Source organism: Anticarsia gemmatalis, chromosome 20 (assembly GCF_050436995.1).
Source record: "Anticarsia gemmatalis isolate Benzon Research Colony breed Stoneville strain chromosome 20, ilAntGemm2 primary, whole genome shotgun sequence".
Lineage (NCBI taxonomy): Eukaryota > Metazoa > Arthropoda > Insecta > Lepidoptera > Erebidae > Anticarsia > Anticarsia gemmatalis.
The window spans coordinates 4,363,654-5,455,160 of NC_134764.1; the positions used below are offsets into that span (position 1 = coordinate 4,363,654).

The 1,091,507-nt window shown below is 35.1% G+C and overlaps 71 protein-coding genes, 2 long non-coding RNA genes and 2 other non-coding genes across 119 annotated transcripts; 45 read left to right on the forward strand and 30 right to left on the reverse strand.

Moving 5' to 3' along the window:
• Nucleotides 1–41,994: 41,994 nt before the first annotated feature.
• LOC142981881 (uncharacterized) lies at nucleotides 41,995–43,891 on the reverse strand. Its single transcript, XM_076128021.1, has 3 exons — nucleotides 43,193–43,891; nucleotides 42,860–43,019; nucleotides 41,995–42,517 (listed from the first exon to the last, which is right to left on the reverse strand). Exons 1-3 carry the CDS (start codon nucleotides 43,889–43,891, stop codon nucleotides 42,210–42,212), a joined length of 1,167 nt encoding a protein of 388 aa, XP_075984136.1. The 3' UTR covers nucleotides 41,995–42,209.
• A 4,473-nt stretch (nucleotides 43,892–48,364) lies between these two features.
• LOC142981882 (uncharacterized) lies at nucleotides 48,365–49,742 on the forward strand. The gene is made up of 3 exons (XM_076128022.1): nucleotides 48,365–48,452; nucleotides 49,084–49,211; nucleotides 49,563–49,742. The coding sequence occupies exons 1-3, from the start codon at nucleotides 48,365–48,367 to the stop codon at nucleotides 49,740–49,742; spliced, it is 396 nt and encodes a 131-aa protein (XP_075984137.1).
• Nucleotides 49,743–50,524: 782 nt separating this feature from the next.
• LOC142981933 (uncharacterized) lies at nucleotides 50,525–52,346 on the reverse strand. Its single transcript, XM_076128098.1, has 3 exons — nucleotides 52,119–52,346; nucleotides 51,501–51,669; nucleotides 50,525–51,095 (listed from the first exon to the last, which is right to left on the reverse strand). The coding sequence occupies exons 1-3, from the start codon at nucleotides 52,176–52,178 to the stop codon at nucleotides 50,785–50,787; spliced, it is 540 nt and encodes a 179-aa protein (XP_075984213.1). The 5' UTR covers nucleotides 52,179–52,346; the 3' UTR covers nucleotides 50,525–50,784.
• Nucleotides 52,347–53,089: 743 nt separating this feature from the next.
• On the reverse strand, nucleotides 53,090–54,614 carry LOC142981959 (uncharacterized). Its single transcript, XM_076128155.1, has 3 exons — nucleotides 54,298–54,614; nucleotides 53,814–53,988; nucleotides 53,090–53,372 (listed from the first exon to the last, which is right to left on the reverse strand). The coding sequence occupies exons 1-3, from the start codon at nucleotides 54,535–54,537 to the stop codon at nucleotides 53,149–53,151; spliced, it is 639 nt and encodes a 212-aa protein (XP_075984270.1). The 5' UTR covers nucleotides 54,538–54,614; the 3' UTR covers nucleotides 53,090–53,148.
• Nucleotides 54,615–55,447: 833 nt separating this feature from the next.
• Nucleotides 55,448–57,406, reverse strand: LOC142981884 (uncharacterized). The gene is made up of 3 exons (XM_076128023.1): nucleotides 57,164–57,406; nucleotides 56,291–56,465; nucleotides 55,448–55,789 (listed from the first exon to the last, which is right to left on the reverse strand). The coding sequence occupies exons 1-3, from the start codon at nucleotides 57,404–57,406 to the stop codon at nucleotides 55,491–55,493; spliced, it is 717 nt and encodes a 238-aa protein (XP_075984138.1). The 3' UTR covers nucleotides 55,448–55,490.
• A 6,285-nt stretch (nucleotides 57,407–63,691) lies between these two features.
• Nucleotides 63,692–65,607, reverse strand: LOC142981763 (uncharacterized). The gene is made up of 3 exons (XM_076127865.1): nucleotides 65,376–65,607; nucleotides 64,734–64,905; nucleotides 63,692–64,388 (listed from the first exon to the last, which is right to left on the reverse strand). The coding sequence occupies exons 1-3, from the start codon at nucleotides 65,604–65,606 to the stop codon at nucleotides 64,159–64,161; spliced, it is 633 nt and encodes a 210-aa protein (XP_075983980.1). The 5' UTR covers nucleotide 65,607; the 3' UTR covers nucleotides 63,692–64,158.
• Nucleotides 65,608–99,088: 33,481 nt separating this feature from the next.
• On the reverse strand, nucleotides 99,089–120,343 carry Kdm2 (Lysine demethylase 2). Its single transcript, XM_076127452.1, has 20 exons — nucleotides 120,179–120,343; nucleotides 118,659–118,885; nucleotides 112,028–112,139; nucleotides 109,958–110,122; nucleotides 108,339–108,474; nucleotides 107,861–107,988; nucleotides 107,147–107,296; nucleotides 106,646–106,819; nucleotides 106,124–106,283; nucleotides 105,686–105,818; nucleotides 105,249–105,463; nucleotides 104,807–104,961; nucleotides 104,291–104,383; nucleotides 103,982–104,081; nucleotides 103,589–103,749; nucleotides 103,196–103,366; nucleotides 102,870–103,006; nucleotides 102,451–102,739; nucleotides 102,178–102,344; nucleotides 99,089–102,066 (listed from the first exon to the last, which is right to left on the reverse strand). Exons 1-20 carry the CDS (start codon nucleotides 120,224–120,226, stop codon nucleotides 101,949–101,951), a joined length of 3,039 nt encoding a protein of 1,012 aa, XP_075983567.1. The 5' UTR covers nucleotides 120,227–120,343; the 3' UTR covers nucleotides 99,089–101,948.
• A 2,918-nt stretch (nucleotides 120,344–123,261) lies between these two features.
• Nucleotides 123,262–172,323, reverse strand: LOC142981518 (methyl-CpG-binding domain protein 4-like). Of its 2 annotated transcripts, none has more exons than XM_076127505.1 (2): nucleotides 172,214–172,323; nucleotides 123,262–124,461 (listed from the first exon to the last, which is right to left on the reverse strand). In XM_076127505.1, the coding sequence occupies exon 2, from the start codon at nucleotides 124,456–124,458 to the stop codon at nucleotides 123,730–123,732; it is 729 nt and encodes a 242-aa protein (XP_075983620.1). In that variant the 5' UTR covers nucleotides 124,459–124,461; nucleotides 172,214–172,323; the 3' UTR covers nucleotides 123,262–123,729. The 2 variants fall into 2 exon arrangements, with proteins under 2 accessions (XP_075983620.1, XP_075983618.1); XM_076127503.1 differs by lacking the exon at nucleotides 172,214–172,323 and adding an exon at nucleotides 161,875–162,051.
• LOC142981517 (calcium release-activated calcium channel protein 1-like) lies at nucleotides 134,922–184,838 on the forward strand. Of its 4 annotated transcripts, none has more exons than XM_076127500.1 (8): nucleotides 134,922–135,336; nucleotides 162,398–162,479; nucleotides 178,937–179,175; nucleotides 180,994–181,192; nucleotides 181,561–181,708; nucleotides 181,989–182,255; nucleotides 182,461–182,562; nucleotides 183,295–184,838. In XM_076127500.1, the coding sequence occupies exons 2-8, from the start codon at nucleotides 162,459–162,461 to the stop codon at nucleotides 183,438–183,440; spliced, it is 1,122 nt and encodes a 373-aa protein (XP_075983615.1). In that variant the 5' UTR covers nucleotides 134,922–135,336; nucleotides 162,398–162,458; the 3' UTR covers nucleotides 183,441–184,838. The 4 variants fall into 4 exon arrangements, with proteins under 4 accessions (XP_075983615.1, XP_075983617.1, XP_075983613.1 ...); XM_076127502.1 differs by having other exon boundaries at nucleotides 178,937–179,040; XM_076127498.1 differs by lacking the exons at nucleotides 134,922–135,336; nucleotides 162,398–162,479 and adding an exon at nucleotides 171,330–171,551.
• A 586-nt stretch (nucleotides 184,839–185,424) lies between these two features.
• On the reverse strand, nucleotides 185,425–189,090 carry LOC142981751 (uncharacterized). Its single transcript, XM_076127850.1, has 3 exons — nucleotides 188,693–189,090; nucleotides 188,218–188,448; nucleotides 185,425–187,397 (listed from the first exon to the last, which is right to left on the reverse strand). The coding sequence occupies exons 1-3, from the start codon at nucleotides 188,968–188,970 to the stop codon at nucleotides 187,241–187,243; spliced, it is 666 nt and encodes a 221-aa protein (XP_075983965.1). The 5' UTR covers nucleotides 188,971–189,090; the 3' UTR covers nucleotides 185,425–187,240.
• Nucleotides 189,091–189,240: 150 nt separating this feature from the next.
• Br140 (bromodomain-containing protein 140) lies at nucleotides 189,241–202,167 on the forward strand. 4 transcript variants are annotated; one of them, XM_076127444.1, is made up of 24 exons: nucleotides 189,241–189,887; nucleotides 190,255–190,494; nucleotides 190,852–190,995; nucleotides 191,384–191,477; nucleotides 191,787–191,888; nucleotides 192,477–192,615; nucleotides 193,039–193,147; nucleotides 193,240–193,326; nucleotides 193,488–193,719; nucleotides 193,995–194,091; nucleotides 194,169–194,346; nucleotides 194,691–194,720; nucleotides 195,551–195,714; nucleotides 196,143–196,327; nucleotides 196,650–196,738; nucleotides 197,101–197,272; nucleotides 197,577–197,711; nucleotides 198,036–198,134; nucleotides 198,294–198,423; nucleotides 198,635–198,748; nucleotides 198,942–199,043; nucleotides 199,648–199,774; nucleotides 200,098–200,198; nucleotides 200,316–202,167. In XM_076127444.1, the coding sequence occupies exons 1-24, from the start codon at nucleotides 189,438–189,440 to the stop codon at nucleotides 200,647–200,649; spliced, it is 3,654 nt and encodes a 1,217-aa protein (XP_075983559.1). In that variant the 5' UTR covers nucleotides 189,241–189,437; the 3' UTR covers nucleotides 200,650–202,167. The 4 variants fall into 4 exon arrangements, with proteins under 4 accessions (XP_075983559.1, XP_075983560.1, XP_075983561.1 ...); XM_076127445.1 differs by having other exon boundaries at nucleotides 193,500–193,719; XM_076127446.1 differs by lacking the exon at nucleotides 194,691–194,720.
• A 144-nt stretch (nucleotides 202,168–202,311) lies between these two features.
• On the reverse strand, nucleotides 202,312–203,442 carry LOC142981491 (NADH dehydrogenase [ubiquinone] 1 alpha subcomplex subunit 7-like). Its single transcript, XM_076127448.1, has 4 exons — nucleotides 203,269–203,442; nucleotides 203,096–203,184; nucleotides 202,779–202,877; nucleotides 202,312–202,467 (listed from the first exon to the last, which is right to left on the reverse strand). The coding sequence occupies exons 1-4, from the start codon at nucleotides 203,338–203,340 to the stop codon at nucleotides 202,398–202,400; spliced, it is 330 nt and encodes a 109-aa protein (XP_075983563.1). The 5' UTR covers nucleotides 203,341–203,442; the 3' UTR covers nucleotides 202,312–202,397.
• Nucleotides 203,443–203,746: 304 nt separating this feature from the next.
• LOC142981449 (uncharacterized) lies at nucleotides 203,747–208,857 on the forward strand. The gene is made up of 3 exons (XM_076127379.1): nucleotides 203,747–203,878; nucleotides 203,971–204,126; nucleotides 208,545–208,857. Exons 1-3 carry the CDS (start codon nucleotides 203,817–203,819, stop codon nucleotides 208,627–208,629), a joined length of 303 nt encoding a protein of 100 aa, XP_075983494.1. The 5' UTR covers nucleotides 203,747–203,816; the 3' UTR covers nucleotides 208,630–208,857.
• On the reverse strand, nucleotides 204,355–206,881 carry LOC142981778 (heat shock protein 68-like). Its single transcript, XM_076127884.1, has one exon. The coding sequence runs from the start codon at nucleotides 206,776–206,778 to the stop codon at nucleotides 204,628–204,630; it is 2,151 nt and encodes a 716-aa protein (XP_075983999.1). The 5' UTR covers nucleotides 206,779–206,881; the 3' UTR covers nucleotides 204,355–204,627.
• LOC142981448 (cytosolic 10-formyltetrahydrofolate dehydrogenase) lies at nucleotides 208,842–221,285 on the reverse strand. Its single transcript, XM_076127378.1, has 15 exons — nucleotides 221,040–221,285; nucleotides 220,571–220,712; nucleotides 220,317–220,414; nucleotides 217,758–217,894; nucleotides 215,395–215,546; nucleotides 214,970–215,088; nucleotides 213,853–214,116; nucleotides 213,016–213,620; nucleotides 212,402–212,729; nucleotides 211,401–211,563; nucleotides 211,012–211,130; nucleotides 210,503–210,700; nucleotides 210,028–210,200; nucleotides 209,497–209,696; nucleotides 208,842–209,141 (listed from the first exon to the last, which is right to left on the reverse strand). The coding sequence occupies exons 1-15, from the start codon at nucleotides 221,064–221,066 to the stop codon at nucleotides 209,086–209,088; spliced, it is 2,781 nt and encodes a 926-aa protein (XP_075983493.1). The 5' UTR covers nucleotides 221,067–221,285; the 3' UTR covers nucleotides 208,842–209,085.
• A 3,229-nt stretch (nucleotides 221,286–224,514) lies between these two features.
• Nucleotides 224,515–226,628, forward strand: LOC142981677 (uncharacterized). The gene is made up of 3 exons (XM_076127747.1): nucleotides 224,515–224,800; nucleotides 225,762–226,008; nucleotides 226,327–226,628. Exons 1-3 carry the CDS (start codon nucleotides 224,753–224,755, stop codon nucleotides 226,485–226,487), a joined length of 456 nt encoding a protein of 151 aa, XP_075983862.1. The 5' UTR covers nucleotides 224,515–224,752; the 3' UTR covers nucleotides 226,488–226,628.
• A 4,948-nt stretch (nucleotides 226,629–231,576) lies between these two features.
• Nucleotides 231,577–241,425, forward strand: LOC142981672 (vanin-like protein 1). Of its 3 annotated transcripts, none has more exons than XM_076127733.1 (10): nucleotides 231,577–231,677; nucleotides 234,889–235,005; nucleotides 235,304–235,429; nucleotides 235,744–235,916; nucleotides 236,270–236,484; nucleotides 236,604–236,690; nucleotides 236,919–237,022; nucleotides 237,224–237,412; nucleotides 239,858–239,982; nucleotides 240,628–241,425. In XM_076127733.1, exons 1-10 carry the CDS (start codon nucleotides 231,624–231,626, stop codon nucleotides 241,004–241,006), a joined length of 1,569 nt encoding a protein of 522 aa, XP_075983848.1. In that variant the 5' UTR covers nucleotides 231,577–231,623; the 3' UTR covers nucleotides 241,007–241,425. The 3 variants fall into 3 exon arrangements, with proteins under 3 accessions (XP_075983848.1, XP_075983846.1, XP_075983847.1); XM_076127731.1 differs by lacking the exons at nucleotides 239,858–239,982; nucleotides 240,628–241,425 and adding exons at nucleotides 238,295–238,416; nucleotides 238,609–239,524; XM_076127732.1 differs by lacking the exons at nucleotides 231,577–231,677; nucleotides 239,858–239,982; nucleotides 240,628–241,425 and adding exons at nucleotides 233,755–233,984; nucleotides 238,295–238,416; nucleotides 238,609–239,524.
• A 1,317-nt stretch (nucleotides 241,426–242,742) lies between these two features.
• Nucleotides 242,743–246,691, forward strand: LOC142981792 (L-asparaginase-like). The gene is made up of 9 exons (XM_076127900.1): nucleotides 242,743–242,952; nucleotides 243,286–243,408; nucleotides 244,033–244,145; nucleotides 244,529–244,654; nucleotides 244,775–244,899; nucleotides 245,198–245,430; nucleotides 245,772–245,932; nucleotides 246,237–246,350; nucleotides 246,569–246,691. Exons 1-9 carry the CDS (start codon nucleotides 242,880–242,882, stop codon nucleotides 246,608–246,610), a joined length of 1,110 nt encoding a protein of 369 aa, XP_075984015.1. The 5' UTR covers nucleotides 242,743–242,879; the 3' UTR covers nucleotides 246,611–246,691.
• A 50-nt stretch (nucleotides 246,692–246,741) lies between these two features.
• LOC142981791 (uncharacterized) lies at nucleotides 246,742–251,151 on the reverse strand. Its single transcript, XM_076127899.1, has 11 exons — nucleotides 250,865–251,151; nucleotides 250,383–250,502; nucleotides 249,855–249,966; nucleotides 249,387–249,586; nucleotides 249,191–249,289; nucleotides 248,987–249,087; nucleotides 248,602–248,725; nucleotides 248,159–248,302; nucleotides 247,699–247,895; nucleotides 247,265–247,366; nucleotides 246,742–247,000 (listed from the first exon to the last, which is right to left on the reverse strand). Exons 1-11 carry the CDS (start codon nucleotides 250,914–250,916, stop codon nucleotides 246,869–246,871), a joined length of 1,383 nt encoding a protein of 460 aa, XP_075984014.1. The 5' UTR covers nucleotides 250,917–251,151; the 3' UTR covers nucleotides 246,742–246,868.
• A 139-nt stretch (nucleotides 251,152–251,290) lies between these two features.
• On the reverse strand, nucleotides 251,291–520,048 carry Flo2 (flotillin-2). 3 transcript variants are annotated; one of them, XM_076127312.1, is made up of 10 exons: nucleotides 519,891–520,048; nucleotides 294,310–294,404; nucleotides 293,434–293,635; nucleotides 256,086–256,318; nucleotides 255,729–255,848; nucleotides 255,454–255,561; nucleotides 255,132–255,238; nucleotides 254,623–254,806; nucleotides 253,964–254,141; nucleotides 251,291–252,813 (listed from the first exon to the last, which is right to left on the reverse strand). In XM_076127312.1, the coding sequence occupies exons 1-10, from the start codon at nucleotides 519,937–519,939 to the stop codon at nucleotides 252,758–252,760; spliced, it is 1,332 nt and encodes a 443-aa protein (XP_075983427.1). In that variant the 5' UTR covers nucleotides 519,940–520,048; the 3' UTR covers nucleotides 251,291–252,757. The 3 variants fall into 3 exon arrangements, with proteins under 3 accessions (XP_075983427.1, XP_075983429.1, XP_075983428.1); XM_076127314.1 differs by lacking the exons at nucleotides 293,434–293,635; nucleotides 294,310–294,404; nucleotides 519,891–520,048 and adding an exon at nucleotides 283,491–283,871; XM_076127313.1 differs by lacking the exons at nucleotides 293,434–293,635; nucleotides 294,310–294,404; nucleotides 519,891–520,048 and adding an exon at nucleotides 256,595–256,801.
• LOC142981410 (glucose dehydrogenase [FAD, quinone]) lies at nucleotides 297,061–306,743 on the forward strand. Its single transcript, XM_076127311.1, has 5 exons — nucleotides 297,061–297,378; nucleotides 302,280–302,361; nucleotides 304,239–304,383; nucleotides 304,744–304,914; nucleotides 305,103–306,743. Exons 2-5 carry the CDS (start codon nucleotides 302,290–302,292, stop codon nucleotides 306,611–306,613), a joined length of 1,899 nt encoding a protein of 632 aa, XP_075983426.1. The 5' UTR covers nucleotides 297,061–297,378; nucleotides 302,280–302,289; the 3' UTR covers nucleotides 306,614–306,743.
• Nucleotides 307,510–311,121, forward strand: LOC142981641 (glucose dehydrogenase [FAD, quinone]-like). The gene is made up of 3 exons (XM_076127679.1): nucleotides 307,510–309,175; nucleotides 309,893–310,123; nucleotides 310,294–311,121. The coding sequence occupies exons 1-3, from the start codon at nucleotides 307,652–307,654 to the stop codon at nucleotides 311,065–311,067; spliced, it is 2,529 nt and encodes an 842-aa protein (XP_075983794.1). The 5' UTR covers nucleotides 307,510–307,651; the 3' UTR covers nucleotides 311,068–311,121.
• LOC142981504 (glucose dehydrogenase [FAD, quinone]-like) lies at nucleotides 317,578–320,740 on the forward strand. Its single transcript, XM_076127471.1, has 4 exons — nucleotides 317,578–317,731; nucleotides 317,992–318,160; nucleotides 318,673–318,803; nucleotides 318,997–320,740. Exons 2-4 carry the CDS (start codon nucleotides 317,998–318,000, stop codon nucleotides 320,575–320,577), a joined length of 1,875 nt encoding a protein of 624 aa, XP_075983586.1. The 5' UTR covers nucleotides 317,578–317,731; nucleotides 317,992–317,997; the 3' UTR covers nucleotides 320,578–320,740.
• LOC142981564 (glucose dehydrogenase [FAD, quinone]-like) lies at nucleotides 322,341–336,251 on the forward strand. Of its 3 annotated transcripts, none has more exons than XM_076127567.1 (5): nucleotides 322,383–322,490; nucleotides 329,798–329,951; nucleotides 332,391–332,559; nucleotides 334,347–334,477; nucleotides 334,602–336,251. In XM_076127567.1, coding segments are annotated over exons 1-5 (2,040 nt in total). In that variant the 5' UTR covers nucleotides 322,383–322,488; the 3' UTR covers nucleotides 336,186–336,251. The 3 variants fall into 3 exon arrangements, with proteins under 3 accessions (XP_075983683.1, XP_075983682.1, XP_075983681.1); XM_076127566.1 differs by lacking the exon at nucleotides 322,383–322,490 and adding an exon at nucleotides 324,826–324,860; XM_076127568.1 differs by lacking the exon at nucleotides 329,798–329,951 and having other exon boundaries at nucleotides 322,341–322,490.
• On the forward strand, nucleotides 336,471–339,840 carry LOC142981803 (glucose dehydrogenase [FAD, quinone]-like). Its single transcript, XM_076127914.1, has 4 exons — nucleotides 336,471–336,747; nucleotides 337,426–337,594; nucleotides 337,901–338,031; nucleotides 338,181–339,840. The coding sequence occupies exons 2-4, from the start codon at nucleotides 337,432–337,434 to the stop codon at nucleotides 339,762–339,764; spliced, it is 1,878 nt and encodes a 625-aa protein (XP_075984029.1). The 5' UTR covers nucleotides 336,471–336,747; nucleotides 337,426–337,431; the 3' UTR covers nucleotides 339,765–339,840.
• On the forward strand, nucleotides 349,648–365,425 carry LOC142981798 (glucose dehydrogenase [FAD, quinone]-like). 2 transcript variants are annotated; one of them, XM_076127907.1, is made up of 4 exons: nucleotides 349,648–349,781; nucleotides 362,554–362,924; nucleotides 363,212–363,462; nucleotides 363,569–365,425. In XM_076127907.1, exons 2-4 carry the CDS (start codon nucleotides 362,581–362,583, stop codon nucleotides 364,948–364,950), a joined length of 1,977 nt encoding a protein of 658 aa, XP_075984022.1. In that variant the 5' UTR covers nucleotides 349,648–349,781; nucleotides 362,554–362,580; the 3' UTR covers nucleotides 364,951–365,425. The 2 variants fall into 2 exon arrangements, with proteins under 2 accessions (XP_075984022.1, XP_075984023.1); XM_076127908.1 differs by having other exon boundaries at nucleotides 349,699–349,835.
• Nucleotides 380,799–411,907, forward strand: LOC142981558 (uncharacterized). Of its 2 annotated transcripts, none has more exons than XM_076127558.1 (2): nucleotides 380,799–380,940; nucleotides 411,341–411,907. In XM_076127558.1, exon 2 carries the CDS (start codon nucleotides 411,377–411,379, stop codon nucleotides 411,905–411,907), a length of 531 nt encoding a protein of 176 aa, XP_075983673.1. In that variant the 5' UTR covers nucleotides 380,799–380,940; nucleotides 411,341–411,376. The 2 variants fall into 2 exon arrangements, with proteins under 2 accessions (XP_075983673.1, XP_075983672.1); XM_076127557.1 differs by lacking the exon at nucleotides 380,799–380,940 and adding an exon at nucleotides 397,848–398,192.
• Nucleotides 411,979–414,250, forward strand: LOC142981557 (glucose dehydrogenase [FAD, quinone]). Its single transcript, XM_076127556.1, has 2 exons — nucleotides 411,979–412,119; nucleotides 412,303–414,250. Exons 1-2 carry the CDS (start codon nucleotides 411,979–411,981, stop codon nucleotides 414,010–414,012), a joined length of 1,851 nt encoding a protein of 616 aa, XP_075983671.1. The 3' UTR covers nucleotides 414,013–414,250.
• Nucleotides 424,514–448,077, forward strand: LOC142981631 (glucose dehydrogenase [FAD, quinone]). Of its 2 annotated transcripts, none has more exons than XM_076127666.1 (5): nucleotides 424,514–424,667; nucleotides 426,439–426,667; nucleotides 444,173–444,660; nucleotides 444,932–445,077; nucleotides 445,432–448,077. In XM_076127666.1, the coding sequence occupies exons 3-5, from the start codon at nucleotides 444,408–444,410 to the stop codon at nucleotides 446,887–446,889; spliced, it is 1,857 nt and encodes a 618-aa protein (XP_075983781.1). In that variant the 5' UTR covers nucleotides 424,514–424,667; nucleotides 426,439–426,667; nucleotides 444,173–444,407; the 3' UTR covers nucleotides 446,890–448,077. The 2 variants fall into 2 exon arrangements, with proteins under 2 accessions (XP_075983781.1, XP_075983782.1); XM_076127667.1 differs by lacking the exon at nucleotides 424,514–424,667 and adding an exon at nucleotides 424,722–424,835.
• LOC142981720 (glucose dehydrogenase [FAD, quinone]-like) lies at nucleotides 471,964–481,426 on the forward strand. 2 transcript variants are annotated; one of them, XM_076127815.1, is made up of 2 exons: nucleotides 471,964–472,423; nucleotides 478,163–481,426. In XM_076127815.1, the coding sequence occupies exon 2, from the start codon at nucleotides 478,163–478,165 to the stop codon at nucleotides 480,035–480,037; it is 1,875 nt and encodes a 624-aa protein (XP_075983930.1). In that variant the 5' UTR covers nucleotides 471,964–472,423; the 3' UTR covers nucleotides 480,038–481,426. The 2 variants fall into 2 exon arrangements, with proteins under 2 accessions (XP_075983930.1, XP_075983931.1); XM_076127816.1 differs by lacking the exon at nucleotides 471,964–472,423 and adding an exon at nucleotides 476,399–476,450.
• Nucleotides 487,603–496,742, forward strand: LOC142981580 (glucose dehydrogenase [FAD, quinone]-like). The gene is made up of 6 exons (XM_076127588.1): nucleotides 487,603–488,212; nucleotides 493,241–493,461; nucleotides 493,828–494,055; nucleotides 494,579–494,711; nucleotides 494,987–495,106; nucleotides 495,394–496,742. Exons 1-6 carry the CDS (start codon nucleotides 488,208–488,210, stop codon nucleotides 496,637–496,639), a joined length of 1,953 nt encoding a protein of 650 aa, XP_075983703.1. The 5' UTR covers nucleotides 487,603–488,207; the 3' UTR covers nucleotides 496,640–496,742.
• LOC142981823 (glucose dehydrogenase [FAD, quinone]-like) lies at nucleotides 504,807–509,789 on the forward strand. The gene is made up of 5 exons (XM_076127944.1): nucleotides 504,807–505,249; nucleotides 507,302–507,529; nucleotides 507,867–507,999; nucleotides 508,253–508,375; nucleotides 508,464–509,789. The coding sequence occupies exons 1-5, from the start codon at nucleotides 504,967–504,969 to the stop codon at nucleotides 509,713–509,715; spliced, it is 2,019 nt and encodes a 672-aa protein (XP_075984059.1). The 5' UTR covers nucleotides 504,807–504,966; the 3' UTR covers nucleotides 509,716–509,789.
• LOC142981409 (glucose dehydrogenase [FAD, quinone]-like) lies at nucleotides 512,114–518,202 on the forward strand. Its single transcript, XM_076127310.1, has 5 exons — nucleotides 512,114–512,686; nucleotides 514,346–514,573; nucleotides 515,869–516,001; nucleotides 516,266–516,385; nucleotides 516,827–518,202. The coding sequence occupies exons 1-5, from the start codon at nucleotides 512,401–512,403 to the stop codon at nucleotides 518,064–518,066; spliced, it is 2,007 nt and encodes a 668-aa protein (XP_075983425.1). The 5' UTR covers nucleotides 512,114–512,400; the 3' UTR covers nucleotides 518,067–518,202.
• Nucleotides 520,049–520,212: 164 nt separating the features above from the next.
• Nucleotides 520,213–525,011, forward strand: Pp4-19C (protein phosphatase 19C). Its single transcript, XM_076127380.1, has 7 exons — nucleotides 520,213–520,332; nucleotides 520,468–520,648; nucleotides 520,987–521,139; nucleotides 521,612–521,730; nucleotides 522,012–522,193; nucleotides 522,466–522,655; nucleotides 522,928–525,011. Exons 2-7 carry the CDS (start codon nucleotides 520,496–520,498, stop codon nucleotides 523,055–523,057), a joined length of 927 nt encoding a protein of 308 aa, XP_075983495.1. The 5' UTR covers nucleotides 520,213–520,332; nucleotides 520,468–520,495; the 3' UTR covers nucleotides 523,058–525,011.
• Nucleotides 525,007–526,605, reverse strand: Sirt4 (Sirtuin 4). Its single transcript, XM_076127381.1, has 4 exons — nucleotides 526,306–526,605; nucleotides 526,044–526,234; nucleotides 525,728–525,955; nucleotides 525,007–525,463 (listed from the first exon to the last, which is right to left on the reverse strand). Exons 1-4 carry the CDS (start codon nucleotides 526,469–526,471, stop codon nucleotides 525,125–525,127), a joined length of 924 nt encoding a protein of 307 aa, XP_075983496.1. The 5' UTR covers nucleotides 526,472–526,605; the 3' UTR covers nucleotides 525,007–525,124.
• A 231-nt stretch (nucleotides 526,606–526,836) lies between these two features.
• On the forward strand, nucleotides 526,837–527,804 carry Elp5 (Elongator complex protein 5). The gene has a single exon (XM_076127528.1). The coding sequence runs from the start codon at nucleotides 527,023–527,025 to the stop codon at nucleotides 527,782–527,784; it is 762 nt and encodes a 253-aa protein (XP_075983643.1). The 5' UTR covers nucleotides 526,837–527,022; the 3' UTR covers nucleotides 527,785–527,804.
• Nucleotides 527,805–528,739: 935 nt separating this feature from the next.
• Nucleotides 528,740–534,916, reverse strand: LOC142981942 (eukaryotic translation initiation factor 4H-like). Of its 5 annotated transcripts, none has more exons than XM_076128113.1 (6): nucleotides 534,789–534,916; nucleotides 534,358–534,481; nucleotides 533,035–533,216; nucleotides 531,788–531,975; nucleotides 530,643–530,882; nucleotides 528,740–529,703 (listed from the first exon to the last, which is right to left on the reverse strand). In XM_076128113.1, exons 1-6 carry the CDS (start codon nucleotides 534,836–534,838, stop codon nucleotides 529,540–529,542), a joined length of 948 nt encoding a protein of 315 aa, XP_075984228.1. In that variant the 5' UTR covers nucleotides 534,839–534,916; the 3' UTR covers nucleotides 528,740–529,539. The 5 variants fall into 5 exon arrangements, with proteins under 5 accessions (XP_075984228.1, XP_075984227.1, XP_075984232.1 ...); XM_076128112.1 differs by having other exon boundaries at nucleotides 530,634–530,882; XM_076128117.1 differs by having other exon boundaries at nucleotides 530,634–530,882; nucleotides 531,857–531,975; nucleotides 534,789–534,913.
• An 808-nt stretch (nucleotides 534,917–535,724) lies between these two features.
• On the forward strand, nucleotides 535,725–540,245 carry Mybbp1A (MYB binding protein 1a). Its single transcript, XM_076128111.1, has 6 exons — nucleotides 535,725–536,009; nucleotides 536,254–536,439; nucleotides 536,699–536,881; nucleotides 537,052–537,258; nucleotides 537,356–538,106; nucleotides 538,283–540,245. The coding sequence occupies exons 1-6, from the start codon at nucleotides 535,839–535,841 to the stop codon at nucleotides 540,196–540,198; spliced, it is 3,414 nt and encodes a 1,137-aa protein (XP_075984226.1). The 5' UTR covers nucleotides 535,725–535,838; the 3' UTR covers nucleotides 540,199–540,245.
• Nucleotides 540,246–540,851: 606 nt separating this feature from the next.
• Ube2g1 (ubiquitin-conjugating enzyme E2G 1) lies at nucleotides 540,852–545,132 on the forward strand. Of its 2 annotated transcripts, none has more exons than XM_076127348.1 (5): nucleotides 540,852–541,010; nucleotides 541,406–541,508; nucleotides 541,725–541,822; nucleotides 542,171–542,349; nucleotides 543,705–545,132. In XM_076127348.1, the coding sequence occupies exons 1-5, from the start codon at nucleotides 540,965–540,967 to the stop codon at nucleotides 543,783–543,785; spliced, it is 507 nt and encodes a 168-aa protein (XP_075983463.1). In that variant the 5' UTR covers nucleotides 540,852–540,964; the 3' UTR covers nucleotides 543,786–545,132. The 2 variants fall into 2 exon arrangements, with proteins under 2 accessions (XP_075983463.1, XP_075983465.1); XM_076127350.1 differs by having other exon boundaries at nucleotides 543,964–545,132.
• A 24-nt stretch (nucleotides 545,133–545,156) lies between these two features.
• On the reverse strand, nucleotides 545,157–546,788 carry Rad9 (cell cycle checkpoint control protein Rad9). Its single transcript, XM_076127347.1, has 3 exons — nucleotides 546,653–546,788; nucleotides 546,180–546,585; nucleotides 545,157–546,037 (listed from the first exon to the last, which is right to left on the reverse strand). The coding sequence occupies exons 1-3, from the start codon at nucleotides 546,684–546,686 to the stop codon at nucleotides 545,275–545,277; spliced, it is 1,203 nt and encodes a 400-aa protein (XP_075983462.1). The 5' UTR covers nucleotides 546,687–546,788; the 3' UTR covers nucleotides 545,157–545,274.
• Nucleotides 546,789–547,113: 325 nt separating this feature from the next.
• Nucleotides 547,114–564,801, forward strand: LOC142981426 (uncharacterized). Its single transcript, XM_076127339.1, has 6 exons — nucleotides 547,114–547,266; nucleotides 557,574–557,694; nucleotides 558,695–558,901; nucleotides 559,417–559,653; nucleotides 562,076–562,362; nucleotides 562,514–564,801. The coding sequence occupies exons 1-6, from the start codon at nucleotides 547,254–547,256 to the stop codon at nucleotides 562,915–562,917; spliced, it is 1,269 nt and encodes a 422-aa protein (XP_075983454.1). The 5' UTR covers nucleotides 547,114–547,253; the 3' UTR covers nucleotides 562,918–564,801.
• LOC142981427 (uncharacterized) lies at nucleotides 549,040–558,095 on the reverse strand. The gene is made up of 7 exons (XM_076127340.1): nucleotides 558,016–558,095; nucleotides 556,672–556,910; nucleotides 556,392–556,426; nucleotides 555,984–556,262; nucleotides 554,840–555,017; nucleotides 550,854–551,034; nucleotides 549,040–549,420 (listed from the first exon to the last, which is right to left on the reverse strand). Exons 2-7 carry the CDS (start codon nucleotides 556,729–556,731, stop codon nucleotides 549,161–549,163), a joined length of 993 nt encoding a protein of 330 aa, XP_075983455.1. The 5' UTR covers nucleotides 556,732–556,910; nucleotides 558,016–558,095; the 3' UTR covers nucleotides 549,040–549,160.
• On the reverse strand, nucleotides 564,787–570,242 carry Es2 (ess-2 splicing factor homolog). The gene is made up of 8 exons (XM_076127338.1): nucleotides 569,933–570,242; nucleotides 569,474–569,627; nucleotides 568,998–569,147; nucleotides 566,674–566,867; nucleotides 566,227–566,400; nucleotides 565,661–565,854; nucleotides 565,261–565,389; nucleotides 564,787–565,144 (listed from the first exon to the last, which is right to left on the reverse strand). The coding sequence occupies exons 1-8, from the start codon at nucleotides 570,086–570,088 to the stop codon at nucleotides 564,820–564,822; spliced, it is 1,476 nt and encodes a 491-aa protein (XP_075983453.1). The 5' UTR covers nucleotides 570,089–570,242; the 3' UTR covers nucleotides 564,787–564,819.
• A 797-nt stretch (nucleotides 570,243–571,039) lies between these two features.
• On the forward strand, nucleotides 571,040–576,130 carry LOC142981609 (uncharacterized). The gene is made up of 12 exons (XM_076127624.1): nucleotides 571,040–571,164; nucleotides 571,443–571,588; nucleotides 571,674–571,986; nucleotides 572,337–572,448; nucleotides 572,526–572,613; nucleotides 572,873–573,039; nucleotides 573,203–573,388; nucleotides 573,732–573,911; nucleotides 574,316–574,463; nucleotides 574,793–574,967; nucleotides 575,229–575,377; nucleotides 575,873–576,130. Exons 1-12 carry the CDS (start codon nucleotides 571,095–571,097, stop codon nucleotides 576,068–576,070), a joined length of 1,932 nt encoding a protein of 643 aa, XP_075983739.1. The 5' UTR covers nucleotides 571,040–571,094; the 3' UTR covers nucleotides 576,071–576,130.
• A 987-nt stretch (nucleotides 576,131–577,117) lies between these two features.
• Nucleotides 577,118–578,650, reverse strand: LOC142981945 (uncharacterized). Its single transcript, XM_076128135.1, has 4 exons — nucleotides 578,503–578,650; nucleotides 578,090–578,208; nucleotides 577,662–577,810; nucleotides 577,118–577,495 (listed from the first exon to the last, which is right to left on the reverse strand). Exons 1-4 carry the CDS (start codon nucleotides 578,615–578,617, stop codon nucleotides 577,273–577,275), a joined length of 606 nt encoding a protein of 201 aa, XP_075984250.1. The 5' UTR covers nucleotides 578,618–578,650; the 3' UTR covers nucleotides 577,118–577,272.
• A 418-nt stretch (nucleotides 578,651–579,068) lies between these two features.
• Nucleotides 579,069–580,944, reverse strand: LOC142981885 (vitamin K-dependent protein C-like). The gene is made up of 6 exons (XM_076128024.1): nucleotides 580,878–580,944; nucleotides 580,425–580,533; nucleotides 580,045–580,208; nucleotides 579,727–579,804; nucleotides 579,564–579,646; nucleotides 579,069–579,206 (listed from the first exon to the last, which is right to left on the reverse strand). Exons 1-6 carry the CDS (start codon nucleotides 580,942–580,944, stop codon nucleotides 579,069–579,071), a joined length of 639 nt encoding a protein of 212 aa, XP_075984139.1.
• Nucleotides 580,945–582,883: 1,939 nt separating this feature from the next.
• On the forward strand, nucleotides 582,884–592,038 carry LOC142981820 (uncharacterized). The gene is made up of 12 exons (XM_076127940.1): nucleotides 582,884–583,007; nucleotides 584,323–584,465; nucleotides 585,245–585,554; nucleotides 585,730–585,841; nucleotides 588,420–588,507; nucleotides 588,998–589,164; nucleotides 589,329–589,514; nucleotides 589,829–590,008; nucleotides 590,195–590,345; nucleotides 590,730–590,904; nucleotides 591,131–591,270; nucleotides 591,910–592,038. Exons 1-12 carry the CDS (start codon nucleotides 582,947–582,949, stop codon nucleotides 592,015–592,017), a joined length of 1,821 nt encoding a protein of 606 aa, XP_075984055.1. The 5' UTR covers nucleotides 582,884–582,946; the 3' UTR covers nucleotides 592,018–592,038.
• A 504-nt stretch (nucleotides 592,039–592,542) lies between these two features.
• eIF3a (eukaryotic translation initiation factor 3 subunit a) lies at nucleotides 592,543–603,916 on the forward strand. The gene is made up of 22 exons (XM_076127843.1): nucleotides 592,543–592,721; nucleotides 593,427–593,655; nucleotides 593,907–594,081; nucleotides 594,356–594,544; nucleotides 594,649–594,753; nucleotides 594,949–595,157; nucleotides 595,739–595,905; nucleotides 597,923–598,060; nucleotides 598,472–598,676; nucleotides 598,793–598,892; nucleotides 599,026–599,448; nucleotides 599,807–599,911; nucleotides 599,994–600,123; nucleotides 600,445–600,647; nucleotides 600,867–601,018; nucleotides 601,121–601,323; nucleotides 601,524–601,650; nucleotides 601,933–602,106; nucleotides 602,264–602,342; nucleotides 602,548–602,660; nucleotides 602,871–603,001; nucleotides 603,365–603,916. Exons 1-22 carry the CDS (start codon nucleotides 592,673–592,675, stop codon nucleotides 603,409–603,411), a joined length of 3,453 nt encoding a protein of 1,150 aa, XP_075983958.1. The 5' UTR covers nucleotides 592,543–592,672; the 3' UTR covers nucleotides 603,412–603,916.
• Nucleotides 603,917–605,234: 1,318 nt separating this feature from the next.
• LOC142981747 (uncharacterized) lies at nucleotides 605,235–632,120 on the forward strand. Its single transcript, XM_076127844.1, has 2 exons — nucleotides 605,235–605,422; nucleotides 630,948–632,120. The coding sequence occupies exons 1-2, from the start codon at nucleotides 605,417–605,419 to the stop codon at nucleotides 631,920–631,922; spliced, it is 981 nt and encodes a 326-aa protein (XP_075983959.1). The 5' UTR covers nucleotides 605,235–605,416; the 3' UTR covers nucleotides 631,923–632,120.
• A 743-nt stretch (nucleotides 632,121–632,863) lies between these two features.
• Nucleotides 632,864–640,468, forward strand: psidin (phagocyte signaling impaired). Its single transcript, XM_076127548.1, has 11 exons — nucleotides 632,864–633,056; nucleotides 633,156–633,380; nucleotides 633,499–633,692; nucleotides 634,293–634,985; nucleotides 635,437–635,647; nucleotides 635,955–636,077; nucleotides 636,443–636,612; nucleotides 636,963–637,153; nucleotides 637,395–637,696; nucleotides 637,954–638,177; nucleotides 638,293–640,468. The coding sequence occupies exons 1-11, from the start codon at nucleotides 632,990–632,992 to the stop codon at nucleotides 638,647–638,649; spliced, it is 2,757 nt and encodes a 918-aa protein (XP_075983663.1). The 5' UTR covers nucleotides 632,864–632,989; the 3' UTR covers nucleotides 638,650–640,468.
• Nucleotides 640,469–640,788: 320 nt separating this feature from the next.
• wkd (TBC1 domain family member whacked) lies at nucleotides 640,789–677,532 on the reverse strand. Its single transcript, XM_076127382.1, has 7 exons — nucleotides 677,051–677,532; nucleotides 652,171–652,292; nucleotides 651,127–651,319; nucleotides 647,829–648,012; nucleotides 646,596–646,790; nucleotides 646,031–646,263; nucleotides 640,789–645,481 (listed from the first exon to the last, which is right to left on the reverse strand). Exons 1-7 carry the CDS (start codon nucleotides 677,185–677,187, stop codon nucleotides 645,472–645,474), a joined length of 1,074 nt encoding a protein of 357 aa, XP_075983497.1. The 5' UTR covers nucleotides 677,188–677,532; the 3' UTR covers nucleotides 640,789–645,471.
• Nucleotides 670,597–672,029, forward strand: LOC142981774 (ommochrome-binding protein-like). Its single transcript, XM_076127879.1, has 2 exons — nucleotides 670,597–670,700; nucleotides 671,130–672,029. Exons 1-2 carry the CDS (start codon nucleotides 670,612–670,614, stop codon nucleotides 671,968–671,970), a joined length of 930 nt encoding a protein of 309 aa, XP_075983994.1. The 5' UTR covers nucleotides 670,597–670,611; the 3' UTR covers nucleotides 671,971–672,029.
• Nucleotides 677,533–677,946: 414 nt separating the features above from the next.
• Nucleotides 677,947–678,820, forward strand: mRpL18 (mitochondrial ribosomal protein L18). Its single transcript, XM_076127527.1, has 2 exons — nucleotides 677,947–678,204; nucleotides 678,408–678,820. The coding sequence occupies exons 1-2, from the start codon at nucleotides 678,038–678,040 to the stop codon at nucleotides 678,757–678,759; spliced, it is 519 nt and encodes a 172-aa protein (XP_075983642.1). The 5' UTR covers nucleotides 677,947–678,037; the 3' UTR covers nucleotides 678,760–678,820.
• A 956-nt stretch (nucleotides 678,821–679,776) lies between these two features.
• Nucleotides 679,777–686,066, forward strand: Pp2C1 (protein phosphatase 2C). Its single transcript, XM_076127366.1, has 5 exons — nucleotides 679,777–680,241; nucleotides 681,040–681,174; nucleotides 681,708–682,017; nucleotides 682,104–682,277; nucleotides 682,357–686,066. The coding sequence occupies exons 1-5, from the start codon at nucleotides 679,938–679,940 to the stop codon at nucleotides 684,065–684,067; spliced, it is 2,634 nt and encodes an 877-aa protein (XP_075983481.1). The 5' UTR covers nucleotides 679,777–679,937; the 3' UTR covers nucleotides 684,068–686,066.
• A 1,023-nt stretch (nucleotides 686,067–687,089) lies between these two features.
• Nucleotides 687,090–741,147, forward strand: LOC142981622 (uncharacterized). Of its 12 annotated transcripts, none has more exons than XM_076127643.1 (25): nucleotides 687,092–687,308; nucleotides 692,258–692,413; nucleotides 710,609–710,664; nucleotides 710,981–711,162; nucleotides 711,243–711,615; nucleotides 722,478–722,859; nucleotides 723,615–723,770; nucleotides 724,002–724,187; nucleotides 724,498–724,622; nucleotides 724,939–725,098; nucleotides 725,501–725,596; nucleotides 725,943–726,067; nucleotides 726,938–727,088; nucleotides 727,620–727,802; nucleotides 728,075–728,206; nucleotides 728,569–728,706; nucleotides 729,143–729,305; nucleotides 730,045–732,690; nucleotides 733,313–733,417; nucleotides 734,202–734,320; nucleotides 734,545–734,698; nucleotides 736,529–736,633; nucleotides 737,182–737,305; nucleotides 737,717–737,873; nucleotides 738,332–741,147. In XM_076127643.1, exons 3-25 carry the CDS (start codon nucleotides 710,621–710,623, stop codon nucleotides 738,419–738,421), a joined length of 6,096 nt encoding a protein of 2,031 aa, XP_075983758.1. In that variant the 5' UTR covers nucleotides 687,092–687,308; nucleotides 692,258–692,413; nucleotides 710,609–710,620; the 3' UTR covers nucleotides 738,422–741,147. The 12 variants fall into 12 exon arrangements, with proteins under 12 accessions (XP_075983764.1, XP_075983763.1, XP_075983758.1 ...); XM_076127642.1 differs by having other exon boundaries at nucleotides 687,092–687,254; XM_076127647.1 differs by having other exon boundaries at nucleotides 687,092–687,254; nucleotides 726,938–727,079.
• TRNAC-GCA (transfer RNA cysteine (anticodon GCA)) lies at nucleotides 710,861–710,932 on the forward strand. The gene has a single exon. It is a non-coding gene; the product is annotated as a tRNA-Cys (tRNA).
• On the reverse strand, nucleotides 716,828–718,430 carry LOC142981837 (uncharacterized). Its single transcript, XR_012959949.1, has 2 exons — nucleotides 718,336–718,430; nucleotides 716,828–717,801 (listed from the first exon to the last, which is right to left on the reverse strand). It is a non-coding gene; the product is annotated as an uncharacterized LOC142981837 (long non-coding RNA).
• Nucleotides 741,148–742,521: 1,374 nt separating the features above from the next.
• On the reverse strand, nucleotides 742,522–748,381 carry LOC142981623 (inositol oxygenase-like). Of its 2 annotated transcripts, XM_076127657.1 has the most exons (7): nucleotides 748,238–748,381; nucleotides 745,852–746,029; nucleotides 745,354–745,562; nucleotides 744,361–744,497; nucleotides 743,890–744,024; nucleotides 743,272–743,367; nucleotides 742,522–742,864 (listed from the first exon to the last, which is right to left on the reverse strand). In XM_076127657.1, the coding sequence occupies exons 1-7, from the start codon at nucleotides 748,250–748,252 to the stop codon at nucleotides 742,756–742,758; spliced, it is 879 nt and encodes a 292-aa protein (XP_075983772.1). In that variant the 5' UTR covers nucleotides 748,253–748,381; the 3' UTR covers nucleotides 742,522–742,755. The 2 variants fall into 2 exon arrangements, with proteins under 2 accessions (XP_075983772.1, XP_075983770.1); XM_076127655.1 differs by lacking the exon at nucleotides 748,238–748,381 and having other exon boundaries at nucleotides 745,852–746,367.
• A 1,116-nt stretch (nucleotides 748,382–749,497) lies between these two features.
• Nucleotides 749,498–753,909, reverse strand: LOC142981767 (inositol oxygenase-like). The gene is made up of 7 exons (XM_076127871.1): nucleotides 753,802–753,909; nucleotides 753,055–753,235; nucleotides 751,918–752,126; nucleotides 750,959–751,095; nucleotides 750,508–750,642; nucleotides 750,038–750,133; nucleotides 749,498–749,780 (listed from the first exon to the last, which is right to left on the reverse strand). Exons 1-7 carry the CDS (start codon nucleotides 753,808–753,810, stop codon nucleotides 749,672–749,674), a joined length of 876 nt encoding a protein of 291 aa, XP_075983986.1. The 5' UTR covers nucleotides 753,811–753,909; the 3' UTR covers nucleotides 749,498–749,671.
• Nucleotides 753,910–753,978: 69 nt separating this feature from the next.
• On the forward strand, nucleotides 753,979–763,726 carry LOC142981489 (uncharacterized). The gene is made up of 4 exons (XR_012959938.1): nucleotides 753,979–754,034; nucleotides 755,610–755,680; nucleotides 763,383–763,471; nucleotides 763,592–763,726. It is a non-coding gene; the product is annotated as an uncharacterized LOC142981489 (long non-coding RNA).
• On the reverse strand, nucleotides 755,711–766,518 carry su(w[a]) (suppressor of white-apricot). Of its 5 annotated transcripts, none has more exons than XM_076127443.1 (14): nucleotides 766,245–766,518; nucleotides 765,169–765,338; nucleotides 764,050–764,210; nucleotides 763,565–763,781; nucleotides 763,381–763,442; nucleotides 762,881–763,082; nucleotides 762,282–762,461; nucleotides 761,648–761,905; nucleotides 760,581–761,342; nucleotides 760,139–760,263; nucleotides 759,844–759,934; nucleotides 759,696–759,750; nucleotides 759,400–759,435; nucleotides 755,711–759,212 (listed from the first exon to the last, which is right to left on the reverse strand). In XM_076127443.1, exons 1-14 carry the CDS (start codon nucleotides 766,436–766,438, stop codon nucleotides 758,882–758,884), a joined length of 2,844 nt encoding a protein of 947 aa, XP_075983558.1. In that variant the 5' UTR covers nucleotides 766,439–766,518; the 3' UTR covers nucleotides 755,711–758,881. The 5 variants fall into 5 exon arrangements, with proteins under 5 accessions (XP_075983558.1, XP_075983555.1, XP_075983554.1 ...); XM_076127440.1 differs by having other exon boundaries at nucleotides 760,139–760,266; XM_076127439.1 differs by having other exon boundaries at nucleotides 761,642–761,905.
• Nucleotides 766,519–767,227: 709 nt separating this feature from the next.
• Nucleotides 767,228–790,574, forward strand: LOC142981402 (eukaryotic translation initiation factor 4E transporter-like). Of its 5 annotated transcripts, none has more exons than XM_076127301.1 (24): nucleotides 767,228–767,681; nucleotides 776,426–776,603; nucleotides 776,753–776,831; nucleotides 776,949–777,201; nucleotides 778,461–778,632; nucleotides 779,086–779,178; nucleotides 779,322–779,390; nucleotides 779,573–779,672; nucleotides 780,369–780,464; nucleotides 781,841–781,954; nucleotides 782,317–782,428; nucleotides 782,736–782,915; nucleotides 783,370–783,500; nucleotides 783,810–783,905; nucleotides 784,217–784,354; nucleotides 784,677–784,794; nucleotides 785,167–785,288; nucleotides 785,746–785,842; nucleotides 786,830–786,999; nucleotides 787,350–787,454; nucleotides 787,610–787,693; nucleotides 787,879–787,941; nucleotides 788,087–788,180; nucleotides 788,262–790,574. In XM_076127301.1, the coding sequence occupies exons 1-24, from the start codon at nucleotides 767,603–767,605 to the stop codon at nucleotides 788,435–788,437; spliced, it is 2,919 nt and encodes a 972-aa protein (XP_075983416.1). In that variant the 5' UTR covers nucleotides 767,228–767,602; the 3' UTR covers nucleotides 788,438–790,574. The 5 variants fall into 5 exon arrangements, with proteins under 5 accessions (XP_075983416.1, XP_075983412.1, XP_075983415.1 ...); XM_076127297.1 differs by lacking the exon at nucleotides 767,228–767,681 and adding an exon at nucleotides 772,633–773,285; XM_076127300.1 differs by lacking the exon at nucleotides 767,228–767,681 and adding an exon at nucleotides 772,633–773,285 and having other exon boundaries at nucleotides 786,866–786,999.
• A 2,970-nt stretch (nucleotides 790,575–793,544) lies between these two features.
• Nucleotides 793,545–815,554, forward strand: LOC142981401 (uncharacterized). Of its 2 annotated transcripts, none has more exons than XM_076127296.1 (9): nucleotides 793,545–793,974; nucleotides 799,159–799,342; nucleotides 799,739–799,805; nucleotides 799,887–808,407; nucleotides 808,484–808,578; nucleotides 808,892–809,077; nucleotides 810,079–812,681; nucleotides 812,819–813,223; nucleotides 813,459–815,554. In XM_076127296.1, exons 2-9 carry the CDS (start codon nucleotides 799,164–799,166, stop codon nucleotides 814,669–814,671), a joined length of 13,269 nt encoding a protein of 4,422 aa, XP_075983411.1. In that variant the 5' UTR covers nucleotides 793,545–793,974; nucleotides 799,159–799,163; the 3' UTR covers nucleotides 814,672–815,554. The 2 variants fall into 2 exon arrangements, with proteins under 2 accessions (XP_075983411.1, XP_075983410.1); XM_076127295.1 differs by lacking the exon at nucleotides 793,545–793,974 and adding an exon at nucleotides 793,997–794,995.
• Nucleotides 815,555–816,339: 785 nt separating this feature from the next.
• LOC142981828 (NPC intracellular cholesterol transporter 2-like) lies at nucleotides 816,340–818,992 on the reverse strand. Its single transcript, XM_076127952.1, has 4 exons — nucleotides 818,871–818,992; nucleotides 817,862–817,975; nucleotides 816,997–817,175; nucleotides 816,340–816,514 (listed from the first exon to the last, which is right to left on the reverse strand). Exons 1-4 carry the CDS (start codon nucleotides 818,941–818,943, stop codon nucleotides 816,380–816,382), a joined length of 501 nt encoding a protein of 166 aa, XP_075984067.1. The 5' UTR covers nucleotides 818,944–818,992; the 3' UTR covers nucleotides 816,340–816,379.
• A 2,276-nt stretch (nucleotides 818,993–821,268) lies between these two features.
• Nucleotides 821,269–823,398, forward strand: LOC142981678 (NPC intracellular cholesterol transporter 2 homolog a-like). Its single transcript, XM_076127748.1, has 4 exons — nucleotides 821,269–821,379; nucleotides 821,952–822,065; nucleotides 822,567–822,745; nucleotides 823,146–823,398. The coding sequence occupies exons 1-4, from the start codon at nucleotides 821,307–821,309 to the stop codon at nucleotides 823,278–823,280; spliced, it is 501 nt and encodes a 166-aa protein (XP_075983863.1). The 5' UTR covers nucleotides 821,269–821,306; the 3' UTR covers nucleotides 823,281–823,398.
• Nucleotides 823,399–824,457: 1,059 nt separating this feature from the next.
• On the reverse strand, nucleotides 824,458–827,042 carry LOC142981613 (uncharacterized). Its single transcript, XM_076127632.1, has 4 exons — nucleotides 826,912–827,042; nucleotides 826,216–826,326; nucleotides 825,652–825,842; nucleotides 824,458–825,260 (listed from the first exon to the last, which is right to left on the reverse strand). The coding sequence occupies exons 1-4, from the start codon at nucleotides 826,982–826,984 to the stop codon at nucleotides 825,171–825,173; spliced, it is 465 nt and encodes a 154-aa protein (XP_075983747.1). The 5' UTR covers nucleotides 826,985–827,042; the 3' UTR covers nucleotides 824,458–825,170.
• Nucleotides 827,043–851,676: 24,634 nt separating this feature from the next.
• On the reverse strand, nucleotides 851,677–855,978 carry LOC142981886 (uncharacterized). The gene is made up of 6 exons (XM_076128025.1): nucleotides 855,843–855,978; nucleotides 855,361–855,491; nucleotides 854,896–854,949; nucleotides 853,998–854,084; nucleotides 852,517–852,707; nucleotides 851,677–851,944 (listed from the first exon to the last, which is right to left on the reverse strand). The coding sequence occupies exons 1-6, from the start codon at nucleotides 855,950–855,952 to the stop codon at nucleotides 851,684–851,686; spliced, it is 834 nt and encodes a 277-aa protein (XP_075984140.1). The 5' UTR covers nucleotides 855,953–855,978; the 3' UTR covers nucleotides 851,677–851,683.
• Nucleotides 855,979–859,160: 3,182 nt separating this feature from the next.
• LOC142981773 (somatomedin-B and thrombospondin type-1 domain-containing protein-like) lies at nucleotides 859,161–922,394 on the forward strand. The gene is made up of 6 exons (XM_076127878.1): nucleotides 859,161–859,305; nucleotides 888,231–888,612; nucleotides 917,957–918,151; nucleotides 918,515–918,638; nucleotides 920,147–920,223; nucleotides 921,335–922,394. Exons 2-6 carry the CDS (start codon nucleotides 888,381–888,383, stop codon nucleotides 921,535–921,537), a joined length of 831 nt encoding a protein of 276 aa, XP_075983993.1. The 5' UTR covers nucleotides 859,161–859,305; nucleotides 888,231–888,380; the 3' UTR covers nucleotides 921,538–922,394.
• Nucleotides 887,490–887,561, forward strand: TRNAT-CGU (transfer RNA threonine (anticodon CGU)). Its single transcript has one exon. It is a non-coding gene; the product is annotated as a tRNA-Thr (tRNA).
• An 18,668-nt stretch (nucleotides 922,395–941,062) lies between the features above and the next one.
• Nucleotides 941,063–996,155, reverse strand: LOC142981370 (fatty acid synthase-like). Its single transcript, XM_076127240.1, has 41 exons — nucleotides 996,053–996,155; nucleotides 991,369–991,521; nucleotides 989,786–989,978; nucleotides 984,843–984,963; nucleotides 981,240–981,443; nucleotides 978,743–978,859; nucleotides 978,037–978,200; nucleotides 974,274–974,416; nucleotides 973,158–973,361; nucleotides 970,010–970,199; nucleotides 968,926–969,085; nucleotides 968,413–968,582; nucleotides 967,936–968,087; nucleotides 967,416–967,599; nucleotides 966,356–966,504; nucleotides 965,771–965,955; nucleotides 965,342–965,461; nucleotides 962,944–963,053; nucleotides 962,483–962,673; nucleotides 962,021–962,190; nucleotides 960,417–960,680; nucleotides 957,736–957,856; nucleotides 957,138–957,428; nucleotides 956,418–956,861; nucleotides 955,254–955,424; nucleotides 954,348–954,478; nucleotides 953,848–953,998; nucleotides 953,343–953,514; nucleotides 952,894–953,006; nucleotides 951,206–951,367; nucleotides 950,609–950,737; nucleotides 950,306–950,385; nucleotides 949,883–950,038; nucleotides 948,740–948,991; nucleotides 948,143–948,296; nucleotides 947,553–947,757; nucleotides 946,407–946,557; nucleotides 943,886–944,057; nucleotides 942,817–942,993; nucleotides 942,382–942,484; nucleotides 941,063–942,068 (listed from the first exon to the last, which is right to left on the reverse strand). The coding sequence occupies exons 2-41, from the start codon at nucleotides 991,519–991,521 to the stop codon at nucleotides 941,479–941,481; spliced, it is 7,269 nt and encodes a 2,422-aa protein (XP_075983355.1). The 5' UTR covers nucleotides 996,053–996,155; the 3' UTR covers nucleotides 941,063–941,478.
• Nucleotides 996,156–1,026,323: 30,168 nt separating this feature from the next.
• On the reverse strand, nucleotides 1,026,324–1,033,610 carry LOC142981555 (uncharacterized). The gene is made up of 10 exons (XM_076127554.1): nucleotides 1,033,460–1,033,610; nucleotides 1,032,647–1,032,868; nucleotides 1,031,494–1,032,104; nucleotides 1,031,107–1,031,238; nucleotides 1,030,791–1,030,875; nucleotides 1,029,964–1,030,068; nucleotides 1,029,454–1,029,630; nucleotides 1,028,164–1,028,331; nucleotides 1,026,985–1,027,141; nucleotides 1,026,324–1,026,533 (listed from the first exon to the last, which is right to left on the reverse strand). The coding sequence occupies exons 1-10, from the start codon at nucleotides 1,033,460–1,033,462 to the stop codon at nucleotides 1,026,337–1,026,339; spliced, it is 1,857 nt and encodes a 618-aa protein (XP_075983669.1). The 5' UTR covers nucleotides 1,033,463–1,033,610; the 3' UTR covers nucleotides 1,026,324–1,026,336.
• A 7,334-nt stretch (nucleotides 1,033,611–1,040,944) lies between these two features.
• LOC142981779 (uncharacterized) lies at nucleotides 1,040,945–1,047,394 on the forward strand. The gene is made up of 10 exons (XM_076127885.1): nucleotides 1,040,945–1,041,059; nucleotides 1,042,215–1,042,445; nucleotides 1,042,695–1,044,082; nucleotides 1,044,345–1,044,485; nucleotides 1,045,026–1,045,095; nucleotides 1,045,257–1,045,361; nucleotides 1,045,624–1,045,800; nucleotides 1,046,134–1,046,301; nucleotides 1,046,634–1,046,793; nucleotides 1,047,138–1,047,394. The coding sequence occupies exons 1-10, from the start codon at nucleotides 1,041,057–1,041,059 to the stop codon at nucleotides 1,047,329–1,047,331; spliced, it is 2,637 nt and encodes an 878-aa protein (XP_075984000.1). The 5' UTR covers nucleotides 1,040,945–1,041,056; the 3' UTR covers nucleotides 1,047,332–1,047,394.
• Nucleotides 1,047,395–1,048,437: 1,043 nt separating this feature from the next.
• Nucleotides 1,048,438–1,053,246, forward strand: LOC142981666 (chymotrypsin-like protease CTRL-1). The gene is made up of 9 exons (XM_076127716.1): nucleotides 1,048,438–1,048,517; nucleotides 1,048,782–1,049,006; nucleotides 1,049,843–1,050,123; nucleotides 1,050,628–1,050,697; nucleotides 1,050,816–1,050,920; nucleotides 1,051,278–1,051,457; nucleotides 1,051,785–1,051,952; nucleotides 1,052,286–1,052,442; nucleotides 1,053,002–1,053,246. Exons 1-9 carry the CDS (start codon nucleotides 1,048,515–1,048,517, stop codon nucleotides 1,053,244–1,053,246), a joined length of 1,434 nt encoding a protein of 477 aa, XP_075983831.1. The 5' UTR covers nucleotides 1,048,438–1,048,514.
• Nucleotides 1,053,247–1,055,345: 2,099 nt separating this feature from the next.
• LOC142981420 (uncharacterized) lies at nucleotides 1,055,346–1,062,864 on the forward strand. Its single transcript, XM_076127329.1, has 6 exons — nucleotides 1,055,346–1,055,444; nucleotides 1,056,921–1,057,107; nucleotides 1,057,739–1,057,836; nucleotides 1,058,212–1,058,302; nucleotides 1,059,838–1,059,915; nucleotides 1,062,731–1,062,864. The coding sequence occupies exons 1-6, from the start codon at nucleotides 1,055,346–1,055,348 to the stop codon at nucleotides 1,062,823–1,062,825; spliced, it is 648 nt and encodes a 215-aa protein (XP_075983444.1). The 3' UTR covers nucleotides 1,062,826–1,062,864.
• A 14,100-nt stretch (nucleotides 1,062,865–1,076,964) lies between these two features.
• On the forward strand, nucleotides 1,076,965–1,089,766 carry LOC142981811 (chymotrypsin-like elastase family member 2A). 2 transcript variants are annotated; one of them, XM_076127929.1, is made up of 9 exons: nucleotides 1,076,965–1,077,167; nucleotides 1,081,830–1,082,039; nucleotides 1,082,886–1,083,151; nucleotides 1,083,478–1,083,517; nucleotides 1,085,374–1,085,472; nucleotides 1,085,899–1,086,069; nucleotides 1,086,574–1,086,741; nucleotides 1,088,332–1,088,485; nucleotides 1,088,949–1,089,766. In XM_076127929.1, exons 1-9 carry the CDS (start codon nucleotides 1,077,165–1,077,167, stop codon nucleotides 1,089,134–1,089,136), a joined length of 1,299 nt encoding a protein of 432 aa, XP_075984044.1. In that variant the 5' UTR covers nucleotides 1,076,965–1,077,164; the 3' UTR covers nucleotides 1,089,137–1,089,766. The 2 variants fall into 2 exon arrangements, with proteins under 2 accessions (XP_075984044.1, XP_075984043.1); XM_076127928.1 differs by having other exon boundaries at nucleotides 1,083,472–1,083,517; nucleotides 1,088,949–1,089,764.
• The last annotated feature ends 1,741 nt before the right edge of the window (nucleotides 1,089,767–1,091,507 follow it).

Below are 1,091,507 nucleotides of genomic sequence, written 5' to 3' on the forward strand. Positions count from 1 at the left end.
CAGGAGTACGTCGAATTGACATTAAAGCAGCTATGTTTATCAAATCGCTAACGACAACCGTTTATTTTCAATCATAATTATTACACACCTATTACACAGGCTTCATTTGAGAAGTAGTAACTTCAAAACATCAGCATTTAAAATCTATTAAACGATAAATTAGTATCCATCAAACGTAGAATCAATCAAATACGTACAAATTTCTTAGTAATAATTTGTGTTAAGACTCGTAGAGGGGTAATAGCCGTAAGTTGTAATGTACTTACGTCGTTATGATACGCGGCCCGGGTGCTCGAGTGTGACCAATGCTGATTGATTGGCCGCCCGAACTGACCACTATGCGACTAATGAGTATAACCCACTGCTACACCAAAATGGGTAGTAACAAATGAATGGGTATTTTGTTAGATATTCCGTAATAAAACCTTTGTGAAATTAGTTACGGCATGCAAGAGTTCTGCTGTTTTGAGAATTGAAAAGTTATTATCTTAAAATGTAAGACATGGGTAGTTTTTAATTTAATGCTGGTGATTAAAACTGTGTGTAACATGGGTTTACTCGTAGGAAAATCTGATTGAGGACAACAATAAAAGTTAAAATTTCCAAAATCACCCTGAATTGTGAAGTCTGTGTAAGATCGTTAGAAGATGTATATGGTTGGCACAGCAAAGAGATTTATAATTCTGCATCCTGGCGACGAATACGGCTAAAATCTGTGTTGCAATAGTGACTACTATATATAAGAAAAATCTTATATTTGCAGAGAAATGAGACGAATAACAATCTATATATTTCTAATGGTTAGGTACATAGTAGACATAGGCAACATGTCCAGTACCTTCAAGACACTACAATTAGCAGCAAAATATATAGACAGAAAGTTTGAACGAGCTCAGATCGTTTACAAAGATGGATTGATGGAACATTTGCATATTATTCGCTTGTAGCCACCTCCTCACGTCGCCAATTTACATAGCACTTGCACATAACTCAAATATAATCGTATTCCCACTTATAATCTTGCTTGTATCAACGACCTAACTATCATCATCAAAAATCTTTGAAACAACACCGCCTGGCACGCCTGTCTGTCTGTCTGTTCGCAATACTCAAAATATATAGGACGGATTTTAATTAAATTTCATTAATAGGAAGAATCATTAACTAAAATGGTTTTAATGTATAGTTTATTTTTCTTTTTGTAAATTATCTGAATTAGGGTGACTATTGTAGAAGTTGTTGAAAAAAAAACTGCCGGAAAATGTCTGCCAGGTCCGCCAATATTTATAAAACAGTAAATAAAGAAAAATACCAGTAAGTTTATTTAATTATTGTTTACCTACTAACGATATTCGTATAAATATTGATTAATAGTCCCAGTAGGTACAATTACTATTTGAAAACGCATTTTTTTCTTTTGTTCTCTATTATTGAAATATATAATAGCTTAACTGCATTTCATTTGTTTACCAGCTTATTTGCTCGAGTCTTATAGTATATACTGTGATGGTTTAACAATTTTACAGGCATTCTGATATTTACAGTAACTAAAATTGCGAAAGGTAAAAAATATAAATATCGAAAATGATTGAGTTTTTTTCCACGAATCCACAACCCATTACTATCAAACTATTAAATAAACCCAGTTTAATAAATACTCACGAATATCCACAAAACTACGAACGACTAGTTAATTACTGAAACACGAAACTCATCGACATTTCACCAATAATTAACAAACATCAAACACACTCGAAATGCCCACGGATCACCCCAAAATAACAAATAAACCGAAATACCAAACTGACCATTAATTAGAACAATTGTTATTGGGGTTGTTAGACACCCCATTTGAACAAATATATAGAGTTGATACAACCCCACTGCTATAACTTTCATGTAAGATCTGATAAGACGTTTGACAGACTATTATAGTTGTTTTTACTATTTATTTTTGTAGTAAAAGTTATTAGTAACTTCATTTCCAGTTTTATGATGAGTTTTGTTGTTTATGAAGATTTTATTACTGATAGGGAAACAAAATGCACTATTTTAATTGTTTGTTACTAGTTTTGTGCGGTTTACTCGCAACAAATATGTAACGACTGCTTAAATAAAGAAATTATACGATACAATATAAATAAATTTTATAGTGAACAAATATAACTAGTAATAAAAATATTATTAATCGTACTAACGTTGTTACTGACAGTATTAGCAGAAGCTGTTATTTTTTTTATAATTTAACTTCTATTGATTTGATTATTACACTGGGTTCTATGATAAACGTTACTATGCTGTTGGTTTTAAAGTCAATTTAAACACTTCTTGTAACCAACCTTCTTTTATGATGAACCATTTATAAAGCTATTTAGTACAATTACCGTAAATCGGGTTGACTTCAAAAAATTGTTTTTAATCTGATAATAGAAATAAATAAATAGCTCTCACAAAGAGCTAGCACCTAGTTCAATTAATCGGTACTTGGTATTAAGCATCACTGTGAATAAAAATATATCATTTTAAATATTATATTTTCGACCAACCCCTGTATTCAAAAGTACGACCTATAAATACAAGTAGATAAAATAAAGATTCGGTAATAACATCTTCATAAAGTATCGCAGCACACGTGCGTGTACCGACATTTGCGTGTGCGCACCCCATCACTCACTCGTGTGATCTCACCGACGCCTCGCGAGCAGTCACGACCGCGCCCGAGCGCGCCCGACAACACCCGAACACAATACCCATGTAACTAAGTACCCAAATGTCACCGAGCTTTGAACATACATTATAAACTCTACTAATTTATAATATTTTAAAGATAATTTAGCTTTATGTCATTCTTTAAGTTACAGATTTAATATATTTTTCCCACGGAATATCAGCAAACAGTTACTGAAGATGAGAAACGATGAGAATTTAAACGTCATAAATCTGTTTTCAATTGATAACTCTTTTAGTTCGGTTGGATTTAAGAGTCATAACTTGGCATTGAATTAAAGCTACACAAATCAATACTTTAGTTTCGTAACTTAGTCGTAAGATTATAAATAACCACCTTTTTTCTTTTATTTCTATTTTATGAGTAGCTAAACTGTCATGAACAAATGTCAACTGGAAATGAAGACAATCGGACATCAAACCCGAGACCTCCCACTAAAGTTCTAATTTGTGCAAAACATGACAAACACATCAACATAATCTTCTGTAGTATGTAGATATAAAGAACTGGTTTAATATGATCTTTATAAAGGGAACATAGCGTTTGTTTGTCAAAGACGATAGCCGGCATGTTGTCATTAAGGAAATTTTATGGCCTAATGCGAATGCCTTGTTATCATAAGAAAAATTAATGACGACAACTAATTTGTTCAGCTAAGTACTGAATATGTTAGGATCCCGTACTTTTTCTATGGAGTGGGTTCTGTAGGATAGCGAGATAAGTTCTACGAAATACATACACACTTCGCTCCTTTGATGTATTATTGTCCTTTATGAACCTTTGCTTTCGTAGGTTTTTAACATTTACACATCCAATAGTTTTCTAGTATTTCATTGTATAAATAACTATAGTATTAGAAAATAAATTATAACCACAATCTTTTGTTTTAAAGAGTTTCATGAGTCAAAATCAAAGTCATGGGAAACAAAGTCTTTCTTAAAAAAATCTCTTTATCGGAACATAGAGGTAGATAATGCGCATATGAAAAAATATACACTTCTTTAACGATGAAGGAAACGTGTGAAACATGTCTTAGTTAGAGTTCTTTAACACATTATTATAAGCAAAGCACTTGACCAGGGTGGTCTCAGGACCTGGCCTCTCCCTCATTTCGAGAGCAGCCCCTTGACTTGTAGTACGACAGTAATGACCAATAGTTTGATTTTATTTCATTTAAAAGATGATGTGTAATAAAATGCAAACATGTACTACAAATGTACGGATCTTTACGACCATTTTGTATTTGCTTGTTGTATTGTTGTTAATATCTAATAACTGATTATTATAACTGTAATTTAATCCGATAATTTTAACTGGGAACCCTAACAAACAGGTGTTCAGTGGTATCTAGTTGACATTTCCGTGCTTCGCCGTCATTACCTATTAGGGGTGACTTTACCTTCGAAAACAAAATGTCAGGACACCCACCACACGACCCTTATTCCCTTGTAATAAAGACTATAATTTCCTTCAAATTATTAACAATTTTATAGTCGAAATTGTACTGTTATAAGGGTGAATTTTCAATGAATTTTTCCGTAATGCTAACGTGTTGACGTTAGTGGTTGATTCAAACAAATTTTGTTTGATTGTCGGTAACAGTAATTAGCTATTTTGTTAATTAAGTAGGTGTTTATGTGACGTGTATGCAGGGAATAGTAATATACGTTAGCGGAGGGCTTCAATGAGAATTTTTAGTGCTTCGTAACATGAAGAGCGTTAAAAAGATGACTTGCTAACCCCCGGTTTCTGTGTACATTTAGCGGTAGGTAGTTTATCTAATCGATAGCTTTTTTTATATGAGTTTTAACGCTTTCGAATGAACTTTAGAATTTATTATGAGTAATATTTAAAATGTACAGAAATTTATTACAATAAAACTTAACTATAAGTAACTTTTAACAACTAAACTAAACTAGAAATAATTAAATAAAACAAAATATTTACAATTATACAATATATTTACAATATAAAATATGGATACAAAAGGAGTGCGTCACGCGTCGTAGAATTTCTCCTCACCATCATCGACTGGTAACGTACCCAAAATGCTGGCAGCATTGCCACGTTGGATGGCAATGCTAATTCTTTGACCAAAGTAAAGGCCAGCATTCTGGTCACGCGTAGCATCGACGAGACGCTTCGCAATCTCTTCTTTTGAATAGATAAACTACCGTCAAGACGTATTTTTGTTTCTCGACAAGATTGTTTAGAATCTATTATCCTTTTCAGGTTTTTATTACACAATAAAAGTTTAATCTTAAGCAATTATCTTCTTTTTATATCATACCGTTTTCCGTGGTTAAGAAAAATATTAACATGGAAAGCTATTTTAAGCGCGCAGGTGTATTTTCTCTACTAATTGTAATTAGTACAGCATTTTGAAAAAACATGTTGTATAATTATAGTTAAACCATCCTCTCGTAAGTGGCTTTCCAACATTAACTCAATTTAACACTTTACAGTTAGGCTGCTATCTTATTACATTACAAACCTCTAAATTAAAAATTGTAACAGACAACCGTTTAATTTTAGCAAAGTACTTAAACAACATGTAATTATTCTTAAACAAGTATATTTATTACAATAAGGTTTTCCTTATCTAGGAACGAGCCTATTGCCATTTTATTCTAATGTAATTTAAAACCAAGCCATTCAGAGTTTCAGCCTCGTTAGCCCCTCGTAACTACTTCTATAGTAGCACATTTTAATTAAAAACAAAATTAAGATACCACATAAACATAAAAAATAATATTTTAGATTCTACACATCTAGTTTCACCTGTCTAAAAATTATACTCGAAAAATGCCAAAGAGTAAAATTAATTATTGCTTTTTTTATCTGTGCCCTCACAAAAATGTTTTTGGCAGAAATTATTTGGTGTTTAGCCGCCAGAGGGCGTGGCAGTACATGATTAATATATTTCTATGGAAAAAAACATTATAATGACTTCGCTGGCCGTTTCGTTGTTTTGGGTTTAGTTTTGAAGACGGTTCAATGTTTTTTTATGTAAAATAAAGGGTTCTGTAATACTTGATAAATCAAAACACATTGTATTTTAGATAAAAGTGGCATTATCGAACAAATAAAGTTTTCTTTCATTGGCATTACTGGTAAACCAAATATTAAAGTTGTGCAAGACACCCGAAGACTTTAACTACTAAAGCTCTAACAACACAAATGTACGGCCTGATTTTTTTTATCGATAAATACATTCATTGGCTAACAATAAAAATACATTTCCAAATGATCACACTATTTAGCCATTCGCATTCACATCTTCTACAACCAACTTATGTATGTAACGCGTAACATCATCCAGAAGCAGTCCAAAATATCGGTTAGTCAGAAGTAAGATAATAACAGCTCTCCGAAACACTAATAATAAAAATATTTCGCTTTAAGTATTTCGGAATCGGTTTTAAAAAACGATATTTTAAATAGTTTTTGCGAGCTGCCATCGGATGGACGGGCCCCGCCCACGGTCCAGAGAATTTGCATTCAGCCTAATCTGTCATTGTCTGGAATGTACGCCAAAAAAATAACCTGTGTGAATTGTGTAGTCTTTGTTTTATGTTCGTGTGTAGATATTTTAGGAAGCTCTCTTGGTAGAGTTTAAAGATATTTTTACTCGAAACTTCCTCAAGTGATGTTTGCGCGTGTCTAAGAAAACCATTAAGAAGTAGTTAGTTTCAATACTGACTTTAGGAACTAGATTATTGGATGGTGGAAAAATATACCTAATTTTCATTTAAGGCGGCGTACATATGGCTACAATCGATACCATACACAACTTAACTTGCCGTAGTTAGAAGAATAGGTTATTATATTATTAATTTGAAGTACGCAAGAAAATAGATTTCTTTAATAAGCTTATGAATTTAAATCTTCAACTTACAAGAGTTAATTAGTTCCCCAAAATATACAGACTATACATGAGCCACAATTATTTTTAAAATATAAGACAGAGTTGATATTACTTAAACTTATTCTAGCAATGAAAAATCAATAATGCGTATACAATTTCATGTAGTAGCGATCAGCAGATGTTAAAATTGTAATCAGCGTTTAACACATAGTTATTACAAGGTGTCGTACTGTTCATCAAAGCTTGATTAAACATGTTTGAATATCTAATTAACACAGAAATATCGTTATAAACCTCACTAGCTTTTTTTCGTGGCTTCAATTTGGATAAGCTAACCAGAACCGAAAGCATTACACTGACACACGTGCTTAACCCAATAAACTTGTTCTTAGTGTTTAGAAACGTATTTTTTTACAATTAAGCTATATGTTTAATTAGGAATAATATTACGACAGGCTACTCTAATCATATTTTGAAAAAACATGTGTTTTTGCAGAAAAATACATGACCAGATCTGTAATTGTTATAACTTGATATTATTATACTTACATACACTTAGCGTGAGAATCTAACGTATTACCATTAGTGCTATTTAGCAGTAGCAAGACCACTCTAACTATTGTCTAAATGCATCGCCTAAATCCGTAGCTGTGCTTCAGAGTACAAACAAGCAGACAGATTTTAAACTATACCTAATAATATAGAAGTATGTCATATCTATAGTAGTATATATGAAACAACTAAACAGGAATGTCACACCTACATCATTATCTCTAACTATCGTGACCAAATAGCCTCCGATTCCTCCGTAATACAATCTGATCTTGTTGATCTTTCCCAAATTATGTATGGAGATTACATATTTCGTTACACGATCTTTATCTTATAACTAGTAGTTGAATTTTGTTTAATACTAGTGGTACGATACGAGTATAGAACAGTTAATTGGTTCAGCGACTTGAGGCCATAAATTTTAGTCAACTGTCAGTCAAATGGGACCTGTGGACCGTTAGTGGATGTGTCCATTGTTGGAGACGATACGAGACTGTGATTTCGAAAACGTGCTTTAGAGAGGAACGTTTGTAGTGTGTAAACACAGTTTTATTTCAAAGTAAGTAAGAAAAATACTACTTTTATTTCGTGTTATAATGTTCTTATGTATTAGTATAAGAATTAGTTATCAATCAGGCGTTGGATATTGTTTGTAAGATTAGAATTCTCTTTATTAGGACCCAATTTATATTATTGATAAATTGGGTGTAATTGTAATTTTTAACCGCGAAAAGAAGCTTTAAGAAATTAATTTTATTGTAACACAATTTAATACAGAACTGCACTTTTATTACAAGCGAAGATTAAAATAAAAGGTCTTTATTTTTAACGGATGTTCAAAGTCAGTGGAAACAAACATGAACGTGAAATAAAAAAGCTCTTAATATTCATATTGCCGCTTCGCCCGCGGCGTCTTCGCGAAATTATAACAAAATAAAAACTAAACCTCACCGCGATTTATAATGTAAAAGGGACAAAATAATACCGCCCAGTTAGTCTGGACCCCCGATGGTTAACAAACAGTAAGAGAGCAAAGGTCTTGTAAAGTTGGATTTTAAGAAAAACAATGGCTTGGAACGTGTCGAGCCAGAAAAATATATTTGTTCATATGTCATTAACATATAGGGACAGACATACCGTAAACAAGATATGTAAATGATATAAGATGGCCCCGGCATGTCGCCTCGTAATGATTATTACATCGGGGACTTTTTGTGAAAATCCCGACGCCGAGATTGAGAAACTGCCGTCGTATGAGAAATTTTGTTTAAAGAAATGAGGAGTTGAAGTGATTGGCCGACTGCGTATGGTGTAATGTCAAAGGTAATAATTTGAGAACGTGATGAGCTTCTGTCGTCTATGTTTAAAATTATGGTTCACTGATCCATCAAAGCAAAAGTCAAGCCGAACGTAAAGTATTGTGAGTTGGAACAAGAAGCAGGCAGTTGACGCAATATAAACGAACAATTTGAAGAAATTCTATTCCAACAATATTTACACATAAGATACTATGTTAAGACTATACCAACGACTAAATACTAAGAGCAACACAGGACATACATAACTTGCTTTAAACGTCAAATTGTTCGTCGAATATAGAAATCCAACCAGAACAGAATCGGACCTTTAAAAAAAATGTCTGTCTTTCCTATTTACTCCCACCCGACTTGTCTTTTTTTCATGGCAATATTGCACAAAGGCCAAATCACTGCTAAAATAGGGCTCAAAGATCAATCTGTAATATTAACAAGTGCAATATTCTAAGTTCACTTTCCAAGCTATGTTGTTCAGGCCATAAGGCCCAGGTGCGAAGGCGTGTGTGCCGCAAGCGAGGGCGGGCTGGCTCCCAGATAATGTGGGGCTCTCCACCCGCTGCCAGCGCCGCGGGGCTCGCTTGTACCTTGCTTCTGAGGGAAACTACAAGTTGCATGATGTATGTAAATTAGATGCAATTTACACGAGATTGTGGAAGTAAAATTGCTTTTAATGAATGTTTTATTGAGAGAGGTTGCAAAGTCTTAACGGAAGCCGACTGGTTTGAAGTAAACATGAGTATATTTTTGACAGCTTTTTCAGCAATAATAAAGTATGAATATAAACTGCTTTTGGTCGTCTTCAGGTAAATTGGATGTTATCAGATAGTTTCATATGCCATATGAAGCTTTCCTGTTTTGAGAAAGTAGCACTAGAGTCCCCATAGTAAAAAACCTGTGAAACAAAACATCATTATTGTTAAAATTAAGCAAAGCCAGTGCTGTTGTGACAGAATTATTTATTAACCAAAAATATTCGCGAATAATTTGATCTACTTTAGAAATCCTAATGATATATTTGTTTTGGTCAAATGCTATACAATTACTTGTTGAAAACGTAGGCGTTGCCCTGCTGCTCGAGTTAAGCGGCCCGCTAGCCGCCGGCACTGCGACCACACCTTGTGGAACACAACATGTGATTTTGATTTCAAAATGATACTCGTTAATGTGATCAAGTTTTGGGGAGCTTTTTAACACCTTGGTTTTATTCATTGTTTAATAGCAAATTAATTAATTGAAGATAAGTTTTATTCCAAAAAATAGCATCATTTCTAGCAAAATGAAAGTGTGTTGATTTTTGAAAAAAAAGTAATAAGTAGGACAACCTTTTTCTAACATATTATTATTGTGTCGTTTACCTAAAATACCAGTGAATGGCAGCCGACTGAATAATTGCACATTAAAACTGATATCGCTCATTACCTGGATTTTATACATAAGATAGTATTTATCCCGGGAAATTCATCCACACGGACAAATTCGCGGCTACAAGCAATGTCGATTTGTAACAAGTAAGTATTGCATCAACAGCCGAGTGTATCTGGCCATTATCATAAAACTTTATTAGCTTACGTTTTAAAATGATATTTTATTGGCAACCGTACTCCGTAAGTACTTGACGACATATTAGCAATATTAGTAGATGTTTATATCGTTGTCAACAGTTCTCGAGGCGCATGCAAATTTATATGTTGTTGAGAACTTATATTCTAAATGCATACAGGTTAACGTTTATCTTCATTTAATAAAGCCTTTGATACGAAAATTTACGTCGTTATCGTTGCATATTTTATTTTATGATGTGATGGAAACTTACTCCTTGTTTGGGCAAAAATGCTTGAACAAATTTTTATGAGTCGATAAAGAATTTTTACTTATTACGACAGGAATTCTGACCACATAACTGTGTAAGCTTAATAGTATGTTTTTTTATCTTTTTTGTGATAGCAACATTTTTTATTATTTTAGGCCGGTCTTAGTTTAGTTTTGATGTGTAATTGCATATTTATTATATGACAATGTTTTTTTTATCATATATTGATAATGTCTTGCAAAAATGTCAGAACCGCCGGTCGTATATGACAAGATGTATGAATATGAAAGAAGCAAGGGAAGTTTGTAAGGATCGTATCAAGTGGCATTCTCTGGTCTCTGCCTACCTCTATGGGAAGAAGGCGTGATTTTATGTATGTATACATTAATATAATTTTTATATTAACCGTTAGTAAAATTACAGAATCAACCTGCACAACACACTGCAGGAGAATATTAACGAACTCTCTCCTCTCAGGCCGTACATATAGAATTTAGATAGTCCATTATATCGGCCGCTGAAACTAATTTAAAAACTATTTTTGAAAAAGTTTCCACTGTCAGCTTTCTAGAAGTACTAGACAACTGCAGGGTTCTGCAAGACATGAAAATATTTTAGTGATATTTTTTTTTAGACCAAGAAGTAGGTATTTGCGTCTACATATGCGTTTTTTTATACGGTACGGGTAGATAGCTGGGGTTCTCAATGCATATTTACTTACGTTATGCTACAGGTTTTCCAGACTACAAAGCACTTTAAAACCAGTGATGAAAAAACTATAGAAATTGTAAGTCATATCATGTTTTTAAACATCTTACGCCAATTTTGATCATTTAAATTCTTTTTCCAAACTTTATATCACGGAATATGTAATCAGTTTACAACACAATAAGAATTCTTACAAAGGCTATATCAACGGAACCCCAAAGCAGTACATAATACGTTTCAAATAATACATAAGCTACCTTTCGTAACAACTTACATGGGTTTTTTGTTCGTTCCCACCGGCGCGGGCGCAGGCGACGCCGCCCAAAACCACCAGTCATCATCTACTTTCATTTTATTTTTTAAATGTGTTGTAAAATAAAATTTAATCACAGGTTTAATCTACTGTTTCAATAGAACCTTTTTTGTTATGTCTAAGTTTATTTATGTTAGTAATAGCTTTGGTATATAGACTTCTGTTTTTAATTTCGCTCAATGTAGATAGTTCTAGAATACTATTTTGTGTTTCTATGGGAAAAAATCTCATCAGACGGTCAGCTTTCCGATAACATTATAGGTACGTGACTTGCCTACGTCTCTAGTAGTTGAAGAAATACTGAGTTTTACACTCGTTCAGCGTTAGCAAACCTTGTCTGCTTATCGCTTTAATGCCTCTGTTTGTATTTTTTGAATGTGTAAAGCTATCAAGATATATTTGAACTACCTTTATAGGCTTGAAAACTTGTGTTTTCATTTTACAAAAAACATATTTCAATGTAAGAAACGATAATGAATTTTTTGGATATAACACAAATAATAATAATAAGTTTCATAAACTTCTTTTATAGACTTATGAACGAAAGCAAAGAAAGAAAACCAAAGATTTTTTTCTTTAAAATGAGGATATAAACTTCTTCAGCCGACCCCAGATGGTAGAAGCAAGTTGAATATATGTGAAGTGATCCGGAGCTATGAGTACCGCCCCTCGTAATTATAACCTGGTGCGAGCTGCCGAGCCGCCCACAGCCTCGTGATAAATATGCCGTTCAGTTAAATATACGGCTTTTTAGATTTTATACAACCCACCAACGGCATCTGGCTTGCGATCGAAAGGTCGGCTTCGAATCCTATCTATTGAACTATCGATGTGAACACACTCTTAACGCAAGCTTTTTATAGCTAAAGGAATAAACAGGATTGCTAATCTTTTAAAAATTGTACAAGGTTTTTGATAGGCTCACGTTAATTTTACTTAGAGACATAATTACAATGTCCTCACAACATAGTCCATAAGAGATCGATATTGGTTGGTAGAAGTTTTGTCACGTTTAAGATGAGATGTATGATTGTGGATATAACTGAAACAATGTATTCATTAAAGGAAGTTTAGCTGCCGCTAAATATCGTGAACAATTGTTAGGTCTGCATGCAGAGAAATCCTTTGCGCGGCGGCTAGAGCTACTGCGGTTAGATCGCCCGATTGGTAGATTAGCCAACCGAGCATCCTCTGAGCTGAGTCTACTTTCTGTTAGCGTTATATTTTAACAATTTGTATTTAATTTGTACCTATACGTGTATGTTTTTATTGACATGTAGAATAACCACACCTAAAATATAATTAAACTTCAAATTTTCTTCAAATTCCATGAAACGTGCAATCACGTCTACACCTAGGCATAAGTCTATATCATGATTTCATAGGATTATGTTGAATATCATTGCGATATAGTATCTGTAGCAGGAATGGGCGGTGCACGGCTACCCGCTCTTATAATTACGGTGGGCGGGAGCTCCGTGCTATCACGTATCACGAACTAACCGCGCATCTACTCTCACTGCGAGCATAAAAAACTGTTATTTATGCTATATCGGTCCTGTACCAATGGCTGAATAGAAAACATTGCGTTTGTATAAGAAAGCTGGCTGGGAATACAGTGTTTAATATTTAACAATAATATCTCGAAAAGTCAGTAAAGATTTATGAGGAGTATCGGTAGAGGTTATTGCAACGTTTGCCATACTTTTGACAAATCTGCGTGGCACATAAACTAGCTACAATGAGGCTAAGAAAGGCGGTAGCTCTGACTACTACTCACATGCAGCTTTACAAAAACTCATTCAATCAATTATTTGATTATAATACAAGAAATAACTGGGGAACTTAAATGTGAAATGCCATGACAGAAAATAGACTATTGATATCTTTCCTAACCCAGCCTGATTCAAACTCAAGTTCTCTAGAAAACGTGTTTATGAAGAGCATACTTCACGATGCTCAAATAACCTTTATAAGTACGGGAGATTGCTATAAATTAATGTGATATAAAAACCTATCACCTCTGTTCCCACAGCTAATTAATAACACATGTCAAAAGCAATGGTCCACAAATTAACTTCTTACACAACATAACAAATTAAACATGTCATTCGATGTACCATCTTATATTCAATAGCCTACAGGCTTTTATCCGTTCTGCTTCATATTGTTACTTTTGTTTGTCTATTAAAAACATTTGTTAATTTAATCAGTTGATACAATTTTGAGTACGAAGATGTTAATATAGTATCGTTTTCTCTGAGAGGAAAAACTTAGTTCTGTATTTCGCCAAGTGTTCATTTGCGTAGTTGATAAAATCGGACGTTGCGTGGTATTTAGTTTTCAGCTCTACTCCTGTTAGGCGAAGCGTTACGTTACACAGTATACAGTACAGTTCTATAGTTTTGCTCAATAAACGGAATATTCAACATAAACATATTTTTTATAATTACCAGTATTTTCTTATGTCAGTGCTTTCAAACAAACTCTTTAATTTTATATTACTAGAATATGTATATAATCTGAAATATAACATACAGTCTCATGTCTAGTCAATAAAGATCAAATGTTAACTCATACATAAAATCTGTAACATTTTTATGACAGATTATCGCTGTTTGAAACAATAACCGAAATGACAATCCAACAAAACATGACTACCATACATGGCAATCACAAATTCTCGACATTATGAGATTTTTTTGTGTAAGTGTAAAATATTGAAATTTTCCAACAGGTTCCGCGGGCGTAACTTAGTCTTAATATATAGCTACTACTAACCATATATCAAGTGTATGGGAACTAAAGTCTTGATGAAGTGGGTCAGGAAGTCGCTACTCCCCTAATTATACCCTATGGCCTCACCGCCCACCAGAATATGGTCCACCATGGCAGCGGACCATTAAATACATAACCATTATAAATATGTTGGCTATAAACCACGGAACTTGATTTATAGGTGATTAACATCTATATATAGACATTATTTTATATACCGACGTAATAATATACAGTGACCAAAATATACTTGGCGATTAATTAGGAAAATGTCTATAAGTCCTGTGTAAAATTACTAAGTTTGTTATCGGTTTACCACTATTGAATTTTCCTTAAAAACTGATAACTTTAAAATGATAAATCTATTAACAATATAAAGCTGAGAAGTTTGTTTGTTAGAATGCGCTAATCTGAGGAACTACTGGTTCGGCAAGTAAATTGGTTGGGCTTGAACAATTTTGACAATAGGTTGACCACTAACCATACGATAGATAGATAGATAGATAGAAATATGGTAGAAGTCAAGGAAACGTAGGTAATATGTTTGTAAAGATGTAATAGTAATGATCTTCGAATATTTTTTTTTCAATGCAGATTTGGCATAAGGAAATATAGGTCTACATCCTCTCTCTATTGTAATACTAGAATCACACCTTTCTAAATTCCGTTGTTTTAGAGGTATACCTCTTTTCACTTTAGAACAATTTCATGAGAGGAGGATTTCAGAACGGAATTATGGTTACAATTCGTTAGTTCGGTAATTTTATGAGTCTAAACCTTAGAATAGCAATAATTAGAATCTATATAGATCGATATCACATGCAATTATATTGATGGTAATAATGATATATTTCGTACATAATAATTATGAACGTAGTCGTTAGTGAAACTAGTTTGTTTAAATATTCTTATAGTCTGACAAATTAGAAGATTGCCTTAGCGTGCACAGTTTATCTAGAATGTTATCTAGATTATGATTAATATTTATTTTCTTCATGTTAGTTTTTTCCTTCGCCATATTGAGTGTTCTACTGCTAGACAAAAGCCTCCCCTTTTCTTCCAAATCACCCTATAGGCGGAAAAATCCGACCAGTCCTTTTCAAATACGTCGAATCCTATGTATTTCCAAAATAAAGGAGCTGCACCAAACAGGCCACCGTTAACTGCATAAGCTTGCATTATCCTGCACGGTCATTGATGTGCTAAATTCTGAAATTTCGATACGTCTGCCAACTGCGAACCTTGTATACAAGGCTCTCTTCTAGGTGGTTGGACTATAGTAAATAAGAGACTATATTAGCCCTAGTTCTTGTCATGTTGGTGTATCATACGTTTAATTGCTCAGGCGCAATATACTCATCAAACAGTATAGCCTAATTACCTTCTAGATGGCACTGTATTGCCTAGAATCATTATCTTAATATGTATCGTCATAATTATATTGGAATTTGATACATGTGTTGGTCATGCAATTTTAGTACCTTCTCTGCAAGTTTGATATATCCTGCAGTAATGCAATACGCAATGAATTAAAGATTACTTACGTTATATCAATATCTATGTATCTTCAGTTGATTATTGAGATTATTCCTTTTTGTTTATACGCATAAAAAAGTAGACTTTTTGGTATCCAATCTTTTGCAGTAACAAAGGAAGATTAAATACATACGAAAAATATAAAATTAAACATAATTTAATCTATCAAATGCTGGCACACAGTAAACGCGTTTTACGCCAAATAAAAAATTAAGCTATTTCACATCCAGCGGCCTTCGAAACTTCGGTTATAATTCACGTAAATACTGCAACATCGCTATAATTACAAAATAATATTCATAGATAAATACAGGTATGAATGCGTAACTAAAATTGAATAATTTCGTTGGTGTTATCGTACAATTTATCGTGAAACATCGGCGTTGTACAGCGATCTCTGAGGAAGCGACCGGCTGATCTCACATTATAGATAGCAGAGGTTACCGCACACTACCATCATAGAAAAACACAGCTTTACCGGCTACGGGTTATTAATAAAATAATAGTTGACCCACGCGTTCAAAGTTTCATGCCCTAATACATCCGCATAGTCTTTGAGTTTTAAAAAGTTTTTACGCTTGGGGGGCTATCACGTATCTCAGTTGACAACTGTTTGAAACCCACACATTAATAGTTTAGGTCTATACATTGTTTTCTTCCTTAGATCATGGTGGCAAACACGTTACGACAAAGCCGCAATGTATTTCATAGTGGTTATCATTTGACGTAAACTAGACGACTAACCCTCAGTTTCTGAGTACATTTAGCGGTAGTTTATCTATTGAAAAGCGTTTTTTTTTAATATGAGTTTTAACGCTATTGAATAGATAAACTACCGCTAAATGTACCTCAGAAACCGGGGGTAAGTTACATGATAGGGCCGCTGGTCTTCGACTATTTCCTTAGTAATCTGGATTAAAATCGCTTCAGTGGTTAAACCGTGAAAGCGTAACCGGTTTTTATATTTATAACACAATTACGAATATTGCATATAATAAATTTGCATTACTGGTAAAAAAACTCTTCAACTTTTAATTGGTTGTATGTATAAAATAAGAAAAATTCGTAACTGTTTTACGGTAAAATATTAAACTAAAGATATTATAAGTAATACGTTGGTCTATTGCAGCCTGTTGGTCGTCAATCATACTATTGTAAGACTATTAAACTGTCATCATTTGCATTACAAGCAGCATCTATTGTGAAGATAAATCTAGTTGCAGTCGTTACTGATCAAAGTTTGTGACAATTGCTCTGCATTTAATGTCACGAGTGACCCCTATATGTCAAAATTAAGCAAGTCTGGCAAGTCTCCTTGCTCCATCCCAGTCAGAGCAAAGGCACAGTATTTATATCATACAACTTACATATAACATTGAATCTTGTCCCATAACTTTTCATTTATTTGGACCTCCACCATTTTACTTCAATTTCTGAAAATTGTCGGCAAAATAATCTTTTTGAATGGCCATAGCAAGGAATACAGTTGGGAATAGCACTAAAATACTACAATACTGAGTTATATGTTATCTTTGATCCTCGTTGTAGTTCGTAGCTCGGTGCCCACGCTCGCAAGGAGCTCTCGCTACCCCGTAATTACGATGCTGCTGCGCCTGCGCCGCGGCGCCGCCCACCGACGCGCGCGCATCATACAACACACTCTTTTTACTCTCGCATGTCGTTTTTCCTACATTACCGCTCTCTCACGTACTATATAAGGTTAATAATACTGAACTTGTATGTATTGTGATGGATAAATTGAATGATGCATAGTTTTGTTATTGTATTAATAATTATTTTGCTGTGTGAATTTCACGTTTCCCTCTTCAGCATTTTTAAAGCTGTATTTGTCGTTTAATTTAAGCTTGTTAATAAAAAATATAATTATAAAGTACTTTTTTGGATTACATGTAATAAAATATCAAATGCAAAGCCATTATAAGGAAATCTATCCGGCGAGACTCCACATACGGTACGGACCACCACCGCTTTCATGTAAAAATCAATCAACAAAATGTGGGGACATTTTCTATCCAGAAACTCATTTTCCTTGCAAGCTATAAGTGACTAACAATAAATACAGCAATAACACACAAGAAACTGTAATTACTGAAGCTTACAAACTCTTTAAACATACACTACAAGATACTTCATCAAAAAAATAATCAAAACAGAAGCTTTGCCCTAGGGATGGGAACTGACCGTCCGAAACCTCTTCACACGCCCTACCCGTAATTAAAACAATAAAAGAACCTGCATGAATGGCTATACCGAATGAGTATACCGATATAGGCTTATGTTTATTAAAATCTTGCTCGGGTTCGCTTCCCGTGCATGATTTATGTTCAGAAGGAGCGCGCCCAGCCTCCATTCATTTGTTTTTTAACATCGCCTCTCAAGAACTATATTCTTTTTTTTAGTCGATTTCAGATAGGGTTGATTAGTTTTAGGTCCGATTAATCGACTCGGTGTGCTTTTTTGTTTTCGATGATTAGTTCGTGTTCGTTAAGTGCGGCTTATGATTTGTGACAGTGTTGCTGGTTTTACTTGTACAATAGTTGATAGTTGATTTTGTTGCTTTCATAGACTGAGCTTTGAACTCTTTGGTACGCTACCATTTGCTGTTCAATCAATAACACGTTTTATGATGTTCTGTCATTAATTCTTGTTTCTAATTCATGGCAGCGTGGTACTCACACAAAAATCGGATGGTGAACTAACAAAATAAGTTTTTGTACAGTCTGTATTTGGTACATCTTGCGCCTGATTTACAACCAATCGTTATAATGTCATAGGTATAAGCAATTAGTCACTAATTTTATAAGAAATATTTCTGAGTTTTCCTGAAGATTTTTTAATTATGCTAGGTATTAAGGCAAAGTAAGTTGCTGGCGCCGGTCGTTATGAGTCAACTGAACGTGTGTGAAAGGCGAGCCACGGTAGAAGCTATTAAATTGATTGAACATAATTCTCGGCTCATAGCCATCAAGCCCTTCCGTACAAACGATTGTAGAAAATGAAAAAATAATTTGTTAGTGAATTTTAACGAATTTCCTTGTTCTACTGTGTTGTTTTTGTTTCTAAACTTTATAGGTTCTACATAATATTGTATATGTACGGTCGGTGCCAGAAATATGTACTTAAACTGTCACTTTTTCAAAACTATTTTAACAATAAAAAATGTAGAATTTTTACTATTTATTGACTTCAAATTAATTCTACAATCTCTGTGTAATTATGTACCATTTCAGTAGAAGTAGGTACTGACTAATACTTACCACATCCAAACATAATTCTTCTCAAAGTTTACTTTTGTGACTGCTCATAAAATCCTCTACCATTTACACTTGAAAGTAGTGCTTACTAACAACTAATATCATAAGATTTAGTATGACGCTGATTAGCTTAGCCAAGTAATGCACAAGATCACCTCCTCACCTGCAATCAAGTCAACGTCTTTAAAACAAAGACGCACACACATCTCATAATTTTATTCATAAACGATACATCGGCATTCCACCGCTAAAGTGCGAACTCTACATGTTATTTTTTTCTTTTAAACTCTGACGAAATAATAAAAATGTTCTTGCGGTCAGCATTTTTATTGTCATCGGCATTATTCCCATACTTGTGACGGCGACTCAAAGGCTGTGGCGAGACACCACATCAGTGCACGCCGAACAAATTCAAACCCCATAAAAATGTATGGGATTTTTGAGAGAATTTCGAAGCAAATGAGATTTTTGTTGAGAAAGATGTGCGGTGTTGTTGTTCGACGATAGTTTGCTCTTGTGGTTTATGAGTTGTGATCGATTGCGTGTTTATACTCTCCTGTTCTTTGTGTTAAGTATTTGTATCAGAGCATAAAACCGCAGTCTATTTTATCTATTATGTGAAAGACATAAATATTGTTTTATTTTAGAATTAAAAAAGTACAAGCTTTGTTCATATGCGCCATAAAGCCAATATGTATATCTATTATGATTTAAACTAAAATATCGCAGCGGAGGGTTTCATTAATAAGTAAGAAATACGCCTTGAAATACTTATATATCCTGAAAAAGCACTGACGTGCAAACATAAATTTTCCACTACTGAATAATAGAGCCTCCTATCTTTATATTGAATCGCTACAATCAAATAAATTCATTTAACTACAGTTATAACAAATAATTGCTTTAACCAAATTACAAATAGAAGTAGCCCACATTTAAACGAGCGTTTACCACAAAAGTATCCTAAACCGGGTGTTGGTGTCATCTGACAGCACAGCTGCGCGGGCGCCGACATCACCGCCAATTTTCAAAAATGGAACGATTCACAAACAATAACACGCCACACAGAAATTAACCCTACTGTTTTTGTTTTAAGATTTAAAACATATAATTTTATTCGGCCTTTTATTTTTCAAATATAGTGACGTCAAACATTGTTTAATATTTAGCGATAATAATTCTTATTTTTATTGCCATTAGGATGGGTTTGCGCTGTCTTGGTCTTTTTTCTATTGTTTCGGTCGGTCGGATATAATGACATAATGGGTCGTGGGTTCGATCCGGCGCAATTACGCGGCACACGATCGATTATTGTGATCAATACAGGGGTTAGACGGCGGTTCGCTGCCAATTTTACATCTTTTTTTATATAATTTTGTTACAAACAATGCAGCTGGGATGTTACATCGATAAGACTGAAGTACCTCTACGATATAATATATTACTGAGCCATGTTTCATAGCAAGTTTATAGCTAACTTCGATTATGTGATCAGTCATATTAAGTACTAATGCTACAGCTATTATGAACAACCATTTAATAAATATTAGACCCTGTTAGTTCATTTTGTAGAGTCGATGCATTTATTTTAAGACAAACGACTCTATATGTCGAGAGAATAAATCGGAGACCTTTCGATTAACGGATAAACTTGAACATAAAAAAAGTCTAAAACTGATAAAGAAAAGCAACAAATACTGATAATAACATCTCAATTTTATGAATTAAAATTGACAAATATGTTACTGATTTTGTATGTTATCGATAAAAGCTGAGATACATCACTAAGTTATCGAGCGATCATCGAGAGTCGCCGACACGGATCGACAATTTCGTAAATTGTGCGCCGATTAGCGACCGATTACGACCATTACCGACAGACGGACACCCGATCCGGCCGAACCGATTAAAATAATCGGTAAACGATAAAAACCGATAAAATAATTCCATGTTTTGTCTGTGCCCGGTTTTTTTGTGATGAGCGTGTGAGTGACCTAACGTTTTGTCTAGCTTCACCGGTTTTTTACCGAAATTATTCGGTTTTTTTTTCTTTATTTTTTGTACTCCTGTGTGGCATTTTAATTTGATCTAATAGTGTATTACTGAGTTTAATATCCAAATCAAATCAGAATAGCTGCTAATGGTCTACTGTTGAGTTCTGGCTTGGCTTTAATGTTCGTTCAGAGGTCACGATGAATCCCACTGTTATTACAGGGCTAAGGTAAAATCATGAATAAATTTCAATATGCTTAACTATTTTTATTCTATACTTATCTTACAAAACATTACAAGGGACAACATGGCAAAATCCTTTTCAGTTTCCGTCAATCATCTGAGCTAATGTACTGTACACCTGTTCAGAAAAATAGGGTGATTCGGTTTTGCCTCGCGAATTATCATTTCTTAACGACGCGAAAATTGACTTATGTATACCTCTTACCGTTTTGTTGTGATTATTTGTCGTTCAGATCCGAATTCGTTCAACATCCAAAGCAAGACTTGAACCTCTAAAGCACTTAAAGCATAACAGTTTTCTTATTGACGTAATATAACTTAAAACGGAAATCTTATAATAGGCAGTCGCACAGGTAAATATAAATAAGCCCCTCCGAGAGACACATTAAAATATTCTTTTTAACTGTAATATAACTTCAGTATTCAAAAAAACCTTTTATACATCAAAGCTATCCCCAATCCAATATTTCAAGCACTTCATGTCATTTCGTAACTGCAAAGTTTGGAATCGGTCATAAGCTCGAAGTTTGGTACATTGGGGAGTGTAGTTATCAACGTCTGAAGGTACATAGCCGGCTCTCCGAAGACACGTCAAAGCCTATCCTAATTTAAACAGGCCTGTTTACGTCCCCAGGGCTTGGGTCACACAAACCGGGAGGTGGAGCCTCTTTGATAACGATTTCAGGAAAGAAAATTCGCAAGAAAATGTCCTTTGTTATGAAAGTTTTATTTACCACGTCTATTTACCTTGAAATGAAGATGTTATGTATATTTTTCTAAACTAAATCTTGTTTTAAGAAAATGAGGGAGACTTGGACTTGGAGACTGCTGATATGACATTTTACCTAAACTCTCGTGGAAATGATGAGCCAAAGTAATTGCCCGACTCCACATTATGTATTGAAATGTTATTCTCTGATTAAAGTGACCAGTCATATTGCCAGCTACCGATGACCATCAGTCACTCTGTCACACTTTTAAGCTACCAACGTATCAAGTTTCCATTCCTTCTTTTACCCCCAGTTTCTCAGGTACATTTAGCGATAGTTTATCTATTAAATAGTGTCAAAACTCATCTAAAAAAAACGCAATTGAATAAAAAAAACTACCGTTAAATGTACTCTGGAACCGGGGGTAAATCTTCTAACTTAATAGTTTATGCAAACATGTACTCTATTATACAAGCCAAAATATTTCTCAGAATCACTCGCTATCACTGTAGACGCGCCTCACGCCGAACTCATTTCAGGGCTGAGCGCGCACCCGCCGCCCCGCGCCCCTACCACGAAGCCGCACTTTATAAATATTGTACTTTCACCCAGTAACGCCACACTGATAACCCTTGATTTATAACTATGCCTATATATTGTGACAACTAATATAACTATGCCTACCATGTGAAAAATTTCTAGTCACTTGAACATGTAGGGTTATTATCTAAGGAGCTATATTTTTTTCAGTTTCTGAAAATCATTCTGAAATTATGTAAGATTTATAAAGATGAGAAAAAGTCTCGTAAATTTATCACCGCTTAGATACAAGTTTGGAGTATAAATCAGGGTTACTCTTGTATTTCCAGCTGTATCTTTTTGATTAAATCGTTAAAAAATAACTAATCTACTATCTACACACGATCGAATCTAGATGCAGCTTTAATATTTCTTTAAATTTCTTTCACATACGTCTTGTGGTAAAAAATACAAATCATACTTAAACAATATATACTTTGCAGCTTTTATTGCCAATGGCAGCTATTTTAGGACAAATGATTTTAACACTTTCAATATCACTGTGCCTAGTTGTCTACTCTATTAAATTTAATATACCGACAGAACAAACGATGATATTGTGTTAAAAATAATTCATTTAAATTAACTCACACGCAACTTGTAAATAGATTTAATTTTGTTTCAGACGTTGAAAATAGCTTATTTGTTGCAAGGGAAGTCGAATTACGAAACTAGACTTGCAAATTAGTTTTGTAATAACAATAACGATAGCCGCAAAACAGTTTGAATTGAGGCTGTTGCAATGAAATCAATCAAAGTGGTCTATAGTACTAAGATCTGCAACTTTCGATCATTTGCATTGCTATAGAGATACTTGCTGAAATGAGAATTTAAAAACAAAACCTAGCTTTTCTTGCATCAGTATTAGAACTTTGCATTTCTAAATCATTTGGAGCTTTTTAATTTGAGTACCATATAATAAAATGATTCATAAGAATCTGTAAAATATCTTTGATCTGGTTAGTATAAAATTTGTACCGCTGGAAAATTCTTTGTGTTCAATTTGAAAATCCACGCAATTATATTTAGAGTGACCAAGATGTCAATGTGTTTACAACGCTAATATTTTGCCATATTTCCATATTCAGTTCAGATGATTTGCAGATAGTTCGCAGTAATTTTGGAGCAACACACATATTTTTTACTAAAATTCAATCTTATATACGTACTATAAATTTTATAGAATTTGAAAGCGGAGAGACTTGCACAGCAGTTTTGTATGTGCTGTACTGCGCGGTTATACGTAACATGTCATTATATATAGTAATATAGCTAATAGAAGCTGCTTTCAATATCTTCTCACACGAAGATTTGATTTAAAACCGAGAACCTTTGGTAGTAAAACCTGCGAGTGGTCGCGGCCGCTACAAACGTTGTGGTCGCGTCGACCGCGTTTTATTATTGCTCCGACAAATTAGGTGCCGATGTTATACATAGCCGCGCAAAAACTCTGCGGTAACACTAACACCAATCATTGTATGTACTGCTTTCACTCACACGCTTCATATTATATTGTTTCTAAGATTACTCACTGAAAAGTACCAAGATAAAACCTTTGATGAAGTAAATCAAATTATCTTATCATTAAGCCTTAATTATTCATGTTATTAGTACTTCATCGTTGAAAACTGATAATGAGTGAATGAATGGAACATTCATTTACTCCGACCGATTTCTGAAACAGCGATCTATTGAGACCAGCTAGTTCCGATACGCCCGGAGATGGCTTTTGTAGCAGGTTTTAGCCGAAAACGTCCGTGCCCAATGCGAACACGAGAGTTTACCACAGACATTATGAAATAAATCATTGCTATATTAGTAAACCAAGATATTCGCTTTAATAATAATGGCGTTTGATAGATAGTCATGTCAAACTAAGGTAGAAAAGCCTCATCTCTCTTTAGAAGCGGATTTGTAGAATGAGCCGGACAAAGGCCTACGAATGACTGAAACTACATTAAAATCTAGCCGGCTGTTTATAATTCCACGAATATAAAACGCACATAATCTAATTTACAGATAAATTGGAAAATATACTGAAAAGGCAGATTTTATCGCAATTTATTATGTTTCTAAAGGCACAACAGAAACTATTAAAACGAAATGAATTCACACAAAGTAACTATTGCCTTCAATGTCATATTAAAAGCTTTCAGAATGCTGATCTGAAAATTGATGACAGTTTTTATGATATACTAGGTATTAAGTTTTTTTGAGTACCGTTATATTGTATTTATTTCCTGGCTAGGCTTTTTTAGCTTTAAAATGCCTGCATCGGGGAAATGAAAATATATACTGTAAATTATTTCTTTGTGTATACTAATTAAATTGCTATTTTATGATTTGTTGTTGTCTTATAAGAATAAAAAAATGTTATATATTGTATATGTTTTTTTTATTAAAATTACTAACAGCAAAAGACACATGTAAAACTTGGATATAAACTATATGTGTTCAAAAAAATCCTAATAATCCGTTGAATAGTTTTTGCGTAGTACCTAAGTAAGAACCATCGAAACATCTAAAAATACATGCTTGCACATAATATAAATAAGTAACAAGTCAGATTAGAACAATTCCTTATTTTAAAACAAATAGTAGCTTTCTGCAATTTGCTTCCTTTATCATTTTGTAAAGTCATATGTCAACGTGACGCCCCTTGTTTAGCAAGTTTATTCGCGAGCTTAAGAACCGCAGGGTGCTATTAGTATGTCGCTCGCAGTCTCGTAAGGGTTGAATCGACCCCCCGCCGTCGCTCGATATGAACACATGGTACGTTCGATTGTTTCTCTCTTGTCGAAGAGTGTACTCGACAATTTTGTTTATGTGTAACTTAATGTGAGGTTGTGTCTTTGTTATTTCCATGTTTGGAGTGATAACAGATTCTTATTGACGTTCACAAATCACTGATTTTCCTAAGTATCTTATAAAGATATGAAGTAAGTCAAATTAACTGAAACCCCATATAACTGTTTCATCCACCAAAAGGGTTTTATCTTCTTACTTTGTTTTAAATCTATTGCACCTTGCCCGCAAGTCTTAGATACGATAATTTTCCGCGTGGCAAGCATACATAATAAGCATAGGTAAGCATACGTAAGTTAAACTTGAAGCTACTGTCTACTGAGGACATGCGAGACCACTTTGTAATTATAGATACGAAAAGACATCTTAATTGATCAACTATCAAAATATCCAACACGAAGCAATTTAGCAACTGTCCAAAACATAACAAATATACGTTATCTATAAAGCTTTATTATAAACTGGAATAATCGAGCAAAAAAGGCAATGATGCCTGACTACAGGCAAGCTGTGTAATAACATAATACGAGCAATTTGAACGATTAACATCGGCCGGAAGTTATTCGCAGGAAGCGGTGTAGGCGACGCGCGCGCATCCACACTGTAGCGGCCGTTTTTGTGGCCCAACGTTTACCGCATTGTTTGTACGCAAATATGGCCTCAAGTGTAAAATTCGGTTTTTATGTTGTATCGGAAAATTGGTATGTGTCATGCATGTTGAGCTTCGTGATGTTTTATTTTATGAACCCATCGTTAAAAATTAATGATAAAGTGAATCAGTAGCTCGATTCTCTACTACTATCGACTACCGACAACCGGCTTGTCATCGAGAAATTTTGTATGAAAATCAGCGCTTCTGACGGGCGTCGTAGGACCTATTTTAGCAGTACATTCTAAATGTCAAACTTTCAATACTCGACCGTACCGACTGTACAGAATCGCGCTACAGCTCTTATTTTACTACAAAACTAAAGTAGTACTAATAAGTTTAATAACAAATATATTTATTATAAATAGGTTTGAATTAAAAACCTGAGATCTGACATTTGTTCTGAACCTTCTACAAAGAGCATCGTAGCACCTGACATGATGGCTACAAGTGATAGAACTGAATGTATTGCCGGTATTGCGCTCATTACTGTATTGAAGTAGCATCGTTTTATAGAGACATCTAGTTTATATTTGAAGTCATTCTGAACAGTTATAAAGCAGGTAAAATTGTTATTATAGTTCTGCCGTATTGTTCACGGCTAGAATAAAAAAACGTAGATGATACGCCTGTTATAACCAAAAGTGTATAAAATACACTCACTTTTCGCTATTAACAAAGTTAGTCCCAGGTAATAGGGGGTTTTTGTTACCAAACTCTGAGAAATAATCTAACATATATTGGAAATGAAACATAGGACATTTCCCGACCCAATTGTCGAACCCGAGACCGTCAGACTGTCAGATACACTGCCGACCGTGTCACAGTGGTAGAGACTAAAACTACGAGTATGTAGGTACATAATATGAAATTTCTTTTCTGCAACTAGATTTCATCCACCACCACCTATATGTTTATAATTATAGGATGCCTACGATATAAATTACAACTGACTAGAATTTAGTACTTTTTGTTAATTGTTCTTTGAATGTAATTGCTATTGCTGTAATGACTGTGAGATACGATCTCGCTAGTTAATAAATGTTTACGTGTTTTTAATTATTTCACTACAAACTTGTTGCGGTTAAAAATATGGAATTAAAAGATTCGCGGTAATAAAAATGTAAAGAAATAGTATGCTTACAGGCAAAAAAATATGGCATAAAATACTATTTCAAACAACTGAAAAAACTTCAAAACTGAAACTGACTATTTCATGACAAATAATATTCATGATTGAATGGCATAGACTTAATTTATTGAAATCAGCTTTAAATTAGAAGCCGTTCCTTTCTGTGTATACTGAGGTATATAATAAGGCCGAGTAAAAAAGCTTTTGTTCTCAAAAGTCATCTTAAATGTCAAAAAAACAATGTTTTACAGTGCATGACAAAAACATGGGCATACATAATTGTGGCACTGTGCACGTGTTGTTACACTGCAGGCCAATTTAACGATACATTAATTCGCAGAACATTGACCAAATAGTATTCGGGGTAGTAATCACAGGGAAGGGTGTGACGAAAGGCCTACGGGGTGGATAGGAAGCGAATCGCTATCTTTAGTGTAAACGCTGAATGCTACTTAAAACCTTAAATCTAGATTTGGTGAAAAAAATAAGTGAGCTTAAGTTTTCACACGTCACGGTAGAGGTGCGAAACAATTTTCAGTATTTTGTTGATAAATTAGCGAGTTAATGCTAGGCATAGTAGACATAATACTACTAATATGTAGTTCATAGTCACCCCTCTACAGACGAAATAATAAAGAACAACGAATGCTAGACACCTAACATAAAGTTAGTACTTAACTAAAAAAACAAAACAACCAAGTGAACAATTTAACACCAATCACTACAATGGGAACAGTTCAGAAAGTTCTCTCCGGCGCTATAAAAGCAATACCACCACACGGTACACTACAGTAGACATTATCTACAATCACTTGGTTTCCCACAGTAACCGAGAACCGAGAAAATTCATTCATTTTGTGCTATCCATATCCAATTTTATCCAATTTTTAATAGCGCTACCGCGGCAGTCGGCCAATATCGCAAATTATAGTGTTCGCAGATTACTCCGGGAGTTAGCTACGTGACCGAGAGGGCTCAGACTGAGTGGCCGAGAGTGTACCTCGGTAATGTACACTTACCTGCTATGTTAGATGATAGGGCTGGCCAGTTGTCGGGCAGTGTCGTGTTTAAATTGTTTTAGGGAACATTCCTTGATTTCAAACCTACAAAGGTTACAAGTTTCATTAAAAGTTCAAAAATGTTACATACTTCGTTTTTTTGATAGTTTTGATAGGAATAAGCTGTAAAAATCTGAATTAAAGGCTATCAAAATAAGATCCGCGTCTATAATACTTTCTTGTACTTTGTTCATTTAATTTTTTTTGTACTATTATTATTACTGCTACTACTACGACTATTATTTAAATGTGACAACCCTTGGTCCCACTTGCTTCCGTGTGTGTTAGGAGATTATTAGAACAAAACTGGTATATAACGTGCTTCAGCGAGGTAAAGTTGTAAGACGGGGTTAGTAAGAAATATCTTAAGAACATCTGCATAAAGTTTTAGTCTCTAAATTATTTAACGATTATTATGAAGCAACAATCTGTGACAGAATTAGCCTACAAGTGGGTAGTAGTTTTTCTCATAGTACTGGTGTAGACCCGGCGACGGCTTAAGTTACCCTGACAATTTTTATACTTGCAAGGCTATTTGCAAGAAAACTCTCACAGATTAATCACTTTGCTATCTTTACCTCTAGTATAAAAACATTAATGTTAGGTAATAACATTTTAAAAAGAAGCAATCATACCTAAATCCTTCAAGAAAATTGCAATTATATTGCCCCTGCAGATAGTCCTAAGCTACACATTATCTTGCAACATTTAGTACAATATCATCATCAAGGCGACTTCTGCACCTATTACAATACTTCATAAACTCTACAATGTATAGAGTAGTCAAGTCAGAGAGTGATTCTCCCTCTTTGTACTGCGATTTCACGTGCTAGTGTATTAGCGGCGGGCAATCAAATCAGTGGATCGCGTAAATCTGGTAGGAACACGTGTACAAATTGTTTTTATGCTTCATCACATGGTATGTAAGGGGCAGATTGAACGATTATTCTCATTTTCTCGTAAAAAATGAATGTCTTTTTGGCAGGAGGTTCGTCTACAAATAATATCCTAGTATACACTATAGTAGGGCATACAAACTCGGCAAATATCAAATTATTTTGGATGTGAAAAAAAAATCAGGTAAACCAGACGGTCGATCGCTGAAAGTAAGTTATTCTAGAAAAATACTAAAGCAAAATAATTATTTTTAATCTAAGCCGACAGAATATCTTCTAAATATAACATTTACTCATATAAATACTTGAAAAAGTAGGTCAAAATAACAGCAATATTTAAGCATACTGCAAAATTTCCACAAAAACTGACATTGATGTGTGACCCCTGACCTCAGTTTAAAACAAAAACGTTAAAAGCAACAAACTGTGTGAAGTTGACGAGTTATTTGATTGACGACACCTGACCGCCGGCTCGTGAATATTCACATGTTTATTTTATACGAAGCTATTAATACTATACATGTATGTATTGTATTAATAGTTTTAGCATTCTAACGTGAACATGTACAAATTAGATTTTATTTTTAACTTTTTATGATTAATGTTTTTACTTTCTTACAAGCTATTTTAACCATAGTAATAAGAGTAATACGACCAAGATCACATTATGTACTGCGACAAAACGCGATGTTTTTATCATTTTGTTACCTAAATAGCTTAATATAAATTTTATAACTCCTGCATTCATCTCCTAAAATAATTTATAGGACGTTGAATTGTTGTACGCATACCCAAAATACCCATTATTTTCCCACTGATAGCTCAAATTTTCTTCCAAGTGATATTTATTTACAGCGCACACATTACTTTGAAAACTGATTGCGGTGTTGCCTTAAACTCGATGATTTGAATCATTTACCACTTGTGTAGAAGTTTAGTATAGAAAATCACTGCTCTTAGGTATACAACAACTACTGAGCAATAATCCAGAATATGGAACAGTCTAACACACACTACAAATTTTTCACTCCATACTTAAACTATACATATAAATATTATAGCGAAATGATTAAAATCATCGTGTTAGGAACATTTTCTCACATTATAAGTAGATTATCGTCATTAATATCAGTATTACTAGTCCCCTTCACACTTAACATTGTTCAATCGGTCATTGTGACGTATTTGCGATGTTTGCGAAAGGGATACATTGTATTATGGACTTTACTAAAGTGTCCTGGGAAACAGTGCTATGGCCAGTTTTGCCACCTCCAGATAAGGTACATGTTGCATGTCAGTTTTTATACAGTATTTTTCATACATTTGTTGCTACTTTATCTATTAGTTAGGTTATCCAGAACTAGCCCTTAGTGTCGCAAAAAGTAAACTCGGATTCCCGGTTTTCATACAATAAAACCAGTTTAGTTTTAGTATAGTTTATATTTTTGAATATTTAAAATGTATTTTGCCCTTCAATGCTGCATTGACCGAAAATAATGTTTGCAACCATTTAAAAATGAACACAAAATATAATAATTGCAATAATGTTGTAATGTTACTCGATATAATAAATACTCATAATTCATATATTTTCTTTTATCCATCCATTTAATAGGAATCGTAGCCAATTATTAACGTACATCGGTTGAAAATTTAATATAATACCGACTACCTATAAAGGTTAAAAAGTGCGAGTTGGACTTGCGCTCGAAGAGTTCCGTACCAATAAAAAATCGGTAAAAAAGACGTTTGTTATATGGGAGCCTCCTTTATATCTTTTTCTAATCTTTTAACAATAGGAAAAAATCATGTGAATTTTTTTTATTTTTAACTATCGCTGCTCATAAGATACCTACAGCCTTGGTGACAAACAGAGAGACAGATAGACAGTGAAGTCTCAATAGGAGGGTTCCAATTTGGGTACGGAACCTTAAACATGATAGTAATGCAAGTAAAACTAGTTTTCATATATTTTTTATAATCTCTACGTTTAATTAGTGGTAATGTATGGTGTGTTTCGGATCGATTGGTCGCGGGAGTGCGCGGGCGCAGGTCACGTGACGCACGCGTGGCTCAGATCCCCCGCGCACGGCCGCGACGCCGAGATTGATCTGTATTTGAGCACTATATGATGATTATGTAGTAATCTTGTTTGGCAATCAGCTTTGCTATGGTGTGAATTAGAAAAAATGTGTGCGTTTTAGGGGAAGTGACTTTTGTGTTTGGGTAAGAGATGGATAAAGATAGAAGGGCCTAGTAATACAATGTAGCAGCTAACCGGGCTACCGAAAAATGTATACTTATGTTAACTTATAAATACTAATTATTTTACTATTAAAAATCTGTTATTAAAAGATTCACGTTATTGAGCTGCTACCTATATTCTATAATCTATACTAATCTATACTAATATTATAAAGCTGAAGAGTTTGTTTGTTTGTTTGTTTGTTTGAACGCGCTTATCTCAGGAACTACCGGTCCGATTTGAAAAATTCTTTCAGTGTTAGATAGAACATTAATCGAGGAAGGCTTTAGATTATATAACAACACGCTACGGCCATTAGGAGCGGAGTAGCAACGAAAAATGTTACAAAAACGGGGAAAGTTATGACTCATTCTCTCTTATGTGACGCAAGCGAAGTTGCGCGGGTCAGCTAGTCCTAGATACAATCGTATATTCGTGAACCAGATTTTATGGTGAAAAACCCATATATTTTTTTAAAAAATCTACAATAAACTTAAATCAACACAATTTAATGAAAAGATGATTACGCAATAACTGTGAAACTTCTACCATATTCTTCAAAACACATTCAATGATTCGAAGCAGTGTTGAAAGCATGCTCTACCTTTATAACTAAGCTAAAATAGTTGTTAGTCAATTACCCGGGACTTGGCGTATTTGGTGACCACAACAAAGACTTACAGCCCCCCGGAAGCATTGAGTTGTGTCTGCCCCGAAGCTACAACTTATAGAATTGGGGCCCAAGCCTTAGGAAACAAGCTGCGTGACCTAAAACAAGGACCGGTGCCAGACATGAAGTTATTCCTTTACTGTTCGGTTTAATGTATCAATTGATACTTTAAATACGTGACTAGTGTCATTAGTGTAGCAACGCTACAAATTGTGTATACCTTGATTTTTACTTCTAAGGGTTGCAGTTTATTTTGCTTACACTTATAATTATAGGTATCTTTTCTCAAGACGTCATATTGGTAATATTTAACTACTTTCTTTACTTTACTTTCTTTTACTTTCTTACTAATATTATAGTTCAATTTAGTTACCATTGTAAGCTCTTTTGTCAAAAGTTTTAAAGTCGCTATCTCTCTATAACATAGGGCACAAGTGAATCGCCAACCGCCCCATCCACGCATAGTTGCGTGAAATTTAAATTTTTGCTATTCATTGCGGGCTCCGAACTGTTTTTCTGACACTCGCGCCTTTCACGTAGGGGACCTTTATGTAGGGACGCGGTACAGTCGCAACGAACAGTGCTATCATATTTTAAAATAGTTTTGTATTTCGTGAATTCAAAGTTACTTACATTTTACTTTGCTTTTATATTTTTTAAACATGTTTGTATAGAGAATTATATATTTTCCAATCTTAAAGATGTTATGTCGGCCATAAGGTTAGTCACGTCTTACATATTGTATTAAATTGACCTCTAAACGTCTAAGGTCAAGTAAATAAGCAATAAAACCATTTATTGGCATATAAATGTATCGTAAAAATATTAACGTGATGGTGCACATAGCTGACAGTATTAGTACTACATACATTGATCATGTAGTATCGTCATTATTTCTACTTAAGCTCTTTAACTACAGTCATTTTAACGCTAATCTATTTGTGTTTTAAGTTCAACAACTAAAATAATGTACTATTTAAGTACATAAGTACAGTACCAACTTTCTGTATTCGACATGACTTTTCTAAATCCTTTTCAAGATTTATTTTAAAGTAACGTGACTTGTGGATGTAACATTATTTTTATTAAGCTTAAATCGAAGAAAAATGTAAGAACGATATTTTTTTTAGATCTTTGCATCTTCTTAACAATAAACCAAATGAATTTTTACCTTTCGTAGACACTTTTGTATTCGCCAGTACACTCGGCCGAAACTGCAAGCACTGCACATCGCACGGATTCCAGGCAAGTCTGAACAAATGATGGCCAGGCACATGAGGTGCCTCGGGGTGCCTCGGGATGCCTCGGGCTACCTCGGGGTGACTGGGGTGAAGGGCAACCGCCCTCTGTTGTGATTCCACTAATAATAATTAGTTCGCTGTAATGGGTACTTACGTTTTAATGTCGTAGGTTTGTTTTGCTAGCGAAAGAAAATGTAAGTATATTTTTCACGCGTTCTATGAAATAGAAAAATATAAGCAAAAATAAAAAAGTAAAAAAACATGCTTGCTTCTTACTTTTAATCATAAAGGTATATTTTTTAATAACATAATTTAATGATAAAATAAGTAACACACTTTACACACTTAAATACTGGTAGAATATAGCAAGCAGGCTCTGAAGATAAAACACGCGAATTAAATTTCATATTGCAAATCATAAAACCTAAACTGAAATTGGACTCTGTTCTAAAAGCAACATTAAAACATCAAGAAAACAAGGAGCCCTATTTATCTTCCATTACGAAATTGAAAAAGGAACGAATGCTTATAATTAAAAAGCAATTAAAAAGTTACGATTCCATTTTCAAATCGCAATACTTCCCATATAAATCGGCACGCGTCCTCTTTAGTAACGGGTAACTGTTGTTATCGAATATGAACCGAGCATCGATAAAACATTTTTGTTATTCTAAAATATACTTTATCTGCTTGATGTATAATTCATTTTGGTTTGTAATTGTGTTCCAAAATAGGCATAAAATAGATAAATAAGATTTACCACGGGTATGGAATAATATGTATTTCAGGGGCGTGTTCGGCGCGTGTCTGTAGTTAGACGATTTTCCCGTGACTATTTCGATTATAAAAATTGGATGTTTCATGTTAGTCGAATATTGTTGCGTCTAAATTGTTTGGCGGGAAAAGATATCCATTAAAACTATGGCGCTACTGAAAATTGTTTTATGATCTAGTTGATTTTATTTTATTATTTTATAATTGCGTCATAAAACCAACTAGATAGTTTAAATAAAATTGTTTTGCTACACATTTTAATGTAGATACTAAAATAGAAATAGTCCATAAAATTATACTATCCGTCAATTACAAGATAATATTGAAAGTAGAAAAAGGCTTCGGGGGTGTTTTATAGTTATTAAAACAAATATAAATACTTTCCCTGTACCCATAGTCTGAAGTCTAAATATTGGATTGTTTTTTTAAAAACGCAACCTGACACGTTTCGTTAATCCACTTGAAAAGTCGTAATTTTATTTAGGCTTGTTAAGTACAAGTACAAGTTATTAATAAATAAGTACATTTTCAGTTTAAGTTAACTAGTCCGATCTGGCAATTGTTCATAATATTGATAGCCCCGATACAGGCTGCGCCTAGTGGGGTTGTCGTAGATATAAGCATAATTTTGTAATACTGGACTGGTAATAAATGTTTTTTTTTTTTTATTATTTATAAGTTCTACATTTTAATAACACAACAAACAACAAACTACACACCAAACAGATGCCTATCATCATTACTTTTATCACTTACAAAGAAATCTGAATACTAGATCACAAAAAACACACGCATCGAAGGCCGATACCTCACCGCTCTCAACAAGACGGTCTCAGAAGGCGGCGCTTTACGAAATAATTATTAACAGAAAAACCACAAAAAACCCCACGAAATTAGTTCCCGATGACAGTCAAAAAATATATGTATATTTTTTTAGAGGTTATGTTTATAAAAAACGCGCGGCGAAGCGCCACGGCCGACGCGCGGGCCCTTTGCTCACAGCACGACATCTACCTTAAACTTTCGGTACTAAATTTCTATATGGCATATTTATTCGGTCCCGAGATTATTTTCTACTAGAGTTTTATGATAATCGGGTCTTATAACGGCTAATGAATTACGTAGAGCCGTGGTATGGGACTAAGGTGACAACTATTATGGTTTTTATCGTACTTGGATAAGCATCTTTTGCGCCTCCATACAGGTAGATTAATGAGGACATGTTTGTTGCTAGTTTTTGTTTGATGAATAGCAGCTTAATTTGCTGATGACATGCGATACTTTGCCATTCAAGAAACGTACGGGAACTATAAAATAACGCTGTAGATATTCAATCAAGAAGGTAATCATTTTTGTCAGTTATTTCATGAGTTATAGCGTAATAATATTCTACCGCGGTGGTCCGGTAATAGTCCTGTAGGAAATCAATTACAAAACTAAATAAAAATACTTTCATTTTTCAGAACCACTAGGGCAATATTTAGCTGCTAATAGAGGCTACAAGACCTATGATTATATTAATTCCCGTTTTCAATTTTTATACACGAACATCTATTTAAAAAATAGGAAATTCAAAATGCGCATTAATAATAAGCAGTGACCAATGACGCTTATATTCCCGGGAGTTTAAAAAGAGTAAAAGAGCACGTTCAATGCACGTCGCGTTATCAATAATTATCGGTGGTCGGTGAGGTCCATCCATCATGGCAGCCAGTGATTGATCGCGGCACCACGTCTCTTGACCTTACAGGAACATCACTCCCTCGCTGTAATTACGGATGTATCAGGATATTTTGAGTTATCGACTGTTGATGGACAACTTTTGGGTGAAGTCTTTTTATAAGAAACTAGCGCTTGCCTTCGTCTTCGGTTGTTCTTTTTAAAAGAGTTCTTAACGTCATGTCTTTTACTCATTATACACCAAACACTCTATTCGTTTAATATTCTTTCGTGTTAATGATATCAATTACTAATATTTTTTTAAATTATTGTAGCGCGATAAAAGACATTCCTAAATTCTGTTAGCTAACTCTATCACCTTTTAAACACATATATGTGAAAGCTCTATTAATATTTATTCAACCTTTTAAAACACTCTTTAAGTGTAGACAAGAATATACTCAAAAAAATCTGTTTGAAATACCGAAATATAGAATCCACATAAAAACTATATGAAAACGAACTCTTAAAACTTCTATCACCTCATATAACTTGACAAAAGTCAAAGTGTATCTACATATTTAACTTTTAAGATTACAATAACCATAACAACACGCATTTATACAAAATTACGGTTAAACTAAAGCATAAATAATTTCTAAGGTTCAAAAGTCTAATTGCATTGCATTAAAAGGGTCGCCCCATTTATAAAAAAGTCAAAATATTGTTATAACATTTCACACAAGTAATATGTAATGGAATATATTTAATTGGCCCGTTTTATATGTCATTTTGAATAAACGATTAGGCGCTCTACAAAAATGTCAAATTAACACGCTTTATAGAACACTTGTATGGAATTTATTAACTTTCTTCTGTCAGTATAATGCATTTTAAACACTTGTTAGCACTGCAATGTGTTTACATAATTCTTGTGTTTATTTATTTATAAATTCAAAAGAAATTGGGCACTTGACAGCAGTCAAATAAGCTACTCTTTATGGAATATCATAACCACTCAAACGTCCGTGGAGACTAAAGTATAGGTGTAATGACATCACAGTTTCGTATTTTCGTTCGTATCAAGTGAGAGTATTGTAAATTAAATTGTTTCAGTTTTAATAATAATTTAAATTTCAACATAATTTACGAAAAAATACTTAGTTTGAGCATTACAATAACAATAATAGTATTTTTTATGCTAGAGGTATGCATAAAAATATACGTTATAAAATATTTATTTATTTATTTTTTATTTTATTTTTTTTTTTATTTTGTGCTGCTATGCAAATTCTTCTATATGAACGTCGTTGTTATAACAGTTTCCTACACTGGATACTACCGAACATAGACAGTTTGACATTTACAATCTAATTGAAAAATAAATCATACGTATCGCACTAGAAGCGCCATTCAGGGTTTCTTAAAAAAATATATAGCTAGTAGTCGATAGTAGTAGGAAGTCGCCTTTCTTATTACGGTGGTTCCATTGGAGTCGGCTTTAGAATAGTAATAGAGTAAAAAAGGCATTTCCACAAAACATGATTACACTATATCCGTAACATAAATACATTACAAACGTTAGAACTACGTCACAATCAAAAGAACCTTAGGAACGTGACAATTTGTAAGTGCGAGCTAAACGCATAACTATTACTTAGCTTAAGCTCAGTAAACTAAGTTGAACTCAAGCTTGCACTATGATTACTTAGTAAGTACTTATATTATCTATAACTTTAATACTTTTCATAACGACGCCCCTTTCTCCCTATTAACCTGAATTATAGAAAACTTTATGGAGTAATTTCGCTATGAGAAAATATCGTAAAACATGTGGAAACAATTAACGTGTTATGCGAACCTCCTGTTGTTTTACAACTACTATGCATCGTTTTAGTAAAATGAAGGAAGAAGTTACTAAAGTTTAGCTTTAGATTGAGCAAAACATTCAAATGTTTTTTCTATGCAATTCACACTATACACAGACGACCGCGTAGTGTCTACGTTTTGGCTTCTGTTTTGCTAATTAAATAATAAAAGTTGTGTGAATCTGTAAAAACTGCCTAGGAGAGAACTAACAAAGGTCTACAGTCCGATGACTTAGCAAAAAGCTTGGGTACGCATAAGTCTGCAGTTCACTGATGTTCTAAATTCTGAATTGCCGCGAACCTTGCACTCAAGGCTTCCCTACTGAATTCTTTGATTATTGTAAGCCTTTGTAATCACGTAATTTTGTGATACTATTTAGTTCCTACGATAATATGATAAACATTCCACTAATAAAATGGTATTACTAGTATATAGTCTGCGTTTATTAATATTTACTAGAGAGAAATATACTCTACGCGTAAAACAAATAAGAAAATGAGGAATTCAACAGAAGCCACAGTAAGTTTACTATAGAAACAAAACAAAGCCTACTACATACTCAACAATACATAAACACGAAAAACCGCTAAACAAAATGTACAAAACAAATTCACATCGTCTCAAACGTTCGTCGAGACTCTTCGTAAAACGATTAAGCATTCAAAACGAGCGTATTTAGTTTAGTTTACAACGACATTTACTATCTAGACTGTTTTAATAGCTAGGAAGCGGCGACTCTAAAGAGCTTGCCCGATGTTATAATATTACACGAACGCGTTAACCCGTCCAAATTGGGTATAAATTATAAAATTTATGGAAGATTTTTTGTGTGAAGCCGGCCCTACTAGAGGTTTACGAAATTAAACGTCGTTACGTAGTTATCGAGTTTATAAGTTTTTGATATAACTGTTTTTAAGTGTAGATTGTTGCTGTATTTAGATGTTATAGATTTTGGAAGTACAAAATACTGGTCGGATAACGGCACAAGTTAAGGCTCGCTTTTATTATTGTTAAAGAGAAATACATGTTCATGATTTTTTTCCTACTTTGATTTTGACCTTCTTACGTATCGTATGGCAATTTCTGAAAACAAAACCTATTGCTTAAATAAAGTTTATCTATTTCTGCAGCGCACGTCCCGTTGCCTAATGTCATAATACCGAGAATTGATATCTTTAAAATACTTTGGAAATGAAACTCAATATTAAATATTAGCAATCGGGAAAACCATAATTAAATGTATTACGCAATTATGAGTACACTATACTTCTCACATGTGATAGTCTATTCTGTCTTTGTTTATAAGAGCTTATTCATCGCGACCGCAATTTTTTTTCTTTTTAGTTAGTTTATATCGTTGTAAAGCCCTCATAGATTAATTTAGTATTAAAGAATATCAAACAATCCCAGTGAGAACTCATTACTATGCAGAACCAGAGCAAAGTAGCAGTTTCCCTAATTACCCGGTTATTATTTAAATTCCCCGAGGCGTCGTTTCATAACAATAGCATCAAATATTAAACCTCCTAATAGGCCAGTGTTTGTTCTAATTAGTTGAGTCAACTTGGGAATATTTGAAGAACTATCTTGCAAATCTATTAGATACTAATATAAATCTATAGTGTATCAGAATCTGTTCGCTTGTTGCGTTATTATACAAAAGTACTAACTAGATTTAGATCGGACTTACAAAATTTGCGCGTCGGGACACGGGGAATCAAGCCTTAAGCTTCTGAAATAGCGATTACCCAATACTTTTTACATGGTCGAATAAAAGTGTAGACCTTTATTAGACCATGTGTAATGATATAAAAAAGAGAAATGCAAACATATCAATAAAATTCCAAATTTTTTTACTATGCTTTATTTCATATTAATATTTTACAAGTCAACATTTAGTTCTCACAATCCGTTTATCGTTAGCTACCTAGATCATCTTTCACTCCTAATTCTCAGATTCTTCATCAAGCGTTTCTACCTTCCACGTAGACATATCAGCTTTAGGAGCTTCGGTAGTCGCATCAATTACAATAAGACTGTCATTTGCTAAAGGACTCTCAGTAGTCGTCTCATGTTCTTCTTTAACAGTAATCTCAGGTTCTGTTTCGTTATTCACTGTAGTAATTTCCATTTTTGTAGGCAGCGGTTCAACCTGTTTATTGGCCGCTTCTGGTTCATTTAATTGCCGCTGATTAATTGCTTCCGCTTGGAAATCAAAATAGTCTTGTGCGACGCTTACTTGAGGGTTCTCAAGCTCGTTAGTTGAATTACCTTTATCATTCGCAGAATCAGTTTCGTTGTTATATTCTTTGGTAATATTTGTTGGTTCTAGATCTTTAGTCATATCGCAAATAAGGCAGTCATTTTCTTCTTCGCTTTGCTGAGTTTTATTAGTACTCACATTGGTTTCCTCACTAGATTGATTAGCTTCATTGACTGCGTACTTAGGGCCTTTATTATTCAACGTAGTATCTTTACGATCATTGAACAATCTAAATTCGTCGTTCTTGATGTTAGTTTCGTAAAATTCATCCGGCAGATTCTCGTCAAGTCCCATAACTTTCTTGAAGCTCTGCTGTTGTTCCCTTTCTTTCATCGCTAGTTCTCTTAACACCTTTCTGTCGATGTCTGATTGGTCAGGATTTGGTTTCGATCGTTCCCAGTAAAGGTCCTCGTCATCTTCAGGTATAGGGAGCCACTCGTGACCCTGGTAGAGGTAAGACTTACCTTTACGACCACGGTACCCAATTTTAGCTGCTTCTTCTTGTAGCCTGTTCTTTGGTGGCACTTCATTAAGTTTTGATAGTGCCACCACTGTGTGGGACTGAAATGAAAGAAGTAGATATTTATTAACTTTTACACTAATGAAGTTTTGCTATAGTGATTCCATTGGTCATATAAAATATGATGAAGGATCAAAATGCAATTTTAATGATAAGTAAAGAGTATACTAATATGTTTTCAAGTTTGCGCCTCTTAAAATGACTGAAATAATTAGTTGGTCTAAATATGATATCGATAAAATATATACTTTTACTAACCCGGCAGTCCATTAGACCAATATATCGACCATTGTCAATCTGTTTTAATCGAACATCGTAAGGCTCAATTTTCTTTAACTTTTTAGTGTGAAGTTCTCCATAATCGTTTCTTCCTTGCACTTCAAATGGTTCGTTGAATGGTTTTTCATCATCTAATTCTGAAAAATATACATGCTAGTATAATGATGTTTTTACAGTCCAAACTATTACTGATTCGCTCATATTTATAGAAACGTGTCCAAAACATACCATATAAATAGAAAATTACCAAGTGGAGAGCTACATTGTGTATCTATCTTCCATTTAGAGTGTAATTGTGTCTATAGATAGGGCTAAGAATACATAAATATTTTTCAAAAAAAAATTACATGCATGTATACAAAATGGAGGCCTGACCAAAAAGTTGAGATAAATAAGTAATTCGTAGTTACCTCTAGCAATATTGTACTGCCAGTAATATCCCCTATTGTTGCGCTCCACGAGGAGACTGCTCTCGTTGTTCTGATTGGACATGATGACCTGACGCGCTGTCCAGTTTACTGGTATCGTCACGTTACCGTCGAAAAAGTGGTGTAAGAACTTTGTTATCTGGTTGGACATAATGGTTTTATGACAAACTAGAAAATATTATTGTAAGGCAGGGTTACAAATCGGTCGGGAGTCTGTCGCTGAGTAGGTATACATATAATGTAGGTAAATCATTTTTTATAAAGAATATAGAACTGTGATACTTAGGTGAAACTTCTAACGTAGGTTAATATTGGTAATTCAATAATAAGTAGTTTTTTTAGAAGAAAATTTTTCCTATTCACAGAACACTTTACATTGACAGATAATTTTCGTTCTGTGTTAGAGTTCCACTGTCAAAATTCATAGTTGAAAGTGCGTTTACACTGACCGCCGCGATCGGAGTTTTCAGTGAACGCGGAACGCATAACTCGAAATTTAGACTACTAGACCACCGTTGTCTTAAAAAACTATAGACTTACATTTGCCGACGGATAAGTGAACGTAAAAATCTGAATCGGCAAGTGAGCTGACCAATAGTAGAACATGAACCATCTCTGATTTAACACTGAATATGGATTAAATCTTCCGTTCTTTGAGAACTCGTCGCATGATGTTGATTCCTTGTTATCTATTCCTCTCGGCCCCATCCTTAATTTACGCTTGCTTTTCTTCTTTTTACCACCATTTACGGCAATCGTACTTAATATTAAAATTGCTGTGATAAGAATTAGTAATGTTCGTCTGTCCATACTGACTGTTTAATTTCGCTTCAAGATGCACTGAGTGAATGTATACCGCAGGGTCGTCTTTATACCAGAGAGAAGAGGATGCTGTTTCATAAACTGTTTGTGGTATCAAATTCTGTGGTTGTTGAACATTTTTGAGATGAAAACAGAAAGAATAATAAACAAATATTGCTTGTTGCGTTTATTTCATACGAAAAAAAGTTATTTTATCATTAACATTATATTTTTGGTGTTTTAGCGGTGACAAATAATATTGAGTAAGTATAAAATAAATCTTGTCGTTTGAGTTTCTTTATTCCCAAAAAAGTAAGAGCTACTGAAATAAATGCACATAGTCAAAAAACCTAAGCCCTGGTGTTAAGCTATAGATTTAAAATTAATAGATATATTATGAAATGAAATAGTCATACATAATTCTCTGAGTATTCAATGAAAAAAAAAAACAAAATAACAGTCGCTACCGAATACTTCAACATAGTTCCACAAAATCTCGATATTTCCAACAATTACTCGTCTTTCGATTCCATAGGCATATCCTCTTTATTCAACTTAGTTTCTTCTTTCTGCCTAGACCTTAGTTTCTCAGCTCCAGCTTTCACCTGTTCTGCGTAGAAGTCCCTCGAGACTGGGCCCCCATAGCCTCTGTACCCAAGGATCTTCGCTTCAGCCCGCTTCTGTTCGTTCGTAGTCGGGCCATTGCCAGCCACTGCCATGATCGTAGCGAAGAGTTGGTTGCAGTACATGAACGCTAGGTACGGCTCTTTGATCTTAAATCTTAATGTGAAGTACGCTAACGGCATGTTTTCATCTGGAACTAAATTTAAGTTTATGTAATACATGATATGTTTTAGTAATTTTCAAGTTATTATATGACATCAAAGAATACATGATTCCACTCGCATTTAATAAATATGAGTTGGGTATGAGCACTACCTATGTAATGCATGTAAGTGAGTTCCGCATTCCAGCAATATTTGTGTAAACTATTAACCTGAAAATGTGTATCAGACCTGACGTTTTCGTAAGAATTACATGACTCTGACCTTATTCATGATTTCTGTGATGTTCTAGCTATGAATTAGTGAAATAAAATTATTTGATGATTTTACCACCTGACTAGGAAAAGTAAAAAAGAAAGAAGATCCAATGTTTTTACCAGCAGGGACTCCTTCTGGCAGTGACATTCCATGAAACAGTCCTTTCCTATTGACAGCCACCAGCATAGTCTCCGTGATCCCTCTCATCACCATCTTGGGCTGATCCCAGTTGATGGACTTATGTCTCTTCCAGTAGTGCAAGCGATACTTATTCACTAGCTAAAAGTTGGTGAATAATGAGAGACCAAAATACGTTTGATAAAACGCAATAACCCGAAAGAAAGGGGTCAAAATGTACCTATATAAATTTGGTTTACCGTAATTTCAGGGGAAAATACACCCTGTCTTATAATTGGGTGCATTAATTCAAGAAATGTATACATTCCACTTACCTTCTTAGTTGCAAAATGAAACTTGTGCACAGGAAGATAACTATAATTTTCATAGGCCCATGCGTAAAACGGTACCCAGTCTAGATTAACGATATCTTTAGGATAAAAGGTCGCTCCACCAAATTCATCACACGTGGTGACATTCGTTAAATCCGCTTGTTCCTGTGGAAAAGTCAGATTGCCTACATTAAGCATGTGAGCTGGTGGAGGTGGTAGATCCTTAGGCCTTCCAAATTCCGTTCGTAGTCTCGGCTGGGCTGGCGCCTCCAAATTCCTTGCTTGTAGTTCTGATAAATCATACCATCTAAACTTGGTCTCATTTATTGGGTTATTAGCACTAATCCCCAGCTCTGCCATAAACTTATCTCTCGGACTTAAATAGATTGTGGACGGTGTTTTCCGAAATTCAATCAAATCGGGGCGGGTTTTCTTAAGGAGTTCTCTTTCTTCTTCTGGTGATTTCGGATACCTCATTGACAGTTCTACCAGATCTAATGGTGCTTTTAATTCTGAATCGATGTCTCCAAACCCCTCTTTGAATATGTGTCCGAACGGTACTGGCATCTTAGTGAGCGTGGCCGTCGGGTCAAACTTTTTCATTAAGACTGCATTCACAGCATCTGAGTAAGGTTTGGGTTGTTCTTTAACTTTCTTTGCTTCTGTCAACACGATTAGTAGCACACATTGTAAGCCACGCATTTTACTGTTGATCTTTACCTAATACGTGTCTTTATACGGGGATTTGTTCAGGAGTCCTCAACTGTGTTCAGTTTTTAAAAGGTTGTTAACGCATGTTGTCATTTTCATACGGTAGTAAAATTGACGATTTTTTTTTTTGCTTTGATTATTTCTAAGTTACGATAGCTCTGATTGTAATGTCAAGGTACCAATACCAAGGGAGTTCGGGTATTAAATGGTTGACCATAAAGAAGTTGCCGTCGCAATCGTGTCTTAGGCATCTAGAAGGTCACGTTTAACTTTATATCTCGACAATTATTGTAAGATTATTTGTAGAATATTTAAGTAAATTAGTCTTATATTAATATTATTAATACATAAATATGTAAAAATGTCGAAAAAATAAGCCAACTTTTAGAATGTGGAATTAAAAACTGAAAAACACCTAAAAATGTTGGTGACATCTTCGTTTACAATGAATTTGATCCAAGTTCAGTTTACTTCCGCGTGTCAACAAACACACGTAGTAGTGGATGTTTTATCATTATACCATTGATGGATTGCGTTACATGTTATTAAACCGTTGCGACTCATACACGTAATACCGTAATTTCTAGACTAATTTTCCAGAATATAAGTCTTGTGTTTCATCTAAATATTCTACGACAAGAATTCAGGCTTATGATGAGTTTATCAGGGCATACGCATAATTTTCAAATCGCATAAGACAGGTTTAGGGTGATGTGTTGAGAACAGCTGTAAGAGAAAATGGGCTAAAATGTTGTATTATTTATTTAATTCAGACGTTGAACAGCACTGAATGTTGAAGTAATGTTTAGACCCATTGCTAGCTCGAGTTGCCACGGGTCTATTCCCGTGATTATGGGACTGCGTCTTAAGAACCTCACGTTGGTCAGAGCAACTGCTGTAAAAAGTCTCAATCAACAACGTTTTGTCATGATGTCATCCTATGCCGTTAAGTAAGTGCCATTTTCTAATACAGACTAGTATCTTCGAATATATTAGTGTGTAGCTATAAGTTGGAACCATTGACAACTTGCATGCACATCTATTTCATAACACTGGGCTATTATTACTTATTTAAAAAGTAATGAAGACATTATATTCTTAAATTATTTTATTTTGTTTAAAGCTAACAGGTACAAATTAGACTATTTTATATGGACTATGAATAATGCTACAAAAGCAATAGATATTGAAGTATGTGCCTAAAAATTATTTAGATTTATTATTTAAAATATTCATCTGCATCAGCGTCAACAAAACTCCTATAGAATTCCTCTGGCGTCTCCTCGAAGTCCTGCTCATGTGTTCGGGACATATGTGATGGAGTAACAGCGATATGAGAGCGGGCGTAGCCTCCACTGCAACCGACTTTCTTGGATTCATCGTCGTACTGAAATATATTATTGTTGTCAGTTTTTAAAGGAGTTTGTTCAAGTGGCCGTGTTTTGGTTTCGGCAAATCCTCTTGGGAAAAAGGCGTGAATGTAGGTATGTATGTTTCAAAAGGTTGAAATAAACTTCAAATTTAATGTAATTCTTCAAAGTGTGGATGATCTAAGAGAGGGACATTATCAAGTAGCATATTTAGTTTTTGCAAATCTCCACAAGAACAATGCTAAGTTCTGTATAGTGTAGGTACAAATAATGAAAAGAGACGAATTAGTTTGATTAACAGATAAGTTCCTTACCGTTCCATAGTATGGCATCTTATTGATAGGCGCAAGAGCATAACATCTGCTTTGTACGCAGTTATATATGGCCAAGTACCCTGCGTCTACTACCTTCATCGCTAGCGTTACGTCGGACACGGCCACGTCTGTAGAAAAAGACAAATAGTATTACAACAATGGAATCATCTACAGAGCTCTGTGAGTGAGCATAAACTACAAAAAAAGCCGCAGGTCATGAATTCTCGATTTCGATTCCAAGATCATGCAAAACATGTTTCGGAATATTTCTAGTAATAGCGGGTAAAACTATCTGTGCCATTATTCAAGGGGACAAAACATTTTAGAAATTTCATTTAATTAAAAAGTTAAAAAAATAAAGGAAAACGAACTTCAAGACCACGTGGACGGAAGTGTTACAGCGAGGTTTCATGGTATGTGGCTTTCTGTAAGACAACGTGAAAGAGTAAACGTAGTGGAGAGAGAGTATAATGACTACCTACCATCATATAGTCAGAAAAATCAGAAAAAGAAAGAATTCACGGTTTCCTTTTCTTTTTCATCAGACTTACACTCTATAGCCATTGATGGAATCACTCTGAACTGTCCATCGATGTCTGTCTTGATGACTAAACCACTCAAGTTGATGGTGGTCTCTATGAACAGTATCGCGTCGTCCCAGTTCACTGGTGGATGCATTTCATGTTCTAACTCCTTTTTGTAGTATTCTACCATCTGAAAGATGTAAGTAAGAGATTGTAAATTCAAGCCTTTTTTAAATAATAAAATTAATGTAGATATTATTACAGGTAATTATTGAAAACGACCACAGAAAAAAATAATTTATAGAGCGATGACCAAGTATTAATTAAAAAAAAACCCAGAACAAGACAATTCACCCGCTACCCCTGGACTGGCAATAATTTAAACTCACAATAAGTTCGTACAAAAAAGTACTACATATTGTATATACAAGATATATAAACTGCCAAAAAGCTTTCAATATATTAAACTAGAACTGGGTTTTAGGGGTTCTAGGGGCGATCTAAGAAATTAAATTAGTTCTTTTTACATATTTTTATGCTCCATAGCGCCAAATAATTTCCTACCTTAGTTGTTGTAGATCATGCGAGGCTGTTAATTTTATATATAAATTGTATATTTTTTACAACATCTACGTTCTACTTCGGTGGTTCTAATACAATAAATTAAACAAGAATCATTAATTTAAAAATTACTTACACCTCTAGACGGTATTGTAAATTTCACATTGAAAGTTTCTTCGAAGAAATTGCTCCAGAAATACCACACTTTCCACTCAACATCCATAAGTCGAAACGGATCAAAAGTAGAATTGACTAGAAATTCTTCGCATGCCGTCTTATTTCTTTTGATTTCGAAACATTGTCCGTCGATTGGTCCATCGTGTTTTATTGTTGTATTGTCTTTATGTTTAATATGACTTGTCCCTTCTAGTATAGGAGATTCGTGAGCCGTGTTACTTCTTACAAACAAGTAAATTATAATAACTTCAAAAAGCATTTTTTCTAGAAATTATTTTGTGTTGGAATAAAATTCTAGACTGGAATACAAATTGGAGATTGACGTTGTAATAATTATTTGTGAATTCAGTAGATAGAAAAAAATGTTTTTCTAAATTGTCGTATTACAAATACTGATATTTTTTTCTCTGAGTAACTGAGTAGTATATTTTATACTGTCTGTAAATTAATTTTACTTGCTATTTATAGCATCCAATTGTTGTTATTTACTATAATTTGAGTAAAGGAATTTAGTCCGGATGCGTAGAGCTCAGAATACAGTCCAACAATATTTGTTTGCGAAATTCAAGCTAGTATCAATTAAATTAAGTATATTTTTTGTTTACAAACAACATTTCCGGCAATTCAAAGAACAACAAAGTCTTGGTATAAATGACAGCTCACATAAATATTTTATTCAGTATTTACACACGCGGTAGCGTGTAGTGCCGAAGATCAGACAAAACTAATATACGTCCAGTTGAAGTCAGATATCAGTTGCAAAACAAAAGAGTAAATGAAAGAAGACGACAAATTGAAGGACAAAAACATGCACATAACTTTCTTCTTAGTTTTATCTTCGATCAGAATTTGTGCAGCGCAAGGTCCTTATCCAGAAGAACCTGAAGGGAACCTGACCTACTCGCCAGTGGTACTCCCACCGGAGCCGCCAATGTCATCGTCCTGGAACGAGTTCATCAAGAACAAGACCACCTGTGAAGACTTCCTTCAGGGCACGACCTTCGATTACAACAAGATAATTGACGTGGATTGGAAAACTTTCTACTTCTGGAACCATAATGCGATTGAGGGTCATGATTTGAAGTTCAGTATACCGTCGAAAGTGGTATGAAATACACTTCCTTTTCAAATAATTTAAAAATGACTTTTTTGTATAATTTTATACGTATCCCATAGTATAGCAAGCAGATATTTGCTGTGTAGCTTTTTGAAATATGAGGCTTCCTTTTCTCTTAAGCTGAATCAGGCGCGCCCATCGATGGGGCATCGTTGGATAAGTATAACATAAAACAATGTGCCGCGCACGTCAGTGGCCCCGTGCAATGTCTCATAGAACACCGTCCCATGGGCCGAAGTACGTCACTGGCATCAGCGTAGGAAGAAAGCAAGCCCTGCAGTTGTAAGCAATGATCAGATTTTTGATAGTTGTTCCTATGCTTGCAGCTTGTGGATCGCTTCAGAGTGGAACTGAAAGATGAATTGAAGCCTCCAGTGAACTGGAATGATGCGGTGCTGTTCATGGAGACAACCATGAGCTTCAGCGCTTTGTTCTTTAAAACAAAAGTTAATGGCTTATTTAGAGTGATACCGTCCCTAGCGTTCGAATGTAAGTATGCTCCTAGACTTTTGCATTTTGGATCTAATGAAGATTTCCCTAGACAAAGCCGGTGCTCTGCCGACATGAATCGTCGACTTTTCTGTCGGCTGCGCAAAAACAAAGCTAAAAAAACACTTACCTCATTTGACCTAAGTGTCTGCTGGACACACAATGGGGTTCCACAGCCCGATTCTCCACCACTATCGAGTATCACCACCAACTAAGTTTTGTATTTAAATCTGATCAGCGCCTCTAGCGGACGTCGAAAAAACTTTTTTGGCAGTACATTCCAAACTACTAATACTTGCTGGTTCCAATTGTAGAGAATCGCGCTTCTGATGTTTGTGTGCGAATGACAACGACTGACAATAAGTACTAGTCACCGATATTTTCATTAAAAAAACGGTTGTTCAAGCCACTCCGAACTGTACTGTCGAGTTTGGTGTATCTATGAACCTTCTTTAGTTGCTGGAGACTATAATACTTTGAGTTAGTTGGTAAATTCCAGACACTGTACACTGAGGACTTGAATCGTTGCACCTAAAAAAGTGATTAATTCAACAAATTCATCCCTGTAGAAAAATAAGAGGTGTGATTTTCAAAATACAAATCTTTAATTTCCTTGGTTTTTATTTAATAGATGCACATTTGCCGGAGGTAACATTCGGTTTGAAAGTGGTGGACCCGGGGTACCTGGGCATCATGAACTGCAAGTATCACCTGGCCTACGGGCTCGCGCCTGCTGATCGCATGCCTACTAATGAAACGGTATTATCTCTATTATCCTTACAAAAGATATTATACTCGTTTTTAGTATAGCTTTGCCTGCATTACCTATTTCATCTAACGAAAATAATGATGACTTCTTACTTTACCATGCATTGCTAGACTTTTTTTAAATCAGTAATGGAATTTGATTCTCAATCTTTTAATGGCTGTACCAAAATATTTTACTTAATTAGTTCTTATAATTAACTGCCTGTATTGGTACCAAATAATTTGCTATAAACTTTTTAACACGAAAAGTTTTATTAGTTACCTAAAAACACTTAAACGAAAAAGGTAAAGAATTCGATAATGAACAGAAGACGATACATTCAAATTTAATTTATATTTCAGTGTGACGCCGAAGCAAAGAAAATAGGTTTCGTAGGTTCCTTCCAGTTTTGTTACCTGAACATGCCACCAACACATCCATCAATGCCCGACCGAGAGGAGTTTCATGATGATGACGAGGAAAACATGCATTTGGAAGTCATTCGGAACTATAACGAACATATCGACTCAAGCTTTATATAAATTTGGTACCGGCCTCTTCGTTCTAATTAGTAAATTTACCACAAAACGAAAAAAAATATATACTCTAAAACCTTCCTCGGGAATCGCTCTATCTATTGATAGTAACCGCATTGAAATTAGTTAAGTCTATTTTGATTTTACTGCAAACAGAAAAATAGACTCGAATGTGAGTGGACATAATTTAATAATAATGTCAAGTGATATTTATTATATAACTAATCTCGTAGAAAAACTATCACGAGTATTTTTTGAAAAATAATACTGTTTTACTCAGAATACAAACTGTGAGCTTTTGGATAGCTCTATCTAGATCAGACTTCAAGTCTGACAAAAGTTCTTTTTTTAATATTTATAATAAAAGTGCAATAACTGTGTTAATTGTAGAGAAAATAAATCAACATTACTTGCTATAACAGTTTTGTTTATATCAGTTTAAGAGTTCAACTATGGAATGGTTCTGTCAGAATTTGAAAGGAACACGAAGGTATATTATTTCCTATACCCCTGCTCACACCATCAGGTATAATAAACCCAATATTATGCATCATGATTTAACCAGATCAAACATGTCAAAAGTCCCAGAGGCGCACCTGGCCAGCATGGTGGGCTCAAAGTTTAACCCCTCCCTATCACGGCAGGATCCTTGCCCAGCACTGGGTTAATTTTATTTATCTATTGAAACGTATCAAGAAATTAAACACAACACACAAAAAAAAATATTTATTTATAGTAACTATAAATTAAAAATAAAAAAAAATCATACTTTTTATAGGTTGGTTAGGTTAGGTTAAGCCATTACACCCCACCACCAACTTTCTCATCATACGAAGCTATTTGTGACCCCATCCGAGCAAATTTATTTTAATCTCTCAATTTCACCACTTACAACTCCTAAACGGCTCAACCGATTTTCATCAAACATGTCTAAAAACACTCGCACGTAAGTCACCTTTGATACAACAAAAACTAAATTGAAATCACTGCGTCCATTCGGGAGTTATGATGCCACAGACAGACACACACACAGACAGTCACGTGAAACTTATAACACCCCTTTATTTGCGTCGGGGTTTAAAAAGTGACTGAATGTTTTTACTTCCACTTCTTTTTCCTCACGAGCTGGTGGTTCAGTAGGTTCAAGTCCATCTGCACAGATGAGGTTTCCATCCCCAAGGCCCAGAGAAGTGGCTACCTGTACAATTTCTCTTGAATCGTGGTAAGGTTTATCGTCTGGGAGGGAAAGCATGCTGACTCCTATGTTGCAGTCAGCTAACACCAGGTACCGACCGTCTCGAAGCAGCTTCATGTAAATCTTGAAGAGTGGAACGGAGTTCTTTTTGTTTGGTGGTCTCCCTAAATGGAGGCGAAAAATATAAAAAAAAATTACAGAATATCATTTTAATGAGAGAATTAGAATATATAAGACTGGTCTCACTATAGACGTCTTTTTAATTTACGCGTTTCCAACTAAGCCGTTGAACCAATTATGGTGTTTAGTTTAGGTTTAGGTTTCAAGTAGATAGCAAGACACAGGATTAAACAAAGGCTACTTATATTTCCAAAATAAAACACCAATCGACTGAAAAGCGCGAGCGAAACCCCTTCAGCCTTTTTCAGCATTGCGCATTGGGTCTTTAACTATCTCTCTCCTAATTTTAGGTCAACTCTGTACAGCAGTTAAGCCAATCATACAATCAGATATACATTTTGATTTATGTTGTAAGTATGTAATAAACAAGAATATTTTCAAGTACTCACTCTCAGATCGCACCACATTGGCGACTCCTATAAACTTGCCGGGCGCGGTCTCATCAGGGAACAAGAGCATCTCATGTCGAGGAGTCATGAACATCAGCAGCGTGGCGTTCTCCCACTGCGGCTGACTGTCCAAGTACTCGTACATATCGTTCCAGATGCGATTCACCATCTGAAAATGGATACAGAATTGCACCTTAGACCTCTCGTTCGCACGCCGACTTTAGCTATTGATCTAACGTGAATCATGAATCCTGAATCGTGCGTGTGCTGGACAAATAATTTTACATTGGAAACGTTTTGTGTTATGTGATTTAGATCATAATCTACTCAAAAAGAAAGTGCGAAGAAGCGTATCATTAAATTATGTAGAAGACGTTGGTTTAATTGCCTGCATTCCCTTTTCAGTTGAATAAGAGCATGGTTTACTCCATGTCAATAAACAACAATCTCAAAAATTTTAGCTACTATGCTATATACTTTTATATCGAATACAATCATCATCATCATTGGCCTGAATACGTCTATTGCAGATGATTAAGGTGGCGTCAGGTAGAATTATCGTATGTATGTACAATATTCCCTAATTACTGATCAACATATTTAAGTTAAGACACTTACCATAGAAGTAGCATTCTTAAAAGTCAAATCCATACACATATCATCAATCTTCTTATTCATATTCCAAGCGTAGAAAATAGTCCATCGATTATCAATTAATATTTGTGCATCAAAATTTGGTTTCACTATCAACTTATTACATCTTGCATCTTTATTTTTCACTGGATTAAAAGCGAGTCTTATTGCTCTAACGACTATTGTTAGCAGTAAGACGCGAGTGCAAGCCAAAAGAACCATGTTGAGAAAACATAGCGTGTGAAGAGCATATGAACTTAAAAACTAGTTATACAAAGGTGATGTTTTTCTTCCCAGGCTTCCTAATATCAACAGTTGTAAATATCTCTTAAACAAGTATAACATGTTCCCAAAACATGTAAAGAATGTTCAACATTATTATTTATATTATAGGGATTACGTGATCGTGATATTTCTAGCTTGTTTTAACTAGTCTTGTTACGACTACCACAGGATGTTCTCAGAAATCGGAAATAATATTATATCATACCGATTGTTGAGATGACCTTCTCAGAGTATATATTTTAACTGTTGATCTTTAAGCCCAAAACTAAGGTGTAAATAAAGCTACCTAATGTTATAAAGCATGATTATCGTTTGCTAAATAGAATCAAAACTGCAGTTTAAAATAATAGACCTCATAGATTGAATTCTAACATTTAAAAAAGTATATTTGTGATATCTTTATATGTGTTAATTAAATCGGGATAGGTATCCAGAAATGTATTCATTTTTTTGCAACTAGCTGGGGATGTAGTAAAAAAAGGAATGATTTTGAATACAGTAGACAATTAATATTATGATTTTTTTTTTATTGTTATAATAAAACATTATGAATTGCTATAATCTATACATTTTAAATAAAACCACATTTATAAGGTATAATTTTATATTAAACAAAACTAAAGTCTTGCATAATGCACATGGCACATATTCCACACAAAATGTCTCTCACGTTTTTTACACTACTCTAATATGTAGACGCAGATCTTATCATCCACTTGATTCAATTCCATCAGTCATTCCAGTCAGGATCTAGGCAGGTAGGGTATGGTCCTTTACCATAATCATAAGAGTCAGCAATAGCCTCCAAGACTTTCGGTGAAACCTTCCTGTCCCGTCTTGCTAATATAAAAGTGACCCCTTTCGAACAGTCACAGAACAGCATGTACCAACCGAGGTAGAGTAATTTGAACGTTGCCTTGTATAACTGCATCGATTTCTTTTCGGGAGCTATATCTGAAAATAGATTAGTCTAAATATTCACTTTTTAAAATATTATTTAGGTATCTGAAGGGAGAGCAGATAAGTAAGAACTCCTTGTTTGGACTCTATTTAGATTTAATGTTTGATTTATGTTGAAAGCTTCGTATTTATTAAAGTTATTTAATAATGTATATTCCTATACATCGCTGTTACTTTTTGTGGACAAAAATGACCACACTTTTGCAACTAATTGTTACAAAATGTCGATCAACATATGGAGTTCTAGCACGATAGCTAATAACTTTTACTGTCGGATATTGCTGAGTAACTTTTGAAAACTATAGGCCTCAAAATATCACATAAGTGTATTTACAAGTTTAACAAATTCATTTTTTTTCTCTACTCAAGAATCACCACATTATGTTATGTTAAACAGTAAAATTTCTAAAATCCAAAAAGTTGTGTAAAACATACCGTAGCTCCCTCGCACCAAGTTAGGTACTTGAATGAACCGACCAAGTCTTTTATCAGAGTCTGGTATGAGCAGTATTCCTCTGTAACTGTTGATCGTCATGTAGAGCGTCGCGTTATACCACGCCGGCTCCTTCTTCATGTATTTTCTCATACGAGTTTGTATGGTTTTTATTAACTGGATGATCATGAAAATAAGAAAATACTCAGTTAGTTCTCTGTACAACAAAAGTTTTAGGGGAAATGCTGCTAATTCACATGAACTTTAAAAAGATCTATAAAATGTAGCAATAAAGTCAACGATTCTATGTAAAATTTGGACTTGCTATTAGAATTACCAATGGTACAATCAGCAAAATATTTTAGAGGTTGAAACATGTCACAAAAAAAATTTTCAGAGATTGCTTTTACGCTTGTTAAAGTCAGCCATTATTCGGACAACATTTAAAAAAAAGTTCAAATAACAATCGATTTAAAATATTCTTACCAAAGGGTTAGGTAGTTTGAACACAATATCAATACACTTGTCATACATATCCTCGTTCCACACGAAATAAGCTCTCCACGTCGAATCCACGATAGCCGATTCTCTAAAATAAGGATCCGCTGGCAACGTATTACATAATTCTTCATACTTTTTCTGTAATCTCGGACTTAATTTCTCTATATACGCATCACCCAAAACACAAGACAAAATAAAAACTAGAACGGTGTGTGTAAAAAACATATTGGCACTAAAACTATATATTAAATATTCTTAAATAAATAAGATATAGCACTAAAACTACATGCAAGCTAACTGCAATCTCGAAGGGAAATGTTAACTTTCATGTTTTGATTCTAATTATATATAGCTGTAGGTACTTCATAAACAAATATTAGAAAAACAAACAATGCTGTAAGCGGTATTGTTTGATTGGAATGAAAATGCATCATCAAAATATATGATGTGGTTATATTGTTAGTTTGTTTTCAATGCTGCACCTTCTGATCGGTCTGTAATTCTTTGTGATAGATAGAATAGCGATATAGATGTAATAAATATCGGAGGAAATAACATTGTTACATGAAATCTTTTTAATGAAAGTCGTCAAAATCTCACAATAACACCAATTAAGTAGAGCAGAGTAGTATATTGGTTATCATAGTTCTAACCTGTAGTCATTCTATCTTTGTGATATTTTATGTATCATATTATATTTCTTACAATTTAATATAGCCTAAAACTTATATTTGTAGTTTATTCGCGTAGTTCCGCACCGTACGTTAGTACCGGCGATCCTGTATGACAAGATTTACGAAGCGTTTATAGCAATCGTAGCTACAAACGTTCTTTGGTCTCTACCTACCCCTATGGAAAAAGGTTGTAATTTTATGTATGTATGACTGTATGTAACTAAAAACTTCTTCGACGAAAGGTTTGCACTTTAATTTCAGTTGCTACTCATTCAATTAGATATCATTATCAAAGATTTTGTGGCATGGACGAGTGTAGTATATAATGAATCTGATCTTTTCAAAATACGGGAAATAATAGGTACAACATAACACAAGAAAACAATATAAAAATTTCATATTATTTAATGTATATATTTTTAACAAACTGCATTTCAACATAAAAATAAATAGACCTTAATACTAAATGAAATAAAAAATACACCATCACTCCACACTTTGTAACTAATGTAACTTCTTTATTTTGTTTTTGACAGTCCTTGTCACGTTTGTTTTTCGCAATTTCTTTTGTATTTTATGTTTCTTTATGTCACAAGCTAGGTAACTTGGGCCGAAATCGTCGTAGAAGTCGACAATGGACTTCACTACACTGGGCATGAGATCCTTGTCGCGGCGAGCTAAAAGGTACGTGATACCATTGGAGCAGTCTGACATCACCATGTACGAGCCGAAGTAGAACAACTTGACAGTTATCTTCACCAGAGGAATCACTCTTGACTGCGGACCTAAATCTGACATAAAATCTGAAATTAATTTACATTTTGCATTAACACATATTGCTTTTAGAAAAGAAGGAGTGCTAGTGCAGCAAAGTGGTTTTAAAACTTTCTCTATTCACAGGTGTCATCTGACATTTAGAAAAGCATATGACATTAGCTAGAGCTAGTTAAAGAAAAAAACAACGTAAACTTTACTCTCATATTTCCTGCCTCTATCATAGATCAGTAGCTCGATTCTCTCCTACTATCGACTGCCGACTACTGGCTAGCTATCAAAATTTTTTAAAAGGAAATCTGTTTAGCGCCTCTACCGGGCTCCGTCAGAACTATTTTGGCAGTAAATATCAAATGACAAACTCGGAACTATACGGAATTGCGCTACAGTACGATACTTATAGCTTTACCTAATGTCACTGTAGTAACAAAATGACATTTGTAGTGTAAAAGCGAAACAGCAAGGCAAATGAAGTTTGAAAAGAATGGGACAGAAATATATTCTCGCTTGAACAAAAGTAGTAAACTTACAGTTGTCGTCTGGTGAAAAGAAAGGCACTTGGATGAACCGACTTGGACCTCTCTCTGGATCGGATACCAACAGTATATGGCGATGTTTACTCATGATCAACATTAGAGGAGCATTCGACCAATCAGGTTCCACTTGCAAGAACTTTTGCATTCGTTCTTTGACGTTTTTTATCATCTGTAAATAAAATAACATATTAGTGGCATTGCGTGTTCGAAATTATTTAGAAATTACATGTAGGTACTAATCAGGATGCGTTTCTTCTAAAGCGGAGAAGAGTGGACAGTGAATTAACCAGTCACAGTGCTTGAACTTTTCACTCCGCATCAGTAGAAACAGTGTCAGTCTTCGCTTAAGGTTAATCAAACTTTTTAGGTTAAATATCAGTTTATGACGCTTTCATTGAAGGTCTGTACTAAAAGGCTGCTATCAACCACGATTTTAAGAATACATTTGACATACTAAAATAGGAAGTTAGTAGTCTAATAATATGGACCATAGTGCACTTAGTATGGAAACCAAATAAACAAATAAACGTTCGTATTGTTGTCTTTCAAAGATAGATGATTAACAGCTCAAAACGAACGTCGCATTGCTTTAAAACGAACCCTTTTTTCATTAATTAATGTGAATCTAACACTTGTAACGTTTCCACTGCTTGTAAATCTTTCTTATTAACTGTGATCCAATGGAGTCTACACACCAGAGTTCTTCACCCGAAAACCGACACATGTCAGTTGATAACTTGATGTCGGAAACTGTTTATTTCAAAACATTCACGAAACAAAATCGCTAGCACTATGTCGCTGACTGTTAAAGACTTTGGTGTGTAGACTCCATTACGACGAGAATATATAGTAATGAAGAATTCTAACCAACGCATTAGTTCGCTTGAACTTAATATCTATGCACCCAGTCTCCTTCACGTCAAGGTTCCATGTGTAATACACTCTCCATTTAGTTCCGAGCACTGCTTCAGTCTTAAAATAAGGATCCAATGGCACTTTGTTACAGATTTTTTCATATTCCCTCAAAGCTAACGGGTCTGGAGCTTCATCAAATCCAAGTACAACAAATAATGTTAAAGTAAGCACACGTACTGAGGCTAACATCGCCATTTCGATACTAAAGTGTGGGAAAATAAAACGACATCGGACAAGATGATTGTTATGATACTAAATGTTACGAAATGTGCAAAGTAAATATTAAATATTTGTATTATACAAGCACCCTTGATTTAACATTAAACAAACGGGTTTATTGCGATAGTTTTATACTACAATTACTTTATTTGAATAACATAAAAACCTATGAACAGTAAACAAACATGTAACAGTAAATAAATCTTTATTTTCATTCACATAGTACTTAGATCGATATCACAATACAAACATATTCTATGCATAAAGTTAGTTACGGATATCCTGAATCAATACTAATATTATAAACGCGAAAGTCTGTCTGTCCATCAAGTTCGCTTTTTCAGCAAAACTGAGCCGATACGACAAAGTTCAATATGGCGTACTGTAGCGATTGTTGGAGATTCATAGCAATCATAGGCTTTTACATCAAAAGCGTGTCACTATTCTTACGATAAATTAATGTCTACATCTTCATTATCATGAAATAGAATGCCTTTCCCGATATCATCTAACAACAGAACAAAATGTTTTTATTTTGGCTGGCGACGTCGTTGTGTTTTTCTTCGATGGAACTTGCAGGCAGGGAATCCATCGCTCCCGAGGTTCAATGCCTCTACAGCCGCGGTGATCTGTCCCCTCGTGTGCCTCTGGTCTCGTCGGACCAAGAATGACGTCACACCGTGCAAGCAGTCAGATATAACGAGGTACCGACCATCGCCCAGTACTTTTATGGCCATCTTGAATAAAGGCACGTGCCCTTTCTTAGGATTATCGTCTGGAACAGAGAACAGACAGGGACATTTTTATTTATTCATAAATCTTTTTCCTAACGTAATTTCCTTCCCTCATTTTTTTAAACACCTACTTCTTTCAATCTCTGCATCACCCCAAGGTAGACTGGTAAAAAATGCCTTTGGCATTAAGTCCGCCTGTAAACATCTATGTATATGAAGTTTAGAAATAAATAAATAAACAAAAAGTGCTAATACAATTAATTAATAACATAATTGCTAACATAGGTAATTTTAGTTTTAGGCTTACGATGGCTGTAATTGATTAGGTTCTCGAGAACAATCGTACAAATTGTTCCTAACGAAATCAGATTGATAACCAAATTAAGCTAGTTTAGAACTATAAGAACGAATTTCCTAATTAAACCCAAATAGAACCAAGGTAGAACAATTCAGGCTTATAAGTATTTTGTACAACAGACTTACAATCGCCTTTCAAAACGTTAGGGACTCCAAGAAACCGTCCAGCTTTGTTAGCAGCCTCATCAGTCAGCAGCAGTATTTCACGAGACGAGTTCATTGTCATCAGAAGCTTTGCGTTGGACCACTTCGGTTTTTTGTCCAAATATTCTTGTATTGAGTCTTGAAATCGATCTACAATCTGGAATTAAACAAAACATAATAAGGACAGAATGTTAATTTTCAGGGAATACACCATTACCGAAGTTATAAGATTTATTTTGTTACAAGGTACCTGAGACATCATTATCCTCCAAACAAAGTATTATGTATTATGGAGGCATGATCGTAGTTATGGGCGGGTTATTAAAATAATAGAAAATCACTTTCTCACTCACTCTTTATAGAAATTTACTCACCAGACTGTTAGATTTTTTAAAAGCAATATGAATGCAATCAGCTTCCATCGTCTGGTCCCATGTGTAGTACACGCTCCATACTTTATCTGCCACTAAATCTTCTTCAAAAACAGGGTCTTTCGTTATGTTCTTACAAGTTTCTTCAAATCTATTTTGTCCTTCTGGTTTAACACTTAACGACAAACACCCGTCTCCTACGAAAACGATGAAAACTAGAGCCTGAATGAGAATCATGATGTTACTAAATCTTCATGAGAAATGAGATTCATTTTAAAGACGTGCTCTTCTGTGATATTTCAACAAAGTGTTATTTTTCTAATGAAATATTTTGTAACCGATGATACTCCTGGGAAGTGCTAACCAGACGTGGGAACCATGAATTATCTATTAAATTTAACGTTTTTTCTCTGCGTGTGTGGGTAATGCCTAAGTGTTGCTGTGATATTGTTCCTCAAAAACTAGATTTGGTTTTAAACATTTAATGCGTTTGCGAATATCAAGCCTACCACAATTCCCATTCGTTGTAAACTAGAATCTTCAAAGCTGGTGCACAAAATATCACTGCGGCGCTGAAAAAAAATATGTTAGTTGCTTATCAAATACAGGGATCAGGTAAACAAAAACCAAAAAGTACACTAATTCCACTACAGTTTATTAAAATTAAATTAATAACTAATTAACATTTAAAACGAACTAACAAGCACGAAACACGACAAAACTTGTACAGGAACTCATTGCGGTCTGGCAAATTTGCCAGTGTACGGGACCACTGGATCGAGTTCATCTGTACATGCAGGGAAACCATCTCCGAACCGTATTGTAGCAGCAAATAGATCTATGTCCACTCGCTTCGGTCTTCTGTATCTGTTGACTAGGAGTAATGTGACGCCGTACAGACAGTCGGACACGAGGAGGAACCGACCCTTGTTAGACAGCTTCATGGACAGCTTGAATAGAGGTACCTTGGCTGCCTCTGGTTTATCTGAAATGACAGAAGACAGAAAGATGTCTTTATGATCCAATGGTATTGAATTTATTGCTGTCGAAATGAAATAATGTTGTAGTTTGGCAATTTTTTATCTCAAAGATAAAAAATTGCAAGCACTTTTGTTTACAAGCATAGAAAATGTCATTTCTTAGAATCGAAATGTACTCAGAATCACAGCATATGTGTAGCCTTTTTTTTTCAACATCGTTGACAAAATTGGTTCGGGAGTTATCTAGACAAATTAAATAAAAGACAGTAGTTTAAAAAAATATTTAGTAGCCTGGCTTCTTGATTCGTACCTAGAGACTCACTTTCTAGTCCATATCTGCTAGGAATAGCAATGAACTGTCCCACAACACCACTGGTGTTGGTAAATAACAACATATTGCGAGACTTGTCTAGGGTCATGACTAGGGCCGCTTCAGACCAAGGAGGCTGTTCCTTCAAGAACTCTGCCATTTCTTTCCAGTAGCGATTCACTATCTGCAGAAGAGAAAATTAATACAAGCATTAAGAAATAATTATTTGAAGCATATGTATAAACTGATATTTTGTAAATCTAAGTCAACGATAAGACCGCAAAAATATATAAAAGGGGTGAAACTGAAATAAAGTGTAAAATAACACCTAATCTCAAAGTTTTATTTCTGTTTTAGTCATGGTAAAAGATGTCACGAATTTATAAAGTCCGGGACCGTTTTTCGCCATTATGCTACGGAACCCTAAAAAGTAAGTATAAATACGTTTCTAACCAAATTATTAGCGTTCTTGAACGTCACTTCAGGACACGCGCGATCTAATTTCACATTCCATGAGTAATAAACCACCCATATTTTGTCAACAACAAATCCGTCCATAAACATAGGATTTCTGGTCAGATTTGTGCAAATTTCTTCAAATTCCACTATCGCCTCCGGTTTTACAGGAAACATATCATCTTCGACTGCTACTACACAAGTTAACATTACAACGTGTATTAAACTTAGGAACAACATTTTGAAATTATTTCTTCACGCAGTTTCTATTCCTTTATAAAGACTGAATATGTTATGCTCGTGAACATCAATAATGTATTAGATAACTACTTTAGTAACGGATATTCCTAGTTAAAGTAATCTAACATGATCTATTTTTAAACAATGTTATGACAGCTAGACTAATGTTTATACATTTCGTGTCTAGAATTTCAGACTATTTCTGGATTCCCGCACGGTTACTCGTATTCAGGTAGTATTTTTTTCCTGAGTATTGCGTGTACAATTTTGCTTAATTTTAGTTCCCCACCCACAATTGACCAGCGTGGTGGACTCAAGGCCTAACCTAAACACAATCCGGGAGGAGACTTTCCCAGCAGTGGGACGTTAATTGGTCATTTTATTTTATTTTATTTGTTTATGTTTTCTGAACAAAATAGAGCCCTGAATAGAACCCCTAGAATGCTATGACTCTTGCAAGTTACAAGGTAAATAAATACTCTTTCCACCCAACAAATCGTTTTTTATTGTCACCAAATCAATAAAAAGTCTTATTTTGCAAGTATTATCTTTTATTTCAACAAATAGTTTGCTATAGAGAGTAGAAATAGGCAACTTTAGCAAACAGCACAAGAAGACTGAACGATACAGAAAGGTTCTTGAGACGAGTGAAACAGAAGAAATGAGCAAGCAGTCTTTGGGAAAAGAAGTCAATAACAAAAAAACATCAGCTGTTTAAACACTGTAAATTTTATTGATCCTTAAACACAGCTAGAAATACGAGTTTATTCGGGTTCTAGATGCTTGGTGCACGTTGGATGCGGGTCACCAAAGTTGTGCTTAGTAACAAATTCGTCAATCTCTGATTTCTTCGGTCTCTTTTCTTTGCGAACAGCTAGTGACGTCACTCCTGTGGTGCAGTCTGATATGAGGAGGAACCGGCCTCTGTACATCACCTTCATCGCCATCTTGAAAAATGAAACGAGCTCCTCGTCCGGTCCCCTGCCTGAGATAGACAACAACAAATGGATGCTTGGTTTGTGACAGGAAAATATAACAAGAGTGACTTATATTTTCAGAGCAAGATGGCGACTATCTAAACCACTAACCCTCGGTTTATGAGGTGCATTAAGCGGTACAATAGGGCTTAAACTGATATAAATTTAACAGTTTGAATAGACAAACTGCCACTAAGTTACCTCAGAAACCGGACATAAGAGGTCAACTATATGTTCAGAGATTTATTATAAGAATATTCTAACCGTTGCTAAATAAGAGCTTAGCAAATCTTGATAAAGCCAGTCAATAGATGGAGATAAACTGTGGTTCTGCGAGCTATGTGTATCAGATTCATAAAAAAATCCCTTGGTTATCAGCTAAGACATTAGCGGCTAAGCCGTATTAAAATCTTTTCAGAGACTTTAACAACTGTAACATTCGGTTGACCACTAAGACGTATGTAAGTAACAAAAGACTATACAGATCAAAGTCTTCAGCCTACCGAAGTCAGAAGACGCAGTCATACTTCTGCAAATAATGTACAAAACAGATTACATTGTTTCTATTAGACCCACTTTACCATCAAACCGTTCAAAATAAGGCACTCCAACAAATTGTCCATCAACGCCGTTGTTGAACAACACCATGGCTCCTGCGTTATTGTATTTCAAGAGAAGGCCCGCGTTGGGCCACTTTCGCTTCACCGTGAGGAAGTCTCCCATATCTCGCATCATACGTTTTACATTCTGGGTAAAAACAAAATTAAAAAGTAAAGGTTTTTTCAGCACTTGAAATGTTACACAGTGTTTAAGCTATGCCCTACATGATTTTACGTTATCTCTTACGTTTTGTTCTGTGCTTAATCTTGAAAAAATATTCGAGTCCCTAATGACCGAATATCTAAATAATATATTATGTATTATCAATTATCAATGCTTAATATTGTTATGTCATAGAACTACTTTTAGATACCGTGCTTTTTCCATAACAGTACTCTAGACTGACTGATAATCACTGATTGTATAATTTGCAGTTTGCAATCGTAACATTATTGACAGTTATCTACTGATATATCTGTACAATAAACCGTCAATTCTACATACCGTCTGACTAAGGTAATGAAACGTCATATCCACACACCACCCTTCCAAGTCCATGTTCCACGTGTAATACACCCTCCAAGGTTTCCCCGATACCATCCGAGTACGAAAGTTAGGCTCCTTAGTTATATTGTCACAAATTATATCACTTTTCTTACGTTCTACTGTCGGCATTGGATCCCAGTCCGCAGAAACTAGTACCGACAGAAACAATACACGTAAAGATCTTAAGAGCAACATCTTGAAAATAAGATTTACGGAAATTCTATCGTAATATAAAGAGAACTTGTTTATATTATGCTTTGAAACTTTACCTCAGTTATCATTGATATATCAACAAATGTGTGATTGCGGAGTAAAATATTTTGGTACGGATTTCTCTGCAGTCTGCATTTGTACAGATCAAGTAATAGACTTGTATTTTAGTCACCAATAAAAATATTTTTTTTACACTTATTTGATGGATTTCCAATATGCATTATTAAAAAATTGGAGATTAGAAAAATAATCGTCTAACAGGTAAGCTTATTGCCATCATTTTGATATCATATTACAAGTATCTTATAGAGGAAACTTTAGAAGTAAAATCACTTGATTGAAATCTGTATATTACGTCCAGTTATGTCAATGTTAAGTATATTTTACAAATCGTAATATTTATCTATAGTACAATAAAATAGCAGACTTATAATTAAAAATTAAAAGCAACCGAAACTCAACAACTATAATTGTAATTAATACATTGTTTTCGTTGGCCCCGTTCGTATTTACAGCGAGAAAAGAGACTTTTTGTGTATCACAAAATAACATAGACCGAACATTTTGCCATAAATGTTATACAGAAACTAAAAGTCAGCTATTTAAATAAGAATTTGGTCGCCGTTGTTAAGGAGCCTACACACCACAACGATCCACCAAATTTTGCAAAAGTCGCGGGCATGATTTGGAATAAAGGGTTGCCGACATCAAAATCATCGTCTTGTATCGGCAACTTCGGTAGGTATGTATAATCCATCGTGTTTGTCATGCACATAGTCGGTAGGTACACACGTACAAATCTATGGGAAATTTTTCATAGCCTCTTCACTGATGCAGGCAATCATGCCTTCTCCAAGGTTTAATTCTGCGAGGATCGCATCAAGCTGCTTCTTGGTTGGCAAGGTGTCTATTCGTATGGAGAGCGTGGTGACGCCCATGACGCAGTCGGACATGACGAGGTACTTGCCGTGGTGGAACAACTTCATGTTCAGCTGGAACAGTGGCACCGATTTTCTTGCCGGCGCTATATCTGAAATTGAAAATATTGTATAATCTCTGTTTAATTTTTCTCTATCTAAAACTTTACAATTCTCTCACTCTAAGTTAAGATTGGGCCAGCCTGTAACTAATTCGACCAAACTCCTACCTGACTGTTACGATCAAACATCTCCCATTTCTCTTTTAGGGGCTCTATACTATTAAAAAAAGATCTAGCTATCCCGGTCGACCCACAGACCAGATTACTAATGTTGCATGCTTAAACCTCCCTGTTTACCGCTATTCTAGCACAATTTGGGAAATGTAAAACTCGCAGAACATGATAATAGGGCTATATAGAAACAAATAACTGTAGTTGAAAACTACTAATACTCACTTCCATCTCTTATCACATTAGGTACTCCGACGAAGCGGCCGGCGGATCCTTGGTCTACAAACAGCAGCATCTCATGATGAGAGTGACCCAAGGACATGAGCAGCGTGGCCGCGTCCCAATACGGCTGCATCTCTAAGTAATCGTACATGTCGTTGAAGATGCGCTTCACTGTCTGCAAATATATGCACCAATTGATCAGTCAGTTAAAATAGAATTCAGACTTTTTATGTTTCATGACGAAGATCCTATTTTTCCATTATTAATTACATCTAACTTTTACAAACACATTATTAACTGTTTAGAGCGTCAAAATGATTTTTCGAATAAAGTTTCATCACGACTATAATGATAATAATTGGGCCTAGCCTAGCAGCTATCACTCAAGATTTTTTTAAAGTAGCTAACAATTATTCTATTATATTATCACCAAACATACTTCATGTTTGGTGATAATATAATAGAATAATTGTTTTGCGAAATATAAGAGTTATAAATATTGAAATTCAGAAAAAAATTAATTCCAAACTATGCAATTTTTATAAGATTTTGCGATAAAATATTAGTTCACCAGCAACACCGAGCATCGGGACCGAAATTCAATTGCTTTGCTATTAACTAAAAAAGAGTCACACATTTACTCACATCCTGAGAAATATTCTTAAACGTTATATCAATGCACTTTTCATCCAACTTTAGTTTCCACGAATATATGATCCGCCACTCTATACCGGTCACCATTTCGGGTTCAAAATAAGGTTTCATAGTCAACTTGCTGCACGTTTCTTGATTCTGATGTAGAATTTTATCTTCATTTTTATTAAGACTAGCATTTATCACTGTGAAGGTAAGATATAAAACAAAGATGCGCCTCATATTGGTAGTACGGTTTCATGTGAAATGTAGTCCATTATAAAGACTCACTATACAAAGATGTTATGATATGGTTTAGCAGTTTCCTCCCAGGCTTCGGAACGTAAACACATATCTACGTTCACTAGTCAATAATATTTTTTAAACTATGTATAGAACTAGGTGATTATTTGAATAGAAAATAACTAAAATGTTATATTATTTTTAAATCTTTCCTAGTCCCATCACTACATAATGTTAATTAAATATAAATCATAGTTTTCTCCTATCAGCCAGTAATAATTATGTATCTTTTATACTTTCATATGTGATCTTGCCTGGCTAGCTAAATATTTTTATTATATTTTAATTCAACATTTTGTATTTTCCTAGCAACCTTGTGATCGTAGTGCCTATGCAAAAATCTTATCGGGACTCGTTAAACATGTTTTAAAATTTTGGGAACCATTTTAACAAGATACTCCGCAACAGAAATTTAAAAAATCTAAACAAATAAACAGGATACGCGTATATATTCCGTTCAGTTTACTAATTTGAAATTCATCACAAATATAATTCGTGAGTCAATAAAAAATATTAACTTGTAACTGTTCTTCAAAATACGTTTTTATTTCTGCCAAGCTTATAATCTTAACAACTATGTAATCTTAAGAGTATAATCTCGACTACTGACATAAATTTAGATTTACCAAAAATATTTTTTTGGAATTTAATTGAGTAAGTCAAACTTTTGGCTTACTTAGACGAAATCGGAAGACAAATCCGATTTTTTTCAAGTGAAATCACGGGCTTAAGTTAGTAATAAGTATATACTCGTAGCTAGTATAGCGTGAATACTATACACTTATAACACAAAGTAGCTCTCCAAGCTGTAGCGTTGAGGTCAGCTCGCGTGTTTCACCGCTCATTTGTTCAGAGGAGGGCGTGCCTTGCGGACCACCGATGCGTATCTCGAAATAGGTAGAATTGGTAGGCGGAATGCCATTACAATCGGTTGTACAGTGACAGAAAGCGAACTCTCGTAATGACCGCGCCGCCCATACGTGATAGAAAAAACTCCCGGACTTTCGATTAGGATTTTTTTAATTTTATTCCTGTTTACCGTTTTTAAATTTTTAAAGGCGGCAAACAGGAATAGGCGGTTCCAGATCGTTAACTTTTGAAATATTCTTTGTCTTCTTTGTAAAATGTAATATCGTTTATTAATACGGTAATTAGTGGAAACGAATGCCATGTGTTACGGCATTTCGTGGTTAAATAGTTTATTGTTTAACGTGTCTTTTTAATCTTGTAATAAATTGATCAAAATACCAAAAAAACAGCTGGCTACCAGTGCCGAAACGTCAAGCCAAGGAAGATATTTTGCCCGATATATAATAATCCACTAATTGAGAAACGAGACAGCTCTAACTGGCCACAATAATAATAGAAAAATAGGGCATTATTGTATATTTTCTGAATATTAATATATGTATAATAACTATCACCCTCGCGTCAGTGCCTTCGTCATAAACCTAAGCGTAAGGAAGGCGGAACCTATCAGCTAGGGGCGTCCATACATTTATCTTTTATTATTTGTTGAAGTTTTATTATAAATTATCTATACGCTAGTTTATATATCCGGTGTTAGGCTTAAAAAGACAATAACCTGTGATATCCTGAAGCAGCCATCATTATGAGATAATGAGATATTTGTTTAGTTATTTTCATTTACGTAACAGAAAAGTAAATTGTTTTCTTTTGTATGCGTGAGTTTTCTATTGCTTCTATGCGTTCTGCCAAGAGAACGTCTATAAATATACAGAACACGTTAGATATAAACTATCCTTCTGACTAAAATCATCTAAGTTGTTTCAATAGTTAATTCCTACAAACTGCACAAACAGATAAAGATACTTTTATATTTATAAGTATGAATGAATTGGATTAGAAAGCAAAAGTAAATCTATTTATTGTGTTAAACTTTAACTCTTTTGCTAACACATGTTCATCTATTTGTAATTCCGGAATAAATATTCAAATTACTAACTTTCATCAAATAAATATACATATATAACTGTACAGAGGCACCCCTCAGCCGGTTGTAGGCGGTTCGATCAAGCCTCATGACGTCACCTCACTGGGAATGGATATAAATTGGCAGGCTCCTCAATATTAATGGATCGGAAGGGACTTAGGTACCTTCACTTATTGTTCTTGAGTTATATTCCTGCTACCGTGAGGTGAGCTCGAGTGGTGAGCTCGAGTGATTGATATAAAAACTGACTGATGATCGATTTTCAAAGCGCTAAAGGCTTAAAACTTATATTTAAAAGCTTGGATGGAAGGTTGGTAACATTCCATAAGTATTACTGATACATATTTGGTGTTTTACTAGCGATATTGAAAGATAAAATTGGCATCAATTTTGGTAGCATTTTTTTTGGAATTGGTAAAGATAAACAATACTTTATAATTAATTTCTTGAGGGCTAACAAAAACCCCAACTCACACTTGACCAGCGTGGTGGATTAACCACGGCACTTTTTCATTTGGGAGGAGACCCTTGCCCAGTGGGAAAGTCATGGGATAGAAAGAAAAATACATAATTACTCGGAGACAACGATAAAATAATATTACCTACAAGCCGAAATTGAATTTTATTAAAAGGATTTCAAAATAGAGCCTTTCACACACTACAATATGGCTTGCACTCCCGTAAATATTATTTCGGCTAAGAGCAATACCTATAAATACTGACTGAAAATATCCTTGATTATCACAAACAAACGAAACTATTCCCTCAGAATCGAACGAAAAGAAGCTAACAAACCGAATCTCCAAAAGCTTAATTTGAAGCCAAAGAGAACCCAATAAAAAAGCCCCAAGTTCTATCAGACATCTCACAAAATAACATAGGCATAGTTATATACCAAAACTGATATCACTTTCACCAAGACTTTTCCTTTCACTATTTCGAATAAGTTAGGAAAACATTTTCGCCTGTATAGTTCCGTACCCTCCTATAATCCTGTACCTGCAGAGATATACCGTACTTACCCCGAGCGGCCACTATCATCCATACCTACCATTTATTTTGCGATACACAACAACACAAGTCCAACAAATTACCAAACTAAATTCAACCTTAGTAGGATGAGGGTAAGATTCAAATTCAAATGTAACGGTTAGGCCGTTACGTTGTTGATTTATGATTGGTGCTCCCCCCACCAAACGCGCCTCTCGCCCTGCCTCATGCATTTAAATTGCTTCATTACAGAACTAGACGCCGCCAAGTAGGGTTGTCTGTTGGGAAAAATCCTCAACAAGTTTATTTTCGTGAATTGTCTTGTTATTTATTTATCATTCACTATTTTCTGAAATCTGGGAGTTTGTTTCGGGTTACGAAGAGATGATGTTAATTTAGAAACTTGTATGTATTTTGTTAAATAAAAGTTGGGATAATATACGTATAAAAGGCAGTAATCGTGATTATCAAAAAAGTTTGAATAGACCACATGATATTTTAAGTAAATCGCAATCATTTGAAAGATAAAATACTTAGCACGGAACAAATCTCGTACAATTAAATTGGCGATTTGAAACAACGATTAGCTAAATTTAAAAACACATACACCAATACCTTATTTGAATCACCAAAAACCTTTTATCATCACTCACAAATGAAATTGCAACAAACTAAATTGAAAAGAAACTCCAAACCACATGGCATAAAAACTCTACATCCCAAAATCTTGCCAGCCCTAGTTGTTCCCGGGGAGGCAGCGGGCGTATCTGCACGACGATCATTAGTCCCGGGGACTGGGCAGACACAAAATTTTGCATGCTACCGATATTCTACCACCTAAGCAACTCTACTATTAGCTCGCTAATAGCCGCCATTGCAGACCTACGTTTTTATCCAATTTCATTTCAGCTTCAGGGGACTATCACCTATCTCAGTTGACAACTACATATTTGAAAGCCACTATGCTGTACATGGTTTTCTGCTTTAGAATACGGTGATTAATACATTACGTTAGAGCACCAATGTACTGCATAGTGACCATCAATTTGACGTACACTAGTTGTCAACTGAGAGATGTGATAAGTCCGCTGGTCTTAAAAAATATAGTCGAAATACATAAGTGATTGGTAACTGTCGTGACTTTGTTCAGTGAAGAGATTTAGGAGCTTGCTCTTTCATACTTTGTATGATTTTTTGTTTTGCAAATTTTACTTTTTATGATCAAATTTTATGCAAAATTGTCTTATTTTATCTAGTGTCGTACTACATAAGATACTTTCCACTCGCAGCTGTGCTCGCGTGGGATTTCACCCCCATTGGGAGCAAATTTCCAAAAAATCGTCACTTATTGTTCCTCTATACTTCCTAAGAAATCTTCATACCAAATTTCATCTTTCTACGCTCAGCAGTTTCGGCTGTATGTTGTCCATCAGTCAGTAACTCAGTAACAGATGAATTATCCATAGATAGAGTAGATACATAGATTACTGTTCTTATCTAAACTTATCTTACAGGAGTTTTTGCTTGAATGAAAGAAATGAAATGTCACTAAGGCAAGTACGAAGACATACAGGATAATACAAATTTACTATTATAAGCGCTGGTGCCTAGAAAAAGTATAGATTTTGTAGTTGTTGTTTTCATAATAATACCTAACAACAGTCTTACAGTAACCTTTTTATACTAATGTTTTATTTTAATATCTTCTCATGTTAATAGTTTTCATTGCCAGTCACATTGTACGTACTTTATAAAATATTTTCTTATAATAACGGCAAGTTTTTAAACAATTATGACTAAGTAATATATTGTATTCTTTGTTTTTTTAACGATAGGAATATATATTTTTATACATGAGATCATTTTATCACATTATTGTTATTATAAAGTCTCGTTTACATCTTTTTCTATAGCTCTATTTTATCATCATCAGTCTATTTCCATATAGTGCAGATGATACAAGTGGCGTCAGATAAAGAGATACCTTTAGCAAAGAAACATCTTCGTTAGTAGCTAACAAGTCATAGGACATTTTATCACTGTATAATAATAGTACAATTATTATAATTATTTCGATCATCTACAGAACTGACCTATTTCACTCTTTAAAGATAATTTCCAGATAACATATCCAAAGGATAAAAAAGGAGTAAGTACCTATTAATAAAACATTAATGAGAAAATTTCTGTTTAACCTTATCAATACGATTTAATTGGGAATATGAAACGCAATATTCCGCAGCTTGCTACAAATATAAAATATAGTTTTTGTAATAACTACAGTTATATAATTGGTTGAAATATGTTTTGAAACAACACATTCGGAGGTATATTATTTGATTGATTGGATTGCGCAGAATTCGTGGGAAACTTCTAACATTAACAAATTGTCTACCAACATTCAATAATTAGATCAAAACGGCAATTTTGATTAAATTTACGAAAACCAATTACTCGATATTCTACAATATATGAACGAAAATTAAAATTCTCACACACACCCACAAAAATTACAATTTCTATAATTAATATAAAATTGCCAATTTATTAGTCGTCAGAAATGTCGGTAGTGAGGATAGTCGAATCGAATTTTAATAATTAATTAACAAAATTTCTCGTTAATTATCGACAAAATGGCGGAGGTTCGCGTGCCACGAAAGCTTCGATATTTGAACTTTAATTCTGACACTTTGATGTTAGCTGAAACGTGCCGAACATTTTCTAAATTGAATAAACCCGAAGCTAATTGGTTTCGGTTTGTACAATCTATCAGAAATATAAATCAAACAACTGAACTATATAGGATTTTAATTAGTTCATGTTACTTGTACGCCCAACTCATTTGTCCAAATCATAAATCGTTAATAAATGATACGGCTTCCAATCCTCCATTTTTTTGACTTCCGTAAAAAGTTATTCACGTGCTGTAATTAATTTTCGACGGTATGGCTGCTACCAACAGCGCAATTGAAAATCAGTAGTGTGGATATAGAATGAAAATACCTGTTAGATTTTTTCTCCTAGTCTTTGCTCTACTTGTATTTTAAGAAGTGACGCTACGGCACCCACCTGTGAATCCACTCTATGCTAGAGTATATAGTATCAAAGCTCTTTGGAGGTTATTACCTACGGCTCTGCAGAAATACTGAAAGATCATTTCATTTTAAACGAATTTGAATGAGGAAATACTCAAAAAACTTGGATGTACTTAAATTACCATCATACACATTTACAATAATATTTTCACCATCTTGTCTCACATTATAGTTATGTATTCCCTGTCTGCTAAAACTGAGATGGTCGGCGCACCTCAGCGTGCATCTGACGGCGGCTGCCAATCAAAAGGGCTTTAACTTAATCCCGGTTAGGATTAAGGAAAAAATAAACCGACAGACCCCTCTGTCCTGCACAAGCGTTCATGCTTCACCGCTTTCGGCTGTACCCACAAACTTAGACATGCACTTGGCAAACAAAATGCCAAGGGAAAAAGAGTCTAATGCTCTTAGATTTAGGGTTTATGGTAATGATTTGTGATTGTGCAGTTATGTTGGTGTAACAAAGTTCGGCATTTGACGCTTGAGGTTTCGCGTTTGTAATGTAATTGTTGTATAAATGTATTGTTTGTTTTGTGAAGTTTTTGCTCGACTGATCCGTGGGTAGGTGTAAAATTTGAAATTACCTTTTTTTTCTACAAGACACTGACGAGCACTTAGACTGAGAGCTGTAGTTGGTAGGCAGTCTACATCTCCGTTATACTGTGAAATGATTTTTAATGTGGAACGAAATGTTTGTTTTTAATATTCTAGAATCAATTTGAGGATAAACTCAGGGACCAAACATACCGTTAGATCTGATTACGTTAGTTTTTACAAATCAATTCGTTATTGTGTGTGAAAAAAAGAAAATCGATTTATAAATAAGCCACCTAACTGTTGTTCATTTAGTTTAGCTTAAATCTTTTAGTTCTAACAGTTAAAGACCAAAAGCTTCACTATTGCGGTCTGCTTCATGTGACTTAAGTAAACAAAAAGGCTTGAGACACAAAAGCCAATTCATCTCGTTTTCATAGAAAGTAAAATTTTATTGAAACCCCAGCCCCTTTTAAACTGTCAACTGTCAGTCAGAGGACCACCAAACGAACGAATTATCATGAGATCAGCGCAAGTACGAGTTTACCTTCGCTTTCCGTGAAACCTATTCAATATGCGGATAAACCAACAAAGAGGCGTTGAAATCCATACCTTCGCTATTCTGTGTTGAGCCGCCGAAAAAAAACATTCGGGCAAAAGTTGCCAGACCGAAAAATAGAAAAGGACACATCGAAAAACAGATTATGACAAGCCGTTGTTGTGTTTGTAAACAGCGATAGGAGGCACACAATAGTGAGCCGTAATGTGACACCTTTTTTGATTGGATGGTTTATAAGTCGCCATTGATATGCGATTTTTGCATTATGGCAATACTTTGCAGATATTGGGCGGCAAAGTAGGCAAATTGTTGATGTACACACAGCTGCCCTTAGTATTTTTTGTTGTTAGATAATTTGATCGTTTTAAGATATGGGTGTGCGGATTTATGGCTGAGTTGACAGGATAATACGTAAGAATATTACATTATCTATTATGTATGAAAAGGAAGTACGTTTCACATAAAGCGAGAAGAAAAGATACAATGTTCTACACCCGCTTATTTAAGTTCTAAAGTCTAATTATGTAATAAAAAAATAGAAAAATAGCAATAGCAAATAGCAATTTTGAAAAATAGTCGTGTTGAGCACATACCTACCAAACTTTCAGACGAAAGCCTTTCCAAAAACTATCAAACGCTGAAACCCTCAAAGTGTAAGCAGTCTTACCATCTTTTACCAGTAAATTTTCCGCAATCAGTACGCTTACAACATTTTCAGGCCTCGGGCGTAAAATTTCAGCAAAAATTACACTCTTCTTACAGAAACTTTTCAAAGCGACATATCTATGAGATATCCTATATGATGCAAGAGTCTTCAGTGGTGTAACCACTTAACATAGTGACGTGGTGTTGCATTAGCCGGGTGCGCGGGCGCAGGCGATGCGTGAGCGACATTCGTCACGCCGCCAGTTCTCACGAGCCGCGCCGGAGCTGCGAGCTACTTGTGTTGTCCCAGGATTAACGTACACGTGTCATAGGGCTACTACAGGCTATGATAATTAATTGGTTTATTCATTCTTGTTAGATTTTTATTACAGTGGAAGGTTTCTGATTAGGAGACTGATCCAGTGAGACTACTGACTGCTTAGAAATTGTCTTGAGATACAGTTTTGTGTAGCTAAATTAGCAAAACCAGCGCTGAAATGGTTTCGTTTGATGCGATGACGGAAACGAAATCCAAATCAAGATTTCTTTGGCTAAGATGAGTTTCCTATTTACTTCTAGGTTGCTAATAAGTGATGAGCAGCGTTATTCTTCGGAGTTTTCTTTCTACAACTATGTATTTGTGGATAAAAAAATCTACTACGTTTATAAATTATGCCTTTAGATGATTGTTCAAACTAGGTACGCTTGCGACGAAGAATACTAAAAGAATCTGCTGTGATAGAAGATGCTTGGAACAGTCCACACAGAACTCAAATAACAATAATTAGCTCCCATAAAATTACTTAGGAACTAAAAAAATATGTCGATAACCCTACATAACGATCAGATATGACATTAGTGGTAGCCCTATTGTATGTGTCAGCATCGCTCGGGAGTGACAATTCATTCAGGCTACCTGCGCGCGCGCATAATCCAAGTGACACACGAGACGTGACCCACAGATTATAATACTAGTTTGACATGTCGCTATTTATACCTACAGATGCAATACCTCTAAAAGAAATATGATCTCTAGTATATATTTTTTTGTTGCTATAACATTATGAGTGACTAGTATCCAAAGGAACCCAGTTATTATATATATTAAGTTATTAATAAACCATTAAACAAACATTACTCAGCGTTAGCGTGGTTGCGACAAATTTAATATTTTTGGGAAGCTTTCAGGGGTTTCAAAATGAATTAAGCAAACTTTTGGACTAATTATTATCATTTTTGGTAGCTTTTGCTTTTGGTACCCATAATTTATGAAGTAAATATGTATCAAATGATATACACCTAAACAAAAATCAGAATAAAAAAGAACTTCCCATTTTCCTACTCATCAATCTAAGGCCTTTCCTAAGTATATGTTATTTTGACAGAGTATGCTCTGTATAAAATCTATATTCTTTTAGTTAATGTTAATCTGTCGCGTCTCATATTCCATAATCTATGGGATTAAAGTTGGGCTGACGATTTGAAGCATTTATAGGTCCGTATTGATCCGTGAGTGGATTTATTAGTGCGATCCGGTATACGTGTCAGATTGTCTCCTCACCGTTCTCACGGCGATAACATTTATTGTTATTGACATTTTGACTGCCTCAGAATACTTTAGATATAGCTTTATTGTAGGCTTGTATAAATTCCTCCGCGCGTCATAATGTGGCGTGTGTACTGTTAACTTTTATCATCTTAATGTGATTAGTCTTTTGTTTTTTGATAAGTATGCTTAGGACCACTTTAGGAGTGGCGGATCTTGCCAGTTTATCTGACTGTTGAAGGAAATAAATAGTCGCTACCTTTTGGCGAAGTAATTACCAGTAAGTCGTTCTTTTTTTAGGGCCTAAATGACTGATTTTTAGTTGCTATTAATGTAAAAAAAAAGCGAAGAAACAATTGTACTGAGTGTGCAAACAATTGCTGAGTAGAGCAAGAAGCGTTGGAAAACCAGGGGTGGAGCAAGGTGGGTCGTTGACTTCGGAAAGTTTAGCGGAAAGACCAAAGACACCAACGGCACAGAGCAGACATTATTGGCGTACCGAATTACATAAGGCTTATACCAAACAATCATTATCAAAAGTTGAATATGACGATATGACGATGGTGATTATAGTTTTAGCACTATCTCTGACTCTTAAAATGATAATTCTCAAGGTCTCGATGATAATAAATCTCTGAAATGACAACAAAATCATACCACACCACGAACCAAACTGCGATCATCATAAACCGGAAGCGTGAACAATGGAGGCATCACACAAAATTAGTGCGCGATCGACTCACAGATTATGAAGCTTCCCATAGTGAGGACTCTGATCATTGTATCGACAGTGACGTTCAATACGCACTGCGAGTCCAAAACGCTGCGTTTTTTAAGTATTACTAGTATAATTTTGGGTACAAATTATTTATAAACCTTGAATACGTTTTCATCTGGAAACCTGAATTAGGTACGCTGAAGTAAGGCTAGCAGTGCAGTACTAAAATCTTTAGATTATGATGTAAGTGCTTTGCCAAAACGCTGTTGAATTTTTTTGGTATTTATAAATAGTATAGGTAGTACTAGGTAGGTAGCATAAGAAAAGGCTGTTATTCGACTTACAACTACGTACTAGATAAGTTATTTCTTAGATAAAGTCGAAAATAAATGAAACTTACACTCCTTAACCATCACAAAGGGCTGTCAATAGAATATGTTAACTTTAGTTCATTCATATAATAAACTGTGTAAACACAAAACGTGTCGTTGAACCCGCGCAGTGCGTATTCACAGAAGATGCCAATCTCAGCGGATGCATCGACTTATATGGTCCATCGTCACATAATCGCGTTTTTGTATTTAAATGCGCGCGATTTGAATACAATGTACTACTGCTACCAGATCGATCCCACAATAATGGGATGGGCGAGACGAACTACTTAAAACATCACAAGATAAACCGAACTTTATAAAAAGTTATACAACGACAAATCTTCACTAACAAATTCTGGGTAGTTACGACGTTTCGTAGTTGAGCGTTTGGGGTTTGGGGTGGACAAAATTTTCACACCATTGAAGACGTTGATTGTTCTCTTAAAGTTAATAAGTCAGAGAAATGATAAAGATATTTTCGTAGAATTGTGAAGGACTTAGGAGCTGCTATTCTAAGGGCATTTAACTGTAATACTGATATTATCTTTTAAAAAACCGAGGGTTCGACTTAAGTTGAAATTGAAACGGTAAAAACAGTAATCATCTTAAAAGTGCTTATACAAAAATAACACATAATATCCATACGAGAGGATAACTTAGCCTAATAAGTATAAACGAACAAAAAACTAAAAGGTCGCCTTTATTATAATTAGGCTTGTGTCTCAAATTGTTATCCCTAATTTCAGAAATTGATATTGACGTAAAACAAGGAAGACACGAGCCAAAATTTAGTGAAAAAACCGTACCCTGATATTATCGTAACTGCCTCAATTTGACCACAGAATGTCATAAAAAATGTGATGTAAAAACTATCGGAGTTTAAAACGACCTCACACATTTTGAGGGTGGTTTTCTGGCAAGTCCGCGGGGTTTCTTTTAAAAAACTGAATTTGAATACAGTAGTGTGTATCCCAGGTGCGCGTTGGACATTTTTTTTCTGATGTGTCACAGATCGTTATCAGGACGGATTTAACAAGCTCGTAAGCGCGGTCGCGTCAACTTTTTTATTTTACTTTTTTTATCTTAACGCGTCAAAGCAGTCAGGTCGAATTAGATAAATCCTTTTAGCTCAGCATTGATTCTTGGGTGAGTTTTATCTTTTTTGTTGGTATTAAGGTTTGTTATTTTGGAACTGTTAGAGGGTGTCATTTTGACACTTTGGATCCTGGTTCGGTTGTGCAGTGCACGTTGTTCGAAACTACTGATTTGTGAAAATGATTTTTTGTATTAATAATTCGTGATACCTACTTACACCACAGACTGCAATATCAAAGCGTATCCTTTACCTACCTTTGCCGAATTAAGCGTGGTGGTTTTTTAAGAATTCACTAAACATTTTCCTCAAAACATTTTCTTTATCAAAGAACATGCTTGCTAAATACTTATCACTGAAACAATTCTGCCAAAATAAATGCCATAATCAAAACCAACCCTACAAAGACAGATCTAAAAAGTAGAATAAAAGCAATTAATCATGCGCTCATAGAAGTGAAGCACGAACTATCCACACAATACAACGCTTGAGCTTCGAGCGGTGAACACATTTGTCAATGTAAACAAGCGATTACGCAGTTGTGGACGAACCCTAACAAGTGACACAACATGAATGAAGACCCGGTACTGACTAATTGTATAAAATTTATGATTTGTTAAGTGATTTTTTTAAATGTAGGGCTGATTTTTCCACCTCTCGATACTTAACTGTATTCAGTCAAAATTATTCTTCTGATGCAAATATCGGGTAAAGGAAAATTCAGCCGTTGCATATTTACGTTTATCCAAAATGAGTTATAAAAATGTTAAACCACATTTTAGAAACAAACAAGCATTACCTTTCAGGTACTGTACTTGGGGTTAGAAATACCTATCAGATCCTGACGGGAAATACCTTGTTCACGTCAAAAGCAAAGCAACTGTTCCTGACTGACAACCGCCAAGTAACTGAAATCTGTCATCAATAACCCAAATTCAAAAAGTGCTGAAACACAAAATTGCATTTCGGTCAGGGAATGAGTAAACCAGAGACTGTCGTCAGTGGGTACATTTATTTAAAATTGAACCAAACACCTTGTCATCAGCTGCACTTGCTCCAGCATCCCCTACATTCACAATATCACTCGCGAGACCAGTAAAAACAAATGTTGCTATTCATTGTTGTACGTTGCGGCCCCTAATCTCGTGATCTAATCATTCATCATACGCATCTGCGTGGTTTCATGTCGCGAGGCAAGTCGCCAGTGTTGGCCTGCAGGCCAGTTGTTGCCCTCGCGACAGATAAAATATACGGGAGGGTGCTTTGGACAGGACCGCTGCGTTATTTTGAACTGTAGCGTTTTACGGTCGGTGTTACCGAGTATCTAGAGTTTGGCATTGAAACTTACTTAAAATTAATTTATCCTGTGCTGATCAGGTTCTCATACTAAATTTGTCGATTGCTTACTGGTTGTCGATAGCTGCTTGTGTTAGAAAATCATGTTACTGAAAAGTTATGTTCAGTATTTAGTGTGGAGTCGCAGTCGACCGCCTATTATATCTATACCTACTCCTTGATCAGCAATTCGAAAAAACAGTATTAAGTTATATGATATGTCAAATTCTCTACATGAAAATTATAGTTCAAATCTCACTTACCTACCTTGTTCAAAAATGTTGAAATCGGGGCTAACAATTCCTAATTACTCGGTTGGTTAGTCATTTTAATTGAGGATAAAAGATAACACCAATAGCATCACGATCAATAATCGCGATGCACGTAATGTAAAGATAAAATCAAAATATTTAGAAAGTTGCGATTTACGCCAGAACAACGTCCTGTATGTTTACACATCAGTCGGTCTCAAGAGACAAGGGAAATTAAATGACAATTTTAACAACATCCCCGAAATCGTAAAACATTCATCAATTTCGCAAATGCCGTTTAAATACATATGTGTCTCGTTGACTCTTCGTTTATTTTGATTTTAGTATTCTGTGTGTCGGTTGAAACAGAAAATGTACAAGAAAATTATATAGGTACTTAATATTGATGATGTAATAACGTCTACAATTTTGTATTATCTTAGACATAGAGCATTGTATTGTAACCTTTAGTTTATATAATAGCAGTAATCAGCAGTATGTACATTAATTAGAACCCTATCACTATATTTATTTAACCTAAGATTAAAGGACTCAAAACTAGCGTCCCGGCTGTTAATGAGGTTTATCAGTTCTAGATAAAACGACGCGACACGGCTTTCATAAATATGCAAAACTGTGAATAATAAAATAAAAAAGAAGTAACAGAATATAAAATTCATAATTAACGGCAATACAGTAATGTTATAATTAAGTAATTAACTGATAACCAATCAAGTGAATTATTATTAAGCCAGTTATTTTCGATTTACGATAAAAACTGCAAGACACACGAAACGAAAAAAATATACTTACTCACATAAAATTAAACAAGAAAACCTACAAAATAAAAAATTGTCGTCATAAAGAATAACCAAAAACTCACACATTGAGATATAAAAAATGTTTTCATAATACGAGGGCGCTAACCCTTCTTATAATGGGCAAAAAGACCGGTCCCATCAAATTGTCGGCGTTAAAACACCCCTATTGTGCGTCTACGGACTCTACGGCTTCTTAACCCCAACTAAATAGACAATTTGGAAGCCGAAATTGTATTTATAATAGTCTTTTTTGTTGTCATTCGTGTTTTGTATGCTTTTTGCACAATTAAAAAAAGAATGATCAATTCCTCTTTTGTAAAATGAAAACCAATTTATACCGTGATAGGTATATGTTGACAAACTCATACAACTGAGTGAATGGATTGAATGCATTCTTTAATGGTTAATTTATAATATAATGGAAGAATATGTTGTAATAATCGTGTGTTTTGATTGAAAGAGCATGTCTCTGAGGTGGCTGAAAAATGAAAACTGCATCTGCAAGTGATAAATTATTATTTTCTTTTTCATGTAGTTTCGTCTTTTTTGTCATTGTTGTTAACCGGTATATACCTATTTGATGTTAAACATTTCTTCAGCGTATCAAGAATATTGGTGCCGACGGCATTTAATAAAATCTAGTAGGCAGGCTGAAATATTTGCTGAAATTCAGATGATAATGATTATTTTAGACACGTAGTTATATTGTCTCTCAAATCATAAAAGTCCATATTTTTACCTTAATATTCATAGTAAATTGTTGAATCAATATCAACATTTATGTAACTTTATTTCATCAAACATCAAACTGTTACGTTCTAAGGTACCAAGACTTATTAAGTTGTACACAAATTAATTCGAACACACTTACAGCAAAAAAATAAAACCGCAAATTCATTGAAACAGACAACAGAATGTCGACGATCCTCCACGTCTTCCTGTTCAATGCACCTCAAACAGACCAGTTGTAGTTGTACAAGATAATCCCAAACATATCACTATCGCAACAGTTGTGACGGGGTTACGCCGCCACCCCGCACCGCCTGGGGTGCTCGAGTACCCCGCGAACACCGTATGGCGAGGGAACAGATTTGATTATGGCTATCTGCCAACAATTAAGTCTGTAATGGGTTTTGAAGGACGATTAATTTGTTGAGTGTATCGGTCAGATGGTATCTGTGGTAGCTTGATTTAAAAGAACTTTCTGTTACGTATCCCACTTGTACGAACTGGGTAGATGTTGAGTAAGCCAAAGCACACGGTTCCCGGCGGTTTTGCAATAACTCGCTTTTTATCTTTTCCCTGATTTGTAAAAGTGTTATAATTTAAACTTGTGTGTTCCTTGGAAAAATGAAATGTGTAAAACGTATTGAACTTTAAAGAAATGTCTACCAAAACTTTACAGTCGTCATAACTCAGGATGCGTTTGCGATTTTTTTTCGATAATCCTACTATATAATATATTATATAGTATGCGAGATTAGTTTGAATTACCTAATTAGATTACGATAAGTGCCGATAACTGACCACTTTTGAAAGCTGAAGTGAAACGCTAAAAAATGCAATAACTCAAAGAATTTCCACTTGAAGTAAATACCAATAAATACTGTTTTCTTTTAGTTATTAGAACTAACAGGTAATAAGCAGGCACGGTGATTAAGTTCATTATAAATTATATACTAATTGCATGCATAGAGTTAATTCCCGTGTGATATTAAATTACAGTCATGCGACGAGAAAGTTTAAAAATTATGATATTACAATATGACATTATAACGCAATTGGTTGGAAACGATCTGACTTGATATATGGTTGTGAGTTTTTGTCGCACTCGATATATAATTCAATTAAAAATCTATTTTGTTTCATATACTTCTATCGGATATTTGTATGAGTCTTACCACGCACCCACACTTGGCCAGCGTCGTACTCAAGGCTCCCTTCCTCAATACTGGAGGAGACTCTTGCCCAGCAGTGGGATAGCAATGGGTTACGTTTATCTTTATTTGCTTAAACTATTTTCCGAAAATAATATTTAAGAAATTTAAAACATAATAAGCTCTTTGATACTTTGAGTATAACTGTAATCCTAGTTTTACGACTTCTAAATAAATATTAGTTAATTTAACTGGCGGAATTTTGACAGTTGTTTTTATATTTTGCTGTCACTTTATGTAGCAGATAGGTAATCTAACACATATTCATAAGTGTGCGACTGGCTTACCCCCGGTTTCTGAATACATTTAGCAGTAGGTTATCTATTCAATAGCGCTTTTTGTATGAGTTTTAACGCTATTGAATAGATAAACTGCCGCTAAATGTATCTCAGAAACCGGGGGTTAATCCATCAAATCAACACCCAGCCTAAATTACAGAACGAAAACATTCCAAAATTTTAAATTCAGCATCAGCGTATCCCCTCGCGATTGGTGGACAGATAAGCCAATGGTAGGGGGTGTTATTGTTAGAAATTTGGCACTTCTGTCAGTATCGCGATAGCACGTGAAGGGTGCAGTTGTGACTTGCATAGATAAGCTGTAATACTACTCGTATCGCTGCAAGGGTAACTGTTGACTTTACGGGATACTAAATTTAGAAAAGAGGCATTTAAATTTGAATAATGGCTTCGTCACTTAATCTTTGGCTGATAGTTTTAGAGGTCCGTAGTAGAGTTAGTGAAATGCTACTCTTCTCAGTTTAGTCTATTCTATAAACTTCCTTTTTGTTAAGATATGGAGGAGTATTAGTTGCTACAAGAGTAATATTGATAACAATTCCGGTATTTGGAAGTATATTTGAGATATAAACCGGAATAAGTCCTGCTCTAAAGATTTGAACTACCGTTTTTGGCTTCCGAATTTGTTTCCCAAAATGAAGTTAGATTATTGCGATGGTTTCGAGAAATAATCCAAACTTTGATTGGATTGTGCTCCAATTGGTAAAACTTGGGGGCTAACTTCACCAAAGAAAAGGTCAAAGACTTATTCAAACAAACTTACTAACACGCTTTTGCAACCCCTTTCCTTGCCTGAAAGACGTAAAGTACGGTACTCCTAACTATTACTAACCCATACTAAATAGAAAGTAACCCATACTAACCCATAGTCCCATACTGATAGACTTTATGTCTAAATAGAAGTAAATGCGATTGCTGAGCACGACTGGGTAGTTCCTAATTCGGAAAAAATAGTATTGTAATTTTCATTAGATTGTTATACCTATTGTCAATAGTAAAGTTTAGTTACATGCCCTGTACTACAGGGGACCAATATAGCACTATCAAAATGTTGTAATCACTACACCTATTCGAATACCTGGTATAATAAACATAAAGTTATGAAACTTTACATGTACGGAACACTCAAACACAATAATCCTGTTTTTATACCGGCTCATAACGAGTGCCTAGTTCATTTGCATGCCAGTGTCTATGCGTCAATCACAGAAACAAATCGATTGATTGATTGATGATGGTCTGTGCACGTTCATTCACTCATTCACTGACCGACTGACAGGTTCACTCACTGATTTTTTATTGCTATCGAACTTACTCGATGAAATGGTGATTATTGGAGATTAGAAATTATTTTTAGTAGTGTAAAAAGTATGTACTTGTTCTTTACCGGTGCTACCTGTGCTCTTTACTTAGGGCCAATTTTTCTAGTATAAGATTATTTTGGGAAGCATTTTATATTTTTGACAGATTGTTAATAGAATATTAATGACGTTGTGTTACACCGTGAATAAAATTAATTGACTATTGAAAGATCAATTTTCGGGTAAGAAAAGTGCGACCAAAAGGGTCTACACCACAGTGTATGGCGATAGTGGGCGACAAACAAGCAGATTTGTCGAGAATTCTGCAAGCCCCTTCTTAACAGCACTAAAATAGCTCATCTCGTCGAATATCATAGGTAATTTCACCACTAACTCAGTTAAACTAAACTTGGGGATCGCCCCTACGTCATAAATCCACAGAACATTAAAACACCGCCCATTAGACGAAGGAATTGCCCCAAAATGCCTCAAACATGTGTCCGACTGCGACCTGTCATCGGGGTTGCCAACACAATAGCTCTGAATTATATTTTTTTGTGTTTGCAACACGGCGACATACGCGCTCTGCGGGGTACTGCCACGCCCTACCTTGTTGCCGATTTGTACACTATTCCATTGTAGATTAATTCATAGAGAGAGTATAAAAATACGCTGCTTACAAGTATTCTAGGTCAACAGCATGTGCCTCTGTGAGGCATCATTGTTAGAGGAAATCCTCTTATAGTTTATCATTTTTATATAGCTTTTCTTTTTGTGAAATGATTTCAGAAATCTATCTAGTAATTCAACCAATATTTTAATAACTATAGACGGTTATCGCCAAAAAGTAACACAAAGACCTTTTCACCTTTTTAAAATTAAGATCTTTCATCATTTTGCCTTCTTTAAGATAAGTATTTTATTACCATAGCTGACTTGTCAACGGCAATACAAATTCAATTTTTTTAATTTGTGTTCTACCGAAACTGCATCTCTGCTTTCATAATCTATGTCCCTTGTGTTCCTAACTAGGCGTAAAGCGCACCGCACGCGGCCTAATCTGCGAGGGTAGTGTTTTGTGCACTGTATTACAATAATTAGCCTCTTCGAACTAATAGCACGACAAACTGTAAGCTGCCTAATTTAATGCACTTATTAGTGTTGGCCTACAATGGATTACGACGTGGTTTTTTGTCTTTTAGAGTATATTGCACCCGTTTCCACTATCAACTCCTGTTTATAATAAAAAAAACTAGAATTATATTATAATAATTATGATACTTACCTAGACTGTAAAAGTACCTAGTAATATTCCTTTCAATTCATATGGATGAATTAATAAGTAGTTTATCCATACTAATATTATAAATGCGAAAGTAACTCTGTCTGTCTGTCTGTCTGTCTGTCTGCTACTCAATCACGTCTAAACTACTGAACCAATTTGCATGAAATTTGGTATGGAGATATTTTGATACCCGAGAAAGGACATAGGCTACTTTTCACCCCGGGAAAATGACGCATTTCCCGGGAAAATTCAGAAAATTCAACGAAGTCGCGCAAAATCAATATTATAATGACATTGAATTAACAAAATTCCGTTGCCATGGCAACTGTTTTAATGGCGGATATGTCTTAGCGCGACTTCGTTAAACTAAGAGATATAAATAATTTTGAGAATATTTTTCGTGAAAAAAAAGCATATTTTATATCATCACGCTACGACCAATAGGAGCAGAGTAGGTAACAGTAAAAAGTGTTACAAAAACATGGAAAATTCTGACCCATTCTCTCTTATGTGACGCAAGCGAAGTTGCGCGGGTCAGCTAGTTAATTATATGTATAGATAATCGACATCTTGAAGAAAGTAACTTTCTGATGCATAAAAACTTAGAAAACTTAGTTTAGAACACTTGAGAAAATACAATAAATTATAACTGGGACTGTCATAACTCTACAACTACAATTTTCGCAATGACAATCACCTTTAAATATTCCTTTGAAAACATTTCAAATTCGTTTCGGACGGTATTTTATTTCTTACAAACTTAATAATAGACCACCCTGATAGTCCCTTGGGAAATGTAGTTGGCGCCAGAACAATTATACAAGTACTTGTCAAATAAAATAAATGTCAGGTTGCTGAAAAATTAAATTCAGTTGAGGCAATAAGCAAGTAAATTATTCTTAGTTAAACACATAAGAAACTCGCTATATTACACTTTTTATATAGGTACAATATAAATTATAAACACTACTTTCAACAATTTAATCTCCCTGGGACATTTCTATTTCCAAAGCTTAATCGAAAATACTAAAATTTTCAAGTAATGATACTTGAGTGATCACTCTCAACATGAACTCAATACTGTGCAATACTGTGCAGTACTGTGCACTAATGCACTTGTGTTCAGTACAACACTGCACAGTAAGTGGAGTGACAGCTGGTACTGCGCGGACGCAGTCGCGTGCTGCCAATATGGTGACGCAACGGGTGGTAGAGTCTATGTTTTTGAAAACAGTAGTTAAAATCAACTCAAATTTACAATATATATTATAATTATACCTGTTGCCGTGTTCTTTAGCTTAAAAAGAAGCCCTAAGCAGAAAAAGATATCGAAAGTTGATGCTAAGGGTCTTCTTGTACTCCCAAACAAATTCAAGAGTGGATAAAAAGCAATGCAATTTCTAGGTCTACCTTTAAGTGTGTATCGCTAGAAATGAATAAGTACTATAACTAATCAATTGTCTTCTGTGATAGTAACAGACAAGAACTAGCGCAAACCACATAACTAGAAAAAATAAAATCAAAAATGTTATCGTTTTTTTACTACCCCTTTCGGACCCCCAACAAGCATAAACTGACAGATTTTCTTATACAATTTTTTGCAACATCATAGAGACAATAGCCGCCCAGTGGGACGCTCTCGACAAACGCGCAAAACGCTCGGCAAACATTGCACAGAGGGCGCCTTTGTAGCCTCGGGCCAAAATATTGTCGAGAGTGCTCCAACAGCGAGACTACTGTAGCCGATAATTTTTATAATGCTCTTCACTCGAGAGCTGTGAAATTTCAAATGAAATAGAAAGTGGATTACAACGATGAGGACGTAGGGCAACTCTATGATTTTGTTAGAGTTTTCTGTTGCATTAAAGTTATTCATTCGTTATCTCTGTACATTAATTTCTAAGTTTATTCTATTCTTTACCAGAATTTTTACATAATAGTCAACTCATATTCTATATGTCGAGGTAGTGAGGATTGAGGAATGATCAACTTAAGCATGGGACGCAAAACTTACCATTGAAAAAGTAGCACTGTTGTAAAAAAACACTTAAAATATATTGTCTCAACAGCTACATGCTTAATGCTAATCGGTTTTGAAATTCAGGTTTAAATTATAAGAAAGTAAACCACCATATTCTTCTCATCAATAATTGACGTAAAAGGTTAAACAGATTCAAATATTGCGAGTAAATAATTCAATGTATTCACTATCTGACTGAGTGGGGTTCGATGCTCGGGCAAACAACGGCTCCCTGCTCCAATCATACTTAGATTATCCTAATATCGTTTTCGGCAAGTACCGACTTTGTGCACAATAGAGTCAAGAAGAATTGGATTTGGTAGTTTGATAGATCTTCATTTAAATGTCAGTAATAAATACAGATTAAAAATGATATTTGATGCTTATATCAGGGATTTTATATTTTTTTATCAGTTTCTTTAGTTTCTTATTAGTAAGGCGACATGTTCTCTATTTATCGGTATTGGAGTCAGTTTGGTTATCATTAAGTTGTACTTAACTTTATTAGTTTTCGTGTTCGAATATCTTAAATTATCTTTTTATGTTTATCACGATTAAGACATTTACCAAATCACCAAATGTACGTGTGTATCGTCAATATCAGTCACGATAAATTGAAAGGAAACGATAACCAATCTATTTATCTCAACTAGGTTAAATAAAAGAATGATAAGTCAGATAACGGCTACCGAACAGTATACGTTTAGTTACTTGCATCCGTTATTTATTAGCCTTTCATCTCATTTGATAGTTTAATGATGAAAATGACCAGCGGCACTCACCCATCAACGGACATCAAAGCTTGATGATGCACATCAATAATTTTAATATTTATGGCCGATTCTTATCGTTAAATTGATTTTAACAATCCAATTAGTAAGAATATAACGTCCAACCAGTTCGGAAAGTAATCAAGAATTCATTACTTTAATTTTAGTTAATCAATTTAATCACTATCCATTACATTTGTCTGGACAAAGATACTATTCTAATACAATTTTGTTCGACGTTTCTCCATAATATGTGTGAAATTGCCAACATTAAACCACCGATTGATTTAAGATTAGTATTTATTAAACTCTGTTTTAATGGTCCCCACGCCTACTCTGTGAATATTTAGAAAATTAATATTAATTTGTATGCTAATTCAGTAGTTATATTAATTTTACACAATAATACAAGCAGTTATATCTCTCATTTACTTAACTAATTATAAGTAGAACAGATTTAGTAAAATTCAGTTTCCTTTTTGGGATATTGCCCATTTTTGGTATCATATATTATGACACAATTAAAGATAGAAGTAAGTAATAACCTTAAATCTAATCAAAGCAACCGCCGAGCGCTTTTGCTTCCAGGAGCATTTTGAAATCATGGTGATTTTTTTTTTCATAGATTCGAAAAAAATATTTTTTTCGCAAGTTATTTAAATCTAAGCAATACAGCACAGAGTTTGTCGAAACCTAAACAACGATGCCGTACAGACTTTTCCCAGAAGCAGACAAATTTTGTTTCTGTGTTCTTAGCTGAATGTTTGTATGGCGTCAGTGATCACCCCCATGAATACGTGATCAGGTGGTAGGTAGCGTCGGTCGGCGGCGCGGGAAATACCTCATCTATATGCAAGGGTCAAACTGTTATAATATTTGCCAAATCGAGGCCAACCCCGCGACCCCAACAACAGTGCTTACGTTTTTCTTTTTATAAATATGCATTTATACATATTACGATGTTTTGTGTCCGTCTGTACTACGGCGATAATGGTGTTGACTTCTAATAAGGTGTGGGAATGACAAACTTATTAGAAAGGATTTGTAATTTTTTCTACTAATTAAATTTTTGAGATTACATTTTTCAATGGCAACAGGCTTTTATTAGATTTAAAATAAATAAAAATGTTTATGTTTTATACCAAGCATTTTACATAATAAAATGAATGTTCAGGTCGATAAAGTTTTGGTGAAATCATAAGCTTTTTGGGCGGAAATGGGACTCTCGAATGTTATTATGAACACAATAGTATTAATCCAGAAATCACGGATAAATCCCTTAACCAAAATGTATCCCACTTCATTATACCAACAATCGAACCCCATGAATAAATAACAAAGCTAATAATTAGATCCGACCGTTTTTGTCGAATTTACCTAAAACTGTACTCGACACAAAGGAAACCCGATATTGACATCAAAAAATCACTGTAATTTCGCACTTCGGCACGCCCAACACCAGAAAACTTAATCAGGGACTAGGGAGACATTTCTGTTTCCGATACGAAATACTATAGCGTTTGAACACAGATTATCCAATCAGTTAAGATAAAGGACACGCTTTTTTAGTTAGCGGACATTTTATTTGGATTTAACCGCCAAAATTTGACAGTTGCAGTTTGACACTTGCACGGAGACCATAGAGTTGGGTTTTGGTTTTTCTATTGGGTTCGAGGAAATCGTTTTTAAAACTGCCTATTCACGTCATGTCGTATGCAGGAGAGGAGCGCGTGGCGGTCACGTGGACGAGATTAGGCGGTGCATTCACGTCGCGCGCACAAAGCGCGGGGTCGCGGGCGAGACGTCAATTGTGTGCGGATTGGGGGTGGAAATTCACTAAGTTCGGTAGATTTGAATTATAAATGCGAAATACTACACTATTTGCATATCCCACGGGTGTGAACGCATTTTTTTACGATTAAAACGACACCCATTTGTGTCACATTAATGATTTTGAATAAATTAAGTAGGTAAATTAAACTACAAAAATAATAGTTTAATCGTTTAAAATGGCAATCAATGCAAAATTAGATGCCAACATTGATTGATATATTGGCAGGTTGATTAAAAAATAATAAAAATAACTCGTAATTCCTGTTGTCTTAAATATTATGAGTAATAAATAACTTAAAATTGCATTATTTTTATATTCCATCAAATAGGTTTTATTGCGTATCTAAAGATATAAATGTAGTCGTCGTAACAAGGTATAAACAGTTAAGAAAACTTTTTGTTTAGTAGCTGATGTATCGTAAATCAAACTTGAAGTTATTTACGGCCAGTAACAAAATCATCTAATCACCATTAACTCTTTAATATCCCATTGCTAAACATGATTTCTATTAGATTATGGGAAGATCTATGTAAGCTCTATTAACTATGACAATCCATCTTTTAATAAGCTTCTCTTCACTAAACGTTTTAAGTTACCATTGAAGCAAGTAGGCTCCTAAGTTTAACTGTCGATGTGGTTGGGTGTGCTAACAAAAAAACAGGATATTAAGACAACTACCTACCTACTTAAAATATTTTAAGATATCAGCCTGACTATAAGTTTTTTGTTAAAGTCTTTACTTGCTTAAACTGCTATTGAGGACTGTTTACTTGTGGATATCTTAACTATACTAATGAAATCAGTAGATATCTTAAAAACCCTCTTAACTTTGAAGCAGTATAATATGTACATGAAAAGTTTTATTAAGAAAAATGCTGAAAACTCATAGTACCCAATACTTTCACTTTCATTATTTAGTAAGGAACAGTATACGAACACCTAATAAAACACTACTCTCTTTTGTCAAGTTAAAAGCGTCATCAAACAGGGTAGCGATGTAAAAACAAACGAGTAAACAGTGGCGACACTAGCGCCACCGGTGTGTAAACACTTGTAATGTCGATGTACATCGGTAGGGGGCAGCACAAATAAATCAACGCTAGATCGCGCGCTGGGACCCGGTCTCATGAGACCTGGCCCGGACGATGATGTAGGGGAGAATCGATGTGGTATTATTTTGAAGTTTTGTTTCCACACCGGCTGATTTTTTGTATAGTGGTGTGCTAATCTCGGGATCCGGATTAGATTCGTAAAGCAGAATTACTTCAGCAGCGATGTTCGTGAGAGTTTTAAAGTTTAGTACCGTGTGTTTATCAGGTTTGTTTTTTATAACATGTGACCGAATATATACTGAAATATCCTTGATGTTACAAAATCTACCTAACTTATTAAACAAAATAGAATATTTCAAAACAGTCAATACATTACAGCAAATGAAGGCAGAAGAAAAAAATCCTATCATACTTTAAATGTTTCCCTTTCTGTTCGTAGCGTAACAAACAACATTACCGCATCCATTCATCCCTCTCTATGTTCCCTCAACGATGAATACCATTTCCCAGAGGACAGAGGACGCATATTGCACTCATTTCATTATGTACATACGATTACGATATACGGACCTCATATGTCCACACACGTTTAATATTGTGCTTATTTTGAAAGTATAGGATTTTGTTCTGTTTTGGATTTTTTTAAGTTTAAAAATCTGTTATGCCTTTAGGGCTATGTGAGTATTTGCTACCTGCAGTCTAAAAATAGATATACAGACATACTGTCTTACAAATAAATGACATCTAAGCTTTATTTAATTACACAGTATTTTGTCACTTTCACTCATACACAGTTTACAAAATTATCGATGTTGCAAAAGTGACAAAGCATTACATAACTAATCAAAGCTTCGACGACGTTTATTAGTAAGCCGGTTAATCTCTTAGAATTAAACTTTAGCGTCACAGCGTCTCAGCTTTACAGGGCCCTGGATTGCAGGTCATTGTGTAAACGAACACAGGGTTTTCAAAGTAGTCTGTTCGGCAAATTTTCCGCTATCGGTAACGCAAACTACATATAAAATTATGTTCGCGTAAGAGAAAATGAAATAATATATGTTTACAGTATAAATACTGACAAACATGGGTAATTAAATATTAGGTGGTCTCTTTAGTTTAGCTCTAGTCCCGTAGTTAACTTAATGTCACTGAATTTTTAACGGGAGCAAACAAGTAACATCAACCATGACAAAAAAAGCAGTAATGTTCCTCAATTAATAACAACCCCTTGCATTAAGTAAATAAATCGTTGCTTATTAAAAGTGTTTCGCCCAAGGGATGACACCTCGGCTTGTTAATCATAACTAGTTTAGTTCCTAAGGGGCGACCGCTAACTCGCTACCCCCGTCGCCCCGCGATGTCATGAACCTCTACTAACAACTACTATATGGTACGCAGATGTTGTGACAGTTCGTATTAGCAAGCAAATTGCTTTTGAGGTTAGTTCACGGTGCATCGTTGTTGAGATATAAATGACAACTTTGACAGTAGGTTAGATATGATAAGGGACATTTTTGGATAGGTTTTCAGTTGTGATAGGATTGTGAATATCTAAAGGGACTAATGATGTCAATGAATAGAGTGCAGCATAGCTTTATAACTCGTTATAACAAGTCATTATTTTAGACGAACATGCCATTTTTTTTTATTTTAAAAATAATTAATTGCAAATGATTACACAAGTCATCAATTCGCACTTAATCACGGTGGTGGATTCAAGACCTAAACTTTCCATTATATCCGGAGGAGATACTTGCTAAGCAGAGTCAGACGTCAATGTGTAAAAAATACACCTCTTTTAATTTTCTTGACAACTAGAACATCTTTTATTGTAATATCCAATATAGTTTTTCCAGACTACGTTTCTATTTTCAGCATATATTTTCTCTTATTTTAGTATTATAAAACTCAAATACCAACACAGAATGAAGAGAAATTTAAAAGCAAAATGATAAGATCGGACAATGAATCTTCGGGCGGCATATTTACCATGGTGGCACACTTATGATAAGGGTTGAAATGTATTATTTACAGTGAGCCGGGCGAGGGGCGGCGGGGTATTCGTTACCCGGTTCACTGGGCCATAATAACTTCAGGGAATACCCAGCTCGGAGCTCCCAACACCCGATTGTGAGATACACACGACAAATTATGGTGCACTGTTTTTAATGTAACCATATATTTGCCAAGAGCAATCATATTCTACGCAAGATGATGATAATTTGGAATCTCGTAATGTTTCAAAAAATCCTTTAAAAAATGGAAATGAATATCTAGTAAAAATGTGCACATGTATAGTAGATAACAATACTTTTAAACTCCCTTAAAATAACTTGTGAAAACTGTCGTCTCCAATCGCAATAGCATATGGTTTTCAGGTCTGCAATGTATGATTTTTGCGCGAATTATTTTGGTAGAAATAAAATAGGTATATTTTATCAAAAAATACTCAAAACAACACAGTCATATTACATAGACTTTCGAAAATTCTCAAAATTCAAGTGAAATCTTACTCGAAAAGTGCGTGTCTGATCATGCGTCCACACCGCACCCTCTTCATCTCCCCTTACAATAATATGTTATAATTTTGTCGCTACATCTATCATGGTGTGCTTACACGCGAGTCGCGACACATGTGCCGATTACAGCTCACCTCCCGCGCCACACCAGCTCGCCTTTATCATATTTCATTTCCATTCACTGCTGATCTTATACGCCCTTTATTATGAACCTGCTTCAATCTGAGCACTGGAATTACTACGGCGTAGAGTGATAGAGACTTTTGTGTCTACGTCGTAATCTGAAACGGTTTTTGTTTCAGATTACCACGTAGACTTCACATAGAATGGGGTAAGCCCATTGACAAACAACCGTTTCAAATTACCTTATGTTACTTTTACGTTATAATCTTACTTTTTAAAGGATATTTATGTTATTGCGCTAGGATTGTATGATTGTGCTCTTCACAAAAAACAAAGCATTTTGCCCGGCAACCAAAATCTAACCCTATTGTACAATTAAATTACGAGGAAATCACTTAAACGATAATAATATATCTTACTGAAAGCAATTCAAGATTCGGATAATTGGAAAAACATGTATTAAGTCCGAAAATTGAAAGAATGCTTAAATAAAGTGTTAAAACCGTAATATCAGATAAGTGGAGTACCTATGCGTACAGCTAAATAAATTATATCATCTCTTATCTTATGGTGCACTCTAATATCAGTAGGTACCTATTTATAATGTAAAGAATTTGTCATTTAATCTAGTCAAAGCTCGGCGTGCTTTGATTTTCTACACATGAGGTCTTCACGCATATTCCATCCACAATTCATCATGTTGGCACCTACTAATCGCGATTATTTATTCAGAATACCGGCGGGCGTGCACAAACCACAGGTTTCGTCGAACGAGACAGGCGGTGCGTGGCTGACAGCGACGTCGTCGCGTGCACGCCACTCACTGTAACCCCGGCCTTACCTTGTACAGATAACACAACAATACACTAGTTTCCAAAAATAACCAGATTCCTATAATTTATAGGACAGAACTAGGACTCGGTTGTTGGTTTGCAATTCATTCGCATTTTAAATACTTTCGTGGCATTTAGGTACTTTGGATAATCATTCGTGAATTTGTATTGATTTTAAGAGATAACTATGTCATAATCAACTAAAAAAATGTGTGTAAAATTGATGTATGAAGCTACAACAGCAAGATATAACAACAATATACTTATTTAATATCATCGTAGTTAACTAGGTTATAAGTCTTTCTACCCATTCATTTGTAAGAAACAACTATCTTCAAATAACCTTATTCAAAATAGAGTTCAGTTTCGTCTGCTATCGTTACTGTAGGTAAGGCAAGCACGACAGTACACAGGGCAGCTGCCAGACACACGTCAGTCGTCAAGCGACGCGCGAATCAGCGGTTAACATCGCGTGCACCACCGCGATCGATATCTACCCTCTACGCTACCACTACTACTGCTGAATCTCTGCCGCTTTTCACGTGATTACTACACGTTTCACCCAATCTGGGTTAGTTGGAACACGGAAGGATTACAGGAACAAGCAGACAGTGAAGATACGGTCTAAGTTTATAGGTAACGCAAAGGTGTGAATTTTCAGTAACCGTATATCCTATCCTTCGGAGAGTTAATCTGTTCTTGATCTTCGTGGTAATTGACAAACTACGAGCTCGTTTTTATATGACATAGTACCTACATACCAATAACATCTAAAATAATATTTATATTCGACTCTACTTGCAATTCTAAGCTTTACACTGCATTTAGGATCTATAAATTTCAGAAGATGGATTTGCAACTAAGCATAGAAATATGCGTTCGATTGAGAAGACGACAGCTATACACGGAGTTGCAAACACAATAATTAGGTAGATTAAAATATTTCAGTCTTCAAAGAAGCTGATGAAGAAACCGATCACATTTTTCACATAGGTACATAATACACTAGATAAAACTATGTAATACTTCAGTCTGCTAAAATATACTAAATCTTATACTAAATCCCCGAAGCTCTAACTTAACTAGAAAAATGTAGAGCTTTTGTGTAACCCCAGTGGCGATCAATTCATTACATTAGCTATTACCACACCGCACAGGATAATTACCATCATTTTCTAATCACGGGCCTTTGCAATAAAAATGCAAATTTTTGGCAAAGGTCGCAGTTGTCCCCTGTTGCGGGCGCACATACACCAAACAAGTATGTAATTCACTTTCTATTGTGGCCAATTGTCGTTAGGGTTGTAGCTAAATCGTCTCGCCATCTGTTATAGTTTCTTCGTGAAATATGACGACAGATCAGTTACGGTGCCACGCTACAGTGTTGTTTTAAGCTTTAGGTAAATAAAGAAGTTTATTCAGTTTGTCTCTTTTTCTTTTTAGAAATAGACGGCTTTTAATAAGGCCCTTATAAAATACTACCGCTGAGACTTTTCCAGCGTGAAAATCCCAATAATATTTTTGCCAACTAAAAATAATGAAGCTTTACTGCTCAGCGTTATATATAATGTAATAGAGAAGAATAATCGAGGGTATTTTACTTAAATGATACTTATTAGATAATACGAATAAAACTTAATTTTCCAAGAAAGCTTCACGCCTACAAATTAGATTTAAAATTGACCCAGATTTAGTAAAACGTTTTTCTGTGTCTGCTTATCTGTGCCCTCGAGCTGAGTTTGCACTTCAGCGTAGGTTCATTTGCAATTGAAGTCACAGCCTCTCGCCAAAAAAATCACAAAAAGCGCGCACTACGTATTTGACAAATCCCCGCGGGGCGGCCGCGTGCCAGCCTCATACAACTCCCTCTCTTTCACTCTTCAGTTGCTACAATCTTCTATTTCATTCGCACGCACTGATTGCTTTAGGTCCTTTCTTGTAGACGCTCCTCCCGTGCCGACTCACGTTTATTTTTCATTTCTTAGGGAGCGAAGAAAATAATTTTCTCTGAGCTTTGAACCCGTGGCGAGGGAAAAATGAGAAATTTGGAAAATGTAATTGGATTCTGGACTAATCTCGACGCCTCTCGTATTTTATAAGAGGGGAGTGCGTGTTGAAATAGAAATGGTAGATAGCTACCTATCTTCGTACATACTTAATTACGTACGTAGGCGGTCTTATTTACCAGCCTCTTGGCAGATTAGTATTGAAGCATTTAAAGCATTATATTTATCTCCCGGGGTTTTTCAGGTAGACATACCAATTTGAAATAACTTTCGAACATTTGTCACCCGAATTTGGTCTGAGTGTAATGTTAAATTACATCTTTATTTACACAAACCGAAGTTAGGCAGAAAGAAGCGTACGTAAAAACCCACGTTTTGCCATTAACAATGTTAGTGCCATATACAGGGTGTCCCAAAACTCAACGATAATCCGACACAGGATGAAAGGCCACGTCATACCGGCTATAGGAAAAATAAAAAAAAAATTCCATATCACTTAGTTCAGCAATAATAGACACTTTTCAAAAAAGTTGAAAATCCACACCCTTGGTCGCATTTTCAAGTCCTGTTATCACCAACGTCACAATTTCGCTGTGTTTTTTTGAATTTCGTGATCTTAATTAAATATGCTATTAATCATATAACAAATTAATGCACAAAACATTGTTAATTTAATAAAAAAAGTTAAGTTTTCGTGAGTCATCTTTCTCAAAAATATCGTTAGTCAACTTTGACGCTTCATACTGAAAAAAAAATGTACTACACTACCCTTGGCAAGTTATTTCAAAAGTTGGCGCATTTAATCAAGATTTCAAAATAGTATAACACTTGCCACTTTTATTGCCATTAAAAATGTTATTTTTATTTGAACGAAGAGTATCCTCACAAATGGTTCGGACGCAGTGGTACAATTATTTTATGGCATGCTCGTTCCCCCGATCTAAATCTAGTAAATATTTTTTACTGGGAATGCATAAAAGAAAAAGTTTATTCAAAATCAATACAAAATCTATCAGAACTTCGCCAGAAAATTGACACAGCGTCAGAAGAAATAAATGCAAGGAATTTTGATTGACCGGTGCAAAGGTCTTTTGTAAGGCGTTGCAGAGCCTGTATTCGTGCCAGAGGAAAGCAATTATTTTTAGTAAAGATGTAATTGAGTCAGTCCATAACAAATATTTAATGTAATAAACATAATAGGTTATAATAATTAAAAAAAAAACAATGAGCGAACCATCGATCTTATTTAATTATTCTCCTTAAACTAAAGTAATTCCAAATTGTTTTCCTCTAGCATGAATTCAGGCTCTGCAACTCCCTACAAAAGACCTTTGCACCGGTCAATCAAAATTCCTTGCATTTATTTCCTCTGACGCTGTGTCAATTTTCTGGCTAAGTTATGATAGATTTTGTATTGATTTCGAATAAACTTTTTCTTTTATGCATTCCCAGTAAAAAATATCTAATGGATTTAGATCGGGAGAACAAGGAAGCCATAAAATTGTACCACTGCGTCCGATCCATTTGCGAGGATACTCTTCGTTCAAATAAAAATAACATTTTTAATGGCAATAAAAGTGGCAAGTGTTATACTATTTTGAAATCTTGATTAAATGCGCCAACTTTTGAAATAACTTGCCAAGGGTAGTGTAGTACATTTTTTTTTCAGTATGAAGCGTCAAAGTTGACTAACGATATTTTTGAGAAAGATGACTCACTAAAACTTAACTTTTTTTATTAAATTAACAATGTTTTGTGCATTAATTTGTTATACGATTAATAGCATATTTAATTAAGATCACGAAATTAAAAAAAACACAGCGAAATTGTGACATTGGTGATAACAGGACTTGAAAATGCGACCAAGGGTGTGGATTTTCAACTTTTTTGAAAAGTGTCTATTATTGCTGAACTAAGTGATATGGATTTTTTTTTTTCCTTTAGCCGGTATGACTTGGCCTTTCATCCTGTGTCGGATTATCGTTGAGTTTTGGGACACCCTGTATATACGTACGGGACGATCTTATTGCTATTATATACCGGGCATGTTAAAACTCCGGAGCACTATTGAGAATGGTCTAGTCTACCTAATATGAATTAGAAGATCAATAGCACTTTTTTCCGATTCGAATATCGAACCTGGGACATCTGGGGTTAGAAGTCGGATAGACTCCCAACCGCGTTAGTGTTCATGAAAATTCATGAGGTACCTGCTTGACTAAAAAAATGAGAGAAAGTCTAATAATAATTTAAATCGAGTTACAGTAGCTGAATAGTTCAAGCATCAGCCGTGCGCTTGTATGAAGTCGAAGATTCGAATCACGGCCATTGCACCACCAGTAACACAAGCGTAACGATTGCGTAGCCAGACATGTCATCGGGTTTATTTGTATTGTGATTTAGATAGAAAGACAATAATAATTAATATACCTAATAATAGTACCTTAGACCCGACGATCTTCAATCATCAGCGAACGACGTGAGCAAATTCAAATCACGCCATCTAACGGCGTGCTGCTAAACTACGAGCGATGAGCTACGGCAAGGTGTTGTGCTTGCTTCGTATTAGGCCCAGCGCAGACAGACCGGAATAATCCTCGCGCGGTCTCGAGCATTTTCTTTACGACTCGCGGATGCTCGAGCATGCTCGCGACTGCTCGAGCCTGCGCGAGGAAAACTTTCTAGGTTACCATTCTTCATTAAACAGGCCAGTTTTCGTGAAAATTCGTCAACGATGGTAGACTGGGCCATGATTATAATTGCTCTTTTGACTGAAGAAGAATAAAAATGACGTTCTCTCTCTTTAAACTCAGTAACAACATTGAAATTTTTCGTACGATGCTCGCGCGTCCTCGAGTATGCGCGGGGATACCCGCGCATCCTCGAGGACGCGGGAGCATTTTTTGCCAGGTTCAAGCAATTATGCACTTTATTTAAATTAATTTAAAGTTGATTTTCAAGTGCGTTAAAAAAATCCTCTCCGCTGCGCTCCTCTTGGTCTGCGCTGACCCTTACAACTTCCACCGACTTCCAAAACGTATTGTCATTGGAATTTAGTCCATTATGTCTGTTATCTTATAACTGACACAAATGAAGATTATTAAAATACTTAGCTGTCAGATGTTTCTAGTTTCTATAATAAATCAGTTATATTACTATATTAAAAATAATTAGTCAAATGTAAATAAATTCTTTGAGAAAATCATTATTTTTTACTAAATCTGATACTTACTCAGTTTCACTAAAGAATACTAGTCTACCTCCTTGTATCAACATCATCGTTATCTGAATTGCCAACGCCTCCCACCCAATCTTATATATGCATAGCAGCTGACCAGGCAAACGTTTTGCAATAAAAAAAAAGTGTCACTTAGGGGCATGGAAAATAGATATTGGCCGATTTTCAGTCATGCTCACAAACATGAGAATCGGTCAAGCCGTTTCGGAGGAGTATGGTAACGAAAACTGTGACACGAGAATTTTTGATACAGTTTAGATACAGGAAATAATAAAATAAAAATTCCAAAATTACTTCATTGTAAATATTTATTTCCAATATTATTTTATGCTTATGGTAACCAATGATACAATTGTTTTTAAGAAATTAATGTCGCATATCGCTATACATAAACCTAGCCATTGGCCTGTAATATCACCTCGTATCTGCCAACGACAACGCCTACATGCGAGACGTATAAAATGCTTTCCCATATTGATCAACTCTCGCATAAAGGCAGCTTAAAAAACTAAATAATATCTATCTTACTCTATGAGAAAATCACTCATCAATTTTGTTTTTTTTTTCACTAAATCTGATACTCAATTTTGATAAACATTGATGTCACAAGTATAATTTTTATAAACATTTTGTTACCTATAGCTAAACGTCTATAACAGAGGCACACACTGCTTAGAAACTAGCTCGATTATGTAGAGCTTCTGATTCCAAGTATAAATGTTACTCGATAATCAACTTACTTTAACAATTTACACTCTGTGACACTATTGTATGCACTCGTCGAATTTATATGCCACAAACACATGCTAAGATAAAATATTCTGGATCGTATAGCTACGAATAAGGACTAACACCCTTATTCACTAACATTTATTAACAGTATTTTATCTATGTTTTGTTTAAATTCTGTCCTATTTCATAACATGTAAGACGGAATAAGAAAACAGCTAAAACATTTAATATTAAAAGATGTTACATTTATTATACACATTTGACATATATATTTTCACAGATCACACACGCAATGTATTATTATACATCTAAGAAATATAATCTAAGTATTTCGAATTACACCAGTAATCTATAGGCATTATCATAAAACTAAATTCGACAAGTGCATATAAAATGTTGTTCGTCACAGATAAGGGTCATTATTTTGTCCTAGACTAATACTATAGGCGGCCCCCCGACCTCGCTTACTGTGACCAGAGTCGGTTACTTACACACTAACATAATGACAAACTATATGTACATGCTCTGGAAGTAAACAACGCCCCATTTTCTAATTTTAAATGATTGTTTCGAATCAATTTGCGTAATATCTTCTTGGGGGGGTATTGTCTTTATTCGTAAATATAATGTGAGTAAATTATAAATGGAGTTTTCTTTGGAGTTTTGAGATATCAGTGCCTTGTTAGTTACAAAGGCCAGTTGCACAAGTAAATTAAAACGCTAATTACAATTGGTTGAATGAGTGATTTAGGTGATGGGCCGTGTGACTCGCAACATGTTATTGATCTACGCACAATTACTGGCACCATATAATAATCCTTACATACAACTTATTCACATCAAGCACACGGCCCATTCATTTATAATACTTTCACAGAAGTCGACTATTGTCACTGAACTTACAGCTTAAACCTATAAAGGGACTAGAACTAAAAAATACAACCTAAGCAATTTTGAATTGTCATGTAACTAAAACTTAGCAATCTTTTAGGAAAATACCTGTTTAATAAATAAAATCAAATGCTATTTACAAGAAAGTTATTGCAGGAAATAAGTTTATACATACATACATATTATATTAGGTTGCAATATCACACAGAACTTACCATACACAGATAGACAACATGTCATTATATTGAATATCTTTACAATATTATGTGAATTACGAAAAATATATTTTTTGTTTGAGTTACCGATGATATTGCAAGTACTATTTTACAAATTACAACAATAATTTCAGATTTTCAGTCAATGTTTAAAATGGGAGCCTCTTATGGTCCAATGTTCTTCAACTAAAAGAAATATTAACGTAAACTAACGATAAAATATAATACCGATGCAACAGCATGCAATAAAATTAATATATAATATATAACTATGATATATTTATTTGATTGTGCAGTATTATATGTGCTGTTTCATATAGAACCTATATGTTGGCACGAGTCATTGAAGAACCGAAATAAAAAATATCAAATAAACATTGATTCTCTTCAAATATTATCTTCTGTATTGATTTCTTTTGAGTACCTTCCTAAACAATTTTCTTACTAATAATATTTTTTCTAATACAGAAATCGTATCACTTTAACAATAGTACCAGAGTAGGCATCAAGTCTTTGCAATAATATCTACATTCAGTAGAAGAAACTGTGTGTTGATAGCATCATCTGATATGTTGTGCGAAGATAACTAGTACAAAATGACCAAGTAAATGTTCAAATGTTCTGCTTCATACATACTGTAAACAACGAGTGCTAATAATAACAAAACAAGCTGTAGTAACACAAGTATCTAAGGATAAATGCCGATTATAATTAAGTACTTAAAAAGCTGTCATGAAAGAAGACTTGGGTGTAGCAGTTACTATTTCTAAAGGTCGATGATTTAGAACTAGACTAGAATGTGCTCAAAAACTTTAAATCAACAATCCAAAGCACATAAAATGTTCCGTCACGTGTCTTAGGAAATAGCAAAATATTTTAACGTTCGCCGCAGGTGAATGTGTGACAATACGAATAATCTTGCGCATGGATCATTCACTATGTTTATGCCAGAATCGTAGGATCACGTCCAGCATAAATAAATTTATAGTAATGAATATAATTAGGCCTACGCCCGTTCCCGAAGCGTACGCTTCAGAAAAGCCACTCTTCGCAATGGTATTTATATACATATATCTACCAAAACATTGACTTATCTAAATATTACCGCAAAACGCGTCAAAGATTTCTTTCATTACATCACTAATAATCACAAATTGACCTGCATCGAACACTGTACATAGAAACGAAGGGCGTGGCGGACGCGACCGACACTCCGTTCACTCGACGTCTATTCGTCCGCGGGAGTCTCCTCGGCGGGCGTCTCCTCGGCGGGCGACGGCGAGGCGGGCGGCGAACCGCCCTCAGACTCGGATCAGGTCTTCCTCAGCTCCACTAGCTTAACGTCCTTCACGTGCAGGTTGTGCTTCGATTTGGCGGCGAACTTGATCACCGCCTGCGTCGACACCAGGGGCACGTGTCGGAGATCCAATCTACAAATATAACGATTTTGTTTGAACGTCGGCGTACAGGGCGAGCGTCGCAACATCGAATTACAGGCTAACGAGAGTGTGGCCATATATAATTAGCAGAGGCAGTCTCACCGCACGAGGTTGGGGCAGCGCGCCAGGTGGTCGAGCGCGGCCTCGGTGAGCAGGCGACAGCCGGCCAGCGACAGGCGCTGCAGGCCGTGGTGCGCCAGCTGCGCCGCGCCCGCGTCCGTCAGCCGAGCGCACGACGACGCGTCCAGCTCCACCAACTTGGGCAGGGCCTGCGACGTACACACGCACTTTAGATAACGAACTGATCTAAATAGACGTAGAAAACTGCTCTTGATGATAAATTCACTAGAAGGATGATTATTTTATAGCACATACCTGTACGACGTAACGCATGGCGACGTCGGTGATGTCGGTGCCGGGCAGTCGCAGCGTGTGCAGGGCGGCGAGGCGGCTGGGCTCGGCGCCCGTGGTGTTGCCGCCGCCGGGCCGCGACGACTCGGGGGGCGCGAGTATTCCTCGCAGTTTGGCGTCGTCTAGCGCTCGGGCGAAAGAAAGGTCGAGAGCGTGTAACGGGGGACAGGCCGCCGATCGAAGGGCTAAGGCCGCTTCGGCCGGAGATCCGGCCAATGATAGAGATCGGAGTGCTGGCAAACGAGCTAATAACCTGAAAACAAATATTTCGAAATGTTACCTTAATTTGCGGATATTAACGCTAGGTAAACGCCACTTAAAGCTTTCAACTTAAAAGTATTATGAGACAATGCATATATGAATACAATGTAGAGTGTAGTTACCAAGCCAGCTGCCTCCTAGCCAGGTGGCACCACTCGAGGCCGAGCGACAGCGGCTGGCGGCGCGCGATGCCGGCGAGCTGCGCCGCCGACACACGCACCTGCACGAACGACATGCTGCGCCACAGCGACGGGTCCATCTGTCGGTGGAACAAGTATCTTAGATATAAACTGTCACTATTTGAAACCATTTTCATTACTATCTGGAAACGTTTGCAGGAAAGCTTGGTCTAGTTATATTAATCCACTCCATAAAGGGAAAAAGTTCACAATTCGAGAGCATTTCTTTATAAATATATTTTGTAATAGTGATTGTCGTTTATACTAACGGAGTACTCAGCCCAGGCCTTGCAGACGAGCGCGCAGGTGGCGAGCTCGTGCGGCGTGAGCTTGGCGAACACGCACAGCATGGACGAGCGGTCCAGCCACGGCGACCCCGCCGCGTTGAACACGCCCAGCGGGGCTGCCGGCCGGATCGGGTACATCGGCTTCTTCATTATCTGAACAAACAACATTTTCATTTATAATTTGTCACATACAAAAGGAGGATGGTTCAGTTATTTTAAAATTTGTGGCCTTGACTACCCGCCTGCCTCCTCGTGAATTGTAACATTCATTATAACTAGCTGCCATATCAGCAAGAGATAGATAGCAATCATAGAATTTGGTGTAATATATCAGAATATCTTATTGTATTAGGAAGACGTGAATAAATACAATACCTTCGCTGAGTGGTGTGTGAGCTGCAGCGCGAGATGTGCCCGTAACGCTTGTTTCTTCGGCGCCTCGTCCTCGTCGCTGGCGCGGCGCTTCTTCATTGGCGGCTCCCAACCCTCGCCTTCGCCACCGCAAGCGCCGCCGCCTTCCTCCTCACGTTTAATTTCTGTAAATATATTTAGTTAGATAACTATCAGCACCAAATAGTCTTCGTATTGCTTAACTTAAGATTCGAAATATATAATAATATATGGATTACAAGTATTCGTGTAAATACGAATCGGTCAACATCAACTATTTGATTTATTTTCTTTTTCAATCTAAATTTACCAATTTGAGTTACTATAGTATGCCTTTTGACGTCTTGTAAATTCAAAATACAAACGAGAATAACATACCTTCCTCAGATTTGATATGTGGAACTTCATTCTTGCCTTCATTGTCGGAGCCAGTTTCTGATTTGAGCTGACCCTGATTTGGCGGTGCTGGTAATTTATTCTGTAAAATAATATCATTTGGTGTTTAGAAAAGGCAAAGTTTTGATATAAACGCATTGCCAAAATGTATTTTACTACTATTAATAAATTCGATTGGTATTAGTTTTATATACTAATACTAATCAAATTTTCAATGCTTCATAAAAAGCTTTCCTGTTATTACAGATTTTACGTTTATGATATTTGTCGAACGTAAAAATATAAATTTACCTGCTGTAAGCTATGGTTGACTTGTGTGACATCAGAGCCCACACTTATCCGCCTGAGATCTGAAGACTTCTGGCGAGCGCGGAAGTGACGAGGCTGGAACAAACATATAGAAATTTAATATGCGATTCGATATTTTTAGATATTGAAGAAAATACCAACTCTATAAATAGTTGTGCTTATTTATAGAGTTGGTAATTACTGACTGACTGATAATATATTTTTGTCCCATAAACACAGATAACAAGGAGACTTTACGTAGTAAGTACCTTTGTGCCTCGGGTACTTAAGCGCTCGATTCAAACAGGATATGAGTAATGAAACATAAGTGCATGTTAATAAATTAGTGTAACGCTGTATCTCTCGCTAGTCGTGTTGATATTCATCCCGTAACTTTCAAAGTGATAAGATAAAGAGAATACTTTAATATTGTGCACATACTTAGCCACTACAAACAGACGATTCACTGACATTTTATATACGTAGAGTATTTGCTACACAAGGAATTAGATTGTTTACCTTGTAATCATGGTTGAGGCCCATGGTGGTGCAGGTGGGACACTCCCAGGAGTTGGGCAGGTCCTCGTTGATCTGTCCGCCGGGCGGCACGCACGCCGGGTGCACGATGCTGTAGCACACGGAACACTCGCGCAGCGTCGATGGACCATTGCGGCCTGAAAATAACAAAATTTACATGAATAACAGTCCTCTTGGTTATTTTTTATTTTTACAAAATGTTGTACCAGATGAATCCAAAAGTTACGGCGGTTGTTGTAGTGATATTTCTATAGCACCTACTTGAGTTTCGTCCGAGTTCCTATTTGTATGTATCAAAATAAATCCTTAATGCAAGTTATGTATATCGCTATATAAAACCCGAATATTTGTGTTACTGCGAAATATTCACTCAAGTCTCGAATATACAGAAGCTCTTCTCGCAAGTTTGATGCCTTGTTCTCACCGTTGTTGCCTTTGGCCTGTGGCGCAACAGGCGTCTGCATCCAGCCGTCGAGGTGGCACACGGCGCACGAGGCGGTGACGGGCAGCATGGGCTGCAGGCACTGGCGCATGACGCAGGTCTGCTTGGCGCGGCCCAGGCCGCCGAACTTCACCATGTCGTGGCAGAACACGCACTCGCCGCAGTCCGTGCGCTGGCACGCCTCGCACTTCTTGCACCTGAAATCGTATATTTTTAGGTTAGCTCACTATTATAGTAGTCTAATAAAAAATCTAATGTCTAACTAACAATTTTGTTTAGGCAGGCTCCGCACCTGGATTTTGGCTTTATTGGAAAGATCCATATTCTTTATACAAAATTAAGAAATATATATATATTTTTAATTAATGATACATGCAGTTAAGTGTGTTTCAGTTGTAATAATTGAATAGAAAATTTACCTAGTTCGTCGCCGTCTAGGCGCCGTATTGGCGTGGTCGGGGCGAGGCCGCGCGGGTCCACCGCGGTGCATGCCGCCGCGCCCGCCCCGACCGCTGGACTGTCGCCGCTCCGACGACACCACATCGTCCGGTCCTAGAACAAACACGCATACTTTTGTAATTGTTGTTCGGTTACACCGTTCTCTCGTTATGTTACACTAATCTTTCCTTGTTTTAATACAAAACTATGTCAGAAGTTGCAGTTGCACTTGACCTTTACATATCACTGTCTGTAATAGACTTCAGCAGTCGGAACCACACCGCCACCAGCAAGTGCAAGCGGACAGAAAGTCAGCATGCACAATAAAAGAATGAAAATAAACTTTTTTTTCTAATTGTCTACTAAACAACGACATTTGACATCACGAAATAATATCAAGTGATCTATATATCTCTTACCTTTGAGCACAGGCACGCCAGTTACGGCCATCTGTTGTTTGTCATGTCGGTGCTGCTCAACCAGCGTGCGAACATCTTTCACAAGCGCTATCGGATCTGACAGGAGTTCTGGCACCGACTTACGAGCCGCAGGCAACTGGTGCAGGTACATTACGATCGCCTGAAAACAAAATAAAAAATCATGTTAGTTAAAACAATATTTAAGATATTCGCCAGCGTTTTACATACAACGACCGTTTTACTCCACATTAGACAGTCTTATGAAGTTACAACGACGAAATTAAATTTCAGTAATAGTTTTAAATGGGAATATATTATGGTCTCGGAAAAAAATATTCACAATATTTTGAAAATTTGTAAACCATGATTATATCGCAGTAGAGTAAATTGTCGTCCGCGGTGTCCGCAAATTACATAACTAGATTTCCGATCTCAGAAAATAAATTAGTGACATTATTCACTAAGAAAATTGTTGAAACTAGCTCATTACTCAGAAATATTCGCAATAAATTCTGTACATACCTTGAGCCCATGAAGCTCATTCTGCGTGAGATGCACGTGTTCTTTAGGCGCAGTGAGCGGCGGGGCGGTGCCTTCAGTAGTGAGATGCGAGCGCCCCAGCAGCGCCGACACGTAGCGGTCGAGCACGTACCACAACATCTCCGTGAAGAATGGGTAACGGAACTTCTGTGGCACCTGAAATTATAAAAAAAAAAACTTGTGAATTTATCCTCTACAGTGTCAAATTTGACACAGTTGAACAGTTAAGATTCACTTTACTTTAAACCAGTAACTCGCATGATTTACTTGCAGACAGAATTCATCTTACGTAATTTTGTGTGAAGTCGCTTCACACAAAATTGTGGATAGAATAGGCAATGTGACAGTTTATATAATACTTTCATTTAGAAAACATAAACAAAGAAGCGAAGGTCCTTTCGTAAACGATATGGTATCGTAGATAAGTAAGTCGTTTCTAGTTGGTTGCTACTTAACAATTAATGCGAAAAGGTATTTGTTTACCTTGGTAACATCTTCAACTTGTGCAATCTTCAGCTGTTTCTCAATGCCGAACTGGTGAAGGAAGTTGCCTCCAAAAACCAGAGAGTCACTTGGAGTGTAGACGGCATGAATCCAACCGGTCGGGATGAAGAACGTGTGGCCGGCTTGTAGCTATAATACAAACAAAAATAATTGAATAAAGTTTTTATTAAGCTTTTTATACTGTTGACATTCCACGTGTCACTAAACACACCTATTACGATTATTTAATTAGTTCCGTATCTCATTTTTGAGCTTATAAGAGGACATGATATGGGATTCTTTTTCTTCGGATGACTATTGTTACTAAAGTACTTTGATTACAGCATCTTTACTAACTGTTAATCCAGATGAGAGGAAATAACGCCAATCTCATTTAGTTTCTTCCAATAAACTTTAAAGCTCTCTAAAACGGACTTCCCGATGCATAAAACATTTTATTGCACGAACTTTTTAGTGTCGCTTCAAACTAGACATGCAGCTGTTAATCGAAAATATATTGAACAGAAAAGTGATCGTTTTAGTCTAAAGTATAATTTAAGCTTGTTGAATTCCCTGTTACATAGATATATAGAATGACGCGTGTTATGCCCGAAGTTGTAGGTAGAGGTGTATGAAACACAGCCGCGTTTTGTCAGAAACAATATTAGTCCAATATATTATTTACAAAAATATATTTATAAAAGTGACACTTACATGCACCCTGATACATTTCTCCACCGTGTCCCCAAAGAAGACATCTGACTGTTTGCCAGAGAGCACCCATTTTTCATACAGCTGCAAGTTTTTCTCTGTAGGTGGGATCAGCCAGAATACTTTGGCACCTGTAAATTGTAATTGATTAACACTGTTAATATTAACAATTCGGTAAATGAGAATTTGAGTTTGGATAATTATGTTTAGTCGTCATACACATTAAAACAAGAATCTGAAACATCGAATTCGAAGTTTTAGTTTTTACTAACTAATCTTATTAATATTAAGTTTAGTTTAAAGGCTTTAAATACAATTATAATGATGAGCTCGGTTACCGAACCTTATCTTGCCTTTGTCCACGCTTTTGGCAACACTACGACAGCTCAAATGAACAGACTTATAGAGGTATCTCTAGAGTCAAACCAAAACTATAGTAACATAAAATAAACAAGTTAAAGGATTAAACGTTAAAACTTACCTCGCAGGATATGATACCAGACGGAGGTGCCTCCGAAATCAATGTGGAAGTCTGTGTAACAGCCCTTCACTGACATCAGGCAGTACTTCTGCACCTTCGGGTACATCATGTCGTCCAGGGCGTTGGTTGACTCGGTCTGAACAAAATAATTAAAACCGTATTATAGAACAACTGATTTCCATTGGCACCCAAGACACTAAGAGACAAGTATCGGATAATTCCCATCTGATAAATTAAATGATAGCAAATAAAGGAAAAATAAGGTCAAACTTCTATGTAATAATCTAACCGACACTTGAACTGGTGAAACCGACCATTAGTCTTGTACATAGGTATCTGACAAATTCTAATACCCTGAGTAGTATAGAAAATAACTTTAAATGTCGCATTCATCAAAAAATGTGAAAATGTTCTTTCACATCTAACTGAGATGTGAAAAAAATAATTTAATTCAATTGACCTAAGAATACTTTCTTAGTATGAGTAAAGGAGTCATTCATCTACAAAGTCCTTTAATAAAAGATGACTGAAACATGACTATAGTTTTACGAAACGCACGATAACCCTGTCACATAGTGTTGGTGTAACATGAAATCGCATGCTGAAATCACATTGCTCATGTGGGTCTTTCCTGCACGCGATATTAATAAGGGCAACTGTAGTTACACTCACTCTAACTGTAGTTTATTTATTAATTCTATCGTATGGTTAGTGGTCCACCTAGTGTCAAAATTGTTCAAGCCGTCCGAAAGGCCTTTGACAAGAGAACGACTGTTATCTTAATTTTCAATAACAGGGACAGATTTATTTCATGTCCTCCGAAGCACGGAAGCGATCAGTTCAAATGCTACTAAGCGGCCACCCATCTTTGGAATAACCGCGCCAATCGTTGTTTAAACCACACGAGTGAGCTCAACTAGAAGCTGGCTATGAACGCCTCATAGAAAGTAGTCATATTGACGATACACTAAAGTATTCAATCACTAGGTAATAGTTATTTTCAAAAGTAATGTTAAAATGTTTGAATTTAAATGGATAGAAAGAAGTAAATATCGCGACAATGAAACTGACAATGCTCCGTGCTTACAATGAGAGCGGAATTATAGTGAGTTGAATACTTTAAATAAATGACTGTCATTGTTTCGCTTTTGAATGAACAAGTCTTAAATTGTTGCTGATATAACGTTATGTTTTATCATGGTCTAGTTTTTACAGAATTGAAAGTAAATAGAACTCAGTCAATAGGGATTTCAAGAATAGTACCTAAATGCTTTCATTAAATTTTTAGTTTCAATTCAACTTTGCTTAATTACCATGATCAATTAGAAATAATGATTGAAAATACCAATAATGTTTAAATAACCTGTTCTATTAACGATCACTAACAAACTATGAGTACCTAATTATAACATGAAAAGTGTGTATCAAAGTGACTAAAATGAGTGAGCGAACTAGTTCAGTAAAATGTCGTACTTTGTAAAGTTTGCGTTAGTCGCTACAAAGTAATTCACGTTCAGCCGGAGTTTAATCGGAATTTCTCAAGCTTTTATGACTTCTTACATTATTCACAACATTCTTAACATACTGTAAAATGTATAAACTGTACATAATGTCCTTACCTGTTGATCTTTCAAGTGCCGGGGCCACACGGTGTCAACCCAGTCGATCAGACGCACGATGCGCGGCGCCTGCACGTAGTTCTCGAGCCGTGTGTGGGAGAACTCGAGCGAGATCACGTTCAATAGACGCTCCTTGTTAGGATCGTCGTAGTACCTCTGCCAGTCCTATGAATGAACGAGGAAATAAACTGTCATTTGGTCTTTGAAACTTAAGTGTTAATTGAGTTGAAAAGCGGAAAAATATTTTATTTTTTTCAGTTCTGTAGTAGTGAACAATATCAATAGATTCACGGAGGTTTATGCATTGTATTTTTTGCAAATTAATCGCCTTATAGAAATGTAGTGAGTGTGTTTAATGCAACAGATACAAGTTAACTTGAGTTTTTTGCTGAATAAAATAATATGCGGAAATCAGAATATAATCCCTACAACAGGTATTTGCATCAATATCAAATTACAGTTTATGCTACCAAGCATTTTCCTACTTCTAAACTTGTTTTCGATACAATGAAAGCTCTGGTTAAAATGTTATCAATGCATTTTGTATTTAAATAAATTCTGTGTCGCTTGAGTCACACAATCTATATTTAGTTTAACAGCTCAAAAACGCAACCGATGTACAACAGAAACAAACAATCTGAAAATATTTTGTACAACATAATTTACATAATACCCGCTATATTGTAAAAAGGTGAAATTTTATGAACCGCACGTTCCGCTGACTCAGATTATTCGGCGTAAAGGTCAGTTGACAGTTCATAATGATCCTCAATAATTAATAGCGCTTTTCTAGCTGAGGATCGAGGCTTTTGTTGTTTGCGTGGTTAGTATTCAAACTTACGGTAAATAAGTAAGGGAGTCTTATAATAAAACCACTATAGTTTGTTTACAGTCATTGAAAATCATAAACACTTATAAAGTGAATCGTAAACTCTAAAGAAGTCAGTTTCAATCACAACCTTTCTCACCGCAACCTCGCGTAAGTTAAAACAACATTTACGATACTGACTTAATTGGACCTTCCGTGAAATTTAAAATTTAAACAATATTTGAAATTCATATGAATTGTTCGGGTAGACTCGGCAATGTTCGCGATTTTGTTTTTTAAAAGGCCCTACTCACGACTCGACTTCGCTCCCAATTAGTCCCAATCGGCAGCATTCTCAGACCCAGAAGCCATTCTGTACCCTTACTGCAAAATACTCAATACAAAATTGCCACACGACATCTTTTCCAAATGAAACTTTCATCTTTACCGAATGAAAATTTTAATTGTTTTTTTTTTTTAATCAACAGTTGGCATTACATAATTAAAAGGACAGAAAAAGAAGCCATGACGAAAATCTGGTCTTACTGAAATCACCATTTTTCAACAGATTTAAAATAGAGAAACCAATAGAACAGTTCGAAACTTCGAATATATGCTAAGTCACTCAATTAATCTGAACGTCCAACAGATTGTGTGTAAAATCGAATCGTTAGTAGGGGTTTTTATGAGTTCCCTAAAAACAACTGTTGAAGTACGGTCGCGACGTGTAATGATTTATTCATTATTGAAACAGATCCGCGCAGATTAATTAAAACATCGCGTTGTTATTTATTCCCACTGTTCTTTCAATCGGATATAATGTTATTACTCAATTACTCTGTACTTGCAATGACAAAAAATAATGTCATGATTTATTATATTCTGTTACAAAATACTATCTTCATTTTTACTTAATAAAGTATACCTATTTAAATCTATGTTGGAAAAATTTATGAGTTATGTATCAACTATGTGTATTGTAAGTGAACATACTGAACATGTTTTGAAAACGCAGATGTTTTCCATAACAAGAAGAAATTAAAATAATATGGACTCACAAAAGAAAGTATGTCACGATTAATTTATTAACTGAGAAATAATGATTACTGCAGATATATTATAGTTTCGAAACAACTCATCGTACATATCCAAAAACATTTTTGCGACAATTTCATTAAAATTCGGAGCGAACATTATAGTTTCCCAACAATCGTCCGTCCGCGTCGCGCCGCGCCTGACAAAAGAATGTAAACAGTGCATACCTTCATGTTCATCTCGATGTTCTTCTGGGTGTTGACGTCCATGACGTCGAGCAGTCGCCGCGAGCCCACGCACATGCGCACGTCGTTCACCGTGAAGTTGCTCGTCGGCACCCTGCAATATACACTCACGTAACAAAATGGACAAAACATTCAGTAACGCCGGTATAGGGGCGGCCGGCAGACGTCTGGGAGTATGCTCGCGCTTGTACCGGCATTGCGCCGAATCGATGCGAACTAAAATGTAATTTAGCGAATGCAGATGCGAAGTTATCGCGTCTCCTTACAATGCCTAGAACATATTGACTGAGTAAAATGACATCGTTTTAGATACAGAATGCTTTAAAATGAGATTTTATCATGCAGGTCAGCCCAACACTTATGACTATCGTTAAAGCGTAGTTACCGACACAAAAGTGGATCCAACCCGCTTTTTAAAACACGTCGTTTGTAAATAAGAATAGATTTATGATTGTGTTTAAAGAATTATCATGTTAATAAGTAAATAAGTTGGTCTAGTCTGATATATGTATCTATCCATTAACTGATCAGAAACATTGGCATCTAGTCTCTCCTGCTCTCAAGTCGTACCTTGTGCGACGGAAGTACATCAAAATTGATGTTCGCAATAGGTCCACGCCCATTGCATTGCATACATTTCCTCCATATTATTAGGTTATCAGTGTAAGTAATAAATGCGTGTTTGAACCATAACAAGCATGAATGGAGCTTCCGTTCTCTGCTCATACAGGACTACGATTGAATCCGACTCTAGTCGGACCATCTCGAGTGTCCACCGGTAATCATGTTAGCCGATTTTCAGTTCATTTATAAACATAGGTAGGTACCGCATTTTGCATGGGCGTAGCCCAGTAAAGCGAGTAGCGCAGCAAAATTACACAGCCTCACTTTTAGTTATTTGTTAACCCTAGCTAAGTTTTGGAATTAGGTCTACATGTTAAAAAGATTATTTACTTTTTGCTTAGTTGCTTTATATTGACTAACTTGTGCCGATAAACAACAGACATAATTTCATAAAAAATCATTTAAGCAATTGTAATGGCAATTTAAACTTTCTCGGAATCCATGGTTGGCGTAAAAAGTTTTTAGGTATCGTCAGGGCGTTACTGTGTAGGCTTGCAAGCTATCGCTAGTTTATTATACAATGACCTTTTAACTTAACATGTATGTAGGCGGGTTCGAGTGTATTCCGAGTTTCCGACGCATCCAGTTTTCATATCGGTCAAAATCTCAATTCTATACGAGGTATTTTTGTAAGACTTCTTGTTTTAGAGCGTACATGAGTTTAGTTTATACGCTAAGAAAATTGGATTAAGTAACTTATTCATGTCGTTAATATTCTGTAAAAGACGTACATTACCTTAATAAACACGGATTATAGGCGTTTTACTTTTGTTTTTACAATTTAAGCAAGTCTACACCATTTTGGGTACCTACATAGAAAATTATGTGATACATTTCGGAAAGATTATTCAACGAGAACTTAAAACTGGAATTATGTACCGAAAATTCAACGACGACATTACCCTTCCGTTCGTTTCAGAATCTTAAGTGAGACCCACAACTCTTTTAAAAGTTTGAAACATCATAAACAAATTGGCATAACCCCTACAAGTACTTCAAATAATAATAGAGCTACAGTTATTTGGAAGGGTTTCGTTCAACTTTAGTCCTCGAACCTTTTGATCGTCAGTCAACGGCCAATGCTTAATTCAACAAGGTCAGCGTTAAGACCGGTCGCGTCTTTACTAACAAACGAATCGTTAACAATGTGTAACAACCCTAAGTACGGAGCAAGTCGCCTGGATGTCTTTTATTTGGTAACAAAACCGATTCATACAAAGTGTAGCAACCCTATTTGCGGACTGTATTGCGAATTTGAGGTGGCACGTTTGAACTCACTCTATGTCGATCTGAAACCTTGACATTACTGGCGTTAATAATAAACAATGTGCTCAGTATATGACTTTGAATTCGTAATCAGACAATCTTTCTGATTGATATCTGGATCATATCGTTTCACGTCCATTATTAGGTTATTGTCCTTATCCACTGTCGAGTGCGATTTATATTATTTAACTATGTGTGAGCTACGGACGGTCAAAACAAGCAACAGTGATCCTAGTTGTAACATTACTGTATCGTAATTCGTAGCAAACATGCTACGTAACACATTGAATGAAGCAGTAAACGGGTTTATCCCACCGGGTTACGAGTCACATCCAATGAGCTAAACGTAACTCGATGGGAATAAAATCCTGTTCAGGCATACAACTGTAACTCAATGAAATTTGTCACTTCGGACGGCTACGCAGATGGGAAATAGATGATTCACAGTGGAAAATGTGAATCATTTTATTGAATTAAAACCAAGTTTTTCATCTCAGTGTTGATATGAGTAAACAGAAAGATATATTATTCAAGGTATGAGATTTTTAAACCTAGTTTAATTTCAAAAAATCTTTCAAAGATAAGATACATCTCATACGTAAAAATAACTTAAACTTACAAAAAGCCAAAGATGTATGCTCTACATTCGAGTCCAAACTATCGTCGTGGGAGGTCAATGGGTACTATCATTGCTTAGAATAATTTGTTTACTACGCTGCTACGCTTTTACAACGTATGCCTATTGCATGGGATACTATCGAACAAGCTGCTTACATTGCACGTTGGCAAGGATAACATAGTTGAGTTGGCAAAACAAAACCTACGTATGTATGTAAGCTGTTTAGCGATGGGTTGCTAAATGCGACAAGTATTTCCCTGGTTTAGACCTATTTTACTAGTGTTGCGTAACCTTACTGTGTCTTCAATCTGTGCTAAAACACAAACCCAGTAACTGAGCTTTTTTCTGTACTAAATTTGTTTGTTATACATTTAGCAAAGATGATTTTAATAAATAAACACTTTCAATTCGAGTCACACATAGATAGATCTATCAACAATTTAATTAATAAGTAAGAAAACAAACAAGGTATTCTACGAAAATATGACACACGAAGCTATCGCTGGAGTACTCAATATTCATTACTTTCTTCCTCAAGACAGAAAACAATCCAACTGCGTATTTTTTATACGAAAACCATTTATTGTTTATAGCTTAGAGTATAAATAAAAGCACAGTAAAACAAGCATCGCGCACGGGCCAATTATAATAACAAGCAAACAAAAAGGCCCTGTTTTATGTAGGGGAACACTATTTGCAGTGTAAGAAACAATAGGTGGTTCAACTTACAATTTGCCGTTTTCCAGGCTACTCATAGTAATTTAAACCGATAGATTTCTGACATAGGTAGAAAGAAGCTTTCTAAAACAATATTTTTATTTGTACATTTTATTATATGTAAAGATTAAGCCCTTAAATAATGAGAGGACCTCGCGATTGACCAAGCTTAAACTCTCTCCCCTCAAGAGAGATGATTCTACCCTGGATACTAAGTTTCATAGATATACATACCGTATTTCTATCCGAGCCTCAATTTACACAGTTCACATATCATAATACACCCGTGACTATTAAAGTTAGTATGCAAAATTATTCAAATGCCTACACAACTTTGATGAAAGCTTACCTGTTGTAACAGAAAAGCTCAGCAGCTGAGGTACTTTTCTTATGAAAAGCTTTTGCACAAACGTATTTACTCCCCCGATTTGTAGGATCCATTAAGCACCCTAGCAAGTCTAAAAGCACTATTATCCCACAGCACAGACTAGAGAAAAATATTGTTATTGCAAACAGACTGGATTCGTGTGAACTTTTGAATAAAAACCACAAACGCTGAAGGTAAAATGAACCATAACCCCAGTACATTCACAGCTGTTATTTTCTGACAATAAGTCAAATTGCCCGACAGATGGATTACGGGAACCACTCAAAACAACTTTAAAGTACTTGCCACAGAACACTCAAAAGTATAAGTTGTTCTGAATTGACTGTAGGCCGACTTCGCGTAAATAAGGATATGAGTGTAAAATAACATTTCCTTTAAATCTACGGCTCGAACGACGACTGTTAAATATGATTCCAAATCAAGGATGTCGTTTTAATCTAGAGATAAATATTAGGGAACGTATTATCTGACTACAGTAATAAATATTGCAATTTTTATATCTTGGTAAGCGCTAGGTAATAGCAATTTTAATTCAAACCACGTTTTGGTTGGCTTATCGGTCAATGACCCCTTTTAAAAGACATATATTTTTTTTACCATCGTTAGTTCAACGTAATCCTAATCTTACATGCATTAAAAAGTCAAGGCATAATAGCCACGACAAGCTGTTAGCTGGCACAACACCTTGCTCATAGAAAAACTAGTATCCCTCACTCAGGCTAATGCCATTTAAGTAGTATGGAAAACAGGTGCCCTGTTGTTTTCCTTTCTTAGAAAGGAATGCGAACTTATTAATGAAAAATAACTTAGAATATACTTAAAAAATGTGGCTTTAATTATGAAGATGTCAAAAATATCATATTTATTGTAGAATCCAAAAGAGGAAGTTATCTATGATGCAGACTGTGGCTTGACTACTGAACCGAAACATTTTAAGCTGGGGTTTAACATTAAGTTTACCATCGAATATAAAATATTTATTTTATAAAGTTCTGTGAATATATACGGATACATCGATCAAAGAACCTAAAAGAGGTTCCTTTCAAATAAACTTGTGTAGAACATTTTTTATTCTGCTACAGCGGTTTTCGATACACCGCGATATAGCCAAGTGGCCTACCGCAAAAGTGATAGCAATCTATTTCCTTTGTAATACACGTAATATGTATTTTATTATAGGCCACGGTATATTGGAATCGATATTCTTTTGATCTAATATCCATAAAAAATACTGCTATAGTAAATAGCGATGGGAAACGGATATAACCTGATGGTTTACTCAGGCTAATATCAATATTGTAGCTTATATATTAAACTGCCTTTTACTATAAAAATATTTTTTACTACATTTCGTCAGTAAATCTAAGATATTGCTAGTAAATTACTCGAAAAACATGTTCACAATTTGCTAATTTATTAAGCTTTATTGCAACCTGTTTCTACAACAATTAATTGCAATTTGCATTAAAGAAAACGCTTTAGCTCTACATAATACGCCCATACGGTCGATAGCCCTAAAGCTAAAAAAGAGATAATAATTAATGTTTTGTCTGCCATACCTTCGCCTAACGTAAATGTAACCCTTGAAGTGGTTGGCTTTTCTCAGAATATCCAAACGATTTGATTAGGGTCCCATGTCAAAAAGGTCGTTACTTTTTTATTTGTACGACATGATAAAATACGTAAACAAACCAGAGATTTGAGTGAAACTTTTATCAGAACATAGACTTAGCACATCGTAAAGTTTCCAACTAAAATCAACACATTGGTCGACGCCCTACTAGTAGATAGTAAGTGAGTCTAGTCCGGTAATTGAGGACGGGTGAACACGATCGAGAGATAATACTAAGATAAAGAACTCTTAGTACACGACCGTAAGTTTACGATTGAATATTGTCATGAACCAATACTTAAGACAATACTGTTTTTTAGTACAGTGTACTTTCGCTAACGAGTTAAAAGCTTCTATAGACAATAGACAAATCAAGACGTCTTTCTTAGATAGGTAGGTACCTATATTATGTTTGTAGAATAATACTTAAAAGAATTTAAGATCTACGATCTTATTAATCAGTACAATTATTTTGAGTGTGGGAAATATTGAGTTCGAGGGGCTCAATGTGTTATATCGTACCTATATGGAAATAGCAAATCTATAATTGGATATTAGTCAAATAATATGACAAGTGTATTCATACATCATTTAAATTAAATGCCCATCGTCATTTATCACCGACTGAGAATCAAAACCAGCTTAACAACACGAGAAGTAATTTTATTACTCATTTCGGGTCTTTGCGGCATTAAAAGTTAATCTGTAATCGTTGCCAACATTTGCAAGTAAGAGTGACTATGACACCTAGTGTATGGTTTGACTAGGCAACAGATCAGCTTGTGAAATAAAACTAGGTTATTTAAGTCCCGATACGTGACACCGCTACTACCAGTATCAGTTATAATTGCCTCCGTCTATCGAGGTATATTATGTATAGAAGGTAAAATGATATAATATTGTGCTAGTCGATTACGCACTTCAGTATCATCATCCATTCAATAGATTGAAAGCGCATTAAAGCTTACAGTATCGTCAATGCATGCCATCGCATAAATTATACTCGCGAGTCCCTTGACGGTTAAATGATAACACGTGCATCTATAGTACTAGTTGCTTTTGCTTCCCATTTCACATCCTTTATACCATGTTCTATGGTAAGGACTTCCTGACATAAAGTATCACCAAGTTTTGTCACTAAGTATTTGGAAAATGCTTTATGTAGGTATATACCGATTTATATACATGTAAGGAAGAGAGTAATTGTTTTTAAGCTTTGTTGATATTCACACTAATCATTCTTATCAGCCAATTTATCAATAGATCCTTGTCTTAATTTATATGAGAATATGAATGTTAATAAAAACTATGATACTAGAAAACAAGTGAATTAAATAGTTCAAACAATATACTAAGTAAGTAGTAAATAATTAGAAGTAGTACATACCTAAGCCCCAATCCAAGTTTTTCCTTGAAAAGCAGCGGTGTAGTGAACCCATTCTTCTGCAGGTATGACACTGTTAAGTCGGAACCTTGCATTTCCAACACTGCACCGGAATGCTCAAACCGTTGACTCTCCAACTTGTCAGCGAGGGAGAACCCCCGACCACCTTCAGCCTCATCATCTCCCAAGGCCCACTCATCAGAGTATAACTTGCGTTGCTTGCGTTCACGCTAGAGCAAACAATTCCCTCATTAAATGAAAGAAATGGGATGATTGTTTTGGTTAGGAATATAATATTGTGCTCTTTCAAAAGAAAGCTTGTGGTCTATAATTATGAACACATTGGATAACACTGTTTAATTTGATAGGCATATTTGATGGCAATGATCACTAAAGTCAGTCATAAATTACAATTATATAAACAAAACTGTTTCAGTAGTAGGACATGATTAACTGATATACCTAACTGTCCAAAAAGTTTTGGTAGCTAAGATATTATGTTCATCTAAACTAGTCTATAATTAGCACTAATTGGTTCAGAGTATCAAAGTACCATTTTAAAAACTCTTGAAAATACCTTTGAACGTTTCATTATGTTTGTTTATCTGTAAAATGTGCTCAAATAGAAAACTGGACAATGCTTCTAGCTGAAGTGACTTTCACTTTTTGACACTTTTATGAGACAAGTTTTAATGTTTATGTGGATGATTTTCTTTATTTTTTTCCAATCAAGCACAAAAACTGCATCGGTTAGTCTGCCTCGCGTCGGCTTACGAAGTAGGTTATTTTTTTCCTGCCAAGGCCAGTGAAATACGAGTAAAAGAATAAGTATGCCTAAGTTGTAACAATAAAACTTTTGATGCGAGCGCTCTGTTTGCCTTCGCGGCGTAACAAAGCCCGGTGCGGCGGACAAACGTGATGTATTTAAATCAATATGCAAGTGTTTTAGACGAACAACTCTCGCCCAGCGTGTAATTGTTCGACGGAAGATTAGTCAAGTAATAAAGTAGATTGCAAACGAGCACTGAGCGGACTCTAGCTCGACGTGTGGCCGCAGCGCACCGCGCACGCCCCTGGCCGCCTGCTCTCCGCCAGCCCGCGGGAGGGAAACGCCTTCGACACTCGTCCCTACCAGATGCCCACTATGCCTCGTGCGCTGAAGACGTCGCTGACGCGCGCAATACTTGTCACGTCGTACATTATCATCGCCGCTGTATCGCAATGCTGCGATCTCCGGAACTATTATAGATTTTGACACCTTCTCGCATGCGCGAATGCATACGGCCGCCGCGTTTTAAACTCGGCCGCGGCGTGATCACAAAAAACTGAGTCCGATGACCCTCAATGACCATCATCACACACAATATCAATAATCACTAAAATATTTCTATCACTATCCCGTAACTTTCGTAAATCGATACACGATGCAGCGATGCACCATTTCATGTTTACGTGATCCCAGATAAAGCCACCATGGCGTCACCCGGGACTAAATACGTAAAAATCTAACAATAAACACTCACCAGTTGCCTTGGAACTTGTTTTTTGTTATTCGGCAGTGTTTCCGACATGTTTATGTTAGTCAGAAACACTGCACCACGAAATTTACACTATTTTACGTAAATATTTTACACGGAGCACGAGAAAAAGTAACGCAATCCACCATTTGCAATAGTCGACACTGCTGCCAACCGCGCGGCGAGCAATCACTCTGGTAAATTACTGGAGGTTGGTACTGCGTAAAATGCCCTATTGGTTTATTTATGAAAACCTATGGCGGGAACGTTTAAAACATCGCAAAATTGTTACGCAACACAAATAATACTGTATAATGAATTTCACGTTTAGAGTGGTTTTGTTCTATTACTAACGTTATAAAACGAATATTAATTCATGTAATAATCTAAATGTGTCTTTATATAGCTTATCAATAATTCCTAACCTAAATATGGGTTGTACTAACTGGGTTGGATTATGACAAGATTATGACGTGGACCTATACCAAGAGAATTGTGATAATTAAAACTTATTTTCGAATAAAAGTAAGTTAAAAAAATGGTTCAACTAACAGAAATTGTTTTTAATATAGTTTAGTTATGAATTATTCCCAATAAGAATTGCATGGTGAGTTATTAACTTAAAATTTAGGCCTATTCAATTATATTGTTCTAATTTTAGTTGTAATTTTTAGAGAATGGGTATAATAAAATTAAATAATGTATTATACCTACCTTCTTAATATTTTTAGTCAGGATATTGTATGATAGTACCTATTTGTTTATATAAATACGGGGTAAAAACACTGGCGTTCTAAGTAGGAAATGAGGAGACTTTTTTTTTGTTTTTAAAACCTGTCCTAGTCATTGATATTACCTAAATTGCTGTTTGTGGCAAAATATTAGAAAGTGCTGAAACATTTACTTTTTATTAATGAAAAATCGTAGGCACTATTTTATTATTGTTTTATTTTCATTTCTTGTTTGTACCTAGGTACCTAGTTACCTGCCTGTTCTGAAAACGCTGTAGTCATCAGTATCCTACCTTTATATTGAGTGTAAATATTAAATACGTATGTTTAGTCGTAGTATGTTTAGTAGTATGTTAAGTCTAGAAGACAAAAAAAGAAAAAGTCACATAAAGTAATTATGGTAGGTACCTACCTACTGAGATTGTCTAATTGTAAGCTGGACATTCAATTTCGTGTTAAATTTTGTATGAAAGATTGAAGTGGTGTCCTTATTTTTTTTTTCAAATTTGCCTGAAATGAATTTATATTACAAAAGCTTCAGTGGTTTTAGGTGAACTCTTACCTTTATATTTGTAGCTATTTATTTACTTACATAGTTTTTAAAGTACGATTTTGTTTAGCAACTTTTCTTACTTATATAATTCCTACGATACCTATCTATCTTTCTTTAATGTACTTATCTATCTTTAATGTAAAAGACTATTTTTTTTGTAAATGAATTTCAATAAAATACTTCGTGAATAATATTTTTTACTTGTTTGAGTTAAATAAATTATATAAATGTATTTTATATATTTTAATTGTATGGGAATTAAGAGCAGTTTAAATCTATGCAATTCTTTGTAGGTAGATCTATATAAAAAATATAACTAATATTTTTTTCGTGGCCAGCATTATGACGTGGATGATGTATAATTTAATAAGATTGTTAAAATATTGTTTAGATAGCTGATCATTAAGCACTCTAAATTAGGGGTTTGGTGTATTCGTGAATCTTAGAATATTTGATTAAAAGACAAAATCTCGTATCTGTGAGTAGGTAGTTTACCACATCTAAAGGTGACCTAGGCTGCCATGACTGTTTGCAGTTAACAATCCACAAAATATTTTAAACAGTAAAAAAAATATTTAGCCAAATTAGCTAAAATGTCTGCACATGAACAGTACGATAGATCTTTAATTAGTTATGTAGGCATAATATGAATTTATTTTGTAAGATTTTTTTATTTTTTATTATGCATTGTCGTTAAGAGGCAATGTCGCCTTTTCGGCATTTTTCCGGTCGACAGCCATGGACAAGACAGTGATACTATGCCCAGTAATTTTAGTTTTGTATACAAATAGGTACCTACTTACATAGTACCCGTAAATATATTTTTGTCTTTTAGTATCATTTATAAATTATGATATTTTTATCTGTACATGATATAGTTGAGTTTCAGTGGAACTTAAATGATTAGAAACACAAAAATATTTTTTTAACATAATATAATACACAAATATATTTTTCATGGAATTCCACTACAAAGTATACAACCTTTTTTAACCATTCATACTAGGTACCTATCTAAAAAAGGAATGAGATTTTGAAACATCATGTTTGGTTTAGTTAAACAAAAAACCGAGATTAAGTTGCAAGGAAATCTCAAAAACAAAATACTGGTAACACAGACTTGATAACGCAGCTTTGTGTAGTTTTTCTTGGGATTGCCATGCTCTGTAAATACTCATACTATGCTAGAGGAATATGTAAGTTCTTTGATTCAACAGAGTAATTTGTCAGATTACAAAAAAAAAATTATGATAATATTGTTCAAACAATAACTTTAACTGTACTAACGTTATTTTTCTCACAATAAAATTAACTGAACAATGGTTTTTGACCAGAACAGTTAGAACACCATCCATCCATCTTGACTTTTTTTTAAGGGTTGATCTCTTCCTCTATAGATAACTTAATGCGATTAATAACTGTAATGGTTAAACATATTCTCAATAAAATTCCTATTAAACCAATAACATGTTTGTTCAATAAAAGTTTTCCGATTATGAAAAACGCTATCCAAAATAAAGTTGCAAAGTCACACTTTCTAACTTATTTTTTTCATAAGGCGCTTAGGATCTATACTGAAAACATTAAATATTTGATTTATACAAAATAGACCTATTGAATATTATGTATCTTGGAAAGAAAAACACTATTCATAATTATGCTTTTATAGTATTTAAAAATGGCTTGTTAACTTTTTTATTGGTCCTGTTTGATTTAACGTAGCAATGGTTAGCACTGCGTTATGCGAAGTTCATCAGTCCAGTATGATTGCTTCGAAAGAGGTTCAAATAAAAACTCAATTTATGTATCGTACCTTTTATTAAAATAATAATTACCTATTCATAATAATTGTTCATTATTTGTAATCGTTTAAAAAATCGAAGTGATAATTTTCTATTTCCATAAACTTTTAAAGTAGGTAGCTCTATCTGCATAACTGCTCTTACATGAATATAATTACAAGATTTACAGGATTGTACATGAAACAGTTTAGTGTAAGATATTGTCTTGTATTGTGTTTTTATGGATTTCGATATTGTCTTATTATATTATTTTAATTTAAATAATTATAGATATTAATTTAAAAATCAATATTTGTTGAAACACCACACATGATTTTGCCACACCATATTAATATTAACAATAACCAGTAGGTACTAAAATAATGAATAGGAGTACAAGTAACGGGTACAAGTGTTGAAAAAATTAACACCAGATTTTTACAGCTAGTATCACAGTTATATAATAAAATGCCGTTTATTTATTACGATTTCTTATTTAATATAGTCTCCATCTCGCAACGTAATGCGGTAATACTTCATAATCGGATCTTCAATAACATATTCGCAGTCCATCGCCCCATTTTCCTCTAAAAACTCTGTGTGCCCTCGTAACCAATCCAAATACAACTTTAGATATCTATCGTTAGGGTCTATATCAGTATGGCCCAAACAAAATATACGATACGCGTCTTCGCCGTATTTCCCCACGCCGCATAAGTCACTAGCCCGGCGCCATTTAGAAGAAACAAACTGATAACTGAGCTTCCATATCATATGTCCTCTTTTCCTTAAGCCTAACTTATCGAAAAATCTTTCTAAGGAAACTGGAGTATCGCTTAAAACGTGGTAAGGGGTTGGGTACTCCTCGAAAAAATTCTTCATGTAGGGCCTGGCAGTTTTACCTGAGGTTTTTGTTAAAAAGATCGTTGCTATTAATATTGCCCAGGGGTTTGATGAAAATTCTTCCTCGAAGACATAATGTGGGGACGATGGCATTGATCTTGGAGTGATGTTGAAAAACGGTTGAATGTGTATTGGTTCTTGTTCTTCTATAGTGAGTTGTGATAGACTGAGCTCGTCGGTGTCTGATGTCTGACTTATATTCAGTGAAGAGTCCATTGATTTGTTGGGTGACAATGATCTCATGATTCTGTTGGGGCTGGATGAGGCAAAGCTGTTGTCATCATTGAAAAATCTGCTGATGCAGTCCGCACTGTCCATTACCTGTAAAGAAATAAATAACAAATTAGACAAATAAACTTAAATCGATATCTTTTCTCGATTGTACTGTGTTAGGTTTTTCAAGTTTCTGAAAGTTTTTCACAGGCAGAGGTAAACCAAATAAATGCTTTCGAGGCAGCATTTAAGCATCGGGAAAATTTGTTACGTAACTGTATAGAACCAAGCCTGCGGATTTTTATAGGCAGCAGAATTAAGAGGAAAATGTAAATATGTAGGTAAGTACTAGAATAATTTAGGATACCTTATTTGTTCACGAAGTTAATTTAGACTAATCATTTTTAAATTATTATATGTATTTCTTTTCCCCTGAATTATAATACCTTTTACAAAAAACATTAATTAATTCAGAATAAACATAATTTTATTGTTATAACACCTAATTAATGGGTAATCGTAGATCAACTTATACAAGTTAGGTTGCAAGGTACTTAAAATGACAGAACTGATTTAAATTATTTCTTGGAACAATAGAGTAATCAAATAATTATCGATCGGAACCGATCATTGTTCGTACTTAGTTACTAACAACAATTTATTATTGACCACAGATAATGTAGCGGAGGCCGGTGCTATAATTAACTTAATAGTTTGTTTGAACAAGTTTCGTCGCAAAAACTGATTGTTTGTTTAATGTACGCCCTTTGAAGTTTATTGAAACCACAACGACATTTACCATTATTTAACTTTTAATACTTGGCACGAGTTAGTATAAGTTATGACTAAAAATAGAATACATTGTATGGAAATAGTAGTTTCTGAAGCTGAAGTTTTGTTGATTAAAAAGTAGCCTACGTCCTTTCTGATAAATTATCTGTCCTGCCATTTTTTATTGCAATTTCGGGTCGGTTGTATTGGACTAAAAGGTGGTATACCTAGTCACCTATAAAAATGAATACACTTAGGTACCTACATATGTAAATGCTATCGGTATGGACAAATGTAGATAATAATGTGAAATCTAAAAAAATAAATATTTCAGGAATTTTCTTAACTATGGTGGAAATAAATAATATAGCCAGTTGTTTGTTTGTTTGTCGTATGGTTAGTGGCCAACCTAGTGTCAAAGTTGTTCAAGCCGCCCGAGATATAGCCAGTGTGAATGAATGATAACTAAGTATAATATATTGTGAAACTGATGAGACCAACTAAAGCGCCTTTGTTTTCCAAAGGTAGAGCCCAGGGGGACCTTGACCATAAAAATCATTCACGCGGTTTGTAACAATTTTTTGTTGTCGTTTTATTGTATTGAAGTGTATTGTATTATAAAAAAATACTTTTGTATAAGTCAGCTGTAACATCTTCAAAGTTGTTTGTTGTGTCCTTTGTTAATTAGCTACCATACATTAATTATGTCTGTAGCAAATAAGGACAGGTGGTAACGTTTACTGAAAGTTCTTTAGCATTTTTTAATTACCGTCTTTACCCAATGTTATGTTCTTTATACATTGTTATTTCTTTCTTAAGGACTTATTCATAAAAGCAAGTGGAGACATTAAAGATGTTTAAAGGGTTTTTTATCTATATTTTAACATAATAAAACTGCAATTTCACTAAAAAATTAAATAATTAGGCACGTTCAGGACTAATAGACTCTGGACTATCTCTAGCTTTTCCATTGGTAAAATGTTATATGAAACAATTCAGCTGTTTGAGATATTATTCCATCTCAAACAGCTGAATTGTTTCATATAACATTTCTTAAAGTATAATTATTGCAGAGAATTTTAACAAAACAAACTACCTCATATTTAAGATTTTATGGGATTACATAACGCTACAATTCGGAAGACATTGTGTGATAACAGGTGTGCTATTCACTTATGAATGTGCACATATTCAAGGCTTTGTATGGGCCTGTATGGCAGTTGCTTGGTGTGAATAATTCATACATCTTTATTTATATAGAACTTATGGCGTTCTTCCAAATTAATTGACATTGTTTTGATACCTAGATTGGATATAAAATTATTCATACTTATGATCCTTTGAAAAGATTTATCCATCCTCGAGTTTTGAGGTGATGTTAAAGTGGTGTAGCCAGTAATGGACAGAAACTAGTTAAAGAGCCTAAAAATTTTGATAAAGCATTCAATAGCGCAGAAAATTCGATGGCTAAGGCACTTATCAGATTTGTGGTCGCGGATTTAAGTCCTAACTGTGCTTATAAAACACACTTTACTCGTAAAAGGCGGAAAGGGTGAACCAGTATTGTGTCCACCCACACACAATGCTAGTCTTTTCAATACGATATCAAAGGCCTGGATATAGTACCACTCATTGTAGAGCCGCAATACCTAAGACGTCTTTTAAAATGTAAGCATCCGAGAATAGCATTTTGAAATCTAATACTACTTCATGCGAAGTCTTTGAAACACAAATGACGTCAAACAACTTGCAATAAATTTCATAAAAGGAGAGAGCTCAAAGGAGTTTATTGAAGAGAGAAATAGCAGTGGCTTGAGAACGCAGACGTTCCTACAAATTGCAAACTTGCCTGATTATTAGTCGCTGTTTGCTTCGAACAACTTTCATAATCGTCTCCTTAATGTAGTGCTGCTTTTGGTTCGAAAGGCAAACGGACCGGTAATTAGTTATTTGACGTTTTAGTTACCCGGGTTGGGAGCGAATGGGTTGATGCTGAATTGATATTTTATTACAGAGAGGGAAACGTGTATGGTTATGCGGTTTTTTGGACTTTACCTGCTTATGAAATACTGTTTGTTAAACTGACGAATGGTGTTCATTTCAATATATTTTAATCATTATTACATAATTAAAATATATTTGATGAATAAATACGTAGATTTCATATTAGTAGACAAAGATAAATCACAAGTAAGAAGTTACAGAATAAAAATCGGAGATAGAAAGGAAATTGGCTCGGCAATCGGCCATCAGAATAATTATTTTACGGATGAAGGGATACATCAACTTATCATACATTTATTTCCGCAATCATGTAGGTAAAATACCGCTTAAAAATGTGTTTAATTATTATGTCAGGCGATTATTTCGAGCTCGATATTAAAAATTGTGCGAAATCAAGCGTTATCAGTGCCTTAAACAACGAGGTGACCTATTTACTGTAATACGCTGACACAGGCACACTTGATAAACGTAGCGTTTTAAACACGTTTAAAAAGTTTATATTTTACATAAACAAGATTATTAGATAAACGTCAATTTACTACAGCTTTACTAAACACTATGTATAGTATTTGTAGTACCAACACAGTTATAAGTACCGGTTACACTAAAATAAGGCGGGAAAACTAAAAACAAAATGCCGGAAAACCACGAGTTGGATGTGAACAAAGCAAAAAATTCGTAGTCACATTACTAACAAATGCATGCTTTACCATAGTGTTAAAATAATACATAATATAATTGTAGTTAAACAGATCAGTAGTAAAATCACGCCTTTCCCCGGGGAGCAGTTTCAACCCGGCGACCTAGAGCATTCGGCCAAGGTTGCCTGACCTTTATCTAGGAAGCGCATTCATCACTACACTCAATATAGTGCGCCGCCACGCCCTATCGACCTATCATACTGCGTAATAACTCTCTAAAGGTGAATTTAAATGCCCGAAAATCTTTAAACTTGTCATAGTAATTTTTTCAGGATATTATTATGCCTGATATACTCGAATTTGCCAGCAGAGGGAGCTACACTTCGCTTTATTTATAGGTAACCCCAAGCAATAGTGTGTGACAAGCCTATTGCCATATATATAATAGGTACCAGTTACTTAACTAAGTACCGGGCTGCTATTGAAATTTTTTTTAGGTAAACCATGAAAGCTCAATTGGATACGAAATGCCTGAAAAGCTTTAACAGTGCAATTCCCGCGCAAATATTGACACGTGTTGTGAGTTATTCATATCAAAGTACAGCCGAGCTATACAAATTAACTGTATACCTACGCAAATTATATGTGAGGCTTCGTCTGTTACTCTGTATCCAAACAAAAACAATTTGTTTATAGAGAAACATGATCATAAATGCCACTTATATGGTGCGTAGGAAGGTATTGTAGAGGTCAAGCATCTAGTCTCAGGTGATGCTTAGACGATTCTTATAAAATAATATATTACGTATAATAATATAATATTATACATAAGATTTTTTTTAGATAAGCGTTCATTTAAAATTGATGTGTACTGATCGATGTATGGACAAATAATTTGTAGTGTTTTCTTTGAAAAGGGAGTGTGGCGGGGGTAGTCACAGCTGGACGGAAAGTATGGTTACTCTGACTGAAAATAATGTAAAAAATAAAATGGTAGAGTCCTGAGAGCTGTAATCAGTCTCAGACTATCTGTTAGAAAGTATAGGCAATATTAAATGCTTTTAAACAATATTCTTACAGATATAAAAAGCCTTCGGTTGATCTCAATTAATACCGAGTTATGTAAGATTGACATTCGGCGCTTGAAAATATTATATCAAATATAAAATTCACATGAACATCTTATAAATATTATGTAAAAGTATCATAAATGCTCATGTGAAATGGATTCGAATCACAGTTTTACTAACAGCTTGTGTTATTAAAATTTCAAAGCGGTATTTTCCATATTAATAGTGATCTGGCTGTAAGCTGTTTCGCCTTTTACTGATGGTAGAATCGATTCAGTAGTCTATGTCAATAAACAAAGAGATTTATAGAGTTAAGTAGCTGTTGCGCATATTGACTCGATTGGGAAACGCCGGAGGGTGTCTCGTTTCTGCGGCTCTACATTTACCATATAAAATTGAATTATCCAATACGTTCAGTATTCAGATTTTTTATTGTTAGTGAATAAATTGCGGATTAAATATCTAAAGATAAAATATGTGTAGATAAAATACTGGAACGCAGTTAAATAGATTTTCGAACTATAAACTTTTATTAACTCATGGATTCCATGATTAAGTCTGTTTGATACAAACATTTAATACCCGTAAGTAGCAAAGTATGCGCTCGGTTGTCATTAATTTGTTATCGCTATATTGAAATGTGTAGGATGTGGAAATGTGGATACAGTAAATAGATCGCATTTCGAACTATTAATAGAATACAGCCCTCGCAGTGCTAATTTAATAATTGTGCATGAACTATGACGTAGGCGGAGATAACCACAGAGGAATATTATAATGCGAATTGTGCGAAAATAACATTTATATATTATGTCTCTGTGGCGCAGTGGTTAAGTTAGTCAACGCTCCCACCTGAGGTCATCAGTTCGATTTCCATTCGGACCAATATTAAAATTTGTGTGATCCACAACTAGTTGTTTCGAGCTTAGTTATACTTTGTGTCCGTTTAATTTTCACGCTGAAGTTGTTGTAAAAAAATATTATTTTAAATGAGTTATTTACATCTAGCAGGCAGTAAAATATCAAAGATTTTCTTTCGAACAATCTTGAGTTTTTCATTATTCAATAATTACTTAACAACAAAGTAAGCAGGTACAAGAAGTGAAGTGAGATGATCATAGAAAAAAATATGGCGTCTGTTAAGAAGGAAAACATGCAATCGCTATTTAATTTTCACAGAGCGATAACTCATCGATGACAATTAAAGGCTGCATGCAGCAAGTCCTACGTATGCCTTGACGACTAACTAGAAAATAATACTGTTTGAAACCATCTTCTGCTTTCTGCAGGTCTGCAGGATGAGTTCCGTTTCCAGATATAAAAATCACTCTATGTTATTCAAATGATTATGCTTTGTACTGAAATTATTATAAAATACGTTCAGTAGTTTTGCAGTTCTGCCAACAAACAGTTTGTCTCTTTTATTTCTTAGCTCGTTTATTACCTACTTACTTTATACTGACACACATTTATTTGAAGTCTAACACAAAATTTTGTAAATAATAATTTCTCCGGTCTTTGCCTACACCTGCGGAAAGAAGGCGTGATTTTATGTATGTATGTACATATATCTAACACTAAATTAAAATACTTACAATTTAATAAAATTAATAGATATTTTTTTAACATTCATTTTTAATAGCAGTTAATTTAGTATTGACTGTCGATTGACTAGATAACCGTATTGAAGGTTATTAAACGAGGAGGTAATGCAGATCCATATTAGGTATACTTAGATGCAAACTTGATGCAAATTACTGATAGATATTGATAACATCTACACTACGTCAGAGTACGCCTTGACCTACGTTGTTTCATGCTGTTTATAATAATATTTAATTCATAAGTTATGAATCGTGACAAAGACCCGGCAGTAGAATTTATGAATGTTTGTTGCACTGTTGTCCAAGAGACACAACAGTAAATAATTATTCCGAACTCTGGCTAATATTAGGAAACGTTACGCCTTTCAGGAAATTTTGGATAATTTTTTGAAACTTATCGTTTCTATTTTTATACCAAACTAGACCAACCTCAACCAATGCCGGGGACAAGTTAATGGCGACTCTGTAATATAGAAAAATACATGTTTGCGGTCATTATGTGGTCGAAATGTGTCGGCGGGTCGGCCAATTGGTTCTGTAGAGACACTATTAGGTTCGACTAGGGTCTGGAAGTAGAGACTATTGTAATGTGTTAAATTGGTCCTTATGCACATACTTATATTACAATGTATTCATTCCAGTCTGGTTCATATCCTGCCACAGTCCATTTCTAGCTGTAAAACAATTTAAAACCTCATCAATCAATTACGATGTTTCGCTGGTACTTTTTATCGATAATGTGAGCAACGCGGGCAAATAGTCAACGGGAAGCCGGCTTCCGTCGAGCTCGCGAGCTAATACATAAACATACGCTACCTAATCGAATAGACTTGATTAACTGAGAAAAACGATCGGAATAGGATAGCTTTTTCTACAAAGTAAAAGAGATATCGCAAGGATGCTCTACATACGTCGGTGTGTTATGGAAATAAGATAATGTTAGCGATTGTGGATAACAAAATCTTGAGGATCGACTTTCAAAGCATTACTCGGTTATTAATGTTTATCAAATCGGAAATCTAAATAGGTTTAAATAGGTTAGGCTAGGGTTCAGGGTTTTGGTCAAATCTAACGGAATTAAAGAACATAAATACTCAATGCTACTTTGCCCTATCCGGGAATCAAATGTGCGACCGCATGGTTAAACCATTCAACACTCACATACACTACCATTAAAGCAGTTAAATGCTAATACAACGGCATACAAGTCCATGCAACATCTACTATTAACACCAATAAAATTTGTTTGCACATCGTAAGCATGCATAAAATGTATTGATAAATGTTATAATACTGACAACCTCGTGTATTCGCTGATACCTACGTATTCCACGAAGGCTGTATAAATAAACCTCGTGGAAGTTGCACTGACTAATTAAATGTCCTTTGTGCGGGAGATCTAGGTCGACAGGGGAAGATGCGTTCGACATAACTACAGTAATATAACTCTTTGAAAGGAGAGCTCAGGGAAAAGATATTAGAGTTCATCATTTTTGGATACAGAAAGTTCAAAGCATTTAAAAGTTAAAGGCCGTCAGCACCATCACCCCCGAACAATATATAAAAGGTCACTGTGCGAATTAAAAGGAGCAATCTGCATTTCAACAGAATAATGTCATAAAAAGTTTGAAGAAATTATTTTAGTTCAGGCTTCAAATGGAATTTCCGTGTTTCTATCAACTACTCTATCTATAACAATATTTTGAGCCCCAGTGTCATCCTGTGTAGATCGTAATTTCAGTATTTGTTGTGTGTGGGAAAGATGATAGTTTATATTATTATTAGAAATATCCGTCGTTGCAGAAATTCTATTGAATTCTATAGTACGAAGTATTTTTAATATCTACCACAGACAACGTATTCCCTTTGTCCCGTAAGCTCTTTATAGGATTCTCTACCTATACTTATTGCGTTTAGGTAACTGCTAGCATTTGTACCAGGTTCTATTGAACAAAGAATTTAAATTAAATCCTATTAGTGGTTTTACGTATTTCAAAGTAAAGACAGAAAAGCAATTGCTTCTTACTGGTCAAATTACTAACTTCACTCAATACGCACCAAACACAAAAACTTAATAAATTTTTGACCGGGCATATAGTCAAGGATCTTTTTGAACAGCAGTCTTGAACTCTACTTTTGCTTTTAATAAACCTTAGTGGCTTATTTTTCCTATTAAACTAATAGCAAAAACATCAGAATTTTCTCGACTCATGAATCGGACAAGGGTCTTTAGGGAAAGCAATCAAGAGCTCTATTTCTGCAACGATTATTCTTCTGATTAACCTCAAGATTAAATAAAAAATAAGTAGCAAAAATCTAAATATTAAGAAAATTACAAATCACAGGATATAAAAATTTCTATCAATCGCACAATTATTTGTTTAGAACTCGAATCAAACTCGCTACAACTATTCCGTCATACGACAACAGAACAAGTTTGAAGTGAACAATAAATCAAGAATCGTGCAATCCAGGATTCACACGTGCGTTCATAAAGCGCTCACGTGGGGATTCACTGTATCGTTGATCATTTAAATTGTAAATTAACAAGTGCACAAACAAATTAATTATTGGGAACGTTTATTATTAATATACAAGCATGTTTTAATGTTAAATATACCTATTAATTGTTATTGAACATGTGTATTCAAACCTTTCGAGGCAGATAATTTAATAGATACATAAGCCATACGCCAAACATCAAAAGCTTTTTGCAACTATGACACTAAGTCGTAACTGCAAGATTACCACAGCAGAAATAGAAAATCTTTTGTCAGTTATTAAGGAAATTTTCAAGTTTGGACTCTACTTAGAAATTGCCTGACAGCTGAAGCTTATAGGTATTTTGCTGTCAACCGCTTTAGGTCTTTCAAATATTCATTAAACGCATTTCGATAAGCATTTTCCTTCTAAATTGCACAGTTGAATATTCCTATAATAAAACAGTACTTTATGCTCACGCATTAGATATATCAAAGCGTAATTCTATTAACGCTCTTTGTAGATAACCGGTTATTACTGAACGCGGGAATTCGCATTATATCAAATAGAAAACCTGACTAGTTCAATAAATATCTTAGTAAAGGACCTAGGTTACTGTATCATAAAGTATAATAACATATTGTTTTTAATTATTGTGAATGAATAATAGGACATTTATGCGATCTTCTCAATGTAAGACAGGTTATACCATAGAGTCATATGGATAAAAATAGCAACTAGTTTTTTTTTTATAGTTAACTAGCGTTGTGACAGAAAAAGTTGTTAGTTGATTAGCCATTTGTTTTTTGTCATTCTATGACTTGACATGACTTTGTTAAAGATGGTTTTCCAAAGGCTAAGATCGAAGAGGTTTTTTTAAATATTGAAATGTCGCCAAGTCTAAGTATAATTCCGGACTTGCTGTTAAATCTTAGCTATGTTTAATAATTACGTAATAGTAATTGTCACGAAAAATAGCATCAGATTATAAGACTTTAGAAAATAAAAAAAAATATCCGAAATAAATATGTAGAAAGTGTCAGTGAAAGTTTTTTTTTATTAGAATAAAAAAAACGCTCGTAAAAAACAAGAACACTGTGTACACACTGTACTCTTTTTTAATGTATGAATTTTCTAGATAAATACCGCAAAGCATCCGTGTAAAATGAAACAACTGATTAAATAACTAATAATTCAAAAGTATTTACGAAAAACAGACATGACAAAGCAACAAGTGTTAAGATGTTGTCCTTAAAAACTCGAATATAATTAATATTAGAGAGCTATTAATTGTTGAAAAGAAAGTATATTAAATATTGAACAACACGAATCATTCAGTTCAGTTCAGACATACTAGGAATACAAACTAGGTCACAGAGGTATTACAAAATGCAAAAACATTTGAATCCCTTTCAAATAACTGTCCAAATACACGATATTCATATTGTACATTTTTGGAAAATAACAGCTATCAGCAAATGTTTACTTAAGTAACATTATATTTGAATATAAGTAATCCATTTAAAATACAATTCTTACTTAATTAGAAGATGAGTAAACAGAAACTAACAAGGCTTTCTGTTTTATGTGAGGACGACAATAAGGATACAACAATATAATCGTCTTGCGATGTAGTAGGAAATAACTTGGAAACTTTAATTTTATACATTACACGAGTAAAACATTTATCAGAACAAAGTTAATACCAAGAAAACGATCATAGAAACATCTGGTCTCTGTGAAAAATACGTCTTTTCACAAAATTCGGAGAATTATTTTCAAAAACGCGCGAACGAGGAGCAAACAAATAGCTAAACTAAACAGAACGAATGACAAATAAAACAAATTATAATGTTCCATTGTTACTAGTTACTAGCACTAGTTAGTTTTCCAAGTGGATAAACTGCGGCCCTATAAACCGATATAAGCCGCGTGAGAGTTCCTCGAACATTCCCCTGCTTTTTCTTCGACTAGGCCGCAGAGAATATCCACTTGGTTTAACTTTATTGCGAGCGGCTGCATCGTCGCGGTAGCACGCACGTCGACGCTTGGCGCGTTATCGAACAAACGTATAATCGAGAAAAAAAAAATAAAAACAAAAAATACCGCCGATACCATCGATAATGAATTCGATTCGCTCCGAACGCTCGACAACGGACAAGTTTTGAAAAAGGAACACTGTTTACAAAACGCTTTCCTCAACCTGCGATCGGTACGACACGCGAGTGAATTGAATATCGAGTTTATATCGAGTGTAGTTGTGTTCGGTATCGATGTTTCACGGAAGCGTGAACGTTAGTGGCTGAACTTGTGCTGTTCTGGAAGGTCAAGGGACACAGGTGACGTTCTAATACAGATGAGTTAATTGATAGATAATGATCGCATGCGTCTATCACTATAATGCGCTCAATGGTAAGCTAATAACTCAGTATTTTCTATTGTTTACATACTGCTATAATATATTATACAATAGTCATTTATTTATTGTACGTTGCCGTTCAACACACTGTCAATACACAAGTGTTTATGATCGCCATAGACAATAAATTGTAAGTTTGTGTGCAAACTAAAATGTTTAGACTGTGTTCAGTGCTACGGTCATACATGTAATTTATTGTAAATTATAAACGCGACGTTAGATTGTTATCGGTAAAAACAGCAGGTACTGTGATATAATGTATTTTGATGGCATTTGTCTTCTAAAATATTTCGACATAACTTGTCAGTCATAAATCATGTTTTATCATGTGTGAACGTAATTATTTATACAAAAGAGTCGCTTTTTATTTTAATAGCTTGTAAGGTACGTTGAAAATCTGCTTAGAACCATTACGATAAAGAGAAGACGGTCGGTATCTAAGACCGAAGTTGTAATAAATTAGATTACGAGTCTGGAACTTTGTTGTAGTATTTGCGGATGTTCAGTTTAATTCGATGTCCGGATATCTTAGTTTCTACCTAGGGTTTCCCATCAAGTTAATCTATTTACCTAACACGGATAGACTTTGTGTTGTTTACATAGTTTTCAAGTAAAAACACATTATACCTCAAGGATTATTAAAAGCAATTACTCAGAGTTATCTCTAGCCGTTAATAAGTTTTTCAACAATTTCTTACGCCTCCAAGCTAGATAAGCATAATTATTAATTCTAAAAGTCATTAGTGTAGAGTCGGCTAGATTTTTCTCGAAATTGACTGAGAATTTTTTACCTAAATGTCAATTTATGGCATTATGAGATCTAATAACGAAATTATATTCCGTAACTCTAAATTAAGGTTTTTTTTAAATATTTTGATTCCTTTTCAAAAGCAAAATGTTAGGAGTTGCTAAATCTAACTTAATTATGGTAAAACCAGTAGTCCTTCGACTTAGAATGCGGCGAAAATTGTCAGCCTCAAATTGTCAGCAGGGTTTCATACATTATTTTTTTTTTAATTTAGGAAACCAAAGACAGTTTATTCCTTCTTTATTTACAACTTCTATTTTTAATCAATTTCTTGTTTGACTGCCAGTTAATCAGTTGACAGATTTTTTACCATATCTAATAACCTTGAATTTACTTAGTAAAAACGTGCCTACGCGTATTTTTTCTAATCACTTCCGATACATACCGGATTTGTAACGATCTTACATCATTTAACTTAAATAAAGTGTTACATTTGATAACATTACGTCACTTGGTTAAGGTTACATTTAAATCGATTTATGATTACAGTAAATTCTGTATTAAAATATTTAAATATTCTTTATTTTACGAGAGCTCTATGAGCATCATTCTAAGATTACCCTTTCTTTTATTCGATAGCCTACAATTATTGAACTTATTAGATTTCAATATCACGACTTGGTGATCAAATAAGTAAAATTTTGCACGCTTGAAAGAAAACATACACTTTAATGATTTTATTTAATAATGTTAATTTAATTAATAAGATTTTATTAAAGTGTAATACATAGTTACTTTAAAATAACTCGAGCTCTACTTACTTTTTGTTTTGTAAAACCAAGTTAGTTTTTCTCTACAACATCCTAACATATTATAATGTAGTAACTAGTATTTCTAGAGCCAGTCTGCCTATAAATATACTTTGTACAAAGAGTCTATAACTACAACGCGTCAGCTTGTCATCAGACAGAAGCATAGGCTCGCTGGACAAATCGCAATATCCCGCTGCTAATCCAGTTACTAGATCGATACCCTGTTTGCATCTGCATATTGCGAACAATGTCAAACACGGATAGCGAATATTTGAATGATAACACACATTTCTGTTCAATGCATTCAACTATATCACTAGGATTATGTAATAAACAGCAAATATTATAAAGCTGAATAATTTGTTTGTTTGTTTGTTTGAACGCGCTTATCTCAGGAATTACCGGTGCGACTTTAAAAATTATTTTACTGTTGGATCGCCTATTTGTCGAGGAAGGCTATAAGCTATATAACATCACGCTACGACCATTAGGAGCGGAGTAGCAACGTAAAATGTTACAATTATAATCCCTTAATATCCCACGGTTGGGCAAGTCTCTTCTTAAATTGAGGGAAGGGTTAGACCTTCAGTCCTCTAGTCTAGCCAAGTGCAGGTTAGGGACATTGCATGTCCTCAAGAAATGCGTTAAGCAATATACCTAAATATAAAGTTATAAAAATAAATTCATCACACGTATTATTTCGAATCGTTTAACAGCAACAATTGTTGGAAAAAATACTCGTTTAAACTTTGGACTGTGTAAAAATATAATGATGTGAACACAATAATATACTGACACTTCTTCATATAACTACTTAATTACCAAGAACATAAAAGTCTTGACAGTTGTTTGCCACAGTCGTAAATCTTCGATAAAACATAACATGCATGTCGCTTGTTTCTGAATAGACTATAATAGGCTATGCATTAATTCGTTACACTCAGGAATATGCACAATAACCGAACGACACTTCTAATTTCTAGCTAGTGTTAGTCCTTTTTTTGTCAGGAAAACACACAAAATATTATGATTTTAACTCATTTAAACGGTATTATATAAATTTCTATATTAATATCTATATTTGAAAATACAATAAAAGATAAAAAAAACATAAGTATAACGTGTTCGAACCAAGAATTTCACCTCTTGACCTGAAGATCAACAGATCGTGTCTGCGTGTAATTTTCAAACACAATATCTTTGCGCGTTTAATACTTCAACAAACTACGTAATATTTTTACTTTTTTTATGGCAGTTTTCTTAGTATTTTTATATGTACGATAACAGATACGATTTCATGAACTTCATAGTACATGAAAAGAAAAAAAATATATTAGTCGTACGAATTTGACTAAGTAGGTATATCAATGTTGATAAGTGCTGCGATTTTCTACAGTCTTTATTATCGTGTATTGCGAGTTTGGCGCTGAACAAATTTTCATACAACATTTCTTGATAGCTAGCCGATTATCAATAGTCGATAGGGGTACAGAATCGCGCCATACAACTTACTGCAAACTACGAAAAAAACTTAGCAAATACTTGTTTTGATTCTTCACAATAATTAATCTCTTCAATTCTCATCGTTGCAATTGACGTCAAGTTATTATCTCAAAAATATTATACATTTTCATGTGTAATTTGTGTAAGCCATAGTTAAAACATCGGATGTCCATAATATTATGAACACTATATCATTTCGTCAGGGTCAAAACACGGAAGTCTTGGACCGTTGCCAACTGACGAATTACAAGTAACCATATTTACGCAGATACCAATTTATGAATACTGATATGGAAACAATTAGTAGTACGTAATGAACGACGTATAACATCTAAGGGGCGGACACAATAGGAACCTTTTTTTAATTCTTTACTAAAGCAGTATTCTATATTAATATACCTGTTTTAAAACATTGTAATGGGTTTTGGTGAATTACGGTGTGAATAGAGGAACAGAAGGATAGAGTTATCTGTGTTCTATCAGCTGTTAAAATAATATTGTTATTTGGTACCCGACGTGAAACTCAAATCTAGCTTAGCATAAAATGCTAGTCCCGTATAAAACTAGTCTGTGTAACTAAATAACCAATTTTGTGTAATTATTCTAAGAGAACGGTTTTACCTTTAATTACCAAGCATCTAATTTGGACTCAGGTTCAAAACCACCGCGCGTTAACATCAACATTTTTTACACATTGGCTAATGAGTGAATCTTAAAAAAAAGCTTTATCTCCTGCCAAAACGTGAGACGAAAAGTGGCAAAAAACCGAGTACTTACTGACAATCATCAAATTTCCCAACACTAGAGCAAAAAAATCGTATTCAAATCATTGAGTCATCTGTTATGGTCGTAAACAACTGTTTCACAGGTGCTTTGGCATGTTTAGTGTTTGTCGGAATGATCAACAAAACCATCTCACTAAAAGAGATGAGAATTGACTTAGGATAGAAGGCAGAGCTATACCGATGCCTTTGTTAATGATGATGTAGACCCTGAAGCGACAACAGCATGTCAGCATAATAGTATGTATTTGCAATAGAAAATGAAATCTTATTTGCTTGTCATACCAGTGCTTCAGTGTCATGAGTACAGTACATAGGTATGCGTTCACGTGCTCTCAACGAGACACGCACTCGATACACGCAGTCGGAAGTAGCGTTACAATTTCAACAACTACAAATACATTTTTTCCTGTTACTGTAATAAGTACCTTTTTAAATAAATATCGTGTTATTTTATAGGTACTTATGTTAAAGATCCTTGCATCCACTTCCTAGCTGTTATGACGTGCCTTTCCAAACTTCCGTGAATCTTCGATGCAAAACTTGAGAATACTTGTCTTGATCTTAACCATAAGTATTAATGGGCCATTTAAAAATATTACTTCTATGTGAAGAATATTTTTTAACGTTATACCTAAGTAATACAAATACACAACAACTACATATTTTTTATTCCTTTGATTCTGCAACTCGAAATGAATACATTTTTCCCAATTCAGGAATTCGGTAGTACCAGTCGGTGGATTATTTCATACGCGTCCGTGTCAGGGACAACACAACAAATTCCTCAGCAATTCTGCTACTGTTTTTATTCCAATAAAAAATTGCCGTGTGCTCCAACGTTTAAAATAATAAATAGACATAATGAACATGCTATACAAAGGAAACACATTGGTCACTAGAAAAAAATGGCAAAGCAACAGTCATGCAGAACACTTAACAAAGAATCGCATGACCGAAAAAAATGTAGCTAATACACCAAGACATGACTGTCTAGTATTTCATTCAGGTCTTAACCATAAATTATGTTTTGTCTTTGAAAATGTATTAAATTAGATAATTTCTATAAGTCACCGTGACAGACATATTTATTTGAATCTTTACATAACCATGTTATTAATATTATATGTATGTTAAGAATCTATTCATTGTCGACTATTGACTGATTTTAGAAAAATCTTTTATTTTGAGATAATTAACATCGATTTTTCGCCAAACACACAGAAAAATCTTGTATTTCAATCAAAGTAAATAACGATATGAACCACGGCATCACATGACATTCTAACAAAAAAAATACGATCATAACCTTATAACCGGCATTATGACCAAATCTGAAATGCCAACTGATCATTTGTTTTTTTTTGCATTTCGACCGACAAATATTTCCGGAATTATTAAATCTTGCATCGCGGTTAGATGATATGGATCAGTTGATTAACAAAATACAGTGAATTTTCATTATCAGAGTCATATTTTACATAGCATAATTTCTTCTACTTATAGGCGAAATGACCGCAAGTTTGAACTCAAAATGTCCGACTCTATCACTGTTTTTTTATTGCAGAAGTTTTCAATAACAACATCGGTACATGTAATTACATAATTTTAAATACGTACCTTTGAAATGATAACCTGTTGGTATCTGATATTATCAAAGCATCGGACCATTCAAGTTTTAGGAGTCATTGCACGGGTTTTGAGAAACGTTTTTTTCTCAGGGGATTTACTTTTTTATTTCCTCGCAAAAATATTTTTTGTATGTAAGACGTAAACATTCATATAACAAAACGTAGTTTAATACATAAACCTGACATGAGTGTCAAAAATGCTTAGAATTTCCGACATTAAATTCAGCTTTATTGATGAAACAAGTTTTGTAGTAACGCGGAATAAGTTTGAAAAAAATCTGTTGTGTTATTGTACTGTTCGACAGCATGTGTCAGTTATGTATAAGATTGATATTAGTCACTGAAGCTTCAACAGATGTGATATGTTTACGTTAAGAATACGAGAAGGGCTGTTTAATAGATGTATCGAAGTACTTGCCACTATTAACAAGGAACGCAGACACGCCAGTAGTAGAATTGATTGCAAACACGAAACGAATCATTTCCGACGACAGCAAAAACTTGAAACATACGTAATTTAAGGATGTAAAATTCACATGGTCATTGGCATTCGTTGTTGATAAGACAGTCCAGCTTTTCCAAATTATGTTGATTTTGATTTTGAGGCAACTGCAAAGTAGGCAAAATACAACACGCCAACTTACTTTGCTTGTATTTGCAGTTAACAATCAAGTTATAAATTAAAGCATTCATTTAAATTTCAAATTCATTATTAAAATAATTACTTTGATATTAACACAACATATAAGATTTTAATTAAATAATTCTATAGAAATGTCAAATTATTCATGATTTATGTGCAATTTATTTTTGTATTTGAATGCAAAAACTGGTATCGTTAAAGTATTTTTGACTAAAGCGCCATTGTGTTTATAACCAAACATTTCAGTATTTTAAGTAATAAGAAGACGACGCTCTTTCTATTATATTCGAATTAGCAATTTAAATCCTTATGTAAGAAGTTAACTTTATTTACAGTTAAAATATTAGTTTACTCAAACGTAATTTACCATACACAACCAAACCGAATTGCTTTGGTTGATTTGTTATTAGTTAACAACATAAGATTACAATATTATGAGTTAAGTCGGAGAATACACAAGCACAGCTACACTAGTTAAAATTCCATGAGTATATTTCACTGTAGACGTAAACAAATTCATACATTTATAAACATGAATACAATTTCCAAAAATCAACGTCCAAGAACGATCCTGTTAAGTCAAAAGTCCAAGGCAACAATCTGTCCGAAATGAAACAAAACCAAGTTTGGACTAATACTGCTTTTAGTGTTCCGTAAACAAAATGTTTGAAGAAACCTTAGCTATTGTTAGTCACTTGTTTTTATCACGGTTATAGATCTACCACCAGCTTACGACTATATTTTTCTTAACTTTTGTGAACATCAGTCCTCTATGTGTGGTCTGAAAGTGTGATGTTATAGGGAGTGCCGAAAAGCCTAAAGTAAAGAATCATCACTCAATAAACTTTCACTATTTCATCAATACCGATGGCACTCTGACACTTAAGAAACTGCCTGCAAACAGTGGGCTGGGTTGGAAAGTTTACATCCCATACTAGGAACTGGGAACCCTTTACACGTTCTTCAGACTCTCACTGACCTGGATTCGTTTTTACTTCACATGTACCAACACGGTGTTCAACAGTAAAAAGTTCACTACGCATTTTTGCGTTAACATGGAATGCTGAACCGACCGCCAATCATCGCAATTGGATCGTCAAATGAATCAGGCAATCTGGGTCGTCAATTAACGTACGGAACACTAATTGTGCGCGGCGGATTATGCTTGACCTTTAGCGTTCAGAATTATCTACGAGTTACGTGTATCACATTACAGGAGACTGATTCACTGTGATGAAGGCACGCGTAACATACTCGTGTGTTTTCACTTGCTAAATATTTGCAATTTATATTAAACTGTATGTCCTTCAAATGGGATTTAGATTCCCCGAACTGTGAAAACGAAATTATAGCCACCGAACAAAATAAACGCTCGTTAAAAACGATGTTTTATCATGCAAAAGTTACCTCTCTCCGAGTTAATTTATTCTGAAAGTGCATTCAGGAACACAATCTTACAGTACATTAACAGATGTCCTCCAAACTGAATGCACAATGCATTGTATTTAACATACCAATAATTCATAAGGGTCACTGCTAAAACGAGAGACAATAAAGAGATAGGTAGAGGGAACTGCCTTCATTAAATATTAATAAAGGATGCAAGGATATATACAAACGTTTTAATACATCGGCGAATGTTTTCTGTTCTTTGTCGACTATTTGAACTCCTATATAATCCGATGCCTTAAGATTTCCGTAATAATAACCTTTTAATCTCTCGTCTTACATTGTCCTATAAATTATATTAGTGACTTAACGCGAATTCGGCCCCAAAGGCCGTAGTTGCAAGCTGACTGACGCGGTATCACGGACAAAATGCAATGTGCAATAAGACAATAGACTTGGGCTCGCCCCGCGGGATTTAGTATTACACATACCTACTACCTATATCCAGTTTATTAAACACACCTCGACTAGTGATATTATGTAAAAGATTGAAACAAGAATGTTTGTTTATAAAACTATTAACCAAAATTTAGCATACACACTTAACTAGAAGAAACATAATTTAGAAAACAAATAAAAATAAAACAGATGATATAATACATGTTTTTCAATGTCATGTTGTATGTTTATTTTGTCTGCAAACCACCGTAGCGTCACTCGTGTAATTATGAATCATTTCCTCCATTTTATTACACGATTTAAATAAAATCATAGCATTTTATACATTAAATCGGTTGTACGTAGTAAATACTCTGGTACGTTATAGTAAGGATGATGTGCAGTACTATGTACAATGGTTCTGCATACAAAAAGTAACCACTAAATAATTTGGACTCGACATTTAATAGGATACGATTTCTTTATAACCTACTTGCGAATCGGGGCTTTATACATGGCCAAAGAAAAAAAAATAACCAAAGACTACAGCTCTTGCAGCATGGAAAGGCAAGCATTTCTGAACCCCAATCATAAGGGGCAAAGTCTCCAACCAGCTCTTGGCCAGCGTTGTGGACTCAAGGCCTAACCCCTCCCTCGTTTAGGAGGAGACCCTTGCCCAGCAGTGGGACGGTAATAGGTTATTCTTTCTATAGACAGGTCTTAATTAGTCTCTATTCTTAATGTATTTCTTACTACGTTTATTTTGCACACGTAAACGTTATGTATGAGTAGCACACTAAGTTTTTCTATATTAGTATGTGTATGGGTTTAAAAAGAGCCATGCCATCACGCGTGTTAACTGCGCGTGGGTAGACGTCACTTCACACATCATCGAGAACAAAGATTAATGGAATTTCTTAGAAAATCTCTTGTAGTTAAGCATTAGACATTAATTACATAACATTATGTAACCTTGATTAATGATTTAATGCGATTGTATAAATTCCAAGTTCAGTAAGAGATTAATTTACCCTGTAGGTAATAGTTCGAGGACAGCTTAGTTATGAAGAATACCTTAATACTAGCCAGACTTAAGATCAACAATCTTACTCTCGGCATTAATGAAAATAATACACATCAAACAATCCTATTAGTTTCACTTTAAACCAGCGTTCAATCATGCGATAGTTTGAAATTTAAAACTACGATTTGACGTTTGTTTGAACCAATCGAATTTGATTTTCGACTCGATACTTTCGGGAGTAAGCCCGCAGACCTGAAATTTCATTGACTATTGCCTAATTTCAAATACTCATTAATATCCTGATTACTGCCTCACTGACAACTTGTAAAAAAGCCTTAGCTTTATTATTTAAAAATATAACCATCGTCATTCTCACACAAAATTATGACGTCAGTAATTAAATGTTCCATAATTGAACCTGTCCAAACAACAATACCGTGTTAATTCGATGCGAATACGTAGGTTTTTAATAGTAAATAAACATAGACGAAGGACACAGACAGACAAAATCTTTTGGCCAAATTCTGAACAAAAAAACAGAGAATCAGATCTGAATATTTTAACTAAAATTCGGTTTAACTCACTGTCTGTCAACGTCTATCATAATTTCAATACATTTCGCAGCCTGTGTGTGATGTGGGAAGAATTTATAGGTAGGTATTCTCATAAACATTAAAAGTTATTCTTTCCTATTAGGGAGTAAAGCTAATAAAGTGGTTTACTACGTCCATATTTTGTACATCGATATAAATAACAAATAAAACTCGTAATAATTAACTTCTAAGGATTCTAGAAAATTCTGTGCTATCAGAAAATTTGAAGCAAAGGTCCTGCCACGCAACAGTGACTCCCACAACCACCAGTGAAATTAACAAAAATATCTTAGGAAAACTCTTAAGGCGTATTGAAGCAAGACGAAAAGCAATGATGACGTCACGAGATATATTTTTCCTTATTTGTTACAGAACAGAACCCTAAAGAATTTAAAATAATGATGGTATATTACGTCAACAAAAACATATATGACGTAATAGTAAAAAAGTGGAGATTGTCTTGAATAGTGTGTGGGCCACTTCATAAGTACTGAGTATGGTTTCTTCTATGCAAAGGATGTTATTCATTAAGAAATATTCGCTATAGCTGCTTGTTCAAGAGCATTATTGGAGAGACTGATTTAGTTCGAATTCACGTCCCGATGAAAAGTTATGCTGCCAAATCTTAGCGTAAGGTTAGGATACTCTATCAAAAGCTTTACTTGAGTCTTATTTCGGGCCCGACTTCGACGTTTGTATCGTTCGCCAAATGTTACCTTAGTTTTTTACACGTGAATACGAAACCTAAACATCAACCCACGCACTTTATCAATTTGTAATACAACGAGGCTGTTCAAAGATGAGATATTATCTACTTAAGGATTACAACTGAGTACTGACCTTCCACGTCATGATCACGTTCCATCAAAATGTATAAGAAAAGGTTTTTAGCAGACGGCAATATGACATCATTCGTTCCCCAAATTAGTAGTGGGAGTGGATGCTAAGTGACCCTCCTATCTAATTGGCGAATTGAAATAACTATGTGTTGTGAAGTTTTTGCAAGTCTCTTCTGAATACTATGCAAAAAAAACTATGTTTCATCTAAGATTTTTTATTCGTACGGTTCATTTCCTAATAGTTGGTTGGCCGTTGGCGGCAGTTCAGTAAAAATATTTACGAATTCACGCGATACAATAGCTAAAACGTGCAATCAAAGTTTTACGAGCGAACGCAGAGAGTCGACAAAACGTGATGCAGTTGTTATTCGCGAAAAATACTGCTCGCCGGTGTAGAAATATTTTAGCCTGTAGTTTATCAATATGAGTTAACTATGGTTAACTATGATACTATTTTAACAGCTTAGACTACAGCAGAAGTGGCTAGGGTGCAATAGTCTTAAGAAGTTTACATTGACGATATAGAAATTGATGATCTCAAAACCGGCATCCGAACATTGATAGCTTTGTTTTATTTTGTAAATAAGTTAAATGTCATGTTATGTCTCAGATTTAATGAATACATTGATTGAGGTCAAGGTAACGTAGTAAATTGGACGCTACATACTGGTTTCAATTTAAATAAGGCAATAAAACTCGATTAATATGGAAAAAACAACAAAACAATGCAGTTTTGTTTGTAAACATCTACTCATAAAATACATGATTTGTTTTGACAGCTAATAAAAGGAGCTGCGTATGCACACATTCGCATGTGCCGGCAATAGTACATCACGTTTTCTTCAGAAATTATGATAATTAACAAAATAAAAATGATAAAACGGTTTGAGCATAAATTCATCAATTCTTAATATTACTTTTTTCTTGTTTATTGCAATTGCTTTCATTATCCAAACAATATAATAAAAATGTTTGTATATTAAATCTCATGTTCGGGAATAGTTAATAGGGTGGCCGTTAAGCCATATCATTGATCATCAGTCATCAGCAGGTGTTAGGAAACTGATTATCATGCAATATACCTTCAACTGTGAACCGTATGAGGCTATATAGATCATTGTTTTGAACCTAATGAGTGACTGTTATTCGTATATTTGTGATTTCCTACAAAAAGCGTTCTTCGCCAAAAAAGTCCAAACAAAAATGTCCTTAGCTTTTACTGTATAATATAGAGAACACAAACGCCACGACTTCTCGGCTTACTCCATTAGCGCAAGTAGGTTTTAGAACTAAAACTGACTGGCTATTTTGAGTGCCTTTAAAAACAAAAATGTTCAGTAGCGCAATTCTGTATAATCGAGTGTCGAGTATCGAGAGTTTGACATTTAGAATGTATTATAATGTACTGCCAAAATTGTTCCTACGACGCCCGCTAGAGGCGCTGATCAGATTTTCATACAAAATTTCTCGATGACAAACTGGTTGTCGGCAGTCGATAGTTGTAGAGTATCGAGCAGTCTATATTTTTATGTAAATCTATCAAAAATATCATAAAATATAATGGTTTCGGAAAACCACATGAAGCTGTAGAAAAAAAAACAACAATTTAAATGTTTATTAAAACCGCAAATTGATTCTCTATAGACGGAATAATTTAGTCAGTGTATTAATCAATAACGTACGGTTCGGAAATCAATTCCAATCGCAATCATTTCGAGAATTTTTATTACATTTAGTTATTCGATTTAGGAGCTCGTGGCTTAGTTAACAACAGCCGCGCAGATCGATCTCTGAGGTTAAGCCATGCTTGCCGAGGTTGATTTGTGGATGGGTGACCATCTTATACATATCGAGTTCCTCCGTGTTTCGGAAGGCACGTTAAATTGTGGGTCCCGGCTGTCATTTTCGAAGATCTTTGACAGTCGTTAACAGTAGTCAGAAGCTTGAAAGTCTGACAACCAGTCTTACCGTAGGGTATCGTGTTATCCCAGGTAACTGGGTTGCGGAGGTCAGATAGGCAGTCGCTCCACGTAAAACACTGGTATTCAGCTGCATCCGGTGAGACTGGAAGCCGACTCCAACATAGCTTGGAAGGAAGGCTAAGCTGATATATATATATATTCGATACAACAAGGAGTAAGTTGTATAAGCAGTAATTAATATACCTTTTGACTGAGAATCATTAATAAGCTCTCATGGGGCATGATCAAGGTTAATGACCTTAGATTTCTAATCGTTTGTATATTTTCAGGAAGAAACTAACGTTATTTAATTCTCTGTTTTTTGTTTTTATTCGCAACCATGACCACAAATAACAAGATTTAATTTAGACTAAGCAGGACTTTGCCCCGCAGAAACCGCTTAACACTTTTTTTTAATGTATGTGTCAATTAAACTTGTTAATGCAATTAGACATACTGTTACGTCAATCACAATAAAGCCCACTTTTTATCGCCGTACTTACATAAAAATGTTGATATTGTCCGTTTATTACAAAAACCTGTTTTCATGACCGCTTAATGCATATAAATTAATACTTGGAAGCTCACATTTGAATATTTTACATGCAATTACATACTCAAAAAATGTGCAAAAAAACACAACAAAAAATCACGTTACGCCACCTGAAGCGAATAAAATACATAATTATTTCTTACGTTCAATTGTATCTTTTCATTGACGTACATCTTAATTAAGTCTGGTATGACTGTAAGAGTTAGTCGAATCGAACATTAACTTCACCGATTCAGACTTACTATTTTGTTTAATTTTGCTAAATCAAAGATTTTAATAACAGCAATTTATCTCAATAAATATTCATTGTACTATTTCTGCAAAAAGTAAAATTTAATTTTGATTTTTTAATGTCTTTGACATGGAAACCTTCGTCAATCGAATGATTAAAACATAGGTAGAGGAGGAGATGAAAGATGATGAAATACTTTGTAGGACATACAATATTGAAATATTTTGATAGAGGAAAATATTCATGTTTTTTATTTTACCAAACAATTTCAAATAAAAAATAGACAAGTTATAGACATCTCAATAAAACGTGGTTATAAAATCCTCACACAGGCCATTTATATTTAAATCACCAGGTACACAAATGGTATAAGATTTATAAGGATGTAATACACTCGTGGAAATACTAACCCCCGGTTTCTGAGGTAGTTTATCTGTTCAATAGCGTTTAAACTCGTATAAAAAACGCTATCGAATAGATAAACTACCGCTAAATGTACTCAGAAACCGAGGGTTAGAGATGCAATAATTGGGGGTTATCAAACATGTCCCTTGTCCTAATGGAAATTTGCCGGGCGGTCGCCTCGTAATCTGCTTACCGCGGTAATTGACAACATTTCATTTTTTTAAGTAACGCATATTATCATTTTATTATAAACTAGATGTGAAATAAAGGGACCCATATTTTTTATTTTTGTGATATTTAGTTATTTTCATTCATGATTTTCACTTTGAAAATTGTTTCATTCTAAACAGACGTAAGTGCCAAGTGACGTCACATATACGGCGGAATAGCATAATGCCTTTGCCTCACAAGTCATATCATTTAGAAAAAAAATATATAAATGTCAGTGACTTGTCAACATGGCGCGTCTATCGTATTATTGTTTGCTTACAAATACATTAATTGTTTTATAAGTTATTATTTTCCGTTCTCCGTTATTTATAAGTCATGAAAGTATCTGAAGGACTCCAAGTTGCTTATAGTGGGAACCTGCCCATAGTAATTTACTTAATGCTTTTGGAATATATGCACGAAAACATACTTACTTATGCATTACTTTGTACATATTTTCTGAAGAATGTGAGAAGCGTAAAATAGACTCAGGACTAATCCTGAATTATTGTGGTAAACATCAGCCTACTTTAAATGACTACAGCATATTTAATTTAATGCTCCTGTATATACACCAGCAGCAAGACTGTCAAGATGCTCAAAGTGAAAAGGTGATTGACAGTGTGGCTGAAGCAACAAAAGATCAAGCAGATTCAAAGCTGTGGCATTCCATGTGTCAGGGAAGAGTCACTGGTTCTAGGATCTATGAAGCAGTTCATTGTCAAACAGGAAATGGTGTTTTGGTGCATAGCATCTTAGGTGGCTATAAGGTGCCTGAATTTAAAGCCATATGACGAAGTAAAACATTATAAAAACAATTAATTAAAATATTAGAAAATGATTTTGGAGTTATTCTAAGTTCAGGCCTAATTCTAATTTCCCCTGTTATTGGTGTTCCACCAGATGGGATTTCTGCGAAATTTGTTCTGGAGATAAAATGCCCAATAAGTGGAAAAACAATCAAGAATTATGTTAAAAATGGCAAACTCCAAGGATAATGTAAGGCCCAAATAATGGTTCAGATGCATGCTGAAAGATCTGTTTTGTATTGCTGATCCAACTTTTGAACAGACAAAATAATTACACAAATTGAGTAGGATGCAAATTACAATACAAAGATTTTAGAAGACGCTGAACCATTCTGGAAGCAATATATTGTTAAGACTATTTTAGAAAGTGTTAAATAAAACAAATTGAAATTAGTTTACGTCTTTTTATTCATTTTTTATTATAGGTTTATGGAGATTTATTGACCCACAATCCACATGCTACTGTGACTTTTTCATCTGAATTAGTTTATTATATATAACAGTGTGGCTTGAGTATCTTAAACACGGACACACAACACCCACAGCATTACACTATTCTTGCTTGTTTGAGTTAGGCGCAGCAAAAAATTGTTTTCGATCGTCTCCAGAACTGTTTTCGTAAGATGGCACAAAACAATATTTGAGATCCTTCATAACCCTATACTGTTAACTAGGATTCATTTCGATAAATCTATAATGTTTAAAGTTCATAAATGATGCTAAATACTTCAGTAACCTATTTATTGTGGTATTTTCGTGTTTGTTTACTTTAAAACATTAATGACATTTCAAATGTCAATCTACATAACTTTTATTCAAATTGCAAAGGCAAAGGTAAGACGTTATTCTTCCGTATATGTGACGTCACAGCGTAATTTTTGGTTTTTATTTTATTTCTCCCGAAATATTGAGCCAAAAAATATAAAAAAATATGTTTTGTATTCAGGATGAGAAAATGAAGAAATGGTATTTTTATTTTAGGTACTTTAAAATTTTGAAATGTTGTCAATTGCTGAGCCAAGCTATGAATATACTTCAAGCATAATTATAATTTAGACCACATTTTGTTGGACTTGCCCGGTTTCTCTGGCACATTTAGCGGTACATTACATAGTTTATATATTGAAACTGCCATGTTTATTAAAGCTTAAAAGCTACTGAATAGATAAACTACCGCTAAATGTACCTCAGAAACCGGGCAAGAGAATGTTGACTCTGATATTTAAGTTAAAATACACACATACGTCACTTTTCTACCTCAAATCAGATCGATTCTTATTTGAAAATGGTGAAACTAGCCATATTAACCCTTTCATATCAACGACTGATCTATTACGTCAAATTGATTTTGATTGGTAAAGTGCGTAGAACATTTCTTGAACAAAATCTTCACTCGCTACGTCAAATCTGTATATAGTTTTCATTGTGTTTCGTCTAAAATTATACACTAAACATTTACAAAAGACGTCATCAATATTGGTCATGGTTTTGGAGTAAATACCTAGGTAGCTACTGTACCTAGTTTTATAAGTGAACGTACTATTAGCGGCTAAAAGTGGTTTGATATTTTAACTTTGGTCTATATCCATGATATTAGTTACAATGTATTGAAAATTATAAACCGAGCATAATACAATTAAAGTTCATCGACCGATTTATTTTCTTTATATTGTGAAACAATATTTTCACTGCATATTACAGGCGTGAAAATTACTAACCTAAATAACACTAATCTAACTCTCAATCGCCTGAATGTCACCTTCATTAACCCTAAGCAACGAGGCAGGAAACGTCTATAACATTTAAAAATACAAAAATATTGATTAATCCATACTAATATTATAAATGCGAAAGTAACTCTGTCTGTCTGTCTGTCTGTCTGTCTGTCTGTCTATCTGTCTGTCTGTCTGCTACTCAATCACGTCTAAACTACTGAACCAATTTGCATGAAATTTGGTATGGAGATATTTTGATACCCGAGAAAGGACATAGGCTACTTTTTACCCCGGGAAAATGACGCATTTCCCGGGAAAATTCAGAAAATTCAACGAAGTCGCGAAAAATCAATATTATAATGACATTGAATTAACAAAATTCCGTTGCCATGGCAACTGTTTTAATGGCGGATATGTCTAAGGCCTCATTTACGGAGACACGGGGCGTCGCGCGTCTTGTATGGCGTTCTCAGTTTACCGACTTAGTTTTAGGTTAGCGAGAGATGGGAGCGCACGTGTCGCAACTTACAGCATGAATGATGAAAAACTGGCAGAAGGTTCCGCCACAGGCATCGCTTCATCAAGAATCGCCGCAGCGTGCGCCGCCGCGATAAACGATGATGATGATGTGACGAAGCCATCCGCGGGCTCGGCCGTAAAACACGCTCCATTTCAAGCAAACGCATGTAAAATCGCTTCACCGTAAACGCACTTATCCAACGCCCTACATTTGAATTTAGTGCGGACCGCGCAGCCTATCGCGACGCGCGACGCGCCGCGTCTCCGTAAATGAGGCCTTAGCGCGACTTCGTTATACTAAGAGATATAAATAATTTTGAGAATATTTTTGGTGAAAAAAAAGCATATTTTATATCATCACGCTACGACCAATAGGAGCAGAGTAGGTAACAGTAAAAAGTGTTACAAAAACATGGAAAATTCTGACCCATTCTCTCTTATGTGACGCAAGCGAAGTTGCGCGGGTCAGCTAGTGATACATATGATTACTTCATCATTTTTAACTGATTGTGTGTTCACTTTAATAAAATTACGCTGAAGTACAGTGTTAGCAGAAGAAGGGGGGAAGGACAACAACCGTTTGCACTAAGCGTCTGCAATAGACAAACTACGCTTGCACCTTGACATTAAACGATATGCGAAACAGTAAACTGTACGAACGATACAAACTTGTGTACATCCATCACCTGCCATACTTAATGTATGTTGGCATAGCAACCGGCTTTAACGGCAATCTCCGAGGTATAGGGGATCTTAATATGCGGACAGCTTGTCTAACCGCATCGGTTGATCCGTTTACGCAGAGACAATCTTGCTGCAGGCCCTTCAACCTAATAGAGCTGATGCGATGACTCATTTGATGTAAGTAGGGGTTTTCAGCAGTAGAGAATAATCTAGTCTAATTTATTTTGAAACAATCGTTATTTAGTTTTGATTGGAATTATCTTTTGTGGACAGTAAATACAGCATTCAAATAAAATCTCCATTCGTTTTAAGACGTAGAAATGTTTTTTAATATTCACTAAAAATCACTATGCCAATTAAACAACTAGAATTTTCTTTAACAATGTTATTCACAGCTTGAGGCCACTTCTTAGAAAATGTGTTTTTTTCACTTTCAATGCTTCGAAATCTTCACCAATTGTTTCAAACACAACCACACGTCACAACCACTGTGTAGTTCATCACATGCCGTCAATTTAGGTATAAACTAGACATAACTTGTTATTCATTTTCATAGAAAACACCAGTATGGCAACTGCAAGCATTGTTATGTAAATCGTGCGAGACAATAAAATGTTTTACTTACGTAAAAATGTGTTAAAGCGTATCAAGTAATGAATATTGTTCGTAGAAGTCTATGCTATTGTTGGTACAGGCTGTATACACTACTATACAGTGTATACTCGGTACGGGTAATTTGATGAGCGCGTGTTAATCAGATGTACCGATCGGTGGAGAAGGTTATATTGTGACAGCTGTGAAAATTTCGAAATAGAACGTTTTGAGGTTAGTCTATATTTTGTTTCGTATCGTAGTAAATTTCATTTTATTCAAATATTTTTTTACTGTCTTATAGCTCCTGGTCTCTATCATCGCTTAGACCTGCATCTTTTTAACGTATGCCTGTTTTATTCAGCTTGAATTTTATATTTTAGGTACTTCCCCTGTGAGGTTAATTATGTTGAGGGTCTCAATTAAATATAGTCTTGAATTAAAATAGTTTTAATTCCCGTTAAAGTAGCAACTTCATATTATGTCAAGGTAGACGACTACACGACTATTTCCTAGGCTACATTCATTTGCACTTCATGGCGAGAATTCTAAATCAAAACATACGTTTGTATGGAACAATTTTGCGGATCTGAAATGTAAAACAATGGCCCGATTTCACTTGATAAACGTATGTGAAACGATCTGTAAACAACTGTGAGAAGTGATATGAGTAGCGAGATGAATTGCTGTATTCAGTTACAGTATCGTGGATGCGTTTTAGTCAGGATGAGCTATGGTTTTATTCAACAGAGATACGACATTTAGGACGACAAACAAAGTTAGTTTGTTGTTTTAAATTTGTGCTGTCGCACTTTTATGCGTAGTGTACAGAAATACTTTTAGACGGTATTCGTTTATTGACAGATCCTCTATGAGCAAACGATATGTTTTCTTAAATGTAATCTCTTTTTTGACTTCTAATTAAATATACAGGTCGTCGCACGATCACAGGAAATATTTTCCACCGAGCGACGAAATCGCACTACATGTTTACCTCCTATAGTTATTCAATAAGGACGACAACGACTCTTGAAGTTTTCCGCCGGGACAAAAAGGGACGAATAATGAGAATTTATTCAAAATAGACAATCTTATACCTGATCGTTCAGTCAGACATGGCCATAAACGTAAAAGACAGTTTCTATTTGATTTAATTTGCATTAAATTAATCAGTATTCACGACGATAACTAATTTATAGTTGCTTGTAGAAAATAAACATCTGATACCAAATAGGATGACAGCAATGACAGTTTCCTGGAGAAATGCTAATTAAGCTCTCTTCTACCGTTAGAGTAAAAAGTGAAAAACGAATTGTAGCTTTATAAAATGGAACAAGTGGTACTTCGCCCGTTACGTGGAAGAGAATAAAAGTTCCCTTTTCAATCCGCCATTGTTATTTTATCTGCAATGAAACAGGACTCTTGAAAAATATTTATCTAATACACTGTAAACATTGTTTATTTATTATCATTGTGGTTTATTGTTTCCAGAATCTAACAAGGCAGAAATGATGATAGATAGTTATGTTCTTACCCCATTTATTCTGAAAAAAGTCATTTATCATATAGATCTGAAATGGGTTGGTAAAAAACATTGTAAACGCCTAAACGCACAATAAAATTAAAAGTGTCGCTGTCTTATAAAACGCTCAAGTCGTTTAGATTACAGTTATATATCGATCTTAAGTTTAAAAAAAAAACAGTAATGTAAATATCTCCATGGAATATTGGGTGTTTAACCACTTGAACATTAAAGTACCCTTTAGTTAGAAACTAAGTAACAAACATCCGCGTAAAACCGTTTAGCATGCCTGTGGTCGCCGTGGTCGATTAAAATCTCACGCAGAGAAACATTCTCTAAGGTATAGTACCAAGTTACCAAGTTCAAAGACGGTTAGTACGTTCAGCTCGCTATTAAAATGCGTTAGCGGTTAGACCGGTCCAGCGCAGACTGTGCTATTTTCTACTGGCGTCAAGTGATCGTGGATCATTATAGTTTGCTCTTTAGTACTTAGAAATATTTGTACAACAGACAAAGGCTTAGTTATAAGTACATACAAAAAATGGCGCCTTTTTTCCCCATGAGAGCCTGGACTCGGGAGAAACTTAAAAGCTGAGAAAGAGCTCATGTTTTGTTTAAAAAACTTCGTAATAACGTTATTATAACTAACAAGCACATTTCCCTAATCACAATTAAACTTAAACTTAACATTAATTGATCCTTTAGTAAAACTGTACAGAGAGAGGTAACAATATATTTTTTCCAACTGCAAATGTATAGTTGCCAACGAGATATTTTTCAATACAAAGCCAAAAATTTGTCAATTTTGTCGTTCGCAGAAAAAATAAACATATATGGAAATAAATATAGATATTATATTAATAAAACATTGATTTATTAAACGATACAGTGGTAGAGTCACAGCTAGTTCACGTTGAGCATACGCTCGAGCGCTCGAGACTTGTTATTAAATATCACGTGTGACCGCGCGCACGCGCATCGCGATCTAATACGCGTTCATTAAAGTTTTAATGATAGCTGCGGCACGAGAGCTCTACTTGCTTTATTATATTGCTACGGTTGTTTACATAGAAGGAATGAGACATTACTTGTCCAAGCAGCCCGTAGGGTTTCTATTATTCTGTAAGTTTTAACTTAAAAAGTATCTAATGGTATTTTTAGTGGCCAGTTAGATTATACTACTACAAAAGAATATTAAGTGTCATTAAAATATTGTCTCTGGCTAGGTAATAGCTTTGGTGATACGTTTATATTAGATTTTTTTTGGCAGACTTACATAGATTTGTAGCTAATAATATTGATTTTTAGGAGACGTAGGTTAATTATTTTTAATTAATAAGTACAGAGCTTTACCAAACAAAGTAGTATGAAACATCTATCTAGGGTGATGTTACAATTTAATCCGTAAACGTAAAATTATTCAAATAATGATTCGGGGAAATCCTACAAAACAGACGATAGTCTAAATCCCAAGTTACGTGGAAACTATTGAGTAGCGTTGAGACAAGCAGGATATTTTTTATTCGTAATGAATGAAAGTAGTAGATAGGATACACTATAATAGTACTTACTATATCTTTAGTTGTTATTGTACTGTATAATACTACTCCTTACTATACATCCGTTATATAATAGAAAATATACTACGTTATCAATCGATACTAGAATTATTTCCCAATCGAGAACAAAGTAACCACGATGGGAATATCCCGATTACAATTGAGATTACTACTTATTTTAATATAACAATCACACTATTGTGATGTTTTATAACTTATTGTTATATTATTGTACTAGCTTTATAAATGTAGTACGTTCATTGATGACTGAACAATTACGTGAACGTGAAATACTTGTACCGGTTTATAGGATTAATAGGAAACGAATGCAATAAAACGTTGCATAGAATATGTAACCGCAAAACCGCTATAGGATATAAAAATAATAGTTATCGTTTAAAAAATATCATAAATATTTTCTGTAATACTATGTTCGCAGAAAAATCATATGAGTATAGCTTAGTTTGTACATCGTAACCAATAGATGGCGTTAGGCTTGCAGGTTTTCATAGAAAATGGTTATAGTACGGCCGCTGAGTAATTACCGATTTGACAGATTATTCTTTAAATTAATCGATATAACCTTGCACGAGCGTCACATTTGCGGAATGATTTAGAATACCTCATTAATATAAAACTTTATGTCAAAATATCAGAATTAAGTAATTTTCCAATAAACACTATTTCAAAACTTAAAATAGTTTGTAAATAATATGAAAACATTTATTTTTTGTTCTTTGGTGCGCTTGTATAAAGTTACATCGTGCGGATTCGTGCGTCTTGTTTTCATAGTGATGTGCTTAATAGTATTCGGTCCGAATTCATTGGAATAGGTATGATTTTTATTTCAAGGAATATTGATGGAATATAGGAATAAGGAATATGGATATTTATTTTATTTTACAAGGATACTCCACCTAATGAAGAACTTGTGTCTTTAACTATTATTGGTTTTGTTTTTATTTAATTACACTCTATACTAGAATATTTAAAAACAAACTGATCCAAAATGATATTAGGGTTACTGGTTCAGTCACTTCACTAGTATTGTCAATTTGTCATGTGTCAAATCGGTAATAATTCAGCGGCCCTACTTATAAACAAAGTAACCTTTGTGAATGACGTAGTCTTTTCAAAGTTTTTCTTACGTTTCAGATTATTGTAAGCAATCTGACGTAATTTAACAATAACTGCATAAGGACCGAAGATGGAATTAAGAATTTAAAAAAATAATTCTTCTTTTTCTTTTCTTAAAGTAAGGAAACCGACACTTTCTTAAAAAGGATCCTTCTTAACCGGTCTTTAATAACGCTTAGCAACTCCATAAGCAATAATGGCAATCGTTTAGAGGTCACCCGCTATTTCCGAGACTTTTGATATCATAATAACCCGTTAGATAATAAAATTAACACATACCTAAATACTAATAAAAATAAATGAAAACGTGTTCGACTGATGAATTCTGTGAAATTTCATGTTTAGCAGACGTATCACGTGTATGCAGTCTTTAACCCCCTTCCAAAACTTGATATTTGTCTATAAGTCTGTGTTTATATAAAAAAAAAATAACGATCCGATTTCTATTGACTCAATGAAGCTTCATTTCTTGAAATTGATAAATATTCATGTGATTCTTTTTTCAACATAAAAAAGGATATTTTTTAGCATGCAGTGTAAAAGCTTTTGGTTATCACTTTCAAAAAAGGGCCCTTCATTTGCAACAGGCACCAAAATTATTAACGACAAACATTTTTTTTTATTCATCATGGCACTTATAAAATTGGAAAAGAAATCATAAATTAGCATCAGAATTTTTGTTACGGCGTTTTTATTTTCATCCACATTTATGCCGAGAATATCCTAAAGTGTTTTGGGCTTTGAGGCCAAAGGTTGGGTTGCAGGCGACCCAAAGGCGGATTACTACAAGTATTTTACATAAGACGATGTTTGCGGTTCCACTGGACGGGATTCCTGTAGTTTCTGAGTTATGTTACGTTATTTTTGATCTGTAAGCCGGTAACCGATCTCTGAGATGTTTCTTTTGAAGTTGTTGCAATATAGAAGAGAACAAAACTCTACCAACATTTGTACAAGTTTGTAGATTATCTTTGAAAGTATAGGGTAACTTTTAAATAATGTAGGTATTACATGTAGTAAAGTACTCATAATAATATCATCTAGCTACTTCACTTGGCTAAATTTTAAAATTTTATTATCACTGCCGTATTTTGGACCCGCTAAATTATGCAAATTTTAAAATAAGTTCTAATCAGAAGTTGTTTACAAATAAAGCTTCGACGTGTTTAGAAACGACACGACAATCGACTTTAAAGTCGTAATTTTTTCAAATGAATTCATAAACAATGCAAATTCTAATGCAAACATAAACATAGATCAAATCTAGAATTGTCACATTTTTCGTCATTCACGTGCGAAGCTCGATGTTTACTTATGAATGACACGATATGAATAATGCTACATACAATAACAAGTCAATACTGTTATGAGTCTGTCATCGTGTTTGTGTCTGTTGAAGAACGAACTATTTAAGTAATGATCAGTAAAGCTAAATCAGAACGGATAACTTTATCCATTAATATTCTTTAATGACTTAAGAAATAGAGGAAGGCATATTATATATTTTTTTTATATTTCTTATTGCTCAAGGAATAACCTGATATCATGGATGACCTATCAACTAACTATATTCTACAGCGACAAAAAATGCACATGACTTTTCTTGTTCGTATAATTATTTGAAGAATAGCGCATTACTTTTTAAGTACATTATGTTCTGTATGTCAGTATGTGTGCTTTTCAAATTCAAATAGCAATGACATAAATAAAATTTATGGTTAATGAAGTAAAAATAGTCTGCAGTACAGATCACGTAACATCGCATATTAATGAGTTACGTTTATAATATTTGTTGATTTATGCAAATCGATTGAGTTTATTTGCTTGGTCAATGACGGATGTATTAGAAAAGGGATGTTACGCAATAGAATATGCAGTTAGATGTCGAGCGTGGTGGTTAGAAAGTGGCTCACGGTCGCTTTCCACGTCCCTGTCTACTATCATGTTTACCATCAAGTACTTATAGCACAGGTAAACAGACTTTTATAGAATACCGACCCCTTTGTATGAAAAAATACTCACTTAAGTTAGGTATACGTAATAGACAATTTTAGACTTTTGTTTTGATATATCTATACTTATATTATAAAGCTGAAGAGTTTGTTTGTTTGTTTGATCGCGCTAATCTCAGGAACTACTGGTCGGATTTGAAAAATTCTTTCACTGTTAGATAGCCCATTTATTGAGGAAGGCTATGGGCTATATATCATCACGCTACGACCAATAGGAGCAGAACACCAGTAAAAAATGTTACAAAAACGGGGAAAATTTTGACCCATTCTCTTATGTGACACAAGCGAAGTTGCGCGGGTCAGCTATAAAAAACTAAAGTGTTTAATGATTATGTAGTGGAGGCATGAAATATTTCTATTCTGAAATAAATATTAAATTTTCTTAGTAAAGGGATTAGATCAGGTTAGGAATTAGGAATCTATGATCTATAAGATCGCGACAAAGTAATTGGAAAACAACAGCAACAGGTTAGAACTTTCCTCATTAGGTTTTGAAAACAAACCTTGAACCTCTCGTGGTATTTTTATTCCAATAAAAGACTTATTTGGTTTGAGGTATCAAAGTATTATTGCGTGGGTTTTTCAGATGAACGCGGTGGATAGTACTATAATTGGAATCTACTAATTATTTTGTGATTTCGTGTGAAATACGATACAAAGGTTACCAAGTGGGCGGCCCGTGTTTATCTATACTTCTATACTAATATTATAAAGCTGAAGAGTTTGTTTGTTTGTTTGAACGCGCTAAGCTCAAGAACTACTGGTCCGATATGAAAAATTATTTCAATGTTAGATAGTCCGTCTATCGAGGAAGGCTATATAACATCACGCTACGGCCATTATGAGCGGAGTAGCAACGAAAAATGTTACAAAAACGGGGAAAATTATGACCCATTCTCTCTTCGGTGACGCAAGCGAAGTTGCGGGGGTCAGCTAGTTGAAGAAATATATTGGATATTATTATTGACGAAATTATCGATATATGAAGAGCGCTTGGTCTAGAAAATAACATAAAATAAAAAGTGTACCTAAGTAACCAGAAAACTGTTTTAATTACATTGTCGTAGCAATTGTGAATAATGTTACCATATGTCTCGCATTGGGCGCGATCATCCTGCTTTTACGCTTTCTATCCCACTGTTCCTAAGATTCACATGAATACCACGTTTAAGATGACTATGTCTGCTTTCCCTTATAAATCTATTGGATTTTTTAGTACTAGTCAATGTCTGCTTTAGGTAAGTCCAAGCGAAGTTTTCCGAAAGTAACTTATAATTTGGTCTTTTATGTTAATATGTTGACTGCGGAATATTAGGCCAGTATCGCACTTAAGGTGTTAAAGAGTAATTTTAAAAATTACTGTATTACTAAAGCACACTGTAAGCCATTGTCAAAGTTCCTTACAGATATTATTACCTCAGACTACAAACTTTACACGTATCAGATCATACTATCGCATTTTGAAAAATAAACAACAGTATAAAGTTTACAATGGGAAAAATTATGATGATAAAATAGACAGTTTCTAGTTATTCATTAACTACATTGAGTATCAACTAACAATTTGTTTCTGGTCACTACAGATGGATATGTGATGGAAAAGAGAGTTTAATCACAAATTGTGTGTGTTTCTTGAATATTATGTCTACAACACAATAAGAAATAAAATTATAGTACTATTATAAGTATGGCAAGCTAAAATTCTATGTCCTAATACCACAGTTTCTTAGTTAGCCAAAATATATTAACAATCTTGTTATATAATAATGTACCTACAGTGGTAAACATTGCCTTGCGGTAAAGTTATGATATGCTGCTATTAAAATAATCAAGGAACATCACTAAGTGCAGTAGAATGACGTTTTGTTATAAACTTAACTTTCAGTAGAATTAAAAAGTTGTTTATTGCAATAAAAAAGTTTAATATAAATCATAGGAAATTTTATAGCCTTTAAATTGTAAAATTGTAAATATAGGTGTAAGGATCAACTTGGTGACCTTAGAGCATAAGGTCACAAAGCTAGTCATATATTGTATAACTGAAGAGAGCTCACACAATATTTATTAGTAAGAAGTTAGTTAATCTATGTGACTGAAACGAATAAGTGATCATTGCCTTTAACCGTAATAAACTTGTATAAACCGTCATCAACATCACGATATATCTTCGTATAAACTATAGAAAACATCCTCAATAAATAATTAGGAACATCAACTTACCGGTAAAATCCGTGTGATAGTTATATCGTATTATGTTAATTACTTCTACGAAGCGATAGATGTTCTAGGAAACTTATGAATACACTAATTAACATCAGCTAGCAAGCAGTTCAATAAATAAAACGTGTTTTTTAATAACAAAACAAGTTCCGAAAAATCAAAACAAACATTATTTTCTTTCTGTCAACCTGTTCTGTCAAATTCAAATGACGTCTTGGTTTATGTGCGTTTACAAGTACAGCTTCAGATCACTTTTACGATTGATTCTTTCACTAGTTAATATAGTGTCAAAAATTATAACTATCATATTGTTCATGAAAACTATGTTGTTGTTCGAAGTTTATTTATATTTGGTTAATCGATATCGTATACAATTAAAAAGATTGTTTCATATCATTGTTTAAAAAGTCTTTCAACTTTTATATTACCATGTCATATGTGGTCGTTTTATGAATTTAGAAATATTTTATACCATACCATCGCTAACTAGGTGCTCAAATTAATGATTTTTTTCTTGTTTCAGATATCGTAATCACCATGTTTTTCAAGTTTCCTCGATTATTATGATAATATAACCAAGTAAAATGTTGGACGTGCCAGATAATGTAAGTATTAATAACTAAAAAATTTTAATTAAATAATTATCTAGACGATTACAGAGAAGGATAATTTATATCAACGATGTGTCGTCTGGATCTAGCGGGAGTACTTATTGCTTGTACATTTTATTTACCAACGACGAAAGACAGATTTTTCTACATTAGCTTAATAGCCGCAAGAAGTCCAAGGTGATAGTGATCAGATAAATCCCAGCTGGTATTAGGTACCTACCGTGCATATCCTTTGGCATCCTTTCATTGCCAGACTGGGTACTTAGAAGTTGATTAGATAAATCATTTATGTTAATTTTTTCCGCCTCATTATAATAATTGTACACTAGTATCTATGACGATACATGTAATTATTGTAAATGCTAGAGGCTTGATTTCCGATATATTTTTAAACTTCATGAATTGTGAATGAATAACTAAGGGCAAGGTCTTGATAAATTGAGTTAACCACTCCGATAACTGATAGTTAAATCAAACCTACAGGTAACCAACAGACAACAAAAAAATATCAACAAGAGATCGTTAGTAGGTATCGCTAAGATAGTTAATTATGTCTTGTCAGGCAACTTACTTGCCCAATCTAGTAAGTTCTATACCAAGAACACTGACTTTAGTTTTTGTAAAACATTCTTCAAACATTAACGATTTTAAACTTTCGCGACTTGGACACAATCATAATGTTATTATCTCGACTGTACTTAATTAAAATTTTAAATAACTTATTTTCGTACCTTTAATTTTTAATACTTTAAATACTCATAATATTATGTCGAAAATGCTACACAAGATTCATAAAGCGGGATATCTGACACAATTTTTCGCTAAGTCATAAATCCTACTTTGATTACATTGTATTTCCGAAACAGATTGTTTGCAGTTTCACGAGGTTTTGAAATACTTGAAGGATGGCAGGTATAATAAATTATCATCATCCATATTATAATAAAGTATCACATCCATCAGCCGCAGTTATCATGACTCCATGTCCTATTTGGAGAGAATCCAATCTAATCCAACTCACCTTAGCTCGCTATTGAATTGCTTTCACTAGCATTTGACTAGTATATTTTTAACGCGGGCATTCGTGAGCAATATGTCTGTGTTTTATTTATAAATAATGCAGTTAAATACGGATAAAAAAGCTAAACAATAACAGTAAGTAACTAAACAACTCAGGTTCGTTTAAATCTCAAACATTATTGTTCTATTTGCCTTTTTCGAAACTAATCAATTGTACGTTTCTCTTTTTCTAATCATTGTATTGATTTGCATTGTATTGTACTTAATAGTCTCATACGATAAGGAAGGAAAACCCTTTTCTTTTTCAGTTAGATATTATTTCTATTGCCTATTCAACCAGCCTATAAGTGGGGACAACAAAGGCTAATTAAATTGATTGTAATTATCTACAATAATGATAAGGATTGTGATTATACTACTCTTTCTTGCAAGGCGATTTATTTGTAACGATCTTTGCACAAAAAAACGAGATTTATTACCATGAAACATTGTTTTTCCTGCTAAAGGCTAAAATGGGAAAGCCATTGTAATTGAAAGACAACAGCCCCATTAGATTTAAGACATTGAAAATCATGATATTGCGCTCATAGCCATAATTTAGACTTTTACTTTAAATCCATAGTTGTAACATGTCTCCTGAAGTCCTGACAATACCATTTGCTCTTAATAAAAATTGCCGAAATCGTCATTTTTCGCAGCATTGAGCAAGACAGAGTACTTACGGTGTTTATGTAAACTACTTCCGTAGGTACTAATTTCATATTTATATTGATCGTTTTGAACACTTACAGATATTTTTTTTTACGCACATAACAGAAGAAGCAACCGAATCGAATTTAATATAATTATTTATCATCATTACATGCCAATTAAAAGGATGATAAAAAATCTTAGGAAAATTGTTTACCTGTTTTACATAGTGGCCAACGTAACAAAGTCTATAGATAGGCAGCAATTATTTATACAAATGAAGGGAAAACAAGTACCTACTTAGAGGAAAAGTCAATAATATTCAAGAACTAATAAACTAGCGGTTCTATTGCATTTTCCGGTGAATAATTTTCCTCGTTTAAATTTTCTAGGATATGCGATTAACGTTCGTGCGCACTCACAATGGTAGTGTCAATATTTACAATACAAATATGTTAGTATACAAACTCTTCATCAGTATAACATTTCTTTAGAGAGTCGGGGAACGGGAGCGAGTAAATAAGTAACTTTGGTTGTGTTTATGTTATCGGTCGATGAACTGTCTCGAAAGGTTTCTTGTTTACTGACCTACTGAGAATTTTTAAGGTATGTTTAGAGTTGAAATTTGCCTTGAAGTCTTTCGACAATATATTTTTCGCGTCTATATTTTTCTCTGGCTCTATAAATATAAATAAGTAAAGTCTTAATACATTGGTCAAAATAATGAGAAATTTTTATTTTCTTTATTATTTTCGTCGTTTCTCATAATTGGCTATTCTTTTATATAATTGCGTTTCATGTAATAACAACATAACCATATAGAGAGCTATATGTAATTCAAAGATACACGACAACCCTGAAATTATCGTAAACTGTAAATAATCACTGGTCACACAGAGAATTAGTGGCGCTCGTAAAGCCTTTCCTGGCTAGTTTGTAAACAAACCGCACAGTATCGGATTTACACCGCTGACTGTGAATACGTATCGTTATAAACGCTTTAATTAACAATTGATTAGAAGAATATTGTGCAAGTTAATAAATAAATACAAGAAAATAATTTCAATAATTCCTCCCAGGGAGAAATGTATGTATCGATTTATTTCTATTTTTTATTTTTCTGCCCTCGAATTGCCATATTTTTCCCGTGATAGAAAAGTCTGTAGACTATATCCTGTGAAAATAAATTCCTTAGGTAATACGATCACCCTAACGTGATATAAAATATTAAATAAAATCAGTTTTAGATCGTGGCGTGTTATTTTTTTTATCTAATTATAATATAACACTTCCCATCTTTTAAATTTTTCCACGCCTTGTATATTAATATCGTATCGTAATTTGTATTTAGTCTATATTTTCAGATCGCTTTTCCTTTTACAATGTTTCACTTTCACATCAGAAGTTCATAGTCCTTCATAAACCGCGACCTACTACGCATTGTTTGCTTACACGTTTGTACTAGTTCACAATTAAATTAGTTAACATATTGTTTTCACGTGTTTATTAGGAAATTAAGTCTAAAGTTTATAACATGTTGACAGACGTCATCATGAGCCTGTTTCAACCACGTGTCTATCTTTTATTTATTAGTAATTAAACGACGACTAAAATGTTCAGGGGAACTTGTAGACGTCTATCTGAAAACACGTCGTGTTGAGCTTATTATTTTAATTAAAATATAACACGAAAATTTATATTCGTAATCCGTAATTAATATTATAACTGCATGAAAATAAACCAAAGGTAATATTACAACAACCGCAAAACCAACTATATGACTGTTAGTGCATTCGGGATAGACCCCGAAGTCCCGAACCCCTATTTTTTTTTAAATGTGCGTTTGAGTTAAATAATATAGATCAACTGCATCTTTACCCGGCCTTGTTTAATCTATGTTGTTCATTCTTATCGCTTCTGTGTACTTTACCTACTTACCCATTACCGGAAATATTATAATATTGCCCTTTGGCTCTATACATTATTTACCTAGAATCCAAGCAGTGGTTTTAAAGAATTGATAATCATCCACATACTTAATTGTCTATCGCTTATGCAATGTAGGGATTTTCTAAATTACTTTTAATGATATTGCATAGACGTGTGTACTGGTATCGATTATTTAACTTTTTCAGATGCACGAAAATGCTTTATCATATTTCTTAATTGTTCATTATTATTCTTAAAAAAGAACTGTTTAGCATGACCTAATGATTATTTAAATAGCTTTCATTTGATTGAGCTCCTGTAAAAGCTAAATTGTAGTTCAAATATTGATAACGTTTCTAAATCTCTGGACTTAATAGTACACAATGACATAACATAGGCATAGATAATCCAGTTACCGCTTTTCGGTTTTTGGTCTTAAAGGTTCAGAATAACATTCAATAAGATAGGTATGCGGTAGATGATAAGCAATTATGTTATATACTAATACAATTTGTAATAAATAATTCAAATTAATGGATAATCTTATCACGATTCATATTACTTGTTGACTCATGTCTACAATAATTATTAATCTGTCTTCTAATGAATAGTATGTAATAATGGATGAACTGTCTTTACGCCTTAGCCTCATGTCATAATCATAATAATTTGCATAGAAGATGCTTGGTAGTAAAAACCCACGGTGCAAAGAAATAAACAAAACAATACCGTAGCGCTATTCTGTACAGTCGGTAATGTCGAGTATCGAGAGTTTAACATTTAAACTATACTACCTAAATATAATACTTACGGAGCTCATAATAAATTTTTGTGTGAAATTTCTCGATAGCTAGCCAGTAATCGGTAGTCGTAAGCAGTAGAGAATCGAGCTACCGGTAAAAAATCATATTTAAATCGAAGAGCAAAGATAATCGTTTAGTACAGCCCTTGAAAAAGAGCAAAGTTCTATCTTAACATTATAAGAATTAAATTTAAAAAAATATGCATATACCTAGTACAGGCTGTATCTCACCTTATATTCTGTGTCAATCTTGTTATATGTTAATTGCAACCTCCTTAGATAGCACGCATGCTTTAATTCCATAATATTTACTTTTGACTTTGCTTAATGTTTACTCCAGTTTATTCAACTTTCTGCAAAATCTTTTAATTAAATAACTATTACAATATTTGACATATTGTAAGGATTTTCGTAGATATCCAGCTAAACTCAATGTTATTTCTTCCAAAGCTTCTCGGAAACTGTCCCGTTTAAACTTTACATTTGAGTAAAGTCTTAGTAATTTCTCAGAAACCTGGATATCTAAGTGACCTACTTAGTTAATCTTGAGCAATCTCAGGAAATTTCATTTCTATGCTCAATAACTCGGTAACTTTGCTTAGTGTAAGCAGATGACAGTACAAAGTGAATCACAGTACATTAGCATAATGTAACTGTTTATCCGCGATCGTGACTTTTAGGCCTAGCCCTTTGTACGCGGGGAATACTTTTATCCGCAACGATTTTCCTACACGCAAAAGATAAAAATCTTTAGCATTGTTGAAACCAGGATTATTTCAATTATTTTTTAAAGAGGACTTTTGATGTGATGTCCAAAAGGTTTTGGCGACAAAGGGACGCAATGCGTAAGGGGCGACAAAATCAGCTTTATTTATTTATTTTACTTGTTCAGTGGAGGATCCGTAATTAATGATCTTATTTCAATAACAACAATTATTTCGTCACGTAGTTTTCATTGACATTAATAATAAAAAAGTGCGAAATTATTATAATTGTCTTCAGCCGTAATAACTTTGTTTTGTACAAATCCTTACTTTATTGTAACCGTACGTGACCAGAATTATCTTAGTGGCTCAATCACCTAGGTTCTTATTTTCCCAAGAGGGAAAGCGATGATACCAAAATTAAGCCCATCTACGTCAGGACAATAAAACCCAACTCAAACTCATATTTTCCTTCACGATAAGTTAATTCCACTCACGAATTGCCTAGGGAATTCCGTTAAGGCATTATTTGTATTGTAGTAAGTACCAAGTACCCTTTAATAATCTAACAATAATTGCGTTATGCAATTCTCATTAAAAATAATGATTTATTATGTCATGCAATTTATAGTAAAGTTGATTTATTATTACTAAATGCATTTAGTTTTCCCCATAAGCTTTTTTCAAGCCGTCAAGGTAGATATTAAAAGATTAAGAAATTGATTGGAGATGTTTCTTTTCCGGTGATCGAAATTCTTTTTACAGGACATGTCAGCTAACAGTTTACTTTATGTGCTTGGATATTAAATTTATATGCTACATATTGCACTTTAATTTTAAGTCAAGTCTCGTAGCATTTTTTGCGAAACCGCGAAATTTAATCTGTTTTAGACGACTAATAAACTACGTTCCACTTAATATCTAAGGTACCCGCGGGTATTAAGGCCTAGCTAAGGGAGATTTGTAATAAAATGAAGAATATCCAATATAATCAACCAGTTTTTATAATAATTAGTCATGTACTTATATTACTACCGAGTTTAAACAAAAAATAGCTTCTAAAGCTTAAAACTAAAACATTATATCACTTTTAAAAAAACGCTGTCTTTAGGCCTTATTATAATAGGGTAGGGTAAAAAGGCCTATACTATAAACTATTCAAAAATCAACTTAAACCAAGTAAATTAGTATTCTTGACATCAATAATCATTAACATAAGGCAATAGAAAGCATAGTAGTCTTAATAAATTAAATAAACTGTCCTTATTCGCATCCATCAGGACATTGAAAATCATCAGTATATTCTGCAGTCAACCCGACACATTCTTCGTGGTACCACTTGAAGCATCGCGAATATTGCCTCATTGCATCATCCATTCTATCTTCTTTGCAGGCATGACCGTACCGATATTTTTTTTTTTGTGATTTATTTTTGTCAGATCGCCTTCTGACCACAATGCTCGTTTGGGAGGCATCGTGACTGTAAGCACTGAAAACAATAATAAATAAATTGAAAATATAAACTACGTATATACTATCCACTAACAAACATTTTAAAAACACGCTCCTACTTATATAGCAGTTAAAAAAATAGGAGTATAATAAGGCCTATTGTAAAATTTTATAGGCCTTAATATCCACCAACCACCTATTTACAGAAAAGAATAATAATATAATTTTTATAACTACAAGTCTCTTAAAACGGTAATCTAAGGACAAGCATACGTTAATTAATAAGCGGACAGTCAAAGAGGTTTGTAAATATGATATTTTCTAAACAACTTACGTTTTACTGGAGTCAATTTTTATAATTCGTGCTGCTGAACCGCACTTCTGAATGATTTCGACGATATTTGCGGGGGGAGAAGTGCAAAAGTGCGTCCGCCACTTTGCAGCGACTCGTATACGCTCTGAGCTTGTGTGACAGTAATCTTGATCGTCTACTACTGTATTTCGTACGTTTTTTGTTATTTAGGCCTTATTACCCGACAGGCCTTAATACCCGCAGGTACCTTACGCAAAAGATCATGACTAGCGTGATATCTAAACTAAGTATTAAGTATGTAAAAATACTATTACAGTGTACTGTGTACCTGCTAGACTAAAACATACTTTGGGTACATTGATTTACAAAAGTATATTTATTATTTAAAGTATGACGAAGTGCCATAGTAGCAATTATTTATGAACGTTTAAAGTGCATGGCAGCGCACGTGTGTAGCAGTACACTATAGTTACTCGAATACTTACTAATAAATTGAGCAAACACTCAAACACTCAAATTTTCCGAATTCAACAGAAACCACAGATCTGAGTCGATAGTTAGGTGGTGCGAAATCATTAAGTCAGTAGACTCGTGAAGTAAATGGAGGCTTTGTTTGGACGCTGGGAAATAACATTCAAGGAAACAGTTCTCTCTCACTAAGTAAACTTCATGTAGTAAGTATTTGATTTTCATATAGTATTGTGACTTTTACTAGAGGTATTAATTTGTAACTAATATAACATTTTAATTTGCCGTAAGCTGTCACACGTGCCCGCTACATGATTGGTCTTAATGTGTTAATTTGTGTATTTACTTTGGTATTCAAAGGTATTTCCCTGTAATGTGTGCTACTGTGATTTACGAAATTAAATAGTAAGTATTTAATAACCAGTAATAGGTACTTAGTGTGTTCCAACTGCCTTACGAGTAAAACATAATACAGACCTGCTTTTAAAACTATTTTAAAATATGAATGTATGCTAAACATGTCAAATTGAACTAGGTCAGTATTGTTCTAATTGGTGGCCAAAAGGTAACGGCCATAATACAGTAGATACCGTTTCCAAAGGAAGCAGTGTAGGCGTATGTCAACACTGAACGTTTAACAGAAATTACTCTGAACTACAAATAATTACTATACAGTATTGCCATGTATTGCTATAATTGCTATGTTATCTATGATTGTACAGAGAAGATTACAATATTTTGTCGCAAATAGAGCTCTCGGGCAAATTTAACATTGCCTTACTTTGACTTTCTAAGCATAGTGTAGCCACTTGAGCTATCTTTTCCGGTACGGTCCAAGCTTTCTTTTTTTTTTATCTTTTCGTTTCTAAGTTTTAAGACTTATTTTTCTCATTTATAAGTTTATCTCATTATATAAAGAGATATCTAATTGGAAGTTAAGCTCAATGAGGTTTTTAGTCCACCTATAGACCGTTTCCCTACTACTATCGGGACTTGGGTGTCGACAACTGGCTAGCTATAGAAAAAAAATGTATGAAAATTTGATCAGCGCCTCTAGCGGACGTCGTGGAAACCATTTTGGTAGCACATTTTACATGACAAACTCTCGATACTTGATGGTTCCGATAGTAGAGAAACGCGCCACTATTATACACAATAAATGCTTTTTTTTCGTTTAAAATATTTAATAACTGACAGAACTTACTTACTTACTTAATAGGAAGACAGTGAGTATTATTTTAACTTAAAATTTGTGTAGATGTTACATAATTTATTTCTACAATTACGTAGGCACAACTATTTAGTTGTAAAGCCATAAAATATATTATTATTTAAATTGTTCCTCTACGTTTACGTGTAAGTACTTGAAATTGCAATGCTAACGACGACGACGCTAACCCCGCATCACAAGTAATCATTTCGAAGCGTGATTATTTAAAACGTCGATCTTCTTCTAACACAGTCAGTCAGCATTTCCCGGTTGTCGCGGATACTCGTCACAACAATTTTCCCGCCCTTTGTGCGGAAAAGTTATGTTGTCTATGAACAATCCAGTTTTTTTCAACGAAAGTTTAAAAAAGTGATGGTGCTCTGTGCTTAACAATAAAAAAAGAATGCGAACGATTTGTGTTTTTTTGTGTAAAAATATTTAAATGGTGCATTTCCGCGGCCTCGTCATGAAGGAAAAGGTTACTGACTTTTATTTTAACTAACTCTATTGTTTATAATATTATCATCTCATTTAGACATATTAACATTAGCCGACTTTTACCTCATATGCGGATAACTAAAGGCCGTCACCTACAAACATAATTTAATATTAACGACCAAACGTATTATTGAAATGGGTCCAATAATTATTGTTTCAATAAGAAAGAAGTCTGGACAGCTTTAAGTTGTTCCAGAACAGACTGACATTAGGTATTTTTTTAGGATTTTGATGTTATTAAAAAAAAATGACTTTATTTGTGAAGCAATCGTAAAAATTATAAGGCATATTTCCATTTCTAGAATATCATTTTTAACCTGATACTTAACGGCAGAAGCGAATCGCTGTCTTGTCTGTCCAACCCCTATAACCGTATTTAATTCGCGCAGGCGCGTAGACACTAATTTCACAAGCTCCCGATATGCTCACTACATGCACTTTAGTTCTGCCTTTTGACGACTATCGATATATGAAATATATGTTAGGAAATTTTACCTGATGTATTGGCAGTGTTGAAAGCCTCCGCGATTCGTCTGTCAAATTGTCTATAGATAGAGCCCTAACTTTAAACATAAGTACCTACCTCTAAAATAATAGATCGACTTTAATCTTATATTTTTTAATGTTATATCTCCATCTTACCGAAAGACTTTTGGTAGGTATTTCTTCATCTTTACGTCTCGCCTGATATTTCGCACTATAAACTGCTAGGAAAATTTAGACAAAACATAGTGTACTATTAAGAGAAATATAATACTTGATTATATTTCCACACGTTATCTTACGCAGGAGCGTGATTATTTGCTGACTGATTAACTAATATTTGTCCCGTCTGTAGATACAGCTTCTCAGACAGACAGATTGCAAATGATGACAATGACGAAAAAAAAACGTTTACCATCCAAATGTTCTTACAAATAGGCCTTAAAACCAACTTTTAATTTAGCTTATGATTACGCGAATATTATAGTACTATGTAACAAATTATAAAACTTGAAAGAAGAGCTTCTTTAGAATAATAAAGTATTGTTATTCAGATTTTTTTGATTGAAGTTAGATAACATTGTAAAACTTTAGGGCTGCAAAAGACAAGCTGCACCAAGAGGCGATTTCAGAGGGACTTAGGGAAACCCCTTTACTTACCCAACAGTCTAGCTAGTCGGTAGGTGTAGGCTAATTAGAGATAAGAGAGATTGAAAGGTCGAACAATATATTGTAGATCATATTAGTTCCGTCATCAGGAGGTATAGGGTAGGTATTTCAATACACCAGTTAATTCGACACGAGCAATGAGCATAGAAGGTCCTCACACTGTAATCAGGTATAACTGCAGTATTTAGTGGATATGCTCTCATAATTACAGGGATTCTGTCCATTGTAGAACAATAACGTAATGCGTGCTCAATATGCGCATTGTTTTGTGTGACGCGAAATAACATCTAATCATTTCTAAAGAGAAGATACCAGGTTACTGCAGGAACGAAAATTACTGTTTTTCCTCGTGGGAGTATCAAAAAAATTGGTAAAATTTAGTAGCCTAATGTACCTATGTGTGTGTTCAAATCTTAGCTTCTGCGAGGTTTTAAATAAAATAAGAGCTTTTAATGACCCCGCCCATTTTTAGAACAGGTACACGATGGAATTATGCCTACATAGTAATTCATAGTAGATACACTCTCCAGGTTTACATCCTAACAGATCTAGATCAGACATAAAATATTCATATCATATTCTCCTTCAGTTTTGTCTTTAGGAATTTCAGACATGATGAAATAATTATTTTAATGTATAGTCAAGGAAGGTCGTTGACTTGATCCAAATAATACGGGAAGAAAGAAGTGAGCGTTATCAGATAAAACTGCTTCAAAATGGTTAGTCAAGATTAATTCTGAGCTATGTGTAACTCTATATTATTGCTTGCACTTAGTTTCATTAGTTTAATAGTAATTGAAGGTCTGGTGTAGATAGAAAGAGGACAGCATGAATATTTATTTAAACTCCGCAATTCACAAAGTCTTCAAAGCTCAGTTTTTTTATTTGAAAGTAGGTCGTGTGCTGATAGCCAGGCATAAAGATGAACTGTATTCCTAAAGTAAATTATGTTGAGGGAAAATCCCATCAAACTAAGCAAAAGAAAAAACAATTTTGTAAAATTATTACTTCCTTACATAGTTTGTTATTTTTTTGTAAATAGAAGTTGGGAATTGCTATGTCAATATTTATCTGTCGATTATAATTTACTCGGAAAATGTTACAATGCACAAATAAACATGTTTTCATCTTGTGGTTGAACATACACTCAAAACTACATTCATGAGTCATAATGTCACAAATGGTCTACGTGATGAAAGATTACAAAAGGAAACGTATTTTCCAAGCTTTATAAAATCTTTGTCCAAATAAAAAGTAGTTTATTATTTTGACAATTTAAATACAATTCTAACAAAATAATCTTATTTTCTTTAAGTTTTGTATACCAATTATATGTAGGTTCTTCCTCAAAGTTATAATAACAATATTGTTGTGTTTTCCTTGTGACTATAATCTACATGCAGGCTCTTTATAAACATTTTCGTATTCTATCTCAGAATTACTCACATGTTCACGTAAGCATGTTAAAATATGAAATTCGCTCTAATATTATACGTACTGTAGTTATATCAATAGTTTGTTTTCCTGACAGTTTACTGGGTACTTACAAAGTGTGGAAAGTAAGTAGGAACAGATTATAGTTTCTTTACAAAAAGCCACTACAAAACTGTCGACTTAAACGATACATTTAGTTCTAAGTGTAAAAGCAGTTGTTATAATTTTAATAAGTAGTCAAGGTGCTATATTAATTTATCATACCTGTGTGTACGTATTTACTATAGGGTTCAAAGTAGCTGATTATGTAATAATAAATTAGACACGAGTTCTGATGACACGACAAATGACAACTTAGATAAATACTAAAAGGTACAAATTGCATACTAATTAATTAAAACAACTTTTTTCCCACTTTCCCACACGCTTGAATTGTTACTTTTATTATAATAGGTTTTCATTATTTATTTCTTGTCCCATTGTCTCGTTGCTCTTTTTTACTGCAAAAACTGCGATTCAATAAATTATGAGAACAGTTTTAAACGAAATACGTAATCTAGGTCCGCAACACAGGATAGATTCACAGAGCAATTTATTTGGATTGTGTAGTTATTAAATGATTGCAAAGAAAACAATGAACCATTTATTTTAAATGTCTTTTGTGGTTTGTGACGTTAATGCAGACCACTGACGTGACCATAATACGGACTTGATCGGAATTTGCAATTTATTTATCCATTTAATAATAAACTAGGTGTAAGGTGACGACACAAAGAAATGTCGCTAGAAACGTAAAGTTAGACAATGAACACGTTTCATTGTGCAATGTGCATTGTACTGTCATTTCCGACAGTTGACAGACATTAAGACAAACATCGTGATTTAAAGTTTAGATAGTAAAGTAAGTTTTAATTTAGGCATATTTTAAACAAAGCACGTGAATACAGGCTTGCTAGCATCAATTTTCTTCTCATAATTTGCATATGCTTTTAACTTGTTGAAAGAATAGACTTTTCAAAGTCTAGCTCTTTTGTTAAGCTTTAGCTTGCCTTAATTTGCAAACGTCAGTCGATGTGGGAAAATAAAAACTGTTGGATCGAGAATACATAAGACAAGCTTAGTAGATAGACCATTGTCCGGCCTAGACCTATGGCTTTAAAACGTGCGTGCGTACATTATCTATGCCATGCAATTACTATAATGCTGGGGCTACATTAGCGGGCTATGGCGAATATTCGTGTTAACGCGATGAATGTGGCCGGGTTCATCGTGTCATCGCGTAGTATTCGGGCGAAGACGATGTAGTATCGAGGAGCTGTCGGTAAACTGGCGCGAATCAAAGGGATTTGTCGCGCCAATATTCGCTTAGGTGGCTACATCTACGTCAATTCAGTGTCGTCCAGACTTTGAAGCGAGACGGACGTGCATTTAATTTTTTACACTATGGAGTGGAGTAACATTTTTAATTTACCGCTCACGTCTCCGCACAACAAACTGAACAGCACAAGGCACGATGCATCGCGTCAACTCGACACGAATCTTCGCCCGCCTTAATGTAGACAAGAACATCGCCCATACCCGAACACGATGTTTTTGTCGCGCCAACACCATACGAATCTTCACTCGCTAATGTAGCCCCAGCATAACTAAAAGAAAAACATGCCGACCCTGCATGTTTCTCCTTAGCCTATTGACAATATTATTATTGTTTATTTTATACCTCCTAATGCCTGCCACCTTTAAAAATAAATCCTTCATTATATAATCATTTTCTTTCTTACTAATTAATGGAAATATAAATTAGTAAGAAAGAAAAATTAAAGGTTTGTTAAAAAAATGGTGTCTGTACTCATTTTTATTTTAAAAAGTTTGTTCGTGAATATGGTGATGAGATGAAAACATTACATGTAGTAACAATCATTGTATAAATATCTCTCACAGTTTATCTTTCCATATTCATCAGTTAAATGTACAAAACTTAGATAACACACAATAGACTATGTGTAAATAAGTAGGTACATAAACATGTTGTTACTCTCGTCTACGAATTGTCTCACAAAAACATGTACGCACTTATCTTAAACACTATAAAGAAAAGCAGTACTGACTTCTGAGGCTTCTAGTACTTACCTAATTATCTTTATTTTGTGCAGATGTACTTCAATTATTTGTAACATTCAGGTACCTAGTTCCTAGTACAGTGGAATACCTAATTTTTTACAGTGACTAATGCCACGCAGGATTATTTTCGTCGCTATTATAACGTTATTTTCTGCAGACTGAATTATTATGTCTAACATCGTTAAAACTACGTCAACAAAAAAAAAATTACGGAATACGCTAGATGCTCAAATCAGTTTTTCATTTATAATTTGTCGATAGCTACTTGGTTGTCTATAGTGCTGACTGTAGAAAATGTTGTGACTGAATTAAAAAGCCTTTAAGTTCAAAGTTCATTAATCTTTGCACATTGAACGTGGTACATCCATATTGGAATGAACTTTGCATTTAACTCACGTGTGTTTGGTTTAATTTACATAATTACGTTCGAAAACTGACAATACTCTACCAAATAAAAACGGTTACTGCATGTTAAACTGCTTATTGGTGTGTCAGTAACCATAAAAGTAAATACTTCTGTACTGTACTATCCCCTCAATAGCAGATATAAATATTGTACAAAAGACTACTCTTTAACTATTAGGTATTTGCTTGAATTTCTTGTGCAACAGTATATCCGTCCCCAGGATATAATCAATTGTCTACCTCCAAAAAATACGTTTATTTCAGACAACATGACACGACGTTTTTCAGTAGCCTCACCCTCACTACGCCTGTGTGTGTCTTCCCGTGTAACGACTTAACTACTTTAATTTCAGGTTTCTTTCAGCCTCTCATGAGCTTGACCGCAAACGCGTTACGGACTAATTTAAATCTTAATACGAGTAAAATATTGGGTATAATATGTTAAGAAGATGTTGTTAAAAAAGTTACTTTAAAAAAATCGGCAACAACACAATTCCAAATTCGCAACTCACAAGAAACATTGCTCTACCTCCACGTATATTATGTCTACAATTTATAACAGTAAATTTTCGTATTATTTGCCTGAAGTTTCACGGTTCGTATGCTTCGCTGTAATCGCCCCCTTGTGTACAATCATCGTGTAATAATTTCTTATCTGATGTAGAAATAATAATTGATTTCGTAGCTCTTATGTATCATTAAAGTATGAACAATATGAATGTATATACTCGTAGCTGTATGACTCATAGATGTGTGCCGGTCAGTCGTGAGCTTCGTGGTTTTTGTATGTAATTAAAACGTAGGCGAAGTACTTCGAGGTAAATCGGTGTTGGACTATAACATACTTAACAATTTTCATGTTTATTTGAACTTTGTATCGTTATTTTGTCTAGTAGAGGCTTGGAATTTTCGTATTGGTACGATTAGTACCTTTGTCTGTAGCTATATCTACGGAGGATAAAGTCCCGTCATAGGATGATTATGATTATAGAAACAATTTGTTAGTTCTAATTAAGATACGTAAGAATCAATCGTTATTGCTGGATCCGATTTCCATATTTCCACGAGAAAACGTCATTCCTTCATCCTCTATTGCCTCTACTTCCGTAGTAAAATGATTTAGGCTTCAATATCCTAAAATCTGTTAAACTGCGTTTCAGTGTACCAATGTCAATGTCATGTATAACATAATGGCGGTCTGTAATAGTCGGATAAGCAGCGACAATCAGTGAAATTACAGTTTTCTACGGTTCCCACAGTCGTTGTCACGGCTCGTTTGAGCTACGTTTAGTGTTAAACAACAAGCCTGATTGTGACATCACAACGCGATAATTTGTGCACATGGATGAAATTGACAGACGATGAATTGATTTTGATATACTCATCCGTTTTAATTTGCCTTTGAACCCAAATCGGCATACAAAATATATTTTTTTTATTAAAATGGCCTTATATCGTCTGCCTAGGATATTTATCGAGCTTCTTTATTGCTTATCTAGGTAGATACTTTTTATCTTAACATACCTAAGTACTTTTAACATTGTACTTACCTATATAGTCCATTTGTTTTTCCGAGTATATCAAATCCTGAATACATATCATATCAAGAGAAAAAAGCAATTCAAGGAATTATTTTTATTAATTTTTGTAATGATCTTCGTTACATGATTTGTTCCGTTTTCCTGTAGTTAAGTACAATTAGTTAGCAGTCAATACATAGACTATTATAATAGTAGGTTGTAAAATAACCGTTATGCTTTTTTGTCTCTGTAAAATGTTCTAAAGCTCTAATTTTACGTAATATTGTAAATTGTAAATTATGTAGGTAAACCTGTCAACCTTTTGTTTATCAAAATTGTATGCGTTATCTATGTACTTGCAAAGATAACATATACGTGAGAAAACTAGCTTATTTACTATGTCATTAAATGTGCTATTAGACACATAATATGTATTAGAAGAATTACTTATCATAGTATGCAAATAAATACACGCATGTACAAATATGTATGAGAGCTGTCGTGTGATCATGAACTTTCGTTACTATCGTGTTGAATTCGTATCGAATGTTTGACAGCTGTTATACTTAAACGAAACCATAGTATAGAGGACAGTTTTTAATATCGGATAGATACAAGTATGTATGTAGGTACTGTATTCTTCATGAAAAATTCACAAATGACATAAGGGGAATCTAACTACCTAATTCTTTAAAGGTACATTTTGAGTAAGTAATATTTAATTTTGTTGTAGATTTCGGAGGCAAGCTTCGTGACGAGCGTGGAGGACGCCAGCCGGGTGGACCAATGCACGCAAACCCCGCCGAGCGGCAAACCGCGCCCGCGCACCTTGCAAAGGTACCACACATCCGACCACATCTACGAGAGATCTCCACACAGATACCGCATCAAGCACGACTCACGACCAAAGAGTCTCGCTCTCATTGACTCATACCCCTTCATAGCGAGGCCGCCCAGCTATGAGTACTCAAAGTAAGATTTTAGTAGTACAAGTATTGTGACTAATTCGTGTCTATATGTAAAAATTGTGGACTAAAATCTTTTATTCCTAGCCTAGTCCTTTAGTAGCGGAGTGAGTTTCAACTTAACTACCTGTCCAAAGTAAGTCTGCCTCAGCTTCTGTGACTAATTCGTGTTTAATAGTTGTGGAATTAAATCTATTATTAAATTACCTTTCCCATCGACCATCTCTCTATCAGAGTGACTTTCTACCAAACTGTACAGACAAACAATGGTATGTTAATAGTTCCTGCACGATTCAACCCTCTCCATGTTACTGATTAATCGTTTGAACTTCAAAGTTCTTTTGTTCTTCACCTCTCACGACGTACAAACTTAGATAATAATATGTATGAGCATTACTCATCAAATATAGTAGGAGCATGAGTGTTATGTACTTTGTTTAATAATTAATTAGGTACGGACTTAAATTAACCTGACTAAAACGCAGTTCTTTTAGAAATTGATGTTATGACTTTCAAACATATTTCAAATCGATTGTAATCTACGTTGTCTTCATGTTTGTATAAAAATATTTATTTTTGCGTAATGGCAAGTTATTTCCGTACCATTGCTATTTAAATAGACGCAAAAGACGGTAGTTAACGAAACATGTCAAACGATCTATGATCTCGTAAAAAAGGGTCGTAAAAAATATAATGTGAATATTATTACAGCAATTTGCGTATAGTGACGGTCTCGGTAATCGTTTCAATTGTAATCGCATTATTGGACCACAAAAAGTGTCATAAAAGTTTGAGAATAACCAGCAAAGGAAACCTAAATACCTGTAAGTTTATTGGTTAATCGATCGAAGGAACACTTCCTCATGTTTTATGATTGTTAATAAACTATAATTGATTAATAACGGTCCGATACAAACAAGGTAGGTCCTCGCAAAACGATTACAGCAAACCTAAGCACAATAAATCAAAACGACCGGTTTTAGGTGCGAGTGCATGGATTTTCCGAAGAGAAATGATATTTTCCAATATGCAAATACAAGTTTATTTATTATTGCGGTGTTCAATAAAACGATGATTGATGGTTACTCTGACCCTCAGTGAGTCGTACAAGATGTTTCGTTATTGAGGAAGATGGTGTAAATAATTCGAATCCGCAGTACTTTGAGTTATACTGTTCTTAGAAGTTTGAAAAAATGGATTAGGTACTCCGATAGAATTTTCGTATCTTTTAGAAACATTTATAACACATTCAAAGTTTCAGAGAAGAAAATAAAAGAACCAAGTTTAGGTTTAGCATCGGATCGCTCGATACGAATTACCCACCACGACCATTTCACGCACGGTTTCGGTAGCCAGTATCAAATTCCCTGAAACAATAATTATTATTATTGACTACAATCAAAGTCATAATCAAACACGCTTATAATCATCACGTTATAAACTCAAAAACTCATTTATTAATTGTTCGAGGTACTCCATCATAAGCTCTAGAATTACGTAACGATTACACGTTCATAACATAAGGTTGCTCATATCACGAAAATATAAATAAGTAATAACAAACAAGTATCATAACTTAAACCTCAACACAACCCTATAACAACTTTGAGACTGAAAACTCCATCTCAGTTTAACGATCTGTACCCACACTAAAAAACTAAACACAACTACTTAAATACCTCTAATTTCTAATACCAATAATATCGAGATAAGCTATTAACTTTTACAGTGTCTAACTTTGCATGACAATAACACAATAATACACATAACTCTTTACCAAACTACTACAAAAATCTAAATTTATTTTCGTATGTTGATCCAACAGATTCAAAGCGAGCGTAACCGACAGTCCCACGATATCCGTGACTCCGCCCCACAGCTTAGAGTACGTGTGTACGAAGGGTGGGACCAGCCCCAACGGCAGCGTCACGCCGAACGGTATGGTGTCCAATAAGTCCGCCGCGACGGTGCTGCTCAGCCCTGGCTACTTGCAGAACCCTTGCCAATGTAACCAATCTATTAAGGTGAGTTCGTACAAACTGTAGCAGACATGTTGTAGTTTTAGCATTTTAGCACACAAAATTAAATAAAGAGACTGAGGCCTGCTAAACATATATTCGGTTCGGTATTAATTGGCCTATCCATCGACTAAAATTGAATATCTGTGGATTACTGGAGATGAACCCTATCGGCACATACCGAATAAGTGAGTCGAGTTGGTTTTGTTGTTTGATTAACATTCCCGAACCGAATATGTGACTGTGTAGCAAGGCTTTCTCGCGACCCTCTTCGCGATTTCCAGCCACCACAGAGGGTGTCTTCAGTTCCTAGCCAAAATTTAAATAAACTTTGCCTAATTGAAAATTTTAGTTTGTTGTTATGTAATTTCCAGAGTACAAGCGAAATAGCGCTAACGATGCCAACCTCTCCCGGGTGGACCGAGGACATGCCGCAGGGCTCCGAGGGGCTATCGTGGCGGAGGCTGCACATGTCCCGCGCCAAGCTCAAAGCCACTGCCACTACCTCTGAACTGCTCTCCGGTAAGTACCTATTTCATAAATTAGTCGTTAGTTGTTAATTAGAAAGTATCAGTTGATGAAGCCCTAGAATTTCTTCGCATTGGTACGTTTTAAACAGCAGTAGTCGCTGAAAACACCAAACCTAAATAAAACTTAGGTTCTTTCTTTCGCCAACCAAATTAACTAACTTTTACTTCAAGCCAAGGCTCTTTTGCTTACCATTTAAGTTTAAGGTTTACATAAAGAAAAGTATTAAATAGGTACTTACTCATTCTTTAAATGCACTTTTATACTGTTCCAGGTTTCGCCATGGTAGCGATGGTAGAGCTTCAAATCAACGAGCCGACGAACGTCCCGGAGTGGTTATTCGTGATGTTTGCAGTGTGCACGACTGTCCTCGTCGCGGTACATATCTTCGCTCTCATGATCTCCACGTACTTACTGCCTAATATCGACGCTGTTAGTAAGATGGAAACTCCCGGAGCTCCGGCTAGGATGCTGAGGGATTCACCTCATGAAAGGATGAGAGGATTCATCGAGCTGGCTTGGGCGTTTAGTACCGTTTTAGGTAAGTTCAATCTCTATTCAAGTTGCATATCTTTTTTCCAGTTCTTTTAGACGTTTAGCTTGATCTAGTTTCATTTCCGTTCCCTAAATGTCCAGATCCATTGATTGATCCATTTTCCAGAGCATTCCACGCGCCACAGCCAAAAAATATCAACAATTGAAAATTAAATTTGTCGTTAAATAACTCCATTCTTTCCATGTTCCAGGTCTATTCCTGTTCCTGGTCGAGATCGCGATCCTGTGCTGGGTGAAGTTCTGGGACTACTCGTTCGCGGCCGCCACCGCCGCCACCGTCATCGTCATACCAGGTACCATTATACCACTAGTCATACTGTGAGTGAACTTTCTCTTCTACGGGGTGGGCTCTGTGTCTCATTATCTACTTACTTCAATATTCGCGTGTGACTAATGACGAATAAGGGTGGAAAAATGCGACCTTTCCTGGGAAGACCGTTAAATATTAGAAAGATATAATATCTTAGCGTGATATTCACACTTCAAAATGTAAGTACCTATGTTATATCATATAGTCGAGGGATATTAAGGTGCCAATAAGTAGAGAGAGCAGAAAGTCTTGTAGGTATATCCTCTGAACTTCTCTGTAATAAAAAGGTTCAAAGTATGTACGAAACTACTCGGTCCACCTTTCTGCCTAAGGCCAAAGACAGGAAAATAGCACATGAGTTAATTGCTGCCTGTAATACCTATGTACCTGTTGATTCACAGACCATTTCCGCTTTACCTATACCTACTAATTGATCTTAATAATACTTAATATTACGCATCGGTTTTGGGTTTACTAATTTTACTCTATTAGCACCAGAAATCTTTATTTAATTAATGATGCCAGTGAATTCAAAACTGCACAATTTTATATGCAGGTATAATTTATCAATTTAACAGTTGATGTTAAAAGCTTATCGAATAGGTTTTCCGACATTTATTCATAATCTATAAAACATGGCACTTAATTTTATGAAATACTTACTCACCGTTTTAGCAAAGCAACAAAACTAAGACATTTTTTATTTATTTTCCAGTATTAATAGTCTTCGTGGCGTTTGCGATTCACTTCTATCATTCTTTGGTGGTGCAGAAGTGCGAGACGTCCCACCAGGACATAGAACAACTGGAAAGCATGAAGCGAGACTTGGACACCGCTACTGTCAAAGTTAATATGTTCTAAAAAACTTTATACTGTGGACACTCTTTTATCAAATGGTTACAGAATGTTTTGGTGGATAGGGGCCCCACAAATTCAGATGGGAGCCCTTTAATGTAGGTGGCTCCGTGAACTATAGGGTTGGCTCCTCTAGAGTGCATGGGGCCTATTTGTAATTCACATGGGGCCCCTCTTTCGTGTATGGGGCCCCACGTGTGGAAATTGGGCAGCTATTACTTGAACAGTGCCTTATTATGTGTAATGCTGGGGCCCCGCCAATCGAATAGCTAGCAATTATTTTGAGCTTGGTGATCTCTGCCTTAGTGCCTTCGCCCTCAAATGTAATTTGTAATGAAGAGACGTGTTATAACGGGATTTAATCAGTTGTTGTTATTTATTGAGATCCCTGTGAACACATACGAATTATTGACTCAACGAGATTCTATCGAATATTTAACTTATCGATATTTTAGTTTAATTTAGAAATGTACTTGTAAAAACAAAACGAGAATAACGATTAATTAAGTAGGAATTTTCATAGTTCTGAAGTCCAATAAGGAGAAGGGCATACTATTATTTCGGCTTTGTTTTCATTCTTCGCAATACTTAATTATTTTATAATACTGTCTCCAGTCTACAATAACTAATTACAAATAAGTTTTTATTTAATTCAATTTTCTCTGGATGCATGTTCTTTTTTCCGTTTACCCTCAAAAACTCCTATAATTTTGCGTCTACCGAGCTGCAGGCAGCTAAAGTTTCGTCTCAAAGACATTAATTAAGTATATTTTAAACATTATGTAAATAAATACGAATAATAATAAGTAGCAAGCAATAATACCTTAAGTAGAGATCCTTACGAGCGACTCGTTTCGAAAGTACAATGTGTTGTTTAAATTTTTACCTTATGTTCAAAAGCTTAAGGTTTAAATTTCGTGTACTTTTGTTTTAAGAAGTTATTGTGCTGTTTGGATGAAGTACTCTTTTATTGTAGTTGATCTTTATAGGGAAGTATTGAGTAGCATGTTATATTACACAGAATTTTTGTATGATTTTTTTTTTAATTGTGGCTTCTCATGTTGCCCTAAATAAAAATAGTTTTCTGTTGTATTCACATTGTCCAATGAGAATTCAGATCTTTAATTTCGAAAATATTTTACATTAATTTTGTGTACTAAAACATGCTCCTCTACATTATAAAGGAGAAGTTGCAATAAGTATAAAAATATATATTTTTTACAACTACCTACCTACCAAAGAGATCTTCGACATGAATTTCAATTGTACAAGTAGCAAGACTGTGTAAACGAGATATTTTAATGTGGACCAATTTTGTGACTGTATATCAATGTTAAATCAGTATTGTAATAAAATTATGATGAAAAATTGTTATTGTGAATATTTAAATAAAATGGATTGAAATATTAAGTTGGTTTTATTTGAATTCGAACGCATTAGCTATCATGTTAAATGCATAGGTAATGTAAGTAAGTATATCTAGTAAGTATGCTAAGCGGCAAAATGCTGAATCTTAAATTGATATATTCAATAATGCACTTGGAACACACCAAACCTCCCGACTCGCCGACCTACATCGACGACTAGATGTCAGCTGCTTAATTTTAAAGGCAATCTACAAGTCTCCATTACGATACATCTATTCTAATATTATAAAGCCGAAGAACTTGTTTGTTTGTTTGAACGCGCTAATCTCAGGAACTACTGCATACTGGTTCGAATTGAAAAATTGAATCAACCATTTACCGAGGAAAGCTATAGGCTATATATCATCACGCTCCGACCAATAGGAGCATAGTACCAGTAAAAAATATTACAAAAACGGGGAAAATTATGACCCATTCTCTCTTATGTGACGCAAGCGAAGTTGCGCGGGTCAGCTAGTTGAAATAAAGAGCCGCTGTCGTCAAGTAGCTGACATGTATCGGCGGTTTGGCGAGTAGGTATATAATATGTAGACTCGTTTAGAAGGCATAAAAAAACAATTAAGTACAACATTATTACTTACATTTATTTCTAAAGACAAAAGTTACAAAATCTTTCAACCTTACACACACCTATCATTACAAATTTCTTACAAACTTCACGAATTAATTCCATCACAACATTGGGCCAACAATAACCAATATTGGCTGTAGAACTCCATATGATAACAATGTTTACCAAAGAAGATTCTGAGATTTGGTGAATGATCTCATGCACACGATTTTGAACTTTGGTAACAAACAAGTTCAATTGAATAATTAATGTGAGTAATCCAAAATTTTACTGCTCAATGTGTACCAACTCTTATACCTGGTCATTATTGGCTCTCATTGGCTCCAATGTTATCGCCAAATCATTCATATAACTATGGTTATGACTAATATAATAAATTCTAAGCATTAATATGTGCGATAATTTACAGTCAGTGATTCGAAAAAATTTAAAAACATTGGATAACTATCATTAAAAATATGTAGGTATACCTCCAAATACTTTTTCATGATGTGAAAATTTTATTTTTGTCAATGTCAATATTAGAGTCCTTTTACTGCATGCAACAAGGCCCTTACAAAATAGAGATTTGACATATATTTTTCAATATAATGTAAATTTCAAAATACCTATTCAGTTTTTACAAATTCCATAGTTTTTTTCTACAAAGGAAATTATTTAAACCTCATTATCATTTAATAAAAGCTGTGAAAAAGGGCAATAAATCGTAAATATTTACTTGTCTCTACAAACTATTTCTATTTAATTACAAGTATGTCTGTTCGTTAGACACTTTATTCTAGAAGATGTATATAAAATTGTATCATTTAAGTGATTAGTAAATGCTTCTCTTGCTCATAATGACAATGATTTAAAAGCTAATACCTAGTCAATGTAGATGCCTTGTCAAAACTGCTATACCCACTTAGATTCAGTATTATTATGTATTATTATAGGTGCACACACGAAAACAACAGCATATTAGTATTAGGATATTGATATATTATTATGTATGTAAGATACACAGACAGACATACAATGTAGTAATGTAAAACTAGTACAGCACAGTGATTTAAAATTTATTCACAAGTAAAAAATGCAATGCCATCATTCTTAACTTCAGGTCCTTACTTGCGGTACTCTAAATGTCTTAATAATGGGGCATAAGTTGCCAATGTTATTTTTTTACAATTTAATTATTATTTATTTTTTTGCTCGAAATGTCTAATACAAATAAAATAGTAACTAATTTGGAGTCAGTGTGAATGATTCAAAATAGAATTAATTTGTTTTACTTACATAAAACAAAGTTAGGACTTTAAACTGAATCATGAACACAAAACTATACCCTATGGTATAGAGTATAAGAATAGTCAAAATATTAAGCACCTTAGTATTATAAAGAATAACAGTTGAAATTCATATTATTATGACTTTCAAAAACATTGACAACCTTCATCTAATTGTTTAATCTGCAATGGTTTCTGACTTGAGGAATTACAATGTCAAATATTTAATTATACCGATACCCGATTTCTGCTCTAGGAGGCAGCTTACCAAATTAAATTTAATTTAGAGATGCATTCCCAATGTTGCAATATTTTTTTTTTAAAAATCTCTGAACATACACATGAATAATAGAAAAAGTTTCAATATGAATTTATCAATTTACAATATTTTCCTAAAAACAGAACCAAACTTCACAAAATCGTATAAAACACACCAAGCCTATGTATTAAACAAATCACTTACATAATTTCTTCACTTACATACAATATTTAGAAGGTACACAGTGTCAAGTCTTATATTCTGATTTAATCACTCCAATATCACATGTCTACATCGTCAACTGTTGGGAGGTTCTGTACGAGGACTCCGTTTCTCTTTTTTGGTTCTTCCTTTGATTTCTTCTCATCATCCTTTAGTGTACCCAGGATGTGCTCTCGAGGTTTCCATACTACTAGTGACATGTGTGGTTTCTCCCATCTGAAAATTATTATTATTTCAGTATGTATATATTTCCGGGAAGCAATACAGTGTACTATTCTTAAAATTGCAAACATTTTTGTCTATTACACAGGTCTATTCATAAAATAGGTGTGTTTCCCCTAACATGTTCAACTCAAGATAACATTTTACATAAGGTCAATTGATATTGATCTGTTATGAATATCTTTGTGCCGCAAACTGCCTACAACGAGAGACATAAGACACTTTCATCCATTATGAAATCGCAAGAATGTATTCAATGTAAACAACTAGCATCACACTTAATTGATTTTCAACTCTAAAGGAGTAACATTAGAGTTTGGTTTTCCATGCTACTTGCTTTTTAACCTGTCTACAGACATTTGACACCTATGTTAGATCTGCAATAATATTAGAAAAGAAACATTTGTTATGAGAGTATAGTTCATTAAGTTGAACATTGGAAATTAATTGCAATATAATACTTTGTTACCATTTATGGACACAATGAAGATAGCTCATGTTACTCTGTTCAGAATAAACTCTAGCTGATGCATGCATAAGTATAATGTATGAGTTGAAAATTTTACTTGTTTGGTATTGAATTCAGCAACTTTTGAAGCTATTTAGAAACTTTTATTATATTTATATTGAGATTTTTTCTTTGGTGCACAGAATGTATACATACATGCATGCAAAAACATATGCCTTTTTTCCATAGAGGATAAGATCAGAGAAATGTCCTGATGCAGTTTAATGCAAAAATGTGTTAATATGATCAGTACGTAAACATAACTCTTAATCAACAATCAATTTATAATGATCAGGAGACAATTACCTTTCAATTAGAGCGGCAGGTAATAAAGGTTCATCTTGCATCCTCTTGAGCTCCTCTGAGAGCACAATTGTGTGTCCCTTTAACTTCTCACTGGCTGTAGAAGTGGAAGGTTCCATGTTGATGTCCATTACATCTTCATTAGCTAAGGCGTGAGATTTGTATTCCGATGATATGTGGAGTCCGTTCAAATGAGCTGCCATTTTCTCCTCTGTGATCCGCTGCTTTGTCGGTCTAGAATATTTAGTAAGATGTGAGTTATACAGATTCTATAATTTTGTCCTTTATGTATACTTACTGCAAACTTGGAAGTTATTAAGTACAAACTAAAAAGTCTCAGTAATGAATACAATTGTCACAAAAACTATTTACAGGAAGTTTTATGATTTATTATCCTTGTTGTGAAAGTATTATAGGCACGAAGCAAGCGGAAGTCGGAGACAGGAGGAGACTGATACTTAAGTTAATGAATACTTACATTACTGGTTCTATGTCTAAACTCTTCCGCTTGCAATGGATAGCTGAACTTAGTTTCCGATCCTCCAAAGACTGTTGAGCGGTGAACTGTACCAGCTGTGGCGGTGATTGTAAGCCCCACGGTATGCCCTGTACGTTCCAAGGTGCTCCTGTTGGTGCGGGCATCACATGGGGTTCCTGAATACCACGATTTGGGCTCAGAACTAGCTGATCAAATACTTGTTTCCCCATGTCATCAGGCTCGTTGTACGGATAAGATGGATATCCAAACACACTCATTTTTGCTCCAATTTAGTCACTTCAATCTTGATCTCAGTTGTTCGAACTTAACCACCACGCAGTGTTTTTCGCAACAAAAATCATACAACAACAAACTATGTTGACAAATCTGACAGTCAGGAAACTTTTTTTTAACTCGGTCATAAACTAGTATAGAATTTTCAAGAAACTTCTATGACTTATGGCAAACCAACAATTTTTAGTCGATTATTTTGACCATCGACTATATATTTAGGCATAGTAGTGACTGCCTTTGCCCATCCGCTTTGATTAGTGTCAATGAGAAAATTACAAACATACAAAAAATTAAAAAATATAATTTTGCGCCTTTCACTTTCATATTTTATCATCTAAATTGTATTTATTTTGGACGATTTTCTATCACAGAACGTGTCATATCAATGAAGTGATTGTTGGTATATGATGGTGAAGCTTTAACAGCGAACTGTGTCGTGAAAACTTGTAAAATGGGTTTGGATTTTGATGTCTTTGAATTTTGCAAAAAACTGCGGCAAAACCGGCCTCCACCGTATCAGTGCCCTTTGGAGAAATGTGACAAGGTGTACAAGAGTCTGTGCGGGCTGCAGTACCATCTAGTTCACTATGACCACGATAATCCTACGCCGGCGACTCCTGCCGTTGCCAACCATCGTAAAAAAGGACGAGGCAGGGCTGCTGTGCCCACGGGTGATATCGCTCTGCAGAGTCCACCGAAAGAAGCTCTGACTTTCGCCGAAGCTCAGAAAGTGGTGCAGTTTGAGATAGATGGCAAAATTAGTAGAATCCCAATAGACCAACCATTGGCAATCATGTCTTTAGAAGAGTGGGAGAAAAAGAACGCCGAGCTGGAGAAGCCACTGCATGTTGTAGAGCCTCCTGTGGAACCCCACGTTAAACTGCCTGAAGCAAGCTTCAAGGTAAGCTATAACAGTATCAGGCATGAGATATTGTTTTAAATTTCTTATACATGTGCTGTAAGATTTCAATATTATTGTACTTCACAAAAATGAGCTCAGTATCAAAACACATCTAAACATCATAATCATAATAACTAAGACAATGTTTTTATACCCAACTAGCCTATGCCCGTGGCTATGTCTGAGTCAAAAGATATAGGGTAAAGATTATCATTAGTGTTAATTCAGGTTATAAACTGTCTGTGTATATTTCATTCAAATCTGACCAAATATTTTATTGTAAAAAAGTAAGACATACATCTATCCATACTTACAAACTTTTACATTTATAATATCAGTAGGATTGTAACAGTTTTTTAATTTACAGCTTATCCCAGATTACAATGAACGTGTTTGTGACGCACCACCTAGACCAAATGCTTACATCCGTTTCATTGAGAAATCAGCAGAAGAACTTGACGGAGAGGTGGAATATGATGTGGATGAGGAAGACACAGCTTGGTTGGCCATTGTCAACAAGACTAGGGCCAAGAACGGCCTACCACCAGTCACTGTTGACACTTTAGAGCTGTTGATGGATAGATTAGAAAAGGAGTCCTATTTTCAAGTATGTATACTACTGTCTTAAATATAGTTCGATCAAAATTTGATTCCCATTATTTGTGTAGTACTCTAGGTACAAGAAATATACAAAATATTTTTGGAATTTATCATATAGGTACTTGTGTTATAGGCCTCATCATCTAAAAACCCATATCAGGCTGAACATTCTCAAACTATTTCAAATACTTTTAAAATTAAAGGAAAATTTGTCGATATTTGTTTAATTTGAGTTGTGTAATCAGTGTTAGGATAAACTGACTCAAGATTTAGATAATTTTTGGTTTTAAATATTTGATATAGATTGGGATCATTGTAGTGTTACTGTGTTAAGTGTATACTATGTAAAGTTTTTTTCTTTCAGGCAACTCAGAACGGTCAACAAACAGCAGCCACGGTGGATGAAGATGCAGTGTGTTGTATATGTATGGACGGGGAGTGTCAGAACACCAATGTGATACTGTTCTGTGACATGTGCAACCTTGCTGTCCACCAAGACTGTTATGGAGTAAGTTACATTGACCATTTCTGTCTTCAAATCTACCTCCTAACCAGTTCTTGTTGGTTCTGAACTCATCCCACAAGCGGAATCAGGACAACATGTTTTAGTTGTCCAAGAACCTGCTTCAAATAGATTAGGCTAACTTTTTATGGACTGCCTGTCTCGTCAACTCACCTTGGGAACCCCCTAACCAGTTAATAGAAAAAAATATCTGCTTTCTATTAGGGGAGGAAACTTGAAATGGGCAGGAGTTATAATGACTTAAAATAAAGCAGAGTTGAATAAACTACTATAATATTAATAATTAATAGATAAATATACTCAGGTCATATGAATTAATGCATATAAACTTGTGTGTTATATTCCATTATGACATAATGTGTTACTTTTCTAGGTGCCGTACATTCCGGAAGGTCAATGGTTGTGTAGGCGATGTTTACAATCACCATCGAGACTTGTCAACTGTGCTCTCTGCCCAAATACTGGAGGTAAGTGTTGAAATTAACTTCAAAATTATACGTACCTACAATGTTTATAAACTAATGGACAGTGTCACCACTCATAAATTAATGTCAAGCTACCTTATCAACTGGAATTTAGTAACATTTTTCATAAGTATGCTGTTACTTTATCAATCAGATCTTCATCAGTTTATCCGACACTCGTTTATTCGCTGTAAGACTGGCCAATGGCCATACGATGAGAGATGATGAGATGAGATGAGATGAGATGCCAGTGAACATAGAAAAGTAAGAAATATGTTAATGAGAAGTATTGACGATTTCTGTCATTTTCAGGTGCCTTCAAGCAAACAGATCAGGGCACCTGGGCCCATGTTGTGTGCGCTCTCTGGATACCCGAAGTGCGTTTTGCCAACACTGTGTTCCTGGAACCAATAGGTGAGTCATACTGTAATTTCTTAGGTAAAATTGCGTAATGTCGGCTGCTGTATGTTGATGAAGGACATTCCCAACTTTATCGAAGTAGTGACTATATGTAGACATTATCAAATTTATTTAATTTTTTGACTTTTAGTCGCAAATTAGTTAACCAAACCTTATAATCAATAAGTTTCTTTTTTTTTTTTTTTTTAAAAAAGACAACTCCCGCACTAAGAATTGCTCTTGTGTCGCGGGGACTTTTACAAACATACAAACAACGGACACAAAGCACAACCAGACCCGAAACAATTATTTGTGGATCGCACAAATAATTGCTCCGTGTGGGAATCGAACCCACGACCTCCCGACGCAGTGGTATCGGCGTGGCGACCTAAACCACTGCGCCACGGAGGCAGTCGAAAAGTGTTGAAAGATTATCCCTCTTATTCATAAACACAACAAATCTATTTTAGTTAAAAAGCTACTGTAATATGTTTTCTCTTTTTCATTTCGCTAAGGAGTGAAAGAAACAAAACACTATAAGCCTTTTATAACTTCATATATTTTTATGAATGAGAGGGTAAAAATATTCTGCTTTGTTATAAGACTCGATCGAGATGATCCCGGCGGCGCGGTGGAAGCTGCAGTGCATGGTGTGCAAGCAGCGCAGCGTGGGCGCGTGTATACAGTGCCACAAGTCCAGCTGCTACTCCGCCTTCCACGTCACTTGCGCGCAGCAGGCCGGGTAAGAGCGTACACATTTTCAATCTACTGCTACTTAACTTTGGATATGCAGCGATTGAAATAGCAGTCATCTATGCTTTTCTGCTCAGTATCAATTCGTTTTAAGTTTTAATAAGATTATTACCTCACAGCTAGTTAAGTTTAGACTATGACACACAGTACACTCACCCTCTTATTCATAAACACACTATAAACCTATTTTAGTCGAAAAGCTGCTATAAGCTGCAATTTTTTTTTTTTTTTTTTTTCATTTTGCTAAGGAGTGAAAGAAACAAAACACTCTATAAGCCTTTCATAACTTCATATAGTTTTATGAATAAGGCGGTCAGTTTTTACATCGAGTGTCTTAATAAAAACGATTGTAAAGTGAAGGTGCTGCCAGAACAGAAATTAAGATCGCAATTATTGTAATATTTTTTGACAGTCTATACATGAAGATGGAGGCGGCTGGCGCCGGACGTGACCCCAGCCAGCCGGTGCAAGTCGCAAAAATGGCGTACTGCGACGCACATACACCTGCACACATCCTACAGGTAATATATCACCACTGTAACATGACATGAAAATAAACTGTACTACAGTGAATTAAGTGAAAGAATTGCTTCATAAATATAATTTTTTGCAGGAGAGACGAGCTCAAGAATCCGAGGGCGACTCAAAATCAACTGATCTGACTGCAATTAGACAAAAGGGCAGGGAGAAAATAAAACAGGTAAAAGTAAATAAGTACTATTTTTTAATTTTTAAGTTATTCAAATGCTAGTTCTGTTATGACTAGAAATAAATTTAATGTAACCGATTACCGTTTTTCGTGGTACAAGACTTTAAATTAACCACTTTATAAAGTACATAAATTAAAATGGTAAAATAAAGACTTCCTTGCAGGCTCGTCGAGTGCTAGCCTTGAAACGCACATGGGCGCCCGTGGTGCTAGTACCGACGTTACCGGCGGAGCGTGTGGCTGAAGTAGCGGCGCTGGCCCCCGGCACGCCCGCCGCACGTGCTCAGCTCATGAAGCGACTGCTCGCCTACTGGACCCTCAAGAGACATAGCAGGAACGGAGTGCCGCTGTTGAGACGACTACAGAGCTTGACTAGTCATCATGGTATGTAAAATTTGATGAAACTTTATGTCTTTGTTGCCAAGTGCCCGTTCACGAACGTGCACGCGCGTATACGTAGGACGGTCTATAGGCCACCTCGTATGTTATGGTGAAACCCAATTTTGTTGACGACTCCAAAGTTCTACAGCAATAGTTGTTCGACGATTTGTTTTTAGCTAATAAATAAAATACGTATACATACATAAAATATACAAAACACTATGTGACTTAGCTGTAAAGATTTCATAGTAACATTTTGTTTTGTGTTTGGTATGCAGGTAGCAGAGGTATACAAGACGGTACGGTTAATGTCAGAGAGCTGTGCAATCAGCTCAAGTATTGGCAGAGAATACGACAGGATTTAGAACGCGCCAGGTAATATCAAAACATTAAAATTTAGACCAGATTACGCGTTATAAATTCAAAATCAATCGAAAATTATTCTCGCCCAGGTTGCTATGCGAGTTGGTACGTAAACGTGAGCGAATGAAGGCAGAATACACTCGCGTATGGGAGCGCTGTGTGCTACACACGCTACGACCGGAGCGTGCTGCGCTACACAAACTGCTACGATTGCTACGACAGAAGGACACTAGTGACATCTTCACCGAACCCGTAGACTTACAAGAGGTATATACTCTCAACCTTTCATTTCAATCGATTTCTAAATGTGTAGCCTTACCCAAAGAAATTAAAGTCAAAAATGCACAAATTGAATTGTTAGAATATTTAATGATAGAAAATTTCAAAATATTTTCTAGTTAGTGGTTTGATTGTAACGCATGTGGGTCGCGCAAATGTATATTTCAACTTTTTAAGTAAAAAGTAGTAAAGAGTTCAAAGTTTTGCCATTTGCGCAATCCATAAGCGTTACTACAAAACCAACCATAGGTTAAATTATTTTTTTTAATAATTAAGTGAATGCTACTTTGAATAATGTATTAATAACTTCCATGCTGACTTGGAAATAAAAGAAAAACCTTGTCTCTGTCAAGTGTGTGTCAGTAAGTTGAACGCTTCATAGGACAATGTATGGTACCGCTTGTTGGCAATGAGCTTGCGAGCTTGTTGCTTGACACTACTGCTATAACAGAAACTGTTGCACATAGCTTTAAGATTGTGTTATAATCGTGTTTTAATAGCACTTTAAAATAAGCATATCTTCACGAGTTTTCTCCCGAAATGTGGGGCTAGGCCCTGACTCTACGTTCTTAATCTCTTTTTAAAATGTCATAATCTCTCAATTTATTGTACAAATTTTCAAGAACATTTCGTAAGAATCTACATCTAAAATTGAGTAAAGTTTAAAGTGCTGTTTAAATACAACCTGAAAATATCAATGTTATCAGTGTTCGTAACGTATACGTGTAAATGTGCGTACGTATGTGCACTCACCTTGAACTTTACATTAGATAACACCAAAATTTATTAGCGAATATTAATTGAATTCTTCTCAAAGTGAGTGCTCATACCCGTTTGTGTACTTAACCTTTATATGCCAACACACATGCATATACATCACACCTACTCAACACATGCCACAAAAAACAACACATTTTTATACAGAACTTGTCCATCTTTTCAAACAATACTTACTACTTCTCATTTTCCTGTGCTTATTTGCCATTGTTTTCTTGTATTCTTGCTTTAAAAAATGTTAACTCACCTAATTAACTTTAAATTTAATTTTAACCATCACAAAACGATTAACTACATCTCATAACGACCGAAAATCATCATCAAAATTATACAAACACGCATTACTTTACAAACAAAGCAGGAACAGTTATACAGCTTATACTCTCTTAAACTTCCTACACTATGATTGCCTTAGGTACCAGATTACAGTACCATAGTGAAACACCCCATGGATTTGAGCACGATGGACAAGAAGCTCGACCGCGGCGCCTACAAGACCATTGACGATGTCGAAGCAGACTTCAAACTCATGATCGACAACTGTCTCACTTATAATAACAAGGATACTGTGTTTTACAAGTAAGTTTGTTCGTTAAATTGTTGTATTAGAAGTCCAAAGTAGTAGTAACGTCATGTTTTTCATATTTTCATATCTTGCTTTAGTAGATAAATGCTTTGATCTTTTCGTGTCTTGAAAAATATTTGTGTATGTGTAAGAAAAACTATACAGCAGATTTTTGCCGTCGAATATTGTAACAGGCTTTAGATTACCGCTTTGCCACAGAATTCCTTAACTTATGATAATATCATTTCTTTTAATAATGTGTCGCACATGAGTGACATAAGTTCGAAATATAAAATTATGAAGTATGTTACATAATTTTCCTTGAACCTCCCAAGTTGATGACATTAGATATGCATAAGTTATCCGCTCGTTACATTCCCTTTATATAAAACAGGGTATAAACAAGAATATACAAAATACTATAGATATATCTAAATTGCAGGGCCGGAGTGAAGATGCGCGAGCAATGCCTGCCGATATTCCGTCAAGCTCGGCGCGACGTGCGCGAGGCGGGCATGCTGGAGCTGGTGGGCGCCGCCAGCCCCGAGCCCGTGCTGGCGCCGCGCCGCAGTGTCAGCCGCGCCGCCAGCCGACCGCGCTCCAGCACTGACAGCGAACCGTCGCCTGGTGAGTACTCAACTTACATTTGTGTCTATCCGTGAGTAACATGCCCAGGATTTATATACGTTTAACTACTTTCTTTTATTTCTTTTTCTCACACACGGCCATTTGATTCCAAACTAAGCAGGACTTGTACAGCTATGGTAACCAAATAACCGTAACGCCGCGTGTGGTAGGATTCGAACCCACCACACGCGGCGCTACGGTTATTGGGGCGAGGTGACCACTTACAACCAGTGCGCCAAAAATTATTATCGTGTTGCTCATGAGTAGAGCATATTCTGGAAAATATAAAAAATTATATTGCTAACGGATAATTATATTCCAGAGCGTCGACCAGAACGTGCAGTGTCAATCGCTCGTAGTGAGAGGCGGCAGTCCAATGCTGCTCAAGATTCTGACGACGACAACAATGCAGTAAGTTCTTTTATATTCACGAAGCATACTGATGTAAAGTAAGATTTTACGTTAGCATTTTTTTTGTGAAATTAACACCAATGACTTTTCGTAGATGTGACGTGTGTATTAGGAATAATTATCACTTGCTTTTACGGTAAAGGAAAACATAATGCCTTTATTTCATTGCATGCCTATTATTTTTTTTTTACATTTATTGAGGGCATGCAAAGTCCCCAACCCGCAATTGGCCAGCATGGTGGACTTAAGGCCTAACCCCTCCCTCGTTCGGGAGGAGACCCTTGCCCTGCAGTAGGATTAGGTATAGATCTGTCTAACTCTTATTTTCAAGTGATAAAGATGATATTGTTTGTATATTGTAGGTAGACAGTCTGGCGACGAGTCCGGACCGCGCGGCAGTGCCGGCTCCGCGACGCTGGTGGCGGCGCGGGCGGGGCCGGGCGCGGGGCCGGAGGGGTGCTGGCGCTAGGGGCCGCGGGCGGGTCTCTGCCGCCAACACACACTCTAACTCACTCAGGGACAATATGGAGAACGGTACACTGGCTTCAACCTTTAGAACCTCTGAAAAATGCTTTCTTGAATATTATTATAAAAAAAACGTAATGCAAAAAATACAGCTCATTATTTTATCTAAGTCAATTCAGATAGGTATCTGCATAGCCCTACCTTAACAAACGTGAATGATGTTGGTAAATCATGCCATTGGGTTTGCCTGTAGAAAAATCCATTAATCCTAATAATTATGGTCATGGCCCTGGCCAAGATGAATACATTTTAAGCAATAGTAATCTCCAAATTCACTATTCTATTTGAATCAACACAATTTTTTTGTTTATAGATTGTCCATCATCAGACTCGGAGACTCCAATTCCACCGAGAAAGAGTGTAGACCGAACACAGAAGCTCGCCACGCCTGAGAAATCACCACCTAAACCATCTGAGATCATTCCTACTACCGCACGAGATACACCGAGTAAGTAACAATAAATCCAGTTTCAAATACCACATGAAAAGTAGTTAGATTATGCTTTCCTACAGTCATGTACGTTATATAGGCTGTTAAAGTTTATAGCTTAAATGCTAAAAATATTTCACTCACCTAAGCCAACATAGTGCCCATGACACAAACAATAATGGAAAACGTACGTAATAGTACGTATACGTGTATAAGTGCGTCTACGGGTACTAGTTAAACACAAATAGGTAGTCGATGGGATTGTGTCGTAAGTGATACTGTTTCCAGACGGATCGTTGTTTTCTTTCAAGTATATAATGATTTTGCACTAACTTGTTACAGTAACATCGGGTCTCGGGTTGCTCGGTGGTCTACGAAAGCCTACCCTGCTTGTACCTTCATCTACTATCACCACACCACCAAAAAGCTTTGGATCTGATGGTAAGCACAGGCAATAATAGAATTAACGAAAAAGTAATTAAAAGATCGCACGGTTCTTTACAATATTTATAAAAATTATAGTATCTCTTATTCCTACATCTATTTCCCTAAATATCCTGGTAGTTGAATTTTGAAATAACAATTTTGTATTTTATTCAGCATCGTTACCTACGCTCTCAGCGAGTTTGGGACGGTCGAGTTTAGAAGCGTCAACTCTGAAGAAGAAGGGTCGCGGCAGACCGAGGAAACAGGACAAGGATAAGTCTAATACATCACCAGATCTGTTCAGGTATATTAATATGATTTATTTATACACTGCCCAATGAAGTGTTCGCCTTATTGAGTGGCTTATGTGATATAGAGTTTCAAAAGAATATGAGGCTCAAAATGTTGGTGACGTTGGTTGCTATCTGCCTACTTCTTGTTGGCAAAAATGTATTATTTTACGGTTAACCTACTGATAAATATATAAGTATTATAAAATTCATTGTACATTCCAGGACGGCGCAAGCAGGTGAAGGTAAAAGTATGTCGACGCCTGTGCCGGCGTCGTTCCTGCAGTACCGTGGACCGCCGGGAGAGGTCGGCTCTGACAGCGATCTCGCTCTCTCTAGGTAAATATAACCCATAACGATAATTAGACATATCGTTATGTCCCGCTACTGAGCCAAAGTGTCGAGAGCATTCAAAACTTTGGGGCTACTTTGAACCTTGTATGAAATTATCATTACCACGCCAGTTGCCCAGCTTTCACACGGCCCTCTAAGATTGAAAATACAAAACTAAATTGTGTGTGAATATTGTCAGGTCTTCAAGCAGTAGTTCAGCGTGGTCGCAGTCGTGTTCTTCGTGCACGCACTACGACGACGACGTCTCCGATCATTCCTGCTCCATGAGCTCTAGCGACGGGTGAGTTTACAACAATAATCCTAATAATTCGTTCAAAAAGAGTTATAAAAAAGATTGAAATTCTTATATTTTAAAAGGCGAAAATCTTGGGATGATTATTGCACTTTTACGTAGAATATAAATAATAAAAATAAATTTAACCCATTAATGTCCCATTGCTGGGCAAAAGTCTCCTCTCGTAATGAGGGAGGGGAGGTAGGCCTTGAGTTTTACGTAAAAACTGCACAGTAATAATATACCTATCAAAATTATATAAAACTAGCTGACCCGCGCAACTTCGCTTGCGTCCTATAAGAGAGAATGGGTGAAATTTTCCCCGTTTTTGCAACATTAATTACTGCTACTCTGCTCCTTTTGGCCGTAGCGTGATGATATATAGCCTATGTCCTTTCTCGGGTATCAAAATATCTCCATACCAAATTTCATGCCAATTGGTTAAGTAGTTTAGGCGTGATTGAGTAGCAGACAGACAGACAGACAGAGTTACTTTCGCATTTATAATATTAGTATGGATTAGAACAAAGCGAGGTTTTATCTTTATCAAATGTGTTCTTAAGAATCTATTTAATCTACTGTATTTATTTCTACTTTTTATCCTGTCTAGGTCTAGTTACAACGAGACGATGGAGTCAAACGTCGAAGGCGGCAGTGGGCCGGAGCGACGTCGCCGATCACGACGTACCACCGCTCACACCGACATGTCTGATGCTGAACCTACCACGCCGGTCAAAGTAAGCACGATACTAGTACAAAAGAACTCTTTAAACCCCTGAATTCCCTCTTCTATATGTTAAATTGTGTTAAAGGCCTTTCGAACGGCTTGAACAACTTTGACACTAGATAAATAACTAACCATACGATAATAATAACTATTCATATCGTAGAGGCACAATACTGATGATGTCGTAAGTATTGTAGCCTATTGCGATACAAAACTCGAACGTGAATGGAAATTTTAGCTGTCGATTGCGTCTATATTGCATAAATTGATATAATTTTACTAATGCATGCTTGAGGTTTTTTGTACTTTACAATATTCTGTTGTACTGTGCAGGGCCGTGGCACTCGGTCGTCCACATCAAAGACACCGGTCAAAGCTGCACAGGCCTCCAACATACAGCTGGAACCTTTGCAACTTGTATGGGCTAAGTGCAGGTCAGTATCTGTTCAACATGGTTATCTGATTATGCCGACGAATACACACAATTCATGTAACAATATTATCCATAATCATTTTGCAGTTCTATATCTGTGGTTTCCTTTGCTTCACAGAGGCTACCCGTGGTACCCAGCCCTGATCATAGACCCGAAGATCCCCAAAGGCTTCATATACAACGGCGTACCACTCCCCGTGCCGCCTCAAGACGTACTCAATCTTAAGAAAAACCACTCGCACGAACCAGTCCTGTACTTAGTTCTCTTCTTCGACGTCAAACGCACTTGGCAGTGGCTACCTCCCAATAAATTGGAACTGTTAGGTGCCGACAAAACTGTTGATCAAGCTAAATTGGTTGAATCTCGCAAACCTACCGAGAGGAAAGCTGTAAAGAAAGCGTTCGGTGACGCCATGCAGTTCAGAAAACAAGTACATGGAGACGATAAATGACAAAAGTTTAGATACAGGTCGCGTCGACCTCCGAGAAAGAGAACGCTAAGCTTTGGCAACTTTTCTTTGATGAAGATTCGTACCCCCGACGGTAGCACCGATTCCAGTGATTTTAATTAAGTTGTGTTGTCGCTTTGTATGAGTTATTTATTAAGGATAGATTTTATATTATTCGGAAATGGTATTTAGAATTGTCAATAAAATAGATTACTGCAAAGCTATGGAAGAAGATCATGGATGGTTATAAAACATGATTTTACGAGCGAGATACTGAATGTTATTAGAGAGAGAAAGGAAACGTTTTAGAAATGTAAGTAATTGTGGAATATAATGTGTAGTAATTCTCGAATATAGCTTGACTACAAGAAACACTTAAAGAACTTTTTGTCCCATTTGTATCTCTGATCCGAAACCTTTTGCACTTAAGACTGGTACCCCACCGAACAATAGATCTGTTACCATTTAGCAAGTAAACAATACATTTCAGGATTCCATTATTTCTTGTAGTCATAGTATTTTGTATGATAATATGAGTATGGATATAAAATGTAAATTCCCAACTGCTTGTTTAAAACTAGTACGATGATATTCTTTAACAATTAGGAAGTTGTAAACGATTGGCGTATTAGCATATTTAATGGATTTAGATTCGATATTTCGAGTAGAAGTAGAACGAATTTTGTATAGAAACGTCTAGAATATTGGGACACAAGACGCGTAGTTTATATCATACTTTGATGATGTAATTAATATGTAAAATCATGTTTACAGGGAACATACTGCGTATTGACGAAAACCTAGCGGGATAATAGTAACTATAAAATGTTTAAAATATAGGATTGTGTGGGCGGTGGCAGACCGTAAACGGTGGTTTAAAATTATCTACAATCAATCACGCAAAAGTTGTAGTTGTATGTCATAATTGGTATTTAGTATACGAAATGTATGTCGTCGCCTTTAAAATCCTATTTTTGTTTGAACTTAGTTCTTTCCTGCTGGGTTTATTGTAAGTGATTGTATGTAGTTACGAGGCAGCATGTTAGGTAGTGTATAGGCTGATAGGCAAAGCAAAAACATAATCATGTAATCTTAATATAAGATTGTCATTGACATTAAGAAAGTAGTGATGAAAATGGTAGGCGAAAAACGTTTTGTAAGAGTTTTAGAGAGGATTAAAAAAAAATGTTTCTCTGACTTACAAGGGCACAGGAAACTTGGACATTCGACTAGTAAACTACTACTAGTTTCATTACTATTTTGTTGATTAAAATGAATAAAATAAATTGGTTACAAAATCGATAAAGATAATAAAATCTGAAATATCCTTGAGTAAGTGTTGTGTATAATTTGCATGCATATTGTTTTGACAATGAGATTTATTTGTGTGGCTATTATATTATTATTATTGTGTCTGGTTACATGTTTCGGCGGCATTTCTTTGTAAGAATTGTAAAAAAAGTTGTTATTGTGTATGCAGTTATTGCTTGTTTGTAGAAAATACATACAAATGTATTTGGATTTGGTGGTTTTCTTATTCTCTTTCAAGGTAACCTTGTAATATAACTTAAGCAAAATCTTTTAATTATTCTGTCTAGGAAATCCTAAGAAATATTATTTAGACTTGTTATAAGCAAGTCTTTGTGGTAATTAGGGAAACAAACATTGATGCTTACTCTACATAAACTTTATTAACTTAAAATTCTGTTACTTTACAACATTGCAATATGATAGATGTTTGTCCTACATACTCAGTAGTGCTTGTCCCATTCATATACAGCACCCGGGGTGGGTCGCCTGGTAGCAGCTGTCTTTGGCGCTCTGAAATTAATAAATATCATGGTATCATATTTCACCAATTATAAAATGTCTGCCTAAGCTCACAAGAGGATCTCAAGGCTTAAGAGCTCAATCTTTCCCAAAAAGATTTCAGTTAAAACAGTCACTGATGTTAAGATCAGGTTATTCAAACTTCAGGCCAGGGGGTAAATATGTAGGTACATATATCTTCCACAGACAAATGATAAACCTCTGGGATGGAATTGAGATTACTGCAGGTTACAGAAATATCTGATTGATATTTGCAATTGTTGAAAATGTTACCCTATTTTAATGTATGTCTAAATATTTACCCTTTATCAGAGCTAGCCTCAAGGAGCTTCTGAGTTAGATCCACAGGGGGAGCTACTTCACGGCGAGCGTCTCTTGTGTAGTAGTAGTTGTGAGCATGCCTGAAAAACAATAATTTGTGCTTAAGATCTAGTAAATTACCTACTCAGATCTCTGAAGAAAAAAGTTCACATAATTTGGACTTTTTTAGTATGGTTTGGTATATAATGTATAAAAGTAAGTTGTGTTAGTGTCAAGGATGAAAATCAAGTTTCAGGTTCTTGATAAAAGATCAGCTGTTTCTTCTCAATGTAAATTTTAGGTTATGATTGATATTTACTTGTGCGACACTCCGTCAGGGATCTGTGGGGGAGGCTGAGTCCTAGCAGCGATCAATGGTGCGAAGCGGAGTGCGTTCGTATGCTCTCTCTGTAATAATAAACAAATATACTTCCAATAACACTATTCTACGTTACATAATTATTGATCAAAACAAAACACAAAAATACTTACTCCAAGAAGAAAGTTCCTAAGTTTTTGCATTAGTGGCGATATATCGCGCAAAGCTACTTTAGTCTTGCTCATTTTTGCACGATTTTATATCAGGGATAACAAATTATTTAGTAAAAGGCTTTTCTAGATCCACTGAAATAAACACAAAATTCTGTCAGTAATACGTCAAGTCTAACGTCACTTACGTCACTTTGTTTGTCAAATGTCTGTGACACTTGCGTTTTATTCGTCTTTTTGCAAAAATGAATCAAGCAACAATCGAATCTACTTTAATTGTTTGCTATCAACCAACACCATTTGATTCCTGACTTCCTAGAAGAATAATAATAACAGTCAATAACAGATATGTTTTGACATTAACGAAACTAATTTCAATACATACCAAATTATACCTAGTATTTTTATTATCACAAAATCTAATATGAGATTTAAAAATAATAAGATAATTAAAACTTAAGGTTCATTTAATTTTCAGTTCTTTAGATACAATTGTATTGGTCACTGGCTATAAAAGCTTCACCTGAGTACCCTCTAGCTACTCAATCAACATGTCTTCTTTGGTCAATGTTCCTAGGAGTATTTTTTCGTACTCTACTTTTAACTTTAGAAAGTAAGTGTGCTTTGGTATTATATTTTTAGGATCTGATAGGTTAAAATCATTTTATATTAGTTATTGAGTTGTTTTTTATTTTTATTTCAAAGAGCTGTGGATAACGACTGGGCGCAAATGAACCTGCGACTCGCTGTGACACCTAGTTCACAAACCTGCACTTCTGAAAGAGATCCTCAAGCACCAGCAGGACAAAGGTCCTCTCTCGCCGGAGATCCTCAAAGCATCAATTCTTGTGAAAGGATCCAGTGAGTCAGATTTCTAATAATTTAATGGTTTATAAATCAACATTTTTACAATGCGATACTCTTGTGTGTGTTGTGTGTGCGATAAAGTAAGAACCTATCTATTTATATTGTGGATCTGTGTGTTTGTGTTATACCAACATTATTGTATTGTTTGTTCGTGAAAATGTTAGGGTAACATGATATGGGTTGTAAATTGTGTAGTTGGTAGGTAGGTAGTTTGGTTAAAAAAACAAATAAGTATTTATTTTTATATTAACGTTTATTTTTCAAGCTAATACATAGTTTATACAATCATAATGTTCTTACAAGAAATTGTTTGCAAACAATCACTCAAGCTATCAATCTACAATCATACATAGGAACAATCAAAATTAAATTAATCAGTCTTAAAATTATAAAATCACAGGTATATAGAGAGATTTGATAACTACACTAATAAATGTACCGCTGGATCAAGGAATGAGGGTATGACTAGCAAATGTTAGTTATAAATTCACTTGCTTAATCGACTTCTTCAATTGTTGGGCCGTCGTGGTTCTGACGATGTCCGTAGCCTGGCATACCTCCAGGCATGCCGCCGGGCATACCTCCTGGGAATCCTCCTTGCATACCTCCGGGGAATCCGCCTTGCATTCCTCCCGGGAATCCTCCCTGCATACCTCCAGGGAATCCACCTTGCATGCCGCCTGGCATTCCTCCCGGGAAACCTCCTTGCATTCCACCAGGCATTCCACCCGGCATTCCACCAGGCATTCCACCAGGCATTCCACCAGGCATTCCACCGGGCATTCCACCGGGCATGCCTCCAGGCATGCCAACGCCTCCACCGCCGTGCATCCTGCTCATAATCGGCGAACACACTCCCTGCAATTCCTTCAGTTTATGTTCATACTCTTCCTGTTCAGCTAGAGTGTTGTTATCAAGCCATCGTAGAGCCTCGTCGCAGGCAGACCGTGCTGTCTGTTTGTCTTGCTCCGACAATTTGTCGCCCGCGTCGTCTAGCGCTTGCTTGACGCTGAACACGTAGGATTCGAGTTGATTCCTGGCCGCCACCTTTTTCCTTTGCTTTTCATCCTCTTCTTTATACTTCTCCGCTTCAGAAAGCATGCGATCGATCTCAGCTTGAGAGAGCCGTCCTTTGTCATTTTTAATAACAATATTCTTACTGCGACCGGTGCTGTTCTCCTTCGCCGATACGTTCAGAATGCCATTCGCATCGAGATCAAAAGTAACGTCGATTTTAGGTACCCCGCGTGGAGCAGGCGGTATACCCGTCAGATCGAATGTACCCAGGCGGTTGTTGTCTCTGGTCATAGCTCGCTCACCTTCAAATACTTGAATGGTAACTGCAGGCTGGTTGTCCGAATAAGTGGTAAACGTTTGTGATTGCTTGCAGGGAATCTTCGAGTTTCGTTCGATTATTTTGGTCATAACGCCACCAGCTGTTTCTATTCCGAGTGACAACGGCGCAACGTCTACCAGCAAGACGTCCTGTATTTTGGAGTGTTGTTCTCCACTTAGAATAGCTGCTTGTACTGCCGCTCCGTACGCGACCGCCTCGTCAGGGTTGATGGATAAGTTCAGCTTTTTGCCGCAGAAAAAGTTCTGTAGCATGTTTTGGATCTTAGGTATGCGTGTAGAACCGCCGACGAGCACCACGTCATGAATAGAGCTCTTGTCCAATTTTGCGTCCTTGAGCGCTTTCTCGACTGGTTCCAAGGTACCTCGGAACAAATCTGAGCAAAGTTCTTCGAAGCGCGCCCGGGACACCCGCGTGTAGTAGTCAATGCCTTCATACAACGCGTCGATTTCAATGGTCGCTTCTGTACTTGACGACAGGGTTCGCTTAGCACGTTCAGCGGCTGTACGTAGTCGCCTCAAAGCTCGGGGATTATTTCTGAGATCTTTCTTGAACTTCCGTTGGAACTCTTCCGCGAGGTGAGTCACTAATCTGTTGTCAAAGTCTTCGCCGCCGAGATGCGTGTCGCCAGCCGTCGCCTTAACTTCAAACAATGAGCCCTCATCAATTGTCAGTATGGAGACGTCGAAAGTGCCTCCACCCAGGTCGAAAATCAGCACATTTCTTTCGCCTTTTAAGTTTTTATCAAGGCCGTATGCAAGCGCAGCTGCCGTAGGCTCGTTGATGATTCGTAGCACATTGAGACCGGCGATAGCACCCGCGTCTTTCGTTGCTTGACGCTGTGAGTCGTTGAAGTAAGCGGGCACTGTGATAACAGCATCTCGAACAGTAGTGCCTAAATACGCTTCCGCAGTCTCTTTCATTTTCGTTAGGACCATACTGCTGATTTCTTCTGGAGCGAAGCGTTTTGTCTCGCCCTTGAATTCAACTTGTATCTTTGGTTTGCCACAGTCTTTGATAACTTTGAATGGCCAATGTTTCATGTCTTGCTGTATTTTAGGATCGTCGAACTTTCTTCCGATGAGTCGCTTAGCATCGAACACCGTGTTGCTCGGGTTCAACGCCACCTGATTCTTGGCAGCATCGCCGATCAACCGCTCCGTGTCCGTGAAAGCGACGTACGATGGTGTTGTTCTGTTGCCTTGGTCGTTTGCGATAATCTCCACGTTCCCATGTTGCCATACTCCAACACAAGAATAGGTCGTTCCAAGATCAATTCCAATAGCAGGCATCTTCACTTCTTCAATATTCTTCGCAATACAATAAACTTCAAGCAGTTAAAACTCCTCCGGTTTTCACCGAACTCTTTCGTCTTTCTTGTTTCGTGTTTCAAATGTGAATGATTTGCCGCTCAGATCGTCGCGCTTTTATACTCGACGAATTGGGTTCGAGAGATTTCTACCCCTTGCGAGACTCCACCAATGGGCTTCGAGATCGCGACGAACTCGCTAGAACGTCATTACAAGGCAACCAATAGCGTGAGTCTGAATGAAAGAGATAGACATATCGGGTATCTCATATTAGGGTGGCAAGTTGAGAAAGTTTCCCTAAATTTTGGGAAATTTAAATAACTAACAAATTATTTTTCCATAATGACATCGTTCATTAATTATACTCCTTTAAATATAGCTTACTTAAAGTGACCGATGTCAAACTATTATATTTTTTCTTCATTTTCTTGAATTTGCTTTTAACGAATTTATTGTTTTGAATGATATTTATGTGAGTATCTTTTTATAGAATGATCAGTTTTAATACTCGCATCGCACAGAGTTTTTTTTTATTTTACGAATTTTGATTGATATTATCGAACAATGATTTTTTTTTTTATATTGAATAGAAACGATTACGGTTATAATTGTTATGTCTTCTCACTCATTTTTGTGCCACTGGACGCAATCTTGCAAGGGAGGTTGTAACGTTTGTTTTTTTTATGAATAAGGAAACAGTATTTATTATTAAAGTATGTATCTATTTCCTTGTCGTTGTAAGTAAATGATTCTTGACAATAAATATAAAACTAAATTATTATTTTTGCTCTATATTCAAACTTTGACGTGGGGAATTTTATTTTATAAAACTGGCAACCCTACAGAAAACTCTGGAACGTACCGGACATTTCGCGCGTATTCTCGTTCCCCGTATCAATGGAAGTATCGCGGGATGTGTGAGAGAGACAGCTGCAAAAGTGTGTTGCACACAAACAAAGAACAGAAATAACAATGTCAGCTGTTTGTTTACGTTGTGCATTGAATTGAATGAAGGGCCGCTCGAGAATGAATTAGCCAGTTCTGGACTTTTCCACCCATAAAATAAAGGAGTAACGGATTTTCCTAGCATTGGTATAACCGTTTCTACTGGGTTGTAGATTTCATTAATAATTAATTACCTAGTTAATAAAGCATTCAGGCCTTATTGTAAAGAAATGAGGAAAATTGTTATAAAGATTACTTTGCAAGCTTTGCTAATAAAAACAAGTAGGGACTCTCGAACTTTGTCACAAATAAAATTACTTTGTAATGCGGAATTATGGTAGGTACTTTTGTAATGTGGTTTTTATTTCAAAGGACTTCTTTCAGCGAATGTACCTACCTAGGTCACCTTTTTAAAAAAAGTTGATAGTATTATGAACTAAACAGACTAATATTGAATAAGAATATTGAGATGCGAATAATTTAATTAGTGCAAGCACGTAATTTTTTTACAAAAATTAAGTCTATTTTAATTTCAAATATTGTTGGTCGTTAATTCAATTGATTTCTTTAATTAATTGACATTTCAGCATGTTTTCTTCTGGTCGCACTTGAGTAGGTATTCTATGAAGTTAACAAGGCATTGTTCCTTTAGCCGTATTCTGAATAGGAATACAGTAGAATAAAATTCGGCCAATTTATTTATTTCGTTTAATTTTAGGTACTTCTAGTGCCTGTGTTAACGGGGTTTCAAAATGCCGTGTGTTAGTTTACTCCTGTAACTAAACTTTTCATGTTTATTTCAGGCCTGAAGTCCTAGCGCTATGGAACCAGAGACCACAACTAGACCTCCAAAAGGAATGGATCAGAAATACTACTCATTATTACTAAATAATGATGTCAACAGACAAAAGGTTTAATATTTTTTTACTACTTTGTTAATTATATTAAATTAATGTAATTTATGCGCGGCTGTGAGTGTAAATTATATTGTATATTTTCTTCGATTTGACTGGTTTTCAAACTGAATCGAAAACTTTATTAATTGTTCTTATTTGTTGATAAAAAAAATCGCTGTAAAAAGGATATGAAAATAAAACGAATTTATTTAAAATTATATTAATTTGTATTATTGAATAGTCATTGCTTACATACTAGTTATGTACAAGTTATAAATATACATTTATACAATAAGTAAAACTTAACCTAATTTAACATATATCAGTTATTGACTTATACATTGAATATTATAATAAAAATACACAAAATCATTAAAATAAGTTTAAAGTTATTTCAGTGTACTTCAGATCATTATTATTGGTACTTGTTGCTAATATATTTCGGTGATTAGTACTCGATCGTAATATTTTTGGTCTTCAAATATTCATTCAGTGCTTCTTGTCCTGTGAAAGAAAAAATAGGCTAATTAGAAAACTTTCCAACAAAGTAGCTATTTACCTACATGCATTAGATGAACCTGTATTGGACATTCAAGAGTTACGAGTAATCCCATTATACGTCATCGCTCCAATTAGAAACCCATAACATTATCCAATTCGACACCCAATCTTGCCGAATATAGTATATTAAAAAAAAAAATTAAACAGCTCGCTTTGACTTCGCTTTAGTAGTTATAGGATAACGTTATTTTATGAAGGATGGCCTTGCAGAAATACATCACTTCAAGTCTTATCCATTAGAGATCAAGAACACTGCACATATTTTCGAATAGGATTGTTTCTCATTAATTATTCATACCTAAGTCTTTCCCAAAGCCGGACTGCTTGAACCCGCCGAAGGGCGCGGCGACGTCGGTCTTGTTGTAAGTGTTGACGAACACGGTGCCGGCGTCGATGCGCTCCGCGAACGTGAGCGCGCGGGACACGTCGCGCGTGAACACGCCGCTCGCCAGACCGTACTCTGTGTTGTTGGCGCGGCGGATCACGTCCTCGATGTTTCTGTTAAAAAATATAGGGAATTAGTACCTTGCTTGAAATTTACACAACCTAACTCTCTTCTCTTTAAGGGAGCAGATTCATACCCAACAGTAGAATACTTTTGTTTTCTTTCTTACTCTACTAAAGTTGTGAACCACAGGTCAGAATGTATTATGACAAAAGTGGTCTCAATTATCTTCTATTACCCGTAGCTGTGTGGGTTTCCAAGATAATTACTTCGGGTGTGCTTGCCAGAATTGCAAAGAAAATATAGATTAAGAATGTAATTTACAATTGATTGTTTTCATAATAGAAAATGCTCCTTTATTTTATAAATAAATTCACTACTCACTTGCTCGAGAACTTGCTGATGATCATGATAGGTCCGAACGACTCTTCCTTGGCTATCCACATATCGTCTGTGACGTCAGTGAACACGGTGGGTTGGAAGAAGTATCCCTTACGATCCAGTCGCTTGCCGCCGACTACTAGTGTAGCGCCTTCCTTCACACCGCGCTCGCAAAACTGATGGAAAATAGAAGCTGGTATCAGCAATTACATTTTAGAAACAATAATATTTTGTATATAGATAATCTTCGCGCTGATTTTTGAGTTCAAACATAGATAGATATTTATCTAAAATTAATAAATACAGAGATTCCTTTTCACTTTCAAACATGCCACTGAATTTTTTTTTACAAGAAGTTTAATGCCACTGTTTTAATAACACCACGTCGTTAATGGTACGGCATCGTTCTTTTTTTTACCCGTTTTAATTTTACGATACTCTACAATTTTGAGAATAAAATTAGTATTTGAAAGCTTACCTCAATAAGTTTATCCATATGTGCCTTATGGTTCTGTGGTCCGTGCGACGTGCCTCTGTGCAGCGGGTCGCCGATACTGATCTTGTTGGTCTCGGCGATCACTCGCCTCACGAACTCGTCGTGTATCGTCTCCTCCACGAACAGACGGCCCGCCGCGATGCAGTTCTCGCCTTTGTTGAAGAATACTGATGCCATACCCTAGAGATACAAGTTATTTTTATTTATATTTTATCTAGCTTTGGAGGATTTTTATAATATATGAAAGACAAATAGAAAGTAAAATAGCAGTCTGTAACTTTTTTAGTTTTACAACAGCTTGTTATATTGTTACGGGAATTGAGAAGACTAGGTTTCCACCGGATGGTTGACACAAATGCTAAATCAATGTTACATAATTGTTGATAGGTCGAATACGAGACCTGCATACAATTCAATTCATGGTATCGCTATTATTGCTATTCATAGGGCGCCGTAACTTATTTATAAGCGAGTTTTATATTGACACTTACGTTTCTAACAGCCTTGTCGAGATCGCAGTCCTCGAATATAACGAGTGGTGACTTTCCGCCGAGTTCCAGTGATACTTTCTTCATGTTTGAAGCAGCACATGACTTCATTATCGTTTGTCCTGCAGCAGTTTATGCAACATTAGTAATTGTCAGAATAAGATTATTTTTTTGCATAAATATTTGTTACGAATTCTCTCAATGGGCACAGCGAGAGATATTTTAATACCTATCAAAATTACAGACACAATTAAATTACTTACAACATTTTAGTATCTTTCAATTTTAAAGCGAAGCCAGTGCATTGGTAGTAATAATAATAAATCTTTATTTGCTGAGAAATAATGATTTTTCCCGAGTGATATTTAGAGTGGCAGAATGATATTACGTACCTATTTCCGTACTGCCAGTGAAGCCAAGTTTCCTGACTAGCGGATGGTCGGCGAGCGCCTGTCCACAGACCGTGCCGCTGCCGGGCAGGATGTTCACGACACCCGGAGGGATGCCGGCGCGGACACACAGCTCCGCGAACTTCAGCGCTGTTAGTGGACATACCTGCGAGTAAAAAACATGATTAGTAAGAATGTTAAAGTTTTTGATATAATAGCTTTTTAATAGTGTGAGATAAATGATCTATTTCGGGATTGGCTTTATATCTACACTAGCTGACCCGCGCAACTTCGCTTGCGTCACATAAGAGAGAATGGGTCAGAATTTTCAACGTTTTTATAACACTTTTTACTGTTACTCTGCTCCTATTGGTCGTAGCGTGATGATATAAAGTATGCCTTTTTTTTTCACGAAAATATATTAAAATTATTTATATCTCTTAATATAACGAAATCGCACTACGGCATATCCGCCATTAAAACAGTTGCCATGACAACGGAATTTTGTTAATTTAATGTCATTATAATATTGATTATTCGCGACTTAATTCGCCACCTGAATTTTCCCGGGAAATGCGTCATTTTCCCGGGGTAAAAAGTAGCCTATGTCCTTTCTCGGGTATCAAAATATCTCCATACCAAATTTCATGCAAATTGGTTCAGTAGTTTAGGCGTGATTGAGTAGCAGACAGACAGACAGACAGACAGACAGACAGACAGACAGACAGACAGACAGACAGACAGACAGAGTTACTTTCGCATTTATAATATTAGTATGGATATATACCTCGAGTGTTAGAATTCAAATCTGAAATAAGTCTGTACCATGAAAAGATCGTTTAGGACATTTTTTTTTACTGATTGATTAATGCAACTGAGCAGACCACAGACTATATTCTATGGATAACAAAATGTTAAATTTTAAACACTTACGACTGAATTTTTAAATTTGCCTAAGAAGTTGTATAGACTAGACGGTACAATATAAAAATCATAATACTAACAGCAGCAGGTTTCATGACCACAGTATTCCCAGCTGCGAGACAAGCCGCCATCTTCCACGACAGCATCATTAGCGGGTAGTTCCACGGCGTGATGAGTGCACAGACTCCAATAGGTTCCTTCTTAGTGATGGCCAGGTTTCTGTTCGGCCTCGCATGGTTGATGGGGATGGTGGAGCCCTGGATCTTGTCGCACCAGCCCGCGAAGTACCGCCACGTGTCTATGGACATGCCCACGTGGGTCTTGAGAGCGAGGGTGTAGACCGCGCCGGAGTCTATCGATTCGATGGTAGCGAGTTCCTCTTTGTGCTGCTCCATTAGGTCTGCTAGTCTGTTAAGAAAATTTTGGCGTGTTAATTTTGATGAAAGGTTTTTTTTTCTTAATGTTTGTTGTTCTAACAGTTTTGAAATTGTATTTTTTATTCATTCATTAGTGAGTATATTTTTTATATTAATATACAGTAGACTTACCACAATTTCATCAAAGCAAGCATGAGACAAAAATGTTTTTATTTTTACAAGGACTCCAGTAACAAAAATCTTATTCTGAACTATTTTCAAACTGGCATAATAATTGCAGAACTTAGATTTAATTTTATATTGGAGGTGATACTTACTTGAACAACAGCTGTCCTCTCTCCCTCGCACTGATCTTGGACCACTCTCCTTCATCAAAAGCCTTCTTCGCCGCCTTCACAGCCTTATCCACATCGTTGACCGACGCGCTCTGAACCTTACAAATAACACTCTCATCTGTAGGGTTAATCAGAGTCAATGTCTTCCCACTATCAGAGTTCACAAACTGCCCATTAATAAACAACTGTGTAGGGAACTTAATCTTCATTTTATTCACATCCATTTCAACTCCTTCGTAAACCACGTCTTTGTTCGCATTACCACCTCTGGACTTTAGTACAGCAATGTTGTAGAACTCTTCGAAAGTCGTGTTCATGTATATATCCTCATTTTGTAGTTCTACATTTGATATATCTTTGATTTCTTCGACTAGTCTGACTACGTCCATGGAGCCGGCTCCTGACGTGAAGAAGTCTGTGTCGTCATCAATGTCTATACGCAGTATTGCCTTCCAGATGTCTCGGGCACTTTCTACAAAGATCTTCTCTTCGGCGGTCAGTTCTAGTGTCACTTTGTCTTCGTTAGCCTTGAAGAAGTTTTGCGCGTTGATCATTTTACCATTCACTTTTAGACGTTGGATGTTTAGCTGTGAAGAAGAAATAAATTGCGTTATTTCGGGACTTAAATAGTGCATTAACAGTAAAGTGAGCATTATAAACCCTTTACCAAATAAGTCAACCTGGAAGTCGCCAATTTAGGTACATAAATTTGCACGTCTTGGGTATCGAACCCGAGACTTGGTGGCACTCACTACTGCTACATCACAAGGTCCTATCGTAAATTCGTATAATACTAAATATAAAGCAATTTTTATTTACCTGTACACCATCATTAGCAGTGATCAACAATCCAGCTTCATGCACCACAGCAGGTTTGTTCAGTCCATCAATAACTAGCGCATCTCCTTGCGTCTCATACTCAGCCTGCCACAGCGACGAGCCGAAGAACTTCACCTCAACGTTGGCAGCACTGTCGACCACGCCCTCTTTCGTCTGTGCTTTTATGATGGTGGTAGCGCCGGGGGACGAGTCCAGACCACGGATGAAGTTGTGGAGAGCTACTCCGCTCTTTGACCAGTCGATCTAGAAGTAATTAACTATGATTAGATCTTGATACAAGATAAAATTTGCGGAAATTGATTCTTGATTCATACATTATATTTCTAAAAAAGATTTCTGCTTGCTTAGATACTGGCAAACGTAAATCGGAGGCACTAAGAACAAACGGACAACATAACACCGGATTATGATCTTGTTTCGCAGCTTACGAATAAGTGTCTGATAACCTGTCTGTTAGCAGTGACGGCAAATGTATGAAACCGACTGTTAAAATTCGACCGGTCAAGCTTTTTGGTACACAAACACGGTTATTAATTGTGTGACATTTTAACCGATGCCCCAATCATAATCAAAATCAGTGTATTGTAGGAATATTCTAATGAAAATAATATCTATTGTACTAAATGCATATTGTTTTGTCTACGCAATATTACCTATATCCACAGAAATTTATCATTCAGTGAAAAGCGAGTGGACAATGCAAATTGTAATTTCTGTCTTATCTATTGAAATTGAATCATCTTTATGGCTATTGTTTCTTGATTAGTTTTTTGCACTTTACATAGATGAATCAGTGTTATCTAATGATCTTTACTTGATAAGCTTAGAAAGATGGGAAAATCGAGAAAATGTAATAGTACCTGTTTATCAAGTTTTTGATGAAAGCTTGCAGAGATTAATTTGATTTAGAATAGGGGCTTGGGAGGTTGAGATGTTATATTAACATTTCTGAGGGCGTCTAGAGCCGTTTCACTATGAATAACATAGTAAAAAAATAATGTAATTACAAAAGATGTTCTTAAAATAAACTTTTAGAGAATTTACATGATAAGTCATCGGAATTAGGCTCATGTTAAGTAGGTATGCTTATATTTACCAAGTGTGTTTCAGGTTTGAACAGTGCAGGGTCGTAAGTAGCTCCCTCTTCGGTCTGTGTGATTCTCGGCGCGGTGCCGTTTGCGACCATGTTCACTGCCTCCGCTAACGCTTTGATACCTGTACACGAGTTGAAAACATTAGTTAAGGATAAAAGGTTCTAGCGTAACAAAAACATTTTAATGATCATGTACATGATGGCCTTTTTTTGTAAGACGACCAAAAGTTAAGAACAGAAATATGATTTTTTACATAAGTATGAATATAAAAGAATATGCATGTTTGTATAAATATATTTTGTTTCCAATTTATGCCAATCATATTTGTAAAGCACTTGACCGATTAATATACCTAATCATGCAAAAACTTTAATAAAAAGAATACTAATAAAAAAACGAGTTGTTATTAAACAATTTGAACACGCACCTTCTGGGTATAGATATTTATTGTAAATACTGTCGACGGTATCATCAATAGTGGCGGGGAAGCTCTTCTGAAGAAGGATCGGTCCCGTGTCCAAGCCGTCGTCGGCCCAGAAGATTGACAGCCCACATGTCGTGTCGCCTTCAATCAATGTCCTGTAGAAATATAAATAAATATAGTAGGTACCTAGTGCGAACTCATGTATTATACCGTTGTAGTATGCGAATTTGCATATTCATTTGTACAGCATTTACCTCCGTTTTCTGAGTTTTTTTTTTGTTTTGAAAATAGTTCGGAAAGATAAAAATAAATCGGGGTACTCAGGGAATAACCCCGTTTTCTGAGGTTTATTTAGCGGTAGTTTATCTATTCAGTAGCGTTAAAACTCATATAAAAAAGCTATTGTATAGATAAACTACCGCTAAATGTACCTCAGAAACAACCGGGGGTACCTAAGTCATTGTATCGTCTCTTTAGATAATGTTTTGTGGTTTTAAATGTGGTAGGTAATATCCGGATAAATCCCGTAAGATAAAACCAATGATCTTTTACATAACGTAATGGATGTTTTCATTAACCCAGCGGAATGTTCTTGTTTATCGGTATTTTGTTTCTCGCGTCACGGATTACTCGAATGATGTGACGATCGATATGAGAATTGACTGCTTCATCGTACGTCTGGTTTGGTCTGGTTATGATACCATTTAGGCTTGGTTGAACATAGGAAACTAAGATCGATAAATATTGAAATACATGTCTTTGCAGTGCATATTGCAGGCGATATATTTTTCAAGTTTCTAAATCCATGGAGGTCTTTATGTTACGTGACTGGTCTATCTATGTATCTGTCGTCTGCTTAGTGGTGAACCTAGTTACAGTGACTGGTTTCGTACTATATAGTACATATTATACTTATGTCTCTACAATATTTTCCTGTTCGAGAATGAAAACGTGAATTTCAAAATACAAAAAACGTGCACGGGTCATCTGTAGATTACAAAATTATATAATTTAATAAGTGCGACGTTTACGTTAATAATCAAAATTGGTTATATAATTATATACGCAGTATTTAGAGGTAACTAGACCCCTATTCATTATGTATTATTACGAACAACATCGCGTGTGTGATATTTGCAAATTATTATGGCAGTGTATACTTTGTTAGGACACTGATTTCCGTTTCAATCAACGTATTATTATAATGAATGGAAGTAGGAGCATTGGATACATGGATAATGAAACCATAATACATTTATGATTGAATTATCTTATAAGCAGGTAGGTAGCTACTTATTCTAAGGCAATTTCTGTATGTTAGAGAAAATGTTTGAAGGGAAAGAAACCTACTATGATTGTGCATGATCATAATACTGTCATTACAGAAATGACGTTAAGTAGATACTTGTGCGATGGAGTTTCAAGCAAAACCTCAAATTACAGCCTAGCTTCGTAGAAGAAAATGATTGATGGTATGCTCTTAGGTCGCATACACATTTACTTATTATACATTTATTTATAAAATTGACTAACCGTTGCCATTAAAAATGACACTAGAAAACCTATTAAGTGCTATTGGGCTAAAAAACAGCAATGCAAAACTTTGGTTTTATCCAGCTTCATAATAGAAAACTGCGTATTTTTAAATGAATATATGTATTTTTGAATAATAAATGATTCGGGCGGGGCGTTATTCACAATTTTGACAATACCAGACCTGAAATAGTAGACAATATGCAGACGCTACAATATGGACGGTTTTTTATTGTATAGTGAGAATACATGCTAATCTAATGTTTCCAAGCCTTAGTACCTAATCACATATTAATTTGCTGCGCTGTCGCAAAATGCATTCCACACGCAATATGTTGCGTCCATATAATTACATAAGTATCAATACAAACGTGTTACTGACGACATGTTCGCTATCGTTTCATCATTAACTCGATTACTACGAAGATAAACGCGCCTTGCTTTACATAGAAAACTGCTTTATGTAATAACATCTTGGAAACTCTTGTAATGAACTTGTTAACTGCTAATGGATAAGTGACTACTTGTAAAAGTAATTGATCTAGTATGCACGTGTTGGTGCATAGAAAGTGGTTTTTATGATCTGTTACTTTAGAACCTTTTGATACTATGTGTCAGGTTCAATTTCTAGTTGATTGGTTCGTATGATTTGAACAGATTTCGATCATAATCAACCACTAACTCCTACTATTGAAAAATTCCTTTTGTGAGATGCAGAACTTCTTCCTAACACAGGAATTAATGCCGTTTAATAAAAAAATATTACGTTCACATGTCACGAAATAATGATTTAATTATGATGACTCAGGTATAAAGCAATGATAATATCTTACCAGTTAATAGACGATGCTCCTCTATGTCTGGGTAGTATACTGGGGTGATAGCAGATGCTCTCGTACTTCGGGTGAGTGATCACTTCCATTGGGATGAATTGTGTGCAGAATGGAAGGACATTGATGTCGGCATTCACCTGTTCACAAAAGAAAATGTATTATTAGCTTTGCTATATTGTACCTATTTATAAACGAAGAATCTTAACGCAACTCAAGAATTTTTGCTTTAACGAAGTTGTAATAGGTAACGGCAAAGGGAAATATCGCGAAGGAAAGTTCAAAGTTTTTGACGGTGTGTTAACTATTTCTATATACGTCTCTATGAGACGCTTGGTTTGTAGTTAGATAGATATGAGATTATAATATGGCCATTGACACTAGAGAATACCTAAGTTCCAAACATACATCGCAAATTGAAATCGTGATGACAGCGTAAATGAATATCGACGATCATTAGCATAAAGAAAGTCCTTCATTCATTGTCATTTACGTTATAATAACACGCATTTATTCAAGTTAAAGGCTAACCTTATTTTAGCACAACCTTAATCAATATCTTACTTATAAGAATTGCTAACTACTTCCTCTTAGCGATTTCCCTCTGCGCAGATTCCGTAAATGGGTCTGATACTTTAGTTTATAAACTATATGGGTGTTAATGCATAACTGTTTAGCGGTTTTTGAGTAACTGGGATACAAATTAACAAATCTATATTTTCACATTATTCAGAAATGTAAGATACTCTAGTTGTTTGAAGGTGGGAACATTATTCTGAGCGGTTTTGCTGAGAGAAAAATAGTTGGAACATCAATTAAAGCGCTATTCTGTGAGAACAACCAATCCTATTGATTATATTATTATTGGGACAAAGCGGGAAGATAAGCTTCTAATTTTAGCAAATAGACATAACATTATTCGGCAACGTGCCTTCGAACCGTAATAAAAAAAATATCGATGTTGTTTGTTTATTTTTTTCTGAATATTTCCGAAGCACGTGGATAGTTCATGTTATAAACTTTTACAGTTGTTTGATAGGCGGGTTATCGATGTGACACTTAGCTACTAACATGATATTATTTGTCAATAAAAATCACATTACACGCGGTTTGGTAATATCCCATCGATTTGCGGGCATTAACCTTGTGTTAATCGTTTGGGAATTCAGAAAATTTAATGAAACTGCGGGTAAAACTTATCTACCAGCTGTATTGAAGAAAATGTTACTTAGAGCAAGTAAAATTATTTTATTCAACTAACGATTGGCCAGAAAATAATAAATCTGCATGCTTGGGAATAAAATTATGAATGTTAAAATTACGTTTTATTTTGTTATGGAGCACAGAAAATAAATTTCTTGAATCTGCAGTAATAGTTTCGTATTTTTCGGAAAAATCTTTTGAGAATATGCGGTCAAAATGCAAGATATCATTAAGTTCATAAAACAAAAAGTAAACAGAAATAAATTTAAATTAAATAATAGCAAGCAAGCAGGTCAGTGATACTTTGTATCAGAAGTTAATTTAGTTCCCGAATGGCTTTCTCAACCCCAATAGATATCGAACAGACAGCTATGAACCGCCGACTCCCGACCAACTTAGATACACGGGTCAACAGTGCACTAGGAAACATTGGAATATTTGCTCCTAATGGCCTATTTACTACCAAACTTATATTACTTTACGACAGTCTTGTCTATATATTTTTAAGCCTATACCTAGTATTAGAATAAATTCGCAAGATGTGTGTCAAATCTATATGGCTTTCTATGTACAGTGTATAAGCAATTTGAGTATGTTACTAATTCAAAATAGTAGCTAATTTGTATGAGATAACTGAGTATTTTTCGCAAATAGCCTTGAATTCTCTACACCAGTACACATAATATAATGTCCATTGTAATAAGCAGAAAAAAATACAAAGCTTCCAATTCTAAGAATCTTTTCATTAAATCCACATCATAATACCATAATTTTAGAGAATTTTTGATACTGAAATTATATACTGAAGTTTTCACTTTATAGCAGTTTCAAATTAGTGTCACTATATCATACAAGCATTCACAATAAGTGTCCATTCATTGATAAGTGTTTGCACTCAAAATAAGTGGTGTATTCAATCTGGACAATTGCTAGAACTAGTTATTACTGGTTTGAGTGTCATGCTCGTTGTACACGCAAAATGTATGTGAACTGTTGCTAAGTGATTATATACCTGTAGGCTTGTTCAAGACTTTTTAGTCAGTTACTTGATATGAGGTATGTCTATAATAGTCTAGATAGTATAGTTTTCAGTCAAAATATAATTGAATGGTTGTTGAGTAAACAGTATTAAACATTTTGTAACAGGGATGGTATTGTTTTGTAAATGATGAACACTTTTGGAATTTGACTAAGAATCAATTAAGAGAAGAATAATTTTAAATTTACACATACTTAGATGAATTATATGGTCAAAAACGAGTATATTCTTTAGACTACTCTCAGTTAATTTTCGAGCTTAGTACTTTAGTTGATTTAATAATCAAAATAAATAAAGATTTTTAATATATAAAAACTTACCGATTTGTACTGTTCCAATATTTCCGGTATCACTTTTCCTTTTATTCTCCATGTTTTGTATTTGTACACTGGCTTGCCATTCTGTGCAGCAATTGTGGCTGAAAAAAAAAAAATTAATTAATTTCCTGGAATATAATACAACAACTAAAGTCATTTTCAATAACAAACCAGGAGAAAAAAGATTATAAAGAGAAATTAATTACAATAGATTACTTTTTTAATGTTTAATTTTAATTATTTATTTTAATAATTACCTAGAGGATCTTCTCTGTTTCCCTTGTCCAGGACTGTGAAGACTCCAACAACCTCGTGACCATCTCTCTGCAGTAGTTTGAACACCTCCGCTGCAAATGTGCTCTGACCAATGATGGCTACACGCAACTTCTTCTTAGGGGCCTGTTTATAGAGAAATAGTTATTTATGTGTATATGCGTAAATTGCCGGTACTGTAACCTAGGTACCTATTCAATTTTATAAGTAACAGAAAAAAAGAGGAAAAGTGTTTTGATAAAATTCCTGAGTGAAGCAAATGTTCAGCCATTATCCTGTTAGGTACACTTTATAAAAAAATCCTTTAGAAATGCGTGAAGAATAAAACACATTGGTAGGTTTAAAATAATTGATTTTGATTTGATTATTTTGAAAAATGAATGTAAACAAAGTAACTAAGCAATACTCTGTCCAGTACTTCATTATTCCAGAAAAATATAGAAATATACTCACATCATTAGTTAACGAAACAGGTGGCATTTTGATAGATTAATCGAACTTAATTTGTTTAACAATTTTCTAAACTGGTTTCATATATTTCGCTAGGCACAGTTCTCGCCGAGTGGCGCGCGGTCAAACTAACACGAACTCAGCAGAACGTTCGTATTTAGCTGTTCCACCACCGACTCAACCTTGACATCGCTATCGTAAGTTTAGTGATAAAGAAAAGAGTCTTCATTTCCAACAAAAAAAAGAAAACTTGCACTAGAATCAGGAATCCATTACCCGCCAAAAAACGATGTCATGTTTTGTTTGTTTTTAATTTGACATTTGCACGTTTTGTGACAGTACAGTTGACATTGCCAGTGTTTTTTTTAACATTTCATTTGAGCAATAATCGCTGTCAAATAATTCTATTGTTTTTTGTGTAAATGTATCGTAAAGTTTTTAATGACTGAAAAAAGTAATATTTAATTCGTTATTTTAATTATTCATGATAATTACAATTTTATAATGAATCTTATCAGGAAGGACCAAGTTAAGGTTGGTTTAAAAAGGAACTTGTCATGCTTGTCGCACAATTTATTTAAAATATAATAATATTTAACAATAGCCGAGTTGTGGAATCGTTGATTCCTTCAAACTCCTCATTAGTCCTCAGAGCCTTGAAATAACTACGTGAGTATGGAATACCTAACCAAGTAGCCTAGACAGGACATATTTTGTGTTTAAGTACTAAGTATGTAAAAAATATCTTGAATATTTAGAGTAATTTCCCTTCATGGCTAATACATAATTACGTTCCACCCTTAACGTGGTACTTAACACCTCTCTAGTGTAGTGGAATTCTCGGGGGCACTCTACGCTTACTGTATTGGAAAACCTTAAAGTCAGGGAGAACGTCGAGGTTGCAATATTTTGCACAAGAAAAAATAACGTCGTTAACTGAAAAGAAAAGTAATCAAGTTTATACTGTATTCATTTTCATTATTTTATGTCGGGTAAGTATCGGATATAAACCTGAAAACTCCACGATAAAAAAACTAAAAATCTTCTTCAAGGAATTTCAGAACAATAAAACTATTTTCGTTAGGTTAATAAATCAAGTACAGGAAAATATGACTGAAAACTCCGTTGGAAAAAAATCCTCTTCAAGATCTTATAGGAATATACCTAAATAATATATATTTTTTTAAATAATTCTTTCAGGTACAGGAAAAGTTAGCTGGTATTATTTACTTAAGCATTGATGAAATTAAAATTTCATTTTTTTTGTTTGTAATTAGTACGTACCTAGTTGTTATAACAAAATTATAACTAATCATAAATTATATCCTGCGATTATTATTTCTACCTAGTTAGGCGCACAAATTATAAGTAGAGAGAGAGAGTAGCTCAGTTGAAAGGTAGCAAGGCTCTCGGTATTCAAGTTAAAGATCGTTGTTGTTCTTATGATACCAAGATAAAGTATTATAAATAAGGCAATTATAAGTCAAATAGCGACAATAACCAGTTAAAAGCAGTACCCAGCAATAACAGCTATTGACTTATCATTTGGGTTACGAAAACAATAATTTCGATTAAACATTCCGCTAATTATTTTGCCTATTTGAGTGTTATTTATAGGCATTTGCTCATTAGGAATAAAATACACATCACATATTAGCTTTCAACATAAGTAATTTTTGTAGCTCATAATTGGTTAATTACTTTTGCTAATGAGTTTTATGATTCATGAATTATATTATACGGGTGAAATTATTATGCAAAAATAACTAACTCCAAAGTAAAAAAGTACTAATGGTGAAGTGGTTTTAGGAACCAAAGACTTTTATTTATAGAAGTTTTGCCGTCAAAACATATTTACAGCCATTCTGAAGGAGAATTTATACTGCATAAATATTGAATTTGAACTTGGTTACTTCGCATTAAGGAATTTTCCTAAAAACAGTGGTTGCCTTAAAAAAATTTAGTATTATTGACTACTACGTTATCTGGTCTCTGCCTACCCCTTTGAGAAAAATGTATGTTACTACAATAACTACGTACTTCTTCTGTTACCTAGTTACCGAATGAATAGACTAACTATAGTACTAAGAGTACTGTCGCTACTCGGGCCCAAACCGCTTGTTATCATCATTGCAAAATATAGTAAATATATGACTATCACCAGATAGACGATCCGGTTTAATCCAGTTCGACTGACGATGCACGGCACGCACGCCACTTAAATTGACCCCAGATAAGTGGCTGTCAGTTAACTGACCTCATGTCGCGACTATCAGCTGTTATTCATATCATAGCACGGTTTGTTTTCGGGACTCCAAAGTACCTACACGACGAGGATAAAGATCTCAAAGTTCCAAACAAATTGAACGTCTCATGCTATACGCATGATTTTTTATGGAAAATGATAAAGTAAGAACACGATTTAAATGGCTGATCAGCTTTATTCTAGGAGCTGGATAAATCGTTGGCACATTCGTTATCTTTTTACATTGCTATAGTCGTTTCCTCACCATCTCCAATCTCACCGTCTACCTAAGCCCGTTGGATTAAAAATGTAGATGTCAAATTGGTGACCGTCCCAATCGGGACTAGAATATCAAAATCAAGAATCTAGCGGAAAGTTTTTAACCGTAATAAATCTACCTAGTCTCTTGTCTCACACGGGATTTTTCATTCCTCACATAAATAATAGAGGCTTTGTCTTTGACATACACCGATGTCTTATTTCTAGTGGACGAACTGTTTATGCAGGCCCGGGAGTAACTATAAAATCGGAATACTCATGGTATTTTGACATACATAGGAACTAATATGTAATAATTTATTATCTAAGGCACGATTGTTGAAAAGAACTGATAGCGTATTTTCATCGTAACATTTCATCAGGTTTCCTCACCAATCACCCGTGGGTCACGAGACATGTCTTATACTGGTGACATCGAGTTACTCTCTCATTCAACGAACATTTACATGACACAGTAAACCAGTTAGCACCGCTTATAATGAAATAACAATTATAATCATTGTAAGTTCACAATAATAAATTGTTATTTGCCAATTAAATATGTTCTTTCCCTATAATCGTTGAAAGTGAAATTGAAATGAAACATTACCTTTTTTTATTGTAGACATGAGGTTCTTACCTCCTTTTTACAAAATTAGGACTACTTTCATCAAAGGCTAGGCTAAGTGGATATTGGGAGACCATATAGTACAAAGCTTAGGATTCTCTACTGAGTTTGCCGACTCTACAATAGTGAAAATTCTCTATTGTAACTTTAGTCGGCTCGAGAATAGAACCGCAAACCTACTCTGTGCTGCTGGAACTACTGAGGGAGCTATGTGTGAATGCTGCAGTTATGTCGTACCTACATTTCATTGTACTCGGACAAAAGTCTAAAGTCATTATTCACGTTCAACAGAGACATTACACAAATGCGTTTGTTTTTTTTCACGTTACGTGTGTGTGGGTTACCTATTCTCGGTATTATTGTGACAACTACCGGCGCAGACGCAGGCCCGCCAGATTCATAACACTATTGTTTGATGCCACAATCTCAACTGACAATCGGAGGAATCTTATTTCCAATCGTTATTCGGTTCGGTTGTGCTCTAAGTTGCGTAACAGACATAATGTTTGAGGGATTAAATGAACAATTTGCACAGGAAATGTAGAGGTGCATGATTTGTGATCCATAGTGCTTAAAGCTGTAGTGATGGCAGAACTGTGGACTGTAATTGTGGTACTATTTGCTATTTTAGAGGTATCTACGACGTTTAATATAACAATCAGGTTGCCGTTTATGTGTTCACTCGGCCTAAGCTCGTGCACGTACAATATTAATTATAATTTTGTCGTGTTCAAGTAATTTGGTATGTAACTAATGCTTATAGTTGTGAATGTTTATCACTGTCTTTTCCAAATACTATTATGCAGCATTATGTTCTATGCTTTTCATGTGCACTCTCCTGTTTACCACCCTCTTTAAATAATTACAAATTGCACGATTTAATTTAAAATTATTGCGTGCTGTTATGCTGTATCAGTACGCTAAAAAAGTTAATCATGGAAGGCGTTTGTATAGATAAGTACAGATTTTATCAATGATGCCTTATTAGTAGTATGCCATACTCTTTCATCCCTATTAAGGTCCCGAAGTTTAAGTAAGAGCTTCGTTTAGTAACTAATTTTAACTCTTCTAATGAGTTTAGAAAAAGGTAGTGACAACCGTCTCGTAATTTAATAATTTGAGCGTATCTTGCAGCGGATATCTCAGGTATGTATAAATGCGTGTGGCATCCTGTATACTTTGTTGCACGCTGTGCATTTCTTTCTGCATTATTTTCTTGTGATGAAGGTAAGATTTACATTACAAATGTTACAATAGCCCAGCCTATTTATAATTGTCAACTTATTATTGCTATACATGTATTGATGAATCTATAACAATATTAATATCTAATAATAGAAAAATAAGGACGATTATGTTCCTTTTTCTTTGTTCAACATTATGATTAATGTGTGAATAAATCTTTATGTTTATTAGCGTAAAATAATTAACTAATGTTAAATTGTCAAAGAATGGAATTCAACTTAATAACATAGACAGCTGCTTGTAGTGAAATTGGGAGTAAATTCATATTACCTCCGCTTTTCTCGCAGTAGCTAGTAGATAAATATTCTCGAAACTGATTGACTAATATTTTTGATAATTTCCTCTGTAGAGCATAAAGCCAAGCAATGCAGAAATAAATATAGAAGACCCACCGCTGTCACGATCTCTGGGCTTCGCTATCAAGAAGGGGCTGGACTCTAAGACCCTGGAGGATAGCCGGCTGAACCGAGAGTTCATGTACCAATATCAAGAAATACTGAAATCTAGTCAGGATTCCTTTGAAAAACTCAACGGACAATACGAGAAGAGGTTAAGAAGGGTCGTTGGTAATCATAATTACGAAATGATGAGAGAAGGTATTTAGCTAAGTAATTTTGTATCCTTTACTTTGTAGGTACCAGCAATAATTCTATTCTTTCTTTTTTTAGTTCATTATCTTTAAAAATGTAAAATTCGGTCATCAAAACTGAATTATTATAATTTCACTTTTGGTATTTTACACTACGCGTGAAGTAGGTACAGATAAATAAGTACAACTTTTACAGACCATAGGCACAATACACGTCTCAGATAGAATTTTCAGAATTCTTTACGATATTGTCCATTGTTATTTGTCATTAAAGAATAAATGATCTTATATACCTAAGGATTTATGTATTGTTTTACATTTGCAGCGGGTGTTCTGAATCCTCGCAGGGACTCGCCTCGGTACGAGTCTCCGATCGGCCTCAGGCGGGCTCGTACCCGCGCTGTACGCAGACACCGGCTGAACAGCCAGAGCATGCAAAGTCACCTCCTCCATTCACGGCACTCAGATAAACCTTTGGAAAACTAGCAAACATAATACTTTCTGTCTTTCTAGAGCAATTTATTTCGTTAGTTCTTGGAAGAAAATTCTATTGGACTCATGGGATGTTGGTGTACGGTTAACTTGAAATAAATGTGTTTTTTAAGGTAGTGAAAATTATACACAAAATTAAAATGTAATCGGTGTTTCATTGATTTTGTTAAAGATAAAGATAAAGATAAAGATAAAGATATTTATTTGCTCAAAACATGTGTGGTTTACATAAGTTGTTAGTTACATATCAGGGCGTATCAACATGTTTTACCAATAATTGGCATGCAAATGTTAGGTGGAATAATAATAAAAAAATAATAATAATAATAGGTACGTAGTTTTATACAACATCAATAATTTAAGGTAATATGAGCAGAAATGATTAATGTAAATATGTCAGTTAATGAGATGTCATCACAATAATGTCAAAATAATGTAAATAATAAAGATAATAAAAATAATTCAAAATGTCAATATTTAACATAAAATTACTAAAATGTATCATTCAGATATTCGTTAATATTATAATAGCATTTTTTCGATAACATATCTTTAACTTTATTTTTAAACATATCAATATTTAAATTCTTCAATTGTTTCGGTAATTTATTATAAATTTTCGGTGCCATGCAGAGTATACTATCACCCATAAGGGCAGTTTTAGCGCTGTATAAGCGCAGGCGATCATTGTCGCGCCTGTTGCGTTGCACAGTATCACACAGGCGCGGAAAAAGCGTTGGGTTCTTTTTTACAAACATGCATGTTTCAAGGATGTATAGTGATGGTAACGTCAATATATTGTGCTTCAGAAAGTATGGTTGGCAGCTATCGGTTACTTTTAATCTGAACATAGCACGCACACATCGCTTTTGCAATTTGTTCTACTATTTTGATATTTTCCTGCGTACGTGGGGTGTTTGGTGCCCTCCAAAGAGTGCTGAATGAGTCTGTTTCGAGGTGAGCTTTTTTTCAGGGTATCAAATCTATGAAATATTATCATAATTAGTTTTATGTTTTTAATAATCATGGTTTCGCAACCTAAGTAAGGTAGAGACTAGAGGTTATGTGACAGAATATCCTAATATCTTTCCGATAAGTGTCTTTTCTGTCATTTAACTTTTATATACATATTGAGATATCCTGAAACTTGATGGAGTCTACAATGTATTTTGAAGGAAGCGTATGCGCCAAAATATCAACTTTATAGTATCTAAGTATATATATAGTATCTAAGTAAGTGTCGTAATAGCACCGATTTGTATTAATTGTTGCGCAAAAAATTGCAATCTTCAAATTTATCGTCAGACCATTTTGTTATATTATGATACACATGGTTGAAAAAGGTCGCTATAAACACAGTGCGCATCGGAAAAAAGTGTACATCGCACACAATTTTGTGAATTTATTTCCAGATTTATTTTAATAGTAGGTACCTAGGTAATAGCCGTGGTTTGTCTTCGTGAATTCTTTTCTGATGAACAAAGGCCACAGTAAGCTGAACATCATAGAAGGACTTTTCAGCCGCAAATTAAGCAAAATTGACTGTGTATGCAAAATTCTGGTCCGTTTTTGTCTAGCACTGCGCAAGCAATTAAGTAATTAACTATTACAGGTGATTTGTATTTTAAAGAATAAATGTCTCAAAATGTCAGTAACTTTGTCCACATAATTTGTCATAAACAATTGGTGCCGAATAAGCATGACACGCAAAACTGTTCACAAAAACGTGTTGTTGAATATAAGAATGATAACAATACTGGTTGAATCTTGAAATTACACTGCGTACATCACTGACGTTTAGCCAAGAAAGAATATAGATCTCCTAACTCCTCAGTGGTAGGTACAGGAGTAGTTTGGTAGCGGCTTAAAATTCATATGTCGGACGTGGTAAGCCGTCTTTCCCCAGCCAGGGTTTACTTGTAAAACTCCTTCACTAAAGTCGATGCAGAGCCTGGATGTCCCAAGAGACGAATGTTCGTTTACACCCGATATAAGGACATAATATTAAGTACTACGGTATGTTACGTATCGTCAGCACTGAACTGGAATCCTGCCGGGAATGCCTGATAAAGTAGTCATGTTCAAACACACATGAAAAATTTGCTATATTTATTTTTGTAGGCGTTTATGTGTCCGGCACTTACTGGATCAATGCTATATAATATTGTTCAGGCACTTCCAATGACATGGTGATATATTAAGTGTAATGTTTAATGCAAAAAAAGGTTTACAAATCGGTTAAAGCCTTGCCTAAAATCAATCAAACCCTACGTTTGTAGTCAGAAGCCTGTCTTATCAAACCTTGTAGATAGAGCTGTGGTTTATGTTCTAAAACTTTTAAGCTGTGAAATCTTTACGAACTCGTAGATTTTGGTATCGACATGAAAACAGGCTTTAGTTGGAATTTAAAACATGAAAATCCCGATGCTCAACTGCGGCCTTGACGATAACTCAAAATCCGCAGGTATCTATAGTATAGGAAGAGCTTCGATAGTAATTATTTAGATCAAACTACTGGTCTTTAGATCGTTGCCGTAGTACCACGTGCACGACATGACTAATCAGACATATTAATTTAATTTATAAGTAAATCAATCATAGTTTCCTTTGTAAGTACTACTAGGCACTAGGTATCAATTATGAAAACAGATGTGCGTTTGTAATAATAAAAAGCAGCTAATAAAATTAATCATTATAGGTACCTACCTTTATCTAAGACGCCACTGAACATGACGTGTCGTAGTCACAGGTTCAATATTCGAACCACTTTAATTATTATTATGATTGATAAGATTATTTCAATTTCGTTTATAGATAGTTACACCTCTTACTGTTTCCCGTAGCTTTGTTTCGTATGATATGTCTTTTATTTTCAGGCTCACTTTTTCAGTGTTATTAATAAGAAACCTTTGTCAATTTAGAGCTGCTTTATTCGTTACACAAATTGTTTTCAATAAATTAACAACAAGTTGAAACAACCCGTAAAGAGATTCTGATTGTAAAGATGGTATTTTTGATGGTAACCACCTTTTTTACCACCTTGGGTAGGCACACATACCTACCTCAATAAATTTTTATTTAGCTGGGGATTCGTAAATGTTTAAATCTTGCAATGCGTTAAAAATATCACACAGCAAGACAGAGTTTCTCTTTTAGTATAATTAGTATTAAAAATGTATGGATAAAAAACTAAGATGAAACAAACATGGTTTATATATCATTCGACGCATTTTTTCATGAAAAGCTTATCGCAGTGAAGTTTTTGGAGCTAACATCAGCCGTTTATGAGAAAATTAGGAAAATCTTCCGAACCTTGGGGATTAAAACAGAACATTTCAAGTCACGATCGGACTGATATCATTATTCATTCATGCCTTATCTTGTTATGTGTGTTTATTTACGTCTATTATTGAGATAATCATCACACGTTGGAATTTCAATCTTATCTATACTAAGAAAAGGTTTAAATCGTATTGATATAGGATATTATTGCCCTGGTCAGAAGCGATGAAAATGTACTATCTTGTAAAAAGTTTTTGAAAAAGCTTATCGTGAGAAATAACATCTCTATGTACTGTGTAGTTTCAGTGATACGGGAAGAAATCTGCAGGAACAAAATAGAGGATTATGTGATTGTTTCAGATAGCCGCATTAAAAATTTAATATTGTTTGTAATCTGAATGTTATCTTTAATAGACAGTTGTTAAGTGTTGATAAGCACTTTGCTTTAGAACAAACGTTTCCATAGATCTACTATCTACGATATTTTACATTTCGTAGAGCTGAAAAAAATATAGGTAAGGTCCGACAGAGAAAGATAGAGTCTTGGCGTGCGTGATTCATTTAAATTATAATAAATAATTCTGTGTATTCCCAAAATCATTTTGCTGTATCAGACAAGCCACCATCGGAACCTGCAAGTCTCCGGGTCACTCATGTTATTCCAAATTCTGAATTTGGTATACCTCCGTCAACCGCGAACATTGCATACAAGACTGTCTAAGTGTCTACTATGTTTGATTATACAATATAGGTTTGTATATACGTATGAAGGCTGGATGTGTACCTATGTTAGGTATATGACAATATAGCAAAATGAACAAATGAATTGATTAAAAGGAATATCTGAGTAATATTGATCATGACATGGATCATTAAAACTAGTTACTTTTACCAAAAATTAAAATAATTAATACATCATCTCTACAGAATTTCCTTTTTATTTAAAGTTTCTTTAAGAAAAGTATTTATACTTTTATATTATTTTATCTGAGAAGTTCTAAACATCTGTCTTAGTACTAAGTACATCTAGTGTAATAATAGGTCATTGAGACATGCTTGACAAATCAATTGTGGAGTTATTCTTGCGGTTCTTTACGTTTGTATGACGGTACACACAATATACACACACAACAGTGTAAGGGACGTCCCCTTTTCCCATCTGAGGTATTAGTAGTTAGTACTCGGTAAGTTTCCATTTCATTGTTTATGTTTGGCCATTCGATATTGTTTTGTAAAAATAGATGAAGCTAAGTTGATTAAGCCCTTTTCTGCAACTAATTAATTGGGAGAGGTCAACAATCTTGTTGTACTGTGTAGTGGCATTTTGTAAATAAATAATTTTATTTTTATGAGCCATTATAATCTTACAATTGTTTCTAAAGCTGTTTATTTCAGATTATTGTTTGTGCAAATATAATATTTTTATACTTTAATAAGTAGTAAGTCTCCGAGGATTTTCTCAGAGATATAACCATCACCACTGTTACACGACTATTTTTTTTATAGATTCTGGACGCATGTGACCCTGTCTATCATTTGGGGTATAAAAAAATAATTTCGGAATATAAAATATAATATAATTATGTATTTAATTATTTTATTTTCTTCTACATTTATACAATTTGTTCTCATTTAGATGTAGAAAAAGAATGTAGTTCAGATTAGGCTGGCTGCTGCTGTTGTTGAGTATTTCAATAATTACCGATATTTCCTCAGAGATAAATCGTGAGTTTGTGTACAATGGACACTTACAAGTACTATATAGAGTGCACAATAAATACGGGTCGTTCAGTCAGAAACCCACAAACCAGGCTTTGGACGTGTGACATTCGCAAAACAACACGTATCATGTGGATTCTCTCGACTTTTGTCCTGTGCGCGGTGTTGGGGAGCTCCCTACAAGTAAGTGAACTTTGGTCTAAGCAGATAATGTCACTTTGTAGTGATGACTTGCACAAATTAGACGATAAGATTACGATTATGTTAGACCTCTTCTGATGCTTAACATTCGTCGATGACGTCACAGATAAGATAATATCTACTTACTTGTATGTACTGAAATCATACTCATCCGGTACAGAGTTTACAATTTCACATATTTCCTCTTCGCTTCTTAAACTAATTCCGCTATGTAAGCAACAAAACAAACAATGTAATGCACATGATTTAAGAAATTAACAATGTCCTACAAAAACTTCAAACATTTATTTTTGCACGTGATCCGATATGTTGTTATCTCTAGTTACCTACAAGCTAAAGCTTCGGAAATAAACAGAAAACAAACTTATATTATAAAGAATAACTAATTTAAATCTTGAGTTAGTTAGAGACTAATTCATATTTTACCGAGATATTATTATCACCATGATGGAGTACAACATACGTCTTACCCCCGGTTTCTGAGGTACCAGTGGTTTATCTATTCAATAGCGTTTAAACTCATATAAAAAAACGCTATCGAATAGATAAACTACCGCTAAATGTACCTACTCAGAAACCGGGGGTTAATCGGTTCAGCCATCTAGCCGCGAAAGCTTACCAGACGGGCAAAGTGACTTTCGCTTTTATAATACCTACCTACCTACTCTTTTACGGTACATGATATTGATATTGATTGGGATGGATTAGTATGCATTTCCTTAATGATTGCCGATAATGAATTATCTGGATATAAGAATACTTATGTAATAATTTACGGTCGCTTCTTAAAGTATCTATTTCGGCGGCAAGATAGTAAAAACTCTTTAATGCATAATAACAATTTTTGAACATTCGTTCATTATAGAACTTAGAGCCAATTGTTCAGATAGTGGCCTATATTTTCCTTAAGATTACATACTTTTGTACCTACTCTGGTGCATTAAATGCAAGTCTTATTTATTTTCAAAGTCCATATAAGATAAGCCAAAAGACAGGTACCGCGCGACGCTACAATTGACAACAACGAATCTTTCAGCTAGGACCATGTTTTGTTCGCCAAATATAGGCAGTTAACCGTAGATAATCCTTCGTCTATTATGTCCTATTGACTCCTATTGTTAGTATGCAGTATCCAGAAGGAGCCGGTTATTATCTCGCCCACATTTCGCAAACAATATGTTCCATTCACCTCTTCATTGTATGCAACATGCATTCATTCTTAAAAACACTAATGAGCTCCACTCATATCATGCGAGCCTGGTTCATCACACACTCGACGCTGCACTCCGTGAAAATAAACAAAAGATAATCATATAAAATGTGAAAATGCACCGAAACAACGCTTGCCATCCTTTTCGTTTACAACGAGAATGAAAAAGATAGAGATATGAAGGTCGGCGTCCAAGAATAATTTATTGATTGCAGTATTATGGATACGAGCCAATTTGAATACGAGATAGCGGTTGTTTGGCACTATCAAACGATAGCGTCCGACATTTTTTCTATTTATCAAATTAACGTGTCTTAAAATAATCAATTTAAAAATAACATGCTGCTTAATTACTGAATACTCAATCATTAACCTGGAATACCCCGCTTTGTTTGATTGATAACTGATTTAATTGATTCTTTGTAAATAATGATTAGTGACTTAATACAAATAATAATAATATATGATATCACCTCTAATTAATACTTACAGTAATTATGTGCGTGAAACATTTGCCCTCCTATTACATGCATAATTATAATATTCAGTGACAACATTATCTTTTATTTCAATACCCAACATGTCGCTGCGGCGTCCTTATCACAATTTAATTGCTGTTATGTATAGATGTAAATCTTGCAATAATGAAAACCACTTACGGTTGTATTCTGTCAAAATACAGAATACTTAAATAACCGGCACAAATTAATATAACACAAATGAGAATAAAATTCACATCCGTGAATTGTATTTACATATAAAGTAACGCGTTTCGGTACAATATTGCAGAGTAAACAAACAGATCAGAGGGGTATTAATTTAAAACACAAAGGTTTGTCTATTGAGTGGTACTCTCTACTCAGTACTTATCGAGACAGCCACCTGGTACGACGTTCAGGCCAATTTAGCAAAACTACATTTATTCTACAACCTTTATTGATTTTTGTATAACCTTAGTTATTGTGTTATGTGTTGAGAGGACTTTGTTACTGAAGCTATTTTTAAATGTGTGATTTTCTTTTAATGCAATGCTTTTTCCTGTTTTAATATTCCTCTCTTTGGTGTTGAGTTCGTTTGAGGTGAGTTGTAAACAATAATATTTGTGGCGATTTGTCTTATGATTGTAGGGGTCATAGGTATTTTGTATTCTTTAGTACCAAGAAAACAGAAACGTAACATGTGTGATTAAATTATTAGTTTTTGCGTGGTTGGTAGCAGTGTTCTTTGTTCTGACATTGTGTTGTTGTAAACAAATAACACGCGATAGCAGTTGCGGGTGAAATGTGGATGAAACCGGGTTTAAGTCATTACCATATGAAATGTGGACAAATAACAGTAAACAAAAGAAATTAATTCGTGATTTGGACGAGTTGGACATGAATAAGTACCAATAGCTCTTACATCTCTACTCATACCTTAATTGTATTGTAAGTGTAATATCAACATGCTGTATTTCTCAACAAATTGGTCAATAACGTACGAATAGGTGCTAGGTATTATGGCCAGACATACGTCCGTACGTTGACCCCGGCAACAGTGTAGCTCGGACCCGACCGCTAAATATTAATCAACAGCTGACCGGATCGTTTCGGTTCCTTATTCAGACTAAAAGTGATATAAAATATACAAAGTAAAACCTATATGGCATAGACACAATCTATGACTGGCCAGACAGACCGGTCCAAAGTGGAGTAGAGCATTAATGAATGGAATTTTGTTGCATACACAATGTATTTGTTGCGCGGGGAACTACCTAGATAGGGATACATACATATTATACATAAGTCATCCGTTGGCTCTGTCACCAGTATTATAGCGGGTAAATGTGCGTAATAAAATTACAAATTAATTGATGAATAGACGGTTTTATGATTCCAAGTCAGTCGTTTATACACCTATGACTGTACGCGGTTTTCCACCGTCGACGGTATTCTTAAAAAAAAAATTGTTCTTTGTTATAAATGTTTCATGTTCGTGTTCCAGAGGTCAACTCCACAAGACGATCATTATGTAGCTGCGGTGGTAGAGTACATCGTGAACAGAAATGTCGAGTCCAACAAAGCTAACTACGAAGCCGCCATTAAGGAGGCCGCAGACCAGGTATACTTCATATTTAACTTTTTTAAAAGACCTTTGTAATACTAAAAAATTTGCTTCGTAATTTTAATCGGCGCCTGTTTGAAAATTTTAGCAACAAGCTCCTTTTGTAATACTTACTTACGAGTACAATAGCTCTATCTTTTTCTCAATTGACAATACAAGAGAATTCTAAAAATAGTTTTAAATAGGGGTTAAATCAAACTTTTAAAGTAGTTTAACTATGAACTAAACAGTAAAATTTCGACTGTCTCTACTATTGATGACTTTTCTAAATAATTCATTTTTTGTTGTATTTCAGAATGCGGATATTGTAGTATTTCCAGAATTGACACTAACAAACGGAACGACAAGTTTCGCGGTGCCAATCTTTGGTCTCCTGACGCAGTACCCGATCCCTGCTCTACGACCTGACCTGTACGATGATGTACGTAATATAACTCCTGTATACTTAACATTGATGCTAGAAAAACTCGTAGCAATTCATTTTATACCGTATAATCGAACAATAAAATAATCACATGAATATTATTATTCGAGACGCGTGGTCTTTCCATCACTCCCGAATAAGTATCGGTTAGATTATCTGGAGGAATTTCACTATTATTTTTGTAGATTTCTTGTTACTTTATGTATCGGATACCCGTCATTTATCCATACGCTGTAAAAGTATTTCAATATAATCTAAAACATAATATTAAGTGCAGTGACATTTACCTTTATTTTTATCATTACTTTCAGCTCCTTGTATCGATGTCAGCGGCAGCGCGACAGAACTCTGTCTACTTGGTCATAAACGTTCGCGAGAGCGTAGACTGCACGGTGCCGCAGCAAGGCGAGGAGTGTCCCGAAGCTAAGGTCTATGTGTTCAACACCAATGTCGTGTTCGACAGGAACGGCTCTGTTATAGATAGGTACTTCAATATTTATTGAATTATACAATAATAAAAATTGTATAAATCTGAGTAAATACTGTATTCCCGACTGATACGTGAGCGCTACTTTAAAAAGAAACCATACATATTGAAAGTTTACAATAAATATAAAGTTAAACACTACTCTTCTTAGTTACTGAATAAAGCAGAAGCACTTTTTTCATCAAATAAATATCAATCTACAGTTTCAACTTACTTACGGCCAGTATCTTCATACTATCTTAAGTAACAGCTAAAGCCATTGACATTTCAATATGCAAAAGTTGAATTCGAAATTACGACGGATAATGGCCGTTATTTGATTTGTTGACTTACTTACTTACTTTTTTCAGATACCGTAAGATCAACTTATTCGGTGAATTCACGCACACCCCTGCCTTGAAGCCAGATCTGGGTGTGTTCTCGACAGACTTCGGCGTTACCTTCGGCCACTTTATCTGTTTCGACTTGATGTTCCAAGTGCCCGCTATTCAGGTTGCACAAAAACATAACCTCAAAGATGTCATTTTCACTACTATGTGGTTTTCTGAAATGCCTTATTTAACTGGTAAGTAAATAACACATGTATCCCGTATTAGAAAAAAATATCTCTAGGTTGTAATATTTTATATGAAAAGTTACAAATGGTGTTGAGCTTTATAATATAAAACGTTTATTCTTTTTTAGCCGTCCAGATTCAAGAAGCGTACGCTTACACAATGGATGTTAATTTCCTGGCATCTGGCGCCAATAATGTCAGAGTTGGTAGCGCAGGTTAGTAACTGTTTTTTATGTTTTTCCCTGCTCTTCTTACCGTTATCCCACGTTACGTGAACTCGGTACGACATATTTTCTCTCGAAAAAATGCTGTTAAGGGAATTTGGCTGATGTTCTACCAGCCTGCCAGTTTTGGCATGTTCTGTTAATTTGTAAAATAAGCTTAATCTACTAAGGTTACTTTGTTTTTTACTAGTTATAAATATATTTTATTTTCTGTTTCAGGATCTGGTATTTATTCAGGCAAAGCAGGTGCTCTGGTTAGCATAATGCCGGGTCTTCCGACTACCAAAGTGCTCGTCGCAAAAGTACCTAAAGTGCCTGGACAAGTAAGTTGATTTTTTGATATATTATACTTTATAGACTTTATTCTCTTTGCGTACCCCAAAAGCGCATCTTTTTACGCGACAGAATAGTATTTTAATCTTTGCCATATTACTAATACTTAGTATCAGGTTTAAAACATACAAACGCCTACATTGAATATGTAAGTATCTACTAAAAAAAAACTAACGCATTGTTCTTTATAGGTAACGGAAATCTACCCAGGCCCGATCTACGACAAGCCCTCAGACCACGACAGTTTAGTGTTGATCCAGGACCCGTCCCTCGCCGCCCACGTCACCAGGCCACTGGTGCAAGGCTTTCAGGAGTTCACTCTCACTGATAAAGACGTGTCTTGCACGTTCCGAGTTCGTCTCAACCAGAGGAGTAATACTGTAAGTACAACTTTATATTTAAGCATTACTTTTTGGGCTGCTCTATACTACGTTAAATTTAACAGTGTTCAATTTAAATGCGTTTAACTTCAAACTCCATCACTGAGAAACGAGATAGTAACTAGTACTTATAAGGTCTGGGAATTTGAACTAGTTTCGATTATTTTGTTCATATGAAACCAACACAATTGATAAAAGTTTGCAAAACTAAATAAACCTTTATCAATTGTGTTGGTTTCATATGAGAAAATAATCGAGACTAGTTCATATTCCCACTGTCAAACCTGTTACCCAAATGATTCAAAGTTACCCAAGTTGACTGTAATGAAATGAATGTGATAATGAGTAAGTAAAACGTGGTCAAAATTTTTGGGGTATTCTTCCCCTGAATTTTGAAAAATGTTCTTTTGTTAGTGATATTATGACTTTGGCAGATAAGCGCATTTCGTGTGTTTTAACGCATAAACTTTACTTTTAATTTTCTTTTTTTGCACGTATTCTTGCACGATTTATTTGCTTGTTTTGTATTTACCAACACTTGATTATGTTTATTTTTATGATAGAGCTTAGTGTTGCTAACCTACTTAGTTTAATGTTAAGCTATTTTCGGTGTAGTGTAGTGCATGATTAAGGTAAGTACTTTTTTGCTTGATTATTATACTAACAATTTTACTATTAATTTTGTGCTTATGTAGGGGTATATGTATTTACTCCCATTTCATTTATTTCAAATGGCAAAATTATTTCATTCTAATAATAACAATATTAATACCATACCCTTATTTGAGAATTCAATAACACTGAATTCGAGTTATTTTTTAAATCATAATATTTTATATTAGAATTAAGTTTTTCTGTTAAATAATTGTGATACCTTTACAGCCGGTCCAATATCGTGCCCTTGTACAAGACGGCACGCACAGCTACGCGCGTCGAGATATCGGAGTAGCTGCCTGTCTACTCGTCGCCTGCAAGTCTGATGATGCCAGCTCCTGTCCTTATAGGTAATTGCTAATCTCTCAGTTTTTAAGGGCTGTTGACAGACATTCAGAATTCGTCTTATAGAGCCACTTAAAAAAATACTTTTTTTCCCTATTACCAAATAGCGCTGCTAAAGTATTATGCAAAAACGAGATTTGTCTCAGAATTGTCTATCAGATCTTAAGAGATATAACGTATCATAACTTTAATTTCAGATTCAACAAAATAGAAGAAACTGTCATAGAAAGTCTAGAAATAGAAATGAATACATACAGTAACAGCTACAACGAAACTTTAGACTGTGAGAACATCGAATACTTTCCACTATCTATGAGATACAACAAATTTCCCCTAAGTCCTACCAACTACACCTTTTACATGACAACGAAAGACGAACCTCAAGAAAAATGTGGATCGGGTGAATCGAATGTATTGTCAGTATTTCAAAATACAATACTGGCGAAAGAGAATAAAGATTCCAGATCGACTATTCAGTACAAAATAGAGAGACCGCAAAGCGAATTGGTCGCTTTTGGTATTTGGGGAAGACTTTACACTAGAGATGTTGATCACAATACTAGGAGAAAAGTAACTGATGAAGATGTTGCCAAGTTCAATACTATATTGGATCGAATTTATGCGACTGATGATGTTTAATGTGCCATTTAGTTCTAAGCCTGTATGATGTGAAGAAGAAAGAATTTGTACGAAGACCTACAGTTATTTGTGCCGTGAGTGATAAAGTTGAAGATCTTGTTTTAAACGAGAAGAATACTCTAAATAATACTAGTGTTGAGCTGATGCAACACAATGAGCTGTGATGTATTGTATTTGACTAGGTTTCACACGTATTCCAGTGGTCAATCTAGTTGTACAGATATTGTTAAATACGTAGTTATAATAGTGTATTTGTAGTCTCTTAAAAATAGTACATAGTAGTAAGTGTGAATGTAAAAAAGGACCAGTAACTAATGTAGTTATTGTTTGAGTAAAATGAGGAACATTTTATTAAGCTAAAGTAGTTAAGCTTTCAAGAAAAGACTGGAGTGCTACGTTGTTCTATATTATGACTGAAAGAGTAATTTGATATTACGTTCATACGCATTTTGTTAAATATACTGATATACTCATTTTTTTATTTCATTTCATCCCTAATCCTCATCCCTGTATGTCATTCACTTAGTTTAATGCAATCACAAAACATGTAAAAGGAGAACATAACAAGAACCGAAAGATCTTTATTAAGAGGTTGGTAATCAGTACCTACATGCTATTAGATTTACGAGCTGCTTAATAAAATCAACATTCTATAAATCATCAACAAATATTATAAAAATACTATCGATTACCGTAAGTCGTTCATCATCAGTATTTTCATTAAAGATGGTTAGCAGAGGATGAAGTTTAATCAATCAAGATGTATTATATAGGGAACAATGCAGTAACTTACACAAATTATTGCAGAAATACCAATACAGGGCGGCGGCTTTCAGTGGAGTTAGATCGTTCAGCGGTGTAGAGACCGGTGGCACTCGCGTCTGTTCGGTGGTCTCTTGTTACGGAGATACCAAAGACACATGCGGCAAGAGGTAAAGGTTTTATGCTATAGTAATTTATCGAAAAAGCAAGGCTCAAGTCCATATCACAATTTCTAAAGAAAATCCAGATTGTCATCCTGTTTTACCAAGATTCTACTCTTCGGTTTATACGAGACAAATAAATCTTATTTTAAAAAAAAATTAACCCGTTAATGTCCCACTGCTGGGCAAGGGCCTCCTCCCGTAATGAGGGAGGGGTTAGGCCTTGAGTCCACCACGCTGGCCAAGTGCGGGTTGGGGACTTTGCATGCCCTCAATAAATGTATTAAACAAATTTTAGGCATGTAAGGTTTCCTCACGATGTTTTCCTTCACCGTTGGAGCATGTGATAATTATTTCTTATACACACATAACTTCGAAAAGTCATTGGTGTGTTGCCTCGGGTTCGAACCTGCGACCACTTGAGTGGGTGGTGTCAATTTATACCACTCGGCTATCACTGCTCTTATCTTATTTATTGGTTTCAAATAAATTTCTCCTACAAAGAACAGCTACGTCAGCTACGCTCCTGCATACAGTATGCAAACTCATGTCTTAACTTCCCGGTAGCACAAGAGAAAATGTTGCTAAAATTTAATAGAAAAGGAAACGAACGGTATCCGCTGTAAAACATTAATTAAATATTTTCATTTCCAGATTTACCTCTTTCGAAGAGAATTCAACGGCTCTCTTTGAAGAGCTCACCATCACTGCCAGAATGCCTACTTCAATCATGACAGATCTTGACGCTGATGACTTCGTAGTCTTCCCCGTGGCTTTACAAGTTTCTATTATGCCTTTAGAGACTAAAGAATATACCTATAACAAGACGGTAACCGGCAATGTTACTGTACATTCCATGTCTTTGTTAAATAGTTCCCCAGAGTTGTATACTTTTGCGATATGGGGGAGGGTGTTCGCGACTGATGGGCAAGAAGCTGACCCGCCGTTTGAAGATTCCTCGTCCGTAAGGTATATGCTGAGCACGACATTGTTGCTTACTACGATGTTATTGTTCGTATTTAAATTGTTTTAGATAATTGATTGAGATTATTTCTGCTGTAACTTAAAGTGTTCATTGTTACTTAATTTTATTATTTTTTACATGTGACTTTTGTCACAAGTCGTAATTATGATTTACCTATGTTTTTTTCGTCATGGCGTCGCAACTAGGGAATGCAATCCCGACTCGAGATCGTCAACTCGAGATCCCTCGCGATCAGAAATATCAATCCCGCGGGATCCCGAGATTTTCGGGATCCCGTCTAGTTAGTAAAAATAATACAATTCGAACGGCTTGTTTAATGTAATATGTATGTGATAGTGTGGTGAATGCAATAAATTATTATTTGAAAGAAAATAAAAGCCTTTATTTTTGAATATTACTAACAACGTAACATAATTAACAGGTGTAATAACATGAACATAATCAAAAAAGTAGGTGTAGCTCCAGGAGATCAAAATAAAAAGTAATCACATGGCATTTTGAAAGTAGCCTCTTAATAAACAAAGTGTATCAATTGTACGAGCTTCTAATCGGCATCTTAAGTCTATTGCAATGTAGCCAGCTGCTGAAAATGCCCTCTCCGACAATCCCGAACGGGATCTCGTCATATTATGCTTCGGGATTGATCCCGAAAAAATACACGGGATCTCGCGAGATCGGGATCCCGCGAGATCGGGATTGCATTCACTAGTCGCAACGTAATAGTATTGAAGAAAAAATGCTTAGATGGTTTTTAAGGTACAAAGATGTAAGATGCAAAATAATAGTTATTTTCGGAAACCTATGTTATTTAACTAAGTCATCCTATGAATACAGTTGGTCTACGAGATATGTATCATCTTATTGTTTTATCTAATAAAATATGATTGACAGACGGTATGTTTGTCATACTGGCTGGTTCTCAAACAACATACCTTCGTAATTAATATATAATAATTACAAAAATAAGGAAAATCTATGTCTATTTAATAAGCCTATAGGTACCCTTATTAATTATTGTTTCTGTTATTACATCACATATTGTGTAATACTAGCAATCGTTTCAACTTGTCGTATTAATAATAAGTATGTCTCCATTATCAGCTGGGTTTCATAGGTCACTGACATAAACAATTTACATTGATAATAATATCCGTACATCTTACCAAATATTGTTTGTTATTTATTTTTAATATTATATCAGATATTATTCCTTTATATGAGAAAAGTTTGCATATAAATATATTCAATGCTCTTATTGAAAAAATATCTAGGATTCAAAAATAATTAAATAATTTAAAGAAAAGTGTTATCGAATTTGACCAGGATACGGAACAGTTTATTAGATAACTGTAACCCGGCTTTAAAAAATATATTTGCTGGAATTTCCATCTACATTTTTCTACATATCTATGGCATATATCAGAACAATTGATGGCTAATAATGACTGAATGTAGGAATTAAAACAGCTAACTCAGCTTTACAAGTAAAGAAAATAACATTGTTACATTCCTTAACGCCAATTGCGTTTTGTTATTTATTTTATAGACTATTGTTAAATAAAGAGTTTTAATATACCTATACCTTTTTCGAGTTATTTTTCCACTAAGTCATGTAAAATCTTATGCACACCGTACTACGTTATTCGTCATATATTACAAGATGATTGCACACAGCACATCAGCTATTTACTGATATAGTTAGAGATAAACTACAATTACAGTATCTTAATGTTGGCCTTGAATACAAACACTATAATAAATATTACGACGCGACGATTCAATCACTCATTTGAGAATATGGGAAGCTAGCACTAGCAACGTGCGCTGATTAACTTTGAATTATAAGTAGTGAACTATAAAACAATTGTAGAGAATTGTTTCGTATTTTTCCAAAGTGTAGAGTATTTTTTAATTAATAAAAATGGTGCAAACTAAGAGAGTGCTTGTTTTATACACCGGTGGCACGTTTGGTATGCTGAAGAATGAGAAAGGAGGTAAGATTTTCAAATATTGGATTTGCGCTGGAATGTCCTTATCATGAATATGTAGGTCATTTTATTGGTGTACATTGTAGAGATGATGTGCGGACTAACAATTTTACTGTCTTTTAATGAAAGATGAATGACAAATGTCTGAAAAATGTGTGGCCTACTCAGGTACAATTAGGTAAAATAATAAACTACAACGTAAAATACATTTCCTTTTCCTCGTTTAATATATTTTTTGCAAAATATATACAAGAATTTGCAACCGAGATAACAAGGATAGTTTTACCACAGTTCCTTGTGAAATAACTTTTTTATTATACAAGTTTCTTCTGACTTTAGTGCTGGTACCGCAGAAGGACGTAGAGAACAGAGTGCTCAGGAAACTTCCTCAGCTTCATGACATTGACTACTGGAAAACCCACCTCGCTGGAACTGACCTCAAGGATTACTTAGTTATACCTGGTAAGTTAAGTTCGTGTTATTTTTATGTATCTGAGGCATTCCTTATTGATAAATTAAACGACTAATGAAAATAACTCTGGTAACTGTGTACGAATATGCGAATTCACAAGTGTAGGACGATGTGATGCTTTAAGAAAACGAAGAAAATTTTATTCCGTCCGGATTTAATTGAATCCGTAATTTATTAAAATTATTGGTCCTCATACGAAAATCCGTACGGAATAAAATTTTATTCTTTTTCTTAAAGCATCACATCTTCTTACACTCGTGAATTCGCATATTCGTACAAATTTTGTATGACCGGTATAACACAGAACTTATCAGTTTACGATACAATACGTTAAAAAACTATTGTTTTATTTAATGAGCGCGATAATGTCAAAACAGAATTAGTTATTTCTTTAATTAAATACTGTTATCTTGTATTATATTATGCAATACGACGTTTTTTATCTTTACTTATCGTGTCTCAAAATCGTAGCTGACATAATAGTTTATCTTTGGGTATTTACATAGCATTAAGGTTAATTGACATACCTTTATGATGGAATGCAATGTGTGTTAGTATACTCACGTGTTGTTTTTCATCTAGAGTTGGGTGTTAATTATTTTCTTTTCTTCCAGACGGCAAAGACACTGAACTTAAAGTATTATATAAAATTTACGAATATGAGGAACTTAAGGACTCTTCAGATTTTACCATGGATGACTGGATCAGACAAGCGCGTGACATAAAGGTAAAAGAAATGATTTTCTTCAAAACTATATAGATTGAAGTACTTATCTACAGAATTGATATTTATTACCCTAAATTGGTCTTTACGAAGCTAAATTGATATTTGACGCTAGATGGCTGCTTCTCGAGTTTAACTAAAATCATCAATCAGTCAAATTGAGCTATCAATTTAAAATACCAACCTACTTACGCAACACATTTCGTGCATTGATTCTACTATTTATTTGATAATTATGTAGAACAAGGGACGTTTATTGGGCAAGTTTGGCCCGATAGGTCAACGGCTCGTAAGAAAGCTATTTTTTTTGGGAAAGATAAAGAAATAATTCATAGTTAATAAAATAAATGGCTACTTGAAACTACAAAAAATATGAATCTTTACAGAAATTCTACCATGACTACGATGGTTTCGTGGTGCTGCATGGAACAGACACCACAGCGTACGGCGCGTCCATACTGTCGTTTATGCTGGAGTCTGTTGGCAAGACTGTTGTACTCACGGGAGCACAGGTAAATCAACAAATTAATATCATATCCGGAGTCCGGACAAGATATTACATTAAAATGCCCTCATGTAGCAGGACTCTTTATAGAGTGACCTAATTCTTCACTTATTATTTTTTTGTACAGGTCCCTATCTTCCAACCGCGTAGTGATGGTAACAACAACTTGTTGTGTGCTGTACTGATCGCCGCCACGCAACGTATTCCCGAAGTTACCGTTTTCTTCGGAGCTAGGCTCTTCAGAGGTTGCAGGTAAAGACGCACAAAATACATATTTACAAAAGTCGTCGGAAGATCTACTTTCGCTAACGACTGGATCCAATTACTAAACTAAGATTTCTTAACAGCCTGTACTGTTTCAGTTTGTAAATGAACAATTATAACTTAAGTTCACCTTTCCCTATTTTTAGAAACTTGAAAACAGAAATCTTGTGTAAGTTGCTCGTAAACATGTAAAATAGATTGACGAATGCTTCGTCAAAATGGACATGGCCGTGGCAATCAAAAGCACGCTCGCTATTACTGATAACACATTTTTTATACATTTCAGAGTAAAGAAAGTTTCGAACACTCGTATCTACGCATTCGACTCACCAAACTTCCCAGCGTTGTTAGAAGCGAAGACAATCCTGGAGGTGGACCCGAAGATGTTGATCCACGAGCCGAGCTCCGTGCCCAACGAGTGTCGGCTACACGACAAACTGTGCAGGAAGGTTTACATCCTCAAAGTGGCGCCGACCATCACTCCTGAACTTATCAGAGCGGTGTTCTCCGGAATGGAAGGTAATGACAAAAAAAGTAGTTTTACGTACCATAGTACCTAAATCAGTTGATAACAAAACATAGAGGGTACGACGAATTTCTTCGACAGATTTTTATTTCAAGCTTTGTGTAATAGGGACAGAAGATTTATCCACACTAATCACTATTTACGTAGCCTATGCTAATTAGTTCCCAAATAATATGTGTCAAAGGATTTTTTCGTTATAAACACGATGAGACGCAGTTTTTTTTATTGGTCACCAAACATAATATTCCTTTTTATATTATAAATCTCAAGTCACCGATGTTTGTGACATGTTTAGAATCAACAATCTTATTTTCTAACTTCTTCATATTTTCAGGTGTTGTATTAGAGACATACGGTAACGGCAACATTCCGATCAAGCGTAAGGAGATCTACAAGGAGATAGAGAACGCGGTCAAGAACAAGGTCTTAGTGGTGAACGTCACTCAGTGCATCAACGGCACTGTCATCGGCAAACCTATCTACGAAACTGGACTCGTGAGTTGACACACTTAACTTCACAAAGATATGTTTCAATATAGGAAATGCCTGTACAAAAATCAAGCTAAATATTACTTCTTATATCTAAATCAACAAATTGTTTCACGTTGTATAAGTATCTACAACACCACCCCATGCAACAACAGAACAGTGGTGGCAAAGACCATAGGTATAGCACTATACATTTTGTTTAATTGGATATTCCGTGGAATCTGATTGTCTAGTTAAGCCAAGAATTCGTTAAAATAATTCTGAGGTCAAATTAAAGCAGATAAATTGATAATATGTATTTAATTTTCAGTTATTGCTGGAGTGCGGCGTGGTGCCTGCTTACGATATGACAGCAGAAGCAGCTTGGGCCAAACTTGCATACGTGCTCACTAAGACAGAACTCTCCTATGAAGAGAAAGTTAAGGTAGGCTTTTTAAATTAAGTCCCTTCCATGAGTCTATCTATCACTTTGTGACAGTGCAAATGACCCAAAATCACCTTCAGAAATGGTTTTTTAAGTTACTTGCAAGTTTGCCTAATAATATTTTTTTTTTCATGTAGCAATGTGTTCAAACCGCCAACTTACTTTATTTCTAAAAGTGGTTCAGATAAAATGTAATAATTTTGCTGTTTGTTTTTCAGTTGATGAAGACAAATATCCGAGGGGAGATGATCAATATATAAACTGAAGCTCATCGCTACTTAGAGTAACTAAACTACTGTTTTAATAATTTTATATTACTCGAATAAACGTTATTATGTTTTTCTGTTGTTATAATTAACTCACCTTTCCATTACACTTTTAAAATGGAGCCACTGGACATTCACTAGTCTACTTTCCTTCATTAAAGACTTGCCAAATGTTTCGATGGATACAGTTTCAATACTAAAGTAACGTATTCGTTATAAAAAAGCATATACTATATAGTGTAGTGCATTAATTTAATATTCATAGTCTGAAGACGCCACTTCTTCAGTAGATGATGTCTCCGAGGAGGTTTCTGTCGCGTTGTACGCATACGCCTGTACTTGGAACATGTACATACTGCGGAACCTTAGCAGTGGGATTCGGACCTGCCAAAAATTAATACAAAGTTAAGCAATCAATCGTAAAATACGCTTTATTGCTACAGTTAAGTGGCAGTTCGACCACGTGACAGTAGCACGATTTTCAATAGTCGATACTACATATTGAGAGTGTCTACGGTGCTTACTTGCTTTTTTCCAAGCTAGCCGTTTTTCGATATTAGTAGGAAATGGCTCTCTGGCTTAAGTGTAAGTATTTACAAAAGAATTGGTAATTAGAAGTTTTGAACAGTATTATTATAAAGATAATACCTTAACCACGGGTGTGTCAATGTCGGTAACGTTCGGTTGACTGTACTGGTACGGCATGCCAACCTTCACGCAGATGACGGTCGTGTGCATCGCAGACTCAATCTGTAGTAAGTAACAATCAAATTAACCAATTATTCAACAGTAGGTAGAATATAGTAAAATACCCGCCAAATATTTAACAGTAGGTAGAATATGTATATTTAGATTATGACTATAATTATTTAGATTATGACGCACATCCTTTTTTAGGGTTCCTTCAATAGGAATTACATAGAATGTAGAAACTGGAAGAGGATGTTTTTGTTTCCGCTTTGGTGCTGCTGGCGCTTTGATATCTAGGGTTCAGGCGATAAGATCTTGAATAAGCCAAATAATAGGTAGTACAAGATTTTTCAGGTAATTTATGAAGTAATCAGTATCAACATAAATTATACCTGTAAATAATATGTCAAGAAAGTTTCAGCGAGAGGCTTCAAGGAGAAGTACTCGTGATAGAACTTGAATAGGTCGAGTGCGTTGTCTCCTCGGTCGTGGCAGCGCGCGCCGCCGTACCACCAGTGCCCCACCCACTCGTGGAAATGAGTCTCATACGCCGCTGACTCCTGCCCCGCTTGACGAGGCATCAGGTAGCCTACACCACAAAAATATATCGCCTTAAAGTTTAATACACAATGAGTGGAATGTGTAAATAAATATGTCCGTATGATTATTACAGAAAAAGAAAAAAATGCCATCAACTTTACGACACAAAAATCTGCTAAATTCAAGTTAATATAATGAATACTCTCCTAAAATAGAGAGCGGACTATTGCTTCCAAATAAATGAATAAATAATCTTCAAATTTTCTATGTGTGAAATAAAATGTAGGTATAGGTGCAAAGTAGGGAACCTACCGAAAGGATCATCCTTATCGAATGCGCCCACAGCTTTGCCGGTGATAGCGGCAGTGATCCACGGCACGTAGGGGTAAATCGCAATGTGTTGCGGAGGCGACGGCGGATGTCGACCACGCAGTGGATCTGGGCACGGTGGACCTCCTGCAACATAGTTTAGTAACTACTTTCTTACACGACATGATTGTGATTTGTCACTAAATGGTGAGAATAGAAAGGAAAAGTAACTAATTCTGAGAGGTTTCAATCCTAAAATGCCTCTGTAGATCTGCTGTTACTTAAAGTTAAACTTATTTTTCTGGATCGGGCCGTACATTATGATGGAGCGAAACCAGTTGGGACCAAAATATAAAAGTGATAAGCACCCCTGTAGTGAGAGCCTTGAGTAGTTCATGTGTAAATTGATTGATGATAAAGTTGATATAAGTGAAGAGGTAACATACCCACCGCCAGCGAGACTAGAGACCAGTGGCCGGTGTGTTCGTGTACGATGGACGGCGCGCCGGAGTGGTAGCCGCACCCAGTCGTACAGATCATACGGTTGCGAGTGATCTTCGTCGCGTTTCGCTAGAAATATTATTAATTATAAACAATTAGTAAGCCTAGGTTAACGTTTTTAACGATTTGAAGTAAAGAAAAGTTTGTTACGGATAAATCAGTATTAAAGGCTGGTCACTTCGTTAGTTCGTTAAAATTACGAATGTAATCTAAAATTGAATCGAAGCTAGCAGCGCGCCTTAGTCACCTCGGTCCGTAAGACCCATTTGAGACCTACATGAGATCTTACTATACGAAAATGTCATTAAAATAATATCGTAGTTATCATACCTCAGACTCTTTAGGGTCGTACAAATAACAGAGCTCTTTTGGGAGTAAATTTATTCTGGTCAGGTCTTTTTCTTCACTTTCTGCAAAGTCTCTTGGTGCATCTGAAAATGATAATATTTTACACTAAGCAGTCCGTGGCAATAATTATATAAAGCTCAAGTCTTTGATGCCTAACAGTTAATCGTGTTTGCGAAAGTTATTTACCAGCCGTGAAGTCAATGAGCATAATTTGTTCTCTTGTCTGCCGTCCTTCCCTGTCAAGTAGGAAATTCCTGAACGGTAAACACGCTGGCAGCATGTACCCTGGTAATGATTTACAATATTTTAATTTAAGCAGTTTAAGGAGAATTTTCCATGTTATTAAAGAAACTTGACAAAAACTCGTTGCAGTAAAACTTACCAGATTTGACAGGAGTAAGCATTTTGAGCAGTGCGATACTGTTCTTAGCACCGAAGTGTTTGTACTCCGGGTGGAGCAGTACATCAGCTATGGGCATCAGCATCACGGCTGCTGGACACTCCATACCGGCCGCCAAGTCCAGCACTGACAGGCCGCACTCGGCTTCGTCGCGTTCGTAGTCTCCGAACACTATGTTACCCCTGAAACGACGACTGGCTAACAGATTTGATCTCAAAAGCTGTAGCTATATATACAAATAAGCTTAGTTTAACTGATTTTCTTCTTGTGAAATGCATAAAAAAGTTACTTTCAAATAACTTATTTACTTTGTAAACAACGGCTGAACTTAAGCAAATGCATCACCACCATTTATTTAAATCAAATATTTCACAATGACATTTGTGTGCCTTTTCCTTTTATTAAATTTTGTCATAAGTAGATATTTAAGTAATACAGTAAATAACCAACAGAGCATGATCCTCGGGTACTTGTGCCGCGTCCATGGCGGTACATAGCACGAACAGTCGACTGATGAGCACCACTCGAGGCACCCTGAAGTAGTGCGGCAGACCGGTTTTAACTGAAATGGTATCGCATTATGTTTTAAGACTACTGACTGAACAATATGAGTACTTTTTAAATCCATGCTCACAACTATATTAGAATAGTTAGGGCTTAGAGTTGGTGTTTGTGCAAATGATGACATATTTTTATGAAAATTCAACAGATGCCAAGCCTTCATCTGTTTCCTTGTCGCAAGCTACATAAATAAACCATGCATGAACTTAAGCCTTTTATTTTTTTAACTTATGCTTTCCTTCCACTCAAAAAGCAATCTTACTTTGAAGAACTGCAACAGGTGCAGCATAAAACAATTTTTGACAAAGATTTATACTTATCTCAATAATTTTGGTAATTTACTCCCAAACGTGTTATAGTGAGAACCGAGGGCAGGATAGAACAAATATTATTTGGTAAATATAAATGTATAATTACTATGTATGTATTGCAAGGCTCCGAGCCATGTGAACTGCATGTCAGCTAGTGGTCCGTCGTCAGGACTGATGCTGGGGTCGTCGTGGCACTCGTGGAACTGACATAATATTGTCACCGAACCTGTTCAATATCTTTATCAGATCATCGTCATCACAATTTTACCCACTGTTGAGAAAATGCCACTCTTGGTTTACGCGATATGCGAAATTTCATACTTGAGATGGGCTATTTAAATCTAGGAAAATTAAAAAGACGCTAGTCTATTTCGTCCAACAAACTCTAAGAATTGTTCTTCAAGTCCGTCTAGGATATTTAAACAAGTACCCACTACTATGTGAAAATTTAGTTAGCAAGTTAAAAAGCCTTAATTAACAAGAAAAGTAAAGAACTGCTTGCTTTTATAACGTCCCTACTAGTGGGTAACACAGGAGCAATGCAGAGTAATTAAAAAAAAAAAACTTCATTAAATAACTAGTACTTACAAGATAAGATGACTGCAATAACCGCCACACACCGAGACATTTTTACAGTCATATTTCTCGGATTTTCACTTTACTAACAAACATGTTAAACTACCATCACTGTGAGTACTGAAACACCTGCGAGATTATTGACTGATTAAGGTATTTGTTGTTTACTCTTGTTTTGTTCAGAACAATCAAGTAATCAGGATGTGATGAGATGTGGAGTTATGTCAATCAGCATTCAACGTTGTACAATCAATAACTGAAAGTCTACGATTGGGTTTATTGTCAAGTTAGCTGTATTGGTTTTGGTTGAGACTTGTGAAACATACGGTTCTACCCCCGGATGCGTAAAAAATGTATATTATAGATACATTATATAAGAATTAATTTATTATTTATTTGGTAATGTTAGTTGGATGAAATAAGAACCAAACATTTTATTACACATATTTTATTCAAAAATAATTATTTCAGCATCAATCGCTTACATAATATCAAATAAAATCAGATACGTACATAGGGTATATTGTGCAAAAATATCTAATAAAATACACACACGAACAAAATGCACTTAACAACACTAGTAGCAACAAGATTCATGAGGAATAAATTGTAATTAAATAATAATTATTAGATCATGTACTTCATAAATATCATTATCAATAAAAATAATGATATACAAATTATAACAAAAAAGACACACTCGCACACCACACGAGGTAATCGAAAGCATTTGTGATTAAATAATTATAATAATAATATTGAATTAAATAAACAATTGCATTGCAGTCAAATTGTCATACAATTAGACTTTGGAATGGTCCTTATATACGTGGACTAGTTGAAGCAGATGATTAAGTAAAATAAAACCATTTATGACCACTACACTTGGTGAGACTACTGAGATGGAAAAATAGACTTGGAGTGATATCTATAGAGTACTTTGCAGACTTTAAATCTATTGCTTTAGTGGATCTGATGTAGGTAACTTGGTTGTGCATATATTTAGTGGTTAACATTACTTTAAGTAATCTTTGTATTCCTATTTACAATTAAATGTAGAATAAGACTATTACGTGGTCAGAATACTTTATTTAAACTAAGCTTGAAAAATAATATAACAAATCAAAGTCAAAACTCGTACAGGTATAAAACAGCAGCGGGTTACACACAATGTAAGGTAAACTACACAAAACGGCAGTGTGTAAAGAACACGACTCCTCTTACAGTTACATTCTACACAGTTGTACAAAATCTAAGATCTATTAGACTTATTTACCTGTAGTCAATCTATTGAAAAATATACATCTTCCGGTACAACTCTATGAGTATAATGTGCTACGATTATTACAAATAGGCAATCGAAAGTGTTCGACAAACTTTATATTCTATAATATTACATAGAAACTCGAATACGTTTGGAGACAATCACACGGCGCCCGCCGAGGAGACGCGGGACTTTGATACGTTATATTTTGATTCTGTGAATTAAGTAAATGTTGTTCGATAGATTCACATTTAAAATAGTCGGTGGAGATTTCGAGCTTGAGGCTTGTCAGTTGTGCGATTACAACCAGTTTTCACTGAAATCGTTGGAAACGTCAACGAAAAGTGAAAACTAGTTTTTAGGAAGTATATGAACTGCAATTACACTGCAAACTTATTATATTGGTCGTTAGGGTGTTCAATTACTGTATACTCATTCGAATACGCAAATAAAAATTATATACTCTCTCAATTACAACAGTTTACAATGAACTTACAGTCTATTATAATTTTGTAGAGCCGTAGAAGTCTATTTTAAATGTGTGTCTAAGTATTAAGTTGCACCATGATATAAGTGGCTGTGTCCACTGCGTGTTATCTTGTGTATGGCACGGACGAGTCTCGGCGCGAGGCGCGAGGCGATTAGCACGCCGCTACTTCGGGACCCTTCTTCTTGCTTGATGTAGCTGTCATGTTATCTGTTGAAAATTTAAATATTCTAGTGTTATTATCAAAATTATCTTTAGATAATTATTTATATATAAACTAACGGACCCGACCGACCTTGTCCTGTCTAATAAAAAAATTATTAAAAAAACAGCGGACAAAATTGTGAATCTAAACCATTCTCAGATCCCCTTGAACACACACAAAAAATTTCATCAAAATCGGTCCAGTCGTTTAAGAGAAGTTCAGTGACATACACACTTACAGAAGAATTATATTATATATATGTTACTGTAAAAGCCCGAACGGTGGTAAATCCTAAGATTTTCCGGTATAACCTAAGATTTACCAACTCGCAATGGTAAAAGTCCGAACAATTCTTTTATTTCGAACTTTTACCAATATTCACTTGATGATGTCGAGATGTCGCCGGAGCCCCGCTTCGCGGGGCTCCTCCTTCTGGGTGGTTAAAAAAAAATAACCACGAAGGCTAAGGTGGGAGCTTCGCTTCGCTCGCTCCCACCTTAGCCTTCTAACCTAACCTACCCATGTCGCTTTGCCCAAAAGTCCTTCTTTATAACTATGTCACAGTATATAACTATACCGTGAAATAGTTATAAACATAGTTATGAAGGAGGATTTTTTTATATATCGTAACATAGTTTTTAAACTCTGGCTTGTTCGGACTTTTACCATTGAGAGTTGGTAAATCTTAGGTTTTACCGGAAAATCTTAGGATTTACCACAGGTCGGGCTTTTACAGTAACATATATAAAGATAAAGATTATTAATATAAAAAAGAACAGGTTGGTGAAATCATTTACTAATGTGACTTCGGAACATAACGTTGCATGATGGTTAGATATAAAATAATGTTGCACAACTCTGGTGTTATTTGCAGGTTTACTCAACGTGCCATAAAGGCCGAAATGTCAACCAAACAAAGTTAAAATGCATGCTTGCGTTAATTCAAATTAAATTAATATAACTTTAAAATAGCTGACTTTTTTGCCGACTTTAAGAAAGGGAGGGGGTTCTAAATTCATCGTTTTTCATAGAGGTCTAGAATAGAGGGTAAAGGTGGCTTTTGGATGTTTTAATTTTAATAATAATTAGTCGAAGTAAAGGTATTTTCGTAGTTAGACTGTAAATCAGACAATATTAAGGGGCAAATGTAGTTACCATTTCCGTTGTGCGGGTGTAGTCGCTGCAGCACCTGCGTGAGGTCGAGGCCGGTGAGCGTCTTGAGCGCGGGCGGGATGGAGCCGGCGAGGCGCGACACCTCGCCCGCCGCGCCGTTGTCGCCCACCAGCACGATCTCGTCCGTCTTCGCCAGCGGCGCCGACACCTCCGCCGCGATCTAAAACACAGTACAATTATGAATGTTATTATGTCGTGTTTCTGGACTGTTTCATGATTAGGGGAATGTTACTATGGTCTAGTGGGGGATCTAGATTTGTGTAGTGGCTTGTACATTTTAGATCATATTATTATATTTATTCTTCGATTTGGATCGAGGATAAACTGGATACTGCTTTAATGCCCGGTTTCTAAGTACATTTAGCGGTAGTTTATCTAATAGCGTTTAAACTCATACAAAAATGCTATTGAATAGATAAACTACCGTTAAATGGAGTCCGGAGTCCGGGGATAAAACCATTAACTTCAATTTGCACTTTGGCATCCTGAATGATTCTTTTACCAAATGATCCATAACTAATTCGCATCGTATGCTACATTAAACCTACGGTAGAAGAAATTTGGTATTTTAAATTACCACTAGAGGGGTTCAATTTCAGAATTATTCATCTTGATCATCATAGACTGAAGTGAATAGTTACCTTAGGCAGTGCTTCAAGTACGAGCGCCATGATGGCAGCATCTCCATACTGCTTATACACCTTAGCTTTGGCCAACATGCGCTCGGCGTCGGCCTTGCCCACGTCACCGATGGCCGTCGCCTCCGCCAGACCCAGCACCTTGATGCGCTCGGCGTCGGCCTTAGCTGCCTCCACCGTTTGAGTACTGGAATCAGATAACACAAATTAGTTGAAGATAGACATTTTGGGAAACCGAAATAAAAAAAATGTCTTGCCAATTTCGTGACTATAACGACCAAAATTGTGGCTAAACTAAAAGCAACAGTTATGAAAATGGTAAATTTTGTAGCCTTTTTTTCGTTCAAGACATATACCACTATTGTAGAGAGAGATTTTGCTATTTATTTTTTTGTGTCTGATCTATGACACAAAAAAATAATGCAACAATATAAGATGGTTTCTAAAAAACTTGCTATTTCTTTAGATAAAAACTCTCCGTATAATCAATAATTAAGTAGATTAGTAATTACCGTTTGCCCTCGGCGATGGTCTGTAGGCGGTAGGCCTCGGCCTCAGCCGGCAGACGCACCGTCGACTTAAGCTCCTCCTCACGTCGCTGGATCTCTTGCTGTTCCACCTGCAAGCAGAATAAAAACACCACTTAGCATCATACAGACGAAAAACTAATTAAAGAATCTATTGACCAACATATTTCTGTGAAGCCACAATACAAAGATTTGGTAACGATAACTTATTTTTAAGGATCTTAACTAAGATGGTTCTTTCAGTATTCACGTAGAGGATACCAAGTAGGCAAGTAAAGTGGTGCCAAGTAAATGGTGTGGTTCTCACCTCGATCTGTTTGCGTCTCTCGACGACTTCGATCTGAATCTCTTCGTTTCGTATCTTTTGTTTTATTTTCGCCGCTTGAAGCTCGTACGCTAGAGCTGCTTCTGCTTTCTGAAAACATAGTATATTGTTATATTTCAAGGGTTTAAAATTTTGTTGAAGTCGTCAAACAAGTTGTAGCAGTAATATATTGTTCAATCATTTTAGATAGCAATGATAAAGGAAATCGAATGCATCAGAATAGAAAGAAATATAAGCTAGTAAAGTTGGTAACTCACAGCGGTGTTGACCTCCTGGTCGAACTGCGCCTTCTGCAGCTTGAACAGGCGCGTGTTGTCTTCGATCCTCGTGTCCATCGAGTACTTCACGTCCATCGCACTCTTCTCGCATTCCGCTTCCTGCATAAATAAGAAAAAATATTTATTCTTATAAATCTCAATCATAGTTACCTACATTACTAACCCTACTAACTTGGTACGCTCAGAACAGTTTTGCGAGGATTCAAACAGCTGTAATTATGCAAACAAGAATGTAAAGTTCGTTTTTAACTTTTTTAAACAGGCGAACCCCGAAAATTCCTGAATAGCTCCTAATATCTTGCAGTAAGAAGATAAAGACAATGAAAGTACACTTACCCTGATCCCGGCATCCCGATTGGCCTGCGCGACTCCAATATCGGCGTCGCGCTTGACGACCGCCGTCTGCGCCTTGCCGAGACTGGCGAGGTACTGCACGTCATCGTACACGTCCTTGATCGTGAAGGACAGGATCTCGATGCCCATGCGGCCCACGTCCGGCGCCGCCACTTCGCGCACCAGACCCGCGAACTGATCCCGGTCCTTGTATACCTCTTCTACTGTAAGCGTTCCTGGAATGTACACAAATAACTAATTAATTCTTCTGATAAACAAATTTTCTGGACTTCGAGTGCACTATAAAACCTATGGGGAATATTTACAGGATATACATATCTCATCCCTAACTTTATAGATAAGACGAATCGAGATCAAGGATCTATAAAAAGTTGGATGTAGGAGTAGATTTGAAATGACTATAATTTGGTGCATGATCAATGTAGCTGAAATGGCACAAGTTAGCTTTACAGTATCATAGGAACGACCCAAAAATTACCCTATATACTCACTTTTTAACGTTAAGATATGTTAAACCAAACGTAAGGCCCAACGGCACCAGCGCCACTCGTAACATTTTAAACGATTGTACGATCAACTAATTTGAACACTCACTATTATTTCACCACACTACTACTCTAATTATAGTTTTTATGGAAGACTTATCAATGATATAACTGTGTTATCTAATCCGTCCAATTTTTATTGTCTAACTGTGATTTACACCTAATTAAATGATAATGTAAACACTATTGTTAACTGCGGATATCGTTAAAAACGCCAGTCATAGAGAATAAGTGGATGTTTTTTTCGTCTTAGAATAAGTGAAAGTCGAAAGGGTTTCAATATCTATCTTTTATACGCAATAATGAAAAAATAAAGAATGTGACTGAAGGTATTGAGTTTTCAAGGACTCTATACCTATACAGTGGGCAAAAAAGACTGGGAAATATTTAAATAAATCACTAAGAAATTAACATAAGATGATGAATAAAAACTATAATAAGACGATAAATAATAATATCGCGTTCAAGTATGATAGAAATATTTTTTATTTATAAATTATTTTACTCAGGTACGATCGCTATAAAATGTAATATCGTCAAAGTGAGACGTCAAGCCGCACGCAATACTGACTAAACACTACTTCCTCAACGATATCAGCATCAGTATAAATATCGCACCCTTACTGCATTGACATACGTACTAATATTGCAGAGGGAGATGTTATCACTGTTTGCCTTGCAAATCATATTAATATGATAATGATAAGGATTGTCGACATATGCCGCAGTGTATATCACAATACCGACTTCTAAATATACGACATTATTTGGTGATGTTCAAACACTTTTAATGTGTTTAGTTTCTCTATATTACCGGATTGTCTTGATGTCCTTATGGGTACTATGCCTTTGACCTAGCTGTGACAAGAAGTAGGTATCAAATCGATCGTTTATCTGATTGGCTAGATGGCTTGATGAAAATCAATCGCAGGTAATTTTATTTTGTCTATTGTCGAAACGAAAATCCATGTTAATCTTCATTACTACCACTGCATATGAATAGCATCCATAGAGCATAAGTAAATATAGGTATATAGTATGTTTTATGGTTAAAAGGGACATCAACATTTTATGAACCGGAATCACGATCTAAAGGACTATGGGCGGAATCGTCCCCACCCATCAACAAAAATGAAATGTAGCTCAATTGATATATCTTGGCAAGACGATATTTTTATACTATGGCGACATTGCCCAAATGCATGGGGTTCTCATAGTATCTTACGTTTAAACAAATATCTCGTTAACGTATTATTGACGACTAATTCCAAAATACATGCTCATTTATTTATTAATTAGTGCACAGCGGCGGACGCCGCATGCACATAAAGATAGCTGGGTACAAAATAACCCCCTCCCCCCGCTCTCCAACCCACGATTTTAGATCTGATCAGATTTTAATCTGCCAGCGCATCTGTTAGACAGCATTATAATTGACGAGTAAAAATAATTATTGAAATATGAAATCAATAACATGTTTTAACCATATAATGGAAATGATATAAGTGTATACATATGAGTGCCTCTGTGGCGCGGTCGGTAGTATATGCGACTGCGGTGCGAGAGGTCTCGGGTTCGAATCCTGGGTCGGGCCAAACAGTCTTTTCTGAGATTTTCTGTTAAGAATTTCCTAGAGATTGCCCGGAGTTAGGAAGTTGAGGTCGAAGACTTCCGTGTCTCGGAGAGCACGTAAAGCCGTCGGTCCTGCGCCTGACCTCTCACTGGTCGTGTCGGTTATCCGTCCCACCAAACTATGAGAGTGATGGAATAGAGAGTGTACCTGTGTATTGTGCACACACTTGGACACTGTAAACAAAGTCCGGCACAGATGGCCAGTTTCAATGAAACTGACCGCCGTAGCCGTATATCGGCGGCTAGGAGGACATTATTATACATATGAGTGAGTACTGTAATATAACAATAATGTTAAAATAACTTACAAATGTAAAATAAAAATATACGTTAAATAATAATTACAAATTGTTTTTTTTTTTAAATATATATTCCCACTGATTTATCAAAAACAAAGGATTTTAATTAAATAGGGGGCACTTTATGAACACGTTGGTATCAGTTCCATGTTTGTTGGTAGGTGGGGACGGAGCCCATACATTTTTGCCCATAGTCCTTTTATCGCAATATCATAAACCCTATAATATTTTTGTTATCTTTTAGCGTGTAAAAAGATATGACATTTTTATCTTCACAATAATATGCAGCCTTGTGCAGCCAAAAATAATCTGTTTAGCTTGCTGATATTGGAACAATTATTTCGACGAAAACATAACATTTTCAAGTTTGATTGAGAATTATTTGCAAGTATATTACATTGTATAGTATATTACCTATTGGTACTGTTAATCACCAGTATTAAGCAGAAGAAACTGTGTACACTACAACTAAAACCATTGAACGAAAGAGTTACAATAAATAGTTAAGCTACAATGATCACAAGACTGCGTCACAAAGAGTCACGGCCCTTATGCCTTCCTTTTTCAACAAAGACCAATGCGAACATACATTATGCAGACGTAGATGTGTTGGTAACCTTTTAAAACACGTTCGACCCTCGGAGAAACCACAAAAAGAACGAGAAAATGGAACCGCTCATGAAAAACGCAGTTTGTTTTTCATTCCGGCGCTCTATCGTTAAGAAAAGGAAAAAGCGATGACACGCCACAAGACCAGATTAAAAAAGTTTAAATTATTTGCTTCCACTCAACCCATATGTGTGCTCACGGAATTTACTTTGAAGATTGGAGTTCCTTCCTACTTTAAGTTTTATCGATAATTTTGGGTAAACATTCTAAACTTCTTCGAATAAAAGTTTTCTACATTTTATCGGATTGTACTTGTAAGTTCACGTTAGATTTTGAAACTGAGAAGTAATTACTTATAGCCGTAAAATTAAAAGTACTACAATAAAAGTACACTTAGTACACATGAGATTTAAACTAGCAATTGAGTAAAAAAAGAAGTGATTTGTATTGAAAATCATATCTAAAGGGCGGTAAACATAAGTCGAAGGAATGTACATAACGGTTCATTAAAATCCCTTACAAACTTCCAACAACTTGAAACAAATGAAACTTCGCTGTATAATTTAAGGGATTACACGTACGTTCATCATTGGGATGATTTATGAGAATACCAAACAACTAAGTTTTGGAAAGCAGCTACGCTTTGGCTTTTCAAAATGAATTCCGATCTTCGGATGGTTTGTATTTGCTATAGACATATTATTATAGGTATTACAAATATCGAATTTTTGGTATTATGGTCCTTCTATAGCATTTGTGGGTATTCCAGTGTTTGGTAATACAATCACGTCTGTCATGTCACGTATGGGATCCCTTCATGATTCTTGGACAAACATCCCCATTACTACCTTTTTGTATGTCGTAGGCGTCTGAAATGAATCAGTTATTCATGAAGGATTCAGAAAAAGTAGATTATTTTAGATTCGTGGACATGACGCAGAAAGTTTTTTCCCAAATTACAATATGAAGCAAAACTAATGATCTAAACGTCTCGTAATTAATTAAACGAGGGCAGTGCTCTGATTTGTAGCCCCAATTATAATGATCTTGACATTAGGTTAATTTCTTTAATAGTTTGTACTCGTGTTGCTTCATATTAAGAACCTTGGCGTGTTTGTACACAACTGTCATCAATATGATTACCACTCATTTCACAATTTTATGGCTTTCATTCATCATTACGATTTTTGTTAGGTCATGTGACACAAATGGTTCTAAATCTAGACCTGATTAGTTCACATTTTTTATTAAAATTGCTTCTACTTCGTCATTCTGGAAAATGTATTTTATTATTGTAATACTAGGCTATCATAACGTCCAACACATATGACATGTAATAACAGTAATTTGAGTGATTTAGGTAAATATTGTAAACTACTCAAATCAAAGTAGCATCGCGTGTGTAATTTTCATGACTACTTTAAAGGGTTGCATTCAGTATAGGCACAGGAAAAACAGAAATGAAATGTAGCTTGCTGTTGTTAAGCGTATTTTGTGTCTAGGCATATGTATTGTACTTGGACAGTGGGGTAGTCATATATTATTATGAGAAAAATGTGTCATTATTTTGGTTTCTATCGACTAACTTCTTGAATCTTATTTGCAAGAGGACATCGTTTAGTCTATTTTATTGTCCCATTTGCCCCGCTAAAGTCTGCAAAACTATTTAAGATTTAATTGTGCCCAAAACGGGCTAGGAATTTATCGCTAACCCTAAACAGAAGACAAAAGGAATGATAACAATCTGCGTTTTATTGTTCCAAATCCTTTTGTTAACCGATCCCTAATACCGATCTGGACTAATATCGTAAAATACGCTCTTTGTTAGTTTTTCAATAGCAGCGCAGAATTTTATAAATTGGAATAAAAACAGGAACAAATGAAAGCTATTGGTAGAGCTCCAAATAATATTTATTGTTTTTAAAAACATATATTCTATTAGATTGTTGAAAACGCTGGCTCAATAAAAGTAAAATATGGATATGAATGTAAAATGTTTAGTAAAATGTGCTTGTACAGCTACAGCAGTTACGCTTATATTTCATTTCAGTAGCGTTTATGCTAAATCTACTAAAGTGGGTTAAACAGATATTTCTTATTCCACTACAAAAGGATTCCTGTCTAGAGGACTGAATTTCAATGCCAAACCAATTCTGAGAGCTACCTACATGAAATGTCACCACTTTTCGTCTGAATTTATTATTAGATAAGAAATACACGTGTAAACATATCCAATGTGTAGGGAATTCACGGAATATATTTTCGCGTTGATTTATATAAGGACATTTTGTGAGCAGTAAATCAAAGTAAAGTATAAGGGCGGACTTTTTATTTCTTTTCACGTGTTTTTCCTTTTTAAAACGCTATACGATGGTATATACTTCATCATAATGTATAGGCTTGCCTCACGCGCGCATTCCTTTAAAACATTAAAATTAAGTTTAACGTGTCAAAAATATTGATCGGAAATGTATCTCAATTTTATTTAATAACCTGCTAATAGTTTACCAGCAGCATGAAATATGTGAGGTGCGATTCCATAAAAATTATATTCAATCCTTGATAAGAAACGGCGGCGACGGAATAAGGAAGTAGCGATAAACAGCGCCCTCTAGCGATACTTACGATAAAACTAATCATATTTTATTAATTTAGCAAATGACTAGAACAATATCCGCACTGGCGTGTCGCCGATCATCGACCATGCGCGTAATGCCGTAATGGTAGCACGGTCATTGAATACAAATTGATTTTTAATTCAAGTTTAATGTTGTTGCAAAAAGTACTTCATTTATGGCTCGGACCGTAATAAATGTTTAGTTTATGTATTTATAATATTAAGTATGATATTGCGCCGTAGTTCTCTAATTAGCATATACAAACTTATGCCCCCGGCTCCACCTGAATTGTGTGTGTCATTGAAGTAAGTATAATACCCGGAATACAAACGTTCGTTCACTACAAAGATTATTACTTAATTAAGCACCCGGTGTTTTCCGAGTTCGGTACCTGAAACCTTTTGCAGCATTAGTTAATACTAAGGTGTAAAACCTAAGGCGCAATACATATCACATATTTTTAAACCAAATTCCTAAAGCAATAAATCTGTTTGTAAGTAGATCTATCATTTCTGACCTTGGCATACGTACGAGCAGTAGCACTAGCAGACATAAAGTACTTAACTGTGGCGAATACCTGTACCGATTGTATTCCACTTAGCTTACGTACAACCAAAGCGATTGAAACGACCTCGTATCATCAAAGGGATAACGCATTACTAAGGGTATGCTAATGTACCTTATAATATGTAACGTAACTGCTGTTTATTTCGCGACACGCTCCTCAAAATGAATTTTAATTGAATTGTAGCATGTTTTAAAATTCAGTTAAGTACTAAAATGTTTCACTAGAATTAAGTTGCGTGTGTTTGGTTTGCAAATCTAAGAGAGTAACTAATTAAAATATTCGCCTTATAAGAGCACGGTGTAACGTATGCTAAGTATGTTCAGTAGCAAGACATTAGTCGCCCACCTCTCCGAGTTATATGATTCACCTAATTTACATTCGTTAAGACCAAACTACCAAAGACATAATAAACGAGCTAAAATACGTTGTTAGAACGAATAAAAGACAATTCTGCGACGAATTAAATATTTAACGAATCATAAACCAATTATCCTTAATAACAAATTAAGGATTCAAATAAATTGAGATACCTAATATTATGCGGGCAGTAAAAACCTAATTTTAAACCAATGATAATTTGTTTTTTAATAGCAAATTATTGTCATTTCTACAGATTGCCAGCTGAAATACGCGAATTTTAGACAACAAGAGATACAAAAATGTGAAATCGCACTACTTTCAGAGCTCCTTCATGTAAAAATATGTCAAATAGATAGGCATACTTTATCACTCTTTCCCAGACATCTTTTTACACGGCTGAACCTGAGCCTATTTTCCCGAGGTTACAGGATAAAATATGACTTTAGACGAGTTTAATCACGACTGTATCTCAATAACGTAGGCATGTTTTGTAATGAGAGCACGCACGTGGGTACAATAGGCTTGTCAACAAAGGATTAGACAATGCTTTTGGTTTCAATAAAACTCGCGTCCCGTGTTCCCGGCGGAAATCGCACGTGTTGCTCTACAACAGGAACGTTACTGTTTCTACAAATTTAATGCACTGTTTTATTTGTATACGTTTGTTATATTGCCTAACATAATTAATGGATAGACACTAATTAAATCATATATTCCCTAGGGTGTTTTTACAAGTAAATCATTCTATAAGGATTTCCATGGGCACAAACGGGATGATAAAGTACTACTAACAAAAGAGGATACTGCGTCAAAAAGACTAATGTAGTAGGTATCGGTCATCGAACGTTTTAAATTGTAAAACAATCAGCTCTTTGACAAAATGTGCAGCGTGAAATAAGGCTTTTGTTTTATTCAAGAGAATCCACAGATGTTCCATTTAAACTTTCATATATTCGCACATAATAATGCAGACTTCGATTTGAAAGCCACAGTCACTTTGATGATACAACTCGTTTACAAACAAATATTAAATGTTCAAAACGTGAAGTTCCACAGCTGTGATACCATAAATATTTACGCGCAGTTGTAAATAGTACATAAAACATCAATTATGGAAACAACGTGGGTTCATCTATTATACAACTATTTGATCTAAGCATCGTGTATTTTCCCAATTTAGAAGTACAATGTCAAGTTCAATACGAACACATTTAATTGTTGAAGGACAGCGAGTCTTATCGGTGATGTCATTCAAGGAGGTCAGGTTTTAGTACTCACAACCGACGAGAAGCGAAAACATATCAATGTGGAAGGAAGACAAGTCTATAGGGATTGTAGTACATGACATTTCAGATACACTCAGGAAAATAATACGTGATCGTGTTTTGGTTTTCAAGAGTCAACAGTGATTGGAAATCAATTTATCGTACAACTAGCTGACCCGCGCAACTTCACTTGCGTCACAAAAGAGAGAATAGGTCAGAATTTTCCACGTTTTTGTAACACTTTATTACTGTTACTCTGCTCCTATTGGTCGTAGCGTGGTGATATAAAATATGCTTTATTTTTCAAGTCGCGCTAAGGCATATCCACCATTAAAACAGTTGCCATGACAACGGAATTTTGTTAATTTAATGTCATTACAATATTGATTATTCGCGACTTCGTTAGCCACCTGAATTTTCCCGGGAAATGCGTCATTTTCCCGGAGTAAAAAGTAGCCTATGTCCTTTCTCGGGTATCAAAGTATCTCCATACCAAATTTCATGCAAATTGGTTCAGTAGTTTAGGCGTGATTGAGTAGCAGACAGACAGACAGACAGACAGACAGACAGACAGACAGACAGACAGAGTTACTTTCGCATTTATAATATTAGTATGGAAGTATGGATAGCTGTATCGGCTGTCAATTGTGTCAAGTGTGTATTGTCAATTGACAACAGTGTGTAATTAAACCGCAGTTGATGCACTCGACTGTATTGATTCACCGAGTAAATGAAGAAAAGTAGAATAGAATTTCAGACTCGGTAAATTTTAAATTATAGACTACAAATACAATATGGATTTATTATGTATGTGATCTAGGAATGGCTGGTAATTTAATTAAATACCTACTTAGTAAAGATATACTGCGTTCCTTTATATACGGCAGAAACATCAAAAAGATAAATAAAACTCTATCAGATATTAAATTTTTGTATTTTTCTATTATTACCTGCTAACGTAATCATAAAAATAAAGTAAATTAGCTTCAACGGCACCTAACAGCTTTGGATACGAGCATATGCAATAAGATACAATAATAGTGGAATAATAACACAAAGATATGACCCAGAGTAATTACTATGTGAGAAAAACATAACATAGGCGTAAAGCACCGCGATATTATGAAAGAAAAATACTACATCCTGCGAATAGTCTCACTATATTAAATTACGTTAAGTAATGAACGCGAACACATCTGGCCGAACTCTCAAGGGAAATACATAGCGTTATTCTATCACAAGAACATATTGTCTTCCAATTTATATGAAAGAATACGCAAACGATCTCACTTCAATATTCATAAATTCTAAAAATTTTCTAACAAAATTAATCTGCGAAAAAATGTACTCCAGCGATCAAAAGAAAACTTCGCATTCTGTTGAGTTAACTGTATAAATTAACACTTTAGTGTAAATTCATCAAATATGATAATGAAGGTGTATAGAACTAAGCTTTTATCTAACTGTAATAACTGAAAGGCTTGATTGTGCTTTTTCAGTATTCCTTTTATGTATCTTTAAACGAAAGATTATATTATTTAACATACCACACATACGTTTAAAGTTTATTTAAATAAATATATTTTTGTTACTATATGGGATATATTTGTGCGTCGCGATATATAGGTTATATTATGGAGGTGATAGGTAGCGGCACCCGCCGCTCGCGACGGCCGCGGCGGGACTGAAGCACGAAGCTCTGACTGCTCCGAGTCGGCCGAGGAACCGCGACTTCCTCCGACTCTATACAACCAATAACTACCACCTATCAATATTGAAGGAATCCCATATTACTATTATTGACACTATACATTTATTTTGCAAGTGTTGCGACCTCGTATGCCTTTACAAATAAAGAGGAAAATGCAGTTTGCATTTTCTATTTCAGTGCGAAGAAAATGTTTTGCACAAGGTACTGATTATACTGAATTGAAGTAATAATGCAGTAGTGGCGGTAATAGTTTTGTGCGAATAGTGTTGAGGCAATCTAATAAAGCGGAAAAACTAAGTTTTCAGCGTGTAAATTGTCGTATTTTCTGAAAAGTAGAGTATATGATAACATAATATTATTCCAAGAAAATGAGACATTTTCGATTCGAACCGTTAGTTTGATGATAAAAATGTATGTAATAGGATTAGAAAATGTAATAATATATTACCATTAAACTGAAAAGTAATACAATTACGTCCAACACATAACAAGGTTAAGTTACGCTGAGCCGCAAATAAAATGGAATCGTTGACATAACTGCCAATATACGCGTACGATGGTAATTGGCAGCAGTAAAACGGGCGATATCATTCCTTAATTGTTTTTCTATCTGTATGGGACATTGAAGTTAATCCAAAAAGGTAAATAATAATAAATATTAAAGGATCAGATTCTCGTTATATTCAACGCCTGGTTAAACAAAAACACGAAATTGTCTACTTCACATAAAATTACTAATTATACTATAAATTTATTGCTATCAAGTTCTACTTTCAGGACAATAAAGAGAAACAAAGCATATATCCAACAAGTACCTTATATTTAATTAGCGACTTTTCAACAATTTACCGAGCGAATCAAAAGCTCTAAAATGTATTTCTAAGAACTAAGAATCTAGCTAGTTACTCGTGAACAATGCAACAATGCATTTTACTTGTATACCGACCTAAGACTTATGTTTTAATATTGTTTTGTTGTTTTAACAAAAGTGTACAGGGTTTTATATAACTTTATTTGTTAAAAACACAAATTTTTATCTGTGTCTTGAGATGTCTAATGAGGCATTAAACTTTTAAAACGATAAAAGCATATGTAAGTATTAAATTAATCTCCTTATAGAGTATACAGGTAAATTAAGGCCCATTAAGGCGCATATTTGTATCACTTTTTTGTATAGATGGTCCAATTTCTTGAAGTAAATATATGAGTTAAGTTTTCGTAACCCGAAACATATTTTTGAATGTCTCTTCATCTTCCAATTGTAATTCAAGGCACAACGTGTTAGATGCTCCCAAATAATTTCTTCAGGCTATCCATTTTTTAACCCAACACCTTTTCTTCTTATTCCGTTTAATTAATTCTTGCCTTAGAAGAGCAGACATAATTAAAACACCCTCGCGCACTGCACTCATGGTGGCAAGTGGCATAAAATCCCGAAATACGATTATTGCTTTGAAATTATGTTTACACGGATATAACAATATTCCATTGCAAGGCAATTCTCGCCCTAAGCAACGAGCGAGGAGAGCGAATGTTTAGACGAAAAAAATGTTTTATATTCTTTCGATAATCGTATCTTCGAGACGAGAAACTCTCTTCGTCTAAATAGGCCTTTATTTATATATTAAAATTCGAATCAATCACTTTTTGTGGCGAAAAATATGTATTCATTAATTAAATTTTAATAAGAAAATACATTTGTTTACTTTTAATTTTGCAGATCAAATCTTTGCTTTATCCTTAATCTACAAAGGTAAGTTGATTTGAAAGAAAATTTAAAAAATATTATTGGTAACGCTAATGATCGCATCGCTAACAGAAAGTCGCGCTTCGAGACCAAAAAAAAACAATTTTGCCGATATCGTTGTCCCTTTTTATGAAAATAAATACAATAAGGGTTAAAGGTAGGGGCACTAGATATCCTCTTTATAGATTAATAAACGTGATCATTACTTACTTGATAATGCATTGTGACGAACGCATATCGGATAAAATTCACAATAGTCACCATAATAAATCATTCATTTTATATCAACAACACATTTTAAAACACGTATTCGTGATATAAACCGGGTTTTACAATGTAGGGTCTGAAGTTTAACGTCTTGTAAGGTCCGCGCGACAGTTTCCATTGTGGCGGGAAAATTGCTGCGTATCTTTGTACTCACAGCCGCCATTTCAACGCTGCCCCACTTCCACCGAGCCTTTAAAGTTTTAATCTACTTTTATTATCTGTTATAAAGCCAGTAACATTATATTTAGCCGATTAAATATTTTTATAGTCGAGTTACTGTTTGGCATAACTTTTTAAAATATTTTTTTATACGACGCATGTCTATTGAGATCACTATTTACGAAATAAGATTTAAAAAACATTTTATAACACAACTCTTATTTTAACTTATTTATTTAAAAACCATTGTACTTACTACAAACTGGCATGAAAAGTACGAATAACTAATACAACGCCATTAGCAATTAAAAACATATAATATTTTTTTTTATCGCAATAAGCATCCGTGCGGTATTTTTACAGTAACCAGCCAGCTATAAAACCGATAAGAATGTATTCGGCCTCATCTAAAATACACAAAATTAAAAAGTAAAATGCTGAGTAAGAAAGAGGATTGAATTCTATTGATTAATAATAGAATTTAGAAGCTTTCAGTTGCCGATTAACAACATTTACTTTCATAAAAAAATTGCGTTAGCTCTATTTAAATGAGTGATGAAAAGCTTATTTTTATTCTTATAAATTAACGAACTTTATGTCATTGTAGCCTAAAAAATTGAGTGTAGAAGAAACTAAGTTTTTATTCGCACTATTGTGTCATTATAAAAGCCATGAAAAAGCTCATTAGCTTTCTTCACACTTCAGATCTGCCTTTTCTGTAACGTGGCAGCCTCTCTAATGAAGAAAAAGGCCTTGACGTCACTTGACTGACTTACCGACGTTTCATTTCTAGTGCAGTCAATTAAGCTTAAATTAGGTAAGAATCTCGGAATTCGAGATACCCAGCTGTAAGTCTGTAAATAATTGTATATTGACACCCTAAAAGTTGTCTCAAAACCTACATATGGTAGGGTGTACGCAACTATAAAATTTCAAGGTTCAAAGACCCAAAAACCGGTTTTTTGAGCTTTTTTTGTAAATATCTCATTTCCTATGAAATTTTTGCATTCAAATTCATTACCAATATTGTACAGTATAAAATTCTCTACAAATTTTGTTTGAATTTTTTTTTTTACGGTGAACCGTTTTCGAGATAGAGGGGGGAGAGCGCGCGGTCACAGGATCATTTCAAGTCAACCGGTGCCTCCGGTCGAAGATGCGCCATATATATTATAGTTGATGAACTATCGATAAATCAATGATTAATAAATATTTGTCAATTTCTATTAACTATTACATTATTTTTTATCATTTTTTTCATAACCTATCACTTTTTATTCAGTATTAATTAACTTATCAACACTTACCTGCCCATGTAATTGCAGAATTTTTCATGAAAATATAGGCACTATATTTGAATTTTAACCTAATTAATATTAATAACATCTTACATGATGAAAAAAAAACAAATAAATCAGTATTATTGAAAAGATATAGATTTTATATAATTATGAAGAAAATGATGACACCAATGACTTTTCGAAGTTATGTGAGTATTAGAAATAATTGTCACATGCTCCAACGGTGAAGGAAAACATCGTGAGGAAACCTTGCATGAATAAAATTTGTTAAATACATTTATTGAGGGCATGCAAAGTCCCCAACCCGCACTTGGCCAGCGTGGTGGACTCAAGGCCTAACCCCTCCCTCATTACGGGAGAAGACCCTTGCTCAGCAGTGGGACAGTAATGGGTTAAATTTATTTATTATTATAATCATTGATTTATCGATAGTTCATCAACTATATATGGCGCATCTTCGACCGGAGGCACCGGTTGACTTGAAATGATCCTGTGACCGCGCGCTCTCCGCCCTCTATCTCGAAAACGGTTCGCCGTAAAAAAAAAAATTCAAACAAAATTCGTAGAGAATTTTATACTGTACAATATTGGTAATGAATACGAATGCAAAAATTCCATAGGAAATGGGATATTTACAAAAAAAGCTCAAAAAACCGGTTTTTGAGACTTTGGACCTTGAAATTTTATAGTTGCGTACACCCTACCATATGTAGGTTTTGAGACAACTTTTAGGGTGTCAATATACAAGTATTTACAGACTTACAGCTGGGTATCTCGAATTCCGAGGTGAACTTACTATAATGACTGGACTATTCTATCAGAGAATTACTCAAGCATGAAAAAGAGCCGGTTAAGAGTAATATATATCTTTTTTACTATATTAGCTGTGTTAGTGGCGACATAATTAACTTATTTATTTATTTGGTTTAACAAATAAATAAATATTTAGGGGCTGAAAAATTTTAAACTTTGAAAGCTGACAGCAATGCGACTTAATGGCAATAAATGATAGGACCGAATTAAATAATTAAACCACTCAATAATGTTTAATACAATAATATTAAATACGTATTTTAGTTTTACTTTTACTAGGACTAATTACTTCAAGGAAAGTAATTTAACTTGTCACATCTTACACATAAAGTGGTTAAGTGATCTATGCGATATCCAATATACTTGTGACATTAATCACGAAAATGACTTGCCTTAAACGTTTATACAAATAACATAATTTATCAAACGTCATATTTAGGCACGGAAATGAAGAAAGGGGGCGCAATTAATCATGAGTCAATGCCTTACAACCGTCTTGTCAAGTTTCAGGTAGATTTCGTTAAGGGTTGACTTGCAAAATGGCCATTTAATTGTGTCAATGAAGCTGAATTGCTGAATTTTTAACTAACAACTTAATAAACGTTTCTAATAATTGCATTGAAAATAAAATTATATTATTTTTTATATTAGATTTGTTAATGTTCATTGCCTGTTTAGATGTGCCACCATTATAATGTTTCCACAACACAACCCACTAAAACCCGACGCGGCGCATGTGCGAGGCACAATTTCACACGTTTTCATAAAATACGCTCAAATAACTGCGTACTATAAGCGATCAACTGAATATGAGAATATCCCCATAGTGAACCAAATGAAGCGTGTCACCGTGCGATTATGCAGAAATTTTTAATGGCTGTGCATTTTCTCATTTAAAGCCTTTATTATCACAGGGTACTTTAAGACGGATTTTCTTCTTATCGTATGGTTAGTGGTCAAACTGGTGTTAAAGTTGTTCAAGCCGCCCGAAGGCTTTTAACTGACTTAACGACTGTTCGATGGATCTTATTGTGTACGAAACTTAACTTAAAAAGTGGCACGGTTATGATATTTTTCAATTAACGCAATATCGATTGTCTTCGAAAAAGAGGCCGTGTTGCCGCGATCTCATTCTAAGAGCTTCAGAGTGTAGGCAATTGTGTGTATCGGAAATCCATTCTTTTGAATTTTTACTGGTTCAGCGATACGAAAGAGGTTTTCCAAGATAGGTCACATTTCAGCCCTAAAATGAGATGTAGGAAAATAAACTGTACGTTTAAAAGGGTTGAACGAAAACCGATATTTTTTCCTTTTGATATCGCCTCCAGTGAAGCAAAATATTGCAAATGAATTGACTCGTTAGTACGTTATTGTCCCTGAATGCATTTAATGTCATTTTACAAAAGCAATACACAAATAAACGTTTAGTTTAAGGACAGAATGTTTAAACTTGTAAAAGTGATAAACATCCAATTATAACAATTGCGTTGTTATCGCAACTATCTACAATTTCGTATTAGAATAAGTGACAGGCAGTGACAAATAAAGGTGACATTTAATTTCGAAGTAACGACATCCATTACCAATTCCAGTGAAACGCAGGCTGAACGTCGACATACCTTTGCCAATAAAAGTTGTGTGAAGTACTTTTTGATCTACTTGCCTTTGACAACATATTAATGGTTCTGTCGAAATGGGTCAAGCGTCTGAATAAAAAGTGCTAGCGGCTCCCCGGACACACATAAATGGATTTCGTACATTTTCGAGAGGACGGCTGTTCATTTGTAGATGTAATAGACAAGTATTTCGCCATTACTTTGCACTCTATACGTCCGCCTCTGTCGATAAGGCGATTTTAAAAAGGCGGTCGACTTATATTATTCCGTCGAAGGCACTGATACATTTGGGTTAAAAGGTTTCTGTTTTGAGTCACTCAACGTAAAACAACATTCACCCTTTTCATGTATCGACTAATCATTTAGAAAAGCCTCCAAGGTTTTCAGATTTTTTTTGTAAAAATATATTTAAAACTGTAATAAAAATATCGCAAAGATACAGGGCCGGTCGAAATGTAATAACATACCGTTGTCTGAAGCAAACAGCCGCAAAGACGGACTAAATCCCTTCTTTACGACGGAACCCTACACAGGACAATAAACGTCTGCTAACACAAATGATATTATATTTTATATCGTATTCCCTTTACAGTTGTTCGTGGTATTATCTATCAAGCCGTAAACATAGGGATTTAGAAATGTCACGGGTGAAAGGTCGACAAGTTTGACCTGTTGCCAATATCGCAATGTCATACAAATAAAAGTTTTTTCGACAATAGGAACAATTGACAAATATAACAAAAATGAGCTGTAACAGTCCAGTTTGTTATGTTTAACTACTGACACGACACTGAGTCAGACATTTCGGGTTACAATTATATCAGGACTAGAACTACATACGTCTTTTACTAACTGTACAGATAGACATTTAATAAATAGACACTTAAACATGATACGAATGACAAAACCTCGTAAGTATTATAATTTACAAATAGTACCTATATTTTTTCGATCAATATTTTGTTCTAATAAAAGGTCGTCTTCAAAGGAACAGTTGTTTGTACAATTAGTTAGAACAACATTACGAGGTGTCAGTCGCCCGTGAAAAATTCCCTCCCCATTTATTTTTACAAAAAGTAGAGCAAAGCAAACGGTGAGCTAAACCTTCCAAGAAAAAGTAAGAAGGTTAATTGAAACAAGTTTTATACAAAGAGTAATGTTGTAATATTTAAACATTTTACTACATAACTATAACACTTAACCTATATTTTCGTTTTGGGTAAGACTATAGAATCGAATATAGAATAATATAATGAAGGTATATGACATTGAAATAAAATTTGGGCAAGTCCGTCGTTGGGTCAGGTATAACTCAATAATATTCGGACTACCTAATGAAATAGTTGTATGTAAAGCCTAAAGGTTGAGAATTGGCTGCCAAATGTTGAGAATTCAGAAGCGATGATGAAATACTTTAACCCAAAGAATTATAGGCATACTATGCGGCATATTTGAGCGGTATTTAAAACAGTCTACTATTTATTCGTCGAATGTAAAGATACGATCAATATTCGTTAATTAACCGACATTGCTGTGGACTACCCCTAATTTGTCAAAAGGTCTAACGTCTAAATGGATTAATTAAGTTTGTAGGTCAATCAACGGTGTGCGGACGTCACCCACAAATATCCACCCGTTGTGACGATGAAAGGCTTCACTCGTAGGTAATCGAGCCTTTTGAATGAATAACTCGAACACCACGTACATACGTAATTAAATTATCATATTTAGGTACAGGATAATTACATACTAAAATGAATTACAGCCAAACATCGTGCATTTTGCTACGATATTTATTGTTTACTAGCTGACCCGGCGAACTTCGCACCGCCTAAAATATGTAAAATTAAATGTATATTTTTCAATATTTTTGAGAGATTTTCTTAATATTTTTTATCCGGAAGAACCTTCTCCCAATAATAACAAATACAACACAAAAAGAATTAGTAAAATCGGTACAGCCATTCACGCGTGATGCTGTGACCAAGGAAAGCGGGTTTCATTTTTATATACATAGATGTTAGGCAAAACATCGATTCAATTTCGCACAACTGAAACTGCTACAAAACATTCTAATAGAAAAATCACTACATCTGACTTCAGATTTCATTTTTGACATCTGTTACAAGTTTTGAATTCTAGTATCCGCAGCAAGAGAATCTACATTTCAAATAGCGAACCTTAAGTAAAGAAAAGAGATGAAATAATATTTTAAATGGCAAGATATTAGTTCTTTTTGTGTATAATGTTCTGTTCGGAGAAGTGGAAATAATCCACTTTAAACTATGTAAATATGACACCGATCAATACGTCACTTTGACACGGTTTTCGAACAAAAGCCTGGAAATATACCAGACGGTTTGTTTAGAGTCACTTTACCGATGTTCCTGTTATTCGGTTGTAGAGGTTACGTCAATATTCTGTGGAAGTATTGGTTGGCGACAGTAACTCAATATGGAAACTAGTCGGAAAGCTTTTAATAGTGGTCGTGATGGGCTCTGTTACTACTTTGTTGGTCGTTTAAGTTACGATAGGATAGCAGAATAGCCGTTATTTTGTACTGGCTTGCTAACTTGTTTAATGTATAATAGAATACGGGAATTAACGCGAACACGCATTTTACCTTAAAATGCCTGACGTTTCGGTGCAAGTTACACTCGCCGTGGTCGCAGGCTGTCTCCACAGCCTGATGATGATGCAACGCAAGAGTTGAAAAATTATGATTGCTAACTTGCTGTAGGTAAATATATTATAAAGATTGCTATATAACATATACCTTTACGTGACATCTAACCCCCGACTGGTTATTTATATCCCTAGAGCGCACAAAACACGACGTATCAACGTAACGGAGCGGTGTCTGAATGGAGCACGGGCGGCTCCAGACGATTTAACTCATTCACTCAATGGAACCTGAGAGTAATGACACGAGCCACGATTAACAGCGCCACACGCCCACAGCTGTCAACTACACCATGATCCATGTCAGCAGAAATTGTGGGAAACAGGAAGACGAGAAGTCAATTATAAAACTTGGTGAAATATTCAGTATACCTGAAATTTGTGACTTTTTATACAGGGGCAATATTGATAAAAATTATATGACTGAATTCGTAAACTTTTAACTGAATTCGCACTGCCTAGAACAGACACTAAAAATGATAAGGACTCAAAATCAATATTAATTTCATTAAAAAGCAGAATGTTTAGCGTAAATATTAAGATACGCAAATCTGTTTCCGATTAGCATAATTTTGAAACCCGGGATTGATTATAGCCTGTACCAATGTTTACCTTCCTTGACGAGCCACAGTTAGTAATGCGTCAAATCAACCAATCGCCACGGTTGACTTGCTTGTCACATTTATGTCAATATCTATGGACGGTATTTAGCGAGGCCTCCACGCTTCAGAGAGCACGCTCGTCAAACCCGGACGTCATGTGAAAATAAATGACGTTTGTTTCGGACAGCTGACTACTGGATTGATTCGGATAACGATTACTGAAATAACAGTAGCAACGATAGCGTAAAAAATCAGATATGTTTTTGTTTTAAAAAGCTCAAAAGCCTTGAAAATGAAGACTAATTCTTAAAAGTGCTTCCAAACAAATATCTCAATAAGTTAATGAGCTATTCACACATTTAGCTGAGTATAATTTCATGAGAGCGATGGAGACAAAATTTTAAGTGTCAATTTCTGAGAAGACGTAAATAAAGTTATGGTTGAATGTAAAAGCTTTAATTGTTATGGCTCCATATAAATGTCATGACATTTGTGTAAATAAATACAAGTAAAACAATACAAACGGTTCGAAACAAATACAGGATTCCTTGCCAGGATTGTCTTTTAAACCAATTATTATAAAAATGCAACCAAGAACTATCTATATATTTTTCTATCAACACTTAAATTGGCTAAGAAAAAACTATCCTGAAGCAAAAGTAATCTTAATGGACCGAGCGTGTAATTTTTTATTACACATCTGCCGAATGCCAAGGTGAGACGAAATAAGTACATAAATAATAGAGAACATTACTTTGTAACTGGAGCTGAGCTTATAAAGATATTATGTCCAAGGACGTAGTACACAAAAAAATTGCGCGCAAATGAGTCTTAGATTTCTACGTTTTATTTAAATTTGAATAGCATGCGGAATTGACACGTGCAGGATAAATATGTATGATGTTTTTATAAAGGTCTTTGTTTGCATAATAATTACGTTTTCTTGATCAATAATTTACTTGAATCATTGATGTCCTATTTCTTGAAATCTAATCTAAATCAAAAAGATGCTTGAACAGCTTTATTAAAGGAGGAAGTCGGATAAAAAAGGCACTTAACTTTGTAATCATAGCTTTATGTCTTAAGTAAATCGTCACAAGCAGCATCTTTTAGATTATATCTTATTCAGGGTTGTCATCTTTCACACAATCCATCCATCTTATCCACTTATCGCGAGAAGCAGAACAAAACGCGGACTACCATTACGTCTAAAACCTATTTATTTATTATGTTTCCATTAGATAAAGCTCGGCTGGATATAATGTGATAAGTTGAAACAATTCACTATCCCTTGTCAAAGTGCTCGTTAAGATTGTCTTACCCATATATAGTAAACACCGGTAATACGACCACACGATTCCACAAAAATGTATAAGCCGCCAGGCTTTACATACATTTTTGTGGAATAAATGAGATTAAGGTATAGGAATATCAATCGGTAATCATAAAGATAATATAAATAGCTAGGCAAAGATACGATAGCATATGTACACTTCTAAAATAGTAAAGGCTTTTTAACTACAAAGTATTACCACATTTGCGGTTTCTTTTAGGTTGAATGTTAATCTAGATTATATTCTAGCGTCAACTTTAAGTTCCTTGAAAGACATGTAATTCATAACAGAAAAGTTATACTTCTATGTCATTATGAAACAACGTTTACGGAAAATTTCATTCATTTCCATAAGCAACTACTGCTTCCTTTGCCGTGCAAGGAATATTATTTGAAAATAATAGCCTATAATTTTACTTGTACTAAGATATCGTGTAACTATCGTACAAAAGCTGACGTGCACGTAATATGCATTTGTATAAATTTAATTTAATTTAAAAATGCTGGTTTAAAGCTCGGTTTCATTTTTATTTCATCATTTAACCGTCCCACCAGACTATGAGAGTAAAGGAATAGACAGTGAATCTGTGTATTATGTACACACTTTGCCACTATAAACAAAGTCCTGCACAGTTGGTTGGTTTCAATGAAACTGGCCGCCGTACCCGAAAACGCCCAAGACGGCATTATTATTATAGACAAAATATTTTGTTACTTTTAAATTTTTTAATAGGTTATCTGACACTTATAGGCAGTGAAACTGACACTTAAAATACAGAAGCTGTGCCTTCCTGTTCCTTTTGTATGTAGTTAAATGTGCAGCGCGTGTTCCGGCCTCCGTGCCGTGATGATGACATCGAGTGTCGAGACTCGGCAGTGTTCGAGACTGACCCCTTTTGGACGAGTGCGTGGCCCAGTTCACAGTTTACGTAACATTCGACTATTCTAACTGGTTAACTATATAAGTCAATGTTATTTGACGTCTATTGAATCGAGCAATTTTATATTTCATTGTTTTCAAATGTCTTAACTAAGTAATTGGTGCTTATTTGAGTATCAATTACAAAATCTAAAAAAATGGTGCATGTTTGTTGGTTTTCAGCGAACGACAAATCTGTTCCTTCTATAATAGGCTCATTATGCGGCACTATTAAACAGGCTTCAGGTATCCTTGAATAAGTATGTTTTTCGATAACTTATCTAAACGATCTTAATCAACATTATTGGCAATATCATTGCAAACGACAAACGGACGTGAATACAAAAAAAAACAAATTAAATAAAGCCGTCAGAAATATTTATTACGTTCGGTAATTACCGAAACCAGAACGTTAACGTCATACCGTATGTAAGTACAATAATTATGGACTTTACAACTAATACTTGTTCTACCACATTTAGCCGATATTGGATTGTTCTTGACATTGTACCTCGGCACGTGAGACTGATAATATTGAGTATTACTCAAGGTCGGCTGGTTTGTCAGTCAAGTTCAGGGTGAAGAGATAATGGGCTGGTACTCGTTGAGCAAGGAGGTCACTGTGCTACCGAGACCTGTTTCAAATAAATCGATTGCGTCAGACGCCCAGCCCTTTTCCTACTCGTAACGTAATTGCACGGTAGTTGGTGACGAAATTGTTGGAAAACTACTAACGTTTGAAGGTCTTTTTTAGAGTATGGACCAATTTTATCCTATTAGTATTATAAATGCGAAAGTTTGTGAGTATGTATGGATGTTTGTTACTCTTTCACGCAAATACAACTTAATCGATTACGATAAAATTTGGTACGTAGGTAGCTGAAAACCCAGAATAACACATAGGCTCTTTTTATCCCGGAGTTCCCGAGGGATCGGGATTTACACGGGGGTTTTCACGCGAACGAAGTCGCGGGCGGCCTCTATATCTATATACTAATATAATAAAGCTGAAGAGTTTGTTTGTTTGATTGTTTGTTTGTTTGTTTGTTTGAACGCGCTAATCTCAGGAACTACTGGTCCGATTTGAAAAATTCTTTCAGTGTTAGATAGCCCATTTATCGAGGAAGGCTATAGGCTATATAACATCACGCTACGGTCATTAGGAGCGGAGTAGCAACGAAAAATGTTACAAAAACGGGGAAAATTTTGACCCATTCTCTTAGGTGACGCAAGCGAAGTTGCGCGGGTCAGCTAGTATTAAATAATTGGGAGATGGTTGCTCTTTCTGTTAGTTTATATAATATGATAGTTAGCGTTGTAAGAGGTTTTCTCTAAACTTAACCTTAGTTATACAGTTTCGAACTTCGTAGGGCTTTGTTAAATCACCCCCTAATTATGTCATAAACTTTGGGCTCCAAGAGGCTTTTGTGACAAATTAGTCCCTCAAGAAGTTTTGGATGGGCACAGGTTTGGGACCCGGCTCTATCGCCTATAACCGTGTGATAAAGTATCATTCCCTTAAAACTTAGTTAATTTTAATTAAATAATGTCCAATCAGGGAAAGTTATTACTAACTCCCGGTTTCTGAGTTCATTTAGCGGTAGTTTATCTATTCGATTGCGTTTTTTTATATAAGTTTTAACGCTATTGAAAAGATAAACTGCCGCTAAATGTAACTCAGAAACCGGGGGTTAATTGTACACTTTAAAATAAACTAAATTATAGGTAAGTACAACTAATCAATGACATTTAACTCAAACACAATAAACATAGCATCATTAGATCGGTTTATAGAGCATTCCGTAGAAACTTGTTACACAATTAAACGTCGGATATCATGTGAACTTCACGACTAGCTGAACAAGTGAACAAGCTACTATTAGTTCTCTCGTCAGCGAGAATGTTCCCGAGACCAACGATCAACAGGACAAAGCGCGTCGATGCTGTTTACTTGTTACAAAGTATGGAGTGGAACTATGGGAACTCGAATGCTATTTACTATCTAGTTGCGGGATCTGATGAGGAATGGAATGTTAAAGATATTTTTATTATGAAGTGAACAGATAGACTTTGTTACGGATAATATGAATTTATATCCAATGCCCTCTACGTCCCACAACCTGCACAACTGAGGACCTTATCTTGGCGACGGAAATTGCTATTGATGTTGCCAAGTTCTTGTCAACAACTGTATAGGTATTATGGTGAGCCGTTGACACGACAGAAGAGGCAGAACTGATAATATTAAAAACAATGATTTACCAAAGCTGTTGAGAGCTTCTGGTTAAAGTAAATCATGGAATAAGCTGCTATTCCATTGACATTTATGTCAAATTAGTCATAAAATAGCCATAAAACTAGCTCGAATATATTCCCGAAATCGACATATAGAGCTAACGACGTACACTGCCTTCATTTAACTTAGTGAATACTTGCGGTGCAAGTTTGTGACCTAAATAAGAGATAAATAGTTTACAGCGCCCTAACAGTATTGAAGTGCATTTTAGGCACGAAACTTCTGATCAACATTTGTCGAAAATATCGAGGAGAAGATGTAAACTTTTGTACGAAAATCTGGCCACAAAAAGGCTGGCCATTTCAGGCTTTTATGTATTTACACATATGTGTATGTAGAACTAGATATACGAGTGTGTTCACTAACCTAGTTTTTCACGCTATGAGTATTGGAATTTCGGGCATGTCTGGAATTATTGGAAAACTGAATCATTACGGTAATGTTCCTGTTTCTGTATATGGCAAACACGCTTGACATAATAATATTTGAGCGACTAAAAGTTCTCTATCAAATACTGTAGAAGTTTAAAAGTTTTGTACGACATTGTATCTAATAATAAGTGTGTTTTCTAATCCTACCAATATTATGAATGTGAAAGTTTGTGAGAATGTATAATTGTATATATGGAAGTTTGTTACTCTTTTACGTAAATACTACGAAATTTGGTACACCGACAGCTTATAACGCATAGGAATTTACCCCGGAAAATCTTTTCACGCGGTCGAAGTCGCGCACAGATGCTAGTAAAAAATAATTGTGAGAAATATGAAGTTTAAGGTCTACACTTTAGTGAATTAAATTGTACATCGTTTTATATCATTTCTAAAGCTTTGTAGCCTATACTAGTGTATAGTGACGTATATCGGTATGTGTTGTGGGTTGCGGTTAGCTGGGCTCCACGCGCCACTGATGAATGAACGTTATCGCCTGTGTTTACACTACCACACTACCACCTAGCCGTATATTATTGTAACTGACTGCCTGCCTGGCTAAATAGGCCATAGGAAATGAAATACTATTTTGTATATTGCACAAAGTAATATGAATAACTGGTTGCTTTTGTTTAAGTTAAGTGTATCGTTGACTACGATGCGAGTAGTGACTAATAGTGTTCTATTTTATGAAGATTTCAGTATGTCAATAATTAAAAATATATTTTTAAATCTTAGCGATAACAGCGATCCCAAGAATATTTAAAGACTATTTTTGGGAATCATTTGGTATGTTTTTTGCAGGTGCTCTTTTAACAACAATTTTGGTTCTTGAATTTGACCTTAGTGTATATAATGAGTAGTAAAGGCAAGCACTACCAGAGGTCATACTTGATTGCACAAATATCAAGGTAAAATAAGAGTAAAAGGAAATAGGCATTTAGCCGACAAAAATATCTCACTATCAAAGGACTTTACAATGCACTAACACTCTATGATAAATCAAATGCCGGTCTACATTAATAAAACAGCAGACTTCGTTGTTAAGCCTGTTATGGGCATATCACATTCTTTTAACTTATTCTACAACTACAATCATTAAATCAACTAGAAGCTTTTGTCTTGACCTTTGTCATAATCCCTCGTAGAAATATATATCACAAAATAAGACAGAGCTAAACAGTTTACATTCGAGTAATTTGTACTACTTCACCCAGAATGTGTAAAACTTTAAACATCAATACGCGGCAAGCTAAGTCATCTATTTCATCAAATAATATTTCATGATAGTACTGTGCATAGTTATTCATTCACTTTTTTACTAGTTTTTCCGATTCCAGAGTCCCACAGGTCATGGTAAGTTATTACACTGTCACCCAGGCAGTACAAACACCCAGTGGTACGATAATGCAGGCTATTTATACGATTATAATAAAATATAATCATATACAGAGATATGTTTTTAACAGTGAACCGTACTGCGGTTTGAGCTGCGGTTTACATTCAAGGTTGTTTTTTGCAAAGTCATACAATTGCAACATCAATGAACAATATAATATGTTGTTGTTTATTATTTTGTATAGAAAATACGTAAGATTCTGAGAAACACGACTCAGTTATTCGCTTCAGTTTTTACTCAATATATGTGTTATTATACAATATTTCTAATAAATACTTGTATATTTGTATCATAACATTTAATAACATAGAAAAATAATAGGTATTGGAATATGATGTGCGTCAATTTTCAGGAAAAGTACGAAATGGAATAAAGAGCGGGCGGTATTTATAACGGGATATATTTTATGTATTTTAAACGGGAAATTTATAATTCAAAAGTAATATCAGTAGGTACGTAACACCGAAATCGGTGCAAAATAAAATGACACTTTACTGATATAAGTAAACAGGGTAATAACGTAATATTAATGAAAAAGCAAATGTCGGCCCCATGAAAAAACTATGCAATAGGCAAAATGTATATAAAAAAGAGTACGAACACTAACTAGGAATAAAAGCTGAAGGTATCCAAAAAAAAAGAAACTTATCCAAGAAAACTTAAAAGCTCAAACGTTTTTTGTTATAATAGTTAAGTAATTCTATCTTCAAGAGTGCAATGACCCTTGGGATGGGATAGAACAAGGAACTAAAAACACCACCAGTAAAGATTTTAAAGCAAGCTAGTTAATTTTCATTATCCTTTAAAAGTATAATCATTACCAAATACCTCACGATCCTAAGCCTTATAAAATGAGAATGTAAACAAAAATGACCTTTTATGTGACATTATTAAGTACTAGCTGACCCGCGCAACTTCGTTTGCGTGTATCCCGCTATGTCGACAAATACAGTCAACGCACCAACACATATTGGATACTAATTTTCAATTCACAATAACTTCGTTTTTATAAAAATATTTATAGGGACGCTGCCCCCGCCGCCGCGGCCGGCCCGTACCGTGCCGCAATACTAATATCGTGATATCTCCTAAACTATATGTCTAAATAACACACTGTAAACTGCAAAAATAATCTAAATTAAATGCTCGTGATGATGAACTTACTTATTTTGATAAGGATATATGTATTATTGGTTATATCACCAGTTAAACATCACCCAACGAATTAAATGTTTTTTTAATACAGAAAAGTAGTTTTTGTGACTTAAATAAAAAAGCTGGATATATGTCATCGCGGACTTTTTTGTAGAACTAATAAAGACCAATGTTTTTGCTATACATTGTTCTTACTTGTATCCAACGGTATAAGCGGCGCACGCACAAATGCAATCTTCAATTAGATTTTTTTTCTGACTTCTTGGACATAAATCGCTATAACTCAGCTAATATAGTTTCAATGTATTTCAATTATATATAAAAACCTGTCGGAGAAAATACTCTTTCTATTAGTGAAAACCGCATCAAAATCCGTTGCGTAGTTTTAAAGTTTTATGCATACGAAGGGACTACAGACAAAATGGGCGACTTTGTTTTATACTATGTAGTGATTATGAAAGGTCGAGTTGATTAAGTAATGACAAGAAGTATTTCTCGTATAGACGTTCAAGATTATCCTCTCACATGTCAGACCCTTGTCATATGGACAGTGGACAATACTCTTCTGAATATATTCTTTTGTCACCATTGTATCGTGAACCACACATGTGAATAAATCATGAATTTTCTTTCAAAAGCCTGACCACAACTAAGGATGGTTTTTATTCAGATAAAAGCTAAATCGTTTATATTTTATACATAGAAATATGACCGAACTAAGTACCCGTGTAACTTTAATTCATCATAAAGTTGTCGTCTTCAAATAGTCACTAAATCGATAGTAATTACTTTCCTTTATCACACACCCACTAAAACATCGACCTTCAACTCGAATAGTTAAAACTGTTCAGTAATTTAATTTTGACATAACCGCGTTTGGGAATTGTAATTCCCATATCGTGACAATACGGCATCCCTAGACTAATAAAAGTATATATTTGTATGTTAAAAGTGCGAAAATAAATACATTTAAAGTCAATAACCTAAATAAAAATACCCATTTATAAGATACAGTTTTTCTCACAGAAAAGACAGCAACGTGATAGATAAAGCTTCTTACCTTTTAACTACAGCTAAAGTCGCACCAACAGTTAATCCGAGATTAAAAGCAGTCATCCAAAGTAAAGACATGGCTACGGCTTGCAAATAGCTGCGCGGTCTCGATAACGAAACCTCAGGATGTTCCACAACACTAAGAAACTGTCCTGTTCATCCCGTACCACGGTACAACACTAAGCGTTCCAAACTTGAATCCGTACAAAGGCGAATAAAAAGAAAATAAAATTAAAATTGTCTATGGTTCTCGAAACTTGACAGATGATTAACTTTTTTATGAATAGCAAACGGCAAAGGTTAAGTGAAAAAAGTACGAATAACTTTCTGTGTAAAAGTATTAGAGTACTCGAGTGTCGAGTACAGACGGTTGTGAACGAGTGGCGTGGTCGGGCGGTCCTTTACAATATAAACTGTTAGTTTCCCCCCGCGCGCCACCACAGATCACCACACACTACTGAATATTTGTCTAGTTTCACAACTATTCAGCTTTGCAACTACAAATATTAGTTATTGCTTCCACTTTGTATCTCCTCGGTTTATTTATTATTGGTTCAATGACATCGTGGCTGGTATGCATACATATTGGTCACATTTAAAGCAAAGCGTACTGAATTATTACTGCATGATATCGTAAAACACCATTATATGATTTGCAACCTTGGTAACAATATCAGTAAATGCAGAATCAAAAAATATCACTGTGTGTGTTAATTAAATAACAATAATTAATGGAAATATACGAATTACGTCAAACGAAATTAAAGGTACATAATGACCTACAAAATTATCTGTATCCTGCAAAATACCAGTATATAATATAATATATCGTAAATCGTAAAACGTCTAATTACGTAAATAAACACTTAATCAAGGGATACGAGTGATAGTTTGTCGAAATCATATACGGTAATTCGTATAAGATTATTGACAAAAATAGTGATTTACATGACGTATTTACCATTTCAGTCTTAGGATTCTAAGAGCTAAATACATAGCTTATGGATAAGTGCTAGATATCCTATGATATTATGAAGTGGTCGACATTATTCGCGTATCGCTCGTCCCACATTGATCGGTAATAAAATAAAAGTTCTCTGCTCCCTGAACCAACAATGTCGTAACAATCGAATACTATAAAACCGAGGGCTATGGACAGTTACAAGGACATTTGTATTCATTTGACATTTTCGACAACATTGTAGATCACTACTTGTTATTGCTTTGTTACAGATTTTAGGTCAAATTCTTTAAGACAAAGATTATCTCCTGGCTAAGTCAGGTTATTAACCAAGTTATACGAACTCAATATAGATGCAAAAACGACAAACAGTTTAGAGAATAATGTTCAGAGATCAGTGGCCAGAATAACTAGAAACAAAGTAATCTGACGAAGTGCATTCACAGAGACGAGAGATGTAACATAATTATTAGGTAGATACTGTCATGTGCATATTCATAGGGCATCACAAAAGCGAACTCCGGAGAGTAATTTCCATATTTGCCATGCTTAGCAAGCTTAGAGTCTGTAAACGGCTTTGACAGAACTGAGTACCCGAGATTTGTTCTGCTTTATACTTGCGGGAATAGAGGAAGAACTCATAAGCTCTCTCGCGTTGCATATTTAGTATGTAATAGAGTCACCAGTCAGCCTGCGACCACAGCGAGAGCAACCTGCGCCGAAACGTTAGGCATTTTAGGGTAAAATGCCTGTTCGCGTTAATTCCCGTATCCTACTATATAAAGAAAGAACTCACTCAAGTTTGACAAGCCTTAAGGCGATGGAGATTAATGCTTCACATTCTAAATGTTAAAACGTCTGTTTACATTTTATTTGAGAGTCAGTGACCTTTGAGTAAGTTTGCAAACTCAATGTATAATGAAAGGCCATTGACTGCGTTTGTAGCGTATTGAAAATGTAGGAATACTGGAATGCTATTCTAGAATGCTCGAACTCCGAAGAGAAGAAAGTTCGGTTTCCCTTAAAACCAAGTGTGTCAGGTCTTTAATTTTATACAGAACTAGCCGACCCGCGCAACTTCGCTTGCGTCACATAAGAGAATCATAATTTTCCCCGTTTTTGTAACATTTTCACTGGTACTCTGCTCCTATTGGTCGTAGCGTGATGATATATAGCCTATAGCCTTCCTCGATAAATGGGCTATCTAACACTGAAAGAATTTTTCAAATCGGAACAGTAGTTTTCGAGATAAGCGCGTTCAAACAAACAAACAAACATACAAACAACCAAACAAACAAACTCTTCAGCTTTATAATATTAAGTATAGATGGAGGAATTTATTAAAATCCCGAGTTCTGAACAATAAGTATCGGATACGCTTAAGTTAACTTACAATTATATTCATAAACTTCGATTGATTGTTCAATGCAAGTACGTATGAGAAAATGCAAGCCTACGGGAATAAATAAATAGAGATAACAAAAGGCGGTAAATATTTCCCATTAAAATTACATAAAACAACCTATTTAGTTAATATTATTTTTAACTTATTTCCCTCCCGATAACCCCATGACGCACTATTTACTTAATCAATGAATACATATTAATCATAATTTCAAACGCGGTGCGTGTGTACGTCTATTTATTGATTATTATTTATATTATTATACGTAACGTTTATGTTACAGTTACGTAAATGAAGTTATGTTAATTACAATACCATATTTATCGTGTCAGGAATGAGGAAAAAAATTGTAGATACATCACGAATTTTCGACTACAGCGCAGCTGATGGAAAAAACATTATTGGTGAAATATTTCCACCAATTTTGACCAATTCCATTGGTCAAAAGGAAAAAAATTAAAATACTCCTTGAGTTATTGTCGTTTTGTACTAACTCAGTCTAATGAATTTTAAACGTATTTGCATCTAGTGGTACGTCGAAGTAATGGGATTCTTTACATGCACTCAGTGAGCTTCAGATTTTGTGCACTACGACAACTGTCTTAACATTTCCATTGCTATGTAAATTCTATGCGTTCATTCATTTTTCCCATACATTATTCATGTGCAAGAAGTTTGTCTCACATGTTCTTCTACATGAGTCAATTACAAAGATACAGCGTCTAAAGGAAGATGTTGTTTATAAAAGGGTAAAGTTCGATAAATACCTTAAGGAAACATGCATTTTAAACATGCAATACAAAAGGTACCACATATACCGTTAAAGTCGAATAATATCATAATTTTCATCAACTAAACCTTACTTTAGTAGTCATTGGAACACAATAAATATTGGACAGATAGCACAGCAATAAATAAACTTAAAATCAAACCAATATGTACAGATTGAGTGGACTTTTCACCAAACACAAATACACTCATTATTGAAGCACTTTTCAATCAAAGTATTTTTCTGTTTCTGAGCTCCAGGATAAACAGGTCTGTCTTATATGCAGCGCGAAAAATATAAATAAAGATTCACAGATGCACTTTTATTTTTGCCAACGAGACAATTTTAGTGCATTTGACAGTCTTTTTATACGTCAGTTCACTGTATACTTTTTTTACATTGAAACTATCCAAAAAGTCTATATTGTTGAAGAGCGCTTAAACTTTAAGGAAAGCCGCGGCGGAAGGATTGCTTTTGCCTTTATAGGTGCTTACACGTAAGGTACAGTAAAGGTACTGAAGGATACACTAAGTATATTATTTTTATATAAAGTAAACACTGGAGTTTCCGATTACCTTATTACCTTTCACAAAGTTATTCATCGTGGAAAATGTTCAGCCAGTCAGTGGTCAAAACATGATGCAGACTTACCAAATAGGTACCTAAATACAAAGACAGACGTCAAACTTTTACTTTTAATTTGTATTTTAACCAATTAATTAAGTTTTAAATTGATAACATTCATGAAGTGAGTAGGTATCGTGTTGGTTTGAAACGTTTTGTTGTATTAGTCAGCTCCTCAGGGAAATCGCCGTAGTCAGCCTATGAATATTTTGATGACAGTTGGGGAGTACTAGCTGACATGCAAACATGTTTTGCGCACATCAATTAACTTATGAAAAGCCTAGGTCTGATATTATAAGCTTTTAGTACTAATTACTAATCATTAATGCTATAAGCTTGCAGCGCGCAAGTGTGTACTGGGATCTTAGCTGTAGTTATTTCTTGAAATTTTGTATCATCTAGAAGCCATTGCTTTAGCACAGGTGTGAATTATATGTTTTTAGATTTTTTTTGCTATATGACACAAAAAGTGTAGCACAATAACTAGCTATATGCGCTTTTTTCCGCAACTATATGTTATCATATACATCGAAGGACACCACGCCGGTCGTTGACGTTGGGAATTCCGCCGTGCACTTACGCACATTGTCACGCGATAATTATCTGAGGATACTAAAATCAGTAATATAGATATTTACATAATGTCGAGTTCGAGTAATGGCCTTACAGGTGCTTGCTATAAGACCAAAATATAAGAAAATTTAGTGTTAGCTTACACGGTTTAAAAGTTGACGACCTCCGTAGCGCAGTGGTTAAGGTGGTCACCACACCACTACCAGTGCGTCAGAGATCGTAGATTCGATTCCACACGGGGCAAATATTTGCACGATCCACGAATAGTTGTTTAGGATCTGGTTGTATTCTATGCCCGCTATTTGTATGATAGTAAAAGACCCCGCGACTCATAAGAAAAAAAAGAAAACGAAAAGAACTTCTTTCACATTTTTTCTCCAACAATGAACAAGACACATCGTTATCTTACTTTATCTAACGTTTCATCCATTACATCAGAAGGTATGTAGTTACATAAAATTGCTGTCCAACGCAGCCACTGGAGGAAGGGAACTTGGTGCATTATCCTCCAAGCGCTATCACTGACTCACTGTTACTTAATGAGAAAACTACCTGATGGAAATACTGATTCAATCTGAGTAAATAGCGCGGTTATAGGTGAAATGTACGTGAAAGTAAAGATTACCAACTAAGTTTTTATTCCACTAATATTATAAATGCGAAAGTCTGTGAGTATGTATGGATGTTTGTTACTCTTTCACGCAAATACTAATGAATTGATTACGATGAAATTTGGTATGTAGGTAGCTGAAGACCCGGAATAACACATAGGCTTTTTATCCCGGAGTTTCCGAGGGATCGGGATTTACTCGGGAATGGTTTTCACGCGGACGAAGTAGCGGGCGGCCTCTAGATAAGGATATAATCAAATTCACTTTTTGAGTTTGCATTTGGATTTGGTTTGCATTAGATCTTTTCCAACATTGATGCACAATGCTAGTATCTATTTAATGCAAAGCAGACGTTATTATAGTGCCCGAATTGTCGGAATACTCATCATGTACCTATAAGGAATGCATTTGCTATATTTACTTTGCATTTGATTGATTGATTTAGACAGGCCGATCGAAGACGGTTATTTATAACAATAGTAAGTTGTTAATGTCTGGAAATTACGGCACATATTACTGATAGGACATAATAATAGTGTATGATAAATGTTCGTAGGACACATAAATACCTATAGAAATGTCAATAAAACTAGAATTGAGTTCCAAGCTAGTTTATTTCAAGGAATGCATCACCACAACTAGAAACTTGGAGCTTAAGATGAGGACAGTCCGTATTTAAGTTTATAACAGCTTAAGAGATTTGCTTTTACAAACTTGAAGTCAACGCTACTGCAAGGAGTTAGCAATTGTAGTTGTTTGCTGTGTAAGCTTAGTGTACAAATCTTGTTCAGACGTTGAATATCTCCGGGAAATTGGTACAAGAGGATAAAAAGATAGCCGGTTTAACCACTTCTGATTGAGTATCGGATAGCCTATCAGGAGAGATTTCAAAGAAAAGTCCCTAATCCGCACTAGGCTGGCGTGGTGGACTCAAGGCCTAACCCCTCTCCCCTTACGGAAGGAGACCCTTGCCCAGCAGTGGGACATTATTGGGTTAAATTTATATTCTGTCGCTAATCCATAAGCTGTCAAACTGGCCCTTGATCTAGTATTCATGTTATGTTAAAGGCATAATACTTTTTCAGTATCGTTTTGTTTTATACCAAGTCAGGTACCAGGCATCAGGCAACAATCACTGAGATGGGATTACAATCTAGCGGATGTAACAAGTGTAACGACTTACAACAGTTCGTTCGCCCTTCATTTACTAGAACGTTCTATGCACCGACCTCCAACGAAGTGGTACTGTTAAGTACATGCTAGTACTGTTATAATGTTGCTTTATTTTCTTGTGATTGCTGCCTTTTCTCCAAAGCAAGATGGCTGCCGGGCCTACGTGATAATGTGCACGTATCACCCGGTAACGATAGCAGTGTAGGGGAAATGTACAAATTAAATCTGTACCTACTGGGAAAAATGTGATGAAAGGTAATGTTGTAATATTTATTTGTTAGCAGTTTACAAAATTAAAAAATAATAATCCATGACATTTAAATCGCAATTATCGTGTAAACTATCAAGTAATCTAAGTACCTACCTACCTGCTTATTATGATCATAAACTAACTCCCCAAGTATGTGTAGTGTTTACGTCATTTAAAATAGTAATATTAAGTTCATAAGTATATTTGCATAATAATATTTAAGTACAATTATGTTGACCGTACGAACCTCGCGGTCACCGGCTTTTAGATAAATGCAGATATTCCTCTGAGTCATACGCAAAACCAATGCACCGAGTTTCCCGCTTTCATCTCCATTGATAAATATTATTCAGACATTAAAAGGTAAATTAAAGATTAATGCACAATATCCTGTTTGATTAAAAACAAGTTCCCATCTCCTTTATCGGTTGGCAAACTTACAAAGAAAACATTTCCCTCCTCAAAATAAACAAAATCAATTATATTTAAGCGACTTCAATACAAATATGTAAGTAATTATATTGTTTACCCGTATATTGTGACCAACATTCTTAACCTTAACTGACTTTAACTGCTTTAACTCTCAGATAATAAAATTGGCTAAGAGTTAGTTTCACACCTCATATTACATGGTATCTGTCAGGAGGTACCTACTAACTGGCGCAGTGCCGTACGCATACATACCTCACCTTCCTTCTTGTGTGTCCTTCAAGGAAATTATACACAAGAAAGTGCAGAAAGATGTAGCACCTAAACCTGTTTAATTCTGTAGTTGTTTTTACCTAGGTCATATCTGCATACAACCTTGTAGTAACCTTAGCGGAGGCAAGGACTGGCGCTAAGTACCCTCATTTAAATACGCTATGTCGCTGCATTTCCTGTTGCGTTTTGTGCATTATCTTTATCTAACTATGCTGTTCGTTTTGAAGGTTATTGCAGAGATCTGATTCTCTGAACGTACCTATACGTTTTCACAGGGTGTTTCTAAGGTTAAATGAAAAAGCTATTCATGTACTGTTTTAAATGACCTTATTTAAAAAATAGAGAGAAGAATACTATTTGATGATTAGAGGTTTAAAACAGACCTTTAATATAAAAAACTGGGATATTCACAAAATCCGCAATACGTAGGTTGTCAGAACTCTACAGTAGGTACCTAAATTGTTCCCTACTTAGTCTAGATACATAAGTTTACAATTAGTTATAAATTATGTTCACCTACTTCTGCAGATCTAAACGCGGATAACGAAACACCGTTAATTACTTACTAAGTTACGACCTCAAAATTAATTTTCATGTCACACAAACCTCCGTTTATGAATTTCAGTAAGCACCTACTTTGATACCCAGACATCTCGTTAACGATTTAGGGATTACTTCGACTGAAAAAACTAATTAAGTAGTGAACCTATATAATTATATAGTTCAATTTAAAATTAATAATACAGAGGCAAAATATTATAATAGAAAGTAAGACATTGTTATGATAAAACTAACGATGAGTTTGTACAACAATAATCAAAGAGAGCACTGAAACGAGAATAGAGCAGAGGGAGCTTTCAGCTAACAAGAATATTATTAATATACAAGTTATAGCACTGATATTAAGAAAACCTTTTAAAGTAAACCTTATTGAGTGAGTTTGTACAAAACTTTGGCCTTAGTCAATTTAATTGACGAAATAAGATCAGTAAATATTTTAATGTTTATTTTTTATCAGAAGTTGTGTATATTACGCTCGGTTCCATTACTTCTGGACAGAGATCAGAAAACTTGTCAACTGTAATTTTGACAGTTCTTCTCACACGTCTACTGTCATTTTATCTAGCAGATAGGTTATCTGACATTAATTCATGAGCCGTGAAACTGGCCGTTGTTCTAACTTGTAAACAGTTTTGTTAGTTCTAATGACATAAGAAGTAAAGAGGTCAGTAATGTGTCGTATGTCGTACCTGTCAGTAAAACGTTAAGTGAATAGTAATGACGTGAAGGTGAAATGTAATGACGTATGAGTGACAGGTTTACGTGATAATCGTCACGCTTACTATGAGATTAAACGATACGGTGGCATAGTTATTAAGATTTCGAGGCAGAACCTAGTAACATTTGTTAGTACATTAGCTACTTGCTATACTTTGAGGATGTCACGTTCTGAGTGATTGTTTTCGGCTACAGAAAAAAAATTGTGTCAACCATATTGTCAATCTTTTGGCGATTGAACAGAGTGGCCGTGAGTTTCATGCTAGCTCTTCTCACAAGGCTCTACTACCGAGCTAGTGGCAGATTCAGTAATTGTCATTGTATCATTATTTGACGTAAATGATTTGATTTTGATTTTTCAAAAATTTAATTTGCCAAAGTTCATTTGTTTAAAAACTTAAGCCTTCAGTAGAAATCAAATAGGGTTAGCTCTTCTTGATTTCGACTATGTTTAGTTTAGTTTCCAAACAAGTTTCATGGACAAGGAAGTATGAAGAAGGAAAGGGCACGTCGACTAACTGTCAGCTGCTTCCGATATTTCGATCAAGCGTCGTGATTAGTGGTGGACGCGGTGGTCAAGGAGATCGCTTTCCTATCAATGGCCGTAATGAGTTCGTGTTTCGTGTGCGTGCTCGTTTTATTAATAAGACAGGTCGCTGCAGAGGCATTTTGATTGGAATGAGGAACTTATTTATTACTTTACTTCTTTATTGTCACTGAATATTAGACACCTTAGTTCTGAATATTAGATAAAGTTGAAGCAGCCCTTAGTCCATTTGTATGCGGCGTATGCGTGTACAACTACCAAAGACTGTCGGTCCGTATTAAAGATTCCTTATCGTTTACGAACTAATTTAGTTATACACCTACCGTTGAACGAGTACGCAGCCTGTATTTCTTTGATAATGTAAAGATAAAAGGACAAAATGTATGTTTACAGTTCAGTAAGTGCCCGGCGACCTCGTCTAGCCTAAATCCACTTGCTTGGGAAATTAATTTAGGCAGTAAAATAATAATAAAATTAAATAAATCGTTTTAGAGAGAAATTATTTTGTCTAGTCAGGCTTAATTAAAATTTTAATAAAGTTTTGACCTGTCTACCTTATAATTAATTGACTCAGTTTATTTGTAAGTAAATTAAATAAATAGAGAACCATGCCATCTCTAATGATGATTAATAGTTTTTATTCTGTTTTCGGTTCTATTATTGTTATACGGGCTTTGTGTGTTTTTATTTTGCCATAATTATTAATTTAATATTTTTATTTCAGTTTTGATAACATCAAATAATGCTCGAAGAAAATGTTCGAAAGCCATTTGATTCCAAAGAAAAAAAGATATATTTCTTTTATTCTGACACTTTACGAAGCATCCTTTGAATTTTAATGAACTAAAACAGCCAGTATTTTTTCAGAATATTTTTTTTATTTTAGTGACATCTATACTTTTTCTATAAAACTAATATAATTCTTCATGATAACTCAGTTCACGTCTAAAAATACAGATGTCACTGGACTTCATAGTACTATTAATGAAACATAGATGTCACTGTGCGTCAATAGTATTACTACTCTGCAATAGATGGCGCTTAAAAAATTACTTACCGAGAATTGCTCTGAGATGTCCCTCCAATGTTTGAAGTATGGTCATTTTGATTTCTTTGACGGTCTTGCCCAGGAACTGCTCACAGGCAGTTGTGAGAAGCTCGTCTTCGTTCATGATCTTGCATTGAGCGACACCGGTCACCGTGAGGGGTACGCCTTGGGCTGTCTCCACATATTCACACATGGGGTTTAGTGTCATAACCTGGAAATAATTTTGTTAGTAAAACAAGTGATCAATTTTCATTTAGTCGAAAATACGGAATACTATATTCCATGGGACAGTATATGTAGATTTAAAAAAATATTCCTTGAAATTTAAAAAGATACTGAGTAGTTACTATTGTTTCGTTTAAGCATTTGCAAAACATTATTTGTGCGAATAACATAAAATAAAACAGATAAGCAAATATTTATGAACCCAAGAGTAGTTAATTTTAAACAGTACAAGATGTTATAAATCTCGTTAAAACAACAAAGAAACTTGAGCATAGCCGAGCAGTTAGATAAGCATTTAATAAAAATAAATCTTCATGCTCAGACTGTTAGTGCATTCACTTCGGATAACTGAAGAACGGCACGAAGAATCATTACTTTAGTGAGAAATACAATAAATATGAAAATAATACACGATAATTGTCCGAACTGTTTATTGCTGCATGCATTATATCAGGCGCACGTTACGAATATTTCGCTATAAAAACAGTTCATTCACAATTACTTACAAATGTTTATTTTTTAAATTGTGTGTAAACTACCTTAGGCACCAAAATCCATATCTAGTCATGCACTACATAGTCGTTTGATCTATATGCATTATCAGTGGTTACTTTTTTTATAAGATTTCGAATCAGACTTATTAAATTAGTTTATGTTTACCTCAAGTGAGATGCGCTGGACATCAGTGACGAGCCACCAGGCCCACGCCCAGCCTCCCACGATCGTGCGCTTCGTCGTCGAGCCGAAGCAGCCACCTGCAACAAACAAATATGTCCACATTAGCTATCGTAGTTCCTGTTTATATGGGGTTATAGTAGCCTATGGTAAGCCTTTTTTTACTTTAAAGGGCAGTACAAATGAGTAGGTACCTAGGTACACATAGAGAAATCCCAGATATACATATGTTTTACTGAATATATGTAACAATGAAATGCGGTAGGATTCTAAGTATTAAGTTTTAGCTTGTCATTTATAAGTGACGAGATTATTCTTCTGCTCTTCGCTCAACCCTGGATAAAAAAACCACTTTACTTTTCTTTCTTACCATATTTTGGTATTCGTTTATTCGAGAACATTCCGTCTAACACAAACCTTTACTTGAGGGTTCTTTGCCCGAAGATTTCATACGTAACTCCATTGTCGTGCCGACATTGTTGTGGCTACTAACGAGCCGTTATGCAAATACCCAGAAAAAAACAGACTATAACTCAATAGAAAGAAAGAAAGTATTTCCCGTGTGTAGCACGTGTACATGTGCACGTGCACAGTGCGGTGCAGTAGTTATAGTTATTATGTAAAGGGCGGTAACCCCGGGAAGAGAAAGAGGCTGCTACTAAACAGGTTTGTGTTCCTGCCGCCGTGCCGTTAACACAAGGTCCTTAACGCTTTCTATTTTGAAATTACTTCTATCTTTAGTAATAGGAATACTAACTATTATAGAGTTAGTTATTAAGGCATGATTAATTATTCAAATAATAAATTTGATAAGAAGAAGATAAAAATGAAATGGACATTACAACGGCGCCTGTTGTGCTGCGGTTGAAATATACGGCTGCGCCACGACCCTTGCGTCGGATGGTAGTGAGTGCGATTAACACAAAAAATAAATATTGTGTTATTCCCAAATATTTGTGTTTATATTAACATTTGTTCTTAACTTGGGACGCAGTGTTAAAAAGGAAATAATTATTATTATGAAGCAGCAAACGATAACTATCCAATCTTTCCAACAAAAAACCATCTAACAGTCAACGCACGCAACGCTCTACATTCCTCAACAAAAGTAAACAAACATGACAATTTGAGAGAAAATAAATAAGAGCAAAAGGTATGAAGTACAACTAAGTGCTGGCACTGAACGGAGGCCGAATTCACTTTCATCCGCACCGGTCGGTAACTGACCGTCACTGTCGTAGTCTATACATAGTTTGTATATCTATATAGTGTTTAGATTTTAGATACTGTTTTGTTTACGTAATATTAATGAAATGTTCGAAAGAAAATAGTATATTTTCTCTTTTTTCATGCTTGTATATTTTGAGCTGGTAATGTCATATATTGATTGAAAATTGCTAGGCAGTGTGTGATGTCACTTTATGTAATACGGAACTATTATTTGATTGTATTCTGTAATAAAGTATGGATCTCATCTTTTTAGACTAGATGGTCTTATTTAGGCCTTGTTTGACGAAGACTCCTTTAAGAAGGTTCGTAGAATCTCAGGAACTAATGAGGGAATGGTGTCAGGGACATAAATATTTAAAATACGATGAGCTACCTTAGCCAGCCTTTTTTTTGATAATCATGTCAGCAATTTTGAGAAATTTATTCCCTTAGCCTTTCTTTAAAAACAACACAGATAAATTATTGTTGAGGCTAAGTTAGTGTGATATGACGAAATATACATAAAAATCTGTGGGCGTAGACCTATTTTGAGAATATGTTCTACGATTAAAACTGTATCACCATTGCGCACAGAAAGTGTGTCACTAGTGTTTTGAAAGCAACAGTATGTATCCTATGGGAACCGCTTCAAACGTGTGTGACACGACATACGCGCATGAGTCACGTGGTACCAGACGCATGACCACTCGCACGTACTCGTTGAAAGTAGAATATAAGTATCTGTGCTGTTTGAGGTCCATATTAATTGATACCTCCCCATAAAATAATTATAAACGCACATATGAACTATCAATAGTATAGAGTTAGAGTTTGGAAAAAATTGCTGCCGGGACTCAATTTATAGAAGTATTCGTAAAGGATAATTTTTATGAAAACTGCATTCTGTGCACGATATACGAAGAAAATTCGTTAGTAAAAGATTCCACTAAATCTAGCTAGACTGAAGATATTCGCAGGTATTCATCTCATTTTCTAATAGTTCAAAGGTTGCAAATATTAGATGTTGTTGCCAAATAGTATATTGTCTGACTTTCATATTGACACAGATGATTCACACGATTTAAGAAAGTTAAGATGAGGGTTTACATAAACGATTACAAAACATCCGCTAACTGTAATCCAGGATATTCAAAATGATTCTGATAATGATAAGTCATCATAGCGATACGGGTTTAAATTAAAGGATGTTCAAAGGAGATTATTGTCTTACATATCATAAAGTTCATTGGCATGAACTTCAAAGCATACAAAATAAAAACTTCACAAAAGGGACAGCGATAAATGTTGGAAACTGTACCAAAATAATGAACTTAAAATAGCCAATGTTACTTATCCAACAATACATAATCGACGTCCATCACACGTTATGCTTCAGTACAGCAGTCAAATTAAATATCCATCACATTTACGTGTATCGTTCCTGCGTGACCAACTAATATAAGTTACCTAACAGCAGGTAACATATTCTTCAGCTGTCAATTTTCGCTGTACAACAGTTACAGTACGATCACGTAGGCGACAGTGGGCTCCCCCCATTTCACCGCTATAGAACTACAAGCGCGGGAGTTGTATGGACGCACTCGAAGAAAGTGGTCGTGGGTCACCAGTCGTAATATAAGCCTTCAAGAGTTTTGTAGTCCTCGAAACTGTTGTGAAGTCTTTTCAAGTGATGTGTGTTACCAGTGATAACGCTAGGGAAAGTGTTCGAGCATGCTGTGTACCGGCGCGCGCATGCTTCTCTACTGAACTGTGAAACGTTTACAATATTTTGTGTGGAGCTTTCTTGTGTATTATGTTTATTTGTGAAAGTGTTTGCCACTGAAGGTAAGTTACATTGATATTTATGAAAAATAAGATTCGTTCCCCAACCGAACTTGGACCGCCTGATGGACTCAAGGCTTAGACCCTGTCTGATAACTAGAAGAGACCCTTGTTTAGTGGGACAGCAATAGATAAAAATATAAGATGCGTTATGTTTATTTATCTTTAATTATTGTTCTGACAGTCGAATAAAAATACGATCGAATTACGCAATACAACAAAAAAGTATTCTACTGACACATTTCATTGACCCAAACTATCGTTTTGACCCCAACAAATATACAATATCGTTATAATATAATGATCTCGCCGGCCGGTGCTACTTGTCGTGATATGACAGTCGACTGAGGCAGTTAACTCTCGATAAACAAGTGAAAGATATACTAATAGTATCTTGAAATACACTATCATTAGACTAGCAGTAACCGCACGGAAGGAGAAAATAAATAAATAAAATTTCACTTAGTAATATGCTTCAAATCATGTTTGTAAATGATGCAACACTTTATATCGTACTTATGTTAGATTAACGCCTGTTTTCTCGTGGTTTAGCATATTACGATATTATAACACAACCATATTTTTTACTTATCATTATGCACGTTAAATCCGTAGGTGTAAACAGAGGAGTATGCAAGAAATCTATGTTAACTACCTAAAAGATTCTGCTATAAATTAAAAATGACAATAGCACTTTGCCCCACGCGGGAATCGATGCTAAGACTCTTAGACCACAGAGCCAGTACAAGTATATTACAGCATAGAATAAAGTAACATACACAATATGTAAATATAAGATATAAATCTATGTCTAGTTCATTTCACAAGCAACAAACATTCAGAATATTAATCTTATAATCAAAATTCGGGGAGCATGTTGTTTGTAATTAAATTCCACATGACATAATGTTTTGGCTCTAAGTTAGGGACACGGTTATGTAAGTGTGTGGGTATTTTCTCCGGAACTTGTTTATATTCTGGATGAGTAACACATACATACATACATACTGTAAATAATTTAACGATCGCGTATTGCTTTGATGACTTTTATTTAATACACTTTCTAGTAAACAAAAATATATTTATACTCTTTTTTGATACCCAAAATATTAAAATAATATGTTTATTTATCATTCTTAATTTTGGAAACATAATAATACAAGCTGACCCGGCAAACGTTGCTTTGCCATATAAAAAAAAAATGTGTCACTTAGGTGTATGAAAAATAAATGTTGGCCGATTATCAGACCTAGTCAATATGCTCACAAAATTTCATGAGAATCGGTCAAGCCGTTTCGGAGGAGTATGGCAACGAAAACTGTGACGCGAGAATTGTATATATTAGATTATCAGGGAAGACAATGTATTTGCCTTTTTGTTGCACATGTTGTGCAGTTATTTACAAACATTCCTACAAGTTTGAAAACTCTCTTCAATATTAGTTAGTTAAGTTAAACGCCTAAACGCTTTACGTGAAGATTTCAAGGTATTTTATTTTTAAAAAAATATTTATTATAGGTATAATACAGGCTAATTACATTGAATTAACTCACTGCTATTTACACGTGGAAGGCTTCCAAGTTTTTCTTGTTGCAATTAATTATGCTTAACTCATAATAACTATAATTAACAAAGCATTAATTGAACTCATAAATCGATCTTTAATCGGAAGTGTCGCTATCTCACAACAATCAAATAGTAATAATTGTCGCATAAAAAGATGTGTAAGATAAAACAATAGGATATCATAAGATTAACACGAGATCTAGCAGTCATTGAACTTAATGTGTGAACCTAGATGCATTATCAAAAGTAAATGGCAGATTATCTTCTATTACTTAACAGATAAGAGCTATTTTTGCTTGTCCGTTTGTTTGTTGTTAGTTAAAGTGCATGTAATATGAGTATCAATTCGTGTAAGTGTTGTACATAACAGGAAAAGTACGGATGAAAGTGAATCTAAGCAGAAAACCGGAGTTGGATATGTAAAGTTACGCACTTTTGATACTGATAACATTTTCATGCTATAGCATGTTTGTGTGTATGTTTTTATGTTTGTTCTAGAATGTTATTCAATGCTAGACATGGTGTTTTATGTGTTACAATTGCCCATAACAAATCATACAATTTGGATCTTAAATAAGACTGAAAGTTGCTTTCATGAAAACATTAGTGTGGTTATTTGATTCTTCAATAATAACTTTTTATTTGTCCCAAAACTGAAGATATAAAACCAACCTAGGTATTTAAATTATGCACAGAACGTTAAAAAGTAAATCAAAGTTAGTATAAGTAAGTTACAATTTATCTTCGGAGATCTTCACAAGTTAACAACTAGTAATAACACAATTAGTGCCACTTCAATGATCACGTAGAAAGTTTCATAATTCATGCATAAAAACATATCAAATACAAATGAGTATCGTCAGAGTACCTAAAGATAGATCATTGGTAATTTAGCCTGGAATAAGACAAAAAACCGGTGTAATCTTGCTGAAGGAAGAATGGGCTTTGACTATTTCTAGTATTTTATGCTATGAAAGCCATAAAATGTTGTGATAGATTCTGTAATGATAACTTAGATTATAATTCAGTCATTCATTCATTGGCCTGTGTCCATCTATTGCAGATTGCAGGTGGCATCAGATAGAGGAATATTTTTAATGAGGGAATATCTTAGTTCATGACTTAGCAGTGTCATTATCAACTTATCATAAGTGTCATTATTTCAATAAATCGATCGATTTGGTTTGAACAGACGAAAGTTTTTTCCGGTTCACTCAACTTTTAAACTATTGAGACTAATACAATTCTGTATGCATTTAAGACACGACAAGACTCAGAACAAGACAATAGCGGGTGAAAAGTCGCAAGTGTGTCGTGCAAAGAGGCGGTCACACTGACCGTTAAGTCGTAAAGGCACGCACACACCGAGGAGTAAGTAATGTAACGGTACAGAGTGTGTCACACAACTTAACCGTGTTAAACGATACCACGCTTATTTATCCTGTACTTGAATATTTAGGATGTTTCGGCTAAACGTTTTATTTGAGCTTTTACCTGAGAATCTTAGGTAAGGTTGAAGGTAACGAACCATACTTATTTTTAATATTACAAATGCGAAAATAACTATCTGTTAATAATAATAAAATATCTGTTACTCAATCACGCCAAAACTACAGAACCAATTTGCATGTTTGGTATGGAGATATTTTGATACCCGAGAAAGGACAGGCTACTTTTTACCCCGGAAAAATTACGCACTCCCATGGTAAAATTCAGGTGGCGGACGAGGTCGCTAGTAAAAGCTAATTTCCAATATATGATTTTTTTTGTTAATCACTGTAAGGTCAATGAACTTTGACATAAAACTGTAGTGCGAAATTGTATTTATAACCTTGGTTAGGTGAATCTTGGGATGAGTTTTCCAGGCTAATTTATTCTTTATGCAGAGATTTGCATTATAACTTGGGTATCTGACAAATCGATCATTTGGATTGTAGAGGGAACGATGTTATTATTTGCAAGAATAATAAGACTAATTATTTTAGAATGTATTTGGTTTATGGGTGCATAATATTAAAACAAATGGCAGCATCAATATCCTAACTCACTTTTCGATATCTGGGGGCACGGAAGTGCCCCCGCAAGTCGAGCAAAAAAAAAGCGGCACGGCCGTAACATCCTTTTCTCGAAGCAATTCGGGCTATTTTTGACACCCCTATAATTTCGTTGTGGATAAAACAAGAAGCCTGGATTTTCAGCAACTAATCAGTCATTGTATAAACACGGTATATTTAAAATTTCAGTCAATTTGAACCAGTAGTTTAAGAATGACAACTTGTTAAAATTTTGAATTTTGTCACTCACTGATTCACTGACTCACTGACTCACCGATCATCAAAAGTCTAAGGTACTTCTAGCAGACTTAGAAGCTTAAAATTTAGAATACAAATAGGGTTTAGTGTCTTAATCATGGGAAAATTTTAATATTTTCTAATTTCGGTCCAGTTTTCTAAATACACCGACTGCAACAATAACTTTGTAATCCCATATAAATGTATAAGATTACAAGGTTACATTTGCAGTTAATGAATTGTTATTACTGTAGAAAATACAATAATAAATAGGCGTAAATAGGTACCTACTATATGAGGCATAACGGGAGGGGGTAAAGGGTGGGTAAGGGTGTTTAGCCCATGAAACTGAACAACATTCCCATAAGAAAATATGTTGAATTATGAAAAAAAAACGTCTTTCCATACAAATTGGACTTATGTTCGCTCTACAAAAAGAAGTGAGATGCCATCAAAAACATTCTGTAAAAACCTCAAGTCTCGCCGTCAAAAGTTGTGAGATCTATATAATACCAAGTCGATTAATCTATTTAGTCTCTACTTAAAGGACCTTCTGTCTTAAGTTAATTCGTATGTTATTATCATGCCAATTTTAAAAAAATACCTTTAAAACAAATAGATCGACTTGGTCATCGCAAGAAAACACAAATTCGCCATTATTAACATTTCAGGAGCATTAACTTCTTGTCGTGCTGTGTAGTGTGATATATACTAATAATCAAATCATGCGATGGCCAGGTCGATCTATTTGTTTTAAAGGTATTTTATTAAAATTGGCATGATAATAACATACGAATTAACTTAAGACAGAAGGTCCTTTAAGTAGAGACTAAATAGATTAATCGACTTGGTATTATATAGATCTCACAACTTTTGACGGCGAGACTTGAGGTTTTTACAGAATGTTTTTGATGGCATTGCATTGTTTTATCAACACTAAGACAAATCTTATACCGCAGTGATCTACCCCTCAACAAGCATCACTTACATCGTCGTGTGTTGTTACATATGTATATAAACATTAACTATGTGCATGTAATGTTTCAGGTGAAGCAAGATGAGCTCGCTGGTGAACGCGGCCGCCGACGTGTTGTCGGGCACGGCCATCGCCGCGGCCGCCGGCTCGCAGGTAAACGTCCGACAACCTACTCCATATCTAGATCACTCACAGACTGACAACTTTGTGTCGCGCGTAGATCCTTTAGCGATTGTAACGACACTTATACTTACATCAAATCACACTTTTTTCTTATAGGGCTGGGCAGAGACCAAATAATACTACTTATTGTAAACATGTTATTTGGTTATAGTTTATTAAACTGTAACATATTGTAGGTTAATTTATTTTCAAGTGGCTAGACCCGAGCTAATGCCAAAATAAGTTATTGTTATGGAATTGAAATTATACGACTTGTTTTCGTTTATTTTTCTCGTTCTATTGTACATTCAACACAATTTAAACTTTTAGGAAGTAAGTACAGATCTACATCAATCTAACTGAGAGCAAATCCTCTTCATCATGAAGTTACTCCTCATTACTGCGATGCAATTTGTTGCCCAAACGGCAACTAAAAGCAGCCAGTATGTGTGGTATATTACAAAACACAGTACAATGACGTCACGACACAGTTCATCGGCGGCGCGCGCACGCAACGTCACTCGACACACTTCCGTCTTCCGGTATCAAATACCGGTGCTATTCTGCACGGTCATGCAAAAAAATGAGGTTCACGAGACAAGAGAGAGATAGGTTGTAAGAGTTGTCACTTCGCGACGACGCGTTAAATGTATTTTTTACATGAAACCAATGATAAACTACTTTCAATGTTTTGACAAAGATTACAGATAGATTGCTATCTTATATTGTTACGTTTAAATGATCTATCATTAACTGATTTCGGTATGAACGAATGGAAAGCGACAGATATGCTAGTTTCAATAAGAATCTATACTATAATATTATAAACACTATAATATTATAAAGCTGAAGAGTTTGTTTGTTTGATTGTTTGTTTGTTTGTTTGAACGCGCTAATCTCAGGAACTACTGGTCCGATTTGAAAAAATATTTCAGTGTTAGATAGCCCATTTATCGAGGAAGGCTATAGGCTATACATCATCACTTTACGACCAATAGGAGCAGAGTACCGGGGAAAAATGTTACAAAAACGGGGAAAATTATAATTCTCTTATGTGCCGCAAGCGAAGTTGCGCGGGTCAGCTAGCAAAGCTTTGGTAAGCAAATTGTGTCGGACTTAACTACATTTAATGACTAACAGGATCTGGTTTACTAGTTCCGGAAATATAGAAAAATAGAGTCCTAACACGAACATAGAAACACTATTTATTTCTACTAGCTTTTCCTGATTCGACTTGCGTGGCGATATGTTGATAAACTATGGTGATCTAGGAAGCCTGCGCAAATAGAATTCTTAATCAAGCTGCAATTTTTTTTCCAACTCGGGAAATCATAAAGTAATACTGTAGATTTATAATCGTTTTTCCGAAAAAAACTGACAACTAAGCCAACAACAAAAAGTGATTGAGTCAATAATTACAAAGTTGTTAAAAACCGATCAAGTGTGGTATTACCGAAACTCATAACGTGTCATCACTAATATGAGTTTTAGTATCATAATGAGCAAAAAATCCCGTATTTCGCCGACTGCTGCAGTCACAAAAATATATTTTTCAGCGCAGCGACCTCGGGTACGAATCTCAGGCCGGACCAATCTTTCTTATTTTCGCAGAACTTTAAACTTGGTTAAGTCGTGCAGTGGTTAAGGTGGTTGCCACGCCATTATCATTGCGACGGGATTACCTAAGTTCGGTTCCCACACGGTACAATTATTAGTGCGATCTACAAATAGTTGTTTTGGGTATGGTTGTACTGACTTAATGTCTGTTGTTGGTATGTTTGTCAAAGTCCCCACAACACAAAAGCAATTCCGAGTGCGGAAAATGTCTCAAACAAAAATTTCTAATATTTTTATGTGTTGCGTTCCAGGTGGCATGGTTTATACCGATGTTAGTAGCGGCGATAGCGTACTACCAATACGACGCGACGGATCCTGAGGGCCGACCGGCAGACATCGACGATGCGCTCATGCTGCCAGACTACGACTTCATCATCGTTGGAGCTGGATCTGCTGGTCAGTGGGTACACACTTTTGTTTTCTAATGCTAGGCTCTAAGATGTCCAACAATGACTTAAGATGCTTATCTACAGCACCCAAGATTGCCTATCACACTTATTGCTTAACGTTCCTCGACTAGAACGGACTACTTACACTCCACAGAATAATAATTGTAATGCATGCATGATTAACTTTACAGTAGCATTGTTATAATTTGTGTTTCCGTTTCCATGAACTAGGTACCTAATCAAAATTTATAAAAGCTTTAATAAAGGCAGTTTATGCACCAGCTAATTGTGTTTGTAGAACTATAGTTAATTAAAAGTTTTAATGAAACAACTTTAATTACAACGTAGCAACTTTATCAATTTCCAGGAGCGGTGGTAGCTAATCGTCTGTCAGAGATCGCTCACTGGAAGGTGCTACTGTTAGAAGCTGGGGGAGATGAGACGGAGATATCGGATGTCCCGCTCTTAGCTGGCTACTTACAACTCAGCAAGTTAGACTGGAAGTACAAGACAGAACCATCGGGCACTAGTTGTTTAGGTAAATATAATCATTCAAAAGATGAAACATTTATAAACCAGTCTTTGTTAATCTGTACTCCAAAGACGATACTCAAACTGGCAATCCCTCAGTTTCAAACTGGCTGGGTATGGCTTTAGCGTGCAGAGGTCTTGAATGTCACTATGTTCTTTGAATAGATTCTAATATGTAATGTGATATGATTTCAGCAATGGAGGACGGTCGCTGCAACTGGCCACGAGGGAAGGTGCTGGGCGGCAGTTCAGTCTTAAACTACATGTTATATCTGCGAGGGAACAAACAAGATTACGACACGTGGGAAGCCCTCGGCAACAAAGGATGGGGCTACAAAGATGTCTTGTATTACTTCAAGAAGTCTGAAGACAATAAAAATCCTTACTTAGCACAAACTCCTTACCACAGTACCGGAGGATACTTGACTGTATCTGAAGCGCCCTATCACACGCCCCTCGTATCTAGTTTTATAGATGGAGGGTTAGAATTAGGGTACATGAACAGAGACATAAACGGCGAAAACCAAACCGGGTTCATGGTAGCTCAAGGAACGATTCGACGAGGAAGCCGTTGCTCCACTTCTAAAGCCTTCCTAAGACCAGCAAAGGATCGTAAGAACCTGCACATGGCAATGCATTCTCATGTGACAAAGGTTATGATAGATCCTAGAACAAAAATAGCTTTTGGAGTAGAATTCATTCGAAATAAGATGGTGTATCGCATAAGAGCGAGGAAAGAAGTCATTTTGTCGGCAGGAACTGTTAATTCTGCACAACTGTTGATGTTGTCTGGTATTGGACCTGCTGAAGAGTTGAACAAGCATCGAATCCCTTTGATACAGAATTTGAAAGTTGGGAGAAATTTACAGGATCATATTGGTTTAGGCGGTCTAGCGTTCATGGTCAATCAACCGATATCGATAGTGGAACATCGTTTGCACACCGTGAGCACATTGATGGAGTACGCCGTGTTAGGTGAAGGACCATTGACTATTATGGGAGGAGTCGAGGGCTTGGCATTCGTTAATACCAAGTACGCTAATGCAAGTGATGACTTCCCAGATATTGAATTCCATTTTATCTCTGGTTCTACTAACTCAGATGGAGGAGAGCAGTTACGAAAAAATCACGGATTAGTCGAGACGTTTTACGACGCTGTTTTTAGACCTATTAATAATATGGATGTTTGGAGTATAATTCCGATGTTATTGCGACCTAAAAGCAAAGGTTTTATCCAACTCCGCAGTGCAAATCCTTACGATTACCCATACATATATCCAAACTATTTAGATGATGAAATGGACGTAAAAACTTTGGTTGAAGGAGTTAAAATAGCCGTCGCATTATCCAGGACGAGGGCATTTCAGAAATATGGATCATTTTTGAACAAGCACGTGTTCCCTGCGTGTGTGAGTAAGATGAGGTATTCGGATGAGTACTGGGAGTGTATGATAAGACAGTACACGTGTACTATTTATCACCCTGTGGGCACAGCGAAGATGGGTCCATACTGGGACGCTGAGGCAGTCGTCGACCATCAACTTAGGGTGTACGGTGTGAAGGGTTTGCGAGTCATAGATGGTAGTATTATGCCTAACATAGTAAGTGGGAACACAAACGCGCCCATTATAATGATAGGCGAGAAAGGCAGTGACATGATCAAAGAGTTTTGGTTGAAAAGACGAACTTCTAGATATTACATTTAGTGGTTAACGTACAAATTAATTTATCAGTATTATTGAGTGTGAATTGTAAATATTGCGTTGATGTGAATGATTATTTATTTGTAATACTTAAAGACTATTATAATAAGCTCTAAGCAATAAATTATTTCGAAAACAAAGTTGTTTCACTATTTCCTGACAACACGCCATCGAAATTACATTTTTGTCAAGCTTTTTCTTAATACAAATACTAATTGTCTGTGTATGATTTAAATTGCGACCATTTATTAAAACCAGTGTATAATCATAGCCGAGATACTGCTAGAAAATAAAATTAAAAAATAATTTTACAAGAAATAACTAGGATGATAATGCTGTTTTTTTGTTGTTGCTTGTTATATAGTTTCTAGGTCAAACGTCACCGTAACTACCTGAGCGATGTCATATTAATACATGCCCCGAGATTTGCTGACGTTAATCAATTGTGATATGATGGTTCAAACACAGAGTAGGCATTAAATATAATATTATTTCATTAAATATATTATAAGTGTGTATTATAAATGAATGAACGGCGATGAGATCAATGAAGACTTATTGTAAGGATTGTAGAATAATGGGATTTTGTTACGTGGTTTGTTGCATACAATAGTAATGAAATTTTATGTTCGGGTAAAATGTAGATTATTATATTTGTGCAGTATCACGAAAGGAATAATTTTATTACAGCTATTATGTACAAAATTTACTAAAATAGTGATTTAATTAAAACTTGTTTACATCCTTTTTTGCATTTCTGATAATACCAATGTCAGCTAAAGCATTTTGATAAAGACAAATATCATTATTTATTTATAATAATAATATGTAATATCGTGATGTTTATATTAACACGAATGTACTTTAGTCGCAAAATAAATAGCTACTCTGTGCAGTATATCACAATGCACAACGCAACATCGTACAAACAATATCACTTGCTAAATCCTAACTGCTGATTCAGTGGCTATTCATTGTCACACAATAAGTTCAGTGGCATCAGTGCAGTGCATCATACAGTGTTGAGTGTACTATGGAACCATGTCGACCCAAGCGACTACACTTAGAGGACTTATGTCCAATACCCGGATCATGTTCGGCTTGCTCCCTGGACTTGGTGCCATGATAGTACTGCGAATGGCCATTCATCTCTACAGACCTGATATTGAAGATGCTGACAATCGTGTCAGAGATCATCCCTTCGAACAACTCTACAATTGTTACGATTTCATCATAGTCGGCGGCGGCTCGGCTGGATCTGTTCTAGCCAATCGACTTTCTGAGAACCCGAACTGGAAAGTGCTGTTGTTAGAAGCAGGCCAAGATGAAAATGTTCTCTCTGAAGTACCAGTGTTATTCCCTGTGTTACAAACGTCGTCGATAGACTGGCAGTTCCTCACCGAGTCTAGTGATGAGTACTGTTTAAGTATGGTGGATAGAAAGTGTAAGTGGCCCCGCGGCAAAGTGCTCGGCGGTTCAAGCGTGCTTAACGCTATGTTGTATATACGAGGTAATAAACGAGATTATGATAACTGGGAAAGTATGGGTAACGTTGGCTGGGGATATAATGAGGTCTTAAAATATTTCTTGAAATCTGAAGATATTAGAATACCTGGATATGAAGACAATCCATATCACGCGACTGGAGGTCCATTGACAGTAGAATATTTTGCTTATGAGCAGCCAATTACTAGAAAAATATTAGAAGCCGGTGAGCAACTCGGTTATCAAATCCGTGACGTGAATGGAGAGTTTCAAACTGGGTTTACTCGATCTCAGGCAACGGTTCGAGACGGCCTTAGATGTAGTACAGCAAAAGGCTACTTACGACCAGCGGCTAAAAGAGATAATCTCCATGTCAGTGTGCATTCAATAGTACATAAGGTACTTATTGATGAAAACAAAGTCGCTTACGGCGTAAAGTTTGCTAAACACGGACAAGAAAAAATCATTAAAGCAAGTAAGGAAGTGATACTGTCTGCTGGAGCGTTACAATCACCCCAGTTACTAATTCTATCGGGAATAGGAGACGCTGAACACTTGAAAGAGCTTGGCATATATCCGATTGTAAACCTCCCCGGTGTCGGCAAGAATCTACAAGACCACGTAGCGATGGGAGGGCATTCGTTTCTCTTCGACAATCCATACGACAACGGCACAGATTACTGTTTCAATTTAAACACAGTCATGTCCATAGGAAGTGTGGTAGATTTCAGTATTAACAAAAAGGGACCGATGTACAGTATGATGGAGGCAGAAGCGATGGCATTCGTCAAAACGAAGTATGAGAATTCAGAGGATGACTATCCAGACATTCAATTGTTTATTGCTCCTACAGCGGATAATATGGATGGCGGTCTGTTTGGGAAACGAGCGAATGGGTTAACTAATGAAGCATATGCCGAATTATATGAAGAGATATTGTACGAGTCATCGTTTTCTGTAGTGCCTCTTTTACTGCGGCCGAGAAGTCGCGGCTACTTGAAACTGAGGGACACAAACCCCTACTCGCCACCACTGATATATCCTAACTATTACAGCGACCCGCAAGACGTCAGAGTGATGGCAAGTAGTTATATCTTTACATAATTGCTTGTAACTAAGTGATAAGCTAACAAATTGCGACAAATTACTTTCAAAACAAAACATTAAACAGTTGATAATTTTTATTAGTTTGATAAAATGATATACTAAAAGCCAATAAAAATAATGATTATTGCTGTCAAAAGGGGTCATGGGAGTAAAGAGATTGACATACGCGTGTTTGCATTTAAATTATAACAACATTGTTACATCAATATATCAATGTAATTAGAAAAAACATAGGTTAAGTATGAAGGTTTCAATACACGACGTCTTAGACTATGCTTAGCGAAGGTTCAAATATAGTAATCTTGTTTAATATGGGCCGGTCAAGAGCAGCTTCCTACTTTTAACAACATTAAGATATACACTTCACTTCCCTGGACGTTTACATAATAGGCAATATCTATGTGTGTGTATTGTGCACACACTTGGACACTATAAACAAAGTCCTGCACAGATGGCCAGTTTTAATGAAATTGACCGCCGTAGCCGTATATCGGCTAGGAGGACATTATTAGGCAATATTATGTGCATTGAAGATAAAATCAATTCAAATTGACAGCTTTGAGCAACACCATTTCTCAAAAAATGGTAGTAGTAAATACATTGTCTTCACTTTTAATGTTTCACAGCAACCAAATTGTATTTGATAAAATTAGTGAACAAATTCGATAATATTGCCCACATGGGTTACAGATTGAAGGAGCTCGAATAGTGCAGAAGTTGGTTGAACAACCAGCGTTAAAGGCACTGAATGCTCGACCAAATCCTCACCGCAACCCTGGCTGTGCGGCGCATGAGCTGATGTCTGACGAACACCTGGAGTGTCAGGCCAGGCATCACACTCTCACCATCTACCATCCTGTCGGTACCTGTGCTATGGGGCCTGATCCAGATTCTGGCGCTGTCGTTGACCCTAGGCTAAAGGTTTGTTTGACAAGAGTATTATTTTAAGGGTTCAGAGGTCTTCGTAACATCTAATAATATTTTATTTATAAAGAAGATAATCAATATAGAAACTATTGGTTATCTTGCGTTCTGCAGTTCTACGTAATGTTATACAGAATTTATTTGATTTATTTTCTTTTTGATTTCAGGTTTATGGAGTCAAAAGTCTTCGAGTAATCGACGGTAGTATAATGCCTAATATCGTGAGCGGCAACACTAACGCACCAATCATCATGATAGCGGAGAAAGCTTCAGACATGATCAAAGAAGACTGGGCCGATGTCGTGAGCGAACAAACGTGTCCAGAACAGAGCCAGATCGCTTACCAGTCAAAAAGTTCTGAAGGAGAGGAGCCTACTAAAGTTGAAATGACAAGAGGTCCACCAAACCTGTTTAACGAAACTACTAGTCTTTTTCCTCATTTAAGTGAACCTGTTTCTGAAAAAGTGACAAAATTCGCAGGAGATAATAAACCTGCAGCTTCAAATGATTACAAACAAACTGAACCGCAAGCTAAATATCCAAACAATAATGTCAAAGAACCTTCAACATACAGTATTAAGCAACCAAATCAGTATTCTGTTAAACGGTATCCTTATTTTGTATCACAAAATCCGTTCAGACAGTATTTGTATAACCCTCAGAGTATTCATAATAGGGTCCAAGATTTAGGTCAGAACTTTTTTAAACGTCCAGGAAACTTGTTTAGCTACTTGGCCAGTCGTAAGTCTCGAGTGTATCCGAAACCGAGACCTGTGAAAAAGCCTTTATTCTCCAATACTCTTGGTTCATATTACGATACAAACAGAGCGAGAGATCCGACATATTATTATGAAACTACTGAAGAAATGACACCTAAAGGACAGAAAAAATGCAAACTCTGGTTGTACCACGACGGCGTGAAATATGAAGTAATACTGTAGTTTAACTATTAGCAATTGCCTAGATTTTGTATTTTTTTACATAAATATACTTATTATAAATAGAAATTACGCATTTTACTACACCTTTTACCTGAAGTCCTTAATAAACGGAATTACGCACAAAGGACACAAGAATCCAGTAAGTATGTATAATTACAATGAAAATCGTAGTTAAAATCAATATCACTGACTACTAGATAAGACTAAGCCTAGCTTACAGTTCTGATAAGATACGTCACAACACTAATAGGTACATAAAGTTTAAAATATAAAAATCAATAAAGATCTTTTAAAAAATTGTCTCGGGAAATAGCACTCTACCCCTGAACTTACCGAAATAATTATAGGGGAAGGGCCAAGGAGATATAATTCAACAGTGAACTATATTATTAAGATAAGTTGAAAGGTCAGTTAGTCAATCACAATGCCTTATCAGAAAACAATCAGCAAGGTAACTCCATCGAGGATACCTGTCTGGTTTTGACAATTATACAACTGTCATGTCGTATTCAATTGTCGTAAAGTATACAGTAGTTTTTAACCAGTCAGAAATTGCATTTACACATATCTCTTATTATAGTCGAAGCAAGTCCAAAATTTTTGGATTCATTGTTGACATTATGTAAAAATAAATAGAAGAATAGTTTCAGTAACTACGCTACAACGTTTATTACCTTAATTGCATAACAATGTATCAGTAGGTCAGTACTCAGTAAACAGAATATCACTATGTTATTTTAAAGATACACCGGAGTTCATTTGCATTGCACATTCAACAATGATAAAATTGTTTATTTGCACGAGTGCAGTAAAGTTACCGTAACAATATGCGCTTGATAACTAACTAGCCGGATGAAAAAAAGAATTATTTTAGAGATTACCTCTCCCTACCTCCACCTCACACTTCTCTTGCCTATCCAGAGAACATTCAGGATCCAGAATCTTCCTTTATTAATATACGACTCGGCACCCGCCATAATAACAATCTTAATAAAAAAACCTATTTTATCGTATAAGCTAGCGGCCCGTCCCGGCTACGCACGGGTGGATTATTTTTTTTTGCAATTAAATTATTATTAATCAGTGATGATGTAGCATTCAAATGGTAAGGAAAATTCGGTCCTGTACTTCTAGAGTCAATTCGTTACAAACATACTTACATACATACAGGTTAGTAACTGCGCGTAAGTGCAGAAGAAAATTACTCTTCATGTACGAAATAAATTGAAGACAAAATTTTTTGGTTTACACAGACCCAAAAGGAACTTACAGTTTCTTAAAAAATAATCATACAAAACTTGCATAAATATAGTGCATAGTAATAGGACAGTGATCAATGGCTATGTTCTGTGCCAAGGCAGGGGCCATCGTCCAACAAAGTGTAGGCTAATTTCAACTTTCAACGTTTAATAAGGCATTCAATATGCTCCACGAATAGAGGTTATAATATAAACAATTTGCATGCGTTATGTACAGGACATGTTCGCATAAATGTTGAGAGACTATTGTTAACGTTTGAGACAGAATAACAACAATGTCATTTGCAAAAAGGTTCGTCAATCGTACTTTAGTTAATCACCTTCTTACTTAATCTTGCGGGTTGACTGACACAGTGGTCTGTGCGGATGCGTAAGGCTTGCTATACACATTTTCGTTTCGGCTTTATTTGGCCTAGCCGGGCGGAAAATCCGAATAACTGTAGATGAACCCGATCGGCACAAGCCGAACAAGTGAGTTGTTCTGTTTTGTTGGTCGATAAATATTGCCGAATCGAATGTGGGTAGCAGGTCTAATGATGATTAAAGACGAAAAGTTGTAAAAATTGCATGTTCTCAATAGCAGTCAAGACTTTTTAGCGTACTCTGATGTTATTACATACGATTGACAGAATATAATGCTCTTTTCAAACCTTCAAGTATGCAGTCGTAATGCAAAAAAATAAAATGGTGTAATATAAAAATAATTAATGAAGACAAATATACGAGACAAATTATCAAGCGGAAACTTGGTGTTAATAAATATTTAAAAGGGATTCTTGTGTCATCAGATAAATGATGTGTGATAATGTTTTTATTAATTACATCATCGTCTTTTATTTGCCACAATTATGTTCGGAATGATCCACAATTATTAAAAAAGTAATAGTATATTTCGTAACAGGAAAACATTGGATAAATCTTGTCTGAAAGATACCTAGAGTGCGTGTTATTATACGCAAACGACCGCAATAAAAATAATTGTGAAAAGAGGTCGATAATCATCATTATCCACATCAAAATATGTTTTGGCAATACTTCTCAATTTATCTAAATTCCGTATTGGTCTGTGCTGCCCTTACCTTGGTATAGCAATCTAGCCGTAAAAGTGTAAAAGATAGACAGACACTTTGCATTCGTAATATTAGTATAGAGTAAGTATGACGGATAAAAAAACTTCACTTATAATTTATTACTGTTAAACAATTTCACAAAATTGAATTATAATGAGCCGGCCATGTTAGTTTTGAAAATCAAAACATCCGGTTTAAAATAAAGAACTTGCATACATTATGACAAAGCATCTAAATAAGGAGCATACAACTGATAAAATCAATATTTATACTTCAAACAGAGAGTTTTATTACTTTTTGGCAAAAATGTATGACAATACAATACTAAGGAGGTTGTTTAGTATGATATAAAATTTTATAATATGCAATTACAAGTTCGCGATGGCGGATAAAATTAAGTTAAAGAAAACCCCGTTTAGTTAGACTCTTGAGTTAAATCTATACTTATAATAAATCTGTAGAGAGGTCAATTCTGTACATTGAATATATTTAAAAAAAAACCAATGGGGGATGTTTAGTAACGGATACTGATACCGAATCTGCAATTTATAATTTTCTTTTCTGTCTGTCTGTCTGTCTGTCTGTCCTCCGTCTGTATGTGACGCTATCACGTAAAAACTACCGGATAGAATGCACTGAAATTTGGTATATGCATAGATTAAGTAGTGGAGCAGTTTCTAGGATACTTTTTATAGCATAAAATTTCAAAAAAATTTAGAAAATTGAAAAATATACGTAGAAATCGTTTGAACCTGCGTTTCCCTATAGAGACCATAGATGGCGTTACAATCCATTTCACAACATTCGCATAAAGTTAACGCGGCGCCTGCCGTATCGATACCTGTTGTTCGCACCAACCAATAGATGGCGTTATAGCTCGCAACAAAGCATGTTTTTTCTAATTAATTTGTTTTGATGGCTTTATTGTAAAAAAATACCTTTGAAACATGCTATACATTTATAAGATTTTTAAACATAAATGTTGTATGATATATTACACAAAAATGTTGGTTTACGTGGGTCCGGTGCGGTCGGGATATCCTAGATGGCAACCGAGTAATTTCGTTTGTTGTTCGCCGCAACTAACAGATGGCGTTGTTGTTCGAAACACATAACCAAATTAATTGGTTGCATTAAGGAAATAAATTGTATAGCTATGAAACAGACTACGTGGTAAGTTTTAAAAAATAAACAACGGATGATATATAAAAAATAATTACGGGTTACGCGGTTTCGGACGTATCATCGCAAGTAAACATTATTACGCGTGTGAAGAGCTCCGGCGCAGATAGGTCTGTCTGTACCTATTATAATATTCTGAATCCAGACGGGTAAGCAATGGTCAGTCTATAATAAGGTATTATATTTTACACTGTAAACTGGTACGGATACAGACGAGAGCGGAAAAGAAGGTAACCACAGGAAATCAGGCCTGCCTGAGCCTGTGTCACATTGTGTGCCCTTCGGGTCCTTTCGTATATAACCATTAGATGACAAAAGAGTTGTTAGCATTTTTATGTGTATCGAGTGCTTCGCAATTCGCGTGCTCAAACGAATAAGCAACAGTACGAAATTCACGCGAGCGGAGCCGCATGGGTCAGCTAGTCCCTAATAAGAAAAGAGATTAGATGTAGTCTACGAGCCACTATCTAATCAGTTTACTTCTATTCACGGTGGAGTATAAGGCTCTCCCTTGGTACGTCGCCTTATAAGGACCTGCGATTATCTCATCCATTGCAACCCTACACTGGAAGCGATCTCATTCCACATCTAATTTAAGGTTTTCTCGGTATCCAACGAGTCTCATCAAGTGCAGTGTACAAACTTTGCCATGGACATTTTCAAATTGTCAGAAATAAGGCACTACTAGTAGCTTCACGACATATTCTTTTACTATTAAGTCGCGTGAATAAAGATAACATAGTTACAAATCCTTGCAATTTAAGATTGTAATATTATGACCATATACTGTTCGTCACGAGACATTACGAATACACTAATTTCGCTATGGGTCAAATATACTGATAAACAAATCTACAATTACACGTCTTACGCCACTTAATACTATCAAAAAACCAAATTTATACAGCCGGTTATTAATAATATTTGCAAATAAATAAAAAGTTGTTTATTACATTGATTTTAAGCAAAAAACTATTACGTTAAACCTTTTAAGGAACGTGTAAGGAATTATGTACCTACAAGCTGTGACGTGTTACTCATAATTATAAGGTATTATGTAAATTGTGAACTGAAATCTTATGGAAGATAATTTTAGCTTTAAATATCTAGTAATTCATAGGAACCTAGAGGTCTTTAATGAACCAAAGTCTTAGTAAAACAGACTTTATTTAGATGTTAGTAAATAGGATGTATTTGAGTGATATCATGCGTAAAAAAATGTGCAAAACCTATGTTTTTTACAAGATTGAACAAGATTTTAATAATATTTCATTACAGCTACGTCAAGTCCAGAAAAGACTGTACAAGAAGCATCATTACTGTTTTTGTAAAACTCTTAAGAAGCTTTTTCTTTGATATTTTTAATTACATAATCCTTGTAGCAGAATCAGTGAAGTTCTAAACAAGTAGGTATATGTAAGTCCTACAGTGTTACTAACATATTTTCAAAAATAATGTTAAACCTAGACTGTATTCGAAAAAAAAAATGTTTTGAGACATCTTAGGAACTGAGCAACCCTTGAGTCGCAACAACATCAACAACATCGGATCAGGGACACAAACATTCGCTAGAGATTTATTTCAGCTAGAAAAACTATATAATATCGATCATACGAAAATGACGACCAAAATATGGTTAGTGTCGAAATAACAATGACATTGCAATGTTGCTTTGCCTAAAAATATATTCTGCAAATACGCACTAGACATATTTCTCAGAATAACATTTATTGAACGGACTTTGATCTCCATCAAAATCTTACACTTTGAACTGTGTAGCATCATATATGCTAGGCCACTGATGTAATTATTGAGGTTGAGATGCTTTGAATATGGATAGTCTTTGGTACTGAAATACAACACTCAATTTTTTTAAACCTTATTAGTCTCAATAAATACAAGCTTTTTCAAGAAGTTAGTACTTGCGCCCCTGGAAAATTTTGACAGTAAATTTGTTTTATTGTAAACTAGCTGACCCGCGCAACTTCGCTTGCGTCACATAAGAGAGAGTAGGTCATAATTTTCCCCGTTTTTGTAACATTTTTCGTTGCTACTCCGCTCCTAATGGCCTTCACGTGATGTTATATAGCCTATAACCTTCCTCGATAAACGGACTATCTAACACTGAAAGAATTTTTCAAATCGGACCAGTTGTTCCTGAGATTAGCGCGTTCAAACAAACAAACAAACAATCAAACAAAAGTATAGATGTGAGGACGAGACATCATAAAACCTGTTGCGAGTGCGAATTTAATAAATCAATCGGCGAACATCAAAATGCATCCGATTTATTTTATTGAAAGGTACACTCATAAATGGGATCAATCTAATTGATTAAGTACGATATAACATGAGTGTTAATCAACAAATGCAACGATCCTCTACCAACATGATTGTGTTTTTCCATCGCTTTAGCTGGACAGGTTGATTAATGATTGCAGTACAAAGGTGGTTAACTCATGCAAACAGTAAAATTATATAGAATTTTATAATTCATCTTCGGCTGGACTAACAAGTATTAAGGTAAGATATAATAGCTTCAAACGTATGTTTTCGTGGAGCCAATTTTGGCTTGTATTTGCATCATCATTCAAACTATAATAACACAAAAGAATCCCTGGGGTATAATTATTCTAATTCTACATGTTAGATGTGAACATAACTACTTAGTTGCAGGTCGATAATAACAATCAAAGTCCAGGTCGTTTACATTTATTCCTATTCAAATACGCCTACAACAATACCTATATCTTTTGTAGGTTATTGCACGGTTTAGGTAAAATCTACACTTTTGTATCACCCTGTATATTTTTGCTGAAGACATCTATTTGCGTACTTTTACCAATTGTGTTATCTGTTGAACTTGAAAATGAAAAGGTCGACTATTATATTCTCGATATGTGTCATTAGTGGTATTTATATCGTAAAATTTGATAAAAATCACATAAAAAGATTATAGTTTACATAATATTGCTAATTGAGATAGGGGGTGCGGACCTTCATACGTGGTTGTTATCTTTATCTCCCGTCGCCTATACCTACCATGTGAGTAGTATTTATATCGAAGCCAGATCTCTGGAAGGCACAGTTGTGGCGGTTCTCTCCCGGTCCACAGCTTCATACATACTCTGTATTAGAAGCTGATAAAGAGAGGTAAGTCCTTCAAACATATCATCTCTTAAAAAAAAACAAAAAAACATGTTAACAAAAAGAAATAGTTTTGCATTTCTTCGGGACAATAATAACTTAATCAATAATTCTTATATCGTGTCATGAATCTTGTAAAAAAACGTGCACAATAACTTAACAGGTAATCGCTGCTCTAAAAAAGTGCATTGCAAAGCTACCTTTGATCATCGTACGAATTTCTGTAATACATAATACTATTTAGGTTTTTTCCTGTTTCTTTCCAGTTAAAGATGTCGTGGGCCTGCGACCCGGTGTTGACCTCCAACATCGTGAACAGCTACCAAACAGCTGGTCCGTTGTTTATGCAAACCCTGCAGACGTTCTTCGCTGCACAATGCGCTCTCGTCGGCGACCACTTGTGGCCGGCTGATGCCATCGACTCCGTACTTGAAGGTAATATTAACATGACATTTAAAAGTCCCTGTACTGTCGGCACTGTTGAGCCAGGGTCTTTTCTCAAAAGGATTATACCTTCGTTCTAAAAAAGACCCCGCAACACAAGAGCAATTCTTAGTGCGGGAGATGTCAAAAAAAAAAGAAAAAAAGAAAGTTCTGCATATTCTAGGTGCTTTAATTTTGAGTTTTTTTTCAAAACTGTTTACAGAACTCTTGGAAAAAGTTGACTTCCATCATTTTCTAGAAATGTTATTTTTTTTTTAAAGTATCCGGGTAAAAACTTGTCAAGAAGTAAATAATAAGAAGTCGATTATTTTATTTAACTAAGTGATACGTGACGATAAAACAATGGACAATCAATCACGCCTCGTGTTCCTCTATTTTCTTTGCAATTAACAAGTGAGGACTTTGCTTGTGAGGATAGAATAATCATGATAGGATTTATAATAAACTTACATCGGAGTGATACAAAATGGCAGACACTGCGATAAACATATCTCTTATTTCAGATCCCAACTACGACTTCATCGTGGTAGGTGCTGGGTCAGCTGGTGCAACAGTAGCCAATAGGCTGAGTGAAGTGCCAGAATGGAAGGTTCTGTTAGTCGAAGCTGGAGGCAACCCTACCCTGAACACCGAGGTATGTTAACTTTATAATTAAATAAAAAAAGTGTTTGAGAGTTTAAAGTATACTTAACGGACTTCAATTCGTGGAACTTTTCTTCTCAATGACTTTTTACAAAATAATAATTAATACATCGCTTTCCGTTAGTCTTCGGATTAAAGCTATATAATTATAAAAATTGCGTTTAATCTTTGCGTGAAAATTCCAGATCCCCCATCTGTTCTACAACAACATGCGCAGTCCCCAAGATTGGGCTTACAAAACTCAACCCGATGAAGCCGCTTGCCGCAGTTACAAAGCAAAGGGATGTGCCTGGCCACGTGGTAAAGCTCTTGGAGGCAGCAGCAGTATCAACTTCATGTTCTACGTCAGAGGTAACAGACACGACTTCGACGAATGGGCAGCCGACGGTAACTACGGCTGGAGCTACGATGATGTCTTGCCCTACTTCATCAAGAGTGAGAAATTCACTGGTGTACAAAATGAACAGAACCGGAAATACCACAACTGGGAGGGTAACCTCAATGTAGCCGTCGACAAACAGTCTCATGACTACGAACACATGATCATCAACGCCGCCGTGGAACTTGGATTAAAGAACTCATCTGACATCAACGGTGAAAGTCAAATGGGTGTAATGACCTCTCAAACTACCACTAAGGACGGTACTAGATTCAGTACAGCTCGTGCTTTCCTCAGCCCGATCAAGGACAGGAAGAACTTCCACGTCATCAAGAACGCACAAGCCACTAAAGTTCTGTTCGTCCCCGGCACTAACATTGTAAGCGGTGTTATGATCCACAAGGACGGCAAAGACATCGTTGTCAACGTAAGAAAAGAACTGATCCTGTCTGCTGGCGCTCTTAACTCCCCACACATTATGTTGCTCTCTGGTATTGGACCCAGGAGGCACTTGGAAGAGATGAAAATCGAAGTCAAGGCTGACCTGCCCGTCGGAGAAAACTTGCAGGACCATTTGTACGTGCCTACTTTCTACACAAGGCCTGGTGATAAAGACCACTACTCCATCAACAACATCGTGTCGGCCTTCACCGAGTACATCTTACACGGCACTGGCCCGCTGATCAACACCAGTCCCCACCGTGTCATCAGCTTCGTCAACACCACCGACCCTACATCCACGGCCTCTGACATGCAGTTCCACTACTTCGTGCTTCCCCCTGGCATTTCTAACATGTTGGACATTTTCTACAAGCACGGACTCAACGATGAAGCTTACAACAAGTTCCAAGAAATGAACAAAGAGCAAACCGTACTGGTCATCTACAACACCCTTCTGAAACCCAAATCTGCCGGTAAGATCCTTTTGGCAAGCAAGAATCCATTCGACGCACCATTGTTCTTCGCTGACTACTACAAGGATCCCGAAGATATGGCTACCGTTATCAGGGCATTGAAACAACACTCTTTGAGATTGGGTGAAACTAAAGCTATCAAAGAGGCCGGATTCAAATTGGATTGGGTTGACATTGACAACTGCAAGAAGTTTGACAAGACCACCGACGAGTACCTGGACTGCATTTCTAGGGAGTTGACCTTCTCTCTGTACCACCCGACCAGTACAGCTAAGATGGGCCCCGACGGAGACCCGACCTCCGTGGTTGATCCCGAACTGAGAGTACGCAAGGTGAAGGGTCTGCGTGTGATTGACGCCAGTATCATGCCTTCTGTCGTGAGAGGCAACACCAACGCACCGTCCATCATGATCGGTGAGAAGGGTGCCGACATGATCAAGAAGTTCTGGTTGAACCAGCACACTGAACTTTAAGCGATTATAAGGAATTACCTATATTAGGAGTCATATTAATTTTAACACCATTCCTTTTATTAAAACCAATTGTAGCAATTGTACATACATATTTATAGCAACAAAAGATTTCAAGTAATAACTGAGGATGATTCTGATTAAGTAATAAAATATTTTAAAAATATTTCTTTTTGTTATTTTGTTCCCATTCTGACTCAAAAATTTTATTTCTGATCATATTAACACATCTTATTATTATACACTATGGCTGACATTGGTAAAAATGATCAAATATAACATGAAAGATAAATATTTTTATTAGATACGATTAAATAACTATTATTTTCTATTACGATACGACACGTATTGCTACGCCAAGCTGCCAAGTGAAGAAAGTTCATCAATCTTTACATTTTAATATTACACCATCAAACCTCTCTAGGGGTGCGGTTTCTTTGACAAGCTATTAACAAGAAGACATTGTGTTGGGACGCCATTAACGAATGGTGGCCATACATATCAATACATGAGTTCGTAAATTATCTAGCATACTACACAAATCCACTGGTTTATCCATATAATTGAAACTTTTGACACTATGACAGCTCATTAGCTCAACAAAAAATTAAGAACTTAATACTTTTTCAGAGATATACCATCATGCTCGTCTCAAAAGTACACCTATAACTTTGAACTAGTGCAATTGAGTGTTAACTTTGAAACGTCGCAATAAGGACGTCTATAACAAGTAAAACTGGTAATAATGTTATCACACTCCAATCTTATAAATCAAATTGCGATTATACTATTCTTGACCTATTAAATAATTAATAGCCTTCATTATAGCCTCATAATATTACCAGACCTGCATAGTGATTTATACATATTCAGAAGAGGAAAGAAATTAAATAAATACATAAGCAGCTTGTTTAATAAAAATGCATTAAAATATAAGCTCTCTGGGAGCTCGCTGGTTATTCATATTAACTTACCCCCGGTTTTAATGTACATTTAGCGGTAGTTTATCTATTCAATAGCGTTAAAACTCATATAAAAAAACGCAATTGAATAGATAAACTACCGCTAAATGTACTCAATTACCTTACATTAGTCAATCAAAAAGCAATGCAGCCTACCAACGGATTCAACAACTCGATATTTGTTGTTTTATTCAAAAACCTTATGATATTTACATAGTTATGTTTATTTCTCCACATAATTACGTTGATATTGGTCCCAGTAAATATAACTAAAGATAATTTGCAAGTTATCTCCATAATATTTACATTTATGTAAATAAAATATTATGCGTGTCAAAACAATTATGCCAAATAGTCTATAGATATTTCTTGAAGAATCCAACGCCACGGGCCAATTAAAACATATATTATTGACAACCTATTTAACTAACCAGTCACACAAGCTACGTGGATTTTAAGATGAACACTTCAACCAAACATACCAGCAAAATAACGGTTGTCTCATCTTTTGATGAACATAATCGAAGGTGCATCTAGCAGACAGCATCTGTTTCTAGGCAGTGCATACTGACTAATTATTGGTAGCCAATATAATCTAGATCCATTCTTCTATATAAATGGTGTTATCTGGTAAGCAAACAATCTAATCTACAAGTTTTCGACACTTTCACACACGTTACAATCACAGAGATACAGAAAGTAATGTTAGTTAAAATTGAACATTACTTTCAGAAGGTAGCAATTCATAAATGTGTATAATTCCTTATTGAAATAGATAATACAATGCATGTAGATAATACGAAGTGAAGAGTGTTCTGTAGATGTACGTGCTATCGGCAAGTGAGGTGCGTGTGGAGCCGCCGCTAGCCGGTCAGTGGTCCGCCGGCGAGCACCGCATTAACTCGCTCCCAGACGTAAAAACAATCTTTATATAAGTACAGTTCGACGAGAAATGTAAGTTTAAGCTAATTTTAACATAACACGTGGTGGTTAACTAACTTGAGTACTTGCATCAGTGATTTTATCGTATTATCGTTTGAGTGATGTTTTTGTCAAATCAAGTGAAAATTCTTTTGGTAATAATATTTTAGGAGAACAATAACTCGCGGTAAATCTAAAAGTAATTATAAAAATATGAGCAATAACTATTATGTAACACACATACAATCAATGTCAAGGGTTAGGTATTATCATTAAAGTTTAAATAAATAAAACTCCGGCTTGAAAGTGCGAAGCATCTCGCGCATTTCTTTTTAACCACTTACTTTACAGTTGTAATAATGGTTAAAGTCATGAGCAAGATAATTTCTCTTACCTTTAGGCTATTTTATACTTACATCGTCTCACAACATATTTATGTCTGTTGTCTGTATTTACTTTCGCATTAACGTTTTGTATTGTTGTTGCTACATATTTTTAGTATAAGAATAAGGAAAATAGTGTCTTACGTATTTTAGTAAGCTTGCATCCATCATAAAGATAATCCTAAAAGGGCTGGAGGGCTTGTACCAAATGTGATGTTATGTCAAAGTAAGTCCAAGTTTAAAAGCATACCATATTTAAGTGGTATTGAAGGATTTTGAAATGAAACGATCAGAATGACCGCGTCAATTTGTTCTTAATTATTAAACGTATTCAGTATTATGTGTAAGGAGTAATAGTCACTCAAATAGGCAGATATTAATAGGTAAGTACGTAGTAAGTGGTAACCCATATATTCAGTAATAGACTCATCATAGTACAATTGTTAAAGTTTTCCTGTTTTTGTTAAAATAAGTTTTTGCCTAGCACTCAGTGCCGAGATTTAAATGATGTAATGACTTAAATAAATAAGCGATTTAGATATACTTTAGGCAGATTTTTTTCTTTTCTTATCCATGACTGTCCCACTGTTGGGAAAGGGTCTCTTTGACTTTTAGACTATGCATACTTGAAATTATTTTAATTTTTTTAAATTCCTGCGTTCTTCTTCATATCAAAGTTATTCAAAATATTGTCACGATGATCTAGTTTCGGACGTCAACCAGTATACTATTTATCGTATTCGAATCAATTTTGTTACATTCGCAAAGTTTTTATGTTATGCGATAAATTAAGGTCGATTTTTATCTGTAATCAAAATTTATCGATTGTAACGATTCGTTTATACGATTATTCGATCAAAATTACTATAAATTATGTTGATACGACTTATAAACTCAAGAAAATCTATATTAATGTTCAGAGATGTTCTGACTAGCGTGAAAAGTCACCTTCGTAATAATCTCTGCATCACCCTAAGGTAGACTGGCAGAAAATGCCCCTGGCATTAGGTCCGCCTTTATACAAATTTGTATATTAAGTTTAAATAAATAAATAAAAGTCGCCTATCCGGACCATTTTGTAGTCAGCAATATAACCTGCTATATGTCTCCTCGATTTGCATGTATTTTTCTTGTAAAAATTAATGTAAATGTATTGTGTAATGATTAATAATAAACTTAATTTGAATTTTTAAGTAAATGTCACGAAAATTGTTTTCATCGTTGTTTCTCAAAAGTAATGGCTATCTTACAAATATTTACTTTATTTTCTTTAAAGATTTTTTACCGCTAGATATTTTTGAAGAATTTATTTTCCTTATACTTGTTAGTTTTAATGATATAACCGATAAAGTAGCACTGTTTAACTTTGATTATGGCAGAACTATATAAATATTGAGACTTGTTAGATAGCCTTATCGTTGACGTATTTTATTGTAATATTTGTTTAATTGTTTTGATAGGTATTACCTATATCAAGTTATGCGTCCCAGTCCCATAAATCATACGTTACTAGTAAACTGAAACGCATCACGTCACTCGCCATAGCAACGCAAGCTGATCCATTTCTCAATAACTAATAAGACAAACATTCGATTCTTGCTACTGGTCATATTGCCTCTTAACTTATAAAACTAATAAACATTCGATTCTGGCTAATGGTCATGAGACTCCATGAGGTGAGGTCTCACCGATACACACATGTAAAGCTCGTAATCGAATATAAGTGCATGTCATTTAGACCTAAGGGTTCTGTTCCGCATCTCACGTTCGACTGTACACTCGTTTAGTATTAAGATATTTTAAATAAAGTATTTTTTATTAAGAAACGCGAGTGTTAATATTTGACTGGCGCAGTCGGGTCGGATTGTTCAAGTCGCGAAAAGTCGTCGTTTAACGTACACACGAATCGGTCGTAACGTCGTTCTGATCGCATAGACTACAATCCGTATAAGAATCTACAAATTAGTCAAAAACGCAAGGCGAGCAGCGGCAGCACCGGCATGAGATCGAGCGGTTTAATGTGAGTAGACCCTTTATTCACTCCGTTCCCATGTCTATCCATCCATACGTTTAACTGGACTGAACATAGCCATTAACGTATTTTTAAGTGAAGTTCTGCCCAAATCGCGAGCTTTCACTAGTAGAGTAAGTTAACAAAAATATTTCCAATAACTCAGATATTTATTTATTTGCCTTATTATTTTTGTGTGTGTATAATTTTGTGTGTTTTTGTGTAATATTATTGTGTAAAATGGCTCAACAAATTACACTTATCCCTAAGGAAATTCAATGCATTATTCCACGATATGATGGAGATGAGAAACTATTGAATCTTTTTATTAACAAATGTGAGTACGTTATAAGGAGCTTTAGGGGAGAAAACAATCCCGTTCAGGCAACTTATTTATACCACTGCGTAACGAGTAGGTTAGTAGGCAAAGCAGCTATTTTAGTTAGTGAACGCGAAAATGTCTCCACTTGGGAGGAATTAAAAGATCTATTAATACAACATTTCGGGGATCCTAGATCCGAGGCTTGTATCGCCATAGAATTAGAAAATATTAAAATTAAACCAGGGGAATCTTACATCGATTTCTGTCATAGGATACAAAATGTTAGGAGTTCCTTAATATCTAAAGTGAATCTTTTAACAGACGAAGGCATAAAAGCCGCTAAATATATAATATATAATAACACGGCATTAAACGTTTTCATTTATAACCTGCCCGAAGATTTACTTAAATTTGTAAGATTAAATAAATGCACAACACTAGAATCCGCGCTAAGTGTTGTCACTGAGGAAGTTAATTTCCAAATGAGATATAATTGTAGAAACAAAATAAAACCTTCAAACAGTTTTCAGGCACAACCTTCCAGTAGTAATAATTTAAACCAGCCTAATTTTAAGATAAACCCCCAACAAAATAATTTTAAGTTTGGAATCCCACAAACCTCGTTTAAACCTCAAACGAGACCTTCTTTTATTCCACAAAAGCCTTATTTTAATAACAATCAAAGGTTTGGTATGCAGCCAGCTTTTAGCCCTAGGCCAAACTTTAATAGGCCACAATTTCCAAATCAACAACAGCAGTTTCCTAGGACACTCAATAACTATAAGCAATCGGGTTTCTTTAAGCCGAACCCGAACAACCAATTTAGATTTGGTTTAAATAATAATCAAGCGCAGTATAAGCCTAATACTGACGCAACTATGCGCACCGTGCGAAATAATATGTTAGCTGAACCGGAAGAAACGTACTACGCATCGGAACAATATTCTTGTGAAAATTTTCAGGAGGAAGCCCCTCCAGAAGACGTGAAATAATAAAAATTAATTATTGTGATGCGTTGCGTTTACCGCACATCAGGTTACCGGAGTTAGACGCAATATTTTAATTGACACAGGAAGCACACGTTCCTTTATTAGTCCGGAAAAGGCGAACAAATTTTTCGCGCAATTTAAAATAAATAAGCCCTTCGAGATCTATAGTACACACGGTTGTAGCAAACACAACGAGGTTATTTCCATAAAATTACCTCAAACCTTTTGTGCTGATTTACAGCATACGTTTTATATATATAATGTAGATAACGCTTACGACGGTCTAATCGGTATAGACTTATTAAAGAGTTTAGAAGCTAGCATTGACATGAAACGTCAAGTATTAAAAACTAAGTTTACTGATATACCGATATGGTATAACTATTTTCATTACATTAAAATTCCGAAACGCTCAGAAACAAGAGTAAAAATCCCTACTTTGTTAGAAAACGGTAGCGGAATGTTCAAGTTTACGGAGTTTTGCCCAGGCGTTCGTATGCCGGACGCAATCATTACGTGTAAGGATAATTTCGCGCAAACAATCGTGCAAAATACGACAAACGAAGATGTCACCATAACTTTCGATAAACCAGTAGACGTAATTAAGATAGAATACGTAAAATGTACGTTAAATAAGTTAGATAGTAGTATAAATTATGAACAAATATTAGAGGAAAATCTCTCCAAATTACGGTTAGATCATTTGAATTCTGAGGAAAAATCGTGTATAACCAATCTATGCACAGAATTTAAAGATATTTTCCATTGCGATAAAATACCTCTTTCATTTTCTAACCAAGTTAAACATAAGATTAGGACCAAAAACGAGGATCCAATCTATATTCGTCCCTACCGACATCCCATTGCCCAAAATGAGGAAATTCAGCGGCAAGTGGAAAAACTTCTAGAAAATAATGTTATCCAGGAATCCCACTCTCCGTGGAGTGCACCTGTACACTTAGTACCGAAAAAGGTAGACGCATCAGGCGAAAAGAAATATAGAATGGTCATCGACTACCGTAGACTCAACGAAATAACGGTAGACGACAAATACCCATTGCCAAACATTTCCGATCTTTTCGATAGATTAGGGAAAGCCACTTATTTCTCTACAATCGATTTAGCAAGTGGCTACCATCAGTTAGAAGTCAGTAAAGAGGATATTCCTAAAACTGCATTCACTACACAGGCTGGACATTACGAATTCACTCGTATGCCCTTTGGCTTGAAGACGGCACCGGCTACTTTCCAAAGAGCCATGGATAATGTGCTTAGAGGTCTTCAAGGCATCCATTGCCTGGTCTATTTAGATGACATAATTGTCTATTCATCTAGCCTTCAAGATCACGTGGAAAAGCTTCGGAAAATCTTCAATAGATTGAGGGAAACTAACCTCAAAGTCACCTTAGACAAGTGCGAGTTTTTGCGCAAGGAAGTATTGTATTTGGGACACACTATTTCTAAGGACGGTTTAAAACCTAATAACGATAAGATTAAAGCAGTATTGCAGTTTCCATTACCTAAAACTACAACGGAAATAAAGAGTTTTCTAGGTTTAGTAGGATATTATAGAAAATTCATCAAAGATTTCTCGAAAATAACGCAACCGCTAACCAATTGTCTTAAGAAAAAGAATAAGATAGTTATTAATAAAGAGTATATAGATGCATTTGAAAAGTGCAAGGAAATTCTTACGAATGCACCATTATTGCAATTTCCCGATTTTACAAAACCATTTTTACTAACTACAGACGCTTCGAACTATGCGTTAGGCGCAGTGTTATCACAGGGACCTGTAGGCAGTGATAAACCAATCGCTTTCGCTAGCAGAACGTTAAATGACGCTGAAACACGGTATAGTACCATCGAAAAGGAACTATTAGCCATTGTTTGGGCATGTAAGCATTTTAGGCCTTATTTATACGGAAACAAATTTACAGTTTTAAGTGATCATAGGCCACTAGCGTGGATGAACTCTTTTAAGGAACCAGGCAGCCGACTAACGAGGTGGCGCCTTAGGTTAGCCGAATATAATTTCGACATTCAATATAAGCCCGGAAAACAAAATAATAATGCGGATGCTCTCTCTAGAATTAAAATAAACGCTTTAGAGGAAACGTCATCTATGATTGTCAATACGGGACAACGAGACGACACTATAATTATTTCATCGGACGATGAGACGCGTTCGGTTCGATCAATCGAATCACAGTACCCTGTACCTTCTATAAGTAGTGGTACACTTACGGCATCTGAAAAACCAGATTCACAAATTATAACAGTTCATTCTGAAGAAAATATGGATTCATCGGATATACCGATATTACACGAGGCTATCGATACAAAGCCGAATCAAATTCTAGTATTCACTTGGAATAAAAACGAATGTTTTGTTAAAAAGTTATCAAGAGATAAACAAAAGATTTTAGAAGTTCATTTACCAATAAATAATACAGATTTAATAAAACAATTCTTAAAGGAATATATTCGACCAAAAATTACATATTTTATTTATTTTGAGGATAAGAAACATCGCGAACAGTTTTCTAATATTGTAACAAATATATTTAAAAAGGACTCTATTAAAATTCGCGAATGTACGGAACGAGTAATTTACGTTGAAGATGAAAATGAACAACGCGATATAGTATTAAAATACCATCAGGGAAAAACCTGCCATCGCGGAATTAAGGAAACAATCGCGCACCTTAAACGGACATTCTGTTGGAATAATCTAGATTCAACTGTCTCTAGTATAATTAATTCGTGTGAAACTTGTAAAAAGATGAAGTACGATAGAAAACCCTTAAAACCGGAATTACAACTAACACAAACTCAATCAAAACCTTTCGAGGAAATTTTCATTGATTTGTTTTCAATAGAAGGTAAATACTTCTTAAACAGTAGTCGACGCATTCAGCAAATTAGGACAGGCGTTTGAAGTATCTAATAGATCCACACCAGAGATTATTAGAGCATTAATAAAATACTTTTCAATTTACGGCATTCCAACCAAAATAAGCGCTGACCCAGGTAGCGAATTCAACAATAATTTATTAAAAGAAATGTTAACGTTTTACAAAATTAATCTTCATATAGGGACACCTCATAACCCTAATTCTGTGGGAATTGTAGAAAGGTTCCATTCTACTATTATAGAGATTTATAGACTCGCGAAATATGATAGGAAAATTACGGACGCAGCAACCGTAATGACTTATTCCATAATGTCTTACAATCAATCAATACATTCAACAACGGGACTTACACCATTTGAAGTCGTGTTTGGTCACACCGAATCGTCTTCTATATTTAACGTAGATTTTAACAAAAGTTATACGCAACAGTTAGTTAAGGAACATGTTAAGAGAACCAAATATTTGTATAATTACCTCCATGATAAAATGCTACAATCCAAGCAGAAAATAAAGGAAAAACGAGGCGGTGAAACTAAATTTAACATTAAAAAAGGAGATAACGTGTTTATTAAAGGTGTTAATACCAGACGGAGCAAAGACAAACCCCGTTATCAACCCGCGAAAATAATCAACGAAATGAATAGGAACACAGTCACTGTTCAAACGCAAAACCGTACGCATAAAGTTCCTATTAAAGATATAAAACGTCCTTCGCAGGTACGTCCTGTGGATGATGACCCATGTAGCCCTAAGCCAGGCCCTTCAACTGCAGCAAGTTGAGGACAATCCCGGCATCCTTCCCGTGAAGGAAGGTCAAGCTTCGCTTAGTCTTTACGACTGGAATATCATTAAGAAATTAGACTTAGAACTAGTAAGTAGTAGTTTGAAATATAACGTAGAAAAATATAACCAATTAATTACTTATATAAACGATAAGTTAACTTTATACACATTAGATGGTAGTATTGTAGATGCTCATTTACAAACCGAATATATTATGATTTTAACTATAGACAAATATAACCAGTTAGTTCCTAGTGTTAGAATAAAACGAGGATTGATTAACCCCATTGGCTCACTTATAAAAGCTATAACAGGTAACTTAGATCACCAAGATGCTTTAAGATACGATCATTTGTTAAATAAAATAGAATCAAAGCAAAATGCACTTGTTAATAAAATTACTCTTATTTCCGAAATAGTTGATACTTTCGTAAATACCACAAATTCCACAAGGAATAACTTCCTAATTCTTGATAAGACTATACAGGAAATAGAAGAAATTTTAAATGCGACTCAATTCCAAAGGAGTAAGAATTTAGTCTTAAACACTTTTAATTTGTTGATACATAACTTCGAAATATTACTTGTGCGTTTAGACGAGGTAGAAACAGCCATAGCATTTAGTAGACTGAATGTACTGCATCAATCGATATTAGACTCAGACGAATTATATAATGTTTTAAAGGATATTGAGAGCACAGATAAGTTGATTTTCCCAGTAACTAAGGAAAACTTAATTAAGTTAGAAAATTGTATAAATATTAAAGGTTATGTGAAAGGCAAACAAATAATTTTTATAATGACAGTTCCTACAGTTCAGTTAGATGTGTTCAGTTATTATAAACTATATCCATTCCCTATGTATAATCCTCACATAAACCTTACCTTCCTACTTACCTCCAAACATTCCTTCATCCTAACAAAAGGGTCGAAAGTATTACCACTCTCTCAGCCATGCAGAGAAGTCGACGATGGAAAGTTTCTATGCTATGAAACTTACATATCACCTGAAGCAGAGAGCCAGTGCATCGAAGACTTAATGAAATTCACAACGCCGATTACATCGTGTTCTCCATTATGTGTCGAAACATCCGACATTAAGATAAAATCGATTCAACCAGATTCTTGGATCATATACACAGGTTCGCATACAGTTCTCACGGAAATCTGTGAAAACGACATGAGTCAACACGTCATCATGGGCACTTATCTCTTGAGCCTCAACAACGCTTGTGAAGTTAAAATAGGCAAGCTCACACTACGGAAACGTCGTGTTCAAACAGGCGAATCAGTCTTCAGCAGTACACCAAAGATACATCTGCCAAAGATCACCACGCCGCAAGACATCACGCATAAGAAGTCAATCAACTTGGACCAGATCGATTTAGAAAATCTTCAGTTCCTGACACATGTGTTGAAAGACAAAAGTGCAGTGCTAAATAGTGAAAAGCAATTTGTGAATGTGCATAGTATAAGTTTAGGAACTATAGTAATTTACCTCATTTTAATCATTGTATTAATTATTTCTGTGTATCGTTATAAGAATGTATTATTGTGTCAAAATCGACGTCCTAAAGAACGTGATTTTGAACTTACGGAGGGAGGAGTTATGCGTCCCAGTCCCATAAATCATACGTTACTAGTAAACTGAAACGCATCACGTCACTCGCCATAGCAACGCAAGCTGATCCATTTCTCAATAACTAATAAGACAAACATTCGATTCTTGCTACTGGTCATATTGCCTCTTAACTTATAAAACTAATAAACATTCGATTCTGGCTAATGGTCATGAGACTCCATGAGGTGAGGTCTCACCGATACACACATGTAAAGCTCGTAATCGAATATAAGTGCATGTCATTTAGACCTAAGGGTTCTGTTCCGCATCTCACGTTCGACTGTACACTCGTTTAGTATTAAGATATTTTAAATAAAGTATTTTTTATTAAGAAACGCGAGTGTTAATATTTGACTATCATACCGGTTTGTTTATATTCGGATAAACGAAACCACGCTAATTGAAATACACATAATTGAATTAATTAAAGTTGTGCCATTATCTCGGTGGAATTTAAAACTGTGCTGTAGTTATTTTTAGTTGAAAGAAAATTTAACACATAACGATAATTATTACAAAAAATAATCAAGGAATTGAGGAATAATACATTTTTGAGCTTAGAGCGCCACATTCGCCATATTCTTTACTTGGCGTACATCAAACAGTTTTCTACAAAATACGATTTGTCTTCAAAAAACACAACAGCTGAGATAAATCAAGTTAATGTAATGTACCTTCAAAGTAATGACTTGCAAGTAGTTTTTCGTGATAATATGTGCTACTATGTAACCGATTTGAATACTATAGTTTTTAAAATCAATTCTTGTAGGAGTGCCGTAAGTTACCATATTACACTTGGCCGCAAACGATAGGAAAGCTTCTCGTTGCTCAGCAGTGGGACAGGAACAGGTTAAGTTAATGATTTCATTATTAGGTATTATAGTAGTGTTTTATATTTGATTTCAGAGCAAGATGTCGTGGGCGTGCAACGAGGCGCTGACGTCTAACATAGTGAACAGTTACCAGGTCGCTGGTCCCCTGTTCGTGCAGACGCTGCAGAGCTTCCTAGCGGCGCAATGTGCCCTCACAGGGGACCATCTTTGGCCCCAGGATGCCACACAAGCTGTACTTGAAGGTATTTAATATTTATTTATCTGAGTATTCAACAAGGTTGAATAAGGCTGGCGGAAGCATCCGAAATTCAGCATCTAAATGCTGCACATCAGTGACCCATGCTTATGCAGCTGTCTGTGGACTTTTTGGTACAGCTATTTTATTTTGGAAGTACATAGAGTCATTAATTATATTCTAGATTAATGATGCAAGCGAAGCCTCTCTATTACCTAGTAGAGAGACTTGGCTAGTATAGTGATAATTACTATAGTACTCGTAACAAAAGATCGATGTTTGGAAGAAAGGGTTATAATAGTATCGTTACTTCCATAAGAAAAAAGACGTGAATTTATGTTTCCTCAGGATGGATGCGGTGGATTTCAGGATAAATAATAATAAACCACGTTAAAAAAATTGTACCTCTTAAGAATTTAAAGACGGTTTCGGTCGGGTGAAGAGAGTACTCAACATCCATATTTATGAGGATACTAATTTTAAATGAAATATGCAGAAATGTGTCTGTAAATACAAGTTTAACTATAAAATGCATAATACATATGAGAACGGGGCTCTGCAAATAAGTTAATTTAATTTAAATTTTGTCTTGGTAACATAGTTTAAACTCAATCAAGTACGAGTTTGATAGATGACGGAGTAAAGTAGAGTTTTCACCTTCCTACATAGATAAGATCACAACATCTTTCCATATGGCAGGATTGAGACCAGAAGACACCCCTTTGTCCTTACAAACTTCTCCTGCTTCATTCACCTCCATACATCATGACGTTATAAAGTTGTTGTAGTAGTTATCGCTGTTTGCGAAATAGGAGTATCATGAACTATTTTAATTTTACAGCTTCAGACGATCTTTTTTAACAATGCATTTTTGTTATATACTAATCTACATATTCAAATGAAGTAAAGCAAAATTCTTAAGAATGTTGTATGCTTAGATACGTATTCTAAGTAAATCCATCCATAGGTGTCAGTTATTACGTGTTGTTAGATTTACGATTAGTATTCATTTATGACTTACGTACTGCGCAGAAATAATTATTTTATTCCTTCTCCAAAGAATTATATCACCGGATGTTATCTGTCTTGTGTACTTAATTTAGGTACTATGACATAAGATAATTTACCTAGAATTATTTAATTACACAATATCATAATAAACATACTACTCAATCAATAACTAAAAGCATTCTGCTGCATTTTTATATTGTTAGTAAAAATAAAAATTAGTAAAAATAAAAAAAAGTAAAGGTTAGTTTGTATGTTCGCTTTTAACGCCAAAACGGATGATCCCACTCGGATAAAATTTAATAGATTATATTAGAAAAATACAAAACAAACTAATGTATGTAATTACGAAGCAGGCTAGGATGATAATCTCAGTTTATCAACATAAAAAGATGTTGGTATGCAGTAAAAAAAGTTTATCAGTAATTGAGGAACTGTTCAATATATTATGTTCAAAGGTTGTTTATTGGTTTTTAATATTCTAGAATAGATTTCGTGTATGTTGAGAAATGTAGGTAAAAATAACACCAAAGTTGACGTCTAAATCATATAATAACGTATAATTACTAGATCGATAAAATGCATAATTCAGTTTACAGTTCATCCGGATATTAAAATGGCACGTCTAAACAGCTACTTTACCGTTACATTTTTGCAAACGCCTGCAAGATGTTTGTAGCAATCTGTTGCCGTCAGTTCGTCAAGGATTAATTTTTAAACAGGCGCTTAACTTTCCTGATTACTTTACTTACATAAATAAATAATTGAACATTATTGTAATTTCAGATCCTAATTACGACTTCATCGTGGTGGGAGCTGGATCGGCAGGATCAGTAGTAGCCAACAGGCTCAGTGAGAACCCAGCATGGAAGGTGTTACTCGTAGAAGCTGGAGGAAATCCTACACTTAGTACCGAGGTGAGCAGTAATATTACATACGTACTTTTTTACCATTACTGGACATTTCTTTGTCAATGCGAACAATACTGAAATATATATTACATTGAAAATTCTATTAAATCATTAATTCCACATGTTTCAGATACCACAACTCTTCTACAATAGTTTGAGCAGTCCAATAGACTGGGGATATCAGACTCAACCGCAAGATGGCGCCTGTCGAGGCTACAGAAACAAAGGTTGCGCCTGGCCGCGAGGCAAAGTACTGGGAGGTAGCAGCAGTATTAACGCAATGTTCTACGTCAGAGCCAATAAGGCGGATTACGACCAGTGGGCGGCTGATGGTAACTACGGCTGGAGCTACGAAGAAGTATTACCATACTTTTTAAAGATTGAAACATACAATGGAGATATCACTGAACAGAACAAGAAATATCATAGACGAGGTGGTCCGATAAATGTCGTTGTAGAAAAAGAACCAGACCCTCTTGAGAACATGATCATACAAGCTGCAGTGGAACTTGGAATGAAGAATTTGAGTGATGTTAACGCCGATAATCAAATGGGCATAGTTTTAACACACACGAATGTTAAGGATAATTACAGGTTCGGTACGGCTAGAGGATACTTAGGTCCAGCTAAAGAAAGAAATAATTTACACGTTATGAAGAATGCGCATGCGAAACATATTTTATTTAGTCCGGGTACAAACAAAGTTAGTGGTGTACTGATTCATAAAGATGGTAAGGATATAACTGTTAATGCAAGAAAAGAGGTGATATGTTCAGGAGGTTCAATAAACTCGCCCCAACTATTAATGCTATCAGGTTTGGGTCCTAAAGAGCATCTAACAGAAATGGGAATTGAAGTCAAAGCTGATTTACCTGTTGGAGAAAATCTACAAGATCATGTTTTTGCGCCTATATTCTACTCAATGCCTGGTGATAAGGAAATGTCGTCTCTGGCAAACATATTTGGCGCTCTAGTGCAATATATGTTGGAAGGCAGTGGTCCACTTAAAGACATAAGGCCACACAGAGTAATCAGCTTCTACAATACTACTGACCCTACTTCCTCCATACCTGATATTCAATATCATTATCTTGTACTGCCTCCCGGAGTAGCTAATATGATTGATGTTTTTGACAAACACGGACTAGGTGATGAAGTTCACAGCAAGTTTCTTAAAATGAATGAAGACAAATTTGTAATAGTAGTATACAATGTCGTGTTACATCCTAAGTCGAGTGGTAAAATAGTTCTTGCAAGCAAAAATCCTTTTGATAAACCTTTGATACACGCAGAGTATTTTAAAGATCCCGAAGATATGGCATGTATGATCAGGGCCATGAAGCAACATGCGTTAAAATTAGGTGATACCAACACATTCAAGAAAGCTGGATTTGAGATGGAATGGATGGAGCTGGATGCTTGTCAGAAATTTGAGAAAGGAAGCGACGAGCACTTAGAATGTATAGCAAGGGAGTTGACTTTCTCCCTGTACCATCCTACAAGCACAGTTAAGATGGGTCCTGATAGTGACCCGACGTCGGTCGTAGATCCAGAACTTAGAGTACGTAAGGTGAAGGGGCTAAGAGTAATAGACGCTAGTATCATGCCTTTCGTCGTAAGAGGTAATACAAATATTCCAACGATTATGATTGGTGAAAAAGGAGCCGATATGATCAAAGACTTTTGGTTAAACAGACAACACGAAGAACTTTGATTATGTAAATACAATATTTATAAGATGTTACAAGCAAGAAGTGATATTAATAAAACTGGTAGTTTATTTAAGAGTATTATTTTATCCAATCGGTATTTAGCCAACGTGGTTGCCAATACCCATACTCCTTAATCCCCCCAGAGGACTATGATCTTTTAACCAAATGTTATGATATATTTCTGTTGAAATGGCATTGAATTATTTCATTTTATGAAATTAAATTGATTACAAGAACCGTGGCAGTACGGTAGCAGCCCAACATTAAAACCTACAAATCCTAGTGACATAATAATCTAAAGTTATCTAAATAATCGACATGCATAAATATTTCAAAGTATGTGTATAAAGTTAGGTGCGAGTGCAAGTGACGAACTGTTTGCACTTGTCATTCATGCCTATATTATAAAAGCTATTAGTTCATCGACGCCACCTGCAGTGTAAACTTGTTTACAATAACTAATGCACACAATCGTTTTATTTTCCTTGTGTATTGAATAGTAAAATTGCATTAAAAAAATATCTAATTGAATTTGAATAATAATAAGTTCTAACCAACGACCCAGTAAGTATCATATGTAATAAGTAATTAGTACATCATCATTTATCTGTTTGTTATTAAATCCTTGAAAAACATGTTCTATTTACTAATAAGTGTTATCGGTTAATAATTAAAAACAGCAAGATCACCGTCCGAATGTCAAATAATTATGTTTAGTGTATGATACAACAGAAAACATACAATAAGAGGTTTTTTCCATAGCTTAGCAGGTGGTGCACAAAATACAATGTGATATAAAGTGATTCCCATGTAATACGAATAAGGTTATTTGCGGTACAGAAACTGACCATATTATTGAACTCTACTCTACCATAGAAGATTGGAAAACCCCAACAGAAAACATTTTGTCCTTATAAGACGGAAAAGTCTATACAAATATTGTTTGTTTTTCTAATACAAGAAAAAATATACATATAAGTATGAACTTTAATGCAATCAAACTCTGTTCAAATTTGTTTACACTGTGACGGTCAAAGTAAACTATGATAACCTGTTTAACTTGTCATGTCAGTGACATGAGAGGGTGATAATAATTGTGTTGATATTCACTTCATAATATTAAAATCGTTATTATAGAAATACGCCCATTAAGTATGACGAAAAGTATATTATCAGTGAATTAAAAATGTGATAAATATGGCTTGCCCCGAGCCTTATGATCAATTATATTTTTTAATTCAGAGCAAGATGTCGTGGGCGTGCAACGAGGCGCTGACGTCTAACATAGTGAACAGTTACCAGGTCGCTGGTCCCCTGTTCGTGCAGACGCTGCAGAGCTTCTTAGCGGCGCAATGTGCCCTCACAGGGGACCATCTTTGGCCCCAAGATGCCACACCAGATGTACTTAAGGGTTAGAAACCAATTATAAATTGCCTTTTTTAAATTATTAAAGCAGTACCTACATATTAGTTCGGGGAAAAAGGCTTTTGCATTATAGTATGTATGAACTTGTAATAAATTCTCTTTGGCTTCAAGAATTACAAATGAGTACACGGTTCATTAGGTTTCTTTCAGTGAGCTCGTGAGGTACCCAAGTATCGAGCTTTTTTGTGTAGAGAAAAGATTTTATTACAAGTTCATACATATTATAATGCGAAAAGACTTTTTCCCCGACCTAATATTATTTCAGATTGTAAGTAGCGTGTTTTTGTTTCAGATCCTAATTATGATTTCATAGTTGTGGGTGCCGGATCAGCAGGCTCAGTAGTAGCTAGCAGACTTAGCGAGAATCCAGAATGGAAAGTTTTATTGGTAGAAGCCGGAGGAAATCCAACATTAGAGACAGAAGTAAACAATGTTACATGTATTTACTCGTCTTAACCAAGTTTTTACAGGAAAAGGACTTTAGCTTAAAAAAATAACCAAATTCATCAAGCATTAGAAGAATGCGATATAACTAAGAGTATAAATAACTGATTAATAATTTAATGTTTCAGATTCCACAACTGTTCTACAGTGCCATGGGGACTAATTTAGATTGGTCTTATCATACGGAGCCACAAGAGAAAGCTTGTAGAGGATACATAAATAAAGGATGTGCGTGGCCACGAGGGAAAGTTCTCGGAGGTACTAGCAGTATTAACGCCATGAGTTACGTCAGAGGTCACAAGGCTGACTACGATCAATGGGCAGCAGACGGTAACTATGGATGGGGTTACGAAGATATCCTGCCATATTTTTTAAAGAGTGAAAAATACGAAGGCGATATTACAGAAGAAAACAATAAATATCACAGTCAGGACGGAGCTCTAAACGTTATCGTAAATAAGGAGCCACATTTTGTAGAAGACATGATCATGAAAGCTGCAGTTGAACTAGGATTGAAAAACATAAGTGACGCGAATGGCGCTAATCAAATTGGAGTACTCTTAACTCACAGCAATATTAAGGATAGTCATAGATTTAGTACTGCCAGAGGATATTTGAGCCCGGCTAAGCTTCGAAAGAATTTGCATGTCATGAAGAATGCGTACGTAACAAAAATCTTGTTTACTTCTGGTACAAACAGAGTTAGTGGTATACTGATCAATAAAGATGGTAAGGATATAACAGTCAATGCCCGGAAGGAGGTAATATGTTCAGGAGGTGCAATAAACTCGCCACAACTACTCATGCTATCAGGTTTGGGACCCAAAGAGCATCTAACAGAGATGGGCATTGAAGTAAAAGCAGATTTGCCTGTTGGTGAAAACCTACAAGATCATGTTTTTGCACCAACATTTTATACGATGCCGGGTGACAAAAGCTTGTCTTCTTTATCTAACTTATTTGGATCGTTAGTACAATATATGCTGGAAGGTTCTGGTCCGTTGAAGGACATTACTCCACATAGGGTTATGAGTTTTATGAATACCACAAGTCCTAGTTCATCTATACCAGATGTTCAGCACATTTATCTAGTTCTGCCTCCAGGATCATCTAATTTGATGGATGTTTATAAAAAACATGGTTTAAGTGAAGACTTTCACAGTAAGTTTCTTAAAATGAATGAAGATAATTACGTTGTAGTGGTGTATAGCATTGTATTGCATCCAAAATCTAGTGGTAAAATAATTTTGGCGAGTAAAAATCCTTTTGACAAGCCTTTGATATACGCTAACTACTTCAAGGACCCTGAAGATATGGCGTGTATACTTAGAAGTATGAAGCAGCATGCTCTTAAACTTGGTGACACGAAATCGTTCCAAGATACAGGATTTAAGTTGGATTGGATTAATCTTGACGCGTGTCTTAAATATGAGAAAGCTAGTGATGAACACTTAGAATGTATAGCACGAGAGCTGACTCTCTCACTGTACCATCCTACAAGTTCAGTTAAGATGGGTCCTGATAGTGACCTGACATCAGTGGTTGATCCTGAGCTCAGAGTACGTAAGGTGAAGGGTCTAAGAGTGATAGACGCCAGTATTATGCCTTTCGTTGTTAGAGGTAATACAAATGGACCTACTGTTATGATTGCCGAAAAAGGAGCGGATATGATCAAACATTTTTGGTTGAACAGACATCATGAGGAACTGTAATCTTTTATGTGAATCGAAAGTTCTTTAAATTATAATGTTAACCTATGCTATTATTTCTATAACTGGTTAATAATAAATTCTGTTTAACACTTTGTCTTTTTTGTTATTTCTCTACAAGATTATGTAGTGAGTACAAGGTCTAAAGGGGAAAAAAGGTGATCCTTAATATGTCTCATCTACAATTTATGCTTAAGGAAACTTCTAGTTTACTGCGACTTAACTGCAATAGGTGTGTACAACTGCAATGCTGTTATTTGTATCACAACAGAACTCAATATTATTATAGTGAGCTTACCTACATAGCCTCATTATGACGCCTAGGATTGTCTTATTTAAACCTAAGTGCCTTGATATTTCGCCATTTACAGCGATTAGTGTGTACATCGTAATCATCTTACTAATGATGAGGCGGCTCTATCAATGAAACGAAGTAGTTATCTATTAATACTATTGAATGTTAAGCAAGAAGTGAATCTACGGCTTTTCAAATTAAAGGTCGGATGTTGCTTGTTATTTTGCGAATAAAAAGTAAGTAATAAATAATGGATTCGTATTTAATGATAGTCAATCAACTATCATAAATGAGGTATATTTTCCGATATTCATTTTACAGATCCATAACGAACCAACCCTATTCAGTTAATAATTTAATTATAAACTAAGTTGTATCACTGAGAACGCACATGACAGATTTTCGTTCAAAAATATAATGTGCCCAGTTAAGTTATCAAGACCAAAAGGAAAAAACCCGACGGGGCATCTCACTCCTTCTTTAGAATTCAAATTAGATTTTAGATTTATTAGAAATTAGATTTTATTTAAACTCTCTCACCTAATTGCCGGGCTCGATTTTAAGTAAACCAGCATTCACGACGAATTAAGTCAAGTAAAGTAAAAACATATCAAATGCATATTTAAGTACTTAACATTACCCATTAAACAATGTACGTGTAGATGATGGCCGGGCACTTCGGGCAGCAGACACCACTCGCCATAGTCGGGCGCTTCAAACGACCTCATAGGCAGTGAGTTGCCAAAACAGACAAGTCAAGGCCAACGTTACACATCTTCACTGGGTGCTGTTGTGAAAACCAAACTGCTATTTATTCATACACGTACTTTGAATACTGTACGTAATTTATTTGTAACTTAATTGTTTAATGACTAGAGACCCATTCTAATTTGGCTTTATAGGCTTTAAAACATTTTTTACAAATTATTGAATCAAAATTAGAAGTTCCGATGCAGTTATTTATTCTAGAAAATATTGGTTATGGTCATTGAAAGACAAATTGATCGTTCACGAGTGACTTTCTTTACATCATTGCCGAAATTTTGACAAAATATTTTTAGTCCTAGAGTTTTAAACTCATGAATAATGGCACAGTACCGATTGATAAATGAATTATTGACTAATGAATACCACAGGATACCAATAATCTGAGCGATTGAAAGAACTGTAGTCACGGTTAATTTACCCAACTACTAATACAAACTCATAATGGCCGATCAATAAAATTATATCCGCATCCTGATTACCGCTACAATTTTTCTAATTACCATATCCTTTTTTGAAGCATACTAACTGTTGGTTAAGAGTCAACATTGTAAGATATTACTTCGTTCGCATCTAGCTTTGAAAAAGATAAGCCTTGCAATTTTTAATAAGCATTTTTTCTAGGCTTAGTAGCCAAAGAAACGTAGTTTTTGTGTAATTTCTGGACATCATCTATCGTTATGCCAGATCAATGCAGCAGTTAAGCTTTCAACATGTAACAGATACACTAACTTATGCTTTTGTAACTTTGACGTAGTATTAGTATGCACAGACAAGTCTAAGCCATACTAATGATAGATTATTGAAACCGTATGGTAACTTTTAAACATTGATACTCTTTGAGTCAAGTGTTGCCATAGCTTACGGTCAATGGTTCTGTAAGGTGTTACCAACAATAGCAATCTACAAGAGTTGCAAAGGTCATAGCCGGTCACAGTATACTCACACCACCCACTTACATACATTTGCATGATATTAAGGTGTGATTATGTCTTAAGTATGACTATATGTATTTTTATGGTGTTGCCTGCAGCGTTATCAAAAAAGACGGTTATGGTGTATATACACCGCCCATTTTGATGACGACACAATAAGTGCTGTTATATAATAGCCATAAAAACAATGCCATCAAAAACATTCTGTAAAAACCTCAAGTCTCGCCGTAAAAAGTTGTGAGATCTGTATAATACCAAGTCGATTAATCTATTTAGTCTCTACTTAAAGGACCTTCTGTCTTAAGTTATTACGTATGTTATTATCATGCCAATTTAAAAAAAAATACCTTTAAAACAAATAGACCGACTTGGCCATCGCATGATTTGATTATTAGTATGTATCACACTACACAGCACGACGAGAAGTTAATGCTCCTGAAATGTTAATGGCGAATTTGTGTTTTCTTGCGATGACCAAGTCGATCTATTTGTTTTAAAGGTATTTTTTTTTTAAAATTGGCATGATAATAACATACGTAATAACTTAAGACAGAAGGTCCTTTAAGTAGAGACTAAATAGATTAATCGACTTGGTATTATACAGATCTCACAACTTTTTACGGCGAGACTTGAGGTTTTTACAGAATGTTTTTGATGGCATCTCACTTCTTTTTGTAGAGCGAACATAAGTCCAATTTGTATGGAAAGACGTTTTTTTTTCATAATTCAACATATTTTCCTATGGGAATGTTGTTCAGTTTCATGGGCTAAACACCCTTACCCACCCTATACCCCCTCCCGTTATGCCTCATATAGTATGTACCTATTTACACCTATTTATTTTATTTTCTACGGTAATAATAATTCATTAACTGCAAATGTAACCTTGTAATCTTATACATTTATATGAGATTACAAAGTTATTGTTGCAGTTGGTGTATTTAGAAAACTGGACCGAAATTAGAAAATATTAGATTTTTCCCATGATTAAGACACTAAACCCTATTTGTATTCTAAATTTTAAGCTTCTAAGTCTGCTAGAAGTACCTTAGACTTTTGATGATCGGTGAGTCAGTGAGTCAGTGAGTCAGTGAATCAGTGAGTGACAAAATTCAAAATTTTAACAAGTTGTCATTCTTAAACTACTGGTTCAAATTGACTGAAATTTTAAATATACCGTATTTATACAATGACTGATTAGTTGCTGAAAATCCAGGCTTCTTGTTTTATCCACAACGAAATTATAGGGGTGTCAAAAATAGCCCGAATTGCTTCGAGAAAAGGATGTTACGGCCGTGCCGCTTTTTTTTGCTCGACTTGCGGGGGCACTTCCGTGCCCCCAGATTACAGTTAATATGAAATAAATTGAATAATGAAATTGTCCTGTATGCCAGATGTATGGATGTGAATAAGGCAAGGTAAGTTTGTAAGGATCGTACCGAGTGGCTTCTTTGATCTCTGCCTGCCCCTATGGTATAAAGGCGTGACATTATGTATGTATGAAACAAGGATGACTTCAAAATAATGACTGTTTAGGGAGCAGAATAATTTAATAGGTTTTGGGTGAACTCAGGTCACCAAGTGCTATTGAAATTGTAATGATAAGATAAAGTCAAGACGTTTTTATCACGGCAAACTGCTGATGATGCGTTTCTATGTGTGATATGTTATATTTTATGACTTGTCCGTCATTGTTATGACAAATAAGCAATTTCAATTCTGCATTGTCACTCTCAAATGTCTCTATAAACAGTGTTATAACCAATAAATTGCTTATGATTTGATATGTACACTGCGTGATTGTGCCAATTATTCAATGTTACTCAACGGATGCATTGATATTATATTATTTAAATTTAAACGTTAGTAATTTATTGTAAAACTATCTGGTTAACCTTTGAATTGCTTCAGAGTTGATCCTTTCTAAAAACTTAATTAAACAAAAATGCATATTTATATTTGAAAAGAGCAAATGCATTGAACTGCAGCTTTTTTCATAACTGCAGACACTTTCGATATTTATAATCTAGGATTGCAAAAGCGACATGCAAACGCAGGTTTTTTCCAGTCTACGCTCAGTGGCTATGTCAATCTAGAACCAAAATACTTCATGGATATAATGCCATTTGAAACCATTTACACAGTACAGTCGTAACACAAAACGTTTGATTTAGTATATGTGTGAAAGTGTTAGTTTTGAAGTTTTTTGGATCTTTGACTATAATTTTTGAAGAACATAAACAATGCCAGGTTGGATAATTCATTTTATATATATTTTTAACCAATAACTGTCCCACTGGGCAAAGAGTCCTCCCGAACGAGAGCGGATTAAGCTTTGAGTCCAAGCCTTACGATTTCTAACTATACTGAAACTATTTCATCCCACGCATGCATTACAAACTTACGAATTCATCCGCAAATTAGTTAAATCACCACATTAAACACGTTTAACTACATAATAAGTTAACAAATAACGAGTCAAATATAAAACAAACAGAACTATGGGAGTTTCCTGTGAGGTTCTCAGTGAACATTACCAGTGGACTTGCATCACAGCGGACCTTGAAGACGCGCGGCGGTCCATCTTGCGTCACGATCACCTTTACACGTGAAATCGACTTGACATGGCTACATATTTTATTGATATTCATATTTTGACAGGTTGCATCCTCTTGGTCGCTGTGATTTGTAAGAATGAGCTAGACTATCGTTTCTTAATACATATAATCGAGAAGTAGACAGTGTCGATGACTTCCTTCAGCTTTAGAGAAATATGAAGTACCTAGTACATTCCTTTTTGTTTATATTTGATTTTGTTATTTTCTTTGCATTGGATGAATGAAATAATATAATGAAAAAATAATATATTATATTATTATTGTAAGTCATATACCTACGTAAGTACATTTTTTAAATACTATATTTCTTTCTTGTCTATGCATTCGATGAATAATAAACCATTGTGTGCAAAATAGGTCACAAAAAAGCTAAGGATAAGTGATCTACCCGTGTCTGACACAGCAAAAAGTATCCGTTTAATGTGTTCAAACGTCTTCGCCCTTCACGACATTGAAGGTGTCGAGCGTAATTTGTCGCAATTTCTTAGCGTCCTTAATACATTTTATATCGTCATGCACTATGACCATGCTCTGAATTACAACGTGTTGCCAAAATGTTCGTTTGTGGTGATAATTAATATAATTATTACAAAATATAAGCTATCATTTTAAAGTAATTTCAATAATAAATAGTAGAACAAGTACGTACTTGAAGTGTGAAAGCGCGTATTTGGTGCTCTTTACATCTTTATTCGATGTAGGTAATTTACATGTAGGGTTACCTCTTACTAGTATTTAACAGACTTACGATCCTGTAAGTCTACCCAATATAAAGAAAGTGTTCAAAAAGTTGGTTATATTTTATGACGTCATCTTTCAATCAATATAAGCCACCATGGTATTGGTTAAATTAAGTTCATAAAAAATACTCTATTATTATTTAAATAATAAAAAAAATATTTTACATTTTGTGAACGAATTCACAATACATTCTTAATTAATTAATTGCTTATGTGTGGTAATTCTTCGAAGGTTTGAAACAATTTCCTAATGATACTAACTTTAGCATATAAATTGGTTGAACGTAGCAACCTTATTTACGAGAGACAACAGTGTATAGAGACTGTATGTATGTATGTATGTATGTATGACTGTATGTAGGCAGTATATTGGGACAGTTGTCTGTCAAGTTAACAAGAGCCATAACGAATTAAGTTAAACATTGCGAAATGACCACTATTTACCATGTACAAGCACCATACACATTCATTGCTCTCGTAACATGCCGTTATACGTAAAAAACTTATGTTTAATGTAAGTTTCACTGTTAATTCTTCTTCAAAAAAATCTTTAAGATTTTTTTGATATTTACAAAAACTCATAGCTCTTTGAGCGATCCGCGCTTCGAACCCGAGACCTTGTGATTAACAGTCGTACTGTCAGTCATCTAGATAACGGAAACAGTCCTAAAATAAATACCAATGTAAAGTAACACGCTTTAAAATTGCTTGTTATCTGTTTATGTGTGTTGAAGCTGTAGGTGCCTTTGTTAAGTGCTTACAAAAACAAAAATAGGTCACCACCAAACCATTTTATCTAAAACCTCCTGTCTAAAGTCTAAACACGAATATGCTACTACTACTAATCGTATGGTTAGTGGTCAACCTAGTGTCAAAGTTGTTCAAGCCACCCGAAAGACCTTTAACGTGGCTTAACGACTGTTATCTTAAATGACAACAACCGGGACCGACTTTTTACGTGCCCTCCGAAGCATAGAGACGCCCAGTTCAAATACCACTATGTGGTCACCCATCTATGGAATGACCGCGCCAAGGTTTTGCTTACCACAGATCGTATACCGACCGGTAAATACCGCAAAATGCCGTGTACCAAGGACTGCAGGCCAACAGGTGTTATTTACTAACACGTAACAATAAAGAATGCTGTGGATTGTAATAATAGTTGTTCAATCAGATTTCTAGCGCAAAGAAATAATCTACAACGAATTACGTCACGAATATATTTGTTGATATTCATCAACATTATAACACATTTTTATCGGTAGTAAAAATAATGTCATTTAATAATATTTTTATAGTATTGATAATATCTGTTATTGTCTTATTACGTGATCCAAATATAAGTCATGCTGAGGCGTTCAATAGGAACATATATTTAAAAGTAAACTTATCTTAACGAGAGAGTGATAAAACCACATTGCTATCAATATCCTAGTAATAATAAACTTAAGATTTTGTCACCACTGGCTTACTGTCATTACGAGATTTGGAAATTGTATACTTGACATAGCGATAAGTTAATTTTCTGGTGTCGCTATTATATGTACGGTAACAGGTCTCTTATGCCCGCCCTTCTGGTGGGAGAGTCCCACATAACCTTGCTGTCCACACAGAGTACAGGTGTATGCTTAATATATTAACCACGTTAAAAAAAAGGTAGCACGCTTCTAAATACGTTTATGTTCTTTTCTTAATACAAAAAATATTCCGCTGAATACTAAAATTTGCTCCATTTACATTGACATGTAAGATGCTAAGAGGTTTCCACAGTGCAATTAAGCCATGGGCTTCAAAAATAAGTGTAAGGTCCGAGGTCTACACAATAATTGTAGGAAACCCCAAATCATAAAGTAACCGATGTAGTATTTCGACACTGTTGCGACTTGCGGCGCAATCGTCGACGACCGCAGACATCGATGCGTGTGCGCACAATCACGTACACCAAACAACACTTGTTAGATTTGCAAACTGTTATCTTACGACATGGATATTCTTTAAATTTTTAGACGTTTTGAATTTATTTTAAAACTGTTTGTGACTCATGTATAATAGAATACGGGAATGCGAACACGCATTTTACCTTAAAATGCCTAACGTTTTGGCGCAGGTTGCGCTCGCCGTGGTCGGCAAGAGAGTTTAAAAGTTATGTTTGTGACTCAGAACAGAATTTTCATACAAACTTGAATCCCCTATTTTATCTCCTTGGGGGCAGAATTGATCAAAATTCTTTCTAAGCGGATGCCTTTGTCATAACATCCACCTATTCGTGCTACTTTTCAGTTCTCTTCTGATAAATTAAATGGATATCAAAGATCGATTCTTCATTAAAAAAAACAGTCAATGTCAATATTTTACTTAAACGCGTTATCAAAAACTCATTACAATTACATGTCATGGCAATTAACCTATAATCTACACAAGCGTGAGTCTGACACAGTATCAATACGAAACAGAGAACACATACTTACGCGCGCAAATATACATTCTCGCATGAAAACTTAAACACGTACAATTTTCCTTTAAATTTTACAAATAATGACTAAAGTAATGTATGTAACGATCCAGCATGTCACTGGAGTCTAGTCCAGTACGTCCAGCAAGAAAATTATTAGTAATCATTCATTGCATAAGCTGGTAATCGAGTTCAATTTAAACGATTCCGAGATTTGATACCGCTAAGGCTTACTTTCTTTCTACGCTGACATCGGTCGAGCGGGCGAATATACACAGTATTCTATGGGGCACTGCTCAACGACATGACGTGCGCGGCATTCTATGTACTACTCAAGCAACAGTGCTCTCGATCAACAACGAACGCGACTTATCCAGCACAAGAGGAAGGCAAGACTTATCCCCGGTTTCTGAGGTACATTTAGCAGAAGTTTATCTATTCAATAGCGTTTAAACTCATAAAAAAACTCTATTGAATAGATAAAATATCCCTAAGTGGACTCAAGGTCTAACCCGCTCCCCCTTGTTTGGGAGGAAACCCTTGCGCTGCAGTGGGACAGAAATGGGTTAAAAAAAATGTACTCTGACACCGGGGGTACGTCTTGTGCCTTCCTCTGAGTGTGTGTATACCAACGTCAATCAATGTTTATACAAAGCTCAATCACTGTAATCACTGTGTGATTCGTGTATTAGTCTCTCTAACGGCCTTTAAAGTAACAGCGCTACTTTCAAATCTAATACCTTGAGTTATAAATCCTGTTTTCTAGTGTATGCCCTAGCTCACGTATGATCGCATGCTGCCGGCCCATTGGGACCCGACACTTGGCCTTTGCGTATTCCTGCTGATAATTACTAAATGCGTATCTAACACTTATTAGTGTTTACACTGAACTAAGTGTGATAATTGATTGGATTTAAGTGGATCAATCTCCTGTATTATAAAGATAGATTGATGTTATACTCAAAATTGATTGTAAATATGAGGTTTTTGTTCCTAAGACATTTCGTAATGAAGTGGGTTATTTTGTTAATTTGTTAGTTTGTATTTCGTCGGAGTTACTCCAGATTTACGAGAATAAAAATGTAATTCACTCTTAGTTAGCATTACTTTTCATTTAAATACAATATTTACAGCAAATATTTTACTGTAAAACGGGTTTGCAACAAAAACTATAATTATTTGTCATCAAAAAATGAGGAAAGTATAGGCCTACCCATATATTTGAAACGGCAAATTACAACTCATTATGCAGGCAATTGCATTAAAAGCTGTATTAAAACAGAATTAGTACCACTCAATAGTCCGAGCCACTAATTAAATATTGACTCACCCTAAGCTGGTCCCCAGACGAGAGGCTCTCTACCACTCTTGTATATTATGTCTGTTCGATGGCCCCATACCTCAAGGTCATAGTAGCATTAAAATTATACGACACGAAATGACACAGTGTGTCGTCATAGCTCCGTAGTTACTCAACCTTAATTAAGAACTAAATAGACTTTAATCACATAAAATATTTTATATTTTAATCCTATGATAATGCTTTAAGCGAGTAATGATTAATTTAAAGTACCTTACGGCTGATGACACTGCTGTTGATCTGAATAAAAGTAAGCATTCTCCCTTTCCACGCTGCTTCACACAATTGTTCTTGATAGTAAATAATAACTTTTACTAAAACACTTCTTAGTTGAGTTGACGAAGTTGGCACTTACCTGAAAAAAAGAAAACATACATGCTGTAAATACTACGTTTACAATTCATGTTGTAGCATTACTACTATGAACACGGGGTGCACTCAATATGTTCGTTTTATCAAATATACGTTACTATTTCACAATGGCATTATTTGAAGAATTCGCGCTTACGTCTTTCTCCCTCCATCTAGAGTCTAGACTGACAGGTAAGTTGAAAGCAACCCTTTTACCTGGTGAAAATGGCAGACCATCGTAAATGAATCCAATCAAAGTAATGAAATGTGGGCGGAGTTATGTCTTATCGTAGTACTCTATCCCTAACGACAGATCCTAAATCCTAGCTAGCCTATTAACATTGACCGTTGTTGGCAACCAGTCGGTTGTGCAAGCGGGTGGGCGCGGGCGCAGCGGCGCATGCGCAGCGCCGGCTCAGTCTCGCAGTGAATGGGAAACCACATGGTGTTGTGATTATAGTGCCGTTTCGTTACAAACCGTGATTTGTGCACAAGTTTTTTCAGGTATATTGCTTTATAGTTTCTTGTGGTTTGGTTACGCGATTTTTAAATACTTAGGTACGATTATTTCTAATATTTTTTTGTCCGCATTTTTTTAAATCCCTTTACGAAAGGGATTTAAAAAACCTTTACACCAAAAGACATGATATCTTTCATTATTATTTTTAGTTAAGACGTTATCATAAGGGGGGCCAAAGACATAAATGTCACACAATAATAACAAAGATAAATTAGGGCATTTTTTTTTAAAAAGCTCCTTGAATTTTTTTTTCTTAACTTAACATCAGAAATACTGGGATCATAAGGTTAAGAATAATAATTATAATTTAAGCAGACGTTACACCACAGAAGCGAAATGGAATTCGCGTTTGCGTGAGCTTCATTATAAGATGGAGCTTCCAAGATAAAAATTACATGCGATGTTTTAATAACTACGTATTAAAAAGGAATTTTCATTCTTACATTATACACTTGCAAAAATACTATGCCACTACAGGAAAAAAACTTCTCAAATAATATTACTTAACACAATCTAGGCCACCAATTTTCTAAAAAATATTTTTTATTAGTTAAAAGTGTATGTTACTTAAAGTGCTATACTACTGAAATACTTTTAATAGATCACAATCGGTATTTATGATAATGAAATCCGTTTAACCTAAGTAAAGTAATTACAATTCCGGTGCGCTAATGAAAAACAGCTGATTGTGTTAATAAATTCCGTTCTCGTAGGCGCGTATTGTGAGAACTGGTTGTCGTAGATCAGGGACAGTACAGCCTACCTTAAAGTAGGTCATGTAGATAAAGACTTACCGTCTTATTCACAAATACACTATAAACCTACTTTAGTAAAAGAACTACTAAAATATGTTTTCTCTTTTTCATATCACTAAGGAGTGAAAGAAACAAAACTCTTATAAGCCTTTCATAACTTCATAATATTTTAATGAATATGGCCGTTAGGATAGAAATTATTAGAACAACATTTCACAACAGGGATCCTAGAAGCTCTATGCAGAATACAATTCAAAACCATTTGCATAAGAATACAATCTTATTTCTTTTATTTTTAAGACATGCCTAGCCTTCGAACGACGATGATAGTGCAGTAAGTGCTATGAAAGGTCATTATCCATCTAATGATGATACGATGATAGACAAATCGAGTTCAAGTTTAGAGTGCGTCAAGTTAAGAAATAAATTCTTAAGCATCCTACTTCTATCAGCATACAAAACACATTTTTTCGGATGAGGATGCTGTCTATTTTCGAGTATTATGAATGCCATAGATATTAAAAACTTTATTTCATCGCCGATTTCCTTGTAAACTTTAAACTGTCTGAAATCCATTATATGTTAAATTCCGACAAAACTTTGAGGAAAATATCAGGAGAGGCAATATTTCCTTTATAAAAAAGTACCCTTATAGTAGCACAGGCAGTAGTACGATTAGTAGTTTCAAGGCAGTTTCAGCTATCAATATAATAAATGCGTGTACAATTAATGTCATGAATACATGTCGTGCCGTACGCGTCCCATTGACCGTCAGACACGCTACTCTCCGTCAATGAATCAGACTCATTACAAACAATTAAGTAATAATGCTTCTATGAGCCTAATTACAGTCATAGCTCGTTTTATAATTACACAGTATAATGAAGGTCGATGGTCTTCAAAATCTAGATTTTGTAAAATATTGTTAGTTTTTACGCTTTGAAAATTTTAACTGAAAGATCTCGGGATTTATTGTCAGGATTTCTTAAATATGTATCTTGTCCCATTATAAGAGAAAAGTGATAAATGTATCAACGCCATTTATTCAATATTCTTCGAGAATTTGATGATGTTCAAGACGTAAAAGCTTTTTGTATAAAATCAACGCGCGTGCAAAAGACATCAACGAGCGCAGCGTTCACGTTTTCTATAGACAACGTTTAAGTTATCGTCCGCTTCTATTTTACTTTAAAAGTCCTTTTCTCTCAATTTCAGTTTCATTGGCAAGAAGTCTGACTTAGAAAGCAGTCGTTTCGTGATATTTTCTGTAAAATACAGCTTTGTTCTTTGAAGATTACTTTCATTTTTTCTGTAAACGAAAATAAATTAAATTTTAAATAGAATTCAGAAGGTATTTCTTTAGTTTGTGGCGTATTTACGTCACGTTTCACACTGAACCGACGTCTATTAATCACTCACAAAGTAGCTGTCACCGCGAAAGCCTTACAATGCTCATAGTAAGCAAACTCTACAAGAGCCACAAAGGTAGGCTCTATGAAGATAGAGACGACTCTACCGAGTCATTAATATGCGATGCCATTCACCAATTTGACGGTTCATTATCACTTGTCAGCAATGTAAACATTAGACAAACTTTTCAATCAATATTGGTTTAAGTTTACAAGTTTAAAGTAAATGAAAATGCGTGGTAAAGTAACATAAATAAATATGAATTAGTATGACATGTAAATATTTGCGGAAAAACACGATAAACGTGTTAAACTTAACTATATTAGAGTAGGGTAGAGCCTATAAAGTTACCAACTAACTTTGACTTTATGTTGGAGGTACATTCTAAACTAGATGGATACCAAAGCATAATATAGTTTTCGATTTGCTAAAGGAAAGTTAAATGAAGAAGATGAGATAAGCTCAAGACCGAATTAAGAGGCATACAATGGTAGGACTTCACATTAGATAGAAATGTGTAAAATCGATAAAAAGATGAGTTAAAGCAGTATCTATTACTAAATACAAACGAACAAAAATATCTCTCTCTACATAACATTACTATAACAACAACTTCTTCTTCTCCTTCGTGTCAATGGTTATTAAAATCTTATAACAACGACTGAATAAACGAGACAAAGTCACCTACTATCACCATTTACAACACATTATAAAACATAATCCGACATATTGCTTCATACGCTATCATCTATGAAGAAAGTATTCTTGTATTCCGCGACTCGCTCTCATTATGAAACTAAACTAGCTTTTTAATTAATGTGCTAATCTGAAGGCCACTTGCTAAAACTTACGATTTTGACATAGATCGTCTGCAATAAATTAATCCACACTACACTTAAAATTATAAAGCTGAAGAGTTTGTTTGTTTGTTTGTTTGTTTGTTTGAACGCGCTAATCTCAGGAACAACTGGTCCGAATTGAAAAAAATCTTTCAGTGTTAGATAGCCCATTTATCGAGGAAGGCTATAGGCTAAATATCATAACGCTACGACCAATAGGAGCAGAGTACGAGTAAAAAATATTACAAAAACGGGGAAAATTTTGACGCATTCTCTCTTATGTTGCAAGCAAAGTTGCGCGGGTCAGCTAGTATAAATATATTTATTGCATTATATTACAATCGTGCTAGCAATTACCCGTAATTCGATAGCCTGCGGTAAAAATATCCTATATGTTTATTCAAGTTTTAAACTATCTGTGTACCAGATTTGATCAAAATCTAGTCAGTGGATTTTACGTAATCGAGTAACAAACATCTTTACGTCTATAAAACAAACTATTTTATTTATAATGCAAGTGTGATGTATTGAAATTAATGGAATTTGTTATAATAGATTTTGTATGAAGCAATAAACATGGCATTCATTTATAATGTAATCATAGCCCTTATAGATTCATGATGGTGAAAAAGTATGGGACATAGGCTTCAAGGTCGACGTTGAACTGCTACTTAGTAGCGCGGAGCGATTATATTGTAGCGAACATTTGTAGTAGCTGTTAGGCCGCTGTGAAGAACATCGTTTTAAAGCGCAACTATTTTAAGCAGTAGCGATTTAAATGTCTCGCATCAGAGCAGAATAAACATTAAGAAATAGAAGAAGACTCAATGTTTAATATATAATTTTCATCATAATATTATTTATAAACGTGTCTGTTTACATGAGAATTTCAAATGAATATAAAAATGTCGCATTTTGTAAGTGTTCGTGTGAAAAGAAAAATACTATGTAGTAAACTTTGTTCGTGTACGTTTTGAACATTCACTCTTCAGAAGAAGTCAACTAAAAACTTAAATTAGCTTTAAAACCTGCGACCAATGGCACATTCATAAGATATAGGATAGTGATATTCATAGGAGTTGGTGTTATCCGCGTTTCCGGCGTGGCGCGTCGCAGCCTTACTATTGCGTTTCTACTATATGTAAGTGTGGTAATGTAAAGTTACTGGGTCAAACGAGTTTACCTCACTCGACCTTGATAACGAAATATTTGGAGATTAGGATACTGTTCTTACTTGTATACAAGATTGCATGCGCTAAAATTACATAAATATGTGTAACTTGATATTTTCCAAAATCAGAATAATTATGTGCGATTTCTTAAATAGTACATCACCAATCACATGATTGAAAATGGTCCATAAAACTAAACACGTATTTTCAAACAGGATGAAATGATTGACTAGACGAATTACGCGATAATATCTACTTTTATTAAGCGTAAGGTAAACCAAAGAATTGTCGGTGCCTAGAGATATTTGTATCAATTTATTACGAAATTGATGGGAAGTTATAAAATGAGTCTGTATAATAGTTTCCGTTCTAGTACACCACGTAATATTTAGAAACGACCTTATATTAATGTAGTTAACTGCTAAAAGCAATTTGTTTGTAAAACTTGGCAAAATACCTTTGTGAAATCATTTGAAAGATATATCTAAAATATTTATAAGTAACTAGAGGCCGCCTGCGACTTCCCTTCCCGTGTAAATCCCGATCCCTCGGGAACTTCGGGATAAATAGTAGCCTACGTTCTGAGTCTTCAGCTACCTAAATACCAAAGTTCATTGTAATCGGTTTGGTAGTATTTGCGTGAAAGAGTAACAAACAAAGTGAAACAAACATACATACATACATACATTCTCACAAACTTTCGCATTTATAATATTAGTAGGATTACAAGGAAATTGTATGCGTCAACACATTAGTGCAAGAATTTACAAGCTAATATCAATCAGTACATTAATTGGCTCAGATTCTAGGACTTGCCATAAATGACAGTAGTGATCTCCAGTACCGTAGTTAGTGTAATGTAGGGAAGTATTACGACACGTGGAGACACAAAAATGCGGAATATCCTTTTCCGTGTTTACGATCATTCGTGTTAAGGTAACGCATGGTTCTAAGACGAATTTCTTTTTGAATTAGTTTTATTATAATTTGTTTTCCTTTCAGCTTTAATATTAAATAACGTAGAAGAGATGGGGGTACCTAAATGTTACATGTCTATGTGTTCTTTAACTTACTTTAAACCCATACGTATCAACAGATGAAACTAAATATGCGTTAAACTATAAATACATTTGCTTGAACTTACTAATTTTAAGCTCACTGTATAATTTATGTATACTGTAAGTAAAGGTGTAATAATAGGTATTTGCAATTGACCTGGTTTTAACACACAAGGTTTATAACTTTATAATTCTAAACTAAACCTAGGAGTGGCTTAATTACTTACTACATTAAATAAATGGCTTTTATATCTGGAAATACAGAATACATGCTTTACGATATTGACAAAGTGACCAATAATAATAGTTGAATAATTTTAGTCAAATTGGTAGCACTGTTCAGTTGTAGATTCATTTAAATCATTTAATTGAATTAGCTCAAAATATGATGTCACTAACACGATATATGTTTTTCTTAGTAATCACATATTAACCATTGAGATATCTGAGGCATAGATTAGAGTTACGAAATATATGTATAGTACCTTCGCAAGCTTTGATATTCTCAATAATGAATATTGTCATTGATATATGAATCTTCTACTAATATAAATCGCTCATAAAGCCTTACAAAGCAGCGAATACTAAAAAACGCTACTAATCGCCATAGCTCAAATACATTAAAATTTAGATATCTCCACAGTCTCAACTTAGTCAAAAACTAGTAACAATGAAAGTGTAAAAAGTAACCGGAACAATTGTTACGTGTCCGTGTCCGATAATAATAAAGTTCAAAGCGAACCGGTTTCTGAACGTACTGCTCTCGTTTTATACTAATGTAGATGATAATGCGTAATTGACACTAGGAAACACAAGAGTACTAAAACTTTAACGTGAGAAATTCATTAAGAACTCATTGTGAGGAAATTAAGTAGGTATGACGTTCGTTTGGGCTGCTGTTTTTTGTTCTTCCGAATGGAGAATGTTACCTAATTTTGATTTTTAGCACTCCATATTCTCGTTTAAAAATAAAAAATACTGGTGAAAGAATTACTTCGATACGTCAATTAGTTTTCGATTTATAAGTAAAACAAGTTGTAACCGCACGACGCTAGCTCTCGGTGACGGTGTGACGTCACTCTACACTTGCTCAGTCTGGCTCACACAGTCCGCTTGCGGTCGCGCGCTCGGTGCGTTGAAATTATTCCTAAATACTTTTAAAAATGTTCAATTCAAATACTAGGAAATCATATGTTGTGCCTAAATGTAATTTAATATTATGTAAGTAAGTACATAAGTAATAATAAATAACTTCATCTTATAATGAAACAATTTCTAACCGGATTGATCGCGAGTTTATTGATTTTACTGTGGCAGGAAAAATGTAAAATCGATAAGTATACGATTATTTCGGTTAAAAACTGTTTCATTATAATATGCAGTGATCGTAAATATTTATCTAACATTATTACTTATTATACCTATGTATAATATACTAGAAGCCGCCCACGACTTCGTCCGCATGGAAACCCTTCCCGCGTAAATCCCGATCCTTCGAGAACTCGAGGATAAAAAGTAGTCTATGTGTTATTCTGGGTCTTCAGGTATATATCAAATTTCATCGTAATCGGTTCAGTCAAATTTGCGTGAAAGAGTAACAAACATCCATACATACTTACATACCTACATACTTACATACATACATACATACATATATACATACATATACAAACATACGTACATACATACATACGTACGTACGTACACACATACATACGTACATACATACATACAATGACATATGTATGTCATTGTATGTATTACCTATGTACTTATGTATGTACATATATACATTCTCACAAACTTTCAAATTTATAATATTAAGTAGGATTTTGGAAGCAACAAAACCTCTATTTGTTTCACAAATAATTCGCAACCATTATTCCATTTATTTTAGGTACATTATCCGATTGCCCTTTTTAAAATCCTTTATCCATTTTATTAATCGAATAGTATTTACTATTATTAAAAGTATTTTATACATAAGCGGACGAAAACACATCAAAATACTACGCAAGCTATTACACCTACAACAACGATTGGCGACTTAATTAATTAATTAATACTAAGCGGGACGCGGCCCGCGCGGCGCGGTAAAGTAGTATGACGTCACAGCCGCTCACGCGGCTGTTAGCGGGACTCGATATTTTTCGAAACTTTGAATGCTTATAAAATCAAAACTATTTGGTATTTTTGACTAAAACAAAAACTAGTTTATATGTATACATACAGGCTATACTGTGTCAAAATTTCAAGCGATTTGGCATACCTAGTAACATTCTCCATTACCCAACAACTAGATTTTTAGGTGAGGTGTGATTTGAGTTATATTGAATGTAATTTGTTGTTTATTATGTTGTTAACCAAAATCAGCTTTAATTAAACAGGTTTTTCACTTCTGCAGAATTTTGGAAACAAGGAGCTTGTAACTTTTGATTTTCAACGATACAAAATACTGGCGTAATTTACAATTTGTTTTTTTTTTCGCTAGTCTGTTGTTATCTATACTAATATTATAAAGCTGAAAAGTTTGTTTGTTTGTTTGTTTGTTTGTTTGTTTGAACGCGCTAATGTCAGGAGCTACTGGTCCGATTTGAAAAATTCTTCGGTGTTAGATAGTCCATTTATCGAGAAAGGTTATAGGCTATATATCATCACGCTACTACCAATAAGAGCAGAGTACCAGTGAAAAACGTTACAAAAACGAGGATAATTTTGACCCATTCTCTCTTATGTGACGCAAGCGAAGTTGCGCGGGTCAGCTAGTTGAAATATAAAACCATTTTTGTCTCGATAAATTTCTATCTGCGGTCGCTGTTCGCAAAATTCGCATTGTGTATTTTTTGTCAATATCCAATCTAAGTATAGTGAACGTGCTTTTCAGATGTGATAGGCCTTACGTATTACTTTCCGTTCAGTTATACAATACACGTAACATGAGAGAATACCGGATCGTTATCGTTTGTCTTAATTAATATTACGATAATATGACTGATGAGAACTAGCATGCCTCGTTAATATAATAATCGTTGAAACTAATTGTTCATATTCAGAAGTGATTAGGAAACAAATGCTGCATTTTATAATCATGATTCAGGAAGACACTGATTTAATAGTTTGTTGTGTAATATCATAATTTTAATAAATTATTGCATATTGCATATATCTACAAAAAACTGTTAAAAGTTGAAATGAAGTGAAATTGCAGATCGCGGTTTGTTTGTTGTTTTTTCTAACCTGATAAAAAAGTATAGCGCGTAAGTAAGCATAGAGCTTTCTAGATAACAAAATAAAATTAAGAGTGCATAGTTTACAATAGCAACATAGATCGTTTTGGTTTGCAACGTAGGCAGACTATTTGATGACTCATACTTAATTGTTACTCTTATAATTAATGTGTAGGGGTGAAAACCAGACATAACAACATCAAACCCAAAAGCTTTACTAGTCAATATTTTCTATCTCATCACGGATCATATTCTTAAGATTTCCTATATTTTATAACCATAATTTTCCTTGTAAGACCATAAATATAATAGTGTCAGTAACACTCATCGTACATTACATCAGTTTACATAACATGGCCTAAATACCAGACGTCTGTCTGCGCGCACGTCCGCCGCGACACTGAGTCGGGTTAAGAAAGCCGATGCAACGGCGCATGCGCGAATGCGCCAGTGAAAGTACTGCGCGGGAGTTTATTTAATTTTATTGCATTATTGAAGATCGACTATATGCTTAAATGAGGAAAACAAAATAAACGTTGAATAGGGCTGCTAGTAATAAATAGTGGCCTTCATAGCAAGTCTGTTCGACATTTATTTCTTTCTTCGAGAGCTTACTTGATGAAAGTCATTTCAAAACATTATATATTGTTCTTAGATATGGGGTAGATTTTCCGTTTAAGTATTTTTTTTAATATCATCAGCGGAGTTGAGCATACCCACAGAAAAACTGTGACTCAATCCTCATACAAACGTACTATAGCCTTTCTATACCTGTAAACCGCTCGCAGTTATTTTCTGAAGGTTCTAATCAGTTATTAAAACCTTCTAGAAATAATGTTATAAGTGACCTATTGGATAAGTGTAGTAGGTTATAAGTGTGCCGTGGAACCGCGGTGGTCTCAGTCAATAGTATCGGTGTGGCAACCTGAGGAACTAGTCGTGTCCCGGTTCTCACATATCCACATACTTACCATATTATTGTTCGAATTGACTATAAATATTCCGAGTCACGATATTATACATTTACGTATAAGCTTATATTAATATCGACTAAATATAGTAATTGAATAGTAAGCTATCTGTGGGTTAAGCAACCGTTGGCGCGGTCATTCCATAGATGGGTGACCGCATAGTGGTATTTGAGCTGGGCGTCTCCTTGCTTCGGAGGGCACGTAAAAAGTCGGTCCCAGCTGTTATCTACTAAGGTAACTGTCATTAAGCCATGTCAAAGGCCTTCGAGCGGCTTGAACAACTTTGACACTAGGTTGACCACTAACCATACGATAAGAGAAGAGAAGAGACAGCAACTTTACGCCAGAAAACAATCTTTTGTCTTAAAACGGGAACTTTTTTTTTTAAACCAATCCCGCACTAAGTAGTGCTCTTGTATAGCGAGGACTTTTAAATACATACAAACAACGGACACAAAGTACAACCAGACCCGAAACAACCGTTTGAAGATATGAAACATGAATTCATCTTAAAAAATCGTTAAAAAACATTTGCTAACCAAATTCAGTAGTTACGTCTTAGCTAATATTTGCACTCATTTGATTAAAAGTTGGTCAAACACGTGCTTGAAAATACTTGTTAGATGTTATGATCGGTATGTCATAACTACATCTTAACATAATAATATAATAGCTTATAATATGCAATACACTTCAGACGAGTGCCCCACATTGCAGCCGTTTGACACAGATCTATGACAACACAACATTAGCATTTCCTTAGCCTCACCTCTTTATTTAAACGTCACTTTAGAAGTGCAGGACACCTTAGAACGCGGTTGGCTTAATTTTTTTTAATAACCCATTTCTGTCCCACTTGAGGACAAGGATCTTCTCCCAAACGAGGGGTGGGGTAAGGTCTTAAGTCCACCACGCTGGCCAAGTGTGTGTTGGGGACTTTGCATGCCCTCAATCAATGTATTAAACAAGTTTCCTCACGATGTTTTCCTTTACCGTTAGAGCAAGTGATAATTATTTCTAATACACACATAACTTCGAAAAGCCATTGGTGTATTGGTTCGAACTTGCAACCACTTGCGTGGGCGTGCTAACTTAAACCCCTCGGCTATCACTGCTTTGGCTTAATTAGGATTAAAAAGTAACGTGTAAACAAAGAAGAAGACTTTGTACGCACATCGTGCGACGTATTGCGTTGTCTCTTTGCGCAATACTTACGTAAAACAACGCGCTAAACGTTGTCATGTGTCCGCACTGGACGTATTCAATATATGTATTAACATTCGAAAAAGGGGTTGTAGTTATACAGTAGTTAGGCATATCAACTACGCATAGTTCGCAACGGCAACATTTAAATAACTTTTCTTTAAGATATTAATAATGGAACACTTAATTATCGCTATAAGAATCAATTTAATATGGACATGACATTCAATTACCAACTAGTAGCGTCACACTTTATAGAATTGTATGAACAAGACTTCATGACTTTCATAAGAAAATCGATACCAACGAGATGTAAAAATCGTTGGTTTACCCGAATCCTTATTACACAGCCAAATGAAAGGAGGAAGAAGGAAAACATCTTAGATAAACAGAACGGCGAATAAATAGGGTCAATGTAGAAGCACGTGGAATGCAACTGGTACATCTTCATCCATGTCCTTCTAAAGCTTTAATGGTATTTACAGCATAGTACTCATGGTAGTGCCTCATACGTGAAACTGGTCGTAAATTTTGCAACTGTGGGAATTCAACTTCGTAATGTTAAACCGTTGAATCATTTAACAGGATGTGGCCTAGTGTATCTGTGACATTGTCTGTTTGTTTTTCTTAAAATAATGTTATTTGACAAATAATGAAGCAACTTAACATGACACCTACGTTAAGACATCCAAAAGCGGAATGAATGTAAAGAAAATACTTGTATTTTGAATAACTATCAGTGGATTAGTGTTATTGCAGTGTTTTATTCTTGATATTCTGAAAATCGATTAAATAAAATAATAATTAATTTAAGAGCACGTAGGGGTTAGGCTTTGAGTTCACCACGCAGGCCAAGTGCTGGCTGGGGACTTTGCATACCTTCAAGAACTGTTGTAAAGAACTCTCACAATAGATAAAGTAAAATAATGACAATACACAAAATAAAAGTCATAGATTATTAATTACGGTAATAACCACGAAGCAGGCTCCTGACAACACGAGTCAAAACACATCCAAAAAACGCTGTTAAATTTAGTAATTGTCTCTTTAAAACACAAATACCATAAAAGTAATTAAAGAGGAAAGTGAGTGGTACAGTCCCGCCCATTTTCGTTCTCGTGCGTATATTATGCAATATTTTTTTTGTAAAAGGTTGCAAAATTTTGACTTCCGACAGAAGTGCTCCGATATGATCCAGTTTGGAAAGTTCCGAATCTCAGTACGTTGCACCCTGCACTTGTTTCTCTCGCCAGGGCTGTCAGTCATTGATTTTTTACACGAAGTTATATATTTAGCGAAACTTAAAAAGCGGCAAGTGCCTGATGGATGAAATGTATTGCAATACAAGAAAGTTGCTTTACCTTTCATATTTTCTTGGCAAACCTACGACAATTTAAATATCATATTTCTATTGTGTTTGGAAAATATTTATTTCTATCTTCAAATCTCTGCAAAACTAATAAGCATACTCATTCGGTATAAAAATTGGCATAAGCATTTGCAAGCCCTACAACTGCCTGTCATTTACTACAGCCATTGATTAAATATGCTGTAATGGATTACATAAACCCCATCGAGGATAATACCCTCTAATAAAATGATTGTAACTCACTTATTTATTGCTCACTCTGAGAACAGTTCTGCGAACTCTATAACTAAGACCGCGCTTGCAAACCATGGCGTAACGAATAGACACTGGACAGCGAAATTTGCATTGATACGAACCAATCGCAAATCGATTCTAACGTAGCGGTTGATCATTATTCGATACAAAAAAAAGATCGATGCAAAAAGACGCGGAACAGAAACCGTTATTTTTAGCTAACACTATTATAAACTATTACAACTGCGTGGTTATATGGATGGTCCCTGACCGCGGGTGCGATCAACCGTTCAAGCGATAATCGAACACCAGTAACCTAGTAAATCCTCATTAGCGGTACAAAATCACGGACAATATAGCTATTACACTTATTATTATTATAAGCCTGTGTCGTCCCACTGCTGGGCAAAGGTCTCCCCTCCCCGTAGATTTCCACTGTAGCCTATCTCCGGTTATTTAAACTAGAATGGAATCAGACCGCTATTACTCTTACTAATATTTATTTTCTTTCGTTCCAGGTCTGGATGATGCAAAATTAAGGAACAATGGGAGTAGTATCAGTAGCTACGGCGGCCGCCAAGTCGGCGCTGGCCATAGGCGGGCTCAGCAAGCTCACATTCATCCCGGTCATGTTAGCAGCTATGGCCTACTTCAACTATGAAACCTTAGACCCTGAACAGAGACCCTTCAACCAGAAGTACCTTCGAGAGAAATACGACTTTATTATCGTTGGAGGAGGCTCAGCTGGTTCAGTCCTGGCGAATAGACTGTCAGAAATTGAAGGTTGGAATGTACTGCTTCTCGAAGCTGGAGGTCATGAAACAGATATCAGCGATGTTCCTTTGTTATCATTGTATCTACATAAGAGTAAACTGGACTGGAAGTACCGGTAAGTTAATAGTTGCTGGCACTTTATAATATAGTCTGTTGCGTAAGTTTACACCTGCAGTGATCACTGAACCATGACCAAGAAACCAGTTATATAATGAGTAATAATAGAAATAGTACGAGTAGTTTATTATATTGTAAATGTAATAGATAACAAGAATGCTTTATAACTTCATAATTGGTTTAACATTCAACGTTCCTAGAGTACTTTAGAGAGTGTAATTTCTTCTTTATAGTAATCGTATGGTTGTATTACATGTTCTTAATTTGTAATCTTTTGTTTTTCAGAACGCAACCCCAAGACACTGCTTGCCAAGCCATGATAGATAAACGCTGCGCTTGGACTAAGGGCAAGGTCCTGGGAGGTTCCTCTGTATTGAACACTATGCTTTACATCAGAGGAAACAAACGTGATTTTGACCAGTGGGAAGCATTTGGTAACCCTGGATGGGGCTATGAAGATGTTTTACCTTACTTTAAAAAATCACAGGATCAACGTAATCCCTACTTGGCGAGGGATACAAGACACCATGGTACAGGTATACATACATTATATTATTTAAACTTAATTACTGCCGCTCTATAGAAAAATATAAAAGGTGCTGAGTATAACAATTCATTAACTATTGTTTCGTTAATTTCCAGGCGGTTACTTAACAGTGCAAGACTCACCATACAACACGCCCATAGGCGCGGCGCTATTGCAGGCGGGAGAGGAGATGGGCTACGACATCGTCGACGTAAACGGAGCTCAACAAACTGGTTACGCCTGGTACCAGTTTACGATTCGTAGGGGCACTAGGTGCTCCGCCGCGAAAGCTTTCTTGAGACCAGTCAGATTACGTCAGAACCTTCACATTGCCCTTTTCTCACATGTAACTAAAGTACTCATTGACAAGGCTACGAAGAGAGCTTACGGAGTAGAGTTTCTCAGAGACGGAAAAAGGCAAGTTGTTTATGCGACGCGTGAAGTAATTCTATCTGCCGGGGCAGTAGCCTCGCCTCAGTTACTGCTGCTATCAGGAATAGGTCCGGCAGATCATTTGCAAGAAGTTGGAGTCGATGTGATCCACGATTCTCCCGGTGTCGGTAAAAATTTGCAAGATCATATCGCAGTTGGTGGCGTCATATTTAGAATAGATCATCCCGTCAGTTTGGTGATGAATCGTCTTGTTAACGTTAACTCGGCTCTACGTTACGCTATCACTGAAGATGGACCATTGACCTCCAGTATAGGCTTAGAAGTTGTCGCCTTTATCAACACTAAATATGCTAATGCCACCGATGACTGGCCCGATATTGAGTTCATGATGACATCTTGTTCAACTCCGTCTGACGGCGGTACTCAAGTGAAAAAGGCACACAGTCTAACAGACGAGTTCTATAACGAAGTTTTTGCTGAAGTAAATAACAAGGACGTATTCGGTATATTCCCTATGATGCTGAGGCCTAAAAGTCGTGGATTTATAAAACTGAGAAGCAAAAATCCTTTGGAGTATCCAATAATGGTGCACAATTATTTAACGCATCCAGATGATGTAGGCGTTTTAAGAGAGGGTGTTAAAGCTGCGGTAGCAGTTGGAGAAACAACAGCTATGAAAAGATTCGGTGCTCGTTTCCACGCCAAGCCCTTACCGAATTGCAAGCATCTACCTCTCTATACCGACGAGTACTGGGACTGTTATATTCGGCAGTACACTATGACAATTTATCACTTGTCATGTACAGCAAAGATGGGGCCACCAAGTGACCCTATGGCAGTAGTGGACTCTAGATTAAGAGTATATGGAATTGAAGGTCTTAGAGTAATAGACGCAAGTATAATGCCTGCGATTACCAATGGTAATATCAATGCTCCGGTCATGATGATTGCCGAAAAAGGAGCGGACATGATCAAAGAAGAATGGCTGACGAGACCTCAGAAAAGAAATCCAACTCGATATCGAAGATCAGCTCAATGTACTAGACTAGAAATGTTAGGTTTTAAGAGTGAACGAATGAAAAGATACTGCAGAAGCGAGAGATGATGAAGGCTCCAATAGTGATAAATCTTAAGCCATATTTAAATTTTAAATGTACAATGAATGTTACCAAAATGGTTTAAGTGATAATTTGGGGGAGGCGTAGAAATATTATAATTGGTGGTGATGTTGAGATTATTTTTTAAAGTTGATCCTGCAGTGTTGGGAAAAAGAGTAATAATTGTAGTTTGTGAACCTCATAAATAAGTTGAAGTTACCGTTGAAAGTTCTAGTCTCTATGAACATTATAGTAATGAGAACCATAGATATATATAAGCGAATATCACATTGACAAGCACAACTCACAATTATTTATATGCAATATATTAAAATGTACATACAAGCTTAACTAAACAATTGAAAGATGCTAATGATGTAAATGTTCAGTGCACTACAGTTACCTTTATATTAAGTTTAGATATAAGTAGTCATTTTATAATTGTAATTATTGTAAATACAGGTTAAACATTGATTTATTATACGTGTGACTTTTATTTCTACCCCAATAACTTAACGCAAAGAAGTAAAATCTAAAATAGTAATTATTACTAATTATGCTCGAGTTTCAAGTAAAAGTAAGCCTATTATAGTATGCTTAAATATCTTAAAAAAAAAAACAGAAAACTCATTAAAATTTCGGCTGACCTAGAAATTAGACCTATGATGACAATTTGCGCTAACGACTCTCAGAGCTAAGAAATAGCTCCAGTTTTTTTTTTCACTTTTAGACAGAAGTAAAACTAAGACGCATAGTCGCAAATCATTTGTTACGCCTAAAAATATATATAATTTTTATATGCTGTTTTGCTGATATTGCTAACTCAAAAATGGCAGGAGAACGAACAGAATGATTTGAATCTAATCACTATCTCCTACAAGTATGCAACATTATATAATGTGCTTAATATTACCATTGCGTTAAGGCGACATAATCATCTGGAATGTAAATTATATCTATATAATTTCTTACATAAATCTAACTTTTTAATACCTCCTGGTGATTCGTCCTTCGCTCACGTTCCTGTCCCATACAGTTATTCGAGCGACTAGTTAAAACTGGGCCACCCTAAGGGTGCCCAGTTTTCATGATAGTTTTCAGTCCATCAGTATCCCAATAGCCTCACTAGGTTATTCTTAAACATTTTACATAGTCCAACACTATCCGTTAATTGTCCTTCAGTTAATTTACATAGGGTGAAGAAGGACAATTACGTCATCTCAGATATCATATAATTTGAAAAACTAAAGCAGTCGTCATAGACTTCTATGTTTTCACGCGGTCCCATCACGTAGTCTGGTATAAGGTAGATACTATGACCATATTTTTTTAAGTAATTGTTCTCATATCTGTTTTAATGAATAACGACTTTAAATCAGATGGCAACAGAGAAAGCTTTTATCAACAATTCACTTATGTGCATTTTTTTTTACCAAACAACGCCATCTAGTGAAAAAAGAACGCGACTCATCAAAGTAAGCAGCAGTAAGTATAGCAACTGCCTTTCACTGCTACGATAGAAGCACACAAAAATCAATGATAGTTCTTTAAGTACTCTGTAGATGGAGTCACTAGCGTTAAGCAACTTTTCTTTATCTGGGGGCACGGAAGTGCCCCCGCAAGTCGAGCAAAAAAAAGCGGCACGGCCGTTAACATCCTTTTCTCGAAGCAATTCGGGCTATTTTAAAATTTCAGTCAATTTGAACCAGTAGTTTAAGAATGACAACTTGTTAAAATTTTGAATTTTGTCACTCACTGATTCACTGATTCACTGACTCACTGACTCACCGATCATCAAAAGTCTAAGGTACTTCTAGCAGACTTAGAAGCTTAAAATTTAGAATACAAATAGGGTTTAGTGTCTTAATCATGGGAAAAATCTAATATTTTCTAATTTCGGTCCAGTTTTCTAAATACACCAACTGCAACAATAACTTTGTAATCCCATATAAATGTATAAGATTACAAGGTTACATTTGCAGTTAATGAATTATTATTACTGTAGAAAATAAAATAAATAGGTGCAAATAGGTACATACTATATGAGGCATAACGGGAGGGGGTATAGGGTGGGCAAGGGTGTTTAGCCCATGAAACTGAACAACATTCCCATAGGAAAATATGTTGAATTATGAAAAAATAACGTCTGTCCATACAAATTGGACTTATGTTCGCTCTACAAAAAGAAGTGAGATGCCATCAAAAACATTCTGTAAAAACCTCAAGTCTCGCCGTAAAAAGTTGTGAGATCGATATAATACCAAGTCGATTAATCTATTTAGTCTCTACTTAAAGGACCTTCTGTCTTAAGTTATTACGTATGTTATTATCATGCCAATTAAAAAAAAATACCTTTAAAACAAAAAGATCGACTTGGTCATCGCAAGAAAACACAAATTCGCCATTAACATTTCAGGTAACTTCTCGTCGTGCTGTGTAGTGTGATACATACTAATAATGAAATCATGCGATGGCCAGGTCGGTCTATTTGTTTTAAAGGTATTTTTTTTTAAATTGGCATGATAATAACATACGTAATAACTTAAGACAGAAGGTCCTTTAAGTAGAGACTAAATAGATTAATCGACTTGGTATTATATCGATCTCACAACTTTTTACGGCGAGACTTGAGGTTTTTACAGAATGTTTTTGATGGCATTAAGATTTACTCCTATCATTTGTTTCATGAAAACGGATTACTTAATCTGTCACTTGATCGATTCTCCAAAACGGTTTTTTTGCTTATAAATTAGTCGAACTGTTTGAGTCGATTATGATATATGAGCCAGCTAATTAGACGACAAGCGTGGCGTAATAATTAGCGTACAGGAGGGTGGGAAGGCGGATTGTGGTTAAGTCCTAAACGAAAATAAATAATTGCATGAAGCACAAATAGGTTTGGGAGCATAGGTTGCAATTTGTTTGTAAAAGTCCAAGTCAATTATTATTTTTAAAAAAGCAGTAGTTACATTCGACATTAAGAAATAACTGGTAGCCTAATGGATTTATTAAAGTTTAAGCGGCTCTTGAGTATTACTAAAAGAAATAAAAATGCTTAATAGTACAAGATGAATGCTGTCTGTAATCATTAGTCACTAGACATCAATACAAGAATCAATTTTGTTCATGAATAGATTCACCGGCGCCAGTGTTGCAAGACAGGTCATTATAAAATTATTATTTCAATTTCTGTAACGAATTGCGTAAATTCTGACATGTGCAAATAATTCTATAATTTATGATGATAAGATTATATTTATGTTAATGGTAGATTAGATACCAGTTGGTTAATATTTTGTGTGTGGCATTAAGGACATGGAATTTAGGAGCTTCCGATTATCGGCAGGCCGAATGGGTGCGATGAACTTATTTTCTTTACAAGCATTATCTGTTTGATTCTATAGATTTTATAATTAACTCTTCAAAGGTTCATGAACGTCATCGCATAATGTTATATTGATGCACTTGCACTAAGGTAGGAAGTAGGAACTGAGTAAATAGGGATATAGTATAAAAATATTATAATGAATATATTATAATGTAACATATTTTTTTTCCTATAAGCTTTATGTTTTACACCAGGGGTTCCCAACCTTTTCTAAGTCCAGGACCACTTTTATATTATTCTTGTCAGCAGGGACCACTATGTAAGTATATTAAAAATAAAGTGTAAGAAAAATCCTGAAAATTTTTAATTTATTTATTATTCGCGGACCACTTTTTGACTTCCACGGACCACTGGTTGGGAACCACTGTTTTACACAATGATAACAACGCTATTATGTCCTTCAGCTAAGTTCGAAAGTTTTATGGGGTTAATGAGTCTACTTAATACAATGGCGTGAATTCAAGCCTACCTTATTCTAAGTTCAGAGATTTTTCAGAGATTCCTAATCTTTCGGCAACCAAAACTTATTCTCGAAAATAACTAAACACGATACACTAAAGAAAAGATTACCGAATAATCCAACATTCTTAAAGTGCAAAGTTTAGAGCCCTTTCCAATTTCATACAAAGACAGAGTTCACCTTTGATTATAGGAAATTGTCCATTACCAGTTGTATTACGTGAGTGACTTGACATTTGACTGCACTCACAGTTTCCTAGTAGACAATGTTGTACAGTTTATTTGCAATGTAAAGTAAATTATGATGGCGTTTATAGTTTAGAAATAGGGAAGCCTAAGTTTTAATGATGGTGAGTATAAAGTATTACATTGTAACATTAAGTATTTAGTGTTATAGCTTAAGTATCCATGCCGGAGGTCATGCAAATAGAAAAAACTGGTAAAAATCCCAATTCAATTATAATAAAAATCTAGAAAAAAGTTCACTTAGAAGCTTTCTATCAACAACCTTTCACATCTATACTAATATTATAAAGCTGAAGAGTTTGTTTGTTTGTTTGAACGCGCTAATCTCAGGAAATACTGGTCCGATTTTACAAATTATTTCAGCGTGAGATAGCCCATTTATCGAGGAAGGTTAGGCTATATATCATCACGCTACGACCAATAAGAGCAGAGTTACAGTAAAAAGTGTTACAAAAACGGGAAGAATTCTGACCCATTGTCTCTTATGTGACGCAAGCGAAGTTGCGCGGGTCAGCTAGTTCTATTGATATGGGGGCTGTACTATAATCCGTATATACCTCCGAACACCAAAAGTACGCTTCCACGTGTCCCAAAAATAAACAAGCATGAATGTAGCGATGTTTTCATCAAGACTGTAACGGCCTATGTAACAGTATTACCGTCGCATTGACCAGCGTGACGTAACACCTCGTATTGAACATAAACAGAACAATGAGGCTTTTTGCCCCGTCATCGTTCGCGAGCCAACGTTATGAGGACGCCTTGCGCAATGCTGATACCCATTATGTGTGGAATCACACTGACACATCAGCTGCTTAACGGTTTGTACACTTAATGTGTGAACCTAACTTCTTAGCAAAAGCAAACTTCTCATCGTGTCGATTAGATAAAACTTTGGACGAGGAACACGCTAAATCTTTTCTTCTAGGTTATTTTTGCAACAGTCCGTAATTTTTGGTTCACACATTTTTATATAAACACAAATTCAGATTGTTTAAAAAATGACGTATTCGAGCATTCGTATTATGTTGTTCGTCTATTTCAAAATCTTTACAGAAGCATGATTCTAGAAATCTAAAGAAAACGTCTTGATTACAATTAAGAATACAGAGCCCTGCAAGTTTTAGTGTTTGCCTTTGAAATACTAAAGAATCCACAATCAAAACGGTCCTATTGCAGAACTCGTTGCACATTAAAATTGCCTAAGTCCGTAGTTACAGAGGTTGTAGTAAAACTTGCAAGTCAAAACGGAAATCATGTTGAGCAGACAACAGGCGGACAACAGTGGACAATGATGTGGTATTGTCACTACAAATGGTTTGACCCGCGGGTCGCGTAGGAAGTTTTTTATGAACCCTAAATAGGTTAGTGTTACAAAGACTAGTATTTAATACCGGTCATTGCTTGACATTTGCGGTTTAGTCTATTTGAGAGCTTGATGTGTGTTAATATTGCTATATTGTTGAATTTAATGGCTCTTAGTGGTTCAAGACATTGTTGAATTAACAAACAGTAGTACGCTAATTCCGGTGTTAATTTTTCTTAAATACACTATGTGTTTTAGCAAAATATCTAGAAATAAAAAGCTACAGTCAGAAATGTTAAAGTTTGAGTTATTATGTTGAACTAGCTGATCCGCGCAACTTCGCTTGCGTCCAATAAGAGAGAATGGGTGAAATTTTTCCCCGTTTTTGTAACATTAATTACTGGTACTCTGCTCCTTTTGGTCGTAGCGTGATGATATGTAGCCTATGTCCTTTCTCGGGTATCAAAGTATCTCGCGTTATTGAGTAGCAGACAGACAGACAGAGTTACTTTCGCATGTATAATATTAGTATCGATAATCATATTGTTACCGTAATTCAGGAGACAAGGAAATTCAACACAAGTCTTATATTCAAGATCAAGTAAAAGCGGGTGGTATTGATTGCTGATTTCTGTCAACAAAGTAGAGACACATGACGGGACTAAATGCGACGGGGAAGTAATCATGATGTGATCGATCTTTCGAGCGACGCGTATAATACGCGGGCGCAACACACCGAGTGGCTACGACGCAGAGGTGCCACACAATGTAATTAAACAAATCTACAAGATGTAGCCAAGAATGTATCTAGATGCAGTTACTGACAGAAGCTTCTAGAAGGTGTATAAAATACTGCTATTGAAATTGATTTCTGTTCTCAAAATGCTGATTTGTAAAACGATAAGTGAAATAATGATAAATTAATTTGTAACTCTGTTACTCTAACTAAATCCAATTACTCGAGTCTGTTTAGCCTGTTAGTGTCTCCCGTAAGTCTGGTGGAACAATAATATTTATATCGACTGGGAAATAGGTATTTAGGTGTTTGGGATCAGTAGGTTCGTGTTCTAAATTGGAAGATAATAAACGTTTCACCCCATCAAAGAATCTGAGCTTAGATCAAATTATAATCGTGAGACAACCCCTAACTTGGTAATCTGTGATGTTATCAGCAGGCTAGTTTATCTGGGGTCGGCACTCTAAGTGAATATCAGTAGGTGTTAGTAAGCGGTCCAGTTTTACTTTCACTCGCTAGGCTTGCGCCGGCGCATCGACGCACTGCTCCATTACCACGAATGTGAATTTATCTTCTGAGCAACCGATTGCCGTGATAACGTACCTGGAAACAAATATATATTACGTTAATATATCATTATTCTTTAAATTACTTAAATAAGGGACTGAGGGCTTTTCGCTTAAACCTTTTTCACGTGACTATCGAATAGCACATCATTCAGTTGTACAACGACCTCACCGAACTGACTGCCATTTTTTATACAACCAATGAGCAATATACTTTTTGACATATTTTGTTTGATGAAAAAATAATTTCATCTATTGACCAGCTTGTTGGAAGTCGTTGTATAGCGGGATTTTAGCCTAGAATTTTTCTTTATAGGTATAGAACAAGGACAATAGAGCCAAGAATTAACATTGTCCAATTAAAGACCTTTTATTCTGATCATAATTGTAGTTGGACACCGCTTCGCGTCATAAAGATCCATTTATAAAAGGATATGAAACTGTAACACGGACGTACAGCACCTTGCATAACAGATTTATAACCTAAATAACAATATGAAAACCGATAAATCATACGTTTTGAATAATATGACACATCTAGCTTAAGGCTAATGAGGTAATCTAGAATGCAGATAAAAATATTGAAATCATACTACAAGGCTCAAGCAAGACGGAAGGTGTAGACGAAAACGAGCCGCAGCCAGGACTTATCAAAGGAAACGAGACGCGAGTGACGTAGCTCGTTAAAAGATGTCATGTCCGCGCTCTTTCTTTTAAATACTTCCATTCCATCTAGCATACCCCTTATAATATAATTTTCTTACAATATTGCAATTTCATCTAACAAAAGGCTTATTCGTCATGCGTCATTCATAACTAGATCTCCGATGCAGTTTTCCTACAGGTACATTATTATGTAGTTGAGTGCAGTTTACGAACAAAATCAATCAACTTGTTGCAGACTTCGATTACATAGTCTTGGGCTATTAGCATCGGCAAGTATTAATGGCTTTATCGTTTGGCTTGATGAAATTGTAGGAACAGTTCATGAAATTAGAGATTCGCGCTACTGTTTAATAGTAACTATTAAACAGTAGCGCGATTCTCTAATTTCATGAAAAATTATTTAATTTCTTATTTAACACCAGAACATTGACAAATGTGATTAGATTAACGATAATTAAAGAATATTAATTAAAAAATCGTTGTATGACAGCTGAATGGGTATATCAAAAATTCACTCAATTTCAAAAAGCTTTAAAGTATATTTGTCCATGAACACGTAATTACAGAGAATATCAAATGATATTATAAAATATCGCGAGAATGGTCGCGGATGCTGTTAATTTATTCGACCTTTCCAAAAAGTAGCTGATGCACCGTATTGCACTTATAAAATTCGTCAGACTATTTAATGAGACGCTAAATTATCATAAATCTAACTTATAAATATAAATACGTTTTTTTCACTAGCTTTCATTAAAAATTAGTCACGATTTATTGACTAATATGGCTTAATGAGAATTTCCTTCCTAACACTATTAAATAATTAATAGTATGTTACGACTATAATGATTTTAATGAATAAATTTTGGAAATGTTATGTGTTGAAAGTATATTTTATTTATCTTAGATGAAGTATAAAATTAAAAGAGTCCGCGTCAAGTAAGTGTTAACTTAATAAGATACTAGATACTCGTAAGCGTTGTTTTCTGTGGATGTTACAAAAGTAGAGTTCATTATGTAGCTAGTTCAGCGAGAACCCATCTTCCATTAGATTATAGGAGTGCAACTGAAATAGATTTTAAGATTTATAAAAACTCCTTACTATGTTCTAAATGCATATTACATAACCGAGTGTTTAAAAACAACAGTTACAGTAGTAATAGATTCAGAAGAATTATAGTACTAGATAATATTTATACTGATAATGATATTATCAGTGGCTACAATCAGACCAGGTTGAAACATCAATTAGAGAAGTGAATTCAATAAACTGAGGTGTTTATTTAGTTCAGTCACGCGAGGGGTGGCGAGCGTGGAACAGATAATGAGAATTATTACAAGTGTACATTAATTAATTAATTGCAATAGTGTTGACGTTAGGCAGGCTGTCAGTTATAAAAAGCCAAATTCCTTGCTTATGAAAAGAAAATATATTATGCTGTGTCAGCCCCACTTGCCGTGCGATAGGTACAAAACAAAGAAGAATAGTAAAAGTGTAGGACATCTTAACAATGTCTTTGGTTATTTTAAAATGCACGTATTCTTAGCACGTATTCCCGGTGATGTTTTCCGTACAAAATTAGAGTTTATTTTACTTGAAAATGTAAAAAAATATAGTACGTAACATGTGTTTATTTTTAAATCTATGGCACCAAAACACATATTTAAATAAATTTTCTGATAAATAACATGAAAAAGAAAACTATATCTTTCCTCCAATACATGATGATATGATACAATGACAACTTACTCTTATTATAATAATTTATATTGACTTTGACGAAAATACCATCGTTCTAAAACCAGACCTGCATCTAATCGAGTCACGCGAATCCTACCGGGAATAGAGCCCACGACCGCCGCGCAATCGAAGCGGCTTGTTTACCACAACGACTACACTACTATCGTCAAATTAAAGTATGATATAAGCGAACTACATAACTGATATAAAATATAAAGTAACGTGTAATAATATTACGTGCAAGATAATCTTGAGTTAGAGTACGTGTCGTCGGCTTAACACAGTTACCCCTTTGCTCACTACATGTTGGCTAACTATAGTTTATGGGCTTTACCTTATAAGTACTGCTCGTCTTTTTATACAATTTTACATAACTATATAAATTCGGCTTTTATGTTTATATATGTAATACCGACTATTGGTGCCAAAAATTACAATGTAATTTCATCACTTAGGTAGGTACTTACTTTTTTAATGGTACACCTACAATTTTTAATAGTCTATTTTATGATAAGACGAAACTTTACTTAGTTATTAGTGTTAACACATAATATATGTACGTTATTTTGTCTCACTTAGAGGTCAATTAATCAAGACAGATATATTATATTCGACACATACGCAAACACAAAACTAATAAGTCTAGTCTCGCCATTAGTTGATTAGTTCATACGACACTAATTAAAATAACAAATCATTTTATCATCGGATCCATTATTCATTATCAAATCAACAATACCAGGTGTTCTGACTAACCTATAAAACATCCTTGACTTTTATAAAGATCAATATCAAACGATCTTTGCAATAAACTAAATACTAATCAAAAATACATAAAAGTCGAATTTTAAATGTTAGCGATATTATGAAGCGATAATTGTGCTTTTCGTCCGGTAATGTTCGCTTTCTGCTAGCGAAAGTGAAAATGCTTCGAGCGATTACTTTGAGAAAAGCTGTTCGAAACTCAGTTATGACATTTTAGCACCTCATTTCCGCATTAAAAACCTATATTATACTTAGTAGTTTGGAATCATGCTACTAGAGGATTATTATATAAAATTTTCTACAATATTATTATGTTTAGTTGCGTTTTGCGAAAGGATAGCGGGAAAATCTAGAAACACAGATGAATGGATAGATATCATAAGATACCGGGTAGTTAACTATCTATCGTAAGAATCGGGGCACCCAACAAGGCTGTAAACCACTAGTTTATTTGCATCACTATCATACACCGTATACGTCCGTGCCTCGGAGAGCACGTAAAGCCGTCGGTCCTGCGCCTGACCTCTCACTGGTTGTGTCGGTTATCCGTCCCACCAGGCTATGAGAGTGATGGAATAGAGAGTGTGGCTGTGTATTGTGCACACACTTGGACTCTATAAACAAAGTCCTGCACAGATGGCCAGTTTCAATGAAACTTTTTTTTTTTTTTTTTTTTTTGTAAAAAAGACAACTCCCGCACTAAGAATTGCTCTTGTGTCGCGGGGACTTTTACAAACATACAAACAACGGACACAAAGTACAACCAGACCCGAAACAATTATTTGTGGATCGCACAAATAACACAAACTGACCGCCGTAGCCGTATCGGCTAGGAGGACATTAAATTAATCATACAAAACAGTGATAGGTTTACTGTGTTGACTATCTGTGAATAACACAATTTATAACCATTCAAAATCTTAATTCAAAAACAATAATTGGGCATAGGCCCAATTTGCTCTTGACCAATATTTCCTAGTTCTAAGCCTTAAGTTACATCACCACAACATAGCCGGCCTACGCCTTTTCGTTTTCATATAAATATATTCGGTGACCGGGTCTACATGTGCATAATAATTATACACAGTATAACAACGTGCATATATTACTTTAATTATTCAATCGTAAACCCCTGGCTATAATATTACCCTACTTTTTATATATTATCACTTAAATATGACAGTGTAAGAGCCGACTTATAGATTTCTTTTATCAAAATATTTTATTTTATTTTTCCAAAAGTTACGTATTTTAGGAAACACTTTTTTGGAAAAAGTGTTTATTTAATTAATTTAGTCTATTCGATAATCTTTGTATTATAATTTTGAACTCAAAAATGTTATATAGATTTAATAGGAAATTAATCAGCTGATTATGTATTTGTATCAAAGGAAGTGATTATTTTATCTAAAAAAGGCATTCGTGTATTAATGTATTGAAAGCATAAAACGATTTAATAGTTAGTAGGCCATAAAATATTTTATTAGAATTGCATCGGCACTACAGTTGTATAATAGTAGTAGCTTCATTCATAGATAAGCCTTTTATCAGGGGCAATTTGAATGACAAGCCATAAAAAATCAATAAAACTTTTTGCCTCATTTACTTATTCAAATCATTCACTTTGACGAGGCGCCATAAACAGTACATACTAATCAGAAAAGCTGGATATGCTTAACTTTGAATTTTAGTAGAGAGTTTAACCCCAGCTGCGGCTTTACCACATTTCAATATCATATTATTATTGCATTTCTTTCGTAGAGTTGGATAAAACTATGAAGAAGAACTCTATCTATACCTAATCGCTTGATCGATTTAATACAAAACATCTATGTTTTCTTCTTTCTCGGTGTAATTTTGTTACGGCCTATACGTAAGAATCTATTTTAAGATGTTTATTCAAAATGCATCTGTTATCATTTAGCAAGATTTCAGTGTAAGATCCGGACTCGGATATTACACAATAAATCATTTATACTCACAAAGTTACGATTTCTGCATTAACTCTTATGCAATCGGTAATTCTCGTCCACTACATATAAAAGTATCGATTTAAATGCAATATAAATTTTATTTTATTCGTCATCACCTAATTTCAAGCTTTTCTACGTCTATAGTGTTGTTCTATAACCGCTGGGCATCGTAAATGCAATGTTTTGATAATAAATGTAAATATTTTTGAGTTATTGGGTTAATATATATTTCAATGGAAGTTTTGATGCACATTTTGTAATAATTACTCTATTTCAAATTACGTTATGTAAAGTAGAATAATTGGTAAAAATAAAATAAACGTCGAACCGTGATGCAAATCGAAATACATAAACGAATGCGGCTCTGATTGCAGCTATCTCTTCGTTAACGCGAATACGCTAAGACAGCTTTCTGTCTCTATCAAGACATCTAGATTCGCTATCAACGCATAGAAGAAAACTTTAATAAAGACGATATTTAATTGAGTTATTTACTAACTACGTTTGCATTATAAGAGATCTATAATAGCGAATCTACGCAAGATATAAATAATTGCTAATAATATATAAGTGTTATTGTTTAATGGGTAGTTATAGTCGGCTAAAGGCGCAGACGCTTCAATTTACAATAAATTTGACGAGCGTGAAGACATGCAACAACATTATTAAGACGATACGAATCTTCTTCAGGCCGATGAAAGACATGCGTTGCTAATGTTCTTTTCATACGAGCAATTCAAGAAATGCAATAATATTGCATTTCTTTCGTAGAGTTGGATAAAACTATGAAGAAGAACTCTATCTATACCTAATCGCTTGATCGATTTAATACAAAACATCTATGTTTTCTTCTTTCTCGGTGTAATTTTGTTACGGCCTATACGTAAGAATCTATTTTAAGATGTTTATTCAAAATGCATCTGTTATCATTTAGCAAGATTTCAGTGTAAGATCCGGACTCGGATATTACACAATAAATCATTTATACTCACAAAGTTACGATTTCTGCATTAACTCTTATGCAATCGGTAATTCTCGTCCACTACATATAAAAGTATCGATTTAAATGCAATATAAATTTTATTTTATTCGTCATCACCTAATTTCAAGCTTTTCTACGTCTATAGTGTTGTTCTATAACCGCTGGGCATCGTAAATGCAATGTTTTGATAATAAATGTAAATATTTTTGAGTTATTGGGTTAATATATATTTCAATGGAAGTTTTGATGCACATTTTGTAATAATTACTCTATTTCAAATTACGTTATGTAAAGTAGAATAATTGGTAAAAATAAAATAAACGTCGAACCGTGATGCAAATCGAAATACATAAACGAATGCGGCTCTGATTGCAGCTATCTCTTCGTTAACGCGAATACGCTAAGACAGCTTTCTGTCTCTATCAAGACATCTAGATTCGCTATCAACGCATAGAAGAAAACTTTAATAAAGACGATATTTAATTGAGTTATTTACTAACTACGTTTGCATTATAAGAGATCTATAATAGCGAATCTACGCAAGATATAAATAATTGCTAATAATATATAAGTGTTATTGTTTAATGGGTAGTTATAGTCGGCTAAAGGCGCAGACGCTTCAATTTACAATAAATTTGACGAGCGTGAAGACATGCAACAACATTATTAAGACGATACGAATCTTCTTCAGGCCGATGAAAGACATGCGTTGCTAATGTTCTTTTCATACGAGCAATTCATGCGTCTGCGTTTTATATGAAGGCTTTTAAACTCTACCAATCTTTGACTTTTTTTTGAGTTATACGGGCTAAATGCAGGCCGAATATATAAATGAATGAATAAAGCAGATAGCTATTTTATCGTGTTTAAATTACTATCGTTAATTTAGTATCACTTGGTGAACACTTATTTACTTTATTAATTCGTTGTATTAAAATATGTCGTAAAACCACAATACCCTGATGACAATTATAAAATTATTGGATCAAAATAGCTCAAGTTTTCTACCTGCTATAAGAATTAAAGAAACTAAAAGATAATCGTTTTGAAAAAGTGCAATAAAATTCTAACGTGCACATAAGTACCGTCTGTGGCGACTTTACACGTACGCACATGATCAAGATCAATTTCAAAGTAAATTATTGCACTTTCTATTTGACTCCCTGTTATATTATAGGAAATGTTCTTATAAATTCTATTACTGAGATAGCGCGGTCAACGCACTCTGCGTACACGTTATTTATACGATACACATCTTAATAAATGTTCATGGAAAGGAAAACTGTGTACTTTAATAAATTACCGAACTGAAAGGAAAGGATGGTGATGGTTTTCCTACCGCGTTGCTAATTAATTATTGTTGATTGCCATGATATACCTATATAGTGTGTTAAAAATTATTACGTTGTAATATTATTATGTGCTTACATTCTTACGATTGAAAAGCCCATGCATACGTCTTTTATTCCATTTTTCGACGCGTTCCCTAATGTATTACTGATGCGCCTCTTCATGTAAGTTTCAAGTGGTAATTAAATCTTTTAATAGTCATTTTATTATCAGAAAACAGAAAACTTAATGAAAAACTAAAATTCGGTAATATTTTAAGAAATAATAAATGGGTATAACCTCGGAAATCGAGCGGATTTAACACCAAGACACTTCATAATAAGATGCAAATGTTTACAAATACATTATGCATGTGACAATATTATGTGATATTAGATCTTTTATTTGAAATACACTCATTTTGTATGCATTTCATATTAAGTATCTATATTCTGCGCAGTTTGTTTTTGTATTCGATACGAATATCAGCTCTTAGGAACTAAGCTAAACCACTCTTTTCAATCCCTAAATATTTAAAAAGAAAATATCCACAGTTATTTCATAATAAAATATAGTGTTAGTAACCAAGATTAGAATTAAAAAGTAGCCGGGCAAAATAACACAGTTTTTTGACAATGACATGTTAATTTTCGGTGTCAAGAACGTAACATGACAGTTAATAAAAAGTTATTAATTATTACGTAAATTAATAAGAACGGCATTGAAATAAAGTAAATTGTGATAGTGTTATAATTCAGGGTCTTTTACATATCTTTGACGTTGCACATACACAAGGAACATTTTAAATCATAAATTAGAATTACTTACATTCTAGCCGCAAAATCAGAATACAAAAGCTCCGAAGAATAGTTGTTACATTATAATCTCGAGATTATACCGGTCACGTGCATTTTCATTGAAAAAATAATTTCGCAACTTTTCAAGGTGTATTACCTCTTACCTAATTAAAAACAAACCTTCTCATATGACGCTTTATACAAAATATATTTTTTACGATAATTTCTATTACTTTTTTTGATAAAATATGTGAATTTCTTTGAGAAAGAGAAGATATATATTTTCACTAATAAAGTCATTACAGGCAGCGTTGTTCTTAAACGAAATGTGCTTAACATTTTTATGACCACTAGTCAAGCAACTGCAACGTCGTAAACCAACACGTCTTTAGCTACGACATTTAATTTTAGATTGTCATCAAGCTTAAACTAGCCGTTTAATGCATTTCCAAAATATTCTTAAAATGAATGCACACATAATATCATGTTTTTATACCAGAAGCTGTAGTCAGATCTTTATAAAATACAACTGTTTTGTTGTTTCGTCAATTATAGTGTCAGCCCCATGTTATAAAAGGGACCCTGCTGACAGTTATCAAACTCCAGGCTCCTATTGAGTAATTAATAATGAAATATAAACAAGAAAAGATCGATAGCACTTTGCCCGACCCAGGATTCGAATCCAAAACCTTTATGTACCTAGGCCAGACCATCACACACTACTAGCCGCGTCACAAAGACAACCTTAGTTTACTTAATCTTTAAATTGCTAATGAGTATCCAAATCTTGATTCCCATAAAGTTTCATTCCATTATTATGATAGTAACCAGGAAATGTAATGCGTAATGCAATGTGACACGGGGCTAATGAGGAGAGTAGGAGCGCGGGCGGGTGCGTGGCGTGCGCCTGCGCATTGTCGTTGTAGCGCGCGCGCGTGCGACACTCGCGTCTCGTTCCGTGGCGGTGAGCGTTAACACGTGTGACTGTGCCCACCCGTTTATAAAGGATTTACTTCTGGCGAGCGGCGTGCCCGGCTTGATAAGGTAAGATTATCAATTATTATTTGTTTTTAGTTATAGAATCTGCTATTATGAAAACCCTGAAATTTCGATGAAAAAATTTTCCATGAAAAGTTCGAAACTATGACTAGTAAAGATATCAGTGACTACTAGTAAAGATATCAGTGCAAACAGTGCTTGTTATATGAAAATTCACATTTCTTCTGAAATTATATGAACATTCAATCAATCAGATGTTCTTTGGTAAAATGTCTTCTTATTCGTCACGCATATCAACCAACACGAAATTGCGAAAAGTGTATAGACTAATATCAGTTTAGCTTAAACCACGATGTTAGAAACTTGTGGTCAATCAATCCAGTTACCAATTCAGTGCAAACTCGATAATACTTCGCAAACGCGTAGAAAAGAAGGATAGCAAGTGCTGAAAATGTACTATCAGTAGACTTTCAAAAAGTTGTATTTATTAGTTAATTTAATATCTAACTTCACCTTAACATTCGTGGGACATGCGTTGCGTGGAATCAGCTCCACTCAACATAATCCAATTAAAATGATATACGCGGAGAGCACGCGACCAGTTCCGATGACAACACATTATGTTACAATATAAAAGTGCAATAGTTATCTCAGGTTTTAAATTTTCTAAATCTTTCGCGTGGTTACACGGTATTCAAATTAAAAAGTTTTATAGGCTAGATAAGTCTCTATTTGAAGGAAAGCTATTAACTTTTAGCTATGTGCCAAACGCTGTACAACCTATGAGACATGCATTTTGATGTATGGAATTCATCATAGAGTAGATGGTAGATCTCGTAGTGCAATCAAACAAAATCTAGGCTTTTCATGGCACGTTAAATGGCAAAAATATTGTTTGATATAAAGTGAGCAATGAAACAATAACTAACAGCCAGTCTGATCGTATCTAGGTTCGTTTATAGCATTGTTTTCAGTTATCCCTTTTTCAAGATTACTATCAATACATGCCAACTGTTTGGTTTAAAAAAAACGATATTTAATTCCCAACTTTTGTATCAATTTGATATTCTATTATTAACAAAAGTCGTAGAGGCAGTATCAAGTCATTACTTGAAATAAAACTGAAGGTTTCACGCAAGATACACGATTGTTACTAACAATATAACAATTGGAGGCTATTAAAGTCATTGCTACAACAATAAAGGCGGTAAATAAAACGAATATCATTCAGATTGGCAATAATAGATCAATAACCGGTGATATCCTTCAAGTAACTAACAACAATTGAACAACTAAATTGCAAGTCAAGACATCAAATCAACTGAAGATGATATTCAAATCACAAAATTACTTCTAAGCCATCGTTAAAATTAAGTTTCAGAACAACTTTTTCGCAAAAAATTGCTTTAAGGTAAAAACATTTTGTTCCATTGCTTTGAATTATAGCTTTGGCGATTATTTAAATAATTATTTTGTCATTTTAGTTAATTGCAAATAAATTGATTCATTTAAATAACGTCTAATTGTTTTGATTAACAAGTTAACATTTGTATACTTTGGAGTCTATCTCGAAGCAATAGCGTGAGATGCCAAATTATCTACAAACCTTCAGAAATTATTTACCTAACTTCTCTAAATGCAATATTGCTCTAGCTCTTTATAATTTAGTACCTAAATCTGGTAATTCATATTTCTATTGCAACAAAGCTGTGTAGAAACACAATCAAGATGATTTAGTCACGGCGCTCTCGTTTCGCGGCCGTGAGTCATGTAGCGAATACTAGCGAATACTAGCGATGTGCATGGTACAAGCCAATAACAGACTTATGTCAAAACTACATATATTGCCTTCAACTGCGCAAATTGATGAACAAACTGCTTTATTTCTATACGAACTAAGTAACTTTATACAAGATATTATGTACATATAGATAAATTCTAATATTGTTAACTTAGTCATAATGAGCATATTCCGGCTTCACTTTTTTTATTCCGGCTTTACCTTTCTATTCCGGCTTACGAATCTACTTAAGAATACTTGGGAACCTTCTAACCGGGACTTTATTGATGACAGAATAATAATTATAGTATTGTCTTCCATTGTACTAACAATTCGGAGTGTATTGTTTGGTTCTCTGTGAGGTAAAACGTTATAGCAGTCGGCAGGAAATCAATTTGTTAAAGGTAATTGATTGGTAACATTATGATTTTGATTTTCTATGTCATAAGGCGCTAAAACTAGGCTTAAAAGGATGCCGCATTACGATCCTTCCGCGTGTCAAAACCTTATTAAATACCACATTATATTCATAATTTTGATATTAAATTGCTAATAATATTTCAAATTAATAATCATAAGCTAAGTTTGTGGTTACAATTTATTTAATTAAGAACATAATCCTGTTGTAAATTATACAATGATAAATCATAATTATGACAGATTGCACAAGACAATCTGGAGCATTAGAAGGTTTTATGTGAATAAGTAATACTCGCTCAATTAATTAAAGTAGACTAATGTGAGCTTTTATCAATTGACTTACTTTTCGTAATCCTTGCAATGCCGGAATATTAGAATATGCGCTTACTTCAATAACGACTTATCAACGAAATTCCACGCTTTCTTTTACTGAGAGATGTAGAAGTATTCATGGCATTTTTAAAACTAGCTGGTCCGTGCTCCCGTACAACAGAGCCTATTATCAGCGGCTTATCCTTGAATTTCAGGAAAAAGCCTAAAAGTGGTCCTAGTTCTTTAACTATCACCGGGATAATTAATAAAAAATTAATTAGCAGTTGGCATGAAAGACTTACAAAATAAATACCTTCATCTACAAAAGTTTTGCATTTTTAATAATAAAAAGTGTTCAATGTTTGAAATTATCAAACTAAAGAAAAACACTATAGATCCTTAATTTTGTAGATATTTTGATGTTTTTTTTAGATTTTTGTAGATTTTTTGATTCAACGAAAATGATTGGTATTTATTTCAAAGACAGACAAACGTCAAGATTTATTGTGATTATACAATAAAGAAAACAGTTTCTTTTTAGTGCAAATGCATATTAATTCAGTATACTAATGTTCTGAATACACTTTCTTTTCGTTTTAGACTTGCATTTTTAATGCACATCATTTTGAATACAAAAAACTTTAAACAAGTAGTCACCCTAGAGCTACAAAAACTAACAAAATATTCGTGTTTAAGTAGGCCTTTGTATTAAAATAATTACTCAAATATATGTAAAGAATCTACATTTTACGATTATTTGCTTAAACAACAATAAAGATCGTTTAAAATGGTGTGTATCGTAATTTCAACATTCATATTCGGAGTCGGTAGCATAACAAAGGGCTTCAATTAAGTTTTAGGACAGTTATTACACAAGTGAAGTCACTTACGTCATTTGCCATGTTCAATGTTTATATGCGCTAAGTAAACTTGTGAATTTCTCTTTCAAACAATGTTATGTCAATGTACGAGCAGTGACCACTAATGTCAGTTATAACTCGCCTAGTTTATTGGGTAAATATTTGACTAATCAGATCTTCTCTCAGTAGCAACGAAGGTAGGCTCTAAAACAAAATGTAGTGCAGAGGTGCTATGAGTATCTCGGTTGACAATTACTTGATAGGCTCTATGTACATTGTTTATTTTTACTCAATAAAAGCAATGTACTACGTGTTAACTACCAATTTGACGTAGATACATTATGAAGTTGTCAATTGACAATACTTAATCATTGTTTCTGAGTACATTTAGCGGTTTATCGGTTCAATAGCGTTTAAACTCATATAAAAAACGCGATTCAATAGATAAACTACCGCTAGATGTACCTCAGAAACCGGGCATAAGATGACTATTTGAAGCATTACTCACACGTAATTAAGCTGATATTTAACACAACAAAAAATTAGTGGTGGGTGCCTTGTGTCCAAAATTACAAATTATAATGTCGAGGAGCAAACATGCGGATATCAAAATTCTAGTTAATAAACTATAGCCTTAAAACATTTTGCAACAACGGCATAGATTTTGAAATCAATGATCTACAATTTAGTTAAACTTTAATGGTTTTTAAATTAAAAAATTATTATAATGAGCAGGCGACATTAGAATGCCTAGACTTAAACAGGAAATATTTATAAAACTACTGTTTTAAGTTTTGTGAGCTAACGTATTCAAAATCTATTAAAAATTAAGTATGTTTCTACACTAATATGCATTGTAGCGCTTAGAAAACGATTGTTACTTATATTTGCGAAAACGATTGTTACCTAGAGTAGTAGACATGACAGGTACAGCGTTATACCGTACATTATGTTCATCATTATTTTAGATAAATCAATTGCTTTCATCAAATCGTGGTTCTGAGTTTATCAACCTCTTCAAACTGTCTTAAGCGTGGATCTATGAGCCGTTCACAAATACTTGCTAGTATGGACGGACTTTAAAGCCTCAAAAAAGGCCGCTTACTAAAAAAATTGATCTTGGCTCGTGCTCGGCCCGTCTAGCGTAGATCCACCTTAATACTTAAGCCAATACCTAAGTGCTGATTGTATAAAGAGTTTCGTGCAAATTCGTGTGAGATGCATAACGTCGTGGTTTTAAACATGTATTACGTCACTTAGCTGCATTAAGTAGCCAATATTAACATGAGGATAATGACCAAATTATCACATTTCATTAACATGGAAATTGACTTACCTGAATCCGCTTTACTTACACTGCGATGTGAGAATTAAGTAAGTAAGAAATAAGTTTTTTACAATTTTATTCGTAATACATAACACATTTTAATCTCAAAATAAACCTAGTTAATCATAATAATATTGACATTTTGACATCCAGCCTGCACAGCGTATCCCGAAACTGGCTGCGCTTTCCATTTCATCACATACCTAATAGCTCTAAGGTTGATAAGAGATTAAGGATCATATGTATTAACAATGAATTAACCAGTACTTTATTAGCCTTTTCCTTCATATTCATACAAAAAATTACATGAGAAAATCAATCATCACATCATCATCTTATTCAAAAAAGTCTACTGCTAGAAATTAGGCCTAGTTAATAGTTCACGCTTTAATAATGATTTCGATCAAAGATCAATAAAAAGTAGGCAATAAACTAAACTAACGAGCCGTATTCAATCTGACAAACATAATAAAAAAGAAACCTTGGCAATATTTATGTAAATCAGTTCGTTTAATAACTGTCATGTTAGCGATCAACTTGTTAACGCTACAATCAATATAAACAAATCGTTAGATAATATAGAAGGATTTAAAATTAAAATATACAAATCTTAAACCTGTCCGATACTAAACAGTTAACAGCAAAATATTCTTTTATTTATACGTATTTTAATAAAACAGGCTTAATATCTTCACATACTGCTATTATAGAGACTTTAAAAAAAGGCTTATCAAGGTTTATTGAGCCATAAAAAAAATATTTTACCAACTCCTATGTAATACAAATGTCAATGGTGGTTAAATGTTAAGTTATCTATGAAAAGGTATCGCTCCCAATAGAACCGTTAATGCAATCAGCAATGATATTATTATGTTGTCTGTAATTTAAATGTTGTCAAAGATTCAGTTAGCAGTAGCTCGATTTTCTACTAATATCGCCTACCATCAACCGGCTAGTCATCGAGAAAATTTTGTGTGAAAATTTGATCAGCACATCGAATGGACGTTGTATGATCTATTTTGGTAGTACATTTTAAATTAAAATCTCGATACTCGACATCGTGAGCGATCGACTGCAGATAATCGCACTACAGCATAAGCATTTTATTGCGAGATTTACTGTCAAAAACCTAACAAAAATTCAATTCATTTAATGAATTAAAGTGCTTGCTCGTAATCTTATATCATGTCACTGAGTGCTCGCTTGATCGCGTGATTGAATCCCAAGTGGTCATACGACTTAATAAATCAAGATGTATTTAAGAGCTAATACCTCCTATTACATGTTTATTGTCCACTTATTTATGTATGTATCACGACTTTTTACTGTGGTAACACTTAGCAGGACTTTTTTTTGCTATATTTTTTATGGTTGGTTCAGTTTGGTGGGTATGGTAAATTAATAAAGTGTTAAGTCTCATTAATAAATTGTCATAAACGGTGGAATAATTACAAACACACATACATAAGATCACTTTAACATGGGTTTTTAGGCAAAGACTAGAGAACCACTTGATATATCTTCTTATCCTTCATTTGCTTCATTCCAACTCCCGCAACTACATCTTGTCACGCCGGTTATCAGTAATAAGCACCTACATATTTACAATTTGTTATAATGACAACAAAATACAAAAATATGTTTTCACAGGTAATTGTATCTCTTCGCTATCATGATCAAGTTTAGTATCTTAAAAGTCCTCGCAACACAAAATCCATTCCATCACATCCTTATTACGGAAACTGTTAATAAAAAAATGCTTTCAACATCACACATTACAACACAAACACAGGCTTAATGACATAAGACATCGGAACTAACGAACAATAACAAAAGCAACGTACGCAGGAAATTACCCGACAATTATATACTGACTTAGTTCTCACGAGTTACAAATCATGCATAATAATAAACCACACATCTATTCATTATCATTTCAAAATTAGTCCACAAGCACAAACCAGGAAATCCGTTGACCACAGAACGCATTACCTAATCTTGATCATTAAATCACTTGATCAATTGATCAGTCGTTCAATTGATCACATGGTAATCATCATATCAATCGGACAAATAGCCTTACTTTATAAAAGGTTTAATGAAGAGATCTCAAAACTGACATAACTCAGATATTAGCATGTCACACTTATCGAGTTAAGTTACAGTTTTAATTGGCTTCCGCATGATCGACTTATAAGGTATTTCCTCTTTTACGTTGAATTTAGATCAATATATTGAATAAAAATTGTTCATCTTTATAATAATTTTCGGAGCTTAAATACTACTAATTTTCAGCTTTAATTTATTACTCGTAACCTATTTCATTAAAGGGAGGCCTGCATTTTAATCCCCCATTTTTAATACCTGTATGTCTGCTACTATCCTTGACTGCACGCCGTTATTTTAACTAGTGTAATAGAGCATTATATTTTGTAATCTTAATGAGACTCGTTTGTTTTAAATAAAAAAAACTTTGTGGTTTGTTATAATGTCTAAAACAAAATAAAAAGTTGTAACTTCATTGAGTTAGAGCTATTAATAAAACGTTAAAGCTAAAAATAACTTATGAATTCGCAATTGGGTGACCTAAACGTTTTGAATATATGAATATTAAACACCAAACGATTACGTATTATACTCGTAAGATTTGACTTTGGTTTAGATTAAGTTATTTGAAGAAAATATTACATTTTCTACTATATTATAATGTAGGAAGTAGGAAAGAAAATATACTTTCGTATCTATTACACATGTGATTTAATTCTTAACGGGTAAGACAACTTTTCCTTTGGGACTGTAAGCAACGTTACGGTGACTTATGATAGATATTTTCTAAGAATAATGCTATAACATATACTAACATTACAGGTCTATATCAAAATTGATAAAATAACGTCAAAATACATGTTTACATAACGATAATATTCGACTATCGTACTTAAAAGCCGTACTATTCCGGGTCAATATTTGATAAGAATTCCCCTACCAAATAGGGACAGGATATCTTACATTTATCTACGTAAACACCATAAAAAATCAAGCCCGATACACCACAGGTAACAAACAATTTAAAAAAAATATCTTTCAAAGTTGATAAAGATAAAATATATACTGAAGTATTACGAATAACATTGAACATTATTCCACCATCCTCAGACCGATACAGACATATGAGTAAATACCAATAAAATATAAAGTACGTATTAAAATTGACGAGCGAGTCGAATTACAAAGTGTTCAGCACATAATAGCAAAGATCCCAGTCGAAGCAGTAAATGTTACTCAATCGGTTGCCCACAAAATTGAATGACCATTCAGTTCTGCACAGCTAAGATTACGAAACAGAAGACATAAAGCAAAATTTACTTTCCAACTTGATTCCATGAACAGGAATATAAAACTGATAGATCAGTAGCTGGGGATAAGGAAGAACAGAATACTATGATCGTACTGAGAGAAGACCTTCAAATTTTGCGTAGTTAATGCGCTTAAAAAGCAATTATGAATTCACTAAAGTACTATAATAAATGATGTCATGCAGGGTGATGATCTGTTGAAGATCTGTTTAAGAGTTAATAAATAAATTAGTACGAATAAAAAAGTAGCAAATATTACAATGGCAATGACTTGAAGTCAGAAGACGAATGAAAATAGAACATAATCTGGCAACCAGCATGACTTTGTATTCTTCATTGCAGTATACCAAAATATGAATACGTTTACCTATTGTACCTACTTGATTGATCACTTGATTTATTTATGAAGGAACCTGGCTAAAAAAATAATAAATTCTCATAACATTCGTCAAATATATTCCTAATAGTTAACCATACACAAACATGGCAGTTCAATAAATCCAATATTTAGTTGTACGGTTTCTCCAACTTAATTGATGACTGTCAATGACAGGGGCGTTTTGTAAATAATATTTATAAACTGCCGACAGCTAAATACAAGTATCAATTACAACAAAATTAATCAAATAAACTTGTTTTGTTCAAAAACACTCCGAATAAATAGTATTTAAGCAACATTCGTCCGATGTATCATCGTATGAAGTAGACTTTCACTAAAATAGCTGAGCTCGTCGCCATTTTATTTATTAGTACATCTCAAACACTAATTAGATTAATTAGCTTCTGTGCGAGTGAAAATACTTAGATCCAAACAGTGGAAAAGATTGTTTTACATTATAAGATAAGCAAATATGGTATGATGAGAATATTACATTTTAATTAATTTCTTAGTCTAGACTGAACATGCAATCTCCGGATTGTTAATAGGAACCCTGTAATAATAACACTTTTTATCCGTTCCTACAAGATCAATAGCTTTTATTTCTCATATCGATTTGTACATTGCTTATTACGACATCCGAATCCGGAGAGGAATTAACTGACAATTGAAACAATTATAGAAAATATTGCAACGTGTTCAGGTTGGATCGGTTTAGTAGATAAAGGACTTATTCGCAAAACGCCTTACCCCTAAAAAGAGGACCTAATCGTCCAATGGCTTATTATTATAAAGGCTAATTCGCAAAATGACCTATTCTTAAAAAGACCTATTCGCAAAATGGCTTATTCTTATAAAGACTAATTCGCAAAATGACCTATTCTTAAAAAGACCTATTCGCAAAATGGCTTATTCTTATAAAGACTAATTCGCAAAATGACCTATTCTTAAAAAGACTGGAGCGAATTATTAACGCACTCTCTTCCCAACCTTTCAGAAAAACACAACACATAATACAATAAAGGTCTATTGATTCAATCGTTACAGCTTACTCACACTTTTATCATAAAATATCGGCCAGCATGATTCAACACATCAGTTAAAACAATAAATAAATTATTATATATTATTTGACAACTCACACACGGTCATTTGATTCCAAACTAAGCAGAGCTTGTACTATGGTAACCAAATAACTGATAAACGTACTTATATACTTCTAAATACATATTTATATAGGTTATTATAAAGGTCTATTAATTCAATCGCCACGGCTACCTCACATTGTAATGATCAAAATATCGGCCATCAACCAACAACGCACCGCATGTTATTCAACACAACATCATTCGACCTCTTTATTTAATGACTCCACACTTTCATACTCTCGAGTATTTATTTTCCGCGCTTTACCTCCTATATTGTTATTATAAGATGTTACGGCGAGATAAAACCCAAAACACTGTATCATGTAGCACTCGCGTTACAAATGTATAACACGTTGTGTAACTAATCTGATCGTAAATTGTGTTATGTGTGTTTACTTCCGAAGGATCCGCAAGGGGAGTGCGGTTTAATGTTGCAACTTAGTAAGTCTTGGCATGCACATTTCTAAAATGAAGTAGCTGTATCAAACACGCCTTTGTCAACTGCAATAGCCTGCGGGTCACTAATGTTAAAAAAAATTGAATTTTGTATACCACCGACAGCCGTGAACCTTCCATATAAGGCATTTTCGTCAAGTTGTTGCACTACAGCAAAATCAGTACTGAAAATTATATTTGGTGTAGTCTGTCCTCAATTACAATATAAAAACCAAAATCATCGAAGGTGTATAAGTACATATTTTATTAGATTCAAGAAAGTTACACTCCAGTTAAAATCGAACCATTATGTCATATAGATAATTCTACAGCCTACGACATGTTATATTTATGTGTTCCTAATAAAAACCACGTTATCTTCAAATGTTATTTATTTTCAAACATGAATTACAAGATCATCATATAAGGTAGAGACACACTATGGCCCATGATGCGAGCAATTTAGTTCGGCCACATGAGGAGTTAAATTACATTCTTCGAAATATAACTCAGCTACTCAAAAGACAATCAAATAAAAATCTACATCCAATTAAATATTCTTAAGCGTTTTCTAGTTGCCACATTCTTCCACAGATACTGTACCCAGTCTTATAATACATTCTATTTGTTCAAATAAAGCCTCCTCTAGTGATGGAATATTTAACCAAAAAGTCTTTAGATAGCTTTATTTAAAAATTAATTTTGTCGCCTTTGAAACTTGCATGCCGAAATTTTGCAAGCCACGTTTTTTCCTCAAATAGAATTAGTTTCCCAAATATTAAAAAGTCAGCTCAAAATTCATAGCATGGCGAGCCAAAGTGATAGTGTGAGTCCAGCTTTACTCGCGTGTTTCATAAGGGCCCGTGTCGCTTCGGTTCAAGATATTTATGGCGTCTGATTATCATATTTGCAAGCGATTAACGGGCGCGGCGTCGAACATCAGTCTTCCTATATCTTGCGGAAGTGTTGTAAATTAATCTAGTTAATAAAACATATAGTTATCGTAACTGTGACTGTCGCGGTCGATGCTCTCTCTACTTTGTAGGGCCTTTGAAGTAGGCCGGTTAAAAATAAAGTATTTTGCATCGAAATTGTTAAAACGTTAAGTAGGTAAGTACTAATGTTAGTGAGCTCTTGAGAGATAATATAGATTTTTGTATCTGTTTATTTAATTAAGAAGACTTGTTGACAGACCATGTACCTACATTTTAAACAATGATATAATTTAAACAGCATAAGACTAGCATTTACTGATAGGCAAACAATTTTATCATTGTCATTTCACTAAAGACCAGTTTGATGGAAAATTTGATTATTGGCATAAATCTATGATAAGGGATAGCGATCGTCATAAAGGATAAGCCGACTAACCTCGGTTTCTGAGATACGTTAATCTATTCAATAGCGTTTAAACTCATATAAAAAAAACGCTATTAAATAGATAAACTACCGCTAAATGTGCTCAGAAACCGGGGGTGAATTACGCACATTTTAATAAATTACATTATTATAATTCATAACCTTCTTACTTTGTTTGTATATCGAGGACAACTAAGTCAGCGCACACATGTGAGGCATCGATTGCTCAATATTCATTACACCACATAAAACCTAAAAAGTTATAATAGCATAACAAATGGCATTATAAACACAATGTTAAACATTGCCCAACCGCTTCCGTATACACTTAAGAAATTACACGGAACATAATTAAATTCATTACGATTTATAATTAACTTATATCAACATACAAGAAGGGCTGTATTACACACATTGTGTTTCTAAACGATTTAATTTCATCAGAGACGAATAAAAAATGACTATTTCACGCCAATGTGTAAAAAGGCTGAATAAAGGGGAGAGACATACGTTAATTAATTCATCTGACCGCTAGTATATGAAAATGGCTTTCTTAATCGAATATCAACAACTTGGTGACACTATTAAAGTTAAATTCTACGGGCAAAGTATATAAATAGCTTAAGCAGGTACAACAAATGTAATAAAATCCCACCCAAGTGGGACACTTTTTAAAGATATGACTAATTGCGAACTAAATGAATGATGATATTGAACATAATTGATGGCCACTTCCTATAACTAGAACCTAAAACAAATACGTTTCAACAAAGCTATAAATCTAAACAAATCATGTAACAAATACGTAGGCGCCATTATAATTGTATTTATTATATAGTTAATTCTATATTACAAAACGATGACCTCAATTAGACCTACGGCTTTTTGCGAACTTGTTTGATGACCCAGAATGCGAATCTAACATTAAGTTAAACCAGTTGTAGGATATTTTTACTTGTTACGTAAATACATGTGCTCTAGCGCCGGTGATAATGGTTATTAATAAATCTGTCAGCTGTTATAGTAAGTACTAAGTATTATGACATAATGTTACAGTTGTTTTGCAGTCAATTTGTTTTATGAACCGTTTAGCTGCGCAATCGCTTGTGACAGATTATTACAGCTTAAGATCTCTCTATTACTCACTTAGGAATTAATTTGAATGACTAAATTGATAATCATTATTATAGCTACGCGTCCACTGAGTCGAAATCGGAACGCAAGGATTTATTCCTATGTATTAATTTCTATGTACCAAACGATTATAGTACCAGTAGACGCATAACTTAACTGTTACTTGTCGCAACCCTTTTGTTCTTCTCATTATTTATTTGTAAGGTCTCTTAACACATTGTTAAAAAATAAAACGATCTATCTTAAAGATGAAGCAGTATTTTAATGTGGTTTTTGAAACTGAAATCTCAAAACGGTAATGAACAAACTACGTCACTCCGATACACAAAATGTGAAGTTTGCGTAATAACACAGAAGTATACGTCGTCTTTACTTTGACGAGAGCATCGATCTTTCACTCGGCGATTTCTCGATTACGCTCGTGTATTCGTTTGCTCGGAGACCACCAGCACTGCGGTCGCGTGATAACAATCATGTTACGTTTATTTAATATACTATGTAAAACTTATAAAATATCTACAAAATTGATATTTTTAATAGCTATTGTTGCTTTTCTCTTAATTTAAGAGCGATATCTCGCGCATCATAAGTTCTAACTTTGTTAAGAATGCTCGTTATCATCCAGGGCGCAAATTTACCAACTGCTGATAAAATATATCTTTGCTGAATTTGGATCTATGTATTACCTACTTAATTCTAGACCAGATTAAAATTCATTAAAGAAAATAATTATGATTATATTACGGATGAAGAGCAAATGCTGTGCTAATTCGTGCTATGTAAATTTCAGTGCAATTAGAAACCAGCTCATGTAGAGTTAGGCATATATTTGAATTTTAGTTTGTATGCTCACTAATTACAAACAAAATATTCAGGACTTGTAGTAGGAAATATTGTAAGTCGGTCAAACGTGCTGTAACTACACCCTTTGAATCCTTTTAGAATGTGATAATTGTTATTTAAATAAAAAGGCTTGAGCAAGACTTCTTCACTACGTTAAGTGAAAATGTAGGGCAGCGATAGTTGCTGCTGAAACGTACAATCGCGAAAATATACTTATTTTCTTATTTTGATTAACATTTTATATGGTGCAACCGTAGGTTTAAACAAAAAATGGCGCGTAGACTCTCCAAAGAATAGATTTAAAATTTTTTGACAGCGTGACATTTGGCTGGTTTTCCATCAGCGCCTCTGTCGGAACATTAGTAGAACAATTTTACAACTTAAATTACATTTTATTTTTTTTCGTTCACGACAACTTTTAGCAGCGCCATCTAGTTGCAAAAGTAAAAAAAAAAATTTAACAATAGTACAGCTACTCGCCACAAGATGGCAGTTAAACAACTTGCATGCAATCATGAGGTGATTGCCCACACCAAATATTTTAATACGGCTACTAGCCAAGAGATGGCAGATAATTAAGAACCGCAACATCTGAACAAGATAAGTTTTATTAGTGGAGTCCAATGGTTGAAGTTGAAGCTACCAGCTTGAACTACATATGGACAGTTAGTTCAATTCCCAATAGAATTGATGTGTCTAGAAGTTTATTTTTACCATGTATCTTATGTGATTTATTTACATTGCTTGAAAAATAGAAATTAAATAATATATTTATTTAAGTTAAATGGTGACACTGATATTTGTCAAAGATGAAATACATAAGTAGATTTACCGCCAATTCGGAAGGTAAGGTCAATGAATAGAGCAAGCAAGAAACTGGCCACTCTTTATATACATACGTAATAAGTACAAGTCCCTACTAAGTTTATCACCAGAAGGGACTGCGTACTCGTTACTTAGACCCACTGGAGAGTAAATCCATCGAAGAGAGTAGTAGCATAGTGCAGTCACCGCAAACCGGAAGGTACGGCGAGTGAGTCGAGGAGCGGATTGTTGTATAACGGGACCACAATGGCCGCCGTAACGGTACCACAAGGATACTTTTGCTTTCCATTTATAATCGCCGTTATTTGTTGTTTAGAGAAAATCTCTGAACTTGACCTAAATAGGTTAAGTTATGTGAATACTAATGCTAAGATGCATAAGGTTAAACACTTAGTTAAGTACTTAGATGAAATTGGTTACCATTATTTAAATAGTGAAAACAACATTTTATACAGTTTTTCATATACATAAGTGTATTTTTCTTTTTTTGTGTTATTCGTGGTTGATTTGTAGCAACTCTTTTTTTTAATATAATGTTGACAGGGATTTGCGATAATCGAATCTTTTCCCAATCATAAACTTTAAAAAATATATTTTCAAGCGGTTTAATACGACCGGTAAATGAAATTCCAATCAGATTACCGCTGTCAAAAGTACAATTTGAGCCCTAAACCGAGAAAAAAAATACCAAAATCGTTCGCTAAAAGACAACTCGGCGAAATTTCTCTCGGCATGCCTTTCTCTCGCACACTAGCACAAAGGATGGACACACACAGACATAGAGGCAGTCGTGAAAGGCTACCTGCTGAACCACTCACACACACAACATATTGTTTATAATATACATATATAACTTTAGAACAATTCGATTAGTACAAAGATCACAACTTGCACAAAGCATTTCATTCCTAAGATTGAGTTGTTCGGGAAAATTACAAGTTGCTGTCAAACGAGGCAGATTCTAGGGGCAATTTCGGAAATGTTATACCTGTAGTGTATTGTTGAATAAAACTATTGTCGCATAGGGAAGTAATCTTTCATTTTCTGGAATAACTCGATATCCAATATTTTCACAGTGAGAGTTTAATTGTCCTTGTCACAAAGTAGTAGGAAATGTGTCCTCAAACTATACAGATCCTATAAGAAAAATGGTAGAATTATACATACAAGTACAATGACATGCATCGCACAATGCAACATTTGCATTTAATTTTCATATGGTATTCAAACGAAGGAAGTGATTACAGTAATCTGATCAGCTCTAACTCATGTATCACTTGTTGCAATCTTACGCTACTTATTTCCTAACGAACATAATGCTTACAATGTTAATATACATATAACATTTGTATATATAACATGATTTTGAAAGTGTGAGAAAATAATTCTACAAGTCCAAGGAGCTCTAATGTATGCATTATTAATACTTAATTAAATGTAATTACTAGCCGTTGACTGGTACTTCCTCTAATAAAAATTATCGTTCAATTAATTAGTCGTTCTCACTTTTTTCGACTTAATCTTATAAGAATTCACTTCTACAAAAAGTGTGACAAAATTCTCTTTAGAAAAGAAAAAAGCCAGTTCGATCCCTACGAAACGCTTTTTACTAAATGTTAGGTAAAAGCGAATGATGACAAAAACGTATGGGGCAAAGACCTTTGTCGTGTAGTAAACAACCAACAAAACATAAAAATATATTAAATAAGATATAGTATTACATCCAGCGAAACACAATATATTACTTAGAGTAGAGTTATGTATTTCAATTGCAGTTTCCAACTATCACATAACTACTACAATTATACATATACCTGCCAAACAAACATGAAAAAGATCGTATTAACCACAACTATACATAACCGTTGAAAATTGTTCTTATACAATATTTTTTTTTACGAAGCCAATAAGCAACAGCCACATGTCATATTTCTTTATATGGGGTGACAAATATTCGAATATTACCTGAACAAAAATCGAATAAAATCCAATATTTGCAAGCCCATCACGCTGTAATCCAAAACTAAGAAAACGTTTTAAAATTCCATTAACAACTAAATAAAAAGAGGCCTCTTCACATAAAGCAGTTGTAAGTAGTCTATTGACGAAGAACATGTTGTTGACGCCACCATAATTAGCTTAGTGCATCACCATACAAGTTGGTACACCCTACAAGGTCACAAAACAAGGTTAAGTTAACCAAAGTTTCTTAATAACCCAGTAGTCACTGGTTTACTAACTCATTACATAGAAAATCTGTATCTTGAAGGCCAACTAATCTAAAAGAAAATGGATAATTACGTAAGTGGCCGGGAAATTAGTCGTCTTCACCTTATCCCATGTTACGTAGGATCAGTACAGCGTGTTTTACTTGTAAAATCATGTTGTAAGGAAATATGGCTAATTATTTTCCTCGGGAATAAGTCACGTCAGTAAGTGTTACAAACTATATCGCTCCAATAACATTTTATTGATTTTTTCTAAGGTTTTTGTAGATGTGAATAAATGATCAAAGTAAGCCAATAACAGACGATTAAACAGATAGCGGCTTAATCATGAGTTCAACTGACACATTTGTATAACCACACATCATATAACTGTTACAAAAAAGAAAGCTTTATTTATCGCAGTTAATCTTGACATAATACCTGCTATTTGGCACATTAGATTTTGAAAAACATGTACAAAAAACTCTAAGATATATAATTTCAAAATAGTAAGTCAATAATATAGTATTGAGCAACAGTGAATCGGTATCAACAGTAGTGGCTTGTGGCGCGACGTCGTCCTCACTTGCCGTGAGTCGCGGCACGTCAGCGCACGCGTCGAAGAAAGTCCCAACACCGGAACACTCATTGCTTTCTATCAACCGAGACATTTCGAATGGAATTTATAAAATTCATTTCAGTTTGAGAGCAAAATCACACCAGTGTGAGACAACGAGGTTTGACGTTCCATCGGAACTGTCAAAATTTGAACCCAAGTGACAGATTGTGATGAAAGTGATTTTTTTTAAGTGAATAGTTTAATTGATTAGTGATATTTATTGTAATAAGTGTGGTTGAATTATCGACAATTCTTTTGGAAATTTCGATTTCGAACATCAAGATGGATTCAAGGTAATTTGTACTAAATGCATATTTTTATTTTATTGTAGCGATCGTTTTTATCCACATCGGTTTAATTTATCGATGTATATCGAAGTCATAAGGTCGTAAGTAGTCGTGACCAAGACTAAACGTTGGTTTAAAATAATATGATGCATATTATGATTTGGAAAGTTGCATTACTAGTGCTTTTAATGATAGGGGTCTCATCAATAATACATAATATATGTGCTAATGTTTAGATGGACATTGGACATAAATACTGAAGCAATGTAGTGGTTACCGACTATTTTCCGTGACACAATAATCGGTACCCTGTTTTAGTTGAAGGTAAAGGGATTTTAAAAATAAGTTCTGATAGTTATTGAGACTAACCCCTACAGATAGCCAGACATAGAGTTCCTAACTCAAGTACGTACAGATGATATTCCAATATGCTAACCATGTTAATCCGAGATAACTAGCCACTATCCACCACAGTGACTTAGCTTTTCTGTTTTAAATTATTCGGCTTCGTATTGCAGAATACTCGTAAAGTTTTTCAATATTAATCGCAGCACACAGCAACGGACACATAACAGCCGAATAATTGTGATAGGTTACTTAACTCTACGTGTTGGTGCAATTAAATCTATCGCCTGCAAACGGTTGGGTAATGTCAACACGTATGAAGAATCAACGGTGAATTATTCTATGAGGCCGGCGCGAGATGTGGCCAGCATTAATTCATGGAAAGCTACATCTCTGGCCTAGATTGGTGCCAATTTACTTGCCGATAACATGTCAAGAAACTGTATATCTGTAGGGCATGTGCAATCGTACCGTTTCGTATCATACCGGCATTTCGATTAGGTTTATAAATAAGATTCAATTATTTTGCGGTTCTTAAGTTGACTGATAAACAAACAATTATTTCATCTTTCTTCTATAACGACACATGTGACAAAATTTGAACTTTAGATTCATAAAATTATTCTAAAGTTTTATGAAATTTTATGAAAAAATAAAACATTCTTATTGATTGATTGCAAAACAATTTTGAAAGGAGGTTTACGTTTTCATGGGGTTACAATAAAATGAATGACCTTACTGAATTGGCACATGTGTGATTGAATAACATCGTGCTAACAAAAGTTGCGCGCGCTTCGCGGCATATTTGAAACCGCTTGACATTATCATGTACAATGCAATAACATAATAACGTTGGTCACTGTTCTCTTGAAGTAAGAATTGCATGAGATGTACACAATACTGTAATTATATGATTTACGACTAAATTTGTTACAATAAATATTGATGTTAGTGGAATAATAACTCTAGAAAAACAATATATTTGTACAAAACAGTTTAATTGTATTTAAAATCGTAAATAATGAAAAAGGCTTACAAAAATACAAAGAGGCTCTAAATTGATTGAAATCTTTATTCTTTATTAAACTAATTTGAATCATGTTTAAAAACTATCGATACAATCTCAGATATTCTCATCTAATTCGAAAGTGTGACATTTACACGATTTTCACACTCACATACAAAAATGGTTCGAGTGACATTTGCTAATGCGCATTGAAATAATGTTATTATAACTGATTCGCAATGGGTATTAAGTGCCTGTCTATACTTAAATTAAATTGAATATATTCAATAAAATTCCGGAAATGTACAGAAATACCTTTTTCTCTGAAGCATCCAAGAAAAATTAATCAGTTGGTATAAGTCATGGAAGTACTTTATACTTCCTCGTCCTTGATCCTTTCACTAACAATTATCACAAAAAACGTCATTTAACTTAAAAGCCTCAAAGGTCTTAAGCCTTCATATTAATAAATTGGGATCAAGGCACAACAACTTGGAACTGACATTCTACATAAATAGCCCTTGTAATTGCACCTTACAAAGTGCGGGTACACGAATAAGGTCTGTCATTAAAAAGGTTGCACTTGCTCTGCACTTAGTTTCCTCATACACCTGTCAAACTGGATTCCACCTGCTTTCGTCCTATTTCAATACAGCCCCTTTTACCAGTGATGTTTTTGTTATTGCGTTTGTCTCTTTTTATCTAATAGAGTATGAGTAGGACGGGTATAGGTACTTTTCTATCAATTCTAGTTTGATGGATGACCGTGATAGGTAAATGGACGGGATGAGTGGTTCCAACTTGTTACTAAGTACATTTTTCTGTTGTGTGAAAGCATCGATGTATTAGATTATAGTCTTTGTAACTCTTGGGCGTATACGTGAGTAGGAACAATGGAACAACTTCTTGAAATGTTAAAGTGGGCGTCACACTATCATCGCTACAGTAGGTCGCAGATTCGATTCTCATAAGAAACAAGTGAATCTCAAATTGATGTTGTTATGTTGGGTTACTCTGTATTCCTTGCAAATAATTTAATTTTCGTAATTGACAAATGTAAGTAGTTTTTTAGACTTCTAGAACATTCTAAAAAGCCTTCCTTCGTAAGCTATTACAAAACGCAATTATCAATATGATAGATGTTTGCAGGTTGCGTGTATCTGTGAAGTGTTGAATAAAGGATGTACAACGATACATCACGCCAATTATACTCAATGTATTATGATCGCTGACGAAAAGTAGTTAAAATACGTTTACCTAAGTAATTACCGCTGTGTTGCTATGGATAGTCATTTATTTTGATACTATCTTATGCTACTGGTGATAAGTTGCAATCCACGTGTATAGTAACTATTCACACAATCTAGAACAAAACTTTACACTTGAATATTGATACAGTATCAATAAATAAATAAAATACCCATTATTGTCCCACTGCTGGGCAATGGTCCTCCCATAATGAGGGAGAGGTTAGGCCTTGAATCTTAGGCATGCAAGTCAACCACTTCCGAGAGCGGTACCAACTTAGACCACTCGGCTATCACTGCTCTGATACGTTGTGGAGTTTCTACAACCAAATAGGCTTTCTTTTTTCTATAAGTTAAACACATATTCTGTTAGTCAATAAGAACATCACAAATAATCTACCTCCTTATTTCTCAATATAAGCACAGCACATTCCTATGTACTCATCAAGCAATTACTCAGAAGTTAGTTTACGATTACTAGGTGAAAATTCACGGTGTTTGCTCAAAGCCTACGTGACGCGATGACCCCTTGTGACACAGATGGACTGACCTATCGAGATAATGGCTTTCATTGCAAAAAAAAGCGGCCCAAGTGCGAGTCGGACTCACGTTCACAAGGTTCTGCACCATTATCAAGAGAAAAAAAATTAAATAGGTTTTTGGAGGGGAGCCCCAAATAAAAATACTCATGAATTTATTAATTTCTATTTTTATTTATTTCTTGTAAATCTGTGAAAATTTCAATGGTATAGCTTTCACTGTTTATGAGATAGAGACTGGTGACACACAGACGGACAGCTAAGTCTTAGTAACATCTGTTTTTACCTTTTAGAAACAGAACCCCAAAACCACTACTTTTGTAATAATAGCTGGCAACCTTGTGTTCCTTTAATGGGATAATAATGCGATGTGCATTATTGCGAGGGAATTGAATATGAAAACACCTGTTAAAGCAATTTTCTGAATCACGTCGACCTTCGACATGTGGATGTGGCCATTTTAAGTTTTAAGAGCAGTGAGCCCAAGATAAGTAATATCGGAGAGAGAGGTACCTTCAAAATATAGACATGGTGCCTGAGTTAATGAGAGGTCAATCAATTATAACATTTGTATACAGTGATACAGATCTGAAGTAATATATGTATGGAAACGTGTTATCTTCAACTGTTAAAGTTGTTAACTATTACGCATAAAAAAGATACAATTCTATTATTCCTAGCTGTTGCATTTACTTACGCAGCATTTGTTAACTATACAGTAACATTATAAGAACCTGTCACTGATAATTTTTAATTATAACTTAGGTAATAGCACGCAATATTCTATGATGCGCCTATGGATGCAAAAAAATGTTTTTAACCAAAGTCCTGATATCCATTTTTGTTATAATTCATCATCGAGCAATCGAAGGGACTGGAAATTAAAGGGAGAAAACACTGCTCAGCAGTGAAACTCGGAAACAAAACTTAAACATTAAGAAATCTACTGAACTTAACTAAATTAAATCAGTTCACAATTTAATAGTTAAGTATAGTTGCACAGTTCGACACTAACCGTAAATCTAGTTCAAAATACTCAAAAGGCGAAAGACGACATTCTTTACTTACAGATATAAATAACTACGACGAACTGGTTGACAAGGAACAAGGAAAACTAATGCGGGCCAAAGAACTCATTGTCTCTGTAAAGGTCAAGTGCTTTCTCAAACCGGCTCACTCGTAGCACTTCAAACTATTTACAAAGATAACCCCACTGAGAAAACTAGATAGATAATATAATCTAATAAAGTAGCAACACGGTGACTTTTAGAAATTAGCCACTTTAGAATTAAACAGTTTTAACAGTTAGTTTGTTATCAACTGTTTTAACGGTGAAGAAAAATACCGGGATAAAAAATAAGAGTCCCTTTAAAGTAGTTCTTGAAGAACTGCAAAGCCTCTAGCCCACATTTCACCTGACCCTCGCTTATACTCGCAAGAGAACCTTGCCCAGAAGTGGGATAGTAATAGGAGAAATTTATTAATATCTTACCAGTTAGTAGACAGCTTATTATGCTATGTTAAAAACTCATAATGTACCTACTTAACCTAACAGATACTCATCAAATTTTCTGTAGAATATAAGAGATAGTGAGAGAAACTCAAATTAACAGTTGTAACTTAGATTATTAGTACAAGAAACGTTAACATACAGAAATAACTACGATAAGACTTTTATAAGGCGATAACAGTATGTTTCCTACTAGTCACAGTGGTGTGTAAGTAGTTATTATTGAGGTAGGTCATGCTCATAAGCGTTCAGATAGTATCAGTTGAGGAAATTATTCACACCACATACGGCCGTTGAAGCAGTAAAGCTAAACCACAGTAGATAGTCATCATATACATAGTAGATAGTGTAGATAGTCATCTTATGTATGTTGTCAGCTGCCTAGATAATATCTTGGTTTCTCTCTTTACGAAACAACTGTTGAAGCACTCTTAGGTCTTTAGGTTTTCCGGATTAGTATAGGCTAGGTCTTGATGAAATAGAAACCAGTAGGCACTACTGGTTTACGTTTAAGCGGCACAAGTATTCATTCGTGTATAATATATTTTAATTATGTCAGCCATTATATTTCTCAGGTATATTTAACACTGTTCATGGGTTGGGGTTTTTATTTTATAGAATACGAGAGTATAAACAATTTACTTTGGTTTCTTATAAGACATTAGAAAGATACAGAAAACTATCTAACTTTGGACCAGCGTTCTTGAAGATGTTTCAAACATAATATGCTAATGTGTGTTACATCAATCAATGAAGACAGGTAGGCGTGGCATATTGTAGGCTCTGAAATGTTATGTAACACAATCAATTGTTAATGTCAATATGTCAAATGTTAAAGGTTGATATTATGTCACTAATTGCTTATTGTTTATATTATGAACCAACACGAAAATATACACTAGAAGTAGATTTTTATTAAATACTATTTAAACAGGGTCCCTGTTTAAATAGTGTTTAATAAAAATCTGTATGTAAATTACAGGGATTGTTATTTACGAAATTGTTGCCACAGATGTTACTTTAAATATCAAATTGCTTCGATAAAATAAACAACAAACAGAAATACTGCAATTTTGTGCCGAAAAAAGTGAGAGAGAAACATGTTTTGCGATCCTACCATCACTAAATAAGAGAATACAACATAATCTATCAAATGCAGTTTACGAAATTTCTTGAAGTTCACATAAATAAGGTTACCAAGTACATATAACAGCTATACATCAGACTTTGGTAATTACGACATGAGTTTCTTTACACACATAATATGCTCGCCTTCCTACAGTTCTATGAGCCGTCCATGCGTGCTGTACCGGAAAAATTAACAATCTGCATGACTGGAATCACGCAAATCAGCATTTCCGTTCGCTTATTACGACATGTCCAGTTATTCTTCAGCCTATTCTTCTAACTACACTACTGGCGTAATCCATCAAGCTGTTTCAACACTTAAAATCAGCTTTAGAAGCCCTGCATTTAAATGTTGAAGATCTTTGCATCACTGCGTAATTTTGTTGTATCACAACAAACACATGATTAGATACAATTTTGAACTTCATTTACTACCATTACATGAAACAAAATTGGGGCTCAAATTACAAAGTTGCCATAATTTGATCGTTGTGCAACGGTGTCTTTGCCACGTCTCACGTTCAGTCCCAAATTGTACGTGTCAATAGAAACTGAGAGTGTCGTCCATAAATTAGAGTTACGCCACAACACGCACGCAGTGGTCAACTAACCATTGAACCAACAAAACGAACTGAACTATCTTGAAGAACTTTCTCCGTCGTAGATGGACAACGATATATCAATCGTCTTACGTCAAACGTATGCGTATAGAATAGACGCGCTTAGGGTTGAAGTGGCGAACACTGGTCAACAAAACTATACTAACAATGAACTCTATGTGTCAGTAATAAAGTTGAGAATCGTGTTGATGGTAAACTGGATAGTGACGGTCCATGTTGCACGTAGGCAGCTGATAATGAAGTCAGTGTCCCACTTGCTGGATCAAATAAAGTTCGCAATAAAATCGATGGAGAATTAATGAACACGTTTATAAATCCTAACACGGTGTGGTTCACTGTACCAAATTATTTAATGGTTTTGTTGCGTGGCAATTTATAGATAGGTTACGTATACCTACAACTATAAGCAGAACGAATTATTTAATAGAACTGTATAAGGAATAGGGACCATTAAAGAACTGGAGCTGTACTGCATGTACTTCAAATATGGGTGGCTAATGCACTCGACGTGCACTATAACCTTTGGAAATAGGTCTTCGGAATAGTAGGTTACTGGGACGGAGTAGGCCAAATTAGGTGAATCACCATTTCAATTTTTAGAGGCTTTACTAAACTGTTATCTAAGAGCAGTAAATAAATAATTACACATAAAAAGAATAAAATAGGTATTTACACGCTATTAATCATAATAACAGTTGTAAGAATACTTTAGTATACTCTTAAAAAGACATTGAAGTACATCGTCCCACTTTAAATAGCATAAAGCCAAACTATCCGTCTTATGTAATAACCTAAAAGGCAGTTAGCTTCCAAAACCGTTAAAATCAGCATAATTCGAGGCCAGTGATGGCCATGAATAAAGAAATATAATTCATTATTCAGGTTGTGCCATGGCAAGCAGAGAATTAATACAAAATACGGTATATTGGCACACTTAATGATACCCTCGTTTTGGGTATAAAAGATATCAAGAAGAATCAGGTTGTCTGACGTTTGTATTGACGAAAAATTAAGTTCACCGTTTTACAATACCAGTATTTATATAGCAACGTGATAAAGATTTGTATCATCCGAGTCCAAATACAGAATAATAAGTTTGGAAAGAAAATAAACAAAAAGCTCAGCTGGTTCAACATTTAGAATAATGGGTTATCTTTTCAACTTAGTTAAATATTTATATAGCACAGCATATTTTGTACTTCGCTTACATTATTTCTCTTTCGATCACGATTCAAGCCATGTTTGATAGTATGAGTACAATAGGATTTATAGGAATTTTGCCTTATTGTGAAAACTCTTCACGTTATAGCTCGTAGCAGTAGGTGGCCCAGCCGATGGTTTCGTCGTGATAAGCATATAAATGGCCTGTTTGAAGTTTCTATTTTTATTCACTTATCGGCAGTTAGCTTACTTACGAACGTATAATATTGCAGTTGCATTCTAATAAACTCAATCACAGTCTTGTGTATTTAGACCTTGGGTAGTCTGCTACCCAAGGTAGTTGACAATTAATTAGGCAAGTCGACCGACAAATTACGAAACTTGCATCAAATATTGACTTGTAATTGGAAATGTTCGATTTATAATATTTTAAGGTCTTCAGATAATATAAATATTTATTTTATTGGTCTAAAAATGCAGCAATTTTTGTTCGATAGAATTCTAGAAAACATCATTGTCTATCAAATATGAACAATACTCACATAAGACCATTTAAGTATATTACTCGCTCCTGATTATCTCGATAACATTAAAGCAACCTTTTTAATCATTCCACTGACTTTGAATGTTAATTTAAATGTAGCAATATAATCGCAGACATCTTCTAAACTTTTCCTTTCTCTCATATATTCAAGGATAAAAGCTGCAAGAGGTCGTTACACTTACAGATTTCGAAAACGTCTACTTAAATCAAAATATTTAAATCATTGTCTGTAATATAATCTGTTTCATATTCTGGCATGACTTTTATGCTTTGGACGATACTACCACAGAATAATACTACTCTGTCTTATACTAAAGGCAATGAAGCTTTACTTTCATCATCATAAGACGACGCCCGCGGCTCAGTGATTTAGGTGGGCAAGGTGCTCCCACTTTAGTCGACTGTTCAATTCCCACGCAGAATATATATTTTTGTAGTTTTCAAGTTGTTGCATCGATTCTAGTACGATAGTATTGTATCTAGCGGTCAGCTATCTCGCGACATTAAAGTAAAGAGTTTGAAAAGGCAAAGGGCGATCGGTATGTGTAGTTTTAGATTACGCACTTGATAGTGCCAAATAATCAGCAGTCACATTACTGTATCAAATTACTTGAACACGAGTCCCTTCTAACATTGAAGAAAAACCGTTCTACACTAAAATTACTTTGTTGCTCCACATCACAGCGGCATTTTAAGGTGCAGCTGTCTCGTAAGTTGCAGTAATTTACCAAATACACGAGATGTTAAAAAGCGACCGGTGTCACGCTACTCCGAGCCTTCGGTTGCAAAACACCGGTCAGGTTACTAGGTACTCGGCCAACCTGGTTAACACTCTCAACCGTTGCACAATAAAATGTACACATTACTATTAACCAATTATGTACATACACTTGTATAATATTTACTGAGGTTACAGCAAATTATTGTCAAATATCATATAAAGGAATTATAGTGGAAGAATCATGCTAATTGATTAGTTATACAGACATACAGACTAAAGACTAATACATGCAGCAGCATGTATATTTACTGCTTACGGACGTAAAAAGTAGGTATATACATACGGCATACAAACTAGGTGCCCAGTTTGATATAAAAAAAGACCAGCGAAGACTACAATTAGGTTAAAGAAATTTAGACTGTAGGACAATTGGAACCAGGTTGTATTGCATTGCCAGTAGCCATATTTTTCAACCAAAATGCCTTTAATGGTATGATGGTCACTCTCTCACTAATCTAATTACGGGACCGATCGTAAGTTTAACCGCGTTGTGCTCTAATAATAGCAAGTCAAAAAACAACAAATAAGTAAAACCTACTTAAAAGTCAAAACTGTCATGTTATGTTCAAAACCTGTTATGACACATAAGAAGATTGTGTCTGTAATGAAAAGTGGATAATTAAGCATTTATGACAAAAATAAAGTAATAACAAAACTGTTATAATACAGGTGTCGACTAGTACGACAGTTAAAAGTAATTAACTAGAAGGGTGCCGGCGCGGAAACACGCGTACTCGTCTAACGGACCGTTTGTGTCTGAGCTACACACTGTGTAACCTAGGAACAATGTTTTACTAGTGGGAAAGAACTTCAGCGCTATAAACTATAGTTTTTTTTGCGTGTTATAAAGTCTTAGTATTACTCCTTTCAAAATAATATTGAAGCACGAGACAAAGACGAAAATTCAGATATTGATGTGTACTTTGCTCGCAAGTTTATAGTTTTTGATGAGAATTTGAAGACTAAACCAATATGTTATTATTAATTAGATGCCGCATATACAGAACAACAATGTTAGGTTAATTGCTAGGATAAGCGGCTAATTTACCGTGACAAAGCTTAATACGTCCCAAACTGCAAAGCAAAAGAAATTACTGGAACAAAATAATTAACTCAAATAAGAACAATACTCGGAATAAACTCACTATTTAATACAAAGTTGTTCATTCGAACTCATTTTACAACGTTTTGCTCTGAAAATTTTGAGTGTCGGAGAACTGCAAACAATAAAATTACGTTATGGAGACGTCGAATTACAAGATCGCACACAATTTTATTAGTGTTTAAGCAATATAAATACATACAATTACTGTAAAACGGTCTTATATCTTTAGAAAAACGTTTAAAAGAAATGGAAAAGAAATAATGACATCAAGTTAAGCAAACTTCTTCATGGTATTTAGAGAGATAAATAATACGGATCTAATGGTCGTTCCGCTTTTTAAATATACTCGTGGGGAAATTTACCTTCAGTAATTAAATCTAATAAAACACGCGCGAAAAATAGAACAAAATTTGAGTTTTTACAATTACCATGCAAAGTTAGACCTTAAGATTAATATGACTCGTAAACAAAAAGAAGATCAAATATTGTATATCGGTGGTCAAATAAAGAAACAATCGAAAATCAGTCTATTGAAATATAATATTAATAACCTATTAATGTCCAATACTTCTTAAAGTTAACAGTTATAAAACACCTAGACTCCTATTTATATAAAATTGTGCATAATAAGCAAATCAAATTAAAAAAGGTTTACCCAACATAACAACGTAGAGTACTTGAGTTCCAAAAGCTCTTACCGATACTCGAAAATAAATTTGTTTTTAAAGAAAAAAGCATATTTACTGAAGGTTAACGGACAATTGATACTTGACAACAATCAACCAACAATTTGCATCTTCAAAATTCTGTACACTTAACGTATGCACTCTCATGTACACACAACATCCAACCTACACACATCACACACAAGATTCAAAATAAAACAGCAGGCTTTAAATTTTGGCTCGAACGCTACAAGCAACTTCAGACTATGCGTTTATCAACATAAAGTTTAAATTAGGATAGCATTTTCTAAATTTCAGTTTGTTGTCTTTCACATGTTTGTCATATGAACAATAGAAACAAATGTATGTAGTACGCTTGTTAGTTTCGTTGTGTTGAAGCAGTTTCGACGGTATAATGCCGGTATAATGCCGCCGTGACGGATGGCCCGTGGACGATCGTATTACATGCTCTTTGAATCACATCGTGACTTGTACGTTAAGTTTCTTTATTTCAAGGCTCGTTACGTTTGAATTTTCAGACCTTTAACACATTAATTGATTTTGTTTTGACAAGAGCAAGGTTCAGAATGTTCTTCTTGAATAAAATTGAGCTGCAAATAAATCAATTTAATCTATATTACAAGATGTCTGGGTGTGAATGAGGCAAGGGAAGTTTATAAGGATCGTACCAAGTGGCGTTCTTTGCATACCCCTATGTGTAAAGGCCGTGATACGTGTATTTACGAACTGCATTTACGCACTAAGGACCTCAATTTCAAGCCAAACTATAAAAGCACATATCAGAATCAAACTTCTTTCTCTTATAATAAAGACCTCATCCAAAAAGTATTACATACGCTTCTTAGAGCACTTTTTTCAAAAGTTATCAAAGTCCAAATAACATTATAGTTATTACCGAGTCGATGATTTCTAAAGATAAAAGTGACAGTACTGCATCATACGTTAGCACAGGCGTTCAATTACCACCTGTTGTGCTCACCTCACGACCGAAAGTGAAACGAACACATATTTTGTAAACATTACATCGAATTTTACGTTTTTGTGATCCACAAAGTTCAATGAGCATAAGTAATTCCTGGACGCATTTGGGAAGGACTAGGGGGTTATCACATATATCCGTTGACAACTTCTTTAAAGCCTCTATGCTGTTTTCTTCCTTAGATTATAGTGATTAATCCGTAACCTTAAAGCAGCAATGTGGCTATTAATTCGACGTACACTAGTTGTCAACTGAGATACGTGATACGCTTACTGGTCTGAGAACGCAGACGATAGACGATACTTTGGAAAAAAAAGGGGGAAAAATCCTGCCCGGCAGAGAGACACTTAAAGGCTAAGGAAAAAAATACTTCTCACCTCAATTAATAAATATAAAAGGAAACAATAAAACTACGTCGAGATATTAAAATAAATCTAAAATTGCTAGTGAAAGTCATTACAGTGGCTAACTGCAGTACCGACCGCAGTGGTTTGAAGAAAGTCTACAATTTAACGCACAACTAAGAAGATTATGTAGTTGATAACTCTTGTTTAGTTATATAATTGATATATTATAATAATTCACCGAGACAACCACTTATTTCTGTTCTTACGAAAGTAAAATATAGACAGCAATTAATGTTTCTACGTGTCATAACTAACGATGTAACTAAGTCTTAATCTATTTCATTTAATTAGTATATATTCTGCATTTATTTTATTTTATTATATTTTGCAAGTTGAGCACACACTTGCAACTCTATTTAGGTTTCTAACTGAACATTTAAAGTATAATTTGTTTGTAGAAACACGACACTTCAAATTCAAGTGGTTTATAAAACCTGTTAAAATTTCTCTCGCGTTCAAATTTCGTCCGGCTCCACTCCCAGGTTGAATGGCCGTTCTACTGACACACAATACTGGCCATTATTTTAACTAATCATGTTTGTTGCTGATTGCTTCAAACGGTCTATGTATCGATATTCAATTTGTTAATCTGTTTCTATTTTTATCGATAACCTGGCTATACTATTCACAGCATCGTCATGCAGATTTGTTGAATCACCCGTTGACTAAGTGTCAAATTCTTTAAAAAATTTGATGCAAATTATTCAAATTGAATGGAAATTCTTAAAACAAGCTGTTTTGTTAACTTATGTCTGCTAAAAATGTATTCAGAAACAGTTTTAAGTTGACGTAACTTGCACACACACAAACATATAATACCGTTATCATTTAGGATTTTATTTGCAGTCTAAATCGTCCGTGTTTTTAATCCTCTTCGCGAGTAAAATCCGTTATGAAATACTACAATTAACATTCAGGGTTTTAGCTGTAATTGTTTAGACTGTAGATATAAGTAACGCTAATTAAATCTTGCCTCATAATATATAGTTACATCAAGATGTTCACGTACCATAATCAGTAATAGTCAATTACCTGCAAAAGAAAAAACAGTACGTTAATATTGAAATAATAACACAATGATTTTGCATGGTTTCAGAAATCAAATATCGAGAGCACGATCCCGCGCCACACCATGGGCCAGGAACAGTCGTACGCGCACGCCAGTGGCACGCAAGTGAGGCGCTACAAGGACAAGTACGACGAGCCGTTGCAGTACCGCAGCTCGCCCGTCGACTACCGAGCCAACGACTACGAAGACAAACACTACAAGAGGCACAAGGCGAGGAGAAGCGCCGACAGCTTCAAGAGCGACAACTCCTCCACCGAAAGCAGCGGCTACCGGAGCGGCTCCAGCGCCTACGAATACCGCTCGGACAGATCCTCTAAGAGCGACTACTACTGCACCTCCTTGTACAAAAACGAACACTACAAGGACGCCAACAAGGAACTGTACAAACCTGTTAAACTGCACAAAGAGAAACGTTACAACACTCTCCAACTATTCGACACAGACAAGGACGACATCAAGAGCGCGCGCCTCAAGAGCTATCTCAGTGATTCTGAAAAGGTCAAAACGGCTCCTGCGAAAAAGGCCGGCATCAGAAATTACACGCCTAAAATACTTTCGGAGGAGGAGCAAAGAAAAAAACAAAGTTGGATATAAGAGAGCTAAGACTAGTAGGATAATTAAGTTGTAAATATTAGTATAGCGGTAGATGAGTTGTACAGGTAGAGATGGAGGCGGCAGGAGCGCTAGCCAGCTTGGCACCCTCACCCATCACCGTATTGGGTCTGATACCACTCCTGGCACTCGGGATCACGTACTTCAGATACCAGCAATTCGACCCGGAGTCTTACATTACCGAAGTCAATGCTGTACGTATATTTCTTAACACCATAGACTAATATTTTTTAATAGCCTAGTTCCACAAAACATAATTATTAGTAATAAATCTTATAAACAAAATATTGAGTAATGTGACATGATTTAAGTTTCGGTAATGTAAAGTATCTTCAACCATAAACAAATATTTAAATAGCCATTGTATAAAATTCCAGGTGTTGCCGATCTACGACTTTGTGATAGTCGGCGGGGGTTCGGCGGGAGCAGTGGTGGCGTCGCGGCTCTCCGAGATCGGCAACTGGACAGTTCTACTGCTGGAGGCCGGGCAGGACGAGACGGAGATATCCGACATCCCGGCCCTGGCGGGCTACACGCAACTCTCCGACATGGACTGGCAGTTCCAGACCACGCCCTCCAACAACCGCTCCTACTGCCTCGCGATGAACGGCGACCGCTGCAACTGGCCCAGAGGCAAGGTACTCGGCGGCTGCAGCGTGCTCAACGCTATGGTGTACGTGAGGGGCAACCGCAACGACTACGACTTGTGGGAAGCGCTCGGTAACCCCGGCTGGTCCTACGATCAAGTGTTACCGTATTTCCTCAAATCTGAAGACAACCGGAACCCGTATTTGGTAAACACTCCATACCATGCCGCTGGAGGATATCTCACGGTACAAGAGGCTCCGTGGCGTACTCCTCTAGCGGTAACATTCTTACGAGGCGGCATGGAACTGGGCTACGATAATCGTGACATAAACGGTGCGAAACAAACAGGCTTCATGTTGACCCAGGCAACGATGCGACGCGGCAGCCGCTGTAGTACGGCCAAGGCCTTCCTCCGACCTGTCAGACAAAGAAGCAACTTGCATGTCGCTTTAGGTGCTCAAGTAACAAGGATATTGATAAACCCTGTCAAAAAACAGGCATACGGAGTAGAATTCTATCGAAATGGTCAACGGCACAAAGTAAGGATCAAAAGAGAAGTTATAATGTCTGCCGGAGCACTAGCGACACCGAAACTAATGATGTTGAGCGGCATTGGTCCTGCAGATCACCTGAGAGAACATGGCATTCCTTTAGTGGCTAACTTGAAAGTAGGCCACAACTTACAGGACCACGTAGGCCTTGGTGGTTTGACTTTCGTTGTGAACAAACCTGTAACATTCAAGAAGGACCGATTCCAGACCTTCCAAGTTGCTATGAACTACATCTTGTATGAAAAAGGACCGATGACAACGCAAGGAGTAGAAGGTCTGGCTTTCGTTAATACCAAGTACGCTCCAACGTCTGGCAACTGGCCTGATATACAGTTTCACTTCGCACCAAGTTCAGTCAACTCCGATGGAGGAGAACAGATAAGGAAAATATTAAACTTACGGGACCGTGTGTACAACACGGTGTACAAACCTATAGAGGACGCTGAGACATGGACCATTCTTCCGCTGCTCTTACGTCCGAAGAGCTCAGGCTGGATCAAACTGAAGAGTCGTAATCCCTTCCAGGCTCCGTCTATAGAGCCCAACTACTTCGCATACAAGGAGGATATTCAAGTATTGACTGAAGGTATAAAGATAGCTATGGCTTTGTCGAACACGACGGCATTCCAGAGGTACGGGTCGCGGCCTCACAACATCGCACTGCCGGGGTGCCAGCACCTCGTGCTGTTCAGCGATGAATACTGGGAGTGTAGTTTGAAGCACTTCACGTTTACTATTTACCACCCAACTGGTACGTGCAAGATGGGCCCGAAGCACGACCAAGACGCGGTGGTGGACCCCAGACTGCGGGTGCACGGTGTTGCCAACCTTAGAGTGGTAGACGCGAGCATTATGCCCACAATCGTGAGTGGCAACCCCAACGCTCCTGTCATCATGATCGCCGAGAAGGCATCAGACATGATCAAAGAGGACTGGCTCGTATTATGACAGCGCTAAGTGTGATTTTGAATGTGAAATACTCAGTCATGAACAAATGTGTAGTGTATTAAAATACTCGTTAATGTTATTTTATTGAGAATAATAATAATATTATTGATTATAAGGCTGTAAATATTGTGAGTAGGATAGAGTAATATTGTGTTATTATTATATTTACTTGTGTCTGTAATGCATTCACTGTACACATGGGCACATCATAACTATCATCAGAAAATACAACAATTAAAAAAAATCTAACCGTTTTATTTTTCCTGCTACATACAATATTCATATACTATGCCCAACTCGCACTTGGGTAGCAAGGTGGATTCAAGGCTAGCTTCTGCCTCATTTCTGGAGGATACACTTCCCCAAAAGACAGTAGTGCATTAAATGCTATGCTAAAGATATAGTTATAACATTGCAAGTATCACAAACATAATAAGCAATTCTTTTACCAATGGGTAAAGACAAACAGAATACTAGCAAACCGTTCCCTCTTACGAAATTACAAAAACAAAACTACTTTTTCCTGACGTAAATATGACTACGCAAGTATAAAATACGAAACTTTTGAACGTTGCATAAAATATTAGTATTAATTAAGCTAATTTATAATACAAAAGATTTATTTAATTAATTTATTCGTCTAGTTAGAAACGAAATCAGTAAGACACACAAAAAAATCTGCAAAGTCGAAATTTAATTCAAAATTGCACAAGAGATGTATAATCATTATTGATAAACTTGATTAGAGTATCATTAACATAACAATTAGGCCCACCGCAGACAGACCGGAATAATCCTCGCGCGGTCTCGAGCATTTTCTTTACGGCTCGCGGATGCTCGAGCATGCTCGCGACTGCTCGAGCCTGCGCGAGGAAAACTTTCTAGGTTACCATTCTTCATTAAACAGGCCAGCTTTCGTGAAAATTCGTCAACGATGGTAGACTAGGCCATGATTATAATTGCTCTTTTGACTGAAGAAGAATAAAAATGTCGTTCTCTCTCTTTAAACTCAGTAACAACATTGAAATTTTTCGTACGATGCTCGCGCGTCCTCGAGTAGGCGCGGGGATACTCGCGCATCCTCGAGGACGCGCGAGCATTTTTTGTCAGGTTCAAGCAATTGTGCACTTTATTTTAATTAACTTAAAGTTGATTTTCAAGTGCGTTAAAAAAATCCTCTCCGCTGCGCTCCTCTTGGTCTGCGCTGACCCTTACTGCATTCTACTCCTGTGTAAAAAACTACTACGAAACAACGAAACTAGCTTTATACTAGAGACATCTGTTGACAAGTAGAAGCAACTAAAACTGAAAATCGAAAGCGACATCTTGTGTTGAATAGCAGTATCTTTGAGTAACTATTTACGTTAGTAAGAGATATGACGTGATAGTTTATTTTTATGTCTCTAGATGGCGTTATACGATCTAGCGTTAGAATCTGAATCCATCTGAACTGAATTTATAGCAGTATCTATCTACTGAAAGATTAATTAGCAGACTGCTGACGACAACGCTGTCATACATAATTTTTGCAATTATTGATGTCAATAATGATACCATCTTATTATAAAGAAGACGACTGACTTAACCAAATCTCCACCTTATTAACTGTTACAGAAATTAAAGTTAGAAAAGACTTCAGGAAAAATACCTTAAGGTAGCCAATAGGTTACGTTGATGTTACGTAGAACTAACACCAAGCGCCTTAACCGCAAAGCTTTTCACACTTGCGGTCTCTACTCTACTATGAATAGCGCCCTATCGTTTCCCGTGAATGCTGTAATCGATGTATATTGGAATGTCTTTGACATTATATTAGGTTCTTGTTTTATCAGTACATGATCTCCTTAAATAATCATAAAAAGTCACGAGTTATTGGGGCTAAAAAATACGTTCACACCTGATGTGACAACTATTTCAAATATTAAAATGAAACTTAATCTTGAAACAGTAAAAATTACCTACTCCGTTAGCAAAACCTGCTAAGGATACTAGGGGGCAGGGGCTATCTTTTACCATTCAGCCCACTTCTACTCACTGTTGAGTATAGGCATCTCATTCAGTTCGCAATTTTTCCCCCAATCTGCGCTTGTCTTATCCGAAAATGATAATAAAATAACCTCATTGAAAAAAAAAGATATTCGCTAAATCGGCGCCATATTATACTTACTACTTTTTACGCTAATCCGATTACAACATAGTGCAACATATCACAAAAAGCAACAAAATACATAACGCGGCACATAATCGCGTCTCCCTACAATCAGCGGTCAGACCAGTGGCGCTACTATCACTACTTCACTACTGCCGCTATCAATCACAATGTAACCGCACACCATTTATCACACCTTATAGCGGCGATTGAATCATTCGATAACTCAAACCAGTTGTACACTTGTACCACATCAGGGGTGGCCATTGTGGTCAACTTAATAGCCTGTGACTTACTGCCTATATTTTGCGATCTATTTATTTGGTATTTGATACGGTATTAATACGGTACCCCAATAAAATATTTACTGACTAGATTTTTCCAATCTATATTTTATACCTTCATAAAATACCTGAAATTATATAACATTTTAGTACTCTACACGCCTCGACGAACTGAACTAAAAAAAATTTTAATGCAGTTAGATTTTAAATGTATATTTCGAAAATAATAACTAGATATCAATTTAAAAAAATAAAGAAATCTATTATTCTCCCGACTACATCGAAGTCTGATTAAATTAAAGTAAATGCCTGGATACTTTAATCAAAAGCTAGTATAAAATTAACATAATCTGACTACTCTGAATAGTCTAGTAACTAACCAGCCTGAAGCCTAAAATTGATCAGTAAATCGCAATCAAACGGTTGGCCACCCCTGTACTGCCGTCCAACTAACAGATTCAATATTTAATAAACGTTTATCTCCCACCGATACAGTTGACACGTTAATCTAGAAATATCTAACTCATTTGAATATTATGTTTCAAGGAAGAGATCAGTTAGTCGCCGGGAAATAAGTGTGAAGTTACATCACCAGCGTCCGACTGTCCGACTGTTCGCGAGTTGGTGTCAAGTTCTTATTTAGATTATGAACATCTTACTTTTTACTATACTCTGATTAACATTCACTAGTGCCTTACGTAATATTTTAGGAACTAGAGATACAATTCGAGAAATAAAAAGATTGAAGTTCAATAAATGTAGTTTACTAATCGAATAGAACGAATTATGATGTTCGCAATCATGTTTTGTAATTACTTTGACAGTTAAGACTTGTCAAAGCTTCCGATTGCTGTCGAAGTGTCAAGCTCAAAAGAGATATAAAAGTCGTTCGGGATTTTAAGGTACCTTTACTTCACGCATTGAAAGTTTCAATATAGCAATATTTATAAACTAAAGCTTGTCAACTGCATTGCCACTTAGGAAAGTATAATCTAAATTAACAGCAGCTTTGAGCCGGTGCGGAATAAGCTTTATTTACTACTTTAGAGTGAGTTGTATTGTATATAATAAAACATTATGTAATAAAAGGATCCTTTGTTAGTATGAACTTTGACTCCCAGGTTATGGGAGACTACACTAATGCCGGAAGACGGAACACACGATCACCACTCATAACTCTCCTGGAGAAATTCAACGCATAAAGCTTTAGTCAAAGGTGAATCATTAAACTATTAAGAGCTATTACTAGACTATTATACATTCAGTACATACATACAGTACATTATACATACTCACTTCGTGAAAACTTCTGGGAATTTTATGTATTAAATAGGTACTGTATGTATTACTTACAGTACCTATTTAATACATAAAATTCCCAGAAATTCTCACGAAGTGCTAATCAATGCCGAAGAGTAGATTTTAGCATTTAGAAAACCATTTTGCTTTATGAACTACAGTAGCATTAATTTCATCAAATCATTTAAATCCATTAATTTAATATCGTAAAACCCAGATAACTCATAGGGCTATTACATGTCCTGTTGATCATGGACACTCTCACAGAAATTCGTGGTGAATAATTTTGACAGTTTACGAAAATACTGACTATAGACAAACCATCGCTTATGCCTTTTTATTATATTTGTCGTGAGTGACGAACAAATACAACAACTTCCTGACACAGTTAGTGACTACTACCTTAACCTCTACACCTCTAAGGCCGGCAAAGTAAACAAAGCTCTACATTTAGCGAACTCTACTTCCGCACAAACTTATTTTCTCATCAAAGTACAAGCTTTGTGTTTCGCAGTCGAATGTTATTGGATAACATATCACTCAGCAAATAATATACTTGTAAGTAATTGAACTGAGCACGAATCAGTTACACAACATATTTCTAATTAATATTACAAGCGAAGATTCGCGTTCTTATTAATTTTATTACCTTCCGCCTATTCATCATCGTCAAATTATAAGACATATATTTTAACCATCGTTTAAGTACAATATTGCAATTAAAATTGTATAACTAAAACCCTAACCTGGAGAGCTGAAACTAAATCCAGTAAACACTTTCAGTTTCAGACAGAATTTAGTTTTAAGTATTTCACTGCAACCTTAAATACGTGCCTTACTGTTTTCTAGAGTATAGATCAAGTTTTATGCACCATGACTCCTTCTAATAGGAACCTACAGTCAAATACTAAAAACTGATTAAAGTAACAAGTGAAATAACATCGGACATGCGAGAGTTTCTTCAAAAGATATTTGACCTGGATACACCCAAACAAACAATTAAAGTAAGTTAATCTGGGTCTCTCAAGCACATAATACTTCATAATAGTAGTGTTAAAGTAGTGTGTCGCAAGCGCAGCGCACGGTGAGCGCACGGCGAGCGCACGGCGGGCGCACGCCGCGATGGTTGCGCGCGCGCACCACCGATGCGACTGCGCTCACGTACACCGGCGCGGCCGTGCGCCGGGTTATATAACACTCAGAGATATTCGCAGGGTTCCGCATAAGACCCTGCACACACTACACGATAGTTCACTAGTCAGTACGACTTGTATGAATATAGCTTTAGATGTCTTAGTAACAAATCTCCTTATCGATAATTTAGTTTAAAGTGTATTCTACTTTTTAAGCTGTGTGATTTAATGATAATTTAGACCTCGTACAGAATGTTTGTAGAAACTTTATTTCTTTGGAAATCTTTTGAACACCAATTCGTAAAGCTATAAGGCATGTTTACCAAAAGCTTTTAAATTAAGTATTGTAAATAGTCACGACTAAAATATACTGTAAAAGGTTCTATTATACGTTTATTGGAAGTGAAAGTTCAATAATTTGATACACTTCAAAATAAGTAGTGTATTTACGTGATTGCTCTATTCTATGACAAAACAAATACCTTTTATCTCACCGCACCCTTTTTGTAAATAATAAATATCAAGTCCTAATTACGTCTTAACCTCTAAATTATTAGAATAATTAATATTCATACATTTGTACACGTACAGATAGTCAATAGTCACATTAGTTATGAAATACAAACATAAAATAATAAACGTATTGCGTAAACATATTAAACAGTGCAAGTCACAAATGACTTCATCGAGAACATGTAACTGGCTAAAGTCTCCACACCGGTTTGAAGCATTCATTTAAATTTTTTTAATCATTGCAATTGCCCTGTTGCAAAATGGTCCGGTTAGAATCTACGTTTGCTAGAATTTTAGTTAAGCCGGGAAAATTATGATGACGTAAGTATTTGGCAATCATAATTACGTGTACACACACACTGTAAGAACACACATAGTCAACGCACGCACCTCTCAATACGTCGAACATGTGCGTATTTGAAATAAATTATCAGTTGCTCTACCGGTTAAGGAAAACATCGTTTGAAAACGTTTAAGTAAGAGTTATCCAGAAAGTTCTCATAGTTATGGAAGTCGGTCAACTTGTAACACGTGTGATTGTTTGATGTTACATCATGAAAGATATTCTGATATCAAACTTCAAAGCGTGAGATTCCAAATTCGTAGTTTCTATACAAGAGTAAACAAAAATCATGAATCATATTTTATAGTTGAAAACATTAATCCGAAGACAATTTCAAATTAATGTTTAACAATAGTCTTTATATCAATATCGTGTGTTATTTATAGTCTTAAAAGGTAGTAGAGTTCATATACTCTTATACTACCTTTTAAGACTATCTCTTATTAATGTTAATAATAATTACCCTTTCTATAAAGTAACAGGTAAGTAACAATTAGTTCATATGTCAAGCACAACAAGTAACCTGAAAACTATACATCTGAAAGTTCAAGATTAACAAGAAGATTTTTACTTATAAAAGAACTGCATTAAATATACGTAAGTTCCATAAAATTGAATCTCAAATATATTTAAAGAGAGACCTCTAGTAATTGATTTAACAATCGCTTAAGATTGCAAAGCTTGAAAGAAGTCTTATTCTTATCTACATACATGACGAATGTATTCAAACCTGTGACGTCAGGTATAGTGGTGAGACGCTTCCGAACTTCGCTCGACATGCTATGCAGCATTGCGCTCGTGACAGTATGGACAAAATTCGCGCAATGTGCTTGAAATGTCGCCGACATTATGTTATGGGACGTGTGTTCCCTAGAATACCTATTCGTAACGTGCTCAGCACAAATACGAAAAAAGCCCCAGCGAAATACTATGTGTATTTATCAATATATATGTATTTTTGTATACTTCTTTCCATTTTAATCTTTCTTAACTATTTGTTTATTTTGCTCAACTCACTCCTTCACTTCTATTATACACCTACTTCTTCTTATCTCTGCATCACCCGTAGGTTGACTGGTAGAGAATGCCATTGGCATTAAGTCCGCCATTATACATTTTGTATATGAAGTTAATAAATAAAAAAAAATAAATAAAATAAAAATACGACCCCACAGACATCAGCTACCAATATAAAAAAAAGGCTTTTGTAGACTTCCGTCGCCGCTGCATTAAAATATTTGACCGGATCATAAAAATTCCTACAATATTTTGTCTGAAACTGACACAATATATTCTATGACATCACAGTATGTGCCACGAGGCTGACGAAGCCTACAAGTAGGTTGTTTACATTCTTCGGACATAATTTCCGCGAGCGCCGTGCTCTCTCACTACAAAGGATCTCATTACTGAGGTTTTATGTTACTTCACACGTAATCACATCAAAAGTATGAGTTTTGTGGCCTTATTTCCTATTTCACGTACACCGGATTTCTTTTATACGCTTATGTTAATTTATACTAATGATGTTATTAGGAAGTGCTCGTAATAGTGCTATCGTGTGTGATCTAAACTGAAATATTAGTTTGTGAAATAGAGATGTAAATATGAAACAATAATTAAGACGTAAATGGTATCAAACAACGGAAATACCGTTTTCTGACTCAGGTAAAGTTAAGAAATAAGTTTTAGAATTTTTGTAAGTATGAGTAACAAAACTCCAACATTGGGATTGCAAAGTTGAACGTTACTTCCATATTTATTTCCTCGTTAAAATTACACGTGCATATAATATCCATAAGTTTGGCAAAACGATTGTCTAAAGTTCATTCACCCATAAACAGCATAGTCTACAAGATCACTACGTAACCAAGATATATTTACATAAAATACACAACAATTGGTCGTTTAAATCGCAATATAACACGATACAATACACGAACAGTTTAAGAGCAAACCCTGTGAAAGCTTTTCACACTCACATTGTGAGTTCGAGCGATGACGTAAGCGGCCCCATTACCCACAACTTTCGATTTCTGGATGAAATCGAGTCCGCTTCCTTGCCGTACCCATAGTAACCTTGTGAGCGTCTTACGTCATAATTCATACCTCCACAACTTGATTACACTGTCAGGCTTTCAACCGATTATTGATGTAGATATCTCATTTGAATCTAGGCGACTAATAATATGTCATTTCAATACCGTAATGATGTAGTTAGTTCGTTTGTAGCATTGACAGATATCTGGGGGCACGGCAGTGCCCCCGCAAGTCGAGCAAAAAAAAGCGGCACGGCCGTACCATCTTTTCTCGAAGCACTTCAGGCCATTTTCGACCCCCTATAATTTCGTTGTGGATAAAACAAGAAGCCTGAATTTTTAGCGACTTATCAGTCATTGTATGAACACGGTATATTGAAAATTTCAGTCAATTTGAACCAGTACTTTAAGAATGACAACTTGTTAAAGTTTTGAATTTTGTCACTCACTGATTCACTGACTCACTGACTCACCGATCATCAAAAGTCTAAGGCATTTCTAGCAGACTTAGAAGCTTCAAATTTAGAATACAAATAGAATTTAGTATCTTAATCATGGGAAAATTTCAATATTTTCTAATTTCAGTCCAGTTTTCTAAATACATTAACTGCAAGAATAACTTTGTAATCTTATACATTTATATAGGATTACAAGGTTACATTTGCAGTTAATGAATTAATTATTACTGTAGTATAATAGAAAATAATAGGTGTACATAGGTACCTACTGTATGAGGCATAACTTAAGGGTGTTTAGCCTATGAAACTGAACAACATTTCAATAGGAAAATATGTTGAATTATGAAAAAAATAACCGTCTTTCCATACAAATTGGACTTATGTTCGCTTTACAAAAAGAAGTGAGATGCCATCAAAAACATCCTGTAAAAAACCTCAAGTCTCGCAGCGTAAAAAGTGGTGAGATCTATGTAATACCAAGTCGATTAATCTGTTTAGTCTCTACTGAAAGGACCTTCTGTCTTAAGTTATTACATAAGTTATTATCATGCCAATATTAAAAATATTTCACGTTTAAAACAAATAAATCGACTTGGTCATCGCATGAAAATACAAATTCGCCATTAAATTTCAGGAGCATTAATTTCTTTAAGATACTCATCTCAATCATTATATTCGGAAGGACCCTAGTGAGGAATTCGGTTGCTGGCCCGTCGTGCTGTGCAGTGTGGTACATACTAATAATCAAATCATGCGATGGCCAGGTCGATTTATTTGTTTTAAACGTGAAATATTTTTAATATTGGCATGATAATAACTTATGTAATAACTTAAGACAGAAGGTCCTTTCAGTAGAGACTAAACAGATTAATCGACTTGGTATTACATAGATCTCACCACTTTTTACGCTGCGAGACTTGAGGTTTTTTACAGGATGTTTTTGATGGCATTGATTTATTTGGCTTCCGTAACCGCTAGTGGTAAAAACAGTCATTATTCACAAGCCGGAGCTGTTCCTTTCAAAAAAGACAAAATAGTTGTCAGCTTCACAGTTATCAGCGATGAACTAAACGTATACAAAGAGTTCTGCTGTCACAACAATACTTAGCAAATGGTTATCTCATTGAGCTGAGAGTGGCATACAGATGAATACAGGCCATCTGGCGGCTCTTACGACACCTAAAACAATCACTTGTTATAGAGCTCTTTCCGTAGATACTACTCGAAAAGCGAATTCCGAAAGTCTCGGAATGATTCGATTCAACACAAAATATGTATAGTGCAATTTCGTAATCGATCGGGAGGATTTAGGACAATCGACGCATCATTTTGCAACCAATTACGTGTTCGATTTTCGTCACCCTGCGTCGGAATGAAGGCGTAGACAACAGGCACGTCACGTCGACACTATGTTAGTATGGACACATATTACAAAATGTCGCATAAATTATCACAAAAGTTTAAGTTCACGAACCAGTTACACAATAACAATATCATAACAAGACGTAACGTTGTATCATATCGAGGAAAGTTGTCATTTTCTAGAAGTATATAAAAACGGGAAATGATTGCTACAATTATCATTCATGATGGTGAATATAATCTCATGACAGTCACGAGAGCGAACAATGTCACTGTTGAGGATGTAACCTCTTTCTAATTAAGATGGCAATAGCAATAACGAGGATAAAAACTGTAGGAGCGTGAGACGAACTCATACATAGTTAATGAGTTCCTTTCCTTACTGCAACACTAATCTAATTAAGAGCTTTAGCATATTAAACGTCTGCAGTGTGGTTTTACGCGTCATAACAACGTGATTTTGAATATTCATTGTTTTTGTGCATCCACTGGGTCATTGTCCGCGTCATAGGTTTCAGACAAGATGTTTGCAAGTAACACAAAATATTTGAGAATATTCTTTCAGTGTAAATGACACCTGTAATTCAGAAGTTTAGGCTTCCAGGAGTACAGGGTGGTACTTATGAAAACCTTAGTCATTTTCAGGAAGTAGATGATTTCAAGTAAATCCAGTTTAGTCTGCTCCGACGCACTTAAAAGCTTCGCAATCGTAACAATTACAATTACAGCATTCTCATAATGAGTTACACAGAGATCGATTAAGACAGGTGCGACCCAATCAATCCGGCCGTCAATGTCAGAGCATAACACTCATTAGCGCACGTAATCACGGCGAATTGTCTGTCGAGTTTCACCAAACAAACCATAACGAAAACATACCCCGTCGACCCACAACTCCACATAAGTTACCTCGTAACACACATTACGAATTTTGTGTAAGCCGCGAGGCTGGGGCGGCGCGGGCGCAGCGTGGCGTGGGGCGCGCGGCCACCGGCGCACGCGCACCGCCAGTCCACCACGCGGAGCCGCGTCGCGCACCTGTCGCGAACCAACCGGAACACTACCTATTTAATACGTCAGTTCACTCTTTTATTTTTTATTACAACCTTCTATAAAAGTGTGCTCAAAAATGTAACTGCCTGAAACTTTTTTGAACTTGTGTCTCTTGTGACTGAGTTCAGTGATTATATCGTTAACTGTTTGTACCTGTAGCGTGGTGTAATACAGCCTTATCTAACTTAACGTAATAGAACTAGTTAATCTTGTCGATTATTACGTAACTCTCCTGCACCCTTGGGCTTTTGACGTAATATTGCGTGCGTTGTGATAGGTCATGTAATATTCATGATACTGAAGTTTTTGCCGCACGCCTGTTGGGGATACGCGTGATGATACCGAACAATAGGACATTAACAATGAGCTATCAGTTGATCAAATCTTAGATAATAATGTCATCATAATATTTTAAACATGTAAGATCTGAAATTGGTAATGTGTACTTTTTATTTTTGTTTATATGCTGCTAGTACTGAAGTAATATTAACCACAGTATCAATAATAAGTAATAATAACTCTTTAAGTTTACATAAAAGTTCTCAGCGCCTTCACGCATTATATCCCACATCCATTATTTTGCAATAAATGTGCCAATTACAAGTTTCATTGCAACGTATTACGCATTATTAGTGAACAAACCGCTTCCTTCCAATATCGGCGAATTATTCACGCTAACAATTTAAACTGATTTCTCAATGTTTTTCAAAGAATCTTTTCGGCAACGTTCGGTTCATACAAATCATTTTGACTTCAGTAAATTTTCGGTGGGGCTATCTTTATAATAATATTCTGATTTTAGTGCTTAAATATAACTTAATAATCAGACTCATCTCAACTCAATCATCAACATCATTGAGATTCCAGTCATCTTTAAAGTTTAATCTTAATGACAGTTTGGGAACCACTTTCTCACAAAAACGTCAATTTTCGTGCCAAAATTATTCTTATCTTTTACATCAATAGAGTTTAAGAGGGTATAGACCTCAGCGATGTTTCCACTCATCATAAATACAGAGTGCATCTAATGTAAGTTTAGCGTGACCTGTCACAGCGCGTCGATCGTTAACCTATTACGTCAAAAACAACGATAATTGCTTCTCTTCGAATACTATGAATAATGCCGGCTAATCATTCACTACAATTAGCTATCTTATATAACCGTTAAATGTATAATTTTGACTGACGCAAGTGCAATGCATTTACTCAAAATTTATGACACAGTGACAAGCCTAACCTATATTGGTTTAATTTATTAAACTTGTTTAATTTGTTTTGTTATTCAATGAAAAGAATGTGGGTACCTATTTAGTGAGTGTTGAACGGTTCAAAATTAGTTTTTCATGACTCAATCAAATCTCATCTATTCAATACATTGGGTGCAGTGTCGCAAATTCTTGTCGTTAATGAAAAAGAATAGCAATATAAAGTTGTGATGCTTGTTGACACATTTGATACTATCAGCACTAAAAAGACCAACTTAACGTTGTAACAATACGTTTGTTCAATCAATATCAATTGGTGAGCTCAGTTAAAAGACGACTCAATCAAAGCAATACTATTCTCAAAGATCTCCCTTAAACTATATCAGATTCTGCAGTGAAATATCACTCATTTCCAACACAAAATTGATATTTCTCAAATTCAGAAGCATATACTTGTGAGTCATTCAGACTTATTTAATATCTCATTGGGCACTTAACATAATAATCGTAATCTTAACACATGTAAACATAACAACAAAATCAGGTAGTAATAAACAATGTATTTGATATCACTTTTTCTAATTATAGATTCGTAAACATCAAGGTTAAAGTGCATCGACAGTGCGTGAGAACTGTTCACAATACTCATAATATTATGACGTATGACTTTCGAGCTGCGCTCATCAGTCGCTGACTCCACCCACAGAGGGACAGACCAGCAGAGACCATCATAGTGTAGTGAGCACTTGGATGGTGCACCCCGTGCTAGTGTAGAACAAAAGTCGCTAGTTTTGGATGAACACTGTCAGAGATGAAGGTGAGTGACCCACGTGTGTTATTTAGAACAGTGATATAATGTTATATTGCGCGATGTTCGGAATTTTTGGAGGTAGGTTCCGTAAATGTGGTTGTGAAATTGTGTCTCGTTCACAACCTTGTTTTGACTTCAATGCCATTTAGGACGCTCTAGAACGTAAATTAAGATTATTTGGACGATTTTATTATAGCAATATGTTTATTATTTTTCTTCACTATTAGAACTGATCCTTTTCGGGACGAAACTAAGTCATTTAAAATGATTATACTTAAGATTTTAGGCACAATTTTATCATAGTAATATTTTTATTATTTTTTATTACTATCAGATTTTATCCTTTTCGTTGCACATTCAAAATAATTCGTTGTCGAAATAATATCTTCAAAAAATAAAGTTCGTAATCAATTTTCACAATATTCAAACTCTCATACTAACAAACAATAACAGAAGCTTTTACATAACAGTTATTCTCTCCTCACGGCTTAATCAAATTAAATGTTATCTTACAAGATTATCGTGAACCGTGGACCATGGCATTGCACAATTAATTATAATGTTATACGCAAACCAATAGTGTGTCATAATAGTAACGATATTGATGTGTGCCAAGGCCGAGAAATGAATAAAATAAACAAATAATATTGGGTAATAGAATTTGGTTAGATATTGCGATCTAACCGCAGTCTCTAAGTGTCTGAAATGGACGATTGTAGAGTTGAAGGACATTAACTGCAACTTTGTCAGATGTATGACACATACATGTAAAGTGTTAGGACATTATTGTATTTACTTTGTAACATCTTGCCTATAAAAGTCGTAATTTCTAACCACAATCGGCCAAAGTCTAAAAGTATATAAATCATAGAACGTTTGGGCCTAAATAGAATATCTTTTAGACTCAACTCATTTCTTGTCCTTTTCGACGAAAAACATAGTATGAGACACCCATGTAAATCAGAACTTTGTATACATTTTTAACAACTATAAACTTGTAAACATTCTACTGAGAATATTTTTGGATTCAGGAAGTACTAAGTATAAAACGATTTTAAAAAATCTAGTGATTGTAAACTGACGTGTTTGTGAGAGGGTTATAATTATTTCAGTTCAAAGTGATTGTACTTTTACTATTATTAAAGGGCACCGGCTAATTTTATTTCCACTTTACTTTCAATAATTATTTTCAAGGACTAAATATATGGTTGCTTTAAAGTCTAAATACGATAAACACATAAATTAAAATGAATAGTTTCAACGACTAAGCTCATCTCACGACTATCTAACCTATCGATTTGAATAAAATACATCTTTCTAATATTAAGATTACAAAGATTACAAAGCAAAATTTCTACCCCTGGATTAAAACCTAGATTTAACGTACGCAATATCCATATAAATCGGACAAAATGAAGGCTTACGATACCTTTATACCAGAAGGCCTCAGGCCTACCTTACCCAACATTAACACAGAAAAAGGTCTACTAGGGTGACACACAAACACAAAAAAAATGCGTTTCCGATACTAGCCTCCAGCAAAAAGCTCACAACGCTTGGCTCGTGGCGCGGCGCCGGCGACCCCGCGACGGTCGGCGCGCGGCCGCACGATTATGCAAAACAGATACAAATCCATTGCATCACAGTACATAACGTCTTGCTTGCGTTACTTGCCATAATCGGCGCCAATAAACTTTGTAACTCGTAATAAAATACATTAAAATCTTGTTCGAACTTGTTTGACTGTAATTTGTTACATTTTGTCAATATGTTTTAGAGTAATTTTATGTAGACTTGCGAGCTGGCGGCTCCAGATTTGAAAAAGTAAATTAATATACCTCAGGTGAGGTTATGTTTTTGCCTGAATGCGACATATAAATGAATATGTAATGTCGAGTAGATAACAAAAATGTATTTGATTAAACATTTGATTACCAAGGCAATATATGATTTGTAAAATATATTTCCTGAGATCACGGAAATGTACCGCGTTTCCGAGTAAAAATTAAGAGGTATTATAATAATTATAGTGAGAGAAATGTCGAAAGGGCGGAAATGCGAAAGGGCAGTAATAAATAAGTTCAAATGATAGCACCGACATTCATGCACTGTTAACCGCACACGTAATACAATTATTTAGGAATCTTAATAAGGAAGAGCCCACGCAATTATATTTTTACTAAATTTATTGAATATCATTATCACAAGTTATATAATTTGTTTTTAGAAGTTTAAATTGTTTGCGAAATATGGGTTTATGAATGTAAGCCGAACGCGTTGATGTCTTTTACACGGTAACAAGTTCGTGAACATAGTCGATTGAAATATCGTGCCTTCGACATTTAAGGCTAGTTCCTTCACCACATTTAATATTTTATTTTGTGATAGGCAATCAAAATCATGTAAGCAAACTAATTAACTTACCCTCAAACATTTCAAATTGGTTATTAATTTTATATAACGCGATTAACACAAATATTTTACATAGCAGGTTATCCAAAGATAACCAAGATTTATTAACTGATAGTTTCAGTTATTACACGCTTAGTAGTTTGATTAGACGTTAGTGTAACATGTCAATTTTTATTAGTAGTCCGTACAATTATTTTGTCACGATCCATTTACACCTGAAATATAATTTCTGGTCCAAATATCAAATTGACCTCACGTAACAATACTTACATTGATTGTTGTACTAACAACGAGGTGTTTGTATGATTGTTTGTTTGTTCCCACAACAATACCGGTGGTGGGTGGCGGGGGAGGGGGGGGGACAAATGACAAACATGACATAACGTATAATAGGCGAGGGAAGTGTGCACGCTCTGTGAGTTACGTAACTGAAGTGCCCTGTCCACTGCACTATATGCTCTTGTACACTCACTAACAGAAAGAACTATCTAGACGAATAATAATAACTATACAGATCTCTTATTGACACTGTAAAGAATAAAAAAAAGTTGTTCGTAATTCAGATACCGTCACATAAAATATTAATAAAATATCAATAAATATTAATCTTAAAAAGAGTAACCAAGCATTTTTTGCAGCAATTTTAATTTTCTATTAGCATAAGAGATATTAGCAAAGTATATTTGATGTTGAGTGTACAATTTGTACTAAAGTGAGCGCCATTCGATTGACTATCATATATTTATATTCTTTTATTTTCGTAGTTCAATTACTGGGCCCTATTGGTCTTGTACCATTTAGAATATGTTTATTTCATCGTGTTACTTCGCTTGAGAGGCAAAAGACAAGTTTACCTACATTTATAATCGAAGAAGAAAGTTACTTTAAAGTTTTTTAATTCACTGAAATATGATAGATGGAATCGAATCTCTGGCCTATGCCTACCCCTATATGAAAAATGCGTGATTTTATGCACGTATGAATGTAATTAGATTAATTAAAAACTTAAATTTGATTGCTGAAATTGTTGAAATAAATAATAGTCCATTAATCGAAACATATTTCATTCTAAGAATAAAAACTAACTGTGACAGTGAAAGAGGCGGGTGTTCTCAGTATTACATGACATTGCAGTCATGAAAGAATTGCAGCCGTAATTATCTAATTGTATCCTAACAAAAGCCTTATCGTAGAAATCATTTATATTGCCAATCAACTATTATGTGGCAAATATTTTTGTGACGTGTATAGCCACGAGCAAAAATAAGTGTACTAGCACTTTTACTTACTTTATGTATGAAAATATCATAAAACATGCTACTATTTAAGTTTAATTATTTTCCAGTAACGAGTCTAATAAAATTTTAAGGCAGAACAATAGGGTTAAGTTGACAGCATTAACAAAAATTTATTAAACTTGTACTCGTAAAAGGTTCATCCAAACAACTCACGCTATAGTATGTTTTTCGTTAATAATATTGAAATTAAAATGGTTACAGACTGACACGTTATATTAAGCACTGATTTGATTCCAATGAAAATACGATAAGACGTCGTACAACAATGCGTTTTTGACATTTCATAAAGAACTGATTTAACTAATAGTCTGATCTAGATAGAAAACGAATTAAGCTATTTGTTTCAAAAATAAGACAGTGATTTAAATTGAAAGAGTGAAAGAATATTAAATCGACTAACAATAGTTAGATTGTTTGTTATCAAAACAATCGACTATCAGTTCCGTATACTTGATTTATTCTCACGATTGTCTTGTTGTTACTGAAGATTAAAATTGTTGTTTTTTGTATTCATTAAAATTCTATTCCAAAGAAAAAATAATCAAACTTCTTTAATATTAAAACCTACTGTAGTATCGTTTATCGAAATGTCTTGTTATCAATTAAACTTGACAGATCGAATTGCTAAATATTTTAATGATTTGTATTATTATAATGCCACAATTGCTATTATTATTCGATTAATAAAAACACAAGTAAACAGTTAAAATTTTAGTGTTGAGATACATAATCAAGTTAAGTTTCTAAACGGCTTTATAGACTTCACATACGAGTACACTATAAAGCTATTAATTAACGTAATATGTTCTTATTCAAATGATGTTACCGTCATTTCAAATAACCATATACAATTTACGGAAATTTTAAGTCATATTATAAATAAAGACTCCATTAAATATGCTAACATCACCGCTTTTCTTAATTAAGTGCGCTATTTTAGAAGCCATAACACAATGAAATACATTTATAGCGGCCATTTTAATTCTAAAGAAAGACTATAAAGCCATTTAAAAGTATCGCTTAGCTTATCAGATAGAATTAAACAGCTGTTTTCATTCATTTACTGTCATTTATCTTTCAGCTATCCGATACTTTCCCATCGTGAAACTACTCCTCCGAAACGGCTTGACCGATTCTCATGAAATTTCTGAGCATATTAAGTTGGTCTGAGGATCGGCCAACCTCTATTTTTCATGCCCCTTAGAAACACTATTTTTTTAAATTCATATGGCCAAAAAACGTTTGCCGGCTAGTTTCGTATATAACGGTATTGTACATATGTTTGAAGGAAACGTTATGACGCAACGATAGGATATGAAACCGTTGTTAGACGCGTGGTGCGGAAGAAAAAACAATGTAAATAATGGTCTGCACAGGCATCCGCGAACTAGCTAAATCACTTAGTGCTGAGTTGTTTAAGTGACTGTGCGTATGCTTGTGTGTTTTGTATGGAATATAATATAAGGTAAAATCGATAGACAGGTGATTTTATTGCAATTATACCAAACCAAAATGTCGTAAGTACAACGCCAAGTTTAAGTAAGTATAATAAAGTCTAATTTGATTTCGTTAATCGTGATCGCAACACAATAATAGAAAAAAATACCAATAACATGAATAAAGATCTCTTCAAAAGACTTTTTTTTAACTTAATCCAAATTAAAACAACAAGCTTGCTTTAATACGCTTTTAAACGTTACATTAAATTTTATTTATTTATCGCAACCATCATAATTTTTCATAATAACTACAAATGCCTTGCCCGCTCATATTACAGTGTAATACTAGTAGCATAAAAAACACCAATCCTTACATAACTTCATACTATAAATAGCATCAAAACGTAACGGAACGTAAAAACGTAAAGTCTTGACCTAACAAAATCGTTGCCATGACAACCGGTCGCAGACGGCGTCCTCAAAATACCCGTGGAAAGTGAGTCCAATGGCTGGAAGAAGTGACGTAAGTAGCGAGTAATGCCGACGATGTAATGAGCGTTACTGTACGTTATCAGCCATACAACTATGTAAACAAATGTATTTGAAACGAATGGGAGAAAATATATTTAAAATAGATGAAAGCTGAACTAATTTGAAATATAGAAATTTTTAGACATAATGACTTCATGCAGATAGAGCTTTTGGTTAACCATAGTCTTAGTAACTACAATATAACATTATTAAAAGCGTTTTATATTTTTTAAATATTTAGCACATTAAAAATTAGCGTTACGTTTTTAAAACAGAAATCTAAGGCCCCTTGTGGGTCTGAAATGCACCTTCTATGTACGCGTAAGTAACTAAAGAACAACGTCGAACTATACACGACATGGTCGACATGTGGTATTTACATTCAATTACGTTAATGGACAAAACACACCATAGTTAATTACAAAACCACAGCCATCGTTTAGTCACTTTAATACTCATATACATATGTACATATACAATATAAAATAATTAATAAAACATCTAGTAAGGCTAATGGCAAATGGCGTTCGTGACCGTAGTACTTCGATCAATTCGAATATGGAACGCTTGACGACCGCGAATCCTTGCAAGGCGGCCAGCATTGCGACACCATAGACAACGGCTCTCGGTTCTTATGTAACGAGTTGCAACAGTGCAGTGACTGCATTGACCACAGACAAGTGATGATGCTTTTCGATTATGTCATTCTCGTTGCATATGATTAAGCCAATCATTTAAATTTCGGATATGATTACGATCCAATAAAATTCAGGTTTTTTTATACAAATTTATAAAGAGTAGCGATAACCGAATGTTTTAAGTTGCGTCTTCCACGCAAGAAGTTAAGAATTTGTACCCGATGCAAGACACCAATGGCTTTAAGAAATTATTGTGTTTATTAGAAATTATTATCACTTATTCCAACGGTGAGAGAAAACATCGTGAAGCAATCTTATATGCCTGAGAGTTTCTTAAAACAGTACTTGAAAGTATGCAAAGTCCCCAACCAGCACTTGGCCAGCGTGGTGGACTCAAAGTCTAACCACTCCCTCATTCCGGGAGAAAACCCTTTCTCAACATTAGGACATTAATGTGTTAAATTTATTTATAAAAATATTCTTAAGTCTCGTATCTAATAACCGACGAAACCAATAAATATTATTGAATGAATTCGTCTAAATAAATACAATTTCAATAAAACTAAAACCGCGTGGCTAGTTTTTCGGTGAAACAAAAAGCAGTTGACCACAAAGACGTTTAATGTTGTAACAGCGGCCTATGTAAATTGTATTTTATTACACAGGCGTAAATTGATCGTGAAAATATCTGAAATATGCCGCTAACGTAACAGCTCAATATTTGTTTAGTAGTATTTATTAACACGAACGTATTTTTTTCGTCAAGTCATTGTATTGCTGTAAATGACACATTTTATTTACTAAGCTAACACAAAAGTAAACCGTTCCATAGTTTGTTACGTTTATGCAAAAGAAAATTAAATATTAAAAAAAAAAAAAAAAATTATGGCAAGAGTAAGAAATGCTTCATTTAAATATAATTTGTATACTTAAAATGATAATGGCAAAAAATATTTTAAGAATATAATAATAAAAAGACCATTAAGCATTAAATTGAGCAGTCGTTTTTTAATAACAGAGAAAAGTATATACCTGAAATTATAAAGTACATAGATATAATGGTAAAGTATAGAATTGTAACCAAAAATTATAATCGCCTCATGTATCATTCGCGATAATGTCAGTTTTGACGATCATAAAATAATACACTTTTTTGTATGTCAAGTCTTAGTAGGTCAGATCAAACTTGAATAGTTAGTTAGTGAGTTAATATCGACCTAATAAAAACGTGTTAACAACAAAAGTAATAAAGTTAGGCGTTAAAAGAATGCAGTAAATAATGTAAGTTGTTGAACACGTGGCTAAGTGTATGAAGTTAGCGTGCTATACTGCGCGCGAAATACACGCACATTACGTCACTAGGCTACTAATGAACTCGTTTTACATTAAATAGAGTAAGGATTTGTCTAGAAGAAATGTAGAGTACTTACAATAAAGATCCTTAGGGCCAGTTTTACGTTTGTTCAGGTTCAGTTTCAGTTTGGTTAAAGTGTCCAATAACTTATTTAAGCGATCGAGTGACAGAAAATGTATTAAAAACATTGGCAATATTCCACTCGTTGCACTAACCGATCCAGATGAGGAAATAAATAGAAGTGGCAATTCGAGGTAAAACTTAAATGAATTAGATTGACGAGGGGAAAATAATAAAAGAAAAGTGTAAACACAGATCAAAGTATTAAGGAGATGACTATAAACCTATTGGGTATAATAACAAAACAATATATGGGTCTACATAAAGCCAAAAAAAACGTGTAGAAACCATAGCAAATGGCGATCTTTGCGTAGTGAAAAGAGACGCAATTGCAAGTGTTAATATTGTCTACATTGCTTTACCGTCCTAACTCCACTAAAAGCTGTTACACATTTTTACATCACCTAATCAATTTGATCTACAAGTATTTTATTTTGTCGTACATCGATAAAGAACAACACCACTTACATAAGAATATTAAAATCCGGAACAGTAAGAGGCGCATTTTATAATTTATTCAATACGACGGTACAACATTGTAAGATAGTAAGTAATGGCACTTTGAAATGTCAAATTATAGACACAGGTACAATCGCGATGACATTAAGCGTTGAAATGAAATTGATGATCACATAGTAGCAGTATCATGTTTCATTAATTGCTGTTCTATTGTTTTTTCTGACCAAATTGAAGAAATTATTGACTTGAAGAAATTAATCCCTAAAATGTGTTTGACCAGGTGTGGCCTGATCAATCCTTCTCTCGAAAAGAGATGTTGCCTGCCGGTGTAATGGATTTTATTTTATTTTAATGTGTTCTAGTTGTTTAGATAACGAATTTGTATCAATCTACGTTTAAACACATAAACACACGTTTTTATATCTGTCAACTCCAGATCTTAATATTTTATTATCAAAAAATAACTATCTGGCCGCGTATTTTTGAATAGTTAATGTCTATCCTTTAATATGGACTAGGCATTCATACATCGTGTTGTAAACGTTGCATTAGCATTCAACCTTGAACGTGTGTCTCAACAGCCTACATTAGCGGTAAATTGCATACACTCTTTAACGGCTCAACATTAATATGACCTTCAGATCTCCGTATTACCTTGACACCTCGCTTCATCACAAATGATTGGAACTGTCATCATAAACCAGGCCGAAACTTAATGACTAACCATCAACACGCGATAGTACAAACTGTCACAATATAGCACATTCATACATTACATACATAAAATCACGCCTTTTTCGCATAGGCAGAGACCACTTGTACGATTCTAACAAACTTTTTTTTTTCTTAACCCATTACTGTCCCACTGCAGGGCAAGGATCTCCTCCCAAACGAGGGGGAGGGGTTAGGCCTTGAGTCCACCACGCTGGCCAAGAACTTTGCATGCCCTCAATAAATGTATTAAAACTTCCTTTGCTTTATTCACATCCATACATCTAGTCATACAAGACTGCCGATTACGAGTACTACGCACATTCGTCGCAGATATTCCCAAAAATATCCCATTAGACGAAACCTGTCATAATCTTTATCCTATCATACTAAGCAAGACAGAAAACGGCAAGCACTGGCCACAAAAAAAAAACACAATTGATGACAATTGTCTTGTTTTAAAACAAAAGTGTTAATAGGCGCGTTGACATTTAGACGATAGTTGTAACCGCAAGACGTGTGTTTCATAGTGTCCGCTCGTTAGCATGGAGGCGCACGCGCACCGGTTGTTGTGCGACATTCGTGCAATAGTGAAAGTAATTTCGGTTCGGCCTTCACCCAATGTGCTACTTAACTTAATCGGGTTATTGCATAGCTCACCTTCCGAATTATTTATATTATATAACAGGAATATATTCTCGTCTTGATAAGACACAATCATGTCACTTTTTTATACTAAAACTAGCGGCCCACCGCAGCTTCAGTTACACCGATGTTACACGAGAACCTTCCCTGAGAACCACTATCTACTGATAAAAACCGTATGAAAATCGATTCAGTAGTTTTGAGTTTACCACAAACAGACCCTGTGAAGTGACTTTATGTTAAAACATGTAGCGATTTTGAAATTGTATAGAGCTCATGTCATTGTATGCAGATGTACTCTGCTAATAAGCAGTAACCATTATGCCCAATCAACTTTATTACCAACTATAAACGGACCCGCAATTTTCCACCAATTATCTGTATACAGTAGCCAAGTAATCAGTCCCAAACAAACTTTTAGGTTTACCCAAGCCAATTACTGCCAAGAAAATTAGATCAAGGCTTTTAATACAATTTCAAGTTATTTTCTTGTGCATCCTGCAATTTGACAATTACATCCACTATTGAGCAATACGCATACGAATAAAAACTGACTGAAATTATCTTCATTACTTGTGTGGAAATATCGAAGGGCAATAAATGTGTACATGCGTAAGTTGATGTAACTGATACAAAAGTTACTTTCTCTGTGTAAAGGGACATATGCAAAGTGTCTAATTCAAAGTCCAGTATCATCAAAGGGCCACTTTAAACCAGCGAATACATTCGTAAGAAAAAATCGTAACCAAACAGGTCTTATGTGGCATAGATGTAAACGGTGTCAGTCTCTTATGTGTAGGCTCCCTAATGAGCACGGAAAGTTCGAGAAACGGCCTTCACCCATTGCCACCGGCCGACAACAGGTTTTATTATATAACTGTTGTTTACTGTGAGATTGGGGTGGTGATAGCTTTGATTTGAGGAAGTCCTTACAAAAAATAAAATTTATGATAGAAATATAGATTTAGGCACATAGAGAGCCCTTTGATTTAGATGTTTTTCTGATAAGAACAGATTAGTTGAAAAGTACAATGTTTTGTTGATAATCCTTTTGCATAGCCAGTTCAGAGACGAATAGGTAGTCGTTTTGTCAGTACTAAGCTAGTCTAATTTATTGTCAATGGATAGCAGTCATGTGGTTACGTCAATGCCCTTTAGTTAGCTTGAACTTTAACACTACCTAGAAAATGAAACAGGAAGATATCTGCGTTACGTTATTATACGGTGTCCTAAATAATACACATAATGTTATTACATAGGCACATAAAGGCGAAGGCTTTATAAGATGTCATCATCTCTGTATTAAACAATTAAGATTATTCTTTTGTGTTTAAATGTCAGTCGTTGTCGCAACGCAACGCCGACTTTAAAAGTAATAACGTTACAGAAATGCTATTCACTGGACTGTAGTAACATTGAGTAATAAAAATTCTACATTGTTATACAGATGGTTCACAAAAGTAATAAAAACCAAACACATTAATTAAATCAAAAAGAAGAAGTTCTCGATTGAAAACAATTGTAGTTTTCAGTCTAGAGTTCTATCAATGGAATCATAGATTAGTTTAAACTAGCGTAACTAGCAGTTAAAGGCAAGATATATGTAAGCTAGCGTAACTGACAGTTAAAGACAAAATATCTGTACATTAAACAATAGACAAGACAAGATTAGACTAATTTTTGGCCAACAAATATTACCAGACCAATACCGAACGGAACAACATACTCATATCATGTTATCAAGTACTGAAAAATACCTGCATCTAATAGGACAGGTGTTTCTGAAAAAAGCTCAAGACCGATTTCAATGTAAGGTGCATTAAACAAAGTGAACAAATCATACACAATAGTAAGTAAGACAGAAGTCTATCAGAGCGTAAAGTGCGTAATTGATTGATGATCACAAGTTATCCAACAGTCACTTGTTATGTCAGTAAGTTCAAATGATCTCATCGCGGTATTCACGGGGCACATCGTTTACAACGCTCGGTTCGATAACCTTAAGGTGAGTATAGACTACAACATTTTCTGGAGCATTGCTATGTACAACATAGGCAAAAGTTCAGTTTCCAAAGCATTTCCATGTAATGTAACGGTCCTGCGAATGTTCGGCGTTATATTACGAACCGCGTGCATCTTTCTGGATGATACATATTAGGTCGGGGAAAAAGTATTTTCGCATTATAGTATACTAGCTGACCCGCGCAACTTCGCTTGCGTCACATAAGAGAGAACGGGTCAAAAATTCCCCGTTTTTGTAACATTTTTCGTTGCTTCTCCGCTTCTATTGGTCGTAGCGTGATGAAATATAGCCTATAGCCTTCCCCGATAAATGGACTATCTAACACTGAAAGAATTTTTCAAATCGGACCAGTAGTTCCTGAGATTAGCGCGTTCAAACAAACAAACAAACAAACAAACAATCAAACAAACAAACAAACAAACTCTTCAGCTTTATAATATTAGTATAGATATGAACTTGTTATATTTTTTTTTCTCTACACAAAAAAGCTCGATATTTGGGTACCTCACGAGCTCACTGAAAGAAACATAATGAACCGTGTACTCATTTGCGATTCTTGAAGCCAAAGAAATTTTATTATAAGTTCATACATACTATAATGCGAAAAGACTTTTTCCCCGACCTAATACATACATTAGTATCATGAAGTGGCTCGTTGTTCTGTTACAAGTAAATGCTGTAGTCTATACTCACCTTTATCATTCAATCAACAGTGAATCTTTGAAATCGTAAAGATTAGCGTCGATTCCGACCTGTCACGCTTAACACCTGATTGAAGGAATCGATTGAGGTTTGTTCCGCTTTCGATCAATCGTTCCTTTATAAGATATGTACCAAATAATTAACGTTAATAAAGCTATTTAAATAATCGGAAGGCTTTTTGTTGCGTAATTGTTGTCTAATATTTATTTATATTGGCGTAATGAGATCTAACAAAAAGCTTTAGTTATGTGCAAAGAATACCTATCGCAATTTTAACTGCACACTGAGAAATATCTCCTGTTTTAAAACCGGTTTAAACCGCTCTTTTACTTAACAGTGTATTTATGATTTGTAATATCCAATGATATTGGTAAGGTATAAGCATCAGTTCGCGCAAATTAAGTTTCTAAATTCTTCGCAAAAGGCAAAACGCACTATTCTGGTTTTGTGAAATAGTTTCCGTAGATTAAATAAACAATAGAAAATCTATTATGTAATATTAAGATTTTTGGTAATTAAGAAATATTTACGGTAATATAAATAATAATTTTACCATTATCAACTTTCATATTTACCTTTCATAATAATAAATATTTATTTTTTATGATGCACATAAATTCTCATTAGCGTAACCTAAGTAACTCCGCTAAAATTATTCAGAATCAACCATCCTTCACGATATAAATATTTAGTTAAATAATTAGGTATGTTATATAAATAATATACAGCACATTAATTAACTTTATATTTCTGTAAAATATCTAACATTATGCGCTAACTTTATCTTTATCAATATATCTACGCAAATTCAGTTCCTCATAATAAGACATGCTAAAAAACTTCTTTTTAATGGTTAAGTAAATATAAGAATCACATTTGCATAATACAATATGTACAAATGAGTGTAGCAGCAGTGTTTCAACTCTAAGCCGCTTAACAAAAATGCATAATTAAAATTGTATCAAGCAAAAGGAAGCAAAATTTGCGATGTTTTTTTTAATAACAAAAAAGTGTGTCAATCCCTCATTTTACATGTCATGTCGTAATTTAGTCTACATCTATTCAAATCTACTTAATTTGTAGAGCTAAACGAGTACAAACATTACGTCTTTATTCTAAAACGGAAGCATTTGAGATATTGAGAAAGACGCCTGTGCTCTTTATTAGTCCACGCTATTCTCAACGACCGACAAAACGTTGTGTAAACTGCTTTTTATTTAGTAACAAAACATCCTACTTTACATTCCGAGTGACTAGTTTTTGTTCACCGTTTTTACTAGCGCACTAGATAATATTGTCATCAATTTGAATTATGATGAAAATAAATATAGTTATGTAAGTTATATTATAAAGTAAATCGGTAATTTACGAAGGAAATATGAATCCACGGGGTCTATGGAATTTGGACCTTTAGTAACATAATTTCGGTTTTACAGACATAATTTCTTACAAAAGTTTCTAAATATTATGAAAACAAATTTGAAATCCCTAAATCCTCGCTTCGATTAACGGAATATCAAAGTTTTACATAGTAGTGCCAGAATATCATATTCAAGAGCTATACCTATACGAGAGCCTGAAACAAGCTTGTACTACAAGAAAATGAATAAAGAAAGAAACATCGTGAGTAAACATATTATAGACGATATTTTATATAGTATTACATGACATAATTATTGTTTGGAGGCAAGAATAGCCAAAACACACCACGCTCTGATAACTTCGTACAAGCGTGCCTAATGTCAGCATTGTTCCGAGTCGAAGCCGGCTACAACCTCACACTGCCCAACTTACACGCGATCTATTTATAAACGAACAAGCTTACCAATCAACCAATTAATAAATGTACAAATTAAGTTAAAATACTTGTAATACTTGTGTTTTCAGCAAGTATTCAAGCTGAAAAAAAATTCTATCATCGTGTTCTTTTTAAAAGATGTTTAGCATAGACGGAGTATAGACAAGTTTGAGTACATTCACAAATTCCGTTTTCACAATTACCAAAGATAGCCATCTGCTATATACAAGAACTATCATTTCTATAAACATACAAAGAACTAAAACCTACTTTTAATTCTCGATTTCCTACAAAGATACTTACGAACGAGATAAGAGTACCATTTCTGAAATAATACAACATCAACATAGCAAACTATGGCGGAAACTCGACAATGTTCCGAGATTTCCTTCCGCCAAGCTCTAATATCCTGTAAGAGCGCGAGCAATAACCATAAAACTCATTAACGAGCGGCGATAAACATCAACAACTAGCTGTTACAATTAATAAGTAATCACTTAGTTCGGTAATACTCCGCATAGTTAGACAGTGAGCACTGCACTTTATCTTTTGACAGCTTAACATACTATCTGATAGGTGGGAAGAATGTTAATTTAGGACTCACTTTAAATATTCTCGTATACATAGACAATTAGACATATATTTATTACTGAAGACTGGTATTCTTAAACCCGAGGAAAAAGACACCTTGCGTATAAATGACTAGCTGACCCGCGCAACTTCGCTTGCGTCACATAAGAGAGAATGGGTCAAATTTTCCCCGTTTTTGTAACATTTTTCACTGGTACTCTGCTCCTTTTGTTAGTGGCGTGATGATATATAGCCTATAACCTTCTTCGATAAATGAGCTATCTAACGCTGAAAGAATTTTTCAAATCGGACCAGTAGTTCCTGAGATTAGCGCGTTCAAACAAACAAACAAACAAACAAACAAACAATCAAACAAACAAACAAACTCTTCAGCTTTATAATATTAGTAAGTATTAGTAAGTATAGATGTTAAAAAAATAATTCGATATATTTTCTCAATCTAATCCAATGACAAGAAAAAAGAAACAGAATGAATGAAAACATCAATCAAATAAGTTACTATTACACAGTTTTATAATGTTAATGAAATTGTACAACAACAGCCGGTGTATTCCTAAAAGTAATACATATAATTACTACAGCAAAATTATGAGATCTGAAGCTAAAATTGCTGACATCATGGAAGCACATAAGCGCCTGACATATGCAGCACAGTGCCACATAACATAGGAAACATTACGCAGCACATTACCGTAACATCGCCAATGTATATTTGCACTAATAATACATAATAATGTTCGAGTGTGACCGCCTTTCATCCGGCGAGGCAAAGGTCATCAACATTTCCGAATAATTAACCTATAATGTTATTCAAAGGTGAATGATGAGTTATTGGTATAATTGGTGTTGTGTTTCTCAATTTTTTGACACACAGTTTTTGTGAATGAGATTACTAAATAGGAAGTGAACTGTTGTTATGCGGAATTATCGACTAAAACTGCATAGATATTGGAATACAAATTTGGCAATATATTGGCAAGACGAAGACTACACGATAAAAAAAATATTACAAAAATGTATTAATGTCTAATGATGAGATGGCGGGATGTCCTGGACACATTCCTGAAGTGTTGGGCGGACGCAACATTCGACCGAGGGGACTGGAAATCTTAAGAAGATGCCTTTGCTCAGCAATGGGACACAGCAACAGGCTATATAAAAAAAACTAAATTAAGAATGAAGCAAGCCAACATAACGAGCCTAAAAGAGAGTTCTACCCAAAATCATAACATTTTTTTTAATAACGTGACCCTAATTCATCTTCGCACATATATTTACTTTTGCTGTAATCAATGTAGAAGCTCGCAGGGTCATCGAACGGAACACAGTAATAGGAAGTGACTTGCGTATATTACCGCGTAATGTGTAGGCCTCATTATATTTATTATGTAAAATTAATGTAACACATATCCACTTACTACCCATCATATTATATTATGTAGTACCTCGCTTACCATCTAAGATGACAGGATATCGGCTAATCGTGGGATTATGATGTCCTACTTCCGAATAAAAAAACACATCTAAAGATTTTGCAATGTTTTTTTCTTCTTATTGTTAACTGTGTACCTTTATATTAAAGCCGTATTTTGATTCCGAATATTTTTTAAGCCACTGATGAAAATCCTTTTTATAAAGCTTCAAATTCATAGGCTTTGCTTGCTTAGCTTTGGACCTTTCAAACAAAATTGTACGTAAATAGACCATTTCCTAGTTAACAAGTAAATAAAGCAAATTTAAAAAAGCGATGTTATCTTAATTGGGTGTTGTATCTAAGCTACATCGTACCTACGTAATAAGTTCGGATGTAACTTCACTAATTATACAACAAACAGAATCCGATGCTATCTCGCACTTTGTAGAGGAATTGTAAAGCCGATATTTATCAGTAAGGCCTCGACACATTGTAAAAATATAAACATTTATTACGTGTTCCTGAGATAAATATGTATAATTTTATACTTAAAATCTCAAGACTCAGTGGTTAACTAGGTTTTAAAGCACATGGGCACATGAGTATTAATACTATGGGCACATAATATTCTAATCGTATCACAGTACCTACTCTACTTATCCCTGAGAGATAAGATTCCTTAAGAAAAGTCTTGCGAAATGTAAAAGCCCACAGAATATTTGGTTTTCAAAGATCATTGTTAAGAATAAGTGGCCATTGTTACTAGCCTGAACAAACCTTAATGCCTTTCACGAGACCGCGAGAGCCTCAGGAACAAGTAATGTCTGGAAATTAGATCATAATCTTCCGGACAACAAGGAAATAGACACCTAGCTATCTCCCGTCCCTTTCTTTCAACAAGTACTTTCGATAATGTTTTCTCTTTCGTTTTGTTATATTATCAGCGCAATATTTCATCGAGTGTATGGTTATAAGATTAAATTGTTTGAGCTTTCCCTCGTCATTAGAGTTTAAGTCGATATTGCGTCATGCTGATATTTTCTTACTCGGTTGTTATAAAACGTAGTGCTTGTCAGTTTATAGGCTTTCTAGAATGAAACATAAAATACTCACAGATGTATGCACGCAACCTGATTTGAACGATTATATAGAACTTCTCGTGATGACACAACGTACCTGAAAAAACGAAAGACAAGCAATTAAACAACAGTAAGCGTAACGTAATTTAGCAAGATCTAAGTAAATTTAACACTAAGGCCAAGGCACAAAAATTCATCAGCCGGTATAAATTTGAAGACATCTAAGAAAAGAGTATATTGAGTTGTAAGTGCGTACTTGTACCATTATATTAACCTATGTTTTTCTCTTAATTTCAGTTCCAAGAGGCCAACGACGGTTCAATCTTGAGGCTCGAGCGTGATGCGGCATAACATGGTGTTGCCGCGCCACCTCGACACACCGCGCATGCGCCCGAGCAAGCCGCCAGACAGACACAAACACACACTCTGATGATAAACAAACTAGTCCTTACCAAGAAACCAAAGCGATAAGTTCAAATGCTGTGATACACACAAAAGATTTGAACTGTGATAAAGAAAAGAATCTAAAAACATGGGTGTCCACGTACTTTTAGCATCTACTGCCTTGAAAACCGTCAGTGTGACAGGACTGTGGTTGATACCGCTACTGTTAGGAGCACTTACATACCACAATTATAGTTCTTATGATCCTGAAGCTAGAATACTAGATAGGGAGCCTAAAAAAGAGTATGACTTCATCGTTGTGGGCGGCGGCTCTGCCGGGGCCGTGGTTGCAAATCGCCTCAGCGAGATCAAACATTGGAACGTACTTCTAATAGAAAGTGGTAAGTGACACTGATTTGTACTCGTAACTACGCTGACATAACAACAAATTAAATGATATGCGTATGAAAATTATACAGGTAACTAAGACACACATGTAATCGATCATTGTACCAACAAAGCAATTACATAAATTTACTTTACTATTACAGTCTAGTACGTATTTGTATATAATAGTTAACAGGTCTTAACCTAAATTCTTTCACGAAGACATTTAGGCACATATCACGTCGTTGAATTTGTAATAATCAGTCCTTCGAACAATGATTCCAGGTCCTGATGAGAACGAGATCACCGATGTCCCGTCCCTTGCGGCGTACCTGCAGCTGACGAAGTTGGACTGGCAGTACAAGACAGAGCCGACATCCTACGCTTGTCTGGGCTTCAAAAAGCACCGGTGCAGCTGGCCGAGAGGAAAGGTATCATCTTTTAAATGAGTTTTATGAAGATTGTTGTCTGTTGTTTAGTTTTATTTTATGTTAACTATTTGAGTCAAATTCTCCAAGTGTAAGAAAAAAGTAGGAGAGTGTTTTAATAATCAAAAATCTTGATATCTAAGAACTTCAAATATACGTTGATATATTTAAAACCAAACAAAAACAAAACCAGCACACACAGATCTAGCACTAACATGTTACCTTCAAAAGCGCCTACACGAATTATAAGAGCAAATGATTATATTAAAGCGCCTGTAGAATTATTTAAGTAAGATAGTGACGCGATACGTGTCAATACTGTAGCGTCAATACTCATTTTCTGGCTTAAAATTTCAGGTACTCGGCGGTTCAAGCGTGCTGAACTACATGATCTACGTACGAGGCAATCGATACGACTTCGACCATTGGGAATCACTTGGCAACCCCGGCTGGGGCTACCAAGATGTTCTCAAATACTTTATTAAATCCGAGGATAACCGAAATCCTTACTTGGCTAAGAGCAAATACCACGGTAGAGGTGGATACCTTACTGTTCAAGAAGCTCCTTGGAGGACACCTCTCGTTGCAGCCTTCGTAGAATCTGGAGTAGAAATTGGGTATGAGAACAGAGATATCAACGGAGCTGTTCAAACTGGCTTCATGATCGCCCAAGGAACAATAAGAAGAGGTTCTAGGTGCAGCACAGCGAAGGCGTTCTTGAGACCCGTCAGGACGAGGAAAAATTTGGACATATCCTTGAACTCTCAAGCAACGAGAGTACTTATCAATCCAGTGACGATGAAAGCCTATGGTGTGGAATTCATGAAGCATGGCGTAAAGAGAACTGTATACGCACGAAAGGAGGTTATTCTATCAGCGGGAGCTATCAACAGTCCGCAATTGTTGATGTTATCGGGTATAGGGCCCAAGGATCATCTTAGAGATGTAGGAATAAAAGTCCTGAAAGACTTACCTGTGGGGGAAAATTTGCAGGACCATGTCGGTGTCGGAGGACTAACTTTCTTGGTGGATAAACCAGTTGCGATCGTCCAAAATAGGTTCCAAGCGTTCCCAGTGACTATGAATTACGTTGTGAACGAAAGGGGGCCTATGACGACCTTGGGTGGACTTGAAGGTGTTGCCTTTGTTAATACAAAGTATGCAAACAGTTCTGGATTATGGCCTGATATCCAATTTCATATGGCTCCTGCCTCATTCGCTTCTGATAACGGTCAAGTGGTAAGGAAAGTTCTCGGTCTGACTGATGAGATATACGACACAGTGTACAGGCCAATAGCTAACAAAGATGCTTGGACTATAATGCCTTTGTTACTTCGACCGAATACACGAGGATATGTCAGGCTAAAGAGTTCTAACCCATTCCATTACCCAACTATGAATCCGCGTTATCACGAAGACGCTTTGGACGTGGCTCGTCTCGTCGAAGGGATCAAAATCGCTGTGAAAGTAGCAAACGCGTCCCCATTCAAGCAATTTGGATCGCGACTGTACATGAAACCGTTGCCAAATTGCAAGCAGTTTAAATTCATGTCTGATGAATACATAGAGTGTCAAGTGAGGACTATTTCTATGACGATATATCATCAAAGTGGGACGGCCAAGATGGGGCCGTCGTGGGACCCTGAAGCGGTCGTGGATCCAAGATTGAGAGTCCACGGCGTCGAGGGTCTGAGAGTGATTGATGCTAGTATAATGCCTACTATAGTGAGCGGCAACACGAACGCCGCAGTTATCATGATCGGTGAGAAAGGCTCCGATCTAATAAAACAGGACTGGTTGAACAAAAAACGATGACAGTGAATGAACAATTGTGTACCTTTTTAAGTTACCAGTAGTTTTAAGTTATTTTAGTCATAGTTTACGATCGTTAAGTAAAGTAATTTGGCCTATAGCCGCGCTATATGGCTCTAGTTATAGAGTCAATCGAAATATAGCGCGCGTTTATATTCCAGATAATTTTATTTAGCGATTGTAAACTAAGCTTAGTATAATAAGTTCCAAAGATTACTGTGACCGCAATTAATCAAATTTAAGTCTTGGTAATTGTCACATTATTGTAAGAAAACTGTACTGGATATTGTATGAAAATACGTAGTTACCGCGGTGCTAAAATACTGTTATTTTGTATTTTACGTTGATTATGACGAACCGTAGACGTTATACATGTCAATTATTCAACATCTTAAAGACACTCTTAATATGTACATTGAAGAAGTTTTAATAGGTCTAAAGCAGTCGTAGTTAAGCGGCGCGCTAATGAATAGCTAAGATAGCAATCAACCGGATCAAAAAATTGCTAGCGCCTGCACGCCACATTGCCGCAACTTGCTGACAGTCACATTGCTGTAATCATTTTAAAGGTTCCATATTCTAATGAGCCCTGTTTGCAGCATATCAAACTAATGGCCAATTCCACAGCTTATGAATAAGTGCTAGATAACATATTTGCTAGATAAAGTAACATCATATGTATGAGAACCACTGCCAAAATTCAATCTGATGTGCTATGTATCTATTCAAAAATAGTAAAACCGGTGTTAAGTTTAAGACTTATCAAGTGAAATTTTGATGGTTGTTTTCATATATTTGTCGTCACTTTATCTTCCGAATAGATTACCCGACCCATATACATAAGTCTTGAAACTGGCCTTAATTAATCTTGTCGGCATATTATAGTTATGCCTACTTAAAAATCCTTTAGTCATACCCTGAAATGCAATTGTTATAATAAAGCATTTTATACACTTTTCCTCGGCGAAAAAAGTACCAGCATTCCATATCTACCAGTTAAAAGTACCTGTTAAGCATTAAACTATGTGTACATTGTGTAAATATGTAGTTAAGTTAACTAATACTATAATACTCTTATTTATTTGGTTAGTATTGCCATAACACATCTTCATCACATTATGTTCATCGTTCATTATGTAGCGAGGCCATGTTGTTTCGTTCTTGTTACAAAATATAAATGTTTTATTATTGTTTTGTTGTTTTTATTTACGGAAATCACAATTAAGATTTTTATGTTGATTTGAAATTAATTAAACGCCTACTCATGTTATAAATGCGTGGAAAAATAATATAAAAGTACGTTCAGGAGAACGCATTTTACCTAGCAGTATTTGGCTTTTCTGCAATATAAAACTAAAATAGGTACTAGATTCCAGTGTTCCATTGTAATATAAACATGAAACGCGATAATTTCAAAGTTATGGTGTAACAATGTTGATATGTATGTGGATATGTTCGATTTTATGACAAAACGGCTAAACTGATTTGAATAAAACTTAGTACGGTGATAGATTATATCTTTACCGAAAGACGCACCACAATAAAAAAAATACACACGGTCAGAGCCCAAACACAAATGTGTGTTTCAATTGTTTATAATATGGCTAAAAATGTTATCGTTATCTAACTCGCAATCAGTAATAAAAAGGTACCCTTAACTAGTTTATTATGAGCTTCCTTTGTTAATCAGCCTTTCTTAATTACGCAATACTTAGTAATAATAAAATAAAACCTTAGTAGTTTCGCAATGTTCCAACTGAAGCCAAATTCTGAAGTAGCGCACGTTGTTCAAAACACGTGCCAAGATGGCAATAGGATGTTTTGAGAAGTCAACGAGCTCATTAACTGTGGAGAATAAATCATTATTGTTATTTCGTATACGAAACCCAATAAACCAGTTAATCGGCCTAATAATCATCTTTTTTCGCATATTTGTATTTTTATAGTTCCGTGCGCGAAGGGAAAAACGGGATCCTATTTCTAAGCCTCCGCTGTCTGTCTATCTGCTTGTTTGTTTGTCTGCAGGCTGTTTCTCATAAACCGTGATAGCTGAAATGTTTACAAATGATGTATTTGCGTTGCCGCTATAACAATAAATACAATAAAAATTAAAATAGCATTAGATACAATCCCCAGGGCTCCCCATACAATAAACGTGTTTTTTTTGTATGGAACCCTTCGTGCGCGAGTCCGACTCGCACTTGGCCGATTTTTTATATTATATCAAGAAATTTAAGTAATTATAATTATTATTGTAATAAAAGGTTTAAAGTTCAGCCCTAAAGCAAATTAATTAATAAATGACAAAAAACTTATATTACTTACGTTAATACTTCGCAAAATTTATGGGTACATTAAGGGGATTAAGATAAAATTTGCATTATATTTAAACCGAATTTTAAATAACTTGATATCTTTGTAAGTTAGGAAAAACCCTGTTTGTTGTATCAATGACCGAATAACATATCCCGCATTGTCCGGACTGGTTAGGCTAACCTGATTTGATTAGATTGCATCATCTTTTTTTACCTTTAAATTCAGATTACTTATATTACTTTTCAAACCCTACCTTTACCTGTCGCTTCAAAATTGAGTGTTAGTTAGCAGGCAAATATTTGTGGGCATGCTAAGTTTCATGAATTTCCGGACAGCTATTTCTTCTTTTTTAAGTGGCAAACATAATTACAGGTAAAAACTAAAAAAGGCATAAAATCATTTAAAGTTACAAATTACACTTAACTGTTAATAAAATAATGAATAAGAGAAAAAAGGAAATCAAAAAATTTATGAGAATAATCATTTTCTTTACTTAAGTTTTCATTGGTAAAAATTAGTCTTCAAACAAGTGAATTTACTACTGCCATCTAATAGGCGTTGCTAATGACTACACGAAAGTTATACCTATCAACGAGGAAAAATTATATTTCAAGGGCACTACAAAAACTACATTCATAACAGGTATGATGTATAATTTCATAAGTAGATAGTATAATATCATAGAGCACAACAAATCAATCTGTGTCTATGGCTACTTTTTGCTAATAATACGTCAATACGCAAAAATGCTGCGTATGATTCGCCAATTAATTGCCAAGGGCATATTCATTCATTTTCAAAGGTTCTGTACACGAATATGGAAATACTTCTATTTTATTACACGCATACATACATACAATCTACCTTCTTCCCATAGCGGGTAAGCAGATACCAAAGAACGCCAATGAAACGACGATTTTTTAGGGTTTGTAGTACTGTATGTATTAAATAAATTTATTTTCTAAAAATATTAATATTAGCGAATGATAACCGCATCCAACAGCGGCAAAGCATTAACAACTGGCAGATAATTGTAATAAAATAATTCATTCTAGATCCGGTTTTATTTAAGTTAAAAAGTTAGGTCTGTTTGATTCTGCGATTTGCGTCCGCCCAGAACAGTTCTCAGTTCTTTACTCTAAATCAATCATCCAACAAGTAATTTAGATCACACACAAGTAATTATGTGGTCATTGAACACGTATAATTTGTTCTAAACCTTCTGCGATCAAGAGCTATGCAGCGTAAAAATAATGAAACAAAAACTTTAATACAACATGTTCATGGGTGCTTTGAACATTAAACAAAAAACATAATACTGAGTATTGTGATGTTTTTGGCAACTAGTTTTTGTATAAACAAAAACAATTTGGTTTTTACAAAACAATAATTACATGCAACGTAAGAAAATAATTATTGGTTGGTAAAGGTTAAAGTATGCTTTTAAAAGTTCATTGCTTTTGCACTTTGGACATCTGTAGTAATCCATACTTCTTACTTATATTATAAATCCGATAAATGTTGATGTTTGTTACATTGTCATGCCAAAACTACTGAACAGATTTCGATGAAATTCGGTACACAAAGTACTATTAATTTATAACCTGGACTTTCCACGGGTATTGCTTTCACGTGGACCAAGTCGTGAGCAGAAGCTAGCAAGTTTATAAAGGAGAATGGGCACTCCTGGGCGGTCGGCGGCCATTAATGAAAGTAGTGTCAAATTAAAGTAATGGTAACTAGGAACAACTTTTACTAAGACCGTTTCGCTGCAATTCTTTTAGGAAACAATATATTGACATGTAAATATAATGGAATTTCATAGAACAAATATAATTATTTCATGTCTGTAATGCATTTAATGTTGTGTAATAACGTAACATCTTCTTATAACGATTGCAATGCCATCAACATGAACAACAATCGTACCTCGTATCTATCTATCATATGGTTAACCTAGTTTCAAAGTTGTTCAAGCCGCTCGAAAGAACATAGCTTAACGACTGTTATCTTAGTTCACAACCACCGGGACCGACTTTTTACGTGCCCTCGGAAGCACGGAGACGCTCAGTTCAAATACCACTATGCGGTCACCAATCTATAGAATGACCGCGCCAACGGTTGCTTAACCCGCAGATCGTTTACCGACCAGTGAACGCAACTGGCTATGAACACCTTATTTTTTAAGCTGAGCATTCAAGACAGGGCTTATATAACATAGAAGTGTATCATAAGCAACAGTTAATGACAACAACTTAATGTTTACTTGTTACGATATTTATATATTTACTTGTTATGATTGTTCGAAAATTAATAATGTCTCTATTTATATGCAATAATAGAAATAGTACTTTTTATTTAATCTCCGAATATAAGCCAAAGATATGTTTATACTATTAAAAGTGCTTAGAAACCAAAATGTATTTTATTGTCGCGTGTAAGTGCGTCGCGGCAATAAAACTTCTACACAGTAATTACAGGACCAAGCTACATTAAAAAAACACAAAATCAAGTTTGGCCGCGGATCGCCCAGGCTCCATACTATTTTGCCCATTCTCCTTTAGAAATGTGGTCGTCTCAAGTAAATTCTATCGATTTTTCATGATAATGTCATTGTGGCGTTGGCGTAAAGTAACAAACATAAATTAAATTGAAACAGGTTTGTAAACAAAAATGGCGCACTTGAGGATATTAATTAGTGTTCGTAAACAACTTCTATATTATTATACAACACTTGATACACGTGATTTTAGGAAACGTGTGAGCATATATTATATAGTATATATTATGTGAACATCCTCACATCGTGCTTTATATTAAACAGATTAGATCGTGAATCGGAATATGATTATTTTATGTACCATATTCCTCTTACATCTGTGGTCTATTTAATACATATTATAATGATATTCAAAATTATAACTTATAACTAATCCTATGTATCTACCTGATAATAATCTTTTAGATTATCATCGATGGTATGCGAAAAAACTGCGTTTCGACTCTAAGCCATAGATCAGCGACATTGAACGTTAACCCCAAGCACTTCGATATGAATATAATTTAGCAATTATTCGCATAATATGGTGATTAAAAAATAGTATAGTCACGTCAAATCATTTTCTATGAATTTAGAAGTAGTCGCTGAATGGTATAACTACAAATGAGCTTATTTCAATAAAACTCTTTCTGAAATATACAAAAATATCATTTAACTTAAAAGGTTTATATATTTACATACACACAATATACAAACATACATAATATAATGTTTTTTTTTTATAAAGTGGTTGGCATAGACCAATGAACACCACTAGGACCAATGAACACAACATCCATACAAGCTTCCCTTGCCTCATTTACATCCATAATACATCTTGTCATACAGGACCGCCGGTTACTAGTGCCTGACCTTTATCAAGAAATCGTCGATGAGATTATGAAGGTTTATTATTATACTAAGGAAATACCGACTTTCAGACAAACATATTAATATAATAATTTCTAAAAACGAAAAATATTCTTGAACACTACGACAAAAAAAACTTGACTGACATTTAAAAGCATAATTCTTTGTCAAATTTTTCAAAATATTATTTTGCGACTAAAGCAAAATAAACTAGTTTAACGTGTCCAAAAGGACACTAATTTGCTTAATAGGTCATTTCAATACAGACTGAACAGGATACAAATGAAAAATATAATATAATACAATGATACTTTATCTATACTAATATTATAAAGCTGAAGAGTTTGTTTGTTTGTTTGAACGCGCTAATCTCAGGAACTACTGGTTCGAATTGAATCTATCTTTTTGTGTTGAATAGACCATTTTTCATTATACGCTAAGCGAAGTTGAGCGGGTCAGCTAGTAAAAGAATATGGAACAAACTTTTTCATTAGTTTAAAAGCCATCAAGTTCACTCGTCTAGGGTGGCGTCGTTGCATAGATGAGTTTTTTAGTACGATTCCTTAATTAGTACTCCTACAACCTACAAATGACTTGGGATGACCTTAAAGTTCAAAACTAGTAAAACCCATTTTTTTACCAATGATTACTTTTTGGACGAATTTTTATAGTGTCGTGTGACTAAGTTTTGCACAGGGCACGTTTCTTTCTTTTATTTATTATACGTTTTAAGTTTTAAAATTCCGTTTATCTTTATTGTAGCATCGATTTTGAAGAGAAAGTAGCAAAATACATGAACCTAACATTGCTTAAAGCTACATGTTTAGATATGCATTTTATTTACTACACATAGTGTAATAACGGTACATGTACAGCTATTTTATTTGCTACACCTTATATAATACCTTCCTCATAATAGACTTTTTGACCTATGATAAATGACATAATGGTAGGTAATAATGTGCAATGATTATATCATAATAAAAATTTATATCTAGTTTGACTTTTAAAGACTGAACAAGTCCTAAGCTATTTCTAGTCTAGTCTAATAAATTTTGGGATCTTCGACTTTTTGTGATATCCATTTTGATTTTTAGAATAATACCATTTTCGTTTCTGCCAAATGTCATTTTCGTTTTCGCCAAATGCCATTTTGGTTTCTGCAGAATGCATATAGGTATTATTAGTAGTAGTATATTCTGATGACGTATTTTTTTAAAGTTCTACAGTGGAAGTAACAGCGAAAAAAGTATACTCGTCGTAACTCCATTTATAATATTCCTCTTTCGTAATTTTGCTTTTAAGTTTATCACCTTGAAACTTATTCGTACCTAGATGCCGACTAGCTCCATATTTACAAACTGCATTTTAATATTGGCACGTGAACTTAAATCTGTTTCTAAGCAATTAATGAAATAGTTTTTTATTACTAACTCATTGAAACAAGTTTTTGATTAAACAAGAAGTCGTCGGCAGAGCCAAAATTGCCATTTTTTTATTAAAATTACGTGTTATAAATACAAGAAAAAGTGGTCCCACCGGATTTCGTGCCTTCTTAAGAGACCACATATATCCAGACACCCATTTTTTGTATTTGCACCACATTACATCGTCTTGCGACCAGTTTTTTAGTTACGGTACGAACATTCTGTATTATCTCATTGATAGGAAACATAGTTTATTCTGCGATGTCTTTATGATAGTGTATGCAAGAGGTTTTTCAACTCAAAATGGATATTTTATAAGTGTTACTAATAAAAATTCGTGGGTCACATTTTTTTCGTGCTGTAGCTTACACATAAGCTTAGCTACGTAAAGCTACATTAAAACTGAACATTAACACGTAGCAAACACGTAGACTGGAAAACTCTTCATCGTAAAAAAGATTTAACTTTGAAACATAACGAAACAAAAGTGATCATTACACAGCTTTTCATTATCAAGGTAATAAAGTATTGCCATAATTGTCCTACATAAACGGTAATTTATAGGCACCCTGTACAATTATCCGTACAATCGTACCTACAAATACTAATTAAATTGCAATTAATACATTACATGACGTTTTTAGAACGTAATAAATGATGCACCTGCATATCATCGTAACAACTCATAATTGATTTATACAATTAATAAAATTAATGACTGATTATTTGTTTCGCAGACTATTACTTATAATTGTGTAGGTATTTAAGGAGCCTGGTGGTTGAACTAAATTTCACTTTTCAGGGTTAGAAATTTATTAATTCTATTAATTATTTTTGATATAAATCGGAAAATACGAACTTTACCTACATAGTTAGAACTACTCTTATATAACATGTACTTTCATCCATACCTTAAGACAATTTTTGATAAGAATACATAATTCAAACGGAGGTTTGCGATTTAGTTGTTTATAAAGTAATACAATATTGATTACAGTCGTTCTTTATTTTGTTCTAAACTTCTTCTGAAGAAAATATGGGCTATTAAATCGACTCCTAAAATAACCGTCAATATTTGCAAGGTGCATTAATTTTAATCCACCTCCGGGGAGGTCCCGCATTCCAGCTAACGACCGACAAATGAAAACGCGCTATAATGCTACAGTTTCGGTGTTACGTAATAAATAATAAAATTATAGTAATAAAAACAACGTATAAACATTCGTTATTATCTGATGATCACCATAACTAACTACAGTTGGGAAACCCCTGTAGTACTAATATAGAGTTAATAAGGGCCTTACCTGGAAAAGGTTCAGTCCCACCGCAGAGTCAATTAATTATAATACATAAGTAGATTATTATTATTTACCTTATTTACTTAAACACTAAACAAAAACATTATGGTTGATATGATTATTTAAGTTTTCTAGTCTTTTCTTATTGATTCGAAATGTTGATTGTATTGCGGTCGAATAATTAACTCTTATTCTATCTATCTATCTAATCAGCCCGTATCCACCCACTGTTGAGTATAGGCCTCTCCCTCAGCACGCCACTTTATACGGTCCTCCGCTTGTCTCATCCATTTCGGCCCTACACATTTAACAATGTCGTCCGACCATCTAGTTGCAGGCCTTCCTTGAGACCTTCGCCCATTCCATGGCCGCCATTCAGTGATTGCTTTGGTCCACCTTCCGTCTTCACGTCTAGCCAAATGTCCTGCCCATTGCCACTTAAGTTTGGTTATCCGCGTGCCCACATCTACGACTTTAGTTCTACGGCGTATTTCGACGTTGGGCACTCTTATTATAAAAGAGAAAAATAAGCATAACATTTTAATTTATTATTCTATTACAAATGATTGCTAAACAGATTTAGATGAAAATTGGCGAACTGATGATTAATAACCTAGGTAAGTATACTTACTATGTTTTAGCTAGAGAATTATTATACCAGGAGAGCGAAATCTAGTAGCAGTTAGAATAACCATAGAGTACTTGAACTGTGATAATTCAATTCAAAAGAATTCAATAGTAATTACAAATTATTCTAGTCAAAGTTACACAACGATTATCATAATCGATTACAAAATACTCTCGATAGTTAGATACGTGATCGAGTAGGAATAGACGACAGTGTGGACGTGACGCGGCGCATGCGCACAGGACAGCGGATCCTCATGGGGACTTCCTCCCGATGTCCTCAAACTGGCTGGGAACCTTGGAGTGATGACCATTGAACATGCTAAACACGTGCCGGCTATCTGTATCGACGAAATAACCTAGGTATGTGAGTCTTCCTTATGTTATTGACTAGCTTTAACTTGGACATTTTCTGTATGTATTTTAGTTAATTAGATAAGTTATATTCCCGTAGCTAAAAGGAGAAGTTGTTTCAGACAACAGTGACTAGAAATAAGTGTGACTATAAGCTTTGAAAGATAATAATATTTCATGATGACGTGTATCACAATAATTATAATAGATTATTAGCATATCAACAAAAACGAGTTTCATTTTATTACACAATCTTATTTTGATCCAAAAAGATGACATAAATATTTTCAAAAACGTGTCCTCTATTTATCAATGTAGATAATATCCTACGTCAATAATTGACCTCAACCTTCAAGTCGACGATAATCGACGCCCTTTGCCTTATTGCTTCTAAAACAGTACCCAATAGAGGCAAGGACAAGGATTATGATGCATAGCTGACCCGCGCAACTTCGCTTGCGTCACATAAGAGGGAATGGATCATATTTTTTCCTGTATTTGTAACATTTTTTACTGTTGCTCTGCTTCTGTTGGTCGTAGCGTGATGTTATACAGCCTATAGCCTTCCTCAATAAATGGGGTAACTAACACTGAAAGAATTTTTCAAATCGGACCAGTAGTTCCTGAGATTAGCGCGTTCAAACAAACAAACAAACAAACTCTTTAGCTTTATAATATTAGTATAGATATAGATAGTGCCGTCAGTATTCCGATCACATAAGGAGGAAGCAATGACACCTACTAAATAACTAAGCAAGGATCTCACCGTGTGTGACAACGACTTTTGACCTCAGAGTTCATACAAAACTAGATAGATAAGAATTGCAAATTAAAGATTTTATTAATCATGCAAATCTATGTAAAATTGAGATCAATAAACTTGTTTACATTAGGTCTACGGCTTTTATTGATTACAGAATGCTTCAATTTCCATACTAAATCTACAAGATAAATAAATAGTGGTAGATCGTGACTCGTGATCAGATGATATCTAATGCTCATAAAATAAGATACCATTTAATATATCAAACACGTCATTGTACGCTCATTGTATCCGCGATTGATATTAAAATTCATATTATGTATTCAAAGTAAAACAAATTAATGACTTTTATAGCTTATTGTAATTAATAAGAAGGTATACCATTATTTTATTGTGGTCTTCGTTATTAAAATCCGAGGGCACTTAGACCTTTGACAAAAAATATTGCGCAATATTTTTTGTTTTCCAAAACGTGAATGGCATAGCAGGTAAGCACATTGACATTTTAGAATACCAATCCTAAAAGTCCCTTGAGATGATACCTAAATTAATTAACAGTGGTTACGATCAACAGACAACGAACCGGTTGTCCCAAAAGTTTGTAAAAATGGTGACCATTTTGACCATCACCACGGCAATACGAGTAACATAAGTTTACAAAATCTCCATAAATGCCTTTTTTAATAAATAACCTATCTGATAAACCCAAAGGTAGATGATACAAACTGACCGCAAATTTAAAACGTTATATTTTCATTTTAGATGTGCAACTCAGTTATAAGTATGAGATTTCAATTTTGTCCTGAATTCCTGCCGGATCGTCCGCAAGGTTCTTTACATTTCTCGTCTCCGCTTTGACATGAATACGAACGGAGTACCAACACTCAAGTTTAAATCTTAGTTAATAGCAGCTTATGCCTCCATAAAGATTCTTTATACGAGATTCTACAAATTCAGCATGAATATTTCCACTACTTAATCTTATAAGCCTTGTGCACGGCACTAAATACTTTATCCTGTTTCTAAATACACAGAGAGTAATTCATTGTAGTTGTTTTTGCGAAGACAATTATAATCAGCTCGTAAGTATTCTGCGACCACGAGACATTCGAACGAAACGATGTATGAATTACAATTGTTTTTATTGCTGAATATATGACTTTACACAGAATAATTTGAGACAACGGTCTTATCTAGTTAGATTTTGGTCTGCACTGCGCTTCTGGCAATATTTTGCAGACTTGAATTACCTCTTTGAAACTTAAGAACGTGATATACACTAAAGTATAAATAGTGTAATTTTTCCTTCAGTTATTTTATCTTAATTGGCACACGGATGAGAAGTTATTTAATTTTGGTATGTCTAGAATTATGATGTGATAAGATGTACGTACGGACTACGTAGTACATCACCTGACATCTTCGAAGAGAACATGATTACAAATAAGAGTTTCTTTATTATTATGTATGTCTGATTACAGAAAGTCTGTAAATCATTTTCGAGAGATAAGTTTGTCCCGATAATTACCTCAGACAAATTAAGAACTATCTGACAACGTCTAACTAATAAGCTAATTAATTTATGAATTTTATAGAGTCGTACATCTTTTAAACGATCGTGGATGTGTCGCTGAACATTTGACGTAAATTGATTTCTTATTATGTACACCCTGTCACCAAAAATACAATATTAGAATGATTACATACTTTGAATATGAAATAGAAAGTAAACAGGGGATGAATACATAACGCCGCGAATGACACGAAGTCCAAGGTGGACCGAAAATTGCTTAAATACTAAACTAATTGCTTAAAAACTCTCATCATGACAACATTTCTTTGTAAAAATTTCATGAATGTTTTCGCTGAAAAGATTGTGCTCTGCTTTTCGAATATAAAGTCTTGTGACCTTTGAATTACAAACAGTGACCACCGCCCACAGGCAACTATCATATATTCTGTAGTTTTCACACATTTTATGTGGACTCACGCGATTAACGTCCCTGGAGGCTAGAGGCTAAAGATCGTCGGAATTTAAATGTATGCTGTAAGTTAAGCGATCCAAGAAAAAAATATTGTACCTTGGCCAGCAGTGGGACAGTAATGCGTTAGAAAAAAAAAGTGCAGCGATCCTGAAGAGTATAGTCGAAGCATAGTCTAAAAACACTTCTTTCCAACAGCCAATTCAATCAATATTCCTTAACTACTGTTTTACTTCATGTCTAACAAAGAAATCTATCCTTATATCTAAGCAACTGTCAACAAGGCACAGCTTCATCACAATACATTGAATGATTCACAACTAACGTTTGCAGAGCACGTAGCACATAAATATGTAGACCTCGGCGAGATTGAACTACAAGACCTGCCGGTCAAGTATGAATTAAACGCTCTTTAAGGGCTAAGGTTCCCATATCATTAGTATAGGTCATAGTCTATCACGACTTAGGAATCATTCTATATATAAATCTTATTTAATGCTAGTTATATATCTCATTATTAGTAAAAAAGCGTAGCGCGATTCTCTACGACTATCGACAGCTGCTCAGTTATAGAGAAATGTATGAAAAGCTGGTCAGCGCCTCTAGCAGTTGCCGTTGAAATTATTTTTTGCAGTACATTTTAAACGACAAATCTCGGTACTCAATAGTACCGGCTGTAGAGAATGGCGCTACAGTACGCAGGGAAAGTGGTGGACTATGCGATTCATTCAGAATTGCCAAGAGTGAAACTCCAGATTTATTCATCAAAAGTACGTTTATCAAATATGTAGTTACCATAGTTTTTCAGTCAATTTATCGTCCTTGGCACTTTTTTATGACTATAATCTTTTATCAATTTTATAAGATAACTAGTTTATACACAACGATATAGTCTTACTACAAGTTAAAACGTAGGAATCTATTACTTTTGCGTCAAACTAGGAAACCACATACCAACCACATCGCCCTTCATTCCTTTAAGAGCTGTTTAATAGGTCATTTAAATATTATTTACATACTTACTCAAGCCAACTAAGGATCATTAATTCAGATTGCAGGGTTCCGAAGTTTTACATTATGAAGTTCACAATAATTGTGATTAACGAAGAATAATAATTATTCTACTCAATATTATTTGTTAATCTCTCTTTAGACTAGCAAAGAATGATACATTTTAAAACAAATATTTTCAAATAGCTATAGTATAACAAATTTAGCGGCCGCCTGTGACTTTGTCTGCGTGGACTTTAGTATTCCCGTTTTCATAAAACATTTTATTGCTGCTCCACTACTAGTCGAAGCGCGATGTTATATTGCCTATAGACCATCTCAATAAATGGACTATTCAACACAAAAATATTTTCTCAATAAAACCAACAGTTCCTGAGATTAGCGCTTTTAAACAAATCTCCAGCTTTTCAATATTAGTATAAGTTAAAGATTAAGCACCATTATTTTATGGCATTAATTAAATCATCAATCAAAGGAACTCTGGCTGCAAATGCAATATACTATGTTTACATTCAATTTCATAAAATAACCTTATAGACGTATAGCCTAACCACAAAATGTAAATTTTCCGAACAATTATGATATTCTAAGACACGATATATGCTGATACATTAATTAACATGTGGAAAATACAACATTACACAAAGATAACTGAGAGAATTAAACCGGTTAGATATTATTACATCGAAAGTGCGGTAAAAACGTGAATAAATTATATTTATCTGCCTATGACACACGCATGAGTTGCTAGTTTCTTTTGAAACCTGCTTTTTTTCGGTGTGATTTATAACAGGATAAATTCGCAGTTTTATCAATTAGTATATAGGTATTAATCACTTTATGAGCTTAGTTTATTTATAAAATGCGGATTTAGGTTAGGTCAAACACGAATTTGTCATTTTAACATTACATAACGTTTCGATAACCGCATTAAACTTTATTATATTTTACGGCTTATTGCAAACTATTAAGACACAGAAAGAAAATTAAAAAGAATTATAAATTATTGAAGAGTACATCTTAGATCCTTGTTATACGCTAATCTACCACTACAATTATTTACTGCACTTACATGAGTGTTATGCATCATAGTTATTTAAACGTTTATACATAACGTATAGATTGTTGATTTAACAATACTTACTGAAAACGCGATCCATTCAAGTACATTTTAGTGGTAATCAGTAATTAGCCCACAATTCGCTTCTACCATATCGGGATTTTTGTGTGCTCAATACAATAATTTTCAATATAGTACCTACTAAATTCTTCAAAGATGTGCGTGAGACACGTAACAAATTTTCCAGTCCTTCATTAACACAAAGGACTATTCTAGTCTACGAGCGACTCTCAATGTCTGTTATCTGGGTCAATTAAACGTTAGCACTGCAAAATTACGCGATGACTGAATATCACCGATGGTACTTCACAGGTTGTTATTAGGAAAACCTAACCTTATGTACGAGGTTATCAAAACTAGTAATCATGGAATCATTCGTTGTTCATAAGTGGGTATTACTTGGTCATCTCGTGTAGAATAAAAATCACGTTACGCGTACTTTATTAGTACAAAACGCAATTGAAATGGTCTTTCGGATTTCAGCTTCGTGGCAAGGCCTATCAGGGATAGAAAATTATCTATCTTTAGCTGTTTCGTTCCTCTCCAAAGGGACTAAAAGGAAAGTACTCAATTGTATTAAAACTAACATGAATTTGCCTTCAAGCAAGGCACAATTGTGAGAAATAAACTAGATAATTGCACGTGTCTTGATAGTTTATTTTTTCCAAGAAACATATTTAATATTGCGGATTTTTCAGAATGGTAATTATAAAAGTAGCAAAACATTCGGGTTTTACCGCACTCGATAACTAAATAACGATTAGATGCGGTACAATTCCACGATCCGTATCCGTTTATAATGAACATTTCCATGCGATGAGACGGCATGTTGTTTGTTGTTACATGGTCGGCGTAATGATCGAGTAAATGATTATTTATTATGTCATACTAATTGAAACTGCAAATATGTTTACCACAACACCTGGTCTTTAAGTCAGGAGAAAATGTGATTAGAAATAATGCCGTCCACAAGTCCTACAATAGCAAGTACGTTGTAAAAACGGCAGGTAGGTTACGTGTTCGCGAAAATAATTCTTAGGCTTAAAATTAATATAATTAAAATAAAATCCCACGGAATGCTTTTTACAACGTCTAGAAATTAACATTTTATTAATAAATTTATAAAGTGTATTTTTTTATGTATGTATGCGATCAAAATACAATTTTTATTTAAGAGGCTCGTCTTTTCAGTACAAACAGAAGTTGAATTAATTATTTTCATTTCCATTTGCGATGCATTTTTATTGCAATCAAAGCCACCGATCGTGTTGTGATCGTGGTAAACTAACGAAACCTGCATATTGTCTTTAGTGTTGTTAATTGAGCCACTGCTGGGCTAAGGTCTGCCCCACCGGCTTTTACTGTCTCACCTTTTTACTCATGCACCAATGTTGTAGTAGTAGAAGCCCATTTTTTCGTATCTCTCTCTCTCTTCTCCTGGCTAACTACCATAGGTAAGGCTACACGTACACAACTACTTACAATTATGCAGACATTTTAACTTCCTGTTTAATTGGTCCGTTGATTAATATTTTTTGTTTATTAGTCAACAAAACATAATATTCAACTGGATTTAATACTGGTTACTTCTGGTTTTGCTACATAGCGTGTATTTTTGAATAGAATCAAGTTTGATCATTGACATTCATGGACGTTGGACCTCGGTATTGACCTTCTGTTGGCAGCGCCATGTGCACTGATGCCGCATTGTAATCATAACGCGTGCCGTTTGCGGAAGAATGATGAAATGTAACGTGAATGGTGAATGAAAGGGACCATACACAAGACATTTAAAATTAGTAATCGAAATAATTACGTATATGAGTAATAATTTAATCTTCCCTTAAAAAAATGCTAAAAATATAAGCTGTAGTCCAAAATTTGTAATCCTTGAGTACTTGTATCCAAGTTAAAAATATTATACTATACTTTGGCAAACATTAGGTGAGATCAAATTTTCTAAAAATATAATTTAACATTATACGAGAAACGTTGACGAGATTTCAAGGACCATTAAAATAAGCACTAATCGTCCCTGAAAACTCATAAACCTTTTCTTATCAGTAAAATCATCAACATTGGGTATTCCCTGTCTACATAATTAATGCACAAACATACATAACATATATTATATTATATTATGATTGATTAACCGGTCTTACCAGTTTTTTTATATTTTCTGATCCGATAAGATACGATGTAGTTTTTCTTTCGAACCAGGATGGGCAAATGCCAAATAATCAACGTATAATAAATAGGTAGGAAGTTATTAAAATATGTTTCATTAATATTATTTTGATTGTTATTTCAAAATTTTAAACCTCTTTACTAATTACAACTGATATGCCGTTATAGTAATATAATGGTTTTATGTTTAACTTAAATTGTTACGAGGTCAATAGTTTTATTTGATAATTGTATTTTAAAATATTAGGTCGGAGAAAAAGTCTTTTCGCAAGTATGTATGAACTTGTAATAAAATCTTTTCTCTACACAAAAAAGCTCGATATTTGGGTACCTAACGAGCTCACTGAAAGAAACCTAATGGACCGTGTACTCATTTGTGGTTCTTAAAGCCAAAGAGATTTTATTACAAGTTCATACATACTATAATGCGAAAAGAGTTTTGCGCTGACCTAATATACTTTAAGGCATTTAATAGTGACATGTTGGAAAAGAAATCTACGTTACCTATATTTCCAGATCCATTAGAATCGCATAACATTATAATGCAACAGGTATTAAATGACTGAAAATTTAAAAATAAGTTTCAACGATACCTAATTTTTTGACCCGACGTTAAAACCAAGTTACACCGATCGTAATCACTTACATTTATAATAAGAATATATTTTATTACAAAGTATGATTAAGTAACTAAATATAATTAGATATGTTTAAATTCTAAAATTATATACATCATTTTTTTGTCCCATTGAATAACATAATGATGTGACTTGCGGAGCTATAATTAGGTACCTACGTACTTCGTCGGGAAAAAATCACTGAAGGGTGAAACAAAGTTAATCTCATTAGATGGAATGTTCTAGAGCCTTTATATAACAAGAACAGGTCACATTTGTCCACTTTTCATTTTCATGGACGTTTTTACAATATTTATTACCATAAGAACAGAAGTATGACGTAAATCTATTCCAACAATAATTAATAATTTTAACACTGTGATATTACACGGTATTACTAGTTGTAATCTAGAGGAGCTCGTGGCTTAGAGAGGAGCTCGTGGCTTAGTTAACAACAGCCGCGCGGATCGATCTCTGAGGTTAAGTCATGCTTGCCGAGGTTGATTTGTGGATGGGTGACCATCTTATACATATCGAGTTCCTCCGTGTTTCGGAAGGCACGTTAAATTGTGGGTCCCGGCTGTCATTTTCGAAGATCTTTGACAGTCGTTATCAGTAGTCAGAAGCTTGAAAGTCTGACAACCAGTCTTACTGAAGGGTATCGTGTTATCCCAGGTAACTGGGTTGCGGAGGTCAGATAGGCAGTCGCTCCATGTAAAACACTGATATTCAGCTGCATCCGGTGAGACTGGAAGCCGACTCCAACATAGCTTGGAAAAAAGGCTAAGCTGATATATATACTAGTTGTAATCTAAAAAAACCTGTCTACTTCTTTCCGCATTTTTTTTTATTTTGATTACGTACCCACACATATACTATTCATAATAATGTCCGCATCAAACCATCATACTTTTATATTAAACAAAACTTGTACAAAAAGTTTATACAATACAAATCCACCAATAAGCATGATTTTCAAATCGCGATAGGCTTACAAAGAGCTTCAAGTACAAAGTACTAAACAACATATGAATCACATAGACAATATTAGGTCGGGGAAAAGGTCTTTTCGCATTATAATATGTTTGAACTTGTAATAAAATCTCTTTGGCTTCAAGAATCACAAATGAGTACACGGTTCATTACGTTTCTTTCAGTGAGCTCGTGAGGAGAAAAGATTTTATTACGAGTTCGTACATATTATAATGCGAAAGGACTTTTTCCCCGACCTAATAATTGTGTGGTAAAAAATTCAGCGTCATAACTTTAAATTAAAGACCAAAAAAGTGATTTACTTTTACATGCTAAATGTAATAGACATACAAAGATTTTTTAAATTAAATACCGCAGCAAGAAGACTTGACTGTTGACTGCTTTATAAGGCTGCAAAATATCAGCATGATCCAGGTGTACTAACCTAGTCTAAGATATTATTGTCTGCTTTATAAGGCTGCAAAATATCAGCATGATCCAGGTGTACTAACCTAGTCTAAGATATTATTGTCACAAACAATACTACGAACTTAAAATTAATAGATTTGTTATTATTATATTCAAGCTGTGATAAGTGCGTATCCGAGAGATTTGCGTAAAACCTTCATGACTATATCCGTATGTGTACATCATCATCAGCTCATCCTTTAACAAGGCTGCCGATCATAATTTACTAAGATCATACAAATAATGTTATCGCTGTATTAATGAGGTGTATCAATTAACGTAATATAAAAGAAATATGTGCATTAAATAGCCATTAAATTAATTGGCCAATAAAATGAATAAAACACTAAACCAATAAAAAAATGTAGACCTACAGTATTCTATCATATTTATATTTTTAATGAACTACAGCTTATGCATATTTACTTTTCAAAGGTATAAGTTTCAGATGTAACTCTACGCAAAATCAGACAAGTGCTTAATATATGTTTAATTTTTTATTTGAATACTTGAAACACACAGGTATCATCGCGATCTGCTAAAATCTCTTGTGAAAATTTAGTTGATAACAAAGTCACCAGTAAACTTTAGTCTGGAAATATCATCATTCGTATATTGAACAAATAAACATAAATAATACTTTCTTCCCGTGGCCGTATGTAAAAACGGTGAGTTTCAATATCAGAGACTTCATCACAAAAATAAATTATACTTTTTTATCTAGAATCACAATTGCACTCGTAATAATTACAATCTTGACCCGAAATCATAACATAACTTAAGTTCAATACATTTTTCATTTACAGGAAAACAAAAATAGCTATAATTAAATGATAATTGCCGAAAAGCATGCTATTTTAGTAGATTGTAAACCTAAAATTTATGCTTTAAAATATCCATTTTACCATTTTGTTAATACTCTAATTTACGATTACAATAACATTAATGTAAATCGGCCATATGGTAACATTTCTACGATCTTCTTAGCATTGAGACGCTTAAATGGAAATAAATAATATTCATTACTGAATCTACAATTAGTGTTAACAGCGTAAAAGAAATAAACAACAGCTTTCGGTGTTTAAGAAGCTGTTAAGAGTAGCAATAAAGTACATAATTTGTACGCAAAATGTGAATTAAAAGGATAAACTGATAAAATTTCATGGGTCTGAAATAGTTCTTTATTACGACTCAATAAAAAATTCCTGCGTATTCGTACCTTCCTGTAGCAGTAAATGAAAATTCCGTAACAATGTTGTTTTCTTTATGAAAGGTATATAAAATAATTTAAAGAATTTAATCTTCAACAAGTCGATAATTTATTCCTCGTGGAAATTGAACCCACGGCATCCAAAACAATATAATTTAAAAACTATAATAAAAGCCATTGAGAATATACGATAAATATGAAAGTGACCTCAGTTTTGAGTTGGCCAGGCATTATTCGTTTAAATTATGACAGCCATTAACCTGGATGTTAATCATGTCACTGGATGCACTCCTCTTAAACACTGAACTTCATTATATTATACTGCTTGGTTACGCCTACTTTATTACGTTCGACAGACAAAATATAACAGGTGCTTTTCAATTTAACAATTTTTAAGGAACTATATCATCAGCCTAGCCTTTCTTTCAACTAGGAGTATGTTGGAGTCGGCTTCCAATCTCATCGGATGCAGCTCAATACAACTATTTTACATGGAGTGATTGCCCACAGCCCAGTTACAGGGGTTAAGGGGTTATAACACGATACTCTTTGGTTAGATTGGTTTTCAGAACTGACTTTTTATAAAATAATAGGCTATTTACGCTAAGACCCCAAACGTACTGGATACTAACTTACACAGAGACAGCGTATGTTCTGATTCCTTGATCTTTACAGCTTTATATCCGTGTTCTTCGCCCAATACTTCTGAAGCGGGATTATGAGCGTACAGAGTACAAATACATTTGATTTCTACGAACCATGCTGACTAGCCACACGGCATTACCACAATCAAACAGTAGCAGAATCATCGCTAAATATCTTTTTCTTTTGAAATAACCATGATTTTATGATGACTAATGTATTAATATGGGGTTTTTGTATCCGTTTGAAGAAAAAACCAAAGGCGTATGTTACAATCTTCGAAAAACTATCTATAGTAAAAAACCTTAGGTGAGTCAGGTCAAATACTAAGTCAGTGGGTATTAGGGTCGAAATCACACTTATAATGATTTAAATAAACAAAGTTTTTACGTATCACCAAAATAAACATCAATACTGACACGGATCAATGGAATTATTAATTAGCAGTTACATTTTATGCGGTTAAGGGATAAAAAGTTATCATTCAAGAAGCATCTCTATAATTATATTTAATTGTGTTATATGAAACTAAATTAACTTGATCAGGTTTTTTTTTCCTTTTGTTTACTTGAACGCAAAATTTTAATGGTTTCACATCTTCAGACGTGGACCTACTATAGGTTAGTAAAAAATATTGTTACACTACAAAAAGCAGAAAAGGCCGCCCTTGGCATTTCTTGTTTTAACGATTGTTATCTTGATTGAAATCTCTTCCGAAGCAAAATAAATTGTAAGCAAAACTCCAGAACAGTATCCTCATTTCTATCTCATATTTATTTCTAAATATCGCGCAAGGAAAGTCGACTGGCTCAAGTATGGTAAGTCCAGTTAAAGCCAATCAATAAATAGTTACTGTCACTTTACTACCGTCAGTCAGCCATATTGATAAGTGCACGACGTCAACAAAGCTGCTCCGATGACACATTGACACAAAACTTGGCACAATTACTGCTCTATCTAGCATAATGGAAATACGTTAATGGATAGTTATTAAAACAACTTCTATTAGATTATATTTATGGTAGAAAAAGATTGTCTCATAAATGCAGAAGGGTAAGTGAGACGACGGACAATTTCCTAAAATTACAAAAAAACATTTTTATATACCAGTTTCTGCTTGCGACTTTCGTATACGTCAAAAAATCCGAGGTAAAAATGTGTCAATGTAGATTATAACATATCTGTGTAGCAATTTAATCAAAATCTGTTCAGTATTTTTGTATAAAAAAGTAACAAAAATACATACATCCACCCTTATAAACGTTTAAATTTATAAACGTAGAACGTAAAAGTTCCCGGAAAATAAATAAAGGTATGAATAAAATGCACCAGGGTTTTGTTCGGTTTATAGTTTCATGTTAAATAATTAATAATAAATAAATAAATATAAATTTAACCCATTACTGTCCCACTGCTGGGCAAGGGTCTCCTCCCGTAATGAGGGAGGGTTTAGGCCTTGAGTCCACCACGCTGGCCAAGTGCGGGTTGGGGACTTTAAATAATTAATATCATCTAATAATTAATATGAATATCACCTGGAAAAGTCCCAGTGCATATAATATCTACTTTCCCTATAAAACTAAAAGTAATTTAAAATGACTTTACTAACAACTACTATGATGATTTTAATAAACAAACTATATAAACAACAGTAAATTTAAGTATCCTATTTCTATAGATTTTTCTGATCTTAGTTTTTGATTCGTATGAGTATTGTAAGTGTAAAAAGTCATGAATTAATGCTAAGTCTCCTGCACTTGGCCAACTCTAGGCCCGACCTCTCCTTCATTACGGGAGGAGACCCTTAGCCGGCAATATGACCGTAATGGGTTAAACTTATTATTATTTTAATTGCAAATTGAAAAGGCATTTCTATCAAAAAATAATTGTGGATACTAATAAGGAAACATGAATCAGTTGTATTCAAAATCCAGTCATAACTTAAGTATTTATATTTTAGGGTTTAACGTAAAACCCCACTTTCGTAATTAAGGATAATTTAATCTCTGATTCCCCATGACCCGGAACGAAATGGCGATGTGCGCAATGGAAACTTTTCATATAATCTTCAAAACATTCGGCACTCTCTCACAGCATTTAATTTAAACTAATCACTGTTTGAACGTCATAGGGTTTACCGAAACACAATAACAACAAAAAGTGAACTTTTTGTGAAAATAAGGCATAGGTACATGCATCAATCTTACATCATCTTATATTAACAGAATATCTTTTGATGTACATTGCATAAGTGAAACTTTGCTACGAAAACCCTAAACTAACTCAATGTAAAATATTTTATTTCACTGACTTGCATATAAAGTGGTGAATTCTATAAAAAGTACAGTCAAATAAACACCTGAATAATTTTGATGTGAATCTTCCCAATGTATCGTCATTCAAAAATAAATGGCCGTTTTTTTCGTTAGTTACGTAAATCAGTATGACGCAAATCTCAATTGAAGGCATGATATTAATTAACTAAATTCAAATCACGTTACTAAAATAATGTTCTTATATTTATTATGCATGTGTTGTGTTTGTATGTGTGCATATTAAAAATCAAGCTTGGCTATTGTCGTAGTCTTCGGGTGCTTCGACAAATTTTCCTCTTGAACAACAACTGACAGAAACTACATATGTATAGGCAAGTAAAAACCAAAAGGTAATATACATACAATCAAAGATAACTTTCCTACCCTGTAACATTCCTTAATTGTGTTATTTGCTCTAACGATGAAGGAAAATATCGAGATGCCTAAAACATTGCATAAAAGATGTCTACAAGTACACATTTCTTTAGGACATACAAAGTTCCCAACCCGTACTTATCCAACCTGATGAACACAAGTGGGATACTCACGAGTTTCAATCTATATTAATATTATAAAGCTGAAGAGTTTGTTTATTTGTTCTTTTGTTTGTTTGAACGCGCTAATCTCAGGAGCGACTGGGCGAATTAAAAAATGTATTTACTATTGGATAGCCTATTTATTGAGGAAGGCTATAGGCTACATAACATCACGCTACAACCAACAGGAGCAGAGTAGTAGTAAAAATTTTACAAAAACGGGGAAAAATATTCTCTCTTATGTGACGCAAAGCGAAGTTGCGCGGGTCAGCTAGTAAAATTCACTAGGTTTAAGGGTGTACTTACAATACGGTACGGTAGGATCACTGATCCATTTTCCACATAAAAATCTTAACCTATCGATTTCAATAGTGGTGGTGGAAAACACACCATTTGTGTTCAATTTAGTTCTAAAACTTTAAGCTTGATATGAAGGTTTAATATGTGTTGTCAAAAATGACGTAAAAGGCAAAACAATAAAATAATATTACGCTATTGTATTGAATAACTTTATTGAAGGCAATGATCTTATGGCAATTTAAAAATAAAATGTTATGAGAAACTATTTATTTTTAAATACATTTATTTTATTTTCATATGTTTGACGTCGGTGTAATACTCTACAAAGTTCAACTAATTATGTAATATTTCATAGATTTTTTATCGTGTTTTCAAATGCTTGCTAAAATCGAACAATGTTAGATTCAATTTCATTATGTCATTTTGAGTTGTGCTATTTTTTTGTTTATTTTTCTAGGTGATTATCATATTTTTTTAATCTCTATAATAATGTGCTTAGAATGCGTTTAAAATTTTATTGCGTAATCTAAAATTTTGGTATTCATATTTATGTTCATGTTCAAACCCTTAATCTACAAAGAAGTACCGCCGCAATATTACTTAATTATTACTATCGATATTGATATCAGGATGCGATAGTGCAGGAAAATATCAGTTTTCAATAGTCTAAGTCTCTACCTATCTTTTTGGGGAGAAAGCGCGATTTTAAGTATTAATGTATGTCATATCAGTTTTCTATAGTTAGTATTTTAATATTTCTAATTATTACAGGGTGGGTGAAGTCATTTGCAAACTCGTCTATGAAAAACGTGTACTGGTACATACGCCAAATATACGAATTAGTTTCGAAAGCCAAGGCCAGGGTCGACCGAATGTTGGTCATTGTTGCTCTTCGATCCTTATAACTGTATGTTTACATTCACTCACTCACTCATTACATATTTCAGGTGAATGAAAAATAGCCAAACACTGAAAAAATTGGCCTTTTGTTTATTATAGAGTAAAGTTACAACTAACTGCGATCTAAACGTCAAAATCAACGCAGTTAAAAAATTAGGTCCAACTTTATTTCATGGATGAAGATGATTTATATTACAGGTAGGTAATTGCAGATAATTCTACTTAATTCACTGGATTATTTAATAAATATATTATTTATTACCAAAAATTACATGAAACAATATAAACATTGTCACGTCACCGACATTGGGAACAGGGTCCAGAATAAAGGCAGAACCCTAAGTTCCAGAGAAAGGAACCTCCTTACAAATTATTGTACACAAAAATAAAATTGAAAGAAATAATTTGTAACACTTAAATCTAGTTTCTATAATTGTGTAATTAAACACCATTAATGAATATTACCGAAATACTTGTCTAAAACGGACCTGCACTCATTATGCTTATTCATGAATCAGCCAAGCGTTAAAATAGACTGAAATACGCTCTACGATAAACTGAATATATTTTTAGTACAATCGTAAAGACAGTGTGTTTACCTCCAGTGGAAAAGTAAGACGCGCATTACTCCAATACCTCACTAACCTGAAACAAAAAAAAAACAATTAATTTATGACATAGACCGTTACATTTTTGACAAAAAAAAACATTTAATTTATGACATAGACTGTTACAATTTTGACGTTTATACTTTTTCATAGTATTCAGGCAAAGGCATGCGATTGTTCATGCTATCGGCCACGCGGTGTACTTGAACGCGAGAGAAAAGGTCACAATGATGTGTCGCAGTGCCATCTTTCCTCAGGCAAATAAAACAAGCGGTTGGATCCCGGCGCGAGGCAGTGCCGGCCAAGGAGCGTCGATCCTGTGAGCGCAAGGCGTTCGCTCAAACAGCCAACGCTTGCGCTTGTATAGTTCGTAACGCAAGTTAAATAGAACGCGCATTGTGTTGTGACAGCTCTAGTGCCGTGTTGTGTTCCATTTTCATTAAATACAAAATTGGAAAAATCGGAATTTTAAAAAGTAAGTACCGATAGAGCATTATGTTTACCTATTAGCAAATGTTAGCAATCAAAAAATTTACCAAACTTATTTTAAAGTAAATAAATAATAAATTATAATAAATATAAATTGCAAAAATTTATAATATGAATGTATAATTAAAATCTAAGTATATAATTGTTAGCTACAAAAATATTAAAAATCTCTTAACATTGAAAATAAAATTTATGCTTATAATCGACAAAAAGTTATGAACAAATAAATAAATAATTAATCACGAATTTACTGTCAGATAAAATACTTAAGTTTATAAAATGTCGTGATATATACTTATTCTTTAAAAAAGCTAGCAATATTTTATCAATCCTATTAACTAAGAATATTATAAAAAGTATGCAATATGACATGAAAAATAACAGCAGTTCTTAAATTGCAGTATTGTGAAATAATTCGGACATTAAAATATGAAAAATATAAATAAACAGAATATCATCGTTAGTGATAATATTCTATTGTAGTAAATTCAACTTTAATGGTAAATAAGTAAGGTTAAAGTAGACAATTACTCAGTAATGAGGCATAATGCTGTGACAATACTAGTCTGGGACACAACTCACAATGGCTCTTTAACTAACACTATATTAACTTTAAAAAAGTGCAAGTTTTGTCTCTAATGATTATTTAATTACTTGACCAGGGGGGCTACTATGTACCTCAGTTGACAACTATTCGAAAGCCACTATTCTGTTCATTGTTTTCTACTTTCAATTATAGTGATTAACATGTTACGTTAAAGCAGCAATCTACTGAATAGTGACCATTCATTTGACGTACACTAGTGGCCAACTAAGATACGTAATACGCAAACAGTAATTAGTGATTCTTTTAATTAAAAATTCTAAGAGAAAAATAATTGCATTGTAAAAATCAACTATAGATTTATTATGACTCAGAAGTAAAGAGTTATTATGGCCATTATTTACATTTATAGTAATATATCATGTTTTTAAAGATTTATACGTATTTATTAACCTTAGAAATATAACTAATTTGGTAAAAAATCGCAAATTAATTATGAAAAGTGACACTTTTGTAAATTTAATAGCTCACAAGGAATACAAATATTTTCAAATTAAACTAGAAAAGCTTTTAAACACTCAAAATTATGTATGTTGCGTGCTACCAAAACACTAGCATACGATATCATAGGCCCTTGAAATCAAAACAAATAGTCAGCATGTTTTTTAACTGTAGCCTTCAAAATTACTACTAACATGAGTAGCATGTAATAGTCGAATTAATACATTCGACCAGTTATCAAACTAAGGTCATTAAAACGATCGATCAAGGGTCATAGTCTAGCTTTTTTATATTTGAAAACTCCCCGGTGTAGTTTATTTAAAACCTTAAATATTGATAATAGGAAAGTTTTAGTAATCATTCAATCAACATCAGGATATCTCTTACGATTGTGAAATATTGTCAAAAACGTTTAACTTTTTATGTTAAATAAATTATTATAGTATATTGTACTACTAGTAACGGTTTCTTTTATTTACTTGTCAAATGTCAACAAATTACAACAATTTCTTAACAGACATACATTCTATGTATAAAAATCATATTTATTCTTATCATAAACAGGTATTTTGATAAGAATAATACCGTAATATATGCTGTCTTTTCGATATTGCAAGACTTTTATACGAAATATTTCATACTTGCGCTTTCGATGTGACGTCATGAGATTACTATTAGCACGCCGATTGGGCATAGTATCAATAATAATTAATAGTGGCCGTGACCGTAGTCAAGGATGACACGGGGCTTGGCGGCGCGTCCGTTTCCATACAACCAAATTACTTTTTCTCTTAAAAAAACCTGTTTTAAACGCAATTTGGTAACAAAAATTCACTAACCGGTCAATTTCGCATTCACTCAATGAATTTTTATTTCATAAATACTTTTATATGTTGTAAATTCGTACCACTATCATGAAAAATCTTAGTCGAATTTGGCAAGTTTCCGTCCGAATTAAATATTCATAGATGAGTTGATAATTAGTTGGTGTTTTATTATTTTGTTAACTAACAGGTTCTTAATTAGGCAAGTATTTTTGATGCTTACAAACCAAAAAACGTAATAAAATTTATCTCCTTGACTATATACAGTAAGATAATCTTCTGATCTTTTCGTCGTATTATTTTAGTGGCACCCAACAGGGAACTTTGCGAATAGCATACAAAAGCCTATGCGTAAATAGTTCTTAGACTTCTTTAAAATCATATTTTAATTACCTTTCGAAACACTAAACATTTAATGATATTGAACAGTACTTAATAACATAAGTTGCGTAATATTTTATGCAAAATTAATCGCAAGATTTATGTGAAGCAGCTCCACAGTTCTGAACATCAGGTCAATGTCTTGACATATCAAGAAGTTTAATCAAATAATTATAAAAAAGTTTATTTTATTACATTCGTTTATTTTAATACATTACATGTGTTAAAAGAAACACTTGATCCGTAAGTTGCGACAGGATACATTTTCTACTTTTTAAAGGGAAATTAAGTTCTTGTGTAAGTTGTTTAAATTTTAATTCAATTTTTTTATAACAAAATTGTTATACTTGCCTTCAACTTTAGGTAAATACGCTTTCGCAAGAACAAATGTTCGTAATACATGATGATCAAGCAAGATCAAATAGCTCCAATGTCGTGTACAAGTTTCTAGGATTCATGGAGGAAAAATAAAAGTTTTGTGTGATAGGAATACCAAGACGAAATCTTCATCCGTTTCAGAGCTCGGCCGTGAAGTAAAGTCTATCTTATATACGTCACGATAATATCCTTCTATACAAATTATTTGAACGGTAATGAATTAGGAAGTGTATTGTGAAATATTTGGCGAAATATGGCGAAATGTAGGCGGGTGTAGTGACCTTAGATTGCCATATTATCTTCCATTAACGGACATTAATGACTATGTTTCGTGTCCAGCTGGTATTGTCTGAGCAGGAATACTCGTAAATGATAGAAATTGCAGTTTTACGATGTGCAAGATAATATAACAGTCGCTTGAATACCTTGGTTGGAATTTAAAAATTCCTATAATATGCGACGATCCCAAAGAGTATTTACAAGCAAGACTCTAAAACTACTTTAGATTTAATTGTTGAGCCAATCAGCTAGCTATAAATATAAGATGTATTGTCAAAAGTGCAATATGCTTACAAAAACATGTTACTAAAATCAAGAGCTCAATCAAAACTCGTTATTTTATCAAATAGATTTACAAACCACAACGTGAATGCAGCTAGTCAATAATTAACCGTAATGTAAGAATAATTTCATGCTTCAGATAAATTATTTAAAAAAAAGATCAGACATTATTTTATTTTTTGTTGCGTGTGCAAATAACAGATTAAATACCTAATTAGCACATAATTTTGTTTGTATTTATTTATACATGGAGTGATAAAAAATACTTAAATATCAAACATTTAAAACACCGTTTTTACGAAAATTAATTCTTAAAATTGCTATTTATTTATGAACAATTACATAATGTTCAAAACAAATCATCATTTTTTAACATGATATTAAAATAAAATCATTCGAAAACCTAACTCGATTAGCAAACTCGCCAGATGCATTTACCTCTATAAACTCTATCAAGCAAGCAATATGAGGATAACACAGATAACAGGAAACCGACAGAAATTCTAAGAAATAGAAAGTTTCTTATCAAAATATATCGTCACAAAACACGTCACATATTTTTAGCATTCAATTAAAACAAACATTAGCAAATCTGACATAAAAGGCCAAGTTATCACTCGAAACAGTAACCTTACATTAGATATTTAGTAATTGCCTACGATTACACAATTTTTACTAACTATTCGTAATGATTGAATCATATTACAAGGTAAACGCTTGTGATAAGGATTGCATTGCACTTTTACGTAACAATGGCGGTATAATACGGTATCAGATCGCACCTGTATCAGACATGTCACCATATCTACTCGTTCTTGTCACATGTAAGTTTCATTTATTAATCCTGTTTTATTTGCGTATTGTAATAACAAACTCGCTTTTTTGACGTATTTATGTATTTTGTCACAGTAAAAGTAGTTGTCCCGATAGCAACAGACTTAAGCAAAAGTTTGCTCTCTCTAAAGCCTTGTCACTTGCAAAGTCATGAACTTGGTACCGTAGCGTGACCTTGACTTTTAACTATGACTGAAATAAGAGTGTTAGATAGGGAACAGTGGAAAGTATACTAGAGCACTATGTTCAAAATCACTGACACAGTAATCGATCTAGACAGAAGTGTTTATTTCAATACATTTTTTGCTCTCAAATCTCCACTAACTGAAATATTTGACGCCGCAATAAAACATGAAAGATTTGTTTGCACTAGACACCTCTTGACATAAGAGACTATTAGTTGTACGGCTTAACCGCCGCAGTAAACAAACTTGTACGAACAACGAACTGCTACTCGTCTTGGTCCTAAAACAACATGGCGTTGTGAAGATACGTTCTTGTTTGTGAGGAGCGACGGGTTTCATTGAGTGATGGGTTCGCAAATTGATACGCAATAGTATAACTATAAACAAGTAGGTCAATCAAAAAAGCAAGGTGAACAAGCCGGTCAAGTTTTTAGTTTCTTAGAAGGGACTCCTTATATTTGATAACTGGTTTTATAACTCAAATGTAAAAGCAAGTATAAAATGCATAAATTATTAACCACCTGTCAAATATATGTATCAATTATGTTCAAGCAAAAAAGTTAAGATACGAGTTACGCACAAGACTTCACTGAAAGATAGCCTTGGCATTTTTAATATAATTTCTAAGGTTACCGTACATACACGTGATACCAAATCACGTTTTCAAGTCAAGAGATAGAAATATTTATATTATCATGTCATTATGATAATATTTTTTAGTATCAATGTCGTAGAAGAATCTTAATGATAAACAAATCGGAAAAGTTCCGGAACAGTAGTTTAAGTTGATTGGTTTTAAATGGTTATATCAATTAATATATTATTAGAACACGTCAATCACCGGTCTGTGGAATATAAACAGAAAGTCATCATTTCCATGGTTTGCTTGGTGACGAATTGTGAACTATTGTAACCATTTTTGAAGCCTCATTTGTTAGTGAATTATTTTTTTCTAAAAGTGTGTTAAAGAATGAGTGTTGTTTTCCTTTGTCGTGTTACTTTCATTGATGTCAATCAGCGTCGTATTAGTAGAAGGTAATTGTATACTAAAAGTACAACTTTATTAAGTAAAAGAAGAATAGTGACAAGGCGAGGAAAGTTTCCCTAAAAAACAATTAAAGATGTTTATATGCCTTTTAAAATACTATATTTGATAAGGTGCAATATCGTGCAATTATAAAATCAGGTATGATAAAGACAATATATAACCTGTCGTTAAAGCGAGATTGTTGCATCTAAGAGGAAAACAGCGTTGCACTACATAGCAATATATGTAGTTGTTTCTAAGAGACGGAGGCCGGGCATCGGCCAGGCTACTTAAAATGCTCAGTCACACGATCACTCATGTATCCTTTTGTTGAGCCGTGTTGTTAACCTCGCCATCGACTTTGAATCAATAGCAATCACAATACTTTAATAGGAAAGCGCAATCGTTTTCCGGTGATTTTAATGTTAAGATTATATGGGTTGGAAGCATTTGAGCAGTTTTTATAATATGATTTTTCTTTTATTTATAGATGAGGTATCAGCACCGCGCGCCCAGTCTGGCGGCGGCACTATGGGTATTACTCGCCATCCTGCTTCCCACTGATACACAATTCGTCAACCCGTTCTCATCATTGATGAACTTCCTACACGAGGGCTCCAACCAACTCGATAATGAACCACCAGATCAGCCAAATCTTCTCTCAGAATACGACTTCATCATCGTTGGCGCCGGCACTGCAGGGTGCGTCCTAGCAAATCGACTCACAGAAGTTCCAGAATGGAAAGTTTTACTTGTAGAGGCAGGTAACAACGAGAACTTTGTTATGGACATTCCTATTGTGGCGAATTACTTGCAATTTACCGCCGCTAATTGGGGGTATAAAACAAAGCCATCCAAAAAGTATTGTGCGGGATTTGAAAACCAACAGTGTAACTGGCCTCGAGGCAAAGTCGTGGGTGGATCTAGTGTTCTAAATTATATGATATACACGCGCGGCACACAACAAGATTACGATGCGTGGAAGCAAATGGGCAATGATGGCTGGGGATGGGACGACGTATTCCCATACTTCAAGAAAATCGAAAATTATAACATCCCTAATTTTGACAATGAAGATTACCATGGACACGAAGGTCACCTAAACATTGAACATGCGCCTTTTAGAACTAACAAAGGAAAAGCATGGGTTAAAGCAGCTCAAGAGATGGGCTTCAAATATGGTGATCATAATGGACCCGACCCTTCTGGAGTGTCTTTCCTCCAACTTTCAATGAAGAACGGAACCCGTCACAGTTCAAGCAGAGCGTATCTGCATCCAGTAAATGGTAGAAATAACTTACATGTTTCAAAAGGAAGTATGGTTACTAAACTTATCATGGACGATACGAATACCAAAGTCATAGGTGTTGAAATAGAAAAGCAAAACAAAAATATGAAAGTGTTGGCGAGGAATGAAGTGATATTATCGGCTGGAGCTATTAATTCACCACAACTATTAATGTTATCAGGTATTGGTCCGAAAAGTCATTTAGAACAAATGCGAGTTAATGTAGTCAAAGATCTTCCAGTTGGATACAACTTAATGGATCACATTGCCGCCGGTGGAGTACAGTTCGTTGTCCGACAACAAAATGCAACTTTATCAACCGAATACATACTTGGTCATTTAGATTTAGTTTTCAAATGGATGAAAACTCACAAGGGTCCACTGTCCGTTCCTGGCGGATGCGAAGCTCTAGTTTTCTTGGACCTAAAGGATAAATTTAATTCTACCGGGTGGCCCGACATGGAATTGCTTTTCATATCTGGCGGACTGAATGCTGATCCATTTTTGCGCCGCAATTTTGGTTTCGACGACCAAATTTACACTGATACCTATGGACCGTTAGGGAAATCTGACGTCTTCATGGTCTTCCCGATGTTGATGCGGCCGAAATCAAAAGGAAGAGTCATGTTGCGAAATAAGAATCCTAAAACACATCCGACATTGATTCCGAATTATTTCGAATATCCTGAAGATTTGCAAAAGATTGTAGAAGGAATAAAGGTAGCGATAGAGATATCGAGACAGCCATCTATGCGCAAACTGGGTGCGAAGCTATACGATGTGCCGATTGAGGATTGCTTGAATTATGGTCCGTTCGGCAGTGACGCGTACTTCGCTTGTCAGGCACAGATGTTCACGTTTACTATCTACCATCAGAGCGGAACTTGTAAGATGGGTAGAAAGGATGATCCCACCGCAGTGGTGGACTCGCGATTAAAGGTGCACGGAATAGATCGCCTGAGAGTGATCGACGCTAGTGTAATGCCTGAAATAGTGTCCGGTCATACCAACGCTCCAGTTTACATGATAGCTGAAAAAGGTGCGGACATGATCAAACAGGATTGGGGCAAAAAGTGATTATTACAATTGAAACAGAATATTAGTAATTTAAGGCAAATCTGTGATGTAAATATAAGTATTTTGCTAGATTCCAAAATAGGTTTTATGACTATAATGTATTGTATTCTTATTTGCAAATGGACCAAAACAATAAGATAAATTAGAGCATAATATGACAAGCTTATAACAGCCTCAATACAAGACAACGCTTCGTTATTTATTTTAATTATTTAACGCTTTTATTGTATATACTTGTACTGTAAAAAAAATGGTTATTTATTCAAAATAAAGATAGTAAGCCTGTACAAGCGAATTTAAACCGTACAATCGTAAACAACAGTCAAATGTAATAAAAACTGTATGTATGAACAGGTATGTAGCAGAGCTACTTGTACTTAGTGTGGCAAGGAGAAGGTAACATAAAAAGCCTTTGGTGAATTGGTTTATAGTTTTAACTTAAATGTTAAGTAAAATTTTGTACAAACCGAAATAGATGAATTATTCTGGTTTAGCAATATTACTTTTTAAAATCAGGGTAATATCTTATAATGTATAATTTATGTAATAAAATGTGCTTAATACAAAGAATACATTTATTAATAAGGTAGTTTGAGCATTCAAATCATTCTATATAATATGCTCTTCACTGTACAAAACAAATATAATGGCCTGTTTCACAACTTCTAGATAATTATTAGATAGCTTACCAGATGGAATTTTTACTATTATATCTATTCGTAAGGAGCTCGTGGATAAATAACAACAGCCACACGGATCGATCTCTGAGGTAAAGCTACACTTGCCGAGGTTGTTTGGTGAGTGGGTGACCATCTGAAACATATCGAGTTCCTCCGTGTTTCGAAGATCTTTGGCAGTCGTCACCAGTAGTCAGAAGCTTGAAAATCTGACAATCATTCTTACTGAAAGAAATCCTGGTCACAGGTATATGGTTATGGAGGTCCGATTGGCGATTGCTCCATGTAAAATACTGCTTCTCAGCTGTATCCAGTGAGACTGGAAGCCGAATCCAACATAGTTGGAAGCAAGGCTAGGCTGATGATTTCTTATATCTGTCACTTTATCCATCAGATAGATTATCCAATACTTATCTATGAGCTGTGAATCTGGCCCTTAAACTTAATTATTGTTTATTATACGTTCGATCCAAAGTGTCATATCATAGTGTAATAAAAAAATAAACATTTCAATCTAGACTGTCTACGACTGCAAGGTTGATAAGTCTGACATGTTAGCCTTAGACTTAGATATGTAATTTAAGCACTAAGTGTATGTTTAAATTTATTTATAACGTGTACAATTTAAATTATTTAAATTTTATTTATTTATGACTATCCAACTGTACAAAATAATTACGGGAATAAAATATAATGCTGTAATATATTTGAATGTTGTTTTCTTCTCATTGTCTGAGAAATAAAGAAAATATATTAGTATAAAAATATGAAATAGAATAATAATACATACACAATAGCATAATAGTGTGAAAGTAATCCCGAGAGAGGGCGCCCTAGAGTGACATACACTATAGAGCGATTCTCGACAGTCGGTACTGTCTAGTATCGAAAGCTTGTTATTTAAAATGTACTGCTGAAATAGTTCCAACGACGCCTTTTCGAGGCGCTTATCAGATTTCCATACATTTCTCGATAGCTAGCCGGTTGTCGATGGTCGATAGTGGTAGAGAATCGAGCTACTCGTAACTAGACATATGAAGGTGAATATTGCTAGTTTACAAGGATGTCTGTTACACTTTCAATTAAAATCTACCAACTGGATTTAGATTTAAAGTATCCGCTCACACACATAATAATTTATAACGACAGCAGAAGCAGGGCAGAAGATCATACCTTATTTCCACAAATATAAGAAAGCCAACTTATTTTATCCATATTGTCAGGAATCAGAAAAACAAACACGCTACTACTATAACTCTTGAATACGCTATCAATAAATATAAATTATAAGTCATTAATGATAAATGATGAGTTTAGCTCACGAGATGGGGCGGTCACTTGTCTAACAAAAGACATCAACGCATGGCCCCGTGAAATTGACATATTTATAGAGTGCACGTACTTAGAAAATTGTAACGTAAAGATAGTATTGACGTATTTACTTCTTTGTGACGCATGTTCAATGACTAATGTGGTCGCTACATCACTGCATCACGCAGCTAGTGTCGTGGGTTGAATTATCATTGGGAATTAATATTTATGTGATCTCTAGTAAAAAATTGGATATTTCTTGTATGCAAATTATTAAATTCCCTACCAATATAAGGATTTTTAAATTAATAAAAAGTGATTTTCTATATTACAAGTTCGTATTCACACTATTTTTTCAATGGTAGTAATCAATTAGATCAGTATTGAGAACTAGTTAAATAAATTAAATCACAAGTATGAAAATATTTTTATACATAATTATATTTCCACTTAAACGCCTGTAAAGAATATAATAGCAATAAGTCAATATCCAGCTTACTTCGAAATCAGGAACACATTTGAAATATTGAACACATTACATACAAATCTCTAGAACGTGTCCTTTACAAAATGGAACAAGCGATTTAACGCAACGTTACCGAAAGAAACGCCTAGCGCCTGGCATAATTAGTTGCTAATTTTTATTGTAAGTGCGATAGCTAGTCGAAAAACATCAGGCGTTCATATTATTTACTGGTAGTTTAGTAACAGGCTGTAAAGCTGCAAAGGACTTCTATTAAGAAGCGATGCAACTGATATACTTATGAAGAGCCCTCTGTGCCCAGAACCTTCTTAAATTAGGACCTATGGTTTTAAACATGAACATCCAAATTTAAATGTACAGAGATTTAAGCTGCACAAGTTTAAACCGTCAATAACAGAAACACGAATTGAAAAGGTCACATAATTTTAAGTAATGTTCAAATGTATCTCTTTTAGACGCAAGTGGCATGATATAATATGAATGTGTAATCAGTATATGGTTCTGCTTAAAAAGTAATAGCAAATGTTTGATTGAATAGTTACCAATATCATTACAACATAATGAGTCACACAAGTTGAAAATGCCTTACAAAATACACTAGCAATAACTGTGGAAGCGTAAAAAAATTGTATGTTAAGTATAACTTAGTACTTTAAACACTTCACCACTTTTAAAGACTTTTATCTAGTAAAATTAAAAATCCATTAGTAAACTCGTTATTTAGTAGTATAAATACTTTTCAACCCCTAACGTCGATGGTGAGTATCAGAAAATACACTATTTAAAAAAAACATTAAGTACTTGTCCTTAGTTAACGCTTGTGAATCAAATAAAACAGTTCAAGACTTGCGGTTAAGCCCGTAACTTACATAAGAACAGGAATAAAATAACTGCTATTGAAAGATCAGCCATATGTACGTGCGAGAGTATTGTGTAGTGACGCGTGTCTGGTGTCAAGAATCGACCCTGACCACGGCCATTTGATATTGATTGATTACTTCATATTGTTTTATGTCCAATCTGCTGCTACTTTAGCTGCCAAATTCTATTTTTAGCAGCTGAATCAATTTAAAATCTCAATAAAAATATGTGCTAAAAATAGAATTTATCTCATCGTAACTAGCGAACACGCGCAGCTCCACTCATGAGTATGTTGTTAAGATAAGAAATAATTTGGGATTTATTTTCGAGAAAAAAATAACTTTAATTATTTCGAACTATGGTCTTCATCTATCTCCATGCTAAATAGCATCTAATTACTTATGCATAAAAAGTAATAAACAGACTTTTGACTTTTCAATGTTATTTTATTTTGTTTAATATGCCTGGTTTAAATTATTTCGTTGGCAATAAAATTTCTTCGCTAGTAGGTTTCTCATCTCAGAAATTGTCATATGTTTACGACCACATTTTACGATCCATTTACGAGCAATAACATTGATTTAAATGAGCGTTGACACTTAACCCGTAGTTTTATGCAGAACAGGACGATCCTATGCATATTTTATACTAAATTACTGTATAACCTACCTGAGACTGAACGTTTTACCTGGATTTGATAAATTGAACTTGGAACTGCGAACGTAGCGTATTTTATAATGTCCATCGACCAAAGCAGCGATGGAAATCAACAGACAAATAAATAAATTGCGAAATCATGTATTATAAACAAATTTAACCCCTTAATGTCCCACTGCTGGGCAAGGGTCTCCCCCCGTAATGAGGGAGGGGCTAGGCTTTGAATCCACCACGCTGGCCAAGTGCGGGTTGGGGACTTTGCATGCCCTCAATAAATGTATTAAACAGGCAAGCAAGGTTAACTCACGATGTTTTCCTTCACCGTTGGAGCATGTGATAATTATTTCTAATACACACATAACTTCGAAAAGTCATTGGTGTGTTGCCCCGGGTTCGAACCTGCGACCACTTGCGTGGGAGGTACCAACTTATACCACTCGGCTATCACCGCTCTTCGAAATCATGTAGTTTTTTTAAAATACTAAGCATGAAACGAGTAACATCAAAAGACATAAGTATTGAAAGTAGCATTGATTGCATTATGACTGATTATTAAAAAATCGATAAACAAACAACAATATCGGATAACGAGAATATAAAACAATTTAATGTAACTTTAACAGCTTTTGACCGTAAGGTAAGCGCGTTCAAACCTCTTTCGCAAACACGCAACAACTTCATTAATCCCTGCCAGATAGACTAGATAATATAATATAAAAAGTAAGAGAAAAAAATCTTGTAAAACACATTTAAATATAAGTTTTAATATCTGATCGTTACGGCGGCTACTTGGTTTAATTTGACGACTAAAATAACAATGGAATTAGAGGCATTTGAACATAGGCCAATACTTAATCACTATTCGCTCAAGATATATTATTTAGAATTTTGGCCTTCATCTGAGGATCATATTAATAGGTAAACATGCACATACATAATATCACGCCTATTAACCGAAGATGTAAGCAGAGGTGTACGAAATACACCCGCGTTTCGTCACTAACAATGTTACGTTACCAATTTCTGGACTACTATACATAATAATCCAATATAAATAGGACAAAGACCAATAGCACTTGAACCGAGCAGGTAATCGAACCCAAGACTTCATAATCAGCAATCGAATATAAGTACTATCACACGCACCAAAGAGGTAGTACAGTGTAGAGGCAGCAACACATTTATAAAAAAAAATGCTTTTTAGCCGGACCAGGGTCCCTCCATCTCCTCCAGTTTAAAACAAACTTTCACACAAGGCTTACCACTTTACAGCACTTCAAGAACTGTCCAAATTTCTTACAGGCATGTTACCAAATGTATTATTACATAACGATTAAAGCAAGTGACAATTAAAGTACGACATTAAAATCTCCACTCGCTCCTTACCACCTAAGGAAAGCCAGCAAGCCAGTAATGATATGATGTAGCAACTCTGAACTACTTTTGCTTAACATAATTGGTTGTATTGCTTCAATAATTCAATGTCATATAGCAAAACAATAGTGTATTACCAATTTTACAATACAGTCATCGGTTTCTGCGAACGTGGGCCGAATGGTATATTTATTTGGGGGAAAAAAATAAAACGATACTACGAGAGTATTTTTAGATCACGTTTGGCTTAAAATACAGGTATTTTATTTTAAGGTATTTTATTCGACTTAAAATAGAGGTTGGATACAAATGTATATAAATAAAAATGAATCATCGAAATGTTACGCGAATAACTTTTGATGAACTAAACCAAATTAAATTATTGTTTAATGTGTTTTTCATTGCCGGGACAAGGTTTCTACGGGATCCGAATTCCTACAGAAATGTAATCAACGAAGTTAATTTAAGCAAATTAACCTCGTTGATCCTTAGTGATTGATAGGTAGTCTATATACTCAGGCGAAGTATGAACAAAATATTAATTTACTATAAATGAATATTTATTTAACTGAAAAAGACTCTTATTGTTGGCAATATTTTTCGGTAAATGAAGCACTCTGACAAAAAAGGAGTTAAAATCAAACCATTACGTCCAGAGACTGTAGTTAGATAGAGCAAAAACTTGAAGATCAATTCATAAGCTGTAAGTGTGTCGAACTACAAGAATCTAATTTGCAATTAAAGGTACAGGTAACTGATTGCATTCTTTAAGTGTCATTGAATAAGACGAAAATATCTTGACCCCTATTCCTAAAATAATAAACAAGTTTGTTGAAGTTATTTTGAACAGTGCATTTTTTAACCTTACCTTAATCTTCAAAACAATCATATTATTTTTTGCAATTTATTGTTAAGTCAAATTTAAATTAAATCCTAAAATATATTTAATTCAACTCATGTCTGAATAATAACTTCAATATGCTGTAGCAGTCAATTAGAAGAACAAGAATTATTAAGTGTTTCATTTTAAACAACCATCAATGTAATTGAAATATTTTAATTCACCTATTAGGATGTGCCATCAATTTAGTATATGAATAAGGATAAGTCTTAAAAAACTCTTGTATCACCTTCATTTAAAAATAAATAAGAATATGTAGTTAGTTTAGTTTAACTTGCATGGTTCAGCAAGATTTTTATATCTTTGCTTCCTCTGCAAACTAAGCCAGGTTAACCAACTAAAACTACAAAATTGATGGCCTACCGTAGTTCGTGAAAATTTCATAAAATATTGAACGTATTCGTTCATGATCTTTCTCGATCCTATTAGAAACGGATCAGGCAATATTAAATAAGCATACCTTATATTCTTGTTCCATAGTTTGACAGACGTTTTATAACGGATAGAATTGTGATAAGAAACATACGAAAGGACTATGGGCGGAATCGTCCCCACCCATCAACAAAAATGAAATGTAGCTCAATTGATATATCTTGGCAAGACGATATTTTTATACTATGGCGACATTGCCCAAATGCATGGGGTTCTCATAGTATCTTACGTTTAAACAAATATCTCGTTAACGTATTACTGACGACTAATTCCAAAATACATGCTCATTTATTTATTAATTAGTGCACAGCGGCGGACGCCGCATGCACATAAAGATAGCTGGGTACAAAATAACCCCCTCCCCCCGCTCTCCAACCCACGATTTTAGATCTGATCAGATTTTAATCTGCCAGCGCATCTGTTAGACAGCATTATAATTGACGAGTAAAAATAATTATTGGAATATGAAATCAATAACATGTATTAACCATATAATGGAAATGATATAAGTATATACATATGAGTGAATCTGTGGCGCGGTCGGTAGTATATGCGACTGCGGTGCGAGAGGTCTCGGGTTCGAATCCTGGGTCGGGCCAAACAGTCTTTTCTGAGATTTTCTGTTAAGAATTTCCTAGAGATTGCCCGGAGTTAGGAAGTTGAGGTCGAAGACCTCCGTGCCTCGGAGAGCACGTAAAGCCGTCGGTCCTGCGCCTGACCTCTCACTGGTCGTGTCGGTTATCCGTCCCACTAAACTATGAGAGTGATGGAATAGAGAGTGTACCTGTGTATTGTGCACACACTTGGACACTATAAACAAAGTCCGGCACAGATGGCCAGTTTCAATGAAACTGACCGCCGTATATCGGCTAGGAGGACATTATTATACATATGAGTTAGTACTGTAATATAACAATAATGTTAAAAAAACTTACATATGTAAAATAAAAATATACGTTAAATAATAATTACAAATTGTTTTTTTTTTTAAATATATATTCCCACTGATTTATCAAAAACAAAGGATTTTAATTAAATAGGGGGCACTTTATGAACACGTTGGTATCAGTTCCATGTTTGTTGGTAGGTGGGGACGGAGCCCATACATTTTTGCCCATAGTCCTTTCAACCAAATTTCGTTGTTATTGATTACAGTAGGCTTCTGTATCAATTAGGCGAGCACAAAGCTAACTTACTAACTAACTTCGAGTTACCGGTACGGCTTTACGCTGAATGTCTCTCGTGTGGTTGTATGAGTGTCTCGTGTGTATATCGAGCTACCGAGCGTGTGTCGCGCAACGTTCAAAGCTTACTCGCCGTATTTTATTAATATTTACTTACTACGCTTGCTACCATTCACGCTGTAGCCCGTGGACCATGTGTACCTTTGAGCTAAGTTAAATACAAACTTTATTCAGTCTCAGTCGCAAGTGTCATTCAAAGTGTATGTTTATTTTGTGAATCTGTGCACTTATGTGGTGAGTACATATTTGTTTGTTTCTGCCTTTTGTATTTTTATGCTCCACTTTATTTAGTTATTTTAGAAATAGGGTTTATTGCCACACCTATCCATTTATTTTTATGATGGATCATTACGGTAACTCATATAATAAGTAAAACTAACTAACAGTCGGAGCTTTTAATAAACTCGCGAAATTTAAGGTCCTGATTATTTTCCTTTTATTTTTTCTTTTTCTTCATACTAAAACCCTAGCGAGCTACTAACCGAAAACATAACCCATGTCATCTTTCTCAAATTAAGATATCCCAGTTAAATATGTCGTTTATTGTCGTTACAATATGGTTCAAACTTCTCGAATTAAAGGAATGGTAATAACGTATAATTTGCTAAATAATGAAGTATGCCGACCCGGCAATATATTGACCACAAAAACTGACTTGTTCACTGTATGCTCTTCCTGCTTAATAGTACTGGTATGAATTTGTAGGTTTACAACATTACCATTTTCCAAATTTTAATTGCGTATTTACCACAGTTTTTAAGTATTTTCAAGCTATTACCTATATATGTGACAATATCCGTTTCCAATTTGATTGACCTGCTTTAACGCAATTTACCTTTTTTCTGAGGATTTCCCGCACACATTTATTTTGTCGGAACCTTAAGTTTCACACGAGAATTTAGCAAAATTGCCGTGCCAACTCATTATGTACGAATAATTGGATAACATTCAAAATTGACAAAGTAAACATTTTTTTTGTTTATAACTAATATTGTTTTAAATAACGCCAAATATTTAAAGCAATGCAGACTGGTAACTTTTTAAGGAGTATGAATATTACTATTACAAACAGACAATAATTAATGAATTCCAGAGCTAAAACTATATTTATGTATAGTATACATCATAAATATAGTTTGTTGAACCTAATCATAAATCAAAATCTAAATAACCGACTACTGAAAACATATTACAACACTTTCTTCGTCTAAAATATTTCAAGGTTTAGTTTTAACAGACAACCTTAATAACTAGAACGAATCATTAACTATTTGTCTAACTCACAGTTAAAATAAAAAGTAAACGTAGTGAGTAAGTTAAACTACGCAACCTCGGGATATGTTATTAAAACTACCTTAGTACAAAATGTAGGGCAATTGTGACATTATTAACGTGGGAAGAACCAATAGGTATATAAATATTTAATAATATTTGTAACATTTAATATAAATAAAATTAAACATGTTTAAACATACTTATTAGGAATGGTTTCTGCGTCATCGACAAATTCCATGTAGCTTTCATCCGACGATTGTATTTTATGACACTATGTCAATGAACTACTGTTTTATACCTAATCCTTAATGAAGATTCATTAGTGCTATTTTTTACTTACTACATAAATTTGCTATCACCGTTATATATCGCTTAATTAAGCTATTTTATTGTACACTGCTATTCAAGCAATACCTACAATTCAAACTAGTGAATTAAGGATAATAAATCTCTCTGTTTACAGAGTCTATGTCAATCGTATCAATTATTGGAAATATTTATTCTCGTATCGCACTAGGAGCATGACTTCTGGGTACATTAACAATCATTCTTAATAACCTTTAGAACACCTTTCAAGGCTTACATAACTTATTGAATACAATACTTTCTATGGGGATGAACTTAGCAGTATTAACAGTATTAAGCATTGATACATAGAGCTACCTAGTCTGATAGTCTTGTAGGCTAGATCACCATTCACTTTTCCTTGTCACGCTTGTCAAGTTGCGATATAATCATCATCGTATTTCAAACATTGGCCTTCATTATTGCAACTAAGTAGTAATTTAATTTACTTTTCGTACTAATATAAAACACTTTTGGATCATGTATTACTGCATGAAATATATGTTATCATCGTATTTTCTTGGTAATAAATATCCCTCATGGCTGTAGCTGCAGTTAATGTAGATATTAGTTTCTGCTGAATGTCCTTTCTGGTGGGTTACCTCCCTGAATAAGAGAAGACAAATAGATCCAAAAACGGCTTACCTACAACTTCCAACGTAACAAAATTATCCATATCTAACAGTGCCAAATAAAATGATCTTTAAACTTGTCAAGTATCCTATCACTTAAAACACCTCCAATTCTCAAAATTGTTAACATAGTTGAAGTCTTGCGAAGGACGTAGAATTCCGTATTTACTACACAGTTAGATAAATCCAATTGATTATCCACATTATAAACATATATTATTTTAAACTCAAAATCAATAACTTAGCTGTCTTAAATATTGGTAAAAAGCACAGAACTACCGGAAAATCCCGGATCCTGAACTTCCCGGAAACAACCTTGCAGCAGCATTCTTTAAGAACTTTCACTAAATTACTGCAAATTAACGTCCGTACATCTTTTAAAGGGACTATAATTAACTGTCTGAGTGTCATCAATCATCATACAACATCTTGTAAAATGTCACTAACTTTATAACACATAGTTAACCCGCGCAACTTCGGTTGCAACCTCGCGTCACATGAGAGAGAATAGGTCATAATTTTGCCCGTTTTCGTAACATTTTTTACTGGTACTCTGCTCCTATTAGTCGTAGCGTGATGATATATAGCCTCTAGCCTTCCTCAATAAATAGGCTATCCAACAATAAAATAATTCTTAAAATTGCACTAGTAGTTCCTGAGATTAGCGCGTTCAAACAAACAAACAAAGGTACGATTCAGACCAACCGGCTCGCGTCGGGCCGGGCCGGGCGGCATTTTACAATGCGGTAAAGAACATTGAAATGTATCAACAGTAAATACAGTTCATATTTGCAAGCAACTTACGCATAGCTATCTCCGTCGGCATCCCGCGACGCGTCGCGACCTGCCGCGACCTGTCGCAGAATGCGTTCGGCTGTCGCGACGGCCGACCGGCCCCGACCGGCTCCGAACGGCGCCGTCGGCATCCAATCGGCTGCCGTCGGGTCCGTTCGGAGCCGGTCAGCTGTGCGTCGTGAAATACGAACGGAGATTACGGTGCAGCAACTAGCGAATCATTGAAGTTGTGTTCTTCAAGCGACAGTTAACATATTAAAATCAAAAATGGATACGGAAGAAAAACTAATTTCTTTAGTCCAGACATATGATTGGATTCCAGCGGACGCTGTCGGCTGCCGCGGCACGCGTGCGGCTACCGCGGCAGCCGTACGCATACCGCAGTAGCGGTACAGCTCCGACGGACGCGTTCGGCTGCCGCGGCACACGTTCGGCTGCCGCGGCACACGTTCGGCTGCCGCGGCACACGTTCGGCTGCCGCGGCACGCGTACGGCTCCGTTCCGAGGCGGCGCGACGCTAGCCGGTTGGTCTGAATCGTACCTAACTCTTCAGTTTTATAATATTAGTATAGATTTCAAGCTTTAAGTGTACGGAAACGAGAAACTAACCGTATCGGAAAAAATCTATTCGAAGGACGACTGGGCACGCGCTCACACACACATTGATAAATAACCTGCTAATCTGGTGGTTATTTATAAACTAGAACTAGTTCTATATACTAATATACTGGTTTAGATAACTAACTATGTTTATATTTAGATAGCAAACTTATAGATATGTCGTTAGCCCTAAACAATACGAGACGTATTAATAAAAATATTGTCTTGATCATCATACACTTCTGTAAAATAAGTTGTACAGTTTAACACTCCTTTATTACCTATCTATTGCACAACACACTGTATTCTATAAACCTGTTAGGTACTAAGTATAGTAGAACTTCCATCCAAATCCACATTGAAATAGGTTTTACGATAAAAATGTTATATCGGAATTTTATGTTATTAATTATTAAAATAGTAAGCCGTGAGTTTCTTGCCGTTTCGACTCACTAGAAACAGCTTTTCCGAAATGGTGGTAGATTTAAAATACTATGTCGATTTCTAGCATTTGTCAAAAGTTTATGAAATAAAACATACTTACACATAGCAAAGCGAATGTTTAAATCTAACAGATTCGCTCTACACACATCAGTCACATTGATTCGTTCAACTCCAACAAGAAATAATGAATAAGTAAGGTTAATTAATGTAATTTGTAAAAAGAATTAATTAGATTTATAAGAAAAAAGTATAACAAAAACAGTAATTTAACGAAAACCAGTGTTTAGTTACAATTAGAGGTCTTGTGATTTCATAGGCAATTATTTTCGGCAAACCATGGCGCAATTCTATAATTAACTTTTATTTATAGTTCAGGCCTATTTCTATTCGAAGAATATGTAATAAACGATACATATTAATACGCCCACGTTTTGCCTAGATGCGAGATAATTAAAATTAACTAAAAAAAGTATAATTTTAAAGTAATCCATAATTTCTGCCATATTTTTTACCATCATACCCATTATCCAAAAGCCACAAATATCAGAAATGTTGAGCCCAAAGAGGCTTTATGAGTAACCGCAATAAAAAACTTAAGTAAATTAAAGAAAGTTGTATTCCAAGTGCTCCCATTTGTGTGATGAAACAATTCCCCAATTATGCTGGCAAAGATTGTGCATACGGTAAGCAGCAGATATTACGCAGTAGGCATGTTACAAACAACAAGTATTGTATGAGAATGTACTTGATATTATCATGCAGTACACGAGGACGATAAAATACTTTTTTACTACGAAGTTACATCGTCCGTAGTACGAATTTGTTATTAAAAAGATTTACAGAAGGATGTCTTTCTCGTTTCTTCAGCGACGTTATTCACATACTATCATAGCAGAGGTCGTGGGTTCGATTTCTAGACTAGAAGAATTATTTGCGGTCCTCAAATAGTTGTTTCGAGTTTGGTTGTACTATGTGTCTGTTGTTTGTAAAAGTCCCCGCGACACAAGAGCAATTCTTAGTGTGAGAGTTGTTTTTTTTTTTACAAAAAAAATTAAAAGAAACTTTTCCATGATGCATATTCGATCATAACATAATTACACAATATCCGCATATTTTCATTAAGTCGTAAAAAAACGAAAAAGACAATAATTATCGTGTTTTAATGTTACAGCCAGTCATTAACAATGGTTGGAAGAAGTCTACACAGCATTTGGTCAGTCCTGACGTTGCTCATGATCATATGTAACAACGTGATCATATGTGACAACGGCTCATCCCTACTTCAGAACCCAATCATCAACATGCTAATGCAGTCAGTCTCACCCAAATACACGCCAAGAAATCCTGGTGACTTGTTCGACTTTTTAAGAGATCGATATACGCTACCAAATGGTAAGTTAAACTAATTATAACGATTTTTTTAACTTTTGTCGTAAATCTCTTCCGTTGCTGAGTGGCTGACTGATGGACATCGCAGAGGCGATAATACTGAGCGAAGCAAGTTGAAAATGGATATGAAGATTCATTAGGAAGTGTAGAAGAGCAAGAGAGGATTTTCTGAAATTCAGCCCCGAAGTGTTAATATAATATAGCTTATTAAAAAATGTCCTATCTTTTAAGGAAGTATTTGACTTTCTAAATCTTAATCAGGACTATGAATATGTTAAAATCAAAACAGTAATAGTCACTATTACAACTATTACCTATTTAAAAAAGAAAATAATAATCTCCAATCAATTGTGTATCGTTTTATTTCAGGTTTGAAGTCTCCACTGCCAGAATACGACTACATCATAGTAGGTGCTGGTTCTGCAGGCTGCGTGTTAGCTGCCCGACTGACGGAAGACCCTGGCGTCACCGTTCTCTTACTAGAAGCCGGCAGACCAGAGAACTTCTTCACAGACGTGCCCGGCATAGCGCCTTTCTTCCAACTAACTGAATATGCCTGGCCTTATTATATGGAACCTCAACCGGGGGTCTGTTTAGGTAATTCTTAATAGTAATTAGTAAAACCTTAAAACCTATTTTAGTATAATAATAATAAATTACTTTAAACTATATTGTTCTTCCAAATCCATTAATAAGTACCTGAATGTCGAAATAATATCGCGTTAATCATAGTTTAAAAAAATGCATAATTTGTCTTTTTAACACATAAAAACTTATATGAGTTTTGGTTGTTAATTTTGATTACGTGTTTATATTCATCATCATAATAAAACTACGATGATATAATAAATTATCTTCATTTTGGATAATAAAAACGGGTACCCTTATTTGACCTTCTTTTATATTATTAACAAAGATTTAAACAATGTGCTATTTAAGTAAAGTAATTGATTCACATTTATTTTTTTATCTTATTAATATAAACAAGTATTTTTATTGGGTTGAAAAATGTGTTACCTACTTGTTTTAGGTGTAATGTAAAGCTCGAAAACTTTTATTATCTTCCGGTGCTCTTAATAAAATAAATAATAATAGTTAAATCAAAGGCTAACTGTTACAGGAATGGAGAATCAAAGGTGTTACTGGCCAAGAGGCAAGTCAGTCGGCGGTACAAGTACAATCAACTACATGATCTACACTAGAGGCAGGCCGGAGGAGTGGGACCGAATCGAGGCCGCTGGAAACTATGGCTGGTAATAATATAACCTGTCTCTAAACTTATTCACATCCTGTCATTACTTTCTAAAGCAAAGAGATTTTTATAAAAAAAATGAATAGAACTAAATATCATTTACTTACACCTATAAATTTCTCTTACGGAAATCTACACCTGAAGTTAGTAATCTATTGTTCTGGGATCTGCTGTACCAGCAAAAAAGTACATTTTCTAGTAATATTGAGAGTCCTTATGTTTTTTTGCAAATATTTATAGTCCAGTATGTTTAATATTAACAATTTTACTTTACAGGTCTTATAGAGAGGTTCTGGGATACTACATGAGATCTGAACACGCGAATTTAAAAGGTTTAGAACAATCTCCTTACCGCGGTAGAAACGGAGAGATGAACATAGAATTCGTCAAATTTCGGTACGTATTTAATATGAAAATGATTAATAATAAATAATATCATAATATAATTAAAAGAGAACTTAAATAATATCATATACTTACTTTGGGCCCGCCCTGGCTTGGCCCAGTTTGTAAAGTAATTTTACAAAAAAAAATTGCGTTTAGGCATATTATGCAATATTACGCATAATATGCGATAAAGATAAATGCCTCTTGAAAAGCTCTATCTTTAAAAAAAACTGCTGTGTAGTTTTAAAGATCTAAGCACACAAAGTAGTAAAGTAACATGTGAATGTATTTTTCAGGACACCACTTCTAAACGCATTCTTAGAAGCTGGCAGAATGCTAGGCACTCCCACCGACGACTACAACTCCCCGGAACAACTAGCTTTTGGTCCAGTACAAACTAACATCAAATTTGGGAGAAGATTGAGCGCCGCTAAAGTATTCTTACGACCAAACAAAAGACGTACTAACCTACACGTGCTACCGTTAGCTACAGTGACGAAAGTACTTATAGATAAAGATACTAAGACTGCATTTGGAGTAGAATATGTCAGGAATCGGATAAGAAGTAGTGTAAGGGCACGTAGAGAGGTAATACTGTCGGCTGGACCGATAGCCTCCCCTCAACTGCTCATGTTGTCGGGTATAGGCCCAAAGAAACATCTTAAAAGCCACGGTATACGCGTCATACAAAATTTACCAGTTGGTAGAACGCTTTATGATCATATAACATTTCCCGGATTAATATTTCCTCTCAATGTCACAAATGTTGGTCTCAACGAGGGCAGAGATGGTTCTATAACCAATCTGTTGGAATGGTTGCAGTTTGGCGACAATGTAGTCGCATCTCCTGGAGGTGTTGAAGGTATTGGGTACATTAAAACTCCAGTGTCAGATCCTTTAGATCGAATACCCGACATAGAATTGATAACTCTGGGTGGTTCACTTTTAGCAGATGGTGGCGCCACGAGTAGCAAAGCGGTGCGACGTGGAATGAAAATCACTACAGAAACTTTCAACGCCGCTTTTGGCAGTGTCGATAATAAGGATGCATACAGCGTGTTCCCTATGTTGTTACATCCTAGATCTGTAGGATACCTCGAATTAAAAGATAGGAATCCATTTAGCCACCCACGATTGTACGGAAATTACTTAACACACCCGTTAGATGTGGCTACGTTTATTGCGTCTATACGGTACATTCAGGCGTTAGTAGCAACGCCGGCTTTTCAACGCTTCGGAGCAACGCTTCATAGAGCAGAATACCCATCGTGCCGTCAACTTGCTTTTGATTCAGATGAATATTGGGAATGTGCTATCCGTACATTGACGGCTACCTTACACCATCAGATTGCTACATGTCGCATGGGACCTGTAGGTGATCCTCTGGCTGTGGTAGACCCAGAACTCCGGGTACATGGCGTAAACAAACTGCGAGTGGTAGATTCGAGTATTATACCCAGAACTGTGTCAGCGCATACACATGCACCAGCTATTATGATTGGAGAAAAGGCATCAGATATGATAAAAGCCACGTGGAACTAGGATAATATTTGTTAAGCTGTTACATTTAAAGCAGAGTCAGTATTATTATTGTTTACATTCTTGCTAAGCATTGCTTCACTTTTAATAAATAAGCATAACTTTTAAATAATTTACGTTTGGTTTTATTGGCTATATTTGAGGAATACTCCTTTCACCAATTTGCCAAAGACTGAATGACTAGAATTAAAGAATTAAAAATTGCGACATCCCTTGCAGAAATATTATTATGCCAGTATCAACGAATTGCTATTCACCTTCGGTAAGGCGCAACTGTTCAATCAAACTGGGCATTGACGTCATAACAATGAAGATTTACCACATAACAAGGTTCAGTTAGTGCTCATTCACGTTGACTCGCGGGCGCGGTGGCGGGCGCGGTCGCGAAATATCAAACGTATGGCGTTGTACCGAAGTGTTCACGTACAAACCGTTCGCGCGGTCTAAGTCGCGGGCGAGCTAGCGGCGTCGCGCGCGGCCCGCGTGGCGGGCTCGCGCCAATATCAAACAAGTGAAGACGTTCGTGTGTGTTCACGTCGAACTAGCGGTGGCGGGCGCGATTCACTCGCGATGTCAAGTAAGATCAACCAGTTTGAGCCAGTTTGAGCCAAACGCCCGCCTGGCGGCCAACGTGAACACAAATCGCCACGTCCCCGCGCTCGCGACCGCCACCGCGCCCGCGAGTTCCAACGTGAACAAGCACTAAAAGTTTAATCTGCGTCAGAAATGACTAATTCTTTCTCCTTAGTAATTTGCGGAAAAAAAACAATATTCATATCGTTTAAATACCGCTAAAATTAACGCGGGATTTCCTCATACACAAGTTTTAAGGTAAATAGCTGGTTAGTGCTTGTTCACGTTGGAACTCGCGGGCGCGGTGGCGGTCGCGAGCGCGGGGACGTGGCGATTTGTGTTCACGTTGGCCGCCAGGCGGGCGTTTGGCTCAAACTGGCTCAAACTGGTTGATCTTACTTGACATCGCGCCCGCCACCGCTAGTTTGACGTGAACACACACGAACATCTTCACTTGTTTGATATTGGCGCGAGCGCGCCACGCGGGCCGCGCGCGACGCCGCTAGCTCGCCCGCGACTTAGACCGCGCGAACGGTTTGTACGTGAACACTTCGGTACATCGCCATATGTTTGATATTTCGCGACCGCGCCCGCCACCGCGCCCGCGAGTCAACGTGAATGAGCACTTAGTCTTGATTTCGGCAAATCAAAGAAAAACTAAAATGCAATCCTTAAAAAGGAGAATGGGCACTCCTGGGCGGTCGGCGGCCATTAATGAAAGTAGTGTCAAATTAAAGTAATGATAACTAGGAACAACTTTTACTAAGAACGTTTCGCTGCAATCCTTTCAGGAAACAATATATTGACATGTAAATATAATGGAATTTTATAGAACAAATACAATTATTTCGTGTCTGTAATGCATTTAATGTTGTGTAATAACGTTACACCTTCTTATAACGATTGCAATGCCATCAAAATGAACAATAATCGTAACTCGTATCTATCTATCATATGGTTCACCCAGTTTCAAAGTTGTTCAAGCCGCCCGAATGTTATCTTAGTTGACAACAACCGGGACCGACTTTTTACGTGCCCTCGGAAGCACGGAGAAGCTCAGTTCAAATACCACAATGCGGTCACCCATCTATAGAATGACCGCGCCAACGGTTGCTTAACCAACAGATTGTTTACCGACCAGTGAGCGCAACTGGCTATGAACGCCTCGTTTTTAAGCTGAGCATTCAAGACGGATAAGTCGTCTCAGTGAATATATTATAGAAGAGCAAGATGTTTACTTGTTACGATATTTATATATTTACATGTTATGATTGTTCGAATATTAATAATGTCTACATTTGTATGCAATAATATAAATAGTACTTTTTATTTAATCTACGAATATAAGCCAAAAATATGTTTTTATACTATTAAAAGTGCTCAAAAACAAAAATGTATTTTGTTCGTCATATAAGTGCGTCGCGGCAATAAAACTTCTACACGGTAATTATAGGACTAACTACATTAAAAAAACAAAAAATCAAGTTTGGCCGCGGATCGCCCAGGCTCCATACTATTTTGCCCATTCTCCTTTTATTGTTTTTAATACGTTGTCATGAAATAGGTTTCTACTACACAAGCTTTGATGAGATGTATCAGAGTATTGCCAATACTTTGTATTCTCTAGATGTTTGAACCCGTTATTATAGCGGTCCTACTACTTACTTCAGTGAAGGATTACTACCGTTACATCCTAGGAATATTTCAAATGAGGAAAGTTTGTGAAGATCAATGTTATGATAAGTTTGTTACTCTTTCATACTAAAACTTTTCAATAGATTTTTGATGAAACACAGATGAGTCACTCACAACGATCCCGGGATTTTTTCTTACGCGAACGAAGCTGCGAGCAGTAACTTGTATAATATTATATTGCTGTTTTTGGATCCACACACGGTATAAATTCTTTTTGGCCAGTATCTTGGCCAAGTAAAATAGTAAGTAGGTACTAAGGACACATTTTGATATTATTTGCAATAAACAGAACATAGGTAGGCATTAGGTTAATTATCAGTTCTACATTTTTAAATGCCTATAACACACATTAAATGGACATTTATTGACAGGCAATTTTTATAATCGTGTCAATCAATCTTGATTGTTAATCTAGTTATAAAAGATTTCTAATAAATAATTTAATCAATTATAAACAGTTATTAGACCCAGATAACATAATCTAAGGCGTGTTTATATCGAGTGGAGAATTAAAAACCACAAATTTGAAATCGTTTTTAAAGAGTGTGTCATTAGGACTAGGGTTATAACGGAACTTTTATCCGCATCAGTATAACTGCAGATTTTTCTCAGTATTTTATAGGATTATAGCTGACCCGGCAAACGTTGTTTTGCCATATAAATTTAAAAAATATAGTTTCACTTAGGGGTGTGAAAAAAAGATGTTGGCCGATTCTCAGGCCTACTCAATATGCTCACCAAATTTCATGAGAATCGGTCAAGCCGATTCGGAGGAGTATGGCAACGAAAACTGTGACGCGATAATTTTATATATTAGATATAATTGCCTATGATTATTGTTAGATATACTATGTTTGTTTTAAGTTACTATAAGCTAACTATGTACGAGAGATAGTTGTTGTACCTATACGTTATACCTATACAAAAAATAAAGAACTCAGAATCTGATATGTCATCAACCTTACTTTATCGCACTGATTCCATGAATTATTTAATTTTGTGACAATAAAAAAGCAGGTTTAAAAAACAAGTTTTATCGTTGTTATAACGAGGTTGAGACATAACTTAAGTAGGTACCTACACACCATACATTTTTCAATAATCAAAATGTATGCTATAAATACTGCAATAGTTGAATTCAATTCTTCTGAATAAGTTCCGGCTAGCTTGTCGTGGTAGATTATTTCATACATTTGCTGTGACTTTATCCATCAGATTAGAATCCGACAGTTAGCAATATTCGTAAAAGTATATAGTAGTCCGAAGTATTTACACTAGAAAGATTACAAAACCGAATCAATTTGACCATCGAACTATAGAAAATCATTTTAAATCAATCAACGACGGTAAAAAAATTATACACTTTTGTCGGTTCACTTTTTATACAACTTCATAATCGGAAAAAGTTAACCACACCACAAAGGTTTATGATGTATGATCTTGTAATAAAGTACAATAAAAAATACAATTACTTTGAGTGCGGTTCTTTAAGAGGGTGTAACAACCTGCCGTCGTACTTTACACATATACACATTATAGTGGTACTTAAGTACATTATTTTTTTTACGAAATCTGCAAAAAACCGGCTTTGGTGCAATGAACCCGTTGAATTAAGAGTTACGAAGCACTTGTCAGATTAAAAGATGATACTTGAAAAGAAATCTAATGTTTGACTTAACGGGTTATAAATTATATTGTTGAAGTATCGGTAAATAAGCACTTGAATGTATTAGACATTCAAGAGTCTCTCTAACTATACTTAGCCTTCTAAGTCAAACAAAGCTGAGATGCAGGTAAATACTCTTGATTTAAACGGTGTCTCTTACTTTGGTGCTTCACAAATAAGTATTTTGGAACTCAAGAAAGTACTATCAAAAGCTGATCTTGTGCAGGAGATAAATGTTTTTGGGATTCAAAATGTAGCTAAAAGTGTATGAGTTATTTCAAACATGATCTTGAACAACAATTTCGTCATTACTTGCAAACAATCGCGAACAATTACGGACCTCAAAGATGGTTATCTACTCAAAATGTTATAATTACTTTTTAGACCCTCGTGTAATTAATATTGTACGGTTTAAAGTAAAATACCAATTGAGGAATTAGGTACAATAACATAATGATGATGAAGATCTCCGATTTAGGGCTATGGACTCATTCGCACTCCTAATTAACGATAACATATTATTAGCACTATTCAACAGCTTATTCCTTTGACGTTACATAAAACTTTGCAGTTTATATTCTATTCAGAAAATGTCTGAAAATGTTTCGTTATACGATTTCTGCTTGTATATGAATGGAATAACATTGCAGCCGGCCTCTCTCAAAAATATATTTGATATTTTGCTGCTAAAATCGCTTGAAAAGGATCAAATGACTGCAGAAGTTCAATGTTCTCACAACTTAAATAAAAACACTCCCTGTAACCCATCCCATAATCAAGGCAACAGGGACCGGCTCTGAGTGCAATGACCCATAAAATAAGTCCATGTATGTTGCATAAGTCGTTTTTGGCAAAAAGGAGCCCAAATAAATGCTTTTAAGCCTTACTTTTTACGGAATAATGCAAGAGGGATTTAATAAATCTGTCATTTTTTTAACCAGGATTAATAAAAGTGTCATGGAGACGGACAAAGGTTTATCGTCAGGTTATGTCGTTTATCATTTATTTATCATATTTATCAAATCGCATGTCAAATTGTAAAGGTTTTTGAATTATAGATTGAGAAAAAGCAAGGGATCATGATGGATTATTGATGTATAAAAAATGATGATATTAAAATGTGTTGTGAAGATGTTTTGAATTTTCAAAACCTCTTGATAACACATTTAGAAAATTTTGTGAACGCCGGAAATGGACGCCTTGAAAAGATATAACACATATAATTAAAACGGTGCCCTTTGAAAAGAGCATAATAAAAGTACTGGTTGTCGAAGATCCTGTTAGACAAGATATATGAATGTAAATTAAGCAAAAGTATTTGGTGGAAATCGTGGCAAGTGATGGTTTTTGACACCTGTCCGTTTTCATGGGAAAAGGTGGTGGTGTTATGTATGTATAAAATTTTAAATACAGCAATAGTTGACAGTAGGCTAAACTAAAGTTGTAATAATAATTGGACCATATGCCATATACCACATTAAAATTTGTATTGGACCAAACTGCGTGTACTTTGGGAGATTTTTATTTACAACATTTCCTAAATATATAATAATATCTATGTATGTTTGAGATACCAATAAGTTTGAACTCTTTTGAATATGATATACAGATGTGTTACTCATTTATAGTACAACATTAATGACAATTTGCACGTACACAAACATAAACGATCAGAGGTCAAAGCAAAGTTGAATTCGTTGTCTCGTGTCTTTGTTACAAAGGCTTAATTGTTTGAACACTAAATGGCCTGTTAATTTAAATATTACAATACTACGAAATAGACACATGAATTGTTTTATGATTCTGTTAACGGACGTCGGATACGTGCATAAAAAGTTACATGTGCATATTCTAAACAACAATAACATTAGTTTAAATGTCATATACATATCTAATTATGTTAATATATCACAACACATAATAATATGTATAAAACTACTCCTACGTCGACTACCTCCTAAAACTAATTTAACTGGAAAAACGTAAACAACATTTTATATTTATTTATGAACAAATTAAAACCAAGAATTAACATAATAATACTACACACTACGCTTATTGTTTGTAAATAGTTTCTATCATCATGTGATCTAACTAAGCAAACAAGATTCTGCTCGCGACGGTCCTTGAAAAAAATTTTCGAGGTTAAAATGTGTTAATCCAGATTATGAGTTATGTGTACCAAATTCACTTTAATCCGTTGAAAATGAAGATAGGCAAATGTAATAAACTTATAGAAATGCATCCTCACAATTTTTTGCAATTAAACTATTAGTAGGACACATTAATTGCAGATTTACGTTAGAAAGATCGTTTTAATTTAAACAAGCAAGGTTTTAAAATACCTTTACCAGAATAAAGATAAAACTATTTAACAAATTATAAATGAGTGAAAAAATAAGATGTTCATTTGAAAAGTGTTTGAAATAAACAATTAAAAACCATGTCTAACATAATAATAAAGTACATCACAGTACTCCTGATTGTAATGTTATTTGTTAATGTTATTTTTTCCAGGATCATTGCTAATTAAATCTCTTGACAAGGGTCAAGGCGCGGGCAGGGGCTACATATGTACATATAACTATATTATAAAAAGGTTTACAACACAATCATCAATCATCTGCCATTTTATTTAACTACTAAGGCGTTGACAATTACGTATAATATTCTCTTAAAACCAAGTTTTTGCTGAACAGCTGTTATTAAAGCAAGTACGCATTAAGTTAAGGAAATTTAGCATATCTAGAGCAATTCACTGCAAACCCCGTGAAGGTAAACTTCATACTTTAAGATGAGGTACAATGATATTAGCCATGACAAACTGCCAAAAATGGATCAAGTTGTTTTCTCAACTTCAGTGGCTTAAACACTCAAGAGAAGTCAGTTTAGTAGCACGTACAAAATTCCATGTAAATCTTAGGTATATTCTCAGTTGTCCCCTCTAACACTGTCACCCCGAGGTGACAACTGGAAATTTTCTTCCTTCTTATATGCCCAGTCGTCACCCTGGGGGACAGTGTAACAGACAACTGGGAATATATCTAATCTTAGACTTTATATAAATCAAAAAAAGTATTACATAGGTTCTTCCGTTCCTTTTTCCAAGGTTAATTTGCCTAAGCAAGCCTACATAATTTTGACACAAGGTTGCGCACCAACCATGCTAAAGAATTCAGTGGCAAAATATTTTACTAATTTATGGGGAGAAAGCTAGTTCTAAGGACACAATTTCCAGATAATAGGCTTATGAAGTATTTATGTTGATTATAATCCATGATGATTTATTGAAAGACATAAGGAGACAAGGTATTAGTTTAAGTATAATTCAGTAACGTGGACAGACGTTATGTAAGCTTCCACAGTTTCGTATCGAAATACCAAGTGTGAATAACGCTTAAGATATTCATTGTCCTCAATGCTCTCAAAATAAGAGCTGTTCAACCTTTCTGACCCCCGGTTTCTGAGTACATTTAGGGGTAGTTTATCTATTCGATAGCGTTTTTTTATATGACTTTTTACGCTATTGAATCTACCAAACTAAACTACCGCTAAATGTACCTCAGAAACCGGGGCTGAAACTTTCGTGCAAACCCTAATGTGTACAGCTTCTATTATCAGCTTAACTCTGACACACGAGACATTTCCAGCACCCTTTTCACTAATGTTGATGGAATGTACCCTTTACTTCGACGTTAGAGTTCAAAGACTTTGAATTGATTAGAATTGTTGTCATAATAATGTAAATATATTCAATAATATTCATGTTTCGCTGATTGTTTGTGCCACGTGCGTTGGTTGACAACATTACTTTATTATTCAGATTCCTACATTGATAATGGTTATCTATTTTATTTAAAAACGAACAAATTTTTAAGCTTTCATAAAAGCGAAACTGATAAAACCAGTAAACATAAAAACACTGACATCGTTATTAAATAAATCTAGTTATTAAATGAATCGCGTATTGTATGTACGGAGGACTTGAACCTATTTCAGCCTAAAACTGGCTTACACGATCTATACTACAAATACTGGGCACGTTTGTTTTATTTATAGAATGCATGTTATTATCATGTTCAAGTATAACAGGTTTTATAACGGATCATTATGTTACCTATATCTATTCGCGTAACATTGTAAAAAATAGTCAAATTATTATTCACATTAGGTAGTAGTGAAACAGTATCGGCGTGCTCGAAAAAAAGGTCCACTTTGATTTAACCGTTTGGTGCTTACGATATATCTTCACGCAGTGGCCACCACATCCTCGAGACTCGCCTGCTCCCTGCCTCAGAATAACACAAGCACTCGGAGTGTGAAGTGGTCGGTTCCGCTGTACAGTTTAAGACAGTGCAATGTTCAAATAAAACATTCTTAAAATAAGGTCATTACAATGTTGCACAAATTAATCACGATATTGACCATACTGTCAGTAGGAAATTCTTTTGGAAATGATGATGAGGCCTTCGTAGAAACAGTGAGTGATAATGACGAGACGTCACATATTTACGGATATGAAAGTCCCTCACAAGAAAGTCGGAGAGGAAAATTATTGTATAGTTATTCAGATAATCCTATGGTTAACATAGTGGTTGAGACTGCAGCACCCAATTTTGTGGGACAGAAACCTGGAGACATATTCGAGTTCTTGAGAGATTCATACCCCTTGCCCGGAGGTGAGTAACTTTTCTTATTAATAGATGATTCATAAATTAGATCACATTTGATAAAGTATGTATTAAAAATTTTGACATTTATTGGTTCTTCTTTCGTGAGCAAGAAGTAAAAAATATAAAGTGTTTTGGCTGGGGAAAACATACGTACAAACAAATCACTAACACAAAATTAATTAAAATTTGTTTTTGTAAAATTAATGCCATTCACGTACTAAGTAAATTCTATACATAATTGCCATAATTAATTCATTAAGATCCAAATCTTACGATAAGGTTTGGATTCAAAATAAAAAATTATAAGTTTTCAGTCCACTGATTGTATAAAAGTACTAACACACTACCTTAATAGAATTCCAACAATTTGACCTTAACACAAACATGAGCCAAAATATTTCTGTTTCAAAACGTTATAGACATTAGACAGCAGGTACAAAAATTTTCAACTTAGTAAAACAATAGACCGAAAATAATTTTACAGGTTCTTTTCAAAATGTTTTGTGTCTCGGACCACTTATAGTTAAAGTATAAATATTGACAAGAGTTTTAGATAGGCATGTAGACTATGTAGTTATAAAATTAAATGGTTTGTCATTATGTGATAAACAACCTTCAATTAATTCAAAAGTGTGATCATTCGTGCAATTTAAGAGTGTAATAAAATGTTTATGTTATGACTTATAAAACAATATATTTTCACAGATTATAAATCGGACACATAAATTAAGTGATGTACGCTACTATACGCAGAAAATATTTGTTTGTTTTCGTTTGTATTGAATTGGTTCCAAAAACATAAAAGCTAAATTGTCAGTTAATAGCTACTTAAAATGTCGATCATTTTAAGAAATAACTGTGTTATAAATGTTTGTGAAATAAAGATCGTACAAATACATCGGAATTTAATGTTTTTAAAAAGAAAGTAGAAAATAAAATAATTTTGAAAATCAAGTTTCTAATGTCTTCGTCAATACATTTGAAACCCAGTTCTAACGCGGGCACGATGAAAGCCGAAAAGAAGAGGTCGTTTAAAAAACTTTCTTTTAAAAAACTTTAATAACATGAAACTAAAATGTCATACCACGTAAGAATGTAAATACATACTTAAACAAAATCATGCCTTTTCCCCTATAGGAGTTGGCAGAGATCTAAGAACGCCACTTGTTACGATCCCTACAATCTTCCCTCGCTTTCATACAAGACCGCCGGATGCGACTACGTACTATGCACCTGACCCTGATGCAGGACATCACCGATATGATCCGTTCATGTATATATTATATTGTAATCAGTAAAAGTTATGCGGAGGAATAACGGGACATTGACCTTAGCAGTCCTGTGACTCAAACTTAACTCAAGTATGGTGAACGGTACTCAAAGATATGTCTTGCATTAATGACCATTGAAATCACCAGGAAAGATCAATGTTATGAGATTCATTAAATTCAAACTTACTAATTGAAAAAACGAATCAAAGGTGACTTAATATTTTTAAGTTTGGTATAACCTCATTTTTTCAAGTCAGATGCAAAACATGTGGACAAGTTCATTCATATTATGCCTGTACGTTCACTGATAGCTTTCACATCTATCGCCCAATTTCGAAAATTAAAAAAATAATTTTAAGCGTTTTGAGGTCTTTAAAAAATTTAAAGACCTCAAAACGTTAAAAAATAGTAAAACTACGGTCTGATTCTGTAGTAATCCTAATCAGACCGTTATAGAGGCAGGTGTTTTCTCTCTCAGGTTACTTCGTACAGGCGACTTAAGCTCAACCACATTAAACAATGCGAACAAAGAGTTAACCCACATGCTAATTGTAGCTTAAACTGCGGTGTCCGGAGCTGACACTTGGAGATCAATACCCTAAGTGCACTTCCGACCTAACGTTCAAGTTCAAATATATTTTTGACATTGTCATTTAAAGTTGCTATTTCGACAAGGACAACAAGAAGCATATTATATGACCTACATACACATTACCATACCTATTACACATTCTATCATTGTAATATTTATTACCGCAGCCATTAACGAAATATTATCTATTTCCAGGTCTCCACGCTCCTTACGATGAATACGACTACGTCATCGTCGGCGCTGGGTCAGCCGGGTCAGTGCTAGCCAGAAGACTGAGCGAAGACAAGAACGCAACAGTGTTGCTGCTGGAAGCTGGCAAGCCGGAGATGTTGCTCACCGATGTGCCAGCCTTAGCGCCCTACTTCCAGGCCACAGAATACACGTGGCAATATTATATGGAGTACCAGCCTGGAGTGTGCACAGGTAAGACTTGTAACGAATGGTATCCATAAGATTTATTTTACGATAGTCTAATAGTTAGAATAGAGTGTGACTCAAAGTGCCATACTCATCTTTCTTTTATCATCGAGAAAGGAGACATTCAGGTTATCCATTTGAAAAGTCCTTTTTCAGAACAATACCTGCTTTTTCAGCTTCATCAAGCTGGACATAAAATTAATTCTCTTCAATTTAAGCAATCAATTGATCAATCTTGAATCAGATTCTTTATAACCATCAGTTGCCAAAAGAGAAGCCAAAATGTTTCCTAATAAACTAAGGTTGAACAAATGTCTCACGAAATACTGATCTCAAATTCTAGGCATGCTCAACGGGCGCTGTTTTTGGCCACGCGGCAAGGCTGTCGGGGGCACCAGCGTCGTCAACTACATGATCTACACACGCGGCAGGCCACAAGACTGGGACCGAATAGCGGCTGCCGGCAACTACGGATGGTATTTACTTCCTAATACAATTAGACAATATAAAACCTTTATTTTAAACTGCATCTTTTGCACTTTTGTAATTGCAATCTATTACAAGGAACTATTAGTTATTATAGCATTCGAGGTCAACGCCTTATGACCTACAAGATATTTTACATTCAATTATTTAAAAACGAAGTCTGGTCTTTGCCACTCCCTAAGATTTTATTTTTGTCTGTGGTGTATTTAGGTTTTTATTATTTACGGATACTTTATATTTCAGGTCATACAATGAAGTACTTCAGTATTACATGAAATCAGAGAGAGCATCCTCAATGGGCGGCATTGAGAAGCTTCCCTATAGAAATCGAGACGGAGAAATGTCTGTTGAATTCGTCCCTAGAAAGTGAGTGAAATGCTTTAATGAAGATACACTTATTATTAATAATATAGGCAATACGTATGTTTTTATTTTTATTTTTTTTCAATTCCAGGACTAAATTAATAAAAGCTTTCTTGGAAGCTGGTAGAACGCTCGGACATCCTACAACAGATTACAACTCCCCCTACGAACTAGGGTTTGGCTACGTTCAGACCACAACATCTTACGGACGTAGAGTCAGCGCTGCTAAAGCCTTCTTACACAAGCAGAAAAAGAAGCGTAACTTACATATATTACCTGAAAGCACAGCAACAAAAGTGTTAATAGACCCACAAACAATGACCGCATACGGTGTAGAGTACGTCAGAAATAAAGTAAAACATACCGTGAGAGCACGCAGAGAAGTTATCCTCTCTGCAGGCCCTATTGCATCACCCCAACTACTTATGCTGTCAGGTATCGGTCCTAGAGAAAATTTACAATCTGTGGGCATCCCTGTCCTAAAAGATATGCCAGTCGGACAAACACTCTACGACCATATATGTTTCCCTGGTGCTATATTTGAACTAAATACTACAGGTGTGAGTTTCAGCGAACGAACGGCCCTAAATCTTAGACAAGCAGTTGCATGGTTCCGGAATGGCGAAAGTGACATGTCGACGCCTGGGGGTGTTGAGGGCATTGGTTACATTAAAACACCTGTATCGGATGACCCAGAAAATGTTCCTGATATTGAACTCATAGACATTGGTGGATCAATCACGGCGGACGGAGGGCCAGGAGGCAGTAGAGCCGTACGAAGAGGCATGAGAATCACTGATGAAACTTTTAATTCAGCTTTTGGGGAGATAGATCGATTGGGCAAGGATACCTGGAGTGCATTCCCAATGTTGTTACATCCGAAATCCTTCGGACGTTTGGAATTGAAAGACAGTAATCCTTTTAGTCATCCGAGAATGTACGGAAATTACTTGACGCACCCAAAGGACGTAGCAACGTTTGTGGCGTCAATTCGACACATGCAAGCACTAGCTGCGACACCGGCTTTCCAACGTTTTGGAGCTAAATTGACGAGAGCGGATTATCCTTCGTGTCGTGCAACGGTATTTGATTCTGACGAATACTGGGAGTGCGCAGTACGGACACTCACAGCTACGCTGCATCATCAGATAGCAACGTGTCGTATGGGGCCCGTAGGCGACCCGCTAGCTATCGTAGACCCAGAGCTACGAGTGCACGGTGTGCAGCGACTACGCGTCGTAGACTCCAGTATAATCCCACGGACCATTTCTGCCCACACACACGCTCCGGCCGTAATGATAGGAGAAAAGGCTGCAGATATGATTAAGTGGACATGGAAATAAAAATGATAACACAGACTATTATATAAGTACGAGTCATTATAATAAATACGTAAATAATTTAATGAATAGGTACAATTAAATATTTAAATACCCATTTAACGTCTTTTAATTTCCTTCGTAAAAAAAAGGCTACTTTGGGATTTTTTTTTTTTCGTCAGGAAAATGCATTACTGCATGTCCCGCTCCAGGGAGGTAGCGGGGGTCTGTCGGGCTCTCACGCCGGCTAGGCGTTCCGGCTTTTAAATTTGGGCATACCGACTAAAAACCTGACGGTGTTCAACAGTCACCATAAAGTGGCCAGGACGCGGTACCTCCAATTGGATACTCCGCGTCCTTACTTTGGGATCCTAACGACTATTGGGCCTATTGGCTATTAATTATATAGCAGCAGGTACAAATATAATATAATAATAAGGTTTGTGGCTCGCCACTCTTGATTTTACAGATGAAAATAATAATGTATTTTCTCACTCATTTAAAAAAAAGTTTAAAAAAAAGTTATTTATTTATATCTTGTTCATAAGTATTCATAACTATAGTCAACTAACGCCATCTAACGAATTTACATAGAAGCTTGTGAAAAACATTTTGGTTGCAGTAAAATATGTAAATAGTGATGAGTTCGATTTTTGTTTTTTTCACACCAGAGAGCGCTTCAAGTGTTATGCAGCTGCCAAAAAATATTTGACCTTTGCGTAGATTAAACATGATGCTACGGTGCTGCCACATCGCGTATCATCACACAAATACTTGACTTCCAGGGTTGATTTATAATAATATTTTAAAACTATCCAACTTAGTTTTTATGGAAATCGTTTATATACAATCAAGTGAAGTAATTCAACACATTAAAATGAGAGCATCGCTCATTTTATGTGCCCGTTTGAGACCAATTTTGAAGTTAAATGCAACATAACAATACATAAGAGCCCTTGTGTACAAACTTCTCCTATTATAGTATACCATATGTTATAACAGAATGTGAAACGGAATGCGAATAGCAAACAAAACGGCTACTAACACAATTTGGCGACCTTTTATAAATTAATCCACGGTACCCGTAACAGTATCATATAATATGTAATAGATAACAGTAAATCAAATAGAATTCAACCGTTACATAGATATCAAGTTTATAACAGTAACTACGAGTATATAATAAAGCCAACTCAAAGAAAACACTTCTTGTTTTGCCACTTTAAAGTTCCGGAAAAAAATAGGATGGACATTAACGCATTGCCTTCTTCATTGGCGTTCCGTAAAACAAAATAGAAGTCATATCAATGTTACAGTTGCTGATGGACTGATTAAAAATACACAATATCATCTTTCTCCCTATATTAAATTATTTGGTAGTCTTTCATATTTTTTCCTTCTCAACATTCTTTGCAAAACTTCAATTGCCAATTTTGCTACTTGTCTCCGTACCTTCTTCTGCTCGAGAAACCTTATTGCCTTGTTTGCAAAGTAGTCCATAATTTATTATTTTTCTAACCCAAAGCGATTGAATGTACATTAAGATAGATAAAAAGTCAGAATTAGTGATCAAAGACTGCCTCTCTTATAAGAAAATAATAAATCCAAAATGAAAAGCTGAGGTCATTTTGAAGACACAGGTTGTTAGTGCCCAGATACATAATACGACAAAAAACTTGGTACTATGTAGATTATGTTATTTTCTGAATCTTAATACCTTGAATTTGTAAATGACTGAACCCCAATTATTAAAGCAGACAGTGCTGAGTTCATTGTTATTAAAGTTCGCATCTCTCATCAAGTAGTAATTTAGTGCCGTGATCAACTTTAGCAGAGGTCAACAGACTCTTTGACACATACCTGGCAAATAATACACGTGCTACAAAACATGTTACAACTACGATTAAATAACATTAATTTTGTTATTAGAAACGATAATTACGGAAGTATTTTTTTCTACTATACAACCTTCAAATAAATGATATAAAAAATGCGTAAGTACAAATTAAGTTGTAAACTATATCGCTACAGAATTTTAATATTTAATTGTTATATAATAAAGTAGATACATAAATGTAGCCCATTAATGTCCCATCGCTGGGCAAGAGTGTCCTGCCGGAATGAGGGAGGAGATGAGCACTGAGGCTATCAGGTTGACCAAGAGCGGGTTGTACCACCATACAACAACATAAATGTACTTTATGAATCTTTTACAAGATTTTTTACTACAGATAATTAGCTATTAAGTAGGGTTTAAGGTCTTTACCCTTTCTTGTATTAAAAATTAAGTCAAGCTTGAGAGATACCGGTTCCTTAACAATCTTGTTTGTTGTTTGCTGATCGCAGATGAGTAGTAAATTACAAATAAAATTATATTTTACTTGTTTTTCTATTAAATTATTTTTAAAAATCGCCTCTGAGAAGACACATAAGCGTTTCGTAAGACACTGAAAAATCAACCCAGTTGATGAAGAACAACAGCACATTAGTTAAAATATTAGTAGTAGGCATCAAATTTCAAAACGTCATTTACAATGCGGATATAAAAAAAAATTGCACATCAACTTCCCATTTCTGAATCCCTGATATTAAAAAAAAACACTTTAATCACTGTAACGGTCAGACCGGTTCACACAAACACCTAAGCTACACAAACAGCTCAGAATAAAATTGATCACGGCCAAGAACAGTTTACGCACCCTAGAAAATATGAAGAATAAAATATTTTTAATTATATTTTTGACTTTTTTGGGAAGTGTTAGTTTAAGTGATTATGTTGATGAGGCTACGGTGGACATAGACAACGAGCATTATGCTCAACCAAGTGCGTGTAGTGGCTATTGCGGTGAATATAGCTCCCGAGGGAAGAGACTTACAGACTCTCCACCAAAAAGTAGAATATTAGATGCAATGTTGAGTAGTAAAATGCTACCTTTAAGACCTGATGAACCCGATTTTTTGTCTTTCTTGAGAGACAAATATGAGTTGCCTAAAGGTAAGTGAATATGTTTTTAAAATTAAGTAACTTACAATCACTTTATATTTGCATTTATATAAATAACATAAAATATAATGTACTGTAAATGAAATAAAAAATATAATGTTGAACTTGGTAGGCTACATTCACGACATTATACAGCAAAGATAATGATATTTTTTTAAGTAAATGAATTAATTGAACTTAGTTGTATTTAAAACTGCAACAAAGAGATGCATACAAAGATTTTTTTATTTATCAATATATTACCGCATCTGCCGATATATCTATGTAATTTACAAGTTTATCTACTAAAAATATTTTCGTTGATAACTCTATTGTTGTGTGTTATCATATCGTAATCTAGAAAAGATATAGTCGCTTTACGTAAATAAAAACCACGTTGAAACATTGAACTTGAACTTATTTCTAAAGTTGCAATGAACCTGACACTGACAAACTATTATACAGCCAACTTGCATAACAAAACCGCATCGTGTAAGGCTTTAGTTCATTGCAAGTTGCAACGAAATCGTAACGACTTGTTAATTGTTGCATTTTAAACTTTAGTCGTGTTAAAATAGAGTGCAAATTAGATTGGCAAAAAGTTTGCAGAATTCCTTTGTTGCATTGCACTTATAAAATTATTGTGATCTTTGTAATCTATAAAGAATCTACTGCCATAAAAAGAATAAGAATGTTTGTCGCATTGGTTTATCTATTTTTCTATCTTTATTTGTATTTTATACTATAAGTTTATCTTTAAACTTATATGGTAGTATCTGTAATTAATTGAGGAGATATAAGGAATTCTGTTGTATTAATCCTGACTATTATTATTTGGCTATAAAAGTTGCAGAATGCAAGGTTATAAGTTTATAGCTTCGTGGATATTTAACACAAGGAAACTAATCTGTACGATTTTGTCCAAAATTGATAGCAGTTAATGACACTTATTCGAACTCAAATCGAAAAACGTGTATGTGAAGGCTAAAGCCAAAATCACGACAGGAAATAAATTAACATAAATTTTGAGCCGGTTCATTTTGATTTTCTTTACAAAAAACAAATAGGTATATCAAAATGTAACATTCACAATTCACAAATTAGTTCTGTTTTTGTAAAATAAGTTACATGGCCGTAACTAAATGTATCATAATAAATTTAAACTTAATGTCGTTGTTTGTAAAACAGCCTAAAACTAACGACCTCACACTCAAATATCCGGAACATTTATTTTTTATTTTTTAGTAGAGTATCGCCGTGTAGTGCCATCGCCAACATAAATCATAGGTGTTCTGCTTTTGGCCGACAACAGAAATCTTTTACAGCATATAGATATATTATAAACTAGCTTTCTGACCGCAGCTTTGCCCGCGTGGAATTTCAACTCTTACGGGGGGAAATTTTCAAAACTCTTAGTGCTTCTCTACATTTCCTAAAGAATCTTCATATCAAAAAACATTCTACGCTCAGTAGTTTCGGCTGTGCCTTGTCCATCAATGAGTGAGTCAATCAGTCAGTCAGTCACTCACTCAGTAACGGTAAAGTTTTATACACTATCTATTACGACTAAACTTGGGATTAGCTAAACAAGTAAACAATCTTATAATCAATGACTCGATAGTCAATATCAACAAAATATTTCAAATAACTATGCACGCATCTTAATTACAGGTTTCAAAGGACCTCTGGCCGAGTACGACTTTATAATTGTAGGCGCAGGGTCAGCCGGCAGTGTCCTAGCTGCTCGCCTGAGTGAAGGTCGAAAGGCATCAGTACTCCTCCTGGAGGCAGGAGTGGGAGAATCCCTTGTCACTGATGTACCGATACTGGCACCGTTGTTACAACAAACTGATTATGTATGGCCTTATACTATGGAACATCAGCCAGGAGTGTGCACGGGTATGTTCTAAGTTCTTATTAAACAAATCATATATTCAATTATAAGCTTTAACTGTTAGCTTGGACATGATTTGTTTTGTAATCCGATGAACCAAGATCCCAGATGTAATCTCGTCTTGAAAAAGAGATTTTTATACATCTCAGAATAATATTCTGAATTAATAACAAGAATAGGATCTAATTTGGGTAGGATTCCCGAGACTGGCAAGGGACTATTGGTATTTTTTAAATTTATAATAGATTTTTCCTATGGTAGTTCGAAGTTTGGTAAATAACAATAGACTAGTCCCTTATGGGACTAATCATTGTTAACGGTGAAGCGTGGATGTGTTTCATACACCACCGACAAAATAGGCTTCATATACCTGCAATAAACTATGTATTTTTAGGATCTACTCTCTATAAGAGCTCATACAATAACGATTGTCATCAGTCGTTTGAAATGCAGTCGCACTTGCGCGACATGTTTTTAAATAGCACTCCAGTACCAGTTTATTTCCCTCATAAAAACGTAAGCGCATATCCCAGAACGCAATGATAAAATGCCTAGTGGCAATAAAACTTCGTGATGGACAGAATGGGCTCTGGATGTAGATCAAGATTATGCATTTGCAAGTGAATAACATCGTTATATGTGTTATTTATTGTATGAAGCAGTCTGAAGACTTGGTGATCTTAAAATAAACCACATCTACATTTTATTTGTCTACGAAGATCGTTATTCTGGATTTTATGGGAGAGTGGACACTTACATTATTTTATGATCAGATTCGTCAAACTTTGTTTGGTTTACGACTCCCATTTGATTTGGAGGTCACTCAATTTTTTTAACACTTCATAGTCTATAGAAATGTTAACAATTTGAGTTGAAACTTAGATTATAAACTGATTATAATATGTTGTTTTTTTAAACCCAGTAATGTAACTAATAAAATAAATAACATAACACATGGCAGAATGTCATCCTTTTTATATTTTGTATAAGTCGTTCAACGACCTTGATCGATACTTACATTTTTTATTGGATTCAGGTATTATATTTTTGCAATGGGATCGGTCAAATCCAAAACAACCAAATCAAAGACTAATTTTGGTCTACATTGCAATTAAATAACTTAAAACTTAAACACAGGTTTAGTATACCTTACAACAATACGAATAATTGTACGTCACGTATCGTCATTAGAGACATTAAATAATATTATTATACACAAATTGTTAATGGTTATAAGTAAAACCTAGTCTTCTTCTTGTTAGTGCAAAAATGTAACTGGTGGAATGTTGAATGGTTTCAGGAATGGTGGATGGAAGGTGTTTCTGGCCCAGAGGGAAAGCGGTGGGAGGGTCAAGCGTGGTGAACTACATGATCTACACGCGAGGACTCCAGCAGGATTGGGACGGGATAGCGGCCGCCGGCAACTATGGATGGTGAGCCTAGAAACAATATTAGTGTCAATTTAGGATCCTTACCAGTTGCAGAAATGTGATGGAAAAAGATGGAACTTACCTGCAAGAAAAACAAATATTTATTATTATTTTAACGATACACAAAACATATTTGGAAACTGTACACATGTCAGAGAACAACGTTGATTTTATTTATCCACATCGAATTTATCGATATACAAAGTTCAATGGATAAAAAGACTACCGTTCTGCAATGGAACTGACTGTACCTATTCAATATTTCAGGTCTTACAACGACGTCATTCCGTATTATATGAAATCTGAACGAGCTACTCTCAAGGGGCTGAAGAATTCACCCTGGCACGGAAGGGACGGTGAATTAAATGTTGAAGATGTTCCGTTCAGGTATCTTACAACTTATTTAAATTACGTGTGCTATTATTATGTATTGTCGGATACAATATGTACTACCAATTTAGACAAAACTTGTAAAGGCAACCAATAGTAATACATAAGTCACTTTAGAGTATAATGACGGATTTACACCGATCGATTTCCGCTGTGCGGCTAGTTGATTGACAAATTACTTCATCATCACTTCACTCATTTAGTTGCTTGCGGCCATCCCGAATTGACATAAAGACGGTCGATTTTCACCACACGGTAAAAGACGTGCGGCTTTACTCACCCGTGAAAACCCTACATAAGGAAAATTGCTTTTGTTGTGTCATGACCGGCAAATGAACTTCAAACGTAGACTACATTCTTGGTCGACTAATGAACACTGTGATGGCTTATTTTATGAGTTTACCCTTGATATTAAAACAGTAAATTTACTCATTCCAGATCGAAGCTCTCAAAAGCATTTTTGGACGCAGCAAAACTGTTCGGGCATCGCCGAGTTGACTACAACAGTCCTGATGCGTTCGGCTTTAGTTACATCCAAGCCACTATGACTCGCGGGCAGCGTGCCAGCTCTGCGAAAGCATTCCTACACAATAATAAGAAACGCAAAAATCTACACATATTAACCACTAGTAGAGCCACCAAAGTAATTATTGATCCTATTCTTAAAACAGCTATTGGTGTTGAATTTCATAAGAATGGAAGAGTGTACCAGATAAGAGCTAACAAAGAAGTGATATTATCAGCAGGCCCTATTGAATCACCACATTTACTCATGCTCTCTGGTGTAGGACCTAAAAGACACCTACAATCTTTCGGTATTCCTGTGGTAAAAGATTTGAAAGTAGGGGAATCTTTATACGATCATATCTCGTTTCCTGCTTTAGCATTTACTTTGAACACGTCAAGAATCACACTAGTAGAAAAGAATATAGCTACTTTAAGTAACGTAGTCCAGTATGACCATTACGGAGATGGGCCCATGTCATCGTTAGCCGGCGTGGAAACAATTGGGTACATTAAAACTAATATATCTAATGAAATTGGTGACTATCCTGATATAGAACTGTTAGGATCATGTGCATCTTTGGCTTCCGATGAGGGAAAGATTGTGGCCAGAGGAATACGCCTCGCCGACTGGCTGTATAAAGACGTATACCAACCGATCGAAAACGTGGAATCTTTCACTGTTCTTTTCATGCTGCTCCATCCAAAATCGAAAGGATTCTTAAAGTTGAAATCTACGGACCCGTACCAACAGCCGAGCCTTAATGGGAACTATTTGACTCATAGGCAAGACGTGGATACAATGATAGCTGCTATCCGATACATCATTAAACTAGTGGACACTGCTCCTTTCAAGAAGTATGGAGCTAAGTTATATACGAAGAAATTCCCGAACTGTAGCCAGCATAAGTTCAACAGTGACGGTTACTGGGAGTGTGCTGTGAGGACGGTGACCGCGACGCTTCATCATCAAATAGCGACGTGTAAGATGGGCCCACCTTCAGACCCTGACGCCGTAGTAGACCCAGAACTAAGAGTGTACGGTGTAAACAACTTGCGTGTGGTCGACAGTAGTATTATACCGAGAACGATCGTTGCACATACCAATGCGCCAGCTATCATGATTGGAGAAAAGGCCGCCGATATGATCAAGAGAGATTGGAGATTGTACTGAGTCGATAAAACGCGTACTAAACATGTTCAGTGTCGAATAACGCCTAGTAGTACACTATGATTATCGTGTTACTATTTATAAGATAAGATTACCTAATTCCTTTAATATCTAATTAGATTTTGTAAATATTTATATTAGGCTGTAAGTAAATAAAAAAATCATGATTTAGGTATACTTTTTTTCTATATTTCACGTTACGTGTATTTAATAATTCTACAACAACTATCTAAAGCTGGTTTCCATTTTATTACTTATGACAAAATCTTGTTTCGCTTCTCTAACGTGCATAAATGAGTTTGCAACTGCATTTTTAGTCATTAGTTTATTCGCTTTGTCGCCACTATTTTTGGAAGGCAGATGTTATCACGTGGCAGAATGCTATCACGTGAATAAATATAAAATCTCACAAATATGCCACGCAGATATGCAAATTTTCCTTATATAATGGCTTTTTTTTTAATGAATACTGATAGAGCACCGTAACGAATGAGGATAATAAACCTAATCTTATTGAAAGAGGAAACAGGTACATTCCAACTTATACTATGCACCAAACAGGAAAAATCTATGAGAAATTCCTTAGGCAAACTAACTTCCACACATAAAATAAAAAGATTTTATTTCGAATCGAATGAACAAGATTAATAAAAGTTGTATCATTTATTATACAGACACGGATCTAACCAGCAATGTCCTTCAAAAATATAAGGTTGTAATTACAAGTTGACTATGTCAGAATACGGTTAAAGAAAGCGGGAAAATCCCTGTAAAGCACCTACGTACTACAATACACTATGACGAGTGTCTCGATGCATAGATAATAGCGCGTTTATTGTATTCATCCGCAATAACGATAATTTATTCGTGCTATTTGCCTATCCCACTTCAGTACTTATTCTGAGGACAGCTATTTCATTCAAGAGTATCTCATAGCGCTATTTATACAAACGTTATATGGGCCAGGAGCGAATGAGGCCCGGCCTAACCAAAGAGTCATTTTCATTTAGTACTGTGAATCATTAGATATGGATGACGAGCACCGTTTTGTGGTGAATATAAGTAAAATATAAAGTCGTCATAGAAGTGTAGACAGTAAATGAATCGTTTTTTATTAGTCTAATAGCGCATTCATATCAACAACGATGTTCTAATTGCTTTCGTAATTTGTTATAGGTACGAATATGAATCGAAGACGATTTTACATAGGTATGCCACCGCAATTTAACCATCGACCTTGGTTCATGTATAATAATATGTTAGGTACGTAGATACTTGATTACTGAATGAATGGATGAGCGACCGCCTCTTGAAAACGTATAAAAATGCCATAAATTAAAACATTTTTATACACACTCGGGCGATAGTAAACAGAATCAGACCAGGGAACGATATCGATTGAAATCTGCTAAAAATATGCGCGAGCGCTGCTATACAAACCGAGGTATTATGTATGTCTTGTGACTCGGACGATATGAAGTAATACGGGGCGTGGACTTAATCATACCAAATTAATTTTAATTGTAAAGGACTAAGTAACCTAAAGGCATCGTGAACGAGTGGTACTCAAGTGCATACGTACTTATTAAGAGATATTATTTAAATGTAAAGCAATGTAAACGAAATTACACATTATCAATTTGAGATAAGGTTATTGTGTTATCAGTAAGACAATAAGTCATAATAATGACAAATAAACGTGCGTTGTGCAATTATTCACGGTAATTAATGCGAAATACTGCGTATTTACAAAATATCTTTTGTAAATTTAGAAAAACATGATGAACATCACTATGTTGAGAAATAATTACTGTTACAACTATTTACCTGAAACAATTAGCGCCTCATTCGGGCCGACGGTGTGGATATTGCCCATATTAAAAGTCTTGAATCACGGTAAACACACAAAACAACACAATTTTTCACTTTACGAAAAAAAACAACTGTCGCTAAATCAATAAATACAACAAACAACAATGAACGAAATGAATGAATGAGATGAGAGACTCATAGACACTGTCCACAGAATATATAAAATAAGGCTGTCTACACGTTGAGTCAGGAACTTACTAAAAAAACCAGTGGGACACCACTACACCCATTATGATAAAGAAAAAACTAAATATGTCTATGGCTTAGATAACCAGGCCTTCTATAGTCTCTGGATTTAACGTTGTAATGGCGGACGCATTGTGATTGTTTGGTAAAAGAATTTTGTGCTGTTGACACGAAGTTAATAACCACAATAGAACTTATTATTTAGTAATTTGTGAGTAATATTCTGTTGCTGTTGTTTTGATGTTTAAGAATATTAGTCGCCTAGTATTTTTTATTGCTGCAAATGTAAATCTCAGTCATGTAATCTATTTTGCTTTTTATTAATAATGATTTTTTTATTTTCCAGATAAAGCGTGGTAGTTTCATTTATAAAGATGTCGTCTGACACGAGTGATTTAGATCGTCAAATCGAACAGCTTAAAAGATGCGAGATAATAATGGAAGCCGAGGTTAAGGCGCTCTGTGCCAAGGCCCGCGAAATACTTGTTGAAGAGAGCAATGTTCAGCGGGTAGATTCACCTGTAACGGTAATATAAAACTTAATTCTTCAATGTATTTTATAATACAACGTATAATTCGTAATTAAAACATAGATTTTACTAATTTCTAAAGTATTCGCGGAATACGAAAATGTGGCTTGCTTGTAACTGTATACAAACAATACACGTCAATAACTTTTGATTTACGCGCTAGCGAAAACTTCGTGTGTTTTCTAGTTATTTCATAATGTATTCCTGCGTCTTTAGCTCCCATAAAGACCGCTGTTGAACGTCGAACTAACATTTTAATTAGCCTTGAAGTTATCTAGATATATTCAGGTTACTTCTACCCACTGTAGTGAAGTTCAAATCAAAGTTGTTTTCAGGTTTGTGGAGACATTCACGGTCAATTCTATGATCTGAAGGAGCTATTTAAAGTAGGTGGAGATGTTCCTGAGACCAACTATTTATTCATGGGTGACTTTGTAGACAGAGGCTTTTATTCAGTGGAGACCTTCCTATTGTTACTGGCCCTAAAGGTAATGTTGATGGATATTTACTTATGAATAATATTGAAACCAAATGACAAATTATGTGTAGGTACATAGAATCACACCTTTTTCTCATAATGGTAGGTAGAACTTAAAGAATGTTGTTTACTACAATCCTTGCAAACTTTTGCTTCATTGGAATCCATACATTATTACGAGTTATATAAAAAATAAATAGATTTTACAGATGATTCACACTCTCACTCTTATATTTTTATACTCATAGATAATCATTTTGAGTTACAGAATGAGATTACAAAAAATATTAGTCATCATTATTGGTACTGATAATTTTCGTAGTCATAGTAAATTATTATCTTAGAGTTGTTATAATTTCAGTATCATAATGCTCATGTCTATGTTGCACTTATCAGTTAACCTTAAAAAACAGTCTTTCAAATAACAATCCACATTGGTTAATATATATTGTTAGGAAATCTAAAAGTGTTGCTATTTCCAGGTGAGATATCCAGACCGCATTACATTAATTAGAGGTAACCATGAATCAAGACAGATCACACAGGTTTATGGGTTCTATGATGAATGTCTCAGAAAATATGGCTCTATCACTGTTTGGAGGTAAGTGTTAAAACTAAAAGTATGTACGGTAAACAACAAACTAGATTTGTTTGGTCCCTTATTTAGATAGCACTACTTTCACAAGTATATTCTTCTAAAATAACCAAAATAAATTATATAACTACTATATAAATAAGTGTTACTGAGACTAGATTACATTACTTTTCTACTATTTCTTTACCACTCAGGACAACTTTTTGTCATTCCTAAAATTTGAGCTTGATGCCTGCAGTAGTGCTTCTTCTCAATACTTTGTTTATAATACTATTTGTTTTCTACAGGTACTGCACAGAAATATTTGACTATCTGTCACTATCGGCGATCATTGATGGACGGATATTCTGTGTGCACGGTGGACTGAGTCCTTCGATACAAACACTCGACCAGATTCGAACCATCGACCGCAAGCAAGAGGTACCCCACGACGGACCCATGTGCGACCTTCTTTGGAGTGACCCTGAAGGTAATATGAACATCATAGTATCTTTATGGTATACCCTTCTTCAAAAAGTCCTCATTAATATGCTGACCATAATACCTAAGAATAAATCATACCACCCAAAATTTTACTATTATCATCATTGCCTTTAACATTTTTCCTGTATAGGTCATACTCATAAACATTGATTCCTTAACTTGCAAGGTGTCACTGTTGTGTTGCTATGCAGCAATTACAATGTTGCAAGGGGCACAGTCTTGTTAAATGATTATAGCAATCTTGTATTGTGTTTCCAGACACACAAGGGTGGGGCGTATCCCCTCGCGGCGCGGGCTACTTGTTCGGCTCGGACGTCGTGGCACAGTTCAACGTGTCTAACGACATCGACATGATCTGCCGCGCTCACCAGCTTGTCATGGAAGGATACAAGTGGCACTTCAATGAGACTGTCCTCACCGTGTGGTCGGCTCCTAATTACTGCTACAGGTCAGATGTCATATACTATGTACTAACTGTTGCTGCCACTATTGTGGCAATGTTGAGTGAACACATTCTCAGTAAAGTTTTTAAACAATGTTTTTACTGGCACTTATTTTGAACATGATGTAGAAACTGTGATGAGTGTAGACATCTTTTTAAGCAACTTAAAACTTCCTAAAAGGTTTCTATTCTCATTGCAGTTTTTGTACCATACTTATAATTGTGATGTACTTGTTACTAAATACATTGTTTAATTACTCATTTACACGTGTACACAGATGCGGCAACGTCGCCGCAATACTAGAACTAAACGAGAATCTGCAGCGTGAGTTTACGATATTCGAGGCGGCGCCGCAGGAGTCCCGGGGCGTGCCGTCGAAGAAACCGCAGGCGGACTACTTCTTATAATGTTGCGTACAATAGACTTGACACACGGCGAGCAACCCATCTAGTATTATGTTATCGTAGTGACAAAACATTTCAATGTGGACATGATTTTATTGTGATCTTAAGACTGGTGTTGAATTGTAAGTTGAATGTGTTATTTTAAGTCAATGTGTTTTAATTTGCTGACTCTTCGTACGCCTCGCGAGTTGCCCGACGTCGGGATTATAAATCAGCTAAACAATTAATTGAATATTCGTTCAGGGCCAATGCTGATGCAAGACTAAGCCATAAGTGAACATAGGCTGACATACTTTTTACTGCATGCATGATGTCATCATTTATACAAGGTTATTAGGAGTGAATTCAAAGCGTCACCACCCTCAGTTTGTTATGAAACTAATATGCTGTGTATTATTCAGTGTACCAGTATGGCATGTAATCCTGGAACTCCCTGAAGATAATTTGATAATATTTATAGTCTAGTACAAATTGTATTTCTCAACTGAGCATAGTAATAAGTGAAACCATCTTTCATCAATTTATTTATAATGTAATCCTGACCCAATGTAATTAAATCCAATTTGTTAAACAATGTTGATACCAATAATAATTTTGTATAACTGGCATTTCTATTAATTTTTCTTAACCTGTGTAACACTGGATGTAAACTCACTGTTAAACTTAAGTCTTTGCATGGTCTCTTTTTGTTGTAACATTATTGTGTGAAGACAGTTAATAAATCAATGTAGTCATAATAAGTGCACAATGAGTGTGTTGAACAATGAATAGGATAAGGCGAGTGCAAATTGGTAAATATGTACACAATAGCCCTCTCTAGAGTGTTATTATAAGGTTGGAACTAATGTGTTCTGACCAAATATATATTAGTATGAATCCCAGATGCATAAAAACATGTCGTGTTAAGTATATTGAAATAACGGCTTGTCTGCCGCGCATTATGCTTTAAAACAGGTTTATTCAAATTGTGATGTCTTTAAACACTGCCGTAACTATTACATACAGTTGTTAAGAGATTATAAATAGTTTATGTACCTAATGTATGCTAAAGAAATTCAAAGTGATCTATTGTTAATGATCAATACAGAATGATATTATAGAGATAAATAATGCAAATAGTTATATGCAATGTTTTTATATTATCATCTTTTGACACGACACTTAAAACTTTAGACTTGGGTACATGTAGATTGTTTAAATTTATAGAAAATTATTCACTGCTAATAGACTAATTTATTTTTTTAGACGATCCTTAAAATTCTCAATTTTGGCACCGCGCCAAATAAACATTGTACAGAATTCTACTTGTTCAAGTAAAACCCTAATTAATGTAATTGTAACTTATGTGCTTGTTTCTTGTAGAAGGAAATGTTGTCTTTTTTCAGCATTTTGTGGATTAATGTTAGTAAGAATTGATAGGGAATTCCAATAATTATTATTAAATGTTCTATCAATTTACAACTTGAATTGTTAAGGCTTTGAGAATTTAGGATTATCCATTAACATAAAAAATACATAGGCGATCTCATACATTTGGTTATTTCCATATTATATTATTACCTACTCAAGAGATTTAAATTAATACTGTTGTGCAAAAATGTTGCAAATTATATAATTGTCATCAGTCTGAAATTACATTTTATTGGTTATTCTTATAGGTCAATAATGTGAACTGACACTTCCTATGGCCCTGCACCAATGTATGTATGATAACTAGATACCTCATGTTGTGCATTATGAATTATAAATGCTCATAAGTGGATGGCATGACAAAATCAATCAATTGAATGAATGTTTTATTTTTCTGTAAAATGTTTCATACTTTTTCGTTACCAACATACTTGTGCTCATATTTCTGACAATAGTGATTTTGTATTGATTTTTATTAAAAAATGTAACCAATTTTGTATCCCTACTTCTTTTATACTATGATTAAAATTAAAATGAAATGCCATGATATCTGATATTTTATTTATTAAAAATATAACATTTGAACTACAAAACAAACAACACTTATCTGAGGTAGCTATAACATCACAATTATATTTTATATTAAAATCAGGTACTTAATTATTGACTGAGATTTTTAGTTAGAAAACTACACAACTCTGGCAAGATGTCACCACATTTTGTTGACACTTTGATATCTACAATGTCATCAGCCCTTGTAGGCCCTATGTTCAAAATAGCTATTTTTTTATTCTCATCTCTTGCTTGTAAGATAATCCTGTAACTTGAGTAGACTGTCAAACTGGATCCCAGAACAAACACAGCATCACTGGAAGATACTTGATTTCTAATGAGATCCACTCTTGCCTTAGGAACATTATCACCAAAAAAGACTATGTCTGGTTTTAGAGGTCCTTCACATTTTGGACATAAAGGTGATTTAAATTTTTCGACTTGTTCCTGAAACAGATATATAAAATATTAAAATAATGTGATAAAATGATTCCTACTCACACAAGGTAGTATGCACCAATTTAACTTGAATCTTCATATAAGAATAGGTTACTTTGTAAAAGTGATAGTTATGGAGTCGGTGATAAAATGGATAGACACCCTTTTTGTTTTATCCAATCACCTACTTTCAGAAATACAAAGATCATAGTAGCACATTCGTAACAGAGAGTAAGAAAAGTATAAGGTAAAAAAATAACAATAAGTACGTACTTTGGACAACTCAACATCACCATCAGGCCTTATCATGGAGAAGTTGCTCTCCATATCAGGATTGTTCTTCAACAATTCCTTCTGCAGCTCCTCTCTACTTATCTCATAAGGACATTTCAAACATTTCACAATGTATCCAGTTCCATGGAGTTCTATTACATTTTCAGAACCTGCTTTGTGATGGAGACGATCCACATTTTGAGTCACTATTGATGTCACTCTTCCTAACTGCAGAAATAAGTACCTTTTCTTTAACCTTGAATCATGATAATTAGCCAAAAAGACACAATATACATAATATCTATAGTTCTTTTACCTTTTCTAACTCCCTGATAGAATGATGTGTGGCATTAGGTTGAATAGAACTGAATCTTGGCCACCCAATGAAATTACGAGCCCAATATCGTTGCCTCACTCTGGGATACTTAACAAACTCCTGATATTGAATAGGTTTATGATTACTACGCGCATATAGTCCGACCTCCTCTGATCTGTAGTCAGGAATTCCTGTGGCACAAATGCAATATTAAAAATAAAGATGTTTAAAACTACTGTTATATAATTGTAATGCCACTAACCGGATTCTGTAGAAATACCAGCACCAGTCAAGACAAGAATCTGACGATGATTAGTTAGAAATTCTCTTAGGATCTCAACATCTTCGGTGTTTGGAGGTTTGTGTTTTGGTACGTAAACTATGTGTCGAGTTAATTCTTTGAGGTTAGGCTGAATACGTCTTAACATTATGCTCTTCTTAACAACTATTGTCTTATATAAGTGTAAAATATATATGTAATTATTGTAAAAATAAAAAATACAAAACAAGATTATTAGGAAGGGAACTGTCAGTTCGATAGTGAATTATTAAAATAACTGACACTGACATTGACATTGATCTTTAGTGAAGCACCTCTTAGTAACACTAGTGGTGTCTAGGTGAATGAAATCAACGAAAAAAAATACCTTAAATACATAAGTTGAACAAAAAGGCTTGGATTTAATTATTTCATCAAATATAGACAATAATATTTTAAAACAGTGAATTCCAAAGGTGAAGATGAATTGCGTTGATGATTTGGCAGATAGTTTTATTTATCGATTCGCTTGTTGCTTGAGTGTCACATTTGACAGTCACCCCACGTGTTCTTTCGTTGATGACAGTAATAATGTCAAGATCTCACTGTCTCACTGGCCACTGATGTAATAAAATAATCTTTGTCTTCGTTCGTGTATCTGTAACGTGACAAGTATTCTGATCTTGAGTATAATCTGATTATATATAAACCAATTTAATTATGACCTTGTTCAGGTTAAAATCAGCTCCATTTGTGTTAATGGAAGACGATGGTAACAAAAACATCTTACCACTACTCATAGAGTTACTACAGGATGAAAAAACTCGTATCAACTTTTTTTGTTTTGAACAACCTATCAGTCTTTGGAGAAATGTTTTGAAAAGCCATTCAAATGTTAATTTTTACAATGAATTCAATGTCGGAATGTTCAACAAGTACACAGATGTAAAAAGTTCCATTATAATAGATTCAGTCAATCAAATGGCACTCAGTTTGGGTTGGAATGAATGTCTCAAATGTATAAAAAGATTGCAAAGTAATCCAAACGTTAGTAGACTAGTCTTGATACTACATAAAGACTGTATTTCACATAATTCTAAATTGCAGACCCATTTGAATCATTTGGTCAATGTGATCATATCATATAGCAAAACAAGTTCTCATAACATATTGGTTACATTGAAGAAAGGTAATAAAGTAATAAGAACTGAGGAAAGAATATCATATGATGTTGACACTTCTACTTTGAGATTAACACCAGTTGTAAAAGAGGAGAAAAGGGAAGAGGAGCCAGAAAAGCTTTTGCCTAGTAATCTCTCTACATTCAAGATTGAAGTAGATCAAAGTGAAAAGATTCAGAAGTATAACTTAAAATTACCGTACATGAGTAAAATCCATGATGGACAAAGTAAAGTGTACTATGAACCAGACGCTGTAGACGATTGGGATGAGGAAGACCCAGATGAAGACCTTGATATTTAAATATAATTGTTTGAACCTTATCACTAACCAATTTTATTTAACTTCCTGTCTATGAGTCATCCTATAATCTCAATGTAAATTGCCACATATGATGTTAATTTTGATAATTCTGTAGATGGTGTAGTCGCATTTTTAGTTCCTTGTGTCTAAAATATTTTCAATATATAACTTAGAAATTCCAATAAAGGTATTTGTTGAAGTAATCTGCACCAGTTAGCAATGTAGGTAATCTATACTAATATTATAAAGCTGAAGAGTTTGTTTGTTTGTTTGTTTGTTTGAACGCGCTAATCTCAGGAACTACTGGTCCGATTTGAAAAATTCTTTCAGTGTTAGATAGCCCATTTATCGAGGAAGGCTTTAGGCTATATATCATCACGCTACGACCAATAGGAGCAGAGTAGCAGTGAAAAATGTTACAAAAACGGGGAAAATTTTGACGCATTCTCTTATGTGACGCAAACGAAGTTGCGCGGGTCAGCTAGTATTCAATATACATGAACTACCACCAAACTGCAATCCTAGTATTTATCCTCACTAAAACATGTGTAGATATTTCATATCTGTTGACATAGCATCATGAATAATTGCATCCAGGGTGTGGTATCAGCAATATTACCTAACATAAATCTATTGAATTAGACACTATCAACATACTTTTGATAATATTAGTCTCCGCTGTGGCACAGTAAGTAAAGTTAAGTTTTATAAGATGAGCTCAGTGGAATGGGCAGTTTATAAACTTCAGTGTAGATTTTTAGTATGTTGTCTTGTAAGAGTGCATAACACAGTTTGCCCTGCAACGGGTGCTTTTTGAACCTATCATGCCTCGCGTTGCAATTTATCTATGAATATCATTGTAGGCACTTATTTGTGCTAGGGGTCAATGATCTGAAGACTATTTCACACTGGATAAGGATTCTTTTAGCTAGGTATATATCAGACAAACCCTCGGTTACAAAGAATTCACTTTTTATTCGTTTTTCTATGTTCTGTTACAATTTTGCGATTTTTTTTCATTTCTTAGCCACGTTACTTGCCATTACACAATATGTAATAAAGTAGAAATTCAAGTACGTGGAAGTTAATTTTATTAATGACACCGTAATTACATCACCATATTATCTCAACTCTTAAATTATGTATCATAATTACTCATTCAATGATTAATTTTCATGACCTAACAAACTAAATAATTATTAAATGAAAAAAAAAAACAAATACAACAGAGAGTCGGTTACGAATCTCCATCGTGACAATGCTATAGTAAAAATAAAATAATTATTACAATATTCAATACACATATAACCCAAAAAGGAGGAACAAAAAATATTTTTCTTCCAAGTCTAATTTCGAAAAATTAATTATTATTATGCGAGCCGATATCGTATGTACACACAAGCCCGGATAAATCTTAAATAGAGACAAACAAATACGTACTAGCAATTTAAATACTGCGGATTAATCAAGCGACGCGCGGCCCCGGCTCGAAAACGAGTCGGGGCCGCGCAAAAACAATAAGAAGCTATCTTTCGATACACATAATAAAGCTAACAAAATATACGATAAAAATGATTTACAACCTCATATAACCTAACAAAACGTTTGTAGTTCATATACAATTTTATCTGCACTGCATACAATGAGAAACTGCTTGTAAATATCAGGGCACACATAAGGGATCGGCAGCGGGCTTCGGGACGATACATATACACACGGGACCGGGGTGAGATGCGCGGGGACACGAGGCGCGGCCTACTCGCCCGACAGCTCCTTGAGCCGTTCTTCCCGCGGCCGCGCGCCGCCGAATATCGAGTGCGCCTGGCTGGTCGACGCCAACGCGTTCAGCGGCTCCTTCACAGTTCGCGGCTCCAGCTTCAGCTTTGGCCGACCTGACGTGTCTGGAAACACATCGTTCTCTGTCAAGTAAACTAGTGCTATAGCATCAAGATTTCTCTAGTAATAATTATCAAGATAATTTTTAGAATGAAACATTGCTAGTAGGGAATGCAATCCCGACTCGAGATCGTCCACTCGAGATCCCTCGCGATCCGAAATATCAATCCCGCGGGATCCCGAGATTTTCGGGATCCCGTCTAGTTAGTAAAAATAATACAATTCGAACGGCTTGTTTAATGTAATATGTGTGTGATAGTGTGGTGAATGCAATAAATTATTATTTGAAAGAAAAGCCTTTATTTTTCAATATTACTAACAACGTAATGACATGAACATAATCAAAAAAGTAGGTGTAGCTCCAGGAGATAAAAATAAAATGTAATCACATGGCATTTTGAAAGTAGCCTCTTAAAATACAAAGTGTATCAATAGTACGAGCTTCTAATCGGCATCTAAAGTCTATTGCAATGTAGCCAGCTGCTGAAAATGCCCTCTCCGACAATCCCGAACGGGATCTCGTCATATTATGCTTCGGGATTGATCCCGAAAAAATACACGGGATCTCGCGAGATCGGGATCCCGCGAGATCGGGATTGCATTCACTAATTGCTAGTGTATTTAAATTTAAATTTGTATCGAATACTACAATAATAAAGTTCTATATTCGCTACATGCAATAAGTTGGGTGCAAAAGAATTTCTTTAAGATATTTAAAAACCATGCCGCAGGAAAACGGTATTAAAAATTGTAAATAACAAGTGTCAAGTCGATCCAACTAAAAGATCGAAGCGATGTTTCCACTACTTCACTGCGACATTGAGCGAACAGGTTTCATAAAGCCAAAACTATTATAATAAAACGCAAGGCTACAGGCGGGGTTTCATATCCCCGCTCACCCGGAAAGGGTACGAGGTAAGATAGGTAATAATAGTAATGCATGCGAGAGGTACCTAGTTTACCTGGACGCGAGGGCGGCATGTCTTCGAAGTTCCTCTGGCGCGGCGGGCGCGTCTGCGAGGCGGCGGAGGAGCGGCCCATGCGGCCCCAGTCCTGCGCGCCGCCCGCGCCGCCGCCCCCGCGCGGCTCCTCCGACGCGCCCCGCGACGCGCGGCCGCCGCCCTCGCCCCGGCCGCCGCCGTCGCCGCCCCACCGCTCACCGCCCGCGCCACCGCCGCCGCCGCCGCCTCCTCGCTCGCGGTCTACGAACGTTTCGAATCGATGAGTACCGGATTTCGTATAAAATATTCGCACGCGTCGAAGAAGAGTTCCGGTGAGATTCGGATCGTAGAACCGTTTGTGTGAATCGATGAGCCAAAAGGAGTACAGAGAAAACGGTCGGTGAGCTGCCGAGCGAATCTCGGAGGAACTTTTATTCGGTGCGAGATTTGGAGCGCTTCGAGTTCATCGTAGCGCTACGTGTGATTTATATGTCCCGACCGGACAGTGAATGCACCCGACGATTTACGATGACACATTTATGAGTGGGTGTGTTAGTGATACGTTTATATTCCCGATGATCTATGCACCAAATTAAGGAAGTACGAAATGCAACACCGTTTGGGTTAGGAAAATCACATAAATAATCCAGGCATTAATAGTGAAATCGGTTAGATTAGTACGACTACACGTATTTGTCCATCACAGAAAGTTTAAGTACATATACAGTTTTATAGCTCCAAGAATTAGAATAGCTGTTAGAATTAATACAAACAAGAGTAATGAGGCATTCGTGGTAGCTATTCATTTCGGCCTTCTTAGCACCTCAGTCGAGCTAATACTGACGAACGTCGTGTAAATATATTGCGAATCATTACTCTTGCAAGTAAGCACCACACAACACAAACAAAATGAATGAATGAAAACGAAATGTAAAACCCGAGATAACTGTTTTTGATATAACCCACAAACTGTGAAATTAGTTTTTTGGTGAAGTCCACACAATCGACTGACCTCACAGCCTTAATTAATTCAAAGCCAAGTTCAAATGCAACAAACCAATCAAAATAATAATATAATTACTTGTAGACCAACAATGGTACAGACGTCCTTCACGTCAAAAGTAAAGCTGTAACGGTCCAAGGGTTAGTAATGGGGATGATGTTACCATGTGGGAGCCCTCCACCGGGATGACGCGGCGCGCGGCGGTCGAGCCCATCGAAGTGGTCGTACGTACCACGGCCGCCACCGCCACCGCCACCGCCGCCGCCGCCGTCTCGTCTGAAGCCGCCACCGCCGCCACCCACACGACCGCCGCCATCGCGACCGTCCCGCCGTCCGCGGTCGAAACCTCCTCTGCAAATTATATTAAGCTTCATCTAGCTCATCTACCATGAGGACAATGTGTTAGCTAATAAAAACTACATACCCACAGTCATGTTAGTGAAGATATCGAAAAAATTAGTAAAATAGTTTTAAAAGCAGTCCAAAAGTCAGATGACATTATCCTTTTCTGTTTTTACTGTATTCATCTAATTTAATCACAATCAAAATTGTAAAATTCAGCAGTTCAAAGCCCCTCGCTGGTTCTATAACCGTACCAGTAGCATGCCCACCAGGGTAAGAGCACATTTTTAATCATACCTAAATTGAAGCATGTTTTCATTTGGCAATGTATAATTGCATTAATGGAGTTTAATTAATTGTAATCTATTCAGTAAGCCACTATTTATACCTTAATTTAGTATGTCAACATAACAGTAGACCTTGATACATCACTAACTTTATGAAATGCACATAGTTTATAATTAGTAGAGAGGGTTTTATAATAATTTGTTAAAATGGGTGGAATACATTTTTCTGCACAGATGTAAAGTTTTTTAAAGCAATTACAGTTAATACAATAAGTTAGTAGTTAGTTGATATTAGGGGAATAACATATAACAAAATGTTAGTATTACTAAATAGAATATCATAAAAAATATTTGTTAAAGAAAAAAAATAGGGAAAATAAAACCAGCCATAATACATTCTAGCCAGGTGCCTATATTGCTACTGGCAATACCTATTTCAAAATAAAAGTCCAAATAACCCAGAACATCAATATCATCACATCACAATTTCAATAAAATAAAAGTATATTTCCTTATAACTTTGATATTAGATAGATATTGAAAATAATTGCTACCATGCTTATGGTGGGTTTTATAATAAACATATAAGTATACTTCTTTATAAGTAAAAACTTTTTAAATTTTTAAATACCAAATATGGAATATCACTAATTTTATTATCAGTTAAAAAAATCAATGATTTCACATTACAAAGAATTCTGGGTAGAACTTTCATAGCTTAATCTAGTTTAGTTTATTATACTATTACATGTACTAAATGTCCCTCATATTCTTATCTTACCTGTCACTTCTTTTCTCTTCAGCAACATCAATTTTAATAAATTGACCATCTACATTAAGAGCGCCATTCATTTCAATTGCTTTTATCAAATCTTCGAGATATTCAAACTCCACATAGCAAAATCCTTTGAACTTGTCTGTCTCTTTATCCATAACCAACCTCACATTTTTTATTGCTAGGTCCTGGAATTAAACAAAATATACTATACATTAATATATTCATAAGACATAATTGGTTAGATGACCCCTTTTTTTAACCCGTATCTGCCCCACTGCAGGGCAAGGGTCTCCTCCTGAACTAGGGAGGGGTGAAGCCACCGCCCTGCCGAAGTGCAGGTTGGGGAATTTGCATGCTATCAAGATGAGTTTAGATAACACATACAAATGTTTTTTTTAATGTCAGTCATAAATTTACAATAGACAGAGATAATTCCTAAACATAGTTTCTATAAATTTATACAAGCAATAGACGGAATATTTTGGCTAGATTATATTATACACCTTCTCTTACAGTCTCAATGGTGACCTTAAAGAGATATGATAGCTATCATTATAAGAAATTTGTTTACAGTAGCTCAGCAAGCAGATTATGTCATTAGTTATCTGATCCACCATGGTGCTAGGCTTAAATTAGATAAAATGTTTAAATTGCTACTGGCATAATACATTGATGTATAATAAAGTTATGCAGAAAAATTCGATGAAAAGGGTAGTGTGTAACTCATTCCGCAACATGCATTTCACACTGCACTCTAGATTATTTTTTTAAACATTAAGTGTCGTGATTAATGAATTTAAAGTGCTGTTCTAAGGAGGAAGCTTATTTGTCAATTAGTAAGATCAGCAGTTTTATAAATGTTTGACTCAACTCTAAAATAAAGCTGAATGTATCAACAGGTTGGCGCAAAATAAACAAATATTGCTTAAATATAAGCACAGTTCAACTATTTTGTATAAAATGTGCAATGATTAAGAAAAACAGTGTAATTATGTGTTTGTTATGCTCCTGTGAACGAAGTTTACTCCTTGAACAGATTATTCTGAAGAGTAGAAGTGAATTTAAAATCACCATGAATGAACTTCAGCCCTCATAATTATTAGTTAGGCTTAAAAATAGCAATATAAAATGATATCCTATCAGGATATCTTGATAATATACCAAATAAATAATTACATTACATCTCATGAGACTGAGTCTAATAATTAAGAACGGTATTAAAGTTTCTCAGCCAAATAAATATGATGTTATTACTATGATATGAAATGCTGAAAAATTATCATAATAGTTCATCCAAGACAATGAGAGGGTAGATAAGTTACTTACAGGGAAAATCCTATTTATATCGCCTTGAATTATTCCGGAGGGTAAATTTCCGACGTAAGCCTTGTATGGAGGCTCGGTAGGTAGGGGGCGGCCACCAACAGTTCTTCTGCCGCCACCATAATCCCTGAAACGAGCACCACAACCGTAGGTAACTCATAACCTATAAAATATTAAACACACACTCCTGGGCGTCGATTATTGCTCCCAAATATGTTCTAGCGCCAATTAATACCGAAAAAACTAGGGAGACATTATAAACTTAAGTAAAAACCCTATTTTCATTCAATGTTATCGGAAAGCAAAAACATGAACATTTTTTTGATTTCAATCTCTAAATTTCACAGTATTTACCGAAATCATAATCAAAAACTATTAACACGCACTTTACATCGAAATTAAAACTGTTTATTGTAGTATTTTGTAATAAATACCTGGGATTAACATCATCGTATCCACTTCGACCTGCCATGTTTAGAAACATGGAACACTAAAGGCGCGCGCATCAAATTCTGGAAGCGACGGAACGATTAATTTTTTCGCATAACAACATTGAACTTCACCGCATTGCAATATCCTCTGTAGAGTTTGTTTTTGCTTGATAAAAAAAAGAGTTAGTTGTAGAATGTTCACCACGATTTATTCGATGTTTATCGCTCGTAGCAATGTAATAACAATAATGTACATTATTTGGACGGTCAATAATAGTCACTATGGAACTGTCATTGCGCTCAAAGGTAATGGGTTCAGTTCCCGTACCAAACAATTTTTTGTTTAACATTTTTTATGGTTGGTTCGAGCCTGGTCTTAGATTTGTTTTGTTGTTTGTATAAAACAATTTCACCGTGTCATGCTATTTAAATATATTAACGCTTAAAATCATAAAATGGACGGTTTAAAAAAACACCGGACAAACGCTCGAATGACTCCATGTAACCATAGTGTAAATTTTTCAGAATCACTTACACTCGTTAGTTTGGCTCAATGACAGGCTAAACAAAAAGCTCAATTATATATATTATTACTAAATATTTATTATTTACCGATTTTTGCCTGTCAAGTTCAATACTTCAATTATTAGAGTACCAATGACTAATAAAAAGTGTTATAGAATGTTGCTTTGTTCTGGTACCTACGGTAATAAAATAATATGTTGCTTGATATCATTGGCCACACATAGAAATATTTATGATTTACAGATGATTTCAATAGCTGATATATTAATGGATCCTCTAAATACTGTGTCACTGTTGTCGTTTCTGTCAAAGTATTCTTCTCTAATCTTATTCTTTTTTTTTGTTGTTTTATTTAGCTGCTTTCTCTACGTATCAAATGTTCCAAAATGAAGTGACAGATGTCAATCCACCTCTGTCTGTCAAACTGTACTGTGCTGCTTGCTACTAATGTCATTAATGTCAACTACAAAGTGTATGCGAAATGTGCACCCCATGTGGAATCAGTGGAATTAAATTGTTGTGAATGTGATGCCAATTTTAGCCACTAAAATGAATGAAGAAAGTGATGCTGTTAAGCCCCAGGTGGAAAGCAAAGTGACAGCATCTGTTCTGGATGCATTTGATCTACTGAAAGCTCCAAAAGATGATGTTAAACTCAATGGAGGGAGTAAAATTATTTCGCAGTTACAAGGCAGTGAGGTTAGGATTAAACATTTTTACATTTTAAAATGCGAATTATTGCATGTAGTAATGTATTTGTAGATCTAAATTCATATTATTTACTATTACTTGTCCACGACGGCATGCTATTTATTGTAAATTGCTGAAAAAATAAGCATTTAACAACATTGTGTTTTTATCTATTAATGTGGTATATCTCATTTATTTATTAAATTGCATAACATGGAGATTAGTATAATGAAGAACAATGTGTTGTTTTTAGAATGAAAAAGACCTGAAGTATGTCCTTAAGCGGCTTGTGCGGAGTTTGGGCGCCAACTTGCCGGACATGAGGACTGGTTACTTTGCCACTTTAGTTGCATTGTTGTCGAACTTTGAACAAGTATCTGTAGCTCAATTACTAGAGCTTATTAAAAAGGAACTTCACAGTAATGGTTCTTCTAAAAGCGTAAGTAATTTTATTATGTAAACTGAAAATTAGTAGTTCATTTACATTTCCACCTCTTTTATGGGACTACACAATAATGAATATTGTTTTTTTAACCTGTAACTTACTGTCTCTCTGCCGGGCTAGGCCTTGAGTCTACAATATAGGCAAGTGCGGTTTGAGGACTTTGCATGCCATCAAGAAATGTGTTGGAAAACATCATTATAATCATGCAACACATAGTAATGAATTTTTACTTAATTTGCTATACTTTTTATAGGAGGTTGGAGATGTGGCCCTAGGTCAAATATTAGTCTGTGGTGCCATATTTCGTTCTGGACGCATTTTCAAATGTACCAGTGAGGAGCAAGCCCAAGTAATTCAGTTGCTGTTGAATGCTGGGAAAAAGAAGTCTTATCTCAGCACTGTGGCTTACCTTATACTACTTGATTTTGTTAAAGGGGTAAGTAGCACCAGTTGTTACGACAAGTTTTGTTTTATAGAGCTGGCCAGTTTTAACAAAACCTTTTCTACCTATTATAGGAGGTTTTTTTTTAAACTTGTAGTACTATTGACTTTGCATAGGTAACCAGTTACAATTATATTTTTTAAATCCTGCTTATTTTGTTCCAGGTTGATGAGGAACAATTTGGTTCAGTTATATGGCCTCTGCTCAAAGCTGACTTTAAAAAAGATATCAAGGAACATTCACTGGACTCCTTATATTTTTTAATGGTAATCAGCTCAAAATTTCCTGATAAAGTGAAACTGAGAAAACTGATTGGTGCCACTGAGATTTTATGTGAAGATAACATACATACAATATGTGAAAAAATAATGGTAAATATCCCATACTTATTAATTACTATTTAATAAGATGTATATCATGCTTTTCATGTTAAATACCTACTGATTATTTTAATTATTTTTTTTGCAGACTGGTATAGATTTCAACACAGTTGGACATCCTATCTACAAGGAAATAGCTACAAAAATGGCTGATTCCCCGCACCTACAATTGTTCTGGACATCTGGCATTGATAGCCAACTTGTTAAACACAACAGGAACAGAGAACTAGTAGCTGTCAACATGCTCACTACTATACTCAATAACATCACTGAGAACATGGAAATATTGCCAGAATTGATCAGCAAAAACTTTTTCAAACTATTTATGGACTGGTTTAAAGGACTACAGACTGCTAGCAAAATCAGAAGCAAAAGGGACAATGAGGATGACAATAAAATTATGATAAAAAAGCAAAGAGAGCTTTTGAATACATTGGCCAAAGTCTTGAAATCAAAAAAGGTTGACAATAGTGTACAAGTTGCAATATTGAAGAAAATGTTATTCAATCCAGGAGAAATTAATTTCACAGAGATCACAGGCACTACTTTGGTGAAATCAATCATTTCTGATCTTAACGAGGATGGCGTTAAGAAAATGGCGAAATTGTTCAAGGGTGTCCTTCTTAATACATCTAAGAAAGCCATCAAAGAGGATGTTGAGAGAAATTGGTACAATAATGAGAGAGTGAAGGCTGCTGAACTTCTATCATACTTAGTGAGCCATGAATCTGTGAAAGATGACACTGAATTCAAACTAACATACATGAAGTTGCTCATGTGTTTTGGCTTCTTCAAAGTTGGTGGTGATGAAGCTGTGACCATCAGCTCTGAATTATCAAGTAAATATTATTCATTTATTTTTATGAGTGAACAACCAGAATGTTGCTTTATAAGTCATGCTTTTCCAATAATATCTTTGAAGCATGTTTATCTTTTATACAATATACTGATGTAGTGGTTTAAATATATTAACTTGTGCAATATGATTGAAATTTTAACTATTTTGCTTTTGCAGGTTCCATCAAGTCATGCTTCTACAGGTGTTTCACATCTCGATTCTCGAATGTTGACAATTTAGTGGAAGTATTGTCATCATTGTGTGGTTTTATCTGCGGAATTCTTGAAAAAGAACAAGTGCGAACTAAAATAGAGAAGCAGTTCCCACAGGAGAACATGGAATGTTGGGAGTTACTTATGGAAGTTTGTCAAACTATTGAAAAGAATGACACAAAGTCAAAGGTTGATAAAGTCTTCCTTATTTTACTTTACCAACTTGGGCTTTTCTTATTTTCCGAACCTACACACGTTAAAATTGCTAGAAGTTCGATAAAGGAACTCAAAAGTTGTTACGAGCACTATAGAAAAGGAAAGAAAAAGAAACCCAAGATCGTAAAAGAAGGAGACCTCTCAAGTGAGCCAGAATGGATAGAAGTGCTAGTGGAAGTCCTTCTGTCAATATTATCAGCTGAATCAAGTGTACTCAGATCTGTCGTACAATGCGTATTCAGACTCTTATGGGAATTTTTGACTCCATCATCAATTGGGCAAATAGTCTCAGTGTTAGATCCTGAGAGTGATTCCAATCCACTTACCCAAGACAACTCGGATGCGGAAGATGATGAAAATGAAGAAGAAGAAGAAGGAGAAAATGAAGAGGACAGTGAGGCGGAAACTGAGGATGATGATGAAAGCGATAGCCAAATGGAAGATGATGATGAAGAAGACTTGAAGATACCAGACCAATTAAAAATCGCCGTACAAAAAGCTTTGGGAGCTGCAGCACCAGAATCAGACACTGAAAGTATAGATGCTGATATGATTGATGAAGAAGAAGGCAAAAAACTTGATGATGCATTAGCAGAGGCCTTCAAACAATTCCGACACGGCAAAGGTAAAGCAACGAAAAAAGATCGTAAGGATAAAAAAGCCTTGTCAGATTTCAGAATCAGAGTTCTGGATCTTATTGATATTTATTTAGAAAAAGATCCATCTATGGATGTTTGTCTTGGTATGATTGCACCTCTTACGAGATGCTTAGAGTTCTGCATCCAAGATAATCAGTTCAGTGAACTGGAGAATAGGCTTAGGAAAACCATAAAGAGTTTGGGCAAGGTGAGAAAATTTTCGTCTATAGATGGTGTTGATATGGAGACACTAAGTGAATACTTAAAAGCGACTATTGATAAAGGGGGAAGATCACATTTCTTGTTTCAAGCCCTTGGTGATGTGATCACATTTTTTGCAACATTCATAATCCACTGCTCATTGAAAATTAAACAGCCTAAATCGCCGAAAAAAGTAAAGTCCTGTCCACCATTTGTCAATATTTTAAAAGAGTCCTTGCAAAGCTACTTTCAAAATCGTAACTGCATGCTTCCTATCATTTTCTTTCATAATGTTTTGCAAACAGAATGGGATGGTAGCTATGAATTGGTGCCTGTAATAATTGAAAATATCTTTAACGATAATGTTAGGCATTTTCGACGCAGTGAAGGATTGGAATTATTAGCAGGATTTTACCGAAGTCTCAAGAGAAACAAGCCAACTACCGATAAATCTTTAAAGAATCTTTTAAGTATAGAAGCTAATTTTGAAAGTACTTTAGTGAAGACTCTAAAAAGTGAAACAGAATTTGCAGTAAAAAATAATTTCTTTGTTTTACTAAAAAAGTTGATTAACACAATGAAAATGTTTCATGAAAGTTGTAATGTTGAAAGCAAGTTAGATTTTAAGGCCATTCTTGATATTGTGGGATCATGTAAGGGCTCTGTTAGCCAAATTAATAACAAACAGGCCAACGAAAAACAAAATAATCAACAGAAGCAGAACAAGAAATCTAAAAAGAACAAAAAGAAAAGAAAACTTGAACAGATGAATGGTCATGCCGAGCCGAAGCAAAAGAAAATAAAGAAAACCAGTGAAAGTGAATAAACAACATTATTTTGGAATTAAATAATACATTTTATGAAATACCTACATATGTGCCTATTTTTATTTTATTTACCTACTATCCGAGATCGCTCCCTGAAGTAAAATATTTAGTAAGCATAAAAATAGTGCGTTAATTTTACAAACGAGCGCTTCAAAAATAACTTGAATGACTAAACGGCGGGTAATTTAGAAAAGTAGAGGTAGGGTACTATGGTAGTTATTTTTATTTAACGATATTGCCACCCAGTCATGATTTTTTGCAAGAACATCGTATTTTCGTGAATCGTCACTGTAGTAAGAACTTGCAAAAATTCGTCTAAGCCACGACGTATTTCCGGTCCTTTAATACTATACAATTATTTCGCCCATATTTAACACCAATATTTACAATTTACAATATACCTAAATAGTAGGTATTATTAATCTAACATAGCGAGATACTCTTTTAATATTTTAATTAAACATGGTTGCTTCTTTAACGTGACGATGATTAGTATAGATCTTGGTAATTATGATTATAACGTGGGTTAAAGATATATATTAGATCGAGAAATTATCCAATAATAAAGGAATAGTTAGGTTTAGCATTTTTAGCAGGTAAAGACAAATTTCATAGACTAAATATCGATGAATTACAATGGCAACACTTCACCGGAAACAGACGATAACTCATATGTTTCACAACCTGCTCAAAACTCAGCCAGCCATCTTTTGTGGAAAAATCATTTGTTTCGTGTCGTCAGGGTAAATTTCACAATTGTAATTAATGTCAGAGCCACAGTCTTCGCTTTTATTAAAAAAGCAGCTAGCTGGTGAGTGTGTCATTGATATTTTCGTATAATTAGTGCCAATCACTCATGTTTGCACCGTCTGACTAGTTTCAAGCAATCATTGACCTCAGCGGGTCGAATTTTGAGAATCTTTGTGGTTCGTATGATATGTCACTGTAAGTCTGAAACTTCCTTTGTACCCAACATGCGTATTTTTTTATATCTGCAGCGCAAATTGGTCTAGATATTACAAAATCAATATCCGCTGCGATGACAGGTGTTCATGCCAAAGTCATAGAAGTAAAATTATTATTTACAATTAAATTTATCCATTTTTGTTGGAAATTCAAGTGATCTCTATATGATTAACATCGAAATACTTTAAGTTTAATCTATTTAAACAAGATTATATATTGATTGTGCCTTGTTGCTTACAGAATTAAACAAAAATCCAGTGGAAGGATTTTCTGCTGGGTTGATAGATGACAATGACATATACAGATGGGAAGTCCTCATCATCGGACCTCCAGACACGTTATAGTGAGTATCCAGCTACCATTTCTCCATTGAATGATGTGTTAGTTACACAGAATGTTTGATATGTGTGCAGACAGGCTCATGACTAAGCATTCTATTTGTATGACAGTGTTATTTTTTATTATAGCAATAAGATCAAAATATACTCAATAAATAGGTTTTGTGATTCTTCTTTCAATATTCTTATTCTTATATGTTATATTTGAAAAATATTTTCAGTGAGGGTGGATTCTTCAAAGCACATTTACATTTTCCTAAGGAATATCCTCTGAGGCCACCTCGGATGAAATTTGTTACTGAAATATGGCATCCAAATAGTAAGTAAATGTCACACTTCAAATTTTAAACTTATTTTATTGATTTTACACACTGGGACAAGTAAAATTAACTTTTCAGTTAGGGTTAGGAATTCCCAAAAGTTGATTTTTTCAGAAACACTTTATTTTATTTATTATCTTAGTAAATAAACCTGCATATTTTACTTTTTCTTTTATGTATCAGTAGACCCTTTTCCAGCAGTGGAGTAATGGGTAATTTTTGCACTAGGTTATTGAACTTGAAACCAGGTGCTTCATAAATAATGATGTCATTGTAGCATTGTGTCTGATGATATTGTCAAACAGTGTTGATTTTTATTTGGACTACATAATAATGAACATTTTCAGTTGAAAAGAATGGTGATGTGTGCATATCAATACTGCATGAACCTGGTGATGACAAATGGGGTTATGAAAAGGCATCAGAAAGGTGGCTACCAGTACACACAGTGGAGACCATTCTTATAAGTGTTATTTCCATGCTGGCAGACCCTAATGACGAGAGCCCTGCTAATGTTGACGCTGCGGTGAGTTATGCCATCTATAGTTTTATGCAAGTAGCAAACAGATGAAGGTGATTGCCAACTTGCTTCTAATAATTATTTTTCTGTAAAATGGCCATGTTAGTTAAGAATATTTGTGTTGATATCCTTTTGATGTTACATATTTTATTAAAATTAGATAGTAATTAATGGCTAGCGTCCATTTATTTGTTATTAGCAGCAAAATTCTTGTATTTTGTAACTTTTACTTACCAACCATTTGTAAGCAATAGTAATAAGTTTTCAATATTCATGTCCCTCCATGAGTCTATTTGAATGGTATCTGTTTCTCATCATTCTCCTGCATTATGCCCTGAAGAATGTTTTTTATGCTATTGCTTGACTCCCCAGATAATGACAATTATTATTCACAATTATACAACAATTTTTCTTTCTTCAAATCCTTGATTTTTGAGTAAATTCAGTTTTTACTAGAGTTACATAATAATAGCTAGTGAATCAAATGCATGATTCTAGTAATTTATTGAAAAGGCAGTGCTATATTTTCCTATTACAGTTTTCTATACATATAACAGGTTGACAATTGTGAAATTTCATGTAGATTTTCATTAAAGTAAAATAATTATGAACTTTAATTAGAAATATATTAAAATTTCAGTTTATGCAGAATCTAGCTGGTGAACTTGTGTTTTAAGGAAATTGTGTTGCATTCTAAATCTCAATGCTATTAAGCTGATTTAAATTAGCTTTTGTAGCATTGAGATATGGACTGTGTGTTTTTATTACTTCATAATCTAATATCAATGTTAATGTTATATTTTACTAGTGTTGTGTATGTTGTTAAATGCTGTGACTATTTTCTTGTTGTTTATAACTGTAAGTAGGAATCAGGGATTTCTTTCAAGTTGTGATGCTAAGAATTGATTTAACAGAAAAAATACTACCAATGCATTATTCAGTTTTACCTGTACCTATGTACTTTTATATTGATTTATGGTTTTAAACAACAAAATTTAGCATTTGTGTTGTAGTCAAAGGGTCTCAGTTGGTCCTAAGTTTAAAATCTTTATCAAGTCATTATCTTGGACCTAAAATTTCTTCTAATAGAATGATTTAATTGATATGTCACTTGTAGCTGTTGTATAAGAAGAAATAATCAATTTTGGAATGTTCATTGCTGGTTTCATCAATTAAAGAAAGTGACTGCAATGTATAAAAATCTGTCCAAATTCCATTTTTTTTATTGCTTCTATAACACAGTAGCCAAGCAGTGTGTTTAGGCATCCAAGAAACAATAATTGAGCCCCTTTGAGTACAACAGTTTGTTTTTGCATCTGTAATTATGACCATTCTCATTTTAATATTGTTTGCATTCACAGAAAGAATGGAGAGAGCGATATTCGGATTTCAAAAAGAAAGTTGCGAGATGTGTTAGGAAAAGTCAAGAAGATTGCTTTTAGGAGTGAGAGGGGATTTAGATCACAAAATATTATCGTTGGAAAAGGGCCATGTGACAACAGTACCAAAAGCACACCATATTGAATCGTTATATCACGCTAGGTCGCTGCACGCACCGACTTGTCTCACGATCACAACCCGACAATAGTAGATGAGTGCTCATTCTGTTTCTTTTTACAGAAAGAATGGAGAGAATCATATTCGGAGTTTAAAAGGAAAGTAGCACAGTGTGTGAGAAAGAGCCAAGAGGATTGTTCCTAAATGTAAAACAGTGCCCTTTTTCAATTAATTTAGTTGGATAGTGAGTGTTTGGTGATGCAGTTAGGACGTTGCTGAGAGCAGGCTCCGGCGTGACTCATAGTGCGGGCCCCCCCATCCGGGCACCCAGAGACAATATTGAAATTGATTTAAAATAAATACTTATTGTAATTAAATGGTATCGCTGCCGTATTTTATAAATAATAAATTAAAATAGAATCCAAGGTCTTTTTCATCTTTTTTAAGACATGTTTGTTATAATAATGAAATATGTATGGTAATTTTTTATAGAAAAACAAATCTGCATTTTGTTTTTTTTACTTCCTAATATGATTACAAGTTTGATCTCTGTATAGTAAAAACCAAATCTGAAGTAATGTTAAAACAATTATTTTATTTATTACTTACATACATGTTGCAATAAACTTACGACTTGCTAATGTAAAGATATAAACATGCAATAATATGAACATAGCAAAATTATTAAGAAGTGTAACATGGGCTACAAACTTGTATTTTGCATGTAAATTGTTGGTTACCGATCCAATGCGACGCATACATATTGGTACCTACCTTTTATAACGTCGCTTCTCAGAAATACAATTATATTCTAGTGCTAATTTTAGTAGTAAATTTAAAACTTAATTATAATTTTTACTGAATAAATATAACTTTTTGTAAACTTATAATTGTATGGATTCCACCCTGCCCTATATGCACATATGAATAAAGCACAGGTTAGTGAGATGGCAGCTTTATAATGTTATATATTGTTATTGTTTGCAATACAGTGATACAGTTACACTAATAATACCAGGTGAATTGCTCAATAGATACTTTGCAATTATCAATATATTTATCTTTGGGTTTGTTTCATATTTTTCATGATTTTGTACATTATTACCTGACAATTGTTTTTGTACAATTACAAGAAAGTTTTGTTACCATTTTGGATGTGGAAATTATAATAGGTATAAAGATAATTGAAAACCCCTCATATTCACTTTATCATCGAACATTGATTTGTGACGTGTGTATAATACTTTTCCCTGTGTATGTATATTTTTTGCTATAAAATCATAATGCAGTGATTGTTTTTTCATTTCAATCTTTCGAATTCCCACTCATGATAAGTTTAGGGTCAGGTTACTATGAAAAGAAAAGTTAAATAAATACCATTTAATTCTAAAATATTTTGTAAGGAATCTATACTTTAGTATCACTTACACATTTTTAGTCACTGTCCGAGTTTTCTGCTAACACAACACCCTGTATACTTCTTGGATCAAAAGTACTTTCAAAGCACCTTTTGAACACTGACTTGATCATAGTTTTAGATGTAGGAGAGCCTGGTATGTTATCACAGTCCATCACATCCACCCTACTTTGATCTTTACCATTAACACTATCTTTTTTAGTATTCACACTACCATTCAACTTATTATTTACATCTATATCTTCTGGAATGTCTACGAAATTGAATAAGTGGGAGTCCTCATCTAAACATTTCGAAATATCTATGTCTAAGTGAGGTTTCTTTCTAGCAGAGCTCTGGGTACTGGAAGTATCTTTCCGTTTACCTCTTTCTACACTAGTATTCTGAGTTGAAGTTGCTTGTGTTGCATTATCAGGCTTTGTGGTGGCTAATACAAAGTGTGCTTCAAAAGTGATGCCATTGTGTACAATGAACACTGCAGGTCTTCCAGTTGTCTCAAAGTGGAGTTGTAGTGGTAAATTGAGTGCTTCTGCAAAAGCTAATAGTGCTCTAAACTCTTTTAGGGTGAATGTTATAATAGTTTCTGTTCCTATAGTGTAGCTGTCAAACTCTGCAGGCTTCAGACTAATCTGTGTTCTAATGATCTTAGTAAGATCAACACTGCTGTCTATATAGTTGCGTAGGATGAGAGACTGTGGACTTGCTTCTATTGTTACCTGATCATCTGAATTTTGAAAGTTGTTCAGAGCTTCTGATAATATTCTCTGAGGAGATGTGATCCTAGAATTAAAAATAATAAAATATTAAAGTAAACCTTAAAGTTTAACAGTTTTTAAATAAATGAAATCAAATTTAACAAAGTCCTTCTTAAAAAATTAAAAGCCAAGATTATATAAAGAAGAGGGCAAAAGCTACAGTTTACCTATTTGGCACAGAATCTTTGGTGTAAACTGCTTGCATCGCTTTACAGTCAAGTATTGAAACAAAATGTGTTTTGACAATACCATGCCTGCATTTCAACTGGAATATTAGCTTACAAGATTCCGGATCTAGTTTAATTTCCAAGTTCTCCACTTGTTTATCCATATGCGTCGGAGATTTGAAAGTATTGAGCGCCGATTTCATAGATATTTTACACTTCAGGCCTTCGTTATCTTCAGTAGAATAATAATTGTAGTTGAAATAGGTAAAGAAACTCTTGTTAAATTTCACCATAGCATATGCCGACTCTGCAGCATTTAGTGTTCTTAACAATATACAGTCTGGAAGGGATTCTAAATATAATTCATCTCCAAACCTTGCAAGAGCGTGTACAGTTCTCCCTAAAACTGAAAATGTAGAGTTAGTACAATATGTTACAAGCAACAAAAGCTATCATATAATAAGAGAGCTTACCTTTAACGTTGGGCCCAGGCACATGGCACTTCATTTTATTTTACGTTCAGAAAACTATTATATTTATTTACAGTTTACTCCGATTTCTTCAATCGCGGAGTCATTTTGTAATTTGACAGATGACACTTAAAGTTTAGAGATAAGAAGTGGCATTTCACAGAGTATAAAAGTGTGCTCTGTGACCGCAAAAAAATAAATACCTATCTTGAAAATATTTTCTTAGTAAGTTATGTAAGTCAGGTACTGCAGTAATGTTTGTATTAATGAGACTGAGTATCATTGCGATACCAAATCTGGCATCCACTACGCTTTCAAATAGTACCTATGCTATAAGGTCAATCCAATGAATTAATTTTGGCACTGTGTGGCGTGTGCGAACGTTCTTGTCATTCGTTTTCCTTACTAATCATATCATCATTCACTTTTTTAATCTATGAGAGTTCAAGAATGCTAAGAAAACAAAACAGTCTGTCTGCATAACCGATGCGATGTGTTCGTGTCGAATAAATTAAACGTAGAAAACATTTCGAGAGAAAGTTCGATTACTATAGTTATATGTGCATAATATATCAAATTAGGAAGGGATTTTACTTCGATTAAAATGGAGCTAACCGGTGAGTAATTTTACAGTTACAGTCACAATAATATGAGTACGGACAGTCCGAACGGTGATTGCAGTATACTACCGTTACGTGTTCCTATATTTTTATGATGGAAGCGGCAACTCTGAGGTATTTATATTTTGCACTTGCATGTATTCTAAGATATTGAGTCTTAGAATAATTGGACATGAAATACAAAAAAAAAATAATTCGCGTTGCTGGATTTACGTCGCTGTCCTTGATATTTTTAATTTACAAATTATTAGTTTCTTTCCTTTTAGTGAATTAGATACCTCTCGGGTATCGAATAGGCATATTTAAAGTAGTTATCCTCCGTGGCTCATGATATTTTCCACTATGCATAAACGTAGAGTGCGTTAGGTTTATAATCACAAAATATTATGATCTCAGTGTCGAGACTTTTGGTAGTATTCACTGTCACAGTGGCGCATCGGCAGTGAATACAACTGTTGCGTAGATGTCTCACGTTTGAATCCCGTGGGTATTCCTGAGGTTTCCGTTTTATTGTATTACCAGTCATACATACATACATTCATCACAAACTTTTCCATTTATAAGTTTAGTAGAAAATTGATGATATTATGGACTTGTTGAATTTTATTTGATTTTAATTTTAATATATTATATGTACCTATATATGTTCTATACCATTGTCCCACGCTTGGTGGGGTCGGCACAATATGTTTTACTCTTCCACTCATCCTTTTCAGCCGTCAACTCTGTCTTCATCCCTTTCTTGTTCATATTATCCTCTTCTATTTGTAATCAGTTTGCACGAGCCGTCTTCCTCTACTTACATGCCCGCTTACATTCATATTCATCACTCGTCTCGTAACATAGCTTTCTTCTCTTCTTATAACATGTTCATACCATCTTTTTCAAATGAGGAATGACTGCCAGATTAAGCTGCTTCCTACACTAAGCCTTCATAAGCACTACCCTGTGAATTCATTGCGGTAAAGTGCCTACAGTCACAGACATAAACCTGTAAAAGCTGATAGCCGCGGCTCACTCATAGTGCGTAAGGTCTAAGAAGTCAGCTGTTGTGTCAGAATACGGTCCTGTTAAACGACGAAAGTACCTACCTAGTGAAATAGAGAGAGTACCTATCGTAACCTACCTGTGTATCGTGCCCATGCACTTATTGCAAACATTTCTGCCATGTAATCAAACTTCTGCGTAAAAGAAGTCTGAATGAAACCTACGGGTCTGAATGCAATGATCTATGGTGTCATTGGTAGACAAATACTGCACAAGCTTAAAGCAGTAATTATTTAACAGTAACTTATGAACAGTCAACATCCTTATCAACCTATTTCTAACGCATAACTAAGAAGCTCAACAAAATCTGTTAGATTTGTTTTGGGTTCGAAGCCTCATCCAATACGAGAGGTTTTGCTGATCATTATCATAGTTGTCAATTCTGTGATGCTGTCATTAGATATTTTGCAGCCATATCTTACGCGTTCAGACTTTTATAAACTATGAAATGGAGCTATGTAATTGATAAATTTTCCTAGCATATTTTAATTCCAATACCTTTAAAGTACAAACACATAGTGCTAAATAAATACCTAAGTAATGTAATAGTCGAAAAGCATTGCTCGCCGCAAGTTGTTGAGGTCTGATTTAAAAAGTACGCATTTCCGGTGTCACTTTTATTAGATCAAATTCAATTCAACACTATTGTCCTTCGCGTGTTGCTCTGTTTTCGACTACAAAATAAGGAAAAATAAAATATAGTTTATGAAAAATAAAATCAACTAAAGATTATACCAACATTAGTTTAATATATTTCCATCCAGGATAAAAAATACGCTATTTGAAGGCGTACCAAACCAAATCCGTAGTGTAAACTGTTCAATTTGCGTCATAATATCAACATTTAAATGACATGTTCAATATATGGTCCAGTATTTATAAAATACTTTTTGAAACTGTGTTCATTTTTTAAGAATTCATAGTTCTCTATGGTGATATTAGAGATGTGCCACGCTGTAATCAGTTTGCACGAGCCGTCCTTCTCGTTGCAATACTCGAGTGGTAGACTTGCTGCTGCAGAACTCCTGAATGGGTAGAAGCTGTACTCAGATAGTACTCTTATCCCACACTCGACGACGTTCTCAGCAAGACTCCTGATAACTCCTAAAAAATTAAGTGTTGTATTATTAATTAATTAATTATTATCACTTGTTCCAACGGTGAAGGAAAACATCGTGAATAATCGTGATGTAACCTTGCATGCCTGAGAGTTCTTTAAAACAGTTCTTGAGGGTATACAAAGTCCCCAACCCGCGCTTGGTCCACGTGGTAGACTCAAGGCCTAACCTGTTCCTTATTACGGAAGGAGACCCTTGCCCAGCGGTGGGTTAAATTATTTTTTTATTTATTTATTAGAAATTGCTTCGTTACTTTAGCACGCGTGAACGGTAAATATCAATCAGGTTGCAATATACAACAATATACAACTGTAGAATCTTGTGCAGTAGCGTCTAACGAAGCGCTATTTGGATCAATTTTAAGCCAGACAGGTTGGTATCTTGGTAGCCGTATGAATCATAACAGAAAAACATTCATTATTATGAAGATGCTTAGATATAAAGCTTAAACTAGTGTCTTATCGATATTAATCCGTCGTATATCTACAACCTTCTATCCACAGAATCAATAGATATTGATAGACAATTTCTTACTCATTGCTAAAGAACTAGAATTAATTAAGCATACAATAATTACATGATATTACATACCACGCTTGTGTATTCATAATTACACGTTGTAAAGGTGCCTAAGTGCGTAGTGCTCAGTTTTTATAGTAACACGGAAATAACAAAGTTGGTCACAAAAAAGTCTTATAATTTTGTGATCACACGTAATGTTATTTCGGCGTTGTATTAACTGATCCTATGACAACAGGTTTTCTTATATGTTCTTTGAACTTCTGATAAACAAGCTAAAACTCGTTAGACGGGTCAATCCGATAGTAAAGAAATGTCAAGAGTAGGCCGGATAATCCATTCGGTCCATTTTTCCTTAATTATTTGTTCAGATATTTTTATCTCATAATTTACTAAGTTATGAAACCATACCAAGTTAACCATAACCAGTAGCAGTCAAAACACTAACACTATTCTTCAATTTATATAATATTTCTTTAAAGAAATAAACCCTAAAGTAAAACTAAAATAATCCCACTTGGCAAAGTTTTTAGTGACCGAATCACACAGCTAGAAGGGCTTGGAGAGGTACTACACAGTACTTAATCAGTGTAGAAGTATAACATGGCATTTCAATTCGCGGTCCAAGGTCAATTAAGGCTAGTAGTTTGGATAATTATTTTGTAAATTATTAGGTTGGGGAAAAAGTCTTTTTGCATTATAGTATGTATGAACTCTCTCTGGCTATAAATCTCTTTGGCTTCAAGAATAACAAATGATTACACGGTTCATTAGGTTTCTTTCAGTGAGCTCGTGAGGTACCTAAATATCGAGATTTTTTGTGTAAAGAAAAGATTTTATTACAAGTTCATACATAAAGACTTTTTCCCCGACCTTATATAATTTGCAATGAATCCTTACCTTCCTTGCACGTTTCATTCATAACTTGTTTAGTTACGCTCATGTATCTCTCCAAAGTTTTGTTGAAGGCTGGCTTGAGGCACAGATAGTCTTCCTCGGCGTATTCTAGCGCTCGGTGAGTCGGCACTATCTCGTACTTAATGACCGAGTTGAACACACACGGGTCTTGAATTGTCGATACCTGTGTACAGATGACATTAGTATTTTTAAATTATAGGTTTGTACAATCTGCTATTACAAATGTACTAGCTAATCTAGTTATTCTAGCTTCTGCTGACGAGTTCGTCAGAGTAAAAAGATTTCCCCAGTGTCAATAGTGTCCTATGTATTAACCTAGGTTATATTAACTACTAGCTGACACGCGCAACTTCGCTTGCGTCACTGAAGAGAATGGGTCAAAATTTTCCCCGTTTTCGTAACATTTTTCGTTGCTACTCCGCTCCTAATGACCGTAGCGTGATGTTATATAGCCTATAGCCTTCCTCGATAAATAGGCTATCTAACACTGAAAGAATTTTTCAAATCGGACCAGTAGTTCCTGAGATTAGCGCGTTCAAACAAACAAACAAACAAACAAACTCTTCAGCTTTATAATATTAGTATAGATCAGGGTACCAAATTTCAAAATTCATTCAGTAGAGATTGAATAACGAACATAAATTCATATAAATTTTACCATTTATAATATTAGCAGTTACGTATTGTTATACATACTTCGGTTCTTTATCAAATATGTCCATTGCCCGTAGATTTCCCATGTCATTATTTAGACATTAAATAAATCATAATTATTAATCGCACATTGCAAAGAAATCAGGAAATATGAAAATATTTAGTAGATAACCAGTGCTAATTACCAGTGATAAGATTTTTAATAAAGAAAAACATTTATACAAGAAACTTTTTCCATTGATATAAGCGCCCATAAAAGGCGTGGCCGATTACGTGTGATCAAAGGTCACGAAAACAGGTTTTTGCACACTGCTTCTAATCTATGTTAAGTTAATTTTAACGTTATTGTTTTGGTAAAAACATAACTTGATACAGTAAAACTGTTCTAGAAATCGTTATTACACAACTTTGACAAAGTATGGTATAATGGATGCATAATAAACAAATATTATTTAGCATGATAAGCGATATCAGTTTTATCTATACTATAGTTATGTGCCAGGTATCCTCTAATCACGACTGTAAATATAAAAACTTGACGTATGACGTGATAATTACCTTTGAACAATTTACGCAAAAGACGAGGCGATACGGCCAAAGGTCAATAAACTCTATGTATAAATAAAGGGGGGTTTTATCTAACAGTCAGTTAGTCGGTCACTCAGAACTATCATAATAACATCTTCAATAAATATTTTAGGACCCACTACAATTTCTGTGATAGATGGAATACACTATAGGCAATTGTTTTTCTTCTTTCGCTGATACTTTATCTATCAGATAGGTAATCTGATACTTATTCATATGCTAAGAAACTGCCATGAACTACAAATATTGATAATTTAATTTTACTCGAAAAAAAAGGTCCTAACTGCTAATATCATGGTCAAACCAAATTATATAATTCATACAAGTAATATACTCGTAATACATTATTTTTTTGACGTAGCCTACTTAGTGTCAAGATACCAAAAAACAATTTTGTTTAACAACGATGACTGGCTTACTTAAAACGAACAAAAACGGCTATGATTTGAGCAATAATACTTCACATGGCAAATAAGCACATTTTTACTCATGTGTCATATTAATGTTTTTCGGGAATTTTTTTTTTTCCGCAAATTCATTATACGTAGTATTTCAAAGTTCAATCAGATATGAAACAGCAGTGGGAGGTGAACACAAATATTTTGTTCCATGTAGGATTTAAGGCCATGATAACAAGTGCATTGACAGCGTTGCGACCACTTTCACCATTTCTCCACACACGCAGGCCATTTATGTGCGGTCTTAAAATCAGAATCAAAGTATATATTTTTCTTTAAAACTTAAGTTTGGCTAATGGCTGAGTGGTCATGCCGAATGTGTGCACCGCATTATATTATGTTTTAGTTTATAGGAATGCTGCATCTATACTGTTTATTAAAGTGCTATTTTAAAACATCAAATATCCTATAGGAACTTCCTGTATGATATTAAACATTTTTTAACATAACAACAGTTTTAAAGACTAGCGATTTGTGAGATCTTAACACCTAGTTCTTAAACAAAAAGTCTAAATATCAACATTAAGATATTTTAGTGCTTTTTTCAGCAATATAGTATCACGAATATTCTTAGTTACTCGGAATAAAATTATGACAATTTACGCCATCATATCAAAAACTCATAGTGCGTTGATGTCTTTTCTACCCCAATATGAAGATGAATTTAATAAAACGCATTAATCCTACAATTTTACGATGTTTGCTGTCGGCAAACACGCATTACATTCTTATCGATAGCGTTACGCGACCATAGTCTGTGGCTGAATATTCCTTGAGTTTTACAGACCGCCTAAGCCCAGTGTATAGTAGTGTAGTATATAATTTTATAGACTATAAAGAGTCTGCAAAATTCAATGAATAAATTTCAGTAACATACATGATTAAGTTGTGCCTAGATAAGTGAAGAGCAGTCGAATGTATCGGCAAATTGAACTAAAAGCGAAATAGTAAGGACGGCTAGACGTATGGTTATCTTTCACTCATAACAACACACAGGATTTTGATAAAATTCGGCACATAGATAGTTAATAGTATAGTCCTTTTATCTATGATTATATTTGCGTCAAAGAAAACGCGTGTAGATATCTAGCTATTAAATAATCGTTTAGATCACTGTAATAACATAAGGTTATTAGTTTTTAATCCTAGATGAGTTTCATTTTTCATAATGATCGAGCACAATAAATTAATGCTTGCTCATAACAAATTCCGCAACGCTTGTTTGTTTGTTGTTTTGTTCAAATTGTCAGTATCGATAATCGTGTATGGCAGTTATTTAGAACTGGATAAAATTTGCGATAATGTACTTAGTACCATGGACAATTGACTTATCTTAAGACAATTAAGAAAGATAACGAGAACCTTAGCAATTACTCACGAATCAAGGACTTTGGTGTTTGCATGGACTTTGATCCTTATGATTATTGTGCTTTGAGGTTTCAGTAGCGCAATTCTCTACGATTATCGACAACCAGCTTTCGTAAAATTTTGTATGAAAACCTGATCAGCGCGTTTAGCGGACGACGGACGTAGGAACTATTTTTGCAGTATTTTTAAATATCAGACTCTCGATACTCGATAGTACTGACTGTAGAAAATAACGATTCAAATACCTTCTAAAATGTATTTAATAAGATCCTTTTTTGGGTTATACGTCCTTTCCTCTTTTATGTTTGTTATTATTTTACGCTATCTAATGTCTATGTTACCCTATCAACCATTCAAATCGCACGATCGTGACAGAAATTTGTACAAACAGCGAGCTATTTTCAGTATTGGAACTAAGCCAAACCTTTATGATACTTTTCTTTAGGCAATGCACATATTATTTTTCATACTATTTGTACCTTGTTCGGCGTAACTGAAGGTATTGGCACTAAGTAAACTTACTGTTCGTCATTTATTACCTGTAAGCTTTGTGCTGTTATTAAGATATTGTATAAAACCCTGCTTAGTGTCAAATCGATTAGGCATCCACAGTTTCTCATTTATAATATTTAAATATTGCATCGAATTACTAGTTATACTTGGGGACTTTATTTTTCCTAGATTAATGTCAGTTTAATATTTATTTATTAATTTATATAAAAAGCTACGAGCACGCTATAACAGCCATTGTTTTCAGTAATCGAGATAAATATAATTAGAAAAGTATTTTTTTTCGAATCAAATAACTTTGCACCATTTCGAAGATATTCCTTAAATTCTTGAAATTTCATTGTGAATGTAAAATGGCTTTTCTACTTAGTATAATGTCTGTCTACATACCTCTCTCCCGATGCATCTGGGCTCGTTGAAGAGTTCACTAAAGAGGTTTGTCTGTGAGCCCTGCGCTGTCACGGGGATCTGAATCATGCCGTTACACAGCGACCAGTGGCCGTCGCGGATGATGTACGAGCGAGGCACCTGGTTCACCGTCGATACTGTCAGAGTCGACACTCCAAACCTATACAAATAATAATAAATGAAACAAATACGTTTTTCACTGCTTACCACAAATTTAGCCTGGTGTAATCTTAACGCTATACTTTTTTAAATTCCCGAAGGTTTAGATAGTGTTATCAAAATACATAGGTACTACTTTTCTTCGTTTATAATATGCTGGAAAGGACGATTCTAAATTCTTTGAATTCCAATATTTCCAATAAATTTTGCTTGACTTGCGAATCGTAATTGAGACCTCGTGATCAGCAGTCTGAAGTCTCATTCAAGTACACGTATGTACCTTACAAACAGTCAAGTAAATATGAAATGTATATAGGTACACAAAAAGTTAAGACGTAAAATTTAACTTTTAACCTTTTGTTTAGGTATGTTTACTGGTTACAGGAAAAAAGAAAACAATCGTTTTCGCTCAACGTTTCTTCCTCATAAGTCAAATGTTAAATATTTGTAGAACAAAAACTGAAAGTGCATAAGTGTCTAAAAATAACCAGGATTATAAATACAATCGTAATTTAAAGCTGCCGGAGGTAAAATAAAAATATAGCATTAAACAGATAAATATTGCTAATAGTTAACGATAACAATACCTAGATGTCTGGACAATTTAAGTACTAAGTATATTAAAGATTAATACGATTACAAGTACTCGGTATTCCATAATTAATTTGATATAACAGATAGTATAATATTTTAAATCTTTTTCCTCGAATTAGGTTCTAATACCTAAGATTTTATGCAGCTATTTTTAAAGCACGTTTCATATTGTGCGCCTAACTACAGCTGCTAACAACTAACTATGGACTCGAGGCCCTAACCCCTCCCTCATTCCATGATACGATCCTTGCCCAGCAGTGCGACAGTAATGCGTTAAATTTATTATAACTCTAGCTGCAAGGAACTTGCAACCATGCCTATAAAGACGGACAAAGGTATTGCTGCTTTTCTATCAAACGAGTCTAGTCTTTACCTGCCATTCACAACAGCTTCCTTCAAACTCTTCTCACGGTTGACCAGTTCAGTGATTTGTGTTTTCAAAGACTCTGCCAAAGTCTTTGCATTCTGTAACGTCTCCTCTAACTTCATCTTAAGACTTGCGGTAGACAGCTCGTTGCCGGGTGATCTAAATGTTATTTCTTTGGGAAGAATTGGACTGTCTGGTGAATAACTCTTCGCTGAAGCTGCTTGTCCAGCATCTTCGTTGAAAGACTTGATGTCACCGTTTGTATTGCGTCTTGATTCATCTCGGCTAGAAATTACAAAAATGTTTGCAATTGCAATTTAGTATGACGTGTCTAGTCCCAAAAGGACACATCTCATATTACAAAGCTGCAAAAGGTATTAGGTATTATTTAGACAAAAAATAAATATAACTCACAATTGACTTTGTATTGGATTCATCCAGTCTGAGACCTGTGGGTTTAGAAATAAAAAATATTTAATACACGTAATAGTTTAGCACTTACATCATTTTAATTTGATCGTCCAGTAGAAGCAATCAATAAGTTTCATCCAATTATGAACACTGACATGAAAATATTTACCTACCGAAATCAAGTGCTTAATTTTTTAACATACACACACGTCTTCAAATAAGTACTCAAAATTCTCGTTTCCTTCATTCTCAATATACAATCCGAAAATATACAATGACATACCCAATCAGAACCGCTCCCGCATGTTATAAACAAATATAAAAATAACTGATAGAAAATCATATTAAAGTAGAAATGTTCGTCAAGTGTCGTTCAGCTATGAAAGTAGAGATCCAAGTGCATATTGTTCCTGTCAAATATTTACAAACTTTCTGATAAGTCGGACCAATCGTGATTGTTCTCAACCATTGTTACCTTGTAAGTCAAACCTTTTTCTAAAAAACGTTGTACAGGTGGGAAATCTGTAATTAATAACAGTAATTAAATATGTAGAGCCGGTTTAACCACTTCAGGATAAACTAAAAATAGATCAAATTATCGCAAATGAATGTAAAATATTGTCAAGATTCCTCGAGCAATGTTGGTATTTACCGAGGCGATGAAATGGCCTACTAGTCTTAAAAAATATTGTAAAAACAATAAATTTAGCTCACTTCTGTCTCTCTGCTGGGCAAGTGTCTCCTCCCGCAGTTAAGGAGGGGTTTGGCCTTGAGTCGACCACGCTGGCTAATAATTTACATATTTCATAATATAGGGAATTTATATTATAACTGCAACTTGGCTCGGCAGTTAAATAGGTAGCCGCAAGAATTTTATTTATCCTTAATAAGTGTAGACGTACACTCATAAAGGTTAAGTACATTTATATATTCTAGAAGTCAAGCAAATTAAGTGGCGAGTAATTAACAGTTATGAATAAATTAAATAACTATTAACATTAGCTTTATTACGTGTATTCAGTTAAAAATAGATACATTAATTAAAAACTCATTTCAAGGTTTATATTATTTAGTTTAAACGATATATGATATACGTCATAATTACTTAGTATTTTAAGAGGGATGAATTTAGAAAAATAGCTCGTGAAATAATATGAAACGAAAGTGTAAGTTGTTTTGTTTCAGCGGAGGAGTTCGTGAACAGACTGCTGACGAAGGAGGCGGAGGAACAGCCCTCAGATAGTGTGAAACCTGATGAACTTGTTATGGAATTACCTAAAGATTTTGACGAAAAGAAATTTAACAGGTAAGCGCTCGGTACTAACAGAAGAACATAGGAGTAGATAATATAATTAAAGCATTAAACGTTACATACACACTTAGCCGATAATGATTTTGCGTCTGATATTTTTTTATTACCCCTTTATGTGTCCCACTGCTGGGCAAAGGCCTCCCCTCTTTCCTTCCAAACCTGACTGTCCTGTGCCATGCTCCGCCACGATGGACCCGATATTATGAGATGAAATTTATAAAGTTTAGATAAAATAATATAACATCTTTATGTATTTATTAATGGAATCAGTTGTAGCAGTTAATAAAGATAAGAAAAATATTATTAGTTATTTACCCACACTGCATATTCTTCACAATACCTCATTATGTTCTGAAGACGAAAATAAAATACTTTTTATTTCAACAAGCCATCAGAACTTGACCGGCTGATATTGAACGCGGTTCGAAGTGAACGTGGGAAAATTTATAAAAATATCAACTAAAGCAAACAATATGCGGCCTTGACAATGTCTCATGTTTTATTTACTTATTGCAAAGTCAAATAAATAATGTCACTTTGAAAAGACAGACTGCTAAATATAAACAGAATGCTCTTTAATAAAAGTAACTGGAACGAGCGTGAAATACAATGGAACTAAATTGATACCTATACCTTAGTAATTATTGTTGAGTACAATCTGTTTGTAATACAATGAGGTCATTAGCAGCTATTTCAAATAAAAAAAAAATGTATTGGAACGATCATGGTATTATCATCGATATTTTAATTTAATCCTGATATCGGTCAGGTATATTTAAAACTACAAATACACTTTTATGCGAATAGAAAATTAGGAAAAATTTAGGTATCACGAAATCGTATCCTGACTATAAGTCAATGAGTTATTCGTTCAGTCAGTCTGTTGGCCAGTCAGTTAGTTAATCAGTCAATCAGTCAGTCAATTAGTTATTTAGTTAGTCAGTCAGTCAATCCAGTCAATTCAGTCTAATTTTTATATAATTTATTTTCCTAGGGGTCGTGACTTCTACTTCGAGAACTGCTTCGCACTGACATCATCAATGATGATGGGCCTTATAACAGTGTTCGCGATACCGTCCATATTGCGAGTGCTGATTGGCTCGCGCCGCTCCAACTCAACATACACGGCATACAGACGGTACCTCTCTACTGTGCTGCACACCGTCACTTGGTTTGAACACGACTTGAAACCTGGCAGCAAGTGAGTGTCACTTCAATTTGACTACTATTTCTTTCCCGAGTCTCGATCCTGATCCCAGCGCGAATTATCATTTCTATCGATAATCACATTAATCATCGCCTAAGTTACTTATGATTATGTAAGTACATACATAGGCACGTGTGATTTTGAAAATTAAGTTAATTGTACCTTTATAATGTTAATTACCTTCTAGGTATTTGGGAAGTTAATTAAAGTCGAAAATGATTTTAATCTGAAGTTGCTGTATTTTTACAACCCAAAAATAGAGTTCGAGACTCAAGTCAAACCAAAAAATATTTTTCCAAAAATAATTCCTACCACCGGCAGGTACCTAAAGACTTTTCTTTAAAAGGAGTAGTTACTGCGATAAACCTTCTTGCTTCGAAGAGCACGTAAAACTGTTGGTCATGGGCCACTTTCCCTCAAAATATAGTTTAAAGTATGCAACACATATAAACGCTGTATTTAGTACCTACTATTTCTTTAAAATTACTCATAAACAATGAATTCACCAGATCATGGAAGTCGCTGTACACGGTCCGTAGCAGACACTTGAGAGCCAGTCTATCTTCCAAACTGAAGGGCACCGGCGTCGTGTCGCAGAGAGACATCGCACTCACGATGTTTGGCTTCATCGGCTACTCAACTGTTAAGCCTGACAAGTTTGGTATTCGTCAGTTAAAGGAAGGAGATTTGGATGCGTATAACTACTTCTGGAGAGTCATCGGGCAGATGATCGGCCTCGAAGACAGGTGGGTTGAAAAGTGAAAACTCTAGATTATTTCCTTTTTCTCTTCCCGGAACGTACCTAGTTAATTAGCCATCTTTATATTATAATAGTAGCTATAATTTCCCTTTTTTCTGGCCCTGAAAAGTGTCTACAGGTATTTACCATACATTTTTTATTTATTCAGCGGCTTTATTTCTATTTTTTTGTATAGAATTTCCGATAAAGTGTATTATCATTATTATGGCCGGATTCTCAACTTTTGAAAAAGTATCGGTTAACTTATCAGGTGGAGTATTGACAGATATTTTAAATATTTGCTGAAACTATCTGTCGTATATTTTATGCAACACTTCTCCATATGATGCTTAATAGTTGACAGAACTCAAAAACGAAGTAAAGTTCAATAACAATTATAATTAGTACTAGCTGACCCGCGCAACTTCGCTTGCGTCACTTAAGATAATCATAATTTTCCCCGTTTTTGTAACATTTTTCACTGTTACTCTGCTCTTATCGGTCGTAGCGTGATGATATATAGCCTATAGCCTTCCTCGATAAATGATCTATCTAACACTGAAAGAATTTTTCAAATCGGACCAGCAGTTCCCGAGATTAGCGCGTTCAAACAAACAAACAAACAAACAAACAAACAATCAAACAAACAAACAAACTCTTCAGCTTTATAATATTAGTATAGATTTAAATACGAAACAGGTAAACGACTTGAAGATAATGAATCATAAAATTAAATGTCTTCCACAATAATTACACTCAATATGTCTAGACGTGAAGGGCATGAAGGAATGTGGTCGTAAAGTTGGAATCCTTAAAGGGCTTGAGGTTAGTTGATCGCGATTTGATTCGATAACGACTGAGTTCACGCGCGGTTTATTTTTAGCCCGTATTAGGTACTTCCTTCTCAACGAGACTGCGTGTAACAAAGCGATGGAGTAGAATACTATAGATATGATTTTATACGAACAGTGATTCAACTGTGAACTTTGGTTGCACGATACAATAGTTACGATTGATGTATTCTGTTTCTAGGGGCTAATAGGCGATATATATGTATAGATTATAGATATTACTAGTTGACTCGGCAAACGTTGTTTTGCCATAAAAATAAAAAAAAAGTGTCACTTAGGGATGTCATGAAAAATAGATGTTGGACGATTCTCAGACCTACTCAATATGCTCACAAACTTTCATGAGAATCGGTCAAGCCGTTTCGGAGGAGTACGGTAACGAAAACTGTGACGCGAGAATTTTATATATAAGAATTGTATGTAATATACATACATAATATCTCGCCTATATTTTGTTTCTTCTTCTATAACATTTAAAGTAAAAGTCTGCAAAAATAACTGTTAACATAGCTAACGGAAAGTTTATGGATGCGTGGAGATCTCGTATTAAACCAGTTTTACATTTTATATTTAGTCGTCAATTTAAGTCAAATATCACAATGTCTGGCTAGTAAGGCCAATGTATTCTTATTGAGTTGAATGGAATTGATGTGTTCAATATGTGTGCTGGGTAGTGATACACTTGAGACACTTATATGACGTACACGCTCGATTTAACTGAACATACAATGAGAGTTCAAGGATGCGAAGTCCTGTGGTTTCTCTTTGCAATATGATGTTAAGTTATACCAATGCAAACGTAAATAATTCATTATGAACGTGAGAGAACAGTCAAATAATAATAAGATAATTCTTTTCCTTAACTATAAATAAATAGTTTTTACCTTATGACTCTATAAGCTTAGGCCTGCCCCTAAATATTAAATACTTGACGCGATCCTATAATTCTTCGCTTATCTAAATAGTAGCCGAAAGTTGATTGCTGATCGTTTTATCAGTGGTGACATCAATAACGATGATATTATAATTTAGTCTATCATACTGCATACTTGCTATCCAAAAAGTAATAAATATGATTTACTTATTAATACACGTAATAATCTCAGTGTAAAATGTTCTTAATGACGTACCTACTTACCTAGTTTAATCTAATCATTATCAATCACGCACAACAATTTACAGCCGCAGATTATAATGTGATTTAGAAGATATCTTAATATTAGACTAGAATAATACACATTGATATTTCTAATCACACATTGATAATAAGGATGATGATTAAGTTTGAAATTCTTCTGTCCAAATTTTAGGTTACTTATTGCAAAACGCCCTTTTGCTTCCAAATAATAAATCAAAAGGGCCCACTGTGGTTCATAAAAACGAAATTTCGTCAAATGTTGAAGATGTTTTGGGAGTTTTTAGAGTAAGCAGTATTGAATAAGCCTGCTTTAAATTGATGTACCATAGTTTGACCTAAATTTAATAAATGATAAAATTGAGTTATGAAACAAACGAAAATTATTTTTCGTTGTTTATAGTATTGTCTTAATAAACTATTTTTTATTATTATAATTTCAGGTACAATATCTGCAGGGGGTCTTACTACGAAACTTTAGAAGTTTGTGAGCTCCTACTAGACCGTGTGTTTACTCCCTGCCTGGAGAATGTGCCGGAGTACTTCGAGCACATGGCGCGGGTGATGCTGGACGGCATGTGGTCCGTCAACCCCACTGTCGATGTGGACGGCTTCATGTTCACGTGCAGGGCTCTCGCCAATGTCCCCGGCTACATCTACACGGAGAACGACAGAGTACAACTGCAACGGAAACTTAAAAAATGCTTGAAAGGCAAACCTATAGATACCGGTTAGTTGATTTTCATTCTTAATTTATTCCAATTCAAAATATGGTTTAAGTAGTATTATCGTAATGTATTTGAAATAGTAATGTTATATAATTTTTTTTACCTACTTGAGTGTGTGTTTCTATCAATTTAATGTTAATGTATTGTTTGCAGGCGTCGACATAGCTGAGCTCATGTGTCCGGCAACGATAGAAGGCCTCCCGAAGCTCCCGCCGCGGCTGCTCTATTACAAAGACTACGAGACAGTGGAAACCGCGCCTGCGTACAAAACGCTTACCCTCAGATCCAAATACAAGGTTTTCTTGTTCAACCTTTATGTAAATCTTTACACTTCCTACATAGGCCGCCTTTATTTCAACCTTAATTTTAGATTTAGTGTATTGTTGATGAGGTACTTCCCCTACCTAGCCTTCTTCAGGTTTGGTTTCAAAGAATCGTACGTTAATATATTAGAGGAAGACCCTACTGACGACACTAAACCGAAGAAAAACGAAGAGTACAATAAGCCGAAAGAGCCTGAATCGTTTTTGAGGGCTGCATTTAGTCTAATTTGGTAGTATCTACGAGCCCCATTATTATTTGTAGCTACCAGGCTAATTGTTCTTCAAACCTAAGTCATTCTTCGATCTTTGCCAATTTGTTTTCCTTTCGAAATTGTGGACACAATCACCAATCTTTATCACTTTTAGATTGACCAGGCAATATATAATTTTATATGTTTTTATATTTTGTATATACTGTTGGTATATAATGTATTAATCATTGACGAAATAATATGAGATTGTTATCTTTTTATATTTAATAAATTAACTTTATCTTTTTAATGCAGAGATACGCAAGGACAGTTTTATTTTGTGCTAGTTTGACGTAATATTGCAAGTACAATTATCGAACATTGTGGAATCATCCACTGTTATCTATGTAATCAGTATATCAGCTGCTGAGATATAGGACCAATGTTAAATGTTATGAATAATTATGGCTAGTTTGACCACTCCTGAATATGTGCATTTTATGTAAAAGTGGAATATTATTATTAAATCCGTCAAAACATACATTTGCTGTCAGGTTTGTTTCACACAAATTCGGTACGGCTTTAATCGACCTAGCCGGGCGGTAAAACCGAATAGGTGTAGATGAACCCGATCGGCACAAGCCGAACAAGGGAGTCGAGTAGGTTTTGTTGTTCGATAAATATTGCCGAACCGAATATGTGTGAAGCAAACCCTTTCCTATCTATCAGATAGGTTATCTAACACTTATTCATGAGTTGTGAATCTGGCCTTTAATGTTTATATTAAATAGTTAGAATATTATGAGGTATTATGGGACATTAGTTGAGAGACGATTAATGTAAAATGTTATTTTGTAATGTAAATTTTAGTATTGACATTTTAATAAGGTTGTTACCTTTATAATAATAATGATTTGTCACGATAAGTGGTAAAATGTTTTAAGAGTGACCTTAGGCAAGGCAGACGTGCTCACGACGCTATATTTATGTCGACATTATTTTGCCGACGAAAGCGTCGTGAGCACTTTCTGATTTGTCGAGTATAGCCGACCGTAGCGGTCAAAGGGTTAAGGACGTTGTTTTGTGCACAATATAAATATCCAGAGATACAAACTGATATCTCATTTACGAACTATGTTAATGAATAACAATAGCAAAATATTTGATTCTGTAGGTACTTTGGTAGTTACCTAGATGGTATTAAAGACCGACAACATAGTAGGTAGAGCCTTGGCGTGCACGTACATTTAGTAATGCTGTGTATTTCCAAAGTAGCTGTATTGAACAGGCCGTAGTCGGCTGCATTACAAGGCTCTATACTAAATTGTTGGACTATAGATATACCGTGATCAATTATGATCAAAATATTAACAGATTGTTGTAACTTTATTCATATTTTTATTCGTTATTAAAAGGAATTGTCAATATCTTTGCGTACGTGAAACATTTGTGCATACCGAGAACAATTGATTATTCTTGACACATCTATATGTCTTGATGTACTTGTATTTGAAATAGAACAGGAGTTACGTAACGATTAATTAAGTTAATGCCTAATTATGTAATTCATATGCTGTGCAGGGTGATAGTTATCATAATGTTACGCCTCTGGCTTTTATACAGTAAAGTAAATATATGTAGGAGTAACGATTTAGGAACAACATATTTTTTATGTATTTGTTTATTAAGTATTGTGTTAATGAAGGTCTTCGCTCAGAGATTTAGAAACCATTACCGAAGTATTGTTTATTTTTAATTGTATAGTATTTTTCTAAATCGAAATGATTATTTATTTATTGTAATTATTACGACATACGGTTTATTTAAACCTATTATATTTTACGATTTTTGTATTCATAAATGACATTATTATTGGTTACAAAATAAACAAATCAGAGGAAATAAAACAAAATTGAAATCTTAAAAATATTTTATTTTACACTTACTATATTTCGAAAAAATCGGCCGCTTTTAACCTGGATCGCTTGGCAACATTGATTTGTAATAAATTATCTGTAAGATTATTGTCTTCTGCGCCGGTAGTGTTAGTGTTGCCAGATGAATTTGTCCGTGATGTTGCTTGCTTGCTGGCGTTCGGTGTTGCCACAAGTGGCCGTCGTTGCGGCGTAGGCGTTCTCTTTGGGGTTGCATGTGATAAAATACCCATATCATTAGGCGTGAGCCTTAACCTTGGAGATAATAAATGTTTGGCTGCTAATTTCCGCGCCGCAGGTGACATACTTGCTAGACGTTCAGTGTTTGATCTGAAACTGTAGAAATACAAATATTTTTCAATTCCATTTCACGTTTAAAGGCGTTTACTTTGATTAACTACGTACGGTTTTTTTAAATAAGGTAATCAATAGGGTTTTTATTTTAATTGTACCTTGGTGTTGGTGGAGCTACCCTTGGAGTAGTTGGTCGGCGCCGTTTGGCGACTTGTTCAGCGAGTTGCAGTGCGATGCGTTCACGCACTCCCCCTTCTAACATACGATAAGCCGCTCCCGCACCCACACTAAACAAAAAAATTATAATCAATTAGTATAAAATAGTCCGGAGCATATGCACATCTAGATCCTAAGTTTAATTGCTGAGTCGTGCCAAGTGTACAGGCATTTTGATGATGAATGGTGACGGAGATCTGTGTCAATATAACTGTTTAACGACAAAGATCCTACAGTTTATATAAAGTTGTATGTGTTGAAGCCGTAGCCGAATATCGGCCAGGAGAATAATAATCGATTATGGGCTTATTATGTCAAGCTTTCAAAGACAGTGATACTCACGCGGGTAGCGGTGTGTCTCCTCCGTCTAGCCTGAAGGGCGTGCCCTCGATCTCTCCCCAGGTCATGAGCGGCGACTGATCAGGTCCCTCGCCCGGCCGTGGCGACGGTGTGGCTACGAACGAGTACTCGCCGCCAGGCTTCTCCGTTGATATACTCACGCCGTCCACACCGATCTTGCCTGTTACACTTGCATCCTGTAATTTTGAAATAACAATCATTTAATGCTATTTTACTAACAGACAAAACTAGAATTTGTACAGGAAAATCTGAGGAACCTTGTGTGTTCTACAAATGTTTGGTACATGTGAGAATTAGTATACAAACATTGCAAAAAAACTTCTCAGCAATGAATTAGTGGTCTTGAGTTTCATGTCAACTCTTCTCACTTCTGACCTTCCAGCATGGCAGTAATTTAATTTACTGTATGTCTAGCAGGTGACAATACTTGACCTCAATGAATAGATTTGATTTTGATTTTCCACCTCTAGGTAACCAGCATTATAGTATTGTAATAAGTAATAACTTATAGTGAATATTGCTACAAATAACAATTACAAAATCTTTACCTGACTCCTCGCAATAGCAGTAATAGCCTCTTTGTTCTTAATATGGTCGAACGGTTCAGCTTTGAGTCTTGTGTTGTGGTGCACTAGCTCAGGTTTAGGCGGCGCGCGCTGTGACCCCGCCCCGTCCGGCACGTACATTATGTAGTTCTTGGCTTTATACCGCCATGTGTCCAGCTGAAAATAATTATTAAACTATTCAAAAGTTGGTCTTAAAGAGATTTTCGACTGAAAATGCTAATCTAATGCAAATGCAGAGATTAAAAATATGATTCACTTATTTTATGTGGTCGAAGTGGTCGCTACGTCGGCGTCGTCATCACGTCGTGAGTTCAGGTCAAATGTTTGTACAAAGAACAGAGAGCAGTGTAACTACATCAAGCCATTTAACTAAGGAGTGGAACATTGACAATAAATTCCCATGAATGATATGATTTCAATTCTACATACCTCATGTGGCCTATCAGTCTGATCTGCCTGCTGCTCTATAGAGGGCAGTGCGAGTGCAGAGTCGGCAAGTGCAGCGGATGTAATCTCTGCCTGCATCTGCGTCGCTAACTTGGCGGCGCGCTTCTTGTCCTCGAGTGCAATGACCCTGTCGTAGCTCGCATTGTCTTCACTTGTGTGGGTTGACAGAAATGAATCTGAATATTTAAGTTTTTAATTGTTTTATATCATTGGCATGTAAGAATAAGTAATATTAACCAATTACTATTAAGATTCCTGATAAAAGCCATTGCCATAAGACTGGCTAAGTATTAGCCCATACTTCTTAATTTAAAATAGCATAGATTGTTATGTATAAAAATCAATAAACGCTACTGGATATGTACTTCAAAAATGCATGCAGTCTAAAATATTTTGATTTTGAACCAAATCACTCTTCCTGCTAAAGAACAATGGCAAAAAAATCACTTATATTTTTTGAGCGTCTTCGAATCTCAATATTACCAATGTACTTTATTAATTATCATATGAATTTCAGGAATATCATTTTTACTTCTGATGGCGACATTTAATAGATTAAACAAAAAGCAATAAATTGACTGTCTAAAAGTGATTCTCCATTTCCTTTAGATAAAAAAATGTTGCCATTCGGTACTTTGTTGTTTAATAAGTAGATTTATGTTGTCTTTATCTATTTAATTGTTTAAATAACTAAATAGTCTTCAACGTGAAATATATTGTTATGACAAGTTATTAAAAACAGTAACTAATAAACTAAAAACTTCTCATTTATTTTGCTCATACAAAGATATATTTACAGTCAACAGCCATATTTTAGTAGTATTACGTTTTTAAAGTATGGTTACAATATTTTCTGCTTCGGTTAGGTTAGATTGTTTGACGTTGACGTGTTGTTGTGCATAGCGATTACTATTGCTTTTTCGTACCTATTTTCAAACAACACGGACTTACTGAGGATTTCTGCTCTATTTGTTAACCCTGCATCTCTAACGGATTTCGATTTGGATTGCATGTACATGACTTCTAATGATTCATCACGGAGGTTCCCTTGCTTTTTGGATTTTGTGAACTAGTCTAACACTTCTTCAAGTATGGGAAGTCGTGTCAGACTGACTCGAATTTTGTGCGTGAATTAAAACATAGAATAACTTCCGCTTATACCCTGCCTTGGAACAAAATACAAGAGTTGCCACATTGCTGACTAGCTGGGTTTACCCAATAACATACCTCGCAAAAACAATAATACGTATAGGTACATTCTAATTGAAAATAACGTACATGGTCGAACAGGAATCTTAATTGCAGTTGCCCAGTGGATAGGCATACAATAGGCTGCTGTGCTGACTTTAGTCTGGTGCTTAGGATAGGCCAGGTATCAAGATAATATATTAGCACCAGTTGAATTTTAAATTACATTATTCAGGGATGTGTATGAAAGAAATAAATAATGTAAAACCTTTTCATTTTTTATTAACCTTTATTGCCTTTGCTAAGCTGATTTATACTATCTGATAACTTAAATTCCCTATAGTACAATTTGTTTCATAATATAACAGTCTAGTAGTAGCAGTAGTAATTTCACTACGATGACGATAGTAATGTACTACAATAGATGATTGGCAATACGTCAATGTTCGCCTCTGCCTGCCCAGTCGGAGAATAACAGGGGTGATATTACGAATAAATGAACATTCAAACAATGTTCGACAAAAATATGAACATTTTAATGATGTGATATAGACATAACCTATAAAAATATAAACTCAAATTACTCAGGATCTCCGGCGCGCCTAATGAACATATTTATATATTTAGAATCAGGAATTAATGCTGCATATTATAACATTTGTTTTATTTGAAGACGCAACATTTTAAAATTAGTGATTATGATGTATGAGATTTTGCCATTGTTCTTTAAACTCTATTAACTACAGGTTTGAGGAAACAATAGCTAACAAGGGAGGCGTTGAAATATATGAACTAGTCTTTAATATCTATACTAATATTATAAAGGTGAAGAGTTTGTTTGTTTGATTGTTTGTTTGTTTGTTTGAACGCGCTAATCTCAGGAACTACTGTTCCGATTTGAAAAATTATTTCAGTGTTAGATAGCCCATTTATCGAGGAAGGTTTTAGGTTATATATCATCACGCTACCATAAATAGGAGCGGAGTAGCAGTAAAAAATGTTACAAAAACGGGGAAAATTATGACCCATTCTCTCTTATGTAAAGCAAGAGAAGTTGCGCGGGTCAGCTAGTTAGTGAATAAAGAGAATTTAAGAAAAGGAGTACTACTATTAGTTACCTAGTGAGTGATTGTCTGTGATGTCTTTGGGTTTGTCCTGTGAATGTGATGCACTCCGTGTTTCCACTGGGTCTCCTCCTGCAGCAGCTCCTTCAGATGGAGTGAATGGCCTGTCCAAGTGGGGTGTGTCAAATGTTGCTGGAGAATTATCTGCAATAATGACAAATTAGTAATCAGTACATTTAATTATAATAAATCTATAGTTGCATTAATATAAGTGAGTGCATTGAGTGGATGGGGATACAAAACTATAAACTTGACACCCTTGCTTGGGTCCCTAATGTGTTGTATCTATGTCTCAATTTGAGATAAAGGTTGTCCACATCCATTCACATGAAAGTTAAATTATGTTAAAACAACTTTAAGCCAAGTTGCACAGCATAGTTGGAGAGCTTAACAACCCGCTAAGATCTTGGTTTATGGTCAAGAAAAAAAAAGGATAAAAAAACAAATGTTTTAATAATATTTTAACTTACATGGTTCTGTAGGTGGTCTACTTCCACTATATTTTCTGGTCAATTCTCTAAGTCTAGCATAGTCTTTGTTTTCCGTTGCCTCCAAAAATTCATTTTGTGCTTTTAATTTTTCTAAATCAGGAAAGAAATCTCTTTGAATTATCTTGGCTATCCCCTGAAACAGGTTAAATACAATTTCAGTTTTCCTCTACCTACTATTGTAACAAAAGTTTAATATAGTGTTGAGCTAAGTGATAAAATATAAGAACTTGATTAAATTCGAACAGTAAAGCAGTTGTAGTAGTAGTTGGCAGTTACTCTTATATATAGCCTTAAGCTTTAATTTTACTATAATTAGTTAATGTTGTTGCAAAAGTTAGAGGGTTGTTAAAATATAACATCTGTAACTTGTTTACAGCAATGTTAGTAAAGTTTTACTTTTTGTCATGTATTGTTGAAGTTACTGTTTAAAAAACACACCTCAACATAAACATCTTCGTCCAATACTTCCGCTTTCTTAGAGTTTTTCTTCTTAGGGACTTTAGGAACCTTGAAAATAGAACTCTCATGTTTCAGCAGCTTCATATTTTCTAGAGCAGCTGCCCCAGGTTTAGGCGCCACATTTTGTTCCGACATAGTGACAAAATGTGTAATTACGTAATTTTAACATAAAGCAAGTGATTTCTTCAAACTTCTCGTGAGACACGTGAGTTGCTTAACAAAAAATAACAAATTAGAACCACAAAGCAATCACAAATTACAATCACAATCACAAACATGGATGATAAATGTCAATAATGTCATTGGATAATTTGACATTTCTGTCAGTTCTTAAAGAACGAACAAAACGGTTCTAAACGCAACTACCTTTTGAAACTAAACGTTCTAACGTGTTGCGGTTTTGGTATCGGTTAATGAATAATATTCATGAAATTAACAAAGAATAAACAATAAAACTATACTGCTATATTTCTGTTGTTATTTTCATGAGTAATACCTTAATATTAAAATGGTCACTGCATCGTGAGTCGTTGCGAGCGTCATCTTCTTGTCGAGGCAAAATTTTATCTCGCATAAGAAAAAGCCTAGCTACTTCGTAAATGGAGGAATAAATAATTTAAACCGGCTTACCAACAGGCTGACGCTCCAAGGAAGACAATTAATTAATAAACTTTAAAACGCCGCAAGTTGTTCGTTGTTTGTAATAATTTAACTACCTATGTAATTGTTATTTCGGCTGTAATCCGATGGTTATATAAATTACTACATATCGTCTTATTATACATACCTGTATGTATAATAAGACGATATGTAGTAAATTATTAGGGATCATCTTTGTGTATCTAATCATTTACATGGAATACCAAATGTTCACTCGAAATTATATTTTGTGCCACTTATATGAATTCTAGAGGCAAGGATAGGTACCTACCTATAGGTATAAATATCAAAAAAGTCAAGACAGGTTAATATTGAAATTCACAAGTTAATATTCATTTAGTGCAATGACCCAAGCAGTATTTTGCAGTACCTAAGTGGATATTGTTTCAAAACACATTTTATGCTATTTACTTATTTAGTGACCAACGACGATATCATATGTCGTGTGTAGCAGTAATTACTTCATTAATCAGTTGTCAGAATGATACATCTATTGTATATATTATTTTCTGCTTTCGTTGTTAGTGCCCTTAGTGCCCAAGAATATTCAGGTAAGGTTTAGGTTTCATTAATATTTTATTTTCAAGAATTTATTACACTGTTCTCAGATTTGGTTGATAAGACTTCCGATATCCATGCCATATGTTCAGCTCGCTTCTCGCTGTTGAGTTGAGAAATTCTCCTCAGTAGGTAACACCCATTACAGTAACAGTTACCCGATGTCGTCCGACCATCTACTGGGGGGTCTACGGTCTACTATCTGCAATCCAAGCTCTTAATATGGAAGTAGATTAGAATTTTATAGTTACTTATATAACTTTATTTTCAGAAAATGAAGGTCTTCAACGCCTGCCTCAGCATTTGAAATTGGACGACTATCACAGATGTCTGTCGCGGCGCGACGGTCTATACTGCTACGGCGGATTTGAACTCACACCTACCCAATACCCAAATCCAACTTATGATTACATGAAGGTAGGTAGATTCTTATTAAATCTACTTAATTTTCTGCATGGAAAAACTTAAAAAAAAAATATAATTTCACATGAATATTTTGTAGGGATATTCTGCTAAGACTGTATTTCACTACAACCGCACGAGCATTTACCGAGGCTACTGCGTAAACACACGCTGCCCTTCCTACACCGGCGACGCTTCGACTCGCTTCAAGCAGTGCGTAAATGACTGGGCACGACCTCTCTCGTTGCGAGCTGATTTATTGCCTTCACCACAGTACTGTAGAACTCACGCTGAGGTCACTCGTCCAATTCCTCTGGACACTCCACAACGAGTGATACTTTACGTCGTTGCTGCAATACTCATACTCAATATCGTTGGGACAATCTATGATCGCTACTGCCATGATTCTTCAAGTAAGATTATGAAAAATACTTTCGCCTCTCTGCCTTTATCGAATGTGGGTTTCCCAATTTCGTGAAGTAATGATATTCAATAGACAATCTCTTGCACTTATATACAATTTTGTATCATGAAGAGTCCAGCTCTAAAAACTAAGATCAAAGTTTGTTCATCAAAGTTCTTTGAAAACAAGGTCTTGATAGATATCAAGACCTTGTTTGTATGTAAATAGCCAGTGGCTAGGTGTTGCTACTTTAACAGATGTTAAAGTAGCAACACCTAGCCACTGGCTATTTACATTTATTTTAATATTTCACAGATTACATATGTGCTATTTATTTATAATACATTATATGTCTTTAAGGTAGCCTTCTTAGATTATGGTCAGTCGGAGCCAATTGGCAGCGTCTGGTCAATGACTATACGGATCAAGGAGAGCCGCGACTGAACGATTTACAACCAGCTCATGGACTTAAGTATAATAATTTCGAATAACTTGTACTTATTATAATCCTGTGTTCTGCTTTAACGCAAGTGATTTAATCAATTTCAGAGCAGTGGTAGTGTTTTTGGGTATAACTGCTCATTGCAATGGTGCCCACATTATGCTGTTAAGTCATTCAGCAGAGAAATTAGAACAGGTAAGTTTGATATCCTACTACCTTGAACAACTGTTGGTAATTGTTTGTAAATACATGTTGAAGCTCATATTTGGGAAGCATGTGACCTCTCAACGATTGGAACTTATCCCACGAAATAGTTTATTAGTTTCCATCATTCCATCTAATTTATAATTTTTCCGATCTTCTGTTTTGTCAGTATGCTTTTCCATTTATTAAAAAAGCAGCGTTACCTTCCCGGTCTATCTATTATTAATTGTCATGATTTTTTTTCATGGAGAACGTGATGACGACATTTGGAATGTTCAGCTTAAATGGCACTAGTGTTGCAACAGGGTTGTTGTCAGTCTCAGCGTTTCTCACCAGCTATAACCTGCTGCTTGTCTCTGAGAAGATACCACTGAGTCTCAAGTTGTTACCATTGTGTCTTTTAAAAAGAATAACCAGGTAAGAACACTTTCCGAGAAATTATTAAGGGTATAGTGTCCTACTAAAAACGGTGGTCATATACGTGTATAAGCTTGTTACAATAATATTTTTGTGCGGCATCTAGAGATATGCTATGAAAGAAATATTTTTTTAATGCCAAAAAAATACGGTTTTGTTGTAGGTTTACTCCAGTTTTTCTCCTAACAGTTGGCTATGCCGCGACTTGGTGGGTTCGAACTGGTGATGGACCTGTATGGAGTCCAATGGTTGGCCATGAAGCAGATATCTGTCGGAAAAAGTTCTGGACACATCTGATATATGCTAACAATCTAGTCCATCCAGAACAAATGTGTGTCGGGACTTCATGGTACGAAATACCTTCATATCGGTCCCCCTAAAATTATTTCTCGTGTTTGTAACTGTTAGTTAACAATACCAAAGATATCTTAACTTAATAAAATATTCGAAATGTAGGGACAGTCATTAAAAACAGTGAAACTTTTGTAAATATTGCTCTGAACTACCAAATAGGTGGTCTGATTTTTTTCCTGCCAGTAATTTTAAAGACGTATGGATAACGCATTTGAGTATATACTCCTTTTAACCATTTTTCTGTCACCTCTATCAATGTTAAAGTAGTCTACCTTGTTATAGTACGGAAATAATGCAGGATAAAGGAGTATCGAGGGTTAATAATCATAATGTTCCAGGACTTTGACAGTGGATATGCAGTTGAGTATTATTGTGTGTTGTTTGACACTGGTGCTGGCGCGGCGTCATCGGGGCGCGCTGCCGGTCCTCGCCGCCATGATTCTCGTCTCCTGCGTCATCAATACCATGCTAGGATACATCTACCAATGGGTGCCTTTGCGAGAAGCTTTTAATATTGAGTAAGTGCTTTATGTCATTATCTATACTAATATTATAAAGCTGAAGAGTTTGGTTGTTTGATTGTTTGTTTGTTATTTGAACGCGCTAATCTCAGGAACTACTGGTCCAATTTGTATTTGAAATCCTTTCAGTGTTAGACAGCCCATTTATCGAGGAAGGCTATAGGTTAAATATCATCACGCTACGATCAATAGGAGCGGAGTACGAGTAAAAAATGTTACTAAAACGGGGAAAATTATGACCCATTCTCTCTTATGTTACGCAAGCGAAGTTGCGCGGGTCAGCTGGTACAATATACGTGTCCAACATAAAGAAATCACTCGAAATACAGTTGTATTAAGTATGTTACACGATTATGTATTTACATATAAGTAAAAAACACTCCATAGTTCGTACTTTGCAGGTCAATTTACGGGAAATTAAACTTTCCATCGTTCTATAACTTCTACATCCAGTGGTGGGGTGGTTTACCTGCAAGCCTTATTGGAGTGTTCATGGCGCATTTGTACTACGAACAGCAGGTTCAAGGAATTAACTTCGCCAAACAAAAGGTAATGATCAGTAGGTACCGCGATTCTCTATCACTAGCGACAACCGGCTACCTATCCAAACTTTTTGTTTGACAATCCCTTCAGCGCCTCTAGCGGGCGTCGTAGTAACTATTTTGGCCGAGCACTTAGTTGTCAAACTCTCGATAGTCGATAGTTCAAATTGTAGAGAATCGTGCTACATTTAAATAAAATAATGATAGTACATTTCCGTCAATTATAGTCAAGGAGCTGCAAATTTTCGTACCATGTCCTTCAAACTCATTAAATTAAATGTGCCTTTCACTATAAAAATTTACCTGCTGTGAATAATCCTTTCTTTTTTTGTCTAGTGGTTAGTGTTCGCAGCAAACATGTCTGTCCCCGTACTGATCGCAGGAATACTTTTACTTAGTTTGGTGGAACAAGGGTTTAGTAGAACTACATCAGCGCTATTCATCGGCTTTGAGAGACCAGTCGTGAGTGCTGCTATGATCTTGGCGTTTTATGCTCAAATTGCTGTAAAAGGTAATTCAGTTCACACACAATAATATTCATTTTTAATTGACCCTTTTGACACGGACGACGTTTCTCCAGACTTTTTTTTGTTATTCTTATTTTCCGGATAAACAAAACACTGAGATGTTACTGATGGTTATCCGATATTCTTAGTAGCGAATACCGGATAACACAATTAAGTAACGTTTAAGTAGAACTGCCAGCACGTTTTGGTCTCCCAGGTAGATCTTAGGGCATCATGTGATTGTGATTCCTTTGTGCATTTTCTAGGGTCATCATACAACTTCTTCAGCTGGCGAGGGTTCCAATTTCTAAGTCGTTTGTCTCTACCACTCGTTATAAACAGCTGGTTGGTACACATGACCATTGCCGCTTCAAGACCTCACCCTGGCATCGGCTTGTATTCTGTTCTTGACATGGTAAGACAACTATAATATTTTTGCGATTTATTTATAAACATATCAATGAGAAAACATAATAATATATGTAGGTATATATATATCTTCGAGGTATACCTTGTACGTATTAACTGTATTTCTAAACATTTCTATTCTTCTAATTTGTATTTAGAAAAAAGGAAATTAGTAGAAAATCTATATGCAAGATACAATTACATTATACCGAGGCAGATACACATTAGGACAACATTTATTTACATTTTGATAATAATTTTGTTGTTTCGCATTTATGAAGGCGGGCAAATTATTTCCTCTTCGGCTTCTAAATAATTTAACGGGCATATTTGTAAACAGTGTTGCTCATTAAAGTTTTTAAACTATCGCGGTTTGTGCACATAATACAGCATTTCTAACAGGTCTTAAACGAGATGAGAGTTTTAAGGTTTATAATAATTTATTTAGCTTCAATTGATTGCTCGTCAATTTTGCATTATGTGTTGCTTATTTTTGTTTCAGTTGGTTGATGGACTAGCCACATATACCCTGACTGTGATGGTCTCAATACCATTGACAGTGTTAGTAGAGCTGCCGGTGCGAAGATCCCTCGATACACTTATCTTTTCCTCTTATATAAAATCATACGCGAGTGACAAGGACAGAGCGAATATCGATACCGCAAGTGTTCATGATAGTGATAAGAAAAAAGCAATGTAATTAATAGACACATTTATTTTATGACTATTTTAATTAACAGAATACATAGTAGTACTTATATGTACGTAGTTAACGTTCTTTGAGCTGCAGCCCTTCCTGTAGCACAAATCGGTGGATATATCCGTTATTGGACAACCTGCTTATACACAAACGATGGTCTAAAAATGAAATCAAGTGCAGAAAATGTGGATCTGTCCTACAATCACAAACATAACTTGCATGTGGCAGACATTATCTAGGTTTATTCTTACCGCTCTCCACTTATACAACGTGTAACGGAAACAACGCGCATCCTCAGACACCCCAACAAGAAAATCCTTTTTCATTCACAATAAATAATTATTAATGCATCAGTATAATAATTTGATTATTGTAGATATTGTTTATGGAACATATTGTTTTTAAAATATCCCGCAAATTCTATGGTCACAATAAACCTACGCACTCACGCACAGGCGCACACGAGTAGTGCTGGCGTACCTACCTAGGTATCTACCTAAACATGACTTAAACGTGATTTATGAAGACAATGTCTACAATTTACTAACTTTCAAGTATCTCTAAATAAAAAAAAATTTTTTTGGAAAGAAGTGGGATGGATTCAGCTACCGATTCTGAACTAACTAATTTCAGGATGTGCGTTAATTATGTTACAGGTTGTATAAAAGCCGCTACTCAAAAACCTAGTTACTCTGCTCTAGGCTATTAATGGCAGTTTATAGATTGTTTCTTTATTATGGGCACGATAATAGCCAACAACATCGTAAGTGATTTGTACTCGCTTAAATTGTGTCAACTGTATCGTATGCCAAGCAATAAAGTTCACTGTGTAGTGTGTGGTTCACTGCAAATCAAGAGCACCCGTACCTTTACCTCTGAATGAATTGAAAACACATTAAAAATACCAATTTACAATGCAAATCCCTTGTTCATTATTACGATATTCGTTTTATCATTTGCATATTTATTGAGGACAAAATTCGATGTACGTTTACTGTAGTTCATTTTATTAAGTCATCATTTTGTAAATCATTAGCTATTTATGGGTACAGAAAAAACATTTATAAAGCATGTTGTTTAATACAAACCCACGCGGTTCAAAATACATAAGACATTAACAAGTGTTTGTGAATCAATACGATGGCGCTCTCTAGGGTAATTCTTGGCTTGGCAGCCGTCAGAATCGTGTCTTTTCATTAATCTTACAAAGACCACCAATGTTTTTTCAAAGGTACAAACCAAATGGTTCTGAACTCATGAGTGGGCCACCATGATGTAGTTGCCTGCGTTTGTCTGAACGGGTCTCGTACTTCCTTCCATGTCATCAATTTGCCGTAAAACGCAACTGTTAGTACAGCCTTGAATGAAAACTGGAAACGTACCTCTATGAATGCAGTCGACTTGTAATATACGAAGCATTCTAACCTGAAAATGAAAACATTAATTATTTTTAGAGCTTTAATTAAGTAACTGTCTTACTGCTAGGCAAGGAACTACCGAAATAAAGGGTTTCCTTCGAGTTCACCCCGCTGGGTAAGTGTAGGTTGGAAAATAATGAAAGAAAGTATTAAGATTTGTAATTGCCACTTACTTTCTTAGATCCCCTGATCTGGGCGCTGGCTGAACTCCTTCCATATCTCTGTGACAATGATGCTCCACCCAAATAGAAGCTTCGGTCTGGCGATTCACATCCAAATCTACTTCCGCGCAAAGAAAATCAGCTGATTCAGATACGATGATCTAGAAATAGATTTTTATATTGAAGATCAAATACAGCTGTAGAATACTTGTTACGAGTATAAAAATTGATTCCGTCTAATACGTTTAGAACAAATCCCTAACCTAACAAGACTAGTAGTTACCTCTAAAAGAACTAGAATTAGTAAGAACTAGAAGTAGAATTGCAGATAAAAATTAAATAAAGGAGCAATTCTTTTACGCTATTCTTCTCGTAACCAACTGGATAACTTTATAAAAATCATTGTTAATCGTGAAAAGCTTCAAAGAGTAGGTACTTACGATATAAAAACCCTGAGCAAAGTTCTTATTGGCACCAATTTCGGTGTAGTCCTTGAACAGCACTTTCCCTCGTATCATTTTCTCACACTGACCGTAGTTCCTCTGTACCGGCGTGAAGGCTGGGATAATATTTATCTTGGTATTTATTCATGTTTAATATGAGGAATTTTTCTGACAGTAATCCACTACGGAATAACCAAATTTTGCTGCACCAGTAGCGTACTGACGCGGAACGCATGCAGTTGGCCACCCAGGGCCGTCTTTTCAGGAGAGTTTAAAAAATAAAAGTCTAGAGCAAAATCAAAGCTCAGCAATAGTAAAATTTTTCGTTTGCGGCCACAGACTTCAGTCTTCAACAGTCTACCTCTACGTCTACTAGAAAACTTAAGTAAGAATTAGAACCTAGTGCTTACCATCGTAAAAGACGAGGGAATGCGTAGAAACTCTTCGAATGGCGATCTTGTTTAAGTCAGAGTAAGCCGCGACGGTGGTCCGCACTATAATGTCGTGGATCCACGGTAGATACATGTGGATGTTCACGAACTTTGTCGGAGCACCGCACCCTGGACCCCTCACACCGAAACCGACCTATTCAAACAATTTACGGACATTTAATACCTTTACAAACTTAATGATGTCCCTGGTAACTATTAGATTTGAAAAAAAAATGTGAAGAAGAGAATAAGCCTGAAAAGAAAAAGAAAATCATTGGACAACTCAAACACGGTCATTCGCTTCCAAACTAAGTATCTTAGAGCTTGTACTATGGTAACCACATAACTGATCAAACTTAACACTTGTACGTACTTCTATAGATCCATTTACAACCAGACTCAGAACAGATACTTGTGCTCATCACACAATTATATGTGTTCCGGGTGGGATTCGAACCGGCCACACTCGGCGCCACACTGCACCAAACATGCAGTTAAAACAGGTTCATATATTTTGATAGAGCTATCTGTTGCACCTATTTTTATTAGCTGCTTACCAGCTGCCAGAATCCCCAGGACTGACGTGTGATTAGAGCAGTACCCGAGTCCCACACGCAGGGCACTGTGGCGTTGGCCGTCACAGCGCACACCGGCGATATTGGGTTCATCTTTTCGTAGTGCAACTGATAAAGAAAATATTGTACCAATTACTTGTACTTATACCACAATATTTTGTCTCTATTAATTTTTTTTTCGTCGTTAAAGTTGTTCAATCCACCCTAAGTCTTGGCTCAACGACTATTAGCTTAGTTGACAACAAGCAGGACCTTCGCTTTAAGTGGTCTCCGAAGCATGGAAACGCTCAGATTCCACCCATCTATCGAATAACCGCGCCAAGCGTTGTTTAAGCAGAAGGTGGATGCAGTTAGCTATGAGCGCCACATTAATTCATTCTTTTTAAACAGATAAGTTTGTGTCGCGTTATTCCGGGACTGCAATTGGACTCTACTGATTTTAAAATATGATTAAAATATTTTTACCTGTGCCTCATAGTAATACTGATCACATTTGTCTCTGCTGACAAAGTTCATTTTATGAACCTCTTTCTGCAATTCACCAGTGACTGAAATGTACAAAAAGATATCAGAGTTGTCGAACCATGCTTCCCATAAAAGTAGGTTGTATCATTTTCAATTTACTCACTATCAGTAAGTTTCACAGAATAAATGTTTTCATATGAGCCTAGCCCTCCTGTGGGTAGACAAATGGGCCTCACGGGCGCTGAAAAGTTAATTCACAGGTTTACATTACGCAGTAAGTTCAAATTATTCGGTTATTTTAACTTATAAAGCTTATCAATGGATAAGAAGATGGCGGGATGACCTGGATGCGTACCTAGGTGGATGGCCGGATACAAAAATCGACCGAAAGGACTGGAAACTCAAGGGAGAGGCCTTGGCTCAGCAGTGGGAAACAGAAACGGGGGAATAAAAAAAAAGCCTATCAAAACATGTTACTTGCCGACATAATCGCTGAAGTCAGCCGCCGCTGGTGGTACCAGATCTAGGAGCGCAATCGAAGCAGTAGTCTTGCCCTTTACATATTCAGGGTGCAGTACATAATCGTGCACTTCCAGGGCAAACTTTTCTGTTGCACTTTTCCATAGTACCAGTTTTGTGTTGTTCCTGCATGTTAGAATTTATTCAGTTATGTATCTGATGGTTTACATATAAAAAATATAAAATAAGCGGATCGAGATCCACGTCAACGACAATTTTTATCACAATGTCTATTATGTATTTAAATATTTGTTTGGAGTTATCTCTTTGATAAATATTTGATCTAGTCCTAATAAGTCCACTTTGTATAATAAATATTAAAAGGCAAAATGTCATAGGTACTGTAGCGTTTGCGGTAAGATTCTGGCGACATCTTCAGCGGCAGCCAGCGCATACGTCGAGTGAATGAGTATAGCTCCTGTGATCGCGAATGCTTGCTTTCCTCCCACATCTAAAAGAAAAAAATAAACATAAGTTAGAAGATTCTTAACACTACTGTTTTTTAATCATTCTGAATTCTGATTATAATATTGGACGCCTTTATCAACGGACCTTAGGAACAAGGCAAAGAAAAATTACTGACAGACGGTACGCGGTGTCACGGTATCGACATTATCGACATATCGGGGAAATGAGCAGCTATAACAAAGAACGTGCAGTATCAACAACTTTTTGAACATTTATTTATTTACTGGTATACCAACAGCAAACATATACAACATTTCTAGGTAACATGCAATAATATACAATTCTGGTATAAATTTTGGTAATTTAACTACAAAATAACAGACTTACGAAAGCTATGTTGCACGACGCCAAGCCACGGGAACCGTCCAATATTCAGCTGAATACCTTCTGGCATTTCTTGTATCGAATCAGCCGAGCATGGCCGATTCTCCCATACGAAACATGTGCAACTATTCACTGGAAACAAAATACCTAGCTGTCTTTAACGTGGGTAAAAAACAACGTAATGTCAAATTGGAATAAAACGTCGAAAAGAAGTGGTCTATAATTTTCATTACTCAGAAGCAAAATACTTATGTATAAAGTACCCAGGGTGAATTTGCTAAATGATACGAAATAAAGCTGTGTCCAAAAAGCTGTGTCCCAAATATCGCGAATCTACCACCTTATAAACTTGCTATTTTGAAAAACTCCTGGTGGGCTAAGATACCTAATTATGTCTATTTAATCTACCACTATACCAAAGAAACTCAGTCTAATAGTATAACAACTTTCATAGTTTGGTTTTTATTAATAAACGTTCGTTATTTCAAAATATGTACTTAACCGGTCATATTATTACAAAGTCGGATATAAGTACATATCTCAAATTATTGAACGAAAAAAATCTTACACTGAATACCCGCGATAAATAAAAAAACACTGATATCAAATTCCATTCTCGTTAACAACAAGTGAACCAGGTTGAAACCGAATCGATCATTAGATAGGCACTGACTTTTAAGACGAACTTGAACAGGCTTGGGAAAGCAAAGATCAACAGTTTACTATTAAACTGTGGTAAATTCCATCTGTAGAATTTCCCACGAGATTTGTTTATATCACAAACGATTGCGCTGCGGAAGACAACACGCACTGTTTCTGTGGTCCAGTGCTGCAGTGGTGTGTTACCGTGATTTATGTCTATATACTAGGTATTTGCAGGCCAGCTAATGCGACTGCCTAATGCCTACTGAATGGTTCAATTTTAATATAAGACCCCAAAATAGTTGCGTATTATTTTATTATTAATTTCGTATTATTGAGGAAGAACTGATTAACCGCCTGATTGACAATCGCGTGATTACCGCGCAAGAGGTCTCGGGTTCGCGACGTCTTTTCTCAGTTCTCTGTTAAACAATTCTTAGAGATTGCTCGGTGTTAGGAGGTTGAGGTCGTAGACCTCCGTGTTTAGGAGAGCACCGGACTATGAGAGCGAAGGAATAGAGAGTGTACCTGTGTATTGTGTACACACTTGTCCACTATAAACAAAGTCCTTCACAGTTAGAGGTTTGGCATAGTTTCAATGAAACTGGCTGCCGTAGCCGAAATCGACCAAGACGACATTATTATTGAGGAGCTGAAAATTCTTAGAGTCTTGGTAACTTTATAAGTGTTATTGGGTGTACTCTACATGTCAAGGGTCAGGTCAATACGTCAATAAGTTAGGTATTACGTCAATAATTCAGTTTACTTCCAGCTTTCAACTGCCTCTGTGGCGCGGTCGGTAGTATATGCGACTGCGGTGCGAGAGGTCTCGGGTTCGAATCCTGGGTCGGGCCATAAAGTCTTTTCTGAGATTTTCTGTTAAGAATTTCTTAGGGATTGCCCGGAGTTAGGAAGTTGAGGTCGAAGACCTCCGTGCCTCGGAGAGCACGTAAAGCCGTCGGTCCTGCGCCTGACCTCTCACTGCTCGTGTCGGTTATCCGTCCCACCAAACTATGAGAGTGATGGAATAGAGAGTGTACCTGTGTATTGTGCACACACTTGGACACTATAAACAAAGTCCTGCACAAATGGCCAGGTTCAATGAAACTGACCGCCGTAGCCGTATATCGGCTAGGAGGACATTATTATTATTATTTACTTCCAGCTATGTTTTGTACAATCACGAAATATACTTTAAAACTTGATACTTTAAAACATTGTTTTAAGTGTTTTGTCTGAAACACGTATTAAACAAATTGAATGACCCGAAACAATGGATAAAAATATGCTAATCCAAAATTTGTTTTCCAAGGCAACGCTCTACTATAAATAAATTTCAATAATATAAAATTCATGTCAGTAAAATACAATTACCGATAATATAATTAATGTTAAGTGCTGTGATGTATTTAGTATCAATTCAATAAGTCATGAAGATACTAGTTTTATTGTTGCTTGTGGCTGCCGCTGCGGCTGCGGGGGAATTCACAGGTAGAACTGCACAAATAGCTATTATAAATTTATTTTTTGGACGTGTCCTCGAACCCCATGTGGTCAGCATCAGCAAGGTTATGGTAACCATAAATATAAGTGTTTGGGAAGGAATACTCTCAACTCCCCCTTGTTTATTTGTTTGTATGGTTGTGGTCAACCTAGTGTCAAAGTTGTTCAAGCCGCCCGAGAGGCCTTTGACGTGGCTTAACGACTGTTATCTTAGTAGATAACAACCGGGACCGACTTTTGACGTGCCCTCCGAAGCACGGAGACGCCCAGTTCAAATAATAGTATTCCGTAATAAGTAAGACCCGTGCTCGAGAGAGTAATGTATATTATACCTACGTTATATCTTAACGTAGATATACATTACTCTCTCGAGCACGGGTCTTACTTATTACGGAATACTATTATACTATCTATACTAATATTATAAAGCTGAAGAGTTTGTTTGTTTGTTTGAACGCGCTAATCTCAGGAACTACTGGTCCGATTAGAAAAAATCTTTCAGTGTTGGATAGTCCATTTATCGAGGAAGGCTATAGGCTATATATCATCACGCTATAACCAATAGGAGCAGAGTAACAGTAAAAAATGTTACAAAAACGGGGAAAATTATGACCCACTAGCTGACCCGCGCAACTTCGCTTGCGTCACGTAAGAGAGAATGGGTGAAATTTTTCCCCGTTTTTGGAACATTTTTTACTGGTACTCTGCTCCTACTGGTAGTAGCGTGATGATATATAGCCTATAACCTTCCTCGATAAATGGACTATCTAACACTGAAAGAATTTTTCAAATCGGATCAGTAGTTTCTGAGATTAGCGCGTTCAAACAAACAAACAAACAAACAAACAAACAAACTTTTCAGCTTTATAATATTAGTATAGATAATATTAGTATAGATTCTCTCTTATGTGGCGCAAGCGAAGGTGCGCGGGTCAGGTAGTTAAAAATTACGGCACAGAACGCTGTTTTAAGTTTTTTTTTTATATCGATAAGTAATATAGTACCTTCAAACGATAATATGTGTTGCAATTTATATTCTATCTATAAAAGCAATAAACTAATTAAAGATTCACTGAACACTTCTTAGTTATCAAAATTCCGTTGTATCACTTACTTAGTAGCTAGTACGATTGAAGTCGAATAAATCATAATAGTTTCATTGTTGTTTGAGATATTTTAATAACATTAAGCTAGAAAATGTATAAGAGATTTGTGGTAATTTAAAACGAATGCGCCAATTCTTACTATAACGTACTCATCAGTAAACAAAGATTTGCATCGAACATCTTCGTGTGAATTCCAGACGAGGAGTTGTCCAATTTTCCGAAGCTGTTTCATTTGGACGACTATGACAGATGTCTGGCGAAGAAGAACGGTGTCTACTGCCTCGGATCCTTCGAGCTGACTCCTGATGTGCAGCCTAATCCTACATATGACTTACTTAAGGTACCAGCTAATATACATATGTAGGTAAATACATACGCTAAACGTTTAGGTGCCAATTTCTTGCAAGCAATACCTCTGGTACTTATCCAGAAGTAGTGAAACTCTTAGACTTCACACAAATGTTCAGAAAGTACGGAGCTAAGGTTTTTTTCAAATTCATCTAGTCTCACTACTAACTTCGTTTGCATACATTCATGCCAACTATTTCTATAGTGACAGAAAGACTTTCGAACTTCTAATATTAGTAGGTAGGTATTAGTAATTATTTCCGGGACACAACGACATGACCTATGAAAAGCATTATTGACGTCAATCATAGTAATCGTATGCAAAGTAATGGACGAATGACATAATATTGTACCTAACTACTTAGGAAACTTTATTAATTGATTTAGCCCTTAGGTATCTATTTACATATATTATATACCTATTTACATACATCAGGGTCGCCCAAAATAATTCAAGTGCAAGTACAGAAAGGCACGACAATTAATTGTCTTCACTTGTTAGACAGTAGTATTCAGTCGTATATAAACGTGTTGTTTAATGTGACAGAACCAAAAATATGGTTGTGGGCATCTGTTATTCCGGAAAGTCGGTAGTATCGAGTATCAAAAGTTTGACATTTAAAATGTACTGCATTTTTTTTCCTACGGCGCCAGCTAGAGGCGCTGATCAGATATTCCTATAATATTTCTTGATGGCTAGCCGGTTGTAGATAGAAGTAGAGAATCGCGCTACTGTGTGTATAATTTAACAAAAAAATTAAATAAATACAGGAATACTCCGACAAAAGGCACTTCAATCGGACACGTATACACCGTGGTTACTGCGTCAGCTCGCGTTGCCCAAATCTTTTGAGTAACAATGCTTCCCTACGCTTCGAGCGCTGCGTGGACGAGTGGGCTCAAGCCCGCACGCTGCGCGCTTCGATCAACAAGCTCCACTACTGCCGCACGCACGCTGACAAGCATGCTGTACCACCGATGACGGATGCACAGCGACTCTTCCTACAATGCGTCGTCGCTATAGTCGCCTTGAATATCATTGGAACTATTTATGACGTCTACATGGGTGACGAACCAGAAAGTAAGTTCCTACTCGAAACATTTCTTGCATCCTAAGTACTCATCAGTCTACCTTGTAATACTTTGATGTAAAAGCAGAAGCTAACATCAAAATTTCATAGGTATTTTTTTATAATTTTATGATAATAATCTCAGAAGAGTAAAAATCTAGTCTTACCACTTATTGATATTTTCAGAGAACAAACTAATAACGGCTTTTTCCATTCCCGCAAATTGGAGAAGACTTTCAGTGATTCACGAAGGTGGAGACCCTCGACTCACAGCTCTTATTCCAGTCAACGGGGTCAGGTAAACTTTATCTATTTATTTTATAGGTAATCTAATTAATAATTTAATTTATAGGTAATCTATTTTATAGGTAACTTATGTACCAAATTAATAAAAGCTCAAAAAAAACAATACTATCAGGATAAACTAGAAAAAAGTAGCAACAATATTAAGGAAACTTGGAAAACTATAAAGGAAATATGTAACATTAATAAAAGTAGAGATTCACCACAGGAGCTTTTGAAAACGTCACATACACCAGTAGATTCACTAAATAATGTAAATTCCTATTTCACAACGGTTGGAAGTACTTTAGCAAACAATATCCTTCTCAAAATGAACAAAAGTGACAAGGAATTAGCATCACAGGCAAGGTCTAGTCACGCGCCTACACACTCTATGTCGTTTTATCCTACAGATGCCGACGAAATTTCTAATATAATTCTTGGTTTAAAGCCACACACTGCACCGGGTTGGGACAAAATAACATCTGATATACTAAAACAAAATATATTATCTATTATACACCCCGTTGCATTTTTATGTAATTTAAGTTTGGAAACTGGCGTTTTTCCATCTCTTTTTAAAAAAGCTGTAGTTTGTCCAATTTATAAAGCAGGTCAGAGAGATTTGCCTACAAATTATAGACCTATTTCACTTCTTTCAACGCTGGCCAAAGTATTAGAAAAGGTAGTTAATAAAAGAACAACATCGTTTCTCGAAAGTAATAACATCTTACATAGTAATCAGTTTGGATTTAGAAGGGGAAAGTCTACGGAAGATGCTGTGCTCAAATTAGTAGAACAAGTGACTACGAACATGGATAAGGGTCTGAAGTGTTTGGGTGTGTTTCTAGATTTACAAAAAGCCTTTGATACGGTTTCGATTCCAATCCTTTTGACTAGACTTGAGAACATCGGGATACGTGATATAGTTCTAGAATGGTTTAAAAATTACCTGTCTGGCAGAAATCAAGTCGTCCGGGTAGACTGCTACGTTAGTAATAATGCCTCATGCACCTATGGAGTACCTCAGGGCAGTATACTTGGACCAACGCTTTTACTGTGCTATATAAATGACCTCGCAAATGTTAACTTACCTGGCATGAATCTTATGATGTTTGCTGATGATACAGTGTTACTATTTCATGATAAAACTTGGAACACCGTAACAAAACTAGCCGAAATAGGACTATCAACTGTAACTACATGGTTAGAAGATAGTCTCCTATCGCTTAATGTAAGTAAAACAAAATATATGTATTTTAATAAATCACGCATCACCAAGTCAGAGAACCTAGAACTAAAAATCCATACCTTTCCTTGTAACCGCATAATTAGTAACACCAACTGCAGCTGTTCCACTTTGTCCCAAGTATCCAACATTAAATACCTAGGCGTAATAATAGATAATGAACTTACCTGGTTACCCCACTTGACCACACTTGCCTCTAGAATTAAGAAACTTATCTATATACTAAAAAATCTACGGGATGTAGCCAACATCAAAACACTAATACAGACCTATCGTGCGTTATGCGAGTGCTTGATTAGATACTGTATTTGTGCATGGGGCGGTGCTGGCAAGACACATTTACTAATTGTAGAAAGAGCACAACGCGTCCTGTTAAAAGTCCTAATGCGCCTACCATATCGGCACCCGACAACTGACCTATATGAAGTGACTGGCGTTTTATCAGTAAGAAAAACATTTATTTATGAAAGCCTTAGAAGATATCATAAAGTTACAGTACCACATCTACCACCCTCTACAAAACGAGTCGATCGTTGTCCTGTGCCTTCTGTTAGCACCTCCTTTGCACAAAAACAGTACTCTTTCCTAGCTCCTACAATATATAATAAAATTGCTAAGTACTATAAAGGCAATAACATAAAAACAATTAACAATAATAAATTTAAAAAAATCGTTATACAATGGTTGGAAAAAATGAATTACATAGATGCTGAGAAAATATTAATTTCTCAATATCACAATACTTGAACTACAGACTAGATATTATACCTACATAATATATATATATATATATATATATATATATATCTATGTATATATTTCACATCACATACACACACACACACACACACACACATACACATGCACGCACGCACACAAACGCGCACGTACACACACACGCATACACTCACACACCCGCACACACACACTCACACACACACACAAACACACACAAACATAATAATGTTTTTGATTAAGTTTATAGTTATAGTTTTATGTTCATAATATTTTCTTAATACTCTTTCTGTTTTATGACAAAATATTGTCATGTTAATAAATAAGGGTGAAGACACTGGCATCTGTAACACAGCTTCGGCTAGCATAGATGTCAGGACAATGTATGGATATTGTAACAGATTTTATGACAATAAAATATTTTTGATTTTTTTTTTTTTTTTGAATCTCGTAAAGAAAACTAACTGGTGCTTTATCCATAGAAAAGTCTTTAAGCCAATTCTTATTGCCAAGTGTAGTTGCACGAACTGTCCATACGATGCAACGTGGTTTATTACGGCCGATATTACTTTTCACTTATTTATTACAATATATTTTGTACATTTTCCAGGGTAATTTCGATGGCATTCACAACGTTCGCACACGCTAACGTTTTTCATTCCTGTTTTTACACACTCAATCCGGAGTATTTAGAAAAGGTAAAGTAAAATGCTCATGTCAGCTGAATATATTATCTGTTAACACAACTAAATCCAAAGCCATATATCATACACTACCTGACCCGCGCAACTTCGCTTGCGTCACTGAAGAGAATGGGTCAAAATTTTCCCCGTTTTCGTAACATTTTTCGTTGCTACTCCGCTCCTAATGACCGTAGCGTGATGTTATATAGCCTATAGCCTTCCTCGATAAATAGGCTATCTAACACTGAAAGAATTTTTCAAATCGGACCCGTAGTTCCTGAGATTAGCGCGGTCAAACAAAGAAACAAACAAACTCTTCAGCTTTATAATATTAGTATAGATAACTACATTATAAAAATACGAGTATGAGTATTCCAAAAAGCGTAAATCGAACTTTTATCACCAGAGGTTTTTTTTTCTCTTATTTCTCTTAACGATAGATACGTATTGACTCCGTCTTTCATATATGCTTAAATTAAACTGTTTTTATAATATTTTTGTCCAGCAAAGCCAACGGCTTGACGCCGCATTTCTAGCTGGTGGTACAGCACTTATGCAGATGTTAGCTGCGTTGGCTTGTTTCTTCACCGCCTACAACCTTCTTATATTCTCTCAAAAAAGAGATTTAACCTTCAACATGTTGCCGTTATGTTTACTGAAAAGGATTATAAGGTAAATTATAGGACTCTTTATAAAAATATATTAGTCAGAGTCGAATCCGTAGGTACGATGGTTTGATTCTATATTTTCAAAGATTTCCACATACATGGACTAAACTGAGTATCTATATCTATTAAACGATGGTTTAACACTCTATCTTAACTTCTATTCAACAGGATATCGCCTGTGCACATATTTTTGGTCGGATTCGCAGCCACATGGTGGCCGCACTTAAGAGACGGACCACTCGTCTCAACGACGATTGGCATAGAAAGCGCCGCTTGCCAAAAGAAATTCTGGTATCACGTTTTCTACGTCAACAATGCTGTGGATAAAACTGATTACTGTATAGCGCCAACTTGGTAAGTACGAGCTGCATACCGTATTGTATGAACTACTTACAGTATTGTATTTACTGTATCGACCGTGGGGATGCATATTCGTGCAATGTAATAATAAGTTTGATTTTATGAAGTGTGAATTTTTTATCTTGCATATTCCACAAATTTGACAGTGGAGAGTTAAACATTTCCCTGACTGTGTTACTTGACTTGTATGGTCTACTGATTGTGTTGGATGCAGTGTATACCTACCCTAAACTTTCCTCTAAACCTTCGAAATTTTAAGCTAACAGCAGTAATGAGCATTGACTTAATACAGAATATTTTTGCTTCAGGTTTTTGGCCGTAGACTTTCACTTGTATATTTTAGCATGCAGCCTAACTTTACTCCTGTGGCGTCAAAGATGCAGAGCATTGAAATTATATGTGGTTCTTTTCTTCGCTTCGTGTATTTTCTGCGGAATCGTCGCCTATTTCAAAGAGTTTAAAGCATTTATTTATTTTGCTATTCCTGAGTAAGTTACCGCTTTTGTTTTGTTTATTCTGTGTTTTGGCTATTACCTACAGCTGTAAAATAATCCAGATTACCGTGATGTCTTCATAGCGTTACCATTGGGTACTTGAATTACTATAAAAAACTAAAATAGGCTTTTAAGTTTTATCACCAGATAAATTTACTTACCCAATTTGTACCCTCACAGAAGCATACGTCAAATATTCCGTAACGAACCGTCATTCACGAGCTTCTATTTGTCGTCATGGAGCTCGATACCATCATGCTTCGTGGGGCTTATATTAGCCCACATACAGTTTGAACTGGATGAGAAACGCATCAAGTTAAACGACTACAAAGTAAGTAGGAGGTTATAGTTACTGTTTCAATCAGGCATGCCATTGGCGAGATTGGAGAGTTTCGTTGGAAAAATACTTTTTTTAAAGTGTTAATATTCCTGTGTAAATAATAAAGAATCAATTTAGGTACTTACATATTTTCTACGGCATGTTTAATTTATTATATAACAAATATTTTTAAAGACATCGTGCACCTGCCTATATTATATTTTGGGACAATAATTTTATAAAATCGATTAATAATTTTAAACACGAAAGATTCATTGTCCTATCACAGTACCTAAAAGACACTCGCAGCCAATAATTTAAGAATGGAGAGTAGATAGAGCTTTTCCTGTCTAATATCTACTGTTACTGATATGATTACTATGTTTTTATTTTCAGTGGTTTAGATACCTCCACCACTTCACCTTTCCGTTCTTATTTATATGGCAGTTATCAGGACAACTCGCTCGCAACATCAGCTCGCCTATTTTCTCGGCCGTCTACGTAGCTTTCGACAGACCATTCTATTGCATTTTAGGGGGCATAACTTTGCTTGGATTGGTCAACGTTGACGGTGAGTCCATCTATCTATTTGATGCCAGAACTCAGAACAATATCATATAAGTAATCAGTTTGTTGCTAGTACGTGTTGCAGTTAAGTTAAAATTTAATAAGATTCATTTATTCCTATTTTTTTTTAATCAATGACGGGTAGGGTTCCTATTTATTTCCTACCCACGTTTTTGAGGTAGGTACCTACCTACCTACCAAAATAATCGCTTAATATATTCTGAACACAGGTCCTTTGCGAAAGTTTTTCGGTTGGAGTGGCTGGACTAAATTGGCGCGGGTTTCTTTAACAGTGATGATGTTTCACTGGTGCATAAACATGATGATTGCCGCGAGGCCCGTTGCTTACGGAACGTCTTTCTTGGACATGGTCAGTAACTCAGTATCAATCACCTAAACTTTCATACCTGCTTAAAATTAGTTTCGTTACAAACATTTTTTTTTCAATTATATAGTTTTAAATTTCAAATTATATTACAGACTCTTTTTTTTAATATATACTAATATTATAAAGCTGAAGAGTTTGTTTGTTTCTTTGTTTGACTGTTTGTTTGTTTGTTTGGACGCGCTAATCTCTGAAACTACTGGTCCGATTTGAAAAATTATTTCAGTGTTAGTTAGCCCATTTCCCGAGGAAGGCTATAGGCTATATATCATCACGCTACGACCAATAGGAGCAGAGTACCAGTAAAAAATGTTAACAAAACGGGGAAAATTTTGACCCGTTCTCTCTTATGTGACGCAAGCGAAGTTGCGCGGGTCAGCTAGTTTATAACTAGCTATAATGTAATAGTATAATGTACCTCCCACATTACGGGAGGAGACCTTTGCGCAGCTGTGAGTTAATAATGGGTTAAATTTATTTTATTATATTATGTATGATGTACTACATAGTTATCTCTTATATCCCGCCCTTGTTCTGGGAGAAAAAAACAGTCTAACAGAGCAGTAGGGCAGTAATGGTTATTCTTTAATATTATTTAAGTATGTAAATTTTTGTGTGTTACAGACCGTGGACTGGATAGCGACAAATTTTATTACTTATGTACTGGCTATTCCTATTACGATTATGTTGGAAATACCAATGCAAAAGTTCTTGGGATTATTGATATTTTAATAAAAATATTAGAGAACACTATGATGTATTTTTTGACATTTTTTTTTATAAAGAATAGCAGTAGGTGCCTTCGTAAAAAGAAGTGGGTATAATATTTTTATAGAATAACAAATTTTATTATTATTAACAAAAATAAACCTAATAGTATTGAGGGTTAAAGATTTTTATTAGGCAGTTTGTTAAACGAGAGGGGAAAACCGGTCATTTAGGAGAACTCCTATAAATATTGAAGAAATCTTGATTAATTGAAAGGAAACATGCTTTTATTTCTTTTTCTCATACCTATAAATTACTGCATTTAAAGATTTTTATAAATGCCCATAAGAGTAAGGAATTGAAACCGTATAAATAAAAGTCCCACAAAGTAACAGTATATCTTAAAACTAAAATTCACGAAAGTTTTATAATTTTCTGTGAAATATCCTATGTTTTTGTAACAAACTGCTTCTGCCGATTCACGGATATAAGGCCTAAGTTTCAAATTTTGCATTTTGACGTCAGTTTTATCGAAAGTTAGAAAAAAAAACGTCAGCCATTTTGATTTCTCCTGTCTCTTGACAGGCCGGTGTAAGAAGAATTAACTCGGTTTTATTCTTCTACACCACGTTTTTGACGCCAAATTTGTGTTAATGAAGTGAAAAGTGAAGTGCACATAATGGCGCGATACGGTCAGAGACCGGAGAATGCCCTCAAACGGGCCAATGGTTAGTACAGATTCTATAATGATACCACGTTGCATGTGGAATTGACCTTAGTATGTCCACTATATCAATTAAATCTACTCGTATGTTACTTATAATGAATCATGGATATTGGTTAGGATGCATATATAACTGCACAAGCATGACAACTGATCTATACCTATAAGTTGAAAATAACCAAATAGTAAGAAACTCGCTTACACACGTCTTTGCGTAACAGCGTCACTATCGCAAGATAACCTGTAGTCCACTCGTTAAATGCCACGGCTCTATTCCTACCAAGGTGGCATGAAATAGGTATATAATTGTATTAGTAAATAATAAGCGGAGCTTTTGTTGTGTTTATTGAAAACTTTATAAATAATTTACTTCCCCAAACGCTAAAAGTCTCCACATTTATTACCAATCATATGTCGTCTAAAACATACTGAGAAATATTATGTCTATATAATATGGCACTGTTTACCTTGCTCATTTTTAATTTCTAATAATGTGTTTATGTCGTCATTGGCATTTTCATGTTAATAATGTTATTGGTTTTAGTTTCATAGCAAGTTTTTTAGTTCTTTATCAGTTGGTTATTTACCAAATTTTTATATTAGTGGTCATGTTTTTAATATGAACATTCTTCAATCCTTTGATATAAATAAAATTTATTTGATACCAATCAATGATTGATGATTTCTCATGAAATTATGTTATCAACAGAGTTTATGGACTTGGACAAGCCTGCAAGAGCCTTAGACACCTTGCAAGAAGTGTTCCGTAACAAAAAATGGGCGTACAACTGGTCCGAGTCGGTCCTGGAGCCGATCATGTTCAAGTATTTGGAACTTTGTGTGGACCTACGCAAGTCACACATTGCCAAAGAAGGCTTGTTTCAATACAGAAACATGTTCCAATCAGTCAATGTTGGCTCACTGGAACAAGTTATAAGGTAAATGAGCTTTACTTTGTTATATAATGTATAGTGTCTTTGCTATATTTTATTTAAATTGTTGTCAGAAATATTTTTTTTGTATTGTGGTAAAAGATTTTTAATTTTAAGCAAAGTATTTCTTTTATGCCATATATTTATTGTTACATTGTTCTCTGGTCTCTGCCTATTCCCATGTGATCAAGGCATAACTTTATGTTTTTTTGTATGTATATAGAAAAATATTTTAAACTTATTCTGTTTATCAATAGAGGATATTTACGTATGGCTGAAGAACGCACGGAGGCGGCTCGAGCCCAGTCAACGCAAGCAGTCATTGACACTGATGACTTGGACAATCTTGCCACTCCTGAGAGCATCCTGCTCAGTGCTGTATCTGGAGAGGATGCACAGGATCGATCAGATAGAACTATTTTGACACCATGGGTGTGTATTATTTAAAAAATAATTTATTGATCCCCTTTAAATATTTACTAAGAAATCTAGACTCAAGAAATGTTTAAAGTTATGTCTTATGACTTATGACAGATTGTCCATACTTTTGGAATTTTTTAAGAAGAACAAAAAGTAGTTACTTCAGAATGTACAGGTAAAAGGTCAGATCAATCTATATGAGTCATAAATATTTTGTTCACATCACTACATTAATAAAAAACAAACTTGTTTACAACATGTATGTATCAACATTGTTCTTTTTTAGGTCAAATTTTTATGGGAGTCATACTGCCAGTGCTTGGAGCTGTTGCGTACAAATGCTCATGTTGAGACCCTGTACCATGACATTGCTCGCATGGCCTTCCAGTTCTGTCTCAAGTACTCTCGCAAGACTGAGTTCAGGAAACTCTGCGACAAGCTCAGGAAACATCTTGAAGATATCTGTAAACCAACAGTAAGTTCAACACTGATCTTATAAAAATACATTTTGAAAGATATTTTTTTTTTCTTGTGAAGTGTCATGTATTAGGTTATTGATATATTGCTTGTTGTTTACAGGTCCAAACTGGTAATGTAAGCATTTCAAAGCCTGAGACGCAGCAGTTGAATCTGGAGACCAGACTGTTCCAACTGGACAGTGCTATTCAAATGGAATTGTGGCAGGTTTGTATCTTACTTCCTCCTTATAATTCAATTAGACATTATAGTCTATTGTAGTCTGACAACTTGATATAGGAAGCCTAAGCGTCAACAATTTATTACGATTATAATTAACAGGATTGATTTTTTTAAATAATTAATTTATCATTGTTATTGAACTTTCGGCCAGGTTCATTATTGTTCATTTTTTTTCTACAGGAAGCCTACAAAGCAATTGAAGACATTCATAACTTGATGAACATGTCTAAGAAGACGCCTGTAGCCAAGACCATGGCTAACTACTATGGCAAGCTGGCACTTGTGTTCTGGAAGGCAGGCCACTGTCTGTTCCATGCTGCCGCACTGTTGAAACTTTTCCAATTGTCCAGGGAGATGAAGAAGAATATCACTCAGGAGGAATTGCAAAAGTAAGTCTTAATTACTTTGGTATTTAGGAACAAGTTATTTTAGAAAAAGAAACATGGAAAACATTTACTTAGCTTGTTTTAGGTAAAAGCTCTTTTTACTGAACAAAAATACTACAATTCATCTTAAAATGAATTTCAAAGTAGTTTTCAACCAATATTCCTCCGAATTAATATCCCATATCTATCTACACAATAGTAAGATGTGGTAGGCCTCGGAGGTACAACATATCGGGGGCGCGACGCGACAGTGTGCGTTACACATCCGCATACTGTGTTAATTTACGCCTGCACAAATTCATTTTTTTCTAAAATCCCTAAAATATTTTATTGAATGCTCGAAAACTTTGAAACAGTAGTTTAACTTGTTTTTAACCCATGACTTTTGCTCTGCTTGGGAAGTATCTCCTCCCGAACGAGGAAGGAATTGGATCTGGAATACAGGCTGGCCCAATGAGGGTTGAGGACTTTGCATATTCACAAGAAATATCTTAAATAATTTTTGAGCGCCTAAGGTTTCGTCAAACTTGTTTGCCTTCACTATTAGACCAGGTAACGATTTCATATTTTATTTTTTTCTCTAGAATGGCATGTCGCGTGCTCGTGGCGGTGTTATCCGTGCCGCTACCATCCCTGCATCCTGAGTTCGATCGCTTCGTGGAGACAGACAAGAGCCCGGTTGAGAAGGCGCAGAGATTGGCTGTGCTGCTTGGCTTAGCCCAGCCGCCTACTAGGGCTAGCTTGTTGAAGGGTAAGAGGAAGTATTAGTACTTTGAACAAAAAATTGCATACTGCACACTTCATATAAGTGTGGTATGCAATTTTTTGACTTGTGAAGAGATAGACTTTTCCAAAAGACTTTAATTTGTTAGTCATATGATTTAGGGTCATTGACACAGTCTGGTGATTGTCAGACAATTAAAAGTGTGTTACGGAAAGAAATATGTATATTCAAGTGTTTCCTTAAGACAGTACTTGGTTGTGAATAGTTACTCTTTGGTATTAAATTATTTATTTTTGAGAACTTTTTGTAAAATTTCCTCTGAAATAAATCCCATATCTATCTGCACAATAGTAAGATGTGGTAGGCCTCGGAGGTACAACATATCGGGGGCGCGACGCGACAGTGTGCGTTACACATCCGCATACTGTGTTAATTTACGCCTGCACAAGTTAAAATTTGACAAAATTTTTGCTCATTGAAAGGTTAGGGTCTTGGGCCAACTTACAGTAGGCGCTGTTTACCGCTGTTAGACGGTCAAAAGTAGCTCATTATGTCATTGTAATGGAGAATGTTACCTAATTTTGATTTTTAGCACTCCATATTCTCGTTTAAAAATAAAAAATACTGGTGAAAGAATTACTTCGATACGTCAATTAGTTTTCGATTTATAAGTAAAACAAGTTGTAACCGCACAACGCTAGCTCTCGGTGACGGTGTGACGTCATTCTACACTTGCTCAGTCTGGCTCACACAGTCCGCTTGAGGTCGCGCGCTCGGTGCGTTGAGATTATTCCTAAATACTTTTAAAAAGGTTCAATTCAAATACTAGGAAATTATATGTTGTGCCTAAATGTAATTTAATATTATGTAGGTAAGTACATAAGTAATAATAAATAACTTCATCTTATAATGAAACAATTTCTAAGCGGATTGATCGCGAGTTTATTGATTTTACTGTGGCAGGAAAAATGTAAAATCGATAAGTATGCGATTATTTCGGTTAAAAACTGTTTCATTATAATATGCAGTGATCGTAAATATCTAACATTATTACTTATTACACCTATGTATAATATACTAGAAGCCGCCCACGACTTCGTCCGCATGGAAACCCTTCCCGCGTGAATCCCGATCCTTCAGGAACTCGAGGATAAAAAGTAGTCTATGTGTTATTCTGGGTCTTCAGCTATATATCAAATTTCATCGTAATCGGTTCAGTCAAATTTGCGTGAGAGTAACAAACATCCATACATACTTACATACCTACATACTTACATACTTACAAACATACATATACAAACATACGTACATACATACATACATACGTACGTACGTACACACATACATACGTACATACATACATACATACATACATACAATGACATATGTATGTCATTGTATGTATTACTTATGTACTTATGTATGTACATATGTACATTCTCACAAACTTTCAAATTTATAATATTAAGTAGGATTTCGGAAGCAACAAATCCTCTATTTGTTTGACAAATAATTCGCAACCATTATTTCATTTATTTTAGGTACATTATCCGATTGCCCTTTTTAAAATCCTTTATCCATTTTATTAATCGAATAGTATTTACTATTATTATAAGTTATTTTATACATAAGCGGACGAAAACACAACAAAATACTACGCAAGCTATTACACCTACAACAACGATTGGCGACTTAATACTAAGCGGGACGCGGCCCGCGCGGCGCGGTAATGTAGTATGACGTCACAGCCGCTCACGCGGCCGTTAGCGGGACTCGATATTTTTCGAAACTTTGAATGCTTATAAAATCAAAACTATTTGGTATTTTTGACTGAAACAAAAACTAGTTTATATGTATACATACAGGCTACACTGTGTCAAAATTTCAAGCAATTTGGCATACCTAGTAACATTCTCCATTGTTACGATATGTGGCTTCCACTCTTTTAAAATTTGTTTATCATCACAGTGAATACTCAAGTGTAATATTATTATATGGGAACCTTCACTTTAACATTATGTCTAACGATCTTTCACTTCGACAGATGTGGTGCGTCTTAACGTGGTCGCTCTGGCCACCCCGCAACTGCAACAGCTGTACTCATGGCTGGAGGTCGAGTTCGACCCGCTCACGCTCTGCAACAACGTCAAAAGCATCGTCAAGTCACTTGAGGAGGAGCCTAGTAAGTATAAACATGCACTGTAGAAAGACTGTTATTCATAGTAAGTGCTTTCCTCCGAAATAAATCCCATATCTATCTGCACAATAGTAAGATGTGGTAGGCCTCGGAGGTACAACATATCGGAGGCGCGACGCGACAGTGTGCGTTACACATCCGCGCTCTGTGTTAATTTACGCCTGCACAAACGACTTTGACTATTTACCTATTTACTCATATAAAGAAAGTGTAGTATAAACGAATATTACTTCTATTTTTTAAAGTCTTGAACATATATTCTAAGTTAAATAAGGAAGAATGGGTCATCGCCCTTAGTTGGCATAAAATATTTATTGACAGTCTTCTTTCAGCAAAAGTTTTGTCAGAAAGGAGTCCTTTCCCTGCTACACACTATAACTATTTACTTTTTTGCAGACTCACCCCTCGCCCAATATACAACGGCTCTAAGCGACGTGGCGCTCGTCCGCCTCATCCGCCAGGTGGCGCAGTGCTACGCGTGCATACAGTTCTCTCGACTGTTGGAGCTGGCCTCCACCGACGACCTGTTCCATCTTGAGCGCTTGCTCGTAGACTGCGTCAGGCATAATGATATGCAGATACGAGTCGATCATGCTAACAAGTTAGTATTGCACTTACTAACTTTCAACACTAATTTGCTATAAAATCATTTAGTACTATGGCTATAAGATTATTTGTGTTACATGATCTATATACTATTGTTTATTTTGTTATTAGGTGTGTGCACTTTGGCGTCGAAGCCGGTGGTGGCGAATGGTGCTCAACTGCTGATGAAGCTTGCGGAGGAGCCATCTTGCAGGCCACGCCCGCTGAACAGGTAGTCGTCTTATCTATTTCTACCTACATTAGGTTATTCTTGACTTATATTTATGGGATAAAAAGGAGTCGATGTGTTTTTGGTTTCGTTACTCTCAAAGCGCAATGTCAGAAGTTAAAATTTGTTTGCGTAGGTTCGCGAGCAGCTGGTCCGCGCGGCCGAGGTGCTGTCGCGCTGCGCCGCCACGCTGTTCCCGGCGCGGCGCAAGGCGGAGCGCGAGCGCGCGCGCGTGCACATGGTGCAGCACTACCACGAGCACAAGCACGCCGAGCACCACCGCGTGCTGCAGCGCCACAAGATCATCGAGGAGCGCAAGGAGTACATCGAGCGCCTCAACACGGTGCGCGAGGAGGAGGAGCTGCGGCGCCAGGAGGAGGTGTCGCGCGCCGCCGCCGCGGCCGAGGCGCGGCGCCTGGAGGCCGAGCGCGAGGAGCGCGAGCGGCGCCGCAACGAGGCCGAGCTGGCCGCCATGCGCGAGCGCCACCTGCGCGAGCGCCTGGCGCACGTGTCGCAGACCGCGCACGGACAGAAGATGCTGCAGAAGCTCGACGAGGAGGTACGGCCCTGCGCACTGCTTACACGACCACACAAAAATAGTAACGATACGTTTCCGATCTGTTCGTATTCAGACCTCTGTATCTCGTTAGATATAGCACTCTTACACTTGTCACGGGCATCATTAAAGAAGAGTACTCCTCCGAAATAAATCCCATATCTATCTGCACAATAGTAAGATGTGGTAGGCCTCGGAGGTACAACATATCGGAGGCGCGACGCGACAGTGTGTGTTACACATCCGCATACTGTGTTAATTTACGCCTGCACAAACGAATACACCATATTCCTCTTTTAAAAATATAGTATATTGAATAGTTTTGAAACTTACATAATATTATATTTTGTCATGTTTGTAGGATCTTAAGAAAATGGACGCCGAAGCTATCGCTCAACGCGAAGCTGAGGAACTTATGAAAGAACGTCGTGAGCTGCAGATCCGTCTCAAATCTCAAGAGAAAAAGGTATGATTGGAAATATAATAAAATTTTTAATAATATTTTTTCTTGCCAATATTTCTCTTAATAATAAATATTTCGTTCAAAGGTGGACTACTTCGAGCGTGCCAAACGCCTTGAAGAGATTCCTCTACTGCAGAAGAGCTTAGAAGAGAAGCAAGTTCAAGACAAGGCCTTCTGGGAAACTCAAGAGAAAGAACGTATTCAACAACTCATAGGTACGTTTTGTTCATTATCGATTTTCTTATAGTCTACTCTTGCTTTTGTGGTCAGGGGGGCTATCACGTATCTTATTTGACAGCCATTTGAAAGCCACTATGCTGTCCATTGTTTTCTCCCTTAGATTATAGTGATTAATACGTTATGTCAAAGCAGCAATGTACTAAATAGTGACCATAGATTTGACGTATACTAGCTGTCAACCGAGATACGTGATAAGCCTGCAGGAGCGGGAGAAAAAACGTTGGATATTATAATACTTTTGGTACATAACTTCGTCTGCAATGTACGGAAACATTAAGTCTAATATGTCCCAACAGAGGCGCGCGCCCGCGACGTGACGACGGCGACCCGCCTGAACCGCATGCAGGCGCAGCGCGAGCAGTTCACGCTGCGCCTGCGCAACGAGCGCGGCGCCGCCCACACGCAGCGCCTGGCCGCCTTCAAGGACAAGCTCAACGCCGAGCGCGACAAGCGCCTGGCCGAGCGCCGCCAGCAGCGCATCGAGAAGAGGCGCCAGGAGGTAACATACTACTCATTACTGATGAATAGCTGTAGTTTGCCAATATTCCCGCCTAGCCGCGCAGGTCATGGGCTGGTTTCTCATCTAAAATCAGTATTTTGGCGGTAAACTCTACATGTCAAATAATAAGTTTTGTCGATAGAATTAAATAGTTATCAGTGGTCTTGTTACGGAAAAGCTTCTCTGATAAAATACTGATTTAACCATTATTTTTGACAGTGGCTAGCCGAGAAGCGTCGCGCAGAAGAGCGTGCAGCAGAGGAAGCCCGTCGCATCAAGGAAGAGGAAGAGAGACGCGAGCGCGAGGAACGTGAGAGGAAACAACAGGAAGAAATGGCTGCTGAGCGTGAACGTAAGGAGAAGGAAGAGAGGTATGTATTCATTGACATTACCTGTCACGTTTAGTGTTCAATTTTGAATAATAGACAGTACTCATCAATAGAAAACTGAATCGAACTTTTACCTTTAAACAGAGAGCACCAAGAAATGTTGGCCCGAGCTGAAGCAAAGATCCGAGCGAAGGAGGCAGAGATTCAGCGCAAGCTCGAGGAACAGAAGTCGCACGCGTCCAGCTGGCGCCGCGGCGAGGCGGGTGAACGACCTCCCAGGGACGACGGCTGGCGAGCCAAGAACGAACCCAAGGAGGAGAAGAAGGGTGGAGACACCTGGCGTGGGGGTATGTCTACCTTATTTTACTTAAAATAATTTTAAGTAGATATGTAAGTACATTCAAAGATTTCTATATCAATGTTGTTGGAATAAAAGTATCCATGACAAAAAAATTATTCATATATTAATAAACACTACAGGTTCATACTTAAAAAACTGCATTAGTTCATCTATTACTCTATATTAATTGAACGTGTTATTTGCCAGCTGGTCCCCGCAGTCGCGAAGAACGTGCACGCTCGCCTGAAGCACGGCCGGCGCGGGAAGAGCGCCCGCCGGCTCGCGGCGACCGGCCACCGCCCAGAGAAGAAAGACCACCTCCTAGGGAAGACAGGTAAATAAAACTCAAGAAATAGTTATAGTAGTTGGCTTCTGAAAAAACAAACCCAGATACTTTACTAAAAAGGACTCGAGGCCTAACCCCAATTTGGAAAGATACCCAGATTGCCCAGCTAAGACAGTAAAGGGTTAAAAGAAGTTTTATATTTTTTTATTTCGCTGAACAAATCTTTATCTTATTTGTTCTGACTCGAGACCTCCCAGCATTAATGTCTGCCGGATTTACACGATACCGAGGAGACAATTATATCAATTAATTATTATGTACGTAATTCAGACGCGAGGAGAGGCGTGAAGAGCGTCCACGCGAGGATCGTCCGCGTGACGAGCGTCCCCGCGACGAGCGCGGGCCCCGGGACGAGCGGCCGCGGGACGACCGGCCCCGGGGGGACGACGGCGGCGGCTGGCGCTCCGTCAACAGGGAGCCCGACAGAGACCGGGATAGGGAGAGGTACATTACTGATCAACATATTTGTGCTACATACATGTTCTTAAATCTTCAATAAGTTCAGTGCATTGTTTTAGAAATAATCTTCTATAAATAAATGTTAAATTAGTGTTATATAATATTATAATAAGTGTTATATTATTGTTTGCTTTTGTTTCAGACCTCGTTACGGTGGTCGCTCGAGCGGACCGGAGGGTGGCAGCTGGCGTCGTGGCCCCGCTGAACCTCCACCATCTGCCGTAAGTACCATGATCTTTAATCACTTAATCGTCAATGAATACATGTAGTTATTAGGAAAACAATAATTTGTAATACGCCTGATTGAAGTAGCTAAACAAGAAAAAATATGCCGAGTTACTAGTTAAAAAGTACTTAATCCTGATGGTAAGTTACTCAAATAAGCAATTTGTCTTCCATGTTTATTTACGTGTGTAATATTTACAGGAGCGTTCATCGGCGTGGCGCAGTAAGGACGCACCACCCCGTGAGGGTGGCGGGTACCGCGACGCGCCCCGCGACCGTGACCGCGACCGCTTCCCAGCTCGCAGAGATGAACGGTAACTACTCACTTTCTTGTCTCTTCTTCCTAACAGTTATCTACTAAATTATCCATAGGAAATAATATAATCATTCAAAAATTCAACCATATCTTTAAAAAACTATGCTTATTATTGTGTATGATTAATTTCATAAGTCAAGTATCGCTCGTATTATTTCTAGCCCACTCTTCTACATGGTACAATATAAACATATTGTTATTGTTATAGTGACGGTCCTCGGCGCGATGATCGCGACGGAGGCAGGCGCGATGATCGCGACGGAGGCAGGCGCGACGACCGCGACGGGCCGCGTCGTGACGACCGCGATCGTCGCCCACCGCCCCGCCGTGAAGACAAACGTGAGTGAACAGTACAAACCCTCTCAATATTTCATGAAAATAGCCGCCTTTACACACACGCTTTATCGCGCGTTCTTAGGAAAGTACAGGATTACGCACGGGAAAGATGGCGGGCTCTTCGCAAGCTTGACAGAAGAGCGCGGCGCACGCTCCATCCTTTCTTCTTGCACACCTTTTCAATGCGCTCGATCGCGCGATTGAGTGTGTGTGTAATGGGGGCCATTGGCGTGCATTAACCTAACCCGCTGACGGCTCTATAATAGTGTTGCTCGCATAAACTTTCATAAATAAAATTTTATTAATCAATAATTAATCGTAAATGTAACTTTAAATTTGTATATAAAATCTGGTTCGTTGTTACAGCGCGCGACCCGGACGGTGACGACTGGCAGGCGGTGACCAGACGTTAAGCTTATTATCATCAATTTTGTTACCCACGAATAATACATTGTATTCAACCCATATTATGTTTTATTTTGTACGAGAGTTCAGCAGGGACACTCTACTATTAGTATTATTTGGCATTTGAATAGACACTCGATGGAAATATTTGAAATCTCTTACTTTGTACCTTACTCCCATTTACATTAAAAAAACTGAAGTATTTTTAAAACATGTATTGATTATGATTTCTACATAAACTTAGCAGAAGATTTTTTTTCTCTCCTGCTGGACTCATACATTTAAGGTTTGATATTTGTTATTTCGAGCATAAACATAACTGTTATTTACCTTATTGTACGCGGGATAAGGGCTCATGTTCATTGTCTTTATAGCCAACAGTTTGCGTAGACGAGCAATCTAGTACGTACGTTTGCTTTAAAAAGTATAGATGCATACGCTAATAACATGTTTTAGATAACAGACCATTATATTAACCCTGTTTTAATTCTAAATATATACTTTTTCATCAAATGTGTCTTTTTATTATTCAACTTGACTCTACTGCTTGAAAATAATACTTTATCTCTGAGCTTTCCTGAAAACCCGTTGAAATGTTATTGCTTAGAAAAGAACTGCCAAAATGGTCAAAAGCTATTTTCATGAAGATATAAAAAGAATCTTTGAATATGATAGCCTTGATATTTGCTAAAAAAAAATAAGCGCAGATTTAGGAGCCTACTTTTTTTGTTAAACATCATAATAATAGCAAATAAAATAGGTAGTAACACTTATTTTTTCAATTTAGGTGATTATTTAAACAACTGGCGCGAAGATGACCACATCTGTTTAAAAAAAAGATGTAATGATGAGTAGGTATCGGTTCTTTTGTTTACCTTTCGTTCTAGTAAACTGTAATGTTGTTGGAGCATCTGTAAACATCATTGTTAGAGCGATTGTTGACTTCAAAAGAAATGTGGTGACAATGTGACGGCCTGTTTTCGTTTCACATTCCCAATTCTAGAAGCCATTCAAGACACGGTTTCTTTTAATCAATTGGAACATTTTGTGCTAGAATGTGCTTAGTATTACATTTAAATAGGTATGCAAACTTTTCCTGCCTCCATGGTCTGAGAGGTGGTTAATAAGACTGATGATCTTGAGGTCTTGGGTTCGATTTCCGGATTGAGAAAATACTCTTTAGGGTTATTCTCGTTAATTATAGAATATTCTCAATAGTAGCTTGGAGCTTCGTAAGATGGGACATGCATTATAAATAGCGAATGGATGTATTACGTACCTACTTCTGTGTACAACTTAAACAGGCGTGAAGTGAACTTTTTTAGACTGCCTCCTATATCTAAGTTTTGCGACCCATATTGTTAGGCTTTTCTAATTTCTGATGCAATTAAAGCGTTGTCGGAAATATAATGAGCCCACTATCTGACAAATGGTCTCGCCACTAATTAAGCAGTTATAGTAACTATGCAATGTACGACTGTTTCATACGCATGCTAACAGTATAGGTACATTATACTTATTTACTCCTTTTTTAACCTTGACTTCCTAAATTGATGAAATTCAAATATCGCAGGCTTTTGCATTACTATAATGCCAATTCAGAGGTCGAATGTCGGAAACATATTATAGGTAAAATATCGCACGGATAATTAAAAGCTAAATCAGGTCTTTTCCGTTAATTTAGTTCGCTATCACCGTATAAACTGATATTAATTGTATAATTTTAATATCCAATACCTAGCATTATGCAAGTAGTCTTTAACAACTGTACCTTTAAACCTATCAGCCAATAGCCAGGCTAAAATCGCGGTCGTTTGAGAAAGTTTATTTTTTTTACACGACGCGCGCCAGTCGCCGACCCGCCGCCGCAACGGGCGCATGCGCCTTTTCTGTCAAAATACTAAACAACCGGTTCCGCATTATTATCAGTCTAGTACTAAAATTCTTTTGAAGAAAGTCAGTGTTGAGTGAAATATTTTAATGTCCCACTGAGGAATATTTGGAAAATTCAAAATGAACGTAAGTTTTTCATACCTACTTTCTTATTTTCGCTATTGTTTATCCGATGAGATTTTGTTGAACAGGCTCTTGTTGTGGTCTTTGACTGCAAGTTGCAACAAAATGCATCGTTCAGAAATCGTATTCTTTGTTGGTAATATTCCCTATTAAACCTACTATTGAGAATGTTACACGCAAGAATACTTAATTTAAATTTCAAAAACAATAATTTTAATTTAGTCTTAAATGCAAAAAGGAAATCAACCATTATATTGTTATTCAGCTAAAAAATAATACCAATACCTACTCTTATAGTTGCAGTAATAATAATGATTGAAATAAAAATATCTTTTTTTCGAGTAACTGCAGTAAATCTACACATTGTAGGCATCCAGGTACGCCTTTGGCTTAACCTGAAACATCCCATTAGTTAGGGACTGGTAAACGGTTTTCCAGTTACAGTTTACAGCAGCGCACAATATATTTCCATATTATCATTGAAAATTAAAATTGCTGCGTTATTATTAATTCTATTAATAATTACTTACTCCTAAGTATCTACTTGCATATTTTATAATTTGGTTTTATAATTCTCAACTCATAAAAAGTCATGAAATAAATGCAAATAAAAAATAAAAATTTAGGTAACGTTTATGTTACTTTCGCTACTTTCGTGAAGATTCAATAACTTGTACAAACACATTTTGTCAAAACTTAGTGAAAGGCTTCCTTTGAAGATGTGTAAAAATTAATTACATAAATATTTGTCTCTAGCCTTTTACGAATGATTTGTATGCTTTATGGGTTCTTTTTAGCTGCATCAGTAAACTAAAAGCTGTTTTTATTATCTACGGTATTGCGAACATTAATCATCCCTAAATTATTGTGAATTGAATTCGAAAATTGTGAATCCGTTGTGTGACACTTGCTTATGCCACAGAAATATCATTTCAAATACGACGGTATTAAAAACTTTTTATCACTTTAAATCAAATTATAAACCAAAGAAAGCATTATTTTCATGTAATTAAATTATCAATGTAGTTACTAAGTAAGTGCTTGGTATCGCCATCATACCATGCAAGCGTAACACGTTCAGCCATTAATACATTCTTGATCATATCGATAATAAATAGTTGCAACAAAAGAATCACGGATATGAACTTATGAGGGACAAATAACTACCTTAGCTTCCTTCCACCTAACTTTTAATTAGCACAGATAAAATCTTCGTTACGGTCAGAAAATGAAAATAATGTCAATGTTTACCTTTAAAACACGATTTTCTAACTGTGCAATATGTTGTTAAGATTCTCGTGCATTTATCAGAACAATAAATATAAAAAGTTAGACGTAAACAGACACAGTAGTGAAATCGAGTTGTTCTTAATTATCTACTGTTTTAATTTTATGTTTAATCGGTGGTTCACGAACGTAGCTTGGTTTGAACCACACACGTTTCCATATTCATACTCTAAAATTATTACGTGCCCAGTAAATTATACTAGACTTATACTAGTCTTTAGAAAGCCTTTAAAAAGGCTAGCTTATTCTTCCAATGTTTATCGACGATTAAAGCTCTTAAAGTACAGGCATTATTATAAAAGCAGCAGAACTAGTTTTAAACTATTTATGTCACCTGCCTATGCAGGTCCAAGAAACTTGGCAGACGTTCATCCGTTCTCGCATTTTTTGGAATCTTCTTAAACAGGTTAGTGTGACACTTCTCACCATTGACATACGCACAAATTGTTACTCTAATAATAGAGAAACGAGTATTTAACTTTTAAAAATAGGCTAATATGCGGTGATAAGTGTAGCTAATGAATTTTAAACGCCATCCTAATCTGCGATAAAATTTGACCTTAATTATTTACTTGGACGATTAGCTAAAGCTTTTTAAGATGAAAGCTGGTTTAAAAATTAGATACATTACACACCTTATGATTCGTAACTGATTTCGCAAACCTACATATCATTGAGCGAGTTGACTGCACACCGAGTAAACACATAAAATTATAACTTTGCATTGAATCGATTAACATCGATAACTCTCATAAAAAGTTGCTGCTTTTTCCTCACTATGCTCTAACTACCGTTTTTACTTTCACACGTAAATCAAATTGAATATCGAACGTCATGTAATTCGGACATTTAGATACAAGCTGATATTGTTGCGGCCGGCCAATACTTATCGTTTCTGCTGTTATGGCCATGTGAGCAATATTTCTTTTCCATTTCACAAATTGTATAGCTTAAAATCGTCAGTGGCTTTGTTCGGACGTAATGGTTCTCAGTAGTTGCTTTCTTCGCACTTTCTTCTATAATCATACCACACGTTTTTATTTTAGTAGATAAGGAAACGAAACCTGAATACCTGAATAGAATACTGAAACAACGTAAACGAGTGTCTATGAAGTAAAACGCTAAATGCTAGAAACTATGCAGAGTATGAAAGTCCATATAAAAAAACTGTAAATATTCTTCTGCATGTAAGTTAGTAGATATTATCAAAAGATCTAGTTCATCATAATTATTAGCTACTTCTATCTTAAATACCAAACTTGTTTTCACGATATCAATACAAGAATGAGTCAGTTCATTAGAATGCTAATGATGAACTTTTAAGTTAAAATGTTATGTATAGACGAGGCATGACTAGGCTGAGGCTCTTTTATAAAGATTATATGCCTTATACTCTACATCTTAAATTTAATCCTTAATTTAAATGTTACTTTAATTAGTGCCACACACAAATGTGAGTTGGTATTGACACTGCACACTGTCACGACTTATAAATCAAAAAATAATTCCTGACGAACATAAGTCTTTCCATTCCATTCGTAATAGAAGTTGTCAGAAGCTGTAACTATGATTCATTTTCTTTATCGATATCACTTAATAAAGATTCTACTAATTCTTAAACGTCTATCATCACGTTTTAATAAATTTGTAGTAGGAGCACGTACTAATATGATAACAATTTTAAACTTATCATAATAATCTTCTGCAATTACGTAAGATCGACACTGTGTTAGAAAAACGTCTATTCTGTATTTTACTACTGCTAAAGTGCTTACTCAAGATTTTTACCATCTTAGATTAATACTTAGTGCTGCCATGCCATGAACCTCCGAAGGCATTAAAAAAATTACATAATTGTTTGTGTTATAATTAATTACCTATACCTACGTATCTCCATTAAATTTTGTTTCCATGGGAATAAATACAACGATTAATTGGCAAAGAAAATTAACATAATTGATTAAGTTAAAGTTGGTTATTCGAAAGCAATAATATTCCGAATCTAAAATTAGTGTCAATAAAGGTCTTAACACTTTCTTTCTAAATAGTTAGTTCGCTGTTTAAATTAGTCGATTAATAACTCACCGCGAATCGGAATAATTAAAAAAACATTTGTTTTTTTTTGCTATTATTAGATACGGTTATTATGCAGTAATGACCTATTTTAATACAAGTTACTTTCAAAGGATGTTAAAGATGACTCACTCGTTCACGAATGTCAAGCGTTTTGTTACTTCCGAGAACCCTCGGGACAGGTCATATGAGGTCATTCCGGAATAACAGGACAACAAGGAAATGAAGAAATAAGTATGTATAATATTTCAATAGGTATAAGGAGATAGATAAGTAACAACTTTTCTTTCGGACACGCAATCTAAGTATTAAAGCATTTTTAATTTCTTTGGACTAAGAAAATGAAAATATTCTCTTAACATTTATAACATTTAGGGATAGTCTCACGGCTTATGGATTACCCATCAGATAGAGAAAGAAACAGGTAATTTAGGGGAACTGTATTATTTAAGTTAACCAAATACCGATTTTTATCCAGAAATAGTGAAACCGGCTCTTAGGTTTGTTTATTGGCTGTAAAACTGACTTTGTACCAGTCTGCTACCAGTTTGCTACTTTTAACCTACCTAAGTACTTTATAAGTAGCTAAATGATTACCAACTTGTAACGGTCAATTAAGTTCTAAAAACCTCGAAACCTATTGCATTGTAAACTGTTAGGTCACACACAGCAACAAATATTTCACAAAAACAATCAGTTTTTTAATACCTGTCCATCTTTTCAACAGACATGTTGGCAAAGATCTATTATAGTTATGCATGGTTATACTGTGTTATACAAAATACATGTAATGTAAGAAAAACTTTGTAATTTGGGAAGTGAATACTTCGCGCTCAATCGACTACGAAGTCGATTAAATTCGCAATAATTATGTGAGCGAGTCGATTGCCATAAATTAATTAACTTGGCTTACTTTAAACCGTAAGTCGATTAACACAAATACAAGCAAACTAATGATCTGAATTTAAGTGAGAATATTGCAATGTTAACAATTTATAGCTTTTTTATTTAAAAATTGTGTACTTAAAATTAAAAAACTTTGTTTATAAAGTGCTAATAATTTGTGTCCAAAACATGATGTTTCTTGAAAGTGAGTATCGATAATCTAGATTTTAGTTCGAAAACTCTTGTATAAATTGCGTATTATTAAGTATTCTTGTAAGTTGCACCAGAAAACGCCGATTTCCTCCAGTCCCATCAATGCTTATTACTCCATTAATGCTAATGTTATAAACCGTTAATTCCCCTCATTAATTACTTAGAATTCTTTTGGTAAATTTATCGCCCCAACACGGAAGATATAAAGTGTGAATGGAAGGAGTTTTTGCGTTCAATAAGTGGCAGCCTTCAGTAATGTGTAATACTTTAACTGCACGTTTGGCGCAGTGGTTTAAGCGGTCACCTCGCCGCAACAACCGTAGCGCCGCGTGTGGTGGGTTCGAATCCCACCCGGGACAAATCTTTGTGTGATGAGCATGAGTATTTGTTCTGAGCCTGGATGTTAATGTATCTATATAAGTATGTATTTAGAAATATATAAGTATGTTTATCAGTTATTTGGTTACCATAGTACAAGCTCTGCTTAGTTTGGAATCAAATGACCGTGTGTGAGTTGTCCAATAATTTTTTTTTTTTATTTTTATAATTTTTTTATACTTTATTGAACCACGTTGAACGCGCGAATGCGATGGGAAAACGGATATGTTACATAGTATGACTAGAACTTGTGACTCACAGCTTATAAAAAGCCTTTGAACTTTAGCTTAGGGCTTTGTGTGAGCATTAATTGACACTTTTGGGCAAGATATCGTCATGAAAAATGTTAGAGTTATAGATATAAGGAATAGTCTCTAAGTCTCTATGTATCTACTTGCAAAGTAGCTCTTATGATTTACCCTCTTATTCATAAAAATATATGAAGTTAAGAGTTTTGATTCTTTCACTCCTTAGCGAAATGAAAAAGAGAAAACATATTATAGTAGGTAGTTCTTTAACTTAAATGGGTTTATGAATAAGAGTGTTAAGCTTAAATTTTATAAGGTGTAGATTTAAGGCTAACTCGAAATGTTGAAGAATGAAATGTTACTTTAAAAGTAATTTTTGTTCATATTTGTTTAAATTGGTCAATTTGTTTGGCCAACAATTTATATCCCAAAAACAATAAATGTACAGCTCCAAATAATCTTTCTGTTAGATAGGACTAGTAAAATTAAATTGAATCGTTGTAAGAGATAACCTTGCCTGTAACTATCTTGCTCAACTAAAAGGAATTTAATTAAAATGCTTTCAGATACTTATTCAATTTATTTGCAATCACACGGTAAATGTGCCTACCATATTACTTCGGTTAAATATTGTCATATAAACATTACCAAACTTTAGAAAGCTATAAAAATACTTGCTCCTTCTAGAAATTTAAAAGCTCAAACATGCTTTATTTCACTCGGAAATCGAACTCTGAAGCTCATGCTCGACATTCGTATATACTAAAACTCCCAGACCACAAATACGTGTTTTGTTCTTGGAGAAATTTACTCTATGAATTCTACAAAAACTTACTAAAAATACAGGTGACTACCAAATAAATAAATTAAATCATCACGCACAGGCATCATTTTGTCAGCACAATAGACATTTTAGCTCAAACCTCTAATATACCACAAAGTCGGTGTGGCAAAGTCGTGACCGCTTTGCGTTGAACTTATTGTGATAAATACATTCGGTCTGTACTTGAAATACGCTCGGTAATTCGCATGACATTTCCGTCTGTGGATGACTGTATAAAAGTACACAAAACTAAAGAATTTCGAATATTACTAAGTACTTAATTTAGACACCAAAAGGTAAAGGCAACATGTAAACATCAATTCCGAAGACATTTTATTGTCAGGCAGTGTATGGACATTCTGCTGAAAACCTTATCCGTTGACATTTCACACAAAATACACAACGAAGAAAGGGCCCAACAAAAATAGTTCTTGTTACCCAATTATAAGTCTATTGAGCTCTACCCAGCATCAGGCGTTTCTCATCCATCCAAGTGGTCGGAATTTTTTATCATATTTTCTTCTATTAATGTAAAAATCATGCTTATCATTCTACGCTTTCTAAAGTCGCGTTAAAATTCAGCCTACTCCGTAAGGGGCGAGGTGACGAGACCGTGACATACTTAGACACTGACCTATTGACGAATGTTCAGCAGTATGTTCATAATCGATATTGGCTGATAGCAAACAACAAGTAGCAAAAAGAAAAACTAGACTTAAAAAAAAACAAGTCAACTTTTTAATTTTTACCATAACTTTTTAATTCTATCGTTTTTATTTCAGCATAGCAGCATACCCATTGTGCTTCCAAATTTAAAGTTGACAGATCACAGTCACGATTCAGCTTTTCTTTTACCCGCCGTTTTATTTGACTAGCCATAACGTTGCGGTTCTATTTGTCAATGAATTTAGAGCTAATAGAAAGTTCTTGTCATGATCCCGACTCTATTTAGACATGGTAATGTGACACAGAAGTATTATTTCCATGAACTGTGGCATTATTTCCGTAATTGTTACTGTTAGACGCCTTTATACGGTATTCAAGATTACTTTCACAGATAACTTGTTACGTCTTAGTTGTGGCTATTGTAATGACCTCCTGTCATGTTATGGACGTTATTATCCACAGATCAGAGTGATATCCACATTATAACCACAGTTTATGCACCACAAAGAAAATTTACTCGTGAATAACTTAAGAATGAACTTTTTCCTGCAACTTTAAATAGGAAGTTACTATCACGTTATGTAGGTACCCACTTACCTAATCATTTCCATATTCAATGTTATTTTCTATTAACCATTCCACGCAAAAGTATGTATTAACGGGTAATTTGAAAACATCCTGGCAACACAGGGCTTACGACCTTAAACCTTTCACTTTTGTTTAATTCAAGGGTCTATTTATAGTCGGCGACAAATAAAACTCATTACCATTCATTGATTTGAGATGGTAAACATACAAACATACAATTAATCGGTTGCCGAGCTGCTGAGGTCGCTCACTCCTTGATAGCTTCCGAATACGATCGTGACTCGCATCCTATATCCGATTTCTATTGTTAATGCGAAACCATTGTTAATTTAAGCCTGTGTCTTGATTCTCTTAAAGGTTGTTCGGATTATAGAAGGTACTGTCATTGAGTTATGATTACAGGTGTTTCATATTTCCGCAGTAATAACCTGGTGTTTAGCGACTATATCTTCAGACTGTAGTATAGTCTATTAACCTTGTTGGTAATCGTTGAACGCTTCACGTTTCAGACTTGCACTTATCGGATTAGATATGTATGTACTATGTTCTCCAAATTCTTGATGTTTTGTCGTGATGCGAACCAAAGCCAAATTAGCAATTATCAGCCTACTGCCTGTTAAACATAATCCGTAAAAAAGAAGCATAAGAAATAGATCGTTGAGTAAGTTATAATAAGTAGATATAATCTACTGTCTTAGTCTGTCTCATTACATTATTTTCTTTTGCAATAAAATTCACTAAAATATTTGAATAGAGATAACAATGCAGCAATGGTTGCTGTTTCTTTCGGGCATCCAAAATTCAAATGCTTGAAAATGGAATACTTGGTGTTGCCACTATTGTGGATGTGCACAAATTGTGGGAAAGAGCGGGTCTAGATTTTTATCTTCATGGTCTAAAAATAGGTGTGAAATACGTTGCGTAATTTATTGTTATAGCACATTTGTCCCGCGCTACTAATCAATCTGATACATAATGAATTGTGGGGACAATATAAACTGCAATTTACGTAGTAGTTGTAGTAAAATTTATGTAATAGTTTGATTGTGTTTATTACGCATATAATGACGTTTATATACTTTTGAATACATATATGACGTGACTATAAAAAAACAAATCATAGACATCCGTTTCCACTCGGTACTCGTTTAAAGTCTTTCAATAGTAATTATGACGACACTCTTCCTTTCCTCATTTCCACATGGCCAGTGAGAGTGCCGCATGCAAGGAAACACGAATATCGTATTAGACTGCACTGCCGTGACCGACCGTCACCATTTAATTTTGCAACTACACTGGCTCCTATAATAACATGTATAGGACCTATAATGGATTGCAAAAGTGCACGCGCTATGTTGTCAAGCCTTTCAACCATGCAGTTGACAAACCGTTTCTCTTTTCAAATGAACACACAAAGGACTTTTGGGGTTATTTATACCTTTGCCTGTTCTTAATTTGATTTTGACATTTCTTTTCAACGCTACGTTTCGAATGAAGCGTGCACGACTATATTGGGACTGCCGCGATTCTGTAGTGCGTCGGGGATGTTCGCTGACGCGGGGGTTGACGGCTTCGCAGCTATAATGCGTAAGAGAGCAGCATCCTTGATGCGCAGAGTGCGCGACAGTTCCAACAGCTATCTGCAACTTATTGCCAGAAGAATGGAGGCAGATTGTCCTTTCATGAGGGTATGGATGCAACGGCATGTGTTGCGTTCATAACGATAAACATGTGTATGTATTAATAATGTGTATGTAAAATATGGACTTTGTCTGAAATAAATGATTATTATTATTATTATTATATTTCAATTAGATAAATGACTTCACTCTTTCTTGTCAAAATTATACTTTAATTAATTAATAGTCATTTAAGTTAACTGACAAGTAATTTTTACCGATAGAGGAAGCTTAATGTCAGTGCCTTTTTTATTTTCAATCTTTTTATATTAGCAGTTTCTGTGTTTCTGCAATCCACGCGAAAAATCATCAATTTTTTTATAAGTATACTATATAAGTATATACGATTGTATCAAATGTCTTTAATAAATATTAAGTAGGTACGTAGATAAAGCAATTAATTTGTTCCAATTAAAAAACTCGATACACTTACAAATATGGATAGAAAAAAATGAAAGAAATCGCCGATTTAAATTACATGCTTTCTAGTAGAGTTTTAATATGTAAACAGTAGTTACTCACTCGCAAATACTTATTACATAACTAATCGATTTATTGGCCAGCTTCGAAGGTTGTAATCATAAAACGCATAAAAGTAAGCCGGAACAAAATAATACGTGAAACAGCCTGCTAGTATTTGCATACTATAGAATTATTAAAAAAAAACATTCCTATATTTTTGTTTATGTGCAACTTTCACTTTTTTTTAAACCGGTTTGAACGATTTTTTATCTAAACTTGAACGACCGTGGCCTTAAAACTCGCTAATAAATATTAATTTAACATTTTGACGATAAAATACGTATCGGGTATAGATGGTTAGATAGCCATGTTCACGGACCAATAAGCAATTGATAATTAAATTCAATACACAGCAAAAACTGTGCAGACATTACGTGACTTGCATCTAACTTTATAGTAGATGGAAAACACTGCTGAATCTCATAACAAAAGAGTCCTGACTTAAACAAATCTAAGCTTAATCAAGCAGTCAAAATCTTAATCGTGAATTTTTGAAACGATCCAATCAAAAAATGGCGTTTTATGTTAGTAAGTTATAGACAAAAGGCTAGTTTGAAGACTTATAGGGACGAGTCTCGGATGTTATATCCCATAGACAAAGTGACGCATGAAAGTATCTTATATATTACTAGCTGACCCGCGCAACTTCGCTTGCGTCACATTAGCGCGAGAATGGGTGAAATTTTTCCCCGTTTTTGTAATATTTTTTACTGGTACTCAGTTCCCATTAGTCGTAGCGTGACGATATATCCTTCCTATTCTACAGCCTTCCTCGATAAATGGGCTATATAAGACTGAAAGAATTTTTCAAATGGGACCAGTAGTTCCTGAGATTAGCGTGTTCAAGTTCGCGCAGTTTTTTTTTTTTACTTGATACGCAAATCGATAGACTTACTCAGAAGTGAAAAGTTACTTAAAGCATTTAAGGCAGGAAATAAAAGAATTCTAAGAGATACACTAATGGTGTCTTGCAATAAACAAACTAGATAACTTATCGGTCGCATGCACTGAATATTTTTTAAATGACACATTACGTCTTGACCGAGTAAATTTTACTAATTGTAGTTAGAGATCTAAAAAGAGTGTTAGAAATACAAAATATTATTATTCATTGAATAAAACTTGTAGGGAATATTTAACAAATGGAGACGAAAATACAACCATCTGAGAATCGAACTCGCGACAATCGAATGTTGTGTAATGTCCACCCTAATTATTGAACCAACACAACGTTTTAAAAGGACCTAAGTACAGATACTTAAATCGGCAGTGAAAACAATTTTGTTTTTATGCTCAGCTAGTTATGTGTATCGCCTTAAGCTGTGAGAAGAATGGTCTAACGAATAGAAAATGATGATGACTTTGAAAGCCAACAAGACAAACGAAACTTTAATTTGACTATCCACTTAGTTTACCGCGCGGTAGTTATTGTTATTTATGTGGCTTTTTGTCAACGCCTTAACGAGCAGGAGAAGAAATGATTAAATGTCATAACATAACCTTCAAAATAAAAGTAAAACGACTCTTTATTTAACAAGGTACGCCTATATTCGTTTAAAAAGTGTTGCCTCCTTAATAATACGAAAATTGCTGAGTTTTTTTTGTAAAAACAAATGAAAAATGGTCGTTATTCACAGATTAATTATCTGAGAAACACAAATAAAGACAGAAAAACATATAAGAGATGAGTACATGGCAAATATCCTCCTAATATTTACGAAAGTTGGTGGGGATGTATAGATGTATGCATGTTTGTTAGTCTTTCACGCACAACCTACTTAACTGATTTTCATGAAATTTAGTACGTATATAGTTTATAACCTAGATTAACACATAAAATGCTTATTGCTTCTTTTTCACGAGAATTCTATTCACGCGAACTAAGTCGCGGGCAGGAGCTCGAAAGGTATAAAGTAGTTGTGTAACGAGATAGCCCTAATGGTAGAAAGTAAAATAGTTGTACGATTGTCTTGCGGAAGTGACGAATCTTTGTGAGAAAAATTGTTATAATTTCAGATAAAGTTATTGTTTTAAAAGTTACCGTCACTTCCTGGGAATGTTGACAGTTTTTGTTTGATGAGAAACGGACTGCGTAATGGTTGGTTATGTGGTTATCACGTTGGACTTTATGCACATGCTTTCCTTTGCCTTAATGCAGTGGGTATGTTTCATGTTTAACCGGCGGTTTTTTCATCGTTAGTTTACGGTTTTATGTGTGATTTTTTGTTAGTTTAGTAAAATACCTTTCGTAAATCCATACTAATATTATAAATGCGAAAGTAACTCTGTCTGTCTGTCTGTCTGTCCGTCTGTCTGTCTGTCTGCTACTCAATCACGCCTAAACTACTGAACCAATTTGCATGAAATTTGGTATGGAGATATTTTGATACCCGAGAAAGGACATAGGCTACTTTTTACCCCGGGAAAATGACGCATTTCCCGGGAAAATTCAGGTGGCGATCGAAGTCGCGAATAATCAATGTTATAATGACATTAAATTAACAAAATTCTGTTTTAATGGCGGATATGCCTTAGCGCGACTTTGTTATATTATGAGATATAAATAATTTTAAGAATATTTTTCGTGAAAAAAAAGCATATTTTATATCATCACGCTACGACCAATAGGAGCAGAGTAACAGTAAAAAAGTGTTACAAAAACGTGGAAATTTGTGAATCTGAAAATTCTCTCTTATGTGACGCAAGCGAAGTTGCGCGGGTCAGCTAGTTGTAAATATTTTCGTGTAAGTTAATAAAAATCATGTTCAATTTTGATTTTACAAAAGGAGACCCTTGCCCAGCAGTGGGACAACAATAGGTTAAATGTATTTATTAATCATAAATACGCTCGCACTGTTATCAATAATTAATTAATGAACAATTTCCGCTGATATTTTTAACATTAACTGCCTCTGTGGCGCGGTCGGTAGTATATGCGACTGCGGTGCGAGAGGTCTCGGGTTCGAATCCTGGGTCGGGCCAAAAAGTCTTTTCTGAGATTTTCTGTTAAGAATTTCTTAGAGATTGCCCGGAGTTAGGAAGCTGAGGTCGAAGACCTCCGTGCCTCGGAGAGCACGTAAAGCCGTCGGTCCTGCGCCTGACCTCTTACTGGTCGTGTCGGTTATCCGTCCCACCAAACTATGAGAGTGATGGAATAGAGAGTGTACCTGTGTATTGTGCACACACTTGGACACTATAAACACAGTCCTGCACAGATTGCCAGTTTCAATGAAACTGACCGCCGTAGCCGTATATCGGCTAGGAGGACATTAATTAATTTGCAGCAACAGCAGGTAAATAAATATCGCTAATTTACCGCAATAATTAATTAAGGTGTCAAATCCTCCACTTGTACTTAATTAAAGAATCGTTACTGTTATCTTCACATTGTTTGTAAGCAGACTGCTTTAATTATTAATTTTATTCTTAAATGCTGTAATTAGTGTTACATTCGAGTAAAAGTAACGTATTAGGTATTCGTTTATTTTTGGTTTCTATCATAAATTTATACATATCAATAAAATTTTACTACTGTTAGAGCCAACATTAAATAAAATAGGTTGATTTAAAAAATGGTCTACGTTCAATCAATCGCGTGTTGCCAGTTTTTTTGTTAAGTAGATATTTAATCTCTCAGTTGGTTTCTAAAACAAACGTTAAAACGGTTATTTCCTTTAAAACCGCACATTAAATCTAAGTACATACTTATGCAGTTGATATTTTCTCATGTCGTTAAGCAACTTCATACCGCGGAGAAATCCTTAATGCTAGGTTACTTGCAAACAGCTGCTATGCATCAATTTGTACCGCAACAATCATAGACTCATAAAATTAAGCTTTTTAGTAACTGTAAAAAGAATAAACAATCAATTATTGAAATTAGATCATTCTTCGGTAAATATTGTAGTAACTGGTTAAATAACAGTCACGATAAATCAATTTATCAATTTGTGCTTTTAAACGTGTGAATTGCTAAAACGTGCTAATAGTTATTTTTTTATGTACCTACCTAATCTTTGTTTGCTGTATATAAATTTTACGCTGACAGGTACAAAGTTTGTAATATCAGGTTAAAATAAATCAGTAAAGTAAAAAAACTAATCTCCAATGACAGAAAACCTACTAAAAAACCTATGATATACATATGTAACGTTATGTGTAGTAATATTTACAACGTAACATAATATTATAACTTTTATAATAAACAAAATAATATGTACACGTAGACAAAAAAGGTTTAATTAAAAAACCTAACAACAAGCACTCATGAATATAACATAGAAAAAGCAATTAAGTAATTTCAAAAAGTTTAACTTTCACTTAAACGTCACTTTCGATTTGATTCAGTTGTCAAGAATTAAAAAAGTTATCGTGTTGCTAAATAAAAAATAATAAAAAAAGCAGTTAGGCACGAGCAGTGATCGATTCACCCAGTCGTGTCAAAGTAGACGAAATATCGGATTTATGGCGGCTTCATTCGAAATGCAATAAAACAATTTAAGTAATAGATTTCGCCTTAAATTGTGGGTATTTTTGGTAACGAGCACTTTCTTTTCTTATGGATCGGTATAATAAGACTTGGTACCTTATTTACGTCTACAAAATTAAGGTTAATAGGTAGAATAACTAGGTTTGAATTTGGCACAAGATTTTCCTAAAAATAAAGAAAGCATAGTTTTTGAATCATTGACATTTTGAAAACAGCTTGGATCAAAATTTGTTTTTTATTGTGACTCGCTATAATTATTATTAATTTTGAAGTAGCATTACATTTGTCTATATATTACAAACAATACAAATACGGACACGTTACAGACTACATAATTACATGAAGGAAACAACAATATTTGTGGTTCATATCGATGACAACTGACATTTACTCTAACAAGTACAACACGCTAGGTAACTTCGTACACGCAGCATTTGCTCAACTCACTGTTACAAATTAATTATTTATTCGAGTAACGACAAATGAAATTAGGCATAATATATTATCACTGTTTACACAAATCTTTTGGTACCTAGGGTACATTCTCTAGCTGCTTTGCGCGTTCAGTAAAATATGATTTTAACTATATTACCAATCACGTTATATATTTCAGCAGATAAATTGATAGCCTGTCTTTTTGTTGCTATAATAAAAAAATGCCAAGAGAGCCTTCATTGTCATACATTTTGATCTCACTACCGTGTCAAGTGTAATAAGCCGAAGTCTCGGCGATTTTTATAAGTATTGTGGGCTAGCCGCAACTGTTTTATTTGATTTTCAAGTTGCTTATGTTTTGCAAAAAGTACGATATTGTACAATAACGATAAACACGATGACCCTGTGTCATTTTGATGTCCTTTTCAACTGCCTTGCTCTTATTACAAGGTGGGTAAGTCAGCTTACCCATAAACTTAACGCTATGTAGGACAATACGAACAAGTGTCAACTCTCACTGCAACGTAACTTATCGTAAACGTTACTTTCCGTCCTATATTTGAATTGATATAGATATTTTTGACTGCCTCCGTGGTGCACTGATTATGGTTGTCACGCCACTACTGCTGCGTCGGGAGGACATGGGTTCGATTTCCACACGGAACAATAATTATAATTAGTGAAATCCACAAATACTTGTTTCGGGTCTGGTTATACTTTGTGTCCGTTGTTTGTATGTTTTTTAAGTACCCGCGATACAAGAGCAATTCTTGTGTTTCATAAAAAAATAAACAACATATTTTAAGTACTTTAGCTACTGTAAGAGTTATTGTTTCTCGTATGATATAGCTAACCTTTCTGTCTACTGCAATTGGCTATTGCCCTTGTCAATAAACGACACGATACGATTACGACCACTTTCAGGTAGTCAGTCTATGGCTTTGCCTATCACGGCAGTAAAAACAAAATACATCACGGGTGTCGACGGTTGCAAAGATGTAACTTCAAAATGGATGCTTCTACTTCATAATTATCTATTCAAGTTAGCTATCAGGATGTCAATTGGTATATCATATAACGGTCTTACATGTGCTGGAATTTGCAGTAGGTTAATATGTTCGCTAATTACAGGTTTTTTTACTAATTACTTGGGCACAAGACAGTTAAGAATTATCTTCCAAACAATTTATAGTAATTAGGGCGACGATTCTTAAGAAAGCTTATAGAATCGAACGTAGAGCATTACTAACGATATGCATCCCATCATGCCCTCCCCCGGCTACCTTATTTACTGCAACGCACGTTTAATCATTCTGATTACATAATTACTTGTAAATAAAATAAATAGGTGCATATTTGGTTCATTGATTTTAACTTTTTATCGCAACTCGGTCGCGGTCGTCGTTTATTTTTATCTCCCGTTTCGGTTTGATACCCGATGTTAAAAAATTGAGTGCGAACTTTAACATTACTGTTGAGTAATTCTCAGTAACATTCTAATAGCAGCGACAAATATAGCACAAAGGAAATGAATTGAAGGCAAACCTGAATTCTAGATTATCGAAAGGTACTTATGTTTCATAATTATTGAATGCCTTAGATTAGAACCGCCTACAAGGCAAATCTAGTTTGACGCTAGATTTAATTAAAACTAAGATTGACAGCTTGATCCTGGCTCTTTCTTTAAACGAGGTGAAACTTTAACCGTCTGTGATTAGTCTAGTTTATTACCGTTTATTAAACACACAAATGTCATAGCAGTCAGTCGGTTCTTTTTTATAACCCATTACTGTCCCACTGCAGGGCAAGGGTCTGCTCCCAAACGAGGGGAAGGAGTTAGTTCCGATAAAACAAACACTACTAGACGCGGCATATCGTATATTCAACGCGGCATATCGTATATCGTATATTCGTAATTCAACAAAGAAAGAGATTAGAGCAGAAGCAAGTTAAAGTTTATGTTATACCAGACCAATCTGAGTCAAACCCTATAGTACTTACTTCTAATTCTTTTCAGTTCAGTCAGCGGACTTTAAAACCAAGTCCTGAGTTGAATGAGAAGAAAATTAATAATATAACTCTCTCTACTAAAATAATTAAGTACCTAGCAAAAAAGTACAGCTAACTACCCCCCGGTTTCCGAGTACATTTAGCGGTAGTTTATCTATTCAAAAGCGTTTTTTCTAATTAGTTTAAACACTGTTAAATAGATAAACTAACGCTAAATACACTTCAGAAACCGGGGGTAAATCGAGTAGGAAGTTATGAGACTGCTGTAATTAAAACTGACAGAAACAACTTTTAACAAGTTTAACAGAAACCAAATGGAAATAAATCATGAAACTCAATACAAAACTTTCACCGAGTGTTGGAGGTATTCGTAACGTTTATCTCTCTCAGGACCAGTTACACAGGCCCCGAGGTATTTACTTTCGCTTCACTATTATACACATTTAAGTACTGTATTTATAATTTAAGTACTGTATAGTAGTTTGAACCAGTGACAGAAAGAGCCGACATTGTCTGTAATCACAGGGCGACTCAAACTTTCGACGACAATATCAGTAAGTTGTTCGAAATGAGGCGATTCCGTGCCCATGAACACGTGAAAGAGTTAATGACCGCGGACGACGTTGCCGATATAGGTGAATATTCCAAATAAAAAATATACATAATATGTATATTCTGTTTTTTGCAAGCCCTAATTCCAGGCCGTAATCGTTTAATTACTATTAAAATCGATACCCACAGGACTGATTTAAAAATGACACTACCAACATTCTAAATCAATCAGGCCCAACAGCCGTTGGAGATGGTATTTTCATCGGTAAAAGTCAAAAGATTAGTCTTATACATAAAGTAATAAATAAACACATTGCAAAACGTGTGAAAGCACACGACATTGTCATTTGTGTGACAAAATCGTGTTGACAGTGAGAATACGTGCCGCAAAAACGCGTGTCTGAGCCATCAGTGAAGATTTGTTTGATACGCTTGCAAAATCAACCGTTTAGCTTATCGATTTAGATTTCTCTGTGAGAAAATACAAAATTTACAATAAAAAGACGACATTTTAGCATATTTTTGCTTTACCATGCGATAAATAAACGAACAGCAATTAAGAAATTGTATTTTTGAATCAATCGCATAGATTTTTTTTATTCCCGGGAGTATCCTATGCTATACCTATACTTACTTAGAATTATAGTCCACCAAGCTAAGTACAGATTGCTACTGTTTATATAAATCATCACAAAACCATCAGGTAGATTGAATTAACATTTATTATAGAAAGTATCAAATATACGTATATTACTCGATTAGGTAGACATCATATCAATAATATTCATATCAGACACACTCACTAAATACGTTTCTTGATTACACGCTAGCTTAACGTAATGGTAAATAACATAACAATAGACCGAAAGTTCCGTTGTCCATCTCCCAAGGCGTTTTCACTTTCATTTCAGATTCATTTCACGAAAGCGACGCACGCACGTTTGAATACTAATCGACTTTGGTCAATCACTAGCCGAATGGTCAAGTGGTACCGCCCTATTTCCTTGCAGCATTGTGTTCTTTTTTTTTTATTTGTTAAAATGGCGGGATTTCGTCTTCAATATGTAGGTACAGAAAAAGAATATTTTCAAAGAGGTTTTAAAAAAAAACATTAAGTCTATGATAGGTGTAAAAAGTTTTATTTACATAACTATATTGTTAATGTATGTCAATAATAAATTGTCGCCTAAACTTTTGATTTCATTTGGGTTCAAGTTTATTTTGATTATTTTTTAATAAGTATGTCGTTATGTTTACACTTTTTAAGCAAGCACATGGACGTGGTTTATGTCTGCAAATTAAGGTTTATGCCAAATAATTATTTTTTGTTATTGTTTCCGTTTACATCTATGGAATTGACGGTATGAAACAGATTATTTCTTCCGGTTGCATCGCGATTCATATCATGATTCGTTAGCGGCCTTGTTAAGCCCTTTAAAAATAGTTCAATCAGTTCCTGTTACCGTAACTTTGAACAGACCCGAGTACGTACTGACACAAGATAAATGTTTTTACCATATGGATGGTCGGTAATAGTAGGTTCCTAAATAGATTAAGAAAGGAGGAAATATATTTTTTTACTAATCATTCGTACACGGTCTATTTTGTCTTTACTATACAAGTTGAAGCATTGTATATTGCTTCAACTTGTATAGTAAAGACAAAATAGATTACATGCATAAAACGTTACATAAAATCTCATAAAAATTGAGCAACTTTTCAATGTTTCAGTATTCAGACGTTCCTCTAGTCTATGATGAAATCATGTTAATCTGCGTATGACTATGACGTTACCCCGGAATATTGACCCACAAACATTACTCATAGATATTTATTTTAAAAGCGAATGAATCATTAATTCTTGTGTATAAATATTTAATGTTTATTCTGGTTATTGTTCACCTGACTCAGTAATGGCGTATGCCTCTCACGTACTGGCAGTTGCTAAACCATAAACCAATAACGATTGTTTCAATGTGGCAACGACGTTGTGAAAACAGCCTCAAAATAAATGTTTGCAATGTTTTTATTTCGACTGAAAACCTGTTGTTACAATACTTGAATTTTATGTTTATTCTTATCACTGTTTTATAAACTGAGCTTGTTTATCGTAAAAATATTGCGTTTTCTTAGACATGGTTCTCTCCAAAGTCATAAAGATCCCTTTTTATCTATACTAATATTATAAAGCTGAAGAGTTTGTTTGTTTGTTTGAACGCGCTAATCTCGGAAACTACTGGTCCGATTTGAAAAATTCTTTTAGTGTTAGAAAGCCCATTTATCGAGGAAGGCTATAGGCTATATATCATTACGCTACAACCAATAGGAGCAGAGTACCAGTGCAAAATGTTACAAAAACAGGGAAAATTATGATTCTCTTATGTGACGCAAGCGAAGTTGCGCGGGTCAGCTAGTTTTTTTATAAAAGTTTTAAGTGGCGATATGGATATCGCCGATAGCAAGGAGTCTTTTAGTAGTTAGGGGTTCCTTTTTATAACTGAACTTCAAAATTGATCGTAAAACTCAAAATATCTATAATTTGTATTCATAGACTCTCCTAATTACAAAAGTGCTACTTACGTCTTCAGGCAGCTATCTTCAGATGATGAAACACATCTAATTAGCCAGATGTCTTATAAAAGCTGTGCACGTAATTCTTAGCAAGAGAATGTGCTGAACGTTTTAATTACAAGTTGTCCCCATTACAGGTTCGCAGTTTTCCTCGGTTACCTAAGTTTAATTTATATCTTGGTATGCAGGAAAGTGCGTATCAATTAGTTAGTTGTTTTGTTTACGCAGAATGCAATTAATTATAGAGTTAGTCAAGAAGATTTTCTCATCAACTTTTTGTCGAATTGCACAAATTGCAGGTTGACTACGTTCGCTTGCTGTGGTTACCGTAGTACATTATACTTATTACATCTTTATTTACTAACATTAAATGAAGATTGTTAGTCATAGATATAGTACATATGTACTAATCATACCGAAAAGATTTATGATGTTTAGAAATTTACTCTAAAATCTAGAACATAGTTACAACACGTTCATTTGGTGATTGAGGATATGATCAAGACGGTAGATCGTAAATATCACAACTACTACAATATTCCCAAGACATTCCTGCAACTAGGTATCAAAATTGTATCCTGCAGTGTAAGTATAAATAAAGGAAAATATTCATGATTGATTCTTGGAATAGCTAATACTTATTGCTGCTGAAACGCTGAAACCAACTAACCCCCGGTTTCTGAGAACTTACAGTAGTTTATCTGTTCAATAGCGTTATTTTTTAACCGTTTAACGCTATTGAATAGATAAACTACCGCTAAATGTACCTCTGAAACCAGGTGTGACGTAGGTATTCAGCACCGCCTTTAATCATCAATTGTATTTGACCGACATGAAAGAATATCATTGAAATTGCCTCATTGCAATAAATACAATAAACAAACACACATGACTGTACCACAAAGGATGCAGTTTGCATTCAAACGATTTAAATGAATGGTATTCAGGACCGAGTCCAATTTCATAAAGTAGGTTTATGTAACGCTTTGTTACAGATTAGGCAATAGCTATTGTCATCAATTTGAAATATAAATGGACAAATAACATTATGTTAAAGTAACTATTGGTTTTAATAATTTCTATTATAATTACCAGTTAGGTTGTGAACCCAATTATTAGAAGGAGAGGTATAAGTTAAGGTTAAAGTGCCGCCAAACATGCTGTATTTAGAAGCAAACAAAACGTAGACGCAGTGGAGAGGGCAGTCGATAGACTAGTCTTTTCTATAGACTGATCTACCAATAGGGCGACCGGAGCGCCATAGTCCTCGCCGTTTTTCAGCTGTATCTATTTTCCGGCGAAGATTTTCATAAAAAAACGATTTACTACGATTTTTGTTGTTGTACGGTTGATGTTCAAGTTGTTTGGTGGCACCTGAAAAATGATCACCTGTTCTTTGTCTATTGGAACCATGATGTCTGCAATCTATACCGATTGCACATGGTCGTTAAAATATTAATTGATCTATGTCGCATGCCGACCGTCATATTTTTTCACCAACTTCCTTAAACGTGTGAACTTACCCGTCACGTTAGAATTTCTAAGAGAATTCGAGCACGTAAAGGAAATTCACACGAAAACTTCAATGACCCGCATATTTGTAACTAAGTAACGTGTTAAAAAGTGAAAATTAATGACAAGGTGAAGCTGACAATATGTCACATTCTGTTTGCTTTGAATCAGAAGCTTTTTTGTAAGTGCACTTCAAGGTGGAGCTCATTGTAGAGTATTTGCTTTAAAATGTTTTAGCGAATACGCAAGGCTGTGCAAGAATAAATTATGAATAAGATATTTTATGAAGACCGCCTCTGTAGTGCGGTCGGTTGTGTATGCGACTGCTGATCATGAGTTCTTGGTTCTTCTCAATAGTAGCCCGAAGTTTGGTAACGTGTCCGGTAAATGACAATAGGCTCGCCCCTGTTACATCGGACTGAAATTGTAAATGGCAAGAATTCAGTGTATCTGATACAACTCTGTCTACACAATAGGGTATAACAGGCGTGATATTGTGAATGTGTTTTCTAATAATTCAGCAATTGATAGGGTTCCGCGTCTTGACGCGGTTAATCTACTATCTACGGCCAAAGACTACACATAATGTGCAATTTTATAGCCTCGTAACGCCTCGAAATCTTTATCAAGCACATTCTTTTTTACATTTATCTAACTCATCTTCCTGTTTCCATTCTCACAGTAGCACAGATTACAGAAAGTATACATTATTCAAGCGTTGAGTAGAAACTTAGTGATAAAACCTCTAATGACTGAGTATGAACAGACAATACTGATCTCGTGTAGTTCCCACGGAGATAATAACATATCGGCGCGTTTTAAAACATGAACGACTGGCGGGAGACAATGCGAGTTTGTTATAACTTAAAACAATTGACAAACGTCGGATCGCGGAAGATTTACAGTGATGTGACGTAAAGCCAAAACATACTGAGTAGACAGGGTTGATGAGCTGCAATAGCAGTCAATCACAAGCCTTTTTTTACAATTGATTTTTGTACGATTATATAAATAGAGTGCAGAGGGGAGTGCTTTGTAGGTAGATCTTTGCACAAGATAAAATAGAGACACTGACTCTTGTGTCAATCTTACAGGCATTTAGCTTTGCAGTATAATAAAGACGTTTGTAAGAATTAACCATTTCAAGGCGTCTTCTAATAATTATATTGCCTCTTAATAAATTATAAAGTGTTTTAGTAAAAATATAACTCTACGCACTTAATGTAAAATAGCGTATTAAATTACGAAACGTGAACAACCCGCCACGTCTTACCACTTAGATCTCCCAAACAGTTTACAAGAAGCCTTGCAATTTTACTTTCTCAGGTGAATACGTGTTGCATCACACTTAATTACGAAAGCAAAACATATTTGTTCTACTAAATCATTGTTTTTGGGTCATGGCGTCGATTCGTACGGCTATGGGAAGATTCTGACACAAAGGGTAAGAACAATGTACAATCTGCATGTATTTTGTTTTACTGCTACGAAACAGTGACAATGAAATAAGAATCGGTTTTAACTGGTTCAAAACTTGGTTTATAATTGATAAATGCCATAGATCATCAATTGATATGGTACTAACTTTCGTTGATCGACAGTTATTGACTAATCGACGTTTAACCGCAATCAATGATTAATGAACGATGCGTCAACTGTCATTACTTGGGCTAGACTAGAATTTAAAAAAAAACATATTGAAACAAATAAATATAATTACAATTTAAACTTTCTAGGGTTTGTACGGTCAGATTTTGTTGAACCAGAGAAAACGGCATGCCATTTTAGAAGCTCTACAAATTTTCTCTCATTCGTCGACTAGTGCTAGTAGGTACTCATGGTAATTTCATAGATTTCTCTTTAATACTACGGCTCTACCTCGGTCATAGCATGTTACGACTGCTTACTGCTTAGCATAATTATTACAATAATTTACTATGACGATTATTATTTACTTTAGACACTTACTTTCTCAAAGAAATCTTTTAGCGCCAGTTCAGGATTAAATTTGATCAAAGAAATTGTGAATACTTAGTCTATTAATTTTGGCCTTAATACGTGCTCTATAAATAGACTTGGATCTGTGATGTTTGAGTGATGAGTGTGCCCACTAACTTTTAATAGTTATTCAATTTTACTATGTAGTGGTAAATGATCATCTTTGTGGTCTTTTTCCTCCGAATCCATAAGTATTATGAATACGTAAAGTGTGTAGATACCTATTTATAGCTACATTCTGTTGTGATGGTTCTTGGGTCAAGCTCTCGTACCCTCAATAAACCACTATAGAAATGGTCGTCAACACCCACAATATTCTAAACGAAGGAAAACACAGCCAGTTCTGACCTAGAATTCAAATTCGCTACAAGTCTTTGTAAGCAAATCCGTGAACACACGATTAGAAGATGTTTTATGTAAATGGGTACATTTCTAATTTCTTGAGCGTTCGCCATTGCTAATCAGAACATTAGCGTACGGTCCGTTTGTAACGTAGATCAACTCTGTTCAATGTCACGACCGCATACTTAATTATGTAACGGAATACATAAATACGAATACAATTTAGCGATGTCACTAAAAATGCGTGGCCATAAATATACATTTTTTGTTGCCGTAAAAGGCTTTGTCATAAATAGCGGAATATATTAGTGATTCTATTTTTATATTGATTTTCTATTTTTGAACATAACACGCCTACGCCTTTGGTTAGCTTACGACTGTTTCCAAGGTGTACATAATAATATGCTTTCCCCTTGTTTTTTACCATTAAGTAAGAAACCTAAAAGAACATGTCAAACTGTTTGTCTTTGAGTGTTTCCACGAGTCATAGTCATCATTTCTTGGCATGTACTTAGTGCTTGACTCCAAAACTATAACGACTTTAAAACTAAAAAGTATATAATTCCGTAACAGACTAGAAACTGCATCTAGACAATAGCTATGAATCACGTCACTATTATGATATGCAACAAGATGAACACTTATGTCATAAGCTATTAACATGTCGTTAACCTTACTTACTAAGCGATTTCTGAACGAAACATTGACCGTCATTTTGTACAAGGCGAATTCTACTGCTTTGCTTGCTTTATTTATAAAAGTATGTGTAACATATCAAGAAGAAAATTAATAGGTTTTTAGACACTATGACATACCTACATATTAATATATCTACTCTATCTTACGTTTTGCATACATACCTACATAATATCACACCTTTTTCCCAAAGAGGTAGGCAGAGACAAAAAAACGCTACTTGGCATGATCTTTTATCAATTATAAAGTACCTATCTAGGTACTTTTTATTTGTACAAATTAATGGCTACATTGATCATCTAGGTAATTGTTATTTTTTGCACTATCGCTGTTGTTTTGTTAGGCCTATCGTGCATTCAATGAGATGCTTCTTGTACAAACCCTGTGTTCACAGGCGTGTAACAATTAATGTCAATTGTATGCAGATTTCTATACAATGGACAGCACAAGATTAGTGTATGTTACCATCGTTAAGCCTGAATACTCGTTAATTATGTACTTACTAACATAATTAAGGAGATATCTTTGAAGTTGAGAGCAACGGACATGCGATTTAACCGTTAATTATGCATCTTTACGTTTTAATCACTTCCGTTGCTATTCCATTGGCAATAATTAGAGCAATATATCATATTCACAAAAAGATATCCTCCTAAACTCTTAGATAAAATAAAAAGCAATAAATAAGTTTTAATGCATCTCAACATTCTCGCTACGATAATTTAATCTTAAAACTAGTCTTAAGTAGGTTACTTAACTAAACCAGCCAGTCTCAAGCTAGACAAAAAAAACCATAAACAAATTATAGAATTCAATGGGGCGTAAACATAACCGATTTTCAATTACCACGGATAGCGAAAGTGTCCCATTATTTATGTAAACGAATTTATCTGTGATGTAATATTATGTAATAATAAAATAATAGCATAATAACAGCTGACCGAGACAGTATCATGGATTAAGTATTAGGTACCGTTGAAATTGGTAGTTGTTTTTTTATGAGGCTATGAGTTCGCAGCTATACCTAAAAAAGCTGTACAATTTGGTAATCGATTTTACATATTCATGATCTGCGTGTCTAATGCATACTTAACAAATTTTGCCGTTGACGATCAAACAGGATAAGACTGATAAAGGGCGGTTTGAATGGTTAAAAAGGTTTAAAAAAATGTCTTATTTCCTACCCTATACCAGAAGTGTTGATGTGATTAAAGAGTAAAAATAGATTAGTGATTTTTTTACATCATATTGTCATTTTCGTATTGATTAGTTCGTTTTTAAATAACTACTAAACATAAATAATCCGATTACTTCTAAGTACAAAAATGATGTAATTTTTAATAGACCAATTACTATATTATTGCTACAATTAGTCGCAGCAAAGAAAATCTCAATTATAACACACTTTTATTATTAAAAGCAAACATTATCGTATTTTTACGCTATTTTACGCATTAAACGTTACGTGAAAATCTAAATAAAAATATCTTAAAATACATCGTGTTTCATATTTTTTATTTTACTATCAACACTGGTTAACTTGATTGTATATTTGTTGCAGGTGGTCTGGTGTATAGCAGTACTGGCAGTAACAGCACACTCGGTGACCGGTCACGGCAGACTCATCGAGCCGCCATCCCGCGCCTCCGCCTGGCGCTTCGGCTTCGACACCCCTCACAATTACAATGACCATGAGCTCTATTGCGGCGGCTTCTCACGACAATGGAACAAGAACGATGGCAAGTGCGGCGTCTGTGGAGACGCCTGGGACGCTCCACAACCCAGGGCACACGAACTCGGCGGCCGGTTCGGTAAAGGTGTCATCGTCCGCAAATACGCACCACAGGACACCATCGTCATTAAAGTAGAACTAACAGCCAATCACAATGGCTTCTTTGAGTTCCGCGTTTGCGAGGAACCCAAAGGCACAACACAAGAGTGTCTCGACAAATATGTCCTTAAACTGGACGGAAGAGATTCCACTAAATACTATCCCAAAGATGGTAACAAAGTGTACGAGATGAAGTATAAACTACCCGAAGGTCTAGAGTGTTCCCATTGCGTTATGCAATGGAGATATATTGCTGGCAACAACTGGGGGTCCTGTGGGAACGGGACGGAAGCTGTGGGCTGCGGTCCACAAGAAGAGTTCAGAGCGTGCGCTGACATTGCTATTGGAGAGAAATTCACCACAACTACGAGACGTCCCAGACCAACCTACGTGCCTCCAGGCAGAAGACCAACAGTGCCTACACCAGAAGAGTCTACTGGAAGCTCGTGGTACGGCTTCGTGGTTGCAATTGTCACGTTGCTCGTTGCTATCGGCGTTCTAGCAGGCATCTACCTGTACTACTACAGAGGAGGCATGAGGATTAAGAACCTGTTGAAGTCCAAGGTTCCACCACCGGCGCCCGTGCCCCCGCCGAGACATAAGCGGGCATCTCTGTCAAGAGAATTCCCGCCGGAATTAACGCCGCCTAAAATAGGCAGCATCCCTGACTCAGGGTTTGAAACAGTTGACCTAAGAGCTAAATGATAAGATGAGGCTAATAGTATTTAAGCTAAAAAACCTAAGCTGCCTTTACCTAGTGATAAAAGTCGTGTGTGACTGATTACGTAGTATGTGAGATGTGGCTCCGGCCGTATGTTAGATGATTATCGTAATGATAACTTATAGGCTAATTTTACACTTGTAAATTATAGATATTTATGTTAAATTAAATGTTATAATTTATTTTTGTATTTTATTTCCCTGTGAACATACAGTGCAGTTAGTGAGCACACCATAACAATTAAGATAAGTGATAAACAAGACGCTCTTGTCTTGTACGAAAATCACTTAAATTCAAACACCTCCGGTTGATTGATTATACTGAATATTAGAGGTTACATAACGCATTAATTTGTTTCAGCAACATGCATAAAAACTTTTACACACTTGTAACAAAAAGTAGTGAAAGCGAATTCAAAGAAACTCGAGAGTGAAAAAAGAAAGATTAATTAGCTTACAAAACTAAATGGTCGTCATAATATATTATATACTTATCTTCCTTAGGCTTTTAAACGAATTTATTAAAAAACCCAATGGAATTTGAATTCGTCGGCACAAATCTTTACAATCAAAATGTTGCCACAATGGGTTCGACATAGATCGACACGAACTTAGCCTAGGTCTTTTATTGTGTACAAACATTTGGACTTAATAAACTTAAAGGTATATTTACTGGTAGTCCTGTTACGTCTTCGAGATAATATTTTATAAAGGGTGATAAATAATAATAATTAGAAATCAGATTGGACAAAAAGCTTATTATGTACGTTTACCTTTATGGCGCCGGCAATTAACTCGGATGTAGATAACCAGTCGTGTCACTGTTAAAAGCATCACTTTCTTCGGAGCAGGATTTATTTTTTCCAAGCAGAAGTTCTTTGTCTTTGATTTTCGTATTATTTTTCTACTGGTAAAGTGGCAACATTATTGATAAACGTCACTGTCAAAAAGCAATGACCACAGACAAAAATCGCAAAACAAACGTGCTGTGAAAAAGCCTAAAAAGTACCGAAAGCCAATTTATTTTGCGAAAAAAACTGTATAAATGAAAAATGGCGGTGCGGCCACAGCACATGCACGATGGTGGTATTGTGGAGCGTCGGTTGCGACCAATTTACGGTACTAACATTACGTGAAGTCAAGTGCTATACTTCGTACAACCTCCCCAAGAAAGGAGATGTTTTGCGACAAAGATATCTATATTTATGAATGTTTCAGACTGGTTGGACAATGGCAATAATAAAAAGGCTCTTCAGGAGGCCGAGAAAGTGCTTAAAAAGAGTCCTACGCTGCAGGCGGCCCGTGCTTTGAAAGCGCTAGCACTTTTTAGGTTAGGTAAGGGTTCGGAAGCGCATCTGGTACTTGACGCACTGGCAGACGAGAAACCGAGCGATGACACCACGCTACAGGCGATGACGATCTCATACCGAGAATCTCAGCAATGTAAGTATTTAAGAATAAATATACATCCATAGTTTTCAAATCTTCTACTGCCTTCTATAGTATACATACTATAAATCTATTTGCACAATATTTCAGTATCTATATTGATTTTCCACAGTACACAAGGTGTGTGCCTTATATGAAGCAGCTGTGAAGGCAGAGCCGACCAGTGAAGAGCTCCACTCACACCTGTTCATGTCTTATGTGAGGATCGGCGACCACCGGTCACAGCAGCTTGCTGCCATGGCTCTGTACAAGTTTGCTCCTAAGAATCCTTACTACTTCTGGGCTGTAATGAGCATTGTTTTACAAGTAAGCTTATATTATCACTTTATATCTTCTGAAACAAAACTATGGTATGTAACAGTAAGCAGCAAATTCAACTGTCTTACTATCACTGTTCATGAGACAGACAGACATCAAAGACTCAGTTAAAAGCTCTGTTTTACTTTTGGGGAACATAACTTACAACTACATAGCTGTAACATGAGCTAGCTGTTTATAGAATATTCCTTGACATGTCATCTTTGTTATGATACCTTTTAAGTAGAGAAATATAAACAAAACCTTTTTGTCTTTGCTTTAGGTTGACTGTAATTTGAATACTATTACATTCTGCTATATTGTAGTAATTTATCACTGACTGCCTCTGTGGCCCAATGATTAGAGTTGTTACACTGCTACCATTGCATCAGGAGGTTTTGATCCCCACATTGAACAATGAAACATAATATGTAATATAATATATATGTTTTATAGTATCAATTTAAAGAAACTGATCAAAGATAGTACTTAACAATATAATATTTGATAAAATCCACTGTATCTTAATAGCCATTTATCACACAATACATCTTTTACATAGATAAGATTAGAAAGACTGTACTTGTAATAAAAATAATTGTCCCACAGGCTAAAGCATCTGAAGACAATACCAAAAGAGGTATCCTGCTCTCCCTAGCTCAAAGAATGGTAGACAACTTTATTTCGGAAAATAAAATGGAAGCAGAACAAGAAGCACGCCTATACATCATGATCTTAGAACTGCAAGAGAAATGGGAAGACATTCTGAAATTTATTGAGAGCCCGTTGTACTCTCAATTAGTACCGGGCTCCACTGCACAGGCTTGTATCCCATATCTCAAGAAACTAGGCCTTTGGAGACGGTTAAACCTTGTCTGTAAAGAACTCTTATGGGAAAACATTGACCGTTGGGACTACTACCTGCCATACTTTGACTCTGTATTTCATTTGATGAATGAAAATGAAGAGGACTCGGAAAATTCCGTTGATAATACAGCAGAAAAGTGCCACGAATTTATTTGTCAATTGGTTGAGAGTATGTCCTCTGGGAGAACATTGAGGGGACCGTATTTAGCTAGGTTGGAGTTGTGGAAACGGTTAGCAGTTGATGGAGATCCTTCATCATTACTTGGCAGTAGTCTGGCTTTATGTGTGCAGTATCTAAGAGTGTTTGCTCACAAGCCTTGTGCGGTGACTGACTTGAGACCGTATCTACCAATGATACCTCTAAAAGAGAGAGAAGATAACTGCAGGGACTTTCTGACTTGCCTTGGTTTTGATGAGAATAGTGAACCAGATACAGTAAGTTTTATTCTGTTGCTTATAATTTTATATGTACCCTGACATCACATGTTAACACAGTTGTATTAAAATACATGTTGTCATGAATATCAAATAATTTTAAATATTCATGACTTTGCTTACTCAAGTTTGTAACATGACATACTGGATTATATTATAAATATGGAGAAATTTTACAATTGATTGCACAAAATATTTTTTCTATTACCAGCTCTACTTTAACTTAAAGACAAAAATAGAATTAACACCAATTTATATAGCAGAAACTTGATACCATACCACTCATTTATGTTTGTAGATGCATATATTTACTGTCTTACTAAAAAACATTTACATGATGAAGAATGTTCAATTATAAACTAAAGAACAAAGGATTAAATTGAGATACAAAACGACTTCAGGTCTTACTAATAGTGACAAAATTCTACAATTATAATAATTTGTTGTCCAGACGGACGACATCCAGCGCCACGTGTCCTGCCTGGCGGCGTGGCGCCTGGTGGCCGAGCCGCTGCCGGGCGCCGAGGCGCTCGCCCTGGCCCTCAAGCTCCGGGACCACTACATGCGCTGTCTCAAGAACGGTCTACTCACATCCACAACAACAGAGTTCTGTGCGGCAGACTCTTACGGGATATTGGCGGCACATCATTACTTCTATGCTGGTATATTATTTTGTTGATTTATGACATCAAATTTTCAATCTTACAATCTATGGTAGTTAAATTTTTAAGGTTTAGAACCTTCTATTTTCGATTTTACGTGTGAAAATGTTGTGTAAGAATATCACGGTTTCTGAAAAATACAGCAATATATATATAATTGTTTTTGAGAACAATGTCTAATTATATCTCTTTTATCTTTTGACATGGATTTTGTAATCTCATAGTGTTTTTAAACTCAAATCATTAAAAGTGTTTCACGTTTCTAATGTAACGTATACGTTACCTATTGATTTCATTCTTTTTCTAGCTGTGGAACAACAGAACTCAGCGCCGGTGGTGGAAGCACTATGTTTGTTGGAGCTGATCCTGCACCACTCGCCTGCCAACTTCCACGCCAAGCTGCTGCTCGTCAAACTGTACCATGTACTTGGTAAGTGCTAAATACTTACTTTAAACCCCGACTCTATTAGATTTCTATCTGCTTTCTAGCATGAAATCTTTACTAATATTATAAAGCTGAAGAGTTTGTTTGTTTGTTGTTTGGTTTGAACGCGCTAAACTCAGGAACTACTGGTCCGATTTGAAAAATTCTTTCAGTATAAAGATAGACCATTTAACGAGGAAGGCTATACATCATCACGCTACGACTAATAGGAGCAGAGTAACAGTAAAAAATGTTACAAAAAAGGGGAAAATTATGAGCTATTCTCTCTTGTGTGACGCAAGCGAAGTTGCGCGTTTCGGCTAGTAACAGACAATTTTGAACACAACGTATAATGTAATGGTATTTCGCAGGTAACGCGCTTGCGGCTGACAGCATATACCAGCGGTTAGAAGTGAAGCACATTCAGCTGATGTCTCTGGGCTGGCTGCACTGTGCCAGGCTGGCGCCTGCGTGTGCCGCCAGCAGAGCGCTGCAGCTGCTGGCTGACACCAGGGCCTTCCACACACATCATGGGAAGGATGTAAGTAAAATTGTATCTCAAAATATATTTCTTAAAGGTCAAGGAAATTCTAGCTATACTTTCATACAATTTCGTACTAGCTGACGCATCTAACGTACACGTGTGCGTGCAACAGTGCACTTACGATAAATATGCCCTCGCACGCTAAATGGACGTAGTTAAGCAGAAAGGACTCAATCCACACTTTGACCACAATGAAGTTAAGTATGCAATCATTCTCCTGAGGGTCAAATCTATGGTGTAGTGAAATCCCTATTTTGTCAAAAACAACATTTACCTTGCATGCTGCATAAGCGATTTCCTCCATTTTTATGCCTAGATGAGGTATAAATTATACATGTGTGTTCCAGAGCGTGGAGCACCTGACGTACGCGTACAAGTACGGCACGTTCGAGAAGCTGGTGGAGCTGGGCGCGTGGGCGCGGCGCCTGGAGGCGTGCGGCTGGGCCGCGGCCGCCGCCCGCGACAAGGCGCTGCTGTCGCTGCTGGCCGGGCCCGCCGCGCCGCTGCACCAGCCCTGCCGCCTGCCCGCCGACCCCACGTCTGTACACCAAACACCTGACTCTCTATTGCATCAACAATGCTTGTCAATAACATAACTTTGGGCCAAAACCACAACTATCTATTTTCAATGAAGCGAGACTCGTGTTGACGTCTTCCAGTGATCCTAAAACCTTGCATAGACATGATACTTAGACAATCATATGGATATTTAAATGTTATTAACTTAACATATTAAAAAGTATCAACTATCTAACCATACAAACTGTTTCACATTCCAGTGACAACCGCGACTTAAACGTGATAGTGAACTTCGAGCCGCCGCAACTAAACGATGAGCATCTCAAGTCTAGAACATTCGACCACGAAATATCGTACATGAGGCTCAAAGACGCGCTGGTCTCTTCCATCGCTCTGTGCATAGAACTGGCCGATAACAGGAGTGTGGACGAGAAGAAGAGCCATTACGAACAGCTGATGGTGTGTGTGGACGCGTTCAGTGTAGCGATGGATAAGTGCAAGCAAACGTATACGGAGAAGGAACGACTATGCATAGCCGCGCCCTTCTCTAGTAGAATTATTGGTAAGTATCTTCTTTTACTTTGTGTTTAACTTTAACTTTTTTTATTTAATTGGCAATGATATTATTCAACACAGTCACGTCGCATCAGCCTAGTGTGTTCACAAAAGTAAACATGTTTACGTATACGCACTACCTGTACTGGGCTATGTTGCGATTACAATCTGCCATTCCTAAATCCAAAAACAACAAATCTGATATTAAACTAGATAAGTGTGTTTTATTATCGTTAGTTTTATGACTATATTTACGTATTTCAGCATTCGTGAACTCTCCGGTGCCATACCGGGAGCTGTACGCGACGTGCCTGCGACTGGCGGGCGAGCTGGCGCTGGCGCGAGTGACGTCAGCACACGACTGTGCCCGCGCCGCCGCCGCGCTGCTGCCCACCGCCACCGACACTCTGCTGCAGGAACTGCGGGTCCACGGGGACCCGGGCTGGACCGTCCGAGACTGCTTGGAGCATCTCTCCAATTACTTAGAGGTAACTAACAAAACAAAAAAAATCTGGAAGACATTTCTGTCTCTCTCTTTGAGAACTAGAAGGGAGAAGTAGCGTATTTGCAGAATAAAAATTCTAAATTGTTTATTTTTTTCAGTTCATAGGCATTATCACATTCTTACTGGGCGTGTGCAACGAGCTGACTGCGCCCACCAACACCAAGAAGTCCAAAAAGAAAACCAGCCAGTCGCCCGACGAACTCAAAACATCGGAACTGCTCAACAAACTCAATGAAACCGTGCAGAACTCTATCATTACGCTCGAAAATGTACTCGACAATTGGCCCAAATACGACTTTGATACTCTCGAACAAACCTTAGCGAAATTGACGGTAGACGAAAAATACCAAAGCCCTGTAGAAAATAAACTCAAAAACGGCCGCGAAGAAATGCTCAACGATGTGAGAAACATCTTAAAGCGAAAGTCTAAATACCTGAAAACGTTGCTCCAATGATGCCTTTGAGCTCGGTGCTTGTACGAAATAATTAAGTATTGTTTTTATAATAAATATACATATCTTGTACATAGTTTTGTCTCTGCTGTTCGCGTCGGTAACGACGATGTACATTACCGCTGTAGGCGAGTGCTATGTTCACAATACTCTCATGTACGGAGCACACTCGCCTACGTTCGAAGCTTCTAGCTTCAGGTTTTTATTGACCTATCTCGATAATATTTACTGAATTTTCTGTAGATAACGAACACGTCCCAGTTTCGCGAGAAATATTCACTAATGTTACGTATTAAAATAATAAATAAATGCTAAAAGTTATTGAATAGAATAATAATTACTGAATTGCCTTATAGATATCGAAGTTAAGACATACGAAATAGCATTACATGGTGAAGACAATAGTCATTTAGAATTATTTAAGTTAATGTAAAACTTGCTTCACGTTTTACAGCCTGCCAGCCCCTACACGTTCTGTGACAGCTGAAGATATAATATATTAAATAGTAAGATAGACATAAGCTTTGTTGATCGATGACGACTGTTTCAAGTTATGAATAATGTAAATTTCTTACTGAACGGGCCGCACTGAAGCGGATACGCACCCACGCGCATTCGCGGATTCGGGCACATGCTCGCACGACAAACCAATATATAAACGGCACGAGCACGCAACCGCCAGATCAGTCGCGAAGATAGCCAGTGTAAGAATAGCCGCTGATATAAACAAGTTCGATGCGGTTGTCATTCAACACAGTGTGAATTGCGCTTCGGTGCGGCCCTGTCAGGGTGAATAGTACATTTTATTGGTCAAGCGACACCACTGTTAACTACATCACTATTTACTCGATTTGTTAACAATTAAGTTGCAACATCGCTATGAATAAATTATTTAAGTATTTTTATAAACGCCACAAAAATACTGTTTTATCGTGTCAATTTTAACAGAAATTATAGGTCATATTTATCATACTGCAAGGCAAATATGTACTTTTTACTGCAAATAGATGAACACAGAAGAAATACTATTGTGATTTTTAACAAAATGAACAGTTAAATTGTATTGTAGTTTTATTTATTGACTTGTGACACTGTTCTTACGTTAGTCACAATGTTTTTAGTTTGTGTTGTGTTTTTGCTTGATTTAGTTGCAGCCTTCTTCGCTTCGCCTGTACTACGTCTCAGCTAGTTCACAGATAAAGTTCAAATAAACGCATTTATTTACTTTTAAAACTCATTATTGTTGTATGTTGTTCAAGTATTTAAGTATTCTATCGTTTCTTCCTACTGTCATATTCTGTTCTATGGTTATATTACATCAAGACTTGGTTTAACAATCCACATTTTACGTGAGGTTCGAACAATTTAAACATCACTTATAGAATACTCATTTAAAAGCAGTCTATAATCGTTTCCAAACATTTTGTCACACGCATCTGACTCAGATATTTACTTATTTTAACTTAGAATAAAAAACAAGTCTTGTGCGCATAATATAATACGAGGTGCGATGTATACTTGATAATAGATTTGCGGTGTTCCCGATTTTATTAAAACCAGTATCTTCCTAATAAAAAATAATGATTTAGAGGCCTTTTCTTCTTTATTTTGGAGTCAAAACGCTAGGGAATGTAAATAAATTGCTTTTTGTTGAAATCCTAAGGTATAATAACTTTGGTGCTCAATATTCAAACGGAATTGTAGTGTGGAGCATGTTATAGTCGTTGAGTAACAAAATATAGTGTATTTTAGAATAAACGGCGTATTGTTTGTACCTAAGAGTGATTACGATTTTGTATTTAATTATAATTTATACAGCCCACTTTTTGTTTTATTTTTAAATTTTGTTTTCTTTATTTTGCACATTATCCGAATACCCCACAAAATTTGTTATATTGCTTTCAAGTGACCTTTTCTGTGCAGAGCATCAAATAAATACACATCAAGTTACGGCCTCAGTAGTCTAAGTGCTCACGGCAGTCAGGGGTTTAATGTTCACACGCTTGACGGTCAACCGAAATACGCAAATCAACAGTGCTGACCAGATAGATGCAGGACTTCCAAGTTATGCAGCGTTTTTTTAAATGCCATCCTTGGGAGGTGTATATTTTTTTATCAGGAGCAAAAAATAAAACACAAAAATCATATTAAATATTTATTTACAACTTGAATATTGCAGCGATATGAAAACTCTCAGCCACTGTACAAAAATACTCACGACAGTCAAGAAACGTATCTTTTACCACAACAGTCTGCGTAACGGAATGTGAAGGGACTTGGTACAATGTGGACGAACACACGATAACTTTCATCAATACATTATTCATTAAATTGTGCAAGTTTAATTCATATTGAGTACTAGGCGAGACTATTTGGCACATATTTGTAATAAGTAGTATTAAAGAAATGCTAGAAATAGCTAAAAAAATGAAAAACAAATTTAAATATATTGCAACACACATCGTTATTAGGTTGACGAATCAACCATCTCATTAATAATGCATAAACTTATAGGTATTTGAAACAAACGAGTTTAAACATGGACAAACAGATAATTTTCAGTAGTCTCGCGCATAGAACATGAAAAACAATGATCGCAAAATAAGTAGTTATATTCCACAGAGTATTCCGTACAAGTATCAAATAATTCTAACCATAGAAACTAGCAATAACAACAAATAAAATAATAGTTACTATCTACACAAATAACGTTGAATAAAAATTTTCATCGAAAAAATGAACAAAAATCACACTCACACGACACTCATAATTATTAAACCACTTTATACGTTATGAAGTTTTTAATATGCATATTTTATTTCATATAATTTTATAAATATTTTAAAAATCATTAAGTCTGAAAGAGTTTAGAACGTGCGCGTGCACGTTGAATGCGTATACAAAAAGATTTCAAAAGTAACAAGCCTGTTGAGGCTCTCCAGGAAATCCCACAAAGGCTTGAATTTCAATGTCAGTAGTAAACATATCATAGATACAAGGATTTCCAATGTATGAGTAAAGTCAGTCATCAGAAAATCCTTGATTGACAACTTTGACAAAACGAACATCACATCTTATCCAGAAAGTATTATAGTTTTATTCAGTATTGCACGATAGACTTATTAAGACAATTTATACACAAGTATATTACTTTTGACCCAAAGGGCACTACGGTGAATCAAGGTCTATCTTATTGATATTTCAAGTGAGTTTATTCAGATTCAAACTCTCACAACATTAATACTAAGCAATACTCCTAGCACGATCAAGTAGCCATACATTATGAATGTGTAACCCAAACAAGAATTTCAAACTTCATATATCAGAATTACTTAGGAAATGTATTTCAAAAATAACATGCTGCCCTTTTCTATTAACGGAAATAAATAAAGACAGCATTCTTATTTTCGTAACTTGTTAAAAATACTTATCAATATTTGTGAAGTGGACCCTTAATAACTATTTAATTTGTAAACTTTATAATATTTATGGAATTAACTAGTTGAAAACTTCTTAATTCTGAACAGTCGAGTTATATCAGAAGTCTATTCAATTCTTTGGTCGAGTTACACATAACTGGCCACTCGGTCATAAAAACATAAATTAAATAAAAAAGAAGTAAAACATTATGCACCATAGTGACGCTGCGTGCGATCTTATAACTAAATCATAGCCTACATTCGATATTTGTTTACTTATTCATAAACACAGTGGTAACAGGCAGTTTAGTTGGAAAAGGAAACTTAAACCTACTCTTTATATTCAGCCGATATTGATAAATAGATTTGTATGTAAAAATAACTTTAATAGAAATATTTTTATGACTTTTACAATGAATAATTTGCTATGGAACAGAGAATGAGAGAATCGTAAAATATAGTAGTGATTTTTTAAATACATAATCTGTGATAAATCGTTATAAAATACAGATCTTTTTTTTGCTATAGTCAATCTTGTACAAGTGTGGGGGCGAGGGAAGACCGATGGGAATGTTGAAAATACTATGTAAGTTATTAATATAACTGTACATTTAGAAACTGAAGGAATAACCATCTAATTTTAATGGTTCATGGAATAATTTTGTAACACAATCTGGAATGAGGTATAAGAAAGAGACAATTTTAATCAGTTAAGTTGTACTTCACGAACAAAATTAACTTTATTTTTTTAAGATTTTTAAATATTTTTTACGAGATATGTAATTTTAATAATTACGAATCTTATCACAATGTATTATGAAATATTTCAGTATTATTTTTACAATTTATATTACACAGTCTCCTCACGTAACTCTTATGATACAATCACCTAACGTTGGGGGCATCCTTTGGACTATAATTCCAAAAAGTCGCACAAGAATTATATTTAACATCGGCTTATTGCAGAAACTGAAAACATGAGACTTGATCACCGCTTTGTTCATTCCTTATTCTCGGTACTTTTGAGAAATCGTTATATTTTGCAGTAAGCCGACAATAAAATATATTTGAATTAACGTCTAAGGTTAAGGCCCCATTGTAACTGGGATTTCCATTTAGAATATCTGGGTCCTAATCTCAGATGTTTCACAAAGTCTATCCTAGTTTTGAGCCTACAAAATAATATGGATTATTTAAGTTTCTCGTATTTGATCATAATATCTAAACTTTCACCCCAGTTACGTTAAATTTGAGCGACCAAAAGCTGCCATCGCATCTTTCAAATTATTTTTTTACACAAAAAAATAAATAAGATATTATATTATAGGTTTACAATAAACCACTACAACTAACATATGGTCATAGACTATTCACATCCTTTGTCTATAGGAAGGTGATTAAATACTGTATGTGTGGAAACTATTCCGAAGTTCGAATATTTCAAACTTATCGATAATACACGGTTTATGTCAATTACATCGCTTTTTAACGACATATTGAGTAAATGGTGATATTTTGATAAATATGGAGCGAATAGAACTAGCGGAATCAATTGTAATTGCAATTTAAAGCCCTAAAAGAGGCGTTTTGCATGAAGAAACCATTTCACAAAAGTCACATTTGGATAATAAAATTTCATTTGAAATGTTCGATCTATCGATCAGAATTCGAGAACAAAAAAATCTATCAATAACTATAATTTTATTATTTATTAAAACTTAACACTAACCATTTACAATGTACTAGATATGCACGAAAAACATAGGTTTTATTTGGCTAAGTGCGAGCGTTCAGCTCTTAGGAAAGAAATGCCATTACACAATAACTTTGCAAACATAGAATAATACAGTAAATTTCGTTCAAGCGATAAAGTTCGAGGATACATTGAATTGTCGAAAGAATTCGTCTATAATACAAATTATATGAATTATAATTTTATTTATATGGATTGAACACGCTAGTGCGTTAGTCCTTTGGTGATTAACATTCGTCATTTATTGCAAAAAAAATACACAAACAATCAATTGCCATACAATACATACTTTGTAATAAAAAAAGTCGTAACACCTTGGCTTTCGAACAATTCAACAGTGTGGTAGAAACCAAATAAATTTCATATCAATTATCACATTTCTAAACCAAATTATCTCAGAACACTGTTCTAATATTGTAACACAATCTGATAATTATATTAAAATATGCTTTCAGTACGCGAAAGTTCATATTTTCACCGTAAATATTTCACAATAATGACGAAAGTTAACTACCAAATGTGTGCCTACTCTCGCGAGAGTAAAACACGCAGCCTTCAAACCTCAACGATAGTACTACGTCTAGCTAACTTTCTACACGCTGTAGAAAAATACTCTAATTCAACATTCCCTACCACATAATCAATGATTACGTATACATTTACACGTAAGAAATATCTACTCTTATATCCATACAAATACAATACAAGTCATATTTGGTACAACCTTCATACTTAGTGGGGGAGAGGTCTATACTCATTATTCGACAAGAAATCGGCTTATACTTTATTTCGACATAAGAATGAACATATCAGTGTTCAAATACCTTTCTTTCCCGACTATGGCGTCGTTGCGTTGAAACAGCGAATACGGTTTATAAATCCCACATAATTAGTTTATATCGATTCCTGGTCCAATAATGTAATAAGACCCTTAGCAGCAATCGATATTTTACATATCAATTGTTTTCACACAATACAACCCGAAGACAAATTGCAACCAGTTTTTCTCACATTTAGAAGTGGTTTCATCAAGTTTTGGGAGCACGAATGTGTGAACAACAAGACTAAAGACTCTTCCAGGAGTCTAATGCTTCTCCCCCTACTAACTAGCTAACTAACTCCAATCAAAAGTGGATTTACACACCCCCCACAGTGGGACGAAGCGGTGTGTTTCTTACAAATGTAGTTTTTTAAAACGCATTACAATCAGGTTGACGCAGGATTCATACTATGAAGTCACTTTTGAATAGGACCGATTTTAGTAGGAAATATAATTATGTACAAACTGATTTTAATACCGTCACATAGGCTATAAATCTTCCTTCCTTAAATTTTGCATAATTTCTGATTTACAAAAATGTATGTACCAATTTCACATTTATAATAAAAAATACTACATTTGAAGACTTACACCGCTCGTCTTAAACACTTGTTAATTCCACGCTCATATCCCACAGTCACGCACTCAGCGAGCACTCAGCCAGCACTCAGCAAGCACTCACACATAACACAGTAGTCAGTCGTCAGTTTGGTCGTCACAGTATCACATAGCACTCGCGGTGTCTCTAGTCTGATGCACTTAGCACTTTACAACGTATTGAACAGATCCCTAGCGTTATTCTTAGAATAACGCTTGTAGGAACAGTCGCTGAATCAGCTGCCACTGGAATTAAAACGAGAACAAAACATTAGGATTAGGTTATTTATATAGAACTTAGATGTCTCAAAAATATAGATTTTTGTTTTCTTTCTTTTATTTTTATAATTATTATGTATTTAACTTTACTCGTTTTTAGAATAAGGTAAGAACATATGAATCCTAACGGTACTATCTATTATACATAGATAGTAGTTATAATTAATCTGAAGATTTAATAATCGTTTTTTCCAAATGCAAAAGCTAATTGTAAAAAAAACATTGTTAGCTCGATACTGGCGTATAGCCTAGGGCACTATAATCGTAGTGAGGCGCCCAAGCAACCCTTGGCGCGGTCACTCCATAGATGGGTGACCGCATAGTGGTATTTGAACTGGGCGTCTCCGTGCTTCGGAGTGCACGTTAAATGTCGGTCCCGGTTGTTAGCTTCTACGATAACAGTCGTTAAGCCATGTCAAATTCCTTCGGGCAGCTTGAACAACTTTGACACTAGGTTGACCACTAACCATACGATAGGAAGACTATAATCGTATTTAAATGTAAAAAGCATTGTACCTTCTATTGGGCATGGCGCGCCGCCTGGCGGTCTGGCGCTGGTGCTCGAACTCGAAGTCCTCCTCGGTGAGGTTGAGGCGCGTCATGTGGTACACCAGGTAGTCCTCGGCCAGCACGGGCTCGGGCGGGTGGCGCAGCACCTCCAGCGTCTCGCACAGGCCCGCCGCGCGCTTGCGCACCTTGGCCGGGCCCAGCGCGCCCGCCAGGATCACCAGCGCCGCCTTGAACAGCACCTGCCAGATAAACATCATTGTTAAACAATGTGTATACACAAAAAAATGTTTCTTCGCTGTAGTTATATACAGGAGAGGCATAACCTAAATAAACCGATCTGGGTTAATCTAATTAAAACTTAGGACAAATTTAATTTCGCTATTATATTCGATATTCCTCCACACATTTGCTCAAAAATTTGTTAGGAACCTAAAACTTGACAGAACGTTAAATTTATAAGGAAAATTAAAAGTAATCGATTGGCGACTATAAACGAAACCTCTTCTGTCAAATATTGTCTAAGACAAATCTAACAAAAATTACTAAATAGACAAGTAAAAGCGGTGTTTACCTTGACTCCCTCGCAGAGGAAGCAGTCCCAGACCCTGAGCAGGCTGTCCCAGGGCAGCGTGCGGGTGAGCGCGCACAGGAACCACTCGGTGGCGTACAGCACCGGCTCCACCTTGTGCTTCACCAGGTGGCGGTGCACCGCGGGCGCCGTGCGCCGGAGCAGCGCGTGCAGGATGTCTCCGTCACGCTGGAGGACCTGGAGCACGAATTACAGATTTAATTTAAGACATTCTTTACTTTAGGATACATTTTTGCACAGTTGTTAAAGTAAAAACTGAGCTTTATATATATTTCTTGTTTAAAATTAGGACTCAACTCTTACTAAATTGGCTATCAATTTACACCTCTAAAAAGATTGCCTTGCCTTTCTAATTATATTATTTATCGATCAATAAGTACAATTTTGCAGAAATGATTGAAAGAATGACGCATACTTTTATGGAATTCAATTGCAATTAGAAATAAAATCTACAATTATAATTGTAGATTTTGCAATCAAATTAAACTTTAACCTGCAAAAAATTTAAAAATAATTATTTTCGACACATATTTAATTATTGCATAATATTTATATCATCAATTCTATATTTGTCTTCAATTATTTTTACAAAATCATTGCTTTTGTTTTGGTATCGTAGTTCGGACAATCGATTTGAAAATCAGATAAGCGCGTTGTCTGATACGATATCTGTGTGGTGCGTCATAATATGAGAGTGGGAATCAAGTCACAATGTTTTGTTAAAGGGGATTTCGTTTTACGTCATCATTTTATTACTACTGAATGAAAGGGAAAAGTGACTAACAGACTTGCGTAATTTAGAAAGGAAAAACGCAGAATTAAATCTTAATGTTACATAGTTCCATTTACATTCAAAATATTTAATAGATAATCAGGCTAAATTAACTAATCCAGTCAATTTCAATTTCAGTTTATAAAAGCTTTTATTTATCCTTCCTCATTTTATAACAAAGATATTATATCAACTTTAAATATGAGTAATTTATTGGTATTTTTGCATAGCTCATAGCTGTTCATAAATGATGAATACTAGTGTTCCAGTTAGGTAATTAAAAAAAATCTGCCACATACACAATTTTATCAAAATCTGTTTAGTAGTGTTTACGTAACAGGGTAAGAAACTTATTATTGTATAAGTCCTCACAAACTTTTAATTCGTACGATCAACGACACTTTATTCATATTATTTTGGCATAAACAAATTACTCATCTTACCTCAAGACCCGGATTGTAGTATCCATTAAGGTATTTATCGCTGATGCTGACGAGGCACCAGAAGGCCTGCACGGCGGGCATGTGCATGAGCAGGAAGGCTGCCACCGGCGCCTGCGCCTGGAAGTAGCCCACCTTCGGGTTCAGCACTGAATACGCCTTCAGCACTGAGAACAGCTCTTGTTGACTGAAACAAACATAAATTAATTGTAATTGATAATGAATAAGACAATGTTTTAACAGGGCTAGTGGTGGGCGTATGTGATTCCCACAAGAAAGAAATGTTGATTAGTTTTACAATCGTCGTACATTTATAATCGTCCTATTAATCTGTATTTCCTGGATGCCATACATGGTAATTTCACTTTTTCGATGTTTTTTTCCTATATTATTATTTCATCAGCAATTCTTTGAGAAATGGAGACGAGACGTGATATATTATGATGTGTTTGAAACTTTAAACAACTGAATTAGTTGGACAAGAACATCATAATCATACTAAGTTCAAAATTGTATCCGTACAATTAACTAACGTGTAGTAGTTAACACACTGGCTACAAGGGCATGGCGATAAAGTAATTAGTCATCGAATATGTATGGACAGTCCCCGACCGCAGTTAGCGTGACACGTACATTACTTGGCTATGTCCACATACAAATACATGACGAATTAACCAGACACATTCACCGTATGATACCCTTAAGTCCCTGAGGGGTGTAGTCAAAAAATATTCATAACGAAATAGGAAAAGTAGTATTTGTTAGTTAGTCCAGTTAGTGGTAGTAACTGGAATTATTATTAAGCGTGATGTTATATAGCCTAAAGCCTTCCTCGATAAATGGTCTATTCAACACAAAAATATTTTTTCAATTCGAACCAGCAGTTCTTGAGATTAGCGCGTTCAAACAAACAAACTTTTCAGCTTTATAATATTAATATATATATATTATAGTATATAGTATAGTTATCCAGAAGTGACTTTTTGCTTAGGGCAGGAAAATCTATAGTCTGATAACTTAGTAGAGAGTCTCGACAATGACGACTTATCTTCTTCTAGATTATAATTATTAAGAATTCTGCGTAAAGCAATAGTGGTATGCTCGATAAGGCTACGGTCAGTTGAATAAGTCTGCGGCTCACCTATGTTCTAAATTCTGCGTTTTGTTTACTTATGCTAGTCGCAAACTTTAACTACAAGGCTCTTTACTAAGTTAAATAGTGCGCTTTAATAAGTTCAAAGCAAAATTCTAGCCAGACCAGCCTAAATTATTTTTTATAAGTATTATTAAACCGCAACACGAGCAATGCCGTAGACTAGTGTATAGCTCATCTAATAAGTATAAAGGTCATAGTTGAAAATAGCATTAAGGACAACTTCATCAAGAGATGCATCACATAGAACCTTAGTATTCTACAATTACTATTATCTATACTACTCTAGACATAAGACTACCGCAGTGGGTGTCTTAAAGCAATCTTAATAGAATAATCTAGTTCCTTCAAACAGGTGAGGTCATGGGCAAGACAGTTTTTTAAATAAATGACAATCGCACCCGATGTTTTATTGTTTTTAATTAGTAATGTTTCGTCGCAATGTCGGCTAGATGCCCGATAGACGACTAATTGCTTCACAATCAATTATTGTGGTTGTTTTTTTATTAGTGAGAATAAAAGTTGCGCTTGCCAAAAGTACTTAATGTTCTGATTGATAATGGACTTTCTAATGACGTGGACGTAGTTTTGCGTTTGACAGTTTAGTCATTTCCCTGAGAAAAAAGTTAACAAGAACAATCTCCAACGCCAAGCACGTAGCAGGTGTAATGTAGATTAAAAATAAGACCAATAAATAAATGGCTGTAACGGTCACTACCTATATTTTAAGCCTTAACGAAACTGATTGTTTGAAGCGCCATTTGGTGTTATCATCATAAAGTTCGTAATTTTTCACCACTACTTTCCTAAGAACGTTTTGAAATCTGCGCTGAAATTATATTAATTATAGACTCGAAAATCGTAGGTTGCCGGCATGTGGCATCTAAACAAATAAACAGAATACTATAAATAACATGACATGATAGTAAACAGCAACAATATTAATGATACGTAACGATCACTGCTGGCACTAGACAGTGTTCGTCAGTTGGCAACTATGCGACGTGTGATTGTAAACAAATAAAATGAGCATTCACCGGCAACACAGATCAATCAAGATAGCTACAGAAATACTATGGTACAGAGATAAAATGACTGAAGATACGATGGGAAATAACATTTAGATATTAATCTTTTGTTTTTCAGGGTCAATACCCTCAAATGTATAAACATATCATCTAAATTTTGATTGATGCATAGATATACAAGAATATTATTAACTAGCTGACCCGCGCAACTTCGCTTGCGTCACATTAGAGAGAATGGGTCAAAATTTTCCCCGTTTTTGTAACATTTTTTACTGGTACTCTGCTCCTATTAGTCATAGCGTAATGATATGTAGCCTATAGCCTTTCTCGAAAAATGGACTATCTAACACTGAAAGAATTTTCAAGTCGGTAGAGTAGTACCTGAGATTAGAGAAACAAACAAACAAACTCTTCAGCTTTATAATATTAGTAAGTATAGATAGTATAGATATAAGTTAGATCTTTATTTCTGTTGAAGAAATAAAATGAAATGCGCGCATACAATCGTTAGCTTATACGTATCAACTCGTGTTGACACATAGTTTAGCACGTGCTCAGCCGTGCGTACATGCAATTAATCGCGTATACGGACATGCGCGTGTACGCTTGTACTACGTACCTACGAACGATAAAATACGAGCGTTTTCACACTGAAATTTAACTGTAACAAGAATAAATATAATAAACTTTCGATATACATATAGTATAAAAACTAATTCGAATGATTTTTTTTTACGAATGTCTGGTGAGTGCCCCTGGCAAGTGCTTTAATGACTAATTTATACGTACATTTTATACGTCAATCTCTCGGTAGTCGATAGTAATGACCGTAGATATTCGCGCAACAGATTTATCTCTCTATTTTAAAAAGACAACTCCTACACTACGTATTCCTCTTGTGCCGCGGGGACTTTTAAAAACATACAAACAACAGACACACACATTATTTGTGTATCGCACAAATGATTTTTCCGTGTGGGAATCGAACCCACGACCTCCCGACGCAGTGATAACGGCGTTGTGACCCAAACTACTGCGTCACGGAAGCAATCAAGCAGATTATGCTCTTCCTGATCTCGATATCAATATCGAATTTATAATTTCTTGTAATGCAACTCACCCGAGTCCTTCTTCTCTGATGAACATCTCGTGGTAGGGGAACTGTCTGTGCAAGTCTTTCCTGATGTCCTCCATGCACTTGGGGTCGCCGGGCGCCTGCAGCAACTCTTCGTACTCATTCGGGTGCTTCTCCAGTAGTAACTGACCGCCGCATAGATACAGCCAGGCTTTTGGACGCACTGATGCTGGTATACCTAGAAAATATAGAACTATGAATAGATGAAAAGATTACGCGTAGTCATGACTTGGTTTTAAGATGGACAGATGACCTGAGGATACAGGCCGCATCAGATCGGTCACTTTGAAAATCTATGGGAGGCCTATGTTCAGTAGTGGACGTCCAATGGCTGAGATGATGATGATGATGACATTAGAATTACGTTACAATAAAAATAAGAGGGAAGTGTACCTAACCACATTCAATGTGATGAAAAATTTCCTCTTTTGACTTAAAAAGCTTCAATGGGATTCAAGAACATAATCGAAGATTACGAATGAAATAATAGGTGTCAGGGTAATAAAATCTAAGTGTTAGTGTTTTCTACCTGCCTACTAATAATTAATAATAAATCTCTTTACTTTTTTTCACATTCCATCAAGCTATATTTATCGCAAAATTCACATCGAAATCTAGAAATTGGTTTTCAAACGATACACAGATTTAGATCTTCCAATTACAGTGTGTGGGCACAATTCCAGCAATAACTCAAATGTTATGCTTGGCGATCGTACAGAGAATCAATTAGCGCGTATGAAAAATATATGTGCAAAGTTGCAAATTACATTTAACCAGCTTTAAAAAGAAGGAGGAGGTTTTGTCCCTCAAAACTTTTTTATAGGGTAGACCTATTTTGATGGTACTCTATTTGAAAAACGTGTTCCCATGTGATCCCATTAAAAATGAATCCAGATTAGACGATTAGTTTTTGGGATATGTTCAAAGATGCGAAACTTTGAAAATATCGATGACATGGTCATGTTTGTCTCGTGGTTCTAATAAAGAGACATGCTTTGAAGTCAGTTTTTGTAAGAATGCTGTACAAACCTTTCCGACACCTCTCTCGGACCTTCTTGTAGTTCTTGCTCATGAACGCCTCCCAGTTGTTGAGCATGCGCAGCCATTTCTGCTCACGCTTTAGAATTGTGCTCGGCGATACTGTCCTTTTGCTGCAACAAAAAAAAAACCACAATCAGATAAGTTTGTAATGCAACAATCAGATCAGGAATGTGGAAATGAGGCCGGGGAACCTTTTACCCTGGTCCTTGCTTTTACAGGTAATAAATAAAGTTCGGGGGTTGAACTGTTAATTTAGGATCATCACAAACAACATCAATCATGTTTGGATAAATTAGGCAAAAATACTGCATTTCATTAAAAGTCGAGGAACTGTTTCAATCAAAGCTGCTTTCCTGCTTAAAAAACTAAGACGTGGTCACGTCGTAGTTTGGCTGTTGTGATAGATTTCAGCAAAATTTTCCCTGTTTTAGAGAGCACGTTTACGAACGGGTCAAGTAAAGAAATGATTATAATACAGAAGGCATTTTCCAGTCCAAATTACGTTAAACAATCTGGGTTAACACCGTTTTATGAGCGTTAAAAATCATCATAAAAAAAAGCCGTAACAATATCACTCTATTACTCGTAAACCGTAATTTTACATCAATTTTAAAAAATGAGGCATTCTACCGCATGCCTGTGCCAGGAATTCAATATGGCCATAGAGGAAATAAAAAAAGAATGATGACCATCGGCTCGCGTCTTGGAATTCGTTGCGGTATGAGCGGCGGACGTACGTTTTTGTTCCTCTATTTCACGTTCAATCATGGTGTTAGGAAGCTGGATAGTTTCTTGATTCTTAGAAGACGAAGCGATATCTCTGTTAAAACTGTAAGCGTCTATATCGTAATTCATAGGAGATAATACTACTGCAAGTTTAAAATTATAGAATGTCGATCAAATGATACTGCGATAAGTCATCCGTCGCATAATGTTCGAAGGGATACACTAACACTATCACAAACAACTTAACACTATCTTTAAGAACTACCTCTCAAGTCTTGTAATTTCTAATCCACATTCACTAAGAATCATATAAAAAACACTGTGGAAGGCGGATTTGTTAGAGAACCTATAATTATGTCGTCAGTTACAATGCAACGTCGTGTTCTGCGAATAGAAGCAAAAAAGGTGTGCAGGAATAACAAAACGATTCAGCAGGCGTTTTCAATCGTTTTTACTTGTGCTATGAGAAAATGACATAATTGCCTGTTCTCAGTAATCTGTCCATTCACCTGTTCTGTAGGTCTTTTTATTGTGATTATAAGCACAAATAAAAACGTGATAGAATAAAAAAAATACTAATAATCATTTAGACTACCAGAATTGAAAACCATTCAGTCAGACATGGATTTTGATAGAGCAAGTAAAATATACACAGAGATTATTACAGGCATTTTTAAAGTTTTATTTTCAAGCCCTATGCTCATTGTCTTAACAAGTACGGATCTCATTTTTGCTAAGATGTTATCAAAACATGCTTATAAATACGTCAGACGCGCATTCCAATGAGGCGCTATGACGTGTGCGGTGGCTGTTGCAATTCGGTCTAGGAATTTTGTCTGTACATAGTGATGGGCCGGGCTGTTTGTTCGCAATACATTCCTAAGACATTGCAACATACATCGGAAGAGTCAATCTAACGATTCAATTCATAGAACCAAGACGAAAACTCGAATCTATTTTAATTGTTTTTGAGGTAAGATAAAAATTATGACGTTTGAGGACAGATGCGGTGTAAAAGAAATTGCATATTTATAAAACTAACACAAAAATTGGTGCACATGCATAGTATGATGGACTCAAGTCCTAACCCCTCTCTCAATTCGGTAGGAGACCCTTGCCCCTGCTGGGCAAGCCAATATAGGATTAAAAAAATATATCCCCTGATAAGGATTGCGATTATTATCAGGTGCTTTCTTTTTTATTTTATCTATGCGACATTTTCCACAATACTATTAAGTTTATCCACGAAACATGTACGTGTAATTTCAGTGAAATTGTAACAAAATGTACACAATAAACGTTATCTATCTAGTTTAAATAACAGTATAGCATTAAGCTATCTTTATGCGGTAATTATCAAAATTGGTGCAGTTTATAGAAACTAGGTCGTGTGATCGTGTCGGCCAGTGATATTTAATTATGAAATTCTACATATTCGTGATATATGTGTATTAGTTTGTATTGAAATATATGTTATGTAATGTAATACTTATTGTTACGGCACTATTGAACTGTAACTGAAAAACATAATTCTGAAAATATATGAGCGTCGAGTTCTCAAACCCTTTATGTGATTTGCTGGTGGTTAATGGTTTGCAACTCCATAAAACGATGACAATACTAGCAAAATTAATTTGTTGTTATAAGTAAAGAAATTAAACTAACTGTCATTTTTGAGATTGATGTCATGATGACTTTCTTTGACAACTATCCTTGAATATTACTTCAAAAAGGATACGTTTTCTAACTTTATAAACAAGTTCACCAGTCTTCCATTCGACATGGTGGCCCAATTACTAGCGTGCAGTATTTCAATTTAATGCGCCAATCAAATCTCATGTGTGCACAAGAATGTAGGTCTGTCATGCCTATTGTGGCTCTTAATGGCCAACCTTTCACCACTGTTATAGACCTGGCTTGATCTAGAACATCGATTGATATAGGTCTTTATGTAGCAATGATTGATGGGTCGAAGCCGTTGAAAGTTAGTACTAAGTTACTTTTAACGATCGTTTTAGTTAAGGCTAACAGGAATGCTTTTCCTTGGATTACATTGGTTTTTTCACCCCATTCGATATACGCCTTTGCAGTGATATTTAAAAGAATTATAAGGTTATCTATTTTATAACCAACCTGGAGTGCGTTCGATACAATTCGATACAAAAAGTTTAAGTTCTGTTGATAAACAGAATATTTATTATTCTAAAAGATCTTTAAAAGCCTGAAGATACAGCGAGGGCTATACTCAATATAAGGTAGAAGTAAACAGTATAGACAGATGGAAGAGATTACAAATTCCTTGCTCCTCAATTTGTGCACCAGTCACATGTCTCCACGTCCTCGACAACGCCATTACACCGTAATGAAAAAAGCCTCCTGCTATATTGAATCTCATACATCACAATGACTGATTACTGTTCTGAATCTGTTCTTCCGATAAAATATCCTGATCGTGAATCCTGTTACTCGCACATTTAAGTATGGAATTTAAATTTAAATATTATAGTAATCGCTTTCATACAAATATTGTGCTTTAAAACGTTTTTGTCGATTGCTTTATAAACAAGATGCATCGTCTATCTACTAGTACTTACATAAATTCTATAATAATTCGAGTAGAAATTGATGATAAAAAGATACATGTTTGTCTGAAATAAGACCATGGAATGCCTAGGACTTTCTTTTGTCTTTATTATAATACCACAACGCAATCACAACAAGCAAAATAAGCTCAACTGCATATGCATTCATATTTCATAGTACTATAATTTCATATTAAATGAATTAAAGCATATATTCAATCCATTTCCCTTTACAAATCAGTTTTAACAATAGGTTTACGGCATGATCATGATCTACAGTCCGACCACGGCACGCCAGTTTTGCGATAAACTTATCAGCGGCGTATCAAAATGCAGGCTAGGCAGATAACTGATAGTGAAACTAGGTCTTTTATTGCGGTGAACAACATTAATGGCTGATGTTTTTCATGTAACGGGTTCCTGGAAGAAGAGTTGACATAGCTAATGTGTTTACTTGGATACAGTCATAATAAAAGTTAAATTTTAGTGTAGAAAGTGAACATAATTTAATATTTGTAACGAATTTAATTTATAGAATGCTACGAAAGACCAAGTACTTTTGTTATTTATTTATTTATTTTAAACTTCATATACATGTGTATATAGGCGGACTTACAGTCTACTTTAGGGTGATGCAGTGATTGAAAGATGTATGTGTTTAAAAAAAAACTTTTTCTGCCTTCTGCGTGCTACTCAGCTAATGGTTATTGAACCTTAATAGCCTAAATTCAGCTTCACGACAGGTTGTATATTTGTTTAACAGGTAGGTATATTTATTATTTTCTATACTCCACACAATACACCTGACACATGCTAGATGTGAGGAAAAAACGGCGTAACTACACTTTACTCTGTTTTTCGTCCCACATCAATGTCTCATATTTAATTCAAATAGGTCACAAGGCAACAATGTTGCCGTGATGATGGTCGAAGTTATAATTACGAGGGAATTAAGCAATTTTATGGTCATCATAAACAGGTGTTATAAGCACAAATAACCTTTTTTTTTTTTTTTTTTTTTTTTTTTTTTTTTTTTTTTTTTTTTTTTTTTTTTTTTTTTTTAACGTGGCTAATGCATTAAGCATACACCTGCACCCTGGGTGGAGTGCAGGGTTATGTGGGGCTCTCCCGCCAGAAGGGCAGGCATACCCACTAAACCGCCACGTGTGTCCTCACGGCCGCTTGTGGCGGCGTGCGGCGGGATAACTGCCGAAGCATGTACCACAAGCCGCACGCCTCGCGGTCACCCCAATTTAGGGGTTCCTCACAGAGGCTGCCCAGCCTTTAACTCCACATGCCGATAGGCCGGACACAACAGCGTATCGGCAACCCTCGAGAGGACCTATTAACTGGACGGCGGCGTCCCCATAGCCGCCGCCCAAGGTCCTCACTAAGGGGGGATGCGCCGATCGTGCGCCAGCCGCCGGCGACCTGCCCGGCGGCGACGCATCTGGGCGGCAAGAGGATCAACCTCGCGCGCCCTTTCGGCCTCCTCCAAGCACAAATAACCTGCTATATTGACCATAAACACCGGAGTTTTCGGTTTATTAGCATCTAACTATTCCCTGTATATTTATAGGGATATTCAATATACTTATAGGGATAGTGGCCTATATTCTCATACAGAATATGGCGTAGTCCCGATCTCTCCTTAATGTTATCGCATTGAACAATTACACTAACATTGCCACTGGTTAAGAGTTACTTCAAAATTTTATAGTATTAATAAGTACTTCGCATATTACATGGTAATTGTTTTTACCAAATAATAATTTGTATGTGGTAACAGACTGAGAACTCATAATACTTCAGTTTTATTTGAGTTACTCAGTAAGACCTAAAGAACACATGTGATGGCCTTACAGGTAGTTAGTGTGTGAGATGCTCTAATTATCTGCCGGCAACCTTGCCGCCTGAGGTCACTAAACTGATGCCACTTGACCTCATAATTGCTTGTGAAATTACATTTACTTTGCATAAAATGACGAGGTATCCATTTTTTCTGCTTGGATGCGTTACCAGCATAATATTATTATGTAGGTACTTATAAAGTTTCCTTTCCGTGTTTAAATGCAGGAAGGAGTATCGTGTATTTATTAATTTTCGCTATAAATCATTTTCAGGAAATATGTAGACGTCAGATTTATATTTTATAGCTGCTTCAACGTATTGGTATGAATTTAAAAAAGCATATTATTAAACAAAACTACTTCAGACAGACTTACTTTCTTATTTTACCAAATAAGAAAGTAAGTCTGTCTTGGTTTCTTAGTCTGGATTGGTTAAACAGTAATTTGTAATTTCAATGGATTTTGATGCTTTATATAGTTTATATGATTTAAAAAACAAAACACTGTACACCTAATTAGAGCTTACACTTTGCTACTTATTTATTAGTAAGACAAATAGGATTTTCTAATTTTGGCTTCTTAGGTACTCCGTTAGTCTACTATAATCCTATCTCACGTCAAATTCTTCTCTTTCTACCATAGACCACATATGCTTACAGCAAGAACGCCCAGATACGCCCAGCAAGAACAATCGCGAAGCACGTAAACGATAATCGCTATTGTATTGTATGACAGTACCATAACACCCACAACGCCCACCAGCCAGATTATAGTACATTAATATGAAGTGGTATTGTTTATTCAGTTATATGATCGATGTATATTAAACTAGCTGACCCGCGCAACTTCACTTGCGTCACATAAGAGAGAATGGGTGCAATTTTTCCCCGTTTTTGTAACATTTTTTATCGCTACCCTGCTCCTTTTGGTCGTAGCGTGATGATATATAGCCTATAGCCTTCCTCGATAAATGGGCTATCTAACATTGAAATAATTTTTCAAATCGGACCATTAGTTCCCGAAACAAACAAACAAACTCTTCAGCTTTATAATATTAGTATAGATTTATTGTAAATTGATGCGTCAATTCAATATTTTATCCAGAAAACAAATGACGTCACTGCCATTATGTGCAATCCTTTTCGAAAAGTTGAAGTTATGACTAATTTGAGAAAAATCCGATACTTCCGTGGATATAAAATATGATCGTCCATTGAAAGGAAAATATTGTAGTTATTATTGACTATTAACACTTGAAACTCGAGGACTATGTTCCGTTCTAGTATTAGGATATGATTCACAACTAAACGTGTAAGGGGCCAGTTAGATACGAGTTTGAAGATGGATTACCCACATTTTAGTACTAGAGCACTACATTATACTGAAGTGTGCATCAGACTTACAAAGTTCATTTTGATAAACAACATTTGGTTCTTATTGTAAATGATAAGCGCAAAAACATCGATACGCCCACATTTCGGCAATAATGTGAAAAGTATGTTTGGGTAAAAGGGGGAGTTCCGACAAAATGTAGCCTTATACAAATAATGGGCAAATAAACTAAGCGATTTATAAAGGAAAGAGTAATATGACGACATAATTATTGACACTGCCTGGAGTACAACAGCAGTAGTGATTGACAGCAGAAGAAAAAATCCTCAAGAAACTGATAACCAGGCTCTTAAATTATCAATTGTATTAAATATCTCGCTATAAGTCCTGGTTGTAATTAACAACAAGAACTAAAAACAAAACAAAATAGCGTTCAAAATATCACCAAACTAGCAAATTGTAACGAACAATAATGAAGCAAGAATAGTCAGCATGACTCAGTTATGCAAAATAATCGAAGGCCGTAACGGATTACCACACGCTACGTTTCAAGCTCAATAAACTCCTGGCTAAAATACTAATTAACATGGCTACAATAAAAAAATGTCCTAATTCATATTACTAAATCACTTCTGTCCCTCTGGGGTGAGAACAATTATGATTTCTTTTCCTAGCTTTAAAGTTTAACTAAGATGATCTGAGTTAAACTTAAACCGCAGTCAATCTTTAGGTGTGTTTTTACGAGTAAAAATTGACTACAGTGCGGTTAAAGAAATCAAAAGTTATTTTGTCATACGATTTACTAGACTACTGAAAATGACTTTTTCTCCTCAAATTCTAAAGGTCTATCCAAAATATTACAGAATACAAATTCTTCCTACTCCAAGTTAATCTCATTGAAACCTAAACATTCATAACACAGACAATGTCAGTACGCAATTACGTAAAAAATGAAACCTCGGCATTACCAATGATAACCTCGAAATAGTCCATAATAATTGGCTTTGCTATTTTATGAACAAATCTGCGGAAATTGTCGCATGTGTAGTAACACAATTGCTCTGTGGGTTTAGCACGAGCCGATACGAGAGATTAGATGCGACGTCCCACGGCACGACACGACTTTATCGGAAACAGATAAAACCGTCAACGACTTTATATTGTCGTGAAGTTTGTTGTCAACACGATGAAATCTCTTTATAAACTGGTCTGGATAACTAGCTGGCCCTCAAGCTGAGGGATTATTGAACCTAATCAAAACAACTAGGACTTTTAGAAGGCGACATTCCGAAGGCATTCTACGACAATTAGACGTTCCTTTTACTCTAGAGTATGGGTGACGTACATCATATAAGCATCTATTATGTCATTGCTGTTTCGGTTACATATCATACAAAACTAGTTTCGTTTAGCACACCGATTCACAAAACTCACGGGACTAGTATTTCGGTCGTCAAACTAGTTGACTCTTTTGTCGTTTAGTTGGATTCATAATATCTAGATTTTCTAATGTAAAATGTGGCACGAACTGCAAAGCAGACATTTCTGAGACCTATAACGTTTCCTAGACAGATGGACTTGACTAACTTTTGAACTTACACAATGCTTACTTAGACAATCATTTCATCAATCAATCCTACACAAAGGATTAGGAATGGTCGAAGTGTCAGCCAGGCATTAACTAGTACCCCCACCCCTAAGATAGACAATCATTTTCGACATCGGTCATCGGTCCAGAATCTTGGCGATGACAGACTCAGAATAAGGCAGAATTAAAAAAAATACTATTCATTGCTGTAACGTCCATACTTTGCAAAATATAGTAGTATGTAATGTATGTAATAGGGTTCATTACACCTGCTGTGGTGGGCCCCGACCACAGACAAAATCTGATTGTGAACATCCGCTACACTTTGATTTCATTCATAAGCTCGACTCGGGTACGAGCGCATCAATTCTGGACCTAGTACAGTAATTGTCCCACTAATAAAAGGGCAGTTTTGTATTTAGGTCGCAACGTAACGTTCTATTTGAAACTATAAGTTGTATGAAAGATAAGATTAAGATCGAGTTGATAAATAACATAAATAGAGTCTACTAACTTTTCTTCATAGCAATCGGATTTGAAAATTGACAGCTAAGATGTATAGTATTGTAAAAATCTAAATAACAAACGCTAAAAATATAACTACATACAGATTTATCTGTCAGAACAGATGGAACAGACTATGGTAGGCATAACAGTAGTTAACAGATAAAAATAATAGGCTGAAAAAGTAAAATAAATTTAGTACAAGGACACTAAACTTGGCCATAGAAAGAAACCAGCTAATTAAATAAATATCTATATGAACATAATTACAAGTACGCAATGTATTCAGTTTAAGGTCAGCACACATACAGTCATCATTATCATCAGACGCTCAGACGGTAACACGACATCGTAAACTAAGGAATGAAATATGGCATTGCATTGTTCTCGTTTTGCATTTCTAATTGAAATTAGACACAGTATGTTATTATTTATTGTCGTTATACAAGCTAGGCATTGCAAACGAACCATGTATGGAAAACAGGAGTAGGTACAATCAACCAGGAATTTAATAAAGATTGCATTTACTGAACATTTTGTGTTGCAGTGACTGAAACAGTTTATAACTCGATAATTGCCCATTTTATGTTAGGTACTAGAATTTCATACACTCCAAGGTGTGAAGACCATTCCAAGTATAAATTTTCGCCTAGAAGAAATGTGAGGCTTTGGTCAACTCATCCCGCTCGATCTCATCCCGCGGGATGAGTTGTCCTAGTACAATTTTTGAATCGGACAACTCATCCCGCTGATATATTTTACGATTTGTACAGACTTGAAAAAAAGTGGTTCACGCGCATTTGGGCTAATTCTCAGTGTGACAACCGACTCGCTAATGGACTATTCCTCATTATGGCCACTGCCCCTTTCGGGTACTTCTGAATAGGGCTTCTTAAAATTCGGAATTGATTACGTAAATGGAAATAAGTACTACTACTAACTCTAGTCAACATGTTTATACGTTCTAAAGAACAGTCCAAAATGTTACCGATTAAGCATAAGCATATTGATTTGACTGCCTCCGTGGCGCAGTGGTTAAGATCGCCACGCCGATACCACCGCGTCGGGAGGTCGTGGGTTGAATTCCCACACGAAACAATTATTTGTGCTTTCCATAAATTATTGTTTCGGGTCTGGTTGTTTTTTGTGTCCGTTGTTTGCATGTTTGTAAAAGTCCCCGCGACACAAAAGCAATTCTTAGAGCGGGGGTTGTCCTTTTAAAAAGAAAGAAAATAAGATATATCGATAAATAAGTGAGTAATAATATTATATTCATCAGACATTTTTGAATATACAGCTTATAACGCAAAAAGAATATTTATTCAACCTCATCTCCTACTGTAATTAACTTAAGACCACATTTATAGCAACTATAACAAACAAACATTTGTGTTCACGAATGTACAAATATTTCAAATAATTCAGAACATTTTACCTTTTCTTTAAAGCGGGATGAGTTGACTAAAGAAAAATAATAAAAATATTAATGTGGACAACTTATCCCGCGGGATAAGTTTTAAGCGGGATGAAATGACCAAAGCCTCAGAAATGTATGCTTGAATACTTTTTTGCAAAGGATTTAAAATTACATCATGATATGCACTTAGTTCAAAGAAAGTAATTTAATATTTATTTTTTTTTAAAAAAAGTCGTGGAATATTCAGTGAAACGGTACATAAAACCTGTAATCACTAATGCAGTCTGACACCAATTGCTATTATTAACGAATTAATAGCATGTTGCGTAATTCTAAGTATTTAAAGTTGCGTTTGTAAATCAGCTCATTATTTTAGCTCATTAACTTCAGTAAAGTTTGCTACTGTCCAATCACAAGCATCTAAGGTTGAAAACAATGAGTAGTTAAAATAAGGCAAGTCAGTATTTTACAGGCGACTAAAAAAAATGCGTCATTCATCATAATAACAAGCGATCAGATCGAATCCCTAAATATTTTCCACAACATTGTTTACGTGGAAAAAGATAAGCCTTAGGAAACTTAAGTCCGAGATAAATAAACTCTGATATTATGAAGTAAACAAGTAGTAGAAATAAACTACTAACCTAATTCTGTTCATAAGAAAAGGTTGCCAGCCAGTCAAAACATAAACCTCTTTCATTCGATATTTATGACGTACAACAACTATAAATAGCAGACCTACTTAGTGGAATTATTTTCTTTTCTGTGTAAACAAGTATAAGATCCTTGTATCGAAGTTTTAATTAGGTATGTTTCGTAAACAGTAGCTAGCTTAAGCAACGTATGACTATCCCAATACAGATGTCCAATGCAATAAAAAATTGCGAAGTATATTTTTACCGCATTTAAGACCATTATAAGAACATATATTATTATGGATCTTGAAGCTGCTTAACAAAAACAAAGCTTAAGCATATTTATAACTAGCTTTTACACGCAACTTCGTCGGAATTTTCCTACGGGAATGCATCATTTTCCCGGGGCAAAAAGTAACCTATGTCCTTTCTCGGGTATCAAAGTATCTACATACCAAATTTCATGTAAATTGGTTCAGTAGTTCAGGCGTGATTGAGTATCAGACAGACAGAGTTACTTTCGCATTTATATTATTAAGTATGGATAGTATTTCTGCTAGCATCTGTTTGAATGCTACCAGTTATTTATTTACGATATGTCATATGAATCCTAACTATTCTACCTGTTTAATATTACAAAACGCATTAATTAGCACCAGAACTAGCAAAATCTAGCTACCAAATTCTTAGTGATTAGTATCACATTGTTAGTATTCAGTCAGCACACGTACAGTCGTATACTAATTGCAGTTCACACGACGTTGTCAAAATTGTCTCATGGCCATGCGAGTCGTTGACACAAGTCTTGGGAACTGACTGTACTGTAATAACTTAATTCCACAACTTTTTTACTTAGGAAAATTATTACGTCTGTCATAAAGTTAATCAGATGTCAAAATGTCGTGTGTTGTTGAAACACTGCAGAGAGAGAGTTTGTCATGATTCATGAACTGAATATTCTTTGTCGGTTATATTGAAGAAAAATGTGACGAATTGAGCATCTCCTCGTTTTTTGAAGTACCTAATTAAGACATGGCATAAAAGAATTCGCGCGGATGTTCTCAACTTTAAGCAATGCTAAGGATAAATAAAAATACACTAAGATGACAGTAGTACTCCCTTCGAATAAATATGAGATAAAGCTACAAGTATGTAACTCAAATCGAACTGCCTAGAATTCTATAACACGTATCAATCTAAAAATAGAAGAAAGACTCAAATAATGTAAATAAAAACTAGTTTTGTTGCGATTACATAATTTGAACACTATGTCATGAGTACAAATAGTTCTAATAGCACAATTATTTTTGGTTGATTCATTACTTTGTACATGCCTAGGATAAGAACCGAGCTCCTATCTTTATTAATGGGATTGTCTGCATGACTATAAACGATTTTAAATGCTGAAATTTTAGTGATGGCTTTGATGTGAAATGATAAATATGCAATGTAGTATGAAGAAAGGTGATGAATAAAGTATGAAGCTTCAAAATTTTATTATTAACGGAAAAGATAAACTCAGGTTGATAGAATCACAGCATTTCAAGCAAGACGAAATCGGCATCTATGATTAAAACCTCAAGTACCTCCTCAACCAGAATACGAACCAGAAATAAACGTTTGTTTTTATGATAAAAATGAGGACAGTGAGGTAAGGGGGGTTTCCTATGACTAACTCAGTGAAATTATGAATAACAAACGATATTACTATTAAGCCTACTTTATTTGCTAAAAACGGTACTTAAAAAGCAGTCCTCGTTTGAAGGTTCGACGCTGTTGTTGATTTACGTCAGTAATGTTAGGTAATGATCGTTATTGCATAAATGGTGACAAAGTCATCAATCAGGTGACTACCATAGAGGCCATCAGCTGCTTTCGCCAATAAAATTTCATTCAGCAATCTACATGACTCATGCTGCAATCTTCATTTTCCTAATTTCTTCGCTATTTGCGTCATCAAGAGACAGGTACCTATCGTATTCGTGAAAATTATACTTCTCATAACAGTTTGTAAGAAATATTACACATAGTAACTTGATTCAGAAAACACAGTACACACGGTTGTCAATACATTTATAGGACATGTTAATATCGTGCATATTTCGTGTAAGGCCGCAAAAAGTATTACCCACTTAGGTAATCGCGCGAACTGGGGAAATCATGTATGTAATCATTACAATGTCTCGCTCGGCAAAGTAAAATTGTACCGTACAATAATATGCGATAAAATAACTTTTGTAATAGTCATATATTAATTGTCACGGTACTAACAATATATGAAATGAAGTAATCTATACTAATATTATAAATGCGAAAGTTTGTGAGAATGTATGTATGCACGTATGGATGTTTGTTACTCTTTCACGCAAATACTACTAAACCAATTACTATAAAATTTGGTATTTAGGTAGCTGAAGACCCAGAATAACACATAGGCTACTATTTATCCCGGAGTTCTTGATGAATCGGGATTTACACGGGAAGGGTTTCCACGCGGCCGAAGTCGCGGGCGGCCTCTAGTATGAAATATTAGTAAACATTCGAGATAAGTCCGTATTGGTTAACTTTGCAGATGGAATGTTGACGGATTTTCGTTCACGTTATCTTTTGGATAAACCGTAAGATGTGTAGGTAAGTAATGACGCCTTAATATTTTTAATTCATTCATATATATAGAGTTAAACACAGTAAGTTAGTTCGCAGTACCCGATGACCATATGAGGTAACACAGCCCAGAACCGACCAATCCTGTAAGCTAACTCCCCTTTTGCGAACTGTCACGTCGCTTTCGGCGGCTCTTTCAAGTTACAGTACTCTCGTAAGGTACATTATCTGTCTGTTATTTCACTAGCACGTGCCCAATAAAGAACGTACATTACAAGTCATTCCAAGCTCCACTTGAAGGGAATTTATACGTTAATAACAAATTCCTTCGTACGCTGACAATATTGTCCTGAATGAAAGTGGTTTTCACGTTTTATAGGAGTTAGAGAAATGTGACGATAGGTATTTCGAAGTATATTTTCAATAAGGCATAAATATAGGATTGAGTGGTTAGTTGCTAAATTCGAAGTTTGGAAGACGTTTCTGGGCAACAGTTATCATTCTCTAATCGCACTTATACCTGTAGATTCTTATTGGGAAAGCTGAAGCCATACCGATTTTTTTTAATGACAAATCTGTCAATCCCAATACTTGCCCGCTATTATATTACCCGACGCTATGAAACTACAGGTTATCAATGTAGTGTGAGCAACAAATACACTTGATCGTCAATATCGCAAGTGAGATTACTTAACTCAATTACATAAGACGGTAAATAGTATGATGTCACCGAGATACCGTGTCAAGGGTCTGTGCATTACCGTATTGTGCGATGTAGAGTAGGTTCACTATGATGGAAGTAACTAATAATATAATTAAGCTGGAATTTAAGGTTAGTGACGAATGAAATAAATACTAATACTAGAAATCAATGCTTACTTAGGAAGAAATCACACGCTGTATAGGCCAGCGTTTTTTCAGTCAATATGAAAGGGGGTTTGATTTATTGGATAGCAGTTCCAAAACAAATTCATAATCCAATAGTAATCTGGTGCGTCTACAAGGTATAAGGAATTTGGAATAATATTTATTTGCCAAAAAAAGCACTTCATTATTACCTAGCTTTTCCTAGTAAAATGCTCGTGCATACTTTAAAAACTCATATTTTTATGCAAAGGAAATAACGTAAATTCGTAACACGTCACCGCTCGTGGTGTCTGCGACGCTCTCGTGTTTACGCAGGTGTCACTATTGTGAATTATTTGAAGGTGAATATCGAGTCGTGACTCATCGCGTTTCCGTTTTCATTACCTGAAAATTGATGGAATAATATCTTCCAAGACTAAGAAACAAATTATCACTATATAGTAGCTAGTAAAAAGCTTTAAAATCGCTGTTTCTTCTAGTTTTGGTTTACCTATTGATTAGTGCTTATTACTTTCTATTAAATCATCGGTCATTCAGGCAAAAGTACAGCGACCTTCAGTGGTGATGAAATGCTACATCTTCCGTATAAGTAGTTAACGTTTTATGTGCTTGTGCCTTGGTACGAGGATAGTATGTTGGGATTGTAGGTCGAAGTACAATCCTAGACTAAGCGCATAGTCAAGCGACAAATATAGACAAGAGGATGCCATTAACCAATTTAGCTGTATCCTGAACACTAGAATTTAGACCAAAAATGGTGAATGAACCCAGACAGGCATGTCATAGCTCGAAAATAACAATACATTGAATTAGAACAATTTTATAGCATATCCGTTGTTTATTTATAGCCATAATATGTACAGTAAATTAAAATCCTATAGGAAATTAAAACTGTCGTAATAGGCGATGTCGTAATGAAGGTTACTCAGTCATATATTAATTATTATATGTATTTATCCTTAAACTACTACAAGGACATTGTCCAGAAAGCAGATCTAACGATCAAAATTCCACTAATGGTAAAATTATGGGCAAGTTTTTCTGGCGAGGATTATTACCATAAAATTGGGAAAATAGTTCGTGATATGACCTGCTAAGAAACTCAAGAATCAACGCCAAAATCTTTAACAATGATACTTCAGTTTTGAATTTCAAATTCTGCTTGTTTCGACACTAATGTGGAACCATTTCAAATTAGTAACACATAACTGGCTATGATTCATAGCTAGTACTAGGTGCGATTCAATGCTAGGTAAGGCTACGGTACAATTAGCTCCTTATTGGAACCCCACACCTCGGCAGAAACGCGATCCAGCAATAACAATTAACAACTGGCATATTTAGAGGCCAGGCCTTTTAGCTGAGTACTTTTCAGGAACTTAAGACTATTTTAATGTAAGGAAACGGCGTGCTGGTGTACAATTAAAAAAAAAATATACCTAATAATGTCAAAGTTAAGTTCTTCTCAGAGGAATATTGAATAAATTATTGCTTAATTATTTATGAATGTTCTGCCCACGTTTGCGTTCATGAAAAAGGAATCCTGTAACAAAAAGGATCTTATGCTAATCAGGGATTACGGAGTCTTATAATAGAACCGGCAGAACAAAGTATATGTTTTTAAGGTAGACTGTTTTATACCTAAAGGTACAAATTGCACCAACTCTACACTTATAGATAAATTTAACGTTTCAGTCGTATATTATTTAATGCTCACTAAAGTTGGCGCCAAAACAGTCTTCTATTTTCCGATTTGCACTGGATGACATGCCAACTAGATTTGAGGATGCTCTTAACCAGAAACTAAAATGTTTGGTGTATCCACTCCGGATGTTGAGTTGTCCAAATTTACCGCAGCAGAAATAAATGACGCAGGCGGCAGGTCGTTTACAAAATCTAAAGTGACTTTGAATGTCTTGTAGTAGTGGTCAGGGCCACAACTTCTTCTATAATCACTTTCAAACTTTAGAGTACTGAAAAGAAAAATCCACTATGTCTACCAACACCGATTTATTAATCTCTGATAGGCATGAAGATTTTGCCGCATCTGTCAGAAACAGGAGGTACCTATTACGATTTGCGTCGCAAAATCATAACGGAGAATAAAATCAATACAATTCAATACCAACTGGCGAGTGTCAATATGTGTCATGTGGTTTTCATATCCCGGAAAACTATAATTCTTTCCACAAGGCTGTACAAACCCCGTACACAAACAAAGCCCTTATCAACTCGTTTTCAGTAACAACCGAGGCCAAATAACACACAATCCAAACATTTTCGAACGAATAATGTTGCTATATCACGAATATTGTATATAATTTATTTCACAGTAATTTTCAATAACCATTGCGATAACCTCTGATCCCTGATCTTAATCACGAGGACAGTAACAATAACAGAACATGAAATGAGTGGAGACATGTATCTTTAAAAACTTTTAGCATTCCAAACAATTAAGTATGTGGCTGCGGAACAAAAGATTTTGGTGACCATTAGAGGATTTCTCGAAGTACGAAAAGCAATCACCTAAAAGCAGCCTAAAGTGGTATTTATGTGTCTGTATCCAGCAACCTATGCTGAAAATAAAACCTTTACTTTGCTATTCAAGCCAACGTAATGTAACAAACAGAAAGAACAACTCGTAACTTTTCTCATCCAAACAGAAGCCTCTGTTCAGGTAATTTTTAAGGAACACAAGGTGTAGTCAAACGTAAAACAAGCACTCCGGCTCTAATGAACGGGAAGCCAATTACGTGACGTCATTTAACAAGTGCACGCATTATTTATTCCGAAGGGTGGCGTTGTTAAAACGGCCTGGGAGAGTGGGGGGCCTTTTTCTGATAACGGGAACAGGAATACCTAAGTAATTTGTTAAGCTGTGAGTGTTTGTACGTGTAGGTGTCTCGTGACGACTGTCAAACAGTGTGACGACAAATACTTGAGTTGTGAACGGGATTTTATCGCCTTCTAACACGAATATGTCCAATCATTGATATTATTTATATGCCTGACTTTCCTTCGTTACAGTCCTTGTATCTAGCTGCAAATGAGTAAGTAGATATAGCTTTGTAAAATATTATACTAAATAGTTATTATGTCGCTTATCCTTAATTTGTCTCTTCCTTGGGGATCAGTTTTTTGCCAAATTTTACACCTAGAGCAACTTTTTCTTGCTGTGATTCAAAGTTCTCAATCTGTCACTTCTTTGGTGCATCTTGCAGCCAGCCATTTAAAACATCAACTAATTACAAATTAAATGTTATGCAGTTAATGATGTAAGCGATTAAACAACTAACTCGTATAAAATTATAGCAGGTATGTAGACCTTCACGTACGGCCTGCATACCGCATCCCACAGGCGGCCTACTTCCACTAGCATTATGATAGTAGATAAGCCACTTTTAACATAATATATGCACACACGTGGGCGAACAAATATAAAAAGAAAATATGAAAATACCGTTCTGTATCGGAAATGACTGAGCACCGAAGCTATATTTTGAGAAACCTCTCTCTCTCTCTTTCTTCCATGCTATGAATCCCATATGGCAGTTGGTAAGCCTTCCTAATCTTTCTCCTTCACTTCGCTCTACCCTGGACATCGTCTATGGAAACCACACACTTACTCATGTTTTTTGCACTACAGTTTCCCATCTTCAAATGCATAATAAAGACCTAAAAATTGTGTGCTTCTCCAGTTTTAGGTGTTTGAAATTATGTTTACAGTATCCGTGTATTGTATCGTTATCTTAAAAATATTCAATTTTAAGCCAGTATTCTTGTTGTCAGATACTTAAAAAGATTCTAAATAAGTTGAATTTGTTGGAGCTTTCCGTTCAAGCGCCTCAACGAATTCATATCTATCTAGTTCGAAATTACAACGTCAGTAAGATATTTTTTATCAAACAGAAGTAGAAACTACAAACCAACGTATTACGGTAATCAATTAAAACTATTAATTTCATGATCATAACAGAACGATTTATTACCAATGAAACACGCTGAATGTTTTAATTAACGGATTCCTTAATGCGAGCAAAGAATGAAATGCCTTGAAATGCTTGCTTGCTATATTAGTATTGAAATTATGTAATTATTTAAAAGAAAATAAATGTCGAATGTTTTCAATGCTATCACAGGATTAGTTGTAAATTTCAAGCATGAATACATAAAGGGCACAGCAGCAAAGGCGCTACATAAAATACCTACTGACAAATTTCCTAGTTCTACCTTAAATTCATGCAGTTACGTAAATAAATACTACTTATTTTGGTAAAAAATTGGATAATAAATAAAAAAATATTAAACGAAAGTCAGCTCTATGGATCCAAAAAACTTAAATATTAGCGTGCTCATATACACTTCATATAAGTTATCAGGTCATTTATCATTTGGCCAGTGTGAGACGCGGTAAGTGCTGACATAACTAATTAATTAAGTAAATAATATTACTGTTGACCGTGAATATGTTATGTATTTAGACATAGTAGGCTCGTGTATGTCTTTTTTTATTGTAATAACAAGACAGATGTATAGATTTTCTGGCCATCATCATTATCGATAGACCTAGAAGTTTATTGACCATTGTGATCGCAATTCTTATGGAGATAGCAGCTTTTATACGGTTCTTTTCTGTGAAAAGGAAGTTGTGATTATCAAAATTATTCTAAAAATAGCAATTGCTTAATTGACCGCAACCAAACTTAATTAGGCAAAAGTGTATGTGCTCAGTGTCGAAACAAAGATTTCTTTTGCGTGAATAACTATTATAATCACTTAGTTCCACGCAATTAACATGTGCAAACATTCAGTGTTTCCTGAACAATTCTTGCATTTCAGGGCCAACATGAAACTCATTCTCATCCTGTCCGGGCTCATCACGATCCAAGCCGGTGTCATTAAAGAAGAAACCGAGTGCACTGGAATCAAAATAAATGGAAAGTACTACGAGTCTGAAGTTCTAAAAGAACTCGACAGACCATATCTATTAGCAGTAGACTACAGCACCAACAATGTCTACTTCAGTTACAACGCACAATCAGAAGACGATCAATTTAAATCTGCAAGACTAAACTTGAACACTAAGGATTTCGCGAATATCGATAATGTTCAAAACGGTTTCGCCCAAACAGTTGATCAGGAAACACACGAAATCTACATCGGTGGAGGCGACGGTATTTACAAATATGACTACGGCACCAACAAAGCTGAATTGTTTGGCGAACGGGGAACTGACATATGGACGATATACTTCAAAGATGTACTGTATTACTCAGTGTTTCCAACACAGTTTCTGTATACCTTGGTCGACGGTGAAAGTAGAAGATTTGCAGATTTAGAAGACACGAAAGTGGAACATTTTGTTATTGACAATGAGGACAACATTTTCTTCACGAACGCTACTGGATTATACTCGCAAAAGAAGGGCACGAAAAATTCTATATTGTATCAAGAGAAACCTGTGTTGAGAGCGTTGACTACGGATATAAACGGCAATGTTTACGTTTGTCTCCAAGACGGGATATATGCCGTGAACAAGGCGACAACATCATTAGAGAAGATTTATGCAATAGATGACGCATTCGGCTTGGCGTTTGATAACGATAATAACATCGTGTATTCTGATGCTACTAAACTTGTAAGACTTAAAATGAATAGACACAAGAAATGCAGGAAATAGATTTTTACTTTGTGAACATATACTTATAAAACTACAAAAATAAATGTCTGTTATTTTTACTGGTCTTTCAACTTCAGCCTTGTCATATTTGCTATTTAATACGAATACTAAGAAGCTAGAATATACGAAATTATATGCAGAAAATCAACATAAGTCTTCTTGTTTATTATAACACATGTCATATAAAACGATAGTGTATTAGACCACGACAAAATTAAATGTATAGTGGACACTTGGGCAGCCTTATGGCCAATACTTTCCTCAGTGGCCATTAAACGGCCATCATGTAATACATTCAATGGTCGTGCCGGGCTGGACTTTCAAATGAGCTACATTTCTCCACTTTCATTGTTTTCACTGCATATGTAACCTTCATCATACATGTCGACCTTGAACGGACAGACATTTAGATGATATTGTCATAATCTAATCGGAAATGACTTTGAACTTAAATCTCATGTATTTTACCCCGATATGTACGGTAACTTTGCTTTTTATAGTATAGTGATTGGCTGAATCTATGTTGTGGTTTCTTTTGTAAAAAATAAAGAGGATTATATTATACCTCTTTCAGTAGTAACTGTAATGTATGTAATGTAAAAGTAATGATAAGTTTTAAACTACAGTAAAGAATAGTAGAATCAAATTATAACTGTCTACTTTAAAAAATAAGAGGGGAATAAGACATGCAATAAATAACGAAGAGATGACAATCTGAGAAACTTTTGCATTGTACTTTTATAAACATTTAATTACACTTACTTAAACATTCACTACGATAGTTTAATTTTTAATCTGATCTCAAAAACGCCTCGTAATTTGAAAATTTGATTAGTACACAGCGATAACGATAAGTGGTTACATTTCCCAAGCTAATCTAAAATAATGATCAACACAATGAAGGCATGGGAACAACTCTTTGTCTTCCCTCCCTACGTCCGGAAGACATCTGCATAAGGCTCAAACTGTTACATGAACATCCGGATAAATCCGGTATTTTCCTGGCTCGAGAAAAAGGGATAACTTATGTTCCTATAAGAATAAATATGGTACTTACCAAAGTAGGGAAGAATCTATTCATGAACCAGCTAGTTCGGTCAAGACATTGACAGCTGAAGACAAACCATAACATTTGGTAAAAGAAAAGAAGGCGTTGGTCTTCTTAATAGCGAAATGCGGTAAAGCATTCTTTGGATAACTTAAAGTTAATTGTGAAATTTGACTTGTCCCGGAAGGAGTGCCACCATTTTTACCGTTTCCAAAATTATTCGATTTATTATCTTAATAATAAAATAGCACAATTAAAAGCGACTTTTCTAATCACGTTATAATAGTTATAATAATGAACAGAACGCATATAAACAAGCATTTGACTGCCTGTGGTTTGTGGTGAACTTATCCACTTTTATTACTTTGCATTAATTTCTTTGTCATAACCGAAATTCCGTAGCTATCAGCTTAAACAACATTCATCACGTCATGTTTGTGGGGTTTATCCAAGTTTCTGTTAACGTTCGTCCAGTCCAGTCATCCTCCTTTGAGCCTGAGCCTATTGTTTTCGGCCTGACTATTGTTCATAATTATATGCGGGGTTAAGAATTATAAACATTTATTGATATACAATACGTTAATAATCTTGAATGATAAAATAATGGAAAGGGTGTGCAATTGTTCCGCTTCCAATATGATTTCTATTTCTCATACCGTTCAAAATGAGATTCTTAATGGGTGATTCAAGTTTCACGCCTAGAATTCTTCAAATGTAAACGCTAACAGTACATTTTCTATGTAAACAAGTAGAAAATTAACCGAATCCATTTGCGTAGCGTACAAATTGTTCTGATCTTTTGTGAGTTTTCAGAATTCAGCCGCTTACGATGCGTAACTTCCTTAATTTTATGGTTTATTTAACTACAGTTTCGCAACATTATTCTTGAGGGTTGAATTAATGCCCATTTTATCTAGAGTTTTAACAAAACTTTATCGCCATTAGCGTTGCGTGATTAGCATTCGAGATCCAATAAATAATTGTTGCCGACAGATTCAACTTTCCCAGAAGAATGAGTTGTATAACATTAAACTGCATGTTATTAAAACAGGGAAAAACAACTTGAAAATGATACCTACGTAATTCTCACATGTTTAAAACTTTTTCATCACTACATTCACTCGTATTTCGGTGTTAGCTGCCATCGTTCCGTGAGATAGTGCACACGGAACATGAGTTTTTACTAATTTTTATTTATTGTTACATACTGGGTTGTTAATGTGTGTATAAAAAATTGACAGCACAACAACGTTCTGTTACGAAAGACCGACACACAATATCTGGGAAGTTGAGAAATAATGCCGACTTCCTTTCCTTTTCAACGTATTATTATATAGAGGTATATGCGTAGTAGAGATGTTAGATTGTCGAATAAGGTCATCAAATTATTTGCACGAAAAATATAGCTGTTTAAAGCAGTTTTTTGGAGGAAATATTTGCACACGAGAAACTGGTTTTGTTAAATAATAAAGAAGCCGGTCGGGCGATTGATTTGTTTATAAAGTCAACATTATTTTACGAATCCAGTACTAGGTAGAGAGGCATCTAACAAAATTGTGGTTCAGGGAAATCCTGGAGAATTAAAAACAGTAACACAGAAATGATGTCATTGAGAAGTAGGTAGGTACCTAGTTACTTACGTCATTGATTACAAACACTATATTTATTTAAGTACCTATACAGAAATTATTGTAGCATAATTAAATTTTATGCAACAAAGAAATTAATATAGAAAATTGCGTAATATTACCAACAATTAACAAATTCAAGTGTAAGTGCCTAATTATATTTTATTTTTTTAGTAAGGCAGTTATACCTGTTTTAGAGGCAAATCATTACAATTAAGTATACACTCACACAAAAGAAATGTATGTAGCTATGTACATAATTACATAACCTACCTATTACTTTCAGTAAAAGTTTAAACTAACTTACTGCCACTGGTTATATTTATATTCTAATATTCTAATATACATTATAACTCATTAAAATTCTTCATGCCTAATTATTTTCGCTTTTACGAGTGCTAAGTGTAATTATAATAGTGTACAGTATGATTAATTTAAGTTATTTTCACTTAAATACTTGCAAAACTATGTGTTGCTTAAAGGTCAGTCTTTAACAACTTAGCATTGAAACCATGGAATGTTTGAAGCGAATACACAAATAAACAATGATTTTTATGAATTTTAAAACTTATGATAAAATTCTTCAAGGTTTTGAGCTTGTTCTTAGCCATAGTTAACAGTAATGAGAATCTTAGAACAGGGTGCTTTTCAGTTTAGAGTGAGAATTCAGTAATAAGATTTCGTTTTTACGAGTGTGAGAGTGTTATAAACATGTGCATCTTAAAGTGGTGTTTATGGTAGAGTACTTTTACATTTCAATAACCTGTCAGAGTTTTTGTAAATGTATTATATGTTTACCATTGGTAGAATTTGAGTTGGAAAAGTTAATAATGGCAAAGCTGAGCAAAACAAATTTTGGTGACATGTATAAATGGTATCTTCTAGTGAATTTTATAATTCACTTGTAGTGTTGATTTATCTTTACAGTTTCAGGAAATTAACGACATAATATTTTTTAAACATACTCCCAATTTCTACTGTATGATTTAAACAAATTATATTAATTATCTGTTTACTTAGACTCATACTGTGGCACAAGGCTGCACACAAGGGTGCACTGTCATAAGTAGACCGGACAAAATGCATTAAAGTACCCAAGCATGTTTCACTTAAAATACTTGAAATTATCTAAACATAAAATTGTTATTAATTACATTAATTGTTACAATAGAACAAGGTAGGTATATATTATTTGTTAGCCAACATAATATCAATGGTAAATAGTGTAAAACATGTGTTTTACTAACAAAATAAATTTCAACATACCTATTAAAAAAAAGGTGGTTGCTGGTTTCAGTGAATCATACTTATAGTGTTTTTTTAATAAATTCAAGTGAGACATGGCAACCCTAGAAATAAAATAAAAAGAATATTTGACCACAAGGATTAGTCAAGAGAGCCACTTTTTTACAAAGGCATTTTTGTTTAGATTTTTCATTTATAAACTTTTCATACAACTTTTAAATCTGTATTAAGCATTAGATATATTGGTGGTTGCAATTGCAGTAACTACTAAGCAGATTAATAAATACAGTCTATTTTATTTGTTTAATGCAATAGACATTTTATTTCTATTGTAGCTTGTGTAATAACAGGCATATTATTGTGTATATGATAAGCAACATTATTGCAAGATTAAAACTAAATCTGTTTTACGTGATTTAACATCCTCGTGAGTCATTTTGTCATCATTATGATGTTAGAAAGGTGTGACAATTCAAAGATAGTATTGTATCAAATTTTTAGATTAATGTAACAGTTAAGGGCTCTGTGATAACTTCTTCTGTAATGTTCGCAAGCTATATTCAGATGTTCAATGATACACAGGTTATCATCACCATCATTGGCCTGTATACATCTATTGCAGATGATTAAGGTGGTGTCAGGTAGAATTAGTGCATTTTCTATCATGACTAAAAACGCCTATAAGACAGTGGCAACTGCCACCACTTTTACGACAGATAACAGGTAATAGTGATGTTATTTTTCATTCTTCAAACCATGACAAGTCTGTCTCATACTTTTCCTATAAAGGCAGTACATGCCTAACTGGTACTAATATAATACAGTTTGATGTTTAGGTCTGCCCGGAAAACTGTCATGTTATGATATCAGTATTCTGAGTAATAAAACATTAATTTCCTAAGTTGTTGGTATTGGTAGATTGAATAAGTAGTTGATTAATTTATTTTTTTTCTAATATTCATTGAAATATTATTTTTATGTATACTGTTTTATTGTATGGTGCAAACATACATAAATTAACATATTGATATCAGATACATAGTAAACAAATATCTTGGCTTCACTAAACAGATGGACCTATGACAAACAACAATCTGTGCAACAAAACATAACAAAAACAATTAACAGCTAATATTGAAAACTTGTATTGTATACTTACGGTTCTGGACTGTACTGAGCACCTCCGAAGAAGCCGTGCCTATCTGGCTGCGTTGTCACGGATGAACATATCGATGTTGTATCACCCAAGTCACTCCTGTCTCCTCCCGCACTTTTCACACTCTTTTGCAGCGACATTTTACCAACGAACCTCACTTGCTTTACCTTCTACCTACTACCATCACTCACACTGAGCAACCACCACAACCAACCACCGAGTGGGCGTACAAATTAATTACAAAACATGCAACTGTCTCGCACGCTCACGCCCGTCGAGAATCACACAACTTCACGATACAACTGGCACAGAGAAACGGCCGCAGTGCTCATAATGCGGCTACCGCCACATATCTAAGGACAGAGAATAAGGTAACAATGCGTGTTTAGAATAAATACAAACTAATACTTTTCTTATCAAAACTAAACGTGTGGGTGGGCGAGTGAAGTGAATACAAGTACAATGTACGTCATTTTTTAGTGTTGTGCTTTGTATTTCAGAATGCTACAGATAACACATCTACACTATTATCACAAAAAAATCGATTTGAACATCATGTTAATGTATCATCATCAGCTGTTAGCTATAGCTAGAAAAGAAAGTGATAATGATTTCCCGAAAGTTTTGTTCCGGTATAAATACACATTGTATTTGCTGCTGCTACCATCGTGCCCTAACTCTTACTAATGCAACAAATACCTTGCACCAGCAGAGAAAGTAATATGTAGGTGAATCTACGACTAAAAACGGCTGCTCCACATTTGTATGCTTGTCAATTTAAATTCATCATTAGTATTTTTTAATCAATTGTTATTGTCATTGTAAGTTATAGTCGACAATAATATGTAACTATTTATGAACGTAATAAGTGACATTTGTGACAGGAGGCAGTAAGAGCCAGAAACCAATTGTCAAGATTGACAATTCCGAAATTTCCGAATTCCGTTTGATAGGTTATAGAATCCTACTGAAAATAAAATAAATAAAAACATGAATAACTTGAAAAGAACTTTCCCCGTTCCACTTCTCTCGAGACTAAGTTCAACTGCCCCAGCCGAGTTTGTGAACAGAAATCCTCGCAATTTAGAGAGAATAAGAATTGCGCGCAAGCCCGATGGATACCATTTGGATAAACCAGGACGCAAGTTCTGGCACAAGTTCGTATTTAAATTCACTTTTTCTAAGTACTCTTAAAAAGATTTAAGTTGCCATCTTGTCCCTGTGTCACATATTACAAGTTATTTCTCAAATTGAGTTGCTAATAATATGGTTCCATTGGGTTCTGAATAAATCTTCCTCTCTTATCACATGATGCACAATGATATTAAGAAGAATTTTAAACAAATGTATTTCATTCCAGGCTATCTCTTGTATCGAGCAACCGTCTAGTTTCAGCTCAAGTGGTTCATTTCATTAATGGCCCCGTGATAGAAGCAAAAACATCTGAGTGGGCGCTGCGAAAACAGTTATACAGTATTAAAGACACATGTGCATACATAAATCTAGGTAGAGTATTTGCACAAAGATGTCTGGAGAGTGGTATCACTGAGATGTATTGCGACATCAAACCAGTGGAGGGTGGTAAAGTAGACAGATTCCTGAAAGAAGTAGTCAAAGGAGGTGTTAAATTAGAGGAGCCAGAAGTGTACAAGAAACCTAATCCATGGGATCAGCACAGACCAGAGAAACCATGGGAAGTTGCTGAGGAATAAATTTTAGCTTTAATTTAGTAGTAAATAGAGTAATTTAAAAATAAAGTTATTGTTTTAAAAACCATGTTTTATTTCCTGTAACCATAATGGTAACCTGATTGTGTTAAAAAAATTAAATAAACCTCTATCGTGCTTACAATAATAATAAGTGCCTATGGCAAGGGATGCAAACAAATATGTTTGTATTCATTCATAAAAATAGAAATTATGAATGTACTTTGCAGTGGTAATTAATCATGTGGTTAGTACTACACAACAAAAGAAAAGAAGGTGATCCACTACCTACTTGGTTGTAGGTAAAGGTATATTTATGAACAAGTACATGCATAATATATACCAGTATAAATTAAGACTGATGCATAATAATTGTTAATATGAGTGGTTATATTAAATGTGTTTGGTTAATTTACTGCATTTTGTGAAATGTATTGCAATTTTGTTGAGAATGATGCTAAATAGCTATTACGCCTTCGTCAATAGGAAAAATAAAAGCTTCTTGGTATTAAGATATACCTATATGGTAGAAGAATAACAAACCGAAAATCGCAATACATATACGATATAACAAAAATATTTAAAAACTTAGTCATAGATAATTAAACAATAAACACAGCGTAAAATTGAAATGCTAGCATAGCGGTTTTATTTTAGGTCGTTTTTTATTTTAGCATCTGGTACCTACGGTAATTTTTCAAATAAAAGTTCTAGAATTACTTTACCGTTTTCGAACGTAATAGTTTCTTTCACAAATACCAAAATTGCCAATTAACTTTTAATTTGTTTTTACTACAATTTAGAATTAAATTTAAAGATCAGTTCATAATAAAATATAAAATATTTTTTTACAACGCTATAATATAAGTATTTAAAATAATATCATAATATACAAAAAATAAATGATAGAAGTCAGTCAACGTAAACTGTTACGAAAATGGCGGAAAGAATGATGGCGTCTATTTCTTTTCACAACGCAACCGAAAATATATGGTTGTCTCTTTCTTGCTCATTGAATTTCTCATAAAGCGTTGGGCACGCGTAGTGATCAATATGTCCACGTGATCTGTCGTCAGTCGCGACTCGCGTAATTGCAAATGCAAAATGTACAGGAAAGAAACGTTTGTGTTACAATGAAATCGTAAATATTTTGTTATTTTAAGTTGTAGTGTTATAGTTTTAAAATGCCTGCGTCTATTGGTGTCAATCTACGCGTAACTGGCCACTGCAGCCAAGGCGGGAGAAAGTACATGGAAGACTTGTTTTCCGTTGCTTATCAACAAACTGAGGACGAAAGGGATTTGGAATATGCATTCTTCGGAATATATGATGGACACGGCGGGAGCGAAGCCGCTGCTTTTGCCAAGGAGCATCTCATGGATTCTATTGTGAAGCAGAGGCAGTTCTGGTCGGACAACGATGAGGATGTACTCAAAGCAATCAGAAATGGTTACATGTTGACCCACTTGAACATGTGGAAAGAGTTAGGTAAACATCGAATTTCACGTATTTAGCAGTCCTAATTACAAGTTCTTATAGCTAAGCGCTTTATTGTTTAGTTTCAAGGAGAATTCTAAGTGACTGTACGAAATGTTTTGCTTGACCTTGTTGAAGTTATTCATATTTTTTTCTTGAGTGGTTTGACATTGAGTTTACAGGAGTTTTTCGAATGGTCATTGTCGTTGCCGTCTTCACTATTGCTTTGTTAGATAATAGTTGGCAGAACAAATTATCTCTGTTATTTTTTTTGGGAATCCCACTTACTTGGTCAAGTGAAAGCAGTTTTACCAGTTTGAGTTTTTACATTGGCCCAGGTTTCCCCTTACTAAAAAGTTTTTTATAAGGTCATTATTGCAGTTTTAAGTTATGATAATTATATTTAATATAAGCAAAGCTCTGGAAACTTGCTAATTTTAATGCATCATTCACAACATAAATAACAAATTCGTGTATTTTAATACACGAATTATAATTATGTATTTCAAATTCAAACCATCTTCGCTACAAGTATAAAAGCAGTTCTTTTGTTTATACTCAAAGTTATACCAGCTACAGAAGGATTCTTTGAGTATTCAAGCCTGTAAAAATGGCTTGAAATGGTAATTAATACTAACATCTACATTAGGTACCAACTACATAAATGAAAGAAGAGTACTGAATATTCTCTCCTAGGATCCATACTGCAAACATCCAAAATGTCATCCAATCATTTTAGTTCATTTGTTTTACTATGGGAGGTAGAAAGTTAAAGTTACTGTTTCATTAGTAACTATTTGCTTTTTTCAGAAAAATGGCCAAAAACAGTAACTGGGTTACCAAGCACAGCAGGCACAACTGCAAGCATAGCTTTCATACGACGTGGAAAAATATACATTGGACATGTTGGAGATTCTGCAATTGTTCTTGGTTACCAGAAAAATGGTAAGTCCTTATCTTTTGGTATGCTTTAGAGGAGATCTGCTCCAGGGTTCTCGGAGCTTTTGAGGAGAAATGCACCTATGTGGCTTATGTTTCTTGAGCTTTATCCATTCATATCTAGAGCATAAAATTAACAAAACATGATAGTAGTACATTGGTGCATTTCTGCCCCAAAGTACTGAGAACAATATCTAAAACTATATAAATCTAACTCAACACACAAATTGACTGTAGTATTATCTATACTTAATGCTTTCTTCAGTGATGAGCAATTTGTGCAGTGAAGGATATTCATAATGTAGATTCATGAAAATTTTGTTATTTGCATCATATACTCAACAATAATATGCCATACCTACTGTAAGCAACTCCTCTTGCTTTTTTTATTGGTGGTACTACCTAACTTAGATTCAAATAACATATTTGTACATTGGACCATCTGACAGACAGCCTTTGAGCATCATACTTTTGTTGTTGTTCGTAACATAATTATCACATTATATAATATATATATTTATTTATTTTCAACTTTCTAGATTGCGAGGAATGGGCTGCCAAACCATTGACTTCAGATCATAAACCTGAATCCACAACTGAAATAGAGCGCATACAAAAATGTGGTGGAAAAGTAGTGTCAAAGGCAGGGGTACCTCGTGTGGTATGGAACAGACCTCGTCTAGGACACAAAGGACCTATAAAAAAGAACACACCAATGGATGAAATACCATTTTTAGCTGTAGCAAGATCACTTGGAGATCTATGGAGTTATAATCCTCATAATGATGAGTTTATTGTCAGTCCTGACCCTGATGTGGGAGTTTTAGTCATAGACCCGAGTAAATTTCGGTAAGTAATGTAATCATTACACACTACAATATACTTTTAAGATGTTTTAACAACAAACTTAAGTATTGTTGATGACATCATTTCAGGTGTCTGATATTTGGAACAGACGGTCTGTGGAACATGATATCTCCTGAGGGCGCCGTCAATCTAGTTCAAGCGACAGAACGCCACAATGAGGCCGCACTGGTCGGCGGCAGCGCTAATCAGCCACGCGACTGGCTTAACCCATCAAAAAGTTTAGTAGATCACGCTCTAGAGAGGTACGTTGAGTCACTATTTTTTCTCCAACAGGGTACATTTAAATCGATTTAATCTTTAATTTATAAATTCGCCTCACAGGTGGTCAAACACAAGAATGCGAGCCGATAATACATCCGTGGTGACCCTGATGTTAGACCCGCCGGGTCCGCCGCGCGCCACCGTCCTGCGTTCCCGCAGCAGTGCCGTGCGCGCAGCCCCCACCGCGCCGCCCGTGCCCGCGCCGCCGCCCAGCGACAGCGCCGAGCCCGAGGCGCGCGCCGTGCCGCAGAACGGGCTCACCATCATGACCCGCTACTCCGACAGCGAGCGCGCCGCCGCCACGCTACCACCGCTGCCCGAGGCGCCGCTACCGCCCTGCGCCACGCTGGACGCGCGCCTGCCCGCGCCTCCGCCGCCCGCCGACGACTCGCCGCGAGACACGCCCGACCAGGACTCCGACGACGCGATCGTCAACTATGGCAACCCAGCCGAGTCTTATTTCATGGCGCGTCTGCTCAATCGCACCCGTGTCGTTAATACGCTATCGGCCGTTCACGACGAGATCGCCGGGGAACTGGCTGCGCGAGCGCCTTCCGAACCGCGTGACCGACCACCCGCGCCCGCTACGGTGGTGCCGGATACCGAAGGGGACGGCGACGCTGCGTCCGCTACGCGTCCACCTCTGCCGCCGCGCACCTCCATAGTGGAACCGGCTAGCCCCGTAACGGAGCCGGCCCGCGCCGCCGCCGATGACGGTGGGATACAAATTAACGAAGTGTCCTCTAGTTCCCCGACGGAAGGTCCGCCTCGCGCTCGCGGCCGACGTCCCCGCACGGATCCGCGACGCGATCCTCCCCCCGCCGCGCCGGATCGTGTTCTTCGTTCGCATCACGAGGCCGAACCGCCCCAGCGACCGCAAACGCGACAGGCCGCGACCCGCACGCGACCTCCCGCCGCCGCACCTCCACCGGCGCCGGCGCCGCCCGTCGACCGCGTCGTGATATTAACGCGCCGCACTCCAGCGACGGCTACCGCTACGGCCACAGCCGTACCGCCTCCGCCCCCACCGCGGACGGACCGGCCGGTGGCGCCCGAACCGCGGCCTTCGTCTCGCCGGCCGATTCCGGTGACCGTCGAGCCCTCTCCCGTCGAAGAGGAAACCAAACGCGGAGGATCTCGCTCCACCCGCTCCCAGGGAGCCGCGGCGGTCACACCGCTCGCACAGAAAATTACGCGCAGTATAGGACTGTACGCGCGCGAGTTGCGGGGCGCGGCTGCGGCCGCGGCCGCCGCGGCGGGTGCGCGGGCGGGAAACTCGGCGCGCGCCCCGGGGCCGGCGCGGCGGGCCCCGGCGGCGCGGCGCCCGCCCGCGGACCGCTCGAAGGAGAACCTCGGCGCCGCGAGGGGCCGCGCCCGCGCCCGCGCCGCGCCCGCCGCCTCGCCCTCCCCGCAGGGGGGCCGCCCGCGCACGCGCCGCGCGGATAGCCCGCGGGACGAGGGCGAGGTGCACTCCACCACCGGGGAGTCGCCCTCGCCCCCGTCGCCCGACGTGTGCGCCGGCGCGCCCGCGCCCGCCGCTCGGCCGCGCGCCCTGCGCTCGCGCAACGATGCGGGCGAGCCGGCGCGGGCGGCGCGCGACGCGACCGCGTGCAAGCGCACTCGCTGCGGCGAGGACGGCGGCGGCGGCGCCAGCAAGGCGGCGCGCCTGGCGCCGGAGCGCTGCGCCCGCGCCCTGGGCAAGCGCGCGACGGGCCCGTGGGCCCCGGCGCTGGCGCTGCGCAATCGCTTGCGGCGTCGACTAGCCAAGTAGTGCGGGAGCGATCGGTGCCGCTCGCCTCGCTCGGCGGGCCTCGGGCCGCTCGTCCGCCCCGTACCGTCGAGGTCGGATCCAAAGATGACTGCGTCGTATACGGTTGATTTTATGTTGTTGTTTTTTAATGTTTCCGGCACGGTTGCCGGTCGTTAGACGGTTAGGTGTCCGTTTAGTTGTGTGACGTTATTTCCGTGGACCGCTCGGGTGCGGCCGTGGAGCACCCGCGACGTCGGCGGGGAGCCGCGGCCGCCGTCGACGTTAACTATAGTACAAAAAATATTGTCTAATTTTACTATACTTACCGTGAGGACCATGAGGATTTTATTAGCCCTAGTAGATATTTATTTTCACTATATTTATAGTTGCTATCGTAATGCATTTAACAGTAGGCGAAATGTGAATCTGATTTTAAATGTAACGGTGTTGAGTCAGAGGCTACGTAGTAACTTCCGGATAGAATTCTGCCTTATAAAGCGAAGAGTACGACATGTATTGTGATTAAACATAGGACACACTTTATAAATAATTGTATTGATGATGCCTTTCTCCATCCACGGCTCCGTCGATGTAAAATTGGGAGCCACTATATCATAATAGTTGACAGTTTAATGTTGTCTGCATGTGGCACTTAAGCTTTAGACAGCAGTCATTATGTCATTGATCCGTTTATAATACACCAGTTTTTAGAGACATGTAAAATTTCGACACAAATGTTAACATACTGATAGTTATTTCATATACCAATATATATATTATTATATAGACAAATTCTTTATTATATAACAATCGGAATTATACCAAGAGTGCTTTCTCGAAATATAACGTTAATTAAGAGTGCTATTCCTAACTATTGTGAGAATAATGTACAGTCACATTTTGTACAGTTAACACCAAAATTATTTGTTTAAATTGTGCTAATATGTATTTTATATATAGATATTAGGGTAGATATTGGAGAAGTTATTCTTTTAGGAAAAGAATTGTGTTTTGTACTTCCTAATTAAGCTTTATTGGTTGTAGGACTTGATAGTAAATATTGTTACTCAGTGCCGGCTAGTTAATTCGTGACAGGGCTCGATCGAGCGGCGGCGTCTCAGTTTACACTGTAAACATATCTATTAGAATATGTAGTTCTACAACACACACAAAAGTGAAACTCAACTTATTCATTTTCTGTTAATTTTAAGTTATTGGTGCGTGAGCCATTGTTAGTTAATTCATTCATAGATCTCCTCTAATAGTTATCCATTTTTAATTAATGCCTTACACTATCCACCTCCACTTTAAATTTAACTATTGAAATAATGTGATTATGAGACCATTGATTTATATAAAAACCAAAAAGGTTTTGCGTGAAAGCAATATTGTTGACCACTGTAAAATATGATAAAATATTTTTTTAACAGAAACATAAGACGATTTGAATAGAGGTACCTAAGAATGGACTGAAGTTGTAATGTTAAGTTAAAGAGTCCAAGTTATGTACATATTAATAGAATAAATAAATGAAGGATATGTAATAATTATGTGCCTCATGTGTTACCGTAATAAATACATAGGTAAAAGTGTTCTTTGATATATTGAGATATGTATTTTTATTGAAAATAAAATTTATGCATTGTAATTTAGCTGTAAAAGAGGATTTAATATAATTTGTTAAGATAATTGTGTAAAGATTTTAAAGATTGACAGTCTGTCACTTATATTGTGAAATCAAGAAACTGTATAGTTTAGTTAATATTTTTTGTTTGGATACCTGTAAGGGACAGAATGTCAAGTTAACAGATGAATTGGTAACAATTTTGTAACATGGAGGGTAATAATGCCTTGCAAAAGTGTGAGACTACTCGGTCTTCACCACAGGTCGGTTATGGCAAATATAACGCAAACGATATAGATTGAGATGCTAAAACAAATTTATTACTATACATAATTGAAAGTAAAAGGATTATTGTAGATTTTATTTTTTGATTTAAATAAAGTTTGTATGAAATAATTGATGTATTTTAATATTCACCTTAACTTTCCTTGATCTCACATTACACGGCACATATAGTTACCTATTGTCGGTCCGATCCTCCATCTAGGAGCGACGTACAGGGGAACCGGGGCGTGCAAAACAATATTTAATTATTTTTTTTCCATACATTATTAAATTATATAACGATTACCGAACTAGGTATCTTTTGTGGCCTTTTCTTGAAATTTCTGTAAAAATAAAAAGCTTTTAGGTTTATTAGTAGACATCTCCGAATAGTTAAAATAAAAAGGTAGACAAGCGAAAAATGTGGATTGGTTTAAAGAATTCACAGAGCTTTCAGACATGCAGGTTTATGATTATCTTTCGCTAGCGAGTCATAACCCGAAGTGATAAATAAAACACTTACAAGATACCATCGTACATATACATTCAGAAAACTGGATTACAGATTACGGGTGATAGGATTATATAAAATTCTACAAATCTGGATATTGATAACGCAATTAATAAAAATAGTGGTTCTTGGACCTAATTAGCTACCTATATACCAACTAGTAACACAAAAAACTGCACCCCGTTAATTTATTACCCCTATATTTATTTTCCTGATTACCTAGGTATTTCTTCAAATTTGGAACTTAGCAGTTACATAGTTATAGGTAAAATAACAGTACACAAAAGTATTTTGCAGGCAGAATTTTGTCAAGGCTCGTAAAATCAGTGCATTGCAACAGAAAAAAATAAGTAAGTAGGTATCTATTAAGGTTTATGAACATCTTGCTAACATTATATTCCCCGATAATCGAAGCAGCGCGTTCAAAATAACTGTTTCACATCCCAGGTAGTTTTTACGCCTCGGCCAATGAATGCGGAAGCTATCGGTCCAGATGCATCGTCCCCTAACATGAATGGCTACCAACCCGCCCTATTTTTATTCGCACCGCTGACAAACCACGCGCACCCGCTCACCCTACTATTTCAACTCGGCTAGGTTATAGTTTGGGCGCGCGCTCTAGCGTCCTGCCGTGCTCCCTACTCGCCGGTCGTCGTCAGTTACGCGACGATCGTATTATGTGTCGCATCTGTTTATTTACCGCAACTCGATTAAAATGTGACTGTTTGGTTATAAATTGTGGAAATAACTATAAATATATTAAGCTAAGGATGTGGCAGTAACATTTTCATTTTGTGTATGATTTTCCAGTGAGTAAAAACGCCGTATTGACATGAAAAAACGCGGGAATCCGTAACCTATCGGTAGTGCAGTGCGTTTAGTTTATCGATCGTGTTGTTGTGCATGCTACTGCATTGGTGCATTCGAAATAAACTCTGATGTAGTTGTTTACCTCTCACTCAGCTTTCTCGTGCTTTACTTTGTAACTACGCAGAATCGTGTTAATAATAGCTGTGGGGTTAATAGTTATCGATCGCAGATGACAGTAAACAACATACAATCAGGGTTGACAAACACAAGTCGCCGGTTTTCCAAATTTTGATCACGTTCCCAACCGGATCCGAATAAATAAACATTGTTAATAGCGTAAAAAATAGCAAACTCGCATTCCTTATGTGGCCTAACAAGCTCTACTAGTTTTTTTACTCAACTGTAGTAATAATTCGGCGATTTATTATTTGCCGTTTGTAGCCATTATTGAAGAGCGATTTGCTGTGAATTATAATGTGTATCACGCCTTAGAATACACGGTACATACGTAGTAACAACGTATTTTAAATCTGCTTAAATAGTTTGAAACGGGGCTAGGCATGTCATTTATTTCATTCATGAAATGGAAAATATGTTGATATTTTCGTAGATTTTTGTTGTTTCGTCTTGCATAAAGGTGTTCAACCTAGGACACTAATACTCCTATAAAAAAACGCCATGCACTCCAGAGAGTTATTTAAAGACCTAGCACCTAGTCTCTACATAGAGAGTCATGTAGATTCAGTGAGACAATGCACCCGTCATGCTAGTTCACGGTCCAGATAGTTTGTGTGACGCGCGTGAAACCTTACACGGGCTGATTATTGTGGACAAAAGGGACCCCAACACAGAGCTTGAGAAAAACAAGATAGAAAACGTGCTATTTTGGAAAATTAACTGAAACGCAGGGCTCGTCACAACATTTACAAACAATTCATACTTTTACACCTATAGAATTCTATATACTTTTTTACGATGTTATCTGCGCAGTGCTCATATTATTATGTGCCTGTGGTTACGTTAATGTGTTCATAAGTTTCAACTAAGTAGAAATTATAGTCGAGGGACTTGAATTCAACCCTTTTAAAGCCTCGCAAATGTCCAAAATGCACTCAAAACATTGTCACTAAGTAATCGACGACTTATATTAGCATAACGCAACATGCGAGCCGATGCCGCTAGCATTAATTAATAGTTAGATAATATTGTCTATAATTAGGGCACGTTCGATAACTGTGTTTACTAAATAATATGTATTTGCATCCAATTAGCTTTCATATACAACTGTGAGCATTTTCCTTGTGTTCGTTTTTGTATTTTAGTTCTTTCCTTCCTCGACTGGCTGCAACTAAAGCGTAATTTAACACATTATGCAGTACAATTAATGTTTCTTTTTCTAGGACAACGTCAAATAAATATTGTTTTGTGGAAGCAAATAGTGCTTAATACGGGGCTAGATTAGAAACATTAGTCACAGATGCAATTTTTATATCGGGTGGTAGATTCTATCTTCAAGATTTGAGCTGTGTAGGTACAGGAAATCTACATAATTCAATTCTTTTTCACACAAATTTATATTTGATATAGAATTATGTACAAAATTCATTTTAAAATAACAGAGCTATAATTTCCCAGTCTTCCGTTTTCCATGATATATGTTCCAAAACTTAATTCTAAATAACAGAGCTATAAGCTATATTTAAAGCCGGAAACAAGAGAACATCCTGGGTAATAGGCTAATAGCTATCTGCAAGTTTAGCTTTAGAAAGTGGTAACATGCAGAAATCTGTTTCCGCAGTTCATTTCTGGTATTCGCATCAGAAGACCGTTACTTGAAATTAGCTACACCATGTCTTCATGCCGACCGTGATAAATGTTTAGAAAATGGCAACATATCGTGGGATGAAACGAAAATAAGAAAATACTAAAATAAATACTCCAATTGTTCGCTAAGGGCTGAAACTACCTAATAGAAAAAAATCTAATTATATTATTATTCATTACCATATTTATTTACCATCATTTATACTTATTTTAGCTATTTACAACTCTCTTTCTCAAGTCGCTATGCCTAGTTATTTCACCCCTTCGCGCTAAACAAAATGGTATTGTTTGCATTATCATTCTTAGTAAACATAAATCATAACAATAATTAATTATTATAGCTAGGTACAGGAGTATAGTAATACTCCAGTGTTAATTCTCGTGTATAAAATGTACTACCAATTGCAGATAAATTCAATTTTGCCACTGAAAAATAAAATGCCGTAGTTTTCCTCTTGATAAACCCACGAACGAAAGGCTAAGTAAAATATACATTTTACGGTGTTTACCATAAAGATTGGTTTGGTTTGGTGCCAAACTATATCGTAAACAAGCGACAAAGTACCATTGGTTTTTTTCGTTAAAATTTGGCAACATTCGAGTCACACTTCGAGGGCCATTAAAGGTTTTCAACGTCCAGTGGCTTAGTTTTTTGTTTACCTCAGAAAATCATAGAATTGTTACGTTATCTCAGCACGTTTTGGTAGGAATTAGGTAGAATTTTTCAGGTACATATGAGAACTGTGATAACACAATATTTGTATAGGTAGAGTTGTAGGAGATAGTTGAATATTTGTTGAAGATTATATTTATGTATGATAGAGCTTTTACTTAAATTATGAGTTTAACCATTCGATAAAGCTACCAGATTCAGCTTTCTCTAGTATAATTTTGATTAAAACTTGGAATTATTAAATTGTCATCTGAATAAGGACGATTCTTCGATCAGAACCCGTCTATTTACAAGTTATATTCATCTTAAATCTTCCGAGTTGAACGATAACAATAAATACTAATGAAAATAGTAATAATTTAGCCAATCAGATAGCTGTATTCTCATAACGGAAGCTGTTAACGTATTACTGGCTGTCTCATGATCTATTTACCTAATTTATATTAGTTGTTCACACTTCACAACGGATTGCGGTAATTAATCTCAATCGCTGTGTCCTTCAGCCAATGACACTTCATTTGCATTTGAATTCTAGTTTAGTTTAAATTGTTCTGAGATCATTATAATTTGAAACAGTCCATTTGTAGATTATTGGTAATGTTGATTACCAAGCTAATGAAATATCGGCGAGTTTGATACTAAATGCTAATACATAAGAGCAGACTTCGAATTACGTAAGTCTAGCGTATAAAATGATAATATACATACAGCGTATCTATCACATTATCAACGACTAACTACCTAGCATTATGCATTCTTGTATCTTCCCGAACATCTTCCTAAACGTTTAGTAGAGCCGGTAGAGCCCTTCTTATTGTCGTCTTTTCTGATTATTCGGCAATATCCTATGTAACATGCATGGACTTTTTTCTTAACCTGTACAGTCTATCGTTTTTTACTTAACCTAACCCTGTACTGAACCATTGTGGGGCAAAGGTCTCCACCATACTTTTAATCTGTTTCTCCTTATCTCCATTAGATGTTTAGATCATCGTACTTACGCGTAAGGAAAGGTTTATGTTCCACAAATTCATAGTAGTATCTATTTAACTAATAATGAAAGAGAAACCAAATCATTTCCGTATCTCGGAGCACCCATAATGGCAGCTGTACCTTCCGGTTTTCACAGTCCATTGAGTTAGCATTGTGATATTGTGAACGTTGACAAATACCATTGAATAACCATCGAGTCGCAATAAAATGTAAATAATAAGTAGTACTGATTTGATACTTTGCTTGTTCAAATCTCTATTCATTTTGGTAGTTTCTGCCGCTAGTATTTTTGTAATATTTTGATTGTGTTTTTAACGTAACTAAGTTTTATGATATAGCAGGATATGAGAGGAAATAGATACATTATTTTCTTATCAACGACAAGGCGTTTAAGGGTCTACATGTTCCGTGTAGAATGTGTTTCGCAGGACTTGGTTCATGTATTTGCATTTGTAGAATAATCGTTCACATAAAGTCTTGTGTTATCTATGTATTTGCAGACTTTTTTTTTTATTTAACTGATTCTAATGCCAACGTTTCTAAAAATATATTATGTTCGATAGTTCGTAATACGTACAACGACCATAATGACGATATAGACAATATTCTCAAGCTGACAGTATATTGACAAACAACTTGCTAACTTGTTACAATAAAAAACTGCGCGAAAGTCAAGCCTCTTACTAAATATTTTTTGTTTTTGTCTCAATTGATGCCGAGTTTACTCGATTTCTTTCGGTGACGCTCATTATAGACTATAGCCACCATAATTTTACGGGAAAGTGGACTTTTAGATAGGAACGGGGAAAGCTTTCTGTGTCAATCGGATGTTTGCCACTGAGGTGGTGTTAAGATATTTAAATTGATAATAATAGTGAATATTTCTGAATCGTTGGCTATAAATTATCAAGTAGAATACATTTAAAGCTAATGACTAGGGCAAAATAAAAACTAATAGGCTAAGGCAAGTGTGGTATCTGCCTAATAGGAAATTAAACTTGTAAATAAAATAACTTTTTTTTAAATATTATGTAGAGTATGCAGACTATGTTAAGTATTATTTTTTTGCGATCCATAATCTACTATTTCAAACCTAAATCATGGCCAACGATATAACTCCTAATTATTTACAATTCTATAGAGCAGTTAATCATGGGGTCTCCTCTATTTATCGCGTCGTATGGTGACCCTGTAAATAGAAAACATGGCAGCTAACCAGCGTCGTTGTTTAGTTCAGCCAGCGCGATTCAAAGATAGATACACTAAGCTGAACACATTAATTTTATCTCATAGAGTATGTAAAATACGCCTATTACATATAATTAAACGAAAGTACCGGAAGAACCGTCTTCTAACCGTATTTTTTACTCGAGTTCGGTTTTATCTCGTGCGGACGGCTCGCTGGATACACTTCCAATTTCAAATAAATGAAACTGAAAATCGATTTGACGCTTTGATTTTTTAAATAGGGAAGTGCAATTAGTTAACTGTGTATTATGTTCTCAATTACAGAATTTCGGTGTTTTAAAAACTAAATGAGTTTATAAACTAGTGAACTGAAGTGACTTGTCCAAAGATTTTCCTGTGATAACAAACTGATACCTAAAATAGTGTGTAAACTGTAAATATTTGTGTGGTTCGAGCCAAAGCTGAAATAAACTAACATGGGTAAGTGCATTTTTATTTACACCTTTTTTTTTCTAGTAAAACCGTTATATAATTATTTATTTGCTGTAATTACAACCCAATAAAGATACGGATGTATATTTTGTAAGATACTACATTAGATACCTGCTTTACCCGAAACTTATCGAAAGCTGCAAAATCAAACATCCCATATCTAGTCATAGCTAGAGATTTGCAAAAATCTGTAAAATTCTACCCATACAGCGAACAATGTCCATTTGGAACTGGCGAAACTGGTCATAATTAAGCATCTAAGAAAAGCCTTAAAGTAATCTTTAAGTAAAATGTCAAGTTCCATAGATAAGTAGCAACGTATTTAGCCCGAAGCCGTGTAGTTACAACACTAACTTAATACCGCCAATTAGGAATACTAGGTTATATCCCCGACTACTTTCATGTTAACTCAGATATTTCGCAATACGTTTAATGTTTTTATAAACATTCAGAGCGAGCCTGATCAATCGTTAAACGATCAGTTAAGCAATGTTTACTGCCTCCTTGAATGGTTGTACATTGGTAATTAACTAAGCATTTCCGTTCTTCAAAAGGCACGTAAAAGTCGGACTAAATTTTGGATTATTTCGTCGGTAATTAATTGTGATTAGCGATTTCAATAATATTGAGTATAGACTGATACTAGTCTCTGTTTGTCTATTATTTTTTATATTAAAGCACATATAGAAATTATTTATTATCATGGAGGAGTTTTATTTACGAATTGTCGCAATATCGTTACCATGGAATAACTTATTCCATCATCGCTATACTCTATGGCAGTCTATGGAGATCTATCTATATCCTTATGGAGCTAAAAGTTTAGTCAAAGTAATTACTAGACGGTGTTTGTGTTCAGCAGTGGGTACTCAGTGGTATATACTTTGACAAGCGGTACTCTGCAGGTATTACCTAAGCCGTTAATTTTCTGCTTTCGTTCACATTCTGACATTCAGCGCACAGCTTAATGAGTGGTTTTAAGGGCGTTACTGCTTGCTGCTCTAGTTACAAAGTGGTAGAATGACTTCCTAGGTAATGTGACTCCACGTTATATTTCGTTATACTCTGTTATCTTGCAGTAGGCCCATTTGATGATCAGTAGAAGGAAAAAGAGAATATTCGTAATCAAATTTCAACAATAACATTTAACAACTAATATTGAAGAATTATCTATAAAAGTGATTTATTTTGCGAAATATTGACTTTTATTCATAGTAGAGTCAATAATAGAGTCTCTGTAATGACATTGTAATATAACTCGCAATCGTCAGAAATCGTAAACATTTTCGAGAAAATTATGGAATAGGTAACTTATGATAATTTAATAAATGGAAGTCCTACTAAAAGAAAAAATCTTCACGATTATTGCCGGAAAAAGCTCCCGAAACATGACACCGCCAAGATATTTCATAAATGCAGTAACAAGCTTAGTGTCCTTACAACTTCCGTGGGAAATGACCCCTATCAATCTTATTTTTATTGCGTTCATAAGGTCGGCAGTAAAATAAGAATGGTTTAGCATATGAGCTAATGGGCCGAGGCCCAAGGACACCGGCTGACTCATGTGGATTGTCAGCAATCACAATTCATGGGCTGGTATTGCAGTATGCTAAATTAGGGAGTATTCTGATACGAAGATGTGATCGAGAAGCGAGATTGTAAGCTTGTTTGTGTAATGAAGCGGTTCAAATCGACTGTTTATTGTTAACTGCCCCTCACCAAGTTGATTTTAACATTTGATACACTAAAACATCCCTCGGGAGTGGCTCTATCTATTGGTGAAAGCTCAAAACAGCATGGAAATGCGTTCAGTAGTTATATTTTAAGTTTATAGTGAACAGGTAGATGCGGTAAGAGGACTTATTTTATAATTTTTTTTGATTTCTCGTTGTTGTTGGTCACTACTTAAAATATGTACGTTGTAAATGTGAGATGATTTAAAATGCGATATTGCATAAAGTCTTCATGCGGGCTCTCATTATCGTCAGGTAGATGTCCTCGTTTTGATTTTGTAACAAATATGGGTATTTTCAAACATCATATTATGAAGTTAAATACATTTTGTCCGAAGACGAAAGGACGTTTAAACTATTAGAAACACAACGTTGTCAGGATCTTTTAAAATTAAATGGTATATCGATTTACTAGTAGGTCGTTTGTAGACCCATTGAAAGTAACCATTAATGATCTAATTACATTTTAATCTCTTTGAAGACTAATCGTAATTTATCCGCCATTGTCCGTCTGTATGCCAAGCATGACATTGTCTGGACCTTCACTTTGATAAGGTACCAACATAAAAGTTCTCATTCTCGTCTGGCATACAAAGCAGCATGACAAATAACTTTGTAACTATACAAAGACAGCCGAAACAGAATCTGGCAAAGCGCCAGATAGAACTTAAGTGGATGTTATGTCGCTCGTGGAAAATACACGTATTGTCTAAATGAAGAGACGCATAATGAGCCTTCAGGTCTTTGTATACATAAGAGGTTTCTGCGCAAGAAAATAGTTTATACAGTCTTTTGAGTAAAATTGTAGAACCTCCATTTAGTTAGGCATTCAATTTTGATGATTAGTTTTGTCTATCGACTATGTCAGAAGCTTGAAAGTCTAACAAACAGCCTTATCGAAGGGTATCGTCAATCGTGTTATAACCCAGGTAACTGGGTTGTGGTGATGGTGGTCTGAGAGGCAGTCGCTCCATGTAAAATTATGTTATTCAACTGCATCCGTCGAGACTGGAAGCTGACTCCAACGTAGTTAACCCTGATATTGATGATGAATATGTCCTTCGATTAATCTTTTAGTTTTAAGGTCACTTCCAATGAGTCAAGTAAACTAAGATTTAGTTATTGATATACGTGTGATTAATTGCGTTTAGATCTGTATCGTTTCGTATCATACAGAATACGTATGTTGAGTGGTACGAAGCCCACGTGCTGACCCGAATGTAACGCCGACGTACAGACCTTTCTGACATTCCCCCCGGCTTTGTGTATGTTTGTTTACTTACACACACTGATGTTTAAGACTTAGTGTTAATAGATTTACCTAAGCTCAGTTTTTAAGAACTCGTTTGATATAGTAAAATAGGTTCTTAACACCGTGCTACCAAGTTAATACCAGTCTAGACTTAGGCAGCGGTTTTTGCTGTCGAATCACATATTCTTAGGATTGTTATGATGAAGGAAATATTGTTTTGGAATCAGAACCGTTCTTGATATCTTGTCACCCGTGATAAGACTTTCTCTTTCTTCACTTTTAAGTAGGCACTAGGCGTGCCGCAGAACTTTGAGACATACCTTATATTATCTTACAGTTTTGTAAGACAATAAAGGTTGCAGTGACATATGTACATGATGTTAAGGACCTGAAGGTTTCTTCTGTCGCCAACTACTTTACAAATCTAATATTAGTTTCGTAGGTGATTCATATCCAAAAAGTTCGCAGTAAAACGTTATTATTCGTAGAAAATAACAGTTAGAATCTACGTGATTCATTGGGGTGCCGCCTTATATTCCGCCCCTAAAAATGATAAATTTTATATAAGGGTAGTAAGTTATGACTCACTGAAGAATCATTATCCAATCTGACGAGTTACTCCTGCTATTACTTGCTAACGAGACTTTTTATATGCCACCGTATTCCAGTAGCGCGATTCTCTACAGTCGGTACGGTCGAGTATCGAAAGTTTGACATTTAAAATGTACTGCTAAAATTGTTCTTACGACGCCCGTTAGAGGCGCTGATCTGATTTTCATATAAAATTTCTCCTTATAAAATAGCTACCCGGTTGTCGGTAGTCGAAAGTGGTAGAGAATTGAGCGACAGAAACGTTTTGCTCCTTTTCTATATTGATACATAGCAAGCCCGATGTTATGGAGAGCCTAATCCTAAGTTCATAGTGTCGCGAAACTTTTACTAGATATTAAAAATGACTACATGTTATTTAAATACACTAATATTTTCGGGTGGAAATTGGCCTCGCGGACTCCGCAGAAACAGTCCAATGGAATGGAAGTCAGAAGCGACGTGGTGACCGTCTTTACACCATCGATGTCAATCAAGTAATCTTATTGTAGAGTCTGCGTGGGGAAACCTGTCATTTCTGTCAACATGTTATAACTGCTAGGTTCCAGTCACTCAAGTCACTGACTCCATTACAACTCATTGTGTTGGTGGTAACTGTCACATTGTTGTTTTTTTATATTTTAGTGTCAAACAATTTTATTATGTCACCCACGTTAACTCTAAAATTAACATGTTATGATCCTCTTGTATGGATATCAACAAATATGTTTTAAAAGTATCGTGAGAAATTGAAAACATTTAGATATTGATGCTAATTATATGGAAATTTGGTACAAGATTGGATGAGAGCAAAGGGGACCTGTCTGAGTTTGAAGTTACGTTCGTGCTGACTACGGTGTAGTATAGACTATGGTGGTTGAGGTTTTCCATTAACTCGCTGTGGCTTTGCAATAACCATTGCTTTCGCTGGTTCTTTTTCGACAGGGAACATATCCTTAGAACAAACATCTTCTCAACTGAACCAAACACTAATGTTAGATTCGATCGTGTAGAATATAAACGATCATCTGTTTTGTATAAAATAATGAGAATTGATACACTTTGGAATTGGTCTGGTGACCATAAGCCACAGGGTACCAAATCGGCTATGTGCCATGAACCTCCGACTAAAAAGAGCCGCGTGGATCCTAATATGCTCTTTTCTATTGTTGTACAATTAGCTATGGACCCCCAGGGTGTTACGTCAGAGCTAGTGACCGCTTTATCGCGCCTTCCAATTAAGTAATTGAAAATATATTAATATAATGCATTAAATTTAATTATTATTGTTAAAATAGGTTATATGTATAATGCATTAACATTCCATCAGTACCAAAATGTCAACAGGAGAGTACGTCACCAACTATTAACACAAATATAAGGATAACTCGTGGGCAGACTTTTTATAACCAAGCGGTTCCATGAATGAATAGTCCTTATTGGTATATAACTATAAATATATTTTATTTTTCATTATCATATAGCTTTTTATAGATGTAACATGCCTGTAAAATTAAAATTATTTTGTGGTGAAATTTTCATCAGCCTAAATTTGTTAACTTAATGTGCGAGTTTTTATCTCTTCGACGATGAAAGCAAGCAAGCAAGAGGTGTCGGAGGATGTCTCAACTGTAGTAATTTATCTCAATGAAGGTACAAAGACATTGGAAGGTATAGGTCCAAAATGTGAAAGGGCTCGATATCAAGCCGGATCCGAGGGTGATGGCCACGTCTGAGCTGACAATGGCGAGGTGTGCAGCAGTGGGCGACTGGTTACAACACTCACATTGTTATCCTGACTGCGAGGTGCCTTTGCCTCGGCTGCATTGCGCAAATACTGTATTGATGAATACATGTGGGTGGGTTTTTCGTTCACGTTTTTAGGCCATAGTGGTGAATTAAAAAATACTGTCTGTTGTAAAATTGCGGACATTAAAAAAAAAATAGAAATTACAATTTTTTTATCGGCAGTTGTTTTTTATTTCGCTGTAGGCACTTTTTTTTTGAATTTTTTTTATTTTTTAAAGCTATCTAATGCAAGTATTCATTCATTTGTAATGAATTTACCAGATTTCCACTCCACATTTATTTTTAATCACTCCGCAACGAATAAGTAATTCAACAAACCGCACTGACTAATGAAGCGGCAAATTAAACTCACAATTTACAATAAAACACAATGCAAATAACAAACATACAAATACAACAAAAATACTGCGAATTTAGTGTTATCACGACTACACCCACTACCTTGACGCAATCGTCGATTCCGTCGTTCGAATTTAGTGACTAGCACAACACTATGCGGAGCGCGCGAATACAAGCCGATTAGAAAAAAAAAAGAAACACGTGACTAAGGCAATTTGTTTACCTCGGATTAAAAAAATAAGCGACGCGTCTTATCACAAAATGGTAATTTTGTTTTTAGTCTGTGTGCATCGCCGATAATAGTCGCACGCGTTTCGTTTATGCTAACGGTTCTGTGATAACGGTTTTCAGTTCGATTTAATTGTTTGAATATCTGTAAAATCGTTTTTTTTAAGTGTTGTGATTTGTGTTGTGTTGTATGGATTGAAGTGCCATATAGGCACTAACAGGTTGGTACATTTCGCGGTGAATTAAAACCGTGCAATTCCTTTTATTTTTTATACATTTTATTGCGTGAGAGTTTTGACTAAAATTTTGGCATATAGTTGATTCGGATGTCCTTGCTGCCTTCAGATAATATCAAATTCCAATGTATTATGTTGTCAGAATAAAATCATGAGGTATGAGAAAGTGATGAGGATTATCGATTGAGATTACAGATTTATGATTATTGCAGATAAAAATACCAAAACAGAGCATTAAGAATTCGAGAGACCAAAACTCCTAGGTATTTAAAAATTAATTATATAAAACGTGTGCACTTAATCAAAACTCGATATTAGGAATGTTTTCGCAATAATTTAGCAAAATTGACACCTTCAATTATGGTCGCGATAAATTGGTTTAAAAACGTAAAAAGACGTGAAAATTAATCAACAACTTACGAATGGACCAGTAGGCAGATGAGATCCGGTTGTCTTTAATTATGAAGTCATTAGGACGAATTAAGACGAGGTATAATTGCCATTTAAAAATATAAGCCATGTTTAGCAAGATTAAGATCGTTTAAGATGTAAATTGGATAAGTATTCGACCTCATTTATCGTTCCCAAGTTATTGAAAAGTAACTTGGTTATTTACTCTTTCACAACTAAATACGATATTTCCGTTATTTAGTAATGAACGTGTATTAAAGGGCAGGAAACGTGACTCCACATTCGTTCGAGTAATTCTACATGCATTAGTACTGTGTGCAAGTGACAACTCAATTAGCATATAGTTTTGCACTTTCCGTGAAATAGAGTCGTAAGTCGCTTTATATTGAATTCATGTTATGCCTTTCTTCTCTAAACAAATGAATGATATTTTATATGATGTCGGTTTGTTTGCACTCAGAAACGTGCATTATTGCAGTCAATTTACGTCTCGTCTACTAAAATATATCGCTACTATATATACGAAGCTAATAAAAAATGCATAGTAATATATCACATTTAGAATGTCTGAACCTCATTCGAGATGCAAGGGGACAGACAGACTGAATCACAAATAGGTCATATCCCGACAAGCCCAATTATATGGTAACCCTCACGTTAGGTCACCTCAAAATTGGCGCCAAATAAAAAAAAAAACAAATTCTCTTTTCTCCATGGCCAGTTTTCTATGAGTAGAGACTTCTTGTAAAGTTTAGTGACTCTACAAGTAGGTAAATAAGGTATGAGTGTCCTACGATATCAGGTGAGGTGTAGTGATAACGATTGATAACGTTATTGTAACGGGCTTGAACGGTATCATGTTTTCTTGTCTTTGTGAAAAGAGTTTTACAATCGTAAATCGTGTTTACATAATATATGGTATTAGCGCCCAAACCTGAGATAGAGGCGTTTATATGTAATTACCATACCAACGAAGTAAGTGGCCAAGCCTATGCTCATTACCCAGGCTACATTCAGCAAGCAAATAAATCCGACAGTTAACTAACGTAATTCGATTTTTTGAGGCAACAATCCAGTATCCAGTAAACTAGGGGCTACCTAAATGAGGTAATTTTACAAAATCAATAAACCGCTGTATGAATCTATGAAACAGTCGCAACATAATAAGACTACAAATTAATAAAAGAGAAACACTGTAAAACTAACAACAAATATGAGTACCTATCTACCGGCTTACCTATGTACGTGTGTAAAGGGCACCAAAATATGTGCAACATGAAACACAATAATAATGAAAATCCGACCACCTCGGTAACCACGACGCGGACGCTGCAAATACGAAAAGTTTCGAAGAGAATTGCTTATATCGAGCAAATAGTATAAATGCATTTTACATTTTTTTTTTTTTTTTTTTTGCCCGTACTGTCCCACTGCTGGGCAAAGGCCTCCCCCATTTTCTTCCAGTCCTCTCTATCTCCTGCTATTCGTGTCCAATTAATATTGAAGGCATCTAGATCGTCACCCCCCCCCCCCCCAAAACAAACATTTTACATTTAACTGTGAAAAAATATTTATTATTTCTTAGAACAATCTCATTATGCGCTTCAAACATTGTGAAGAGAGTGTGTCGTATTGTCTGAATATGAAAGCTTTTACTAATTAGCCGGGATTTTATAATTTTTTGCTTGTTTTTTACACTTTCAGTCATGATGATAAAAGTAGATTAATATAATGCACATTAAGAAATCGTTTAAGAAGAAAAAACATGAATGTCTTATTGTTTGTTTGATTAAGTAGAAATATGTGTCATCATTGTCTCGTCCTAAGAAATACATATAAGTACCAGATTTTTAAGTAAAGTGTGTAACTAAGTTTAGTCAGTAAACAAAACGTACATAACTGCGGATTTATGGAAGTCGATTTTCTCTTGGATTTGGTATTTTTGAAAGATTCAGTTTTTTGGGAAAATTTCGTTTGTATATACTTTTTCTTGTCTTCGTTTTCTTTATCTTCTGCATCAACTAAGGCATAAAATAAATTTACAGGAAGTTCCTACTTATAATCTAACACAATATGATGTCTTTACAAGTAGTTATCACACTCTCGGCCTTTTATTACAATCTAATCAATTAATGAGTCATCATATTGTGTGCATTTTATCAGTCATTGATGTATAATGACTACTTACAATAGTTATAACCAAAGAGAACAAATCACTGCGGGACTCTTACAGTAGTTCAGGTTTATAAATAAAATGTTTCTAGAATTAATGGACGTTTACTATTAGTTGGTATTAGTATAATGTGATAATTTTCTATAACATACTACGAATTTTATTAATATTGGCATTTTGACATAAGTTTATAGATTTTTTTTTATGTCTATTGTCGGACCCCTTATAAAGAAACTGTGCAATGTTGCAATTATGTTGAAGAGTGTTCTTAATCCTGAATACGATCCGGAAAAGATGTAGGTATTTATATAACATTAATTTTAATTATTAATTTTAAAATTCGCTATACTATACACTTTATCTTACAAACTTTTTAACTATAATATTAATATATTCGCTTCACAGTCACGTGCAAAACTTAGCAATAATCCTTTAAACAGTCTAATCACTACAACTCCCACAGTCTGTGTTGGCGATCATTTGAATAATGACATATTTATAAGGTCTGTGCTAAATATTAAATGAATTAACGCTACTATATCTGCTATTTCTGCCTGTCACTAAGTATTCGCGTGAACATAAATATTAAATAAATGTGCCTCCATTGTCACCGAGTTATTGAATGAACAGACCAATATGGTGTCTATTCGAATGTGTTATTTATTTTGACGCAATGACGTGAGAGAATCGCCGCTTTTGGAACCATAATAATTTAAAAAGATAGTATAAATCTTAGTTCAACTTCCGAAAAGTAGTTCAAAAGGAAACCTCATTTTCACCACGAGAAAGCTATACCTGTTGAATATGGCCCAACTCTGTATCCCACTGCTGGGTAAAGGCTTGAATTGGCTGACTCTCCCTTGGATTTCGAGTCTCTCCCTGGTCGTTAGTTCCGTCTATTTGATCTTATTGTTTTTATATTCATCAGGATTAAATTTTCCAGAAAAAACTTCTATATGCTGATATTTTGCGTTGGTAAACTTAAACGCAATCTATCTACGTTCTTTAATCTTTCTATCTTTAGGTCGATTTGGCTTTGCTACAAGTTGAAACTAATGTAATTTGCTGCGCCCTTTAAGCGGAAAATAGCGATTTGCGAAAAACGATACGCATAGATGCGGATCTAGTTGTTTTAAAGTTATCTTTGACTAGCTGACCCGCGCAACTTCGCTTGCGTCACATAAGAGAATCATAATTTTCCCCGTTTTTGTAACATTTTTCACTGGTACTCTGCTCCTATTGGTCGTAGCGTGATGATATATAGCCTATAGCCTTCCTCGATAAATGGGCTATCTAACACTGAAATAATTTTTCAAATCGGACCAGTAGTTCCCGAGATTAGCGCGTTCAAACAAACAAACAAACAAACTCTTCCGCTTTATAATATTAGTATAGATTTACACTAAGCTTGGTTCGTGAGTTAGTCGTGTGATCGATTAACAAATTAATTGTAAGCAATTAACTTTTTAGCTGTAAGTATCTAATGAAAACGAAGTTTTTGTACCAAACCGCTATTATATTAAGTTTACCTTATAGTATGCCTTAAGGACATTCTGTGTGTTAAATATGATAGCTTAGACAAAATTGATGTGCTATCATAATTACAGTCCAGACCAAAAGCCACATCCGCTGCGTCAAAAATTTACATACGAAATGTGTGTCAAAAACGGATATGACGTAATTACATAAAGGTTAACCTATTCAAAAGGAACATTGTAAAGGACACTTCGTCCTTTATATTTAGATTGTGAGCACTGAGTTCATATCATTGATCGATGTTATCATTTAATGGAACTGTTTGTCAATCGTGCGCAGGCGCAGATAGGCTGACAGGTTCGCGAGATGCTTGCGTTGTTACATTTGTGATTTTTGTTTTATCAATGCAAGGTTGGTCGAAATTGTCAAGGTCTTCCGGTAGATTAATCTTGGTTTGTTTTGCGTTTTCGCGATGTTTTTTTTTCCTGAATATTATTTGCTGAATTTAAGCTATTTTATAACGTCGAGTAATTATTGTTAGTCTTGTGTGGTAATATGGCTTTTTCATAACTTACAATTTCATCTAAGTAGTCGGCATTAATTTTTTTGCTTGCAAATTGGCTTAGCAATGTTTAAACATGCAATTCTTTAGGCTGTTCTAATATAAAGAAGGCTGTACATTATTAATCCTTGAAGCTCTAACTAGACTAAGTAGTTTACATCATTGGTGGAATACTTAAAAATGCAGCATCGTTCCACGTCTGGTTGCAATCAGCGCGTTGCGTAGGCGCACGTTTTGCAATGGCCGCTCTAGATATCGATCGCGCCATCTCGCGGCGACAGCGGGACTGCACGTCGCTAGTCGTTATTGGAGCTATTGGTATTATTGGCATATCCTTCCGGTCAGGTGGGCACTGGGCAGTGGACTAATAACTCAACTGGTTGGAATATTTGAATTACTGTTGCTATAATATCCTGTTTGAGTTATGGTTGAGAGAAAACACGATGACACTAATTGTTTCATGGAATCGCATTTGCTGCAAGATATACGCGCGTAATTACCTATGCGTATAACTAAATATAATATTTAGCATTTAACATAAAAGTAGTACTGAAGTGGAAGATCGATAAAGACTTGCACTGCTACGATTGGGATTAAAATGCGGTGCATATGTTATGGAACATAACGCTGTCCACTTTCTGAATACCCCTCACTAGCACTTCAAAACAATTTACGACCTGATTACTCCATCACATTTGGATGCGTGTCCTTAACCAGCATCTCAAGAAGGCTTGAACCAGAACAAAGCAGTGATACAGACATTATTTACTCTTAAATACGACATTAAACTCTCAAGTCACAAATCTTTGAATTTATTACTATTTTATAGCGTTTCTGTGTATGGAAGTTTACGTCATGTAAACTCCATATTATGCTTCCCGGGTTCCGTTTTATCATTGCCTGCAGTTTTGGCCTTGAAGGCTTTTTATTTGCTAAAGAAATGGATGGTTAGTTAACATTTTATGCCTGTATTTCCTACTGGTGTAGATCTAGTATCTACTTTCACCAAGTACTTAGGTACTAAAGAATTTACTTAGGTAGGTATATGTGGTACCTCAGTTAAACGTCTCCGTGTTTTGGAGTTCTTAAAAGTCGGATCAGAATTGTATTTAAAAAAAATTGCAATGAGTGGACAAACTAGGGCGACTTTTTCCTTTACGAGTACTTTATTTCAATAAGTTAGGGCCGATTCATAGATATCTAAAGGCAAACTGAAAGCTTTAACCGCAAGCCTCACCAAACTTCGGGTTGAATTCGAATAATTTCCTACATCATCTTTTTTATGTCACCGCAACGTAGTCTAGCTTTTTATAGCTTCACTAGCTGACCCGCGCAACTTTGTTTGCGTCACATAAGAGAGAATGGGGCATAATATTTCCCGTTTTTGTAACATTTTTACTGGTACTCTGCTTCTATTGGTCGTAGCTCGATGATATATAGCCTATAGCCTCCCTCGATAAACGGGCTATCTAACATTGAAATAATTTTTCAAGTCGGACCCTTAATTTTTAGCTTTATAATATAAGTATAGATTATTTGTGCGATCCACAAATAATTGTTTTGTGTCAGGTTTTATAACATTAGTAGGATCTGTCTACCAAATTTCATCAAAGTTTTTCAATAGTTCTTGTGTGAAGGTAGTTTGGAAGAATCAATCATGAGGAATGACATGTCCGACAGTTGTTTAACACAGCTCGTTAAAGAATGTTGCATTTAAGTTAGTAAAAACTTTGTATGATGGTTTTCTCTAAAACTACTGAATTATTTCACGATTTTTTTTACTAATACAAAGCTTAATTATTCCTTAACTCCAACATATGCTTTTTTTTACGAAAAATATTCTCAAAATTATTTATATCTCTTAATTAGTGAATGCAATCCCGATCTCGCGGGATCCCGATCTCGCGAGATCCCGTGTATTTTTTCGGGATCAATCCCGAAGCATAATATGACGAGATCCCGTTCGGGATTGTCGGAGAGGGCATTTTCAGCAGCTGGCTACATTGCAATAGACTTAAGATGCCGATTAGAAGCTCGTACTATTGATACACTTTGTATTTTAAGAGGCTACTTTCAAAATGTCATGTGATTACTTTTTATTTTGATCTCCTGGAGCTACACCTACTTTTTTGATTATGTTCATGTTATTACACCTGTTAATTATGTTACGTTGTTAGTAATATTAAAAAATAAAGGCTTTTATTTTCTTTCAAATAATAATTTATTGCATTCACCACACTATCACACGCATATTACATTAAACAAGCCGTTCGAATTGTATTATTTTTGCTAACTAGACGGGATCCCGAAAATCTCGGGATCCCGCGGGATTGATATTTCTGATCGCGAGGGATCTCGAGTTGACGATCTCGAGTCGGGATTGCATTCCCTACTCTTAATATAACGAAGTCGCGCTAAGGCATATCCGCCATTAAAACAGTTGCCATGACAACGGATTTTTGTTATTTCAATGTCATTATAATATTGATTACTCGCGACTTCTTGACTTCACTTGAATTTTCCCGGGAAATGCGTCATTTTCACGGGGTAAAAAGTAGCCTATGTCCTTTCTCGGGTATCAAAATATCTCCATAGCAAATTTCATGCAAATTGGTTCAGTAGTTTAGGCGTGATTGAGTAGCAGACAGACAGACAGACAGACAGACAGACAGACAGACAGAGTTACTTTCGAATTTATAATATTAGTATGGATATGGATTTGCTGACGTTTTCGCCTTTTTGAAACCTCTCCTTTAATTTAAAACTCGTACTTTTAAAAACCTTTTACCCACAGACGGTGAGTCTCGTGCGTAATCCAATTTAAAGGCGTCTGGTTAGTAATCTAATTAGGCGGGTGCAATGAGACTTGGAACAGCTACACATGGGTACTAGGTACATGTATCTAATTGATTTTCTAAGTTGTAGTTCTTGTTATGCTTGTAAGTTGAACAATATGAAACATTTCATTTAAGCTTTTGTAGTAATAAGTGATTGCTACGTCAGAGTTTCTTTCTTTGATACCAACCGTCTAAGAAGTTGAAAATTCTATCTTGTTAGCTAGGCAATTTTAACAATGTAAGAAATAACAACAGTAGAGTATACATCTACAGTCTGTATGACCTACATAATATGGTCGAACCTGGGTGGACATTGGATCCGAAGTATTATTGTTTATTCAGTGTCTACGACCCAGGAAAATTGGCTTTGGAAAGCCCTACATTATTCTGAACACCGTAAATTTTGGTGTCCTACGTGTTGATCTTCTGACCTATATTTAAGATATAATACATTATAATATAAGACAAGCCATGTGTCTTTAAGAATGTGGTAACTGCGTAAACTTATATCATTAGAGATAAGATAACATTTCAGAGGAAGGCTAACCTTGATTCTATTACGTCGGTACTTGTGTGTTCTTAGCAATCTCAGGTAGGGTTGCAGGGATATAGTTCTGTAATAAGCTATAATAGAGGTATTATTACTTATAACAGCAGTCTTGACTATATGATTTGCGTCCAACCGAAATTATATTTGAACCCTCTTATTCATAAAAATATATGAAGTTAGAAAAGGCTTATATAGAGTTTTGTTTCTTTCACTTCTTAGCGAGATGAAATAGAGAAAACATAGTATAGTAGTTCTTAAACTAAAATAGGTTTATAGTGTGTTTATGAATAAGAGGCTAAGAGTATTTAATCGGCTGCAAACCTTCGGAATAAACTATTAAGTTAGCTCTTCGTGCCTAGGTTCGAATTTAAAACAAAGCTTACAACTTTAAGCCAAGTTGAAAGCAATTTAAACTCCAACAATCACTTGAAATTTCCGAAGCATAAGTTTGTGAAACAATTTGCACCCCAGAGAGTTTCAATTGTTCCGATATTTGTTTTCAGAATTCATTTGTGTTAATGTACAATGTTTTAAAAAGTATGTACTCTTTTTAACTCCTGAAAATTACCTTTAAGCTATTAACACTTCTACTTAAATGTTATTTATAACACACTAGCTGACTCGCGCAACTTCGCTTGCATCACATAAGAGAGAATGGGTCAAAATTTGCCACGTTTTTGTAACATTTTTTATTGCTACTCTGCTCCTATTGGTCGTAGCGTGATGATGTATAGCCTTCATCGATAAATGGATTATATAACATTGAATTTTTTTTTCAAATCGGACTCGTAGTTCCTGAGATTAGCGCGTTCAAACAAACAAACTCTTCAGCTTTATAATATTAGTATAGATTAGTATAGATAGTGCAATATATCCGTGACAGGTACTTATTTCCTTTCCCCTGTAATTAAATCTTCATTGTCGTCAACCCTATTTTCATATATCAAGGATGCAGGATGTGATACATTTACGTCAGTCCAGTTAAATTATACATAATCATCACAGTTCTGCAAGGATCTCATCATAATGAGGGGACTAAGATCAGAGTGCATGAAAATTATACGTTTGCCTTAACTCGTTACTGTTCAGCCATTGTAGTTCTGTTTATTTAAATTGTATGCACTTGTTATCTCATAGATACATAGATCAGATGTATGGGTTTAATGATCAGGTGTTATTAACTTTGGTTTGCTAGACTAAAGGCTTTTCATCCATATTGCACGGCCGTGACCACATGTTGACTGGTTATATTCAAGTGCAAGATTGCATTATAATTGAATAATATCACTCAAACTGCTTCATATAATAATCATGCTACCTTTTACATAGGTATTAGGAACAATAAGTATTTCTTTTGTCATAAATGCTATTTATTACGGCTTGACCTGTCCATGAAATTCCATTTTCCTTAGCTTTCCCTGTTCGCTTTTCTGTCTGTATAGTTCATCTTTTCAAATGCAAAACAAGACATTGCCGGAATTGACCGAAATGGTATTACGAAAGGATATTTCTCCTTTAACATTCTAACTTTTAGCGGGTGATTTTAAGGTTTTAACTGACCCAGGATCTAAAGAAATTTCGGAGAACCTTTTAATCTATACTAATATTATAAATGCGAAAGTAACTCTGTCTGTCTGTCTGTCTGCTACTCAATCACGCCTAAACTACTGAACCAATTTGCATGAAATATGATATGGAGATATTTTGATACCCGAGAAAGGACATAAGCTATATATCGTCACGCTACGACGAAAAGGAGCAAAGTACCAGTAATTAATGTTACAAAAATGGGGAAAAATTTTACTCATACTCTCTTACTGGACGCAAGCGAAGTTGCGCGGGTCAGCTAGTACTTAATAATGTTCTGAAAGTCCACACCTGGCACTAATTAGTCGTTGTGCGACCTGTCTGGTTAAATGTGGGTGTCGTCGAGTTCTATGTTACATTTCAAGGAAAACCGGCGCGATATGAATAAGTAGACGATTGGTATTGATGTGATATCATTCGAGGGTTCATCGACTGAGTGAACGTATTCCAACACGGTAAGGGTGTGTGTGGGTGGTGAGATTGTATGGTCCAAGTTAGTGGCGAAAGATGCCTGTTTTAACGCAGATTAAATGCAATTAATTATTTGTGCAACCCGTAAAGTGGCTTGCCCAAATAATGAATTGCAAAAGTCTATTTTCAGTTCTAGTCAAAGTCTGGTGTTCTGCCCTTAAATATACTTTTGATCGTTTTGAAAGACCGACTCCATATATTTCTTGGGTAAGGAAACTAGGGAAACCTTTATGCCTGTGTCTCATGCTCTATGTAGCCTGTGGTGAACTTATTTTGAGACTTGCTGGTATTTTTTCACGTGGTCCTTGTTCAAAAAGAGATCAATCCAATATTACCCATATTTTTAGAGTTTCTAAGGTATGGATACTTATTTTATCGACAGGACAACATGAATAGCTTCTGCTATACACAGATATTTGAGTACGAATTCGATCTTAGAATACACTGCCTGCTGAGAATCAATTGTAATTTACCAATTATTAAGTGTTAAAAACAGCCTTAAAAATTGCAAGACATAATGTGGAAACGCCTGAAAAATCTTGGTAAATATACAACTAATTACAATAAAATTACGCCAGCGGCTGTGTTGCAAATTCGTCCACACCTCAAAGCGCAGTGTCATTTCATTATTAAGTAGGTGTTTATTCTCAAGACTCCACGCTAATCGTTCAAAACAACATGGGTGTTGGTAATGAGGTCAGTCTAAATGTAATTATTCTGCTTTAGTTATGTATAATACATTTCGGTTAGTATCCTTTTAATACTCGATCCAAATACCTATTAAATAAGTTATTTTAGCCTCCAGGTAACGTTAAATTAATTAATGATGTTGGTACCTACTGAAAACAATGCCGAGCGTAGCTAAAATAATTTTCCTAAATTTGACCTAGCTTTGTTGATTATGTTAGTGATCCTTGCGAAAGAATAAAGGGCTTTTTTCGTATAGGAAAATAATCAGCAATGTCTGCTCTAGGGTTCTTTGTAAATTAGACAATCTCAATGAACACGTTTTCTTTCATCTACACAAAAGACATGGCAAATCTAAAATGGAGTATGGAGGATCAACGTAATTAGGCATTATCTCGGATACGTTCTGGATACCTAACATATTTACATTCTAGCCTAGTCCCCATTACCCATTAGAATAAGAAATAATTTTATCAAATACTTAATACATGAATGTATGCAATAAAAGACCTCGAGATGCCATTTGTATTAGTATTTTAATTTGCGATCACGATAGGTAACCGGTTCGCAGAATATCAGAATGCATATTTGGAAATATAATCAATGAGTTCCAATACTATTAAAAATAAATATTTTGATGATACTGGCTGAATTCAACCAAAAACGTCATAAGAAAAAAAAGTTGTAGCTGTCAATTGCTTATGGAGGACTGAAAAAGTCAATTTTCGTTTTGAAAAGTGCTTTTAATATTATTGGAAAATGTATTCGAATTATTCCCACGTGGAAAGGATGAGACAATACAGGTTTATAATGGTAAATATAATCGATCAAGTAGCTATTAGGTGAGATAATGAATATTTTTAGAGATAAGAATTTTATGCAGTCGTTGCAAATCTTTGTACGAATATACACGAAAAGTTTGTTGATTTGAATTGTACACGTGTGTTGTTTGTTATGTGATTTAAATTATGGTATGTATAGGAAGTTTTGTTGTAATAATTAATTCGCGTAGCAGGTATATTTCTATATTTCCAGGGGAGTAATGAGTAGCACCTACCTAGGTATTTTTGTATACAATATTGTCCTACTTTTGGATAAGTTGGTTTATGTAGATAATATTGTTACGAATTGTCTGCAATAAAATGTATTTATTTGTACAATATTAATTGTTCTTAGATCCTGTCAATGAAAAAACGTAAAACGTGTGTTTAACATTGCTAATAATAATTTTCATTTTGTTTCAGATCGAGGAGGTTATGCAGCAGAAGGCGCCAGGGGTGCCTAGTAACTTAAAACTCCAGTAAGTAGCCAACTTCGCTAAAGCTTGACAGTACGATACTTGCAGAAATAAACAGTGCAGCGAAACACTCGCAAATAAATACTAATAGCGCCATCTAGTGAGGAAATGTGAAACTAACTAGTAATATGTTGGAGGCGTTGATGTAGAGGGCGTTGTTACGACGATACTGTAGGCTAATTTCAACGGTGATAGCAACGGGGATATAGCTCAGTGGTAGAGCATTCGACTGCAGATCGAGAGGTCCCCGGTTCAAACCCGGGTGTCCCCTTTGGTATCTCATTTTTTGTATTTCTATACATTTTTTTTTCTTTTATAGACAACCACACAGCGCTACTTCGCAAGTGTCGCGCAGTAAGAACTTTACGGCGAATTTTTTCAAGACCACTTTTAGCTACAGAAGCAAGGCGGTAACGCCCGCCTCTTCCCATACCGTTGAAAAATCTATCAAAATAGGCAGCGCGGAGACTAAGCCTATTACTAGAAATAGGCCTAGGACAGGTAACAAAAAGAAAATACCATTAACCATTCATTTTATTCGCTATAAAAAGAGTTTCTCACATTTTGGTAACGTTTTTTAGCGCCAGGAGTAGATTCGTCTAAGGTAAAGTCGAAACGAGAAGTAGATCGCAAGCCTTCATTCAGGCAAATTGATAAGCCTTCTACTGAACCTGAACGACCCTTGAGGAACAAACCATCGACACCGGACCCAGGAGGGCCAAAAAAAGATAGCGGGAAAAAAGACGTAAAAAGTACCAATGTAATTCTACAAATTGTGAAGAAATCTGCCAAGTCCCCAGCTCCTAAGGTTCCAGATAGTATTCTACCGCCAACTCTGAGACCTAAAAGCGATAAAAATCTGAAACTAACGAAAACTATAAATAACAATGACGTGTGGACGAATCCTGACGATATCAAAGTCACTCAGAGGAAAATACCTCCATTACTAGTAAGGTAAGTTACTTTTATTTTATGAATTTATGATCGGAGAAATAAGTTTTATTTCAAATAACCCGCCAAAAAGAAATATCAATGATAACCATCAGACAATACTCAATTTTAATACTCGGCATTAAAGTCTAATTTTCAACGCCACACCTTGATGTCTCAAGTAGACTCGTGCACGTGACGAAATGTAGTTTTTGTCGTATGTTCCCATCCTGCTCTTGCATAACGCTCCTCCCTTTCACATTACGTGAGTTGAAAAGGGTAAGGTACACAATATCGTCGGTTTCTTCGCACGTGTTGAATGTATTCTTCGGCGTGTTATGTGTCCAATGCCGGGTAACAGTTCGTCGCTGGGAAGTTCAAGGTGTAGCGTGCGTTTTAAACTTGTTGGGGTTATAGAAAGAAATAGCGAACAACGGTCGTCGCGCGGCCGGTTGTTTGAGCACGGCAAGTAGCTCAACAGGCAAGTTTGTTTGGTGCGGCGGGCCACGGATGTCGTGCCGTTGGCCGGGGTGCTTTTTTCGAACTTTTTTTGTACTGATGACAAACAAAATGAACTTTTTTCGAGTTTGATCATGGTGGTTATTATTGTGATTCTGTGATGTGTGGAATTTGTGGTCGGAATTACTTGTGTGCATTGGTGTTTTACAATCGGCGTCTACGGTTTTGTTCTATGTGGACACTGCTAACAAAAATTGTACTTATTCAACCGAGTGTCTTATTGCTCCCGCTTTCTCGTGATGGACAATCGGCCACTGTGCCATTGATAGCTTGATTGACACACGATGTACCTTCCATAAATACCTTTACTTTTCTCTTGTACACTTTGTATGGAAGTACCCACTTGACAAGTTGAAGTCTAGGATTAAAAAAACATATAAAAAAATCTGTCTATTTATAGTGCTTGAAAAAAGCTATTATATAGACATAAACAATCGGCATCGTCTACAATAATTATGACATTATTCGTATTTAACGTGAGATAATCGTCAGGTAAACAAATATGGCGGTAAATTAACGAAAGGTTTGCAAGGTTATCCCAATAATTTGAATACCTATCATCATCTCTGTGGGTTTTAATGAGAACATTCGATATTCAGAGGCTCTGTTATGGGCCCTAAACATAAACACTTTGACATTTTGAAAGGTCAAATTGACAAAGAATATTCCGACGAAACGCCTGTCTCAGGTGCCCTTTGAAAACGCTTATAGATACCATTAATATATTCGTTAATCTTTGGTCTGGTCTTGTCAGTTGTCACGCAAGGTGGACTGGCTATACTTATTAGACAAACCCTTGGTGAAGGCATTCTGGTTTAACGTATTTACCTGACATGGAACTGCAGAAAAACAGCACAAATACGTCGTAAATAATGCCAACCTTTACCTGGATGTATTAAGTCCTTTGTGATGACTAAATATTTTTTCAAACTATTTCCCTGCCAACGCTGCAATACTCTTCAACTCCCTATATTCTCAGTAAATCAATGAGTAATCAGGCTTATTTATTTATTTAATTCATAAATGAGTCGTAAAACACTTTCCTGTTGAAACTATTTCCAGAAACTTCGATAAATGTAACTGAAATTATTTTAACTGCAAATATGCGAGGTATTAACACATACCTCGCTTACGCCTACCCATGTATCATTGTTTAAACAACTTGTATCATAATAACAACTGGTGTTGACATACGCCGAAGATCTTAAAACAAAAGGCAAAATATCGAATACCACAATACATGAAACTTCATTACATAAAAACTAAAAACACGGAACTCGTTTAAAAATATACAGTTGATGAACAAACAGCCTGGCTTCCTTAGACATTTCCGGTAGAGTTTATGCACTGTGACCGATGATGATGTCGAATGCAAAAAGTGCGCTCGAAAATGAAGAAAAAAAAATGTACAGAAAACAAGCAGATAAATATGGCGCCTAGACTAAGTGAATGTCATTGCAATCAAATAAATTAACATTAACATATAATATATCTAATTGAAATCTGAAAGTTGATTGGCAGCTCAACAAACTTTGGTTAATGAACGTCGATGCAGCTAAAGTTAGATACTACTTATGATTGAAGACTGTATTTCCGCGTGTCTTCGACGACTAAAAATAATTACAAAAATCTTCAAATCATTGTTAGTTTCAAGTTTATCGAACAAGGCCGACAAATTAGTGGCGATAAGATACACATGAAAGAAACTTTATCTATTATCGTTTACACATTGCGTTGTTTTTGTTTGGATAAAGAGGCATACCTTACTTAATTACATTCTACGTTTGACGTTCGTTTTGGGGTAATTGACGTCGTTTACAACCACACATGTGTAACACATACCACAACGAAACTGACATAGTTTTTAATTACTTTTGTCCCCGAAGGGAACGAGCCCAAGCCCTTTTGTTTTATAGTTATGGAAGAATCGCAGTACTCTGACCTTCTTAACTGAAAGGTATAATTTGGTTGATTAAACAGACTATCCTTGGAAATGTCCCACAAGAAATAGACACTTGTCCTTTCTAAAGACGAGAATATTGAGATGCAAAAAGATCAACGCGTAAGTACTTTCTCAAAATTACGAAAACCATGCATTTGTATTCGAGCCCACACTTTGAACGTGGTATTTACTTAACGATAGTGTTTACATAACTGATGCCTAAGAAGACCTTGTGACTTCAAGTATTGTAACAGACGTGTCTGTCTGAGAGCATACGTTTGCGATAATTATTTTCGCAAATGATAAATACTTTTAAGATGTATTCTCATGCTAATTACCTAATGATGCACGATATCGCCTCATATTTAACTATCACAGTTATTGGACCTTCAGGCGGTTAAATTGAATTAAAATGACTCATTAATCAAGACTTGTGGTGCCATATGGCAAGAAATTCGACCATCCCACGCTGAAATTGGGCGTCGGAAATCTTGTGTAACAAAGGAAAAACAACGAGTCGATTGTTGTCGATGTGACCTAATTAACAGGAGTCTTACACCCGGATGATGAAGAGGACTATATAAGAAAATAAATTATAAGAAGTAGTAGGTGTTGCTAACAATGAGTAAACGTCATGTGTACCATACTTGTGATATCAATAGTGTATTGTTACTTTAGAACCGTTCCCTGTTTCGTGGAATGACGCCCGTGTCTGCGTCACCAGTCTGACCAATAACATGGATACGATAACTATTTGCACAAGTGTCGCCCAAGGATATCACTTTGTTCCTCTTCACACCGTTTAACAACTTAGAATTGTTTTAAATGTCCCCTAAAATTTGTTTGTTAAGCACGTTCTCTTATGGTAAACATGTGTATTCTAATGGGCGTTACGTGCATATTGCTTCCTGTAAATAGCAAGATGGCGCCTCAGGCTTGACAGCGTGGTGATTATAAATCCACAGTTTAAATTAATCTAGGAAAGTTAGCTGACTTCGCTTTTCTGTCAGATTCTTAAGTTACCTATAAGTTTTCAGTAATCAACAACCAAAGTGTGTGCTTGGCAGCATCCAGACTATGCAATTCACATATTTTCTAAAATAGCTTAACACAATTTTGCATCATTACTGTGGATAGTTGTGGTGTATTGTGCATTTAAACAATTGAAGTAATGAATGTGTCGGCGTCTGGCTGGAGGCGGCACCTCAGCGATGTGCCCTTCCCACCGTCTATTATATCAGCAATTAGACGAGACACTCCATACAATAACCGTTTACTAATAGCACGCGTTTATTTACACGTAACATCATAAACTAAGTTTATTTGTTTGGAATACGATGGATGTTTATTATGTGAATAACTCGCAAGTTACTTCGAGGCGTGTTGTAATTTCATAATATTTGCGTTTTATTACCACTCAATCGTAAACCACTTATCTGCAAAGATACCATTTGGCTAATCCTTTAAATCAATGGGTACGTTTTTATCAGACCATAAATGTGTTGAATATCCAACTAAGTTGTACAGACAGACTCAGTACCTGCATGCAGTTATTACTTGCAAACTGGTTTCCGAGTATACCAAGAGAAAGTATCTCACAATCCTCACCGAGGTTTTCTTACATTATAAATAATTGAGGAGTCTGTGTGGCTGTGAATAATTTTGTCCATTGTTCTAGTGTTGGATTATTGTATTTGAAGGCCCATTATCTCGCCTCAAAAGAAACTTACAGCGTTATTTTACTTCATCATATTTCGAGGAAATATAACCCGCCGCGGGAAGGCGATATCTTATCGGCAAATCGTCTGAGGTTTCCGAAAGACTCGACGGATTTATAATCGATTTCTGCACGAAACTGGCGACGAATTTTAATAAGATCTCTGTGAATCCGACTAATGAGGATTCTTACCTGTTAATGTATATTTTTAGACAGCGTTAATAATATTATTATATATCTACTAATTACTTAATCGGGCTTCCCACATTAATTTATTATAGTCCTGAGAATCACTACACAAAGGCAAGGTTTGTGCAACCTGCCTTCGGTCATGACCCATCTCAATGCCTCTTATAATTAACAACTTATTTATTTATAACCAAAACCATTTTGAGGATTTTTCTGTTTAAAGACAAAATCATAGTAATACATCCTCAAATGTAGAACATTTCATAATTCGTTACATAAAAAAACTGATTTTAAGATTCTATCGTCTGAGGAGCTATGAACAAGTTTAAAAACTATTAAAATTTATGAATGTATTCAAACAAACTGGCTTGTGGCAAGAAAGCGACCTTTCTGGGTCGTGGTTCAGTTACCGGTCGTCAATCTTTCACCATAGCTCATTGCATTTCTTTTACTAGACACGTGTTATTATCACTTACCACAGTTAGCTCGCTAGCATACATTCTACCATCCGTAGAGCTAGTTTTTTCGCTGTTTGTTTGTCTTTTTATTCATTTTGTACGCAGTTAATGAAACTTTGTGCTTGTGGGATATCGCTGTGTACGTTTCTCACGTGTCATTGTTCAAAGAGCCTATCATTATAACATTATCTATGGAATCAGTTAAATTCAATAGTCGGTTTGCTTACCAATTATTTTTTGTTCAAACCGTACATAAATGTACACGTAACATTGCAGACTTGAATTTAAACTTAGTTTTTTATGTACATTAGTTTTTATTTATTACCGGAAACAAATTATGTATCGAATTTTAATTACTTACATAATTCGTGCTACTTCTGTGATCAGTATTCATTAATTAAAATACTTCCATAAGAGGATAATCATCAAAATATATTTGAAGAAATATTACATAAAACTTAAAACATAAATCTAGATTTATCGTTCCAGTCTGTAGAAAAGAGTACACGAACATCTAAACGAGATTTAATTTACGGTATTGGCAGCTACCATATTGGCGGTGGCGACCTCCCTAGGCCACCGCGGCCATGGCTGGTCATTCACCCATCATAGCACAAGGAATGCTGCTCCATAGACTGTAGACATTGTATAAAAAAACTTGCACGTTTTAGGTTATGAGGCCTTTAATTCTCCAATAAAAAGTTGTTTGACGTATGGTTTGAAGATCGCCTTTTAAACAAAAAATTGGGTTAGCTTGTCTAAGTAGTTTTTGACTAATGTTTAGTGACAGTAAATCTTGATGTTATTAGAGTGTTTTAAATTTATTTAATGTACCATTTGATTTTATACTTCTTGCAATGGTTTGATGTGCCAATGAATCCACTTTTTGCGTCGAGTTACGGCTTATAAATAAAACCTTTTATTTCTGGTTCTTAAAAGTTGAACAAATTGTAACTAAACTTGCATTCTTGACACCCAATACTCTGGAGTCAAGAATTTAAATTAAACCGGTGACTAATCGATAAATATTGAAGTTTATTTGTTTGTTCGCGGCAAAACAGGACGATTGTAAATTACTCATCTCGCACTGCGGTTTCTCGCACACTTTCAATGAAGGGAATGCCAGTTATTTGCAATTTCTGAGAACCGGGACCCAATATAGATGTTGATGTTGTATGAACGACTCCAAAATTAACCAGCCTTGAGCTTTTTAATTGCATGTTGCATATATTTGAGTTATTAAATAACTTGCTTTTGAATCCGGCGGCTTCATTCACATGAATTCCAGTATTCGCTGAGATCCTCACTCTGGGGAATGCATTATTCTGGAATTACATCTCAGTACTGTATTCTGCTTTATGTAAGAAACACGAGCTCACAATTTTCTAAAAACAGAAATAGTATTTAAATCCTACTGAATGTAGGTTTTTATGCAATAAGGGATACTATAACCGAACAATCAGACTCCGGGAACATTTCACTTGAGAATCCTTCGTCTCCATGAAAGATTAATTCTCTCAAGATCGCCTGTACTTGAGCTATAACTCAGACCAGACAATGGAAAGGAATAAGCTTGTAGATCTTATCCCCACTGTAATTACTTTTTGATTGGCTTATAAATTCTGCTAGAATCACAGTTCCTGTTTTAAGTCCGCCTTTTTAAAAAATGGATGCGAGATTGAAATGGCTTCAAGAGACAATTGGTTTTAACTTAAATTGCCTTTAAGGTGCACCTTGTACTGGTACTGTCGTGTACACAAGCATGTTAACGACGTTAGTCCTAAAGGAATACCTCGGCTTCGTATTAAATATCAGCATCGCGCAAAGTACAACGACCACGGGAAAATCTGTTCAAAACACCTTCTTACAGTATTAAAATGTGGTTTATTTCACAATTGAATAAGTATAATTATACTTACGTACTGTTCTTTTACACACCATGACGTGACGCTATTATAACACGTAAATATCATACGTACGATACGCGAAACGAATTCAATATGTAAGTAAGTTCTACATGCAGTTGTTAGTGAAACTTTCTCGTGTCCAACAGCTATTTATGTACATTAGCCGTCAATACTCAATGCAGTAATAACTAGAACATGTCTAGCAAGCCATCAGCGCCTAATAAGGCAGTTACTACACTCGCCATGATCGATTTGTATGCGTTTAAATATTCGCCCGAGGTGCGGAGAAAGCGCATTCTTTTCAACACCTTGTACCGCTGTTAAATTGATGTAAGGTACCGTGTTCTTTAAAATTTAAAGTGACTAAACATAAAATGAAAAGTTCTTGGTAACAAACTGTTCTATAACAGTTTAGCAGTGCAGACTTTTACCAGTCTTCATTTTTTTTTAAGACAGACAAAAAAAAATAACTTTTGTAAACTGAACTGCTGTCGAAAGGTTCCCAGTATTTCGGCTCGCTGGCTGCCAGAGACGATTATTTTCTTTCCATGCTTTTCTTTTCGGAGCTTCGACCAAGCCCTTAAAAACGCAGTCAAATCATCTCGACTGAACGTTTGCCTTCGTCTAAATAAAACAGGGGATGTAGAAATCTACTACAATTTATATTCAAATGACGGAATCTTCATCAATGAAGCATGCTCCCCTTTGAATGAATTACTTGAACCATTTTAACCTCACACCGGATAAGGAATATACTTCTGATTACGCTGTGTGAACTTTCGATTTATATGAATCATAGTTCATAAATAGTCGAGTTGACAACTCGTCCGGTTGCATAATGTAATCGTTGAGACGGACCAAACATGTATAATAATAATGTAAGTAGATACATGTAGGAAAGAGCAGTCGTTATCTGTAGCCGAGAAATCCGATCACTAGGAGCGACGAACTCTAATGTCCTGTAAGTTGATGCTAATTTGAAATAGCCTGCCCCTTGTTGAACAGTCAGGCGAATAAAGTTGCTATAAGGTTGCTAGGTACCTACTTAAGCACAGCCAGTACAGAGGACCTCCCAAACCGTTCTCGTGAATGTATAATGAGCTGGATTACATTCAAAATTGTTATGTGAGGGAACTTGATACTTTCTCCTTTGTTTTGTAACATTCGTGTGATTCTTGTTAAGCAAACTGCAAACATTATTTAAGTGTTACAACTGCAAGTTGGTAATGCTCTCACTTAATAAAATTCACTAAGCGAATAAATATAGTCAAATAACGAGCAATTTTTTGTTTAGGTAGAGGTAGAGTAGTTGGAATAAAGCTTAACAAATCCGACTAGCTACAGCGAGAGTTTGATTTGAATTTGTTTAGCAACTTTTATTGTTGCAAAACTTTTGTAATATGATGGAAGCCGTCTATTATTGTTATCCCGTAGATCCACGATTAAACCTAGACTACATCCAGTGTAAAATACCTCAAATCTTTCTCGGAATGGAGCGCAATTTTACCCTAGACTTACAGCGAAATCAGACTGTTAATGTAGTTTAATTCACTTATATACCAAGTCATATACCTAACATGCCAATGCAAAGACACCATTAGTCATAGGCGTCGATTGGCACACTCTTCACTCATTTACAATCGGCATTACCCACTTTAAGTACAGTACCATTCCTAAATCGGCGAGCGCGTCCGCCGCACACGATTCACATACAAATAGACCATACATACATACATACAAGACATACACACGCAAACTGGACACACATTTACATACACAAACGCAAGTTCCAATTGAATTAAGGGAAGTAAATTGACAGCCGTGCCCAAGCTACGGTAATTCGACTGTGCCGTGAAATGGTTTATGTTTCTACTGTTATTATAATTTGGCCAATAAATCTAATGCAATGACGTAAATCCAGGTGTCTGCTGACTATTTGCTGACACGAATTCAATAGGCTTGTGTGAATTTGTATTACGTATTTTATCATGGAATAAAATAATTGTACCTCCATCGGATAAAAGGTCTATCCGAATCTAATTTGATTCTATTTCTGCGATATTGCATCATTTTATTTATAAAAAGAATAAAGAAAATCTTGGTTTCTCGATATGGGGAGTATAATTTAGTACAGTAACAAATTTCAACTCTATCTTGAAATACATCAGTCGATTATTATCAGTCACTATTTTAAATTAATATTATAATTTGTTTGCCATCGACACGCTAAGAAGAAGATTATTACCAAAAGGGTTTCTATCAAAAGCAATACCACAGCAGTAAAGTGACGATTCAAAATAAACGCAATTGAATAGCCGTTGCCGAATGTGCAATAAAACAAAGGGCTAGCTGGCCCCTATCTATTTGCATACAGGGGCTACTGGAGCTTCAATGTTACAGGCGAGGGAGGGGAGACGCGGTGTAGAGGGGGGGACGGTGCATGTCCTGCCCCCAATCACCGGGATTATCGGATAAGTGACGTTCGTGGGGGGTAATTGTTCAAATATCGTGCTGGGGAATTTCACTGAGTAGCCCTTTATACGTTTTGTAAAAGAGTTGTATGTGGTAGTTAAGTATGTAGTGTTGCACCGGGCTCGCTTGTATGTTTTCTTAGATTATACTACGATTTACTACTACGAGATTATAATACGTGTGTGTTTGAAAAATAAGGATTATTGATACAAATCCTTTGTAATTTCGGTAAAAAAACATGAAGATATTACCAAAAACAGTAGTTTTAGATACTTAGCGACTTGAGTATTATCTGTTGTCGGTACTTGCTTATGACTGACGACATCGCTGATTCGTCATGATGAATGACCACTCAAATCTTTATTATTATATTATTTTCCTGTACAATCTTCCTCTTATGCTCTATATTGCTTACACGTGAGAAAACATGCGAACATTGTAGAAACCGTTAAACGGGTTTTAAAATTTTAATTCTCATAACAAGATTTCTTCATTTCAATTAACCCTCGTGGAATACGAAGAAATGTTTGAATGAAATCAATTCTCATTATTAAACGATTAGCCAGCATTTATTACGCACATGCCATTATATAGTATGCTTCATGTATAAAACATTTGTTATGAGTTAATTTTCTTCGCGTGATATGCAAGTTAATATGCAATGTAGATTCGTTGAGTCAGCTTCAATGTGACGCGACGCTTGAATCTCTCTTGAAACCGTAGGTCATCGTACTGGGGACAGTCTGAGCTCTGTTCAATTTCTAGCAAACACTACATTAGAGAAACATTAGAGTAATATTCGAAAAGAACACCAAACATGTAACAAGTTAGTATGCAGATTGGACCGACAATCTTAGCAGGAAATTCCACTAAAATCTTAAAACAATTACATAAAATATTGTTTAAATAACAATAACACGACGTAACAGGAAAATAATATCGACTTGTAAGATTACCTCAAACAAGGAGATTCACAAACTTTATAGCTTTATAATATGTTACAAATATTTTAGTTTTGTTCTCGTTCGAACGACTTGCGTGGGATGATGATATGGTAATAAGTGGCTACTATAATCTTTTTATTGTAAAATCGGCATTGGAATTTTATGAATACATTAAGGTTAAGATTTATTCTAAGCCGGAGGTGAATCTGATCTGCATCATACCATACAATTATGTCAGTGTGTCGCATCGCATACGAAACACATCGCTTGAACAACAACACTGTTATCTTTATTACCTTTGATTAATTATCCGCCATGTTTGATCTGATACACGTATGCAGATAACGTTTGTACAAGTTGTACGCCGAGAATACTTCCTTATCGAGTCTGATTAGTGATAGTTTCCTACAAAGATACGCATCTCTCAGGATGTGTGGCGCGGGAGCATCGAGTATTCTGTAGTCGAGTAGTCTAAAAACGTGCCAAGTGATTTCCGGTAGTATAAGCAGAGGGAACGTTAAAAAAAGCTTTCTATTCTAATCATTTTAATTAGTCCCCGAGACGCTCGTTCTAAAACCCATTCATGTATTAAACAATGCACTAATCTAATTCCGATCACGATGCAGCAAAATACCAAGTGAAATAACGAAATGAAACCGAACTTATTCGATCAGTGAAACGAAAACGAAACATGTTATAAAAATTCAAGATGATGAAGTTCAAATCGTTGTTCCGTAGAGGACCAAGCCAGGGGAAGCAGGAGTCCACCTTGAAGGGTGCTCCTTCGGTCTCCAGCCTCGACTCGAAGCACCATAAGGTCGCACCAGCTCGAGACAAGACGCTCAAAATCTTTGGGTCTAAGGAGAAGCTTCACAAGGCACATAAGAAGAAGGATTTAGGAAATAACAATGCTGTTCTAGAAGACCCTGAGCTGCGGGAGGTTTTGGGGGAGTATGAGGATGGGCAGGTTAGAGTGCATGACTATGGTAGTGCTGAGGAACTGGGCGGGTCGGTAGACGGGCGCGGGTCGCAGGAGTGCGTCAGTCTACCCGTCACTCTAAATGCCGATCACATGCCGGGCTTCCAGGAAGTGGAACTCAGGCCTAGAGTACCATCTGAGGTGAGTAACTGTATTGTACTTCTATGTATATAACTGTTTTTGTTCCTTGTTTTGAATTAAACATTTATTTAATGTGCCAACCGTTTGTTGATGTCAAAAGTTAACAGAACATTTCTGATTATGTTTTTAAATTATATCAGACTTGGCCGTTGTAGCTTGACACACTTTCTGGTAAAGATATAGAAATGAATATGAGTAATTATCTACGAGTTTCATGTTTACATTACAAGGTATTGTATTACTGTTTGCATTTGCATATCGCTCATTGTTTTTACTGTACACTTCGATAAATAGAAATACTGTTCAATGCAAGGCAAATTGCAGTCCTGGCGGCTATTATAGTGACCTTCAACATATTTTTATATGCGCCATAACTGTCTTTATATAAAAAAAAACTTTATAAATGATAACTTACGCACAAAATAACTATTCGTGGATCACAAACATGTTTCTTCCTTGTGGAAGTATGAACCAAAGAGAGGCTTAAGAGCACTTTAACGCTGTTTACGCTATTTATTAATATTGTATTGCAAACAATAAATAAAGAAAATACGAAAAATATTTTGAATTTGTAAACATGCGTAATTTAGTGACGGGAGCAGACGTCACAGAAAACATTTCACTTTAAAATAACAATGTTATTTTTATGAGAATTATCCTTACTACATAGCAGGAGTAATTGTGACGTATTTATGGGGGAACCCATGTTTACTATAATGTGTTATAGATAGTTAATGAAATCACTTGAACTTCAGGCGTCGTTAGCATCGGGAGTCCGGGAGATAGAGACGTTACGGCGAGAGCTGGAAGTCAGCGCGATGGAGCGAGCGCAGCTGCAGGCCAAGGTCGACGAGCTGCTGGAGAAGGCGTCTGAGGCAGAACGACTCAGAGCTGAACTGGATAGGTTGAAGGTACTATATCTTAACTTTTTTCTGGTGCATAGACTGAAAGAGCAGAGTGAATCAACGATTTGTGTGCGGCTAAGCGTCAATGAAATGGAATTGCTGATGCGGTTGAGAGTAAAAATGCTATAATCCGCCATTATCCGCGATGGATCTCGCCTGCAATTACAAGTATATTTGCTGAAGTTTTACCCTGTGAAGTAACTTAATTACTGATAATCGTGTTGTGGTTTGTGTTAGAGCGTGGAAGCGGAGCGCGAGGCAGCGCTGGAGCGGCTGGCGGACGAGAACGGAGCGCTGCGCGCGCGCCTGCGCGGCGTCGCGCACTCGCCGCTCTCCGACAGCGAGAAGCGGCAGCTGTTGCTCGCGCCCGCGCCGCGCCGCATGCACTCCTCCGCGCCCGCCTCCATCGCGCTCGCACACAATGTGAGCATACCCTTACTATACATATCGCTAAAATAAGTTTACCCTTAACTGCATTCAGCCGGCAGGCAATAGTTCCAATGTAAAGAAAACCTGAACGATTCAGGTCCTGAAGACAACCAGCTTTTCGACTAATTTTATATGATCCTTTTATTTTAAATCATAATGTGCAATAACTCTTAGAGCAAAAGTTCTGCGATCAAAATATAACTAGTTGGATCATTGTTAATACAAACTTTAACCAGTTACCACAGAAATCAAATGCCTCATCCAAAAACTTGAAACTTCTTTGAATAAGAATGTAATTGTCCAGGGGGAAGGCGACAGCGGCGAGGCGAGCACCCCGGAGTGGGACAAGCACTCGTCGTCGTCGCTCAGCGAGGTGTCGGTCGCGTGTCTGCAGGACCGCATACTACAGATGGAGGAGCACCAATATAGGTACAACATGAGACAACAATTAACTATTATCAAACTTAAAAACCCTCGTCGTCAGTTTGTCATGATTTTTAAGAATGGTTTTGATTCATATTGCCTCTAGGCAAATCGCTTTCCATATGTCTCTGCCTACTCCTACGGTAAGAAGGCATGATTGAAAGTGGTATGAATATTCCCATTGGTCGTATAGAATACGAAATGTACTTCAACCCAAGCTTAATTTGGTTTCAAAACATCTTAGAAGTAGACACATAAGTAGGGTCCAAAAAACAAATTACTTACTCAGTTCTTTAATCACCGTTTCCTATTTAACTTGCAGTACAAGTGAAGAGCTACAAGCGACGCTAGCCGAGCTGGCTGACTTACAGTCGCAGCTGGCCGACGCTCACGCCGACAACGAACGGCTCGCCGACGAGAAACAAGTGCTGCTCGAGTCTCTCTGTAGACAGACTGAGAAGCTTGAAGATAGTCGCACTAAGGTAATTTAAAAACTTATTTATTTAGCTAGATATGCATATCTAATATGCTGAGTTTGCCTTTTGAACGTGTTTCCTGGTACCTCTATTATCCTCATAATAGAGGTAGTAAACCAGGAACTTTTAAGTTTCAGCATCCTCATGCTGAAACTTAAAAAATTACAGTATGGAAAAGAGCTTCAGTTTGGGAGTTACGAAGTTTGGAGGCATTCTGAAAATGGACAACAAATTTAATCTTTACTGATTTTTTTGTATGTTTCGTATATCAGTCCAGCCTTTTTTTCAACTATGTCAGAGTGTTCTCTTTCGTAAAACAAGAAAAATATCTTCGTCGCAACTATTTCCCAGAAACTGATGAGCATTATTTCTGTAACGAATTCTAATTAAATGATTATTTTGTTAAAGGTGGACACTCTTCAAGAACTACTTCTTCGTGAGGGTGTGGAGCCGGAGACGTTAGTGTCTGGCGACCCTGACCAACAGCTGCTAGCAGTACTCAAGGTAAACAGTTAAAGCACATAAAATAGAAGGCAGTCCTAATCCGACCTTTATCGGCGACCTTTTAACTTATAAATTTACTAGCTTCTACCCGCGACTGCGTCCGCCTGAAAACATGTCCTGGGACAAAAAGTATCTAACTAATTAATCCAGGCTATAAATTATCTGTGTACCAAATTTCATCATACTGTTAAATAGTTGCGGCATAATTGAGTAACAAACGTTTTAACATCCAAACTTATTTTTTTTACTTTACTTCGAAGTAAGATTCTTCTTAAGTGGCTTTATTGTAATATTTAATGGCATTATATACCTTATTGCCCTACGAATTAAGTTGTTTATGGTGTAGGTGTCTCAAGAAGAGCGTCGACATCTTCTGACGAAGCAGGAGCAGCTGGAGGCCGAGCTGACTGAGACCAAGACTGCGTTGGAGGAGAAAACCAAAGAGAATGAAACACTCGCAGAGAGAGTGCGGTAATTATTTACATCCAATTTTTTTTTAACCACTTTATTTCGAGTCAGTGATTGGCTATAGTACAAAAGTTTTAAAGAAGGCAGAAGTTTCAAAGCATTGGCAAAAGGTCGTATTTTAAAATCTCGTCATACTTTATGATAAAGAAACCTTGCCACTATTCTGTAAACGTCAATTTATGTAAAAATTTGTTATCTCAGTGTTCCAATCACTATGGATCGTCACGATAATTAAGTGATGTTTATCTAAACGCAATTAAATTCTGAATTTAATAAGAAACTGATTTTAATCACTCTGTACCCGATAATTATAATTTTTATACCTTGTAATTTGCTACTGAATAAGGTAGGTATGGAAATGTTCAATGTCTTTGACGCTTAAAACAATAGCTTTATTTATGTAGGAGAATATTTGCACGCATACATTTGACTTATAATTAGTATATTAGGAATATGCAGTTCCCTTTAAATTATAGTTAGATTGATCATGTCTATGTTACGTCTGACCAATATATTATCCTTTGAGTTTTCTACTAAAAAATGATTACTTAAGTGTTAAATTTAGATTTGGGGAGCTCTTCTACGAAAATCTTTACTAGAAAGTCTTATCGTCGGAGGCCAGGCTTGTTAAGTCGATCATCTGTCCCATCGCGATATGAGTTTAATTGAATATAGACAGCACTTACGTATTCCCTTTTGCTACTTAAAACAAGCTATCACGAACCTGACCAGTTCCAATAACACAGGCCTAAAGTCCATCAAGAATACATTATTCTGTCTCATTCACATTCATTAGATTATCAATGAACTATAGTTCACACTCATTAGACTATAGTGTATAATTAACTATAATATTGTCTCTTTCCTCCGTAGTGTGTTGGAAGGCAACGTGGAGCGCGCGGAAAGCGAGCGCGTGCAACTGGAGCACGAGGCGGAGTCCGCGCGGGAACAGGCTGCGACGAGACAGCATCAGATCGCCACCCTCACGGACCTGCTCGACGCCGCCAAGGCTAAGGTGAGCTTAGTAAGTCTATGCTACACGAAATAGTTTTAATACACTTTCTTATAATATGTTATTTTACTCTTTGTTTTTGTTTGTATGTATAGTTAGGAGGGGTCGGTAGTGTATGCGACTGCCGCGCAAGAGGTCTCAGGTTCGAATCCTGGGTCGGCCAAAAAGTCTTTTATAAGATTTTCTGTTTTAAAAATTCTCAGAGATTGCCCGGAGTTAGGAACTTGAGGTCTGTCAATGAAACTCGCCGCCGTAGCCGAGATCGGCCAGGACGACATCACATCATCATAGTTAGGAGGCTTTTATTGATTGAGGTTATATTTACCGATCAACTAGATGATACCGATTAACGGATATTCACGGTGACAGACAGACAGACAGACAGATCTTTGGGCTTTGTTTTTTTAGTAAATAAAGACATTGAGTCGTCGTCGACTATACCGCTGAAATGCGATTGGCAACATTCGTTTTCTTCAATAATTTTGTGAGCAACCAGCATTTTGTCCAAAACATTTAATACATTCTGTTCTCTTCTTACATTAGTTGGAGGAGCGTGCGGGCGCGGCGGCAGGGGCAGCAGAGTTGGAGGCAGCGGCAGCGGCGGCGCGACGTGACGCCGACGCGGCCGCCGCGCGCGCACTGTCGCTCGCCGACAGACTCGCGCATGCGCAGAGACAACTCGACAAGGCACACTTTGATGCCAGGAAACTGCATGATGATGCACTGGTATGTACACGATGCACACGTACATTACCTAGCGATGATAATTCCCGAAAATGCAATAAAAGTCCATTGTGCTTCAGTCATTTGACTGATGTTTACGCCACAATTTGGGTGTTCTCTGAAATAACCTTCTTGTTTTCCACCAGTTTCTCTTCATCACATCCTAACGTTCCTTAACGTGAATTAATGTCTTTGGTATGACATTAATGTAAGCGATTTCATCATGATTGTAAAGTTGTAATATACCTACTTAATAATAAATTGTCCATTGTTAGGTATCAAGAAACAACGCAAAATCAACGATATCAGAGTTGGAGTTCCAAATCGAGCAGCTGCGTCAAGAGAAGACCGCCATGCAGGGAGAACTGAAGACGTTGCAGGACAACGTTGATGAACTGCAGATACAAGTTAGTAACACGTTTTAACATTAAAGTGGAGTTCAAGTCCTTATTTTGGGGATTATTGTATTTAGGATAATATATTTTTGACATCTTAAGGGGATATTATATGTTCAGAACTGCAACCCATTTAGTCGAAAATATTGCATTAATTTGTCATTATAGACACGAGACAAGGCACAGAATTTCGGCATAATCCAGCTGTAGCTTATGTCCGTTGAATTTGTTTGTATGTCTGTATTGTTGATTATTAACGAATAAGTAACGAAAAATAAACCCAGTTTTCCAGGTCATCTGGAAACTATAGGCGCTGATCGTTGTCATGTTGTTGACCATAGCTTCGGTTTAAAATGTTTTGTTCCTTTTTCAAGGTGCAAGTGGCATCAGACGAGAAGTTAGCGCTAATGTCTCGAGCAGGCGAGGCGCTGGCGAGAGTCGCAGATCTCGAGAGACAACTGCAAGACGCTAGAGCGAGACACGCACAACTTTCCAGGGATCGGGAAAGAGATGTATGTATTCCTTCAGTTTCTACCTTCACTAACTTTTTGTTCGGAGTTTTGTTTTAGTTTGATGGTGGTATAATGGTTTCCATGGGATTTAGATGTTTATTTTAGGTATATTCTTACCCTCTTATTAATAAACACACAACAAGTATGTTTTCTCTTTTTCATTTCGCTAAGGAATGAAAGAAACAAAACACTTTATAAACCTTTCATAACTGCATATATTTTTATTAATAAGAGGGTTAGCCTTTTGGTTTGGTGCTTAACAATTATTTGATCGTAACAATACTCCTAAAACCGGAAACAACAAAAATTTACTTAAAACGACCAAAAAAATTGTCCAACAAGATGATAAATTTATTTTTCTATAGAATCTCAATTTCCCAGATTTTTGGTTCTATATTGACATCAAAATCATATTGTTCCTTTTTTCTGAATCTAGGAAGCAGAATGGAAACAATTCCAAAGCGACCTGTTAATGACGGTGCGTGTGGCCAATGACTTCAAGACAGAAGCGCAAAGGGAGCTGGAGCGTCTCGTCTCAGAGAACAAAATAGCAAGAGACCGTATACGACTGCTCGAAGACCAGATGCACTCACTCAAAGGTAAGATTTGCTATATAAATGTTAACACTTGTGGGTTTTAAAGCAAAGAACTACACGCAAAATTGTATTTAATAGGACTGTGAATAAGGTTTCAAATGTCAATTTGTATTTTCTGCACGGATTTTTGGGGATATTATTGTGATTTCATAGTTTATGAATTAAGTTTATTTTGGGACAAATAGAAGTGATTATGCTTTTATTATATAGCTATAGGGTTAAATATATACTATAATTGCTTAACGGGTTCCCAGCATGTAATATTTTCTTGCTAATTTTTTTTTGCTGAATTGTATTCGCTAGTTGGTCAGAACGGAATTAGGCAATATCTGTTTTCAATTATATTGTCTGCGATAAAACCCTCAAGCAAAACCGTTGCATGTGTATGACAGGTAGATTTGACAGTAGTTCGAAGTATTTTAACATTTTATACTCTATGCTTTGTATTTTTGCAAATGGAAGCACTTTTAAAATGTTCAATAATAGTTAATTTGAAGCTACGCCAAAAAGCATTAAAGTAAATCCTTTGAGCTTGCAGATTTAAACAAAATATTGCATGTAAATAAAAACAAGAAATAAAACACAAAACAAATCTTGATCCATTAAACAGTCAGGCAGAATTAACAAGCATTCTCATGCACTAATTCTGTGTAAAAAGCTTTCAATATTAGACGTATCACATTAACTAACATATACAGTGAAATACCATCAATGTCTAATCACAATTTGATGTACAACACAGGTATTGACAGGTCGGAATCTGTGGATAGCGTTTATTCAGACGATAATACAGAATATAAGCAATCGGATTCTATGGACTCGCAAATCGATGATATAAACTCTAATGTATTTAAAAGTATACGAACAAGATATTTATCGAGAGTACATAATGTGACTGACAATCCAGTGAAAGATAGTATTGTGGATCAAGCTTTCTTTAGATCTAACAGTGTTACTGAGTTAGTGACAGACTTGGATGAACCTACTTTCAAAATCGATATAAAGAACGTCACTACAAGCGAAACGAATGACGATGATAGTCAACTATCGAGTCAACGATCATCAGACGAATTTTCGAGAACAGTGTTAGCTGAAGCGGTCTTACCTCCTTTTGAAGGTAAGGAGTTGAAAAGACAAGACGCTATTGACCTAACTGATGACAAAGATCCACCAGTGGATTATCCTGATAATCTAATCGATCTGAACTCTAGTTTTAGATTAGTTAAATCAGAATCTAGTTACACACCTAAACCTAGAGAGCATACCATATTTAGTAGAAGTCTTTCAGGGACTTTCAAAGGTAAACCAAAGGCGATTAGTATGGATAATTTGAATAGAAGCGAAGAATACAAAGATGCTCTAAATGAGGCTACGAGTATAGAGTTCCTAAATGTTATTAATGAAAGTGAAAATTCACTTTACACAGAGGGATCTGACAGTGTTTTCACGTCACCTATTGAGAAAAACAATAACAAAATTGATCAGATATTTGAAGCTAATAATAATGATGTAAAAACCGATATTCCCGTTGTTAAAGCCGAAGAGATATTACCTTTCCCTTATCCAGATGATATTAAAAAAGCCCCTATTGATATGATTCAACCATTGAGAGGAGAAATTGATGATAAGGTTGGAAAGCAATTTCAAAAAGTGAATGAAGAATTGAAATTGACATTCAAAGCGGCTATAGAAAGGATTATTGGAAACAATAGGATCAAAAGAGCTGCTTCTATACCAAAAACACTACAAAAGAACGAAACCCAAAGTGACTCTGAACCCGTTTCTATTTCTATAGATGATACAGATAATAATATTAGTATAGTTCCATCTAGTCTTTTAAAGTTACCAGAGAGTGAGCCCAAACAAGATATTAAACCTGTAGTTGTAGATACCAAAGAAAATGTAGATAATAAAATAACCACAGATCTAACTATTCCCAGTACTAAAGATGAAAGTGGGAGTTCCTCCCCACAAATTATAGAAGAAACTATACCTTCTAAAACAGAACTGCCTATAGACGACAACGTTAGTTACCATTTAAAAATAAACACCCCAGATATAGACGATAGTATACCAAAGATAGTTTCAATGCAAAGTAATCCTAATATTAATATGAATAGAGTTGCAACTCCTTTGCAAACTTTCATGGCTCCTATTAAAATAGGTAACGGCAATATTGCACATGCGCCTCCAATCATTATAAGTCCTGTATTAATACAGCCAGTGTTTTTCAAACCAATGGCTGTTCAGGAACCACCTGCGGTAGAACAAAAGCCGGAGGTTAAAAAAGCAACAGTATATTATAATGATATTGATCAAGTTGCTACTGAAGCCAAAAGTGAGGCTAAAACTAACCCTGATAGTAGTACTGATAAACTAACTGAAGCGAAAAAGGTTGAAGACAGTAAAAAGAAAGGTCTCTATCAAAAGAATTCTAAAGCAAAAGCATTACCTTTCTTGTCGTGGAAATCTTTTGGATCCAACGACAGTCTTGCTGAGTCCAGAACGCCTTCACCAAGTAAAAATATAACTAAGCCTTTAGATCTTCCAAAACCTGAACCAAAGACTACAAAACTTCCATCAAAGTTTTTCGAGCCAGTGAAACCACTAGAACCACCCAAAACTGTTGGTAAACTGTCCAAAACCCCACAATTTCTGATTGAGAATCAATATTATCAACCTGTAGATACAGCTCCGCTCGTTACAAATCCCACACAAAACATTACAAAACCGAAACCTGCAGAAAATATCAAAGAAGATTTACCCATTCTTCAAACAAATCCATTCCTTCAACCGCCGCCAGTTATTTATAGGAGACATTCTGAACAAGAGAATGTTTACGAAGAAATAGGACCAGTGATCTCTGAATTGATAGCCAAAGATAAAGGTAATAATATCGCTGACGATGAAAAAATCTCCAACAAAAATCAAAACGCTACAGAAGAATTTGCGGCAGTAACTAGGGAAGAACTGCTCAAAGTACCGAGAAGAGTTAAGAAGCCTAAAAGAGATGATAGGTTTTCAAAATCGATATCAGTAGATTTTGCATTATTATCTGGAGAAGTCAGTGACAACACAGCAGTTATAAAAGAAATGGCTAGCATTACCAAATCTGTGATAAGTCTGTCTAGAGCGCCAAGCGCTAAGGACATACCAAAGAAGCCTACGGGAGCTATAGGGGAGATCGTTCAAAACTTGGACAAGAAATCTACCGAAGTAAAAGAAGTACCGTTGAGGAAATTTTCTTTGCAAAATCAGAGTTCGCCAAGTATAGACACGAATACTGGTTCGTTGCCGAGACAAAAGCCGTACTGGAAGACTCAAGAGCACAAGCGATTGTCGCACCCTCTCAGGTCGTTGAAAGATCCACCGCCGCGTCGTCCGCTACGTAAGTGACGCTTTTGTGAAAGGAAGCTAAACGTCGCGTGTGAAATGTGTAAATAACTCGTATACATGTATGGAAACATATTGTCGTGTGTTGTGAGTTTCATACGGTGGCGGCGAGGTGATGGTTATTGTGTTTTTATATGTGTTTGTTATATAATTAATGTTTTGGATGCATTTAACATGATGGGCATACAGTTCAAAGCATTATTCAATGTTTAAAACTATGTATATTCCTACTTCTATACGCATCTAAAACTTTAGTTATCTTTTTGTCACATCATTGTAAAACCATTTTGTTATAACACCAAACAAACCAAAAACCAAATATCAAAAATTCCATGGACAAAAAATAAAAATCATAAACTATTTGTTAATACTGGTTGAGGATATATTTATGGCTGCATGCCATAAACAGGTTTAGGTACGAACTTAAAATAGCATGGACAACATAAAAAGACACCATTCATAAAATCAGCATGGTTTTAAAACACATTTTAGTTTTGTATCGGTGAAGGGTAAAAACGTAAAAAACAGACTTAAATACTGGAATTTAAGGCTAAGATTGAAGACAACCTGAAGTTATTATGTTTGTCAAGGGTATAATGTTATATGTCCTTGTGCAGCTATACCGCCACGCACGGAGGAGACGCCACCGCCCCCGCCCTTGCTCACCAGTGCTTCGCTGCAAGATATCATGGCGACGGCAGCGTCACATAGGAGAACCAAAGGTATGAATGAACTTTGTATTTTTACAACTTTATTTTTTAAAACTACAAATGTCTAAACATATATATTGTTTACCTTTTTGGGACGCACGATGGACTTTTAGCGTAATTAACGACACACTAGTAATGTTATAAATCCATACTAATATTATAAGTGCGAAAGTAACTCTGTCTGTCTGTCTGTCTGTCTGTCTGTCTGCTACTCAATCACGTCTAAACTACTGAACCAATTTGCACGAAATTTGTATGGAGATATTTTGATACCCGAGAAAGGACATAGGCTACTTTTTACCCCGGGAAAATGACGCATTTCCTGGGAAAATTCTGAAAATTCGCGAAAAATCAATATTATCATGACATTGAATTAACAAAATTCCGTTGCCATGGCAACTGTTTTAATGGCGGATATGCCTTAGCGCGACTTCGTTATACTAAGAGATATAAATAATTTTGAGAATATTTTTCGTGAAAAAAAAAGCATATTTTATATCATCACGCTACGACCAATAGGAGCAGAGTAGGTAACAGTAAAAAGTGTTACAAAAATATGGAAAATTCTGACCCATTCTCTCTTATATGACGCAAGCGAAGTTGCGCGGGTCAGCTAGTATTTCTATATCCACGAAAATACTCGATTCTGGCTGTCTCCACTTTGTATACAATTTTGTCTGCTCGTAATACCGAATTAGTCAATCAATTGTGGTATTCTATTTATAGGAATAACGTTATGTCTAACAAGGGATCAAATTTACGCAGCCAAATAATGTGGATTTAATATTGTTTTCAGGTGTGAGTCGCCAAGACTCCCGTTTATCGGTAAAGTCACTTATAGAAAGTATAGAGAACGCGGCGAAGGCAGCTAAGCAACAGTCGCCGGCTTCCACTCCGGTTGGAGAATGGCCACAAGTATGTATCACACTACTAAAAAAATCTAATCAATGACCAACTGTTTTTGCGTCCAATATTTTTTTTGACATGTAACTTGAAATTGAAGTCTTCTTCCAAAATAACTGTGTCAAACGCAATTATGAAAATTTTTATCTACCTATTTTAACCTCCACAACGATTAACCTCAAGGGGAGGATTGTCATTCTGTCACCAATTTTCTAATATCACCTCCTTTTATTCAGCAAACGTGCACAGTAGGCGTGACCACGACCACAACGACGAACAACATAAAGAACGGCATAGCTGACTCGACGGCGCCGACCAACGGCATCGCAGCCACCAGCTACTCCAAGCCGCCGCCAGCGAGGGGCACCAGACCTTCACCGATCACCACAGGTCAGTTGCACAACAGTATTATAGACTGGTTTTATAGAACACGCTTAAAAACTGCGCGATTGGTAAGCGTAAATTATAAGCGAGCGTTTTTCGCTCGCGGTTAGCAAGCGTAACTTAAGAGTCGACGCTTTTCGCATGCATCTATATGCAGGTCTAATAATATAACAATGAAATAAAGTGTTTCGCTCGCTCCGCTTACTACTTGCATGATTTATAAGCGTGATTCTAAAACCAGTCTTTTGTATTATGTGAATTGCATGATGTAACCGACCTTTGTAATAATGGAATGATTAAAATTTAGGTGCAGATGGTATGACAATATTTTTACTTTGTGTATACGCTCGACTTATGAAAAGTAGCATGATTTTGATGTAATTCGTTTTGCTCTGCTAGTTTAAAGTCTATTTCGCTAGAAGTGTTATAACTTCTGAAGATATCTTTCTTCTATGCAAGCTAAGTGCAAAGCAAACAAAATAAATATAACTTAACAGACACGAAAGTATACCACATTTTTTATTTCTCTTATTATGCAAGACGCCAAAATTTTACTGTAAACAATTTCTAAATACAGATGTATAGAAAACACCTCAACTTATATTTAGTTTATACCTTCAAACCTGACAAACAGACTGACATATGTTCTTATACAAATACCGTTTATTCCTTCTGCAAATGTCAAGCAATGTAATATCTATAATCGGCTACATATAATCGCATGAGACGCTTATTGTTTACAGCATGGCAGCATGAGAGAGGCGCGTAGCCGACTCGAGCCCTTGCCTTAACTAATAACGCTATCCGTTGTGTGCGTCCACACTAATTTATTTATACCATAGCTCTATTACATGCATGCATGCCTATAAGACTTTTATTTATACCTATACCCTTTATTTACTCTTAATTTTTGTTAATGATTCCTCTCTGTGCATGTGAAGTGATTTTCTTCGTTGAATTTTGTATATGTAAATTATTTTCTGTTGTAATGTTGTAAACGAAATATTCCTTTATAAGCTTCGTTAAACGTAGTTTCCTTAAATGTATATCAAATAAATTAACGCTAATAGATGTTTAATATTTGAAGTATTGCAAAAGTCTCCAATATTGCGATTTAAAAGCACGTATACGCACTTTCGTTACGTGCAATCGTACGGTACTATCGCACGTAAAATGCTATTGCATGGAATAACAATAATTTGCGCTGAATGCTACACCTACCGCAGTCCTTTATATTTACAACCACTGACTGCTTGCTAATTTAAATAAATTTATATTATATAACTACTTGTACTAACAAATGTATTAAAAACAATACGGTGTTGGAAATTCCCTATTTTGGACAATGGAAAAAGATAATTTGTGTAACATCACCTCGAACTTGGGAGTCGGTGTCACACCGCAGTGTTTGTGTTTACATTGAAATATCTCCATATCATAATAATACGATTGTATGGATGTATTTCACTCATATACTTACCGCACACGGATTTGCTAAAATCAAATAGGTCTTATGCCACCAAAAAAATTTTGTATTTCCTCAAAATGATAATAACATTTCAAGTTTAGCTTTTAAATGGGTTCTAGATTTTTCGTCTTGCAAGAAAATAACGTCTTTAGTTACTGCTACTTTGTTAAATGGATTATTAGATTTGTTTCGATCCAAAGAGCCAAAAGTTCTGTCTATTTGGTTCTAAAAGGCTCATGAGTATGTCTTTTCCAATCCTTCTATGAGGTAATATCGCGAAAAAATGATCTTAATATGCCATAACAAGTCCGTGTAGTGGTAGTATAGCTTGCGTTGACTGTGTGTAACGTGCGTTGGCTGGGGGGTAGAGCCGGCGGCGGGCGGCAACATCCCCGACGAGCAGCGCGCGCTGCAGTCGCTGCAGCAGAAGGCCATCGAGTCCTTCGTGCGCAGGAACAGCTATGGCGATATCTGTGAGTACCACACCCCAGGGGGAACTATGGGAACGAATGCGATCTTTAAACTGCGGTAAATTATTAAGACCGTAGTGCTTTACAAGTATTAAGCGCTATCGAGGCTTATATACGAAGCAATAGGGTCTTAAATGTATGACAAGTGCGTGGGTACCGCTTAATATACGAAACGGATCATAAATGCTACGTTTCGTGTCCAAATGCTCATATTGTGACGTAATTATGTTCGCTTTGAGACGCATCATGATTAAGTTTGTTGATTGAGTCATTGGGATTCATGACTATATAGAATGGACTAAAGTTGTATGCAGGAGAATACAGTTACTGCTTCTAAAAAAACTAAACTCAGCTTATAAATGTTTGCATGTAAATGTCACACCATTAATAAAACAACACCGTCTATTTAACGGAAATTATACATTGACATGGTCTTCTCTCATAACAAAACAAAAGACCGGGGAAAAATTACACTAATTTATCTTTTATTTAGAAGTTTTGAGTGATTTGAGCAAGCTTTTCGTGGATTTAACTTATTATTTATGGTGTAGGTGAACGCAAGGATCCTTTGAACGCACTTCAAGTAAAGAACGGGGGCTCGAAGCGCAACGCACTGCTCAAGTGGTGTCAGCAGAAAACCATGGGATACAACAACATCGATATTACTAACTTTAGGTAAAACTACCATCTCCTTGATTGTATTTTGTAAACATCCACGATATTTTGTAAACATATTCGTTTAACTTGAATACTAGTGATGATTTTGAGTCAATGTGTGCTTGTTAAAAAATTAAAAAATGAGTATTAGTCTAGAATTTATTCCACTATTTATAAAAAGAAAAGATAAAGATGTCAAAAAAATACAAAACGCAAATTTAATGTCGTTAAGATGTAAGCAAATACCAAAAGACTTAGCTAGATTTAAATTACAAGAGAATTTTCTTACTTTACACTTCAACAAGACTCAGAAATCGATTCACCGGTTACATACTCTCCGCTTAGACCATCCAAAATCCTATCAAGAAAAGACATACATTCTCCAAAAAGCAATACACTTATCTTAATATATATCATTGTGTCCTACAGTTCGTCCTGGAACGACGGTCTAGCACTATGCGCGCTGCTGCACTCGTACCTGGGCGACGCGCGCGTGCCGTACTCCACGCTGTCGCCGCACGACAAGCGCACCAACTTCTCCGTCGCCTTCGCCGCTGCTGAATCCGTTGGCATACCTACCACGCTGGTCAGTATAGCTTTACCTTTTATATTGTTAACTTTACAATAAATTTCCTTTTTTATCAATCGAGAGAAGCTACATATGGTTTTATAAAATTGTTCCATAAACTTTAACCAATATTTGAAATCGTCAAAGTATTTTTTATCTACCAAGGTTTTAAAAAAGCTGTGGCTTCTTGAGAAGAAACTGCAAGAAACTCACGATTTCCTCTTTTTAAATGTCAATATTTTTATGGTGTTTCAATGTATAGTATGTTAAGCGGACATTAACGATGATTGCAAATATTTTAGTATCATCAGCTTCCAAAAGCTCTCGAGGGATTTAAACTGTTTTGGCACTAGCTTGACCGAAATTACTTAATTACCCAACTGAAAATACCAAGAACTTACGTAGATCCTATTTTTATTGCATAACAGCTTAATACCACTGCCAGTCCCTTTCTAAAATATACACTTTTCTTTCAGAATATTCAAGACATGATACAGCAAGAGCGTCCAGATTGGCAGCAGGTGATGGCGTACGTGACCAGCATCTACAAACATTTCGAAACATGATGCGCGAATATCAACCTTAAACCCAGGTGATAGAACACTATTTAGACAAACACAAACCTCATGAATACGAATAAAAACTACTATTAATATTTCGTGCCAGTCTCAAAAGTGTAGCAACACTTGCCTTACTAGTATTAGCTGAGTAACATAGTTCTGTCTCTTTTACTCTCAGCAGTTTCGTATTAGTTTAGATAGAGACAGCAGTACATTGCGCTTTCGGCCTTTTATTAGTAAGGGAAAATAATTAAAAGACATGATAAACTTTCTTCGTCGTGAATAGAAATATAATAATGAAATCGCTTGAAAGCTATGGTTGTATTTTTATAAATATAGACTAGATACTATAATATCTACACGAATAGAACAATGCACTATACGTATGCAGGCTTAGATCTTATTATATTCCAAATTGTTATTGTTACCGCGTGGTGGCGCCACGGTACACTTTGAAATGTATTTCAAAATCAATATGCAGGAATCACGTAAGATCCCGCTAACTAACCTGCAAATATCTCTGGTCCACTTTTTGATCGAATAAAACGCCACTTAGTATAAAACACAAATAATTTTACATAATATTATAATGCAACGGGTCTTATACGCGATTGAAAATTTAAAGGTTTGGATAATATTATGTGTACTAGTCGCGAGAGTTTAAAAACAAATAATTTTGAAGTCGTGTTAAATAATACAAAAGTTTTTCTTCCAACTACAGTAACGCCATCTATAAAACTTTTCCCAATCATTCTAAATTAGCTTACATTATGGGAACAAAATTATTTAGGCCTTTTCAAACTATGTATACTAAAAAATAAAAAGTTCGTTAGCATCGCGTAGAAATATTGGCCTTTACGTATTATAATGAAAATGTGGGTGATAAGTAAATAATGCCTTGTGTCGGCCTTAGGTGGGATTGTGCCGTCTTTCCATGTACGAAGACTGATTGATACGGTAGTTTAGGTGAACTACATCGAGGATACTATGCGATCACATTATTGAACGAAACATGAAAAATGTTGTCTTATTATGAACTACCCAAAACGTTTTTGTGTAGCTACTGCAAATACCAGTGAGGCTTGCTATACACATAATTTTTCGCTTCTGCAATATTTATCGAACTACAAAATCGACTCGATTACTCGACTCACTTGTTCGTTCGGCTTGTGCCGATCGGGATCATCTTTACATATTGGGTTTTGCCGCTCGGCAAGGCCGATTAATGCCGAACCGAATATGTGTGTAATAAGCCTTATATTTAAACACTTGTTTATTCTGAGCCATCGGTAATAAAACACAATTGACGAAGACGAAAGTCATTGTAGTAAGATAAGTAATCTATTGATTTTTGGATGCTGTGTTTAGGCTATTAGAGTAAAACCGGCTCTTGCAGGTGAAGTTCGTAAATAAATAAACGACCGACACCAAGTTATTTGACTTGGACGGTTCATAATGTGATCGTATTTTAGGGCTTTATCTGTTTTAAATAGTTGAACGCAAATAAAAAGTATAATGTCAATTTAATACTTATTAATATCTTTATTCAATTAATCACTTATAAACGATATTTAAAACAGAAAGCTTTTAAAATTAAGATAGAAAAAGTAGTTTAGTTTTGAAAAACGTTACAGGCAAAAAGGGTCCTGAACTTTTAAAACATTCCATCTTAAAATATGGTTCCCTTTTCGTTTTTAAGGTATTTCTTAGCTAATAAAAATGACTTGTAATTTCTATAAGCGAGGATAGCTAGGCTTTGACCAATATATGAGTAAGGTCCGCAGTAACGCGTAGTAAAGGACGTATTTATGGAGATTTAGAGTACCGCGACTTGTCGAAAAAATTATTGTCATCAAACGCAATATTTTGGCAACATTATTGAAATAAAAGGAAAGAGTAATGCTGGATATTATTTTCCTAAAGAAAACGTATAAGGTTTATATAAAACTGCAGCAAAGTTTGTGAATCATATCAAAAATAAAACGAATTATATTGCCGTTTCACGATTCTCTGCGCGACTAAAGTTACCTACTTCTCTATAAATGCGTCCTGAAAGTGCATTTACGGAATTGAGACACGTTATAACTTAAAATATAAAAATAATGTATTTATTATATACTTATTCCAATTGTATTTAAATGTATAACGCCAAATAAATATTTCACGAATATTTCGGCTAAATAGCATCGCCTTAACCAATAGTATTTAAGTATTTTTTATATGGCAATAATGTATTATTCATTGTACATTTTGTTCGCTGTTTTACGTGTGATTTTTATTATTTTCTTGGTTTTTGTCTAGTCCAGATGAATATAGGCAGGGTTATCTGCTCTAGGACGAAATTCAGATTTTTTAAATGTATCTATTGGAACAATCGTGGATCTATTTTTGTATAGTTAAAGGACTATGGGCAAAAATGTATGGGCTCCGTCCCCACCTACCAACAAACATGGAACTGATACCAACGTGTTCATAAAGTGCCCCCTATTTAATTAAAATCCTTTGTTTTTGATAAATCAGTGGGAATATATATTTAAAAAAAAAAACAATTTGTAATTATTATTTAACGTATATTATTTTTATTTTACATTTGTAAGTTATTTTAACATTATTGTTATATTACAGTACTAACTCATATGTATAATAATGTCCTCCTAGCCGATATACGGCTACGGCGGTCAGTTTCATTGAAACTGGCCATCTGTGCCGGACTTTGTTTATATAGTGTCCAAGTGTGTGCACAATACACAGGTACACTCTCTATTCCATCACTCTCATAGTTTGGTGGGACGGATAACCGACACGACCAGTGAGAGGTCAGGCGCAGGACCGACGGCTTTACGTGCTCTCCGAGACACGGAGGTCTTCGACCTCAACTTCCTAACTCCGGGCAATCTCTAGGAAATTCTTAACAGAAAATCTCAGAAAAGACTGTTTGGCCCGACCCAGGATTAGAACCCGAGACCTCTCGCACCGCAGTCGCATATACTACCGACCGCGCCACAGAGGCACTCATATGTATATACTTATATCATTTCCATTATATGGTTAATACATGTTATTGATTTCATATTTCAATAATTATTTTTACTCGTCAATTATAATGCTGTCTAACAGATGCGCTGGCAGATTAAAATCTGATCAGATCTAAAATCGTGGGTTGGAGAGCGGGGGGAGGGGGTTATTTTGTACCCAGCTATCTTTATGTGCATGCGGCGTCCGCCGCTGTGCACTAATTAATAAATAAATGAGCATGTATTTTGGAATTAGTCGTCAATAATACGTTAACGAGATATTTGTTTAAACGTAAGATACTATGAGAACCCCATGCATTTGGGCAATGTCGCCATAGCATAAAAATATCGTCTTGCCAAGATATATCAATTGAGCTACATTTCATTTTTGTTGATGGGTGGGGACGATTCCGCCCATAGTCCTTTGTTATTCAATTATGCGAGCTGAATGTTTTGTGTCTTAAAATGTGATTTTGTGTAACATCGTATTACGTGATTATTCTTGTTGTTGAATTCACACAAACTGATTTTTGATATGTATTCCAAATATTGTATTTGTTTCGAGGCTGTATTTGATGTGTGGATTTGATACGGGATTTAATTATCGGTTGATATTAGATTTAACACTTGTGTAAACTCATCCCATATTGAGTGACTCAGAGATCAAGAGATTTTTTCTGGAAACTAGAAAAGATAGTGCTTACCAAAACCTAGATACTTTTAAAACTAGGTAGCTAAAACTACAAGCCAACTAGAACTACTAACAACTTAGAATATTATTCTGAAGGTGAACGAGATTGTGATATGATATATTTTTAAATGCGGCAATACCTTCGTTTATTGTTCTCTGTGTAACGTGATATGGGGTGTTGTACTTTAGATATAATTTGTGTAACACACGCCGTGTTACACCTCTGACTTGGTTGTTGAAGCTTAGTTGATTAATTATTACATATTTTGAGATAATTGTATTTTTGTAAATATAGCTTTTAAATAAAGTTCCTGATTTATTATAGTGAGGTCTTTTATTTATAGTCTAGCAACATTAGTCTACTTTTCAGTGTTACCTGTGTTTGTAATAAAACAAAACCATTAAATTAAAATTAGTATATTTGTACGTAGATACTTAAATAATTAAAATAAATTGGCCGATAAAAATAATAACCCATATCAACAAGCGATCTAGGTTATAGGCCAATTATATCACAAAATATTACTATTTTACAATATCACAATGTTAAAATCTAAAACAGATTCACAACACTTAAAATAATCACCGCTCAGTCCATTTATTCTTTGCACTTTAGTTTATAAGACTATTTGTTTCTACCACTCGAGTTCTCCGGGAATGTATTTTTCGATGAGCTTCTCATAGTATGGCCATAGAGCTTCGATGTCGGGAACACCGGCACTCTTTGTGTATAAGTCGTATTTGCTGAAAAAATAAGAGTGTTGTCATTAATATGATTTAGTTATAGGAACAAATGCATTTCGGTGCCAGTAAGTTTCAAATTATGAAAAAGAATTATTTCGTCTGGCAACTCGCTCCACTATCGCCTTTCACTGATGACGAATGTTTAAAATATATTGCCACTGATGGCATTTGATCCTGAGCGCTTGAGCTGAATGTTCTTATATTAGCCTGACGTGTAATGATTAAATTTTAAAACAATTAGTCATTTACGGCTCAACTTATGTATTCGTAAAGAGACTACATCATGCTCTAAATCTTTAAGAATTGCAGGATGTTCATAGTCACGTTACAAAGAAGATTAATCGCAAGGTTGATCTCGAAGATAATCGCTTATTTATTCTCACATTGATAAATGATTAGAAACTTACTTGAACTCAAGAACATTCTTGAGAATTTCTTCATCTCCCTCCTTAAGTAAATGTTTATAGTCGCCGCCTGCGTGCCACGGGTAGAACGAGTGGTATCTGTAAATATCATATTTTTTAGGAATACCGTCATAATAAAAAATAACAAGTGCGAAAGCAGTGCAGTGTAACAAGCGATTACGGCCAATGTAACGAGCGCTGAAACATCCAGCAATATAAGGTAAACTCTTTAATTGCATTTCTTTTTCGTTAATAAGGTGCAGCGCAGACGACAGACTAACGTATCGCACACAACGTGCAAAAAGTCCGGCGCGTTACTACATACATATAATTGCGTAAGTTCTATTTTCACAGACTAAAAAGTGCGTCAAGAATAGTCTGTCGTCTGCGTTGCAACTAATATTGAAATAACTAGCGCCTCAGCCGGACTTTTCCGGGTGCGTTTATCCTATTCCTATGGGAATGTGGATCCGTCAAACACTGTCCTGATAATTACTATCACGTTAAAAAAGGAATTATCCAATTTGGTGTAGTCGCTTTATAACATACCTACATTTTAATGTTTAGATAGATAATCATGCATAGCGAAAATTGTTAAAGACGAAAGAAGTTATTACTTACTTGATCATAAAGAGCCCTTTCTTGGGAAACTTGGACTTGTTGTGTACAAGCACCCGGTACAGATACTCATCATGACCCCAAGACATCAGCAAGTTCTCTAGCCCACAGTTAGGCTTGTACATGCCGTATTCAGTACTGAAACAAACAAGTTATCGCACAAATTAGCAAATTATTAAATAAACTGTTTATAAAATAAAGCCTGATAATATTATCTCAATGTTATGAACTTGAATCATAAACAATTTATTAAAGGAGAAAGGTCAAAAGTACGCAAAACTAATGAAAATAGACGGCATAATTATGTGACGCATTAGAAACATATGTTCTTAAGGAAAATATGATCTGAGGAAAAAATGACTAAATTTGTAGATACCTTCTGGATTTTAGAATTCTAGTCATACAAAGACTATTTTATCTTATAAAATCATAGCAGATAAGAAGAATTTATTATTCCATAAACACGTTACTTACTTGTACTTAGGGTTGTATGTGTCAGGATTGTCTTTGAAGCTGTCGTCTCCATAAACAATGGCCTGTCCCCACTTGCATCCCACTGGGAATGTGTCGCCGACCACGCACCACTGAGGCTCGCCGTAGAACGCCATCACCTAACCAGAATCATAGATTAGTTACCAATAGACTAATAATACTTGGAAGTTACTTTTCATTAAGTGGAACTATGGCGAAACATGCTTATCAAGAAATAGAGATTGCTGGTAGTCCTGAGAAGTCGCGTCCCGGGTATTCTGAATCGAATCGAATCGAAATCGAAGTGACAACTGGGAATTTTCTTCCTACTTTTATTCCCAGTTGTCACCCCGGGGACAGTGTCAGCGGGGACAACTGGGAATATACCTTTTAAACAAACTATAGACATGTATTTCGTGTGAGAATCGAACGCACGATACCCGATTGTATTATAATTGCGACGCGATCACTTTATTATTAGTTATGTATAGTATAAGTAATCAAAATAATATTTGTTTTTACAAACTGCCTCATTATTATGGTAAAATATCTTAATACACACGTTTTGCGCGCATTCCAACAATTCGTTACAATGCCTGCTATAGTAATCAGCACAGTTTATAAACGACTCGAATTTTACACTTCTCGTAATATTTTTTTGTAGTTAGGTATTGTTACTGATGGCTATTGGCTAGCTAGCGAATGACAAGGCCAGAATTTTGTGCATTAAAATACGAAATATCTATGCCCAGGTTATATAAATAACTTATGCATCATTAATATAGCACAGAGAAATAATGAAATAATAAATAACTTTTACGACCTAAGCACTAATTTATGAACAAAAACGATTAGAAGCGGAAGTGGAGGAGTAGGAGAAGGAAGGCTGACCCCACTACTATATGGGATTATATAGCATGAAAAAGATAGAGAAAGCGAAAACTACTTAAAATTACAAAATACAATAAAAAAATTAAGATATTGCAAAAGTCTTACCTTTCCAAGATCGTGAATTAATCCTATCAAATGGAACCAGTCATCATCAGGATGGTCTTCCCGGATCCTCTCAGCAGTCTGGAAGGCGTGCACGATGTTGGGCAGGTCCGTGTCAGGATCAGACTCGTCCACCAGCTCGTTCAGTTTGATCAGAGCGTCCTTGATCGACATCTTGAAGTGGTTGAATTTTAACCAATCCGCCATACGACCTGAGTGAGGGTCACGGGAAAAGATTAGCTTGATTAAGAATTCTTCTGTTACGTTGGTCAGTTTTATTTGCAAAATATTTTCAAGTTCGTGGGTAAATTCTCACTGTTTACGCAAATAATTGCAAAATAATCTCTCTATAAGTAAATATTAAATCGAAGAATTTTTTTGCACGTGGTAAATAGAACAGATGAGTATTGTCGTGAATTATTAATTAGCATAATCATATGTTTAATAGAACTACACCTTAAAAAAAATGAAAAAACCTAATTAAAATTGATCAACTCTTACCTCTAACAAAATCCACGTTCATTTTAGTGTGCATCTCATAATAAGTCCTGCGCACCCTCTCCTTGATGGGGTCGCTCTCATCCACGGAGTAATCGCGGAACGCGTCCACCGGCTTGCCATCGTACACCTTCTCCGGCCGCAGCAGGAGGGAGGGGTCCACCATCGACACGGGAGAATCCTGGATCACAAACTTCATGATGTAAACACGCCAAGACTTGCAGCACACTCGAAGGACAATTTTCTTCTGAGCACGTGTGGTTTATTCTCAGAGATCTAAGTAGTGTCTCGTTTGAACACCCATCAACTCTGTAATGACTGATTTCCCGCACGCTTCAAACGTATTTGTAAGCAGTCTGCACACTGTTGTTTTGTAGTCTTATCTTAATAAGTGATTGTAATTTTTGCCAGTTTGCAAAAGATACGTTTTAATACATTATTATTTTTATTGTAGACGTGAAAATGCAATTTCGCGCGGTTTATATTTCACGACTTTGCGGCTTTAACAATACTGTGCGACTGTTTGTTGTGTGTTTGCATTTATTTGTGCTGAGAGTTGTATGTGTGTGCGAGTGAATAGATTTTTTAATTACCTTAAGGAAACTACAGCATTATCGACATTGAAACTATATTTTTTCCGCAATTTATCGCAATATCAGGATAAAGATGAAGCGAGGTTACTAACAGGCCTAGCAGCAAATAGATGACAAAATAGAAGATGTTTGTTTGAGCTTGCATGTCAAGTTTACAAGTAGTAGTTTAAGTTCATATTAGAAATCAATATTTAGCTACCTTTTCTTTAAAGGATGGAAAGATCCACCTGCATGAACACTGTACATAATGTAACGTAAGATGATAAAATCAAGGTCTCTATAACTCTAAATTATTTTGACTGTCTTACTGCCTTTACAAATTGTCAGTGCTATTATTCGGACGGCTTGCGAATAAGTAGCCGTGACACAGTTCTTTGTATATCATAACAATAGTCTGTTATTGTTAAAACTATATTGCGTCATTGCGTTCATGAAAAATAAGACGTGAAATAAAATTAATAAGTTGAATGATCGGCGACGATCCAAGAAGACTTTAAAGATTTTTCTTGTATTACATAAGTATTACATAATCTTATACTAAATTAGCTTTAAAAAATTAACTGGAAAATCATATTTCATGCAATGGTTAAATCGTCATTCATAAAACCTGAATATGTAAAGTTTAAGAAGTATCAATCGATAAACGAAGAGTTCTATTGGCTGAGTTAAACTTAATCCTAAAATTCTATACATAGATGGTTGAATAATAAATGAAAAGAATATCTGTTGTACACAATGTATTAGTAAAACACTTTGTAAACAAACACATCAATGACAAACGTGACGATGGTCATCGGTCGACTGGGCAGGTGCACGAGCCCAGAGTCCACCTTCGTATCAAACAATTCACCTTTTCTAAAACAATATTTCTTGAAACGCAATCTACTTCTTGTATAATTATACGGTAAACTTTCTACGTCTATGAATGCCTCGTAGAACGCAACGAAGTAAGGAATTATTACTGTCTGGCCGACCCATTTCCAAACTAGAATGAAGAAGCCTGTGAGAAGAATGACTTGACAGAACATGTAGAAATAATAAGGAAACAGAATGGGGTCTGGTGTGGTTATACGTGTGATCTTGCATACGAGCCACTGTATCATCATCCAGTAGACTAGGCACTGGTTTGTTCCAGCACATAGAGACACACAGCATTCCCAAAATCTGGCACAAAGTATGTATGGGAAGCAACACACTTCCCACCAGTTGTATCTGAACACGTCGTCGTTTCCCGCGTGAAATTTTTCCGTCTCCATCTTATCACAGCGGTACCGCTCCGAAACCGGCTTGATTCTTGGTGGTCTTGGCGGCATTTTGACTTTTTATTTGTTACTTTGGATATCAAAAATATTCTCCCCTTTGTCCCAATAGCGCAATGCTCATGATTTCGTTAAATTTGCTCAGTATCACATGTAGCTAGCACATTACAAATAATAATGTTGATGTGAATGTCAGGGACTGTCACTATTTTTGCTTGCAATTTATGGGCTGTAGAAGAATAAGTTCGGAACCTAGCTAAGTAATAAGGTTTAGTAAATTTATGTGTAATCTACGATCTGTTCAGAATTTCAAGCGTAAGACAAAATATACAAACAAAATAAAATTGCGCGTCTAATTTTAAAGCCGTAGCTGTCCATGAAGGGGCGATTTTCAGGAAGGTGAAGTAGTATTATTACCAAGATATTTCGACAGATTCAAAAAATTCGCAACCAGAAAAACCGTAGAAAGAAAATTTAGGGGAAAGTCAGTAACTTTTCTTTAAACTTAAAATATAGTTGCAAACAAACTGTACTCACTGGTTTCGGCTTCATGTTGGTGCTTCTATGAACTGACGGCTAAACAATAATGTGTCCTACTGACTTGGTGCAGATCTTAAATGCTATTGATAACGATACGGTCACCAGTTAGGGGTCAGCCTATCAATGACTACGTAATTACGATAAAAATACTATAAAATATCAATCGTGACGTTAAAGTAATTGTTTTTATTTCATTTCTGTATTTTTTCCGCTAATTATGTATGCATAATATGTTATCTAATGTTACAGAAATGTTATATTGATCTCGTTTCGTGAACTTAGAATAATTTTGAGCTGAAGAAATTCGGTGTTAGCAATTATTCATGTACCTAAGAAACAATATTTTTTTTTACACCTCCACGATCTAGACTACTTGAAATAAAAAAGCAATAGGGTTTAAAATGATAATAAAAAAATCTATACCAATCAATTATAACTAAGTCTCTCGTAGATGACTTTTACATTTTAGATACATAATTAAAATTTATCACTTTTCTCGTGATCGCGATGCACCCGCGCACGTTACGTCGCACGTGTTCATAGATCACAACATGTTATTAAAACAAATTGTTGTCTACTATCAGCTAGACATCTTTAGGTACTACTAGCCATTAGTACATATGTATCTACCTACAAAATAGGTACTAAGTATCTTAAAGACGAATCCTGCAATAACGACATAAAGTTGAGCTCAAAAATACAGTCAGCGTGTGATGTAGATAGGCACATTCTTCCAGTTAAATATTCTTAGGTACACTTTTATTCATTGTCTTTAAAGAAGGTATGGGACAAGATAGCTCCTGTAGTCTTACTTGAAAGTCATTAAAAATAGTATGTCCCGTTTGAAATACACATTTCAGCCAGTGTCTACTCCATGTATTTAATACTCACTTACTATCATTTGATAGCGAATATAATCCGCATCTTATTGCAAAATTCTAAGCTTCTATTGTAAATTCTCTAACACGCATGATTCTTGACCTTTATAAGTAACTGGACTATTGTGACGTGACAAGGGACCTCTATTGCAATGGATCCAGTTTTAACTGGACTTAATCTTAAAATAACTGCGTAGTACTACTGGGTTTACAATAGGGGCTTGTCTTATTGGCAAATGAGAGATCTCCGTGTCTTAACTGCGAGTTACGAGTTCAGTAAGCTGTTTCGTATTTCTGTTCTCAGTCTTTTAGGGATCACGCACGGTCAAGGATAAAAGGTTCTTGGGTTAGTTCCATGTATTAAAAGAAAACTCATAAGTTCTTATTAAAATAATTTAATGATTCATATAGGTTACATATAAGTTATTTTATGTACATTGTTCAGGTCCAAAACTTTTGATGAAAGTATTAAGCAATCTATAAATATGTGGCTATATACAAAGTCATTTCTTGATTGCCGGGAAAATATATGTAGTTAGGTGGTTGGTTATGTTTAAAACTCGCACACGCCAGGAATGTATTTCTCAATGAGCTTCTCGTAGTAGGGCCACAGCGCCTCGATGTCGGGGACCTTTGTGCTTTTCGTGTACAAGTCGTATTTGCTGAATAAAAGACATTAGGTAAATATCGAGAAAATGCAAACCAAAAATCGAAACTAAATTTATGGGTCGTTTGGTTTACCACTAATATAAAACACAACTTTTCTCAGGTTCGTGAAAGCCTTCTAAATCGTCATCGTCACCACATCAGTATTTGATGTAAGAACATAAACAGTTAAGTGAGATTACGAGTTAAGACTCCTACAAGCTAAGTATCGCCAATTAAAACAGTTGCACTTATTATTGTTGTAACTACTCACTTGAATTCAAGGACCCACTGCAGGATCTGCTCATCCTTCTCATTGGTGAGGTGTCGGTAGTCGCCACCAGCGTGCCACGGGTACAGAGAGTGGTATCTGGAAAACACAAACAATTAAAATGTTTTCCGTTCCCCTACTACAATCAGTTCTCTACCTATGGTCACTGAAAAATATGGATAAATCTTGCGACTTTTAAGAAGATTATCTAAATTATTTTCGAACAAATTTGCCTGATGTGTACAGCGTTATAGAACAGTTGACTGGGTCAACAGAAAAATATTGAAAATCCAAAATGCTCATGCTATGTTAATGTTTTCGTTAATAATGTTAAAATTCAATTTATTAAAGACAGGAAGACATAGGCACGTCACTTAATCGTATTTTTGACATTTCATAAAGAGTAGCTAATTTGACTAGTTACTTACTGCAACTACCCTGTTCTAAACAATTATTATAAAAATACTTCGTACCTGATCATGTAAAGGCCTTTCTCTGGGATGGTACTCTTATTGTGCTTGAGGAATTGGTACATGTATTCGTCGTGACTCCAGGATATCAGCAAGTTGTCCAGACCGCAGTGAGGCTCGTACATGCCGTACTTTGTGCTATAGTGGAAAACAAAACATTATATGAAGGTATTGTTATAAGATTGGCTATCAACAATTTTAAGGCTTTTCCCAATATGTAAGAGAACTTTTTTGCGTTTCCATTTATATGACAGAGAAATGTAATGTTTTTGCGACGCAAAAAGAAGTTACTCCAAGCAAAGAGATTTTACAGGTAGGTACAAAAGTCGCTGAACATATTGAACCTTAGTTCAAATTCAGCGATTCTCGTGGTTAACGCCATTGTTTATCCCGCCATTAAGTTTCATTTTTTGTTTTAATTACAAAGGTATATTGTAAAATGTATTTTGCTTACTTGTATTTCGGGTTGTAGGTGTCAGGGTTATCCTTGAAGCTCTCAGGACCGTACACGATGGAGTCGGCCCACTTGCAGCCCACCGGGAACGTGTCTCCTACGACACACCATTGAGGCTCGTCGTAGAACGCCATGATCTGAACAGGTACGAAAATACAATATTTTTCGGCTATCTACATAAGATTTATGTAAGAAAACACTTTATGAAATATCCCCTTGAATGTGTTGATAGACTGTTCTGTACTGTACTGTACTTCTGTTTAGTAAGCATGGATTTTGCAACGGCAAAATTGAACAAATCCTGAAAAACATCGTCAGCCTACGGTTTATTTTGTCCACAAAGATAATTATTTAGCTTCCGCAAATTTACTTTTTGGAGTGGCATAAAGCTACTAAACTGTTAGTAGACAAGCTTTTGTAGGGCCGAACCTAGAAAAGCATACATTCCTTCCATAATAAGTACGTATCTGTATGTACTAAACCATGAATAACACAAGCTGAAACACGCGGCTGACCTCACAGATAGCCTGCTGTACAACTGCGACCTCTTAATTGTTGATCCGCGTTATCACTGGCCCCTACTGGAATTTTTATCCCGACATATCACAACAGATAGTGTTTTGCTCACTTTATCAGTAGCGTCGTCACAGATTGTTTTTATTATTATTAAGTAACAATACATTCTGCACCAGTAATTTTTCGTCCTACTGGTCAGTCTGTAAGGCAAAGACTGGTGTTCGGTCAGCCAAAATGATTAAGAAATTATGTAGATATAAAGTAGGTACTAGTTTTTCACACAAAATCGTCGGATTTGCATATTTTTTAATCAATATGAAACCCGACAAACCAAGTGTCTTACATCTTTGCACTTGCGTCTTTCTATAAAATTAGGTGAAATCATAGTCGCTAACATCTTTCGAAGAAACGTATAGGTACAAAACATGTTAAGTTGTATGCACCTTGCCAAGATCATGAATCAATCCAGTAAGTTGGAACCAGTCATCATCAGGATGGTCTTCACGAATCCTCTCGGCAGTCTGGAAGGCGTGCACGATGTTGGGCAGGTCCGTGTCAGGGTCAGACTCGTCCACCAGCTCGTTCAGTTTGATCAGAGCGTCCTTGATCGACATCTTGAATGTGTTGAACTTCAGCCATCTTTCACGCTTCTCTGTAAAAAAACAAATTATTGACGTTTTGATAAAAGCAGTAGAGTATTAAGCTTGCAAAACGTAAGATCTAGTTTATTTATGACTAAAAATAAATATCTCCATTAATTTCTGAAACAGCTGTAATATTATGCCTGTAAAATTTCTTCTGCAAATTATAGGTATTATTCATCGAATAAGATCAATAATAATTGGCTTCATACAAAAATTAGTTAATATACGGCATATGTAATTAGTTCCTAATTAATCACGGTAAATATGAAGAATTTGAAGAAAAACATTCAGTAGCTAAAGGCTATCTAGGTTTTTAATAAAATAGATTTATTGTTAGTTATAGTATAGTTACTTAGTTAAGATAAGTTCAGTAAACAACATTATCCAGGGATTACAAGCAGATGCACTATCGGCATGAGTCGATAATATCAATGAAACCATTATAGTTGAAGAGCAAAATGTCACGATTATCTCTGTTCTACGATATAAACTTTAGTCGTCACTTTATGTGCTGTTATTCTACCTATGTACGTAACCACGTGTTAAAACTTATAACTATCTATCTATTATAACATACCCACAGGCTAACAGTAACTTAAGAAGTTAATTTAGCTGTGTTTAGACAATTTTCAATATTATTCTTTTGGGCTAAATTAAACCCTTCCCACGCTAGAATATCTTTAACATTACGCCTAAACACCTTAACATGCATATTTTGCATGCACGTTTCGTATCTATGGGTTCCTTTTGAGAAAACTCGAACAGAAATAAAAAAGGTACACTTTGCGCGATCCATCATCAAACCTAGGAGCTCATGATCACTATGATCCGTAAATATTTGTAGATAGTGTAGGCTACGCATGAAATAGGTACCTACCTACCTAAACCACATACAGTCACATAGAAACATACCACAGAAATCGCGTAATTACTTACGTTTAACCAGATCGACGGTGACATTAGTGTGCATGTCATAGTAAGTCCTGCGCACTCGCTCCCTGATGGGGTCGGAGTCATCCACGGTGTAGTCTCTGAACGCGTCGATGGGCTTGTCGTTGAACGTCGGCTCCGGACGCAGCAGCTGCGACGGATCGATCATCGATATTTCACCTTTTGTCTAGAAACAAGATTGGCCGGTGAACAAATTATTAAGAAAAATGTACCTACTCTCTTAAGACATTTTTAAGTTTACAACCCCAGCCGCTTCCAATTTTGGTTTAATCCTGAAGAATCCTCGAGATACGAAAGTTTAGCTTCTTCATACATTTCCAGAAAAAAAAATAGTTGCTATTAAGTTGTTCCTGGATTATGAACTCTCGATTTTATCGTATAGCCTTCTAATCAATTGTTTGACTTATTATACCACTTGAAGAATAATCTCCTTGTGAAATACGCTGATCAATTATTATTTTCACTCTTATAAACGTAGAACCCGATTAATGCTCTATATTTTTCTCATACACAATCATCGCTCTTTGCGATAAATTTATGTAAATGGTATATCTATAGGTAGGTACCTACTGTTGGTTGATTTCATTAAGATAATTGACTTGTAAAATATGCGTTAATACATTGAATTCAAACTAACTGAAGGTCCTTTTCAATTTTTTTGTTATTTCCCGTATTGATCTAAAAGTAGGTACGCCATCTTACAATTTTTAGAAATTATGTGTTTAAACTTACCTGTGCCATTTTCGCGGTGGTTCCTTGTCACACCTAAACTCTTGCTTGAGGTGTGAGAGATCAACACGTCGATTAAGCATTTTATAGTAATTCAGCGCATCTCGAGTAGTCGCTATCTGATAAACAGGGCTTAGCTCCCCCAGATAATGATAATTCTTTAATAGACATCACACATCTGATTGTTACTGTTGTTTTTATTGTATAACCGTGGGTGGCGCAGTGGTTTGTAGTAGGTAGGTACATTGTATTATACACAAGCATCACAGAGATACAATTTGGCTACAATTAAATCTCTCGTTTCTTCCATTCTTGTTTAGTTACTTGACGGTGAGTTTGGTTACAACGAAAAAAATGCCGACTCGAAATAAATGCTGATGAGTATTCGATGTAAACATTTAATACCTATCCTGTTCACATCTTAAGAAATGTCTTAAAATAACAATGTAACAAGCGGCTTCAAGCAGCTAGAATGAATCTAAATACACCATCTTGTCGGTTTTCGACATCTGTAATGGGCGCAGTCTTCAAATTCCTCAAAATTTGAATATTCTAATTAAGAGTTCTATTACTTATTTCTAAACCATAGCCCATAAAGCAACCAACTCGTGCCGATAAGAGCTAGAGAACTAAATGCTAATCTCATAAAATAATTTAATGTTAGCTTGTTTTGGAACACTACAAATATCTACGATATAATAAAATAATAACTAAATTACACGTCAAATATTTAATGTGTTACTATTCAGTTTAAATAACATCTTTATTGCCTTTATGTAAGACAAAAGAAAAAACTGAGAATGTTCCAAGTGGCGAAGATTTTGTTGATTAAGGCGGCCGGACGGCAAGACGGCAAGACTTCACACCCAATTCAATAATACGTTCATAATAGTTTAAGGTAGTGGCCATACTTTAATAGAAATAAAATAATAGACGTTGATAAATATAATACAAAATATTGTGACGCCGTACGTCGGTAATATTCTATTACATCAGAAATCTTGAATTCTACTGAACACTGAAATACCTAGGTACTACAGCCCCGAAAGGCATGTTGCATGTGCACAAGAGATGCAGCTCATTGTGCTGCTTCATGAACAATATCTTTAAGTGAGCCAGGAGCCTAGTAGTAATCCGGCTACCGTCTTAGCAGATGAGCCTTTCATGACTCGACGAAATGTTTTTCCAAATCGTCATGGCAGGAACTCAAAATAGGCAACGGTTGTTTTGATAAATCCATAGTTAAACCCTAAGATAAGGTAGAACATCAAGACAGTATGAACCTATCCCTTGATAACAAACAAATTGTTTTCAGCATCTGATACCTTATCTAATCCGTTGTATACCCGCGAATTTACAAGTGGATTACAATATGATTGACATAGAATTATGTAGGAACATGTAATAGCTTTGATATTGTCCGCGAGATATTGTCAAGGGAAAATACACCTTAGCAGTTAAGAGATACGAATGAAAATAATCTATAGTTATAAATAAAACCTAGATTGATTGACAGTCGCTCTTATAAAACCCTTCCACGATTTAGGGGGTGACCTGTAAGAATGACTTGGACTTTTCCATATTATCAAGCGACTACCGAATATTGACAATACTGCTGACATGTCGCTATTAAATTCTTTAATCATATTAAACTTGAACAAGAGATTAATTATTGATTTAGAACTCAATTTTGTCATTCAGTTAGCTGTTGCTTTTGCTTTATAGGGATTCGTTTGCACAAAAGCAGAGCTTGGCAGAACGTAGCGTAGCGGACCGCGAATCGGCCAATGACACTGTTTTTACTATTCCAGACTGGAGATTTCCGCATCGAGATTGGTCAACTCACGGCTTGCACCGTAAAGGCACTACGATGAAGCTAAGGGTAGTTATTCCTTAAAATAAAACGCAATAATAATATAAAACTAATTTATTATTAACTATATTACAGAGTCGTAACATAAGGCGTGTGTACACGTTCAATAACAAACTGCACACAGTTAAAAGGTTTCGTTCACATCATGTACTTTCAGGATCAATAGGTTTTTTCAGTAAATGCTTTGTCATATTGTAGTTTTTATAACATAAGTAGTCTTCGTTTTAGATTTTTTTGTGTATTTACACAGGATCTGTTTCGCTAACCACATAAAAGAAGTCTATTTGAAAGACACAAAATGAAAATAAATCCGATATTACAAAAGTAGTTAAGATTTTACACTTTTTTGGTGGTTGAGTAATAAATTATTTTCTTAAAATTCACATGAACAGCAATCTCCGAAGATCGAGAATATGGAATAAAAAACATACGCATTTCTAAAACATAATCATGAAAAACGAATTAACTAAATCGGCTAACGAGGACAATTTATACAAAAAAATGATCATTATTACTTTGCTGTATATAAAATTATTAATATGTACTACATTACGCGGACTTTACATGAAAAACTTAATTGTGTATTAACAAGTAAAATTAAAACTTAAAATCAACTTCTATGAGATGCAATAACATACATATTACTAGTCAATTAATATATTTCACTAATTACAAATAACAACATGATTGTATGAATCTATTGGTAAATACACTCTACGAATAAACAACGGACATGTTTAAAATAAAATTGCACTATGTTAAGACCAATTAGTTTAAAGAAATAAAACAAATGTCTAACTGCAAAACTCTATTGCCCGGTTTCTGAGGCACATTTAGCGGTAGTTTATATATTCAAACAGTTTTTTTTGTATACGAGTTTAAACGCTATTGAATAGATAAACTACCGCTAAACGTATCTCAGAAACCGGGGATATATGTCTTATAAATGTCGTGTAAGCTCTGATTAGTTGTTATGTCACTTTCAATCTATTTGGAAACTATATATGAGTGAAAGAGACCAAAAGACTGTTTAACAATAGTCCTGCAACTTAGTGGAGAGACTTAATATGCACGATGGATCTAGATTATAATAAATAATAGTGTGTTTCCCATATAATGTTGCTGTATAAGACAGGACAGCGGTGCGGCTCACTCATATTTTAAATATTGAATTTTATATACCTTCGGCGGCCACGAACTTTGCATTCAGGGCTTTCTACTTAGTTGTTGGAGTATGTACAAAGCTAACACGACGTTTATTATTTTATAAGACAGTACAAATAAATCCGAGTGAATATTTTGTATGATAATTTAAAATCGATTGGTCTCGAAACAATAAAAGCGGGTTTCGTAGTAAAACGGTTTGCATATTCAGCTACATATAAAAACAAAGTAATGCTAAAACACATTTAATATCATAATATTGTCCCAATTAAAAACATTAGTCACACAGTCACAGCTGACACTAGTTCTTCTATCTCATGGATATACGTAATTCCTATTCCATTTCATGAGGAAGTCTATCTAGAGCACCCGTCCAGGTACTATTCGAAAAGGTGCTTTAGATGGACTACCTCCATTTCATGTATTTCACGTGGCAGTCAATGTAGTCTAGTTGAAATTTAAAAATACACTATTCTAATTCTGATGTCTATCTGGAAGGTTAGTTATTTTATGTAAATAGTTTTAATTCCTTCATTATTGCCATCAAATTATTGTTTATTTTATTATTAACTACTTATTTAAAATTGGGCGTTTATACTACTTTAGTAAGATTAAATTTAGTTATTATTAATTTCTATCGGTTAAAAGAGTTTACTGACTGGTCTAAAAAGAACGTAAGTATAGCTAGAAATAGGAAATTATCTAAGAACTGTTAAAAATATATGAAGTGTGTAAGAGCGGAGGAAGTCACGTGCACTAACAAGTCTAGCTAAAACTGTTTTACGTTTATCAAAATAAAAGCACTATCTGACGTAAGATTATTACTGTTATCAACATCAAAATCCTCAGGCATTCTCAGGTCAGTACTAGAAGGGCGAATCGGACAACAAATTGTCATGTCTTTAATGCCATTTAACATTAAGATATGAAGAACGAAAGACGTTAATAAGTTAACCGGGATGCAGTATTACAGAAATTTAAGAGCCTATATCTATGAATAAGTATCGGATAGCTTGATGTGGAATATTTTGCCAGGTTTTCATACATTTGCTGTCATTTCATTCTAGGATAGGTTATATATTATTTGACGAATACATAATGCGCACACCAGATTTTAAACGGTTAACGAATTAGATGTCTTTACAAATAAATGAAACATCAATATTTAAAACATTGTTACCTAAAAAGAGAACATATATTATAGTAGTACCTTCACTAGAATATGTTTATGAATAAGGAGTTATCTATTTAAACTAACTTTAATACCTTGTACACTTGCAAGTTGTAATTTCTCAGGGCAGTATCATAATATTGAACTGGCAGCATTTATAAATGGTTCATTGTTAGTTAAACCGGTATAGTCTATATTATGTAGTCAATAAAGAAAAAAAAATCCATATTAACATCTGTTTAGTGCTCAACCAAGTATCAAAGTGGTTATAGCTGTCGGAAACCCTTTGACGTGGCTGAACGACTGTTATCTTAATTGACAACGACCGGACACAGTTTTTATGAAATAATATTTTGCACTTTACAGACTATTTCACTCTTGATCACAACACTTAGCAAGTCTCCATTTATTCAGATTCATGACATGACTGACAGACACACATGACCTACAAACCCATATAGTTAATTAAAATCTTGAAATATTGCAATTTATTTATCACTAGTACTATTTTAGGTTCACAAACATGCCTTATTCATTCCGTAATTGTGAGATCTCTTTTGGTTATTTGTATTTGCGTAGCCTCCCTCCAACATGAGATGATACAGTAAAAAATACTATGAATCATAATGTCTTCCTAGTAGATATATGGCTACAACGGCGGCCAATTTAATTGAAACCGGCCAACCGTGTAAGGGATTTTTGGAGTGCCCAATATAATCGTACGCTCTCTCTCATAGCCCAAAAAGTCGCCAAACCGACACAGCGGTAAGAGTTGAGGTGCAGAACTGGCTTTACGTATTTTTAGAAGCAAGGAAACACAAATAACCAAGTAGAATCTCCACAACATACCAATAACCTAACTATCTCTATACAAATCATTCTTCTCTACTGGCAGAAGACTTAGAATCTCCTTCACTATCACTAGACCACTCCCCCTCGCTGTACTCCCTCTCAATCTTCCTCTTAACTCTTACCAGCTCGTCGTCGGAACTGTCTTGCCGTACAAAGTTAATGGTTGATTCTTCTACGTCCTGTAGCCCTAGTTCTTTAGTAGGAGATGATGTTCGTAGTTCTTTCAGAGTGTTCGTAAGGTCTATGTTGACTGGTAATGGAGGATCTTCTTCTTCTGCGTCGTTCTCCCGCCTTCTCTTCTTTTTGTTCTTTGAGCTGTGTTTCCTGTCTTTTTTGCGTTTCTTCTTTTTTGAACTGTGAAAGAGTATTTTGGTTATTATCTTTGCTAATAAAGGGTTGAGAATTTTTTGTTAGTTAGAACTACCTTTTCCTCATATTAAAGCGTGAAACTACGCACGTGCATTTGTGAAAACCAATCACACCATTTAGACGTGTTTACCGATTTGAACAAGGTTGTTGTAACATTAAATTAAATGCTTACCTATCAATATCTGAGTCGTCATTATCATCGGAGGACCTGAGAAATATAAAGTACGTATTAAACAGAGCTCATAGTTTTGTAAAAGACTCGTCCCAGTAACCATTTGGAGACATAAATCGTAGAGAAGTTGTTTCAGAGCAACAGAGCGATAGATATAACATGATATTTGTTTTGTCAAAGGATTTACTTTCACAGAGGGCAATCCTGATATATACAGTATACTTTCATGGTACGAAAAAATGACCAACGGATTTACCGCTAATGATAAATAGACAATATCATATCAATGGACTCACTTGTACTTTCTGCGTTTACTTTTTCTGTGCGATCTTTCGGATTCGTCGTCGTAATCTGAAAAAAAATATACAGATAAATTTTAAAGGCGCTGCGTTAGTTTGATTTAATTCGTTGCTTCTAAAAGCTAAGTAGTAAAAAAGTACTCACCTCGTCTGTCACGGTGACGTCTTTTGTCACGTCTACGTTTCTTCTCTTCTTCTTCTGCCTTCTTCTTTCGCAAAGATTCTAATGTATCCACCTGAAGACAATACAATTCTTACATATCTCATATTCTTTTATTGAATTCAAATACTACCATACCATACGCAAATCAAGGATAAGCTGCCTATTTTTAATTACAAAAATCTATCTTTGAAGCACACGTTATCATTTCTTAATCAAAATGTTCATATATTATGGAGGTAAAGTTATAGGAAGTATAGTATAGTAATAAGGTACGTACCATAGCGCTAGCAAGTGAAGAGGTAGGCAGTTGTGCGGCGGAGGGGTCGACGCCTACTTTCTTGAGGAACTCGGCCGCGCGCCGACGACGCTCCTGCTGCTTAGCGCGCTCGGCCTCTGTCTCCTCTACTGTTACACAATGCTTTATATGTTTATACTAGTAACAAACATACTGTTAATCTATTGTTGACTTTATAACACTTCGAATAAAAAGGTATTGGTACATTTCTCTGAGTAAAGCCATAACAAACTAACTCTAGATGTCAAATACTATACACAAAAAATAAGGCACATTTTATATCGATTACAGATTACATCCATTGATAATCATCACAATAGCATGATACAGACAATAAGTGTCCGTATCATTCTTTGAACTTGAAAGGTAATAATATAATCTCTAATAGCTATAAGGTCTAAATTGTTATTTCTATCAAACTCACCTTTAGAATCCGACTGATCTCCCGTCAAATCGATCAAATCATCAGAATTGTCCTCCAGCGATATAACTTCGTTCTCCAGCTCGTCTCTACTGTATTTAGCTCTCTTGCTCTCTCTCTCTTCTTTTTCTCTGATCTCTCTTTTCTTCTCTCGCTCTACACTCCTGCGTTCATTGCGCCTCGAATCTCTACTTTCAGACTTAGACCGGTATTCTTTTTTCTTATCCCTATGTTTTTTCTTTTCACGTTTATGAGAGCTCTCTTTTTCCCTATCCCTTTCTCTTTCCCTCTCCCTGTCTCTAACTCTGTCCCTCTCTCGTTCCTTCTCTTCCTCAACAACTATTTCCTTTTTCTCCGGCTCAACCACTTTGACTTCAACTTCTTGTACTACCGGTTTTTGTTCAATCACAGGTGGTTTTTCTTCAATTTTTGCTGGCTTAGGGGGTTCTTTTTTCACTTCAGGGGGTGTTACCACAGGGGTAGGTTTAGGGGTCACTTTGACAACAGGTTTAACCGGTTCCACAGCTTTAACTACAGGTATTTCATTGTTAACTTGTGAATCTATCTTGTATACTATTGCTGGTGGTACATTGTTTGCTAAGAATGGTACTACTTTAGGTGTCTCTTTTACTTCTTCTTGTTTGTCTGTCTGTTTGTCCGCGTGTTTCTCTGGGTCTTCGTCGGAACTTGACTCGTATGGTAGCGCTGGTTTTGGTAATATTGGGTCCGGTTCTTTCAGTTTCTTGATTGAGAATGATACGGGAGCTGTGTAGAGAAAAGGTTAGATTTAGCTATATGATTGTATTAAAATTATATTTTTTGGGAAAGCCGGACATTCTGGCCTCCGGACCGATACACTTTGTAAAAGTCTCTATTACAAGATTAAATTTAACCAAGTGAAGAAAACCGATAAAGGCAATATTTTTTTTTAGTTTGTTAAAATAAAACAGTTCAAAATGAATGTCCAAAATTGCCAAAAAAACGGTACAGTAGTGTATAGCAACCCTTTCTTTCTATACCTACAAATTACGACAACACAAAACCTTAACAAAATACAAACTTACACATACCACTAGACTTCTTCTTCTTCTCCTTGCCATTAACATCGCCTCTCTTCTGCTGCATCAGTCGTCTATAATACGGATGGTACACATTCTCAGGCTCAAGAAAGGTGAACCGCGGGTCGTTCTTAGCTCGCACGATGTCCGCGAACTCGTCGCCATTACGTGCCACATAGGCCGCCATCTTGTCGATCACTATTTGTACGTCGTCCGGTGGTGTTGCTATTGCGGGCTCTTTGCTGTCCGTTGATGAGCTGTCGTCGAAGTCTGTAGAAATGTTTAGCATTAGAATTCTGATTTCTATGTATCTATATTATGCCATATTTTAACATGGCATGAATATAGTGATGACACGCAATATAGAGGATACATGGGATCAAACATCATATCTTCACACTTAAACGAAGACTTAAGCTACTTATTTTTCAAAAGGTATCCCCTAAAAAGCTAAACTATTGGTTACAAGTTTTAAAAACACAAACTTAGGTTTTCTTTATTGCTTACACGGCTATTGACTATTATATATCTAGGAATAAAGCGATCTACAAAGTTCTAATTGACTTTTAAGTAACATACAAAGAAAAGTAACCACCCCAATCCCTAACTATAGATATTGCCACCGGCGACCATAAGTAACACTTACCCGAGACATCAGAATCGGAGTCAGTATTGTAGTTTTTCATAAGACTGAGTCCCGTAGACTTGAGCGGCGCGGGGTGCTGCTTCTTGAGCTTCTCCTGCTCTTGAGCCAAGTATTGGTGATAGTACGGCGCGTATTGTTGCGTGTAGGTTGGTGTTGGTGCCGGTTGAGCGGTTGGATCCACTAAAGTGAAGAAAATAATTAGTCTTTAGTCAATCAAAATCTTTTTTCTAGATATTTCAGTGCCTTTAATAATGGCCAAATTGACTACTGCAGTAGCCGTAGTGATACGAGCAGAAGCCTAGAGTTCGAATGGTGAATCAGACTAAGTTATTCCCACATTTCTGTGACAAATTCTCAAACGTTTTCAGTGATTGCTTAGTGAATGTTAGGTAACGTTAAGTCTCGGACCATGTATCGATTTTGCTCTATGAAATCTTGCTGTTCGTATCGACATAGCCCATTGCACAGCGCCATCCACCAGCAGAGTGATTGAACAGACAATGTACCCAATTATCGATAGATATAAACCTAAATAACCTGGCCAGTTTTACTTAAACGATCTGAAACACTAATAAAGATTCATAAAATGCAATATGTACCATGATTGCCATCAGCCCCCCGGGTGTACATGACGGGGGCACGAGATATCTGCGCGGTGTGTCTTGGCGGCTCGGTGCCGGGCGGCGGCACGTCCCCGCGCACCGAGCTCTCGCCCTCCCCCTCGCCGCGCATCTTACTGATCAACATCGTGTAGTCGCAGTCTGCGGACGGCTTGTAGTGGATACTTGGGATTGCAGGCGCCTAGGAATATTCACATATTATTATAAAATTACGGTATAATTCACATGACTTTAGGCTATAGGTGCGCTGTTAGCAGTGATTACAGAATTGGCCGGCTCTAAATAACTACGTCTCGCTATTCGAAGGTGCAGTGTATTCCAGATTTTTTTATAGTGCTAAGTGAAGATGTTTAAGTAAGAAGAGTTGTCCTGCTTTTGTTAAAAAATCCTACTCTAACTCACGTATGAATTAGCCATCTTTAGTATACGTAAGCAACAACCTGCGTATGTAATGAAAAATAATACTAATATGTACTTACAGATTCAATGACAGTTGCTGCCAGACTTGGGTGTAAATATTCTTCATTCTCTGGTGGCTTTTCTGTAAAGAAGCAATCAAAAATGAAATAGGTATGTAAAAATACATAGTATGCAGAGTATGATTGGATGCCTAGATGCATGAAATATTATCAAACCAAGTGATTCATAATATTACAAATGTACCTTCAACAACTTCAACTTTCTTCTCAGGCCACTTGCCAGCTTTCACCAAGCCGATGAGCGCGGTATAATACGGGTGCAGGTTTGAGTCTCGGCCGAGGAATTGAAACTGCGGGTTGTCACGCTGCTTCGCCTTGATGAGGATCTCCATCTGAGCCCCTTGAGATGCTATGAAGTTGGCTGTCTTCTCTATTATGGCGTTCTGTTTGAGGGACTCGGGCTGCAAACAAAACAAAAACGTGAAAATGAATACAGATAATTTGAACATTTTAGAAGGTTAAGAAATACACAAGTTAAAGCTAGAAGAAACGGATTTTATTTGTAGGTTCATTATTAATTTAAACTTATTGTTATCGTTATAATTAGTCAGTAAGTGTGTCAGGCGGCTGAATTTTTCATTGCCTCTTTAATACCTTCAACCTTTAATATACTATAGACAAGCTTTATACCATTCCTAGTATAAACATAAATCGCATTGTACAACTCACCAACACGATGTCAACGGGGAGCAGTGCTTTGAAGGCAGCAGTTGGTAGGAACGGCTCATCAATTTCTACTGGTGGTGTGGCTGGCGTTGGTTCAGCCGGCGCGTCGTAGTTGAAGCCTACTTGACCATAGCCAGCTGCGTGGAGACGCTTCAGCTCTTCCTCTGATGAATAATCGATAGTTTGGTTAAGAAAATGTCACAAATATGCTGATAACAATCGATCATGATGATGATAGTGATGGCAATGATGATTCACATATGTCGTAGTTTTCATATATTTTTTTGTTGCTGTTTGCTAACATGCGAAGTACCTGGCAATATGCTCGCCCCCTATTACATGGGACTAACATTGTTAATGGCGAAACGCGGGTGTATTTCAAGAGTAATATTATGTATGTACGTAATCTATTAATTTCAAATTAGGTATTATTCAAAATCTGTTTGCCTTCAACATCATCGCAAATCTCGACATGACATTTACGAGCAAAAAAGATGCAAATTTATAGCACAAACAAGTCTATTTAACAAATGCATTATACATAATAGTTTGATAACAAGTTTATATTTAACTTTTCCTATGACCTAAATTGATTTATTTACTAGATGTAAGATTCCCTCACTTCATTATGTTCATGTTTACATAAAAGATAATAAGTAATCAGTCTCATGATAAAAATATGATAAAAATACACATTATCTATTTATAGTAAAGTAAGACCTTGTGTCATAAGGAATACTTTCAAGGTATAAAAGAGTAAAATAATGAAAACTTATAGTTACTTTTAATTTAATTTACTAAGGATGGCACTCTTTAGATTGAAATAAGGTTATATATATAACTGATTGCAGCCATTTACAAATAAATTGTGGTGAGGATCATTGGTCTCCATTTACAAAGGAAATACATACAGGTTTCTGAATTTCTAGATTATTTATGATTTGATTTAGGACCTGCTACCACTTTTGGGCAATATGACCTTCTTTTGGAACCTTTACAATAGACATTACTATGTTGCTATTGAGACGATTTTAATTACATAATATACAACCATATTCAAGAGATTAACAAATAATTGATTTAATATGTATCACAATAGAAAAAGTGCCTTCAAAAACTAACCTTTATACATTTCTTCTTCATCCTCATCTGTATGCAGTGCTCTATATCTCTCTTCATCGCACAGCTGTTCAACATCCAGCTGATCCTTCGTAAGTTCCACGCGCCAGTCGTAGCCTCCCGGTGGAGCCTCAAGCCTCGACAGGTCGTGCAGAGCGCCCCTTGCATCATACCTAGCCAAATATTACCCAATATTAATTATACGAATGAACACAAACTATTACGCCAACTTCTTTACAAGAGGAACCGTTTTGCGAGAGTAAGATAATTTTGTAAAGGCATATTTTTATAGTTCGCTACATAATATGCTATTGCTAAGAAACTAATTTAGAATAGAGCTTATGTTTTGTTTGTTTTTGTAATAAAATTGAGTAGGTATGTAATATAATACATAATTGGTATTATTTACTGTTTTCCTCATTGCATATTTTAATAACATAGCTCCATACTGAATTCATGCACTACTCATATCTATTAGTTCCTCAGACTCTTATACAATGTTTACAGAAACACTTATTTACAATATGCCATTATCAGTCTGTTTATACTATAACATAGCCAATATCTTCTTCAATTTGTTGTCCAACAATACACAATTTTGAATATAATCCTAAATAAACCATAGTAACAAAATGGTACCTTACACACTTATGATTGACCTAACATTGTTTGTTGTATTCATTTTCTATTACTAACTTATTAGAGCTGTATCTCTGGTCTATACAAAGTTGAAAAAATAGAAGAGAATACTCATAAAGACTTGTTGGACAGATACATAGTTATTTCTCAGCTAGATTATTTTTAAATTTTGAACACCTGGATCTTATATTGTTATACATACGCAAGTTAACCGTTGCAGGTTATACATACCACCGTCGGTTGTCACCATAACAAAACACGACGCCGCGAGCACTCGAGGCACCCCAAGCTCGTTCTTCCCGGTCACCTTACTTCGTACAAACATTCTCTGCGAAATACTTAAAGATCTTCCGAAAATTTATTTTTTTCTGTTATACAACTATCTTTTGTAGGTTTATAGCGCCACAGTTAGCAGTCTTATAGTAAAAAACTGATCGAACCTGTCGATTTTCAATGTTTCATCCCCCATCCACGGAATGAGGTGTTTGCCTTGATCAATGTGAAGGGCTTTATCATCGTCCCTGAACAATTTGCACGAGTAGCCGAACACGAAAAGGTCTTCTTTCTTCTCCTTGAATTCACTCTTTCTTAATATACCGGACTCACTTTGACTTCCAGTCCACTTTAGAGACATTTTCAAATATAAATAATAAATTACAAAAACATGAACCTACGCCGAATTCACACCGTGGTAGGACATGAAGTCACGTTCGGAAATTATGACATGTGCCTTGCCTTATGTCAATTATTGTCACTCTATCAGAATATTAGGGGCAGGCGTCTAAAAATTGTTGAATCAGATTGTGCTAGTTGTTTGTTACAAATAAATGCGTTTTTTAGAATATAATGATATCTTTTACATATTGTACACAGAGAATGTAACAAAATTACAACTGGAATAGGTATGTTCGTTCAGGAATTAATTTTCAATTTTGTTTTTAACCGATCGATCGAATGCCTTGAATGAAACTCTTTGAAACGCTAGGTCGAAAATAGTTGAAAACTTGAAAATGTCCTCACTAAGTAAGGTTGTTCATAACCATTATTTCCCGTTGATTTAAAATTATATTCCTCGTAATTACCTACTTATTTCACTTATATACTTTAATACTTTTAAATCATTAACGACGACTAAATGTAGGTAGCCTATATTCTTATTTCCACCAAATAGATTTTTTTTTTGATAAATTGATTAAAATTCTGAGCATTCTGATATAAGCATATTCCAATGATTTTTACAAATCAAGAGGTCTATAGAATTTTGCAATATAGTAAAACTATTTTGTGCGAGCATTTTGCTACCACAAAGAACGCCGTTTTATATAAAAAAAAACTAAACAATGGCAACTGGATATTACTCTGATAAATTTAAGAGGTGAACGTTCACTGAATAACACGTAGTAGTATAGCATATCATATTCGGTTGAGTTATATACGTTTCAAAAGGCATATGGCGGACGTTTTATATATTTTTGCATCGAAAACTGATAAAATCTTTTAGTTATGAGTATCTTGTGACCGCTAGAGCGTATTTGTTAAAAATTAGATGATAAACGTTAGTTTTTAATGTGTAAATAAGTCTATTATACCTAGAGTCTTATAAATATTGATAGTATTTTCGTGCGTGGACGTTTTGATCCGTATTGTTGAAAAACGAAAAGTCTGTGATATAAACAATACATAGGTGATAGATTAATTTCCTGAACAATTTTGTATATATTGTAAAGTTGTTATAGAATTTTAGCGAAGGTAATATATTGCGAGAAGACTGAGTAACTGTGTGGAGGATTTGCGAGCTATGTCAGCTGTGAACCTATTGTCTTCTTTGAGGGAGAAACCGACCGATGAAAACCCGAATGATGGCTCGAACCCCGAAGGTAAGCCCAATATTTTACTAACTACCTGTCATTTTTCACCATACCTTCAATTACTCGTTTTGCTTGCGTCAATATGATGTTACTGCAGTTTGCAAAACATTGACCCTGATTTCTTTGGTTTTTGTGTAGTTTCGTTTATGTTTTGTTGATCTAATAGTCACCAGGAAGGTGCTCAACCTTCTTCTGTCATAACCTGCATGCATCTATTGCAAGTGATAAACAAAACTTGTATGTTTTTATGTAGGTCACAAGTAAAGCAGTATCTATGTTGTTGAATACTGTTATTGTGTTTGAACCACTTTAATTGCCCATCCTATTATGACATTACACCTTTAGAAATAAACAATACTATTTGGTAGAAACTTTAGTGCTATAACAAGTTAATCAGTGTACAAGATCTGACTTTGTAAACCAATAAGAGTAGCCTGGATATTGGTAATTAGCGTGATGAGTCCTGTGTATGTAATTAATGTTGACACAGTGCCTTGCACCTGCCTACTAGGTGTGTAACTGTGTATGCAAATCAATGGAACTGGGCACTTGAACAATCTTTATTATGCTATGAATAGGTTAGCTTTCAAAGTGGACGCACTTACTTAGATAGCAAAATATATACTGCATAGTTGGTTTTGTTATGTGTGAATAATAAGAACCTTCTTTATAATATGGGTTTTTAATTGATTACTAGTAAATAGTATTATTTGTAAAAAAAATATCATCAATAATACACTGACTCGTCACATTTAGGTTGGTATAAATCAATTAAATTGTCACAGCATTTTTTTTAAAATTTATGTTGGATGAAATCTGTCAAAGCTTAACATATAATCTAATATATCAATTTAAGTCATCAGTGTCCATCAGTCATATTTTCAATGATAGTCCCACTTAATAGGGGGACAGCAATAGGCTGTTTACCAGGCATGTTATCAGAAATATTCTAATATAGATAAAAAAGACCAAGGGTACTTTCCCTTACCTGGGAATCGAACCCAGGGCATCATGATCAGCAGTTGATTACACTACTGACTGTGCCGCAGAGGTAGTGACGTCTATCAGTACATGAGAATTATTGTGTGTAGTAAGCCGTTAGTTTTGGTTGAAAGACTGCTCAGTTGTATTTCTGGTATGTCATATTCCAATATAAATCAAGTGCTAATTGATACAAAACAACATTTGTTTCGTTATTTTCTTGTAAAAGATCTGTTGCAGCTCAGTTTTGAAATAAATGACTCGTTAAAGAATCGCTAAACTGAATTGAAGTATAGTGGAAGAGCAGTGATAAAAAATTTAAAAAACATGTGATATTATTTCACTTTTAAGTAGTATTAAAATTTACCAAAATACCCTCATTGTTGACATAAATTCCAATTCATTATCACAGAAAAGTTGATTGTTCACATGCAGGTCAGTGACCTCGTTCATCATAAAAATACTTGCACATTGATTCACTAAATATGATTTATGATATAACTTTTGACTTTCTAAAAAGTCTTGTGAAATATGTATGTGAGCTCCAAATATTGTTTTGGAGTATCATACAGTTACAAACTTAAACATAAATGGATTTCTATGCAGGAAAGTTTGGTATATTCTTTGACCTCTTTAAATCCCTGAAGACCTATTATTTAGGAATCTTTTACTGTAGTCTAACAACTTAGAGAGCCTTGCATGCAAGGTTTGCAGGTGGAATAGGTACACAAAATTCTAAATTTAGAACATAAGGAACCTGCGGGCTTATGCATCAGATGTTGACCTGTTTGACTATAGATAACTGGCAGGTAGAAACATATAATATGACAACAATGCATTTAGCTTATTGGATTTGATGCATATGAGGTTAAAAAAGACAGATTATTATCCACAGTGAAATTTTATTTATAAAGGCGGATTTAATGCCATTGGCATTTTCTGCCAGTCTGCTTTGGGGTGTTACAGAGATTAAATGAAGTAGGTGTTTAAAAAATATAAAGGAAGGAAATAACATTGTGTATTTTCTAATAGGGTATGATAAATTGCATTAACACCTGCTATCTCATATCATTAATCAGAAGTAATCATTTGTCATAAAACAAAAGGATTATATACATTCAGTGTCAAATATATTTGATTCTTCCCTATTGCCGTTATTGAGAATCAACCTAGTTTCTAACAGTCACAGTTACTAGTCATAGATACGACCGTGAGCCTATAAATCGTCGCCAAAATAATGCAATGAACCGTAAAATTACGTGCGATACGTAGTCCCACTCGCATAATACACAAGTGTGATGTTAGAAAGCTCTGATTGTAATTGTAGACTATTTATACTGCCACAAAGGTGAAGGAATTATTAGACCGTTGACACAATGTATTTATCATGCATTATAACTATGTGGTCAGCAACGCACGTAAACAAAGCGATTGCGCGCCGCGAGTTTCAGACATGCCATTTAAAAAATAACTCCCTTCTTTTTATTGTTGGCATTGAGTTTTTTTTTAATGTATCGATATTTGGTGAGTCTTTCGAGCGGCCGCTTGTTTTTGTAAGTGGCTGCCAACCTGCCAATATTAGTGATATTAACTAAAGATTACGTTAGACTTTTCTTTGACGTTGAACCACGAGGTTAATACATATTCAACATGATCGGGAGTAACGGTGCGTGGGCTGCAAACCTTTTTTTATCTAGAAAAAAGTTGATGCGTGTATTGGATGGCTGCTATTTATTGGACACAAAGTCCTAGTGGTTTGAAAAACATCGTCACCGACAGTACCAGTTGAAGATGGCTGTTGTTCGTTTGTCTATTCGATCCTTTCGAGCTAGGAAATTGTGATAGCGTAAAGGAGTCAATGCTCTCGTGTCTCATAAGTTTCATACCAAAACGTTGCCTGTAATCCATGGCGATAATAGTTTACAGTCTGGTCTGCACATCGTCGCGTGCCAAAATATTACAATTGCCAAATGTTTGCAAAACATATCTCTTAGAATGCTTGCATTCTTTATTGTCTATAAAAAACAGAGGTTTACGGACAATTTTGGTCGAACAGAAACTGTTGAAGTGATATATTATTAAATGCTATTGTAATTTGTTTGTAAATGTGATTTTATCATGGTGTTAATATGTTATTTACTTTCCTCGGTAAACAGATTTTACAAAAATAGAGGAAGGAACTTTTACGGAAAAACCGATTAATTTGTAAATGAGCGTAAAAATCGTATAACTCAAAGTTTATTTACAAAATAGTTTTTATGAATACACTAAGTTTTCGAATATCAATGCAAATACGAACTCCGTTATGTAAATAACAATTGGGTGCGTGATTCAGCGAGTAGCGTGTCACGAATACCAATTGTGTATTAAACTTGAAAAAACAAATTAAGGAAAAGTTCACTATCTTGCAATCATTTAAAATGCTAATCGTCAATCATGTGTCTGTATTTAGAACTGGCCAGTTTTAAACCACATTTTTTTTATGTAAACAAGATAGTCAGATCAGGTTTGTAACTATTTACTACATTTTCCCTCGGGAAATAAAAAGAGTTGTATAATTTTTTCACGCAGTATAAGATAAATCGTTACGAGAGGTAAGGATACTTTTTATGGTCGATCCGTAATGAAATGATTGCGTAACACGACCCTTTTGAGCCCTAAACATTTTGCATTCAGGGGGTAAAAATCCGCAGGGAACATCAAGGTCGACGTTGAAAACTCTGCCGTCCCCTAAGGCTACTGTACTGAATACAAAGACGGTTAATAAAAAAGCTCGTATGTAACGATGTGTTGACGCTGGTTTTAATGAACAACTTGTAGATTTTGTTATTGCAACTAAAAGGGAACAATATTTGTATTGTAAAGTTGAATTGATTCTACAATTATTGTTGTTCGCAAGTGTACATTATTAAAATGACTTTGCGATTTCATGTTTCGTATTGGTTTTGGACTACATATATATATAAATCTATATAAATCTATAAATCTTTTCATATTGAGGAATATGAAAAGATTTATGGCATTCATACATTAGTTAGCTGGTTTTGCAATCGATTTAAGAGTCATCATCAAGCATATAAGCAGCCAAACGTACAAACGTTTACATACGTCAATATTGCTACAGGTCTTCGTAAGCATACTATCTATTAAGGTATCAATCGATCAAGCATAACGGACAACTTGTAAGCGTTGCATGTAGTTTACTGTTGTCATCGATGCACGCAATCAAGAGAATCTGTATTGATCAAAATATTGCTAAAATATGATGCTTTTCTACACGTTGTCTTATTCAGGTTTTCAAGAGCTATGTCGCAGGGTACACTTACTGTGACACACTTTATATCTAGGGTGCAGAAAAAAATATTTTCTATAATTTCTGTCTTAAAGTACAGTCAAGATGTTTATTACTGTAGTAGTCATCGTTCCTAGGACAATACTAAATCTAGGTATGTGTGATAATAAATTGTTTCCGTGTCATCTGAACGTGGTAACCGCATTGCAGTCTCTCTGCAGGATACTCTGACGCTTGCACTATCAACGCTCGACTCGAGCCATACAATACTTATTGATATTGATGACACGTTCGTTGTACAAACTTTATTTTTATTTCGATATACGCCAAAATATATGAAACGCAAATGGGGAAACCATAACACTAAATTCACCAATTATGGAACATGAAAGAAATGAGTTCTATCAAAGAGAGCATGACTCTTAAATCTCTAGAATACGTGAAAATATGAATCGATTAAGTGTCTTGTATGTTTGTAAATGTGTCGTCGTAACAACTTCGTATTCGTAAATGATACAATGTGTTGACATTTCATTTGTTAAAACGTTTCCGTTCGAAGCAAAGTTCTAGAATAGGTTTTAGTGATTAAAGGGTGGGTAGTTTTGCATTACTCTAAAAATGGTTTGCGATCATTGGAACAATGCATCTATGAATATAAATGAATTGAGGGTAGTTGTAACTGCAGTCGCTTAACGGTCATCGATTCGGACCAGTCTTTGAGACGAGTCCGTGCGTTTCGTGTCGTCCGCGCTGATCTGTTAATCCCAGTGTTCCTTTGTTGGCCTTTGTTCTTTTTGATAAGTCAATTGCGTTATAGTCCTTCTACATTCGTAGGAAATACATGTCGGTATATCGCAGCAGGTTTGGCATACCCGCAACCGTCTCTCTGACGATTCCCTAGTTTTACGTGTGCTTAGAGTTAAGACTTTTGTGTTTTTATTTTTTTATATATTTACAATCGTTATTATAATATATTTTATCGTTAGGATTACGTAATAGTTAGGTTAAGTTAATTTGGACGCCATTTTGTTGACGCGTCACTAGTGTAGTTGATATGGTTAGTAAGGAGATCGTGCCGCCGGTTGGCGAAGTTGTAAAGAAAACTCGTCGTAGAAGACGTAGGGCTGGTAGTCGCGCTGCGAAAAGACGGGCGCGTAAGAACTCTGTATCTGCGGCCGCAGTCGCAAATATTTCGCCCGATAAGGTTAGCTCCCCAGCCAAGTGCGCGGTACATGCGTTTCTACTCCGGTATCAGAGCGCCATGAGGAAGATACCAACCCAACTGCCACCGAAGGTCCACGCTGGCCCACCTACGAAGAGGGTCAAACGTGTCTCTTGGCGTAAGTCACGTTTTCAATGTCATAAATTAATATATTTTTTACATAATTTTAGTTATCAGAGGATAACGCATGATTTCGTGATATGGAATAGAATTATATTTGTGATTCACGATAAGTGTTCAAATTGCATATGCGTCGTATTTAGGATTAGCGCGGCGTGGTCGGATGCGAACCTCCGCCCTCGTATGAAAGTGGCGGCAATCGAACCAATAACCGGTTGCATTATGTCTATTTGACTAATAGTTGGATACCGTTATAATTATCTCTGTATGAACATATTGCGATAATTTCAATACAATGTAGATGATTTTATGCACGGAAGATTGACAAGGAACATGTCGTAAATAACATCGTGTCAAACTATGATTAATGTGTTAAACTGACAGAAATTATGGGTTAATTGTGTGTCTGTTGTCAGTCAGTTCCGTTGTAAACAACAACAAAGGCGAGTTGTAGCTGAACAATACTTAATTTGCCTATACACTTATCTCTTTCAGCACTTTTAAAAATAAGTATAACCTTACTAATCCTGTATGTTGCCACGTGCCTTGGGGGACTTAACTAAATCAGAAATTACGGACACAATGCTTTTACCAATCGTAAACTAGTTGCGGGTTTCGCTATAGAAATACAGAAATACTCATGTCCACTTTTGTATATTATATTCTTAGAATGATTAACCAACCATTAAGAATGATTTTCCGTATGAATCATGCAGCAGATATCCGCACTAATATTTTGGCATTATTAGATAATCTCTAGTATACAAACAGTGCAAGTCACGCCGTTGCCAAAAGCCGGTTGTAATCGCTTACCCGGCTACTGGTTTTCGGCGCGTTAATCCGATTAAATTACATCAACCATTAACTTTTATTCACAGCTGAACATTACGCGGACATAAATGTTGTTTATGTGAATATCATAATTAGCCGGGTTTTAGTAAATTGTAATGGATTGTATCACGGAATGTGGTGCTCTTATTTTGATAAGCTTTTGCATGTTTCGGTGTTCATTGGTTTAATATATTTTAGATAAATATGTTAAATTCTATACTACTACGATTGGCATTTCAAGTTGTGGAATTTGTAATTTTCGTAGTAGGTATTTCGTTTTCGTCTATATTACCTACTAAATGTCTTCATATCCAAATAGTAACATGTAATTTTGCAAAACGAAATAAAATGTTTTTTTTTTTACAAAGTACGCGTCAATACGTCTTAAAGAGTGTCATAGTAACCTTGAAATGTCTACAAATACGTGTATTTGTGTCTCGTTCCCTGCATTAGTTAGATGATTGCACATGAAACACATATTTACGTGTAGTCAAATGTGCGGGTACTCGGCTAAAAATAGAATGTCGTCTATTTGGGTGACTGTGCGCTCTCGTTCGTTATCACTATCAGTTAACTCGAGTATCAACGTTTGATATCGTCGCGATTTTCAAGAGGAATGCAGAGGTGCAAGCCGATATTGCCATACTTATGCCCGGTTTCTGAGCCACATGTAGCGGTAGTTTATCTATTTAAACTGTCATGTTTATATGAGCTTAAACGCTATTGAAAAGATAAACTACCGCTAAATGTATCTCAGGTCTACAGGCAAAGTCTGTTATGTTCTTACTTTGTCCTTAGGGCTTTGGGCGTTTAAACCTTCTGAAATACCCCAGTCAACCCTCATCAAGCATTAGCGTGATGGCTTTTGCAATGAGTATCTCTAAACCGTCACAAAATAGTTAAACAGAAACGACAAGCCGGCTAGCTTTGCTCATGTCGTCCTTTTATGAAATTTTATAAGATTTTGTTACAAATTACTCCTGGCTAGAAGTATAAAGCGGTAGAAAATATTTCATATGGTATGATGTCTTATTTCTCACGTGTTTTTTGGATTTTTCTTTAAAAATAAATCAATCTAAAACATAACCTACAACTCCATATTTCCCGCCGACCGCAAGTAACTTCACTCGAGATAATTAGGCGCCCTCTTATTTTTGATATTGAAAAAAAGCATAAAAATATCTTTGATATTAAATAACATGTCATGCAAACAATTTTTTGGCCAATACCGTCGTATTTTCACGTAATTAAAGAATCAGCGTGAAGTTGTATTATTTATATATAACGTGGCTCGTTAGTTACTGTAACGGGCCGCAAAGCTAATTATTATATTTTTATTTAATAAAAGGGCAATAATTCTTGTTGTATATTCAGGTGGCTTAATATTTTTTTCAAGATTTTATTAGCCATTCATTAAATTAAAAGTCCATGAGATATTAAATATTAGTTTCGCATTGTCAGTGACAGATTCAAATCGACTATCTTTTTTCTAGACTTTGTACAGACTAATATATAATAGGACACGGGAAGTGACGCGAACACGCATTTTACCTTAAAATGCCTAACGTTTCGGCGGAGGTTGCATATTAAACATGCAACGCGAGAGTTTAAAAATTATGTTTGTACAGACTCTTCAAAAAACACTATTTTGTTGTCTCTAGGTTTTAGCTTTGTACTTCAGACTATTGACTAAGTATTACATATCAAAACTTGACTAAGCAGGTTCAGGTGGCAAGGAGTTCCAAAACAGAATAAAATCAGACTTTCAGACTGAAAGCATACATCAACATTCATAAGAGGTCATCGGTTCTGTTTCTGTTACAATTGTATTCCGATGACGACGGTTTCCGATTTGCATTGGTAAAAAAATGTCTGATTATTTAAATTAGTTGCTGTTATCGACACCAGCTTGTTAGTCGTTGACCTTACGCCTGGAATAATCGGATAGATTTTTAACGAATCTTATCAGTTTGGTACTATTGCCAAGTATTGCATTAGCATAACAATGTTAGTGTAAAGTGTATGTGACTTAGGTTCAAGGGGATTGAATTCGATTCGGGAACGATGCCGCAGAATATTTGAGTATGTTATTGGGACATGTCTTGTAGGGCCGTAGGTGTTAGGTAAATGCCAATAAACTAAAATCTGGGTAATACACCCAGATTTTAGTTTATTGGCATTTACCTGCCTGCTGCATGCTGTACATGTAGTACCTACCTACATCTCAACCTACCCTTCTTCAAAATTTGTAACTGTTAAATGACTTTATAAATTAATTTCTCATAGACACCTATGTTTTGTCTTCAGGCGACGATAACGGCGTGTCGAGCGGCGGGGGAGGAGGGGGCGACCCGGCCGTGTTGGCGATGGGGCCGGCCCGCAAGCCGCTCATGTACACCCGCGACGAACTCATGCGTCTGCGCAACTCGCCGCTCGTCAAACGGAACCTCGAGAACGCATTCGCGGGTTGCGAGGCTCTTGCGCTGTAAGTACCATACTGATTGTTTATAAGTGAGGGTAGTTATAAACTTTAGAGAGCAAATATTTATTACATAAACTTATGAACTATCTTTCAACCATTCTGTAATTGTGAAAAGTCTTGTTCTTTTCTAAACTATGATTATTTTGTTGCAGCGTGTTGAAGAGACGCTCTGATTCTCCCAACGAAGAAGACCGGGGTGCGAGAGGAGATGCACCCACCGAGAATCATAAGGTGAGCGTTAACTTCCAGCTTTTCTCGTTTTATTTAGACAATCGCCGCTTGTAAACACGAATATTTTTTGCGAAAAATAGATTTGAATGAAACTTATTGATGTGTTTGTATACGCAGGGCGTGTACGGGCGCGACCGTGACCGCGAGCGGCGCTCGGCGGACCCGCGCGAGCGCGTGCGCAAGGAGAGCGAGCCGAGCGGCGGCGGCATCGTGCTGTCGCCGCAGCGCCGCTCCTTCACGTCGGGCTGCGGCGCGCCGCCGCCGCACGCGCGCCGCGACGCGCCCGACGCCCCGCCTCCCGCCGCCGCGCCCGCCGCCCCGCACGCGCCGCACCAGCCGCACCAGCAGCATGCGCCCAAGACCGACCAAGGTAACATCGCGAACATTACTTGTAACATTATTGTAAAATATTATATTACTGGTAGACTTTTTGAGAGTCACCTGTGAATTATATATATTGTTCTTGTGTGTAAAAAAAACTGCAAGTAAGATGCCTATTGTATTATCTAATTTACAAATGAAGTGAAGAGATTAGTTACATACCTAAGTGTTAAATTAATCAAAGTTATTTATTTATTTATTTATTTAATGGAACAACAAACAGTTACATTAGTTGGTCTTACATCTAGTATTTATAAAGTACGATATAAACGATAATGTAACCCACAACGTTGTCCACGGGTTAGCGGAAAATATTAAATAACAATAAAAAATCGCTGGGGCTTGTGGAAAATATATAAAAAGTTATCTTTCACTTATAAATTATCAGAAATATAGTACCTTTGTAAATGCAAATTACTTTCTTTATGGCCACTCACAAAGTATCCTATGACAAATTAATTGGGTATTTAATAATGTATCAGTTCATTAATTAAGTGTTACCCTGTAATACTTCAAGTATATAACTGATAGGCCTAGAATAAACTGGCAGATTAAAGGTGATGGTTCGCTTGAAGATTGGCGGCCATTGTATAACTTTGCCTACATTTCAACCCTCTTATTCATAAAAATATATGAAGTTATGAAAGGCTTATAAAGTGTTTTGTTTCTTTCACTCCTTAGCGAGATGAAAAAGAGAAAACAAATTACAGTCGTTTTTTAACTAAAATAGGTTTATAGTGTGTTTATGAATAAAAGGGTAAGTGTTTAGTTTATTAACATTTCACAACTTACACTATTTAAAACGTAGGGTAGTCAGATATTTGCAAATTAATGATTAACTTAGCTCTAACACATAAGTGACTGTTTGTATTAATATTAGATATGCTTCCTGTGTTCTAAAACCTTACACAAAAAGCTCACCGTGCTGCTTATGTAACATTGGATTTTTCTGGAACTTGTGTGATCCAAGACAAACATGGACCCAGGAAGCTATTATGTTTTATTTGAAAGCAATTATGCAGTTCGTTGTTTTCTTAGATTATAGTAATTATCACGGTGCGTCTAAGCAGCAGTGTACTGAATAGTGACTATCAATTTGACGTACACTAGTTATCAACTGAGACACGTGATACGCATACTGGACTAGTTTACTATGTCTTTCTTAGATCTACACTTTATAATCTAACTTGAAATGTATAAAAATGTAAGTAATAAACTTTTACTAAAGTTACAACTATTTTGTTGAAGCCGGTCGCCGCATCGGTTCGGGTCGCATCATGGTCCGCGACACGCCGAACAACACGTGGGAGGAGGGCGAGTACCGCGGCTCGGAGCCCTACCGCCCGCCGCGGGAGCGCGAGCGAGACCACAACGACCGCGAGCGAGAGCATACCGAGCGGAGGACTAACAACAACGATAGGTAAAATACTACTACTATTGTACTAATATTAGGTACTTTTAATGCTAGGGTTCGAAATCATCCCTTTCTTATATTACTTCTTTTGTTTTTTTTATTTAGTATAGAAAAATATCTGCATGGCTAGAGGCCATTGGGTAGTTGACTGGATAAAATCATTATACTTGTACTCGTAAAACGTTCGTCTTAAATCAGGCTGTGTAATTTTTTTCGTTCATAATGTTGAAATTGTAATTATTACAGACTGAAACGTTTTATTAGACATTTGATGCCAACGAAAATATGTTGAATTAAAAAATCTTTGTAAACGCTGATAAATAATTCCTACATGTGCGCAGATTGAACAATGCTTTATGTCGAGAAAACTTAAAAAATGTTTACTGGTTTTTGGTAAAAGTCTTCATTGAAGATTAGGAATGATCATTTATATATTATTTTGTTGTTGTATTGTGTCAGGTTCGACCGGCGCTCGTTCAGCCGAGACTCCTACTCCTCTGACATCAAGAGGGAACGGGACGATCGATTCATCAACGAGAAGATGCGAGACAGGTACAACATCCATTCATATTATCACAGTTGCAGTACTAAAATAATAGATTTTCGTTATTCTTGTTAGCCAGATATAGTGTTCCGACGGTATATTTTATGGTACTTTTAACGAAGTGTAATTAAAATTATAAATTTGTTTGCAGAGAGGACAACCGTAGATCTGGTGGTCGCTTCTCTCAACGACGCCTTGAGAAAGAAGATGAACCCGAATGGTAAGATCTTAAACTTTATTTACCCCGTGTCGTCTAAGCCAATATAATTCCCTGAATTTCACTGCATTTAAACATTAATAATATTACTTAATAATTAGCTTTGTATTTCATGTTTTCATTCCTTATATCCTTCCTTACATCTTTAGATCAATAACTTATGCATGTTATTATTTGTAATTCAGGTTTAGTGGAGGGCCGACATCTCAGTTGGAGACTATCGAGCTGCGCGGTTTCGACGAGCCCACCAAGAAGAATGGCAATGCGAACAATAAAGAGACTGAGGTACGACACACTATTTATAAATTCAACAATACAAGTATAAGAGCCAGTTCCATCACTTAATTTTTATATCATTATCGGATGAAAATAGACAGTTTTTTTCAAATTGCTGTCACTTTATTTAGCAGACACAAGGCACATTGGTTATTTATCTGACACTTATAAAGTGCAAATGAACTGTGTGTGAGAATTAATTATATCTACAATATTTATTTACTAAAACTAATAAAAATCTGTATTATCCAGTTGAGATATTGTGATAATACTATCTCCCTAACTGGATTGTGTTTGTGCTACAAGCTTAAGCTTAGCTTACAAAAGATAAGACGTGTATCAGTTAATAGGGGGCTTGGTAAAGATTATTTATTAATGATGACCGTTTTGTATGATCAAAATACCTCCTTATTTACCTAAACATAAATATACTAAACAATATGTAAATACCTATCTGCCCACGACTATGTCCACTTGAAGATTTTCCCGGCTAAAAATTCAATGTAATGTAATGCAATTTGATACATGTACAACCCAATACGAGTTGAACATGTAAAAAAATGCATCAAAATTTGTTCAGTAGTTTTTGCGTAAAAAAATTACAAACGTACATAATATATATCCTTACAAATTTTCACATTTATAATTTTATAGTAGGTACGATGTATAGTTTATGGAATAACATGGTATCTATTTGTTGTATAGAAGTGGAACAACGGCGGGTCGCGGTCGCCGGCCAGCGAGCGGTGGCGCGAGACATCCTCGCCCATCGCACAGAACAACGACTCGAACAACAGCAATGTGAGTATACCATAATGTCACTCATTCATGACTAGCTGACCCGCGCAACTTCGCTTGCGTCACATAAGAACGAATGGGTAATTAACGAATTTCCCCAGTTTTTGTAACATTTTTCACTGGGACTCTGCTCCTATTGGTCGTAGCGTGATGATATATAGCCTATAGCCTTCCTTGATAAATGGACTATCTAACACTGAAATAATTTTTCAAATCGGACCCGTAGTTCCTAAGATTAGCGCGTTCAAACAAACAAATTCTTCAGCTTTATAATATTAGTATAGCTTAGTATAGATATGTTGGAATAGAAACTTCAATAGTTGGCTGAAGTCGTAGAGTGTCTGAATAAGACCACCATACTGGGATCACTACAAACGTGTAACCTGTGTCATACTCAAAAGTATCATAGGAATTTGACAGCAATTTGCCAGTTCCATAAGACATGCGAAACGTCTGATAAAAAATACATTTGACGCAGTTCAGACGTTTGTAGGCCACTTATATTAAATTCTAGATGTAGTAGTGGGGTCATGAATTAGGTTGGGGACAAGAAATTAAGGGTAAATAACAATCTTTTCTTAGTGTTAGCGGACTGCAGATGCCAGTCAGTCAGTCCTATCTAAGGAAATCAGTGGACAAAATAATAATGTCTTAATATATTTTTGAGCTCAATACTATAGCTTTTATTAAGCAACGATATTGTGACAAACTATACGCATCGCATATTTAAAACTTGCTTTTAAACTGATTTGTTTATCATTTTGCCCCCCATTGCCTTTGAGACTACAACGTGGTCTGCTGTCTGTATTGTCCTTCTTTTAACAATTCCGTTTTTTTGTAGAATTGCATGCAGTTAAATTTCTTTCATCTCAATTCGTGCATTAACAAAGTCTGAATGGATGAAGATATAATCATTGCTATTTTGTATTGTAAAGGAAGAGGGGTTAAAACCGGTTTCATTGTATTAATACGACGCGAGTTCAATTATGTCCATGTATTGAAAACCACTTATTATTGTATGCAGTTGCAAAACTTGTAATACCGTCGCCGCTTATTATTTTGACCGACCTCAAAAAGGAGAAGTTTTTTGTTTCTGTGAGGATTTGTATGTTCATTAATTGCTCTGCCACCTATGGACGAATTTCAAAATTCTTTTTTTATTTTTTGTAAATCAACTCCCATACTAAAAATTGCTCTTGTGTCGCGGGGACTTTTACAAACATACAAACAACGTACACTAAGTACAACCAGACGCGAAATACTAGTGGATCGCACAAAAAATTGTTCCGTGTGGGAATCGAACCCACGACCTCGAAACCACAGCGCTACGGAGGCAGTCAAATTTAACCTTGTATTAACGTTGTTCTTGTTTGTCTAAGGATAAGGATTCGGGAGTGGAGTCGAAGAGCGAGGAGGCGACGCAGAACAATGAGCAGCCGGAGTTCAACCTGGACGAGTTCCTCAAGTTCGACTCTATACCCGACGTGCTCACTGTACGTACACCTTCATAGTAAAAACACATTACAGCCTTTATTGTCCCACTTCTAGTCACAAGAATGGTGTATATATATCCGAGGGTTTCCTTCACAGTTGAAGCAAGATGTTTATTGCTTTTAGCTCGTAATCTAATTTGATGTATAAGCACTATCGAGTAGGTAAATTACACACACATTGATGTTTACGCGAGTTCTTATGAAAGGAATAATATAACATTCAGCTGTATAAACACATAACTTGAAAATGTCATTTGTATGTTGCCCTAGGTTTGACCGCTTGACTACTTGTTGATAAAGCGTAATGTTGCCGGATAAGTTATTATAACACGACTTGTACTAAATGTGATATATTGTGACAGAACGGCGGGGGCGAGTCGGAGGGCGGGAGCAGGTTCAGCCGCTGGTTCCGTCGCGAGAGTCCCACCAACGACGCCAAGCACTACGAGCGACTGTTGCACAACATGGTGGACGGTGAGAACATTATTATTTACTTTGATTTGTATTACACTACTGTTTATCTTATTGATCTCCTAGAAGAGAGGATAACACATTCTGAGTCCTGTACGGCCACGTTAGTTACATTTTATTTTACAAAGAGTTTTAAATTGAATCTAATACATTAATATGTTAGGTGATACTGTAGTGGCTCGGCTGTAGCCTAATAAGTAGGTCACAAATACCTGCATCAAGTGACAAGTTCACTCTCTTAGAAAACTGTACAAAATCGAAATATGTTGTTCTCGTTCCTTTAATAAATATGTGTTATTTTCCTGTGCAGAGTTGGACAACAGTCGGTCGGAGGCCAGTCCTGGCGCGGGCGGGGCGGGCGGTGCGGGCGGCGAGGCGCACGTGTTCGCGCCCATCTCTCCCGCGGCGCGCGCGCCCTTCGCGCCGCACCCCACGTCGCTGTTCGACCTGCTGCTGCGGGCCAACGCCAACACGCATGACAACAGACCCGGTACATATAATAATAACATTATGTCCTAGTGTATATAGACCTAAGTTTGCAGATCGCGCTTGCGAGTTTAACGAAGTCATAAATGGGCCCCTTCCGCTCGCGGTGGAATCTAGGCCCGTTCCGCTCGCGGTGGAAACTGGGCGCGGTGGAAAATCCCTATAAGAGACGTTTGTAGGGTATCTGCTAATATGCACGTCTTTGTATTAAAAAATTAAAAGCCTTCGAAAACTCTAGTTGATCCAAAACTACTTTTACGCTGAAATGCGCCCAAGTTTTATAAGCTACGTGACTTTTTTTTTTACCGCATTTATTATATGGGACTGCAAACGCAATTTTGCCATCAATATTTCGCTCCTGAAAATAGTTTAATATTATATTTAAAAACTATCTATACACTCAACAACACAGATTTGTTATTTGTTATTGTATAATAACCGGTGTATGTAATTTGCAGCAGAAGTGAACCACGTGGGCGGCGGCAAGGTGCACAGCCTGGAGGAGCTGGAGGCTCGCCTGCGCCCGCAGCACTCGCACGCGCCACACCACAACGTACCTGATCATGATCTCACCGCCTTCAAACGTCTTGTAAGCATACACACACACTACATACTACACACTAATGACGATTTTATTGGTAAATAGTCCTACTCCAGGGCAATAGCTTTCGGGTTAAGGGGTTAGGATATGACTTTGAGTCCATCACGCTGACCAATTGGTTAAAAAACGTCTTGCAAGATTTCGTCATCATGAGATAAGAATTTTATTACTCAGCCATTCCAATTTATCACTTCTTCAAAACTAACTTTGAGTTTAACTTTTATACCGTATCAAACAAAACTTGTAGTTTTTAATAGATATCTCTCCTAATGTTATTTATTGTTTGTGTATGATCAGTTGGCGCAAGTGTCTGGCGGGCACGCAGTGGCGGCGGCGGCCGAGCCTCCGCCGCGACATCCTCAGCCGCAACCGCAGCCTATGAGCTTGCTGCAGGTATACACTCACACTTATAACTCTGGCTCCTTTAATCTTTAGTATTGTACAATTTTTATATTTTTGTCTTTATTGTTATTGTCTATATTGATAGTATCAGTTTGGAAGCAAACTTTCACCCAACAACATGAAATAAGATTTTAGTTTTGAGTAATTAAACAGTTGCTCTAGTACCAGTTCAATGTCAAACTATTTTTTAAAAGCTCTTTATTCAACTTCTTTTGAAATGGAATTATTTATGAAAGCATTTTTCTAACGAATTTATTATTCTTCAAGTGCTAAAAGAGTACTCATTTATTTTTTGTTTGTAGATGTTGAACAAAAGCATGGAGCAGCAACAGAAGGCTCAGCAACAACAGCAACAACAACAGCAACAGCAGCAGCAACAACAACAGCAACAACAGCCGCACATACCGCAGGAGCTCCTTTACAAGCTCTTGCAAGTGCAGGTAGGCACTTTCGTTCCCATTTTATTTGATAACAGCATTTAGTTTGACTTGAAGATGGGTCGTGGCTTGAAATGTGCCGATAAACAACTTGAAATGGCTGTAGTGGAAAGCAAACAGATTACGCAGCACTTGGTCAACAGTAACTTATCTATGATCCTCGCTATCGTGCCTAACGCTTCTTAGCAATCGGCCAACGATGACAATTCCAATGACGATTTTGCGCGTGATGACTGACCATTTATTCGTCTCACTGCTGGCTAAGCCTTAATGAGGTTCAGTTTATCCGGTTTAGAGGGTATAAAGTGTATGTGTTTGATTGCAGCAACACCAACAGCAACAACAGCAGGCGCAGGCGCAGGTGGGCGGCGGTGAAGTGGGGGGCATGGCGCCTCCCGACCGCGACCTGCTACAGCGTCCTGAAGCGCAGGCCATCGTGCGTGGTACGTGCTGCATCTATTTACTATCTATCGACCTAATCAGCCCGTTTCTACCCACTGTTGAGTACAGGCCTCCCCTTCAGTACGCCACTTGATACGGTCATGCACTTGTCTCACCCATCCATTAATTATTAATCTTGTGTTTCTGTACGGTGCGTGTCAAAACCTCTAACGTTGGTGTACTTAATATACTTTCACTACTTTCTTTACTTGAAATTTTAAAGTGTTGCTTATATTATTATCTTTATAATATCAAGTGACTGCACCATTACCTACTATTTTAAAACTCCCTATGGTCCTTTTCATTGTCGAAGTAAATAGTGTAATAATGTATCAATTTTTTAAGATATGAATTGCAATGTATATTGTGTGCAGGTCTTAAAACGGGTGAGATAACGGTGCAGCACCTGATGCAGCAGCTAAGCAACCCTGGCCTGCAGAGCCGTCATCGCGAAGTTCTGCTCACCATACTGCGGCTACATCAACACCAGAGACAGGTAACTCACTAATTTTTATTTCATTTGCTTCTGAAATTTGGTCTTATTACTAAATTGGTCGTGTATTTTCTGTTAAGAGCCAATGTTCTATCGTATATTAAAATAATTTGAGGCTTAAGTATGAGGTGTCGACAATTTTACGTACATTATGTAAAGTTTATTACCCACTGGCTAATGTGATGACTGATGCCAACAGCATATAATATTCATATCGGCGACTTGATGTTGGAAATAGAACATCAAGTCGTCCACAGTCGACGTTTTTTGTGTGTAGACTTCATTATCACATACACATGAAAATTATTTCTTTAAGTTAAAAGACAACTAAAAATAATGGAAACTGTGTTTTGAGCTCCTAGACTATTAATCTTTACAACCAACTTCTCCATATTCTCATCTATGATCGTCAGTAGCGCAAGGTTATAATCTCAAATGATGTGTAAATATTTCGTTTCAGATGGGCGAGTCCCCGCTGCCAGGCGGAGTAGGCGCGGCACATCTAGTCGTACCACCACATCACCAGCCGCTTAGACTGTCGCCTCTGCCGCATCAAGGTAACGAATACCATCTACACGGCTACTACTATACCATTCTCTTTAGGCCAGCTCCACATGTTGGTCCCAACGCTCGCCCCAACGTTGGGGCCAATGCCATTTTCTAGATCCACACGTTGGTTGGACGAATAGCGTTGGGGCTAATATTCGGGCCAACGTGTGGAGCCGGCGTTAAACGCAATAGTGTCATTACTAATGGTGTTTTAAATAAATTAAATCTTAGATCTCCTTTCTACGTCGAAAACTTATAACTATTTCTAAAATAAAATTAAAAAACGAAATGTAAAAGTTTCGCTTACATAACCTAGGTTTGCAGATCGTTTAGTATTTTTACTAATGCATTACATAATTTATTGAACACATTTAACCACAACAGCCCCGTCTAAAGACAAACGTGGCCTTAGAATTTACTTTTAGTCGTTTTTATTCCACCACGTTTTTCTCGCACTACCCACATTGTACCTCATACTCATAAAACATTTGTCGATACGGACGCAGCATTCTGTGTGTCGCCTATAATGGCCACCAGTCCTAACACGCTAGCCGTGCATCATCCAGGTACGTATCTAATAAAGGTCCATTGCACTCATACTTCACTGGGATTTATATTTCGCTAGATTATAAAGCACGAAAAATATAAGCAATATAGTAATTTTTACTCTGAAATTATCGGTAAATTATTAAGGCCTAATCAATTACACATTTGGGAGGAGACCTTTGCCCAGCAGTGGGACAGTAATGGGTTAAAAAATATATCGATAACGGATCCACTGTCCAATATATAAGGTAACCAAATTGGTAGTGAAACCAGTCTTATTTTAATTAAATGTATAGATTTATCATATTAGAAAAATACGCTAATTATTTTAGAGTAATACGCTTATCATCAATCTGTCATTCGCTTGAATAGTGAGTAGTGAGTAGTGGGAATGACCGGTATGGAGGGTACCGCGTCGTCAATGTTCATTGATTGGCTTGACGTTGCAGGCGTGCCCGCCCGCATCCCGTCCCCGCGCGAACTAGCCGCGCACACGCAGTCCATCATGCAGAACGCGCTCATCAAGAAGAAGCTGGAGGAGCAGCGCGAGAACTACCGCCGCCGCCAGGAGATGCAGCAGCCCAAGCAGTCCACGCCCATATCCTTCACGCCCACTTCGGTGAGAACACTCACATCATTGCCAATTCTATAACTTAATCTGTTTGAATCGGGATCTACTAAGACAGGTTTTTCAGCTGTCCGGGAGAGCAGCAGCGGAAATCACCCTAAGCTGCAATTATTCTTCTAATTAAGAAAATTTTAATGGTATAACATTAACATTCTTATCGATTATTTTACCAATATATACAATTAATGTGTTTTTTTCATGCTTGCATTACTGTTGCCACATAGTGTGATACAATTTATAAGGACTCGCTCGTCACCAGTATTTAGAAATTTCTTGCGTAAAGGAATGAACGATGATAATTATCTTGATTTGCTTCTTTTCACACTTATTTCATTTTGTAGGTATTACGTAAGATGACAGCAGAGAAAGAGTCTGATACGCCTAGTCCAAAGCAGCAGCAGTGGGCGCAGCCGCCCAAGGTACCGCAGGGCAGGCCCATAGTAAAAGTATGTACACCAACATCTGTTTTTATTGTACTTGTCATAGGTATTTAAAGTATTTTTCTCGTTTAGTATGATGTAGAAATTATTATATTTATTGTGCCTGCAAAAAGAAATACAAAACCATGTTTGTTACATGTTTGTATTGTGTATGTTACCAGGGTAACCAGAGCGGCACAGCGCCCATCATCGGCTACGCAAACAATCCCTCAGATTATCAGCAACATTATCTTAACCAACAACAGGTAATATGACATGGGATATTATATAATATTACTTATCATCTTACCCAATTATCTCAAAATATTTTACATAAAAACCTTCTTCAAGAGACACTGACACTGCTGACAGACACAACTGACTTTGTTTAATAATTCTGTAGTGATAGTGATTTGTAAATTGCTTAACGTGTTAAATGTTTGTTTTATAGCAAATGCTCGGCGGAGTTCGTCCCTTCCCACATCCTCAACAAAGACAGCAAGTACCTAATTCGGTAAGACATACGTTTTCATACGGTACATAGGTACATACGTTTTCATAACATTTCTGTAAGAGTTTCGAAAGTAGATTAAATATTGAAACGTTAGGGTTAAAGGTGCTCAGTTGACGCGTAATCTTACACCGATTTATATTTGCAGTACAACAACATGAACAACATGGCGCGCGGCATGGCCGGCGGCACCACCTCCCTGCACAAGCTGCTCATCCAGTCGCACCAGCGGAGTCTCAACGGTAAGGTTCGGGCGCAGTAGTGGCGCGGGTGTGGGAGGGTGTGGGAGGGTGTGGCGAGGTACTGACTCAACCCTGTTGCAGACATGGGCGCGGGCGGCGGCAGCGGCGGCGGCGACAACCAGCTGGCGCGGTGGTTCTCGCCCGAGCTGCTGGCGCGCGCGTCGGCCGGCAAGCTGCCGTCCGTGCACGTGCCCAACGCGCTGTCGCTGGAGGACCTGGAGCGCCACCACCAGCCCTCGGCGCCCGTGCACAACTGAGCCGCTGGCGGCCGGTGGGTGCGAGCGGTGACTCCAAATTCCCCGTGCGCAGCGATAGTTCGTCGGTAGTCGCTTGGCGGTGTTAGCGTCCTATATTTTATTGTTCTCGGATCTTGTCGGTCGACGCCCCGAGCGGTCGAGCGGCGACGCCCGGCGCTCGTCGAGCCGAGCGTCGGAAGTTTACAGATATATGAATTTTGTTACGAACCGCTCGTTTGTTTAAATCGAACCCACGTTTCCTGTAATAGCAATAATATGAAATTGTCGACTCCAACTAGGATAACATAGTATTAATCTAACCTCTATATAGAAACTGAAACTTAACGAGTCGCGAGTGACTCTGTAATGTTTGAGAGTAGGGCGATAATGTGACGACAAATCTATCGTGTAAGTACGATTCCTTTGTGCAAAATTAGTCCTATTTTATTCGACTTTTAGATCTAAATATATTTATTTTCGGTCTCGTCAAATTGTCAATATTTTTATTTATTTCGAACATTAAAAAGACAGATGCTTACACGTAACTTTTAATTCGATGTATACATAACATAGAGACGTAAGATTTACAAACAGATATAATCTTAAATACATCGAAATAAATTGGTAACTGACAAGTACGGATGTTGTATAAAGTATATAAGAAATAGTTAATGTATATCGTAACAACTGATTCTGTCTGTAGTTTACTAAATTTATCGAGACGTCCGCGACTTGTAACTGAAAAGCAATCTCAAAAAGATAGGAAATATTTCTGTGTCCAAATGATGTTAATGTACAAACAATATTGTGAACTAAAATGGACAGGAATTATTGACAAATGAGAGGTCGTAGCTGATAGAGGGTAAACTATTTTGATGTATTAATTTTTGTAGACTGTTTTGAATTAAGAATAGTCATTATTTTGTCCCCCTGTCAGCTCCCTTGTGACGTACCGTTGACTGCAAAACATTGGAGCTATCTCCTGGTACCATGACAAACATGGACTTGTGCGCTCAACTCAAGAATAACTCGGCTAATTGAAATGTCTCGTAATTTGATCGGGCTTTCTTGATTTCGGCGCCACGTTTGGTCTGTTGAGATTGTGTGAGCGAGTGTGACTGGTTGAGAGAACATGTTCGAGTGCTTGTGTGTGTGAATGTGTGAATATCAATGTCTACGGTTGTGTTTGTAAGCATTTTTGTTACTACGTCGTTTACGTGAGGAGAAGGATTTTCGTTGATAAAATAAATAGAAGTAATTGTCATATTTCCCATTGTCTACTCACAGAGATAGGGGAATAGACCAGGCGACCGTTTTAGTTCCGAATCGAGATTTCATTTTGTAATACGATTTTGGAATTTGGCACAAGTGTAAAAAAAACTCGTGAACATTTGTGTTGTAAATTCCCCGAATATATTTTTTTATGAATTTTACGATTCGCGCGCGATTTTAGCGATTGTTTATTTCATCATTGAGACCTGAGCTAGTTGCATGTCAATTATAATTTCGGATAGAGTGCAGTAGGAGCGTATACAGATTTAATGAAATAACGTAACATCCGATCTGCCAGAGTGGTTCCCTGTGTACGCCCTTACAACAAATGTAGAGTATTACCGTCCAGAAAGCGTGTGTCAATATATTTGTTCGAAACTCAAGCAATTATACTTCATACATAACGCCTATGCCTTTTAATTCGATAAATAACCCAATTTAGGTAGACCAGCCATGTTTGTTCAGAAAGGACAAAAAAATAAAACGAGTTTACAGATATTATTAAAAGAATACATTAGAACTTTTATTTATGTATATTCTGTCTGTTATCTTTTAAATATTATAGTTAAAGGTAGTTCGTCCAACTGAACGGATCACACTGGTCGGATAGCGCAGGTTTCAAGCATTTTGATGACATTTTGAGACGGATTTGAAGGTATAATACTCTAATCATGAATTGATTTTTATTTGTGAGAAGTCGGGTCTCGAGCGGTGCATGAGATGCACTGCTCGAAATGCCGAAGGTACAGAGTTGTGGTTTAGTGGCGAAATTTCAGTTTAACGGGATTGTGAGCCGCGCGAACAGCGCCGCCGACGCTTACTTGTAACAACACGAGAATGTCTGTAAGCTTTAAATTATTGATTAAAGAAAAAAAATTGAAAGTTCCTTCGTCGTTTTATTGCTCCCATAGTTTAGCTATCATGACATCACTCATTCACGTGTTCATACAAATTATAACTGACGCAGATGCACTTTCCTAAGCTGTTATGGCAACCGCATCAAAACATACTTGTTATAATAAGCAACTATGCAATAACGTTGTTCACGTCTGTCGTATTATTCTTGTTGATAGTCTTGCTAGGCTGCAGATATCGATTTAACACTGTAGGTACCTAAATGTGGAACGTTCTTATTTCATCCAGTCTTCCAAATGATCCACTACCTTGTATTCTTTATAATGTTTATCATTCAAGTACAGGAAGAACTCTACATAATTAAAAGAAGTTTTGTGTGGTGACTTTTACAGCTATTTTTGTTTTTTTTTTAGGAACGATTAATTTCAATAGTCTTATTTGCGGGGCTTCTTATTTATCCATGGTATTTCTAAATGTGTTAATCAACACTGTTAACACCTCAATCTAAGTGTATATGAGTTATATTTAGTGGCAGGCATTTTATGTAGCAGGAAAGTAACTTGCATAATATATTATAATCTACCTATTTTTGAAATATTGTGTGCTTACCATAGTTGATTGATATAGTTATTCGTGATAAATGACTCACCACCGTGGCTTGTTTCACTGCTTATGTACCCAGTGTTGGATAAACTATCCGATATACAGCAATTGATGTGTAAAAATGTAGGTATATTTTCCACATGATAAAGCTAACCAATGAGTACTTCTTCCTTAGAGGTGGTAAAACCGGCTAATGTTGTGAGAAGAATCATAGGGGAATTCGTGATGCGCATGTTTGAATTAAAATAAACATTTTGTTTTAATATATTTTATTTGCTGTAATATATTTGCAGTCATTATTAGAACATGGTGAAAAACAGCAACGTGATGAAGGCTTTGATTTTTAACAAGCGATTATTAATTGTTTATACAAGCTTATCTTGTGATTAGCAAACGCAGTTATCACTACATTATGGTGTATTTTCGACGGCTCAAAACTATTACGTTTCACTTACAAATTGTTTTATAAACTCTGATAGGATACCTACAAAGTTACATTGTAAAATAATCTTTGACACTTGATAACACAATCATAAACGATGTGTAAGCAGCACGACTGTGCGAGAACGTCCAAACGCTAAAATAGAAACAGGATACAAAAAACGTTTGTATATTCGTTTTCCTTAAAGTTAAATACTGTAAACCATTGTATATTTATACATTGTGATTAAGTAAATACTGCACTAACTAGACAACTAGCGTTTCAAAACACGTTTCAAACATCTCGATGTTGACAACTAAGTCACAGTAACAACAATTTTCCGCGTAGCGTTTACTCTCGCAGCGACTGAGCGCGAATGCCTGACGTGCGTTGGAAAGCGAGGGCTTTATATACGCCACGCGATAATAACGGGCATGTGCCACTTGTGCGAGTGTAACCGCATTGCGCATGACCCGTCTGAGCATGGAGGATCAATACAGAAATAGCTTCGTTCAAGTACACAATCTAGCGAATGTGAGCCACGAATACTATAGGGCGAGCTTGCATTCTCTGTACAGAGAAAAGAGAACTTATGCCTTAACTATCACGATAACGTAATGTAGTCATGGTCTTTTTAAGTTTCGGATTCTCATGATTATTTTGGGACTTATCAGTATGATGATTATATTATGTATGTTGTAATACTTATGTTCTCGTTTGACTGGCTAATTAACACATACATATTTTAAGAGTATAACAATATGCCAATAAGTATTGATGTACTGTGTAATGTTGAATTATCATTTCAAAATGGATGGATATATGTTTAGAGAATTTCCTTGTATGAAAAGAGTGGCCAGGAGTTTCTTGCTAGCTCTTCTTATTGGCCTTACTTTCCGAACTGGCGGTAAATTCACTCTCTGTATCATTGACTATCATATGTGTCAGCATTTGACCTAAATGAATAGGTTGATTTTGAAAGTAAGACAGATGTATAATAAATATTACAAATGTGTCGGTGTGGGAGACTTTGACTTGAAGCTGGTTTATTAACTTCTGTCTTTCATTATTGAGTAGCATCATCGAGTACGACTGACGATAGATAAATCTAAAGATTTCATGTGTAAGCAGACTTCCTGTAAAATGCTGTAAGGTGTTAAACAATCATCCTTTTCCCTGGAATGTAAATATCCGAGCTGAGCTGCCTTCTTGCCATCGTTGCTAGACTTAAGTGCGGGACATATTTTATCACATTGACTAAGGCCTTTTTATAAACCCCATTGTAGAGCCACATCTAATTATGTAGGAAGGAGTAACGTGTTTAAATGGACCTAATAACGCAAAAACGAGACGAACCGTAGATACTTTATTTTTAATAACTAAGTCCGTATTATAATTATCGCCATTATTACAAACTATATTGATGTTCCTACTTATACCTACACTTTTGTAAAGTCATTTTTCATTTTACTGAAAGATTTTCAATTGGCTATAAGCAATAAATATTAATTTGTGTTTAAAATTCCCTCTGCCAATTTTTGGTCAAGGTCAAAACTTATTGTCCTGCTCAGAACCTGAAATTTAAATAAAACAATAAAATGTAACTTATTTCGTAGATATTGGAATACGCCGAGCAAAAACGGTCTATGACGCCTATCTACATTACGTAAGTAACTTGTCTTTATCTTAGATGCCCCATCCAACAAGTTTTTTTCAATCTCTAATCCGAAATCCGTGGACGCGCATTACACTATCGCTAAGAAATTTGAGATGTTTCATTAAAACAATTTGCCACGATGTAAATAGTTAGCAAATTACAATAGAAACACAAAATACCTACTACAAGAACTTCTCACTATGACGCTATTTTTGCTCATTTGACAATTGTGAAATTGACAGATAATTTAACTCAACTGCGCAGTTTCAATACGGGGGAAGGAAACCGGAGCACTTTTTGTTACTGGCTTTTAAAAAACAAATGATTTTGAAGAAGAAACTCGCGTATTTTTCAGTCTCGCACATAGTTGTACACTACATAAAAATAAGCAACGAATAACGGCGACGTGGCGAGGACGTGGAATGATGAAAAATACAGTGGATAGTGAGCGAAACGCGTCCAGCGACGGCGGCTGCCTGCCCGTCGAATGATTCTGACGGTTTCAATACCGTTGGGCGTTGGTGGAGCCCGAGTCGGCGGTGGGGCGCGGGTCGCCGTCCTTGTGCCGCTGCTACTAGCGCGCCAGCAGTCGCCATCCGTGCCCGACAGAGACGAACAAAGAAAACAGGAACCTGAACCTAGTCAAGCTGATAATGCATTTTGCATTCATACTCTAAAATGTACATTATATAAAAGAGTGTACGCTAAAGAAGTTTAGGATTATTGATATTATATTGATTATTTAAAAAGGTTAGTGCTCCTTTGAATATCTAACTACGTATTTGTGGCCAAGCGCGTTGTGATATTAACGCATGCATGATGGCGTCGTGAACATTACGTATTGAACTAGGAATTATGTAGGCCAGTGCACGACGATTTCGGAGTGGCTCGGAGTGAAAACGTATAAAAACATGAGATAAACCAAGTATCAAAAGTACATAGATGTACTTAATGTGATGTAGAATTTAGAAGCTATACTTCTAAATTCTACATCACATTAAGTAAGTATTGATTTCTTAGGCCATATGTTAGGTTAAAGCACGGAGTTATGCAAATAAGTGTTTGTTATCGGTAATCAGATAAATTGCTCTACATAAATATTTTTTTGCCATTTGCTAGCTGCTCAAGCGGATCAAGATTGGCCTTCGGCCGTTTAGTAAAATGTCTTGGATAAAAAGGTATGTCCCAGATATAAACATATTGATAAATGATGTGCCAATTAGGTACGTGCATTTATTGGTACATTTTTATTTTATCATCCAAGAATTAAATTTTGTTAAGATTCTTCCATACCGGACGTTGCGCATCTATATGCATTTAACATTACGTTTCCGTTTTGGTTGATCACCCAAATGAAAAATGTTAATTATTTAATTTATATTAAGTAAATATATTACAATAATAAATAAATTTAATTATATTAGACATTGTACTAAATATATCTGTAGGTACAATAACAATTCAAAACGGAAATAAATATTCCGAAGAATGATCTCGAAATCGTCGGAGTGCAATCGGGCATCGGCGCCATTTTGGTTTTGTATTCATTTCTCACGGCAACACGGTGCGATGGGGACGCTGTTTTATGTCGGTTACGGGCGTTACGGCCAGTCATAGGTGAACGTGATTTGAAGACGTCATGGATAAATTATAAGAAATTAGTGTACACGATCGTGACATGCAATAAAACAGAATATATGATAATTAAATCTTAGTCTGTTTCTGTTAGTGTTTTGAATCTTGTGTGTATTAAAAATGAATTGTGCTGAAGGTAGGTCAATAACCATTTACTTGTAGGTAGTAACTTCCTAAAATTATCAATACTTACCTTACTTAAAATACCGTAATATGCTATTTTCTGGTAGAGTAAAAAAATTGTGGTTTTTAAAAAGATTTTTCATCATTTTGTGCCCTCTGATTTAATTGACATACCTACCTACCTAACCTACACGTTTGTGGTAATAATGAGTGTCAAATAATTTATTTCTTTGTTATTGTATGTTAGTATGTTTTATCGTCATATATTATAAATAGTAGATTAACTGATTACTATACAGGACGGAACGGTTTGTCTAAACTGCAGAAGGTAGTTAGGTTAGCTTGAGGACTTGGACGCGCGTACCGCTTATGTACGTGCTATATATTTAAGTGTTGCCAGCATTTATCAATTATTGACAGAATATGGTACAAAAGTACCAGTATTTCGATAATTTAAAAACAACGTATTAATCACTACTTTAAAATTTGTTATTCATAAGTAATATTGAACATGACTTTAGCAATTATCATGTATTTACCAGACAAGATTTGTTTTTTTTTGTTAACCTAGTCACTGATTCACTCGTTCGTAGTTTTGCTAGTACTTCAAGTTTATTCATAAAATTATTTTTTTCTGACTTATGAACTGTAATAGGATTTGCGAAAAGTGTTAAGTGAAGTTATATGTAATTTTGGTTGAAACGTAGACAGTGTTGCTAGATGCATTTTAGGCGGTACACACACATTTTTAATCCTCAACTAACAGCCTAAAAATGTCTTACTCTTTAAATTTTGCTAAAAAAATCCGTAGGTATTTATTTGTGGAAAATGGTAGAATAGTCTGGTCGTCTAAGTGTTTATTTTTCTGAAGATCGAATACCTTTGTTCCAAAATATTTCGGGAAGGGACTTTAATTCTTTTATAACGGTGATGAAGAAATTTAAGACGTAACAGAAAAGTGCAGCTGGAACGGAAAGACGCCGTCGTTGTTTTATCTCTTTCGCTCGCACCCCTCGCCTTTGTGCAGTGGCTCGCTGCTATATTCCGATAGGAAAAATAAAATGACGCGTGTTTGAATGCGTTCAGAATACTTTTATTTTATGTTTGTATATTAACGCAACATTATTTTTTGTATTGTGTCAATATTGTTATGCTGAGATTTCATCTGTTCCTATCATATTTCCGTTTTGACTTGTAACCCTTCTGCAAACTATCACCCATATGTTGGCATCCCTTGGAGTCGGCCACACCTAAAGGTTTCGACTCGTCACATGTTTAATGTTGACCATGTTAATACTTAATTGTTTTCGTATCGTTTTTATTGGAACGAGACAACATTCGAGAAAAAGATCGTATTATCAGAATGTTGGTAGTGAAATATGGGATATTGGCACCTAGCACCCGCGCCTGCGTACATATGACATTCAATTTATTGAGCCCGTGCAATTACAATTGAGCTGCCATTAGTGGCACTTATTTTCCGTTTACCTAATATTTGTGTGATTTAGTAATGTTTGCCATGATTTACGAAGAAAATTTTATGCTAGGTATGGTCGCTAGTTTAGATATACTTATATTTGCATAGTATTTATTAGTTTATTGTACGATTTAATTTTTTTTTCCTTAAATAGTTTTTTATGAGTTTTAAATATGTTTCGTCTATTTAGCTTTTTCCATAAGTGCTTTGATTCATAGCGGATTTTCAAGGATTTTAGGTTATTCGCTTCCTTGAACTTGTAATATCTTCCTAATGTGTTAATTGTGAGATGATGGTGATTCAAGATTTGCATAAAGTCACGTGATACATGTGAAACCGGAGGAGTAGCGGCGCTAAAGCTATACTGCTCAGCTAGAAAACGACCGGTTTTAATGTGACACCTAAGATTCCTTCGTCACGCCTTTGGTCTCTTGCTTTATTATAATAGGTACATAAAGTACCACCAAGCGACAAGGAATCAAAATACCTACAAGACACACTACCGGTTTATGGCGGGTATTTAGTATTCGGCAACATTGGAATATCACTAAGCTACGCACTCCGTTTCTCTTATATTACATCAGTATGCGGTGACGAAATAGTTTGAGAATATATAAGTAATTAACTAAAATACGGCCGTCTGATAAAGGTGACCCTTCAAAGGAAAAAGTGTATCAATGTTATTGAAACAAAAACACATTAGTACTTGTATTATTGTGATTGGGTGCTGTACGAGTACTGAAGTATGGCATTGTCAAGAAGCACTTGGAATGTGAAACAATAACGTTTATACAATATACCTTTTTTGAATGGAGACATCATACTTATTAACCGAAAATAAGAACAATAAAAAGGTTGTGAAATATTACGATGGACGGAATAAGGAACCAGGAACTCTACTAGAAACGGTTCGAAATTAGCCAGCTTTTCAGCATTTAAGCGTCTCCTTCTAAATGAGTTAGGGAAGAAATCAGTATGTCCTTTGATGCGCTCTCTATTTACGCACAATTTACTTACTTGCCCCGAGAATAATTAAAGCGCGCATTGTTATTTTCACTTCATAAAACACTGATACTTGAATGTGTGTCTACAAGTTGGCACATTAACAGTTTATAACTATTATTATTTATTGTGATAGCTAATTAAGCTATGCTTATTATGCGTTTACATGTGAAAGTAATATTGTCGATCACGCATTTATTATTCTTTAAGATCTATCGGAAATAGTAATGATTTTTTTTATATGAGTTCTATTGAAAAGTAAGGATACGGATAGGCTTGCTTGCTTTGGAATGTGTATAACTTTCGGTTCGGCATTACTCGACATGGCGTAACCGTACAGAACCGAATATGATTGTGTAGATGAAACCGATCAGATTAATAAATATTGCCGAACCTAATATGTGTGTAGCAAGCCAAATAATATAATTGAAGGAACTGGTGTGAATTATAATATGCGGGTTTATATAATAATATTTTATGAACTTGAATATTTATGAATATATACCTGAATATATACTGAATATAATAATTCATTTTAACAAATTGTTATTACGTTTGTTAGCCTACGTTAAAAGATCCCCTTCGTTTTTAAGCTGTGCCACAGAATGGAAGCTACTAATAATGGAGGAAAATAGAACCGTCCCTTAGAGAACATCCCATTATAAACAAATGATTTATAATTTAGTCTTATCTATTTTCAAGACCGTTAATGCTGCAAGACACCCACGTAATAATCTATATAGAAACGCGCAAATAACAAAATGACTCATTCAAAACTACGAATCATACGAGCCAAGGTCACAAGAGCCTACCGTACTTGTTTATTTTTAGTACTAGACTTGAAGAATCTCAAATGAATCGTACCGATTTAATACTTTTCAGTCCCAATCAGATTGACCAGTAATTAGCATCTCTGATGTTTTTATTGCCATAAACTTTCATGATCAGTGATTTTGTACAGTCGGTACTGTCGAGTATCGGGTGTTTGACATTTAAAATGTACTGCCAAAATAGTTCTTACGGAGTTCAGTAGAGGCGCTAATCAGATTTTTGTGTAAAATTTCTCGATAGCTAGCCCGTTGTCGATAGTCGATAGTAACAGAGAATAGAGCTACAGTTCAATTATATGCGTCCGGCGAATGTTAACTTGGCGCACATGTTTTTATTATTCTTAGAGTTAAAGTACGATAGATACTTTCATATAAATTAAATGTGTGAACCATTTAAATGAAATGTAAAAAATATTCAATATAACATTTATAAAGAAAATGTAGTAACGCGCCGAAATATTAAGAGTTATAACAATAATGTTGGTATTATAGTTGTTTTTGATAGCGCACGAAAATATTCATGACTGTTTAAATGTCAGTCGCCAGAGATGCATCTGTCGAGTCGAGCCAATCACATAGCTTTCCAGGCTTTTTTTGATTTTGGAAAGTATTTCGAATTTTACTCGATTCGTGTGACATTATTAGAATTACTCTTGTCATTTGCTATAAACCATAATATCATTAGTAATTTGGTTTCATTATTACAAGAACGTGAGATTTGTTTTTACTCCGACGGCCACATCAAGTTGTATTGTCATCAACCATTGATTGTTTGCACGCAATGAGCTTCCATTGTATGAAATAATTTTATATAATAAAACAGTATTTTCCAAAAAGAATGTTTATAAAGGAAACAATCATTTTTAGATACCATGATGGAAGTGGACCCAGAGTACGACCGCAAGTTCGAGGAGATGAAGAAGTATATTCCATTTTTGGAAAACATGATCTCAAGACTGGAAACATCGAGTACAGCTTCTTCAAACCCACGACAGGCACAGCTCGATAAGATTCGCTCATTACGCGACTTACTTTCGAACAAGAACAAAAGGTAAAACCTTATCGGCATAAATATATATATTTGGCTTATTAAAAAGCTTTAAAATACGGAATAATATTTAAAGACATTTTATTTAAAAGCTCCACGTTATACTACGACTAAGATTGTCATCGACCTCAAGATTTTTTTCCATATATGTTTTTAGATCCTTATCTATTTTTATTGCTTGTTTTCGCACATACTTTCATTTTTTTTTACTTGATTTCACTGTTGTTGTATTTCTCATAGCGCAACAAACAATGCATCATATAGGGTGATTAATATTGCTTTATATAATATATATAAATTACTCTACAATAATAGAACAATTCGTGATCTTTAAAATTGATATAATAAACATGATTTATTTTGATTTATAGTCAACATACATAAATTTCATTGTTTCAGAATGAAAATGGAGAACCTAATGAAATGCGAACAAGTTTTAGTTAATTTGTATGCCAAAGTAGAACAGGTTTGTTGTTTAATTCATTAATCTACATAGTACAATTATACTTACATCTTGCAACATTCTGTATTGGGTTTTTTTTTGCAGAGAGACTTCACATTATCAGGATTTAAAAAGTCAAAAGATTCTGGATTTATGTTTGACGCTCCTACGTCTACAGAAAAATCTGAACTGGAGGCAGTGAGAAGTAAACTTAAAAACGTAGCTCAGCGCCAAGATAACGCTACGTTGCCAGAAATTTTCCAACTAACTGAAGGCAAAGATGTCAATTCGGGTTCTAAGGAACCAGCGCTATTTCAAAGGAGACCATCTAAATCCACTAGGGATAACGAGGACACAAAAATATCACCTCAAAGTTCGAGGCGAAATTATACGCGAGTGCTTGTTTCCCCTGACTCGAGTCCGAGGAAGTGGTCTCCGACTAAAAATACTGGTGAAAAACCATTGTTTAGTAGACGTACTCCTCGTAAATCTCCTAGGAGATACTCGCCTCCGTACCATAAGAAAGAAAGAAAGAAAAGAAAGGATTCAGACTCACACACACACAAAGATGTTAACATAACGCTCAGTGTTCCTGAAGCCAGAATGGATTCACTTTACACTGATGATATTGTCGATAGAATCATGAATTGCAAGGACAGTGACGTAGACATCGATACTTTGCGAGAATTGCAAAAACAAATACGTAGTGAACTGAGAAAGACCGGGTCGAAAGAGGACATATCCGACTTCATTCTTGAGTCTTATGAAACAAAAGATAAAAGTAGAAGTCAAAAGAAGGAAGAAGTAGAAGAAGGCGAACTTTCTGATAGTGAAAGTGAAATGATAGGGCATGTGTACAGTAAAATTGAGCCCGGCGAACATGAAAAACAGTCCGAAAAGGAGAGGAAGGAAACATTACGACGAAAAATTCAAATTTGCTTGGTGATCAATTCAGATGAAAAGGAAGCAGGTCAAATCGTGCTAAAACAAGATAATACAAGTGATTTCAATGAACTTGAAATGTACGACAAAGAAACCTCTCAAAAAAATAGTACTGCGATAAAATTAGAGCATAACACCACAGAGTCAAAAACTTTTGAAAGCAAGAGAGAGACTAATAATAGTGGAGACGGTGACAGTAAAAAGAATATTTTAAAACAGGAGGACAGTTATGACACAAGCACTGTGGAATTAAAGCCATTGCCGCAGGAAATGAACAAATGTCCTGAAAATATTGCTGATGCTACTTGTAAAGCAATTGCTACTAAGCAAAGCCTACCAATACCTGATAAAATTGTATCGACATCAACTACAGATACAACATCTCTAAAAGAACCGATACAAAACAAAGCAAATTTTTATAAACCTTTATTAGAACCAACTAGCTCCGAAAAATTAGAATCTGATAACATCTCAAAATGTGCTAAGGCACTTACATTAACCCTTCAAACTAGTTTAAATAAAACAGAACCAGTTGATGAATTGTCTGAGATTGAAAAAACTCTAAAACAAATGGAAAGATCTCCTGAAATCCCATTACTAAATGAACCCACCTTAGAGATGACCCAACCAAAGAAAGACGTTTCCGCCGAAGTTGAAATATTACAAGCTCTTAAAAGTGAAATATTAGCTGTAACACAAGACCCTGTCCCAGACACCGGTACGCCGGCACTGCACCAACCTAAAGTAATCAAAGTAGCGAATGCGAAAGACATATCGTCCGTAAGAAGAATTACTATTGAAACATACAAAGAAAAAGCCACTACGACGAAAGTACCGCTAGATCCACAAGTATCATCAAAAGGCCTAGACGATCACTTTAAAAAAACAAGTTTGAAATTAACAGATAAAGAGTGTAAAAGATTCTCGTCTATACTCGATGATGTTCCAAAAACTTCATACGACGAAGAAGATGAGAGTTTTGACTATGACGACGATATTGGGACAAATGATTTATACAGCGACCTCGTCCCTAAGTCACCTGATCACGACGAGTCTAGTAATATTAAATCAGCTCCTCCTGTGATCATACCTGTAGACCCCGTTAAGACAGTGCCTGTCAACTACAAGGCCGATGTGGATATGAGAACTACTATACCACTTCTGTCCCCAAGCAGCGCCTATTTGCCAACAAAGAGCAATAACGTTAGTGCTCCTTCAAACAACGATTTTTCTGTGGATATAATAAATCCAAGTAACAAAATTGAACCGAACAGACCTTTCATAGATCCTCGGATGAAAAGAGATTCAAATCTAAATGTTAGTAATCAAAATTCGAATCCTTATTATGAAAGGAATCCAAGAAATAATTTATTCATCGGGAAATCTGCTCCTTCTGCACCCAATTCTAAAACTACTCCAAATGCTAGAACATACGATATGACACACAAGTCATTTGAAATTGAACCACCAATTCATAGTAACGTTTATGTTCCTAGTTTGGACTTGCGAGAAAAAGAAAAATCTGTATCGAAAGAATCACGATGGGAAACTAAAGATCCAGTCGGAGACAGGAGATCGCGAATAGATGATCTAAAAGAAGCATGTTGGAACCCCACGAAAAAGGACATGCCTCAATCTCCACGATATAACGATTCATTCAGCAGTGATAGCTTTAACATGGGACCCAGACACGATAGGTACAGATCAGATAGTCCTAGGACATCGGTACATTCTTTCGGGATGGCCGAGGCTTCAGTTACGTCCAGTCAACCTTTTCCCCGACTAGAAGCGCCAATGACTCCCAGTCATCCTTTCGGAAGATCAGACTGTCCACCTACACCGACTCATCCGTTTGGAAGATTAGAATGCCCGCCAACGCCAAATCCGTCCTTTGGAAGATTAGAATGCCCGCCAACGCCAAATCCTTCTTTTGGTAGATTGGAAGGCCCGACTACTCCAGGCTATCCTTATGCAAGAATGGACTGCCCGCCTACTCCGATTCATCCTTTCGGGCGATTAGAATGTCCATCGACACCAACCCATCCGTTTGGCAGAACTGACATCTCATCGCTTATATACAATGCGATTGACTGTCCCCCTAAACTGAATAATCCGTTTGGTGGAACTGAACAAAAGAACTCTAATCAGCTATTTAGTACAAACGAAAGTCCAATACCGAATCTACCATTTTTTCAATCTAACAATACTTCAAAGAATCAACGCCCGTTTGCGCTCCTTAATACACCCATACCACCTAAATCTTCATTTGTTGGAAGTGATCCAATGAAGAATCAATACAGTCGGTCTGATTATAATGCAAAAAATTATAACAAGGATCCTAGACTTAATAGAAAACCTGAAAGTGAATCTAAAACACAGTATAATGAAAGAGATCGTAGTTATTATGAGGAGAAAGATCGCTACCGTGGAGGTTCATATTCGTCACACAAGTCCTACGGTGTTTCCAGCTCATACAGAGATCAAAATGTGAATAAAAACAGTAAATATAGATATTATTCGCCCGACCTAGAGGCTCGGAACAAAGACCAACGTATACGTGAACGCAGTGTAGGTCGCTCGATATCCAAGGATCGAAACGACACCGTACCTCCCAAGGAGCATCGATTCGTCTCTGATGTAAGAAGCTACCAAGAGGTTGGAAGGAGACGTGAATCTCCACGCGAAAGAAGTATTGGACGTAACATACAGTCGGAAGACATACGGTCGTCGCCAAGGTCCCAGAGTATAGGTAGACAAAATTCAAGAGAATCTGTTTCGTTGAAAAAACTCATTGATAGTGCCAAAGAAATGGAGGTAATAGCTAACAGTTTTGATAGCAGAAGACAAAGAGCTGCTAGTGTTGGACGTTCCCTTACACGTGAATCTAGTATCGGGCGGACATCGAGTAAAAATTCTCAACCTAAAAGTACTGGGCGCGAAGATAAGAGAGAAGCTTTTCAACGCGCGGCTAGTGTGGGAAGAGACCTCTCTGAGCGTCGTATTGATAAAAGGAGCTTCCAAGAAATCAAGGCTGATTTTATATCATTTAAATGTACAGTTTTCGGTAATACCAAAAGCAGTGACCCTCGTAAAGAAATTTCAAACGAGCGCGACAACCGCAGTAGAAAAGATGTTTACGAGAAACAAAAGTATGAAAATACAGCGAGAGAACGAAGCAAACAAGAACCTTCAAAACCTTTTTATTCTCCTAGAAAGAATATTAGAGATCCAAGAATGCGTAGGCAGCTCGAAAACAAAGGCGATCGACACAGTTCAGATAGTCACAGCCGCAAGAGTGGTATTGTGTATTCTAACGATAATATTGTGACTGGCTCTATATTGTCGTCTGGTTATGGGGTTAAAAATTACAAAATCCCGAAAATAAAACGTGCCCCTGAAGAAAAAGAAGTGGTTGTTGAGAAACCCGAAACGATTAGTAACAAAGATGAAAAAGCCAAAAAGACGAGCACAACTCAAAAAGACTTAAGCAAAGAGAAAGTCAATGATAATGATGCTGTGAAACAGAAAAAGGAAATAAGTAAAGACTTAGCAAAAGAGAAAAGTTCTGAACCGGTTACCTCAAAACAAAATAAGAACGCAAGCGATGAGGTGAAATCAGCCGAGGTCACTGAAAGGAGAACCACAAGATCTTCTAAAAAAGGTTTCTCAGTATCTAAAACGGCCACACAAGAGTCTACCAAGACAAAGAAATACAAAAAACTAATATATAGTTCTGATTCGGACACAGAAACGGACAATATCAGTCAAAACTTAGATGATGATAATTCAAATTCTAAAGCTGAGACATCGGAACACGTGGAAGAAAGCGCGAAGAACAAGGATGATCTAGATTCAGTTACTATGGATTCAAGCTTTGGAATAGATGAATTGGATATGTTCACTGATAATATTGCGTCGGATCCGGTCATAGATAATATTAATGCTCTCATCGCTGACTTAGACAATGATATCGGCACGTCTAAAACTGATTCAGCCCATAACTTCACTAAAGAAATCACTCTAGAAAATATGATGGAAAGCATTTCTAGTCCACAAAAAGAGGCTCAAATAGCTGTTGATCAGAGCTCACAAGACAAAAATGAAAATGCATCGGTATTAAAAAATGTTAAAGATAAACCAGTCTCAAATACCGATCCCCTTAAAAGTTCAGCATTGAAAAGCTTAGAACCCGACCAAATAAGTTCAAAAGATGAAAAAGCAGACACTGACAACAAAGATCAGAGTGGTTCTAAAGACTTAGTTGGTAACTTACCAACTCAAAGCGACGTGATACTCAAAAAATCCGAAGCGTTATCTTCCGATGCCAAATCTTCTGCCTCTTTAAATAATGAGGACATCGATTCGACTACCGAAGTAGAAAAAGATGTACAGTCAAATGAAGATAAACAAAAGTTGGACGATTTACATGGAGATAGCTGCTCTACTCCGGATAGCACTATCAATAATGATGATGCCTTGCAAAAATCTATCAACGAGGATAGTCAACCTGGTAACGCTAATGAAGTAACATCTACTGAATCTATTGATCCCAAACCTAGTTCATCTACCAAAGAAACAGCACCTGCTTTGGAAGCTATTAGCAGCTTATTATCAATTTTACAAGATAAGTCAAAGTTAAAAGAATATCTTAATATGTGTGATCCGTCCAGCGAAAATGAAAAGATTATTAAAAGGCTTGAAAAATGGAGTGAAATAATAAAAGATGAAGAATCTCGCGATGTGTCTAAAAATGAACAGACAGAGGAAGGTGAAAGCATACCCGCAGTTCCCACAGAAAGTGAAGAAAAAGTTGATGAACATGATGAGGGAACAGAAGTAGAAGCTGTTCGAGGCGAAGAACTGAGCAAAGATGGCAGTGTATTAAATGAAAGTAATTCTAAACTCGGTGATGACGACTCGAAAACATCTGAGATGGAAATATCTCAAAATGTACAAGAATCTAGTCCAGAAATACAACCTAAAAAGAAACCCGTTAAAAAGACGAAAGCTATGAAAAAAACCAGAGGAAGAGCAAAGAAAATAACTTCCGTTGCAGAGAAAAGAGTGACGCGAGCAACCGTTGCCGAAACAAAGCCTAAGGTTAAGAAACTTCCACGAGAATTAATGCAATTGCAAGAAGATATAAAAGAAATGTTTATCAGAGACGACGTGCTAAATGCTAACGGTATAAGAATGTGTCGTTTGGCAAAACTGGTGGATGAGAAAGTTTCAGCAAAAGAAGATCCCGTATTGCCAGAAGCCGGGCCAGTAGTTGTTTTGCAAAAGGTTAAAGACATAGCTGATAAACCGGTTGAAAAGGAAAAGGGCAAAAAGAAAAAGGTTGGTCCTAAAACAAGAATGAATAGTTCGAATGAAAATTTGGCAGAAACTACGAAAGCCGAGAAAGCGCAACCACCTGTGAAGAATAAACCTGGACCAAAATCTAAAACTAAAAACAAGAAACAATCTGATCCTTATGCATTTGAATTCGATTATGTCGATGACACCAACACAGAAAAGGCTAGTGATGTTGGTTCAAGCATCAACAACAGCTCTGATTCTGAGAACGAATCTATTGCATCGTCACAAAGTCACGGGAGCACAGAACTGTTAAGTGATGTTAAGAAAAAGATTAAACGCAAACGACGAGGGTGGAAACTTGGTGTAATAAAAACTAAATCTAAAAGGAAAAAGGTTGAACAAAAGCAACCCGAACTTACACCTGACCCTTGGGATGGCTTGCTTCCTAATAAATCTTCCGTGCCTGATAACAGCTGTTTCATTGATCGAAACTATTGCTTTAAGAAGAACCAACAGACTTACTCTTGCCGTCTATGTGTGTTCACTGGTTCGGATATTGTACTGCATTATAGAAATCAGCACCCTCATGTAGAGATCCCATTATCGAGAATCGCTCCAGAAGTAGCGAAAGAAGCCATTGGACAATGCGAAGAAATCAACTTTAAAGCTATTAGCAAAATACCTTCGGATAAATATGTATGTACATTTTGCTATAAGGAATTTACTAATAGTAAATCTGTCTTGGAAACATTCTTTTGGCACATAGTAAGCATGCATACTGGAGAATACAAACAAAATTGTTCTAAATGCGTCAATGTCAATGAGTGCCCATTTAATTTGGATATTCCGTCACCTCCCAAAAATGTGAAAGGACAGCTCATTGGTTTCATTTGCCAAAAATGCAATTTTACTCAAATATCTCTAGAGAACCTAAAAACTCACGTTATCAATCGTCACAACGACGTGCAGACTGCAGTTTATACAATTAATTTGTCAGTTATGACTAAAAAAGCATTGAATAATTTACTGCGTCGCAGTGAAACTGAAAAGGAACAGCGTACTGCTGCTATAACTTCGGGAGAGGTAGAGATTGACAACAATTCCCAAAACCCGGATACTGCTATGATAAGCAATAAGAAAGACGGATTGAGATCTCGTACTGCCGATGAAGACAAGAGGAACGTTAAATTAAGACCTCGCTTTGAAACAGATGATGTCGATAGTGAATCAGATATAGTGAGTGAAACTGGCGAAGCAACCGTTAAAATTGAAGGAATTGATCCGGATAATGCCGATGGGATATCTTTTACCGACGAATATCCTACGACTGATCATAGCGAGATTGATAAGCAGGAGGAGCCTGTTCAAGAACAAAGTTGCCCAGATCCTGAGCCTTCTAGTGATATAGTCAACTATCCGCATTTTAAAATAAACATTACAGAGACCGGTACCAAGGAATACTTCTGCTGTATCAACGGAAATCATCATTTTAAAACGACTCTTTTAATTTCTATGAAAAAACATGTCCAGAGTAAGCATGCTGAGAACTGGGACGGCTATTGTTTCGTGTGTAAGGTGATAGTGACTCCACAGGGCGCGCATCGCTTCAGAGATTGCTTACAACATTATCTGGACAAACATATGGATAATTTCCCCATTTACGAAAAAGAGGCAGAGCCAGAAGCTGATCCCTCGTCTGCTACATCTCAGACGGAACCTGCCGATTCAAAACCATTTATCAATGTTAGACCACTTTCCGATTTAATTACAAAAACAAACGACGTCTCTGAAGACAGTGGCAGTTTCCCTATAATACAAAGTGTTATGAGTCTAGGATCGCCAGCTGTGGAGTCTCCGCGGCCGAGCTCTATTTACCCAATCGATGGACAAGCAAGTCAAATGGAAGAGAAGGTAGTTCAATACGAGGAATTTCAGACACAAGTGTCGTTAAATAAATATAACTTAGTTAACCAGACTATGTTGATTCCTGAGAATTTGATTAAAATATTCAAATGTGCAGGGAGATACTGCTCTTACACTACCGACTCGGTGGAAGAAGCGTTGGAACACGCGACTGCTCATCAGCGAGTAGGAGGTGCTGACACTTTGAATTGTTGTTATTGTGACTTTGATTCTGCAGGGAACGCCATAGACTTGGTGATGCACGTATTTAAGAGTCACGGTAGTTGTATTTACTGTTGCGCGAAGTGCTTGTACCGAGCGTCGTCGAGCCAGTGCGTCGGCTCTCATATCTCGAGGGTACACGGCGGCGTGCCCGAAGCCGGCAGCGTGCTGCGAACTACTAAGCTTTCTACGATTCCCCCTACGAAGAGTACCATACTCACTCGGGAACAGGCCGTGTCTTTTTACATTTGTGGTCACAGTGAGTATTTTATCAAAGTATATATATTACGTCGGTATCACGTATACTGTACTTATGCCATCGTTTTCAATTGCAGGCGACGCTGAAGGCCCGTGTAAGTTCCGCACATACATTCCGGACAAGTTCACTGAACATTTGAATCAGCGACATGAGCCACCACACCCTTGCCACGTATGTGTTTTAAACTAACAAAACTTGTATATAAAAAAATAAAACATTAACATAATGAGTCTACAAAGTTGCTGAACATAATATCCTGCCTAATATCTCGCTAAGTATACGCAAAAGAGCACAATACTTATTCTTGTTACTTACTTATTCAAGACAACGCTTTTGTTATATAACTAACTCATAAGTTTCTGTTGATAATAACAATATGCTTCACAATCTTAGCTTATTTCACATGTAATGTACTAGCTTATAAAATTGTATACATACACTCAAAACGCTTCTTTTTGGTAACAACTAATCGTTTTAATTCCAGTTATGTTCCGAAGAGTGTATAAGCGCAGGGGATTTGCTGCAACACGCCAAGTCTCACGGCTTGAAGTTGTATCAGTGTACGTGGTGCGTCCACGGCGCGGACAACGAGAGCGAACTGTTGGCACACGTGTCGTCCGTACACCCCGACAAACATCCACAGGCGTATATAAGAATTATTACGAACAAGGTGTGTATGAAGGATAAAACGAATTAAACAATAATTAATGACTGAATTCAGTAAAGAGGCCAGTTATTATTAATTAAAAAGTTGTATTACATAGGTTCTGAAAAGGTGTGGTACCACCTTCTTGTGGGCACTTTGGTTCGCGGCAGAAACGGCGATATGATAATAAAAAAGAAAAGGGTGGATTTATTTTTTTCTTGAAATTTAGGGCTGTAGTCTGCAGAAGATTGGAACCTACACTATAGGACCCATTTTAGTGTGGTGTAATGTCCACGTCCACTCCTATAACACTTTAAATCAATAGATGAACCTGTAAGAGTTCAACAATATCTTTACATAATGTATGTATCTCTGTGAAAGACAGGTACAATGACTTAAAACTTAGTCCCTCCCCGGGTTCCAACAAGGCATACTCAAAGAAGTTAACTACATCCATATTATGGCTTCACGAAGATAGTCAGCAGTACATTCATTCAGTATACATGTAAATAGTGGTAGTAGATACAATTTATGACACTCAACGGTATAAATGACACTCTTCCAGTCAATTTCATTTGTTTCCTTCCCTCACTCCGGAGGAAACATTTAAGACACTTTCACTCTGTACAGTGATTTATTGTATTTTAACAATACTAGTAGGTGCTCCCTCTAAATAAAATCCTGAATTAAGTAAATAGTCTAAGAGAAGCTAAGTTTTAACTTACCCGAGTAGAAGGAAATAGATCAAGTTATTGCCAAAAACTTATTTACATATACTATATCTACATAATAATATACATAATTGTTACCTAGTTGCTAAATTTTACTAGAATATTACTATTATTGTATACAAAACTAGCTTTCCGCCCGCTGCTCTGCCTGCCTGGAATTTCGTCCCTTTTGGGAGGGGATTTTCAAAATCCTCTCATATTTTAGTTTTATGTATATTGAAGTTTTTGATTGATAATTTGACATCCTAACCCATATCGCGTCACATTTTATTTAACAACATTTTATATTTTCAGGAGGGTACTACAGAGAAAAGAATCCTGCCGTTAGCATTTTTGAACAAATACCAAGTGCCGCACAAAGATCTTGTTCCGACACCGACAAAGGAGCACCCAGTCCGCGAGGCGGAACGATGTGTAGAACTAGAACGACTTATAGGACACATACACAAGACAGTGGCAGAAGCAACCACGGCGCCAGCAGAAGATACAGAGACTCCTATAGAAACTGCAATTACGCCGCTACATATTGAGGCTCCTGTAGAAATGCAACCAGCTGTTCAAATAACTCAAGCACCTATAATAACAAATGAAGCGTCCAATGATACTCTCCCCGAAATACCCCCCGAGATTCTTACGGAAATTCTCTCCGATACTTATATAGATTCTCCTACACTACCTGCTGTAACAGTTGAAACTAAGCCCCTGATTAACATAGAACCTAGTAATCAGGAAATTGAGGCATCCAGTCAAATACCTCTTAGTGGTATACGTATTCCTCCAGACACACAAATAACTCTCGTTAAGAAAGAACCTCTGGATAAAAAGGAAATATCTAGCAAGGAAGTATCTAATGAGGTGTCTATTAAGGAAATATCTAGTGAAGTTGTCGTATTGGACAGTGACGATGAGGACATGTCGACACAGTTTGAAGATTCTCAGGTCATTGACCTTTCTGATGACGAACCGACCACGACCAGTAGCACGACCACTACTATGATTAGTACTACGACAATTGCTATGAGCAGTACTACGACCAGTACTATCACCAGTTCTACGTTCAGTACAACCAGTATTTTAACCACTTGTACGATCACTTCTACCAACAGTATTCCGATCACTTCTACGGACAGTACTACGAGCATTGTGACCAGTATTCTGAATAGTATTCCGACCAGTACTCTGACTTCTACTACGTCCAGCATCAAAAGTTCCACGGCGGCGAACCCCGCAGATAAACGTAGCAAAATATCTAACAGTACTTTGTACAAGTGCCCTCAATGTATGCAGGTGTGCAAAAGCATGACCGGCTTAAAGAGGCACACGGTGATTTGTCTCTCTAAGCAACAGGATGTCCCGTGTCCTCACTGTCCCCTACGTTCACCGAATGTACAGGAGCTCATGTGGCATTACTTGGCAGATCACAGCGACAAAGGCACGTACGAATGTAAATTGTGTAGTAAAATTTTCTGTTCCGACTATCTAGCTAGGAGGCACATTAAACAAGCACACAAAGAAATTGCCGTCGTAACTAGCGAAAAGATTGGCACCCGTTACATATTGAGCGGAATCAAGAAGCCCGAAGCGGAGAAGGAAAAAGTAGCTCCGAAAAGGAAATTGAGTGGACCTAAGGCTGACGCCTTACCGTCCAAGCGTAGGTTTGAACCGCAAGAAATAGATCAACTACCCATTAATCCCATTCTAGATCATTTAGTATACTGCAATCGATGCGAGTTTAGCACAAAAGTACGGCTCAATATGGTTAGGCACCTGCAGTTGCACGCTGAGCAACAACCGGTACCGCAAACGGCACCGGTCAATCCTGTCCCGCATTTAGAGAGCAACGAGAAACACTTCGACAAGATGGTGAACCTGGCGTCGAGCTCGATAGTGTCCAGGACACCGGAGAAGACGCGCGCTGAGCCCACTGTGTCCCTGCTGCTCCCGCCCGAGGCGGCCGCGCGCTACCCCAAGTACGTGCCGGAGCGCCAGAGACACACGTGCGGCGCCAAGGGCTGCTCCTATATATCCGTGGACGAAGCTATGCTGCGTCGCCACTGGGACACCCTACACTCGGGCACGAGAGACTTCCTCTGCGTTCACTGTCCACCGCATCAACTTCTCGACACTAGCAAACCTTTGACCGCAAATCGTATATTATCACATCTGAAGATGCACGATTCTTCACTATACGCGTGTTCGATGTGCTCCTTCTATCATCACAGGCGCGAGGCGTTGGAGAAACATCTCTCTGATATACACAAAACGGGTCAGTTGTTAGTTGTGAGAGAGGAGTACACGCCGGTGCCCGCGGCCGCCGCGCAGACTGTCGCTGCGCCTACCATGGACTTGAAACCTTGGCAATGTGGTCTGTGCAAGTTCAAAAGCATGCTGCGACCGGAAGTGGTAGACCACTGTTCTAGGATGCACCAGTCCAAAATGCAGTTCAAATGTGCCTATTGCCCGTTCAGGACTTCCGCTATTGAAAATATAAGTAAACATCAAGCTAACTCGCATGCGGGCAAACCCGAAGAAGTGTTTTATTACTATTATCGGGAAGGCTCTATACCCGACGAGGCTGACGGAACTCCTAAGTGGATGAAACAGCGACTGAAGGCCGGTCCTTCAGAGCCCGAGGTGAAGGTCGAGGCCCCGGTGTCCCCGAGAGCGCCGGAGCCCGGCGCTCCACTCACAATTGACCTTAATCTCGTTAAGAAAGAGGTAGACGAGCAGATAAGTACAGAGGTGGTTGCCAAAAGTGTAGAGGAACTGTGCAGACAATTTGGACAAATATGTGAGCCGAACGGTATAAAATACAAGTGTCCCTTGTGCACCGCTATCATGGAAGATACGAGAGAAGCGATGCAGTCTCACTTGTACGAAGAACTCAATTACAGGAAGTAAGTTGTCATGTTTCGCAATATTTTGATATTTGTTGAGTATTCGTAAAATAATAATTGGTTAAACGAATAGGCCATTTGTTATATTTACATATTGTTTTTGTTACGATAGTAATTTTATTTAAATATTTTTTCAGATGGGGCTGCGGATTGTGTTCATACAAGGCGTTCCACAAGGAAGGGCTGACGGAACACATGACGTCTGAACATCGGCGGCAGTACGACCACATCGAGCTGCCTGCTGACGTCAACATCGAGAAGTGGGTGCTCGCCGTGCTCAACCACCAAACAAATACTATTAGCAAATTTAAAGACAACTTGGCCAAGCAGAAAATCATTGTAGAAAATAAACCCGGCCCTTCTAATATTGTCGTCGCGCCTCAAGAATCTACTAGCCAATACACTGAGACCGACTTACAAGCGGCTTTTGGACAATTCGGAGCGCCGACCAACACAATGTTATCTTGTCCCAAATGTGTATTCACGGCTAACGAAGAAGCTGCTATGTTGAACCATTTAGAGATGGAATTAAACAAAATAAGGTGAGTAAAGATATTACAGTCATTATGCTTTTTTTTGACGTGACAACGTGTTATTATTTGATGGAGCCGGCTGTACGCACGAAAAACATGACTCACGCGGCGTTACCTCGCTCTGAGGCGTTCCATTTAAGACGTTTGTCACGTTCAACTATCGTCAGTAAACCGGCTTTACATAGAACCGATATTTTTCGATGTAAATGGTATGGTATGTAATCTATGGTATGTATAATTTCAGATGGTGCTGCAGCAGTTGTGCTCGGCATTTTCAAACATACCACGAAGCACAGTTCCACTGCAAGGGACACGACGGCGCGGCGCGTCCTGTCGAGGCTATAAGAGACCCCAAAATGCGTGCGGAATGGGTCACTACATGTATACAGACGCAACAGAAGGAACTACAAAACGTTTCCTCCCTGCCCTCGCGTGACCCTCCTACGGTAGACATGGATAACGATAACTCTCTCCTTGTCGTTCGGTACGAGGAACGTGTGCCTACCCCTGAACAAGTCAATACCAGGCGAAAGAGATCCGCCCCGGACGATGATGAAGAAAGTGATCTCGTCATAGATGAGGAACCCAGGACACCGACGCTGCAGGAAATTTTACAAAAAACCGTTATTAAACACTGCCCCTACTGCGGATATAAAAGTTCACACTACGGTAATCTAAAGATTCATATGCTGACACACTTTAATATGAAAGCGTACGCTTGCAACTACTGCACTTATGGTCACTCCTACAAGCGGTGCGTACGCAAACATCAACTGGAATCACATCCCGATAAACCATCAAGTATAACTGTAAGCCAGTTGCCCCGTGACTCTAAAAAAGCGACTGATACTCCCCCAGGCATGGTTAGATGTCTGACATGCGAAAAAAAAGTACCTGGAGTAGATCTTTTTAAACACTGGCACGATAAAATTGCCGTACCCACGTATACAGACAGCGATACTGTGTATAAATGCTGCATATGTTTCGTTCTCTTCATTCACCCCAAGGCGGTAGAGATGCATCACAGGTTAAAGCATGCAGACTTGCCGCTCAACTACGAGACCCACAAACTGGGCGTTGACTGGCGAGAGACTTACAACTGCGTTTACTGTGACATGAAATTTACGTACATAAAAGATTACACCCATCACATATCGAGTCACAAATCCGAAAGTCCTACACCGAAAAGGAGATGTGCCAGGAAATCTACGACTAAATTACCGAATTCCGTCGCTAAAAAGTCAACAACGAAGTTGCCCTACAGCGTGCCGAATATTGGAGAACAGGGCTATTCTTACTACGGCAGGAAAGCCTTGCCTATCACGGAATATACCGATGTGACAACAATGATGTCATTCTGCAACAGAATGATGCCATTTTCTATGAAACAGTTGAGTGAACATCTTAATATGGAGCCCAGAGTTACTGTGACTGATTTTAAAAGAGCAAACCAGTGAATTTGATTGACACTGGGTTATGTTTATTCAGTGTTCTGAACGATCAATGTGTATAGTTTAAGTTATTTAGAATAGTATTTTGTCTATAAATGTGTAAAGTTATGAACGCTTAGGAGGTCGCAAAGCGATAGAATGCCAGATATACTTTTTACAGACTTAGTTTGACTACAGGGGAGAGTAAAGTGATAATTATCAGATAATTGTCTACAAAAATTGTATTACCTATTAATTAAAGATTTTCAAGACTTAGACAAGCGATAAAGGACAGACTTGTATAAACTTTTCATCTTACTCTCCGCTATTCAATGTAGAAGTAAAAGTATCAAGCTGGCAGCTCACTTGACCTAAAACTGATTACTTTGTGTTGATTTAGTATGAAAATCTGTGATTTATAATACATTCTTGTAAGATTTATATTAGTTGTAGTGAATAATTGATATTTTGAGCATTTATACCAACTTAGCGGTTATGTTCCTTTGATTTCGGTATATAATGTGGTCCTATGTGTAGTATCTGCACGACCATCGCATTTATTTAACTTGATTACTAGACACTCAATTTCAACTTGTTGTGACTAAATTACGCTTTTTGAAGAATTCATTTTACTGTAGAAAAATGAAAAGAATCTTTTTAAAATTAATCTCTCAGCCAAACAATGAATGATTGCAGATAGAAATAAGTGGTGGTTCTAATGAACCAATTAGTGATTATAAATAGTTAACATTAATAATGTCTTGATGTGTAATAATGTGAATCTTCTATAATTTTTTCTATGTAGTACGTTTAGTCTGGTACAATTTGTAATTTTTCTTGTTGAATTTCAAAGGATACTTTCATTTGCCAAATATTTTCTTTGTAAAACAAAATAAAGTATTTTGTAAACAATGAAAAATCTTTTTTTACATTCGTTAACAGTATTCAGAAGCTTGAAAGTCTGACAATCAGTCTTAGCGAGGGGTATAAACCAGGTAACTGGGTTGTGGAGGTCTGACGGCCAATCATTTCATAAAAAATACACCAGTATTTTCATTCAGCTGCATCCGGAGAGACGGGAAGCCGATTCAACATAGTTGGAGGCAAGGCTAGGCTGATGATGAAGAATCTTTTTACTTATTTACTTCTTTGTGTCACAAAACTGTTTTTTAGACTTGATGATCTCTTTGTATTTGATTATAATTATTTGAGATTACCTATAAACAGTCGAACGATTAGGTTATAATCGTACGACTGTTATAGGTAATCTTTTATCACCTATGATAAGACAGGTGTTACAACATGACGCAGAACTAAGATTACTTAATACAACGATACATAATGACAGAGATTTTTATATTTGTAATTAATTAGAATAATAAAATCAAACGTGCTTCTACCCTAATACTATAACAAAACTAGCGGACTGGTCCGATTCTGTCCGGGTAAAATACCATTTTATCCCGTTGCTGCATTCCCGTGGAAATTTTAATCCCATCGATCCCATACAAACATTCAGTTAAGAAAATTACAAACATTTAAAAAAATAATTGTCCACTTAAATTTTATTGTTCAAAAGCATTTCAAAAGTTATACGCGTACAATTTTCATACTTAGAGGTGATTTATTTTTATATGTAAGGATAGCCATACTTATTCCCTCTCGCTATTCGCTCGAAATAAAACAAAAATAAAGTCTTATTAATAATTATATCGGTAGATTTATAGTTAAAATATCACAGATCTGTAAGGGTTCCGTTCAGCGCTCCTTGTAGGTTGGTGACAGCTCGCACGATCCTCACTGGCACTCGCAGACACACGAACGAGAGGTTGTTGTCATCCACGATCCTGAATTCTATGTTCACCGTGATCTGAAAATAAAAACAAAAATATTGTAGAAAAGTAGTTTTTACGGTCTATTTTGTTATGCTATGAAAACTAACTATACCTACTCGGGCCCATAATTTCATTGGTCTGTTGCTCTCACTTACAAATTGTCATTCATATTCTTTGTAAGTATTTGTCATAATAATCAACATAATCCTATAAGTTCTTTGAGATTATTAGTTGTAGTTAATATGTTTGTAACAGCCTGAATTTAATATTTAGTCAATAAGTGGATCCGGAGAAGACGTGAAATATTGTATAAATAGTAATTGATAATGATTATCGTGATTTGACGCAGTTAATTATCTCCAATTGATTTTTAATAATCATAAAGTGACGTCTGATTGGTTAGCTTACTAAGTAACATGATATTATCTACTAGGCAAAGATCATGATTAAGGTCTTAACATTCAATTGACTCTAGAGATTTTTTTATAGGGATGAGAAATACTTAGGGTATACTTACAAGAGGGAAGGCCGTTTCAATGTGCATCTTGAGTGTGTATGAAAGGACTTCTCCAGACATCACAGGGCAGAAACCGTTCGTGAGGAAGTTGCACGTCTCCGCGTTCTCTTCCAGAGGGTAGGGGATCATCCCTATCATTTGCGCTGACGCCAATGTGCGCATTCTACGGATGTTGTAAGCTGAAAATATAATATTTGATAAGTTTACAGTCAACTTGGGTAACTTTGAATCATTTGGGTAACATTGAACGGGGGAATTTGAACTAGTTCAACAATGATAAGTATTTATACATTTATAAAAACGCCAAACGGAGGCACCCAGGTCTATCTATAGATATCGCTAATATCAAACACCTGCACCAGATTTTGTGCAGGTGGCATCAACTAAATAATATACCTACTATAAATCAAATTATAATTTCCATTTAGTGCTTCTGATTTGTGGATTAGTGGCATTGTAATCTGTGTAATTGCGATCGAATGATCTCGCGACGTAAAACGTAAGTTTGCGATTAAACAACATTTTAAATTAGCAAACATGTTCTACAGGTACAACTTTATTCCTACTTTTAGTATATGTCTTTGAAAAAAAAGCAGTGATAGGCGAGTGGTATAACTTGGTGCCTCCAACGCTAGTGGTTGACTTTTGGAAATAATTATCACTTGTTCCAACGACGAAGGAAAACATCGTGATGCAACTTTACATGCCTAAGATTTCTTAAAGATGTGCATAGTCCTCACCCCGCAATTGGCCAGGGTGGTGGACTTAGAGGCCTAACTCCTCCCTCATTACGGGAGGAGACCCTTGCCCAGCAGTGGGACATTATTGGGTTACATTAATTTATTAATTTAGGTAATGAACTTACGTGCTCTGAATATCATGTGGATAACGGCGTCAGATCCACGTGGGAACTGACACGGCGGGTTGTCACATCCTTCTATGTATGCGTTGATCGGCACCACACCGGGGTAGGCAGTACCTGTGGCAAAGACAATAAGACTTAAAGTCCTGTTGATAATACGCTGACCACAGGTTAAGAAACATTGACCTATGTTATCAAGATTAGAATTTTAATCGGATTCCATCTTGAGTTGATACCGTGACAGTGTAATGGTAGCTTGCGCAATATGTTTTAACAGCTACTTAAATAATTAGTTTTTCTTACATGCAAATAACGATTCGATCGAACGAACGATCTTACAGACATATTACGATAATAGGAATTTGGTCTAAACTGCTGCTGACACGTTCTTACCATTCAACTTTATTAAGGACTCTAAGTTTTGGAGATCAATATGAAGCTTTGAAGTGTTAAAATTAAGTTTTTTTGTACTAGATCGGGCGTATTGATTAGGCAATTTTTACATATTTACACAAAGTTTTGTATTACATTCGGCATATAATTTAAAAAGTCAAGACTAACCGAAATAGTTTTTAGGAGAGTTACGCTATATGACTCAACAGTCTGGTTTATATTACCTGTCTTCCTAAAAAAAACATCGCAAGCTACGATTAGTTATAAACAGTTTTGTCACTTTCAATAAAATTTTGACACTGTAAGTGTAAGACCATAAGAATAAAGTACGCAAAAATGTAACTACCTATGGTTTTCTTCATGGTCTTGTTAAACTATAATTAACGATGGCATCTATAATTTGTCATGGTAACTAACTCATAAATGATTCAATTACAAATATTATGTTTTATTTAGCGATAAATTGCTACTAAACCAAGATTGTCTTAAAAATATGACTTCTGTCAAAGTATAGAGGTACATTTTGTTACGAAATACAAATACCAGTGAAAATAGCTAAAATTTTCGGCTGGTTAAGTTGAAATAGCATAGTATAGAAGCCACAGTTCACGGTACTTACATTGGCTTACAGGGGTGCTTTGTCCCTTCACCAGGGCTGCAAACGCACACAGCAGGACCACCAAACGCAACATTTCTCTTGTTTAAAAAATGACTAGTAATGAATTGTACGTTCGATGGTATTTAAATGAGACAGTCGATAACGAACGCATTTTAATCGTACTTTTATCAATGATAAGGGACACCTGCGCCACGAGGGATGGCTGATAAGTTTGCCGCCATGTTACCGAAATTAACAAACACGTTTTGTTTTTTTTTAATATAATTCTTACTGTAATATGTTACGTCTTTTGAGCCAAAATTTTGCTACAGCTGTCAGTTTCAGGGATACTAGTCTACTGTACTGTATTCCATCAGTCTCATCACACGACATCAATGCAGGATCCACGGCTTTAGATAGGCCGTAGGTAGCTGACTAGCCTAAAAGCAGTAATGAGATTTTTTATGGGGATTGGGGAAAGATCAATGATGGATTAGGAAAAACGAAGAAGATTTAGGTAGGTATACTTCGTGACAAAACATTTTTATTTCTTCTCAAAGTTGTCAGCTTCAACACAATTTCGTTTATAAAACCAAGGCATACATCTTAATGAAGGAAAAAATCACTGCAGAAGTATACGTGCAGGTTGTAATTATCAAATAAGGTCTCCACCTTTGTTTAACCCGAAATAAGTCTGACGCAAAATCAGCAAATAAAACATAGATTTTGTTTTCAAACTGCAACATTGTATCATACTTACCAATTATGTAGTTAATCCGCCTAATTGGTTGTTCATTGTTTTTCCTTCTGTCAGGTGTGTCCAGTGATTAATTGATTAAATTCCAACATTATCTCGATAATTATTCGTCATCTTTTTATCCATGGTGTTTAATTACGGGCAGAACAAAGTTTTCAACGTTTCTATCGTTTCGCTTTGTTTTCATCCCCTTTTTCATAAATGCCCAATAAAGAAGTCGATAAGTGTTTTTAGAATATCTGGTTGATAGATAGTACAAAAAAATTTAGTTACCATACGCATTTTTTTCTACAATATTATAAGTAACTAGCTGACCCGGCAAACGTTGTTTTGCCATATAGGTTAAAATAAAAAGAAATAGTGTCACTTAGGAGTATGAAAAATAGACGTTGGCCGATTCTCAGACCTACTCAATATTCTCACAAAATTTCATCAAAATCGGTCAAGCCGTTTCGGAGGAGAATGGCAACGAAAACTGTGACGCGAGAATTTTATATATTAGATTGAGGCGATATATTGAGTTGAAAAGTCCGTAGACTCTAACTATCGCCTCCGCTCCGTAACTTCAGTGCTTTCTTTTCTGAGTAGGTACATTTAGTGGTAGTTTATGTATTCAATAGCGTTTTTTTATTTTTTTATATGAGTTTTAACGCTATTGAATAGATAAACTACCGCTAAATGTACCTACTCAGAAACTGGGGATAGCAATGAAGTTACCTCAGAAACCAGGGGTAAATCACTTTTTATTGGTTTTCGATAAAAAAATACTTTCAATTATCTGATCAACAAACTTATTACAATTTTATTTTGTTACCTTTCAATCATCTCTGCTGCCCATTTTTTTATTAATCCGAGAAAATTCAGAAATAGATGACATTATTTTAAGAACCACTAGTAAAACTTCATCTTTATAAAAACTAATAATTAACACGACCAAGAAAGAGCGCTCTAAACCACGTCAAGTACCCGTTTAACAATTAAAATATAACTGAATAATCTTTTAAGAGCAGATAACTATTATACCTACTTTTTTTATTTTACCTATAAGTGCTTAATGTAATCAGTAATTATGAGTAATTTCGGACGCGGAATTACTAGCCCACACGATAAATAGAAAAACCAGCAGACTAATCTAAAATTATCTTAAAGGTTGGTACACATGTCTAGAGCAGTTAGCCAGCTATTATTTAGTTATTTATTATTGGAAAACACAACTCTTCCTTCTTATTGAGATTCGTTTTTGTTTTTGATATCGCGGGCCGCGACAGTCACATTATTAGGTGTAAAATAAGTACGTTATAATGAACTCTTTTTCTAAGATCTGTATGAAATATAGTAAAATAGTCAACAATTATTTCAAGCCTTTTACCTTTGACGAGTTACCAATTAATTAATTAGGTAATTTAAGTTGTTGGCTAAATGTAGTCGGCCAAAAGCGAGACTGTGACTTTCTACTTCAATGAACTCTCAATTACATAAACATTATAAGGTTTTTCTTATTTGCTTGTATATTACTTTACTCAAATCTTAGTAAAGTCACAGTTTCAAATTGAAATTACGCCAATAAGCGCTCTTATTTGAATTAACCGGTCAGTGTGTACGGGGCTCAATATGCCACCTGTTTAAAACTTATCTGGTAAATCTCTTTAAAATGAAGTGTGTGTGAGTTTCAGCAGTCAATCAGAGTACTTACAATCAACATGATACGTCTTATTATTGCCCTGTGCGGGTTCGTAGCGCTTGTGAATGGGCAGAGCACGCCTGTTAGTCGATGTAAGTTAGTTCATCAAACTATGTGTATTTACTATTTCATTGATTTCGCCTGTATCTGGGTGTTTCAGACGAAGGCTTTTAAAGAAATTCGTTGTCGGAGTTCGGAGTTCAGGGTTACGCAATGTGCCCTGTGTACACATATATACACTTTTTTGCTATCGCGTATTACTCCTACACTAATATCCCTTTCTTTCTAACAAAAAGTTAAGTTTCACGCGTTCCAAGTTACTCTGTTACCCCGCTTATATTTAATAGCAACGTGTAATTCGGAAAAAATCCAGCGAACTGAAGTAATCTTCCGGGATTACAGGTTTTCCTGGAAATAGATATATAGTATTTTTTATCAGAAATTTCCAAAAGCTTAGATCCGTAATATATCTTAGTCTTCGTCTCCACATTCTCAGTAAAAGTTGCTGAAATAATATTACTACCGCGTTTGGAATCAACATTTGTCACTTTCTAGTAATGTTATCCACACTAATTTCAACACTGTACCTATATATATATAATTATATGATTTTTTTATAACTATGTATGTAAAAGAGTAGATGATAAACCTTCTTGTGTTCCAGGCACGGCGTTTGCCGGCGAGCTGCCAATCCACGCCTACATAGAAGGATGTGACACTCCGCCGTGTGTGGTTCGCCACGACACTAACGCTGTCGTACACTTGGTCTTCAGAGCACGTAAGTTATCATAACTTTTAAACTCTCGCGTTGCATGTTTAATGTATAATAGAATATGGGAATTATCGCAGGCTGACTGACGACCACGGCGAGTGCAACCTGCGCCGAAACGTTAGGCATTTTAAGGTAAAATGCGTGTTCGCGTTAATTCCCGTATCCTATTATACACGTGAGTTATCTCGACATTATTACATTAACCCTTTGACCGCCACGGTCGGCTATACTCGACAAATCAGAACGTGCTCACAACGCTATATTTTTGTCGACTTTTGCCGATGAAAGCGTCGTAAGCTTTTTCTGGTTTGTCGAGTATAGCCGACCGTGGCCGTCAAAGGGTTAATAGTTTAAAGAGTATTGTGGCAGAAGGTTAAACAGTCCTTACAGATTTTGGTAATCTATTCCTGATATTCGGTTCCATCCAAGGCCTAGCCTAAGTTCATTCATACCATAATGCGAAAAGACTTTTTCCCCGACCTAATATATTAACGAATACATTTTCAGCTCACAACATCCGTAGAATGCGCACGTTGGCGTCAGCGCAGATGTTAACCATGTTCCCTCACGACCTGAAGGAGAACGCGGAGACGTGCAACTTCCTCAACAACGGCTTCTGCCCGGTGATGGCTGGAGAAGTCCTCTCGTACACGCTCAAGATGTATATTGAAACTATATTCCCTCCCGTAAGTGTTTGTCTTTTGTCTGTAGAAAGAGTAAGGCCCCTCCCCTACTGCGTCGTTTTGAAGCGATGCAAATGCGATGCTGTCGCGCGTAGCATCGATACAGCCGCAAAGCGGTCGCTAGCTGTGTGCCCTCGCCCACGGGCCCAGATTCAATCGCGATGCAAACGCGATTTAGTCGCGGTACCCACTCACGCGCCGCCCTCCGTTCTCTCCCCAATGTCACCCGACGCGGTCGCGCTTGTATCAATACTGTCGCGATGTAGCGCGTTACAGAGGCGACTAACATGCGTTAGAAGCGATGCAAACGCGCGTTTGCCATGTAGCTATAACTTGCATATGTAGTAGATACTCTGTGTAAGGTGGTAATAAATAAATAAACAAACAACTGACAATATTTCAGATCACAGTGAACATAGAATTCAGAATCGTGGATGATGACAACATTCCGTTCATGTGTCTCCGCGTCCCGGTCAGAGTGAGGACTGCACTCAACACGAGGGAAGGACTTAATGGAACTATCATTGATCTAGAATAATAAAGGCTAACGACCTGTTTCATCACTACATGATAAGTAAATGGTGAAACAGTCTACAAAACGAGAAATTGGAAAGAAACGGACATAAATTTAAATATAACATTAATAATTATATAATGTGTTTTATTTGGAATTCTTCTAATTGTCGGAGCGCACAAGTAGTAAATAAAAATCAGTAATAAATATGTGTAGTTTATTATAATATCGTTATAAATTACTTTATTGTCACTGAACAGAAAGTGATGACACCTGTCAATATTTCCCGCCAAAATGCGAGAGGTAACTCACGAATCTTCCGATGTACAAAACTTTTGTTCAAATACTATCTATACTAATATTATATTCTATAATATGGTTCATCAAGGAGCATAGTACCTATATGATGCTTTTACATTCTTTGCGGTCGACGGCTCAAAACCAAAAGACGAGGGTGTATGAGAAATAGATATCGTTTACTCACGCGAAAGAAAATGCTGTTAGGAAAAAAATAAAGTTCTATAACAGTCTTTTAGAACTACACATTTTCTATGAAGGCCTCTGGACTCTCGGGATAAATCCTCTCTTAACGTTTTTATAATATGGCATTGATTGAGCGATATAAGGAGAAACACTATGTTGAGCTGCTTTAGGGTTTAATATGCAAAAAGTCCAAATAATATTATCTTAGATTGTACAATATATTTTTCTATTCAGTTAAATAATTTTAATGAATAAGTAACTTGCTTTAATATGAAAATATGATTTTTATAGTTTTTAAACTTACGGATTTTTCTTCATATTTTAACAAATCTTACCAAGGCTTTAAAAGAACTTAACTAGGGCAGATAGTTATTTTTCCGTATAATCTTACTAGGGTACAAAATCTATACTAATATTATAAAGCTGAAGAGTTTGTTTGTTTGTTTGAACGCGCTAATCTCAGGAACGAATGGTCCAATTTGAAAAAATCTTTCAGTGTTAGATAGTCCATTTATCGAGGAAGGTTATAGGCTATAAATCATCACGCTACGACCAATAGGAGCATAGTACCAGTAAAAATCTATACTATAATATCAATAGGAGCAGAGTACCAGTGAAAAATGTTACAAAAACGGGGAAAATTTTGACCCATTCTCACTTATGTGACGCAGGCGAACTTGCGCGAGTCAGCTAGTAATCATAATAAAAGTACAGCAAATATCACAAAAAGATTTATTTATTGTCATTAAATCATAGCAACCAATTACAGAAAAACGTAATCAGGGCGAACCAAGAAGCCAAAACCCATCTTCTTCTTTTAAATCCCTGGTTTCTCATACACCTCTTTTTCTCTTGAGAAAGATACCCCAGGTTTCTGAGTAAATTTAGCGGTAGTTTATCTATTCAATAGTGTTTTTTTATATGAATAACAACAACAACATCCGCGCGGATCGATCTCCGAGGTTAAGTCATGCTTGTCGAGGTTGATTTGTGGATGGTCGACCATCTTATACATATCGAGTTCCTCCGTGCTTCGGAAGGTACGTTAAATTGTGGGTCCCGGCCGTCAATTTCGAAGATCTTTGACAGTCGTTAACAGTAGTCAGAAGCTTGAAAGTCTGACAACCAGTCTCACCGAAGGGTATCGTGTTATCCCAGGTAACTGGGTTGCGGAGGTCAGATAGGCAGTCGCTCCATGTAAAACACTGATATTCAGCTGCATCCGGTGAGACTGGAAGCCGACTCCAACATAGCTTGGAAGAAAGGCTAAGCTGATATACATATAAGTAAATGTTATTTTGAATAGAAAAACTACCGTTAAGTGAACCTGAGAAAGTGTAGGTGAGATGAAATATACAGGAAACGCTAGGAAAGTCTGTTTCTTGGTGCAATTTTGTTTTACATTAGCTTGTTAGCGATGGCTGGCATGTTTTAAGCACGGCTGGTGAATGGCACTCGGAGACACACCACGGCGTCGTTGTTCTCGTCCTGCATTTGAAGTTCCACTGTCACTTCAGTGTCCTGAACAAAAACAATGTCAATCGAATTAATGGTAGGTTGAAATCGTAAGGGAAGTAATTTTGTTATGATAACTGTTACTATAAATAATGGTTGATGATATTTCTATTATAGTTTCCTTTTTTATTTTGAGAGATTTTTAGAACATGATTCATGAGAAAAAAGTACAGTGAAATCCGACACAACTGTCTGTGAAACCACTGAGATATAGTATAGTACTGTGTTAAACATACAACTGAATGCATGAAAGTTGAAACCTACATTCAAAATGTATTTATGCTAATAAGTCATTTTATCAATTTTGGAAAATTCTAATTGATTTTTCTATGACCACCTACTCTACTTCTATTTATTTAATCACAGTTCAAATACTTGATGCCTGTGCTTAACTTACCACAGGGAAGGGAATTTTGCCGAAAGGAATCTTAAGTGAGGCAATAACTCCATCTTGTGCCTTCAGAGGACAAGCTCCGAGTACGAGAGAGTTGCACACGTCGCTCTCCCAGTTGATGCTTATAGGAATTGAAGCTGAGCCGAATTTAATGAACACAGTGCCTTCAGTCTTCAGTGAGTTGATAGCGCGGGCTGAAAAGTTACACGTTGTTGTTAACAGATGGCACTAGTTGTTACTTTCGTTGAAGATTTCTAAGTTGTATCTAAACTGAAATAAGCTTTAACCGAAGATAGTTTTAATTTCTATTTATTTTGTAGCAATATAAATTAATTATTTCGAGAATATCTCGACATAGATACATTTTTTTTTATAAGGGGTCAAGATGCAATATTTGTTCAATGCTCACTCACCTAAAAGTCGGAATTCTGTACCGAGACTCGCTAATTGCCAATAATAAATAGTCTTAAGAATAATTTGTGTTTGCTTCCTAGCTTTGCAAATACCTCTGGGTAAATAGCTATGCTGGAAGCATTAAGAAAGTAAACCATAGTAAGTAATAATTACGTGAAATGAAACTGATGTTGAAGACAGTGTCCTCCTCAGACACGCGGCATGGAGGGGTGGTGCAGCCCTCGATGTACGTGAGTAGAGGAAGAGGACCGGAGTGACGGACACCTGCAACATAATAATATAATTTTAAGTTAGTACCCTTACATAATTAGTTACAAATAATCGGCAGTAACAGGAAAAATTGTTTTTTTTTCTTTTTTCCTTAAAAAGACAACTCCCGCACTAAGAATTGCTCTTGTGTCGCGGGGACCTCTACAAACATACAAACAACGGACACAAAGCACAACCAGACCCGAAACAATTATTTGTGAATCGCGTAAATAATTGTTCCGTGTGGGAATCGAACCCACGACCTCCCGTTGCAGTGGTATCGGCGTGGCGACCTAAACCACTGCGCCACGGAGGCAGTCATAATATAATAATTGTGATATTTATATTCTTAATTTCGTATACTTTTAAAATAAATTAAAAAAATTCGTGATCAAACAGGTAGTTTGTATATTTTCCCTTGTTTAGAACTGTGTAAAATCGTGGTATATAACAAAATAATTTTCCCAGACGCAACAGTTATAAAATTAAAAACGACTTTATTTGGAACTTAATTTTTGATAGTTTCCTCTCCACCAATATTCACTTAAATGCCTATAAAGACCAGGCAGGACCATTAAACAACTAAAAACAACAACTTACAGCGACTGACTTCAGTTCTCTGAGCGCTCACTATAACCACTCCGACGGACAACAGAACTAAGAAACGCATCATCTTGCTTCGAACAACTTTCCTACCACAGATTCAACTTAGGCAGACCGCTAAATAATTGACCTTTATATACCAGTAATTAGTAATCAGATAAAACAATTACCTACCAATCTCCAATTAAAATTATCGCTTTAAAACTGTCAGGTCATTTGATAATCTATGTTGACAGGAGTTTTCAGTAAACATTAAGATGTTTTGTAATTAATCACACGTTAAGAAAGACCTTTGTACCCATTTCTCGTTGCACGGACTTTTACAGAGAACAATTATGATAAAATCTGTTCTTTTTTCTAAATAGGCTCTCCGGCGCTACAGAATTGCTCCTGTGTCGCAGGGACTTTTGCAAACACACAACGTACAACCACGACGCGGTAATCGAACCCACGACCTCCCGACGCATTGTTAGCGACGTGGCAACCTAAACCACTGCGCCACAGTTCCGAGTCAAGCGGTTACATAGAAATTGATCCTTATTCTGTTTGGGTTGAGCAAACGCTTCCCTCATTACTTCAAAATCTCCCTATCGGCAGCATGCTCCGACCAGTCATTTAAATATGCGTCCAGGTTATCCCGCAATATGCACACCTAATAATAATTTATCAATTGACCGATCAGGTCAATAGAAAAAAAAAACTTTAAAATTAATAAATATCAAGTTCATGTTTTAGACGTATACAAAACTTATGGTCTAAAAACAAAATGATGATTTAGATATCCCATCTTAGCTAACTAATTTATCTTATACCTGTGCTTATAGAATAAGACAGCATCTAATAGATATAATGTGTGTCCCTAAATAGGGTTATATAGGCTCAATTTGTATACATAAGTAAAAACAATGTTGAAGAAACTTATCAGATTTTTCTTAAACCATTTATTTAATAATTATCTATAAACACCTGCGCATTCTCGCAGCTGTTAATTATCGTTATCGATAACAGATCAAATCCGGAATTAATGAAACAAATAACATAGTCATAATGACATCGGCCATTTAAATAGTCGTAGCCCTTGCGGTTAATAATAAAACTACACTCCCTAACATTTAAGGATTGAGAAATAAAACAAATCATTAGTATGACATTGTTGTATATGAAAATTTACATTTAAAAAGGGCAAGCCGTGAGTTTCTTGCCGTTTCTTTTCACGAGGAACAGCTTTTCCGAAACGGTAGCAGATAAAAAAATACGATTTTAAATACGATAACAAGTTTATGAAATAAAGTATATTTTGACTTTGACTGAAACAGACAAAATTTTTATCCAATGACTGTCCCACTGCTTGGCAAGAGTCTCCGAACAAGGGAAGGGTTAAGCCTTGAGTCCACCACGCCGGCCTCGCAGATTGAGAATGTATCAAGAAATGTGTAAGTTTTAGTTTGCCTCGGGTTCGAACCGTCGACTACATTGCGTGAGCGATTCAAGCTTAGATCTCTAGACTCAGCTATCATTGCTCTTAATTAATAAATATCGTAGTAAAAACAATCTCAAATCACATTTGTATATTTATTTACTTTCTCTCTTGACATAACAAAACACAAAACTCATAGTTAAAACATAATTTATAATTCAATGAATAAAGTTCTCCACTTTCCGGACCCTAAAAATCAGGAGTGTAGTCAACATTCCGTGATGTTGGCAATACTTGTAAACCAATTATGAAGTTGCCAAGCCTCCCCTTGTAAAGGGTTGCCAGTGTAAATTAACGCTCTCCACATATTTCTGTCACAAAAAGTATTTATTTTTGCCGGTTTTAAACTTTGTTTAGTCTCGTTTTTATTTTTACATTTTTGAATTCGTTTTACATTTTGCGTAGTCTATTAAGGGGATATTTGTGAAGGGTAAAGGGTATTCAAATAGGTTTTTAAATTATCGTTCTTTACATTTGACCTCTGAATAAAACAGGGAATCAAAAAGCATCTTTTTTAGGATCCTTTTAGCTGAAAGTTCAATATAAAATGACATGAGGCTTCACAGATTTTATGATATAGATTATTATATCAACGTCATCTATATAATAATATCTAAACCTCTTCTATTAATGAGTGAGTGACTGACTGACTGATGGAAAACGCACAGCCGAAACTATAGAGCGTAGAAATTTGAAATTTGTTAGAAGAAAGAAGTGTAGAGTAGCACTAAGAGAGGGCTTTTTGGAAATTCCACCTGTAAAAAGGTGAAATTCCTCGCAGGCAAAGCTGCGGTAGAAAGGCTAGTTAAAATATAATCTGTTACTTATTATCAGCCCTATAATTACTAACTCAGCGTTTCCGCGACATTTTTTCTCAAAGCACTTTATAAATCTGTGTAGGGCATCGCGGGGCTAAGCGTAATCTTTATGATCTATTCGCCTCGAGTGGCTTGTTCGGGTGTATAGTGCCCGAACGTGCCGTAACGACCATTGTGTGGACCAGGGTTAGCTAACAACATATTTTTAATGAAAATAAATTAGGGTGATAAACTAGAGTAGATGGTAGATTTTTAATCATGTTATGTTTGATTGTTTTTCGTAATCGTTTACAAAATCGATTTCCGGAGTGATTCCAAAATTTAACATAGGTGAGCTTACAAAATATAGCAGTAATATAGTGCCCGGTATATGGCGATAGGCTCGCCCTTTATTCATGGGACTAATTCATGTATTTCATACACCTTAGCTCCTTCAAATATAACAGGCGTGATATCTACATAATTATTATAGTAACATTATAAAATTATAGAGTTTGTTTGTTTGTTTGAACGCGCAAATCTTAGGAACTGAATAGCCTATTTATTAAGGCAGGCCAAAAGGAGTAGAGCACCAGTAAAAAATGTTTCAAAAACGGTGACAACTATGACCTATTCTCTCTCTCAAAGCAGCGCAAGTCAGCTAGTTATAGATATAAGCTTAACCACGACAAACAGGAAAAACTCCCATCATCTTTCCATCTATGTACTACATATAAAGTGTATCTTTGCTAGCCCTGGTGTAACGTTGTAATCGTGAGCATCAATCATAATTTACAGTAGCGATACCGCGCCGCGCCGCAAAGAATATTGATAACAGAAATATTGGTGGCTTGCCGCACGCCTGCAGAGTGTCGTATGTTTGTATGCCTTATCCTTGAAATATTGTTATCATAATAGCTTTTGCTCTTTTAAGGAAATGAGAGAGTGGTTATTGAAGATGTGACACGGTGAAGATAAACTTTTGTACTCATACGTGGACAAAGGTATTTTTACCCGGCTACGCCGAAAAATATGAGTTATAATTTTTATTTAAGATATGTTAAGTGAAACTTCATAAACTTGAAAACACTATTGTTATATTTTCGTTACTATTCATGATAGTCTCTTACATACTGTAAATGAATAAATGAATCTCAGAAATTGGTGAGTAAATTTCGAAATTTTATCGTACATTTTTCCATTATCGGATAAATTTAGCTGACGAATAAATTCGCCATTTTAATTTTGTATCTGGCAATCCGTCAACATTAATATACGCGAAGCGGATAAACGTACAAAAATGTTATAAATAGGCGGGTAAATATGTCCTCAAAATATCAGATCGTCTGTAATATTTCATTTCCTGCGCCCAACATGATTTGGTAAGGGTAGGAAGTTAGAAGTAAGCATTTATCTACCGTGTATGGATTGTTCCCTGTTCCATTCCATTACTAATCACCTATATTGTGAAGGAAATAATGTTTACTTTTCCTGTTACAGTTTTTGATAAGATTTGCGAAAGGGTAAGCAATATATCACAGGTAATTACCCAGATGGGTAATCAAAATATCACTTGTCACTCCTCTTTTAATATTCTAACCTATTGACGATTTTGAATTGCAGAATCCAATAAAACAACGTTTGCAAAGTGACGAATTAAAGCGGGCTGACATCACTATGTCAGCCCGATAATGACATCTATGTCACTATATAGATGTACAAGTTTATGGTATCGCGTGCATCGGTAAGTTAGGAAAATATCTATTACCTAGCCCATATACAGAGCCGCAGAGCTATATAAAAAGTAGTCAGCTGATCGCAATATTATTTAATCCCTGCCTATCCTCATGGGAACGAGGCGTGATTTTACGTACAGTAAGTTATTTATACCCGTTGTTAGTCCCCAGGTATTTCGTTTCGGCGCTTGACCGCAAGTACCACTAATAAATAATGTTTCCACCTAGTTAGCAGTAACTCTGCCATTAAATTTAGCAGCTATTTCAGTAGTTTATTGAAGTTCGAGCGTTTCCCCATGTGGTGTCCTAAAGTGAAACTTGATGGAGCGTAGGTGTTTCTAATTTGATGAGTCTGTACGTTAGCTTGATAGAATCGATTGCAATGAACTACACGGTTATTTATTAAGGAACGTTTTTTTGTCTAGTTTTGTGCAGGCTCTACTCAATTTAATTGATATATTTTTTATTTCAGTTGATTGATAGGTCTCAACTATCTGTAATAACGTGATATCCGATTATTAATAAGATCGTAAATTATGGATACGATTTTTATACGTTTTCTTTGATATAATCATGTTTATTACAGATTAAGATAGGAAAAATGCCTTAAATATGTAAGTGTTTGAGTAATAAAAGTGTGTACGTTGTATATATTGTAAGTTCTTAGTAGCTACTGGACAACAAGTGTGTTATACATAAAAATAATATATATTGTAGATAGCTAAACGGTAGTTTTCCCATGGCTTACTAAACATACATTATTCGGAACATCACTAAATCTTCAAGCATCCACACAAGGCAAACTTCCCGCAATTTTGCAGCAATTTCCACAATTTCTACTCGTATTCATCGGCCGTTTCACCTGATTTCGAATAATGCTACCAATTTCCCCTACTTCGGTCAGATTTGGGGATAAGGGAACGTTCACGGTGAAATATCGTTGGCTTAGGGCACAGTTACTGCTGCTGAAATGGGATTGTCAAAAGGGAATGCATGTCATGAAAGCCCTTTGCTACGATTGCGTTTGTTTTAAAGGGTAATTGTGGGTTTTGACGATGTGTGTGAGTGTCTGTAGATGTGTTCCCAATAAAACAGTTTTTAGTAGGAACAATCGTTTTGATTACTATGTTTAACGTATTTTTTTGTCCAAAACTCATTACGTCGAATTTTATACGTGTAAGCTCTTTGATATTGCGATCAAGAGTACAAATAGTAGTTCTACTATAATTTTAATTGTAAGCTTGCTTAGCCCTTTGTGATAAGTCGAAAATCTTATATTACGCGTTAAGTGTTCCGATGTTCAGTCAAGTTAAAAGCAGGAAATTGGTATTTCAAACCAAACAAATATGACCGCTGTGGGCACACGAAAGCCGGCACTTGTAAAAACACGGATACAACTTTGTACTCTATACTTCGTGTAAACTGGAATTCAATTTACTTTTTTGAAAAAATCCCGCGGAAGCCAAATCCGGGGAACATGTATTTCCCATTTGACGCCTTTAAACGTAAGCTGGTGGTGCCATCTATTTCGGAAGCCGGTCCATTCATCACCCAGAAGCCGGTTGACCGCAACCGCCCGCGTTCTGCACTGAATTCAAACCATTCCCAACTTAATGATGGCAGATTAGAATTTAACTTTTGAATAGGTATGTAAATTGCTTTTATTTAGCGTCCCTTTTGAAGTTGAGTGCCTAATTTATTTAAATATATTGGCAAGTGACCATGATAATATATTTTTACCTAAAATTCTTGGTAGACAAAAGAGACAAGAGACAGCTTCTATAGTAGACAAAAGAGCTATGCCCTCTCACCATATTAGGTATAATAGTTATACACTACAACTCTACGTTTTGGACATTTGCAAACTGAAGTAGTATTTTATAAATGTTTAACTTGGAAGCAACCCCTTCTCTCACAAGAAGGTCTAGAAGACATCGAGAAACTACTGAAAACTGGTCGGAAAAATAACAATATACTTGAATCAAACTCTGTATTTTAATTTTTAAGAAATTAACACTTACTTAAAAATTACTTTTCTTGTTAATTAGTTATAGTTTAATTTAACACAATACCATATTAACGTAAAGTTATGTAGTCTACTGAATAAAGAAATATAGCCTTATTCAAATTCATCACCTTGAAGTCAAAGAAACGTCTGTAGAAATAACTTAAAACCATTTAAAATGCACGTATGTATATAGTGTTACATAAGTGCCGCAGTACACATGGCAAAGAGACGTGGCAGACTAAAAGGTGCAACGCAATTAGCAACGCTGCGCCGGTTTTCAACGAACCACATCGTGCCTGTCTCGGCTACTTTTATATACTACCTCAGTATCCTGTCTAACGTTTGCAGACATTACGCACTATGGAATAGTCACATAGCTTTAAGTAAAAGGTTACTGTAGTTCAGATGGTTTGTATGTTTGTATTTCCTCGTATTATAAGAAGGTTAACTGCACGTTTGGCGCTGTAGTTAACGTGGTCACATCGCCGTTATAACCGTGGCGAATTCGATTTCAACCCAGGACAAATATGTATTTGTGTGATAAGCACGAGTTTTTGTTCTGAGCCTGGTTGTAAATTTGTCTACAAGACTATGTATTCAAAGAATATAAGTATGTTCAGCAGTTGTCTGGTTACCATAGTACAAGCCCAGCTTAGTTTGGAATCGGATGACCGCTTAGAAGTTTTTCAAAAACTCATTTGATTGTTCTCGGTAGTTACATCGTTGGTTTTGGACAAAACCTCACTTTCGATAAAGAATAAGGTTTAGTTTATAACTGATAGAATAATAATGAAGAAGTTATACTGGCTGTTAAAACTCGTTAAAAATGTTATACGATATTTAAAACCATAAAAATTTTTGCTTTTAATTAACTTCCGCCAAGTTAGAGGTTTTGAGCCATTCATATATACTGAAAATTCCTGTTGCTATTTTTTTGTATCATGAGGATATTTATAGGAAATCGGTGTGATTTCCTACAAATGTACCCACGCATCATATAGAAGGTTCAGGTATACATTAAGGTAACAATTATCGTTTAGAGATACAAAGTTAAGTGTGTATTTATATATATCATGCTCTCTTTAATGTTGGAGGAAATAATTGTAAAAGTATTTATAAACGACTAATTCAGTGTTTTGAAATTACATCCAGCTGTAAAAAGTATTAAAAAATCACTACTACTTATTTAATATTTCTTGTCATTTAAAATATAAATAATTACAATCACATTTATATCCGTACATCCGGTGACACGACAGTGCGCGAGTGTTGCACCATATCGCGGCCATATTGGCGCGGCGAGTGACAGCCGTCCATGCCGCGGACACGGATGGATGCTCTCATGAATTCACACGCGAAACAGATTCTGACTCCCGACTCAAATATATACAGAGGCGGATTTATTGACTGTTAATTGATGATTAATAACAGTTTTGTGATAAGGGTATCTAAACAGCTGAGAATTTACTGTCAGGTGTACACAGCCGCTGATAAAATCATAATAAAATCGAACCGAAAAATTTGGAATTGAAATTATCGTAATTTCTAAGGTAAGTAACTACGAAACACACTTACTACACATACTTATATGTAGCTGGGTTGGTACCCAGCTACATATAAGTTTCATAGTTACTTACTCGTAAGGTGAGATAAATGAAGTAAGTTTCGAGAGGTTTTTATTTGTGTGTGGAAAACACACTGAGAATGATGATGATGAAGTTTATGAAATATTTAGTTGTTTACATGACTTTCGTAGTTGATTGTATCTATCACTAAGTTAACAATCCACCGGTCAACTTAGAGAAATGGAAAAATGTGTTTTTTATATATAGTTCTTAAGGGCCAAAAGAATATTGTTTAAAAATCATTCAACGTTTGAAAAATAAAGGCTCAATCGTCTACCATATTGCCGCGTATGGCAACTGACAGCAGGCAATGGACAAATGGATGCGTTCGCAAATTTCCGAACGGATGACAAATTTATACGACGCAGATACTCCGCGAATGATGCAGCAATAAAACCCCGGCAGAGATGGATTGGGGAGCACGCTTTATTAAAATATGACGAGATATATTAGAGGTGTACCTTTTTTTAGATTTATTACAGCTTTTTATTCGCTTTTGCTATCACGATTTGATGCATTGCGAGGTTATGTAACGTTTGTGTTTTTGTTTAAATGTTTGTGTGTCCAGAATTTTCGCGGAAATAAACATTATGTACAGTACAGATTGCTCACTTCAAACCGTAGCGCGTTTCTCTACAGTCGCTAGTATCGAGTAACGAAATTTCTACATTTAAAATTTACTACACAACAAATTCTTATGGCGCCCGGTAGACACGCTGATCATTTTTTCACACAAAATTTCTATATATTCGATAGCTAGCTGGTTGTTCATAGTAGATAGTAAATAATTAGCGTTCTCATCTACATGAAGTGCTCCGAAAGTTCCGGTAGATATTCTTTTAGTAAAAAATACCTATATACATGGTGCTTCCGTTAATAAGCGCGAAGTAAGGCCCTGCACTGCCACAAATAATTGAAATATTGACAGAAACAATAAATCTATATTCAATTACGTTTTACCTGCGTTACGGCTGCTCGTACCAATAAAATATAAGAGTACGTGTATTTACAAGGGATGATGAGCTTTGGGAAATTTGTTAAGTCCGCCATTTTTATGAGAATAATATATTTCGACAGTGCTTGTAGTGCGATAGCATATTTGTCTGTTCTCATCAAACCACTTTTGTACTATGTACTCAAGATATGATTCCTACCTGGAACATATATTTATGTGGTTCTCTAAGACATTTGTTAGCTATCTAAAAATAATCTGTCTGTTTGTCCAACCTTCAACAATAGATACGAGCATTATAGCTATACGGGTTTTTCAGTTATTCTGTTACGATAAACGACAATTACAGATTCATAATTATAGATTCTTTATACAGTTGATTAAGAGGTGTCATCAAGATTTTCTAAGTGTCGGTACTTGGTCGTGTAAGGCTAAGGTATTTCCATTAAAAACTGCTGAAAAAAGTGCCAACATAACAGCGTGAACAACTCATTTGATTCCAAACTATGCAGAGCTTGTACCATGATAACCAAATAACTGATAAACATACTTTTAGACTTCTAAATACATAATATAATACTTATATAGATAAATTGACAACCAGGCTCAGAACAGATACTCGTGCTTATCACACAGATATTTAATTTTGTCCTGCATGGTATTCGAACCCACCACAAGCCGCGCTATATAGAGGCAAAGGAATCGTTAAAGATGCCTGTTAAATAAGTAAAAAAAGAAAATGATAAAATTCCTCGAAAAGTCTCGTAGTTTTTTCATAAATACAATAATTATTTTATTTTCAACTGAAGAGTATTTGAGCTTCAGTATTTTATATGTTGTTTAAATATTCGTTCAACGGAGCATTCAATACGATATCGTTTATTATCGAATGTACAGCCAGTGCGCTGACTGTCAAAATAATTACTGGTATATTAAATGTATCTTTTTAATAAAGAACTGCGATTAATATCTGTGGTGGAATTAATTTTGCTCTGTTATTGTTTAGTTATTAATAGTCCTTCCTATTGTTAGCTTTTCTATTGGCAGTAAGGAAATGTATAAATAATTTGCTTATAAAATGACTATTTATGTCTAATGAAAATAAGTAGACCAAACGTCTTCCAATACATCGCTTTGACCTCTGCATTGAAGCCAGAACAAGACTCCATAGCTTTTAAAAACGATTTCAGTAAAAAAATTATAACGAAAAATTGTTTTGCTAATTTTATAGTACGTGTTCAACCACGTCGAACTGTTCTCATCCCCAAATACGTAGTTGAACCAACAATACTTGTGAATAAGTGCCCGTGCCCAAAATTGCAGCAACAATAAAGTTTGAAACAAAGTGCAGGATATTCATTATTTCATTCAGTATTCAGACAACAGCGGTCCAACTGAACTTAGATTTGCACCAAATTTCCACAGTTGGAAATAAAATTCGTCAAAAAAAGTGCCTCGCTTCGTATACACACACTTTTTTCGTTGTTGGACTTTTGTGGAAAAAAAATAGACGTAGGGAAAGTTTTCCGTTCACGTTTCACCGCCAGAGCCAGTCACAAGTTTGGTTCCTGTAATATAATCTTTTTTTTTCAAGCGAATCGAAAAGTTAGACGTTTTGTTTGAAAGCATTTTGAATATGCAAAGTTGTTTAGTGTTTGGAGTCTCTCTCCAGCATAATGATATAGATATAGATAAATAGCTTAACCTAACGTCATTTAAAAAGATATAATTAAAGTGCTTAGATATTAAATACGAACTGCGAGTAGCGGTATTATAATACTTGCAAGTAAATATTAACCTACAAACGTTTAGCTGAAAATCAATGATTTATTTATAATTTTATTCATATCTTTCTTTCTACATGTCATTAGTTCCTTCCAAATAGATAATATTATATTAATAGGCATCATTAAAAGATGATTACCTAAGCCTATATTTACGTGAGAAACACCACCTGCCGCTGTTTTATGTTAATTCATTCACTATGGCGGAAGATTTTTATGAAATATTCTAATTCTTCAATATCGGGTACCTAATAGTCTTTACTTTTACGCTCGCGTGATTTATAGAGGCAAAGGAATCGTTAAAGATGCCTGCTACTTTATAAGTAAAAAAAGAAAATGATAAAATTCCTTGAAAACTAGTAGTTTTTACTTTATCAAAGGAACTTTACGTAAATTGAGACTGATAAATAGACTATTTGATACCACTAACAAACTCACTTTATGGATTTTATTTGTAAATTGAATTGAGGATTCTTGTGTATATTTGGATTGAAAAATACTTTTATTTTTATTGGTTGAGATATTTTTTATACTTACGTTCAAACAGACACAGAAAGAAAAATACCATTTGATAAGTTATTGTTTTGTTTGTTATTGAGCTGTACAGAAAACGCCGTACACGTAGCTGAATATTGGGCTGGCAGTGTATAACAAGACAGACTATAATTTGTTTGCCATCGACACGCTAAGAAGAAGAAGAAGTTATTGTTTTTTGCGATTATAATTCTTAATATTTTGCAGAAAAGTTTAAAGGGCGAATGATAGTATTGTTAGGTGGCAAACAATATTACACATTACCCTACCTACAAACATGTTAAACAGAGATTTTTGTAACGTTAAAATTTAGAAAAAAATACGCACACGTAGTATTTTATACAGTCCCACAAGTACACATCCACACACGACCAACTCGGGCAACCAGTAGGCATAATGTAAAAATAAAGTCAAGTGGCGTGCAGCAGACATTCAGTGAAGCTCGGACTCAGGGGTCGACCCTTCGGCGGCCAACGTGATTTATAATCACTGTAATTTGATTTAAGGCTCTTTTCAACGGATTTTAGTTCAGTTGAGAGAGATTTGCGAGTAAGAAGGCAACGTCAACAATAGGTAAAGAAAAATTGTTATAGAAATATTTGGGGAAAAGTTTTCATGTTTTACAAGGTCGATTATGTTACTCACCTTTTTTTACTGCTGAAGTTGGTTTATTATTTGTTTTTTGACATAATGTTGAAACCGTTTGGTTTTGATAAATGTTGTTAATTATATTGTTTTCTAAATGGCAATGTAGAAAACAATATAATTAACAAGGTGTATGACAAGGTAGTGGAGGTAGAATAACTATAAGTAGTATCGAAGACGGAATAATTAAAGCAATTATTTCTTTGCGGCCGGTAGGCAGTTGACCAGACCATTTAACAGTAGCAAGAGACAAGAAGGAGTGTGCTAAAACGGTCCAAAAATTGTTATTAATGCCTAATATGAAAATATATCAATCACTGCCATCATACAGTCATGAAAATTTGTTTACAAATGAACATGATAAACATATCCCGGGGCGTCGAGCACTGGCCTAAATTACGAATTAATTTAATTGATTTAATCACATCGCCGAGTTGCAATCAAGCTTGCCTACCCCAATATATCCAATACTACCCGTAGGGACTCCGGCATATTTTAGTTATTCAAAATATGCTGTACATTACGTATTCGGTACGTGTTCGGAACGTGATACGGCTGTTGATTGGCTCAACATTGATTCATTTCATAGATACTCTATCGGATTTGTTAATAATCCTTATTTGCTTTTGGTAGATGTTTATCGGTATTGGCAATAAGATGTTTGTACGTTATTATGCAGAGAGGATCTAAGAAATAGTGCTTGATTATTATATTCTCTGCTTATTTCTTACCTACTCTATGACACCATTTGTTAATCCCTCGGATACGTGTGAAATTTTTTGAGTATCATAAATATCTAATACAATTTACATGTCTATTTCTAAAAGCCAGGCATATAAGTGGAAAATACTGGGATTAACTGCGACTTAAAGCAAGATTTAATAAGATCTCAGTTTTTTAAGACATGACGTACGAAAAATCACGCCATTTTCCCATTTGGGTGGACAGAGACCAAAGAACTTTGCGTGAAAATACTTAATGATACCTAGGGAAGATCCAGACTCGTATTTATGTGTTATGAATATTCAAAAAAATATAACGTATGCCCATTAATATATGAAAGCAAACAGTCGTTATAAACAATTGCGTCAAATTTAAATCAGTACCCAAAGTAACATAAATTACAGTTGGATAAAAGTTATTTTACATGTTCAAACAGTTTCGCGACAAATGTTGCTAAGCTAAAAATCTGCTTACACCACATTGTGCCGTAATGTTTTGTTCAAAGCCATTGTCTAAAATGTTTGTGAAATATGTTTCGTTGTTCAGGGGTTTTTGTTCGCTCGCTTGCAACTATTAACATTGTGGTATTCAAGTTAAACTACTGTTTACTTACTGGACATTATTGAATGGTTTTTGTGTTTGGGTATTTTGGCTACCAATGAATAAAGCAAAAAACTAAAATGACGTTGTGGTTCTACTGAAACCATATTATGTACTCATACGCTATGTAGTACATAAAGTCTTGCGTTGGATCGTCACTTGATGATTTTATGCACTATCAACGTCTATACATAAAACAAATACATATTATCGTACGAGTTTAGTTCCCTTACGTTACTTTTTCATTGGATCGCCACTTGCTAAAGTTTCTATGCGTTATTCACATTTATACATCTTACGATAAGGTTAATTTCTATAAGGTAGTTTGGCTTTAGATAATATGCTGGGCTTTCCACAGCTGCAATTTCTGGAGTTTATCTACTCGGAAACTTACTTTTATTCCGTATTCTCGATAATGATAACCGTAGTAGAATTGTTTATAGACACTATTTTTTTTTAATGGTTAGAGACCATAAAAAAATCTGAGTTCGCTACGATTAACACCATGCAGTTGCATGAAAGCTCTACTTACTAGAAGACTACTAATAAACGAAACTAAAAGATTTCAAGAATAGGATTGTAATAGTTTTATTTATACCCAAATGTTTTATATAGAGCGTGAATATATTAATGAAGCTCCTGGGAATCAACAGTTATTTATATAAGTTAATTATATCTCAGTAATTTTGCATCGATATTTCAATATGTGACACGATTTAAATCCATATTTACATTACCGATACGTCATTCCGAGAATCCGAAATGAGGTGAATGACGGTCAGTTGTCGCATTTACGTACACAATTATTTGTAATGAGGGAAATCTGAAAGCTGTGGGATTTAAATCCAGATCATTTACACAAATAAACAATGATTTACGTAACTGGATGTTTGTTTACTTGAAATTGGAATGTCAGACCATTAGCAAATGATTGTCAGTTCGAGATTTTAAGCTTAAACTTATTTTTGATAATAGATCCTGGTTGATGAGACAGTAGGTATATTAATGATTAAACCATGATGTTAATGTACATTAATAAGTTTGCGTTTCGATGTATATAAGTATGTTTAACAGTTATTTATTTACAGTTATATTGTTATACTGAGTAGAGCTTGTACTATACGGCTTTTCGTTTTCCGAACACCATTGTGAAAGATATGTTAAATCTGAAGGACAAATCGTGGTTACAAAAAAAATCACACTCTAAAATTGGCAAGGCAAAATCTATTGCAATAAATTGTCTAAGAAAGCGTAAGATTTTCCTTTTGCTGCAACACATAATGGCTAATAAACTTTATAAAATTTGTTCTCAAATTTCTCCATCCACATTCTTTCAGTCAGTTACTCCAGTACATTTACAGTTCAATACAATCGATTGGGTCCAACCAGTCTACCATTTTATTCAATCGATATTTACAGGGAACGAAGGGAAACGATTGTAATGAAGAATAACGCGATAAAATTGTTATGGGGCTCCATTGACGTAAAGCGTTACCTACTGTTCCGAATATTTTTGGCAGAATTGTTCCACTGGAACGGTCTAAGGTAAAAAGACGGCGAAAACAGTACAGGGTTTTATTTCGATGTATTCTTGATTGAACCATTTTGGACCAGTATGTACTATAGAGCTTGGACAGCATAGACTTTTAGCTATTGAGAAAAAAGCGGCAATTAGATAAGTATGGATTGTTTTAATTTGTGTTGGAGAGACAATTATGTCATTATAAATGACTAGCTTCGGCTAGCAACTTTATCCGTGTTAAAAGATTTCCTGGTACCAAATAAAAATAAATCCATTCAGTATCCTTTGCGTAACAGACATACGTACCTATATACAGTATACATTCATCCTCACAAACTTTCGTATTTATAACATTAGTAGGACTTGTGTTCACTTTTGTTTTTCAGGGTACTCAAATCATTGGCTCAGCGTGGAAAAATAGGTGTTTCTATTGATACATCCAGATAAATAGTCGTAGAATACTAACAAAATATTGTATGAAAAGGGAAGAGGCTTCCTACAAATATGAACTGAACACCTGAACAACTATAAATGTATTCGTAGAAACGCTTTCCCGTGAACTTGTATTTTGAATGGACCGTTTGATCACTTCCGTTCGAAGAAGCGCTCAAAATGCCTTCACAAAATCGCTACAAACTTATTGAAATACAATTTTTGTAGTAGCAAATGTTAGGATAAATAATGTTAAGAGCTAGTTTTATAGCTTATAGATAAGTTAAGGATAGTCTATCAGATTACATTAAACACCGGCCAAGTGCGAGTAGGACTCGCGCATGGAGGGTTCCGTACCAAAAATATTCATATATATAGTGGCAACGGAAAAACAACTTTCTAGATATCACGGTTTATGAGATACAACCTGGAGACAGACAGACAGACACAGGCTTTGGGCACAGGACCTGACCTCACGGAACGGAAATACTGAGAAGCGGAAAATGGATATCTATTTTAAGCATCGTTATTTCTAAACACATAATTTTACGCCAGAATAATAAAGCTTGTTTATAATAATATTTTATAACTACATTCATATCCTCAATAATAAATTATAGCTAGATTATAATAAAGTTTTTACGAAACAAGTTTTCAGTACAACAAAAGATCATTGTACTTTCACAACAATCGGAGACGTACAACAAATGCACCTGACTGAAACTGAAAACACTACCTACTTACATAGTTTGAAATATTAAAAATGTGTCATGTTAATTTTCACTAAGTAGTTTTGCACGATAATACTAGCTTCTGACCGCGACTTTATCGACTTTAAAAGATTTCCCGGGGATAAAAAGTATCTTTTTTATTAATCTATGTTTTAAACTATCTGTGTACCAAATATCATCAAAATTTGTTCAGTAGTTTAGCCATGATTGAGTGACAAACATCCATCCAAACATAAAACTTCCTTATTTATAATATTAGTAGGAGTACGATTCGTGACAATATCGTTCTCGGAGATGATGAATTTTTATTCATATTTCAACAATGTATTGTGAAGACGTAGACGTACTTGCGTTCTACGGGATACTGTTATACCGCATGCTTTCTTTTGTTTTCATTTTTGATATTCTGTTTTGTTTTGTCACTAAGAACTGCGCTCACTTGTTTTGTTGCCGTTTGTTCTTGTGAAAAACTGTTGAATTGGAACTAAGGTTTTTGTTTATAACGTATCTGGATTTTGAATTGTGTACTCTTTCAGAATGTCATTCCTTTCTTATCTATCTTATCTTTCCGTCTAAAGGTTTACAGATGACACTGTGTTGTAAAGTAAAAAAGGAATTAGTAGCAAAGGAATCGCGTAGGAAATTTGTATAACCATTTTGTGGTAACCATTTCTTAAAAATAAATCCCATACATCTCAGAGACTACAAAAAGTAACTTAATAATAAAATTTTGGGATCATTATACAATGCAAACACGCTATAGTCTGCACACAATATACTTACCACGATACCAAACATTGCTATGAAACAGTATGTCAAAGGTCTTTATTCTAAACTATATTATATTATTTATATTTTTATCCTGTAAATATCTGGATACGAACTTCGAAACAATGTAGATCTAAAACAAATTTGACTCGGAACAAACCACGCTGGGGACTACTACATAACGCGAAAATACATTATCTGAACATAGTGAACTAGTCCATATTACAAAGTTTCACGGCGACAGTGTTGCGAGGCGAATACAAATGCGATACTGTGATTGGTCAAACTATGTAAGCTTCGACAGGTCTCTGTTTAATGAGAATCATGATTCAACTAATATGAATATCTAAGCTAACCCTTTGAGAAGTTACAATCTTAGTTTGTAAGAATGAAGAAATAGTTTTTGAACAGTTTAGCTGATAGCCAGCAATTTTGCAATTAGAAACGTCTTTGCGAGTGTATAAACTTAACGCACGCTAACTGATATAATTGTGCGCAAATACAACTGAAAGAAGAAGAAATTTTGCTATATTCTAATTACTTAAAACATACATATATTATTTTGTCCTTTGGTTTTTTTCGAAGCATAGTTTTAGCTACATTTAAAACATAATGTTTTGTCAAAAGTAGAGCTTTTCCTTCGGTGTGACAACGAGCCGCGTCATACCTCAGTAAATAACATGCATTTCTATAAAAGACGGACATTTTTCCTCGCCGGACGGACATGCCTGTTCGTTGGAGTGTAACGATATCATCCACCATTTCTAACAGACACGTCAAATTAGGTGGTCACACTGAAATTGTGTCACGGAAAATTGTATAAAGAAAGAAATTGGGGAATAAGTATGTACTTGTTAATAGAGAATAAGTACCTATGTACCTACCAGTTGTAATAGGGTAGTTGACTAATTAACGACGTAATAGGTTCATCCACAATGCTCATATTAAGTTTTTCCAAATACTTATTCCGTCAGTAATGTTCAAATTTAAATTATTACAGACTGAAACTTTATTAGGCATCAATTTGATCTCAACAAAATACGAAACTGTGACGTCACTATGTCGTATTTTTATACTATTTTGTTTTACATACCTATCATAAACAGTAGCTGATTTGATTAGTAATCAACTACACTATTACCAGTTTTGTTATAGCTTGTAAATAGAGTTTGTGCTTCAGCTAGTAAAAGCTATTTTCTTTAGCCTGCGTTGTATCACTGCTGGGCAAAGACTTCATCTGTTTCTCTCTAAGTCTGTTTGCCTGACAACAATGTTTAATCTCCGTAGATTCTCTATATTTCTGGTGACCCGTCTAAAAAAACATACTCCTAGTGATATCCTGTCAGCTCATTTTAATTCCACTTCAACGATCACGAGGGCACGTTACTTACTCGTCTCGACAACTATACGGGATACATATACGATTGTTTATATTGCCAACGAGGAAATGCCAATTTTAATTTATTACGTTAGGTTTTGTTCGATGGGTTGACATACCACTTGGGATGCCGCTGATTGGCGTGCTAAAGGGGGAAACGGTGCTAAGGGATTTGGAAAAAATCAAAAGCTTTATTGTTTCGCTTTTTTCGCTATTTACTTGTGAGAATGCGTTTCGTGCAAAGATAATCTTAATGGAACTATGCCTAAATCTTCGGTCTGTAACCAAGATGATAATAATACTCATTTGTAACTAAAGTTTTTGAGCTTACTGGATTAAATAAACATGTTTGCTAGTTCAAAATTGAGTACTATCGTTACGTGACGCTAATATTAAAAACTACATGCACGTATTGTAGACAGAATGCTTAACAACATTGATAAAGGTGAAGCTTTCAATGTAACAGCAAAATTTTCTGTAACGTTGATTAGAATCTAGCAGATCGATTGATTGTATTTGTACTAAACAATTTAAGTAATATCTCCATACTAGCTGACCCGCGCAACTTCGCTTGCGTCACATAAGAGAGAATGGGACATTTTAACTGCTACTTCCTCAATAAATAGGCAATCCAACAGTAAAAGATTTTTTAATTTCGCACCAGTAGTTCCTGAGATTAGCGCATTCAAACAAACTAACAATCAAACTCTTCAGCTTTATAATATAAGTATAGATTCAGTAAATACCTTACAGTTCTATATACCAATGAGCTCAGGCTCAAACCTTAACCCCTGTTGGGAGCTAGCCCGTTTTTAGCATAATCTAGTTAGAGAAGTAATGACTTGAATAACATTGATATGTTCAGCTAATATGTTGTTTGTCTACGTTTGCTTTTGACAAGGGTTGGACTACAAAATAAGGGCTTGTTTTAACAATTAATTATATCATTTAAATTGCCTCGAATAGTTTGAACGTTTCGTGATTAATTTGCGTGAGAGGAGCAGAGGTTAAGAGGTAAATCAAATTGAACGCACAAAAAATTGTGTTACTATGCCTGTATTTTTAGAAAGACTGAATAATTTATTAAAAAATAATGTTCAGCGAATTTAACCAATTTGTTTATCTATAATTTGTAAATTTTGTTTCACTTTCATAAATGATTTTATATATTTTGCCGATGGAGATAGATAAAGCGAGTTTGTAGAGAAAACAAGATTCATAGTTGATACGTTGTATATTTTTAGTCACTCGCTGCAAGCTATACCAACTTCAGCGTCATTGAGTACTTGATACAAAATTTGTTAAAAACATACACCTAGCTTCTCTAATCTTACAACTTACTAGTCTTTTACGCAAGGTTCGTAGCTATCGGAAGTATAAAAAAATCAGAGACCCACAGACTTTTTAGCTAAAAGTGAGCATGTTTAATACATCTTCTTTATTTTGAAAATATCCAGCAGTATTAATTACAATCTACTAACCCCCGGTTTCTGAGGCACACATAGCGGTAGTTTATCTACTCAATAGCGTTAAAACTCATGTAAAAAAACGCTATTGAATAGATAAACTATCGCTAAATGTACTCGGAAATCGAGGGTAAGTGTTTCTATATTATATTTATAACTACAAATCCACTGAATACGACATAAATATCCCAATACGGTTCATCAGCTAATGCAATCCGATCTCCTGTAGTGTTCATAGATTAGTCTACCCAAAATCGTTCATCCTCACAATTTATGGACAAACCTTCAGCACAATCTCAATCCAAAATATATTTTAGCACTTTAAAATAAGGTTTATTTTTGTTTAAAAATGTTTTATAGATATAAAGATAGACGCTCAAGTGAGGAATAAATAATAGCACTTAGCACTCAGCTTTACATTAGATTTCCTGCAACATACTAGTGCCTATTTCATGATGTACTTCAAATTTGGGTTTTGGGTTCTGAAAAATTTATTGATGAATGGCTGAAATGGTGGTTGAAGGTTTGAAAGGTGGAAATAGATTTGAAATGTTTCAATGCAATCCCATTGATTAAAACTGTAAAATCTGTAATGTTTCTTGTGATTTTATACAATTTAATGATGAAAAATAATATAAAATATTAAAGCTTCTTATTACGTATTCTTATTCTTTTTCGAGGATATTCAAAGTAGAGGCATTTCATTTAGTTAGCTTTCTACTGTTTTATTGAATTAAAAGTAGTTGTGTACACAATGTTAATAATGTTATGGAAATGATGTCCTAAATCGAAATAGTTTAACCAAATTAAATAAATATCTTTACGGATTTCTACTTATGTACTGTATGGGAATCAAACCCACACCTTCCTGACAACGTAGTAGAGGCGTGACGACCTTTACCACCATGAGCATAATCATAAATTTCAGTATGCACTTAAAGTGTTCACACATTTGCTCCCAATTTTTCTCACTATAAATCTTAACACGTTACTATCAGCTCGTGGCTTCATATATCTCAAGGAACCAGCCATTACTCGCAGGTAACTGCTGTAACCGCTAGGTGGCACCACTGAGCCACTCGACATATAACTCGCAAGCTCTCGTCCCAACGAATGGTATAAAATTTCAGTCACAAGCAAAGGGACGTAAACACTCGAATTTTCTGTATGAAAATGTAAATTTAATTATTGTTGTTATTTAACAGTAAGTATATAGGTAGTAATTGTTAAAATATTTTGAAGTATTTTAATTGATAAATATGTGTTGAAAATGTGACACTGTATACATGTCATATTTTTGCTATTGGCTGTATAGTATAGTACATCAATACAACGTATAAAATAAAGTCACTTTGTATGTTTACATCTTTAAAACTATGCCACAGATTTTTTATGCGGTAATTTAATAGATTACATTGATTCAAGAGAAAGGTTTTCGTGTAAAAATTATAGAGATTTATGTAAACTAACCTTTAAACCGGGCGAAGCCGTGGCGGGCCGCTAGTATATCATGCATGTTTTTGCAGGGAGTGCATTCGTAGGTCCTACATTTTTCACTGGAATTGTTAAAGTTGGATAAAAATGTTGTTCTCCAACTGTTAAGACAAAGACATATTTTGTGCAAGAGCAACTGTTGAATTATTACGATGTGGTATATTGTTTTGTTTGGTACTAGATTGTTTTAAATTTTTAAACCGTATTTGTTATGTATCTTTGTTACCACAAATGTGTTTTTGTTTGTTAAATACCCTACAATATGTCTAAATAGCCCAAATTAAGTTTGTAAGTATCATACCAAGTGGCGTTCTTTGGTCTCTGCCCACCCCTATTGGAAAGTATCATGATTTTACGTACATAAGTATGTAGGTATGTAAAAAATATTACTGGTCAAAGCTAAGCCAAAGAGATTAATTATTAATTTGATGAAATAATTATATGAATACAATAATGCTTTGCTTCGCGCTCTGGTATTTGGTTAAGGAACTAATTAAGTATATTTTTAATTTATTATTGAGTTATTATTGAGTGTTAGATATTAGGTTAATAAGACCTCAGATATTATAGTAATGCTATCGAAAAATCGTGAGCAAGCATTGGAATGTTCTTCAATTATAGTGTTATTATATATGTATACTATGCTAACTTCCTTGCATAATACTTAGATTTTGGTTGCATACAAAATTATAGAAATTGATATTAATTTCATAAATGCAAATGCCTGTTGTCTGTTACATTTTAGCAGCTAAACTGTTGAACTGATTTTCGTAAGATTTTGAAAGAATAGTTATAGTCAGAGTCAAAAGCAATTTTTGCTAGCATCAAAACATATGAACATGAGTGGGCCAGGTAGTAGTAGTAATATAAGTAGAAACGTTCTATAAAATCAATGCAAATCGTTTTCTTTTTATCTCCTAAAAGGAATGTGTAAATATTTCCATTATCACAACGTACGAAATAAGTCTATTAGCTTCCGAATAAAACTCCATATTGGTGGCTGCAAGTGAACTGTGAAACGACTGCAACAAAAAGTATGAGAAAACTCCAACACTCTGACGAGCTAATATGGGCTTTATGACGATAGATTTTAGGGCTATTTGCATGGAAAAGATAGAGAGAACTGTATACAGGCTTCAGTCTGTGAGATGAGCAAATTTAGATCTAATTGCTATAGAGATAAGAGCTGCGGGTGTTTTGTAACTGATGTTGTGTTAATGGAAGCGGCCAATAAATATTTTAGTTAGAAGTTCAGTTCGTTTTGATGTGGTTTATGCATTTGGTTTGAACTTTTAAATTCGCAGACAAAATACTACGAAATCAGAAATCACTGTTTATAATTGCTTTTGTAGAGTGTGTGAATGAAAGCTTTTACTCTTAGGGCATACTTTCACCGGACGCACAGCTCTGTTTTGTTGCTAATTTTGGCACGGTTCCTGACTTCTCTGCTGCGTTTGACAGACATCCTTATCATAGTGTAGATTGCACTATGAATATGTTTTAATAAATCAAAAATATTTTGAACATAAAAACGTCTACGAAAAGGATCTTACTCAAACTCCTCTACCCTTACTTCTGTGATCAACCCCAAATATTATTCGATTGTTTATCAGTATTTAATAATCTATAATAATGTTAACTTGTCTCTTCCAGTGATTCTAAGTATCCAGGTTGTATGCCTTTGTAGGGCTGTCCAGTAGTTTTCATTTGACTTTTTAGTCGAGTATCGAGTTCTATTACCCTCGAAGCCCCGAGCAGGCTACGACCATAAAATGAAATTGCACACCGATGAATATATTTTGCGATTATTGTTTACATTAAAAGGGTTTACTTTGCATAGGATTTTTAAGGTGGAACGATGGTATTTGTATGGAAAATAAGTGTATAATGCTTGGCTTTTTATGCTGGTTTGGTGATCCCAAGTGTCCTGACTGCTGTTGTTAGCAGTTGCCGTTTTCCTTATTTTTGCATTGTCTTGGGGAGCTTTAAACCACAATATGTATAGCTAAACACGTGGTTAATGGTGAGAAATCTACTAAGTAATTCATATAAGTTATATTTATAAAATGTGGTTGTAAATGATATAGACAGTTATGACTGAATTTGCAGAATTAAATTTCTAAGTAACAGTATCAGTATAGTGTATAATTTAATAACTAATATTGAAAACAAAGTAAATATAAATACTTTTAAAATAAAATAAAGTAAAGTAAAATAAATATAAAATATTATTTTATCATATTTAGATTTAATTATTATTTTTTCGTATATATGTTACTGTAAAAGCCCGAACTGTGGTATATCCTAAGATTTTCCGGTAAAACCTAAGATTAACCAACTCTCAATGGTAAAAGTCCGAACGTTCTTTTATTTCGAACTTTTACCACCATTTAATTGGCAAATCTTAGGATTTACATAACGACTCGGTAAAAGTTGATTATCATGTGTTTGAGCCGTAATATAATGATATTGCTAGGGATATAATTATATGCCGTAATATAGTTATAATGAGAGTTTGAAGATGTCGCCGGAGCCCCGCTTTGCGGGGCTCCTCCTTCTGGGTGGTTTAAAAAAAAATAACCACGAAGGCTGAGGTGGGAGCTTCGCTTCGCTCGCTCCCACCTCAGCCTTCTAACCTAACCTACCCATGTCGGTTTGCCCAAAACTCCTTCTTTATAACTATAAAATTATTTTATATTAGCTACATTTACCTGCCCTTGCGGTATATCCTAAGATTTACCAAGTGAATAGGGGTAAAAGTTCGAAATAAAAGAATTGTTCGGACTTTTACCATTGAGAGTTGGTAAATCTTAGGATATACCGGAAAATCTTAGGATTTACCACAGTCCTGGCTTTTACAGTAACATATACATTATAGGTATAGGTATATGGTATTTATTTAATATTATAGAAAAGAAATATATTTTGAAAAAGCACATGATCTAAGTCTTTGAAGAGTTAGACATATATAATATTTTCAAAAAATCGTATTTTGTTAAAGGAATCTTCACAAATAATAAAATTTGAAAGAAAAAAGTATTTAATAATACAACACATGATTACGACTTTACATCACAAGTACTTATCACTAACTATATTTTTCACATTAAATTATCTACCATCATTTAAACATTGTTTCAAAATAATGTTTAAAAACTTAAATACCCTGGCTAACATAATTAAAACATGTGGCACATAACAATAACAGTATTAAACAAAACGAGCCGCCTTTCGTATCATCACGGCTGTTTCTGACAGGTTCGTATTTGTGTTTAAATGAACTACAATACTTTACCACAACAATTTAGATATGAATTAACGTGGAATTAAAATGGATAGGCTTTAATGAATACGTGTGTTTGTTACTACTAATAGAAATGGTTTTTACTATAGGTGTTCAATGATTTAGGGCTGAATTTTGAGTACCTTTTACCCCCGGTTGCTGAGTACATTTGCGGTAGTTTATCTATTCGATAGCGTTTTTCTTTATGAGTTTTAACGCTATTGATTAAATAAACTACCGTTAAATGCACCTCAGAAACCAGGAGTTAGACATTCAATAGCAAAGCATACATATATCTGCTTGTTTCACGGTCTTAATCTAGAGTTGCTATCTTAGAACATAGTAGGTATAATTTTTAACTGGGATCTAAATTGAATGAATATTTGAATACATACAAATGTAATATCATGCCTGCTTTACCCGAAGGATAAGGCAGAGGTGAAAGACTCGTGTTTCGCCATTAACTATGTTAGTCCTATGTTATTACTCGGCAATTATGGCTTAACCTAAGCATGTAACCAAAACTTCTATAGAGATTAATCTAATTTAAAAAAATAGTCCAATAGCAATTTTTAGTATATGATTATATGTGTATTTTTTATTTGACATAATCATATTGTTGGCCTTTTGATAGATATAATAAAATAATAACATGATTCAATAAAGCAACAGGTAACTTAGTCATTAATATTAATTTGAAACTTAATTTTACTTATCATAAACTAAACTTAGCGATGAATATAAAATTGCGGTTTGATTAAATTTTCAATAACATTTTACCCTTATTCTACAAATTATTTAACTGGATTGTAGTTTAAATCAGATCCCTTACCTTACTATTGATAGAGGACAATATAATCCTGCTAGGCATCCTAGAATGATAATTGTCGTGAATCAAAATGTAGCCGAAAGGTAAGTCCTTGTCTAACACGTGTTCTGAACTATCGCTGTCTCTTTCTTCACGGTTTGTCGTTGGAGAAGTCTGTACACTTTTGTCTTTTCTTTGATTCTTGGGAGAATTTGTATTTGGGTTTTGCAGGCAAGGCTGATTCGTAGGTGAATTTTGAATAGGGTCCTGTAAAATAGAAGTCAGTTGATAGTCCTAAGGTTAACGATTCGGTGGATCAAAATTGTCAAAGATTTGGGGTGGATTTCTTATGTATTGGGCCAATATTTAGGGAGTTTAAACTCACACTCACTACACAAGTTGCGTGCAGTAAGTTTAAATATAATTAAGACAAAATAATAAATCCAAACAGAAAAATATTTTAATATAAAATTACGGGGTATTCCTCGAAGCGCAACCATTTTGAGACGCACCTTAATTATTACATGTAGCGCACCTCTTAGTTGCGCTCCCAATAACAATAAAAAATATTAAAATATTGTTCCTTGAAATGCATCCAAGATAAAAATAGGGGAGTAAAAAAAAGTGAACGTAATAAATTGTATCTACGATTAAAAAAAAACATTTATCATCGAAGTTGCTTAACCAAAATCACGAAATTGAAGAAAGAAATACGTAAAATGAATCAACCCACGACCTCTCTACGCACTGGTCGTGGCATGGCGACATCCTTAACCACTGCGCCACGGAAACTGTTCCTGAAAACTTAAAATATATCTATAATAACTAGTTTTTCTTACCTCAATGTTTTCAGGACTCCTACCACCACTATTGTTGGACAATACTATACTACTGACAGAAGAATGGTGACTGAAGTGAGTTTCATTTGTAGTACTTTCATCAGACGATATATGAGTAACGTAGCTCGGAGTAGCTCCTAATGAAGACGTGGAATCTGTCTTTGTGCGTTTGCTTGGCGTTATTGAAGTTTCTGCGAAAAGGTCATATAGGGTAGATGAGTACCAGTCACATCAACTTCTCTTTATGAAATGTCAAAAATACATTTTAGTATGGGAATACGAAATAGTGACGTCACAGCTTTGTATTTTCGTTGGTATCAAATGAGTGCCTAATAAAATGTTTCAGTCTGTAGTAATTACAATTTCAACACTATTTACCAGCAAAATTACATAGCCTAAGCATTTTGGAAGAATTTTTTACGAGTACAAGGTTGATCATTTTTGAGGTTTGAATGATACCTACGTGATCTTATAACCATTTTCAATAACATATTTTAAGTAAAGACTACTGTTGGGCAAGTTCTTTTAAGCTACAAATTGGGTTTTATCTTAATGCTAAAGTATATAAAACGAAATCAAGATTTAAATGAACTTTTAAGATGTAAATGAAACTAAATCAAATAAATTAGATTAAACCATGTTTAGAAGATAAACCTAAAGCTTGTGATTTCGTACAATACGAACAATTAAGCCAACTATTTAGTGCCTAGTTGTGGCATTTAAGTGAGTATGTCTACATTAATGAGTAGGTACAAAATTCCTCATAAAGATTCTTCAATATTAAAGCAGGAGTACGGCGTTATTCCTTTGTTAGTAGATAAAAGGACGTGCGTGGTTTGTATTATTTGTATCATTACGACACAATGCATGGAGGTGATGCCTCATTAGACGTGGTGACGCTCATATGAATGCTTCGAGCTTTTTAAGCCATTTCAATTGTGCGGTTACAAACAAAGTCGGTAGAGGAAGAGGGTTTTTATCGAATGCGTTAAATGGATCCTAGTTGGGTGAAATTGTATGTAGAAACAGAGGAAGCAAAGATATAATGCCTAATTACTATCGAAATCTGTATTACTACCTCTTAAACGGTTCGTAAAGAATAATTGTTTACGTACTAAACTACTACTAAATATAGGTTGCTAGAAAATTTGTAAGAAGTCAGATCTGCTGCTAGTATGTTAATAATATCTATACTTAATACTTAATATAATATTATAAAGCTGAAGAGTTTGTTTGTTTGTTTGTTTGTTTGTTTGAACGCGCTAATCTCAGGAACTACGGGTCCGATGCCAAAAAATTTTTCACTGTTAGATAGCCCATTTATCGAGGAAGGCTATAGGCTATATATCATCACGCTACAACTAATAGGAGCAGAATACCAGTAAAAAATGTTACAAAAACGGGAAAAATTTTGACCAATTCTCTTATGTGACGCAAGCGAAGTTGCGCGGGTCAGCTAGTAAATAATAAGTAGAACTTACCTACACTTTGAGATCCTTGACGATGTCTTATTTGTTCAGGAGTGGGTGCCAAGTCTGAATAGTGATAACTTTCTGAATCTGATGATACTGTTAGAAAAACATGCTTTAGTCTCACGGTAATAAAACCATTACTAAGAAAAAGAACTTCATTTATCTGGATCTAGAAACAAAACCACTTTTAATTAACCTCGTTTAAAAAAGCAAAGAAAGTCTGTCTGTATCGCTTTTATGCGTAAACCACAAAAGCGATTAACAACGGTTTCTGAGGTACATTTAGCGGTAGTTCTATCTTTTCAATAGCGTTTAAACTCATATAAAAACAATGCTATTGAATAGATAAACTATCGCTAAATGTACTCAGAAACCGGGCATTTGGCGAGATTTGGCCCTGGTAGAAACGAGTAGGCTTCTGTTTAAAAATCAAATTCACGCAACGGGACTGCCAGAAAAAGTAGTCACAAAATTATTCAAGTTCTCGGAATGAAAACGTCAAAACAAACTTTAATGTTACAAATAAGGATTATTACGTAACAAAAACCAATGAAATTATTATTGGGTGTTTATATTATAATGGGGAAATAAAAACTTTTGGATAATATGAAGGGTGCTAATCATTTTATGTTATACTAGCTGACCCGCGCAACTTCGCTTGCGTCACATAAGAGAGAATGGTTAAAATTTTCCCCGTTTTTGTAACATTTTTTACTGGTACTCTGCTCCTATTGGTCGTAGCGTGATGATTTATAGCTTATAGCCTTCCTCGATAAATGGGCTATCTTACAGTGAAATATTTTTCAAATCGGATCAGTAGTTCCTGAGATTAGCGCGTTCAAACAAACAAACAAACAAACAAACTCTTCAGCTTTATAATATTAGTATAGATAGTATAGATGCTCACCGCTAGTGTTGGCTCGTTTACGACGGCACATGTTATTGTCTAGAGTTTTAACGTCTGAAATAAAATTATTATATTATTTATTTAATGTTTCACACACCCTTATAATATTTTATAACGGTATCTATCTTTTAGGGTGCTTATTATAACTTTTAAAGTTTTACTTTTATATTACTTTTACATCGTTTTCTGGTAATTATTAACAATTAAGGAATCCACGAGTTTACATTTCAGCCGAGATTACAGTTTGTGAATCTGAGAGAAACATTGTACTTATTTGTATATTCATGTGCGAAATTCACAATATAGATATAATAAACAAACAAAAAATTTCAAAATTTTAACGTAAAATGCAGCCAATTGCAACATGCCTTTTGGTCACACTACTCTCTTATCTTGGCTTTGGCTTGCGGCTATATTCATAGCCACAAAGTTATTTTGCGCGCACTTTACTGTGTTAATCCTTACCTTCGAATAACTTGTGCACTCCAATCTTGTACATCCTGGAGACGCCGTTGATCAAAGTGGCTGAAGTCCTCAATGATAGTCTTCTGCGTACGTCAAACGTTTCACTGCTTATCCACGTGTCTAGGTTACGACTGAAACAAGAGAGGCTAATACAATATTTTTTAATAGGTATAGGAACTAGATTGAGGTTATTGCAACCTTTTTTAGCACGTATCGGTTTGTTTGGTTTACGGACTGCAATAAGAGTGAGGTAAGTGGATAGTGTGGATATGTGCAGTACACAATACCTGAAAAAAACTTTGAGTGAAAAATTTGGGCAATTGCATCACAATAAACTATGGATATTTCCTAGTACGACAGTTAATAAAACATATAGTGGTTCTCAATAAAAAAGGCATGCACGTGAAAGCGTTAAAAAAAACATAAAAAAAATATGCAAACAATATTTCAACCATTTCAACAAAACAGATAAACTATCATACCATATTTCTGGCAAGTCATATACTTCATCCGATACCATTTCGATCTCATTCGCTGCTCTCCACACGGATTTTAAACATTCACTACTCGTTATATTTCCAATATGAAACATAATTTCACGATATTCAGCGTTTTCACTATAAAATTAATTATTCTCGAAAATAATAATTTACGTCACGTAATGACGTACCTTCCCATAAATTTTTTTAGCGGCAAAATTGCAACAATTTATTCATTCTGCCTACTATTTTTAAAACTATTGGATGCGTTTTTTGTTTTTTTTTTTGAACAGTTTTAAAATTCAAATGTTTCGCCTAACTTCTCACAAATTCTCTCAACATTTTTTATTTACGGCCAATAATTGCGTTAAAATAAAACAGTAATGTTTCTTCGTAAATATGACCAATTATTTTATTTACACCAATATTTTGTAAATAAAGGTTTTCCGCTTTCATCAAAATAAATATGGAATATGTTTCGTCAGTTTAATTATATGGTAATTACAAACAACGTTGTATGGTCTACTCATTTACTTTGCATTCAGAAATTAATGTTATACAACATTATGGTGCTTATTACACGAAGTTTATTAATACAAGTTGTGCATAAATAACTATCAGTTAACAAATGCAACTTGCATGGAATGCCTAGTTTTCTTTTTTGTTTGGATATTTCCTATATTATCTGTGGTAAGTATTGTAAAGTGCGCTACAGTTTTATTGCTTCGGCTGCGTTCGTGCATTTGTTAAAGTTGCAATGTGTGCAATATAAATCTTATATCTCACACCGTTCAGTAACTATTGTGTCGATTTCAGCAGTATATTTCTTCCTTCGTGGCTGGGATCAGAAGGCTATTTTATTTAACTATATTTTGAAACCGTTTTGCAATAGTACTGTAATCAAATTGACATTAAATGCAAATAACACTTACAAATTCTAATTTACGACGTCTAAGAATATGAAATAAATACAGGCATCATATTTATATGACGCTTTTTGATTCGAAAATAAATAGCTTTTGTTCTATTTCAACTAGAGCATTTACGTTGAAAGACCAGCCGCTATATTTTACTACCTAAGAGCCTTTAAAGCAGCTAACATGAATTTATTATACTTTATGATTCTATTACGGTGTAAACGTGTTCTTAACAGCTTGCTCAGTAGGGGATAACTACACACATGGTCCGCCGTATATTTTTACTGCATGTAAAAATAAAATTGTCCAGCCAGTTTTATTTTATTTCAGTTAAGTGTGGGCTCATGTGTACCCATGTTTTATGGCCATTTCAAATATAAAAAAGGTAATTCAAAATCAAGTATCGAAATTTTGACACTTAGAATGTACTGCCAAAATATTTCACACTGATCAGATTTTCATACAACATTTATCGCTAAATAACCGATTGTCGGTAGCCCATAGCGGTAGAGAATCGGGCTACAGTTCTAAATTTTTATTGAATTCGGCACAAAACAAAGCTAACGATGTGGCGCCATTACCTTTTTTTTTAAATTTCGAACCATACCCAGAATTATACATGCATTTGACAGCTTACTTCACAAATAACTTAAACAATTCGTAACAAATTGTTCGCCTCGAGCCTATTAACAAAATAGTTGTACAACTAATACACAATTGCGTGTCTACCTGAAGGAAATGGACTAACAAAGGAGCTTGTCAGACAATGAAGGCTCCTTACTTGGTATTGTCTAAGCTAATGGCTAAATACACTAGCCAGCTGCTAACAGAGTGTGTTGTGGACTTAATCAATTTTACTTGGACAGTGAAGTGGCTATTGACGGAGTAGCGTGGGAGTGGAACGTATATTGTTTGACTTGATGATACATTAATATAGATGGCAGGTTAATATTGCCTATAATGCCCGATTTCGGAGTTTAGTGGTAGTTTATCTATTCAGTAGCGTTTTTTTATATGAGTTTAAACGCTATTGAATAGATAAGCTACCGCTAAATGTACCGGGGGTAAGAGCTTTACAATTTATAATTGTTATTTGATATTTTTAAACAAATTCTTTATTGAGTATTTTTCAGATGTTTGAAGGAAGCTTATATCTTTGTGTAAAAAAGTCGGAAGTTGGTCATAATATTTATCAATACTGATAAACATTTCTGTATGAATCACAGATTGATTATGCAACTTAAATACCTACAATAAAGTTGCCAGTCTCGCAAGTCTTTCTATAGTAAAAAGTATTAAAATTTCGCAAAGCTTGTATAACTTTTTCAATTGAATATTTGCCCGAATCCGTTCCGTGTTGGCCGGTCGAGTGTTGACAGTTTTCAACGTTCAATTCTTTAGTCCACCTGCGACCGGCCGGTTAAACGAAATCGTGCTGCTAAATTATGACGGAAAAAGTTAGCATTTCTTTTTTTAGATTTTGCTTTTCAGTTCTTTTTTAATTTTGTTTAGTCATGTGTATTTGGTTTGGAAAAAACTGAATGCCGATGGAATACTGATTGATAAAATTTTGGTATCTTTATTAGGTACATATAATTGCAGAGACAATATTTTTTTCGAGCCTATTTTTAGCGCTCATCTATCGCGTATTATTTTACGACAGGGACATTTGACGAAAAATAATTTAAAATCCATGATTAACAGTTTTTAGTACCCATCTTACAATGAAAAACAGCGTCGCAGAAACTAGTCGTATTAATTTAAGTTTCATTACCACCCTCCAGAACCACATAACAAATGTTACAACATAATTATTTATTGTTGAAGTAGAAGCACACTAATTACGGTGATCAATCCTGTTGTCAAATGCTGCTCATCCGGCACCACAATCTTATCATCAGGAGTCGTTCACCCCGAGACACCGACCACACTTCTGTGGAGGGACTTTCAGATTGATTACAAACGCGATTTTGAATGCGTGTTCTTACGCCTAAATAAGAATGAAATAGATAAGGGTTTGTTACCCCTGGAATTAGTAATTTTTTTTCACGTAATGTGTAAAAAATGTATGACAAAATGAAACATTTTTTGATTTGGTCAATTTTATTCAATCCGGAACGATATGGGTAGGTTACATAAAAAGACCGCAGAATGTATTTTTAGATGCAAAAATTTAGACGCATTTTTTCCATCTTTCGGGGAATAAAAATGCATCGTGATTATAAAAATATGTATGGTTGTCACGTCCCTAAATTATGACTACACTCGTCTAAAGCCATCAGTATATTACTTAAAAGCTTATTTTGAACTTCATACAAGAAGGATATTATAAAACGGTATCTACTTTATCCTTGATAACACAAAGCTTCAAGCTTTTCGAGCTTTAAAGCTCACGAAAGCGTTCTCCCGCGCTAGTGTGAAAGGGTACGGCTTCCAGACGGAAATTCGGCACTACGAGTATCTCATACCTCCCCCGTGTGCTCTGCCGGGAGGACGTGCCGTGCGGGACCGGAGCGCGTCTGTGTGTGACTGTGATTTGTGAACGAAATGTAAGTTGTCACTTTTAATTCATATTTTTAATCTGTGCGCCCTTTTTGAATTGTTTTTTTTTCGTGGCGGCAAATTTAGCGGGATTTGTTTTTTTAGTTGTAAAGTTGTGGAAAGTATTTTTTTTAATAGTATTATATTGAAACGATCGGTTTTAGATTTAAACAATCGTTAACTTAGGATTCCTTGTATTGGGAATCTATTTGAATAATATTTATCATTGTTTTTCTGAAGGAAGAAATATATGCGTAACCTACAATATTATTTTATTTTTACAAGTAATTTTTTGGTTCGATAAAATCAAGTAATGTTGGATTTTTATTTATAAAGCCACAATCACATTTCTCCGCGTCGTACTTATGTAAATAAATTCAATAAGATTGACATAAAATATTTGTTAGCTATTCAGAATTATAATGAACGTCTGAAATAAAATATTCGTCACTACGCGTAACTCGTTATGACAAAATATCATTATTTCTAAATAAAATAACAACGTTTCGGTTTAATGAACCTTTCATAGACATCGTAATTTTATTTTTAAAAGGTACGCGTTTTGACTACATTCGAATCCTAATTTGTTTTATTTGAAAAATGCTGCTCCATTTAGGAACTGACGAACTTTTTTAAATAGAAAATAGTAAGCGTAAAAGAGACCGAGATTATATTCGAATCGTGCAACTTCGAATTTAGTTTACAAATAGATTTCTTTTATAAGTTCTTTTTGTAACATAAAAATATTTAAGCCGGTAAAATGGTTGTAGGCTATAAACCAGGGTCGTATTTACCAAATCTGACTATTATTAAGGTTAGGCGTACAGGCGGTTTCATCGCTAGAATATTAACGTCTACTTTAGGCTTAAGTCAGAGATCCTCAAGCCGCTTATGAATCTTTGTTTTGACTCAATAGCTGTCAGATAAGGTGCAGTGAGTGCATAAGACTATTCATAAAATGTACTTTGATTTAATTTACTTCCTCAAAATGTGAAGCGTGTATTCTCTTTATTCATGTTTTATTATTTTTGTTTAATGTTAAATTTAATTTCGTTTTGATTATATTAACAAATAATAATAAAAATTCTTGCGTTTAATGTTTTACAAAAAACAATTTCTCATATCATTATTCTGATCATAAAGTGTTGTCATAAAAACTGGACTATAGTTCGTTGTCAGATGTATCAATATGCAAAATGTTACCACAATTGGTTCAGCATTTTAGGCACAATTCACGACAGACAGACGAATAAAAAATATTTATAAGGTATTCCTCATTAACACAGTCTCATTTTTTAACAGGAAATAATCGTAAAAATCTTCAAACAACGGAATATCGCGAGTAAATGTAACCTCTTAAAACCTAGTTTAACCGTCAGGTTAATGACCTCAGATTATTTTTACCAGCTAATGAGTTAACTTATATATTACAGTACCTAATAGGCATATAAATCGAATACATTGAACTCTTTACGTACATTTAGGTATAATTATGAACACTGATAAGTAACGTGGTATTATTTCTTTTGTTTACTACTTACGTGAGTAATTACTTTGACAATTGTAGGGTCAGAATATGACTTTTTATTGAATATGGTAATTTTATTTTGGATTAAAAAAAACACTTCATTTATGCAGATAACCTTTTGTGTGTTTCGTAGTAAAAGATAGTTCAATCAACAGAATCTTTTTTTTATTTATGCTGAAATAATTTAAATCTTAATATTGAGAGCAGGAAATCATTAGAAATTTGGCTAAAATTTCATAAGGGGTAGGAATTTCATTAAAAGAGGTGCTAAGTTTTTGTGCTAGACTTTAGAAATTGAATTTATAGAGAATCTATACTAATATTATAAAGCTGAAGAGTTTGTTTGTTTGTTTGAACGCGTTAATATCAGGAACTACTTGTTCGATTTTAAAAATTCTGTCAGTGTTAAATAGTCCGTTTATCGAGGATGGCTATAGGCTATATATCACCACGCTACGAACAATATGAGCAGAGTACCACACGCATAAGTTGAACTCTAGTCTATTTCATACATACATATGGACCTAGAGCGTATTAATATGTATAACGTTATTTCCGCATAATGTGTCTCGCCCATGGCGTATCCATGTCACCTTCATTTAGATGTCAATCTTGATAGAATGCCATAACTCCTCGCTTCACGCGGAATTCCTCCCCTACCTGTATGAAAGGACGCGCAAAATTACAAATTTACTTTATTTATTTTCAGAAAAGGTAATTTAAAAATTCAAATGGGCTCGCAAAATCAAATTTCCCTGTAAAATTTCATTACTTTGAACTAGGTACAGCGTGATGAATTGGTAAGAGTTCCTTCACATTAAATTGTAAAAGAATTCTGATTGATATTACAGGGAAAAGAAATTTCTATTTAGTTTTTGGTAAAAAAGTTTCATTTTCTGGTTTAAAAATCTAGGTTACGTATTTAGTTTTATGATTAAAAAACAACACTTTAGTTCGAGTTTCAACTACATATTTAATATATAAAATATAGACATTTTAGGTATAGTAACTGTGACTATAAACCTTTGAATCTGAAAGTCTCTGTGAATACGTCGTTTAAGGAAAACTCGAGGCAATAAAATTCACCGCTACCGGAATAAGGAAACTGGCCATTTAACAACAAAGATCTTTTCTACGAATGGAATTCTAAAAATATTCAAATGACTGAAAGCTAAATTTAGTAGTAGTACTTTCTAGCGCTCAGGTTGGCACTACTGGTTCGTCAAAGGGTAAACGCTTGTTAGGAACACTGTGGCAGGCTTTGTCGAGCTCAAACGTCAAACAACGTTGATTTTACTTCAAGTAAATAGAGGAAATGGCGTTCAGTTTACGCGCTATATTACAAAATGATTTCTAGGAAACACGAGAATGAAAGTTCATTATAACGTGCATATTTCTTGGCACTATAATTTTGTTTTTTTTTACTAGGCGTGACTAGAATGTTCGCCATTTTTAAAAATAAGTTATAATGTGTTCGAATTTCAAATATTCTTGCAAAAGCTTGGTATATTTTTGACGTGATTACTTTATCGTTTAAGATTAACCAGAATCTTTTATTTTTCAACACAAAAGCTGATATTAACAATTTAAATAAATTCCTCAGTTTTCTTTTAAATTGCGTGCTTACAAAATTATGTCTATCTTTCTCTTGATCAAAGAAGATGTCATGTTTTTAATCCCGACAAAAATAATAATTTGATATTTCAATTTAAAATAAAGCTTACGCAGTCTGGATTACGAAACGAAACTCTTGTTTATTTTCTTTGTTTATATTTATATAAGAAAATGTAAATAAATGGCTTTAATTTTACCAATACTCGTTTATTTAATGTAACTGGATCGAACAATAGGATATTTACTTATTTTGTTACAACAATGCTCAAAATTAATTGTTTCAATTGTAAATAAATAAATTGAAGTGTATTTGAGAAAGTTAGTGGCACTCAATCATTAATTAAATTTCGTTGCTTTAACAAAAGGCGCGTTTATACAAGTTTCTATAGATTTATCTTCAGCACTTGTAGAATAAAATAAAAATATAAATATTTTTTTCATGTTTATTACGTAACAGAAAAAAATGTTACTCACAAACGTTGAAGTCAAACTAGTAAAAAGACTTTTGGTAGAATACTAAAGGTAGAGTTATAGAGCCAAAAGTAAAAGACTTACTTTTTTTGGAAAATATATAACAACGTTTATTTCAGCTCAAGAAAAGTTTATTTCGTAACCAAAAAGCCCAGCTGTGGTGTTTATTTTCAAATCTATTAGTCTATCGACTAACTAACATTACGTTACGGGCTACGGCTAGATACTTTAATTTGTTTGTTGTTAAGTGTGAAACAAGATTAATTCTTTATCCGGCAATTGTAAAGTTAAACATACCAAAAATACAAATAAACGCTCCAATTCGTAAAATAATCTGCTCTATTCAAATCATAAAACGAAACCACTCAAAACATGACGAACAAAACTACTAATTCACGAACAAACACGAAACCATTAGGTTTACCCAAACAATTATTTAGAAAGGAGCAGAACAGCCAGTCATCTTTAAGAAAGGGCTGGAAAAAACCCCTACATTTCGTGTCATTGTCACCTTTGTTCTGTTATTTGGCTATTGTTCTAGCCCTATTGTACTCCAGTTTTAGAAAAATGGACCTTGTTTTTTCTTTTTTGTTTTGCGTTTAGTTTTAAAGCTCTAACTGGCTGTTTTGATCGTGAATGTCGATGATATTGTCTGTGGTAGAGAATTTTAGGTTATGTTTTTTAGGTATCGTATTGCAGGTTATAGATGGAGGTCGAGTTTTGTCTTTTTTATGTTAAACCTTTTTGGGACTAAACTCAGGTTCCTAGAAATTTAATTTGATGCTTGCCTGAATGTATTATAAAACCATATCAGTAGTTATTTGATCATATTGCAAAAACTTGAGACGTGATTTCGACGATGGAACATTCATAATCTATACTAATATTATAAAGCTGAAGATTTTGTTTGTTTGATTGTTTGTTTGTTTGTTTGTTTGTTTGTTTGTTTGTTTGAACGCGCTAATCTCAGGAACTACGGGTCCGATTTGAAAAATTCTTTCAGTGTTAGATAGACCATTTATCGAGGAAGGCTTTAGGCTATATAACATCAAGCTACGGCCATTAGGAGCGGAGTAGCAACGAAAAATGTTACAAAAACGGGAAAAATTATGACCCATTCTCTTTTATGTGACGCAAGCGAAGTTGCGCGGGTCAGCTAGTTAAGAAATAAAGTAGTTACGAGTCCCCTTAATTACTTATTATAAACATCATAAATTACAACTATTTAATGTACTTATAAGAGTAATAAACTATAATAACAACTAACAATTCAACTGAAACTAATCTGTAACATAAAACATTTGTCAAACTTTTTCTACACATTCACATTTTTTTTTACTACAAACTAATATATTTCAACAACAACATAATTCTTTGTTCTCTAACACATAGACAAAAAAAAAACAATAATTTAAAACTCTTTTGTTGTTGTCAAATTAATCACGAAATAAGCTTCAACTTTTTTACAGAGTTATGTAGGTTCATCGACCTATCTTATTTGTATGGTCCTTTCGTGGCCTGTAATTATGGTAATTGTCTTCGGAAGGCTCATGTTCGCTCATTATAAATTACGTTTCGTAATTACAGATGATATTTTTGTACATACGTGATGTAATACCACAGTGGTACAAATATATTGTACAGTGCTGAGTAAAATTATGTATACGCTGACACATTTTTAACAGAATTTTTCAAATATGGTAAATTTGTTGTTTATAAACTTTAAATTAACTTTAAAATCATTGTGTATAATTGATATTTTAGAAAAGTACTCTCGAACATTTTACAGTGTAAACATATTTTTGCCTATGATTGTACAATTGTCTCCTAAAGCTTAAGAACAAAAAAAATCCTAGAACAAGAAATAAAATATCGTAATGTGTGTGTAATAAATAAATATAAGTGTGTCTGGATATTTTAAAGACCTTCTAATATTAAAAATAGTGTAAATTATTTTAAGTACATTTTATCCAGGTAAAAGATTAAGACTTAAAAGTTCACAGGCACTACGAAATTAGCCAGCAGTGGGCAAATTGAGATATAAAATTACTTTTGATTACACTGAAGGATAGCGGCTGTGGGCGGAAGGTATTAACGTTTAAGCGATTTACGAGCCAGTGACATTTAGCAAATGAAATAAATTGAGAAGATCGTTACACAGACGAATGATACAGTTCTATTTCAGGTTATTTAAACAGTGAGTTATTAATAGAAGTCTGTCTGAAATAGATTTTTTGGTACTTTCCTATAATAACGATACTTAAGCTTTCTAGACACAGTGGTATACCGTGTTAAGAATCGATTAAGTTGACGTAACGCAAAAGGGTGTGGACAAAACTGACTAATCCTTAATCTAACTTAAAACAAGATAAAAAATACTAATATACGGACATACATCCAACCACCGGCCACGTCAAAGGTTGCTTAACGCTGATAAATTATTAAATATTTTTGTATGTTTATTAATGTGAGTGAGTGTCTTTCATAAACTGTCAATTCTTCTCCTGTGTCCGAGAAGTATATCATTAATAAAATCATCAGTTTAAGTGTATCCCACTCTCGAGGCAAAGTCATCTTTTAATTTTGCTACAAAATAAAACTTCTACCGTTGTACACTATAGTCTTCTAAATACGTTTAAAACGAAATAACCCTCAAGCACTTCACAAAATAGGGCGCTTCTATATCCGGAGTCCACAAGGTCGATTACACACGAGAGCAAAATTTTGTCACACTACAGTTTACCTTTATAACTTGTTGTGTCAGCTCTAAGTGTAGACTAATCCTGACCGGCTTAAGATAACACTGGCAAACAGCCTTTAATGTAAGGAGCCATGTGATACGGCTCTTGACGGCTTTAAACTTCACTTTAAACTTAGTTATGAAGCTTTGTGACGCGTGTTTTGTGCCCCGTTTTGTTTTCAAGTTAGTATCAAATTGTGATGTTTTGGATTGTGTTATGGCTGCTTTTATAGTGGTTTAAGTTGATAGTATTGCGGCTTATGTTTAGCTTAATTGTAGATATAAGTTTCTTTCAAAATCTGTTTGAGATATAAATTAATTTGGGATGTAAATACATGACTTTATAGTTAATATCTTTACATACTTGCTATGTTGTTGTTCATAAAGAAAAGACTTCTAAAAATAACACTCAATTTAGTATTTTTAAACGAAAAAATAATGTTAAAGCCGTTCTTTTTAACAGGCCGTTCTAAAGAATAATGTCACTATGGAAACAAGAGGACCTCATTGGGCCGGCAGTAAAAAATAATTTCGACTATTTAGCATCTAAACAACCTCAATTATGCTTATTTCGGGAGGTAGGAAAAAATACAAAATGAAATTCACGGCTTTATAACCTATTTTTAACAGTTCAAAATGCTATTTGAAAAGGCTTTCACGCAAAAGGCTTTTATTGTTTGAAAACTTGAACATTTATGACGAATGCTTAAAGATTTTTTTAGAACAATTTAGTTTTTCTTTTACTTTGTAGGTTTCTTTCGCCATTTTGATTTTAAAATTAGCGTTTTGGGCGATATCTTTGAAAGATTAATAAGCAATTAGCCAGTTTCATGTTGGACAAGGATTGAGATCGATTTTTAACATACTATCTATCGTCTGGTCAAGCCGATACTTACATACTTAGAAGAAGACGGTGGCTTAAAGAACTGACATTATTATTTTGACAAGAAAAAGGAAGAAAGTATTACCGAAATAATATTTTATTCATAATTCCGTTGCTGGTTATTTTATTTCTACCTACAATAACTGTTTAAATATTTTACATTTTATTTGGTTTGCGGCAAAACAGATATATTTTTTCAATCGTGACCACAGGTTTGGTACACGCGTTTACATAAATAACATGAAATATTTATTTTTATTCGTACAAAGGTTGTTTTAGCTGCTTTGTTTGAATATTTGAACGATAAATCTGGAACTTTATTGACGGCCTAGTCGAGCAGGTGACCTGACTGAGGTTTACTGATTTATTTTACGTTTCTAAAAAAGTTCCACCACATGGGTCTCCTAGAGCACCAAGAGGTTTGCAGATTGTACATTGTAAGACACTACTGACAATTTCTTTATTGATTATTAAATTCATTTTTACATAAAATCTCGCCTGTTACACCCGAAGGTGTAAGCAAAGGTGTATTTTAAATACACCCAAGTTTCGTCATTTACAATTTTAGACCTATAGGGGGCATTAAAACTAAACAGCACGACATAACACAGTGATCGAAATGTATCGATAAATTACTATGAAAGCTGCATTAGACCTGATTACTCTTACACTAAAATCTGTCCAAAATCACGTAAAGAAGCCTATGGTATGTCTACGTAACGTAATTGCCCAGCGACACATAAGACTGGAGTTTGTTTCACAAATCGCTCGCGCTACCTTCTGGACGTAAGAGGAAGTCAACCCCAAACCGAATCCTACAGTTCATTTGGCAACAATACCGTCCTATCACAGTAACCTTAATACTGTCAGTTCATCTGTAATAAATAATAGAAATGTCGTTGATATAGCGATAATGGCGTGTTCGTGAAACAACGAGTTATCTGAGGGCACGGGTTAGAAGTAAATGTAGGCCGTACGACGAGCAGTGTACTGACATTTGAGCTTTTGATTGGCAAACTTGGGTAAGGCAATGAAATGATTGTGAGATTGTTATTTTTAGTTTGTTTTTATATATTTTAGTTTTTTGTTGAGACTTCACTGAATTTAAAGAAGACAGCAAAAAATTTTGTTTGGACCACTTTAAGCGTAGGAAATACGCGTTCTTACTGCTAATGCCAGAGATTTTTTTTACACTTATCAAATGTTACATAAATAAACCCTGCAGAAATCGAGTTGCTGTTGATTGGACAAATAATTAATAGTACATATTCCTCGCGTGTTCCTTTTTTAACATATTTTTTCCCTGCCCATAACAATAGCCAATTTTGCCAAGTAATCAACTTCTACTAATCAACAATTTTAGAAAAAATCTAGTTAATCAAAAATCATCTACGCAAAAAAACGTATCACAAAAAAGCTGTACATCGAAATCATAACACCGTTTCAATACGCTGACATTATTTATTTAACGCAACACGACATAAGGTCGTAAGTGCCATACAATATTTGTTCGACAAAATTGTTTCATTAATCTTTCACGAAGCTAAACATTCTTGATGAAAACTGTAATTGTATTTTGTTTCAAATGTTTTGTGGCAAAAATGTATGGCTTTTGAATATTCATGGTTATTCTCTTGTACATAATGTGTGTGTTTTTTATTTATTGTATGTGATTGCTTCCGCTGTTATGGGGTTGGGGACATTGTTTGTTTGTCTGGCTTTTGGTGTTTTGTTACATGAGTCTGTAAAATTGGAGTGTGAAATCAATGTTATACCGATTACCTTGAGTGTTTTATTATTATTCAGCTAGGTATTTAAAGCAAAGAATGGATATTGAAGCGAAGTGGAACTAAGCTCGAGTCCATTACAAGCAAATACGTCATTTTATTCTGAAATAATCAAACTTATAACACCTGTTTGGCGTCGGGGGCTAAAAATAGATTTCAGTTATTTACATTTATTTATACAACATTCGGTAATCAGAGTAATTTTCCGTAGGAGCAAAGTAGATTACCAGAATCTAAAATTAGCATAATTATCACTATAAATAGAACTTATACCCAATTATCGAGTATATATTATTGGCTCATTACTAAATACTAACTACTACTACTAACATACAACTTTTAGTGCCTCTACAATGTAGGAACTTATTTCAGAAATGTCTTTGGCTCGGTACATTCTGCCTGCTGGTTTTCTAAAAACAGGGCTTAATAGTATAATAATCCAAACTAACTATAATTTTATGCTAATGTTGAATTCCCTTGAACGTATATAATATTAATCCGCAAGAGACTGGTGGCCGTTGCCTTTTCAAATATTTGCCACCAATTACCCGCGCTTGCTTCCGTGTGAAAATGCATTTTGAAAACTAAAATAAACCTTTATAAAATACGTCACATTTGAAGCTCGTATAACAAAGGATTAAATATAATTTTGAGAGACGCGACCCGTAAAATGAAATATAAACTTATGTAAAGTTTAACTTTGGGTAGGTATATCCTTCCAGTGCATTTTATTGCTCTATGTATAGAAGAAATAAAGTCTTATTATTCGTAAAAGAGTGTACCGTTATTCTGGTATTGGGGAAAGAAAATTATGCATATGGGCATGAATAAGCTCTATAATAAAGCTCTGTAAGTAGACTCTTTGCATTATTACTTCTTTATAATATTATTTATAGTTTAAATGCATAAACGCAATATTTTACTGTTCTATTAGATGTAAAGATTTTCCTCTGTGATTTGTCAAACAAAGTATTATCTTAATTATCAACACTTTCTCTTATCTAAGCTTAAATAATTTAATTATTATACTTTATTTCATTATTATTTACAGCTATTCGTGTTCCACTGCAGTTTAAACACCCCCCTTACATTTTTACGCAATTCTATCTCACATTAACCATAACTTTAATATTGCCTAAAACAAAATAGCAACTAAAATATTAAAGTTATTCCATATATCTGTAGTCGGTGGCAAGTCGTACCTGACCACATCAGAGCAACCACACATCTGCTGAGTACAAAGCGAGTGCAATGTTCACCGCTAACAAGTTACGTGATATAACTCTTGTAAGTAATACACGATGGGAGATGTGTTAGCTGAATTCTATATGTATAATAGTAGAAAATTTCCTTGGGACATTGAGGAGAAATTCCTTGGGAGAAAAACTATAGGGAGGGATATTTGAAAGTTATGCAAAAGGAATTGTGTAATCTTAAATTTATGTTTATAAAGGTATATTCTAAAAGACTTCAGAAAAGACAAATGAAAATAGAAATATATGTCTGTCATCAAAATAGAACTTCTAGTTAGACAAAGCGGCAAGACTACTGTGAACTATAATTTTCAACATTCTTCAGAAATAACTTTTACATCAACGTTAAATACTATTTTACAAACTTGTAAGGATTAAAAGTTATAGATTTTTTTAAAGCAGAGAATCATGTAAATATTTAAAGAGCTACCTATTTACAACTAGTCCTTAGCAGAATAGCTTAATCTTTCTCTTTGAAAATATAACATAGACTATCTTCCTCTTTATTAAAATTTATAACAACACAAACTCACAGTTCTATTAGTGCTACGTTTCGTTACACGTGATAAAAAATAACGTTCCATTACAAGGAAACACTAAAGCAATTACGGTAACTGCTTTTATTGGTCTGTTTCTGTTTATTCTCGCTACTTGTTACTGGCAACCCTTTAGACGGGCCTTTTGTGCCACTAGGGTTCCGTTTTAATAAATATTTTATGTTATAGTGTGGGGTTTAGTACAGTAGCACGTTTTTATTCCGCCTGTATGTCTATATGTACAGCCTGTATGTATATGCCTGTCGTATATCGAGAGTTTGACATTTAAAATGTTCTTAAAAGTTCGTTCGTACGGCACTTGCTAAGGGCGCTAATCAGTATTTCGTACAAAATTTGTCGGTGCTTTGCTAGTCATCGATAGCTGATAGTGTCAGGAAATCGTCCATAATTCACTTTTTCACACATACAGTTTTGCAATTGATTTTATTCGCAGTGTACTGAATTTTGCCTGCGTTGTCAATTACGTATAGCTGTTTTTAATAAAAAGAGCTAGAATTGGCTTTTCCTGGGAAACGAACTATCGGACTATAAAATTTCATAATTCCGGTTAATCAATTTAGCTTTGACAGACAAAAAGATATTTAACCATAGCTACTTTCTTTGGGCAACAAAAAGGTAAGCGTCTTCGATTTATAAAACAACTAGCTTTTCCCTGCGGCTTCGTACAACAGATTCCTCAAATTTCATAAGTTTTTGAGTGATTGACACAAACTTTCGTTTTAATAATAAATAAAAATCAATACAATCTTTTCAGGCTTTCCCTAAACTAAGTTTTTCAGTATGTAATAGTTTACGGAACCCCTACAAATCTGGGTTTGACCACGTTTTTATATAAGTGCTTATACTTAAGCCTCTTAAATGAGCTCCACAGCTGTATTTGTGCACGGATTACGGAAAATATATACGTTTGGACCTCACCTAGTGTGGCCTTTTCAAACCTTATGTTATTGCGTATACTTTCATAGTATGTTGTAGAAAAATAACATTATATTTTTTTCTGTTTATCGCTTGAATTCTAATATGTCTGTTGGAAAATCTGACACTTATGGGTACGGTTTATTCTATGCTATGCTATTGCTCTGGATATCATTCTGATATGTCATGTATTTCAACAAAAATAAATACTGATATTTGTGTTTAGCGAGCTAACATACGATACAAATAATTTTATTCTAGCAATGATTAGTGCTTTAGCAGACAGTTTGAAGTTGAGTAACTAAATACATCAAAGGGTGTGTATATTGTAGATTTCTTTATCAAAACGCCTTTAACTTCGTCACAATATAATGATTTTACGTGATCTTCCGGCTGTAACTGGGGTTACGAAATAACCAGCTTCCAAGCTAAGCTACATTTTAGCACTATACAGTCATAATTTATAAATACATACGTATAATATCACTATATTTTCTTTTAAAGGTAGGCAAAGACACAGACATTTGTTAGTACAGAATGACATTCCCGCTTTTTATATCGATCAAAATAGTAGCGTGAGTATTTAACATAACATAAGTAATAAACATAACAACACATCGTAAACTTAAATTATAACGAGTTGGCTATAAATGGACGGCCACCATCGTGAATGAATTCGTGTTCTGATTATTATTTAATGAAAAATAGATTTTTATTGTGCTCTATTAATTAGTTATTACTCCTTTGGGTGCTTTTTAATTAGTGCAATAAAGTAAGTTTTTAAAAGTCGTGTGGATTACAAGATTTACTTTTGATGCTTAATTTACCATTTTTTTGAGAACTTTAGTAATAAATATTTTGGAAAATTCTAGTTCTATACTACATTTACATACTATTATGACTGGGTAGTCGATTAAAAGCTTAATTCAGATGATATTATATCTATGGAGCTAATTTCAGGTAATATTTACGCTTGTTCGTATTTTGAAGGATTGACAGAAATACCACAGATATTGTCTTAATTCAAAGTCTACGGCCCTACTTGCGTAAGGGGAAAAATAAGAAGCGAAAGATAAATGGACTAATTTACAATATAACTGATTGTGACCACTGAAATAAAAATCTATAAAACATGGCCAGTTACAATATAACATTTTGAATCAAAATGAAATAATCATTTACTTTTATTTATAGTATCATTTTACATTAAATTCAGATTTCCACTCCCATTCATAATTCCCACCATTTAAACGTCATCGAGACCGTATACGATTCAAATGAATTCAAAATGCGTATTGCATCGATTAAATCGAATATTCACTGTGTAATCTCGATAATCGGACGTAGTATCGATATGATTGGTTTAACTACAGCTCCGGTAAGCCCGCAGCACTATTGTTCAGCATCGGTTATAATTTAGGGATACCATATTGCAATTATGAATTTTCATTGTGGGGTGTTGTGGTTATTTCGTAATTTCGTATAATGGTGAATTTTGCGTAATAAATTGAAGATATATTATGACTGTTACTGGCCAGTGAGTGAGGTTAACTGTGGTCGGTTCATGTAAAAAGCAATGGAAATAAAAAAAGGTTTGCTGGACCTGTCATATACATACTAATTTGTTTGAACTGAGAGAAAATAATTATATCTGGCGTATTATTATTATGTTCTCAAGTATGTACATTTTTACTACTGGATAAATGTCCATTTAATAGTAAATTTTTAACTTTTGCTCTGAAAAATATGTAAGTACAAGATCTAATGGAATTTCCAGGATAAAAAAATTAAACTATATTTGTTCTCGAGTCTCGCATAATCCTAAAACGAAATGGCATCCAAATAATTTCGGTAGATTAGGAGGCATGAAGCAGAGACTACTTTCGTATTTACAATTAGTAGAGACTAGCTGACTCGCGCAACTTCGCTTGCTTCATATAAGAGAGAATGGGTGAAATTTTTCCCCGTTTTTGTAACATTTTTTTTTACTGGTACTCTGCTCCTATTAGTCGTAGCGTGATGATATATAGCCTATAGCCTTCCTCGATAAATGGGCTATCTAATACTGAAATAATTTTTCAAATTGGACTAGAAGTTCCTGAGATTTGCGAGTTCAAACAAACAAAATCTTCATCTTTATAATATTAGTATAGATTGATAGTTAGCGTACTTTACTCACCTTGCGACTAAACGGATTGGTTTATCTATGTATTTGTTTTTATCATGCGTTAATATGGTTATCAGTGTTCTCGGAACTTTGAATGCCAGCTCATGGCTACAGCTGTTCTAATCGTTAATCCATTTAGGTACTAGGAACTATGACTCAGTGTGTAAGATGGACTATTTGGACTACAAATGTGTCTTAGTATAGTGTGATTATGTTACTATCTAGACATAGGGTACCTCAATCATATTGAACTAAAGAAAAAGTTTTCTGCGAATTGAAAACCTCCTCCTTTTTTCGATGTCGGTTAAATAAAATAATATCTTAAATACTCATGAAAATAGTGGTTATCTTGTGAAAATAGAAAATAATGCTGCGTTTTGGCCGCGTAGTGCTGTCGAATTTCTAATTGCCACACATTGGTATTTTTATTGATAATTATGTGGAATTTGATGAAAATTAACACAAAATTTATCCTTAAAGAAATTCAATAAATTTATACACCTGTCTTTTGTAACAATATATTTGTAATATATTTGAATATAAATAATCCTAGCAATAATAAGTAACTTAAAATAATAAGGAAATAAAAACACTGCTCGGTATAGTTCATCAAACTGGTAACAAACACAATGTATCAGAGGGTTCGTGTCAACGGCTCACCTCTACTCTGATATCAGCACAAATACCTACATCTATGACGAATATCATCACTATGTATTGACGATTATGACGCATACTATGTAATAAATACGATACGGTTTTTGAAAAAACTAGTAGTGCAACAAACTATGTGGTGAGTATTGTTGCGGGATTAGTTTCGGGGTCTATAAATATACAGATCACAGATACAAAAATGCTATCATATCGATTAGACTATTAGAATCGAACCTACGATCCGCGAATAGTAGTAGCGCTGAGGCGCGCGGTGTAATGTCTTTGAAATTTGAATTATTATAACAGATGTTACGTATGTATTTATGTAACAATTTGGCATACAAAAGTTGTGCGTAATTAATGCTGATGACAAAACAATAACAAAATAAGAAAAAGTTTTCATAAAGTATGTACATAATTAACTTTATTGCTTACGCCGTGACCTATATGTACTTAATTATTCAAGTACAATTCAAAATAGGTATATCGTCAACCATCGATTAAATCAAAGCAAACTATCAACTTTGAACCGTAAAAAAGTTTAGCACACCGATCGTGCGTCACTAAATAAACGAGTGCAGTACAAGGGCTCTTTACGAGTTAACGTCAACGACCACTACGCACTATGAAATTCAATGCTTTCACAAAAAAATATCAATATCAACTTGCAACGCGAGTCTGCCTCTATCGACAACCGGCTAGCTATTGAAAATAGTAGCATTTGAAGTTTCATTTTTCAGAGCACGCAATAATATTTTTTTATGTGCAAGGGGGGGGGGGGACCTTCAATGAAACCGTTAGTTCAAGACTCTTTTTTCCGAGATGGTGTCTGGGTGACAAGGGTGGCGACCCAACACACAAGACATTTTTTTTACAAAAAAAAAAAACTGCCTATCTGACCTCCACAACCCAGGTACCTAGGATATCACATGATACCCTTCCGTAAGACTTGGTTGTCAGACTTTCAAGCTTTTGACTACTGTTAACGACTGTCAAAGATCTTCAAAATGACAGTCGGGACACACAATTTCCGAAACACGGACTGAACTCGATATGTGTAAGAGGGTCACCCATCCACAGTACAACCTCTGCAAGCGTAGCTTAACCTCAGAGATCGATCCGCGCGGCTGTCGTTAACTAAGCCACGAACCATTTCAATGAATTAATATTAAATGTCGAAATCTCGATACTCCATAGTACCGAGTGTACAGCGCTACTGTACATTTGTTACAAATAGTGGACTGCAATCCATTTGAAACGGTACGGAAATATTAAATGTTTTGTGTTTTTCCTTTTTAAATGAATTTAGTAGTGCATTGTGTGAAATATTGTTATTGGAGCAAGCGAAGCTCTGGCTTCCTTTTGTTATTTGCGTGAAAAGTAATGCTAGGAACTTATATTGCGACAACTTAGTAGACAGCCTTAGTATGCACGATTTATTTGGTCTTTCATTAATACTTCTGGGTATTTTCTAAATAAAGTAGATATATCCCCAAACCCCGCTTACAAGGTTGTCTACTAAGTTGTTAGGCTATACATATTATATTGTTTTAGATTGTAAATATTTGGAAGTTATTGGATTGTTTAGGAAACGCAATTTTTTTATTTTGTCAGAAAATAATTGGAGCTTTGAGCCCCAATTCGCGCGAAACATATAAACATACCATTACAAAATCAAAGACACTAGAAATAAAGAAAAAAAAACTACTTACATCGTCTCCGGCTTAGCAGTTTAGGAGATAATCCCGGACATACACACTAACGTTACAAATAAGGAGCCAGTTCAATCGCAGTGGTATCTAAGTCGAACGTTTTATTAGGGTCCGGCTCCATTAGCCCGGGCCGGTGTCGCCGCATTTAATAGCACCTTTACGTCCCATCGGTACAAATGATACTGTTTTATAACCCGATGCTATCCGTTTAACTCACTCACGTATGTTTGTAATTAAAAAGAATTGCTAGTAAAACGTGTTGAGATCTTCTCCGATAGAAAATGGTTGAGATAACTATCACTTGAGAGGAGATGACGTTTTTGGGTAATTTAAACTATATTTCTGAACACAGTTCTGGATCTCACTGCAGGATAATGGATTATTTCCTGGATTACCAGTCTCCTTTCTAGATTTCATAAATATTTAGTATTAATGATTGTACACTTTCGAGATATTAAAAAGCAGTGATAAGTTTAAAAAGTAGTTTAGTTCCCCATCATCATTGGCCGGTGTCTATCTATTGCAGATGATTCAAGTTTATTTTATTATTCCCTATACTTAAAGTTTAAATGATGCATCACATTTAACACAATCAGATCGCAATTAATCAGCACTTATTCATTCAATAATATTACAAAAAGCCTTCTGAAGCTATAATCGTGTTATTGACAGCGTTTAATGCAGCAGTTTGGGCTCTTATAGAGTGTTTTGTTTATAAAGGCTTGAAGAAAAATCGACTACAGATTCAAAGAGTAAAAGTTTTTGAGCTCAAGGGTCCGAGTTCGGTTAAAAGTTTGATTGGATTTTTTGGACAGAAAACATTTCAATTAAGGCCAGTATTCAAGTTATTAGAACAACATTGGACCGAATTTAGCTTAACTTCCAATTTTATTGAGTGGAATTTGACTACGAAAAACTAGAACATAATATACGAAGTTTGGTTTAAAGTTAGAAAAATATTTCTCATAAAATATGTTTATGAAGTAAGTTTAAAATAATCAGACGAAAAAATATACTTCACGTGCTTACACGTTCTTGTTTTTTAAACGACTGCCTCCGTGGCGTAGTGGTTTAGGTCGCCACGCCGATACCACTGCAACGGGAGGTCTTGGGTTCGATTCCCACACGGGACAATTATTTGTGCGATCCACAAATAATTGTTTCGGGTCTGGTTGTGCTTTGTGTCCGTTGTTTGTATGTTTGTAAAAGTCCCCGCGACACAAGAGCAATTCTTAGTGCGGGAGTTGTCTTTTAAAAAAAAAAAGAAAAACAAAAAAAAAATGAAAACTAAACTAAGTAAATAACTTTTTAAAATTTACTGTAAAAATGATGACGTATGTATATTGTAAGGATAAAGCTTTGCTCAAACTGATGTTCGAGTATTAGACAACGGATTAATAAAATAATATTGTTCAATATGCTTCCTATAAAAGGTTTAAAATGATCTTTAAAATCCACATAAGAAATCTTTAGAGGTAGTAAACAAAATAGTCATCTCTGCAAGTTTAAAAATCATTGTAAATACCTGCACAACTTACTAACTCAAACAGTATAATATGTTTTCACTTAAAAGTTTCTAAAAATAGTTTCATAACAATGAAATAAAGGCATTTAAACGTTTTCTGAATAAAGATTCATAAAACAAGGTTGAACGGCTAAGCAGACCTAAACACACAACTGCGATTCATTCATTGTTTTAAACGCCAAATATTCCACCTTAACCTCACATAATTGAATACATAATATGTCTATAAATAACTCTGTAGGTACCGCCTTTACTAGACCTTAGACACAAAATAATAGGGAACAGAAGGAAAGCTTGATAAAAAGATAATTAGTTACCCAAGTAATCATTTAGACCAGCTAACCCCCGGTTTCTGAGGTAGGTACATTTAGCGGTAGTTTACCTATTCAACAGCGTTTAAACTCGTATAAAAAACGCTATTTAATAGATAAACCTCCGCTAAATATACGCAGAAACCGGGCACAAGCGACTTAAATATTGAACTTTATTTTGTTAGAAACTATCGTAACAGAAGCATTGTTTTCAAAGATTTACTTCCTTAGTTGATAAGCCAAATCACTTTTTAATATTTTTGTACTGTAATTCATCACCATATTAAGAATTTGGAAGCGTGTGAAGTTTTGGAGAAGAAGTTGGAGGTAGGGCAAAATGCAGGAGAAGCATAGACTATACACTTCCTGGTAAAGTTTTCTCTTTTGGCAGTAATGGTATAAGTTTACCATTATTTTATAAGGCATCCCAATAGAGAGAGAGAGAAACAAGAAGCGATAGAGAGAGAGAGAGAGAGAGAGAGGAAGAGAGAAAAAATAAGGAGAGGAAACCGTCACGTAATTGATCACTAAATATGAAAAGAGAGGTTAAAAGGTTGGAGGGTTTTAAGTATTTTACTCGTGTGTATCCTCAAACCTTCTGTTCCTCCTTAATTTGTGAGGTTACCGTACATTAACATACAAATCATATGCACGCCCTTAAATTACTTTTAAAAGTTATAATTAATAAATTATCCCACAGCTTCAGGGAATTTACAGGGATAATTGTTGGCAAGTTAACTTTGAGTTTACAATTCCGATATTGTATCGCGGTATATATTTGTAACTTTGACTTTTGAAGGTTTTTCAAGGATTCTAAATATGTATTGTATAAGTGTGAGCTTTGTTCATAAATAAACTGAAACTGAAATATTACGACATACTAATTATAAAGTTTCGTAACCGCTAATATGTAGCGTAGATTTTAAGTCAATATTCGAGGCTATGGAACCTATTATTAAAATATTGTCATCATCACAAAATCATTAGCTGACCCGCGCCGTAACTTTATCAAAATAATAAATGATTAAAAATCTTAATTATTTTATTTTTTTGACAAAGCTAATACTTAATTGCTAGCACGGATTTCCTCTCGGTTTAAGAAGGACTTCGCTGTAATCTACTACACTGGATAAGTGTCGGATGGCACTTAACATACCCTCAAGAACAGTTTAAAGAACCCTCGGGTCCGGCCGCTTTTTCACAACTTTTCCTTCAATTGTCCCAATTTTCTTTGCGTCACCATATATACCTATATTTCATAGATCAAACAGATTTTTAGAGAATACAGTCAGTACTATCGAGAGTATGACATTAGATTTTTTAATACAAAATGTATTATTAGCTGCTCGGTTGTCGATAGCTGACAGCAGTAGGAAAATCCTCGCGCTCTTTTACACTCGTAACTACGTTTAATATTTAAAATCACTCGTAACTAAGTTTATTATTTAAAATCTACTTGAAATATTTGTTCCCACAATACACGCTACGTGAGCTGTACAGTTTTTCATACAACATTTATCAATAGATACCTGTTTTCGACCCTCGACAGCAATAGAAAATCGACTCTCCAACATTCCCCTCAAATATTTCACACGAATAAACCCAAAACAGTATAATTACATTACAAAGTTTATCTAAACGTAACACAAGCGTAGATTGAACCCAAAAGCTTATATTACGTCGGCGGAAACCACAAAACGCGTTCATTCATTTTCAAATGATTCACTATCAAATTACTTGGTGGGAGAAACGCGAGGAAATTACCCACCGTTGACCCTTTAATGACCATAAAATACAATGTTACATGTATTCAATTATCGGTGGAACTTGTTTAGATAATTGTTGATGGTTAAAATGTATTGTGTTTGTCAATTTGGTGGAAATTAGTGTAATATATTAGGGAAAATCATTTGATATGATGAGCAATTATTAATTTGTATATTGCTATAGTAGTTTATAATGGTTAGTGTGGGTACCAGGCCCTACGTTGAGTGTATTTGTAGGAATTAAAGATGGTTATTCCGAGACTAACTGTCAATTTTTAATGGTTAATGAAATCTCTTCCGGTACAAGACATGTTCTTACTTCTCATATAAGGTGTTTTTAGGATATTTTAAATGCTATTAGGCAAGACAATGCACTTATTTTGTACAATTTTTGCGGTTTAAAGACACATTTTTTTTGTATGTTGGAGAAAACACCATGCCACCAAGAAACCCTCAGGGTATTCATACAAACATAAAGATACCACACAATTGGTGAAATGAGAGATGAGCCTGATCATTTCTCTGATAAACTGCTACAAAGACACACACACGCACACACAAACACACACGCACACACACACTCACGCTCACTGAACAGATCTAGAACCACGCACACCAACACAACACACTATGCATACACTACGCACACATACACAAGTATAAAAATGCACAACGCAACGCACACAAGTACATATTTCATGTAAAGACATACACTCACACATGTAAACAGTGTCAGTAGATCTAAGTAGGCCGCAGAGACGGAGGCGTTGCTTACTTCCTTGTTCTGAATACACATGTAAGTCAACTGTGGGCAGGCCGAGTTTACAACTCACTGACATCCTGTACTGCGCTTATACGGGGTGCGAAAACTTTTGCAGTGAGAGAAATTACTTTAAATATTGAAGATACCATCATTGAATGAAAGGATACAATTGCAAATTAAAAGCATAGAAATAACGGTATTTAAAGATTTTCCATTATCATGTCATTGGCCCATATTTCAACATGATGTTCATTATTTTTGTACAATCTGGTACTAACAGAAAAGTTAGTTTTTTACAGTTACGCATTATTTGTTGTAGACTGTTTTCAGTTTTAGTTAAGTCTAAAATCGCTATCTTTTTACGATTACGTATATCATTACTAGAGTATACATTTATTATTTTACACAATTTGAGTAGTTTAATCATGAAAATGTAACAGCCAGATTGTTCTTTATGCTTTCATAATGTTGCTTTTGAACCAATCTTATCCAATACTAGCTGACCCGCGCAACTTCGCTTGCGTCACATAAGAGAGAATGGGTCAATATTTTCCCCGTTTTTGTAACATTTTTTACCGGTACTCTGCTCCTATTGGTCCTAGCGTATAGCCTATAGCCTTCCTCGATAAATAGGCTATCTAACACTGAAAGAATTTTTCATATCGGACCAGTAGTTCATGAGATTAGCGCGTTCAAACAAACAAACAAACTCTTCAGCTTTATAATATTATAGTATAGATGCAATGTGAAATTCAGAAAAGGGTACTTGTATTACATCTGATAAAATGAGAGATGTGTAGTTAGTCATGTGTAGTTTTCGAAATTTCATATTCAATCAAAGATTGCTAAAGACCTAACCAATATGTCTTTTAATAAAGGCCTACACCACCTAATAGGCAATCAATACACCATAATATATTGAGTTAAAGCTATAAGATTACATCTTCTATGGCGTGAATATAACTACGTGGTCGCTGCGGTCAGGAAGATAATGCCGTAGCCTCGTCCCCTCGGGTCCAAGCTGCCTTGAAACATAATCTTCATAACATATGGTAGACGAGGGACTTGGCACGCGCGCCCTTTTGTGGACGGTGATGTGGTCTCGTAATTGTGTGAGGTTGTTGTGTGATTTATGCTTCTTTATTGAAGCCAATGTTTTTGCTAGTTTACCGAAATCCAAACTTATATCCATACTTTAATCCATACTAATATTATTTATGCGAAAGTAACCCTGTCTATGTCTGTTACTCAATCACACCTCTACTGAACCAATTTGCATGAAATTTGGTATGGAGATATTTTGATACCGAAGAAAGGACATAGGCTTCTTTTACCCCGGGAAAATGACGCATTTCTATGGGAAAATTCAGGTAGCGGACGAAGTCACGGGTGAAAGCTAGTTTGCTATAAAGTTAAGAAAGTGAAATTTAGAGCGGTTATGGGAACATCCTTATTTTGAAACTTGCACAAAAGAAGTTCCAGTATAGATAAATAGAAGTTATTAAACATCCGATTAGATTGAATAGTTAAGTGGTTAATACGTTTTTGTAGTCACCGTGATTCATGCCTTAAGAATTTATTAATATCCACGGGTGGTTTAGGTTTCAACCAAAAAGGTGTCCGATGGGGATAAAAGATTCGTTTCGTAGAAGGTCCTGTCTTAAAGAAGGTTTTAAATGAGAATTGAACCTGATTTAGCCTCGCTCAAGCGTTATGACTGACAGACTGTGACAGACGTGTCAAGAAATACAATAATACTAGCTGACCCGCGCAACTTCGCTTGCGTCACATAAGAGAGAATGGGTGAAATGTTTCCCCGTTTTTGTAACATTTTTCACTGGTACTCTGCTCCTATTGGTTGTAGCGTGATGATATAGCCTATAACCTTCTTCGATAAATGGGCTATCTTACAGAATTTTTATAATCGGATCAGTAGTTCCCGAGATTAGCCCGTTCAAACAAACAAACTCTTCAGCTTTATAATATTAGTAGCATAGATTATTAGGGGCCACTATCACCATATACTCACACATTATACATTTCCATCTAAACCATAGTCCTATTCTCACCAATCTGTACTTCAGTCTCCCTAAGGAATAATAAACACCACTTTACAAGCCCCCATTACTTCCCCATGCAAATTAATATTATTCTCATTTCACAGTTAAATTAATTCTAATTCCGAATTGACATGCTCCATGTCTATGGTATCAAAGTCCCGCCATTTGTCTCTGTTCATAAGAGTTGGGATTAGAATAGTCGATTAATTTGGTTAGTCGATTAGAATGAATGGGATCGATTAGGATGAATCGATTTGAATTTAAACTTGTGATCGGGAAGTTGAGATGAATTGCTTCTGATTTAGAAACAAATATTTTTGATTAAGTTTTTATTTAACGGGCTCTGTGGTGTGGTTGGTATTGAATCAGATTGCTGATGACGAGGTTCCGGGATCAATTCCCCGGTCATGCAAAGTGTTTTTGGACAGTTCTCATATACAATAGAATATTTCGCAATAGTTTGCCCGGAGTTTGGTAACGTGCCAGGTAAATGGCCATTGGTTCGCTTCTAATTGAATTAACATGTGACTAATATTGTTAGTGGTGAAAATTACAATAATTGAATATTCTTTGTAAGGCCGGCAGTAAACTCCCTAAAAGTACATACACAGATCATATCGACATTGTTGTGTGGTGAGATGCGTAGTACTAAGTAACCGTCCGTCCTGTATATATGTGAATGAAGCAAGGGAAGGTTTTAAGGATCGTGCTTTATGGCGTTTTTAGGTCTTTTCCAACCCGTATGGAAAGGTGTAAATTTATGTACGTATGTAACACTTATATCTTAACAAAGAGGATACATTAAAACAACAAAGTAATATATCAAAGCAAATGACTCGTCTAACACGATATAAGCGGTTTTTAACTTAGTCACTGTTTAATGAAGTGTGATGCGTATCTGAGATCACATTATAACTCGCTGTCTTAACTTTCACGCGTTATGTTTTAAGTTTCAGCTGAGATTTTACCTTGCCGGGGCTAAGTTAGTCTTAAGTTATGAAAAAGTAGCGATTTTTGCGAGAAAACGTGGTTTGCTTATAACAATAAAAGGTTTAATTTACATTATTAGTATTATCTTCTAACTTGAATCCATTTTTTTGCTATTATTATAACACTTAGAAAAATATTTACCACCCGCCCCGGTTACCTCCGGATTATTTTACACAATATCTTCACAAATAATACACGTAACCTAACTTTATCTGTTGGTGAAAACCGCATGAAAATCCGATTTTGAGTTAACGAACAGACAGGCGAAAAGATCCAGCGAGGTGACTCGATTTTAAAATATGTAGAGAGAATAACTCTAGTTTAAACCCTAATTTACGAAAGATGACACCGGTAGCTATTTCTTCCAAACAAAACCTACCTAAAATAAAGTAGTGGATACATAAGTAGAGAAAAATATGTACATACTACCTTAAGTTCAAAGGTGTTTGTACCTACAACAAACAAGTAAGTTTCCAACTAATTTATTCATCACGTTACCTCGAGGTAACTTACGAGCTCGTCATCGAAATTTGATAAACACAATCTTTAAGCCCTCACAAATCTCTCTCCCAACTTGTACCACACGAAGCCAAACTCTTGTTTTGATTAATAATTCAGGAGATACACACGTATAAAAGACACACACGTGCACGTGCACGTATACGTAAGTAGTCGTACCAACATAACGGAATAAACTTCTTCCTTATAACTTATTTGTTATCGTTCAAAAACAGTACATGTATGTAAACTTGGCGGTAAGGCGTCTAAGTATTTTCATTATTAAGTTTTCCCAAACGTTTGGGTATTTAATTAAATTTCACAGAGTTTTTTCTAAAGGTCGAACGCGGGAAAAATTACTCAACACTTTTCGGAGAGATTTTAATATGATGTTGAATCACGGTACTGCGAAGTAAATTTTGTAAGCTTTGTTAAGACTCGTGTAACTTTCACGGCTAGTAATTATACGTTTAGACAGTTAGGAAGTAGAAACTTATAAGTATTTATACATACATGCCTTAAATTATGCCTTTTATACCTAAAGGCGTAAGCAGAACTGTATGAAATACGCCACCAACAATGTTTATTCAATATAATAGGTAGCGAACCTATTGGCATATTTCGGGCACGGTACCAAACTTCGGACTACTATTGAGAATAATCTTATAAATTAGAAAAGACCTGGGAATAACCTGGGAAAATATTTTGTTACAATCGAATCGAATCCGGCAATCGAATCCGGAACCACCCAGACCACATTAGCAGTTACATCACATTCAAGGCTACTAATTATAGGTATATATAGGTAATAATATAGGTAATAATACTTATTTTCAACATACTATAGTACTCATAGTTGAGTAGGCATTTTAACAACACCCTGCAATAATCACAAACGTTAAGAGCATCTTCAAACTTTATTGCTTTTTTACTCAAATCTTTGACTAACAGCTTTTGTAAATGGCCAGTGAGGGCAATTAACAATACGGCTTAGAGATAATGACTTAGGTCATAACATAAAACCTTTTTTTATTACAGAACTTCTTATAAACCTAACATAGGCACATAAGTACCTAGAATAGGTAGATAAAATGTAAAGTCAAATTAACTTGTCTTTTTTCATAAGTTTGTTTTATATTGATACAGTTATATTTTCTGCTCGGAGTTTATATCGAGCAATAAAAAATCTAATATTTTTGAGCAAACAATAGCTAAATTAAAACTAGTGTCTCAGTCATCAAAATAAAACTACATATATAATAAACTCTAATTTTTTATTCAAGATATCTAAATTAATATGTCTTAATACACCGTAACGTAGATTTTCAACTATAAAGAAATCTACCAAATTGCGTAATAATCAGTATCATCCACTTCCCTATAAAAACATGCTCAATACTGTTCAAACAAGCTACAAAAAGTTCCCGGTGCCGCTCGTTAAAGCACACATATAATATTGAAACGCCACTGGAATCTGTAAGCTATTTGACTAACAAATTCTCCGATTGTTTGTCCTATTCGATTGTTTGACCCACTCGTTAACGAAATACCATTGGCTGCTCTTTTTTTTTAAACATTCCATATTCAACTTTAAATTGAGTTACAATTGATGTTTTTGTGTTGTGGCTTACCTGTGTTATGTCACAGAATAATAACAGTCGGTACTGTCGATGTATCGAGTGTTAGAAAATATTATAAATGCGAAAGTTTGTGAGAATGTATGTATGTATGGATGTTTGTTACTCTTTCACGCAAATAATACTTAACTGATTAAGATGAAATTTGGTATATAGGTAGCTGAAGACCCAGAATAACACATAGGCTTTTTATCCTGGTGCTCCCGAGGGATCGGGATTCACACGGGAAGGGTTTCCACGCGGAAGAAGTCGCGGGCGGCCTCTAGTTTGAAATATACTGCAAATAATATAGTACATAGGTACGGTGCCCGCTAGAGGCGTTGATCAGATTTTCATATAAATATTTCCCAATAGTTGTCGAAAGTCGATAGTAGTAGAGAATGGCGTTACTTAAAAAGCTTTTGTGCTGTTGGGATTTCTGTGAAATATTACTGTCATTCAAGTGTCATATTATTTACGAAATACGAATTTTCAATTTGCACAGATGTCAGGTTAAAATTTTCATATATTAAATTGCAAAATTTCATGTTCATTTGTGGACAGATTAAACATGATAGTTTAATGTATCGGGTCTTAAGCGCGATTGAAAATTAAAGGTTAGGTTACCTTATTTGTTTACCCGACGTTTCGATCGAATAAATCGACCGTGGTCACTGTCTAAAAATAATCTAGTTAATCTATACTAATATTATAAAGTTAAAGAGTTCGTTTGTTTGTTTGAACGTGCTAATCTCAGGCACTACTGATACGAATTTGAAAATCTCTATTTGTGTTGAATAGACCCTTTACCGAGGAAGGCTTAAGGCTATATAACACCACGCTACAAGCAACAGGAGCAGAGTACCAGCCAAAAAGTCACAAAAACGCTGAAAATTATGACCCATTCGCTCTTATGTGACGCAAGCGAAGTTGCACGGGTCAACCAGTCATAAATAAACGTCAAACTTTGCATTTTTTGTGTCAAATGTCAAATATTATTGGCATTAAGTCCGCCTTTATACAGCTCTGTATATAAAGTTTTAAATAAATAAATAAATATTCGATACAATTTCGACACGATATCGGAAGTTTGTAATGGCGGTCAGTACTCCCACAACAAGTTCACGATTAACATTACCTACCTACTGCTCTATTTATGATAATAAAATAAAAACATCGCAACACCACGGGGCCGTTACACTCTGTTATCAGTATGTTTATTTATGACATACCTAACTAGTTATCTGTTTAAGTTTACGTTCTAATAACGTCTAATAGTAATATTTTTCATTTCTTTTATAAAGCATTCCCATATTTTTGAAGAAAAGAATAAAATGTTAGGTAATATTCATAAAAAACCACGTAATCCCATTTTTTTTTAAATATTTTTCTGTACTTAAAAACACAATGACAGTGTTTTTTTAATAAGAAATAAATACTACTAACCTAAATAAATACTCTGTTAAAAGGTATTATAAATAACTACACAGTCTTCTTACCGGTAAAGTAAATCAAAGTACCGAAAAGAGTTTAATGTAAATCCACGTCCTAATACTCCAAACACTAAGAACGAACTAAAAAACTTAAATCCCTTTGTATCAACATAAAATAACTTAACCGCATCCCTCTACCAAACTTATCTTAAACCAAAGCTTAAACTAGTCGGTCAACGTAAGGTCAACAACCCCGCTCCTGTACGCCTGTGCCTTTAAACAAAAAGAAAAAAATGTCACTTTATGGACTATGGTATTCGTGTTGTAAAGTTGGTAGCGGTAGTTTAAGGAATTCCTTTTTTAAACACTGTTTGTGTGTTTTTAAATCGTTGCAAAAGGTAGTTTTGTGCCTCTATTTGATTGTTGAAAAACAATACAATAGAAAATTATGGGTGCTTTTTGTACGAGTTATGCTTAAGATATAAATATAGAAATTGTATTTAAATAATCGTTTATTATTACATTAAAGTTTATAATAAATAATAATAAGTATAATAAGTAAAGATCAAGCAAGAATCACTTAAAAATACTAGTAGTCAAATAAAGTAAAACTGTAAAAGAAACTATTTAAACCGACTTAAAAAGGAGAAGTTTATCAATTTGCTTAACACTATCTCCAAAAGGATCTATAAATTATTTTATTAGTTTTACAATCTTCAAAAGGATCAACAAAACTTTTAAGTTTTTCAGAAATTTTGATGGCGTTTCATTTATTTTCAGCATTCTTCAACACTAATAATAACTATAGCACTTGATTTTGTAAGAACAAAATAATCTACTAGCGAATAGTAACAAAATGGCATAGATATAAATTTCAGTTCTATAAACATAGACTGTGTGAGTCAGTTGTCGCGTCGTATAATCTGCTATTTCGCTCGCCTTATCACAAGCCTCTTTAGCTCAGTGGTAGAGCACTGGTCTCGTAAACCAGGGGTCGTGAGTTCAAACCTCACAGGAGGCAGAAATCGGTCGCGTACTATAACCTTTTATTGTCTATGGTACTGTATTTTTAGTGTTGTTTGTGGTATTTTACTTAAAAGTCCAAATTGTGATATCAACTTTTTGTTAGGGAGAAATGTGTTGATAGTTATTTTCCTTTATTTGAAGTTAAAGTTTTTAATAAGAAGGTGGAATATAATGTTTTTTAAATTGATGATAGCTATTGAGGTTAAAATTCTTTTGATGTTTTTGTGATTAGCGCAGTTAATGATAAGGAATCTTAAATGATTAGCCTTGTTAGTGCACGCATGTATGTATAGACTCTAAGAAACTGTATCTATTATCTAAACGTATGATATAAGAATACTTAATATTTTATTGCCAATAAATATCAGACCAATAAGAATACTTTATAGAGTTAACAGGAAAAATAAGCTAAAAATATTAGATACACATCGCTGCAGTTATATTTCTACTATATTTAAATATAATGCTACAAAAATTACATTTAAATTACACAATATTTTCCAAAAAGGCATAACATAATCACACGCATAACGACTAATCAGTACCGACAAAAGAAAATAGGAATATGGCTACAATAAAAGTTTAACAAAAGAAAAAGTTCCGAAAAAAGAAAAAAAGAAGTTAACACAGTCGCAATTCACACGAAAATGTTATTTTGTTTCAGAACGGAGACGTTTCGAAGAAATTCCAAATCGGAATGACATATAATAAATAAAAAAAATACATTTGACAAATTAGGGAAGTGCTACAACTTACTATTAAAATTTTGGGAATAGTGATTTTAGTCGATTAAAAAGTTTAGTAACTTGTCAAAATGCTTCGTTATTGGTTGTGTTTCGCGAGTGCAGTGTGCCTGGCGGGGCATTGCGGGGCCAATTACTGTAGGGACGCGAACCTATGTTGTCCGGGCCGTGACAGTTCCTGTGTGGTGCAAAAAGCCCACCAGAATGCCATAATAGAAGACTTGACGGACAAGCCGTGTTACTGCGACCACGCGTGCTTGAAACTCGGCGACTGCTGTCCTGATTTCCGGGAAACTTGTGGAGGTGAGTTTTTTATGATGATGTTACTAGTTTAATTACTTTAATGGCTTCTTTACGTGATATTTGGTCTATGGCCTGGAGTTCCAACGGAGTAGTGATGTGAATAGATAGACAACTAACGTGGTTTTTCACTTTTGACTGCTTATCTCGGTCATTGACTCGACTTGTTTAAAAAGTTTAAAATAAGCTTTGATCCATTATACGGAGTTTCGAATCAGTAAACAACTCGACTTTCGAGCCCTTTTACCAAAATTCACTCAGTCTGAAAATATTTAATTTCATCCACAATTGAAACACAAAAATAAGTTGAGAATCCCCGCGAGCCTTTTAAATCCCCCTCCTTAATCCCTCCCATTCCCTTATTCGGATCCAATTACGCGAAATACCCCCAATGATTAATTTTTAATCTGTGGTCCTCAATATGGCGCTGGGGTTACCTACAATAATAATTCTGTTTCCTTTTTCGAGTATTTACTTAATTTTCTTTGAGATGATACTTTTTGTTGGTAATTTGCTCCATGGGGTTTATCATTATTTCGTTGGAGTAATAGAAAATTATGTTAATTTAAAAACCAATCTAGTCACGAACATAACTTCGTTAGGGTTAGTTGTAATATTACGAGTACCGTGAAGCGCATAGGCGGTTTGCTCAAAGAGTAAATGTAACTAAGCGGTCATCTAACAGACAACTTCAAGGATGGTTTGTAAGACACTATTAACTAACTACCTATGTATGTGTCAAGGAAACCCATAAAAGCTGGCTAACATCCGAAAGACCTAGTCATTGATGACAACAATTACAGTCTAATTAATAATAAAAACACAGATTTTTGGACTTAATTCTACCTTTACTTGACGTTTCCGCACAGGTTGAATTGCGAACCACCCGAGTCAGATTGTTCACATAACTAATATTAGTAACAACATCTAACGCTTTAAAACAAATAGGAATTACACTTACCTTAAAAAAATACAAGAACAATTTCACCATCAAAAAAATACTCGAAAAAAAATATGTACATTTAATTTAGCCAAGGTAATAACGGACTAATCCTCGTGTAATACAGTCTGAGCCTCCCCCACCCCCTCCCCTCTTCACACCCCTCTGAGGGCTCGACACCCTTCTATAAATCCTGGTCGTTTGCATACAACGGTGTTATGACGCCCGAGTTACGGATTCCTTGGAAAAAACACGCGGTACTGTCGTGTGGAAAATTGTAATTGGCTTTATTTATTTATTTTGTATTTTGGTTGGTTGGTTCACCGAATAATTCATAAATACATTTAGCGTTTGATTTTGAACATAGTGTACAATATTAAGAAGTAAACACAGCATGCGTTGATAATTGCTTTAATAATTACAAGAGACATTTTTGTCGAATTGGTAAGTAGGAGTTAATACTTAGTAAAGTTATCTATTTAGCTGATTTAAATCGTTTTTTAGGAGTGCTTGTAACAATTTGGCGGCCTCGTGGCGCAGTGGTTAAGGTGATCTTCACGACACGAGTAGTGCGTCGGAAGATGCTGGGTTCGATTCCCACAAGTAACAAATATTTGGGTGATACATAGATGTTTGGGGTCTGGTTGTAATTGATTTTACACAAGAGCCATGTTAATTACAAAACATACATATTCATATAATAAGGATTTTAATTAAACAATGTAAATAATTGGGTGAAAAAACATGACTGCTATTAAATCGTGTCAGAATGTTAACAAACTCATAATTAGCTTCATTAAATCTACATGAATAGAAATAGTTCATGTGGATAATATAACACATAAACACGCTAAAGTACGCGTATATTCTCAGATAAATTTAATAAAAAATCTAGGCTACGTTACATAAATTTACTAGCCGTAGATAAATAAAAGCAGAGGCGGCCTTAATCCACCAAATCCACACTGTTAAAATAATTAAAAATTCACTCACTCGCCGCACCAATCAATTATTCAAGTGAAGCACTTTTTGCGCGACTGTACCGGTAACAAATGGAACACGAGTACACGAGATTACATTTTAATAACGTTTTTAATATCTGTACTCGAGTGTACTTTGATTCGTGTTTAGAATGTTGGTATGAGTCATCGAAAATGTGAAGGATTTACAGATTACAGGCTTCCACTAACATTCGAGTTTAGAATACGTAATTTGAAACGTTTTTGGCGGGATTTAACTTTGCTGTTGGTAAGAATGAAAACTCATCTTAGAATTTCGACTTGTTTTTTGGATGTTGGTAAACATGTTTTGTTTTTTTTTTTTTGTATTGGCAATTTAACTTTGGCTGTTCACGGTATTGAGTCTTGCCTACTTGATTACTTACTTACTTCCAAACTTGATATAAGAAATACCAGAATTATGAATTTTTATATTAAAAATGAATGTAAACTTTTCAAGAATTTAAAACTTGAGCCAAATATATTTTTGTGAAAAACCTGTGAAACGCACGTCAGTATGTTTTTATTTTTTATACACATAACGTATGTAATTGATTTAATATGTAAATGCGTCTTTCTAGGGTTCCGCACTATAATGCATTATGGATACTTTTATTAAGTCTTTCTTTTAAAATTGTACACTTAATTAAAAGTTACTATGTTTAAACTGATTAGCTGAACAACTAACCAATTATAAAGTAATCTTACAAATAAAGTAAAATGGCTTCCGTGGCGTAGCAGTTAAAGTGGTACTAGACCACCAGCGTGTGAAGTCGATTTTCACGAAGAAAAATATTTTTGTTTACAAATAGTTGTTGCGGGTAGTGGCTAGTTACCTTGTTGTTCGCATAATTGTAAAAAAAAATCGAAACTAAAGACATTCTACACCTCCCAAAATAAAATATCGGGAGGTGAAGAAAAACGACTCTAAAGTACGGTAAAAGTTTCCACAATCAAAGAATATTTCTTGCAGAACCCGCCAATAGAGTGTGACTCGTACTAGCATGAGTTTTTTAATTAAATTAGTCATGTTTTCCATTAGCACGTGATGACAGATGTACTGTACACATATAACGAGGACTTAAACACAAACGAGGTGATACATTGTTATAATGGCGGCTGACACGCTCTTTCGTAGCAGAAATGTAATGAAAACATACGCTAAACTATGTTAATAAAGACTAGGTAGAAATAAGTTAAGCTTTCATTTAGGTTGCAGTGGAAACCATTTTTTTAAACGTTAAGCAACCAAATTTTAACGACTGCGATTAGGTACCTTTACCCACACGCTTTTTCGCGCGTGAAACAACAAGGGAAAGAGCGCGCGCCGCGCTCATCTTCGCGGGTTTGACAGATGGCACCCAATGTCAAAGATCTTTGAAAATGACAGCAGGGACCTTATGATATGCGTTACCAGTAGTCAGAAGCTTGAAAGTCTGACATTCAGTCTTACCGAGGGTTATCGTGTTATAACCTAGGTAACAAGTTCTGGAGGTCAGCTGCGTCCGGTGAGACTGGAAGCCGACTCAAAAATAGTTGGACGAAAGGCATAGATTGACTGTTTTTATAACAGACACAATAGTTATACAACTAGAACAAATCATATATTTGGAACCTGGAACATATTGTTTTAGGGATCGAATGTGCTTTTAGAAAATACTCGCATTAAGACTCAAGACAAATCGATACAATAATATGCAAAGTCTAATACATTTTTTTATGAACTTTATCAGGACTTTAGTTATTTGCTTCCTAACCTTATTCTTTAAAATCCTATCGTGATTTATACTTTAAACTCAGTCGTTCGGTGCAGAGTCAACGTTTCAACGCTTGAAATGTTCCCAGTAAGATAAACTGAAACGACTTGCTCTTTCATATAAGTTATTGAAGTTTAGAACAGTTCTATTGTGAAACAAGTGGGAGGTGAAAATATTGAGATGCTGTTTTGAGTGCAGTTCATAGCAGTTAAGATATAAACTATAGCTACAGAATATCACACCTATTATAATAGAAGGTGTAGGCAGAGGTGTATGATATAAACCTACGTTTATATCATACACCAAGATTGTTAGTTCCATGTAATAGGGAGTGAGCCTATTGCCGTATACCGGGCACGTTATGAAAATCCGGGCTACTATAGATAAATATTGAAATACAAATTAGAAAAGACCGATAAACTGTACTTCGCTCTATCCTAAAGCAATGTAATAGTACCAATGTTTAAGATAACATTTCTTACTTATTGATCTCTATTAGCTTAAATTCTATAATTAATACTTTAAAGATAGTGAAAGAGTTGTTTTTCTAAATAAATATAACATTAATATCCCATTCCTCTTACATATTTTAAGTTGAAGCGCTGTTTAGTGTACATCATGTTACCGACATATTCGAGACATAGGTTGGTTAAGAGAGTATGGCTATAGTGATACTTATGGACTTTAACAGAAATCTTAGACTTAACATTTACATACTACAGTGTAGAACCTTGCCATGCTACTCTCCCAAACACCTGATAAGGCACACAATATCCAGCCGTAAATCCTACTAGGACTATGTCCCAAATACATTATGCTGATACGAGTGATGAATAAGGGATACGTAGGCACAAACGGACCTATTGTTTATACACAAACATGAATAATATTGACACTTTGTATGGACTCCAGCCCAGTAAATGACAGCGCAAGTCATCCGTTTTTTTTTCGTTGATGTTACTTGTACAATATTGTATGTAAAACCTTCTTTTGTTTTTAATAAACGTCGTCTATTCGTTTATTTTTTTATTTATAAGTACATTATCTATTTATTAAACTTTTTTTCGTCGTTGTGGTTTGATGAGAATGTGTCTATTGTTTTACACACCTATTTTCTTGAGTCTGAAATGATTTTTGTTGCAATATTTATATTAGTTTTCTTGTAAATGTCTGCAAGTTTTCGGCAAGATGTCGTATTTCCTATACCTTAAGATACACTTTTATACAAGATACTTACTTATGAATTAGATAGAAAAGGCAATTTCCATTTGGAATTGTATTTTAAAAATACGTAAGAGATATTTTAACTAAAACCATTATTACAGTTGCTATAGGTCAGGATAAATTTAGTTCAAATTCATTAATTATAAACCAAGAAGGCGATTACTTAACACGTTGAAACTCGTCCCTAAAGTCCCTATCTTTTGTTCTCAGAACCAAAACACTGCTTTCCTTTTAACATCGCGGTGCCTTTATAATAAACAAGCTGACCCGCGCAACTTCGCTTGCGTTTCATAAGAAAAAATGGGTCATAATTTTCCGCGTTTTTGTAACATTTTTCGTTGCTACTCCGCTCCTAATGGCCGTAGCGTGATGTTATATAGCCTATAGCCTTCCTCAATAAATAGGCTATCCAACAGCAATTTTTCAATTCGCACCAGTAGTTCCTGAGATTAGCGCGTTCAAACAAACAAACTCTTTTCCTTTATAATATTAGTATAGATACGTGTACATGACACGGTGTCCCCCGGTGAGCTGTCAATGTGATCCATGGGGCAACCCTATCGTACAATACACAGATTATGTATGAACGTGTTGTGTATACAACCTGCTTTTTCCTCGTGGGGATTATGATGGACCGCGTGAGCCGTTTATTCTGAAAAAAGTAGTTTTTTTCCGGATTGGTAACCCCGGTTACGATAATGTGAAAACATGTTTTTGAATAGCGAACACACTGCTTCTGCGATTAAAGTATTAAAATATAAGAATCGTTTTTGAACGATATTCTTAATTTATTTTATTAAATCAACCAATTAACTTACATCTTTTAAATAAATATATTTTTTATAGGCATGTAAAGTTCCCAACCCGTAATTAGCCAGCGTGGTGGACTCAAGGCCTAACCCCTCCTTCGTTCGGAGACCCTTGCCCAGCAGTGGGACAGGAAAAAAAAGATAATATTGTTTTAAATACTATACAGTTACTTTTCATTACAGAAAAGTGAATTAATTTAGCAAAATGTTGCGATTCTTACAAAGAAAAGGAGTAAGATTGCTCCTCGTTATCGTTTCAAGGAAGGAATCATTTATAAAAGCAAGTGATAGTCGCGCGCTGCAAATAGGACTTGGTTAAATAGATCGTTTGGCTTCAAACAGAGAATATCTGCAATTTCTTTTAATGAAACATTTTACGTAGCGTTGTTCTACGTACGAGTACGTAATAAATAACTTAGCAGTTAATTAGTTTGATATATATACTAAGTTAATAAGCTCAATTAACTTACTTAATCTGACTGCAAGATAAAATAGATAATACACCGTACTAATTCGATGTCAACTCTTGCTTTAATTGAAATCAATTTAATTTACTATTTCCTATCGCCTCAATCGCCTCAATATTATCCAGTGTAGTCACACTGGATAAAATTGAGGCGCCCAGTTGTGGGTTAAGCAAACCTTGGCGCGGTCATTCCATAGATGGATGACCGCATAGTGGTATTTGAACTGGGCGTCTCCGTGCTTCGGAGGGCACGTAAAAAGTTGGTTCCGGTTGTTGACAATTAAGATTGCTGTCGTTAAGCCACGTCAAAGGCCTCTGGGCGGCTTGAACAATTTTGACACTAACCATACGATAAGAAGAAGAAGACTGGATGAAAGAAAAAATTATGCCATGCACATATGGTTTTTTTCACTTTAGTATTATAGTCGTAACCCAAAATGTTTCCAAAATCCAAAAATCTACATACCGACTTAGCGACACAAGCCGCCATTTTTCCGCATAGCCGTCGGTGAAGCCGCGAGTGTTGATTTAGGCGGATTTATTTATGTTATGCCTCAGGCGAGGTCTGTCACGGATAGAAAGTATCCATTAGAGTGGCCGTCGCATTATTTTGGCGGGAAAATCACATAACCTCAATGTTGGTACCCCTGATATCCATAGGATTGTGGATTATGCTGTAGCAATTTGGTTTGTGGTGGGAATCCGATTACTGCTAATGTATTTTGTGCTGTATACTGCATTATTATGATTATTTTTGAATTAATGGGATTATGTTTCCACGCTTTTTAGTGAATTACGTACCGCATCATTTTATTTTAATATTTTTTATACCAAATAGAACATAGAATTACCTGTATCGTATTTAGTGTCGCTGTTATCTAGGCATAAAAAGGCTTGTTTTATTATATTTTTTTCACTGCAGGATACCGTTTGAGTTAAAAAAACACGTTTTCCGATAGAGCGCAGAAAACATCTCACAAGCTTCAATTTTCAGTTCAAACTTCAAACACCTGGTGCAATTTAAAGTTGAGCTCAAAAAGGAAAAACCAAAATATCTGCAACACTTTAACAAAGTCGTGAAAATAAAAAATTCTATATTTTTTCCACACACTTCGATACCGTTAAGCCTTTGGGAATCAGTTCGATAAAAGCTCACACCCAAATACCGGCACTGACAGTTTTCGGGTATGTCCATTGTCCAATTTCTTTCTGTCAAGTTCGTTTTACATAGAACTAGCTTTAGCACGCCGCTCGGCCTACTATCAGTGCCGTGGTACCTCGGTGCCGCGCAAATCCCAAAAGAAAGGCCAGGATAAAAAGTATCCGGCTTTGTAAGTTAGACCTAAGTTTTACCAATAGAAATCCACATAAAATCTCCGTAGTTTTTGTAGAGATTCAAGGTCTCCAATAAAAACGTTTTAGTGCCATCATTGTTTCTTTTGTAAAAGTTATGTAAATCTGTTTTGCGACATTGCAGATAACGCTTTGCCCACAGATTTGTTGTATGAGCCCGTGATCTCCATGATTATTTTTACGAAACTAAACTTTGTCGCAGAATAATCTACATATGTATTATCTATCTATTCCACAAGTTACGAAATTCCCACTCTTTGATCCCTCTACACTAAAAATGCTACAACAGTACCTACCTACGTATTCCGAAACAATCTTTAAAACATACGGCAACGTGAAAACGCGTCGGATTACAATGCGCCGTTCCCGCAACATCGACCCCGTCGCTGTGGGCGTTTTTAGCATAGTTTTCTAAGTAAACACTGAATACATTTTCACGTGCCGAAAATAGAATACAGCGGTGTGCATGAAGACATTTCTTGTCAATTACGAGAGCGCGCGAACTTCTCACAAAGACATCATATAACTTGGAGAAAGTTTCGGACTACGCGAAGCATAACACGACGGTCCGATGATAATTCCTGAATCTCTTCTATTCCGTTGAATGAAAACCTCGGCATAATTTGTGCAGTTACCTCGCAACTGGTGAATATTTTACATTAATTACAGAGTGGCTTTTAAGTTGAAGAACTTTGGACGGAGCGGCGATTTCAGATCACCTGCTTTGAAATAAAGTTGGTATCGAAATTTCGCAAGAAAATTTTAAAAGGGGTACTCATGGCGAGAATCTACTTGGTTATTTGTGGTTGTGTAGGTATTTATCATATTGCCTTATACACTCACACATGAGACAAAACTGTATCATTTGACAACTAGTAATTACGAATAATCACTTGAGGACACCATCAAACATCCATTTCTTATAGTAGAATTCAAAATGTCAAACACAATCAAAGTTGACATTTGGACGATACAAACTCAATATTATCGATTTAAAAGTACTTGATCATGTTCCACACGACTAAAATATTGCAATATAACGTTTGTATTTAAAGTGGGTTAAGAGCACTTAAAATTTTATATTTAAAAAGTTCATGTAAAACAAGCATTCTGAAAAACAATGGATCATATAGCTTATAGAGGTAATATGATATGACGTAACAGACACTTGATATGAAATTTATTTTTGATATAAAATATTATTTTGTAAAGTGGAATGTCACTTCACTTTTTGTATGTACATATTTTTAATGTTATTTGATTATTGCGAATATTTCAACGCGAATAACTTTTTACAGATATTTTCAAGTCCCGAAATACGAGCAAAAAAAATGAACACATATACAGATATAAATGGTAATGACAGAAGACCAGGGGTTATAAAAAAAAATAACCCGTAGTGGGTTAATTTTTATGTCCCTATTCTGGGCTAGGGTCTTCTCCCGTTATGATGGAGGGGATAAGCCTTGAGTCCACCACGCTGGTCAAGTGCGGGCTGGGGATTAAAATAATTTTATCAATAGTATATAATGTCAACTAACTTTTAAAGAAAGCTGCACAAAACAGAATGAAAAGGCACCATAATTGTAACACAATCTAAATATTTATTCAAAAGTTGACACTGCATCACTTCCATTACTCATTCAAAACATTTCTTACTTTAAAAAAGGTAAATTCACTTTTCAGTGAGCATTTAATTCTGGCAGGTTAATCTGAAACAAACACTAGTTGGTAGTCAGCCATGCATGCAATGAGAGTCGGAAACAAAACTCGCCACTGAGCATTTTCTTGCATTATTAATGACTGCTATAATTCCTGCTTATCCCGCTTTAATTTCCGAGGGAAACGGTACAAAAATTATACAAATCTACCGGCGTAATTCTTGAGAATTTGAATTGGAACTTGTTGAAGATTATGTACAACTCGATGTTTGTATAACTAAGCTATGGACGGTAGGTTTTGCTTGCGTTTATAGTTATTATTGTGTTCTCTTTAAACCGTGGTATGGGTATTAATTAATTATGTTGTAATAAAACAGCCTAGTAAGTATGCACAAATTAACTTTGTGTTTGAAACATAATACTATATCAACCTCCCTCTTTCATTTAGTTATTGCCTTTTAGCAACGGTTGCAGTATTACATTAACCTGCTACATAAACGTGGTTATCTAAACAAAAAAATTCTTTATTAAAATCTGAGTAGCACAAACTTTTTAGGAAAGCCTTATTAGCAGCCCAGGATTTAGTAATGAGCCTGCTAAAAAGGCAAAAGCTATACCTAGGAGCTATTACCCAAGAAATATTCTCCGTGAGTTCGTTTTTCTAGATCTTCGTTCAAAGTTATAAAACCAGTAATAGAGTGATCTTAAAGAATAATGAACATATCCCGCCGAAGAAACGCGTTATTCTCAAAGGAGCACAATCTTTTCACCCAGACACGTCTTTTACAATGCAAATACAACATTTTGTAAACTGATATTACAACGTCCCGGCTCTAGCTCTATACCCCGGTGTTCCCGGGACAGTTATGTACAGTCACAAGCAGAAAGACGTATTATATTCGCTTAGCCTTTTTTCCAAATTATGTTGGAGTCGGCTTCCAGTCCCACCGGATGCAGCTGGATACCAGTGTTTTACATGGAGCGACTGCCTATCTGACCTCCACAACCCAGTTACTTAGGTATTAATACGATACCCTTCGGTAAGACTGGTTGTCAGACTTTCAAGCTTCTGACTACTGTTAACGACTGTCAAAGATCTTCGAAAATGACAGCCGGGACCCACAATTTAACGTGCCTTCCGAAACACGGAGTAACTCGATATGTATAAGATGGTCACCCATCCACGGAACAATCTCGGCAAGCGTAGCTTAACCTCAGAGATCGATCCGCGCGGCTGTTGTAAACTAAGCCACGAGCTCTAGCACGAGCACGAGCGAAATACGTATTGAATATCATATTTTTAATATCATTTATCGTTGAAACGGTAAGAATGCGCATTGTCGTAACGACAGGTAAGTCCAGGTTATATTGAAACGCAGCAATAATCTTGTTTTAAGATTACTTACTTAGTGCGCGTAGATAATAAAGATGGGATTAATTACTAAAGCTTAGTCAAATAAGATAGACAGATAGATAAAGATTTACCCTCTTATTCATAAACACACTATAAACCTATTTTCGTTAAAAAGCTACTATAATATGTTTTCTCTTTTTCATTTAGCTAAGGAGTGAAAGAAACAAAACACTTTATAAGCCTTTCATAACTTCATATATTTTTATGAATAAGAGGGTAAGTGTATCTACTATTACATTGATGTCTATTTTCGTACTATGAACATAAAATATAATTCTATGTACATATATTTGCCCGCGACTGTACTGCAATGACGTATGAGACTATTTGTACGGTATATTCATAGTAACGTGGTAACGTTGTCCAATCCCGTATATTCAATGCTTAGATTTATGACATACAGAACGGCTTTACAACAATAGTTAGTGATTTATAGACTTCATTATGATATTGAGGTTTAAGTCGTTGTGATAAGGGTAAAATAGTACCTATAACACCGGCAATTGCATATCTTAGCACTGATTCATGATTGACTTATTACAGTAGCATTATTACGTTTCTATGGTATCGTTTCTATATAATGTTTGTGGAAAGGACTGGCTCTAAAAGACTTTTAGTTTATCAATGAAAAAAACAAACGAAAAGACTTGTATACAAAAGCGCAATTTTTCACTGAACTTAACTGGTTTATAAAACCGTATAAACTATGCTTTAGCTAGATAAATTGATTTTTTAATAAGGCCGTCTAGTAAGAGTAGAGCGCTTTTTCTGATAATGCAATAATATAACCTTTGCTGTGCTTTGATTACCGTCATACTACAGATTAAGACAGTGTATAACAGTAAAATTAAGTGTTCATAACTAGATATCGCAATTAAGTCATTTATCAGTCTCTGGCAAAGGGAGTAAAATTGTCTATGCTCAGCTCGTAAATTAAGATGCATCGACAAAAAATTCAATCTTTCGAAGTTAAAGAGTGCACGCGATCGTTTTTTTGTTGCTAAAAGCTTTCAGCTTTCACTTTAAGTGCAGTTGAAAGGCCAGAGTTTTCAGAGCAGTACAACTTGCATTTTTATTACTACTGAAAACTTTGAAATTCAAGGATTTAAATCTTTTAAACTATTTTCCGCAAAATTGTATTGTTTCTACGTTTTGCTCCTGTTCCAGAAAGTCTCATTTAATACGGAACAAACATATCGGCTTACTACTGAGAACTCTATTTCTACTAGGAATTCGTTCGACGAGGAATTGATAGAACCTGTTATCACAGAGACAGTTACGTTCCCGCTTGAAATAAACACAGTTTGTAATATTTCCTGTAGTGTGCCCATCCCTAGTGCCTAAGCCTGTTAGTCCTACAGAAAAAGCGACTCTACAAAGCGACGGACGTCGGAAGCGCTTCACAAAAAAAAAGAATAAACTAAAGCGGTTGAAATTCAGCCAGCGTCTACGTCCAAAAAAGAAAAAAACACACGCACAATATGAATAATAGTTGTGGGTCGTTAGTATGTAGATGTTCACATTTCTTATTTATTCTACAGACACGATTATAAGTCCCGCTATATAAAGCTGTGTACACAAAACAATTTCCCCAACAATTTTTCTCTCCCGTAATTTGTCGGCGAGTACAAAAGCCCGTCTTTATTTTAACACAGCCGTAATATGGCCTTTCTTGTATGTAAAACGCCTTATATAATTTTAGTGACGAAAGAATTTCTTTCTGAAAGGGAATGTGTAAAATATTTTTACGAGGGATATAAAGACAAAGACTTTCGGTTGTTGCCGTTATTATTATGATATAAGAGACTCAAAAATGTCGTGTTATGCTAAGAAATATGATTATTTTTAAAGGAAATTGTTGCGTACGTGCGAGTTATTGCTATGAGGAAATTTATAGGCGCTAATAAAAATTTGAATTTTATTTGCAGGTGCTTTAATGTATATTTTATGTGTACAGACGATTTTCACGATAGTAGTAAAAGTTTTACAATGTATCTTGGGCGTTCCTCAGATAACATGAGATTACTATTACATTTTTATGAAATTTCATAAAACTATCACAAAATTAAGTTTAATCCGATTCTAGACTAATTTGTATAAAAATGCTGACTGAATGGCAGCTAAAAGCGATTATCTGTGGTTCCTATAACTTGAAAGGCAGTAACTATTAAGAGAATCCAATGAAATTAGCGTCTTAACTTCAACGTTCTTTAGGAGCTTAAACGATCTGCTTTAAACGGATAGTGCGAAATGGCGGTAATATCTTGTCTTTTAAAATTTCTCTTTTAGTCATTTAAAATAGTTAATTTTGTATGATAAAGACAATTAAGAAAAGTGGTTATACTTATCTATCAACATACTATGAAAGTACATATTTAAATATAATATAGGAATTTACCTAATAATAAGATAATATGTGGATTATTGTAGACGTAAATGAAGTAAGGGAATTTTGTAAAGATCGTATCCAAGTAGTATAGAGAATACTAGAGAAGTCTATCCCTTTAAGAAAAAAAGTGTGATTATGTCTATATATGTTTGTAATTTAGCAAGTACGTAAAGATGGTTCTTTAATAAAATTCTCTTACATCCGATTCACTTGTAACTACAGCAAGTAATAAAAGCTAGACGTCTAAATATTGCATTGGAAAACAAACAAAAAGTATTGAATTCATTTCTTCAATCGATGGTTCTTGAAAAACTTTTACTCTGAGTCTATGTATATTGAATTTCCTTTGAAGGTAGTTATTGCAGTGTAGCTCGATATTGCACTGGTTTTTTCTACTTTCAGCGTTGGGTGGTGATTGAAGGGTTAATGGTTTTATATTTCAATGAACTGCGCCAGCTGCGCGCTGAAACTTTTAATGAAAAATATTGAAAATTGTGCAAGTTTATACTTAGATGTTTTTGTTGATTATAAGGGTTGAGGAAAGTCGTTATTGTATCTGGTTGGAATAATGAAGGAAACAATGTACGGATATTTGATGTGACGATGCTTTTGTGAAATAACAGTAATACATTATTGTACTCGTTAACATCTATCGACATTGACATATTGTAATCTTGTTTTGCAAAACAATGGAATACCTATCATTTATATGTATGTTCTCAATCAAATCTCAATTCATTGTGACTGAAAAAGGTATTTTTTTATTAATCAATCATAATATATATAAACATTTTTAAAATGCAATAATGGATTAACTTTCTATGATCCATCGAAACTCAACTCAATTTTTACAAAATCAACCGTATATTTACTTACGAAAAACATCGTCATTGGTCCGTAAAATCCTTTCTGAATATAATAGCCCCCCAATTCTAGACGCTGACCGGTAAAAGGGACCTTTGAACTGAATACAGAATTTTATAGTAAGCAACGTACCGTATTCCAGGGAATTCTTCCGAATCGTTGTATTGGAATCGTTGGAGATATTTCTCGAAAATTCTCGAATTCTTACACAAAGTTCGAACGCAAAGTTTCGCTTTGTAGTATGGAAGTGATGTAAAAGCGAATTGCACAATCCTTTATGTTCTAAGAGCCAATATGTTTCAAAGTTTACTAAGATTTTGTTCCTTGAAGTGTGGAGTTTATAGAAGTTTATCTAACTGTGAAGTAGTTTTGAAAATAATGTTTGTGGGAAGCAAACTGACATAGCGTGTATAATAATTAATATAACTTTTACTAATAAAGGTATATTGACAATTATTAATCACTAGCTGACCCGCGCAACTTCGCTTGCGTCACTTAAGAGAATGGGTCAAAATCTTCTCCGTTTTTGTAACATTTTTCGTTGCTACTCCGCTCCTAATGACCGTAGCGTGATGTTATATAGCCTATAACCTTCCTCGATAAATGGGCTATCTAACACTGAAAGAATTTTTCAAATCGGACCAGTAGTTCTTGAGATTAGCGCGTTCAAACAAACAAACAAACAAACAAACAAACAAACAAACAAACAAACAAACAAACAAACAAACAAACAAACTCTTCAGCTTTATTATATTAGTATAGATTTACTAACTTAGACTTGTCAGAGTTCATCCGGGTATAGAAACATTTAAGGAATTTAATCCCGTTGATTCTATTCCAGTGAGAATTGTGATCCCATCGATCTAATACAAACCTTGTCCCAATAATTATTATAAAAATGTTTTTTTTTTTCAAAAGTTATGCGCGCACAAACATTGGAAGCCGCTGCTTTATCTACCAAGGTAAAGATACTTACATAGTTAGATATTCGTATGTAAGTATTGCTTCTATACAAGCAAGTTCCCCAATCCAATTGCTTCAAGAATTCCCTCTCTACTTTCATCTTTTGACGTTCGCTCAAGTTGCACTCAGCTCAAAAGATGTTTTCCAGCTTGCTCTTGATAGTTCCTATAGAGATTAAAAGAAGGTAGAGATGTTTTTTGGCAATTGATGTTCTGACTAGTAGGTAGAGAAGCCTCGTTAATTATGCTTTGCAGCTTGGTTTGGATAAGTAGGATTTTGAAGTGTTGAGCTGTTTTATGTTCAGCTGTACTTTATCCGTGTGTTTGTGAAAATACAATCTTTCGTAGTCACATTAATATTGATTTGTAAGAAACAAGAAAGGTTACTATTTCCGTAAAAAAAGATATTTATGTCGTATTTAGAATGTGTCATATTTAGAATGATAAATAGGAAATTAAAGTAAAAAAGGAAATTAAACTAATAAAAAGAAATAAAACTGAAAAAATATTTTCAAAGCGATACGACGCTTTTTGATTTTAAATCTTATTGCACGCTTTTATATTTAAGACCGGATAGATAAAACAAATTAAAGTAGCGCTTAAAAACTATTCCACCAATTCTCTAAAACACACGTCAAAGTGATTTAAATCCTAAATTTCACTTAAAATAGACATACAAAATAGAACATTTCAGTTTCGTCGTTACTCTACAAATCTTATTTGATCACATCAATCAATAAAGCAGTTTATATACAAATCCGATTGTGTTCAATTCAGGAGCTTACTTCGGTCCATATTAGGACGGTACACGTAAACCGGATTGTATCGTAGGATACGTTTATTATTCAATATTCCCTGTATTTTCCACTACATTACATTGCCAGCAATTATTGGAAACGATAATGTATTGAATAATATAATAACAGTGTAACTGACGGTGGGTAATGGTACGGAGAAAATAGTATGAATGCTTGTAAGTTTGTGTTCTGTTGGGCTCGTTGACTGGGGTATGATGAATTACGTTGTTGTTTGTGACAGTACAGAATATTGTAGATTGTTGTAGATGTGTCGTTTTTAACTGTTTTGTGCTGGGAGTATAATAAAAATAGTATAGTTTATAAGTACGTAATAGTGAATTAGTACTTTAGTACTACTTGTTTTCATTATGTTAGGTGGGATACGACTTCATCTGCCTTATTAAATAGGTTGATACATCGAGAAGTTTAAGTTCAGCATTAGAAATTCTATAGAATTTTGATATTATTATAGACCTTTATTACAGGTTTAAAATACTGGATAGGAATGTTTCAATTGAATAAAAATCGAATTTCAATAGTTAACGCTCCGGTATAAGTACTCAAGCTTTTGTGAAAGAAGAAAGTTAAAAAAAAGCAGTATTACCAATTTCTCACTCACTCGACATTTATCCAAACCAGCCAGGACCACCCCAATTGTCTCCAATATTACCATAATATTACCCAAAAAAGCCTGTTTCGATGCATTTACATCACGCCTACATTCATCCCCATAACGCTTAGGGGTTGAATACAATACGAAAATTAAATTTTTAGAGGCCATTGTCACATTTACAATTCAAACAACCTCCTTTGTTGACGTACTTACGAGATAATGCTTTTGTTTTTTTTCTTTGATCCCATTGATATTGTTCTCTTTGAGTTCTTTTTTTGAACATTTGTCGTCTCTTTCTTATTAAAGACGTTTGTGTGGAATAAAAGCGGTCAGATATTAATTTGGTGTGTTCGAAATATGAATGAGTTTGTTTGGGACGGCTACGATTGTTTTTAAATGAGTGATCGTGAGATTGCAAAACAGTCTTTTGAGCTTTTGAATTTGTGATTCATAAAACGGTTTTGTGGGAGTCGAGAAAGAAAGAAAAAAGTGAAAGTCAGACAACCATTTTGACCGAGGGGTGTCGTGTTATAACCCAGGTGACTCGGTTGTGGAAGTCCGATAGGCAGTCTAATTATGGTATTTAGTTGCATCTGGTAAGACTGGAAGCCGATTCTAATAAAGTTGTTGATAACGGTGATATTGTAAAAAAATGCCCAGTAAAAGGACAATAATTAAAATGAAGCCTGGAGCTATATTGATTCGTAAGTTTACCTAAATGAAAGGATTGTTTCATTCATATAAATATTATTCCAGCGAAAACACTTTTGTAGCTAACGGTTAAAACATTTCGAGATAAAATGCATTCATAACCCGTATACACTTTGAAATTGAAACAGTTTTATCTAAACTATTATGAAATGGTTGCGAAACTGTAGTTGCATAAAACCATTTTTATTTGTTCAGAGTTGAGTACACATTGGAATGTGACTGGAAAAAAAACATTAATTAATTAATTTTTATTTCATATTTAGTTTAATAAAATCATTTTCAAGAACTAGCGTCACATATTTTTAGAGTTGTGACCTCGTGCGTAATGAAGTCAGTAATCTATAATAGTAGTAATCTATGACTCTATAATAATTATTATTATTTAGTACATATATAAAATCATGTTTCCCATAAGGGGTAGGTAAAGACGAGATAAGTCCTCATTTAGTATTATACGGCAAAATTTTTCAACACCTACACATTATACAGAGTGTATTCATCTTACACAGTATGTTCTATTTATACAGTTGTCTTCATCTTATAAGGGATGATCTCATATAAGAGGTGTTTCCATCTTATACAGGGTGTTAGGGTTCATGAGATGGTGCTCATTTGTTTTGATGTGAGGTGAATCTTCGCAAATGGCTCTCAGTGCTTTAAAGTAAGAAGAGTATAGTGGGAACTTGTGTTGCCCACTTTAGTACGTAGTGGAGACATTACTTTTGTTTTTGATGTTGAAATTATATGCAGGTATAATAAAGGGGATAAAGGTGGATTTTATTTTATTATAGGTCCTTTTTAGCAGAAATAAATTGGTGTAGGAGACAGTACTTGAATGTTGGATGGTACAAAAGCTACTGTGATTTTGCATAAAGCTGCTTTAGATTAAAACCATATTTAGAATTTTAAAATTTAGAAGAAACATATAGAAACTAAACTTTATGTTTATTTTCTATATGTTTATGTAACGTATGGGAAGTTTTTAAGGATCGTACCAAGTTGCCTTCTTTGGTCTTTGCCTACAAGGCGTGATTGTATCTATGTATGAATGAAAAGTATGGAAAATTTTCTTCATATTTAGATTTCAAATTCGCCCTCTCTCATAAATTGATTCAGTTACTTACTGGAAATTCCGCATACAAATTCAAACTCAACAATAAATCACAGATTCGTTGTTTACGTAAAAATAACCTTTATTTACTTAACTACGGCTCTAATACCCTTCTCTCTTTGTCTAATTATTCAACTTAATTGAAGTTTTGTTTTGGGACCCAAACTCAGGGCTCCACGCTTCCAAAAAGATATGCGCCGTTTAGAACACCGTAATGTGGCCAAGTTAAAAAATAGCTTCGGAAATTAGGTGGTTTTTTGTCGCATTTGTCAAATTATTGCTCCGTCTTCTATTATATATAAAAATGAATCATCGAAATGTATGTATGCTTATGCTTATGGACAACTAAACTATTTTTTTTTTAATTATTTGTAGCCAAGAGACCAGTTATCAATGGATCAAATCAATGGTCACAAAGTTTCCGCGGAAAAATTAATTAACCGGATATATTGTACCACACACGGATAAAACCGAGCCAGTCCGCTATTTAAATAAAATAGATTTTTATGTGTTGAATGTGTTTGAAAATACGTTTGAATTATGATTGTCATATTTTTATTTCTGGTACGTTTGTTGTGCGTTGTGCGTGATGTCGAATGGTTTTTCATAGAAATTGTTAACATGATTTATATTTAATTGTTTTTTTATTCAGATTTGATATTCATTGACAACGTTTACAAAGTTCATAGCTACAGCATATTTTGTTGTTTAAATGAATTTAGAATGTATTTTAATAACTGCTACTGTTGTGTAGTGGGGTAGTGTTGATCGTCTGCTGTTTGTGAGAATGTTAGGTTCGATTCCTGCGTCAGTCAAAGAACTACAGATCTCTTTTAATTTATGTTAGAATTTTACTCAATAGTACTCCGTGGTTTGATAACGTGCCCGGTATATATTATGTCAATAATAGACTCGCCCCTAATACCCCATGTATAACAAGGGGCGAGGCTAACATTGGAAATAGTGAAACGTCAGTGTTTTTAATACGCTTCTGCCTATCCCTTTGACTATAACTTGCGTGATACTATGTCTGTATTTAACTATTACCTATTAGATATTTCACCCACCTAATTTTTCAACTTCAATTTTGAAATAAATCGTAACCATCGATATTTAAAGACCATAAATTATATCACAAAAAGGGGTAAGCTCATTAGTCATACGGTTTGATTACGACCTCTAATTTGCGAGCCGTGGCCTTTGCCAAGAACTTCATTAAAGCATGTCAATACTCGCGAAATGCCCTCGTACTGCGTTTTTCCTTTTGCAAAGAACCTCGAAGTTTATTAGTAGTTTTGCGTTTGTTTCGCTTTCCAGCGAGGCGCCGTTAGATGTGTTTGAAGTCAAAGCGAGTGGTGACATGAAAATGTGACATTGCGATATTTTTCTGGTGTTGTTTTTGTTTTTGAGTTTTTGCTTTTTGACGGGATGTTTTATAGGTCTTTTATTGTTTATGGTGTCGTACAATGGCAAAGCTTTCTATTACCTTAAGTAAATTCGCAGAGTAATTTTATGACCCGTGTCTGTCCCACTTAAGGTTAATTTTAATAGGATTAATTAATCTTAATCTAGATAGGATTTGTCATATTAGAATAAATAATAAGATGCCAGGAAAAGTAGGTACGTAAATTCCAATAAGATTAAACCTAGCAATTTGTAAACCACAATTCCAATAAGATTAGTCCTAGCACCTGTAAACCACTACGAATGACTACCTTCTTGTAAGTATTTAGTAAAGATTTATAAACTAACCATTTCAAAAAACAATTGTCGAATTAGGTATTTCTTACTTTAAACTTTGATTTCTTATCAAAGGGGTACCTAAACTTTGGAGAATAAGGTAGGCAGTAGCCTTAAATGAACCTTATTCTCCAAAGTTTAGCCAAGAGCATTCTTTTAACAGTTTAAGAACAATTAACTAAACAACAAAAGGGTTTAAACGCCACAGTATCTGAACTAATATATCTTTATATTCAACGTTTATTAGTCCTAACTGCGTAATATTTCGTTAAACGACAACGAATAGCTGCTAATCCATTAAGAAGGAACAAGCCGACTGAATTAAAACACTAGGCTTAATAATATATACTAAATCTAAATGAGCCCTTGTTCCTAAATGTAGCTGATACTAGGGAAGGCGCCCATAGCCAGTTGCGCTCACCGGTCGGTAAACGATCTGTGGGTTAAGCAATCCTTGGCATGGTCACTTCATAGATAGGTGACCGCATAGTGGTATTTGAACTGAACAACCGGGACCGACTTTTAACGAGTCCTCCGAAGCACCTAGACTTCGGAGGACACGTTAAAAGTCGGTCCCGGTTGTTATCTACAACGATAAGAATAAGAAGAAGACTAGGGAATAAATTACGCTATGCTATTGTTTTGTATATAAGTAAGCTTATCTATATCCGTACTTATTACGTATAAACTTAGAATCCCAACTAATTTAATACCAGGTTATTTTGTCCTTCATTAACGTGAAATTGACGAAACTATTAGGACAAAATTTAGCAAATGTTAGATTATTTCTAATTGGAAAATTAGATTCTCTATTACCTTATGTTTGTTATATTTTCAAGAATAAAATAAAATGGTGAAATTGTAAGCATGACTTAGTAGACAGACTGACTGACATCACTTAGTAACTCTGTGTAGTGTACATACAATATACCTAAATTAATAATGTGCCCAGTTAATAAATGTGTTAAGTCAGGATGTTCTTTTATTGCTACAAATATCTTCCCGAGCATTTGTCAGTTTTAGCCATGCTTAAGCAGTTGTTTTGCTTACCTTCCCACAGCTTAGAAAATTACCAATGTCAATTATTTAATCCCGGGAACTGCATCCGAAAACTCATGTTCAACAGTTGAATTAAAGTCGATGCATATTAATATAATTGAATAAAAATCATGGTGTTTCAAAGAAACCATGAGCCTTAATCTCCAAAAACAAACGAGTATTATTCCCAAGACGTAAGCGGAACAAACCAAAAGGCATTACTTATTTACATTGCTAATTGGCAGTGTCGTTTTAATGCAATCTTCCATTGAGATCCTGCGATTGTGTTCTTGTATAAATGACTACTTAATTAACTACGTGGATTGATGGTTAATTATTTAGTTAGTCTCTTTGTGTGTTGTTTAAGAAGATTGTGCCGTTTACTTACGAGTTTAAGATGTGGAATTTGTTTACTTGAGATTTTAAGCTGTGATTTTGGGAACATTTTGATCTGGTTGACTTTGAATTGTAAAGTGGAAAATTTGTTGTAAAATAAACGCGAATATTAATACGTACTAGCCGTCTCATTTATAACATTAAAACCACGTCTTGCATAAATAAAAAGTATAAAAAGTTTTAGTATATATTTAAAGCACAATTTCTTAATCAATTTTGTTTTTTTTTGTGATAGCACTTTTTTTTTCTTCTGCTTAATCTATGTATATAAATTGCGGAATCCTAAACTTTGATCATAATGTATTAAGCCTGTTTAGATCCTATAAGTTTCTTAGAGTGTTTAAGAACTAGAGTAATTTCTACCTAGATTAATTAATATTAGAAGCACCTACTACTAAAATATAGTTGTACTATAACTACTTAGCAGTTGTCCTTATACCCGTTTATCCAAACACTCGTATGAACGCGAGTATTCGCGTAAGCTCTCGACTCTCTATTAAGATATTACACAGCTGTTTGCACAACAAATGAATTGATATTACACACATACACACACACTGACATACATAGTGTTGCCATCATTGAAATTAAACCGCATTACTGGGAAAAATAATATAAAACACATAGTAGTCTTGCCAACGTTGAAATTAAACCGCATTTTAGGGAAAAATAAAACAATATAGATACAGACATACACAGTACTGCTGCCATTTTTGAAACTAACCTGCATTTTGGTTAAAAAATAATACAATACACAGACATACTCGTATTACAAGGTAGTGTTGCCATCATTGAAATTAACCCGAATTTTGGGGAAAATTTCATTCGGTATTTCCATTTTCATTATGAGTTAGGACGCTCTTGGCTTTGCATTGCACGTTTTAGGTCAGCCCGGGGAGAAAATGTAGGGAATTTGTTTTGTGCACCGAAGAGCGAGGGTTAAGTTAATTTTACATTTTATTCTACTCGTAAAAGAAATACGAATCAGGTTAACGTTTTTCGTGTTTTAAGACAAAATCTTTCTTCTAAAAGAATCTTAGCTAAAGAGTACAGGGATGAAGTAACACTGTTTATAAATCACGAGAGAAAAATTATTCGTTTCAGCCTTCATTTTAAGAACATTAATTTCATATTATAAATTAAATAGATACAACAAATAACGCCTTTTTGCCAAAGGGGTAGACAGAGACCAAAGAATGGAAAAGGATATGAAAAGAAAATAAATTGCTTTTTAATATACTCAGCTGTAAATTCTTATTTAGGTACATATTCTAAATACATAATAATTAATTTCCAGTTTGCTTATACCAAAAAGTAATATAGTTATACCAAAATAAAGGTACACACTACACACGACAATGTTCCAAAAGTCCCACTTAGCCGTATATCTAATTAGATAGCAACTCGGGGAAGCTTCTCGTTAAAATTAGGTCAAATCTCGTTGACGGCACTGAGCTCACCTTATTGTATGTCGTACATTCATTGTCGTGTATTAAACTTTATCAGGGTAGTGCATGAATTTGAGTATAAAGCCGTAGATGTATAAAACTCTATGTATTTGACCGAGAGTTTTGCCTGGCAGAATAGTTTCGTGTCTCTATCACGATAGTTTCATATGATTAAATTGTTTTTTGCTAATATTCTTTGCCACAAAGACGTTTCAGTGTTTGTACCACGAGCATCAAATATGATGATAAATAAATAAATACTTTTGGACAACTCACACTCGGTCATCTTATTCCAAACTAAGCAGAGCTTGTACTATGGTAACCAGACAACTGATAAACATACTTATATACTTCTAAATACATACTTATATAGATAAATTAACATCCAGGCTCAGAACAATTACTTGTGCTCATCACACACATATTTGTCCCGGGTGGGATTCGAACCCGCCACACGCGGCGATTGATGACGATGACGATGCATTAAGTGTTAGAAAATTAATTATTACCGTTCTCTGGAACTACTAATTTAAGAAGCTTGGTTAGCAATAAATTGAGAATAGCTTTAATCCCGAAAAAGTCAAAAGCGAACTCATGTTTTTAGGTTCGTTATTGAGTTACCTAAATTAAAATGATCTCTACAATTTCAGCTATCACGCAATTATATTGTATTATTTTACAATATATTAACTATTACTATTATTAGTTTATTATCATTTTAAAATATTTACATCAATAAACGAAATATAATTTTATAATTAACAAAAGTAATACTAAAAATATAAAGCGGTAATATTAAAATAAACTATTATATAATTAATAATTAATTATTAATTTCCATTTCACTATTTATATCTCAATTGTTCTCATCTGTAATCACAGTATCAATAGTATCTAATATACATTAGGTATATGTTTCCGTTATTAGACCCATCGGATTTGTATCCATAGATGTCATGTCTTGCATACAATTGTGCTCACGATTAGATGGACATTATTCACAATAGCAACATACCTATGCTTATATTGGGGTAATTTATCTGAGTGGTTAAAGAGAATACGATACCTAGAGACTAAGTAAATTGCTAGTAATGTCTGGAAGGCCGATATTCTATAGTATTTTCGTCTGATTAATTGTTCGTACTAATAGGAGTATCCCACTGCTGTCCAAAAAACTTTTTATCAGCCCTTTCTAATCAGTCCAGTGATTTTCACCCCTACTTCACTCGTGGTTTTGTCGTGCCGGTACGTCTTTTCTCAGGGTATGCAACTGTAAAAATAAATACTGGAAACGTTTTTATTATATCTTCGGTATTGTTATTGTGTTTTAAATCTTTAGTAACTTCAGTAGCTCGATACTATACCATTATCGACTATCGACAATCGGCTCCCGAGAAATCTTGTTTGAAAATCTGGTCAGCGCCTCTAACAGGCGACGTAGGAACTATTTTGGCAGTACATTTTAAATTTCAAACTGTAGATAATCGACAGTACCGAATATAGAGAATCGCGCTACAGTAAACATAAAAGTAACAAAACAATCGACCAGCATCGACCGAAAAACACAAACTATCTTTCGTTTAATGTAGTTTAAACTAAGCTTAAACGTTTTCCTTTAATTTACCAGTTTGTACAAACGTTTAAAACTTAGTGTAAGCTGTAATCAACCGATGGGATGTGATAAAAAACCAATTAATCGACGACAAGTATGCGACATGAGGAAAAGTAATTTATTCCCGACGTTCGGAGTGTATGGATAATGGATATAGTTTAAAGTCTGGTTTGTGAGCTGCAGTTTAGAAACTGGACGGGAATAATGGTTTATTAATAAGATTTTCTGCCTTTAGATACATTGTTGTGTAAATGGTTACTACATGCGTCTGAATGAATAAAAATGTTGTTCAATAATTATTTTCTCTGTTCGTTTGATGATAAGACTTCGGTTGAAATGAGACACAGTTGAGGTTTTAAGTTTAAGTTCAGCTAATAATTTTTTTAAAAAATTTACTGTAACTACTAAAAGTTTAATAAAACATATTTCCAGTTTTATTTAAAGTGTAAACCACACGTTTATTTATTAATCAAACCGAAATAAGAGTGCCTGTATCTTATTTTACCTCTATTAACTAAAGCATATTCTTAGCATCAACTGTATCTATACCAAAACCTCCCCAATTTATTTAATGAATGATTACATCATAGTGAATTACCAGGATACAGGCATTAACCAGTTGTATACAACTGCATGCCTGCTAATAAATAAATAAAATAAAATAAATTACCCTACAAATTAAAACTTTCTCCAAAAGCAATAAGGAAAAGCGAACAAGAAAATTGAGTCATCAAATAGCAATACTTCAGGTATTACATACTTCTGTACTCAATAAATTGTGAATCGGCCGCGAACGAACTCCGTTCCGATGATAAATGGCCTCTTAAGGCCATTTTATAGACCATTACCTCGATCGGGGCCCGTGTTCCAACATTCTAAGGCCTTGCCACGACATTTTTGAATATATTGTACATAATATCACGCCTGTTATACCTGAAGGTTTAGGTAGAGCTATACCATAGATATATTTTAGTATCCGTGTAGTTTTGATCACATTTTTCTCAGTTGTTGTGAAGGTAATATACAATTTAATGATTTGAAGGTATCTTAACTTCAAATACTAGCATTACATACATACTAATGTAATATCACACCTGGAATACCCGAAGGCTTAGGCAGAGGTGGTTTTAGCTTTTTTTTAAACACATTACTGGCTCACTGCTGGGCAAGGGTCTCCTCCCAAACGAGGGACGGTTTGGCCTTGAGTCCACCATCCCGGCCAAGTGCGGGTTAGACTTTGAACGCTCTCAATAAACGTATTAAACAAATTTTAGACTAGAGATTTTCATTACGTTTCCTTTACCGTTAGAGGAGGTGACAATTATTTCTAATACACACGTAATTTGGAAAAGTCATTGGTGTGTCTCGGGTTCGAACTCGAAACCTCATGATCAACAGTCGGATACTTACCAACCGTTTCACAGCAGCAGTCAAAAGTAACATATCGTTTATTTAATAACACAGGATTGTTTTACGGTAATAAATCTTGAGAGAGATTTATTTGGCCTTGCCCTGAAGCAAATGACCTGGCAAATTGGTGCTATAGACCTGAATGTAGTGTTGGATTTCAGTTTAAGCTCCATTGGTTTTGTTGCTTGTTTTAAATTATACGGGATTTTTGGCAGGCACAGGATTTGCCGTCGGGTTTGTATTCAAAATGATTTTTTCGTTAGTGTGTTGGCTGCCTCTGTAGCGTGGTTAGAAGTGTAACCGACTTTACTATTTAATAGCGTTTAAACTCATATAAACAAAACGCTATTGAATAGATAAACTACCGCTTTGTACTCAGAAACTGAGAATTAGTCTTTTCCAATTAAATTTTGAATGTTCTGGAGTTTGGTAAAATGCCCGGTATATGGCAACAGGCTAGCCCTATGCTACGTAGGACTAACACTGTTAATGGGGACTTGGGAGTATTACACCCGTTCCTACACCTTTGGGTATAACACACGTGATATTATGTATGTAATGTACGTATATAGCCATATTTTTGCTAGATCATATACCTACCTATCATATATGTATATATCTTGGATTTTGTACGATTTTCGCCAGTAAAACACATGTTTCGGTTATATTTTCGAGAGCTGACGCTCGTTTTGGATACACGAATGAAAGTCCATTGTTGATGTGCATGCAGTCTTGTGAATACTGAGTGAAATATCTTTTGTGAGACGAATAATAACAACCGTTGTTGAACTAGTTACATTTGTGTACTAGTTTTGTACTGATTATGTTTCTAAAAGATTTTGCTAGTTGTATCTACATAATGGCATAAAAAAAAAAAAAACTCAGCTAAGGACGATTTGACAAAGGAAACCTGACAAATGATTAGATTATTGTTTGGAAAAACAGATTGCTAAGCAGGATACAAAAAAAAGTTGCATCTTCATGTGTGTTTCGTCATGCGTAATGGTTCTATTTAATTGGAATAGGAACAATGATTATCATGTTACATCACATTGATGAGATCTTGCAAGAAGGTCTTCGTAACCGGAGGTCCTGTACTCCAAGGTAGTGAATGAAGCAAGGGAAGTTTTTAAGAATTGTACCAAGTGGCGATCTCAGGTCTCTGGCCTTACCATTGGGCGTGATTTTATGTATGTTTATTAGAGAATTTTATCACAATACAATGTAATATCTTTCACATTCAATCTATTTCTGTCTTTCGTAAGTAGTTTTTTACTTTTAAATCAAAGCTTACAAGCAAGAGCTATGTAACAAAAACCACTGTGTAGCGCGGTCCGGTCGATTGCAAGGCTCTGATTGCAAAACGCACAGCACTCTTGTGTAGCCTGAACACAAAACGTAGACTCCAGAAATTGTAGACAACTTTACAACCACAAAGCTTTGTACGTTGGCAAGCGTATTAGTTTGCAATTACCTGCAGCTCGATTCTCTACTACTATCGACAACGAAATTTTACACGAAAGTCCGTTGCATGCCTGAGAGTTCTTTAGAACATTTCTTAAAGGAATGCAAAGTCCCCAATCCGCAATTGACCAGCGTGGTGGACTCAAGGCCTAACCCTCTCTCAATACAAAAGGAGACGACTTGCCTAGCAGTGCTACATTAATGGGCTAAATTTCTTTAAATTACAAGCTAACATTCCACCATTAGCAACAAAAACATTCTAAATCTCTAACTAAATAAAAGGGTAAATGACAGTACAAGTTGACTCGTAAATTTCATTGTACCGCGGCCCATTCAGGCCAGCGCGGCAGCGGTGGGTTTCGTCAAACCATCCGTTCAACAGATTTTCCCGCTATAAATAAACACAGAACCTATTTGTTTCGTGTATTCACGTGAAAATACCCCGTGTTGTATAAATTCCAGTTACCTGTATTTTATTTAGCGATTTATTCACAACATTGCATTTCTGATGCCGACATCCATATTTGTAACGGCATAGCGAAATAATTGTGTTTTCGTAGAACTTTTATGCTTTTTACGTTAATTAGAGTACAATGAATATGAATAAAAATGTTTTTTTTTATGACTTTTTGTTAGGTTAAAATGGGTAATTTAACAGCTTTGATGGTTTATTGGTATTGTATAATAATATATCTGAAAATCACTAGGTCCAAGATATAATTATCATTTTGAAAACGGTATTAAGGTATTTTTGCTAGATAAGTTTCAATGATTTGGAAACAGCTTGAGTAGCGAAATAGACCCTTTCTGTTCTCATACAAAATATTTTTTCGAGAAGTGAATCATCTGTAAAAGTATTCTTTAAAAAAAATGCTTTAAACATTAGTTAACATTATCCCTCCATAGTTAATTTTCCAACAAGAATATAAAGTCCAGTATAAAAATAGCTTACTGTGGCCTGCCTTAAGAGTACTCAGCCGTTAACACGAACAAGCGTGAAAATGAGGTTATAAATACTGCAGCATTACCTTATTGAGAGCCTCTCGGCGGTGAATGGACAACTTGAATCGTTTGTTTGAAAATTATCCAGATGGTCTTAGTTTGTCAGTCGGAAATCGAAGATTATCAAAGGATTTATATCGGTGCGACGCTTGTAGAAATTTTGGGATGATTTGTTCATGTTTGCTCGTAGAACTGATTTGGTAATCTGTACAATAAGAGGCAATACTTATCTAGGAAGTGGCTATATTTTTGAGTAAAATTATGTTTTTCAACATAGTCATGTTCACCATCGCAACTCAAATAGTTAGCATCGATCAAATTATGCCTTATTTTTGTGATATTGGGCGAGCCCAGTAACAGTATTATAACTTAAAACCCATGTAATTGGTGGCAGCTAGGTAATTATTTACAACTTTATAGGTACCGATTCTTTGACTGCATATTTAAAAATGTAGTATTTTAACAAGGTTTTAAAACGCTAGGTAACTAAACCTATCTATATTTATATTAATAGACGCGTAGTATCACATAACATAGCGGTTGACTCGTTTTTTAGTCGCAAGTAATTATTCGGCTCTTACGACCCCCGTGGGTGCAATATGGCGACCCTGTTAGCAAATGAGATCTTTAATTAGCAAACATTAACCCCCCACGCGCCCCACTAAACCATAATGATGATCTGGTATTAAAGGAACACTTTTACAGGTTCAAGGTTAAATTAGATTGTCTGTTTTTTGCGTGATAATGTGAATTACGCACAAAATATTTACATTCTAATTATTTGATAATTATTTTAATACAATAATTTTGATTAAATTCCTTCATCTAATAAATACAAGCACTCAATGTCAGTTAAAGGAACAACATCATTTGCAGAATATGGAAACTATAATGCAATTATTTTTTTAAATTTTATTATGATATAGAAATAAAACGCATTTTTGTTTAATTCCTCTACTGTAGATATATTCAGAGGTGTTTAAATACACAACTTTGACGTATTTTAGTCTCCAGTGTATAATTTATCAAAGTATAACAAACGATATAACCTCCATCAACATTTGTAGTCTCTCACAACATGTCACATTTCAACCTACCAAGATCTGTAAAGGAGTCTTTCAAAACATATCTTCACTCAACCTACCTGATCATAATCTCTTGTCCCCAGTAATCGACTGCGTGGTCTCCGGCTGGGGCACCTGGTCGGAGTGCGACACCACCTGTGGGTCTGGCAGCATGGTGCGAAGCCGGCGAGTGGTGCAGGCGCCGGCTCATGGCGGCAGGCACTGCCCCTCGCTGGTGCAGCGCAGAGCTTGCCAGGAACATAGAGGATGCCCGGAGGACAGTAATGTTCCGTTAAGAGGTGAGAGCCAATTTTGTATAACTGTTTTATAATACTTGCATTTGAATCTTAAAATAATGAGTACATTACCGTATAGTACTAGAATCTTAAAAAACCTGCAATGTTTGGTTAAAGTTTTCGTCTTAGAAAGTGATTGTATCAAATAGTTTATTTTCTACTCTCCCTAAGGCGGATATGTATGAAAACTGTAAAATAATATCTAAGATTCACTCTAAATAGTAACACTATAGGTGGCTACACAAAATATTAAATATTATATTTATTTTGTCTTATTGGAAAGGGCTAGGCTAGTTCAATGTTTTTAAAATTGTAATGTTCCGAGACTAGGGGTTTAAAAAAGTATAACTTTATTATTTCGAATAGATGAGACTGCGATGCTTCTGCCCGGTGGACTATCAGTGAGCCGACACTCCAACGACACGGTGGACATCCGCAAGAACCTACGACTTCGCAACCCTGATGATCCTGAGGCTAACTCGCATAGAGAGTAAGTGCTCTTTTACATCTTGTACTGATTATTTGTACTAGTAAGTTCAGTTACTAGTTTGTAAGCTATAATATTATAATGCAACGATACATAAGCGCAATTTAAAATAAGGTAAAGTTTACGATACCTTATTTGTTAAAGCTAGGTATGTACCCGTTGTACCGCGGTAGTTTATCTATTCAATAGGGTTAAAACTCATATAAAAAACGGTATTGAATAGATAAACTACCGCTAAATGTACCTCAGAAACCGGGGGTAGTCGTTTAAAGGTGCTAAGATCGCTGTTAAAGAAATGTGTCGAGTTTCTTTACATAAGTTTGCTTAAACCAAACTTTTGCTATTGTGAAGAGACAATTTTAATTTAACGCATATGTAACACATACAATTGCGGTAGAATGATTGAATTAATGGCTCTGCTGTGGCTTTAACTATGCATTTGTACACAAATGACATTGTTCCTCAACCAAATATACTGTTCGAAAATAATCACAAAGCTGTTTGAATATTTAAAATACTTATTGCTTTGTGGCAAATATAATTTGTGTGGATGCAGAAATTCGCTTTGTAAACATCAGTGCACAATAACATAACAGTTGAAGTAAACTTTAAATAAATACGAGTATTTAATTCAACAACAGAACAAACATTTTATTTTCATAAAGCAAATCAGTGTTTAAATCAACTTTTATTTATTTAATCCACAGCTTTCCTATTAGTATGTAAATATTTTCGAATTCGTTATAGTTTTTATAGTTAAATTCAAAGAACTAAGAACTTCACGAATATTTTAATTGTGGACACTAATTACGGCAGACAACAAACAATAACTACATAGTCTACACACATATATATTATCACGCCTTTTTCCATAGGAATAGACAGAGACCAAAGACCGCTATTTGGTACGATACTTACAAACTTCAGAATGAAAATCAAATCATTTATTCATATAGGTCAAATACTGACACTTACGATAGTCAATGATACAGAGAGTAAATTTACCGCCAGTTCAGAAGGTAGGGCCAATGAGAAGAGCTGGCAAGAAACTCCTGGCCACTCGACTTTACTCCACACTTCCCTTAACTACATACATATCATAAATATGTATTCTACGAGTATGTACATAGAAGTCGACCCTTGCATACACTGGGTGATAGAAGTTTGGCATTGATTTTTACATACCACTACTCGAAGAACTAGATAATACGATGACAAGTGGATAAGGAGTACACTGGGCTACAAAAAGTTAAATCCAAATTTACAAATAATCTTCTTTCATCTTTAGGTCTTAAAATAACATAAACATTGAATATAAAACACGAAACCTAATCCAATATCATAAATTTGATATCATTTTATTTCTCAAGGAAATAGTGGTCTATCTTCAACCAAAAACTAATTTCCTTTACTAAATCATCTGAAAATCAAAGCCAGATATTTCTACGACAAATAATGTCCAAAAAGGTTTTATTTTTCTCTATGTCTCATTCCCACATTGTATTGTCCAGGTACTGTGCCCAGTTCGAGGTCACAAAGGTCTCGAAAGCTTGCCACACGGATTCCGACTATAAGGCTTTGAGAGAAGGTATGTATTTCTTTGTACGTTTTAAACTAAAGAAAATTGAAACTGGGAAAGCAATCTAGATTTTCCAAAGATCCAAAGATTGCGAAATATTGTTTAGAATGCATTTTTGAGTGGCTCTTGAAAATAGAGTTTTGTGAGATGTATAGACGGTCTATAAAGTCTGTTGAAAGAAAATAGACTGTGTGCTGAACAATTTCCAAGTATTATGATGGAATAGTGCACCGAGGGGAATATATATTTGATGTAGGAGATAAGCATACGAAACATCTTCCATAAAGCGTCTGAATTTTAGAGTCTACGAGATTTCGCGGCAGATTTTGGTACCGCGTACGTTACGATTACTAAAAAAAATGTTATACTATAAACTTTAATAAATAAGGCAAAAGAGCAATCATTTTCATCATAACGATATAATGTCAACTTCTCAGAACTGTACTAAATAGACATCGTTTCGAAATGTTACATTTATTTCTGATTCCTAGAAAATTTATCATTGAAAGCAATTTTCGAATTGAAATTAAACTATAAAAGGACAATTTTGTGGTTATTACTTTTAGCTTACTAATTGCGTACAACAAAAAAATCCACATATAGGTACATTTTTCTACGACTTTCTCTACGAAGATATCGGTTTTATTACGCTAATGAGTTTTTTTTGTGCCGTCAATCACATTAACATTGTTCAAGCTGCACAAAAGCTTCTAACATGGCGTTACAATTGTTATATTAATTGAAAACAACAAAATTCGAGCAGCGTCCAGCAACGCACTCAAGTCGCAGAGACACTGAGCTATCGGCGCATCCATGCTATACCAGCGATTCTTTACTCATAAACCTGCTGAATACTGTAAATTTGAGGCGCTCGTAGCCAGTTGCACTCACCAGTCAGTAAACGATCAGTGGGTTAAGCAAACATTGTCGCGGTCATTCCATAGATGGGTGACCGCATTATTGTATTTGAACTAGGCGTCTCCGTGCTTCGGAGAGCACGTAAAACGTCGGTCCCGGTTGTTGTCAATTAAGATAACAGTCGCTAAGCCATGTCAAAGGCCTACCATACGATTAGTAGCAGTAGTAAAATGCGGCTTTAAAAATATTTTTTGTCTCCTAGGTGCATCAGTATGCGTGCTCTGCGAGACAGCGGCTCTTCGCCGTGATCTGAAATGGCGCTGCAGTGGCCACGGCGTCCCCGGCCACGCGACAAGGTTCTACGCGTTGGTAGCTCCTCATTGCCACGGCAAGTGGGTGAAGGCACCACAAAACCCTGACAAACGAAGCGATTGCTGCACCAACCCTGATTTTATTTTCGTCTAAGACCTGGGAGCATGTGTTCTTTGTTTGCCGATAGTTCTGATTGGAAGGTTTTTGACAAAGTTAGCATGTTTTGGTGGTTCGTGCTGTCGTTTAAATAATGATATTCGTGGTTTATTTGATAATTACGTTAAAGTAACATTTTGAACAATAAAAATAGAATTATACTGTGTTATTAAAACTAGTAAGTATTTTATTGGATGACAAGAAGATTAAGTTTTGGTGAGTTTACATTAGTACGGATGGTTATCAATCACAAAATGTTACTTGAAAATTCATGATCATTTACTTGAAAGGGTTCAATGAACCGTAGGTGAAACACGAATGTCATTATTTAAGCGATCAGTACACTTATGTAAAGTTTATTAGATTTCGTTTGAAAGGGAATAGGGATGTCGCCAAATTGAATAAAATTGGGTTCAATCAACTTTATAATAGATTTTTTTTCTTTTAAATTTTGTCCGAATACTATGGTTATTTTTGTAATTCTGAACTGTAGAACGTTTGAAATAAATTGGATTGCGTATTGCTCTTGAAATACTGAAAAACATGAAATGAATTACTTACTAAGTAAAGTGTAAATACATCGTATCGTAATTATTAAATTGTGTACCACGAAAATGAAAGTTCTTTAAAATATAAGTTAAATTGTACCAGTGTGAAAAAAAATATCAAGAAATAAATTTTAGTTAATTTCTACTTAAGAATATTTTAGACAAACCTATGAGTTTTGTATTTAAGTAACGTGTAATATTAGAAATAATTTTGATAATACTTAATTGTAACTAGTATGTGCAGACATATCTTAAACGACTTATGTAAATAATAATGTTAAATAAACTCATTATGAAATTGAATAATGGTTTTCTTTTACCCGCATACTTCTATACTAGTAAATATAAGGCTGAAGAGTTTGTTTGTTTGAACGTGCTCATCTCAGGAACTATTGGTTCGAATGTATAATTTTTGTTTAAAATAAGTAGCATTGAGGAGGGCTTTAATATCCGTATGCTATCATGGGAGTGGAGCACAACAGGGAAATAGACACACAGACATTTAAAGAGAGTTTCGTACCCAATAGTTGCAGCTGTTATCTCCGTGAACTATCGGATAAATCTGTGCTAAGCAATCTCCGAGAAAAAATTTAGTAGTAAATACGAAAATCACTAAATGATTTCAATTCAAAATCATTAGACAATTTCGGGAAAATACTTATAACGCTTTAAAACCAAACAGTACACACATTCAACAAAAAAAGCAGACAAATGCGTCAAAAAAATCACAAACACCACTGCATAAATTGGCTATGCAAACAAGAGCTTACGATTTCTCCTAGCACCTACAAAACCTTATAACGGGGTTACTTAAGTAGATAAGAGAGACATGTAAAGTTTGAATGTTGTTCCACCGTCAGCGGTTCTGTACCTGTTCAATTAATTATGTATGTACAGTCACGTACACTCATCTAGGGTGCATTGAACCCTACAAGTGTCGCAGACAAATTAAATGTATATTAGAAACAACTTCGACAGACTGAAGGGAATATTATACATGGGAAAGTTAGAAAAATATTTGAAGAATGCTGAAAATAAAACTAGGACTTTTGTTGACGCAATAAAAGTCAGTATTTAAGTTCAATTAAATATAAGTAAGTACAGTATTATTAGAATCACTTATCATTTCAACTTAGACTTAGGGTGTTTTATGATTTTTTATATTCATAAAAAGTACAGGTAACGCCTGGCTACCTACAGCAACATAGCTAACGACAAAATTACATGTTACTATTAGTAGCAGTAAGTATAAAATAGAGATAGTAATTAGCCTAAGAACACATCAAATAATTACTGATAGTGGTGCTGTATTTCATCAATCGAGGTCTACACATGAAACATACACAAATATAAACTTACTCTTCGAGTTATGACATCGAAGTAGTATGTCGATTTCAGTTTTCCGTTTCGTCACATACCTAATATGTTGACGATGATGTAGTACAAAGGCAGCACAGGAAAGATATCTTTATCATACGCATCGTAATGGTAGCTCCATATTATTACACTAGCGGTGACTAACCACAGTGGTAGGTCCATATCAATAAACTAGCAGTGTCTTAAACTAATAAAATGTCTGTGCCGAATACAACATCTGCATCACCGCAGCAGTTACTCTGCGCTTCAAAAGACCTCAAGACTCCTTTGTTTCCCAAACTAAGTTCCAAAATAGATTTCATCCTCATAGAAGAACATCTCATATAGATTAAAGTGAAATAAGTCACGTATAATTTTCCGGCTTTCCCGTAGGTTTGCAAAGTTTGGTACACTCAAGTTTCTTAGATGAGTAAACTTTGAGCGATGGAAAATTCATGAGAATCGGTGCACGCTCCAAATTACTGCCGACAGACAGACAATCACATTTGTGTATGTGACTCGATTTTATTGCAATTGTGGAGATGGGCTTGCGAATGATTGTTTTGTAAAACGTCGCCATATTGGTAAAATTTGTTTTGAGGGTTTTGTCTGTACTATTTTGTTGCGGGTAACTTTAAGCTGTCGTGCTCATGGAAATAAAACTCTCCAACACAAGTTTCTTAGACTTATTCCGGTAAATTATGTATTTTATATTAGTCTGTAGGTAACGTAAAAAAGTATGTAGTGACTGTCTTAGCAACTGAATGTTTGAATTGCTTTAACTTGTGAAGGCTATCTATACTATCTTTTCTGTTACTTTGTTTTATGACCTGCTATTAACAACGGAAACACAGCATTTTCTACTCTGGAAAAGCTTTCATTTCAACCCAAATCTCGGAGAATAGCCTCCGCTAAAATTCAAAGTACACTTCATTTTCTGACTAAAATCTTGAGGGCTTTAAAACCTAACATTAAGCTAGGTCTAGACGGGCGAGATCTCGAAACCATTGCTTTTACGATAATCTTAAAAATACCAGTTTGAAAGTTGAATTTTCGTGTCTCCTTATCAGGGGGGACAAATGGAAGGTGCGCCAATATAGATGCAAATTTTGGCTGAGACGGGAACAATTGTGTTTGGGGCGACCGCCGAGCGTGCCAGCCCCACGACTGCCAGAGAATACGACGACAATCGAGTTTAGCAACGAATAAGGCTCGGACAAGAGTACTACTATGAGATTTCTATTGTACTTGATGTTTGGTGAACGTTCAATGGAAACGGTTCAATCGAGAATTTCTAATAGAGGGTGTGGATGGGAGATTTTACCTTTAAATTATGTTGCCGTGTGTGATGTCGATAATTAAGAACAGCGTTTTGGTATAATATTTCATATTATTAATTGATGAACCTCATTTTGTGTGCCACGTGAATATGTTACATCTGTGTTGTACACCTGTTTACTATGTTTTATTTGTGTTAGTCGGATTGCAAAGCTTCGAGCTGTGCTAAAAAATAGGCTTAGGTTTGGTTGCGTGCTCAGCCATTAGCAAAAGTCCCATTTCGTCTGAGATCAATATGATAAGCGGTAAAACTTATCAGCTCTGTGGAAAAAAAGAAAGCAAGAGAAGTAAGAGAATCTAATCTTTTTGGATCTACAGTAAGAAACGACATAAAATCTTGGTAGTGGCAATGTTTGCAGCAAAGAAACAAACCCGTGTTGTTTCCTCGCCTGCAAGGAATACTGAACATAGATTTGTTTGGCTTCAGAAGCTTCGGTTGACCACAAAGGTATGTTGCCAAAAGGCGTTCTACACAAGTTTGCCTATTTGCTTTGAGTCTTGTTGAGTGGATGCTGCGCATATCGATCTGCAGACTGCTAGCTGGTGCAATTTCCACATGGTTCACCACTGCTTCTTGTTGGGGAAACTTTGGTTGCTAAGATGTTTGTGTGAATTTGTTATAGTAGCATACGTATTGAACAGAACAGTACAGAAATTGAGGTCCTCTCGTAGTAAGACTAAGGTCCTTTTGAGCAACCTTAAAAAATGTAGAGTACTTAGAACTTGTGCCCATATTATCATCATCATCATTGACCTGTGTTTATCTATTGCAGTTGTCAGAAAGAGGATTATTTGTAATTAAGGAACATCTTCGGTCGTGACTTAAAAGGCCTATGTACCTACAAAACGTCAAGAAAACCAGCATGCATGACTGAGTAAATAAGAATAAAATAATATTTAGCTAACAATCGGACATTGCGAAGTGACAGTATTATATATATTTTTTTTACACAGTTACTATTTTGAGTATGTACTACGATGTATAATAATTGTCATTTGTCTAGCTTGTGACTGAACTAATCCGTGAAATGTTAAGGTATGCAGATATCGTGTTTGTCTCGCAACAAGATACGTCTCAAGGCAAAACAGTAATACCGTATTTGCTGTACCAACACGATTCTCCGACGTTTCAAGATGTAGGAATCAATCACACATGTACCACAACAAACAAGCCCGAATTCTCAATGTTATTGACGTTCAACTGAAAATAGCTCATACATTTACTTGATATTTTGTGCTTGATAATCCCCGTTGGCGCAGTAGTTAAGTTAAGCTGCTATCGTAGTTCATGAAGTCATGAGACCCTGGTTGTATTTTGTTAAAATATTTATCCTTGAAATTAGACATTTAATTTAATTAGACAGTTAAACAAAAAAAATAATTTTGAAAATCGGTCCACTGATGGGAGAGTAATCTGTGAACAGACATAAAAACCAATAATTTGAACATAGTACCTCTTCCTTCGTGAAGTCTGTAAAAAAGTACTCAAACATAGTTGGTTTTTTATTTTATCCCATCTTTATTATTTTTAATCTATTTGTAAGTACATATAGTGTAAACTTTGTTAATTTCTAATGTTGTCAATAACTATATTGTACAAATCGAAAATAAAAAAATCACTAAAATAGACGGATGGGCAAGTATATTTTATAACTTTTTAGCCCGGAAAACCATAAAGAATACTAATTCATAAAACACCGCGAGAGCGTCGTTCAAGTGCCGCTACAACGACCACAAATTAAGAACAGCCTATCAAGTTAACTAATAAAGGTCCTATCATACATTACGTCTACGACTTTATTACCTCTTTTAGACCTCAACAACGCAATTTTTACCCGATTGTTTGACAAAAGGGTCAAATATATTTCCTAATATTGTGCAGAATATATTGAGATTTTTAGTATCTACTCGTAAAATGGACGAAAATATTATTCTTGGTAATGAATGTATATAAACAATTTAGGTTACTTTTATTAAAAATACCTATTCAGCTTGGAGAATAACTTCATAAATCAAATAGGTTACGATTATTGGCCACACTAAAATAGGCTGTTAGTTTAAACTTTAAGAAAGTTGATGGTAAAAACTATGCAGTTATCAAAAAAAAAATTAGCCACTAAAATTAAACAAATTGTATTATTGATAAAGGCGAAGTGTGGTTGTATTTCATACACCTCTGCCTACATCTTCAGGTATAACAGGCGTGATATTATGTATGTATTTATGTTACTACCCGCTTCCATATTCCAGGATATTTTTGACTTGATCATTTAAGTAAGTTCAAATAATATGAACAAATATAAATTAAAAATCGAAAAAGTCAGCACAAAAGAACTCCATGACATAGATTTTACCACTTTTAAAGGTAAGTGACATTTGTCAAACAAACCCCACTTACTAACCACGGTGCATGGCAGCCCATACCCTTTTAACTTCGAATACCCTTACCCATCAGTAACACATTAAAATGTCAATGTTTACAAATTCAAGGTGTACAAGCAATTTGGGCAGACGGACAAAAAAACGTATGGTGTTTTTTATTTATTTGTATTGACGGTTGGGTAGGAAAGTCTGAGGAACTGAAACTGAAATTTGTTTGAAAGACAACAATTACTTATCGTATGGTTAGTGGTCAACCTAGTGTCAAAGTTGTTCAAGTCCGAAGGCCTTTGGCTATGGCTTAACGACTGTTATATTCATTGATAACAACCGGGATCGACTTTTTACGATCTGACCGCCAGTTCAAATACCACTATGCGGTCACCCGTCTATGGTATGACCGTCCCATGGTTTGCTTGATCGTTTACTGACAGGTGAGCGCAACTGGCTATGGGCGTCTCACATTCACAATAATTTTATTTTGAGTGCATCAATACCTCCGGAATCCTCAATCAGGAAATCTCCATAATAATATAAATATTTACAACGAAAATAAGTGCAGTGCTCTGTCTTTTTCACCGTCATCAGAATACATATTTTAATGTAATATTTATGTACAACCAGGCTCAGAATAAATATTCATGCTCGTCATACAATTATTTGTTTTGGGTAGGATTCGAACCTACCACACGTGAAACTACGGTTATTTCGTGGAGATAAATAACGATCATTAAATTAATACTTTGCGGCCGGACGTCGTACGGTTTACCATGTTAACCTTATAATAAAAACTAGCTTTTGCCGTGTGGTTTGTGACTTAGGACGGAATTTTCATACAAACTTGCATTCCTTATTTTATCCCCTTGGGGGTAGAGTTGTGCAAAATCCTTTTTTTTAGGATGCCTGCGTCATAACATCTACCTGCATACCAAATTTCAGCCCGATCCGACCAGTGGTTTAGGCTGCGCGTTGATAGATCACTATCCCCCGGTTTCTGAGTACATTTAGCGGTAGTTTATCTTTTAAGTGGCTTTTTTTATATGAGTTTAAACACATACCTGTTTGAGTTTGAATAGATAAACTACCACTAAATGTACCTCAGAAACCGGGGATATGTCAAGTCAGTCAGTCACCTTCGAGATATATATTTTCAGAGTAAAGCTGTTATCAGTGCAATGAACTATTCGTCATTACAATCATTTGATCCCTGTCTGCACCAGCCCTTAGGAAATACATCAGTTTCCGCAAATCATACACAACTATATTAAGATCGTACCTATGATTATATTAAATCATTATTAATGTCTGGAAGCACATGGTGCGGTGATGTATTACTGCAAATTAGATAGGATTTAACACAACACGCCGCAAACGTGATGGAATCGTTTTAATGTGCATTATCTTGTGGTGAATAATCGTATACGCAATAGTTGGTAATGATGGAGGAGTAATTTTGATGTAAATTTTAGTGAAGGAATTTGGTGTGTAATTGATGATTATTCATGTTTAAGTACCTTGTGTTGTTAGTGCATCGAATCATTTTATCATTTCATTATCATCATCATCATCATCATCATTTTATAGTTATCAGACGATGTAAAGTTTATTAAAATGATATTGTACAACCCTTTGCGATTGTAACATGGTATGTCAATAACTATAGTTAAGTTGCATAGACGTATGTGATAGAGCCGTGAGGTTATTTTTTATTATTTGTATAAAGTTATTAACAATAATTTGTCTAGAGTTATGTAAATTCGCTGATGGATTAAGGAGATGTACCCGAATCGTTCTAAAATAGTTTTTGATCAGTTGTCTCTCACAAAATCTATGTTGAAAGTCATCTATCATTTCTTTCAAATCTATAACAATATAATTATAATAGCATTCTCAGATAGCAGTAACTAATAAACCATAATCCCCAATAGCGAGAAAGCAGGAAATAAACAAAGCATACAAGAGAATACCGTAGATATTATAGTTAGATATAATACTTACGTGTGATGTGGCGGGATATCGGAATAATTGGCGCGTTCACACAAGAGCCTCTGTACGAGGGACTATTGTTCCGCGACAAATAAGATGTTGAGCGACCTTCTTTGTGATGTTTTGGCCAAATATTATATTAATGTAGTATTGAGATTGAGGCTTTTTCATTATAATTGTGTTATAGTTGTGATGGTGCCCGTGATAAATGCTATTGTTGCAAAATACTTTGTTTATTAATTGCTAAATCGAGTTGTTAGTTTTAATAAGATTTCTTTTGAAATATAAATAGGGATTTTTCTACACACCTAAATTGGAAAATGTTCTGTAATCTATCGGAAAAATGAGTAAGGCAGACCGAAATCTTCGAAAAACAGATACCAACTTTCATTTACGAATTTTTATAAACTTTTCAGGACGTTGTTAAAATTTTCTTCTATAACTTTTCTATTTATATTTTTCTATAACTATTCTTTGTTAAAAATATCAAGATTCACTTGAAGAATGTTCTCGAATAGCTCTGCATTCAGATATCAATTGTACTTTCCTCGCGTATGCTTTTAAAAATAAAAGCCTGTATATAAAACTAACTTATTGTGACGGGAATAGATGTAACATCGAGATGAACGAACCACAATGCGGTTCATGTATCGCTGGAGTCTTTTATTTGTCCTGTAACTCTACCTTCAGACTGTCATTTGTAATTATTGTGAAGTGGAGATGTTGTGTTTGATTTTCTACCATTAATGTAAAGTTGAGTAGTTGACTGCGATTGCGCTCTTATGGTTTTTTAGTATTATTATATTTTTTTACGAAGTTAAGTTGTTCGCCAACTGTTGTCTAAAGTTACTCTTATTTCGTCTTTTAAGATTATTTTATTGCTTTTTGATTTAGTCATTAAATAAATAGGTAGACGTTGCTTTATACTTACACGAACCATTTAGAACTCAAATGAAAAGTCAAATCTTAAGTCAGTATATAATAAGTTATATTTTCGTCAGTGAAGTCAAAAACTAACTTAGGTTGTCTTTTAATTTAACATTAATGTTTTGATGGGATAAATTACTTCGAATTGATAACTTTTAAACTCTCGCGTTGCATGTTTAATGTATAATAGAATACGGGAATTAACGCGAACACGCATTTTACCTTAAAATGCCTAACGTTTCGGCGCAGGTTGCACTCGCCGTGGTCCCAGGCTGACTGACAAAATGCGTGTTCGCGTTAATTCCCGTATTCTATTATACATTACTTCGAATTGAATTGATCAACGACTAAAGGAAGATACAATTATTCTATGATCATTACCCCTTTATATCACTGATTACGTAGATTAAACTGCAATAGTTAATTACACTGGTATTGTACTGTTCTCAGAACAGGCCATTGTTTGATGTTTCTCTGTACACTTCTCAGAATCTAACTGAAATTCAGAATCAAGCTGTGTTTCCATAATTGTTCTGTGAGGTACATTTGCAATGTTGTCTGTTTAACCCTGTGTCTGAAATCAAGGGCGATGATTGCCTTAACTGAACGGGAACCTAAGTTTTCACGATGATACAAAGATTTTTTTTAGTTTATAATTTACCTGCTAGCAGTGATAGCCGAGTGGTATAAGTTGACACCTCCCACGCAAGTGGTCGCAGGTTCGAACCCGAGGCAACACACCAATGACTTTTCGAAGTTATGTGTGTATTAGAAATAATTATCACATGCTCCAACGGTGAAGGAAAACATCGTGAGGAAACCTTGCATGCCTAAAATTTGTTTAATACATTTATTGAGGGCATGCAAAGTCCCCAACCCGCATTTGGCCAGCGTGGTGGACTCAAGGCCTAACCCCTCCCTCATTACGGGAAGAGACCCTTGCCCAGCAGTGGGACATTAATGGGTTAAATTTATTATATTATTATAATTTAAGTACCTACTTACATTTTTTGGACCTAATGTTGTCCTAACATTTGACGTCGTGAAAAGTTCGGGAAATTTGGCCATAGTAGCTAGTTTTAAAATAGCTCGGCATTGTTTTACTTTTAGACATGCCTTTCTTTAAGATTATTGAAAAAATAGAATGAAGAGTCTATAACTTATTTGGCAAATAAATTTTATAGGAGCTTGTCAGACAGCGATGAAACTAACTGCTAGGCTCTTTATTTTTTAAACATGAGAAGAAGCTTAAAGAACAGTAATTACAATTAAATAGCAAATTAGCCATTTTTAACTCTCTGCATGCTGCATACTCTGCCTACCACTACCCCTCTATCCCCCTGTGGACAAAGCGTAAGCATGTATGTAAGTATGAATGAATGTATGTATGTATGTACGTATGTATGTACGTATGTATGTACGTATGTATGTACGTATGTATGTACGTATGTATGTACGTATGTATGTACGTATGTATGTACGTATGTATGTACGTATGTATGTATGTATGCAACTACCACCGCCTAAGTGATGGTAGTACACAGCTCAAAGTGTACATAGTAAGTACAACTTAAGAGTAATATCGTAGCAATAGCCTCAGCTATTTGCAACACAGAATTCCTCACCGACCGCCTTTGACCGGCTGCCCGGGTATACCCGGACAGGAATTACTACATACCCGGCTCCCTACATAATTAAAATTGAGCCGACATTACTCCCTCTACACGATTTAATTCCTTGATTTATTCTTAGAATTAGTTAAGTTTGATTTGGGTATTCGAATCACTTAAGTATTACGTTTGTGACACAGCAAGTCTTATGCTTAAATTAATGTGTAGGCACTGGGTGACTCGCGTGGTTTTGCTTGCATTTTATTTGATGTTTGAAACAGAAACATAGCCTATGTTTAACCCAGTGTCTTCAACTATTAAGTACATGCTGTCAGTCAGCTTAGCCTTTCTTCCAAACTATGTTGGAAACGGCTTCCAGTCTCACCGGATGCAGCTGAATACCAGCAATTTTATATGGAGCGACTGCGTTTCTAACCTCCACAACCCAGTTACCTGGGATATAACATGATACCCTTCAGTAAGGCCGGTTGTCAGACTTCTGACAACTGTTAACGGCTGTCAAAGATCTTCGAAAATGACAGCCGGGACCCATAATTTTACGTGCCTTCCGGAACACGGAGCAACGCGATATGTATAACATGAGGTCACCCATCTACAGAACTACCTCAGCAAGCGTCAGAGATCGATCCGCGCGACTGTTATTAACTAAGCCACGAGCTCCTCTACTATTACTATGCTGTAATTCCCAAAAACCAGTTTAGCGGCTAAGCTATGAAAGCGTTATGTTACTTTTTGTATACATTTAACCACTTTTCGCTGAATCTTAAACACGTAAACGAGAAGCTTCATTGTCCCATATGAGGCGTTAAATGGAAAGCTTTTACCGCGGTTCCTTGTTTTACCCACGAGTACTTGTCATACTCGTTGTCTTTGGTTAAAAAGGTTGACCACAGCGCGCTGTAAACAACCTACATACTTATATTAGAGCTTACAGTTACTAGCAATGATATCGACGATTAATTTAATAATTACACGTACTTATTGGGCGTACTATTAGTAAATTTTAAGACGGGCTTCATTTTTTTTTTGTGACATCTCCCGCACTATGATTTGCTCTAGTGTCGGGAGGACTTTTACAAACATACACACAACAGACACAAAGTACAACCAGACCCGAGACAACTATTTGTAAATCCACAAAAAAATGTTCCATGTGGGAATTGAACCCACGACCTCCCAACGTTATGAATGCGGCGTGGCGACCTTAACCACAACGCTGCAAGCAGTCGAATATAACCTATATAAAAATACCACACCACTTTTTTAGCCCCTCAATGCACTACAGCAAACTAAGGCCTATCTTTCATTTATTAACTAACTTCTGTCTTGAGCTAGCATCAATACCAATTAAATAACAAAACAATCTTATCACGATTCTTAATAATATCTCTACTCCATTCCCTAAAAACCAGAAACAAAAAAACGCAATCAAAATGATAAAACCGTCCATTTAAAATACAAAACAATGTCCCAGTAAATTAAACTTAATCTTAGTATTATTTACAAAAGAAACAATTGTACCACGAAAAATAACCTCACAATACAAACGAGTTCACATTTATTACAGACATTGTAGTAATTAGTTACAGTCATTAGATCTGTCCTATTGTGAGTGAACAAAACCTTTAACTAGCTTTGAAACTTCCTTGTTCAGACGACGATTGGTCGCTTTTCTACTAATTCATTGTTAAATGGTGGGTGATTTTAACCTATGAACTAGTAATAGAGATCGCTGTTGGTTTAATTTTATTAGCGACTAGCGGACTGGTCGTCCGGGTGTAGTAAAATTATATCCCGTTAATTCCATTCTCATGGGAATTTTGATTCCTTCGATCTCATACAAACGTTGATCCGACAGTTACAAACATATTAAGGAACAATAATTATTTAATTTGGTTTGGTTGTTCAAAAGTTATGCGCGTAGGTACATAAATTTCGGTGATCAATTTTATTGATATAGATTTTTCAATCGAGAGTAAAAAAACTGCTCATTTCAATGATTTCACGATTTTATTCTTACGGTGTGAGCAGACTCCACCGAATGCTTACTTAAACTTTTAGCAATTTCTACATATGTATCTAAATGCTCCTTTTAATCAGATCTTTAAGTAAATTTACTAGATACGTATGTGTATTCTTAGGATATTTAACTTTTTAACATCGTAGTTAAAAATATTTAAGGTTTTTAAAGCGGGGGATCTTAAGATAATAAAAAGTAGAGTTAAAAAACACAGTGTCGGAAACCGGAAGAGAGCAAAAACAATATTTTAAAACAACTTATTTAAAAAATACGAAGCACTTTGTTTTAATTGGAGCTCCTGAAAAAGCAAGAGTGAAATTTTACCAAGAATTGCACAGTATTTTTAAATGCATTTTATTTTACGTAAACTTGGGAAAAACTGTTGAGTCCTTGTATGTTAACTGGTTTTTTAAGAGTAAAAGAAACTTAATGCAATGTATTTTCATTGAATAATCACAACTATGTATTGTGCTAATCTATACTAATCTATACTAATATAATAAAGCTGAAGAGTTTGTTTGTTTGTTTGTTTGTTTGTTTGTTTGAACGCGCTAATCTCAGGAACTACTGGTCCGATTTGAAAAATTCTTTCAGTGTTAGATAGCCCATTTATCGAGGAAGGCTATAGGCTATATATCATCACGCTACGACCATTAGGAGCGGTGTAGTAACGAAAAATGTAACAAAAACGGGGAAAATTTTGACCCATTCTCTCTTAAGTGACGCAAGCGAAGTTGCGCGGGTCAGCTAGTTTTATCTATAAGAGTTTGTATGTTTGTTTGTTTGAACGCGCTAATCTCAGGAACTACTGGATCGATTTGAAAAATTATTTCAGTGATAGATAGTCCATTTATCGAGGAAGGCTATAGGCTATATATCATCACGCCACGATCAATAGGAGCAGAGTAGCAATAAAAAATGTTACAAAAATGGGGAAAATTTTGACCCATTCTCTATTATGTGACGCAAGCGAAGTTGCGCGGTTCAGCTAGTTATCTGTAATTGCAGCTAACATAAATATGTATGTAGGTACTTATATAGCAATCAGCAACAAAAATCTTTGTATCTATTGTTATTCTAGGTGCTTATTCGAATTAATCTTATATTTGCAATAACAGTCACGTATTGTTTTAACATTGATTGATATTTTTTCGTCTAGACTCGCATACTTAACGATCAAATAATTCGCAAAATATTTCTTACAAAATAGACTTCGTTGCTAAATATCTAATAACAGAAAATAGTAGACAAAGTAATTTTCAAGAATGTCTCACAAAGTTCTTTACAGATCTATATATTCGCTTAGCCTTTGTTCCAAACTATGTTGGAGTCGGCTTCCAGTCTCACCGGATGCAGCTGGATACCAGTGTTTTACATGGAGCGACTGCCTATCTGACCTCCACAACCCAGTTACTTGGGTATTAACACGATACCCTTCGGTAAGACTGGTTGTCAGACTTTCAAGCTTCTGACTACTGTTAACGACTGTCAAAGATCTTCGAAAATGACAGCCGGGACCCACAATTTAACGTGCCTTCCGAAACACGGAGGAACTCGATATGTATAAGATGGTCACCCATCCACGGAACAACCTCGGCAAGCGTAGCTTAACCTCAGAGATCGATCCGTGCGGCTGTTGTAAACTAAGCCACGAGCTCCTCAAAGTTCTTTACAGATCTAATAGCCATTATAACACAGGAAGCTCCAGGTTTTAAATAAAAAAGAATACCTAAAATCGGTTTGTCTAAATAAAGTTATGAGGAAGCAATACAAAAAAATGCCCGATAACCTCCTCCCTTTTTTATAGTCGGTTAAAATACTCATAGAAAAACCTTATACATCGTAGGCTAGTCTCATAATGTCAGTGTAGGAAGTTACAAAGCCTAATTGTATAAAAAGCCAACAAATCAATGTGGGCGAAGTTCGAAGACAAGCTTCAGGATTGTTACTTGTGTCACACAACTATAATTTACGATACCGTATTGATAACATGGAGTATGAAAGGTATGGGAATGGATACCGGGTCAAATTACGTTACCAATTTAAAGTATCAATTTATAAAAATAAGTCTCGTACTTTTAAGCCTAGAATTTTAAAAAAATGGTGTAGTTGAGAATTTGATTATTTTGAAGACGGTTAATAAGGTACAACTTACCAAGAAAGTGCTTAAAAGTTACGAAAATAACAACATATCAGTGAAATCCAAATATAACTAAAGTAATCAATTCGTTTCATCGGATGCATTGAACATTACGGATTAATTAACAGTAACCACACAATATGAAAAGTAAATAAAGTTTTCTTTACGGATATCACTTGTATTTCAAAAGTATGAAGCTACCTTTGATACAGAAAGAAATAAATTATATTTCATCATAAATTCATGTTCAATAGACGTTCAACCGACTCTTAAAGTATTGTCATAGACCCTCCAGTACCTACCTTCTATCGTTATGGTTATACGCTATCCTTTCTCATCCAAGGATTTATTGGTCAGATAAGAAAGGACATAAGGAAAAATGCTATTTAAAAGTGGGTCTGTATTATGGATGGGTATCCGTGCTTTCATAATTGGCATGGGTTGGTCTCGGCCAATGGTGTTAGGGACATAATAGGCCCTGGTCTATTCATGGTCAGGGACCGTGAGACGGAAGGGATGAGTTTTGTATTCAATAGAACTCAATTTGTTGGTTACATGAAGTGTTATGGCAAATTAGAGGACTGTGTACTCACCTAAATCGTTTTTTATCGAAAGTAAGCGAAGTATTACAAGTTGAATAAAAATGTAGGTACATATTGGCTATGTATCAAACCAGTTTAAAAAACTATCTGTCTTCATTATAAACATCGCGTAAGGTTCGATTAGTTATACAGTGTTTTATAAACTTTAATCTAATTTGTGATTAAGTAACTAACAACTAGACTTTCGCATTTTTATTATAGATTGAGTCAAAAAGTAACACTAATATACAATTATCATAAAATTTCTGGGATGAACCTAAGACACTGCTGGGCAAGGATCTCCTCCTAAACAAAAAATTGGCCTTGAGTCCAAATTCCTGTATCACCGAATCTAATAACATCACGTAAAGCTGCCTTTACGTACTCCGTAGATACTTCTACTATTATTCACATCTACATATATTATAAATGATTTATTTAACACACAATTCCGTTGCCACATCCAAGCCTACTATATCACACAGCAATCACAATAGATTCGCGTATTTATCGCACGTACCTCGTGTCAAACAATGTTGATTTATACCCCGCAGTTGATACGCCCTGTTATTTGTTACCCGTTCCTTTCACGTGAAATATATCATAGTAATGTATGGTAGGTGTAAAGACAGGTGATGGCTGATCGAAGTGATATTGAGCCGATTATGGCGCAGAGACACTATGGAAAATTGAATGGAAACAGGCTTCTGACGGTTGATGAAAATATTTGAAAATTAAGTTAAACAGATAGTTATGCAAATATTTATGGCAATCGCATAAAAGTGAGACTTGTCAATTACGCGTTTATCAATGTCTTTATGCCTAAAAGATTTAAAATGTATCTTGATGTCCCTGAGGAAAAAAAAGACTTGAAATTTTAAAAGCGAATTTGAATTTTTCATAATATCATGCATACTTATTTATTACTACTATATTTACTACTAGTTGCCCCGCGCAACTTCGCTTGCGTCACATAAGAGAGAATTATTTATGATTTTCCCCGTTTTTGTAACATTTTTTACCGGTACTCTGCTGCTGTTGGTCGCAACGTGATGTAATATAGCATATAGCCTTCCTCAGTAAATAGGCTATCCAACAGTAAAGAATTTAGAATTTACCAATTTGCCCCAGTAGATCTTGAGATTGGCGCGTTCAAACAAACAAACAAACAAACTCATCAGCTTTATAATATTACCCTACATATTAAAGAAGCCTGACAAATAAATGTAACAAAAAGATAATATTTAAAAAACAAAGCCTAATATCGCGAGTTACAGCACTCAGTAGAATATGCCGCTTCAAACGTATTTTAGTAGCAATGAAATTGTGTGGTGAGTCTTTGTTTTATTTTTATATTGCTTTGCAGCAGTTGTCGCAAAGTGGCCGTTATACGTGTTACGCATCGCGTAGCATATGAAAGAATTATATTATTGTAATATATTCTGTTGGCATCGGTTTCAAGAGCTGCACGGATTATACACGCTTGATTAAATTTTGTGTTATTTCCTTGTTGTGGTCTGAAATGTAGACCATTTAGGGTTTAGTTGGATCAATAATGCATGGAAAGGGTATCAAAAGTACCTTGGCTTATGTGTTTTTTATTAACACGTCAAAAACCATGTTCATATTTTATATTAGTCGGTGGATAGATAAGTTTGTCACGACAATTCTTAGTAAATGGATATGGAACGTAGCGAAATTGCTCTAATTACGTTCTCAATTAAAAATTTCAAACCAAATAAAAATTGTACATTATTCTGCATTTAAGTCGATATGCTTGTAGGGACGATTCTCTTACAATCCCAAGCTTATCGGTTTTGTAGTGTCGTAGCCGAAGTACTACTCGTAGCTCGTAGCTTCTCGTAGCTAGAAGTGTTAGCCTTTATGAGGAACACGCAAACTGTTTCACGTAGAGGTTTTCTCTGGTAAAAAATCTTGTGCCTTTTATCACACCCTTACGTGTAGTTGCTTGAGTTATCTTTTTAAAATGTTTGTGTGTAAAGTGTGTTGTGTAAATGTCTTTTTTAAAAATAACTGTACCTTACAATTCTCTTACCCTCGCACTGAAACCATGCTTAGTCAAGGGCCGCCATCGGTGTTCCCGTTAATATCCTTCACACAAAACGCAGAGACGCTAATTAATTAAGTAGAAAGTAATTAAACGGATACTTAATCAATGGCAAGGTGAGTAAATTAGAATGAATTTGGTGAAGTTTTTAATTATTGGTAAATAACGTTTTGGTATGTGGAAATATTTCATGAATCTGGAGTATGTTATTGAGATAGTAAGTACAAGAAAACATAGTCATCTTTGGATCAATAAATAAAGGTAATATTTAACATAAGTATAATAATACGTTTATTACGTTGCCGCGTTGATTAGAAGTTTTGTCGTTACAGAGAGCGCTACACGGGTGGTTATTCAAGTAGACATGTTAAAAATAAACGATATTTACTGACTTATTGTGTTTAAATGTACGCAAATAAATACAAAAATGTAATAAGGTACTTGTAATCTTTTTGAAATATCATTCTTATGCATGCCTATATTGCCTATATTTAAAAGAGTGCTACGTGAACTCTTTGGTGCATATTGACGGCGGATACAGGGTGTGATAAAAACTGTACGAGTATAAAATAAAATAGAATAAATGAAAATGTAAAGGTGACAAGTCCATGCGGACGGTTTAATGATAAATGATTTCGATTCAGTCTGCGTCGCTATGACAGATTTAAATCAGACAGATTGAGGCCAGGAAACCATTAAAATAGCGGGTTTATTGATGAGGTAATTTAAAACATTTTTTTTACCCATTACTGTCCCACTGCAGGGCAAGGATCTCCTCCCAAACGAGGGGCAAGGGTTAGGCCTTGAGTCCACCGCGCTTGCCAAGTGCTGGTATTATTAAATAACTATGGGTCTTGTTTCATAACCAGAAGAAATATATCTATTATCCATTTTCCGAAGAAATTTCTTTGAAAGATGATTGTCGATCCTACCTGCCTCGAGTGCTTGTGGTAGCTTGAAGATAAATAGAATAACGGAGGTCATTAGCCTTGATAATTGAAAAACAGTAACTAAAATCACCGTTATATACAATTACGATTGAAATTAGGTAAAGTTCTAAATCTCTACTGGAACCTTAGACCTTAAATTTACGCATGTTATTTCCGTTTACGGCACTCGTATAAAAAAAACAGCTATTTGTACCTGTACCAACTCAATTGCAAAGCTTATAGCCTGTATTTTATCTTCCCACAGGGCATAATAATTGAAGAATTGATTTACTTACTTATTTACAATGCTGAAAACTAAACTGCAATACGCAATCCCTGGCGGCGAAATCTAGCGTCGAACTACAAATCCAATAAGTCAGAGATCGGATCCATTTGAATATTTTTAGTACAACTTGTTGCATTCGTTATGGAAATAAAAATGTACTATTCATTTAGTTCGAATAGATTGAGAGTTTTTCAGTTGTTATTCGGTTCTAGTCCATTATTGAACTTTTCACTGCTTTTCCCTTACGGGCTATGTTTTTTTCTTTAAACGAGCTTTTTATTAAAACTTCCCGATGTCTTTGTAGAAAAACAATATTGTATGTTTTAAGACTAAAGCTTACAGCTTTAAACCTTCCACGTTTGTAGGAGAACCTTGCCCAATAGTGGGACAGTAACGGATAAAAGAGCCTCTTTTCTAAGGAATACTAACAACCTTCTTCAATCGCGTTAAGAAAAAAAAGAAATCGAACAATGAGTACTAACTTCCTAATGCAGTGATAACGATGAGAGGCCCAACTTAAGTATTGCACTACTGCACTAACTGCCTAACTAGCACGGTCTCCGTAGCGCAGTGATTAGGGTGGTCACCACGTCACTACCAATGCGTCGGGAGGTCGTGGGTTTGATACTCATACAGGACAATTATTTCAATCTACAGATAGTTCTTTTGGGTCTGGTTGTACTTTGTGTCCGTTGTTTGTATGTTTGTAAAACTCCCCACCGCACAAAAGCAATACATAGTACAGAGTTGTCTTTTTAAAAATGAAATAGAATAGAAGTAGACCATTGTCCAAAAACACTGTAAAACTTGTTTAAAGCTTATTTCGTGGCCCCACGTTCAGTGTCACCGTCAAACCGTGATTTCAATCAGATTACTCGCTTTGATCGGGCGCCAATATTTTATGCCGTTTCGCCCTTTAAATATAGCTTTTGCGATTTAAATCAACGCTACGAACTAAGTATTTGTTACTACTAAACTATTTGCTTCCCACTCGGTTCTAAATGTGACACTATTGCCACTATTTAAAGGTCAAATTATTAAATCATATTTGATAAGCAAGAAGGAATATTTAAGAAAGATATTTTACTCACTCTAGAAAATTTATTCTGTTAAGTAGGATATTTCTTAATTTAATGTGTTATTGAAACTGCTTTATGATAAACTAAAAATAATCTTATATAATTTACTGACAGAAAATTTCTCCGTCCTTGCTCATCGCTCGACCCTCAAGCAACGTGGTTTGCAGTCACGTAAACTACCGCCTAAATCACGGAGGCAGTTCGTATACCTTAGAGGATTATAAGGGTAAAACTAGGTAAAAGAAACAAGCAAATATCATTAAATTAAATATATTACATGTTCCCATGTCCCACCCTCGTTAAACGTCTACAAACAATAAATTATTACTTATAAACAATTGTTCAAATGCCTACCTATAAATAAGATCCCTCGTTTCAAATATTTCCCCTCTGCTTAATCACTTAAGTTACTTATTAAGTTAAGCCTATTTCCCCGATAATTAACCCTTTTAAGGTAAACTTAATGAATATTTGTTTGGTACTGGTGTCTCTATGACAAATCTTAAATAACGCTAAGCATAAGTAATATTAAAACTAAAATACGGCCATTTTTAATATTTTATACAAAACTTACAATAATTTATTATCTAACCCTGTGATCCCTAAGTTTATTTACGATACAATCTTTTTTAAATAAATAAATAATAAGTACAAAAATCGATTAAGCAGTTTAAACTTGGACTTCCCTCTGGTTCTCTACGATGCTGGTGACCACATTTTCGGTAGCTTTGCCCTTCTGTCCTTCGCTTTCAACAAGCACCCTATTGATGATATTGGCACAGTCCTTATTCTCAATGATACTGACGTGGTTACCTTCTAGGTAATGGACAGTAACGTTATTTTCAGCGAACTTGTCAAGACCGTAGTTTTCTTCGATGACTACGTAAGGTGGGTTCTCCTTAGGCCTTAGAAGTATGACAGGGGACTGTAGTTTCTTGAAGGTCTTCGGGTTGAAGTCCAAGATAGTCTTGAGCCTGTCGAAGCTCACTTGAGCGATGGCAGCAATGAATTTGTTGGAGTACTTGCCTTGGACAGGTGATGTCTTAAGTGTGAGTTCAACTCTCTCTTCGTATGATTCGATTTCGTTGAGTTTCTCCATCAGGTTCTTGGAAACTTCGTTGTTCGGTGATACGATGTCGATGGTGTGACACAGCAGGTTGTTTTGCAGTTGGATGTCGTTCTTGAAGCTGATGGTCATCGTGAGGATGGCGTACAGGAAGTCTGGGGCACCGTCCAAACAGAATACTGTTCCCTTGTGGCCTGTTAATGAAGTTATAATTTAGTTTGGGAAAACCAAAAGTTGGGAAGTCTTTGTCTCTGGACAGAAACTTTTTCGTGAAAAGGGTGTTGTTACCTGATACTAAAAACGAGATTAATTTATTATAACCACAACATTTATGAATAAAAAAGGTGTTGCGGAGGTTTTTGAAGAATTTACCGCAAAGTTTGTCAAACTTTAAAGTTAAAATTAATATAAAAACTTTTCAACATAATAAAGTTGTAGCTTCAAACTCAAGACAAAAAAAATTAGGAATACATTTTACGGAATAGAATGGAGGATGTTTCTTCTTACCTTCGCTTTCCAGTCTTGACGCCAGTTCAATGATAGGTAGGGAACCGAAACTGTATCCGAGCAACCAGAATGGAGCTCCTGGAGCCAACCTTGAAATCACCGTCTGAAAATAAAAATATAATTAGTACCTTGCACTTATAAACAATATTTTTTTAAGTAGTACGATTAAAAGTAGAAAAATGCCCCGTGAATTAAATGACAGACAATAAAATAAGCTAGTAAGAATTCTTACGATGAAAGATATATAACTCATTAATAAAATAAACTATTTTAAGCCGTTGCTAGAGTTGATAACAGCTTCGTGTGGATGGAAATAGGGAGGAAAACGTTCTTTAGATGCAAAAATGCCAAAAAGCAGACCCTCAAGCGACTTTTCACTAGAGTTATGTGTCAAGATTCCGTAATTAATATAGGTTTTCCTGGTGAAATGTTTACCTGGTGCAGCCTGCTGACCATCTGGTCGAGGGTCTCTCCCTTGTGCTCGACGCCGAGCTGCAGCACGCACACCTTGATCTTGAGCCGGCGGCACAGCGGCTCCAGCACCGCGGCGCAACCTTCCAGACCCGGCAGCATGAACATCACGCGCTCCATCACGTGGATCGCCTCTTCACCCTGGGGACAAAAGTATGTACTTAGTAAGAAAGCAACATTTCGTACTTGACGCGAACATAATTTTAAAGAAATTTATAATTTGAAAAAATGCTTTATTCGTACAAAGTACGATTGCTTAAGTTAGAAATGGTCGTGTAAATTATCTGTCGGATATTTGACTTTATGATCTATGTTTTTGAACAGACCATTCCCAAACTATATTAAGTATAAATTCTTGTTCTGTGAGTATTTAGACAGCAGCGGACGTAAAGAGCGGTCGGATTTGAAACAACTATCAGTAAAATATCAGATATGTTCCGTTAGAGAATCGTATCCTCCTTTCCTGCGTGTACTCGTATGAAGTTAACTAATTTTATTAAGTTATATAATAAAAAAGAATCTGCGGACGATAATTAACTAATTTATAGGGTGGAACAGAGCTCTTAGCAGTGTCGTTTGAATATTTTCCAACTGCATTGAGTATCCTTTTACTCTAAAAATCTCGACCTAAGTGGAGTGCAGTCCTGATTTAATTTTCCATTAAGAAACTTTATAAAAACTTCGCACAAGCACTCAACAAATTAATTTACCGTCGTTAACTTTTAGAGTTTTAGAAAACTAGATTTTGTCATCAAAAAAAGTCAGAAATTCTATTTGGACTAATTCAATGTTATGTTTAAATTATAATAATAAGAATATTTTCTTTGACACATGTAATAACTGATCAATTGTACTACATTAAATCTATTTTAACTTATTCATAAGAATGAAATGTCAGCGTTTAAAGCGCGTTACTATTCTTTGCGACTGCGTAAATATCTTGGGCTCAAATCCCGAGCTTGACCAAAAAGTTATCATAAACAATCAAAATGAACAAAAAATCCTAAATTTCGTTGTAGAATATTCCACTCACCTCAACTCCATCGCTGACCATGGTAGGCATGTAGATGAGCGGCTCCGAGACCAGGTTCTCGTCACCGAAGTTCCTCATGAGGACCCTGAGGCCGGCAGCTCCCTCTACGTTGGCAGGACGAGACGCGGCTGTCGATGCCGCTGCCTCACGTTGGGCGGTCAACTCTACCAGTCTAGGGCAGAAAAGAGTATTGTTAGAATAATCATCAAGATTTATACCCGGTTTCTGAGGCACATTTAGCGGTAGTTTATCTAATCAAACTGTTTTTTTTATATGAGTTAAAACGGAACTGTACCTCAGAAACCGGGGGTTAATCATATTTACATTACATATTATGTATATTATATTATAGGACATATCAGTTAAGCCGTGATATTGCTTTACGAAGGTAAAGGTTAAAGTGTAATACAACAGCATTTTGCTTCAAACTTTTAGATCCCATCCATGACAGCTCAACCAATAGGATCTAGATTAATTTATCCCAGTAGTAGCAAAATGTAAGCTAGTAGCAATAGCAGTATCTAAGTAGCAGTAAAAAAATAAGTGTCGTAAAATACATTTTAATCGCGAATTAATTCAGTCACGGTATCTATACTAATATTATAAAGCTGAAGAGTTTGTTTGTTTGTTTGTTTGTTTGAACGCGCTAATCTCAGGAACTACTGGTCCGATTTGAAAAATTCTTTCAGTGTTAGATAGCCTATTTATAGAGGAAGGTTATAGGCTATATGTATATCATCACGCTACAACAAATAGAAGCAGAATATCAGTAAAAAATGTTACAAAAACGGGGAACATTTTCATCCATTCTCTCTTATGCGACGCAAGCGAAGTTGCGCGGGTCTGCTAGTACGAGTATATAGGGTCTTAATATTAAATGTGAAAATATGAAGGATTTTAATTTTCCTTATCAATATGCTGATGCCATCGAAGTGTGAACGACACGTGATATCTTATTCCTTTTGCACCATCAACAAACATTCCTTACTTCCTTATTTTCGCTACACGTTATTGTTTGATAAAGACTTATTTGATATTTCTTATGAGTAGAAAAATATGTCTTCATATCTTCGTGAGCCATTGTTAGTCATTGCAAATGACATTCATCGTGTTTGATAATATACCTCGACTTATGATTTAGGAATTTATGAATAAGTATATGTATATATGCACGTATTTATATCGATAAAGATTTGTATTGCGTGCAGTAGAAAAGGATAAGCAAGACATAAGGTCGCAGTTTCGATCCCCGGGTCGGACAAAAAGTGCTAAGTACTGATCTTTTCTAATTTACGTGCCATGTTAATGGCGAAACGTGAGTGTCTTCCTGCACATACACCTCTGCCTAAGCCATCTGATATAACAGTCGTGATATTATGTATGTTTTTAAATAGAAGATCATCATTCATCAAAATTGAATAAAGTTTCATGACATTCAATATTTTTTTACTTGGTCTAAATTGAGTCTGACATTCGGTCAAAGAAGTTCAGCATCTTATTTAGTACTAGCTGACCCGCGCATCTTTGCTTGCGTCACATAAAAGAGAATGGGTCATAATTTTCCCCGTTTTTGTAACATTTTTTATTGCTACTCTGCTCCTATTGGTCGTAGCGTGATGATATATAGCCTACAAAGCTTCCTCGATAGATGGACTATCTAACATTGAATTTTTCAAATCGGACCCGTAGTTCCTGAGATTAGCGCGTTCAAACAAACAAACAAACAAACTCTTCAGCTTTATAATATTAGTATAGATTTTTTGTATTAAATACTAAACTCGAATGGTAAGAAAAAGTAGATCAGTTGTCTAATTTAGTATGAACCCCGTCTGTTAGTGTCAGAGAGTCAAACGAGCTGAAATACTTCGTACAAATGTATGAACAAATGGATATATAATTCGACACATGTTTCTACGCCGCGCCAGACGTACAACCTTTTTTATTCCATTTTTCCATACGTTTTCTGCGACATAGGAATAATGTAGTGCTGAAAATATTGTATTCTTTCGCTAGAGTTCAAACACTATTTGGAAACAAGAATTTAATATTTGTACACTTGATATATGAGCTGGTTTTTCATAAATCGTTATCGTTTGTGTTTCTTTATACCACGTTGAGAGTTATGGCTGCTGTTTTCATATGATATTACGAAGATTATAATATAATAGGTATTGTGCTTGTGTTGGACCGATTTTATATTTTGTTTTTATAAGACTTAGTCAAAGTTTATTGCATTAATTATGGATTCACTTCGATTAATAATATACTGTTTAGTGAGATTTTAGTATGACACTATGTATGGACGTGAGTGAGGCAATGAAAGTTTGTAAAGATCGTACCAAGTGGCGCTCTTTGGTGTCTGCCTACCCCTATGCCGGGAAAAAGGTGTTATATTATGCACGCATGGTTGTATGTATGCACATATGTATATACGTATGTATTATGTACATATGTATGTACGTATGTATGTATTTTTGTGTGTATGTATGTATGTATGATTTAGTAGTGGTCTGATCCTCACCTGGCGAAGGTGAGTGTCCTGATGTCCTGCGCGGTGAGGAAGATCTCGAACTCTCTCTCGAGGGTCTGTTTGATCTCCACGGCCATCATACTGTCCATACCCAACTCGGCGAGAGACACCTGTTGAGATACCGTCTTCAAGTCCTTGATACCTGGTGGAAAAAAACACATTCTTCAGAATAATCTATTCTATTAAAGCTATAGTTACATTAGAGCTTCATTTTTTTCATTTTTGTCAATGATAAGGTGGTCAATATGTCTGTACTATTCCGAGAGGTTGTGGGTTTGATTCTCATAATTATGGAAGACGCAATTATCATTGTGTGATTCACAAATACTTTTCGGTTTATTTAATTTCGAATAAATGATTTGTTTGATAAACAGATTTTCCCGGTATAATAATATTTTTTTCTCTGGACTTTGCCTACCCTATGGAATGGAGGCGTGATTAGTCTTAGTTCTGAAGTTGTCCAAGAAAAAAATATGTTAAACTATTCTGAAGCTCAGGTTATTCAACTAATTCATAGTTACTTAACCAAAATACATTTGGATGGCATCATATGAACGAGAAAGCGAGCCATTAGTGTAGTCATATGTGGCTAATGCAATAATAGATTTGAGTTTAATGCTTATGCTCTATTCATATCGTAATGATTATTCGATGGGGCCGAGGGGATACGAACTATTACACCTAGTTTGCCTTTCAAACTTCGATTACGGATAATTAGGTTTGTTATGATTCGGGAATACCTATGCGTTAGTGAATTGATATGAGCGTAACCCAATAGGTGCATTGTTTATGTTGTATAAACATTATATATGTTCATTGAACAGATAGAACTGTACACATTATTTGATAACACTTTGCAGCGGTTAAAAAACTTTGTCAAACTGTAAAGTGATTTTAAATGCCAAATATATTTTTTGTTCTGATATCATGTTTTCTCATTTAAAAAACTTTGAATAAAAGTATACTGGATACAAGCGGTTGTAACCATAGCACGAATTCGCAGTACCTAGATCCTGAAAGCTATGAAAAAACATATGAAAAATATCGAAATAGAATCAAACCCACGACCCACAAACTATATTTCATTGCCGTGACCATCTTAACTACGTATGACGTACATAAACATCAATATCTTACCCATGATCTGTGCAACAGCATCTACAATGTTGCCACAGCCAGAACCTCCAGCCTTCTTCTCGGCGACGACGATAGAGGACACGATAGCAGCGTCCTGTTTCATGAACTTGTCAAGAGCTGTGAGGCAAGAGGAGATCCTCTGTTGCAGGGTACCTCCGATCTCGAGCTGCACGTCGTCGTCTTGCATGTCTGCTACTAGACCGACCTGTGGAAGGAAATAATATTTATAAGTATACCATTGAAGTATACATGCAAAAAGAGGAAGATAAGCAGAAGTTAACTGAGTTAGAAAAGGTACTTAAATTTATTTAGCACACAGTAAAATTTTGGACATTTCTCATACCAAAAAGGAACTAAATTGAAAAATTCAGTAGCTTAGTTGTATGATACCAACGTAATTCTTCAATTAAACTAAAATTAAACGAAAGAAATTTGACAGACATATAACTATCACAACATGCCAAAATACAAATATCAAATGAAAGTTCTAAAATTCAATATTTGAAACAAGAGTGTTTATAATTTAGTACTACTTAATCGGTACAATATGTAAAACTTTACATATTTTTTAAAGAAAGTTATGTACATACATCACCGATAGCTCCCCATTGTACGGCTAGGGCGGGAAGACCGAGCTGCTTTCTCCATTCGCAGATCCTCTCCATCACGGAGTTGGATAGACCGTAGTTGGTCTGCCCGGCGTTACCGCGACCGCAAGATACGGACGAGAAGATTACAAAGTCCCTGTAGGAGAAATAAATTGTTAAGTTAATATTTTAGGTTTCGCGTAGGTTTTTTTTTAATAATTGTCGATTAATTACTTTAACATTAAATCAGAATCCTTATTTAATTATACCTTTTATTTAACAAGTTTATACGTTTTTAAAGTTATCGTATCAATTCGAATCTGTCACCATTTTCAAAATACAGGTTGCTCATGAGAAAAAACGGCAATAAACGGATGGTTGCTCTCTCTTAATGGACACTACTTGCTTAACTCGTTTTGTAGTCAGTAAAAGGTTGTAATTTTTTCAATGAAAACTAAATTTGTGATAAACTGCCTTTAGTACCTAAATGCTTAGAATTTGAGAATAAATAAAGTTTGTAAATACTCTTTCAAAATAAAAAAGTATCATTCGAAAAAAAATATACTGAAGTTGCATTCTACTAAAAAGAATTGAACTTACTTCAATCCCGGGCACAGTTTCCTGGACAGTTTGTCCAAGTACAAGGTAGCCAAGGCTTTAGGTCCGTACGAGGTCCTGAACGTCTCAGGCGTCTGGTTCTGGAAGATGGAGTCCTTCAACACGACAGCCAGATTGAAGATAGCGTCAACCTTGCCCATGGCATTAGCCATTTTAAGCATGGCCTCGCAACCATCTTCCGTGGTGACGTCATGGGTCGAGATTTGGATGTCAGCACCGTATGATGCCCAAGCCCTGATAGAAGAAATATTAAATTAATTTAGATGAGGTCATGTATTATTGAATAGACCTTTTAAGATCTGTTTATTGAGCTAAAATATTTATTGTTCAAGTTTCCGTGTCAAAATTTATAAGATGCATGTTTTGCATCGTAAACCATAGTCGTTTAATTTTCGATTTTTGTGTAGTAAATATATAGGGATATAAAACAGAGGTAGGGCATTTTTTTACTTAATTCAATTTATTGTAAAAATATCGAAAACACAGGTCTTGCAACGCTTTATTGCTATAATAAATAAAGCATTATTACTTTTTTTGTTTACTTAATTATGATATAGTGTACATTTCTTTAAAAATATAGTTTAATATTTTATCTCAATTAACAGATCTCTAGTTTAAAGTTAACTCTGTGTGTTCACATTTTCACCAAATTACATTAACATAATAGTGAGATTAAAGTGAGTAACACTGTTTACCTACTGTGTTGCATGTTAAAATATAAATTAAATTGTACGAGTGTACTACGAACATTTTAGACTAGCGTGAAAATGTTTTAAGTTGCAGTGGTGTGATAATGACCTGGTTTTTATGAAAATATACTAAAAAGGAATATTAACATAAAGATTATAATAAAGATATGGTTATTGTTAACAAATTCTTATTATTTTTAAACGGTCAAGTTGCTTTTTCGTCACTATATTATTAGTAATGCGGTAGACATAATATTTTTTGTGTGAAGTGTTTTATTATTAGGTACTTGAATATGGTAAAGTAGGTGTTTTAGCTAATTTAATACTTATTTCGCTTCTATTGCTTTTCATTTTGTAACATTATTTCATATTTTTTATTATATTTGTGTGGATTGCTGTATTTTATATTACTCTTACCACTATTTTAGAAACATACCTGAGTCTGGAAGATTGGTATCCGTTGGTGACTCCTCTACGTGAAGTAAGGAGGATCTTGCGTCCTCCTCTCATGATGAGCCAGTCAGCCAGCTCCAGACCGAACCCTCCGAGACCTCCCACCACGATGTACACGTTGTCTTCGTGACACATGTACCTGGGAAATAAATATATATGTTAAGAATTTATAACAACACTTTTGATCCAAAGTTATAAAAATATTATCCATACTAAGTTTGAATGTCTTTTACGACTAACAGCCTAAACACTGGACCGATTTTGAAGAAATTTCGCGCAATTAGAGCTATTTAAAGGAACCAACTAAGGCTACTTATTTTTGACCAAAAAATATTCTAGCATAAGACATATGTTGTGTTTTTATCTGAATAAGAAAGAATAATACTAGTAAAGAATAATATCTTACCTAGGTACAGCGTCAACAGGCATGTTGACAGGCTTGACTGGACGGTTGCTGCGTTCCTCATCACGGATCTTGACGATCACCTGGTAAATTAAATCAATTAAATTAATAGTAAAATATTCAAGTTTCTAACAAACACCAATTTTCAAATTAATTCAAAAACTGGTCCACATGTGTTAGTACCTAATCTGAAATATTTTTTGGTTTTTCTACAATTTCAAGGATTCTTTGAGAAGATACTTAAATAATCCCAGCAAACAACTTTTTAATTACGATAGTTACTCCATAGAAGAATGTATTAATTACCTTTCCGATATGTTTACCGGCAGCCATATAACGGAAAGCGGTCTCCACTTCGTGCTTCTCAAACACGCAGTAAGTCAGAGGACGTACGGCACCAGACTCGATACCACTGAGCAGAAGGTTTTGCAGACGCTGGAAAATAAATATTATTAGATAATTGTATAGATAAGCACGTTATAGTTAATTTGAGGCTTCGTGAAAAACTTGGTAAAAATATCAAGATATAAAAACTGGTGTTTATACGATGACCTACAAGATTATAAGATATTAGGAAGCTCTTAAACTATCGCGTTGCATGTTAAATATATGTATAGTAATGCGTTAATTACAGTATCCTAAGCTATTGTTGCATGTTAAATATATGTATAGTAAAGCGTTAATTACAGTATCCTAAGCTATTGTACAGTAGGAAGCCGTGTAAAAATATTTGTACCTTTAATTAAATTTAGTTGTCATGTCTTATTCATACCTCAAAAATAATATAATTTTCTTTATTCAATAGTTAATCGATAACATTACACTGAAAACATAGTTTGTTAAGTGCTGACTCCAATTAAAGTAAATATACGATTAAAACAGGTAGGCGTAATATCTGCAAACCTTTCTGAAAGCGAAGCTCTGGTCGAAGATGTAGTCCAACATAATGCCGTGGAAGGAGGTCTCCTTCAAGAAGAAGTACATGCCGATGGGCGTGTTGTTGCTGATGTCAAACTTGCCGATCTCGAGGAAACGACCGCGGTACGCCAGGCAACGGACTGAAGCCTAGTGGAAGACACAAATATAGACTTAAATTTTTTAAAGCACCTTAGCTTCAATATTCGTCAAAAATAAATAATTTGATCGTTTAGTTGAAACAATGACATTTATGATAGTAGTTATAATTTTTTTAACTCTATCTCTCGATAAGTAGAACCTACCAAAAGAGCTAGCAATAACCTTAAGGGCAATCCTTTCAATCGACAAATGCTTTTGTAATCTTAAGTGTAAAGACTTAAGAAATTAAAAAATTGCAAATGAACAGAAATAATATATTTTATTTTCTACAAAAAAATATTTTATTCTGTTCCATTGACTGTTAATAGTTTTACGAAAAGATAATGCCATCAAAAACATTCTGTAAAATTTCCAAGTCTCGCCGTAAAAAGTTGTGAGATCGATATAATACCAAGTCGATTAATCTATTTAGTCTCTACTTAAAATACATTCTGTCTTAAGTTATTACGTATGTTATTATCATGCCAATTTAAAAAAAAATACGTTTAAAACAAATAGACCCACTTGGCCATCGCATGATTTGATTATTAGTTTGTATCACACTACACAGCACGAGGAGAAGCTAATGCTCCCGAAATGTTAATGGCGAATTTGTGTTTTCTTGCGATGACCAAGTCGATCTATTTTGTTTTAAACGTATTTTTTTTTAAATTGGCATGATAATAACATACGTAATAACTTAAGACAGAATGTATTTTAAGTAGAGACTAAATAGATTAATCGACTTGGTATTATATCGATCTCACAACTTTTTACGGCGAGACTTGGAAATTTTACAGAATGTTTTTGATGGCATCTCACTTCTTTTTGTAGAGGGAACATAAGTCCAATTTGTATGTAAAGACGTTTTTTTTTTCATAATTCAACATATTTTCCTAAGGTAATGTTGTTCAGTTTCATGGGCTAAACACCCTTACCCACCCTATACCCCCTCCCGTTATGCCTCATATAGTAGATACCTATCTACACCTATTTATTTTATTTTCTACAGTAATAATGATTCATTAACTGCAAATGTAACCTTGTAATCTTATACATTTATATGGGATTACAAAGTTATTGTTGCAGTTGGTGTATTTAGAAAACTGAACCGAAATTAGAAAATATTAAAATTTTCCCATGATTAAGACACTAAACCCTATATGCATTCTAAATTTGAAGCTTCTAAGTCTGCTAGAAGTACCTTAGACTTTTGATGATCGGTGAGTCAGTGAGTCAGTGAATCAGTGAATCAGTGAGTGACAAAATTCAGAAACTTTAACAAGTTGTCATTCTTAAACTACTGGTTCAAATTGACTGAAATTTTAAATATACCGTGTATATACAATGACTGATTACTTGCTGAAAATTCAGGCTTCTTGTTTTATCCACAACGAAATTATAGGGGTGTCAAAAATAGCCCGAATTGCTTCGAGAAAAGGATGGTACGGCCGTGCCGCTTTTTTTTGCTCGACTTGCGGGGGCACTTCCGTGTCCCCAGATATTAAAACGAACTGAAGTATTAGATAGTATACCTGCAGTTTTTCGTCAGACAAGGAGTTGAGCACCATGTCGACACCTCTGCCGTTGGTCTCTCTGCGGATCATGTCCTCGAAGGACGCGTCACGAGAGTTACCGATGTTGCTGTCTGTTAATAACAAACTTAATTAGTAAGCAAATTATCCTAGCAAGATGGATTCAAAAATATTTTGTAAAAAAAGAAAATTTACTTACTTAGTTAAGTTGCAGAATGTGAAAACCTTTTTTTTATTATAAGTACATACATGAATATATTATAACTTTAGCAAAAAACGACTGTCTGTAAAATAAAGTTTAAAAAGCTGCAAAGTACACAATACAATTTATACGTTAAAGGAATAAATATAAAAATCGCTTATATTTATTTCTTTAATGTAAACAGAATTTCCTATTTTGAAGCCGAAAAAATACTGAGTAATATCGAAAAAAGTTTTATTAAGCTTACCTTTAAGTTGAGGGAAGAGCTTCTTGATGAAGGCCCTCTTCTCGGCGGTACCGACGGTGGTGAAGACCTCGCAGCCGTAGTGGAGCGCCACGTTGATGGCGGCCTGACCCACACCACCGGAACCAGCGTGGATGAGGATGGACTCGCCGCGCTGGATCTGACCTACCATCACCTAGAGGAAGAAAAGAATTTTTGATATTAAAGAACAATTTTTACTTCATAGCTTAGACGATTTTGTTGGTGCTTATTTGAATAAAAATGACGTTTTACATAGGTTTAAGACAACAACGCTAAGACCTACGAATTGTCTAAAACCACGCTTACAAACTTATTAAATTAACTTTGCCCTATTTGATACTCGTAACACCCTATCATAATTTTATGTCCATTTAACCATTGTAAAATAACAAGCATGGATAATATTTAAGGTACATACATAATGATTACGAACTCTTCAATTATTCTGAAATATACTCCATTCCTATAACTACTTGTCGTTACTTACCATGGCGTAATAGACAGTTCCGTAGGCCACAGGAACAGTAGCTGCCTCTTCGAAGCTCCATTCATCAGGAATGGCCCACAAGAGAGCGCGGTCTCCTTCAGCCACGTTAGCCATACCCGCGTTACGGATCATACCCATGACACGGGAACCACTGCAAAGAACAAGATATTAGATTTCTAAATCGAATGCCAGATTCAATTTAATTTGACGAATAGTTCCTTTGGACAGTAATAGTTACTTTTATGGAGACTATCTGCCTAAAATCTCACGTCGGACTATGGGTATCTGGCCCCTGTATTAATTTATTGAAATAAGCAATTTAAAAAAAGCGTAGTCACGAATAAAAACAAAACATGATTTGCAAAATATTTGCAGGCATACAAACTATATAGGCAATATTTTGGTAGTGCAAGCAACACGTGTTTTAAGGTGACTTCAGAATAGAGGTCCAAAGAAGTGGATTATATTATTTACAATAAGTAAATGTAATCAGTTCTTACTTGGGTGTCTTGCCGACAACCTCGAATCCTTGCACGCACTCCTGCGCGAGACGACCGCGAGCAACAGCGTCTACTGTGACACGACCGGTGGCGGTCATCACGTCACGGAAGTTCAACGCAGAGCAGTACACCTGGTGAAAGAAGTTTTACGTCAGATCTACCCTTTCTAGCGAGATTCTCTACAGTCGGTATATCGAGTATCGAGAATTTGACATATAAAATGTGCTGAACAATTAGTTCCATTGGTGCCCGCTAGAGGAGGTAAATCAGTTTTTTGTATAGAATTTTTCGATAATTAGCCGGTTGTCAATAGTCGATGGTAGTAGAAACTATAGAATTATGTCTATTTGTAAAAGGTAACACTGAAATATTTAATTTTAAGTCTAACACGAGAACAAACATGACAGATGGCTAGTGTCAAATGTATTTTATACCCTTCGTGAGTTTTTCGAAACTGAAACAGTTTAAATAGTGTGTAACTTATTATAGTAATACAAAATATTATATTATATAAGATAGAATTTTAAGTAAATGTACCCCTAAAAATTTGCAACACCCGAAATGGGTAACTGTTGAAACCATTATTATAATAATGTACCTAACAACTAATGTACACAGTTTTTATGATGCAATAAATATATGTCTATGTCTATACCTATGGTCGATTTGGCAAGGTTCGAATACGTGGAGGACAATTTTTATGCAAGAGGTATATTTTGGGACGAAATTGCTTTTAGCTAGTTCTGTTAGTAGTTTGTGTATTTAATTTAACTAGCTACTAATGTAAACATCAAATAGGCTAATTACTGACGGAAAATGCGAAATTAATTATCATTTTATGAATTAATAATAAGTAATATTTAGGTAATGAGGCATTTGTACTAAAATAGTTGTTTTTGTACTTACATGGACGAGTACTTTCTCGGGGTTCTTGAAAGTATGGTCAGGTCTAATGGGACCTTCGAGCCATCTCATGGAAGACAAGTCTCCGATGGTCAGGGTGTTGACGTAGGCGTGGTTGGCGCTGACAGTCTCCAGGTCTCCCAGGAGGAGATGGCGGTAGGTACCCCATTGGCCCTGTATCAAAAATATGTTCCTTATTGTCAAAAGTTATAAGGAAGGGAGTATATTTTGTTTCTAGGCATTTTTTTTTAATGTATGATCGGGCCATTTCAAACCTGCGAACTAAGTCATGTCATTTTATCCGTCTCTCGCTCCACTTACACATTGTCACATTCCTATGGTTCTTTTGTTATGACGTAGTTCGCACGTTTGTAACGGTCTGAGTATAGTATCTGTAATGTTCATTACTAAGGTTACCCCTAGACGGTCAATAGTATTGCACAATATACTGATTTGCACAATATATTTGGTTGTTAAAGATTTGATTCTGCAATTTTACTGATGTTTTCTACAACTTGTAGTTTAATCCCTTAAAATTACCCGCGACTCAAGAGCGATTCTTAGTACGGGAGTTAACTTTTTTTTTTAATATTTTGGGTTAAAATATTGCTTCATATTATTGAAGCTCTCGGGGCCTAAGTTATTTATTTGAAACACCATTAGGTTCAAGTCAAGCAAACAATTAATTTATGTAATTCTTAGATCGTTTGAGTCATCGCCATATTGGAATATCGGCTCTCATGATATGTTTGTGCCTACATCAATTTATCACATCGATGATTTTCAATTAAGCCACTCGCTGGAGTCGAGTCAACAATTTACATCTCTTATGTTTGCTATAAATATTGGCTTGTCTTCAAAGATAAATTCATTTGCGATTTTCAAATAGAAACATAAATATTTTTTCTTAACGAATGTAGCTCTATGCGTGATGAATGCTATTTTGTACACTCATCGACTGCGTATTTGGAAACACGACAAATATTTGTCCTACTGTTATTTTTGTTATGTCGTATAATTAGTAGTCAGTTTAAAACGGTCACCCATTTATAGAATAACCGCGCCAACGTTGCTTAACCCAATGATTGTTTACCGACTCCTGAGCGCAACTGGCTATGAGCGCTTCAAGTGATACTACTGATTAACATTTGTATAAGAATGACTTACGTTTTGGTAAACGTTCAAAGCCAAGTCCTTGTCGAGCTGTTCTTCATAGAACTCCAAGTCAGGGTTGAATGGAGGAGCAGACGGGTCAGCGATGAGTAGACCACAGACGATCTCACCACCAGGCTCCTTCCTCAAGCAGTTCACCAAACCGAGGAGACCGTTGATATGCTCGTCTTGTGTGTAAAGAACCACTTTCTGGCCTTCTTTGAGCTCTTCCTTGACTTTGTCGATCCATGCATAGGTCTGGTCCGAGGCCAGAATCCTCACGAACTTGGCAGGCCTGGCGCCAACACGCTTCCTGAAGAGCACCAGGTATTCGACGCCGGTGTCGTGGATGGTTACAATGTCGTAACTGCCAGAGTAGTTCTTGGGGTCGGGACGTTCCTTCTCGCGACTGATGATGAAGCCCTTGTCACGGAGGGTTGATACAGCTGATTGGAGAACCTGAAACAATACAAACATTATTAATTTTTTTGTTTCAATGTACAGAAGATATATTGTAGGTCGTGGGTTCAATTCCCACACAGAACAATAAATATTTTTTTATGTGATTTACAAATTACTGATTCGAGTCTGGTTGTTCTTTGTGTCCGTTGTTTGTAAAATGCCCCGCGACACAAGAGCAAATCTGAGTTCGGGAGGTGTCTTAACAAAGAAAAAAAGAAGATTTTTGAAGAGGAAATACGTTTTTACGAAGGTTTAAAGATAAGGTGTACTTACATCAGGTCTGCTCAGAAGGTTAGCACCAATGAATAAGATAGTGTTGCTCTCTCCTTGCAGCTTCTTGTTTTCAACAGTGATATGAGACGGCATTTCAATGGCCTCTTCAGAGAGCAGAAGTAACTCTGCTTGTACCAGCGGCAAGTCTCCGAGAATGTCTCCTACTTGTTCAATAAGGGGTTGTAGTTCTCCCTTCTTGTATTCATCGTCGACTAACTCAATGCTCTTGACTTTGTATGTCTGGATGTTTTCTAGAACCAGTTGGATGTTGGCACGGAGGATGTCTTCAACCTAAAGAAAATGGATTCAAAATTATATATTTTTTATTTCATTCTTAAGTATAGTTTAGGCTAGTTTCACAATTTCTGGGTAGGTGTTTGATATCCTATTTAAAATTGATAATCTACCTGGTACTTACCCATAAGTCATGAAACTGCTCTTTAGTTAAGCCCGGTTTCTGAGCCACATTTAGCGGTAGTTTATCTATTCAAAGTGTGTTTTTTTTTTATACGAGTTAAAACACTATTGAATAGGTAACCTATCGCTCAATGTACCTTAGACACTGGGGGTTAATAAGTTAATGGAATGGTTAATTTACCTTCATCTTAGATTGGCCGAAGTTAGGAATGAACTCGTTCTTCTCAAGTACAGGCACGCCGAGTGGCAGCCTCTTTGTGATGGGTGTAGCGTGGAGTCCACGTACTTCGACACCTCCAGCCCTGGACAACAACGTTTGAATTAGTCGTAATTACTAGTTGTAATTAAATTATTACTCATGACGGATATTAAATAAACCATAATAATGTTAACGAGTATAATAAACAGACTAATTTAATGTACAAAATATGAAGATTTGTTATTAAAATGAGCAAATATTGCAATAATTATAGTTAAACAACTAATTGTTAATTCGTGTTTAAATATATCAAAACCACTTCGTTAAATTTCAAAGTCAATCTGACTAAGTGGCGTTTAGTTGGTTATTTCCTGACCTTCGTAAAACTTTAAATTCACCACGTAATTGTAATAAATTGTCCGGTATCTTTGCGGTAGTTGCCAAACTCCGCCCTAACTAATATAAATGCGAAAGTGTGTTTACTAATCGTTTATTTGCTTGCCTAGTAAATCAACAGTTTATTTATATCACGCTTTCCTGATTTCCCACAAAGTAGAATTTATAGACAAATATTACTTTGACGACTAACATTGTTATTTTATTAGATAGCTTATAAATGTTACTTTGTGATAAATTTATGATGTATTTATGTAGAGTTAGTTGATTGATAAATTGTTTATAAATAATATTATTATCGTCTTAGATTGGTAAAAGATATAATAGTTCCGGAATGTTCACAAAACTTTCATACTTCACTACTCTCTTTTCGTCAAAGTCAATTCATCAATGTTTAACCCTAACATTTGTTCTTTCATTTTCAGTGCCAATAAAAGCAACAAGTAACACCAAAGTTGTATATTTATTGCCAAATACACTCTCAATATATTTCTCTCCGGTTTCTGCCTAGAACCTAATATTTATCCCGCTATATTGTATAGGTATTTAGGGTTAGAAACATTTTTTCGCCGATATATCGTCGGCGTATGCCTAAATATTTAATTTGTAATCCCAAGAGTGAGGCCCGTAAACCACGTACGTGACGCTAATTTTAAAATGTTTTTTTCGTTCATTTTTAAACAATTTCCATAAAACAGAAACGTTTTGAAATGGAATTACGTAAGAAAATTATACATGAGCTTTTTATGAGTTAATAGAATATTTTTTTGTTTCGATACTATGTTATCGTGAGTTTGTTTTCTTAACACAAAATCTATTTTATTTAGTGTACCGTTTTTAGGGTCTGATCTGCGCTATCAGATACAAAAGCGTACCTACACAATAAATATTATCATATCAAGTATGTATATGTTACTGTAAAAGCCCGAACGGTGGTAAATCCTAAGATTTTCCGGTATAACCTAAGATTTACCAACTCGCAATGGTAAAAGTCCGAACAATTCTTTTATTTCGAACTTTTACCTATATTCACTTCATGATATCGAGATGTCGCCGGAGCCCCGCTTCGCGGGGCTCCTCCTTCTGGGTGGTTAAAAAAAAATAACCACGAAGGCTAAGGTGGGAGCTTCGCTTCGCTCGCTCCCACCTTAGCCTTCTAACCTAACCTACCCATGTCGCTATGCTCAAAACTCTTTCTTTATAACTATGTCACAGTATATAATTATACCGTGAAATAGTTATAAACATAGTTATGAAGGAGGATTTTTTTATATATCGTAACATAGTTTTTAAACTCTGGCTTGTTCGGACTTTTACCATTGAGAGTTGGTAAATCTTAGGTTTTACCGGAAAATCTTAGGATTTACCACAGTTCGGGCTTTTACAGTAACATATACACATAATTTTCACAAAAAGAAAATTTATCGTATCTAATACTGTTGGTTTTAGAAATACATTTTGCAAAATTTAATCATGTTGCGAGAAACATATCTACTAGTTTTTAATACAACGAGAAACCATTTGCACCACATAGTATTCGTAGTTATAATAAAAAAAGTACTATGTATGAAATATACGATTATTTCACACGAGTGATGTCACAGGTTAAGCTAGTGACTCATATAGTTGGTTAACCGACATAATTCGGGTAATAAATTCCCAGGGCATTCAAAGCTCTGTTTATTTACCGAGTTAATTTATATACAGGGTGTCACGAGCGCGTAATCGTGCCGTTACAATTAATACGATACATTATTTTGTTTGTCTTTCTATTAATTCCATGTTGGTATTAACATTCGTGCTTAGTACACCAAATAATTTACTGTACCGTAAAAATATTGATGCAAGTATCGTGAAATACTAATACGTCAAATTATTGAAATAGTTGATGCATGTAATGAAGTCCGATTGCACTAAATACATAATTATTTATCAAGCTTGAAGCATCAATAATTTAGTATAACATTATAATATCAACTTTTAACACATACCTATTATATGCATAACATTAGAGGACCCGCAATATTACAATTTTAAAACACCAGAACATACCCTCCCTCTGTCATTAAATCAGCAGACATTCTACCGTATTCATGACAAAATACGACGTAAACTTTAAAGTCAATTATCTTAAAACTAGTTTGATGTGGATTGGATCCTTTTTGCTTAATATGAATATATGTATACTTAAAAATGGTTTCATAAATTTAAAAACAGCTTTTACTACTATTTGAAGGCCAGTAAATGATAATAAAACAATAACTCACCTGATAACATCAACATCAGGGTACACTCGAATCTCGAAGGAGTTCCTAGTAGAGTCTGGGTTCATCTTAGAAATAGCGGTGTAATGCATATTAGCATCGATGGAAAGCTTCTCAATCCTGGTGGGTACGAAGAGACCACGAGTGTCCTGGCCGATGATCTTCATCTGCAGCATACAGTCCATGAAGGTGACCCAGTTGTTGACCCAAGCGAGACGACCGCGGGTACCTTCCACGTTGCAGCCGAGGACGCCACGGAAGAGACCGCTAAGGAACAAATTGAAGAATTTATTGCTAGCTGCTCTTGAAATTCCTTTGAAATATATTCGATTGTTTTAACTTCTTTTAGATTAGATGTTTGTGCTATTCGGCTGATCATTACATAAAAATATTAGGTCAGGGAAAAAGTCTTTTCGCATTATAGTATGTATGAAGTTGTTATAAAATCTTTTCTCTACACAAAAAAGCTCGATATTTAGGTACCTCACGAGCTCGCTGAAAGAAACCTAATGAACCGTGTACTCTTTTGTGATTCTTGAAGCCAAAAGATTTTATTACAAGTTCATACATACTATAATGCGACAAGACTTTTTCCCCGACCTAATAAAATGTACACAAATAAATAAACTACAGATGAAAATATTACACCAATGTTGTTAAATACATGTGAAATTCAAACCTTTTAAAATGTTACTCGGAAATAGACATCAGTTTTCTAGTTTATTAATATTTGGTTATTTGCAACGTGAAAACCTATGCCAAAACAGTTTCCATTCACTTTGAGAGTAAACAATTTTGATTAGAATATGTGTGGCGCTTTTTTGGTTGAAAAATTTTATGTTATGTTATGGTAAATATCTAGAATAAACATACTAAACCCAGACTTTGTATGACAGCATAAGACAGAGAAATTCTATTAGTAAAATGAACTATTTTAATCTAACAAAATAGAGCTACAAGTACAATGAAGCGCTCTGTTAATCATCTAAACTTGTCTGTCCAAACATTACTCTTTACTTGAACCTAATTAAAATATGGCGTCACTTTCAAACTTTGTAATTTGTTAATAAGGAATTTAATGCTTGTTGTGAAGGTCCAGCCCTCTCATATACAAAATTGTACGTAAAATACGAAATGTAAGATGTACGAAAGGTAGCTATGTCATTCTAAAATTATAACCAAATAACTATTGTTTACTCTTACAAAACTTTTATCAAAGCAACGTTGCTTTTACTAATAGGGTACCAATAAAACCAGCTACACTTAATTAAATGTCAAAAATACATTTTAGTGACATCACAATTTCGTACTTTTGTTGGGATCATAATTAAGCGCTTAACATAATGTTTAGTTTGTAATCATTTTCATTTCACTTTTACATTTCACCTTTTACTCGATCTATTTTTTTTTAGTAAACCTATCTATCCTATTCACTTCATAAAAATTACGTAGAAACTATTTCTTAATCGGGAATCGGGATCTAAAAATGCTAAGGGGTCTTTCTAAACTCGAGTGAAGTTTGGTGAAACAAAAGCGTATCTTAAGAAACATTTCTTTGTTGTCAAAATCTATGACGAATTCTGTAAGAGTAGTAGTTGTAGTTATACCTGTATTGGTATCCTCTAAGACGCAGTTCCTTGTAGAAGTCCTTGGTGAGCATGTGCTTGATGTTGGGGCCGCTCACTTCGGGAATGTTCGGCAGCACTCGGTAGTCTTGGCCGACGTTCTTCTTGGCGTAGATACGACCAGTCACGATGGAAGCACCGCTCTCTACGATCTATAGGAGAAATGGGAAAAAATTATGGAGAAAATTTCAATAAATTCTCTTTTATTTGGATTATTATTATTGACTTGCGATACTTCTGAATTGATCGATATACAAAATTATTTTATGTAAAAAGTTTTTTAACAATTCCTAGGTGTTCTGCCATGTTTCCTGTCATGTTTTAAGCAAGGCATTTAAATACCGAAAGCCCTGTATTAACTTGAACATTTCTTTGAGTTTGCTCAAGTATATAGAGGTACAAGGCTTGAGTAGCGCTGCTATAAATTGCTAAAATGCTCCTCACCTCGAAGTTTCCACTGCCCTTCTGGATCATGATGATGAACTCCAAGTTGCCTTCTTTGGGAATGTTGGTGGCACGCTGGAAGCGCACGTTCTCAAAGACAACGGACACCTCAGTGTAGAGCTCTCCCATCATCATACCGAGGGTCTCCCAGACCAGCACCAAGTAACCGGTGGCGGGGTACAAGTTACGGCCTATGGTAAACAAAAGATCGTGTTATTATCTAAATTTTCAGAACTACACGTTAAAAGATTTAAAGATGACGTTTTCAACTTTCTTCTGGAGAGTCGACGATTCTTCGGTTATCTGTATATATACTCCAATAGGGAGGAAGGTAATTTTTAAAGCCTCTATTGAAAAACACAGACTTGTAACGGAGTCCTGGTGATTTAGAACCATACCTCCCCATTCGAAGAAAGTTCGCTAGCAATAGAATAGTAGTAGATTAATAAAACCAAACTTACTGTCAACAACGTGACCAGCCAGGTATTCACAGTCTTCATCCACAATGGACATTCTGACGGTTCTTTCACCAGACTTCATCTTCTCCTGAGCTTTGTATGATGTTACATACCTGGGTACAAACAAAATAAGATTTTATCATAGACATCATATTTTAAACAACAGCAAATATAACGAGATATTATAATGCAAGAGGCATTTAAACTTGACTGTATATTGCAACATACATTTTGTTGAATAAGATGAAAATGTGTAGCAATGTGTGCAACTGTTTACAACTACAATTAGCTTGCTAACTCTTCTGTGAACGTAATTATTATATACTCTTTAATATAATGTAGGAAAAGATCTTAGGAAAAGATTTTTATATACGTTTTCAAAAATAGCATTTGTTCTTAGCAAGAAAGCAATCTGCAAACCATTTTAAATAGTCCAAAGAGTACAATAATTTGTTCTTAACGTCGCACTGTTGTACTTTCGTATTCTAGTTTACAGTGTTCTACATGTGTATTAGCAAGGCACTAACACTTTATTGTTCTCTAAAACTGCTCTGTTTGTACCTAGAGGGCAATCAAAGTGGGGAAAACGGCTTGGTTACAAATAGCTTTCGGTACTTGCTCTTTACTAGCCCACTAGAGACGGGAACTATGTACGACACAATAAGATTGCAATGCTCATTACGAATACATTACTGTGAAATATAGCGACATACAGCATGCATGGAAAATGTAATGTTATGTTAGTTTAATACTTTTTGTTACCGCATACTCTTTTTCGCGACGTTGTGACTGAGAAATGGACTTTTCAACTACCATGTTTTGAATTTGAGATGTTGCCTTTAGGATATTTTGACGATAAAATAAAAAATATGGTCGTTGTAATTAAAGTAAATTAAGTCTTAATATTACTTTTACTGACTGTTTTTCCTGAGCATTATTAATACAGTTAATCAGTTTATTTTCAATGAATAAGAACTAATTAATTTCGTTTTCAATGGGTAATTATTATACACTTTATATTAAAGAATTGAATGAGCAACATTACATTTGATTACTGCTTTAAGTAATAAATTTTAGTCATCATTCATTTCTGCGAGAGACTGAAATAAAAACGAATCAAGCAGCTATTCTTTTCGTCTTTTTAATTCCTTCAGTCCCGCATTGCACCAATTCAAACTCATCCATCACGGCAAAAATGAAACAGGTCGCAGTTCTATGAAAAATGCTTTCGCTAACGTCGGTATATTGAAGTCGATGTACAAAGTGGCTGCGATAGATCACACTCCAACGATTTGTTTGCGGCTGCTTGAATGATGGCCGGCAATTAATATACGACGCTCTTTATTGCAGTCCAAGTTTTGGGGCGCTGAGCACCGCTGGATTCCTGGTGTGGCTAAAGTTTTGCCGGCGTGTTGCGTATATGAATCTTTTGGTAATATTATGTCGTCGTTATAAAGGAGAGTGATGTTGGTAATTTTATTAATTAATTTCAGTTCTGTATATTTTAATTTTACTTTGTATTATGGGTTTTCGAATAGCGGCTCTTTTATCAATAAGCGAGATATTTTTAATTTTAATGTAAGTATTTTATATATTTTACAGACTGGATTTTTGTTAATATATAAAAATCTAAATTTTTTATTAGTAAATAGGTTTAGAAGCACCAAAAGTTACGCAAACCTTATAAAATATATCAATATTGCTACACTGTCGCGTTTATTACATTTTCGTAAAAAATATAAGACTAAATAACCGTTTGTGCATTGTTTAAACGGTTATTTCGCAAAATAGTTAGAAATAACACATTTTGAATGTGCTCATCCAGTTGCAGAATACTAAAGGAATTTAGTGTAAAGTGATATGCAAACGCTGCACTGTGCAGTAACTGTGTAGTGTAGAGTGAAGTGTAGTGTCCTGTGATCTCAGTATAGAATACAATTACTTCGCTTTGTCGACTCTCCATATAGAATTAGATTAGGTAGCAGCGTATCATTTAACACAAAGCTCACGTACTAAATATATGAACAGATATTTTCGGTTGAATTTGTTTAAAAATCTATTATAGTTTTATAAAATGTCGTCAATTTAAAATTACTTTGCTTTCTTTGTCGCTAGAATGTTTAAAATGTTCACGCGTCAAATTCTTAGGTCCAGAAAATATTTCCGTATTTTATTGTTCATCAAACTAACTACAGCATAGAGGAAAAGGTTGTATCTGTGATATTTCATTTCATAAATAGGTACGCACCATGAGTTGATGCGTTTGATTCTCAGCTGAGAAAAACTACTTGGGATGCTGTGTTTTATTGCCTATAACCTAAATAAACTCCGTTTTTTTAAGACTAAAAGGTATTTAGCAGAATTAAGGAGATAATAATAAAATATAAAATGTATTACTTACCAGTCTTCACTGTGTTCCCACTCTACTAAGTGAGAAAGCATGGGTGTACCCTGTGACACGGGGAATGGCACATGTGGGTAGATGTTAGCCAAATGCGGGTTCAAGCCTGACTCGTACAGCCTGAAAGAAATGAAACAATTAAATACGTGAAAGAACTAACAAACACAGACTATAATTTAAAGATTAATTTAAAAACATCTTCTTCATTAGAACTTAGTTTATAAAGTCGCTCGAAGTCAAACTTAGCAGCGCTTGTATTTCCTAAGTTAATCAGATAACTGATAAACACATTTGCTTACTTCTATAAATGTATAGAAACATATCTTTTCATACACCTCTGCCTACACTTGCGGGAATAAAAGGCATTTATGCATGTAACATACCTTTTTCAGGCTATAACGATAAAGGAGGAAGTAAACCGGTACTTACTTTCCAATAGCAGTGAAGAGCACTTGTACATTGTCCTTGTGGTTCCTCTGAGTGAGAGGGATGTTGATGACGTCCTTCTTGAGCGAGCGGCGCAGGATGGCCTGCAGGAGGCCGTGGGGGGCGATCTCGATGGTGATGGCGTTGTGGTGGATCAGGCGAGCTGTCTCCTCGAACAGTACGGGGCTCTGGAAGAGAAGGTTTGGGTGAAGTCTTTTCTATGTAGAAAAAGCCCGAATATTGTTTTAATGGAATAGTAAATTTTATTTCTTAGATCATCACATTTACTTTCAGCCATGTCACAGAAAGGCGTGATTTTTTGTATAGCTTTAACTGTTTGCATGCAGCCAGCTGTTTAAGATTTCATTATGTGTTAAAAAAGGTAAGGCTAGACTTGTAATTGAAAAATAGCTAGTTTGGACTTCATACAATGCACAATGGATGATGATGATGATGGTTCACCCACTTGTAACCCTTAGCTACGTTTAGCTACCAATGAGCTTAGCTATTGGCAGACTAGACATTACATCCGTTTGTGAGACTTTACATAACAATATCTACAAACAAAATACTAGATTCACTTCTTACCAGCAAGTTATTGGTGTGGTATTCAGCAGAAGACAGAGCAGCCTTCGCGTCCTTCCACTGCGCTTGCGGCAGAGATGTGGACACCCAGCGGTCTGAACGAGGCTTGGGCGACTTGATCACTTGCTTCAAGTATTTCAATAGAGTAGGACCTGGAAAAGACATAATTTTAGGTTATTGGCTCATTAAAAGCGATAATAGTGTCGTGTAACTACCATCCACCATTACAGTGGGTAATTTCAAGGGGCGAGGTGGAAATAAACCCCGTGTTCGGATCGTAGACCTAATAATATCGTTATTATGTCTCTAGATTTGAACCACTGGCATTAAAATGTTTAAATATCTGAATGGAATAGTAAATAGTAAGTTCAAAAGCTTTAAATTAGTTACAATTTTCTATACAAATATAGGTACTCTATATTTAGTAAAGTTTTAAGTCTGAATACTAATTGCGGCAAAGCGTTTCGAAGTATAAGAGCGTACAATAAATTATACCAACGAAACTTGAAATACGAGACGACTTTCCATAATTATTTTTAGACCAAATAAACTTGAAACAACGAAGTTATCTAATAAACAACGAGAACACCTTGAAACTTCGTGATTTCACCTCCTGCCGAGATAAAGTTATTACTTTGGAAGCAAAACTTTTCATAACAGTCTAGATTCTTTTTTAAGAATTTTATTATGCGCGTTGTATCCAAGGACATTTTGCAGCCCAGACAAAGAATTGGTCTAGTTTTTATTCATTAAAGTAATCTTATAATAAGATTAGTACTTGAGTTATGATAATTGTAGGTCTCGAGTAAAATTACTTCAAAAATGTCCATTATTTTTCAAGGGAAAGTAGACAAATATTATAGTATATTTTAAGTTACTTCGGCCAAAACGGCTAAACTAAACGGAAAAAATCAGGGTGATAATGTTTCGGCGTTTTTAATGGTTCTAACCAAAAACAAAATATTTTCCTAAAAATCAAAACCTATAACAAAGTTTCAGGAGCAGTCTAAGAAAATACTATTAAAAAAGAAAGTAATTAATTTATTATCTGTGAAGAACTCACCAGCCTCAGCGATGTAACGTGAGTGGTAAGCGATGTTGGAGCAAGGCACCTCCTTGGCGAAGATACCCTGGCTGGTGAGCTTGGCGACGAAGTTCTTCATGATGTCAGCCGGGCCAGAGATGGTGCTGGAGTCGGGACCGTTGCGGCAAGCCACTTCGATCTCGGGCGGGCACATGGTTTTGATCTATTAAGAAAAAGTCCGGATGGTTTGTAAAAATACATTAGTCATCAGTGGCTCTAAGTTTTATTGCTTCAATGCGGCAAATGGTTTCATTTATTTTTCTATATTGTTACTAGTCTTTGAGAGCCTACTATCTAATCAATATGGCTGAGATGATGGGGCTCATGCAACTAACACTTTCCACTTTACAAAGTTATGTTGGTTCTGGTTTTACTTTTATTCGTATGATTTTAAAAATAAATGATTTTGGCAAACTAAAGTAGTTTTATTTTTGACCCAATATTTTAATCAGATCTTTAGTCACTGATGAGCTAAATAATTTTGAAATTGATATCGTACCTGGCTGTAGCCAAGACCGACAGCGGCCATAGATCCCTTGATGAAGGGAGTCTCGATGGAAGCCAAGCCACGGCTGTAAGCGGAGAGGATCATCTCTTCGGCGGTGAAGCAGCCGTCAGCGTATGCGCAACCCAACTCACCGACACTGTGACCTGAAGGTAAAATATATTATTAGGACATTCTTGGCGAAGAATTAATTTAACTTTATCTTAATAAATGAAAATGATCAAGAACTAGATATATTTAGTCATTAAGCTCATATTAATTTGATGATTGACAACAACTATGTTTATTAGTAGCTTTACTTCGGAAGGTGTCATAAAATCGTAATTAAAATCTAAAAATACCTTCTTAACTGGAGTTGTTGTTGATTTTAGCAAGAAATTCAATAACTGCACCATTACTAAGTAATATCCCTTCTTTAAAGAACGGAAAAACAGCCAAATTAAGTACATATTTCAATGTTCTCAAACTTACCAATGATATAGTCAGGCTCAACGCCAATAGTCTTGAGCACATCGGTGAGACCGATCTGCACGGCCGCGATACCGATGAACGAGTTTAGAATGTTGTCGTAGATCTTCGGGTCTGAGTCCGTGATGATCTTAGTCAGGTTGATGCCTTTAGGTTCTAGCGCTTTGTGGCACCTAGACGGGTAAGAATTTGAGTTTTAGTAAAAAAGCAACAGGTAGAATATTTATTTATAAGTTTCTAAATACAGAAGTAATTGTGGATCACCCAGAAAGACTTTTAAGCAAGACAGTTTGTTTCTGATCCAAAACAATATTTCAATGACTAGCGTTTCTAACTTAGCCTTACTAAAGATTCTAAAGAATAAACCTTTAACACATTGGCATACAAGAAAGTGCAGATTTTCTTTAACTCATTCGTTCGCTTGGCTCACAGAGCACGTAAGTTGTGAAGTTTTTTCTCGCTATGATCGACTTTTAGAAATTTTCAGTGAATATAATACATTTTCCTAAATCTTACTTCTCAATAGCAGCAGCGAAGACCGGGATTCTCATGAGCTCCTTGCCCATACCAGCCCATTGTGATCCCATACCGGAGTACACAAACCAGACCGGGCGACGGACTCCTGAGAAGTATTCTACCTCACGTGCTAGTGATACTGCCTTGGTTGGGGTGGATTCTGAAAGACAAGTATAAGTTAGTAATGTAAGTATTATCTACAGTGAAAATTCCGTCTGTCAACCGCAAAAATACTTGATCGACGTGGAAACTTGATCCAGTAATTGTGTAAAACCACCCAAATATTTTCTTCAAAAATTAAGTGGTCAGTCAACACATTTAAAAATTCCAACCTAATTAATTTTCACAATCAAAAGTGTTTAAAGTATATATACTCGTAACTTAATTTCCAAACTTATCGAAGATTCCATTTTTGCTTAGCTTTACTTTCAGATTAAATCTGATACTTCCTAATCAACAATGTCTAGTATTTAGAACAGCGAAACAGTGTAATCTTTATTTTTCAAAATCTTAACAAAGTATTTAATTTCAACATTGTTAGCATCATAGTTTGTCAAAAATCACGTCGTGAATGAGGAAGTTTTCGAATTTCAGCAAGGAAAGGTATGCTGTTATTAAAAATCTTCGCAGGGCCAACTTAGTAATGTCAAAGGTGAAAGCTTCGCCGTACTTTGTACTTTGCGTCGATAAAACATTCTAGTACCTGAGGATCTCATATTTTAAAATGAAATTGTTAATCCCGAAGTTTATTAGAGTTCGAGTGTCTATATAACGCATTCTTAATAGTAACGCGTTGACTGCAAACTATTAAAACAAATTCAGGAATTTTGGTTTATATTCTGCAACAGCGTTATTCTACTAAATAGTTTAAAATTCTTTTAGAATTTTACAAAACTAACTCCAAGAAAACTGTTCCCACTATTTTTACACTTGCATTGAATAACAAGTGGCCTTTACATTGATACCAAACTGCAAACATGAATACTAAACGCCTAGTGATAATAAAGTTAGTTAATTTTTCACTAAGCGGCGAAAACTCACTTTAAAATACAGTCAAACAAAATTGTTCTTTAAGACCACTTACCCAAAAGCGTGTATCCCCTAACAACGTGTCCTTGGATGTCATCATCGTGGATGGCGTGCAGCAGCCGGATGAGCTCAATGTCCACTGTCCTCGCCTCCATGTCGTCCAAGATCCTGGCGACAGCTGACTCAGTACGGCCGGACGCGCAGACCAGGCGGGGAAGATCGTCGAAGGGCATACCGTTGTTTACCTTTTGGAAACAGTAAAATTTTAGTAAATATACGTACTTATATAAAATTTACCTACTATTCTAATTCAAAGTATATAAACCAATAGTAGTTTGCCCGACCCGGGAACTCAACCCGAGACCTCACGATCAACAGCCGTATGTACTAAAGATTGCATCACAAAAGTAGTCTCTTCAGAGTCAAAAAAGAGGCTAGCTCTATTTTTGTACAACATATTATTACTACTTGAACTTCAATGAGTGTTAATATGATAAAACACACACGTAGGTACTAGTTAGCTTTTCTAAATTTTCGATTTTAAATTAACACAATTATTAGGAATCGCAAATTCAGAAAAGCTAGCACGTGTTTTTTTCAAAACTAAATATAATATTGATACAAAAAGAATATAGGTATTTTATTTTGAGATTCTTATTATTTATTTATTGCTTAATCATGTATCATATCATGTCCATATTTAAAAGAAACTTAACGTTAATAAATTTAACTTTTCAAAGAATTCACGTTTCAATTGTATTATATCATATCAATATCAATGTAATACCAAACTGTATTGAATTTTCAGCCACGAGGGGATACCGAGTGGATTCACATGCTGTCAACGATGAGTCTTTCAATGCATATTTCAAACGATTAGAGTTGACATGTAGCTTGGCACTGGAGCCAGAAAGACGACCCAAATTGCTACATTGCAATACGATATTTCTATTTGACCGTTTGACAAGACTGACCAAAACGGATCTGTTATTTTATCGAATCATATTATTATGATTAGTAATCAACCGAGCTTTAAATTTGTTCATGCAAAGGCCTTTGACATGGCTTAACGAATGTTATTATAATTGATAACAAACAGACATTTTAAGCGCTCTCAGAAGCACGGAACAGCTCAAATTAAATACTACTAAGCCACCCACCCATTGAATAGCCGCGCCAAGCGTTGCTTTACTGATACGAGGTGGTAGTTACCATTATTTTATTAATGGTTAAATTGCAGATGTACGTTTAATGTACGGTTTGCGCAACTGACTATAAGCGCCAAATTTGACCATTTTCTGCAAGTATCAAGTCTTTTATCAAAATAGATCTGTGAGTTTCTTTTAACATGTTATACAGACATGAAATGAGTTTCCAAGGAACAATGTTGGACTCCTGCCAAACTATAACAGACGATTTGTCCAAGAAGATAATTTGAGTAATAACTTATCGCTATTACTTCATTTTTCAGGAAGTTTAATATAAAGTCTAGGTGATTCATCGTGCTTTGACTTTTTGACGTGATTAGATCAGAATATCGAAACGAGAATAAGGGAATTTAATTTTAAATTTTATACATTCTTATATTTTGATTCAAAATGGTTAAAGATTACCTTATTTGTTTACCCAAGGTTTTGATTGAATTGCATTGACCGTGGTCACCGTGGCTGACTAAAAATAATACGAATCAAATAAGGTTTCGAAAACTTACATTTTTATTGCGTTTAAGACACATTACTTAATAATATTATTATTACGTGTAAATGTCTCGAGATTTTAAGATCGTTAGTTAGAATATGAGTTTATATTTAGTTTCTAATACCTATAAAATACTGTAATCGAATATTTGAAAGTTATTTGTACTTTAATATAAAACATTATATTGAGTGACGCAATCAATAGAGTGGAAACAGAAACTGATGTAACTTTGTAAAAGTTTTACAAACTCAAAGATGAAAACGAGCCTTACATAATTGATGGACTTAATTGTTGTGGTTTTGAAGTGTAATTGACGGATTTTATTGGCTTGTTTACAAAGAAAATAATGTTTTTAACAAATGTTTATTTTTGGTACCAGCTTTGGAACACCTATTTTCTTTTTCAACTTTTCTTGATCACAAAGATGATAATAAAAAAACCGGTTTATTTCCAACTGCCACAGTCAAATATGCTGATCTTTGGCGCTAACTATTCGCACTCCTGCGGTCATTGACACTTATTTAGTTTCATCAGTCCTCAAACTCAGTCCTCGGTAGCCTGATTCTCTACTATTATCGGGCTAGCTATCAAATAAAAATGCATGAAACTTTGATCAGCGCCTCCAGGGGATGTTGTAGTAACTTTTTTGCCGTACATTTTACATGTCAAACTCTCGATACTCGATGGTTCCTATTGTAGAGAATTGCGCTACTGATCTTTGATCTTAGAATAATGAGTTCTGCTTTCGTGGAATCGAAAATACATGTAACGAAATAGGATTAATTAACTTAAATACATACACGAATCAGAAAACCTATTAGCGTAATTGATACTCGCGTAGCAGAGAATAATCCTAACAAAAAGTTAAGCTCAGCTTTCTGTGAAAAAGTAAATCCGAACTAATACTAAAAGCAAATTGCTTTCCTTATTCCTACCATGAAATGTACAGATTATAAAGGTTGTGTATACTAAAAACGTATTCTGATATAGGGTCGAAGCAATAAGAATACCAGGCTTAACTTTGGTTAAGTCTTTAGCTTGTTTATTTCGTTACATTACTGGAAATTGATTTTTTAGGTTTTTAAAGATCAGGAGTTAGTATTTCTCTGTTTAAGTAAGGTTAGAACTTAATGTTTTCGTTATTATTTGTTCAAAGTTTAGGATGAATAAACCTTCTTAAAGACGTTTGAGAAAAGACAGACAGTGTGATCATTTGCAGAGATGAGTAACTTAAATTTTCGTTTGCTCCACTTACTATTGGTGGAGTCACGAATAAATATATGTATATTTAAGAAATATATCTTATGTGTAAATTCAAGCTATAATAAATAAATTTAGCCTACGTGTAGTACGTTGGCTGGTGACTAATTTTGGCGTAACTGGGCAACAAACATTCATCCAAACTCCCAAACCCGTAAACTTTCGCACTTGTTATATTAGCATAGATTGCTAATATATCTGTCATTCCTAGTACTAAATAGACAAAAATATATATTTTTACTAACTTTATCCCTGGCAACGTTCTTCAACAGAGCGTGAGCATTAGCACCACCGAAGCCGAAACTGTTGACTCCAGACATGCCCCTGTTCCATGGCGTCTTGTCAGTGACGACCTGCAGCCTGTTCTCAGCCAGCGCCACCACACCCTCACGAGGAGTGTGGTAGTTCAAGTTAGGTGGGAGGTAGCCGGTGGTGTAGGCAATGCACATCTGGAAGAAAAGTGGAGTTTTGGAAAAAATGTTTTGGCTATAGTATTGATAGGAATAGTGGTATATGGATGTTTTGAGATCATCTAAGGAAAATGTACGAAGAGTGCTGGGACCTTAGACAAAAGTTGCTTAGTATCCAAAAATTGTTAAAGAGCTTTTATCTGATCGGTTTGTTGCGACGAAGAAAGATTTAATAAAATTTGCGTTTTTTTTTATGTACCTATCGACGTATATGACAGTGAATTAAATGCTAATATAATATTATAGTAAAATATTAATGAAATATTGAATTTCTAAGCAAACGTTAATCTATAAAATTATCATCTTTAAACCCGTTTTTTATTTCAAAAGTCGTTTATGTAGAACAAGCGCAATTCATTGAATTAAAATTCCCATAAGATTACCCTTGCCAAGACCGGCGTCAAATTCCCCATGGTACTTGGTAGATAGTCTTCGTTCAATCGTATCTATGCGAGAAAACTGTCGCAACGTAATTAATGTTATCAAACATGCCAAAAGTTGTATCATAATTTATGTGTTTCTGTGCCAAAGTGTATGTGTCTGGCAATTCCTTATCTTATTTGTTCATACAGATGTGATTCGGAGTGAGGGAATTGACCTTAATTTCACCACACATTTATGTCTATTATTTATAAATAAACTTTGTTTCTTTGTAAAATATATTTCTTTTACTATCAAACGTATTCCGAAAAAATATATTTTACTATCTAAAAGCTATTTTATCCTAACATTTTGTACAGAGGAAAAGATTTTTTACTTCAATATACTACTTTTTTACTTCAATAGACTTTAAACAAAAAACTACATTAGAAAGCTTTTATATCCATCTCTTTTTAAAAGAAATCTTCATCCTTTTAATTAAATCTATACAAAGACGGAACAAAATCTTACCTTGGCAATGGAGCAAAGACCGGAGGCGGGCTCACTGTGTCCCAAGTTAGACTTGATGGAGCCAATCTTAAGCGGTTCCTTGCGACCGGTGCAGAAGATCTCGTCGATGGCCAAGAGCTCCTCTGGATCTCCTACCTTGGTACCTGGTGACAAATAAACGAGTTTTTATTACTTCATTTTTTCTAGACCTGGTATAGAAACCTAAAAGATTGGTCAGAAGTATGGTCTAATTTCGATACCAATACAGAGATTATACATTAAGATTTCAATAGGTAACCGTAATGTTTTTCTGATTAAAATAAAGTAAGGCGTTGGTTGCTTGCGCTGCAATTGAATTACTATTCAAAGAATGGAATAAGTCTTAAAACATCCTAAGATTGATGAAGTACGTACGCTTTCATGCTCTTTAAAAAGCTGCATAAAACTACCGATATCTTGAGAGCACTCGTCTAAAGATTGAATAAACTTGAGCAAAAATAGGAAAATACACGGATTCAATAAAATTCTCGCATCGCTCCGTCTATAAATCAACATAAAATTTCAACGTCTAAGAAAAGGAATTTCTAGATTAATAGGAATGTTTCAATGAAGTATTCATACGACTTCAATTTTCAATGTTTAGAATTCTACATTCGATACACGTATTTGCACAAATATCCACTACAAAATAATATACTGAGAGTGTAGGTAATATCGTTAATTCTTACAAGAACCCAATACCTGTCTGTACCTAAGTGCGTCGTTCCGAAACCAAGGTAATTATTTTATTAGATTAATTTGGAGAATGGAAGGCAGGTAACGTTGAATGTAAGGAGCCATCAATGAGAAGTCGATTTCCCTTTGAAGAGCTCATAAAATCTTTAATTTTCACTCCCGTCATTAAGTGACGATAATGGCTGGGCCGAATGCTTTTAAATTCTATAAACTTGCACACTCCAAATTGCTTAGGTACTGCTTACTTAATTAAAAGTCGGTATACTTTTCGAACGTACTGCCTTCGTATCTAGACTCAGGTGGTGTATGAAACCCTCAAAGTTAGTCAATAACTGTGTGTCTAGGTCTCAACGGCTTCAAGTCTTAAGCCCGGGGGAAATTAATGTCATTCTCCAAGTTGGTCACATGTTGGCGGATGGATTTCACACTTCGAACTTAATAGGCTTCAGGGTTAATCCTGAGACTGGATGTCATTAGCTATTTAGTATAGAGTAGTGACAGTGGATTGTCCCTGTCACTGTCATTGCGTAGAGGGATTAGTGCCCTATCAGATCGATATCAAGTTAATATACCGATTTATTTTTGATAATAACGGTTTCTAGAGTTTTAAGACTAATTTTGTGATAAGTATGTTTGTCATGTATTTTGAAGCACAGGTGTTTAAGATGGCGCCTGTTTCGTAATGAGAATGTCTCGTGGTAAAGTTTAAGTTCTTTTCTCCTAGTACCATAAGTAAAAAACCCCATAAATTTATGGCGCCTGTCGCCACTCAAGAGTCGGGCCCGTAAACAGAATGCTTCAACAATTAAAATTGTCTAAAAGCTTGTAAAACTTTCCTTTTATATTTTACAGTTATGGCCGCACGAAGCGTTAGTCGTAAAAACGTTTTATTTTTAGATGTTTCGCGTGAAATATTATACTTCTTGTGATGCCGTGTTTGAGAGTTTAAGCCAGAAATGGTATAGTATTATACGCTCTTGATATTTTGAGATATGAGAAGACTGTGAGAATTTTCATATTTATATATAAAAATATAGTTATCTTGAGTATATAAATATAGCTATATAACAATTTGCCTGGTTCTAGTTTAAATCTTAACGTTGGGATTAAAGAGTTTATTGTCATTTTTAATATCAAATACTTTTTATTGAATATTATTGGCAAAGCCTTTAGGCAGCAAAAAGCTCTATCGACCTCATAGGTAAGCTCAAACTACGTATAGTAAAAATACAATTTAGACGATTTTTACATTAAAATTGCTATCGTAATCAACTTTCCATACATAATAAATTCTAAATTGTGTTCTGCAACATGAATGCAGTCCGATTATAATTAGCTAATATTTAGAACGTGGCAAGTGGTGTTATATTATAACGAGGCTCATTAAATGTGGTTAGAACAATAGCGATTGTAAACAGCACAGAGTACTAACAAAACTAATTGTGAAAGTACTAACGCGTGTTCAACACTGTTCGTGGTTTTACCGCCGTTGCACCAAACATAGGTTTGTGGTTGTCCTGTTTGAACTAAGGTGATATATTTATCTATATAAGTATATGTTAGAAGTATATAAGTACGTTTATCAGTTGTTTGGTTACCATAGTAAAAGCTCTGCTTAGTTTGGAATCAAATGACCCGTGGAGTTATCCGATGATATTACATATATGATATGATCTGTATAGTGTATATTTATCTATCATTTAAAATATTGAGATAGTAAGTTTACTTAACCACACCAAACATATAATATTTTGTATGTCTCAGTCGCAACCGTTTCAATAAGAAATTATATAAATCGTAATGAAATCTAAACAACAAATATTTTTTGCATTTGAGGTAAGGATCGCATTTGCTTATATTTTTTGTTTGTTTTTATACAATCTAAAGTAAGTACATAAAGTTTAGAATACATAGAAAGAGTAATCGCAAACAATCAGATTGATGTTTGATTGTTTAGTAAATATTTCGATATCTCTCATTCTCTTTACATTAACGCACTAAACTCACGTCTACCCTTTGCAAAAAGAAACTAAAAAAAGACTACAGTGCAGATAAAACAAGACTGATAAACGTTTATGAAACGAGAGCAGAGTTTATCATTCACTAGCTGACCCGCGCAACTTCGCTTGCGTCACATTAGAGAATGGGCGAAATTTTTCATCGTTTTTGTAACATTTTTCACTGGTACTCTGCTCCTATTGGTCGTATCGTGATGATATATAACCTATAGCCTTCCTCGATAAATGGGCTATCTAACACTAAAATAATTTTTCAAATCAGGCCAGTAGTTCCTGAAATTAGCGCGTTCAAACAAACAAACAAACAATCAAACAAACAAACAAACTCTTCAGCTTTATAATATTAGTATAGAAGTAAAGAACGTCATAAACAATAGCTGTGAGTGCAGTAAAAAGAACCTTATTTTTATATAGGAACACCTTCAACAGTACTTTAAAAAGTTCTCCTATCTATTCTTTCATTTACCGTTTGAAAGTTTTCACTTTGCACTCGGCAAGTTAATGTGCCGTTTCATTTTGAAAGCTTGGGAGACATTGTGAGAATTGTCCGCGAGCGACGGGTTAATGTTGATGAAACAGGCTATGTTTTACTGTTATATTTATTTTAACAGTTTTTAAAACGCAGTTTAAACTAATCTGTTTGACAATCATGAGATAATGTTAACGTAGCATTCAATAGATTTTAATTAAGTATATCTCTTATTTTTTCCAAATTATCAAAGTTATGTACATCACACGATAATCAAATGGCTGCAATCAAGATTGGATATCAATATTTGCCTCAACATAAAGGTCTGCTAACAAAGCCCCTACGTAAATTAGAAGATTCAGAAAACTCTTTTACTTGATTTTTACTATACTAGATACTCAATAAACTTTGTTTTCCAAGAATATGGTAATAATCAAATGAGTACGATCCATTTATTACAAACAACAAAATGAACAGCACGGAATATTTACAGAAGGTATTTCCAGAAATCTCAGTCAGTGACTCAATAACGGAAGAGTTTTAAATTTAACAGTAGTCTTACCTGTGCCGTGAGCTTCAACGAACTCCAGGATGGAAGGTGGGATGGAGCACTCCTCGTAGAACTCGCTGAGCAGCAGCTTCTGAATGTGACCGGCTGGGTATGTGATACCTTGCTCTTTGTAACCGTCGCAGTTGGTTTTCGCGTGGAGGAGTTGAGCGTATACTCTGATAGAAGAAAAGAAAAATGTTACAAAAGGGTAAACAATAATACGAAAATTAAGAGTATGGAATCTAAACTAACAGTTGAAGAATTTTTAGCAACTTCTTTATTTTAAGGACCCAAATACATTCACATTACCTGGCGAATTTTCTCGTTGCTATCATTTGCATGCAACACTTTGAAGTTGCATTATGTGCTATGCATTACTAGCAATCCCGTTAATCTCTCTAGCTAAGCTAGAAGCTAGTAGCGCTCAGGAGTGGATTAAAGCTAGTACGATATTGGTTAGGATACGTATAATAATTTCACGCCTTTTTTCACAAGGTCAGGCAGAGGCCAAAATTGCCACTTGGTACGATCTTTACAAACTTCCCTTTAAACTTAATTACTTTATTTTAACCGTCTTTTCCTTTCCTTTCAATGGGGCTAGGTTATAGATTCATATTTTGAAAACTGCGATTGATAAACTATGTGGGTACTGTTCGACATGACAGAAGTATATGTAAAATGTTTAAGTAAATTATTGCTAAAATGTTTTTAAATTTACCTTCTGGAATCCTTGGCTTTTTGCAGGAAGACGACAACAATAGCTTCTGAACGAGCGTAACCGTTGGCGCTGTTGTCGAAACTCTTGCACCTACCATCAGGTGATAACACTCCCAATCTGTAGATACAAACAATAAATTATATAAAATTGTCGCTACACCGCTACCATTGCATCGGGAGGTCGTTTGTTTGATTCCCACATGGAACAATTGTTGTTTGTGCGATCCACAAATAATTGTTTCGGGTCTGGTTGTACTTTGTGTCCGTTGTTTGTATATTTGTAATCCCCGAGACACGAGAGCAATTCTTAGGGACTTTTTAAAAACAAAGAAAATATAAGCAAACTATGTTAAACAGTTGAAAAGATTCTAAACTATAGTAAATAAATATAGTATTTGTATTACAATGTACTTTAAATTTTCTAGCGAGAGATAAGCAAATTCATATCCACCTAGGAAATCTTCGGCTGCCTTTTATAACGCTTACTATCAAGAGAATAATAAACGTAGCTTAAAAGCTGTAGAGTGTTATTAAATTTCGTATGTACGATAAATTATTTACCTTTCGTATATACAATACCTATCTTACCTCCATCAATATTATCTAGAGTAAATAATATATATTATATTTCGTGCATCAATTATTTATAAACATACCGCTACAATTCGCGTTAAACATACTCATAAATATAAAAATCATTTATAGCAAAATATTGGACCTCGAAATCAACACTTTTATCTTCATAATATGTATGAGTCTACCTCGACTTGTTAGATGAAATTTTGACAGATAATATTATAAAATTATACTATCACTGTATCTACGAGTTAGGTAAGTTATCCAACAATTAACCAAAAGCTGTGATAGTCAAACTTCTTCTAATCTTAAAATCTTCTATCCGCGTGAAGGCTACAACAAAAAATTCTCATTTTTCTATTACGAACTATGCATAGTTTCTTTGAAGCACAAATAGTGTGAAATTACCGGAGCAATATTCTGGTAAAATGTATTTCTAGCCATGTGAGGTGTAATGCTTGTATAAACCGTGGTCTTGCCGTTAACCTATATTTACATAGACGCTTGTGCAAACTTAGATACCTCGGGAATAGTGTGTAGTGACGTGTACCTTTATCATACTTAGTATGTTGGTAAAAGACTTTATAAAACAAGAAACTAATAATAATATTATTCAAAATTTTGTTATAGTTTCAGTGACTGCTATTTTTAGGATACATACCTATATTTAATAATACCTTTTTCATAGGTTAAAAAAGGTTCGATAAATTGCTTCTAATACCACATATAAAAAGCAAGCATTCTTAGTTGCCGAGAGCGCTGCCGAATACCGGGCTCTATAAAATATCGTCTATCAGAAAATTGTATAACTCTGTGTTTGACCTAGCTATGGAATCAGAGCCTTCGGTAGAATCATGGTACTCGAATATAAGTGTGTGTGTTTGTTTACCCGATATTGTCTACTCCGTGGCAAAATAGAATAGGAAAAGCAAAAACCCTGTCATAAACATATTTGAAGAAACTTGGTTTTCACGAAGCGTGCACCCTCCAAGCTGTATTATGACCGGGTTCTCAAAATATCACTGATTAACAATAAATCAAGAAATAAAACTATTAACTTAAATATAACGTTATTACATTCACAACTCTTAACACAGTTAAGTAAAACACAACTCGGACATCTAGTAAAAGGACAGGCGAGTAATACACCGAGTTACTTTTATACCCGGATTAACTTACATCCGGATAAGTAAAAGGAAGTTTATAAATAATGCTCTTGGATTATGCTGCTACTTTACTATTTGCCGTCGCTAAAGAGCCGGGCACATTACATAGTGTTTCACTTCCATTGTTAGCTTTGTTAAGTGCATAATGTTTGAGAATATATTTTCTAGTGAGTGAATTAGAGCTGCTGTTTTGTTAAACTGTACAACGACCTTTGTTATGAAGTAGTTGAAACTTATTTTATTGGCTCTTTGCAATGAATAATGAATATTGTACATGCTATTATTAAGCAGAATTTATCGTATTAAAGATTTTTCTTTAATTGTGATCATAAAAAACCGTCAAAATAATATAACAAAATCAAACATCCTAATGGTTGATTGTTGTTTGCAAATCATTTTTCCCCACAAAGTAAAACCGAAGTTATCATTAAAGTCATATTTGGGTAAATATCGTCATTATAGAAACCTATGTACGTCCTTATGTCAGCCAAGCAATAAAGTTTACAGTAACATCAATCAAATAAAAAATAGAATATTTCCTTGCTTATATCAACGGTTACTGCTCCCGAAAAAAACTTCTTCAGTCAAGTAGTAAACTACACAAGAAAAGCATGCGTTCTTGTTTCAGTGAAGCATTATATACAGTAATATCAATCAAATTAAAAAAAAAAACATTTCTCTGCTTTCATTGAAGGTTTATGCTCCCGAAAAGTAACTCCAATAGTTAAAAACATTAGAGAAAGTTATACTTCATACCTGGAGAACTGCAATGATACGTAAGGATGCAGACACAAGTTGGATCCTCCGACGATGGCAGCGTCACAGTGACCGTCACGGATGGCCCTGAACGCATGCTCCAGAGCGTACAAGGAACTGGAGCAAGCTGAGTCTACCGTGTATGAGGGTCCGGTCACGCCGAGCCAGTACGAGATACGGTTGGCTAACATGGCACGGGAGCATCTGGGAAAGAAAAGAAACATTAGTTTGGTATTTTATTGCTGAAGAAAGGAATTATTTGTATTAACATAAATCGTTTGTAATAACTTTACTAGTTAGAGTTTTTTTTTTAATGTTAATATGCAGGGTATGCGGTCATCTGTATACGTAATAAAAGTTTTTAAAATTGTTTTGTATACTGATACGTTGTTATACTCTGTTATTTTCAATTTAATAAAAATATGTCATATATTTTTTGGACGTAACTATTTTTAATTGCCAACAACATACGTCACTTTACCAAAATATTGTGTAAAAAATACAAAATATTAAAATTGTTTACATTTTGCATTCCATCCAATACCTTTATAGCAAGATATCTTAGTTTATTAACTAAGTATATGACAAGCTTAATGTGTGTATAGTTTGTGTGGAACAAACTACAGAACTCGTACCATATGACGTAATACCGCACAAGTTTCCACATTGCAAGAGTATTAAGCTGCAAACCACTACTCCCATACACTCTCCTAACTTATATGCATCTACTTAGATGCATAATTATATTAGTTATAAGAGACCGACTTTATAACAACTATAATTTCAACACATATAACAAATAAATATATCTTTATCTAACATCTGACTTAACTTGATTGTTCTTTGGTTGTATGGTTAGTGGTCAACCTAGTGTCCAAGTTGTTCAAGCCACCCGTAGACCTTTGACTTGGCTTTTAACTTGATTAAAAATATGATTTCGCCGTAGATTCTTTGCTGTTTCGAACCTTTGTGCATTTTAAGTGGTATGTAATTTGTACGACAACGATTGGGTATAATAATTGACGTAGATTGGTATCGTTCAGTAGATAAAAGGAATGGAATACAAATTTTTACACAGAAATAGTACACTTTACACTGCCAATTTTTTTAAACATGTTAATCAAATCAAATTATTTTTTGGGGTGATTTTGTGTACAATTAATGATTTGATTAGATTAATTAATGAATTAAGTCTCTGCATTTCCACTGTTGTCGATGTCTAGTTGCACATAAGCATAGACAACACCTATTCTCTTAAAAGTAGTTGTTAAAGAAACATAATGAACACATATTGTACCTCTGAAAATTACCTACAATATATAAAAGACAAAGCCTAGCAGCCTTATACCACGAAGTAACAACAAAATTACTTCGCAATAATATTATAACGGCAAGTTTTAAACGGTTCGCTAACTCCAGTGCACAATTATTGTTATAATGAACGTTGAATGCAGTTGAGGCGCGAATTCGGTTTTAATCGCTTTAGCTTCTATTGTATGAAATGAATTTAATATTACAAGTTGTATGGAAATTTGCTCTTGGTATAGGTGAGCTTGCTGGTTTAAGGGTACATATGTAAAGGAAATTATAGTAGAAGCTTCGTGGAATTCATGTTTCTATAGAAAATGGAATTCGTATCTAAATAAGATAGTTTGTGTAATAGAAATGCAAGTGAAATGTGGGACTAGGATACGTATTGTTAAGGATATTGTTTAATGGATGTCTTATACGAATAATCTTCTCAATTTTACAGCCAGTGTCTACTTAAGTAGGTATAATGTAGATAATCACATGTCTGTCACAATTTCTTGTTAAAAAAGAATTTATTAAATTCCCTTTAATTATATTTACATTTAATAAGCACATCTACATCAATACACATCTAAATATAAACATTTTGTCGTATTTCAATCTATAAATAAAAAAATATCCCTCAATTCTATACTGAGTCTGTACAAATTGGCTCTGTAGAAAAACCGCTGCGACTAATTAAATTATAAGTCGTTTCCTATAAGCTTGGAGAGAAGTGATAAATTTATGCTCGAGTTTTCCTTGAACACAAATTGCATAGAAAAAGCTACTTGTATTTTTTATTTAATGTTGGATGTATAATCAAAGCGATTTCTTAGAAATAAACGTCTAACGACTGAAAAAAATATAAGTAGCGTGATTCTTTACTACTATTGACTATAACCTACGAATATAATCGGCTGCCTATAGAGATTTTTATTCAAAAAAATACTAGCGCCTCTAGCGGGCGGTCTAGGAACTCTTTCAGTGGTATATTTTAAATGTCAAACTTTCGATAGTCGATAGTCTCCGTGGCGCAGTGGTTTAGGTCGCCACGACGATACCACTGCGTCGGGAGGTCGTCGGTTCGATTTCCACACGGAGCAATTATTTGTGCGATCCACAAATAATTGTTTCGGGTCTGGTTGTGCTTTGTGTCCGTTGTCTGTATGTTTGTAAAAGTCCCCGCGACACAAGAGCAATTCTAAGTGCGGGAGTTGTCTTTAAAAAAAAGAAAAAAAAGAAAGAAGTCCCGTCGGTACAAAATCGCGCTACTAAATAAGATTTGTATAACAGAAACGAAGGAAAACGATAATATTATTATGAAAAATCAAAAATCCTGTTCTAAAGAGTTCTATGACGGTAGACTGACCAAGAGTCATACGTCAAAAGAATATCATCAATACATTCTTACTCCACTTCAGTTAATAAAGCAATATCTTAATCAATGTGTTTATATCGTTATGTTAAACTAATCAGACTAATCAGTGCACGAAACTGTTAGCAAATTAACTGTGAACGGCATCTGATTAGTTGATACACAATACATGTTGCATCTACCTGTCCATTAACGACCGGTCTCAATAACATGTCTTAAGGCAATTTGACTATAAGTGCAATTGATACGATGATAAACATCCATTGTATTTTTAAGGTTCAAATACTTATTGATATCGCGTATTGTTTAGTATAACATATACAATCTATACTTGTATTATAAAGCTGAAGAGTTTTTTTTTGTTTGTTTGAATTGAAATTGCGCTAATCTCAGGAACTACTGATCCGATTTGAAAAAATCTTTTTTTCAATTCCGTGTTAGATAGCCTATTTATTGAGGAAGGCTTTAAAACATTACGCTACGACCAATAGGAGCGGAGTAGCAACGAGAATGTTACAAAAACGGAGAAAATTATGACGCATTCTCTCTTATGCGACGCAAGCGAAGTTGCGCGGGCTAGCAGTATAACAGGCGCGTGATATCGCGCCTGTAATACTAAAAAGGTATAAGCAGTGGTGTATGAAATTTCTTTCTTTCTTCTTCGATCGCGTGTCGTCATTTATGATGTTAGTAGTTAATACCAAACTCTCGGCTACATTTGTCAAATTTTCTAACATTAATAAGCAAGGATTGCCTGATCCGGAAACCGAATCTGAAGCCTCGAGTTGATCAGTCGTATTTGTCTAGTCCAAAGAGGCAGGCCAATACATTTTTTCACTGAATATAGACCATTGACAATGGTTTTTATTACCGATTGCTCTGATAATGTGGTTCTGTAACCTTCTTATACAAAATATTCTTTATAAATATCTTACCCAGTAATACCGAAGCCGTTGACCTGCATCTTTTCGTAGAACCATGTCTTTTCTGATTCCGAGAAGCACGCGCCCACGAACACACCAGTCTTTGTGTCGCGAAGCTCTTTGGGATTTACACCTACGAACAAAAAATATGCGTTAGTAACATCACTATAAGAGTATTTGTTGTAAGAAAAGAATGCCTGTAAGTGTGAGAACTGTTTATACGCATAGCCAACTTACAAAGGAAAATATATGTAACCAGCTTTTACCCGCGACTTCGTCCGCCACCTAAATTTTTTCATGGGATTGCGTCATTTTCCCGGGGTAAAAAGTAGCCTATGTCCTTTCTCGGGTACAAAATTATATCTCTCTAATTAGTAGTTTAGGCGTGATTGAGTAACAGACAGACAGAGTTACTTTACATTTATAATATTAGTATGGATAAATAGTAAATATAGTATATAGTATGGATGACTGATAAATTATAAAAAAATGCCGTTTCATATTCTATATCTAACTTAATCGAAACATGAATTACCGTAATAACCTGTTGAAGAAAAAAATATACTTTAAATTACGTGTTTTTCTCTTCTATTTATAATAATGTATTTAATACAGTCGGTACGACGAAGAATTGCTTGAATCTTGCACAAAAACAAAGACGAAAAATCTCAAACTCAAAAGTAAATGTGATCGGAATCATATTTGTACTGAGAGTGAAAGTTTTCTATTTGACGGTGCCACGGATCGAGGCTCGATATTCCATCAAAGTAATATTATTGAATACAGTATTATCGTATCACATTCGTGAATTATTCAACAAGATCTCCGTGTGATAAGCTTTTATCGTATTAAAATAAACTTAACGTAGGTAGTTTGAGAAGATTGTTTTGATATTTTAGGTAGTACCTTGGTGTATACAAGACATATTGGAAAATTCTATTGGCAATTACTGCTTTAAGCCCTAAAAATAAAAAAAATATTTCCCACTGCTGGATAAGTGTCACATCCCGTAATAAGGGAGGGGTTAGGCCTTGGGTCTACCTGTCAGACTCTGCATTCCTTCAAAAACATTCAGGTATGCAAGGTTGTATTACGATGTTTTCCTTCACCATTCGAACAAGTGATAATTATTTCTAATATAGTAACTACAAAACGTTATTGGTGTGTTGCCTTGGGTTCGAAACTGCAACCACTTGCGTTACATACTTATACCATTGGTCTATCACTGCTCTTTCACTATCACTAAAACTCAATCATTGTTAAAATTTGAGCATAACCTTTGGGTATAATTTAAATACAAATAACCAATTATTTAATTAGTTCTGCAATAACTTAGTTATTACCCTTCGGCTTAGCACATTTTCTTGGAAATCTTAATTAGTCTAGCGCACTTGAATCTACAATCGGTAAGATTCAAATGCCATTCGAGAGGCAAAGGAGTCTACGTGATCGGGTCCACTTCTCAACTTTTATTATCAAATGAACAAATTTGAATTCTGCGGCTTGTCGCAAAGGCAATATTGAGTTATAATTACTCCGTGGAATGAAACTTTTAATGGATTCGAAGATAACGGGCCGTCCCTTCGTATCCGATTTGAGAAGTCTGTAACATTGTTTTATTGTGGCTGATAAGATTTTTTAGGTCCCTGTTGAGTTGTTTCTTGATGGATGGTATTACATTTTTGATACCATCGTATTCGAAATAGTAATAAAAAAGTAATAATTGCATAGTAAAGACCACTTCTATTGTAGTTGCTTTATTCTATAAGTTTAATAATCACAACAAAATGAAAGGCAAAATAAGCCCAGAAAGAAACATCTTGCATTCAAATGTATTTCGAAAAGAATATTTGTCAAAGCGTCTTTCTTTAAATTTCTACTTAACTTCTAAAGACTGTATTGGGGTATATAAATTAAATGATTTCTTTAATCTCAAAAAAGCGTCAAACAGCCCACTTTTCTCGTTTCACCACAATTTCTTTAACATTGTTCAGGTGTAATTTTACATTCATTTTTGAAGTAAACATGATTTTTCTCGGCCTTTTAAAGGGAGCTCTGAATAGAACTTAAGAAGAACTCTTATCGCTTACAAACGAATCTGAATAAAGGAATGAAAGAAAGAGGATAACGATCTTATTATTATGAACCATTAAAAGACTGAACCATGAATTAGGGCTAGGTTTGTTTTCAAAAGATCTTTTTAAGACTGTTCGGGCTTGTGCTGGCTTTCAGTGTTAATTAAATATATCATTCAATGGAAGTCAAGCAGATCAAAAGATTGAGATATAAATAAATTAACATATTCATGAGTATAATCCTTAACTTGAAACTTCGTGTTAGCAAAACTATTAGACTAACTTCTTGTAAGTTTAACCGTATCATGGTGCGCAGTAGCGCGATTCACACTATTGTCGACAATCGAGAAATTTTGTATGAAAAAATTATTAGCGCCTCTAGTGGCCGTTAGAGGAACAATTTTTGCAGTACATTTTAAATGTCAAAATATCTTTACTCGATAGTACGGATTGTAGAGAATTCCTTTAATTTCATATTACTATTGATGTATAATAAAACCTTAACATATCATTGATAGATTCTCAATACAAACTATAAGTAAATAAAGATACAGGAACAGCTGTTCTTGTTCAAGTTAAGGTCTAATTATGATTAAAGTTCTAATTGCTTTGGAGTTCGGCAGCTAATTGAAACTAACTTAGGTAAGTTCAGACGAGTTCCGATCGGCGTGTAGTGAAATGACGAGGGAAACGAACCTATATTAAATTATAGTTTGTAATAAATTAAAACATTGTTTATTAAGCAGCTCCTTAGATGACCGAGGTTTTGTTACCTTGTCAACTCTAGGCCCCTTGACATAAGAAAAATCATCTAAGGTACGTAAAATAACTCATCAAACATGATTAACCCCCGGTTTCTGAGTAGGTACATTCAGCGGTAGTTTATCTATTCATTAGCGTTATTTTATATGAGTTGAAAAGCTATCGAATAGATAAACTACCGCTAAATGTACCTCAGAATACGAGGATAACCAATTTTTACAAACAAACATACATCCTGGCCTTAACTATAAAAGTAAGCAAAGATTAAATAACGCTAGTTTTAACAATCTCTGCACACTTTTTTTCATCATGCTCATTTACAGCGTTTTCTGCCCATAGCAAAACATATCTTAGTATCTTTCTATTTACGCTAGTTAGGCATCCTGCTTTATTAAAATTTAATAACTTATTCAAAAACACTACCGGTTTGACTAGGTTTAAAGTGTTAAAACTACACTTAGAGTCTAAAAACATGGTCCTAAATAGACAAATACGACTACCAGAACATTTAGTGTTACCTAAACAAACAGAAAGTAAGTACCTAAAACTGGTAGCAACTTTTCAAGGACGGTAACGATCAAAAGGCTGGAAATCGCTCCCGATTTAATTCATCCGAGTGCTTCCGAGTCGCGGTGTAGACAAATTGGCCTCATTACCCACAAAGAAAGATACCTTTATCGATTGAAATAGGTATTGTGAGTATTAGATGGCACTTGTGACACCGACGCGAAACATTCTTTTTCTACACCCGATCGTTCCACTGCTGAGCAAGGGTCTCCTTTTGAACGAGAGAGGAGTTAGGCCTTGAGTCCACCACGCTGAATTAGCGCGAGTTGGGAATTTGGCATGCCCTCAACAATTGGTTAAAAAACTTTAGAGCATCCAAGGTTTCATTACGATGTTTAGAAGCACCGTTAAAGCATGTGACAATTATTTGTAAATACACATAAAACTACGAAAAGTCATTGGTTTGTTGCCGCAGGATCGAATCGCTTTTTGTGATCGGCTATAGCGTATTTTTACAGTCAACTTAAACAGGAAAAAACTGGTTTAAGGTACATTCTGGTGAAAAATCGTTAAGTAAAGTAAAAAAAGAAAGAAAAGTAACCGAAAATTCTCATAACAAATATCTGCAGAAACCAAATCAAATCCTTAATCCTAGTAAACAATGGACCCATAAACACGCATTATTTCAAACAGATTTAAAATTGCAAATAAGCTTCGGTGTAACCGGTTTCTTCTTTAAAAAGTTAACCAGAATCAATGTAACTGATTGGTCGCGAGGGAGAGGGGTCCTAAACGTACCGTTTTCCATCCGGATGATCACCCTAAGTCACTGTCCTTTAATCTTAACTTACTGTATATTGGATTTCATCTATACTTACTAATATTATAAAGCTGAAGAGTTTGTTTGTTTGAACGCGCTAATCTCAGAAACTACTGATCCGATTTGAAAAATTCTTTCAGTGTTAGATAGCCTATTTATTGAAAAAGGCTATAGACTATATCATCACACAACGACTAATAGGAGCGGAGTAGCAACGAGAAAAAGGGGAAAATTATGCCGCATTCTCTCTTATGTGACGCAAGCGAAGTTGCGCGCGTCAGCTAGTAGGATATAACTATAGGAAGTAGCACAGATTTCTCGCTAACAAATTGGTTAATATTTTTCATTTTCCATTACAGTAAAATGTTTTTAGGAGCATAAGGAATGCCTGCGGCGAGATTCTGCCATTCTGTTTCGTTTCCGTTACAAGACTTGAAATTGAAATGTAAATACATTTATGTGTTTGTATCACAATATTGTATCTGATTTGATGTTTATAAGATTTTGAAGGACATTTAACCAATTTTTGACATTTTATTAGCTATTTAGAAGTACTCTTTTCAATATTGAAAACGTAATTACATATACTTTATTAGCGGAAAATCTGTGTATAGATAAAAATATTTTACTACCTTTCTTTATTACGATACTTCCTTTCAAAAAAACGCCACAATAACTTAATTAGCGTTACTTATCCAAAATATAGATTACATTTAAACTTATAAAAACAACCAAGAACTACAGATATAGTAAACCTTATCTCCATTTCATTCTCGTAATTTCAAACTTACCGGCATCAATAACAGCTTCATATGCTTTCTCGAGCAGGATCCTGCACATAGGATCCATGGTGTGTGCCTGCTTGTAGTGCACGCCAAAGAACGAGGCGTCGAACTTATTGACATTGTTGATCTTGCCAGTACGTTGAGGGATCTCGGGGTGGGCCAGCTTCCAACGACGAGCGTCTCCAGAGATTAAATCCACCTGTGTACAGATTTATACTTTTTAGTATTAATTACCATAAATAAATAAATATCATTGGACAACTCACACACGGTCATTTGATTCCAAACTAAGCAGAGCTTGTACTATGGTAACCAAATAACTGATAAACATACTTATATACTTCTAAATACATACTTATATAGATAAATTGACATCCAGGCTCAGAACAAATACTCGTGCTCATCACACAAAGATTTGTCCCGGGTGGGATTCGAACCCACCACACGCGGTGCTACAGTTGTGGCGGCGAGGTGCCCGCTTAAACCACTGCGCCAAACGTGCAGTGCTAAGACGAATAATCCTCATTAGTCTAAAATACCATGGTGCGTGATATGATTCCAAATATATGTATACGCTACTGTTTAGAGTATTAAGGGTAATTTTTGTTTGAAATAATTGAACTGTATCAGTTCAATCATTTTGAACTAAAATTACAATTAGCACTCTAACTCGTGTAACGGCCAGCTATGTTAATTGTCCCGTATAATTAGAGGATCTCTGTACAGTTACTTTTTAGTTACTTAGTTCTTTGCAAGTTTTAGGTCACAAACTACTGATAAGTTTCATGCCAAAACCAGAAAAATCCTAAAAGACCGAAATGTATTGGTATAAAAATGAAAAAAAATTAAGATGTTTGACTCACGTGTTAATTTGTGATAATTTAATAAGAGTAGGTATATTAAGTTATAACAGCTTATTACTGAGAAAACAAGCAATACAAAATTAATAAGTAATTTTAGCTGCAATGATTGGCCAAAAATCGAACCTGAATATCAGAAAAGTTAATTAACGTATACAATAATAAATGCCAGTTCATTACATGTTATAATTAGTGGAATTTTAAAGTGATAATAAACACTGTTGTAATAATTACTGAAAATATTTACGTCACGGGTCACTGGGACAATTAACTCTTTGATCATAAAAAAAGTATTAAGGAATTTAAATTACGTTTTTTTTCGCTCTTGCTGTAAACGTGTGTTTAATTTTCTCAAGATTACTTAATCAAAGAGAAAAACAACAATTTCCTATCACTATCAACTATCAATAGATGTTGTCTGACAAACTGATCAGCGCCTTTAACGATTTTGTAGAAATTGATTCCTTCAAGTAATTTTAAATGCCCAAGATTTTTACAAACATACAAACAACGGACACAAGGTACAACCAGACTCGAAACAATTGAAGTGATTGCTCAAATAATTGTTCCGTGTGGGAATCAAATCGACTACCCGACGGAATGGTAGCAGCGTGGCCACTTAAACCACTGCCCCATATGTATTAGTATGCTTACTAATCAATAGAATCAACTAAACAAAACCGTGATACTGTAAAAAATTGTAATATTTGTTTCATGGTTCGTTCTCACCTTATTAAAAAGGTTTTCCTGCAGATGTACAACGGAGTCGGAGTCGGGGAAGTAGCCGGAGCAGCCGGTGATGAGCACCTCGTCTCCGGGCGGGGGGTGAGACAGACGGTGTCCGGACGTCAGCCTGTCCTCTGCTATTGTTGTCGGCGCCATCTGCAAACAACAATGTTCACAATCAATATGTTGTTTATCTGCAAATACTGTTATGTGAAGGTTTTTTAGTTTGTCTTACTGCGAAAGGTATGTTAGTAGTGATATACCTATATAGTTCGAAGATAATATACATAAAAAGAAGCTTCAGAAGTCAGCATTATAACATTGTATCGTATGATTATATTTCAAATGTGTTATTTTAAAGTGTTCAAGTGATACGTTGTTTAAAATACTATTTCAGGATTAGTAACAAAATCGATTTCTTTGATTGTAGGTATGTCCTGTATATACCATATACTTTCCATAGTAAATATTTACCAATATGAATGATATTTCTACGGATAGATATGCGTTTGTAAGATTCGCCATAATTTTTATTCCTAACAAATATGTACATATTTACCCTTTACTTCATCACGTTACGTTTCTGTATGGAAAGCATCTCACTGTGTCATAGAGGAATATTTTTATTCATTAAAAGCTCGGTCTGGGAAAGCTTAATTAGATGATAAAATGTACGTTTCCTCTCTCGTAACTACACACTTATGTTTATGACTGTGTTTTGCTCTTTTATGCATAAAGAGCTTCATATTTAGAGATTTTTGTGAAAAGCCTTAGTTAAGCCTTTCGTCAAAATCTACCAATATCTATTTCTTATTACTTAGCCCCATTAGGTATGAATTTTGTAATAATCTTCCTTAAACGCGACAAGAACTGTTTAGTTCTGAATCAATTTAAGAAGAATTGAAACATATAAATGTCTTCTGTTTAATCACCAAACCTGGCGTAATTTATGCGTAAAAAGATAGTAAACCCAAAACTATTTTTTATTGTAACCTAAAACAGCTTTAAAATATGCTAATATCTGAACGTAACTGGGAAAGCGCATGCATTAAAATAACATTTACAAAGCGTCGCTGACAACGTGTTGCCGACATTTTAATCAAATTAACACGTACATTTTAAACATGCACACAGAACCAACTTCAAAATCCAATTTAATGTCATTCCTGAATAAATCTAACTTTGTTTCCTTAACCATTCTACATAGATATGTACAATGTACATACATAATATCAAACCTGTTATATTCGAAGGTGTAATCAAAGGTGAATGACATAGACGTGACGTTTTAACAATCTGAGTCCCATGTAAAAGAGCCTAGTGCTATATACCGGGCACGTTACCACACTCCGAACTATTATTGAGGATACTCTAATATAACTTAGAGAAATACCAATAGCACTTTGTCTAACCTGGGAATCGAACCCGGGACCTCATGGTACACTACCGACAGTGCACCAAAGGTAGTCGGCATTCCTTAATTATGGTAATATAACAAATAAGTACCAGGTGGCGTTCTTTGGTCTCTGCCTGTCCTAACAGGAAAAGGTGTGATATGGTATATGTATAACTAATAAATAGTACCTAATGACCGATTTTCATGTAAATAATTATGTTAATACATCGTTTATGACGTATTTGTCTGTTTTGCAGTGGTATTACTGGTATCAGTATTCAGGTACATTCTATTGGACATGTGTATTAGCGAGGGTGTCAAACATAAAAACTATTTTTATCATCTTAATTCTTGTATACTGATAAAATTATTAAGATTATATATCAGTAGACAGTACAAGGAACTAACAAATTATTAAAGAATACAGCAGTATTTTATGAAACTATAAAGCTTGTCTACTTTTCTTTGCGAACTTACAAAAGGTTTCATCTAACTAAAGGAAATCTGTAGCGCGATTCTGTACAGACCGTACTATCAAATATCAAAAGTTTGACATTTGAAATATACTGCAAACATAGTTCCTACGGGGCCCGTTAGCGGCGCTGTTTAGATTTTCATACAAAATTTCTCAATAGCTAGCCGGTTGTTGAAAATAATCGTGCTGCTATTATACAAAAAAGTGTTTCTAGTCTACTATCTGCCATATTGTCTTTCCCGACTCAATAAACATCCATTCCTATAGCTCAATTTCAGTCTTTAAAAAACAAAAAACAAATAAAACGTAATAATCAAGGCAATATATAGTTATACAATGCGATTCCTCGTATTGATTGCACAATACAACATTGACATATTCGATCACGCGGCTGACATCCTGATTCATATTCATGAGCGTACGTTTTTGCCCGACTGCTTAACCCGGCGACTGGTAACCCCTACTGATCCGTTATATCTGAATAACAACGTACCTACACACGAAATACATTTTAATTACACTTTCAATATTATTTTCATGAATTATTTAAGCGGATTGGGTGTCTAATGAGTGAAGGAATAAACCTAAAGCTTTGTATTGTCGGTAACGAAATAGTACGTATTATTCTGGATCCTGCCTAAGGTATCAAAATTATATTATTCGGTTCTATAACGTTACATTTATTGAGGAAAAACTTAATAGGTAACTTATATTGAAAACAAATTCAGATGTAGTTCCTGGTTTAAAGAAGTTTAAAGACATACATACATATATTATTATGTTAATATTACGCCCTTTTCCTAAAGGGGTAGGCAGAGACCAAAGCACGCCACTTGGCACGATCCTTACAAACTCCCTACCTCATTCTCATCCATACATCTTGTTATTCAGGATCGCTGGATCTAGTCACCTTGTCATATTATATACAGAATATACTTCTATTTTTATATCGCAAACTAACATTGAATAAACGTAGAGGTCATTTCTGTATGTTAACCAGTAAAACTGTTTAATTTTAGTAATATCTATTTGTATATCTTCGTAGTACTATTACAGAGATAGTTATTTCGTTTGCTTGTACATTTTAAGCCGTTAAAACACTGCACATTTTCAGTAGAACAACGTGCCATAATCTCTTGCTTTCGTTGCCTAGTGTTGTCACAATGTTACAAGTACACCTAGACGCTGAACATCTGCCTCAATCGCAGGCAGAACAAATATTTACTCTGTGCCCGGATCCAACTTCAGGCGATGCTTACAACACTGTTTATTTACCTATTACGTTCAATTACAGCTTTTGGGTGGAACTCATTCGGTAAGTGTCGAATTTAATTTAAATAAACAGAACAATTTAGTGTTATATTGTAAATTTTCTACTGAAAATAAGGTCATGTATTTAAAATACTGAGTGCTGAAGTATTATTACATTGACTAAGACTACTATGGAAATTATATAAACTTAATTATGATCTAGCTAAAAACTTTTGGTATAATAATATCGAATATAAGAATATGAAAGAGCGTGTATCAGTACTTATAAGAAAGACTTCAAAAACGATTTTGTTATGCAAATCGAAGTAGGCAATAGCTTGTAGACAAACATGAAAATGACGTACATATAGGCTACGTTTCAATTTCAAAGGTACAATCCGTAATGAAAACTTTAATTTATTGACTTAAAATAACATCGTAAATACTGCGTGGTGACGTTAAAACAATTTGATTATTGAATAAACGTTTAATATTCAAAGGATATGCAAATTCGTACGTAATTGACCCCTGGGTTATCGAGTACCTACACAATATCTACGTAAAATATTTATTTACTTAGCTATTCAATGGACGGAATCGGTTATTTTTGAAAACCTTTTGTCCGCAACTTTGCGTGAACTTTCGAAAGACTTGTACTATGGTCTTTTCTGGGCTTTCAAATGAAAAAGTAAGTGCTGATTGTTTAGTTGAAAGGGCAGTTTTTAATGTATTAACTTTTGTAGATAGCTATCTTTATGTAACAACAAATACTTATAATGGAAAAGTTTAAAGTTACCATGTAAGAACCCTAATATAGTCGTGGATAGAAGGTTTATTATTATCGCGTTGTTCTTCAATCCTATAAATTACGTTTATTAGGTAACAAAATAAGTGAGCAAACGATGTCCTTATTGTGTCTCGTAATATGTAAAACATGCACTTACTTCTTATCACGCATGGTTGGATCAAATATCACTTAACATAATAAAAAAATACACGTACTATTTGGTTAATTAAAATAACATACAAATGAATTCTATTCCTACTTTTTATAATTAACACACAACAAAAAAAAACAAAAGAAGAATAAGCTCGGAAGACATTAATTTGATTTTCATTCCCGCCACGTGTATTTTTTTTCATACATAAGGCTATACATTTGTAAGCTGCCAGGAACATGCACCTATTCAAAGAAATTTGAGTAGGTACTAAGGAGTACCTTTTTATTTAAATTGTACTGGCCTTTGATAATAAAGTAGTGTTACTAAAAAAAACTTCTTTGAATTGCCGATAATTTTTATAGAAAGCTTGATACATAATACTGTTAAATTGGGTTCGAGTGCTACTGGGATCGATATCTCTATTATTGGACAATTATAATTATGCGTTTTTAACATAACATGGCGTGTTTCTGTCTTGATAAATAATTTATGAGAATCAAAAACATCAAAAATGTACTTTAAATGCAGGCATGAAATATCATCCCTTTATCTAATAAGAGAGACATAAGACACCATAGATTATTTTTTATGGTGGTAATATCATAAAGTAAAAGTAGCACTCACCTTTCTTATCAAATTTCCTTTGAAAATATTTCAATATGCAAATGCACAGTTGGTAACTGAACTGGTACGTGGACTCCGGCAGCCGACAACCACTCGTCTGGACTATGTGACCGTAGCGACGTTGTATATAAAACGAACAATTAAATAAAAATATATTCACAGGGTGATTGGGTATTGTTTTTCGTAATTCATGCGCATATTGTATCGGAGGGCATAGTATTTAGAACTCGAGTTTTTCAAACATATTCGAAGGAAATTATAGGGTTAGGCTTTTAGTGGGTGTTTGTAGGGAATCGTGCTATAGCCCGGGCATCTGGGTTGTGAAGGCCCGATAGAGAGTTACTCTGCTTACAGCTGCATCCGGTGAGACTGGAAGCCGATTCACAACATAGTTGGATGAAAGGCTAGGCTGATGATAATGATGAAGATCAAGATTTTAATGATTTTTTAATTGTCAAAGTTAATAATACCTAAATTGCTCAGCCCAAAAAGTACATCTAATGTTATAAGTAATGAAATTACAAGCTTGACCATGAGTGAATTTGGTCAACAAGTCAAAACTTCTTAGGCATTTTTTAAATTTTAATTAGCTTAATATCTCAAACTTTAGATTAAGTATAACAGGGGGTTCCTAACTATTCTACATAGTTTTTTAGTGCCCCATACTTGACATTCAGTAAGTTTCATAATAAGTTTTACAAAAACTTTTCGTTCAAGCAAATCAAAAGTCACCAAAGTCATCCAAGATAAGGATTCAAAAGGGATCTTACATTCCTTATCAATAATTCCATTAAACCAATTAGTGTCATCCTTTTAATATCAATGGAGTCCAACAAAATGTCAATCGCGATGACGAGGGATTAATTACAAGTAAAGTTTGACGAGTTTGTGCAAAGTTCCGTTAATCCAGAGGATATTTCCAGAAGTCACGTATCTTTGGCTAAATATAGCTTTCGATTATTGCGATTGTTCTAACATTTGTTTGGAGTTGAATAATTGAACCGTGTCATTTTGAAATGTTTGTCGAAGAGAAGTCAGTTTGTGAGAAGTTGTGGTTCGACAACCATTATCTCTCGTGTCAGCGAACTTCTAAAAGTCTACATCGTTTTAGTGTCACACATTTTAGTAGTTCCTCTCACGAATATTGCTTAAATCCACAAAATTACTATCGACACTAGTTATGATTTGATGTAAATGTAATTTGCTACAATATTTAGCGGCTTCTTGAGGCATCAATGGACAATCCAAAGTTCGACTATTAACCTAAACACAGGAATGTAAACTAACTTACTTAGTTAAAAGTTGATTCTTTATACGTTAAACCACTATCAAAGTGCAAAGAATCAAGTCAAGTATTTGCTAAAGGTTTAACCCAGTTTATTAAAATCACATTAAACACTGTCTTAAGAAAAATCAAGAGAGGAGAACGTTACAGATCCTTGAAAAACCGGAATTAATGTAAAAGCTCTTTTCTTCACTGTTTGAAAAGAGTGAGGTACTAATAGCAGCGTCTTTCGGTATGATAAAAAACTTAAGTAACGAAAAGTTATTAACTTAAGTAGATTGTAAAGACAGATAAAATAAAATAAATATTTTCTATAGAGAGCTTTTGCCCCCGACTCCGTCCGTGTGAAAAGATTTCCTGAGATAAAAAGTATACAGGTTTTCAAATGTTGTCAAAATCCGTCCCGTATTAGCGTGAAAGAGTAACAATCATACACGCATTGTTAAAAACTTTAGCATTTATAAAATTGGCAATATAGTTAATAATGTGATAGTTCGTAAAGAAGAGTTTTCAAGGCTTTTCAGTACTGTACAAATGAGTACAACAGCGTTTGTTGGTTCTCCAGTAGCTCGATTCTCTATCACTATCGACTACCGACAACCGGCTAGCTATAGATAAATTTTACACTAAAATCTGTTTTGCGTCTCTACTGGGCTCCGTAAGAACTATTTTGGCAGTACATTTTAAATTTTAAACTTTCGATACTCGTCAGTAGACTGTAGAGAATAGCGCTGCAGTAAGTTATATGCAACGAGTTATTTCAACGAAAGATAAAACGCCCTCCGCCGACGCATCTTCGCCATTAATTGTCTTATACAACTCTTGTATAAGTCTATTGTCTCATAAAATTTTTGCATGGGTCTTTCCCTTATAAAACGTGTCAAATAATTTGAAACTCATCGTTTGAAACACGCTGTATATCAGTTTTGTTACTTTGACCAAGCGCAATGTTACTGTGCAATATGATTTAGTTAATGTAGGAAACTACTTTATTTCAAAGACAAAACGTTCACCTTGGATCTAAAGGTTTTTACTATTTCGTTCATTTTTGAAAATCCTTTAGTGATTACCTTACACAGCTGACATTTTCCAAGGTTTCATGCGTACAAATATGTACCACTCCTATTTAAATTATCAATTGCAATTTATATTTAGCCTTTTGTAACTATTACAAATGTTTAAACTTGCTAAAGCACTGTCGCACTGACGCAATGCTTATTGTATAAGTTACAAAATTCCAAGACATCTTTTCAAAGGCATTTCAATCAATATTTTACAACTCTAGTCTCATCATAATACTCCTTATTTAACACATTACAGCAACATTACGGCACATAGTCGCTTTGTTTGTTAATTAGATGTTTTCAGTTCGGAAGCATCCCCTGACCCACGGTATTATAATACGTAACGACTGAACCCTTAACAACTGTAATTACACATTCATTGTAGTATTTTCAGATAGTAACTTTAGATAAATGATCTTAGCACGCGTTTAAACTAATTAAATATAGTGACGTCAATACCTCTATCTCTCTTCCTCCTATTGTTTTAAAATCATTCTGTCTCGTTTTTACAACTCGTGATTTTTTTTTTGAATTGCCAATAATTAAAAATTTAAATTACTCGAGTTTTCTGAAAATCTGTTAAGTATAAAAATGTACCTATTATGAGTGTATTTTTAAACTTAGGGGTCTAAGGACCTAAAAGGTCTGTAGTCTTTCAATTAATCAGTGCAACGGTCAGTGTATTCAAGTTCAACGACAATTAAGACATTTTACACGGAATTACATTACGTATTATGAAAAGTTACAACAAGTTTTTGGTGCTAGGTATGAAATAAAATAACTACTACCTAACAAAATCGCATTTTTCTTAAATCTCTCTCTCTCATCTCTTTACTGTATGTAGTTAACAGTGCCATTAAGTTACTGCCAACCACGTTATAGTGACAATAAAGTTATATAATAATACAAGCGGACCCGACAGACGTTGTCCTGTCTAATAAATTAAAAATTAATTAAAAACAACATTGTCCAGCGGACAAAATTGTGAATCTAAACCATTCTCAGATCCCCTTGAACACACACAAAAAAATAATCAAAATCGGTCCAGTCGTTTAAGAGAAGTTCAGTGACGTACAGACTTACAGAAGAATTATATATATAAAGATGTACATACAAATTAGTCCTCAATAATGCACTATAATGCACCTAGATTCATCGTGAAAAGGAAAGCAACAAGTTGATTGACCTGTATGGCGTGGTATCAACGGTAAGTGCCTGGGGTCACCGGTTCGATACCCCTCAAGTAACCGGTGATTATTCACAAGCGTCAAATACAAGTTGAAATATTTTTATGTGTCTTTTTGAAAGAAATTGTTCAATTGGTAATGACGTTAAACTATGCATTGTAAAGAAATTAGGAATAAATTATTTATATGACTGTAAATTATTAGAACTATAGTGGTCACTGGTCAGAAGCCTGAAAGTCAACACAACCAGTATCGTTTTGTAACCCAGATAACTGAGTTGTGGAGGTCCAATATGCATTCGATCTCTGTAAAATACAGCTGCATCCGATGAGACTCTAAGCCGACTCCAACATTGTTGTAAAAAAGGCTAGGCTGATTGAATAGCAGGGGCCGAAACAGGTCAGTAAAGTCAGTAAAAGTCAGTATTTTAGGACATGGTCAGTAAAAGTCAGTATTTTTGAAAATCGGTCAGTATTGTCAGTATTTTTCCAAACTCAATTATTTTTTTTGGTTTTCCTCTGCTGTTGGCCAATCTTACACTTTCGATTTGCCCAGTGATGATATCTCAGGGCTGCTTTAGATATGCTCTGTATATGTGGATGCTCTACGATTATATTGAGGCATCACATGACCTCAAAAAATAGAAAATTAAACTATCTTTCTGAAATCAGTATTTTTGAAATTAAAATTTCTTTAGCGGCGTTGCGCACTTTTTTTGGAATGGGTAATAACTTTTTAACTCGCGTCAGGACACGTGACCTAATCCAAAATTCGAAAAAACTAATTGAAAATTCGTTAGAACTGATCTAAATTCGTAAGAACTGATCGAAAATTCGTAAGACCTGGTCGAAAATTCTTAAGAACAGATCAAAAATTCGTAAGAACTGATCGAAAATTCTTAAGAACTGATCGAAAATTCTAAGAACTGATCGAAAATTCTTAAGACCTGGTCGAAAATTCGTAAGAACCGATCGAAAATTCGTAAGAACTGATCGAAAATTCTTAAGAACTGATCAAAAATTTTAAGAACTGATCGAAAATTCTTAAGAACTGATCAAAAATTCTTAAGAACTGACCAAAAATTCGTAAGACCTGGTCAAAAATTCGTAAAACCTGGTCGAAAATTCGTAAGACGGAAAGTTCATTAGAATTTTTGGTGTTTATTGGAGTTTATTGAAGTTTAGTGGAGTTTATTGGCGTTTTTAGAGTTTATTGGAGTCTATTGGGGCATTTTACACAATAAAAAAGGCGGTGTTGGTTGGCTATGGGGATGGTGGAGGCCAATAACTAAAAATAATCTTTATATTTCACACCATTCACCCAAAAAACGGTTTGAAAATAGTCAGTATTTGGTCAGTATTTTTGAATTTTTGGTCAGTAAAATCAGTATTTTCGACCATGGAATTTGTTTCGGCCCCTGGAATAGGAAAGAAGAATTTTGTTACATATAGAAATATTTGGCAGCAGCTTATTCTTCAGCTGATTATTTGGCCTAGAGAGCATCATATTAGACTAGCCACTTCATGAAAAACGCATATTCAAATCAAATACTTTAATGTAGTTTGTTTGTCGTATGGTTAGTGGTCAACCTAGTGTCAAAGTTGTTCAAGTCGCCCGAGAGGCCTTTGACGTGACTTAACGACTGTTATCTTAGTAGACAACAACCGGGACCGACTTTTAACGTGCTCTCCGAAGCACGGAGACGCCCAGTTCAAATACCACTATGTGGTCACCCATCTATGGAATGACCGCGCCAATGGTTGCTTAACCCACAGATCGTTTAACGATCGGTGAGCGCAACTGGCTATGGGCGCCTCAAATACTTTAATAAGTACCTGTGGATGAACCGGCTATCATTCCCATAATGAAGGCTTTATAAATAGATATGCTGTATCATTAACATAATAATATTATTGATGGATTCTGCGAACGGGTGTGAAGTTTCAAGCATCATTGTCATTTAATGCCATCAGTCATCAGGCGCGGCTCGTAACCGCGATACGACAAATGACGAACGAATATCAGAATAAAATAAAATACTTCAATATTGATGACAGTGGAATCTATACATATACAGATATACATTTATTGATGGTTTTCTGCTTCATAATGTCTGTATAACAATACCTTACATACGTAAATTACGTAAGGTGTTGTGCATCGTTCTCTACGTGATCATGGTTTTGTTATTTGTTCTACAGCTAGCTAGTTTTGAGGGTTAAAGATAAGTGTCAGGTAACCTATTCAATAGATTAAGTGACGGCAATTTTTTGGAAAAACAATCAATACAAGCTTCCCTCATTACGGGAGGAGACCCTTGGCCAGCAGTGGGACAGTAATGGGTTGAATTTTTTATTTATAATCAATAGTCCACTTGATAAGCCTGTGCGATAATTATTCGCAAGTGATGAAAGTTTTTAAGTTAAGTTAAGTAAGCAGTTGAGTTTACCATGCCACCTGTGTCTCAACTCTTATAGCTTAAGCTTTACCCACCATTAAAGTTTTATTCTCATAGTGATTTGTTGGAGCAACTAAGAAGTAAGTATAAGTTGTCTCTATAGTGCATTTAAAGTTATATCAACAGTGTATGTTATAGCTAGAAATAAATAAGACAGAATCAATACACTTTTAAAGTATATTCCCTTTTTGCAAACTATATTTCTTAAACATACTCAATATTTTCCTGTCCGGAATTGCGTCAGTTGTCCAGCGGTAGAGTTAGCGACCGTTGACCATGACGCCCCGGATACGATTTCTAGGTCAGGTCGCGCAATTGTCAGAATATTTACATATTTTCAGACGCTTAGAAGGTCTATTCAAACTCTGTTAATTGCAATAGGCAATTAGTTAGTATAAGCGATTTAGACAAGATAACGAAAGATATATGTACTTAGAAACATAGTTGTGAAATCGTAACGAAACTACAGTTTTTTTGTAATATGATATATATTTTTTATTGTGCGAAAACATAGTTCACTTTTTTTTTCTTATTAGCCCTCTCTTGTAATTTCCCTTCATTATATTAAATTAAATCTGTAAGCGACTAGTACAAGAATAGGTAACACCAAATATGACATATCGCCGTGACCTTACTAGCTTTCATATAAGTATCATGACGAAATACTCCCCGTAGAGGTACTTTAGATTACCTTTATAAGCTCACATACTAAATTATCATCTAAAATAGAATACCTTAGTCTTTTTCCTCTTATTTCCTAGAAACCAACTTCGTCGTTTGGTTACGGGTAATCAGGATGTTTGTTTGTCACCTGATATGTCATTATTGTTTGATCCATTAGTTTCCTATTACACAGGCAATGAAGCTCTTCTACGTATAATATATTGTACCTAGAATAGCAAAAGCATTACCTTCCTCTGAAATTCATTACTGGAAGCTATCTGAAAATGTTCAATTATAATTTCAGTAGATACAAAAGGCTTAAGTTTTCAGTTTACATTCTAATATACAAACAAATTGAAGATACGATTTCTCGAAATTAATTTCAGTAAAGTAATGAGTTAACTCGTCTTGTAATTATATTAAAATAATCGTGTTAAAAGCTCTCATATTATAATTAATCATACAAATTATTTTGTAAGCTGTTACGCTTCAGTTGTTTTCGTAATTTTCCGTTTCAATTATAATTATTTCTAATAATTCATGTCCGTCGTTTGTTAACGAGACTTGATTTTGTTAATAACGTGTACTGTTTTATTCTAAACTTAAACTTTTTCATTGATTGCAAAATAACTTTAATACCAGGATTGATTTTTTTTACTTTAGTAAAAGCTTTTTAGGTATGTTTTCTGTTTTATCCACTAGCAATTACGCATATCAAAAAAAGTAGGTATCTGCAATTCAGATTTACGCACAAAACTTTACAACACTATGTTCTTCTAGGCACGTATGGTCTCAAAAATTGTGATTTCCAAAGGCAAGCAACATTTTGCACGAGCAAACAAAACTCTTGGTCTTCATGGCTAGCTGTAGTTTTTCTACATATTCCCTCTTTCGACATAAGTTGAGACTTCAACAAGTCTCGTTCAATAGTTTATAACTAAGTCCGTATTTGTGGAATAATACCCATTCTAATAAACCAAAGGCCATTGAATAAGTATCAAATTGTTCGTAAAGCCATTGTTATTCAACCGTATGTAAATGTATTTGTGTTAGTTTATTTGGTAGTCTAATTGTGAATGCTTCGTGTTCAAAGTTGCACTTTGTTTGTGTGTTTGGACGAAATTAGTGCCTGACTATGACGTCAGAGCCGTTCTTGAAATATAATCTTGATTTTTAGGGTTCTGTATATTGGGATGTAAAGGTTCTTGGTGAAATTCTTTAGACTTATAATTATAATCAGGAATAGATCCCTTGTGAAATCCCTTCCCGTGTAAATCCCGATCCCTCGGGAACTCCAGGATAAAAAGCCTATATATTATTTTGGGTCTTCAGATCGGTGCAATAGTATTTGCGTGGAAGAGCAACAAACATCCATACATACATACATACATTCTCACAAACTTTCGCATTTATAATATTAGTAGGATACTTTTAGATCGTTGTACTAAAGTTAACAACTTAGTAGAGAACCTTTGATGCAAGGTTCGCGCCTGGCGGATAAATTCTCATTTTAGAACATCATTGATAGACACCGTAGGCCGCACCTAATGGTGGCCTCAATGGCCTGTTTGATACAGATACTTTACTTTGGAAATACAGAACTTTTATTTATAATTTAGATAACTTTTCTAAAATCTCAGACTATAGGTAAGTGTAAAGTCTAACGGAATTCAAATTCCAGGAGCACCTTTGTAAAAAAGACACTCGCTTTGTACATATTTGTGATTCTTGAAGCCAAAGAGATTATATTACAAGTTCATAATTACATACTATAATGCGAAAAGACTTTTTCCCCAACCTAATATATAAATTCAGTAGATAATTTCATAATAATATAGGTAAGTAGCAGTATGGTTTCCTAGTCCACCAACGTAAATTATATATAATTCAAAGTGAACTGAATATACAATCAAATGCCTAACAAATTAATATTGTCTCGAGCGGAAATTGAACCCCTGACCCTTAAGTTGGTGGTCGGCTCCTCCGCCATGGGTCGTTGAACTTGTACCGTGTACAAGTACTACATTACTACATACATACTACATAAATTTCTAGCAGTTAGGAAATAGGGAAATGAAAATATCGAATAAGACACATTACCATTAAAATATGGTTTCATTTATTATTGTAAAACTTTTTTTTACCTACTACTTTCCTACTGCTGAACAAAGAGTCTCCTTCCGAACAAGTGAGATGTTAGCCTGAGTCTACCACGCTGACCAAGTACTGGTTTGGGACTTTAAATACCCTCAAGAAATGTATTAAGAACTTTTACTCATGTAAGGTTTCATCACGATGTTTTCATTTACTGTTAGAGCAAGTGATAATGATTTCCTACGCGGCCCGCCCCGGCTTCACTCGACTTAAAAAGTATTTGTAGGTAGTTAGGTACAATAAAAACTTTTGCAATTCGTACACATAAGCCTTCCTCTTGAATAACTCTACCTATTAAAGTTTTTAAGGTCTAAGCATGCATAAGGGCAGACTGCGGAAAGCTACTTCGTTTTTATACTATGTAGTAATATTTTACGAAATTATTTTCAAAGCTATGTATTAAACAACTATTGTTATTTATTCGTTAGCTGTGTTCCTTCAATACACAGTCGTAAATCATGTATGTATTAAGTAAGGTTCTCATAGTTTCCTCGTTCAATGTCAAGTTTAGATATCACAGCGCGGTGGGCGGCTGAAGGCGGTTTAATTAAACGTGTTAAATGAATTAAAATACGCACCTCGCGTTTTTGGGTATACGCACTAGTGTGGAGAAACGCTTCGTTTAAATGTATATAAAACAACTTGATTAAAAACTTATGTAGTCAGTATTTTGGCTTCCGTTGCAGGTACATTTAGTACATTGATTTGATATTTTAAACTTAGTCTCTGGTTTAATGTTATATTCTGTTTTGTTTAATGAAATGATAATAAGCAGTTTCCTACCATAACTAAATACTAGGGTAAACGAGGATAAATATGTCAAAATATAATTTTATGCGAAAATTCTTGGTTTGCTTCAAGTTCAATTGTTATAGGATTGAAATAATATAAAAAAAATATAAACAAATTAATCTTAAATTTAACCCATTACTGTCCCACTGCTGGGCAAGGGTCTCCTCCCGTAATGAAGGAGGGATTAGGCCTCGAGTCCACCACGCTGGCCAAGTGCGGGTTGGGGACTTTGCATGCCCTCAATAAATGTATTAAACAAATTTTAGGCATGCAAGGTTTCCTCACGATGTTTTCCTTCACCGTTGGAGCATGTGATAATTATTTCTAATACACACATAACTTCGAAAAGTCATTGGTGTGTTGCCTCGGGTTCGAACCTGCGACCACTTGCGTGGGAGGTACCAACTTATACCACTCGGCTATCACTGCTAATTAATCTTATTATTAAAAAAATAATTATAGTTACGAGATCATTACATTAACAAGAAGTTAAAAGACACATAGGAAGAAAATATCGAGATAGGATTAAAATTCAATTAAATTGAGATCGTGGTAGCATTTAACCGTCGCGTTTTTTACAACTAGTGCGTGGTTTCTATACTGTGTTAATACCGTATTCTCTTCATCTTCACAACGTGGTGTATTTAGGAGGAATTTATGTGCCTTCATAAACGCTGACGCGTTACATTTACACCTTTATTCTAAAACGTTATGTCTTAATATTACTATCTGTCGAATAAAGATTTTAAGTGGGCCTTTTACTGCAAATATAACAGACAGAAAAATAGTAAATTTTATTATTATAAGTTTAATTTTACAAGCGTGGGAATCAAAATAAAATAGCGATACATTAACCTATAAAATATTTGATTTATTTTGATTACTTTCTTAATTGTTCTGTCTGTATCGTCCCACTGCTGGGCAAACCTCCCCCATAGCTCTCCACTGCAAACGATCTTTTGCGGTCTGTATCCATTCTGGGTCGCGAGAGTCAAGCGAGTTAAATAATTATAAACACAATAGGCATTTTATTGTAAAACATCACTAGTTACATTCCTAAGTAAATAATGTATTTGACACGTGATTTAATATGTTAACGTTTTACTGTCATGTTTTAAATGTATAAACTTATTTACTTGCATTTTGCGAGTTGCTAACCAAATTTACAAGGATAGTCGTTGTTTTGTAAAGTAAATTTGTTTTGAGTATAATTTGCGTATAAGTGCTATTTAGCACCTATATGTAAAATAATTGGAATTTTAGACATTTATTCATTGAATAATAATCATTATAATTACTGGAACAATACGTTAACCTTAAACTACTTAGTTAATTGTCCAAACACTGGACAATTTATAATTCAATTGAATGAGTGTATTTTCAGAACGGACTTTTTAGAAACTACAGCATTTTATTCAAAGAAATAAGAACTGTCTAACAAGTATAGGACACAAAATAGCTTCCTGTAATGCCCCCAAGTTCTACATCCCTTTTCCCATTACCTACAATCCTACAAATCTGCCAAAAAAACATACCTCCCTTTTACTAGGTACAATATCGTTAAAACAAACAAAAATATAACCACATGCTGAAAGGCTCCATAAAACATTTTTACAAAAAAGTTAATCCACGGGATGATATCGCAAAACCGTAGTCAATTAAAGTAAACATTAATTAGAAAGTAATTAATTACCCACCGACAGTAGAGGACTGGTGTAATGGAATTATCGGAAAAACTCTAACGGCCGCCCCCGCGAACAAAACTAACGTCCACCAGCTAGGAATGAGGAGAGGAACGGAGGAGATACTAAATACTTGCTATTATACAATTGAATATGTTTATTTCAGTTATCGACGATTTTTTTGTGTTTCTTTTTGTTTCCATAAAAACCTTTCGCGTTCTTTAAAGACAATTTCCCAAAAAGCAATAAATTGAATTGGTTCAGAAATTTTTGAGCTTTGCGCTTAACGACACATTTGGCTATTAATTTTGATACGATAATATAAAACTCTAAAGACGAGAAGCTCAAATTTGTATGTTCTTTATTTAGATGCTGTTAATTTTTAGATGCAGAAAATGTTAAAAATAAGTTTTTAAGGTAAAAACCAAAACTTTCCGACAAGATACGCGAATCTCAAGACATAGTTTCCTCCGACAGACCTTCGTCTTCGACTGTTGTAATCCGACAACATACGCGTACGATATAGTACGACGTAGATTCCAATTAAAACAAAACAGATACAACTACAGTCCTACACAAAGCTTCGAACATCCACGTTTCCACACTGCCTCTCAGCTCTAAGTGGCAACGTAAAATATTAGCAGCCGTTGACTCGACTCCTCTATAGAACTAATTCAGTTTCTCACTGCCACCCGACGAATTTGCTCCCGATCCACCGACAAATTGTAATTGTTACTTAGCTCTGTCTCGTTCTAGGAAACTTGAAAAAGGATTGGAGAACTAACTAATTTGTTAGACGATACTTTATTGGATTCAAGAGGAATACTTTGAATAGTTACGTGAACGTTTATATGAAGAAACTGTTTGGATGGAAAAACAGCGATATTAGATTTTATCTTCACTATCCTATATTCACTATCCTTGTTTGTAGTTAACTAGATAGATTTTGTTTTTTTTAATAGAGTGATTTACAAAAACGGATTTGCTGTCTAATACTATGAGTATAAAAAAGTAAATCCAGGAAAAACATAGGACTAGTTTAACAACGCTTTTATTCATAGACATAGACACAACTAAGTGTTCTAGTATTTATGTAACTGTTCCCTAATCTAATACAAATATTTAAAAAAAATGTCAATAGAAAAATCCGCCGAATATAGGAATACGAAAGGAAAATCGGTTATTATTCTGCAGTATTTTTTTTTCTCCTTTTCCTCAACATCCACACTATTACACAATACACATATTTATTGTGAAATAGACTATCAGCTGTTTCAATTACTTTCAAATCAGTGCCGTCACTCAACTTGTCCAATTATTATCAAACTGTCGAGCCGATATTTCATTTATATGTTAATGGCCACTTAAACCGTTTTAAGGGTTAAACATTGCTCTGAAGTATAGGAAAACCCTTGTCTACAAATTAATTTTACAACTCACTTTATAATTTTGGGGAGGGTGAATAATTGGATCGTTCTGCGTAGTGACCGATGCTTGAATGTGTAATGTTTTAATTAAGTATTTGTGTTAAATTTTAAACAAATAACCCCGGCTGTTTTTGCGTCAAAAGTACGGTATTATCTCTCAACCAGGATAATATTTTGTGCTTAAAAAGTTGCTGTATTCAGCGTATAGCTCGTTGGTTAATTTGGTTGCATACTATAACAACTGTAACAAGTTTTTTATAGTGCGTACATAGGCTGGCACGATTTATCTAGATTCTAATTCATAATAGTATACATTTTATGAATCAAGTAGCTGAATCAAACAGACTACCGTAAGCTACATAAAACTAACATTCTAGATTTCGAATTTTGCATACTTACGACAGCCTCGAGCCCTGCATACGTGGCTCTCTTACCCTACGTTCACACGGAGTCATGTCTTACTCTGACTTTGTTTAAAGTACCCAAGTGTGTGCACAATACACGGGTACACTCTCTGTTTCTTTACTCTCATAGTCTGGTGGGACGGCTAAACCGACACGACTAGAGAGAGGTCAGGTGCAGGACCGACGGCTTTACGCGCTCTCTGTCTAGGTCTAAGACCTGAACTTCCTAACTCCGGGCAATTTCTGACTATTTTTAAACAGAAAATCTCAGAAAAGACTTTTTAAGCCCGACCCAGGATTCGAACCTGAGACCTCTTGCGCGGCAGTCGCATACACTACGGACTGCGCCACAGAGGCAGTTAAATATACTAGTACTAAAGTATCTTTGGACAATAGTGCACAAACCTAGGTCATAAAAATATATACCTACTTAGTTTAATTGAAAAACGTCTGCGGAACTCCCGTTCATTGTTATTCGTTGTCTTTAACAAGGTAAAACGTCTTTAAATTATACTAAGTGACCTCTCTGTGTTGTTTGAATGTAATTGAATAATTAATTGATTATTTCTTTCAGTGCGTCAGTATTTCGTTGACGATAACTTGTCACGTTTATTAGGTTTCTCTGCAGTTTTAGAGTGTTGAAGTGGTTAATACGAAATCAAACCGTACTTATTTATGTGGTTATTCCGATAAATAGCTTGAATATCGTTGTACCTACAATAATAATTATAGAAAATCGAGTGTGTATTTAATATTTAAAATCTACAGTTTACTTTTTAGTTTTCTAAATAAGTAACAAAAGAATGTCTGTCAGAAATTATGTTTATGTAAATGAGACTATTACCGAATAAATATCCATTAGACAATAAATCTACATATTCGCCTATAACAATAATTCAAGAAATTTACTCTCGAAAAGTTTAAATATCCAAATCGAGCATTCTCATTTCTACGAAACCAGTTAAGAATAGTTTTATTGCACAAGCTATAAGTCTGTCAAATAACGAGCATTATTTTCAAAGACTACAAGTGATAAGTCAATATTTGTGTAAGTGTACACACGAGACACAATACTCATAACATGTCGAGACTCGCTCGAGTGGTCGACTGACACTGTTTGAAAGCCTTCCTACACTCGAACTGAGACAACCTATCGATATTTGCTACACTAGTTTGAACCGTGACGTTGCCTATGTTTTTTATGATTTTGAGACTATTTTTGGAAGAAGATAAGCCTTTAGTATGAATGGTATAGCTAAACCTATAGTTAGAATTACTAAGCCTGTCTTTAAACAATTATTGAACAGATAAATTATCAAAAATAACAAATCAAAACAAAAAATCTATTATACCCATTGATGCTCTTTTGTTTTGGTTTATCAAGTATGATATCACTTTTACTCGTACGTACCTAGTCTAAACTTTTAATTAGATTTTTTGACTGTGCAAATAAAGAATAAGATCTAACTTTCAGACAGACATACTCGCTTAATCAATAATTTTGACACCTCATAAACGAAATTTTAAATTACTATTTAGTTATTATTTCGTATATTCGGCATGAACTTCGCATAAAAATAACCATATAATACCGACTCTTCTAACATCATTCAATGATTTCTTTATGGCAAAGTCTAAAAACAGCCTAAAAACTTGTAACGCTAACTTTGAGCTAGACTACATACATAGGAACAAAATGTCAGTCTGCTAAGTTGAGAGTCAATTGATTCAATATAGTAGCGCTCGCTTCACAAACATACCTGGCAAGGTAACCTGAGACATAGAACTGAAACTGTTTAGAATATCTATCTTTACTTTGTATTACAATATATTGCTACGACACTGATGCTGATCGCGTAGACGCTCTACGAGATAAGTCTACGAAATCTACGAAATGCTTGAGACGATTTTTTGTAGTTCTTCAAATCTGTAAAGTGGGATAGTAACTGTTACGTTTTAAACTATTTTTAATCTACTACGAGGGAAGGGTGATAAACGAATTCATAATTTTTAAGTCTAGAATTTTTGATGATGTCTTGTCGAAACGCATTGGTATTAACATGAACTATTTCTGCGTGTATTTGTTAACCAATCTCAAAATTTACTTTTGGTCTTATAATAATTTCCATTCCATGTCATCCTATACTCGCTAGCTTTTAAAAGGCCACGAGAACTTAATATTATTTGTTTTACTAGTTTTGAAAAGAAAAGACTATTTGTAAGAGTAATAATAAAAAGAAAACCAAGTGGTGCTCTTAATTATTTAATAATCATGATCTCATTAACAACATAATAGCAACTCGACTAAGCATCCCGGCTGTGATTGAATAAACCACGGTGCACACTATGTCAATTCTAGTTCCTTAATGATGGTCTCGCGGCGACGTGTGCGTGCCGCTTTTCACAGCGCGCCATTCATAAAGCTTACCTTTCAAAAAGCTACTACTACCACATGTTCTCGAAGGAAATTACCTGTAAAAAGTAGAAACTGATTGTTGTTTCTTATTTTTGTAATAACTTGATTTGAAAAATAATCTGATGCCCGATTTTCTACTAGTATCGAGATATTGTGAATCGGATTGTTGTCAAAATATTTTTTATGAAAATATGATCAGCGCCTCTAGTGGACGCCGTAGAAATTATTTTGGCAGTACATTTTATGTCAAACTCTCGATACTCGATAGTACCGACTGTAGAGAACGCTCTACTGATGAAAAAACTTGTAAGAATAGCGATGAACACATTTCTTTGGAACGAGTTTAGAGCTGTGACAAGATGTATATGGATGTGAATGAGGCAAGAGAATTATTTGTAAGAATCGTACCGAGTGGCGTTCTTTGGTCTCTGCTAATCCCTATGGGAAAAAGCGTAGTATTACTAGTATGTATAAGTTTAGAGCTGTAATAAAAAGGTCTGAAGACCTATTTGACATGACATATAATATATACTTACCACATCATACAACAGCGAAAGAAAATTATTATATAAATCACACAAGTTCTCATAATCTTGATGTTGACGATCAAAATCACCTTCTAATTGCTTACTACATAATAACATACATCTCTTTTCATGTTGCGTAATAATGCAAATAAACGCGTGTACTTATTTACTTACATCTGTCACTTTAATAGGATGATACTTAAAGCTTTCCGCGTCACTAGTCATGCGAGTTTGAGAGGGTTGAAGGGGCGGGAACATGAAAGACATGTCCTATTTCATATTTCTTTTCTCTTAGACAAATGTCATAGGATAATGGTGGAATCTTATTGGTAGTGAACAGCTAGATACTTGAAGCTGTACATATAGTTCAACAACTTAGTAGAGAAACTTAAAACTATACATCAAGATTGAAATTTTCAATCTAAATGTATTTCAAATAATATAGCTATCAATATAGTATCAGACATGCTACCATCAGCTGCGTAAGCCTGCAGGTCCTTAATATTCAACATTCTGAATTTTGTATACCCCACCAGTCTTACCGAAGGGTATCGTGTAAAAACCAAGTTGCAGCTGGTGAGACTGAAAGCCTACTGCAACATAGTTGGAAGAAAGGCTAGGCTGATAATGTATACTTCTACCACATGCGACTTTGACTCTCTACTATATTTTTAAACTATAGCATGAAAAAATTGTCCCGGATTTTATGCTGTAAAAAAATAATATAGTTCGACAACTATTAAATGTATTTATCATTACATTTGAGCTTCTGTTGTAAATAATCCTTAGAAAACGATAATGAGTTGTTTATTTGAGTATCATTTTCAAAGAGGCTAAATTTAGCTTCGAATAACAACCAATTAATTTCCAAAAATAGATCGAAACAGACATTTATTACTACTCTACTATTTAAATTTCCTTTGTTCCCTTTAACGAGTACATAGCTTTAGGGGACAACGAAATTAAAGATAAAGTTTGAGAATTCATACTACCCAAATTACTAAATCGATAAATGAAAGTACACAATTCGTTCATCAAATTAAAATTTTCGGATACTGCTGCATCATTCCATTGATGGGTGACCGCACAGTGGTATTTGAACTGGGCGTCTCCGTGCTTCGAAGAGCACGTTAAAAGTCGGCCCCGGTAGTTGTCTATTAAGATAACATTCGTTAAGCCACGTGAAAGGCCTTCGGGCGGCTTGAACAACTTTGACACTAGGTTGACCACTAACCTTACGATAAGAGAGAGAGAGAGAGATTGTAATCGACTGCTGATCACGAGGGATCTCTCGGGCTTAATTCCCGGGTCGGGCACAGTGCTCTTGGTTTTTTCTGATATATGGAAGAATATTTCTCAATAACAGCTCGGAGCTTGGTAAAGTACCCGATATATGTATATCGGGTGACATATATCGGGTGGCATATACATGGGACTTACATCAATAATGGCGAAAAGGAGTGTTTCATACACGTCTACCTACACCTTCGGGTAAAACGGGCGTGATATATGTACTACCGAAACTAAATAATGTCGTAATATTAGGTCGGAGAAAAAGTCTTTTCGCATTATAGTATGTATGAACTTGTAATAAAATCTTTTCTCTACACAAAAAAGCTCGATACCTCACGAGCTCACTGAAAGAAACCTAATTAACTGTGTACTCAATTGTGATTCTTGAAGCTAAAAAGAGATTTTATTACAAGTTACTACATACTATAATGCGAAAAGACTTTTTCCCCGACCTAATATGTATATATGGAACTAAAAAATGTCGTAATATAATAGCAAATTAGTGGTAGGGGCGACGTCAGGGTAGCGTCGCGTCGGGTAAATTACTTCAATCCATTTATGTGTAGCCCACGCCGCAGAACAAGGCTTGCGACGTGCCGCCAACTTAGCTAAACGTACCCTTAAGGACCAGTTTTGATGTAAAACTTCCTACCTGACTAGTGGGCATTGTTTTAAATGTGTATTATCACTTTCTATGTTATTTTATTAAGACATTATTGTATTCTAATAAGTAGTGAGTAAGCATTAAAACGTATATAGCTATAATTAAGTTGGCCCGACAGCATACGTACCTACATTGAATCAGGCTGGGTTTTGATGAAGGCCACTTACTTAAGAACAGTAATAGAAAGTAGAAGCAGAAGTACCGAAATTACTCCTGATGAGGAGATAGTTCAGGCCGATAATTAATCATAAACAACCATTTAAATATAGAAACAATAATGAAAATATAACACAAAACTTAGTTTCGTACTCTATTTATATATTTTAAAACAACATCCTAAAGTATGATGTAAACTATTCATAAATAAGTCGATCAATGGCGGACAGATTTGTGCATTGCTATTTCGACCTAAAATACCGTTGCATTACTCAGTGCTATTAGCTCGAATACTGTAAGCCCAGCACTTCGAACAGCTCTCGAACTACACATAAATCATCGCTACACTAGTTGTCGACTTGCAAACATAAACCATACAAACATACATACATACAAACATACATGAATAACACGGTGACGTGTTAATCTCCCGTTACAAACGCTATGATCAGACTAATCGTATTATAAGCACGTTATGATTCAATCACGTTACATGTCAGAGAATTGATGCCAATTTAAAATATACCTATTATTTGTTGAATTATTTAGGCGATTGGGAAACTAAACTTAGTTAATGTACAGTTTCGGTTGTACAAATATTTATACATATTCATTGTACTTCTATTTTTTCCTCTTTGGATTTGATTTTCTTCCATTCTGTAGATGAGAGTAGATAATTCGCGTCATCGTGCAGCTAAACCTCAAACATAACTACCCATCAAATATAAGGAGTACAATTTCACACTGTAAAGTACCCATGTAGGTAATAATATGTTGTACGATAAAGACTTTTTTCGTACAACAGTTGTCATATCAGTAAGCAATATGACTCTTTTTAAAGATAGATAGACTTAGACGATGGTTTACCCAACGATAATAATTCATCATTACAAAATTCTACACTATTCCTTCTATTTTACTTCTAGGCACAAAAACACGGAACACTTTTCTACACGAACAAACTTTTGCAAACGTGTGTGACATCAATACGTGTGGTACACAGACTACACAGAAACTTGAGACACGAGGATTGATAAATAGTTTATGTTGTAAGGGTTCCAAAAGAAAAACAACTACATCTTCTTGACGTCAAAGGAGATTAAGGAACTAAACGAAGGTGGACGACAAACTTTTTCAATTTACTGTCGGATACCCATTTATTAATGATTCTTGTAGATACGCGCTTCAAATCTTAATGAGGATCGATTACTTTATCACGGAAATGTGTATTATTATTTGATCTGATAACTTTTATCTAAAGTATAGTCCTATTTTTTTATGATTTATTCATATAAATACACATGTAAGTTTACATAATACGTCTGCCAAACTACTACACCTATTTACTTTACTTGCCAAAAGAAAAACCAGAGTGAGCTTAGTAATATTTTCGGCAATAATTCGTTTTATTATGGTGTGCATTATGGTGTAGAAAAAAAAATTGACATCGATCTAAACACACTATAAAATTGATGCGTTTTGTAAAGAGTAAGTAACACATTACTTTAACGTTCCCAAAAACGTTATTTGTGCTCTATATCATGGTCGTTCACGCATCATCGTTTCTGATAATATACCTTTCTCAACGATATAATTTACATATTATTGTCCCCTATTAATTTTTAATTCTACGTAGTTTGTAAGAGCTAGTAGTTTGCGTTTGCTTAAATCTACAACACAACATTAACATTATTTAGAAACTGAAATCTTTCAGCGACTGAGATAGTCAGCAAATTCATCAGCCTTTCGTAGCAATCTATATCAAGTATATAAACTTATAGAAGCCGTCGACCAGTACGTAATGGGTCTAAATCTTTGAGCGAACATATGAACATAGTTGTCATTGCTTGTCCGTCGACCCCGGCCGGGAGCCAGATCTACTGGTACGGAGAATATCTCGCATTTCTTATTCCTTTACATGACATGCTGAATTCTTCTAACATTTTGCGTGCCATAGCATTTTCTTTTGAGGAAAAAGTAGTACGAGTACATTTACTAAGTCTACTATTAATTTGTGAATATAAAAAACAGCAAAAATATTTTATAATTGATGCAAAGAAAATCATAAGTCTCTCAAAATGTCAACTATAAGAAAATCTTTGAAATTAAATTGAAAACTTAATTTTTCGGTTTTCTTTTTATAGATTAGAAGGTCCGTTTTAAATATTAAGGTAACCCAAAATTCTGAGGTAGAATTTGGCAAGCAATACGAATTAATTGAACGTGGGCGATGACTGGAGCTAAAGTTGTTTAATTTTCATGAGTGGAGGTAATGTTGGTGTATAAACATATTAGGCCCGTATAATTGCCTGAATGATTTAAGGACCAGTTTTAATAAATAAGTGTTAGGTAAGCTATCTGCTAGATAAGGTTATAGTAAATATGTAAAAATTACTGTCATAATGCTATCTGATACTTATTCAGAAATGGTAAAGTCTAGCATAAATTTTTGTATCTACTTCCTATCTACTTACTATCCGATAAATAGGTACAGTAAGTATTCTTCATCAGGAATCTGTATTTATTTATCTTGACTTATATTCTCAGTAAAGTTAATACTGTGATTTTTCCTTGTAACCCTTATCAAAGTTGGTAGTCAGGTAAGTTTAGTACTTGGTAACTTGTAATTAGCTCGAATATCTGCCCAGCGTTCTGAATCAAAATGTACTACATCAAACAAAAAATACAACTACGACCTGCAAGCTTACAGAATTCCATTAATATAAATGAACTAATATCTCTACTAAGAATTAAAGGGAAAATATTAAACACTTCCATAACATTTCTGTATTCTACAGTGGCCTATATTTAAACGTATAATAATACACCATCGAAACCCATGTTTTTCCTAGCGAAATAAACCAAAACACGGCTCCTTAATCTTTGATCCCGCTATACGCAAATAAAGCTATCAAAATAGTTGACGTTACAAAGGGTTGGGCAGATGGCAGTCTCGAATGTAATCCCAAATAGCTGGGATTGTTGTGAAGGCCGAAATGATGTCCAAAATAAGGATACTGGGTACTGTTATAATGTTGTCACTGGCTCACGGACCGTGTTCAAAGCTGGCTAATGAAAATGTATAATATATGAAGTGTTTTTCAGTGTGTTATTTAAAAAAGTATACATTTTTGAAATGCATTTATCATCAAGCCTTTATTGACTCTCTCAGAATTCTTCTCGTACTGGTTCCAGTAGAGAATCGTTTAGAAAAATACATACTTCTAGCAATCGTAATCACCCCTGTTATTATGCTTCATAGATCATTGTTAAGAGTGGATTATCATTATTCGTTCTATTTTTTTGACACGTTCGTCAATCACTCGATTGTCGATCGTAGAGGTTATTAATAAACCCTGCTTTGTAGAGTATCAGTAGGTATAGTGTATAAACAGATCTCCTATAACCTTGCAAGTGCTTTCCGTTATTAACAAAATAAAGCAGCTTGCAACGGCTCACAATTTAGTAAATTACTCGGTAGTTTCAAAATATATTTCCGCAAACTTAGCTTTGTATCATATCACTTTATACGACAATATACCTTTCTATATTCATAAGCATAAGCAATATCAGTAAAGGTTATTCAACCTCTAGGGTTCAGCAATATCACTAATTTTGAGCACTCGCGCCCTCAACGAGAGTGTTAATTAAGGGTTTATGTATTTCCTTATAGCGTTTCTTGTTATCACTTAAGTCTTAAAAGGGTCCTTGTTTCTGGCAAATGTGGGTGTCAGGATTTATGGTTTTAATCGCCCTTGCAAAGGCTTAGCTGGACATTTATATCTGGGAGTTAATTGTCGTTTGCGGGGAAAAATAGAAGCCTTGCTTTTATTTCGTATTGTATATTGTTACTGTTTAGTGTAGAACAATATCTAAATGGTGAACTGTTGGTATCGTAGTAAGTTGCATTCATTGATTTCTGTCATTGGGATGAAGGTGCAATATTATAAACGTATGTATGTAGTATATAGATACTAAATAAATGATTAAACAATTGGTATGTTGCGTTTTCGCTTTAAAGAGGTATTTTCAAAGCGGAAAGCCGAACTTTACTAAGCGGAAGAAATGCGGTCCCTGATATAAAACACTTTATTGTTCACAAGATTAACTTAACTATCCCAGGAGAATATCCTTTACCATCTGTCTCTTACACTTACACCTCTCGATTCTTTGTCAATTGACAACCAGTCATAACTATTTACACCACACTAAAGTCGCCAATTCGATTGATTTCCCCAAAGATAACAAACACAAGGACAGGTTTAATATCAGCGACTGTGAAGTTTACATAATTAAAACATGGGCTACATTTAGACTGGGAGCAACAACATTATTTATTAACATTTCCGGGCCGCGGTTCTTAGCGTTTCAACTGTTTTTGTGATTAAATTTAGAGTAACGTTAAGGTTTAGGAAGCAGGATTAACATACAACACGTTGCTATTTCCCTGAAGAGTTATATATGCAGTTTATGTTTTGCTAGTTATTTTTGGTTGTGTGGGAATATATTGTTTTAGAATATTATACGAGTTGCTGTTGAAAAATATAGAGTTACTAGAACTGAAATATAGAAATTCTAGCACATAACTTGTATCGCTCTTAAATTTTAGTTTATAATGAATTAAGTCAAAAAGAGTAATTTGTGTCCACCTGATACACTATACACTTCTTACCCGGTCCATGCAGCACTTTAACAAGTTTAGTACTTCAAATGCGCGTACGCAACTCTACGCAGACACGTCTAACTTAAAGGTTCTTCAAAACAGAATACTTATGTCAGAATACAGAATTATTAATTAATTATGGTTTAAGATAATAAAATACATAACTAAAACTTTACACTTTATTTACCAAAAAAGTGAACAAGACAAAAGTCCTATCACATTTTCACATTGATTGACTAGTCACATTTTACTTCAATAAGACTGTACCCCACTAAACAGGGGTACCGGGTCGTATAAACCCATAAAATTATCAAAAAATATAAATAAGTATCAAAAATCGGTTAAGAAGAGGTCGGCTGCAAGTATTTCAAATGGTAGAATGTGAAGACGGCCACGGCGCTAATAAAATGTATCACTGAAAGAAAATAAATTAAATTAAGTTAACTAATAATAAACTAGATGACACTAGTGATAAAAATATTAAAAAGAACATTGGTTTAAACTTAATTTACTCATACCTTTAACTTTGAGAAAGAAATACAGTCTATCTTTGTTGCGAAATTACAATAGATATCTTATACATACATATTATCACGCTTGTTGTACCTGAAGGTATAGGCTGAAGTGAATAAAATACACCCACGTTTCGCCCCTAACAATGTTACTCCAATGCAATAAGGAATAATAAAAAAATAAAATCCCTATTGCCACTGGGCACGTAACCAATCGCCGAGCTACTATTGAAAAATATTCTATCATAAATTACAAAAAAACAATAGTACTTTCCCCGACCCGGGAATCGAACTCAACGTTAGCAATCGGATTCAAAACCGACCGCGCCACAAAGGCATTCAGATATCTTACAATGATATGTTTGAATTTTCCCAAAGAGGCAAGGCAGTAGAAAATCAAAGTAAGTTACTAAACTATAACACCGATCACTCATATGCTAACAAACTTGATACATAGTTCAAAGAATCTTTCATATTTCTATAGAATTTCTTAACTTAGCAAATAATAATGTTCGTCGAAATGGCACGGTAAAGCCTTCGGGAACAAATTCGTTCAGTTTCAGTGTCCCTTATTGATTATGAACATTGTTGAACGGATTGAGAGTGATTAATTAAACCACTGGTTAAAGGTTAGGCTCGAGTGGATAGCAAAAGGTCGCGAGTTGAAATCTCGGGTTGATGTTTGATGTTTAAACAGTTTAGGAAGTTCATTTTTGGGATTTAACCCTCTCTATTAAGAGAAGTTTTGTATAACTGAGCATTTAATAATTTAGGTAATAGAAAAAAACGAAGTAAAATGCGAAATCTTACAAAATGAAATTGGTTTTGGAACTATCGGAAAAATAGGAAAAAAATCACAATCATTACATTACGAAAGCTTATAAAGAGTTGGAGCTTTAATCAAAGATATGATTCCAGCAAAGAAATTACTAAAAGAAGTTTAATCCGATTCCCTACCCTACTCCTACGCTAGTCATTAGATAAAATTATGGAAAGAGTTAAGAAACGAATGAAAAAATAAGACTTATCTTGAACTTGTGACCACAACCAATGTATACACCGAAACGTCAAGCAATTCAAGGCGTGTTAATTAACGTATAATAATTAATAAATAGTAAAGTAATCTTTAAAGTATTCTCACCTGATCCCAACATAGTGATAATACCAATAACACACGCAGTACTCAGGAAGATATCAAACGTCTTCGCTTCACTTAACACTTTGTAAGTGTCGGCACCTTTAGACAAATAGTAATTCAATGGACCCCCGCTAACACGATCCTTGTCTGACGGGACTTCTGCCACTGTAATCCGACATGCCTAGCTTACTATATAATTTTAAAAATACAACTCTTGCACTAAGAGTACGAGTATATACAAGGCCTAAGATAAATATTTGTGGATAACACAAAAATTTGTTACGCATGGTAAGAATGACTGTGGTGAAGGGATCATCGACCACACCAACCACAGCGCTACGGGGACCGCTAAAATTATGAGAAATTACACATATTTTAAGTTATTTATAATTTTGTCGGATTACTAGGTAACTAAATGGTGGTTTTGGACTCTTATAATCCAAAAAGCTAGAAAATCCGTTGTTACAACGTCCGTTGGATTACCACAGGTTAACTTTATAATTAAAAATACTCTATAATAAATCGTAAATTAATAAGAACGGTGGATCAAGAAGACCGTTCGATTCTTCTTCAGGTAAGTTGAAAATGAAAAGTGTTTTGCTTACCTTTTTCTACAACAAGAAGTGCGAAATGTATCTTCAAACAAGCGAGTCCAAATATGTAGATACAGAGGAATACCGAAAGGAATATGTAGAACTGCGAATAGAAAATAATTAATATTGAATTTTACAAGAAACTATCTGATACCTATGATAAATACCTGAAAATGTATTAGTTCAGAATCAAATTAGAGCAAATGTCAAGGACGACTTAGTTTCTCAATAAATTATTGATAAACTCAGTAGTTTATTTTATTAATTGGATTTATGAAACACGAAGTAACTATATTGTGAGCCAATTCCCAATACTTTTAATTAATATAAATACTATCTCAGATTTGTCTAGGATGTAGACCAGACTTTAATTTAAATTGCTAACCTGCTGTACTAAATTATGAAATTATATTTTCAATAGTTTGATTTCTTGTTTAAAAAAATAATTACACTTACCCGTATCGGTCGTTGTCTTTCCAACAGCAAAGCGAAGAGTAATACGAGACCACAGAGTATTAGTGTGACGCAACCGAAAAACGCCGCATTGCTCATTACTGCAAATAATATAAACAATTTAGCAGTTGTTAGATTGAAAAAATAAGCGTCAATAAGTTCCTCCTGCTTCAATCAGTGCAGTTTAAAATACGGTCATTAGCAACAATAAGTAACAAACTTATAGCGACATTTAAGACAAAGCAAGTAAACGCTATAACGTGCGACTACAAAAATTTGTTAATGATTCCTGATTTATAATCCACTGCTTTATTTCAATAACTTTTCTGAAACATGCATACACACATAACGATTACATTCGACAAAACCACAAATTTCTCAAGCTTACTCGAACAATAAACATAAATACTTACATTTAGACTCTTGGGTATTATACAAGGCATCATACGCGCAAGTATGGAAGCCAACGAAACCCAGCAATACAAGACCGACAATTACTTCGAGTAGCCCGATCACCACGACAATAGTCCATAGTCTGCTCACCAAAGCAGGCTTGTATACAGTCCAGAATTTTGTAGAAGATATTGTTTTTCCATTCATGTTCTCCCCACGGCCTTCCCGCGCCGTGTACGGTTCAGGAACGTATTTCATCAAATTTTGAAATATAAATCTATTGAATTCAACCTCCGGTGGATTTTGCATTGTGATTTTGACAGTTTTGTTAAAAAATATGTTTTGATAGATTTGACAGTTGGATATTTGTGGAAGTTCAAAGATAAGAACAGTGAGGTGTAAACTACATGCAGAATTAGGTTATTATAAAAATACTATTGTTTTGTTAATTAATTAAGTTATAAAAATAAGAGGTTCTGTATTTGTTGCAGATTATAGAGCAACTAATCCTGACTAAAAAACCGGAAAAAAAGGAATGGAAATCTTCTACAAATTCTACTCTGGGCGAAAAATTTCAGGTTTTATGATTTTGATCAATATGATTATTGTACAGTCTTATAACATCTATCAAAATTGGTACCAGTATAACAACTACATATGAGAGAAACATAAAAAGCTAGATTTTGTCGTGTAGGTACGATAAAATCAAGTACACCACGTCTAAACAATACATATATCTGCATAATACACGAACGACGTACAATTGCGAGCACATCACGTCTCACATTAGTCGGCTTAACCGTACGCACTACTCCGCCCCATTTAGTTAAATACTTAATGACACTGGCATCAAGCTTCCTACTAACTTAGCTACGTTTTTAAAAACATCCAAGTATTTTACACTAGTTCTTCTAGCTTTTGACCAAATGTATAAACACACGCATTTTGATCTTCGTATCATATTCTTACACCCAGTCAAATAGGATGTTTAAGAAATATTACTTGTGTATCAAAGAGGTGTATCAAAACATGGTGATTGAAATCTAACTAATACGAAAAGTTCAATTCCAATGAGTGGACAAAATTTTTTTTAGAAAAGTCCGCAACTGCGAAAAGTCAAATAAAGGAGAATGGGCAAAATAGTATGGAGCCTGGGCGATCCGCGGCCAAACTTGATTTTTTGTTTTTTAATGTAGTTTAGTCCTATAATTACCGGGTAGAAGTTTTATTGCCGCGACGCACTTATATGACGAACAAAATACATTTTGTTTTTGAGCACTTTTAATAGTATAAAAACATATTTTTGGCTTATATTCGGAGATTAAATAAAAAGTACTATTCATATTATTGCATACAAATGTAGACATTATTAATATTCGAACAATCATAACATGTAAATATATAAATATCGTAACAAGTAAACATCTTGCTCGTCTATAATATATTCACTGAGACGACTTATCTGTCTTGAATGCTCAGCTTAAAAACGAGGCGTTTATAGCCAGTTGCGCTCACTGGTCGGTAAACGATCTGTTGGTTAAGCAACCGTTGGCGCGGTCATTCTATAGATGGGTGACCGCATTGTGGTATTTGAACTGAGCTTCTCCGTGCTTCCGAGGGCACGTAAAAAGTCGGTCCCGGTTGTTGTCAACTAAGATAACATTCGGGCGGCTTAAACAACTTTGAAAGTGGGTGAACCATTATGATAGATAGATACGAGTTACGATTATAGTTCATTTTGATGGCATTGCAATCGTTATAAGAAGATGTAACGTTATTACACAAAATTAAATGCATTACAGACACGAAATAATTGTATTTGTTCTATGAAATTCCATTATATTTACATGTCAATATATTGTTTCCTGAAAGGATTGCAGCGAAACGTTCTTAGTAAAAGTTGTTCCTAGTTATCATTACTTTAATTTGACACTACTTTCATTAATGGCCGCCGACCGCCCAGGAGTGCCCATTCTCCTTTGTAACGTTAAAAAAAGTTATTTAAAATTGAAAGCGTTAAGAACAGGTCAATATTGTGGGGCACAAAACAATGATATTTTGTTATCTATACAAAATAAATAATGCACCTATACTTTAATAAACCACTTTATCTACCGTGACCTGGCTTTAAAATACGGACAGGATAATGCATTTTCAAATCCTTCATAATTTAATAACAGAGATGACTCATCAATCAAAATTTCTAAGAAACCGTTTTCTTCTTCACTCATTTAATTAAAAAATGATATAGTCCAATTTTTATAAAGATGGATGGACGCTTAGCGATAAGTTTAGTCGTGATTTTAATTTTTTTTTACCTAAAGTAAGATTTAGTCTACCTTGTCTCCAAAGTTATTAATCTTTAAACTAGTTTAATCTCCCAAATTGCTTTTTGAAATGTTAAATTATTCAAGTTAGTTATGATTTGACAAATTCCATTTATCTGAGAAAAAAAAAGCGAGCTAGTGGTAGATTCAGTAACTGTAACGTCTATCATAAGTGTCAATATTTGACCCAAATGATTTGATTTTGGTCATAATTTTTAGCAATTTGAAATGTGTAAATTGAGCAAAAAAACTAATTACATGCTTTACTTTTAATTTACCCCTGCTGTTATTTTTGATGAAGAAACTGGCCGTTAGTAATCTATTAAAATTAACTACCGGCTTGAGTATATAATATGTATATTAGGTATTGTATTATAAATTGCAAAAGTCTCAAATCAAATTTAATACAACCAAAACCTTTCAAGTTCTTATTATAATATAAGTAAATAAAATAAAATCCTATATTACTAATCGTAAATAATCTCCGTCAAAGCCGAATCTTTTCATTCCTTTTCCTTTATATGGAGTTAATTAAAAACTGGAAATGTTTCTGTACATTCCAAAGATGTAGGTTGTTCGTAATTAGCGGTGTTCTAATTAATTAAAGAGAGGTCTCTCACACTATGCGCTGCAATATACACTGTGAACGAGAATGTATGGTGCACATTGCAGAATAATTGTGGGACTGTATAACGAAATGTACTTCAAGATTTGATGTGACGTGGAGAGTTTTAAGGATAGTCGGTTGGGTCTACTTAATATCAACGATTACAATTCATTTTCTCCGTAATACTGACGATCAGAATCCGACATTATATTGTGGATCACAAAGTCTACTTTTATAAATACTTTTGCTTTGAAAGAATATGTACAAAAATTATTACCTATTCATAAAGCAGTTACTAACCCAAAAACCCCTTTTTACAGTGCCGGTTTGTCTATAAGTACTCCTGTAATTAGTTTGGTGTGTTTGATATTGCGTAAAGATTATTCCAGAAACAACTCTATAACCATCTAAAAAACGTTTAACCGACGCGGGCGGTAGAAATTTCTTCAGTTTGTTATGTAAGTATTAATCGAATGTTGAAAACATCCATTTATATGGCAAAATCACCCTAATTTCAATACAAAACAATAACCAGTGCCCAAAGTTAGTGATCGACGGTCTGATATTGAGCACAGTGAGTTAGTTGGTAACTCCTCACTCCTCGCAGATAGAACTAATCATCAGACGTTACCTGCCAGATACTAACTCTCACTACCGATGTTCGACAAATACCAATACGACATGATATAGAGGCTACTTGACTACATTTTAGGGTACGTTTATTAGAGGTTTAATACTTGTAACCTTTTTCTCTACTACTATCGAGTATACAACCGGCTAGCTATCGAAAAATGTTGTATGAAAATCTGATCAACGCCTCTAGCGGGTGTCGCAAGTACTATTTTGGCAGTTAATTTTAAACGTCAAACTTTCGATACTCGGTAAAACCTAAGACTGTAGAGAATCGCGCTGCTGATGATTCTTTTATCTTGTGTCAGTGTTTTATATTAACGTTGATACTTTAATATACGTTCATTAAATAACTTACCCATTAGTTTTGTTAGTAAGAATACTACAAAATTATATTACAAAATAGTTGAGTAATCTACTCTCCAGTACAAATATTTTCTGATATATGGAGCACTTTTCTATTTTTATTCAGCTATCTCTATTGTAACATCGGTTTTGCGTCCATCTGCAGTTCAATTTGGCGTGCAAGATTAATTCAAAGCTTCATTTCACACTCGCCAACTTTATCGATGCTCCCATTTACCAAATATTATATTATGTGTTATTCAATTAAAGTACATAAGAAAACAAAGAGAATCTGCAATGATTTTTTAACTCTATGACTTTATGTAACTACCTCTATTAAATTAAGAATACAACTTTTTGAAAAATTACGGTAACATTATGCTCTGGTAGAGACCGTAGGAAAAAGTATAAAATACTATAAAAGCAAAATACAATTAATAAAAAATCTATTTTATTTCGTTGTCTTAATAACATCTTTGACCCACGGCAAGAACTTGGCAATGTCAGTAAAGACGACGTAATGCTTGGGGTCGCAGAAGAACTTGTTCTTTCTTGGCACGGAGACGGCTGATAGACCGCGCAAGTACCAGGTTTCATCTTTGCTGAAGACCATTCCATTACCGCTGTCACTGTTGCATTCTCGAGTGCCTGGAAATAGATTCATTTTAGAAAAGATTGTATTCCTCCATAGTCTGTGTCATAAATAGCTTAGCATGAGTAGCTTACAAATTGTAGTGAGGAGATCTATTTTCCTGGCTTGGTTTTCGTACGGATAAACAAAATGGTATTAGCATGCGGTTGTAAATCAATTTGCACAAACAAATATTATTTATCTAATTTATTAATACAATGAGTGTTATTCTCTTTAAAAAATATTTCACGTTTCTAAATAAGCTTTTTCTTTAGTTACAGAAGAGAAGTTAAAGAGAGTTAGTTAAAACTTTTAAAGCTATAACATAGAATTTTTTTATAATTTTAAATTAAACATAGAAATCAGCCGATACATGACATACTCGTCAGAGTAGAATATTTTTTTAAACAGAATTTTGAATTGGACATACAAAATTCACCCGACAATCTTTCCCACGAAGACACTTACCATCTCTATACATGGCGCAGTATGTCTCATCTGAAGTGTACTTCTCGTAGAACGCCACATAAGACCTGACGCACACATCCTGGTCCACTACCATCATGTCCATGTGAGTTAGCTCTTGTTTAGCCTCCCCCGTCGAGTGGAAACCCCAGCTTGGCACCTAGAACAACATTTTGGTATTTATACGATAATAGCATTAAGTATATATTTCTACGTATTAAGTACTACGTATTAAGTATTATTTATTTATTACATATTTCGATGAGGATAGACACTAGCCCTTGTACACTTGTGAGGGAGGGACACTTTTGTGCTTTAAGTAGTAAAAAGCTGTTGAGGTAATTTATGAGACACCTGAAACATTTGAGTGTTCAGTTTTTGGTATTTTTACAATAAAAGAATAATAAAAAATACTAGATGATGGCAGATACGTGCTGCTTCTTTATCTATGTATGTATATATTTCTGTTATGCATAAAACTTTTCGACTTAGGCTCTTTACAGCTCGTATTATAAATAATGATGGAATTAAACACAACGTTTACTTAAGTAATGTAATCTACCATGAGTGACACAAAGTGACACGAAACACATTTCACCTTACAACCTCAACATTTAGTCAAAGAGCCTCTTTAAACAACGATTCGTCTTCACCTCGTCATATCCTTCGTGGCGCACCACAAAGTCGTCTGGCTAGGGTTTCAGGCTCCTTTCCAATGTCACCGTGGTTCTGTAGCGATTTGTAACGAATAACTTGTGGTAACACCGATATTGCTACAACTTATCATCCAGAAGGCATGTTGAACAAGCTTCTGATATTAATTACGTGTATTACGAGGATTGGAGTGAAAATTAAATTAAACTAACTATCGAGTGTCTAAAATATTTGTTTTTTTATGTTATGAATCAAAATAATAATAAGACAAGTTTTTTTTTTCAAAAGGTTATTCAAATGAAAAAGTGCCAATTCTGAAGTTTCTTAATGAGCCAGAGTAGGTAATATAGTAAACATAATATCTCCTGTACTTCCAAATACCATTTCACTGCTGGGTGGGAGAAGGTTTTGGCTTTAAGTCCACTGCAGTCTAAGGAAACTCGGGTTGGACAATTTACCTCCTTCAGAAACCGATTTCAACAGCTCCAAAGCATGCAATTTATTCGAAATTAATGGAAGTATTCTTACCGGTCCTTTCTGTCCCACCATATTGGCCCGATCGATGTCATTCTCAGGCCACAGGCAGACGTGCCTCACCCAGTTCGTGTACGAGGCCGGGTCTTGCAGCTCCAGGATAGCCAGGTCCCGGCGGAAGTTCTCCGCGTTGTACTCCGGGTGGACTATTATGTCACTCACCTGTGAAAATTGGAAGGTTACCATTTTATTATGAAGGCAGTTTGTTGTAAAACCGGAATTACATATAAGACGAATCAAATTTTTGTGTTACAGCGATTTAGAACCTTTAAGTTTATAGTGTTGCCTACTCGCATGTGTTCATATAAAATGCTAGGACATATTTTTTTATGACTATTGCCCGGTTTTTTATTATTTTTGCCGCGGTAGATTATCTGTTCAATAGCGTTTTTTTATATAAGTTTTAACGCTATGTACCGGGTGGTATAACATTCATTCAAATCATTTAATACAAATGACAGCTAAGAATAGTACGAGATTTTCGCTTACTCTGATTTGCACTATTTGATCGAACTAAAATCTGTTCAAACATTCCTCATTTACATCTACCCCGAACCAAAAAATACTTCGCCATTAAGTTAACAATAACATTACAGTCAGCCAAAAACATTTTCCAACAATAACTTTTTGAACTAACATCAAAAATTCCCTAAAAGGGTAAACTTTCGAACCGAATCAAATTGTACTCGTTGTAATCACAATAGAATTGGCTGTGTGTAAAGCAGATCAATCGGTCTGAAACAAATTAGCAATGTACACGAGGGAGTCCTAGCAATCAATTAAACGATTTTGAACGTGATCTGAGACGCAACTATGACGACGAAATCAAAGACAAAGGTTCGTCTTTAAACATGACCCTGATTGACAATGATAGTTTCGCTGGGCTTTGTGTATCTTGGTATGATTTACGTTTTATAAATTGATTTTCCACTTCTTAACTATGCAAGAAAAGTTTCGAAATTAAGAATATCTATAAATGCTGGATGTTTTTAAGTCGTAGCAAGACAAGAAGACAGACATTCTTTTGTTAAAGAAACTTATCACTCAGGAATCGACAAGTCAACTTTAGTTACATACAATCATTTACATAATATATACAACATTGAAAAACGACCCAACTTGGTTTCAACTTAGTAGTCCGCTTAACTAGGTACTCTATTTGTACCCACAGCTTATAAACTTCTATCTTTACTACTACTACCCGGACCTCTTTATAAACCTGCACTGCTCTGTTATTTTTGTTAGTCTTCTGTAAATAATAATTAAACAAATCATAACACTTACAGCGGAAGATTGCACCCCATCAACAGAGGTCCTTAAGTTGTGCTTCCCCAAGTAGACCGTCAGGGTGTTCTTCCTCACAGTGCGTTCAGAGCCCCTCCTGGTGACGCAGTGAGCTGCCGTGACGACGTGACGATGAGACACTAGCGTACCACCGCAGATGTACTTGAAGTTTGCGTTCTAAGGACAAATGCTATTTGTGTAAGGACGGTTTGGGGAAAAAATTGATTAGCTGATATGAAGACTTTTCAAGTTTTTTAGCCTCGCGTAGTTAGGTACATTTTTATAGCTTCAAATGCTTCATGATTTTAATTACAAGAGAAAAATAAAATTAGTTAGGTTATTTCTATGAATCTAGGCAAGAGTGCATAAAATGCATCTGCGTTGCGCTTTTGTCGTAGGATGTGCAAAAGCACTGTACCAAATTCCAAACTACTTACTACTTACATTACATTGTTACTCAACGAAGATTTGGGATGGATATTTTAGTTCAAAAACAAAACAAATACTTACTTGTTGTTGATAAATCGCGGCTTGCCACGGCCACTGTCCTTCATACGTGGTTGCTCCTGCTGCCAAGTGATCTGGCGGTTCTATCACTACTTTTCCACATGGGACCTGCAAGGATGGACCAAGTTAGTTAGTCAGTTAAAAACAAATCGTCTTTAAGCCAAAGGCAACTTAAATTCTATAGTCATAAACTTTCGCTAGGCGCTTATAACTGAGCATTCGGGTTTTTTATATAAATAAGTCTAGTATGTTACTGAAAATAATAGAACAACTTAAAGGTACCACAATTCCTTTGTAATGTTATACATTAATGATACAAATGGCATTAGTTTAACTCTTAATCTGCACAAATTCTGTTGTCTTTCCTTAAAATTTTACCTCCCAACCCAAATTGTCGCGTAAAAAATGCAGTGTTTTTATCAAGTATTGTTTTTTATTTTCAATGATGATGTCAGCCCCCCATAAAAACAGATAAAAACAAACTTTTTGACCTTTATTTGTCTTTAAAGTTGACGTGACTACATATTTGGTATATTTTAGATGCAGAATGACCAAACTAATAATGAAAAGGTTAATAATTTATTAAACCTGCGATTTGCTTGTTTAATAATTCAATAGTTCATAATATGTTACATAATAATTAACTTTTTAAAATAATTCTCGTTCAAAAATAAGGCCAAATAATACGAAGTTTCGTTGTACCTATTTAATTTAAAATATTATCATAATATTGTATAACAATAATAATCAACAAGATCACACATAAACAGTGTGTTTTATCCTGATATTCAGTAAACACGTGACAATAAATAAAAAAAAGGAAATCTTACCTCTGGTACAACTTTGGAGGTAAATGGAGCGGGTAGGCTTGAGCTTGGTAAACCTCCAATAAACAGCTTTTTCTCTTCTATACGTCTTGAAAGGCATATGGAAAAAAATATAATCATAACTTTCCCACAAAAATATATAATTTATTGTATCTAATATAAGCCCCCGACCCGCAGTTGGCCAGCGTGGTGAACTCAAGGCCTAACCTTTCCCTCATTACGGGAGGAGACCCTTGCCAAGCAGTGGGACATTAATGGGTTTTTATTAATATAAGCACGCTGTAACCTAAATCTTCAAACAGTGACAGTAATAGCTTACATTACATTCTTGTCGTTGAGGTTCTCTATAGCTAGTGGCTGTGCGGGACGAAATGACGACTCTGTATTCCATTGATTTGATCCCGGTATTTTACTGGGGTCTATGAAACCACTGTGAATTTCACCGTAATCTCTGAAGAAGAAAAAAACAGGTTAGGAGCATTATTTGCCACTACTATCTAGGGCATTTCCCAAATCAGTAGGTTTGTGGTTGTTGCACAATTCCTAGCTATGAATATATATTTTGAATTTTTAAATTAAAAAATCTGTTTAAGTATAAATATTATGTCTTCAGTTCTTATTTCTCTCCCTGTTCATCAGCTAACAACAGGTTAAGCCTCAGGGCAACTTTACAAGTACTTATAATAGTCCTTACAAATGTACTTACTCATCTGATTGTGGCTGCTGGTATACTTGAGGTCTCATGGAAATTGGAAGCGGTGCTATCTGCTTCGGTCCTGCCCTTGTCGTCGTCCTAGGTCTTTGAGTAGTCACCGGCTCATGGTTCCAGCCATTGCCTTGAATCCTTTGCTGAGTATACGGTGTATGGATGTAAGGATTCAATTGCACAGCCGTTTGTTGACCATTTCCTGCATTTATCTCCGTCCATTTTTGAGGTTGGGAATGTGTGGTGGTTCCAAAGACTCCTTGTGGGTATCTTTCTGTAAGTACCTGTTTGTTGTCTACGTATTCTTGTTGGTAATTTGCAGCTAAAGGCCAGGCTTGTACGACTGTAGCTGGTCTGACTGTTGTCTGTTCAACTCTGGTATTAGCACCGTAGTTATCAGCTGGTGCGTTGTATTGTTCAACAAATTGTTCCTCAGCAGCATGACATATTTGTTGTCCATTGAAAAGAATAGTTTTTAATTTCGGCGCAACGTTCTGCTTGTATTGAACGAAAAATTTCAGCGTTTTCGGCTGTCCAGGAGATATGACGATGTCCGCGTTTTGTATTTTAAAGTTTATGTGGTCATCTGTTGATACTTCACCTAACCAGTTCTGGAAAAAGATGATTCGATCAGTTCCCTTTATAGGTAATTTATCCATCTGTGTTCAAGGAAATTTCATGAAGAAGCTTAGTCTCTGAGAATCCGTGTCAAATACATTAATGTGTTTCCCCGAATAAAATTAACTGAAGACTGAGAAATCAGCTCTGCCATATTAAAACCTGATTTGATTAACGTGTCATAAAAAGCATTTATTTACATAATAATCCATAATATGAACTGCTCGTTTGGCGCAATGGTTAGCGTGGTTGTGGTCCTCGCCGCAATAACCGTAGCGCCGCGAATGGTGGATTCGAATCCCACCAAGGGCAAAATTAAATATTTGTGTGATGAGCACGAGTATCTGCTCTGTACCTGGTTGTTAATTTATCTATGTGAGTATGTTTATCAATTTTTTTATAGATAATTATAGTACAAGTTCTGCTTAGTTTAGAATCAAATTACCGTGTGTGAGTTGTCCAATTTTATTTATTTTTTAATAGGGTTGCTGTTTTGTGTATAGAAAAAGTGAAAGTAAATAACAAATTAGCTTACCCCAAGTATTTCAGCCCTACTATCCAGGGCAATTTTCAACCACAAGCCGTATAGAGTGATATCTGTGGATAGGTTAATGACCCCATGCCATTTCCCTGGCTCCTGCTTCTGGCCAGTCTCGTATAAAAACACATCAGGACATGGAGATACCGGCGCAGCAGTTTGAGAGAACTGACTAGATACTGCTGCTAATATTATGGCCAAAGAACATACGGCCTTGATCTGAAAATAAGGTGGATAAAACTTTCAAAAGTTTACAGCATCGATGCATAAACAACAAAAAAAATCTAATATTAATCACGGAACAAAACATGAAGTGTTTATTGACGAAAAATAATTTTCTTTTCACACATTACAAGTAAACGCGGTGCTTATTATGCAACACAATAAATTATCATTTGAAAAAATCACTTAGAGAATGTTGACATTTGACGTTATTTAATTCAATTTTTTGGGTTTATCTCTTGCTAGCAACGTTTGTTGCTTTTTTTCAAACGCATGAACATCTACGTCACCAGGAACAAATATACCTATTGTACAATTACTTAATTAAATAAAACATTACGTTAATAAAGAACACATTATCTTTGTGTATCAAATGTCTATACAAGAGTATGTAAACTAGTCTAAAATTTTTGAAGATATCGAAGATATTGTGTCTTACCGTGACCTTTTGACATTAGATCATCCAGGCATAGGTACCCTAATGATATTATAAACGAGTATTGCACAAAACCGGTAATTCACAAAAAAGTCTCACAGCGTTTTGCGAAAATCTAAATACTTGATTAAACAAAACATTAACATACTTACCATTTTAATCAATTCACTAATTACAATTACATGTAATTTTAATTAAATATATTCAAAAGAACGAACGAACTCACGTGTATTCTCAAGTAACACAGGAAAAAATCTAAATTTTATAAATCAGAAGGATAACCGGAAAATATTAGTGCCTAAGAGAGACTCGTATAGTGACTTTGTTTTGTGTTGAGCTTGTGATATATAACGTTTAACCGATAAACCTGTTAGCTCATCGGAAATATGCAGTATTTCAACTTCTCCAACAGGTACTTTCAACTCATTTAGGTTTAGTTCCTGGACTCTGGTCACCCTTAAGGTCTGTCGGCCCTTGACCCAAGCATTCGGTTCCAGACTTAAGAAGTTGAGTAATTATAATTTTATTCATAATATTTCAAAACATGCGTATCGCTTAGCTGTTTTTTAAATATGAATTTAAAATAAATGGCTACTTACAGAGGCCAATAAATCAAACAGTCCTTGGCAAAGGGCGTGGGATAAGAGACCTTTCTTTTTTATAATATTTTACATTTACAGACAAAACATCGCACCTGTTATACCCGAAGATGTAGACAGAGGAGTATGAAATACCGCTTACAATCTTAGTACCACGTAATAGAGAACCAGTCTATTGCCATATACCGGGGATGTTACCATACTCCTGACTTCTATTAATAATATCTATACATAGAAAAAGACCAAGTGCCATTTGTCATTTTCTATGTGTAGGGCCAGCCCAAGTCAGGTCAAGTGGCCTGACTTGAAGATTGAAGCCGGAATTATGTAGTTAGAATTCGGAAACAATACTGACCGTGCCGTACCGGCAATAATTTCATATTGAGTAGGTATAATATACATATATCTGCATAACTGTGTCCAACTCAGTTACCTGCTAGCTTGTCTTAAATGTCAGAAAAGCGAGGGCTAAATTCACGCAATTCCTTTAATAAATGTTCCTGAACATTTAATTAATCGTACTTCGACGTCAAGATGTAGCAAGACCTAGGAATTACTCACTCATGTTCCCAAGAAATTAAATTACATGATTAACGTTTCATTCATTCAGGTTAAGCGCTGCAAATTGTCACATGTATGTAAAATAATTTAGATAGAATTTGATGTCAAGGCATTAAACAAAAGATGAAAATTATTACAGATATGTCACATAATTAATATGAACTAGTTAGGAGCCAGATTCGCTACTACTATCAAGTATCGACAACCGGCTAGCTACCGAACTATTTTGTATGACAATCTGATCAGCGCCTCTAGCGGATATCGTAGAAACTATTTTTGCAGTATATTTTATATGTCAAACTCTCAAAACTCGATGGTTCCGGTTGTAAATGAATGAATCGTGCTACAGGCTACTAAAATGTTAGATTTTCAATGCATCCGGAATGTGTGATTTGTTATGGTTTTAAGATTGCCACCCTTCGATGCCATTGTTCGACTTCGAACGACTATCAATTGTCTCATTTATTGAAATGAGACCTCAATGATCAACAATCGATTGATTTTTGTAAGACATTCATCTTGATATTTATTTAATTTAAAGTACGATATCTGCAATAAGCTTTTGAAATAAAAGACTCCCTTGCCACATATAACGTATATTTATAGCGGTTCAATGAGAGACTCAAACTCGTAACAGTAGAAGGTCCGGAACTGTTTCCCCATCATGAAGAGCTCGCTTACAAACATGATCCTGCCGTACTCGAAGGTCTCCGTCATCATGTGATGTAGTTTGTTCGTGTTCACGTTGTCAAACGGTATACGACACTGAAAATAACAGAAATGGAACGTTAAATTGTGGGGCCCGGCTGCCATTTTCAAGATCATTGACAGTCGTTAACAGAAGCTTGAAAGTGTCCGACTTTCAAGCTTCTGTTAACGACTGTCAGTCGCAGTCAGCAACCAGTCTTACCAAAAGGTATCGTGTTATAACCCAGGTAAGTTGGTTCTGGTGGTCCGAAATGCAGTTGCTCCATTTAAAATACTGGTATTCAATCTGCATCATGGTTGGAAGTAAGTCTTGGCTGACGATGAACTAGAGCTTTGGCGGTACTGGTACTATGGTATTAACTACATTAACGTCGACTTATCCTGACAAAAAAAAATACTAACCGAGCATTTTCGTTCATTGAGCATAACTTTGTAGTAATAATATAATTTACCTCCAAAAAAGCGCATTTCTTCTTATCAAACCTGACTTGGAACAATGACAACCACAGCGGTATGATAGACCCTCGGCACATATTGTCGACCAATATGTAGTTCAACTTCCATTTCCCTTTGTCCCATATCAAACTTTTAGTTTTTAGCTGTAAACGTACTTTAACGTTAGTTAGTATATAAAACAATCACATAAGATTAATGTTAAGTAGTATCCGACGATAGGTGCATTGTTATCTTTCAACTGACTCCAAGAAAAGACGATTAGCAATTCGACTGCTCGTATTTTGCTTGCTATAAGTCTGTAATTAATTTTAGCCTTTGTTCCGCCTGCTGATAACAATAAGTAGTTAAAGGTTTACTAACACTCCCTATACTCCCTAGTTGAAGGCTCTATAATATTCGGCAAATGAAGTGTAAAATACTCAATTTACTTTATTTTTATCGATTCTTCAAATTGACATTGTCTAAGGAAAGTATAAGAGTAAACAGCGGTTCTGATGGGTTTATCTATACTATACTATACTAATATTATAAAGCTGAAGAGTTTGTTTGTTTGTTTGAACGCACTAGGCTCAGGAACTACGCGTCCGATTTGAAGAATTCTTTCAGTGCTAGATTGTCCATTTATTGAGGCAGGCTATATGCTATATATCATACCGCTACGACCAAAAGGGCCAGAGTACCAGTTAAAATGTTACAAAAATGTTGCGCGAGTCAGATAGTGTAAATATACAGGGTGCTGCTTGCAAATCCATCTCGACATGATACACGATTTTGGAAAAAAATAGTGTATGCCACAAGATGATATAAATTAAGGGAAACTTGCCTTAACATTAGTCGTATAATTGAGAACGTTATAGCTGCCTCGCATCACAGGGCCGGCAGTAGAATTATACACTTCTACATCCATCGTGATGGTCGGGTTCGGATGGTAAGGGTACGTGGGCTTCTCACATTTGCTCACGGATTTAAGGATCGAGCGGAAGGGACCCTAAAAAATTAAGCATATAAGTAAAAATAAATTAAGATGCCTTCTGGAGGTGTCTTGCCTCTTTACTTAACGCAGGCGTTGATTGGCGTATCATGGGTCTATAGCTATAGTAATTCAAAGAATACAAACACAATCTTGACCCGACACAACGTAGTTAAAAGTAAAACAGATAATTTGGAGAAATATAATAGGAGTTAAACTTTTGATTGTGTTATAATAAAACTAGAGTTCTAAAGTAAGTAACTTTAACGCCTGATGAAAATTCTCAGGCACTTAGCTAAAGAAGGTAATTTGTTCACACCATAAATATTAGCAGAATTTATGAACAACTCAAAAACCCTACAGAACATCAACAGTTAAAAAAAAAATACAAACAATATACTCACAGATGCAGGTGTAGATTTACTAAATCCACAAAAGAGAAGTCCTAGCAAAACAAAAATCGATAGCCTTACAATAACTCTCATTTTATGCAGATTTTACATCACCAAAAACTGCATCTATTTCAGCAAAAGCCTTATCATTATCTATACACGGGCACCTCAAAGCAAAACATGTACTTTCCTCTCTAATTATAATAATAATAATGTAATATGGATCGACTTTTGGTAATGATGTATGAAGATTTTGCGAACATTACCGCCGTTTTAATGATGGACAGATAGATAGATTAATGGCACAGATAGCGCTAATGATTTTGGTTTTATAATGATAGATCGTTTTGCTAAATATTGTAGTCATTAAGATTATTTACGGGCATTTCCGTAGGCTTGATGGATGCTAGTTTTTAGTATGGAAATTTAAAAATAGAGAATATTATTTTATCCAAGTACTTTTCGGTTGACAAGGTATCTCCTTTGTTCAAGAGAATGTGTCTAAATATAGACCATTTATATTAGATCGGGGAAAAAGTCTTTTCGCATTATAGTATGTATGAACTTGTAATAAAATCTTTCCTCTACACAAAAAAACTCGATATTTGGGTACTTCGAGAGCTCATTGTAAGAAACCTAATGAACCGTGTACTCATTTGTGATTCTTGAAGCAAAAGAGTTTTTACTAGTTCATACATACTATAAAGCGAAAAGACTTTTTCCCAGACCTAATATATTTAAGTATACCTTATCTTAGACATTAGGTCAAGAACTGTTTACATATGGGTATGAGATCAGACACTGTGACATATTTAAAAAGATGACAGCTTTATGTATATCAGGCACTTTTATGTCTTTTGATTGGATTTTCATGTCGATATCGTCTTCGATAATGTCAAATTGTTTACGAATTTTCATTGAAAATTGAGCAGTACCTTTGTCGTACTTTAGCAAAGGTTCTATACAAATAACTTTAAATGTCAAAGGTTATTTTTAAAGGTGACATAGTATCATCATAAGTTCACAATTGTGCTTTATTAAATAGTGCGATCGATGGTTCTAGAGTAAAGGAATCTTATAAAGGAATTTATATAAAAACTAATATCTTTAAACAAGTTCTGATACAATACATGACTCATCATAATGAAATTATGTTTTTTCCTTAAAACCGGACAATTATGCATGTGCAACAAACTACTGATAAATGATGTCATTATCATATAAAATAACCTGTTCAATCATATTGTTATATCCTTGTTTTGGCCTAGTATTTATTGATTATCTCTACCAACAAGAATATAACATTGAAAGCCAATGAATTTATTTTTAAATTACCTATTAAACATTCTAATCCCTTTGTTAAAGCAATGACGCATTAGAATAAATGGTTTAAATGTTATTTTTGACATTCAAATTCATTATTACTTATAGGCACACAAACATTTCCCTTTCAGAGAAAAGATATGAAAATTAAAGGGGTGTATACAGGGTGTCCCAAAACTCAACGATAATCTGAGACTGGATGAAAGGCCAGGTCATACCAGTTCTGAGAAAAATAAAAAAAAATCACAAGACTTGAAAATGCGACCAAGGGGGTTGAATTTCATCTTTTTTGAAAAATGCCTATTATTACTGAACTAAGTGATAGATAGATTTCTTTTTATTTTTCCGAGAACTGGTATAACTTCGTCTTTCATCCAGTCTCAGATTATATTATCGTTGAGTTTTGGGACACCCTGCATAAGTCTTCTTTACCTGTCTTATTTATTTTGACTCCACGGCTATTGGCAATGTTATAAATGTGTGATAGTCTCCTTGCCCGCACGTCGCCCGGGTCATCTGGTAGTTCAACAAAGTAGTAAACTATAAGCTGTTTCAAAAAACAAAAATACATTATTCTAAATGTGCCTTTCCTAATTAAATAAGTAAGTACGTATTTCCCAGACGGTTTTTTAAGCACAGATCCGTTCGGTTGAGCAATATACCCTTGCATTAGTCCCGACACGGTGCGTGATTAGAAATTTGGGTCAAACGCTACCCTCGGTTCCAATCAACAGATGTACCACCTACATTCAAATACATGCCTAATTTTGAAACCAAATGTAAAATGATGTAGGTACGCCTATTTGAAGATTCGGAGTTGAGACGTGTAATATTGACTAGAGTTATTTATAATCTTAGATAGATTTAATATTGATTGCTTTTGTGGGCGGGCAAAGTGTGTTTTTAATTTTTTTTTCGTATTTTTCAATAGCAACCCGGGTTTAAGTAAGGTGCCTATTACGCCAGTTTTAACTGTAAATACATACACAAATCGCTATGTACATGGCAATAAGCTCGTACCTCGTTGCATGGTTCTAACATTGTAAATAGCACCGAGCATGTATTTTAAACTTACAGCTTCAGATAAAACAGACGTAATTCCCTGTGTATTATATATTTATTTATTTTTATAACCCTCGGACATTTTCTGCGACGTATTATATTGAACTTTTGCCAATGTCCCATACTTTATGCGTTATATTATCAAATAGTGCTGATTATAAACTTTCAGTAATCCCAAAATATTCAAATAATATTTTAATCAACACTTTTTTCTAAAACATTTAAAAATCTTTAGGTTTTCCTTACTATACTGTCTGATCGCAACAAAAAGCGGTGAGTCTAAAATAAAATTCTCTAGAATCAAAGTAAAGGTGAACGGATGATGACTGGTTTCAATAAAAATAAAAATGAAGGATTCGCTACAAATAAATATTGAACAGGCCGCACCCAGTGACATCTAGTGGACAGCAAACAGACTATTTTGTGCTACATTTATTCAAGTACTAAAGTTATAGGCCCAGCGCAGACAGACCGGAATAATCCTCGCGCGGTCTCGAGCATTTTCTTTACGGCTCGCGGATGCTCGAGCATGCTCGCGACTGCTCGAGCCTGCGCGAGGAAAACTTTCTAGGTTACCATTCTTCATTAAACAGGCCAGTTTTCGTGAAAATTCGTCAACGATGGTAGACTGGGCCATGATTATAATTGCTCTTTTGACTGAAGAAGAATAAAAATGACGTTCTCTCTCTTTAAACTCAGTAACAACATTGAAATTTTTCGTACGATGCTCGCGCGTCCTCGAGTATGCGCGGGGATACCCGCGCATCCTCGAGGATGCGCCAGCATTTTTTGTCAGGTACAAGCAATTATGCACTTTATTCTAATTAATTTAAAGTTGATTTTCAAGTGCGTTAAAAAAATCCTCTCCGCTGCGCTCCTCTTGGTCTGCGCTGACCCATAGAACGAGCGTAGGAATTTTGTCAAAAACACTATATTTTTTAACTCCAGGCTCCGGTCAGTAGTTTCTAAGGCCTGGACTGCTACAAGAGACTTAGCATCTTACTTAAATATTATAAAGGCGGAAGAAGGACCCTTTGGATAAGCCCAGATTATTTTGTACTTAGTTCCAGAACAATATTTTTACAATTATTTGTTTATCGGGGTTTTCCTTAAGATACTTATAACCTTTTTCAACTACACATATATCTACCTAGTTTTCTTAGAACGATAATATGTGTGTAAATGTTTCTTATTAAATATCCATAAGATTTATCTACGATGAACCATCTGATTTTATATTACATATTTATGTAAATAATTATGTTCAATGACTACGCGGAAATAAGTAGGTAAGCGAGAAAGGCTTTACGGTATAATCCTTGAAAGCTTTTTGCGATACTAATTCTGTTTGCATTTGTAATAAATATCTTTGTACCTATATCTATAATTAACGTATTTTTCAAATGCCGCAAATACCACAATAACAACAAAAAAGCATCGGATTAATTTAATTTCAATAACAGCTATGAACGTCAGCTAACTGGTTTACTTAAGTTGTAAACATAAGTCACGACTATAGTTGTCTCTTTCACTCGTAAGGACATTTTACTGTTATCCTTGTCTGTCTTCAACTTAGAATATTTCCTATGTCATACGAGTCAAAAGAGGCGCGTGCGACGTTTGCCTTTAAAATAGTATCGATTTACGTAAATATTATAATTGATTAAGTTTCTTTAAAATGGTAAGGATATTTATTATATTAAAGTTTTTTTGTGAATTTTGCAAATGGTGATGTGTTTGTGTAGTGATTAGTGATGGGGAATATTTTGGTGAACCGGTTTTTGGTTTAAGTTATTTTAAGGATTTCGAATTCGTATAATATGTATCGCGAATATCTTTTCTTCATATCCTTGCCGAAGACCTAAGATAATGTTTCATTTTATATTAGTTTAGTGTACAGGTATTTTCTAGAAGTTATTTCTTTGTCTTCCATTCATATTTTTTTGCGATTCATTTACTGTTATATGATCTACAAATTCGATATTATCAGTCAGCAATCGTCAGGAAATACTCGTTTATCTTGTTGTACAAGATTTCAAGTGACTTAAAAATATGTCAATAATTTTTACATACAAAATCTTAGTACTACATTCTGCATTCCTCGGCTTCACTTATATGTAAACTTCAAGTAACCTTAGCCATGGACGCATTTACTTTTTTAAACGTACAGTTTATTTGTTTGGGACATATTTTGTAATCTTCTTCTTCTTATCGTATGGTTAGTGGTCAACCTAGTGTCAAATTTGTTCAAGCCGCCCGAAGGCCTTTGACGTGGCTTAACGACTGTTATCTTAATTGACAACAACCGGGACCGACTTTTTGCGTGCCCTCCGAAGCACGGAGACGCCCTGTTCAAATACCACTATGCGGTCACCCATCTATGGAATGACCGCGCAGAGGTTTGCTTAACCCACTGATCGTTTACCGACCGGTGAGCGCAATTGGCTACGGGCGCCTCGTATATAGTAACTAGCTGACCCGCGCAACTTCGCTTGCGTCACCTAAGAGAATGGGTAAAAATTTTCCCCGTTTTTGTAACATTTTTCGTTGCTACTCCGCTCCTAATGGCCGTAGCGTGATGTTATATAGCCTATAGCCTTCCTCGATAAATGGGCTATCTAACACTGAAAGAATTTTTCAAATCGGACCAGTAGTTCCTGAGATTAGCGCGTTCAAACAAACAAACAAACAAACAAACTCTTCAGCTTTATTATATTAGTATAGATTGAAATATTCTTCCTGACACCAGATCGATCTGATATTTGGTACCCACTCTTAATATTGATGACAATATTATTGTTTTCATCGGTGTTAACAAACTGCCTTTAAATTCCAGATAAGGGCTGTATGCTCTTTAGTGGTGATAACAGCAGTATCAAGTCAGATCTCACAGTCACCCATTCTTCCTTCATCACCATGTCCTGAAATATTCACCTATGAGCCGACAGAATCGAACCAGAAGCCAGAGCCAGGGAAATGGTATGGAAACGTAAACCTCTACACAGACATACCATTATATTCGTTATGGTTAAACATCATTGTGGACAGCAAGGCCGATATACTTGGAGTGAGTGAATCTATATTTAGATAAGTCGAATATAATCGTTCAATTAATTGTTTTATAAAAAACTTCTGTTTTTGTAATAAATAATAAACTTGATCTTGTTTTTAAATGAAGGTAGGTTAGTCAGCCAGAGGGACTAGTACCTAAATATTGATGAACTTAGTCATCTCGACCTTAAGTCCCTTCGTAGAAGAAAGAAAAAAATTAAATATATTTTTTTACCTGCTTATAAAAATATTACTATTTTTACAGAACTGGGTCGGCGAAGTAACAACAATAGACAATTTAAACTTTAAAATTGAAAACACTGATATAAAAATATCTCCAAACGAACCTTTTCGAGTAAGATTCTTCCTTCAATACAATCCCAAGCAACAGGCGCCAAAAGTTCAATCAATTTTATTCAATGGTCGAGAGATATGCAACGCAAATGTATTTGAACCAATCCCGGGAAAATCGAATGGAAAATACTACGCTGAACCGAATAGGCACCATGGAGGTTCTGTTCTAACTACTACAACGGTCAGGAGTACTACAACAGCCTCAACAAAGAATGTATACGACAGGTTCCAAACTAAGAATCCGTATAAACAAGAAACCACAACAAAAGCGAATTACTGGCCTCAAGTCAAAGAGACTACGCAAGCAACAACTGAACGAAATCGATCAAAATACGGAACAACTAGCACTCCGAAGACGAAGTCGACTACAAGTAATTGGGCTTGGAATCAGCCTAAAATCGAGAATAATCAGTACGTAAGATCTACAGAAACTGTACAGACGAAAAAGAAGGAGAATCAAACACAAACACAGTCTAGTAATTCGGGAGTTAGTGCATTTCAGAGGATAGAAAAAGATAACAATATACCACAATCAATATACAGTCCAGGAATTGATAATAACAAACAATCAATAGGAACTAATCGTTATCAACCAGCATCTGAAGTTTTAACAAAAACTGAAAATATACAGAGAAAATCGGAAAAATTACAAATTAGTACCGAAAGAATATCTCCAGTAGTTTTTGGAGGCACCTCGTATTCTAAACCCCAGTCACAAATAGACGTAGTAAATAATCAACAAAGAAAATCTGAAAATAAACAGGAAATTAATAGTGGAGATAATACAAAACGTCTTTGGACTGAAGTCGCGGCTCTCGTTGAAGAAGAAATAAGTGTTGTTAATAAACAAACATCTGTATTAAATAAGTATAGCAACGGTCAGGCTTGGACTCAACCAGCCGTTGAAAGCAACCATGAAACTAGGACAAGAAATACTCAAGATAAGTCTGACTACAAATCTCAAGTAAGCACTGTTGATCAATATAAACCAGATAAAAATCAGCAGGCAAGTAGATTTGAAGACATAGATTTTGTTGTACCTCAGAATGTACGACCAACATATTCTCAAAAACCTCAAGTACCCGAAACTAAAGTTACTACTGATGATTATCAAGGATCTAGAACAAGACCTCAGGTTAAGCCTGTAGAATTTGTTTATCCTAAACCAGTACAAACTACAAATGTGGATTCGGAAAAAACGTCAGTAAATACTGCGTTATCGGCTTCATCGGGGCATAAACCTTCTACGTGGTCACAGGAGCAAGTAAAGATTATTTTTGGAACACCAAACACAAGCTAGTAAGTTATTACGAAAGCTATTTAAATCGTCACACGCTTATTCGTGATATCTCCACTCTTTTTTGATTTAGTGTTCATCAATGAATACTAGAAAAAATGCCGCTGTGATCATTATTATATCATTTTTCTATACATTTACTATTTGATGCAATTTTTTTATGCTTTAAAATGTATCATCCTTCACATGCGTGATTATAACTTAGGTAATTATTACTATGTAGCAGCTAGATAAATACTTATTTTATCTATTTTTATTTTCCAGTAACAAGAATTATGACCGAAATAGAAATGTAGAAATTACTACCGTACCATCGTTGAGTGGGCATGAATTAACTACAACCAGACCTCCTGTAAGAAAGATTCAAGCACCAGTTATTGAAGACTTCGATAACATCAGCCCTAAGTAAGTTGTACTTCTATTTATTTTTTAATACAGTGATAGCCGAGTGGTATAAGTTGACACCTCCTACGCAAGTGGTCGCAGGTTCGAACCCGAGGCGACACACCAATGACTTTTCGAAGTTATGTGTGTATTAGAAATAATTGTCACGTGCTCCAACGGTGAAGGAAAACATCGTGAGGAAACCGTGCATGCCTAAAAATTTGTTTGATACATTTATTGAGGGCATGCAAAGTCCCCAACCCGCACTTGGCCAGCGTGGTGGACTCAAGGCCTAACCCCTCCCTCATTACGGGAGGAGACCCTTGCCCAGCAGTGGGACAGTAATGGGTTAAATTTATTTATTTATTTATTTATTGTCGATCTGCCGGGCAAGGGTCTCCTCCCAAACGAGGGGAAGGGTTTAGGCCTTGAGTCACGCTGGCCAAGTGCTGTTTTATTCACTGTTTTACTCTTTATGAAGAGTATTTTTGGTTATATCCCAATATTTCGTTTGCATCTGAATCTGAATTTGATATACACTCTGTGTCTTTATAATTACAGAGAAGAAGAACACGAAAGCTACCCTTCTGGAGGTCTACCTACTCTGTACATACCAAACATCGCACCCGAAGTAAGTAATTATCAGCTACAACCTAGCTTTCGTAAACAGTCCTCAAACTTTTAAATCAAATATATTAGATTTTTATAAATTATAAACATTTAAAGTAGATAAATGTAAATTACAGATTAAACAAAATAAGTGCGTAACACACTCCAATACAATCTTTTCAGTCGACTTGCGGCAAGGTAGTGATAAAATCACCGCCATACTTACCTCCTGGATCATCCACATCTGAAGGTCAATGGCCCTGGCAGACTGCAATCTATCAACAACAGGTAAATTTTTAAAACCATCACTAATTATTTCGTTGTTGCCGATAGACTAAGCTTCTCTTTCTGAACGTATTCAGACGATATATCACATCAACTAATAAGAGTCTTTATCTGTGTAGTGATATAGAAGATTCTTGAGCTTGCTCCAAATATGATATCAAAAAGATATTTAGATAAATTAATATTTTGAAGTCGTAAAGGGCAAGTAGTTTTTCTGATAATTTCTCGTTATTTTTTAATCTATTAACTACTTCTTTTTGTCCAGTCAGTAAACTTCAAGTACATCTGCGGCGGTACGCTGGTGTCTCACCGTCACGTCATCACGGCAGCACACTGTGTCACCAGGAAGAACTCCCGGCGAGTCGTGAAGAAGAACACCCTGACGGTCTACTTGGGGAAGTACAACCTTAGGACTTCTGTTGATGGGGTGCAGGTGAAATTTGTAAGTATTTTCTGTAATTGCAAAGAGTTTAAGACTCTTCTTTTTAATAACGATATGCAAGTCGTATGTGTCTCGCAAATCATCAGAAACTGTTCTCCTGATTATAGTTAATATACTTGCAAAGTGCAATCCATTGACGTCAATCTGTAGACAGTTGTCTTCAGATTTACTTCCATCGATAATTTAGATCTTATATAGCGTTAATGTTGCGTTATTGTCAAAATGTAAAAATAAATTCTGAATAAAGGCATTCAGAGTTAGCAGGTTTTAATGCAGAAGTCAAAATTAATACGGAAAAATAATCAGGGAAGGAAATCGTAATGTAAATTTCAGGTAAATAAAATAATAGTCCACCCGGAGTACAACGCGACTATCTTCAGCCGAGACCTGGCTATCCTGGAGCTTCGAGATCCGGTGACGTACAGCGACTGGGTGAGACCCGTCTGTCTGTGGCCTGAGACTGAGATCGACCTCTTCAATATTGTTGGGAAGAAAGGATCGGTACTTAACATTTTTCACATCACCTAATTTCATGATAGTCAGCATAAAATTATTGTAATATTGTTGCAATGTTTTTTTTTACTATAAGTGCTTTTAATTAACCCGTTAATTGGTTTTGTAATAACATTAATAAATATAAGTTAAGTTTTGCGATAAAATCCAGACGTAATGATTAAAAAAATGTTACACATTGTTTTTATTAAATCACATTTTAACGGTTTCAAGGAATAATAAATTCATGAATACTCGCGCAATATTTTATTTATATCATAAAGATTTAAAATAAAGACAGTACATACCTACTATAAATTAATATCTTGCATTTTTTCCAGGTGGTAGGATGGGGTTTCGAAGTGACAGGCACAGCGAAAGAAGAACTAAGTCTTCTTGAAATGCCTGTAGTAGACCAGGAGACTTGCCTAAACTCCTACATAGAATTCTACGAGAAATTCACTTCAGATTATACGTATTGTGCTGGATATAATAAAGATGGTAGGATACATTTTTTCAGCATTTATTCTTGGTTTCCTTTGGAATTTTTAATACAAAGTTAAGACTTATTTTGCATGAGTCTGGTACTGAAATCAGCAACTTAATTTTCTACGCTTGGAAACTGAATCCCAATTCTGGATTTCAAAATTCATGACCGAAAAAACATACCGTACGAGCGTACACTACTTTTTATCAAGTGATACGGTAGTTTCATTATGTAAAAAATATAATAACTTTGCTGGGTTAAACCCAAAAAAAACAATAGAAAGCGACGTTGTTTGTTTGTCATTTATATGCTTCTAACGAACACTGCAATACGTGAAGTATGATTATTCTTCTTCCAGGAACAGCAGTCTGCAACGGTGACAGTGGAGGCGGCATGGTCTTCAAGCGAGGTAGTTCCTGGTACCTCCGTGGTCTCGCGTCCCTCTCCGTGGCCAGACAGAACGCGTATCGCTGCGATCCTAAACACTTCGTCATATTCACCGATATTGCCAAGTTCTTGCCATGGATCGAAGACCATATTGATAGCGACTGAAATATTAATAAATGAAAATATTGTCTGTGATGTCTTAATGTGTGTTTTAATAAACCTAATGTACCAAACGAGAATATATAATATATTTCCTGATGTAAATGCTTTCAAACATGTTAACAACATTTTCAACTATACCTAAGCGTGGTCATAGCAATAAACTCTGTGACGTTACAAAAGAAGAATATATATTTTTTTAACCCATTACTGTCCCACTGCTGGGCAAGGATCTCCTTCCAAACGAGGCAAGGGGTTAGGCCTTGAGTCCACCATGATCATAATTCTTAAAAATAAACTCATCCTTTTCTTGATTGTTTTAAAATTAAGACAAAGAAGAGATTTGACCCAAAATGTTTACACTATTTTTTTTTATCAAACATTTACTAATTATTCTGAATATGAAAGCCGTGATGACAGACAGCTGTACCTCAGAAAACACATCAATTCTGCACTTAACCTTACACCGGTCGTGTTGTGTTACTGTTTCAACGAGAGTCAGGGAATACTTAAAGATTCTATCTGTGCACACGTTGGAACATTACGCAGTAGGTATTTATTCAGTGGCCATCAGTGGTCATATTAGCTGGCCATCATGGTCGAATATCGGCCAGGGAATGAGGATAATAAAATTGAATTGTCATCCAATTTAAATTCTCCATTTATGTGATTAAACCAATATTCGAATTGGGTTCGAATCCCACCCGGAACAAATATTTGTGTGATGAGCACGAGTATATTTTGTTCTGAGCCTGGATGTAAATATATCAATATAAGTATGTATTTAGAGGTATATAGTTATGTTTATCAGTTGTCTGATTATCGTAGTACAAGCTCTGCTTTGTTTGAAATCATATGACCGTATGTGAGTTGTCCAAAAATATTAATATTTATTCATTGACAGCGCGGTAATGTAGTGATCAAGGAAATCGAGGTTGAGCTTAAATCTTTATGAACTTTCCGCAAAAACGTTCTGTCTAGTTGACCTATGATGGTCAACTAACTGGTTTACCACATAATCATGTTATCTCTTTCACTCATTACGAAATTATATTGTCGTCCTTTACTGGCATTTTTATTTAATATAATTTTTCCTGTGTCATATGAATCTAAATATGCGTGCGAGAAGTTTGCTTTTTTAAATAAGTACCTTAGTGTTTTTTTTTTCTTACAACGTGTATTTAATAAAATGGTAAGGGTAATTAAGTGCTTATAAATAGAGTTTTTATTTTAATAAAGAGTGAAGTGAAGTGATTTAGTTCAGCTCAATGAACCAGTTTGTATTAAAAACTTATTCATAGTAATCAAAATATATATAATCTATTTGTAAATATAAACACTTACGTTAAGAAATAGGCGAAAAATATAGAACTTAGCAACATTTTTATATTTAGTAAATTGTCTTAACTTAGGTACAACAAAAAGCCAATTCTCATGAAGAAAAATGATATTTCAGATTAGAGCTATAAGTTCTTTAGTGTCAATAGTAGTAGCAGTATCCAGTCAGACTATACGTCTACCTCCATCACCATGTCCTGAAGTATTCTCATACGAATACCTGACGGCAGACGAGCAGCCCAGTCCGGGGAGATGGTACGGCATCATATACCTTTACACGGACATCGTCCTACATTCACTCTGGTTGAACATTATTTTGGATGCAGAGGCCGAAAAGATTGGAGTGAGTAATAAAAGCTAGATGTTTATAAATTACTAGCCGATCCCAGGCCCTGCTCACATGGAAGAGTGTCTTCTCCTCTTCAGATGTTAAAGCCAGATTTCTACCGTGAGAGAAACGCACCCATTAATCACTTCGTTAAACTCGAAAACTGAAAATTTAAAATCGAAAATTGCATGCTTTGGGATTTCATCTTGGTGACAATACGAGAATGCAGTTTGCGCTTCTAAGTTTAGAACAAAGTCATTAATGAGTCCGTACCGATCACAGTGGTCGTCGGGCATAAGGCGTAGCGTCGATTCGAAAATAAATTTAGCTTATGTCTAATTCTATGTCTTCTAAATGTATGCCAATATGACCATAGAAATTAATACAACGCAGCAAATCCTGAACGCGCAACTCTTATAGACATGAATCATGGTTTTAGAAAACAGCAATTAATCAATCTTGACCTTCAAAGAAAAAACTCAACATTTTATGCCATTAACAAAAAAAATACCTCTCAGCTTCTTTTTTTTAAATTTTATTTCTTTATGCCCCACTGCTGAGCAAAGGCCTTACAACTTACAAAAAAAAATACCTCACAACTTCTTATCAGCATTTTGACTGCCTCCGTGGCGCAGTGGTTTAGGTCGCCACGCCGATACCACTGCAACGGGAGGTCGTGGGTTCGATTCCCACACGGGACAATTATTTGTGCGATCCACAAATAATTGTTTCGGGTCTGGTTGTGCTTTGTGTCCGTTGTTTGTATGTTTGTAAAAGTCCCCGCTACACAAGAGCAATTCTTAGTGCGGGAGTTGTCTTTTTATAAAAAAAAAAAGCATTTTTTTCTACAGAACTGGATAGGAGAAGTCTCTACAAACGACCACATGAACTTTAAAATTGAAAATGCAGATTTCGAAATCAGCCCTGGAATGCCCACGGTCGTCAATTTTTTTGTTGACTTTGATCCAGAGAATGTACTGCCTACAGTCCGGTATATTCTGTTTAATGGGTTGAAAATATGCAATGCAGAGATGCCAAGTGACAGAATTCTTAAAGGCGCCGACGACACTGGTTTAGAAGACCTTGCGGATAGAAACCCTGAAGAAACTAGTAGATTTGATGGACCATCTACGTAAGTTGTAAAAATAAATCTTAATCAAGATGAAGTACTTTCTTAACCAGCCCTTATTTATTGAAAAACATTTTTATTATTCTTATCCACTGAGCCAAGAGCTCTACTTTTATTTGAGGAGTCTATGAAAACAAGCTTTTCATATCGCTATAACTTTTTTCATACAGTGATTTGAAATGAGCTCCAATAGTAACTATTATAGTATATTACAAGACCTTTCTAAGGACATATGTCACGTCGTTATTGGTTCTTGGACCAGCTGCAATACATTTTTGCCGTTCCTCCTTTATATTGTGAATCTGAAAAGATTTTCAAAATTGATCTAGTCTTTTCATTATCATGGTTACGTCCGCCTGTCATCAATACAAAGCTTAGTTATATTGACAAAAACAAGGTTGGCTGACGAAGTGTTAAAAATATTCTGTAATAGGAATTTTAACACCTCAGTTAAACGAAAATGAGTGACTATGAAGTTGAAACGAGACATATTATTGCGTTTTTCAGTTTCAGAATTTCAACCGGAGAAGAAGACAAAGCTATCCCTGATATTGGTGAGCTTCTTTTAAACAGTCGAGTAAGTGATTATTATACCTCTAGAAGTTAGCTTCATTTAAGAAATGTCTTTAATCAAAGTACAAATTCAGTCGTACGGTATATACTTATTATATAACCATCGCAGTTGATCTTTTCAGCCGGCCTGTGGTGACGTAGTGATAAAGCCACCACCGTACTTACCTCCTGGATCATCCACTTCTGAAGGACAATGGCCGTGGCACACTGCAATTTATGGACCACAAGTAAATTTGACGAACTTGAAGTAACCAGGAATATACATATAAACTATCAACATTTTTTGACACATAAATATCAGACTGTAGACTTTTTCAGATCTCTTTTTGTCCTAATTATACTCTATCCAAACATATGATCTCTAAATCTCTTCCGTTCTGGAAATTTATCTTATAAGGTGATGGGGTCTCCTTTATGCACTTTTTCTATTGATCCTCTATCTTCATCTTATCTAGACATATATCTACAATAAAAACACATATTCTTATTCAGAACACCACTCATGCAAGAAATGGCTGTTCAGGGAAGTTCCGTTACAGTCTTGCAGTATCGGGTCTGCTAACATTTTCTTTCTTTTCTTCTAGAATAAAGAGACATTTAAATACATTTGCGGCGGTAGCCTAGTGTCTCTCCATCACGTGATCACGGCAGCTCACTGCGTTACAAAAAGAGGCTCTGAGAGACCGGCGGGAAAGAACTTATTCATGATCCACTTTGGAAAGTTCAACCTCGTCACCTCAAAGGATGGAGTGCAAATAAAATCCGTAAGTTTGATGTCTAATGAACGATATAGCTTTAATTTCTATTAGCTTTGCACACAATTCTTTGCGTGGATGTCAGATCAAGTAGCCATTGTATGACCACCTGCTGGTTTTGAATCACCATCTCAAATTTTATCAAGGTTTTAGATGTTTAGCCATAAACAAATCAACAGAGTACGTTCAGGACATAATTGTGTGACTAGCACATAATTAGTTCCAAGCCTGGGTGTCAAATTATCTAGAGGTATAAGTGTGTTCAATACTATAACTATGTTTGTCAATTATTTGTTTACCATAGTGCAACGATTGTATTTATTTATTTATTTTCAGTTGGAGAGAATAATAGTTCACCCTGAATACAACGCATCGAATCTTTATCGAGATCTGGCTATCCTGGAGCTTAAAGACACAGTGACGATCACCGACTGGGTGAGACCCGTCTGTCTGTGGCCTGAGTCCGAGATTGATCTTTACCATATCATTGGAGAAAAGGGATCGGTACGTAATTTAATTTTGAATGTTCGAAAAACTAGTAATATGGTTTATAGGACGTTTATGGGCAATAATGGAAGTTAAAAAGTTTGCATCTCTTCAAGAATTACGTGAATAAGATAGACACTAAGCAGTTGTTATGTTGATTTTTCTTTACGTCATTAAAAAATGCTGGATAGCCCCTAGACTCTCAGCCCCTTGAACACTTGCTTTTCCCGTCTTACTCTTAGGAACGTCTTCAAAGATTTTTAATTTTGTCTATCATATAGGTACGCTATCAGATACTTATTCGTAAGTCATTAGACTGGAACTTAACTTAACGTTATATTTTATTTACAGGTTTTAGGGTGGGGTTTCGAAGAGAACGGCAGAGCTAAAGAAGAGCTAAGTCTTCTAGAAATACACATAGTAGATCGAGATACTTGTCTAAATTCTTACAGACAATTCTATGAGAAATTTGCTACAGAGGACACGTATTGTGCTTCATACAAAGACGGTAAGATTTTTTCTCGAAAAGCTAGTTTCCATTCATCGTGAATTAGACCAAAGCGTTTAGACTTTTTCCAGAAGAGGCGAATTTGTCGTGATTCTTTCGCGCGTATTTCACTCGAACGTTCTGTCCACAAAGAGCGAGCTTCGCGCGTATTTGAACCTTCCGCAAAACTTGCGGACACGATGTATGAGTGCCTAGTATCTTGGTAGTCTTAGTCGCGTCATTTTAAACATTATAAGCAGTAAAAAAAAATGTACAATAAAATATGTGTAAAAGCAGGAAAAGTGCGGAGAGGTAAATAATATGGAACACTACTTAGACCGGTGTGTCAAATATTTGATATTACTGCCTCTGTAGCATTGTGATTAAGTCCACGCAGCTGCTTTCACTGATTCGGGACGTCCCTGATCTAGTTCCCACCTGAAACATATGAAACAATTTTATTTGTATGATACACACATCGCATTTACGTTTGTATAATTAAAAAGATCCAGCAACACAAGTGTTTTTAAGTGAGGAAGTTAATTCCTATACTTACTCTTTTATTTCATTTCTGTTTCAGGATCTTCAACATGCCTGGGAGACAACGGGGGCGGCATGGTCTTCAAGAGAGGTAACAACTGGTACCTCCATGGAGTGGCGTCCCTCTCCGTGGCTAGATATAACGCGTTTCGCTGCGATCCTAAACACTTTGTCATATTCACCGATATTGCGCAGTTCCTGCCATGGATTGGAGAAAATATTTACTATGGCGATCCAGATACAAAAGGGAATCCTCGGACTATTGATTATGATTATCGAAAATAATATAGATGAAAAAGAAGATGGTTATATTATTGTGTGTACCAATACCTAAAGATAAAAGGTTCGAAAAATCTTTTAAATTAGTCACATTATTTAACATTTGAGTTCAGAAAGGTGTAAAATTTGCCGCGTTTAGTTGACTTTTAACTCCAGTAAGTCTAAAGTCTTTTCGTGGGCTATTCATACTATCGATTTTTATTAATTAACAAGTATCTACAATATTTTAGAAAGTAAGTACCTATTTATAATTTCTAAATACTTATTTAGAAATTATAAAATATGTAGCTCGAGTACTTACTCGAGCTACAAATGCGATTAATTTTATGAAACCTGACTTTTCATAATCCTAAAATTGGCTAGTGATCCGTATGTCTCACTTAAAACGTTGAAATTAAAAAGGCTTATTATATGAAACCGATCTTTAAAACAATAACAAAAAATCCAATAACAATAAAAACAAATGGTACGTTTGAAAAATCAACATTTATCAACACAAATAAATGTAAACACATTTATAGCTAAACAATAAGCTCCTACGGCTGACTACTGAAATTTAGTTACATTCAATCGCTTTCCCAATCACGTTACCTAGCAATCAGGTACAATGCACTACTGGCGAAATTGAAATGATACCGAGGGGGACCAAGACCTTGTTGTTTTGTCGGACAAACAATAATACTACTTTTATAAATGGGAAAGATTCTAATGTCACCCTTTTACTTCAAAGCTACTGACCGGAATTTGATTAAATTAGCTGAAAGATAAGTAAAGATCTGCCTAAGGAGCTATTTTAATATAGGAAACTTTTCACCAAGGCAATCTTTTCACGAGGACGAAGAAATATTACAAAAGAAAATTGGTGAGTCTGTCTAAAATATCAATTTACCTATATTATTGCAAGTACTGTAAGTTATTTAGATAATTCCAAAGCATACTACATTTTCATCTTTCTCTGTTTTTATTTATACCACATTAACTTCTTAACTTAACCGGATTTCACTAGAAGATACTCGATTTTGTAGGACGTTTAACCAATGTATACATAATTTTGACAGTAATTTTAAATAAAGGAGAATGTCTCACTATATCCTAACTCATACAGTTCCTATCAATCGCAGGTACAACAAAGGATCAGTTTCTAACTCTCTGTGTGCCCACGCTCGCTGACGCACCACACAAATGTTTGTTTCTGTTCATACGAACCATTACACTTTATTGAATTTCAACTTCATTCAACTTATTTTTTTTTATCATACTCTATACCAGTGTGAGTGTCAGGTTCGATTCCCGAATCTGTCCATATTTTTGAGGGCTTCCAATACCTCGAAGTGTGTTTTAAATAGCTATATTAAGACCTTAAGCTCCTATCTAACACATACCGGCATTATAAATATTAAAATGGGTTCATTTTGATACACCCACTTTCCGATTTAATAGGCGTAAAATTCAGAAGAATAACATAAGATAATATTTTTGTGGAATGTTTATAAAACTTAGTAGTAGGTAAGTTTTTAGGAGAAAATTTATCTAAAGAAATATCTAGAAAAGTATCCTTTTTTGTATAGATATTGGGTAGGTATATCTAAATATAGAAGCGTGTAGGTGTGTACCACAAAATCCACTCTGTATTAATTATACGATCGTCAATCTTTCAATTTACTTTAGCGCACATACAAATTTATATAGTATGGTAAATAGTTTACTAAATTAATTTTGTTGCTTCTGGTATCTGATAATATTGAATAGGTAATATGATAGGCTATATGATAATATTGAATCAGTCTGTTTGTACGTGTGAAAGTGAGAAACTACTAAACAGCATTTGATGCGGTTTCCATCAATACTTAAGGACACTCGTTTTATATAAGTAGTCTGGAATAATGATAACGATTGCAAGGAGATGTAGAAAAATTATTACATATATTATCTAATTATATCTTCGATCAGACCTTAATTTTGGGTTTGCTAGTTTTTTCTTTCAAACTCTGTGATTAAATCAGATGAAATCAAAAGGACATTTCTAATGTCAAACTGTCAATTGTGTCAATCAAAGACGATAATTTTCAATTTTACACGCAATATTATTATGTTTATTGTCAATAATGCCGAGAAGTACTGTAGATGAATTCACCAGGTCTAGTGAAAAGCCCAAGAGTGCCAGAAGTGGTAGAAGCGATAGTCGAAGTACTGCAGAATTACGAGTTAGTATTTCAAAAAGTTATGAAAGCTAGGTAAGCAAAGGTAAGCTTTCGGCCAGTGAAACAGCGGCAAGGCTGAAACCATACATAATTATCTTAGAAGCAAACTGATGTAACAGTTTGAAATAAAGTTCAGCCAATTGCCATGTCTCTTAAAGTACAGTATATGGTATACACGCTCGATACGTATGATAAGTACCGTTTAAAATTTCATCTATACTAATATTATATTATCTATACTAATATTATAAAGCTGAAGAGTTTGTTTGTTAGTTTGTTTGTTTGAACGCGTTAATCTCAGAAATTACTGGTCCGATTTGAAAAATTATTTCAATGTTAGATAGTCCATTTATCGAGGAAGGCTATAAGCTATATATCATCACGCTACGACCAATAGGAACCGAGTACCATGTTTAACTCTTATATAATACTAGCTGGCCCGCGCAACTTCGCTTGCGTCACTTAAGAGAGACTGGATCAAAATTTTCCCCGTTTTTGTAACATTTTTCGTTACTACTCCGCTCCTAATGGCCGTAGCGTGATGTTATATAGCCTATAGCCTTCCTCGATAAATGGGCTAACTAACACTGAAATATTTTTTCAAATCGGACCAGTAGTTCCTGAGATTAGCGCGTTCAAACAAACAAACAAACTCTTCAGCTTTATAATATTAGTATAGAATAATATATAATAATACGAGTAAAAGCTTAGACTAAATAAATCGCAAAGCGCTACACAACTGGCCACTAGACATACAGACTATGTACATAAACCTCTAAGTACATCACAATGTAAATACCCAGAGCTTTACCCCACGTGTAAGTTGCACCCCGCACTGAATTAATTTACTCTGCATTGTCTACCTGTTTGCTCTCCACGAATAATACCGTACTAAGGACCCTCAAATCTGACTATGCATGGTAAATGGTAATAGTATTTTAGGTATTATGCAATTAATCTGCCTCTCTCCTGAAGACCATTTGCAGACGATAGAGTAAGTATTTTTAGATCGCGATTGGAGTGTAAAGTTTAATACAGATTTGTCTTTCACGAAAATCTATTCTATCATGTCCATGCTTTTAAGTGGCGATAACTGACACTAGCAGTTAGAGGTCAGGCATGAGACTAAAAGTTTTACCTGCTCTTGGAAATACGGAGGTCAGGAATAACTTTTGACTTCGATTAAATTCGGAATACCAACGAGACCTCTACGTGGCAAGCAAAATAAGAGATGGGCCATTGACAGATTTAATCAAAGAATGTTAATATAAATATTATTTATCTCTAAAAATAGTTGCTTCAATCTGCTTGTATTCTTCTACACCTCCTCTTTAAAAATTTAACCCATTAATATCCCCCTGCTGGGCAAGGGTCTTCTCTCGTAATAAGGGTAGGATTATGTGTCCACCACGCTGGCTGAGTGTGGGTTGGGGATTATTTAGACTTCAGGAGTTGAAAATATATGCGTTTTATTACCAGGTTCCCCTACACTTTATGGTGCATAAGCCCGGGTGTCACTTCGAGAGTTGCTGTGGCATCTGCAACTTGTTCCCGGGAGTGCTGCTCATAGCGTTCTGTCAGGTGCTGGTCGGCGCCATCTTGTTGACGCTCATACTGTCACATGGCGCGGCGTATGATGAGATGCATATGACATCCGCTACACAGTGTAATGAGCAATTTATTTCTTTTTGGTAGTAATTAAGTAGGTGAATGAATGTAAATTAACGAATTAATTGTGCGGATAAATGGAAACGCCGGGAGGAGGCGCCCTAAAGAGATTTACACAGATCACATCGAAGATGTGTTGAAAAAAGTCAAGCATGCCATAATGTATGGATGTGAATGAGGCAAGTTTGTAAGGATCGTACAAAGTGGCGTTCTTTTTTCTTTACCTACCCCTACGGGAAAAAGGTTAGATACTATGTACGTATGTAAGAAAGTGATAGTTAAGAATCAAAGTAAACAAAAGGGGCATAATAATTAAATCGTGTGCAACAAATACCTCCCCGACTGCTAATAGACGAAGCAAAGTAGCTTATTTTTCAAGGAAAGCAAAATGTTGAAATTTTTAAAATTTCTGTTGTGCCGGTATGGTAATAGTCGATCATTTTGGCCTATTTCAAAACTAAAGCTGCAAGTTTTAAGTATCTGATAAATTGTCAACAAAGGAATTAAAAAAATCTAGCTTAAAGCTAGCCGATACCTAAGTAGGTAGTTAATAATGGAAAACCAGTTCCACTTGACCAGATCTAGCCTCATACAAAGTGAATGTCTAAAGTAATGATTAATCGTTACAGTTATTAGCGCAGCCACTGGCATCGTATTGAGCGGGATCACAGGAGCTGGCATTTTACTCATTGTAGTCGCTTTGACTGAAAACTGCAGAGCTATGTTGGTAAGTCCTCAAATATCAGTAATTGGTAAATTTGTTTTTTAATCAGATAGAGTTCCTGGTTCCTGAATACTGCCCGTAATGTATGAACTTGTAATAAAATCTCTTTGGCATCAAAAATCACAGTGAGCTCGTGTGAAAGCGTCATACACTTTTTAAAGTTTTAATACTATAATTTGGGTTTAAATAGAAGAAGTAAGCTCGTGAGGTACCCAAATATCGAGCTTTTTTGAGTAGAGTAAAGATTTTATTACAAGTTCATACATACTATAATGCGAAAAGACTTTTTTCCCGTCCTAATATGAGTAGCAAGCTTAACTGAGAGACTATGAAGTTTTATTGAAGTTCAAGTATCGTATTGTATCTTTTTTCGCCCAGGTGTACCTGCTTGTAGCTACTATAGTTTGGATGGGCCTCGTGTCATTGTCTTTCACAAAGATTGGACGAGCCTGCGTCAGGTTCAAAGATGGTAAATAAATGTAGAAATATCAACGTTCTAAATACTTATTAGCTAGTACAGACTGTATGTAAATTAATTTACACTAGATGAAGCTATTCAGTTGGTAATGAAACGCTTATAATAAAATTGCAAGGTATAAAATATCGTAGAATCTTAAACTTTATTATTTTCTTCGTTTTCATGAACATCGACTCATATGCTAGTCAATTTGTACTTTAGCGCATGAGAAAATAGTCTACACTATTCAATACATTAGTATCTTGCAGAAATGTAGTATCTATAAACGTAAAAGTGCTAACTAGTGACTGTAGAACATGAATGAGTCTGCAATTAAGTAACAGGCGCTAATTGAAAATATTCTACAAATATAAGCTACTTAAACTTTCATAAACAATCTTGAGAACTTCTTAGTTTAGCGCAAAAACGTTTAATCCCACAAATTACTGGGAAATCCACCGATAGTTTTCTCTACTTCAAACTTATTTACCAACGTTGCTTAATTGCCTTACTTATGAAGCCCAGAAATTAATAATTTTCTCATAGTTATTTATTATTATTCTTGTGGTTTTCTGTCCACATTTTGTAACAATATTAACGAACTTAGTTCAAAGTTTATTTCAAGGTTCGAGGCGATACAAGTTTGTTTGTGGGTAAACTAGCTCTTTGATAGTTAACCTGATAGGAAGTATAAGGGACCATTTTCAATCGATGAGACAGTCGTAAGCCCGAATGTGGGGGCTCCCCGCATGTGCGCTAACGACCAATGAAATTAGTCAAATCGATAACTCGGTCAATACAAAGCATTGGGGACTCATTATTGTTTTTCTAACGCTTATTTTGTTAGACCTCGTCAGCCATCTCTGCTCAGCATGCAGGCGCTAAAATCTGACGAAAGCGATTCCCCGCATGCGAGCTCTATGGCATGCATTTTCATAATCTCCCGCACCCCGCATGCGAACACTAACGACTAATAAAAATGAGCCCTTAATGCTAAATTAGCATTTACTTCTCGGTACTAAATTATTAAACACGAACAAAATATAGAAAAACAATTCGCTCTATTGAACGTAAAGGCACAAACGTCTGCAAACTTTTTATTCATAAACATTTCTTGTTAAATAATACAAACTCGTGTACCACTAAAACGTTTCTCAGAGCTTTTACGAAATACATTTCTTTTACATAAGATAGTCTATTTACATAAATTTTGTATGTTTTAGGTATTGAGTTTTTCCTATTGGGTTCCGATATGTAATTGAGTGGGTTGGAATAAATGGCGGCGGTTCTCTCGATGTAAATATATGAAACGGTGTCGTACAAAACAGACACGGTGGTTAATAAAAATGTATTTGGGAACATGTATTTTATGTAATATTTCTGCTAGCAATGTACGTAGTTTCATGGAATGTTGGGGTCTTACTGTTCGAAGTTTTCTATATTTTATTTTGTTTACCATTTTTCTATGTGTTTTTCCTTGTGTACAATTACGGTGAGTTTGTTTTTATCTAAATGTTGTTTAATGTGTCGTGATGTTTCTTTTTCAGCTGCGAAGATAAAGGATGAGAACCACAGGATGGTGAACTTGGCGTGTGTGAGTGGACTACTGACTTTCCTCGGCGCTGGTAAGACTTCAGTAAAATTATAATTATTCCAATCATCCAGAATAACTTTTTAAGAACTTTTATTCTTACAACTTTACTAATAACTTTGCCCTCTTTAAGCTCGCATTGATAATGTAGATTCAAATCCCGATTGGGATCGAGTATTGACCTCAGATTTTTATAAAAATCGTAGTCTTTAACAGGCCTTTTCAAAATTCAATGATATATTTTAAAAACAGATTTTAATTCTAATATGGATTGACGTGACACAAACATAAATAACATCACGCCTAATATATGCGAAGGTATAGGCAGGGGACAAGGGTGTATGAAATACACCCGCGTGTACTATAATGTTAGTCCAGTCTAGGAATTGCAATCCGGTCCGGCGGATCCGGTAATCCGGCGGATCCCGCGTGTTTCTAGACCTATCGGATCCGGCGCTGATGCAACGGATCCGGTGCCGGATCCGGTAAACCTCTAAATTGCGAAAAGATAATCCATAGTATCAGTGTTAAGGCAGAAAGAGCCTTTTCGGATTATATTTGTCGTTCCATCAGAAGCTGATTAGGGATTAGGATCTTCTTTTCAGACACAAAAATGATTGTTTTACTGATTCAAGTACATGAACTTAGCACTGCACTGCAGCAAATAAATGATTGTTTATGCATTACACATATTAGAAATGTTTGATTGTTAAGTCTGTTAAAATAATTATTATCATGTTGTTAATTGTTGTCAATAATTAAACTGATTGTTTTGTTATTTAAAACAGTTTCTTATTTTCGTTGAGTAAAATACAAAAAATATATAGTTATTATTGCTACAGTCTAGTAGGTACTTACAGATAATTACATTAATTACTGAGACTGATTATTTAATAACTTAAAGTCAATTTGGGTAACTTTGAATCATTTTGGGTAACATTGAACGTGGGAATTTGAACTAGTTTCGATATTTTTTTCATATGAAACCAACACAATTGATAAAAGTTTGCAAAACTAAAATAATCCTTTATCAATTGTGATGGTTTCATATATGAAAAAATAATCGAAACTTTCCCACAAATTCCCACGTTCAATGTTACCCAAATGATTCAAAGTTACCCAGGTTGATGTAGTTATATCTTAATTTCATTCGGTGAAAATAAGATAGTACCTACTAATACTAAAATGTTATAATTAAAGATGATTTTATTCTTCATGATAAGATGTTTTATGTCTATCATTTTTAAAAATCAAAAAACATTTACCCTTAAATATATGTATTTGCCCATACCTCCCATCCGTGTCAATCCGGTAAAATCCGGCCAGATTGAAAATTATACCGGATTGCAATCCCTAGTCCAGTCTAATAGATGATGAGCCTATTGCCGTGTATTAGGAATAGTCAAAATAGATGAGTTCAAACAGGTTTTAGATAAATGAAACTAAACTATCGTTGCATAAATCTCGGTCGTAACATGAAACATATTTACTAAATGCACGGCACATATATCAAAAATATTCATCGCATATGTTATGAAACGTAGTTTTCAATGATGGAATTAGTTGGTACATTATACAAATTACAAACATTTGCTCGGGGCGTCGCTCGTTCGTCTGATTGCAGCGACGTATTACTGTTAATTCAATTAAAACTGTTACCGCACGCAAATTTATATGAAGCTTGTAGTTTATTACATAACATGGGTTCGCGTTAATGATAACATGTTTTAGCATTAATAACTACATTTATTATTATTTCATATGTCGTGTACTACATTATGTGGTATGAATTTATTTGATAGTAGGTAATCAATTTCATTTCAACATTTCACCGCGTCGTGTTCATTTCACAATCAGAGTGTAGTTGCAGTATGTTTTGTTCTTTCTTTATGCTTTCTTATGCACATTTGTATATCTAATTACTGATTTGTGTCCAAGTAAGGAAATAGGTAATGCGCTAAAATCTGATAAAGAAAAATCTTGATAATTTCCTTTTTAATACTGATATGAATGCAAATATCATGAAAATTTAATTGCCTTGCTAGACGCAAACGAACGCTTTTTTCGCGAGTTATTTTAAATAGTTAATTAAATAGCCTGTTAAAGCTAAAACGAACGAATTTTAGTCTTACATGCATTAACTATCTATCAAAATATATACGATCAGCTGCTTTTCAGAACCGTGTGTTAGTTTTTTTACTTATCACTGCTTCCGTATTATCAAAGATGTTTCAAATTCATGTTCATGTTTCAAGCAATCAGACGAAAATAGCTTGTAAAGTAAATTGGTTAAACTGTTCTCTCGAAGTCTATAGACTGTGCTAACATTTATTTTAGTTTACGAACAACTTAAATGAATAGTTAGGTACTATGCAACTAGCCGATTCAAATTGACCATGTTCTTGGCCAAAGAGTGTAAAATTATTCAAGACTATTAGTCCAGTATTGTGTGCTTATAGAACTAAAGTAACCCCTTATAATAGCGGCTAATAGTCAGTGAAAGTCCGGTCTAAATCTATCCAGATGTTCTGGAAACTTCTTGGTCTGAACAAACAGACGAAGTGTGACGTAATATACTTTCGTATGCGTTAATAGAGGTACAAAGTTGTTTTTGTCGAAAAATATATTATTGAATATTGAGTATGGCCCCAATCTAGTCACAAATAAACTATAAAGTTTAACCGGCGGTCCTGTATGACAAGATGTATGAAGCAAAGGAAGTTTGTAAGGATCGCACCAAGTGGCGCTCTTTGGTGTCTGCCTACCCCTATAGGAAACGGCGTGATATTATGTATGTATAAACTATAATATTGTATAAATAAGTCTAATATATCCTTTATTTGTTTCAGTGTTTTACTTCTTCTCCATCGCGGTGGTGTTCAGTTTTTATCACTTCAGATACGTTCGCCGAGCGATCCTGCTTCATGAGAACGAATGCGAATGAATCCGGCCTCGGCATTCGGCCTCCGTTTATTAGGCCTCGGCATTCGTCCAATTTATGACAAAGCCCTCTAAATTAATTATTAAAATGGGATTTTTATAATGCTCTTTTGTTTTATGGCCATTATAAAAACTCAAATTACGTTTTATTGTTATTTAGGCGAGCGTGGCTGTTGGTGGCCAATGATACGAGATTTTATTAGTTCCTTTTTTGTCGTTTTCCTTGTTGTAATCAAATGTGTTACGAACAAAGTGACCTATCTTAAACCTTTAAGATTGTAAGTTTAGAGGACTGCAATCAATGAGATAGCTTTTAGCACAGCATGGTACGCCAAAGGTTTGACCACAGTCAAAGCAAAAGCAAGTCAAAGGCGCTGTTAAGTTCGGAACCTGTATTTTACAATATTTTAAAGGATGGTGAACAACAATAGTCGATAAATAAACAGCTTTATATATGATTTATACTCACGTAAATTATTTTGCACTAAAATATGGCGATTTTCGACCAATCGTTACAATTTGAGCAACTTTAATAATAATATCCTAATTTTGTAACCAATTATTCAATGATTTCCAACACCTGACTGGCGAAAATCAAATCTATTTATTCAAAATACTGCCTTTTAATATAAAACACGACATTCACAATTTTCATCACGAAAATAAAACTTTTCTCCCTTCGTGGCGTGTTAACATTTTCCTCTCATTTTATCCTTATCCACAAAATTATTGTGAAGTACTTTCACTCACACATTTCAACTGAGGGTAGGTAGGTACTTGAGTTCCAAACTCTTTCGCTTCTGATTTTGTTATAACTTTACGAGAGGCTCTAACGGTGAATAGTTTGGTGTAGAGCCGAATAAAGTCGACTTTCGGCAAAATAGTTTGAATGGAATGTTTTAGTAAACGCTTATTAGGTACGGGGTTATTAAAAACTGATTTAATTAGTTTGGCCTGATGCTGTAATGTTAATCTGTCGATAATATTATAGATTAAATTGCCATTGAGGATGAAATATGCCTAGTGAACTTGCAGTGCTATGCTTAAGGTGGTCACTATACTTGCCTAACTACAACATCCAGTGGGCTACTGGGATAAGAGTCCGAAAGATTGATGGATCGAAAACACAACGACAACATGCACAACTATAATTTAATATTTATTAATGAGTCATGTCAACTGAATAAACAAATTAAAAAGATTTCAGTACTCAATATAATGTTATTTATTAACATGCCTAAAAGTTTTGTCGACCTAAAAAAAGGTAGATAAATACTAATGTTTAGTAAATAGTAAATTTACTAAACTCACATAAATCAGTTGAAACAAAAAGGCGAACTAAATGTGAGTTGACAAAACAGTCGGGGACATAAATTCTCTTAAATACACGAGAGCCTACATAACAGGCCTATAGTACAACGACATCTATTAGCGCTGATCAAGAACATTCTTTTGATTTCAGCTGAACACGCGAAACTAAACGAGCGTGAAACGCAGTTTTGTTTGCTAAATATTGATATGAAAAGTAGATGCTAGTTGTATGATTAATAACGGAGTAAAGTCCTAACAATCATGTTTATAAAGTAATGATTACGCCTACGCAAACGAAGAACTCACACGAGAAAGTATATCATTGTATTCGTGGATCGGGATTTCGTTTTGAAAAAGATCCTCATAGCTGCGCAGACCTTAACTGTATACTTTTGTGTATATTGGCTTGTTGATTACTAATAAAACCTAGTTTTACCAAACAAAAACCATTGATTAAAATCATAGTAGGTACAGAGCTAGCAAGTTTGATAGTCTCATAAATCAGTCTATTATAGGGTAGCGGAAGTTAGGCACTCATTATAGGTGAGTGTACTCAGGTGTGTTCAAATAACAATCGCAACAAATACAATCCTATGTCAAAAGCCATGCCAATTAAAACTAAGGTCGACCGTAACCTCAAACTACCCGCCATAATCTGGGGCCTCACGCACCAAACGTCCGGCACCGTTAATCCTTCGGCTCCTAAATTAAAAGGTATTTTCTAAGGGTCACTAACACAAATCTTATATCGTGTGTCGCAGGCTCCTATAAATCACAATAGGGTCCACCGATAAAGATTTGTGACTGCCCCACGTACCCCTACCCTTATAATCCGTATTTTCTTTTATTGATAAACGCGGCTATTATTATCAGATTTTTACTTGATTCCGCCTACAATAGGGATTTTTGGTGAAATGTTTTACAGGTAAACGGTCATTTTGTTTGGGTTTTTTTCTTTGTGGACATTTTATTTTTGGGAAACCCATGTTATTCATTAGTTTAAAATGGACGTGGCCCAGTTGTTGGGGTAATACGAGAATAATTTATTGATTTCGAACGGTCAACAAGCTTTCTTATTTTGAAGAGATTTTCAACGACACTCCTTAACTTATCAAGAGGATAAAAGGCTGGTTTTACTGTTATTAAAAAAGTAAATATACTTCAATAAATTTTATTTAAAATATTATAGACAGTATTTGTAAGTTAAATCTTATCATAAAATTTGTCACTATATCTCTCGGTTTACCCAGCTAGTGTTAGGTTCTAAATTCCAGTCTTATAAGGCTGGATTTACACTGTAATATACACGGTTCGTGCCTCGATGATACAAGCATTCGTATGTAGTGCACGCTTCAGACATGTTACGTTGTGTTGCACATAATCTGCACCTGGCATTATCCGGCCTTACATTTGCCTTCATAGTTCAAGGCTTTAGGTTTAATGCGTTTGCTAGAACAACTAAGTAGCTACTTTGATATAATAACGAGCTTGTTTAAATATTGTTTGTATGAAATTATAGATAGCCATATTAAAATTGTTTTGTAGTATAGTAATTACAATTGATCGCTGTTTCACTGATTTCTTTGGTACATTTCTTCACGGCCCAAGTACTGGTATTCGTGCTACAAAAAATGTTTAGTATTGAAAGAAATGATTGATTTATAAAAAAACGTCTGACATAACGGAGGGCCTGTGTGCTGAAAGGTTTGCAGCTCTACCTAAAAGTTTTTATTTTCATAATTTACCATTTACATTTTACTATTACAAAAGTTTACAGCCCTCTAAATCACGAAAACCATCAAAATGTTTACCAATATTCCACCGAAAAATAATAAACTTATCACTTGGCGGATCATAAAAATATTTGTAGGTAGTTGTTCAATAGAAACTATCGCTATAAAAACGCGGGCGAACATGTGTGGCGCTAGTATCGAGTTTATGACGTCATAAACATGGCGCTCGCCGCTCAAAAGTTTGTTGTAACAGATTGTAGCGAACACTTTGTGTGGCACTGAGATTTACACCTAAATCTATAACTATTTGTTGATACTATACATGTGAAACAATATCATACAACAACCTTTACTAGAAACTATGTAACGTATGAAACCTACGATTCAGTGCAAATAAAATTATTTGCTGTACTAACACGAGCTAAAGTAAAGGTAACATAAGTTCGGATTAATTAGAAACACCGTTTTGTCATTTTTCTCAGTACCCAAATCACTTACCCCCGATTTCTGAGGTTCATTTAGCGGTAATTTATCTATTAATAGCGTTTAAACTCCTATAAGAAACGCTATTGTATAGATAAACTACAGTTAAATGTACTCAGAAACCGAGTGCTAGTCGTTTTAACCAAAGTCCAAGTTCTTGCAATGTTAAAATCGAACTTCTGGATCTGTCAATGCCAGGACAATGGACAAAATTCACACTAGTTACTAAGTTTTCTACAAAGTGAATCACGTAAACAGCCTGTGTCTACTTTGTATGTTTGTAAACTTCATCCAACATCCTCCTCGTGAACAATTACACATAATTAATTGTTAATTGTTATAGAAGTGATTTATTTATTTGTCTCTTTGAAATGCTATCATAGTTATCGATAGGACGAATAAATTCGAACGATTGTATGATAATGTTTGAAGATAACTACAGAATAATCTATGTACCTCTATAGTCCAACCGCTCAGTAGAGACTAGTAGAGAGCCTGGTAAGCAAGCTAAATCTATACTAATATTATAAAGCTGAAGAGTTTGTTTGATTGTAGGCTATAGGCTATATATATATATATATATATATGGCTACGACCAATAGAAGCGGAGTAGCAACGAGAAATGTTACAAATACGAGGGAAATTATGACGCATTCTCTCTTATGTGACGCAAGCGAAGTTGCGCGGGTCAGCTAGTTTAGAATATCGGCGGCCTATTCGATACTGCTGTTTTTAAAATTATTAATTATGCTCTCGATAAATCTACTCTCTTCTAAGTTTTTGGACTATATTGTTTCTTTGTAACTTTTAATCATATAACCCGCACAGAGGAGTGTAGCAATATGCATAATTAATGTTCATTTCGAGAAGAAACGCACACATACACAACAAAAAATAGATTTATAAAGTGGACATACTAACTGGTCTTCTATTAAAATATAAAATAGCCAGAAATGTACCCACTGTTATAGTGATAGAGAAGGTTAAAAGTTACTTTGTTTGAAGGGTTAGTTGGGCTTTAAAACATAATAGTTGAAGTGCTAGGGATAAAATAACTACCACGCCAGCTGTCGAGCGGTCAGTTACTACCTTACTACTAGTACTCATTCATTATGAAGGACTCTAATTAAAAATGAAATAATATGTAGGGTTATTTTGTTTTGTACGCTTTGTACATTTTAAGTTTAGTTATTGAGTAGATGTGTACTGATTTTACTATATAAATCAGCAACAGGTAGATAGATCGTCAATTGAAATCAAGGAATGGCATCAATCGACGACTAACCGATTATAGCAGAAATCCTTAACATTCACGATTAATCTAGATTATAATTAAAAATTATGTGTGCCAATTTCCTAAATAAAGTAACTGTTTCACACAAGCCATCATCAAGGCTGGTCAGTGGTCACTTATGATCTAAATTATGAATTGTGTAAACCTCCGCTAGCCGCGTACTTTGCATGCAAGACTCTATAAAGTTATTGGACTATGTGAAAAAAATAAGGTAGGTAGTGTGTAACACATTTGCTTGACGCATATAGTGATTTGGAAATAAATTTGGCTATATAAACATACGAATTGGTATTAAGTCACTATAAAAAATGTATCAGCAATAATTAAAGTAATCTATCTTGTTTTAAGGCAGTTAAATTCGGCAGACACGACTAAAATTCAAGGTATTATGGCTGTAAGTTTTCCTTATACCAATTGGATAACCTCTTATGACCCTGGGAAATAAAATAAATGATGACCGGTATATTTTTAATATAAATAAATACAACATAAAAAGATATTCTTGATGCGGGATGCAAGCATGGTTTCAAGACGAGTTGACTACACTTTTAATGAAACAATTGTGCAAAGACGTGTAGTGCTGTGTAATATAAATTAAATATCTTTATATACATATATAATTCTTCTGTAAGTGTGTATGTCACTGAACTTCTCTTAAACGACTGGACCGATTTTGATGAAAATTTTGTGTGTGTTCAAGGGGATCTGAGAATGGTTTAGATTCACAATTTTGTCCGCTGGACAATGTTTTTTTAGTTAATTTTTAATTTATTAGTAACGTGTAGACAGAACAACGTCTGTCTGGTCCTCTAATTATTATGTATAATCAAAACATTACTTGGCAAGGATTTTTTCACACCGACGATACTATTTAAACATGAATAAGGACTAATAAACAAATATAATGACACATTCATCTGTATAACATAATATATAAAAATGAATAATCATGACTAATTTAATAAATAATTTACTTCAACACAAGCACTACAAATTATATTGGAATTTTAACAGCGACTTTGAATAAAAGCAAACATGTAACCATTTCTGAGAATAGTTTCGATCTTGTTTCAATAAATAATCGAATGAACTCACGAAACACAGAAATCTCTTTCATACAGACTCCGGATAAAAAGTAACATATAAAATCCGGTTAATATGGCGCAATTACCCGGGTCTGGAAGCCGGTTTATAAACCCATGATGAGTTAATTATCCATTACGAATAAACATTCGCTTAATTTTTAATTAATTGAGAGGAAATCAAGTAGGGTTACCACACTGGCTTATTATTTTACGTTCCTAGGGCTTTCACTGTAAAATTTTCTGTTGAATGATTTTTTAATAAAATGCTGGCAACAATTTAAGAGGAATAACAATTTCACTTGCTGTACAGAACACATGCCAGAACGTACTACGTGAACCGTGAGATAATAACTGATTATGCTCTTAGTATTTAAACAAAGAAACTAAAAATTAACCTCAACAACGCTATCAGATTTTAATCTCAGACAAATTAGTATTGTCTAACTAAAAATCGAAGATTTTTTAAAGCAAATTAACACATAAAAACTTTTCAAAACAATTTATTTTTGCGTCCTTCACAATATGTACCTTGTTAAGGTGAAGATTCGAATCTAAAACTTAAATCTTCAATACACAGTCAAGAATAACAACAATTTCAATCGAAAACCCCTTTCGATCTCTAAACTACACACATTTTCATCCACATTAAAAATAAACCAGCATCATAGAAAGTGCGTATCCCACTTCCCCGTATAGCTTCCACTGCATACATCTTCAAGATAATCATAAGCAATAATCAAGAGGGCTACGATCAATCACTACTTTGTCACACCACGACGCAGGGGCTGTTCTCAGAGCGATAAGGTTGCATGTCAAAAGATACGCGTCAAATACCCGAGACAAATGACTACCGAATTATGACGACCTCTGAAGCTGAATATTTAAATATAGGTGGTGTTATGGTGGAAACTATAGGAGTAAGATTAGGAATAACTTAGGAACGAAGGCTAATTAATAGACTGTTTAATCGTCGGGACTTCAATGGTTTATAGCCACTTTGAATAATAAGGAGTTATATAGATAACCTGCTAAAAGCGCAGTTTAAAAGATAGTCGCTTACTGAACACAATTTATTACACTACAATCCAGAGAGCCTTGGCATGCACGATTTATCAATATTATAATTAATGATCCTGTGTCCTGTGTATTTCCAAAATAAAGTAGCTGTACTGGTACAATAATGTTTTAAATTCTGATTTTTGTACACCTCCGCCTGCCGCCAAGGATCTCCACTAAGTGTTTTATATTGATTATACATTATGTAGAAGACAATAAGAAACACTACAACAACAATTTGAATCGGGAATCATAACTTAATCCGAATTACAACAAGCACGAATTATAATATAATTATCTAATAAAACAAACGTAATTCACAGAACTACAAACCCAAACAATACTAACCACTCAAACATGTAATCGGGAACTTTAATAAAAAATATTGTCCCACCACAAATAAAGTAAAAGTGATATTTTCGTACAAACTCCGCGTGCCCCGGGGAAATCTTATAAAACAAACTAGACTTTGTAGATTCAACTAATTATGAAGGTACTCGATTTATTATTGTTTGTGGTCATCCATTTTCCGGGTAATAATTGAATTATAGAGATATTATTTGGATAGGAGATAAAGAAGATTTAAAGGTAGGTTTACAATAGAGGAGCACGGGTAGATCATGAACCGGGCCAGCTTCTGTGCTTGTAAGCCAGTGCTGACAATACGACCTTGTGCTAGACCAGGGTTCCCAACCTTTTCTTAGTCCGGGACCACTTTTATATTATTCTGGTTTGCAGGGTCCACTATGTAATATAAAAAGTAATAATAATAAATATATATTAAAAGTAAAGTGTAATAATCGACCCGAAAATTTAAAATTTTAAAATCATTTGCGGACCATATTTTGGCTTCCACGGACACTGGTGGTCCGCGGACCACTGTGCTAGACTGATAATCAAATCTTGGGGTAGACCTACCTATAAAATTAACATTTATAGATAAATAAACTGTTCCTTGGCATCTAAAAATAGTTTTGACTCTGAGGAGAATCCAAAAAACAAAACTTCCTGTTGAAGAGTTATTCAAGTTTCGTAACATAACTGTAATGGATGATGAAATAATTTTGTTAGTTCAAAATCAAAATTTATCCTTCTTTGCTAATGATATATAGTTTTCAATAATCACTCATGGTCAAATTCTGAAACATGACTAAGTTTAAAGTAGCACTGAAAAAAGTATGTGTTAAAAATCAATACACCTAGAATAACTTCAAATGAAATAATGTATTTATTTTTGAGTGACATCTTAGTACTTAGACTTTACTAATTGAAAAGTTTTTTTTAACGTAATCAAAATCAAATCATTAATTTATTTAGATCAACAGTCACTTATAATGGACAAATACAATTAATTTGTCGGCTTTATAATACAAGCTTAAAAAATACTGCGTTTACAAAGCTTTTTTCATTAATTCTATCCTGAATAATAAAACATTCTTTTCTTCTGTGCCTACAACTCGCAATAAGCAGTACCAATAAGCAATTTGTTAGTTGCAGCCAATAAGAAGTTACTTTGCAACAAAATTACCCGCTTAAGTGTTGCAAGGAGCTTGTAGCCAATGTTATCTGTCGAAAATAGTGATGTGGTACTCATTCATCGATATTTTACATAAATGATAAGTAAAAGACAATATTTAAAACGCTTTGAATCATTCTTTGCTTTAAATTTGTAATGATGATGATCATAGGTGGTTGCCATGTTGTCCTAACTGTTTTAAAGGTTTGATTCCTACACAAAAAGTAATATTAAAAGTAATATTTATATGAAAAACAACTAATTGTTTCGGGTCCGGTCGTGTGTTACGACTGTTTAAAGTATGATTATACATATAAATAAAGTAAGATAAGGAACGCTCGCATCAATTTTTACAACACTTATCGTGCTTAACACAATACAGACTTATAACAGAAAAAACATTTATATTAATAGTTTAATATTGGAAGCTTTTTCTATCAAACTGTTTGTAAAAATTGATTATTCAGCTTATTATGATCTCTGCAGTCTTCTAATGCGATGAATCTCAAAGTTTATTATTTCTGGAACATTACCAAAGAGTTTATTTCATTCTAGATTATATCGGCTGCCAAGAGCAGTAAAAATGACGCTAGTTTCAAAGCTAGCGGACTAACGAGTGTCGTTAGCTGGCCTGTAGCCTGTAGCCTGTGAACTGAAAACTTGCTAATGTGATGGACATTTATTTAATGTATGGAGTTTATTCCTTCCTTGTTTTAAAACGTTTGAACTTTGGCTTTTAGGCTGATTGACTCCGCACTCACTGACTGACTCAGAACTAGTATTGGATCGCGGTGACTTTTACAAACAAGATCAACAAAGTTTTTTGTGTTAGTGTTCACCCTAGTGTCTATCATACCGCCCATAAGGCCTTAGACATGGTTTAGCGACTGTTATCTTAGAGGAAAACAGTCAAGACTGACTTCTGACTGACCCTCCGAAGCACGGCATCTCTGGAAGAACCGCGGCGACGGTTGCTTAACCCACAGATGGTCTACCGACCGATGAAAGCAAATGGCTATGGTAGACTTAATCTACGAAGTACAGACTGACATCAAAGAAATATTTTGCAAGCAGACACAGATTTATTACGCTTGGAAAACAAACCAACAAACGTCGCATGCATTGGTGACTTATCATAGATCCAACTATGTTAACGTTTATTTCTCTCATCAATACAGAATTCAGATTGAGTTCGTCGTTCTCAAAATTCAATTAAACCTATGTCTCAGTTAGGAATACTAACTAGTTTTTTTGATAAACGAATGGCCGAAAATTGCAACACTGATGGAACTGCCAAAACGTCAAATGCAGATAATGGATTCAGTTGTTCAATAGTGACGACTGTGGAACTTAGCTTTAGGAAAGCTAAATGAAATACATATGTACTTCTTATTGTTTGGCATTTTGGCTTTGAATTGAATCGACCGTGGTTATGGATGGAGAACAAATAAGGTATAATGTAACCTTTCATTTGCGATCGCGTTTAAGACCCGTCGCAGTACATTATTATGTTTTTAAGACGCGAGAGTTTAAAATCGTTAACTTAACATACTTTTAACAGTTTTTTAATTTGTAAAAATTTCAGATTACTGGAGTAAATGATCATTTTTTTATACTAGGCAAACATTACATGTCCAAATCTGAAATTGTTCATAATGTTTAAGGATTAAAGTTATCGATAGTTCTTAAGAACATTTGTCACATCACTAAAGCAATACCGCTAATCTTCTATCGACATTCTGAGACGGATGGAAAGCGTCTGATCAGACCGATTAGCAGCCGCACGTACACCACGATACAACAATCAATAATACCCCTTATTGTCTAAGTATTAGAATATACTATCCTTTGTACAGAATAACCACTAATCCATTATTGTAAATCATGTAAATATTGAAACTTGTGCCCTATCTGTTTTGAGATAGAACTGGGTTTTGCCTGTCACTGGGTTAAAGAACAAATCGTCGTATACAATTTTCTTAAAACGTGGCTTGTGTAAGATGATCTCTGGGTTACGTATAACTTTTAGCGTGGTCCTGAAGCCACCACAGGTCAACTTAAATGGTTAATCGGTAAGTATCTTTCAACATTGATTATAGATTTAATAATTTAAGCCAGGCCTTTCATTCATTTAGAGACCAGAAACCGATAATGATTTTTAATTTTCAGCTTCACTGAAATTACGTCGAGACTTAAGAGATTAAGAAAGTATTAAGTTGTTCCGTTTTTGTTCAAAGAAGAATTATTTCCTTTATGTAAATTGAACATTACGTAACTGTATTCTATGATTTAGTCTGTGTTAATTTTTAAAGGTCAATCAATAAAAAATCCCAATTTTGTAAAAAACCTAAATATACATATGTGACTAATAGAGACCTTCATCAAAATCGATTAACTAGCCGAGAGTTGAATAGACACTATCGAAATAAAGTTAACGTATAAAGGACTAAAAAATATTAGCATAATGACATTGCCCGCAGATTTTGGCGGAAAAATTGCAAACAACTTGCTTTTGACATTGAAATAATCTATGACGTTAAATTCTAACACACATTGTCATTGCACTATCAAAGTTATTCTACTCCTAACATAGTCTTCTGAATTGAGATAGCCTCACAATAAACATTTTGTTATATCAACCACATATTAACACAAAAAAGTGGCCGCGAGATATTTGCCAGCTCATTGCTAAAAATTCAACCCCTTTACCGAGCTAGTGGCAGATTTAATAATTGTAACGATTATAATCGCTACAATGATGTTAACATTTAGGTAAGATGGATATATTGACTCCAACATAGTTTGTAAGAAAGGCTGATGATGAATAAATTATTTTGTTTTCTTACTGTGTTAACGTATACTTTTTTCTAGCAAACATAAAATAGTAGGATAGTTAAGTGCCAAGTAAATTGAATCACACACAGCAACACAACAGAGATAGTTTGTACGCGAGAGTTTGTGACAGTGAGTCGGTACAAATTGCGTTGTATTGCGAGCTCATTTCAGATTTCAGCTGCTAACTAGCGCCTGAATCGACGGAGCGTTCGCGCGGAATACTAGATTAAGGCCGATTGTACACATACTGAAATTGAAGTTGTTTTGATTGACTGTATAATGCATAGAAAAGTAGAAAGAGTAGAGCATAGAAAAGTAGTATGCTTGTCTGTATAATAATAGCACTGAGCTGTTTCAGTCACGATTCCTGCCTGAGACAGTATTTATGTTACAGACAAATTAACAAGTGATTTTGGCTAATGCATGCCTGAACATTCACTAAAATTCTATGTTTAATTTTGAGATCAACCTAATTAAAGCATCGGACGACACTTTAACCAAACCTTTAACCAAGAATTGATCCTGGGACTTATTGGTCGGCAGTTACTACTACAATGAGCTTGAACAACAAGAGCAGTCACACATCATAAAAAAACAGGAATACACACGAAAAAAATACTTGAATAAGTTCGTTATGTCTGCAGTCTATAGTCAGCCTAATCTTTGCAAACCGTATTGGCAAATTAGCAATAATATATTGGCATGAAACTGCCAGACCTTTGAGAGATGCAGCGAGAAATCGCTTTGACTCGATGACATTGCGGTTCTAATCTTCTCGTGGTTACACTGCTTTAACCCGCGGTTTTGCTCACAGAGGACTTATTGTCGTGAAAATAAGTCTTTTACGAACAAACGTTAATATTGACATTATTGCACTAGTAGAGTTTGGAATTCAACGAAGAAATGTAACAGGTTTTTGTGTGTTTTCCATCACTTTGCTTACCAAACTAGCTACTGCACGCGGTCGTCTTATTTCGGTTATTTCTATGTGATAATCCATAAATAGCAGATTTGCCTGAAAAAGTAACAATCATAGTCCATCACAACTTTAGCGTAATAGTAAAGTAGCATAACATAATCTATGAAAAAGTGCTAATGGCTAAATCTCTTCATTCTGGCACATGATAAGAATATAGAGTTAAGAAATGAGCCTTTTAACAAAATAATAACCCAATAACATAAATTCTATACCATATGTTAGTCTGTCCGTAAACTCTTCATTCGGCCCACTAATGTGTTCCCTCGAGTGACGTCACCTGTCGGCCTAATCACGCCACTCTTGTCACTCCCCAGCACCTTTCAACCCGTTTCCCAACCCGTTGCCATGACAACCGCCACTCATTTACCTTGTTACCTCATTTCCCGCGTATTGTTTCAATACCCTATTCGTTTTGCGGCGGCCATTTTCTTTTTCAATTGCAATTTGGCGCGTAATGTTTGGTTTGTTTTTTTTCTGTTTGAAAATGGAACTTATTAAAACGAAAAGTTGACAGCTTATAGCTTGGAATCGTGCTTGAGAAAGATGGGTCAATTTTATTTCGTCAAGCAAGTTAAACAAAATATTGTTCATGTTCTGGTTTTTGACAAGATGTATGGATGTGAATGGAAGTGGCGTTCTTTGGTCTCTGCCTACCCCTTTGAGAAAAAGGCGTTATATTATGTTTGTAAGTATTTATGTTTCGATTTTTTTCCTGTGCTACGCAAATGGCGTGACGAACAATTTTTAGTACACATATAATTTTTTTATACCAATTATCAAATTATAACCCGATTACCATAATTATGTAGTTACTTATCAAACATTTGGAGAATGAACTTTAGAATATTTACATGTTTTTGTAGCATTAATACGACGTATTTGTATTGCATAATAACAGCTTATTAGTCACAAGCGTGTTTCAATGGCCGTGACAGCCACGTAGAACATTAATGCGATACAGACTCATAATTTGTGACCCATCCACGACATTTGCAGATGCACTGTATCGAAAATATCGTCGTTAATGCTTTCAAAATTCTAGCTTATGATAAATTTTTCAACCTACACGTGGTTTGTCTCTGCGGCTACAAATATGGAGAGATTCTTTGTTCTAACCTGTCCTAGATTACATTTTCTAAACAATAGAATTGAAATCTTTGCAAGGGTCGAAGATTACCCGTTATATGTAATTAAAGTAACCTATTTTTTTCCTTGTGAGAGCTTAAATTTTTCTTGAATTTCGTGCAGGCACGTTCTTGTAGTCCTGCTAGCTTAAATATTTCTTAATTTTGTCTAATTAAAATGCTTTTAAAAGAGCCAAAATACTGTTTTATACCGAAATACTAACATTTATTTAGTCACATTACATTCAGTTTTCATACAAAAGCTGCGACTGTACCGCCATCTATTGAAGACAATAGACACGAAAGCTTTCTTACCTGGGTATAGAACCCGCAGCCTTTTAAAAGAAACAAAAAAGATACAAAATTAAAATGTTCTCAATCATTATATTTTTAGTTGACATTAATGAGTAAGCTGAATATCTCGTTGTTCAAGCCTATGAAAAATAAAAAATAATGAAACACCCTAATACGAAGACTGGATTTGCCAACATTCTGAACTAGTTTACGAGTGCGCTCACCCTTACATAAAGGACAAACTGACAAACATACGTACATCCCTTTCTCTCCAACAATATCAATCGTTTACAGATCGAAAAAAATAGTTTTGCATAAATGCTAGTCGTTATTTACTTCAAAATGTTTCCTTTTCGTCTAATAAGCTAGTTTGGGCAATACGACCTTTAAATTTTGATTATTATTTTTCCATTTTTATTAGTATAATCCTCATTGGTCATTCTTGTAGATTCCCGCGCAGACGGCGCTCGTCGCCAGTCGTTTTTAATTTTTATCGTGTGAATTTATAAAAATAGTGGTTTTAAAAATCAAAAGTATTTTTTTAGACGTTTATTAGTGCGATCTGTGGTTAACCTTGGATGGAATTCTTCACGCCGCCTGAAAACTTGTATTTCGGATTGATTGATACTTAAAATGGTAAGAATAGAGAAGTGATTATCGTATAATTTATAGATCAGCAACAAAGAACTAGCAAAAGTTGACAGTGTTGCCACTACAAAAAATGATGACCCGTGATATAAACTTCAATAGCGCTTAATGATAATAGCAACATTTTTTTGAAAGTGAAGTAAAACATAAGCTTCGGTTAAAAATATGTTATAAGCATAAGTATAGCGTAAATATTTCGTTTCAAGAATTTACTCGGTCGCTCATACTCATTTATCATAGGTATCGGCAAAATCGATGCATAAATCAAAGTGCAGAATCATTTCTTAAAAATATCATCTTCAATATTGTATTGGGTTAATATTTATGATAATTTTCATTAGCTAAATTAAATGTTGTTTTTGTACGTCAAAACAAGCTCTATTTCCGTGTTGTACTTATGCGTGATGCCTTACTATAGTACAAAAAGTAGCCGGTTTACAATATCATGTTGCCTACTATACTTTTTATCTTTTAGTAGTACACATATTGCTTGCAATTTGCTTTATAATAGTGTATTTAAACTGCAGTTACATTTTGTGAAATACCGTCAACTCCCAATTCTATACGGATATCGATATTGTTTTATTTTTAACATAATATAAAATTGAAATTATGCTCTATTTTATGTTGTGTAGCACATTTAAACATGCAAACTCGTAAATACTATAATTTTAATTTTCACATGTAAACAATTTTTTAGCTATTTGTGATAGTGCCGAAACATCAAGCAAATCGAAGTAAATAATGCAATATCACGATTTTACCAACATTAGATAATAAATAGCATCATCTACAAATATGCCACCATTTTGTATACAGGGTATTACCCAAAATTAATTAATAAGATGTAATTTCCATGACCTTTCTTAACCTTAACAAATTCGTCTCAAATTCAAGGCTAACTGACATAATGTCAATAAAGCTTTCCTTGTTTTACTTTTATTTATACAAACTTTTGAACCTAATTTTGAAGGAATAATACTGAAACGGAAGTTACAGTTGAAAACTTTTAATGGACTTCTCGATCGAAGCAATTACGTTATTTATTGTTTTACAATATCGAGATAATTTTGAAGATTCTTAGTGGATGTAGTCTCATGATTGAATTGGCTTAAATTGTCCTAAGTTTAAATTTGAATTCCTGCTTGTGTATTCTGCAACAACCTAGTATTGTTGTTAATTTTATTATTTTTTAATTCCATTACTGTCCAACTGCTGGGCTAAGTTCTCTCCCGAATCGAAAGAGGGATTAGGCCTTGCGTCCACCACGCTGGCCACGGCTGCAAGTTTCCGGGTGACCAATTTCTAACTGGTGAAACATGTAAATGAAAAATATTATAATAAATTTGTAAAAATTCTAAATACAGGCCAACAACACTCATTTATATTGAAATAAACACGAATGAACTGCCAGCGTCTTTGACCTCTGCACTTCTGCTCTTAAGGATGATGTGAATGTTTTGTTTGAACAGAGTAGAAGAGCGTTCTATTCTTCCCGTTGCATAGATTGTTCGAAGTTAGCGACAATATAAAATTCAACTTTAGTGTTCCATACCCAAGGAGTATAAACGGGACTCCATGATTGCTGAGACTTGGTTGTCTGTCTATAGTTGCTTTTCATAAACCGAGGTGGTAAAACAGTTGAAATGTTCGCACATATACCTAAATACAGGATGAAATAATTATTTATGGCCGGTTTTTGGTACCAAAGGCGGCTGTTTCAGAGGTAAGAACCTAAGGTTGCGAAACCTTTTAATAAAATCCTTACAGAAAAACGAATACAAGTCGTTGTTAATACATTTATTTTAGTAAAAAAAAGGTTACATTTAATAATATATTCTTTCGAGACTAAACGTGTATTTTCCAATCAAAACCAGCTTGATAAGTGGTATTCGTTTTCCTTATTTTTTGTTAGAAACTTAATAAAATATAATTTATAAGTGAATGCATATTATTAAGGTAGCAAATTATATTATACATAATGAATATATATTTAAAATTGATCCGCAGCGAGATCTCCTTACCATAATTAATTTATCACGTTTATTATTTAAATCACAGGTCATTGACCGACAGAAATCCTTATTTTCATACGTCCAGATGATTTCGCTTACCGCTTAACCGCTCATAAGCGCGTACCATACGACCTCCTAGGGGCTGAAAATAATATGCTCGGTATTTATACCACAACCGTAGCTGGTATGACAAAAATCTGATTGTAATAAATTATGTACACGCTTTTTGTTTTATCTTCACAACAAAGACATATAATATCAATACAATTAAAATAACTGCTATCAAACAGTCGAAAAATGAATTGACCTACTTCTATACATTTCGAAATTGGTGTAATAGGAATACAAAACCAACTTAAATAAAGTACATACGGGAAAATGAAGATGTATTAATTGATACATTCCTAGGACTCTACATATGCCTTGGAGTACAACAAACGTGATATATAACAAGCAAAAAAAATAAACAATTCGTATATACTATACCAGGAAAAACATGTTAATATACATAAAAAATAACTAGATAATAAATACATACATACAAAAAATCACGCCAGTTTCCCATAAAGGTAGGCAAACCGAAGAACACATACGACGATCTCTATAAACTTCTTTCACTTCATCCTCATCCACACATCTTTTACACAACTAAACAATATGTCAATATAATCAGTTAGACTTTAATCTGTGGATACAAAAGCGTCTTGTATCGGAACTTATCTCAGCCGAGTCGTGACAGCGGTTACGAAGGCTTAATTTGGTCCCGGGAGACGAAACAACGATTTATGTATAGTGGGGTGAGAAACACTGAGGTCAAAGCTAGTGATATTTTCTTTTTTCCAAGGAAGTTTACTATCTTGGTGTTACTAGTGCCTACTATTTTTGGATATTTGGTATGTTTGTTATTACACACATACGGTTTTTGAAAATTCTATGTATCTAAGCAACCATATCTAGATCACAGAAAGAACATTCCTGAATTCGCGTAAAATTTTCGGACCCTGAAACTTAAGTTCTTGAGGAAAATCCGCAATTATGCTGATGCGCATCAAATCTCGGACACAACCCTACTGTCCGATGATGATCCCAGACAAGGTATGTATGGGATCGATGGGATCAAAAATCACGGGAATGGAATCAACGCGATAAAATACTGTGCTACACCCGGCCGAAGTTAGGCCAGTCCGCTAGTTTTTCACAAATGCGCTTAATGGATCACTAAAGAGGTGACATAATTATTTTGAAGAACAAATTAACATCTATGAAGTAAAGTAAAATGCTTCGTAAAATAAAAAAATATGTTAATAATATTGACAAGATGGTACTAAAGTACCTTATATTGAGCGAAGTTCATTGCCACAACATGTCTTATGATATTTTGTTCAAACTGGTTTTTTTTTAAATAGCTTAATTTTTAAAATTCTGATTCCCTATTTACACTTAAAATATTAACAGAAAGATATTATTTAAAAATAGTATTTTATAACTGAAAACGTTAATAACTGTCTTCTCCTTTAAGTATAAAATTGTCTTCTTTATATTATTTTATGATCATACGAGTCACATAAACACCATATTACATAACCACATATTACAGCGAATGCAACAATTTTCCTTATTGCCTATTAATCGATTTATCTGTGAGCAATACTTATCAATCATAATTTTTTCATCAATGTCTGCACGTAGGTATTAAAAAAAATTAGATAACAATCTTGACAATCGAATGCGATTTTATGCCATTCTTATTTGAGAGTCACTAAAAACCTTTTTGGGGACCACGGGATTTAGAGCCATTATTTAGATTTAGATTACATTTCAATATTAACTGCGTGGATACGGAGCCGGCGACGCCGCCATGGCGTCCTAGTGAGGCAGGGCTCTTATACCTGAGACTTTCTCGCAACTGCTGAAATATGGTTGAAATAAAGCGCCTACAAACTTTTGCTTTCAAATTAGCACGCAATAGCATGTTAGTGTGTTGCCCTACTAGTGAGTTCAAGTACCTTTTACTACGAAGATATATATAACAAACAGGTTAGACCCTTATGAGATGTAGTTATTACGAGTACTAACATGGACGTTACTTTATTTATAGAAACTAATACTTAATAATTATAACTAGTTTGCCCAAGTTCTGATCGGAGCTTATAAGTAATCAAAGTAAACACTAAAGTATGTGGGTTTATGGAATGCATTACAGTGGATTACGAAGTCCCAAGTTTGATTCTTCAAGTTAAATGGTATTTGGTCTATTAGTCTAAGTTTTTAATGTGTCTAATGGGTGCCAATATGTTTGCTTCCTATCCTACTAATATTATAAATGCGAAAGTTTGTGAGGATGGATGGACGTATGCAGCTATGTTTCTTACTTTTACACGAAAAAACTAGTAGACGAATTTTAGTACAGTGATAACTTATCACTTACTGTACTTTTTTCACGCGGACTAAGTCGCGGACTGAAGATAGTTATAAATATATAATTGTTAAGAATCGTGTCATTTGATATGATAATGTAGGGTATAGTATCCTATCAAATAACACATTCAACGAATATTTTTTCTTTTGTCCTTAATTCCTTGCAGGCATCGGCCCAATATCTTTCAAGATCTCATTATTTTTCCTCAATTTCCAGATTCCAGTATTATTCCTTGTCGTCGCACTATCGGTGCCGACGTTTGAGCAGGCTACTGGTCCTACCTCGCCATGTCCTGAAGTCTTCGAGTACCTGCCTCCAGGCAGTGAGGACAACAGGTGGTATGGCAACATCAAGCTGACAACGGACACCACGCTATTGTCCTTGCTACTCGATATTGAACTGGATAGAAAAGCTGATTTGTTAGGAGTGAGTTTCTTTTTCCTTCTTTCTATTCCCCGGTTTATGTTTACAACATTATTTAAAGTAGTTTCTCTTCATAGCCGATTTTTTTACACCTTGTTAACACAAGGTGTAAAAAAAAAGTATTATAGTTTACTGGAAGATTGGGAACACGCGCCAAAACGTCAAGAATTTCAAGGTTAAATCCTTGAAATTCCTGATGTTTTGGCGCAGATTCCTGTGGACGGAGGGTTTCCTTCAAAAATCTCATATTGCGTGCTATGGTCTTTTAAGATTATAATATAGCTACTATTTTAACTGGTATAATCACAGATTAAAATTGATAATTGTTTGAAACAAGTAAAACGTGTAGTTTTTATAATTTTAAAAAAATGTTTTGATATATTTTTCCTGCATTTTCTATCGCTTAGGATTTTCCGTTCAGCCCAATTAAATAAACCAGGTATCATCGATGTTTTCCTTAAAAATCAAAGCAGTTTTTAAATCTACATTTTATAAATGCTCAATCCTTACTAATTATTAAACCAGTTTTTTTAAGCACAGTTCGTGAACACGCTATCTTGATGTCAAAGAGTTAATTTATTAAAATGGCCTCGAACTTTTGGTTCCTCGATTTTGAAAAAGTAGTTTGAACTTGTTTGAAATGTCGATCATGTTATGAAGAAGACACATCTGAAACCTGTTACCTGTAAAGATTCAATTAAAATCACTGTATTTTTTTGTGATGTTTCTTATTTTCTCTTTAACTGCACGTTTGGCCCAATGGGGAACGATGTCATTGTCACCTCGCCGCAATAACTATAGTGCTGCGTGTAATGAGTTCAAATCTTACCTGAGACAATTATTTTCCAGAACTGGATAGGAGAAGTGGCAACAAAAGACAATATGAACTTTAAAATAGAGAACACAGAGTTGAGAATCACTCCAGACAAGCCGGTGGACTTGCGGTTCTTTGTGAAGTACGACCTGATCAGTCCGGCGCCGCAGCTGCAGGTGATCAAGTTCAATGGGCGAGAGATCTGCGACGTAAAGGCTCTGAAACCTATCACTCCAGCACCGGCTATCACTGTGTCACCAAGCACTGGTACACGGACACCGGAGACGCTGAACACGACTGTGTGAGCTTGAATTTTGTTTATCTTTATTTTTATAACCTCTGTTGTACTCTCACGTGATTTTGGGGTCGATTTCTAGATCGAATAAGTACTGTTGAGTCTTTCCAGCTTCTGTAAATATGTTAACAAAGTAGACCGGAATTCGGTGACATGTCCGACACACTCGTACGCTCCTGCAAAACTCCCCTGTAAATAGAACCAACGTCTAATAGTAGAAATGGCGAAACATGAATGTAATATAATCCTCTGCCTTCACCTTCAAATAGAATAGGCGTGATGGGTAAATAAATGTATTAAAATGATTACCTAGTTATATTTTTCAGATACAGCGTGCCACCGGCTAACAACTTCGGACCACAGGGAGAGCAAGTAAGTCCACTACTTATAATAAAACTAGAGTACTACTCCAATGGTGATATAGAGACAAAAAAAAAACTGAAAATCTGAACTCCTCACGAGCATACCTTCACTGCAAAAATGTTCTTTTATTCCTAAAACAAGAATGCAGCATACATTTTAAACGTATACATATGTATATGACACTTTGCTCTAATCAAAAGCGTTTGAAAACATGCAAAATCGTGTGAAATACCAAAACCTTTCTTGCCGCCCTATTGGTAGCTCTTTGTTTATCAGAAAGTGAATTTTAAAAACCCATTCTGAAATAACTTTACACTGAAAATAATAGGTACAACGTTTTTCCCCACTTATCTTAATGGCTTTTGAAAACCATTATTAGTAACTAAGAATGTGTTCAACATAAGTATGCAAACAATTATCTTAACGATCAAAATAATTTGTAGAATGACCTTTATCACTTTCACGAACACATTTCTGGTTTTCTCTAGAACAAAACAGGAAACGGATACAAAACTCGTTTTAGGCACAATGTGCTTTGTCTGTGCCTGAATTTAAAAAGAAAGGATTTGAAGAGTAATGACATCATGGCGGGAATTCCCCGAAGCTTTAGGCGTAGTTATACAGGGTGTTATGAAACTTTAAACTTATATATTTTAGAAGTAAAATAATTCTGACTACTTCCCACTTCAACCAACCAGTTCAGAAATGTAGCTTTGCATTTTGAATCATTTTTAAATGTTAATTTTTAGTTTCTTGAGACCGGTGGAGGAATTTTGGGAAGGCCCTTGGCCAATAATCGAACAGTATAGATTAGAATAGATAACGCCAAGAATTTGAATCCTAGTACCAAAAAATCTTTAATATTGAACTTTAGAACTTAAGTACTCCTATAGTCACACAACGTGTCAGTGTTTTAAAAAACTTACATAGTGACCCGGAATTAAGTTAACATCCTGTAACATGAAACTTAAATTAAAACGAAACTCAAAATGTATCTTGGTACATTTTTAAAACAATGGACATTTTTTGGTGTTCCCTGTTCAGTGGTTTACAGACGAGAACATGTTTGAAAGCATATTTTTAATTTCAAAACTCATTGATAGTAATGAAAAGGTTTTCTTAATAATAAATCTATATAAATAAAAAGAATCACCGAAATGTACGTATGATTCGCGCATAATTTTTGAACAACTAAACTAATTTGTTTTACTTTTTAATATGTTTATAACTGTTTGGACAAGGTTTGTATGGGATCGATAGGATCCAAATTCCCATGGGAATGAAACCAATACTATACCTGGACGAAGTGATTCCAGTCCGCTAGTGATCTAATAAAATATTTTATTATGAAATTAATGTGTTGAAAATATAATTAGTCGTATATTACAAGGAAAATATCGTGAGAATATGAATGAGAATTTGCGAAATACGCGAAGGTCGCATGTTGGACTTTACCCTCTGTAAGGTTCGATTTACATTGTCACGGAAGAGGAACGAAGATACTTTCTAAAACAGAAATTATCATTGGATGTTGTACTTGCATTACGAGTTGGACATGCGTTAAGTAACATGCCAACAATTATGATGCCCGATACAAAAATGTATTTTTTGGGTTCTTTGTTTTTTCTAATTTAGATAGGTTATGGTACTGGAATATGAAATAATATTATGCTGATGTGCCTGTACGGAAATAAAATAAGGTTATAAACAAAAATTTTAATTTGTATGAACAATAAAAGGCCTATTTTTCTATATTAATGAATTACCGCGACTTGTCACATTTTTGTTGAATAGTAAAGATTATACAAATTAAAATATTTATAATGCTGTGCGTATGTTTCTGAGTGTGTCGTTGTTTGTGTCAGGCTCAGTGCGGTACGGTGGTGATGAGTCCAATAGGTCCTGATGGCAAGAAGACCATGGAAGGTCAATGGCCTTGGCAGGTTGCCCTCTACGAAACGCAGGTACTGCTGATGCAGCTGGATTATAATTATTTTGTACTTTTCATACAATTCGTAGTACCACTGACTATACAATAAATTACTTACATAAAAAGCCGCATATCCTTGATGAAAAGACAAGCAGGTATAGTACTTATAAGTTAACTTAAAACTGTTACTACTTGTAAAGTTTCTTTCTAATAACACAAGTGGGCGCTGTACAATCTTTCATACAAATCACATAGGGAAGCGATTAAACGACTTCCAAACTTATAGTATGTTTGAAAAAAAAACATGAGCGAGGGTATGGTTTCTGAAGACGATGTCCAGGAGAGAGCGAAATGAATAAAAGCATTAGGAACCAACCCACTACCATATAGGATTCATAGCATGGAAGAGAGAGGGAGAAAGAACGTATAAATTAAATACTTATTAAATTATGTGTTTCAGCTAACTAAAAACGAGTACATCTGCGGAGGAACGCTGGTGACTCACTGGCACGTGTTGACGGCAGCTCACTGCGTGACCAGGCGTGACGGCCTGGTGGACAAGTACACGCTGAGCGTCAACCTCGGCAGACATAACCTCAGGACTATTACCTGGGGGACGCAGACTAACTATGTGAGTTTTAAATGTACCCTAATAATACTAATAAAAATAAATTATAAAGTTAACCCATGTCCCACTGCTGAGCAAGAGTCTCCTCCCGTAATGAGGGAGGGGTAAGGCCTTGAGTCCACCACGCCGGCCAAGTGCGGGTTGGGGACTTTGCATGCCCTCAATAAATGTATTAAACAAATTTTAGGCATGCAAGGTTGTTACTCACGATGTTTTCCTTCACCGTTGGAGCATGCGATAATTATAATACTAATATACTTGTAACTAAATAAAAAGATTACCCGTTGCTGTTCCATTCCTGGCCACGGTTATCCTACCAGAATCAAGCACCTTGATTAAGCTTGATATTTCGGCACATGTAAACCTCGCTGACTTTCAAAGAAGATAACCAAGTAGAATATTTTAAACCCATTATTCTTTACATTATTTTTACCGTGTAAAATGATATTTCGGGCGGCCTGAACAACTTTAAAATAAAGAGAATTATTTTAACGGCTTAAACTTTAGGTGGCGAACATAATAGTTCACCCGGACTACAACGGGGCGCTGTTTGACCGAGACCTGGCCATCCTGGAGCTGCGAGACCGCGTGCCTTACTCCCGGTGGGTGAGACCTGCCTGCCTGTGGCCCGAGGAGGCCGTAGATCTTAATATTATCATCGGAATCAGGGGATGTGTAAGTTAATCTAGTATTATTATTTAGATACAGTTCGTTGTGTTCTACAAATGACTGCTTAGGTGTCCTGAATAGAAGTCCAGAGTGTTTTAAGACGCCCGGTATATGGCAATAAGTTTACCCGTTTCTACATGCGGCAGCAGACTATCTATGTATAAGACCAACAATATGAAAACCGTTGGTAAAACACATACAAAACCTCGGCCTCCACCCATAAGTATAATAAGCTTTAAGATGTGATTAAGTACATAATTAACTCGACAAGTATAAGATCCGTGGTTACGCAGTGAAAAAAGTCGCCAAACAGCTGCCTCAGCGCCAGATTATCATGAGTTCGAACCTCGACAAAAAAGTCCTCTTGAAAGCCAACTTTATAAGTCTATAGTTGTTCTAACCGTAGCAATGTTTAAATGTAACCATTGCAATATTTAAGCTAGGTTAAAAACCTGTCAATTTGATGCACAGTATTGAATGACAGTTTAATTTCCGTGAGAGATCAACTTCGGGAACGATCGCGTTATCGACTGGACTGCACCACCGAAGTAATAATGCAATTCTGCAATATTACAAATGCATTACATGTGGAATCCTCTAAGTGATTGTTTTTTTTATGACCAATCAATTAAAAATTGTTTACGATTTCTGTTACTTAATTTTTTAAAAGCTGAAAGCTTTATTAAGTTTCAAATTTGATATAACTTTTTAGTGATTCGGTGTTGATTATTTTCAAACTATTTTCAATATAGCTAAATTTTTCCTATAAATTTATTATTTACCTATGTATGGATAAATACTAAATTGTAATTGGATGTAGGATTACTTACTAAAAAGTAGTAGGTAGCTAGGTACTGTATAAAAGAGTCTCCCTGTAACAAGTATTACTTAGGTATTGAAATTCTATAAATATTCGAGAGCCACTTTATCGGAATGATCCAAAACTTAAAATTACGTTCCAGTTTAAATGTCAAATTGTATATGAAACAATTTGGCATTTAAACTTATAGGTACGCAATAAATTTAGTTCATGTTATACCTCACACCTGCGTTACTGTTCGGAAAAGTTGAAGCCTATTTTTAACAAAGAGAAAGCCTCCTAAATACTCTTTTGGTACTTTCAAATTATAACTTTAGCAATAATTTTTATTTTGATTTGAATTGTTGATAATTTATTGTAATACAAGCAAACATAAAACCCTGGCTTCCCTTGAATAATTACTTATTATGAAAAGTTATATTCGACCGATTGAGAAGCCCAAAATTTTATTTTGTTAAACCTTTTGAAGATTATTCGTAGTTTGTTTTCAGTGTGTATAATAATTTCGTCAATAAGAACCAGTTGGTTACAGAAAAATATACACTTTGAAGAAATTTCGAATCGCAGCGAACGTCGCAATAGATTTAATTTACAGAAAAAGAATGTTATATTTTTAAAACGTTTTTATAGTACACCTTATAATGCATATTTTGCCAATAGATAGATAGTTTGAATAATAACTCGAAAGCAAGGAAAAAAATCTGCAACACAATAGAAAAGATTTTTCCCGCAGACTCACACCAATATGTAAAAGTACATTGATTCCTTTTCTACAGGTCGTCGGCTGGGGTCTAAAAGAGACCGGCGTGGTGCCAGAACTGAGTCTGCTGGAGATGCCGGTGGTAGACCAGGAGACGTGTCTGCGTTCACATCAATACTTCTTCGTGCGATACACCTCCAACTACACGTACTGCGCTGGCGATCGATCTGGTAATTATGTTTCGCTACAAAATGTCTAGAATACACCTGTATTTTTCCTTTATCTGATAACTTTAAAAGTCTATCAGATGAAGATCTTTTAAACTGAAGAATATTGCCGATAAGGAATCCGAAAACGTAGTATGCATCGCTGTCTACTCGAATATTAGAAATACTCGGTTCATCACATTTTAATAAAGTTCATCGTAGAACTCAAATCCCATAACTTAGGTAAAGTTATCAAAAATGGTAAAACCTGTCTTTATTCCTCAATCATTACCCCGTACTTAGATGAATTAACCAAAATGACCATGACACCAAGCCCGTTATTCTCATAAAAAAATTGACAAATAAATACAAAACTTGAAATATTAGCATTTTTCTTTTAACCAAAGGAGCCTTTCTTTCTATATCCACCGTCTATATATCGACAGCCAAAATAAATAAATACACACTTAACACTATTATTTTCCAGGTAAATCCCTATGCAACGGCGACAGCGGGGGCGGCATGGTCTTCGAAAGCCAAGGGATCTGGTACCTCCGAGGTCTGGTCTCCGCGACAGTTGCCCAGCAGAAACAATGTGACCCTACCCATTATGTAGTGTTCACAGACCTCGCCAAACAGCTGCAGTGGCTCCGACTCAACTTGTATGAATACTGATCTTGAAACTTATGACTGGTTATCTAGCGTTAGTAAGAGATAGATAGCTGGGTTTACTATGGTTTGGTTACTATTACTGTAATATTATGAAACTTATTTTGGTTGGTATGGGCGTGATATAGAACTTGATGTGGAATCTTCATAACGTATTTATACAAAGCGCAAAAAGTTAATTTTCTTCTATTTTAACAAGTCTTTATTTATTTTATAATTCGTCCGCTTATTGGTCTATGTATTTTACTACAAATTATCTAAAACCATAAAGGTTTGTTTCCGTATTTGTGTTTTAGGTCAGTGGGTGACCTCTAGTTACGTGATGTAGCAACCAAACTGTAGTAGGACTATCCGTTACTAATGATAGGTTATTGAAACCGGTAGTTTATGATCATTAACCTCATGAAGTAATAACCGTAGCTCGGTTAGTTTTTAATATTGTTACTTGCCATTTTTTAAGATTAAAATCGACGTATTTTAATACTTTTATGTATAGCTTTTGTATTGATAACATTTCTTAGATGAATAATTATAATTGTAAGGAAAATGTCGACTTTTTGTCTTCAAATAATAATTAGTGTTATTTTTAGACACACATCTCTGATTTCAAATAAAAAATAATGAACATATTTTTTTCTGTGCCATTTTCATTTCCCTAAACCTTTACATCCATACTCATATTACAAATATAAGTCTGCCTGTTACACGTTTACTGCTAAACCATAAGTAAGGCCATTTTAATTAATTGTATCATGGAAATAATTAAGATCGGAAATCAAACAAACTTTTCTTCGAAAATAAATTTCCATATTCCAAATTAGATGTCGGCATTTTCAAAAATAATTAAATTACATATGTAATTAATTAATCAAAACTAGCATTCAAAAAGAAAACCTAGTTGCACATGGTTGTGGTTGAAAGCCGCAAAAATATTGTCTTAATCATTTTAATTATATTTAAAGTGCATTTTCACGACAATTGCGGCTTTAATGTAATGAGCAGGTAATTCAGTGTGGTTTGAAGTCTGCTGAGTCACTATACGATGGCTTGCACTATGAATCAACAAGACTATTACATTTTTAAATATAATCGTAATTAAAAGTGTTCAAATATGTTTAATTGTTTTACTTAAAATTTCGCTTCACCTGGATAAATTTTATTCAAGTAAAGGCATTTAATTTATTCAAGTATTTTGTACTAAAATGAAATCAGTGCCCCGGGTCCCGTAAAATCAATTTTTGCAGTACTTTTTTAACGCCAAACTCTCGATCTACGATTACTATCTGCTATCGATAACCGGCTAGCTATCGATTAATTTCGTATGAAAATGTGACCAACGCAGCGCCCCAATTGGGTGCTGAAAGAATGAACATTTAGGTACATTTTAAATTTCAATCTCTCGTAACATGATGATACCGACTACCTATAGAAAATTGTGCTACTGGTGACAGCAGGAAAAGGCACGTGAAACCTTAGTTAGTATTACAGGTCCGATTCGATAATGCAACTTCCTTATACATTCTGTCAGTAGAAGCGCGACTACACAGTAGCCCGAAATTAATGAGTAACACGGGAAAACTAGGAAAACAAAATATTGTTCGCAGAAAAATTCAGTAAGTAATGTTAGTGTTGAATCATACTGTGACCTAATAACTATTAACATTTATTATTTTCTTTCGTACGAGCTATTCTAATATATGTATACAATTCTCGCGTCACAGTTTTCGTTACCATACTCCTCCGAAACGGCTTGACCGATTCTCATGAAATTTTGTGAGTATATTGAGTAGGACTGAGAATCGGCCAACATCTATTTTTCATGCCCCTAAGTGACACTTTTTTTCTTAATTTTTATGGCAAAACAACGTTTGCCGGGTCACCTAGTATTTCGATATATTTAACTGAATTAATTTAACCCACCAATGTCCTACTGCAGTGTAAGGATATAGTCCCGATCCACCACACCAAGTGGATTGGGGACTTTGCATACTCTAAAGACCTGTGTTTATGAACTTTCAGGAATTTCAACACGATATTTTCTTCACTGTTAGAACGAGTGAAAATTATTTCCCATAAAATAAATTTAAGTACCTAAGTAATTTATTTAACTTTGTTAAAAAAAAAGGGAACCGATTTCGTATGTCCTTCTTTCGGTAGAAAACTACATTTTTCCGGAGTAAGGTAGTTCTATCCACGTGTCAGACATCGTGTCACTTCTTGATCTCGCCACACAATCACAAAAAGGGTTTAATATTGGAGAATCATCGCACTTAAGATACAGCTACGTACACACCGTGCAATTTAATTACATACGTAACAGTTCCCTCAGTTCGAGGAGCTCGTGGCTTAGTTTACAACAGCCGCGCGGATCGATCTC

What these genes read in the sequence shown, in the direction of transcription:
- LOC142981518 (XM_076127505.1), bottom strand. Translation starts at nt 124,458, where the DNA reads ATGGACAGTGCGGACTGCATCAGCAGATTTTTCAATGATGACAACAGC.
- Ube2g1 (XM_076127348.1), top strand. Translation starts at nt 540,965, where the DNA reads ATGTCAGAGCCACAGTCTTCGCTTTTATTAAAAAAGCAGCTAGCTG. An exon ending in GGACCTCCAGACACGTTATA is followed by an intron (nt 541,509 to 541,724) that starts GTGAGTATCCAG and finishes AAATATTTTCAG; the next exon opens with TGAGGGTGGATTCTTCAAAG. An exon ending in TGAAATATGGCATCCAAATA is followed by an intron (nt 541,823 to 542,170) that starts GTAAGTAAATGT and finishes GAACATTTTCAG; the next exon opens with TTGAAAAGAATGGTGATGTG.
- Elp5 (XM_076127528.1), top strand. Translation starts at nt 527,023, where the DNA reads ATGACCTTGTTCAGGTTAAAATCAGCTCCATTTGTGTTAATGGAAGAC.
- LOC142981823 (XM_076127944.1), top strand. Translation starts at nt 504,967, where the DNA reads ATGTTGCACAAATTAATCACGATATTGACCATACTGTCAGTAGGAAAT. An exon ending in CCAGCCTGGAGTGTGCACAG is followed by an intron (nt 507,530 to 507,866) that starts GTAAGACTTGTA and finishes CTCAAATTCTAG; the next exon opens with GCATGCTCAACGGGCGCTGT. An exon ending in GCTGCCGGCAACTACGGATG is followed by an intron (nt 508,000 to 508,252) that starts GTATTTACTTCC and finishes TTTATATTTCAG; the next exon opens with GTCATACAATGAAGTACTTC.
- LOC142981778 (XM_076127884.1), bottom strand. Translation starts at nt 206,778, where the DNA reads ATGCCTGCTATTGGAATTGATCTTGGAACGACCTATTCTTGTGTTGGA.
- LOC142981491 (XM_076127448.1), bottom strand. Translation starts at nt 203,340, where the DNA reads ATGAGCAAGACTAAAGTAGCTTTGCGCGATATATCGCCACTAATGCAA. An exon ending in CCTGACGGAGTGTCGCACAA is followed by an intron (nt 202,878 to 203,095) that starts GTAAATATCAAT and finishes ATTGTTTTTCAG; the next exon opens with GCATGCTCACAACTACTACT. An exon ending in GAGGCTAGCTCTGATAAAGG is followed by an intron (nt 202,468 to 202,778) that starts GTAAATATTTAG and finishes TATTAATTTCAG; the next exon opens with AGCGCCAAAGACAGCTGCTA.
- LOC142981401 (XM_076127295.1), top strand. An exon ending in TAAGAATTATTACGAACAAG is followed by an intron (nt 809,078 to 810,078) that starts GTGTGTATGAAG and finishes TTATATTTTCAG; the next exon opens with GAGGGTACTACAGAGAAAAG. An exon ending in GAAGAACTCAATTACAGGAA is followed by an intron (nt 812,682 to 812,818) that starts GTAAGTTGTCAT and finishes ATATTTTTTCAG; the next exon opens with ATGGGGCTGCGGATTGTGTT.
- LOC142981409 (XM_076127310.1), top strand. Translation starts at nt 512,401, where the DNA reads ATGAAGAATAAAATATTTTTAATTATATTTTTGACTTTTTTGGGAAGT. An exon ending in CAAATATGAGTTGCCTAAAG is followed by an intron (nt 512,687 to 514,345) that starts GTAAGTGAATAT and finishes TCTTAATTACAG; the next exon opens with GTTTCAAAGGACCTCTGGCC. An exon ending in GTTGAAGATGTTCCGTTCAG is followed by an intron (nt 516,386 to 516,826) that starts GTATCTTACAAC and finishes TACTCATTCCAG; the next exon opens with ATCGAAGCTCTCAAAAGCAT.
- Pp2C1 (XM_076127366.1), top strand. Translation starts at nt 679,938, where the DNA reads ATGCCTGCGTCTATTGGTGTCAATCTACGCGTAACTGGCCACTGCAGC. An exon ending in ATAGACCCGAGTAAATTTCG is followed by an intron (nt 682,018 to 682,103) that starts GTAAGTAATGTA and finishes ACATCATTTCAG; the next exon opens with GTGTCTGATATTTGGAACAG. An exon ending in GTAGATCACGCTCTAGAGAG is followed by an intron (nt 682,278 to 682,356) that starts GTACGTTGAGTC and finishes TTCGCCTCACAG; the next exon opens with GTGGTCAAACACAAGAATGC.
- LOC142981942 (XM_076128112.1), bottom strand. Translation starts at nt 534,838, where the DNA reads ATGTTTCTAAACATGGCAGGTCGAAGTGGATACGATGATGTTAATCCC. An exon ending in TACGATGATGTTAATCCCAG is followed by an intron (nt 534,482 to 534,788) that starts GTATTTATTACA and finishes TGCTCGTTTCAG; the next exon opens with GGATTATGGTGGCGGCAGAA. An exon ending in CTCGCGTCCAGGTAAACTAG is followed by an intron (nt 529,704 to 530,633) that starts GTACCTCTCGCA and finishes TTTACTTGACAG; the next exon opens with AGAACGATGTGTTTCCAGAC.
- mRpL18 (XM_076127527.1), top strand. Translation starts at nt 678,038, where the DNA reads ATGAATAACTTGAAAAGAACTTTCCCCGTTCCACTTCTCTCGAGACTA. An exon ending in GGACGCAAGTTCTGGCACAA is followed by an intron (nt 678,205 to 678,407) that starts GTTCGTATTTAA and finishes ATTTCATTCCAG; the next exon opens with GCTATCTCTTGTATCGAGCA.
- LOC142981622 (XM_076127643.1), top strand. Translation starts at nt 710,621, where the DNA reads ATGCAGCAGAAGGCGCCAGGGGTGCCTAGTAACTTAAAACTCCA. An exon ending in ATGGAGGAGCACCAATATAG is followed by an intron (nt 724,623 to 724,938) that starts GTACAACATGAG and finishes TTTAACTTGCAG; the next exon opens with TACAAGTGAAGAGCTACAAG. An exon ending in CCAGGGATCGGGAAAGAGAT is followed by an intron (nt 728,707 to 729,142) that starts GTATGTATTCCT and finishes TTCTGAATCTAG; the next exon opens with GAAGCAGAATGGAAACAATT.
- LOC142981402 (XM_076127297.1), top strand. Translation starts at nt 773,000, where the DNA reads ATGGTTAGTAAGGAGATCGTGCCGCCGGTTGGCGAAGTTGTAAAGAAA. An exon ending in CACGCATGACAACAGACCCG is followed by an intron (nt 782,916 to 783,369) that starts GTACATATAATA and finishes TGTAATTTGCAG; the next exon opens with CAGAAGTGAACCACGTGGGC. An exon ending in GACAGCAAGTACCTAATTCG is followed by an intron (nt 787,942 to 788,086) that starts GTAAGACATACG and finishes TTATATTTGCAG; the next exon opens with TACAACAACATGAACAACAT.
- Br140 (XM_076127444.1), top strand. Translation starts at nt 189,438, where the DNA reads ATGGGTTTGGATTTTGATGTCTTTGAATTTTGCAAAAAACTGCGGCAA. An exon ending in ACATCACCAGATCTGTTCAG is followed by an intron (nt 198,424 to 198,634) that starts GTATATTAATAT and finishes TGTACATTCCAG; the next exon opens with GACGGCGCAAGCAGGTGAAG. An exon ending in CTTGTATGGGCTAAGTGCAG is followed by an intron (nt 200,199 to 200,315) that starts GTCAGTATCTGT and finishes TTTGCTTCACAG; the next exon opens with AGGCTACCCGTGGTACCCAG.
- LOC142981792 (XM_076127900.1), top strand. Translation starts at nt 242,880, where the DNA reads ATGGTGCAAACTAAGAGAGTGCTTGTTTTATACACCGGTGGCACGTTT. An exon ending in GACAAGCGCGTGACATAAAG is followed by an intron (nt 244,146 to 244,528) that starts GTAAAAGAAATG and finishes GAATCTTTACAG; the next exon opens with AAATTCTACCATGACTACGA. An exon ending in TTGTACTCACGGGAGCACAG is followed by an intron (nt 244,655 to 244,774) that starts GTAAATCAACAA and finishes TTTTTTGTACAG; the next exon opens with GTCCCTATCTTCCAACCGCG.
- LOC142981370 (XM_076127240.1), bottom strand. Translation starts at nt 991,521, where the DNA reads ATGGCGCCGACAACAATAGCAGAGGACAGGCTGACGTCCGGACACCGT. An exon ending in ACGTTACATCGCTGAGGCTG is followed by an intron (nt 966,505 to 967,415) that starts GTGAGTTCTTCA and finishes TGTCTTTTCCAG; the next exon opens with GTCCTACTCTATTGAAATAC. An exon ending in TGCTGTTGCACAGATCATGG is followed by an intron (nt 946,558 to 947,552) that starts GTAAGATATTGA and finishes TTTTTCCACCAG; the next exon opens with GTATCAAGGACTTGAAGACG.
- LOC142981882 (XM_076128022.1), top strand. Translation starts at nt 48,365, where the DNA reads ATGGAGACAACCATGAGCTTCAGCGCTTTGTTCTTTAAAACAAAAGTT. An exon ending in ACCGTCCCTAGCGTTCGAAT is followed by an intron (nt 48,453 to 49,083) that starts GTAAGTATGCTC and finishes TTTATTTAATAG; the next exon opens with ATGCACATTTGCCGGAGGTA. An exon ending in GCATGCCTACTAATGAAACG is followed by an intron (nt 49,212 to 49,562) that starts GTATTATCTCTA and finishes TTTATATTTCAG; the next exon opens with TGTGACGCCGAAGCAAAGAA.
- LOC142981678 (XM_076127748.1), top strand. Translation starts at nt 821,307, where the DNA reads ATGATACGTCTTATTATTGCCCTGTGCGGGTTCGTAGCGCTTGTGAAT. An exon ending in ACACTTGGTCTTCAGAGCAC is followed by an intron (nt 822,066 to 822,566) that starts GTAAGTTATCAT and finishes ATACATTTTCAG; the next exon opens with CTCACAACATCCGTAGAATG. An exon ending in TTGAAACTATATTCCCTCCC is followed by an intron (nt 822,746 to 823,145) that starts GTAAGTGTTTGT and finishes ACAATATTTCAG; the next exon opens with ATCACAGTGAACATAGAATT.
- LOC142981623 (XM_076127655.1), bottom strand. Translation starts at nt 746,047, where the DNA reads ATGAAGTTTGTGATCCAGGATTCTCCCGTGTCGATGGTGGACCCCTCC. An exon ending in GAACGTGGATTTTGTTAGAG is followed by an intron (nt 745,563 to 745,851) that starts GTAAGAGTTGAT and finishes ACCCTCACTCAG; the next exon opens with GTCGTATGGCGGATTGGTTA. An exon ending in AAAGGGCTCTTTATGATCAA is followed by an intron (nt 743,368 to 743,889) that starts GTAAGTAATAAC and finishes TGATATTTACAG; the next exon opens with ATACCACTCGTTCTACCCGT.
- Mybbp1A (XM_076128111.1), top strand. Translation starts at nt 535,839, where the DNA reads ATGCCAATTTTAGCCACTAAAATGAATGAAGAAAGTGATGCTGTTAAG. An exon ending in CGCAGTTACAAGGCAGTGAG is followed by an intron (nt 536,010 to 536,253) that starts GTTAGGATTAAA and finishes TGTTGTTTTTAG; the next exon opens with AATGAAAAAGACCTGAAGTA. An exon ending in CAATATGTGAAAAAATAATG is followed by an intron (nt 537,259 to 537,355) that starts GTAAATATCCCA and finishes TTTTTTTTGCAG; the next exon opens with ACTGGTATAGATTTCAACAC.
- LOC142981564 (XM_076127566.1), top strand. Translation starts at nt 324,841, where the DNA reads ATGAGATCGAGCGGTTTAAT. An exon ending in AGAAATTAGACTTAGAACTA is followed by an intron (nt 329,952 to 332,390) that starts GTAAGTAGTAGT and finishes ATTTGATTTCAG; the next exon opens with AGCAAGATGTCGTGGGCGTG. An exon ending in CACACAAGCTGTACTTGAAG is followed by an intron (nt 332,560 to 334,346) that starts GTATTTAATATT and finishes TTGTAATTTCAG; the next exon opens with ATCCTAATTACGACTTCATC.
- LOC142981803 (XM_076127914.1), top strand. Translation starts at nt 337,432, where the DNA reads ATGTCGTGGGCGTGCAACGAGGCGCTGACGTCTAACATAGTGAACAGT. An exon ending in CACACCAGATGTACTTAAGG is followed by an intron (nt 337,595 to 337,900) that starts GTTAGAAACCAA and finishes TTTTTGTTTCAG; the next exon opens with ATCCTAATTATGATTTCATA. An exon ending in ATCCAACATTAGAGACAGAA is followed by an intron (nt 338,032 to 338,180) that starts GTAAACAATGTT and finishes TTAATGTTTCAG; the next exon opens with ATTCCACAACTGTTCTACAG.
- LOC142981677 (XM_076127747.1), top strand. Translation starts at nt 224,753, where the DNA reads ATGGCAGAACTGTGGACTGTAATTGTGGTACTATTTGCTATTTTAGAG. An exon ending in TACTATTTGCTATTTTAGAG is followed by an intron (nt 224,801 to 225,761) that starts GTATCTACGACG and finishes TTTCCTCTGTAG; the next exon opens with AGCATAAAGCCAAGCAATGC. An exon ending in TTACGAAATGATGAGAGAAG is followed by an intron (nt 226,009 to 226,326) that starts GTATTTAGCTAA and finishes TTACATTTGCAG; the next exon opens with CGGGTGTTCTGAATCCTCGC.
- LOC142981828 (XM_076127952.1), bottom strand. Translation starts at nt 818,943, where the DNA reads ATGTTGCGTTTGGTGGTCCTGCTGTGTGCGTTTGCAGCCCTGGTGAAG. An exon ending in CCACATGATATTCAGAGCAC is followed by an intron (nt 817,176 to 817,861) that starts GTAAGTTCATTA and finishes TTATATTTTCAG; the next exon opens with CTTACAACATCCGTAGAATG. An exon ending in TTGAAACGGCCTTCCCTCTT is followed by an intron (nt 816,515 to 816,996) that starts GTAAGTATACCC and finishes TTTTATTTTCAG; the next exon opens with ATCACGGTGAACATAGAATT.
- LOC142981666 (XM_076127716.1), top strand. An exon ending in AGCTTCTTTTAAACAGTCGA is followed by an intron (nt 1,050,698 to 1,050,815) that starts GTAAGTGATTAT and finishes TGATCTTTTCAG; the next exon opens with CCGGCCTGTGGTGACGTAGT. An exon ending in ATGGAGTGCAAATAAAATCC is followed by an intron (nt 1,051,458 to 1,051,784) that starts GTAAGTTTGATG and finishes ATTTATTTTCAG; the next exon opens with TTGGAGAGAATAATAGTTCA.
- LOC142981672 (XM_076127731.1), top strand. Translation starts at nt 231,624, where the DNA reads ATGTGGATTCTCTCGACTTTTGTCCTGTGCGCGGTGTTGGGGAGCTCC. An exon ending in AACGGCTCTGTTATAGATAG is followed by an intron (nt 235,917 to 236,269) that starts GTACTTCAATAT and finishes TACTTTTTTCAG; the next exon opens with ATACCGTAAGATCAACTTAT. An exon ending in TGTCAGAGTTGGTAGCGCAG is followed by an intron (nt 236,691 to 236,918) that starts GTTAGTAACTGT and finishes TTTCTGTTTCAG; the next exon opens with GATCTGGTATTTATTCAGGC.
- LOC142981631 (XM_076127666.1), top strand. Translation starts at nt 444,408, where the DNA reads ATGGGTGTCCACGTACTTTTAGCATCTACTGCCTTGAAAACCGTCAGT. An exon ending in CGTACTTCTAATAGAAAGTG is followed by an intron (nt 444,661 to 444,931) that starts GTAAGTGACACT and finishes CAATGATTCCAG; the next exon opens with GTCCTGATGAGAACGAGATC. An exon ending in GCAGCTGGCCGAGAGGAAAG is followed by an intron (nt 445,078 to 445,431) that starts GTATCATCTTTT and finishes TTAAAATTTCAG; the next exon opens with GTACTCGGCGGTTCAAGCGT.
- LOC142981751 (XM_076127850.1), bottom strand. Translation starts at nt 188,970, where the DNA reads ATGAGTGTGTTTGGATATCCATCTTATCCGTACAACGAGCCTGATGAC. An exon ending in TTAGACATAGAACCAGTAAT is followed by an intron (nt 188,449 to 188,692) that starts GTAAGTATTCAT and finishes TAAATATTCTAG; the next exon opens with ACCGACAAAGCAGCGGATCA. An exon ending in CCTGCCGCTCTAATTGAAAG is followed by an intron (nt 187,398 to 188,217) that starts GTAATTGTCTCC and finishes AATAATTTTCAG; the next exon opens with ATGGGAGAAACCACACATGT.
- LOC142981720 (XM_076127815.1), top strand. Translation starts at nt 478,163, where the DNA reads ATGAGGTATCAGCACCGCGCGCCCAGTCTGGCGGCGGCACTATGGGTA.
- eIF3a (XM_076127843.1), top strand. Translation starts at nt 592,673, where the DNA reads ATGGCGCGATACGGTCAGAGACCGGAGAATGCCCTCAAACGGGCCAAT. An exon ending in TGCCCTCAAACGGGCCAATG is followed by an intron (nt 592,722 to 593,426) that starts GTTAGTACAGAT and finishes TGTTATCAACAG; the next exon opens with AGTTTATGGACTTGGACAAG. An exon ending in TCAAATCTCAAGAGAAAAAG is followed by an intron (nt 599,912 to 599,993) that starts GTATGATTGGAA and finishes TTTCGTTCAAAG; the next exon opens with GTGGACTACTTCGAGCGTGC.
- Flo2 (XM_076127312.1), bottom strand. Translation starts at nt 519,939, where the DNA reads ATGGGCAATATCCACACCGTCGGCCCGAATGAGGCGCTAATTGTTTCA. An exon ending in AGAGACGCAAACAGATCGAG is followed by an intron (nt 255,239 to 255,453) that starts GTGAGAACCACA and finishes TTCTGCTTGCAG; the next exon opens with GTGGAACAGCAAGAGATCCA. An exon ending in TACTTGAAGCACTGCCTAAG is followed by an intron (nt 254,142 to 254,622) that starts GTAACTATTCAC and finishes ACTGTGTTTTAG; the next exon opens with ATCGCGGCGGAGGTGTCGGC.
- LOC142981820 (XM_076127940.1), top strand. Translation starts at nt 582,947, where the DNA reads ATGAAGATACTAGTTTTATTGTTGCTTGTGGCTGCCGCTGCGGCTGCG. An exon ending in CTACATATGACTTACTTAAG is followed by an intron (nt 584,466 to 585,244) that starts GTACCAGCTAAT and finishes AAATAAATACAG; the next exon opens with GAATACTCCGACAAAAGGCA. An exon ending in TTACTGAAAAGGATTATAAG is followed by an intron (nt 589,165 to 589,328) that starts GTAAATTATAGG and finishes TCTATTCAACAG; the next exon opens with GATATCGCCTGTGCACATAT.
- LOC142981763 (XM_076127865.1), bottom strand. Translation starts at nt 65,606, where the DNA reads ATGAGGCGCATCTTTGTTTTATATCTTACCTTCACAGTGATAAATGCT. An exon ending in TTAAGAATATTTCTCAGGAT is followed by an intron (nt 64,906 to 65,375) that starts GTGAGTAAATGT and finishes ATATATTTGCAG; the next exon opens with ACAGTGAAGCGCATCTTCAA. An exon ending in TAATGTGATAAGAGATGGAA is followed by an intron (nt 64,389 to 64,733) that starts GTGAGTATTAGT and finishes TTTCAATTTCAG; the next exon opens with ATATAGCGCCGGCAAGAAAA.
- LOC142981426 (XM_076127339.1), top strand. An exon ending in GACGAAAAGAAATTTAACAG is followed by an intron (nt 557,695 to 558,694) that starts GTAAGCGCTCGG and finishes TTATTTTCCTAG; the next exon opens with GGGTCGTGACTTCTACTTCG. An exon ending in AGGCAAACCTATAGATACCG is followed by an intron (nt 562,363 to 562,513) that starts GTTAGTTGATTT and finishes TATTGTTTGCAG; the next exon opens with GCGTCGACATAGCTGAGCTC.
- LOC142981555 (XM_076127554.1), bottom strand. An exon ending in CCGCGATTTATCAACAACAA is followed by an intron (nt 1,029,631 to 1,029,963) that starts GTAAGTATTTGT and finishes ATTTGTCCTTAG; the next exon opens with AACGCAAACTTCAAGTACAT. An exon ending in TGGTGGGACAGAAAGGACCG is followed by an intron (nt 1,027,142 to 1,028,163) that starts GTAAGAATACTT and finishes ATGTTGTTCTAG; the next exon opens with GTGCCAAGCTGGGGTTTCCA.
- LOC142981641 (XM_076127679.1), top strand. Translation starts at nt 307,652, where the DNA reads ATGTCGACCCAAGCGACTACACTTAGAGGACTTATGTCCAATACCCGG. An exon ending in CGCAAGACGTCAGAGTGATG is followed by an intron (nt 309,176 to 309,892) that starts GCAAGTAGTTAT and finishes CATGGGTTACAG; the next exon opens with ATTGAAGGAGCTCGAATAGT. An exon ending in TCGTTGACCCTAGGCTAAAG is followed by an intron (nt 310,124 to 310,293) that starts GTTTGTTTGACA and finishes TTTTGATTTCAG; the next exon opens with GTTTATGGAGTCAAAAGTCT.
- wkd (XM_076127382.1), bottom strand. Translation starts at nt 677,187, where the DNA reads ATGTCGCTGCAAAAGAGTGTGAAAAGTGCGGGAGGAGACAGGAGTGAC. An exon ending in ATCAGAGAAGAAGGACTCGG is followed by an intron (nt 648,013 to 651,126) that starts GTGAGTTGCATT and finishes TGTTTGTTTCAG; the next exon opens with TCAACAAGAGCTGTTCTCAG. An exon ending in ACTACAATCCGGGTCTTGAG is followed by an intron (nt 646,791 to 647,828) that starts GTAAGATGAGTA and finishes TTCGTGCTCCAG; the next exon opens with GTCCTCCAGCGTGACGGAGA.
- LOC142981767 (XM_076127871.1), bottom strand. An exon ending in CACCGTCGATCTGGTTAAAC is followed by an intron (nt 752,127 to 753,054) that starts GTAAGTAATTAC and finishes GTTTTTTTACAG; the next exon opens with AGAAGCGTGAAAGATGGCTG. An exon ending in ACCTACAACCCGAAATACAA is followed by an intron (nt 750,643 to 750,958) that starts GTAAGCAAAATA and finishes TTTCCACTATAG; the next exon opens with CACAAAGTACGGCATGTACG.
- LOC142981774 (XM_076127879.1), top strand. Translation starts at nt 670,612, where the DNA reads ATGGATCCAAAAAACTTAAATATTAGCGTGCTCATATACACTTCATAT. An exon ending in TTTGGCCAGTGTGAGACGCG is followed by an intron (nt 670,701 to 671,129) that starts GTAAGTGCTGAC and finishes CTTGCATTTCAG; the next exon opens with GGCCAACATGAAACTCATTC.
- LOC142981420 (XM_076127329.1), top strand. Translation starts at nt 1,055,346, where the DNA reads ATGCCGAGAAGTACTGTAGATGAATTCACCAGGTCTAGTGAAAAGCCC. An exon ending in GAAGTACTGCAGAATTACGA is followed by an intron (nt 1,055,445 to 1,056,920) that starts GTTAGTATTTCA and finishes TTTTATTACCAG; the next exon opens with GTTCCCCTACACTTTATGGT. An exon ending in CTGCGTCAGGTTCAAAGATG is followed by an intron (nt 1,058,303 to 1,059,837) that starts GTAAATAAATGT and finishes TTTCTTTTTCAG; the next exon opens with CTGCGAAGATAAAGGATGAG.
- LOC142981557 (XM_076127556.1), top strand. Translation starts at nt 411,979, where the DNA reads ATGGAGGCGGCAGGAGCGCTAGCCAGCTTGGCACCCTCACCCATCACC. An exon ending in ACATTACCGAAGTCAATGCT is followed by an intron (nt 412,120 to 412,302) that starts GTACGTATATTT and finishes ATAAAATTCCAG; the next exon opens with GTGTTGCCGATCTACGACTT.
- LOC142981811 (XM_076127928.1), top strand. An exon ending in TCGGACCACAGGGAGAGCAA is followed by an intron (nt 1,083,518 to 1,085,373) that starts GTAAGTCCACTA and finishes TGTTTGTGTCAG; the next exon opens with GCTCAGTGCGGTACGGTGGT. An exon ending in TTGCCCTCTACGAAACGCAG is followed by an intron (nt 1,085,473 to 1,085,898) that starts GTACTGCTGATG and finishes TATGTGTTTCAG; the next exon opens with CTAACTAAAAACGAGTACAT.
- LOC142981449 (XM_076127379.1), top strand. Translation starts at nt 203,817, where the DNA reads ATGTCTTCTTTGGTCAATGTTCCTAGGAGTATTTTTTCGTACTCTACT. An exon ending in TCTACTTTTAACTTTAGAAA is followed by an intron (nt 203,879 to 203,970) that starts GTAAGTGTGCTT and finishes TTTATTTCAAAG; the next exon opens with AGCTGTGGATAACGACTGGG. An exon ending in AATTCTTGTGAAAGGATCCA is followed by an intron (nt 204,127 to 208,544) that starts GTGAGTCAGATT and finishes TGTTTATTTCAG; the next exon opens with GCCTGAAGTCCTAGCGCTAT.
- LOC142981791 (XM_076127899.1), bottom strand. Translation starts at nt 250,916, where the DNA reads ATGACTGTAAAAATGTCTCGGTGTGTGGCGGTTATTGCAGTCATCTTA. An exon ending in TCTAGTCTCGCTGGCGGTGG is followed by an intron (nt 248,303 to 248,601) that starts GTATGTTACCTC and finishes ACTATGTTGCAG; the next exon opens with GAGGTCCACCGTGCCCAGAT. An exon ending in CGATAAGGATGATCCTTTCG is followed by an intron (nt 247,896 to 248,158) that starts GTAGGTTCCCTA and finishes TTTGTGGTGTAG; the next exon opens with GCTACCTGATGCCTCGTCAA.
- LOC142981885 (XM_076128024.1), bottom strand. Translation starts at nt 580,944, where the DNA reads ATGCCAGAAGGTATTCAGCTGAATATTGGACGGTTCCCGTGGCTTGGC. An exon ending in CGTCGTGCAACATAGCTTTC is followed by an intron (nt 580,534 to 580,877) that starts GTAAGTCTGTTA and finishes TTTTTCTTTTAG; the next exon opens with ATGTGGGAGGAAAGCAAGCA. An exon ending in AGTATTACTATGAGGCACAG is followed by an intron (nt 579,207 to 579,563) that starts GTAAAAATATTT and finishes TTTCTTTATCAG; the next exon opens with TTGCACTACGAAAAGATGAA.
- psidin (XM_076127548.1), top strand. Translation starts at nt 632,990, where the DNA reads ATGGCGGTGCGGCCACAGCACATGCACGATGGTGGTATTGTGGAGCGT. An exon ending in AGAATAGTGAACCAGATACA is followed by an intron (nt 634,986 to 635,436) that starts GTAAGTTTTATT and finishes TTTGTTGTCCAG; the next exon opens with ACGGACGACATCCAGCGCCA. An exon ending in ACATCATTACTTCTATGCTG is followed by an intron (nt 635,648 to 635,954) that starts GTATATTATTTT and finishes TTCTTTTTCTAG; the next exon opens with CTGTGGAACAACAGAACTCA.
- LOC142981945 (XM_076128135.1), bottom strand. Translation starts at nt 578,617, where the DNA reads ATGTATCTACCGTGGATCCACGACATTATAGTGCGGACCACCGTCGCG. An exon ending in TTCCCTCGTCTTTTACGATG is followed by an intron (nt 578,209 to 578,502) that starts GTAAGCACTAGG and finishes ATATTATCCCAG; the next exon opens with CCTTCACGCCGGTACAGAGG. An exon ending in TTGCTCAGGGTTTTTATATC is followed by an intron (nt 577,811 to 578,089) that starts GTAAGTACCTAC and finishes ATCTATTTCTAG; the next exon opens with ATCATCGTATCTGAATCAGC.
- LOC142981448 (XM_076127378.1), bottom strand. Translation starts at nt 221,066, where the DNA reads ATGCCACCTGTTTCGTTAACTAATGAT. An exon ending in TAAATATCTATACCCAGAAG is followed by an intron (nt 215,089 to 215,394) that starts GTGCGTGTTCAA and finishes ACTCGTGTACAG; the next exon opens with GTATCAAAGCGTTAGCGGAG. An exon ending in CACTGGCAGTACGGAAATAG is followed by an intron (nt 211,131 to 211,400) that starts GTACGTAATATC and finishes AAACTGCTGCAG; the next exon opens with GACAAACGATAATGAAGTCA.
- LOC142981613 (XM_076127632.1), bottom strand. Translation starts at nt 826,984, where the DNA reads ATGATGCGTTTCTTAGTTCTGTTGTCCGTCGGAGTGGTTATAGTGAGC. An exon ending in GAGAACTGAAGTCAGTCGCT is followed by an intron (nt 826,327 to 826,911) that starts GTAAGTTGTTGT and finishes ATTATGTTGCAG; the next exon opens with GTGTCCGTCACTCCGGTCCT. An exon ending in CAACATCAGTTTCATTTCAC is followed by an intron (nt 825,843 to 826,215) that starts GTAATTATTACT and finishes GTAACTTTTCAG; the next exon opens with CCCGCGCTATCAACTCACTG.
- Es2 (XM_076127338.1), bottom strand. Translation starts at nt 570,088, where the DNA reads ATGTCGGAACAAAATGTGGCGCCTAAACCTGGGGCAGCTGCTCTAGAA. An exon ending in ACGAAGATGTTTATGTTGAG is followed by an intron (nt 569,628 to 569,932) that starts GTGTGTTTTTTA and finishes AACCTGTTTCAG; the next exon opens with GGGATAGCCAAGATAATTCA. An exon ending in GGAGACACACCGCTACCCGC is followed by an intron (nt 565,390 to 565,660) that starts GTGAGTATCACT and finishes TTTTTTGTTTAG; the next exon opens with TGTGGGTGCGGGAGCGGCTT.
- LOC142981886 (XM_076128025.1), bottom strand. Translation starts at nt 855,952, where the DNA reads ATGTTTCATATTGGAAATATAACGAGTAGTGAATGTTTAAAATCCGTG. An exon ending in TCAAGGATCTCAAAGTGTAG is followed by an intron (nt 852,708 to 853,997) that starts GTAAGTTCTACT and finishes ACCTTTTCGCAG; the next exon opens with AAACTTCAATAACGCCAAGC. An exon ending in GGAGTCCTGAAAACATTGAG is followed by an intron (nt 851,945 to 852,516) that starts GTAAGAAAAACT and finishes TCTATTTTACAG; the next exon opens with GACCCTATTCAAAATTCACC.
- LOC142981558 (XM_076127558.1), top strand. Translation starts at nt 411,377, where the DNA reads ATGGGCCAGGAACAGTCGTACGCGCACGCCAGTGGCACGCAAGTGAGG.
- Pp4-19C (XM_076127380.1), top strand. Translation starts at nt 520,496, where the DNA reads ATGTCGTCTGACACGAGTGATTTAGATCGTCAAATCGAACAGCTTAAA. An exon ending in GGGTAGATTCACCTGTAACG is followed by an intron (nt 520,649 to 520,986) that starts GTAATATAAAAC and finishes AGTTGTTTTCAG; the next exon opens with GTTTGTGGAGACATTCACGG. An exon ending in GCTCCTAATTACTGCTACAG is followed by an intron (nt 522,656 to 522,927) that starts GTCAGATGTCAT and finishes ACGTGTACACAG; the next exon opens with ATGCGGCAACGTCGCCGCAA.
- LOC142981427 (XM_076127340.1), bottom strand. Translation starts at nt 556,731, where the DNA reads ATGATTTTCTATCAGTTATTTTTATATTTGTTTATAACATGCGGGAGC. An exon ending in GCGGGAGCGGTTCTGATTGG is followed by an intron (nt 556,427 to 556,671) that starts GTATGTCATTGT and finishes CTAAACCCACAG; the next exon opens with GTCTCAGACTGGATGAATCC. An exon ending in CCAGATGCATCGGGAGAGAG is followed by an intron (nt 551,035 to 554,839) that starts GTATGTAGACAG and finishes ATCTGTACACAG; the next exon opens with GTATCGACAATTCAAGACCC.
- LOC142981798 (XM_076127907.1), top strand. Translation starts at nt 362,581, where the DNA reads ATGGGAGTAGTATCAGTAGCTACGGCGGCCGCCAAGTCGGCGCTGGCC. An exon ending in AAACTGGACTGGAAGTACCG is followed by an intron (nt 362,925 to 363,211) that starts GTAAGTTAATAG and finishes TTTGTTTTTCAG; the next exon opens with AACGCAACCCCAAGACACTG. An exon ending in TACAAGACACCATGGTACAG is followed by an intron (nt 363,463 to 363,568) that starts GTATACATACAT and finishes GTTAATTTCCAG; the next exon opens with GCGGTTACTTAACAGTGCAA.
- LOC142981779 (XM_076127885.1), top strand. An exon ending in GCAAGGCCGATATACTTGGA is followed by an intron (nt 1,042,446 to 1,042,694) that starts GTGAGTGAATCT and finishes CTATTTTTACAG; the next exon opens with AACTGGGTCGGCGAAGTAAC. An exon ending in GGAACACCAAACACAAGCTA is followed by an intron (nt 1,044,083 to 1,044,344) that starts GTAAGTTATTAC and finishes TTTATTTTCCAG; the next exon opens with TAACAAGAATTATGACCGAA.
- LOC142981884 (XM_076128023.1), bottom strand. Translation starts at nt 57,406, where the DNA reads ATGGCGATGTTAGCCTCAGTACGTGTGCTTACTTTAACATTATTTGTT. An exon ending in TCAAGCGAACTAATGCGTTG is followed by an intron (nt 56,466 to 57,163) that starts GTTAGAATTCTT and finishes TTTTATTTACAG; the next exon opens with ATGATAAAAAACGTCAAAGA. An exon ending in CTTTTCACCAGACGACAACT is followed by an intron (nt 55,790 to 56,290) that starts GTAAGTTTACTA and finishes AATTAATTTCAG; the next exon opens with ATTTTATGTCAGATTTAGGT.
- LOC142981881 (XM_076128021.1), bottom strand. Translation starts at nt 43,891, where the DNA reads ATGCGTGGCTTACAATGTGTGCTACTAATCGTGTTGACAGAAGCAAAG. An exon ending in TTCATTTTGCAACTAAGAAG is followed by an intron (nt 43,020 to 43,192) that starts GTAAGTGGAATG and finishes ACCAACTTTTAG; the next exon opens with CTAGTGAATAAGTATCGCTT. An exon ending in GCCAGAAGGAGTCCCTGCTG is followed by an intron (nt 42,518 to 42,859) that starts GTAAAAACATTG and finishes ACTTAAATTTAG; the next exon opens with TTCCAGATGAAAACATGCCG.
- LOC142981933 (XM_076128098.1), bottom strand. Translation starts at nt 52,178, where the DNA reads ATGAATAAGAAGATTGATGATATGTGTATGGATTTGACTTTTAAGAAT. An exon ending in TTAAGAATGCTACTTCTATG is followed by an intron (nt 51,670 to 52,118) that starts GTAAGTGTCTTA and finishes ATCCATTTTCAG; the next exon opens with ATGGTGAATCGCATCTGGAA. An exon ending in CAATGTGGTGCGATCTGAGA is followed by an intron (nt 51,096 to 51,500) that starts GTGAGTACTTGA and finishes GCCTCCATTTAG; the next exon opens with GGAGACCACCAAACAAAAAG.
- LOC142981609 (XM_076127624.1), top strand. Translation starts at nt 571,095, where the DNA reads ATGATACATCTATTGTATATATTATTTTCTGCTTTCGTTGTTAGTGCC. An exon ending in CTTTTAAAAAGAATAACCAG is followed by an intron (nt 573,040 to 573,202) that starts GTAAGAACACTT and finishes GTTTTGTTGTAG; the next exon opens with GTTTACTCCAGTTTTTCTCC. An exon ending in ATGTGTGTCGGGACTTCATG is followed by an intron (nt 573,389 to 573,731) that starts GTACGAAATACC and finishes ATAATGTTCCAG; the next exon opens with GACTTTGACAGTGGATATGC.
- Sirt4 (XM_076127381.1), bottom strand. Translation starts at nt 526,471, where the DNA reads ATGTTAAGACGTATTCAGCCTAACCTCAAAGAATTAACTCGACACATA. An exon ending in TGGTATTTCTACAGAATCCG is followed by an intron (nt 526,235 to 526,305) that starts GTTAGTGGCATT and finishes TTTGTGCCACAG; the next exon opens with GAATTCCTGACTACAGATCA. An exon ending in CTATCAGGGAGTTAGAAAAG is followed by an intron (nt 525,956 to 526,043) that starts GTAAAAGAACTA and finishes TTATTTCTGCAG; the next exon opens with TTAGGAAGAGTGACATCAAT.
- Rad9 (XM_076127347.1), bottom strand. Translation starts at nt 546,686, where the DNA reads ATGAAGTGCCATGTGCCTGGGCCCAACGTTAAAG. An exon ending in GCCTGGGCCCAACGTTAAAG is followed by an intron (nt 546,586 to 546,652) that starts GTAAGCTCTCTT and finishes CTACATTTTCAG; the next exon opens with TTTTAGGGAGAACTGTACAC. An exon ending in AAAGATTCTGTGCCAAATAG is followed by an intron (nt 546,038 to 546,179) that starts GTAAACTGTAGC and finishes TTTTAATTCTAG; the next exon opens with GATCACATCTCCTCAGAGAA.
- LOC142981517 (XM_076127498.1), top strand. Translation starts at nt 171,516, where the DNA reads ATGGTGCATTTCCGCGGCCTCGTCATGAAGGAAAAG. An exon ending in AATGTAACCAATCTATTAAG is followed by an intron (nt 181,193 to 181,560) that starts GTGAGTTCGTAC and finishes TGTAATTTCCAG; the next exon opens with AGTACAAGCGAAATAGCGCT. An exon ending in CACCGTCATCGTCATACCAG is followed by an intron (nt 182,563 to 183,294) that starts GTACCATTATAC and finishes TTTATTTTCCAG; the next exon opens with TATTAATAGTCTTCGTGGCG.
- LOC142981773 (XM_076127878.1), top strand. Translation starts at nt 888,381, where the DNA reads ATGCTTCGTTATTGGTTGTGTTTCGCGAGTGCAGTGTGCCTGGCGGGG. An exon ending in CAGTAATGTTCCGTTAAGAG is followed by an intron (nt 918,152 to 918,514) that starts GTGAGAGCCAAT and finishes TATTTCGAATAG; the next exon opens with ATGAGACTGCGATGCTTCTG. An exon ending in GAGGCTAACTCGCATAGAGA is followed by an intron (nt 918,639 to 920,146) that starts GTAAGTGCTCTT and finishes TGTATTGTCCAG; the next exon opens with GTACTGTGCCCAGTTCGAGG.
- LOC142981959 (XM_076128155.1), bottom strand. Translation starts at nt 54,537, where the DNA reads ATGTTTTTTACACACACCGTTCTAGTTTTTATTTTGTCTTGTGTTTTG. An exon ending in TCAAACTACCTAACCCTTTG is followed by an intron (nt 53,989 to 54,297) that starts GTAAGAATATTT and finishes ATGATCATCCAG; the next exon opens with TTAATAAAAACCATACAAAC. An exon ending in CTTGGTGCGAGGGAGCTACG is followed by an intron (nt 53,373 to 53,813) that starts GTATGTTTTACA and finishes ATCTATTTTCAG; the next exon opens with ATATAGCTCCCGAAAAGAAA.
- LOC142981410 (XM_076127311.1), top strand. Translation starts at nt 302,290, where the DNA reads ATGAGCTCGCTGGTGAACGCGGCCGCCGACGTGTTGTCGGGCACGGCC. An exon ending in CCGCGGCCGCCGGCTCGCAG is followed by an intron (nt 302,362 to 304,238) that starts GTAAACGTCCGA and finishes GTTGCGTTCCAG; the next exon opens with GTGGCATGGTTTATACCGAT. An exon ending in ATCGGGCACTAGTTGTTTAG is followed by an intron (nt 304,915 to 305,102) that starts GTAAATATAATC and finishes ATATGATTTCAG; the next exon opens with CAATGGAGGACGGTCGCTGC.
- Kdm2 (XM_076127452.1), bottom strand. Translation starts at nt 120,226, where the DNA reads ATGTCGGAAACACTGCCGAATAACAAAAAACAAGTTCCAAGGCAACTG. An exon ending in AAACTTGGATTGGGGCTTAG is followed by an intron (nt 112,140 to 118,658) that starts GTATGTACTACT and finishes TGTATATTGCAG; the next exon opens with GGTGCCGACGAGCAACTTCA. An exon ending in CGCTGCCCCAACCTCGTGCG is followed by an intron (nt 102,067 to 102,177) that starts GTGAGACTGCCT and finishes TTATATTTGTAG; the next exon opens with ATTGGATCTCCGACACGTGC.
- LOC142981504 (XM_076127471.1), top strand. Translation starts at nt 317,998, where the DNA reads ATGTCGTGGGCCTGCGACCCGGTGTTGACCTCCAACATCGTGAACAGC. An exon ending in CATCGACTCCGTACTTGAAG is followed by an intron (nt 318,161 to 318,672) that starts GTAATATTAACA and finishes CTCTTATTTCAG; the next exon opens with ATCCCAACTACGACTTCATC. An exon ending in ACCCTACCCTGAACACCGAG is followed by an intron (nt 318,804 to 318,996) that starts GTATGTTAACTT and finishes TGAAAATTCCAG; the next exon opens with ATCCCCCATCTGTTCTACAA.
- LOC142981580 (XM_076127588.1), top strand. An exon ending in TCGATATACGCTACCAAATG is followed by an intron (nt 493,462 to 493,827) that starts GTAAGTTAAACT and finishes GTTTTATTTCAG; the next exon opens with GTTTGAAGTCTCCACTGCCA. An exon ending in GCCGCTGGAAACTATGGCTG is followed by an intron (nt 494,712 to 494,986) that starts GTAATAATATAA and finishes TTTACTTTACAG; the next exon opens with GTCTTATAGAGAGGTTCTGG.